A 1,152,924-nucleotide genomic window follows, 5' to 3' on the forward strand; every position below is an offset into this window, starting at 1 on the left:
TCTCCAAGTAATTCCACTTCTGAACTCCACGGTTTGAACAGTTGCAAAAGGGCTAAATAGTAAAATTCCATTTTATCAGCAGTGTCGCAACTCAGCTTCCTGTGATTAATCACATTTTCTTTCATTTGTTTCAACAAACATCCTTCGTAACCAATGACTTCATATTTTCCATCATTGATGTTCTCTGTAGTATTCCGTTTAAAAGTGTAGTTTTGCAGCACTTCATAGAGACACATGTTCTCAACATGATGACTGCTGTTTGGGTAATATGTGTCCAACATATTCATTTTCAAAATATCTGTACTTTCTGGTTCTTTTTCTGCTAAATATTCAATTACCTGAACAGATTTCAGTACCCGATTTCGCATTGCTTCAAGACCTACACTCACCCAAATGATTCTTCTAGTTTTGGAGTATAGACTTGCAGATGATAACCGATCTGAGCATTCATATGCTCCAATTTCTCGATGCGATAACATCTTTAAACTGAAACTGTATAATTTCTTACTTAGAGGCTTCTCGTGAGAAATCTCTTCCCACATTTCTTTCAGTTCAGTCTTTTCTGATTTAGAAATGTAGGACGTTACATATCGAGCAACAGCAATGGAATTGTCCGCAACGTACTGAATATCCATGTTAGCATTCCACATGGATAAAATAACTGGATTGTAGTCATTTATGTATTTTGACTCTTCGCTTCTTCTTAAGTTGCAGGTATTTTTCGGAGACTTTCTTGTGATGGTATGTCGCACAGCTGACATAAAACTGTTTACTCTTCCTTTGGATAATACAGGACGTGGAAATGCAAAACGACATTTGGTATAGAACTTATACTTAGACTTGTACTTTCGTCGACAGTATTTTCCACATCGATGGCTTTGGAATCGTAAGACTTGTTCTTTTAAGTTTTTATCTTCTGTGCTTTTGGGTACAGCACATGTGGCATATTCTTCAATAAAAGACAAAACAGTATCATCTGAATCTGTTCCAAATTTGGGGGTGTCCTTGATCCATAACAACATATGTATATGAGGAGCACCTCTTGCTTGATACTCCTTTCTCCAAAAGAAATCCACAACTTCTCCAAGAGGAGGAATTTTTTACTGCAGATCAAAGACATCATATCTTCCAATCTATGATTGAAATATCTGCATACATTAACTGGATCCAAAGAGCACAATTCTCCAGGTGTCTTGTATTCAATATTTTTTATATTGGAATTTGCCTCTCGAGGAAATTCAAGTAAATCATCCTAAGCGTACTCAGCACAGCTTAGGGTAAGGAACAATGTAGGAGTTCCTAAGTTCCGTAGCATACATTTCAGTTCTCCATGACGACGGTACCAATATTCATTAGTCCCATGCTGACATTAGGCCTGGGCGGCAAATTCCGTTCCACTCGCGGAATTTGCGGAATTTCGGTAATTTCGCGTTCCGCGGAGAACGCGAAATTGCCCAAAATTCTGCTTTCCGCGACTTCGCGAAATTTTTTCTTGTTCGCGTTCTAAAAATGCGTGTTCGCGAGATATTTCTCCCCGAGCACGCAAACAGCAACTGTGAACAGGAAAAAAGCATCGCGAACAAGCAATTCCGCGTGTTCCGCGGAATTTCTGCATGTTCGCGGAGATTTTTTACCGTTTCGCGGAGATTTGCGTAACGCGATTACGCAAATTACGCCCACCCCTAGCTGACATGCCATCAGATTAATCAACTGAGATTCTAAATGATCATCTCTCTGATGCACTTTAACCATAAAATCCTTTGCAGATACATTTTGCAGATGCACTCCAGTTTTTAAAATGTGATTTACTGCATATGAAAGTCCAGACAAGTCACTTTCAGACAGAAGATGAAACATATAAGGGATACATTGTTGAAATCTTGGATCTTCTGCATATAATCTTGTTGTCTGAGATTCAGATACAAGAATCTGCACAGGATGTTCATCATATCGTCCACCTTTTTCTGTTGGAAACAACTGAGTGAAACAACGAGCTTCCAAGCTCTCTTCCCAAACACTCATGGGACTTCCTTTTGCTTTTTTCATTTGGAATAACTCAATCGTATTCCCCATCACTTCTTTGGAATGAAGTAGATGTACACTGTAATGTTCATAGATTTCTTCACATCTGGACATGTCCACTTTTTCAATTTGTCCACTTGACGTTTCAGCATCTTCTGCTAAATCTATTTCTTCTTCTCCTACAAACACATTTCTATAGTACTCATTATTTTTCGTCAGATACAATGTTGCCTTTTGCACTTTTCCAACATCCACTAACTCTTGCCAGATTTTCTTATTCTCAGTAGGAACACCAGTAACTATAATAACTAGTGGTTCATTTTCTACACGGTCTACACCAATAGTTTCAATGTTTTTCTTTAAATCTAATGGTAAATACACAACTCTTCCTTTTAATCCTCTTTGTAAATCTAATGGAGGCAATTTACCTGTTTTAGGCTCCATACGAACATTAGCCTGAAACGGGTGCACACATTGAATGAGAATAGACTCATGGGTATTTAAATCTATCAGCTCTGGAGGAATAGCAACCAACTCTAGATAATTATGAACAGCTCTAGCAGGCATTTTATTCTCATCTAATTTGCAATAACAATATTTGCAAATACGCTGGTCAGAACCCAAATCAAAACAATTCTCTACCAACAAATAAGTTGCAAATTCCTTCCACTTATCATTATTTTCTATTTCACTCTTTAAATACAGATTGACACTCTTAGTCTGATTTTTATAGTGAGTTTGTCGACAACAAATACAAGAAAAATTTGGTCTTTCACCTGAAATCACCTTAAACTTTGTGATTTGCTCTTCAAAATGTTTTGTAATAGTGGGTTCTACATTGTCTTCAACATGTTGTTCTATTAATGTGTCAGTTTCTGCACTCTCTTGTTGAGGACCAAAGTAACAAAATTCAACATCATCACAAACCTTCTTCACATCTGATACTGACCCACGCAAAAGAGCACTGTTCAACTCATTTAACTTTAGTGCTGGACTTTTTGCATAATACAATCTTCTCACTAACTTCCGCATTTGAGTATGATGTACTGCCAACATCCTTAAATGGTGAAAAACACTTTGACAAACTTTCCTAGAAAGACAAGCCAGAGAATGACCTTGCAAACCAGTATTTTTTCTCACACTATGTAAGGGTCTAGTCCTTGCAACACCTTAATCTTTTGTTTACCACTTTTTTTACTATATGGTGGTAAGAAATCGCGTAATTTATCAATAGATTCTTGTCGTACACAACAAATACTACTGCAACCCAAGTGTACACTGGGTCTTTAGGACGTCTCCCTAGAACTTCATCAGCTATCACTTCTTCTGCATTTCTGGGAACCATTTTCTCTTTGTCAATTGGACAACCATTTCTAACCTCATAAGCTCGACCACTGGTGTCAACTGCATGCAACAAATCATTGGTTTGAAAATAACTCTCTTCATTAAAAAAAGGCTCTGAACTTGAACTATGTTTCCATTCCCCTAAGAAAACATCACAAAAATTACTTCTGTTAATTACTCTTTTCCTTTTACTTTTGGCCTTCATTAAATGGATTGGTTTATCTAGTGATCGAATTCTGTTTAATACTAAAATGAATAGTTTCCTTTTTACTTCAAAAGCCTTTTCAAAAACGGTTTCAATATGCTTCTTCTTTTTATAAAATAGTGCTCTCTTTTTATATTTCTTCGTATCTTTCAGCAAATTATGTACTACTCTCTTGTATAATAATTTTTTGCGTATTTCTTTATACTAATTTTGTCTTCTTTTACCATACTTCGTGTCCTTTGACTGTCCATTTGCTTGTTTTCTTTTCCTATTATTTTGAGTATTTTTTCTAGTTGAAGCATTCTCAGTGGTTTCAGCATTCTGTACATTTTGTCTGGTCCTACAAACATTTTTAATAAATTGCTTTGTGATCTTACCAGAAGATTTATTCTTTTTAGCCACATTATGTTGTTTATTCAATACTTGTGGTTGATTTTTCTTCAAGTAACTGTCCTTTTTCTGTTCTTTTCTTTTTCTTACTTTGTCCGCCATGATTACTTTATTTTCATGGTGATAAACAGTATCTGTAAAAATTAATCATAAATATATGTATATTAATATCTTTATAAATTATACTTTTCTATTACTATACAAACACAGTTTATATAAATACTGACTAAGAAATTATAGGCCTGGAGCACAAGTGTGAAGGTGGTTAGACCACTACATGCATAGTGCATAGCAGTTTGAAGCACTCCATGTCCTAAATAACCCTGGGCGCGACACTACGCTTCGCCCACGTAGTGTACGTAGCGCTGCCTGCTTCGCAGTTTTCGAAGTAGGCGAAGCAGGCAGCGCCTACGCACACGCGAGGGCGAAGCGTAGCTGCCTGCCGCCCACCACCCGCCTCCCGCCCGCCCTACTTTTAAAAGATAACATAAATTTATAATAAAGCAAATTAAAAGGCACTTACCTGAAGCGCGGCGTCTCCGGTGCTCCCTCTTCCTGGTTTTCAACTTTTCTGACAAATGCGCATGCGTGGACGCCCGCGCATGCACATTTCTCGCAAGAAATGCGCATGCGCGGGCGTCCGCGCATGCGCATTTGTCAGAAAAGTTGAAAACCAGGAAGAGGGAGCCCCGGAGACGCCGCGCTTCAGGTAAGTGCCTTTTAATTTGCTTTATTATAAATTTATGTTATCTTTTAAAAGGAGGGTGGGCGGGAGGCGGGTGGCGCGTAGTGGGGCTACGCGAAGCGCGTAGTGTGCGTAGATTTGGGCACACTACGTGCTGCTTCACGTAGCCCCACTACGCCCACTACGCCCACCCTTAGTCCTAAAGCCTGGCTCACTGCATGAGTACATGCATACTGAATGTATGATTACAATACTATAAGGAGACACACTAGGTGAATTCATAATTGGTTGAGTTTTACTTTACTGAATGGATTACTACATGGTACAGAAAGAGTCACTAAGGGTTTGCAACAGCAGTCACAGTGTGTTTGCTGGAGTGTATGGATAGTGACTGGGGAATTGGAGGCCTGAAGCACAAGTGTGAAGGTGGTTAGACCACTACATGCATAGTGCATAGCCGTTTGAAGTACTCCATGCCCTAAAGCCTGCCTCACTGCATGAGTACATGCATACTGACTGAATGATTGCAGTACTATAAGGAGACACACTAGGTGAATTCATAATTGTTTGAGTTTTACTTTAGTGAATGTATCACTACATGGTACAGAAAGAGTCACTATGGGTTTGCAACAACAGTCACAGAGTGTTTGCTGGAGTGTATGGATAGTGACTGCGGAATTGTAGGCCTGAAGCACAAGTGTGAGGGTGGTTAGACCACTACATGCATAGTGCATACCAGTTTGAAGCACTTCATGCCCTAAAGCCTGCCTCACTGCATGAGTACATGCTTACTGACTGAATGATTTCAGTACTATAAGGAGAGACACTGGGTGAATTCATAATTGGTTGAGTTTTACTTTAGTGGCTGGATTACTACATGGTGCAGAAAGAGTCACTATGGGATTGCAACAGCAGTCACACTGTGTTTGCTGGAGTTTATGTATAGTGACTGGGTAATTGTAGGCCTGTAGCACACGTGTGACGTTGGTTACACCACTACATGCATAGTGCATACTAGTTTGAAGCACTTCATGCCCTAAAGCCTGGGTCACTGCATGAGTACATGCTTACTGACTGAATGATTACAGTACTATAAGGAGAGACACTGGGTGAATTCATAATTGGTTGAGTTTTACTTTAGTGAATGTATTACTACATGGTACTGGAAGAGTCACTATGGGTTTGCAACAGCAGTCACAGTGTGTTTGCTGGAGTGTATGGATAGCGATTGGGGAATTGTAGGCCTGAAGCACAAGCGTGAGGGTGGTTAGACCTACATGCATAGTGCATACCAGTTTGAAGCACTTCATGCCCTAAAGCCTGCCTCACTGCATGAGTACATGCTTACTGACTGAATGATTACAGTACTATAAGGAGAGACACTGGGTGAATTCATAATTGGTTGAGTTTTACTTTAGTGAATGTATTACTACATGGTACTGGAAGAGTCACTATGGGTTTGCAACAGCAGTCACAGTGTGTTTGCTGGAGTGTATGGATAGTGACTGGGGAATTGGAGGCCTGAAGCACAAGTGTGAAGGTGATTAGACCACTACATGCATAGTGTATTGCAGTTTGAAGCACTCCATGTCCTAAAGCCTGGTGTAACTGCATGAGTACATGCTTACTGACTGAATGATTACAGTACTATAAGGAGAGACACTGGGTGAATTCATAATTGGTTGAGTTTTAATTCAGTGAATGTATTACTACATGGTACAGAAAGAATCACTATGGGATTGCAACAGAAGTCAAATACCAAAATGCTTCCCTCAGAATCATTCCTAAAAACATTCAGATTCACAGTGTGATACGAGACAACAAACCCTATACCTTGGATGATACCAAAACACATTTAGTATACTGGAAGGGATAGTCCATATTAGTATAGGAGCCTGACTCATTTTGCTAATATATAAAGAATGACTGGTTTCTAATCCAACCAAAATGTGAAAACAGAATAGGTTTTTAATCAGTTATATGTCTGCAAATACATGAAATACCAAAATGCTTCTCTCCAAATGATTCCTAAATGCACAGAGACTCACAGTGTGATTCTAGACAAGCAACACTATCCCTTACATTTTACCAAAACACATTTAGTACTCTACAAGACGTACGGTGACTACACACGTTCCTCAAAAGTTTCTACTACACATTAGTATAAAATGCATCTCTCAGAATAATTCCTAACTGCACACAGCCTCACTGTGTGATTCTAGACAAGCAACACTATCCCTTACATTTTACCAAAACACATTTAGTAGTCTACAAGACAGAAGATGACTGCACACATTCCACAAAATTCTCTACTGCACATTAGTATAAAGTGCTTCTCTCAGAATGATTCCAAAATGCACACACTTGCTCACTGTGTGATTCTAGACAAGCAACACTATCCCTTGCATTTTACCAAAACACATTTACTAGTCTACAAGATGTAAGGTGACTGCACACATTGCACAAAATGTTCTACTACACATTAGTACCAAAATGTTTCTCTCAAAATGATTCCCAAATGCACACAGACTGACTGTGTGATTCTAGACAAACAACACTGTCCCTTGCATTTTACCAAAACACATTTCTTAATCTAGAAGGAGTACTGCATTTTAGTGTAGAAACTTGACTCATTTTGCAAATACATAAACAATGACTGGTTTCTAATTCTACAAAACAGCACAGTTATCTGTTTGCAAACACATAAAAACACAAATGCTTATCTCAGAATGGTTTCTAAATGCACACACACTCACAATAAGATTCTAGACAAAAAAAAGTACTCCTTGCACTTTAGCAGGAGAAACACATTAGTCTGATTCAAATAAAAATGGACCACATACATCCCCTCACAATTAAATAACTCACCTTTCAAATTGTTTTGTAGATTAAGAAGTATGTCAGTCACACACCAGATTTTCTTATACAGAATCTCTGCACTGTGCACCTGTCAGCAAAACCAAAGAATGGCAAAGTTTCCCTCTCCTTTTGCACACATATACGTGTAAACATCAAATCACATTGCTTCCCACATTAATTCAAAAGCAAACACACATTTCTATTATTTACACATTTCAACCTTTTCCAAACAACACGAATTTGTATGCTACCCCCAATCTGCCTTCTGCCTGTTACCATAGAAACAGTTCATGGAACACTTACCTGAGCACACATGTCACAAGTTCAGCACATAATGTTACTAATCAAAACAGCAAATGTGCTTGACTTTTCAACATATCAGCTTATCCTATATAATGTTCCTTTCAATCAGTTTTTGTTAACCAATAAGAATCATGCGTTTAAAAAACAGAAACATGCACCCTAGTTTTCAGTGTAGAATGTTGTCAAACAACCAATCACTTCTTTTCTTTTTTCAAAACTGCATCTTATCCACCATTTAAAAAAAATCTTACTTTTCAAACTGTCATTTCATTTACAGAGACCATCTGAGTGCATCCAGACCTCCCTTCAAGATGCTTAGAGTGTGGATTGTGGGACACAGCTATATTTTCTTGAGCCAAAGGTATGCAGAAAACAAAGGCATTCACAAAGACCAAGGTTTGCCAAATGTAGACATTAAATGGATTGGACAGAGAGGGTTAAAGTGGCACCAATTGATGCCATTGGTAAAATCCTTTTTGCATCTCCAACACCCTGACCTCATAATTGTGCACTGTGGTGGCAATGACCTAGGCACTTTGACTGGGGTAGGTCTGGAAATGCTTATCAAGGACACCTTTGCAGAATTGATGTCACTTTTCCCACAAACTGCCTTTGTCTATTCTAACATATGCCAAAGGCAGAAAGGGAACTGGTCCAATCAATTTTGTCCACAGATTGAGAAAGCTAGGAAACATGTGAATAAATCTGTTTCTGCTTTTCTCCGAGGCTATAGAATGGGGTCCATTTACCACAACAATCTGCGTTTCAATATGGCTGGCATCTATAGGAGAGATGGTGTACATTTTACAGATGAGGGAAACAGAGTCTTCCTCATAAACTTTAGACTCTGCATCGGTACTTACTTGTAGGTACCAAAACTCTCTCAATCAACACAACTGCACTTTTTTTTGCTTGGAGTCGTGCACCCCACTCACTGAAAAAACAAAGGTTACAAGGATGTTATAGGTAGGCTCAGATTTTACACCCACAAAACCATAGACATTCAGCAATTATAACTATCTGAGCAAACTATTACTTATGCCCCCGCAATGCACTACTTATGACCTCTCATATTAAATCACTCATGACATGGTCAGTGACATCACTCATGACATCATCCAGTGAGTGTGGGTGTTTCGTAATAGTTTGTTCGGTATAAAGATATCTACTAAGCTACTGCATGAGTTAAATTATTATACTTTCTGTACTACTAATGAGTGATATTATTTTTAACATGTGTTATCTGAGTGGCTGTGAGACAGTCTGCATCAGTGTGTGAGTGGGTGTGTGAGTGGCTGTATGGGTGTGTGATTGGGTGCATGAGTGGCTGTATGGATCTGTCAGTATGTGTGTGAATGGCTGTTTATGTTTTTTACTGGGTGTATGAGTGTCTCTATGAGTCTGTGAATAGCTGTGTGAGTGGTTTTCTGGGTGGACTGGCAGTGTGAGTGCCTGTATGGGTGTGTCTGTGTCTGCATGAGTGTGTGAGTGGGTTTTGTGGGTGTGTGAGTGGGTGTTTGAGTGACATCTCAGTCTCTGATTGGATGTCGGTGTGTGTCTGTATTGTCCGTGAATGGGTGTGAGCCACTGTATGTGTCTGTTACTGAGTGTGTGAGTGGCTGTATGGGTCTATGAGTAGGTGTGTTAGTGGTTTTGTGGGTGTGTGACTAGATGTGTGACTGACTGAGTGGGAGGTTGAGTGGGTGTGTGAGTGGTTCCAAGGGTTTGTAAATGGGTGTGTGAGTGGCTGTATATATGTTGTAGTGGGTGTGTGAGTGTCTTTATGGGTCTGTGAATGGCAGTGTGAGTGGTATTCTGGGTGTGTGAGTGCCTGTATGGGTATATCAGTGTATGGGCAGGTGTGTGAGTGGCTGTATTAGTACATGAGTGGGTCTATGAGTGGTTTTGTGGGTGTGTGAATAGGTGGGTCAGTGGCTGTATGAGTGTATGAGTAGGTGTGTGAGTGGTTTTTGGGTCTCTGGCTGTGTGTGTGTATATGTGTTTTTATGGGCCTGTGAGTGGGTGTGAGTAGCTTTATGGGTCTGTGAGTGGGTGTGTGAGTTTCTGTATGGGTCTGTGAGCAGGTGTGTGAGTGGTTTTGTGGGAGTGTGACTGGATGTGTGACTGGCTGTATGGGTGTTTGAGTGGTTGTATGGGTGTGTGAATGGGTGTGTGTGTGGTTGTATGGGTTTGCAAATTGGCATGTTAATGGTTCTATAGGTGTCTGTGTGGGAGTGTGTAGTTATATGGGTCTGTTATCAGGTGTGTGAGTGGTTGTGTGGGGGTGTGAGTACGTGTGTGAGTGAGGGGTTGTATGGGTGTGTGAGTGGTTCTGTGGATGATGTCATCAGTGATATCATTTGAGATGTCATGAGTGATCTAATTGGTGAGGTCATAAGCAGTGCATTGCAGGGACGTTAGTTACAGTAAGATCAGGTAACTGCTGAATTTCAATGGTTATGTGCATGTAAAATCCGAGCCTAGCTATAATATCCCTGTAACCTTTGTTTTTTGTGTGTGAATTTCTAAGGCCTTTTTATAACGTTTGTTATTTTAGTGAATTTGAAAGTTTTTTTTGTTTAAACTATAACAACCCTGTAATGTTTGTTTTTTTCACTGGATTTCTAGGTGTTTTTATTGTACAACGTGTACTACAATTTCATTTTCATATTTAATTTAGTAAAAGTTTTTTTAATTTGTACAATTTTTACAAATTAACAAAGGTACTTAATGTAAAATATGGAATATTCTTGTAAATGTTACAAAACAAGTTTTATTTAAAAAAACTATATTATTATGGGTCCACGGATCCTCCGCGGTACCGTAAAGAAAGTCGTGACTGCAGGTACCCTAAAGATTATTATTCCTATCACATGATCAGAACGAATTCGGACACCTGGTTTTGCGGATTCATAAAAAATTAAAGAAATAATTTTAAATGTTTACGTCCCTATATTTTTGTTATTAACATTAGTGTGAAGATATTTGTATGTATATATAAATGGCACTCTCTATCTGTTTTTGAACATAGTTCGTTTTTTTGCTAGTTTCGATAATTTAACGTTTGTCTCTGCTGAGATTAATCTACGAGACCATCATCAGGTTGGATGTAGCCAACTTTTGTGGCAAGCATACGAAGATCGCTGAGTGGAACTGCAGCCACTGCTCCCGTCTTTCTTAAACCACGAAATAGTCACCTTAACCAGGTACTTAAAGGCTAATCGTAAGCCTTTGCTTTTTGCACCCTCCCTGAAGGCTTTCGATACATTAGCCCAGCACCTGTCGTATGATCAGTGATACAGACACAGCCAAGCAAGCCTATTCAGTTAACAAGTTGTTCATTCTCGCAATTCAACTACATCTCGCTTTTGTACAATTCCCCGTTTTTAATATCTAGGGTTCTTGGAATTTCTGACAAATCTTGTCCTGATGATGGTCTCATAGATTCATCTCAGCAGAGGCCTAAATGTTGAAGCTTCAACCCATTTTCACTTCAGTTTGTGTTAAATATCAAATCCAGGAGATTTTGTCCCTATGTTTAGGACAATCCCTACTCCGTTGATGTGTGGAAATGGATTCCTCAGTACTATTGACAAGTGAAATGTTAAAGTTTGTAACTTTTTTTCCTGTCATTATTACCTTTGAAGTACCTTTTCCCTCTAACCCCTTTTGCAATTATTATGTTTCAAATACAATATAATTGATTTAAATAATACACCCGGTTGTATTGATTTATTCTTTACTATTGAATGTAAGTTGTCCACTGTGCCTTTCATTCACTGTGGATGTAATTAAGAGACATCTAGCAAGTATTGGCTAAATTTAGATGGAGACACTGTTAAATATATACCTTGTTGGCAACATTAACTCAACATCAGCTGGCATTTTCTGAAAAAAGTGGCATTTTCTGAAAAAAGTGGCATTTTCTGAATTTTGACTTAATATTGACTAAGAGGATTTTAAGTTACAATGCATTTGAGTCCACAATTGACATCCTTACCTGTTCCCAATCAAAACTTAGCACATTATAAATGTACAACAGTAACACAATGTTATCCAATGGGAGAGACAGGCCTAACAGTAGTGAAAAATGAATTTAGGGGTGTTTCTCTACCAGGACATATAAAACCTAAAAACTCACGCCCGACTTTTAAATTACAACAATTCATCCTGTCCTATGGACATTTTAGGGCCTTCACTAGAGATGGCATATGTATTAAAAAAGAAGGTTTAGGCCTGGCAAAAAGTTTATTTTACCGGCAAGATCGCGGCCGTGATATCGGTCGTGCGGGCTTGAGCTCCCGGTGTCTCCCCCCTCCCTGCCTCCTGTGTCCCTCTCACCGCGATCTTGATGCAGCTGTAAGCGGTTGCCAAAAACGCTGTGCTGGTGCAGAAGGCAAGGTGCTGCTGGAGCCGGCATGTTGTGGACTGTTTTTGGCATCCCTCACCTAGCTCTGGCTCGACTATTGGTGCTAACGCGGCGGCAGACTTCTGCGTGTGTGTGCGCAGCCCGGGCTGCGGATCGGATGCTGGCGGGGGGAAAAGGCTTAGCACGAGGGCGAAGGACGGAGAGAGCATGCCCCCAAAAGCTGGGCGCGGAAGAGCGCGTAATCAGCCGGAGATGCCTGAAGGTGCTGAAGGCAAGAAATTGACATCAATGGTGGGAAAAAAGGATGCTTCGCGGCTAGAAGGCGGTAAGAAAGCTGTCCCTGCATTATTTTTAGCTATGAAATCAAAAAAGAATAATACCGCCCCATCAGTTCTCCCCGAACAGGAGCTCGAACCCGAGCACGATCAAGAGGCACAAGGGGGGAATGTTCAGCCTGAGTCTGTGGCTAATAAGGATGGGGTTCCAAGCAACGGTCATCAAAACCGGGTAGAAAAACATGAGAGTGGGACACAGGATGACAAGCGCATCAGAAATAATACAACAACTACCACAATGGAGGATATCCCACAAACCCCTGTACGGATAGTCCAGAAGGAAGTAAATAGAATAAAATCAAAAACTGGCCACGGCAAGGCTGATTTGGCAAAAAATAATGAAGAAGGGGAGCAACAGGAATTAATGAAGGAGTGTGATTCTGGAGATTTGCCTTTTTATTCAATGTCAGACCCCTCTGATACATCTGGGGATGACTCTGTATCAGAAAAGCATAAGGGGCTCGATAGCCCCAAAACTGTGCGCAAGCAGGGGGCAATGGGTCTGTGTGCTGGTTACCTCTCTGCTGGGAGTGCAGACTCTTTTCAATGGGATTATTCTTTCATGGCAGAAATCGAGACAGCCAGTGGGGGGCTTCCCAATTTTGAAACCAGAGAGAAACCTGAAGATATATCCCTGGCTGTCATTTATAAGAGCATTATGGCCCATAGAGAAGAGACACGCGCAGAGAGCCAGCGCACACAAGGGGCCTGTCGCAAGCTCCAGAACACAGTTTGGAGAATTGCTAAATCTTGCTCTGAGTTTGCCAAAAGGTTCAACGAGGCAGAGACCCACATATCGAACTTGGAAGATGAACTTGCGGCCCAAAAAACAACTACAGAGACCCTGCGCTCTGCCAAGGATGACACCCTCTGGAAAATTACTGACCTAGAAAACCGCCTACGGCGAAACAACCTCCGTGTATTAGATATTTCCGAGGTGTCAGAGGGGCAAGACCCTCGGAAATTTATTGTTGAACTTTACAGAGGCATTCCCTGGGTTAACTCAATGCGATTGGAGCAGCGAAATCCAAAGGGCACATAGATTTCCATTTGTCCAACGCAGTAGGCCGGGCCAGAACTCCTCTAGACCAAGGGCTATTTTATTTTCGGTCAATAATTATCTTGCTAGAGAAGCGGTGTATGACCTCGCGCGCTCGGATAGAAAAAAAAATGGGAAGGGGATTGACTTTTTTGTGTGTCCCGATTATTGCCCCCTAACTGTTGAAAGGAGATGGCAGTTACGCCAACTCATTACTCTTTTTCGGGACAAGGGGGCACAAGCCTTCTTGTTGTATCTGGCTAAACTTAAGATAATACACAATGAACATGTCCGGTTCTTTACAACAGAGATAGCCGCTAAGGAGTATTTACAATCCCTCTAAAAGTGGATACAGAGGGGATAGTGAAGAAGTGAAAGTAGTGGAGGGGAAAAAAAAAAGAGGAGCAAAAAAAAATAATAATAAGAAGGGGATAGCATGGAAAAATCTAATGGCTATGTTTTTTTTCCCCCTTGTTGAGATAGTGCCCCATTGAGGGCATATATGGCATATATGGTGGTGGTTGGTGAATGTTTTAAAAAGGCAGTGATTAGCACTTTGGGGGGGGCCAGGGCAGTGGGGGCCGGGGATAAAAAGCTCGATCCATCTCGGAGACCGTGTGTCTCCAAGCCTCATATATGGGGAAGGGTGGGGGGAGGATACAGTTCTGGCTGGAACTGTATGTGGGGGGGGAAGGTTGGTAAACAGGGTTGGAATGGGGAGGGGGTGGCAGGGGGAGGGTGGAAAGCAGTACAAATAATCCATGAAGGTCTGCAAATGAAAACTAGGAAACTTGATGGTTGTAGGCATGCAGCATATGTACACAAAGATGGAGGATAGTGGTATAGTTGGTATATGTTCTCTGAATGTAAGCGGTCTGAATGATCGTAATAAAAGGCAACGGGTTTCTAATGAATTGTGGGCATTACAGACCGACCTGAATTGTATACAGGAAACCCATATACCATGGGCCCAAAAAAAAATGCTGGCGGAATTAGGTTTTACAACTTTAGTATGTACTGAACATTCAACTACTACACGGGGGGTAGCAATTCTTACGAAGAGCTATATACAAGGCACAGGAAGAAAACTGGCAGACAAATATGGACGATGGGCTATAGCTGAATGTTACATCGGAAGCCAGATCCACACAATAGGTTCTATATATGGTTCGAATTTTGATGAGGCACTCATTATTGAAGACCTAAATGTTGAGCTGGCATTATGGCCCACCCCATTAATTATATGTGGGGATCTAAATATACATCTCGAACCTGGCATACTACAAGATGGAAATAAATTATATAAAGGGCGGAAACCAAGGGTATTTAAGGCAATCACTACTGGCGGATCATGGACTGGTGGATGCCTGGGCTAAGCTGAGAACCACCGACCCGGGGTACTCTTTTTACTCACATCCACATAAGAAACTTGTCAGGCTTGATTATTTTTTTGTAACGAGCCAGTTGCTCTCAGGAGCCAAAATACAGGTGTACCCACGGGTGTCTTCAGATCATGGACCCTTAGTGTTGCTTTTGAGAGTGTCTATGATGGGGGCTAAGCCGCGATCTTACTCATTCAATAAGAAACTATTATTGGAAGCAATTATGTGACCCACATGCAGATATGGATTGAGCAATTTTTTTCCATAAATCGCAACCCAGCTGAGGTTGGGAGTGTATGGGATGCTTTTAAGGCGGGGTTTAGGAGAGAGACCCTTAGCTTTGGTTTATACAACCAAAAGCAAGTACGAGCGGAACTGCAGGGATTATATGCGTCACTAATGGTAGCTGAGGAAAAACGTATGCAGGGCATACATATGGGGCAGAATATCTCAGACTTCCAAACGGCAGTAGTTCAGGGCAAAGCAAAAATTAATCTATATTGGAGTAAAGAGATAGCGAGGAAACACTCCATAAACACGAAATTATATTATGAATATGGGGAAGCATCTGGGCGCTGCCTGGCACAAAGGCTTAGAGCTAAAGAAGCAGCCCAGAGGATTTGTTCCATGATGGATCTACAGGGGCACATAGTAGAAACTGATACAGGGATCCTAAAGGTGTTTCAGGACTTTTATGAGGCACTATACACTAGTGAGGGCTATGATTCCTGCGTAGGGGAATCCCTGTTACAGTATTGTCGTGGCCAACTGGACGAGCAAGATGCAGAACTACTAGAAGCGCCCATCACAATGGAGGAATTGGAAAGAGCCGTTAATGGCTTAGCTATGGGCAAAGCAGCTGGGCCCGACAAACTTCCATTGGAAGTCTATAAAACATTTTTTGGATTTTTAAAGACCGATATGCTAGGCACTGTGCAACAGGCCCAAGTTGGAGCTGCCCCCTTATCATGGGATGAAGCCAATATTATAGTTTGAAACAAAAAAGATAAACCGGCTGATCAACCTGGTTCATATCGACCGATTTCGCTTTTAAATGTAGATGGCAAAATCTACGCTAAGATCCTAGCGACCCGGTTGGCGGAAGTAATAACACCTTTAGTATCAGTGAGACAACATGGCTTTATCCCTGGGAGGGGGACAACCAATCATGTTAATAGAGTTGTAACCATGCTAGACATAGCTAATGTAGCGGGGAGTGCATTTAGCCTGATACTATTAGACGCTGAAAGGGAATTTTTATGGGGCGTGTTGCACCGTGTTGGTTTTAAACAGAACTTCATTACCTCCATACAATCATTATATCGCTCTCCATCAGCCAAGGTTTGCATTATGGGTCTCGAATCAAACCCACTATATATCTCGCGGGGAAATAGGCAGGGATGCCCCTGTTCACCGCTGTTGTTTTCACTCTATATAGACCCGTTTTTAAAAATGCTAGAACAAAGTGCAGGGATAGAGTCGATAATATGGAAACAGGAGCATTATCATGTGTTTGCTTATGCAGACGATGTCGCAGTAGTAACACCGAATCCCAGTATGGCAATGCCAGAATTTGAACGATTGGCTCGAGAGTTTGGAGCTGCCTCGGGTTATATACTTAAATTGGCAAAAACACTGATCTTATGCTCTAATATTGTATTCCCAGATCCACGAGTTGTGAGTGAGGTGAAATATTTAGGTGTCAAGTTAAGGGGTTGTTTAAAATTATTGGTTGAGGCTAACTGGGGCAGCATAATAAACAGTGTACGGAGGCAACTGGATCGATGTGAGTGCTTACATCTTTCACTTGTGGGACGCTGTAATGTCTTGAAAATGTTGATATTACCTAAGATCCTATATTTTTTTAGATCAGTACCGAAATCCCCCGCAATCAACTTGCAATATTACAGTCAGTATGTGCTAGATTTCTATGGGCCCAAGGTAAATCTCATAGAGCTATGCGTTATGTGACTCTCCCTCGTGAGAAAGGAGGTTGGTCCTTACCAGATTTTACCTTTTATCATTATGTCTGTATCCTGCAACATATGAATATTTTATTACTTGGTGACAATCCAATTAGTGTTGCGGAAGCCCCATCAATCAATCAAATGCTACTTGGGAGTGAGGCCAAAAATCGATTGTTTATCAACGTAGATCCAAGCTACTACAAGAAAACCAGGTTCAAGGTTGTGAACACAGCTTACAAAGTGTGGAAAGCAGTACGAAGGCAGTATGGGTTAGAGAGGTTATCTCAGTATACCCCCATTACAGCTACGACACTTCTTCCATCGATATTTTGGGATAGGACTGTAGACAGATGGCGAGCTAAAGGGATCTATTATCTAGGGGACTTATATACTAACGGCTGCTTAATGTCTTTTGAAATGTTATCAGACAAATTTCATCTTAGCAGGTCTGAATTTTTTTAATACTTACAGATGCAGGATTTTTAAGGGAAACATCAAGTGAAATTAGGAGTAAACCCTGTAGTAGAAGCTGTAAGGAGGAAGGCACGTAATGGGATACTGTATAATATACTGCTGGACACTAAGGGTAGCGATGTAGAGTCTCACAATACCAAATGGGATGACTGGCTGGGATGTACGGGTATGCGGATAGAAAAATCTATTGAATTAGCTGGGAAATTGTTTATATCTGCGAACCTCCATGCACATCACTGCAAGACTTTGTTTAATCTTTATTACACCCCGACCAAGCTCTCTAAATGGGGTGGAACAAATGATGGGAAATGTTTCCAATGGGGATCAGACGATGCAGATATTGTACATATTTTTTATACATGTAGACACTTAATGACCCTGTTTGTACATATAGAGAAATTTTTTACGGAAATTGTGGGGGGCCCAGTAAGCTTGTCATCCGCTCAGTTATTGTTGGGGGTAACCGAGAGAGAGGATCCAAATCAACTGGCCTATAGGTATAGGTATTTGATTTTTCTTGCAACAGCTGTGGTTCGGCTATGCACTGCTTCAATGTGGCTCCAGAAAGATGTGCCCTCTTTTGAACTTTGGAGGGCTCGATTCCTGTCTATATTTAACACAGAATATAGTCTATTTGAAATTAAAGGCATGGAGATATGGGGCCCAGTGGTGTCCTATATGAACGATTGATGGCACAGCTAGAGGAGATAGATATTCGTGCTTAAATATCTGCACTCGCACTTTAAAGTACCCTGTATTTAGTACCACTATCATTTCCCATGTATTATGAAATTTGTGTACTTTTTTAAAAGATATTTTTATTATATCTGTAACCATCGTCTTTATAAAATATTGTAACTTGTGATAACGTCCATGGATAAATAAAAAAAAAATCAGTCTATTGGATTGATGCAGATCTGCTGCAGTCGTTGACGGGTATTGCTGGTGTGCCGAGATTATCATCTGTGGTGCTCCGGTGTCATGCAGATTCGACACACATTAGTGCGTTGGTGCATTTCGGTGGAATTGACAGTCTTCAGGACAGTGTGGATTGTTCTGTCCCTCACGGGCATTCGGAGTGTGCAGTGTGAAATGGTGATCTCAAAATTAAATTCCTCCTAATGGGCCTCTATTTGACTTTAAAAAGGTCCCAAATATCGTAGAAATGTTAAATAAAACCCAGGAAGGCACATATTTAGACCTGTAATTCAATCAGCCTCTAAAACACATGTTTGTGTTCGTAGAAAAAAATATTTCTCTCTCACTACCCAGGGGATGTAGCTTGGTTGGGTTACATATCAGGGGAATTTGAGCCTCCTTTGTTTAGTTGTTCCTTGTTGGTCCCCAGATTTTCTTAAATTGTCAGGGTCTTGAGTCTTTGTATAAATTAAGTGGCTGTTGTACAAGTTCCTTTCTGGTATCTCGTTGAGATGCGCATATGGGTCTGTGTAAGTGAAGAAACTTTGAGGCTCATTGTGAGGAATTTTGAGGTCTTCATTTGACATTATGTGCTCTGGGTGTTTGTGGGAGGCAGAGCATTCCATGTTGTTCTGAAGAAAGTGGTAATAGACTCTCGGTTCCATCGAGGTGCGTCGACGTTTGGTTTGTGCTGAGTCTGTTTGATACTGGGATATCGTGGATGGGGATCTTGATGCATCGGGAGTCCCCGTTGACGATTGTGGCAGATTGGCATCAATCTAATGGTCTGAATCTTACTGTCTTGTTTTCTTCTCCCTTGGCTTTGTAGAGATCTTTAGTCATTCATAGGTTCTTATATTGCGCGTATTGGAGAGGCTTTTATGAACTAATGTCTAATATTTTGTGATGTGTTTTTAAGGAAAGCTGAATCTATATACAACATGTGTTGACATATACTGTATCAAGATCCCATATGAATGGATATTGTGTTTGACGACACGTCATCAAATCTTTGTGCATCATTTAAAAAAATTTAAAAGAATAAAAAGTTTATTTTACCATGTCCGACTCGCAGTTTAAAATTGGAATGGCAGGCCTGAAGTGTGTTTTTAAAGTGCTACTTTAATCGGTGGCACAATGAGTGCTGCAGGTCCAATAATAGCATTATCGGGCTAGATTTCTCAAAATGGCATGCAATGCAGCGCAGTGTGACAGGGAGAGGACAGGAATGCACCATATGTAGCATTATACGGGGCATTCCTGCTCTTTCCTTGTGCTAGTGCACTAGTAGCTGCCTAGCGCCAACGCAGATACCCTTGCACCATGGTGCAAAGGGGCCTATGTTGCACGCAGCATTGTTTTTTTGCAGTAATGGACACCCTCCTGCACAAAACCAATCCTTTAAGGCTTTTCCTTCTTTCTACATGTGCTGCATTCTGCAGCACATTTAGAATGAGGAACAAAGAAGGAGAAATGAAGTCCACCCGACGGCTGACAGGTCTAACAGAGCTTGTCACTTCGTAAGTACTCATGAAGTAAACTAGGATAGCAGTTGGATGGTAGATGGAGGAGATGTTTGACCAATCTTTCATTTGGGCTAAATGTTTGATGTTTCCAAACCAAGACATATGTATCCTTTATAAGAATGTCAGATGCACCTGTCTGGGTCATTATTAGGACACACTTACTAATACAAGGATCATCACAAAAAAGTAGTAACCCACTGAGCTGTCTATGTTAAATACAAATCCGTCACACAAGAATATATTCTTGCATGTTAGACACTGTGCTACAGGTCTTGTGTTTTGTGATCCCTAGTAACATGAAAATCACTATAAATATGATCATTTTAGCTCCAAATGTTATGATCCACATCCGAAAGTCAGAATTAGTTGAAAGATGCAATATTTGAAAACGGACCTTTTTTGACCTCTCAGAGTGATTTCCAAAGGTTGCGGGTCATCTATCCTTTGGCGTTAAAAATGGGACTTTCTCATTTAAAAATGAATTTACTCAAAATGTTGTTTATATCTCTTCCTGCAGCGAATAAACACGTTTTAAGCCCTAAAAGTCAACAATTGGGCCAATTAAATTCACTTTTAACCATACCCCAAATCTTATGTTTTGTCACCCTAGAAGCATGAAAAACACTATAAACATGCTCATGTTAGCTCCAAACATGATGATCCACATTCAAAAGTCAGAATTAGTGAAAGATGCAATATTTGAAAACGGACCATTTTTGACCTTTTGGAGTGATTTCCTAAGGTCGCGGGTCATGGATCGTTTGACGTGAAAAATTGGACTTTCTTGTTTTAAAATGAATTAACTCAAAATGTTGTTTATATCTCTTCCCGCAGTGAATAAACACGTTTTAAGCACTCAAAGTAAACAACTGAGTCATTTATATTAACTTTATCCCTACCCCAAATCTTGTGTTTTGGATCCTTAGAAGCATGAAAATCACTATAAACATGATCATTTTAGCTCCAAACGTGATGATCCACATTCGAAAGTCAGATTCAGTTGAATGATGCAATATTTGAAAACGGCCCATTTTTGACCTCTCGGAATGATTTCCTAAGGTCATGTGTCATCGATCGTTTGATCTTAAAAACTGCATTTTCTCGTTTGAAAAGGAATTAACTCAAAATTTTGTTTAAATCTCTTCCCGCTGTGAATAAACACGTTTTAAGCCCTGAAAGTCAACAATTGGTTCGTTTAAATTCACTTTTACCCTATCCCAAATCTTGTGTTTTGGCACACTAGACGCATGAAAAACACAATAAACATGCTAACATCAGAATTACTTGAAAGATGCAATACTTGAAAACTGACCATTTTTGACCTCTCGGAGTGATTTCTTAAGTGCGCAGGTCATCGATCGTTTGACGTTAAAAAAGGTACTCTTTTGTTTGAAAATTAATTAACTAAAAATGAAATCCAATCCAATCAAATCCAAAATTTCTTTATTTCGGTCGAGGACCATAAAATAAATTATATAGACGGTTTAAAATCAAGTTAAAAGATATAAAAAAAAAAATAAAAATGAATGCACAGGCGAATAATACGGAATGACAATCGGCATTTGGACCATTCTGTTTTCAAAAAAGGCCTTACGTGTCATCCACATGGAAGTTAAAAAGCGAGAAATAGCGTAACCAATAGGTAGATGATTGTTATAATTCAATAGTCTAAATGTTTCTTCATAACGTAATGTGCCCACAGTTGTACCAGCCATCTTTGTCTATTTTTTTTATATCCAAGGCAAAAAAAGAATACATGGAGTTCGGTCTCCTCTGCCATAGTGCATGCTGGACATCCCAGATCGACGATGGTGGACCATTTATTGGAAAATGCACGTAGCGGGAGAGTACCATGCATTAACTGGACATAAAGCTTCCTAGCAAGAGATGGTTGTATTTTGTGTAGGCATGACTCTAGATTATAAGTGTCCTTTACGTCCATGAATTTGGCAGTGATGGAGCCTATGGCGGGAATTTCAAAGTATTGGGCAAGTGTGCCCCCCTATAGCTACTAACCAGTTTTGTCTGTGAGATTGCAAAGCAGGCAACCTCTGGATTACTTCAGAGACTATCTCTACCTACATTGTGAAGACCTTTTTTAATGTGCATGAACCAGGCTAATTTGCTGATACCTGGGAGACCCAAAATTTCTTGCAACTCTGACCTAAATTCGGCCAGGCCGGGGGTCACCCGTAATAAACGCCCAAATAAAAGGGGTCTGCAGCCGATTGCCTCTATAATGGGTCTTACCTCTAGATCCAGGCGTAGTGGGAAAAGTGGGGAGCTTGCTGGTAGACGAAGCAACTGTCTAAAAAGATGGTTCTCAGTTTTGATCATGTTCTTCGGAAGACAATGCCCCCAGAGTTCCGCCCTATACATGACAGAGCTTCTTAGTTTGGTTTTGTAGATCTTTAAAACGGGTCCCACTGACCGATACCTTCTCAAGTTGGATGCAGTTCATGTGCAGATTTGGACGAGTTGTGTGAACAGGGTTGAAGACCATATATTTTGTCATCTGTAAATTGATCTCCAGCCCCCTGGTTTCATAGAACTTGGCACAGGATTCTCTGGATATCCATTGGTGATTTGGACAGCAAGAGGGTATTGTCAGCAAACATCAGTGCCTGAATTAGTTTGTGTGCTAGCTTGGGAACATCTATATCCTTGAACACGCTCAGTTTGTCAACCAACCCATTGATATAAAGGCAGAGCAAGGTGGGGGCCAGCACACCACTCTGCCTAACCCCTTTATTTATTTGAATGGAAGGAGTCAATTACCCATGTTACCCATATCTGATTTGTGCAAAGTTGCTCTCATACAATCTCCTTAACATGTTCAAGGGGTAATAGGGGAAGCCAAGATCACTTAACACCACCCAAAGTGCCTCTCTGAGCACTAGGTCAAAAGCACTTTTGAGATCCATGAAGACCAAATATAGACTACCCCCTTCCAAATGCACAGTTTTCCAATAAAGGAGTTGGACCCAAATATGTGGTCTATAGTGGGAGTTTTTTCCTTAAAGCCTGCTTGTAAGGGACTCATGATTTTGTGTTCCTCCGACCAGGCCTGCAAGCAGTCCAGTAAGATCCTTGCAAAAATGTTCTGAGTTACATCTAACAGACTGATTGGTCTATAGTTGGCAGGCAGTAAAGGGGACCCTTTTTTAGGTCTCGTCTGACCCAGCGCATGCGCTGGTCTGGCGAGACATTTTGAGAGGGCTCCAAAAAGTGCTACCAGGCCAGCCTAGAGCCACAGTGCATGTGCGCGGGCGCGCGCGCCGCGATTACTTTCACTTTCGCAGCCACACGGCTGCTTTGATGTTTGATCGCGATCACTTTCACGGCCGCTTGTTCTAGTTGCATCCAAGAGAGTGATTTGCCTGTAGTTGCCAGGAATATTACTAGAGCTTTTCCACAAGAGGCATCTTTTCCATGACTTTAGAATAGTCTGTCTCGTAGCAATGCGAGAACAGAGGGGTTAGGATTTTGGCTCATAGAACAGGATTCTTTTTCAGTACAGTTACCAGGATATCATATGGGGCCTTTGCTGCTGAAGATCTTGCTTTATTTATGTAGCAGACGACTTGACAGCAAATTGGAGGAGAGATACTGTTTTGATTGCAAACAACTCAATGGATCAAGATTGACTATGCTAAAACATGTATAGTTTAGAAAGTCTGCCCAAACCTGTGCAGGAATTACTCTTGCTGCGGTTTTAATGTTTGATTCACTGTTTATTACTATAATGCGCCAGAAATTGTGTTTTTAATTTTTTTTGGTGCAGCTCGAAGGAGAACATGCCAGTTTCGGTCAAATTGTCTTTGTGCTGCAGAATTTCTATTGTTTTTTTTTTTAAGGGTCTTTATGTTTTCTATTTCTACAGACTATGATTAAAACTGTTTTAAATTATTGAGTTTGTTTGTTTTGTCTGTCCAGCTCATCCTGTACTGGTTTGTTTTCTTGTACATTTCAATTTCGCCTCATCTTTTGTGTTGCAATTTGTATTTTTGTAACTAAAAAAAAAAGACACATGGATAATTACTGGAACCCTGAAAGAAATCGGCATTAAATGATGCTACCATTTCATTAAAAAGTTTATTACAAGGGTTCCAGTGTAATCTTGTGCTGTTTAATTTGATATCTATTAGACCAGAACCTATTTTCAAAGGCAAACCAAGAGTTTTGAGAAGTAGTTCAAGTGCGATTTATATCATGGTCACTATATATTGTATTTGTAATTGTTTCAGAAACAAGATCATATGACAACTTGTCTGCCATTATATAATACATTGTTGAAGCTCTTGCAGGGCCTTGTACTATGGGCTGGTATATCCGAATGACAGTGGCCTGGTTGGCCAAGTGATCTATCTATCTATCTATCTATCTATCTATCTATCTATCTATCTATCTATCTATCTATCTATCTATCTATCTATCTATCTATCTATCTATCTATCTATCTATCTATCTATCTATCTATCTATCTATCTATCTATCTATCTATCTATCTATCTATCTATCTATCTATCTATCTATCTATCTGTCTGTCTGTCTGTCTGTCTGTCTGTCTGTCTGTCTGTCTGTCTGTCTGTCTATCTATATATATATATATATATATATAAAACCGCAAGAAACAGCATCTGCTGTTGTTAGCCTCCCCCCTCACTCACTTTCGATGGCGGTTCGTGGCGAGGTGGCAATCCTCTAAAATTGCAAAAACGCCGTTATCCTTACGTACTTCGTACCTGGACAAACTTGGCAACCACGAACACTCTTCAGCTTCTCCACAGTTCTTTTATTGGGAGCAATTTACCAAACGACCGACTCAACGCGTTTCGGGATGAAAATCCCTTGCTCACGAGTGAAGTGTCCTGAGCACAGGCAGTATTTTAAACAACAAACATCACGTGGTTTACAGATTCATTGAAAGAGAGAAAATACTAGGTGGTGGTTTACGGTATCACTCTGTTTTTCAACAAAAACTTTAAATTTACCCAATAATACCACAAAAAAATTGTGCTGCTTTGACATACACATAATTCATCGCAATTGGCACATTTACAATGAATAAATGAATTGACAGTCTGCCTAATGGCAAGTTTGATTGATACATGCACCCGAACTGCCTCAGTGGGCGTGATACAAATTTTTACAGTTGGCTGTCACAAAACGCATCGAAAGTCACAAATGTGACAATAATACAAACAATACTGTTTATGTACTAATTCACTTCATGCCCAAGTGGGCCAATATCTGAAAAATTAACCAATGGTGTAAAAAAAATATACAGACTAATGACAGATTTTGAATTCATTAAGAAGTACAGTGGGCCAAAGAGAAAAGAATATACATTAAGCATAATATCCAAAAAACCTTTAGTCTAACGCTACAATGGACATATAATAATACAACAAAATGCCATACTGGCAATTTTTGCTTAATAAAGGATATTCTCTTAGAAAAAATACTTTGATTTTTGCGTTTCTTTCAAATTTTAGCCATACTCCTTTTTATTCTGTAAACAAAAAAGAGAAAATAGAGATTTCAATTACAACATAATTAACCATACCAAAAAATACCAAAAAATACTACCTGACTCAAACCACTAAAACCTAATGATAAACTTTAATTACTTTAAAATATGAATTCGAAGCAGCTGGTCCTATGTGAGACTCAATGAACTCTCTGAAATGCTGGAAAAAGTTGTGCGTATAAAACTACCCTAAGTGTACAGCTAATTCCTCGTCACAATTGTGTCCAGTAGGCACCAGAGTACCATATTGGATAATAAGTTTGGATTCAAGACGTCTTAACTCTTGGACTCTATTTCCTCCTCTTTCATTTGCTTTCACTGAATCCAGAACACAAAAACTTAAAAGATTACTGTTCTGATTGTGGTGACTTACAAAATGGCGTGCCATTGGATATTGTTTGTCGCCATGCTTGATGGCGCGTAGATGTTCTAGGATTCTAATTTTCGCTTTGTGAATTGTACTTCCAATGTACATTTTTTGGCAGGGACAGGACAGAGCATAGACTGCAAAATCAGTGTTACATGTTGTATGTTTAAGAATTTTATAAGGTTTTTCAAGAGGTGACAACACACATTCTTTACAGTTTTTACTGTATTTACAAGCTTTACATTTTCTACATGTGTAGAAACCTTGTATTCCTAAAGTGTTTGCTCGTGTAGATTCAATAGCTTTGCACAGTGTATTTTTTAATGAAGCAGCTTTCCTAAAAGTGATTTGTGGGAAAGTCTCAATGTTGCTCGATATATCTTTATCAGTATGCAAAACTGGCCAGAATTTATTTAGGCTCTTGCGTAATTCATGGGCTTGGTTATTGAAAGTAGTGATGAACCTGATTTTATCCAGTTCATCACTTTTGTTTGCTTTGTCAGCTAATAGTGACTCTCTTGATCTTTTGGCCACCTCAACTTGAGCTTTCGTTATCACTGATTCAGAGTATCCTCTTTCTCTGAATCTTTGAGTCATCACTGTTTCTTCTTTTTTTAAACTTTCAACTGAACTACAATTGCGCTTTGCTCTTAATAGTTCTCCTAGAGGAATACTATTGAGCAATGGTTTTGGGTGACAACTACGGGCATGGAGAAGGCTATTGCCAGCTGTTTTCTTTCGGAAAAGATTGCTTTTTAGACCGTCACTTTCGATGATGAGGGACAGGTCTAAAAATTCAATGGTAGTATTAGACCACTGGCTTGTGAAGTGAAGGTTAAAACTATTAACATTGAGATTCTCAATGAACCGGTTGGCCTCCAATTCAGTACCGTTCCATACGCAAAAAATGTCATCTATGTATCTCCACCATTTGATGACTTTGTTTCTGAATGCCTCATGTTCGTTAACTACTTTTTCCTCCCAGTACCCCAAATAAAGACCTGCAAAGCAAGGAGCAAAACAGGTCCCCATTGAAGTACCGAGAGATTGTTTGTAGATTTTTCCGTCAAAAATAAAGAAGTTTTGTTTAAGACAAAAAGTCATCATTTCGACCAACATTTCAGTATGGTGGAGATATGAGATGGATCTTTCTTTAAGAAAATGTTTACAAGCTGCAATACCCAAATCATGCGGAATGCAGGTGTAAAGGCTTGTTACATCTAATGAAAGAAGGGAGAATTCCTTCCTCCATTCGAGTTTTTCTAGCTCTCTCAAAAAATGACCTGTATCTTTAATGTAAGATGGCAATTTAGTCACAAAAGTTTGTAGGAAGTAATCAACGTATTTAGAAGTATTCTCCATGCAGCTACCGTTAGAAGACACAATAGGTCTTCCTAGGGGTGCTGCTGGATTTTTATGAATTTTGGGGAGTAGGTATAACGCTGGTAATTTGGGATGCTTACACAATAAAAAATCATATTCATTCTGTTCAAGTAAGCCCTCTGTTTTCCATTTAAAAAGGCTTGACTGGAACAGTTTTATTGCGTGTTCATACTCCATCCTATTGCTGCGTTGGTATTTTTCAGAGTCAGACAATTGTAGCATACCTTCTTTAATGTAGTTGTGTCGAGATTGCACAACGACATTTCCTCCCTTATCTGACTTTTTTATGACGATGGTATTGTCATTTTTTAAGCTATTGATTGCTTCTCTTTGCACATTTGTAATGTTATTCCATCCATTCCACTTTCTCTTAGAAAGCTTCATATGTTCTTGTGTAACACCTTTTTCAAATACCTCAATGGCATCATTTTTTATTTGTGGCAAAAAAATGGATTTAGGCTTGAAAGGATTGTTAACATTTAAATTCAGGGCAATGTTATCAATACATGCATCAGAAAATGGATTGTCATCATCTGTTGATACTCCTGCTAATACATTAGCGGTGTGCAATAATTCAAGATCGTTAATACTTACAACGCTGGGTGTTGCTCTTTCAGTTCGCACTTCGGATCTAATTTTTGTTGCATACCATTTCTTGATGCGCAATTTTCTTGTGAAATAGAAAAGATCAATGCGACTTTGCGTGTAATTAAAGTTATTTGACGGACAAAAGGTTAATCCAAGGGAAAGTAGTTCTAACTCGTAGTCATTTAACACACGATCTGATAGGTTGATGACTGTTTTTTTATCCATTATTTCATTTTGCTTTGGCCCCTTGTACGACTTCCCACTGGGCTTTCCGATTCTCTTGGTCTCGATTTGTTTCCTCCTCTTGCGCCTCTGGTTCCTCTTCCACGACCTCGTGTGTTCCCTTGTTTGTTGTTTGTGTGTCTCCCTTTTGCCATTAGGTTGAACTCTGTTAAAATACTGGTTTTTACACCGCTGAATTCCGAGATGTTGGAGACTTCACTACTGGTTGTGGCACTTTCGTCGGTGTTGATTTCAATTTCCGTCGAATCTTCTTGCAGATTGCTCGCTGTCTTTTTGGTGTTATCAGTTGGAGCCATGGTTGTAGGAGTGTTTTTTCTAAGTTGGTCGTATTTTTTTGAGAAAGTTAGGATTTGTCCCTTTTGGTAGTCGACCAGATCTCTTTGGAATTTTCTTTGTTTTTTTATTTTTATATCATCTTCGATTTTCTCCAAGTTTCGTTCCATTCTCTCCATTTCCTTTTTAAATTCTTCCTGTTCACACAGGGCTTTGAGTTGCTCCACCAATGTGTCAATGACGGTACTCAGTCTCTCACAGTCTTTGTTGGCATGTTTAACCAATAACGTCAACATGTTGGTTGAACAATTGTGACTGTTACTGGCCCAATCCGTAACTAATTCGGGATCCGGATCGTTGAATGTGGGGGTTATAAAAATGCGTAAGCCTCTAGGTATTCTGCCTACATCGATATATTTTTGTAGGGTTGTGGCTTCCCACCATTTGTTTTGTTCCGTCTTGAGTGCTTTCCATAACTGATCCCATAATTGTCTTTTGCAGAGGTTGGTGTCGCATTTGCTGAGGGCGATTTTTCCATCACTCCAACTGTGTCCATATTATCAAACATTTTTCCGGCTGCTTCCGCTCGTTTTACATTTCTAGTCGTGGCCATGTTTAGCTCCTTCAAGTGATTTAACGTTAAATCAACGTGACTGTGGGTTGCTTCTAAGTTCACCTGGGAATTCTCCTGAACTTATCATCCATCTGCGCACAGAGTGAAAGGCACTGTTGCTGTTTCCATAAGAGGACTCCTGAGAACCGAACGTACACGTTCCAGAAACTGCTTGTCAGGGGCCGAGAAAAAAGGGGGGTCCCAAAACGCGTTTTCCCCATGCATTTTTCCATAGGACCTTTAGACACAGCTACAGCCCGAACGGCTGAACGGAATTACTTGAAATTTGGCAGAGAGGTAGCCATAAGGTCAAGGAAGTGCCTTTTGCAGGTCTGGTGTAAATCTGTTCAGTATTTCTTGAGAAAATAGCATTTAAAAGCATATATATATGTGGGCGGAGCCTAACCACACATCTCATCCTGAGATCTGATTGGCTGTCAGCACTTCATCCAAGAAGTGTTGGCAGCCATCTTGGGACCAATATACACGATAGCACCTCATTAAAAAGCATTGCAGTTAATAGAAGGTTTTAAGACTTTAGTTACATTATAAATCATTTGTTGATGGTACCATACTCATTTTAGGAATTGTGGTATGTTCTAAGGTGATTTCACCATGTGAAAAAGCCTTCTGCTGGGATATCATGATTGAGAGAAAAATATTTTCTCATGCTTTTACCACAGAGGTTTGCAAGGTGATCTATAAGCTAAACTGAGAGCTTATTTTCTGTAAATTCACATTTTCTTTCTCAGTCATGTGAGAATGAAGTCTGACATTCTCAGTAAAACATGTACATCCAACAAGGGCAGAGACTGTCAGTTGATTCCTTTGTGTTCTACTGCAGCTTCCCAGAGTGTTCCAAAGAACTACTAGAGCGCTAACAGTCCTACTTATGATAAACGTATGGCACACCTGAAGCCATCTTGCTTGGATTAAAGTGGTAACTCTTAAAACATTTAATTTAAAAAGGAACAAAATGAGGGGGTTCATTTTTCCATAAAAAGTATGATTAGTGCTGCAGAAAGAAAAATTAGGGCACATTTTGAGTGACTTCTCAAATCCTCTTCTATTTCATTAAAAAATTCTGACATGCAGACTGAAACATGCACTTTCAATACCAGCAGCAGTTTTCCCTGGTGAGCAGTAGCTTTACTACAGTGATCTAATGAGGAAAAAGAGTGCTAACATTCTGAATTTATGGCAAATGTGTGACACATCTGAATGCCTTCTTGATGGAATCAAAGTAAAAAACTGAAAGCATTTCCTACTGAGGAGACTGCAGTACATGAGGAAATTAGGAAACTTCATAACAAATAAATCTCCCAAGATGGCCACCGGAGACAAAAGAGCCCAAATGTAGCCCAAAATCACCCAGATGTAGCCCAAATATAGCCCAATGACAGAAGTGTGCAAAACACTTATTATTTTGTGTTTTTGCAGTGTTATATAGTGCAGACTTGTCAGGTATTGGAGTGCTTTACATGAGCATTGGTTACATCACACAAGAACAAATTCATTTTGGTTGTAGACATGGGGAGACTAAGTTATTTGACCAGAATCACAGAATGTCGAGCTGAAGCAGAAACTTCAACCTGGTTCCCCAGTTGCAAAGTCTGCAGTTCTGGAAGTAACACCACATCCTCTCCCCTAAGTGCAACATTTAATCAAGTGGTCAACTAGATAAAAAAACATAAAGATAACAAATAATTTAAAAGTGCTTTGTCGCTATTTGAAAACTCAGAAAATATGTCCTTATTTAGTCTTTTAGAGCACTAACCATAATTTTGATGCCAATAAGACCCTCTCATATGTAATTTCTAAAGGAAATGCTCTAGGTATTACAGTTTTGATTACATCAAGATGATGTCAGGCGTTCCACACTTTTGTAATAAATATAGAATGTTAGCAATCTAGTTGTTCATTAGGATACTGTTGAGAGGCAGAGGCCAGGGGCACGGACTCTGAAAATTGAAGGCAGGTAGGAGGGTGCAAAGGCAACAATTTAACCACACTGAGCAGGCAGGAAGGGCCGTGGAAGCACAACAGACTATGGAGGGCAGTTGAAAGGGGGGCAGGGGCAACAAACCAACAATACAGGACTTGCAAGAGAGGCTGTGGCAATGTAATAGACCATTGTGGGCAGAAGGAAGAGGCAATGGTAGTACAACCATACATGCCAACAGACCCGATTCAGCCAGGAAACGTCCAATGTTTTTAAGCTCAAATGGGCTTTATTTGATCTGTCTCCTGTCTACAATCTCCTCTTTTTCAATGTAACTCAAAGGGGAAAATCAATACCCCAGTTTTTTTTCAAAATCTCCCTCTTACCAAGTTCACAATGTTCGCAAGTATGGTACATTGGATCATGGAAGGAAATGGGATAGGGACATGGACTTGGATAACAGAGGACAGGAGGGACATGGAGAGGTGCACCAAACTGACCCTGCAGGGCAGGCATCAGGGTTGCAGCAGCACAATACACCACACAGGGCATGCAGGACGGGAGTGCAGCACAACAATCCATAGAAAGCAAGAGGGAGGGGACAGGACCATGCACATGGACAACAGAGAACAGAGGGGCAAGAGGCAATGGTAGCTAGGTGACCATAATGGACAGACAGGAGAGATAGCTGCAGCATAACAGACCATAAAGGGCAGGAGGGACGGATCAGGGGCATTACAATGGAACAGACAAGCCAGGAGGGAGTAGGGGTCTGCACATGTAACCAAACAGAGGGCTGGGGGCAAGGGGGCAGGGCAGGAGCAGCAAGATAGCCATGGCGGTCAGGCAGGATGGGCACTAGAAGCAAGACACACCATGAAGAGCAACAGTGAGACTGTGATGGCATACACACAGACCATGGAGGGAAGGTGGGAGGGGGTCAGGGGCAGCTAACTGACCACACAGGGAAGGTGGGAGGGGCCATGGCAGCACAGAAGACCATGCATGGCAAGTGGGAGGGTTAGTGGCAGCACAATGGCTATGATGGGCAAGAAGGAGGGTGCAGGGGCATGCACAAAGGACGATGGAGGATAGAAGGGAGGGTCAGGACCTGTGCACAGACAAGAAAGTTCAGGGGAAGGGGCCGCACAACAGACCACACGGGGCAGGCAGGAGGAGCAGTTGCAGCACAACAGACCAGGGAGGGCAGAAGGGTGTGGCAGTACAATGGACCATATAGGACAGGAGGAAGAGGATAGGGGCATGGCATGTGGACAGGCAGGGTGGAGGTGGCAGGGACAGGTTACAGTCATCTGACAATGCTAGGCAGGTGGGAGGGGAGTGGCAGCTCAACAGAACACTCAGAGTAGATAGGAGTGGCAGGTCCATGGGACATGGTGGGCAAAAAGGATGGAGCAGGGGCATGCACAAAGACATCGGAGGGCAGGGGGAAGGAGAATAGGGGCAGCAAGCTAAGCACAGAGTTTAAGCAGGAGGTCAACGATGGGGCATAGAATTGGGCATTGGAGGGCAGGAGGAGTGGACTGGTACATCATACTAAATTGAAGGCAGTGGCAGCACATCAGACCATGCATGGCAGGAGGGAGGAGGCTAGTCCATGGATTCACACAAGAGGATAGGGAGGAGGGGGATGGGGCAGCAAGCTAACTGTTCAGAGAAGGCGGGTATTAGGAACTTTATTGTTTTTAAAACATTGTGTCTGTGCGAACTACTTAAAATATGAACACGTATGCAGCATAATCTCACTTTTATTCAGGAAGAAGAGGACGTTTGTGACTGTGACTCCGGGCTCACTTGGCAGAAACACCCCCTGACCCTCCACCCCCTATCGCAAAATGTAATGTCCGTGAAAAGGGTAGGTGAACACAGTGTTATATAGAACATAGTCCTGAGAGCACGATTGAAAATGAAAACTAGATATAGTGTATGGTATAAACTATGCACCAAAAAGTGTGATATAAGATGAACCGGGCGTGAAATATAATATGCAATACATTGTGCGCAATGACAGATTCATTGGAGAGCGCGAGATAGCACAGGCACTAGCGCGTGCTATGTGATATGCGCCTTGGAGTGTAATATGCACAGGGCAGTGTTGTGCAACCTAACTAGTCTCTAAAGTTGTAATATAAAATATGTGCTGGGGAGTGTAACATTGCATATGCACTGTGACAAAGATATGGATCCCAGATTGTAATATGTATGGCATAGCACTGTGCGTTATAACATAGGCATCGAGGAAGGCACGTTAGATGGGGCAATATAACCCGTGCGAAGACAAGTGTGGCATGACATATTCACGGGGTGGTGTTACAGTGCACATGGGCTAGAGAGTGTCATAGCATATGCACTAGCTAGTGGAATACAACACAGAGGTGTGTGGCACTCGGCAGGCAATGGTGGGTGTAACACAGCATTGGGCTCTTGCAGGAGCGCGCTGTGACTCTCAAGTGATGTTCGTCCCCTTTCCAGAGAGGAAAATAAAAAGTATTACACATCCGGCAGTGGATGTGTGTTTTATTAACCGTGAGGGGGGTTTCTTGCATAGTTTTGGTCGAATTTTTGTTGAATCCCCTTTGAATGGCTTGGTGTGCATGTGTATTAAATGTGCCCTTCAATAGCTACCCATGTTTGTATAAATAAACGACAATGGTGTCTACCGGGATTAGGCACGGTAGGGCATCAGACATGTCAGAGCTTCACTAGTGGTGTAAATACATTCCAAGTGGATTCATTGCATGCATAGTCGCCTTTTAATGAATATCACGCAAATCGTCATGGTGATAGGTACGTACGGTTTGTCCAGCATGTCCTAGGTGTGTCTATAAATATATATTTTTAAAAAATAATAAAAAACAGTGGCCGGCCCTGGGGATTGTGGTCAAAAAAATATAATTAGGAGACAGGCCCTGGGGGATGGGGTCATCAGGGCCAATAAATTAGAAGAAGAAGGGGAACCACACAGCCCCCCTTCTTAAAAAATTAAAATAAATAAAAGACTGGCATCGTGCCGGAGGCCATGCCCCCTCCGTGCAGCACTCTGCAAACGCGCCCCCAACAGGCATCTCCAGTATGCGCCAGGGAGCTGCGCTGCAGACAGGTGTTCTGAGGCCAAGCCCCTTTTTACACCTCTCTGCAACGCAGCTCTGTGGCGCTTACTGGAGGTACCTAGTGGTCTAGTTTGACCCTAGGGACCCTTAGGATTCAAGGGGACTTAATCTCTCAATTTAGAACAGCCACAGGGCGCGTTTACACAGTGGTGAAGGGAGGGGACGGGGCCTGAGGTGACGTGTGCAAACACGCACTATGGCACGTTTTAAATTGGGGATATAATTTCCCTTCAATACTGAGGGCCCCTGGGGGCTAACTAGCCTACCAAGTGCTTCCAGTAAGCGCCACTGACCTGCATTGCAGAGAGGTGGTCCAGGCCGTGCCACTTTTTACACCTCTCTGCAACGCAGCTCTGTGGCACTTACTGGAGGTACCTAGTGGGCTAGCTGGACCCTAGGGACCCTCAGGATTCAAATGAACTTAATCTCCCAACTAAAAACGGACACAGGGCGTGTTTACACAGTGGTGAAGGGAGGGGACGGGGCCTGAGTTAACGTGTGCAAAAACGCCCTGTGGCCGTTTTTAACAGGTAGTTTTAATCCCCATGCCCTATTATATACTAGGGGCTTACAGAGGAGGTCATGCTAATCACAGGGCGACCCCAACGCATAATGTTGCCTAGTGTATGTAGGTGTTTTCACTGTATTCTAAGTGTCTTTTAACATAGCACTGGCTCCAGGACTGGTTAGTCAGACTCAGTTACCACCAGTATCCGTCTGAAAAAGTTGAGGGTACAAGATGATTTTGCAACAAGGCTTCTTTCTGCTCTTCTTTTTGTTCTTTCTGCATGTTATCCTTCTTCCTGCACTTATCTTCGTATTTGAGGACTTCTGTTGCTTCTTTCTGCACTTCTTTTGTTTCTTTCTGTGCATTTTTTCTTCTTTCTTCACATGTCCTATCTCTGTTGGCATAGTTAGAAAATAGCATTTAAAAAACCTATGAAATTCACTGAAAAAACCATAGGTTTCAGGGGTGTTATAGTTAGCTGGACTTTTCACTTGTACAAAACCATTGAAATTCCCCCGTTATAGTTAGTTCAGCTAACTATAACTCGCGCGCCCGCAATGCACTGCTGATGACGTCACATATTACATCACTCATGACATGGTCAGTGACATCACTCATGACATCACTGATGACATCTCAAATGACATCACTGATGACATCACTGATGACATCATCCTTGTGATGGAGTGGCAGACCTCCTCTCACCCTAATATAACCTTTGATACACACATTCAAAAATTGAGACTAAAATTTTCAAAACAATGGACATACCAATACCAGTTACAACAACCTCTTCAGTAATTCTAAGATCCACATACACATCCACTCATTCACCAACAGTCCTATACAGTCACTCATACATGTACTCACTCATCATATGTACTCATACACCTAGACATCCTGTTACACAATGCCGCTCATCCATAGAGTTACTCACACACATAGTCACTCATGCTAATAAAGAATCAAACATACATTTACTTGCATATACAGTTATACACACACCACCACACTTCTACGGAAACTTTAACATACTTAGTCTTTTAAACAATCACTTATAGAAACACATACTTATTCATACAGGAACTCTTTCAGTCTCTCACTCTCACATATACTCACATATATACACCAATAGTCACATATACTAGTTTAAAACATATGTAGTTACTCATAAAGACACTATTGAGACAGTCATTCACTCACTAACACACCCATACACACACTCATCCACCCATACATTCCTGCACACATGCTGTGTTCAACACATACAAACAGTGAGTCACTCATTCATGCACCTATGCACTAAGTAATACCCCCCACCGAACCATGCAGACACTCAGACTGATACTCAAAAAACCAACTAATAACCTATATAGACACCCATGTAGCTACTCACCAACCCATGCAGCCACTTATACACAAAGTGAGAGACTGATACAGATATTTACATATTTAAACATTACTCACTAAGCCATGTATTCACTATGATACACCTAATCAGTCAGTTACACAATCAATTTTTCAAAAACAAATCATCCATTTAGACACTTATATACCCATTTATTCTTCCATCGACCTTGAGATATACATATATAAAACATATTTAATTTTCAGAAAAACGCCCATTCACTGGATGATGTCATCAGTGATGTCATCAGTGATGTCATTTGAAATGTCATCAGTGATGTCATGTCACTGACCATGTCATGAGTGATGTAATATGTAATATGTGACGTCATCAGCAGTGCATTGCGGGCGCGCGAGTTATAGTTAGCTGAACTAACCATAACGGGGGAATTTCAATGGTTTTGTACAAGTGAAAAGTCCAGCTAACTATAACACCCCTGAAACCTATGGTTTTTTCAGTGAATATAGATATATATATATATATATAACCCAAAACACATTTACCGCCCAAAGGTTGCTGCTCTCTTACGCGGTGGATGTCGCAGCCCACGGGGGTGATCCTATGTAACCAATAGTTGCAACAGTTTAAAGAACAAAGTTGTATATATGTACAAACATACAACTCTTGTATCAACATTGGTGTAGTAACAAATAATTCAAAGGCTGGCAGTCGATGCAAACACGATGCGCGTTTAGGCACAAAAGCCTTCATCAGGGGGCACCGTCTCAACTTTCTCTATAACAAAGTGCAGAATACACACAATCAAAGACACGAAAAATTACTCAAAGACTGAAACAATATTCTTGATATTTCAATCCCATAAATATCACTTGTTTCAACCCTTGTTTTTGCAATATTTCCTTGCTTTTTTATTTTTTGCCGTTCAAATAAAGGGGGGTTGCCCCAATACTCCACTCGCAACTGGTCAGTGTAAACAACAAAACAAAAATTGATACAGCAGAATAGATCAATAAGCAATTTAGTATCTGAAGGAAAATTAAATTAATCCCTCATGTGGAAATTATTATCCCCGAAAATGTATCTTATTGAAAAAACATACACACCGGTACGTGATCCATATGTTTGTTTCTATATGGGCAAAAAGGAAACCTGCAATTGGCGCAGATAGCCTTACTTCAATCGGGCCATAGATAAGGCATGGGGAACTAAAGTGTACTTTGTTGAAGTCGGTTTTTCAGATGAATTAATAATAGCATGCGCTTCCTTCCGAAAATCCTTAGTTGAAGGGGCAGAGGGCAACTCCCCAGATGTCTAGTTTTCACCTTGCCAAAGATCGCAAAGTGTTAAATTATACCATACGACGTAGAATCCTCTCCAGCCGAATTGTTTGTGCGCCAAGCTTTTGTTTTGTAGTTTTTTTCGGTTTTGCCTGCACAGCGCTTGCTCGGTGCTTGTGTGACCTAATCCATTAAATATTTCTTAAAAGGGACTTACCTGCCTTTACTTCTTATTGGTCCTTGTGCTTATCACTTTATGTTTCCTCATTTCTATTGGTTGTACGCATTCTATTTCCTGTTCAATGCTTTGTGTTTCTCTTATTGGGTTACCATCAGCAAAGGACTGTGTTCATCCGCTTTGGTGGATTTCTTTTAAGCGTCTCAAGAAACGATCAGGAAAAAAACAAAACAAGAGCTACACCCTTGCTTTAAGGTTCCAGCCCTGCCCGAGTGCTGTGGGCTCACTGAACTGTGCTGGTCTCAGTGGAGAACTGGTGAATCCAGTTCTGGCACCGCACTCACTAGTACTCCCGGGGAAAGGCGTACTCACCAGTCCCCTCCGCCCCTCCCCAGGCCGAAGCAGGCACTCACTCTAGGGCTCCCTTTTGTTACAGAGGCCAGTACTGGAGACACCCCGCTGCGGCCACCCATATCAAAGGTATTGAGCATTCAGGAAGTGTGAACTAAATCCCTTTTTAGGTCTCGCCTACGCAGCGCGCAAGTAATGCTTATAGAGATCCCTTGGCATCGCTCAGCACTTTGGCTAGTGTGCCTTGATGCTCGCTCCCGCAAGGGAAACGCCAGACATGCCCTCAGCGTCTACAGGCGCGTAGGGGCCATATGTTTTTTTATCACTCTGCTGTTAACTTCTGCTTTTCCCAAATGTGGAAATATGGATTTTTCTGGTCAGTTATGTCCCCTATCTTGGACCCCAACGGTTCCATGTGCATGTCACAAGTACATGTATGTTCCCTCCAGTTCCAGTTATGAAGACGCGAACACATGCGCGTCCACCGTCAACATGTCCTTTGACAGATCCGCCATGAATAGGCCGGATATTCCATTCCTAAATATGAAAGGCCATCGGCTTTATATGGTTCACTTATGCCACTTTACAGTCCAGGCAAGTAGGCCCTGATTCTGTCATCAAGACTCCTCTTGCCTTCTGCCTCTGAAAGCTCCAGTCCGAGCCTGCATCTGTGACCATGAACTTTGTCTCATTCTCTGCGCAGCTCACGAAGCCTGACATCAGCCCATTCTCTGCCAAGAACTGTATTTCACCTTCGAATTATCTGCCTCCCCCTCAGCCGATGCATTCCTGCCTAGTAGTTTAAGTAAACATTCTTCCAGTTACCAAGCAAAAAGGCCCAACTTCTCTGTCCTCATGCAAGTAATTCATAGCCCTGTTACCATGGAATATTCCTACCCCCTCGCATTCAGTGTAGACACTTAGACGCTTGTACACGCACGCACAGTCAGTATAGAATAGATTCTGTCCGAGAGTCCTTCTTTTGTGGATAACATAGTTCTTTAAACATAGGATGTTAGATATGATTTGGGATTAGGTTGACTTGACCCTCCAGACTTCTCGTCTCCACATATAGAGCTAAATGTCAAGTCCCCGTCACTCCCTAGTTACACGTCAATTACACGTCATACTGCTGCGCGCGCATTTAGGCCAAGTATTATCTTATAGATCCACCTATGTATGACATCATAACCAATCATGTTCCTTTTTACTCATTATTACACCCATTTTCGGTTACGCAGACCAAACGTCAATTTCCTTATCAATTGTTACGCCTACTGTATTCACTTCATTATAATGTATGTACTATAAAAGTTACTTCTTGTCAATAAAGTATGTACTTCACTTCCTGAACCCCCGTGGTGATGGAACTTGAAGCATCCGATTATAATCGATTATTGGAATAAAGCCCATTCCGAAACTCTAATATCACGGATTCTGCCTCTCATTTTACTGAGCTATTTTATAATGTTTCTGTATCAAATTCAGTCCCGGTAAAGGAATTTTTATTTACCACATGATGGCGCCCGAACAGGGACACTTTCTCATCTCACGCGCCGGCGGTGAGTTGCAGGCCCGGTCTCCTGCCACAGCTGGACGGACAATAACGCGTACCAGCAGGATTTCCTGTATCTCCCTCCGGTCAAGCGGGGGCGACTGAGACTGCGATCAACACCCAGACGAGGCGGTGAGAAGTGCGAAGTATCCCGACCAGAGCCTAGCTGAGAGAGCAAGATCCGAGGTATACAGAGACCCACCAGTTCGAAGTCAAGCCCAGTTTCCGACGAGTCGAGTCAAGTCCAGTCCGGTTCAAGTTCAAGATTTACCGAGGCCTTCCGTTTCCGAAGCTACCCGGTGAGTACCATTACTGGGGAGGCATTTCTGACGTGCACATAGGTTGTGCCGGTCAAGACGGGTTTGGGTACACAAATCCGGTCTGCACTGTTTTAGCAGTGTATCTGTACTGTTTAGCAGTATATCAAGTATTCCGAAGTATCTAGTTATTGTCAAGAATTAAGCATGGTGATTAGTTATGCAGACGATCATCATTGTTGTTTCAGTTAAAGGTTTAATGTTTTAATGTTTAATGTGTTAAACGTCCTGCATATTGTGGTATGAATGGTTGTTCATTAAGTGTGCTTTTTTATTAAGTGTGTTCAAGATTAAGTATCAGATCAGTTGTCAATATGCCGCTCTTTTCGAAATTAAGACAGATCACTACTAGAAAAGGGGTACTTGAAGAAGCCGTCCCTATTCCTCCTAGGGATACTCCAGGGCACTTCATGTATCACAAACATGGCTTAGACGCTATATTATTTCTTGATTTATGGGTAGACTACACCAAGGGATTACCAGAAAGTCAGAGATGGCCCGCAGCGGGAACCTGGGATGCAGAGTGCATCATGAAAGTCGAGGAAGAGTTATGGAAAAGGAAAGTCAGACAGTCACAGAAAGACGCCGTTGAGTTATGGCGTAAAGAATCTCATAGACGTACGGAAAAAGCACGTAGACAGGAAGAGAAGAGTAAAGAAAGTTCAAGCAAAGTTCAAGACAATCTATTAATTAAGGAAGGTATCCGAGTGAAATCAGAACAAGTAGACAGACAAAGAAATGCCCTTATGAATGGTATGTATCCCCTTCTGGCCGAAGGATTACCTAAGGCTACTCCAGAGATACCGAAAGACTTGCCACCCCCATTATTCCCAATCAAGGTACATCCTAAGGGGCATCCTAGAACCGCAGAAGATGTTTTTCTTTCCTCATATTTAGATGACGCAGCTCCCGAGTATGCTAATTCCGTCCCACGTAGACCGCATACCAGGGAGGTCCAACGCCAAGATCCAGCACCCGTATCCCTACAGCAACAAATCGAGTTACAAGTTCCGGCAAGCACATCTGTTTCTGCATCTGTTCCTACAGGTACTTCTATAGCTGAGTCCACACCTATAGTTGCTGTGTCACGTTCGACGAATCCTTTCACACCCGACGCCCCAGACGGGGCCACGGGAGGTGCTACCAATATTTTTTCTACGCCACCTAGAATAAATAAACTTATTTTTCAAGAGTCAGCGCATTCACGTACACCCAAATTCGTAAGTGATCGTACGCTTAAGGAACTTCTTATAGATTGTAGATATGACCCGGTGCTCGGTAAAGAGGACGAAATGATCCTGGCATCATTACGTATCAGACGAGCCGCAGGGTATTTAGCGAAGCTACCAGGAATGACTGCGCATCTAGATAAAATATATCATTTTGTTCAAACAGGGCGAGATCCAGAATGTATTAACAGAGCTATGGAATACCAGAAAGTAGAGATACAGGGGGAACTGTTACGTTTCCTCATAAACTGTGTGATCAGAAATCAAGACCGACCGGGGGTAGATCCGGAAGCAATGAAAATTCTTACAAAATGGAGCCAGAATATATCAGAAGGGAGACACGATAAGCAAAATTGTATAATAGCCATGTGCCGAAAGATCCGTAAAGAAATAGAACGCCTACACGAGGAGAGATTAGAGACAGACGAGTTCGAACAAAGCGAGGAAGAAGGGTCAGGACTGCCCGCAGGACAGTCGGACACCATAGCCTATGTAAGTAGAGGAAGATCTTGTAATAGGGATCAGACTAGATGTCATACTGACTCAATACGTCCAATATGTCCAGATAATGACAGGAATTTCCAAATACCTATAATTAACATAAGGTCTAACGAGCATTCGTTCCAAACCGCCGACAAACTACTCCGAGAACGAAGGGGTTATCATTTTCTCGATTCTATGGATGAACAAGATTTAGCAAGGGCAGCTGTCCATTGGGTGGACAGTCCCGGAAAATATAGTGATGAGACAGTAGTACGCACATTTTTGAATCTCACCCCAGATGAGCAGAGGTTAGCTGGGATTTATATGATTCAACAACTCATTATACTATATCAGAGTCAGCATTCGGACCCTGGTCCCTTACCTGACATATTGACTGAATTGCTTATGAATAAATGGAGAGGTCCAGGTACTAAATTAATTAAAGAAATTCTAGTATCAAGAAAGCAGTATATTCTTTTTGTATGCTCAGAGCCTGTCTCATTGCCTGTCAAGGAAAGAACCACGTATCACCTGGATAGACAGAATCCCTTACGAGAAGTACACCCAATAAAAGGCGAGGACAATCAGTTTAAACGCGTATTTGTATATACGCCCATATCGAAAATAGAATTGTTAGAAATGAAGAAAGTGGTACCCAGTCATGACAAAGACCCAGCGGGTTTTCACCGAGAAATTAAAGACATGTTACTCATGGGAGAGTATACCTACCCCGACATTATGACAATATTAAAGGTGTTGATGCCTGCTGGCATTTATGAGAAACTCAAGGAAAAAGAGTGGGAGGTAGGTGACCAAAAGATAGAATGGTCAGCATTAGAAGCAGAAGAAAGGGCCCGAGGTCCAGGTTCGGGGCTTGGGGACAAAACTAAAGCACTACCAGGTCTACTAGTACAGGTACTGCCACGTTTATTAACTACGAAAAAGGAAGATTGGGGTACAATTTCAGCCTGTAAACAGAAGCAAGATGAAGACACTAGCGATTACTATGCCCGATTCGAGAAATGTTTTGGTATAAATAGTGGCATAAAAGCAAGTAGCGAATCATACCCGCATCTGTTTGTAACAAAATTAGTGGAAAATGCCCTGCCCCCAGTAAAGAATAGAGTATTAAAATTCGAGAGTACCTGGCAAGGTAACACTCCAACACAAATGTTACAAATGTTACAGTACCACCACAATAGAATTAGAGAGGAACAAGAACATGAACACAGACGCATGAAAGACACGAAAATGAAAATGCTAGTTTCCCAGACAGTTCCAGCTGAAGGACATAAAAAGGGTATGACACATTCCGATTCAGCAGGACCTGTAAAAGGGACATGCAATTATTGTAAAAAGCCAGGTCATTACGTACACGATTGTCCAGTGCTAAAACATAATATCGCCATAGGTAAAACACAAGAAAGATCACGGCCACTAAGACAAGATCAGAATGAACAAGGAGCTATGCAGCATGCCCAGGCCATGCCAGCCGCACAACAGCCAATACAGTTTGTGCCAGCTGCACCACCGTTGCCTGTTGCTGCCACACAGACAACAACACGACAAATGTATCAGACCGCACAGTATGAATATCCCGAGTATCAGCGTTACGCATGAACTAGCCTAGAGAGGGAAGTTGACTTACCCCTTATCGAGATTCCTGTGGATCAAGAAGGACCTTATGTACATAGTGAATTATTAGGTCAAGATAGAAAATTTTTACTCGATACAGGGGCAAGTCGAACAACTATAAAACGTAGTGAAGTTCCAGGGGCACCCCTCTCAGGCTCTCAGAATATTTCCCTTGGTTTTTCAGGAAAACCTATTGTTAATGAAGTATCACAGCCTCTTCCACTTACGATAGGACCTCTGACCCGAACTACAGATCTATTGCTTACTAAATCATGTCCAGAAAACTTGTTAGGAATAAAAACGTTGAAAGCCCTAGGAGCCATAATATGTTGTTCTCCGGAAGGAGTAAGGTTGTTTTTACGTGATTTTAAAGGTCACTATGTATCTAGAGACATGGATCCCCGACTGCAGACTTTACCTACACATCTATGGGCACAAGGCCCTACTGATGTTGGTTGCATGAATATTACACCATATCGAGTCACACTAAAGGCAGGAGTGGTGCTACCACGAATGCGACAATACAAGTTACCACCAGATGCTGTAGCGGCTTTACTACAAATCATTGACGAGCTCATTGCCCAAGGAGTAGTTGTAGAAACAGACTCCAATGTATGTAATTCACCGATAATTCCGATTCTTAAACGAACAGATCCTACAGCTCCGCCAGTATATCGATTGGTTATTGATCTGCGCGAGTTAAACAAATGTATTGTGCCACAATTTCCTGTGGTCCCAGATATCTCGTCATTATTGACAGCTATTGATTCCGAAGCCACATTCTTTACTGTAATAGATCTCAAAAATGCCTTTTTCAGCGTCCCAATAGATCCGGAAAGTCAATATTTGTTCGGATTTAGTTTAAATGGGCGTAGCTTTAAATTGTCCCGCGCACCTCAAGGATTTACAGAAAGCCCCAGCATCTATAGCCAAGCACTGAAACGAGAACTTGACAGTATCCACATGCCAGTTAACACCGCCTTGCTTCAATACGTCGATGATCTGCTGATCACCGCCCGAAGCGAACCCGAATGTGAAAAAGCATCACTGACAGTTTTACAATTTCTAGCCGAAAAAGGGCACAAGGTGTCCCCTTCTAAGCTGCAATTCTGTGTCCAGCGAGTTGTTTATCTTGGACACTCGCTGTCCAAGGAGGGAAGGCAGCTTACACCCGACCGCATTCAGTTAATAGCTAACATGTCAATACCCAAGACACAAAAGGAGGTGCGGGCTTTCATAGGCCTCACTTCATATTGTAGGCAGTGGATCCCTCAGTATGCATTTCTAGTAAAACCACTCATTCAGTTAACCACACAGGAGGCAGCCACATCGACTGTTCTCCCTTGGACTCAGGAACACACACAAGCTTTTGAAAGCTTAAAGAAAGCTTTATGTCAAGCACCCGTTTTAGCAACGCCATGTTACAGAAAACAGTTTACACTTTTTGTTACAGAGCGCGAAGGTACTGCCTTGTCAGTACTCACACAAGAACAAGCAGGAGCACGCAAACCATGTGCTTATTTTTCTAGTACATTAGATCCCGTAGCTCAGGCTTTGCCTGCATGCCTGAAATCAGTAGCAGCGACAGCTTTAGCAATCAGACAAAGCGATGCCATAGTGTTAGGACATCCATTGACAGTTCAAGTACCACACGCAGTAGAGGTTCTTGTAAATAGAACGCAAACACAACACTTGACTATAGCGCGACTTACAGGATACGAGCTTACATTGTTTCAGCCACATATAGAAATCAGACGCTGTAACACATTGAATCCTGCCACACTTTTACCAGTAGTCGGAACAGACCCACTAGCCCATGACTGTATTGAAGTTATTACAATAACAACAAAACCCAGACAAGACTTAACCGATGTCCCATTGTCAGATCCAGACCTGACCTTGTATGTAGATGGTTCATGCATGAGAACAAGTACAGGAGAGTTAGTAGCCGCCTACGCAGTCACAACAGATACTGAAGTCATTGAAACTAATCGTATAAACACTTTGTCAGCTCAAGCCGCAGAACTTATCGCTCTGGCACAAGCCTGTATTCAAGCCATGAATAAAAAAGTCAACATATACACTGACTCACGTTATGCATTCGGAGTTGTACATGACTTCGGCGTGCTGTGGCGAGAGAGAGGTTATTTAACTTCCCACGGTGCCCACATTCAGCACGGACCCCTCATTCATGCATTATTAGATGCAATACATCTACCCACTGAAATATCAATTATGAAATGTAAGGCCCATACGAAGGTTACTGATATCATTTCCCAAGGCAATGATCTAGCCGACAGAACAGCTAAACTGACTGCTCAAACTCAAACCCCCGACATGACAAAGACAATAGTCCCAACACCGACACATTGTATGACAGTTAAAGATCCTACTCTTGACGTAATTGACATACAGACACATGCTACACCAGACGAAATAAAGAAATGGACTGAATTAGGAGGGATCCAAACGGACCAAGGATGGATGATGAAGGAAAAGTCTGTATGGTTCCTTCCTGATTCAATGGTCCAAGTTATAATTAACACTATACATAGTCCAGCACATCTAGGAGAAAAAGCTATGCTAGACAGCATTCAACACATTTGGTTCAATAAACATTTACGAGCAGCAGCAAAACAAAAGGTCCGTACCTGTATGATCTGTTGTCAGTTCAACCCAGGAAAAAGCGTTCCCGTAGAACAGGGTGGATTTCATACTCCTAATCATCCTTTTGAAGTCCTCCAGATGGATTATATCCAGATGGAACGATGTCGAGGATTCAAATATGTTCTCGTAGTTGTTTGCGCTCTGTCCCGTTGGACGGAGGCATACCCGGTTTCAGATTACACTGCCCCGACTACTGCCAAACAGTTGGTTCGAGAATTCTTCCCACGATACGGTTTACCACGTGCTGTTTACTCAGATAACGGCCAGCCGTTCTCATCCGAATTAATGAAACACGTTTCACTTCTGTTAGGATATCAGTGGAAATTCCACTGTGTCCGACATCCCGAGGCAGCAGGTCTCGTAGAAAGACATAACCAGATACTGAAAATTAGAATGTCCAAAATATGCAGAGAGAAAGGTGTCGACTGGGTAGTAGCGTTACCAGTTGCACTCTTTTACATGAGAATGGTAGCACACTCTCGAACAGGGCTATCCCCGTATGAGGTGATCTTCGGTAGACCACCGAATATGTGGGGGACGCCTATACCACGCAAAATAACTGATATTGACTGTAATATGCTGACAGATTACTTGGCTTCCTTGATGTCTGCACTACAATCTTCTCGTTCACAGGTAGCTGCAGCCTTTCCCGACAACACTGAGGTGAAACCCCATGACGTTGTTCCGGGTAATCTTGTCTTTGTGAGGAATTTCGACCGAAAGACTCAGCTGGAGCCCAGGTGGAAAGCACCCAAGTTGGTCCTGTTGACCACAAGAACAGCCGTGAAGATCGAGGGCCGCAAGGGCTGGATTCATTCAAGCCACATCAAGAAATTTCATGGACTATCCTCGGATATAGACATTGTGCCCTGCACTCCCTCACAGACTGATACAAAACTCCCTTTTGTTGAACCGAACAAATCTGAAAATTACAAACTAAAGCTTAGGCCCACCAAGTCGAGCAATTTGATTGTTTAAGTCCTCTCCAAGGTGAAGCGGTTGAATTGTCTCTGACATGTATCCCTTGGACCTGAGTAGAGAAAATACCCGAAAAATGTTGAAACGACAGGCGTATTGTAAATCACTGCGTAGCCACTGCATAGTGACATTATTAATTTTGTTTTTATTGAGTCTTTTAATAATTATTACAAGTATGTTGTTGCACATATATTACCCTATTTCTAGACATGTTTATAATGTTGCTGCTGAACATTCTTTTAGTGACTTACCTCCGCATGAATTGTCTTATAGACTTGCGCTGCGCAATAACACTTTCATTAGTATGTTACATCATTCCCATCAGACTAGTAATGCCACCAATTGTTGGGTGTGTGGCCGACTCCCTCCCTATCAGAATTATGAAGGAGTCCTGCCTTTCTTTCCACATCCATTTACACATAATGGCTCCTGTGGAGCATGGTTTAGTTTAATTAATTCCATAGACTCAGACACAGCATTTTACCAAGATCATTGGGTATGGGGAAATCTGAACCTAGCTTTACTCAAGGTCTGTTACCCTGACAAGGAGGGTCGCCCCAAAAGAACAGGAACTGATCTAGAAAATGAAGTATATGGATTAGGAAATTTTACACCTAATCTCATGATTCTAAATGTCGTATCCGAGGTTGAACTAGTCTTACCCACCATGTCAGTATTCCCAGCGAAGGGTGAATTGTGTGTAAGAAAGGTTGGTTCCATACATATGGGCCATAGTAAATGCACTACTATAGTAGAATTCAGTGATCAAGGAAAATCTTCATTTAGAGCTTCCCGCCACTCCTACTTTATATGTGGTCAGACGACATATATGCGTCTACCCCTAGATTGGGATGGTACCTGCTACATTGCATTCCTTTTGCCACCTGTTTTCCTAGCTCCTCCTGATTATTACAGAAATATTCATTTAGTACACAACAGAGAACGGAGAGATCTCCCCATTGTCGATTACACTGAGACGGCATGGGACAAGTATGTAGATTTTAATAAAGGCATCTTTCCCTATATAGGTACTGTTACTAATAGTAAGCTGATACGTAGATTAACTAGAACCCTTGAAGCAGTAGTGAATGAGACTATTTCCGCCTTAGGCAATTTAACGGAAGAGCAGTCTGCTATGCGGATTGTTGTGCTTCAAAATCGTCTTGTCCTTGACGTCATCCTGGCTGATAGGGGCGGAGCCTGTAGGGTCATCGGATCAAGCTGCTGCGTATTCATACCAGAAAATTCGCCATCTGTATATAAAGCCATCACTCGCCTTCATAAGATTGTAAGCCAGATACACCAGAACCCAGGCACTTGGACTTGGTCCAGTTGGTTTTGGAATGCGGTATCAGCCTGGGGATGGAGAGTTTTATCCTTCCTAGGTATTGGCCTTCTCATACTATTCAGTTGCTGTCTATGTCTACAATGTGGACCAGCGATTTGTGGTCTGTGTGCCACATCGTGCATTCCACATCAAGATTTTCATTCAAGATCCCGGAAGAAGAAAGAAGAACAAATGATGCTATATGAACAGATCAATGGATTGATGAAGATTGATATCTCTTGAAGGGCAAGTAGGGGACAAGGAGGGAATGTGGAAATATGGATTTTTCTGGTCAGTTATGTCCCCTATCTTGGACCCCAACGGTTCCATGTGCATGTCACAAGTACATGTATGTTCCCTCCAGTTCCAGTTATGAAGACGCGAACACATGCGCGTCCACCGTCAACATGTCCTTTGACAGATCCGCCATGAATAGGCCGGATATTCCATTCCTAAATATGAAAGGCCATCGGCTTTATATGGTTCACTTATGCCACTTTACAGTCCAGGCAAGTAGGCCCTGATTCTGTCATCAAGACTCCTCTTGCCTTCTGCCTCTGAAAGCTCCAGTCCGAGCCTGCATCTGTGACCATGAACTTTGTCTCATTCTCTGCGCAGCTCACGAAGCCTGACATCAGCCCATTCTCTGCCAAGAACTGTATTTCACCTTCGAATTATCTGCCTCCCCCTCAGCCGATGCATTCCTGCCTAGTAGTTTAAGTAAACATTCTTCCAGTTACCAAGCAAAAAGGCCCAACTTCTCTGTCCTCATGCAAGTAATTCATAGCCCTGTTACCATGGAATATTCCTACCCCCTCGCATTCAGTGTAGACACTTAGACGCTTGTACACGCACGCACAGTCAGTATAGAATAGATTCTGTCCGAGAGTCCTTCTTTTGTGGATAACATAGTTCTTTAAACATAGGATGTTAGATATGATTTGGGATTAGGTTGACTTGACCCCCCAGACTTCTCGTCTCCACATATAGAGCTAAATGTCAAGTCCCCGTCACTCCCTAGTTACACGTCAATTACACGTCATACTGCTGCGCGCGCATTTAGGCCAAGTATTATCTTATAGATCCACCTATGTATGACATCATAACCAATCATGTTCCTTTTTACTCATTATTACACCCATTTTCGGTTACGCAGACCAAACGTCAATTTCCTTATCAATTGTTACGCCTACTGTATTCACTTCATTATAATGTATGTACTATAAAAGTTACTTCTTGTCAATAAAGTATGTACTTCACTTCCTGAACCCCCGTGGTGATGGAACTTGAAGCATCCGATTATAATCGATTATTGGAATAAAGCCCATTCCGAAACTCTAATATCACGGATTCTGCCTCTCATTTTACTGAGCTATTTTATAATGTTTCTGTATCAAATTCAGTCCCGGTAAAGGAATTTTTATTTACCACACAATAAGGACGAATTTACTTGCTTTTGAAATAATTAAACAGCAAGGTATCTCCCTGGGAGCGCGGAATGTAGTTTTTCAATCGCATCCTCACTTTTATAGACTTCGTGACCCTGAACTTAGCATTTCACTCTTTTGATTGCGGTTCCTGTATCTCTTCAAAATGGGAGCGCATCGAACCTGCCTTCTGCGCGCTATGCAGCGCTCCATTAATCATCAAGTGAATCTTTTATTTTTACATCTGGATTGAGTCACTCACAGCCGATGGTGAATGAGTTTTTGGCAGACCAGCATTGTGTCATCAACCCCCTCCCCCAAAGCTTGCCGTGTGTGTCATGGGCTCCCGGCCACACATCTCCATAGCCTGCTGTATGAGTTCTTTTTGTGAGAAATGTCATGACTGCGCAGCCCCAAAACTCGAGCATTTCCTTTTCTTGTCTGGCCCCTGCCCCCAGGATCAGAAGCTTTTCCTGTGCTTGTCTATAAGCCCCGCCCCTCGCCCTCTACACAGGAGCGAGCCGGATGCAACCCTCATTTGCATTCACTCATTGTCTGTTTCCGTTTTCTCTTGCTTCCTCAGTCTCGTCTGGGATTTTTTTCTCAACACTTGTGATTTTGTTTTTTGTTTTTTCCCTTTTTATTTTAGTCTTCATCTCGACTTAGCTGCCTAGTTTTCTCCATTTATCTGCCGACTTCTGAGCTAAGAGGGCAGCACCACGGGTAGACGTGTACTGTGATTGCGTGCTTTCTGGAGGTTGTTACACAGCAAGATTCGTGGGTAAGGTTACCAGATGACGCAATGTCATTAAAGACCTTGTATTTCAGCCTTAAGCACTCCTCCAAACATGGTGCATTCTGGGAGCTGTAGTTTTGGTTCACCTCAATTGTCAAATTGGGTTCCTCTACACGCATGTTCAAGAGAGGTTGAGCTTGCACCTTGGAAGTGGCTGCACACGCCGTCTGTCCAGTGCCAGGCAACAAACGCCCATCAGACTGTTAGCTTGTTATTCATACATTCAGCGTTGTTTAATTGAAGTCTCCCCACTGCTGGTCAGTGTATCTAAAGGTGACCGGCTCCCAGAAGCTTCCTTGTGTTGAATCCCTCCCTTGCGTGGATGGAATGCTCCTGTAACTCGTCAATATCACAACCATGTGCCAGAAACCGCCATCGTGGGACTGTGTAATGTGCTCCTAGTCCCCTCCCATACTGATCATCTGTAATTAACCCTTGGCCAATATAATTGTTGCTCCACCGTGCGGTTCCCGATTGCAGCTACCACAGACATATTGGGTGTTTTGCAGCTTGAGGCAGATCATGGTTTGAACGTAGTGGTTGTGTAATGTAAAATAAGTTAAGTGGTCTATTCCAGCACTTCGGGGTATATCATCAACTAGGCAATAAAAAAATATCGCCGCTTTTGCGTCCGTTTTCGGACAAAAAGCGGCGATAATTTTATCGCCTAAACAGCAAGGTCACGCTATCGCGTGAAACCTTGCATTAGCGCCTGTATTCTGAACGCCCAGCTTTGCATCTCTAATGAGAGATCCCAGATCCGGCCCAGTTCTTTCGCCTAAATTACTTCCGCAAACACAACATCCTGTCCGCAATAAAGTTGGCAATAACCAAATAAGCACACAGCATAACTTAACTTTATGCAGTCTACATCCTGTCACTCTCCTTCACCCACATGCCATTTTTTAGGTCGAGCCTAGCAGAGGCAAAAAATATACTTCTCTGCGCTCTTCCAAGGTATGTGGCAGTATATTATTTAAGGCTCAGTGTGTGTTCCCATGCCAGTGGGGGGTAATGTACTGCATTGCTAAACACTTATAAGGTCCCAAAGGCGAGACCTATTGGCTATGCCAATGCTTGTTCTTTTCTGTCGCTGGTTTTGGTTTCCTCTTGTCAGAATTCGACTTTGCATGCCTCATCGATTTTTTCCAAAGTTTGATACAAAAATAGCCTGCAGCAGCTCTCTTTTGTCCCTGCAGAAAGGAAGCAACCATCATGTTAGTCTCCACGCGCATTTCCTCGTATCCATGCTTCATACCGAAGTACAACAGGCCAGGCGTTAGAAAGAGTGCCCGGGACACACACTCTGACTGACGCCTCTAGTGACCAAGGGTGAAGAGCGCCTTTTGGCAAGCAGTTAAGATCCCCTTGGGCAAATTATCTATTGCCTATTTTAATTCCCCCACTACAGTTTTTGATTAACTTTAGTCACCAATCAGTATTAATTGCAAGCTTTTCTCCCGGCATTTTGTGCCAAAATAAATGTGCCTCGCCTTCTCTCGTCTTGTCTGATAAATCCACAGAGCACTCATTACACAGGGTTCTGAAACCACTTGGTAAGCAGAGTCTAACCATGCCATGAAGTGAGCTCTAAAGGGCAGCGCTCTCTCCGTTCTGTAGAGTAATTCACTGCTTTTAAAGCAATTGCTTCCCACAGCCTGCAAAACCACAGACTTGTGCTCACCACTGACTGATGAAATCAACCATGCCAGTAGAATACAAGGTCATGACCTGCATCTCACATGGGGACACTGCACTCGCGCTCGATTGATAACATGAAAACGTTTGAAATAGCTTTGTGAGCATGAAGTGCAAACAGACAGACGAGAATTGCTTGCAGCATTAATGTTGGCCATACAACAGCGCGACAGTGAAGAATTAGCCACTAGAGGGCGCTAGACACTCACAATAGGTAGCGCACACACATACAGCTGAGCACCGAATCCATTAATATAGGAACAAGATTGAAAACTAACCGTGAATGGGAGCTTCTCCTGTTGGGGCAGGAACAGATATCACCTTGAACACCCAGGAAAACATGCAACCTTCACAACACCACATTAACATATTGTCTCCAAGTGGGGGTGCTGGTATACACTGGCTGGCCTCATATAGAAATACATATATATAAGACCTATGAACATGACAGATATTAAAACGTCATCATGCAGTTTTCCACAACAGGTACACTATTACCGACGGCGTGCGCTTTGATTCAGTAATCGTTTTCAGGATATCTGCTTGGAACAGCGCTCAGCAACCTAGTGGCCTCTACCAGTACAGCGTTGTATAGTAGCAGTTTGCTTTAGGTAACGTGACGTAAACTAAGGGGCTTATTTACAAGCCCCATGCGCCGCCTGTGCGTCACTTTTAACATGGGAAAAAGTGACGCCCCGGCGGCGCAAGGGGCTTGTAAAAAGTTTTCTGCAACACAGCATGCCACCAAGATTATGAGGTTTACTAATTTTTCCATTTCTTATTCCAGTGGACGTAAAAGAGCATTTTCAAAGTGTTGGACTTGGCCCTTCTGGCAAGTTCACCCCCAGAACTTTTTGCATTATCCTAGCCCTTTTCCTGTGTTGTACTAGTGGTTTTAGGCCTCTAGGCGCTTTAACACTGTGTCCCAGTGTAAAGTGCGTGCGCTCTGGGTTACATTGAGTGAGACTGACCTGCCCTCCCATAGGAATGCATGGGGGATCTGAGTGACCATGTAAGTTCCTGATGCGTGGGGAGTGCAGGGCCGAGTTTGGTATGTGCGGACTCGTGTGATGAAATGCTGCGCGATGATGTGTGCGGCGTCAATGTACCTAGTGTGGAAGTGCCACTTCTAGAAGTGGGCATTTCTGTGCGCAATGTGAAATGAGTGCCTTGTCTGGGGATTGGCTGGCTGAGGTCATGTGACGGGCTAGGGAATCCCCAGAGTCAGGATGGGTGTGCCCCGGTGGTGAATGGAGAGAGCTGCATGTGGATGAGTGGGAGGAGTACACCTGGGACCTGAATAGGGCTGGGCTTTCCCCACACAATGCTGGCTCCGCCCCCTGTGGTGCTGCTGCAGATCGGCGCATATAAATTCTCCCTACTTCCACGGACAGAGTAAACCTACAGTCGCACGCACATACACTCATCATACGCTAGGGCCCATCACACTAACATTCATTCTATTACTCTATCCACACTCAATATATGAGAGAAACCCAAACCAATCTGCATCTAAACGAGGTCAATGCGACCATAAAGAAATTGTCCGGAGTCATGACACTGGAATTCAAACAAATGGTTGTTTATCTAAATTAATTCAAATGAAAGTCAATCAATAGCAAGATCATTATTCTCATAGTTACCTATTCTAGCTAAATGGGTCAGGACAGGTCTCTCAGTAAAGTCTCCCGAGTCGCCGTCCTCTCGATCAGCATCGATCCTCACGAACACAGGTTCAGGAAGAAGTGGCCTCAAAATGCTACAGACCCTCTCTAGTCTAGTAATATTTATAACAAAACTAGCGAAATAAAAGTAACAAATAAACTCTGAATGTCCGTTGAGCCGCTGAGCAGAGCGAGCAGGAAAGGATGTCATCTGGCAACATTTAGAAAACCTCCGCTCAGGAAAAATCACAAAAATAAAAACACGGAAGAAGGAAACTCGAGTTTGGAAGCGATACATTCATGAATGCTCTTCCTTGGTACCATAGCAGAGCCACCGCAGGTTTATCATAGTTCAATGTGGCTTTATTCTTCTCCAAGAACAATTGGAAGCATGCCCAGAGCTACTGTCCTCACGGAAACTTTTAAATCAGACAGAGGCTGTGGTCAGGTGACTTTCAACCATGTTCAGCAAGGCCTCTTGTCACATCTCAATTACTCGAGCGTAGGCTGTAAATAGCAGCCATCTTTGTTTAGGCCAAAATGGACCATCTTAATTAAAAGAAACACAAAACAACGTTACCACATCATAATGATTATACAGTGTTAATCCCCACTAATACCCTTATGTGTATGTAATTACCTAGCCATCTGCGACACAAGGAAGCATTATAGCACGTTATTTAAACAGCGTAAACACCAAACAAATAGCACTTTAGCAACACTTATTTAATTTATTTAATTAAATTGCACACCAACTTAGTTCACGTATTATTTAAGCAACATATATGCATCTCCACGTGTAATTTCTCTCATTAGTAATGTTGGTTAATCAAGACTTTTAACAGAACTAATAACTAGTGATTATAAATTAGTAATTTTAATCATAACATATAAACAAAACTGGAGCTTAAAACTCAATAAATTTTTCAACAGAAAACTCTGCTCCAGCAATCCCCCCTTTGGTGATATATTATCACCACAAAAACCAACCCAAAAAAAAAATGTTGTCCCAATTTTAGGAGAAATTGAAAATGTCTTTTATGACACAACATTAAACACCAGACTCTCTCTCATCATCCCTCTTTGACTCCAAATAAACACTCTCCCTCAATTCTTCTAATTCTATTTCTTGTTGGTCTCTCCTTGACCTTTTTTGCTTCTTTTCAGTATTTCCTCTAATTATTCTCTTTTTCCCTCCCCTGTTTTTACAACACAAACACCCCAATCTTAGTATCAATAAAGCAACAATCACTAATGTCAATGGAAATAATATTTTACCAATAATGGTACTTGTGAGAAGTTGGCCTGGTATATGATGTTCACTAGTTATAGTGACCACCTTGTACCATGCCAAGCAACCCTGATGGTGTGGTTGTGAGTCAACCTTTTCGGACCAGCTGCCCTAGTGGTAGCATAGGCTAAGCAGTCTTTGAGGCTAAACTCGTGAAACGTGTTAAGCAGGCTGTTTTACCAAATGTAACCCCCCTTTATACCAATGAAAGGACACCACACAGATATATATTGAAAATATATATGTATTTATTTCTCAAAGTATCCCCTAGACTCTTTATGAGCACAGGAGCACAAATCGTTAAACAAGAATACGTTAGAATACACAGAAGTTGCACTTTATATGGATAGGCCCTGGTGGCCACTCGAACCATATACTAAAATAGTGCTATAAGTACCACGAACAGAAAAGGGAAAAGGCCTAGGGCCTCTAGAATCGCTGGGCCTACAAGGAGCTAACTTTAGTTAGTGACCAGGAGGTCCACGGGTTGCGTGTGCAGAGCAAACAGTCACACGCGGGCTCCCATAGGTTTTCAATGGGTGCGTAAAAGTTACAAAGTTACTGCAAAAAGGATCTTCCGGATGGACTATGAGCTCAAGATTGGAAACACAGACACTAGAGATGATACTCTACACTTGGGCACCGGAGTGCCAGCTTTACCTCACCCACAGGAAGCGTGTGCATAGGTCTCGAAGTGCGTCGGGTTTCTTCTATCTGTTCAATGGAGCCTGAAGACAAAGATGCTGCAGGCGGTCGGTCCAGAAGAGATGCGGTGGATCCAAGAGTGGATCGGAGTTGTAGAAGACCTGTAAGCAGAGGGGACAGTGTTCACAGTCACTAGCCAGTGACCAGCGTGGCACCAGGTGGGTACCAGGCGATGTCGGGTGCAAACAGGAGGAAAGGTGCAGCTTGTCTCTGCAGCCACGTGGTCCCTGAAGGTTGACGACGTCCAGGAGTCGGTTCACAAGCTGTCCCACGCAGGCTCTCGCTGTCAGCGGTGTCGGCGACTTGATCGAAGCAAACAAGCCTTGGCAAAAGCAATTGTTGTGGAAAATGAAAGAAGCTGATGGTTCTGACCAGCAAGGTCAGAGGGACTGCTCCTTTGGAGGGGAGCAAGGGCCAGTCTGGAGCAACCAGACCAGTGGTGTAGTTCTTGAAGTTCGTCGCCAAGATGGCCACTAGCCAATGGGCCAGCAACCGGTTAGGCGCGTCGAGTGGCAAAATGCAGAGGGGCCCCACGCAGATCGTGGAGATGCTGGAGGGCTCACCTTTGGTGCAGATGCTGCTCGGGTTGTCGTGGTCTTTTTAAGATGGCTGGCTCCACGTGTCTCGGTGCCTCCACGGGTTCCTTCTTTTCAGGGGCTGTGGATCGGGCGGTGAGAGGTCTCGAGGTCCAGGTCTTGTCAGTCTCTGGGCTCGGGCTCCGGCGGGAGGCGGCGGCAAGCAGACGTTGATTCGCTGGATGGTGCTTGCGTTAGCAAGGTGGTCACTCCCTGACCACAGGGGAGATTGGCTTCAGTCCTCTGTGCGGCAGAGCGTCGAAGTTCCCGTCTTCTTCTTGTAGTTAAGTTGATTCCAGGAGGTCTAAAGTCTTAGGACACAGCTCCTACCTTTATTCGGATTCTAGGGGCCGGACTACCTGCTAGGTCCCTCCCTAAGGGTGGGACCAGGAAGGGGGGTGGTTACACCCCCAATCCTTTGTCCAGCTCGCCCCAGGCCCGGGACTGGTGTGCCCCAGGACCGGTTTGAACTGGCATATGCACCGAGGCTCCTTGTGAGCCTCAGGCATGTCTGGTTCCTTTCAAGCCCTACCTGACCAATACACAAAATCCTGTCTGGGGTGGTGCACGCACCTCCCCTGGCAGGAAACCCTTTGTCCACACCTCCCAAGCTGGAAGGACTCCCAGCAGCAGGAGGGCAGACGTGTCTGTGGTGGCAGCATCCATTTTGTGGAGCTGAGGCTATGTCTGATTTTACCCGGGTTTCAGGTACTGTACATGTCGTCTCTAGAAGGGTGGAATGCTAACCCCGTCGCCAGAATTGGCGAGGGGTTAGTATTCCAATTCGTATGACACCTTACTCGACATATTTTGATAAAGCCAAACCAAAGATAGCATTTAACCGCGAGGTTCATAATGCACTTAAGAGTATATGGTATGACGATATCTGGAAACAGTAGAAGGAAGTGGTTCCGACCACTGCAGACAGGCTCAGCTCATGCCAGAGCACCATCTCACATGGAACCAAGCACTCTGCCTTCAGGATTGTTAAGGCCTGCCATAGGAGTGACTTATAGGTTAACATGTGTCCCATTTAAGGTTAGGTATAGGTATACTACACCTAAGTAAGAGGTGGTTACACCAACTTACCCCAGCTGAGTGATCAGCCAGTTGTGTCAAATTTGTTAGGCCAGGCCAGGGGTGGCACAACACATGCTTCAGCCCCTGGTAGGCCTTAGATACACCCATGCCCTGGGTACCTAGTGTACACTGGTACAGGGGCTCACAGGGTGATCCACTTCCAATTGGTTATGCACCTAGCGTGCATAGTGTAAATTTAGTAGAGAGAACAGCAGGCTGGGGGTCTGATTGGCAGGCCCACAGCCTCAATATGTCAAAAACCAGTGAAGCAAAAAGCAAAAATTTGGGTGACCATAGGATAGCAGACCCTACTCTCCTACAGTACTACCTATTTTAGCAATAAAACTCTTAACAGCAACTATCTTATTAGCTATTTTAGTCCAGATACTTTCAGCTTCCAGTGGTACTAATTCTTCATGCAAATCAGTAATATTTTTGATATAGACCTTTAGATCTTTGCTTTCATCAGGAATGTAAGTGCAACAATGTTGAACCTTCAGCATTCCACAAACTCCACCCTCCTTGGCCAATAGAATATCAAGGGCAAGTCGATTTTGCATAGACATGGCACGTACGGCAATCATCTCCGTATTTACTAAAAGAAACCCTCCAGCGGTACTTGTCGATAAGCGATCCACCACTGTTGACAGTTTCCGAATTCCATATGCATTTAAAGAAATTCCCACTGCTGGAATTAAAGCTCCAAAAATATCACCCACAATTTCTGACCAAGTTTCTCTCCTAAAATGTGTTAGTAGATTAATGTGTTCTACATCTTCTATCCTATCTATATGGAAAATCTTTGGAAAGACCAGGCCCACATAACACGTGCCATACCAATGGTCAGGCAACTTGTAATAAGCCTTGTTCCCACAAACATAATACACTCCTGGGAAAACTGGATCTTCTCCACCTTTAAAACCCCATCCTGTTGCAATGAAGTATGTATCATGACACTCACTAGTCCCAACAATATACCTATCATATTGGGATTTCTTTCTGGTAATGCATAATTTACCCTTCTGTGGTGCATCTAAAGCCAAAGTTGGACTGGCCCCATTTTTCAATTCCTTTCCCATCTCAATATCCCATATTGTCTCACTCACTTTATATTTCCCTGCCTTTTCATGCATGCTCACTCTCCTTTCCTCTACCATGTCTAGGAAAGCCTTCTCTTCTTCTTTCAAACTACAAGTTAAATTGTTTCTAAAAATGTAATCTAATGTTAATTCTTCTTTCTCAATAAAAATCTCACCAAAAATGTTAGCTTCTTTAGCTGGATTCAGCTTTCTATTCATAGGCAATTGCCCAAAAATGTTATCTTTGTTAGACATCTCATAATCTATTTTCCCTAACAAATAAAAAACACTACTTAACACACTACATGAAATCCCATACGTAGCTGGTAAATGGTGATAAGTAACACCTTCTGAAACGGATGGAGGTAATTGCATACAGACGTAGCAATCCCTAACTTCCATTGTTTTTACGTATTCGTACAACAACTTTGAAAAAACATTGCTAGAAAAGTCATTAATTGACCTATCTTTATGTATGTAAATGTTACTACTTCTAGTTGGAACTACTTTTTGTGAACTCTTCTCTATGTTAGTCACATTCTCAGTATGTATTCCAAAAGTGTCTATCGTGACTCTAAAAGTAACTAGTAAAGCTAATACACCCCATCATAGCATTAATATTCCAGTACAGCAGCAGCACATTCTACACCATCTTTTCAAGAAGGCACATCTACTTTGATTATTTTCTGTGTTAGCCATTTTACTACTTCGGCAGTGTCTTTTGACTTAACCTCTATTACTCCACTACTGAATTTTAGAACTCTAGATTATTTCAAACAGCTAATTTTAGATTTTCTTCTTTTCACTCTTCTCCAAGTGACTCCTTCAGTTCACTCAATTTGGATTTTCATCACTTTTCTCTTCATCTTCAGCAACATCAAATTGTATCAGATCTTCAACAACATCCTGAGCATCCGACTCTTCTCCAATGTCAGTCAAGATAACTTTCAGGATTCCAACAGTTTTCTCCTCAACCACTTCTCGTACGGTCCCCTCTGGATTTCCTTGACTTTCTGCCTCTTCACCTTCAGACAGCGCCACATACGTCCATTCCGGTGACCTATACTTCTGGTTAGGTTTTCTGATTCTCTTGATCTCCTCTGGTTCTTTTGAGATCTTATGTTTTTCACCTTTTGCTTGATTCTGACTGGACACCTCGTTCACCTGTTCAGCTTTCGATGAACTCGAACTTGCACTTGCTCGTGTCAGTCTGTACCTCAGTCTCTTTATTCTGTTAGGCCAAAGATCTCCTCTTACAACCCTCTTTGGTCTCACTTCTTTATTTTTTCTTTCTCCAATCCAAGTTCTCTTTCTCAGAACTCGACCCTCTGATTTCTCATTCTCACTCTCATCTGATTCTGTCTCATTTGCCTCTTGTCCGTGAACAATTTTCTTTTACTCCACAGTCTTTTCCACCACCGATTGAGATTTCCCTAATTCTGTCCCTCCTCGGGTCTCCGACACGCAATCTTCTTGCTGTCTACTTGTCCCTTCACCTAGCTTATCAGGAATGTTCCCTACACCTCCTCGGGGGTCTTCCGCAATCTGTCCCTCTCTATCTTCTTCTGACCCTGCTTCTTCAGGTGTAATCTCAAGTGGATTTTCAACCTCCTCATCTGATTCAGGTGTAGTCTCTGTGGAATTGCTCTTTTCTCTTCTTTCTCCTCTACTGCTTGTTGGAACTTCAGGCACTCTTACAGAATCCGATCTCTCCTCTGAGTCTCCCAATGTTTCCCTTGAAGCTTCTCTTGGAAAGAAAAAAGAATCACCTGACTCTCTTTCTCCTTCACCCCTCTCAGGATTCTTTTTTCTTCTCACTGGTTCAGTTTCTGCATCATCACTGGAATCTGACTCTTCAAAATACTCTTTACCAGTCCCTTCTTTTGGATTTGGAACTCTCAGAGTATGACTTGCATGCACCCAGTTTTTCACAACAGCACACTTTACTGCAGTCGTTGTAGTCAAAATAACTTGTCTTGGCCTTCCCCACCTTGGAACCAAGCAATTTCTTCTTCTGTGTACTTTAATCCTCACCCAGTCACCTGGACTCAGATCATGAGCTTGCTTCTTTTCAAGTGTAGTAGCGTCTTCTCCAACCTGGTGAAACACAGAATGAACTGCGTCAGCCAGGCCTTTACAGTAATCCAAAATCATGTCATCAGTTATTGTCATCAACTTATTGACAGGCACAAATGCATGTCTCATTGCACGTCCCATTAATATTTCGTGTGGACTCAACCCTGTTGTTCTATCTGGAGTAGACCTAATAGTCATTAGCACTAGAGGCAAGACATCAGGCCATTTCATTCCAGTGGCTAAACACATCTTACCAATTCGGTTTTTGATTGTGCCATTCATCTGCTCAACAACTCCAGAAGCCTCTGGTCTGTATGCACAATGTAGCTTCTGCTGTATGCTCAATGCTTCACAAATTAAACCCATGAGCTCATTGTAGAAGTGTCCACCTCTGTCCGACTCAATTGTCACTGGGAACCCGTACCTAGGAATCAACTCTCTTAACAGTAACTTTGCCACTGTTATCCCATCATTTCTCCTAGTCGGATAGGCCTCCACCCATCTTGAGAACAAACAGACTACCACTAGAACATACCTCAATCTGTTCACTTGAGGCATTTCAATGAAATCTATTTGCATTCTGGTAAAAGGACCTCCTTCCCTGCCTATTGTTCCTAGACTCACCACTGTCGTTTTCCCAGTATTGAACTGCTGACAAATCAAACATCTCTGACAGATGCTCTCTGCAATTACCCTGAACTTTGCATTGTACCAGGTTTGTTTAAAAGACCTAATCATAGTGTCCCTCTCCAGATGTCCCTGGCCATGATACATTCTTGCCATTGTCGACAGCATGGAATTAGGCATGACTGGTCTACCGTCTCTATAGATCCAAACATGATCTGCTTCTCTTGGGGCACAACCTGCCTTTATACAATCTTTCATTTCCTCACCTCCTGCTTCATCCTGCAACTGTTTCACTTCATCCCACGTTTCTAGGACATTAGTAAACATCACAGAACAAAAAGACATCTCCCTTTCTCGTGCCCTGTTAATCGAATGATTGTTCTTTGCACAATACTGTGCTATGTCATTGGCAAAACGATTACCAAGAGTAACAAAATCATCTCCTTGTCCATGAGCAGCACACTTCACAACTGCTAATTCTTTAGGCAGCTGTATCGCCTCAAGCAACTTCCCAATCACTTCAGCATTCTTTATTGGAGTCCCACTCGACGTCAAGAAACCTCTCTGTAGCCATAACTGGCCAAAATCATGAACCACTCCAAATCCATACTGACTATCAGTCATCACAGTCACCCTCAGATTCTTCCCAATCTTGCAAGCTTTCGTTAATGCCACCAATTCAGCCACTTGAGCAGATCTTACTCCTTTCAAAGGTGAAGCTTCCATAACTTCTGAAACCTTGCACACTGCATATGCTGCACTCAGCACACCATCATCAGTCCTCAAACATGATCCATCCACAAACAGCACATGATCACTCTCAGGCAGTGGCAAATCTCTTATGTCTGGTCTAGGTTTTGTGCAGTAATCAAGCACATCCAAACAATCATGATCAACATCATCACCCACATTCACATTCTCAGCATCTGGTAGAAGTGTCGCTGGATTCACATTCACACATCTCTCAAGAGTCACATTTGATGCTCCCAGAATGATTTTCTCATATTTAGTCAGCCGACTATGTGACATGTACTGAGTCCTGCTTCTTGTCAAAAGAATTGCCACATCATGAGGTATGAATACCCTTACAGGATATCCCATTATTATACCCTCACTCTGTTCCAAACTTCTGCATGTAGCAGCTACTGCTTTCAGGCAACCTGGCAAACCCACAGCTACGGGGTCAAGTGTAGATGAGAAGTACGCAATCGGCCTTCTCAGTTGTCCATGCTTCTGAATTAACACTGAAAGTGCACAACCATTTCTCTCACTGCAGTGCAACTCAAACTCTTTCTCATAGTCTGGCATTCCCAAAGCAGGGGCTTAACACATTCTGCTCTTCAACTCTTCAAATGCTGCCATTTGTTCTCCATCCAATTCCAATGGGTCTCTCACCTCACTTTTAGTCAATTTAATCAGTGGCTTTGCTATCAGGGAGAAATTACTTATCCACTGACGACAATAACCCACCATCCCCAGAAACATCCTCACTTCTCTCTGGGTCATCGGGGCTCTCATTCCTCTGATAATTTTAATCCTGTCATCGGTCACTTTTCTCAGACCATTTTCAATATTGTGTCCAAGATAATGCACCTCTTTCTTGCAAAATTGAAATTTGGCTGGAGATACCTTTAACCCTCCATCTGCCAGATGATTCAGTAACGCTATGGTATCTACTTCACAAGCTTCACGTGTCTTCGATGCCACAAGTAGGTCATCGATGTACTGTACCAGTACTGAGCTTTCAGGCATGATCAAACTCTCCAATGATTTCTTCAGTAACTGATTGAATATCGAAGGACTCTCTGTATACCCCTGTGGGATACGACACCATGCTAAAATGTGCTGTCCAAACCGAAATGCAAAAATTGGCTGGCTGTCATGATGCAATGGAATTGAAAAGAAAGCATGACACAAATCAATTACCGTGTACCACTCAGCATCATGAGGAATCTGATACAAAATCACTGAAGGATTTGGCACAATGGGACAACATGCCACCACAATTTTGTTAACTTTTCTCAAATCTTGTACAATCCTGAATTTTCCATTAGGTTTCTTTAACCCCATTATCGGTGAATTACACGGGCTACTCAGTAACTCTCTCAAAACACCCTGTTGAATCATCTTGTCGATTATAGGGGTTATTCCCTCAATTATTTCTGGTGTCAATCTGTACTGAGGAATATTAGGATAAACAATCCCCTCTTTCACTGAAATCTTCACTGGATCTACATTATTCATCAATCCCACATCTTCTCCAGTAAAATCCCAAACCGCTGTTTTCACTGTGTGTCTCAACTCTTGAGGCAAATCATCTGGGTTAAACACTGCATATGTACCAACAATCTCACTCTCTCTATTGTCTAGAGTCATCCTGTACAAGACATCCTCATCTGGTGTCTCAAAAGCTATTCCATCTGGAGTACAAAAAATTGTGCAGTTCATCTTACACAATAAGTCCCTACCTAACAAGTTCACTGGACTAGTGTCACAGACTACAAACCTGTGCATGTCTGAAAATTTCCCTATTCTTACCCTTACTGGTTCGGTAAGACGAGTCTTAATCTGTGTATTTGCTACACCAACTACTTGGATTGCTTCGTCCGAGAGAGGAAGATTTCTAATATCTGCTGACCTGACAGTTGATCTCGTCGCTCCTGTGTCTACCAAAAAAGTAACACTTTCCCCATTTATTTTCCCATCTACAAATGGTCCTGCCTGGTCTATTTCTAGAGTTGCACCAAGTATGCACTCTTCCTCCTCTCTTCGGCACCGTCAATAGTCCCCTTCAGACTCACTCCCTTCATTTTTTAACCAGTACTGCTGTACCGGGTTTGAACGTCTCGGTTTGTTTACCTGCTCATCATTGTAGAATCCTGAGTCCTGGTTATACTTTTGGGACCCTCTATTCTGCGGCAAGGGCGGTTTTGGCTCTTGGCTCTGCTGTCTGACAACCTTCTGCTGTTGCTGCTGATGATTACACCCCTCGTTCTGCACCTGTTGATTTAAGGGTTTATTCTCATTACTCACTAATGGTGGATTGGTACACTTGGATCTCCAATGCCCCAATTGTCCACAGTTGTGACAAGGAAACTTTTTCTTTGCTTCCTCTAGATTCCCCTTTCCTTTTCCTGCATATCTGGGTCTATTTCCTGGATTATTTGCCTGTTCCACCAACTGTGCTTCTTGTCTTTCAGCAACCTTCACCTGTGCCCACATTGCTTTCTCTTTCAGCTTTCCCTGTTTTGCTTCAATCTCATCACTGAAGTACTTTGCATGTCTCAAGATTTCATCAATCTTTTTACTCTGCCAATCAACTGTGTGCGCACGTATTCTTTCACTAATTTCAGGTCTCAAGCCATATACAAATCTGTATACAAAATGACTCAAATCCTTGTCACCCAGGTGTTCATCTCCACTGAACTGTTTAAAAGCCAGTATCAGCCTTTCATAAAAAGCATGAACTGATTCTTTCGCTTCCTGATGTGTTCGATCTATCTTAACCCAATCTGTCTCTTTCGGTGGTACTTTATTTTTCAGGAACACAATAACCTGATCATATTTTTTCATGACCTCTGGGTCTGGAGCTCCTGTTTTCGGATCTCTTGGATACTCCTTAGCAGGCCAATCTACAACTATTTACACTCTGCCCACAAGTCTGCTGGAACAATTATATCAAACAGACTATTCAGGTCAATCCACAGCACTTTTGACAATTTCACAAACCTGTCTACCTGCCTATACCACTCGACGGGCTTTTCTCTCAGTCGAGGGAAATCATTCGTAAATGACAAAATATCCTGTCTAGTCCATGGGACATGTACATATCCTCCTCTAGGAATCTCTCTCATAGGATAAGCATCCACTGTTTTCTCCTTTTCTCTCATAGGGAAAGCTGAATAAGTCCTGTCCATTGAATCTTCCCTTTTCTTATACCATCTATCCTTCCATTTTTCCACATCACCCCATTTTCGTAATAAGGAAATCATTTCCTTAATCTGTCCTGTTCTGCCAGCACCATTTAGATTCTCAATGTCCTTATCGGTAAAATCCACCCTGTAAGGCTTCTGCAAAGCTTTCACCTTATCCATGTCAACTCCTTGTTCACTCGCTATTGCCCTTAACCTGTCATGTGTACTTTTAGCCCTCCAGGTGATACTCTTGCACATGAATAACAACTCTCCATCATGATGGTTTTTCAGTATATCTGTAGGAATTGTTCCTGCAATAAGCTCCTCCAATTCTATGCGCAACCTGGCTACATCAATTGCCTGTGAATCTTTATCCTTCTTTTGAAGAACTTTCAACCAATCATTCAAATCCTCAGCTGTTATTTCCGTAGACTTTTTCACTGCACCCACTTGTTCTGCCATCCTCTGTGGTTCCAAAATCGTTCCTCCCAGACAACCAGTATTCAATCCTGAATTAGGCTGTACATCTGATCCCCCACTACATATATCATGTCTCGAATGTCTCAAATTATTTCCTCCCGTTCTCATTCCCGATTCCTCCAAAGAACAAGTACCAACCAAGCCATTTACAACATAAGGAACTGTCAAACCATTTTCACCCATTCTTTGCTTATCAAAAATATGCACAACCGGACCTATGGTTACAGGCACTGTAACAGCTTCTAGATTTTTCGTCAGCTCTAAAATTTTCTCAGTCAGCTCAGATGTGGTTCTGGCTAATTCTCTTGTTTTCTCGTCACTGACTCGATTCTTTCTCTCTCGCTCTCTCTCTCTTTCCCTTTCCATGAAAGAGCTACCACTTTTCAGATCAGGTGTCACAGCCTCAGTTTTCACAATTCGCAAAGTATCTCTTATTGGAGTAGCAACTGGCGTTCTCTCTTCTGGTTCTGGTCTATATGGAGGTGGTCTCTTGTAAATCATGTCATCCAAGACCTCATCCTCATAATCATTAGCCCCATACCTTCTTACTTCTGTATCAGGCACCTTTTCTGCACCTTTCCTCCCTTCCGTTTCCTCAACTGTTCTCATAGGATATAATCCCTCTGACATACTAGCATCTCGCCATCTCCTCATTCGATCATGATGAGTTTCCCGATCATATTTCCTCCAGAACATATACCTATAATTGCCTCCACTCCTCTGCTTTTCTCGCTCATGCACCTCATCTTCCCATTCCACCAACGCCTCAAACTTTGTCGGCCTTGGTCTAGGCTCTAGACACATCACCTTTTCCCGTAAATTTCTCAACACGGCCAAATTAAATGAACCATGTTCCGGGAACGCTAAAACACCATCCTCCTTAGTGTACCTAGCCCAGTTATCTAACCATATACAGGTATGATACCCATATTTCGCAACCATGAAGGATGCAGGAGTTCTTGTCGGAGGTAGCAATTCACCTTCTCTAGTTATTATGTTTTTATCCTTGTCGAACCACATTTTAATTTTACCGAACAAGGATTTCTTCTTCTTTTCCTCCGGTTGGTAATACATTTTAACGTTTACCAATATTCTCTAGTCCCTTCCGCAACTGTACAATCTTCTGTCCAATAACAGCGCGACTCACACCAACGCACCCATCCTGGAGCGTCTACGTCACCCTGTACTCCTTCCAATCCCTGCGCGGCTCACACCAACGCACCAATTCCAGCGCGAGCACTGTTCTGATCCACTACCCAATCACAGCGCGGTCTGTATGACGTCAGTAGTCTCTGCAGTCGCTTCTGCTCTGTCTCCTGTCACTCGTCTACCCCTCCTTTACAAAGCCTTCTCAGTAGACTTCGTTTCAGATTCCACAAAATCTATTAGTTACAACATATAAACATCTCCATTGTCTGCTTCGCTAACCACAGAATAGTAAAGAAATTCTTTCTCACAAGAATCCCGCTTCTCACTAGAACAGCGCTTACCTCTGCTCCACTACGGAATTATTACTTTCGTTGACACAGTAGCACATCCCTCTACTCTGCCCTTCTAACTTGCATCCATTAACTGTTTCCTCTAGGACTGCTCCAAAGAGTCTTACAATCAACTAAATGCTCATACATTCACACACTTTCACACCAGAAAAATGTAGTACACCCACACAGAATCCTGCCTTTCCCGAGAACAGCGAACAGTCTGTCCCACTACAGAATTATAACATACGTTAACCAAGCAGCGCTTACCTCTGCCCAGTCCTTCAGACAAGCTCAGAGAATACCTATTACTTCTCCAGCAGTAAGCTTTAACGGCAAACCTTAAGGATCCCTGGGACTTAAGACCAAAGTTTCACAGATAACCTTCGCTACCATACGCACTCCTTTTATACCGAAATTATGTCCCTAATAGTAACACACGACGATGTCACTGATTCCGAACCCAGACAATGTGACGCGCAACTTCAATTGTCACACATTTTTCCTGCATACATACAGGTAATTCCAACAATCCCGTCTTTCTAGAGAGCAGCACTCACTTCCGTCTGCCCTACTACGTAGCCATCACCAGCTCCCAAGTTCCAGAAGCCATACACACTACATAAAACTCAACACGACGACTTCAACATATAGTATTAGTACATATACCAACATCAATCAATAAATAAATGAATCAAAAGCCTATGTACAAGCAATCTATCAGATCAAGACAATAATCTAAAACCATTATACTGCTACCAGGAAACTGCTGCAGATCGGCGCATATAAATTCTCCCTACTTCCACGGACCTACAGTCGCACGCACATACACTCATCATACGCTAGGGCCCATCACACTAACATTCATTCTATTACTCTATCCACACTGAATATATGAGAGAAACCTAAACCAATCTGCATCTAAACGAGGTCAATGCGACCATAAAGAAATTGTCCTGAGTCATGATTTTAAACATAGGGAAAACATTTGTAACTCAATAAATGACAAAGGAATAACCACCCGGAATTCAAACAAATGGTTGTTTATCTAAATTAATTCAAATGAAAGTCAATCAATAGCAAGATCATTATTCTCATAGTTACCTATTCTAGCTAAATGGGTCAGGACAGGTCTCTCAGTAAAGTCTCCCGAGTCGCCATCCTCTCGATCAGCATCGATCCTCACGAACACAGGTTCAGGAAGAAGTGGCCTCAAAATGCTACAGACCCTCTCTAATCTAGTAATATTTATAACAAAACTAGCGAAATAAAAGTAACAAATAAACTCTGAATGTCCGTTGAGCCGCTGAGCAGAGCGAGCAGGAAAGGATGTCATCTGGCAACATTTAGAAAACCTCCGCTCAGGAAAAATCACAAAAATAAAAACACGGAAGAAGGAAACTCGAGTTTGGAAGCGATACATTCATGAATGCTCTTCCTTGGTACCATAGCAGAGCCACCGCAGGTTTATCATAGTTCAATGTGGCTTTATTCTTCTCCAAGGACAATTGGAAGCATGCCCGGAGCTACTGTCCTCACGGAAACTTTTAAATCAGACAGAGGCTGTGGTCAGGTGACTTTCAACCATGTTCAGCAAGGCCTCTCGTCACATCTCAATTACTCGAGCGCAGGCTGTAAATAGCAGCCATCTTTGTTTAGGCCAAAACGGACCATCTTAATTAAAAGAAACACAAAACAACGTTACCACATCATAATGATTATACAGTGTTAATCCCCACTAATACCCTTATGTGTATGTAATTACCTAGCCATCTGCGACACAAGGAAGCATTATAGCACGTTATTTAAACAGCGTAAACACCAAACAAATAGCACTTTAGCAACACTTATTTAATTTATTTAATTAAATTGCACACCAACTTAGTTCACGTATTATTTAAGCAACATATATGCATCCCCACGTGTAATTTCTCTCATTAGTAATGTCGGTTAATCAAGACTTTTAACAGAACTAATAATTAGTGATTATAAATTAGTAATTTTAATCATAACATATAAACAAAACTGGAGCTTAAAACTCAATACATTTTTCAACAGAAAACTCTGCTCCAGCAGTGCGACTGATGACCCTGGCCTGCCCTGTGAATAGGGAGAGGGGCTGAGCAAAACAAAGTGCTCAAGAACCAGTTGCATCTGGTTCGCCCCTCCCCTGCACCTTGAGACAAAGGTGATCTGTGTATAAAAAGGGGCTGTGACCCCATGTAAAATGTTCTTGTGTTCTGACTTGAATCTGCCAGGGGCGTGCTGCTGCTGGGGCCCAGGGGAAGGCTTGCCTCCCTTGGCCCTGCCCAGCCCCTGGATGCCTGATGGACTTCAGGGACTTTGTTTCTAGCGCCTGGTTCTCTTTTGGATCCTGACAGAGGGGGGCTTGCTGCTGGTGGGGCCCAGAAGGGACCGCCATGGGGGCTACCTCCCTGCTGGAGGGCCCTGTGTGCTGGCCCCTGGGCCCTACCTTGCCCCCCTGATGCCTCCAGGACTTTGTGGGACCTTTTGTTCTGTTTCCTGCATCTATCAAGGACTTTGTGTGGTCCTGAACATAGCGCCTGGAGAGCGCTTTATCCTAATTTCCCCCAGAGAGAGGAGCTGGGGCTGTGCAGTGTCGCGCTGCTGCGAGCGAGAGAGAGGGAATCCCCAGACTAGGGATTCCCCCATGATGCCGGCCTTGCGGGAGCCCACCCCGCTTATTTGGTTGCTTTGGGTGCGCAGGTGCCCACCCTGCGTCTTCGTTTTTAATTAATTAGCGAGCAGGTGCCCACCCTGCATCTCGATGCTAGGAAAACCGAGCGGGAGCCCACCCCGCATCGGCCCCTCGGAAGCGGGTGCCCACTCCGCCTCCTGCCGCTTTGTTAGTTCCATCGCGGGTGCCCACCCCGCTTATTGCCTTGTCTCCATTGCGGGAGCCCACCCCGCTTACTTGTGCCATCGCGGGTGCCCACCCCGCATCTGAGCCGTGATGAAGGCGTCACTGCTGCGGCCCAAGCCGCGCATTGGATTCCCTCCGCGCCGCTGCCCAGCGCGACCTGGAAGGCAGGGACTCCGTGGGCGGGACTTCCGGGTCGAGGGAAACCCCGCGAGAGGAGAGTCCGCGCCGGCAGTAAGGAAGAAGACGGAGAGGACGGGAGCCTACCCCGCCTCCCCGAGTGCCCCTGCAGAGTCCCGGGTCCCAGGAGGGGGCCCGGGTGAAGTAGAAGACGCGGCAGAGGGGAGACGCCGCCTCCCAGGCAGACGGTGAGTGCGGGCGTCCCCCTCCTCTGCTATGTGCAGAGTTTTCTTTATTAAGAGCCGAGAAGGCTCCAACGGTTGGGGCAGTGTTTAGTTTAGAGCGCTAGTGCGCTCCAGCTTCGGGGGCATTTCCTTGGTGTTCTGAGCCCACGAGGCTCCAACGCGGGGCATATTTGTTTAGAGCCCAGTGAGGCTCCAATGAGGCGGGCATTCTTTATTTAGAGTCCAGAGGGGACTCCAACGCCGGCCAATATTGTTATTTCAGAGCCCTGAGTGGCTCCAGCACGTGTACCAGTTTGTTCTCTGAGCCTAGATGGCTCCAACGGTTGGCGCATATTACTTTCAGGAGCCACTGTGCTCCAGGGGACATGGTGAGTGTAGAGCCTAGGTGGCTCCAACATTCTTGGATACTATTTGCCTTCCACAGCTGCGCAGCACTTAGTGCCAGCTGCAGCGTTTAGGCCCTGTGCTTGTCCCCAGCTGCCCAGCAAGTAGTGGGCAGCTGCTACGTTTAGGTTCTGGTGCGACTGGGACCCTAATGTGATTGAGGTGTTATTGCGATTCATGCTAATGTGATTTTGGTGCTAGGAAATGTACTGTTTATAGCATTTTTTGCGCACCCGGTGTCTTATACCTCTAAATGTGGTCATTTCTGCCTAGGAGTTTGTTTTACCTGTTTAGGTTGATGTTAGGGAGATTGTACTTCCCTGTGCGACATACGCCCCTAGTGTTGTTATACTTAGGTGGTTAGGTCTAATGCGTTAGACTGAGGAGGAATTGCATATTGTGTTTATGCCCCTGTGATGTATGCAGGATAGGTTTTTATACCTGATGCTAGTGTGATGACGCTGAGGTCATTATTGCGCCAGTAGTTACTGGTTGTGCTCTACAGTATACTTTGTGTTTCCATTGGTATATGTCTACATTTACTATTGGTGATTTGTGCTAATTCTGACAGTAGGACATGTGGCCCTGTCCCGTGTAAATAGTCCCTTGTAAAATTCTGCCCAGTGCCAGTTGGCACAGTGTAAATTGTGTGAATATTATCTAATGTGTTTTGGTATAATACAAAGGCTATTTTTATATAATACCTTGTGTGGAGTTTCTTTTGTGGTGGGCCTAGGGTGTTGTTGCTGTGTGCGCGCGCAAACGCTTTACACATTGCCTCCGGGATAAGCCTGACTGCTCGTGCCAAGCTACCAAGGGGGTGAGCAGGGGTTATCTTTGGCGTGTAACTTCCTTGCCCTGACTAGAGTGGTGGTTTCTGCCTGGCTTTGGCGCAAGCCCTAGGCAACCAGAAATCGCCATTTCTAACACAAAGTATTATCGCACTGTTTTTAGTTGTTGCCATTACCCAAGTGTGCTCGCCCCCAAACATGGTTACATGATGCAGCAATCAAGTGTTGTGGGCATTCCTGCCTTTACATGGCTGCCTCAGTAAACAGAAAGTGAATCCTCTAGCTTGTGATATTCAGTCCCGTCAATAACTTAATCCTATTGGACAAAGCGAATGTTTTCTCTGCAAAACAGTGCGTATGCTCTTAGTACCGCCAGGGGCACCCCTCTGTCCCCCCTCCCCCTAAATGCATACCCACACACACAGACTGTTGTGTTGGGTAAAATTGCTGCAGGTTTATTACATAATCCAGATATGTAATGGGTGGGTTATCTTACGGGCGATCCAAGGGCAGGCAATCAACTGGGTCGCCTGCCCGCCTGATGAGCCGGGCAGCGCGGGGGCGAACCCCGCCGTTGCTGCCATCCAGGTGATTCTTTCTATGATCACGTGCCGTTGGTAACTTCTACTCACGCCCCCCCCTCGGGGCGGAGCGTCGCATAGCAAACCCCCCGGTTGTTCAGGGCCACAACCGCCCGCAGGACTAGTGGGGCGCCGACACGGCTTCCGAGACCCTCCCCTGAGGCTCCTCGGTTTTGGCTCGGGCACCCCCTATGGTGCCGCGCAGAGGTACCCTTTTATAACGGCCTGCTTCCAGATCACCCTGTAACTCCGCCACAGCCCTGGAGGCGGCTCACCGTCACCGCCAGGGCCCCCCACCAGAACAGCTGCAGCCTCTTCTGTCTAGAGCTTACATGCAAATCTAGATGCAGAGAACCATCCCAACTGGTTATGGATGGCCCCCTCTGTATCCCAAAGCCCTTGACGCTAGCCTGGGTCAGATAGTATCTGATTAAACCAAAGGCCCGTTAACCTGGGAAGTTGTGCCAAGAACTAACAGTGCGTATGCTCAAAGTCTGTCCATCCTCATGTTATATTATTCTGATAATTTCTGAGCACCGAAGCATCTTTCGGAAAATAAGCATCAATCAGTTTTTTTTAATGAAAGCCTACCGTGTTCCCCTTGAGGGGAGGCCTGCTCTATATTACCTGTTCTGTTAATAATAATAATCCACATTTGTAAAGCGCGAACAATCACCCGTAAGGGTCTCTAGGCGCTGGGGGCCGTCGGGAAGATTAAGCAAGCTATTGCCCAGAGTCACATGGTGCTGGGTGTAATGTCGCGAGAGACCGTGGAATGGTCCACGTCTTTCGCAGTGGAAGGGGGTGGTTTTGAAAATCATCACCCCTCTGAATGCAACATGTAAGGTGGGCTCGACGGATGTCGAGACCATGTGTCAATTCTAATAAAAAGCCCAGGGCTCTGGGCGTGGCGTCAGTTCCATGCTGGCCACCACCGTAACTTGTGTGTCGGCTGTGCCCTTAGTCCAAAGCACGCCTAGCAGTGCAACAACACTACATTGGCAACGAGGTGGTGTCAGCACACCGCTGACCTACCTCTCACCAACTGTGCTGTCCCTAGCTGCCTCCACGAGCCCGCCTCTGCCGTGCGGCTCCCGCTGGTGTTCCGGTGTGCCCCGCTGTGCGCTGGTGTCAGCCCCGTGTCCCTGCCTGCGACTGCAGCCTCTGAGGCACCCCTCCACACCGTCGGTGCTCACTGGGAGCATGAAGCTCAGAACAGTGCGTGGGCGTGCACACTCATCTGCCCTGCAGAGTGCCTGCAGCGGCTGGTGCCGCGGCAGTCGCGCGTCGACGCGGAAGCCTTTGCCGCCTCTCTGCTGCCCCCTCAGGCCTTTCAGCGGTACCGCACCATCAGAACTAACAAAATAAAACAAAAACAAACGCCATCGATAGCGTTCTGTGGCCCTGCCCCATGCTCCACGTGCAGCATCTCTGGATGTGTGCCGCTCTGCTGCTTTCCTGAGCCTGCAGTTTGCCTAGCCTTGACCCGGTGAGAGCCGCCAGACACGTCAGGGGACCCTACCTTTTTAGGTACGCCTACCTACACGCTCTGCCTCACAAAGGAGTCTGCTGCTTCTCCTGCACGCTTTCTCTCTGCGCACTGGCCCACGGACTGGCATAGGCCACGGCTGTGCTACCCCTGCGGTGGAGTGGTGAGGAGAATAAAATATCATGAGGCCTATGTGTCCCCGTGTGTTCCCCCACACTCATGTGCACATACATGTCACCTACGTATTTCCCCTCCATGGCCTGTCTATCATGATGCTTATGCTATAACGTGGCCCGCCATAATCCAGTCTCCCATGAGAGAAACAACAAATCTGCTCTGAGGCCTACACGTTTTGCATCATGTTTTCCCGCATTTCCATTTTTTGTGGCCCAGCCAGAGCCGAAAAGAGGCTTCAGGCCTCAGAACGCTCTGAAAGCTGTAGCTGCGTATCCTTGGCCTTGCACACTTGGGCCTCAGCCAAAGGGGCCCTGTCCGAGACAGTATTGAGCACGGTTATCTGCTTACTCCTACCAAAACCACATTCCTGCCTGGAGAAGGAGGGATAAACATGACCCATCTGCAAAGGAGAAAGCCTAGCCTTTCTGTCTCTTTTTGTGTGATTACAAAGCTCACGTCAGTGAAAAGCCCATAGCCCCCGTGCAAGACTTCAGCAGTAAACGAAGAAATAAATGCCACATTGGCCCTTGGTGATGGGCAACCTATGTCACGAATCAGTCCCTGCTCCAGACTTTAGATATCAGATAATACGAGATGTGCTAGTCGCCCTGACACTGAAGACCTCATTTTCAGACTCCAGACTCCCCGGTTGCATAGCAACCCTTTCACACGTCAGTTACACGTCATGCTCGAGTTGAGCACAAGTAAGGCAAAGTTCCAGTAAAGTTCCAGCTGATCACGCAACCCCCTCTAGGCATCCACCCACCTATGACACTTACCCATTATTATTGAGTGGACGCCCACCTTCATGCCTACTTACACACCCACCTGCTCTTATCTCATTCTCTCTTGCTCCGCCTGAAGCGCTCTTGCTTACGTATATTATTACAAACATATATATACTGTACTCTGTGAATAAAGTTTGAGAATACCTTTTTGAGAACCCTGGTCCTGATCCCTTGTGGTGATGGAACTATTCTCCCTATAACTCGAGTTATTTGAATAAAGCCCTTTTTGAACCTGATACCACGGACTCAGCCTCTTGCTCCATGCATAATTATATTGATATCTAGAAATTCTGAAATTCGTAATAATTTATTTACGACATAATGGCGCCCGAACAGGGACGAATCCCCTTCCCCATGCGCCGGAGATGAAGGTCCAGTTTTGCCCCCTTCCACAGCCGTGACGGACTTCGAGTGTACACGACGCGGGTTTTCCCTCCAACTCCCTCAGGCCAACGAAGGAGATGGACTGCGACCAGGCATCCATATGAGGCGGTGAGGATTGCGGATCGTCCCGACCCAGAGCCCACCTGCGAGAGAGCTGTGTCCGAGGTTTCAAGAGATCCACCTAAGATACGCCATTCCCTGCGCAGCGTCAAGTGTCCGAGGCCTTCAAGTTCAAGTTCAAGTTCTGCTTCCCGGTGAGTTTCTCATGGGGGTTGCAATCATGACGGGTTCATTTAATGAACACGGTAAAGACGTGTCTCACTTGTGAGACCGGTATGTTCAAGAGCATGCATTCAAGAATTAATGTTTCAAGATTTAGAGGCCAAGTTTTCAGGTGCACCGATATAGCTGTATGAATGTTATCGTCTTAAGTTAGGTTCAGTTAGGTTTGAATGTGTCAGGTTTGTGTGTAAGTTTGTTGCATTGTGATTTTTGGTTTTTTTTTTGTTCATTGTGATTTTTGGTTTTCGGTTACATTCCAACATGCCGTTATTTTCGAAACTGCGTAAGATAGGTACCAGGAAAGGTGTACTAGAGGAACCAGTTAACATTCCGCCTAGAGACACACCTAGACATTTCATGTACTGTAAGCATGGTTTAGATGCCGTGTTGTTTTTAGAACTTTGGGTGGATTACACAAAGGATTTGGAGACAAAGTATAAATGGCCCATTACGGGAACGTGGGATGCGGAATGCATCATGAAGGTAGAGGAAGAGATACGGACCTGCTCAGAAGGATGCCATTGAGTTATGGCGCAAGGAATCTCATAGAAGAACAGGGAAAGAGTTCCACAAAGCAGAGAGAAGTAGACAGGAGTCCGAAAAAGCCAAAGAAGAAAAATTACAGAAAGAAGGGGAGCGGGTAAAAAGAGAGCAGGCTGAAAGAGAAAGAAATACTGCCGTTGCTGGTATTTATCCCGTCCTTTCAGAGGAACTAGCAAAAGTGGCCCCAGTTAGAGTACCACCGCCAGTACCCCGAAAAATAAAACAAACAGCATCCGACATGTTCATTAACAACTACCTCGAGGAACCCCCACCATCATACGTGGACGGAATTTTCCTTGCACCCCCAACGCAAGAACAGCTCCAGGAGCTCGAGGACGGCGGGGAGGGAGGATCCGGGGCAACATCAGGAGGGGGGCCGACAGTAAAAGTAGCAATCTCCGAATGTATATATGACCCAGATCCAGGAAAGGGCAGAATGCTCGTGTTTTCATTACAGCTTAGACGAGCAGTCGCAGATTTGGAAAAATTACCAGATATGGATAAACATCTAAAGAAAATTTACACATTCATAAGAACAGGGGAAGGTCCTGAGTGTATAGCAGAAGCCGTACAAAATAGAAAAGTAATTATTAAGAACTATATCCTTCGCTTCCTAATTAATTGTCTGATCAGAGAAAAAGACGAAGGTGATGGTGATGTAGACCGTTGTTATACTGGTTGGAGTGATCGCATAGATGCCGGTCAGCATGATAAATCAGGCCAAACAGACAACATGTTGACCAAAATCCGGAAGGCAATAATAGCATCACATGAAGGAAGCCCGAACGAAACAGCTGAGTTATCATCTGATGACGAAGCAGGGGACAAAGACAGAATACATTATGTGGGCCGTGCCCGGCGATTCGAAAGGCCCAAGGGCCTCAATCACCGTAAACAGGGAACTGCCATAAAGGAAAGATATTCCCTAGAAAGTTTGTTCCAGATCACCGAAAAAGCGGTGAATAAATGGTTAGGTAACGATCAGCCCCTCACCCCGACCAAAAATGAATTAGCACGATCAGCCACCCTGTGGATATCCCAATATGATACATATAATAATGATATCGTAGCCCAAACGTTCTTGAGCCTCCCACCAAACGAACAGCGCATAGCTGGTGTTTACATGGTCCAACATTTGATCACGCTATATGAGAGTCAATATTCTGGTCCTGGTCTGTTGTATAAGTTGCTGGACGACATAATACTAGACAGGTGGATGAACATGGGTACTGAACTGATTAATGTCATTCTGGATCAGCGACACAAGTATATAGTATACGTGACTAGATCCCTGCTTCCCGCTCCACCTCAGGTTAAGGAACAGTCGTACGACAAGCTGAACCCCCTACGAGAGGTTCATCCTGTAAAGGATGCAAACAATGACCTGCAACGGGTGTATGTCTACACCCCCTTGTCAAAATTAGAGATACTGGAAATGAAGAAAATGTTACCATCCCATGATAAAGACCCGGGGGGTTTTCACCGAGAACTAAAGGACATTCTTCGCTTAGGAGAATATACATATGCTGACATTCTAAAGTTATTAAAAGTACTATTGCCCGCTGGTATTTACGAGAAATTGAAAGGACAGGACTGGGAGGTGGGAGACAAAAGACTCAGTTGGGATCTACTGGAAAGAGAGGAGGTAGGAAGAGGCCCGGGGGTTGGTCTGGGTCCTCGAGCTAAAGACCTACCTGAACTCCTTGTACAAGTTTTGCCCAGATTACTAATCACCAAGAAGGAAGACTGGGATGCTATTTCGGCCTGTAAACAGAAACCAGACGAAGACACTAGCGATTTTTACTCTAGGTTCGAGAAATGTTTCACTATCAATAGTGGTCTTAAGCTCGGTAGTGATTCATATCCCCATCTTTTCGTGAGCAAACTAGTAGAAAATTCCCTACCAGAAGTGAAGTATAGGGTACTAAAGGTTGAGAGTACTTGGCAAGCAAACAGCCCTTCACAAATGTTACAGATGTTACAATACCACCAGAACAGAATTAGAGAGGAACACGAACAGGATAAGAGACGCATGAGAGACACAAAGATGAAGATGCTGGTGGCCCAATCAACACCGGCAAACACAAACACGAACAAGAATAGCACGAAACAAAATACTGGGACCTGTAATTATTGCAAGAAGCCAGGTCACTTTGTAAATGAATGTGCGGTCCTGAAACACAATATAGCGATAGGTAAAACAAAGCCACGATCTTATCCTCCCAAAGAAAATAACACACATCAGACATCAGATACCTTTCCACCGCCGCCGCCGCCTGTCCATGCACCTGCACCAGCCCACGCCACAGCACAAATGTATGAGCACGCTCAGACTAACTATCCAGAATATCAAGCATATTCGTGAAAAAGCCCAGAGAGGGAATTCGACTTGCCCCTTATTCCAGTTCCTGTGGACCAAGCGGGTCCCTATGTGCATGCACGTTTACTAGGAAAGAATAAAAAGTTTTTGATTGACACCGGGGCAAGTAGAACTACCATCAGTCATTCTGAGGTTCCAGGGGCACCCCTCTCGGGCTCAAAGAGTATATACCTGGGCTTTTCAGGAAGGCCTATTATCAATGAGGTTTCAGAACCAGTCTCTTTAGGAGTCGGTCCACTAATACATACAACAGACTTACTGCTTACTAAATCATGTCCAGAAAACTTACTTGGCATAAAAACATTAAAGGAACTGGGAGCAGTTATCTGTTGCTCGCCAGAAGGAGTGCGACTGTATTTACGTGATTTCAAGGGACATTTTGTTATGAAAGATGTTGACATCAGGCTTCAAAATGTACCTCAGCACCTATGGGCACGAGGCCCGACTGACGTAGGTTTCATGAACATTACACCATACCAGGTCACCCTCAAGAAAGGAGTGGTGCTGCCACGGATTCGACAATATAAAATTCCACCTGAAGCTGAAGTAGGGTTGCTGAAAATTATCGATGAACTCATTGCACAAGGGGTGGTGATAGAGACAGAGTCAAACATATGCAATTCACCTGTTCTTCCTATTCTTAAAAGAACTGATCCCAATGCATCACCTATCTATAGATTAGTTGTGGACCTGCGAGAATTAAACAAATGTGTGGTGCCACAGTACCCTGTGGTCCCGGACATTTCTTCATTATTGACTGCCATTGATGCGAAGGCTACGTTCTTTACAGTTATTGATCTAAAGAACGCCTTTTTCAGTATCCCAATACATCCGGACAGCCAATATCTTTTCGGTTTCAGTTTAAGAGGTCGCAGCTTCAGATTCACAAGAGCACCACAGGGCTTCACGGAAAGTCCTAGCATCTACAGTCAGGCGCTCAAAAGACAACTAGACAGTATTCATATGCCTACCACTACAGCGCTGATACAGTATGTAGATGACATTCTCATTACTGCACGATCGGAAACTGACTGTGAAAATGCATCACTCACTGTTTTACATTTCCTGGCTGACAAGGGGCACAAGGTGTCCCCTTCGAAGTTACAATTCTGTGAACAGCAAGTGGCGTACCTTGGGCACTTGCTATCCAAGGAGGGCAGGCGACTGACACCAGAACGTATTCAATTGATTTCTGGCCTTTCACAGCCCAAGACACAAAAGGAGGTACGTGCATTCATTGGCCTCACTTCATATTGCAGGCAGTGGATTCCCCAGTATGCTCACATAGCCAAGCCCCTAATACAGTTGACGACACAGGAGGTAGCTTCTACTAAAGTCCTCCCTTGGACACAAGAACACACTGTGGCATTTGAAGAATTAAAAAGAGCTTTATGTCAAGCACCAGTTTTAGCAATCCCTGATTACAACAAATCTTTTATGCTTTTTGTGACAGAGCGGGATGGAACAGCACTATCTGTCCTCACACAAGATCATGCAGGAAAACACAAGCCCTGCGCTTATTTCTCTAGTACATTGGACCCAGTAGCACAGGCTTTGCCTGCGTGCCTAAAATCTGTTGCAGCAACCGCCTTAGCCATAAGACAAAGTGACTCGATAGTGCTGGGCCACCCCCTGACAGTACAAGTACCACACGCAATAGAGGTTCTCTTGAACCGAACACAAACACAACACCTGACTGTAGCGAGACTGACAGGTTATGAGCTGACGCTGTTTCAACCACACATAGAGATCAGACGATGCAACATATTGAATCCTGCTACTCTTTTGCCCTCCAGTACAGAAAACGTTTCCCCACATGACTGTGTTGAAGTAATACATACCGTGACTAAACCAAGACAAGACTTGACAGATGTAGCACTCCCAGACCCTGACCTAACACTCTATGTTGACGGCTCATGCATGAGGACGGGGGCGGGAGAATTAGTGGCAGCATATGCAGTGACCACTGCTACTGAAATCATAGAGACTAAAAGAATAGACATACTGTCAGCACAAGCAGCAGAGCTCATCGCTCTGACTCAAGCGTGCATAAGAGCTAAGCACCTGAGAGTAAATATTTACACTGATTCACAAGACGCATATGGGGTAGTGCATGACTTCGGCGTCCTATGGAGGGAAAGAGGTTTCTTGACTTCTCACGGGGCCAAGATACAGCATGGCCCCCTTATTCATGCCCTTCTGGAAGCGATACATTTACCAACAGCCATAGCTATCCTGAAATGCAAAGCACATACTAAAGCCACAGATACCATTTCTCAAGGCAATGATCTGGCAGACCGAACAGCTAAACAGACAGCTCAGACCCCACTAGACATGACGAAATCACAGGTACCATTAAGGTCCAAAGCCATGACAGTTAGGGATCCTTCCAAGGATGTACAAGACTTACAGACACATGCTACTCTAGACGAATTAAAGAAATGGTCGGAACAAGGAGGGGTACTGACTGATCAGGGTTGGATGACTAAGGGCAAAGAAACATGGTTTCTTCCTGATTCAATGGTACAAGTGATCATAAATACCGCACATAGTCCTGCACACTTAGGAGAGAGAGCAATGCTAGACAGCTTACAGAATATATGGTTCAACAAGCACCTGCGTGCAGCAGCAAAACAAAAGGTCAGAACATGTATGATCTGTTGCCAATTCAATCCAGGTAAAGGCATTCCAATGGAACAAGGTGGTTTCCATCCACCTGACCATCCTTTTGAAGTCCTTCAAATGGATTATATCCAAATGGACAGATGCAGAGGATACAAATATGTCCTAGTAGTAGTATGTTCCCTATCAAGAAGGACAGAGGCCTATCCTGTCCCTGATTATACTGCTGTAACTACCGCCAGACAACTGGTGCGAGAGTTTTTCCCACGTTATGGATTACCGCGTGTCGTATATTCCGACAACGGTCAGCCTTTCTCTTCTGAACTCATGAAACAAGTGTCCCTTCTGTTAGGGTATACCTGGAAGTTCCATTGTGTACGACATCCTGAGGCAGCAGGCCTTGTAGAAAGACATAATCAGACCTTAAAGAGAAAACTAGCAAAGATTTGCGCAGACAAAGGTGTGGATTGGATGGTAGCCCTGCCGGTTGCCCTCTTTTACATGCGAATGGTAGCCCATTCTAGAACAGGCTTATCTCCCTATGAAGTGGTCTTTGGTAGACCACCGAATATGTGGGGCACTCCAATGCCTAAAAAGATCACTGATGTTGATAGTAACATGCTGACAGATTACCTGGCTTCCTTGATGTCTGCACTACTCTCTTGTCGTTCGCAGGTTGCTGCCGCCTTCCCTGACAACACCCAGGTCAAGGAACATTCCCTCGCTCCTGGGGACTATGTTCTCATAAGGAACTTTGACAGAACGAGCCCTCTTGAGCCAAGGTGGAAGACGCCTAAACTGATATTATTAACTACGAGGACCGCTGTTAAAGTCGAAGGACGAAAAGGATGGGTTAATCTACATCATTGTAAACGCTACTTTGGGAATAACGATTCGTTTAAAAGAGACATAAAGACTTCAGACTTTAAGCCCCCTTTATTAGAGGAGACTCCCCAGCAGAAGTACAAAACCAAACTTAGATCTAACAAGTCAGAACCCGTTTGATCAATTAAGTCCACTAGGTGGTGAAGCGGTTGAACATGTATTCTGGCTCGTATAAGATCTTGGATACCGCAGATGAGAAAAAGAGCAAGATGAAAACCAAATACTGTAAAATATTACGTGGTAGATGTATAGTGACTCTGATATTTTTATTTCTTCTGTGCATCACGATGATATGTATCAGCTTAATACTACATGCTATTTTTCCTCCTATTGCCTCACTCTTACACTCTACCAATGATACCATAAAGCACACATTTAGTGATCTGCCATCCCATGAGCTATCATATCGACTTGCCTTACGCAACAATACTTTTATTCAGATGCTGCACCATTCGCATCAGACTAGCAATGCTACAGAATGCTGGGTCTGTGGCCGACTTCCCCCGTATCAGAAGGTGAAGGGAGTGTTGCCTCTTTTCCCTTTTCCATTCTCCCATAATGGTTCTTGCGGAGCATGGTTTGCCTTAATGACATCCATCAACGGTGATGCCAAAGAATGTCAAGACAAGGAGTGTAGAGGCGACTGGGTATGGGGTAACTTGAATAAAGTCATGAATAAAGCATGTTTCCCAGATGAAGAAGGTCTTCCCCAAAGGAAAGGTACCGATCTAGAAAATGAAGAGTATCTGCAAGGAAATGCGACCCTTGACTTTATAGTGTTGAATGTCAAGCCCATACACAATTTAGGTCCATCCTCAATCACAGTCCTGCCAGTAAAAGGGAACTTGTGTGTCAGAAAAGAAGGCTCTGTACAGTTGGGGCACAGCGAGTGTAACACTATACTAGTGTTCAAAGACAAAGGAAAGTCTTACTTCAGAGCATCACGACACACCTACTTTATTTGTGGCCAGACAGCCTATGTACAACTGCCCTTAGACTGGGGTGGGACGTGCTATATATCATTTCTCCTACCACCCGTTTTCTTGGCCCCATCGAACTATCATCAAAATCTTCAACTAGCACTTATCAGGCACAGACGAGGGCTCGATGCCTCTGGCATTGACCAGACTGAAACAGCTTGGGAGCAATATACAGATTTCAACAAAGGATTCTTTTTCTTCATAGGTCCCGTCCAGAATAGTAAACTTATCCACAGATTAACAAGGATTCTAGAAACAGTTGCTAATGAGACTGCATCAGCCCTGGGGAACTTGACCCAGGAACAGTCTGCTATGAGAATGGTCGTACTTCAGAATCGTCTTGTTCTTGACGTCATCCTAGCGGATAGGGGCGGGGCCTGTAGGGTCATCGGTTCCAGCTGCTGCGTTTTCATACCTAATAACGCACCGTCTGTATACAAAGCAATAACAAGACTTCACAAGATTGCCCAAAGCATACACCAAGACCCAGGCACGTGGACTTGGTCCAGTTGGCTCTGGGAAATGATATCAGCATGGGGATGGAAAGTGTTGACGGTCTGTGGACTAATACTACTGATGATATTCAGTTGTTGCCTATGTCTGCAGTGTGGCCCGGCCATTTGCGGCCTGTGTGCTACTGCATGTGTCCCACATCCCCATTTACAAAGCATTGAAAATGGAAAAATAATGCTGCAAGAACAGATTGACTGTCTAATGAGAATAGATATGACATAAGGGTCCACTAGGGGACAAGGAGGGAATGAGGAAAATAAAATATCATGAGGCCTATGTGTCCCCGTGTGTTCCCCCACACTCATGTGCACATACATGTCACCTACGTATTTCCCCTCCATGGCCTGTCTATCATGATGCTTATGCTATAACGTGGCCTGCCATAATCCAGTCTCCCATGAGAGAAACGACAAATCTGCTCTGAGGCCTACACGTTTTGCATCATGTTTTCCCGCATTTCCATTTTTTGTGGCCCAGCCAGAGCCGAAAAGAGGCTTCAGGCCTCAGAACGCTCTGAAAGCTGTAGCTGCGTATCCTTGGCCTTGCACACTTGGGCCTCAGCCAAAGGGGCCCTGTCCGAGACAGTATTGAGCACGGTTATCTGCTTACTCCTACCGAAACCACATTCCTGCCTGGAGAAGGAGGGATAAACATGACCCATCTGCAAAGGAGAAATCCTAGCCTTTCTGTCTCTTTTTGTGTGATTACAAAGCTCACGTCAGTGAAAAGCCCATAGCCCCCGTGCAAGACTTCAGCAGTAAACGAAGAAATAAATGCCACATTGGCCCTTGGTGATGGGCAACCTATGTCACGAATCAGTCCCTGCTCCAGACTTTAGATATCAGATAATACGAGATGTGCTGGTCGCCCTGACACTGAAGGCCTCATTTTCAGACTCCAGACTCCCCGGTTGCATAGCAACCCTTTCACACGCCAGTTACACGTCATGCTCGAGTTGAGCACAAGTAAGGCAAAGTTCCAGTAAAGTTCCAGCTGATCACGCAACCCCCTCTAGGCATCCACCCACCTATGACACTTACCCATTATCATCGAGTGGACGCCCACCTTCACGCCTACTTACACACCCACCTGCTCTTATCTCATTCTCTCTTGCTCCGCCTGAAGCGCTCTTGCTTACGTATATTATTACAAACATATATATACTGTACTCAGTGAATAAAGTTTGAGAATACCTTTTTGAGAACCCTGGTCCTGATCCCTTTTGGTGATGGAACTATTCTCCCTATAACTCGAGTTATTTGAATAAAGCCCTTTTTGAACCTGATACCACGGACTCAGCCTCTTGCTTCATGCATAATTATATTGATATCTAGAAATTCTGAAATTCGTAATAATTTATTTACGACAGTGGTCCAGGAAGAATGCAGCGCTCACGCCCATCGCACGCCCCCCTGTCTGACCCTGGTCACCATCGTCTGCTCTATCGACACCAGCCGGCGCCCTTTCACGCCAGCACGTGGTCCCACACCACCGTTGTGGTCTGCAGTTGACGCCCCTGCGCCCTGCCAGGGTGGCTGAGTGAACCTTCTGCATCACGTCGGCCGTCCTTCGCTGCGTCACCATGACCACCGTCCCACCTCTTGAGCCCTTCACCATTACTGGCCCACCGCCCTCCCAGGCTGCGCGATGGAAAGAGTGGGTGGAGCGGTTAGAGACTTTCTTCGAGGCTGCGGAAATACAGAACCCACGGCAACGGTCCATGCTCCTCCACCTTGGCGGTGCGGACAATCACAAAATCGCGAAGACTGTCCACGAAGCTGGGCCCCCGAAGACCTATATCACGATGCGTGACGCCATCACAGCGCACTTTGAGCCGTATGCCAACCCGGACTACGAGCGGTTTCTTCTCCGCCAGGCGAAACAGCTCCTGGATGAATCCGTCGATGTATTCTACGCCCGCCTCAAGGAGTTAGCAAGCACATGTACCCTACCCGATGAAGATGATGAGGTCCGGGCGCAGTTCATCCAGGGTTGCGCGTCGTCAAAACTATGCGAGCGTGTTCTCGAGGAACACAACATGCCAATGAAGGGCATCCTGACCCTGGGGCGCTCTAAAGAACTGTTCAAGTCCAGGGCGGCCCATATGGAGCTCAAGGCCACGGTAGCCATCAAAGAAGAACCTGTCTGCGGTGTTCGTTCCGAAACACGAGGTCCGTGACATAGACCCAGGAAACCCTCGGCCCAAAGCTCCAGACAAAACTCCAAGGTCCGCGTCTGTGGATGGTGTGGAAGCCCACTCCCACATGACGGTGCCTGTCCAGCTCAAGGGAAAACTTGCAGCGCGCGCGGAAAGGTCAACCATTTCTCAAAGGTCTGTCGCTCGAAGCCTCCGTGACAGTCGCAAGGCCCACCACGACAAGTACGGATGCTTGAGCCGCTCACGGATGACTCCTCGAGCGGCGACATGGACGAAGATGATGTCGCGACTGTGCACGTGGTGCACATGCTACACGCTCTCTCCGCCTCCCCGCAAGCAGCGCCGATGTGCACCGTCAACGTACAGGGTCACCCAGTGGGACACTCATCGACACGGGAGCCACGATCAACCTCATGGCCGTTAGTGCCTACAGACTATTACCCAATCCACCGGCTCTCCGCAGCACCAACGTCCAGGTGTACGCCTTCGGGACCCACACCCCACTCCAGATGTGCGGAGTATTCCAAGCTGACCTCTCTCACAACAACATTCATCAGCCATCTAAAATGTTTGTCTCCCGAGAATGGTCAGGCTTCTTGCTCGGCTCCCGCACAGCACAAGAACTGCGCCTCATCCACTTTGCCTTCACAGTGCGAGCGCACGATCTGGACCGCCTAATATCGGAGTTTGCACCTCTCTTCGATGGGATCGGATGCCTCAAAGGCCCAGCAGTCCGCCTGCACATCGACAAGTCGGAAGCCCCAGTTGCCCTCCGGCACCGGAGGATTGCCTTCCACCTCCGCCCAAAGGTCGAGACAGAACTCTGTCTTTTAGAAGCAGCCGGAATTAATGAACGGGTGCGAGGCCCCACCCCGTGGGTGTCCCCCATCGTGGTCGCGAAGAAACCAAAGCATCCTGATGCAGTTCGCATCTGCATCGACATGCAGATCCCGAACCTCGCCATCAAGCGGGAACGCCACCTGACGCCCACAGTCGATGACATCATAGGCAAACTCGCAGGGTCGAAGTGGTTCTCAAAAATGGACCTCCGGTCAGGATACCATCAAGTCCCTCTCCACCCGGACTCTAGCCTGATCACAACCTTCTCCACCCATGCAGGTTCTGGCGCTGCAAACGCCTCAACATTGGAATCTCCAGCGCAGCCGAAGTCTTCCAAAACATCATCAAGACCGTCCTGCAAGGGCTGGAAGGAGTGCTCAATGTGAGCGATGACATCTTGGTACACGCCCCCTCTCTGGGACATCACCTCCTCCGCCTCAACGCAGTGTTCACACGCCTCAGAGACTGCGGATTGACCCTACACAGGGAGAAGTGCGATTTCCTACGCTGAGACATCAGCTTCTTTGGGTATCGCTTCTTAGACAAAGGCATCGGGCCCGAGTCAACCAAAGTGAAGGATGTCCAGGAAGCGCCAGCCCCCACGTCAGTAACGGGAGTCCGCAGCTTCTTGGGCATGGTCACGTATTGCGGCCGGTTCATCAAGAACCTATCAGATCTGACAGGCCCACTACGAGATCTCACAAAAACCACCACCCATTGGACCTGGGGTCCGGAACAAGAGCCAGCGTTCCAGAAGACGAAAGCCGCCCTGTCCGCAGACACCATGCTCGCCTATTTCGACCCGCGCCACGACTCCCAGCTAGTGGTCGATGCCAGCACCACAGGCCTCGGCACCATCCTGGCGCAGCGTCAAGACTGCGGAGGATGGGCGCCAGTTGCCTATGCGAGCCGGACCCTCACACCTACGAAGCAGCGTTATTCGCAAATTGAGCGAGAAGCCATAGCGGTCCTCTGGGGATGCCGCCATTTTCACATATACTTATACGGCCATCCGTTCACGGTCATTACCGACCACAAGCCACTGGTTCCGCTCTTCCAAGGCTCCTCGTCTTGCCCTCCCCCACGAATTGAGAAGTGGATCTTGCAGCTACTGGAGTTCCAGCTGGCGGTAGAATGCAGACCGGGCACCCGGAACCCAGCTGACTTCTTGTCACGGTACGCACGGCCAGCCACCCCTCCGGAGGCTGCAGAAGCTGCCGCCACTGAAGACTACGTGCGAATGGTAATCGAGCGGTCCCAGCCGCTCCCGATATCGCTGCAAGAAGTCGTAGCTGCCACACGTGATGACGACTGCATCCAAATAGCCATACAAGCAGTCTCCTCAGGAGACTGGCGACCTCTACAAAGTCCTTCACCCCTGCGGACGGCGGCAGCCCAAGCAACGTTGAAATCACTACCCCAAGTCAGTCATGAACTGTCGGTGTCAGCCGATGGCTGCCTCCTGCGTGGCCCACGCCTTGTCCTACCAGCAAGCCTCACCAGACAAGCAGCCCTTCTCGCCCATGGTGCACACCTAGGGATCGTCAAATCAAAGAACCGACTTTGCAGTAAAGTCTGGTTCCCAGGCCTGGACCACCAAATAGAATCACTAATACAGCGCTGTCCCGTGTGCCTCGCCACGAGCCTACCGAGCAAACCGGCACCGTTCATCACGGAAGCAGGCCCGAGTGGCCCATGGGAAAAAGTAAGTGCAGACTTCGGCAGCTTACTAGGGGGAAAGCACATGCTTGTGATTGTGGATGATTTTTCCAGGTATCCAGAAGTCGAGTTCGCAGCCTTAACGTCCACCGCAGAAGTCATCCCCAAATTGGAAACGGTAATAGCCACCCATGGACTCTTCAGTTTGGTGAACTCCGCACTGACAATGGGCCACCGTTCACCAGTGTCGAGATAGCCGAGTATCTAGCTTCCCACAAAATAAAGCACCGGAAAGTAACACCGAGGTGGCCCCAAGCCAATGGCAAGGTAGAACGGATAATGCGAACGCTGAACAAAACGATCCAGATTGCGCTAGCTGAAGGACTCAACCTAGAACGGGCGGTGTACCAGTTTCTCCGGGAGTACCGGCTCACCCCCCACTGCACCACCGGCATCTCCCCAAGTCGACTGTGTTTTGGCCGAACTGTTACAGACACCATCCCCCACCATCCTGCATGGGCGTAAACAGCGAATCCCCCGAATCTGTCAGACCACAGGCGAGGGAAGACCAACGAAGCGGCGTCCCGGAAGAGAAATGCCAGAGAGAGCCCCATTGCTGTGGGTGATCAGGTGCTTGTACAAGACCGACACCGAGGCGGGAAATTCCGTACACCCTTCGAGCTACACCCGTGGACTGTCACCGCCATAAAGGGCACCATGATGACGGCCCAGCGAGGACTAGAGACAGTTACCCGCAATGTATCTTTCTTTAAAAAAGTCCCGCCCACGGACGAGGGCGAAGCCTCTGAGCCTTCAGGATGTAACGGAAGGCCCCAAGAGAGACCCGCAACCCCTAGCAGAGGAGCGACTGGACCTGGGCGATCAGACACCGTGGACCTTTCCACCGACCAGCCACCCCGTCAATCCAGGACCAAGGGTCTGGTGACCGAAGCCCAACCTCCATCCGCGATCCAGTTGACCAGCCACCAGACTCGCAGCTGCGAAGCAGTCAGAACAGGTACCACCTCCGTCCCTGTCCTAAGCCGTCCCAAAAGTACAAGGACTATGTGACCAACGGCTAGTCGGCGACTGTGGGTCGGGTCGCAGCCCTGGTGAGCAGCTGTCAAGAGCGTCCAAGTAAGACTGTTCCATCTTATTATGTTTCAACCGATCTTTAGCGGTCTGGACTGAAAGTTTATGTTTATGTTTTCGAGACTGTGTTCATCTCATTTGTGTCTCCTGGTAAAGGAGGAATGTAATGTCGCAAGAGACCGTGGAATGGTCCACGTCTCTCGCAGTGGAAGGGGGTGGTGTTGCAATTCATCACCCCTCTGAATGCAACATGTAAGGTGGGCTCGATGGATGTCGAGACCACGTGTCAATTCTAATAAAAAGCCCAGGGCTCTGGGCGTGGCGTCAGTTCCGTGCTGGCCACCACCATAACTTGTGTGTCGGCTGTGCCCTTAGTCCAAAGCAGGCCTAGCAGTGCAACAACACTACACTGGGTTAATCTTCCGCCAGCGCTGGGGATCGAACCGTGATCCCCAGATTCCGGAGTCAGTCACACTGGCCGCGGCGCCACTTGAGTGTCAGCTCTCGCTGGATTTGGGTCCCAAGAGCAGCATGTTTGAAGTGGGACAGCAGCGTGCTCTGACATGATGCTCAACTTTTAAACAAATCAAACTTATCACAGCATAGTGTCTCACTCCCCCAAAAATCCTACTTGGGCTTCATGGTACACACTCAATCTGGAAGTTCCGGTGTGTAAACTTGCTCTTTCCTGTTTGTGCCTGGGTTTTCAACTCTTGTACAGTGTGTCTTTGTTACCATGCTTGTTTGCCCCTGAGGTTGACAGACTGCTTTTCGTTTGATTTCTTGGCCTGAGCTCAAGGTCCTCTCAATGTGGTGCAGTGGAATTCATAACTTCGCATCACAGTCCCACCCCCTTTATATTCCAGACAGTGGTTGAATCTGGCTTTCAAAACATAATTCGAAAGTACAGGACCTCTTCATATAATCACCAAATGCTGACAATATATTGCTTTTCTAAAAAAACAAGTCATAACACTTTTACTGAGTTTCTTTAACTTATATTGCACAACTGCTCACCAGCTTAAAATGTACTAAAAAAAAATATTATTAATCACATAGGCGAAACCTAATGTAGTTATCAAGGCTTGTTCTATTACTGTGATGGTTCCCCTCCCTTTTTAGGTCGAGCCTGCGCCAGCGTACATGCGCTGCTCTGGCGATCTGTTGTAGTGGAGTATGGAAGAGAAGTGGGATTAAAAAACTGGAGGGTCTCTCAAAGGGGCGTGGCCGATGTAATTAAGGGCGTGGCTTAAAATCACATAAGCTGAAATTCTATGCTCAGCATAGTGTGCCTCTCCACTGGTATTTTGCTACTTCTGTTGTTAAATCCATATATATAATACAGCAAGTAACAATAAACTTACAACAAGCCAGCCCCTTCCTATCGGCTTTGTTAGTTGCATAAGATAAATACGCAACAACCATTCCTTCGTAGTATAGCATATTGAAAATGCTTCAGTTCTGAAATGATGAGACTGTGAAAGAACTATAACGAGTCTCCTTGAAGTTACATCAAAGGCAGTAAAGGGTGGCAATCCTGCAGAGATAAGATTTTTTTTTATGGTGATGGCAAAAAGCGAGAGCCCGATAGGGACACGTTTCGGCACCTGCTTTTAAGAACTGCAGGTGCTGAGCACCGGCAAGACCTGGTCCACTTGAAGCCCTGATTCCACTGTGGTTTTAGATCGCATTGCTGCGTTTTTCCTCTTCGTTTGAGGTCAAAGATGTCCAAGGGCTCAGGAGGGTGGATTCAAGATTACTGACTTCTTCTAGATCCCAGGCTGTGCAATGGTGCTTCCACAGTGAAGTAGATCGTAAAGGTAAACTAGTTTTGGCGCAGTTTTAGATACAGGGGCTTAGATGGGTTCTTTCATATTGGTTTGAGGTCACAGGTTGGGGATTGATGATTCCACAGATATTTTAGATTCTTAGGGCGGATGATTAAACAGTGGTCACTGTGATGGGGTCTACCCTGCGTTGGCAGAGGATTGTTAGCGGGCACCTGGCACAGGTATTGGGGAGAGATGGGTATCGGATGGGGGAGGCATCACGCTGATAAGGCGCACTAAGTGAGCACACAACCACTCTGTTTCTTGGTTCGCGCCATCAGCTATGTGCGTAGACATTGCCCTTTATTTATACTCCCAGGTCCGAGCCCAGCCCAGGGAGTTGAAGGTGCAACATTGTATGGTGGTGGCCGGGTGGCTCACTACATCCCATCTAACCCACGGGAGTTTGAAAGACAAACCAACACAACAGATCAAACAACAAATGAATATGACAACTTCAAAAAACATTCAGGAATGTCATTAGAATAGCTCACAGTTCATGGGATAGTGTTCAACACAGGAAATCTCAGAGTCGAGTGCTCGGCTGGGGGTTGCTCCGCAGCCCGTATATTGGCCCTCCTCTTGGACTGCATGCTTCCTCCGTTCTCCTGTTATCTTCTGCCGGTACATCCCTCGGCGGTTCTTCAGGGTCCTCCTCAAATTCCACTGAAGGTGTTGGCTCTGCCCCTTCTCTGGCCTCCTGAGACTGACGCCCTCTTTGCACCAAACTTCCAGACCCTGGTTCAGCCACATTCCCAGCTGGCGCTCCTGCTTTCTTGAACCATGGGGCATTACGAGCTATCTGGTGGGTGCCTCTTCTCGCGGTAATCATGGAGCCTTTGACTTGAATTACCTCCCACAGTTCGCGCTCGAATGGCGTCCGAAACTTGGATCCAGGATGTTGGTCTTTTACTACCACAAAGTCGCCATCGTGTATTTCCGATGGCCGGGTTCTCCATCTCTAACTGGCCCTGTCATTGTTCCGTTGTCTCTGAGCCTGGGTACGTCCCGGGTCCAACACTGCCGGAGACCACTTGTCAGTAGTAGAGATCCCATCCCTCATGGCACGCTTCATGAGTAGATCACTGGAAGCACATCGGGTGGTACAGTGTGGAGTTTGCCGATAGGCCCGTAGGAACCGATGCAGGCAACCCCCGAGATCCTCGGCAGTGTTGGATGCAGTGCTGGTTCAGATACTCCTTGAAGTCCTGTCCCTGTAACGGCGGTCCATTGTCCGTGTGGATCTCCTCCGGCATCCCGAGGAGTGCAAAGATCTTTTCCAGAACTGGTTTGATGCTGTCAAATGCTGTAGATGCCACTACTTCTACTATGGGAAATTTAGTGTGACTGTCCACCATTACCACGGTATGCCGCCCGTCGGGGAAACGTCCAAAATTCAGACTCACATTGGCCCAGGGTGTATGGCTGAGCCCCTCAGTGATGATAGGAGACACCGGCGGTTCAGCATCCATAATCAAACAGGCATGGCACCCACAAACCTTTTCTTCTTTACATGCAGACTGTATGACAGTGTACATTGTGACTGTTTGGGAGGTGCAGGATTTAGATGCAGGACAGTGCACATTTGGACTACATGATGGGTGTGAGGTTTTACGCGTAAATTTCCATTTCACAGTTTCCAGCTCTGTCAGATGTAGTGGGCCTGTTTCTGCGCATGTGCGGAGCCAGTTGGGCCCTCTGCAGTTTCGGGGTTGCACAATGTCACACATTGTCGTCAATGTGGATGTGCTGTTATTGCTATGTGCGTGTGCTGCAGTGTGCCACAGGGATGACGGACATGATCTAGGGTCATTGTGGGTGTGCAGTGTGCTCTGCTTATTTGTGCATGTATGCCATGTGTCCATCTCCCCCGTCTCCCCAGTCCCTGGTATTTACTCACCCTGTTGATGTTGTGTCAGGTCTTCCCGAGCTGTGTCTGCACTCCCGACTCCTTGTACCATCTCGCACTGTTGACTGTGGCCTCCGTTTCCTCTAGCTCCTCCTGTGGCGCAGGACTCCCACCTTCTGTCGCCGTTGCTGCCTTCCTGTTGGTGGCATCTTTGTGCCTGGTTTAGATTTTCACGTCATGCCAGCGCCTCTTGGCCTCCTCCATTGGCCTCCTCGACACTCCGACTGCATTCAAGGTAGTCTGATTGTGGGTCAGTTGCTGGTTGTGTTCTGTCACCTCCGTGACGCTGGTCTTATTTTCCTGTGGACTGCATCCCGTCTTCCTCTCCCTCTTCTCCTTGGCCTTCCCCGACCCCGACCCCGTTGTTCCTTGCTGGTGGTCTGTGGGGCTTGTGGGGTTGGCGTTGGCCTCTGCGCTCGGTCAGGGTGCATCCATTTGGTGTGTTGTCTTTGTTGCTTTTATAGTGCATTTTCCTGCCAGACATGTGGGATTTGCAGGCCTGCTGCTGGTTCTCACAGCTTTTTGTATTGCGTTTGGCCTCATCGCAGCTTTTTTATGCGTCCGTGTTTCACATTTTTGCAGTGTGGCGTTGATTTTAACACGGTTAATTGAAGCGTTATCTGGTGACTATCGCATGGTACTGCCGTGTTGTGAATATTTGGTTGACACGGCTTAAATTTCCCGCAATAGACTGCAATGTTGTAGGTTGCGTTAAGTAACTTTTTGCGATGGTTATCACATGTTCTTGAGAATGTACCCATGTATTGTTTCATTCCCAGTCCTCTTCTCACATACTCAGGGATCAGTTTGGCTCAGGCTGTCAAAGGCTGACCAATCAAAAGAGGCTGCTACAGGGCTGCTTTCGGTAACTTCAAGACAGTAAGTTATAAAACTACTTTACTGTAAGAGTTGCCTTACATTCAACTTCGGTAAGTTGTTGGATTTAATGTGACCATTAATTTGATACTTTGAATTGAATTGCTAGCTATCTCCAATGCATAGATAGACTCTATTAAATGAAAAAATGCTATTGTTCAGATATGCCTTATTAGTGCGCATATACCAGAGAGTAGTGTGTGCTTTATGTGTGTTCACAATGCGCTATTGCTGTCCCACACATTATCAGCTCTTGGAACACTGATTGCTACTACATAAAGAGCTTCACACCTACTTTCACCATCACAAAGCCCCTGTCCCTCACACTCTCACATCTCCAGCTACTGTTACTTGGCTTCCGTCCTGTGTTGCTATCCCTTCAGTTGCCTTCCTCATTTCTATTCTTTTGCTACATCTGCCTTTAGTGTTCTGTTCTTCTTGTCAAGTTCCAATATAGAATTCTCCAGACCATTTGCTATTCTTCTTGTTTTCCATTGGCTGCTTATGGGTCATTCAGTACTTCTTCGTTATCTGTGATTGGTCCTACAATCAAAACAAGAGTTCAGTTCCTTCTCCTTCAACTCCAGACTCAGTTTGCCTCCTAGTAAGTCCGAGTACCATCTTCTGAATTCTTTTCACTGGAATCCTTCAAAGTCTCCTCAGTGGTGTTGATCTAGCTACCTTAAGTACCAGTGAGCCAACTATTGGTATTTTTGAGAGAATGGTTCAGGGCTGCTACTTACTTGCATCTGTCTGCCTTGACAGCAGCAAAGTACTCTCAGGATCAAATTGGTGTGATCATATTTCTTCAGGCCCTGGATAAGACGTGCTGCAGTGTGCAGGATGCGCATAAGGGGTGCCAGTGTGGAGACCATGGAGGAGGGATTACCACAATCCAGATGTGAGAGTGCGATGGCTTGAATAGGAGTTCTGAAGTCACTTTCTTGAAGAAACTGTTTCACTTTCTTTTAAAAAAAGAGCTGGTAGGAAGCTGACCATTTTGCCAATGAATTCCTTGGGGATGAGATTTGTGTCTGGAAGGAATCCAATTGATTTGCTATTTAGTGAAAGTTGTCAAGGTTCATGTCATTGTGTTAAATTGTACTGTTTCGTGTTTGTTATTTTTGGAAATATTAGGAATTTTGTCTTGGTTAGGTTGAGCTTCAGGTAGGCACTGGACATCCAGGTCTGGATGATTTGCAGTGTTTGAGGCATTGGATGTCTTAAATAGTTAAGGCTTTCAGGTAGTTATGTATCTTCAGCATATTGGTGAATTGTAATGATGTTGTCAATTAGCAGAGCGCCAAGGGGCTCTATGATGGATAACAGGGGGAAGTATGGAAAGCCGTGGGACTCCTCAGGTGATAGGGATCTTTTTGGGACAGAGAGGTGCCCATGTAAATGAACTGGTATCAGTTAGAAAAGACATTGCACATGCATCAAATTTAAGGCTGTAGTGTCGGCAAGAAAAAAGGAATGGTTGACTGTGTCGAAGGCAACAGAGAGAGCCAGCAATAACACTAGACAGCGGTCATTTTTATCTGTACCCAAGAGGAGATAGTTTTCGATGTGTTCTGTAGCGGTCTCCATGCTGCAGCATGAGCTGAAGCCAGACTGGCAGTCATGCAGGAGAAATGATTTGCATTAACAGGATCTTGGTGTTGAACATAGACTGATTTTTCAATGATCTAACCGAAGAGTGGTAGGTGAGTGATGGGCCAGTAGTTAGTGAGGTCAAGTGAGGTCAAGATCTAGTGTTGGGTTCTGTATGAATGGGAGGATCTCTCCCATTATAAGAGCTTCTAGAAAAATGATTTGAATGAGGGAAGCATTGATAATGTTGAGAAGTGATGAAAGGAACAATTCAAAGTGAGATCACAACACATCGGTCACCCAAAACAAAGTATATGTTGCAGAATTTGGGGCAGATGTGAAGTTGACAGCAGGAAGCTGGAAGCGCATAAAAGAAATTAACCTGGATGCACCTGCTGCTCAGGAGAAACACTCTCACAGTGAATTACATTTAATAGGGAACAATGTTGTGCTCATCCCGGAATGCACCCTTTTTAGCAGAAGAAGCAAAACCCTAAATATACCCGTGCAAGCACTGTTTAACACAAGTCATTGACATTTTCCATGGGCAAGACTGGTGATAAAACTGTGAAAACATCAGGAAGGAGGCTCCCTTTCCTGCAACTTCCAGCTTGATCTAAGGGTGGGAAATATAAATTGGAACCACGTTTATTGTTTATAACCTCTCAGACATTTTCTCGAGTGGCATGGATACTCAGGGGCACATTTACCAATATTTCACACAGCGAAGCACAGCAAACCACCTTTCTGCGCTACGTGAAAGCGAACGGGCATGAATACGCCGCATTTAACATGGTACGGCGCATTCCTGTCTTGTCTTGCACATAATGTGCTGCGTTGTGCCAACACAGACATCCTTACACCATGGTGCAAGGGTGCCTGCATTTCTGACAGAGTTGTTTTTGTGCAGGAACGGGGACCTTCCTGCACAAAAACAATCCTCTGAGGCATTTTCCTCTTTCTTTGTGTACTGCAGAATGAGGCACACATAGAAAGACGAAAAACAAGGAGAAATAAAGATATATTTCTCCTCATTAAGCCTCCCCTGAGGAGGCATAACATTTTGACGATTTCCCAAGTCTAATACTAATGACAAATCTGGGAATGCCCTAAAATCCATGTGTGGATGCTTGGGAACATCCACTCTCCACCAATGGAATGGCTCTCTGGGGCAGAGTAAAGCAATGCAGTGATTCATGCTGACTTGCATTACTCTAGATATATCAATCCATCCAGGGCCACGCAAGGTGGCCTTGCATGGCTTGATAAATCTAACTTAGTAGATGTTTCCCTCACACCACCATTTGTGGTGCAAGGGTGATGAAACTAAATGATAAATATGCCCCTCAGTTTATTTTCTTTAGGCATGCCTTGGTGAGACCCTGTAAAGTGAGGCATTGTGTGTTGAATCTGCACCAATTCTGGAATTAGGGGAAAATGAGAAGATTCATGACTGAATTTTAAAGCCAGATGAAAGAAAAGATATTCTACAATGGATCACTCTGCTCTTCACACTGAAAATCATTGTGCTTCATTAGTTTAGTTTTGTCACCCAGACATACTGATATCCCACACTTCCAGTCAATATACATGCAACATTAGACTTTCTGTAGGCTATAACCAGTAGTTACAGTCCCTGGCTGGCGATGGAGAATATTTCTTGGTGTGACTGCAGCTGAGGCCTTTCAAGCTGTGTCAAGGATTACAATGAGTTCCAGTGATCCAGCGGCGTACCAATAACAACAGATACTCCACTACTATATACTCACATGGGCCCATAAAACACACACACACGATTGAGTAAACCGCTGGAGTCAAAGTTTATATGATTTTCACAATATTTTTGGATTAGTTATTTCATACTCCTAACTAACCTTTCACTGATCAAAAAGTTCTTTCCTCTGGTCAATGGACCATTACTTGAAGTAGTTGATGGTGATAATGAACACTAACTCTAACGTATTCATTTAAAGTAAATAACCACAGACTCAGGACATTTTAAAATCTTTATCTAAATTAAATGCATGTGAACCACTTCAAAAATACAGTACAGTCACCATCATTCATAGGAGAGAAAATTCTATTGATTAATCATCAAGCACATACTTTGGACACATGCAATGATCAATACCTAGAAAGGGAGAGGACAGAGAGAAAAGAACATCTACAAATAACGTGAAATTATAATTACCAAGAATGGTGTGAAGACCAACCCCCTGGCCATGGAGCTGGTAAGGGTCTCCCGGGATAGATCAGGTGACAAAGACTTCAAGGACAGGATTCAGGACAGGATAGTTGACCTCTCTAGAATACCGACGGTTGCGCCGCACCCCTCTCTGACACTCTCTTCCTCCTCGAGATTCTTCCGCGATCTTCTTATCTAACCCAATTAAATTAGGATAGGAGGTTCTGCGTTCGGTTTCTTCATCAGCATCTCACAGCATCTCTCCCAGCATCAGCATCTCCCGCTCCAAGCTCACAGCATCTGGACTCTGCACTCAGCAATTCGTCATCTCTTCTTCTCCGCAACTGTGCTAACTAAATAACTAAAGCTATCTTAATTATACCTTTCGTTCTGCATGTCCCACCCACTAATGTTTCAATATCGTAAAAATGTGAACTATGATTGGTCAGGCAAGGGGGGATGATCATCACACCATAATTACATGACATTAATTTCTATTCAACTATTGTTCGCAAACACATCCCCTTAATTTTTATTCATCACTTTCAGTTTCACACATGCATTCACGTTTTATTTGAAAAAATTGTATAACATTTGAAAGAGACTTTTTCTTTGTTGAACTTTTCACCATCCATTCCCAGGGTATGGCACTCAAATTGGCTTCCGTTCAAGTGTTCTTGACCTTGACCTTCATGGCTTCATTCAAATAGACATGCACAGTCTTTCCTTTACTCAGCTTACTTCAGTTATACATGAGAGGCCCAAATGCGCACTAGTGATAAAGTCAGAAAGATAAATATTAATTTCACAAATAAAGTGGTTGCAATGTATACCACCCATCTCTACTCTATTCCCCTTTACTTATTAATACTTTCCCCGCATTAGCATTAGTAAAAATAACTCGTTTTGTTTCAGCTAAGCAGATGCCATGCACACAAGTCTGCAAGACTCCATTTTAGTGTCTCTTGCTCATGCTCAAGAATTTCCCTCTAAGAGATAGCTCGTCATACTGCATAGGTGCAGTTGACGCATGTGCAGTAAAGATTTCCCGTTTAAAGTGGATTTAGTCCTTCATTCATGTTATTCGCATTAGTAAACAAGATAAGTAAGGCGACCCCCTAGAAAAAAGATAACTTGAAGGTCAGGGAACAGGGGGAAAGAAACAACCAAAACTACAAAAGAGTATAATCCCTCTAGACCTATATTTCTTTAAGAATGGCTTCTACAGGCTCATAAGTGGGGCATAAGGAACACTCTTCTTCACACAAAACTGTTCGTTTTTCTTTTTTTCACATTTTATTTAATTTTTTTCATTTTTTGATTGTTCATCTGGTGCATTATTTCATACAAAAACCATATAATATTAAAATTGACCAATTTTACAAAGATATAACAAGCTTCATTATGCAAACAGTGTGCAAAAATTATGCAATATAAACAAAGCAGTTGAAATCAGCAATTAGGAATTCACAGCTAAATGGATAATCCAAACCTACATTCCCCCTCACTCAATCACACCTCTTCTCACGCCACATCCACATCTATTGCACACTATACACTCACACTATGCACCCCAAAACCAGACTGCATGCACAGATGGAAACATTGGGGTAATGAACTCGACCCCCAAATGCTGTGCTGAGAGCACAATCTGAGGCACAATCTGTTCTTGTTCTGAATCACTCTCCACCTGTTCCTGTTCAGGTCTTATTATTGTTATTATATTCGCCTGAGCCTGTTCTTCTTCCTCTATCCGGTCCTGTTCAGTTCTTATTTTAAATTGATCTTCTTTTTCTTCTGCCTGAACGAAATACAGGACTAAGTAACAATGTTATGGACCTTGTACCTCGTGAGACCCAAATAACAGTTCATCCAGATACACCTGTTTACAACAAAGTAACAAGTGATCAACTGGTTCCAGCAATTTCATCAAATACGGATGCAATTCCAACCATTGACAGAACTGTTTCTGGCTATTTCATGAATTTTGATGCGTTTTCTGAGGATCCCAGCGAGCCTGAAACGACGCCAGTACAAAGAATTTTCAAAGAACAAGCAACAGACTTTTTTCATCTACTGGAAAAAAGTTATCTGATTTCACCATGGATTGAAGTATGGATTGTTTTGGGAATATTCTTCTTTCTACTTTGGTTAGCTCTGGTAATAACTCTGGGTATGATGATTAATGGAATATATATTCAAATGAACACAGCAAGTAAAAGAGTGGACTTACTTCTCCAGCCACACAAAGCATCCCATTGTGAAGCAAGAGACTTGTCAGCAGTGAACATCACCGCGATTCCTATACCTGATGGTATAGTTTGGGGCAAAACCGAATATGAAATTCTTGATCCGTCTGAACATTTGAAGATTCCACACTTATTTAAAATTTCGTTCAGTGACTTTGGGCCATATGTAGGAAACACTTTTGCGATCGCAAACTCTGCGAATCGCAAGAGTCTGTGTGTTTGCGATCGCAAAACATACTTTACCTATGTAGGAAAGGTGTCCGCTGCATAAAATAGCGCAGAGAAGGAGACGCCAGGAAAGGTTCTACAGAGCACGCATCACCCACTTCCAACTGACCAATGAGGAGATCCATGTGAACTACAGGCTGCACCCACACAGCATCCTGGATTTAATAGAGGAGCTGACACCCATACTTGAACACCCCACACGCAGGGCACACTCCATTCCCACCCATGTTCAGGTGCTGTGCTCACTGCACCTCCTGGCATCAGGGAGTTCTCAGGGGGTCATTGCCACAGCAGGAGGTGTCTCGCAAAGTGCACTGTCACGCTTCCTCCACGCTTTCCTGGATGCAATGGTACAGAGGCTGCATCACCACATACAATTTCCAAGCACACCACAGGCACTATATCAGACCAAGCAGGAATTCTACCGAATTGCCCAATTCCCCCATGTCATTGGCTGCGTAGATGGGACCCATGTCGCAATCTCACCCCATCACATAATGAGTATGTATTTCGCAACAGAAGGGCTTCACGGAAAGTCCTAGCATCTACAGTCAGGCGCTCAAAAGACAACTAGACAGTATTCATATGCCTACCACTACAGCGCTGATACAGTATGTAGATGACATTCTCATTACTGCACGATCGGAAACTGACTGTGAAAATGCATCACTCACTGTTTTACATTTCCTGGCTGACAAGGGGCACAAGGTGTCCCCTTCGAAGTTACAATTCTGTGAACAGCAAGTGGCGTACCTTGGGCACTTGCTATCCAAGGAGGGCAGGCGACTGACACCAGAACGTATTCAATTGATTTCTGGCCTTTCACAGCCCAAGACACAAAAGGAGGTACGTGCATTCATTGGCCTCACTTCATATTGCAGGCAGTGGATTCCCCAGTATGCTCACATAGCCAAGCCCCTAATACAGTTGACGACACAGGAGGTAGCTTCTACTAAAGTCCTCCCTTGGACACAAGAACACACTGTGGCATTTGAAGAATTAAAAAGAGCTTTATGTCAAGCACCAGTTTTAGCAATCCCTGATTACAACAAATCTTTTATGCTTTTTGTGACAGAGCGGGATGGAACAGCACTATCTGTCCTCACACAAGATCATGCAGGAAAACACAAGCCCTGCGCTTATTTCTCTAGTACATTGGACCCAGTAGCACAGGCTTTGCCTGCGTGCCTAAAATCTGTTGCAGCAACCGCCTTAGCCATAAGACAAAGTGACTCGATAGTGCTGGGCCACCCCCTGACAGTACAAGTACCACACGCAATAGAGGTTCTCTTGAACCGAACACAAACACAACACCTGACTGTAGCGAGACTGACAGGTTATGAGCTGACGCTGTTTCAACCACACATAGAGATCAGACGATGCAACATATTGAATCCTGCTACTCTTTTGCCCTCCAGTACAGAAAACGTTTCCCCACATGACTGTGTTGAAGTAATACATACCGTGACTAAACCAAGACAAGACTTGACAGATGTAGCACTCCCAGACCCTGACCTAACACTCTATGTTGACGGCTCATGCATGAGGACGGGGGCGGGAGAATTAGTGGCAGCATATGCAGTGACCACTGCTACTGAAATCATAGAGACTAAAAGAATAGACATACTGTCAGCACAAGCAGCAGAGCTCATCGCTCTGACTCAAGCGTGCATAAGAGCTAAGCACCTGAGAGTAAATATTTACACTGATTCACAAGACGCATATGGGGTAGTGCATGACTTCGGCGTCCTATGGAGGGAAAGAGGTTTCTTGACTTCTCACGGGGCCAAGATACAGCATGGCCCCCTTATTCATGCCCTTCTGGAAGCGATACATTTACCAACAGCCATAGCTATCCTGAAATGCAAAGCACATACTAAAGCCACAGATACCATTTCTCAAGGCAATGATCTGGCAGACCGAACAGCTAAACAGACAGCTCAGACCCCACTAGACATGACGAAATCACAGGTACCATTAAGGTCCAAAGCCATGACAGTTAGGGATCCTTCCAAGGATGTACAAGACTTACAGACACATGCTACTCTAGACGAATTAAAGAAATGGTCGGAACAAGGAGGGGTACTGACTGATCAGGGTTGGATGACTAAGGGCAAAGAAACATGGTTTCTTCCTGATTCAATGGTACAAGTGATCATAAATACCGCACATAGTCCTGCACACTTAGGAGAGAGAGCAATGCTAGACAGCTTACAGAATATATGGTTCAACAAGCACCTGCGTGCAGCAGCAAAACAAAAGGTCAGAACATGTATGATCTGTTGCCAATTCAATCCAGGTAAAGGCATTCCAATGGAACAAGGTGGTTTCCATCCACCTGACCATCCTTTTGAAGTCCTTCAAATGGATTATATCCAAATGGACAGATGCAGAGGATACAAATATGTCCTAGTAGTAGTATGTTCCCTATCAAGAAGGACAGAGGCCTATCCTGTCCCTGATTATACTGCTGTAACTACCGCCAGACAACTGGTGCGAGAGTTTTTCCCACGTTATGGATTACCGCGTGTCGTATATTCCGACAACGGTCAGCCTTTCTCTTCTGAACTCATGAAACAAGTGTCCCTTCTGTTAGGGTATACCTGGAAGTTCCATTGTGTACGACATCCTGAGGCAGCAGGCCTTGTAGAAAGACATAATCAGACCTTAAAGAGAAAACTAGCAAAGATTTGCGCAGACAAAGGTGTGGATTGGATGGTAGCCCTGCCGGTTGCCCTCTTTTACATGCGAATGGTAGCCCATTCTAGAACAGGCTTATCTCCCTATGAAGTGGTCTTTGGTAGACCACCGAATATGTGGGGCACTCCAATGCCTAAAAAGATCACTGATGTTGATAGTAACATGCTGACAGATTACCTGGCTTCCTTGATGTCTGCACTACTCTCTTGTCGTTCGCAGGTTGCTGCCGCCTTCCCTGACAACACCCAGGTCAAGGAACATTCCCTCGCTCCTGGGGACTATGTTCTCATAAGGAACTTTGACAGAACGAGCCCTCTTGAGCCAAGGTGGAAGACGCCTAAACTGATATTATTAACTACGAGGACCGCTGTTAAAGTCGAAGGACGAAAAGGATGGGTTAATCTACATCATTGTAAACGCTACTTTGGGAATAACGATTCGTTTAAAAGAGACATAAAGACTTCAGACTTTAAGCCCCCTTTATTAGAGGAGACTCCCCAGCAGAAGTACAAAACCAAACTTAGATCTAACAAGTCAGAACCCGTTTGATCAATTAAGTCCACTAGGTGGTGAAGCGGTTGAACATGTATTCTGGCTCGTATAAGATCTTGGATACCGCAGATGAGAAAAAGAGCAAGATGAAAACCAAATACTGTAAAATATTACGTGGTAGATGTATAGTGACTCTGATATTTTTATTTCTTCTGTGCATCACGATGATATGTATCAGCTTAATACTACATGCTATTTTTCCTCCTATTGCCTCACTCTTACACTCTACCAATGATACCATAAAGCACACATTTAGTGATCTGCCATCCCATGAGCTATCATATCGACTTGCCTTACGCAACAATACTTTTATTCAGATGCTGCACCATTCGCATCAGACTAGCAATGCTACAGAATGCTGGGTCTGTGGCCGACTTCCCCCGTATCAGAAGGTGAAGGGAGTGTTGCCTCTTTTCCCTTTTCCATTCTCCCATAATGGTTCTTGCGGAGCATGGTTTGCCTTAATGACATCCATCAACGGTGATGCCAAAGAATGTCAAGACAAGGAGTGTAGAGGCGACTGGGTATGGGGTAACTTGAATAAAGTCATGAATAAAGCATGTTTCCCAGATGAAGAAGGTCTTCCCCAAAGGAAAGGTACCGATCTAGAAAATGAAGAGTATCTGCAAGGAAATGCGACCCTTGACTTTATAGTGTTGAATGTCAAGCCCATACACAATTTAGGTCCATCCTCAATCACAGTCCTGCCAGTAAAAGGGAACTTGTGTGTCAGAAAAGAAGGCTCTGTACAGTTGGGGCACAGCGAGTGTAACACTATACTAGTGTTCAAAGACAAAGGAAAGTCTTACTTCAGAGCATCACGACACACCTACTTTATTTGTGGCCAGACAGCCTATGTACAACTGCCCTTAGACTGGGGTGGGACGTGCTATATATCATTTCTCCTACCACCCGTTTTCTTGGCCCCATCGAACTATCATCAAAATCTTCAACTAGCACTTATCAGGCACAGACGAGGGCTCGATGCCTCTGGCATTGACCAGACTGAAACAGCTTGGGAGCAATATACAGATTTCAACAAAGGATTCTTTTTCTTCATAGGTCCCGTCCAGAATAGTAAACTTATCCACAGATTAACAAGGATTCTAGAAACAGTTGCTAATGAGACTGCATCAGCCCTGGGGAACTTGACCCAGGAACAGTCTGCTATGAGAATGGTCGTACTTCAGAATCGTCTTGTTCTTGACGTCATCCTAGCGGATAGGGGCGGGCCTGTAGGGTCATCGGTTCCAGCTGCTGCGTTTTCATACCTAATAACGCACCGTCTGTATACAAAGCAATAACAAGACTTCACAAGATTGCCCAAAGCATACACCAAGACCCAGGCACGTGGACTTGGTCCAGTTGGCTCTGGGAAATGATATCAGCATGGGGATGGAAAGTGTTGACGGTCTGTGGACTAATACTACTGATGATATTCAGTTGTTGCCTATGTCTGCAGTGTGGCCCGGCCATTTGCGGCCTGTGTGCTACTGCATGTGTCCCACATCCCCATTTACAAAGCATTGAAAATGGAAAAATAATGCTGCAAGAACAGATTGACTGTCTAATGAGAATAGATATGACATAAGGGTCCACTAGGGGACAAGGAGGGAATGAGGAAAATAAAATATCATGAGGCCTATGTGTCCCCGTGTGTTCCCCCACACTCATGTGCACATACATGTCACCTACGTATTTCCCCTCCATGGCCTGTCTATCATGATGCTTATGCTATAACGTGGCCTGCCATAATCCAGTCTCCCATGAGAGAAACGACAAATCTGCTCTGAGGCCTACACGTTTTGCATCATGTTTTCCCGCATTTCCATTTTTTGTGGCCCAGCCAGAGCCGAAAAGAGGCTTCAGGCCTCAGAACGCTCTGAAAGCTGTAGCTGCGTATCCTTGGCCTTGCACACTTGGGCCTCAGCCAAAGGGGCCCTGTCCGAGACAGTATTGAGCACGGTTATCTGCTTACTCCTACCGAAACCACATTCCTGCCTGGAGAAGGAGGGATAAACATGACCCATCTGCAAAGGAGAAATCCTAGCCTTTCTGTCTCTTTTTGTGTGATTACAAAGCTCACGTCAGTGAAAAGCCCATAGCCCCCGTGCAAGACTTCAGCAGTAAACGAAGAAATAAATGCCACATTGGCCCTTGGTGATGGGCAACCTATGTCACGAATCAGTCCCTGCTCCAGACTTTAGATATCAGATAATACGAGATGTGCTGGTCGCCCTGACACTGAAGGCCTCATTTTCAGACTCCAGACTCCCCGGTTGCATAGCAACCCTTTCACACGCCAGTTACATGTCATGCTCGAGTTGAGCACAAGTAAGGCAAAGTTCCAGTAAAGTTCCAGCTGATCACGCAACCCCCTCTAGGCATCCACCCACCTATGACACTTACCCATTATCATCGAGTGGACGCCCACCTTCACGCCTACTTACACACCCACCTGCTCTTATCTCATTCTCTCTTGCTCCGCCTGAAGCGCTCTTGCTTACGTATATTATTACAAACATATATATACTGTACTCAGTGAATAAAGTTTGAGAATACCTTTTTGAGAACCCTGGTCCTGATCCCTTTTGGTGATGGAACTATTCTCCCTATAACTCGAGTTATTTGAATAAAGCCCTTTTTGAACCTGATACCACGGACTCAGCCTCTTGCTTCATGCATAATTATATTGATATCTAGAAATTCTGAAATTCGTAATAATTTATTTACGACAGTGGTCCAGGAAGAATGCAGCGCTCACGCCCATCGCACGCCCCCCTGTCTGACCCTGGTCACCATCGTCTGCTCTATCGACACCAGCCGGCGCCCTTTCACGCCAGCACGTGGTCCCACACCACCGTTGTGGTCTGCAGTTGACGCCCCTGCGCCCTGCCAGGGTGGCTGAGTGAACCTTCTGCATCACGTCGGCCGTCCTTCGCTGCGTCACCATGACCACCGTCCCACCTCTTGAGCCCTTCACCATTACTGGCCCACCGCCCTCCCAGGCTGCGCGATGGAAAGAGTGGGTGGAGCGGTTAGAGACTTTCTTCGAGGCTGCGGAAATACAGAACCCACGGCAACGGTCCATGCTCCTCCACCTTGGCGGTGCGGACAATCACAAAATCGCGAAGACTGTCCACGAAGCTGGGCCCCCGAAGACCTATATCACGATGCGTGACGCCATCACAGCGCACTTTGAGCCGTATGCCAACCCGGACTACGAGCGGTTTCTTCTCCGCCAGGCGAAACAGCTCCTGGATGAATCCGTCGATGTATTCTACGCCCGCCTCAAGGAGTTAGCAAGCACATGTACCCTACCCGATGAAGATGATGAGGTCCGGGCGCAGTTCATCCAGGGTTGCGCGTCGTCAAAACTATGCGAGCGTGTTCTCGAGGAACACAACATGCCAATGAAGGGCATCCTGACCCTGGGGCGCTCTAAAGAACTGTTCAAGTCCAGGGCGGCCCATATGGAGCTCAAGGCCACGGTAGCCATCAAAGAAGAACCTGTCTGCGGTGTTCGTTCCGAAACACGAGGTCCGTGACATAGACCCAGGAAACCCTCGGCCCAAAGCTCCAGACAAAACTCCAAGGTCCGCGTCTGTGGATGGTGTGGAAGCCCACTCCCACATGACGGTGCCTGTCCAGCTCAAGGGAAAACTTGCAGCGCGCGCGGAAAGGTCAACCATTTCTCAAAGGTCTGTCGCTCGAAGCCTCCGTGACAGTCGCAAGGCCCACCACGACAAGTACGGACGCTTGAGCCGCTCACGGATGACTCCTCGAGCGGCGACATGGACGAAGATGATGTCGCGACTGTGCACGTGGTGCACATGCTACACGCTCTCTCCGCCTCCCCGCAAGCAGCGCCGATGTGCACCGTCAACGTACAGGGTCACCCAGTGGGACACTCATCGACACGGGAGCCACGATCAACCTCATGGCCGTTAGTGCCTACAGACTATTACCCAATCCACCGGCTCTCCGCAGCACCAACGTCCAGGTGTACGCCTTCGGGACCCACACCCCACTCCAGATGTGCGGAGTATTCCAAGCTGACCTCTCTCACAACAACATTCATCAGCCATCTAAAATGTTTGTCTCCCGAGAATGGTCAGGCTTCTTGCTCGGCTCCCGCACAGCACAAGAACTGCGCCTCATCCACTTTGCCTTCACAGTGCGAGCGCACGATCTGGACCGCCTAATATCGGAGTTTGCACCTCTCTTCGATGGGATCGGATGCCTCAAAGGCCCAGCAGTCCGCCTGCACATCGACAAGTCGGAAGCCCCAGTTGCCCTCCGGCACCGGAGGATTGCCTTCCACCTCCGCCCAAAGGTCGAGACAGAACTCTGTCTTTTAGAAGCAGCCGGAATTAATGAACGGGTGCGAGGCCCCACCCCGTGGGTGTCCCCCATCGTGGTCGCGAAGAAACCAAAGCATCCTGATGCAGTTCGCATCTGCATCGACATGCAGATCCCGAACCTCGCCATCAAGCGGGAACGCCACCTGACGCCCACAGTCGATGACATCATAGGCAAACTCGCAGGGTCGAAGTGGTTCTCAAAAATGGACCTCCGGTCAGGATACCATCAAGTCCCTCTCCACCCGGACTCTAGCCTGATCACAACCTTCTCCACCCATGCAGGTTCTGGCGCTGCAAACGCCTCAACATTGGAATCTCCAGCGCAGCCGAAGTCTTCCAAAACATCATCAAGACCGTCCTGCAAGGGCTGGAAGGAGTGCTCAATGTGAGCGATGACATCTTGGTACACGCCCCCTCTCTGGGACATCACCTCCTCCGCCTCAACGCAGTGTTCACACGCCTCAGAGACTGCGGATTGACCCTACACAGGGAGAAGTGCGATTTCCTACGCTGAGACATCAGCTTCTTTGGGTATCGCTTCTTAGACAAAGGCATCGGGCCCGAGTCAACCAAAGTGAAGGATGTCCAGGAAGCGCCAGCCCCCACGTCAGTAACGGGAGTCCGCAGCTTCTTGGGCATGGTCACGTATTGCGGCCGGTTCATCAAGAACCTATCAGATCTGACAGGCCCACTACGAGATCTCACAAAAACCACCACCCATTGGACCTGGGGTCCGGAACAAGAGCCAGCGTTCCAGAAGACGAAAGCCGCCCTGTCCGCAGACACCATGCTCGCCTATTTCGACCCGCGCCACGACTCCCAGCTAGTGGTCGATGCCAGCACCACAGGCCTCGGCACCATCCTGGCGCAGCGTCAAGACTGCGGAGGATGGGCGCCAGTTGCCTATGCGAGCCGGACCCTCACACCTACGAAGCAGCGTTATTCGCAAATTGAGCGAGAAGCCATAGCGGTCCTCTGGGGATGCCGCCATTTTCACATATACTTATACGGCCATCCGTTCACGGTCATTACCGACCACAAGCCACTGGTTCCGCTCTTCCAAGGCTCCTCGTCTTGCCCTCCCCCACGAATTGAGAAGTGGATCTTGCAGCTACTGGAGTTCCAGCTGGCGGTAGAATGCAGACCGGGCACCCGGAACCCAGCTGACTTCTTGTCACGGTACGCACGGCCAGCCACCCCTCCGGAGGCTGCAGAAGCTGCCGCCACTGAAGACTACGTGCGAATGGTAATCGAGTGGTCCCAGCCGCTCCCGATATCGCTGCAAGAAGTCGTAGCTGCCACACGTGATGACGACTGCATCCAAATAGCCATACAAGCAGTCTCCTCAGGAGACTGGCGACCTCTACAAAGTCCTTCACCCCTGCGGACGGCGGCAGCCCAAGCAACGTTGAAATCACTACCCCAAGTCAGTCATGAACTGTCGGTGTCAGCCGATGGCTGCCTCCTGCGTGGCCCACGCCTTGTCCTACCAGCAAGCCTCACCAGACAAGCAGCCCTTCTCGCCCATGGTGCACACCTAGGGATCGTCAAATCAAAGAACCGACTTTGCAGTAAAGTCTGGTTCCCAGGCCTGGACCACCAAATAGAATCACTAATACAGCGCTGTCCCGTGTGCCTCGCCACGAGCCTACCGAGCAAACCGGCACCGTTCATCACGGAAGCAGGCCCGAGTGGCCCATGGGAAAAAGTAAGTGCAGACTTCGGCAGCTTACTAGGGGGAAAGCACATGCTTGTGATTGTGGATGATTTTTCCAGGTATCCAGAAGTCGAGTTCGCAGCCTTAACGTCCACCGCAGAAGTCATCCCCAAATTGGAAACGGTAATAGCCACCCATGGACTCTTCAGTTTGGTGAACTCCGCACTGACAATGGGCCACCGTTCACCAGTGTCGAGATAGCCGAGTATCTAGCTTCCCACAAAATAAAGCACCGGAAAGTAACACCGAGGTGGCCCCAAGCCAATGGCAAGGTAGAACGGATAATGCGAACGCTGAACAAAACGATCCAGATTGCGCTAGCTGAAGGACTCAACCTAGAACGGGCGGTGTACCAGTTTCTCCGGGAGTACCGGCTCACCCCCCACTGCACCACCGGCATCTCCCCAAGTCGACTGTGTTTTGGCCGAACTGTTACAGACACCATCCCCCACCATCCTGCATGGGCGTAAACAGCGAATCCCCCGAATCTGTCAGACCACAGGCGAGGGAAGACCAACGAAGCGGCGTCCCGGAAGAGAAATGCCAGAGAGAGCCCCATTGCTGTGGGTGATCAGGTGCTTGTACAAGACCGACACCGAGGCGGGAAATTCCGTACACCCTTCGAGCTACACCCGTGGACTGTCACCGCCATAAAGGGCACCATGATGACGGCCCAGCGAGGACTAGAGACAGTTACCCGCAATGTATCTTTCTTTAAAAAAGTCCCGCCCACGGACGAGGGCGAAGCCTCTGAGCCTTCAGGATGTAACGGAAGGCCCCAAGAGAGACCCGCAACCCCTAGCAGAGGAGCGACTGGACCTGGGCGATCAGACACCGTGGACCTTTCCACCGACCAGCCACCCCGTCAATCCAGGACCAAGGGTCTGGTGACCGAAGCCCAACCTCCATCCGCGATCCAGTTGACCAGCCACCAGACTCGCAGCTGCGAAGCAGTCAGAACAGGTACCACCTCCGTCCCTGTCCTAAGCCGTCCCAAAAGTACAAGGACTATGTGACCAACGGCTAGTCGGCGACTGTGGGTCGGGTCGCAGCCCTGGTGAGCAGCTGTCAAGAGCGTCCAAGTAAGACTGTTCCATCTTATTATGTTTCAACCGATCTTTAGCGGTCTGGACTGAAAGTTTATGTTTATGTTTTCGAGACTGTGTTCATCTCATTTGTGTCTCCTGGTAAAGGAGGAATGTAATGTCGCAAGAGACCGTGGAATGGTCCACGTCTCTCGCAGTGGAAGGGGGTGGTGTTGCAATTCATCACCCCTCTGAATGCAACATGTAAGGTGGGCTCGATGGATGTCGAGACCACGTGTCAATTCTAATAAAAAGCCCAGGGCTCTGGGCGTGGCGTCAGTTCCGTGCTGGCCACCACCATAACTTGTGTGTCGGCTGTGCCCTTAGTCCAAAGCAGGCCTAGCAGTGCAACAACACTACACTGGGTTAATCTTCCGCCAGCGCTGGGGATCGAACCGTGATCCCCAGATTCCGGAGTCAGTCACACTGGCCGCGGCGCCACTTGAGTGTCAGCTCTCACTGGATTTGGGTCCCAAGAGCAGCATGTTTGAAGTGGGACAGCAGCGTGCTCTGACATGATGCTCAACTTTTAAACAAATCAAACTTATCACAGCATAGTGTCTCACTCCCCCAAAAATCCTACTTGGGCTTCATGGTACACACTCAATCTGGAAGTTCCGGTGTGTAAACTTGCTCTTTCCTGTTTGTGCCTGGGTTTTCAACTCTTGTACAGTGTGTCTTTGTTACCATGCTTGTTTGCCCCTGAGGTTGACAGACTGCTTTTCGTTTGATTTCTTGGCCTGAGCTCAAGGTCCTCTCAATGTGGTGCAGTGGAATTCATAACTTCGCATCACAGTCCCACCCCCTTTATATTCCAGACAGTGGTTGAATCTGGCTTTCAAAACATAATTCGAAAGTACAGGACCTCTTCATATAATCACCAAATGCTGACAATATATTGCTTTTCTAAAAAAACAAGTCATAACACTTTTACTGAGTTTCTTTAACTTATATTGCACAACTGCTCACCAGCTTAAAATGTACTAAAAAAAAATATTATTAATCACATAGGCGAAACCTAATGTAGTTATCAAGGCTTGTTCTATTACTGTGATGGTTCCCCTCCCTTTTTAGGTCGAGCCTGCGCCAGCGTACATGCGCTGCTCTGGCGATCTGTTGTAGTGGAGTATGGAAGAGAAGTGGGATTAAAAAACTGGAGGGTCTCTCAAAGGGGCGTGGCCGATGTAATTAAGGGCGTGGCTTAAAATCACATAAGCTGAAATTCTATGCTCAGCATAGTGTGCCTCTCCACTGGTATTTTGCTACTTCTGTTGTTAAATCCATATATATAATACAGCAAGTAACAATAAACTTACAACAAGCCAGCCCCTTCCTATCGGCTTTGTTAGTTGCATAAGATAAATACGCAACAACCATTCCTTCGTAGTATAGCATATTGAAAATGCTTCAGTTCTGAAATGATGAGACTGTGAAAGAACTATAACGAGTCTCCTTGAAGTTACATCAAAGGCAGTAAAGGGTGGCAATCCTGCAGAGATAAGATTTTTTTTTATGGTGATGGCAAAAAGCGAGAGCCCGATAGGGACACGTTTCGGCACCTGCTTTTAAGAACTGCAGGTGCTGAGCACCGGCAAGACCTGGTCCACTTGAAGCCCTGATTCCACTGTGGTTTTAGATCGCATTGCTGCGTTTTTCCTCTTCGTTTGAGGTCAAAGATGTCCAAGGGCTCAGGAGGGTGGATTCAAGATTACTGACTTCTTCTAGATCCCAGGCTGTGCAATGGTGCTTCCACAGTGAAGTAGATCGTAAAGGTAAACTAGTTTTGGCGCAGTTTTAGATACAGGGGCTTAGATGGGTTCTTTCATATTGGTTTGAGGTCACAGGTTGGGGATTGATGATTCCACAGATATTTTAGATTCTTAGGGCGGATGATTAAACAGTGGTCACTGTGATGGGGTCTACCCTGCGTTGGCAGAGGATTGTTAGCGGGCACCTGGCACAGGTATTGGGGAGAGATGGGTATCGGATGGGGGAGGCATCACGCTGATAAGGCGCACTAAGTGAGCACACAACCACTCTGTTTCTTGGTTCGCGCCATCAGCTATGTGCGTAGACATTGCCCTTTATTTATACTCCCAGGTCCGAGCCCAGCCCAGGGAGTTGAAGGTGCAACATTGTATGGTGGTGGCCGGGTGGCTCACTACATCCCATCTAACCCACGGGAGTTTGAAAGACAAACCAACACAACAGATCAAACAACAAATGAATATGACAACTTCAAAAAACATTCAGGAATGTCATTAGAATAGCTCACAGTTCATGGGATAGTGTTCAACACAGGAAATCTCAGAGTCGAGTGCTCGGCTGGGGGTTGCTCCGCAGCCCGTATATCGGCCCTCCTCTTGGACTGCATGCTTCCTCCGTTCTCCTGTTATCTTCTGCCGGTACATCCCTCGGCGGTTCTTCAGGGTCCTCCTCAAATTCCACTGAAGGTGTTGGCTCTGCCCCTTCTCTGGCCTCCTGAGACTGACGCCCTCTTTGCACCAAACTTCCAGACCCTGGTTCAGCCACATTCCCAGCTGGCGCTCCTGCTTTCTTGAACCATGGGGCATTACGAGCTATCTGGTGGGTGCCTCTTCTCGCGGTAATCATGGAGCCTTTGACTTGAATTACCTCCCACAGTTCGCGCTCGAATGGCGTCCGAAACTTGGATCCAGGATGTTGGTCTTTTACTACCACAAAGTCGCCATCGTGTATTTCCGATGGCCGGGTTCTCCATCTCTAACTGGCCCTGTCATTGTTCCGTTGTCTCTGAGCCTGGGTACGTCCCGGGTCCAACACTGCCGGAGACCACTTGTCAGTAGTAGAGATCCCATCCCTCATGGCACGCTTCATGAGTAGATCACTGGAAGCACATCGGGTGGTACAGTGTGGAGTTTGCCGATAGGCCCGTAGGAACCGATGCAGGCAACCCCCGAGATCCTCGGCAGTGTTGGATGCAGTGCTGGTTCAGATACTCCTTGAAGTCCTGTCCCTGTAACGGCGGTCCATTGTCCGTGTGGATCTCCTCCGGCATCCCGAGGAGTGCAAAGATCTTTTCCAGAACTGGTTTGATGCTGTCAAATGCTGTAGATGCCACTACTTCTACTATGGGAAATTTAGTGTGACTGTCCACCATTACCACGGTATGCCGCCCGTCGGGGAAACGTCCAAAATTCAGACTCACATTGGCCCAGGGTGTATGGCTGAGCCCCTCAGTGATGATAGGAGACACCGGCGGTTCAGCATCCATAATCAAACAGGCATGGCACCCACAAACCTTTTCTTCTTTACATGCAGACTGTATGACAGTGTACATTGTGACTGTTTGGGAGGTGCAGGATTTAGATGCAGGACAGTGCACATTTGGACTACATGATGGGTGTGAGGTTTTACGCGTAAATTTCCATTTCACAGTTTCCAGCTCTGTCAGATGTAGTGGGCCTGTTTCTGCGCATGTGCGGAGCCAGTTGGGCCCTCTGCAGTTTCGGGGTTGCACAATGTCACACATTGTCGTCAATGTGGATGTGCTGTTATTGCTATGTGCGTGTGCTGCAGTGTGCCACAGGGATGACGGACATGATCTAGGGTCATTGTGGGTGTGCAGTGTGCTCTGCTTATTTGTGCATGTATGCCATGTGTCCATCTCCCCCGTCTCCCCAGTCCCTGGTATTTACTCACCCTGTTGATGTTGTGTCAGGTCTTCCCGAGCTGTGTCTGCACTCCCGACTCCTTGTACCATCTCGCACTGTTGACTGTGGCCTCCGTTTCCTCTAGCTCCTCCTGTGGCGCAGGACTCCCACCTTCTGTCGCCGTTGCTGCCTTCCTGTTGGTGGCATCTTTGTGCCTGGTTTAGATTTTCACGTCATGCCAGCGCCTCTTGGCCTCCTCCATTGGCCTCCTCGACACTCCGACTGCATTCAAGGTAGTCTGATTGTGGGTCAGTTGCTGGTTGTGTTCTGTCACCTCCGTGACGCTGGTCTTATTTTCCTGTGGACTGCATCCCGTCTTCCTCTCCCTCTTCTCCTTGGCCTTCCCCGACCCCGACCCCGTTGTTCCTTGCTGGTGGTCTGTGGGGCTTGTGGGGTTGGCGTTGGCCTCTGCGCTCGGTCAGGGTGCATCCATTTGGTGTGTTGTCTTTGTTGCTTTTATAGTGCATTTTCCTGCCAGACATGTGGGATTTGCAGGCCTGCTGCTGGTTCTCACAGCTTTTTGTATTGCGTTTGGCCTCATCGCAGCTTTTTTATGCGTCCGTGTTTCACATTTTTGCAGTGTGGCGTTGATTTTAACACGGTTAATTGAAGCGTTATCTGGTGACTATCGCATGGTACTGCCGTGTTGTGAATATTTGGTTGACACGGCTTAAATTTCCCGCAATAGACTGCAATGTTGTAGGTTGCGTTAAGTAACTTTTTGCGATGGTTATCACATGTTCTTGAGAATGTACCCATGTATTGTTTCATTCCCAGTCCTCTTCTCACATACTCAGGGATCAGTTTGGCTCAGGCTGTCAAAGGCTGACCAATCAAAAGAGGCTGCTACAGGGCTGCTTTCGGTAACTTCAAGACAGTAAGTTATAAAACTACTTTACTGTAAGAGTTGCCTTACATTCAACTTCGGTAAGTTGTTGGATTTAATGTGACCATTAATTTGATACTTTGAATTGAATTGCTAGCTATCTCCAATGCATAGATAGACTCTATTAAATGAAAAAATGCTATTGTTCAGATATGCCTTATTAGTGCGCATATACCAGAGAGTAGTGTGTGCTTTATGTGTGTTCACAATGCGCTATTGCTGTCCCACACATTATCAGCTCTTGGAACACTGATTGCTACTACATAAAGAGCTTCACACCTACTTTCACCATCACAAAGCCCCTGTCCCTCACACTCTCACATCTCCAGCTACTGTTACTTGGCTTCCGTCCTGTGTTGCTATCCCTTCAGTTGCCTTCCTCATTTCTATTCTTTTGCTACATCTGCCTTTAGTGTTCTGTTCTTCTTGTCAAGTTCCAATATAGAATTCTCCAGACCATTTGCTATTCTTCTTGTTTTCCATTGGCTGCTTATGGGTCATTCAGTACTTCTTCGTTATCTGTGATTGGTCCTACAATCAAAACAAGAGTTCAGTTCCTTCTCCTTCAACTCCAGACTCAGTTTGCCTCCTAGTAAGTCCGAGTACCATCTTCTGAATTCTTTTCACTGGAATCCTTCAAAGTCTCCTCAGTGGTGTTGATCTAGCTACCTTAAGTACCAGTGAGCCAACTATTGGTATTTTTGAGAGAATGGTTCAGGGCTGCTACTTACTTGCATCTGTCTGCCTTGACAGCAGCAAAGTACTCTCAGGATCAAATTGGTGTGATCATATTTCTTCAGGCGCTGGATAAGACGTGCTGCAGTGTGCAGGATGCGCATAAGGGGTGCCAGTGTGGAGACCATGGAGGAGGGATTACCACAATCCAGATGTGAGAGTGCGATGGCTTGAATAGGAGTTCTGAAGTCACTTTCTTGAAGAAACTGTTTCACTTTCTTTTAAAAAAAGAGCTGGTAGGAAGCTGACCATTTTGCCAATGAATTCCTTGGGGATGAGATTTGTGTCTGGAAGGAATCCAATTGATTTGCTATTTAGTGAAAGATGTCAAGGTTCATGTCATTGTGTTAAATTGTACTGTTTCGTGTTTGTTATTTTTGGAAATATTAGGAATTTTGTCTTGGTTAGGTTGAGCTTCAGGTAGGCACTGGACATCCAGGTCTGGATGATTTGCAGTGTTTGAGGCATTGGATGTCTTAAATAGTTAAGGCTTTCAGGTAGTTATGTATCTTCAGCATATTGGTGAATTGTAATGATGTTGTCAATTAGCAGAGCGCCAAGGGGCTCTATGATGGATAACAGGGGGAAGTATGGAAAGCCGTGGGACTCCTCAGGTGATAGGGATCTTTTTGGGACAGAGAGGTGCCCATGTAAATGAACTGGTATCAGTTAGAAAAGACATTGCACATGCATCAAATTTAAGGCTGTAGTGTCGGCAAGAAAAAAGGAATGGTTGACTGTGTCGAAGGCAACAGAGAGAGCCAGCAATAACACTAGACAGCGGTCATTTTTATCTGTACCCAAGAGGAGATAGTTTTCGATGTGTTCTGTAGCGGTCTCCATGCTGCAGCATGAGCTGAAGCCAGACTGGCAGTCATGCAGGAGAAATGATTTGCATTAACAGGATCTTGGTGTTGAACATAGACTGATTTTTCAATGATCTAACCGAAGAGTGGTAGGTGAGTGATGGGCCAGTAGTTAGTGAGGTCAAGTGAGGTCAAGATCTAGTGTTGGGTTCTGTATGAATGGGAGGATCTCTCCCATTATAAGAGCTTCTAGAAAAATGATTTGAATGAGGGAAGCATTGATAATGTTGAGAAGTGATGAAAGGAACAATTCAAAGTGAGATCACAACACATCGGTCACCCAAAACAAAGTATATGTTGCAGAATTTGGGGCAGATGTGAAGTTGACAGCAGGAAGCTGGAAGCGCATAAAAGAAATTAACCTGGATGCACCTGCTGCTCAGGAGAAACACTCTCACAGTGAATTACATTTAATAGGGAACAATGTTGTGCTCATCCCGGAATGCACCCTTTTTAGCAGAAGAAGCAAAACCTTAAATATACCCGTGCAAGCACTGTTTAACACAAGTCATTGACATTTTCCATGGGCAAGACTGGTGATAAAACTGTGAAAACATCAGGAAGGAGGCTCCCTTTCCTGCAACTTCCAGCTTGATCTAAGGGTGGGAAATATAAATTGGAACCACGTTTATTGTTTATAACCTCTCAGACATTTTCTCGAGTGGCATGGATACTCAGGGGCACATTTACCAATATTTCACACAGCGAAGCACAGCAAACCACCTTTCTGCGCTACGTGAAAGCGAACGGGCATGAATACGCCGCATTTAACATGGTACGGCGCATTCCTGTCTTGTCTTGCACATAATGTGCTGCGTTGTGCCAACACAGACATCCTTACACCATGGTGCAAGGGTGCCTGCATTTCTGACAGAGTTGTTTTTGTGCAGGAACGGGGACCTTCCTGCACAAAAACAATCCTCTGAGGCATTTTCCTCTTTCTTTGTGTACTGCAGAATGAGGCACACATAGAAAGACGAAAAACAAGGAGAAATAAAGATATATTTCTCCTCATTAAGCCTCCCCTGAGGAGGCATAACATTTTGACGATTTCCCAAGTCTAATACTAATGACAAATCTGGGAATGCCCTAAAATCCATGTGTGGATGCTTGGGAACATCCACTCTCCACCAATGGAATGGCTCTCTGGGGCAGAGTAAAGCAATGCAGTGATTCATGCTGACTTGCATTACTCTAGATATATCAATCCATCCAGGGCCACGCAAGGTGGCCTTGCATGGCTTGATAAATCTAACTTAGTAGATGTTTCCCTCACACCACCATTTGTGGTGCAAGGGTGATGAAACTAAATGATAAATATGCCCCTCAGTTTATTTTCTTTAGGCATGCCTTGGTGAGACCCTGTAAAGTGAGGCATTGTGTGTTGAATCTGCACCAATTCTGGAATTAGGGGAAAATGAGAAGATTCATGACTGAATTTTAAAGCCAGATGAAAGAAAAGATATTCTACAATGGATCACTCTGCTCTTCACACTGAAAATCATTGTGCTTCATTAGTTTAGTTTTGTCACCCAGACATACTGATATCCCACACTTCCAGTCAATATACATGCAACATTAGACTTTCTGTAGGCTATAACCAGTAGTTACAGTCCCTGGCTGGCGATGGAGAATATTTCTTGGTGTGACTGCAGCTGAGGCCTTTCAAGCTGTGTCAAGGATTACAATGAGTTCCAGTGATCCAGCGGCGTACCAATAACAACAGATACTCCACTACTATATACTCACATGGGCCCATAAAACACACACACACGATTGAGTAAACCGCTGGAGTCAAAGTTTATATGATTTTCACAATATTTTTGGATTAGTTATTTCATACTCCTAACTAACCTTTCACTGATCAAAAAGTTCTTTCCTCTGGTCAATGGACCATTACTTGAAGTAGTTGATGGTGATAATGAACACTAACTCTAACGTATTCATTTAAAGTAAATAACCACAGACTCAGGACATTTTAAAATCTTTATCTAAATTAAATGCATGTGAACCACTTCAAAAATACAGTACAGTCACCATCATTCATAGGAGAGAAAATTCTATTGATTAATCATCAAGCACATACTTTGGACACATGCAATGATCAATACCTAGAAAGGGAGAGGACAGAGAGAAAAGAACATCTACAAATAACGTGAAATTATAATTACCAAGAATGGTGTGAAGACCAACCCCCTGGCCATGGAGCTGGTAAGGGTCTCCCGGGATAGATCAGGTGACAAAGACTTCAAGGACAGGATTCAGGACAGGATAGTTGACCTCTCTAGAATACCGACGGTTGCGCCGCACCCCTCTCTGACACTCTCTTCCTCCTCGAGATTCTTCCGCGATCTTCTTATCTAACCCAATTAAATTAGGATAGGAGGTTCTGCGTTCGGTTTCTTCATCAGCATCTCACAGCATCTCTCCCAGCATCAGCATCTCCCGCTCCAAGCTCACAGCATCTGGACTCTGCACTCAGCAATTCGTCATCTCTTCTTCTCCGCAACTGTGCTAACTAAATAACTAAAGCTATCTTAATTATACCTTTCGTTCTGCATGTCCCACCCACTAATGTTTCAATATCGTAAAAATGTGAACTATGATTGGTCAGGCAAGGGGGGATGATCATCACACCATAATTACATGACATTAATTTCTATTCAACTATTGTTCGCAAACACATCCCCTTAATTTTTATTCATCACTTTCAGTTTCACACATGCATTCACGTTTTATTTGAAAAAATTGTATAACATTTGAAAGAGACTTTTTCTTTGTTGAACTTTTCACCATCCATTCCCAGGGTATGGCACTCAAATTGGCTTCCGTTCAAGTGTTCTTGACCTTGACCTTCATGGCTTCATTCAAATAGACATGCACAGTCTTTCCTTTACTCAGCTTACTTCAGTTATACATGAGAGGCCCAAATGCGCACTAGTGATAAAGTCAGAAAGATAAATATTAATTTCACAAATAAAGTGGTTGCAATGTATACCACCCATCTCTACTCTATTCCCCTTTACTTATTAATACTTTCCCCGCATTAGCATTAGTAAAAATAACTCGTTTTGTTTCAGCTAAGCAGATGCCATGCACACAAGTCTGCAAGACTCCATTTTAGTGTCTCTTGCTCATGCTCAAGAATTTCCCTCTAAGAGATAGCTCGTCATACTGCATAGGTGCAGTTGACGCATGTGCAGTAAAGATTTCCCGTTTAAAGTGGATTTAGTCCTTCATTCATGTTATTCGCATTAGTAAACAAGATAAGTAAGGCGACCCCCTAGAAAAAAGATAACTTGAAGGTCAGGGAACAGGGGGAAAGAAACAACCAAAACTACAAAAGAGTATAATCCCTCTAGACCTATATTTCTTTAAGAATGGCTTCTACAGGCTCATAAGTGGGGCATAAGGAACACTCTTCTTCACACAAAACTGTTCGTTTTTCTTTTTTTCACATTTTATTTAATTTTTTTCATTTTTTGATTGTTCATCTGGTGCATTATTTCATACAAAAACCATATAATATTAAAATTGACCAATTTTACAAAGATATAACAAGCTTCATTATGCAAACAGTGTGCAAAAATTATGCAATATAAACAAAGCAGTTGAAATCAGCAATTAGGAATTCACAGCTAAATGGATAATCCAAACCTACATTCCCCCTCACTCAATCACACCTCTTCTCACGCCACATCCACATCTATTGCACACTATACACTCACACTATGCACCCCAAAACCAGACTGCATGCACAGATGGAAACATTGGGGTAATGAACTCGACCCCCAAATGCTGTGCTGAGAGCACAATCTGAGGCACAATCTGTTCTTGTTCTGAATCACTCTCCACCTGTTCCTGTTCAGGTCTTATTATTGTTATTATATTCGCCTGAGCCTGTTCTTCTTCCTCTATCCGGTCCTGTTCAGTTCTTATTTTAAATTGATCTTCTTTTTCTTCTGCCTGAACGAAATACAGGACTAAGTAACAATGTTATGGACCTTGTACCTCGTGAGACCCAAATAACAGTTCATCCAGATACACCTGTTTACAACAAAGTAACAAGTGATCAACTGGTTCCAGCAATTTCATCAAATACGGATGCAATTCCAACCATTGACAGAACTGTTTCTGGCTATTTCATGAATTTTGATGCGTTTTCTGAGGATCCCAGCGAGCCTGAAACGACGCCAGTACAAAGAATTTTCAAAGAACAAGCAACAGACTTTTTTCATCTACTGGAAAAAAGTTATCTGATTTCACCATGGATTGAAGTATGGATTGTTTTGGGAATATTCTTCTTTCTACTTTGGTTAGCTCTGGTAATAACTCTGGGTATGATGATTAATGGAATATATATTCAAATGAACACAGCAAGTAAAAGAGTGGACTTACTTCTCCAGCCACACAAAGCATCCCATTGTGAAGCAAGAGACTTGTCAGCAGTGAACATCACCGCGATTCCTATACCTGATGGTATAGTTTGGGGCAAAACCGAATATGAAATTCTTGATCCGTCTGAACATTTGAAGATTCCACACTTATTTAAAATTTCGTTCAGTGACTTTGGGCCATATGTAGGAAACACTTTTGCGATCGCAAACTCTGCGAATCGCAAGAGTCTGTGTGTTTGCGATCGCAAAACATACTTTACCTATGTAGGAAAGGTGTCCGCTGCATAAAATAGCGCAGAGAAGGAGACGCCAGGAAAGGTTCTACAGAGCACGCATCACCCACTTCCAACTGACCAATGAGGAGATCCATGTGAACTACAGGCTGCACCCACACAGCATCCTGGATTTAATAGAGGAGCTGACACCCATACTTGAACACCCCACACGCAGGGCACACTCCATTCCCACCCATGTTCAGGTGCTGTGCTCACTGCACCTCCTGGCATCAGGGAGTTCTCAGGGGGTCATTGCCACAGCAGGAGGTGTCTCGCAAAGTGCACTGTCACGCTTCCTCCACGCTTTCCTGGATGCAATGGTACAGAGGCTGCATCACCACATACAATTTCCAAGCACACCACAGGCACTATATCAGACCAAGCAGGAATTCTACCGAATTGCCCAATTCCCCCATGTCATTGGCTGCGTAGATGGGACCCATGTCGCAATCTCACCCCATCACATAATGAGTATGTATTTCGCAACAGAAAGTCGTATCATTCCCTGAACGTCCAGGTAGTGTGCAATGCCCAACATATAATCACTGATATTGTGACCAAATACCCTGGAAGCACACACGACTCATTTATGTTTCGCCACTGTGCATTACATCGAAGACTCACAAATGGTGATTTTGGAGAGGGCTACCTGCTAGGTAAATGCATGCCAAACACACAAAGAGGCAGTAGAGTGATGCAGTGGCAGGACACTATTGAACCTGAATCTGCCTATGCCTCGCAGGTGACAGTGCGTATGCTGTACGAGACTACATCCTCACACCGTACCTGAATCCAGCAACGGTAGGAGAGAGGAGGTACAACAACGCACACAGAGCCACACACTGTGCCATTGAGAGGACCTTTGGAATCCTAAAGAGCCGTTTTCGATGCCTCCATAAGAGTGGAGGAGCGCTACAGTACAGCCCTGAGATGTGTTGCAAAATTGTGGTTGCCTGTGCAATGCTACACAACATCGCTACCAAAAAAGGAACCCCAGTGGACCTGACAGACTCTGAATCATCAGATGAGGATGGACCAGCACCACATCGTGGTCCGGCAGGAGGTGCTGGTGCGGCTGCCGGACGCATGAGACGAGATGAGATCACACAAAACTACTTCTAAGTGAGTAATGATGACACAATGTGACTGATTGGTTTCATACAGGGAAGTTTATTTCCTTATTTTCAGGAATGAAGGTATCTCACATTGTGACTTTATAGTCCCTGCATGCACATGTTTGTGTCACAGTGCAATAACTACTATCAGCCACTGAGTCATCATGGACTGTGTTGCGTCACACATTGTCATTAGTCCCTTGTGTCCCTTAACCTCCTACGTGCACGGCCTGTTGAGCCTCGCTGTGTCTGCGCAGTGCCCTCCCTGGAGTCATCATCCACTCTGCCCTGGCATGCACTCCGGCGTCTGTCCTGTGGAATTGGGGGAGTGATGCTGCTCCTGCTCGACTGTTCATCAGTGTCCATGGCACCAAGTGTGCCTATGCCACCTGTGGCAGTTGCACGCATCTGGTCCACCGCATATGTAACCTGCACCAGGACACTGCCAACGTCCTGGCAGCAGTGGGCCATCTCACGCTGCATGCTGACACATCTTCTGGCCAGCAGGGATGTGGCGGTTGACTGGCGGTTGACTGCCCTGGTGTATAGGTCCAGCCGTGTGTGTAGGCGATGTCTCTCCCGGCGCCGTGCTGCCCTGTCCCTCGCAATCTCCCTGCACAGTCCCTCCAATGCACCAGTCATGGCCATTACACCTGCGCGCAACTCGGTCATGTTGTGGTTATGTGCAGCCAGTTGCCGTTGGATTGACCGTATCCCCTTTACTTGCAGGCGCTGTTGCTTGAGCATGCTGCCCTCGAGGCCTGAGAACACCGTGTCCTCTTCACCAGGAGCAGTGCTGGTGGACGGCCGTGCCCTGCGTCTCATCCCTCTCCCTACTCTGGAGTGTTCAGGGGACTGTGTTTGGTGCTGTCCTGCACGCTTCCTGTGCACTGGCTGTTGCTCCTCTGCTGTGTCTGGTGCCTGTGCCTCCAACAGTGGTAGTGGTGGTACAATATTGAGGCGCCTGCATGGTGCTGTGTCTGCAGTTATGGCTTCGCCCTGCTCCTTCTGGCCTGCCTCGTCCTCCATCTCAGCTGTTGCCTCGCATTCAGCCTCACTATCCTGTGTTGGTGGTGGTGCTGTGGATTGAATGGCACACATTAGTTCTATGTCCTGTCTGGCATTTGTAATGCATTAGTTTTACACAATAAATTCACATGGGTACTATCTGTCTTTTTCAATATCTGCATGATGGAGTCCTCCCTATTCCACCTGGCTGTGTCTCACTGGCACAGTTATCAGTGCATGTGACTACGTCTCCCATAATGCATTTCTGGGTGTGCTGTGTGACATGTACTGGAGTTGCAGTCAAGTTGCGCTTTGGGGGCTGTGGGTGGGTTGGGGATGTATCAGGGGGTTTTGGCATGCATCTTACCTTGTCTGGTGTCTGTATGTTCGGAGCTGTCCAGGTCAGCCACTCCGTCACACTCTCAGGCTGCAGTGTGCCCTCCACCATCTCCTCCAGGGGCATCGGTTCTGTTGCAGTGGAAGGCCCCCCACCGTTTTTTTTTGCCTCTGCAAGTCTTGTGGCCACCCTCTCCTTTGACCTCTGCCGCATGTCATACTACCTTTTTCGTAGGTCCTCGACACTGTGGTGTGTGACACCAATGGCATTGACTTTCTCTTGGATGTCACTCCATATCTTGTGCTTTCTGGCCTCTGGAACTCGTAGGGAACTTTTCCCAAAAAGGAGATCATGGCTGGTGACCACCTCCTGTGTGAGGACCTCCAGCTCCCTGTCACTGAATTTCTGTTTCCTCTTCCTCGGTGGTTCATCATGCTGCTTCTCAGGCCCTTGGGACTCCATTTGGCTTGTTTCCAAAATCTGAGCTGAACTGTTCTCCTCTCCACACAGGCTCTCACACAGCTACTGGCTCAATCACAGCTGCTGGCAATCAGGTGTAGCATGGGCAGTCACACTTCCTGGGTGTGATGTCATCATTCTGCACCTGAATTGCAGATTCCCGGATTTGTGATTCCTTAATTGCGATTTCGCAATTAAGGAATCGCTATTTGGGTAATCTTCTTTAATCTTTATTTCGACTTTGTAAAGTCATAAAAGAGAAACAAAACATATACAAACAAATATTACACAATAAGCGAACACCCAGAATAAAAAGGGTTACATCATCTGCACAGATATATAACAAGAACTTCTTATAATACAATTATGATTTCAAATCGTCAAAGAAGCTCTTCTAATGTTCCATACAGCTGCTAAATACTTGCTAACAGCAAATACAGTAGGAGGGGATAGGTCAGATTTCAGCACACGATAAGCATCCAAGTGATTCCTAAAACCCCAATTTCTGCAGATGGGAAGGATCCACTTTTTCCTGGGTTTCAAATAAGATGAACAGAAAAACATTAAATGAATATCATTTTCCAGCTCGTTTGTACAAGCTGGACAATTTTTAGGAGTGGGTGGGTGCCAGCTGCTTGTAAGGGCTCTAATAGGTAATGCGTTGTGTCTCCATTGAAGGAATAATTTCCTAAGACCGATGGGGTTTATGTCATCCAAGACTGTCTCCAGCTTGTAATAATCCTTCACTGTTAAGAAGGTGGAAGACATAGGCCCCTGTTTAGTAGATGTTAGGGACATGGTTAGATTGCGCTCATAGTACAAGGCGACCAAGTTTTTACGGGTTATAGTACTACATGCCTCTTGAGGATTTGTCCATAGAGGCAGTAGACCCAGCACCGATAACTCATCCTTTATGTACTTGAGCCAAGGGATTTTGCATAGGGCTGCGTGTTGGTATAACTCCATAAATTCACAACGATAGCTCAGGAGTTCGGGTGTTGTCCAGAGTCGCCTCCAGAAAGTTAGGGGCTTCACACCTAGTTCTTCCTTTATTGATCTTAGACCCATATCAAGCCTAAGTGGTAGAAGTGGAGTGCTCGGTGGGAGAGCGGCCAAGTTCCGAAGGAACTTGTTTTCCGTTACGACAAGATCATGGGCACAATTGTTGCCCCACAATTCACCACCGTATATTACTGCCCCATGTGCCTGCAATTTATAAATTTCTATGGCGAACCAATAGGATGTGTCATGGATTCTTTCCATAAATTCAAAATACCCCCCACCTTTTGGGTTAACTTTATATTTGATTTTATCTGATGGTGGGACCATGACATCTTTTCATTCAGGGTCAATCCCAGATACTCAATCGTATGGACTCTTTCTAAGCTGATACCATGGATAACAGGGTTAGGACGGGATGACCTAGGAGGATTAAAGATCATGAATTTAGTTTTAGCCGTGTTAATCTCAAGCCCCCGATCAGCACAGAAAGAGACGAAACCATCCAAGACACGCTGGACACCCATAGGAGTCTTAGCGAGTAGCAAGGTATCATCAGCAAACATAATAGCTGAGATACCTGTGCCAGCGAGTCGTGGAGCGTCTCGATTTGGTACTTCGTTCAGGTGGGAGATGAGTCCATTTACATAGAGGCAAAACAGGGTTGGTGCCTTACCCCTTATTTGGGTAATCGCAATATTATTCTGCGATTTTTTGGGAATCGCTAAATAATTGCGAAGAAATAGCAACATCGGAATTTGCGATTCCGAAATTGCGATTCGCCAAAAAACCCAATTTGAGAATCGCAAATTCGGTTCTACCTACATATGGCCCTTTATTACCACTAGTACCTTTTCTGATGATTGGGACTTCGAGACTGTTAATAACACAATGTCTAATCTAGAAGTATCTGCAGTATTCATAAATCATGAATATTTAGAGGGTTCATCAGACTATGAACAAATGTATTTTTATAACCACTATGGTCATCATTTCTTGCATAAAACTGCATCACCTAGAAATGTATTTATGTATAACCAATGGGAACATTGTCACACACCTCCAGAGGGTAGCTCAAAAACGATTGCAATGAAATTTCCATATTTTTCAGGGTTCAACCTATCAAATCCAGAATCATTTTATTTGAAGAATATGAACAAGACAGGAACGAAAAATATGTTAACCAATACGAAAAAGATTTATTCTACAGCCTTTATTGCCCAACTGTCGAGACAGGGTTACGACTTTTGGAAAGACAACATTGAGACAAAAACTGTCTGGGGTGCTAAAGATTGGCAAGTACAGGGAATAGAAGCTTTGTTTAGAGCCTGTTTCATCCCTGAGCAAATTATGTTTTTGAACGGCACTGTCCAACAAACATCATGCCTTGGAATAGCCAAGATAAAAGACATGAACACTCCGTGTATACCTGCACCTACAAGTGAAAGCACTACACAGGGGAAGGTCAACGTACATACTATTTTGAATAATAACATATCAGATCCTGAATAGAAAAAATGGTTGCTCTGGCCCTTAGACACAAACAACTGTCAAGATAGATTCCTGAACAAAACACAAGGTTTTACCTTTCATAGGCAAGACCCACGTTATGTCCAAAGACAGCATCCAGGGGTAGTAACAACTTACAGTGTAGGGAAACCTTGCCTGGATTGGCTACAGAAAGCTACACTAGAGGATGTAAAAAAACACTTAACTTTACTTCAAGAAGGCGCAGACCTTAGGGAATTCTTGCTCGGACCAATAAAACCGCGTCAAAAACGTGTCATATATGCCGGTATCTACCCTGCTTATAATGAAGCATGGAAGGTCACCCAAGCAGAGAATGCAGAACAAATACGAGAAATTGATTGTATCAATTTAGAGAAATCTCTCTCTGTAGTAGACAATGGGTTAACGACTCTGTCGTCCAGGATATAATCTTTGGACAGCATTGTATCCTCTGTCATAGACATCATGGAACAAGGCTTGGTCATGTTGCACCATGGTCAGTCGCAGCTACGTTCTATCATGGTATTAGAGTGGATGCTTCAAAACCTGCGTTTTGGCTATGTGCCTTGGCGTTTAATCAATACTACGTCACTGTTTGCAGAATTCAATCTCACTGATAGACAGATCAAACTGGCACAAAGGGGAGCAGACTATACGGTGCTGATCATTGAAAAACTGGAGAAATTACCATTCACAGTGGCAGAAAAACCAGCTACTGAGTGGATCATACATGGTAAGATTACTCTGCCTGTTACGACTTTCCATTTTCAGTATTGCCTAAAAAATATACCAGCAGGCAAATATGAAAGCTTGAGTAAAGAATACATCAAGACATCCTGGGATTACCTTACACACACAGCTGTTGGAGTGGGGGACGTGACGTGTTTCTTAGCGGTGAAAACTGTGAACACGCACTAAGTGGTTCTCTCCTTTGTCAGGGTATTAACTTACACAGGGCCTGTGACGGTTCCACTACAAACTTATCCTGCCACCTGCATGGTTCACCAGCAGCAGTGATTAATCCAATCTTTGGTCAACTTTCAAATGGGAGTTACATTATGATGAATGATCACAGCTGCTGTGGCATGCTGCCAGGTATCCCATATCTAGTTACATCCAGGGTCACTTGCTGTATGCAAGTCTTGCTTCCCCAAATAGACATAGTCAGGGAGTCGCCTATATGGCCTTCACTGAATATCTCTTCTATACGAGTTGATACTCTAAGCAGAATTAAAGCCATTCTTTTGCAAAAAACTGTGCCTTTGACCTCTGCTAAAGAAACCTATGATCTCCAAGTTGCAAGGACTTCTGCAGAGATACATACCCTTTTGTATACAAACTGCCCTGTGCATCTCTCAGAAATGTTAGGTCGTATCTTAAACATGTCTGATACGAGTGGTATTGTACATGTATTTAAGAACTTGTGTGCAGGACTGTTAGCACTTTTTCAAGCAGTCCTCGGAATTTTTCCAAACTTCGTGCAATCTGTGTTTGGCGGACTGCTGCTCCTTTTAGCACTAGTTGCAGGTATACTATTTTTGCTCCTACTGCTACTATATGGCAAGCCAAATCACCAGCGACACCCAGTTCACCATGGAAAGAACTCTATTGGAGGTGAAGTGTCGTGAGCGCATCGTCCAAATTCTGGGTTTACCTCGTCTACGAGCATTAATCACCACTTGGTTTCTGTCATTCAGACCAATCTGGCATAATTGCATCTTACCTGTTCCATGCTGCCTGCTGTGCGGTGAAGAATGCGTGCTGGACATTTGTCTGACACTCCCATCAGTCATGCCTACGGATATCGATACTCTGCCGGACCCAATAACGGGCCATGCTATATGTTGTCCCCAGCGGCAACCAATCCTGATGGCTGTATTAATTGAGATCTCACAGACGCAACATGCTACTGCTGAGGTACCAGAGGAAACACCAGGCGCGCAGGTAACACCCAATCCGGACATTGCTGATGCTTCCCATGCTGAAGGCGATAGTTTGCATCTATGTGCTGTTGATCTTCTACACGAGACATTCCAACTCTCACCCACAACGGTAGACGACTTGTTGTCTACAGGATTAGAAAAATGTGTTTTCTCCATCCCCACTCACTGACTTTTGATTCAAGCACACAGTGTTTCAGAGAGACTCTGAATTTGGCCTTCATTTTTTTTCAAACGTAATACTGACTTTGGAACTTTTTCTATGATTATATATTTTTTTTCTCTTCCCGTCCCAAATTTGTATTTTTCATTTTTATGGCACAGTAATCTGCTTATAGTAGAACTAGTCATAGAGAACAGAATTCTTTGATAACACTTCCAGGGACAGTATGCCACCTTGTCATGAACAAAAATTTGACTTGTGTAACCTGATATGAAATGGTTTCGGCCCTTTTTTTTTCTTCTGTATTTACGAGCCATTTCATCACATGTATATATTTTGGTTCATTCATTTAGCATTCCAATGTGGTCCTATGCTTAGAATGGAACATTGCCTTTAATATGTAAAACATTTCATGCATAGCAATGATTTTGTAATGATTTTGGACATATGTTTTTAGCGTATTTTAGCAAACCCATGCAATACTCTGTTTTAAGATATGACAGAAAGCACTGTGAATATGTCACTATTTTAAATTTGCACTACACACAGCACAAGCTAGACTGCTACAGAATGCGCAAAAAGGTTTAAAGATATAATGGTGCTTCCAAAATATAGATTTTAGTAATACCCAGCCTGACTCAGTGGCTTCCTCTAGGTGGAACACCATCTGGACTTTTTTGATGTGAGCATCACTTTATAAATAATAAGGAAAGAGGAGGAACTAAAGAATATGTTGTGATCTTGTATTCATTCCATCAAGATGACATGTCTGTGGAATGTGGAATGTACTCTGTGAGCTTGTAGCTCAGAGGTTCCAGAGGTGACTGTTGCTCTGGTCTGCAGCAGCTGTGGCTAATAAATACACTACTTGAAGTAATACTATTTGATGTCCTACAATCATTATTACTTCACTACAATTTGGTGACGATTTAGCCATAGCAAGGATCCACGCAAGGAAGAAAAAAAAAAGAAAAGAAAAAGGGAGAAGAGAGGAGATCTCAAAGAAGGAGATTTCTCAGGAAAAGAAGTACAGGCTTGTATATTTTAGATACATTTATCACAAGTAAGCCAAGGAAAATTCATGACCAGATTCATTAATTAAGACTGTTAAGCGCGCTTATCTGTGGAAAAAAACAGCACTCTCTGAAATATATGGCAAGGAAAAATCGTAATTAAAGCTGTCTTAAACGATTTTTAAAAAAAAAGAAGAAAGGAGTGAAGGGCTAACTCTGATCACAGCCATGCTTTCAAGACAAGAGTTATATGCTGTGTAATGCGTAATTAAGCTCATCGTTATTTTAACAAGTTCCCCCTTCGAGTATCTGTTGATGTGCATCGATAGTGATCGTTGTGTGGGAAAGGCTGAGAGACACACTGTTGAGTAAAATAACAGTTTTGCCAAGATCGTTTACTTGGAAATTGACCTAATCTACAGAGCGTGTGAAAACATTTAACAAATTAAGACATGGGTACTTGTGAAGGGCACGCATGCGCAAAAGTCAAGCAGGAAGATTTCTTCAGTACAAATAAATCAAGCTGTCGTTTTATGGCTTTTCAAGCGTGAAGGGAAATCTTTGTTTGTTCAGTTTCACCTAATGCGTGTTAAGCCAAGCGTGAAGATAATTGCCTGTGAAAGCTTTATGCTGTGTTGAAAGCTTTTAGACTGCCTTGACGCGTGAAGTTTAACGCAAGCTACTATTGTTGAATTGAGTGTTCCAGCACTGTGGCCACGAGTACAACAGCGAGTTAGATTGGAATTAAAAGTAAAGGAAAAAATAGAACTGTTTCTTACTGAAGTGACAGCCAGCCAGCACCATGTCGTTTTCTTCAAAATAACACCTCTATGTTGTTTCAAAGGGAAGCATAGGAAATCGAGGAAGGACTAGTTTTGCCATCAACTACTAGAATGTTAACTGATTCTCCTTTGCTGACTAACAGGAAGTACATATATATACACAGTATTTTAAAAAAAAAAGAAGAGAGACAATTCAATTTAAAAAGTATTGTTAATTTATAAAAAAAAATCCCAGCATTATTTACTCTTGGAATAACAAGGGAAAATGTATAGGAATTTTTTTTTTTTTTAAAGTTTAAATTGATTTATTAATCTGAAAAAATGTGGAATATTTGCATGTCCGTGATCTGCACAAGTTATTAGCATTGATTTTTCTGTTCAACATTCTTTTTATTAAGAGTAGTGTTGATGTATTTAGATTAATAATTTGTGGTGATAAGTACATTTTAGAGCATAAATACTATTTAGCATTAGTGTTTTTGCTGTAAAGTTTAAGCGTCATGGCAAATATGCAAAATGTAGGTGCTCCTCCACCATTTTTACAAACACCGGGTGATCCTCCTGTGCCTTGGAGAAATTGGTATAGAGCCTTTACGAAATACTTAGGGGCAATTGGTGGAAATAGATATAGACCAGAGCGGAAAAGATTTTTGCTAGAACATAATCTAGGATTTGAAGGACAATCTATATATGAACACCTTCCACCATATGTCGTTCCTCATGATCAAGAGGACTTAGATGAATTTCAATTAGCGGTAAAAAAATTAGAAAAGCAGTTTGATGTGCAACCGAGTTTAATTGTGAATAGACATACGTTTTTCACAAGAGAGCAATTGCAGGATGAATCGATAGTCACTTATGTTGCGGTTTTACGTGTGTTGGCTGCAGAATGTGAGTTTGAAAATTTTACAGACCAACTTATACGCGATCAAATAGTGGTACGTTGTTGGGACAAAAAAGTGCAGGAAAAACTGCTCACTATGCGCAATCCCAATTTGAGTGAGACAATAGATATTGTAAAAGGAATTGAGGTCTCAAGAAAAGCTCAGAGAGAACTTACACGTAAAGAAGCTAGTGGCTGTCTGTGGTGAATGAAATCTCTGTCCATAAGGCACGTGCGAATGAAAGCGCAGTATCAAAACAAAAGTTTAGTGGGAAAAGTGTAACCAAAAAAAGAGAGTATAAAAATAATTTTTTCTTGCAAAAGAATATTTGTTTTAGATGTGGAAATTCAAGGCATGGAATTAATGGAAAACCCTGCCCAGCAAAAAATGTAAAGTGTAAAATATGTAATAAAATTGGGCATTTCGGGAAAGTTTGTCAGACACCCAAGGATAGAATCAATTATGTACAAGATGGAGAGGCTTGTGACAGTTCAGAAGAAGAACAAAATTGTTCTAGAGGTGTCAGGGACATGATTGTGGTTGTGCAGGATGAAGAGTCCGATTGTGTTGATCCCTATGAAGACATTATGGTAGATGGTAAAAACATCCGACTTCTCATTGATTCCGGTGCCAGAATGACAATGGTAACTGATGAGTTGTATGATGAAATATGGGGTAAACGAAAGTTGTTTCCTCCAGATAGGAATCCAGTTACATACGATGGAAGAAAGATTGAATTGTCAGAATATTTTGAGTGTGAACTTAAATTCAAAGATCGTAGCATAATGGGAAAAGTATATGTGGCAAAGAAAGGATTAAATATTCTTGGTTGGTATCATCAAGGCCTTTTCCGTATGACGCTTAGACCTGGGAGAGATGTTCAAGTCTCTTTAGTAAGCGATGAAGATGAGGGAAAATGTGACAACAGTAATAATTGGACTGGAAAATATCCCACAGTTTTTGGGGACGGGTTAGGTAGAATCAATGGATTCAAACATAGGATTAAGGTCAAGGAGGATGCTACACCCGTGAAACATAAATTAAGAAATGTACCGTTCAGTGTGCGTGAGGATTTAGAGAAAATTCTTAAAAAAATGTGTGATGATGGGGTGATAGAACCTATAGAATCATCGTTATGGTTAAGTCCATTGGTCATCGCACGGAAAAAAAATGGTCAATTGAGAGTGTGTGTCGACTTAAGAAGCCTAAACAAGGTTATTTGGGTTGACTCTCACCCCTTGCCAAGGATTGATGACATTATAAGTACATTCTCAGGTGCTAGGTTTTTTTCTAAAATTGACCTAGCATCTGCGTATCATCAAATTGTGCTGGATGAATCTTCAAGACATTTGACTGCTTTTGTTTCTCCAATGGGTTCATATCAGTTCAAAAGAATGCCTTTTGGTCTTGCATCGGCTGCTGCCGTTTTTCAACGTGTTTTGGAGAATGTGCTGAAGGGTATCGATGGAGTGGTCACTTTTCAAGATGACATCCTTATAGCTGGTGAAAGTCAAGGTGTTCATGACAAACGGATGAGTGCTGTTTTGGAAAGACTAAAAAAATTTGGTGTGGTGGCCAATCGAGGGAAATGTGAGTTCAGTAAGAAAACTATTGAGTATTTGGGACATTTGATTTCAGAAAAAGGAGTAGAACCCAGACCCGGTTTGGTTGATGCCATCACCAAAGCACCTACCCCCAAGTCTAAAGAGAATGTGGCTTCATTTTTAGGGCTTTGTGAGTTCTACTCAAAATTTATTAAGAATTTTTCGGCAAAAACTGTCAGGCTAAGGGAATTGTTGAAAAAGGACAAAAAATTCTCATGGGAAGGAAGTTGTCAAAATGAATTCGATGGGTTGAAAGAAGAGATTGTTTCAGCTGGTGTTCTTGCACCTTTTGACCCGTCACATGAATGTATCATTACTGTTGACGCAAGCAATGATGGTCTGGGTGCTACCATCTCTCAGATGAAAGGGAGAAATGAGGCAACAGTTGGGTTTGCTTCAAGATCTTTAAGGTCTAATGAGAATTTTTTTTCGGTGATTGAAAAAGAGCTGTTGAGTTGCTGCTGGGCTGTTGAAAGGTTTAAGTGTTTTATCTGGGGAAGAAAATGTGTACTTAAGACTGATCACAAGCCTTTAGTTAGCATCCTAAGTGGAAACAATATAAAAGATCACACCCCCAGAATAGCAAGGTTAAGTTCGAAACTTTTGCAGTATAATTTTAGCATTGAATACATCCCAGGTGGTAAGAACATTAGAGCAGATTATCTCTCTCGTTCACCGTTAAGTTTCACAGATTACAATGAAAACTATGAGGAGAATGACGAAGAATGTTTAATTGCTAGTGTAGATATTTGTCATGACACCACATTTAGTGAAAAAGAATGGTTGAATGAATCTTCAAAAGATCTGGAATTGGATAGTGTCAGAGAATATGTCATGAGAGGATGGCCTAAAGAAAAGAATTTGCCGCAAAACTTGCAACCATACTTTAAAATTGCAGATGAGTTGTCCATTGAAGAAAAGGGTATGCTTGTACGGAGAGATAAATTTGTTCCGCCTGTGTCATTGAGGGAAAGGATTATCCTTTATGGTCATGAGGGACATCTGGGACAAACGATAACAAAAAGGAAAATAAGGGATAGCTATTGGTGGCCCGGTATGGATTCTGCCATTGTAGCCATTGTGCGAGGTTGTGTTGTATGTGCCTCTAGTGACAAAAGTCTTAAAACGGAGGCAGTTCCTTTACAGCCTGTGGGATTACCAAATACAGTTTGGTCCAAGCTTGCTATAGATTTCATTGGTCCATTTAACATTCTCCCACGGAAATTAAGGTTTGCTATTGTGGTTGTAGATTATTACAGCAAGTGGTGGGAGGTGGAGTTCGTAGAAGAACCAAATACTGACAGTGTAATCAAGTTTTTGAAGAATTTGTTTTTAAGAGAAGGGTTTCCCAAAGAAATTGTATCGGACAATGGTGTCCAATTTGTGTCAAAAGAAATGGAGTGTTTTCTTGCTTGCAATGCCATCAAACACAGGTGTGTTGCGCTATACCACCCACAGGCAAATGGCCTTGTGGAGAAAATGAATCGCACATTAGTTGAGTGTATTCAATGGGCTATACAAAATAAGTTTGATACATGTAAATCTGTTGAAGAAATGCTGTGGTCACATAGATGTTGTCCAAATGCTGTTTCAGGCTTTACACCATTTGGAATGTTAAGAGGACGACCACCTGCTTCTAGACTATGTCCTGCATGGTTGAGAGAGTGTCAACATAAGAGTGATCACATGTTGAAAATGGACCAGGTCGTGAGGCCAAAGGTTGAAAATTCTCAGAGTAAAATGAAAGGTCATTATGATCTTACACACAGAGTTAAACCTGTAGAAGATAAATTGCAGGTTGGTGACTGGATCCGTATCAAGGATCCCAGTCACGTTCCCAAGGGAATGTCAAAATTCAGGCCTCCTGTCAGGATTGAGGTTGTATCTAGGAATGCAGTGAGGACCAGCAAGAGTGAATGGTGGAATAAGGGAAGAGTGGTGAAGGTACATGATCACTTTGTTCCTAATGATTCTTCCCTTCCATCCAAACCGGTCTTGCACTCCTGTGTTTCTCCTCTATCTTCTCATTCTGATTTTGATGTGTTAGAATCTAGGGGTTCTTTTCATCCTGAACCTGTACGTAGGAGTGAGAGACGAAATATTGTCAAGCCTTTAAGATATCGCAATTGATGTGTATCAACATTAAGTCATTTATTGTATGTTCATGATTTGATGCATTAATGTCATGTTGTTTCATTTGCATTTTGTATTAACATGTCTACTATAGGGTTATTATTTGTTGCATTGAAGCCGTGTCATTTTGTTGTTGTTTATTTAATTTATTCATTGTAAACAAGAGAGATAGTGTTGTGATCTTGCATTCATTCCATCAAGATGACATGTCTGTGGAATGTGGAATGTACTCTGTGAGCTTGTAGCTCAGAGGTTCCAGAGGTGACTGTTGCTCTGGTCTGCAGCAGCTGTGGCTAATAAATACACTACTTGAAGTAATACTATTTGATGTCCTACAATCATTATTACTTCACTACAAAATACAGAGTGTAAATGGTTACATGTGCAGGTGTTGGACATTTATGGATTGATTTTGTTTGAATTCAATTCTTGACCAAGTAGTAATAATTGACGGTTTCACTTCTGATTCCTTAAGTTGTATAATTATTTGTCCCTATGACCACCACTGTTTTGGGGGTTTTCTTGTTTTTCTCCAGGGCTTAACAGCCCAAGTCAGAGGAAACCCTCGAGCAAACATACCCGAGTTTTAACTACTTAAATGGCCACTTTTTTTCCGAACACTACATCGCCGTGCCTTGGTTCCCTCTGCAAAGCTGAGCGTCTGCTTTTATTTCTAAGGCCTGTGTAGTGCAGTTTTTTAAACACTGATAAACATGCCTGTTTTTCTTAGCAGAGCATGCGGCAGTGGGCTTGACATCTTTAAAATGTGTATGATTTACTAGGAAAACGCTAATTGCTTCAAGCCGTCCATCGTTGTTCATACGAAACTGGAGTGGGTGTTGTGTGCAGATTTAGATTCCGTATATAAGTTTCCCGATTTATGCCCTTATATAGGTACACTTCATATTGCCCTTATTTGGACATAGAAATCCGGCCCTTATTTAGACATTGTCCGTACAAACCAAATACAGGCATGGCCACCTACATCCGTCCATCCACATCACAATGAATTCTTGGAAAACCAGACCCTTAAGCCTTTAGGAATTTCCCTCAGCTTGAATATTGATTTCTCCAAGAACTCATTAAGTATGTATGAACATCTATTCCTTACTGGTTTATTCATGGCGTTCCTCTGCCCGACTTTTACGTCAAGACTGGCATTCCTAGACACCTTCAAGGTATAAATATACCAGCACTTGCCCTGGCAAATTGCGGTTCCTGGAGGATTCGATCCAACCCAGACTACGCGGTTCGCCACAGCAAGTTCGGAAGGAGATCGAGTTCCAGCCTGAGGCCCTGACCCGACGCTGCCATCCTTCTCGCAGAGAATCCAGCTCCAATGATCTCTGACTTCCCTTGCGGGGGGTTAGACTATCGAGTCCAGAAAAGAGATTTCAACCTCTCTCATTCTAAGGTATGGCTCTGACTAGAACTTAGAGAAACTTTTGGCACCTCTTGGCTATACTAAAATATAGCTAGCTATTCTTTAGAAATGGCATCTACTTCAAACCTCGTACTGCACTTAGGTTAGGTACACTGGGGTAGAACAATTTAGAATCATCAGGTGAGTATCACATTTTAGCTTATGTTATTTATGTATGTATTGTGATTAATATATGTCATAGCTACAAACCATGCTATTGCAGTATTGTTTTATCTTCCGGCTAACCTCGTACATATTGTACTTTGCAGTCTGTCTGACGATTGTAGCAATTCATAGCTCTTGCATGAGAAATAAGACTGTTCAATAAATCCTTTTATTGAAACGCCCTTCTCTCTATTTCTGTGCAACTCTGCAGAAACGAAGCATGCCCGATTGACTGAGTGAAACTGTTATCTATTGTTTCCACGATTCTGAGACTGTTCCGATTCTAAAAGGAAACAAAGTTGTCATGTTTATGCGGTTGTCAAAGACTAATCCCTTCTTGTATATTCGAGAAGTTTCTAGTGACCTCTGAGTTAGCTGGCACACGCAAGTAATTAAGTTTAATATAGTCGATAGAGACATACTGACCTTAGCCCTATGTCAAATCAATAGTGTATGTTATTCCAATGCCAGAGCCTATCAGGGATATAGGAACTACACTACAATTTAGTTGCTCAACCACTCCAGAAGCCTCTAGACAGTATGCACAGTGCAGGTTTTGTTCAATATTGAATGCTTCACAGATTAATCAAATTATTTTATTATTAAATTGAGGTCCTCTATCTGATTCCAAAGTGACTGGGAAACCGAAACGAGGAACCACTGTCTTAACAGCAATTTAGCAACTGTTAGACTAGTGGGATATGCCTCCACACATCGTGAAAACAAACACCCTATGACAAGGACGTACTTCATTCCGTTCCTTGGAGGTAACTCTATGAGGTCAAGCTGCAGTCTCGTGAATGGTCCTTCTGCCTTTCCAACATTTCCCCAACTGACCACTGTCTTCCTGCCTGGATTTAACTGCTGACAGATCAAGCATCTTTGGCAAAGGCTCTCTGCGACTACCCTGAACTTTGGATTGTACCAAGTCTGTCTGAAAAGTCTAATCATTGCATCCCTACCCACATGTGTGTCCCCATGATACATTCTTGCCATTTGAGAGAGTAAGCAGTTTGGCATGACTGGTCTGCCATTGGTGTATACCAATACATCATCTTCTGTCCTTCTTTCACAACCTGACTTTATCCAGATTTCCTTTTCATTTGCCTCAACTCCATCCTGCAACCGTCTAACCTCATCCCATGTTTCTAGAGTTGAGAAAGACATTCGTTGGCAGCTGATTTCATTTGCTTCAATTTTTCTGTTAAGTGCCATGTTATTTCTTGCACAATATTGAGCAACTTGGTCAGCGTATCTGTTACCTGCCACCACATAGTCCATACTGGTGAGCAGCACACTTGACCACTGCTATTTCTTTTGGCAATTTTTATTTATTTATTTGCAGAGTTTTAAATAGCGCGAACTTGACCCAAATCCAATCAGGTATCAGAGCGCTTTACATAGCACCAGTTACGTTACATTAGGACACACATTCATTCTTTGTTAGGCACGGGGAGATTAAGTGATTTGCCCAGAATCACAGGATGTTCAGCGTCCTTACTGAGACTCGAACCCAGTTCCCCAGGTCCGAGGTCGAGCGCCCTAGCCGTTAGGCCAACTCCTCTCCCCAATTGTAGTGCTTCCAACAATTCTTTTACATTTTTGCCATTTCTTATTGGAGATCCTGAAGAAGTTAGAAATCCCCTCTCCATCAATAGCTGGCCAAAGTCATGCACAACCCCGAAACCATATTGACTATCCGTAAATATGGTTATTCTCTAATTTTCCCAATTTTGCATGCCTTTGTTAGGGCCACCAATTCGGCCACTTGTGCAGACTTGACTGCCGGTAAACAGGATACTTCAATGACCCCTGAAATTTTACAAACAGCATATGCTGCACTAAGTCCTCCTCCTTCTGTTCTCATGCATGACCCATCTACAAATAGTTTATGATCTGGCTCTTTCAAGGGCACATCTTTCATATCGGGACCGGGCTTGGTACACATCTCAGTTACATCTAGACAGTCATGATCCACTTCATCCTCCACTTCTTCACAACATGGGTCTGGCAATAATGTGGCAGGATTCATTATTATACATCTTATTACTGTCACATTTTCCGCTCCCAGAATCACTCTTTCATACTTAGTCATCCGACTAGGGGTAAGGTGCTGTGTTCGAGTTCGTGTTAAAAGAACCTTAACTGAATGTGGGACGTAAACTTTAACTGGATGTCCCATCATAATTGACTCACTTTGCTCCATACTCCTACAAGTAGCAGTTACTGCTTTTAAGCATCCAGGTAAAGCTGAAGCCACAGGATCCAGAGTAGCAGAGAAATATGCTACTGGACGTCAGCCTAATCCATGCCTTTGAGTCAAAACTGAAAGTGCGCAACCTTCTCTCTCAAAACAGAACAATGCAAATTCTTTCCTTTAATCAGGCATGCCTACGGAAAGGGCTCGCACAGGCAATTTCACAATTTCACAAACGCTTACACGCACTCATCATTCCAGACAATCGGATATTATTTTGCTCTTTTCCAGGTCATTTGAATTAATGGTTTTGCCAGCAGAGAAAACCCTATAATCCACTGCCTACAGTACCCAACTACTCCGAGGAACATTCTCATCTTCCTTTGTGTCTGAGGTAATTTCATTTGCTTGATTATTTTTATTCTCTCTGGGGTCAATTTTCTAACTCCTCTTTCTATTTTGTGGCCAAAATATTTAACTTCATGCTGACAAAACTGCAATTTCTCTGAAGACACCTTGTGTCCTCCTTTTGCCAAGTGGTTTAGTAATGCAATTGTGTCAGTGACACAATCTTCTCGTGTTTTGGATGCCACCAGAAGGTCATCAATGTACTGAACCAAAATTGAATTCCTGGGCATGACCAGTGTTTCTAGACACGTTTTCAGGATGTCATTAAAAATTGAAGGACTCTCTGTAGATCCTTGAGGAACTCGGCTCCATGCCAAGACACAGTCTTCGGACTTAAAGGCGAAGAAATATTGGCTGTATGGGTGAAAAGGAATAGAGAAAAAGGATTGGCATACATCAATTATTGTAAACCAGCCTGCATTCCAGGGTATCTGATAAAGGATCCCTGCTGGATTTGGCACTACTGGGCAACAAGGCACTACAAGTTTGTTAATCTTTCTCAAATCCTGTACTATGCTGTATTTTCCGCTAGGCTTTTTAAGTCCCGTTATTGGTGAGTTACAAGGACGGCTCATTATTTTGTTTTAAAATGCCTTGTTTAATCATTCGGTAAATTTCTGCTTTCACTTCTGGACTCATTTGGTATTGTTGTGTGTTTGGATAAACTGCACCTTCTTTCACTATTACTTTCACTGGACCTACATTTGACATCAGCCCTATATCTTTTCCTGTAAAATCCCATACTTCTGGATTTACTGTGGTTCTTAACTCTTCTGGCAATTCACTTTTGGTTATCAATGAAAACATCTCATCTACCTCAGTACCCTGCTTAGCTAGCATCGCTTTGTATACAACGTCTTCATCAGGGGTTTGGAAAGCAACACCATCTGGTGTACAGTAGATTGTGCAGTTAATCTTGCACAATAGATCTCTTCCCAACAGATTTACTGGACTAGAATCGCAAACTACAAACTGATGCATGTCTTTAAAATTTCCAATATGTACTTCCATTGGTTTTGTGATTGGGGTTCTAATCTGTTGATTCAACACTCCTACAACTTGGATAGATTCTTCTGAGCGGGGTAGGTTTGGGATGGCTGCTGTTCTCACAGTAGACCGGGTAGCACCAGGATCCAATAGAGAAGTGATATCAATACCTTCTACTTTTCCATCAATAAATAGACCTCACTGATCTACCGGCAAGGATGCGCCAAGTATGCACTCCTCTTCCTCCCCTCTCAGGCACTGTCATTGAGCATAGTCCGCTTCGTCATTATCATTCTGTAAATAACATTGTGAGACCACAGAGTTTTTCTTACCACTTCCTCCATGAAATACGGCGTCCACACTGTATTTTTGAGTGTTCACAAAGTTTGGCATAGGAGCTGGTGGCACCTGATACTGTGGAGTAACTACCTGCTGCGGCTGATTCATAATCACTTCATTCTGCGTCTGTGGAGTTAAAGTTTGGTTCGGCCCATTATTATTCTGAATATTCTTACACTCGTTCTTCCAATGTCCAAGCTTTCCGCATGCATGATAAGGAAACTTCTTCATTACTTCCTCTCTATTCATTCGTCCTCTTATTCTACCACCATTCACCACTTAATCATTCTGATTCTACTCTTTCACCTGATTATCAGTCTGGTTATTTAATTTATTTTCATGCTGTTCTGCCAATTTCACTTGTGCTCACATCATTTTCTCTTTTAGCTTTCTACGCCTTGCCTCAATATCATCTCCGCAATACTTGGCATACTTCAAAATCTCGTCAATCGTTTTACTCTGCCAGCTCAACATGTGCTGCTGAATCATCTGATTAATCTCCGGTTTCAGACCATACACAAACCGATACACAAAATGTCACATATCCTTATCACCTATGTTCTAAAAACAACTATACTGCTTAAACACTTGCAGTAACCGCTCATAAAACGCATGTACAGATTAATTTGGCTCTTAGTTGTTCTATCTATCTTTACCCAATCTGTTTCTTTAGGAGGGATTTTCCCTTTCAGAAAAGTAATTACTTGGGGATATTTCTTTATCACCTCCTCTGAGGGTGCTCCTGTTTTCGGGTCTCTAGCATACTCCTCACTTGGCCAATCAACTGTGATATTACACTCTGTCCATAAGTCAGCAGGTACCACAATATCAAACAAACCATCCAGATCCTTCAACAGAACTTTTAAAACTTTCACAAATCTTTCAACCTGTTTGTACCATTCAACAAGCATCTCCCTTAACCTAGGGAAATCGTTTGTAAATCACAAAATATCCTGTCTGCTCCATGGAATATGAACATATCCACCACCAGGAACCTCTCCCATGGGACACAATCTCTTTGCCTTTTCTGATTCTTTTAGTAAGAATGCAGATGATGTTTCCTTTGCCTGTGCTCCTGGTCCACCTAGTCCTCCACTTGTCAATGTCTCCCCACTTCTGCAAAATGTTTATTAACTCCTTTATCTGTAGTCTTTTACCAGACACATTCATATTCTCCAAATCCTTATCAGTAAACTCCACTCTATATGGTTTCTGTAATAATTGCGATCTCCCTATATCCACTTCAATCTCTGAAGCAACCTCTGTCAATCTCTCATGAAACAACTTTGCATTTCTGGTTATACTCCTATATATAAACAACGACTCTTCATAATTAAAAAGGTTCAACCTCTCTATTCCCACATTTCCAGCTATCATCTCTTCCAACTCCACTTTCCATCTGTAAATATCTAAGATTTTTGGTGTTGAGCTTCGTTCTTCTATTCCCTGTGCCCATCTTTCCAAATCTTCTGGAGTGACCGCTGTTGAACTTCTAGTTCCTAAAGGTACCATAGACCCTTTTTCCGGGTGTAACTCTTTTCAGTTAAAGGTTCCCTCATTGGAAGGTCCATTAATGTAATGACTGAATCGCACTCACTGGCCTGGTCATCAGATATTATTACCCCCTCTCTGGGATTACTCAAAGGAGTTGTTACAGCTTAAGGTTTTGGGCAACACATTTTATCTCCATATAGTGGGATAACAGGACCTATAGTCACTGGTACTGTCCATGCTTCAGTATTTAAATTCAATTGACTTATTTTCTGTACTACTTCCTCCCTAGTTTTATTTATGGCTTCCCTCTCATTATCTTGAAACACCCTATTAACTGATGTATCATGTAAAATTTGAGGAATTAGGGTGTTCCCATTACCGGTGCACTTGTGGTGACTCCACTGGGTTCTTCTTGATACGGTGGAGGATTTTTTGTTAAAATTTCCTCCAACAATTCATCATTTGATTCACCATATCCTGTCACATTCGTGTGTTTTATTTTCTCCTTACACTTGCTCCCTGACTGTTCCTCAGCCATTAACACTGGGTATAAACCTTCTGATACCATAGCTCTTCTCCATTGCTTCATCTGGCCTTCGCGTGACTCATGCAAATGTCTGGGAAAAAATCCTCTATATCTCTTACCACCTCTGTATTACTCTCATTCAAATGACTCAGTCTCCCATTCTTCCAAAGCCTCATACTGAGTTAACCTAGGTCTTGGTTCTAAATCATTCATTCTCATTCATGAATTCTGACGAATTATCCCATTAAACGTACCATGTTCTGGAAAAGCTAGAACTCCATCACCCTTTGTATATTCCGTCCAATTCTCAAACCATACACCAGTATGATATCCTCTTTCCATCATCATAAAGGAAGCGGTGTTAATGGTGGCGGAATAGGAATTCCCTCTCTAGTCAATACAGGCTTATCCTTCTTAAAGAAATTCTTAATTTTCATTATTAACGACATTTTTCTCTTTTCTCCATACATTCTAGATGAACGATATATGAAAGAATATTCCGCAAATCCTTGAACTCTACTATCTGTGCGACTCACACCAGCAGTCAAATCAGAATCCAACAAACAATTTGTTTTTTAACCAATGCTAACAAAGCTTCAATCTAATAACCAATCAGACTCAGGCTTACACTCATGGTCTGACCAATGCCAGCGTGGCGTTTTGTGACGTCAGTATTGCTCCGTACTACTGACCCCTTCTTTACAATCTGCTTCTGTTTCACGCCCGCTGTTTCAACCAATCCCAGCGCGGCCTTCTGTGATATCAGCACAACTCCGGCGACTGACCCTCCCTTCACAAGGTAATACGGAAAACCTGTTTCTTTACATTTAAAAAAAATAAAATTGTTAGTAACAACATAAAAACATTCGCTACTCTGCCTGTTCCACTAAACAAAGGATATATTTTTGACTTATTCTGGAGTCTCAGCATTGCTCCTCTTCTACTGCGAGTAAAACCCCTGTTTACCCTTCAATCAAGCTTGGGAGAACATGTTACTCCTTCAGTGTTACCCCTACCGGGAAAGAAGGCCAATTTTCACCAGTTCTGCTATCATTCACACTCTACTTTTATACGAAATAGTCCTAGTTTAATACTGCAAGCCCTACGTAGCTTCTCAGTATTATTCCAACAGACGAGTAACCTCACTGCAGTGTGGCTTTTGTCACCACCCGCTATTCCTTTCCCCGGGGATTTTCGAACAACATAAAACAAGACACTAACTCTTTTGCTAAACATGAATCAATAATTAATCTTTATCACCAAACTAGTCAATAATAACAATAACTGCTACCAGAAAACTGATCCATTGGCGTACCAACAACAACAGATACTCCACTACTATATACTCAGCTGGGCCCATAAAACACACACACACGATTGACTAAACCGCTGAAGTCAAAGTTTATATGATTTTCACAATATTTTAAAATTAGTTATTTCTTACTCCTAACTAACCTTTCACTGATCAAAAAGTTCTTTCCTCTGGTCAATGGACCATAAGTTGAACTAGTTGATGGTAATAAAGAATACTAAATCTAACTTATTAATTTAAACTAAATAACCACAAACTTTGGAAATTCTAAAATCTTTATCTAAATTAAACGCATGTGAACCACTTCAAAAATACAGTACAGTCATCATCATTCATAGGAGAGAAAATTCAATTGATTAATCATCAGACACATACTTCGGACACATGCAATGATCAATACGTAGAAAGGGAGAGGATGGAGAGAAAAGAAAATCTGAAAATAACGTGAAATTATAATTACCAAGAATGTTGTGAAGACCAACCCCCTGGCCAAGGAGCTGGTAAGGGTCCCCCGGGATAGATCAGGTGACAAAGACTTCAGGACAGGAACAGGGCAGGATAGTTGACCTCTCTAGAATACAGACGGTTGCGCTGCACCCCTCTCTGACACTCTCTTCCTCCTTGAGATTCTTCCACGATCTTCTTATCTAAACCAAATAAATTAGGATAGGAGGTTCTCATTCGGCTTCTTCATCAGCATCTCAAATCATCTCTCCTAGCATCAGTATCTCCAGCTCCAAGCTCACAGCATCTGGACTCTGCATTCAGCAATTTGTCATCTCTTCTTCTCTGCATCTGTGTTAACTAACTAACTAAAGCTATCTTAATTATACCTTTTGTTCTGCATGTTCCACCCACTTATTTTTCAATATCGTAAAAATACAAACTATGATTGGACAGGCAAGGGGGGATGATCATCACACCACGCGTACATGACATTAAATTCTATTCAACTATTGTTCGCAAACCCATTCCCTTAATTTTTATTCATCACTTTTAGTTTCACATGCGCATTCATGTTTTACTTGAAACAATTGTATAACATTTGAATTAGACTTCTTCTTCGTTGAACATTTCACCATCCGTTCCCAGGGTATGGCACTCAAATTGGCTTCCGTTCAAGTGTTTTGTCATTGACCTTCATGGCTTCCTTCAAATAGACATGCTCAGTCTTTCCTTTACTCAGCTTACATCAGTTATACACGAGAGGCCCAAATGCGCACTGGTGATAAAGTCAGAAAGACAAATATTAATTTCACAAATAAAGTGGTTGCACTGTATACCACCCACCTCTACCTTATTCCCTTTTACTTATTAATACTTTCCCCGCATTAGCATTAGTATAACTAGCTTGTTTTTTTTTAGCTAAGCAGATGCCATGCACGCAAGTTGCCAAAACTCCATTTTAGTGTCTTTTGCTCATGCGCAAGAATTTCCCTTCAGGCTATAGCTTGTCATACTGTGTAGGTGCAGTTGATGCATGCGCAGTAATGATTTCCCGTTTAAAGTGGTTTTAGTCCTTTGTTCATATTATTCACGTTAGTAAACACATAAGCAAGCTTCACTAACCCGCGTATTCATGAGGTGCGCATTAGTTTTACACAAAATGAATGAAAATGAATGAAAATGGATTTATACAGCGCGGTTGCTGTCCTGGGGCGTCCAAGCGCTAGAGGAACCAGATGGGGGGTGTAGTGAGGATAACAGAACTGGGAGGAGGGGGGAGGGGCTGAATTGTTACCGAGATTTGAACAGATGTGTTTTTAGTTGTTTACGGAAGGAGGCGAGGTTGGGGTTAGATCTCAGGTGAAGGGGAAGGGAGTTCCAGATTTTTGAGGCGTTGAAGGTGAACATTCTTCCGCCTGCTCTAGTCCTTTTAATTCTGGGGACCGTTGCCATGAAAGCCTGACTAGAGCGTAGGTCTCTGCCTGGATGATATTGGCTGACTAGGCTACGCATGATTTTGGGGCCCGAGTCCCAGAAGGCCTGGTGGGCAATACACATTGCTTTGAAAGAGACTCTTTTTCGTACTGGTAGCCAATGAAGGCTGGTCAGTGCCTCCCTAACTGAGGTTCTGCGGGGAATTTGCAGTAAGGTACGGGCCGCGCAGTTCTGTACCAGCTGCAGTCTGTTCAATGTGTACTCTGGGGCTCCCAGGTAAAGGGCGTTGTTCGGGTCCAGACGTGACTGTATTATGCCCTGTATGGCTGTTTGTTTTGCCTCCATTGGGAGCAGGGGGAGAACCTTCTTCAAAGTCCAGAGAAGTCCAAAGCAGGTGGCGGAAAGCTTTGTGGCCTGAGTGTTAAGAGAGAGATTCCTGTCCAGCCATACCCCCAGGCTTTTGATGTTATCCTTCGGAACCGGGGGGGGGGCCTAGACAGGTGGGCCATAATGACTTGAAGAGGGTCGGGTCAAAACAATTTTAATAACTTGTTAGTGAGTTAAAAGAGCAGATTGCTTTCGAGCAAGTCTCTTTTCTACGAGTCCTTGCTACATCAATCCCCTCTCTGATGGCATTTTGAGCCATCACAAAATTACCCATCCCTTCTTAGATGCCAACTTTCAGCATTTCTCATTCTCATTTTTCTCTTTCTTATTTTCATCTATGTTCTCTAAACTTTTCAATTTTTTTGATGACCTGCTAACCATAGCTCAAATAAATACAAATATGTATAGAAATACAACTATGTATGCAAATACACATATGACAATTCGGACTATTCCAGGTCACCCAAATCTACATAACTGGAGATTATTTGTTTAATGTATATTGCATTGCTAAAATCACTACTGGTTTGTTGTGTTTAAAAATTGACAGACACTATCCCCATGTGGTTGAATATAAAAATGTGCTGTTGTGAATATTAACTAGAAAATGGAGCAGCGCGGTGCTGAAAGCCATCTTGGTGGGCCGAGCTGCATCATTAGGAAAGTACAGGGATGCATATTATTTACAGCAATACGGCGCATTCCTGTGCTGGCGCACAATTGGCTGCCCAGCGCCAATGCAGGCACCCTTGCACCATGGTGCAAGGGTGCCTGCATGGTGCAAGGGTGCCTGCGCTGAAGGGATGATTGTTTTTGTGCCGGAAGGGACACCTTTCTGCACAAAAACTATAATTGATTGTGTTTTCCTCATTGCATGTGCTGAAGAATGCAGCATACATAGAAAGAGCAAAAAACGAGTGTTGGCCTCTTTAACGCCTCCCCTGGGGAGGCGTTAGAATTTGATACATTCCCAGGTTTACGAAACCTTGTAAATCTGGGAATGCACCAGAATCCAAGGGTGTTGCATGGGAATACCCACAGCAACACCCATGGAGCGTCCCTTTCACACAGAGTAATGCATGAAAGGGGGCCATATTTACAAGGCCATGAAAAGCCATGCAGGGTGGCTTGCATGACCTTGTAAATATGGCACAGCATTGTGCGCCACTTAAGCTTCAAAAAAGGTGCCACTCCGGTGGCGCAGGGGCCTTGTAAATATGCCCCTATGTGTCGTTGCTCAGCCCTGGCAAACACAGACACAAATTAGGCAATGGATTAAGGCACAGAGAGGGTGTCATCTGGCAGGCCGTGATCACTAGACGTATATGCAGTTCGTGCAGCTGCTTGTAGGAATAGGGGGTAGCCAAGGCCCATTATTTGTCCTAGCCCAACCTTATACTTCTATCTACCATGTACAATTTCATTTAGGGCTGCTACCTCCTGCAGTTCCACCTTTGACCTAGTGCTTGCAGCCATGCACTGTGGAACACACTCTATACTGCACACCCACTTATGTTGAGCAAGTTGGAATAGGCCTGGCATGACTGGAAATTCAATAAGAACGGGGCACAATTAATGTTTTTATGTACTGGTTATTGATTTGTAAATGGACTAAAAGTAACTTCAAAAACAGCTAAAAGGAATTAAAAACATAAATTAAATTAGAAGACGTGCTTGTGTTGAATAGAAGGAAATGTATATTTTGAAACATATTTATGTATTCTGGTCTTGTAACTATGGATGCAATTACACATATGTGTGGGACATTGCTATCTCTGCCAAGTTCCAGATCTCAAACAATAGCCTTTGGAACAGCGGAATTTTGGCTCCGCCCTTTGATGTTTGACTAGGCCACATATATGCTTAGCATGGCCTCATGTACTTGTGTGATGTAACATTATTAATGTAACGTAGTGCACTTGAACAGTTACAGAAAAGTGCTGTTACTGTGTAATCTCAACATTTAAATGAGTGTGCTTTTTAATGTTTTCATTTTCAGTAATAGCAAGTTGCAGTTCTCACATATATCTGCATTTGTGTGGTTTGAATAACTCTTGCATTTACTTTATAACTGAAAATGTATTCATTTGACTAATACTCTACATCCATATTGTAACTATGTATGTATCTGTAATCATGCATTTGTTTTTTACTTCCTAATTGGTATTTGATATTAACCAACAGTGGTCAACAACATCTGGGAAAGAGGGGGCGGGAAGGAGGAGGGCATGGAAATGAACAAGCAAAGTACAGTAATATATACCCCACATGGACCCTTCCATGGAGGACCACTACTACTGCAATAGCAACATAGCACCTCCCATAGACAATATGTAAAATGTTTTGACCGCCTGTCAGTTGGGCGCATGGCCACTGGTCTTCCAGCCTCCGTGTCTGAAACAGTCAAGTGTGGATGAGCAGAGTCAAGCATGGCCACGGCAGTAGGTGTTTTCAGGCCCGGGGAAGAGGGAGGGTAGGTTTCATACTCAGGTGGGAGGGTTGTGTCTCTTTGGCGCAGAAAGGTACATAGAGGTTCCCAGATGCCTTTGGTGGTATGAGAATCCAAAAGCTGGACAGTTGCTCCTGATAGAATGTTGCGTCTTGCAAACTTGCCCCTATGGTGGGGACAGGCTGTCTTCCCCAGTTCATGGCAACTCGATGTTTGCTGAGGAGAAGGGGCATGGTGGTGAGGTGGCCATCTCCACAGGGAACATTCCTGACATATCCCAGGAGGTCGAGCATGAGAGTCCATGTTGGAGAGTGGCCAGTTTTGGTATGTATGGAGGAGAACACCCCAACCCAGATGTCCGCCACTTGCAGGCAATCCCATGCAAGGTGTAAGAAGGAGGCCTTTGGTGCAACACAGTAAAGTCAATGCACATCCACTGCCAAGCCCATGCAATAGAGCTGCATTGGGGTATGGTATCACCTGTGAAGAAATTTGAAGTATATGAGCCGCAGTCTGTAGTTGGGGGAGAGGGTCTCCTTCTGGCCACAGCAGTAGGGCCATTGTGCATCTGTAACGGGGGGGGGGGGGGTCAGTGTACCAGGCAGCGTGTGTCACTAGCGTCCAGAAGGGTGCCATGGCTTGCATAATGGAGTAGAGGTGAGTAACTAATTTGCGTGGGAGGGTTGGTGAGTATGCATTCTGAAGCCTGTATATTAGGAGGAGTGACAGGGAAGGTGTTGTGTATCATGCAGCAGGTAGCTCAAAGTTGGTAGTGAAGAAAAATTTCAAGTGCTGTTGGCTGTATGGTGTTAGTGTCCCCAAACTGGGGTATAAAGTGATCCTTTGGGTATTGGTCAGCAAGGGTCATGAGCCGTGCCCTCAACCAGAAACCTTTGTCCTGTAGGGACAGTATGAAGGGGTTGCACCCAATGGGTATGGAGGGTGTGTATGGGCAGCAGTGCCCGGCTAGCTGTCTCATGCCATCCCACACCCAGTGGATGCATTCCACCATGTCTATCTTGATTTGCGGTGGTTTGTATAGTACGTTTAGCACTGTGTATAGAAAGCCATATGTGGTTGAAATTGTGGGGGATTGAGCCAAAAATTAATGTATTGCACCTGAGCGCAAAGTGCATATAGGGCCATATCTGGTTTGCTCAATCCCGCTTGTTCAAGAGGTAGAGCGAGAATTTCCCAGGAAATCCTGGGTTGCCTACCAATCCAGATCAGTGCAACTAGGTTCGATCGCAGCCACTGCAAGAAGCGAGCAGTGAGTAGGAGAGGTATGTTTAAAAACTGGTACAGGAACTAAGGTAGTATAACCATTTTTGCAATGGATATCCATCCCATCATGGACAGTGGCAGACAAGACCATACTGGGACCCTGTCCTCCAGCCATGCCATGGCAGTAATTAGCCTTCTAGAGTTTATCTGGACCTCGGCTTAGCCAGATGCCCAGGTAGAGAACATGTTCAAAGGCCCAATGCAGTGGATAGCTGGAGGGAAAGGGCTGTTAGCAGTAAGGGAGGGGAAAAAATGTGGTCTTGGCCCAGTTGACTCCGAAGCATAGGACCTCACAGATAACCAGGGCTAGCATCTCCTGAGGCTTGAGTATGTAGAGAGTCACATCGTCTGCAGACATGGACAACATCAAGCCTCTGATCATGAAGCCAAGGCCCCGGTGGACATGGTGCTGCTGCAGCCAGGCCGAAAAGGGTTCCATCACAACTGTGAATTAGATTGGAGATAGTGACCACCCTAGGTGTATCCCGTATGAGATCAGGAAAGGTTTAGCCAACATTCTATTGAGTCAGAGATGGGCAGTGGGGGAAGTGTAAATGAGTCGGATCTGGCGGATGAATCGAGGACCAAGACGGAGTCACACCAACAGTGAAAATAAATACGGCCATTCAAGGGAATTAAAGGCCTTTGTGGCATCCAGTAGTACAGCAGCGAGTTGAGTGTCCAAAGTGTGCATGAAGGTGAATATTGTTGGATGGTTGTGCAAGGTGGCCTGGCCCGAAATAAATCCAGATTGATCCAGTCACAATATATAGTAGGCATCGGGGAGGAGGCATTTCGCTAGCAGTTTGATGAACATTTTATCATCTACGTTAATTATAGACAGAGGCCGGTAGGAGTTGCAGTTTGGGAAGCGACACTATGACTGCCTCTTCCAGGGATGGTGGTAACGTCCTGATCTCGAGAGATTCCTCATACTTTTCTAGTAAGTGCGGTGGCTAGTATGGGAGTTAATTCCTTATAAAAGAGGCAGTCAGTCCATCCAGCTCCAGCTCCTTATTGCATGGGAGGTTTTTAATGACTTGCACAGTGAATAGAGTCCAGATACAAGTGAGATTGGTCCAGCCACAGCAGCTGGATAGAGTCTAGGTACGCAACCTGCTCCTCCGCAGCATGTACCAGCATTGCTTCTTATGGCTTGGAATAGATAATCATGTTCAAGAACCCCGTGGGAGTGGACTGGTGTCCTGCCATTCATCTAGAAGCTCTACCATGTAGCAGGAGGCCTGAGGTTTTCAGAGCATGCCAGCTAGTGTCTTGCTGGGTGGTCTCCCTCCCCATATCTTTGTGCCATTGCCTCGCAGTTGAGGTATTTTGGCTAACATGCTGCCTCCTGTTGCTGCCTCCTCGTTAAATTCAGTTATTTTTTGCCTGAATGGTAGCCAAGCGCTTTTCGAGGTGTAATAGTCTAGTTCTAGGGTTTGTAGAACTTGTTCCAACTTCGTAAGTTGCCCACATATCGCTCTAAGGATGCCAGATTGTTTTGTGATACATGTACCCCAAGTAACTAATTTGAAAGCCTCCTATATGGTCAATGGGGGAGTCAATGATCCTTCTTTGTTGTTGAAGTCATCTACAATCACGGTGCAGACCTCATTGTGGGACACCACATCTAAAAGAGATCCAGCTGGGCAGATGCCAAGTAAAGGCTTGGGTGGCCGCGAGTAGCAAAGCAAGCTCCAAGAGGAAGTTGGCATGGTCTAACAGGGCAAATGAAGTTCTTGGAGATAGCAAATGTCTATGTGGTGTCTGTTGAGGTTAGAGTGGTCATTGAGTCCTCTAAAGTTCCAAGTGGGGCACTTGGTAGTGGTCGTGGTGCTTGGTGTGGTGGGGCGTTCGGGAATAAGTGGGAAAGTTCAATGGCAGGCTGCCAGGAAGGGGGTAAGGGCATGATGTGTAGCAGAGAAGAGGATCTGTTGAGAGGGTTAAAGAAATAACAGTGCAACACAAACAATACCCACCCACTTCAAACTCCTAACATAGTTGAGAGCATCTAACCCACCCCTACACCCATCCCAAAAACATAGATATCGTGGGAATCATCTCTGAATGTGTGACAGGCCAGACGAATGACCCAGTCACGATCTGGCTGGGTGCAAATGGGTCCCCCAAAGTGAGGTCTAAGGGCTTAAAGTGCAGTCTGTCTCTGTCGATGACTATGGCAGTCATGAGAGTGTGCGAGTCCCTCAGTTCACAGACTCGCCACCTGGGAGTGTCAGGGCATCTCCCCCAATGTGGGGATAGCCTTGTTGGTGGCGCTCTGATGCCTCCTTGAGTGCATAAGATTAATCATTTTCACTGAGGTGGGCCTCCTTCTGATGCTGTGGGGCACCTAGGATGATGCTTTCCAGACAGTGACTTGTTTGGTAAATTTGAGGGCAACCGTAGCATCTGTAAAATAGTGACATCACATTTCCCCTCATGCGGAAAAAGCAGTATAGCAGGGCAAAGGAGTGCATTCATGGCAGGTAGGAACTCCCGTTGGGCAGCTTGTACTACCAGTTTAAAGTCCGGCTAGAATAAGATTTCGTTACTCTGATATTGAACTGAGCGGCGCTCCTGGGTCAGGCAGAGGATCACCTCCTGTTCCCTGTAGTTGAGGAGTCTGTCGACAATGAGGCGAGCTGGTGAGCCCAAGGGGGGGGGAGCCGCGGACTAAAGGAGCTGTGGGCACACTCCACGATGAAGGCCAGGACAGGGCCTCCCCAAATAACGAGCGGAGCATGGACTTTACATAGTCCTCCATTTTATCATTGGCCATGGACTTCAGGACCTCAGTAATATGAGCTGTTTCGTGAGCGTGCTTCTAAATCTTCATTCTTCATTCTTCGATTTGATATTTGAAATTACTTTATCCATGCGTAGGGGATGCTCACTGGAGGCAGACTGAGCGTATTTGTTGGAATGGATAAATGCGATGTCAATGAGTACCATATTGTATGAAGGCCCGACAACAGCAATACCAATAAAGGCAATATCAATGTATGTTATAACCGGTACCTGCACCGCAATGACCATACCTATAAAAGCTATTTCAATGAATGCCATGAACTATGGCTGTGCAACAAGGACAACACCGCTAGAAACAATGTCAATGTATGCCATATTCCATGTCTGCATGACAATACCAATACCAGTGGAGATTATGCCAATGTTTGAGATACACAGAACAAAGTAAAAACCAGTAAAGACAAAATCAATGTACGCTATGACAATTCTACACAATATTTCGAGGTTGTCAGTAAAAGTGATATCAATGGCTGCTACATTAGTAGTAAGAGTGCTGATGAGCTCAAATCATTGCTGTTGGATTCACCCAAGGTGACCTCCCCAGCAACACCAAGTCAGAAATACGTGGTTAGTCAAGCCCTGCGACCCCAACCCATGGTTATTGAGTAAAAAGTCACAGGTGGGCCCCGCTTAGCCCGGAGGCAAATGCGCTCACTGGGACACCCTGATCGATCCCATAGATAGTCAGCTACACCACAAGCGGGTCCTAGGAAACTGGTCCCAATAAAACCCATTTGGCCAGAGTCCCTAATTTTCCCCAAAATACCACAAAGCTTGATGACACATGGAGATAGAAACACTCAGCCAATCAGGACATGACATGCACAAAACACGTAGTGATCACACATCCCCACACTAGACATCTGGACACACACACTGGCCCTCACTAGCTCTCAACGAGGTCAAGAGCCCTCTGTGCTGTGCCCTTAACATATGACCAATGTTGTTATTTATGACTGAGATGCTTTTTCAAGAATGTAAAGATTTCTTTATTGCATCTCACAAGATGTATAAATTGGCAGCCGAAACTTTGTACACTGAGTGACTTTCTTCAGACGCACTCTGTTGACTCTGTCCCGGATGCTGCGTTTAATTCAACCAACTTGTTCCTGTTTTGCCAAATGCCTCTTGTCTTTTCATTTATTTAAAGTAAATTCAAATTCAAACAACATCTTCTGCGTCCAACACGCAGTCTTCATGCTGGTCCAGGTGGTCCTCATGATTGTCAACCCGCTCCTTCATGCCGTGAAGTCGGCTTGCCATAAGATCTATTTTTACATCTATCATGTACAGGCTATATTAACCCCCACTAGGAGCTTTTTTGGGTCGCTGTCCTTTTGGGAGTCCCCACGGGGGAGGTTGGGAGGATCCCCAGATGGCGCTTCCAGCTCGGTATGCCGGGTGTGTCACTTGCCTTCAAGGATAACTTGAATTGTCATGCATCTTGTTTCCCCCTGATGTTGGACGGTCAAACTGCCAGCGGTGTGAGAAAGAGTCGGCGTGCAGCCACGTGATGCAGTTCTGTGTTGCGCCGCAGAGGCTCTGCGGCTGGACCAGTTGAGCGGAGTAAGCCAAGTGTGTTGATGGCTGCGGATACTGGATAGAGATCCCCCTTGACACTGCCTCAGCCCGGCAGGACCAGGCCCAAGTCCAAGATGTGGCTAGTCTGTGGGGGAGGGAGGAAAGTCTCAGTCCAATTTATTTATTTATTTAAAGTTTTATATAGTGCGAACATGACCACTGAGGGCATCAGAGCACTTCACAGATTGTGCAGTAGGACGAGTACATGCAAACACAAATAATCAACATATCGACAAGTACATAGACTTAGAATGTCCAACATTCTCAAGAGCATAGCATCTAGGACATAAAACAGCTTCGAATGACCCGGGAGTCAAGTGGGGAAGGAAGACTGAGGCAGAGCTCTTTAACTTCTGATTTGAAGAGGGCAGAAGAAGGGATCACCCTGATTTCGGGAGGAAGAGAGTTCCAGATCCTTGGCGCCATACCTAAAAATGTTTGATTATAGGTATTTTTTCTTGGAATTTTGTGGTTTGAGCAAGAGGGTGCTGGCACTTCTAGAGGCTCTTGAACCACATGATTGAGAATTCCAGTTTCTGAGTGAGGTACATCCGGGCATTGAGATGGATAGCTTTGTGTGTCATGCATGCAATTTTTAAATGTATCCGAGCTTCATAAGGGATCCATTTCAGAACTAGCAGGTCCGGAGAGATGTGGTTGAATTTTTTTGTGCCCATTACGAGCCTGGCTGCAGCATTGAAGGTCACCCTAAGGGGAGCCGTTTTCACTCTGGGCAGGCCACACAGGGTAGCACTGCCATAGTCCAGCTTTGCGATCACCAATGCTTGCACTGCAACCTTTAGGTCATGAGCAGGGAGATAGGGTTTGAGCTTCCCAAGGATGCTGAGTTGGAAGTTTGCACCTTTGGTGAGGGAACTGATGTGTTTATGCATGGTCAGACTCTTGTTTAGTATGATACCAAGCGAGGATGCCGAGTCCACGAGGTGAGGTCTGCACTGCAGTTAAGAGCCATAAGCTGATTCAACCATTGTTCAATGTCCAGTGATTGCTTATGGGGTGAGATAAGGAGGAATTCTGTTTTTAGAGCATTTAGTTTCAGGTGGTTATGTGTCAGCCAGCTTTGTGTTTCCAGTAGGACTGAGTTGAGTGACTGAATGTCCTCAGGGGAGGCGATCTTCAGGTTAAATTGAGTGTCGCCCGCTTACATGTGATAGTGAATGCTGGATGATTTCAGCATTTCTGTTAGAGGCTCCATAAACAAGTTAAAGAGCATGGGAGAGAGTGCTGAACCTTGGGGAACCCCCAGCGAAACTGGTGCAGGAGAGGACAGGGATTGGTTCACCTTGAAGCGTTGGAATCTATTCAGGAGGAATGAAGAGAACCAATTAAGCACAGGCCCGGATAACCCCATCCTGTGTTCCAGGAGGTCAATTATGGTATCATGTTTGAGTGTGTCAAATGCTGATGAAAGGTCAAGAAGGATCAGTAGGCATGACTCATTGTGGTCCAGCATTCTTCACGCGCCATCGACAATGTGCGTTAGGGCCGACTCTGTACTATCGCCTGAGCAGAAACCAGATTGGCATTGGTCCAGGAGTTGGAAATGGTCGATATGGTTGCAGAGTTGGGCAAGCACACATTTCTCCAGGAGCTTTGCTAAGGTGGGGATGTTGGAGATTGGGCGGAAGTTATGAAGGTCCGAGGGATCCGCAGTAGGTTTCTTTAAAATCGGAGTGACTTGACCAATTTTTAGGCAATCTGGAATAGCACCTTGCCGCAGTCATGCATTGACTATCATAGTTCACAAAGTTATTAGGGAGGATCTAACTTCCGGGAAAAGGTTTGATGGCAACGGATCATTGTAGTGGTTGGAAAGTTTCAAAGTAGACAATGTTTTGCATATAGTGCATTCATCCAAGGTTTGGAAGAGACACCAGGAGGCATTGTTTTTGGGGAGGTATGGTTGCGCCGGGACCATGAAATCACTACCAGGTGGGCAAAGGGGGGTTGGTGGACTGATCGACAGGTGGTTACAGGCCGATCGTAGTTCAGTTTCAATCTTACTGTTCTTATTTGTGAATAAATTTGCGAATTCTTCACAGTTGGGCAATGTCCCTTGACCCAGTGATGTGGAGTTCAGATGACTATTGGCTTGGGACTTGATGAGTTCGAACAGTTTTTTTTGGACGGTTTTTGGTTGGTCTAACTGAGTTCTGAAAAAGGTGGCCTTTGAGCATCTGATGCGTTTATTATAGGTGCTTCTCAGGGATCTTAGGTGGCAGAGATGCTCAAGGGATGGATTGGACCGCCACAGCCTTTCAGCAAGTCTTAGGTTTCTTCTTTCTGAATTAACCATGATTTGGAGAGTTTAGAGGAGATTCTTTTGAGCTGAAGTGGAGCGACCGAGTCTAGTACATTCAGCATTGTGTGATTATAATGGGCCATAAGGTCGTGGACATCCGACATGTTCGGTGGTGGGGGCAGGATGTTATCACAGAGAGCAGTCAGATCATGCAGGTTGATGTTCCGTAGGCATCTTTTCAACTGTTTTGGGTACCTGGGCTGGGCTTTACTTGTTCTTACCAAATACAGGATACGGAAGGTGAAGCAATAGTGATCTGTCCAATCACACGGGAGGATAGTATCCAGGAGGATGGAGTTAGGCTTACCAATGACGAGATCTAAGGTAGCTCCTTTGATATGCGTGGGGCTGTCACAGATTTGGATTAGGTTGAGGTCAAGAAGGAAGGATTTAAGGCTATTGACCACCCCATTGTTTATAGCATTCCAATGGAGGTTGAAATCTCCCATGTAGATTTGGGAGCCGTGGAAGTCTGCGTTGGCTGAAATAAGGTCCATGATCTGTTCTGTGAAGGGAAGGTTGTTGCGAGGGGGGTGGTAAAATGTGTGCAGTTTGCAGGAGTGATTGTTGCCCCCAATAACTTCAATGCATAGGTATTCGCAGGATGGCAGAAGGTCAGACTGTAGTACCTTCACTGTAAGATTAGTCCGATGTAAACATGCAATGCCTCCACCTTGCCCTGAGGATCTGTCAACCTAATGATATCATAGTTGGGAGGTATTAGGAGGTCCAGGAAGGGGGAAGCTGAGTCATTAAGCTAGGTTTCCGTCAGCATTACAAGGTCAAGATCCTGCACCAGGGTGAGGTCGGCAATGTCCGCAGCGTGTTTTGCTACCACTCTACAATTCAGGAGCACGCATTTGAGACTAATGATGGCGTCTGTTGGAGCAGGAAGCGTGGTGGTGACTCGCGTGAGGTTGTTCTCATTTAAGGTTCTGGTGTTAGGCCTAGGTTCCCTTAAGGGATCCGAGGGGATGAATTCAATCTGTTGCAAGTTTGCTATGGAGGGTGGGTGAACTGGAACATAAGAATGTAGGAGATAGTGAATATCTGTATTGGACAGGGAGGCTCTGCATCTGGAGGGGCGCGCAGGGTCATTGGGGAGCGGAGCGGAGGCCCAACTATGAGGTATGTGGGAGACATGAGACGGAGAACTCTGTGAATCAAGGGGGGGAGGTAGATTTTTCGTGGTGGTGCAGCTTGCACTGAAGTTTGCAGACAAGGCCTTGGTGATATGTAGTAGACTGCGGACCTCTGTCTTAAGTTGTTGTAGGCAGAGTGCTATCTCGCTCAGGCGGTCTTACAGTGAGGTGTGTGGATGGGATTGGGAGGCACGGCCCCAGGTTCCTGGGGCGAGAGAGAGCTAGTGAAGTCGGGGGAAAGTAGGGCAGGTGGAGACTGCATGTGTCCAGCGGGAAGAGATTCTGGACACTGGAGCTGCCCGCTCAGAATGGATAAACTAGGGGAGGAGCTAGTGAGGTCAGGGGAAAGAAGGGCGGAAGGCAACTGGATGAGCCCAGTGGGAAAAGATTCTGGGCAGTGGAGCTGCACATTCAGAATGGGTATGGAGGGGGAGGAGCTTGTGAGGTCGGAGGAAGGTAGGGCAGTAGGTGACTGAATGTGCCCCAAGGGGAGGGATTCTGGGAGGTGGCGCTGCAAGCTCTGGAGGCTAGGATAGGGGAGGAGGGGAATTATGCATAGAGACCAATGGAGACAGATGGGAGCCTCAAGGGAGTGTGAATTGGACTGGAGGAAGGTGACTTGGGGAGAATCGGGGCTGTGTTGTATGCAATGGGGCTAGGGGGGTTAGGGCTAGCTAACCATAAGGGGGAAGCAGGAGGGTTTGTGAGATGATTGTACTGGCGCAGCTCATTCAATGCAGGCATTGCGAGGGAGTTGTTATTAGGAGTTAGGGTAGGAAGAGGGGGGTCCATCGAGGCAGTTGTGGGATCAGCGGGTGATGGTGTCAAGGTAGGGGATAGAGTCTGCGAGTACTGGAGGACCGCGGTCCCGCCCTTCCGCTGTGTGCGGGATTGACACTAGCTACTGTATTAAAAAAAAATTGTCAAATAACATTAGATTGCGGTCGGAGGCTTGTATAGGAATGGTTCCGTTTTTATAGAGGGAGATTGTGGCTTCAGCTCTGAAATCTACGGAGGGCGCCACTATCAATCTAAGACCATGTGGCGTTTTCAGGGAAGTGGGGATCTTGAGCAGGAAATGAATGGCCTTCCGCCATTGAGCATGACGTTTAGTGTAGAAGATGAGGTCATTTATGGTAGCACCCTTTCTGATAGAGAAGTAGAGGTGGATACTGGATAGAGATCCCCCGACAGTGCCTCAGCCTGGCATGACCAGGCCCAAGACCAACATGTGGCTAGTCTGTGGGGGAGGGAGGAACGTCTCAGTCTAAGAGGTCAGTGCAATATCCCAGTATGTCTGCTTTTGTGGGATGAATGTCGGTTCTGCAAGACTTCGCGGGCTACCCACATGTCAAAGGTGTTTGGCCCCAATGAGGCATGTTTCCAGTGGGGGGCCTAACTGCAATGGCACCCGTGGTACAGGTGGCAGGCAGATCACAGGGCTGGCTGCCGCCAAGGTCAGTGTTTTACAGGGGGCCTCTGCCGAGGATTCATAGGGGAAATTCATGGTGCCGCTCACTTACTGCATATTTTGCAGGTACTGCTCTCTGGTCCAGCGCAGTGTCTTAGGGCCTCGGCTCTGGCCCATCATTTATCAAAGTTTTCATCGGGCCCACATGTTCACATGTGCTGAGTGAGGGCAGCAGCCTTGCTTTATATTCCCCTCCAACATTCTCTGGGATGATTTGCCAGGTGGGAGGTCCAGGAGTCGTGAGCCCCAGCGGTGCTACAACTGCCTCCAGCTACAAATCAACGTCCGTGGCAGAGGGCTGCGCTGATGCCCAATGTCAGGGCCACCCTCAGGAGCAGACCCTTGCATCCACCCTTCGTGACTCGATTAGGTGTAGGCAGCGCAAAGACACTGTGCCGCACAACCACGAGGGCCAATCGGTATTCAGGGTCTGGCGCGGGCAGATTTCTTTGCCGCAGCACAGACCTTCCATGTGGCAAGGAGGCCCGTCAAACACATGAGCAGCCTCACAGCAACACCGGGCAAGTCGCCATCTTGTTCCAGGCTAATTGGAGGTCCGTTGAAGCAGGATGCATACCAGATTTTAATATCAGCTGGCAGACTCGTGTAGAGAGCGGATATCTTGCTGCCTGGCTAGGCTCCGCCCCCTGTAATCATGCATTTAAACATGTGTTGAGATGCTTGCCACACTAAATTGACTAAAGGTCTTTATTTTTCGATTACACAATGTTTAATAGTCAACATGAAAGTTTGTTTCAGTTGCAATGTTTTTAGGGCATGTATGTGTGCAAAATGTGCACACATGCATATTTTAGGGGTGCAACAGGGTGTCTTTTTGGCACCCTTACAACCTTGAAATTGCATTCTCAATTTGCGATTCTCAAATTGGTAATCACAAATTGAGAATGTCTTCCCATTCATTCCTATGGGCCTCCTACCCAATAGGAATGAATGGGAAGGTATTCCTTATTTGAGTATCTCAATTTGCGATTCGCAAATAAGGAATATGTAGGATTCGCAACATTTTTTGCAAATCCTACATACATTGCATTTTACGATTCTCTAATTGCGATTCGCTAAAAATCGCAATTTGAGAATCGCAAAGCTTTTTTTTATACATATGGCCCTTAGTTATATATTTGCAACAGTGTGCTCCAAAATGCACTCCCGGCTGCATACCACACCCTTACCACTCTTTTGCTGAATGAAAAGTTATGACCCATTTGCTAGATTTGCTTTTTGGGTGAGGCCTGGATTTTTCAAATCACTATGACTTCAGTGATGTAACATTTATTCCAGCACCCCCACCCTGAAAACTGCTCCAGCACCCCTGGGTAAGACTTGCTGCTCTATTAATTAGGAAATGGGGTGATAATGTTTTAAGAATTTAGGGGCTGAATACGACTTTGCCGCAGTTGTGCCGGCACTCCGCCAGCACGGCTGCGCCAAAGCTGTGCAAAAACTGCCCCTCTGATGACGAGTTTTTATCGTACAGGCAGATGGTCCTTTTGCCGTTCCCATGGTGGTGGCTTGAAAAAGGGCACTGCAATGGGAAAGGCAAAAAGTTTCCAGCATGGCATGGATGGTGATGTATCAAGTTTAATTGGCCGCACACTGCTCGTCACACCAGCAAGTTGCCCCAAGGAACTCTGGTCAATGTAGTGGCAACGGCGAGTACGCCCATGCCACAGTGTGTATGAAAAAGTATGTGTCGCATTAGCCATCCCTGGACACGTGTTTCGAGGTAGTTGCCTCTCGTCAGCAGGGAACAGGTAAGTGTAAAGGGGTGCCGCGTGGACTGCCAAAAATTAAAAACAGGTAGAGTACCTCTCAAGGCGCGCAGGTGCTGGTCCAAGACTCGTCAGTCCGCTGGCTCAGGGGAGCCGTAATATATCAAGTTTAATTGGCCGCACACTGCTCGTCACACCAGCAAGTTGCCCCAAGGAACTCTGGTCAATGTAGTGGCGACGGCGAGTACGCCTATGCCACAGTGTGTATGAAAAAGTATGTGTCGCATTAGCCATCCCTGGACACATGTTTCGAGGTAGTTGCCTCTCGTCAGCAGGGAGCAGGTAAGTGTAAAGGGGTGCCGCGTGGACTGCCAAAAATTAAAAACAGGTAGAGTACCTCTAAGGGCGCGCAGGTGCTGGTCCAAGACTCGTCAGTCCGCTGGCTCAGGGGAGCCGTAATATATCAAGTTTAATTGGCCGCACACTGCTCGTCACACCAGCAAGTTGCCCCAAGGAACTCTGGTCAATGTAGTGGCGACGGCGAGTACGCCTATGCCACAGTGTGTATGAAAAAGTATGTGTCGCATTAGCCATCCCTGGACACGTGTTTCGAGGTAGTTGCCTCTCGTCAGCAGGGAGCAGGTAAGTGTAAAGGGGTGCCGCGTGGACTGCCAAAAATTAAAAACAGGTAGAGTACCTCTCAAGGCGCGCAGGTGCTGGTCCAAGACTCGTCAGTCCGCTGGCTCAGGGGAGCCGTAATATATCAAGTTTAATTGGCCGCACACTGCTCGTCACACCAGCAAGTTGCCCCAATGAACTCTGGTCAATGTAGTGGCGACGGCGAGTACGCCTATGCCACAGTGTGTATGAAAAAGTATGTGTCGCATTAGCCATCCCTGGACACGTGTTTCGAGGTAGTTGCCTCTCGTCAGCAGGGAGCAGGTAAGTGTAAAGGGGTGCCGCGTGGACTGCCAAAAATTAAAAACAGGTAGAGTACCTCTCAAGGCGCGCAGGTGCTGGTCCAACACTCGTCAGTCCGCTGGCTCAGGGGAGCCGTAATATATCAAGTTTAATTGGCCGCACACTGCTCGTCAGACCAGCAAGTTGCCCCACGGAACTCTGGTCAATGTAGTGGCGACGGCGAGTACGCCTATGCCACAGTGTGTATGAAAAAGTATGTGTCGCATTACCCATCCCTGGACACGTGTTTTGAGGTAGTTGCCTCTCGTCAGCAGGGAGCAGGTAAGTGTAAAGGGGTGCCGCGTGGACTGCCAAAAATTAAAAACAGGTAGAGTACCTCTAAAGGCGCGCAGGTGCTGGTCCAAGACTCGTCAGTCCGCTGGCTCAGGGGAGCCGTAATATATCAAGTTTAATTGGCCGCACACTGCTCGTCACACCAGCAAGTTGCCCCAAGGAACTATGGTCAATGTAGTGGCGACGGCGAGTACGCCTATGCCACAGTGTGTATGAAAAAGTATGTGTCGCATTAGCCATCCCTGGACACGTGTTTCGAGGTAGTTGCCTCTCGTCAGCAGGGAGCAGGTAAGTGTAAAGGGGTGCCGCGTGGACTGCCAAAAATTAAAAACAGGTAGAGTACCTCTCAAGGCGCGCAGGTGCTGGTCCAAGACTCGTCAGTCCGCTGGCTCGGGGGAGCCGTAATATATCAAGTTTAATTGGCCGCACACTGCTCGTCACACCAGCAAGTTGCCCCAAGGAACTCTGGTCAATGTAGTGGCGACGGCGAGTACGCCTATGCCACAGTGTGTATGAAAAAGTATGTGTCGCATTAGCCATCCCTGGACACGTGTTTCGAGGTAGTTGCCTCTCGTCAGCAGGGAGCAGGTAAGTGTAAAGGGGTGCCGCGTGGACTGCCAAAAATTAAAAACAGGTAGAGTACCTCTCAAGGCGCGCAGGTGCTGGTCCAAGACTCGTCAGTCCACTAGCTCAGGGGAGCCGTAATATATCAAGTTTAATTGGCCGCCCACTGCTCGTCACACCAGCAAGTTGCCCCAAGGAACTCTGGTCAATGTAGTGGCAACGGCGAGTACGCCTATGCCACAGTGTGTATGAAAAAGTATGTGTCGCATTAGCCATCCCTGGACACGTGTTTCGAGGTAGTTGCCTCTCGTCAGCAGGGAGCAGGTAAGTGTAAAGGGGTGCCGCGTGGACTGCCAAAAATTAAAAACAGGTAGAGTACCTCTCAAGGCGCGCAGGTGCTGGTCCAAGACTCGTCAGTCCGCTGGCTCAGGGGAGCCGTAATATATCAAGTTTAATTGGCCACACACTGCTCGTCACACCAGCAAGTTGCCCCACGGAACTCTGGTCAATGTAGTGGCGACGGCGAGTACGCCTATGCCATAGTGTGTATGAAAAAGTATGTGTCGCATTAGCCATCCCTGGACACGTGTTTCGAGGTAGTTGCCTCTCGTCAGCAGGGAGCAGGTAAGTGTAAAGGGGTGCCGCGTGGACTGCCAAAAATTAAAAACAGGTAGAGTACCTCTAAAGGCGTGCAGGTGCTGGTCCAAGACTCGTCAGTCCGCTGGCTCAGGGGAGCCGTAATATATCAAGTTTAATTGGCCGCACACTGCTCGTCACACCAGCAAGTTGCCCCAAGGAACTCTGGTCAATGTAGTGGCGACGGCGAGTACGCCTATGCCACAGTGTGTATGAAAAAGTATGTGTCGCATTAGCCATCCCTGGACACTTGTTTCGAGGTAGTTGCCTCTCGTCAGCAGGGAGCAGGTAAGTGTAAAGGGGTGCCGCGTGGACTGCCAAAAATTAAAAACAGGTAGAGTACCTCTCAAGGCGCGCAGGTGCTGGTCCAAGACTCGTCAGTCCGCTGGCTCGGGGGAGCCGTAATATATCAAGTTTAATTGGCCGCACACTGCTCGTCACACCAGCAAGTTGCCCCAAGGAACTCTGGTCAATGTAGTGGCGACGGCGAGTACGCCTATGCCACAGTGTGTATGAAAAAGTATGTGTCGCATTAGCCATCCCTGGACACGTGTTTCGAGGTAGTTGCCTCTCGTCAGCAGGGAGCAGGTAAGTGTAAAGGGGTGCCGTGTGGACTGCCAAAAATTAAAAACAGGTAGAGTACCTCTCAAGGCGCGCAGGTGCTGGTCCAAGACTCGTCAGTCCGCTGGCTCAGGGGAGCCGTAATATATCAAGTTTAATTGGCCGCACACTGCTCGTCACACCAGCAAGTTGCCCCAAGGAACTCTGGTCAATGTAGTGGCGACGGCGAGTACGCCTATGCCACAGTGTGTATGAAAAAGTATGTGTCGCTTTAGCCATCCCTGGACACGTGTTTCGAGGTAGTTGCCTCTCGTCAGCAGGGAGCAGGTAAGTGTAAAGGGGTGCCGCGTGGACAGCCAAAAATTAAAAACAGGTAGAGTACCTCTCAAGGCGCGCAGGTGCTGGTCCAAGACTCGTCAGTCCGCTGGCTCAGGGGAGCCGTAATATATCAAGTTTAATTGGCCGCACACTGCTCGTCACACCAGCAAGTTGCCCCAAGGAACTCTGGTCAATGTAGTGGCGACGGCGAGTACGCCTATGCCACAGTGTGTATGAAAAAGTATGTGTCGCATTAGCCATCCCTGGACACGTGTTTCGAGGTAGTTGCCTCTCGTCAGCAGGGAGCAGGTAAGTGTAAAGGGGTGCGGCGTGGACTGCCAAAAATTAAAAACAGGTAGAGTACCTCTCAAGGCGCGCAGGTGCTGGTCCAAGACTCGTCAGTCCGCTGGCTCAGGGGAGCCGTAATATATCAAGTTTAATTGGCCGCACACTGCTCGTCACACCAGCAAGTTGCCCCAAGGAACTCTGGTCAATGTAGTGGCGACGGCGAGTATGCCTATGCCACAGTGTGTATGAAAAAGTATGTGTCGCATTAGCCATCCCAGCACACGTGTTTCGAGGTAGTTGCCTCTCGTCAGCAGGGAGCAGGTAAGTGTAAAGGGGTGCCGCATGGACTACCAAAAATTAAAAACAGGTAGAGTACCTCTCAAGGCGCACAGGTGCTGGTCCAAGACTCGTCAGTCCGCTGGCTCAGGGGAGCCGTAATATATCAAGTTTAATTGGCCGCACACTGCTCGTCACACCAGCAAGTTGCCCCAAGGAACTCTGGTCAATGTAGTGGCGACGGCGAGTACGCCTATGCCACAGTGTGTATGAAAAAGTATGTGTCGCATTAGCCATCCCTGGACACGTGTTTCGAGGTAGTTGCCTCTCGTCAGCAGGGAACAGGTAAGTGTAAAGGGGTGCCGCGTGGACTGCCAAAAATTAAAAATAGGAAGAGTACCTCTCAAGGCGCGCAGGTGCTGGTCCAAGACTCGTCAGTCCACTAGCTCAGGGGAGCCGTAATATATCAAGTTTAATTGGCCACACACTGCTCGTCACACCAGCAAGTTGCCCCAAGGAACTCTGGTCAATGTAGTGGCGACGGCGAGTACGGCTATGCCACAGTGTGTATGAAAAAGTATGTGTCGCATTAGCCATCCCTGGACACGTGTTTCGAGGTAGTTGCCTCTCGTCAGCAGGGAGCAGGTAAGTGTAAAGGGGTGCCGCGTGGACTGCCAAAAATTAAAAACAGGTAGAGTACCTCTCAAGGCGCGCAGGTGCTGGTCCAAGACTCGTCAGTCCGCTGGCTCAGGGGAGCCGTAATATATCAAGTTTAATTGGCCGCACACTGCTCGTCACACCAGCAAGTTGCCCCAAGGAACTCTGGTCAATGTAGTGGCGACGGCGAGTACGCCTATGCCACAGTGTGTATGAAAAAGTATGTGTCGCATTAGCCATCCCTGGACACGTGTTTCGAGGTAGTTGCCTCTCGTCAGCAGGGAGCAGGTAAGTGTAAAGGGGTGCCGCGTGGACTGCCAAAAATTAAAAACAGGTAGAGTACCTCTCAAGGCGCGCAGGTGCTGGTCCAAGACTCGTCAGTCCGCTGGCTCAGGGGAGCCGTAATATATCAAGTTTAATTGGCCGCACACTGCTCGTCACACCAGCAAGTTGCCCCAAGGAACTCTGGTCAATGTAGTGGCGACGGCGAGTACGCCTATGCCACAGTGAGTATGAAAAAGTATGTGTTGCATTAGCCATCCCTGGACACGTGTTTCGAGGTAGTTGCCTCTCGTCAGCAGGGAGCAGGTAAGTGTAAAGGGGTGCCGTGTGGACTGCCAAAAATTAAAAACAGGTAGAGTACCTCTCAAGGCGCGCAGGTGCTGGTCCAAGACTCGTCAGTCCGCTGGCTCAGGGGAGCCGTAATATATCAAGTTTAATTGGCCGCACACTGCTCGTCACACCAGCAAGTTGCCCCAAGGAACTCTGGTCAATGTAGTGGCGACGGCGAGTACGCCTATGCCACAGTGTGTATGAAAAAGTATGTGTCGCATTAGCCATCCCTGGACACGTGTTTCGAGGTAGTTGCCTCTCGTCAGCAGGGAGCAGGTAAGTGTAAAGGGGTGCCGCGTGGACTGCCAAAAATTAAAAACAGATAGAGTACCTCTCTCTACCTGATATATTACGGCTCCCCTGAGCCAGCGGACTGACGAGTCTTGGACCAGCACCTGCGCGCCTTGAGAGGTACTCTACCTGTTTTTAATTTTTGGCAGTCCACGCGGCACCCCTTTACACTTACCTGCTCACTGCTGACGAGAGGCAACTACCTCGAAACACGTGTCCAGGGATGGCTAATGCGACACATACTTTTTCATACACACTGTGGCATAGGCTTACTCGCCGTCGCCACTACATTGACCAGAGTTCCTTGGGGCAACTTGCTGGTGTGACGAGCAGTGTGCGGCCAATTAAACTTGATATATTACGGCTCCCCTGAGCCAGCGGACTGACAAGTCTTGGACCAGCACCTGCGCGCCTTGAGAGGTACTCTACCTGTTTTTAATTTTTGGCAGTCCACGCGGCACCCCTTTACACTTACCTGCTCCCTGCTGACGAGAGGCAACTACCTCGAAACACGTGTCCAGGGATGGCTAATGCGACACATACTTTTTCATACACACTGTGGCATAGGCGTACTCGCCGTCGCCACTACATTGACCAGAGTTCCTCGGGGCAACTTGCTGGTGTGACGAGCAGTGTGCGGCCAATTAAACTTGATATATTACGGCTCCCCTGAGCCAGTGGACTGACGAGTCTTGGACCAGCACCTGCGCGCCTTGAGAGGTACTCTACCTGTTTTTAATTTTTGGCAGTCCACACGGCACCCCTGTACACTTACCTGCTCCCTGCTGACGAGAGGCAACTACCTCGAAACACGTGTCCAGGGATGGCTAATGCAACACATACTTTTTCATACACACTGTGGCATAGGCGTACTCGCCATCGCCACTACATTGACCAGAGTTCCTTGGGGCAACTTGCTGGTGTGACAAGCAGTGTGCGGCCAATTAAACTTGATATATTACGGCTCCCCTGAGCCAGCGGACTGACGAGTCTTGGACCAGCACCTGCGCGCCTTGAGAGGTACTCTACCTGTTTTTAATTTTTGGCAGTTCACGCGGCACCCCTTTACACTTACCTGCTCCCTGCTGACGAGAGGCAACTACCTCGAAACACGTGTCCAGGGATGGCTAATGCGACACATACTTTTTCATACACACTGTGGCATAGGCATACTCGCCGTCGCCACTACATTGACCAGAGTTCCTTGGGGCAACTTGCTGGTGTGACGAGCAGTGTGCGGCCAATTAAACTTGATATATTACGGCTCCCATGAGCCAGCGGACTGACGAGTCTTGGACCAGCACCTGCGCGCCTTGAGAGGTACTCTACCTGTTTTTAATTTTTGGCAGTCCACGCGGCACCCCTTTACACTTACCTGCTCCCTGCTGACGCGAGGCAACTACCTCGAAACATGTGTCCAGGGATGGCTAATGCGACACATACCTTTTCATACACACTGTGGCATAGGCGTACTCGCCGTCGCCACTACATTGACCAGAGTTCCTTGGGGCAACTTGCTGGTGTGACGAGCAGTGTGCGGCCAATTAAACTTGATATATTACGGCTCCCCTGAGCCAGCGGACTGACGAGTCTTGGACCAGCACCTGCGCGCCTTGAGAGGTACTCTACCTGTTTTTAATTTTTGGCAGTCCACGCGGCACCCCTTTACACTTACCTGCTCCCTGCTGACGAGAGGCAACTACCTCGAAACACGTGTCCAGGGATGGCTAATGCGACACATACTTTTTCATACACACTGTGGCATAGGCGTACTCGCCGTCGCCACTACATTGACCAGAGTTCCTTGGGGCAACTTGCTGGTGTGACGAGCAGTGTGCGGCCAATTAAACTTGATATATTACTAGGCCTGGGCGGTAAATGCCGTTCCGTTCGCGGAATTTGCGAAATTTGGGTAATTTCGCGTCCCGCGGAGAAAGCGAAATTGCAAAAAAAATCTACGTTCCGCAACTTCGCGAAATTTTTGCTTGTTCGCGTTCTCAATATGCGTGTTCGCGAGATATTTCACCCCGAGCACGCAAACAGCGATCGCGAACAGGAAAAAAGTATCGCGAACAAGCAATTCCGCGTGTTCGCGGAATTTCTGCATGTTCGCGGAGATTTTTTTACCGTTTCGCGGAGATTTGCGTAACGCGATTACGCAAATTCCGCCCACCCCTATATATTACGGCTCCCCTGAGCCAGCGGACTGACGAGTCTTGGACCAGCACCTGCGCGCCTTGAGAGGTACTCTACCTGTTTTTAATTTTTGGCAATCCACGCGGCACCCCTTTACACTTACCTGCTCCCTGCTGACGAGAGGCAACTACCTCGAAACACGTGTCCAGGGATGGCTAATGCGACACATACTTTTTCATACACACTGTGGCATAGGCGTACTCGCCGTCGCCACTACATTGACCAGAGTTCCTTGGGGCAACTAGCTGGTGTGACGAGCAGTGTGCGGCCAATTAAACTTGATATATTACGGCTCCCCTGAGCCAGTGGACTGACGAGTCTTGGACCAGCACCTGCGCGCCTTGAGAGGTACTCTACCTGTTTTTAATTTTTGGCAGTCCACGCGGCACCCCTTTACACTTACCTGCTCCCTGCTGACGAGAGGCAACTACCTCGAAACACGTGTCCAGGGATGGCTAATGCAACACATACTTTTTCATACACACTGTGGCATAGGCGTACTCGCCATCGCCACTACATTGACCAGAGTTCCTTGGGGCAACTTGCTGGTGTGACAAGCAGTGTGCGGCCAATTAAACTTGATATATTACGGCTCCCCTGAGCCAGTGGACTGACGAGTCTTGGACCAGCACCTGCGCGCCTTGAGAGGTACTCTACCTGTTTTTAATTTTTGGCAGTCCACGCGGCACCCCTTTACACTTACCTGCTCCCTGCTGACGAGAGGCAACGACCTCGAAACACGTGTCCAGGGATGGCTAATGCGACACATACTTTTTCATACACACTGTGACATAGGCGTACTCGCCGTCGCCACTACATTGACCAGAGTTCCTTGGGGCAACTTTCTGGTGTGACGAGCAGTGTGCGGCCAATTAAACTTGATATATTACGGCTCCCCTGAGCCAGCGGACTGACGAGTCTTGGACCAGCACCTGCGCGCCTTGAGAGGTACTCTACCTGTTTTTAATTTTTGGCAGTCCACGCGGCACCCCTTTACACTTACCTGCTCCCTGCTGACGAGAGGCAACTACCTTGAAACACGTGTCCAGGGATGGCTAATGCGACACACTTTTTCATACACACTGTGGCATAGGCGTACTCGCCGTCGCCACTACATTGACCAGAGTTCCTTGGGGCAACTTGCTGGTGTGACGAGCAGTGTGCGGCCAATTAAACTTGATATATTACGGCTCCTCTGAGCCAGCGGACTGACGAGTCTTGGACCAGCACCTGCGCGCCTTGAGAGGTACTCTACCTATTTTTAATTTTTGGCAGTCCACGCGGCACCCCTTTACACTTACCTGCTCCCTGCTGACGAGAGGCAACTACCTCGAAACACGTGTCCAGGGATGGCTAATGCGACACATACTTTTTCATACACACTGTGGCATAGGCGTACTCGCCGTCGCCACTACATTGACCAGAGTTCCTTGGGGCAACTTGCTGGTGTGACGAGCAGTGTGTGGCCAATTAAACTTGATATATTACGGCTCCCCCGAGCCAGCGGACTGACGAGTCTTGTACCAGCACCTGTGCGCCTTGAGAGGTACTCTACCTGTTTTTAATTTTTGGCAGTCCACGCGGCACCCCTTTACACTTACCTGCTCCCTGCTGACGAGAGGCAACTACCTCGAAACTCGTGTCCAGGGATGGCTAATGCGACACATACTTTTTCATACACACTGTGGCATAGGCGTACTCGCCGTCGCCACTACATTGAACAGAGTTCCTTGGGGCAACTTGCTGGTGTGACGAGCAGTGTGCGGCCAATTAAACTTGATATATTACGGCTCCCCTGAGCCAGCGGACTGACGAGTCTTGGACCAGCACCTGCGCGCCTTGAGAGGTACTCTACCTATTTTTAATTTTTGGCAGTCTACGCGGCACCCCTTTACACTTACCTGCTCCCTGCTGACGAGAGGCAACTACCTCGAAACACGTGTCCAGGGATGGCTAATGCAACACATACTTTTTCATACACACTGTGGCATAGGCGTACTCGCCGTCGCCACTACATTGACCAGAGTTCCTTGGGGCAACTTGCTGGTGTGACGAGCAGTGTGTGGCCAATTAAACTTGATATATTACGGCTCCCCTGAGCCAGCGGACTGACGGGTCTTGGACCAGCACCTGCGCGCCTTGAGAGGTACTCTACCTGTTTTTAATTTTTGGCAGTCCACGCGGCACCCCTTTACACTTACCTGCTCCCTGCTGACGAGAGGCAACTACCTCGAAACACGTGTCCAGGGATGGCTAAGGCGACACATACTTTTTCATACACACTGTGGCATAGGCGTACTCGCCGTCGCCACTACATTGACCAGAGTTCCTTGGGGCAACTTGCTGGTGTGACGAGCAGTGTGCGGCCAATTAAACTTGATATATTACGGCTCCCCTGAGCCAGTGGACTGACGAGTCTTGGACCAGCACCTGCGCGCCTTGAGAGGTACTCTACCTGTTTTTAATTTTTGGCAGTCCACGCGGCACCCCTTTACACTTACCTGCTCCCTGCTGACGAGAGGCAACTACCTCGAAACACGTGTCCAGGGATGGCTAATGCAACACATACTTTTTCATACACACTGTGGCATAGGCATACTCGCCATCGCCACTACATTGACCAGAGTTCCTTGGGGCAACTTGCTGGTGTGACAAGCAGTGTGCGGCCAATTAAACTTGATATATTACGGCTCCCCTGAGCCAGCGGACTGACGAGTCTTGGACCAGCACCTGCGCGCCTTGAGAGGTACTCTACCTGTTTTTAATTTTTGGCAGTCCACGCGGCACCCCTTTACACTTACCTACTCCCTGCTGATGAGAGGCAACTACCTCGAAACACGTGTCCAGGGATGGCTAATGCGACACATACTTTTTCATACACACTGTGGCATAGGCGTACTCGCCGTCACCACTACATTGACCAGAGTTCCTTGGGGCAACTTGCTGGTGTGACGAGCATTGTGCGGCCAATTAAACTTGATATATTACGGCTCCCCTGAGCCAGCGGACTGACGAGTCTTGGACCAGCACCTGCGCGCCTTGAGAGGTACTCTACCTGTTTTTAATTTTTGGCAGTCCACGCGGCACCCCTTTACACTTACCTGCTCCCTGCTGACGAGAGGCAACTACCTCGAAACATGTGTCCAGCGATGGCTAATGCGACACATACTTTTTCATACACACTGTGGCATAGGCGTACTCGCCGTCGCCACTACATTGACCAGAGTTCCTTGGGGCAACTTGCTGGTGTGACGAGCAGTGTGCGGCCAATTAAACTTGATATATTACGGCTCCCCTGAGCCAGCGGACTGACGAGTCTTGGACCAGCACCTGCGCGCCTTGAGAGGTACTCTACCTGTTTTTAATTTTTGGCAGTCCACGCGGCACCCCTTTACACTTACCTGCTCCCTGCTGACGAGAGGCAACTACCTCGAAACACGTGTCCAGGGATGGCTAATGCGACACATACTTTTTTATACACACTGTGGCATAGGCGTACTTGCCGTCGCCACTACATTGACCAGAGTTCCTTGGGGCAACTTGCTGGTGTGACGAGCAGTGTGCGGCCAATTAAACTTGATATATTACGGCTCCCCTGAGCCAGCGGACTGACGAGTCTTGGACCAGCACCTGCGCGCCTTGAGAGGTACTCTACCTGTTTTTAATTTTTGGCAGTCCACGCGGCACCCCTTTACACTTACCTGCTCCCTGCTGACGAGAGGCAACTACCTCGAAACACGTGTCCAGGGATGGCTAATGCGACACATACTTTTTCATACACACTGTGGCATAGGCGTACTCGCCGTCGCCACTACATTGACCAGAGTTCCTTGGGGCAACTTGCTGGTGTGACGAGCAGTGTGCGGCCAATTAAACTTGATATATTACGGCTCCCCTGAGCCAGTGGACTGACGAGTCTTGGACCAGCACCTGCGCGCCTTGAGAGGTACTCTACCTGTTTTTAATTTTTGGCAGTCCACGCGGCACCCCTTTACACTTACCTGCTCCCTGCTGACGAGAGGCAACTACCTCGAAACACGTGTCCAGGGATGGCTAATGCAACACATACTTTTTCATACACACTGTGGCATAGGCGTACTCGCCATCGCCACTACATTGACCAGAGTTCCTTGGGGCAACTTGCTGGTGTGACAAGCAGTGTGCGGCCAATTAAACTTGATATATTGCCGTCTCCCCTGAGCCAGCGGACTGACGAGTCTTGGACCAGCACCTGCGCGCCTTGAGAGGTACTCTACCTGTTTTTAATTTTTGGCAGTCCACGCGGCACCCCTTGACACTTACCTGCTCCCTGCTGACGAGAGGCAACTACCTCGAAACACGTGTCCAGGGATGGCTAATGCGACACATACTTTTTCATACACACTGTGGCATAGGCGTACTCGCCGTCGCCACTACATTGACCAGAGTTCCTTGGGGCAACTTGCTGGTGTGACGAGCAGTGTGCGGCCAATTAAACTTGATATATTACGGCTCCCCTGAGCCAGCGGACTGACGAGTCTTGGACGAGCACCTGCGCGCCTTGAGAGGTACTCTACCTGTTTTTAATTTTTGGCAGTCCACGCGGCACCCCTTTACACTTACCTGCTCCCTGCTGACGAGAGGCAACTACCTTGAAACACGTGTCCAGGGATGGCTAATGCGACACATACTTTTTCATACACACTGTGGCATAGGCGTACTCGCCGTCGCCACTACATTGACCAGAGTTCCTTGGGGCAACTTGCTGGTGTGACGAGCAGTGTGTGGCCAATTAAACTTGATATATTACGGCTCCCCTGAGCCAGTGGACTGACGAGTCTTGGACCAGCACCTGCGCGCCTTGAGAGGTACTCTACCTGTTTTTAATTTTTGGCAGTCCACGCGGCACCCCTTTACACTTACCTGCTCCCTGCTGACGAGAGGCAACTACCTCGAAACACGTGTCCAGGGATGGCTAATGCAACACATACTTTTTCATACACACTGTGGCATAGGCGTACTCGCCATCGCCACTACATTGACCAGAGTTCCTTGGGGCAACTTGCTGGTGTGACAAGCAGTGTGCGGCCAATTAAACTTGATATATTACGGCTCACCTGAGCCAGCGGACTGACGAGTCTTGGACCAGCACCTGCGCGCCTTGAGAGGTACTCTACCTGTTTTTAATTTTTGGCAGTCCACGCGGCACCCCTTTACTTTTACCTGCTCCCTGATGATGAGAGGCAACTACCTCGAAACACGTGTCCAGGGATGGCTAATGCGACACATACTTTTTCATACACACTGTGGCATAGGCGTACTCGCCATCGCCACTACATTGACCAGAGTTCCTTGGGGCAACTTGCTGGTGTGACAAGCAGTGTGCGGCCAATTAAACTTGATATATTACGGCTCACCTGAGCCAGCGGACTGACGAGTCTTGGACCAGCACCTGCGCGCCTTGAGAGGTACTCTACCTGTTTTTAATTTTTGGCAGTCCACGCGGCACCCCTTTACACTTACCTGCTCCCTGCTGACGAGAGGCAACTACCTCGAAACACGTGTCCAGGGATGGCTAATGCGACACATACTTTTTCATACACACTGTGGCATAGGCGTACTCGCCGTCGCCACTACATTGACCAGAGTTCCTTGGGGCAACTTGCTGGTGTGACGAGCAGTGTGCGGCCAATTAAACTTGATATATTACGGCTCCCCTGAGCCAGCGGACTGACGAGTCTTGGACCAGCACCTGCGCGCCTTGAGAGGTACTCTACCTGTTTTTAATTTTTGGCAGTCCACGCGGCACCCCTTTACACTTACCTGCTCCCTGCTGACGAGAGGCAACTACCTCGAAACACGTGTCCAGGGATGGCTAATGCGACACATACTTTTTCATACACACTGTGGCATAGGCGTACTCGCCGTCGCCACTACATTGACCAGAGTTCCTTGGGGCAACTTGCTGGTGTGACGAGCAGTGTGCGGCCAATTAAACTTGATATATTACGGCTCCCCTGAGCCAGTGGACTGACGAGTCTTGGACCAGCACCTGCGCGCCTTGAGAGGTACTCTACCTGTTTTTAATTTTTGGCAGTCCACGCGGCACCCCTTTACACTTACCTGCTCCCTGCTGACGAGAGGCAACTACCTCGAAACACGTGTCCAGGGATGGCTAATGCAACACATACTTTTTCATACACACTGTGGCATAGGCGTACTCGCCACCGCCACTACATTGACCAGAGTTCCTTGGGGCAACTTGCTGGTGTGACAAGCAGTGTGCGGCCAATTAAACTTGATATATTGCCGTCTCCCCTGAGCCAGCGGACTGACGAGTCTTGGACCAGCACCTGCGCGCCTTGAGAGGTACTCTACCTGTTTTTAATTTTTGGCAGTCCACGCGGCACCCCTTGACACTTACCTGCTCCCTGCTGACGAGAGGCAACTACCTCGAAACACGTGTCCAGGGATGGCTAATGCGACACATACTTTTTCATACACACTGTGGCATAGGCGTACTCGCCGTCGCCACTACATTGACCAGAGTTCCTTGGGGCAACTTGCTGGTGTGACGAGCAGTGTGCGGCCAATTAAACTTGATATATTACGGCTCCCCTGAGCCAGCGGATTGACGAGTCTTGGACGAGCACCTGCGCGCCTTGAGAGGTACTCTACCTGTTTTTAATTTTTGGCAGTCCACGCGGCACCCCTTTACACTTACCTGCTCCCTGCTGACGAGAGGCAACTACCTTGAAACACGTGTCCAGGGATGGCTAATGCGACACATACTTTTTCATACACACTGTGGCATAGGCGTACTCGCCGTCGCCACTACATTGACCAGAGTTCCTTGGGGCAACTTGCTGGTGTGACGAGCAGTGTGTGGCCAATTAAACTTGATATATTACGGCTCCCCTGAGCCAGTGGACTGACGAGTCTTGGACCAGCACCTGCGCGCCTTGAGAGGTACTCTACCTGTTTTTAATTTTTGGCAGTCCACGCGGCACCCCTTTACACTTACCTGCTCCCTGCTGACGAGAGGCAACTACCTCGAAACACGTGTCCAGGGATGGCTAATGCAACACATACTTTTTCATACACACTGTGGCATAGGCGTACTCGCCATCGCCACTACATTGACCAGAGTTCCTTGGGGCAACTTGCTGGTGTGACAAGCAGTGTGCGGCCAATTAAACTTGATATATTACGGCTCACCTGAGCCAGCGGACTGACGAGTCTTGGACCAGCACCTGCGCGCCTTGAGAGGTACTCTACCTGTTTTTAATTTTTGGCAGTCCACGCGGCACCCCTTTACTTTTACCTGCTCCCTGATGATGAGAGGCAACTACCTCGAAACACGTGTCCAGGGATGGCTAATGCGACACATACTTTTTCATACACACTGTGGCATAGGCGTACTCGCCGTTGCCACTACATTGACCAGAGTTCCTTGGGGCAACTTGCTGGTGTGACGAGCAGTGTGCGGCCAATTAAACTTGATATATTACGGCTCCCCTTGATGAATACAGGCCCCAGCTAGGCCCGCAAGGCACAAGGGTTCGCTCTCCTGTAACGGAATCTATAAGGAAGTTGGCACGGAAACTGCAAAGTACAAAAACAGCATTTATTAACCCTTAAGGGTGGTCCTACAATCCACACAACACTCTTCAGTATTGCATGGAGTAGCACACAGAACATTCGTACACAGTCCCCTTTTATACACAACAGAGGGGCTCATAAGTGGGTGGATACAACGTAAGGCCGAAGAACATTACCTTTTACGGTCATTCTCGATACTGAATCAATACATGGGCGGAGCTAACATACTCTTTGGGCCCGCGAAAACACGTGGTCAAGCAAAGCTAATTATAACAGATGTGGTCAAGTCTGGGCATGCGCCAGATGGACAAGAGGGAGCTATTTATAAACTGTTGCTAGGCAGATTACAAGAGCAACTAACACAGAGGTCGGACTCTCCTCGTGACGAACACATGGCAGCATGTCAATACAAAATGGAGTCCGGACTTCGGTCAACATAACGAAGAAAACATGATCGCAAGGGAAAGCATTAATGTTTTCAGTAAATGCTTAATCACATTCTGCCTTAATTTACAACAGACGACCCTTTCAGCATTTACTGAAGACATCCGGTTTCCAAGAATAATCATCATATATATCAATTATCATCATTCCCTTAACCTCTTTAGCTAGACCCTTCTGGCGAGCAACATCGGCAATAGCTTTCTTATCTGGAATGCAGAATGAAACGCATACGGAACAGCACAATGGTCCACATTGAATACACATACAGAAAAGGAACAGAACTGCTATAATAATGCAGAGACCAGTTAAGACCTTCCATCCCCAGGCAGTAACCAACGCCCAAAACCATCCAGAAAAGGACCAAGTGCCGTTTTCTGTGTGGATTTCAGCTGCTATTTTATGCAGCTTGTTAATGGCGTTATAAACGGATGGCGTATGATCAGGGATGAACACACAGCAGCTACTTCCAATAATTTTACAGGCTCCACCTCGATCAGCTAGCATTACATCTAATACCATACGATTCTGCAATGCAACAATCCTAGTTATTTGTAATTCTTCCGTAAGATTTCCAAGAGCGGCAGCAGTCTGATTTGTCACAGCTTCTACCACTCTTGTCAATCTTCGGATCTTCCTACTGTTCAAAGCAGCTCCAACAAAGAAAAACAGTCCTAAGTTAAAATCAATATACTGTTGCAAGCTGGTATCTGTTTGATCCACATCATCAATTGATAGAGTACGTTTGTACCTGTTTACAGTCACATTATTCAACAATTTCAAATCCTTATGATATGACGCGGGTGCTAGGAATACAGGCGGTAATAGGAATGATACATAGCATACCCCAGACCACCCAGCCGGCAAACGGTAATAACCTTTATTTCCACACACAAAATAGGTATTATGGGACGCTAGGAAGGTACTGTTATTTAACCCGTCGATGTTTAGTACGGTTATGCAATCACTGACACCAACAGGGATAAAACCCACACTCTGGACACACAGGTCCGCTTGAGCTTGTGCTACTTGGATTACGAATTTGTCCTTCCCCACAGTGTCTCTGGTGTTCGTGAAGATATAGGGAATGGATTCATTGTCCGGTCGGTACTCTTCCCATTCCCAAATTGTCCCATTTGCTTGTGGATATCCATTTTTATCTTGATGACATTCTTTATTGAGTCTGAAAAGCAATCGTCCCACTGTCGGTTTCCGAGTGGCAAACAGCAAAGTGTACCATGCTCTACAAGAGCCATTATGAGAGAAAGGAAGTGGTATGAATGGCGTACCTCCTTTCTTCTGATGGGCTGGCATCATCCCACATATCCAACAGTTCGTAGCGTTCGTAGCAACGTGGGTGTGATGCAGCATCTGAATGAAAGTGTTAAAATAGGATTGTCGATGCTTCAACTCTTGATATGGCAATGTATAAAAGTAGTGCTCCGCAGGCACTGGAGTCGTCAACACAAGCGTCTTTCGAGCAGGAGTTGCCTCCTCCACAAACCATGTGGTTATACCAACGATAGCTACTGTTAGCATGAACCTCAACGCACAAAGGATTTTCTTCTTTTCCATGTCAAAAGAAACAATACCCTGATATCTTCCTGAAACTAAAAAGTCTGTCAGAACTCTTCCCCTTGGGCAGCGGTTGATTTCTTCACCAGCGGGCCAAGACGGGTGTCGCTACACTAATGCAGGGCTGATCCCCCCCCCTTGCCTCATCGGCTCTCCGTTTCACTAACCCAAGGGCCGTTCTGACAGTATGTCCCGATACTGGAAACCTCACTTCCTTGGTCGCAGATGATATCGCCTTCCTCCAGAAGTCGCGTGGTCCGGAAAGAGCTCCTCAGTGTCGTTTGGCTCCGCAGCACGGCCTGTCTCTGCTGCTAGGATTTCTCGTTGATCGGTCAGCACGGCAGACTCCACCAATCCGGGCGGTACCTTTCGACAGTGCAAGGAATGGATCCAATTCTTTCGGTTCGAGACTCGCACAGCCGTCCTCGTTGCAAGGAGGACTTGCTCAGGTCCGACCCATCTCGGCTCCAAACTGTTCGTTCTGTCGAAGACCTTCACCATGACATGATCCCCAGGCCGGAGACCATGTCCTTCGCCGGTAGACCGATCAGGGAGCGCCTCTCGGACCTGTTGATGAATAGAAACCAAATTATCCGTTAACTGTGCCAGATAATCGCTCATCATTACACAAGGTACATCATACACAGCCTTAGGCCTTGGTGGACCCCAAATATTCATTGGGCGTCCAAATACAACTTCATATGGCGTAAGGCCAGTTCGAGAGTGTGGCACCGACCTAATTGACAATAACGCCAGTGGCAGGGCGTCTGGCCAAGTCAAAGATGTTGAAGCTTGGATTTTGGCGATCTTAAGCTTCAGTGTACCATTATACTTCTCGACTAGTCCGGCAGACTGGGGGTGGAATACGGCGTGGAACTTCTGGGTGATGCCTAGGCCCTTCAAGACATATTTTATAACATCCGCTACAAAGTGAGGGCCATTATCACTCCACAGAAGTCTACAGACGCCGTATCGAGGGAAAAACTCTTTTAGCAGTAGCTTCGCCGTGGTCATTGCAGTATTGTCTTTCGTAGGGTACGCCTCAACCCATTTACTGAAGGCGCAGACCACTACTAGAACATACTTCAGATTGTTACAGCGCTCAAGCTGGATGTAGTCCATCTGCAGAACCTCAAAGGGTGCAGTGGGCGTCGCAAATCCTCCTGCTGGAGTTCGAGTGCCTTTCCCTGGATTATACTTCAGACAGATCATACAGGTCTGCACCACCCTCTTTGCTGTGCTAGCAATCTCTGGATGCTCCCAGACTTGGGTAAGCAATTTCACAATTGCGGAAGCTCCAACATGTGCTAGCCCATGTGCCATCTGAACCATAGGTTGTACAAAAGCCGTGGGTAACTTCCATCTATCCATCTGTTTATTTCTCCAACAACCCTCATCATCCAACTCTCCCTCGCTAGCCCATTTCTCCCGCTCTTTATCAGAAGCGGTCCTTTGCATTTCTCGCACTTCCTCCTTCGCATCACGCCATCTTTCCACCTGTGACTTTACTACATACATGGCAGTAGCGCCGGGCTGCATCGCAGTCTCCCGTGCTACCCGGTCTGCTAACGCATTCCCTTCTCCAACTTTATCAACTACTTTCCTATGGGCGCTACACTTAACGATAGAAATTTTCTTTGGGTATGTCAATGCAGTTAAAAGATTATGAACTAACTCTCCATGCATTATCTGTACTCCATGTGACGTTAAAAACCCTCTTTCCTTCCAGAGTAGGCCGAAGTCATGCGCTACTCCGAAGGCATAGCGGCTATCTGTATAAACATTCACACATAATCCTGTACTGAGCTCACATGCTCGTGTTAATGCTATCAGTTCTGCTGCTTGAGCTGATTTCTGTGGTATGCGTGCTGTCTCCACTATCGTGTGTAATGTGGTAATTGCATACGCTGCTGAAGTCGTACCATCTGGTAGCTTCAGGCATGATCCGTCTACCCACAATTCTCCATCTACATCTGAAAAGGGCGTATCCTGGAGATCAATACGACCCTTTGTTTGTTCCTCAGTCACAAGAATACAATCATGCGCTTTCTGCGCCTCAGGCTGGGTCTCGGGGTATGGCAACAATGTGGCCGGGTTTAACGTTACGCACCTTTTCAGCGTAATATGAGGAGCCAAAAGCGTCAGCTCATATCCCGTTAGACGGGCACTGGTCAAATGCTGCGTCTTTGTTTGATTAAGCAGGGCATCCACAGCATGGGGAACTAACACCAACAATTTATGGGACAACACAATTCCTTCACTTTGGCGTATTGACACAGCTGTCGCCGCTACCGAGCGAAAACACCCTGGTAATGCTCGGGCGACAGGATCAAGCACAGCCGAAAAGTATGCACAAGGGCGCTGCTTGTCGCCGTGCATCTGTACTAAGACTGACAATGCACATCCATCTTTCTCATGCACATACAGCGAAAAGGGTTTTGTATAATCAGGGGTCCCTAACACTGGTGCTGAACAAAGGGCCTGTCGCAGTTGCTGAAAAGCAGCATCACACTCATCTGACCAAGGGATTGGGATAGGCGTGTCTTTTGTCAAAAGAGCTAGTAATGGCTTAGCTATGTGTGAAAACCCCAATATCCACTGTCTACAAAAAGAAACAAGACCCAAAAATGCACGCACATCCTTCTGCGTGGATGGTCTCGGTGTGTCCAAAATTACTTGGATACGATCTGGTGTGAGTGCACGCCCCTCCTTAGACAAAAGGTGACCTAAATAAGTCACCTTTGGTCTACAGAATTGCAATTTCTTCCTAGACACTTTATGATTGTGGGATGCCAAAAAGGAAAGGAGGGATAACGTGCTCTTTTCACACAACTCCAGGGTGTCAGCCGCCAACAAGATGTCGTCGACATATTGAATGAGGGCGACCCCCTCGAGTAAGGCAAAGGAGTCCAACTGTCGCTTCAAAGCCTGACTGTAAATACTAGGGCTTTCTGTATAACCTTGGGGAATTCTACAAAAGCGATAAGATCTATTGTTTAATGTGAACCCAAAAAGAAATCGGCTATCAGGGTGAATGGGAATAGAAAAGAAGGCATTCTTCAAATCAATCACTGAAAACATGGTCGCCGTAGGCGGGACCAAGGTAAGCAACGTCGTGATATCGGAAACCACCGGGTACTGAGGTATCACGATCTTGTTTACCTCCCTCAAATCAATTATGAACCGATAGACCTTTGCATCCGTGTCCTTTTTCAAAATTGGGAGAATCGGACTGTTACAGATATTATAGGGAACTTCTTCCACTACCCCTACTGCGATCAAATCTTGCACAATCTGTATGAGAGCTTCCTCGCCCTCCTGGGAAATACGATACTGCGGGAGGCGTGGTAACACCGCCCCCTCCTGGACACTAATGTGGACCGGAGGAATCACCATTTGTCCCACATCTGTGTCCGAAGTCGCCCATAAAGCTCGGGGGAGGGTAGCCAACAACGCATCCTCTGATATCGTACACATCCGCCCAGACCTGGGATAGTTGTCATTTAAGATCACCCTCACACCCTCAGGGGAGCAGCGGATTGTAGCCCTAAAGTACTTTAACATATCAAGGCCCATAATATTATCCGGTGTATATGGAGCAAGCAAAAACGGACAGGGCGCAGAAAAAGAATCAACCTTAAACGTAAGGGGCTGTGAAAGAGGGCTTCGGGAGAGTGTACCGTCAAACCCTACCGATGTAACTATTGAGCCGGATGGGGGAGCCCCCGGAACCAAGTACCTAGACAATGCACTACGTGTCGCTCCTGTATCCACTAGGAACTGATCAGTAGAACCTAAAACCTCAGCCGATACATAAGGACCCGTCTGATCGACCGGCACCTCAACTGATTCAGACCCCCATCCAACGCATTCCTATGCATGCTGAGAATCATGATATCCCGATTGATCGATGTCCGATACATGATACTGGTGCTGGCGATCAAAAACATTTGAGCCATCTCGGTGCCGCCCGGCAGTATCGAAACGGACATTATCGTTAGAATTCCCTCTAAAGTTCGAGAAGCCCCCTCTACCTCTCGGGCCACCCGGAGCGTGCCCCTGACGCGAAGCACGCAACGCTGGGCAATCCCTGGCCCAATGGCCCAACTGCTTGCAGTACGCACACTGGTTCCTATTCAAATCAGATCGGCCCGAAGGGGGACCATAAGATCCGCCCCTTCCTCTATTATTATTACCCCGTCGGGGCGGGCCATATACTTGTGCCAACATCACCTTGGTTTTGAGATCTTTCGATTTCTTCTCCTCCTGGCCCTTCGCCTCGTGCTCCTGACGCTCATAATACTGAGCGATAGTCAGAAGGGCCGTCGGTGTCGCGGAGGACCAAGAACTTTCACTCGCTTTTAACCGGGCCGCAACTGCCGGTAGCAGATTAGCCACATATTTGTCCGCGAAAAGGTGGCGGCCCGTGTCGTCAGTAAGCGACTGGCCACTAAAATCATGAAACGTCTCCTCAAAGCGCGTAAAGAAGTCCGCAACTGACTCGTCAACTTTCTGCTTACATGCAGCTAACATATTCCAGTCAATCTTTTTAGGGGGGATAATCGTCTTCAACTTAGCCACAATAGCCGCAGGGAGATCTAAAATATTCTGGGGTGGTTTCTGTGCGGGCTTCCGTTCCCTATCCTCATCCTCAAGGTCAGACCACCGGGCCTTGAAGGCAACCGCATCATCTACCTTTCGGACAGAGCGCCACGTATCCGGCGGTAGGATAAGGCCAAAGAACAGGTCTATATCCGCTAAGGTCATAATGCAAGAATTCAAGGCCCCCTCGACTTCTTCATAGAAGGCCGCTGGATTCTTGCGGGGGTCAGGCAACGCATTCTTTAGTGCCATAACATCGGCCCTATGCCATGGAGTGTAAACCCAATTATATACAAAATATCCCCTTGCATCGGCGGAGTTAATATCCGAGCTAGTCCCTGCTCCCTTAGGAGGAACATACAAAGGCGCCGCCTCTCGCATTGGTTTAGCATGCACTATATCATCCTTATCTGACTGGGAGGTAGATGGGTAGCCCCCTGCTGCAGACGAATCCGACTGCTTCTCCTCCTCCGTTTGTTGGCGTGCTTTCTCTCTAAGGGCCAGCACCTCGTCCCGCAAAGCGAACAGCCGCCGAGCCGCCTCAGGAGCCTTAGGGGGAGAAAAAACACCATTACGTAATGCTCCGGCATCCGAAGACACGTCGTCAGGCTCAAGGACACTAGAATATTTTCGGAAAGCAGCAATTACTTCATCCGCGAAATGAGACAGAAAATACACCCTCTCTCTATCTTGCCACGACCCCCAAGTATGGAACAAGTCCTCCTTAGATATCTTGCCCTTAAGGGCACGGAGGGAAAGTTTCCGAAGCTCAGCCATATGCTCGGCCGATAACATGGACCGTGTGTCTACCTTACCCGGAGCCGGGCCAGAATCTTGCGGCCGCGGAGCGGATGCGCCAACATAAGGGGGCGGAGAGCGATCTAGTAAATAAAAATCATCATCAGGATTATTAAGGACAGGATAAAGTGGCTGACGAACAACATATTGACCCGAAACCTGTAGCCTACGCTCTTTCTCTTGTCTGTCCGTTTGCTCTTTGTCCTCCCGACGCTTCGCTTCCTGCGCTCGCACATGATCATTCTTTTGTTGTTCTTTATCAAACAGCGCTTTCTCATGTTTCTCTCGCTCACGCACTTCCTTCACCCATAATCGCACACACTCAAACATATCCTGACGAGCACGTCGCTTACACATACACTGTTCCACATACTCAATCTTACGTATATCAAACGATCCATACAAAGGCCATCGTAACTCAGGATCCTTCTTCGTGTATTTCCTCCACAACGTGCTGTACATTATGGAAGAAAGACCATGCTTCACGTACATATCCCTATTAGGAGTCCCCTCTGGGGGAGCTGGAGCAGATTCCTCGAGGTTCAACCGGTTTCCAAAACAGCAGCACCACTTACGGAGTGCGCTAAAAGCAGGCATGCTAGGAATAATGCAAAATATGCAATATTTATAAAGAAAATGGCACTTAATCGTTGCGCCGTTCAGAGTTCACACAGCTCCTGGAGAAATTTCTCCACATTACCTGCCTATATGTGTTGCAACGCATATATTTTCACAAAGACAAATTCAAAATATGACTAGTCATCATCAATCAAACTCAAATAGCCATCCCAGGCTTCAAAAACTCGGAGCAAGTACCGTACAACGGTTCTTACCAATCAAGAGTCCAGGTTCCAACTGCCAAGCTCCACAATCGCCCAAACGGCTCTCACGGCAGGACCGACAGAAGAGGTCTCAGTCGATGACCGGCGCCACCCAGACGGTCAGCTCGGAAGGGAAGGAAGAAAAACCTCGGGATGCCAGGGCTAAGACGCCGCTGGCAGTGATCACGTCCCCGGCCAAACTCCTCACCTTCGTCGCGACCAGTCCTTCGAGCATCCGAGTCGCCGATGAGCCCCACGTGACGGGCGCCAATTGATGAATACAGGCCCCAGCTAGGCCCGCAAGGCACAAGGGTTCGCTCTCCTGTAACGGAATCTATAAGGAAGTTGGCACGGAAACTGCAAAGTACAAAAACAGCATTTATTAACCCTTAAGGGTGGTCCTACAATCCACACAACACTCTTCAGTATTGCATGGAGTAGCACACAGAACATTCGTACACAGTCCCCTTTTATACACAACAGAGGGGCTCATAAGTGGGTGGATACAACGTAAGGCCGAAGAACATTACCTTTTACGGTCATTCTCGATACTGAATCAATACATGGGCGGAGCTAACATACTCTTTGGGCCCGCGAAAACACGTGGTCAAGCAAAGCTAATTATAACAGATGTGGTCAAGTCTGGGCATGCGCCAGATGGACAAGAGGGAGCTATTTATAAACTGTTGCTAGGCAGATTACAAGAGCAACTAACACAGAGGTCGGACTCTCCTCGTGACGAACACATGGCAGCATGTCAATACAAAATGGAGTCCGGACTTCGGTCAACATAACGAAGAAAACATGATCGCAAGGGAAAGCATTAATGTTTTCAGTAAATGCTTAATCACATTCTGCCTTAATTTACAACACCCTGAGCCAGCGGACTGACGAGTCTTGGACCAGCACCTGCGCGCCTTGAGAGGTACTCTGCCTGTTTTTAATTTTTGGCAGTCCACACGGCACCCCTTTACACTTACCTGCTCCCTGCTGACGAGAGGCAACTACCTCGAAACATGTGTCCAGGGATGGCTAATGCGACACATACTTTTTCATACACACTGTGGCATAGGCGTACTCGCCGTCGCCACTACATTGACCAGAGTTCCTTGGGGCAACTTGCTGGTGTGACGAGCAGTGTGCGGCCAATTAAACTTGATATATTACGGCTCCCCTGAGCCAGTGGACTGACGAGTCTTGGACCAGCACCTGCGCGCCTTGAGAGGTACTCTACCTGTTTTTAATTTTTGGCAGTCCACACGGCACCCCTGTACACTTACCTGCTCCCTGCTGACGAGAGGCAACTACCTCGAAACACGTGTCCAGGGATGGCTAATGCAACACATACTTTTTCATACACACTGTGGCATAGGCGTACTCGCCATCGCCACTACATTGACCAGAGTTCCTTGGGGCAACTTGCTGGTGTGACAAGCAGTGTGCGGCCAATTAAACTTGATATATTACGGCTCCCCTGAGCCAGCGGACTGACGAGTCTTGGACCAGCACCTGCGCGCCTTGAGAGGTACTCTACCTGTTTTTAATTTTTGGCAGTCCACGCGGCACCCCTTTACACTTACCTGCTCCCTGCTGATGAATACAGGCCCCAGCTAGGCCCGCAGGACACAAGGGTTCGCTCTCCTGTAATGGAATCTACAAGGAAGTTGGCACGGAAACTGCAAAGTACAAAGACAGCATTTATTAACCCTTAAGGGTGGTCCTACAATCCACACAACACTCTTCAGTATTGCATAGAGTAGCACAAAGAACCTTCGTACATGGTCCCCTTTTATACACAGTAGAGGGGCTCATAAGTGGGTGGATACAACATGAGGCCGAAGAACATTACCATTTATGGTCATTTTCGATACTGAATCAATATGTGGGCGGAGCTAACACACTCCTTGAGCCCGCGAAAACATGGTCAAGCAAGGCTAACTGATAACAGATGTGGTCAAGTCTGGGCATGTGCCAGATGGACAAAGGAGCTATTTATAGACTGTTACTAGGCAGATTACAAGAGCAACTAACACAGAGGTTGGACTCTTCTCGTGGGGAACACGTGGAAGCATGACAATACAAAATGGAGTCCAAGCTTCGGCCAACATAACAGAGAAAACACGATCTATAAAAGGGGAATTAATGTCTTTAGTAAATGCTTAATCACATCGTTGTTTCAATTTACAACAGACGACCCTTTCAGCATTTACTGAAGACATCCGGTTTGTTAGGATAATCATCATGTATGTCAATTGTCATCATTTCTTCAACTTCTTTAGCTAAACCTTTTTGGTGGGCAACATCGGCAATAGCTTTCTTATCAGGGATACAGAATGATACACATAATGAGCAGAGCAAGGGACCACATTGAACGCAGATACAGCACGAAAACAGAACCACTACAATAATGCAGAGACCAGTTAGAACCTTCCATCCCCAGGCAGTAATTAACGCCCAAAACCATCCAGAAAAGGACCAAGTGCCGTTTTCTGTATGGATCTCAGCTGCAATTTTATGCAGTTTATTGATGGCATTATAAACTGATGGCGTATGATCAGGGATAAACACACAACAGCTACTTCCAATAATTTTACATGCTCCTCCTCTGTCAGCTAGCATAACGTCTAATACCATACGATTCTGTAATGCAACAATTCTAGTAATTTGCAATTCCTCCGTAAGATTCCCAAGAGCAGCAGCAGTCTGATTTGTCACAGCTTCTACCACTCTTGTTAATCTTCGGATCTTCCTACTGTTCAGGGCAGCTCCAACAAAGAAAAACAGTCCTAAGTTAAAATCAATATACTGCTGCAGACTGGTGTCAGTCTGATCTACATCGTCAATTGATAAAGTACGTTTATACCTATTTACAGTCACATTATTCAATAATTTCAGATCCTTATGATAAGATGCGGGTGCTAGGAATACAGGAGGTAATAGAAATGATACATAGCATACCCCAGACCACCCAGCCGGCAGACGGTAATAACCTTTATTTCCACACACAAAGTACGTATTATGGGAGGCTAAGAAGGTACTATTGTTCAACCCATCAATATTCAGAACAGTAATGCAATCACTAACACCAACAGGGATGAAACCCACACTCTGGACACACAGGTCCGCCTGAGCTTGTGCTACTTGAATCACAAATTTGTCCTTTCCCTCAGTGTCTCTTGTGTTCGTGAAGATGTAGGGAATGGATTCATTGTCTGGTCGGTACTCTTCCCACTCCCAAATTGTCCCATTCGCTTGTGGATACCCATTTTTGTCCTGATGGCATTCTTTATTAAGTCTAAAAAGCAATTGTCCCACTGTCGGTTTCCGAGTGGCAAAAAGCAAAGTATACCATGCTCTACAAGAGCCATTATGAGAGAAAGGAAGTGGTATAAATGGCGTTCCTCCTTTCTTCTGATGAGCTGGCATCATCCCACATATCCAACAGTTCGTAGCATTCGTAGCAACGTGGGTATGATGCAGCATCTGGATGAAAGTGTTATTCAAGTAAGATTGTCGATGCTTCAACTCTTGATACGGTAATGTATAAAAGTAGTGCTCCTCAGGCACCGGAGTTGTCAACACAAGAATCTTCCGAGCGGGAGTTACATCCTCCACGAACCATGTGGTTATCCCAACAATGGCTACTGTCAACATGAACCCTAATGCACAAAGGATTTTCTTTTTCTCCATATCAAAGCAAAAATAAAACCCAATATCTTCCTGAAACTAAAAGTCTGTCAGAACTCTTCCCCTTGGGCAGCGGTTGATTTCTTCACCAGCGGGCCAAGACGGGTGTCGCTACACTAATGCAAGGCTGATCCCCCCCCCTTGCCTCATCGGCTCTCCGTTTCACTAACCCAAGGGCCGTTCTGACAGTATGTCCCGGTACTGGAGAACTCACTTCCTTGGTCGAAGATGATATCGCCTTCCTCCAGGAGTCGTGTGGTCTGGAAAGAGCTCCTCAGTGGCGTTTGGCTCCGCAGCACGGCCTGTCTCTGCAGCCAAGATTTCTCGTTGATCGGTCAGCACGGCAGGTTCCACCAATCCGGGCGGCACCTTCCTACAGTGCAGAGAGTGGATCCAATTCTTTCTGTTGGAGACTCGCACAGCCGTCCTCGTTGCGAGGAGGACCTGCTCAGGGCCCACCCATCTCGGCTCCAAACTGTTCGTTCTGTCGAAGACTTTCACCATGACATGGTCACCAGGCCGGAGACCATGTCCTTCGCCGGTAGACCGATCAGGGAGCGCCTCCCGGACCTGTTGATGAATAGAAACCAAGTTATCCGTTAACTGTGCCAGATAATCACTCATCATCACACAAGGTACATCATGCACAGCCTTAGGTTTTGGCGGACCCCAAATATTCATTGGGCGTCCGAAGACAACCTCATATGGTATAAGGCCAGTTCGAGAGTGCGGTACTGATCTAATTGACAATAACGCCAGTGGCAGAGCGTCTGGCCAAGTCAAAGACGTCGAAGCTTGAATTTTGGCGATCTTAAGCTTCAGTGTACCATTATACTTCTCAACTAGGCCTGCAGACTGAGGGTGAAACACGGCGTGGAACTTCTGAGTGATGCCTAGGCCCTTCAAGACATACTTTATAACATCCGCTACAAAGTGAGGGCCATTATCACTCCACAGAAGTCTACAGACGCCATATCGAGGGAAGAACTCTTTCAGCAGCAGCTTCGCAGTAGTCATTGCAGTATTGTCTTTCGTAGGGTACGCTTCAACCCATTTGCTGAAAGCGCAGACCACTACTAGAACATACTTCAGATTATTACAGCGCTCCAGCTGGATGTAATCCATCTGCAGAACCTCAAAGGGTGCAGTGGGTGTCACAAATCCTCCTGCTGGAGTTCGAGTACCTTTTCCAGGGTTATACCTCAGGCAGATCATACAGGTCTGCACCACCCTCTTTGCTGTGCTAGCAATCTCTGGATGCTCCCAGACTTGGGTAAGCAATTTTACAATTGCGGAAGCTCCAACATGTGCTAGCCCATGTGCCATCTGAACCATAGGTTGTACAAAGGCCGTGGGTAATTTCCATCTATCCATCTGTTTATTTCTCCAGCAACCCTCGTCATCCAGTTCTCCCTCGCTAGCCCATTGTTCCCGCTCTTTGTCAGAAGCGGTCCTTTGCATTTCTCGCACTTCCTCCTTCGCATCATGCCATCTCTCCACCTGTGACTTCACTACATACATGGCAGTAGTACCGGGCTGCATCGCAGTCTCCCGTGCTACTCGATCCGCTAACGCATTCCCTTCTCCAACTTTATCAACCACTTTCCTATGGGCGCTACACTTAACGATGGCAATTTTCTTCGGGTATGTCAGTGCAGTTAAAAGATTGTGAACTAACTCTCCATGCATTATCTGAATTCCATGTGACGTTAAAAACCCTCTCTCCTTCCAGAGTAGGCCGAAGTCATGCGCTACTCCGAAGGCATAGCGGCTATCTGTATAAACATTCACACATAGTCCTGTACTGAGCTCACATGCTCGTGTTAATGCTATCAGTTCCGCTGCTTGAGCTGATTTCTGTGGTATGCGTGCTGTCTCCACTATCGTTTGTAATGTGGTAATTGCATATGCTGCTGAAGTCGTACCATCTGGTAGCTTCAGACAGGATCCATCCACCCACAGTTCTCCATCTACATCTGGAAAGGGCGTATCCTGGAGATCAATACGACCCTTTGTTTGTTCCTCAGTCACGATGTGGTAAATATTCTTTTTTACCTAAACTGAATTTCATACGGAATCTTTAAAATAAAGTAAAATAGCTCAGAATAACAAGAGGCAGAATCCGTGGTATAAGAGGTTTTCTAAATGGGCTTTATTCCATCAAAAATGGCCGACTCGAGTCGCGGCCTTCAGGTTCCGTCACCACGAGGGTTCAGGAAGTGAAGTACAATACTTTATTGACAAGAAGTAACTTTTATAGGTCATACACTTACAATGAAACAAATGCAAAAAAGGCGTAACAATTGATAAGATAAATTAACATAGTGATACGTAATTGAAACTAGGCGTAATAAGGAGCAAAAAGAAACATGATTGGCTCTGGTTATCTTACATAGGTGGATCTATACGATAATACTTAACATAGATGCGCGCGCAGCAGTATGACGTGTGATTGACGTGCAACTAGGGGGTGAAGGGGACTTGACATTTAGCTCTACATGTGGAGACGAGAAGTCTGGGGGGTCAAGTCAACCTAATCCCAAATCATATCTAACATCCTATGTTTAGAGAACTATGTTATCCACAAGGAAGGACTCTCGGACAGAATCTATTCTATACTAACTGTATGTGCGTGTACAAGCGTCTAAGTGCCTATATGAGATGCGAGGGGCAGAAAACTTTCCATGGCAACAGGGCTATGAATCACTTGCAGGAGGACGGAAAGGCTGAGTCCTTTGCTTGTGAGCTAAAGGAAATGTTTACCTAAATCACTAGACAGGAATGCATCGGCTGGAGAGCAAAATAGATAATTCGAAGGTGAAATACAGCTTCTTGGCAGGCAGGCGAAAACTGGCCGAGGCAGGCACCGTTAGCTGCACAGAGAGTAGGACAAAGTTCATGGATACAGATGCGAGCTCAAGCTGAAACTGTCAGAGACAGAGAGCAGGGAAAGGCTTTGAGGACAGAATCGGGCCTACTTGCCTGGACTGTAAAAATGGAGTAACTTAGCCATATAAAGTCGGTGGTCTTTCATATTTAGAAATCGAATATCCAGCCCATTGATGGCGGATCTGACAGAGAGCATATCGACGGTAGACACACATATGTTTGCGTCTTAGAAACTGGAACTGGAGGGGACACACATGCATTTGTAACATGCATATAGAACCGTTGGGGTCCAAGATAGGGGACATAACTGATCAGGAAAATCCACATTTCCACATTCCCTCCTTGTCCCCTACTTGCCCTTCAAGAGATATCAATCTTCATCATTCCATCGATTTGCTCATGGAGCATCATTTCTTCTTCCTTCTTCTTCCGGCATTTTGAACGAGAACTGTGATATGGAATGCATGATGTGGCACACAGACCACAAATCGCTGGTCCACATTGTAGGCATAAACAACAACTGAAGAGCATAAGAAGGCCAATACCTAGGAAGGATAGAACTCTCCATCCCCAGGCTGATATCACACTCCAAAACCACCCGGACCACGTCCAAGTGCCTGGATTTTCGTGTATCTGGCTTACAATCTTATGAAGGCGTGTTATAGCTTTATATACAGATGGCGAATTTTCTGGTATGAATATGCAGCAGCTGGATCCGATGACCCTGCAAGCTCCGCCCCTATCGGCCAGGATGACGTCAAGGACAAGACGATTCTGGAGAACAACAATTCTCATCACTGATTGTTCCTCTGTCAGATTGCCTAGGGCGGCTATAGTCTCGTTTACTACAGCTTCAAGAGTCTTGGTGAGTCTGCGTATCAGCTTACTATTTGATATGGTACCTATATAGGGAAAGATACCTTTATTGAAATCTACATACTTGTCCCATGCCGTCTCAGTATAATCGACAACTGGGAGATCTCTACGCTCTCTTTTGTGTACTAAATGAACATTTCGATAATAATCAGGGGGAGCTAGGAAAACAGGTGGCAAAAGGAATGCTATGTAACAGGTACCATCCCAATCTAGAGGCAGACGCATATATGCCGTCTGACCACATATAAAGTAAGAATGGCGAGAAGCTCTAAATGAAGATTTACCTTGATCACTATATTCTACTGTAGTAACGCATTGGCTATGGCCCATATGTATGGAACCAACTTTTCTCACACATAATTCACCCTTAACTGGAAATACAGACATAGTGGGCAGAATTAGTTCAACTTCGGATTTTACATTCAAAATCATAAGATTAGGCGTAAAATTACCTAATTTATACACTTCATTTTCTAAATCAGTTCCTGTTCTACTGGGGTGACCCTCCTTATTAGGGTGACAGACTTTGAATAAAACTAGATTCAGATTTCCCCATATCCAATGTTGTTGATAAACGGCTGTGTCTGGGTCTATGGAATTTAATAAACTAAACCATGCTCCACAGGAGCCATTGTGTGTGAATGGATGTGGAAAGAAAGGCAGAACTCCTTTGTTATTCTGATAGGGAGGGAGTCGGCCACACACCCAACAATTGGTGGCATTACTAGTCTGATGGGAATGATGTAACATACTAATGAAGGTGTTATTGCGCAGCGCAAGTCTATAAGATAATTCATGTGGCGGTAGGTCACTAAAAGAATGTTCAGCAGTAATATTATAAACATGTCTAGAAATAGGATGATATATGTGCAAAATCACACTCGTAATGATTATTAAAACACTCAATAAAAACAGAATTAATAATGTCCTCACACAGTAGCTACGCAGTGATTTACAATACGCCTGTCGTTTCAACATTTCTCTGGTATTTTCTCTACTTAGGTCCAAGGGATACATGTCAGAGACAAATCAACCGCTTCACCTTGGAGAGGACTTAAACAATCAAATTGCTCGACTGTTTGGGCCTAAGTTTTAATTTATAGTTCTGAGAATCATTCATTTCAACAAAGGGAAGTTTTGAATCAGTCTGTGAGGGAGTGCAGGACACAGTGTGTATATCCGAGGATAGTCCATGAAATTTCTTAACGTGGCTGGAGTGTACCCATCCCTTGCGCCCCTCAACTTTCACGGCTGTTCTTGTGGTCAGCAGGACTAGCTTCGGTTCTTTCCACCTGGGCTCCAATTGGGTTTTCCGATCGAAATTCCTCACAAACACCAGATCCCCCGGAGCAACGTCATGGGGTTTCACCTCAGTGTTGTCAGGAAAAGCTGCAGCTACCTGTGAACGACAAGATTGTAGTGCAGACATCAAGGAAGCCAGGTAATCTGTCAGCATATTACAATTTACATCAGTTATTTTACGTGGTACAGGCGTCCCCCACATATTTGGTGGCCTTCCGAAGATCACCTCATACGGGGATAGCCCTGTTCGAGAGTGTGCTACCATTCTCATGTAAAATAGTGCAACTGGTAAGGCTACTATCCAGTCAACACCTTTCTCCTTACATATTTTAGACAATCTGATTTTCAAAATTTGATTATGTCGTTCCACGAGACCTGCTGCCTCGGGGTGTCGGACACAGTGGAATTTCCACTGATATCCCAACAAAAGTGAGACATGTTTCATTAATTCGGATGAGAAAGGCTGGCCGTTATCTGAATATACAACACGTGGTAGCCCGTACCGTGGGAAGAATTCTCGAACTAACTGTTTGGCAGTAGTCGGGGCCGTGTAATCTGATACGGGGTACGCCTGAGTCCATCGGGAGAGGGCGCAGACAACTACAAGAACATATTTGAATCCTCGACATCGTTCCATCTGGATATAATCCATTTGGAGCACTTCAAAAGGATGATCAGGAGTCTGGAATCCACCCTGTTCTACGGGAACACTTTTTCCCGGGTTGAACTGACAACATATTATACAGGTACGGACCTTTTGTTTAGCTGCTGCTCGTAAATGTTTATTGAACCAAATGTGTTGAATACTATCTAGCATAGCTTTTTCTCCTAAATGCGCCGGGCTGTGAATTGTAGCTATAATGGCTTGGACCATAGAGTCAGGAAGAAACCATACAGATTTCTCCTTCGTCATCCATCCCTGATCTGTCTGGATCCCTCCTAGTTCAGTCCATTTCTTTAATTCTTCTGCAGTAGCATGTGTCTGTATGTCAATTACGTCAAGTGCGGGATCCTTAATTGTCATACATTGTGTTGGTGCCTGAACTATTGGCTTTGTCATGTCTAATGTGCGATTCTGAGCAGTCTGTTTAGCTGTTCTGTCAGCTAAATCATTGCCTTGAGAAATGATATCAGTAACCTTCGTGTGTGCTTTACATTTCATAATCGATATAGCAGTGGGTAGATGTATTGCGTCTAACAAGGCATGAATGAGGGGTCCGTGCTGAATGTGGGCACCATGGGAGGTTAAATAACCTCTCTCTCGCCACAGCACGCCGAAGTCGTGTACAACTCCGAATGCATAACGTGAGTCAGTGTATACATTAACTTTCTTATTTGTGGCTTGAATACAGGCTTGCGTTAGAGCAATAAGTTCTGCTGCTTGGGCTGACAAAGTATCTATACAATTTGTCTCAATAACTTCAGTGTCTGTTGTGACTGCATACGCGGCCACTAAATCTCCTGTACTTGTTCTCATGCACGATCCGTCTACATACAACGTCAGGTCTGGATCTAACAATGGAACGTCTGTCAAGTCTTGTCTAGGTTTCGTCTTTATTTCAATGATTTCAACACAATCATGAGCTAGTGGGTCTGTTCCAATTACAGGTAATAGTGTAGCAGGATTCAATGTATTACACCGTCGGATCTCTATGTGTGGTTGAAACAATGTCAGTTCATAACCGGTAAGTCTTGCTATGGTCAAGTGTTGTGTTTGTGTTCGGTTCACAAGAACCTCTACTGCATGTGGTACTTGTACTGTCAATGGATGTCCTAACACTATGGCATCGCTTTGTCTGATTGCTAAAGCTGTCGCTGCCACTGATTTCAGGCATGCAGGCAAAGCCTGAGCTACGGGATCTAATGTACTGGAAAAATAAGCACATGGCTTGCGTGATCCTGCTTGATCCTGAGTGAGTACTGACAAGGCAGTACCTTCGCGTTCTGTGACAAAGAGTGTAAAATGTTTGCTATAACATGGTGTTGCTAAAACAGGTGCTTGACATAAAGCTTCCTTTAGGCTTTCAAAAGCTTGTGTATGTTCCTGAGTCCAAGGGAGAACAGTCGATGTGGCTGCCTCCTGTGTGGTTAACTGAATGAGTGGTTTTGCTAGAAACGCGTACTGAGGGATCCACTGCCTACAATATGAAGTGAGGCCTATGAAAGCCCGCACCTCCTTTTGTGTCTGGGGTATTGACATGTTAGCAATTAACTGGATGCGATCTGGTGTAAGCTGCCTTCCCTCCTTGGACAGCGAGTGACCAAGATAAATAACTCGCTGGACACAGAATTGCAGCTTAGAAGGAGACACCTTGTGCCCCTTGTCGGCTAGAAAATGTAAAACTGTCAGAGAAGCCTTTTCACATTCAGGTCCGCTTCTCGCGGTGATCAGCAGATCATCGACATATTGAAGCAGTGCAGTATTGACTGGCATGTGGATACTGTCAAGTTCTCGTTTCAGTGCTTGGCTGTAAATGCTGGGGCTTTCTGTGAATCCTTGGGGAGCGCGTGAGAATTTAAAACTGCGCCCATTTAAACTGAATCCGAACAAATATTGGCTTTCCGGATCTATTGGGACGCTGAAAAAGGCATTCTTGAGATCAATTACAGTAAAGAATGTTGCTTCGGAATCAATTGCTGTCAATAATGATGATATATCAGGGACCACAGGAAATTGTGGTACAATGCACTTGTTTAGTTCACGCAAATCAATAACCAATCGGTATACTGGTGGGGCAGTAGGATCAGTTCGTTTAAGAATCGGAATTATCGGTGAATTACATACATTGGAGTCTGTTTCTACAACTACTCCCTGGGCAATTAGCTCATCAATGATTTTCAGCAAAGCCACTACAGCATCATGCGGTAACTTGTATTGTCGCATTCGTGGTAGTACCACTCCTGCTTTCAATGTGACTCGGTATGGTGTAATGTTCATGCAGCCAACATCCGTAGGGCCTTGTGCCCATAGATGTACTGGTAAAGTCTGTAGTCGGGGATCCATGTCCCTAGACACATAGTGACCTTTAAAATCACGTAAAAACAACCTTACTCCTTCCGGAGAACAACATATTATGGCTCCTAGTGCTTTCAGAGTTTTAATTCCTAACAGATTTTCTGGGCATGATTTAGTAAGCAGTAAATCTGTAGTTCGTGTCAAAGGTCCTATCGTAAGTGGTAGAGGCTGTGATACTTCATTAACAATAGGTTTTCCTGAAAAACCAAGGGAAACATTTTGAGAGCCTGAGAGGGGTGCCCCTGGAACTTCACTACGTTTTATAGTTGTTCGACTTGCCCCTGTATCGAGTAAGAATTTTCTATCTTGACCTAATAATTCACTATGTACATAAGGTCCTTCTTGATCTACAGGAATCTCGATAAGCGGTAAGTCAACTTCCCTCTCTAGGCTTGTTCATGCGTAACGCTGATACTCAGGATATTCATACTGTGCAGTCTGATACATTTGTCGTGTTGTGGTTTGTGTGGCAGTAGCAGGCAACGGTGGTGCAGCTGGCACAAACTGTATGGGTTGCTGTGAGGCTGGCATGGACTGTTGCTGAACTGGCATGGACTGTCCATGCTGCATAGCTCCTTGTTCATTCTGATCTGGTCTAACTAATCGTGGTCTCTCTTTTGCAATACCTGTAGCTATATTACGTTTCAGGACTGGACAATCGTGTACATAATGGCCTAGTTGTTTACAGTAATTGCAGGTTCCTTTTACAGGAACTGCAGAATCACCAGAATGTGTCACACCCTTTTTGTGACCATCTGCTGGTACTGTCTGAGAAACTAGCATTTTCATTTTTGTATCCTTCATGCGTCTATGCTCGTGTTCTTGTTCATCCCTAATTCTATTGTGATGATACTGTAACATTTGTAGCATTTGCGACGGAGTGTTACTTTGCCAGGTACTCTCGAATTTCAATATTCTATTCTTCACTGGGGGCAATGCATTTTCCACTAATTTTGTCACAAATAGATGTGGATATGAGTCACTACTTGCTTTTATACCACTATTTATACCAAAACATTTTTCAAATCGAGCATAATAATCGCTTGTGTCTTCATCTTGCTTTTGTTTGCAGGCTGTGATTGCACCCCAATCTTCCTTTTTTGTAGTTAATAAACGTGGCAGTACCTGTACTAGTAAACCTGGTAACAGTTTAACTTTATCCCCGAGCCCTGAACCTGCAGTTCGGGCCCTTTCTTCCTCTGCTAATGCTGTCCAGTCTATCTTTTGGTCTCCCACTTCCCACTCTTTTTCTTTCAGTTTTTCATAAATGCCAGCAGGCAAAAGCACCTTTAATATCGTCATAATATCAGGAAAGGTGTACTCTCCCATTAGTAACATGTCTTTAATTTCTCGGTGGAAACCCGCTGGGTCTTTATCATGACTAGGTACTACTTTCTTCATTTCTAATAATTCCATTTTTGATATGGGTGTGTAAACAAATACACGGTGAAACTCATTGTCTTCGCCTTTTATTGGGTGCACTTCCCGTAAAGGATTTTGTCTATCCATATAGTACGGCGTTCTTTCTCTGTGGGGCAGCGAGAGAGAATCCGGACTTACAAAAAGGACATACTGTTTACGTGACACTAATATCTCTTTAATTAGCTTGTTACTAGAACCTCTCCATCTGTTTGTGAGTAGTTCCGTTAATATATCAGGTAAAGGACCAGGGTCAGCATGTTGGCTCTTATATAATATGAGGAGTTGCTGAATCATATAGATTCCAGCTAAACGTTGTTCATCTGTACTGAGATTAAAAAACGTGTGTGCTACGGTCTCATCACCGTATTTTTCAGGACTGTCAATCCAGTGAACAGCTGATCTGGCTAATTCTTGCTCATCCATGGAATCGAGGAGGTGGTAACCCCTTCGTTCTCGTAGTATTTTATCTGCGGCTTGAAACGAATGTTCAGGAGACTTCAGATTTATTACAGGCGTCGGATACGTTCTGCTATTATTTGGACATACAGAGTGTATGGGATCAGAAAAACATCTAGTATTTTCACAGGATCTTCCTCTGCCTACATAGGCTATGGTCTCTGACTGTCTTGCGGAATTCCCTGATTCGGACACTTCATCTTGCTCAAACTCGTCTGTTCCCAATCTCTCTTCCTGAATACGCTCTATTTCTTTACGGATTTTTCGGCACATGGCTATTATACAATTTTGCTTATCGTGTCTCCCTTCTGATATATTCTGACTCCATCTTGTAAGAATAAGCATTGCATTCGGGTCTACCCCCGGACGGTCTTGATTTCTGATCACACAGTTTATGAGGAAACGTAACAGTTCCCCCTGTATCTCTACTTTCTGGAATTCCATAGCTCTGTTAATACATCCTGGATCTCGTCCTGTTTGAACAAAATGATATATGTTATCTAGATGCGTAATCATCCCTGGTAACCTCGCTAAATACTCTGCGGCTCGCCTGATACGTAATGATGCCAGGACCATTTCATCCTCTTTACCAACCACCGGGTCATATCTACAATTTACAAGGAGTTCTTTAAGCGTACGTTCACTTACGAATTTAGGTGTACGTGAATGCGCTGACTCTTGAAAAACAAGTTTATTTATTCTGGGTGGTGTAAAGGTACTGCTAGCACCTCCCGTGGCCCCATCTGGGGCGTCGGGTGTGAATGGGTTCGTCGAACGTGACACAGCAACTATGGGCGTCGACACCCCTGTAGAATCGACTGCGGAGACAGATGCGGAAACAGATGTGCTTGCCGAAGCTTGCGTCGGGACTTGCTGTTGCATGGGTACAGATACCTGATCCTGACGTTGAACCCCTCCGCCAGACGGTCTATGTGGTGTGGCGTTAGCATACTCGGGAGCTGCATCGTCTAGATATGAGGAAAGAAAAACATCTTCTGCGGTTCTGGGATGCCCTTTTTGATGTACCTTAATTGGAAATAATGGGGGTGGCAAGTCTTTTGGCATCTCTGTAACAGCCTTAGGTAGTCCTTCGGCTAGAAGGGGATACATACCATTCATAAGAGCATTTCTTTGTCTATTTACTTGTTCTGATTTCACTCGGATACCTTCCTCAATTAATAGATTTTCTTGAACTTTATTTGAACTTTCTTTACTCCTCTCTTCTTGTCTACGTGCTTTTTCTGTACGTCTATGAGATTCTTTACGCCATAACTCAACAGCGTCTTTCTGTGACTGTCTGACCTTTCTTTTCCATAACTCTTCCTCCACTTTCATGATGCACTCTGCATCCCAGGTTCCCGCTGCGGGCCACCTTTGACTTTCCGGCAATCCCTTGGTATAATCTACCCATAGATCAAGAAACAATATGGCATCTAAGCCATGCTTATGGTACATAAAATGCCCTGGAGTGTCCCTAGGAGGAATAGGAACTGCTTCTTCAAGCACCCCTTTTTTGGTAGTAATCTGTCTTAACTTCGAGAAAAGCGGCATATTGACAACTGATCTGATACTTACTCTTGAATTCACTTAATACGAAAAACACAATAATGAACAGTGAACAATGAACAATCATTCATACCACAATATGCAAGACATTTAAACACTTTAAATATTGAACATTAAATATTTTAACGATGACCGACAATGATGACAGTCTGCCTAACTAATCACCACGCTGAATTCTTGACAGTAACTGAATACTTCGGAATACTTGATATACTGCTAAACAGTACATATACACTGCTAAACAGTGCAGACCGGATTTGTGTACCCAAATCCGTCTTGACCGGCACAACCTATGTGCGCGTCAACACGCCTCCCCGGCGATGGTACTCACCGAGTAGCTCCTTGAAACGGAAGGCCTCAGAGAATGGACAGGACTCGATGACTGCGGACAGCGGACCCTCTGGACATCGGGATTTCGAGAAACCTGGTGGGCCTCTGTATACCTCGGATCTTGCTCTCTCAGCTAGGCTCTGGTCGGGATACTTCGCACTTCTCACCGCCTCGTCTGGGTTGATCGCAGCCTCAGTCGCCCCCGCTTGACCGGAGGGAGCTTACAGGAAATCCTGCTGGTACGCGTTTATGGTCCGTCCAGTTGTGGCAGGAGACCGGGCCTGCAACGCACCGCCGGCGCGTGAGATGAGAAAGTGTCCCTATTCGGGCGCCATTATGTGGTAAATATTCTTTTTTACCTAAACTGAATTTCATACGGAATCTTTAAAATAAAGTAAAATAGCTCAGAATAACAAGAGGCAGAATCCGTGGTATAAGAGGTTTTCTAAATGGGCTTTATTCCATCAAAAATGGCCGACTCGAGTCGCGGCCTTCAGGTTCCGTCACCACGAGGGTTCAGGAAGTGAAGTACAATACTTTATTGACAAGAAGTAACTTTTATAGGTCATACACTTACAATGAAACAAATGCAAAAAAGGCGTAACAATTGATAAGATAAATTAACATAGTGATACGTAATTGAAACTAGGCGTAATAAGGAGCAAAAAGAAACATGATTGGCTCTGGTTATCTTACATAGGTGGATCTATACGATAATACTTAACATAGATGCGCGCGCAGCAGTATGACGTGTGATTGACGTGCAACTAGGGGGTGAAGGGGACTTGACATTTAGCTCTACATGTGGAGACGAGAAGTCTGGGGGGTCAAGTCAACCTAATCCCAAATCATATCTAACATCCTATGTTTAGAGAACTATGTTATCCACAAGGAAGGACTCTCGGACAGAATCTATTCTATACTAACTGTATGTGCGTGTACAAGCGTCTAAGTGCCTATATGAGATGCGAGGGGCAGAAAACTTTCCATGGCAACAGGGCTATGAATCACTTGCAGGAGGACGGAAAGGCTGAGTCCTTTGCTTGTGAGCTAAAGGAAATGTTTACCTAAATCACTAGACAGGAATGCATCGGCTGGAGAGCAAAATAGATAATTCGAAGGTGAAATACAGCTTCTTGGCAGGCAGGCGAAAACTGGCCGAGGCAGGCACCGTTAGCTGCACAGAGAGTAGGACAAAGTTCATGGATACAGATGCGAGCTCAAGCTGAAACTGTCAGAGACAGAGAGCAGGGAAAGGCTTTGAGGACAGAATCGGGCCTACTTGCCTGGACTGTAAAAATGGAGTAACTTAGCCATATAAAGTCGGTGGTCTTTCATATTTAGAAATCGAATATCCAGCCCATTGATGGCGGATCTGACAGAGAGCATATCGACGGTAGACACACATATGTTTGCGTCTTAGAAACTGGAACTGGAGGGGACACACATGCATTTGTAACATGCATATAGAACCGTTGGGGTCCAAGATAGGGGACATAACTGATCAGGAAAATCCACATTTCCACAACGAGAATACAATCATGCGCTTTCCGCGCCTCAGGCTGGGTTTCGGGGTATGGCAACAATGTTGCCGGGTTTAACGTTACGCACCTTTTCAACGTAATATGAGGAGCCAAAAGCGTCAACTCATATCCCGTTAAACGGGCGCTGGTCAAATGCTGCGTCTTCGTTTGATTGAGCAGGGCATCGACAGCATGGGGGACTAATACCAACAGCTTATGAGATAACACAATTCCCTCGCTTTGGCGTATTGACACAGCTGTCGCCGCAACCGAGCGAAAACACCCTGGTAATGCTCGGGCGACAGGATCAAGTACAGCCGAAAAATATGCACATGGGCGCTGCTTATCGCCGTGCATCTGCACTAAAACTGACAATGCACATCCATCTTTCTCATGCACATACAACGAAAAGGGTTTTGCATAATCCGGGGTCCCTAACACTGGTGCTGAACAAAGGGCCTGTCGTAGTTGCTGAAAGGCAGTATCACACTCATCTGACCAAGGGATTGGGATAGGCGTGTCCTTTGTCAAGAGGGCTAACAATGGCTTAGCTATGTGCGAAAACCCCAATATCCACTGTCTACAAAAAGAAACAAGGCCCAAAAATGCACGCACATCCTTCTGTGTGGACGGTCTCGGTGTATCCAAAATTACTTGGATACGATCCGGTGTGAGTGCACGTCCCTCCTTAGACAAAAGGTGACCCAAATAAGTCACCTTTGGTCTACAGAATTGCAATTTCTTCCTAGATACCTTATGATTGTGGGACGCTAAAAAGGAAAGTAAGGATAACGTACTTTTTTCACACAACTCTTGGGTGTCAGCCGCCAGCAAGATGTCATCAACATATTGAATGAGGGCGACCCCCTCGAGCAGAACAAAGGAATCCAATTGTCGTTTCAAAGCCTGACTGTAAATGCTAGGGCTTTCTGTATAGCCCTGGGGAATCCTACAGAAACGATAAGATCTATTATTCAATGTAAACCCAAAAAGATATCGGCTATCAGGGTGAATGGGAATGGAAAAGAAGGCATTCTTCAAATCAATCACTGAGAACATGGTCGCCGTAGGCGGGACCAAGGTAAGCAACGTCGTGATATCGGAAACCACTGGGTATTGAGGTATCACGATCTTGTTCACTTCTCTCAAATCAATTATAAACCGATAAACTCTGGCATCCGTATCCTTTTTCAGTATGGGAAGAATCGGACTGTTACAAATGTTGTAGGGGACTTCCTCGACTACCCCAACCGTTATCAAATCCTGCACTATCTGTATGAGAGCCTCCTCACCCTCCTGGGAAATACGGTACTGTGGGAGGCGTGGTAACACCGCCCCCTCCTGGACGCTAATGTGGACCGGTGGAATCACCATATGTCCTACATCAGTATCCGAAGTTGCCCACAAAGCCCGAGGGAGGGTAGATAACAGCGCATCTTCTGACATCGCACACATCCGTTCAGACCGGGGGTAATTGTCATTCAATATTACCCGCACACCAGCAGGGGAGCAGCGGATCGTAGCCCTAAAGTGCTTTAACATATCAAGACCCATAATGTTGTCCGGTGTGTACGGGGCAAGCAGAAACGGACAGGGTGCAGAAAAAGAATCAACCTTAAACATGAGGGGCTGTGAAAGAGGGCTTCGGGAGAGTGTACCGTCAAACCCTACCGATGTGACCATTAAGCCGGATGGGGGAGCCCCCGGAACCAATTGCTTAGATAGCGCACTACGTGTCGCTCCTGTATCCACTAGGAACTGATCAGTAGAGCCCAAAACCTCAGCCGATACATAAGGGCCCTTCTGATCGACCGGCACCTCAACTGATTCTAACCCCCATCCAACGCATTCCTATGCATGCTGAGAGTCATGGTACCCCGACCGGTCAATCCCTGACGCTTGATACTGATGCTGGCGATCGAAAACATTTGATCTATCTCGGTGCTGCCCAGCAGAGTCAAAACGAGCCTGTTCGTTAGAGTTCCCTCGAAAGTTCGAGAAACCCCCTCTACCTCGCGGGCCACCGTGGGTATGCCCCTGGCGCGATGCATGCAACACCGGGCAGTCCCTAGCCCAATGACCCGATTGCTTACAATACGCACATTGATTCCTATTCAAATCAGACCGGCCCGAGGGAGGACCATAAGATCCTCCCCTACCTCTATTACTACCCCGTCGGGGCGGGCCATAGACTTGCGCCAACATCACCTTTGTTTTCAAATCTTTCGACTTCTTTTCCTCCTGGCCCTTTGCTTCTTGCTCCTGACGCTCATAATACTGGGCGATAGTCAGGAGGGCTGTCGGTGTAGCGGAGGACCAAGAACTTTCACTCGCTTTTAGACGGGCCGCAACTGCCGGCAGCAGATTAGCTACATATTTATCCGCAAAAAGGTGGCGTCCCGTATCGTCGGTAAGCGACTGTCCACTAAAATCATGAAACGTCTCCTCAAAGCGCGTAAAGAAGTCCGCAACTGACTCGTCAACTTTCTGTTTACATGCAGCCAACATATTCCAGTCAATCTTTTTAGGGGGGATAATTGTCTTCAACTTCGCCACAATAGCAGCAGGGAGATCTAAAATATTCTGGGGCGGTTTCTGCGCAGGCTTCCTCTCCCTATCCTCATCCTCCAGTTCAGACCATCGAGCCTTAAAAGTGGCAACATCATCTACCTTTCGCACAGATCGCCACATGTCTGGTGGTAGAATAAGCCCAAAGAACAAATCTATATCTGCTAAAGTCATAACGCAAGAATTCAAGGCCCCCTCAACTTCTTCATAGAAGGCCGCTGGATTCTTGCGGGGGTCGGGCAGCGCATTCTTCAATGCCATAACATCAGCCCTATGCCATGGAGTGTAAACCCAATTATACACAAAATATCCCTTAGCATCGGCGGAGGTAATGTCCGAGCTAGTCCCCGCTCCTTTAGGAGGAACATACAAAGGCGCCGCCTCTCGCATTGGTTTAACATGCACTATGTCATCCTTATCTGACTGGGAGGTGGATGAGTGGCCCTCTGTTGTGCACGAATCCGACTGCTTCTCCTCCCCTGCTCGCTGGCGCGCTTTCTCTTTAAAGACCAGCACCTCGTCCCGCAAGGCGAACAGCCGCCGAGCCGTATCTGGAGCCTTAGAAAAAGAGAAAACACCATTACGCAATGCTTTAGCATCCGATGACACTTCGTCGGGCTCAAAAACACCAGAACGTTTCCGGAAAGCATCAATCACTTCCTCCGCGAAATGACCCAGAAAATACAATTTATCTCTCTCCTGCCACGGCCCCCAAGTATGGAATAATTCCTCTATGGATATCTTGCCTTTAAGTGCACGGAAGGAAAGTTGCCGAAGCTCAGCCATTTGTTCGGCTGATAACATGGACCGCGTATCTACCTTACCCGGACCCGGGAAAGAATCTTGCGGCCTTGGAGCAGATGCGCCGACATAAGGGGGCGGAGAACGATCTAGTAAATAAAAATCATCATCAAGATTATTAAGGACAGGATAAAGTGGCTGCCGAACAGCGTATTGACCCGAAACTTGTAGCCTACGCTCCTTCTCTTGCCTGTCCGTCTGCTCTCTGTCCTCCCGACGCTTCGCTTCCTGTGCTCGCACATGATCATTCTTCCGTTGTTCCTTATCAAACAGCGCTTTCTCGCGCTTCTCTCGCTCACGCACCTCCTTCACCCACAACCGTACACACTCAAACATATCCTGACGAGCACGCCGCTTACACATACACTGTTCCACATACTCAATCTTACGTATATCAAACGATCCATACAAAGGCCATCGCAACTCAGGATCTTTTTTTGTATATTTCCTCCATACTGTGCTGTACATTATGGAAGAAAGACCATGCTTCACATACATATCCCTATTAGGAGTCCCCTCTGGGGGAGCTGGAGCAGATTCCTCGAGGTTCAACCGGTTCCCAAAACAGCAACACCACTTACGGAGTGCGCTGAAAGCAGGCATGCTCAGAAATAATGCAAAATATGCAATATTATAGAAAAATGGCACTTAATCGTTGCGCCGTTCAAAGTTACACAGCTCCGGAGAAATCTCTCCACATTACCTGCCTATATGTGTTGCAACGCATATATATTCACAAAGACAAATACAAAATATGACTAGTCATCCCAAATCAAACTCAAATAGCCAGATCAGGCTTCAAAAACTCGGAGCAAGTACCGTACACCGGTTCTTACCAATCAAGAGTCCAGATTCCAACTGCCAAGCTCCACAATCGCCCAAACGGCTTTCACGGCCAGACCGACAGAAGAGGTCTCAGTCGAGGACCGGCGCCACCCAGACGGTCAGCTCGGAAGGGAAGGAAGAAAAACCTCGGGATGCCAGGGCTAAGACGCCGCTGGCAGTGATCACGTCCCCGGCCAAATTCCTCACCTTCGTCGCGACCAGTCCTTCGAGCATCCGAGTCGCCGATGAGCCCCACGTGACGGGCGCCAATTGATGAATACAGGCCCCAGCTAGGCCCGCAGGACACAAGGGTTCGCTCTCCTGTAATGGAATCTACAAGGAAGTTGGCACGGAAACTGCAAAGTACAAAGACAGCATTTATTAACCCTTAAGGGTGGTCCTACAATCCACACAACACTCTTCAGTATTGCATAGAGTAGCACAAAGAACCTTCGTACATGGTCCCCTTTTATACACAGTAGAGGGGCTCATAAGTGGGTGGATACAACATGAGGCCGAAGAACATTACCATTTATGGTCATTTTCGATACTGAATCAATATGTGGGCGGAGCTAACACACTCCTTGAGCCCGCGAAAACATGGTCAAGCAAGGCTAACTGATAACAGATGTGGTCAAGTCTGGGCATGTGCCAGATGGACAAAGGAGCTATTTATAGACTGTTACTAGGCAGATTACAAGAGCAACTAACACAGAGGTTGGACTCTTCTCGTGGGGAACACGTGGAAGCATGACAATACAAAATGGAGTCCAAGCTTCGGCCAACATAACAGAGAAAACACGATCTATAAAAGGGGAATTAATGTCTTTAGTAAATGCTTAATCACATCGTTGTTTCAATTTACAACACTGCTGACGAGAGGCAACTACCTCGAAACACGTGTCCAGGGATGGCTAATGCGACACATACTTTTTCATACACACTGTGGCATAGGCATACTCGCCGTCGCCACTACATTGACCAGAGTTCCTTGGGGCAACTTGCTGGTGTGACGAGCAGTGTGCGGCCAATTAAACTTGATATATTACGGCTCCCATGAGCCAGCGGACTGACGAGTCTTGGACCAGCACCTGCGCGCCTTGAGAGGTACTCTACCTGTTTTTAATTTTTGGCAGTCCACGCGGCACCCCTTTACACTTACCTGCTCCCTGCTGACGAGAGGCAACTACCTCGAAACATGTGTCCAGGGATGGCTAATGCGACACATACCTTTTCATACACACTGTGGCATAGGCGTACTCGCCGTCGCCACTACATTGACCAGAGTTCCTTGGGGCAACTTGCTGGTGTGACGAGCAGTGTGCGGCCAATTAAACTTGATATATTACGGCTCCCCTGAGCCAGCGGACTGACGAGTCTTGGACCAGCACCTGCGCGCCTTGAGAGGTACTCTACCTGTTTTTAATTTTTGGCAGTCCACGCGGCACCCCTTTACACTTACCTGCTCCCTGCTGACGAGAGGCAACTACCTCGAAACACGTGTCCAGGGATGGCTAATGCGACACATACTTTTTCATACACACTGTGGCATAGGCGTACTCGCCGTCGCCACTACATTGACCAGAGTTCCTTGGGGCAACTTGCTGGTGTGACGAGCAGTGTGCGGCCAATTAAACTTGATATATTACGGCTCCCCTGAGCCAGCGGACTGACGAGTCTTGGACCAGCACCTGCGCGCCTTGAGAGGTACTCTACCTGTTTTTAATTTTTGGCAATCCACGCGGCACCCCTTTACACTTACCTGCTCCCTGCTGACGAGAGGCAACTACCTCGAAACACGTGTCCAGGGATGGCTAATGCGACACATACTTTTTCATACACACTGTGGCATAGGCGTACTCGCCGTCGCCACTACATTGACCAGAGTTCCTTGGGGCAACTTGCTGGTGTGACGAGCAGTGTGCGGCCAATTAAACTTGATATATTACGGCTCCCCTGAGCCAGTGGACTGACGAGTCTTGGACCAGCACCTGCGCGCCTTGAGAGGTACTCTACCTGTTTTTAATTTTTGGCAGTCCACGCGGCACCCCTTTACACTTACCTGCTCCCTGCTGACGAGAGGCAACTACCTCGAAACACGTGTCCAGGGATGGCTAATGCAACACATACTTTTTCATACACACTGTGGCATAGGCGTACTCGCCATCGCCACTACATTGACCAGAGTTCCTTGGGGCAACTTGCTGGTGTGACAAGCAGTGTGCGGCCAATTAAACTTGATATATTACGGCTCCCCTGAGCCAGCGGACTGACGAGTCTTGGACCAGCACCTGCGCGCCTTGAGAGGTACTCTACCTGTTTTTAATTTTTGGCAGTCCACGCGGCACCCCTTTACACTTACCTGCTCCCTGCTGACGAGAGGCAACTACCTCGAAACACGTGTCCAGGGATGGCTAATGCGACACATACTTTTTCATACACACTGTGACATAGGCGTACTCGCCGTCGCCACTACATTGACCAGAGTTCCTTGGGGCAACTTGCTGGTGTGACGAGCAGTGTGCGGCCAATTAAACTTGATATATTACGGCTCCCCTGAGCCAGCGGACTGACGAGTCTTGGACCAGCACCTGCGCGCCTTGAGAGGTACTCTACCTGTTTTTAATTTTTGGCAGTCCACGCGGCACCCCTTTACACTTACCTGCTCCCTGCTGACGAGAGGCAACTACCTTGAAACACGTGTCCAGGGATGGCTAATGCGACACACTTTTTCATACACACTGTGGCATAGGTGTACTCGCCGTCGCCACTACATTGACCAGAGTTCCTTGGGGCAACTTGCTGGTGTGACGAGCAGTGTGCGGCCAATTAAACTTGATATATTACGGCTCCCCTGAGCCAGCGGACTGACGAGTCTTGGACCAGCACCTGCGCGCCTTGAGAGGTACTCTACCTATTTTTAATTTTTGGCAGTCCACGCGGCACCCCTTTACACTTACCTGCTCCCTGCTGACGAGAGGCAACTACCTCGAAACACGTGTCCAGGGATGGCTAATGCGACACATACTTTTTCATACACACTGTGGCATAGGCGTACTCGCCGTCGCCACTACATTGACCAGAGTTCCTTGGGGCAACTTGCTGGTGTGACGAGCAGTGTGTGGCCAATTAAACTTGATATATTACGGCTCCCCCGAGCCAGCGGACTGACGAGTCTTGTACCAGCACCTGTGCGCCTTGAGAGGTACTCTACCTGTTTTTAATTTTTGGCAGTCCACGCGGCACCCCTTTACACTTACCTGCTCCCTGCTGACGAGAGGCAACTACCTCGAAACACGTGTCCAGGGATGGCTAATGCGACACATACTTTTTCATACACACTGTGGCATAGGCGTACTCGCCGTCGCCACTACATTGAACAGAGTTCCTTGGGGCAACTTGCTGGTGTGACGAGCAGTGTGCGGCCAATTAAACTTGATATATTACGGCTCCCCTGAGCCAGCGGACTGACGAGTCTTGGACCAGCACCTGCGCGCCTTGAGAAGTACTCTACCTGTTTTTAATTTTTGGCAGTCTACGCGGCACCCCTTTACACTTACCTGCTCCCTGCTGACGAGAGGCAACTACCTCGAAACACGTGTCCAGGGATGGCTAATGCAACACATACTTTTTCATTCACACTGTGGCATAGGCGTACTCGCCGTCGCCACTATATTGACCAGAGTTCCTTGGGGCAACTTGCTGGTGTGACGAGCAGTGTGCGGCCAATTAAACTTGATATATTACGGCTCCCCTGAGCCAGCGGACTGACGGGTCTTGGACCAGCACCTGCGCGCCTTGAGAGGTACTCTACCTGTTTTTAATTTTTGGCAGTCCACGCGGCACCCCTTTACACTTACCTGCTCCCTGCTGACGAGAGGCAACTACCTCGAAACACGTGTCCAGGGATGGCTAATGCGACACATACTTTTTCATACACACTGTGGCATAGGCGTACTCGCCGTCGCCACTACATTGACCAGAGTTCCTTGGGGCAACTTGCTGGTGTGACGAGCAGTGTGCGGCCAATTAAACTTGATATATTACGGCTCCCCTGAGCCAGTGGACTGACGAGTCTTGGACCAGCACCTGCGCGCCTTGAGAGGTACTCTACCTGTTTTTAATTTTTGGCAGTCCACGCGGCACCCCTTTACACTTACCTGCTCCCTGCTGACGAGAGGCAACTACCTCGAAACACGTGTCCAGGGATGGCTAATGCAACACATACTTTTTCATACACACTGTGGCATAGGCGTACTCGCCATCGCCACTACATTGACCAGAGTTCCTTGGGGCAACTTGCTGGTGTGACAAGCAGTGTGCGGCCAATTAAACTTGATATATTACGGCTCCCCTGAGCCAGCGGACTGACGAGTCTTGGACCAGCACCTGCGCGCCTTGAGAGGTACTCTACCTGTTTTTAATTTTTGGCAGTCCACGCGGCACCCCTTTACACTTACCTGCTCCCTGCTGATGAGAGGCAACTACCTCGAAACACGTGTCCAGGGATGGCTAATGCGACACATACTTTTTCATACACACTGTGGCATAGGCGTACTCGCCGTCACCACTACATTGACCAGAGTTCCTTGGGGCAACTTGCTGGTGTGACGAGCAGTGTGCGGCCAATTAAACTTGATATATTACGGCTCCCCTGAGCCAGCGGACTGACGAGTCTTGGACCAGCACCTGCGCGCCTTGAGAGGTACTCTACCTGTTTTTAATTTTTGGCAGTCCACGCGGCACCCCTTTACACTTACCTGCTCCCTGCTGACGAGAGGCAACTACCTCGAAACATGTGTCCAGGGATGGCTAATGCGACACATACTTTTTCATACACACTGTGGCATAGGCGTACTCGCCGTCGCCACTACATTGACCAGAGTTCCTTGGGGCAACTTGCTGGTGTGACGAGCAGTGTGCGGCCAATTAAACTTGATATATTACGGCTCCCCTGAGCCAGCGGACTGACGAGTCTTGGACCAGCACCTGCGCGCCTTGAGAGGTACTCTACCTGTTTTTAATTTTTGGCAGTCCACGCGGCACCCCTTTACACTTACCTGCTCCCTGCTGACGAGAGGCAACTACCTCGAAACACGTGTCCAGGGATGGCTAATGCGACACATACTTTTTCATACACACTGTGGCATAGGCGTACTCGCCGTCGCCACTACATTGACCAGAGTTCCTTGGGGCAACTTGCTGGTGTGACGAGCAGTGTGCGGCCAATTAAACTTGATATATTACGGCTCCCCTGAGCCAGCGGACTGACGAGTCTTGGACCAGCACCTGCGCGCCTTGAGAGGTACTCTACCTGTTTTTAATTTTTGGCAGTCCACGCGGCACCCCTTTACACTTACCTGCTCCCTGCTGACGAGAGGCAACAACCTCGAAACACATGTCCAGGGATGGCTAATGCGACACATACTTTTTCATACACACTGTGGCATAGGCGTACTCGCCGTCGCCACTACATTGACCAGAGTTCCTTGGGGCAACTTGCTGGTGTGACGAGCAGTGTGCGGCCAATTAAACTTGATATATTACGGCTCCCCTGAGCCAGTGGACTGACGAGTCTTGGACCAGCACCTGCGCGCCTTGAGAGGTACTCTACCTGTTTTTAATTTTTGGCAGTCCACGCGGCACCCCTTTACACTTACCTGCTCCCTGCTGAGGAGAGGCAACTACCTCGAAACACGTGTCCAGGGATGGCTAATGCAACACATACTTTTTCATACACACTGTGGCATAGGCGTACTCGCCATCGCCACTACATTGACCAGAGTTCCTTGGGGCAACTTGCTGGTGTGACAAGCAGTGTGCGGCCAATTAAACTTGATATATTACGGCTCCCCTGAGCCAGCGGACTGACGAGTCTTGGACCAGCACCTGCGCGCCTTGAGAGGTACTCTACCTGTTTTTAATTTTTGGCAGTCCACGCGGCACCCCTTTACACTTACCTGCTCCCTGCTGACAAGAGGCAACTACCTCGAAACACGTGTCCAGGGATGGCTAATGCGACACATACTTTTTCATACACACTGTGGCATAGGCGTACTCGCCGTCGCCACTACATTGACCAGAGTTCCTTGGGGCAACTTGCTGGTGTGACGAGCAGTGTGCGGCCAATTAAACTTGATATATTACGGCTCCCCTGAGCCAGCGGACTGACGAGTCTTGGACCAGCACCTGCGCGCCTTGAGAGGTACTCTACCTGTTTTTAATTTTTGGCAGTCCACGCGGCACCCCTTTACACTTACCTGCTCCCTGCTGACGAGAGGCAACTACCTTGAAACATGTGTCCAGGGATGGCTAATGCGACACACTTTTTCATACACACTGTGGCATAGGCGTACTCGCCGTCGCCACTACATTGACCAGAGTTCCTTGGGGCAACTTGCTGGTGTGACGAGCAGTGTGCGGCCAATTAAACTTGATATATTACGGCTCCCCTGAGCCAGTGGACTGACGAGTCTTGGACCAGCACCTGCGCGCCTTGAGAGGTACTCTACCTGTTTTTAATTTTTGGCAGTCCACGCGGCACCCCTTTACACTTACCTGCTCCCTGCTGACGAAAGGCAACTACCTCGAAACACGTGTCCAGGGATGGCTAATGCAACACATACTTTTTCATGCACACTGTGGCATAGGCGTACTCACCATCGCCACTACATTGACTAGAGTTCCTTGGGGCAACTTGCTGGTGTGACAAGCAGTGTGCGGCCAATTAAACTTGATATATTACGGCTCCCCTGAGCCAGCGGACTGACGAGTCTTGGACCAGCACCTGCGCGCCTTGAGAGGTACTCTACCTGTTTTTAATTTTTGGCAGTCCACGCGGCACCCCTTTACACTTACCTGCTCCCTGCTGACGAGAGGCAACTACCTCGAAACACGTGTCCAGGGATGGCTAATGCGACACATACTTTTTCATACACACTGTGGCACAGGCGTACTCGCCGTCGCCACTACATTGACCAGAGTTCCTTGGGGCAATTTGCTGGTGTGACGAGCAGTGTGCGGCCAATTAAACTTGATATATTACGGCTCCCCTGAGCCAGCGGACTGACGAGTCTTGGACCAGCACCTGCGCGCCTTGAGAGGTACTCTACCTGTTTTTAATTTTTGGCAGTCCACGGGGCACCCCTTTACACTTACCTGCTCCCTGCTGACGAGAGGCAACTACCTTGAAACACGTGTCCAGGGATGGCTAATGCGACACACTTTTTCATACACACTGTGGCATAGGCGTACTCGCCGTCGCCACTACATTGACCAGAGTTCTTTGGGGCAACTTGCTGGTGTGACGAGCAGTGTGCGGCCAATTAAACTTGATATATTACGGCTCCCCAGAGCCAGCGGACTGACGAGTCTTGGACCAGCACCTGCGCGCCTTGAGAGGTACTCTACCTATTTTTAATTTTTGTCAGTCCACGCGGCACCCCTTTACACTTACCTGCTCCCTGCTGACGAGCGGCAACTACCTCGAAACACGTGTCCAGGGATGGCTAATGCGACACATACTTTTTCATACACACTGTGGCATAGGCGTACTCGCCGTCACCACTACATTGACCAGAGTTCCTTGGGGCAACTTGCTGGTGTGACGAGCAGTGTGTGGCCAATTAAACTTGATATATTACGGCTCCCCTGAGCCAGCGGACTGACGAGTCTTGTACCAGCACCTGTGCGCCTTGAGAGGTACTCTACCTGTTTTTAATTATTGGCAGTCCACGCGGCACCCCTTTACACTTACCTGCTCCCTGCTGACGAGAGGCAACTACCTCGAAACACGTGTCCAGGGATGGCTAATGCGACACATACTTTTTCATACACACTGTGGCATAGGCGTACTCGCCGTCGCCACTACATTGAACAGAGTTCCTTGGGGCAACTTGCTGGTGTGACGAGCAGTGTGCGGCCAATTAAACTTGATAAATTACGGCTCCCCGGAGCCAGCGGACTGACGAGTCTTGGACCAGCACCTGCGCGCCTTGAGAGGTACTCTACCTGTTTTTAATTTTTGGCAGTCTACGCGGCACCCCTTTACACTTACCTGCTCCCTGCTGACGAGAGGCAACTACCTCGAAACACGTGTCCTGTGATGGCTAATGCAACACATACTTTTTCATACACACTGTGGCATAGGCGTACTCGCCGTCGCCACTACATTGACCAGAGTTCCTTGGGGCAACTTGCTGGTGTGACGAGCAGTGTGCGGCCAATTAAACTTGATATATTACGGCTCCCCTGAGCCAGCGGACTGACGGGTCTTGGACCAGCACCTGCGCGCCTTGAGAGGTACTCTACCTGTTTTTAATTTTTGGCAGTCCACGCGGCACCCCTTTACACTTACCTGCTCCCTGCTGACGAGAGGCAACTACCTCGAAACACGTGTCCAGGGATGGCTAATGCGACACATACTTTTTCATACACACTGTGGCATAGGCGTACTCGCCGTCGCCACTACATTGACCAGAGTTCCTTTGGGCAACTTGCTGGTGTGACGAGCAGTGTGCGGCCAATTAAACTTGATATATTACGGCTCCCCTGAGCCAGCGGACTGACGAGTCTTGGACCAGCACCTGCGCGCCTTGAGAGGTACTCTACCTGTTTTAAATTTTTGGCAGTCCACGCGGCACCCCTTTACACTTACCTGCTCCCTGCTGACGAGAGGCAACTACCTTGAAACACGTGTCCAGGGATGGCTAATGCGACACATACTTTTTCATACACACTGTGGCATAGGCGTACTCGCCGTCGCCACTACATTGACCAGAGTTCCTTGGGGCAACTTGCTGGTGTGACGAGCAGTGTGCGGCCAATTAAACTTGATATCTTGCGGCTCCCCTGAGCCAGCGGACTGACGAGTCTTGGACCAGCACCAGCGCGCCTTGAGAGGTACTCTACCTATTTTTAATTTTTGGCAGTCCACGCGGCACCCCTTTAAACTTACCTGCTCCCTGCTGACGAGAGGCAACTACCTCGAAACACGTGTCCAGGGATGGCTAATGCGACAGATACTTTTTCATACACACTGTGGCATAGGCGTACTCGCCGTCGCCACTACATTGACCAGAGTTCCTTGGGGCAACTTGCTGGTGTGACGAGCAGTGTGCGGCCAATTAAACTTGATATATTACGGCTCCCCTGAGCCAGCGGACTGACGAGTCTTGGACCAGCACCTGCGCGCCTTGAGAGGTACTCTACCTGTTTTTAATTTTTGGCAGTCCACGCGGCACCCCTTTACACTTACCTGCTCCCTGCTGACGAGAGGCAACTACCTGGAAACACGTGTCCAGGGATGGCTAATGCGACACATACTTTTTCATACACACTGTGGCATAGGCGTATTCGCCGTCGCCACTACATTGACCAGAGTTCCTTGGGGCAACTTGCTGGTGTGACGAGCAGTGTGCGGCCAATTAAACTTGATATATTACGGCTCCCCTGAGCCAGCGGACTGACGAGTCTTGGACCAGCACCTGCGCGCCTTGAGAGGTACTCTACCTATTTTTAATTTTTGGCAGTCCACGCGGCACCCCTTTACACTTACCTGCTCCCTGCTGACGAGAGGCAACTACCTCGAAACACGTGTCCAGGGATGGCTAATGCGACACATACTTTTTCATACACACTGTGGCATAGGCGTACTCGCCGTCGCCACTACATTGACCAGAGTTCCTTGGGGCAACTTGCTGGTGTGACGAGCAGTGTGCGGCCAATTAAACTTGATATATTACGGCTCCCCTGAGCCAGCGGACTGACGAGTCTTGGACCAGCACCTGCGCGCCTTGAGAGGTACTCTACCTATTTTTAATTTTTGGCAGTCCACGCGGCACCCCTTTACACTTACCTGCTCCCTGCTGACGAGAGGCAACTACCTCGAAACACGTGTCCAGGGATGGCTAATGCGACACATACTTTTTCATACACACTGTGGCATAGGCGTACTCGCCGTCGCCACTACATTGACCAGAGTTCCTTGGGGCAACTTGCTGGTGTGACGAGCAGTGTGTGGCCAATTAAACTTGATATATTACGGCTCCCCTGAGCCAGCGGACTGACGAGTCTTGTACCAGCACCTGTGCGCCTTGAGAGGTACTCTACCTGTTTTTAATTTTTGGCAGTCCACGCGGCACCCCTTTACACTTACCTGCTCCCTGCTGACGAGAGGCAACTACCTCGAAACACGTCTCCAGGGATGGCTAATGCGACTCATACTTTTGCATACACACTGTGGCATAGGCGTACTCGCCGTCGCCACTACATTGAACAGAGTTCCTTGGGGCAACTTGCTGGTGTGACGAGCAGTGTGCGGCCAATTAAACTTGATATATTACGGCTCCCCTGAGCCAGCGGACTGACGAGTCTTGGACCAGCACCTGCGCGCCTTGAGAGGTACTCTACCTGTTTTTAATTTTTGGCAGTCTACGCGGCACCCCTTTACACTTACCTGCTCCCTGCTGACGAGAGGCAACTACCTCGAAACACGTGTCCAGGGATGGCTAATGCGACACATACTTTTTCATACACACTGTGGCATAGGCGTACTCGCCGTCGCCACTACATTGACCAGAGTTCCTTTGGGCAACTTGCTGGTGTGACGAGCAGTGTGCGGCCAATTAAACTTGATATATTGCGGCTCCCCTGAGCCAGCGGACTGACGAGTCTTGGACCAGCACCTGCGCGCCTTGAGAGGTACTCTACCTGTTTTTAATTTTTGGCAGTCCACGCGGCACCCCTTTACACTTACCTGCTCCCTGCTGACGAGAGGCAACTACCTTGAAACACGTGTCCAGGGATGGCTAATGCGACACATACTTTTTCATACACACTGTGGCATAGGCGTACTCGCCGTCGCCACTACATTGACCAGAGTTCCTTGGGGCAACTTGCTGGTGTGACGAGCAGTGTGCGGCCAATTAAACTTGATATATTGCGGCTCCCCTGAGCCAGCGGACTGACGAGTCTTGGACCAGCACCAGCGCGCCTTGAGAGGTACTCTACCTATTTTTAATTTTTGGCAGTCCACGCGGCACCCCTTTACACTTACCTGCTCCCTGCTGACGAGAGGCAACTACCTCGAAACACGTGTCCAGGGATGGCTAATGCGACAGATACTTTTTCATACACACTGTGGCATAGGCGTACTCGCCGTCGCCACTACATTGACCAGAGTTCCTTGGGGCAACTTGCTGGTGTGACGAGCAGTGTGCGGCCAATTAAACTTGATATCTTGCGGCTCCCCTGAGCCAGCGGACTGACGAGTCTTGGACCAGCACCAGCGCGCCTTGAGAGGTACTCTACCTATTTTTAATTTTTGGCAGTCCACGCGGCACCCCTTTAAACTTACCTGCTCCCTGCTGACGAGAGGCAACTACCTCGAAACACGTGTCCAGGGATGGCTAATGCGACAGATACTTTTTCATACACACTGTGGCATAGGCGTACTCGCCGTCGCCACTACATTGACCAGAGTTCCTTGGGGCAACTTGCTGGTGTGACGAGCAGTGTGCGGCCAATTAAACTTGATATATTACGGCTCCCCTGAGCCAGCGGACTGACGAGTCTTGGACCAGCACCTGCGCGCCTTGAGAGGTACTCTACCTATTTTTAATTTTTGGCAGTCCACGCGGCACCCCTTTACACTTACCTGCTCCCTGCTGACGAGAGGCAACTACCTCGAAACACGTGTCCAGGGATGGCTAATGCGACACATACTTTTTCATACACACTGTGGCATAGGCGTACTCGCCGTCGCCACTACATTGACCAGAGTTCCTTGGGGCAACTTGCTGGTGTGACGAGCAGTGTGCGGCCAATTAAACTTGATATATTACGGCTCCCCTGAGCCAGCGGACTGACGAGTCTTGGACCAGCACCTGCGCGCCTTGAGAGGTACTCTACCTATTTTTAATTTTTGGCAGTCCACGCGGCACCCCTTTACACTTACCTGCTCCCTGCTGACGAGAGGCAACTACCTCGAAACACGTGTCCAGGGATGGCTAATGCGACACATACTTTTTCATACACACTGTGGCATAGGCGTACTCGCCGTCGCCACTACATTGACCAGAGTTCCTTGGGGCAACTTGCTGGTGTGACGAGCAGTGTGTGGCCAATTAAACTTGATATATTACGGCTCCCCTGAGCCAGCGGACTGACGAGTCTTGTACCAGCACCTGTGCGCCTTGAGAGGTACTCTACCTGTTTTTAATTTTTGGCAGTCCACGCGGCACCCCTTTACACTTACCTGCTCCCTGCTGACGAGAGGCAACTACCTCGAAACACGTCTCCAGGGATGGCTAATGCGACTCATACTTTTGCATACACACTGTGGCATAGGCGTACTCGCCGTCGCCACTACATTGAACAGAGTTCCTTGGGGCAACTTGCTGGTGTGACGAGCAGTGTGCGGCAAATTAAACTTGATATATTACGGCTCCCCTGAGCCAGCGGACTGACGAGTCTTGGACCAGCACCTGCGCGCCTTGAGAGGTACTCTACCTGTTTTTAATTTTTGGCAGTCTACGCGGCACCCCTTTACACTTACCTGCTCCCTGCTGACGAGAGGCAACTACCTCGAAACACGTGTCCAGGGATGGCTAATGCGACACATACTTTTTCATACACACTGTGGCATAGGCGTATTCGCCGTCGCCACTACATTGACCAGAGTTCCTTTGGGCAACTTGCTGGTGTGACGAGCAGTGTGCGGCCAATTAAACTTGATATATTACGGCTCCCCTGAGCCAGCGGACTGACGAGTCTTGGACCAGCACCTGCGCGCCTTGAGAGGTACTCTACCTGTTTTTAATTTTTGGCAGTCCACGCGCCACCCCTTTACACTTACCTGCTCCCTGCTGACGAGAGGCAACTACCTTGAAACACGTGTCCAGGGATGGCTAATGCGACACATACTTTTTCATACACACTGTGGCATAGGCGTACTCGCCGTCGCCACTACATTGACCAGAGTTCCTTGGGGCAACTTGCTGGTGTGACGAGCAGTGTGCGGCCAATTAAACTTGATATATTGCGGCTCCCCTGAGCCAGCGGACTGACGAGTCTTGGACCAGCACCAGCGCGCCTTGAGAGGTACTCTACCTATTTTTAATTTTTGGCAGTCCACGCGGCACCCCTTTACACTTACCTGCTCCCTGCTGACGAGAGGCAACTACCTCGAAACACGTGTCCAGGGATGGCTAATGCGACAGATACTTTTTCATACACACTGTGGCATAGGCGTACTCGCCGTCGCCACTACATTGACCAGAGTTCCTTGGGGCAACTTGCTGGTGTGACGAGCAGTGTGCGGCCAATTAAACTTGATATATTACGGCTCCCCTGAGCCAGCGGACTGACGAGTCTTGGACCAGCAACTGCGTGCCTTGAGAGGTACTCTACCTGTTTTTAATTTTTGGAAGTCCACGCGGCACCCCTTTACACTTACCTGCTCCCTGCTGATGAGAGGCAACTACCTTGAAACACGTGTCCAGGGATGGCTAATGCGACACATACTTTTTCATACACACTGTGGCATAGGCGTACTCGCTGTCGCCACTACATTGACCAGAGTTCCTTGGGGCAACTTGCTGGTGTGACGAGCAATGTGCGGCCAATTAAACTTGATATATTACGGCTCCCCTGAGCCAGCGGACTGACGAGTCTTGGACCAGCACCTGCGCGCCTTGAGAGGTACTCTACCTGTTTTTAATTTTTGGCAGTCTACGCGGCACCCCTTTACACTTACCTGCTCCCTGCTGACGAGAGGCAACTACCTCGAAACACGTGTCCAGGGATGGCTAATGCGACACATACTTTTTCATACACACTGTGGCATAGGCGTATTCGCCGTCGCCACTACATTGACCAGAGTTCCTTTGGGCAACTTGCTGGTGTGACGAGCAGTGTGCGGCCAATTAAACTTGATATATTACGGCTCCCCTGAGCCAGCGGACTGACGAGTCTTGGAACAGCACCTGCGCGCCTTGAGAGGTACTCTACCTGTTCTTAATTTTTGGCAGTCCACGCGCCACCCCTTTACACTTACCTGCTCCCTGCTGACGAGAGGCAACTACCTTGAAACACGTGTCCAGGGATGGCTAATGCGACACATACTTTTTCATACACACTGTGGCATAGGCGTACTCGCCGTCGCCACTACATTGACCAGAGTTCCTTGGGGCAACTTGCTGGTGTGACGAGCAGTGTGCGGCCAATTAAACTTGATATATTGCGGCTCCCCTGAGCCAGCGGACTGACGAGTCTTGGACCAGCACCAGCGCGCCTTGAGAGGTACTCTACCTATTTTTAATTTTTGGCAGTCCACGCGGCACCCCTTTACACTTACCTGCTCCCTGCTGACGAGAGGCAACTACCTCGAAACACGTGTCCAGGGATGGCTAATGCGACAGATACTTTTTCATACACACTGTGGCATAGGCGTACTCGCCGTCGCCACTACATTGACCAGAGTTCCTTGGGGCAACTTGCTGGTGTGACGAGCAGTGTGCGGCCAATTAAACTTGATATATTACGGCTCCCCTGAGCCAGCGGACTGACGAGTCTTGGACCAGCAACTGCGTGCCTTGAGAGGTACTCTACCTGTTTTTAATTTTTGGAAGTCCACGCGGCACCCCTTTACACTTACCTGCTCCCTGCTGATGAGAGGCAACTACCTTGAAACACGTGTCCAGGGATGGCTAATGCGACACATACTTTTTCATACACACTGTGGCATAGGCGTACTCGCTGTCGCCACTACATTGACCAGAGTTCCTTGGGGCAACTTGCTGGTGTGACGAGCAATGTGCGGCCAATTAAACTTGATATATTACGGCTCCCCTGAGCCAGCGGACTGACGAGTCTTGGACCAGCACCTGCGCGCCTTGAGAGGTACTCTACCTGTTTTTAATTTTTGGCAGTCCACGCGGCACCCCTTTACACTTACCTGCTCCCTGCTGACGAGAGGCAACTACCTCGAAACACGTGTCCAGGGATGGCTAATGCGACACATACTTTTTCATACACACTGTGGCATAGGCGTACTCGCCGTCGCCACTACATTGACCAGAGTTCCTTGGGGCAACTTGCTGGTGTGACGAGCAGTGTGCGGCCAATTAAACTTGATATATTACGGCTCCCCTGAGCCAGCGGATTGACGAGTCTTGGACCAGCACCTGCGCGCCTTGAGAGGTACTCTACCTGTTTTTAATTTTTGGCAGTCCACGCGTCACCCTTTTACACTTACCTGCTCCCTGCTGACGAGAGGCAACTACCTTGAAACACGTGTCCAGGGATGGCTAATGCGACACATACTTTTTCATACACACTGTGGCATAGGCGTACTTGCCGTCGCCACTACATTGACCAGAGTTCCTTGGGGCAACTTGCTGGTGTGACGAGCAGTGTGCGGCCAATTAAACTTGATATATTACGGCTCCCCTGAGCCAGCGGACTGACGAGTCTTGGACCAGCACCTGCGCGCCTTGAGAGGTACTCTACCTGTTTTTAATTTTTGGCAGTCCACGCGGCACCCCTTTACACTTACCTGCTCCCTGCTGACGAGAGGCAACTACCTGGAAACACGTGTCCAGGGATGGCTAATGCGACACATACTTTTTCATACACACTGTGGCATAGGCGTACTCGCCGTCGCCACTAGATTGACCAGAGTTCTTTGGGGCAACTTGCTGGTGTGACGAGCAGTGTGCAGCCAATTAAACTTGATATATTACGGCTCCCCTGAGCCAGCGGACTGACGAGTCTTGGACCAGCACCTGCGCGCCTTGAGAGGTACTCTACCTGTTTTTAATTTTTGGCAGTCCACGCGTCACCCTTTTACACTTACCTGCTCCCTGCTGACGAGAGGCAACTACCTTGAAACACGTGTTCAGGGATGGCTAATGCGACACATACTTTTTCATACACACTGTGGCATAGGCGTACTCGCCGTCGCCACTACATTGACCAGAGTTCCTTGGGGCAACTTGCTGGTGTGACGAGCAGTGTGCGGCCAATTAAACTTGATATATTACGGCTCCCTTGAGCCAGCGGACTGACGAGTCTTGGACCAGCACCTGCGCGCCTTGAGAGGTACTCTACCTATTTTTAATTTTTGGCAGTCCACGCGGCACCCCTTTACACTTACCTGCTCCCTGCTGACGAGAGGCAACTACCTCGAAACACGTGTCCAGGGATGGCTAATGCGACACATACTTTTTCATACACACTGTGGCATAGGCGTACTCGCCGTCGCCACTTCATTGACCAGAGTTCCTTGGGGCAACTTGCTGGTGTGACGAGCAGTGTGCGGCCAATTAAACTTGATATATTACGGCTCCCCTGAGCCAGCGGACTGACGAGTCTTGGACCAGCACCTGCGCGCCTTGAGAGGTACTCTACCTGTTTTTAATTTTTGGCAGTCCACGCGGCACCCCTTTACACTTACCTGCTCCCTGTTGACGAGAGGCAACTACCTCGAAACACGTGTCCAGGGATGGCTAAAGCGACACATACTTTTTCATACACACTGTGGCATAGGCGTACTCGCCGTCGCCACTACATTGACCAGAGTTCCTTGAGGCAACTTGCTGGTGTGACGAGCAGTGTGCGGCCAATTAAACTTGATATATTACGGCTCCCCTGAGCCAGCGGACTGACGAGTCTTGGACCAGCACCTGCGCGCCTTGAGAGGTACTCTACCTATTTTTAATTTTTGGCAGTCCACGCGGCACCCCTTTACACTTACCTGCTCCCTGCTGACGAGAGGCAACTACCTCGAAACACGTGTCCAGGGATGGCTAATGCGACACATACTTTTTCCTACACACTGTGGCATAGGCGTACTCGCTGTCGCCACTACATTGACCAGAGTTCCTTGGGGCAACTTGCTGGTGTGATGAGCAGTGTGCGGCCAATTAAACTTGATATATTACGGCTCCCCTGAGCCAGCGGACTGACGAGTCTTGGACCAGCCCCTGCGCGCCTTGAGAGGTACTCTACCTGTTTTTAATTTTTGGCAGTCCATGCGTCACCCTTTTACACTTACCTGCTCCCTGCTGACGAGAGGCAACTACCTTGAAACACGTGTCCAGGGATGGCTAATGCGACACATACTTTTTCATACACACTGTGGCATAGGCGTACTCGCCGTCGCCACTACATTGACCAGAGTTCCTTGGGGCAACTTGCTGGTGTGACGAGCAGTGTGCGGCCAATTAAACTTGATATATTATGGCTCCCCTGAGCCAGCGGACTGACGAGTCTTGGACCAGCACCTGCGCGCCTTGAGAGGTACTCTACCTGTTTTTAATTTTTGGCAGTCCACGCGGCACCCCTTTACACTTACCTGCTCCCTGCTGACGAGAGGCAACTACCTCGAAACATGTGTCCAGGGATGGCTAATGCGACACATACTTTTTCATACACACTGTGGCATAGGCGTACTTGCCGTCGCCACTACATTGACCAGAATTCCTTGGGGCAACTTGCTGGTGTGACGAGCAGTGTGCGGCCAATTAAACTTGATATGGATGGTGATGTCCATGCCATGCTGGGACTAGGGGGAATATCGACAAAGGGGCACATGTTGTGCCCCCCTGAATGTATTCTTCTGGCAGGGGAGGCATGGGGCCCTGTAGGGCCCCCTTTATTCCTCCACCACCAGCCTTTCCATGGGGGGCTCCCACCATGAAATGGCTGGTGGAACTTGTAATGTCCTGAGTGGGACAGCACCATTACTGGCTCAGCGTATTGCATTGAGCCTCCGCTGCGCCACCACCAGGGAATGGTGGTTCCCTGGCGCAGCCGGTGGTCCTCCACGGCTACAACTACATGTATTCGTAATACGGCGGACCGTGGAATGCCACTGCTGTACCGCCACGAGTGTGGTGAACGGAAGACCACCGCACTCATAATCGTTAATCAGTCCCTTAGATATTATACTCACCCTAGGCAGCTCTCCCAGTGCTGCTTCTCTCTTACATGAATGTGCAGTAATACTCCACCATATGTCACTCGTATGAAAGCAAACTAAGCAGTATTAGTGACCTCAGTGAAATGTGATTGGCGTCTGCCAGACCCCAACTTTCTGCGCACACTAGAATGGTACTCATTTATGAGCAATAATAGAAGCCCTTTCTTAAAATGTAAGATACTGAGAGCATATGAGATGCATGCATCGGCTATCACATTCTTTAATTCACTTGGGCCTTAGGCCGATACCAAGAAAGATGTGTTTGTTATACACTCTGCAGCAAAGCATTTAACAAATTAAACTTACGAGATGCCATATTTAATGACAGACACACTGTTGTAAGATGTTATGCACAGGCCTGCCACACAATTTGATTGATGGACTGTAGGGATTCCAAAATCAAGTGGCTAAGATGTGCCTGAATTTACATAAATTCAAACACACCAAACCAATTTTGAAAGTTCGCCATTGGCTCTCAAGACATTGTTAAACATCCACAAATGCCACTGGAATAATGAGCATCATATTTACAAAAGCTCTGCCTCACTACATTCCCGCTAGAGTCCTCGGGTCGTGATTGTCACCCCTGATGCCAACTCATCCATTTAATAATCAGAAACCAAAGAATCAGCAACACAGGAGCACCCTGGAGAGCCAAATCAGAGCTGAACCCCCTTATTCAAGAAACTATTAAAACACCAAACTTTAAGGAAGGTTTTTGTTTAACTCCTCAGAAGTGAGGACCAAGTCCCCTGACTGGACTCTAGTGTCCAGGTTATTATCCTACTGCACTCTAGATATTTTGGTTCTTTTATTTTCGGCATGAAGTTACCATTATGAAGTTACCATTAGACAGTGTAAGAAATGATGTTACTTGTTGAGGGGAAAGAAACTCTTCTCAGGCAGCAACCTCAACTATTATCAGGGTGAGGCACAAGACAAATCCTAAATTAATTTGTGCTCAACCCTCTTGTAGCTTGTCAAAAAGAAGTCAGGTTTAGCCTAGAGGCAATGTGTAAAATATTTGTGCAAGACTTCAAACAGTAAAAAATTGAAAACACCACACAAAAAGGACCCCACACCAAGTTAAATAAAGTGTTTTTTAATAAATAAAATAAGCCTGAAATTACAAAAATCCAATCAGTAGAACCTGAATATGCACTTTTAGAGATTTTAGTGCAAACAGTGCCAAAAAGCAAAAAGCGCTAACTGTAGCAATCTGGTCACGCCGGGGCAAAGTCACAACTTCGGCCAACCACAATGAAGCACGAGCCAGCTACAGGGACCAGTTAGGCCCATTGAACAACAGTACCTTGAATCTGTGTTGCGTAGTGTTGCAAGGCACCATGTCGAAGATGTGTTGCACAACTGAAGCGATGCTTTGGTTACAAAGAGCCATAAGACTACTTCCTTCTCAAGGATACCGTTGAGGAGGGAGTGTGACGCGAAGTCCAGCATCGAAGATGCGTTGCGCTGTTTGGGCAAGGCGTAGGTTCTAAGGAGCTGCCAGGCTGTGATGCTGTGTTGAGGATGTGTTGAGGATGTGTCGTGCAGTGGCTGTTCTGATGGGGCTGCGAGGGTGATACAGAGTCCTTGCAATGCGAAGACTCACACAGCAGACACAATGCGTCTGTTCTGCTCAGCGTTGCACAGCACAGCAGGGGAGATGCATCGGTTCTGCTGGATCCACAGTTGGTGTGACAGAGCACCTTCCGGACCACTTCAGAGGGTCTAGGACTGTGGTGGCACCACTTGGTATGGTAGGACTCACAAATGGCAGAGTTCAGGTATCGGGTCCAAGGTTGTTGGAGCCTTCTGTCCCTGAGGTTCTAGGAAGCCAGCCAACTAATCCTTGGAGTTACTCTGGCAGTCGTGGTTCGACAGATGCAGGTCCAGTCCTTCTCACACAGGCAGGGAGGCAGCAGATCAGAACAGCAAGGCAGCAGTTCTTCATAGCAGCGGTTTAGCAGAGTGGCAGTCCTTTTGGCAGCACGGCAGTCCTTCTTCCTGGCAACATGTCCACAAGTCCAGAAATGCACTGAAGAATTGGGTTCTGGGGTCAATATTTATACCTGGTGCCCACTTTGAAGTGGAGGAAGCTTCTAGAGCTTTTCACCCCACCCCTAGATGTGAGGCATTTCCTTCCTTGTTGTCCTGGCGACAGCTTGTCTGGGGTCACAGTGACATAGTTACAAGCTATTTGTGTGAGTTCTAAGGCGGAGCCTTTGTGATGGTGAAAGTGAGGTAGGTGACAGCTCTTCCCCCTTATTAACTCATCACGTCAACATGTATCGTCCCTTTGTTTCACTTACAGGGACCAATACACAAGGACCAACTGGCAGCCACACATAATCATGTCACTCAGGAACAGGCTGCTGGCAACATATGGTTAGGACAAGAAAAGGCCAACTTTCTAAAAGTTACATTTTCAGAATTGTGATGAAAAATTTGACTTCACCATTAAAGATGGCTTTTAATAACAATTCTTAAGTCACCAAACTCAACCTGTCTGCTGGTCCCAATTGGAAGCTAAGCCTATTAAATTAATAATGTATTCCCAATGTTATCAGTGCGAGAGGTGGGCCTTGCAGTAGTGAAAAACGAATTTAGGAGTCTTTCACTACTAGGACATGTAAAACTTAAAAGCACATGTCCAATTTTTAAATAAATATATTGCACCCTGTCCTATGGGCTGTCCTGGGTCTACCCTAGAGGTGACATATGTATTAATAAGGTATATTCTGCCAGGGCGAAATGGCAGTTTGAAAACTGCTCACAGAGGCTCCATTGGCAGGCCTGAGACATGTTTGAAAAGAGCTAAAGAGAGGCTCAACCAGCACTGCAGGCCTATAAGTGGCATTTAATTTACAGGCCCTGGGCACACGTAGTTCCACTTTACTAGGGACATACAAATAAATTAAATGTGCCAACTGGGTATAAGTCAGTTCTACCATGTTTTAAGGAGAGAGCACACGCCCTTTAGCACCGGTCAACAGTGGTAAAGTGTGCAGAGTTCTAAAGCCATCAAAAACAAAGTCAGAAAAAACAAGAGGGGTGAAGGCAAAACGATAGAGGAAAACCACACAAAGGATGTAAGGTCTGACAGATAGCAAATAGTGCTTTATAAAACAATGTATTTGAAAGAATCGTGGCTGAGGCTGCACCACAATACTGGACTATGGCCACACTCATATGCAAATGAAGATGGCATAAAATAACACAACATTAAATGTAGTGTACGTGGTGTAAGTAATCCATTGAATAGGTAACTACCCAAACACTGTTCATAATCTTTTAATTCACATATGTGAGTATGTCTGGAGAGTTGGATCAACCCTACATATAAGCCCACCCTTTCATTTTCTATACATTTGAAATATGTTGCTTTTAGGGAGATGCACTATAGAAGCATGTGAGTCTCTCAGCCCAGTATTTCTTAATCCAGAAAAGCATCATTATGCCCTTGTGCTCTTTCCCTTCACTGATCAACACATTCCATCAAATATCACAAATTTGCAGACCATGACCAGATGGCCTGAGGACAATGGTCCACTGAACAGTAAAACTCAGGCACTTTTAATGATATTTAAGATGACTAAGAATAAGAGATATTGACCTCTAATGATTTACTGTGGTGATGGTAATGAATGAATGACTGAATTAATTAGCTATTTATACAGCACACATCTGTCAAAAAGACGACCTGGATCTAAAAGATCTAGAAGGCGGATAGTCCACGGAGAGCTACTAGACAGAATGAAATTGCCAGGTTTTCAGTTGTTTTCAAAGCTTTTTATTTGAGGATACACAGATACCATACAGGAAATCATTCTAAAATTTGGGTTCTAGAAAATAAAAAGACTGGCCACACTCTGGTAACATGCGACAAAAGCTGATTGGATGATCTGAAAGATCTGGAGGGACAGTATGCAGAAGCTCTTACCCTCAAATACCTCAGACCTCTGTTTTGGAGTGCTCAGAAAGGCATCAGTTAATATTTAAACAAAATGCATTTACCCACTGGAAGCCAATGTAAGTTCTTCAGATGTGTAAATGAGTTCCAATTCGCTGGTGCAAGTAGTCAGGAAGGTCAAGATAAGGAGAATTTGCCTAGTCCAATCAGGAGGTGATCATAGAATGAATATTGATCTTCGTAGAGTACTCTGGGACTAATCTGAGGAACTTTTTCAGTTTTTTTTAGAAGAGCAAAATAGGGTCCTGTACCTGCCTTCACATGAGGGAGGAAGGAGAGATCCTTATCAAATTTAATTATGAGATTTCTCATCTCATCTCATTTGCAGGAGTCGGAGGTGGCCCAAATTCAGGTGGCCACCAAACAAGTGACCAAATGGCAGGCGAGCACTTGAAAAAACATATTTGGTTTTGTCTTAAATATGTTTTAAGCAGCTATTCATCCATTAGGCTACTTTTGCAAGGCATAATTTGAATGGGTCTTGTAGCTCATTGTTGACCTCATGGAAGGAAAACAAGAGCTGGGTGTCATCAGCAAATGACACCAACTCTAACCCAAATGGTTGGATGATATTCAATGAAAGAGCGATGTAAACAATAAACATAGATGGAGTCAACTCTTATCCTTGAGGGACATCATGTAAAACAAAATGAGTAGAAGAAGCATATGGTGGCAGGTGAACAGACTGGTGGCAATCAGATAGAAAATATATAAGCCAAAGCAAGTCAAACCACGTATGCCACTCTTAGCCAGCCATTCTATAAGAATGGGATGAGACGTGGTGTCAAAACGACAGAGATCTAACAGTAGCCCTGCCTCTGCTTGACCTTGGTTCACCCTCATCTTGATAAACTGGGTTATTTTAAGTGAAGCCAACTCTCTATTGTAACACGATTGAAAGCCAGATTGAGTAGTGTGTAGTGCGTAGTGTGTAGGAGATTATTGTCGCATTTGCACACTCTGCATATTTGTGGCTCATTGTGAAATTAGCTCATTGAACAATCCAAACTGAAATTTGCTGTGATGTGCTCGGCAATGCCAGCCCTACAAAGAGAAGTTGATTTTGCAAATGTTAGACATCTTTTGACAACCATGTGGCAAAGTATTCACAGAGGCACTCCCTTGTAGAACCTACATCAGGAGTCACTATGGGCAGGTAGCTGAGTCCGTGGTGAGCTGTGTTTGTGACGGTGTCATGAGGTCAGCTTATTACTTTTCCAGTATTAATATTAAACACTAATATTTAAATTCCTCCCTGATTCCATTCCACTGTGCTTGGCAATGATGGTAGTAGCATGCTTTGGTGGAGAATGGACAATTAGATCATAAGATGTCCCAGTGTGAGAGTTCATCTATAAATTTCATGGCAGACCCACAATGACATTGAAAACATATCACTCCACTAATCAGTAGGTATTAATGTAGTTCTTTATTGAGCATTCTATAAAGCAGCCTTTACATATATTGATAGTGGGATTACAGTTCAGGATGATTGTCCCAAAATGATTATAACAAGAAATGAAATTTAGCAGTAGAAATATACGTATATATTAATCTGATTTTGGCAGATTTGAAGCTTTATTTTAATTAACTTCATTTTAGATATCTTCTTTATTAAAGATTTTGAACTGTTTGCAAACCTTTTACAATCCCATGCAACTTTGACTCATAAACTAGTTAGGCAGAAGGTTTGGCGGATGCAAAGTAACTTTTCTTTCCAATGGAAATTGAAATATTGCATGCTACCCTAATAAATGTTAAGAGTTTGCTTTAAAGATCAAATTCCTGATCGCAGTATATTCACAAAAGAAGATTGGTGAACATTTCCACCATCCTTTATTTAGATATTACCTTATTTATCGATGACCCTAATCACGTTTATTCTTTATGCGAAAGAGACGCGCCAGATTGCTTATGCCTTCTTACTTCCTCTACCAATCTAACCATGCTGGAACTACATCACTGAGATGATGATATATTGTCCTTATTGGTGGTCAATAGATTTATTGTTCATTTTTCGGTATGATTTACAGAGTCTACAATGCCCACCAATCTACACTTTCTATTGTGGGCACACTGTCTAACTATGGTCTTTTGTTTGAGTGACTGTCCTCCTGGCGGGGGAATGCCTTGCCTTTTTGTGAATTCCCCACACCTGTCGTTTGACAATAGTGCAGGCTCAAAGTACACTGGGTTGATACTTGATAGCACTTGCATTCGGTTAGCATTAGTGCACTAAAGCTATCTGGTCAAGCAAAAATAGGTAATACTGAATACACTCACTACACAATTAATTACTATGAAACAGTATTTCAATTTAATTTATAACCAACTAAGTAATCAGTGGTCATCTGCTTAAGTAGAAATCATTATCCTGTAAATGAAGTGAAATAGAAACTATAATTGCAAGACAGAACAAAATACGAAGGATTTAATCAGTACTATATACTCCGAAAATAGGAAATTAAATGATGAAAAGATCTGTATTTTCAATTTTTCCCAACTTCTTGTCATAAAAATAGGAGCAAATATGTGCTACATGAGGCGCAGATGGTATGTCATTGCCAATGGTACACGCTGGTCGGCATCCATTTATAGGAGGAGGAAGCAGAAGATGGCAGCAAAGACAGACACTGAGATGGTCCATGCCGCATGCACTGTTGCACCTGAAAAAATAGCAAAGAAAGCAACATTAAAGTTTTTTATTGTAAGGTTAAGAAATGTTTCCAGGCAACATTACGGCTGGTCAATAACTTGCAAACAGAGAGCCTGATGTACAATTAATATTACACATACGCGTTTAGCTTACAAGCACAGGTAACTAACTGACAATCACATAAGTTGGTTTATTTTTTATTTATACCCCTCTCCAACTAGGTGTCAAACAAGAGAGCATGAGGGGGATCAAGAGCAAAAAGACAACAGGAACAAAACAAAATTAGCAGTGCAACCACGGTATTAAGGCTGTATGAAAATATTACAAATATTAATATTTTTCCATAAAGCAACGGGTTCAATAATGCCAGTCCTAATACACAACATGCTTGGTCACCCCATGATTGTTTTTTTGTTCTATGAAGTGTTAGAAGCAGCAGGTGGGCTGACCACACAGGCCCATAGGGGCTCTTCTTATTTTTTAATCAGAGACACCATGGTGCCCTACCAATGCCAAAATTCAGAAGGTGAACCTACCTTTAACAGACAGTCAATTGATCAATTTCAGTAATTCTGAGGAGTCGAACGAGGCCATTATGCTGGCACTCCAATCAGCAAACGTTGACAGTTCAGAGGGCCCTCATATAAGACATTTACAAAATTAAATTCGGATTTGACTCTTATATGTTTTGTGAATTAATGATTTAATCGCAAAGAATCTTAGATTAGTTACCGTTAAAGCAAATTTAATGGAGACATCCAGAAAAGCAGGATGAGGCAAAGTGTAGGAAACATGTGTATGTGTTTCACTCAACAAACGTCACTGTGTTTTCAATCGCTAAAATTCAGTTGATCCGCACCTACTTGAAGGAATTTCACATTTTACAATCGTTAAAGGATTTTACTCACAAGAAGATTTTCATGTGAGTACAGGTATTTTTTTAAGAGGCAGTCAGTGTGGGGGGCATTCCTGGATGCAAAAGTCTGGAATGTTTGGGCACCTCACTTAATTCTCTCTGGGGCTAATTACGATTGTGGCAGTCCAACTGCCGGGCTGCCGTTGTGGCAGTCGAGAGAATGTGGCCAAGCCAGCGGCTTCCCGACTGCCGCATTACTAGTAAACCACTGGGTCAGCTATGTACTGGCGGGAGTCATGAGGTACCGGCATGTAATGGGTCACAGAGTGAACCTGAAGGCAATGACCTGGCACTGCAGAGTTTGAACTGCTGTGCGAGCACTGTTGCCAGTCACCATGCTGTGCATGGCACACAATGTGTGCATGAGAGTGCAGGCAACAACATGTGCCCCCAGCCACAATGCCCAATGGGCAAAAGTACCCAAGGATCCCGTTTGGGGCCCCGTCCATGCCTTTCTGCCAAACTTTTCATGGCGGGGTCTCTGCAATGAAAAGGTTGGCAGAAATGCAACTAGTAATTATCACGGTGGTGCTGGCATCAGCACCGCCTCCAATCCCCCAGCCTTCCCCAGCCCAGCGGGATCAAGGATCCTGGTGGTGGTGGCAGTCTTATGGTGGTCCGACCACTATGCTCGTAATCAGGCGGTCAGACGGCCTTCTCTGCTGTGGTGATCCCGCCACCAACGCCACGGCGGTCCCCTTACTGCCACAATTGGAATCAGTCTCTCTTACATATTACCATCCTGGAAAAAGTTGGCAAGAGGAGTTAACAATGGTTTTCCGTAGAACCCATGTAAACATGTGACAGGTTTCGAGGCACTTCCTTGGATACATTTGTGACATCCAGAAAGTTGAAAATCTACACTCAAGCAGGCTGGAATCATGTGACGCAGATTTTCTCATGTTTCTATGAATCCGGCCACCTATGTTCCCATTATGATTCAAGTCTGTGGTTTACAGCGTGCTTGTGTCGGTCCTAACAAACTAATGGATAGTGAACAGTTAAGGCTGACCTTGGGCTGAACAGTTAGAAAATAGAGCATAAATGAAGATAATTAATTTGTTTTCTCAATATTGAAGATTCTTTATGATTAAAGGACTTTTAAGATTATTTTGTGCAGGTTCTGTAAAAAAGTTATTCATCATCTAAAAATACATTAATCATATCAATCAACAAAAAGTTATATAGTGTCACTGTTAAGCTATTTGTATGAAATTGATCACAAGGTTTGTAGTGCAGATGCATAACTCCTTCAATGTTCGGATCTATGAGAGGTCCACTAGCACTAGCTGGTACTCAACATATTGGGTTGGGACTCATTCATAGTCAGTTTTGATAATATTGCATTTGAAACTTACATGCAGAAATTGCTTGATTTATGAGTGAAAGGTATTCACAAAGCGTGACCTTACACTTGGAAATCATTTCACCTCTGCATAGTATTATCCCACCGTGGTGTGCTTGCGTATAAGAACGTCTCACCCAAAGGGTGAAGTTGGGCTTTCAGGGCATGGTCTCCCTAGTGCCTATGAGAACAACAACAAACCATATATATATATTTGGGTTAATTAATAATATTCATGTTAAGAGCTTTAAAGTATCCCTTAATTAATAGGATTACTCAAATACCTAATGTGATTGAAGTGAAGTACTACCGTTGCACAGACTGGAGTGGGAATAATAAATCTTTCCCCTCTGAAGAGCAACACGATCTCTACTGTTGCACAGACTGGAGTGGAAATAGTACATTTAATCCCGCTGATGTCCAACAATTTCCCTAGTGTAACTTGCTTAATATTGTTTATATATATCTATTAATATTATTTGTTTATTTTTTTGATTGTATATCACTTGTATATATATATCTATCTACATGTCTCTACATAGATATATATATATATATATATATATGCATACTTTGTAAAATTGTCATACCATTTTTCGTAAATCTTTTGTATTTCAATTTGTTTTATATTCTATCTAGTCTGTAATTATTTCATATTTTGCTATTGATTTGGTAATATTTTTATGCTTCATATATATATATGTTAGTAGAGAGAGCATCAAAACAACCACACACACCAGGTAGATCTTGCCATCTTTACAACAATGCTGTATAAACTGTTAATCGTTGAATTTTAAATCAATGGATATATCAAGTTTTATTCAAATTCTTTGTCTATATATATTTGTAAAAATTATATTTGACTATTTATTCATTTTTTATATGCTTTTAACAATACTTGATGATTTAAACTTCAAGGTATGTAAGCTGTTAGAATAGATTCATCTTCAGTGGTACCTATCTAAATGTAAGACAACATAGATAGGTCAATAGATATAATTTTAAAGGTCTAAAATACCATTTTAACTATTTATTGGCATTTTTTTGCACACACTATATTGCACTGGCACTTACGCACTTTACCGGTGCTGTCGGTTCATTTGTATGTCCGTTCCAACTGTTCGTTCATGCATTGAAGATTGTAATATATATTGAATTTCTAAATATTGAATGTCTAACCTAGATTTTAGAATTACCCACATAATAGAAATAATTGCTACTTGATGGTAACATAAACCAAGGTATTTTACCAACATCATCTAATGATTTTCTATGATAACAAATCTGCAGCATTGTTAGTATCCTACCATCTATGCACAGATCTCATTTGCTCATAAAATTACCACATAAAAATATTATCTACATATACGGGGACATCATTACGAGTTCCAATTTTCTTTAGGGGTCCAACCCGTCACTGAAATAAGAATTATTCGAATATATGGTTTTTAAATTATCTTTTATTCACATTGGGTTTGTATGCACGTTGCACTTTTACAGAAATAATATTTATATATTTTATTATTTCTGCTTTTAAATTATGTACCATGAGTCACGTACCAGAATACAAGCAAATATTTGCACAGGTATATCAGATATATATACCCTCATGAGCATAGGCAAATGATTTAAATCATGAACAGATTGACGGTATTTTACAGAGATTTTTCAAATAATGTTTAACTGAAAAGAAAAACAAACAGATGTTTTAATGTATTGTTAACACAGAAACCAAGTCCAATGTTTTGTATTAGATTGTACTTTGGTTAAGCTTTTCTTTATGTTCATTGATAAGGTTGTGCGCCATGCTTGTCACGTGATCATGATTACTGCTGCACTGTCACTTTAAAAGGGGAGTAATCTCTGAATGCCACTGTCATGTGATCAAGGCTCGGGCGAGCCGAAACGCGTTATGGCGACATATGGAATAAAGAAGGAATAATTTTGCACACAATTTTGGGTTTGTGTCCAACCTTTGGGATAGCCGTTGAGCGAAAGACAGTGGAGGAGTATTCGAGATATATATATATATATATATATATATATGAATGCGTTTTTAGTATTACAATTGAAAAACATCAAAAAAAATAATATAACGTAAAATATATATTTTTTATTAAAAGTTTTACATTATATCATTATACAAATATGTATATAGAAACATAACATACACACATATATGTGTGTGTGCATTTTTATTAGTATATATGTATATATATATTATTAAATATTATTTAAACATGTTTAATTTACTTTATATTAATGTTACCTATTACAATATTTAAAATTTACTATTTCAAATTATATATATATATATATTCACTTAAAAAACCATAGGTTTCACACATGTTATAGTTAGCTGGGCATTTCACTCGTGAAAAACCATTGAAATTCCCCCTTTATAGTTAGTGCAGGCAACTATAACTCACGCGACCGCAATCCTCTGCTGATGCTAATACTGTATTTAGACACTTATTTACCCATGTCTTCTTCCATTAATTTTTAGCTATACATATATTACAAATATTTTTTTTTCATAAAGACACATATGTCATCAGTGATGTAACATCTGACGTCATCGGCAGAGGATTGCGGTCGCGTGAGTTATAGTTGCCTGCACTAACTATAACGGGGGAATTTCAATGGTTTTTCACGAGTGAAATGCCCAGCTAACTATAACGTGTGAAACCTATGGTTTTTTAAGTGAATTTGCAAGGTTTTCTAAATGCTAATTCCTAACTATAACGTGTGTGAAACCTATGGTTGTTTCAGTGAATTTGTACGGTTTGTTAAATGCTAAGTTATGTATTTATTTATTTATTGATTTATTTTTTAAGGTTTTTCACCGTGCGCGCACCGCGCGCCCACGTTACGTAGTTCGCGGAATTTTTCCGTTTCTACCGTGCGCGTACGCTACGCGCACTCCGCGATTTTTAGCAAAAAAATTAAATTAAATTTTTGCCCTTGGGAGTCCTTCTGGGACCCCCTGACCAAGGCTAGGGGGTCAGGAACTGTCCACCCTGCCCCCTTTTCACGTTCTCCACCTTTGTTTTTCACCCCCTCAGCCTGCGAGAGACAAAATGGTGGCCGACACTTCTTGGTTTCGACCGATTCGACTGTTTACTAAGATCTAACAACCAATCAGAATCGCGCTCGCGCACGGCAGCGTGCGCGTACGGTAAGGATTACCGTACGCGCACGGTGCGCGCCTATAGATATACATATTGATTTAAATGCTATTTTCTCAGGAAAAACTGAACAGATTTACACCACACCTGCAAAAGGCACATCCCTGACCTGAGGACTACCTCTCTGCCAAATTTCAAGTAATTCTGTTCAGCCGTTCGGGCTGTAGCTTGGACTAAAGGTCCTATGGAAAAATGCATGGGGAAAACGCGTTTTGGGACCCCCCCTTTTTCTTAGCCCCCGCTTGACGAATCCCCCCGAGACTTTCAGGGAAGGAGCGGAGCGGAGCGCCACACCTATTTTGAAAATTTCGCGAGGATTCGTCAATCAGCGCCAAAGTTATTCAAAATAGAATGTTGCGGATTTCCTATGGAAACACGATCCTAACTATAACTATCTACTGGCGACCGCCAGTAGATTATATATATATATATATATATATATATATATATATATATATATATATATATATATTACAAAAAACAATATTTTTTATCTTTTCTAATAATATTAGCGGGAAACAATATTTTATTTTCGATATTTTTGTCCCTACCATTATAATTATAGGGCCATGATATTTTTGTAAACAATATTTTTGTAATACAATTTTGTTGCTTTCCATATTCTGTCAGTGATCCTGCTCTGAGTTATTATCATTTCCTGAGATTAATTCAGGCATGACATCCATCACGTTTGTTTAATACTTTAGAGGATTCCTACCTGCCACCGAGGCAGAGAAGGTTATCCTGGCTTTCTCAAAGGGAGTCCCAACTAGAGGTGCCACTGAACCGAGGTAGTCCATTTCCACTGTGGCTTCCATTACAGCACATTACATTCTACCTCCCCTTGCATTCTGTCTGATGCCTGAGTGTCCTGTCTTGGTGGCTTGAACTCTGTTCTATCAGTGAGGTAGGAATCCTCTGCATTTTCAGCACTTTTTCCAGAGCGACAGATCTACATTTCTACACTTCATGACTTATAGATTGCCATCCAAGTTTAATTTATGAACATGCTGTGCAAATATGGGCTATAGTTTTGCTTGTTTCAACCCCTCTTCTTGATCCCGCACTGTTGATGATTCCTTGGCCTTCCTCAGTGTTAGAGTTTCTGGACATGTGACCTAAACCAGAAGCTATTGACCTGCTCCAATGAGTGCTCACCCACTGCAACATGGTGGCAGTGAAGGATAAAGAATCTAAGACACTCTTAGTAAAATACATCCTGCAATTTTCAACACCTAATACAAAAGAGTGTGACAAGCAGTAGCGGCCCGTGCAGGTAAGCGCGATGAGGCGTTGAGTCGATGACAGTGACAAATGACAGGATACGAAATGTAAAATAAATAAATTAAAAAACCACTTAACTTACATTTGTGGTATCGCCAACTCGGCGATGCGGCGAGCACAAGGTAAGTAGTTTCATTTATTTCTTACAAACTTAACAATGATTGAACATATTAATACTGAGGAATGTTGGTCAGACGTCTCGTGGTAAAGAGTTTGTCATTTTCTGGCATGCCATGGACCAGCCTGTAGCGTATGGTAACAAAGTGGGGCTTTGAATAGGAAAAATGTAGCTATCTTTAATAATGATGGTTGGAAAGAACAAGTTACTTACCTTCGGTAACGCTTTTTCTGGTGGATACAGTATCTGCCTGTGGATTCCTCACCTTGTGAATATCCCCTGTGCCAGCAACATTCGGAAACTTTTGTAGCAGTCCACGCCGATGAGGTCGAAGACGACGTCACAGAGGAACGGCTCCAGTCGCGACTCCGCTGACGTCACCGGCTCCATAAGAAGACCTCGTCAGCGTGATGACGTCAGTTCCGCCCCTTTTTTCCGTGCCTTCGAGGCACACGGACGGACCGACAGCAATATATACACAGTATACACAGTACATGATATGCAAAGCAACACACACAGTGTGAAGAATACATAGAAAGGCAAAAGAATAACACAATGCCTTTGACAGCAACATGTACATTTTGAAACACCATCAATAGAATTGTAGGTATAGAAGGATGGACAACGGGGAGGCGGGTGGGTCAGTGAGGAATCCACAGGCAGATACTGTATCCACCAGAAAAAGCATTACCGAAGGTAAGTAACTTGTTCTTCTGATGGATACATCTGCCAGTGGATTCCTCACCTTGTGAATAGAATCCCACAGCAGTCCCCACTCCCGGAGGAGGGTGTCCACCCTTTTATACAAGAAAGTCCTGAAGGACGGAATGAGCAAAGTGTCCGTCCCTCCTCACCTCGGTGTCCAAGCAATAATGTTTTGCGAAGGTGTGGAGGGAGGCCCAAGTTGCCGCCCTACAAATGTCCTCCACAGGAACCCCCCTAAACAAAGCAGAAGTGGAAGACTTTGCTCTAGTGGAATGAGCTCTCAAACCCTCTGGAGGTTCCTTACCAGCCAGGGAGTAGCATATCTTGATGCACAAGACAATCCATCTGGAAAGCGTGCACGTGTGCACCGCTCGACCTTTCCTGCAGCCAACAAAGCCCACGAAGAGCTGGTCATCAACTCTGAAGTCCTTTGTCCTGTCCAGGTAGAAGCTCACCGCCCTTTTAGGGTCCAAGCGGTGAAGTCTCTCCTCCTCCTTGGAAGGGTGAGGGGGAGGATAGAAGGAAGGAAGGGTAATGGATTGCCCCAGATGGAAAGGAGTTACCACCTTAGGCAAAAATGCAGCCCTGGTCCTGAGTACCATTCTTTCAGCATGAAAGGTCAAAAACGGGGGTTTTGAACTAAGAGCTTGAAGCTCACTTACCCTCCTTGCCGAGGTGATTGCAATGAGGAAAACCGTCTTAAAGGACAACAGCCTCAAGGGACTCTTGTGTAAGGGCTCGAAGGGAGAACCCATAAGATAAGTCAAGACAAGGTTTAAGTCCCATTGAGGCACAATAAAGGGAGTAGGAGGAAACCTGTTTGGGAGGCCCTTGAGAAATTGAAGAACAATAGGTGATTTAAACAAAGACGGCTGGTCCGGCAAGCAAAGGAAAGCCGACAAAGCCGATAAGTATCCTTTTACAGTGGCCACAGCAAAGCCTTGCTGAGCAAGAGAAAGGGCAAACTGTAGAATGTTAGATAGACGAGCCTTCAAAGGATCAATTGATTTCTCTCCACACCAAAGTACAAACTTGGACCACCTATAGGAATATATGGATTTGGTGGAATGACGTCCTGCAGACAAAATTACATCTACCACTTCAGGCGGGAGAGTAAAGAATTCAGGTTGCCCCGTTCAATCTCCAGGCATAAAGGTGTAAGCTCTGGAGGTGGGGGTGTAGAACCTGCCCCTCCGATTGCGAGAGGAGGTCTGCCCTCAGAGGGAGACAGAGCGGAGGGCACGAGGAGAGGTGGAGAAGATCTGAATACCACACCCTTCTTGGCCAATCCGGGGCGACCAATATGACTTGGGCCCGGTCTTGGCGAATCTTCCTCAGAACCCAAGGAATCAAGGGTATGGGAGGAAAAGCGTAAAGGAGTCGTGAGTCCCAACTCAACTGAAACACGTCCCCCAACGCTCCCTGCATCGGATACTGGAGACTGCAGAATGATGGGCAGTGCGCGTTTTCGTGAGTGGCAAACAGAAGTCAGAAGTCCTTGAGTGCTAAACGAATCACCCTCAATTCCAAACGGTTGATGTGAAGCAACCTTTCCTCTGGAGACCAAAGACCCTTGATCTCCAGATCCCCCAGATGAGCAACCCAAGGTGGATGCATCCGTTATCACCGTGGCCACCGATGGAGGTAGATGAAAGAGCTTCCCTTGAGACAGGTTGCGCTCCACCAAGACAGATCCACCGCAGCTTCTCTGGAGATCCTCACAGACTCCCTGAGATCTCCTTTGTGCTGATACCACTACTTGCGGAGGCACCATTGGAGCGCCCTCATGTGCCAGCGTGCATGGTTGACCAACAGGATGCAGGAAGCGAACAGACCGAGCAGGCGAAGAACCTTCAGAACTGGAACGAACGCTCAGTTGTAAAATAAAGGAATCATTTCCTGTATGTCGAGAATCCTTTGAGGAGGAGGGAATGCCCAACAAACAGTAGTGTCCAGTACCGCACCTATGAACAGGTTGTGCTGAGAGGGCACCAGGTGAGATTTGGGCACGTTTATTGAAAAGCCCAATTCGTACAACAGCTGAGTTGTATCCTGAAGATGACGTAGCACCTTCTCTGGCGACTCCGCCTTGATCAGCCAGTCGTCCAAATAAGGGAAAACTGAGATCCCCGACCTTCTGAGATGGGCTGCCACCACTGCCATCACCTTCATGAAGACTCGAGGTGCCGAAGTAAGACCAAACGGGAGGACCGCAAACTGATAATGTTGCGACCCTACCGTAAACCGGAGATACTTCCTGTGCGACTCCAAGATGGGGTTTGAAAATACGCATCCTGCAAGTCGAGCGACACAATCCAGTCCTCCTGATTCAGCGCTTGAAGAACCTGCGCAAGGGTGAGAATCTTGAACTTCTCTTGCTTTGGATAAAGATTCAAGATCCTGAGGTCCAATATCGGACGCAATCTGCCGTCCTTTTTCGGAATCAGGAAATACCGGGAGTAGCATCCCTGACCCCTCTCCTGCTCGGGAACCACCTCTATCGCACCTTTTTGAAACGGCTTCAGGACTTCCTCCTGCAGAAGAAGACGGTGGTCCTCCGAGCAAGCCCCTTGACAAGGAGGGTAATTTGGAGGGAATTCCCGAAAGGGAAGGGCGTACCCATTTTCTACAAGATTCAGAACCCAGAGATCTGTAGTTACAGACTCCCAATCTTGTAGAAAATGGGTAAGCCGGCCCCCCACAGGACCAGCATGATCCGGAATGGCGGATCTAGGGCTGCTTTGCGGTGGTGGGAGGGGCTGAGGAGGAGGAAGAGGAGAAGGAGAGTTGACGGCCACGTGAGCGACCCCTGATCCTACCCCTGTAACCTTTGGACACAGAGCTTTGCTGCTGTTGCTGCTGCTGGGTCGGTCTATAGGATCGAAAGGATGTCCTTCCGAACCCTCTGTACCTTTTAAAAGACCCCCTCGACTGAGATTGCAGGCCCAGAGATTTAGCCGTCGCCTTGCTCTCTTTGAAACGCTCCAGAGCAGCATCTCCCTTTTTACCAAACAGGCCAGGCCCATCAAATGGCAGGTCCAAAAGAGTCGATTGCAAATCCTGTGAAAACTCCGAAGATCTTAACCATGCACTCCTTCTGGTGGCAACAGAAGATCCCATGATCCTCGCCACTGACTCTGCCGTGTCCAGTCCACTTTGGATCACCTGGCGTGCAGCCGCCTGGGCATCAGCCAAGATCTCATTGAATCCAGCCCTATCCTCCTCAGACAGTTTCGGCGCCAGCTTCTTAGCAGAATCCATAAGCGCATGCACATAGAGTCCTAGAACAAGTGGCGTTCGTTGACTTCAAGGCCATCCTGGCTGATGAAAATACCTTTTTTGCTGATTGGTCCAGCCTTTTAGCCTCTCTGTCCCCTGGAACCTGAGGAAAAGCACCCTTGGACTTTCCTGAGCAAGCCGCCTGAATCACCAGGCTCTCAGGCGAAGGATGTGACGTTAAAAACTCAGGGTCCCCTGGGGCTGTCCTATATCTCCTAGCAACCGTCTTAGAGACCGCAGGAGCAGAAAAGGGCTTACGCCACACCTCAAACACAGGGTCAATAATGGCCTCATTAAAAGGAAGCAATGGCTCTGGAGCTGCCGTAGGAGAATGTAAAACCTCAGTTAAAATGTTCGATTTAAACTCCGTAGATGGCAACTGGAGATCAAGCAGTTCTGCAGCCTTCCTGATAACTGCATGATAAGGTGCAACGTCCTTAGAGGGTTCGTCCGACGGTGGAGTAATCTCCCACTCAGGAGACAAATCCAACCCACTAGCTTCCTTAAGCTCCTCAAATACTTTATCTGATTCTACCAATTCTCCTTCCTCTGCTTCCTCCAGAAGGTACCTCCGCTCATCAACAACCATCTGAGCCTCCCTTCTGGACCGAATCCGTACCATCGGCATCGGCGGCGCCGTGTTGGAATCCGACGGCGCAGGCGTCGAGCGTGGATCTGCAGGAGCCGCCGGCGTCGAACGAGGTCGAGCCGGAGCCGGTGAGGATGGAAGCGATGTAGACGTCCTCGGAGCCGGCAGATTCCAAGATGGCGTCACTGGAAAGAACGGCATGAAAGGGGCCTGTGGATATACTTGCGGCACACCTAAATTAAACGCCATTGGACCCATCGGACCCGCAGGTGCACCAGTGGTGTACATGGCTCTAGCGAACACCCCGTACATAGCATTTAAACAATGCGAGGGGTCCTGACCTGGTCCAGGGAAAGCAGGGTACTGGTCAGGCATCACCGGACTCGGGCCAACCGGCGCCGACGGTGGAATCAACGGTGTCACAGGCTCACCCGGGACTTGAAGTTCTTCAACCGGGGCCGGAGATGGAGCCGGAGATGATACCGGCGCCGGAGATGGAACCGGCGTCGGAGTCTGAACCGGAACCGGTGAAGCCGGAGTCAAGGAAGCCACTGGCGATGAAGGACCAGGAGGTGAATCAGGCACAGGAGAAGGAGAAATAGAGTCCTTCCGACGTCGAGTTGGTGATTTCAACTTCGGAGCCGAGCTCTTGTCCGAATGGTGTCGAGACGAGTGTCTTCGCTTCTTCTTTTGCTTCTTGGCTCGAGAAGCATGCCCTGAAGTCGACTTCGACGCCGACCTCGACTTCGATCAAGACCTCGACCTCGTCCTCGACCTCCTTGTCCCTCTCTTCTCCTTCTTCATTCTTGCAATGAAGAGCTTCGCTTCCCGCTCCTTAAGAGCCTTCGTGCTCATCTTGCGGCAGCTGGAACAGCCATCCACGTCGTGGTCTGATGAAAAACACCACACACAGTCCTCATGTGGATCTGTGATCGACATGTGCTTGCCACACTCACGGCAAGGCTTGAATCCAGACTTCCTTGTCGACATTCTCGAGAGAGAACAGAGAAAACCTAGATTATACACAAAGTAACAACGATGTTAACAACAGCGATTCCCGAATCCATTGGCTTCGACAGCACGGAAAAAAGGGAACTGACGTCATCACGCCAACGAGGTCTTCTTATGGAGCCGGTTACGTCACCGGAGTCGAGAGTGGAGCCGTTCCTCTGTGACGTCGTCTTCGACCTCATCGGCGTGGACTGCTACAAAAGTTTCCGAATGTTGCTGCCGCAGGGGATATTCACAAGGTGAGGAATCCACTGGCAGATGTATCCATCCGAATTTTGTGTACTCTAAAGCGCAGGGCCCTGACCCCCCAATGAAGTGCAGTGCCTTAGTATGAAGGCTCCATTCAAAAGCAATAAAAGGTAGCCTGTCACAAGCTACCCTCCTACTCAGTGTTAATAGAGTGGTATATAAAATCTTACTGGTTGCCCATCCAACATCATCCTACTGCTTCTAATAACACTAAAAGAGTCTCAGTATCGATTAGACGGTCCTTTCAATTCAAATTTACATAAAAGTATAGTGAGAGAATGGGAAGGGTGCCTGGGGTATGTGATATGTTTGGAGACTGTTTGATGACGCTATTCATGACTTATAGACCTAGGTCCGGATTACGATTTTAGTTGTTATTTATCTTAGCTGATAAATAACGATAACATGGGATACATTATGCATCAGGTGAGATAAATAACACCTATTCTGAGTTGGTGGGGAATACCATACGGATTTTGGTGTTTAGCTCAACAAAATCCGCATGACACAGTAAATATCGTCTGATTTTTCCAGTTGCATTTTAGCAAGTGTGCCCTTCCGAAATGTAATGAAGTTTGGGGTATTTAGTACGTTTGATCATTTTGAGATGCGTTAAAATAGCTAACAACTCGTAATTCTGACCTGTGCATCAACAGAAGCTTATGTACAAGCTGGAATATACAGAACAACTTGTAATCAGGGCCCTAGAGAAACATTTTGAATATGTGATGTTACAACGCATGCCATTACGTCGCATGCCGTTGCAACGCCAACTTTTACATCGACTTTCAGTCGGGGGACCGCTGGAAGTTGGAATAGATTCATTTTCTATTCCGACTCCAGTGTGTGCAACAGTAGGGAAGGTGTTGGAGTTAAATCCAACATCTTCTACCCACTGCTGCACACCTTTTTCGTTGCAACGCCATGCGATGTAATGGCATGCGTTGTAACGGTTGCGTAGTAAAGGGTGTTTCCCAAATAGTTTCTTTGCAGAGCTGTGTAGTGTCCTGTGATATTTTAGAACAGAACCCTTTTGGCACCTAACAAACCTCACAGAGCTGGGACATAGGCATAATCTTGCTGGTGATGGAGTGAAAGACGTCATAAAAAAATGCCGTGAACTGACGAAGAAACTGCATTTTGTCAGATTAAAGGAATAATAAATCTAAAATTCAATCCATTACCTAATGTTGATTATAAAAGATAAATTTTCAGTCAAGAACGTCAAAAGGTTGGTGAAACCATTTATGGATTTGTGGAGAGACTTGAGACGCTCATCAAACACTGTACGTTCAATAAATGTAGTGATGAAGAAGCTATGCTACTTAGAGTTATTGATGTATGCTTGTCAGATTTATTCAGACAATGAATGCTGAGAGAAAGTTCAGTTTTAGTCTGGAGCAAGTGTTGATGGCTGCCAGAGCTGAGGAGGAAAGACAAGCCACTTACATTGAGGCCGGAGGCGCCCAAAGTGAATCAGTAATGAGCATAAAAAGTAAACCAAAGCAAAAGACTGAAGGACACAAAGTGCTGTCTACAAGTAAACAGAAGTTATGTTTTAGATGTGGACTTTCGTTTTCACATGAAGGTAAATGTCCCGCCATTGGACAGATATTTAAAGGCTGTGAGAAAGAGAACCATTTTGTGACAGTTTGTAAAGCGGAAGAAAAAGCAAGTGCATCACGGCGCAAAGACAAAATTGTTGCCAGAACATTCAAGAGGCAACGTTTGATGCAACCCCACAAGGCCACGCAGCAACATCAATTGAGGCAAATTGACACTAAACTAAGTAGATTGCCATCTAAATCATAGTCAAACAGTTTGTCTGCCTCAGTATCCAGTGAAAGTGAGGAAGATGGTTGCGCCATGTCAATGTTCACCTCAGAGAAAAGAGAGCATGTCGGACTGGCAGCAGGCGAGGAAAAATGTCAGTCAAGGAAAAGGCTACATGCCAAAGCGCCAAAGTCATACAAACATTGTCCGAAAATAACTTTACAAATAAATGTCTTCTCGATACCTTTAATCATCAACAGTGGCACATCAACAAATATAATGCCCGAAAAGAAATATCATGAATCGTCTCCATTACCTCGATCTATGCCATCGATAACCAAAGTGTACACTTGGGCAGCATCAACACCCACAATAAGTCCAGGTTCATTTGAAGAGACATTGAAACACAAGAAAATTAAGGTCCAAGCACCCATTCATGTGCTCCAGGATACAGCAGCAAGTGCCTGTCTCTTCAGTTTCAGTATTGCTGCTGATATGGGACTGATATCTGTGAATCACAACCTGAATTCTCACCACAAAATAGAAGTCAATTTCCTTCATTGTTTCATGGTTTGAGAAAGCTAAAGACTATGTTAAGTTATACATTAATGTTGATATCCGTCCTGTTGCTCAGAGACATAGACAAGTTGCTTTTGGTCTCATTCGAAGGAATTCTTTATAATGTATTATACCATAGCGCCGTCTAATGGTTGTTGGTGATAATGTTTATTTTGTTGTTTTTCATTAACAATTTCCTTCTTCTCAGCTGATAACTATATTCAAACACTGTGGTGATTTCTGGCAATATTATATATTGAGCTGATAAATAACAATTTTTTTTCAGCTGGTAACATTATTCAAACACAGTGGTGATTTCTGGCATTATTTTATATTTTGAGCTGATAACAGAATTCAAACGTAGTGGTTATTCCTGGCTTTAATTTATTTTTTGCTTATTATAATTGATCAATATATATAGGCAGTGCTGTAACATTTTGATGTTATTGTATTATTTATTTATTTCTTTATATGCAATTTTGGTGAAGTGTTGGTCCCAATCTCATTTAAATTCATTTTGATTAGTAGTTCGTTTACAAAATGCAAAATGTGGCAACACCTCCATTTTTTCTCTCCACGCCAGGTGATCCACCAATCAAATGACAAAAATGGAAAAAGGTTTTCGAGAGGTATTCCAAGGTGTGTGGGACAAACCTCAGTGCTGAAAGACGAACGGCTCTTCTCCTTTATTGCCTTGGCTCTGAGGGACAGGAGGTCTTTGATCATCTGCCTTCTGTAGATGATCAAACGTTAAATGAATATGAGATCTGCATTCATGAACTTGATAAGAATTACCTACCTAAGGTGAGTACCATTCTAGAACGGTACCACTTTGGTAGAAGGACACAAATTGAGGGAGAATCAGTTGAAAATTATGTTACCGCACTTAGAAAGCTAGCGTCATCGTGCAAATTTGGTACCCTCCTGGAAGAAAGAATTAGGGACCAATTTATGCTGGGCTGAAACGTTGAAAAAGTCAGAAGTGATCTTTGGCAAAAGGATGAACCCACTCGATGAGGTTTTATCTATTGCCAAACAAATTGAACATTCCCTGAAATGTGTTGATATAATCACAAAACGTGATAACAAGGATAATGCTATTCAAACTTTAAAAACTACCTCTAAAGAAAAAGGCTATAAGAAAAGCTCTGTGACAAGGGGTCAGAAAAAGAATGGGCGGGATGCAAAACTCAAATGCTACAGATGCGGGAGTGAGAATCATCTTGCCAATGATAGAAAGTGTCCTGGGCTTAAGGCAACTTGTGCAATTTGCAAGAAGGTAGGGCATTTCTCTTCTGCTTGTAATATCAAGAAAAGTAAGGGAAAAGTACTCACTGTGGCAAACAAAAGTGACAATGATAGTGACATTGACCCTGATTGTTATTGTGGGCAAGTAGTTTCACAAATCTCTGATAATCAAAAAAGTGGTCCTCTAGATGACATAAAGTTGGAAGGAGAGGTGACTAGAGTTTTGTTCGATTCAGGGGCGAAGATCACCATCATTTCTAGACAATTCTTCATGAGCAAACTTGCTAAAGGAGTAAAGCTTCTCAAGGCTGACATAAGGCCAACTGGTTTTGGAGGTAAGCCCATAAAATTGCTAGGATACTTTACTGGTTTGATAGAATATAAATGTAGGCTTACGATGGGGAAGATATATGTTTCACATAAAGGTGACAGTATCCTCAGTTGGTTTCATCAGAAAGACCTTGGAGTGATGTTAGACCCCAACAGCAATCCCCCTATTTTACTAAGAGAAGACAGTCATGTTAATAATGTATTAGCTCAAGATGGTGAAAGTGATTTCACCACTTTCTTGAAGAGAGAGTTTCCTAACGTCTTCAAGGATGAATTAGGGTGTTTGAGAGGATATGCTCACAACATAAACTTAATTCCTGGAGCAGTTCCCATCGCTTGCAAAGTACGCAGTGTTCCACTGTCTGTGAGAGATGAGATGAAAGTGGAGCTGGAAAAATTAAAAAAGGATGGTATAATTGAGGAAGTTGAGGGCACCAGGTGGTTGGCGCCAGTTGTAGCTGCACTAAAATCTAACAGAAATTTGCATCTGTGTATTGATTTAAGAGAGTTGAACAAACAGGTCATCATTGATAAATATCCTTTGCCAAAAATATCTGATATGTTAATGCTGTGAATATGCGGAAGTTATTGTGTAAGGGTGTCAATTTAATTTGGTCTAATGATTGTGAAAATGAATTTCTTGCAGTGAAGAACGTACTTGAGAAAACTCCAAAGCTAAAAAGTTTTGATCCAAACAGAAATACTGTACTCATAACCAACGCCAGCATGAAAGGTTTGGGTGGTGTCTTCCTACAAAATGACGGTAATTCAGCGAATGTCATTCTGTTTCTTTCGCAAAGTCTCAGAGGTGCAGAATTGCATTACTCTGTAATAGAAAGAGAAGCACTAGCTGTACATTGGGCGATAAAGAAACTCAAGAATTTGCTCTGGGGTGTGAAGTTTGAAGTAAGGACTGCTCATAAACCACTATGTCAGGTTCTAAACAAAAAAGGCATAGATGCCATCTCAGGGAGGATTTCAAAATGGGTTATAGCTCTTCAAGGTTATGACTTTAAAGTAGAGTACTTGCCAGGTGCAAGGAACAGTGTTGCTGACACGTTATCGAGGTTGGTAGTACAAAGTAATGGTAAGGATGAATTGGAAGAAGATCATACTAATGAATGGGTTTGCTCCATTGAAGCTGGTGGAATGAAAGAAAGTAGATGGCGAGAGGAATGTGCCAAAGATAAAGTGTTTGTTGAGTTGATATCTCTACTAAAAAAAGGTTGGGAAAAGAAAGTCAAGGGCGAGTGTGAAAAGTATTGGCTGGTGAAGGATGAGTTGGCTGAAAGTGAAGGTCTTATTTTTAGAGTACTAGGTTAGTTCCACCCACCACATTGCGTGAAGAACTTCTGGTTATGGCACATGAGGGTCACTTTGGGATGTGTAAGACCAAGGTGAGGTTAAGACTTAATTACTGGTGGCCAGGAATGGACACACATGTTGAACGTCTTGTTAGAGATTGTATACCTTGTTGCTTAAGTGAGAAGTGTCAGAAACCAAGAGTTCAGTTCATGGTAATCAGGGAGAAACTGAAAAAACCATGGGAAGAATTATCATTTGATATTTTAGGACCCATTAGTGGAAGTGGTAGTGAATGTTTTGTTTTTGTTTTGGTTGATTTATATTCCAGGTGGCCAGAGGTGAGGATTACAAAATCCATTGACACTTTGCATGTGATTGAATTTCTTAAGGAGATTTTTGGAAGAGAAGGTTTGCCTGGTGTTTTATTGACAGACAATTGTACACAATTGGTCTCTTCTGATATGGAAGAATTCTTGTTAAAGTGTTCCATTAAGAACAAGAAGTGTGCATTTTATCACCCAGAAAGCAATGGAATGGTGGAGCGCTCTAACCATGCGCTAAAAGAGACCATTGATTTGGCCAAACATAATAGCTTGGATTGGAAAAGAGAGGTCATTAGGAAGGTTGAAATTTACAGAGTTACTCCCCATGCTGTAACTGGTCAGACACCCTTTGAACTGCTGAAAGGTAGAATTGCCAATACTTTGGTTGCTGAACAATATTCAGTAAAAAGAACAATAAAAGGTGGGGAGTTCTGATAATGATTGGAAACTCAAAGAGAGTGACAAGATAAAAGCACGTAAAATGTATTATGATCAAAGAAAAACTGTGAAATCCACGAATGTAAAGGTTGGTGATTTAGTTATGATTAGAGCGCCCTTTGGTAGGAAAGGATCAGAATTGTTTCAAAAGCCTCATAGAGTCTGAAAATTATTCACCAATGCTATCAAGACTGAAGATTCCTGTGTTTGGAATCTGAACCGAGTGGTGATAATTAATAACAGTAAATTAAATGTCAACAATGATAAATCTTCTTCTGTTGCTTCCAGTGTCAGGAAAAAAGTGGAAGGTAGAATGGAAAACCATTCAAGGGAAAAAAGGGCCTCCAGGTTACCAGCGAAGTTCGATGATTTTAAGTTTGTAATGAAGTCTATTTGTTATTTATTTTTGTTCTTTCTTTTTGTTTGTTTATGACTAATAATATATCTTCTTTGGTCTGTATATAGGGGGAAGGTTTGTAATATCCTTAAATTGTTAAAATTAATAAGTTTCTTTAATGTTGTTCACATTACAGTCATGTTGCTTATGATTGAAAGTGCACCATGGTGATAGAACCTGGTGTAGTGATGCCTCTTCTGTTAATGGTCAGTTGTACCTGACATCTCCTGCTGGATGGATGGGATCACTTTACTGAAATAAACCCAAATCTTATTTTCATCATTGGAGCCTCCTCATCTTCTATTTAACTTGAATTTTACATTTTTCATTTATAAGAAGCTCTTAAGAAAGAACTTGAATCATTCTTGAGCACAACATTGTTGAATGTTTAACTAGTCAAACACCATGGGTTTCTGCCATAGTGGTAGTGCCCAAAAAGAATACTGAAGGAGCTGTACGCCTGTGTTGATATGCAACAAGCAAACAAGGCAACTAAATGAGAATGACATCGAGGTCCACATTTTGCTGACATGATAACGCAACTAAATGGTGCAAAGGTTTTCTCTCGCCCTGATTTAAATAAAGGTTATTATCAGTTGAAACTCGAAGAAGAATGCAGGTGTATTACAAACTTTTCTACACACATCGGTCTGTTTTGATATAAAAGACTCATTTTTGGTGTGTCATCGGTAGCAGAACATTTTCAAGACATCATTCAATGTCATACAGCTGGTTGTAAATGCATTTAGCTATAGTGATGACATATTGATTTTCAGAGCTTCACAAAAGGAGCATGATAAAGCTCTCAATCAAGTATGTCGCTTACTGATTGATGCAGGCCTAACTTTGAATGTAGACAAGCGTGATTTCCACAAGAACAAATTAAAATTCTTTGGCCATATCTTTTCTTAAGGGGGTATGACACCAATCCTGCCAAAGTTCAGCACAGTCTAATGCTGATCTCCCACAAGATGTTCCTACAATACGTTCATTTCTTGGAATGGCCAGTTACTGTTCAAGATACATACTAGACTTTGCGATCGTAAGTGCTCCCTTACAAGACTTACCGAAGTAAAGGTTTTGATTCGAGTGGTCCCAGAAATGTGTGAGAAGTTTCAAGAAAATCAAACAAGCCATTGAAACTGCTACTGAAATGGCCTTTTTCAATTCAAAGCTTCACACAGAGGTTGTTGTTGATGCTAGCTCCGTTGGGGTAGGTGCTACCCTGGCACAGCACAGCAGACACCCCTATGCTTGAAGGCATATGCCAGTAGAAGTTTTTCCCAAACAAGCACATGCTTACTCTCAACCCGAGAAAGAAAGATTGTCTGTGGTATGGGCTTGTGAACATTTCCATGTATTCCTGTATGGAAGGCCTTTTACGCTAGTAACTGATCATCAAGCTTTATTGGCTATCTTTGGCAATCCAAGACCTAAGATGCCTGCTTGCATTGAACAGTTGGGATTCCGATTACTTTTTCAGAGTGCTTATTCAAGGTCCAGGTACTCCATCCAAGACAGCTGAAGCCTACATTAATTTCATTGTAAAGTCAAAGACGCCACCTGCCATATCATTAGCCCAGATCATCACTGTCATGAGCTATTCTAGTGACATGCTGACGTTGAAAGATTTAATTACCTATCAGTCGTGGAACTGACATGCTCAACCTCTCACCAGTGATGGTGAATACCAAAAGTACAGAAATGTCAAATATGAACTGTCTACAACTCATGAAGGAGTTATATTGCAAGAGTCAAAAATTCTAATTATGGAGAAGTTTAGACAGAAGAGAATTAAAGTGGCTCACAAAGGACATCGTGGTACTGTTGACACCAGGATAGCTCTCTGAGATCAAGTCTGGTTTCCTTATTTAGAAGAGAGGATTGAAAAAGAACTCAAGGCCTGTCATCTAAGTAGCTGCCTCTCTATGAACATTACACAACATACTCTTACCATGTCAGAACTCCATAAGCATGCATGGGAGAGAATTGCCATCAATTATTTCTTTGGTCTACTCGACAACATACGTCATTTGATGGTAATTGTGGATGAGTACTCTTGAATTCTGTTGGACCCGGCCTCATAGAATGGCCCTCCGTGCCCCTGCACCACCGAAACCTGGTGCCTGCAGCCCTAGCACGCGGCCCAGCCGACCTTTCCCACCAGGACACCTGCACCAACCCCGGACATCCCCGTCCATGGCCTCTCTCCTTTCGGCCACCCCGGGCCCGCGTGCCCACTCCCTGCAACAAGATGGCCGCCCGGCTCCAGCGCGACCCGGGCCTCGAGGCGCCACTCCGGCTGGAGGACATCACGCTTCCAGGGGATGAGAGAGGGAGGAGCAGTTTCTATCGCACCTCTGAACTCCCCTGGGACGATGGGTTTCGATCGGCCCTCCAGCCTCCCTGCGGGCTGGCTCCGTGCCTGCTGGGTGTCTGGGACTCCTCCCGACCCGGCCCTGGAAGGATCAAAAGACAATAGCAGGAAACCCCGACAAGCGGCCCCCAGGTGACAAAACCCCTGCCTGCGCAGACTCCGGACATCAAAGCGGGGTCGACCTATAACAAGGGGTGCTCTGAGACTGTCCGGCAGATTCGACGCTGGAACAACGAGAGCCTGCTGACGTGGTCGCGGCTCCTGGAACTGGAACTCACCTGAGCCCTGCTGAGTGACTCGCGGCTCCCTGAAGATCGTAAGACCTCCGAACTTGTACCTGAGCCCTGCTGAGTGACTCGCGGCTCCCTGAAGATCGTAAGACCTCCGAACTTGTACCTGAGCCCTGCTGAGTGACTCGCGGCTCCCTGAAGATCGTAAGACCTCCGAACTTGTACCTGAGCCCTGCTGAGTGACTCGCGGCTCCCCCAGACTCTCACGGTCCCGCCGGACCCCGACTCCGACCACGTATCCCCCAGCTCGAGGATTGTGAGCTGTGCGCCGGATACGTCCCTGCTTTGAACCGTGACCAGAGACAGTCCCGCTACCCCCTACCTTTCCGAGACTCTTGAGCCCGTGCTCACCTTGTACATATTTGCAGTGATACCTATTTGATAAAGCTTGTTCTGAGAATACCCAGTGTGGTCTCTCTGTGTCGTGTGGTGCCAGAAGTACGATCCTAGTTGCGAGATTCCTCCCCCGGGGGAATCTCTCGCCAGTGCCCGGCTACAATACTACACGGGTGGGACTCAGGGAAGTCAGGACCCCTTTCCGGGCTCCTCTGAGGTCGCCGTCTAACATTGGTGGCAAGCGACGGGATTCGGGCCCATCACCTAGAGATCGTACAGAGAACAACGGACGCACGACCAACAAAGATGGCAGAAGGAAGCGCCATGAGCTCCGCAGAAACCAACGCCAACAGAGTGTTCCAGGTGGAGCATCTGGAAGAATACACACACAAAGAGCTAAAACAATTTTGCAAAGAACTTAAAATAGCTACCACTGGCCTCAACACTAAGGAAGACTTGCAGAAAGCACTGAAAACTTGGGTGGAGACCGGGGCATCCCGCCCGGAAGGCACGGGGGAGCGCCCCGACGAAGCCGAACCCCCTCCAAGTGAAAGCAGCGACAATCAGGTGCAAGGCATTGTACCAGACGGGGGCCTATCCCCGGGAGAACTCGCGGACAGAGAGAGAAGCCGCAGTCATGAACTCGAGTTAGCCAAACTCAAAATCGAGGGCGAATTGAAGTTAGCGGAGAAAAAGCTAGCGGTAGAGCAAATGCGCGTACAAGGCGAACTGGAAGAAAAGAAGCTCCAACGGGAGCACGAAGGAAGAAAGCTCCAACTAGAGCACGAACGCAGCTTAAAAGAACTCGAGCTCAAGGCCTGAAATGAGGACGGGAGGCCCTCGGGGAACCGAGAGACGGCCCCCCCAGCGGAACAGAAGGTCCACATCCCCAAGGATGTGGTCAAAGAATATTATAAAAACGATGACATTCAGCAATGGTTTCGGGCCTACGAGGTCGCCATGACCTCCCATCGGATTCCACAGAAGGACTGGGGGGCGGGGTTGTGGGGGCGGTTTCTGAGCGAAGGAAGGGACACCCTGCTCGACCTACCCCTCTCCCTGCAGACCTCCTACAGCCACATGAAAGAGGCTCTCCTCACAAGATACGGCCTCACCCCAGAAATGTACCGCCAATGGTTCCGGGACTGCAGGAAGATCCCGGGCACCACCTGGGTGGAGTATGTAAACTTTTTTAGTCGGGCCTTCGATGGGTGGGTCAAGGGCAGCAAGGTCACCACCCTTGCCGAACTCACTGACCTCATGTTATGGGAACATCTGGCTGCGAACTGCTTCGTAGAGCTACGTCAACATCTGCTGGATAGCAAGCTCACAGATCCCCGGAAGCTGGCTGTGGAGGCCGACCGCTGGACCAACACCCGGGTCTCCCGGGGCATGGTAGGAGAGTACCCCCGAACCAGTCAGGGACCACCCCGCCAGAGAGGGGGAGGGAACCAGGGAGGGCCGAGAGAGTCCCAGCCTAGCCCCCCGAAGACACCACCTCCACCTTTCCCGGCGCCCCCCCCACCAGTAACAGGGCCCCCTGGGAGACGAGGACACCGGGTGACCGTCACATGTTTTCGTTGCCAGAAACCCGGGCACTACGCCAATGACCCAGAGTGCCCCATGGCCACCCAAGTCACCCCTGCGAGACAGATAGCCAACGTAGCCCTGGGGGAGGAGGTTGAGGAAGCCGAGGAGTGGGAACCCGCCGCTATGGCCCTAGTATCCCTGGGAGATAGGGAAATGATCCCTGGTAGCCTCCTACCGTCCAACACACAGAAATATGGGCAGCTCGTCAAGATCAATGGCCACCAGGTAGAGGCCCTGCGGGACACCGGGGCCAGTATCACCGGTGTCCTCAGGCACCTAGTTCCCGAGGAGCAGATCCTCCCCAATGTCTTTTGCCCCGTAATATCTGCAGACAATAGGGAAAGTATGTGTCAGGTAGCCCTGGTGCCATTTGAGTGGGGAGGGGTGATAGGTAAACTCAAGGTGGCCGTAAGAACCTCCCAGCCGGTCGACTGCCTCTTAGGGAACGACCTGGAGAGTTCTCCCTGGAAGCACGTAGAGCGCAAGGCCCACCTAGGAATGATGGGACTCCCCGAGTGGGTGTGTGCCACCACCCGATCTATGACCGCCCGACTCACTCCCCGGAGAGAAGTCGAGAGCACCCGGTCGAAGAAGCCCGCACCGTCCCCGCCGAGGGTCCTCCCGTTCCCCCATCAGAAGGGTCCGTCGCCAGCGACGAACCCGCACCATCCGACCCCGCCCCGGTCCCCGAGTTGGGGGATCTACCCGAGTTGGCCCATTGGCGCCACGAGGGCGGGCCCACCCGGGAAGAATTTTGCCGGGAGCAAGCCACCTGTCCTTCCCTGGTCGGGCTGCGGCGCCAGGCCGAGGGCCAAGCCGCAGGTGACCAGACCGGAACGCACCGAATCTATTGGGAGAATAACATCCTGTATAGTGAGCAGAAATCAGTGGAGCTGGGATCCGGACGGGTACTGGTGGTACCCCTCCGCTTCCGGGATTTCCTCCTGGGCTCAGCCCACGATGTCCCCCTCGCCGGTCACCTGGGTCAGGACAAGACCTACAGCCGTCTCGTGACCCATTTTTATTGGCCTAAGATGAAAGCAGCGGTAGAGGCACACTGCAAGTCCTGCCCCACGTGCCAAGCCAGTGGGAAGAGTGGGGGGAAGCGCAAGGCTCCCCTCCAACCCTTCCCGGTCATCAGTACCCCCTTCGAACGAGTCGGAATCGACATCTTGGGGCCACTGGACCCCCCCACCTCCCAAGGTCACCGTTTCATCTTGGTCCGAGTGGACCACGCCACCCGCTACCCAGAGGCTATTCCCCTGCGCACCATTACGGCCCCCGTGGTGGGCCGGGCCCTGATGGGGATCTTTTCCAGGGTGGGTTTCCCCCGCGAGGTCGTGAGCGATCGCGGCACTAATTTTATATCAAGGTATATGACGTCCCTGTGGCAACAATGTGGGGTGTCCTATAAGTTCACCGTACCATCCCCAAGGGAACGGCCTAGTAGAGAGGTTTAATAGGACTTTGAAAGGGATGATCGCTGGCCTAGAAGAGCCCCTCCGGCGTAAGTGGGACGTCCTGCTCCCCTGCCTCTTGTTCGCTTACCGGGAGGTCCCCCAGAAGTCCTTAGGGTTCAGCCCGTTTGAATTACTCTATGGGCACCCCGTCCGAGGTCCCCTCAGTTTGGTTAAGGAAGGGTGGGAGGCAGCACCCCAGACCACCCCCCGAGATGTGTTCCAATATGTCCTGGCCCTCCGGAACCAGACCAGGAGGTTCCGAGAACTGGCCGAGGCCAACCTGGAGGCGAGTCAAGAAGAAATGAAGCGCTGGTACGACCAGAATGCTACTCTGGTCGAGTTCCAGCCGGGCCAGCAGGTGTGGGTCATGGCCCCCGTGAAGCCGGGCGCTCTCCAGGACCGATGGACTGGGCCCTACAAAGTGGTTGAGAGGAAGAGCCAAGTCACCTACTTGGTGGACGTCCAGTCGCCTCGGGATCCCCTCCGGGTCCTGCACGTGAACCGCCTCAAGCCTCACTTCGTGCGGACAGAACTGAGCCTCCTGCTGGCCACCGATGACGGGGCCGAAGATGAGTCGGATCCCCTCCCGGACCTCCTGTGTGTCAAGGAGCAGGATGGCTCCGTGGAGGGAGTGAACCTCTCCCCAGCCCTCACTGCCCAGCAACAAGCGGACTGCCGCCAGCTCCTCAGACAATTTTCTGACCTCTTCTCCCTGACCCCCCGGGTCACCAACTGGTGTGTTCACGATGTGGACACCGGGGACAGCCCGCCGGTGAGACACCGAGCCTACCGGGTTCCTGACCGGGTCCGGTCCTGTATTCAAGCCGAAGTCTCGAAGATGTTGACCCTGGGGGTGATCGAGCCCTCTGACAGTCCCTGGGCCAGCCCCGTGGTCCTGGTTCCAAAGGCAGCAGCCCCCGGTGTCACCCCCGAGCTCCGGTTCTGCGTGGATTACCGGGGGCTCAATGACGTTACCCGAGCCGATGCCCACCCCATTCCACGAGCCGACGAGCTCATTGACCGACTAGGGGCCGCCCGGTTCCTCAGCACTTTCGACCTCACCTGCGGCTACTGGCAGATTGCGCTCACCGAAGGGGCCAAGGAGAGGTCTGCGTTCTCCACCCCCGATGGGCACTACCGCTTCCGCGTGATGCCCTTCGGGATGAAAAATGCCCCGGCCACTTTCCAGAGACTGGTAAATAGGGTCCTGGCCGGGCTAGAACAGTTCAGCGCGGCCTACCTGGATGACATCGCTGTCTTCAGTTCAGAGTGGAGTGAGCACCTCCAACACCTCCGGAGAGTGCTAACCGCCCTGCGCCAGGCAGGCCTCACCGTAAAAGCCAGCAAGTGCCAGATCGGGCAAGGATCCGTAGTCTACCTGGGGCACCAAGTCGGGAGTGGCCAGGTCGCTCCTCTACAGCCAAAGATCGACGCCATCCTGGCCTGGGACCCACCCATCACCCAAACGGAAGTCCGGGCCTTTCTGGGACTCACGGGCTACTACCGCCGATTCATTCGGGGGTATGGCAGCCTGGTCGGCCCTCTCACTGAACTCACGTCTAAAAAACAGCCAAAGAAGGTGCAATGGACGGCTGCCTGCCAGGAAGCTTTCGATGCTCTAAAAAAGGCCATGTGCACGGCCCCCGTCCTCCAGGCTCCCGACTACACCAAGGAGTTCATAGTCCAGACCGATGCCTCCGAGCATGGCATTGGGGCCGTCCTGTCCCAAGTGAATGATCAAGGCCTAGACCAGCCCGTCGCCTTCCTCAGTCGGCGGCTGCTACCCCGAGAACAGAAGTGGAGCACCATAGAGCGCGAAGCCTTTGCCGTGGTCTGGGCACTCAAAAAACTACGACCCTACCTGTTCGGCACTCATTTCAGGGTCCAAACTGACCATCGGCCCTTGCGATGGCTCATGCAGATGCGAGGAGAAAACCCCAAGCTACTGCGGTGGTCAATCTCCCTCCAGGGAATGGACTTCACCGTAGAACACCGCCCTGGTACGGACCACGCCAACGCTGACGGCCTCTCCCGGTTCTTCCGCCTCAGCGAAGAGAACCCCCCAAGGTGATGGGCAGTTCTCTCCGGCTTTCAGCTGGGGGGGACGCGTGTTGGACCCGGCCTCATAGAATGGCCCTCCGTGCCCCCGCACCACCGAAACCTGGTGCCTGCAGCCCTAGCACGCGGCCCAGCCGACCTTTCCCACCAGGACACCTGCACCAACCCCGGACATCCCCGTCCATGGCCTCTCTCCTTTCGGCCACCCCGGGCCCGCGTGCCCACTCCCTGCAACAAGATGGCCGCCCGGCTCCAGCGCGACCCGGGCCTCGAGGCGCCACTCCGGCTGGAGGACATCACGCTTCCAGGGGATGAGAGAGGGAGGAGCAGTTTCTATCGCACCTCTGAACTCCCCTGGGACGATGGGTTTCGATCGGCCCTCCGGCCTCCCTGCGGGCTGGCTCCGTGCCTGCTGGGTGTCTGGGACTCCTCCCGACCCGGCCCTGGAAGGATCAAAAGACAATAGCAGGAAACCCCGACAAGCGGCCCCCAGGTGACAAAACCCCTGCCTGCGCAGACTCCGGACATCAAAGCGGGGTCGACCTATAACAAGGGGTGCTCTGAGACTGTCCGGCAGATTCGACGCTGGAACAACGAGAGCCTGCTGACGTGGTCGCGGCTCCTGGAACTGGAACTCACCTGAGCCCTGCTGAGTGACTCGCGGCTCCCTGAAGATCGTAAGACCTCCGAACTTGTACCTGAGCCCTGCTGAGTGACTCGCGGCTCCCTGAAGATCGTAAGACCTCCGAACTTGTACCTGAGCCCTGCTGAGTGACTCGCGGCTCCCTGAAGATCGTAAGACCTCCGAACTTGTACCTGAGCCCTGCTGAGTGACTCGCGGCTCCCCCAGACTCTCACGGTCCCGCCGGACCCCGACTCCGACCACGTATCCCCCAGCTCGAGGATTGTGAGCTGTGCGCCGGATACGTCCCTGCTTTGAACCGTGACCAGAGACAGTCCCGCTACCCCCTACCTTTCCGAGACTCTTGAGCCCGTGCTCACCTTGTACATATTTGCAGTGATACCTATTTGATAAAGCTTGTTCTGAGAATACCCAGTGTGGTCTCTCTGTGTCGTGTGGTGCCAGAAGTACGATCCTAGTTGTGAGATTCCTCCCCCGGGGGAATCTCTCGCCAGTGCCCGGCTACAATACTACACGGGTGGGACTCAGGGAAGTCAGGACCCCTTTCCGGGCTCCTCTGAGGTCGCCGTCTAACAAATTCCATTAACAGAGGATCTCTCATTCACAGCTCATGAAACAGTCATTGAGAGACGTGACTGTATTTTTGTAACATGGGGCGTTCCAGCCATTTTTAAGTCTGAAGATGGCCTGCCGTTCAACAGTAGAGAATTCAAGGATTTTCTGGAGCATCTAAAAGTAAAGCATTAGAAGAGTACACCTTTGTGGACGCAGGTCAATGGTCTCATTGAGCGTTATATGAGTAGGCTAAAGAAAGCAGTGCAATGTACAACTCTTGAGAGGCTTAATTTGCTAATTGTGTAGAATTCCACCATACAAGCCTATCGTTCAACACCCCACTCGACAACAGGCGAAAGTCCTGCAACTGTGATGTTGGCAGCAATGACAACCAAGTTACCTCAATAGCCCAACAAAAGAGAAGAAGGTAATAATAAAACTTGAATGGAGGACTTGGTTAATAAAGAAAAGATGAAAGCCTATGCCGACTAGAGGCGACATGCAAACAACATTTGAGACAGGAGATCTAGTGATCGCCATCCAACTGCAAAGGTAAAATCTGATGCTCCATATGATGCTGCACCTTTCCACATGTAATACTAAGCTCTGTGTATGGCGTGGTCATTGGAGGGTACCCAGGCGGTAAGACGCTAAAAGCTGTTCCCATCAATTACTAGATTCAAGGAGGAGACATGGTATTTTACTGCAACAACATGATTTTATCATTGTGCATTCAATCCTCAGTGCATTTTAAATGAGGTGTCCCCCATTCCTTATCCAAAGGCATTTGTGATTTTCTTGACATATGGTGAGTGAAACATGAAGGAGAACGTGATTACACTTTTTTTTCCGAAAGTACATTAGTCACATACTAGGACAGATATGTTCTTATAGTTGGACTTGGCTCTCTCAGCAGGGTCACCCCCAAACATGTTGCCTTCACCCCTCCTTTTTTTCCTGAATTCGTTTTCATTGGCCTTAGGACTATGTGCACTCTACCACTGCTATCGGTGCTAAGGTTCTCATGCTTGCTGTGCATTGGAAACAAGCTAGCCTGGCTGATGAGAGGTGTAACCCCGAAACCGGTCCCAGAATACTTGTTTCTGGTCTAGGGAGGACCCGGCTTGGCAATTTGGCCTGAACTGTTCCCCTGAGGAACAGGGTCAAGACTGATTTGCATATGGCTGGTTTCAAACTGGGTTGGCGTTTTTCGCAAAAGAACAATAGATTTAACGAGATCTCTGGACTGGGGTGAATGTTTGATTAATTCAGCATTCTGTCCATCATTTGGTGATGCAGTACTTCCTAAAACATGGCACAATTGACTTACACCTGATTACCATAATTAATTTACTTATATATCCATAATAAAGTGGTATACCATATACCCTGGGCCTATAAATTAAATGTTACTAGTGGGTCTGCAGCACTTGTTGTGCCACCCACTTAGGTAGCCCTTTAAAACATGTCTCAGACCTGCCATTGTAGCCTGCTAGCAGTTTTAAACTGCGAGTTCAACTTGGAAAAGTAACCTCTTTGCCAAACCTAAAAAAGTTGGACATGTACTTTTACATGTACGTGAACATGCACAGGTAAGAAAAAAACTCTTACATTCTGTACTGTAATGCCGAACTCTCCCATAGGATAACATTAGGTCACTTTACATTATTACATTTAACAAGAGCGAACCTTTGATTGAGAACAGGTAGGAAAGTCATGTTTGGTGTCTAAGACATTGTAAGTTAAAACTCTCTTTAACGGTGAAGTCAGATTTTAAGTCACAATTATGAAAATGCCGCTTTTCGAAAGTTGGCATTTTCATGCCCTAAGTATTTGGTGCCTCCAGCCTGTTCCTGGGACTGGGAGTGAGTGGTAATGGGCCTTTGTATATTCCTCCCAGACAGCCACATATAGAGGGATTAGGTGTACCTGGATGGGCCATATCAGACAAGATGGGGGCGAAGCTGGGCACAGGCACACTTGCAAGTCAATAGGGTGTGCTCAGTCTTCACACTAGTCTTTTGTGCCTGTAGCCAGGCTAGAGTCAGGGCAGAAAGGCAGAATATTCCAAGCAGTTTTGAAAGGGGAACTTCTAGAAATGTCACCTACCTCAAAGAAGGCACTAGGTATGGACCTGCAGAAGGACTCTCAGAGGACGACCTGCTGCTGTGGCCTGTGGCGCACTTCAAGATTCCTTTGCTGTACAAAGAAGGGCTGTAACCATCTTAAACCCATACCTAGACCGTGTCTGAGTGAGTTCTGACCCTCCAAATGGTGCCTCTCCAGTTCTGCACTCTTGGAATTGGTACTAAGGGTGCTCAGATAGCCCAAATTAAAGACTTTGGAATTAGAACATTTTCAGCCAAAATGTGCTCTTAGAATAGAGAGGAGACTGGGACTTACTTGCTCATTGATACGCCCAAGATGCTTCACTGGTTGGCCTGACTTAGCAGCAGCTCCTGCTACAGTTTTCACCGGAGCAGTAAATCCTGTTCAGCGGGTTCCCTCAGAAGGGGTACCCGGCTTCGTGGAGCCCATGTCAGCTACAGCCTGCAGCTTCATTCAGCTGGAGATTTTCGACTTTCAAAAGAGAGACTAAGGGCCTGATTATGAGTGTGGGGGTCTGACGGACCACTGAACCCATGGTGGCGGTGCAGCAACCACGCACCGACGGTTGGACCGCCATTCTACGAGTTTGACGGTTGAACTGACATTGGACCACCGCAACCACTGGGGATCCGTGATCCCTTGGCAGAGGCGCAGCAGTCAGAGGCTCGCAATATGCTGTTAGTGCCCTTGTGGCACCGCCAAGCATATTACGAGCTTCCTGACCACCACATTTTTCATGGCAGTGAGCCCACCATAAAAAAGTGTGGTGCAGAGGAAATGCCCTGTTGCCTCAAGGCCTGGGGATGCATGCAGGGGGACACATTGTGGGCCCCCTATGTGCTTACACCCCATGTTCCTGCACGGCATGGACTTCACAGTCCATGCCATGCAGGAACGGGCTTTGGCGCTCCCTTTGTACTACCGTGTAAGCCTGGGCAAAGCACTACGCTACGCTCGCGTAGTTTGCGAAGTTCACGCTACTTCGTACTACGCAAATTGCACGTAGCACAGTGCGAACACGCGTAGCATAGTGTTGCGTAGTGCTGCGGTCATTTTTTGCTTGCTCGCGGTCCTCAACGTCAAGTTGGCGACCGCGAGCAAGCAAAATGACATCCCGGCGAGACTTTTTCCTTGTTCGCGATCAGCAACATCAAGTTGGCGATCGCGAGCATGGAAAATAAACCTCCCGGCGAGATTCCCAACGCGAGGAGGTCAGGTTTCTCATTGCGAGTGGTCGCGTATGCTCGCGACCGCTCGCGATGAGAAACTACCAGTTTGCGTTGAGAAAGCTGCTGCTCGAGTAAAAATCTACTCGAGCAGCAGAAAACTACAGCTCGCACTGTGCAAGATGCCTTTTTCAATGATTGCACAGTGCCGGTTGCTTGCCCGCACTGTGCAATCATTGAAAACAACATCTGGCACAGTGCGAACAAGGTACTACGCAGTTTGCGAAGTGCTACGCGTAGCTCGCGTAGTGCGAACTGCACTTTGCGTAGCTTCGCGAAGTGCTACTTCGCGAACTACGCCCAGGGTTACTACCGTGCTAAGGCTCACATATGAGCCTTAGCATGGCACTGACATAGGACCACAAAGGACCGCCCGCTAAACGGCGGCGGTCAAGTTTGGTGGTGTGGGAGCGGGTGGTGGCATGGCGGCCTGCTCCCACATTGCCAAACTCGTTATCAGTCCCTAAGTCTGCACAAAGGATTCTTCATGGTGACTTCAGTCTGTGCCTCCCCAACGTCGACGCCTCCTCCTTAGACACCACCAGTAGCCTTGCCCCGCTGAACTTTAACTTCTCAGACATATTCCTACAAAAATCTTTCAAAGTCCGACGGTAAACAGAGATCGTGCCCAATCCACTTCTTGTCTCTGATCTGCACTACATCTTGGTCGGCCATAACATTCAACTTTACCCCAGTCTTGCGTGACTAGATGTCCGTGGTTGGTGCTTTGATATTTTAGGTGCTTGAATTTCACTTTAAACGTTAAACTTTCTGGTTCTTCATAACGCTGGTTGGCATTTTGCTGTCAAATTATTTATTACAATTTACTCTACTTGTCTAGATTGGTGTGGTATTTTTCTTGTGCTCTCCCTTTACTGCTGTTTAGCTGTCTTGCATAAATACTTTACACATTGCCTCTAATTTAAGCCTGAATGCTTTTGTGCCAAGCTACCAGAGGGTTAAGACAGGGGTTAATTTAGTGACTTTAGTAGCTCACCCTGACAGGGATTGTGGCTGTTGCTTGAGCTGGGTGTCACCTCCATCAACCAACAGCCCAATTTCTCACAATGGTTCACTCCTGAAGGTCGACTTGATATTGAAACCTGATTTTTGTTTGATCACACCCCCATGTTGCTGGTTTTAGACTACCCAGTGATGACACCACCCAACTCAAAGGTTGGAAGTTGCAAGAAATAGTGTTAATGAGTATAGCTTTGAGAAGTATAAATAGGATGACTAACACTATTCTGAAGAAAATGTAAAGCATATGGTGTCCTGGAACATGGCCTGGAATGCTGCAAAAGCAGTGTTGTAGAGGAGTTAAACACACATAACACCATCGCTATAAAGGTGGCCCAAAACATGAGACAGGACATGGAACAACAGATATTTGATGGCAAGACTTAAAGGAGATTGTTCATGTATAGCTTATAGAGTCCTGAGCAAGGTTACAGGACAATTAAAGGGTCTATTGATGTGAGGCAGCCTAGAAAAGGCACTATCCCTAAAACCGTATTTTGAACAGGGGAAGAAACCCAATAATCTAATGGCCTTTAGGATTAGGAAGGCTCTAATCATGTCGGACAGATTAGCAATTCCAATAGCATTTTCAATACTGATGACATCATAATAAAAGTTTTGTCAGTGTACTAATATTTTCACTATCAATCCCAAGTCTGTGACTCACTGGAACAGGATTACTAACTGTCTGGTGCCCTCTATCACTGGTTAGATCATGCGTAAAATGAGAATTGGAAACAATAATATATCCAGGAGAGTTGACAAGGTAATAAAAGCACAGCAATGCTTAAGGGCCTGTGTGCCAGCTCAGACAGCTTTCCTGCTTTTTTTTTTTACAAAGAATATAATGAGCTCCTGACTAAATCCATATTTGCGGTCTGCAATTCATTTTTAACCTCAGTTTCAGTTTCATTTACCTATGAACGATTTAACCATAACCGTTTACTGAGGTCAGACAAGGAACCACTTGCATGTGGGTCTTAAAGACCTATGGAATTGCTTAACTGTGATCAGAAAATATTTACAAAATACTGGTTGATTGATTGGAGGGTGGCTGACTACTAGACTCATCCTACAGCCAGGGTTTACTAAATACAGGTGAAGCATGATATTGCCAGACAGCCACTGACCCGGATGTTAATAGAAGTACATGAAAAACTTAGTTTAGTCCTCATTTCTCTTAACACCAAAAAGGTATACGACTGCATGGAATCAAGCTACTTATTGAAAGTTTTAGACAAGACTAACTTTGAATCATGCCTTAAAAGTTACATGAGCTAAGTTAATTTGTTTTTATTTGTAGATTATATCCTTTATTCCTTCATTTAGATCCACCCTGATAGCCTGCTACCTGCTCTGCATTAGAGGGCTTATTGAAGGTGTATGGCTCTCACATTTATTGGTCAAAATCTACAGTTAGAGTTTCAGTCTGCTTTTCTCACAAATTCAAGAACATGGGCTGCTTTGGACCTTTGGTCTGATCAAATACTTAGGAGACTACCTACCTAAGGAACTAAATATATATATGCATACAAAGTCCCCTGTCTTTTGGATGCCCTATTTAGGATTTGTATTCGTGGGGGAGACCCTAAATTCTTTGTCTGGGGCAATACCATGTATTAAAATCCCTTGCCACAACTTCCCTACATAGCACAACAATTTCCTATATGGCACACTCATCCCGTATAGGTCCGAAGAGACATATTTCAAAAATGTCAAACAAAATTAGAAGCCTTCTATGTAAATGACATGGAACCACAGATTGCAAGATTCTCTGTTTATCAGTTGCTAGGTGATATTGGCTTGGGCTTCGTTCATGTATAAAGGTATGTACATGGAGCCCAGTTCTCACTGGTTCTGAACTGGTAATTATTGAAAATGCCAAAGCCTTAAGTCCTACTAGAACAAGAATATTCAAATCCCTTCGGTCATGTTATCTGCTTACCTTTGAAACACTGATGGCAAATGAGTGCCCATCGAAAGATACAACTGTGTTTTTTTAGACCACAGGGGATGGATTTCACTGAAGAGGGAGTCATCGTTTCCATCTTCTATAACTCTCTTACTATGGAACTTGAATTTTAAGGCGGCCATATTGGATAGGCGCTTTTGAGTTTTAAAAAGAGAGTATCCATTAATACTTAGGAATTTATACAATGAGTTCAATGTGAAGTGTTGTGAGTCTTCATTTTATGGACACAAGAAGCCAAGACGTTCATTTGTTGAAGATTTCAAGCCGATCAGGAAAATGCCCATAATGTCTTGATATACTGGTACCTTACTCAAGAATAATGGGAAACACTACATAGAGGCTTGGATGCATGTAGAAGAGGTTGTGACCGGAAAGAGATGCTGAAACACGTTTTGTGGTCTTGCCTTCTAATAAAGGCCTTTTGGCATTACAACCAACATTCAAGCTATAACAGGGAAGATTCTTCCACTACATTCCTTGGTGTTAGTGTTTGTTTATACTGAAGGTGAAGGGGATTACAAACAACTATCTATTCTAGATGCCAAACTACCCACATGCTCCTAGCAGCAAGACTTATAAACATCCAGATTTGGAAATAGAACCACCCTCCCTTGATGCAAGTCTGGTGACAATCTCTGAACTACAATATGGGTTTAGACAAGGAAAGGGTACTGTAGGTCAATGCCTTAATTTACATCTCATTATTGGGAAATACACAGTCGCTAAGCAGGGGGACCTTCATCTAGCTTTTATGGATTTGTCCACTGCTTTCGATCTTGTAAATCGGCAATAATTATGGGCCTTATTAGCCGTTTTGGGGCTTGATCCAGTATTGATTTCTTTTTTGGCTGTTATCCACAAGGATACTACCGCAGTCGTCCGCTATAGTGAAGATGGGAGTCAGACAGATGCTTGGCAGGTAAAGCGCGGGGTAAGACAGGGGTGCATTCTTGCCCCCCTACTTTTCTCGCTTTACATTAATAATCTGGGCGTGGTTTTAACCTCGGTTAGTAAAGATATTCCCAAAGCCGGCTCAAAAATGATCCCTGCTTTACTATATGCGGATGACACTGTTTTGTTGGCAAGAACCGCGAGAGGTTTACAAGCTCTTTTAAATGGATTTTATGATTTTATGGTCTCTTTAGACTTATTAATAAATTTCAAAAAATCACATTCCATGTCAATAGGTACGGGGAGTGCGAAAAGGGTTAAATTTTTCTGTAATGGGCAGGAATTAACAAAAGTGCAGACCTTCCCATATTTAGGGATTGTATTTGATGATAGAAGATCTTGGGTCATGCAACGTGCCCAAAAAAAGAATAACCTTGCTAGAGCAACAGGAGCGCTGTTGGGCTTTGCAAAGCGTTTGGGGTGTAAACCGCTTCCTGCTCTTATGAAAATTTATAGAGCTAAGTGTATTCCCATGGCCCTATATGGTAGTGAGGTTTGGGGTTATAAGGCCTCACCTGACATTCAAACTGTAGAAAATACTTTTTTTCGGAAACTGTTGTCTCTTCCCCCTTCTGCTCCAACTTTTAACATACACGAGGACCTGGGGGTGGGATATCTTACTGACCAAATATCTGTGGCCCCGCTATTAGGCTGGTTTAGAGTTTGGGCGCAGAAGCCACCAAATCTAAACCAACAAATTATTCAAGATTGTTTGTCCCTAGATGAAGCTATGTCTATCCCATGGATTAGCTATATTAAAAACAATCTGAAGTCACTTGTCTGTCTTGAATTGTTTAACAGTCCTTGTGCGCTGAGTAAAGAGAAAATCAAGGCCCTTAAGACCCAATTTTTGACTAGAGCGATGTTGTCGAGGGAAGGAGATGAGTTGGGGAAGCTGACAGTTAGGAGGTTTGTCATGCTAAGTTTAGGTGGTGAGATTCAGCCTTACTTAACCTATATTAACAAACCATTCCATCTGTTTTTGCTGATAAGGTTTAAACATGGCATGCTTCCTTGGCATTTGGCCTACCCCAAAGGCTTTTTCAAAGAGGGAACTTTGGGGCCTTGTCCTTGTGACAACATTTCTGAACAAAATACGTTGCACATGTTATTTTTTTGTAAATTTTACTCTTCTCAGCGTAAAAAATATATTCTTCCGATTGTTAAGAATTGTCAATTTGAGCAAGTGAGGCCTGCGTTGGCCTATCTACAAATGTTGGAGTCCCCTTTGATTTGTTTTGGGGTTGCTAGCTTCATCGTAGGTGCCATAAGATGTAGAAACAGGATTCAGCCCATTTAGTAATTCCCCTCATTTTCCTATGTGTATTGTGTTTAAAAACTGTTGAAGATGGAATTTTGAAGGAGAAATGATTTTATAGATTGTAACATGGTTGAACTAATTGAAAGACATACTTTTATTGTACTTAGTGCCAAATTGTATAGTATTTATTTTTTGTGTTAAAAATTTTTGTAATTGCATTTACCTGTACAATGAATTACTGTTCTGTGCTTTGATGGTTTTAAAATTTTAACCGAATAAAGCATATTTTGACTTTGACTTTGGTGACAAAGATGTGCCACTTATGGGCGATGGAGAAATTAACAGCAATATTCCTAGGAAAAAGTGCTAAAATATGACAAGATTTGGACCCATTCAGGACTTATGTTATTGGTGAATATGGTGGGAGTAGAACTCTGATATTCTACTGTAAATCTGGTCATCACAAAATCACTCCATTTCTCGACCTAAAAGCCAAATTAAACGATTATTTATTTATTTATGGTCCACATAAGGCCGAGATTCAGCATTCTTTTTTTGCTTCATTCGCCTAATGCATTCTGAAAGAAAAATATAATTCCTTGTGATGGATGACTTATTTTGTTTCTTGTTCATCATTATTATCTACACTATACCCCAACACCCTCTAACCAATAAAAAACCTTAGACATAAAGGTGACAACAAAAGGAAGGGAAGAGATAGAGCTATTAGATGATTAGTTACGCATAAGGAGACCAGGGTATCTATGATTACTAGTGTTAAGCATTAGAGCTCTGAAGTTGAGGACTTCAACTGATTACATAGTGTGATGTTTAACTTAATTTAGGGTCATGTAGAGGTGGGCAGCAAAATTGCATTCACTATAAATTGGTGAATATCCCTTTCTACCCACCACTGGCTCCTTACCCTCATTAAGAGTCGGGGAGCTCCTTTATTTTAAATGATGTGACCTTATTGGATTCTTCTGTTTAGAATGACCCTTCAGTGGCGCATCTGTTCCAATGTGGCTATCCTTGCAAAATCAGAAACCCCACACTAATTAAAGTGGACCTTTTTCCCTGCCTGTCACCACCATCTGAATTATATTGACCCTGATGCACATAGAGAAAACTCGTTGTTTCTAAATACAGCAACTCAATGTGGAGGTTTCAACAGGAAATCATGATATAGTGACTCAGAAAGCATTTCAATTTTACCATTACACAAATTTTCACCATGTCTGTTGGAGGACCATTGGTGAAATGTTAACTTTCTAAAAGTTTTCCATGGATCACCGCAGAGCCATTGGACATGGAGCTTCTATCACCCTACTGATTTTATTTTAACTATTTAACATTAACATGAACCAATATACATTAATTTAAGGAATTATTTTAACCTATTGGAACTGACTATCTATTATTGCTACATCACTATATTCTCCAAACAACTGAAAAAGAAAATACAAAATTATGTTTTTCATTATCCATTTCACAAAACCTTCAGACATGTTGATTCCACAGTGTTCTATCTTAAGCCAACATTGCAAGACACCAATTAAACAAGGGAATTAGGATACAGATAAAACTATGTTAAACTGAACATGAAAATCCTCAAAACGTTTACAAAGGTTACCAAATCAATTTAACTTCTAATCATAAAAGGCAAACTTACCATAGGAGACAGAAAGTTGAGCTGCAGGCACTGACACATTGGGTTTTCCATAGTCTAAAAAACAGAAATATAAATTCTATCAACAGCCATGACAGACAACAAAGAAAATTTCTACTCAAGACTTAACTTCTATTCAACATGTCAATTTTCTCAGGAATTGGCATGTGATATGGTGAATTTACTTCTCCCAAAGAAATGTTTGAAATCCATTGTGGATTAAGTAAATTGTCATGCTATGGAGAATAATGCCCTGGACCAGACGGAGAGACTTCAATCCCGGTGCAAGCAGTGCAAGGACTAGGAGCCTGATTTAGATCGTCATCCATTACAAAATACTGGGGTAACCCAAAAGGAATCACAATTACCTGGATACTAGATAATACAGAAAACAATGGTCCTTACGGACAGAAACAATAGAACAATTCAATTCAATCATCCTAAATCACACTTCAAAAAGATGTGTAAGATAACAGAACAAATGAGTCAAAAAATCATCACACAAACATACATTATGATTTATATTAATGCTGTACACCCACTATATTCATACATTGGTCCCTCCAAAAACCATAGCAATGTGCTCAATAGAAAGCGCTTGTGCATAAAGGGTAGACCCCAGAGTTGATTCTCTAGGCTTTGGAAGTGCGGTCAGCCATATTAAGACATATTGCGGACATCAGTCATTACGAGATGTCTAACTATATAATGGCTGCACCAAATCTGGCCATGTTTGGTATCAAACATGTTGGAATTATACCCCAACACTGATTACGGTATTGGAGGTATGATCCCATGTACTGGGGGGCTCCTCAGAGGACCCCCCTCTACCTCCGGTTACAGCCTTTCAGGGTCAGCCAGCAAGTAAGTGCTGCCGCCAACCACAGACACGATTCTGCCCTCCTGCTGCTGAGTTGAGCTCAGGCAGGGAAAGGTAGAACAAAAGGTTTCCGGTTACAGGGAGGTATGACCACCTCCCTGCGACAGGGCTGGGGTGGGGGATTTCCAGCACCACCAGACTGTATTAAAGGGCACAAGTGGCACCCTCCTTGCATACTCTGGTTTGAGCCAGTTCAGCAGCCCTTGGTTCCCGCTCTGGAGCAAAACTGGACAAAGAACAGGGAGGTATCCTCCCCTCTGTCCAGCCCCTTCTCTGAGAGGGATCCCTGAGTTGTTCCAACCCCTTCGTTGGGTATTTAAAGTTTCCCCTATGGGTGGGTCCTCAGATTTGTCGTGGAACAAGACTCCTCTCTGAAACCACGACACTATTTGACCGTCTGGACACTTGGACTTCGCCTGGAACCGATACTACTGCTGCTCATAGTCTTGCTGTTCTTCAAGTCTTCTGCCTCATCTGTTCCCCGCTCAGGTCTCCAGAAGATCTGTGGGGATCAAGGACATCCAAAGAAATCTCCCTTGGAGTGAAGAAGCCACTCCCTGCATCCGCAGGTACTGCGACAAATCTTACTGGTCTGTTGCTCCCGTCTTCCAACAGACTTCTCGAGGCTCAGCAAGACAGGTGGTGGTTCCGTGGCTCTCCAGAGGCCTGATCTGTCTTCTCTGCAATTTGGAGGACAGTATCACTAGTTAAAGTGGATAGAGACGTACGACCTCTGACTTCCAAGAGACATGACTAACAATGCAGTCCCATTGTGCGGGATATGCTAATTATATATAGCTAGGAAGCCATACAGAGGGCATGGGCACACCATCAAGGGGGCCTCTGACTCGGGTCAGCACCTCCCTTGGGGTGTGTTGTTAAGGAGATCGTGATTGCCTTTAATTACATCCTATGTGTAAGTTTAACATTCTCCCTTCTATAGCCATATACGTATACATTGTTTATCTTTGACCTGTGGGGAATACATGCGAATCGCCAACTGTTGAAATATTATTGACACACCTAGTATCTCTACCACAAAGAGCATTCATAATTGTAGGTGGGAATTTGAACTACCAACTTGAGCCATTGGACAGTAATACTAATGATTTTATGCATTAGGAAGATAGAGTATGGTCTATTCCTGAATTAACACTCCCCTCTTTTAGAAAATGGCCCCCCCTGGCCCTACAGCCTAAAGTGTTAGTTTCAAAACAGTACATTAGCATATGTAATGGAAGATCCTCCTCTGATAAAGATGGGAAGCACACTTTTAACCACATTGATAGTACCAGATTTATAGATTATATACTGATAGATGTAGGGCTTTGGCCTTGTCTTATTGGTATGGCAGTCACACCAAGGCACAACAGCGACCAAAATGCCATAATCCTTATCCTGGATCTCCCATTTGGAAGGGGGTCAGTCAGTTGTCCAACTCCCTTGATAGTAGGATCCAATTGTCCTCTAATAGGCATAGAGTAAAATGGAGCACCATGATATACTCACAAGATCTGCTTGGATCAATGTACAAACTAATAGAGGGTATCCTTGGGAAACTGATGAGTCTGGATTTGGTCCTAGCCCAAAGTGAGTCAGTACAGAAGATTGGAGCATTACATAAGTCAATGTTTGAGGGACTCACAAATTATTTTTTCATATGAGCTAAACCTGCGGGAAGCTAGATAAACCCTCCCTCCTGCTTTAACCAATCTTGCCAGAATCAAAGTTTGCCTTAATCATTTCTATTAAGCAGAAGAACAAAGGGATATTTCCGGTTAGGAGGGCGGTTTACAAAAAAGCCAGATCTGAAGCAAAAAAGGAATGTGATTAAGGGAGGTGGGAAGGTCTTTTAGCTGCCGCAAAAGAGGGTAATCACAGGGGGTAAGGAGGGCTTTCGCCCCATTGGCAACAATATTACTGCTGTCGCTTGGATAGAATACTTTATTGACATATATTGTTCGGCGGAAGGAGAATGTGCCTGAATCCCAGCAGAAATTGGTTCCCTCAACCTAGGGTCTGGTGAAGAGTTTGTAAGAGTAGAATACCCAATCATCACGAACCAGGAAGTGTGCTCAGCGATCAAGAAGATACTACCCAACAAGGCATCAGGGATAGACAGGATCCTGGATGACCTGTTTCTTGCTGAAATCAATGTCTGGGGCCCATATTTAAGACATACTTTAACGCCATTATAAATGAGCTAGTCATTCCCTCATCATACTATTCTACACTCAAGGGGTCCCCTCTCTTACCAACCAACTATAGGCCCATCAGCCTTATAGATAGTACACAAAAGCTGCCCAGCAGAATCATCCTAGATAGACTACAGGATTGCATAGAGGCTATTGCCATACTCACTCCATTACAAGCTGGCTTTCGCGACTGCACTTCCACCATTGACCAAGTGTTTAGGCTTCAGCAGTTATACTGGAAAACTGCAGCCCTTGAGGGTGGGCAGTTATATCTATGTGGTGTATGTGTATCTACAAACTGCCTTTGATTTGGACCCCAGGTCCACGCGCTAGCAAGTGTTAGTCAATACGGGGATCCCTAACTATCTCCTAGGCATGTTTATAAGCCTTCATAAGCACTACTTTCTCAAAGTTAGATGCAGTCGTCTGTGAGTAGTGTTTGAGCCATTTCCTGTCAATAGGGGGTTAAAATAAGGCTGTGTTCTTGTCCAACCCTTTTCGCACGCTATGTCAATGGCTTGATAGCCCACCAAAACTCATGTGAGAGTGATGCACCAAGATTAGTAATATGAAGGTCCCAACTCTAATGTTTCAGACAATACGTTCCTCTTGTCCAAATCTCCTATGGTGCTAAAGAACATCCTAGATAAATTGAGTAGTTTCTTCAGACTGAGGGCTTAGAAATCAATCTGGCATAAAAAAAATATATGTTGCCTACCCCCCACACTGAAGGGGACACCTCTTGAGCAGGTGCAACCAATTGAAAACCTTGGGATCACCCTCACTGAGCACTTGGAGTGGACGACACACATCTCAAAGCGTAGACTTAAATTAGAACATCACATAGGGGGATTTTCAAAAGTTTCGAGAGGCACCTACTCCAGACCTATCTCGCTGGCAATTTAGGTTTATGAACACCAAGCCCTCGGTGCTGCTCTCTATGGAGCTGAGTTATGGGGCCACAAGAATGTAATTGCCCTTGTGATCTCATAAAACCGATTCCTGCGGCAGCTGCTAGACTTCCCGGTTAGTACTCCACTGCTTCCCCTCAGGTTGGATATGGGGCTCAGACCAGTCTCAGATGGGTCCGGTCTAAGACCCATCCTATACTGGAGAAGTATATGGGCTATCCCAAAGCTACATTCCTATTGACAAGGGCTGGAGGAAGTATTTAATCTTTCGGGGGTCTAGAGCGCTTCCCTGGCTAAAGTACGCTGGAGAGATTGTGAGGATGATGGGGAACAAAAGATTGTGGGAGGACGCAAGGGGAGACTTCTTCTCTTATTTCTAACATGGCCCTAAAGAGAAACTTCACACAGCTTAAATTGAGTCCTCCTTTAAATAGGACTATTTTGGGCTCCCTGACAGATACCTTCCTCATGAGGAAGGACGATTATAAAGCAGAGCAGTATCTCGACGAGATCCAACCTGCACTGGCAAGGAAGCTATTCATACAATTTAGATTTGGGATCCTGCCACTGCATACAGTCACTGCCAGCTGGACCCTCATGACAAGAACAATAGAGCAAGTGTGCCCGTCCTGTGGAACCTCGCCTGAATCAGGGGTACATGTCCTTTTTTTTGTCTAGCATATAAGGAGGTCAGGGCCAAATGGATAATTCCAGCTTTTTGCAATCTAGGAGCCAGGCAGTATTTGTATGCCTACAGGATTCTGCAAACCGATACAAACCAATACATTGTTTTTGCTGTTTCCAGGTTCGTATGTTTTATATGGCAAATCAGGCACAAACTTAGTTCCACATCACCCAACTCAAGTGACATAGAGCCTGAGGCAGCATATCACTAACTGTTAATTCTCATGTTCATAAGGTAAATTTGCACTTTATGATTGTGGGGTTAACTCAGCACTTTGCCTACCTTTTGCACAGTCTTTTACTTGACGTTTAAAGTCCTCGTTGCAGAAACATCCCTGTCTGATCAGTGGTACATCTTAATATATTTTTGATTACTTTTTTACTGAATGTTTTTATTTATATGTAATTTATATTGTTTTTATTGATTTTAAATGTATTTTTTCTCTTTCCTTTTATAGCTGTATGCCAAAATAAAGATTTGATGATGAAACCTAAATAGACCTTGTGCAAGATTGTGCCATTATTGCTTGAAGAGGACTACCAGCTACTTCAATCAATCAATCAATCAATCAAGGCTTGGTGAAGCGCAGCTACTCACCCGCAAGGGTCTCAAGGCGCTTGGGTGGGCAGCTCTGTTGAGTTCTGGGGTCATCTGAAGACCCAGGTCTTGAGGTCCTTCCTGAACTGGAGCAGTGTAGGTATTTGTCGGAGGTGGAGGGGGAGGTTGTTCCAGGACTTAGCTGCGAGGTAGGAAAAAGACTTTCCTCCCATTCTGGTCTTGTAGATACGTGAGACGGTGGCCAGAGAGAGGTCAGCTGATCGGAGGTGTCTCTTGGGTGCGTGGTAGGAGAGACGGTTGTTCAGGTATGCTGGACCGATGTTGTGGAGTCACTTGAACTAATAATCCACATTTTTGCCTACAGAGAGGAGGAACTGAGGGGCAGATTTACGTTCCCTGGTGCCTCCCTGAAAATCAGCAGGGATGCGCCAGGGAAGATGCGTCACACAAGTTTGCCCGTGCGCCACTGCGGATGCGCCGCATTTACAATGAGGTGCATCGTGGCGCAAGGACAAGCAGATGCATGACGCATCTGCCGGCGTAAGGTTGGCGCAGTCCTGAAGTGGTGTCGCAAGCGCAACGCAACTCCAGCACAGTTCCAACCTGGCCTATCCCTAACATGGTGCGTCACGCCTTACGCCTGCTTGAAGCAGGCGTATGGATTTGACGCACCAGCGTCGAAAAAGTGAATGCGTAACATCTTGTAGATTTCACTGCGTCACTTTTTCAAGGCCTTTTCCGACGTAACGCCCACCCTGCATACATTAAACCTGACGCGGGTTTAATGAGGCGCAGGGCTTTACAACGTGATGCATCTCCCTAGATGCGTCACGTTGTAAATCTGTTGCAGCATGGCGCTAGCTTTGCACCACCGCTGCATCACAAAAGTGACGCAACGGTGGCCCAAAAGTGGCGCACAGGGCTTGTAAATCTGCCCCTAAATATGTCTATAGGATATGTCACAACTTCTAGAGCCTGAAAGTCAAGACACTCTTTAACTTGGGCAATAACCTCAAGCAATTGGCAACCTTGAGACACTTTTGCCCTATGAGGCTCAGACTCATATCGACCTATTCATAAACTGCATTTAGTAGTATATTTAGTAGTACTAAAATAGTAGTATTCCCAGACACAAAATATTATTAATTAATCTATGTGCCGACGTCTCTGTCTTCAATTATCCTATCTTTTCTGAACATAGATCTCTGCCACGACTGTGGAAATCTACGCACACACTCCTACATATTAGCAGTAAAGTGAAGTGGCTTGAAAATGGGGAATACTTACTACTAAATTAGAGGGGTTAAAGGTAGACTAAGGAGGGGTTTAGGGAGGTACATGCATTCTCCCACAGAAGAGTTATTAATTACTAGTTACAAACTCCACTTCTATAGTTATTAAAGCTAAAAAGAACCCAAAGTACTGATAAATGTACTTCAGCTCAGACCTGGAGTAAGTCCAGCACCACTTGCAGCCGACCACAGGTACTACACAACATTCCAACAGAAGATAATGGCCAAAGGGACTTAAAATAAAATTCCATGGGAAATATAAATACATTTGATTTAATGTTACGAAACGTATATATAAATAAACAATAAAAAAGTATTTTACCATAAAATATTTTGGTAACCTCCTTTAAATTTACAAACATAACTTTACTTTATGAATAATATAATTAAATGTATTAAAATTCATTGAAAATCTAACTTTTAATGAATACATAAATATAAATATTTTATTTTAGGTGGGATTTTCTAAAATGCATCTTTAGAAAAATAACTTTATCTTAAATAGATTTCAAGTAATTCAATATTAATTCAATATTAAGTTATTAATGCTGGGGTATTCATTTATGTTGCCCTACATTTAAAAGAAAATGTAAAACTATTTTACAATAATATACAGCATCAAAATATTTTTGCTCTTATTTTTTAAGTTTGATATAGCTGTATATCCCACTGTAGCGGGCTATACCGGCATTAAAGGCCCGCTTACGCGTTCGGCGAGTGCCTTCAACAAGGGAGCAGGCCTTTTATGGCCGGTATAGCCCAGCTACTAAAGGCTTTAAATCTATTAGAACATTCCGCCCCATCAGGGCAGAATGTTCTAATTTGTAAAACAAAGGCCTCAGGCTCTGTGAGGTCTTGTTCATAGCTGTTGCTGTGAATGTGATACAGCTAACAGCCGTGCAGGGCCAATTCTGCTAGCTGTTGAACATTCATAGCAAGAGCTGTGAAAAGGGGCTGAAGTCAGCCCCTGGTTCTCCCCGGCTCGGCAGAACTGCTTTTTGTAGTTCATCCATGCCAGGGAGACCCAGGAGCTGAGCAGCATTCCCCCTACCTCCTTCTGGTGCTCAAGTGTCTCTGAGCTAGAGAGGAGCCTTTGCCTTTTGCTTTACCTTGCCCTCTCCATGTGTTTTAGAGAGGCAGGGAACGAGAACGGCAGAGGCTGCTTATAAGAACTTTGAAAAGTTGAGTGCAGCAGGCCTATAGCAGTTCTTCAATGGAGCTTCAACATTCCAATATATTAATAAACTTTTACACTTTTTTCCAATACTTTTTACCATAGGGCGATCTTTGCTCGGTGGTGGAGATTTCCGCCTGTGTGTGAAAATGTACTAGTAATTACTTTATAGTCGGAAATTAGGCTTCCCTCTCTGAATTCAGGAGATGGAGGTAACATTGAGTAGTAAATTTATTCTCGGAAAGGGTGACTAGGCTAAAGTAGTGCATTTTCTACAAAGTGTGAGAGTAATCTTACAAGAGTAGATTTGCTCACGTGTAAGTTTACCTTTGGGAATAGGTCCTATAGTCATCTGCATCATCCTAATTGACTCCAGGTGAGGCTGTTGGTGTGAGGATGCAGTGCTATGCTCACTGCCTTGTCGACAACATCTTGCAGCTCAGTAGAGGAAATATTAAATTCTGGAAGGGCCAGCTTTACCATCATAAATATAATGACTCTTTCAGGCACCTTCCTTCCCCTCCATGGTCTTAACAACAATGGTCTGCTGAGCTATGGACAATACTATCCTTTCAGTTCACACCAATTACCATCCTCGACTGTAAGTCACTTTCTGAAATCTAGAACAGACTGTCGAAGGGCATGCTCCAAAAAACAGATGCCCCACTTGCCGCTACAGCAGGCAAAGAGGGCCAGCAAGAGAGCTACACCTGGTAATAAAATAGAGCTTACTTTGTGAGCACTAATTAAGAAACCTAAAACAAACAGAAGATAAGCATAAGCGCTTATCTTAATGAAGACTCTCCATGTCCTCCTGACAATATAAAACAGGAAAATCTTTCCCTCAGAATGTGGTATACCAGAAGGGAAGAGGACAGGAGAGGTTGAGGGGTATAACAGGGATCAAAATGGTTGTAGGGCTAAAACCTTTAGTTTTTTGTTCTGTATGGTCATTGTGTAATGTGTAGGGCATTCAATGCTACCTGTCTCTTGGGTGGGATCCATCATCGCATGGTGGAGACTGGGATGACAAAGGAAGGATGTAAAGGGTAATGAGTATAATAGGTATTTAAAATAGGCCAGTGAAACTGTAACAGGACCTTGTAAAAACTACTTTTGATATAACTAAGTCTTGGTCTGAGTTTCAGGTGTACGATTTGATTATACTTATATTGAGTCTCAAACTTGACATTAGAAATAGGTTACCCAATCATTTGAATACAATGCTTCTGTAGTTTGTGGAGAATTCCTGGAATACCTAAATGTCTAGATGGAAATATTTTCAGACCGAGGGCCAAATTCACAAAGATTTGAATGGCCTACTCTTGGAGTACTCCTGACCTACTGCTGAGTTCACATGGTAAGCATAGAGTACTTCTAACTTACTCCTGAAAGTGCCGAGTAAGTCAGGAGAACTACTTGAGTAAGTCAGAGTAAAATGTTTGTTAATTAAGCCCTTCACTTTTATGTCATCCAAGGCAGAGATCAACAACTGCTTTTCTCTAGAGCCTTCATAGGCTGTGATGAAATACAAGTCTCTAGGGAGGAAAGTGAACACACAAACAAGAGTAGTGAGGAGTCCATGTAAATCAACAAGTAACAAATCAACTGAGTGGTAGTAAAAAAACATATATTACCTGAATTATTGATTGGCCCCATCATTATTTTATAATTTCCTGTTGCATTTGCAGGGTTCTGGAGAGTTCTTGACCCGGAACAATACTATTTAAAAAAAAAAGCACATCTTCTGTTATAGACACCATGGCCATTTTTCATTTACCTGGAGTAATTAATGTTATTGTTGTCAATTTGGTACTTACTGGTGTGCAGTTAGTGTCATAGTCGCAGAAGCTCACTTCACAGTGCATGTAAACGTAGCTGTAATAACTATTAAATTTAAACAACTGGACAGAGAACTGTCCTAGTGAATAGCCACCATTCTGAATAACTGTGACAGTATGATCTTGAGGATTTGGACAGCTGTGGAAACAGAATCATAAATGTTTGTGCATTGCTTGAAGATGTAATTTATAAGAAAATATCTGTTTTGGCTCTTAAAGTACAAACTCCTACAGACACAACCCAATAGTTAAAACTTAAAATTGCTGCACTTTTCATAATAGGTTAGTGTTACCCAAATAAATGGTGCCCGATTTATTGACATTTGAAGGATGAAATCTCTGAGTGGCCAGCCATGATTTTTTCCTGTGGCCAGTAAAACAAATATTCCCTTGGGTTGTGGAACGAATAGGGACAGGATACAAGGTTCAACTCACAACTAAGTCTTACCTAACAGGGTGCACAATAATACAGCTCATCAAGGAAAATCCCACGTAATATTTGAATCAATTCCTAAATAGCACTATAGTTATTACAAAATTCTTTTATTATTAAAAAAAACTGGTTACAATGTTAACATTTCAATACACATCCTATATATCACAATTTTATGCAAAATAATTCATAAAAATAATTCATGAAGAATCACAAATTACATATAATACAATCAGTTTACACGATATACCATGACATGAAAAGAGAACCGGGGTTAGACAGTATACTTTGTCTTTCAAAGATACATATCCTATGGGACAGTTTAAAAACCTGGCCTGGATACACTCGTTATTTTCTTATCTGCAGGTCCAAATTTTCCCTTGGATTATGATCAGTGATGCGTCGACGCGTTTCGATGGGTTTGATTATTATTCCATCTTTTTCAAGACAATAGTTAATTTGTTTATCTCTATGTTCCTTATTGTATAGCTTGGTTTACATTCCCTGTATAAAACAAGTATGTATAAAGAATGTTTAAATTACACCAAAATGCTAATTACTATGGCAGACACAATCTACAAAAACCCTATACTTTCTTATGTTTTGCTTTGTTATGCACATCTTTAAAAACCAATTAAACACCATTTAAAAAAAACACGATTCTACAAGATTCTTGCATATAGGCAATAAAACAAATCAAATGTCACCATTTATAAATACACTGTGCCAATATTTATAAAATTTGCAATTCATTAAACATTCATGGGCCTCAGTTCTACAGTCATTGTCGAATGGATCTCATATTGTTACTTCAATCAAACCTAAATCCTTACTAAATCATTATATGGGTCAGACCAAAAACTACACATACAGCCACTTATTCCCTTGCAAGAAGGTCAACTTGTCCCCCAATCTTGCAGCGCTTAGTTCATTACATCTTGAGTCAAAAGTCTTATAGGTACGTTCAGTTCTTCTACTGATTAAATGTGTTTTCTGTTTGACTTTTCTTCAGTTAATGCAGATACTCTGAAAGAATTTAATAGGGCACAAAGTAAGCAGAGTAATTCTAATACTTTGGCTATATTCCTTACTCGAGGATCATGGGGGCTAATTATTGCTATCTCAACTGCTTAGAGTGATCGATGTACTTATACGTTCTAGCTTTCCTTATGGCCAACCCGAGGCGTTACTTTAATTTCCTGCTGAGTGGCTTTATATTTCAGTGCCTGGAAAGAGAAGGGGACTATTACTTTTAACCATTAAGTCGATAGGGTCCCTGCATTCCTGCTCATAACAGCACAGTACATTCAGCCCATGTCATACCTTATTTACTTATTAACTTTCTTGTGCGCTCTCCCGTCTCTGTTAGTTCGCGAGAGTAAAGGGGTTGTTTTTTTGGGGGATTCTACACCTCCTCTCACTTGCTGCAGTAGAGGGTAAATAAAAAGGCCCATTATATTTAATGCTGTGAACAAACTTTCTACAGTATTTTATGCTAGTAGTAGTTCCCTGTTAGCCTACCGCTATCTACTACTAGCATAAAAGACTGTAGAAATGTTGTTTACACTATTACATATAATGGGCCTTTTTATTTGTCCTCTAGTGCAACAAGTGAGAGGAGGTGTAGAATCAAAAAAAAAAACCTCTACTCTCGTGAACGAACGGAGACGGGAGAGCGCACAAGAAAGTGAATATGTAAATAAGGTATGACATGGGCTGAGGGTACTGCGCTGTTATGAGCAGAAATGGAGGGACCCTATTGAGTTGATGGTTAAAAGTAATAGTCCCCTTCTCTTTCCAGGCACTTAAATATAGTAGCCAATCGGCAGGAAATTCAAGTGACGCCTAGGGTTGGCCATAAGAAGAGCTAGAACATATAAGTACATCGATCACACTAAGCAGGTGATATAGCAATAATTAGCCCCCATGATCCTCGAGTAAGGCAAATAGCCAAAGTATTAGAATTACTCTGCTTACTTTGTGCCCTATTAAATTCTTTCAGAGTATCTGCATTAACTGACGAAAAGTCAAACAGAAAACAGATTTAATCAGTAGAAGAACTGAACGCACCTATACTTTTGACTCAAGAGGTAATGAACTAAACGCTGCAAGATTGGGGGACAAGTTGACCTTCTTGCAAGGGAATAAGTGACTGTATGTGTAGTTTTTGGTCTGACCCATATAATGATTTAGTAAGGATTTAGGTTTGATTCGACTATGATGGTATAGAATTGTGATCCATGAACTTTTAATGAATTGCATATTTTATAAATATAGGCACAGTGTATTTATAAATGGTGAAATTTGATTTGTTTTATTGCCTATATGCAAGAATCTCGTAGAATCATTCTGTTTTTTAACAAAATGGTGTTTAATTGGTTTTTAAAGATGTGCCTAACAAAGCAAAACATAAGAAAGTATAAGGGTTTTTTGTAGATTGTGTCTGCCATAGTAATTAGCATTTTGGTGTAATTTAAACATTCTTTATACATACTTGTTTTATACAGGGCATGTAAACCAAGCTATACAATAAGGAACATAGAGATAAACAAATTAACTATTGTCTTGAAAAAGATGCAATAATAATCAAACCCATCGAAACGCATCGACGCATCACTGAACATAATCCAAGGGAAAATTTGGACCTGCAGATAAAAAAATAACGAGTGTACCCAGGCCAGGATTTTAAACTGTCCCATAGGATATGTTTCTTTGAAAGACAAAGTATACTGTCTAATCCCTGTTCTCTTTTCATGTCATTATATATCGTGTAAACTGATTGTATTATATGTAATTTGTGATTCTTCATGAATTGTTTTTATGAATTGTTTTGCATAAAATTGTGATATATAGGATGTGTATTGAAATTTTAACATTGTAACCAGTTTTTTCAATAATAAAAAGATTTTTGTAATAACTTCAGTGCTTTTTAGCAATTGATTTAAATATGAGGTGGGATTTTCCTTGATGAGGTGCATTATTGTGCGCCCTGTGAGGTACGACTTAGTTGTGAGTTGAACCTTGTATCCTGTCCCTGTTCTTTCCACAACCCAAGGGAATATTTGTTTTTACTTGTTAAGCGTACCCTACTCCCTTGGCTGCAACATGGGGTCTCTCTCTCTTTTTTACATGTTATCATGTGGCCTACAGGTTGCATGCAAAAACCAGAAGAATGTGTCTAACTCACAAAGCCCTCATAGAGGTTAGGTTTTGGTTAGAATTTCAATTTTGAGGCTCTAGCAGAACAAAGGCCACGGGTTATAGAAATAGTAGGATTATTGCAGGGATTGAAACACTGAATGAAACATTTTGGGTCAGTGAGCAGTGCATGTGGGGAATGTCCGTCACATGGAAATAACTGTCATTCAGGAAAACATCCTGTGCTGACTTGTTTAAATAGTTCAATGGGTCTGTCCAGACTACTGAGATCTATACACAACCTGTAGGGCAAAGACTTCACTCCATATGGATTAAGTCACCCTATTCACCCATTAAAGGCTATACAATTACTATAACTGACAGATAGGAGACAGCAAGGCTAACCATTAACTTACTTTACTTATGTATTTATCTCTTTGAGGAGTCTTCTAACTCACTAGGTAGACATGTACTGTTACTTTAGTATAGAAAATCTCGAACTGGCTAGCTCAAAGTATAATTTATTGTCTGTCTTAATTGAGGAGATAGGTTCCATAGCCACTGCCTATTGAAACATTTGTTAACTTTCTTGGCTTAGTAAAATAAACGATTTTATTGAGTGGGGCTTGACCTGACACAGATGGGCTGAGATGGATTATGGCGCTCCCGGCAGTGCTCTCTCATCTGGCCCTATTCTGATGACATTTGGAGCTCTTGTTGCTTGGAGGGGTTGGGCGGCATCTGATATCCCTGCCCCTACCCCCTGAGAGACACAGAAGGTGCGATCTTGTATTCTCTGGCACTCACTGCTAACCGGGTTAGCTCTGCACTCAAGGCCGCATACAAGATGGTGGTGACCGGACTTAGTGGCCACTGGGGCGTGGACCAAAGAACCTGATTTAGCCGCAGGTGACCGGCTCGTGTTGCATTGGGGGTGGAGAGAGAAATGGCCCCTGACCCTTGCCCAACTGGGGGCATCCTGCAGGGTAAGAAACAGAGCCCGAGGAGGTAATTCAGAGGAGGAGGTGGGCGGCTCGAGCTGGAGCAATGGAGAGCAGCAGAGATCACCTGGAGAGGCTGACGGGGGTTGTACGTGCTGCTTAACAGCTGGCACCTCCTGGTGCTTTCCTCGGATCCCTGGCCGTAGGGTTGAAGCTTGTGGGATGCCTTGTGGGATCAGTGGATCGAGTGTCTGAGGCCTGAGAGTGCAGCAATGGCCTGCAACCTAAGTGCTGATCTACGTAGGAAGGCCTGTGCAGCTGGGGGGGCCCTTGCTTCCCCACTGATGGCTGTGGAGTGCTGTTGAAGCTGGTGGGTGTGGAAAGACACCGGCCTTGGAGATACAGTGAAGCAGTTTTGCCTGTGCAGCTGGCGAGGACGCAGTACTACCTGCCTGTTGGCAGGGACTGAGGCCTGGTGCTTATTGTGACCTCCCTGAGACTTTCGCTATCCCTGGGCACTGTTGGGCCATCCTCCTACATTATGAGCAGGGTTTCCACCTGCTATATATGAAGTCTGCAAGGGCAACCAAGTACTGGGACCTCATTCACTCGGCTTCTGACACTGCCTGCTACTGTTTTGTACATGGGAGCTCTCACCCCTTCTGTGCTGTATTTGGTGAGAGGTTTGGGGCTCTCTCACCGGCAAAGGCAGTGAGCGGACCCTTTGGAGATCCCTTGAGGGACTCTACTGCACTGTGTTTGTCACTCTGCTCCAGAGGGAAGAGATTCAGTGTGCCCACTGTGCACCATCCCACTGCGACCAGGCGGTGTCAGGCCACTGGAGATCTGAAGAATAAAACTGATGGGGGTACTGGAATGGATCTGGGTCTTGGAGGCCCAAGCAGAAGACTCTGAGGGGCGTGCCCACAGGAATAATATATGAGCAGTGGGACTCACTGAGCGTGTGGGAGGAACAGACATGGTAACATTCCTGGAGGACTGGCTCAGGTGAGTGGTGTCCTTGAAGGGCCTGTTCCCCTTTCTTTACCCTGGATCGGGCACATTGAGTGCCGGAGCCCCCAGCGCACCAGGATGGGGCACCTAGGCCAACGGTTGCACACCTCCTCCATTTTCTGAATTGCGAACACATTTCGGAATGTGCTAGGGGGATTGTTGTGCTAAAAATTGAAAAAGATAAAGTTATGATTTTCCCTGACTTTACCCTGGCAGTTCAGAGACCGAGGGCCTTGTGTACGGAGGCCAAGTGTAAGCTTACTGACTTGGGCATTAGATTTGCCATGCTGTACCCAGCCAGAGTTCAATAAGTCACTGCTCAAGAAATTAAATTTTTCTCGGACCTCCAGGAGGTCTGGAACTGGCTGGAGCTAAAGCCACTGGTAGGCGGTGCACAACGTCCCAGACTTGACCCTGTGCTAAATGCCCACCTACAGTGACTTAGCTTCAGCGTGATCATCACGGCGCAGTAGATCTGGCTGCAAAGCTCACAACTTTAGACTCTGCGAGACTGTCCTCACCTTGGCCTTGTGTTACAGTGGGAGGAAAAGGGGTAGTTTTGGGGGACGACTGTCTTCCTTGTTCAGAGTGGGCAGTTGCCTGAGGGGTGCATGCAATAGGGGTGTAGGTTCTCTGAGGGTATTTGGTTGGATGGTGAGTTGCTCTGCTGGGACTCCCCTCTTTCATTGGGGACTGCGTCTTACTGCTTTTGCCCCATACATTGCTGAGTAGGTGGTTTCTTTTTTTTTTTTTTAAATATCTTTATTAAGATTTTATCCCCCATTACAACCATGAGAGATCAGTGCAGATACATAATATCATAGAGCAAACAAATATCCACAAAATATTATGCTACTTGAGGCAAATAGCAGATCTTAAAAAACAAAAAGCGTGCAAGTAACAGCAAAAAAAAACAGGAAGAGGGAACATAAGGGAAAGAAAACACAAAAGGCACTCCTATGAAACATTAAAGAAAACCTGATACACAATTCTTATCAACCATCATAATCTTCCCAAACAAAATAGATAAAAGTATTTTGATTTCTATTGTATATATAGAAAGTAAACGAGCTAACCATTGTTGAAATGTAGGGGGAAGGGGATCTAACCAGGCAGAGGCAATGTTTATCCTTAACACCGCCATAGCAACAAAAATAAATTGATAAGCCCTCTTATCCTGATTTGAGGAACTTAATCCTAACAAAATAGTTTCATAGGTTAGTATTGTTTTTACCCCAAGTATATGATCTAAAATTTCCATAATTGAATCCAACAATGCCTGCAACCGCGGACAAGAAGCAAACATGTGCACCAGATCCGCTTCCAGTCCCCCACACCGTGGGCATGAAGTCCCTGAGAGCCACCCCATTATGCTATTTTGGCCGGGGTATAATATAAAGAGAAAACAGTTTTAAAATGTTGTACCTCAAGCCCAGCCAAAAATAGGACTGACTGAGCCATCTTTAAAGATTTCACAACTGTTCCGGGGGCAGCCCCCACTCGCTCACCCCACTTACCCTCGTGTTTAATTAAATTGTCTTGTTTCAAATTAATCAATTCTGCATAGATTAACTTAATCGTCCCTTAGCACCCCTTTGCATTATATCAATTATGCAATTACTAGCGAACCCCCATGCCCCACCAATTTTCTTACAGAAAAAACTACGAAGTTGTAAATACTTAAAAAAATGACAACTTTCCAACCCAAAGTCCTTCTGTATATCTTTAAATTGACGAAAACCTTGTTTTTCTATTATATCCCCAGCCTTACGAATACCCTTACTAGCCCAACCAGCCATAGTTTCATCCGAGAATACCCCGGGAAGCATTGGATTTTTAAACAAAACTGTGTAAAAATTGAGCCTTCCTAATCCAATCTTTTTCTTTAGCCCCCCCCCCCAAATCTTAAAAGCAGCTATCAACGTCTTAAATTTTGTGCATTTGTAATAACTGGGGGGCATATCAACAACAACTGGCGATAATTATCTCTAAGCGCACTTAGCGCTAGGATAATTATCGCCGGCTAGCGTGAATTTTTATCGCTGAGATAGCGTGCTATTGGCAACGCTTATCTCAATAGCGATAAAAATCCTCACGCTAACAGGCTAACGTGAGATTATCGCTGGAAACCCAGCGATAATCTCACGTTACCTTGTTCATAGGGATAGACAAACTTAGCCATGATATCCTCCTCCCATAGGATATCATGGCTAAGTCAGAAAAATACCAGACGTAAAAAAGCAGCGTTAACCGTGGTTAGCGCTGCTTTTTTTGTCTCTAACAGGGTTAGCGACATTCTTGATAATAGGAGAAATGTCGCTTAGCGACATTTCTCCTATTATTTTACTCTGGAACGCCCCCTTTGCATCTCATTAGAGATGCAAGGGGAAGCGTAGAGTAAAAGGGTGCTAACATGCAAATTTGCATGTTAGCACCCTGTTGTTGATAGGGCACTAGTTTTATCTCTCCTTTTTTGGCTTTTAAAGCCAAAAAAGCAGAGATAAAGCCCTTGTTGATATGCCCCTAAATTCTGTAAATTTTAAAAAAACAATATTCAGCATTTTGGCCCAATAATAGTCTGTAAACATCCGGGAGATCGTTTTCCCTTTCCATTTCCCCGGAACACGACCCTACCAATATCCTCATAGATTGCAGAGCTGCTGCCCAATAATAGCTACGAAAATCCGGCACCGAAAATCCTCCTTTCTCCCGTAATAAACACATAAACCGAAGAGCCCGCCTAGATTTCCCATGTGCCCAAATAAATCTATTAACTAAACCTTCTAAAATAATAAACCAAGATTTTTGAAATTCTAAGGGAATTGACCTAAACAAATACAATACTTTTGGTAAAAATAACATCTTAATGAGATTACACCGTCCCACAAGAGAGAGATGGAGATTATTTAATCTATCAAAATCCGCCCTCGCTTTACTAATTACTGGCTCCATATTAACGGCAACCAATTTCCCAAGATCTGAGGTGACTCGTATCCCCAAATACTCTGCTGAATCAACAGCACGGGTATCTTCAAAATTAATAAAACGATTCTTAATAACTTGAGTCTTAGTTTTATTTAATGCATATCCTGTAAAAATACCAAACTCACTTGAGATTGACTCAACCCTTTCCAGAGCCAGTTGCGGATCCGTAGTAGTAATAGCCACGTCATCAGCGTATGCAAGAACTTTAGTTTCTATCCCCTGGCACACAACTGGTCGAATTCCACTATTAGCCTCAAATAACCGTAGCAGGGGATCAATATAGATGGCAAACAGCAATGGAGAAAAGGGACAACCCTGCCGGGTCCGCCTCTGTATATAAAATGGGGATGTATAGTTGCCATTAATCTTCAGCCGAGCTGTTGGGGCCAAATATAATACTTGAACAGATTTAATAAATCCTTCTCCCAACCCGAACCACCTCATGGCCTCCCAAAGAAAATCCCAGGAGACCCTATCGAATGCCTTTTCAGCATCTAATAACAACACAGACATAGGGTCCCCTGAGATCTCTGTTACATCAAAAAGGGTGATCATTCGCCTTATATGTTGCGTGGTTCCCCGGCCCACAATAAACCCATGTTGACACGGATGGATAGTTTTTTCCAAAATACCATTTAATCTCATGGCCAAAATTTTTGAGAAGATTTTAACATCACTAAGAGTAGGTGGTTTCTATGCCTTAGTGATTGCTTCTTTTGTGTGTTTTTGTTTAGACAGGGGGGTATTGCCTTGCTATTCTGGGGTGGGAATCTTGGGGTGTTCATTTTTGGGATATCTGCCTCCCCTCTGGATTCTGCTGAAGTGTGACTTGGCATTGTCCTTTCTCCGCACACGGTGGGTCTCTGAGGACTATTGATGGGGGTAGCACTGATAATTACACAAAAATCTCCCGGAATGTGCGTGGCTTGAATAATATGACTAAGCTCTACAAAATCCTGGCATATCTAAAGCCACCTGGGCTCCATATAGCGTTACTACAGAAAACATTTAAATGCGCGGGAGGGAACCGCCTAATGTAAAAGGTGGCTGGGCCATGCCATTTGTACTATGTTCTCGGCCTTTGCTGGAGGGAAACATCTGGGTGGAGCTGGGTGTTTACTTTCTGGTCACTAGTGAGAAGGTGGATGTGGAAGAGGGATACTCTATTGTAACGTGCCTGATTGGCCGGTCGAGATGTCTCCAATGTCAATATCTATGCCTCTAATAGAGACCAGGCAGCTTCTCCATATGCTAGTTCCTATAATGGCCCAGATCCTTATCATCGGTGGCGCCTTAAATTGTGTAGCTGATGTGGACTGCGATAGATCACATCCTGCACTGCAGGACCGCCCTGCTATCCAACTGACCGGGAAGTTGTTCGACTGGCTATGTCACAGGGGACTAGGAGATTGGTTGTGCCATCAATATCCGTGAGAACGGGATTACTCCTAACATCCGCTGTACAGGCACTGCATGTTCATTTGGATACTTTCCTGTGCTCGCCCAATATACCAAATGTGATCTCAGGAGTGGAGTACTTGTCTAGTACCATCTCTGATCAGAACCCTCTTTTTCATCTATGTAATGGGGCAGCATGCTTAATTGCATCCCAAACTGATGCCTGAAGGCCGTCAGTTTGAAGTATCTGATGTTCCGGAAAACTATTCGGGAGGGGATCCAACAGTATTTTGCAGAAAATAAGGTTTCTGCACCTTTGGCGCTCACAGAATGGGAGGCCTTTAAGGTAGGCATCCAAGGCCAGTGTTTATTGGAGTCAGCTGGAGTTTGACGTACCCTACTGACGGAGATTTCTACATATGAGCAATTGCTCTAAGAGTTGGAGCAACTACAACCTGAGCACCTAGACCTCCAGCAGGCCTTACTGGAGGCCAAAGAAAAGGTGGTAGAACAAGTGGCGCGTCTCTGCTGTCTTGATTACAGGTAGTATATGATTTGTGCACACAATGAGAGGGATAAGACTGGTTCTGTATTGGCGTGGCTGGCCAACCCTGCCATGCATGGAGCTCCGAACCTGGAGTTAGGTGAGACTGCGAGGGATAGGCTCTAGGCAGGATGACATTAATCACGTCTTTGTTGTTTCTTATGCTAGGTTATATGCCAGCAATGGCAGAGTTCTGGGACCCTGTATTCAGAGTTTACTGGAGAATCTCCAGTTGCACCAACTCCCACCGGAGGAGGCTGAGGACTTGGGTATGGAGATATCGGTGGAGGAGATTAGAGCAGAGATATGATTGATGGCCCGGGGCAAGATTCAGGGGACGGATGGGATTCCAGTGAAGTTTTATATGGCCTACATTGAAATTCACCCCCCCCCCCGCCTGGCTACCATGTTCCAGTAGGCGTTAGAGACTCGGTTCCTGCCCCCAGTTTGAGAGAGGCCCTCATTGTTCCCCTGCTGGGAAGCCGGCTCTGATGTGATAGCGTATAGACTGTTATCGATGTTAAATGTCGATTTCAAGAACCTCAGTAGCATCCTGGCTCAGCGATTGCTGCCTCATATGCTGGGCCAGATCTACACTGACCATTTGGGGTTCATCCCTGGCTGTAATACGGCTGCCAACATCTGGAGAATTGTTGACTATCTTGAGGGGTGACCCCCTTCTCCCAGAGTGGACAGGCTGTTGGTTCGTTGACATCAAAAAGGCTTTTGATAGCCTGGAATGGGACTATCTTTGAGCTGCCATGCTCCGGCTGGGATTGGGGCATAGTTTAATGTAATGGACTAGCTAGGTTTGTATATCTGCTACAGCACAGGTCTGCAAGGGGACAACTATCTCAGAGCAATATACAGTGGAGAGGGGAATTCTGCAGGGTTGCCCAATGTCCCCTTTCGCGGTGGAGACACTGCCATGCAGGTACCATACTGGTGTGCTCTACACTGGTATTCTGTCTTGTTGGTAACTTAGTATATTTCCCTGTACACCCATGAGATGGATCTCTTTCTTGAGGACTTGCGTACAGACCCTGAGAGAGCAGTGCAAATCCCCACGGGTTTGGGGAGTCCTCCGACCTGCGCATCAACTGGCACAAGCCCAGCTTATTCCCGGCCCGAGCAGATCTGTGCGAACCCAAAAATGTGTGTAGCATGCCCTGGAAACAGGGAGCAGTGCAATACCTGGGGATCTGCGTGCATTGAACTGTCCCTGAATTATTTGAAGATAATGTGGGATCAGCTGTGGCAGCATTTCGGCTAGCACAGGAATCTGGCATTTGCTTCCAATCTCAGTGGCTGGTCGAATAGAGATATCTAAAATGATCGCCTTGCCCTGTCTGCTTTATTTCTCAACTGTACTTCCAGTGCTTGTACCCAGAGGAGTCTTTTGGGAACTGGACACAATCCTGATTGACCTCATTCGGAGCAAGGGACGCCAGCAACTGAAATTGGCAACACTGCAGTGTGAAACTGCACATAGGGGTTGGGTGCCCCTAACTTCGGGTCTTATTAACTGGTGGCCTAACTGTAATAGTGTTTGGGGTAGTTTTGGGGGCTGGTGCACATGGAGGCAGCATGCCTCCCGGATGCACCTGACCAGGCCCTTCTCCAGACTCTGTTCTGTGACTCAAAAGGCAACATCTACTGCGGCAGAACCTAACGATATACCGGCACTGTTGGCTATGGGTGCTCCACCAGACACAGACCTGTGCTCCCTATTTCCTGTAGCTGCCACTTCAAGGACTTCTTCTGCGAGTAGGGGGATTGAGTGTGGGTGCCTGCAAGAGTGGCAGCGGGTGTAGACATAGTAAGGGCGTTTTATGCAGATGGAGAGTTGCACTCCTTCGAGGACATCTTGGACGACTTTGACCTCCCAACGGGACAGTTTCTGCTGCATGGGACTCTCACTGCAGCTGTGCGAGGACTAGAGGGCCGGCCGGCTTCTGAACCCCCAACACAACATAGTTGGCAATTTCTTTGTGATGGCACTGCCACTCGGCAGCTGCTAACAGGCTTTATGAAATACTATGAGCAGACATGGTTTTGCTTCTCACTCTGTATAACACACAAAATAGATAAAGGGGGTCCAAGGGAACTAATTTTAAGACCTGCGAGAAGTTTTTTCCCCAATACGTAATATGCAACACACAAATAAACTCTCGGGTCTGAGCAACTTTAGAACTAAAGCATGAAAGGAGAAATACTAAAAACAAGCTGTGTCTGAAATGACAGTAATCTAATCAGGAAAGAAAGGAATCCCTTTTAGGATGAATGCCCTCACTCACCCGAAGGTGACATGCTTCATCATTTGGGCTTTCTCCTCTGAGTGGGAAAACCTAGTCCCACTGAGGGCTACAACCACCGCACTGAGAAGTAGGAGCTAAGGGATGTTTTATAGAATTTTAGGATACTCAGATCCCAAAGATGAGCACTGATGTGAGATAAGGGCGCAGCGCAAAGAAATACAAAAATGTGTAAAGTGTGATCTAAAACTGGCTAGCGCTATTGAAAAATTATATTTATTGACTCATTAGCCCTGCCAGAAACAGTGCAAAGCAGTTACTATTGAAGACTGCTTGATGACAAAGGTCAACATGTTTCAGCCAATGACCATCTAAAAAGTATGTATGGCTTTCATCAGGACCAAAAAACAAAGCTGCTGCTAGAAAGTGTTACACACGTGCAAATAAAGTTTGATAAAAAGACCAAACCAGTTAATGCTGGCCCACCTCAACCTGGTTACAACTCAGGGAAGGGAGCCCCGCTCTGTAAAGATAAGCAAGTATGAACCAATAAGTACGATTTGCTTGCTCAATGGTGCCAGGAAATGTGAAAAATATCAGTAATGACCAACAGACTAAGAACAAAATGAAAATTACATGTGGTGTAATACAAATGTCACTCTCTTTACATCCAGAAGGTATACATACAATAACCACTCATTGATATTATAAAAGTGGTCAGGAACGAAAAAAGTTAGGTGACTAAGAATTATGAACCCAAGTTCGAGCCAAGAATTCCATCACAAGAAAACCACGCCATGACTAAGCACAGCGACAATTACAAAATACTTGAGCCAAATCATCAGACAAGCACTCACTAATAATCGCATCGATACACTCACCTCTCCGTCGGTACTCCGTTGATGTACAGAAATTGCAACCGGAGGTACCGACTTCTCACTCACCTGCAAGAGACCTGGGAGACTGATTTGGGGTCTCCTTTGTCAGATGGCGACTGGCTCAAAGTGAGGGAAGCTTCACCTAGGGTGTCCCACAATGCCTGTTTCAAGATCAATCGCTATTATATTCTTCATTGGGCATATCTTAGCCCCAAAAGCTAAACACCTACTTCCTACTTACAGTGCATGAGTGTCCTTGGTGCCATGCGGAGGATGGCAGTCAGCCCCACATGCTGTGTAACTGTGTCCACCTGACCTCTTATTGGTCCAAGGTGTTGCACTTAGTGGCTGAGATCATGGAGCGCACATTGGACCTCTCCCCTAGGCTATGTTTGCTGGGGATCTTTGCATGTCTGACTATATATAAAGTAACGTCCAGATTCATTGATCTGGCCTAGGTTCTGGCATAGTGGCAGATAACAATGGGCAGGCTGGGAGGGGCGCATGTTATTGAGAAAGGCACTCCAGGGTAGCAGGCCTACGGATTTTGTACGGGCATTGGAGGCATTGACAGATGCGACGAGGGCCGGAGAGGATGGGGAAGAAGATGGTGAATCAGATTAGTTGCCCTGTGCACTGACCTAAGGGCGATTTCCGGCTGCAGGAGGCCACCAGGTGATGGAGCTTGGTCATGACAGGCCAGGTTGGAGCCCGCAAAGTGTGGTGAAAGAGGGGGTGCTGGCCCACATGGTGCCCCAACTCAATCAGTCAATTGGTCGCCTCAGTTCGCAGAAACTGGTGCTGCCCATGAAACGGAATAGGAGGGACGTAGGTACCACAGGGTTCGGGGAGAGGAAGAGGGTGTTTGTTCTTCATGACCAAAGGGCCTTCCACCAATTGCACGGATGTGTTCTAAAATTACCCACTTATTTGGCTAGAATTGAGTTTGCAACTTGGTTGGAGGGATGCTGGCCTTATTGTGAGGGGTGTACTGCACTACTAGTAATACAATGTGGGGTGGTGTAGGCCCCCCTTGACGTATGATGCGATGTACCTCCTTTTGTATATTGGATGTGGATTGCCATTTCAATAAAGTTTTTTTTTAAATAAAGCCATTTTATTGTCTTAATGAAATAGGAGAGATTGGATTAATAGAATGGGGATCTTGATTTATGTAGGTAACTGTTTCATGTAGTAAGATAACATGGTGGAAATCTGACTCTTTCTTCAGTTGAACACATCGGGGCATATTGACAAAGGGATTTATGACTGAATTTACCTTCTTACTCAAACCAGGAATTCTTGGCTGGCAAAAATCCATTTACAGCAGCAGAAATTTCTGCTACAAGTGCAAAGTGCACCACAGGCCTAAATCCCACTCCACGGATGGGAAGTGGGCATTTCAACACATGGTGTGCCTTAAAAGTTTGAGAACAACCACAAATATGGATGTATGTGAATACGTCCAGTCTCTGATCCTTCATCTTTTCACCCTGGAAAAGGTCGGCTATTTACCACACACAGTTTTCCACTATGGTGAACTCTTCACAGAGGGAATAGGAACCTGCATGGAAAGTCATAAGACCTTTCCAGGAGTATGCCTGAAACCCTGCATCTGCTGTAGCTTCCTAGGCCTACTCCACTTATTGTTTGTGATTAGAATATGTAGCTCTGCCTGTATTTCCCCTACTTTGTTAAATACGTGCCCTCCCATATTTGTTGAGCCAATATTTAATCACTAGCGAGTAGGCAAAATTCAGTTGTTTTGATTTGGACTGGTGTTGGCAGTGCAATTGCAAGCGTGCTGTTTATTTCCACTTGCAGTTTTGAGCTAGATTTACAATAACGTCAAGCAAATGTTGAATGCTTTGCTAAACAAGTTGTACGTACAATGCACATTTGTGGCAAATTTATTGGATGAAGTATTCATTAGAGCTGGAATTACTTATTAAAAAGCAATAATATGCAAACAATAATTTTCACTTAGAATCATATACCGAAATAATCAAGTAAGAGTAGATCAAATTGTGCATGGGTCTTGAATTTAGAATATGGCTGATCTAGCCAACTTTGAGAGTAATTATTTTAGGACTAATAGGGTTTTACTGATGGGATTTGATAGGACTTGTATTTTCTAATAACATTATGTATACCTTTTTTAAATGTATTACAGAAAAGAGTGCCCTAATCGAACATAGTTTAAAACGCTTCTTTATTCGACGCCTTTCAAATCGGACCTTTTTTACTTTGGCTCAACACTTCTCAAATTACAATGCATGATACATTTTGCATCATTGATGACAACACTGTGCAAGGCTAGGGCAAAAAATATAGTTTCTTTACGGCACACCATAGAGTTACTTGCAATAATATAACTGGTGAATTTCAGTGATTTTACTAGTTTAAAACAGTATAATTTAACTAACATTTTGACTTAAGTATAACGTTTCTTTAACAATTGTTTTTTCACTGAATTTCTAAGGTACTTCCAATGCAAAGTAAGATAATATTACCCTATGTAACTGCAACATCCCTTTAACCTTTGTTTTTTTTAGTTAATTTCTAAGGTATTTTTAATGCAAAGTAAGATACTATTACCATAACTAACTATAAAGTCACTTTAACCTATGTCTTTTCGGCAAATTTCGAGTTTGTTTTAACTCAAAGTGATATTTCATTACCATAAGTAATGCCAACCCCATGCCTGCGTCCAGTCCCTGCGTTTTACCCCTCGCAGGCAACCAACCCCACGCTGCGCGACACATGGCCATCAGCAGAATGGGTTTGGGGGTAGGACCTGGCCTGCAGCCCCCCCCCGTAAGTGCCCTACCTCCCGCAATGCACGGCCATCAGGCATCCACAGCGCGCTATTGGTCTCGCACTTGCACTCAGCAGACTTACTGACTTTGTCAAAGAGTCAAAATACCAAAATATGAAATGTGTGCCTATTGACTTTATCAAGGGGTGAGCGTATCAATATATAAAGCAGATCTATCATATTTCTCCTAAAATCACCAAATCAAATGTATATCCTAGTAAACCACACAATGCAATGTGTAATAAAGTTGATAAAAATAAATAAATATTCAAAATTACTCTGAGTCTTTCTTTAAACATAGGTTCTATGATTGCATTTTCTGGGCTGAAAAATGTTAAAAAAGACTCAGAGACATGTTATTTTTAAAATAACATATATCTGAGTCTTCACTATTATATTTTTAGCCCACAAAATGCAATGATAAAAACCCCACAAGAAGGCCTTGCACGCCAGCTGAAGAGCATACAGCTCCAGCTTGATGTTTTTTTTTAACAATATAGTTAGTTCTCTTGCGTTCATGGACAGGAGACTGGCAGTTTATTTATTTTTATTTTGCTGAGGGTGCTGCTGCTCGCCCCACAGCCCGCATAACAAAAACAAAATGCTTGGTGGTCCCCTTACCCCTTCTAAAGACATCTCCAAGCTAAAACAAAATGTAAATAGCTGTTGCAAGGCATTTTGGGTCACTTCTTCAAGGAGCAGGGAACCCACAACTCAACTACTGTTTGGGGCCATGGGAATACCCCCAGAGCCCCTTCTGGCTCCCTTGGTGGGAGCCCACCTTTGTAGAAATGTTGGTAGGTGCCGCGGGTTCCACCCAGGGAACCCACAATCCTGGCATTGTTGGGGGCCGCGAGGGGAGCCCCATGGCCAAAGCGGGCTCCCCTGCCACCACCATACAGGGTGCCGGTGGGTGGAAGCAGCTTTCTTTCCCTTTAATAATTATAATGGCCCAGGGGATAGGGTCCCCGGGGCTGTAGAGTTTCGGTGAGGGGGGCCACACACTCTTCTGCTCCTATGTTAATGCTGTCCCAGGGCATGGGGTTCCCGGTACCAGAATTTGCTCAGGGAGAAGGCCTGCATGCACTCTCCCCTTTAAAAGCAATTCTGCCACCATGGGGGAATTTTTTTTACTTTATCCACAGATTTGCCAATCCACTGCAAATTTGTGGCAACATAAAAAAAAAATGTTTTGGCTGCAGGTGGGGTCCCTCTGGGACCACTCCACCAAGCTTAGGGGGGCAGGGCATCCCTACGCTCCCCCTTATATCTTTTTAAAACCATTTTCCTAGGACTGACTCCCGAGTCCTAAGATGGCTGCCACAACATCACTGTTGATATCGTGGCAGTCAATCATATCATATCCTGAGATGTCAGCACTGTGGATCCTTTGCAGTGTCAAATGCACAAAGCCTTTCAGCATTAGTTGCTCAAAAACTTCTGAACGGATTCACACCAAATCACAAAAAATATACATTCTGGACCAAGATCTTGCTCTCTACAAAATCTTGTGTAATTCTGTTTAGCAGTTTTCGCAGTATCGCAGTTTAATTTTCAGATGGAAATATTACTAGGGAAAGTGTGTTTTAGGACCCCGCCTTTTTCTTGGAGCCCGCTTCATGGATCACACCTAAACTTTTCGGGAAGGAGTTTTCGGGGGATGATATTATTTGGGGAAAGTTTTGTGAAGATTCTTCTAATGGTGCCAAAGTTATACGCAAACCAAATCATGTTTTGCTTATGGAAGCACGATCCTAACTATAACTACCTATCTATCAGAAGGGGGAAGGCTCAGAGAAAATGCAAAACATGCTTAATTTAGTGTACTAATTACAGATTGTATATGTTAAAAACTCCCCCACTGCATTCCTCTCAACTTGTAGTGAAGGTGTAAGTGTCATTAGTGACAGACGCATGCATTAAGCACTTTGCAATCAGTCTACAGTTCTATTATGAATGGGCACACTTACTTCATATAGGTATTGTGTTCTTTGTTGCATTGATGTTAAATGTTGTAGTAATGTTAGACCAAATGTTAGCATATATAGAAATAGACCATCATCTAAGTGGTACAAAATTATATCAGACACTTAACAAATAACATTCAGTCAAATATCAGAACCAATGAATAATAAAATGTATCCTTCAGCTGGTCTGTGTCAAATAAAATTTAGGGTAGTAGAACTCCAAAGATTATGAAATGTAAGCAGAAAATAGGAAAGTAGGGATCTTTTTCTACCTGTTTTTAATAATGAAATATTTAGTCGAATCTTCAGGATTGCTTGATGGTGTTGCGTAACAGTTCTTCAGCAGCAATTTGAACCGTGATGTGTCCCCTCCAGTAATCATCACTCCAATGTACAGCATAGTGTTGGAGGACAGCTGTATTTCGGTGCCTAAATAAGGGGAACTGAATGATGCATCAGTGTAGGCAGCCATCTTTAAGGTAAATTTCCCAGTGCTTCCTATATTGATGTCCAATAAGCTGCAAGCAAACATACAAAATTGAGATTCATGGCAAAAGGTATTTGAAATGCATCATGAATCAAATGCTGATATAGACCAGAGGTATCAATGTAGATTCAGAAGTGCTGGATCCATGTCACATTTTATGGTTAACCACTTACTATGTAACTCACTTCTGTTGAGACTCATTGCATGTAAATGTATTTCATGTGAACATCCTGGAAGTGTGGGGTGAATCTGGCCCTCCTGGACCAACTTTGGTCACCTATGAATGAGGCAGGGTGAGATAAACAATATGCTACATACACTGCACAATTTGTCGAAATACACATAGAAATTACTTTTGACGGCTACAGACCACTTCGACTTCTCCTGCTTTTGGCAGACGTGGCTGTCACATTCTTGCTCTCTCTGCATCTCCGACGAGCTCAAACCCTAATGCCACTCTCTTACTCCAACTACTTTCTGACCCCGCTTTTTGTGCTGTTTACCTGGAGAGTTTCAGTAGAGTTTAATATATGTTCAAGAAACTGAATGGTTTCCTTCATTTTCACAGTCCAGCTACTGCGAGGACAAAAGACAGGTCTATGCGAGGGCTCAAACTTTTTGCTAAGGTTAAATTAATATGTTACTGTTATGTGATCAGTACTACAGATATAAATTTACTAACACATTCAAATAAATTTGATACAGGTTGTAGTGTTTTTATTTTTCTTCAATTTCTTTTTATTGAAAGAAAAATAAAAGAGCTTACATAAAGGGTTCAGTGTTGATGCTCTAGTAAGTGTGACCATTTACCTTCCCCCACATGAATGTAATCTTGAGTAACTGAAAAAGTAAGAAGCTTCTTATCTTATTCTCTTGTATATTATAGTATAGTAGCTTAATGCAGGATTCAATGAAATAGGCCAATTTTCCAAACAAGCAAAAGCTGTAGGAGGGGAAAGTTATTAGGGCATCTAACTTCACTCTGGTTAAAAATGATGAACGGCTGTTCCACAAAAGATCAACCAGTCTGGAAAAACCTATGTAAAAGGGGACTTGCTGCATCAGCTTTACTATATGCTAATGGCTAGAAAATGCCAAACTGGCTGTACTCTGTTTGGAAACCAAAATAAATATCCTAAGAAAGAGATGTGAAAGCGGTGAAGATATCATCAGGTGAATGAGATAATTAAATAACTTAGTTATATGGTGTTTCACTGGAATAGGGCAGTGGTGATTCTAAGGGGCAATGAGCATAATACATTTAATGAAATTAAATGGTGTGACGGGAAGATGCGTACAGTCTTGAGACTGATATCTGTAAATAGGGTGAATAGGATAAGGAACTATGGTAATATCTGATTAGATCAGGAGTATGAATTTAATCATAAAGAGCATTGAAAAATATTAAGGTCGCCTTCAAAGAATGTACTGGGTAAATTGTTTATACTAGTCCAACACAAGCAGACTTCTTGTCAAACCTTGCACATTAGGAAAAATGGAGGAATTTAATAAAGCTTGGACTAGGATGGCCTCTTTAATCAAATTTCAAAAAAATGAAAGCACTTTTTGTTGTTTTTTTTTCAGATTAAATGAAATGTCGACAGACCAGTTGGATTCTTATGTGCCAGAACAGTAGTGGATTAATCACCTAGGCACATTCAATGCACCACAGGAATTGAAACGTATTACTGTTGAAGACCATCAAGATGAGGAATGGTCAAATAATCTTCTTTCCTCTGCAAATATTAAAATAATTGATGGAATAGGGGTTTAGTCTATCTCTAAGACCAGATACTATTATGATTTTGGTCTTAGAACAAGACCCACAGCTATGGGTGGTGATCTTTTAACGAGTGCTTATATTTATATTGAAAAGGGTATGATGGCAGCAACGTAAAGGCTCAAACATCAAATCTACATATAAAAGTGGGAACTGTGATGATCCACACTCCTGTAGGTTAATATCATTCAGCTGCATTGTCCAAAATATTTTCTGAATTAGTCCTTCACCATTTTGAAGACTGGGTGACAAAGATAATTAATCCCTACAAAGCAGGCTGGTTTACGACAAAGAATGAGCACACTACAATACACAATTGCCTTAAAGTACATTTCACAAACGATCATCATTGAAAAAACTTTCTAGGTCTATTATCTTGAGTTTAAGTCTGCTTTTAATACCGTGGACTGTAATACTCTATGGAAAAAGCTAGATGCTTCTAGCATACCTCATTTCCTTATTGTAATAAGTATCACTCTTTGTTGCAACACATGGGCACCGATACGAGTTGGGAAAAACAGTACACATGCAAAAAACAATACCCATGGCTTGTTGCTTTACCCCACCTTTCTTCTCTATTTTGTGCTGTGCTGTGTTATAATCAAAGAACTGGGATTTTCTCCAAAACTTAATGAGCATAAAGAAAATATTTTCCTTTATATGTATGACCTTATTTTTATGGATACTTTGGTCAACTTGTAGCTTTTTAATAATTTTTGTAAGCAAATAATTTGTTTATTAACTCTATAAAACCCAATAATGCTCTCTGACAAAAGTAAACTTAGGTAAGAGTTTGGCGGTTTGACCATCACTGGTCTGCTGTGTCCATGATCCTGCGGCGGTGGCGCAGCAGTCTAAGGCAGCAAGACGCTGGTGCCGCTGCGGCACTGCTGAGCATATTTAGGATTTGCCTCACCGTGACCCTATTCAAGACGGTGAGTCCACCATGTAAAGGGTGGCAGTGAGGCAACTAAAGGGGCCCTGCACCTCTCCAAATGGGGGTGCATGCAGGGGGGCACATGTTGTGCCCGCCTGTATTTCTGCCCCCCAGTTCCTGCATGGGAAGAAATGCATGACATGGAGCATTTTTTACCCTGTAGGAACGTGCTTCAGCGGTCCCACGTTGCTGCCTTTCTAAGGTTCTCCCTTGAGCCTTAGAAAGGCACCGCCGCAGCACACATCGCCTGCCAGGATTAAACTCATAATCCAGTGGGCAGTCTGAATTCGAGTTGGTGGTATTCCTGAGGGGCACTGGTGTGGCGGCCTGCAGCAAGACCGCCAAACTCGCAATCAGGTCCCAGGTATGGAGGTCTTTTAGTACAGCCTACGCTACACCAATTCGATATGGTTATAATGTGGGGATGGTGAGAAACTCCTAGGCTCCAGAGCCACGGGCGAAAGGGTAGTTTCCCAACGAGGGAGTAGCCTTGAGGAAAGTATGACTACAAGTATCCCTCCTTCCCCGATTTGGACTCATTAGGCCTGACTAGGGCTTTCTACATAGAAATTTGAAAAGATAAGAACAGGCCAAATAGGTGCTGTATATACTGTTATATATACATGTAAGTTTGCACTTATAAAGAGATCTGATGACTTTAGCAGTGGTCACAGGGAGTAACCCCCTTAGGTCCTGAAGAAAAGCCTTGGGGTAGGGCTTGAAACTAGTGGACCAGAGAAATGGTGGGTCATATACCCTAGGAGTTTCTCACCATCCCCACATTATAACCATATTGACTAGGGGAGGGAATAAATAATGAATCCTTTTACCACTAGTCAGATATTTTTAACCCTTCTTTTACATAATAAAAAAACCCACTCCAATACCATTATAACCAGCGTAGGTGTAGAGGAATAACATACTATTAGTGCCCCCACATATCCATTGGTCGCATCATGCCCCTTTCCGTAGCAGGTTAGGGATGAATCCTACGATGAAGTATGCCACCATGGGGTAACTCTGGTGGGTGAGGGTTACTTAAAAGGAAAACCTTTTCCTTCCCATGACGATGTTGATATTCATTGCTATTTTCCTAGGAGTGACTCTTTTTGGTTATTTGCAAATAGTTTGGAGGACGAGTCCTCTCCTTTTGCCTCTATCTCCCCCACTTGCTTTTTTGATGTAAGCCTATTTTCTACATCTGGTTTATTCATGTTATCATCAAATGAGCGAATATTTCTTTGTGGTGATGCTGAATATTATGTTCCTTTGTAGAAAATAATCACACTAAGCTTGAAGAATGGAAGTGGTATAATCCAATTTCTTTGCTCTTTTTACTAAGCAAACTGTGGCATGAAGGATTTCTTTCTGGGTGGTAGAACATATTTTGGGAGGACAGTTATCAATTTGCCAGTTTCTCGGTGCAAGAGAACCCACGTTTAATTAAATGTTTTAAATAATTCAAGATTATTTGGAAGGAGGTTGATACATTAACTAAATAATTGTGCATTGTTATAAATACATGTTGGCCTATGATGAAGTCTGGTGATTTGGAAAAGGAAGCCATTATAGGGAGATGCTATGTTCTGAAAGATTACCAAGCAATTTTTAGTGAGGGTGAACACTCTCAGGAGTATTGGAGGAAAATGTTTGTTTTAGTTGGATTTAGTTTTAATGAAAATAGGTTCATCAAATGTATATTGCATACATCGCAATATGCAAATTATATTGCAAATTGATACATAGGAATCCATTTTTCCAGAAGCTTTGAGACCACTGGTTCAATGTACAGGTCAAATAGTTTGGGGATCAGATTGAACTTTATAAAATGTCACACTTTAGAAGCAAGGGGTGAGATCTGAAGCCTTCAATTGTTGCACACTGTCTTCTTGAGGGGGTGAAAGATGAAAACTATTTCAGGAATAGCCCATTCCCATTCTAGTGGTGAATATATGTTTGGGGTGGTATCGTGATCAACTGTGTAGAACACTGCTAGCAGTTCCAATAGCACTAGAAGGCAAATATGATTACACATAATAAAATTAAAATCATCAAGAATCTGAGGGATTGCAGTTTCAATGCTGCCTGTGGGATGGAAATCCAAATGGAAGGAGCTTGGCAAATTTTTATCTGATATGTGGGGGAAAAGAGATGTTACAGTGAGAGATTTTTAGAAACTGGTCCTACATTCTGAAACTGTTTGGGATAAAATTAAACTTTTTAGGAAGCGTGCAGTCCGATCAGATTTAAAAGCAGAAGAGAGTGCACCTTTTCCAAGTGATTAATCAGTAATTTAGGGAATGAGGGTTAAAGCCCTGAGCACACTTTTATATAAAGTCTGCTGCTACAGGGTTGTCGAAATAAGATGAAGTGTTCTATAATTTTTAGAAGGGATTCAAAGTCAACATTTTTGCAGTAAGACTATTGTGCGGTTTTTCCTTTTGGAATGAATGGAAAGCGGAACACTTAAGATTCAATTTTGAGTTATCTTTAAGTTGCTATATTCTTCTCTGGAAATTAAGTTGACAATGTTGTTTGCTATCATGGTTTAACTTGGAAATTTTGATTTTGTTGTGGGGTTGATGCAGTGTTTAATCATTTGGAAGAGAGCATTTGGGTGATTATAACCCTCATTAATTTGGTTTTGGAAGAAGTAAGCTTTGGTGAAAAGAACACGATACTTGTGACTTTACGTCACTAGTTTTAATGGGTGATGGGCCTCAGGAATTTGATTTCTTCTCCTTTTTTTGTCAATTGTTCTTGTTGTCCTCTTGCTGGTGTTGTGTTCCTCTGTATACCAAGGAGGAGAGAGTTTCTTCTTGATTGATTTATGTAATAGCGGGTCAACATTTTTTGTAATGTTTAGAACAGCCTGATTGCAGAAGTATGTGCGGCCTTCCACAGAATGCAGCTTACTTAGATAGTAGTATGGATTTCAGATCTAGTGAAAGGTGACCAATTGAAATATTCTTTAATTGTCTTCTCATAATGTTCTTTATTGAGTTTTATTATTATGATGTCCTACCCTACAAGACTCTTATTTTGTTGATTAATGGTTTGTGAAGTAATGTTTGATGTGGGTGTGGGATTTGAGGAGATTTGTGGAAAACATGAGAGTTACAAGTGTAAGTTAGGCCAATGCAATGTACACCAAATTCCTTAATCCAATAAACCTGCACCTGCCACAACGTGTACATCTATGGGTATAGAGTTCACTTATAAAATCAATGCTTACCTTTTTTCTTTTACCATTTATCAAATATCAATGTATGTAGGATGAGCACAAGTGATATTTTGCCTGCTTTTAGTGGAAGTGAAATGGATGGATCACAATTTGTTAGGGGCAAGTCATGCATTTTCAAAGGGTGTGAAGATAAGGGATTATACAATTTGAACGATCAATCACACTGCCCAGGGGCCTTGCATCATAAGAATTATTATATCACCTTAGCTATTTTCCTATTATTTTTCATTGGGAAAAGTAAAACAACAAAAGCTTCACAAAACATACATTCTGAGTCCACCACTCGTAGGAAGCTGGCTCTGTATATACTATACCAAAGTAAGGTATAGGGTGTACAGAGTCCAGTAGATCCTCAAAGGTATAGCAGAGGCTAAATTAGATAATCACTAACAGCTCTCTTTGTGGTAGTGTGGTCGAGCAGTTAGGCTTATCATGAGGGTGTGTTAAGCATTTATTGTATTCACTCACTCAAAGGCTGATGGCACACACCCAGAGACAGAATCCAGACCAATTAGGTAAGTATAAAAAAGGTATACTTATGTTTTATTTCTAGAACCAAGCTGAACTTGGCACAGATAAGTGAAATATACTTTCAGATGCAATACTTTACAAGGAAATGAAGTTGAGGTTGAATTTGTAATTATTATGGGTTTATATTCAATTCTAAGACAGTTTAAAATACATAGAGATAACTTTTGGACCACTTTTAGATTACTTTTGAATTACATAGACTACTCTGAGTGATATGCCTAGATATCACATCGTGGATCCTACAATACAAAGGTAAGTAGGTCATCTTTTGGTTTAAAGTACAGTTACTTGGTTTTCATACAAAACACAGTTCAATACAGAACTTTTTAGGAACAAAAACTTGTAACATTGGTTCCTAAGGGGAAAAACGTTTTAATGGTTTACAGGTGAGTAAACGACCTGCAAGTATGGCTTTTGGTGGTTAGAACCAAGGTTCCCCAAGGTTCAGGTAGGCACTCAAATTGCAGCACTAGGGCGGCCGGTTGCTGAGTGCAGGGGTACAATGTTAGCCGAATGGGGCCACTTTTGCTGGGGCTGCTCATGGGCAGGCAACTCGATCTTGGGAGCCAAGCTCCTACAGTTAAGGTCAGGGCAAAGGGGGTCCTAGGTTGGCACCAAGTCCGCACCACCTGCAGTGTATGGGCAGCAGGGTGCAGGTTGCTTAGGAGGTGTCGGGAGCCCAATGCAATCCTATAGAGGTTCCCGGTTTTGGATTTGCACTGCAGTCTCGGTCCAGGAAGTCTGCCGGGAGAAACCAATAGCTGGGCAGGTAAGTTAAGGGGCTCAGGGACATAGGTGCACCTCTGGTCCTCTTTTCCAGGGCGCAGGGCGGCCAGATGCAGGGATGTCTTTTGAGGTAGGATTTTACCTTACCGGGCCACTTGTGGTTGAGGGGTCTCTGTGCGCAGGTTGCAGGCGATGTCGGGGAGTCCTGGAGGGGTCAACCCATGGTGGACGTGGACTCTGGAGTGTTGAGGGACCATGCTGGGATTGGTGGGCCCTTGGACTCGGGCTGTAGGCGACGGGTGCAGTGGTGGTTACAGGCATAAAGTTTCTTCGTCCAGAGCAGGCTCCGAGTCTGTCTTTGAAGTTTTCTTCTGAACAAACCTGCTCTTCACAGGAGATCCGGTCTTTGTGGAAGACAGTCAGTCCTCCAATGGACTTTGGAGGTTGCTGGCTGCTGGAAAAGTTGACTTTTGGCGCAGGATCACTGGAAACCGCAGATGGGCCTGTAGGGCTTGAGCCAAATCAGTTCTTCTTTACAGTCTCCTCTGCTGTGCTACTTCTTACGTCCTTCTTCTTTGTAGGTTGCAGGAATCCAAGAAGGCAAGGTTTAGGGTTGCCCCTAAATACTAAACTTAGGGGGCGTTTACAGTGGTGTGCAGGTGAGGACCAATAGATTCCTTCCCTGGGGTGACTATACCCCCTATTATGCCACACTCCAGTGGGAGGGGAGCATAAGCCTCTCTCTAATTGGCTGGGTCCCCTCATCTTCAAGAAGAAGGGGACTGAGATGTGTGATTCACCTCACCGTCCCCCGAGGGGTGGCGTTGGCAAAGGTGGGCACACCTCTACTCCTTTCCCGCCGATTCTCCCACACAAAGTGGTGGTTAGAGCTGGAGGGAACCAGTTGCTGGAGGCAGCAAAAGTCAGGGACAGTTTACAAAGGCGGCAGGCCTTTGAAACTTTCCCTTCATTGACCCAGCCCATCCTGGCGGAGGAGGTACAACACCTCTGCCAAGGATGGGCTTTGTTTCTGGACCCAGAGAGCGGAGGCCCTCTACCAAGGGGTCCAGAAACCTGTTTGGTGGTGTTGGACAGCCATTTAGGAACCCCATCAGGGCTGGTCGTTTTTCAGGGGGCATCGCTAAGATGCCCTCCGAGTGCATTTTACATTAAATCCCACATTGGCATCAGTGTGGGTTTAACGTAATGAAAAGTTTGCTACTAAACGTCCCATGTTTCGGTAAAGCCATTATGGAGCTATGGAGTTCATAATAACCAACTCCCAGACCATATGCTCTTTATGGCTTTACTGCACTTACAGTGTCTAAGAATGGACGTAGACACTGTAATGGTACAGTGCTCATAGACTATACCCTCACCTGTGGTCTAGTGCACCCCTCTAGAGGGGTGCCTTACCTAGGCTATAGGCAGTGGATTGCAGGCATGGCACACAGGGATGTGTGCCATGTCAACTCTTCACTTTTCTCTGCAGCAAAACACGCAGCCTGCAATTGCTGTGTGCGGGTGTCAAAGTGCAGGGTCTCTAAGGGTGGCACAATTGGAGCTACAGCCCTTAGAGGCATTCCTTGGTCACAGTGCCCTTGGTATCCATGGTACCTTTTACAAGTGGCTTACCTGTGGCCAGAGATTTGCCAATTCGAGGTACAAAGGTACAGTTTTGGGGAAAGAACACAGGCCCTGGGAACCTGATTGTCAGGGACCCAGGGCATATCAAGTCAAAGTGCTTCAGAAACCCGGCAAAAAGTGGGGGTGGGTTACTGCAACAGAAATGCACTTTCCTACACCACTACAACTACAGAGAGAGATTTGTACAAACTCTCACCCTCATTGATGTCTGATGGTAACCCACATTTTTCCCTTATGTTTTACTCAAATTTCACCACACCGGCTCAGAGGCCTTATCTACAGTCTGGAAAAATGCTAGCAGATTAACAAAGCCTTTCAACTTTATCATGAACTGTTGACCCAAATGAAGAGCTCAGTGGATAGACATAATTTTTGTGAAGGCAATTAAGAGGTGGTATTGATCAACAGGACAGGCATTTGATGCACTCCTTCCTTTTTTTGTAAAATAGTGATATTGGATCCATATTCTAGTCTTCTTACCCTCACTCTGGACATACCTTGCTATAAGCAAAACGAGATTGTGAATTATGCAGTGAAAATAATTGTAAAACTCTAGAGATATTCCACCAGGGCCAACGGCCTTGCTAGATGGCAGATTCCTGAAAACTTGGCTCACTCAATATAAAAAACAAGTTACTTACCTGTACACTGTGGTTCTCCAGTATTGATATCTTTTATAGATTCCCATGCTTGAATCTTCCCTGTCGTCATGGTGGGAGTCCCACGGTAACAGTAAAATAGTAGTATCAAAGCCAAAAGGACAGGCTCCCTTGAGAATCAACAGTATTTAGTAACCAGTTAACATCATTAAGGAACATCCAAACTCCAGCCAATCACATCGCAGATCCCTGAGTATCCATCCCCTGCAGAGACACCATACCTCAGATTTTGAGCACGAGTGTAGTTAGCCAAATAACAGAGGTATGGAAGGGTGCACCTCTATGAGGAGGATAGAGGACCGCATGTGAATCTGTAAAAGATCTAGAAAAGATATCAATACTGGAGAACCACAGTGTACAGGTAAGTAACTTGCTTTTTCTCCAGTATTGTATCTTTTATAGATTCACATGCTTGAATTAGACTAGTAAGCAGTACATAATCCCAATCAGAGGTGGAGAGGACAGGTGAACCATCCCACCATGCAACAAAATGCCATAACCTGAAGTGAACCAAGTAACTTAACTTCCATAGTTATAAAACACACAAATAAGATTTGGCAGAGATAATAATAATAATACACAAAATAGCAATAAACATAATAATGATAATAAGAATTCTTAATAAACCTCAGAAGGACTACCTTAAGTGAACGTACAACAAAGAGCTGTTTGTCCAACCGCAGCATCAATCTTTCTTAATGTGTCCAGGCAGTAGTGCCTTGTAAAGGTATGGACACTTGTCCATGTCGCTGCCCTGCAAATGTCTGGCAGGGACATGCCGGCAAACAGGGCCGAGGATGTTGCCATCTTCCTTGTGGAATGAGCAGTCACTTTGGAAGCAAGAGGGCGACCCGCCCTTTCGTGACAGAATGTTATAGTAGAAGAAACCCAGCAAGCAATCGAAGCTCTAGACACAGCCTGACCCTTTGTAGGGGCAGAGAAGGCGATGAGCAATTGAGTACATTTGCGGAAAGATTTAGTCCTTTGAAGATAAAACTTAAAACAACGCTTGATGGCCAAGGAATGCAGAACCCTCTCTGCTGGTTATGGTGGAGCAGGAAAGAATGAAGGCAGAACCACAGGTTCACTGAGATGGAACGTGGTAGGTACTTTGGGTATGAACGAGGGGTTAGTGCGCATCACCACTCTATCCTGCTGGAATTGAAGATGAGGTTCTGTAGCTGAGAGGGCTTGAATTTCACGAATACATCTAGCCGACGTGATGGCTAAGAGAAAGCCATTTTGCAAGATAAAAAATGCATGTCGCATCTGTGAATTAGCTTGAATGGTGCTTTCATGAGATGAGATAACATATTGTTCAATTGCCAGAGCACCGGAGCAGACTGAACCGACGGGTAGGCTCTGAAAAGGCCTTTCATGAATTCCTTCCCCAACCTGCAGCACCATAGGGACGGTTGTTTTGAGCGTCCTCTATACCTTGAAATTGCGGCCAAATGGACTTTTATCGAGGAATGAGAGAGAACAGCTTTTGTAGCGACAACAGATATGGCAAAATATTCTCCAGAGATGAAGAGAGTGGATGGCATGAGTGACTTGCAAACCAGGAGCAGAATCTTCTCCATTTGGCTGAGTAACATTTGACCGTGGAGGGAGCACAGGGCTTGTTAAGAATGGAACGGCACTCCTCAAGAATATCCATGTCCTCAAACTCAGTGTGGTGAGGAACCAAGCCGAGAAGTGAAGAGATTACATTTGTGGATTAATCACCTAGCCCTGATCCATAGAAAGTAGACTTTCTGAGGGATGAACACAAACTGGAGAGACTTCTGATAGGCGATACCGCTCTGTGAACTAGTATTGTTTGACCATGCAGGGGCAATGAGAATTGATGCAGCAAGTTTCGCGTTTTATTTGTTTAGGACCTTGGGTATCAGTGGAAACGGAGGGAATGCGTGGGCAAATGTCTCTTCACAGGAAGAAATGGAAGATGTTCTCTTGGTAACCTGGTTGACGGAATCTGCTGGCGTAGAACTGGCACTTTTTGTTGAGAACTGTAGTGAACAGATCCAGGGTTGGCATACCCAACACTGAAAAATTCTTCTGAGTTGAACAGCGTCTAACTCCTATTTGTGACACTGCTTGGAATCTCTGCTGAGAGAATCGGCCCATTCGTTGAGCACCCCTGGAACGTGTTGGACCTGTAATGAGATATTGTGATGAATTACCCAATTCCAAATTTGTTGCGCCAGAGTTGAGAGAGCCAGCGACCTCGTCCCTCCCTGTTTCTGTAAGTAAAACATTGTGGTTGTGCTGTCCATGTGAACAAGGATTGAGGAACCTTTTATCCTTGGAAGGAAGGAACGTAGCCCTAGAAATATTGCCTTCAGCTCCAACAGGTTGATGTGACAAAGAGATTCCTGATCCGACCACTTCCCTTGAACCTGAAGCTCCTGGAGGTGAGCACCCCATCCCTCCACGGAGGCATCCGTTGTCATGACCATCAGAGGCTCTGGAGGAAGGAAGGATAGGCCTTGTGAGAGATTGCTTTTGATTTTCCACCAGGACATCGCTCTGATCATCTGAGGTGTGACTGAAATGACGTCCTCGAAGGAGCCTCGGACTTGAACCCATTGGGCATCGAGCTGTTCCTGGAGAGGCCTCATCCATAACCGACAGTGAGGAATCTGAGGAATGCAAGATGACATCATCCCCAACATCGATTTGTAAATCCTCACAGTAACAAACTTTTTTGAAGAAAGGGACTGAGCCATCTTCGTCTGTATCATGGGATTTACCTCCCGAAGCGGGAGTTCTTCGAGCTGGGCCTCTGAAGTAAGTTGATGCAGGCATCTTCCGAAAGGACTGGGCAGAGTACTGAGGACAGAAACCCTGTTGGTAATAGGGATGAATAAGTGGTTGAGGCTGGGATCGAACTGCAAACTGGCCTCTTCCTCTTCCTCGGAAGGAAGAGAACCTTTTCTGTTGTAAATTGGCTGAGGATTTTGCTGTATCCATATCGGATTTGATAGCCTGAAGTGCCTATTCAACATGCTTTCCGAACAGAATCTCGCCATCAAAAGGATGCCCAGCACCTTCGCCTGGACTTCTGGTCGAAAAGTAGTAGCCTTCATCCGACCTTGTCTGCGCAACACTGCAGCACCCACCATCTGCCTAAAGGTGGTGAAGGCAATGTCCATATCCACAACAATAGCTTCCCATGAAGCTCTCTCACCCTCTGAAAGGATTTCCTTTGCCTCCTTTTTCCTATCTTCCGGCAGGAATTCCAAAAAAGGCGCAATGTCCAAACACATCTGCCTATCGTACTTTCCAAAAATAGCCATTGCCAAAAATAGCCATTGCATTGGAGGCTCTGATGGCTGTAGCAGCCAGCGCGGAGAATCTCTTTCAAATATTGTCCAACTTACGCCCCTTTGTCTGGCGGGGTGGTACATGGAGAAGCAGGTTTTTTTATCCTCTCTGAGCAGCTTGCATTATTATAGAATCAAGCTTCGGATGGCCAATGAGACATGTCGGAGGGTCTTCTGGTGCCCGATGCTTCTTATCCAGCTTTGGAATGACTGCTGGCACAGACGGTGGATTTTCCATGAGCTTGATACCTTCCTGCCACAAGAAGTGGATAATAAAGATTTCCCTAACCGAACGCTGAGTGGAAGCCTTAAAACTTACAAGAAGCATTTCACTTGCTTGATGGGCATAGGAAGGTTTAAGCGTTTTAAAGCTCTTTCATGCAGATCTAGGAAGCTGCCAATGTATGCAGGTGGAGAGTCAGCCGCTGGCAATGTGGGAGAAGGGGGCATATGAGCTACGTAGTCCTTCCACTCGTTATGGACATCAATGTCCACTTGTATCCCTCCCTCTTCCAGTTGATAGTCTCCACTGTCCGATGCCCTAGTAGAGATTTGCAGAGGAGGTTAGGACTTCTGTTTCGGTAGAGACAGTGGGGTTTCCTGAACTGGAGTAATGGCAGGTGCCTCCTGGTGGGAAACTGATTTCTGGGCCATATTGGCTTCAGGAAATTGCTTGTAGTAGTCATCTAGCATGAAACGTAAATCCGGTACTAGTGACGTTGGTACATTGATGGAGGGTTCTTGATGATCATCCTCCTCATATTCATAATATGGGTAGAGCTCCTGAAGGTATCAGGCATTGCGCATTTGAGCGCCTCTCTGAAAATCACCTGTGGTCTAGTGCACCCCTCTAGAGGGGTGCCTTACCTAGGCTATAGGCAGTGGATTGCAGGCATGGCACACAGGGATGTGTGCCATGTCAACTCTTCACTTTTCTCTGCAGCAAAACACGCAGCCTGCAATTGCTGTGTGCGGGTGTCAAAGTGCAGGGTCTCTAAGGGTGGCACAATTGGAGCTACAGCCCTTAGAGGCATTCCTTGGTCACAGTGCCCTTGGTATCCATGGTACCTTTTACAAGTGGCTTACCTGTGGCCAGAGATTTGCCAATTCGAGGTACAAAGGTACAGTTTTGGGGAAAGAACACAGGCCCTGGGAACCTGATTGTCAGGGACCCAGGGCATATCAAGTCAAAGTGCTTCAGAAACCCGGCAAAAAGTGGGGGTGGGTTACTGCAACAGAAATGCACTTTCCTACACCACTACAACTACAGAGAGAGATTTGTACAAACTCTCACCCTCATTGATGTCTGATGGTAACCCACATTTTTCCCTTATGTTTTACTCAAATTTCACCACACCGGCTCAGAGGCCTTATCTACAGTCTGGAAAAATGCTAGCAGATTAACAAAGCCTTTCAACTTTATCATGAACTGTTGACCCAAATGAAGAGCTCAGTGGATAGACATAATTTTTGTGAAGGCAATTAAGAGGTGGTATTGATCAACAGGACAGGCATTTGATGCACTCCTTCCTTTTTTTGTAAAATAGTGATATTGGATCCATATTCTAGTCTTCTTACCCTCACTCTGGACATACCTTGCTATAAGCAAAACGAGATTGTGAATTATGCAGTGAAAATAATTGTAAAACTCTAGAGATATTCCACCAGGGCCAACGGCCTTGCTAGATGGCAGATTCCTGAAAACTTGGCTCACTCAATATAAAAAACAAGTTACTTACCTGTACACTGTGGTTCTCCAGTATTGATATCTTTTATAGATTCCCATGCTTGAATCTTCCCTGTCGTCATGGTGGGAGTCCCACGGTAACAGTAAAATAGTAGTATCAAAGCCAAAAGGACAGGCTCCCTTGAGAATCAACAGTATTTAGTAACCAGTTAACATCATTAAGGAACATCCAAACTCCAGCCAATCACATCGCAGATCCCTGAGTATCCATCCCCTGCAGAGACACCATACCTCAGATTTTGAGCACGAGTGTAGTTAGCCAAATAACAGAGGTATGGAAGGGTGCACCTCTATGAGGAGGATAGAGGACCGCATGTGAATCTGTAAAAGATCTAGAAAAGATATCAATACTGGAGAACCACAGTGTACAGGTAAGTAACTTGCTTTTTCTCCAGTATTGTATCTTTTATAGATTCACATGCTTGAATTAGACTAGTAAGCAGTACATAATCCCAATCAGAGGTGGAGAGGACAGGTGAACCATCCCACCATGCAACAAAATGCCATAACCTGAAGTGAACCAAGTAACTTAACTTCCATAGTTATAAAACACACAAATAAGATTTGGCAGAGATAATAATAATAATACACAAAATAGCAATAAACATAATAATGATAATAAGAATTCTTAATAAACCTCAGAAGGACTACCTTAAGTGAACGTACAACAAAGAGCTGTTTGTCCAACCGCAGCATCAATCTTTCTTAATGTGTCCAGGCAGTAGTGCCTTGTAAAGGTATGGACACTTGTCCATGTCGCTGCCCTGCAAATGTCTGGCAGGGACATGCCGGCAAACAGGGCCGAGGATGTTGCCATCTTCCTTGTGGAATGAGCAGTCACTTTGGAAACAAGAGGGCGACCCGCCCTTTCGTGACAGAATGTTATAGTAGAAGAAACCGAGCAAGCAATCGAAGCTCTAGACACAGCCTGACCCTTTGTAGGGGCAGAGAAGGCGATGAGCAATTGAGTACATTTGCGGAAAGATTTAGTCCTTTGAAGATAAAACTTAAAACAACGCTTGATGGCCAAGGAATGCAGAACCCTCTCTGCTGGTTATGGTGGAGCAGGAAAGAATGAAGGCAGAACCACAGGTTCACTGAGATGGAACGTGGTAGGTACTTTGGGTATGAACGAGGGGTTAGTGCGCATCACCACTCTATCCTGCTGGAATTGAAGATGAGGTTCTGTAGCTGAGAGGGCTTGAATTTCACGAATACATCTAGCCGACGTGATGGCTAAGAGAAAGCCATTTTGCAAGATAAAAAATGCATGTCGCATCTGTGAATTAGCTTGAATGGTGCTTTCATGAGATGAGATAACATATTGTTCAATTGCCAGAGCACCGGAGCAGACTGAACCGACGGGTAGGCTCTGAAAAGGCCTTTCATGAATTCCTTCCCCAACCTGCAGCACCATAGGGACGGTTGTTTTGAGCGTCCTCTATACCTTGAAATTGCGGCCAAATGGACTTTTATCGAGGAATGAGAGAGAACAGCTTTTGTAGCGACAACAGATATGGCAAAATATTCTCCAGAGATGAAGAGAGTGGATGGCATGAGTGACTTGCAAACCAGGAGCAGAATCTTCTCCATTTGGCTGAGTAACATTTGACCGTGGAGGGAGCACAGGGCTTGTTAAGAATGGAACGGCACTCCTCAAGAATATCCATGTCCTCAAACTCAGTGTGGTGAGGAACCAAGCCGAGAAGTGAAGAGATTACATTTGTGGATTAATCACCTAGCCCTGATCCATAGAAAGTAGACTTTCTGAGGGATGAACACAAACTGGAGAGACTTCTGATAGGCGATACCGCTCTGTGAACTAGTATTGTTTGACCATGCAGGGGCAATGAGAATTGATGCAGCAAGTTTCGCGTTTTATTTGTTTAGGACCTTGGGTATCAGTGGAAACGGAGGGAATGCGTGGGCAAATGTCTCTTCACAGGAAGAAATGGAAGATGTTCTCTTGGTAACCTGGTTGACGGAATCTGCTGGCGTAGAACTGGCATTTTTTGTTGAGAACTGTAGTGAACAGATCCAGGGTTGGCATACCCAACACTGAAAAATTCTTCTGAGTTGAACAGCGTCTAACTCCTATTTGTGACACTGCTTGGAATCTCTGCTGAGAGAATCGGCCCATTCGTTGAGCACCCCTGGAACGTGTTGGACCTGTAATGAGATATTGTGATGAATTACCCAATTCCAAATTTGTTGCGCCAGAGTTGAGAGAGCCAGCGACCTCGTCCCTCCCTGTTTCTGTAAGTAAAACATTGTGGTTGTGCTGTCCATGTGAACAAGGATTGAGGAACCTTTTATCCTTGGAAGGAAGGAACGTAGCCCTAGAAATATTGCCTTCAGCTCCAACAGGTTGATGTGACAAAGAGATTCCTGATCCGACCACTTCCCTTGAACCTGAAGCTCCTGGAGGTGAGCACCCCATCCCTCCACGGAGGCATCCGTTGTCATGACCATCAGAGGCTCTGGAGGAAGGAAGGATAGGCCTTGTGAGAGATTGCTTTTGATTTTCCACCAGGACATCGCTCTGATCATCTGAGGTGTGACTGAAATGACGTCCTCGAAGGAGCCTCGGACTTGAACCCATTGGGCATCGAGCTGTTCCTGGAGAGGCCTCATCCATAACCGACAGTGAGGAATCTGAGGAATGCAAGATGACATCATCCCCAACATCGATTTGTAAATCCTCACAGTAACAAACTTTTTTGAAGAAAGGGACTGAGCCATCTTCGTCTGTATCATGGGATTTACCTCCCGAAGCGGGAGTTCTTCGAGCTGGGCCTCTGAAGTAAGTTGATGCAGGCATCTTCCGAAAGGACTGGGCAGAGTACTGAGGACAGAAACCCTGTTGGTAATAGGGATGAATAAGTGGTTGAGGCTGGGATCGAACTGCAAACTGGCCTCTTCCTCTTCCTCGGAAGGAAGAGAACCTTTTCTGTTGTAAATTGGCTGAGGATTTTGCTGTATCCATATCGGATTTGATAGCCTGAAGTGCCTATTCAACATGCTTTCCGAACAGAATCTCGCCATCAAAAGGATGCCCAGCACCTTCGCCTGGACTTCTGGTCGAAAAGTAGTAGCCTTCATCCGATCTTGTCTGCGCAACACTGCAGCACCCACCATCTGCCTAAAGGTGGTGAAGGCAATGTCCATATCCACAACAATAGCTTCCCATGAAGCTCTCTCACCCTCTGAAAGGATTTCCTTTGCCTCCTTTTTCCTATCTTCCGGCAGGAATTCCAAAAAAGGCGCAATGTCCAAACACATCTGCCTATCGTACTTTCCAAAAATAGCCATTGCCAAAAATAGCCATTGCATTGGAGGCTCTGATGGCTGTAGCAGCCAGCGCGGAGAATCTCTTTCAAATATTGTCCAACTTACGCCCCTTTGTCTGGCGGGGTGGTACATGGAGAAGCAGGTTTTTTTATCCTCTCTGAGCAGTTTGCATTATTATAGAATCAAGCTTCGGATGGCCAATGAGACATGTCGGAGGGTCTTCTGGTGCCCGATGCTTCTTATCCAGCTTTGGAATGACTGCTAGCACAGACGGTGGATTTTCCATGAGCTTGATACCTTCCTGCCACAAGAAGTGGATAATAAAGATTTCCCTAACCGAACGCTGAGTGGAAGCCTTAAAACTTACAAGAAGCATTTCACTTGCTTGATGGGCATAGGAAGGTTTAAGCGTTTTAAAGCTCTTTCATGCAGATCTTGGAAGCTGCCAATGTATGCAGGTGGAGAGTCAGCCGCTGGCAATGTGGGAGAAGGGGGCATATGAGCTACGTAGTCCTTCCACTCGTTATGGACATCAATGTCCACTTGTATCCCTCCCTCTTCCAGTTGATAGTCTCCACTGTCCGATGCCCTAGTAGAGATTTGCAGAGGAGGTTAGGACTTCTGTTTCGGTAGAGACAGTGGGGTTTCCTGAACTGGAGTAATGGCAGGTGCCTCCTGGTGGGAAACTGATTTCTGGGCCATATTGGCTTCAGGAAATTGCTTGTAGTAGTCATCTAGCATGAAACGTAAATCCGGTACTAGTGACGTTGGTACATTGATGGAGGGTTCTTGATGATCATCCTCCTCATATTCATAATATGGGTAGAGCTCCTGAAGGTATCAGGCATTGCGCATTTGAGCGCCTCTCTGAAAATGAATAGTCACCCTCAAAGTAAGTCGAAGGATTATCTGGCTCATCCTCTTCATCAGATTCCTGGCACTTCACTCTCAGTTGAGAGGTGCTGTAGGTGGGGCCAAACGGACCTTCATCCTCTGATTCTTGAAAGTCTAGGAGGCGAGAAGGAGGCAGAGGAGTTATTTTTTTAAAATCTCGTCAAAGAGATTTTGAGACTGATATGTCCATTTTCCTCGTCGAAGGGATCATCAATGGGATTGTCATCAGGGACTGTGACGTCGGCATGGACGTATCTGTCGACCGGGCAGAGACACTCATCCACAGCGCAGCATACAATTGGACTGTCAACGGTGAAGATCTCATTGATGACGAACTCTTCACCGAAGCCGCCACCGACTTCACTACTTCCGTCTTTGTTGATGAGAGAGCCATCGTCGTCTTTACCATTGATGTTGTCGAAGTCACTGACGAAACCATCGACAGGGTGGATTTTTTGTGAGGGAGTAAGTGGAGCAGAAGTAGGAGCAGAGCCAGATATTTTTTGGGTCTGAGAAGAGCCAGGTTGCTCTTTTTTACCCCTCTTTTTTACTGAAGACTCCTTGCTCATTGATCTTTGTTTTTTCAGATCTTTCTGACCAGAAGAAGGATCTTCTTCCTTCCTTTTCCTTGAGGAGGAATGAGATCTCTCTTCACTTTCTGAGTCAGAATCCCTCATAGATCTTTTCCTCTGAAGCCAAATAAGAAGCCTTCCATCACAGTCATTCAGGGTTTTTGAAGAGAAAGTCCAGCAGTGTTTACAGTGTTTAGGCTTGTGCTCTAGATAAAGGCAATATAAGCACTCCTTATGAGGATTCTCTGAGAACAGCCTGGGTTTTCCACAAGTCTGGTAGGGCCTTAACAGCCCTTTTTAAACTCTGACATTACGTAGAAAATACAGAAAATAAGCAGAAAACTCACTTTCTAGCAGCACCTCAGTTGAAGAGAAGGTTCAGGAAAGAGAACTGCCAATTGAAAGTTGAAGAGTTCAAAGTAGAAACACTGTGACTGAGCAGAGCTCATGGAGACTCCCTAACACACAACGTGCGGTAAGAAATCTGAGGTATGGTGGCTCTGCAGGGGATGGATACTCAGCGGTCTGCGATGTGATTGGCTGGAGTTTGGATGTTCTTTAATGAGGTTAACCGGTTACTAAATACTGTTGATTCTCAAAGAAGACTGTCCTTTTTGCTTTGTACAACTATTTTACCGTGGGACTCCCACCATGACGACGGCGAAGATTCAAGCATGTGAATCTATAAAAGATACAATACTGGAGAATCTCTTTGCCCAAAGACACAGCTTCAACTTCAATACATTTGAAAGTATCTGAAGTCTATTTCCATTGCTGAGGCATCCTACTTGTTTAATTCATGTCAACCAATTTACAAAACCTTATGCCATTTCAATGTATTTTTTGAGTGGGTGGTCATTACAGTAAGTCAGTGTCTGCTTCCTTCTCCCAAAATGTGTAGCACCACTACCCATCAGGATACTTTCTGTTCCAATACAGGGGCGCTGTAATCAGTACCTGAACCACACCTTGCCTATGGCTCTACTGCATGGCCCCTAATTAACAGGGTGCAAGTACAGAAGCTAAAATAGAATGGGGGATGAGAAGTGAAGCACACTGATGGTTGTGAGCAGGAGACAGAAGCCTACAGAATAAGACATGTTGAGGCTGGTGGCTGATATGTCTTTCTAGAGTGGTCTACCATCTGTGTATGTGAGAATCAGTAGACACAGAAGATGTACCAGACAATACCTACAATTTTGCATGGACTACTCTGCTGCCATCATTCTCTATTTCTGCCCTCTCTGACCTAATGTAGGCTCATGTTTTTTAATTATTCTTCCTTTTCTTTTCTTTTCTTTTCTTTCTTGAACCTGTAATTTGAATTTGTTGGACTTGGCCCCTTCCGCAGGGTCATGCACAAACTCTATGCCTTCACTCCTTGTATTTTTGCTGAATTCAATTTTGTTACCCTTAAGGCTCTGTGCGCTTTACCACTGCTAACCAGTGCTAAAGTGCTTGTTCTCCCTAACATCACAGCTTCCCTGCATCTTGGAACCAGCGCATCTCCTCTGCTGTGAGTCGCATCTTCGATGCAGTTCCCCGCAACGCTCCGCAAACCAAGATTAAGGTACTTTGTTCAGCAGGCCTAACTGGGTCCCTGTAGCCAGCCCGTGCTCCATCACAGTCAGCCTGAACTTGTGACTTTATGCAGGTCGAGGGCGACCAGATGTATACAGTTGGCTCTTTGTGCATTTTTATGCTATTTTCACTGAAATATTTAAGCATGCATATCTCTGGTTCTACTGATTGGGCTTTTTAGTTTTGGTCTTGATTTATTATTATTTTTTAAATTCTATTATTCTACCTGGTCATTGTTCCTTTTTGTGTGGTATTTTCACTTTATTACTGTTTGAAGTGTTGCACAAAGGCTTTGCACATTACGTCTAAATTAAGCCAAACTACTCTGTGCCAATCTATCAGGGGGTTCAGCATAAGTTAATTTAGGGTTTGATTCTGCCTTACCCTGACAAGGGTAGTGGATGCTGCTTGACTAGGACTCACACCCCAGTCAACCAACAACCCAATTTCTTACAGAATTACTAAATACCCAAACATTTGCTTATTTTTCAGCTAAAAACCTGTCAAAAAGTATCTGAGTTCTTTTGTTGTGGTTCTTTACTTCTGCTGCATAGTAGTTTGTTTATGCTCCTTGACACAAGATTCCTATATGTCTCTCTGTCTCTGCTTTTTCTTACAAAACGTGTACAGATTCCTCAACTATGTGCTTTTATGGCATCTGATGTATAGGTTACATGTTAAATTCAAGGAATTCCCCAGTCTTACCTGCATAGGTACCACAAGTTTAGTATCTGTGAATAGTGCTAATTTGAAAGGTCAGTGAAGAGCAAAAGTAAGTGGTAGCAAATGTTCTAATAAAAAAGTAGGACAATGGTATTTGAAAGATCTGGGCCAAACTAAGACTGCGCAAGAGTTAAAACAATCACACAATAAAGATATCCACTTAATACAGGTTACAAAATGTTTGAAATAACTATTGTGGTTAAGATTGAAAACAGGTTGGGTTATCTAATAGAATATAGATAAAAATATTATGTGGACAGAATTTGTGTCAAAAACATCAAGGACCAAACTATTGAGAAGGTAACTGCAAATAGGTAAGTAAAGCTTTACTGTCCTTAACTCCACATATACATATCATAAAGATATATACATATATATATATATTAGGGGTGGGTGGAATTTGCGTAGTCATGCTACGCAAAGTTCCGCAAAATGGTAAAAAATCCCCACGAGCACGCAGAAATTCCGCGAACACGCGGAATTGCTTTTTCGCGATGCTTGTTTCTTGTTCGCGAACACTGTTTGCGTGCTCGGGGGAAAATATCTCGCGAACACGCATTTTGAGAATGCGACCAAGCAAAAAATTCCGCGAAGCCACGTAACGCAGAATTTTGGGCAATTCCACATTCTCCATGGAACGCGAAATTACCCAAATTCCGCAAGCGGATCAGAATTTACCTCCCAGGCCTCCTAATAAATAAATAAATAAATATATATATATATATATATATATATATATATATATATATACATATATGGATAGATAGATATAAATATATATATATTCACTCAAAAAAACACAGGTTTCAGGGACGTTATAGTTAGTTGGATATTTCACTCGTACAAAACCAGAGAAATGTGGCCGTTATAGTTACTAGCGCTAACTATAACTCACACCCCAACAATACACTGCTGATGACATCACATATTACATCACTCATGACATGGTCAGTGACATCGCTGATGACATCACTGATGACATCTCACATGACATCACTGGTGACATCATCCAGTGACTGTGTGTTTCTGTAAGGTTTAAATATGTTTTATATATATATATGTCAAGGTGTATTGAAGAATGAGTGGGTGTATGAGTGTCTGAATGGATGATTTTGTAGGTGCATGACTGACTGTATAAGTGAGTGATTAAACGTGTCTTTCTGAATGCATAGGTTAGTGACTAAACTGTGTGAATGTCTGTATCAGTCTGTCAGTTGGTGTGTAAGCAGCTGCATGGGTTGGTGAGTAGCTACAAGAGTGTATATGGGTTATTTATTGGCTGTCTGAGTATCTTTATGGGTGCCTGAGTGTCTGTGTGGGTGGTTGACTATGTGCAAATATGTGTGAGTGGGTGATTCACTGGGTGCATGGGTTCAAAAGTGCATCTATGAAGGGCTGTATGGGTGGGTGAGTGTGTGTATGGGTGTGTTGGTGAGTGAATGGATGTCTCTGTGGTACGTGTGAGTAACTACATATGTGAAAGGCAGAATATGTGAGTGTTTGACTATAAAAATTACTATATGTGAGAGTGCATGATTGTGAGAGTGGCTGTATGGGTGAGTGTGTGCTTGTGTCAGTAATTGTAAGAGAGTAAGTATGTGTTAGTATCTTATGAATACGTGAGGTGGTGTGTGTATAACTTTATAGGTGAGTAAATGGGAGTGTGATTGATTCTTTGTATGACTGACTATGTGTGTGAGTACCTCTATGGGTGAGTGGCTGTGTGTGAGTGTCTGTATAGGTGTATGAGTGCACATGATAGTGCTGTCTTGATGAGTGGCTGCATGTATAAGTAACTGTATGGGTGAATGAGTGAATGTGTGTGTAGACCTAGGAATCAGTGAGTGGGTATGTAGTAACTGGTATTGGTGTGTCTATGTTTTGAAAATGGTAGTCTGGATTTTAGAGTGCGTGTATCAAAGGCTATATTAGGGTGTGAGGAGGTGTATCAGGTTATCATGTGGATGATGTCATCAGTGATGTCATTTGAGATGCCATCAGTGATGTCACTGACCATGTAATGAGTGATGTAATATGTGACATCATCAGCAGTGTATTGCGGGGGCACGAGTTATAGTTAGCTCAACTAACTATAACGGCCAAATTTCTCTGGTTTTGTACGAGTGAAATGTCCAACTAACTACAACGTCCCTGAAACCTGTGGCTTTTTCATTGAATTTCTTAGGTTATTTAAATGCTAATTTCTAACTATAACGTCCCTGGAACCTATTTTTTTTGTGAATTTCAAAGGTTTTTTAAATGAAAATTTCTAACTGTAACGTCGATGAAACCTACGTTTTTTTCAGTGAATTCTAAAGGATTTTTAATGCTAATTTCTAACTATAACGTCCCTGAAACCTATGTTTTTTTTCAGTAAATTTCAAAGGTTTTTTAAATGACAATTTCTAACTATAACGTCCCTGAAACCTGTGGTTTTTTCAGTGAATTTCTAAGGTTTTTTTAAATGCTAATTTCTAACTATGGTTACATAGGTAGGATGTGCAGAAAGAGGGAGAAAGGTGCAGAAAGAAGCAAGATAGGTGCAGAAAGAACCAACAGAAGTGCAGAAGGAGGCATACTTTGACGGTACCTTACAACAGACTCATACAAAGTAGGCTAATCACTAATCCGTCTTCCAAGATGTCTTAAACCTCACTTTTCTCTCGAAGGTTAAATATTCATCGACTGCTCAAAATGTTAGGCCTACAAATATAAAACAGCAATCCTAAGCATATCACTGTTGTATGTCTGACCAAGTTTGTGTAGGTATGCATGCATGTCTCTGCTTTTACCTAGTGACATGTTACATAAAAATAAACATACAAACACTTGTATAGCTGCGTTTTAAACAGCATGCTCTGTAAATTTGTGTACAAAAAGGTAGAAGCAAGAGAAGTGGAGAAAGAGGCAACAGAAATACAGAAAGAGGCAAGAGGGGTGCAGAAAAAAGCATGAGAGATGCAAAAAAAGCGGGAGAAGTGCACAAAGAACCAACGTATGTGCAGAAGAGGGGTGCGGAAAGAGAAGTGCAGAAAGAGGCAAGAGAGATGTACAAAGAGGGAAGAAGGGTGCAGAAAGAGGGAAGAAGTGTGCAGAAAGAGGCAAGAGGGGTGCAGAAAGAAGCAAGAGAAGTACATAATGAAGCAACAGAGGTGCAGAAAGAGGCAAGAGAGGTGCAGAAAGAGGCAAGAGAGATGCACAAAGAGGGAAGAAGGGTACAGAAAGAGGCAAGAGGGGTAAATAAAGAGGCAACCGAGGAGCAGAAGTAGGCATGAGAACTACAGAAAGAGACAAGAGTATTGCAGAAACAGGTAAAAGAGGTGCAGAAAGAGGGAACAGGGGTGGAGACAGACGCAAGAGAAGTACAGAAAGAGGGAAGAGGGATGTAGAAATGTGCATGAGAGATGCAGAAAGAACCAACAGAGGTGCAGAAAGAGGCAAGAGGGGTGCAGAAAGAGGGGAGAGAAGTGCAGAAAGAAGCAAAAAAGGTGCAGAAAGAAGCAAGAGGGGTACAGAAAGAGGCAAGAGAGGTGCAGAAAGAACCAGAAGATGTGCAGAAAGAGGCAAGAGAGGTGCAGAAAGAGGCACCAGATGGTCAGAAAAAGTGAAGAAGTGTGCAGAAAGAAGCAAGAGAAGTGTAGAAAGAGGCAAGTGAGGTGCAGAAGGAGGCAAGAGAACTGCAGAAAGAGGCAAGAGAGTTGCAGAACCAGGCAAAATGGGAGTAGAAAGAGGGAACAGGTGTGTAGACAGAGGCAAGAGAGGTGCAGAAGGAGGGAAGAGGGGTACAGAAAGAGGCAGGAGGGGTGTAGAAATTTGCAAGAGTGGTACAGAAAGAAGCAAGAGCAGTGCAGAAATAACCAACAGAGGTGCAGAGAGAGGCATGAGGGGTACAGAAAGAATCAGGAGCAGTGCAGAAAGAACCAAAAGATGTGCAGAAAGAGGCAAGAGCTTTGCATAAAAAGGGAAGAAGGATGCAGAAAGAAGCAAGAGACATGCAGGAAGAGGCAGAAAGAGGCAAGAGACATGCAGAAAGAGGCAGGAGAGTTGGAGAAACAGGCAAAAGGCATGCATAAATAGGGAACAGGTGTGCAGACAGAGGCAAGGGAGGTGCAAAAAGAGGGAAGAGGGGTACAGAAAGATGAAGGGGATGCAGAAATTTGCAAGAGAGGTGCAGAAAGAAGCATGAGCAGTGCAGAAAGGACCAACAGAGGTACAGAAAGAGGCATGAAGGGTACAGAAAGAATCAAGAGCATTGCAGAAAGAACCAAAAGATGTGCAGAAAGATGCAAGAGATGTGCAGAAAAGGGAAGAAGGGTGCAGAAAGAAGCAAGAGAAGTGCAGTAAGAAGCAGAAGGAGGCAAGAGAAATGCAGAAACAGGCAGGAGAGTTGGAGAAACAGGCAAAAGGGGTGCAGAAAGGGGGAACAGGTGTGTAGACAGAGGCAAGAGAGGTGCAAAAAGAGGGAAGAGGGGTACAGAAAGATGCAAGGGGGATGCAGAAATTTGCAACAGAGATGCAGAAAGAAGCAAGAGCAGTACAGAAAGAACCAACAGAGGTGCAGAAAGAGGCAATAGGAGTGCAGAAAGAGGCAAGAAAAGTACAGGAATAAGCAAAAGAGGTACAGAAAAAGGCAAGAGAACTGCAGAAAAAGGCAAGAGAGGTGCAGAAAGAGGCAGGAGAGGTGCACAAAGAGGCAAAGGGGTACAGAAAGAAGCAAGAGGGGTGCAGAAAGTAGCAACAGAACTGTAGAAAGAAGCAACAGAGGTGCTGAAAGAGGCAACAGGGGTGCAAAAAGAAGCTAGAGAAGTGCCGAAAGAATAACAGAGGTGCAGAACGAGGCAAGAGAGGTGCAGAAACAGGCAAGAAAGGTGCAGTAAGAGGGAACCGGGGTACAGAAAGAGGTAAGAGGGCTTCAGAGAGAGAGGTGCAGAAAGAAGCAAGAGCAGTGCAGCAAGAATCAATAGAAGTGCAGAAAGAAGCAAGAGAGGAGCAGAAAGAGAAGTGGGATGCAGAAATTTGCAAAAGAGGTGCTGAAAGAAGCAAGAGCAGTGCAGAAAGAACCAACAAAGGTGCTAAAGAGATAAAAGGGGGTTCAGAAAGAGTTAGGAGATGTGCAGAAAGAGACAAGACAGGTACAGAAAGAGGCAGGAGGGGTGCAGAAATAAGAGAAGTACAGAAAGAAGCAACAGGGGAGCTGAAAGAGACGTAAAGGGTACAGAAAGAGGCAAGAGAAGTACAGAAAGAAGCAAAAGAGGTACAGAAAGAGGCAAGAGAGTGTAGAAAGAGGGAAGACAGGTTCAGAAAGAGGCAAGAGGGGTGCAGAAAGAAGCAAGGTAGGTGCAGACACAAGCAAGAGAAGTGCAGAAAGAGGCAAGAGAATTGCTGAAAGAAGCAACAGAGATGTAGAAAGAGGCAAGTAAGGTGCAGAAAGAGGCAAGTGAGGTGCAGAAAGAGCCAAGAGAGGTGTAGAAAATGATAAAATAACTGCAGAAAGAGGCAGCAGAGTTGGAGAAACAGGCAAAAGGGGTGCAGAAAGAGGGAACAGGTGTGTAGACAGAGGGAAGAGAGGTGCAAAAAGAGGGAAGAGGGGTACAGAAAGATACATGGGGGATGCAGAAATTTGCAACAGAGGTGCAGAAAGAAGCAAGAGCAGTACAGAAAGAGCCAACAGAGGAGCAGAAAGAGACAATAGGAGTGCAGAAAGAGTCAAGAAAGGTACAGAAAGAAGCAAAAGAGGTGCAGAATAAGGCAAGAGAACTGCAGAAAAAGGCAAGAGAGGTACAGAAAGAGGCCGGATAGGTGCACAAAAAGGCAAAGAGGTACAGAAAGCAGCAAGAGGGGTGCATAAAGTAGCAAGAGAAGTGCAGAAAGAACAGAGGTACTGAAAGAGGCAAGAGGGGTACAGAAAGAAGCAAGAGAAGTGCAGAAAAAAGCAACAGTGGTACCGAAAGAGGCGCAGAAACAGGCAAGAAAGGTGCAGAAAGAGGGGACAGGGGTGCAAAAAGAGGTAAGAGGAGAGGACTACAGAAATTTGCACGAGAGGTGCAAAAAGAAGCAAGCGCACTGCAGCAAGAAGCAACAGAAGTGCAGCAAGAAGCAAGAGAGATGGAGAAATAGAGAAGAGGGCTGCAGAAAGACATGAGGATGCAGAAATTTGCAAAAGAGGTGCAGAAAGAAGCAAGAGCAGTGCAGAAAGAACCAACAAAGGTGCAAACAAGATGCAAGGGGGTGCAGAAAGAGGTGCATAAAGAGACAAGAGAGGTACAGAAAGAGGCAGGAGAGGTGCAGAAAGAAGCATCACGGGAGCTGAAAAATGCATAAAGGGTGCAGAAAGAGGCAAGAGAAGTACAGAAAGAAGCAAAAGAGGTACAGAAAGAGGCAAGAGAGGTGTAGAAACAGGCAGGAAAGGTGTAGAAAGAGGGAACGGGGTGCAGAAAGAGGAAAGAGAGGTACAGAAAGAGGGAAGACAGGTTCAGAAAGAGGCAAGAGGGGTGCAGAAAGAAGCAAGGTAGGTGCAAACACAAGCAAGAGAAGTGCAGAAAGAGGCAAGATAATTGCTGAAAGAAGCAACAGAGGTGTAGAAAGAAGCAAGAGATGTACAGAAAGAGGCAAGCAAGATGCAGAAAGAGGCAAGAGAGGTGTAGAAAATGGCAAGAGAACTGCAGAAAGACCAAAGAGGGATGCAAAAAGTAGAGAAGGGTGCAGAAAGAAGCTAGAGAGGTGCAGAAAGAAGGAACAGGGGTGCAGACAGAGGAAAAGAATTGCAGAAAGAGGGAACAGGGATGCAGAAAGAGGCAAGAGGGGTGCAGAAACAGGCAAGAGGGGTGCAAAAATTTGCAAGAGAGGTGCAGAAAGAAGCATGAGCAGTGCAGAAAGAACCAAGAGAGGTGCAGAAAGGTGGAATGTGAGTACAGAAGTGACAACAGGAATACAGAAAGAAGCAAGAGAGGTGCAAAAAGAGGCAAAAGAAGTGCAGAAAGAAACAATAGAGGTGCAGAAGGAGGCAAGAGAACTGCAGGAAGAGGCAAGAAAGTTGCAGAAACAGTAAAATGAGGTACAGAAAGAGAGAACAGGGGTGCAGACAGAGGCAAGAAAGGTGCAGAAACTGGGAACAGAGGTGCAGAAATTTGCAAGAGAGGTGCAGAAAGAAGCAAGAGGAGTGCAGAAAGAAGGAATAGAGGAGCACAAAGAGGCAAGAGTGATGCAGAAAGAGGGAAGAGAGGTGTAGAAAGAGGCAACAGACCTACACAAAGAGGGATGAAGGGTGTAGAAAGAGGCAAGATGGTTCAGGATGAGGTAACAGAAGTGCAGTAAGAAGCAACAGAGGTACAGAATGAGGCAAGAGAAGTGCAGAAAGAGGCAAGAGAGGTGCAGAAACAGGCAGGATCATCAGAATAGGTACTCCAGCTAATCGTGCATGCTTAGTTTCTGCAGAGTTACACCGAGAGAATAGACGGGCGTTTCAATAAAAGGATTTATTGAACAGTCTTGTTTCTCGTATAAAAGATATGAACTGTTACAATCACGAGACAGTATGCGAGATATATTATATACAGGGTAAGCAGTAGAAAGAAATAATACTGCGCTAGCATTATCTTTTAGTTATGACACATATATTAATATACATAAATAACATAAGCTAAATATGCGAGTACTCATGAGATGCTTCTATAACTAGTTCTACCCCAGTGTACCTAACCTAAGTGTGGTACAATGTAGTAGGTGCTGTATTCTATAGTATGATATGCTATAGTCTAGTATAGTATGCCAAGAGTCCCTCTAGGTTCTAGTCAGCTCCATACCTGGAGAATGAGAGAGGTGGGAATCTCTTTCCGGGTCTTGAACTCTAACACCACGCGAACGGTGTCAGAACACTGGAAGCTGGATTCTCTGCGAGCAGGGATGAGAGCGTCTCTTGTCAGTGCGTCAGGCCGGGACACGGGCTCCTCTAAAGTCAAGGTCTCCTCCTACTTGCTTGGGCAAGGGAAGGTATATTTATACCTGGTAGATGCCTTGGAATGTTAGCATTGACGTAAAGTCGGGCAGAGGAAGACGTCAGGAAGGAACCCTTAAGGAATAGCGGTTCATGCATAATAAATGAGTTCCTGGAAAAATCAATAATCCTAAACTAGGGGAAACTCCCAAGAGCTTAACGGTCTAGTTTCTAAGAGCTCGTTGTGGTGTTGGGGTGGAGGTATGTAGGTGACCATGCCTGTATTTGGATAGCATGGCTAATGCTTAAATAAGGACTGGGATCTTATGCCTATATAAGGGCAAGGCGAATTGTGCCTCTATAAGGACATGTTTCATGAAAACCTATATACGGACACATAAAGCGGAATACAAGAAAATGAGGGAAGAAGGGTGCAGAAAGAGGTAAGATGGGTACAGAAAGAAGCAAGTGAGCGGCAGAAAAGGGCAAGGGGGTGCAGGCAGAGGCAAGAGAGGTGCAGAAAGTGGAAGAGATTAGCAGAAAGAGGAAACAGAAGTGCAGAAAGAAGCAACAGAGGTGCAGAAAGAGGCAAAAGAAGTGTAGAAAGCAGCAACAGAGGTGCAGAAACAGGCAGGGGAGGTGTAGAAAGAGGGAAAATGGGTACAGAAAGAGGCAAAAGATGTGCAGAATGAGGAAAGAAGGGTGCAGAAAGAGGCAAGAGGGGTACAGAAAGAAGCAAGTGAGGTGCAGAAAACGGCAAGAGAGGTGCATAAAGAGGCAAGAGAGGTGCAGAAAGTAGACGAGATTTGCAGAAAGAGGCAAGAGAAGTGCAGAAAAAGAATGAAAGGTGCAGAAAGAAGCAACAGAAATGCAGAAAGAGGCAAGAGAGGCGCAGGAAAAAGCCAGAATGGTTTGCACACCATTAGTACCAATTTAATACCCACATTTAGCAATAAGTAACATGTGACCATTCTAGGTTTGCAAAGGGCCTTCCACCACGCTGTAACACTTGTAGCTGCATTTTTGGTAACGTTTGAGCCGCTTTAGCTAGAAACAAGATATTGTTTTGTTCAAATCTGCAGATTATGCAGCAGATGATGGATTATGTGGCACGTGCGGAAAATGTATAATTGTGCAAAGATCGTGCAGCCAAACAGTCGCATAATTCCAGTGGCCCTGCTCCTACCTCTGACTAGGTCCAGAAGGGCTCCTCAGTGGTTCCTTTTTTTTGTCTCATTGAGCTTATAGTTTAGCTTCTATGGAAACAAGGAAGACTAAACCTGAGGTTACCACTCCACAACACAGACTATCATACCACACAATTACTCTCCATAACACATAATCCCATTCTACAATATTCCTTCACACTAAATACCACATACTTTCTATCCACATAATTTCACTGTACACCATCCAGGATTCCCCTCGGTGTCTAGTTTTAAAGAATGTACAGGTTTGCTAGGTTTGCCTACGTGCCAACTGCGCTAGGGCCCCAAATCCACAGGTATGCACATTGCTAAAAACAATTCGGAGCCCAGTGGGCTTTCTGCCGCCCTAGGGGGGAATCGGGGAAGGGGGTTTCATCCTGATATGCCCCTAAAGGGGCAGAAAGACTGTGGCTATTTTTTGTGGGGGTGGGGGCATTGGTATGACCATTTTGGGCAGCCCCCACGCATAAAAAAAGCCTGCATACTCGCTGGCGCCTAGTGGGCTTTCTGCCCCCCCAGGGGGCAGATCAGGGGTAGAGGTGGGCGGAATTTGCAAAAGTGACTTTCGCAAATTATCGCGAAAATGTTTAAAATCTCCGCGCGAGAATGTATTATTTTACAGCGCGAGCAAGTAACAAATTATCGCTAAGCTGCGGAATGCGGAAATTTTGACATTTTCGCGCTCTCCGCGGAACGCGAAAATGTCAAATTATCGCAATTTCCGCGAGCGGAGCGGAAATTTTGCCCAGGCCTAATCAGGGGCCACTGCCACCATCTGCCCTCCTGGGGGGGGCAGGAGGACTGGGATTTCTCTGGGGGTGGGGTGGGGTATTGTCATGCCCATTTTGGGGAGCCCCTACCCCTACACAAATAAAACAAAAAAACCAATGGTTTCTAGTGGGCATTTTGCGCCCCCAGGGGGAGCAGATTGGGGGCTACAGCTCCCATCTGCCTCCTGGGGGGCAGAAAGACTGTCATTTTTGTGGGGGGGGGGCATTGGCATGCCCGTTTCGGGCAGCCCACACCCTAAAAACAATAGCGCAAAAAAATCCCTGGTGTTTAGTGGGCTTTCTGCCCCCACCCCTTTCCCGAAGGGGCAGATTAGGGGCCAATGCCCCATCTGCCCCCCGGGGGGTGCAGAAAGACTGTAATAATTGGGGGTGGGGTGGGGGCATGGGCCTGCCCGTTTTGGGCAGCCCCCACCCTAAAAAAAACAGAAAACAAATCCCTGGTGTATAGTGGGCTTTCTGCCCCCCCGAAGGGGCAGATTAGGGGCCAATGCCCCATCTGCCCCCCGGGGGGGGCAGAAAGACTGTGATTATTGGGGGTGGGGTGGGGTCATGGGCCTGCCCGTTTTGGGCAGCTTCCACCCCTATTGTAATTTTTTATAAAATTCCCTGGTGTCTAGTGGGCTTTTTGCCCCCCCGGGGGGCAGATGGGGGCTACTGCCCCCATCTGCCCCCCAGGGGGGGGCAAAAAGACTAAATAATGCCCAAATTGTTTGGGGGGAGCAAAGGCCCTTGCCCAAGGGGCCGCTCCCCCCTCCCTGGCGTCTAGTGGGTGGATCTCTGCTTGGGGATCGCCCTCCTGTGGTGATCCCCAAGGAGGGATCCACTGGGGAGGGGTAGCATTGGAAAGGGGAGATTCTCCCCTTTCAAACGATACCTCTCCCGTCATTCTATGTGCTCAGGGGGCTGAGATAGCCCCCTAAGCACGTAGAAAGTGAAACTGAAATGAGCCTCTTGGTACCTCCAGTATGCGCCAGGGAGCTGCGTTGCAAAGTGGTGTAAAAAGGTGCGTGGCCTCTGAACACCTCTCTGCAACGCAGCTCCCTGGCGCATACTGGAGGTACCTGGTGGTGTAGTTGGCCCTCAGGGACCCTCATTATTGAAGAGGAATTAATTCCCCAACTTACAAATCGCCAGGGAGCGCGTTTGGACAATGGTGACGGAAGGGGGCGAGGCCTTCGGTGACATATCTGCAAACACGCCCTGTGGCGCATTTTTAAGTTGGGGAATTAATTCCTCTTCAATCCTGAGGGTCCCTGGGGGCCAACTAGCCCACCAGGTACCTCCAGTATGCGCCAGAGAGCTGCGTTAAAGAGTGGTGTTCAGAGGCCACGTCCCTTTTTACAACACTCTGCAACGCAGCTCCGTGGCGCTTACTGGAGGTACCTGGTGGACTACATGGCCCCAGGGACCCTTAGGATTGAAGAGGAATTAATTCCCCAACTTAAAACACGCCACAGGGCGTGTTTGCACACATATCACCTCAAGCCCCGCCCCCTCCCTTCACCACTGTGCAAACCCGCCCGTGGCGTGTTCTAAGTTGGGAGATTAAGATTCCCTTGAATCCTCAGGGTCCCTGGGGTGCAACTAGTCCACCAGCTACCTCCATTAAGCGCCACAGAGCTGCGTTGCAGAGAGGTGTAAAAAGGGGCATGGCCTCAGAACACCTCTCTGCAACGCAGCTCCCTGGCGCATACTGGAGGTTCCTGGTGGGATAGTTGGCCCCCAGGGACCCCCAGTATTCAAGGGGAATTACTTCCCCACCTCCAAACGTGCCAGGGGGCGCATTTGCAGAGTGCTGCAGGGAGGGGGCGGGGCCTCTGCGCGATGCCGGTCTTTTTTTTTAAGAAGGGGGGCTGTGTGGCCCCCTTTCTTTTCCTAATTTATTGGCCCTGGGGACCCCATCCCCCAGGGCCTGACCCCTTTTTTCTAAAAAAAATTTGGAAGGGAGCCACGTGACCCCCCTCCAGAGGCCATAATCGGCCCCGGGGACCCCATCCCCGGGTCATGGCCTTTTTTTAAATTTAATTTAATTGGAAGGGGGCCGCGTGGCCGAACCACTAATAGCCCCGGCGACCACATTCCCCAGGGCTGACCCTCTCCGTTGGGGACCGTGGGGGGTCCCCAATCCTCCCACGGTCCCGCCGGCTCCCCGCCTCCTGCGGGAGCCGGCATTGCTTTTCCACACGGGGAGCTGCTAAGATGCAGCTCCCCCTGTGGAAATACAATCTGCTTTGGTATTTGGAAGAGAGATCAGATATTCTGCTTGCTCTTCAAATACCAATGCAGAGTTTGCTAGGGCAGGGCGGGAGAAAACTACAGTGTCCTGGGGGTGGGCATCCTGGAACACTGCAGGAGTCAGCCCTGGGGGGGTGGCGGTCCCCAGGGCCATGACAGGGCTCCAGGAGGGGGGCCGCGTGGCCCCCCTCCCACTTTTTTCACAGCCCCGGGGGGGTGGTGGTCCCCGGAGCTTGGGGGTCCGTAACGGACCCCCTAATTTTAATATTTAGAGCCCCGGGGAGGTGGCGGTCCCCGGGGTGTGTGGGGGGTTTCAAGCCCCCCGCACAGGTTTAAAAAAAAAAGAAGACAAACAAGCCCCGGGGGGTGGCGGTCACCGGGGCTACGGGGGGGCCGTGAGACCCCCCGCAAATATTTTAGATAAGCCCCGGGTATGGCAGTCCTCAGGGCTTGGGGGGCCTTTGAGCCCCCCCTCTTTCATGTTGCTAATAAGCCCCGGAAGTGGTGGTCCCCGGGGCTGGGGGGGCTGTGCGACCCCCGCACATATAATACGAAGATTGCCCCCGAGATTTGGCCCACCCGGGGGCTAATTATTATCGACGCGTGGGAGCCCGCGCTTCGTTTTTTTTTTCTTGCAGCCGAATCCGCGCACCCAGCTCGCATTTTGCAGATTTAGAAAAAAAAAACCACATTTTTTTTGGGCCCTGGGGGTCCTTGTGGGACCCCCCTAAGCAGGCCTAGGGGGTCAGGGTGTTTCTACTCTGCCTCCTTTTCTTGTTTTGCGTCTTTGTTTCACTGCACAAGATGGCTGCCAACACTTCCTGGTTTTCGAGTGTTGACAGCCAATTAGCATAAAGCTCGTGATCGGGAGGGTGCGCGGTTCCATAGATATCGAAACTTTTTTAATTTTGATTCTCTCAGCAACTACTGAACTAATTTACACCATTTAACAAAAAGGGTTCTTTCTGAACCAAGAACTACCTCTTTGCTAAATTTGGGGTAATTTCGTTCAGCAGTTCGGGCTGTAGCCGTGTCTAAAGTTTCCTATGGAAAATTGCATGGGGAAAACACGTTTTGGGACCCCCGTTTTTCTCGGCCCTCTGGAAAATAGGTCCTAACTATAACTACCTACTGGCGACCGCCAGTAGGTAATATATATATATATATATTTCTTTACGCTTGCCCTCCGGATAAGAAGCACTCGAACACGAGTTCCAAGCTCCAGGCTTTATTTCAAGTATGCGCACATTCAAAATGTCAATACAATTACAGCTCCGCCGTGATGAGTGCCTGACGCGTTTCAGAGTGCGTTCCACCCCTTCCTCAGAGGCTCCGGCAGTTCCCTGGATGCAGTGTGACACTCCCCTATATTTAAATGCCAAATTGCACGTCCTGATTGGACTTCTCAGTTACATCCTGACACTGAGAATTATGGGCAATGTAGTGTCACCATTTCTCCACAATTTATCAAAACGGGAAATGTTGCTGGCAAAATTCCAAACCCACAATGGGCCTTGACATGAGGATGTGCGCTCAATCCTCCACTAGTGTTCCACAAACAAGGCCCGATGAATATCAGATCTACGTGGCCCCCTGCTTCACGGGGTGGTGCTACTCGGCAGCTGGGCGGCCGCCTAAACATCATTCTTTACGCTTGCCCTCCAGATAAGGAGCACTCGAACACGAGTTCCAAGCTCCAGGCTTTATTTCAGGTATGCGCACATTCAAAATGTCAATACAATTACAGCTCCGCAGTGATGAGTGCCTGACGCATTTCAGAGTGAGTTCCACCCCTTCCTCAGAGGCTCCGGCAGCTCCCTGGAAGTAGTGTGACACTCCCTTATATTTAAATGCCAAGACTTCCTCCCAGGTAGGAGAGGAGAGACAACGATGCTCCGGGAATAATAGGCTTTATTTGCTGTTTCCCGCACAAGTCAAAGAAACGCTTTTGGCAGACGCGTTTCAGCCTTCAAATGGCTTCATCAGTGCCGGTTTCATATATATATAGGATTGAGGTCAATGCCTGGTGGATATCGCGGTTATCGCACAGGAGGTAATTAGCAACTGTCTTTATTGTATTTCACAAGGTGGGGGGCTTTGTTCTCTGTTGAAAGTTTAGGGTAATTAGATCTTGCCCCTATAGGAAGTTAGTGTAGGCTAAAGTGCAGCAAAACTGTAATTTTCTCTGCTAGGAATACTTGGCCCTCTCCAATTAAGTGTCCACTAATTGGCTTGCAGTTGATTACTCTGTTCTTATCCAGCTTTTTTCAGATACAAAGCCATCCGTCTCAGTCAGTATAGCATAATCTCCCGCCCTGGTTCGAGACACTCCTTAGCGATAGCCGACAGTTCAGGATAACATGGGACAGATCTTCTTTTAGACCATAGTCAGAAGTATCTGTTGAAGCCAGGTTTCTCTTTCTCAGCGATATTCCATTCGTAAGAGAACCATTCATTGCACAAGAGAACAACCTCTATGCCTGGGAGTTTGATAGCCTCCTAAGACAGGGAGATGTTATTTAGACCAGTTGGACCCTGCTGATAGTGCCTACCTAAGCCTGCAGTCTCCTCTCTTGGAATCAGTGTGCAAACTCTTTCTTTGCAATTGGGTAATATATACCTCCTAATGTCAACAATTTTCAAATCTGAACTAAAGCTGCAGTCTCACATCCTTGGGAGATGCTTCAGTTTTACAGGCATGCATGTATTTTGGGTGCTGATTATTGAGTGCTCATTCAATGCCTTGTATGTCACTCAATTTGTAGGCAGCATTAGACATTTCAATGCATGTTTTACAGATAACATTTGACTTCTATCCAGGATGGAACTGTATCTCATATTAATCTCCAGGACAATAGAAGGAAAGCCTCTTAGTAGATAGAGAGACATTTCTAAAACTATCTCTCTTGGGGACTGATTTTGCCCCACATCTGCCCAGGCCCCAGAGTGCAACCCCATGTGATATCTGGCCTTTTCCTTACAGCAAGTACAATCAACATCTACAATGTGTTGCTCTTCAAACATAGCCTCTACTCTTTAGCATTGGTGGCATTGAGTGAGCAAGCACACTGAGGCATGGAAGTGGTGAGCTTGTAGAGGTAAAATGATGAAGAGCCTGATCAGGTTCATGACTCTCTTGTTATCTGGACCAAGTCATTAACAGCTATCATTGCTACCCCCACATATGTGCATTCAGATTTGCTACCTAAAATCATTTTCCACTGAGTTGTTGTAAGAGCTTTCTGTCTTTATACACAAAATGCCAAATTAGATCAAGTTGTTCAGCACCCATTATCTTTGCTACAAGGCTCCTCTTATAAGGGAACAAAAACCTGTTGACATTTCAAATTGTAATCTTGATGAAATATATCATCAACATCTACTAGCCAGGATAACACATATTTTACTTTGCACAAAAACAGACAAAACTGCCTCCTCCCATTTTTCATGTTTCTTGTACTTTTCCTCTTTACCACTCTTCTCTACTCACAATCCTCCAACCACAGTATCCCCACCAGCAGATATGTGCACTTTGTTGATACCGCTGCAGCATAGTTTAACAGCTCATTATGTGAATTTTTCATGGGTCTATTTTAGTGATTAATGGTGTAAAACACATAATTTCAGCAATTTCATTTTATGTTCCCATGATTGTGCTTAGCTCCATTTTAGGTCTGGCATGACATCCCAGCTTTCAATAGAACTTATGTGACCAACAGAAAAAAGAGCTATTAGAAGCACTACTGAGAGGGGGCTTTAGCTCTAGTCCCACTGTGATGTCCTTGAGAACAGCATTTGAATTTGCAGAACATTTATGGTCAATACACTGGGAATGAGTTATGGTGAGAGGTCAGTGATCAAGGCTATAAGCCTGATCTGTTTGGAGGGAATGTATTTTGTTTGACATGTAATTTTGTATATTAATAAATTACGCACTGTATTTCGGATGGGAGCTTGTGTGAAACTTTAGGCTATTAGGGGTATGCTAAATTCAAGTAATTCGTCTTTGCGCAATTATGTAAAATTTCAGGAAAATTACACCAAATTACGAGTAATTTTGAAACAAGGAAATATTCCATTTAGCTCTATATTTTAACCTGACATGAACCACTAATTGACATTAGGGGGTTAGTACCTGTGTTGATTTTGTCAATGGATAGTGCAAGCTTCAGTGGTTTTCTGACAAGGGCCCTGGCGGTAATTTTTCTACAAATTGAGCACTGCAGTTGCACAATATTAAAGCCAGTTGACAGGTATTTTGTTGTGTTGACTCACAGATTACTAAAGTCGACAAGAATTTGGAGTTGATTACCCCCTCTGACAAACCCGTGGGGTTGAAAATGTGCAATGTGCATATAAATGGCAGGTCATTTAAAAGCGATTGACTAGTTTTTATTCTGTACACATTTGCAATGTTATTACCTGCCATTTTATGAGCAATATAGTAGGCTTGTGCCAAGCAAATGATAAAGGCTACAAGCTTGACAGATTCATTGGACAGAGCTATGTAAGATTTTATGGATCGGATTTATTACAAGAAGTTATGAAATTGAAGAATGCTCCTATTGTTAAAGAATCACTCACATTTGTCTTTGGACTGAAGCAGCAGGCTTTTTTGTGTACGGGGACTCTGCAAATCAGGTCTAGTGCGTGTGTGTTGACCCCTGAAACATGTCTAAATTGTCTATACTCCTAATTGGCATATTTAACTTATCTATAAGCCCATAGTATTTGGTACAGCGTTTAACCTGGGCCTGTACGTTCAATATCACTAGTGGACTGCAGCACATATTGTACCACCATTAAAGTGACAATACAAAGCATGATTGCAGGCCAACCACCAGTTGCCTGGCTATGCAGGTTTCAATTGCAAATTCCTCAAGTCAAAATAACCTCTTTTGACAGGCCTAAACCCTCCTTTTAAATATTGATAAGTCACACCAAACTCTGTCTTAATTATTAACAAGTCTATGTGTATGATATTTAAAAGTAGGACCTGTAAATGTTTAGTGTTACACTGTAAAACAATGTGCTTATAGAGACAAAGCCCTAAAAGCTATTTTTACCTGCTACAGGGTTAGCTGTTCCAGAGAAAAAGATAGGGAGTTTAATATTATATTAAAATTAAACAAAGTTATCTCTGCCTAAGAACATGATAAAACGTTCACTCTTGGACTTTTTAAAATATTTAACACAAGTTCAATTCAATGGTAAAGTCGGATTTGTAGTAAATATTTTACAAAAGGTACTTTAAAAAAGTCAATTTTGCCTGCCTAAAACCTCTAGAAGCCAATTTACAAGAGCTTCCAGCTGTCACAGAGGAGCTGAATAGCTGTGTGATGAGGAGTGAACTTGCTCCGAGAGCTAAGACAAAGCCCTTCAGTGTGGGGAGGTGTTCGGTTTCTCTGACAGAGTGACCATCTGGGCAGTGCCCAAGGAATTATGTATCTTCAAAGGGGCCTACTCTGCCAAAGGCAGATGCACCTAACACCTGGACCAGGCCCTTCTCTTGTACATCTAGTCAGCTAGGCACCACCCCCAGTGGGAGAGGATCTGCCTCCAGAAAGGGGTTTGAGTGACAACAGAGGAGGGATTGATAATTTCCCTGGCCAGACCACTAAGGCGGGCACAAGAGCTCTGCGCAAGGAAAGAAAGGTTCTGCCATGTTGGTTTTAGGTGGAGAGGGCACTGTGGGCTTGTATGCAATAGTACACACAGGAAGTGCTGCAAAGGTAGGCAGGGTTACCCCCGGGATCTTTTTTCTCTATTCAACATGGAGGGGTCTGGCACCCCAACCCATATGTGAGTGCCAGGTAAAAAAAGTGGCACCCATGGGCCCCCTCTTCAGAACACTACTGGATCTGTGGCAGACAGAAGAAACATTTCACCTGCAGTTGAGATCGGTGAGGAGAAACCTATGTGTTGAGCTTGCTCCCAACTGTAACCAGGACTTAGAAGTGGACTCCAAGGGTCATTTGACTGACCATCTCTTACCTTACAGTGACACAAAAGCTGCAGGATTCCTTCTTTACTAAAGAGCCCATCTGACCAGTTCCAAATGGACCTGGACTGATCCCTGCTGGTAGCTTCTGTTGGAGTGAGTTCTGGCTCCCATTTCCTGTTCCGGGGGTACTGCTAACCATGCCTAGTGCTGGAGTGGACTCCTCCTGCCTAACCCCAAAACCTGGGACTTAGAAAAAGTTTCAAGACTTTTTACCTGGAGAACCGTCAAAAAACTGGGACCAATCTGCCAAGGAGATTCACCGAAGGTGCAACACCAGTGGGCCTGACTTCAGTGAGGAAAAATACATTGATATAAATGTTAGAAATTGAATGACTGGTTGACTGGCTATGAGCCCATGTCAAGCAGCAACCACAATCCTTGTCAGGGTAAGGCACAAACAGCCCCCAAATTAACCTGTGCTCAACCACCTGGTAGCTTGGCACGGAGCAGTCAGGCAATGCGTAAAGTATTTATGCAAAACCTCAAAGAGTAAAACAGCGAAAACACCACACAAAATATCCCACACCATATTCGAGAAATTGAGGTTATTTTAATAAATAAAAGAAGACCAAAACAACAAAAATCCCATCAGTTGAAGCAGAGTTATGATTTTTTAAAGAATGAACTGCAAAATAGCACCGAAAAGTAAGGCCGGACGGAGCTGGCGTAGTGCTACTATGCGGAGTTCCATAGAGTTGGTAAAAAACTCCCTAATTCAATTATAATAAATAAAGGCACTTACCTGCTGTGGCTGCCTCATCCTAGCTTGGTCTCTCTCTCCTTCCTCGTCCATAAAAACCCTACGTTGTACGTCTTGTGCAAGACGTACAACGTAGGGGTTTCTATGGACGAGGACGGCAAGGACGAGGAAGGAGGTAAGTGCCTTTTTTTCATAATAATTAAATTTGGGAGGGTGGAGGAGTCGGCTACCTCCGGTTCACCATGGAATCGGAGTTTTGCCTGAACTCCGTGTTCTCAACGAAGCGCGGAGTAGGAAAAACTCCGTAAACTCTGCTGGCGGAGTGGAGTTAGCCGCCGGGCTTACCTAAAAGCATAAAGCACCAACAGGGGATATCTGTTTGTGCCAGATTGGGGCAAAGTAATGAGTTCAGGCTGCACTGAATTGAGCGCAGGCCTGCTACAGGGATGCAGTTAGGCCAGCTGAACAAAGTACCTTATATTCTGTTTGCGGAGCACTGCGTGGAGCTGTGTCGAAGATGTGCTACGCTGTCGAAGCTATGTGTCAGTTCTGAGATGCAACTAGGTTGTGGCGTGAGGCCTGTTGCGTTGTTGCAAATAAGGAATGTGTAGGAATCGCTATTATTATAGCGATTCCAACATGCATAGGATTTTACGAGTCCTTAATTGCGAGTCCTTAATATTCGCAATTAAGGACTCGATAAATCCTAGCTTGATGCATGTGCTAGTAAATCTTCTAAGATGTGGCGCTGTTCTGCTCTTTCCATGTGCTGGCACACTTTTGGCTCCTATGTGCCAATTCAGACACCTTTGTGCCATTGTTCAAGGGTGTTCGCATTGTGTAAGGCATCGTTTTTGTAGTGGAAGGTGTCCCTTCCTCCATAACAACTATGTTTTAAACCGTTTTCCACTTTGTATGTGTGCTGTAGAGTGTAGCAAACAAGAGGGAAAAGCAAGGAGAAATGAAAACATTTGTTTTCATTATGCTTGCCTCGAGGAGGCACTGGATTATGGGGTACAATCTTGTCTGCAATTCTTTGCAGCTACGGATTTACGTCAAGACCCAATCGTGGGAATGTCAATGCACCACCAATGGAATACCCCCTTGATGCAAAGTAACGATTGGCAGGCATTACGCAGCTCCGCATTACTTTTGGCTCCAATCGTAATTCCCCTTACATTGTAAATCCTACCACAACACTTTGCATCAGGTTTAGGTTAAAAAAGTAATGCATACTCAATGCAAAGTATTTCTATATTTCTTGGACCTTTATGCTTTACATCTACCACATTTGGAGGTATGCCACAGGGTTTTTAACCCCTTCGATGCTGCGCAGATTCCGCCGCTGTGCTGACGGAATCTTGCGCGGGTGTGCTCATGACGGAATGGTTCCGTCATGAGCACAGCTCAACCGTGGGTCATGACGGAACCATTCCGTCATGAGCACCGAAGGGGTTAATCACACATGTCAGGCATTACCAGTTACTCCTGGCTCCCGAAAGCCACCCATTCATATTGCACTTTTTCTCTGGTGCAATCTTCATGATAAAAAAAAAAGACTTGTCGCATTAAGGTTAGAGAACAACTCATTCAGCATGAAAGAGAGAACTATTTTACCTTGATGCCTGAGAGTATCAGCAGTATTTCCTTTTGGAAAAGGGGTTTTCTGCTTTGTTACTGTTTTTTTGTGTGTCTTGACTTACATGCAACAGACCATGTCAACTCGTCTAACAAGGCTTTATTTACTCCATTGACCAGACAGCCCAACACACACCACAAAACATCAGAGACTTTGTGTCGGGTGAATTTTATGCTCTACAGGGTTTCAGCCAGATACCTATGCAAAATAGCATTTCATTTAGGTTTGTTGCAGTGCAAAGGTACATAATGCCCATGACAATTCATGCATCACCCAGACAAACACTGTATGTAATTTATGTATTTGTAATTGCAATTATATTTATATAACGCTTACTACCCCTGATGAGACATCGAAGTGCTTTTCGGTAAGTAGCATTCTACTCCGGAACCTAAAAAAGGATTTATGGTGAATTAGTATAGGGAAATTTGAATTAATTTGAGTGGTGGACATGTGAGTCTGTTAGCTGGATTGAAAAGGATAATGGAGGAATAGAAGAGGGAATGGCCTACAAAGTTTTTATTTGTAGATCACAGTAGTAGGAGGATGGTTGAGATGAGCAAAGGAGAGAAGGAGGGAAAGAGTCTCTAGAAATGGAATAGGGAGAAAAATGAAGTTTCGGATGAGTCTTAGGAGGGATACATGATGGTAGGGTTTAGAAAGGGTTGTTTGGGAGATCTGGATAGTAAAATGAGGTTTGAGGTGATGCAAGGATGGAAGAGTGTAGAAAGGGTTATTTTGGAGATCATATTAGTAGAATGAGGTTTGAGATGAGTCAGAGAGTGGAGGCAGAGTATATATTGAGATATAGGGTGAGATATAACATTGGAGAGGCTCATTTTGGTTTTACAATTGGAGTAAAGTAATACATGTATAGATGCATAAGTACATGGAAGCCCCTCCAGTGTGTCCTTCCCACTCCTGCTTCCCAGCTGACCGCCCTCCGCCGACCCTTACTTAATGGCAGCTGCTGCGTGGCAAGAAGAGCTCATCCACTGACCTGGTCAGTGTGACTGCTCTCCCCCCACGCAGCTCCACCAGTAAGTGCTGCCCTCTGAGCCCCTAAACTCACCGTCTTGCAGAGTGTTCAAGTCCTTCCTCCACCTGCAGGCTCCTGACTGCGCCTCATACCTGGTGGTCCAATGGGAGAGCACTCTGTTTTTCTGCTGTTCCTCCTCTCTTGGCTTTTTCTGTGCCTTCTTTTCTCTTTTGTCCTCTCTGCTCTCTTCTCTCTCTTGCTCTCTTTTCTCTTTTATTTCTGCTCTCTTTACTCTCCCATGCTCCCTGCCGCTGCTGCCCCTGCGGCCCCTCCCCCCCTCAAGTGTGTCCTTCCTTCTCCTGCCTCCCAGCTGACCACCCCCTACTTGATGAAGACAGATGTGTGGCCGCACTGCTGGCACGCTGAGGGCATGACCACGACCAGCATCAGGAACCCTGGTACTCTGACCCACCTCTGCTACAACTCCAGCACCCTCCACGCTCTTAACCCGGACGCCGCAACAACTGCCAGCTTTCGATGCCGAACAACACCCAAGGCCCGATCTCCTGTTGACACTGCTGCTGCACTTTCACCCACCGCTTGACCCCAGTAGCAGCCCCCAGCCTACCAGTCATTACCGCTCACAAACCACTCACCTGCATCCTCCTCAACACACGTTCCCTACACAAGCACGCCATAGAAATCTGAGACCTCCTCAACATCCACACACCCAAAGTCACCTTCGACACAGAAACCCTGGACGAACGCCAACTCCGTGCCCAACATCGCCACCGCCATTCCCGACAGATAAAAGATCCTGTGGAAACACCGATCCACCCGCCCAAGAGGGGGCGTCACCATTGTCCATGAAAGCACCTTCCGCATGACAAACACCGCCCTGGACGACACTATGACCTTCATGAAGCACCTCCACTTCCAAATCCAGACCAACCCTAAAACGACTCTCAGTGAAACCCCCATCTACAGGCTGCTCAGCCCCCACACTTCTTTCACTGACGCCATCGCTGACCTCATTGCACCGCACGCCCTCGCCTCCGCTGATTACATCCTACTCAGAGACCTAAACTTCCACCTGGACACCGACGATGACCACAACACAACCACCCTCCTAGACAACCTTGCCAACATAGGACTAAAGCAACTGGTCACCGCCCCCAGGCACACAGTGGGACACACACTTGACCCCGTCTTCACAGAAGGAAACAGCATCTCCTATAGCCACTCCACAGAACTCCTCTGGACAGACCACCACTGCCTCCACTTCTCCTTCAGAAAACCCACCGCACACAAACACGCCGACCGATTCAGAAGCTGGAACAAAGTCACCAAAGACCAGCTCACCTCCGCCCTCATCAACACCCCACCACCAACGACACCAGATGCTAATACCGCGGTACGAAAACTCCACTGCTGGATCACAAACTGCGCCAACACTCTTGCCCCCACCTCAAGAAAGCCATAGGACGACACACACAGACATCAAGCTGGTTCACCCCTGCACTCCAAGAATCCAAGCACTCCTGCCGACGACTTGAAAAATCATGGAGGAACACCAGAACCCCAGAAACATGTACCGCCTACAGAGAAGCCACCACAGCACACTACCAACTCATAAAATCCACAAAGAAGAAGTTCCTCCAAGACAGAATTGTCACCAACAACCACAACACCAAAGAACTATTTTCCATCATAAAGGAATTCAGCAAATCCAACAGCAAAACAACAGACGTCCTACCCACCTTTTTTCACATCAAGATTAAGATGATCTACGACAACTTCGACAACCAAGAGCTCTGCACCACTTCATAACCCACCCCCAACTATGCCACCCAATGAACCCCTCTGACCTGGACTCTGGTCACTACAGAAGACACCCTAAAGACCATGAAGAGCATTCACTCTGGAGCACCCTCAGACCCCTGCCCATCCCACATCTTTCAGAGAGCCGCCACGGCCATAACACCCAAACTGCGCCAGATGATCCCTAGAAACCGCCACATTCCCTGATGACTGGAAACATACCGAAGTCAACCCCCTCCTGAGGAAACCCTCTGCAGACCCAACGGACCTCAAGAATTTCAGACCCATCTCCCTGCTTCCAATCGCAGCCAAGGTCATTGAAAAGGCCGTCAACACCCAGCTAGCAAACTTCAAAGCCAACAACGTCCTGGACATCTCCCAATCTGGATTCCGCAGCAACCACAGCACCGAGACAGCCCTACTAACCACCACCTACGACATCTGCTCCCTCCTTGACCAGGCCAAATGGCAGCCCTTATCCACCTGGACCTCTGAGCTGCCTTCGACACCATCTCCCACCGCACACTAGCCACCAGACTCCACGATAACGGTATTTGCCGAAAAGCCCTGGACTGGGTCTGCTCTTTTCTCACAGGCAGAACTCAGCGAGTCAGACTCCCGCCCTACCTTACAGAACCTACAGAGACCAGATGTGGAGTGCCACAGGGATCCTCCCTCAGCCCACCCTCTTCAACATCTACATGGCCCCAATCGTAACCATTGTCAGAAACCACGGGCTGAACATTGTCTCCTTCACCGCCACCCAACTCATCCTCTCCCTCACCAAAGAACCCAACATAACCAGTCACAACTTCCAAGAAGAGATGAAAGCTGTTGCCACCTGTATGAAGAAGAACTGCCTGAAACTCAACTCCAACAACACTGAAGTCCTCATTCTCAGCTTCACCCCCACCGCATGGGATGACCCCTGGTGGCCCCCCGTCCTCAGAACCCCCCCAAGCCTGACAGACCATGCACAGAACCTTGGCATCATACTTGACTCATCGCTCAAGATGAACCACCAGATCCACCAGATCAGCGCTGTATCCTTGGCCTGCTTCGACACACTCCGCATACTCCGAAAAACGATCAGATGGATCCCACCCAAATCGAAAAAAATGGTCACACACCCTATTCAGTAGCAGAATAGACTATGGGCAAGCCCTCTATGCTAGAATCAACAAGAAACTCCTCTGCAAACTCCAGACCATCCAGAATGCCGCAGCCAGACTGATCCTAGACATCCCCGTCACAACCACATCACCCAACATCTCCGTGTTCTCCACCGGCTCCCCATCGAAAGACAAATAACTTTCAAGCTCCTCACCCACGCATACAAGGCCCTCCACAACATCGGACCAGCATACCTAAACAACTGCCTCTCCTTCCACACACCCAAGAGACACCTCCTATCAGCTGACCTCTCTCTGGCCACCATCTCACGCATCTACAAAACCAGAATGGGAGGAAAGTCCTTCTTCAACCTCTCAGCCAAGGCCTGGAATTACCTCATCCTCCACCTCCGGCAAATGCCTACACCACCCCAGTTCAGGAAGGACCCCAAGACCTGGCTCTTTGGATGACCCCAGCACTCAACAGAGCTGCCCCTTACGGGTGAATAGCTGCGCTTCACAATTCCCTTACTGATTGATTGATTGATTGATTGATTGAAGTATAAGGAAGGATAAATTACTTACTTGTAATCCTAGTTCTCTTCCAGGGGTACTCATCAAAGTCATAAGCACTGAATAGTCCCGCTCATGTGCGGGGACCCCGGAACATTAACAAACAATAAATGCATATATATAACAATATATATACTAATATGCATATATCTACAATATATATATATATATATATATATTCACTGAAAAAACCATAGGTTTCACACACGTTATAGTTAGGAATTAGCATTTAAAAAACCTTGCAAATTCACTTAAAAAACCATAGGTTTCACACATGTTATAGTTAGCTGGACATTTCACTTGTGAAAAACCATTGAAATTCCCCCGTTATAGTTAGTGCAGGCAACTATAACTCACGCGACCGCAATCCTCTGCTGATAACGTCAGATATTACATCACTGTATTTAGACACTTATTTACCCATGTCTTCTTTGATTAATTTTTAGCTATACATATATTACAAATGTTTTTTTTTCAGAAAGACACATATGTCATCAGTGATGTAATATCTGATGTCATCAGCAGAGGATTGCGGTCGCGTGGGTTATAGTTGTCTGCACTAACTATAACGGGGGAATTTCAATGGTTTTTCACGAGTGAAAAGTCCAGCTAACTATAACATGTGTGAAACCTATGGTTTTTTAAGTGAATTTGCAAGGTTTTTTAAATGCTAATTCCTAATTATAACGTGTGTGAAACCTATGGTTTTTTCAGTGAATTTGTACGTTTTTTTAAATGCTAAGTTATGTTTATTTTATTTTATTTTTTAAGGTTTTCCACCGTGCGCGTACCGTACGCGCACGGTGCACTTCACGCACCGTGCGTGCGCTGTGGGCGCACGGTGCTCTTCGCGCACCGCACGCCCACGTTACGTAGTTCGCGGAATTTTTCCGTTTCCACCGTACGCGCACACTACGCGTACTCCGCGATTTTTCGCACAAAAATTAAAGGAAATTTTGGCCCTTGGGGGTCCTTCTGGGACCCCCTGACTAAGGCTAGGGGGTCAGGAACTGTCCACCCTGCCCCCTTTTCACGTTCTCCACCTTTGTTTTTCACCCCCTCAGACTGCGAGAGACAAAATGGCGGCCGACACTTCCTGGTTTCAACCGATTCGAATGTTTACTAAGATCTAACAACCAATCAGAATCGCGCTCGCGCACGGCAGCGTGCGTGTACGGTAAGTTTTACCGTACGCGCACAGTGCACGCTTATAGATATATATGTGCTTTTAAATGCTATTTTCTCAGGAAATACTGAACAGATTTACACCAGACCTGCAAAAGGCACATCCCTGACCTGAGGACTACCTCTCTGCCAAATTTCAAGTAATTCTGTACAGCCGTTCGGGCTGTAGCTTGGACTAAAGGTCCTATGGAAAAATGCATGGGGAAAACGCTTTTTGGGACCCCCCCTTTTTCTCAGCCCCCGCTTGACGAATCGCCCCGAGACTTTCAGGGAAGGAGCGGAGCGCCCCACCTATTTTGAAAATTTCGCGAGGATTCGTCAATCGGCGCCAAAGTTATTCCAAATAGAATGTTGCGGATTTCCTATGGAAACACGATCCTAACTATAACTATCTACTTGCGACCGCCAGTAGATAATATATATATATATGACGCATGTAGGACTTCAAGCCCCACAAATCAACAGTGTGACGATACACGCAGTAGACGCCCACTGGGGGCCTGTAAGAATAAAAAGACCCGGAAATGTTAAACATGCGTCCATCGAGTGTCATTTGTGCAGCCTATGAGGAAGGGGTGTCAAACCCTGAAACGCGTCGGCATTTAATGAACTTGTGAAGCGAGAAGGCATGCCGAGCAGAGAACCGGAAGGTAGAGCATAGTCGAGTGCTTCCAGATGCTTAGGGCACTTTGTTTGATTCATATATATATATATGCCAAGGGATGCCATAGATGTATACCACGAGCAAGTAATCTTGGGTTTAAAAAATCTGAATGTAAAGATTAACAAAACAAATCATGAGACTCTCAACACCAAAAAGCGTAAACACAACATCAAATATAATCAACTCATGAAAAAGCTGTCTATTAATCAAGACATTGTGATAAGGAATGCCGACAAGGGCGGAAATTTAGTAATCTGGTCCAAGGAAGATTACAACACCGAAGCGCTCAGTCAACTCTCAGACACCACATGCTATCGCAGAAGCGATCCCTTAAAACTTAAGGCGAACAATGAGAGCTATTACAGCAAATTGATGGCGTGGAGAAGCATGGGGCTCATCAATAAAGATGAATATGGTTTTCTACGAAATAATACTCCTACCACCCCAGAAATTTACTTCATACCTAAACTACACAAAAATCCAAATAATCCTCCAGGGCGCCCTATTATTTCAGCAAAGAATAGCCTAACAGAAAACACGTCTCAATACATTGACTATTTTTTACAAGAATATGTACAGGCACTCCCTTCATACCTTAGAGACACTACGGATTTTTTAACCAAGATCTACAATTTCAAGTGGAAAGAAGGATACCTTCTAATCACAATGGATATCACAGCGCTATACACAAGCATCAATCACTTGGATGGTTTGAAAGCAGTCCAGCATTATCTTGATAAGAGAGCACTCATCCATAAAGCCCACAGCAAGATGCTTATTGACATGATTGACTTTTGTTTACACAACAATTTATTTATATTTATATTTATATTTATATTTATATATTTTTTTTTTTTCAGAACAGTGTCTACCAGCAATTACGAGGAGTGGCGATGGGCGCGAGCTTTTCACCAAGCTACGCCTGCCTCCACATGGGGTGGTGGGAAGAGCATATTCTACACAGAAACTTTTCGGACATTCTCAACAACAATGTAAAATGTTGGTGGCGTTATATTGACGATTTGTTTTTAATATGGGATGGAACTGAGTTGGAAGCAAAATCTTTTGTTGAAAAGCTCAACACAAACAATATTAATTTAAATTTCACATATGACATTAGTGCTTCGAAAGTAACTTTTCTAGATGTTGAAATTTATATACAAAACTGTAATATTGAGACTAAAATCCATCGCAAACCCACGGCGGTAAACTCAGTCCTCCACGCCAATAGCCAACATCCCAAACATTTGGTTCATAGCATTCCCTATGGCGAAATGATTCGGTTAAAGAGAATCTGTAGCACAAAAGAGGAGCTATTAAAAGCACAACATAATAGCCGCCTGAGGTTCCTCGAACGTGGCTACTCTAAAAAATGCATAGATGCAGCCATTACCAAATGTGCAAAGATTGACAGAACAGCTCTTCTCAAAATTAACGGTAATGAACCACCTATCTCCACTCCCAACCTTACACTTGGCTCCAAAAATGATGAATTTCGGATGATTTTGAGATACAGTAGACAAAACGCTGAAATTAATAAAATTGTACAGAGCAGTTGGCCTTTGATCAGAAATGACCCCATTTTAGGTCCCACTGTTCCTGCGAAACTGTCTATTACGAACAGAAGGGCACCAAACATGCGCGACCAATTGGTACAGAACAACCCTACGACCAAATCCAAAGTCAGCTGGCTCAATCAGCGAAAGGGCTTCTTTAAATGCAGCAGTTGTAAAGCCTGCCAATGTGGGGTCAACACTCTAACATACAAAACTGCATTTAGTGATTATGAACACACTATTAACAAAGCCCTCTTCTGTAAAACTGAATGTGTTGTTTACGTCCTCGAGTGCCCCTGTAAGCTGAGGTACGTGGGAAGCACCAAGCTGCAGGGACACAAAAGGATATTACAACACATTCGAGCAATAACTAACAAAGACCCCACATACCCGGTGGCTCGCCATTTTGCTGAACACCATCACTCCAATCCCAAACTTCTCAAATATTTTATAATTGATAGCGTGCCATTAAATAAACGGGGCGGTAACAGAGAAAAGAAACTTAGACAATTGGAGACCCGGTACATTTTAGAACTAGACTCCAAGAGCCCCAATGGCCTGAACGCAAATGAAGACATGTACACCTATCTTTAACATTGATTAACATACATGATAAATACACTGCAGTAACCTCAAACCATTTGACTTAATCTCCTTTGACATATCTCTGTAACATAATTTATCAGTGGTTGACAACAGATACTTCCTGTTGTACCTCAACCTAGTCACTCTTGGTCCTGGCACAGATGATATACCCAATTCAGGACACGAGAACACTAGCGGCCTCACGATCTTAAGAAGTCCCAATAAACTGCAGGATATTCAAAATACTTATCCAGCTTTTAAAATACATTTATTTTTTGGCTACATTTGGGTGTATTTTATTGATCTTTTTTGCAGAAAGGCCTTTCTGCATTAAACAAGATGAACGACACCCACCTTTGCACTTATTTTGCACACTATATTCTTATCCCTTTTTTTCTTATTTTCCACTTATTCGCACAAGCGTTTTTAAACCTAGGGGCTAACTACTGATCTCATTGAATTAAAACACATAAATACCATCTAATATTGACAAATTCACACATATAGAGATAATAGAACACAGATATGGTATTTAAACCGTAATTGTGCTGCGAGAATACAAGGATTTTCAAACATAAGTTGAGATTAACATATACACAGTTTTATCCACTTTTTATCCTTTTTTTAAAATATCTCTAACATTTTAAACAAAACCTATATTTGGTCTTTTAAAATTGTTAGGTGTGATTGATGCTATTTATACATATTTATCTATTTATATATTTATGTACCATATGCATTTACGAATATGTGTTTTCTATTAATGTTATTTACTGCTATTTTTGCACACATGTACGGCTGTATATGTATGATTTCTTTGAGATCACGGTATTTTACCGAGATGTGTTTCAACAAGCCCAGAACGTAAATGGTTAAGTTTGCACTATTATCACTGTCACTTTAACTTTAAACGGAAGCTATAAGAGAAAAAAAGTGGTGAAAACATGTATTTAAATGATCAGGTGACTTCATGGCGTGTCATGTGATCAAGGCTCCACGGAGTCGAAACGCGTCATGGCTGGCTTACCTCGAATGAAATAAACAATCATCACGAGCATCAAACTGTGGTCCGTGCTCCTTTCTGCGAACCTGCGGGCGCTTTGCAAAGCGGTGGCGTAGGAGTGCTCTGGATATTTTAAACCGGTTCTGCCTTCTCCGGTTTCACACGGACCCCCCCTCGCATTGGGCTGACAGCACTCAAAGAAGACGCCGTCCGGCAACGGACAACCAGTTACAATCCGGGAGGATTATCGTCAGTTCAGCCCCCCAGCAACGAAGTACCAGAGGATAACACGAACCTACCAAACCAGGCGCAGCAGGACGACACCAACTCGAGCCGAAGGACCCGAGGAGTGCCGACAGCAGCCGTGAGGTAGGAGTTGTATTCCACAACGAACGAACGCTGGGTAGAGGGGTACGCTACAGACTTGACTTGAATAGTGTAACTACACAGCATTTATCTTTAGTTACACATTTTCACAAGTCTACAATTAAACAATTCATTTCCAATTCGAGGTAATGTCAGCCGACACGCTAAAAGATCGTGAGGCCGCCGCTACAGCTATGTTTGATGATGCCAACACGCCAAATTCAAACTATGTAGCCCAGAATGCACCAGCAACAACAACCAATACAAGTCTCCGCGACAAATATCGGAGCTTAGAGAAACTGATGAAAGGAGAACAAAGCAAGTGGTGGGAGGGCCGCTCCTTACAGCGATATCTGGATGTTGGCAGAATCCCACGAGGGCTTCGTATACTAATCGCCCCAAGTTATGAAACACCTGATCCCCAGATGCTTAAGGAGTGGGCAGAAACTAATCTGGAATCTTCCAAAAAACTAGTGATGCTGCTAGTAAAATACGCCGAGTCAGACCGTCTTAAGCTACAAACACAAATTGACACTTTGAATGGCGAAATTGCGGTCATGGATCAGAAAATTGAATCTGAAAAATTAAGAGAGGAAATGCGTCTACGTTTAAAGAAAGAAGAAGATAAGATCAGAGAACGTAAAACCTACAAATACCACCGCGACAAAGCCGATTACGAATGCGGTCGCATTTTCACTTTCGCAAAAAAATACGAAAATATGAAAATATCTAAATTTAATATGGTTTCACAAATAAGATCCACGAATTACAAGGGAACACAGCAAGTTGCTTCATCAACATCAGACCTAAGTTCCGCAGTAGAGAGTGAAACAGAGGCAGATATTCGTGATAAAAGAGTCCCAGTAGCCATATCTCTTGCGGAGGAGCTCGATTTTTTAGTCGAAGAGAGAAAACAAACACTCCGACCAAAAAAACAGTCGCAGCAAACAACAACAAACAAACAATTAAACGCAGAGAAAGGAGAAGGGCAAAGCAAAGGAAATACGTCCAGGCGGTACCAAACTCGCAAGTGGAATCGGAAATAGATAATGTTCCAGTTCACACGCAGAATATCACTGTGACAAACCTTACATCATTGGCCCTTAATACCGCCGAACTACAATTACTGTCACTGGGGCTCTCATACTGCCCAGAAAGCTCTTTCAATTATGCGGCGACCCGAATTGATGTATATAAAACCATTCGCAAATTAAAACTTAGAAAATATCATCTGCTGAAAGGAACTAACCCAATAACTACTACACCAACATCGCCTTGCCGTAGCGAATTCTCCCAAATCTATGGTTTAACAAATGAGGACATGCCACTACTCAAAGATATGCAATCATTGGCCTTAAGCACTGGCACCCAAGAAGAAGCAACTACTACAAACCCTGTAGAAGCTGAGAAATCAAGAAGCTCATCTAAGTTCAAACCACGCTCAGTTTATGTACCCATCATGCCAAGGGATGCCATAGATGTATACCACGAGCAAGTAATCTTGGGTTTAAAAAATCTGAATGTAAAGATTAACAAAACAAATCATGAGACTCTCAACACCAAAAAGCGTAAACACAACATCAAATATAATCAACTCATGAAAAAGCTGTCTATTAATCAAGACATTGTGATAAGGAATGCCGACAAGGGCGGAAATTTAGTAATCTGGTCCAAGGAAGATTACAACACCGAAGCGCTCAGTCAACTCTCAGACACCACATGCTATCGCAGAAGCGATCCCTTAAAACTTAAGGCGAACAATGAGAGCTATTACAGCAAATTGATGGCGTGGAGAAGCATGGGGCTCATCAATAAAGATGAATATGGTTTTCTACGAAATAATACTCCTACCACCCCAGAAATTTACTTCATACCTAAACTACACAAAAATCCAAATAATCCTCCAGGGCGCCCTATTATTTCAGCAAAGAATAGCCTAACAGAAAACACGTCTCAATACATTGACTATTTTTTACAAGAATATGTACAGGCACTCCCTTCATACCTTAGAGACACTACGGATTTTTTAACCAAGATCTACAATTTCAAGTGGAAAGAAGGATACCTTCTAATCACAATGGATATCACAGCGCTATACACAAGCATCAATCACTTGGATGGTTTGAAAGCAGTCCAGCATTATCTTGATAAGAGAGCACTCATCCATAAAGCCCACAGCAAGATGCTTATTGACATGATTGACTTTTGTTTACACAACAATTTATTTTTATTTCAGAACAGTGTCTACCAGCAATTACGAGGAGTGGCGATGGGCGCGAGCTTTTCATCAAGCTACGCCTGCCTCCACATGGGGTGGTGGGAAGAGCATATTCTACACAGAAACTTTTCGGACATTCTCAACAACAATGTAAAATGTTGGTGGCGTTATATTGACGATTTGTTTTTAATATGGGATGGAACTGAGTTGGAAGCAAAATCTTTTGTTGAAAAGCTCAACACAAACAATATTAATTTAAATTTCACATATGACATTAGTGCTTCGAAAGTAACTTTTCTAGATGTTGAAATTTATATACAAAACTGTAATATTGAGACTAAAATCCATCGCAAACCCACGGCGGTAAACTCAGTCCTCCACGCCAATAGCCAACATCCCAAACATTTGGTTCATAGCATTCCCTATGGCGAAATGATTCGGTTAAAGAGAATCTGTAGCACAAAAGAGGAGCTATTAAAAGCACAACATAATAGCCGCCTGAGGTTCCTCGAACGTGGCTACTCTAAAAAATGCATAGATGCAGCCATTACCAAATGTGCAAAGATTGACAGAACAGCTCTTCTCAAAATTAACGGTAATGAACCACCTATCTCCACTCCCAACCTTACACTTGGCTCCAAAAATGATGAATTTCGGATGATTTTGAGATACAGTAGACAAAACGCTGAAATTAATAAAATTGTACAGAGCAGTTGGCCTTTGATCAGAAATGACCCCATTTTAGGTCCCACTGTTCCTGCGAAACTGTCTATTACGAACAGAAGGGCACCAAACATGCGCGACCAATTGGTACAGAACAACCCTACGACCAAATCCAAAGTCAGCTGGCTCAATCAGCGAAAGGGCTTCTTTAAATGCAGCAGTTGTAAAGCCTGCCAATGTGGGGTCAACACTCTAACATACAAAACTGCATTTAGTGATTATGAACACACTATTAACAAAGCCCTCTTCTGTAAAACTGAATGTGTTGTTTACGTCCTCGAGTGCCCCTGTAAGCTGAGGTACGTGGGAAGCACCAAGCTGCAGGGACACAAAAGGATATTACAACACATTCGAGCAATAACTAACAAAGACCCCACATACCCGGTGGCTCGCCATTTTGCTGAACACCATCACTCCAATCCCAAACTTCTCAAATATTTTATAATTGATAGCGTGCCATTAAATAAACGGGCGGTAACAGAGAAAAGAAACTTAGACAATTGGAGACCCGGTACATTTTAGAACTAGACTCCAAGAGCCCCAATGGCCTGAACGCAAATGAAGACATGTACACCTATCTTTAACATTGATTAACATACATGATAAATACACTGCAGTAACCTCAAACCATTTGACTTAATCTCCTTTGACATATCTCTGTAACATAATTTATCAGTGGTTGACAACAGATACTTCCTGTTGTACCTCAACCTAGTCACTCTTGGTCCTGGCACAGATGATATACCCAATTCAGGACACGAGAACACTAGCGGCCTCACCATCTTAAGAAGTCCCAATAAACTGCAGGATATTCAAAATACTTATCCAGCTTTTAAAATACATTTATTTTTTGGCTACATTTGGGTGTATTTTATTGATCTTTTTGGCAGAAAGGCCTTTCTGCATTAAACAAGATGAACGACACCCACCTTTGCACTTATTTTGCACACTATATTCTTATCCCTTTTTTTCTTATTTTCCACTTATTCGCACAAGCGTTTTTAAACCTAGGGGCTAACTACTGATCTCATTGAATTAAAACACATAAATACCATCTAATATTGACAAATTCACACATATAGAGATAATAGAACACACATATGGTATTTAAACCGTAATTGTGCTGCGAGAATACAAGGATTTTCAAACATAAGTTGAGATTAACATATACACAGTTTTATCCACTTTTTATCCTTTTTTTAAAATATCTCTAACATTTTAAACAAAACCTATATTTGGTCTTTTAAAATTGTTAGGTGTGATTGATGCTATTTATACATATTTATCTATTTATATATTTATGTACTATATGCATTTACGAATATGTGTTTTCTATTAATGTTATTTACTGCTATTTTTGCACACATGTACGGCTGTATATGTATGATTTCTTTGAGATCACGGTATTTTACCGAGATGTGTTTCAACAAGCCCAGAACGTAAATGGTTAAGTTTGCACTATTAGCACTGTCACTTTAACTTTAAACGGAAGCTATAAGAGAAAAAAAGTGGTGAAAACATGTATTTAAATGATCAGGTGACTTCATGGCGTGTCATGTGATCAAGGCTCCACGGAGTCGAAACGCGTCATGGCTGGCTTACCTCGAATGAAATAAACAATCATCACGAGCATCAAACTGTGGTCCGTGCTCCTTTCTGCGAACCTGCGGGCGCTTTCCAAAGCGGTGGCGTAGGAGTGCTCTGGATATATATATATATATATATATATATATATATATATATATTACCTACTGGCGGTCGCCAGTAGGTAGTTATAGTTAGGACCCCTTTTCCATAGGAAATCCGCAACATTCTATTTTGAATAACTTTGGCGCCGGTCGACGAATCCTCGCGAATTTCTCAAAATAGGTGGGGCGCTACGCTCCGCTCCTTCCCTGAAAGTCTCGGGGGGATCCGTCAAGCGGGGGCTGAGATAAAAGGGGGGTCCCAAAACACATTTTTCCCATGCATTTTTCCATAGGACCTTTAGACAGGGCTACAGCCCGAATGGCTGAACAGAATTAGTTGAAATTTGGCAGAGAGGTAGTCCTCAGGTCAAGGAAGTGCCTTTTGTAGGTTTGGTGTAAATCTGTTCAGTAGATTCTGAGAAAATAGCCTTTAAATCAATATATATATCTGAGCCAGCTTACGGTACGCTTACCGTAAGCTTACCGTACGCGTACGGTGGCGTGCGCGAGCGCGATTCTGATTGGGTGTTAGATCTTAGTAAACATTCGAATCGGCCAAAACCAGGAAGCGGCGGCCGCCATTTTCTCTCTCGCACTGAGAGTAAGGTTGTTAAATAAAACCAATACACATGTAAAGGAGCTGTTTTGACAGCTCCCACACACATAGCCATGTTGAGGGAGTCCCCAAAGACCCCCCAAGGCCAAAAATGCAATTTTTATTTTTTCGCTAATTTCGCCGATTACGCTTACCGTACGCGTACGGTAAAAAATTAAAAAAAAAAAAAAAAAACACTATCCACACTCTCCCCATCCCCTGTGCCGGGCTTATTACTGGTATGAAAAACCACAATAGTTTTAACAAAAATAATAAAAGAAAAAATTATCCACACTCTCTCCCCCCCGTGTGCAAATGGTGCCCGAAGGGCACCATTTGTGCATGGCTTATAAGCACCGTAAGCACAGTAAGCACCGCGTGCTTACTGTGCGCGCACGGTGTGCGAAGCGCACCGTGCGCGCACGGAACGAACTGCGTTAAGTGGGCGCGCACGCCACGAATGGCGTAAAGTAACTTAGCATTTAAAAAACCGTACAAATTCACTGAAAAAACCATAGGTTTCACACACGTTATAGTTAGGAATTAGCATTTAAAAAACCTTGCAAATTCACTGAAAAAACCATAGGTTTCACACATGTTATAGTTAGCGGAAATTTTACTGATAAAAAAACCAGTGAAATTCCCTCGTTATAGTTAGTGCAGGCAACTATAACTCACGCGACCGCAATCTTCTGCTGATGACATATGTGTCTTTATGAAAAAAAAATATTTGTAATATATGTATAGCTAAAAATGTATGGAAGAAGACATGGGCAAATAAGTGTCTAAATACAGTATTAGCATCAGCAGAGGATTGCGGTCGCGTGAGTTATAGTTGCCTGCACTAACTATAACGGGGGAATTTCACTGGTTTTTTATCAGTAAAATTTCCGCTAACTATAACATGTGTGAAACCTATGGTTTTTTCAGTGAATATATATATATATATATATATATATATATATATATATATATATATATATGGTGCCCACAATTCGAATCGAGGCTCAACTATGCCAATATTACATTGTATTTTTCATTTGAAAAACCTCATATAAAACTAGGGGTGGGCGGAATTTGCGAAATCCACTTTCGCAAATTATCGTGAAAATTTTAAAATTATCGCAAACACGCGGAAATATCGCGAAGATGCGGACGTTTTTTTCCCGCATGTTCGCGAGATTTTCTGCATGGTTGCGGCTCGCCAACTTACCCATGTGGTTGCTCGCGGGTGCGGCCATCTTGTTTTCAGTTGTCTCGCGGTGCATGATCGCGAGAAGAAAGACGTGATCGCGCGACGCATGACGTCACTGCGGGCGCGAACTGTCGCGAGACAGCGCACATGGCTAAAAACAATACAACATCTCATGGAGAACGCGACCGGATCAAGAAAACTTGTCGGCGGACGCAGGGATTCAGGTAAGACGATCGTGCGTGAGAAATGTATTATTTTACAACGCGAGCAAGAAACAGATTATCGCCAAGCTGCGGAATGCGGAAATTTTGACATTTTCGCGCTCTCCGCGGAACTCGAAAATGTCAAATTGTCCCAATTTCCGCGAACGGAACGAAATTTTCGCCCAGGCCTATATGAAACAACATTTCCATAACATAGAGAAATATACTCTCAACTTGTTTGAACACAGCCTTTATTTTCAGAAACAAAGGCAAGGTGATAGCCTAGAAGGCTGCATATAGAACACTCAGAGAAAAAACTGGTGCAGTGCCTATAAGACCTCCAGGCTCCCATCATGCCCCACAGGTGACAGTTAGGTCTGTTTTTTTTGACGGCGAAATACATTGGGTAAAAACATGAGGAAACAATATTCTGTAATAGGCATGGTATTCGTCCGGGGAGGCGGGAGAGTTGCTTATGACTTTGATGAGTCTACCCCTGAAAGAGAACTAGGATTACGGGTAAGTAACGTATCCTTTTTTTCCAGGGGATACTCATCAATAGTTATAGGCACTGAATAGAGTAGCAAGCCCATCCCTGGACCCTGCAGATGAATACCTGCATATCATATATATTCTGAATTATACGATTATCCAAATAAATTCCTCAAGTATGCTTGCCCAAACTGAGCATCAGTTTGAGTATCAGAATCTAAACAGTAATGACGGGCAAAGGTGTGGACTAACCGCCATGTAGCTGCTTTACATATTTCTTGAATAGGTAAATGTTTAAGCAAAGCCGTAGTAGCAGCTTTACCCCTCGTAGAGTGAGCCCTTGGCTTGCTAGGGAGCTGCTTGTGAGCTAGCTGATAGGCTAATGTGATGCAAGATGCTATCCATCGGGCGATGTACCTTTTAGAAGAGGGAATACCAGTGTGAATTGGACCATAGTTAACAAAGCGGCAGTCAGACTTTCTATATCCTTTGTTCTATCCAGATTAAATTTTAACACCCTTTTCAGATCAAGTGAATGCAACGCCCTCTCAGGAGGCGTGGTAGGTTTTGAAAAAATGAGAGTAGAATGATATACCGATTAATTTGAAAGTCTGAGATCACTTTAAGTAGGAAAATCAGGTGAGTTCTCATAACCACTCGATTAGCATGGAAAACGAGAGAAGACTCTGTAGAACCTAAGTCCTGAATCTCGCATACCCTGCGTGCAGAGGTATTTGCCATTAGCAAGCAGCCTTTCAAGAGAGGTGCTGTAGAGAGGCTTTGTGAATGGGTTCAAAGGGGGGACCCATTAATTTAGAAAGGACCACATTAAGTTCCCAGGAAGGGGAAGGTAACTGAATTGGTTGGTAGGCCTTTTTTAGCCCTTGCAGGAAGTCTTTAACAACTGGCATTTGAAAGAAAGAAGCCTGATTGGGAGACTTTCTATAAGCTGTAATTGCTGCCAGATATACTCTGCTTGAGAAAAACTTTAAGGCTGCTTTAGCTAAGTACAGAAGATATGGCAAAATAACTTGTTCTTGACCCATGATAGAGTTATGACCATTAGCTGTCCAACATAGATAAAATCTCTTCCATTTGAAAGCATTTGACTTTCTCGTCTACTGCCTTCTAGCTTCTTTTAAGATCTGCATACCGTCCTGCGAGAGGCCTAGGTGACCATATTGTAGGAACTCAGGAGCCATGCTGTCAATCTCAGTGACGGGAGGTTGGGGTGAAAAGCCTTCCCTCCTGACTTGGTTAACAGATCCGGATGGCATGGCAACCTCGTCTGTGATGTCTTGGAGCAGTGTAGCAGGTCCATGTACCACCACAAGCGAGGCAAATCTGGTGCAATCATGATCACCTCTGTACTGGATTTGCAGAGCCTGCTGATCACCAGTGGTATAAGAGGGATTGGTGGAAAGGTGGAAAGTATTTTCTCTGACCAGTCGATCAACAGTGAATTTCCTCTGGAGCCTAGTTGAGGGTACCTGGATGCGAAGGCACTGCATTTTGCATTTGTCGCATCTGCGAATAAGTCGATGTATGGAGAGCCCTATCTCCGAAAAATGTCTTGTGCTATTTCGCCTTTAAGCACCCAGTTGTGTGCTTCGACGAAGTTTTGGCTTAGGTCGTCCGCCTGTGCATTGGGGGTGTCTAGAAGGTGAACGGCAGATATGGACATGTTCCTCACCAGTAGCCATTTCCAAATTGCTTGAGCCTCCAGAGATAGAGGTCTGGATCTGGTACCTCCCTGTTTGTTCAGGTAGTTTATTGTTGTGGTGTTGTCCGTCTGAACCAACAGGGAGCGTGCCTCCATGGAGGGGAAGAACGCTTTGAGAGCCAGATGTACAGCTCTAGGTTCTAACATGTTGATGTGGGACATTTTCTCATTTTCCGACCACATCCCCTGGACCTGAAGAGATCTCATGTGAGCACCCCAACCCTGAAGAGACGCATCTGTGATGATATTTTGTTTGGGAATTTTCTGGTGGAAAGGAACTCCTTCCAGAAGATATGAGATTTGGACTGGGTGAGGAAGAGTTATGGTGTGCTCCTAGCAGTTGGAAACTTGAGACCATTGGTCCTCTAGAGCTTGTTGTAAGGGTCTCATCTGCAACCTGGCATTTGGCACAATGAATATGCATGACACCATTGAGTCCAACAGAAAGGACACCTGCTTGGCAGTGGGATGAGGTGTTCTCAGAAGAGTACGACCTTTGTGGAGTATTGATAATAGTCTCTCCTCCGAAGGAAACGCTCTTGCGTTTGCAGCATCTAGCGTAGCGCCCAAGTAGTGAATCCTCTGAGTAGGGTTGAGGATAGATTTTTTTAATTTTACACACAGGCCCAATCGGTTTAAGATTTGGATGCAGTAATTCAGATGTTCCTGCAATAGATAGGGAGAGGCACTCTTGAGTAAACAGTCGTCTAGGTAAGGACAGACAAAGATTGTTTGCTTTCTCAGGAAGGCAGCCTCCATCGCCATGCATTTTGAAAAGGTACGAGGAGCAGACTTGAGTCCAAAAGGAAGGACTTCGAACTGGAAGTGGTCTGAAACGTAGAAACTTCTGATGCTTCTGAGAAATTGGGATGTGAAAATAAGCATCCTGAAGCTCTATGGAGCACATCCAGTCCCCCTGATGAATGTGTGGTATGATTTGGTGTAAGGCCAACATCTTGAATCTCTCTTTGAGAACAAATTTGTTTAAGAGTCTGAGATCTAGTATGGGCCTGAACTCCTTGTTTGGACCTTTCTTTGGAACCAAGAAGTAGCGTGAACAGATCCCCTGTCAATGTTGTTGCCAGGGAACCTTTTCGATGGCATGTTTTTGTAGCAGGATGGAGACCTCTCGCAGCAAATCTAGCCGATTGACTGGGGTTCTCAGAGGAAGTACAGATGGTGGCAGGGACTTAAATCTGATGGAGTACCCATTCTGCACAATATTGAGTACCCAGATGTCCTGCATTATTTTTATCCACTCTTCCAAGTGAAAGCTTATACTTCCTCCCACCGGAGTGGGTAAAAGAATTGGGGGAAGCAAGAACTCATTGCTTAGGCCATTGTTTTGCTGCAGGGGGTATGCCTAGAGCCTCCTCTTCCTCTACCAGGTCATCGCTGGTGGAAATGCGATCTCGCATGTTGTTGCTGCGAGGACCAATGAGTGGTTTGAACCCTCTGCTGGTACTGACAATGATCATAGTGTCGTTTGCGACATCGGAAGTCCTTCCTCTTCTCCAAACCAACAGCCTTCAAGGTGTCCATTTCGTGTTTCATCCCTGACATCTCATCATCCGCCTGAGAGACAAAGAGCCAAAGAGAGATGTACCATTGAAGGAGAGGTTGAGAATCCTGTGTTGGGCCTCTGGTTTCAAGCCAGTGAGTCTCCGCCATGAGGATCTCCTATCGCAGAAGCCATGGGAATAACCATGGACAGCAAGGTCTGACGTATCTGCTGCAGCTGATGACCTGATTCGCTACGAGCCCTCCTTCATACAGAATCTCCTGAAAATATTGCCGATCTTCCTTTGGCAATTTTCCCATAAAACGAGAGAGTCCCACAGCAAACGGTCATATCGACCTAGTAGAGTAGAGGCGCTGGCCACCTTCATGTAAGAGGCAGAGGTGTTGCACATTCTCTTACTAATGGAGTCCATGGCTTTGCTGTCTTTGTCAGGGGGAACAGCAGATGAGGAAGCCCCTGTGTGACCCTTCCTGGCTGCTGACACAATGACAGAGTCTAGTAGTGGATCAGATCTCAGAAAAAGAGGGTCCTGTTCTGGAGCTCTGTACTTCTTCAGTATCCGCGATGGAGCTACTCCCACTGAAGCTGGCATCAGGAAGGTATGGAGAGCCGGTTCTATTAACCCAGGCACCAAAGGAACTAGAGATCTAGTGAAGGACCTATGATGCAGGGTCTCAAATATTACAGATGTCAAGGGGACAGCTGTAGGCATTTCAATGTTGAACTTCGTAGCCCCCTACACATTACCTCATTAAATTTGACAATATCATCCACTGCCCATACTCTAGTTGGTAGAGTGGATGACAGAGTTGGAGAGTAGTTGGCCTTCAATGATGTGCAGTCAGAAGACCATGAAGGAGACCTGTGTCTTCACTCTCAAAGTTAATGGTGCCTAGATTTAGACCTAGAGCGACTAGGAGGAGATCTTGATCTGCATCTGCTCGAGGCTGTGGACTTCTGAGGTGTGGCAGGTCGCACTTGCCTATCAGGAGAATGAGAAGGCGAGTATATTTGAGAGTATTCTGATCTTGGGGTAAATATTGTGCATCCTCCAGTCCTTTATACTCTCCAACCATCTTGTGGAGAGGTTAGTCGGAGGCGTATGGTGCTCTGGAGCCGGAGAACCATCCAGCATCACCTGAATGATTCATAGTTTCGGAGAGGATGAATCACTCTTCGACGTCATGCCTTTAGCAGCCAGATCGTGGATTTCCCATGACGTCGACGGATCCCTCGACGTTGTCACTGGTAAGCGATCTGTTCTCAGTGGTGGAGACCTATGGGTGTAAGTAAGTCTCGACATCTACCTCCTCACCGGTGACCTTCTCGATGTCAATGATGACCTTCTTCTCGACGTCGAAGGTGACTTTCTCACTGGCGATTTTCACGACGTCGATCTCCTCAACGGCGATGCTCACCCAGCCGTCGGCGATAAAGCAGTCGATCTGTCATGAACCATGCTTACCAGCGTGGGTGGTGTTCTCGATGTCGGCGTCAAGGCCCTCGACGGCGACCACACCTGTTGGTCATGTGTCTTTGACATTGACCATCTACCTTCCACCAATCGTAGGCAAGCTAGACTCGGACCGCCTGTGAGAGGGTGTTGACGTCGGCCGGTGAGAAGCCTTAGCCGTACCTGGAGTTGTTCGCTTCGACGGCGATATAGTCTTCGACGCCGATCCCAGCACCGATGATTTCGACACTGAAGAAGAGCACAAGGGTATTTTCGACGTCGACCTTTCCCTCGACGGCGAATTCGACCAATGTCTTTGCTTTTCTCCCTTTTTCTTGTTCTCTGATCTTCATTGAGAGGGCTCTTTAGAGGGATGTCCTTCCCTGCCACTTACAGACTCCTTTCCTCTTGCCTGCATGGCATGCAGCTTGATCTTCTCCCTTTCACAAATGTTTCTTCCCGAAAACTGCTGGCAGTAGTAGCACTTATCTGGTCTGTGTGTAGATAGTAAGCACACAATACAGACCGAGTGTGGATCTGACTTAGCCATTTTCTTACCACAGGAAGGGCACTTATTAAATGAGGCTGGCATTCTGACAGGACAAATAGCTGGGAAGTCAGAAAAAATTATGGAAATAGTACAATAAGTACTAAAAACGTTGAGTGAAGACAGAAAATCTCACTTGAAAAGACCAATTAGTGACAAAAAAATACTGACGAGCTCAATGCTCCATGATCCACACAGAAGGAGCAGGAAAAAAGAACTGACCTAACTGTCACCTGTGGGGCATGATGGGAGCCTGCAGGTCTTAAAGGCCTGGCACCAGTTTCTTATCTGAGAGTTCTATATGCAGCCTTCTAGCCAAATCTGCTTGCTATTACCATGCCTTTTTCTCTGAAAATAAAGGCTGTGTTCAAACAAGTTGAGAGTACATTTCTCTATGTTATGGAAATGTTTTATTTGATGTTTTTCAAATGAAAAATACAATGCAATATTGGCATATTTGGGCCTAGATTTGAATTTTGGGCTGCGTATTTATATACATGTGTGTATATTGTAGATATATGCATATGATATATATATATATTTAGATATATGGTTATATATGCATATATTGTTTATTAATGCTCGGGGTCCCTGCACGTGGGTGGGACTATTCCGTGCTTATGACTATTGATGAGTATCCCCTGGAAGAGAAGGTAATATATCAAGATTTAAGTTGTATTTAATACAGAGACTTTCAACTGTAGCTGTACTTTAAGTTAATTTATTTGTGTGTTTAATTTTTTTTTCTTTTCTTTCAATAATTGAATAGTGAAGCAATTTTAGATAAAAAGTTGTGATAACATTTACATATTGTGATAGATAAATAAACGGAGAGCCATAAGCATCTAATCAAATCACTTATATAAAAACTATGCCGTGAGCTATATACATGTTCAGCATAGAATAATATAACCATAAGTAATATGTACATTTGTTAAGCAGACCTAAATTTACCTATATATTTATAAACATAATTATTATACCCAATTAAACAAATTAATACACATATCTAGATACATACATATAATCAAATTAAATGCTTTGATACATTTATGTTTGATTATGGTACTTATATAAGGTAGAACCAACTCTTGAGCAGTCTTCTGTAGATAAGATAGTTATCTGTGGATTTTATGTTTGGGGGTAAAGAGTTCCATAGTTTGGCTGCTTGAATAGAGGATCTGCCACCTATGTGTTTTCTTGTATGGTGGATTTTGAGGCAAGGTGCCAACCTGGAGCGGAGTTTCCTTTGTTGAATGTATCCGGTGATTTTACTCCTAATGAAGAGCGACCTTGTTCCATGTATTGCTTCGTGGGTGATACAAAGTAGTTTGAATGTTGATATTCTGGCAACCGGTAACCAGGTATGGCCCTCTAGGCAGGGGAAATGTGGGCTTGTGGCTTTACATATAGGGGGAGTCTAGCAGTAGAGTTCTGAATTCGTTGTAGTTTTTTTCATAGTTGATAAAGATGATCCGTGGTACAGGCTATTGGCGTAATCAAGTTTAGACAGTACAAGAGAGATAGTAGCCTGAACCTTGTGTGGAATAGCAGGTGAGGGAAACTGCGTCGCAGATTTTTCATAGTAATGAAGCTTGATCTTGATGATTTGTCCACTTGGGCATTCATTGATAGCCTGGAGTCCATAGTAATTCCAAAGTTTCTTACTTGCTTAGATACTTAAGGAAGTGTTCCCAGATTGTCAGGCCAAGTGGCGAGTGGGTCATAATGTTGCATCTGCCACATGTCAGGATTTCTATTTTGGAAGCATTCAATTTGAGATGACTCAATGTTATCCATTGATCAACGTCTCTGATGCAACTGAAAATGTGAGTTTCCAAGGTCTTTGGGGCATTCTAGTTTAAGGAGTATTTGTGTGTCATCTGCATGGTTATAGCATATGAAGTGAAATCCATTGATCACTGTCAGTAATGACTTCATACAGATGTTGAAAAGCGTGGGAGAGATGATAGAGCCTTGAGGGACCCCTGCTTTTTGGAAGTACGATTTGGATGAGAAAGGGGGAGAATTGATGATATTTGTTCTGTTTTGAAGGTAGGATGTAATCCAGTCGAGAGCATTCTCTTCTATGCCAGCTTCGTAGAGTCTTTGCATTAGAGTGTTATGGTCAACTGTGTAAAAGGCAGCTGAGAGGTCCAAGAGAAGTACTGCAGCAACCCTGTTTCAGTCTACTGTCTTCTTAAGGTCATTCCAGATGGCAATAAGGGCAGATTCTGTGCCTCTTTCTGGACAGAATTTTGTTTGGAAGTCTGAAATTATGGAGTTTTCTATAGTGAATTGTGATATCTGGGCGAATGCTGCTCTTTCTAACAGTTTGTCCAGGAAAGATCCATATGTAATCAGTCTGTAGTTGTCGGGGTCAAATGGGTCCAGGTTTGCTTTCTTTAATAATGGGCATATGTATGCCTTTTTTGAGTTCTTCTGAAAAAATTCCCGTTAGTTAAGGAATTATTGATGATTCTTCCTACTAGTGTGGCAGCCGAGGTAGGAATCCAATAATGTTTTCTTCAGAGTAGTTGTCGGTCTTTTGGATAAGATAAAAACAAAAAGGCTGGGGTACACTTCTATTAGGGAAAATGCTCACACTGTGCTGCCTGAGGACTGCCTTTGATCTCTACTGTAAATGTTACCGGGTCAGGGAAAAACCAGAGAAAGAAATGGAAAATCATGAGAATATCCATGAGAATATTCATGGTTGTGTAGGCTTCCTGAGCCCTCACCAGATCGAACTGTGTAATTCACAAAATGCCACAGCAGGGAGGGTCGCTGATTTTTGCGGAAGCCTGTGTTCTCACAGATTTTATTTTAGGCACTTTCAGTTCTCTTCTAGGCAGTGTGTTGCATGTAAAGTTCCTAGACATGGACAGGAAAATATACCAACGCAAGAAGCCTCCTGTTCCTAACAGTAAAGACGATGAACACCCAAGAGATTAGACTTCAGAATGTTGCTGTTATTATAAGTGTGCAAATATAACGAGAGCACAACCATGATATCTATGGCGTAGATTATATTATTTTAACAGTGAAGAAAAAACAAAAATATACCTATGCTTCATTGAGGTCTGGTCAACTTTGCTGGATTTATGGGGGCACTGGGTGAATTAAAATAAGGCATATATATATATAAAAAGAGCAGAGCACTAAACAGGGAGAATAGCTTTATGTGTACAAAAGCTGAGTTCATTTGACATCTGGAGCAGAGCTAATAGGCAAGACAGAGTCAGACCTGCCAGAAGCTTTCGAGAAGCCTAACAGGAGTCCAAACACCATGCAGTGTTACTTCCTGGTGCATAAGGACCTCATTCAAAAGAAAAATAACATTTTTCGAGAACGTACCAGTATATGTTGCCATGTAGTGGTAGCTGGAGACACCTTTCATATCATAAGAGAATTCTAGGCTTCCTTTTGTGACATAAATAAATATTGCAGTGGGAGAGTGGGGCTTTACAAAGAGTGGACCTGGGGAAAACAGCCCTTATTGCACCCCCACTTGTGATGTTCTTAGACAAATTATGGGCCTGATTCACAAGGCTAAACTTGCACTTTTGTGTGAGTTTAAGATTGTTTGCTATTCACAAAAGGATTTACGAGTAGTTTCTTAACGAGTGCAGAGTCTCAGCAAATAAAAAGATCTATCTTTTTATGTCGGGAGACTCCGAGCTCATAAAGATACTACTCGTGAATCCCTTTGCGACTAGCAAACAATTATGAACTCACACAAAAGTGTAAGTTTACCTTTCTAATTCAGGACCGGCATTATCAATTACTGCAAAAGCACAATGCGGCAAAGAAGGAAAATCAAAAGTATATAGTTTATGTTGTATAATGTCAGCTCCTGGGTGATCTGAGCACTGATTACCCAAAAAATATTTAGCATGACAGTTTTAATTACCTTTTTTTGGCATCTGTGTGTGCTTCTCAAGATGAGTGACATGCAGTAATCAATATGATTTGCAATAGAATATGGGGCAATGTTTTCTCCCCAAGTTCACTTTTTACAAAAGATAAATAATCAAACTTGTATTAACCCCTTCAGCGCGGCGGGGATTTCCGCGCCACGCTGAAGATTCCGTGCGCGGGCGGGGCCATGACGGAACGGTTCCGTCATAAGCACAGCCCAACCGACGTGCATGACGGAACCGTTCCGTCAAGCGCGTCGAAGGGGTTAAGAGACTTCTGCCCCGCTCTTTGGCTGGAGACTCCGCCCTCGTAACTTTACTACACGTAAGTCCCTTAATGAATAAGGCTCACTGACTTTTCTCTGATGCAATCATCATGATCAAAAAAGACTTGTCGCATTATGGTTAGAGAACAACTCATTCAGCATGAAAGAGAGTACTATTTTACCTTGATAGCCGAGAGTACCAGCAGTATTTCCTTTTAGAAAATATGTTTTCTGCTTTGTTACTAGTCTTTTGTGTGTTTTGACATATATGGAGCAGAAGTGTCTTGACTTCTATGGAGCAGACCATGTCAACTCGTCCAGCAAGGCAATATTTACTCCATTGAACAGACAACCCAACCACACACCACAATACCACAACATATCAGAGGTTTTATTCCTTGCGTCAGGCGAATTTATTGCCCTACAGGGTTTCAGCCAGATACTTATGTGAAATAATGTTACACTGAAATTTGTAGCAGTGCAAAGATACATATTTTTCAAGACATCATTTTCATGAAAATTCATGCATCACCCAGACATTGTTTGTAATGTAGGTATTTCCATAAGCCCATATGAAAGTTGAGCATCTATAATATCTCACTGGAAGACAGTAATGCTTTCTTCAGAGTCAATCATTTGCATAAGAAAAAAACAAAAAAGCTGAGTTAAACATCTATTGGGGGTAAAGGCACCCACAATGCTGTGTGAAGACTGACATTGGTTTCTACTTTAAATTGTATCTAGATCAGGCGGAATCCAGAGAACGTAATTGAAAACCATGAGAAGACTGAATTCATGGTTGTGTTGGTCTCCTGAGCCCTCACCCATTCAAACTGTGACGTTCACAAAATTTCACAGCAGGGAGGATAGCTGACTTTTGCTGAAGCCTTTGCTCTCACAGATTTTGATGTATGCACTTTCAATTCTCCTCTAGGCCGTGTGTTGGTGCCCAGTTCCTACACATACACGGAAATACGGACCAACCCAAGAAGCCTACAGTTGTGGACACTATAGACAGTAAAGACAAGTAATATGCAGACTAGGCCAGCCAATCAACCTCAGAATGTGGATATATTATACGTTTGCACATGTTATGACATCACAACCATGGTGTCTATGATAAAGATGATATTATTTTCAAAGTAAAGCGAGCACAAAAATGTATCTATACTTCATCCAGGCAGTAGCAGCCAGTGGAGGGAGTGCTGCGGGGCGGTGGGGCGAGGTGGGGGAGGAGCACGATGGGGGGTAGTAAACTACAGAATAGGCCCCAACGGAGGTAAGTAAATAAATAAATAAATACACGAATTTCATTGGGCGCGCTGCATCGCATTTGGCAATGCAGCGCACCAACAAAGTTAGTTATTTATTTATTTGTTTACTTACCTCCGTTGGGCCCTATTCCGTAGTTTACTACGCCGCACCCTGCTCCTCCCCCGCCCTGCCCCGCCCCGCCCCGTCCCACCACCCTGCAGCACTCCCTCCATGGGCCGCTACTGGTTCTCTCCCAGTTTCTCTGTGGACAACAGATAATTAACCAAACTTGTATTGCTATTCTCCTGACCTCTTGTGCTTTCCCATGACTTTCCGAATCTTCAAACCCAGAGGAGAGCAGAAATTCAGACAAGTGGCAAAGGGTTGCTCAGCACTGGTGATTTATTACACACATATGCAGACACTTAGTAATATTTAATTTTTTTACTGTCTGTGTATTATAGTTTATTATTACATGTGAGAAAGTCATGCACAGGTTAGTCATAGCATTATATTCATAGATTGAGTTCCATACCTGACTAAGGGTTGAAAAGAGACATCCAGGCTGATCAGCATGTCCATGGGGTAAGAGCAGTTGAAATTCACCCTGACTATCTGGTCTCTAATAATGATCCCACTCGCGTCGGATGTTAAGAAAACTGTATTTATGTAGGTGGCATACGTGTCATTTTTCTAAGAGAAAGAGATACCAGTTAGAAATTCCCCACATAGGAATTAATCAGAAATACAAGTGTACCATACCAGAAAATAACAGTTGCTTTTCAGGTAAATCAGGTAGTTCATATTAGGTGTGGTGTGTACCAAGGCAACTCTTTCTGAGATTATTTGGATGCTGAACAGGACAGTCTCAAAGTGTTCAGGAGCCAGATTCACCCTCCCTCCAGGGTCAGATTGGTAAGGTGGGCATTTGGGCAATGGGCCAGTATCTGAATTCCAGCTGTGAGCCACTTTTCTGGGCAGCGTTGTTGCCAATTTGGGCTTTTTCTGTTTTATCCAGATGCTGCCAGCGGCCCAGTGGGGGCCTGAGCGGCCTTTGCGGAGGCAGATAGGCCTCTATTATCTCCCTTTCACCAATGGGGCAGAGGACTCATTTCCAGTCGCTCGCTGGACTGGCCCCTTAATGTATGCAGAATGAGCAGGGGGCCTGAGCAGAAGTGGCCTCACTTATATTCAGGTGTGGTTCACCATTGTGAACTAATCCATGCACAGAGTCATGGAAGCATTTGCATTTTTTTTTATCTCAGCGAAGTTAAGAAATTGTGCCTCTTTTAGAAAACCCCTCCCTCCTTCTTTTCATAATACTTAAAACATTGAAGCAGTGTTTTGCGAAAAGGTGCAACCAGCAAATGTGGTCACTTTTGTTTTAGGGTGCCAGAGCATATTTTTGATCCCAATCTAACTCTGCCTCTCTCTCATTTCTGGCACCCGTGCAGCTACATCCCAGTCCAGTGCAGTCATGAGTGTGACTTATTTATTTGTTTATTATTTTAATTTATAGGGTGCAACAGCTACCCAAAAAGGGTTTCCCTGCGCCAAGCGGACTAGGTGTAGCTAAAGGCAGTAATAGAAGGAGTTACTGGTTAAATAACCAGGTCTTGAGTGATCTGCGGAAGCGTGTGTAAACAGTCTCTTTGCGTAAGGCGAGAGGAAGGGTGTTTCACAGTGATGGACCTAGGTAAGTGAAAGATCTTCCCCCCATCCTGGATAGTTTGAACCTAGGTACTGTGAAATATCTGAAAGTGGTAGATCGTAGATGGCGAGTGGGGGCATAGGGACGGACAAGAGAGTTAAGATACTGTGGTGCCGTTCCCATTTTGATCTTGAACATATAGCTCAGGGTTTTAAACTTAATGCGGGTCTCCACCCTGAGCCAGTGTAGGTTACGGAGATAGCCAGATATCGGGGTGGCTTTGGGAACCCTGCAAAGTAATCTTGCTGCAGTGTTCTGTACTAATTGCAGTCTTCGAGTCACTGCCTTGTTTGAGCCAAGGTAAAGGATGTTTCCATAGTCCAGCCGAGAGGTGATGAGGGCATGGACCACTGTTTTCTGGGTATCATCTGGGAGCATCCAGATGATCTTCCTGAGCCATTTCAAGATGGTAAAGCAGATAGCTGTGACCTTTACTGCCTGATGGTGCATGGTTAGAGAGTCATCGATAGTTATCCCCAAATTACGGACATGACTGGAGGGTTTGGGGAGGGCGCCCATCTCAGCAGGCCAATGTAGTGGGCCGGACAGATCTTTATTTTTGCCTAGGATGAGGACTTCCGTCTTATCACCATTTAATTTCAGGTGATTGCGGTTCATCCATGTAGCAATTTTCCCTAGGCCTGTCTGAAGAAGGGATGTCGAGCCGGGGTCAGTACTGGAGAGGGAAAAGATGATCTGGGAATCGTCTGCATACGTAAAAAGAGTTAGGCCTGCTTGTTCTGCTATGTCTGCTAGAGGCCTGACATATAAGTTGAAAAGAAGAGGACTAAGGATGGAGTCCTGGGGCACACCATAGGGTGATGGGTAAATGTCGGAAGTGTCTGTGACAGAGAAGATCTGGAAAGTGCGGTCGGTTAAAAAAGAAGTAATCCAGTCCAAGGCTGAGCCATAGATGCCCAAAGACTTCAGTGTGTTGATTAGGACTGAATGGGAGAGAGTGTCGAATGCCGCACTAAGGTCTAACAGTATCAGTGCGACTCTGTCCCCAGTGTCGAGATGATGGCACAACTTCTCTGTGACCCTCAACAGTGTGGTTTCCGTGGAGAATCTGGTTCGAAAGCCGAGAGGATTTTGTGAGTTTCGACAAACAGAGAGATGGGAGTGAATGTGTCTCTCAAGAAATTTGGAGAAGGCAGGCAGGAGTGAGATGGGCCTATAATTAGAGAGGACACTAGGATCGGTAGAGGGCTTTTTCAGGAGAGGGGTTACCAATGCGTGCTTCCAATGCCCAGGGGCTGTGGATTCGAGCAGGGAAGAATTTAGATCATTCAGGATGACGGATAGATGAGAGAGGTCCAGTTGTTTTAGTGTGGAGATTGGCAGGGGATCCTTCGGGGAACTGGATGTGACCTTTCCAAGGATGGTTATCAAGGAGTCTAGGTCAAGAGGGGTCAAGAGACTAGCTGTGGAACCGTTAGGGGAGGAACAGTGAGGTGTGGTAAGGGTAAGGTCTGGGGTAAGATGATGGATTGAGACTGTGGGGTTTTACTTTTATGTGAGTTAGCAATTTCAAAATAAATGTTCTCTTTGTTTTGCGTGAAAAATTGGGCAAGATCGTCACATTGACGTTTAGTTAAAGGCCGAGGTTTTGCTAGGGTCTCAGAGCCGGCAAGCTCTTTAACTAAGCCAAAAAGTGTTCTTGAACAGTTTGTGGCATCTGAGATGGTTTTGGAGACAAAGCTAGTCCTAGCGGAGTTACAGTTGTTGTGGTATAATTTTAATGCTTTTTTGTAGACAACTTTGGAATCAGGTGTGTAGTCTCTCCTCCATCTCCGTTCCAAGGCTTTACATTTACATTTCTCAGCCTTTAGAGCTTCGTTAAACCAAGGGGCTGGATTTCGGTGGTTATTTTTTTTTTTTTTTTTGAAGGGAGGCAAGAGTCAAGAGCATCTAAGAGCCAATAGTATATGTTTCCTGAACGTACGTCAACCGTTGAATCGGATGTGGGTGGGTTGGCGCATAAGAGCTTGTTGAGGACACCTATAGTCAGTTGTTTCCAGTCTCTTTTGGGGACCTTGAGGGAAGGGAAAAAAGAGGTAGGGGAGGACAGGGGCGTTAGGCAGAATTTGGATATAAAGTGATCTGACCAGCATATGGGCGTTGCCGGGGCACAGTGGATGTGAGGAAGGCTCGAAAAAATGGGGTCCAGCAGGTGGCCGGCACTATGAGTGGGGCCTGTATTTAGTAGGTTGACATTCATAGCTGCGAGGTCAGAAATGAAGTTACAGCAGGTAGAATTAAGGGGATCATCAAGATGTAGGTTTAGGTCGCCTAGGACTGAGAAATTCTTGGAATTTAAAAGGAAAGGGGTTATGAGGTTGGGAAAGGATGAAGCCCAGTTGGTGGGGGGTCCTGGCGTGCGGTAAACTAAAATACCGGAAAGTGTGAGATTGGGGTTGAGGGATATTTTAAATAGGGCGGCTTCGCAATTGGGAAAGTCTAACGGATCAAATTTGCATTGAAAAAGATTTTTAAAGATGATGGCTATCCCCCCTACTTTTTGTCACTCTGTCCTTTCTGACGATGGCATAATTGGGCGGTAGTGCTGCTGACACATCAGGGCCGGCACTCTCATGGAGCCAGGTCTCTGTGAGGAACAAAGCGTCAGGTTGTTCATCTAGAAGAAGGTCAAGGATCTCCATTTTATGCTTGGGGAGTGATCCCCCCACCCCCGCAACCCCTCCCCAACTATCTTGCACCAATGGCATCTGTTTTTATGGATTTTAGGTAGAAGTCTAGAAACAGCCCTGAGTTGAAACCGCTTTGTATCTCAGAGGACAGTTTGGCTGAATACCCTTGAACTATCATGCAGGATTTAACACTCCTGAAAATAACTGTGGGGTAAAGCACAAGAGACGAATGCAGACGATTGTTACACCACATGCGTTACAATGCATGCTTTTACCATGCATGCCGTTGCAACGAAAATGGCTTGCTGTAGGGGGTAGAAGGTGTTGGATTTAACTCCAACACCTTCCTTACTGTTGCACAGACTGGCGTTGGAATAGTAAATTATACTATTCCAACATCCAGCGCACCCCCGAAAGCAAGTAAGGGTACAAAGTTGCGTTGCAATGGCATGTGGGGTAAAAGCATGCGTTGTAACGTCATGCAACCGATTGTACAGTTACAAACTATTGACAGCTGACCACAGATTGCTAACCTGATGTCATACAATTCAGTGGAAATCTCATCTTTTGTGGCAATGTTTCTGGAATTTTGGAATTAGGACAATGTGCGAAGCGTCAACTAATGGTCTGAGAATAGATACTGAGCTTAAATGTACCCGCATTTTCTAACTTTGCATTTTTGGCTTCTTTTTAATAATGGTTCCTTTTTTATGGTGAATAGCATTGGCAAATGGCAGAAATATTAGTTTTAAATTACTTTTTTGGCTCATGGCTGTGTTCTGCCCAGTGCTTAATTTGAGCTGGTGGAGCCGGTCGTGCCACTGGCAATCATTTTTGGGGACCGGCACTCATTTTTTCCTCATCAGACATTTAGCGAAGATAAGAGAGAGAAAATTAAACACAGGGGAAAGGAGGAGAAAAAAAAGAGAGACAAACGTCTCAATGGGAGAAAAAAGGAACCTGCGCGAGAGAGAGAGAGAGAGAGAGAGAGAGAGAGATAAAGGAGCAGGAATTGTGGCAAGAGGTGGAATCAAGACTATGCAATGGGCGCTCTGACATTTAATAGCACTGGCCGCGGGCTACTGAGCAGATATTTGAGCACCGGCACTAATTCTTTTATAAATTAAGCCTTGAAACTGACATTTTTTTTACATTCTATGATAACAGATGCTGTATGATGATAACATATTGTTATGAAATGTCTGATGTTTTATTGTAAACCAAAAAACAAACAAACGTTGACTGGCCCTTAATTTCAGCTGAAAACTAGTTGCAGTACTGTTAACAAAGGAAGCCTTGCCTTTGGGTTCTACCAGGTGTGCTTGACGTTGATGTTGGATTGGTTTTGTCAATGGTCTTTGTACATCACAACCTACATTCCTTAGTTTACATTTGTGTCACATCAATGTCCATCATAATAAAGACATGATGTGATACAGGGATATTGCGTGCATCCACTGCTGATCAGTGCTAATGTGCATATGATCTTTGTATACATTGTGAATATGATTGGTTATCCATGATTGACATATTTGATTTACTGGTAAGTCCCCAGTAAAGTGCAGAGTGTGTGTCAGGGCCTGTAATAGTAGGCTTGAAGCACTGGTTGTGCCACCCACATGAGTAGCCCTGTAAATGTGTCTCAGTCCTGCCCCTGCAGTGTCTGCGGACATAGTTTTAAACTGTCCTGCTAACCTGGTAAGTGCACTCACTTGCCAGGCCCAAACCTTCCCTTTTCTTACATGTAAGGCACCCCTATGGTAGGCCCAAGGTACTCCAATGGGCAGTGTGCAGTGTATGCGAAAGGTAGGACATGTACTGGTGTTTGTGACATGTCCTGATAGTGCACAACTGTGTATTTCGTTTTTCACAGGCTGTCATTGGAGCTGCACTATAATGTAACTTTCAATTGGGACAAGAGAGAGAAATGGAGTTTAGGCTCTATAAACACAGAATTTAATAGCACACCTTTTAGTAAAGGTGTTTTTAAATTGTGTGTTTGAAAATGTCACTTTGCGAAAGTGGGTCTTTTCTTGCTTTATCATTTTGTTTTTGTATGTAGTGTCTGGTTTTGGAGTAACAGGAGCTGGAGATGTGTATTCACTCTAGACAGTCACAAGGGGGGTGTCCTGCCTTGCCTGGGTGACTCATCCTGGGCTGAATAGACCTGGTCTGCATTTAGAGTGGTGGGAGGAGTTTGCTAGCACCTGAATAGGCTGTGTCTCCTTTGCATAATGCTGTACCCACCCCCTATGGTCATGCTGGACCAGGGAGAAAATTATTGGTTTGGTTTGAGCTCAGAGACTCTGCCACAAAGAGAACAATGACAAAATGGGGTGTAAGTATGAGACCTAAAGCCCCAAGGCTTTGGATTACTTCAAGAAACAAGAGGACCCTGACAAGAATAAGAGCAGAAGAGCTGTGTGAGGAGCGCTGTCTTTTCCGAGTGAGGGGTGGTTTGGCCTGCAGTTGCTGCTACTGTCTGTGGCGGAGGAAAAGGACTGACTCTTTTTGCCCTGCTCTGGTATCCTGCTTGTGGAGAATATCCAAGGGCTGGTGTGTGCTGGCCTCCTGTTTTGGAAGACTCAGGAATATCAAAGTCATCCTCCCATGTGCTATTAATTTACTGGAGGTTCCCGGGGATCATTGGAACTATTTTGTGCTTTTTAACTTACTGGAAGGTTCCGTTGCTTATGGGAACTACCTTGTGCTCACGTTCTCCTTGGGAACTTCCTACTGCAGTTCCCATGTGCTGTGTTTGACTATGAGCTCTGTGTGCTTTCTGAGGGATCTGTGTGTTTTTTTCCCACTGGGGAGGCTTTCTTGCGCCACCTTGATTGCACCGCTGTTGGCCTGAGTTTGGGGCAGTGCCCCCACCTGCTGTGGCACGAGCCCGAGAGATCCCTGCTTGATGGATCACCCCGAAACTTTAAACACTGCAGCTGAACCAGAAAGGGGAAGTTTCGTGAAAATTTCGTGGAAATTCGTCAAGCGGAGCCAAAGTTATTGGAAAAGAAAACGCTTTTAAACTTTGGTCCTAACTATAACTAACTACCTACTGATGACAGGTAATACATATATTTTTGTTCTCTTGTATATCACAATTTCCATGTATTGAAATGTGTGCAAAATTCCCGTACTTTGCGCGATTATGCTAAGTTTTGGAAAAATTATGCAAAAAGCAAACCTGTCATTTAGGGCAATATTTTAGAGTAGAATGCGTCCTTGTGTCAAATTTTGATGCAAGGGTGCATTTCATGCTTAAAAATTGTGTGAAAATACAGGCACCACAAACATAGCATCTCACGTTCTGGTTGTTTTGATTGTTAGAGCGTTCTTGCGCTATAATTCTGCTGTGTACGGTTGCATGAGTATTGGCATGGTGCAATATCAGGAATATTGCGTAATAAGCATAATGCAAAATTTCCAAAATTATGCAAATTATATCATTGTAATTTTAATGTCTCTCAGGCCTATTGTAAATATCATTTTTGATTGATTCTGGTTTTGCTCCTGCAGCAAAGACTATCATGGTATGTAGAATCACCAGTGAACCTAACATATGCTTGCTGCAATTGTTTCAACTGTGGTCGATAAAGTTATGAAGAATTTATTCAAAAATTCAGTGCCAATGCTTCATAAAACAATAATGTAACCTCCACCCCGTCCCACCATCACACTTCTATGGGGCTCTATGTAGAGGTAACATAACTGCACTCAAAATAACAAAAACCACAATGTTTGATAATTTTGGGGGGCGGTATTAGCATTCTATTCCAAGTTTACCCCCGAGTAAATAGGAATAACTTGGGAAACGGTGTTTACACATTAATCTCAGCATGTTTCACGTTTTTCCCTCATTCCAGTCACTTTGTCCCAGATCCATTTACCATGTATCCCTTGATGTAATATGAAAAAAAATGTGAGTACATTACTGCACACCTGATTCAGCCAGTACCCCTTGTTACCACTCAATTCTTGATTACAAGTGGCTAGCAATTCACATTTGGCAGAGTTGCCACAACACATCACAAAAGTTAAACATTTGGATTGCCCTCACATCATAATTTGTTCCACAGGACCCACTCTGAACTGTAGTCACTAAAGACATTAAACCAGTGCCATTGCGGTCCTCAAAGGCTATGCAGCTGTAGTCTCTTAGGTGGATGTTGTGGGTGTCCAGCCCCAAATATTTCAGCTGGCACGTGCTGAAGGAGATTTTCATGTAAGTTGATTCACACTGCAGTTGAGGCTGTAAACTGCTCACATCTAAAAACATGGGAAAATTAATGTATGTATGAGTAATATTTTATAACCTTTCAGAGGAAATGTATGTACACTTCTCTAGAAATACTATGAATGATATAATCAGTGAAATTCACATATACATCTGCACTAAAGACACTGGCGTGCCCATCAGCTTCATCAGATACCTCTTCAATTAAATGACTGAATTTTACAATTCATGCGACTCACTCTCCCCTCACCGAAACAGATAAGCTCAGTCAGGTAACATTTACCTTGTGTTGCAGAAAAGTGTCAAACGTCTGCTTTCACGAGTCTAAGTGAAAACAGCAGCCTACGTAATAGATATACAGGATAAAGTACCCCCCCTGCCATACATTATAAGTATATTAAAAGTCACAAAGGAGTTCTATGACCATATAGTGCAACAAGGCTGAAGGCAGAATCCCTTTAAAAAGTTATGGAACTCCAAGGTGTCTTTCAATATTTTTATCATGTACTGCAAGAAGCACTATATTCCTTATAATAAATGATCACACCCTCACCTTTTCAAACAAACCACTTAAACCCTTACTACTTAGCTGTTTCATATAAAAGAGAAAGCATGTTTGCAGATATGAAGAATACAAATAGAATTCTTGAGGCAAAATAAAACACATCAAAAAGCTGTTGAATATTTGTTGGAAAAAGATATTAGAATCAGTTTAATACACGTCATTGCAGAACAATTCTAACTTTCCTATAATTATTTAAGGAGTGCAAAAATAAACATGTTGTCATAAATATCGCCTTTCTGTGTATCACTGTAATTAAAAAAACAGAGTAGAAGAAAGAAATGCCACAATTTGTTTTCGTTCTTTAAATAGCTGCTTTAATTGTGCTCCATGACCTGACTTTCTTCTCAGGCTGCTGGTTCTGGCAGCAGCCTTGTGATTTCAGAACTCAACTGTAATAAGTTATAACAGTTGAGCGTCAACTTAATTTCTCTATATTCGGCAACTGAGTGCATCACTATCCGCCAATTATAAAGAAATTTGAGGCAGGTTCTTTTATGCAGGGTTTGCAGTAATCCATGTATTACAGTTATTAATCGCCCTCTATTCACCTCTATGTGAAAAAAACAAGAACCTATTTGGCCACAAAGCTCATCACCTGCAGTGGAAAATTAGGTCTCATGATTAGGAACACGTTCTAAGCGGAATTACAGGAATTTAAACCCAAGAGCTAACATATATATATATATATATATATATATATATATATATATATATATATATATATATATATATATATATATATATATATATATATATATATATATATATATATATATATATATATATATATCCACGCTACCAACAATGTCCACGCTCTCGGACAAAGCACAGCACTCCGGGAGGATTCCGTATATTAGTTTATTCGGCAACAAGCAAAAGACAGAAGCGTTTCAGGGTATCCTTCGTCAGTGTCTAATTACGCTAGCCGCGCGAGAACTATTTTAAATTCAAAAGACCAATGACGTCACTTCCTCACCCATACGGCCAATGCAATATTATCTATCGCATGGCGGCCATCTTAACAGGGTGAAGATAACGTACCAGCCTATAGAGTTAAACCCATGAACAAGAACTGATCCTTAAAAACTTGGCTATGGATGATAATATCATTTGTAAACCTTCGGACAAAGGGGGTAACGTAGTGTTACTCACAAGAGAACAATATTGTCGAGAATCTTATCGGCAGTTGAATGATACCAAGTTCTATGAAAAAACCAACAAAGAACTGTACCAAACTAGTATCACACAGTATCATGCCTTGATTACTAAATGGCACAATCTAGGTTTGCTTGACATCAATGAATTCCTCTTTTTACGGAACAATGAACCAGTCACACCTACGTTCTACCAATTACCGAAGATACACAAAGATAAAATTGATCCACCCGGGAGACCGATAGTCTCTTCAAAGGGCAGCTTAGCAGAGAACATGTCCATCTATATAGACAGTTTTCTCCATCCATTTGTCATACAATTGAAGTCATATGTTAAGGACACCAAAGACTTTATTCTCCATTTGATGGACATGCACTGGGAACCTACCTTCAAACTAATTGCTATGGACATTACTAGCCTATAAACCTGTATAGATCATCACCAGGGTATAATGGCAATGCGATACTTCCTGAATAAAAGGCCCCTCAAGTTTGCAGAGCACAGCACTATGCTGCTAGAATTCATTGATTTTTGCCTTCATAACAACATTTTCCTATTTCAGGGGCAGTTGTTCAAACAAATCTCTGGAACAGCTATGGGCACCTGCTTCGCCCCCAGCTATGCGAATCTCTTCGTAGGTTGGTGGGAGGAGCAGGTGGCCCTTAGTGATGAAAGACAAAAATGGGCCGAACACATAGTTGTGTGGTATCGTTACATCGACGATCTTTTTATAATCTGGAGAGGCTCAATTGAACAAGCTGAAAATTTCATCTCTGAACTAAATAATAACAATCTTAATCTTGGGTTCACACATGAAATTAGCACCACAGAAGTTAATTATCTAGATCTAAAGGTGCAGGTGAGGGATGGTAACCTGGGCACAGATTTATATCGGAAACCCACTGACGGTAATTCAATCTTGCATGGCAGTAGCAACCACCCCCCCAAGTTGATAAATAGTATACCCTATGGGGAACTTCTCCGGCTCAAACGAAACTGCTCCAGAGAGACCGATTTTGCATCTGCTGCTTCAAACTGTTTCACAAGATTTCTCAACAGGGGCTATAGCCAGGAAGTCTTGAATGCAGCATTAGTGAGAGTCAGTAAGATCAAAAGGAAGGATCTGCTGATCCGTAATGACACCCAGCTAAACAGTATAAAAAGTATTAATTCTGAAGGTAGCAAACTGCGGATGATAACAACTTTCTCAGACGATGCAAACACTTTGAGGAACATAATGAAAAGGAATTGGCATATATTGCAAACCGATTCCGTAATGGGGAAAGATATCCCGGCAGTGCCACTGATTACCTTCCGCAAATCACGGTCTTTGAGGGATAAACTAGTTCAGAGCTACCTACCACCTGTAAGTCAACCTAAAGGTGTTCTGAAAGAAATGAAAGGTTTTTTCCCATGTGGGAAATGTAAAGCTTGTTGTAACAGTAAAAGAACCTTGAGCTACACAATCGATGGGATAAAAAAACCTAAACCCATAGATAAATTCATTACATGCACTACCACACATGTAGTTTACTGTCTATTGTGTCCCTGTGGACTTAAATATATTGGCAGCACTATTCATAGTGTAAAGATGCGCATCTTGGAACACCAGCGCGCAATTATGAATAAGGATAGTAACTACCCTGTAGCCAGACATTTCGCCCTCAAACATATTAGCAACAGGGAACTGTTACAGTATTTCGGTTTGGACTGTGTATACATTAATCCAAGGGGTGGGGATAGAGTGCAACGCTTGCGGAGACTTGAATCCCGCTACATTATTGATTTGCACACCAAAACAACCTTTGGGTTGAATAGTGGAGAGGAATTAGCTGTGCATCTGGGGAGGTAATTTGGTAGACTTTGTAGACGTAACTGTAATCTCTTCCTTTCTTTGTCGTCTTTTCCTTCAATTATTCATGTAACTCAGGGACTATAGGGGGTAAGAACAACTTTTGTCTCCTACTTATGTTTTCCTTGAGTATGTTTTGACTCTTTCTTACATTTGTGGGGATTTAGCCTCATGGATGTTAGTGGACCACTTCAATATAAAATGCTCAGGCCGATACACGGCTTTAATTGTTTAATGAACCATTGAATGAATTATTTAATACATCAAGGTATAAATTATACATCATGAGGTTTGCTACAATATACATGCCGATCCACGGCTTAATTGTACTAATGTGTGTAGCTCTCTTTGAGACACAATTGTTAAGTGATATTTACAATATGCTTAGTGAATAATAATTGATTTCATTCATGATCAGTAATAATTGTGTCTTGACGCTGTTGATGTAATTCTTAAATGTCGAGAGAAATACTAGAAATTGTGTTTAACTCTATAGGCTGGTACGTTATCTTCACCCTGTTAAGATGGCCGCCATGCGATAGATAATATTGCATTGGCCGTATGGGTGAGGAAGTGACGTCATTGGTCTTTTGAATTTAAAATAGTTCTCGCGCGGCTAGCGTAATTAGACACTGACGAAGGATACCCTGAAACGCGTCTGTCTTTTGCTTGTTGCCGAATAAACTAATATACGGAATCCTCCCGGAGTGCTGTGCTTTGTCCGAGAGCGTGGACATTGTTGGTAGCGTGGATTTTAAACGCGGGCACCACCGCGTTACAGCACCCGCCTACGAGTGCCTTGGCCCCTGGTGCAACTTGGTAGCGATAATATATATATATATATATATATATATATATATATATATATATATATCAAAAAACGCCTCCTGTTACTGGAGCCTCCGACCCTGGCCTCTGTACAATGGGCACGGAGCAGCCCATCAATTAACATCACAACACACAGAGAGAGGCCCAATACTTGCAAAACTCTCGTTTATTCAGCGTCCAGCACGGCATTTCGTGCGCCCCAGCCTACTAAGGAGATGCCAATGTGGTAAAAGGGAATGCGTTTTTGGAAGTGATTCGGGGTGAATGACCTTCACCAACGATCGTGCTTGCTGAACTTTTGTGATTTCATGTCACGGGAGCATTTTACAAGCAATGTGCAAATGAATATGTACTCACCTGTCCTTTGAAGTATTTTCCGTGGATGAGTGGCACCACAATTAAGACATTAATCCTACACTTGATGAATATTAAGGCGGACTTCCAGTTGTGAATGCAATGACATTGGTGGTGCACTCTGGGACCAGTATTTCAGGCCAGGTCACGTGAGTTTAAAAGAACTTAAAAGCACGCAGCAGAGCGCAATGAGCATTTGAAAGTTTGTCCTCCTTCCACCTGTGAGCAAGGCCAATGTGGCTGAAACGTTAGGTACTGGAAGGATACTGCCGTGCTGGACGCTGAATAAACGAGAGTTTTGCAAGTATTGGGCCTCTCTCTGTGTGTTGTGATGTTAATTGATGGGCTGCTCCGTGCCCATTGTACAGAGGCCACCCTGAAGGGTCGGAGGCTCCAGTAACAGGAGGCGTTTTTTGTGTAGGAAGGGCTGTGTAGGAAGTCGATAAAGTTTCCTTTCTTTAGCAATGATTTCTCTCTAATCCAATTCTCTAATCTAATTCTCTAATCTTTTTCTCAATCCTTTTCTCAATCCTTTTCTCAATCTCTCTCTCTCAATCTATTCTGATCAATTTGTCTCCTAACCTTTTCTTAACTTTTTCTTAACTTTTTCTTTGAATATTGTTTTCTCAACATTGGTTTCTATACATGAGTCTCTTTCTTTCATTCTGACATGTCTATGTCATCTCCTTTATTTCCGTCCTTCTCTTCTTCCATTTTAAGAACATGTACCAGATCTGTTAGATGCAGACGTAAATGCAGCTGATTTTAATTCTATTCCTAATTGTGATATTTTGTTTATTTTCTTTCAGGAGGAGAGGAAGGGGCCCCAACACCGGCACTCACTTTGCACGGGCATCCTACCCTCTTTCCCCCTTCTTTTCACTGACGTCATCACTAGTTCTGGAAACATGGGCGTGTGAGAAATCTGGACCACCTCTTGGTTATTAACACGGTTAGCCCCACTTGGGGAACACATACAATGTTTCACGTACTGTCGCATTTTTACAATGTGCCTTGTCATTAGAGTAAGGCTCGAGGGACACTTGTCCGGACATTATATACACAAGGGTGACGACCTCATTTCCCTGTAACATGCTTACATTCTTTCCACTTGGAGATACGGATTTTGACCCTAGCAATATGTCTGCCATGGTCCTGTTTACGAGCACTTGACACGTTGGTTGCGTTCACAGGCACTTGCCAATCTTTCGTTGCCACTTGTCATGTTAGACACCATCTATTCTGCTGTCGCATGTCATGCAAGATACCTTTGACATACTCATGCAGTCATTGTTTATTTATTTTCTGAGACCATGCCTATGTTTATCATTTCAGTATGACCATTCAAACATGTCTGCCGTGGTTACTCAGCATTACCAACAGTGGTCCCTTGTTTGTGTTCACAACCCTGTTTACTTTTTATTTATTCAGTTGTCACTACAGCACAAACATTCACGTGATCAAGCCTTGTTAGAGTCGAAACGCGTTGTGAATAAACACCCGTTTTACCGCTACATCTGTTGGATTCTTTGCTCCTGAGAGCGCACGTCACTTTGAACTGTTTGGGATATTGGATTTCCGGTGTGCTCCGCCGGCGTGTGCGCCAACTTCCTTGGGTCCCAGCAACCAGAAGGAGCTTCTTTTGGTGTTTAATATATATATATATATATATATATATATGTATATATATATATATATAGCCACTGAAAAAACCACAGGTTTCAGCGACGTTATAGTTAGTTCGACATTTCACTCGTACAAAACCAGAGAAATTCGGCTGTTAATGTTAGTTCAGCTAACTATAACTTGTGCCCCCGCAATATACTGCTGATGACGTTACATATTACATCATTCATGACATGGTCAGTGACTGAACTGTGATGATGTGTGCAAGGGGGTGTGGCTAAAAAACTAAATATTCTGTAACTTTTTTTGGTCTTGCACCTTCCGGTAACTACATTCAAAATAACGCACAGCTTAAGTGAAAAATAAATACAAGTTTTGTTAACCAATGGGAAATGCACTATCATACATTATGAAATCTCTATTAGTTAAAGAACTGCACTGGAGAGCCACAAAATTGAATCCTGATTGGTGCAGTGGAGAATAGTGACTTGTTTATGACTAGTGCTACAAGGATCCAGTCAGGGCCGGCTTTAGAGCTTGTGGAGCCCTGTGTGATAATCTTTGTTGGCGCCCCCAAAACAAACATTATTTTTTGTGGTGAGTTGTATGGTTTCTTAACCGTATATTAAATATATACATGATACATTTTAGATTATATAAAATGTATACTCATATTTCATGTACAATAAATAAGGATGATGAGGGGGAACAGATGTTACAACACAGCACTTGGTTCTCCTTTGATTTGAAGCACACAGTGCTTTCATAAGGCACATCAACGAGTCTTCCGGTGAGGCTGAGCACCTTGTACTCTCCTAAGTTGTGTCACTAGTCCTACTTTTATGCCTATTACCCATTGCTCCTCCCCACAGGTACATCACTATAATGCAAATCTGAGTGTTCTAATGCTGTGCTTCACCCAGTCCTCACTAATACACATTGAGCTCTGCTTTCTGTTGTGCAGCTTACTTTGTGCTGATGCACACTCCCCTATGCAACCTGCTGCACAGGTTTGTGTATAAATGTTGATCTATTTTCACTTTTTAATAACTGTATGTTTGGTGATTTGTGTGCATGGTCATCTATTGGACTTGGGAGAAAATGGTCATTGTGGGTGTGTTTTTCTGAGTCGGTGTACCATGCCATATTGCAACAATTTGTGCCTCTATGTGAATGCAATTAAAAAACAAATCCTGATGGTTTGTCAATGCTTGGTATATATAATTGTTTTAACTGAGTGTTAATAAAACACAAATTGAAGTTCCACATACATGATAGAAAGCAGCATGTACAAGACACAGAATAAGAAAGAAATTAACAGGCAAGGTCTGAACACATTTTTTAAATAGAAAGTTGCACATTATCATTTATATTATTTTTAACTGGACAATTTTTGCGTAAGATAAAAAGTTGACCTACTCTGACCTTTCATATGCTGCACAGAGCGGAGTTCGGCTCTCTGTGCCCAGAGATCAATTAAATGAAAAATTCCCCAATGTTCATAAGAAACCTTTTCTTTTTTTTCTGACTCCGACTCCTAAGCAAAGCAAAATAGGTCTCCAACCTTTTCTGTAGTGAGAACTACTTCTGATTAGTGAAAATCCTGATGCGCTACCGAAGGCCAAGCATTTCTCCCAGAGACCCCCCCAACCCCCAGCTTCATTGACTTGCACAGTGCACATGCACTATTAAGTGTACAACACCCAACCCAGGATTCATATGTTCCTGTTGCAAACAACACTGTGTAATGTAGAGTGCCCTAGGCTGGTAGGATGTCTCATTTGCTTAAGGTCCTGCCCAGAGAGCTACAGGAACAGGCTTGAATTCCAGCAGGGCGTACTTTGCCTGTCATCCTTACAAGGCCCAGAATGTGTTTTCTGTCCTGTAACCATTACACCTGACATTCAAGCACCAATTCAAGCACCTGATGCAGTCAGTTTGTTTAGTTGACCAAATTAATTTGCTACTGTTCACATCAGAATAGGCTACAGGCAATATACAAAGCAGGGGCATGCCAACATTTTGTCAGTGAAGTAAAACTATCAAAAGCTCCTGGTGCTCTGGTTTTGAAAAGCTTGTAAGGTGATCTGGGTGAGACTGGGGTGTTTAAGGCTACTCTCAATAGGTGAAAATGTGAAGCTTGGCAGTCAGAGGTCAGCAGCAGATCCCTTGGAGGGCCAGAGAGGAAGCTTGTTGCAGCCTGGCCCTGAATTAGCTCAGGCAAACAGCAGACAGGTGCATGTTGTAAACACCACCACCCGAGCAATGCACACAAAAAACAAGTTATTTACCTGTACACTATGGTTCTCCAGTAATATCTTCCATAGATTCAAATGCTTGTATCTTCCCCATCGTCATGGTGGGAGTCTCACGGTAAAAGAATATCCATAGCAGTAAAAGAAAAAACTGCCTGGAAACCAGAGAGAGCAAATCTTTGTGTAACCACTTATCCTCATTATATGGTCCAAACCACAGCCAATCAGCAACCAGCCCAGAGATACACCATCCCCAGCAGAGCCACCAAACCTCAGATTTCCAACAGCCCAAGAGTGAGCTACGGATGAAACCAGAGATAAAGATGGTCTACCTAAGAAGAAACAGGGAGGTGGGCGGGCCGCATGTGAATCTATGAAAGATAATACTGGAGAACCATAGTGTACAGGTAAGTAACTCGTTTTTTCTCCAGTACTGAATCTTTCATAGATTCACATGCTTGTATCAGAATAGAAAGCAGTCCTTACATATATACCGTTTCTAGGATAGACCCCTGTGTCTCCAGGGCTCTGCATTGAATTTGTTGGGTTTTTTTTAAACGCTATACTGCATATATAGAAAAAATTGCTGAAAGAAAAAAGGATTCATTAAAATACGTACAAAACTGATCTTAACAGTTGTGAAAATATATATATATATATACATAATTCTGTATTAAACAAATTATAAGAGACAGACCAGTACCATAGTGAAACAGGTGCCGCAGAACTGCTTGACCCACTGCTGAATCCGCTTTCCACTGACTGTCCAGACAATAATGTCTGGTAAGTGTGTGCACATTTGTCCAAGTTACCGCTCTGCAAATGTCCGGGAGCGAGACACCAGCCAGCAACGCTGTTGAAGTCGCCATCTTTTGAGTAGAATGAGGGCACACTCTCGTTTGCAAAGGTTTTCCTGCTCTTTCATGGCATAAAACAATGGTAGATGCAATCCATCTAGAAATGGGTCCAGAATAAGCTATCAGAAGTTGATTAGTTTTAAGAAAAGATTTGGTTTTCTCTATGTAAAACTTGAGGCATCTTTAAATATCCAACGTGTGCAGAGATTTTTCTGCTGCAGTTGAAGGATTCTTGAAATATGTAGGCAACACAATTGGCTCATTGAGATGAAAAGTTATAGGAATTTTAGGAATACATTTTGGATTTGTCCTAAGAATTACTTTATCTTGTCTGAATTGCAAGTAGGGCTCCGAAATTGAAAATGCTTGGTTCTCGCTGACCCTCCTGGCCAAGGTGAGGGCAAGAAGCAACGCCACTTTCCAAGAGATAAACTGTAAGTCAGCTTTGTGAATTGGTTCGAATGGCGTCCTCATAAGTTGAGACAAACCCATGTTGAGCTGCCAAGGAGGTGGTGGATGTTTAATTGGTGGAAACTGTCTGAACAAATCTTTTCAAAATTCTTTAATCAGTCTTTGAGACCAAAGTGATGGACAATCCGGTGATCTGCGGTATCTGGAGATAGTCGCCAGGTGAACCTTTATAGAAGCATGTGAAAGTCTGGCCTTGGCTAGATGAAGAAGATATGGAAGTAATTGTTCCCCAGAAGATCTAAAGGGATGCAGATTTCTTGTTACACACCAATTGCAAAATCTCTTCCATTTTGCTGTATAGGTCTTGTTAGTAGAAGTTGCTCTAGCACTTGCTAAAATTTCTCGGCACTCTAGAAGAATATTTAGTGATTGAAATTCACGCTCATAAGGTTCCAAGCTGACAATTTTAGAGAGGTCAATTGCGGGTGAAGAATCTGTCCTTGCTTCATGGAGCTAATCTCCTGAATTATTGGAAACTGCACCCTGGGCTCCACTGACAATTGGAGAAGTTCCGTGTACCAGTACTGTCTCGGCCAAGCCGGGGCTATCAAAATTATGTGGCATGGTTCCGACCTTATTTTTCTCAGAATCCTCGGAATTGGAGGGAATGCATATGCAAACATTCCTGTCCAGCAAAGGTGTAGAGCATTCCCCCTCGATCCTTTTTGCGGAAATCTGCTTGCGTATGTCTGGCTGAAGGGTCTCCTGGAGGGTAAACATTATAATTTTCTTAGTTTGTACATCGCTCCACATCTGGTCCGGCCATCCTTGGGACACATCCGTGACGTCATCCTGGCTTTACTGCTGAGACCTACTATCATCATTTCATGGCTATAATAGATCCGAACATGGAAGCAACGGGGCAAGGGCGCTCTACTCAAGATCCTCATCCCTGCTTGCAGACTGGGTTGTCTCCTTGGACTTATGCAATGCCTGGAGGATGTATGACCCACGGGCAACCTTTGGACAGTCTACAGCAGTATGTCCAAACTTGACTATGCCTTTCTGACAGTCACAGATATCCCAAATGTGTGAGCTGCCCACATTCTTCCCTGGGGCATCTCTGACCATGCTCCAGCCATGCTACATTATGGCCCGCATGCAGAGGGAGGCAAGCCATTATGGCTCCCCCAATGCCTGATGCCTAGCAGATGCACAGTGTACTGAACACTTGACTCAGGCCCTCAAAGCCTACTTTGACCTCAATACTGGTTGAATCTAACCTGGTAGGGTGCTCCTACGGGATAGAGCTAGAGCATTCCTGTGCAGACACACCCACTCTTAACTCCAGTGTATCTTAGACCTGAAAGCAAATACCCTATCCCTTTAACATAGAAATTGATGGCTTAGATATGAAAACACCCTGAGACAGGTGGAAAACCGCAGAACGTCCCTTTGACAGTTGTATTTGAGGAAAGCTAAGCAATGCTGAATGGCCTCCACCACACACATTTATGAATGGAGACACAAGCCTGGGAAACTCCTATACTGGTTGGTGACACATGATGTAACCTCCAGATTAATACCATATCAGAGCAATGCCTCCACACTACTTCTGAAATTGCGACTGCATTTGCCTTCTACTACATTACACTCTATGCCACCGCCCCTTACATGAAGATAACCACCCTCTGATCACTGACCTCCCTCTGGCAACCTTGGTGGATAGGGCAGTCCTTGAACAAGCCCTGACTGTGGAGGAGCTAGCTAAAGATGTAGGCAGCCTGCAATCTGGCAAGACACTGGGCCAGATGGTTTCCTTAGTGTACACTACTGAATATTCTCATCAATAATCTCCCCCTCACCTTCTAAAATTCTACCTAGAAGTTGTGGAAACTGCTACTTCCCTCCTGAATTTGATCTTGCCACTATTACTGTCCTTCTTATACCAGGACGACAGCCCCCCACAGACGCTTGCTCCTCTTACCGCCTGATTTCACTTATCAATGCGGAAATTAAATATTTAGCTAAAAGTCTTGCCAACTGAATCCCACTGATGTCGTCCTCTTTTATCCATCTGGAGCAATGTGGCTTCATACCTCTCCGCTGCACCTTTCACTGTATTCGCAGAGTACTGATCGCTCTGGAGCACCGCAGATGATTTAAAGATCTAGCCTCACTCATGCTCCTGGATTTTGAAAAGGCATTTGACTCCCTTGATTGGGAATTCTTGTTTCAGGTCCCAGATGGAATTTGGGCCCTGCTTTTTAGTTAGATTGTGGAATATTGAACAAACAGAAAATGCAATTGCGTTCTTTTTTCCTGAGGTGAAGCACATTTAAATCTCCTGCCATGCCTTGTAGCCTAGTCATTGCAAGGGCTACTAACTAAGAGTCAGTAAAAGTGAATGGCTGTATTTTTCATCTTGTCGTTTGAGGAGTGTGATATTGTGTTATCAGCCATGAATAAATGAATAAAATTCATAAAGCGTGACAGCTGCTCCAAACGGAGTGTCCCGGCCTTGGGCAATAGTAAGACTCAGAAACTATAAGATAAGGAATATGAGGACTGGCTCAAATTAGGTTTCCCCAAAGAGGCGGGTCTTCGGAAGAGTTTTAAATGAATCCTCTGAAGTTGAGCTCCTAATATGCTCGGGGAGAAGGTTCCAAAGCTTTGGGGCTAACTAAGAAAAGGGGTGCCCCCCTGCTCTTGCTTAGTTAATCTCAGGGATGCATAGCAAATTGTGATTGGCTGAGCAGAGTGCTCTGTGAGGATGATATCTTTTGATTTTATTACAGATGTATGTCGGGGCTTTCATTTGGGTAACCCTAAATGTTATCGTCAAAGCTGTACATTTTATTCTTTGGTTAATGGGCAGCCAATTAAGAATTTTCAAGCCATTTCATATTGATTGCGGTTTAGGAATGTTCAAAAAGAGTCTGGCTGCTGCGTTTTGAAGCCGCTGAAGACTATTTGTCAATGGTGGAGGAGATCCAAGAAGCAGCACATTGGCATAATCGGGTCTTGATGTAATCAACGCATGGATGATGATTTTTCTGGTGCATGCCGGCAGGAATTTGAGTGTCTTTCTTAGAGATTTCAGCAGAGAAAAGAAGAGTACTCTGGTAGCATTGACGTATGGCTTAAAGAATGGTGCACTGCCTAATTTAACCCCCAGAGTGTTGGCAGTAATAGAAGGTGCTAGAGGATGGCCCAGTTTTGTAGGCCAAAGATGAGACAGGTTCAGTACGTGGGATATACCAAATATTAGAATCTCAGATTTTTCTAAGTTTAAACAAAGACAGTTTTTATGCATCTACTCCGCCACTTCTGACAGACAGCCTTGAAAAATTGGCTGAGACTGAGGCATCCACACGTTTGAAGATAACCATCAACTGGGTGTCATCAACATAGGACATCACATTGAAACCCCCATGCTTGAACAATGGCAGCACAGGGAGCCATATAGACAATTGGGCTCACGGCTGAGCCCTGTGGTACTCCACAATTGACCTCTTTGCAACCTGAGGTAAAAATGGGAGATGTACTGCTTGCTTTCGGTTGGAGAGGAAGGAGTTTAATCATTTTCACACAGTGATGACAATTCCTGCATTCGCCAGTGGTTGCAGTAGAATGTCATGTGACACAGTGCTGAAAGCAGCAGACAGGTCACGCAGAATCACAATGGTGTTTGTCAGGGCCGGACTGGCCGTAGCGGGCACCGGGCAATCCCCCGGTGCGCCGCACGGGTGGGGGCCGGTTTTGGGTCCCTGGGGGCCATTTTTGTTACAGGGCCGTTTTTGCAGCACAGCTGTAAAATCGGCCCTGTAACAAAAACGGCTGAAAATCGGCCCTGGCAAAGAGCTCGGCGGCACCCCATATCTCACCCCACCGCCCCCCCAGTGGGGAGGGGGGCCGGCCGAGCACTTTGCCAGGGCCAGTTGTGGTTCCCAGTCCGGCCCTGGTGTTTGTGCCCAGGTGGAGTCAGGTTTTAATAAAATCAGTCACTTCAATGAGTGCTGTTCAAGTAATGAAGCCTACCGGAAGCCGGATTGTGAAGGGTGTAAGACGTCAGTCTCTTCAATGAAACTGGTAATCTGGGAGTCAACCTAGGATTCCAGGTTATTTCCACAAGCATGGAGAAGAGAGATGGGTATAGAGTTGGCTGGACATGTGGGGTCCAGGTTGGTTTGTTTTAAAGAGGAAGAATCAATGCCTCCTTCCAACACACTGGCACTGTATAGAAGTATTGTATTCCCCCTCACCCCTGAATAGGTAAGGGTTAGTTTAGCCTGCCAAAAGACTTCCGGAGCCCTTTAGCACACATGGCATCAAGGTGCATCCATGGATAGTGTATATCAGCGGTAACGCTTGCTGTGGGGTACCCCAGGGGTCTTCCCTTTCACCTCTTTTGTTTAACTTGTACCTATTACCCTTGATTTGGTCTCTGCGCAAAGGAGTGGTAGAAACCTTTAATTATGCCGACGACCTACAGCTGGTGTTTGATATCAATTCTTACACTTCATCAGTGTTCAATTTTCAGTCTACCTTGAGTTTTATCAGTGTATGGATGAATGACAATCAACTGAAATTAAATTCTGATAAAACTGAGCTCTTTCTTACAGGTGGACCAACAGACCAGTGGAACTCTAATTTTTGGCCTCCTATGCTGGGTAGGCACCCACTTCCAGCAAGCTCTGTGATTAGTAACAATCTATCCATGAAGGCTGAGATTGGCTCAGTGGTCTCAGCCTGCTTTTTCCACCTGCGAAGATCAGCAGATTCTTGACCACTGAGGCCCTGACTTTGGTTTTCCTAGCCTTGGTTATCTCGCGTATTGATTACACCAACTCATTATATGTTGGCAATCCTGCCTTTTAATTACACTGTTTGCAGTTGGTGCAAAACCATGCGGCCAGGTTAATCACCAGCTAGCCTACACGACATCATGTTAAACCTTTGATGAAGAGTCTACATTGGCTTCCGGTGGCTAAACACTGTGCCTTTAAGCTGGGATATACCATCTTTAAAGCCCTGGCTGGGAATGGCTCAGCTTTTATTTCCTCAAGGATCCACTGCTATATCCCTTCTCGGGAACTGCGTTCCTCCAATCTTATTCTGTTGACCACTCCCTCATTTAAGCGCAAAAAACACGGGGGCTCAGATTTGTGATCTTGGCCCTGCAATTTTGGAACTCGCTTCCTGCGGAAGTGAGGTCGGCAACTCTTTATGCACAGTAAAGGAAAATGCTCCAGACCCACCTGTTTTCCCAGGCATATCAGTAAGCCAATTTTCTCGTCGATGCAGCATCCCCCTTGTTCTTAGCGCCATGAAACCGCTTGGTGTACGTGCACTCAAAAAACTTTTAACGTAACATAACATAACAAGGATGATTTTGATGTCATCTGGTGGCATGAATGAAGAAGGCTTGCTTGAACTGACAGAGGGGTATTTTACTCTACCTCCTCCTTGAACGATTGTTGAGTGTGTGAGTGCCAGAGGTGGTTTGAAATTCAACTGAACTGAATGTATGTAAAAAATGTTTCATATATAGGCTCAATGAGCCTAGTAGTTGCATTTTTGTAGTTGTCAGAGCAAGTGTTAGCTCATGCACTGATGTTTTCTTCCACTCAAGTCAGGTAAGCTCTGGTGTTTTATTTATTTCTGTCATTCACCCATTGCTGAAGGGTTTTGCTTGAAGTGTTCTGTTCTGTGCTTTATGTATTAGAAACATTTTGGTTAGTTAATCTGCTAGAGCCCCATTCATTTTTCAGCCAATAATTGTAGGCTGTCCTTTACCAAAAGCCGCACATAAGTAGGATGGACTTGGACCTCATCAACCACTGCAAAATAACTATGATCTAGTAGGTTTTTAAGTGCAACATGGGCACATTTTGCCCCCCTGATGGGGACGAGTGGATTTTCTCTTTTTTTTCTTAACAGGTATTGATGGCTATCCTCATTTCTGTTAAACAAAGCTGATCCTTTGTTACGCACATCATTCTGTCCTAGCTAGGACATGAGAACTGGAAATTTCTATTCTACATAGCATCACCCAGAAAGGAGGGTGTGAACAAGGGGCTATTGCATTAATATTGCTATGTCCCTACAACTGTACTGTTGCTTACTTATTTAATAATGTTGTTGTTCTACGGGAACCATTAATGGGATCTAAAAAATGTAGGGGCCCATCCTATGACACAACAGATGGTTTAGTGTTCCTTCCTAATTGAAGATCCTAGCATCCTATCTTGTGCTTGTGGTGTCACAGGTTTTGTGGTGTGAAACCCTAGTCAAGGAGCAACCACAATTCTTGTCATGATGAAACACAAGCAAACCCCAAATTATCCTTTGCTTAACACTCTGGTAGCTTGGCACAAATGCAGCCGGACTTAACTTAGAGGAAACATGTAAAGTATTTATTCAGAACTTCAAACAGCAATAAAGTGACACCACAACACAAGAAAAATCCCACACCAATTTAGTAAAATGTAATACATTATTTTAGACAGAAACAACAAAAATCCAATCAGTAAAACTGAAAATATGCAAAAGTAAAGAATTAAGCAGAACAATGCATAACAGCACAAACTGCCAACTGTGGTTATCTGGTTGCACCGGACCAGGACAAAGTCAGAAGTTCAGGCTGTACACGATGGAGTGCCGGCCAGTGGTAGGGACCCAGATAAGTCCACTGGATAGTACTTTATGCCTAAGGTACACGGACTGCGCAGATTTGCTTTGCGAGGCTTTGCGTTGTCTGGCTTCAGTTCTGAGGGACAGTGAAGGCCACGATGCGAGGTCCTACATTGGGTTGATTTGCATTGTGTCTGTTCCGATTAAGCTGCGCGGCGAGATTTAGTTTCAAGTAGCACCAGTTCTGATGAAGCTGGCATCTGAGTGGCAAGGCTTGGTGAGACTTTGCGTCGCTCTGCGTCAATTCTGTTGACCTTGGCAGGCATGGGGTGAGATTCTGCGGGGCTTCGATTTGCTCGGTATTGGTAACGATGAAGCTTGTAGCTGGGGGGGCTATGCGGGGCTTCACCTCGCTTTGTGCAGGATTAAGCAAAAACCACTGCTGGGCTGGTAAGACAACTCTATCTCCACCTCTAAGGGTCCAGGACTGGAGGGGCACCACTTGCAGGGTTGGGACTCATAGAAGTCAAATTCCAGGTACAGAGTTCAAGAGAATCTGAGCCTTTTCTGCCCCTCAAGCTCTGATCAGGTAGTCAGCCAACTAGCCTTTGGAGTCACTCTGGTGGTCTTGGGTTCAAGGTGCAGGTCCAGTCTTTTTCACTCAGGCAGCAGGGCCACAAAGTAGCAGTTCTTCTTTCAGCAGAGCAGCACAGCAGTCCTTCTGAGTATTCTACAGGTCCAGAGGTGAACTGAAGAGTTGTGTCTGAGGGTCCACTATTTATACCTAGTTCCCACTTTGAAGTAGGAGAAGCTTCCAGAGTCCGTCCTCTACAGAGATTTCTGGACTTTCCTGCCTCTATGCCCTGACCTCAGCTTTCTGTGGCACAAAAACTAGTACAAAACCCTTTGTGAGTGTGCTGAGGCAAAGCCTTTGTGATGTGCAAGTGTGGTAGGTGACAGCTCTACTCCCTTATCAAGTCAGATATTGTCCATCCTGCTATCACCTATTCCCCCTTTGTCTCACTGTCTGGGAGTAATACACAAAGATCAACTGCCAGCTATACTTACTTATGTGACCCAGGACACAGGCTGCAGCACCAAATGATTAAGACTAGAAGATGCCAACTTTTTAAAAGAGGTGTTTTCAGAATTTTGACTTAAAATCCGACGTTACCATTAAAGAGGGGTTTAAAGTACAGTTAATTAGCCAAACAAACTCGAAATTTCTATTTGCTCCCAATTGAAAGTTATCACTTAATAAATGTAATAAGGTAACCCCATGTTATCCTACGGGAAAAGCCAGGTCTTGCAGTAATGAAAAACAAACGTAAGAGTTCTTTTACTACTAGGACATGTAAAAGTTATAGGTACATGTCTAAAGTTTTAAAAACACTGCACCCTGCTCCATGGGCTGTTTAGACCCTCCCACCCCCACCCTGGGGTGAGTTACGTTAATAAGAAAAAGGTATAGGCCTAGCAAAAGGTTTATTTTGCCAGTTCAAAATGACAGTTTAAAACTGCACACACAGGCTGCAATGGCAGGCCTGAAACATGTTTAAAGGGCTACTTAGGTAGGTGGCACAATCAATACTGCAGGTCCACTAGTATTGTTTAATTTACAGGCCCTAGCCATAGGAAGTACCACTTTACTAGCGACTTCCAAATAAAATAAATGTGTCAATTAGGTGTAAGCCAAGCACTTTATCACTGGTTAGCAGTGGTAACATATGCAGAGTCCTAAATCCAGCAAATTAAATGTCAGCCAAAACAGGAGGATTGAAAGCAAAAAAGTTATTAGAAAAACCATGCCAATTATGTCAGTCCCAACACTGCCCAGAGAGGCCACTTGAGGGAACAACAAATAAGACCACGCTGCACGTCTTCAAATACCATTCAATACCCTCCTATGAGCTATTTGGTTAAAATGGATCGACAATTATTATTACAGAAATAGCCTATCTGACACTGAATATAAAACCGTACAGCAAAAAAGTGTAATTGTGATGGATTTAATGATATCTGCTTCATGCAATAATTGCTTGCATACGTACCACTACTGTATAAATCATTCCTGCAATGGCAGCTTTCAACACCATTGATGCTCCTGCATTCTTCTTCTTCAGTACAGTCAGAGCATTCAGGTGAAAGATAATTCGGATCTGTATTAGAAAAAATATATTTTTTTAAATGTTTATGGTAACTTTTTAAAAATCTGTTTAGATCATACTTTCATTGGTAAAACATAATACATAATTTCTAAACAACATTCTTCTGACTTTTGCAGGCCATGTTTGAAAATTGATTGATTATCCTGACCAGGAGCCCCCATCGGCTTTTCGAAACCACAATGATTTCATCTTGTTATGCAAAAGAGCCTAATGGAAATAATTATTTTTGCATGGTTTATGCATATGAATACTTTCACATAGGGGTATGGCTCTCTGCCTTTGATAATAACATTACCTCACTTTGTGCAAAGTGACAAACCCAACATCCAATTATCCTGGTGCCTCATTTACCCATTTATAGTATTATGTTAGTCAGTATTTCTGCACTGTGATCCTAGGATATAGGAAATCACAATTACTGTCAAGAGGATTAAGTCAGCAGGTATTCACTTCAATAACAGAAGGCCTTTAGTTTGAGGACCTTCAGTTAGTGAGCACATTCCAATGCTAAATGTTTAATATCAAGAGGTTGCTCCTTAGTCCTCTGACCATCTGACCTTTACCTTGACGAATTATGATGAAAGTTTAAAAAATCGTCCCCTTTTTGGTTCAGCTGGGTCGATAAAAAGGGGGGGGGGTCTCAAAGCGTATTTTTCCCATTTTATGCCTATAGGGATTATTCATTTTTTTAACATGACTGCAGCCCGAACTGCTGAATGGAATCACACCAAATTTGTCGAAAGCTAAATGTTGGTCCAGAAAGCGTGTTTTTTGTGATTTGGTGTAAATCCGTCCAGTAGTTTCAGAGAAATTAAAGTTTTAAAAATAAAGAGATCTGGGGCCACGAGTCCTTGCAGTAGACTTGCAGATCCTACTAAAATTTTATTGGCTGTCAACACTTCCATGGCGAAGTGTTGGCAGCCATCTTGGGACTCGGCTTGAAGCAGAGTCCCACATAAAAAGTAAACAAAAAAATGAAATGGGTGCAGGGTAGCAATAGCCTGACCCCCCCAGATATAGTGGGACTGTCCCAGAAGGATGCCGCTGGGGCTTAAAACCATTTTTAAATGTATTTTTGGACCTGCATATCCATGGAAAGATTTTTTTTTAAAAGACGCTCAGACTCCTGCGCATCTTTTTCATTAAGACCCTGGGTGGTGGGTGGGCCAAATCCCAGGGGTATGATTTATAAGCATGTGGGGGTTGCGCAAGTGGCACTTCCGACACCACGACGTCTGCCACCTCCCCAGGGTAACCAAGTAAACTGATGTGGTGGAGGTCCTTATGGCCTCCCTCGCAGGCCTGGGGACTGCCACTCCCCTGGAACTTTATCAAAATTGGAAGCGGGAGGCCCTGCAGATCCCTCCGCAGCCCCGGAGGCCGCCATCTACCCGGGGCTTGAAACTTACATTTTGAGGGTGCACATGGACCCCCACGCAGCCCCGGGGCCACCATCTCCCAAGAGCTTTATTCAAAATAAAAGTGGGGGCGCACAGCCCCCCCACAGCCATAGGGACTGCCACCTCCCTGGGGCAATAAATATAGAAATGTGGGCCCCCCACGCAACACAAGGGACTGCCACCTCCTCAGGGTAATAAATATTGCGAAGGTGGGTGGCCCTGCGAGGTCCCCCTGCAGCCCTGGGAACCACCACCTCCCGGGGCTATGAAATATTACAGTGCAGGGGATACGCACCCCCACCCGCAGCCCCAGGGACCACCACCTCCCTGGGGCTTAAAACAGAAATGAGTGCGGGGGCAGTGTGGACCCCCCTGCAGCCCCGGAGACCCCTGCATTCCTGGGGCAATAACATGTACAAATGCGAGGGGCCCGCCCAGCCTCGGGACCGCCACCTCCCTGGGGCTAAAAATAGAAATAGGTGCAGGAGCCGCGTGGGCCACCCCCCCCCCCGAAGCCCCAGGGACCGCCTCCTCTCAGGGGCAATTAGTAATAGAATTGTCCCGCAGCCCCAGGGACCACCATCTCCTTGAGGCACAAAAAATATATATGTAGGGGGTCCATTGTGGACACCCAGTCCCTGGAACCATCGCTTACCCAGGACAAATCAGAACAACAGCGATGTTAATCAATCAATATACTTTATTCGACTAAAAAAGAGCCATAAATATTACATACGTACATCTTTATTTAAAAACAAATAGTCATCAGCAGAAAATACAGATTTGTTAAAAGTGCCTAATATTTGCTACAAATCTTAAAAGCAATAAAAAGATAGTTTAAAATACCATGTATAATCTCTGTAGTTCCAACGGAAAGTAAATATTCCATTGCCAATTCATGAACTCTAATCCCAGCTGCAAGTAGTAATGGACGAAAAAACTGTCTCCTCCGGGGTGTATATAATCTACAAAATAAGATAAAGTGCATAGTGCTTTGACATGAAAAACTGTCACAGGGGCAGACTGGAAGTGATGTGAACCATGAGCCCTGAATCGGGAAAGCAACCAAAAAATGTACAGTTTTAAAAAACAGCCTGGTCAGCAAAAAGTTCGGTCTTTCGTTCAGATCTATTTGCAGATAAATGGCAAGTTGTCTTTGTGGCTGGAAAAAAAGGCTCTGAATGTCTGGTAGAAGTACACTTTGGGCTTACCCGCTCAAGGCTCTGATAAAAAAAAGTGATTTGATTGAGTCAGATGAAACATTTCTCAGGGTATCAGAATTTATATAGTATTCTGGAACCCCCAGCTTGGCAAAGCTCATTTTAATAAACCTTAACCAGTGTATATCTAAGCTGTTATCCAACTTCATACAGTCTGCCAATATTGACTTCCAAAGAACAGCCTTTGGATTGTTCCAAGTTCTTACCAATAATAACAATCACTGATCATGTCATGACTGATGTAATATGTGAGGTCATAAGCAGTGCATTGCGGAGGTGCGAGTTATAGTTAGCTCAGCTAACTATTACTGCTGAATTTCACAGGTTTTGTACGAGTGAAATGTCAGCCTAACTATAACTTCCCTGTAACCTTTGACTTTTTCAGTGAATATAAATATATCAAGGTAGCTATGAATACCGAAATGGGTAGACAAGACTGCTTCAGCCTTCAAGAAACTGGTGATTTTACAATGCAACAATGCCCTTAGTTCCGTGCTGCTTCATAATTTGGTAGAGTTTGCTGGAACATATATATAAAATTCACTTAAAAAACCATAGGTTTCACACATGTTATAGTTAGCTGGGCATTTCACTCGTACAAAACCAATTAAATTCCCCTGTTATAGTTAGTAAAGGGAACTATAACTCACGCCACCGCAATCCAGTGCTGATGACGTCAGATATTACATCACTGTATTTAGACACTTATTTACCCATTTTTCCTTCCTTTAACCTTTAGCTATACATATTTAATAAATATTTATTTTACAGAAAGACACATATGTCATCAGTGATGTAATATCTGACGTCATCAGCACTGGATTGCGGTCGCGTGAGTTATAGTTCCCTTGACTAACTATAACGGGGGAATTTCATTGGTTTTGTACGAGTGAAATGTCCAGCTAACTATAACATGTGTGAAACCTATGGTTTTTTAAGTGAATTTGCAAGGTTTTTTAAATGCTAATTCCTAACTATAACGTGTGTGAAACCTATGTTTTTTTCAGTGAATTTGTCCGGTTTTTTAAATGCTAAGTTATGTATTTATTAATTTATTTACTTTTTAAGGTTTTTCACCATGCACGCACCGCTTGGTGGGCGCGCGGTGCGCTTCGCGCATCGCGCGCCCCTGTTACGCAGTTCGTGCCGTGCACGCACGGTGAGCGCACTCCGCGATTTTTAAAAAAATTTAAAACTTTTTTTGGGCCTTCGGGGTCCTCCTGTGACCCCCTGACCAAGGCTAGGGGGTCAGGAACTGTCAACCCTGCCCCCTTTTCACGTTCGCCACCTTCCTTTTCCACTCTCGCACTGAAAACAAACAAAATGGCGGCCGACACTTCCTGATTTCGACCGATTCGAACGTTGACTGACATGTAACAACCAATCAGAATTACGCTCGTGCACGTTAGCGTGTGCGCACGGTATGCGCCTCTAGATATGTATATACTTTTATCTGCAATTTTCTCAGGAACTAATGAACAGATTGACTCCAGATATGCAAAAGGCACATCCCTGACCTGAGGACTACATATATATATATATCCACACGAAAAGCAAGTTAGTAGGTGCGCTCTCAGTAAGAAACAGGTAAACAGCGAGGTCGGTAATCCACGTGTTTAATTCACACTTGGATTACCGACCTCGCTGTTTACCTGTTTCTTACTGAGAGCGCACCTACTAACTTGCTTTTCGTGTGGATATTATCTTTGCCGGCGTGCTCCGCCGGTGTGTGCGCCACCTCGCAAGGGTCCCAGCAGATCCGGAAGGAGCTTCTCATTTGGTGGATATATATATATATATATATATATATATATATATATATATATATATATATATATATTATCTACTGCCGGTCGCCAGTAGATAGTTATAGTTAGGACCATGTTTCCATAGGAAATCTGAAAATTCTATTTTGAATAACTTTGGCGCCGGTTGACGAATCCTCGCAAACTTTTCAAAACAAATGGGGCGCTCCGTTCAGCTCCAACCCTGAAAGTCTCGGGGTGATTCGTCAAGCGGGGGCCATGAAAAAGGGGGGGTCCCAAAACACGTTTTACCCATGCATTTTTCCATAGGACCTTTAGTCGAAGGTTTAGCCCGAACGGCTGAACAGAATTACGTGAAATTTGGCAGAGAGATAGCCATAAGGTCAAGGAAATGCCTTTTGAAGGTCTCGTGTAAATCTGTTCAGTATTTCCTGAGAAAATAGCATTTAAAACCATATCAATACCTATACGCGCGCACCGTGCGCGAACTGTGCGCGCACCCTGCCGTGCGCGAGCGCAATTCTGATTGGTTGTTAGATGTCAGTAAACATTCGAATCGGTCAAAATCAAGAAGTGTCGGCCGCCATTTTGTCTCTCGCAGTCTGAGGCAGGGAAAAACAAAGGTGGCGAACGTGAACAGGGGGCAGGGTAGGGAGTTCCTGACCCCCTAGCCTTTGTCAGGGGGTCACAGGAGGACCCCGAAGGGCCACAAAAAAGATTAAATTTTTTTTTTTTAAATCGCGGGGTGCGCGTACGCTGGAAAATCGTAAAAAAAAGAGAAAACACATATAAGAACGTGAAAAGAGGGCAGGGTGCAGCGTTTCTGACCCCCTAGCCTTTGTCAGGGGGTCCCTAAAGGGCGTGAAGGGTGACATTTAAAAAAAAAAAAATCGGAAAAATCGCGAGGTGCGCGCACTATGAAAAAAAAATTAAAAAAAAAAAATTACCATTTAAAAAACCTTTGAAATTCACTGAAAAAACCATAGGTTTCACACACGCTATAGTTAGGAATTAGCATTTAAAAAACCTTGCAGATTCACTTAAAAAACCATAGGTTTCACACATGTTATAGTTAGCTGGACATTTCACTCGTAAAAAACCAATGAAATTCCCCCATTATAGTTAGTAAAGGGAACTATAACTCACGCGACCGCAATCCAGTGCTGATGACGTCAGATATTACTGATGACATATGTGTCTTTCTGTAAAATAAATATTTGTTATATATGTATAGCTAAAGGTTAAAGGAAGGAAAAATGGGTAAATAAGTGTCTAAATACAGTGATGTAATATCTGACGTCATCAGCACTGGATTGCGATCGCGTGAGTTATAGTTCCCTTTACTAACTATAACGGGGGAATTTCATTGGTTTTTTACGAGTGAAATGTCCAGCTAACTATAACATGTGTGAAACATATGGTTTTTTAAGTGAATATATATATTTTTATATATGTTTTTCACGACTCTATTATTCAACTTGCTGTGTCGACAGGAATCAAAACGGCACCACAGGGTTGCCATTCTTTTAATTTTATTATTTAATCACCAGTGCATTATACAAGGGACAGTCGACGCGTTTTGGCGCTTGCCTTCCACAGGACCATAGAGTCCTGCCGTCTAGCGTGTCCTCACATATCGGGCAGAAAGATGGGAGCAGAATTTCCATTTTCATAGCCTCATTCCTCTTCGTTTCAATTTCAAGTTACAGTATGATGATAAAGAAACATCTTATACAGTGCAATTGTGTTTGTTAACATTCAGATTTCGAAATTTATAGTAAGGTACTTGTTATATGATTCAGAAGACGAGGCGAGAGGGAACAGGAAAGTGATTTAGAGGTTTATGGATTTAATTTAAAGAGGCAGCATTTTTCCATTTGAAGGAAAGTGCAAGTGCATTAGAAGCTAATCTGTATAAATTATAAGCAATAAATAATAAAGCAGCACCCGATAGACAAAAGTCCTTAAACAGGAGCATGCAAAAAGCGATTGTGAACAGGAAAAAAGCACCGCGAACAAGCAATTCCGCGTGTTCGCGGAATTTCTGCGTGTTCGCGGAGATTTTTTACCGTTTCGCGGAGATTTGCGTAACGCGATTACGCAAATTCCGCCCACCCCTATAATTCATATGTTTGATATGGACGCCAAGGTGTCCTAAACTAAAGTGCTAGTGTGTTAATAACTAGTCAATACAACTTTTAAAATAACAACATAGCCTAATATATTGTAAACCGCATGTGCATAAGCAGCTTCTATGGATTGCTTTTTACAATTTCCTGAGAATTAGTGCAATGAGCAATTGTGTAGAAGAATTTTTGCCTTATACACAGTTAATTTCAATTTACAATTCTTATCCGTTTTTCAAGCAATCTCAAATCATCTCCTAAAGTACATGTGCATCAACAGTACTTTGTAGCATGGCTATTAAGCCTTTTCTTTTTAAATTCACCCAATGTCAAATAAATAACGCCTCTATGTTCTTTTTACTAAACACACCCATTAACTTATACAAATTACAAACACACTCTGTAATATAATATTTATGTCCTTTACATAAAGTCCTGGAAATCAACATAAATTCAGTATTCTAGCTGATGCAGTTAGGAACAGTGCTAAAGGTGTATATGTAAATCTGCATCCAGGTTATGGCCCATAGGTATGTCTGTTCCCATTTGGATTATCAGTCTTGGTGCCATTCATCGTAACAATAACTGTCTGTTTTCACTTCTTTCATTTGTCTTTATATGCTTAATCCCAAAGTACTGCAATTTCTTGATGTCACCATTGATGTTTTTCCCAGAAGTGTTTTGCAATTGGATATGAATAGTCTCTGTTCATCACTGCTCGAAGATGTTGTAAAATTATCAGTCTGACTTTATTCATAGTGCTGCCTACATAATATTATTTGCAGGGACACATCAAAGCATACACTACAAAAGCTGTATTGCAAGTAATGTGTTATTTTATTTTTTTCAATTCTTTCATTATGCAGTCTTTCTGTGTACCTTTGTGCAAATATGCATATTATTCATGGAAGTATATAATGAAATTACATCAATCGTAGCCATCAGATACGAGTCCTTCCAAGGCATATTTTAAATTCCAAGGAGTCCCATCGAAAGGATGGTAGGGCTATCACATATGGTGCTAGAAAGAGATCTATGTACCTTGAGCTAATTTTGAAGATTGAATTCACAGAACTGACTATAGGACGTCCTGATTCCTCACCTCTCGTGTCCCTTTCTCACCTCCGTACTCCAGTGTCAGGGAAAATCCTCTTTTGGCGCAGAAGCGAGCGGGTCATGCTCCCATCTTTAAATCCCCTAAAAACCTCTGAGCATGGGAGCCTCCAACCCTGCAGGGCTGCTTTGTTACAACAGGCACGGAGCAGCCTGTCATGAAAACAACAGAATGTCGAAGGCCATCACGCACACCCAGCCAATCACAATTACAGCTCACCTACCAACTACCAGACTGACTCCCATTAAGTCATTGTCCCCAGTTGTCCTTTCCCACATATACACCCACCCCAGACCTAACCGTCGCCCGGAGTGACAATACACATCTCCCCTAGCCTCACTTGCACCCCAACATCACCATCCCTATCTCCTCTCATCCCGCCTCACCACTCCCCCTCCCCGCACCAATACTCCCACGATCCCGCTCAAACCCCTTATCCAATCTACCTCGCATCCTCAGGGTGCAACATATCTCTCCTACGCTTACTCCTCCCCCAATAACACAAATACCCACACTGTCACAAACACACTCGAAATCACTCCCTCCCCTCATCCCGCCATTCCACCTGTCCCTACTTCCCTCACATCTACTATCACAGTCCCGTACTTAACCCACATTCAGACCCCCGCACTCCAGGCCTTTACACCTCCCTCCATAGACAACCACACAGGAAGATTCCAACACAAAGTACCCGATTACGATTCGCTCTCAAATTACATTCATGGCTCAACTACACCTCCCTCACCCACAGTCCATCCATTAAATATGGAAATTCGCACTCCAGACCTCAGGCAAGATATTACTATCACTACAACAAGTCAAAGCTGACATCCAAGCTCTACACCATCTGATTATTCAACAACCCAAGCTCACGCACCCTGTACTAGAATCCAGAACATACCCACATATCAAAAATTCGAAACACACCCAACAACTACACGTAAGCGCCGAGAATCATGAGCCCTCAAGATGGAGAACAGTGCCCAACGCCTTATCCTGTCCAGTCAGGATGAAAAAAACCCTATCATCTGAAGACTTAATCTCCCTACTCCATTCTTATGAAATACCGTACCTCCCACCTCATTCTGGGCACCCAGATAACTTACTTATACACTCCCTAATCCAAACTATCCCTATCAATACCCACAGAGCTATAAGACACAATTCCAGAGGCACAGTTGAAAACAACCTCACACGCATCCCCTTCACAATCGTACCCAACAAGACACGGATAAAATGTATACTCCTAAATTGTAGATCGTCATCAAGACATGCAACCGATATAGCTGATCTAATACTCGCTAATGAACCTGATTTACTAATCCTGACGGAAACATGGCTAAATTAATCATCTGCGCCCATCCTGGACATACTAGTACCAACAAACTATGACATCACAAGACTAAACAGAATTGAAAGGCCAGGTGGTGGTATTGCTTGCATACATCAGAGCAATCTAACAGTGACCAGCTCCAATGCCCCTGCACTGTCCTCCTATGAATATCTTCGTTTAAACATCTCTAGCAATAAGAATTCAATATGTTCACTATACACATTCTACCACCCTCCAGGGGATAACTTCCCCTTCTTAGAACACCTTATGGATATTCTAGCTACAAACATTGGTCAACAAAATATTCAAATATTCCTGTGTGACTTCATTCTCCATTGGGATGACCAGAACGACCCAGGGGTCAACAGCCTCAAAGATTTCCTCTTAGACCTTAACCTTAACCAAATCTGTAATAGCCCCACACACGATAAAGACTCAACCCTCGAGCTAGTAATCTCCAAAGCAGACTCCACTCAACTTGAATCGATCCTCCCTTGTGACTAGTCTGACCACCACATCATTACATTCCACATTAAGGAATCAGTTAAACTACTTTCTGCACAACCCACGAGAACGGAAATCTGGAAGAGGAATCTAAAAATGCTGGCTCCGACCTACTCTCAACCTCTAATCCTAACATCCTGCTTCCCCTGGAAGGCCTAGCCGATGTACAAGACCTGACTAACCATTACTTCCACTCCATGAACATGATATTAGACAAAATAGCTCCTCTACAATTGAAAAGACTCTCCACAAAAGACTGAAAACCCTGGTATGATGGTAGGCCAAATGAAGACAGACGATCATTAAGATTCATTGAACGACGATGGAGATCTGCACCATCCTCTGACCATCTCAAGTTCTTAAGAACCACGAGAAACTCCTAATTTAGAAAGATCAGACAATCTAAAGCCGACTTCTTGCGTAATCAACTAAACCAAGCCAAGAACCAGCCCAAAAAGCTATTCAAACTAATCAAAGCCCAAACCAAGTGTGTACCCACCCTCCCCCGGCTATCCCAGACACACTACCCAACTGTAATGAATTTGCCTCCTTTTTCACCATGAAGACAGAACCATAAAGACTGACCTGCTCAACGACCGTATATCCTTACTGACACTCAGAGGAACACTTCTCCGTCCCCGACAGGAGCCCCACTCATATACTCGGCAAAATTTGACCTTAAAAACAACGCATCCTGTTCCTCATTTAACACTTGCAGATATTAAAAACACTAACAGCTTTGAATCCCTCCAGCCACTTAACAGACCTTCTTCCCGCAAACTATTTAAAAGACTTAATTCCACTGGTATAACCTCTATGGACCAAGATTATAAATACCTCACTCCTTCAAGGAACCATCCCAGAAATCCTTAAAACAGGTGAGGTATCTCCTATCCTAAAGAAACCAACGGCCAACCCATCGAACTTAAATAACTATCGCCCGATATCGAACATCCCCACTCTGGCCAAACTCTTGGAAAAATGTGTACACTCGCAGCTTAGCAACCACATTGAACAATTCAACCTACTCAACCAATACTAATCAGGCTTCCATGCAGGGCACAGTACGGAATCAGCCATGACCCATATAATAGATGACGCACTTAAAATCCTCAACCAAAACGCAGCCTGTTTACTAATCTTACTTGCCCTTACATTGGCATTTGACACCGTCAAACACGACAACCTGCTAGAGCTCCTGAAATACAGAATGGGATTATCTGTGCTTACTTGGTTCACCTCTTTCCTCCAAAATAGATCTCAGAGATTCAAGGTTCATCAATCCTTATCCAATCCTGTCCCAGTCACTTTAGGAGTACCGCAGGGATCTTCCCTTTCACCCACACGTTTCAGCCTGTTCATAGAACCACTCACCAAACTTTCCAGTCTCTCCAAGGTCCACTTTCAAATGTATGCTGACGACACCCAACTCTACTTAAAGATCCACTCACTTGAGGACATCAAATCTCTCAACTCAACGCTACAAAAAACTCAAACGTAGCTGCCTGAAAACCATTTGAAACTAAACACCCTCAAAACTGAATTACTCTTAATCGCCCCCCCCCCCCCTCCAACGAATCAACCATCATCCTCGACTGGCTGACTCACCTAACAGCATTCAATGGGCAACCTCTCATTGTCGACTCAGCAAAATCGCTGGGATTGACACAGGATAGCAACCCAAACACCAGGAACAAGACCCTTTTCTACGTATAAAAAGCCAAGCACCAGGCTGGCCCTTATACATATACTCTTTGATTCGTCCCTTAACCTCTAAGTGGTAATTACACTCAAGAAAAACCAATCTGGCTACCATTCCAAAATTAGTTTGGCAAGGCAGCGAGGCAGGTCCTTTGATTTTTTGGGGAACGAAGTTATGGAGTGCTTTGCTTCACAAGATGTGTCTGTGCAACTAATTTGCACTGTTTCAGAAGATGCTGTAGAAGTGGCGTTTTGAAACCTAGCTCGGTTCCTTGGTCCTTGATATGCTAGAGCTGGGAAACCCCACCGAGGTAGCCATGCGCTTTAGAAATTATTTGATTGATTGATGCATCATTTGAAAAAAGGCTGGCCTACTGGCTTTTGGCAAGAGCTCCTCGCAACATCGATATAAATAAGACTGGGCTATTAGCTTTATCATGGGGTCACCACATCTATATCTATCTATATTCATTAAAAACCAAAGGTTAGAGGGACATTGTAGTAAGGTTCAGATATTACACTCCCAAAACCAAAGAAATTCAACTTATACTTATCACAAGAAACTATAACTTGTGCCCTAAGGTTACAATAACCATTACCTCCATGTTCCTGTTACTAATTGTATTGCAAATGTTGCAGTTATATTATAAATGATGTATTACAATATGGCATTACTGATGTAATATGTGGAGTAAGTAGCAGTGCGTGGCGAGGGTGCGAGTTATAGTTATAGTTACCTTAGGGTACGATTTATATTTTATTGAGATACATCCCTATAACCTTTGTGTTTTTTAAATGAATTTCTATGTTTTTAAAAGGTTAAGTAATATTTGATTACCTTACGTTGATCCTGACCTCGCTATGCATGGCATTCAGCTGTGTACAGCGGGGGTTGGTCGAAGGGCCTGGCCCACAACCAGGCCCTGTAGCCAAACCCCAGTAGGCACCCAAACTCATGCCATGCACGGCTAAAGGCCATGCATGATGGGAATTGGCAGCAGGGCCTGGCAGGCCAGGCCTTGGATCAACTGCCCATAGGGAACCAATCCCTTGCCATGCACAGCCTGTGGCTGTGCTCGGAGGGGCTGTGCAGTGCCTGTGTAGGTATGCAAGTAAGTCTGTGAGTGCCTGTGTGGATCTGTGAGTGGGTCTGTGAGTGCCTGTGTGTGTCTGTGAGTACCTGTGTGTGTCTGAGGGTGGGTCATGAGTGCATGTGCCAGTTTGTGAGTGGGTGTGTGAGAGCCTGTGATTGACTATGTGAGTCTGCGAGGATCAGTGAGGGGGTCTGTGATTGCCTGTGTGGGTCCGTGGATGGGTATGTGAGTGGCTGGGTATGCAAGGGTGTGTGTGAGTTCCTTGTGGGTCTGTGAGAGGGTCTGTGAGTACCTCAGTGGGTCTGTCTGTAGGTGTGTGAATGGCACTATGGGTCTGCTAATAGGTGTGTGAGTGCCTGTGTGGATCTGTGAGTAGGTGTATGAGTAGCTCTGTGGGTCTGTGAGTGGGTGTGTGAGTGCCTGTGTGGGTCTGTGAGTAGCTCTGTGAGTGCCTGTGAGGGTCTGTGAGTACCTGCCTGTGTGGGTCTCTGAATATCTGTCTGGCTCTGTGAGTGGGCGTGTGAGTGACAGTGTGGGTACGTGAGTGCCTGTGTGGGTGTGTGAGTGGGTGTGTATGTCTAGGAGTGAGTATACAAGTGCTTGTGTGGGTCTGTGAGTGGGTTTTTAAGTGGCACTATGGGTCTGCAAATAGGTGTGTAAGTGCCTGTGTGGGTTTGTGAGAGGGTTTCTGAGTATCTATGCCGGTCTGTAAATAGGTGAGTGAGGGGCTGTGATAGTCTGTGAGTGGGTGTTTGAGTATCTGTGTTGGTCTGTGAGTGCCTTTGTGTGTCTATGAGTGGGTGTGTGAGTAGCACTATGGGCCTGTCAATAGGTGTGGGAGTGCCTGTGTGAGTCTGTGAGTTTCGCTGTGGGTTTGTGAGTGGGTCTGTGAGTGCCTGAGGGGTCTGTTAGTGGCTGTGCATGTCTGTGAATGGGTCTGTGAGTACCTGTGTATGTATTTGAGTGGGTATGTGAGTGCCTGTGTAGGTCTGTAAGTAGGTGTGTGTGTGTATGTGTGTTTTTTTTAATGGTGGCTGGATTCACAGATACGTCTCGACCTCACACACAGGGCTGTGCTGAGAGCAGCAGCGGATCCGTGAATCCCTGCACATGGAAAAAAACTGTTTTAAGGCAATTTATTCATCTTCATGGGTCCCTCTGCAACCCCCAACACACCCTGACCACTTCAATCACTAAGCACTTAAGTTTTGAGGCCCCAGGACTGTGCCACGAGACATAAAATGGCAGACGCAACTTTCCAGTCAGGTTGCAGCCAGCCAATCATGGCATTGCTGTTGGCACTTGGATTCGCAGAGCTCTGTGAAAGATCAACATCCCTAGATATAAAATGTATTTGTTTATGCAATATCTTAACCATGGATTTAAACAAAATTCCAACAAGGGCTGCTTCTGGACCAAGAGTTAGCTTTCTGCCAAATACGGTGTAATTCCGTTCAGTGGTTCAGTCTGTAGTCGTGTTCAAAATCCCTATGGGAAATTGCAGCTGAAGTGAGGTGCACACACACACAGACACACAGTTGTAGATAGATAGATAGATAGATAGATAGATAGATAGATAGATAGATAGATAGATAGATAGATAGATAGATAGATAGATAGATAGATAGATAGATAGATAGATAGATAGACAGACAGACAGACAGACAGACAGACAGACAGACAGACAGACAGACAGACAGACAGACAGACAGACAGACAGACAGACAATTTGCTCTTTCACAGGGTCACCACATCAACATATGTAAGACAGGCCTATTGGCTTTGTCACAGAGTCAGAGAACATCACTAAAAACAATAATCACATATTAGGAGTCACTCTTAAAGCCAATGGCCTCACTAATCATATTTAAATGCATTCAGTATTAACACAATAAAATATTTTTAATTTTAATTCATGTGTTTTAGCCTTTCATTAACCTCTTCAGGCCATCTAATGCAAAACTCCAGAGCCATAAAGCCTAAGACTCCAGGTGAGAGTGCTTGAAATACAATGAAAAACTCTCCTGGCATATTGGGCATAAAACACTCAAGAGCTTGCCCATAGAGCTTGAGCCCAAATACCTGAGGGTGCTTAAACTCACTCTTAATTCATCAATCTGGCAAAAAAATAGGCTTGTCTCCCCTTCAGGTTACTCAGACAGCCCAGATCAGAGGGAGGGTTATGCTTCCCGGACGTTAACCTCTATCACAAAGCGGCCCAACTTAGAGTCATCAGTGAGTGGTCCCAGAGGGAGTCACATTACACTGGCTCCACATGGACATGGCAATAGCAGGAAGAGCAATCTGAGACCTACTGTGGAAACCAAAAAGTGACGGCCCCCGTAATGCATACCTTAGCACCCCAACCGGGACTACCCTAAGAGTGTGGGATGAAGTCCCCCAGAATATGGCCTAGACGACGTTTCCTTCTCCCTTCACCCTGATTCACTATAACTCAGCATTTGCACCAGCAGGGATTTGATGCATTGAGGGAGCGGGGAAGTTTAACGCTACCACACCTCTTTCACAACACAGACATACTCACTTTTGAACACAAATATCAATCTCACAGAAGGGGAACGCCTCCGCTACCGACAACTGCACCATTGGGTATTACAGTCAGACACACGGGAGGCAGCCACGAGGGAGCGTACACGAGGGAGCGTACTCCTCTGGAGAATTTTGTGAAGACGACCAAGGGTACTAAAGGGCATCATAGCCGTTTCATACGATCTTCTCCTCTGTTCAATGCACTCACAACCATCCCGCTATATTGTTTTTTGGGAAGGCACCCTGCGTCACGAAATTTCAGAAGGCGCATGGCGGGCGCGTTGGAAGGACATTCACAGGCCTAACTATTTCTTGTGTCTCCAGGAAGCACATTACAAAATCTTATACGATTGGTATTTATACCCGACAAAACTGAAAAAAGGTTTTCCAAATACATCCAACTTGTGCTGGAGGGGATGTGGCCTCCTTGGCAATCTCTACCACATCTGGTGGGACTGCCCGACAATCTGCCCCTTATGGTCCGAAATCTTGGCACACATAAAAAGATATCTTGGGGTACCGAATACCAGACACACCGACCTTTGCACTATTGGGGATTAGATCTGAATCCCTGAAATACCAAACAAATGCAGATAAAGGGATACTTTGGCTACGTCTGGGGAGGCAAAGATTTTGGTGGCAGGCTACTTATGCCTGACTTTAGCAAGTGGTCACAATGGAGCGGATGAGTGATATTTTTAGCCACGACTTTACAAATTTTGAGTATACATGGGGATCCCTAATAATTACCTTTCAAAAGATCTGCCACTAATAGCCTGCCGTTGGTGTAGACTTGGAGCCTAAGTGCGATGCACGAGGATTTGGGAAGGTGTCGGCTCTCGATGCAGCAACTGCACTGTGCCAATCTCTCCAGCCTGGGTCCCATGATGAATCGGTTCTTGCAGCCGCACAGAAGGGCCTGCGTCAGAATCGGTGTGGTGCAGTGATATCGGACTTTGGACAGCAGTGCACAAGACTCGGCGTCCAGCAGTTTCTCCAGCCACAGGCAGGCGCTGCATCGATTTCTTTATCTGCATGGCGGCGATGCGTGGGAATTCTTCCCGCACTGTGGTTTTGTCTCAGAAGCAGGTGCGGCTGCATCATGCTTCTTTAGTTGCTTCAAGTTTCCTCAGTTCCCAGCAGCAGGAACAGCCTCCAGAGGCCCAACATGGGAACAGGCACCTCTTGGTAGGTGGGGAGCTGGTGGTGACATCTTTGTGTCCCAGAGACCTTGGAGGTCTTCTTCAAGCAGGATCCACAGCACACAGCAAAGTTTTGGCCCTATCCGTGGCAGAAACAGCCACTGCAGGCCCACCCAAGACAGCACACAGCAAAGGGGCTCCTTCAGCTTTCCCAGCTCTTCCCCTGGGCAGAGGTTCCTCTTGAGTCCAGGAGTATTTTAAAGTTCTGGGGTCTGGGCCCCAATATTTATACTGCATTTCTCTTTGTTCTTGTGTGGTAGAGAGGCCCTGGGCTCAGTCAAAACGAGTTATGTCTTCTCTGGCCCAGCTTTCTGGTAGGAGGTGGAGACAGCATTGTCCAAGGCAGACCAGGCGTATTCAGGTGCAGGGGACTCTCCTCCCACTACTCTAATTGCAGCCCAGGTCTATTCAGCCCAGCCCTGACTCATCCAGGAAAGGCAGGACACACTTCAACCCCCCAGTGGCTGTCCAGCAGACAATGCACTACACCAGCCCCATCCCATGTCACTCCAAACCCAGGCAGTCAATTCACAAACCAGCAGAGGCACACAGGATGGCTAAGCAAGAAAGTACCCACTTTCTAAAAGTGGTAATTTCAAACACACAATATAAATATAATCTTTACTAAAAGATGCAGTTTTTATATTATGGGTTCAGGTACACTAAACTCCATCTTTCTATCTTGTCCCAATGGGAAGTTATCCTTATAAGAATATATAAATAAACTCCTATTCTATCCAATGAGCCAGACGACCTTTCCATAGAAAACAACGAAATACACTGTATTTCACTATCAGAACATGTCCCACACACCAGTTCATATCCTACCTTTCACATACACTGCACCCGGCCCACAGGGGTACCTTGGGCCTACCTTAGGGGTGACTCACATGTAATAAAAGGGAACGGTAGGGCCTGACAAGTGGGTGCACATGCCAGGTCAACATGGCAGTAGAGACTGCGCGCAGACAGGGCAGTGGCAGGTCTGAGACCCCTTTGAAAAGCTGGGTGGCACATTCAGTGCTGCAGGTATACTAGCAGCTTTTGACTTACAGGTCCTGGGCACACACAGTGCACTGTACTAGGGACTTCGTAGTAAGTCACACAAGCCAATCATGAAAACACCAATCCATATGCACAATTTACATAGGGAGCACTTGCACTTGCACTTTGGCACTGATCAGCAGTGGCAAAGTGCCAAAAGCTTCTAGAACAGCAAAAACGTAATCAAGCACACAACTAAAATACTGGAGGCAGAGGCAGAAAGACAGAGTAAAGCACACCAAGGATGCCAGGTCTAACACCCACATATACATTATTGTGCATTGATGGTGCCCCTTCCCTCTATGGGACACCACAAGAAAGTATATATATTAACAAAAGGGTATGCAGTTCCTGATAATAACGCAGTGTGTGTTAGAATCACTAGGTCCCAAGGTGATGGTGTGAAAACGGTCTGATTGAACGGAGTAGAAGGTACTCCTTCTGGAAAAGAAGACCCTCACACACCCAACAAGCGGGTGTCTTGCTTCATCACCGGGTCTTTGCTCCTTATCGGGCCGGCAGTGCAATGCCCAAACAGGCACCCCGAGGGGGCCTTCCTGTCGGAGATCTTTATTTCCAAACGCCGGTGAGTGAGGTGTGTGGGGGAAACAGTTAATTAGGATAAATGGTGTAGGTGCAAGTGAAGTGAAAGGTAAGTGTACTAAAACAGGGTAGGTGATCCACTTCAAACAAATTTAATAAAGTATGGTCAACACCCTGATTAAAAAAAATCCGCACATCTCTCACCATTAGGTGTATGAGTGATATGTGCTACAAAAATCAAAGAGGTCAACATGTTTCTTGCCTGGGTTTTAATTAAATGGCAATTCTTCAGGACCAATGTATACGGCTACCTGCACCTTTTTGGTGGTGGCCACAACCTCTAAGAGGTGTCAATGGTGGCCACACATACAGCAAGTCAGACTTGAGCGGCTGGCGGGGTCCTAGGTTTACGGTAACGTTACTACAACGCAACCAACACTAGTAATTAGTGTATTCCTACCCTGGCCACATTGTCTCCACAGCCTAATGGGGTTGTGTGTTCTTGGTTTACACGGCACCACACGTTTTTAGGGTGCTGTATGTGTGGCCACCATTGACACCTCTTAGAGGTTGTGGCCACCACCAAAAAGGTGCAGGTAGCCGTATACATTGGTCCTGAAGAATTGCCATTTAATTAAAACCCAGGCAAGAAACATGTTGACCTCTTTGATTTTTGTAGCACATATCACTCATACACCTAATGGTGAGAGATGTGCGGATTGTTTTTAATCAGGGTGTTGACCATACTTTATTAAATTTGTTTGAAGTGGATCACCTACCCTGTTTTAGTACACTTACCTTTCACTTCACTTGCACCTACACCATTTATCCTAATTAACTGTTTTCCCCACACACCTCACTCACCGGCGTTTGGAAATAAAGATCTCCGACAGGAAGGCCCCCTCGGGGTGCCTGATCGGGCATTGCACTGCCGGCCCGATAAGGAGCAAAGACCCGGTGATGAAGCAAGACACCTGCTTGTTGGGTGTGTGAGGGTCTTCTTTTCCAGAAGGAGTACCTTCTACTCCGTTCAATCAGACCGTTTTCACAACATCACCTTGGGACCTAGTGATTCTAACACACACTGCGTTATTATCAGGAACTGCATACCCTTTTGTTAATATTGAATGTTGGGCATGTATGCTGGACCTACAATAGTATTAAGTTAGTTTATTATTGTAAAAGCCCCTCCTTTCCCCTTTTCTTGTTTGAGACACCACAAGAAAGGCCATTCGGAAATACAACTTATGCAAGGAATTATGTGGCGGTCCAGACCCAAAGATATAAATATTGTATGAGCTGCTTGTCCCACGCTATTCCTCTCTGAGGGCTGGTGCCACACATATTTTTTAATCTTTGTCAGTGCCCCAGTCTCAACCAGGAGACCCATGAGCATTTTAGTGTTTGTTGGAGGTTGCCTGGGAAGCCCTAAGGACCCAGCAGCCCAAACTGCTTCTCTGTGCAGTGCACCTCTCCTAGGCCTCACGCAGGAGCAAGTTATTCTGCAGGAGTAAGCTATCACGCTGCTCTGGACCGCCACATCTCTGTCATTTTTCTGTCGCATGGCACCCATGGGACATCCTTGCACCAGGCCCTGGGGATTAGGGGGGTCCCTGGGCCAATGAACAACTTGTTGGGCCACAAGCAGGTCCTCTCCCCTAAAACAATTAATATGTGCCCAACCCTGGCCCGTGGGGTAAAACAAATCTGGTGGTCCACATTCTTTTCCTCCAGCCCATTGTACTTCTGCAGGACTATGAGGGTCACATAAGGTCCTACTGGAGTATGCGGGACCCATAGCATGTTCTATTTTTTCTTTTGGCGCAGGAGGGCCTATCCTCAAACATATAGAACAGAAACTGGAAAGGCAGGCTGGCTGATATAGCTCCCAAAGTAAGTAGCAAGCACGAACGAGTGGAGCAATACGCGTGCAGGGTTTTCTTTTTTCCCCTTCTTTTCTGGGCAACTGTGTGTAACTGGAATTAGAGGAAGGCATGTGAACAGGGATAATTAGGAAATGCTTCGCTTCGATCATAGAGGGAGTAGCTTATGAATAAAATCTGAACCTTTTTTTTAAATAGTGAAATATAAATAGGAAGATTCAATTAACTTTTAAATATAATAATGCACCTTCATAAATTTTATGAAGAACTAAATATGTACCCGACTGCTTATAGAAATGAGTTTATTGGTCAAATCTGGAGCTCTTCAATTTAAAGATTTATGGAGTGAAAACCACATTCTTTGAATCGTGAAAAGGCATTCACACAGGCTGTGTAAAGCGGTATCATTCAAAATAAGAGACACCTGTACAAAAAGGACCTCAAATAACATAAAGAACCATTTAGTTCTACCCTTTGCCTTTCTGATCCTCTTTTAACCTTTTAAAACATTATTCAAACTAAAAGAAATTTAATATAAAGGGAGATCAGGTAAACCAAATCTGATGTGGATATTATCTATTGTCTATAGATTGATAAAGGGCGCCACTGCTGAAATTGAAAACAACTGCCGGTTGCCCACTAATGCTTGTGAGGAGTGATAATCCACTGATCCAATGATCTAAATAATTGAATTACGTGGAAAAGGATTTTTAAACAAAGGCAAGAATTGGGATTGTTTAAACAGAAGTGGTTGAATGGAGGGTATGTTTACTAAATTTGTGAGAGAGAATATCCCCAACTATATATTGTAAAAAACCTTTTTTAGGTTACACCCCATTAATATGTGAAATTTCCAAATGTGTGCTATGGCATCAGATTGGGTAATTCTGCCGCCTAAATTTTCAGTTCAGTAAAACTTTATTTCAATCACTGTAGATCAAAAAAGTACAACACAAAACAAAGCACTTACAAACACAAGTAGCAACTTAAAAACTAATACAATTATCAATTGTCCATCCATTTCAGTAGCAGCATAAAAAAAGGAGAAAATTTCATTTGAAAAAAGAGCGTCGAAATACACCATAAAGATGTTTTTCTTTTTAAAAAGAGAAAATAAAATACAATAAATAGCTTCTATCGTTGTTAAAATACGTAGGTCTGCAGGAGCTAATCTAATTGACACAATATGGTATAGAGGGACTCTTTAGTAAGTGGTAGCCTATAGACTACCAGGAGAACACTTGACACACCTAATCCACGTTGACAGGAGGAACCTGGCTATACAGCACACCTTAATATGAGATGTATCTGATTGCAGTATTCTGTACGCCTCCTGGTACTTTCTTACTCCCAGGTTTCTGCAAAGTGGAACCAGCCATTTAGCTCGAGACTGTCTATACAAGGGACAAAATAGAAGAACATGCTTCGGTGACTCCAGTTCTCCTTTGCAACAAGTACAATTTTTATCCAACATATCCCCTTCTTTACATCATTTCCTTTAAAAACGTTTAACAGGTAGGCACCCATACCTGAGCTGTAAGTATAGCTTCCTTGCTAATGAAGGGACAATTTCATCTATGGTGCTCTCAAGTAATGGGGTTGGTTTAAAATCGATAAAAACAGCAGAAAGTGATCCTTTACAATTGTGTAAGTTGTCAGTCTCAACACTATCCCAGTAAACAGCTTTGAGGCTAGTTTTGTGGATCAGACACAGGGTTTCCGGTTGGTCCCAATATATATCAAGGCTTAACCTCTGTAACAGATTCTTAAGAGTGCGGAGCCACTGGATCTTTCTTACACATGTTGATGTCATTAAATCACAAAGGCCCACCTTATAAGCCTCAAGTGCTGATGTGGAGCATAGTTGATGCCAAAACATAAGCAAGCACTCTGAGCTCGATTTTGTGGGTAATTGTTTTCTGGCCAAATCGAAATAGAGTGGAGTCAGCGGGGTACTCACTGAAAGCGTTAACAAGGATCTGAAAAATGTGTGTTTGATTACTGGCAAGTTAGTAAGTTTTGAGCAGCCCCATAACTCTGCACCGTATAATATTGCTCCCAGATCCTTGACATTATAAATGTCTAACACGGGCGCCACCCTTCTGGGTATCGTTTTCCTATGAATTTTTACTATATTTGTACCAGGGATAGCTGTGCCCTTTCTACCTGTGGAACCCAACATAAATTCTTTGTAAGTTTCATTCCAAACTAGAAATCAGCTACTGCTTCTAAAGGGACGTTACCCACATGCAAATGCTTCTTTCACTGGGTTGTTAATCTGGAAGAGAAATCATACTTTTAGTTTTGGAGCTGTTAATCTTCAAACCTCGCTCCAGACAGAATGACTGAAAATCCTCCAGCAAATGCTGGAGGCTCTGGGGTGACTTACAGATAAGCAGTGTGTTACCCACAAAGAGGAGTGCTGGGGCCCTCTGCCCTCATATTTTCGGAGCGTCACACCCATTTCTGCTCAAAGATTTTATAACATCATTTATATACAGAGTGAACAGCGTGGGGGCTAATACACACCCTTCTTACCCCTTTATCAATATGAATAGCTTCCGTTAATACCCTGTCCACCCCCCCACCTCACTTGGGTCAAGGTGTCAGCCACCTAAATTAGGGATTCTCATTTTTGAGTAATTGTATGTAATTTCGCATGAATTTTGCATGCTTTTAAATGCAAGTTAACCAATGTTTTCCCTTCTAGGTGCTATCTATTGGAATAAATACTGTGAGGTGTATATATATATATATATATATATATATATATATATATATATATATATATATATATATATATATAATCTACTGGCGGTCGCCAGTAGATAGTTATAGTTAGGACCTAGTTTCCATAGGAAAAGCAATTTTTCTTTTCCCAATAACTTTGGCGCCGGTTGACGAATCTTCGCGAAACTTTCAAAACATGTGGCCCGCTCGGGTCAGCAAATATCCTGAAAGCTTCGGGGTGATTCGCCAAGTGGGGGCTGAGAAAAAAGGAGGGTCCCAAAATATGTATTCTTCATGTTATTTCCCATAGGGAAATTTAGACAGGACTACAGCCCAAACTGCTGAATGGAATTACACCAAATTTGGCAAAAAGGTAGCCCTTGGTTCAGAAAGAGACCTTTTTTTTCAATGGTGTAAATCCGTTTACTAGTTCCTGAGAAATTAAAAAATAGAGGTCAAAAAATCAATTGCCAATAGGAAGCTTTAGACATGGTTACAGCTGAAACTGCTGAACGGAATCACACCAAACTTGGCAAAAACGGTAGTGCTTGGTTCAGAAATGGACCTTTTTTTTAAATGGTGTAAATGCGTTCAGTAGTTTGAGATATTAAAGGAAAAAATCTTAATATATCTGGGCGGGACCTAACTACACAAGCACAAGCTTGGATCTGATTGGTTGCCAACACTTCAATGCAGAAAGTGTTGGAAGCCATCTTGGTGTAATGCTTTTTAGGTTTCACCTAGAGACGCAGCGCATGCGCTGCCCACTACAAAAACACCACTGCACTGCCCTAAACCATAAAACACTACCCCAGCACGACCCCTACAATGCACGAACACCACTGCACTGCCCTAAATCCTAAAACACTACCCCAGCACGACCCCCTACACTGGCCGAACACCACTGCACTGCCTTAAACCCTAAAACACTATCCCCAGGACGTCCCCCTACACTGCCCAAACACCACTGCCCTAAACCCTGAAACACCACCCCCAGCATGACCCCTAAACTGCCCGAACACCACTGCACTGTCCTAAACCCTGAAACACCACCCCCAGCACAACCCCCTACACTGCCCGAACACCACTGCACTGCCCTAAACCCTGAAACACCACCCCCAGGACGACCCCCTACACTGCCCGAACACCACTGCACTGCCCTAAACACTGAAACACTATCCCAGCAAGACCCTCTACACTGCCCGAACACCACTGCACTGCCCTAAACCCTGAAACCTCACCCCCACCAAGACCCCCTACACTGTCCGAACACCACTAGCCTAAACCCCGAAGCACCACCCCCAGCAAGACCCCCCACACTGCCCAAACACCACTGCACTGCCTTAAACCCTGAAACACCACCCCAGCATGACCCCCTACACTGCCCGAACACCACTGCACTGCCATAAACCCTGAAACACCACCCCAGCACAACCCCCTACACTGCCCGAACACCACTGCACTGCCCTAAACCCTGAAACACCACCCCCAGCACGACCCCCTACACTGCCCGAACACCACTGCACTGCCCTAAACACTGAAACACTACCCCCAGCAAGACCCTCTACACTACCCGAACACCAATGCACTGCCCTAAACTCTGAAACCTCAACCCCACAAAGACCCCCTGCACTGTCCGAACACCACTAGCCTAAACCCCGAAACACCACCCCCAGCAAGACCCCCCACACTGCCCAAACACCACTGCACTGCCTTAAACCCTGAAACACCACCCCAGCATGACCCCCTACACTGCCCGAACACCACTGCACTGCCCTAAACCCTGAAACCTCACCCCCACCAAGACCCCCTACACTGTCCGAACACCACTAGCCTAAACCCCGAAGCACCACCCCCAGCAAGACCCCCCACACTGCCCAAACACCACTGCACTGCCTTAAACCCTGAAACACCACCCCAGCATGCCCCCTACACTGCCCGAACACCACTGCACTGCCATAAACCCTGAAACACCACCCCAGCACAACCCCCTACACTGCCCGAACACCACTGCACTGCCCTAAACCCTGAAACACCACCCCCAGCACGACCCCCTACACTGCCCGAACACCACTGCACTGCCCTAAACACTGAAACACTACCCCCAGCAAGACCCTCTACACTACCCGAACACCACTGCACTGCCCTAAACTCTGAAACCTCAACCCCACAAAGACCCCCTACACTGTCCGAACACCACTAGCCTAAACCCCGAAACACCACCCCCAGCAAGACCCCCCACACTGCCCAAACACCACTGCACTGCCTTAACCCTGAAACACCACCCCAGCATGACCCCCTACACTGCCCGAACACCACTGCTCTGCCCAAAACCCTGAAACACCAGCCCCAGCATGACCCCCTACACTGCCCGAACACCACGGTACTGCCCTAAACCCTGAAACACCAGCCCCAGCACAAACCCCTCCACTGCCCGAACACCAGGGCACTGCCCTAAACTCTGATACACCAGCCCCAGCATGAACCCCTACACTGCCCGAACACCACTGCCCTGCCCTAAACCCTAAGACACCAGCCCCAGCACGACCCCCTACACTGCCCGATCAGCACTGCACTGCCCTAAACCCTGATACACCACCCCCAGCAAGCCCCCCCACACTGCCCGAACACCACTGCCCTAAACCCTGAAACACCACCCCCAGCAAGAGCCCCTACACTGCCCGAACACCACTGCACTCCGCTAAATCCTGAAATATCACCCCCTGCATGACCTTCTACACTACCTGAACACCACTCCACTGCCCTAAACTCTGAAACACCACCCCATGCAGGAAACCCTACACTGCCCGAACACCACTGCACTGCCATAAACCCTGAAATACCAGCCCCTGCATGGCCCCCTACACTGCCTGAACACCACTGCACTGCCCTAACCCCTGAAACACCAGCCCCAGCACAACCCCCTACACTGCATGAACACCACTGATCTGCCCTAAACTCTGAAACACCAGCCCCAGCACGACCCCCTACACTGCCCGAACACCACTGCACTGCCTTAAACCCTGAAACCTCACCCCCACCAAGACCCCCTACACTGTCCGAACACCACTAGCCTAAACCCCAAAGCACCACCCCCAGCAAGACCCCCCACACTGCCCAAACACCACTGCACTGCCTTAAACCCTGAAACACCACCCCAGCATGACCCCCTACACTGCCCGAACACCACTGCACTGCCATAAACCCTGAAACACCACCCCAGCACAACCCCCTACACTGCCCGAACACCACTGCACTGCCCTAAACCCTGAAACACCACCCCCAGCACGACCCCCTACACTGCCCGAACACCACTGCACTGCCCTAAACACTGAAACACTACCCCCAGCAAGACCCTCTACACTACCCGAACACCACTGCACTGCCCTAAACTCTGAAACCTCACCCCCACAAAGACCCCCTACACTGTCCGAACACCACTAGCCTAAACCCCGAAACACCACCCCCAGCAAGACCCCCCACACTGCCCAAACACCACTGCACTGCCTTAAACCCTGAAACACCACCCCAGCATGACCCCCTACACTACCCGAACACCACTGCTCTGTCTAAAACCCTGAAACACCAGCCCCAGCATGACCCCCTACACTGCCCGAACACCACGGTACTGCCCTAAACCCTGTAACACCAGCACCAGCACAAACCCCTCCACTGCCCGAACACCAGGGCACTGCCCTAAACTCTGATACACCAGCCCCAGCATGAGCCCCTACACTGACCGAACCCCACTGCCCTGCCCTAAACCCTAAGACACCAGCCCCAGCACGACCCCCTACACTGCCCGATCAGCACTGCACTGCCCTAAACCCTGATACACCACCCCCAGCAAGCCCCCCTACACTGCCCGAACACCACTGCCCTAAACCCTGAAACACCACCCCCAGCAAGACCCCCTACACTGCCCGAACACCACTGCACTCCGCTAAATCCTGAAATACCACCCCCTGCATGACCTTCTACACTACCTGAACACCACTCCACTGCCCTAAACTCTGAAACACCACCCCATGCAGGACACCCTACACTGCCCGAACACCACTGCACTGCCATAAACCCTGAAACACCAGCCCCTGCATGGCCCCCTACACTGCCTGAACACCACTACACTGCCCTAACCCCTGAAACACCAGCCCCAGCACAACCCCCTACACTGCATGAACACCACTGCTCTGCCCTAAACCCTGAAACACCAGCCCCAGCACGACCCCCTACACTGCCCGAACACGACTGCACTGCCTAAACCCTAAAACACCACCGCCAGCACGACCCACTACACTGCCCAAACACCACTGCACTACCCTAAACCCTAAAACACCCCCCCATCACAAGCCCCTACACTGCCCGAACACCACTGCACTGCCCTAAACTCTAAAACACCACCCCCAGCACGACCCCCTACACTACCCAAACACCAATGCACTAGCCTAAACCCTAAAACACTACCCCAGCACAACCCCCTACACTATCCAAACACCACAGCACTACCCTAAACCCTAAAACATGACCCCTACACTAAACAAACACCTCTGCACTACCCTAAATCCTAAATCCATACCCCCAGAATTACCCCCTACTCTACACAAACACCATTGCACTACCCTAAACCCTAAAACACTACCCCTTACACTACACAAACACCACTGCACTACCCTAAACCCTAAAACACTACCCCCAGCAGTACACACTACACTACCCAAACACCACTGCACTACCCTAAACCCTAAAACACTACTCCCAGCATTACCCCTATACTACCCAACCACTGCACTACCCTAAACCCTAAAACACTATCCCCAGCAGTACCCCCTACACTTCCCAAACACCACTGCACTACCCTAAACCCCTACCCCTAGCATGACCCCCTACACTACCCAAACACCACTGCACTACCCTAAACCCTAAAACACTACCCCAGAACAAACCCCTACACTACACAAACACCACTGCACTACCCTAAACCCTAAAACACTCCCCCAGCACGACTCCCTACACTACCCAAACACCACTGCACTACCCTAAACCCAAAATCTACCCACAGCACGACCCCCTACACTACCCAAACACCACTGTACTACCCTAAACCCTAAATCTACCCTCAGCACAACCCCCTACACTATCCAAACACCACTGCTCTACCCTAAACCCTAAAACACTACCCCCAGCACGACCCCCTTCACTACACCTACACCAGTGCACTACCCTAAACCCTAAAACACTACCCCAGCATGACCCCCTACACTACCCAAACACCACTGCACTACCCTAAACCCTCAAACACTACCCCTAGCATGACCCCTACACTACCCAAACACCACTGCACTACCCGGAGCCCTAAAACACTATATCCAGCATGACCCCCTACACTACACAAACACCACTGCAGTGCCCTAAACCCTAAAACACTACCCCTAGCACCACCCCTACACTACACTACACAAACAACACTGCTCTACCCTAAACCCTAAATCTACCCCAAGCACAACCCCCTACACTATACAAACACCACTGCACTACCCTAAACCCTGAAACACCAGCCCCAGCACGACCCCCTACACTGCCCGAACACCGCTGCACTGCCTTAAACCCTCAAACACCAGTCCCTGTATGACCCCCTACACTGCCCGAACACCGTGGCACTACCCTAAACACTGAAACACCAGCCCCTGCACGACCCCCTACACTGCCCGAACACCGCTGCACTGCCCTAAACCCTGAAACACCAGCCCCTGCACGACCCCCTATACTGCCCGAACACCGCTGCTCTGCCCTAAACCCTGAAACACCAGTCCCTGCACAACCCCCTGCACTGCCTGAACACCTCTGCACTGCCCTAAACCCTGAAACACCCCCCTGCACGACCCCCTGCACTGCCCGAACACCGCTGCACTGCCCTAAACCCTGAAACACCACCCCCCAGCACGACCCCCTACACTGCCCGAACACCGCTGCACTGCCCTAAACCCTGAACCACGAGCCCTTGCACGACCCCCTACACTGCACAAACACAGCTGCACAGCCCTAAACCCTGAAACACCAGCCCCTGCACGACCCCTACACTTCCTGAACACCGCAGCACTGGCCTAAAGCCTGAAACACCACCCCCCTGCACAACCCCCTACACTGTCCGAACACCACTGCACTGCCCTAAACCCTGAAACACCAACCCCGCCCGACCCCCTACACTGCCCGAACACCACTGCACAGCCCTAAACCCTGAAACACCACCCCCAGCAGGACCCCCTACACTGCCCGAACACCACTGCACTGCCCTAATCCCTGAAACACCACCCCCAGCACGACCCCCTACACTGCCCGAACACCACTGCACTGCCCTAAACCCTAAAACACCACTGCCAGCACGACCCCTACACTACCCAAACACCAATGCACTACCCTAAACCCTAAAACACTACCCCAGCACAACCCCCTACACTATCCAAATGCCACAGCACTACCCTAAACCCTAAAACATGACCCCCTACATTAAACAAACACCACTGCACTACCCTAAATCCTAAAACCATACCCCCAGAATGACCCCCTACACTACACAAACACCATTGCACTACCCTAAACCCTAAAACACTACCCCCTACACTACACAAACACCACTGCACTACCCTAAACCCTAAAACACTACCCCCAGCAGTACCCACTACACTACCCAAACACCACTGCACTACCCTAAACCCTAAAACACTACTTCCAGCAGTACCCCTATACTACCCAAACACCACTGCACTACCCTAAACCCTAAAACACTATCCCCAGCAGTACCCCCTACACTTCCCAAACACTACTGCACTACCCTAAACCCCTACCCCCAGCACGACCCCCTACACTACCCAAACACCACTGCACTACCCTAAACCCTAAAACACTACCCCCAGAACAACCCCCTACACTACACAAACACCACTGCACTACCCTAAACCCTAAAACACTCCCCCAGCACGACTCCCTACACTACCCAAATACCACTGCACTACCCTAACCCTAAATCTACCCACAGCACTACCCCCTACACTATCCAAACACCACTGCACTACCCTAAACCCTAAATCTACCCTCAGCATGACCCCCTACACTATCCAAACACCACTGCTCTACCCTAAACCCTAAAACACTACCCCCAGCACGACCCCCTACACTACACCTATACCAGTGCACTACCCTAAACCCTAAAACACTACCCCAGCATGACCCCCTACACTACACAAACACCACTGCACTACCCTAAACCCTAAATCTACCCCCAGCACGACCCCCTACACTACACAAACACCACTGCACTACCCTAAATCCTAAAACACTACCCCCAGCACGACCCCCTACACTACCCAAACACCACTGCACTACCCCAAACTCTAGAAAACTAACCACCACCCCATGCCCAATCCCCCTTACATGTCACTCCTCATGGTTCCTCTATCCGCATGGTTCCTGCTTCATGTCGTCTCTGAGGGGCATTGCACGTCATTGTGAGGAAATGGAACAGCCTCTGTTTCCTTACAATGACGTGGATCGTCTACATTTTTTTAGAACTCATGGTCATTTACCATACATACCTTTACAACAAAATTCGTTGTAAAGGAATGCATGGTGAATGACCATGCTTTCTAAAAAAATGCGTAGTAATGACTTTGCAATGTACAACGCATGTGTGGTAATGCATGCGTTGTAATGGCATCACGAAGTAAAAAAGTCATTGTAACGGCTGTTTACTAATCAAAGCTGGCCCCTGTTCTTCAGTGAGTCGTTTATTTGATAAATTAGGATGAAGGAATGTGTTTTTTTTACCAAAAAGTGTATTCCCGGCTGTTGTATTGTGAAAGCGTCCGCGTGGCCTGAGAGAGAGAGAGTGGAAGAGTCTGTCTGGATCTAAAGAGGTTCTGCTGTTGGATGGGGCCGGCGCGACACATCATCAGAAAACACAGCTAATGGAAAGCGTTGTCCCCGAAGTGTGGAGCAGTGCCATGAGAGGTCAACGAGTGTGCGTCCCACCGCAGTATGACAGTACGGTTGACCCATATGCCACCTCCAGTGTATGGAAGGCAGAAGCGACATCCATCGCAGGTCCTCTTGAAGACCGTTGTAGCACTAATTCTACATTTTGGAACTAGGGAATTTTAACCTTTTGTTCCTGCCAGATACAAAGAGAAGATCCTGTGTTATTCAGTGACCTTGTTACCTTTTCTGTGGGTAGTGGTGCTTGTCACTTCGCTGCCCCGCCGGCGCACACGACTGGGCTCCCCACCTCGTGTGCCATCTGCGGAGCCTCTGCCCTCGGATCACTGGTTTCGGTTTCTGGAGTGGTAACATAAACAGTTGCTCCCAAAGGACTAGCCTGAACACTTAGGTAAATATATCCTCTGCACGAGCATTCTGCAGAAATTAATTCCTAGCTCTCCTACGTCGACAACGATGTCATAATAGCACTGCTCCGCTCGCGATACCGTATGACGTCATAGGAGCCATAAGAGGACCTCGCCGTCATCCTGACGTCAGTTCCACCCATTTTTTCCGTGCCACTGAGGTAAACAGGTGGGCCAACACATTTTCACATGTATATATAGTATACTAAATATATATATATATATATATATATATATATATATATATATATATATTGTTCCTCAAAATGCCCTGAAGCTTTTCAAGAGGGCACTCGACAGCGTGCCTCTCCAGTCAGTACACCCTTCAAACTCTCCACCAGCCTCCGGTAAATTGTGTTAAAGCCGACGCGTTTCAAGACCAACTGTCTCTTCTTCCAGGGCTGCTCAACACAATAGTGGTGATTCCTTGCTCATATCCGGTTTAACCAGCATGCCTTTTATTATTAGTATAATGGCCCCCAGGTGGGCCGCGCTCAGTGCGGATTTTATTCAGTTGCATACTGGGACATTGAGTCCCCAATGTGAGCATGAGTCTTACCCTCAGTGGGTTCACTACACAATCGTGATTTGTAAAAGCAATTTTTTCTTTAGTAAGGTCCGGAGAGAGGTTAGGAGAGTATTATCTTCAATCTGGCCCGCTGTGCTGTTTCCGATGTAGAGTAGTTCCACGTCTCAGCCTCTATTCTTTTGCAGATGGTGCTCCTCTTCACGGCCAGGCTGCCGTGTGATTTATTGTTCCTCAAAATGCCCTGAAGCTTTTCAAGAGGGCACTCGACAGCGTATATATATATATATATATATATATATATATATATATATATATATATATATATATATATATATATTACCTACTGGTGGTCGTTAGGTAGTTATCGTTAGGACCTATTTTCCATAGGAAATCGGCAACATTCTATTCCCAATAACTTTGGCGCCGATTGACGAATCTTCGCGAAATTTTCAAAACTTTTGGCCAGCTCCGGTCCGCTCCTATTCTGAAAGTCTCGGGGTGAATCGTGTAGCAGGCACCGAGAACAAAGGGGGCTTAAGCCCGAACTGCTGAACGGAATTACACCAAATTTGGCAAAGAGGTACTCCTCAGCTCAGACTCGTACCTTTTGCTTAAATTGTGTCAATCTGTTCAGTAGTTCCTGAGAAAATCAAAATCACATATATATCTGGGCGGAGCCTAACCACACATCTCATTGTGAGATCTGATTGGCTGTCAGCACTTCATCCAAGAAGTGTTGGCAGCCATCTTGAGACCAATATACATGATAGCACCTCATTAAAAAGCATTGCAGTTAATAGAAGGTTTTAAGACTTTAGTTACATTATAAATCATTTGTTGATGGTATCATACTCATTTTAGGAATTCTTGTGTGTTCTAAGGTGATTTTACCATGTGAAAAAGCCTTCTGCCGGTATATCATGAATCATGTTTGAGAGAAAAATATTTTCCCATGATTTTCCCACAGAGGTTTGGAAGGTGCTAACCTGAGAGCATATTTTCTGTAAATTCACATTATCTTTCTCAGTCATGTGAGAATGAAGTCTGACATTCTCAGTAAAACATGTACATCCAACAAGGGCAGAGACTGTCAGTTGATTATTTGTGTTCTACTGCAGCTTCCAAGAGTGTTCTAAAGAACAACTAGACGCTAACGGTCCTACTTATGACAAACGTATGGCACACCTGAAGCCATCTTGATTAGAATAAAGTGGTAACTCTTAAAACTTTAATTTAAAAAGGAACAAAATGAGGGGGTTCATTTTGCCATAGAAATTATGATTACTGCCAGATCTACCACTCACCTGTGAGTCACGCCATTGCCGACGCACTATCGCCGCCACCGCCAAGAGTCCAGAGGGCACCACACCAAGCACCATCTTCCGCGTCGCCGCCCCGGGACTGCAACTCCCGGCAGCCTCAGCGGCGGCGCGACCAGCTGACGCGGTGCAAGCGCCAGGAGGCGCCATAAATCGCAGAGAGACCGGCGGAGCGGGGGGAAGTTGCCAGATCTACCACTCACCTGTGAGTCACGCCATTGCCGATGCACTATCGCCGCCACCGCCAAGAGTCCAGAGGGCACCACACCAAGCACCATCTTCCGCGTCGCCGCCCCGGGACTGCAACTCCCGGCAGCCTCAGCGGCGGCGCGACCAGCTGACGCGGTGCAAGCGCCAGGAGGCGCCATAAATCGCAGAGAGACCGGCGGAGCGGGGGGAAGCTGCCAGATCTACCACTCACCTGTGAGTCACGCCATTGCCGACGCACTATCGCCGCCACCGCCAAGAGTCCAGAGGGCACCACACCAAGCACCATCTTCCGCGTCGCCGCCCCGGGACTGCAACTCCCGGCAGCCTCAGCGGCGGCGCGACCAGCTGACGCGGTGCAAGCGCCAGGAGGTGCCATAAATCGCAGAGAGACCCGCTTCGCGGGACGCGCACGGGACCGCGCCGGGCTAAGCCCGGGCAAAGGGCGGGCCCTCTGTGGCCCTCAGGGGACGGAAGAGGCCGGGCTGGGCCACCCCCCTTGTCTCTACATACCAAACAGGTAATCACTCTAAGCATGGGTAAACGTACAACGAAAACTACTTGCGCTGTCACTGCCGCCCCTGTTGATTCGTCCACATCAATAGATTCACTGTTGGCTAATGCTCTCACTATGGTCGCAAATGAGATCGCTGACACCGAACGTAGAATGTCTTTTGGATTCCCCACCACTACTACCACTGTGCTATGTTCACAATCTCCTAAGGCTTCATCTAACCTGCACCTCCCCCTCTCCCCCATAGTAACAGTTATTAAAACAAATAGCAATGTGGACACCCTAAGTTTGACCACTGGAAAATCAAGTTTGCAGACTATTGCTGTAACAGACTGTCTAGCGGAGCCAGTACCAGATAAAACGCCACGCTCCAACAAACTTGCAAGGGAGAAACGCAAGAGAGGCCCAGTGAAATGCATAGTAAATAAAAGGAAACAACCAGGCCGATGCAGAAATCAACCAACGCCACAGAGTATGTGGAACAAAGATAAAGCCAAAGATTGTGAAATAGTTATATCAAGTGCCATTGAGGACTCACTACTTTCCTCATCTCCATTGGATGAAGGATCTGAGAGACCTACCACTCTCACACGAAGACTAGAGTCCCCAACTGCGGACAAAAGTATTTGTGGAGTCTCTATGTTATCCAAGGAGAGTAGCGTTAATACAGTCAGTACCCAGACTGAGTCCACCGATCAAAATTCTTTACTTAAATTCAATGGCAACCTGATAGAAACAATTGTCGATACCATTTTTGAACAAGTTGAAATTCAAATAGTCAAACAATTTAATACTGTTTTTAAGAGACTGGACAAAATCGAAAACCTTGTTAAAAAAGAGGAAATTAAAAGGAAAGGAACTATTAGCTTAGACGTTGTTCGAGGTGACAAAATTATGAGTAAATTGGAAACCTTATGTAAGGATTTGAGGGAGGGGGGCCAGAATGTCGCTGCTGATTCCAGCCGCGTAAATACGCAAGGCCCAACTGTTGATAAAACTGCTTTACCTAACAGTATCTCAGCTAACATTTTACCTACATTGTCCACGGGCCTTGATCATGACCCCCCTGGTTTAGAAGGAATAGTAATGACTGGTACCTCAATTCCGGATGCCAAGACCCCGCTAGCCTCCCCAATAGACAGGATAGGTATTACCTTGGATGGCATAAGCACTGGTGGAGGCACATCAGTAAGAAACAGACCTACTAATAATTTAGGGCAGCCCCTCAACTTACCTCCAGAATCTTGCCCATATGTTTTAGTGCTAGCAGGCGTACCTGCTCTAAAAGAAGGCCAAAGTGAGTCATGGGTACAACTACACAATAAATGCATTAATTGGCTGACAAAACATAAAGGGGCAAGATGGAACATATCAAATGAGATTATATTAACTCGTAGGGTAAGTTGGGTGGGGCCACAACAGAAAAACATCAGCGGGGACTGTATAGTGATTAATTTTAGACATCCGAACTTTGTAAAATATTTTATGGACACACATAACACCCATGTCAGTACATTCACCGCAATAAGCCTTCACCCTTTGGGCTATTTTTATAGGCCCCCCTACAGACCAATTCAGACAGTCTCTAACACCATCCCTATAGCTAACAGATTCTCCGCCTTATCGGACTTAGAAAGTTTAGACTGACAACCACCAACACCTCCTATTATATTGGATAAGGTTGTTAGCACAGTGCCCATGGATACGGTTAATCTTACACGTATCCATAAACTTTGTCCAGATAGATTAGTCCTACCACATGTAGCTTGTTCAGATCGTCCCATTACTCCTACTTCTTCCACTATTACCCTATCAACTGACACCCTAAGTGTCATTAGTTGGAATATTGCAGGGCTTCCAGGTAAGATGAAAATCAAAGAATGGGTTACCTGGATAAGTAACTTTGATGTGGTAATGTTACAGGAAACATGGTGTACATCTACCCAACTGCTGGAGGGTTTCTTTTGCCACAATCTTATTGTACCAACTCCTGCTCTGGGACGCCCAAGTGGCGGTCTATCTATCTGGGCAAAATTTCTAAGGACACGAAAATTGAACCTCTAAATGTGGTTAGTAAAAATCTGGTAGCCGTTAAATATGTTGCAAGGTTAAAGATTTGTTTTATAAATTTTTATAATAATGATTTTGTCAACCATCCTAACCCCACCTTTTTAGAACTGTTTAAGTTTATCGACGATGTTGCGGATGGTGAAAAATATGGTCTATTCGATGGCATTTGTGTTGGCGGGGACTTTAATGCTCATATCTATACTACATCTCCGCCCTGTAGACGAGGCTCTGAATTATTGGATCTTTTACACAGTAGAGACCTAGATGATGTTATGGGCCATTTCGGAATCGATGAGGGAAAGGTACCGGCCCCCACGTACATTGGTTGTGGTTCCTCAACCACGATTGACTATATGTTTACCTCTTCCCCCTTTAGTGAAGTGTTAATTAAGTCTAAGGTTGTCAGCAGCCCATACAGTGACCATCTACCATTAGTAATTTATCTTAAATCCATTAAAAAGCCTGTAGGCCCATGTGAGGTTGGAGTTCAAAATATTATTGTATCCACAGACAAACTAAGGATTATCTGGAGAGGGATTAATAACCGAGAGATTTTAACCAATGTAATTAAGAATAATCCCCTGCTGATTTCCAACTGCCTAACATTTGGTGGCCCTGATATTACTAGATCCTTTTGTGATCTATGTGTAGTAATAAAAAGGGCTATTTCCAGACCGGTAATAGAACACAATACAAATACTCATAGATGGTTTGATACCAATTGTTCAAGGGCTAATAGAGAACTTAGGAAAGCTCTGGAAGCTAAACCCCGAGATGTTTCCCTTGTCAGTTCATTACGTTTCAAATATAAACAGGTTTTAAAAACCAGAACTGAAGAGCTCTTAATAAGCCATTGGGATAATCTCACTAAAACAACTGCCCTAAAAGATACCACTGGTTTCTGGAAAGAAGTAAAAAGTCTGAGAGCCTTGGGAAGTAACATCACCCCGATAAATTGTAATATCACAGGAGATTCATGGGTCAGCCATTTCTCAAAGCTCTATGCTACAGCTGGGAATTCAACTGAGGATACTTTCCCAGATGACACCGTAGTCATTACATTAGAGGAGGTGGAGGAAGCCATCGCGAATAGTGCTGGCAACAAGGCCCCCGGCCCGGATGGTCTGTCCATCGACCAGATAAAATCAAATACATGGTTTTGGGCCCCCCTACTTTGCAATCTTTTTAATAACTTAGGCAAGGAATCCATCCCTCCCACATGGTCTTGTAGTACCATTGTTCCTATCTTTAAAAAGGGAAATAGGTTGGACCCGGGGTGTTATCGTCCAATATCTTTGATCGACAACACCCTGAAGGTCCTTGGTAGGGTCTTATTCGACAAAATAAGCACCTGGGCAGACGAAAACTCCATTATCCACCGTTGTCAGCTTGGCTTTCGGAGCAAGCTTGGCACGGTGGAACAATGTTTAAACCTTAACCTCATAATGGCCAAATATACGAGAGCTAAACGATCTCCTCTGTATTTTGGCTTTATGGACCTAAGTTCAGCGTTTGATTTCGTTAATCGCTCCCGCTTGTGGTCCATTCTTTTAAACTATGGCTTAGACGAACCCCTAGTCCACTTCCTGGCCAATCTTCACCGCAACTTGAAAGCTCGAGTTCGTCTAAATAATGATGGTGAGGTTTCAAATGAGATTTTAATCGGCAAGGGGGTGAGACAGGGCTGTGTCCTGGCCCCCCTGCTTTTTATCTTATACATCAATGAATTAACTCATTCCCTATGCAATTTGACAAAGGACGTTCCAATTATCAATAAGAAACCTATCCCGGCACTACTTTACGCGGATGATGCGGTCCTTATGGGCCGCACCCCGAATGCTCTGCGTATTTTAATAACGGGATTTGTTAATTATATGTCCGATCTAGGGTTGTGCACTAATTTCAACAAATCCTTTATAATGACTTGCGGCCCTAAAAATTATAAAATCCCAAAGATTGTGATAGGTCCAAACATCCTAAAAAGCACTTGCACTTTCCCTTACCTGGGTCTGTTATTCTCTAATAGCGGTTCGTGGCAACCACACGTGGCGATGGGGAGAAATAAACTTTCAAAATCGATTAATTTCATCACCTCCCTACGCCAACCACGCCAGGCTGATGTGGTTCTTAGCTTACTACAAATTTACCGAACCCAATGTCTCCCAACTGGCACGTATGGTGCAGAAGTCTGGGGGTTTTCGAACTGTAAAGCAATACAGAGCGAAGAGAACAGATTCTGTCGAAAAATCCTGGGGGGAGTTATTAGTGCACCGACCTTTGTATGTCACAATGAATTAAAATTACAATATGTTGAGGATTTTATTAGAGCGAGACCTGCATTATTTTGGCTAAGGATATGGCAAAACCCGGCAGCTTCTTTGACTCGTGAGATTATCTTAGATTGTTTGAAAAGTGATAATGTAGCTCTAATCCCATGGATTAATGCGGTAGGGAGGAGCCTTATGAGCGTCAACTACGGTCACCTCTTCACATACCCGGATAGGATTGACGGCTCCCATAAAAACCTGGTGAGAAGAGCACTCTATCAGCATTTTCACAATGAAAGGGAAAGAGCAGTTTCTGTGAAACAATCCACAATCGACTATTTATCAATCCAGGAATCTCACATTGAATCCCTGATGTCCCCCCAGCCCTATCTATGTAAAAAACTGGGTAGATGGACCAGATTTTTATTATTTAGATTCAGGGATAGGAGCATTATAACCTCATCTGCTTTCCACTGGGTTATATTAAAAACCCGGAAAAACTACATTGTCCCTGTGACCGCGGTGGAACCCAGAGTATGCCCCATTTCATCTTCGGATGTGGTTTTTATATGAAATTTACAAGACATTATCTAATACCATATTGTAAGAAATATGACTTGTCTAACCACAACCTTGCCTATAGACACTTTTTAATGCTAGGATCTGACGAATTAATTTTTAGAGTTAGTAGCTTTCTTAAAGCCATTGTATGCTCACGCAGGTCGTTGAAAATTGACTAGCTCTGCTTAGACACTCACTTTGCACTTTAAAACATGTCTTGCTGAAATTTAATATATTATATTAGTTTTACTATTATAAATCTATGAGCCAATTTTCTATGTATAACCTTATATACTGTTGTACGATGGCCTCTTTTGCACAGCCCAGCCAGTAGGTTATTTGTGTTTTCATTGCTGTTTTTTATAAATTATATTCTTATATGTAACAACCAACGGCCCAAAATTGTTGTATTTGATGTGTATTTTAAAATGTTTGTCTATGTGCTTTTATGGATGGTTTGTTGAAATCCGAATAAAGTCTATTTGAATTGAATTGAATTGATTAGTGCTGAAGAAAGGAAAATTAGGGCACATTTTGACTCCTCAAATCCACTTCTATTTCATTAAAAATTCTGACATGCAGAATGAAACATGCACTTTGAATACCAGCAGCAGAATTCCCTGGTGAGCAGTAGCTTTACTACAGTGATCTTATGAGCAACTAGAGTGCTAACATTTAGAATTTATGGCAAATGTATGACACAGCTGAATGCCTTCTTGATGGAACCAAAGTAAACAAGCATTGAAAATGCAATAGGTTTCTCCCTCGTTTAAGTTAAAGCAATTCTGTTTGTAATTAGGTGGCTTTTAGCTTTGCTTTTATTAGTGTTTTTCAAACTTTCATGTACATAACATGCATATGTATGCATATATGTATGCATGCATTTATATTTGTATTTATATAGATATGCAGATTATATATCTATGTTTATATATGTATGTATATATATACACATACATATATATAAATGCATATCTATGCATATATATGTGCATATGTGTGCGTGTAGAGAGAGGTAGAGAGGTAGAGGTGTAGAGGTAGAGAGGTAGAGATAGAGAGGTAGAGAGGTAGAGAGGTAGAGAGTAGTAGAGAGAGAGATAGAGATAAGTAGAGAGGTAGAGAGTAGAGGATGAGTAATGGAGAGTAGAGAGTAGAGCGTGAGTAGTAGAGAGCAGTAGAGAGTAGTAGAGAGAGTAGCAGAGAGTGAGTAGTAGAGAGTAGTAGAGTGAGTAGTAGAGAGAGTAGTAGAGAGTGAGTAGTAGAGAGTAGTAGAGTGAGAAGTAGAGAGTGAGCAGTAGAGAGTAGCAGAGTGAGTAGTAGAGAGTGAGTAGTAGAGAGAGAGTAGTAGAGAGTGAGTAGTAGAGTAGAAGAGAGTGGGTAGTAGAGAGTGAGTAGTAGAGGGTAGTAGAGAGTAGTAGAGAGTGAGTAGTAGAGTGAGTAGTAGAGTGAGTAGTAGAGAGTAGTAGAGAGTGAGGTAGTAGAGAGTGAGTAGTAGAGTGAGTAGTAGAGAGTAGTAGAGTGAGTAGTAGAGAGTGAGTAGCAGAGATAGAGTAGTAGAGAGTAAGTAGTAGAGTGAGTAGTAGAGAGTAGTAGAGAGTGAGTAGTAGAGAGTGAGTAGTAGAGTGAGTAGTAGAGTGAGTAGTAGAGACTAGTAGAGAGAGAGTAGTAGGGAGTGAGTAGTAGAGAGAAAGTAGTAGAGTGAGTAGTAGAGAGTAATAGAGAGTAGTAGAGAGAGAGTAGTAGAGAGTGAGTAGTAGAGAGAGAGCAGTAGAGAGTGAGTAGTAGAGAGAGAGTAGTAGGGATTAGTGGAGAGTGAGTACTAGAGAGTGAGTAGTAGATGGTAGTTGAGTAGTGAAGAGTGAGTAGTAGAGATTAGTAGAGAGTGTGTAGTAGAGTGAGTAGTAGGGAGTAGTAGAGAGTGAGAAGTAGAGTGTTTGTAGTAGAGAGTAGTAGAGAGTCTGTAGTAGAGAGGAAGTAGTAGAGTAGTAGAGAATGAGTAGTAGAGAGTGAGTAGCAGAGGGTAGTGGAGTAGTGGAGACTGAGTAGTAGAGAGTGAGTAGTAGAGTGAGTAGTAGGGAGTAGTAGAGAGTGAGTAGCAGAGTGAGTAGTAGAGAGTAGTAGAGAGCGAGTAGTAGAAAGCAAGTAGTAGAGAGTAGTAGAGAGTGAGTAGTAGTAGAGAGTAGTAGAGAGTGAGTAGTAAAGTGAGTACTAGAAAATAGTAGATAGGGAGTAGTAGAGAGAGTAGTAGAGAGTGAGTAGTAGAGAGTAGTAGAGTAGTAGAGAGTGAGTAGTAGAGAGTAGTAGAGACTGAGTAGTGGGGAGTGAGTAGTAAAGAGCGAGTAGTAGAGAATGAGTAGTAGATAGAAAGTAGTAGAGAGTGAGTAGTAGAGAGTAGTAGAGTAAGTAGTAGAGAGTGAGTAGTAGAGAGAGAATAGTAGAGAGTGAGTAGTAGAGTAGTAGAGAGTGAGTGGTAGAGAGCAGTAGAGACTAGTAGAGTGAGTAGTAGAGAGTGAGTAGTAGAGAGAGTAGTAGAGAGTGAGTAGTAGAGAGAGTAGTAGAGAGAGTAGTAGAGTAGTAGAGAGTGAGTAGTGGAGAGTAGTAGAGAGTAGTAGAGAGCGAGTAGTAGAGAGTGAGTAGTGGAGAGTGAGTAGTAGAGAGTAGTAGAGAGTGAGTATAGATAGTGAGTAGTATAGAGTCACAAGTAGAGAGTCAATCGGCGCCAACGTTATTCCAAATAGACTGCCAGTAGGTAATATTTATATATATATATACACATACATTATCTACTGGCGGTCGCCAGTAGATAGTTATAGTTAGGACCGAGTTTCCATAGGAAATCTCAAAATTCTATTTTGAATAGCTTTGGCGCCGGTTGACGAATCCTCGCAAAATTTTCAAAACTAATGGGGCGCTTCACTCAGCTCCTACCCTGAAAGTCTCGGGGTGATTCGTCAAGCGGGGGCCGAGAAAAAAGGGGGGTCCCAAAACGCGTTTTCCCCATGCATTTTCCCATAGGACCTTTAGTCGAATGTACAGCCCGAACGGCTGAACAGAATTACTTGAAATTTGGCAAAGAGGTAGTACTCAGGTCAGGGAAGTGCCTTTTGCATATATGGAGTCAATCTGTTCAGTAGTTCCTGAGAAAATTGCAGTTAAAAGTACATAAATATCTATAGGCGCGCACCGTGCGTGCACCGTGCACGCACGGTGCCGTGCGCCAGCGTAATTCTGAGTGGTTGTTAGATGTCAGTCAACATTCAAATCGGTCGAAATCAGGAAGTGTCGGATGCCATTTTGTCTGTCGCACTGAAAAGGAAAGGTGGAGAACGTAAAAAGGGGCAGGGTAGAGAGTTCCTGACCCCCTAGCCTTTGTCAGGGGGTCACAGAAGGACCCCGAAGGGTGAAAAAAACATTTTTTTTAAAACGCGGGGTGCGCGCATGGTGCGCGCACGATGAAAAACCCTTAAAAAAAAACATATACGAACGTGAAAAGGGGGGAGGGTAGAGAGTTTCTGACCCCCTAGCCTTTGTCAGGGGACAGTGTGTGCAATAGTGTCTTATTGGATGCATTTGTGTTTGGATGGCAGTGTCAGTGTCTGCATTGCTGTATGCCTGGGTGTGTGGGTGCACTGGCATGTCACTGGGTATCTCAGTGTGTGCATCAGTGCATTTGTTATGTCTCTGCACTGTGCACTTTAAAGGTTCATTGAACTGAAATAAAGTTAATATGAGGTGAGGAGGAGGGTGTCTTATAGGATGCATTGGTGTTTGGCTGGGTCTGTCAGTGTCTAGATTGCTGTATGCCTGGGTGTGTCAGTGTCTGCATTGGTTAGTCCCAGAGAGTGTCAGTGTTTACATTGGTAGGTCTCTGGATGTATCAGTGTGCACATCACAGTGTGCCTCAGTGTGTTATTAGATGCATGAGTGTTGGGCTGGGTATGTCAGTGTCTCCACTGCTGTCTGCCTGGGTGTGTCAGTCTCTGCACTGCTAAGTCTCTGACTCTCTCAGTGTGTACATCAGTGTGTTCCTGGGTGTGTTATTGGATGCATTAATCTTTGGCTGGAGGTGTGCGTGTCTGTATTGCTGTATGCCTGGGTATGTCACTTTCTGCATAAGTAACTTCCTGGGTGTTTTATTTCAAGCATTGGGGTTTTACTGGATGTGTCACTGTGTGTCTAGGTGTGTCAGTGGCAGTACTAGTGTGAACCTGTGTGTATGAGTACCTCTATCTGTGTGTCGCTGGGTGTTTTAGTTGCTGTGCTGATTAGTGCCTAGGTGTGTTAGTAACTGCAACAATGTGTCCCTGGGTGAGCATCCTCAAAACGTTAGGTCATGCAACAACACTGGAAGAACTAATTAGTAAACTACTTTGCCTCAATAGATGGTGCCATTGATCTGCATAACAAGAAAAAACAGAATTATTTATTAATTTTACAATAATACAATTATAAAAGTAATTTATAATTTAAACAATGTATAAACACGTAATTCTAAGAAATAACTAGGCATTTCATACTGTAAAGGTATGTGTTAATATAAATAACCATTTCATTTTCCCTTTTTTACTGTTCCCAGCTTCTTTACTCATACACCGTAAACAATGTACTTTTTAACCCCTTGCTTGCGTCGAACGGGCAAGAGCCATCCGACGCTACAGTGCTCATATGCGTCAGACGGCTTCTGACCAACTGCGCACATGGCACTGGAAATCCCTCTGGTGCGGGCGCCAGAGGGATTTCCTTTCCCCCATTAGCCTTGGGAGCTGGGGAAGAGCTTTGAAAGCTCACGAGTCTGTTCGCTTTGTTTCTCTGAAATTATGATCAGTGAGCACGTCGCACTGACGTCATTTCAGAGAAACCGAAACTGAAATGAACCGATCAGCTCATTTCAGTTTCACTTTCTACGTGCCTGTGGGGTGATCCCAGCCCCTCAAGCACGTACAAAGACAGGAGAGGTATGATTGGAAAAGGGAGAATCTTCCCTTTCCAATGGTACCCCTCCCTACTGGATCCCTGCTTTGGGATCGCCCCAGGAGGGCGATCACCAAGCAGGGATCCACCCACTATGCACCATGGAGGGGGAAGTGGCCCCTTGGGCAAGGGCCTTTGCTTCCCCCAAATATTTTGGCCAAAGACAGTCTTTCTGACCCCTGGGGAGCAGATGGGGGCAAGAGCGCCCGACCTGCCCCACGGGGGGGGCAGAAAGCACACTAGACACCAGGGATTTTTTATTATATGCAAATGTAGGGGCTGCCCAAAAATGGCATCCCTATGCTTCCACCCACCCCAAGAAACTGTATAGTCGTTCTGCCCTCCTGGGGGCAGATGGGGCCAATAGCCCCCAATCTGCCCCTTTGGTGCAGAAAGCGAACTAGACACCATGTTTTTTCTATATGCAAATATAAGGATGGGGGCTGCCCAAAATGGGCATGCCTATGCCCCCACTCCCCCCCATAACAAATTCCACAATGTTTCTGCCCTGACAGGAGGCAGATGGGGCGATAGCGCATTATCTGCCCCCAGGGGGCAGAAAGAACCCTAGACACCAGGATATTTTGTATTTTACGTGTATACTGGTGGAGGCTGCCCAAAATGGGCACGCCAATGCCTCCATTCCCCAAAACAATTTACAGTCTTTCTTCCCCCCAAGGAGGCAGATGAGAGCAATAGCCCTGATCTTCCCCCTGGGGAACAGAAAGCCTACTAGGCACCAGGGATTGTCTTTTTATATACATAGGCATGTGGGCTGACAAAAAGGGGCATGCCAATGCCCCCATCCCCCCAGAAAATTGCCTTAGCCTTTCTGCCTCCCCCGGGAGGCAGATGGGGCAATAGCCCCCGATTTACCCTCCCCGGGGGCGCAGAAAGCCAACTAGGGGCCAGGGATATGTTTATGGGTATGTCAGTGATAAGCAAACAAAAGGATATGATGAACGGAGCGCAGAAACTTCAAACACTCATCCCCAGTCACAGATCTTGGTTGAATCCATAATCGTTCTTTAGCTCACTTCGCCAACCCAGTTCAGACCATCTATATGCAAATCCCTCATGGGAACAGTCCAGCCTGAACTGCCAAGCCAGGTCTCCCCTGGACCCGAAACAAGCATCCTCGGACCGGTTTCGGGGTAACACCCCTCATCAGACAGGCTAGCTTGAATCCAGTGCACCAAATTCCACACAGCCCATGTTCTGGGCAGTTATTGTAATTGGGTGCCATTTATAGTAGGGGTGGGCGGAATTTGCGTAATTGCGTTACGCAAATCTCCGCGAAACGGTAAAAAATCTCCGCGAACACGCAGAAATTCCGCGAACACGCGGAATTGCTTGTTCGCGATGCTTTTTTCCTGTTCGCAATTGCTGTTTGCGTGCTCGAGGAGAATTATCTCGCGAACATGCAATTTGAGAACGCGAACAAGCAAAAATTTCGCGAAATCGCGGAAAGCAGACTTTTGAGCAATTTCGCGTTCTCCGCGGAACGCGAAATTACGCAAATTCCGCAAATTCCGCGAGCGGAACGGAATTTGCCGCCCAGGCCTAATTTATAGCACCCAATAAATTAACATTCGTCCACTGTCGGAATATCGGGTGTAATAAATAGGGTACCCTTTTACGGGCCATTACTAATTGTACAGTTTTAAAGAAATAATACAAGTCCCAGAATACAGTGTGCTTTTAGCTACAATTCGGGAATGGATAACGTTGTCACATGGCATACATTATAGTGTGGAACTAAATCCTTTCTACACAAATAGTTAGAATCTCCCGATGGCTCCTTATCACCGGAACACCACTTTACACCATTCCTAATTTTTGCTTTTACCTATCATTGTTGTCACGTGTATTGACTGGTCCAATGGACTCAAACAAAAAGAACTAAGACTACAACTCCCAGAATGCTCTGATATGTGAAATCAAAGTAGAAGAATTGAAAGGCGGTGTTCCTGTAACATGGATCTATCTGGTCACCCTACATCTATCAGCAGTTAAATTATGTGTACATTTGAAACAACGTGAAGCAGCATGCACGCTGTTGGCATTTGAAGTTCTCTGTCACATCATGCCAGCGATGTTCTGAAATTAGTTATTATGGATTGAGAAGCAGTTCAAGCGGTAACACTTCTCTTGTGAATTAATTATACTGATATGAGGGGAGGACCATCCAGCTGAGTCTGCTTGTGCTAAAACCCATGCTGAACTTCGGAGAGTCCTCATGATTGGCTACAGTCTCCTCGCGCACCAGGACTGCCAGAGTGCGCCAAAGGGGTGTTAAGAGCAACACACGCTGTTTTGTTGCCTCTATTGGAGGCGTTCGCTGCTTACTGCCCCGCAGCCTCGGCGTGGCAAACACGGACATCAATCACACACTGTCTGAATCAGCCCACACACAATGTGCAAAGTAGTAACAGCAGCAAACACTCAGAAAAGATGAGCGGAAAACATCTGAGGCTTGTGCCGCATCCAAGACCAAGCCCCCCAACATGTCCCCATTGCTACAAAATCCTATAGCCTGATGGATGCAGGAACGTCATAAAAGCAACAAACACACAAACAAATCACATATAAATAATGCAATACAACCTACACACGTGCCGCTGCAACTGGTGTGCTTTGGGGGAGATCGGCGTTATCATGGCAAAGCAAAAAACATGATTGAAAAAAATTTCAGCAAGCTGGCTGTGATCTGTTCTCAGTGAATCCAGCCACAGCTAGCTGTTGCTGGGGTAGCGCAACCCACATATCAGCACAGAAGATGAGGAATGAGAAACAGGCTCTGGATAAAACATTTTTTCCTTTACCTTGCAGATTCTGGACTCGGATGTCGCTTATCTGTCCAATCAGCTCCTCCCGCTGGAACCAGTCCCATTCGAGCCGGCCATGGGGGCTATCCAGGGTGAAATGATAAATTCTGGAAACAAACACCAATGGTTCAAAGAGAACGTGGAGCCGGAGGGGTCCTGTTCCTGTGCCGGGGGAGGAGGGCGGCAGCTTCCCAGCTCAGGGAGCAGAGTGGGAGGGGGATGGCCAGCGCGCGCAGGAGCAGCCCTCTGCCATCTACCGGGACCAGAGAGGAGGGAGCAAGGAGTTCAACAGTGGAGCAGTGATCAGAGGGCGAGTGTATGGGAAGGACGCTATAACCAGGAACAGGGAGAGGGCACGAGCGTGGAGGGGGGTAGAGTGACCTGCCGTCAAAAGCAGTGGAAAGGACCTGATCAGGACAAAGGGTTTGGCAGCTCCCTGGCAGGGCAGCATGGGTTTGCCTATAGGGATCAAAATGGCTGCAGGAGCCTCAACAAGAGAGGGGGTACGAAGGAGGGAGTGAATAAAAACTGCAAAAAGAGGGCACACTCAAGATAGGGGTTGTGAGAACGTGATGTTTTGCTTCTGTGGGAGGGGAAAGCCAGGGCAGGGTAAAGGGGCCGTTCAAGGTGCACAGGGCATTAGGCAGGGGCAGTGAGAGGCAATCTCTCAAGCATCGTGGGCACCGAGGGCTATTTTGATTCAGAAAAGGAGGCAGTGGCTCTGCTTCCAATGTGGGACTAGGCGGGGGTAGAATCTGCATGTTCCCACACCCTGGAACCCGATGGGGCAAGCTTGAGAAAATGACAGATACAAGGGAGAAAAACAGCCGGGGGAGCTCAAAGTTCAGAGAGGAATAGAATGGGGCACCGGTAGTGGGCTTTAACCAATAAAGGAGGTGTATTCCACTCCAGACCGGAGGGTGCGAGTAGGAGTGAGTAAGCGTAAAGAGAGAAAAGTCCTCTCTATGGTTGAGGACGGGCGGAACGAGTTCCCTCTGCAGGGCACGGGAAGAGAAAGGGGTAGCCTCTTCAGGGGAAGTAAGCACCGAGGGCGGTAGGAAGCACTGTAGTTCACCGTCTCTGTCACAGTCAGGGTGAGGTAAATTCTAATTAGCCCATGTAGTATACACAGGCCAGGAACTGAAGATGCAGTCTGGCGGGCGAGCACCGATTCCTGTGTGGGACTCGAGGCTCCCACGCATATTGTAATGCCACTTGTGACATGCGCACCTGCTGCTAATGCAGCTCTCTGTTTACAAGAATTCCAGTCAGACCGAAGATCACAGACACCCGGCAAAGGTGTCAGTGAAATTAATCAAAGCCCCTGGGAGGTGGAGGTCCACAGGGCTTGGAGGGGCCAACTAGGCCACCCGCACTTAATTAGGCATGCCCCGGGAAGGTGTTGGTCCCCGGGGCAGCATGGGAGGCCAGAGCCCCCCCACGCTTTTTTTTAAAACAAAGCTTTGCGCACCGTGCGCGCACAGTGAGCACGCGGTGCGCTTCGCGCACCGCGCGCCCACTTTACGCAGCTAGTGGCGTGCACGCACAGTGGGCACGCGGTGCGCTACGCGCACCGCGTGCCCACGTTACGCTAGATGGGCCATGTCCGCACGATGCGCTTCGCGCACTGTGCGCACATGGAGGACATATTATGCGCTTCGTGGTGAAAGGTGAGCTTTGACATTTTATTTTTTGTAATGCAAGCATAGCTGATATGCCATGCACAAATGGTGCCCTAACGGGCATCATTTGCACGCGGGGTGGGGAGATTGTGGATAATTTTTTTTTTTTAAATAATTTTTACCGTACGCGTACGGTAAGCGTAATTGGCGATTTTTCGGAAAAAATTAAAAATGAATTTTTGCCCTTGGGGGTTCTTGGGGGACACATTCACAAAGGCTAGGTGGTTAGGACTTGTCTAACCGCTCTCTTTACATGTTTTTTCCCTTTGTTTTTACTCCCCCCCTCAGAGTGCGAGAGAGAAAATGGCGGCCGCCGCTTCCTGGTTTCGAACGATTCGAATGTTTACTAAGATCTAACAGCCAATCAGAATCGCGCTCGCGCACGGCACCGTACGCGTACGGTAAGCGCACGGTAAGTGCACCGTAAGCTGGCTCAGATATATATATTGATTTAAATGCTATTTTCTCAGGAACTACTGAACAGATTTACACCAGACCTACAAAAGGCACTTCCTTGACCTGACGACTACCTCTCTGCCAAATTTCAAGTAACTCTGTTCAGCCGTTCGGGCTGTAGCTGTGTCTAAAGGTCCTATGGAAAAATGCATGGGAAAAACGCGTTTTGGGACCCCCCTTTTTTCTCAGCCCCCGCTTGACGAATCCCCCCGAGACTTTCAGGGAAGGAGCGGAGCGTAGCGCCCCACCTATTTTGAAAATTTCGCGAGGATTCGTCGACCGGCGCAAAAGTTATTCCAAATAGAATGTTGCGGATTTCCTATGGAAACGTGGTCCTAACTATAACTACCTACTGGCGATATATATATATATCACAACCAAACCCGACTTCCATAAAAAAGTACCAGGAAGTGGGTCGTGTACCTCGAGGTCTAAGGATTTTATTAGCACCCAGTTTTGACGACCCGAACCCTCTGATGCTAAAGGAGTGGGGAGAAAGCAATCTTGCGGCATCCATGAACCTTGTATGTATTCTCATTAAATATGCTGAAATAGATCGGCTAGAATTGGTCAAAGAAATTGATAATATCAATGAACAGATCAACAAATTGGAACAAAATGAATATATAAGTAAGACGCGTAAAGAAATAAATGAACGTTTGAAGAAACAAGAAGAAAAAATCAAAAATAGAAAAATATTCAAGTTTGCATGCGACCTAGCCGACTATGAGAATGGCCAAATATATACATTTGCACGCAAATATGTTAACGCAAGAAAAATGAAATTAGACGCGAGAAGCAAACAAAATACTGACCCGATGGAAAGATGCCAATCCAATGATGCAAGGGCTTCAACAACAGCAGCAATGGATTCAGACTCACTGACCAGCGATACCGGTTCGGAAAGTGGAAGTCTTTATAATTCCAATGTTATAACAGAAGCAACTAGACTCAACTTGGGGGAAGAGGTCGATTTTTTAGCCCTAGAACGACGCAACACGCTGAGACCACGAAAACAGCAAACACACGACGAAATGTCAGACGGAGGGAAAGACGCAAAAAAACCAAATCAAAAGTCTACAAAAAAATATTGGCGCAAGTAGATGATATGGAAGACAATACTATCATTAATTTGTCCAATGTAAAATTCACAAAAGCAGAGAAACAAATACTAATGCTTGGTCTTTCATTCTGTCCATCTGAAGATTTTAATTATGCGCAAACGAGAATTGACTTGTTCTGTTTTATTAGGAAATTAAAACTCCAAAAATTCTTTGCCATTAAGAATGGATTGGCAACAAACAAAAATGAACAATTAAAATTGAAAACTACGAGCAATCTACAGACATCAGACATTTCGTCCCTATTAACAATACAGCAACTTTATGATGACAATGACAATCCATCATCTAATGTCTCAACAAAATTTACTGGATATGGGCATCTTACAACAAGGAGCAGGCAGTAGTCCTTTTAAGAATAAATCAACATTCATCCCCATGATGCCCAAGGATGCGATAGACATTTTTCATGAAAGGGTCACAGAAGATATAAAACAACTTTATCAAAAAGTAAAGCGGAAAAAACGAGACAAGAAATACAAAGAAATTGAATATGCAAGATTAATTAAGAAGATCCAAAGTAATCAAGAAATCGTGGTAATGCAATCAGACAAAGGTGGCAACATTGTGATCTGGCCTATTAATGATTACACAAGAGAAGCAATAAGACAACTTTCTGATTCAAGTTGCTATGAAAAATCGACCATACAGCAATATAACAAAGCAAAAGAAAACCTGTCAAAAAAACTACACCAATATAAAAGAGAAGGACTAATATCAATGGACGAGTTCAAGTACTGGGTGGAATATCCTAGAATGCCATCAATATATTTCATCCCCAAGACCCATAAAAATACAAATCCTATTCCAGGACGTCCAATAATCTCTGCCATAAACAGCATGGGAGAACATGTATCCCAGTATGTAGACTTTTTTTTGCAACCGATGGTTAAAGCACTTCCGACATATGTTAAGGACACGGGAGATTTCTTAAATAAACTGAGCACTATCATATGGACCGACGATATGCTATTAATGACCCTGGACATAGAGTCCTTATATACATGTATCGAACATTGTTCAGGAATAGAAGCTATTTGTGAATTTTTGAAGACCAGACCAATAGAATACCACAATCACAACAAAATTCTGATTGACTTGATCCAATGGTGTTTGAACAATAATTTCTTCATGTATGACAATCAAGTGTACAGGCAACTGAGAGGGGTGGCGATGGGAGCTTGCTTCTCCCCCAGCTATGCCTGTTTGATGGTTGGTTGGTGGGAGGAGCGGGCTCTTGGGGCCACCCACTCAGGCCTTCTGGATAAACGTGTCAAACATTTTTTCAGATACATAGACGATGTGTTCATTGTGTGGCAGGGTGATGTGGAGAGTGCAAACATTTTTGTTAATTCCATGAATATTAACGATGCCAATTTGAAATTTACATCCCACATTGACAAAGAAAGTGTAGATTTCTTAGATGTAAAAGTATACATAAAAAATGGGAGTATTGCAACTACATTGCACAGGAAAAAATTGGCAGGGAATTCTACACTCCATGCAAATAGCGCACACCCACACCACCTGATTAAGAGTATCCCCTATGGGGAATTTCTTCGCCTCAAACGAATATGCAGCACCAAGGAAGATCTGGATGTGTGCATAAAAGACTCAGCAATGCGATTCAGGAGTAGAGGCTACAGTGAGAACATTATCACAGAAGCGATAACTAAAATATCTAGCAGGCCTAGAGATTCACTGCTGAATCCTGACACTTCCAAGAATCAGGAAAAAGTATCTGAAAATAGTACACCCAGATTAATCACTACCTTTAATCGACAAGAAAGAAAAATACGATCTATTGTCAAACAGAATTGGCCAATCATGCACACTGATGCAGTATTGGCACCTACATTAACTAAGGATCCCACCATAACTTTTAGGAAGGGTATATCTATGAGAAATCAAATAGTCAGGAGCACTCCAGAGTCCAATTTGAAAAAGAAAAAAACTTGGCTACAAGCTAGACAGGGATTTTTCAAATGCTCTAGCTGCAGGGCGTGCAAATTTGGGCAAAACAAATCCAAATATAGTACTCCCTTCCAGGATGATGAGATAATTATCAAAGGCAACTACAATTGTAAGACTGAGTATGCTGTCTATGTTCTGACATGCACCTGTGGTTTACAATATGTGGGCAGCACTAAGCTGCAGGTGCATGTCAGAATTCTACAACATCTTAGAGCTATTGTCAACAATGACACAGCATACCCAGTTGCCAGACATTTCAAGGCATGCCATGATAACAACTTAAACTGCCTTAGGTACTATGTAATCGCAGCAGTACCACCTTTGCCGAAGGGAGGTAATAGGGAAAAACTCCTGCGCCAACTAGAATCACGTATGATTCTGGAACTTGACTGTAAAGCTCCAAGAGGTCTCAATAATACGGAGGATCTCCATAATTTCTTGTAATTAATCTCTATTTCTACCTCAAATACATTTTTACTTGCAGCTACAATATTTGTGCAGAATACATTTTATGCAGAAGGGATATACACTTATTTAGATGATATTATAAGTGTATTTACATTCTTTTCCCTACACACATTGCAGAACCAACTTCAGGCAGTTATATTAACACATATATTTTTTATCTATACTTTCACTTCTATTTTTTGGATAATTTCATTATTCGAGGAAAAAGAAAAAATCCATAGACATATGCACTTTAAGGTTTAGGCACCAGCACTTTACACAAAATAATTTAGGAACGGCTGTTCCTTTATTTGTTCTTGATCAGTAGCAATCATGCAGATTTTTTGCACATAGCCTTTGCACTTTATCATTCTGTGTACATTTATATTTTCTTGGAGTGAAACAACAATTTTTGTATACATTTAATCTCATGTCATAACATAAAAAAGTTTCATCTTGTAGCATTTGGCCCAACTCAGGATAATTTTTGACTATGTCCAACAGCATTAACGCAGCTATAAAACAGGACATATACGAAATGAGTAATATATATCCCGAAGTTGAATACTTTCCCAATAGGCCATGTCTCTCTTTTCTGTATATAATAATTTTATTGGATTTTAGCACATCTGATTCTATTATACAAAGCAATGCATTTATGCAGATATAATATGTCTCACTAGAATTGTGGGTCTATTTTGTATATAAGTCTTTGTCATATGTTTAGAAAAATATTTATATTTATATATCTATTTATTTATTTATATATTTATAGCATTGTACATGTTTACATGATGAATTTTATTTACATGATATACTCGGATTGTTGTGGAAACAGTAATACCAATAGTACACAGAGTTACGAATGTTTTTTATGTCTATGGTTTTTGAATGGCATCACATGATGCATCACATGATTGGGGAGGTGGCATTTGAAAATACAAAAGTGAAAGGGGACTAAAGTTCTTCCATATGTGATCAAGGGCACGGAGGTGCTCGAAACGCGTCATATAACGGCTTGAAAGAATAAAAACAACCTATTTTGCCACGTATTTTGGAGTCCGGGTCTCTCTTACCGCTGCAAAGGAAGTGCAAGCTTTGGGAGATCAAGTACACTTCTCATATATATATATATATATATATATATATATATATATATATATATATATATATATATATATATATAATCTACTGGCGGTCGCCAGTAGATAGTTATAGTTAGGACCTATTTTCCATAGGAAATCCGCAACATTCTATTCCCAATAATTCTGGTGCCGGTTGACGAATCCTCGTGAAATTTTCCAAACTTTTGGCCAGCTCCGCTCCGCTCCTAGCCTGAAAGTTTTGTGGTGATTCATCAAGCGGGGGGCGAGAAAAAAGGGGGGTCCCAAAACGCATTTTCCCCATGCAATTTCTCATAGGATCTGTTGTCGCAGCTACAGCCCGAACCGCTGAACAGAATGACACCAAATTTGGCAAAGAGGTAGTCCTCAGTTCAGACTCGTGCCTTTTGCATAAATGGTGTGAATCTGTTCAGTAGTTACTGAGAAAATTAGAGTTAAAAGTACATAAATATCTATGGCCAGGGAGGATCCGCGGACCCTACCCGCACCATAAGCGCACCCTCCACGAACCGAGCGCGCACCCTCCCGATCACACGCTGAATGCTAATTGGCTGTCGAGTGTCTGTCTACATTCGAAACCAGGAACTGTTGGCGGCCATTTTCTGCCTCGGTAGATGCTAGGCTGAAGAAGCAAGGGGAATAAGTGTGTAAAACATATAAAGGGGGCAGAGTGGAAATACTCTGACCCTCTACAGGTGCTTACGGGTCCCAGAAGGACCCCCTGGGCCCCCCTTTTTTTTGTTTTTAAACGGCGAAATGCGCGCACGGTGCGCGCATCCTATCGCGTTGGATGCACGGAGTCTCTCGCGGTGGGTTCGCGGATCCAAGGAAAAAAAAAATGAAATTGTTGGGAGATTAAGGTTAAGTGTTTTGTTCTTGAGTGGCTCTACAAAGAGCAGTTGTGTTCATTCAGAGTTCATTCAGAGTTTTTGGTACTTATAAGTAAGTACCTCTACAGAGTCTAAAGTTGTTGAGGAAGATTCTGTTTCCTTCATCAGTAAAGTGTACTCCATCTCTCCTATACATCTCTTGCATATGAAAGCGCAGATTGTTATTGTAAATGGACCCCATTCTGTAGTCTCGGAGAAAAGCAGAAACAGATTTATTCACATGTTTCCTAGGTTTCTCAATCTGTGGACAAAAATGATCGGACCAGTTCCATTTCTGCCTTTGGCATATGTTAGAATACACAAAGTCAGTTTTAGGGAAAAGTGAAATCAGTTCTGCAAGGGTGTTCTTCATAAGTATTTCCAGACCTACCCCAGTCAAAGTGCCTAGGTCATTGCCACCACAGTGAACTATTATGAGGTCAGGGTGTTGGATTTGCATGAAGGATTTCACCAATGGCATCAATGGATGCCACTTTAACCCTCTCTGTCCAATCCATTTAATGTCTACATTTGGCAAACCTAGGTATTTGTGAATGCCTTTGTTTTCTGCATACCTTTGGCTCCAGAAAATATAGCTGTGTCCCACAATCCACACTCTAAGCATCTTGAAAGGAGGCATTGCGGGGGCGCGAGTTATAGTCCAGCTAACTATAACACCCCTGAAACCTATGGTTTTTTCAGTGAATATATATATATATATATATATATATATATATATATATATATATATATATATATATATATATATATATATATATATATATTTATATGTGTGCATATATTTATATGTATAAATATATGTATGTATATATATAGAGAGAGAGATAGATATAGATAGATATGTAGATATATAGATATATACGCTAAAAAACAAAGATTACGTGGATGTTGTATTTAGAATCTGATTTTACACACATAAAACCACAGAAATTCATTAGTTCCACTTATCCCAAGAAACTATAACTCGTGCCCTAAGGTAACTATCACTTGTGCCCCCGCCATGCACAGTTTGAAGAGGTGTTTACCCAACTGGACTGCAGAATACTAACAATTTGCTTGCCGATGCGGTGGCTCCCCATGTGGAAGACTGCACCACATGGGGTACAGTCTTTGGTGGAGTATATAGCAGAACACATGGTACCCCTCCTTTAGCTGTCTGCCAGAAGTGCTTAAACAGATCCAGAATGAATATGGGGCAGCACTTCTGCTGGAGCAGAGTTTTCAGTTTGAAAATTCATTGGTTTTTGAAGCTCTAGCATGTCTATGCGTTTTATTAATTCATTAATAAATTAACAATTAATTATTTGTCTTGTGCAAGTGTGTTTATATTAATCAATCCGTTTGTTTTAACATAAGAGAAAGTTACACGTGGGTGAGCATAAACGTGCTGTTTTAAAATAACATGCGTTTTTTCATGTTTAAACGTTGCTGTGTGCTGTTTATTTTTGAGCACAAAACGCTTTCCGAATTAATGCTTTTTTATGTCGCAAGAGCTAGATAAATACATACACATAAGGGTATTAGTGGGGTTAACACTGTTTAATCACTATGCTGTAGTAACGATTGTTTTTGTCTTTTAATTAAGATGGTCTATTGTGGCCTATGGTGGCCTAAGCCAAGATGGCCGATTTGTGAGCCTGGCTGTGATTTATAATATGAAAACTGTGACGAGGGAGACCCCTGCTGGAAATGGTCCTGAAGTCGACTGACCATGGTCCTTGCTTGAAAAACTTTCCATGAGGGCAGCAGCAGTTTTGGGAGATCTCCAAAAGAAATGGAACGTCCTTGGCAGCCTTGGGAAACAAAGGAGCCTTAGGGAAAGACTGTGAACTATGGCTCGATTGCTGAGGAGAAGTTGAACTAACTAGATACTTTTTTGGTTTCTTGGTTCCTGTTCCGTAGTCTTCATTTTGTGAACTTTTCCTGAGCGGAGATTTTCAAATGTAGCGATGTTACATCCTTTCCTTCTCGCTCTGCTCAGTGATTCAGCGGACATTACTACTTTTTTTTATGTTTCCAATGTATCTTTCCTTTGTTCGAAGCATTATAAAAATTGTTAGCTTAGAGAGGTTTTTTGCCACTTGCCATTTGCCTTTGCCGCGTACCGAATCTGCGTTGCTGAGGATCGATGCTGAAAGGACTTCGTCTTGAGAGACTTTTACCGAGAGACTTGTCCTGACCCGTTCTGACATTTAGCTAGAATAGGTAACTATGAAAAAATGATTTACTCTGATTAATTTATTTGACTAATTTTAGATAAAGCAATATAATTTTAAACATGGTGTTGGATATTCTTTCTTGTCAATTATTGGGTTTACATTTTTGATCATTATTGTATATGTTGTATAGATTATGTTTATTGTTTGAGGACAGTCACAAAAACCAGATCTTATCGACCCCGATATAGATGCAGGGTGTTTAGGTGTTTCTTTCCACAGGTTTATTGCTGGTAGAGTATTTGAGCGTGTGTTAGTAAAATGGGCCCTAGCGTATGATGAATGTATGTGCGTGTAACTGTAAGATTACTCTATCCGTGGTAGTGGGAATATTATAGATACCCTGATCTCTATCACTTCCCCCGCATTTGGGGATGAAACTGATGGGCAACTTTGCCGCAGTATCCGCCAAAATGTTAAGTAACATAAAGGGGGAGACAGCAGTGTTGGCTATATGCCAGCATCTATGGGATTTAACTACAGGACAACAGGTGCGCAAATTACCTAAAATTATTGAAGAAACGTATGCTACGCTGGGTAGAGATAATTTCGGAGTGAGACCTGGTAAACCACAACTAAAGAATAATTCTGAAAAAGATAACTCTAAGCAAGTCCCCGAATAGTCCACAAAGAAGAAGTGGAATAATAAGAAAAACTAAGACAAAACTAAATCGCAGGGTTGGTGACCTCCTCAGGAAGCCACTGAGAAACGCAATAACCTGTGTAACCGTGGCAATATTAGAGCACCTGACAGGTATCAGGCTACTGATACACATTTCCTTTGTTCCTTTCAGGAGTCATCTGATAAACGTTATGAAAATCCAGTGAGGACTACCCCACTACCTCAAAGACAATACCCTATTAAAAACAAGGCCAAAAAGCAAGTTAGGGGGATTCTAGAACAACTTGAATACCAAGGTATAATAGAATGTTGCACTTCTCCTATGAATAATCCTTGAATTCCTGTGTTGAAACCAGACTATTCATATTGTCTAGTTTTAGATTACAGACACTTAAACACAGTTACTCGTACATTTGCCCTACAAAACACACATAGTGCGGCACTAATGAACAACATGGTGCGAAGAAAACACAAAATTGCACTAGATATCTTGATATTTCTGCCAAAATATAGCACCTAGAAGTAGGTATTTGACCACATTTTTCACGCTGGGTCCTAAAAAACGTCTGTCGATTGCCACAAGGGTATACGAATTATCCCGGGCTGTTTTCATCCAGGGTAACAGAACTCCTAGAATTTTTTGACAATCAGGCATTGTTCTATGTTGATGACATATGTTTGAAGGATGATGACCTTTTGGGACACTTGACAAGAGTAGATTGCATAATTCTTAAATCTGCTCACATGGGATACAAATAAAAAAAAATGTAAACTTAAAATTGTCCACCTCAACGTCCTGTTTCTGAAATACTAGTTGTCATGTGAAAACAAAAGCCTAGTGACACGCTTCCTAGAGAAGTGTGTGCTTTTACAGCCTCCAACAATGTTGAAGAGATCACAATCCATATAAGGATACCTCAATTTTGGCAGAATTTATATGACCTGATCCACCCAGATTCTCAAGCACACACTGGACCACTGAAAATACACAAATACTACATTCAGTACAAGCTGACATGTTAGCTTCAAAGCACTTACACACATGTGTAAACACAACGAACCTGGTGATCCGTGTAATTGCAGGGACATCAGGGTACATCTATGTGGCATTCAATGAAGGTGACACTGCACCAACTGCATATACATCACATTTATATACCAATGCTGAATTGTGTTTTAAACCCACTGAAACGATTTTACAGTGGTACGGACTGCTGTAGTGAGGGAGAGAGTACTTACTTAGGGAAAACAAATAATTGTCACAAACCTGTGCCAACCTTAGAGGCAGTCCACAAGAGCAAGAGTTCCAAATGCAAAAGCACTGCACCCATGTTGGATACAATGGGCTAACTCACTCACCGAAACAGATGTATACAACAGATTTGGCTCTACACTGCAAACACAAGCCTTTCTGCAATATAAACAAGAATATTCTTTGCCTAATGGAATTATGCTTCCAGAACAGTATGATTACATCATATATACTGATGGTTTAGTACAATCTGCCGTCGAGACAAAAAACAGCAATTTTTAGTAGCATGACTTATGGTAAAAGGGTGCATGCAGTATGGAGAATTCCATCCTGAGAAAACATGCACACAGTCACCTGGTGGCTACACTGCACAGTTGGCCAAACTCAGGGCTCTAATACTGACACTGGAGAATACAGGTCCCGGATTCCCCACACTCTTAGGGTATGATTCACATTACTGTGTCCAGTCGTATAATGAATATTTACACTACTGGATCCAGAATGGATACAGAGATTCAAAAGGGTGCACAATAAAGCACAAAATTATTTAAGAACAAGTGGCAAAGCTGAAAGATTGCTTGCTATCAACTCATGTAATTCACACTTTGAATCATCAGCATGTTGGCGTACACTTTGCAGGGAATTCATCGACTGATAAAGTCGCAAACGCAACTGTGCAAACTGCATCAATAACTCGTTCTAGCAAAGGGATAGACACAGACATCAGGGTGGCTGTTAGCACGGCAGGCAACAATATCCACTTGTGTAAAGGCTTTCCACGCAAGTAATCCTACAAGTTAAATAAACAAAATATACCATTTGCTCACATTCCTGGAGTGGGGGATAGAGTAATAACAAATTCAGATCGCAGGTTATGATTAATTCTAGCTGCACATGAGGGTCTTGCTTCCGCAAACACAGGAGTGGCCGCTACAGGTTCACTATTGCAGCAATGCTACTGGTGGCCAGGTCTGTACTAACAGACCAAGGGCTTTGTCTTCAAATGTGAATGCTGTCAGCAGATGAAGGGCTCCACTGTGGCGCGTCCACCACAGATACTTCTACTGATTTCAAACAAGTCTCTGACTTGCGTTTACCTGTACCTTTGCAGCCCCTTGTCATCAGATGGGGCTTACAAGTATATTTTGGGCGCAGTGGATTCTTGTTCTCGATTCCTGTGGGTAATGCCACAGCGATCAGCTGACACCCAAACTGTGATAAAGGATCCGTGAGTCTTTATTGGGACATATGCAATTGACAATCTGCATTGCGACCAGAAACCGGCATTTGCATATAAGGCTTACAAAGAGGCCATGGGAAGTTTGAGGATGACTCTGAGTTATAAATGAGCTTGTGGAGAGACAAAAATGGGACTTAAATCAGTCTTTAACAGCTAGGGTATTAGGCTCACGTTGCAGTTGCGTCCATCATCTAAATGGGGTCCAGAGGACACTTAACAATCGGCCTCGCAAATTTGTGGGTGTGAGGAATCCCTATGAAAACCTGTTTGTGATAAATATGTGGGTCCTAGACCTCCACAGTCCTAGCACGGTGGCAGCAGAAACACCATTTGACTTACGAGAGTGCCTGGCTGTTTCACAGGGACTGAACATCTTCCAGAACAAACAAAGCAATGTCCAAGTAAAATGTACCGCCACCAGAGAAGTGAAGATAGTCTCAGAGATGCCTGGCTGGATGCTGAAGGTTGGAGATCTGGTCAGGGAGAAAACTTAGGACAAGAAAGAATTCGGGCCATCCTACAGAGAGCCTGCACCTGTCCTGGCTGTTGAAGGTAGCAGAACCATATTTCTTCCGCCCCTTGCCGGCAGCAAAAACAAAAGTTGTGACTCCTTTGATCTGATCAAACCACACTATGTGACCGATACTCAACTGTGGGCCTTGTGTCTTTCCCTGCCTCCTCTCGCTATCATACAGGAAGTTCAGATGGAAGCTTTGATGACTAATGAATCATCCTCTCCCAAATGAGAGGTTACAGTAACCACAAATGAAGTACCTCTTCTACCAGTTACCCCAACAACTGTACATTCAACTAGTACTGAAACACAGATTTCAATTCAGGATCCTGACACAAATTCAGTTTACATCAACGCACCACAGATCGAGTCACCTCCCAGTTCTACAAAACCTGCAGAGTTGCCAGAAATAGATCGCACTGCCTCTGGCTACTTCATTGACTTAAATTACTTTTCCTCTGATTCTATTCCACCTGCACCACCACCTCTACTGTTTCAGCTAAAACTGTGTGTTTTCTATCTTTGGATGAAAAAGACTTACTTTGTTCCTCCTTGGTTACAACCATGGATTACAATTGCGTTACTTTCCTGGTCCTTCGAACTGATTTTGTGACAGTCTTTTTCTTGCTTCTCAATGGACATTATCTCCATGAAAGCTCTCCTGTACAACTGGTGAATTTGGTTCTCAAACCACACTTGTCATCACACAAAGAACGAAGAGACCTTTCCCAGTGAACATTTCGGCTTTCCAGTTGCTGATGGAATTGATTCGGATATGGTATTGTATGATGTGTATGGCTCCACTGAACTTTTACAAATTCCATATTTGTTTAAAGTACCCTTAAAAGGCATTATCACCCCTTGTACTATCTCTGATGATTGGGATGTAAACGCAGTACATGAAATGCTAGAAGATCTAGGGCATTCCACTGTTTTTTCGTCTAACAAATTGAATGAAGGTACATCTAATTATGATGAAATGTTCTGTTTTCAACATTACGGTCATCCTTTCCTGCATAAATCAAGTACTCCATGCGCTGTTTTTAACTAGACACAATGGGAACATTGCCCTACACCACCACAGGGTAGCTCAAAGATATTTGCACAGAAGTTTGCTTATTTTTCTGGTTATGATACTTTAGGCCCAGTGTCTTCTTATTCTAAGCTTGCACCCTCACCTGCAAAGAAAAATATGTCAACCAACACCAAGCTGATATATTCTGCTTCTTTTCTTTCCCAGTTGTCCACACAAGGATTTTACTTTTGGAGGGACATTATTGATGTAAAATCGATTTGGAGGACATAAGATAGGCAGGTTCATGGGAACAAGGATTTATTTAGAGCAAGCCTAATACCACAACAAATTATTTTCCTGAAAGAAATGGTGCAACAAACGCCTTGTCTTGGCTTAGCTAAGACAAAAGATTTGAACACACCAAGCATTCCCACATTTGCATCTTTTGAAAACTGGCAGCGGTTTCAAAATACAAGAAGGAAACACTTGACATCATGCTAAGCAATGGAATGTACAATACATCAGACACCAATTGGAAGGGATGGTTAGTGTGGCTGTTACATACTAATGGATGTCAAGCATGATTTCTGGATAACACCAAGGGTTTGAAGATCAGCAGGCCTGACAAGCGTTACATGCAGACAGAACACTCGGGCTGGTGACAACATACAATGTTGGGAAGTTGTGCCTTGATTGGCTTAAAACCTCAATGCTGTCTCAGGTGAAACAACACTTTCAGATGACCTGAAACTATGGGACTTCTTCTTAGATCTCCAAAACTCTCATACAAAATGTAATATGTATGTAATATGCAATGAAATATGGAAAGTTTCTCAGACGAAACCAAGGAAAGACTGCGTGAGATTGACAGGGCTAATTTAGAGAAGACCCAGCAATAGTATACAATGGCAATGGCTGTTCTCTAGAATGTACTCCCTGGGTAACATAGTATTGTCAGCAATAGGCATAATACAACATGACAGGCCCGCATAACAAAATGGGCAATCACAACTTAGATTGATATTGATATTTAATTGGCTGCTTCAGACACTGTGTTCTGGACGCATATCCTAGCAATATATTAATGCAACAAGCTTGTTTCACCTTACCAACTGACAAAACAGCAAATACTCATGGCATGCAAAGATGAGAAATACACTAGGTTACACATAGAGAAATTAGAGAGGCTGCTGTTCACTGTTGTCAAAACACCTTCCACGGATTGGATAATCCAGAGGTTCATTACTCTGCCGGTTTAGACATTCTGTTTCCAATACTTCTGAGAACTTCATGAAGTGGGTATGTACAAGACTATTGGGAATTGCCTTTCAAATTTCTATGTTGAAATTAGGAAACTGAAATTTTTTAAAGCAATTCAGGCTGTCATAGTATTTTAAATGGTACCTTAGTGTGAAGGAGGTTTCGCTCCATGGGCCTGTAAGGCTTCTGTTACAAACTTATATTGCTACTTGAAAGTTTACCAGGCGGCCATGATTTGTCCGGCTTTCATATTACTCTCAAATGGGAGTTATTTCATGTTGAACAATCAAGATGACATGCGCATGCTACTTGACCAGGGACACACCACGGCCCTCATCCTACTAGACCTCTCTGCAGCTTTCGACACCGTCTCACATCACACCCTCGCTGCCAGACTCCACGATGCTGGGATATGAGGAACCGCCCTCTCCTGGATCGATCCTTACTCTCCGGCAGAACCCAGAGGATCAGACTCCCTCCGTTCCTCTCTGAACCCACAGAGATCAACTACGGAGTACCCCAAGGAACATTACTCATCCCCACGCTTTGCAACATCTACATGGCCCCCCTCGCCACCATTGTCAGATAGCACAGGTTCAGCATAGTATCATACACCGACGATACCCAGCTCATCCTCTCTCTCACCAAGAACCCCGAAGACACCAGACTCTGCTTCCAGCATGGAATGGAGGACGTTGCCGCCTGGATGAAAAGCAGTTGCCTGAAGCTCAACTCAGAGAAGACCGAGGTCCTCATCTTCGGACCTTCCACCTCCACCTGGGACAACACCTGGTGGCCCTCTGCCCTCGGGAGCCCGCCCATCCCGACTGACCAAGCACTGAACCTCGGCATCCTCCTCGACTCCTCCCTCACCATGACCCACCAGATCAACTCCGTCACCTCCCCCAGCTTCAACTGCCTCCGGATCCTCCACAAGACCTTCAAATGGATTCCCCTGGAATGCAGAAGAACCATTCACCATGCTCTCATAACCAGTAGACTGGACAACGGCAATTCCCTCTATACCGGAATCAACAGAACTCTCCTTCACAAGCTCCAAACCATCCAGAACACCGCAGCCAGACTCATCCTTGGAACCCCACAGCGCGAACACATGACCCAACACCTACAAGACTTCCACTGGCTTCCCATCGAGAAGAGAGTAACCTTCAAACTGCTCACCCACACCCACACCTACAAATCCCTCCACAACATCGGACCCAAATACCTCAACGAGAGAGTCTCCTTCCACATACCCAAGAGGAACCTCCGCTCCGCTGACCTTGCCCTCGCAGAGACCCACCGCATCGGCTGTACCAGAGCAGGAGGAAGCGCTTTCTCCTACATTGCAGTCAAAGCCTGGAAAGAACTCCCCGTCAACATCGGACGCTCCCCCACCATCCACACCTTCAGGAAGAACCTCAAGACCTGGCTTTTTGACAGAACTGGAGCTGCACCCCCCCCCCCCTTCTCCCAGCGCCTTGAGACCCTCAAGGGTGATCAGCGCACTTTATTAATCCCTGATTGATTGATTGATTGGTGCGGGTGAGACCGAGATCGTGTCAGGGTTTCTTCTGTGGTCACTTGCTGTGCGCAAGTATTGTTACCGCCTGACCATACATTTAGAGAGGTGACATTGTGGCTTTCGATTAAGCTTTCAAACTTGCATTTTGATACCCTGAGCAAATTGAAAGCCTTGCTATTTCAGAAAGATATTGCCTTTACATCTGCAATGGAGATGTTTTTATCTTCATATTGCAATGTCTTCTTCTGAGATACAGGCGCTACACTGTACTAATTTCCCGCATCTTTTTGGAGAATTGGTGCATAACAATTTTTAACATGTCTTATACTTCCTGGGTAGCACACTTTTTGAGAATTTAGGCTCTGGATTGGTTAGCACTTTCCAGACTGTTTTGGGATTCATTCCATCATTTATTCACTCCGTGCTTGTAAGCATTTTTGGAGGTCTTCCGTTGATCCTGTTCCTAATTGCCAGGATTGTGATTTTAATTTTCCTGCTCCTCAATGGATGTCCCATTTCAAGATCTAAGGGGACTGGCACTACCACATTTGCTCCTTGCCATGCACGCATGGTACATTGTTTCAGTGCACCCTTTCTTCAGGAATTCAACAGGCATTGGTTCTTGTCATTTCGGCCTCTGTGGCATCACTGCGTGAAGCCTTATTCCACTGTGTAATGTGTGCTGTGCACTTTTAAGTGTACCTTGTACTTGAACATATGTACGCAATAGTTTCATCCTCTGGATATACACGTACTGGTGGGCCAATTAAAGGCCCATTTGTATTGATGTCCTTTGCGCATTCTATTGCTTCTGAACGCTTTCTACGAGCCTTCCTGGTATGCTTCTGCTCCTGGTAAATTGGATCTTGACTCTGGTCCTGCAGACTTTTCACTGGCTGTGGTCACTCCTTCAGCGTCTGCTATGGGGGTTGGATGGGAGAAGGCCAGCTCTATAAACTGGCTCCTAGGTGCACTTCTGGGATCATCTTCCGTGGCTGTTGGGAGCAGAAATGTTTTGTCTACCACTCAGAACACATATCAATTGGCTATTTCATTTCTTGGGAACATTTTTGATACAGTCTATTTCTTAAACATCCTAAATTCCTTTAAAAATGTGGCTTTTATTCACTTTTAGATAATTAAACGATGGCTCACTGTATGCTTTGGTTTTCGAACTGTATGATTGCCTTTTTTAATATATTTAAGATTTTAGCTCATTTTAGATAAACGCATGCTATGGCATTGCAACTGATAGCTTTCTTGTTATGTAGATAGTTTTTTGATCGATTTATGTCTGAGGAGTGGGTGTAACATGGCTAGGTTAGGCCCTAGAGGAAACACTGCCATTTTACCTATACGTGTTTCTAAAGATGCCTTCTTTTTCCACACGGTGATTTTTAACACACATTTGCTCACGTGACAGTCTAAGATTAGTTTCTCTGAAACCATATTGCTTACAATACTACTTCGTAAGTATGGTATCACAACACCTTGAACATTCAGTACAAGGCCTGAACTCACATTGTGCAAATTTTGCTCCTTATTATTTTTCCATAAGGCGACGAAGCTACGACAGAGACAATAAACATTGCCAGCTTGGCTGAAGCCTCAACGCAGAAGCATGGATACTGTTGTTATAAATACACATGTTCTTCTCAGCACTCTGCTGTCACTGTGAGGACATGACTATCATCATAGTCTCAGCCCAGCTGAACCTGTTCACCCTCTGCGAGGTATATCCAACTTGTGACTAAGACGGGGACATACATACCTTGCCTTCAGGTAATGGGGATTTAGATCATCCAGTCAGAGATTCTTGGCAGAACACCCCCTCTAGGCAACTAGGTTAGGGTATGCAAAGTAGGAGTATAGTATATATAGTATTCATGTGCATGCATATATACCCTGCTTTAGCATGATGGTAGAATCATTCATTCTTTTCCATCTCCTTATACTGCTAATCACTTTTGTCTGCTTCTGTCTATCAATCATTGCAGCTCATATATTTATACGAGAATTGCAATGGTTCAATAAATATTGAAAATGCCCCTTTGTGTATTTCTTATATATCTCTCTGAACATGAGCAATTGAGCGAAATGTTTCTAGATCTGTTACCTCGAGCCTTCGGGGTTAAGCGTTGTCATGTTCTAATGTTGCCCTAACCATTTGCTACCAACCTAGTGTTTGGGTTACTTAAGGTGGCACTGTGAGCTAACAGGTCCACAGCCCAACATATCCTGAGGGGTTGCATGGAATCAGTCTAGCGCTATCCCAAAATTTATGTTGTCCAACAAACAAACAGTTCCTTCTGAAAGGTGGAAACTGTATGACACAACCTGGTCATGACCCTTGCAGACATGTGCCTATAATATTTGTTCTTTCATTCTCTCTTGTTTCTGCATTCTCCATATTCCTTCTTGTTTCCTGTCTTTTTCCTTATTATTTTTCCTTCCTCTCTCTTTCCCTTCACTCCCACTCCTTTCCCTCTTTCCCTCCCATCCCCCACACGAGTGGATGCGAGTATGGGCTCCCTACTTGTTTTTTCTTTTCCCTTTGTCCTCGTTTGTCATGTTTTAATTTTCTTTTCGGTCCCCCCGATATCATTGATTCTTTTGTATAGAGTTGTGGATCTATGAGTCCTCTTTGATATTGCCCTTTCTCGCCCTTCAAGGGTCCTTGTTTCGTGGGATCTCAGCTTGCCATGTCGCCAACATTCTGCTAAATTTTGTGCTGTATTCTTTCATGCTGTATTATTATCTCACTTATGGCATCTCATGTTGTCCGTCCCCTCCCCTTTTTACATTGTTTTGTTATGATTTTACAAAAAAGAAATGCGAAATAAAGTGAATGAAAGGCAATCATTGTTATTGTTATAAAAATTGACGTTAATATTTTTTTTTCTATTGGTCAATTATCATGTCCACCAAATTTTAGTTTGTGTGGCTCACTGATGGAGGAATTTTTCATTTTGTTGCACAGGGGTGCATTAGAGAGAGGTTTTTTATTTGGCTTGATGGGACAGTTTTATTTTGTGAGCCAGAGAGCATGCAAAAAAAACATCTGTAGATTAAGATTTATTCTATTTGGTATGTCTTTGTTTATAGGTTTCCATTATCATGTGAGCATAAATGAGTCTTTCAGTTGTTCATGTAGTAAAACTGAAACCTTTACATATGCAGTTGAGTTTATTTTTAGGCTTCCTTGCTACTTTTAGTAGTATTGTAGTACAAGATATCACTAAATTGTTGGCCCTCATAACTCCATAACATCACTTTCAATAGCAAAAAGAATCATTTACATAGTCTAGTGTAAATTGCAATGAAAGTTCATTGTGATTGGTTCAGCCGTTTTGCTCCTAAGTAAAATACACAATTTTATGTAAAATACATTGAATTTGAAGTGTGTTTTTGGGCCTCCCTTTTTTCTTTGCATCCCCTTTATCAAGCAAGAAAGTAATTTATTCTACTTGATTAACTAAAGCCATCTATATATATAAATATATATATATATATATATATATATATATATATATATATATATATATATATATATATATATATATATATATATATATATATATATATATATATATAATCCAAAAAGGTTCAGATGGCTCCGGCATTTTTGGCGCTCAGATGAAGGTGTCGTTATCCTGGCGGTTTGAACCAGACCGCTGTAATCTGCCACAATTTCTTCACAATGAAGGAAAATAGGGTTGCACTCCAGCATTTATAAATCCATAATTAATTTATTCTTAAATCATTTTCAAAGTCCGCAAGTTCCGCAAACACAGACCAACCAACGCGTTTCGTTAACCCAGTTAACTTTTTCACGGCTGTTTGTTACATGCAATGACCTTGAGTTTTAAACGTTTCTTCAAGGAAATGCTTTTACGTCACCCAGCGCGAATTTCGGCCGAAAATAAATAAAAAGAAGCGCTGCGCTCCCGCGCTTCTTTGGTAATTTGCAAATTGGCAGAAATAAAAAAGTGTGGGGTGTCCCAATCCCCCCCACACTGCCCCGGGGACCGCCACCCCCCGGGGCTCAGAGATACTATATGGGGGGGCTCACGGCCCCCCCCAGCCCCGGAGACCACCACCCCCCAGGGCTTATAGAAAATGGGTGGGGGGGCTCACAGCCCCCCCAGCCCCGGGGACTGACACCCCCCGGGGCTTGAAAGTATTTGCGATGGGGGGCTCTCAGGCCCCCCCAGCCACGGGGACCGCCACCCCCGGGTCAACTTGTCCGTGTGGGAGGGGGGCCACGCGGCCCCCCTCCTGGAGCCAATGATGGCCCTGGGGACCGCCACACCCCAGGGCCAGCTCCTGCAGTGTCCCGGGGTGCCCACCCCCGGGACACTGCTGTTTACAATGACAGGGCGGGAGCCTCGCGGCTCACACCCTGTCATTGCAAACTGCTTTGCTTCATTGAAGCGAGAGCAGGGAAACCTGCTCTCGCTTCAATGAAGCAAAGCTGATTATGTGTTATTGATTGATTGTCTGAGTATCTGTTTGGGTGCCTGAGTGTTTGTGTGGGTGGGGTGTGTGTGACTCTGTGCATACATGTGTGAGTGGGTGATTCTATGGGTGCATGGTTTTAAGAGTGCATCTGTGTTGGAGTGTATGGTTGGGTGAGTGTATGTATGGGTGTGTTAGTGATTCAATGTATATCTCAGTGGAATATGTGTGAGTAACTACATATGTGAAAGGCAGTATATACGTGTGTAAGAGTATATAAGTGGGTATATGTGAGAGTGTGTGATTGTTAGAGTGGCTGTATGGATGAGTGTGTGCTTGTATCAGTGTTTGTATAAGAACGTAAGAATGTGGTACTATTTTTATGAGTAAGTGTTCTTGTGTGTGTATAACTGCATAGGTGAGTAAATGGGAGTGTGATTAATTATTTGCATGACTGACTAGGTGTGAGAGTACCTCTATGGATGATTGGTGGTGTGTGAGTGTCTATGTAGGTGTATAAATGCATATGATAGTCCTGTACTGAGTGACTGTAAGTATGAGTGACTGTACAGGTGAGTGAGTGGATGTGTGTGTAGATCTAAGAGTCAATGAGTGGGTATGTAGTTATTGGTGTTGGAGTATCTATGGTTTTGAGAATGGACGTCTGAAATTTTGATTGAGTATATCAAAGGGTGTGAGAAGATGCACTAATTTATCACATGGATGACGTCATCAGTGATGTCATCAGTGATGTCATTTCAGATGTCATCAGTGATGTCATCAGTGATGTCACTAACCATGTCATGAGTGATGTAATATGTGACGTCATCAGCAGTGCATTGCGGGGGCGCAAGTTATAGTTAGCTTAACTAACTATAACGGGGAAATTTCTAGGGTTTTGTACGAGGGAAATGTCCAGCTAACTATAACACCCCTGAAACCTATGGTTTTTTCAGTGAATTTCTAAGGTTTTTTAAATGCCAATTCCTAACTATAGCGCCCCTGAAACCTATGTTTTTTTCAGTGAATATATATATATATATATATATATATATTATATATATATATATATATATATATATATATATATATACATATATATATATATATATATATATATATATATATTCCACACGCACAGCAACTTCCACGGCACAATTAGAAGAGCACTCACAGGTCCTTGGTTGCAAATTACTTAATCGGTGCACATGCCCCCCGCACCGACAGACGCGTTTCGGCAATCTGCCTTTTTCGATGTCTGTTACCCCAAGTGTATGACACATATTTAAAGAGAAAAACGTGATTCGATTGGTTAAAAAAGAAACATCAAAACTAAAGAAGGCCTCGTGCAGTTACTGCCTGATGCAGAATACATAGCGGCCATCTCAGCACTTGTTCAAAAGTAAATTCAGTCAATGCAATTTAATCAGTACGTATTTTTAGAAAAATTCCTAGATGTTACCCTCCTCAGCTCAGTCAATCCTTAAGAAAATAGCGGATTATGGCAGGGTTGAATACCCATCCTGCATAATAGATAATTTACCTTACCACTAAATGATTCAAAAAAGGATATGACATTATGACTTGAATAAAACCCAATTGGGTAAGGGAAACCACTATACGTACTATTAACTGTACAAAGTTGCGCCCTGAATGGACAAACCAAAATCAAATTCATGAATGCAACAAAATCTAAAAAAGCAATTCATTTGGACATAGAGAAGGGGGGAATGGGAACTTATATTAAGTCCTATTGTATCTATGCATAGAGTCAATTTATTTTAAGGGGAAGGATAAGAAAGTAGCCTAAATATACATATGGAAAGTACTGAAAGAGGGAATAATCGCATCTCCGGATAAATCGAGATGTGACCATAATTCCTCATCGATATTAAGGCCTAAGGCAGCCCTCGTTTGAAGGTCAATTATGTGTTTAGATTCTAGGGCCCTCAATTCTCTTGTTCTATTGCCACTTCTTTCATTTCTAGCCACCTGATCAATACAAAAGAATTTCAGCAGTTTCGGATCACTTTTGTGCATTATTTCAAAATGGCGGGCCATCGACTATGTCTGATCTTTTTTAGTGATGGCTCGCATATGTTCCAGAATTAGTTTCTTTGCTGGGTGGATGGTACTGCCCACATATCTTTTTGGACAGGGGCATTCTAATAGATAAACAGTGTATTCTGAGTTGCAGTTCAACAGACTCTTGATCTTTCTAACCTTCTTCGTAGTTGTCCCACTCTCTAAGGTTTCATATTCCAATACATTCTGGCTTTGTTTACATGCCTTACAATTAAGGCATGGAAAGAAACGTTTTAACATATTTGATGGTGGTCTTGATGGCTGGAAATGACTATGTACTAGTTGGTCTCCTATTGATTTGCAACGTCTGTATGTGATCATCGGATATTCTGGAATGACTTTTTTCAGAATTGAATCTGTTCTTAGGATATGCCAGTTTTAAAAAAAAATGTGCACTACTTTAGGAGATTTAACGTTGTAGCATGTATATATATATATATATATATATGTATATATGTTTATATATATATTCACTGAAAAAACCATAGGTTTCAGGCACGTTATAGTTAGGAATTAGCATTTAAAAAACCTTAAACATTCACTGAAAAAACCATAGGTTTCAGGGACGTTATAGTTAACTGGACTTTTCACTCGTACAAAACCATTGAAATTCTCCCGTTATAGTTAGTTCAGCTAACTATAACTCGCGCGCCCACAATGCACTGCTGATGACGTTACATATTACATCACTCATGACATGGTCAGTGACACCACTGATGACATCGCTGATGACATCTCAAATGACGAAGAAAAGTGCAGGAAGAAGGATAACGTGCAGAAAGAACAAACAGAGGAGCAGAAAAAAGCCTTGTTGCAAAATCATCCTGTACCCTCATTTTTTCAGACGGATACTGGTGGTAACTGAGTCTGACTAACCAGTCCTAGAGCGAGTGCTATGTTAAAAGACACTCAGAATACAGTGAAAACACCTACATACACTAGGGAACACTATGCGTTGGGGTCCCCCTGTGATTAGCATGACCTCCTCTGTAAGCCCCTAGTACAGAATAGGGCAGGGGATTAAAACTACCTCTTAAAACGTGCCACAGGGCCAGTTTGCACACGTCACCTCAGGCCCCGTCCCCTCCCTTCACCACTGTGTAAACGTGCCCTGTGGCCGTTCTAAGTTGAGAGATTAAGTCCCCTTGAATCCTAAGGGTCCCTAGGGTCAAACTAGCCCACTAGGTACCTCCAGTAAGCACCACAGTGATGCGTTGCATAGAGGTGTAAAAAGGGGCGTGGCCACAGAACACCTGTCTGCAATGCAGCTCCCTGGCGCATACTGGAGATACCTGTTGGGCTAGTTGGCCCTCAGGGACCCTCAGTATTGAAGGGGAATTAATTCCCCAACTTACAACTGGCCAGGGGGCGCGTTTGCAGAGTGCTGCAAGAAGGGGTCGTGGCCTCCGGCGCGATGCAGGTTTTTTATTTATTTTATTTTTTTAAGAAGGAGGGCTGTGTGGCCCCCCTTCTTTTTCTAATTTATTGGCCCTGGGGACCCCATCCCCCAGGGCCTGCACACAATTTTTTTTTGTTGAAAAAAACTTAATTTAGAAGGGGCCGCGTGGCCCCCCTCCCAAGGCCTTACTCGGCCCCGGGGACCCCAACCCCCGGGTCATGGCCTTTTCTTTTTTTTTAATTCTTTAGCAGGGGGGCTGCATTTCCCCCCTCCTCGGGCCACTTATGGCCCCGGGGACCCCATCCCCCGGGGCCGGCCTTTGTTTTTTATTATTTTTTTTTTAAATACATTTATAGAACCACTTAGGACATGCTGGCCAAACCGTATGTACCTATCACCATGACGATTTGCGTGATATTCATTAAAAGGCGGCTATGCATACAATGAATCCAGGTGGAATCTATTTACCCCGCTAGTGAAACTCTGACGTGTCTGACGCCCTACCGTGCCTAATCTCGGTGCCCCCGCCGGTGGGTACTCTCCAAGTAGACACCCTTGTCGTTTATTTATACAAACATGGGTAGCTATTGACGGGCACATTTAATACACACGCACACCAAGCCATTCAAAGGGGATTCGACAAAAATTCTACCAAACCATACAAGAAACCCCCCTTACGGTTAATAAAACACACATCCACCGCCGGATGTGTAATACTTTTTATTTTACTCTCTGGAAAGGAGACAAACCTCACTTGAGAGTCACAGCGTGCTCCTGGCTGAGCCCAATGCTCTGTTACACCCACCTGTGCCCGCCGAGTGCCACACACCTCTGTGTTGTATTCCACCAGCTAGTGCGTATGCTATGACACTCTCTAGCCCATGTGCACTGCTACACCACCCCGTGAATATGTCATGCCACACTTGCCTTCGCACGGGTTATATTGCCCCATCTAACATGCCTTCCTCGACGTCTATGTTATAACGCACAGCGCTATGCCATACATATTACAATATGGGATCCATCTCTTTGTCACAGTGCATATGCTACGTTACACTCTCCAGCACATATTTTATATTACAACTTTAGAGACTAGTCAGGTTACACAACACTGCCCTGTGCATATTACACTCCAAGGTGCATATCGCATAGCACGTGCTAGTGCCTTTGCTATCTCGCGGCCTTCAATGAATCTGTCATTGCGCAAAATGTATTGCATATTATATTTCACACCCCGGTTCATCTAATATCACACTTTTTGGTGCATAGTTTATTCCACATACTATAGTTTTCATTTTCAATCGTGCTCTCAAGACTATGTTCTATATAACACTGCGTCCACCTACCCTTTTCACGGGCATTACATATTGCGATGGGGGGTGGAGGGTCAGGGGGTGTTTCTGCCAAGTGAGCTCGGAGTCACAGTCACAAACGTCCTCTTCTTCCTGAATAAAAGTGAGATTATGCTGCATACTTGTTCATATTTTAAGTAGTTCGCACAGACACACATTTTAAAATCAATAAAGTTCCTAATACCCACCTTCTCAGAACAGTTAGCTTGCTACCCCATCCATTACAAAAGTGTGGAACGCCTGACGTCATCTTGATGTAATCAAAACTGTAATACCTAGAGCATTTCCTTTAGAAATTACATATATGAGAGGATCTTATTTGCATCAAAATTATGGTTAGTGCTCTAAAAAACTATTTTCTGAGTTTTCAAGTAGCGACAAAGAACTTTTAAATTATTTGTAATCTTTATGTTTTTTTATCCAGTTGACCACTTGATTAAATGTTGCACTTAGGGGAGAGGATGTGGTGTTACTTCCAGAGCTGCAGACTTTGCAATTGGGGAACCAGGTTGGAGTTTCTGCTTCAGCTCAACATTCTCTGATTCTGGTCAAATCACTTAATCTCCCCATGTCTACAACCAAAATGAATTTGATCGTGTTGGATGTAACCAATGCCCATGTAAAGCACTCCAATACCTGACAAGTCTGCACTATATAAAACTGCAAATACACAAAGAAATAAGTGTTCTGCACACTTCTGTCATTGGGCTACATGTCTGCTACATCTGGGTGATATTTGTGCTGCATTTGGGCTCTTTTGTCTCAGGTGGCCATCTTGGGAGATTTATTGGTTATGAAGTTTCCTAATTGCCTCATTTACTGCAGTCTCCTCAGTAGGAAATGCTTTCAGTTTTTTACTTTGATTCCATCAAGATGGTATTCAGATATGTCACACATTTGCCATAAATTCTGAATGTTAGCACTTTAGTTGCTTATTAGATCACTGTAGTAAAGCTACTGCTCACCACGGAAGTCTGCTGCTGGTATTGAAAGTGCATGTTTCAGTCTGCATGTCAGAATTCTTTAATGAAATAGAAGTGGATTTGAGAAGTCACTCAAAATGTGCCCTAATTTTTCTTTCTAAAGCACTATCATACTTTCTATGGCAAACTGAACCCCCTCATTTTGTTCCTTTTTAAATTAAATGTTTTAAGAGTTACCACTTTATTCCAAACAAGATGGCTTCAGGTGTGCAATACGTTTGTCATACGTAGGACTGTTAGCGCTCTAGTTGTTCTTTAGAACACTCTGGGAAGCTGCAGTAGAACACAAAGGAATCAACTGACAGTCTCTGCCCTTGTTGGAACTACATGTTTTACTGAGAATGTCAGACTTCATTCTCACATGACTGAGAAAGATAATGTGAATTTACATAAAATATGCTCTCAGCTAGCTTATAGATCACCTTCCAAACCTCTGTGGGAAAAGCATGAGAAAATAGTTTTCTCTCAAACATGATTCATGATATCACAGCAGGAGGGTTTTTCACATGGTAAAATCACCTTAGAACACACCACAATTCCTAAAATGAGTATGATACCATCAACAAATGATTTAAAATGTAACTAAAGTCTTAAAACCTTCTATTAACTGCAATGCTTTTTAATGAGGTGCTATCATGTATATTGGTCCCAAGATGGCTGCCAACACTTCTTGGATGAAGTACTGACACCCAATCAGATCTCACGATGAGGTCTGGAAATGCTTGTAAAGGACACCTTTGTGCAATTGATGTCACTTTTTCCACAAACTGCCTTTGTATATTCTAATATATGCCAAAGGCAAATGTGGAACTGGTCCAACCAACATTGTCCGCAGATTGACAAAGCAAGAAAGCACGTCAATAAGTCTGTGTCTGCTTTCCTCAGAGACTATGGTATGGGTTCTATATACCACAACAACTTGCGTTACAACATGCAAGACATTTATAGAGGAGACGGTGTACATTTCAATGATGAAGGGAACAGAGTCTTCCTCTTGAACTTTAGACTCTGCATCAGTACTTACTTGTAGGTACCAAAAAACACTCAATAAACACAACGGCTCTTTTTAGAGCCACCTAATATCTAAACACTTAAACGTGATTTTTAATTCTGTGGTTTTTTTAGATTTTTTTTACGCAGCGCGCACCCCACGATTATTTGAAAAAAAATTAATTTTTTTTTCACCCTTCAGGGTCCCTCAGGTACCCCCTGACAAAGGCTAGGGGGTCAGGAACTCTCTACCCTGCCCCCTTTTCACATTCTTATGTTTTTTAAGGGTTGTTTACAGTGCGCGCACTGTGCGCGAACCCGCGATTCTTTTAAAAAAATTAAAATCTTTTTTTTGGCCCTTCGGGGTCCTACTGTGACCCCTTGACAAAGGCTAGGGGGTCAGGAACTCCCTACTCTGCCCCCTGTTCACATTCTCCACCTTTCCTTTTCAGTGCGACAGACAAAATGGCGACCGACACTTCCTGATTTCGACCGATTCGAATGTTTACTGACATCTATCCACCAATCAGAATTACGCTCACGCACGGCACCGTGCGCGCACGGTGCTTGCACTGTGCGTGCACGGTGCGCGCGTATAGATATTTATATGCTTTTAAATGCTATTTTCTCAGGAAAAACTGAACAGATTGACACCAGAAAACACAGACACTGCAAAAGGCACTTCCCTGACCTGAGGACTACCTCTCTGCCAAATTTCAAGTAATTCTGTTCAGCCGTTCAGGCTGTACCTTCGACTAAAGGTCCTATGGGAAAATGCATCGGCCCCTGCTTGACGAATCACCCCGAGACTTTTAGGGTAGGAGCTGAGCGGAGCGCCCCATTAGTTTTGAAAATTTCGCGAGGATTCGTCAACCGACGCCAAAGTTATTCAAAATAGAATTTTGAGATTTCCTATGGAAACACGATCCTAACTATAACTATCTACTGGCGACCGCCAGTAGATAATATATATATATATATATATATATATATATATATATATACATATATATATATACATATATACATATATTACCTACTGGCGGTCGCCAGTAGGTAGTTATAGTTAGGACCACGTTTCCATAGGAAAACCGCAACATTCTATTTTGAATAACTTTGGCGCCGGTCAACGAATCCTCGCGAATTTTTCAAAATAGGTGGGGCGCTACGCTCCGCTCCTACCCTGAAAGTCTCGGGGGGATTCGTCAAGCGGGGGCTGAGATAAAAGGGGGGTCCTAAAACGCGTTTTTCCCATGCATTTTTCCATAGGACCTTTAGACACAGCTACAGCCCGAACGGCTGAACAGAATTACTTGAAATTTGGCAGAGAGGTAGTCCTCAGGTCAAGGAAGTGCCTTTTGTAGGTTTGGTGTAAATCTGTTCAGTAGATTCTGAGAAAATAGCCTTTAAATCAATATATATATCTGAGCCAGCTTACGGTGCGCTTACGGTGCGCTTACCGTACGCGTACGGTGACGTGCGCGAGCGCGATTCTGATTGGCTCTTAGATCTTAGTAAACATTCGAATCGGTCGAAACCAGGAAGCGGCGGCCGCCATTTTCTCTCTCGCTCTCAGAGTTGGGCAGCAAAAATGAAGCCCAAAAATGTCTAAAGGGGCAGTTTCTTCATATCCTAACCACCCATCAATGATATAGGAAAATCGGCGATTACGCTTACCGTACGCGTACGGTAAAAAATCTTTTTTTTAAAAATTATCCACACTCTCCCCATTTGTGCATGGCCTATCACAGTTATGAAATTAATAAGAATACATTTCTCCATGATGCGCATGATATGTCCCCCATGTGCGCACGGTGCGCGAAGCGCATCGTGCGTACATGGCCCATCCCGCGTGACCACCGTGCGTGCACGGCACTAACTGCGTAAAGTGGGCACGCGGTGCGCGAAGCGCACCGTGCGCGCACGCAACGAACTGCGTTAACTGGGCGCGCACGCCACGAATGGCGTAAAGTAACCTACCATTTAAAAAAACATACAAATTCACTGAAAAAACCATAGGTTTCACACACGTTATAGTTAGGAATTAGCATTTAAAAAACCTTGCAAATTCACTGAAAAAACCATAGGTTTCACACATGTTATAGTTAGCTGTACATTTCACTCGTAAAAAACCAATGAAATTCCCCCGTTATAGTTAGTGCAGGCAACTATAACTCACGCGACCGCAATCTTCTGCTGATGACATATGTGTCTTTATGAAAAAAAAATATTTGTAATATATGTATAGCTAAAATTTAATGGAAGAAGACATGGGCAAATAAGTGTCTAAATACAGTATTAGCATCAGCAGAGGATTGCGGTCGCGTGAGTTATAGTTGCCTGCACTAACTATAACGGGGGAATTTCATTGGTTTTTTACGAGTGAAATGTACAGCTAACTATAACATGTGTGAAACCTATGGTTTTTTCAGTGAATACATATATACATATATACATATATATATATATATTCACTTAAAAAAACATAGGTTTCACACATGTTATAGTTAGCTGTACATTTCACTCGTAAAAAACCAATGAAATTCCACGTTATAGTTAGATCAGGTAACTATAACTTGCGCGCCCACAATAAACTGCTGATGACGTCACATATTACATCACTCATGACATGGTCAGTGACATCACTCATGACATCAATGATGACATCTGAAATTACACATTGTGGATTGCAGTCGCGCAAGTTATAGTTACCTGATCTAACTATAACGTGGAATTTCATTGGTTTTTTACGAGTGAAATGTACAGCTAACTATAACATGTGTGAAACCTATGGTTTTTTAAGTGAATTTGCAAGGTTTTGTAAATGATAATTCCTAACTATAACGTGTGTGAAACCTATGGTTTTTTCAGTGAATTTGTACGGTTTTTTAAATGCTAAGTTATGTATTTATTTTTTATTTTTTTTTCTGGTTTTTCACTGTGTGCACACCCTGCGCGCACGGTGCGCTGCACGCACCGTACGCGCGCTGTGGGCGCTCGGTGCGCTTTGCGCACCGAGCGCCCACGTTGCACAGTCCATGCCGTGCGCACCTCACCTTTTTTTACACAGTAACATTTGTTTTTTTCTCCCTTGTGGGTCCTTTAATTTATTTAATAAATGTGATTGTTACTTCTTTATGTTTTTTTTAAAAAAAATTTTCCCGTGCGCATACGGTAAGCTTACCGTACGCGCACTCCGCGATTTTTTTTAAAATTATTAAATGTATTTTTCGTACTTTTGGGTCCTTCTTGGACCCCCTGACAAACACTAGGGGGTCTGCAACTCTCTTCGTTGCCCCCTTTTCACGTTCCCCACCTTTGTTTGTCAGTGCGAGAGACAGGAAATGGCGGCCGACACTTCCTGATTTCGACCGATTCGAATGTAACCACCAATCAGAATTGAGCTCGCGCACGGCACCGTACGCGTACGGTAAGCTTACGGTAAGCGCACGGAGCGCGCTTACAGATATATATATTGATTTAAATGCTATTTTCTCAGGACCTACTGAACAGATTTACACCAGACCTACAAAAGGCACATCCTTGACCTGAGGACTACCTCTCTGACAAATTTCAAGTAATTCTGTTCAGCCGTTCGGGCTGTAGCTCGGACTAAAGGTCCTATGGGAAAATGCATGGGGAAAACGCATTTTGGGACCCCCCCTTTTTTCTCGGTCCCTGCTTGACGAATCCCCCCGAGACTTTTAAAGTAGGAGCGGAGCGGAGCGGAGCGGAGCGCCCCATTAGTTTTGAAAATTTCGCGAGGATTCGTCGACCGGCGCCAAAGTTATTCCAAATAGAATGTTGCGGATTTCCTATGGAAACACGGTCCTAACTATAACTATCTACTGGCGACCGCCAGTAGATAATTATATATATATATATATTCACTAAAAAAACCATAGGTTTCAGGGGTGTTATAGTTAGCTGGACTTTTCACTCGTACAAAACCATTGAAATTCCCCCGTTATAGTTAGTTCAGCTAACTATAACTCGCGCGCCCGCAATGCACTGCTGATGACGTCACATATTACATCACTCATGACATGGTCAGTGACATCACTCATGACATCACTGATGACATCTCAAATGACATCACTGATGACATCACTGATGACATCATCCAGTGAATGTGTGTTTTTCTGAAAATTAAATATGTTTTCTATATGTATATCTCAAGGTCGATGGAAGAATAAATGGGTATATAAGTGTCTAAATGGATGATTTGTTTTTGAAAAATTGATTGTGTAACTGACTGATTAAGTGTATCATAGTGAATACATGGCTTAGTGAGTAATGTTTAAATATGTAAATATCTGTATCAGTCTCTCACTTTGTGTATAAGTGGCTGCATGGGTTGGTGAGTAGCTACATGGGTGTCTATATAGGTTATTAGTTGGTTTTTTGAGTATCAGTCTGAGTGTCTGCATGGTTCGGTGGGGGGTATTACGTAGTGCATAGGTGCATGAATGAGTGACTCACTGTTTGTATGTGTTGAACACAGCATGTGTGCAGGACTGTATGGGTGGATGAGTGTGTGTATGGGTGTGTTAGTGAGTGAATGACTGTCTCAATAGTGTCTTTATGAGTAACTACATATGTTTTAAACTAGTATATGTGACTATTGGTGTATATATGTGAGAGTGAGAGATTGAAAGAGTTCCTGTATGAATAAGTATGTGTTTCTATAAGTGATTGTTTAAAAGACTAAGTATGTGTAAGTTTCCGTAGAAGTAAGTATGGTGGTGTGTGTATAACTGTATATGCAAGTAAATGTATGTTTGATTCTTTATTAGCATGAGTGACTATGTGTGTGAGTAACTCTATGGATGAGTGGCATTGTGTAACAGGATGTATAGGTGTATGAGTACATATGATGAGTGAGTACATGTATGAGTGACTGTATAGGACTGTTGGTGAATGAGTGGATGTGTATGTGGATCTTAGAATTACTGAAGAGGTTGTTGTAACTGGTATTGGTATGTCCATTGTTTTGAAAATTTTAGTCTCTATTTTTGAATGTGTGTATCAAAGGTTATATTAGGGTGAGAGGAGGTCTGCCACTCTATCACAAGGATGATGTCATCAGTGATGTCATCAGTGATGTCATTTGAGATGTCATCAGTGATGTCATGAGTGATTTCACTGACCATGTCATGAGTGATGTAATATGTGACGTCATCAGCAGTGCATTGCGGGCGCGCGAGTTATAGTTAGCTGAACTAACTATAACGGGGGAATTTCAATGGTTTTGTACGAGTGAAAAGTCCAGCTAACTATAACACCCCTGAAACCTATGGTTTTTTTAGTGAATTTCTGAGGTTTTTTAAATGCTAATTCCTAACTATAATGTGCCTGAAACCTATGGTTTTTTCTGTGAATTTCAAAGGTTTTTTAAATGCTAATTTCTAACTATGCCTACAGAGATAGGACATGTGAAGAAAGAAGAAAAAATGCACAGAAAGAAACAAAAGAAGTGCAGAAAGAAGCAACAGAAGTCCTCAAATACGCAGATAAGTGCAGGAAGAAGGATAACGTGCAGAAAGAACAAAAAGAAGAGCAGAAAGAAGCCTTGTTGCAAAATCATCCTGTACCCTCAACTTTTTCAGACGGATACTGGTGGTAACTGAGTCTGACTAACCAGTCCTAGAGCCAGTGCTATGTTAAAAGACACTTAGAATACAGTGAAAACACCTACATACACTAGGGAACATTATGCGTTGGGGTCCCCCTGTGATTAGCATGACCTCCTCTGTAAGCCCCTAGTGTAGAATAGGGCATGGGGATTAAAACTACCTCCTAAAACAGGCCACAGGGCGTTTTTGCACACGTTAACTCAGGCCCCGTCCCCTCCCTTCACCACTGTGTAAACACGCCCTGTGTCCATTTTTAGTTGGCAGATTAAGTTCATTTGAATCCTGAGGGTCCCTAGGGTCCAACTAGCCCACTAGGTACCTCCAGTAAGTTCCACAGAGCTGCGTTGCAGAGAGGTGTAAAAAGTGGCACGGCCTGGACCACCTCTCTGCAATGCAGCTCAGTGGCGCTTACTGGAAGCACTTGGTGGGCTAGTTAGCCCCCAGGGGCCCTCAGTATTGAAGGGAAATTATATCCCCAATTTAAAACGTGCCATAGTGCGTGTTTGCACACGTCACCTCAGGCCCCGTCCCCTCCCTTCACCACTGTGTAAACGCGCCCTGTGGCTGTTCTAAGTTGAGAGATTAAGTCCCCCTGAATCCTAAGGGTCCCTAGGTACCTCCAGTAAGCGCCACAGAGCTGCGTTGCAGAGAGGTGTAAAAAGGGGCTTGGCCTCAGAACACCTGGCTGCAGCGCAGCTCCCTGGCGCATACTGGAGATGCCTGTTGGGGGCGCGTTTGCAGAGTGCTGCACGGAGGGGGCATGGACTCCGGCACGATGCCAGTCTTTTATTTATTTTAGCTTTTTAAGAAGGGGGGCTGTTTGGTTCCCCTTCTTATTCTAATTTATTGGCCCTGATGACCCCATCCCCCAGGGCCAGTCTCCTAGTTATATTTTTTTGACACCAATCCCCAGGGCCAGCCACTGTTTTTTATTATTTTTAAAAAATATATATTTATAGACACACCTAGGACATGCTGGACAAACCGTACGTACCTATCACCATGACGATTTGCGTGATATTCATTAAAAGGCGACTATGCATGCAATGAATCCACGTGGAATGTATTTACACCACTAGTGAAGCTCTGACATGTCTGATGCCCTACCGTGCCTAATCCTGGTAGACACCCTTGTCGTTTATTTATACAAATATGGGTAGCTATTGACGGGCACATTTAATACACATGCACACCAAGCCATTCAAAGGGGATTCGACAAAAATTCGACCAAAACTATGCAAGAAACCCCCCTCACGGTTAATAAAACACACATCCACTGCCGGATGTGTAATACTTTTTATTTTACTCTCTGGAAAGGGGACGAACATCACTTGAGAGTCACAGCGTGCTCCTGACAGAGCCCAATGCTGTGTTACACCCACCATTGCCTGCCGAGTGCCACACACCTCTGTGTTGTATTCCACTAGCTAGTGCATATGCTATGACACTCTCTAGCCCATGTGCACTGTAACACCACCCCGTGAATATGTCATGCCACACTTGTCTTCGCACGGGTTATATTGCCCCATCTAACGTGCCTTTCTCGATGCCTATGTTATAACGCACAGTGCTATGCCATACATATTACAATCTGGGATCCATATCTTTGTCACAGTGCATATGCAACGTTACACTCCCCAGCACATATTTTATATTACAACTTTAGAGACTAGTTAGGTTACACAACACTGCCCTGTGCATATTACACTCCAAGGCGCATATCGCATAGCACGCGCTAGTGCCTGTGCTATCTCGCGCTCTCCAATGAATCTGTCATTGCGCACAATGTATTGCATATTATATTTCACGCCCGGTTCATCTTATATCACACTTTTTGGTGCATAGTTTATACCATACACTATATCTAGTTTTCATTTTCAATCGTGCTCTCAGGACTATGTTCTATATAACACTGTGTTCACCTACCCTTTTCACGGGCATTACATTTTGCGATAGGGGTGGAGGGTCAGGGGGTGTTTCTGCCAAGTGAGCCCGGAGTCACAGTCACAAACGTCCTCTTCTTCCTGAATAAAAGTGAGATTATGCTGCATACTTGTTCATATTTTAAGTAGTTCGCACAGACACAATGTTTTAAAAACAATAAAGTTCCTAATACCCGCCTTCTCTGAACAGTTAGCTTGCTGCCCCATCCCCTTCCTCCCTATCCTCTGTTGTGTGAATCCATGGACTAGCCTCCTCCCTCCTGCCATGCATGGTCTGATGTGCTGCCACTGCCCTCAATTTAGTATGATGTACCAGTCCTCTCCTCCTGCCCTCCATTGCCCAATTCTATGCCCCATCATTGACCTCCTGCTTAAACTCTGTGCTTAGCTTGCTGCCCCTATTCTCCTTCCCCCTGCCCTCCGATGTCTTTGTGCATGCCCCTGCTCCATCCTTTTTGCCCACCATGTCCCATGGACCTGCCACTCCTATCTACTCTGAGTGTTCTGTTGAGCTGCCACTCCCCTCCCACCTGCCTAGCATTGTCAGATGACTGTAACCTGTCCCTGCCACCTCCACCCTGCCTGTCCACATGCCATGCCCCTATCCTCTTCCTCCTGTCCTACATGGTCCATTGTACTGCCACACCCTTCTGCCCTCCCTGGTCTGTTGTGCTGCAACTGCTCCTCCTGCCTGCCCCGTGTGGTCTGTTGTGAGGTCCCTTCCCCTGAACTTTCTTGTCTGTGCACAGGTCCTGACCCTTCCTTCTATCCTCCATCGTCCTTTGTGCATGCCCCTCCACCCTCCTTCTTGCCCATCATAGCCATTGTGCTGCCACTAACCCTCCCACTTGCCATGCATGGTCTTCTGTGCTGCCATGGCCCCTCACACCTTCCCTGTGTGGTCAGTTAGCTGCCCCTGACCCCCTCCCACCTTCCCTCCATGGTCTGTGTGTATGCCATCACAGTCTCACTGTTGCTCTTCATGGTGTGTCTTGCTTCTAGTGCCCATCCTGCCTGACCTCCATGGCTATCTTGCTGCTCCTGCCCTGCCCCCTTGCCCCCAGCCCTACTCCCTCCCTCCTGGCTTGTCTGTTCCATTGTAATGCCCCTGATCCGTCCCTCCTGCCCTTTATGGTCTGTTATACTGCAGCTTTCTCTCCTGTCTGTCCATTATGGTCAGCTAGCTACCATTGCCTCTTGCCCCTCTGTTCTCTGTTGTCCATGTGCATGGTCCTGTCCCCTCTCTCTTGCTTTCTATGGATTGTTGTGCTGCACTCCCGTCCTGCATGCCCTGTGTGGTGTATTGTGCTGCTGCAAACCCTGATGCCTGCCCTGCAGGGTCAGTTTGGTGCACCTCTCCATGTCCCTCCTGTCCTCTGTTATCCAAGTCCATGTCCCTATCCCATTTCCTTCCATGATCCAATGTACCATACTTGCGAACATTTTGAACTTGGTAAGAGGGAGATTTTGAAAAAAAACTGGGGTATTGATTTTCCCCTTTGAGTTACATTGAAAAAGAGGATATTGTAGACAGGAGACAGATCAAATAAAGCCCATTTGAGCTTAAAAACATTGGACGTTTCCTGGCTGAATCGGGTCTGTTGGCATGTATGGTTGTACTACCATTGCCTCTTCCTTCTGCCCACAATGGTCTATTACATTGCCACAGCCTTGAAGGAGGGTAGATTTTGTATCACAGGGGGCCCCTGGCCCGTTCTGTCCACACCTGAAGTATGAGACCCTTGTCCTTGCCCTGCCAGCTGCATTTGTAGGCCGTATTAAATTGACCAGCGGGTCCTGTGTTGCTATATAATTATCCTGAGACATCCTTACCACTCAGCCAGCATAAAACCCCTGTGTAGGCCCTTCTGTTCAATATGTAGGCCTCTTTGTTAAATTGACCATAGCTCTGCAATTTTAGTGTATAGCAGTCTGAAGGCAGGTCTGCGAGGCCTTCTGATCCAAACTAGTAGCCCCCACCCTACCCGAGTGCTCCGTGCTCGGTATCAAAGTTCAACATCCCCCTGAAGCTGTCGACATACAGTAGGCTGCATCCTGGATTGGTACTTGCTTCCTGGGCAGGTTTCCCGCTTTTAAGGAAGTGGCAACCGCAGAGCGTCGAGTTAGGAGAACTGAGGAGATTTTATACATGAATATATTGAATTCCCGTACAATACCCATTATTTTCTGCTTGCTCTATGGAACTTACGATAAGCGATTGGCCTGAGAGACTGACCTTTTCACCCAGTCCATTGTCAGCATTAAGTGGGTAAATGACGAAATGTCTGGTAAAATCTGCAGACGAAGCTTTTGGGTAGCATACGTAGGTAGATGTAGCGTGCAAAGGAGCCCACAAAATGATATAAAAAGGGAGCACCCACAGATATCGACGGACTACCTCGCCGTCTGTATGTAGGTTAACAGGCAGTGCAGGTTTTCCCCAAGAGCTGGGAGCTCTTGTCTTCCTTTGCTTAAAATGTCTTGCTCTGCTTTGCTTGAAGTATCTTATTCTATTTTACCTATATGAAATGTCATGTTATGTTTAACCATTGTTCTCTTTACTTTTGCATTTAAAAGATTTTGTATTGTAATTGCAGGAATGCTTGCTCTAAGAGTAAACATGAGTGTTCCTAGGTAACATTTTCCTTGGTGTAACTTGTTTCTCATGATGCATTTATAGATGTGTTTTCTCTCTCTCTCTGTCAGTACATTAATTGAGATACAGAGAATATTATGACAGCTGTATGATTATCTGGATTCTGTATTTTGTACTTTATGTCTCTATTCTGCGGTTTCTTTGAAGTTGCATCTTCTCATTAAACTGCCATTGTATTCTGCCTCCAATTCCATGTCTCATATGTCTGTTTTCTTCATTTTTGGAGCAAGCGTTCCTAGGCACCCCGGCTCAAATTAAGGTGCCCCTTTTGTCCCTGACTCACTCTCCTGCTCAGTTCTGTGGTGGCTCCCGGGGATCTGGGGACCGCCCCTAGCTTCCTTGACCCGTAATAGATCTTCCCTCCAACAGCCTCTCTTGCAAGTCCTGTATTGTTGGTTTGTTGCCCCTGCCCCCTTTCCACTGCCCTCCATAGTCTGTTGTGCTTCCACGGCCCTTCCTGCCTGCTCAGTGTGGTTAAATTGTTGCCTTTGCACCCTCCTACCTGCCTTCAATTTTCAGAGTCCGTGCCCCTGGCCTCTGCCTCTCAACAGTATCCTAATGAACAACTAGATTGCTAACATTCTATATTTATTACAAAAGTGTGGAACGCCTGACATCATCTTGATGTAATAAAAACTGTAATACCTAGAGCATTTCCTTTAGAAATTACATATATGAGAGGGTCTTATTGGCATCAAAATTATGGTTAGTGCTCTAAAAGACTAAAATAAGGACATATTTTCTGAGTTTTCAAATAGCGACAAAGCACTTTTAAATTATTTGTTATCTTTATGTTTTTTTATCCAGTTGACCACTTGATTAAATGTTGCACTTAGGGGAGAGGATGTGGTGTTACTTCCAGAACTGCAGACTTTGCAACTGGGGAACCAGGTTGAAGTTTCTGCTTCAGCTCGACATTCTGTGATTCTGGTCAAATCACTTAGTCTCCCCATGTCTACAACCAAAATGAATTTGTTCTTGTGTGATGTAACCAATGCTCATGTAAAGCACTCCAATACCTGACAAGTCTGCACTATATAACACTGCAAAAACACAAAATAATAAGTGTTTTGCACACTTCTGTCATTGGGCTATATTTGGGCTACATCTGGGTGATTTTGGGCTACATTTGGGCTCTTTTGTCTCCGGTGGCCATCTTGGGAGATTTATTTGTTATGAAGTTTCCTAATTTCCTCATGTACTGCAGTCTCCTCAGTAGGAAATGCTTTCAGTTTTTTACTTTGATTCCATCATGAAGGTATTCAGATATGTCACACATTTGTCATAAATTCTGAATGTTAGCACTCTAGTTGCTCATTAGATCACTGTAGTAAAACTACTGCACCATGGAAGTCTGCTCCTGGTATTAAAAGTGCATGTTTCAGTCTGCATGTCAGAATTTTTTAATGAAATAGAAGAGGATTTGAGAAGTCACTCAAAATGTGATCATAATTTCTATGGCAAAATGAACCTCCTCATTGTGTTCCTTTTTAAATTAAATGTTTTAAGTGTTACAAGTTTATTCCAATCAAGATGGTTTCAGGTGTGCCTTACTTTTGTCATAATGAAGACAGTAAGCGCTCTAGTTGTTTTTAAGAACATTCTGGGACATTCTGTCATTGGGCTATACTTGGGCTACATCTGGGTGATATTTGGGCTACATTTGGGCTCTTTTGTCTCTGGTGGCCATCTTGGGAGACTTATTTGTTATGAAGTTTCCTAATTTCCTCATTTACTGCAGTCTCCTCAGTAGGAAATACTTTCAGTTTTTTACTTTGATTCCATCAAGAAGGCATTCAGATGTGTCACACATTTGCCATAAATTCAGAATGTTAGCACTCTTTTTGCTCATTAGATCACTGTAGTAAAGCTACTGCTCACCAGGGAAAACTGCTGCTGGTATTGAAAGTGCATGTTTCAGTCTGCATGTCAGAATGTTTTAATGAAATAGAAGAGGATTTGAGAAGTCACTCAAAATGTGCCCTAATTTTTCTTTCTGCAGCACTAATCATACTTTTTATGGAAAAATGAACCCCCTCATTTTGTTCCTTTTTAAATTAAATGTTTTAAGAGTTACCACTTTAATCCAAGCAAGATGGCTTCAGGTGTGCCATACGTTTATCATAAGTAGGACTGTTAGGACTGTTAGCGCTCTAGTAGTTCTTTGGAACACTCTGGGAAGCTGCAGTAGAACACAAAGGAATCAACTGACAGTCTCTGCCCTTGTTGGATGTACATGTTTTACTGAGAATGTCAGACTTCATTCTCACATGACTGAGAAAGATAATGTGAATTTACAGAAAATAAGCTCTCAGTTTAGCCTATAGATCACCTTCCAAACCTCTGTGGTAAAAGCATGAGAAAATATTTTTCTCTCAATCATGATATCCCAGCAGAAGGCTTTTTCACATGGTGAAATCACCTTAGAACATACCACAATTCCTAAAATGAGTATGGTACCATCAACAAATGATTTATAATGTAACTAAAGTCTTAAAACCTTCTATTAACTGCAATGCTTTTTAATGAGGTGCTATCATGTATATTGGTCCCAAGATGGCTGCCAACACTTCTTGGATGAAGTGCTGACAGCCAATCAGATCTCAGGATGAGATGTGTGGTTAGGCTCCGCCCACATATATATATGCTTTTAAATGCTATTTTCTCAGGAAATACTGAACAGATTTACACCAGACCTGCAAAAGGCACTTCCTTGACCTTATGGCTACCTCTCTGCCAAATTTCAAGTAGTTCTGTTCAGCCGTTCGGGCTGTAGCTGTGTCTAAAGGTCCTATGGAAAAATGCATGGGGAAAACGCGTTTTGGGACCCCCCTTTTTTCTCGGCCCCTGCTTGACGAATCCCCCCGAGACTTTCAGGGTAGGAGCGGAGCGTAGCGCCCCACCTATTTTGAAAATTTCGCGAGGATTCGTCGACCGGCGCCAAAGTTATTCCAAATAGAATGTTGCGGATTTCCTATGGAAACAGGGTCCTAACTATAACTACCTACTGGCGACCGCCAGTAGGTAATATATATATATATATATATATATATATATATATATATATATATGCTGTGAGCTGTTCCAATAAAGAATAATTGGATAACTGTTCCCGTGAGTGCTGGTGCCTTTGTACCCGGAGCGTTGACTGAGTGCGGTGCCCGTCGCCGCAGAGAAAGCACCCGACCGCGAGTGAAGGGGCGTGACGGAAAAGTGAGCCGGATATATATATATATATATATATATATATATATATATATAACTTACTGGTGGTCGCCAGTAGGTAGTTATAGTTAGGACCTTGTTTCTATTCAAAATGCGTTTTTTCTTTTACCAATATCTTTGACGCCGGTTTACAAATCTTCACCAAATTTTGAAAACTAATGATTTGCTCTGGTCAGCTTCTGTCTTGGCATTTTCGGGATGAATCCTCTAGCAGGGACCGAGAACAAGGGGGTCCCAAAACGCATTTTCTCCACGTTAATTTTCGTACAAAACTTTAGACAAAGCTACAGTCCGCACTGCTGAACGGAATTACACCAAATTTGGCAAAAAGGTAGGTCTTGATTCAGAAAGTGTTCTTTTTTTAAATGGTGTAAATCGGTTCAGTAGTTCCTGAGAAATAAAAAAATAAAAAAATATTGACAGCTTGTGACCACGGTGGATCCGCAAACCCTCCCGAGCACGACCTTCATTTTGATTGGCTGTCAACACTTCAATCCAAGAAGTGTTGGCAGCCATCATGTGACTCTGTAAAACAGAGCCACAAGAAAAAAGGGAAGAAAATGGATACAAAAAAGAAAATGTGGCAGGGTTGATACAGTGAGTGAGACAGTGTATTCTTACACAACTGATGAGTACTACTGTAAACCTCAGCAACAACCTGCGCCTAGACGCCAACCACGTTTCAGACCCACTCCCCAGAATAGGACCTACAGCTCAGGGGAAGAATGAAGTGATAGCAGCAGCGATGAGAGCATGGGTGGACAACAAACAAGGTGATATCAAAATCCTAACCACCCGATGTTTGTACCACCAATGCATCCATTTGGATTTTGGCCACAACAATTCTACCAACCTGCTTTTGGGACCCAACAAGGACAGCAGCCTTTTTTATTCCGAGGCCAAGGCAGAGGAAGAGGCAGGCAGAAACCCAGAAGACCAACCAGGGTCCAATGGGACGACAAGCCATCAACCAGCGGGGCGGTGACACGGAGTAGGGGCAGAGGCACCTCACTACCAATGAACAAGGAGTGACAAACGAGTAATTACGTACTCAGTGAAAAGGAGGGAGCAGTTCTAGCCAAAGGCCTGGGGTTTGTCCCCACCCCTAACAACGACCCTTTCCTCCTTCACACAGAACTAGCCCAATTCTTCAGGAAGATTAAGCCAAAGGATTTCTTTGGTTAGACTGATGATCCTGACAACAACCGGACAAACACTGGCCTACGGAAAAATCCACATTCTCCCCGCCAACCGAGAACATCTCTTGCAATGTTCTGGCCTTTGAACAGGCAGTCCTCACTGAAATGGAGAAAATTGACTTCAACAAAACAAGGGGTTTCCAGAATGTAACCAGAGAAGAGAGGAAGGCCCTTGAACAACTGAAGAACAACCATGCGTTGGTCGTGAACCGCCCGACAGGGGGGGGATGCTATAGTCCTCATGGACTACACCATGTACAAGGAGGAATGCCTACGCCTCTTGTCAGACGCCACTAGCTACAAGGTACACCAAGAAAACCCAACACCACGGATCATGAACAAGATTAAGGCTATGGTCACTGAAGCAGAGACCCATGACTGGATAACTAAACACGGAGGCTGATTTCCTGGTGAATACAGACCCGAGGACACCCAGATTTTACACACTCCCCAAAATTCACAAAAACAAAACACCACCACCAGGGAGACTGATAGTATCGGGAATAGGATCTGCACTGGAACCCCTCTCTCAGTTTTGCGACCGATTGTACAAAAATCACGGTCCTATCTGAGAGACACCAAGGACGTACTCTGTCACCTTAGAGACATGGAAACAAACACCGACGCAGACATGTTCATAACCATGGACATCGAGGCGCTCTACACTAGCATGCCTCAGAGACGCACTTTGGAGGTAGTTGAACGGATCCTACAAGAACAGGAAAGGGCATACATGACACCCATACACTTTTTCGAGTTCGAGGACACCCTATACCATCAAGTAAAAGGCACGTCCATGGGCAGCACATTTGCGCCGAGCATGGCATGCCTGTATGTCCATCAATTTGAGGAGGATTATATCTTTAACCCCTCTAACCCTTTCATGCCTCAGATAAAGACCTGAAAACGGTACATAGATGCCATTCTTTTGATCTGGGAGGGCACAACAGAGGAAGCAACACGATTTGTGGAGTGGGTCAACAGTAAAGACCTCCATCTCAGGTTCACACATACCATTGACAGAAACCATGCAGTTTTTCTGGACCTGGATATTACTTTATCAGCAGAAGGGCTCTCCACCAAGGTCCATATAAAACCCACAGACAGGAATAGTCTGCTCCTGTATGAGAGTTACCATCCAAAGGCTCTTCAGGAAAACCTACCTGTGGGACAATTCCTTAGAATCCGAAGGAATTGTTCTGAGCTCAATACTTTCCAAGTACAGGCAGAACAACTTGAGAGTAAACTCCTTGAAAGACACTATCCCAAGAAAATGGTCAGACGAGCAAAAAAGAGGGCAAGGAACAATGACAGGGATGCGCTCTTGGAAACAACACCAAAGGAACCGGGAAACCGCTTAGTTTGTGTAACAACATATATGCCCGTGTCTAATAAAATTCAAAACATCATCCGAAACAAATGGTCAATCCTGAACAGTGGAAACCGAAAATGGGAACCCCCCCTCTTCGCATACAAATGCAGCAGAAACCTTAGGGATAACTTGGTTCACTCCAAAACAACTAAAGAAACTGCTGATACACAAATTACCCTACGGAGCCAACATAAACCAACGGGCCACTACCCATGTGGGAATTGTGTATGCTGCCAACTTACTACCATCACGAAAGAAGTCGATATTGGCACAGGGAACCCATGGAAGCTAAAAAAATTCAGTAACTGCAACACGGAGCGTGTGGTCTATCTAATATCCTGCCCATGCAACCTGAAATATGTCAGCATGACCACTAGGAGAGTGAAGGTGCGGGTCAGTGAACACCGCAGTACAATCCGGTGTAGGAAGACAAACACGAGACTCAAAAAACACTGGTCACAGAGACCAGGACCTCAAGTGGGTTGTACTAGAGGTTATGAATAGACAGAGAGCCGACACCCCCACACAGTTACATCTCCAGGAACAACGGTGGTTATACAGACTACGAAGCTAGGAAAAAGTCCTCAATGAGGAAATTCCATAGCTGCAACTTGCAAAATGAACCATACAGCGCTATACCAAAGATAATTATAGAGTCTGCGCACCCCCCCCTATCCTAACAGTCCTGGAGGGGATGAACATGCCTTTAACTACTGACAGCAAATGTTGTCTCAGCTGATTGTTCCATGGGCGAAAGCAGTATAGCCACGTAGGGTTCAAAAAATGAGAAAATATGGCTCAATGGACAGGGTGGAACACACATATACTTGAGATACTTTAGAGCTGTTTTATGCTTGCACTTGATCATGCCATCAAGCAGCACCACCTCTCTTATTATGAATAGAGGTATTAGAGTGCCTTTTCTTTGGACATTGTTCCAATGTGACATTTAATTTATATTGCACGGAAGCATGCATCCCACTGCGCATGTGTAGCGGCATGGTACGGGCACTAACTAGACCTTGACAGTAACCTCATCTTTGCTTTAACAAGTGCAGGCGCATCGTTGAGAAACTATCCACTCGCACACGGGTGGGCATCCCCACCTTCTTTCTGTAGCGGTGAGTGTGGTAGATTACAATGAACAGTGGTACTCGCACGAGCGGGTCATGGCCCCTTGAAATTCTGTATTTAAAACTTTAAACAGAGTTTCGAGGGCACACCACCTCGCAGGCATTTAAACGCGCAGGCGCAGGATTGGGTCTCTTCCATTTTCTACGCCTATAGGCCAATTAACTCAGACTCACTATGACACGGCCACCCTCAGGCGGCCAGGCAAATACGAGTGGGACACAGGAAACACACCTGATGTCTCCACTTAACACTCATTGCTGAACCAATTAACCACTTTACTACGGTATTTATACCCCCGGGTTTCCCATCATTTGCCATCGACAGGAAGACCGAGAGGGCGCCTCAGGCAAAGTGGCTGGAAGCACTGAAGCAAGACAGTTAGAGTGTGGATGGTGTTGAATGAGTGTGTGGGTGTTCTACTTTGCTGGGATCACCTAGTATTTAGATCTCTGCCTTTGTGGAAATCTTTTATTAACATCTTAAAGTTGGGATATAGAACCATTCACCACATGTGGTTTTTTGTTTTGTTTGTACCTTTCATCTCCAGAAAGTCTAAGTAGGTCCTTCCACCTCTGCCCTCCCATGGAGCAAGTAGGTTAGACTATAGGGTAAGGATTGATACCATACCAGTTTTTCTTTTGGTTGCAAGGATACACGTGTACATGTCACATGTCTCATAAAGACCACACCACGCGTGCAATAGGTATGGCGCTGCATGGATGGTACAATGTACTAGTTCTCTACATACTCGCACGTTGGTGTGTATGTTTGTTTCGTTCTTTTGATTCCTTTTCTACAGAGGCACTTGATAATTGTATAGCACAGCCCCCTCGTACACTAGAGGCAGGTTCATACATTCTGACACCAGGTGTCAGAAGGTGAACCTGCAGGTAGTAACCTCCCCTTTGGTCCTGAAGAATGCTACGTACCCTTCGGGGACATAGAAGCAGAAACATGTCGACCTAATATAATACGGTGAAGGGAGACTAACGTCCCATACAACTGATCACTTTTTTTTTTTAATCACCATACTTTTGTTCCCTGAATAAACATAGTATATGGACAAGGGTAATGGTTTTTAATTCACTTTTCACCCCCCCCACGACCATCAGATTTAGAAGTGCATCCCTGTCTCCAAGTGTATGCCCGCCCTCTATCAAACCAAGTTTTTAGAGGGCGAGGACAGCCGATGATGAAGCATGACACCGGGCGGTGTGTGAGGCCAGTCCGTAACTTTTTAGGAGATGCCCCCAATGGTAGTGCATCTCCCCCTAACTCTGTAGATACCTGTAGGAACACACTTTAGGGGCAGCCCTCTTTTGTGGATTCATAGTAGAGTGGAGGCTGGCTTGCCCCTAAGCCCTGTGCCTCTGGTTCACACTCTTGGCGAACGCTATGGTTAGTGTGTGTGGAGCAGGGTAGAAACACCCTGACCTCCTAGGCCTGCTCAGGAAGTTCCACTGGGTGCGAGAATCCATCCGAGAAAATAAAAAAAAACAAAGCGCGGTGCTCCGCCCTTCATTTTAATAGGCCCCCGGGTGGCCCAGGTCCCGGGGCAATGTTGATAATGTATGAGGGGGTGCACGGGCCTCCGTAACCCCTTGGACCACCACCTCCCTGGGGATTTTGAAATATTATGCGGGGCCCACGGCCCCTGCGCAGCCTTAGGGTCTGCCACCTCCCCGGGCTTCTTTCAAAAAACCTACATGGGGGCACCTGCCCCCCACGCTGCCCCAGGGATGGCCACCTTCCCAGGGTATTTATGATAATGGACGTGGGGGCTTCATGGGCCCCCCACTCCCCGGGGACCACCACCTCCCCGGGGCTTAAATTGGGAGTATTAAGTGAGGGGGCTCCTGTCCCTCCCACACTGCCCTGGGGACCACCACCTCCCCGGGGCAATCTTATTTAAGGGTGGGGGTTCATTGCAGACGCCCAGCCCTGGAGACCACCAACTCCCCAGGGCTATTTTCCCTGTGGTAGGGGGGCCACGTGGCCCCCCTTCTGGAGCAATCTATGGCAATGGGGACTGCGTCCCCCAGGGCCGGATCCAGCAATGTCCTGGGGTGCTCACCCCCGGGAAATCACAGTTTGCAATGGCTGGACAGAAGCATTGCTTCCTCCCTGTCACTGCTAACTTCTGCTTTGCTTCGTGGAAGTGAGAGCAGGAAAACTGCTCTCGCTTCCACGAAGCACAGCAGTATTGCTTTTGGACAAGGGGAGCTGCATGTCAGCAAGTTCCATTGTCCAAAAGCAATGCCGGCTCCCGCAGGAGGAGGGGAGCCGGCAGTGACCGCGGGGGCATTAGGGCTCCCCCCGCAGTCCCCAACGTGGGAGCCAGGCCCCCTAGGGTTTTTTAAATGATAATTTCTAACTATAATGTCACTGAAACCTATGGTTTTTTCTGTGAATTTCAAAGGTTTTTTAAATGCTAATTTCTAACTATATCGTCCCTGAAATCTATGTTATTTTTCAGTGAATTTGGAAGGTTTTTTAAATACTAATTTCTAACTATAACATAGCAGTCACGTTTGCGGAGCGGGGGAGAAAGGTGAGCATGGCCTCGGAGCACCTCTTAGAAATGTGAGATTTAATGGAGGCAACAGGAGGGGTAGTTAGCCCCCAACATCAACCTTGGGGACCAACTACCTCTCCTATTTCCACCAGTAAGTCCCACACAGCCGGATTGCTAACTTCTCATACCAGGCCATGTCCCCTTTCTCCACCACTCTGCAAACACACCCCCTGGCGCGTTGTAGGTTGGGGAATTTATTCCCCCTGAATGCTGAGGGTCCCTGGGGGCCAATTAGCCCACCGGGTACCTCCAGTAAGCGCCACAGAGCTGGATTGCAGAGAGGTGGTCCGAGACCACGCCCCTTTTTACTCCACTCTGCAAACAAGGCTCCTAGCACACTGCTGCTCAGAGGCTGAAGTCCACTTGTGTCCTGAGGCTCGAGCCCCCTCACACACATAATTTATTATTTATTTTAGCCCCGGTGAGTTGGCGGGCCCCGGGGCTTGGGGGGCCTGTAATGCTCCCGATCGTATTTTAATGAAGCCCCGGGGTAGGTGGCAGCCCCCAGGGTTTGGGAGACACCCACGAGGCCCCCCACCCTATTATAATAAAGCCCCGTACATAAATTATAAAGCCTTGGAGAGGTGGCAGTCCCTGGGGCTGTGGGGGTACCTGTGGGCCCCTGCTACAGAATTCAGGACTGCCCCGGGACCTGGACCACCCGGGGGCTTTAAAAAACTAAACGCTTCTGTTTGTTTTCTCATTTTCGATGGGGTTCGCACACCCAGCGCAACATGGCCAAAAATGTCTACAAAAAAATGCTTTTTTTGGGCCTGGGACAGGGACCCCCCTGAGCAGGCCTGGGGGTCAGGGTCTTCCTACCCTGCCCCCTTTTTGTGTTTTTTGATGTTTCCGTCACCTTTTTCCCTCTCCCTCGGTATGAAGCACAAAATGTCTACCAACACTTCCTGGTTTGAAGTGTTGGCAATCTCATGCTCGGGAGGGCTCAGCCAATCAGATCTCACAATTCTCAAATACCGATATCTGTAACTCTTTAAATATCTAAAAAACTACAGAACGGAATTACACGATTTTTTAAAAAAAAGCTGACCTGAGTAAACAATTAGTTTAGAACATTTCGTGAAGATTTATCGAATGGTGCCAAAGTTATAGGCAAATCAAAAAACTCTTCTCCTTTTCCTATGGAAACTAGGTTCTAACTAGGTTCTCCTTTTCCTATGGAAGCTAGGTTCTAACTATATATATATTCACTGAAAAAACCATAGGTTTCACACACGTTATAGTTAGGAATTAGCATTTAAAAAACCTTGCAAATTCACTGAAAAAACCATAGGTTTCACACATGTTATAGTTAGCGGAAATTTTACTGATAAAAAACCAGTGAAATTGCCCCGTTATAGTTAGTGCTGGCAACTATAACTCACGCGACCGCAATCCTCTGCTGATGCTAATACTGTATTTAGACACTTATTTGCCCATGTCTTCTTCCATACATTTTTAGCTATACATATATTACAAATATTTTTTTTTCATAAAGACACATATGTCATCAGCAGAAGATTGCGGTCGCGTGAGTTATAGTTGGCAGCACTAACTATAACGGGGCAATTTCACTGGTTTTTTATCAGTAAAATTTCCGCTAACTATAACATGTGTGAAACCTATGGTTTTTTCAGTGAATTTGCAAGGTTTTTTAAATGCTAATTCCTAACTATAACGTGTGTGAAACCTATGGTTTTTTCAGTGAATTTGTACGGTTTTTTAAATGCTAAGTTACTTTACGCCATTCGAGGCGTGCGCGCCCACTTAACGCAGTTCGTTCCGTGCACGGTTTTTATCAACTTTAATAAGCCCTGTACATTTGGTGGCCTTCGGCCACCAAAAGCACAGGGGGTGGGGTCAATGTGGATAGTGTTTTTTTTATTTCGATTTTATAATTTCATGTTGCCAAAATTTAGTTTTTTTTTACCTATTAATAAGCCCTGTACATTTGGTGGCCTACGGCCACCAAAAGCACAGGGGGTGGGGTAAGTGTGGATAGTGTTTTTTTTTTTTTTTTTTTTTACCGTACGCTTACGGTAAGCGTACGGTAAGCGTACTCGGCGAAATTGCCGAAAAAAAAATAAAACCGTTTTTGCTCTTGGGGGATGTTTGGGGACTCCCTCAACATGACTATGTGGGAGGGAGTTGTCAAAACAGCCCCGTAACATGTTTTTGGCCATCTTGTTTGATAAACAACACTCAGTGCGAGAGACAAAATGGCGGCCGCCGCTTCCTGGTTTCGGCCGATTCGAATGTTTACTAAGATCTAAGAGCCAATCAGAATCGCGCTCGCGCACGCCACCGTACGCTTACGGTAAGCGTACGGTAAGCGTACCGTAAGCGGGCTCAGATATATATATTGATTTAAAGGCTATTTTCTCAGAATCTACTGAACAGATTTACACCAAACCTACAAAAGGCACTTCCTTGACCTAGGGACTACCTCTCTGCCAAATTTCTAGTAATTCTGTTCAGCCGTTCGGGCTGTAGCTCGTTCTAAAGGTCCTATGGAAAAATGCATGGGAAAAACGCGTTTTGGGACCCCCCCTTTTATCTCAGTCCCCGCTTGACGGATCCCCCCGAGACTTTCAGAGTAGGAGCGGAGCGTAGCGCCCCACCTATTTTGAGAAATTCGCGAGGATTCGTCGACCGGCGCCAAAGTTATTCAAAATAGAATGTTGAGGTTTTCCTATGGAAACGTGGTCCTAACTATAACTACCTACTGGCGACCGCCAGTAGGTAATATATATATATATATATATATATATATATATATATATATTACCTACTGGCGGTCGCCAGTAGGTAGTTATAGTTAGGACCCCTTTTCCATAGGAAAACCTCAACATTCTATTTTGAATAACTTTGGCGCCGGTCGATGAATCCTCGCGAATTTCTCAAAATAGGTGGGGCGCTACGCTACGCTCCTACCCTGACAGTCTCGGGGGGATTCGTCAAGCGGGGGCTGAGATAAAAGGGGGGTCCCAAAACGCGTTTTTCCCATGCATTTTTCCATAGGACCTTTAGAACGAGCTACAGCCCGAACGGCTGAACAGAATTACTCAAAATTTGGCAGAGAGGTAGTCCCTAGGTCAAGGAAGTGCCTTTTGTAGGTTTGGTGTAAATCTGTTCAGTAGATTCTGAGAAAATAGCGTTTAAATCAATATATATATCTGAGCCCGCTTACGGTACGCTTACCGTACGCTTACCGTAAGCGTACGGTGGCGTGCGCGAGCGCGATTCTGATTGGCTCTTAGATCTTAGTAAACATTCGAATCGGCCGAAACCAGGAAGCGGCGGCCGCCATTTTCTGTGTTTCACTCTGAAAAAAAAAGAGTGAAAACAAGAAAAGGGGGCAAGGAGGAGAGTTACAGACCCCCTAACATTTGTAAGGGGGTCAAAGAAGGACAGAAAAGTACAAAAAAAACATTTATTGATTTTTTAAAAAATCACGGGGTACGCGTACGGTAAGCTTACGGTAAGCGTACGGTTAAAAAAAATAAAAAAGAATAAATGAAATGACGAATTAAGAGTTTAGAAATTAGGGAGCTCTAAAAAGAGCTGTTGTGTTTATGAAGTCATTTTTTTAGTGGTACCTACAAGTAAGTACCGATGCAGAGTCTAAGGTTCAAGAGGAAGACTCTGTTCCCTTCATCATTGAAGTGCACACCATCTCCTCTATAAATGTCTTGCATGTCATAACGCAAGTTGTTGTGGTAAATGGCACCCATACCATAGTCACGGAGGAAAGCAGAAACAGATTTGTTGACGTGCTTTCTTGCTTTGTCAATCTGCGGACAGAAATGATTGGACCAGTTCCATTTTTGCCTTTGGCATATGTTGGAAAACACAAAGGCAGTTTTAGGGAAAAGTGTAAACAGTTGTGCAAAGGTGTCCTTCATAAGCATTTCCAGACCTACCCCAGTCAAAGTGCCTAGGTCATTGCCACCACAGTGCACTATTATGAGGTCAGGGTGTTGGATTTGAATGAAGGATTTCACCAATGGCATCAATTGGTGCCACTTTAACCCTCTCTGACCAATCCATTTAATGTCTACATTTGGCAAAGCAAGGTCTCTCACCATACCTGTTTTCTCTGCAAACTTTTCACTCCAGAAGACATAGCTGTGCCCTACAATCCACACTGTGAACATCTTCAAAGGAGAACTGGATGCACTCAGGAGGTGTCTTTCAGTAGAATGGCAATATGAAAAGAAAGACAGTTTGGAAATGGAGGCATACATATTTTTAACAAAACAAAAAGAACTGATTGGCTGTTTCATACCATTCTAGAAAAAAAACTAGGCTGTATGTGTAAATTAATAGAAGCATGTTTTGTATTGGTACAAAAAAATGTGTAACCAAAGAACAGTACTATGGATTTGCTGTAAGGTTTGAAAAGTCAAGCACTCTTGCTCTGTGGAATTGAAACATTGTGTGGCGAACTTCTGACCTAACTCCACACAGCAGTGTTCCATGAGCTGTTGCTATGGTAGCAGGCAGAAGTCAAGTTGGGGGAAGGGTACTAGGCAGAAGTCAAGTTGGGGGAAGGGTACTTTTGGAAAAGGGTTGGTTTTCAACCAATAGAAATGTGTGATTACATTTGAAAAAAAGGGGGAAGCACTGAGATTTGAAACTTACAAGTATATGTGTGGAAAAAAAGAGGGAAAGTTTGCCATTATCTGGTTCTGCTGAGAGGAGAGAGGTGAACACAACAGAGATCCTGGCTCTGATAATCTGCTGTTTGAGTGTCAAATTTCTTTCACAACTAACTAATTTTAAAGGTGAGTTTACAGTTTGAGAGGGGATGTATGTGGTAACTTAAGAAATGAATAATAGAAATGGGAATTGTTTTTGTTGTAGTTACACATGGTGGTTTCATAATGTGTCAGTCTGTAAAAGTGATTTACACTTGCCCCGAAAAAAAAAAGAGCAGTAAGTGTGCTTTCAAATTGGCAAAGAAATTTCGTTTTGGGACTAATGTGAAAACATGACTCTGTGTGCATAGAGGAATTATAGGCAGAGATTTATTGCGTCTTGCTCTGGTGATTTCACAGTTGCATTAGATTGAAAGGGGGAGCGAATTTTTGGGGGAAGAAGCAGAGTCTTAGCACACACCCATGTGCTTGCCATGTATAGTCATGCACAGTATTTACAAGCGAGTGGGGTTTTCAGGTTTCAGTCTGTAATGCAAATACATTCAGCATCACTAAGGCTGGTTGCCCTTGCTGGATTGTAGGCAGTCACCGAGAATACACATGGTGGTGGTCTGAAAAAACAGCTTGGACATGTGCATTTAAATAAATCAAAAAAAAAGGTTTCATAATGTGTCAGTCTGTAAAAGTGATTTCCAATTGTAAAAAGTGATTTTCACTTGCCCCGAAAAAAAAAAGAGCAGTAAGTGTGCTTTCAAATTGGCAAAGAAATTTCGTTTTGTGACTAATGTGAAAACATGACTCTGTGTGCATAGAGGAATTATAGGCAGAGATTTATTGCGTCTTGCTCTGGTGATTTCACAGTTGCATTAGATGGAAAGGGGGAGCGAATTTTTGGGGGAAGAAGCAGAGTCTTAGCACACACCCATGTGCTTGCCATGTATAGTCATGCACAGTATTTACAAGCGAGTGGGGTTTTCAGGTTTCAGTCTGTAATGCAAATACATTCAGCATCACTAAGGCTGGTTGCCCTTGCTGGAGTGTAGGCAGTCACCGAGAATACACATGGTGGTGGTCTGAAAAAACAGCTTGGACATGTGCATTTAAATAAATTAAAAAAAAAGGTTTCATAATGTGTCAGTCTGTAAAAGTGATTTTCACTTGGCCCGGAAAAAAAAAGAGCAGTAAGTGTGCTTTCAAATTGGCAAAGAAATTTCGTTTTGGGACTAATGTGAAAACATGACTCTGTGTGCAGAGAGGAATTATAGGCAGAGATTTATTGCGTCTTGCTCTGGTGATTTCACAGTTGCATTAGATGGAAAGGGGGAGCGAATTTTTGGGGGAAGAAGCAGAGTCTTAGCACACACCCATGTGCTTGCCATGTATAGTCATGCACAGTATTTACAAGCGAGTGGGGTTTTCAGGTTTCAGTCTGTAATGCAAATACATTCAGCATCACTAAGGCTGGTTGCCCTTGCTGGAGTGTAGGCAGTCACCGAGAATACACATGGTGGTGGTCTGAAAAAACAGCTTGGACATGTGCATTTAAATAAATCAAAAAAAGTGGTTTCATAATGTGTCAGTCTGTAAAAGTGATTTCCAATTGTAAAAAGTGATTTTCACTTGCGCCGAAAAAAAAAAGAGCAGTAAGTGTGCTTTCAAATTGGCAAAGAAATTTCGTTTTGGGACTAATGTGAAAACATGACTCTGTGTGCATAGAGGAATTATAGGCAGAGATTTATTGCGTCTTGCTCTGGTGATTTCACAGTTGCATTAGATGGAAAGGGGGAGCGAATTTTTGGGGGAAGAAGCAGAGTCTTAGCACACACCCATGTGCTTGCCATGTATAGTCATGCACAGTATTTACAAGCGAGTGGGGTTTTCAGGTTTCAGTCTGTAATGCAAATACATTCAGCATCACTAAGGCTGGTTGCATTAGATGGAAAGGGGGAGCGAATTTTTGGGGGAAGAAGCAGAGTCTTAGCACACACCCATGTGCTTGCCATGTATAGTCATGCACAGTATTTACAAGCGAGTGGGGTTTTCAGGTTTCAGTCTGTAATGCAAATACATTCAGCATCACTAAGGCTGGTTGCCCTTGCTGGAGTGTAGGCAGTCACCGAGAATACACATGGTGGTGGTCTGAAAAAACAGCTTGGACATGTGCATTTAAATAAATTTAAAAAAAAGGTTTCATAATGTGTCAGTCTGTAAAAGTGTTTTTCACTTGGCCCGGAAAAAAAAAGAGCAGTAAGTGTGCTTTCAAATTGGCAAAGAAATTTCGTTTTGGGACTAATGTGAAAACATGACTCTGTGTGCAGAGAGGAATTATAGGCAGAGATTTATTGCGTCTTGCTCTGGTGATTTGACAGTTGCATTAGATGGAAAGGGGGAGCGAATTTTTGGGGGAAGAAGCAGAGTCTTAGCACACACCCATGTGCTTGCCATGTATAGTCATGCACAGTATTTACAAGCGAGTGGGGTTTTCAGGTTTCAGTCTGTAATGCAAATACATTCAGCATCACTAAGGCTGGTTGCCCTTGCTGGAGTGTAGGCAGTCACCGAGAATACACATGGTGGTGGTCTGAAAAAACAGCTTGGACATGTGCATTTAAAAAAATAAAAAAAAAAGGTTTCATAATGTGTCAGTCTGTAAAAGTGATTTCCAATTGTAAAAAGTGATTTTCACTTGCGCCGAAAAAAAAAAGAGCAGTAAGTGTGCTTTCAAATTGGCAAAGAAATTTCGTTTTGGGACTAATGTGAAAACATGACTCTGTGTGCATAGAGGAATTATAGGCAGAGATTTATTGCGTCTTGCTCTGGTGATTTCACAGTTGCATTAGATGGAAAGGGGGAGCGAATTTTTGGGGGAAGAAGCAGAGTCTTAGCACACACCCATGTGCTTGCCATGTATAGTCATGCACAGTATTTACAAGCGAGTGGGGTTTTCAGGTTTCAGTCTGTAATGCAAATACATTCAGCATCACTAAGGCTGGTTGCCCTTGCTGGAGTGTAGGCAGTCACCGAGAATACACATGGTGGTGGTCTGAAAAAACAGCTTGGACATGTGCATTTAAATAAATCAAAAAAAGTGGTTTCATAATGTGTCAGTCTGTAAAAGTGATTTCCAATTGTAAAAAGTGATTTTCACTTGCGCCGAAAAAAAAAAGAGCAGTAAGTGTGCTTTCAAATTGGCAAAGAAATTTCGTTTTGGGACTAATGTGAAAACATGACTCTGTGTGCATAGAGGAATTATAGGCAGAGATTTATTGCGTCTTGCTCTGGTGATTTCACAGTTGCATTAGATGGAAAGGGGGAGCGAATTTTTGGGGGAAGAAGCAGAGTCTTAGCACACACCCATGTGCTTGCCATGTATAGTCATGCACAGTATTTACAAGCGAGTGGGGTTTTCAGGTTTCAGTCTGTAATGCAAATACATTCAGCTTCACTAAGGCTGGTTGCCCTTGCTGGAGTGTAGCACTCTGGACATGGGCTTTTTAAAAAATCTGAAAAGTGGTTTCATAATGTGACAGTTTGTAAAAGTGATTTTCACTTGCCCAAAAAAAAGAGCAGTTTGTGTGCATTCAAATTGGCAAAGAAATTTCGTTTTGTGACTATTGTGAAAAGAAATGTAGTAATATATTTAAATACAATAAAGGATTTTTTTTAGTTTTTTTCAGGTATTGCTGAAGAACAGTGAACAAAATTTAAGATGCCTACAAAATCTAGAGTTCAAAAAACGCTAAAAAAAAACCTATATTTGAAGACAACTGGAGGACCAAAGTTAGTAGAAGATGCTCATGTTGGGAAAAAGAAAATATCTTCTGGTAAGCAGAAAAAACAATTTCTTAAAAAAATATTCAAAACAAAGAAAAATGTACAAAATGTCTGTCCTGGAAAGAATGTAACAAAACGAAGAGAACAGCAAAAAATTGAGAATTTAGTTAATGCAAATATACCTTCTGCAACTGAAAAGTTTTACATAAACAGAAAAACAGCGTTTAAAGAGATACGTAGAAAAATGTTTCAGAGAAGAGTTATGTCCAATTTGATAAAGGATGTGAAGAAATATAAGCAAAAGGCTAAATTTTATAAGAGAAAAAAAGAAATTGAAGCCATTGCAGCAAAAGCATTAGAATTAAAAAGGAAACTATTCATTTTAATTTTGAATAGGATGCGTACATTAGATAAAATGGTTAATGTACTGAAATCACAAAGCAAAAGCAAAAGAGTAGTGAACAGAACAAACTTTTGTAAAGTGTTTTTAGGAAAGTGGATGCATAGTTCAAGTAGTGAACCTTTTTTTAATGAAGAGAGCTATTTTCAAAGTAATAGTTTGCTGCATGCAGTTGACACCAGAGGTCGTCCATACGAAGTAAAAAATGGTTGCATAACGGAGAAGGAGATAATGGTTCCAAGAGATGAGGTACAAGTGATGGCAGATGAGGCAATGGGGAGACGTCCTAAAGCCCCAGTGTACACTTGGAATTGTAGTAGTATTTGCACTGTGCGTCAGGAATCTATTGACAGATTTCGAGAGTTTCTAAGAGAATATAGCAAAAAAAGTGTAAAACAGAAGATTAAGGTGCTTCAAAGTCTGGATCCATGCAGAGTGAGAGAGAATACTGGTTTGCAGGGTCATTCTCTGGCTTGTCTATCTAGAAAAGTGTGCAATAGTGTTTTCCATCATTTTAGGATGCTGGCTGTTCATCATACTGAAATGAGAAAGTTTGTGAGACGGTTGTATTTTGCCAAAAGTCCAGCAATAAAGTTAAATGAATTGAATAGGGCTCTGTTCCGAGGAACGGTATCAGATGTAGAGAAGGTTGTTGATGAAATTCAGTTTTGTTACTTTGGTCCTGAACAAAACAGTGCAGAGAAGGACACAGTAAATGAGGAAGAAGTGGAAGAGAATGTAGAACCTTCTGTAAGTAAGACATTTAATGATCACATAACAAAATTTGCAATAGTCTCTAATGAAAGACCAAATGTTACTTGTATTTGTTGCCGCAGAACTCATTATAGAAAACAAACTAGGAATGTTGATCTCTACAGAAAGAGTGAAAATGAAGATAATTATAAGTGGAAGGATTTTGCCACATATATATTTCTTGAAAATTGTTTTGAATTGGGTGAAGATCAGCGTATTTGTAAATACTGTTACAACAAGTTAGAGGAAAATAGAATGCCGACCAGAGCTGTACATAATAATTTAGAATTGGATGCTATTCCTGCTGAACTTTCTGAATTAAATACATATGAGTCTATACTCATTCAATGTGTTCATCCGTTCCAGACCATAGTACGTATGGAGCCCAAAACTGGTAAATTACCTCCTTCAGATTTACTGAGAGGTTTAAAAGGTAGAGTGGTGTATTTGCCCTTGGATTTGAAAAAAAATATGGAAACTATTGATGCGGATACTTTGGAAACTGAACCATTAATTATTCTGGTTAATGGTGTACCTACAAAGAATAAGAAGATTTGGCAGGAGCTGGTAGATGTGCGGAAAGTACAAAGAGCAAATTTGTATTTGAAAAAAAATAACAAATGGTATGAATCAATTTATATAGAAGAAGAAGAAGAAGACGAAGATTTTCAAGAAGACACAGAAACACCAACTGGACAAATTGAAAAAGTGGACAAGACAAAGGAAGAAGAAATTTATGAACATTTTAGCATACATCCTCTTCATTCGAAAGAAGTTATGGGAGACAATATTATCTCTTTCAGATGAAGAAAGCAAAAGGAACTCCCGTGAGTGTATGGGAGGAGAGCTTGGAAGCTCGATGTTTTCCCCAGCTGTTTCCTACGGGAAAAGGAGGACGATACGATGAACGTCCAGAACAGATTCCAGCTTCAGAGTATCGGACTACAAGACTATATGCTGAAGATCCCAGATTTCGACAAAGTATTCCTTATTTGTTCCATCTTTTATTTGAAAGCGACTTGTCTGCACTGTCTTATGCAGTAAATCACATTTTAAAAAGTGGAGTACATTTACAAAATGTGTCTGCTAAGGATTTTATGGAGAAAGTGCAGCACCGAGATGATCATTTGGAAACACAACTGATCAATCTGATGGCTTGTCAGCGTGGGACAAATGAATATTGGTACCGACGCCTTGGTGAACTAAAATGCATGTTACGCAATTTAGGAACACCAACATGGTTCCTTACCCTAAGCTGTGCCGAGTACGCTTGGGATGATTTACTGGATTTTCTACGAGAGGCCAATTCAAACATTAAAAACATCGAATACAAGACAGCAGGAGAACTGTGCTCATTGGATCCGGTTAATGTTTGCAGATATTTCAATCATAGATTTGAGGCTATGATGTCCTTCATCTGCAATAAAAAAAATCCACCCCTTGGAGAAGTAGTTGATTTCTTTTGGAGAAAAGAGTACCAGGCAAGAGGTGCTCCTCATATTCATATGCTGTTGTGGATCAAGGATGCCCCAAAGTTTGGAACAGATGCTGATGAAGCAGTGTTATCTTACATTCAAGAATATGCAACATGTGCTATACCAAAAAGCACAGAAGAGAACAAGTTAAAGGAGCAAGTTTTACGTTTCCAAAGTCATCGGTGTGGAAAATACTGTCGACGGAAATACAAGAGCAAAGAAAAATACTACACTAAATGTCGATTTGGATTTCCTAGACCTGTTCTTTCAAATGGAAGAGTAAACAGTTTTATGTCAGCTGTGAGACATACTATCACAAGAAAATCACCTAAGAATACCTACAACCTTAAAAGAAAAGAAGAATCAAAAAATATAAATGACTACAACCCAGTCATTTTATCCATGTGGAACGCTAACATGGATATACAGTATGTAGCTGACAATTCCATTGCTGTTGCACGATATGTAACGTCTTACATTACGAAATCAGAAAAAACAGAATTGAAGGAAATGTGGGAAGAGATTTCTCACGAGAAGACTGTCAGTAAGAAGCTGTACAGTTTCAGTTTGAAGATGTTATCGCATCGAGAAATTGGATCCTACGAATGTTCAGATAGGTTATCTTCTGCAAGTCTCTACTCGAAGTCAAGAAGAATAATTTGGGCAAGTTTAGGCCTTGCAGCAATGAGAAATCGGGTACTGAAATCTGTTGGAGAAATTGAATATTTGGCCGAGAATGACCCAGAAAGTACAGATATATTGAAAACAAACATGTTGGACACATATTATCCCAAGAGAAGTCATCATCTGGAGAACATGTGTCTCTATGAAGTGTTGCAGAACTACATTTATTCACGGAAAGCCGCAGAAGACATCAACAATGGAAAATATAAAGTCGTTGGTGAAGAAGGATGTTTGGTGAAGCAAACCAAAGGAAGTTTGATAAATCACCGGAAGCTGAGTTGCGACACTACCGACAAGAAAGAATTTTACTACTTGGCTCTTTTACAGTTGTTTAAACCATGGCGTACAGAGGATGAACTACTGGGAGAATTTCAAAGCTATGAGGATTCATTTAATGCTTGCAAAGACAGCATACAATGCAATACATTCACAACTTATCTGCAAATGTTAAATGAAGAAATTGAACAGGAAACTACAATTGCAGCAGAAATAGCTAGAGACAGTTCTCAGGACAGCCAAAGTTCAGGAACACACAGTCAAGATCCCCTAGGACAACCAATCGTTGAAAATGAAGCATCAATAGCCATGAATGAAGTGGAAACGGCTATGAATCAAGCTCAAGAAGAATTTATAGACTTAGAAAATTTGGAAAGACAACTGAATCAAGAGCAGCAACAAATTTATGAAGAGATCAAAAACAAAATTGATCACGGATTTCTACATGTAAAAAAAGAGTGCTCATGCACATCATTTCATCCAATCAGGATGTATGTAAGCGGACAAGCTGGCACTGGAAAAAGTTTCCTAATTAAAGTTATCAGAAGCTACCTAAAGCAAAAAACGGATTCTACTTTGTCTTGTGTGGTTACTGCTCCAACTGGGTTAGCAGCATATAACATAAAAGGAATCACCTTACATCGTTTGCTAATGTTACCAGTGGAGCATGAGAACAAAATACAATTCAACAAGCTAACTGGAGAAGCATCCTTGGAAGTTTCACGAGTATTGAAGAAGATGCAAGTTCTCATTATTGATGAGGTGAGCATGGTATCAAACTTAATGCTTGCCTTTGTGCATTTAAGAATGCAGCAAATTTTGAAGACAGACTATGACGTGTTATTTGGTGGAAAACACGTCATAGTTTTTGGAGATCTTTTGCAACTTACTCCAGTTAAAGGACAACCAGTGTTTAATACTGTGACACATGAAGACACGAAGAAGTCATTGGGAAGCATCGGAAATACAAATATTTGGTCCTTCTTTGAGTACAAGGAACTTACAACTAATATGAGGCAAGCAAACGATGAAGAATATGGAAGTATTCTGAAAGATATCAGAATTGGACTACTCACAGAAGTTGGCAAAAAAGCATTACAGAGTCGGCTGCTACATAATTTATTTCCAAAGGAAGAAATAGTTGCAGAGAAAATATACAAGAATATTGCAGAAAACAAAAGTGTCATCTGCTTAATGCCAACTCTACGTGAATGCTCAATATTTAATGAGGAGCTTTTGAAATTGGAAAAGGAAGAGATCAGGAAATTGGAAGCAGTGGACAAAATTGAGGATGGAAGAATTACTGTCACAGTAACAGGCAAACTGAAAAATAAATTGGACTCACTAGAGAAGAACATCTCCAAAACAGCTGGATTAGAAAAAAATCTATATGTTTGCATGAACTGTAGAGTGTTTTTAAGGAGAAATTTGGATGTTGAGAAAGGTTTAGTTAATGGAGCGATGGGAAGAGTTGTGGGTTTTATTAATTATCAGAAAAAAGAAGGAATTGAATGTTTAAAAATAAAATTTGATCAGATAGATGAAGTTAAAGATATTTGTCGTTGTACAGTTCGTTTTATGCTTGTGAAAGACTTATATGTACGTAGGAAGCAGTTTCCGTTTTCTCTAGCATATGCTGTAACTATTCACAAGTCTCAAGGATTGACTGTAGATTGTGCATTTGTGAACATTGGTTCAACTGTGTTCAAAGAAGGTATGGCATATGTTGCTTTGTCACGAGTCAAAACATTATCAGGTTTATTCATGATAGACTTTGAAGAATCAAAAGTTAGTGCTGATACAAATTGTGTAAAGGAGTATAATAGATTAAGAAGAAGCTATGCTCCTCATTTAGGTCAGTATCCTGTGTTGGAGAAACGTGTAGTTTCTCGTAAAAGGAAAAATGAGAATATCTGTAGTGAAGATGTAGAGAAGAGGAAAAAAAAGAGGAGTGATGTAATTGCAAGCAAAAAGAAAAAGGAAAATGAAGAACAGGTTGTAGGATGTCATTTTGAAAATAGCTCTGGTGTCAACTGCTACGCAAATGTAGTGCTGAATGTTGCATTTTATCTGGAAAGTTTGCAAGAGCAGATAATAGTAAATCAGGGAAAAAGATTCTGTTCAGAGCTGAGTCTCCTTTTTCAAAAGCTGAGTAAAGATAAAACTCAAATAGAAAGTGCTACTGACATTAGAAAACTTTTAGATGTATGTTCAGGACGAACACAGTTTTCTCAAAATGAACAGCAAGATGCACATGAATTTTTGATGTATTTTCTTCAGGTAGTGGAAGAAGAAGGAGTTCCCATTGACATTTTTTTTGGTCTCTCTTATAAATGGGAACATAGTTGTGATAATTGTTATAATATAAGTGGCTCTATTGTTGATAATGAAAGGTTTATTTATTTGACATTGCCAGAGAGTAAAACAGTCACTTTTGCAAAATTAGTTAAAGATGCTAATCATAGCATGAAATGTGGTGAGTGTAATTCTGACATGTTTTCAACATTAATTTTAAAGGAATACGGACAGTATGTAATTTTAATGATGCAACGATGTAGAGCTGATGGTTCAAAATTGGATACTTTAATAAAGAAGTTTACAGGACAGCAATTATCAATTTCAGGAAAAACTTTTGTAACTGTTGCAATAATTTTCCATGATGGACCTACTGTTACTTCTGGACATTACACAGTTTATCTTAAATGTGAAAAAGGCTGGACACTGTGTAATGATTCTCAATTGATTTTCAAACAACGTTTGCCTTTTGATTTAGCAAATTCATATCTAATCTTCCTGAAACCTAAATTTTAGAGAGACTTGGCAAGATCTGGACAAAACAATTTTACCATTTTACTGGATTACCATTGCAATTTTGTAAAAAAAATTTTTTTTAAATTATCATTTGGCCTAATGGAAAGATAACCAATTGTAATGTGGACTTTTTTAATTTTTAATGAAATTTTGAAAAACCAATAATTTTGAGATTATCGGTAACTTCTGCACATTTTATATTTTGGAATGTTATTGGACTGCCATTGGAAATTTTTTCAAAAATGATTAAAAAAATTACTATTTGGCCATGTGGAAAAGTAACCAATTCTATTGTGGACTAAATAAATTAATCAAAAAATTTTCATGAACCAAAATGTTACAGAGAATCTGTGAGATCTGGACAAATTAAACTTTAGAATTTTATTGGATTACCGTTGGTAATTTAATCCAAACAAAAATTTAAAATTACTATTTGGCCTAAAGGAAATGAAATCAGATGTTTTTTGGAGTTATTTGAGATATAATATTGTGATTATACTTCTGAAACAAACATATCAGACGGTATTTTAAAGGAATAAGTATTGGTATTAGATGATATTTTTTTACAATATTATGCATTTCTATAATGTTAAGTTTAAGTAAAAAAAGAATCAGGGCTTTTTTAATACAATCTTTGTGATTGGTATTTTTTTTTGCCCGCTGTAAAATGATGAATGCAATTGCTTTCACAATTTATAGTGAAATGCAATATATTCTGAAAACAGCAAAAATAAGGCAAAAATATTTTTTGGGAAAAAATGTAAATATGTGTACTGTATTATAAAAAGTTTTTAAAATATTAATACTTTTTCCTTTTTTTCCAGATAGATATAGAAAATTTACGAAAACTACAAACATTTTTAAAACTATTTTTAAAAAAAAGAAATGAATAAATATTTTTTCAGTGAGTATGGTAAGTCAATAATAATAATTGTAGTCTCTCAAGGTCAATGTAATGTCATAAATGATTTTTAGTGTTTTAAAAAAAAAAAAAAAAAAAAGTACGCGCACCGTACGCGTACGGTAAAAAAAAATAAAAAAAAGTTTTAAAAAACATATGTAAAAAAAAGATGAAAGATAAGGTTGGCTCTTAAAAGAACCGTTGTGTTCATGCAGGGACAGAGGAAAGAAAGATTGGGAATATTAGACGGTACGACAACTGTGCTGATCTATTTTACTGTTCACCAGGGAAACACTGGTCTCCCTATAAGTAATTAGATCGTGACAAGTGGCGCACCGTACTTCAACCCTCGCAAACCGAGGGTTAATTTCCAGAGGGCCAGCAAAAGGAGATTCTCCCCCCACAGATGAAGGGCTCACCTGACCTGCAGAAGAAGGAGTCAGCCCTGCAGATGATGGTCCAGGCTGAGCTGCTGTGGATGTACTGGCTCGTCTTTCTGAAGAGTTACCTCCAAAAAGATGACCATGTGTCCTTCTGTGTACATCCTGGAGGTGTCTCTTCATGGTGTGATTCCCAAAGGAATACTTCCTGTCAGGATTACCTCTAGAAAGTACACGCTGACACAGCCTGCAAGTAACTAAGGGTGCATTCACCTTTTGCTGGCCTTCAGGAAAAGTAAAATAATCCCAAACATAAGAAGGCTTTTGTTTCCTCGCTCTCTGCCTCAAGACAGTGCTGCTGGTGCTAGCCTCACTCTCAGAAGGGCTCTGCTGTTCTGCCATCGTATCCCAAAGACAAACCAGCTCCTTCTCCCAAGGGATCACAAGCAGAAATGAGGGGAATGGGTGTGGTGTAGGAGAGTTCTAGAACTGAAAGTAGTTTCAACCAATCAAAAGTTGTGTTTCATGATCACATGACCTACCGTACGCTTACGGTACGCTTACGGTACGCTTACGGCAAAAAGTACGCATGCGCGTAAAAAAGACACGCGCTTGCGCGCATGCGCATAACAGTCACTCCCCGACACTTCCGCGTAACGTGCGCGCGTGGCGTAAGCGCGCACGCGTCCCACGCGCAGTACGCGCGGCTACGCAAAGTGCGTAACTATACGCAAGCAGCGTAGAAAGATTACGGACGTTGCGTAAACCGTACGCTTACCGTGAGCTTACGGTACGCGTACTAAAAAAAAAAAAAAAAAAAAAAAAAAAAACTGGAAATAAATTTTACATGTTTATTTTAAAAAATATATAAAAAAAACATATTAAAGAATTTTAAAAATTTAAGCATAGTCTTTATAAAAGGTAAGAAAATTAAATTAAAAATATGTTAGAAAAAATTGAAGAATAAAAAAAAAAATAAGAATTTTAAAAACCTTGCAAATTCACTGAAAAAACCATGGGTTTCAAACACGTTATAGTTAGGAATTAGCATTTAAAAAACCGTACAAATTCACTGAAAAAACCATGGGTTTCACACACGTTATAGTTAGGAATTAGCATTTAAAAAACCTTAGAAATTCAGTGAAAAAACCATAGGTTTCACACATGTTATAGTTAGCTGGACATTTTACTCGTAAAAAACCAATGAAATTGCCCCGTTATAGTTAGTTCAGCTAACTATAACTCGCGCGCCCGCAATGCACTGCTGATGACGTCACATATTACATCACTCATGACATGGTCAGTGACATCACTCATGACATCACTGATGACATCTCAAATGACATCACTGAAAGCCGTGTGGGCTTAGAAAGAGGCCCTTTCACAGCACTAGAGGAATACCGTTTTGTCCAACTGAGCCTCAATTCAACAAAAAAACCGGCTCGGGGAAGAGGCAAAGGAGGAGGCAGAGATCGAGGAAAAGAAGGTGCAGGAGAGGTGGGGAAGGGGAGCGAAAACGAAACGCCACGTGGGAGAGGCTCCAGGCGATCCAAACGGAACAAATGAAAGGTGAGCAAACCAATCTTTCCATTATTAATCTTTCCTCCCACGAGATTACCCCAGAAGAGAGATCAGTATTGGAGCTGGGTCTCTCCTTCTGCCCTACTGCGAATTTTGATTATGCAAAAACACGCATAGATTTGTTTTTCTTTATGCGCAAACTGAAATTACTCAAAATTCACACTGCACGCAATACTAATATTGGTAATCCCAAACATGATGGTACTAATACCCTGGAGTCGGCTGAGGGTACTTTAGCTATCAGTGATATTGCGACTTTGTCTATACTCAGGGAATTTCAGACAGGCACAATGGATTGGTCTACGGACCGAGAACTTTTGATTAACATGGACATGGAGATTAGCAGGAAATCCAGGAATGACTTCAAACCAAAATCTAGGTTTAATCCTATAACCTTACATGATGGGATCGATACTTTTCATGAGGTCATTCTTAAGGATATGCTTGATTTATGGAAGAGACAGCAGGATACTTTTGCACACAATCTGACACCCTCACAGAGAAGTGGACTGGCGTCCCTCGAAAAAGCGACCAATTTTGTCATAAAACCTTCCGACAAAGGAGGAAATGTGGTCCTCTGGGACATTGATAAATATCGTACGGAGGCCAAGCGCCAATTGGAGTTCTCTGGAAGTTATTTACGTTCCAGTTTGGGCAGATACAATAAAACCATATGTGAATACCATGCTATGCTAGAAGGCTGGCAACAAAACGACTTATTGAGCAAAAATGAATATCTTTTTTTGCTCGTACGGAAACCTATGGTTCCAGTTTTTTACCTTTTGCCCAAGGTGCATAAACATCCGACAGATCCTCCTGGAAGACCAATAATTGCAGCGAACCAGAGTCTTTTAGAGAATACCTCCATTTATTTGGACTACTTTCTTAGTCCATATGTTTGTAACCTTCCCTCTTCATGTAGGGATACTATGGACTTTCTCTCTAAAATACAGGAAATTCCTTGGCAGGATACATACATTCTGGCAACAATTGATGTTGTCGCGCTGTATACCTGCATTGAACATGACCTTGGTATTGCAGCTTGTAAATATTTTTTGAGGGACAGACCGTTAACACTGTTTGATCATACCACTGTCTTATTACAAATGTTACATTTTTGTTTGCACAATAACTGTTTTTTATTTGAAGATCAGTGGTACGAACAGTATACAGGAACTGCGATGGGCAGTTGTTTTGCACCGAGTTACGCCTGCCTCATGATGGGGTGGTGGGAGGCGGAACATCTGTGGCATGACGGTAATGCAAAATATCAGGAAAATGTCATTCTGTGGACCCGGTACATAGATGATATCTTCATGATTTGGGACGGTCCACAGGATGACCTTGACTGTTTTATCCAGGGTCTTTCACTGAATGAACTGAATTTGGAATTCACGAGCAAAACCGATCCTCAGACTATTGAATTTTTGGATGTTCAGGTTGAGGTAGGCGGGGGTACCTTACAAACTAAATTGTATAGGAAACCCACTTCAGGCAATAGTATCTTACATTTTGGAAGTCACCACCCAGTGGGTTTAAAACGTAGTATTCCCTATGGTGAATTTTTAAGAGCAAAGAGAAATTGCAGTACCCAAGCACTGTTTGAGAAAGAGGTCACTGATATGCAGACAAGATTTAGGAGTAGAGGCTACACTGCCAAGAATCTGAAAACAGCCATTCGAAAAGTGGATACTAGAGAAAGAAGCAGTTTACTTACTCCTAAACCAAAGGTTAGTGATAAACAAGAAGTAAGATTGATCACCACATATAATTCCGCTTCACGAGATTTACATCAGATAATACGCAAACATTGGCATATTATCAGGAGTGATGTTATTATTGGTAAATTGGTCAGCCCTACTCCCCACATTACTTACCGCAAGTGTCGATCCTTAAGAGACCTCTTGGTTCACAGTCACTTGACTATACCCAGTTCTACACCCAAATCCTGGTTGAGGGAACTCCCAGGGTTTTTCAAATGTGGCAGATGTAAGGCGTGTAGCTGTAGTTCCAATGTCAAGACTTTCTCTCTCCCAAATGGTAAGCAAGGAAAAATACGGAATTTCATCAACTGTAATACTGAGTATGTGGTATATGTCATTAGCTGTATTTGTGGCCTACGCTATGTGGGGAGTACTATCTTCCCTGTTAAGAAACGCATTTTGGAACATCTGCGCGCAGTGAAAAATGGCGACATGTCTTATGCTATTGCGAAACATTGTCATGTAATGCATGGTGACATCAAGGATATCAACACTAAGATTGCATTTTTTGGTATCGACAGGGTTCCTGCTAATACTAGAGGTGGTGACCGGCAACGGCGATTGAGGCGCCTAGAATCAGAATATATTATTAAATTATGCAGCAAGTTCCCTGGTGGGCTCAATCAGGAGGAGGATCTCCACATTCATCTTGGATAATTGGACCAGATTCTATTTTTGTTTATGATTAGCTCGATATTATTCCTTGTGTTTACAATGGAATTGTAGCTTTTCTGGGCAATTTTGTTCAGTATCAAAACACCTGGTCCTTCCCTACCCTGCTCTGTTGTTCTTGATGTCCTTGCCTATGAATGTATACATTACAGTTTCCAATGCATGTACAAGAATATATACGTACACATACTCTTCCTCGACACTATTGTCGCTTATTCTATTGCCATCTCAACCTTCATTCTTACCTCTTTCTTTATCTCTTTCTATCTTTTTCTGTCTTTCTTTCTCCCTTTTTCCTTTGTCTTTAGCTCCTTGCCTTTTTATTCCCCCTTGTATTCCTTCTTTATTCCCTCTATATCCCCTTGTTTCACACATCTGCCCTAGTAACTTTGGGTTATGACTTGCCTATATCCATTTCGGATATATGCATTGATGCCTGGGCCTTTTGCCAGTCCTCTAGAGCGGCTGCTCGAGGTGCATCCTGGTTGGCCTGGGTGTTTTTGATTGATTTTTGTGATTTTTGTTTTCAATATATGATGATGCTAACTTGCTGGTACTTTCTGTCCTTGTACTCTTTTTTGTGTTGAACTAGCAACCCGTAGGGGGCCGGACTAGGTGACTTTGATTTTTCCCCCGTAGTAGACAATTACGAGAAAGGTTATTTATCCTTTACGTTTTTTGGACTGGCATTTGCCCTTATATATGTCAATTTTGGGTGAGACATTTGTTATTCATGCACTTGCATAATACCTTTCAAAAAATTTAGAAAGTTGATAGAAACTGATCCTATGCTGTTGGTCTTCTTAGCCACTTGGCATTTATTATTTATATATATAAATCTTTATTTTTATTATATTTTTTTATTATATTTTATTCATACATATATGTTGACTCTCTGTACTTCAGGTTGATGAATTATGTATATGTATTTGAATTTGCGTGATTCTATGTATGGATTTCACATGTATTTACTGTGGTAGTCTGTTTTCATTGAATCGATTGCAGTTTCATTTTGCAACTCACCCTGTTTTCTATGTCTACTGAATTGTGAGGAAGTGTTTTTAAGCCCTTGACCACTTCCGGGTTACTGAATGACTCTTTGACAAAGACGGGTGTCGTTGAAACGCGTCAGAGTCAATAAAATTTGTTTTTCGCCCATTTGAATCCTGAGTGCGACTCTTTTCTTATGCTTGAGCAGCGTAAGGCTTCTTATATATATATATATATATATATATATATATATATATATATATATATATATATATATATATATATATATATTACCTACTGGCGGTCGCCAGTAGGTAGTTATAGTTAGGACCTATTTTCCATAGGAAATCCGCAACATTCTATTTGGAATAACTTTGGCGCCCGTTAACGAATCTTCGTGAAATTTTTAAACCTTTTGGCCAGCTCCGGTCCACTCCTATCCTGAAAGTCTCAGGATGATTCGTGTAGCGGGGCCTGAGAAAAAAGGGGGTTCCCAAAACGTGTTTTCCCCATGCAATTTCCAATAGGACCTTTAGCAGCGGCTACAGCCCGAACTGCTGAACAGAATTACACCAAATTTGGCAGAAAGGTAGACCTTGGCTCAGAGTCATGCCTTTTGCTTAAATGGTGTAAATCCGTTCAGTAGTTCCTGAGAAAATCAAAATCACATATATATCTGGGCGGAGCCTAACCACACATCTCATCGTGAGATCTGATTGGCTGTCAGTACTTCATCCAAGAAGTGTTGGCAGCCATCTTGGGACCAATATACATGATAGCACCTCATTAAAAAGCATTGCAATTAATAGAAGGTTTTAAGACTTTAGTTACATTATAAATCATTTGTTTATGGTACCATACTCATTTTAGGAATTGTGGTGTGTTCTAAGGTGATTTTAAAATGTGAAAAAACCTTCTGCTGTGATATCATGAATCATGTTTGAGAGAAAACTATTTTCTCATGCTTTTCCTACAGAGGTTTGGAAGGTGATCTATAAGCTAAACTGAGAGCATATTTTCTATAAATTCACATTATCTTCTAAAGAACAACTAGAGCGCTAACAGTCCTACTTATGACAAACGTATTGCACACCTGAAGTCATCTTGATTGGAATAAAGTGGTAACTCTTAAAACATTTAATTTAAAAAGGAACAAAATGAGGGGGTACATTTTGCCATAGAAAGTAGGATTAGTGCTGCAGAAAGAAAAATTAGGGCACATTTTGAGTGACTTCTCAAATCCTCTTCTATTTCATTAAAAAATTCTGACATTCAGACTGAAACATGCACTTTCAATACCAGCAGCAGACTTCCCTGGTGAGCAGTAGCTTTACTACAGTGATCTAATATGCAACTAGAGTGCTAACATTCTGAATTTATGGCAAATGTGTGACACATCTGAATGGCTTCTTGATGGAATCAAAGTAAAAAACTGAAAGTATTTCCTACTGAGGAGACTGTAGTAAATGAGGAAATTAGGAAACTTCATAACAAATAAGTCTCCCAAAATGGCCACCAGAGACAAAAGAGCCCAAATGTAGCACAAATATCACCCAGATGTAGCCCAAGTATAGCCCAATGACAGAATGTCCCAGAGTGTTCTTAAGAACAACTAGAGCGCTTACTGTCTTACTTATGACAAACGTATGGCACACATGAAGCCATCTTGATCGGAATAAACTGGTAACACTTAAAACATTTAATTTAAAAAGGAACACAATGAGGGCGTTCATTTTGCCATAGAAATTATGATTAGTGCTGAAGAAAGAAAAATTAGGGCGCATTTTGAGTGACTTCTCAAATCCTCTTCTATTTCATTAAAAAATTCTGACATGCAGACTGAAACATGTGATCTAATGAGCAACTAGAGTGCTAACATTCAGAATTCATGGCAAATGTGTGACATATCTGAATACCTTCTTGATGGAATCAAAGTAAAAAACTGAAAGCATTTCCTACTGAGGAGACTGCAGTAAATGAGGAAATTAGGAAACCTCCTAACAAATAAATCTCCTAAAATGGCCACCAGAGACAAAAGAGCCCAAATGCAGCACAAATATCACCCAGATGTAGCCCACATGTAGCCCAATGACAGAAGTGTGCAAAACACTTATTTTTGTGTTTTTGCAGTTTTATATAGTGCAGACTTGTCAGGTATTGGAGTGCTTTACATGAGCATTGGTTACATCACACAAGAGCAAATAAATTGTGGTTGTAGACATAGGGAGATTAAGTGATTTGACCAGAATCACAGAATGTGGAGCTGAAGCAGAAACTTCAACCTGGTTCCCCAGTTGCAAAGTCTGCAGCTCTGGAGTAACACCACATCCTCTCCCCTAAGTGCAACATTTAATCAAGTGGTCAACTGGATAAAAAAACATAAAGATAACAAATAATTTAAAAGTGCTTTGTCGCTATTTGAAAACTCAGAAAATATGTCCTTGTTTTAGTTTTTTAGAGCACTGACCATAATTTTGATGCAAATAAGACCCTCTCATATATGTAATTTCTAAAGGAAATGCTCTAGGTATTACAGTTTTGATTATATCAAGATGATGTCAGGCGTTCCACACTTTTGTAATAAATATAGAATGTTAGCAATCTAGTTGTTCATTAGGATACTGTTGAGAGGCAGAGGCCAGGGGCACGGACTCTGAAAATTGAAGGCAGGTAGGAGGGTGCAGAGGCAACAATTTGACCACACTGGGCAGGCAGGAGGGGCAGTGGCAGCACAACAGACTATTGAGGGCAGAAGAAAGGGGGGCAGGGGCAACAAACCAACAATACAGGACTGGCAAGAGAGGCTGTGGCAACGTGATAGACCATTGTGAGCAGAAGGAAGAGGCAGTGGTAGTACAACCATACATGCCAACAGACCCGATTCAGCCAGGAAACGTCCAATGTTTTTAAGTTCAAATGGGCTTTATTTGATCTGTCTCCTGTCTCCAATCTCCTCTTTTTCAACGTAACTCAAAAGGAAAAATCAATACCCCAGTTTTGTTTCAAAATCTCCCTCTTACCAAGTTCAAAATGTTCGCAAGTATGGTACATTGGATCATGGAAAGCAGGAGGAATTGGGGTAGGGACATGGACTCGGATAACAGAGGACAGGAAGGACCTGGAGAGGTGCACCAAACTGACCCTACAGGGCAGGCATCAGGGTTTGCAGCAGCACATTACACCACACAGGGCATGCGGGACGGGAGTGCAGCACAACAATCTATAGAAAGCAATAGGGAGGGGACAGGACCATGCACATGGACAACAGAGAACAGAGGGAAAAGAGGCAATGGTAGCTAGCTGACCATAATGGACAGACAGGCGAGAAAGCTGCAGCATAACAGACCATAAAGAGCAGGAGGGACGGATCAGGGGCATTACAATGGAACAGACAAGCCAGGAGGGAGGGACTAGGGGTCTGCACATGGAAACAGAGGGCTGGAGGCAAGGGGGCAGGAGCAGCAAGATGTCCATGGAGGTCAGGCAGGATGGGCACTAGAAACAAGACACACCATGGAGAGCAACAGTGAGACTATGATGGCATACACACAGACCATGGAGGGAAGGTGGGAGGGGGTCAGGGACAGCTAGCTGACCACTCAGGGAAGGTGGGAGGGGCCGTGGCAGCATAGAAGACCATGCATGGTAAGCGGTAGGGTTAGCAGCAGCACAATGGCTATGATGGGCAAGAAGGAGGGTGCAGGGGCATGCACAAAAGTGGTCTCATGGGTCACCACATTGATACAATGGTCTCATTACAGGTGCAGGCCCTGGCCCTGATGTCCCAGGAGGCTCTTCCGGTGGTGGAGTGGTTGAGGGTGCAGTGACATTTGGCTTCTGTGGTGTTTCTTGTGCCCTGGGCCCGGTTTCAGCTTCTTTACCTGGCCAACTGGATTCGGGCTGGGTGGTCTCCGGGGGCCCAGAATCGGTTGATTCCTCTGCAGATAACAGACCTGGTCTGGGAGGACCTCTCCTGGTGGCTCTGCCAGTGTCATCTTCTGTCCAGGATTTCGCTGTCACCCTCGGCTCCACTGGTGGTGACTTCGGATGCCAGCCTGTTTGGTTGGGGGGCATGGCTGGGGTCGGAACAGGTTCAGGGGTGCTGGTCTCTACAGGGATCTCAGATGTCTTTGAACTGGAGGGAGTTGCAGGTGATTTGGCTAGCTCTGCTTTATTTTCAGGATTCTCTGCGTGCGCAGATGGTGGTGGTTCAGACGGACAATCTGGTGGCAAAGTCCTATGTCAACCAGCAGGGGAGGACCAGTTCCATATCCATGAACTTAGTGGCCAGAGACATCTTCCTGTGGGCTCAGGACTGTGTTCTTGGGCTGTCTGCTCTATACATTCAGGGGTGGATAATGTTTGTGCCAATTTATTGAGCATAGACATTCCCTCATCCAAGGATTTCCCCCTACCTCCCAGGTTGTTCAGCTAGTTGGTGGTTCGTTAGGGCCTCCCAATGGTGGACCAGTTTGTAGTCCAGGGGAATGCCAAGATGGGGTGGTTTTGTTCCCTGGGTCGGTCTCCCCTTGCGTGGGGAGTCGACGGCTTGACCTGTCCTTGGTCTCAGGACCTGCCCATGCTTTCCCTACGTCCGTGCTTTTCTGGTTCGGGTCCCGAAGGAGCGGGCACAGGTGGCGTTGATTGCGCCCAAGTGGTCTTGTGCGAGTTGGTTTCCTCTTCTTACCTTGTTAATTTGCGATCTGTAGTGAGTTCTTCCTGTTGTCCTGTCCCTGTTGATTTTGCAGGCTCTTCCCCTGGGCACCTTAAGGTAGTTGCACTTGACGGCATGGCAGTTGAGCGGAGGGGCTTAGCCGGTTTGAGGGTCCCTGCTCAGTTGGCTGTGGCGTTGCAGGCTTCTCATAGGTCCTCTACGCTTTTCTCTTATACCAGGCATTGGAGAGATTGTTTGGCCTAGTATGCTCGTAAGGAGGTTGATCCTACTGTAGCTGAACTCTTTTTGGTTCTGCAGTTCCTGTAGGGATGCCTCAATTTTTTCATGGTCTTTTAAGCCTTTTTCTTCGGCCTGTTCGTTTCTTTCCCTGTTGGAATTTGCAGTTGGTCTTGGATGTGTTGTCAGGTCCTCCTTTTGAGCCCCTTGAGGGTCTGGAGTTTAAACTCTTAACTTTCAAGGCTTGTTTCTTGGTCGCCATCCCTTCGGCTAGGAGGATGGGTGAGTTGAGGGCCATGTTCTGTAAGTGTCCACTCCGCAAGATCTTTTCAGACCGGGTGGTGTGGTTGCACTGTTTGGATGTGAGGTGGATTTTGTTGTGGTATTTGCATATAGTGGAGTCCTTCCAGAAGGGAAGCATTTTGTTTGTTAATTTTGGTATGGCTAAGAAAAAGGAGAAAGCATCCTCAGCTACTTTGAGTCATTGGATTCAGTCTATGGTCCTTTTGGCTTACAGGTGAAGGTGTTGGATTCTCCTCTGGGGTTATAGGGGCGCTCATCGCGCAGTATGGTGGCTACGATGGCTGAATTGCAGGGTACCTCTGTGGTGGAAATTTGTAGAGCGGCAACTTGGTCTTCCCCTTCCACTTTTGTTTGCCACTCTTCAGATTGCTGGTCTGGAACATTTGGATAATGTCCTGGACCACAGGGTCTTGTCCTCTACGAAGGAATAAGGGGGTTGTACTGTGATTTGGGACCGTTATTAAAATTGTGTTCTTCTTCACTCATTTGTCCGTCTCTGTTTTTGCTTGCTTTTTCCTCACATGTTAAGAAGGAAGGCAAGGGAGGGACGGGAAGTAATGCGTCCATTACTTACTGATAATGGCATTACTCCTAGTCTTACTCCCTCGCCTTCCTTCTAGCTCCCTCCCGCCCTCCCAGTGTGATGCAACTGAGTTCTCTACTCGGCTTGTTTGCGTACAGAAGGTGGTGGGGGCAGGGGCATTTTTTATAGGCTGGGGGTGGGTCTGGGGGCCTCACGTGTTAAGAAGGAAGGCGAGGGAGTAGGACTAGGAGTAATGCCATTATCAGTAAGTATAGGGCATATATATATATATATATATATATATATATATATATATATATATATATATATATATATATATATATATATATATAAACACCCACCTATACACACACAATTCATGGAAAAGAACAAAAAGTAAGGTATTGATATCTCTAGGCTCAGTCATAAGGGTGAACTTACAAGTTTCTGTGGATTTACTATTTTTCCGGTATTCACAAACTACAACTTCAATTTTACTAACAGTATGTTTACAACTGTGGACACTAAAAAGTCTGGGCGGGGAACTCCGCACATAAAAAAATAGAACTGTCAGAATGTACTTTTACATTTTTATTTTTTAACTCACAAACACTCCAGAAGTACATTTGGAAAGCTGCAGCAGGTTCAGTGCTGGCTGTGTAATGTGACGTCTCCTTTGTACTACTATTACACTGTACTGTACACAGCGTAGATTTTAAAATAGGGGAGGTATGCCTGTTGCACAAGTCTTTCTCTACTGGAAATCATTCTTCCCCATGGAGAAAACCCTACCCTGAACTCCCACCAAATTTGGGGATGATGTGTTCCCATTCCATCTTGGAAGGGCAGCTACTCCTGCCCTCGGTTGGCTGAAATTCCTAACCATTTTCAGAGTGGAAAGAGTATGAATGAATGTGCACAAAAGTACATAACAGAACTTTACTGGGAAAAAAACCAGTAAAGAGTCAGATATGTTTCTGCAAACACAAAACCATTCCCCAACCTAAATTCACTAGTTGAGCCATGAAATGCATGGACAGCCCCTCCGCGCCCTGGACAATGGTAACAGCAGATCCCGCGAATGCCATGCTGTTTTCTCACATGTAGTAGTTATTCAGAAAGATATTTAACCTTAGCCAGAACACAAGAAGTTAACTCTGTTTCATGAGATCAAATCAAAATAACTAAGACTTGTGAGCATGAACCCAGTTGTTATTTTTTTGTGAAGTCATTTTATACCTGAACGTGTGGGACATCAATCAGTGTTTCTTCAAGTCATTTATCTCAACCCATATTTCATAGGGTCCCATGAAATATGTTTCATGTTTCACGGAAATTGCATCATAATGACAGCCTCTGCAGAACTTCGCCATTGCTCCTGTTCTTGGAAACAAATGTACTAATAATCCTGCATTACAGCAGTCACACCTTTATCAGTACATTGCAAATGTAAAATGTAACCTATTAGCACTCTGCAGGCCATCTTTGCTGAAGAAAACACTTTATCTCGCAGAAGAGGTGTATTCACTTTGATTTAATCTTATTGCATTCCTCTGGTCTCCTGTGTCTCTTTCTGGTTCGCTCCTTTTGCTTGTAATTGTTATAGATGGCAAACTGGAATACTGCACAGAGCATGGAGAACCGCCGAAAATAATTTGCAATGTATTTACTTTGTTGAGGGAGGGGAGAATTATCATGTCTCGCACGAGGACTGCGAGTCATGACCCTACCTTAAGTCAACATGGGAAATAAATGGCAACACCTGTGTAAATAAATGCTATGTAGAAAATATTTACCTTTATACATAAAAAAATGTTAAGATTGGCCATAGACTACTTGACTCCCACTACACTGATGCCTCTGATAGGTACTAGAAACATTGCACCGTGTTCATAGATCGTATGTTCCCGCACTAGGCATGTTTGCTTTATTGAGTTGACGACGGTATTGAGAGGAAACACTCGAACTATTTCATTAAGTGCTGTTCTGTCTGGAAAGTGCAATCACAAATCACCCGTCAAATAATTTTAACAACAGATTAAAAGCGTTAAATTAGCTGTACTTACCAGTGCAATAGGATAGAGTGCATGTACCGCCTGGTGTACCCTGTAGCTTGTAAACATAGAATCCTGCAGGGCACTGCCTGACCTGTACAGTGGATGACCACATACAGCAGCTGTACGAATCCCACCAATAATACCACCCGTTATACCACGAGGCACAAGCAGTCCTACTAACAATGCCATCTTCAGCTGTCGGGTGTATCCCATTCAGCCACACCGGAGCGGCGGTATTGCATCTATAGGGGTGTACGCAGGTCTCTGGCATCCGAACCCCGCCGCTGCCTGTGAACCGGTACCATCCATTCAAATAATGGTCACAATTATAAGATATGACACCAAAGGACGAGCTTCTCCAGTAATCATTCAGTGCGGTGTGGTTCTCACATGGATCAAGGCAGGTGTAGGAGTCAGGGCTTTCTATGCACTCAGTGCCGTTGGGACAGGGGTTCGGATAGCATGCCCGCTTGCGGCAGTGGTATCCGTCTCCCAGATACCCTTCATTGCACCAACAGTAATAACCGCCATAGTAATTGTAACAGGTTGCGTTCCCATCACATTGGTTCAAGTCAGGGCTAGAACATTCATTGATATCAATACAGCCTCCTTCGGTTGCTCGGAAGCCACTGTAGCAATGACAAACATAGGAGCCAAAGGTGTTTTCACAGTAGCCTGAGGAGCAGTTATTGGTCCACCAGTAGGCGCACTCATCGACGTCACTGCAACTGAAGCCGTCACCAACGAAGCCGTCGTTGCACGTGCATTCCCGAACGCCAGCGAATTCTTCGCAGGTGGCATTGACAGCACAGGAAGAGCAGTCGTCTGTGGCTGCGGGAGAAAGAAGACGGAAATCTTTAATCCATGGCTTTCTGAATGTTCAAAGAAATGTGTGTGGTAGTCATACCAAGAATATTCGGTTATTATTAATATTTATTGATAAACTGCCCAAATCTCACACAAATGTTGATTTAAGTCTGTAGCTTATTCTGAGTGCTCCAGTAAAAGACTGGGGTAATACTACATAGGAAATTACCAATACAGGAAGTTTTTGTTTGTTTCTCACATTTGGTAATACTATTTCATTACTAGTGCCACAATTTGGAAAATGGGACAACATGGTAACGGCCTCATGTTTGCCCCACTGCGAACTGCAAAACACGGAATGTTGCATTTTCTCCACACATCAGGGTTATTTGACAAAATATCGGGGGTGGGGGAGGGGGGCCACCAAGACTGCATGCAATGAACTCGGAACACAGATTTGAGAGCTAATATCTCTTTGCAGGGCAATCTAATTGAGGGTTTTAAGGCCATTTAGAAGCATTTTTGTCATTGCAAATGACTTGAATTGCAAAATCGGATCATTTGCGACAGTAAAAATGCTATTCCTGATGTACAAACACCCAAACTACAAGTCTCCAGAATCACTGTATAGGTGTAGTGCTATTTTGAATGGGGGTTTGGGGGGCAGCCGAGCGTAGGGAGGTCTGCCCCCCCCCCCTCCCCCGGGGCAGATTGGGAGTGGCGGGGCGGGTCAGGTGGCCGACCATTTTGTATAACTTTGGGCTGCATAGGTTGTAGCCCAATAATAGCCCAAGTATAAGGGATAGTCGGTGTCTCCCCCAGCCACCATTTTAGAAGTGGTCACCTGGTGGCTGGGAGAGTTTTGTAGCGAAGAAAAAACTTTTCTACCCACTCCCATCCCAAAGGTCAATTGGATTGCATGGGGGTGTCTCTGGGTGCAATGTTTTTCGGCTAGCTTTGATCGGGACAGGTGTGCAAGGGTTAAGTGAATTGTCGCTTGGAACAGGTGTGTGGGGCAGTTTGAAATGTTGGCCAGGGTTGGCAGAAGTTTTTGGTGAGCGTTGGAAGTTGGGAACATGGACAGGAAGACGATAGGCAGGTAGTTTAAGGTTCAGTTGTAGACGTTTTATTAGTTACAGTTTCAGAAAGGCAGGCATAGGATGTTGGTTTGATAGAAGTGCATTATTTTAACTGCAATACATTGCAATACTGTTAATCTGTTAATGGCAGGGTGGGGGCATGTTTGAGGGGATTGTAGAGGCAGCGTCAGAGGTCAGTTATCGGATGTATAGCGAGGTTTTAGTTTTGTAAGGCAGTTGCCAGGTGTGTTATTGTTATGTGCACCTGTTTCAATAAAGCGGCCTTTTCCACACACTAATTGGTCTCCGTCTGGTCTGCCCTCCTCTCTCCCAAATCGCTATTCCTACTCTTTATACATCGCTATCTTTTCTTGCTGATGCGATTCAACCTGATAGCTATGTTGCCTCTGCTCATAATATTGGGAAATAAAGCATCACAGGGAAATTGAACACCATTTAAATTACTTTTACCCACTCCTGGGATCTGTTTCATTCTTTATACTTTAATAATGACACGTATAAAAATAATTCCAGCGATGAAAGGCTAAAAGAAAAGTGGAAAAGCCCATACACAAACAACTGTGTAGTATAAAAAAGGCCTTTTGTGTAACTAAACCCTCTCCTATTACAGCTCTTTATCAAAAGGCTTCACCTATATGTCAAGGCTTAAGACATTGGGAGTTCGGAGGGAGTTGGGCATGCCTCGTCTCCCCCCAGGCATTTCGGGCAGGTGACGGGGTCCCGGTGACACAATGCCACAATTGGTTGGTGACAAGGGAGGGGGCAAAGTGTAGTTAGATGGGAGTGTTTGGTTTGAGGCACCCTCTTTGACCATCGTCACAGAATATGTCACTTTACTCCGCACAACTTTACAACGCATGCCATTATCCTGCATTTTTTACTTCGCAAAATCTTTTACAACACAGGGCTTTACAGCGCATTCCATTGCAACTCATTATACATTACAACACAATTTAATATTATAACTCCACCGGGGCATTGTAATGGTGAATGCGTTGTAATGGTTTGCGGTGTTATTCTCTGTGTTGTATAAGTTTTTGCGGGGTAAAGGACTGCATTGTAACAGAGTCGTTGTAAAGGATGTTTACCATCGTCACACCTAGGGACAGGTAGGGATAGGCTTTTTTTCTTTTAGTTAGACCAAAGTAGTTGGTTGTTGCCATTGGTTCAAATTTAGATATATTCTGATCATGGCTGGCATCAGTAAAGTAGTCGCTGACTTGAAAGTTTTACAAAAGGAGGGTCTGGATGATTTAGTAAAAGAAGGGCTGCTTGAGCAAGCCCAAAGAGGGTGTTGGCTGAGGGGGTACAGCGGCGGTGATTGCATGTTTACCTCCGTGTACGAAATATGTAAAATGCAAAGAGAAAAAATAAACTTGTGGTGAGGACGTGGAGAGATAAGCAAGAAGCATATATACAGTAACTCCCCAATGTTGAATAAAAGGCAGAGAGCCTACCTCAGGCATGTTCGGCTGTGGATGTGTCTTAGCAAGGTGCAGCATGTTTATCACGTAGGAGTGGTGGATCTTTGAGAGAACAAGTGTGTAGGAGAGTGCAGAGAGCAGCCTCCTCTCAAGTGGTGAGAGTGCAGTAGTGCGATTTACACAGGAGGGGGCAGCTGTCCTGCAATGGCCTTGACAACGAGTTATACATTAAAGGAAAGCCATTGGCAGTGACGAAGAGGGCGGCGTCAAGCAGCAGGGAGCTTCACATAATAATTATTCCTGATGAAGAGGATGACATAGTTTGTGATATTAGATAGGGGGTGTCTGAAGAAATTAATACCTTATTGGGGAAAAGTACAAGGATTAGGTGGAGACCGCTGAATTAAAACTAGGCCTGGGCGGTAAATTCCGTTCCGTTCGCGTAATTTGCAAAATTTAGGTAATTTCGCGTTCCGCGGAGAAAGCGGAATTGCCAAAAATTCTGCTTTCCGCGGCTTCGCGGAATTTTTGCTTGTTCGCGATCTCAAAATGCGTGTTCGCGAGATATTTCTCCCCGAGCACGCAAACAGCGGTCGCGAACAGGACAAAAGCATCGCGAACAAGCAATTCCGCGTGTTCGCGGAATTTCTGCGTGTTCGCGGAGTTTTTTAACCATTTCGCGGAGATTTGCGTAACGCGACTACGCAAATTCCGCCCACCCCTAATTAAAACACATACTGGTTAATGAAAGGCAGTGCAGTCCCATGATAAACAAAGTGCAGAGGGAAAATGTAGATAATAGGGCAGTTATGCCATATGTTTTTTGGTATGTCACAGTTTCATGGCGACAAGGAGAATACAGCAGGGATGTGGGTATGGATAGTATATAGACCCCAGACAGTAGATCAGGGAGAGCTTGGGGCGGCTGGTGGGGCCTCCATTTCCAGTGGAATGGGTGGTAAGGCTGCAGCAATACTGACATAAGAGGTCAATCGGAATTTCCAAGCCCAGGTCACATCAGGAGCGAAGTGTGGGCACCAGGTCGAAAAGAGTGAGAGGTCCTGAGTGACTTTCCTGACTAAGAAGACAAGAAGGATTTTACATTTGAATGATGGTGATGTTTGAGTTGAAGAAATGCTGAGCGTGAGTACAGGTATAAGTGGCGGTTTGGATGTATGGGGGAAGTATGTGAAGGAAAGTTAGATTTTGGAGATGACAAGTCATTGGAGGATAGTGAGATCGTGGATGATGAAGCGGAGGAGATTGTTACAGAAGCACCACAAAATGTGTATGGTCAAGGAGGGATGTGGTGCAGCTAATAAAAGGTAGAGAGTTGGTGTTTTTCAGCTGTAAGAGAAGGTGGTGGACACACAGGACAATTTAAAAAGAGTTTTATTCATCACCGTTTCATTCATCACATCAACTCGAAGGATCTACTGCCATCATGGAAATGCAAAAAACAAGCTGCGAACTGTCGATTATGTGGTTACTTTAACGAAACAATAACTCATTTGTTGTGTGCATGTCCCGCAGTTATGGATTTAAGGAAATCCTTTTTAAAATCTATTTTTAATGAGCTAAACATTTGCACATGTAGACACGCGTGATTAGCTGGATGGAGGGATCCTCAATTATTTTGTCTTGCTAGGGTGTAAAATATTTCACACAAATTAGGAAACTCCTCCGGCCAGAAGACTCAGAAAATAAGAGTGTTAGCTGAAGGAATACCTTTTTTGGAAAGGGTCTTAGGCACTATTTACAATCTGCCAAATTCACATCAGGTTCAGAAGTAGGAACAATATTTTTACCATTTAACATTATCAAATGCACTGAACTTCTTGTTTTTAAGGTTTTAAAAAAAAAGACTTTTGGTATGAGTTCTCATTAAATAAATAAATAAAGATTGATTGATATATGAATTATCATAGGCTGTTCGCACATTACAGGCCCCATCTTTCTAGGCACGTTAGCACTTTACCTATATGGCTTGACTTGTCGTAACAGTTTTTAACTAAACCTGCTGCTCATGTTCCACAAAACAGTGACCGCTCGCAGCTTCTGTTTATGACTCTTCGTCGTGTCATTTGCACTTAGAAAGATATATGCCTTCAGGCACAGTACTTTGCACTTTACCCTCGGTTTAAATATGCATCATTAATTTTTATATACTGTCTGCATTTTACAAACCGTACATTGTTCGTCACTGCCTTACAAATACTTATGTCATGTCATGCTTCTTATTGTGAAATTTGCATTTTACGTAACTGGTAATGATTTTAAGTAATCACAAAATAAACTTTGAATACAGGAAAATTTGTTAGAGATGACAAACTTGGAGGTCCAGCTGCAAGCTGTTACAAGGACATTACAGCAAGAGAGTGAGATATCAAAGGTGCATGAAAAGAGGGAAGGGTTGATAAATCAACAAAAAGTAGTGCGTGGTAGTGTATGTGGGGATTTGTAACAGTCCTGAAAAAGTACACAGTCTATATGTGACATGGTGTATGGTGAATAAGGATACAACTCTCAGTAGAAAAGAGAAAGTGGACGCTAAGACAGAGGACACAGGGGCATATGCATCAACCAAACGAATACCGATTCCTTAATAGCGAAAAATAAGGATTCGCCATTAAGGAATCGGTATATGGCATGCATCAACAGATTCGGTAAAATTTAGCGATTCCTTAAAAATCGCTAAATTTACCGATTTCTACATAGCGGGGCATGCAAACTCCCATTAGCAAATAGCGAGTTCGGTAATACCGATTTAGCTAATAGCGCGTTCGGTAATACCGAGTTAGCTATTACCGAATCGGTATTAGTGAAATCGCAATTTGCCGCGTCGCTCCGGGAACGTGCAGATGACATCACCAACCAGGAAATAATGCTGCCCCACCCACATTGCCTCGACAGAGGAGCAGACAGGAGCTGGGAAGGAAGACTGCCTGTGCAGAGTGAGGCCACACCGACTCTGCAAATCCAAAGCCACACACATCATGGCGCAGGAAGTGCCATCCAGCGCAGAGTCAGCACGCAAGCGAAAGCGAAAATTTTCTGACAGGGAGCTCGAGTACCTTATCGAGGGAGTCTCCAGCAAACACGACCGCCTCTTTGGCAAGCTGTCCCTTAAGGTGCCTGAGCAGGAGAAGCGGCGCATATGGCTGCGCATCCGTGAGAGGGTGAATGCAGTAGGCGTCACGACCCGCAGCATCGACGACCTCAAAAAAAGGTGGTACGACCTGCGGAAGCGTGCCAAAGAGAGGATTGCGGAGAGGCTCCGGGAGGCGAGCAGGACTGGAGGCGGACTATCCACAGCACCAGCCAACACAGCCCTGGAGGACCTTGTGGAGGGGACGATAGAGCGGGAAGCCGTCGTGGGGGTGACCCAGATGGACACGTCCGGCGCAGCCACAAGTGCCCAAGGTAAGATGCATGCCTGTGCCCACACCCAGCATTGCGTAAATCCATTCCCATGCCCCCAGCCCGATCTCAGTGTGTCTGCAGTTCTGGCACAGACAGCTTTACACATGACACCAGTGCATCTTGGGAGTTGTAGTCTAGTCAGCCCAGTGTGCATGTACAGGCGTATATCCAATGACCATACACCACATCAATTGAACATGGATGGAGACTGTTCATTTAGTGGACCACAGAGGGACATTCATGTGTACAACACTATGTAGTTGTAAATATCCCACTAACCATGCACTGTTTCACACACAGATGCATCACCTGGGGATTCGGACGACAGCAGCCAGCTGATCATCTCGGAAACACCCGTCGAGTCAGACCAGGAGACAGCGCAGGACGCGCATGCATCGCCAACACCTGCCACCCCAACAGCACCACCTCCACCAGCGCCACAAGCTACGGCACCTCCACCAGCGCCACAAGCTACGGCACCAGCACCAGCGCCACAAGCTACGGCACCAGCCAAACAGGCTGCAGCTACTACAGCCACAATAGCGCAGAGGCGCAGGTCCAAAGTTGCGCCCTTGCAGGAGATGGAAACACCCACCTCGCAATTGGCACCCAGCCAGCGCACTTACACAACACCTGATGCACCACCTGGAGGTGCTAGACGCGCACGGCGGCACAGGGCTCGTCGCAGTTCCGTCTCCTCAGCCGAACAGGATGTCCCAACAACCTCTGCAATCGAGGAGAGGATGCTGCGTACACAGCGCATGCAGGGGCGACATGTGGCTAACATTAGCTGCAATATCGTGCGCCTTGCTAGGGAGATGCGCGCCATGACTGCAGCAGTCACGGACATGAGCAAGGCGGTCAGGGACTTGACCACAGCGGTTGCAGAGGGCAATGCTCAGCTCAGGGAGGAGGTACATGAACTCACCCGTGCCACGAGGGAGGGCCATGAGTGCCAGAAGAGGAGTCACCGGCAGCAAATGTTGCGTTCCGCCGCCGCTACCAAGGCCATCACACGGCACAGCAACAGCACTGCTGTGTTGGCACGCCGCTCAGTCGCCCTGCAGGTGGACCTTGGGCACTTCTGCGGGGATGTCGCAAAGTCACTAGGACACATCACCACTGCTGTGGAACACCTTCAGAGCAGCACATGCAGTGCTGCTGCATTGGGAGGGGATGACACAAGTGAGGCTGCCTCCAGTGTCAGCAGCGTGTCACAGGCAGAGGCCAGCACCAGGCGCCGCAGTTCGCGTGCCTCCGCGGGGACAGGCCGTGGTGAGGCTTTGGATACACCTGAGCGGAGGCTTGGGGTACGTGGGAAGCGCCACTAGACAGTTGGACATGCATGCAGGACCATGGTGGGGCAACCATGGCCATCCAATCACTGTGTATGCACAGGTGTGACTTTAAGGCACCTTTTATTTACAATAATGCAATTGGAGCATGATTTACAATGCTAGTTTTGTTGCACAATCCTCAGTGCTACTGTGCATTAAACAGTTGCACCCCAAACCAACTTGTAATGTCTCCTATGGCCCTCTGCTGTGTTTGGGATGTGTGCCTGTCGTTGTTGGGCGGGTGGTTGGTCAGCCCAGTGGTCGTCATCCCTGTCCACCTCTATGGGTATCCCCCTTCTGGTGGCAATGTTGTGCAGCATTGCACATACAGCAATTATCCGACAGCATGTTTCTGGTTGGTATAGCATGGCGCCGCCAGTCTTGTGGAGGATACGGAAGCGGCTCTTAAGAATCCCAAAAGTCCTCTCTATCACATTCCTCGTGCTGATGTGTGCAGCGTTGTAGCGATGTTCCTGCGGGGTTGCTGGATTTAGGTATGGGGTGAGTATGTATTCCCGCAGGGCGTAAGCACTGTCACCTAGAAGATAGAAGCATAGACTTAGCATTGGTGATGTACATACATGTGTGGTGTTGGTGTGGGGAGGCGTATTTCTACGTACCTAGCAGGAGTCCCTCTCCAAATTCTCCATTGATTAGTCGCCTGTGCATTCCACTGTTGCGGAAGATGTATGAGTCGTGTGTGCTCCCTGGGAATTGTGCCACTAGGTCCGTTATGATGTTGTTGGCATCGCACACAACCTGCACGTTGATCGAGTGGTATGACTTGCGGTTCCGGAATAGGTACTCATTTGCTGCGGGAGGACATATGGGGATATGCGTGCAGTCGATGCATCCAATCACATGTGGGAATTGTGCCACCTGGTAGAAAGCCTATTTGGTGCGGTCCAACTGCTGTGGGGTTGTGGGGAAGCTGATGTGTGTGTGGAGCATTGTCAGCATGGCATCTAGGAATTTCTTGAAGAAGCGTGACAGTGCGCTTTGCGAAACACCTCCGGCCACCGCAATTACCCCCTGGAAACTCCCTGAGGCCAGTAGGTGCAGGCTGCATAGGACCTGAACGTGCGCAGGGATTGCATTTGTCCGGTGTGTCTGGTGCTGCAGTAATGGTTCCAGGTCTGCAATCAGGCGCATGATCATAGCGCGATTGCGGCGATACTTCTGGTACACCTCGTCCTCATTCTGCCCGAGCAAGGTTATGCGCAGTCTGAAAACTCGCTCCTGGACCCTTCTCCTGCGCTGTCCTGCTGCATTGATCCGCATCCTCCTTGCAAGCACGTAGAGGGGAGCCATTTTGTGGGAGCCAACAGGGTCTCCTGGGCCACATTTAAGGGTTTAGTGATCGCCTCAATCATTTGCACATGTTGAAATTTTTTTTGCATTATCTCTTTTTTTTTTTTGTAACTTTACCTCCAGGTTTTGATTCCCCTTATTTAGCTCTTGCAAAATAGCGATTTTTGGGATTTTCGTTATTAGCGAGTTTTGTTGCATTGGGGTGCGATTCGTTATTTGCTATTGGCACTTTCCGGGAGCTAATAGTGATTTCGGTAATTGCTAATTCGGTATTTAGCGATTCGGTAACTTAGCATTTTTGGTATTACCGATTCGGTATGTTAGCGGATATTTCTTTAGCGATTCGTTATTTCCTCACGTTTTGGGTTGATGCATTGGGATTGGGTATTTGGGACTCGCTACCGGGAGCTAATAAGGAATCGGTATTTTACCGACTGGATTTTGGCTTGATGCATGAGGCTGACAGTCGGTAAGGTTAAGACAAGTGAGAGTGTAAAAAGCAGGAAGTTGTCATATATGGGGATTTCAATGCTTCTAGGGAAACATATGGCACAAACTTCCAAGGAAAAAAAATTGGAAGAGAGAATTTATTGATGTATTTAAGCTGTTACATAGTGAAATTCAAGCTAAAAAAAGGTTAAAAAAAGAAGAATGGGAGCTAGAATGGAGGCCTAGATGCCCACTAAAATAGAGAATTGTACTTCTGCACTTTTAATATATACAAGTGTCTGCTCTGAACGCCATCCAGAGTGATGTCACATTTTCCAAATACATGGCTGTGGTGCGTACGGCGCAAATGGACTATGGTACTTTCACATGCTTCAAGTATGATGAGGAGTTTCTGGCAAGGTTAGCAGTAAATATGGAAAAGGTATGAGCAATGTAGATAAGTTATGGATGCAGTGGAAGCGGCCGGCTAGGCCGTTCCTGTAGCTCATGCGGCCAGTGATCTTCCCATTCCCTATTCGCTCTTTCAAGGGTGTCCCACCCAGTTTGTGGTGAGTTTCTCATCAAGGGGGAAAAATGCTGCGGAATGGAGCATGCTTGTAGAGGAAGTTGCATCAGAGTGCAGTATTAATTTAGACATGATTGCTTCAATTGTGGAGGGAAACATTCAGGCAACCAGTATATGGAGCAGTTGCAATTCAATTGTCAACGGGGGCAGTATAGGGGTAGGAAGCAACAAAATATCAGAGGAAAAGGGGCCTTTGCCATTAACCCGTTCCGTGCTCATGACGGAACCACTCCGTCATGAGCCACGGGCGCCATGTGCTCATGACGGAGTGGTTCCGTCATGCTGCGGCCGTTGGTGGCCGCTCCGCCCACGCGGCGCTAATTCCCCGCCTGTGCGGGCGATTAGCGCAGTGGGCGGAGTTGTGACGGAACCACTCCGTCATGAGCACAGCTCGCCCGTGACTCATGATGGAGTGGTTCCGTCATGAGCACAGCGGCGCCGCACTGCCCCCAAACACCCCCCAGTGCCGCGGCGGAATTCGTGCGGCGGCGAAGGGGTTAAAGCTGGAAACACTGTGTTATTGGCTCAATTTTTACACTAACAAGAAGAAGCTAGGTCTCTGTACTGGGGCCTCAATTAAGTTCTCAAGTTATGCTATCGGGCCTAAATGGTGTAGATTGGCCAATAATTTTAAATCAGCAAATTCTCAGGCAGCAATAAGGGAAATATTACAGAAAAAAAGTGCAGAAAGGTAGAATTGTTGATCCTTTTCTGGACTGGCCGATGGATAATCTTACTATCTCACCACTAGGAGTAGTTCCAAATAAACAACAAGGAGAGGTCAGGCCAATACATCATTTATCTTGGCCTCGAGGCGAGTCCATTCATGACTTTATTGACGGTGAAGATGCCACTGTAAGGTATGCTTCTCTAGATGATGCCACGGCTCTGGTATGTGCATGTGGAAGAGGAGTGGAATTGGCCAAGTAAGAACTAAAGGCTGCTTCCCGGCTGTTGCTGGTTGACCTAGAGGACTTTTTATTGTTAGGTTGACAGTTTACAGTTTAAAGGAAGTATTTATGTTGACAAAATGTTGCCAATGGGTTCTTCAGGTTCTTGTTCATTATTTGGAATGTTCAGCTCTTTTTATGCACTGTTCCTATCAGTTCAGGAATGGTTTCAGTAATGTGGCACACCATTTGGATGATTTTCTCTTACATGATGATTTTCTTTTAATTGCAAAGGCAAATGCTAGGTCTTATGATGGAGCTTGGTGTTCCATTGACTCCAGAGAAGACTGAGGTACCTTTGACTACATTTTAGGTATGAAGATTCTTCAAAAATGAAAGTAATTTTTCCACAGTACAAGATGCAGGCATTGTTACAACTATTAGAGGAAGCGGTTATATCAAAACATTGGAATTAAGGAAAGTACAATGTCTTTTGGGTCATTTGAACTTTGATTGTCTGGTGGTCAGTGCCGGACTGGCTTTCTGTAGGAGACTTGGTCTTTCTTTTTCTGGTGCAGCTTTGCCTCATCATAGAGTATGATTCAGAGCCAGCGGGCATGCATATTTACGGATTTGGATTACTTGTTTGTAAGGCTTCAATAGTGTTATTATATGGTCTTTGCAGGATGAATGGCTGTGCCAGGTACAGTCCTATTCTTATACAGCAGGTGCACATAGTTTTAGATTGTTTTGGGATGGTCGATGGGTGGCAGAACCATGGCCGGTTTTTCTATGTGGGTTGCTGCTTGTAGGCAGGTCTGGATCTTTCATTTATAGGCTGGGTCAGCAGGATTAATTGTTGGTATGGGGATCACATGGTAGATGAGCACATACCAGTGAGGTTGGGACTATTGGCAGGAGAGCCAGGTTGATAGATTGGGAGAAGGTGACAGTGGAGCGTGTGATGATGATATTGGGACATAAATAGAAGGCCAGGTGTGGGTGTGTGAAGGGGAGGAAGTACTAAGGAGGGAGAGGTATTGGAATTTTAGTAGGTGGTTGGTTTGTTGAGGTGATATGATGTCTAGTGAGGTTTAGTTTTGTAAGGCATTTTACCCGGGGTTTATATGGATGTTTTACTTATCCCGGATCACAGATCAATGTTATTAAAGTGGCCTTTTACCTTAAAATTATGGTAGAGTGCATTATTAGAGCACCATCTTGCCCAATTGGATTTCTATGCAATTAAAGAGCCTTATTCTGAGTCCTGTGGTCATCCTGATTCGGGTGCAAACTGGGGTTTGTGCCCGAATTGAGATTAGAACTTGTGCAGTTATACCACAGCCATACCTTGCACACATTTCACGTGTGGGAAAATTACTACACATTCTGTGCTTTGGTTTGGATTATGAAAATATGCATATTACCGTATTAACCCCAATTCCAAGATGCCGAAATCAGAGTGGGTATGGAATTAAAAGACATGATAAATTCCACCCCCATAGGCATCAGTACTTATTGAGTGCAGTATTATAACGACCCATAACTGACAACTGCTTCTACCAGAATTTGAAAGTGTTTATTACGTGCCTACATGTTATTTGATGTTTTACCCCTATCCACTTCATATATTGTCATTAGGGGATGGGGTGCTTGATAATACCTAATGTGATGTTAAGTGGGTAAAAAGCCATGCAAGGGTCATCAGGGAACAAAGACCAGGGGATGGCACATCCGTTTGATTTTGGAGAAATTACGTCAATAGTATTTGTGTTTATGGCTAGAGTATGAAAGTTAACATAAAGCAGATTGATAGCTTTATCAATCAATTAATTTGTGTCTATAAACCACCTACACATTTATTTAGAAAAACATACATTTTACATAAAGTTTAATTATGCGACATAACTATGAATACATACCTGAAATATTTGTCGCTGAAAAAGAAAAAAATAACAATTAGCCATATGGTCTCCAAGATGAATTTAGAAATATGCTTTATTTTTCTCTGGACTGTACCTGTAAAACCTTCAATTCGAATCGCAAATGCACTCCCTGCACCAACATTGAGCACCCAACTTCCGGAGGGAGGATTTAGAACCTTGAAGATAGAGCCCCATTGCTCTGATAAAATAGTGATGATTGCTTCTGTGCCTAAAAAGAAAAGAGATGCATATTTAATTTTATATCCAGAAATAGAATGTGTTTAAATCTAAAGAAACCTTGTGACTGTGTATTCAAGAGTTTTTTCTAAAGGTTGAAAAATTTAACATAACATCAAAAATAGACTGCATTCTCAAATGGACATGATATATTTTAATGTTTCTTTTAGTTTTTAATGGGCACATGTGAGACGTCAAGAATAGATGAGAGATGTTGTTCAGTAGTACATTGTCATTAAAACTTAGTAGCAAATTTCAATCACATGAATGGCTCGGTTGACAACTGACATCTTTTAAATGTTTTTGTCAATGTTTTTATTTCTTTTAAAGTAGCAAACATTATCAAAAGCAAAAAGAAGATAAAAGAAAGGTAGCAGCAGGATACATACATACATGACTGCTCCTCAAACCGGTTGCACATGGCCAAAGTCAGGCACAGTACTCGTACCAGAACAAAGTTTCATTTATCTAAGGTGGAACAATATCGGATAGCGCACAGCAGGAGCAACTGTGAAACCCCTGTGTGCTTTTAGCATACCCCCTGTTAATCCTCCCCCGCCACCCCATTTTGTCTGTGGCAGTATTGCTTCCTCCTGATCGTGCACTACCAAGTAAACGCTGAGTGTGGGCCCATATAGTGCGGGTCTCGCTTTGGCTGGCATCAATGCTCGGTATTCACCAAATCTCTCTTGGTAGTGAGCCAGGTCCTTCAGCCAATCTCCCTCTTGAGGAGCCAGGCATTCCCCTCCCAGTGGCGATGAGTTTGCGGGAGAGACAAGGGCGTATTTGACGAATCCTAGCAACGCCATCACAGGTTCTTTGCGTCCTCAATGCGGTCAAAGACTGTGGTCCAGAATTGAGCCACTCGATTGCAGCCCCAGGCTAGATGTAAAAATTCAGCACACTCCCTCCCTCATCAGACACAGCGATTATCTGTACAAAGTCCCATTTTGTAAAGCCCTGTCGGGGTGTAATACATCCTATGCAGGTACATGGCGTGTATTAATCGCAATTGGTAATTGGGAGAGACTACTGCTGTCTGAGAGCAACAGTACTTCCAGCAGTTGTCAGTTAGTGTGGGTCCCATTGATGGAGCAAGGTTTCACATCTAAAGAAACTTGCTTGTATGCAATCCTCTTGAATAACCTGTGATACTATAACCAATCTGTCTGTGAGTACTAATTTTGCACCACATTTTACATAATCATATCTAGAAGAAGCTTGTCTATGTGCTGTCTTAATAAGTAACCCGAGTGTCCTAAAAATGGCCGCCGAAAACGAGGGAAATCTTCTGTGCATGCGTGGGGTGACGTTCTTCTGTCGCTTGGGGGAAATCTTTGTAGCTGCACAATAGCTTCTAATATGGCCACTTCAGAGTAACATACTAATGCGCATGCCGAGCTGAATCTAACCCATGCAAGTTCTCCTAAGTTATTAATGCGAAAGATTTATTAAAGTAAATGGGGTTAGAGTAGAAGTAAGTGGTATACAGTGAATTCATTTAAGTTTGTATTCTAACGTGTTCTTCTTTGACTTTATTAATAGTTCCCATTTGGGCCTTGGAGGGTGACCGCTTCTCTGTTCCCTTGTGATTTCTACACATGCGCAAAACGACTGCTTGCCCTGGAACAAGTGATGTAAGTTGACTGACTGCCAAACCCTAAGCCGACAAGGACATGAGAACCCAAACTTCAATCAATTAATCAATCAATCAATGAATTTGTAAAGCGCGCTGCTCACCCGCTCACCTGTTAGGGAGCCTGAGCAGGAACAGATAAGGAAAGAACAATATACTCAGACAGAAGAAACACAAAGCACTGTTCCAGAGTCTGAGGAGGGACAGTCAGGAATTAGAGAAACCATTCTGGCAGAAGACGGTAAAGAGGTAAAAAATACCTGAACACGACGAGATAGGCATAGAAGCGCAAGTTCAGGATACAGAAGAAAAACCAGATACCACTAATCCTGAACAGGGTCAGATTGAGGTAGATGAACCCAGACAGGCAGAACAGGCCGAAATAAGCCCTGGACCAGTTCCGATAGTGAGGAAATCTGAAGACGAAGTTGTGCCAAAGTCTAAAGAAAATAAAAGGAGTCTTGAAGAACCTGGCAGTGCAGTGAAGTTTAAGAAGAGTCTAAAAGGTGATAATTGGCCAAGAATTATCAAGAGACTGAGATATCGACTTAAAACAATCAATGAAGAACTGAATCAAGTAAATGAAGTAACTAGTCAATCTGGACCTTCCAAAGTAATACCAAAAAAAAGGAGTCAAAGATTAAAGACATTGAGTAACAAGTTCAAGGGTCCTGAATGGACATATGTCATTCTTGAAGACTTTGAAAATCTCGACTTCAATGAAGAAAGTGATGAAGAGCTGAATGTTGAGGAAATTGAGGAAGAAGTGAGACGACTTGAAAAAGCGAAGACGCTCAAGGTGTTATCCCTTACCAGGTTCTGAATTAAAGAAGATATAATCTTCTTGCCCAAGATGTCTGATAATAATGTTGCTGGAAAACCAAAACAAAGCTGTATAAAGAAGTGCTGTAGGATCTGTATATGTAGTTTAATATTAGTCCTCATAATATGGGTGATATTAGCAATAGCTATTCCCTATTTGATGGTTACTGACAAACAAAATAGTACTAACACACATACAGAAGTTGCAAACATTAAAGGAGATAGAGTAGACTTAGAAACACCAGATGAGCTAGATTTACACCACACTGTAATAAGAACGTAACTGATTTAAATGTATTTGCAAATCTCTTAGTACATTATATTAAAACTATGGAAGTTAGTGATTGCTATGTTTGCATGAAATTGCCAACCCCAGTAGCTGAAGGAGTAATTTATCATCATTTACCATTGACCTATGGTATTTCATGTGGTGTACTAGCTAGTTTATTTTATAGAACTGGAAAGCTGCAGTATTATTATTCAAATGTAGATGTAATGTTTTCAGTAGTTCCCATGCTAAAGAGCATGAACCCTGTCCTTCGTACTAGAGACTTACAATTCATGGGTGAATATTTCCTAACAATGAAGACAATAGATATAGCTGATGCACATAATCGCAACTTAACCTGTAAATTGCACGAAGAAGAAAATATATTTTTGAATCTAGTTGAAAATAGGAGGCAGGATTTCCAAAGAAGAGCCTCTGAACTGAGACCTCAGATACCTAAATGGGCTGAAAGGGAAGACCTTTTAGTAACTGGTAAAACTCATGCTGCTATGTCTCTGGACTTTGAAAAGAAAGGGAAAATTTGTCGCCATAGGCTTAAAACAGAGTATAACAATGTATTTATTGGTTCCAGTGAATGCGTACACAACTTCTTAGTAATTGGGGGTTGGGGGACTAAAAGGAGGAACTGATCCAGTATTTCCTTGAATTTATGATATTTGTGGAAACAAAGCCTATTTTAGGTTGCCTGATCACTGGTATGGGAGTTGCTATTTTGGAATAGTATTCCCTAAAATCCATCATGTTAAAAGATTCACTGGAAGCAGTAAAGACAATAGTGGACTAACAAGATACAAAAGAGCTAGTTTTTCTGAAATAGTAGGTGATATATTTGGTGCATTGATACCTTCAGTGGGGGTTCTGCTAAATTCTCGGAAAATTTGTCAATTATCAACAGTAGTTGATCGGTTATCTACTGAAACTGCTGGAGGATTTCTACTGATCAATACAGAGTTAGTTGCTGTCAGATCTGTGGTTTTGCAAAATCGACTTGCCCTTGATATCTTATTGGCAAAAGAGGGTGGAGTCTGTAAAATGCTGAAAGCGCAACATTGTTGCACGTATATACCTGATAAAAGTGTAGAAATTGGAAGATATATTAAAAATATTACACATTTGGAAGAAGAACTGAAACCACTGGAGGTTGACAGTGTATGGAAGAAAATAACAAATAGTTTTTCCACCATTAGTAGTTGGATTTCTGACATAGGTAAAGGTATTTTAGGTCAAATATTATTGCCAATCATAGACATTACTTTGTTAGTTCTAATGATAATGTGTTGTCGCAAATGTAGTGGGAAAAGAAAAAGCTAGGAAGTGAATTAGAAAGGTAAGAAAAGAAAATTAGAAGAAATACAACTTGAAGAATTGAAAGGAAATATCTACAAAAGAATGAAAGGATCACAATTTAAGAAAGATAAGGGAAGGAATGAAAGATTTGAAGACATTGAAATGGTAGAATGCAAAAGTTGTCATCTGATTTTATAGAATTTATTGATGGCATAAAATGCCATCAGAGAGGGGATTGATGGAGCAAGGTTTCACATCTAAAGCAACTTGCTCGTATGCAATCCTCTCGAATAATAACCTGTAATACTATAACCAATCTGTCCATGAGTAATAGCTTTGCACCACATTTTACATAATCATATCTAGAAGAAGCTTGTCTATGTGCTGTCTTAGGAAGTAACCCGAGTGTCCTAAAAATGGCCGCCGAAAACGCGGTAAATGTTCTGCGAATGCGTCTACCCCATCACGTGGGGTGACATTCTTCTGTCGCTTGGGGGAAATCTTTGTAGCTGCGCAATAGCTTCTAATATGGCCGCTTCAAAGTAACATACTAATGCGCATGCCGAGCTGAAACTAACCCATGCAAGTTCTACTAAGTTATTTATGCGAAAGATTTATTAAATTAAATGGGGTTAGAGTAGAAGTAAGTGGTATACAGTGAATTCCTATCTCAAACCTGTCCTGAATCCTTGACTCTCTGATGTCGGGGTCGTCACACCATTCTAGGTAAATATATCTGTAGGGTAAATGCTCCGTACTTGTTCTCTGTACTTTCTCTCCTCAGGTGCTGTCATTGCAAGAATCTATTAATGCAAACTGAATTATAAGCTAACTGTACGATATTCCTGATGGAGATTTCTGGTCTATTTACGTGTATTTAGGTTTGACTCACAAAATTATTAATTCAGTTAAACTTTTAAAACTCCTCCTGAGTCTGTGGTTCTTTTAAGTTAAAGTTAAATGCATTATTGTCTTTCCTCCCTATTCTAATCTATTACTATTCTTATTCTTATTCTTATTGCACGTTCATTTACTCAGGCGATAGGAATGGTAAGAAGACTGGTGTAAAGGTTTCCTAGGGTAAACAAAATTGATGACCAGTGGATATTTGCAAGCTCATTGTGTGTATGAATGTATATGGCCCAAATGAGTGTTGTGTGTATGAATGTGTAGAGCTGGTAAACTCCGCTGCATCACCAGGTTCCGCCTCCATTGCTTGCTGGCTCTAGGTACTGCCACAAGGGCCTTATCCTCCATGATTCTATACAATCTTGTGATTCATTTGTTGGGGGAGGGAGAAGGAAGCATATTCTGTAGAGCGGTCAGTCCAGCAGGATCCTGGGAGAATGAGGAATGTTTTACAGGTGGCTTGCAGGTGAAAATACAACTGGGTGCCCAGAGGTGCACTAGGCCACATGCCTCGCATGTCAATGAAGATGCCCTCACGATACAGAGCCCCCATGTCAGTTAGGGCCACTTGGGTCAATTGTCTGCAAGTCTGACTCTCCAGGGTAAGGGGAAGCATCGGGGTTCACTCCAGCCACAGTTTGGTGGCGTAGAGGCAGTCCAGACGCACCCGCCAGCGGAGCCAGTTCCAGAACCAGGTAGTGCACCGCATCTACTGTGTTTTTAGGGCATCTCAGTGGAGCTTTTTTCACTGTGTCCAGGGGCACAGGGACATGCTGTCCTCCTCAACCGCAGTGTGTAGCAGGAATGGCCTGGGATGCAACCAGTAGTGTGTATTTTCTGTTTGCATGCAATAATAGTATGGCTCGAAATTGGGGCACTCATAGGCTTTGCTCAAAGGAGAGAGTCAGCACGTCTCACATCATCCTAGGCTGTCTGCCCGCCCACGTCAGTCAGGTTATAAGTGACTGGAAACAGGTGAAGAAGGATCTGGTGATGGGGATTGGAATATTAACGAATAAGTAAAGACGTTTAGGCCGGACAACCATCTTAGTGATGACTGTCTTTCCCGCCATTGAGAGCGAAAGCCCAGTCCATCGGAGATTTGCTCCTCCAGCCACTCGACTGCGGGGCCATAGTTCTTCTGCCACAACCGGCCCAAATCAGTGCTAATCCATGTACCCAGGTCCACTCAAGTGGAAACTCTTGGCCTGATTTGGATTTCGGCAGACGGGTTACTCTGTCACAATGGTGATGAATATCCCATCCGCCAAAACATAGATCCCATAGGACATTATGGAATCTATATTTTGGCGTACAGGATATTCATCACTGTTGTGGAGTAACCCATCCGCCAAAATTGAAATTAGGCCCTCTGTCTTAAAGCAGTCAGTCGCCTCCTTAAGGGGTCAATTTATGTGTTTTCCAGTGAATCTGCCAAACTCTAGGAATTCCCAGGGCACTGGTGGAGATTGACAGCTGGCTCACGGAGAAAGAGAGTCATGTAGTCTGCAAATATGGACACTATTCAGCCTGCGAGCAGTAAAGGCCAGGACCCTCTTGGCGTGGTGCTGTCGTAGATGGGCCGCAAATGGCTCCATCACACTGACAAATAGGATTGGGGAGAACAGCCCCGCTGCGTCGTGCCTTTGTTGATGGCCACCTGGCGAGAAATCGTGCTATTGGCAAGGAATCTAGCCGTAGGAACTGTGTGCAAAAACCAGATCCACAGAAGTAAAGGTCAGCTAATACCCCATCTCTGGAGCTGCACGTAAAAAAATGGCCACTCCAAGGAGTCAAACACCTTTGTGGTGTCCAGGAACACAGCAGCCACCAAGAGCCATGGGTTCAGTTTATGCAGTAGAGCAAAAAATGTGTGTAGTTTATGTGCAGTGGAGCATCCTGGGTTAAAACCCGACTGATCTGGCTGGACAATCTTTGGCATTAGGGGTAGGAGTTTGGAGGCAAGCAATTTGGTGAATATTTTATTGTCAACATTAATCATGGAGAGTGGTCTATACAAATCACAGCAATTTGGTTTCTTGGTTGGCTTTAGAATAGTGACTACCAGTGTTTCTCTCAGGGATGGGGCTAGGAAGCCCTTACTCCATGCTTCTTCATAAATTGATAATAGGTGTGGGGCCAGTAGTTCCGTGTACTCCTTGTAGAACTGGGGGCCTTGTTGCCAGGCAGGCTACGAATGGTGTGTACTCTGTCTTCAACTGTTATAGGTATGTCTAGGTATAGTCTGTATGTATTATCCTGCCACAGTAACTGGATGGTGTCTAAGTATGAGGTGACTCTGTCCACTGGGACGTGTCCCGAGGAAAAATAGAGGGTAGTGTAGTACTTCATGAGTGTCTGCATAATGTCAAGCATGGTCTGTGAGCTCGTCCCCGTCTCAGTCACTAATTCCATGATGTAGGAGCTGCTCCATTTTTTATGTAGCAGGGCTGCCAATGTCTTGCCAGCCCTGTCACATGCGCCATACCATCTGGCTGTGGGTTCCCTTGCAGGAATATGGTCTCCCACTCAGCCTCCTCCTGATGGTATGATAGCATTTTGTGGTAATGCACCAGTAGGCGCTGGTCATTCGTCTCAAACAACTGGATGTCTAGAGCATTGAGCTCGTGCTCCAGAGCAGCCAAAGGTCCCTTAGGATGCCAGACTGTGTGGCTATGCAAGTTCCTCTAATGTAAACCTTGAAAGCTTCCCAGAGCACCCCAGGGGATTCCACTGTGCACAGCAGCTCCAATATCCACATGAAAGACAGGATCACGGAGAGCGGATGGTGGCATCTTCCATGTAGAGGTCCAGCCATCAGCTTTGCCCGAGACAGGTGCAGCATCACATGTATGCGATGGGACAACTTTCACAGTAAGTGCTCAGCAGCGGTCATGTGTGAGCCCACTTCCCTCATGACTAGCCAGCAGTCTATGCACAACCCGGATCAGCGAGCCTCAGTGATGCACATGCTCTCACCTCACTGGGGATGTCTGGCTCGTAGATGTGGATGAGTTCTTGAACATCAAGCATATAATTCAAGTTGACTGCAGCGCAAGGGTGAGGTCTGTGTTCAGATGCCGATTTGTCCATGTGAGTGTCCAGTACCACATTAAAATCGCCGCCTCAGGGAACCGAGTTGTGGCCATGGACGTCAATTTTGTGCCGGATTTCTAAGAAGAGCTTAGGAACGTCTACATTTGGGCTGTACATGCAGGCAATAGTGACGCTTATACTGGGTGAGTATCCCATTAAGGATTAAGTTCACCACTCTCTATTGCATAAGGAGTCCAGGGTCCACAACTGCAGCCCATTTCTGATGAGCACTACAACCCCCATGCATAAACCAAGTGCATCACCACGTGCTCCTCACCTATCCAGCTTGAACGCAATCTGTTCCTCAAAGTCTCATCAAGTGCAGCTCCTGTAAGAGTGCAATGTCCGCTTTTTAATAGCAGAGGTGTGCAAAGATTTGTCTCACCTTTCAAGAGTCATTGAGACCTCGCACATACTATGTCAGTTATGTCTGTCATATTGGTGAGAACATGTAGTGAGCCTGAAGAATATGCCCTGCAGGTGCGGGCTTGTGGCTCCATGCAGGGCCTGACTGGGAACCAAAACCAGCCCTGGCAAAGAGCTCAGCCTGCCCCGGGGTAGGGGTGCGAGCGGGAAGCATTGTGATACTTTTGTTGCTGGGGGCGGATATTGCAGCTATGGTTCAAAACTGGCACTGTAACAAAACCACCCCCCCTGGGGGCTAAAACCAGCCCCCACCCTGGCAGCCTACCAGGAAAACACCCGGTGCCCGCTACAGGCAGTCGGGCCATGTCCCCATGTCAGGTGCAGTGATAGGAACCCCAGAGAAGTGATATGCTGATTGCGGTATACCCCACTGCAGTTGTAGAGAAGAAACTAAATTAGAATGATTAGTATTTCCCACCCGCCTGCCACTTCAACCCCCCAACTCGTTGAAGAACATTTCCCCTTCCAATAATGGCAAAACAACATAGCAACCACATAGGTAAAAGCACGCTGGGCGGTGTAGCAAGTCAGGTGGTCACCCCATCCCAGTCTGTGGAGATGGATGTCCTAGGAAGTATTGGTGGGAGTGGAGGGAGGTAAGAGCAGTAGTAGGGTGGGCGGGCTCTTAAACAGGTTGGAGAGAACTGGCTCGACACCAGGTCATCCAGGAGCTTCCTCGCGACCATGGCAGACCACCATCTCAATCATTATCACTGAGATGGTTGTCAGGGTCCTCCTCAGCGCTGGGGTTGCCTCTCAGGCTATTAGCGGGCATCCTTGTGGCAGAATTTGATCACCAGCTTACGGTCTGTAAAGAATTGGGCTTTACCATCTGTCATAACTCACAGTTTTGCTAGATAGAGCAATGTAAATAGCAGCATTTGTTTCATGGTGAGAATTCTCTGCGGGTAGCTTGGACAGCAAGAGTAAAGTCCCAGTATATGAAGATCTTGTTCCCTTGATGCTGTATCTCTCTTCTTTCCCGGGAGAGTTGCAAGATATGTCTTGGTCATTATAGTGGAGCAGGTGACCCATTATGGGCCAAGCTGGGGCCACGAGAGGGAGCCTGGGCCCCAGAGATCAATGCACGTGCTCCACCAAGAAGAGGGCTGTGAGCCAATCCCGGAACAGGGCTCGCAGCATAGATTCTTCAACTGTCATCATGGACGTGGATTCGAGCAGGCCAAGGATTCAGATATTATTTTGCCATGAGCGAGCCTCCAAGTCCCCATTTTTTCTCCTTGATGACTGCCAGCACCTTTTCCATGTTGAGTAATTGTTCATTATGTGCAGTGACACTTTCTTCCAAGTCAAGCACACTGTTCCAGGTGTCCTAATCTGTCAACATGTGTGTCCAGGCTGTCACCCATACGGTCCAGCCAATTGGGGATGGAGTCCATCTTGGAGTTTATTGCCCTGACGCTATTATGGACTTCAGCCAGCAAGATTTTGAAATCTGAGTCTGCAGCAGCATCTTCAACTACCCCAGTCATCAGGGTCCCAGCCCTCTGATCAAATCCCTCCGACCGGACAATTTGCTTTTTCTCAAAGGTCAGTTTGGGTTGCTGTTTGTCCGATTTGCCCATCTTGGCACTCTCCACCTCTCAAAGGGCACTATGGTCCTCAGTTGGCAGCTGAGTAGACAGTTGTCTCTGTGGCCTTGCCTCATCCCACAGAGAGGTGGAGGGCATGAGCAGGCCCAGGTGTCACCCCAGTGGCATTGAAGGGGGAGGTGCCGACTGAGAACTCTTCTCACAAGAATCCTCCCGCAAGATCCCAGCAATTGTCAGGGGGCCAGGCTTAACCACTCCCAGAGGCACTCTCTGCATTTTAGGCACTGCGTCTCCACTCTAGACCGGTGGCCTGACTCCTCTAGTCCTCCTTTTGCTGGCTCCTTGCCCATCCCAAGCCCCCAGTGGGCAGACAGTGCCAATTGTTATGAAGGAAGGGGGGACAGGTTTAACACGCCCCCACGGCTCACCCACACTCGCTTCCTCACATGGCTCCTTATGAAATGTGGCATGGTTTACCAGCGGTCCTTGTGGTCCCGCCTCACCTCTGTTGTCCTAGGGAGTGCCCGCTGCCTCAGTCACCACAGCCTTGTCCAGCACCAAGTGGGTGGATACGAGGAACTCGCTTTCCTTAACAACGCTCCACTACACTGCTCCTGGCCGGCTTGCCGTGTGACCTCCTCAATCAGTGCACCCGGGTTCCTCTGCCTTGCAATCGCAGCCCAGTCCAGTGCTCAGTAGGTGGGGGGAGGTCACTCTTCCTGGCAGCGCTCCACTCTCAATTGGCTAGTGACGCAGCTGGTCCAAGCACTGCATCCGGGATCTTCCTCACTGTGGCCGCCACCTAACAATCATGGCCGGCCAAGTCTGCCTGAGAGTCCCACAACATAGGATGCACAACTAGAGATAGGTAGTGAGCACATATGAGGGATATCTCATTTTTGCCATGTCAATTGCTGGGCAAGGCAGTTGCAGGCATCTTTGAGCTATACCATTGTTCAATGATTGCCATTAGCAACTTAGGCAAGGTGACAGGCACCTTGTCATGTTAGCAGTCATTCCCACCATACCTGGGTCACCTATAGGACAAACTTCTAGAGGTACAATTCTTTAAGGCTGCATACTAGTCAATGCTTAGATTTGCATATCCACACCTAAGCTAGGGGTTGGAATGTAAGAGTGCACTACTCAGCAAATTTATTTTTCGGTCGAGGACTGAGGGGCAAAGATAGCATGAGCTAATCTTGTTACTTGTATTTGTAATGCTTTATACCATTGCCTTCCTCTAGGCTACACCTGCTGAATGCAAATGACAGGCGCACCATGTGATATTTCCAGATTCCTATGCATCTCATCAAAAATAAACGCACATAGAAATGCAAGCTATTTTTATCCAAATAACCAAATTAACTAAGGAAAATTTAAAAAAAAGATGGAACTAGAGTCCTGAGTCGCTTATCTTTATAATACCCTTAACTGAGATCCACCACATGTTAAACTTTCTCACATTGCCCAAAGAGTGGCGTGTGAACCACCAATCTCAGGTCTTAGCCATCTTAGAAAAACTGAAGAATGTTAAAAGAATTGCAATACAATGGATGTAGTCGCTTGGAAGAACAGGATTCAGTGGTGCTGGTGACATTTTCAGAGTGGGGGTACACCACTGAAGTCATAAATATTATGAAAAATCAAAGCCTCTTACAAAGAACAAGTGCAGCAATGAGCCCATTGAGCAGGAGAGTTGGAAGGATGTGGGATGTTGCCACTGGTGTATTTTGGAGAACACTGTTGCAAATATATTACTAAACTGTGGTAGCACACTGTAATTTAATTCCACATATTTTCCATTGGTGCGGCCTCTAAATTTGCACAGGCATGTCATTTTATTAATAAAACTATATAGCACTCAAACGATCAGTGGAATTTGGGTTTCCGCGATCATTGGAGTATCACCAAGACACGTCTTAATTTGTTTTGATCCTACTAAAATCTTTAATTCCATTACTTTAAAGTTACAAAACGTGCTTCATTTCTGCTTTCCTAGCTGCTGATAATTTCTGAAGTGTTTGCAGAGTTCAAGTACAGGTATTTAGATGTTGTTGTGTGTTACAAAAAGTTGCCATTTTACAGACTCTCCATTCTCAATCCCTGTACTGCAACAAGATTGTCACATTGTGCAGTTTACAAAATTCTCTCATTTTGCAGTCAAAGAAAGTAAACAACAATCTCAGTGTTAACACAATAAGCAGCAGCTTGTCAGAAGACACTGTCTGATATTTGACCTCTGACTTGGAAGGCACAGCAAATGTCACTAAATTGAAACAAATGTGAATATATCTTTATTGCTTATTCACCTTCTGAACTCCACCATCATTATTTTGAGGGTGCTGCAGCACCTCCTTCACCCCTACTTACAGCACCTATGGCAGGACTGGAAGAAAGTCCAACGATGGCCATTATCTTTCAATGAAAAGGAACATTAAGAGCACTGGAGATTCAATACTAATTCTCATGGAAGATTTAGACACCCTCTCAACTTCCAAACTGAAAAGGGGAATTGACACATAGCTTAAAAGAGAAGCCAACAAAAGTGTAATTGGAACACAGGGTCAACCCAATCAGAAGCCAAAACAACTGACGCAGTGCACATGATTGTAGAGGATAACATCCTGAGCTGGAAGAAAAATACTAATATCAACCCGGAGACAAGGAAGAAACATGATAAGGCTTAGAGAAACAAATGTTTAGCAAATGGCTTTCCACCACTCACTTTGCTCCTATGTATTCCATTCCTGGGTTATTTGCCCTCCCACCCCAAATACCCCACACATACCATAGTTCTGTGCCTTCTCTCCACCCTCTCCTCCTTCATTTGCTTCTGGTGCGGCTTTATTTCTCCATGATCTTTCTCCATTATTATTTTGAAAAATACCCAAAACCCTACCACGGCTCAAAATACTTGGTGGGTTATCTAAGGTAATGTGGCATGTCGATCAAACAACTACAGTGTCAGAGCTATTACTTTCTCTGTTACACCCAACATGCCAAAGGAACATTTTTCAGTTATCCCAATGGAGGCTGGTTTAATGAAAGGGAACAATGTTGGCTGGCCTGCCGTGTGATGGTGATATTTGAGATCAGCTGTAAATTTTAACATTTTCAATTCAAGTCCATCATTGTGTGCTCACTAGGCCTTTCCAAACAGAAACCAACCTTATGCAAATTAGCTTTGGTCCTACTTCACTAGAAACAATCTGGACCAAACTGCTGCTCCATTTCCTCTCTTAACAAGAGAATAAGCAACCCAAAACCAGGTCTAAGCGTGTTTGTCATTATTAGTGAGGGGCAGCTTGATTTTCTTGGCACAGTGACCATGTGACCAATGTTCCACAGCAAGGATGAGATCCACGTTTGGGTTTTTACCTTGAGTCTAGAACATCTCACAGAAGCTGCAGAAAGTAAACCACGTTGCCTGTGTTCCTGTTCAGCGGGGACCAGACCTCGAAATTCCGGCTGAAATGTCCTATTTGGGTTAGGAACCAAGTCTGACTTGAACATGGATGGCTGTGTCTGTAATGGCGGATACAAACTAAAAAGCAATTTTCTGGAATATGGCCCAGAATGACTACCCTAGCTGAACTTAATGTAAGCATTCCACATATCAGTTTTTTGTGCTGTCTTGGGGCCACTGATTTACATTCTCTAAAAAGGAAATGTTCTCCCGCGTACAGGCCTTTCGGATGCATGGCCAGAATCCACCCCAACAGTCACTTGGGGCCTGATTACCAGTTTGGCGGATGAGATATTCCTTCACAAATGTGGCAGATATCCCGTCCACTGTATTACAAGTTCCATAGGATATAATGGAATTGTAATATGAAAAACTGGATGTCCGTCACGTTCTGACAGAGTAACCCTGTCCACCAAACTCATAATCAGGTCTTTGGTCTTGCAGACTGGTCTCGCATTGAACCAAGTGGATGTCCATGGCGTTTTAACGTCATGTGGGTTTGAATGTTTTTCACCCATTCTGGGGCAATAACTGTTGCCTTCATTTTCATATTGTATGTTCCATCTCTGATTCCATCAGGCAATATGGTTAACCTTGTTGGGCACAGTTGGCGACATTATTCCCCACTGTTTGTTTATGTTTCACAACATTGCTGGGCCACTTAATTTTGCTTTACTTATCACCAGGGGGACAATATTACATATCTCCATTACTCTAACACAAGTTGACATGATACTCTGATTACTGCATATGTGGCGAGCTGACAGGCTTATCTGTTTGTTAACTTGTATATTTTGTGATATAACAACACATTGCCAGCTATAGGTTGAATTTTTTAACTTTCATGGTGAGTCTTCGTTGTATCGAAAACCTAACAATAATCCAGGTCTTATGTTTGTTGTATGTTTTCTAGCCATAGCCCTGCGCCTCATGCCAGGGAAGCCTCAAGTGGAGGCAATATACACGACCACAGCGGGTAAGAACTCTGTTTTGTGTGGATTTACTAGTGACTTCACATATATTGCTGGCCCCACTCACTGAATTTTGAAGATATACTTGGGAAGCAAGTCTCTCACTGTGTTTTGGGTACACTAGCTATACGTGTATACTTCTTAGGTACACTATGGGCATGTCTATGTAGTTACTGCTAAATGTAGAATGTGCTGATTTGGGATTCTTCTTCTTTTTATCCGTTATAGGTACTTTAACGGTGGATACGGTTTTTCCTTTGGTGATCACCATTTGTACTAGTATCTTTTTCTTTATTTTTCGATAATGCACTTTATAGCAGAGTGACTTTACTAGATCTTGATGAATGCCCCTTAAACCACTTTCAGGGTAACTTCAGGGCAGAAACATGTAGACCTGTTAGAAATAGTTAGAGTTGACCCCCCTCCCTGCTTTACTTTATTATTTTTAATCCTATCCCTGGAAGACATAATAAAAGTTGATAGGTCTGACCAATCAACCGTTTTAGCTTTTCTCACACTCTATTCTTTACACTCTGCTCATCCACATCTCAGACTCTCATTGGGTAGTTTTGAACATCCAAGAGCTCCTCCTATTTTAGGAATTGTAGCCCACACCACAACAAGTTGTTGTGGTGTGAGGAGGAACCCTATGATGAAGCATGCCACCTGAGGGTGGGTGAGGGTTCTTGTCCAAAAGAAAGTTCTCTTTCCCTCTGTCAGTAACATTGATTTGAAGCAGGCTTTCTCACATTATATATAGATTGTGGTTGCTAGACCAAGGTACATTGTTGTGTTTGGTATGTTATAGGGAGTGTTGTCTTTTTTTGTGGAGCAATGGCTGTGGGCCAGTAGTTTTGTGATGACGTTACACACAGGTTTGTTTTGAACATGCCTGAAGTCACAGGCTTAGGTTATGATGACACTGTGGTACAGTCCATTCTCACCACACCTAGTTTGTTTGCGACTCAGGTTATCCAAATACTGACTCAGACTGATGAATCTAACTAATTTGAAGAAACTACAAGTACACACCGCCATGCCTCGGTACTATATGACAGAATACCTACATGACAACTGTGCACCAAAGATTCTTATTGTCACTAATGCACCTAGACTATTCGTAGAGGATACAAATTAGGTATTTTAAAAAAAGACTGATCACTCATTGCCTGGTGTTGCACCAGAGATTGGTTAGTATTAATTATTAATGCCACACAATGCCTGTCTGATGATCTCCTGACTGAGATCCAAGTGCTTGAAATACAGTTGAAGACTTTATTCTCTGCTATGATACATAGGAAAACATTAGATGAGACCAATAAAATAGTTAAGGAGTACAAAGAATTCTTGACAGGATCACTAAATTCAAGAAAGATCTAGCCCGTTTCTCATGCGAAAAGGTATATTCGTACACAAGTGATAAACATCAGACCCAGCCCGACATTATGCCTGGAAATAATGGCAAGGGTAGGAGGAACAGTATATAACCTCCATATCGTCCGATCGTGCCAGGATGTGACTCTCTATTCAAACCATTGGGCAAATATTTGGACGCATTATTGCAATCTTTTGTACAAACTTGGAGTACATATATACAAGATACCACTGAATTCCTTTGCAAACTGTAGGACCTTCCTCAAGATGACAGAAACAATTGGATACTGTGTAAAATTGATTCAACATAATTATATACTTCGATTCCCCACCAGGAGGGATTTGAAGTGATAGAGTAAGCATTATTGAAACAACTAGAATTGAAAGCACATAAATTCTTCCTGTTAGAACTTCTACATTTTTGCATCGATCACAGTTATTTTAAGTGGAATGAGAAGTTTTTTCTACAACTACGAGGGACTTCCATGGGTTTCGCAGGGCCTTCAGCGTACGTCAACACTTTTATGGCAACATTTGAATTTGAGAACATTCTAGAAAACACATCCTGGAGAGAAGGTTTGGTGATGTATTGTCGTTTCATCAACGATATTGTTTTAATTTGGAAGGACACTCTAGAAAATTTGAAGAATAGCATCTAGAATTTAAATCTAATTGACCAAAGAATTCAATTCAGTAGCACCATCAGCAACAGTAAATTGTAATTTCTGGATGTATGGGTTGAACTAACGAACATAGGTTTAAACACTAGTTTATACAAAAAACCTACAGACAGAAACAACACAATATTATTTCAAAGCTTTCATCCAACCAACCTGATTCAAAATGTACCTTTCCCCCAATTGCTGAGAATAAAGAGAATAGGGGTGGGCGGAATTTGCGTAATTGCGTTACGCAAATCTCCGCGAAACGGTAAAAAATCTCCGCGAACATGCAGAAATTCCGCGAACACGCGGAATTGCTTGTTCGCGATGCTTTTTTCCTGTTCACAGTTGCTGTTTGCGTGCTCGGGGAGAAATACCTCGCGAACATGCATTTTGAGAACGCAAACAAGAAAAAAGTTCGCGAAGTCGCGGAAAGCAGACTTTTGGGCAATTTCGCGTTCTCCGCGGAACGTGAAATTACCAAAATTCCGCAAATTCCGCGAGCGGAACGGAATTTACCGCCCAGGCCTAAAAGAGAATAGCTTTGAACACTGAAACATGTAAAATCACCATGAATGAATTCAAAGACAAATATGCACCCAGAGGGTACCCCTCAAAGTTATTTAATGATACAACGTCATTAGAATAGACTGCAAAGATCTATTATGAGAGAAACCATTATAGGCATACACCAGATTCTACAAATCTTAAAGAATTTTTAAACCACCAAACAATCTCCAGAAGAACCTCAAGGAGCAGGTACCAAGAAATGTTATAATTGTTTCCACTGTAACAATGTAGCCTTGGAAGACACGATCACACACCCCAGAACAGGAGAAGTAGTCAAACTTAAACATTCAGCCGATTGCTAAACCAACAATCTTCTATATAGTATCAATTGTCCATGTGGTCTGCTACATATCGGCAAAATGGTAAGGAAAATGAAACTGAGAATAATGGAACATAAAAGTATGACCTGGAACAAAAACGTAAACTCAAATCTGGCTCTAAAGTGGACTGAACATAGGCATACCATAGCTCAGCTACAGTTTCAAGTAGTGGAAACTATAATAAGAAAACCTGGATGTATCAAACCAGGTCCTTTCTCAATGAGATGTATATTGGATAAAACATCTAGATACGATGTGCCCCAAAGGACTGAATGACAAACTAGACATGAGTTACTTTTTATAAATAGATATTACAAGTCAAGCTGAATTACATAATCAGTCTACATAAATATTATTCTAGGTAGTTTCTGAGAATTAACCTGTTCCTATAATTTTAGCCTTGACTATCAAGATCCAGCCATACAGAATCATGCAATTATATTACCAAACATTTTTTGTATAAAAATAGAATCATTTAAATATGTATGGTGCACATGGTGGCGTTGTTACTTTTATCTTAGTAGGCTTGCATCAGGTGTTAGGAGAGGAACACACAGAGTTAGTTATATTTGTCATACAAAGTTTTTAATTTCCTTTGTTTAGAAGAAAATAGTGGCATTCATTATTATCATTTTATTAACATGTTGTGGTCTACTTTATTGTGGTTCACTTTAGATTGATAAATTCATACATACAATTGATGATTAGTGAGCACATTCGAAAATGCTGGCTCCGCTTATCAGTCCTATTTCTGTTGTTAACAAGGAAGACACAGGTTTCCACGAAAGGAGCATATATATTGTTTGCAGGTACGCATTTACAACACAGCGGATTGTGATTGTATCCGAGGATATGCATTAAGAATTTTCGGACGACTAATAGGGGTATGCAGGCTTAGATTATAAAAGTTTTCCTCCTTTATATAATAACATCACACATAGAAAAATGCCACAGCGTACTTTAGGTTACCATTTGGGCACTCAGTGGGCCAGGTGTACGACCCTTTTTTGTGGCCGCAAACGGGAGATCCTCCCATTTGCAGGCGCAAAAAAGGGTAATAGCATGTGCAAATGCTATTTTGTGAGTCACTGACTCGCAAAATAGCATTTGCGACTCTCGCTATTAAGAAGGGGCATCCCTTCCTAATAGTGAGTCAACAGGCTATGTACTAATGTTTTGCGGCTGCAAAACACTTGCAGTTTACCACCTACTTTAAGTAGGTGGTAAACCACTCGTAAAGGGGAAGGGGTCCCCAGGGGACCCCCTTCCCTTTGTGAGTATGTGGGAAAATATTTTTATAGAGCAGGTAGTGGTCCCAGAGACCTCTGCCTGCCCTTAAAAAAATGAAACTGAAAAGTTTAATTTTTCTTTTTAAAATGCATACCGTTTTCCTTTAATGAAAATGGACTGCATTTAAAAAAAACTGCTTTATTAAAAAAGCAGTCACAGACATGGTGGACTGCTGACCCCAGCAGGCCACAATCCCTGTGAATTCTAGCCATTCCTAAAGGGGTCGCAAATTGCACCTGCCTCACTAATAATACTGAGCCATGCAACTTGCGACCCCATTAGGAATCGCAAACAGTGTGTGAGACACTGTTGTGCATTCCAATTAGCGAGTTGCAAATTGCGAGTCGCAAATGCGATGCAATTTACGACTCGCTAATTGGCGTGTCGTATATCTGGCCCTCCGTTTTCTTTATCTCTTCGTCTCTCGCGAGGTCATTAGTAAATACGGTATACTTTCAGGTTGAATCACTTGTTGTGGTTCTTTTTACCTTAGTCGTGTCTGTTTCTTGCTTCCTCACGTCTACTATTGTGATCATATGTCCCATACTATGCTATCATTAAGCATAAGATATTTAAAATCGGGTGACACCAAGCTCAGAATATCCATTATCATCACTTTTATGCAGCATGATTAAAATTTCACTTATGGTTGAAGTATTGATACTACCCAAAGAAAAATGTATACATACAATATGTTAGTTATGAATTCTTCCATCTTGATGCACAATTATTGTTTTTTGTTTAGATAAGTCCCTGAAGAAGGGATCAAGTCCTGAAATGCATTGGGAATGTATTGTTGTTATATGTGATAAAAATATAATATGACATTAATGCTATAAGTTAGCAATAGGTTCTGTCTCTGTATTAGAGTACGAACACTGCATTAATATTCTTTTGAAAATTGTATTGAAGAAGATGCAATCATGAACAATTACATTAAAGTTATGAATCTGATAAATATGTTGATAGTGAATTAAAGTGAATGATAAATTCCTTCAGCTGTGCTGACTGAGTCCAGGACATCAGGAGTTATTGGCTAATTGAGTAAGAGCTGGTGGAAAGACACACAAAACTGGACCTCTGAGTTTGAGGATTGAAGCACCAAGAATGATGACTGGAGCACCAACAGTGAAGACTCGCGAGCCAGTGAAACAAGTTGCTCCCATACACCCAAATCAAGACCATTCAGAACACTCAGACAGTTTTATGGCCCACACAATCCTTGCTGGCCACCACAGTCATGTGGTTACCAGATGCCCCTGTCTTGACCAGCTTTTAACTTCCGTGCTCAAAACCCTCATTTTTTAGGGCAATGCAGAGGAAGGTCACAAGGCATAAGAAAACATAACATACATGTTCATAGGAGCCCTCCAACCTCTCCTCATGAGACGATGAGCATGATAAGAGTAGACCAACAACCAAGCACCAGCAACGAGATGAACTCATAGTGAATTTAAGTTGTTGGATCCTCACCCAAGAAGAAGATCAATTGTCGAATAAGGGTTTAAGGTTTTTTCTCCACCTTCAAGAATGATGATTTCCTGATTCATAAAGACCTTGAAGTTTGTTTTCATTAGAATAGCCTCCACATTTTTCTGTGAATTTGGGACTAAAAGTGGGAACCCAGGGATGAGAACACAGGTTTGAAAAAAAGTTAGCTTTCAATCCACTGGCACATCTCCTACACCCAGAGGTCCTCACCTTGAGAAGGCAGTATTTAGAGACTTCTATATACGGTAATCACATGCCACAGAGCCCTTCTTTAACTTTTCCAAATCTGAATGGGACCTCTCGATCATAATAAACCCAGCAGACTAAGGGGGAACGACAGTGATGTGGACATCACAACTTATAGAGATGAGTATCTAAGACAATTGAGTTATATGTAATTATCGTCCTTTACAACAAAATCCCACAAAGCGCCTTCAGACAGTGATTAAACACCTTGTGGAAGAATCTATGGAGGTAGGGTTCGTCACTCTGAGGGAGGCTGAATTTTTGATCATAGACAATCCCATTACCCCATATTTTTACATTCTACCTACAAGCCACAATGCCCTCTCCCTGGCAGGCTGACTGTGCCTGGCCTGGGATTCCTGTTGAAACCTCTATCAAAATATGTGGACGTGTTCTTGACACCATTAGTTATTGCAATGTCATCTTACCTGCAAGACACTAAAGACACCTTGAACATCTTGGAGGATTTTTCTTTTGACGTCACCACAGGTTTATTTTTATTTCTTTTGATGTGGAATCTCTCTATACTTGTATTCCACAGGATGAGACTTTGGGAACTATAGGATCCCTGTTGCTTAATAGAGTACATGTTGCTTTATAGCCCCCATGACTACATAACACCAGTCCCTTTTATCATGGAGCATGTTAAGTTAGCCATTAAAGCTAATGTTTTCCAGTTTGAGGCTAGTCTTTATCTACTAGTATCCGGAACGTCTATGGGCAGCACTCTTGCCCCAAGCTTGGTGATTCTCTAAATGCAGTTTCAAAACCATCCATATTTACTCAGATGCGAATCCATTCAGTGCCCATCTAAGATTATGGAAACCATATATCAACAATATATTGGTAATATGGAGAGGTGGGGCTGACATTGTCCTTGAGTTTCATACTTGGCTCAACTCTACGAATCCATTTCTAAGATTTAATTATGATTAGAGCAACACTAAGACTATCCTTTCTTGATCTTCTAATATATCTTTTAGATAGGGCACTGGGGACCAAACTTTATAGATAACTGATGGATCGGAACTCATTACTATCATATAAGATTTTCATTCAAAAGCATTAAGAGATAATCTCCCTGTAGGACAGTTCCTACAGATAAGGTGGAATTGAACACAGGTGTACAGATTCAAGGAACATTCTTACAAATAAAGCTCACAACTGGTTTAAAGAAATTACCTCAGTACATTTGTGAGGCAAGGAGCAAAACGAGCAAGGAACAACTGTCATTCTGCCCTGCTTGAAACAGGACCCAAGCCCTCCACGGATAGACTAGTCTGCGTTAGCATGTTTTGCAGTATATCCAATACTATCCAGAAGGTGATACCTAAGAAGTGGCACATTTTGAATATGGGAAAGTTATCTTTAGAACAACCACTGTTTACATTCAAATGGAGCCAGAATCTGAAGGATAAACAGATGCATATTAGACCTCTGTCCACGCAGGCACAGGTATAGGCGACATTAGGGAAATTACTCCCTGTGAAGGCAAATTTTCCATGTGGGGCATGTGCTGTTTGTCACTATTTCACACATGATACACATCTTGAATTGTTATTGTTCGCTCCCTGAGAACTGTGGCAACACACAAACTGCAACAGTGACAAACTCATTTGTATGATTACATGCCCCTGTGGCCTTCCCTATATAGGTATGACAACAAGAAAGATCAGGTTATGCGTTAAAAATCACCACAGTGCTCTAAGATGCAAGCACAAATCCACTAAATTACCTACACAATGTTTGCACTCTGGATGACCTGACTTGCTTGGTTAATGTTAGAAAATCCCAACATACCAATTAATACCAGAGATGTGTCACATGTTCTGCTGGTAAAAAAGAATGTTGGGTTTCAGACTGAAGAGCCACATCTGTGGGTTGAACGATGATATTCCTTGGACAAGCCTACCATAGTTAATAACAAAGATTCTGGCCTTTTGTAGTTCAGGTTTCAATGTGTAAGGCACAAGGAATGACCTCTATACTCCCTCTGGTGCGTATAAACATCTAGAATAACTTCTATTGCTGTTTTCTTTTTCAATTATGCTAACTCCTTATCACTTTGACATATGGATTCTGTGTTCAGACTACTCTGTAAACTATGGTTGAGAGACACATAGATATAGGATTCGTCACCTTGTTTCTAAACAATCAACCGGTGATGGCCCTCTGCACGGAACATAAAATTCACAACTTCCCCAGTCTGGTTTAGATGATTTGACGCATGTGCAAGGTATCCTGGTGTTCTGTTGATGCTGATAAATAGGTGGAATTGCAGGCCTTTACTAGTCCTCACACTTGCAAGAAACAGCCTCACATGTGCTGTATTATTGGTGAGTGATATGTGGCCTCTCCTGTTCCCTGCTTCTCGTGGATTCTCCCGCATATAGGCCCTTCAGAGGCACGTCCAGAATCAGCCATGACAGTCACTTGGTCTGACATACTGGTCCGGCGTTGAACTGAGTGGGCGTCTTTAGTCATGGAGTTGTGAATTGTTTTCACCCGTTCTGGTGCAACACATGTTGCCTTGATTATCTTTCTTTATGTTCTTTCTCTGATTGCCTGAGTCGTTCAGTTAAACTTGTTGGGCACAGTTGGTGACATTATCCCCACTGTTTGTTTATGTTTCGCAACAATGTTGGGCCACTTGATTTTGTGATTCGTCACCAGAGGGGTAATATTACATACCTCCATTACTCTAACACAATTGGGCACGCTACTCTGACTGCTGCATAAGTGGGGAGCTGACAGGTTTATCTGTTAACTTGTATTTCTTATGATATGACAGCACATTAACCCCTTCGCTGTGGCGGAAATTCCGCCGCAGCGCTGGGGGGTGCGGGGGGGCAGCGCGGTGGCGAGGTGCTCATGACAGAGCCACTCCGTCATGAGCCACGGTTGGGCTGTGCTCATGATGGAGTGGTTCCGTCATGACTCCGCCCACGGCGCTAATCGCCCGCACAGGCGGGGAATTAGCGCCGCGTGGGAGGCGCGGCCGCCAACGGCCACAGCATGAGGGAACCACTCCGTCATGAGCACACGGCAACCGTGGCTCATGACGGCGTGGTTCCGTCATGAGCACGGAACGAGTTAATATCTAAAGGTTGATTTTTATGATTTTCGTGGTGAGTTTTGGTTGTGTCAAAAACCTAACAATGTTGTATGTTCTTGAGCAATAACCCTGAGCCTTTTGCCAGGGGAGCCATGAATGGAGGTGATAAAAACGGCCACAGAGGGTAAGAACTAAGGCCCATATTTATGGCCTAGTCACTGCATGACAGGGTAAGGGCAGGAATGCACCGTATTTAAGGCAATACAGCGCATTCCGGGACTCTCCACTGCGCTGGTGCCCTTTTGGCTGCCTGGTGCCAACGCAGGCACCCGAGTACCATGGTGTAAGGGTGCCTGCGGTGCATGCAGGATTGTTTTTGTGCCGGAAGGTGTATCTTCCTGCACAAAAACAATCTAAGGATGCATATTCCTCTTTCTATGTGTGCTGCAGAATACAGCACACATAGAAAGAGGAAGAAACAAGGAGAAATAGGGATATTTTTCTTCGTTACATCTGCCCTGGGATGATGTATGATTTTTGCACATTATCAGGGTTTACAAGTTCATTTAAATCTGGGACTGCGTGAAAAACCATCGGAGCTACGCGGGAACACCCATGCACCGCCCATGGAATGCCCTCCCATGGCAGAGTTACACAACACAACAATTTGCACTGCTTTGCGTTACTCCGGATATTTGGAGTCACTCAGAGCCATTCAAAGTGACTTTGTGTGGCTTGAAAACCCTGTCTTTGTGTCGCTCTTGCACCACTTTGGGTGGTGCAAGAGCGATGTAAAAAACCTCCTAAATAGGCCACTCATTTTTGTGTGGATTTACTAGTGACTTCCCATGTATTGATGGCACAACTCACTGAATTTTGAGGACACACTTGGGAAGCATATCTCTCACTGTGTTTTGGGTGAACTGGTCATATGTTTATATTTTTTAATTACACTGTGGGCATGTCTATATGGTTACTGCTAAATGTACTAATGTTGCATTATTTTTCTTTCTAACCATTTTAGTACTTCAGAGGTGGCCACTGTTTGTACTAGTATCTTTTCTTTATATTTTGATAATGCATCATATAGCAGAGTGACTCTATTAGGTCCTGACAAATGCCTTACACCTCTTTCAGGGTAAATCAGGGCAGAAACATGTTGACCCATTTGTAATTGCAGGCGCAATAAAAGTTAGTAGGTTTGACCATTACACTCCGCTCTCCTTACCCACACCTCAGACTCTCTTAGGGTAGTTTTGCACATCCAAGACCTCTCCTATTTTAGAAGATGCACCATAACAAGGTGTTGTGGTGTGAGGAGGAACTCTATGATGAAGCATGCCACCTCAGGGTGGGTGAGGGTTCTTGCCCTAAAGAAATATTTACTTTCCCTCTGTCGTAACATTGATTTTTAGCAGGCTTTCCTACGTTATATATAGGTTGTGGTTGCTATATCCAGATGCATTGTTGGCGTTTGGAAATGTAATGTTGCACATATCCTTACAGTGTCTGGCCCCCGCATGCTATTTTCACTGAAGCAAGACTGACTGTTTCACAGAGATACACTGTGATATACTACTCCATTAAATAATACTATCTCCGGCTAGGAAACAGCTAGAATTTTTTTTAAAGTACTTTATTAATTATTAGAAGAAAAAAAATAATGGTAAATTCAAATTTGTAATAATTAATAAAGAAAATGGACTTTTAGAAAACTACTTTTTATGTACCTAAAGCCTCTGGATACTAATTTGCATTAACCTCTAGCTACAGCTCTCAGAGTGCTCAGGTCCTGAAGAGGTGTGAAAACCATCTTCAGAGCAGAGAACAAGACCTGAAATCAAGAACAAGGGCCCGGGTTTGTAAAACAAGAGGAAGGGTAAGAAGCTCAAGAAATAGGCCTCCAATTTTCCCATGGCCCAAAAGGATTCTGATCCCCCAAAGAGAAGATATGGGGCCTCAAGGAAAAGAAGAGCCTATCATGAAAAACTTGCCAGAACTCTCTGAGTTGAATGGACTAGGAAGACTCTCCAGAGAGGAATTTTGCCAAGAGAAGAGAGAGTGTTGCTCTTGGGCACCAGCACCACTTCGGCCGCAGGCTGAATTCCAGGAGCAGGGGGATACCAGTGGATACCATAGGATCACTGGGAAGAGGGTGTCTTATGCAGTGAGACTGGGAACACAAATCCAGGAGCAGCTACGAGACTAGTGGTTCCCGGAACTACAGGTCATTCCTTTTAAACTAAGCCCATGATATCCCCTTGCCTGGGAATCTGGGCAGACGAAAACCTGGAACAGGTTGGGCATCACATTTAATGTCCACAGATGTCTGAAAAGGTGACGGATTTCTGTCACTCCTACTGCACCTATCAAGCCAGTGGCAAGATAGGAGGGTACCTAAGGCTCCACTGATCCCACTACCTTTGGTGTGGATGCCTTTTGCGAGTGATTGACATTTTCAGGGTCGTGGACACTAAAACAGCTTCAGGGAACAGGTTCATCCTATTTGTTGTGGACCATGACTCAAGGCAGCCTGAAGCCATAGCTTTGAGGATGGTAACTGCATCTGTGATGGCCAGGGTACTGCTTGGTATCTTTACCAGAGTAAGGGTGCCCAAAGAAGTAATCTCAGACAGAGGGACACACTTTATGTCTGCGCACTTGAAGGCTCAGTGGGATGAGTGTGTGTTAACTTTCATGTTCACCACATTTAATAACCCCTAAACCAATGGCCTTGTACAGAGATTTAACAAGACCCTGAAAGGTTTGATTATGGGGTTGTCTGAGAAAATCCATAGGAATTAGAATGCACTATTTCTATGCCTATTATTTATCAACAAAGATTTACCACAAAAGGGAGTGGGCTCGAGCCCCACTGAGCTTTTGTATGGACACCCTGTCAGAGGTCCCTTAAGGCTTGTCAGAGAATGATGGTAGAAACATCTCAAGGAGCCCAAAACGGTCATTGTGGACTATGTACTGGACATATATTCCTATATGTCTGAGTATATAAAGAGGAATAATAACAAAATTGAGTCTAACCAGAAATGTGTTAATCACTGGCATGACCCAAAAACAACCTCAATGTGGTACCAGTCAGTTCCGAAAGTTTGGGTTTTCCTGAGACTCATAGGACCTTCCTGGACAAGTAGAATGGGCTCTACATGGTACAGAGGAAGGGGGTATCACCTACTAGGTAGATCTTGGTATCCCCAGACTTCCACAGAGGGTGAGCCATGTCAACAATCTGAAGCCCCACTTTCACAGAGCAAGTATGACCATGCTCATGGCCACTGATGGGGGAGGAAGAAGAGTGTGAGCCTCAACTGGACCTCCTAGCCCACAATGCCAAGGATGGTTCAATGGACGTAGTAGGGCTGTCCCCTACACTGACAGAGCAGTAACAGAGACCTCAATTGTTGGGGCAGGTTGCTGTACTGTTCTCACTGACACCTCAACTGACCCAGTGATGTGTTCATGACAATTACTCTGGTGGCAGCTTACTTGTCAAAAACAAAATATACAGTTTGTCAGACAAAGTAAGGGCTAGCATCATGGAATTCATTTCCAAAATCTAGTCCCTGGGAGTGATTGAGGACTCCGGCAGTTCATGAGCCAGCCCAGTGGTGCTAGTGCCCAAGGTCAACCCGGAAAGGGGACCACAGAGCTCAGCTTCTGCATGCAATGTAGAGGACTGAATGCCATCAACAAGAGTGACACACACCCCAGGTCCAGAGATGATCAGCTAATCAACAGGTTATGGGCAGTCTAGTATCTCAGCACATGTGATCTAACTTCTGGGTACTGGCAGATTGCCCGGACTGGAGGAGCAAAGGAGAGATCAGCATTTTCCACTCCTGAGAGCCGCTTCCAATTTAAAGCAATGTCCTTCGGATTGAAGAATGCCCTGCCACCTTTCACAGGATGGTGAACAGGGTCCTGTCGGGGCTGGAGATCTTTAGCTGCAGAATATATAGATGATATTGTCTTTAGCTCCACCTGGCAGGCACATCTGACCCACTTAAGGAAATTGCTTCAGGCCCTGCAACTTGCAGGCCTGACTAACAAGGCCAGCAAACGCATATAGGGCAGGGGTCTGTAGTGAACCTGCACCACCAAGTTGGTGAAGGACGTGTGCAGCCTCTCCAGCCTCAGAACAAGATGTTTATAGCTTGGAAACATGCCAAAACCAAGACTCAGGTCAGAGCATTCCTGGGTGTGGCAGGGTATTATAGAAGGTTTGTCAAAGGGGTTAGTATTGTTGTACTCATAGAAGCATCCAAAGAAGATCATATGCACTAATGAGGGTCAAAAGTCCTTCGACATCTTAAAGGAGGCTTTGTCTGCAGCACTTGTATTCGAAGCACCTGATTTCAGCAAGGAGTTTGTAGCCCAAATAGAGGTTTCAAAATATGGGATGGGACTCATTATAGCTACATGATCAGGGTCAGGATCAACCAGTTGCCTCTGTCAGCAGATGACTACTCCCCTGAGAGCAGCATTGGGGTGTCATAAAGTGGGAAGCCTATGCTATGGTTTCGTAATTGAAGAAGCTAAGACTCTACCTGTTGGTGTACAATCAGCCACAGACCTCAAAGGTATCTCATGCAAATGAGAGGAGAAAACCTCAAATTGTTGAGGTGGTCCATTTCCCTTCAGGGAATGGACTTTACAGTAGAACACAGACCTGGAACTAACCTCACCAATATATCCACCTTTCCAGGTTCTTATGCTTAGATGATTAAAACAGCCAACAGAATGGCTCCTCAGTTTCATCTAGGAGCGGTGTGTAGGAAAGTGCCTCTTTTTGTGTGGTCATCTCCAGTTTTTTGTGGACTGATGCAGCTGTTTCTTTTGTTCCATGCACTGGAACTCTGCTAACCAGGCCCAGTGCATGTGTTCTGATCACTTAAAACATGTTCCAATTAATATTCTCCTAATTGGCATATTTTGCTTATCTATAAGTCCGTAGCATGTGGTACCAAATTTACCCATACCTGTAAGTGAAAAGTCACTAGTGGACTGCAGCACCTATTGTGTCATCTACTACAATGATAATCTAAACATGGCTTCAGACCTACCACTGCAGCCCAACTGTCGCATTGTAAAAACTGAAATTCAACTTAAATAACCCCCTGTGACAGGTAAAAACTTCCTTTTAAATATTAATAGGTCACTCCAATGTAGGCATTTTATCCCAGAAGGCGGGATACATGGCATTTAAAAGAAGGACATGGTTCATGTAGAAGCTTAATGTTACACATGACCTTACATGGACTAGCCCCCAAAAGCTATTTTCACTATAGCATGGCTGGCTGTTCCTTAGAGAAATACTGGGATGAACTACTGCATTTATTAATGCTATCCCTGGTTAGGAAACAGCTAGAAAAATATTTCAAGGACTCTTTTTTAATAATTATAAAAAATCAAATTTTATGGTAAATTAGAATTTTAAACAATTATTAAGAAAATGTACTTTTAGAAATGTACCTTTTCCCTGCATACTTTGCTGACATTTCACAGTGTAACTGACATCTACTCACTCTTAAAGTTGGTGTTTGCCCTGCGGAGATTGCCGCTTCCCCCATACCCCTGCTCATCTTCTCAATGTGATGACGGGCATTGCCTCACCCAAAACTGTATCTCTATTTAATTAAGTGATGCAGTGCACTTTGGACCTATGGAAGAACAGAGAAAAAACTATAACTGGACCTACACCTACTGGTACCTAGGACAAAGATGTGGATTCCAAGGGTCAGTTGACTGACCTCCTATTAAGCTACAGGGACACAGCAAGTGTCAAGAAGCCAGTTTCTGAAGAGCCCAGCTGACCAGTCACAACTGTACCTGCTTTGGATTTTGCTGTTGGCTTTTGTTGAAGTGAATCTTGACACCAAAGTGCTGCACTTGAGGTCTTGGGACCCTGGCTATGTCAAAGTGTATTCCTCCTAACATCCTGACAAACCCGCTACTTAGAAACCTTTTGGCTCCAAAGACCTCCAGAGGAGTCGTACAAACCTGCCAAGTTGATCCTACCAAGGTGCATTGCTACTGGCTGAAGATGTAGGTTTCCCCTGCTCAGATCATTCAACTGTAGAAAACCCATTCTAGTAAGACCTCATGGAGAAGATATCTGGCCTTGTGGAGCTTCTTCTGCTACAGCCTGCAGCCTTACCCTGTTAAGCTCCAAAAATTTAACTAAGTCTGAATGTAGAAAAACTTGACTGGGCAAAGTACCCGGCTGGCATGAGGACTTCCTAGGGCACAAATGTTGAATGTTCCTGTAGCAAAATGAAGATCTGAATCAGGAATGAGTGTTGAGTAAAACCAGGGTTTATTAAAAGAAGATAATAAACAATGCCTCAGCCACAGCTTGTCTTCATCTCCCAAATGTTACAGAGCAAAGGCTATTCACATAGCATCATAGGCCCCCAGACAATCAGAGGGAGGGAACCAAATATAACAGAGAAGGGGAGAGGGGATATGGCACTGGAGAGATAAACATCCCCACGCTGTAAGATACCACACATCCTCCTCTTTTACAATAAGAGCACTTGAAAGGGGAAGAGGGAGAAACAAAGAGCAAAGGTGGAGAAATACGTACAATAAGCAACATACTTACAACCGAAAAAGGAAAAAACATGGATCAATGCTGATTAAAAAAATTGTAGGAGAAATTTCAAATTGTGTTTACTATATAATCCTTGAGAAACTGTCAGTGGCATATTCTCCTCTTGTTAGACCTGATGGGAGCCCTGACCTTCTCAGTATCATGTGCAGAGGGAGTCTTGACAATTTCCTTCTCCTCTGGTACGAGACCCTTTTCTTTGGGATCAAAATATCTAGCTACTTTTCCCACATTCCAAATCCTGCAGTCATGAGTCTTTACCGCATTCCTGAATAGTTTCGCAGTTCTCATGGGTCCTGTGAAGCCTGATCACATTGCTCTGCCTATGGGTGCTCTAACCTTAACCGGGTCTCCCACTTCAAATCGAGTGTCTTTGACTCCATGTATTCTGTCATAGCATATTTTCTTCTCAGCTTGGACTCTCTGTTCCCTTTGTTTATGTTGTTTCACCTCAGTAAAGTCCAACCAACCCTTGTGCCACTTCATCTAGCCCAGCACTAGTCTCGAGTTAGATTTTCTAGCTTTCGTGATCTCTAACGGTGTGACATTAATGGTATGGTGTGAAGTCAAACGATATGCTTGTAGTTGTTTCGTGACTTCCTCCCTCCAACACTACCCACTGGCTCTGGCCAACTGAATTCCCTCCTTCATTGTCTATATTAGACCTAATGTCTGGCCAGTGTTTTAGTACACTGAAATGTTTCTTTACATTTATAAGGATGCTGCTTTGTTTGCTGTCAGCAACAGCAGTGTTCCAGGGTAAGATCCACCAATTATTCAGTGATTTACCCGGGGTATCTTCCTTCCAGGACGACATCTTGGTAGGTGGCAATGATGTTATGCTTGGTTGAGCAAAGCCAAATGGGTGGAAGTCCATTATTCAGAGTTGAGACACACATCAAAAAGCTGATTCTAAAGAAAAGGCTAGAAGAGCTTCTAAATGGGTGAATGTGTGAATAGGCGACTGGGTGAAGATAAAGATGCCTTGTTTTGTGATTAAAAAAATAGTGCACGGGGTGTGGCCAAGGTGGTCCAGATGGCGGATGCTCTTTGCGGAGCTCCTGGCACCGGAGCTCATCAAACTGATTAATCCTGTTGCTGGCTGGTTTTGGGGGCCTGTGGCGGGTGAGAGAGGAGGCCTCCCCCCTGAAGCAGGACTCGGGGGCACCCTCTTCCTTGGCTTGCAATCTGAGGACAGAAACTGTCTCAGGTGCAGTATGACTGCTCCAGCTGCCTGGGGGGTCAGAGCTCCCAGGTAAGCCGGTCAGTGAACCCCCTGCCCCGTCCACCAAGGCAGATGCTCAGGAGGCAAGATACCGCCTGTACCACCCCACAGGCTGGAGCAGCTTGTGACAGAGCACAGGAAGACCCAGGCTACAACCTGGCTGCACATACTGTCTGTGGGGACACCACCCAGGACACGTGGGTCGGGGGAAGCCTCACCTTCCCAATCTGGATCCCTCAGACTATGAGGAGGCTCTTGCTCTAGGGCACACCAGGGACTCCTGGGGCCTGAGGCTGAGTCAACATCCTGAGGTGCACGACTACCACAAAGCCTGTGTGGGGCTCCGGGCCAGGGCACCAAACATGGGGCATTATGGCCACCTGACCCCGGCACAAGTGACCATTGACCGTCATACTACACCCCACTCAGAGGCCGTCAGACTGGCCAAAGGAGGGGAATTTCCTAACAAATGCTGGACTCACTGGACAACCTAATGCTGCTGGAAACATACAAGTGTTGTGGTCAGGGCCAGAAACTAGGCGTGGTGAGGTTAAGGTGGATGCGGCCCTCCTCCATCAAGACCCCCGCAAAGTGACAGACAGGGTGACAGGGCTTGAAGACCACATTTTGGATTTTGAGGACTCCATCCCTACACTGAAGTGGTATGCCTGACTTCAGCTTCACAGACTTTGAACCTCTTTGCGGAAGACAGAGAACCGTGCTTGAAGAGGGAACCTACACTTTATTGGATTACCTGAGGCCTCCAATGAGTCTGAGCCGGAGGCGTTTCTGGAGCGGTGGCTGTCATCCTTGAATTGAATTGAATTGAAGGTAAATTTGTAGAGCGCGAATTGCTGCCCAGGGGCGTCCAAGCGCTGGGAATAACAGAGGTGACCTCATAGAGTGGCTAACGGAGAATTAATGAGGGAGGTTGAATAGGAATGTCTTTAACTGCTTGCGGAATGAAGAAAGGTTGGGGTTGACTCTAAGATGTAGGGGGAGAGTATTCCAGGTCTTGGAGGCATTGTAGGAGAACGTCCTGCCGCCAGACCTAGTCTTTTTTATTCTTGGGGCCGTGGCCATGAAGGTCTGGCTTGAACGGAGGTTTCTGCTGGGTTGGTAGTGAGTAACTAAGTCACGGGTAATCATAGGACCTGTGTCCCAGAAGGCCTGATGGGCAATGCACATGGCCTTGAAGAGAATTCCTTGGCGCACTGGTAACCAGTGAAGGCTGACCAGACCGGCTCTCACTGATTGCCTGCGAGGAAGCTTAAGCAGTGTGCGAGCCGCACAGTTCTGCACTGTCTGGAGTCTGCGCAAGGTGTAATCAGGAGCGCCAAGGTAGAGCACGTTGTTAAAGTCTAGGCGGGACTGTATTAAGCCCTGGATGGCTACCTGCTTAGCTTCCATGGGTAGAAGGGGGAGGATTTTTTTTAACATCCTAAGGAGGCCAAAACAGGTAGCCGAGAGTTTTGTGGCCTGAGTATTGAATGAGAGGGATCTATCCAGCCACACCCCCAGGCTCTTGATGTTGTCCTTAGGTGCTGGAGAGGAGCCTAGACAGGGGGGCCACAAAGAGTTGAAGAAAGTGGGGTCGGAGGGGCCAGGAGCATGAGCTCCGTTTTGTCACCATTTAATTTGAGGGATGAAGAAGACATCCAACTCTTTACTTCCTGTAGGCACTCTCTAAGTCCGCCTGACATTGGCGTGTTGGCCTCCTGCGCCAGTGAGACCACCAGCTGAGTGTCGTCCGCGTAAGAAATAATCTTAACCCCAAACGGACGGACGACCTCAGCCAATGGCCTCGTATAGATGTTGAAAAGGGCAGGCCTTAGAGAGGAGCCTTGAGGGACTCCGCACCTTAGTGGTCTACTAGTGGACACAGACTCACCATCGAATACTCGAAAGGATCTGTCCTCCAGGAAGGATTTGAACCAAAGCCAAGCTTTGTCCTTGATTCCGACACTAGCCAGACGGCACAGCAGGGTGTCGTGGCTGACCGTGTCGAATGCCGCACTGAGGTCGAGGAGGATCACTGCCACTGATCCTCCTTGATCCAGGATTTTTCTGGATTCCTCAGTGACCATAAGGAGGGCGGACTCGGTTCCGTGTTTGGGTCTGAAACCCGTCTGGGTGGGGTCTAACAATTGGTGGTTTTCTAAGAAATTCACCAGTTGGGAATTAATGTATCTTTCCAAGATTTTACTCACCCACGGGAGCAGGGAGATAGGTCCGTAGTTGCTAAAATCTGCGGGATCCAGATTGGGTTTCTTTAACAATGCTCGGACCATGGCCCTTTTCCAGACAGGAGGGACAGTGCCGGAGGTGATGGATATGTTCAGGACATCCCTAATGGTTGGCAGTGTGATCTGGGATGCTGACATTATGATATCTGGCGGGGCTGGATCGTCAGGGGAACCGGATTTTACTTTCCGAGCCACGGATTCTAGGGATGCAAGATCAAGGAGGGGAAAATGGTCCAAAGTAGGTTGAAGCTGAAGAGGGAGGGTTGCCATGATTATATTGGTCAGGGCTGAGGGGGTGGTAACTATGGGAGGGAAGGATGAATAGATTTTGTTAACTTTTTGGTGGAAAAACTCTGCTACGTTATTGCAATGGGTTACAGATTTTGTTTCGTGCAGGCTAGATGGGGATTTGGTGAGTTTTTTCACAATTTTGAAAATTTCTTTTGGTTTTGATTTTGCTAGGATAATTCTGTTCGAGAAATATACAGCTTGGGCAGCTTTGACATCTGCTTTGTAGTTATTAATTGACTCTCGGTAGCGAATTTTATTTCCTGGAGAATAGTCTAAACGCCATCGTCTTTCGATTTTTCTGCATTGGCGTTTCTTTTCCCTGGGAGCCTCTGAGTACCAGGGGGCGGTTTTATGGGAGCGTTTCAGCGTGGATTTACTTTTTGGAAGGGTGTCTTCAAGAGATTGTGTGATCCAGTCTACGTAAGCCTGGTTGGCTAGACAAGGATCCTCATTGTAGAGGGGTTGGTTGCTGGCAAGCTTGATGGACCATTCGTCGACTGGGAGGCGAGACCAGGCTCTGGTGAATCTTGTCGTGGGTCCTGTCGGTGGAGGCTTAAGCGTGGTCCAGGTGAAGGGGACCAGTAAGTGGCCCGTCCATGGGAGAGGGATTGGTAGCCCGGCTACAAGGTCTACACAGTTGCTGAACACAGGGTCCAACAGATGGCCCTTAACATGAGTTGGGGTCTTGACATGTTGGGTTAGTTGCAAAGCAGCTAAGTCATCTACGAGCGTAGTGACTGTGTGTGATCCAATGCAGCATCGAAATGAAGGTTGAGATCACCTAACAGAGTGAAATTAGATGTAGAGCTAACGCGTTCCGCCACAATCGAAGGAAGCTGATTGTGGAACTGCTTAGGGGGGCCTGGGGAGCGGTAAATGAGTGTTCCTGAAAAGCAGTTATTGGGGGAAAGTTCGAGACTGAAGGCTAGGCTCTCACAGTCAGGAATAGTTTCAGGAGTAACTCGGCAATTAAACTGTTCTTTATAAATGATTGCTAAGCCTCCTCCTCTCCCCTCAGGTCGGTCATGTCGAGTGATTTGGAGGCCTGGAGGGAGAGCGGTTACTAGGGCAGGGTCGGAGTCTGTGGTGAGCCATGTTTCCGTCAGGAATACTATGTCCGGCATACGTGCTTCTAATAGTAAGGCAATTTCTGCTCTGTGTTTCGGCAGGGATCTGCAATTTAGCATGAACATACGGTAGTCGTGTGTCAGGTCTGGTGCCGGCTTAGGTTTGAGGGTTGATTTGCATTTTGGACAGGTATGTGGAATGTCTTCAGCATGATAGGGATGCAATAGGCAGGTCGTGGCAGGGGGCCTGAAACTGTGAAGTGTTTCAGCACTGTAATACCTGTGCTCTTGTGACTGAGGTATAGGGGGCATGGCCCTTGGCCTGGACTCGGCGCGGACGAGCGCAGACGAGCTTGCCTTAAGCGTGCCTTTGGCATGCATTCGTCACGCCCGCTGCGCTCGTCCGCTGCGCTTCCGGTAGATGCACATGTTTATGGGCAGAGGGAGGGTACGGGGGCGCGGCCTCACAAGTGGGCGTGTCCCGTGGCTGGGCGTGGGTAATGGCGGCAGAAGTTTGTAAGAGATTCTCCCTCTTCAGCGCTAATTCCGCTGTGTGGGGGTGCCTGCACCAAGTAGATCGGGTGCCAGAAGCTCGGTAAGTGGTCCTTCAGCCCAATGGAGCAGCTATCGTCCTGCTTTGTGATCAATTTAGCATACCAGTCCCTTGTGGTGAAATCCTCACCTGGGACTCCACCAATTCCTATGATCATGAAAATCCGCAATGATAGGGGCAGAGACATGATCCTAAAGGTGCCTAGGGGGAGCAATGCTCAAAAATCCATATTTTCCCAGACTACATGCTCCAAGTGAACCAACAACACAAATCGTTTGAAGCGGTGAAGCAGAAACTGAGAGCAATGAAAGTACCATATTTGCTTCTGTTCCCTTTCCAACTCAGGATAGTGCATGCCTCCTCTTCTTTGATAACCTGGCCTTGGCCTGTGAGTGGGCCATGGAACAAAGGCCGCTGCAATGCCACTCTCTCCCACTTGTGGGGGCCCTAAAAACAGGTGCCTTGGAGGCCGCCACAGTGTCAATGAGGGAGCCGGCATAGACGGAGGAACTCCTTGAGAAGGAGGAAACCCAAAAATGGGTGACCTGGGTCACAGCAGTCAGAAAAAAAGGCCCAGACCTGAACCACAGCCCAGATGGGCTTGCCCCGTGGGAGGCTCAGAACGCAGAAGGGCACCATGGGGCTGATTACCTTGCGCATTCACAGGGGCCATGAGACTCTCAAATGGATGAGGACCTGCAAAATATAATGACATCGCCCGACACAGTCAGCAACACTTACTTAGCCAGCAACGCATTATCCTAACCCTCCATAGGACCTCCGGGAGAGATGGCTCAAATATGACCCAGTTGTAACACTTCTTCCTGTTGGATGTTAATTTAATTGGGGCGATAGATGCTTCTAGGGAGGAAGTATGGGGTGGGGATAGTTGGGGGGATGGTGGGCCCAGTTGGCCCATAGTTACACTTGTTCTGTTACACTGGTAAGATTACAGGATGATGGCTTCCCACTCAAAGGCTCTCTACAGGGCACGTAGAATGCTCATTCAGCCGGTGCACCCAGTGCACCACAATGACAAAACGCAACGCTTGTGACTTCATCCCTTAACCCAACATGGCAAGGTTTACAGTCATGACAGGGAATGCTATTGGCTTATTGATAAAAATAAAGAAGGGGGCGTTCCTGGGCTTTGCACAACAACACATACCAGAGTTCCTGCTGTTCCAGGAGACACACCTGCTGGGAGCGAGGTGTCAATTTCTTTCCCTTTATGGTTACCAAAGAGAGTATAATGCAGGGCATTCCAGGGGATCTTGAGGTGTAGCGATCCTTATACACTCACGTTTCCCCCTGGTGGTGTCCCGGGTATTTTCAGATGAACAATGGTAGATACCTGGTGATTGAGGGGATGCTAACGGGACAGGCTTACCATTTGAGCATCTATGTGCACCCAAAGCCGGCAGGCCCGACACTAGGTAAGATTAAAGAGGAGGTGCTATGCATCCCTAGTGGAAATACAAAACTAGGGTCGACTTCGATGCTATAATGGATACACTGACCAGCTACTCTATGGGAAAAAGGGGGGTGACAAAGGGAATCTGGGCTGGTGCCATGAGCTACTAGCCGAGGACTCTGCGATGCCTAGAGGGTGTGGCACCTGACATCACAAGAATACATGCATACCTCAGTGGCACATGGCACAAGCTCGCAAAAAATATTTTCCTTATGCCAGCAACGGACTTGCATGTTGGACCACTCTCCAGTGGTACTAAGGGTTGGGGGCCATATTCAGGGGCTCACACCCCATATGGTCAATCAACGCATGGCACTTTAGGGACAGAAAGTTCTCACACTTCCTCTCATAAGAACTGAAGCTATTCCTAGAGCACAGTGAGGGATCAGTGGAACCTCCTTGAACACTGTGAGGGGAAGTGAAAGCTTTCATGCACAGTGTGGCCCACTCGGACCTCTGAGCTCGCAATATGTGTAAACACAGCAACACATAGCAGATGTGGAGGCCCGTATAGCCTGACTGGAGGAGGAGACTAAGTTGAACAAAACGGAGAGTCTCCAGGGATTTTTTCGATAGAGCGTAGCTGAGGCAACTATACCTTGATGGAGCCAATCAATGTTGGGTGGCATCTACAAGCAGAATCCATGAATGGCGAGATTAATCCAGAAAACTACTTTACTCAGTGGTAACCCATGAAGAGACTATCCGGGTGATCCCAGGGATTAAATGACCCTCCTGCACCAGAACCACAGAGGCTGAGGCGATTACGAACACCTTAGCAGATTATTATCAGGTCCTGTAAACTGGCTGGGAATGGCCTCCCCAGAATAACCAAACTGCCTTTACAATCTATATCAGGCCTAGAAAGTGCTGAGTTGGAATGCCCATATCACCGGAGGAGGTGGAAGAGGTCCTTGCAGATATGAAAAGAGGGAAGGCCCGGAGCCAGATAGGTTCCCAATGGAATATTATCAAAGGTTCCATTTAAGGCTTCTCCAACCATTGCTGGTCAAGCTCAATGAAGTCATCAACAATGGTCGCTTCCCGAGGGCTTATATGAATCTACAATTGTAGTCCTCCACAAAGAAGAATGTCCTCCGGAGGAATGCTGCTCATATTGGTCCATATCATTGATTAACAGCGAGCTTATGTTCTACGCCAAGATACTTGTCAATCGACTGCTTAGGTACACCAGCCCTGGTCCACCCTGACCAGTGAGGCTTTGTGCCCCAATATAGCACCAGGCACTGTATACAGCGAGTACAAGTGGTGCTGGCATAGCACACTATCAAAGCTGAGCAAAGTGCATTTCTTCTCATTGACTATGAGAAGGCATTTGATTACCTCGACTGGGAATTCCTGTGGGATGTACTACGGTGAATGGGATTTGGATCAAGATTTATAAAATATATGATGGTACTGTATGCCTATTCCACAGCTCATGGCCGTGTAAATTAAATCCTATCCTGAGCATTTCAGATCCAGGGCGGTACCAGTCAGGAATGCCCTGTATCCCCTTTGCTTTTTGTGCTGGCAATGGAGCTCCTAGCAATTTGTGTCCAATGTGACACACAGGTATGGGGTACAGGAGAGGACGGGCCAAAAGACCGTATCGCCCTCTACACAGACGATGTCCTACTTTTCCTGCGTCGGCCTGAGACCACAGGGCCCGGTTCCTTTACATGCTTGACCTTTATGGTCAGGCATCAAGCTTCTTAGTCAATAGGGCCAAGTCGCTGCCGTTCCCAATCAGTTATGAGGTGGATATGTGGGATTTGCATATCCAAGTCCCTACCCGTTGGCTTAGTTTCTAATATCTAGGGATATATTATGTCTCCCGATTACCGTACCTAGCCTGGTCACTGACTCCACTGGTAGCCACCTTGAAGAGGGACCTGGACAGGTGGAACTGATGGAGCAAGGATTCATGAAAACAAAACTTGCTCGTAACAATCCTCGTTAACATTTACTAACTATTACATTTGTGAGTGGAATTAAATTAATGCGCACCAGACACCAATATGGGGGAGAAAAGCTTTGCGCATGCTTGAATTATTGTGAAATAAAAACGCAACGTGACTAAAGTCACTTTGTGTATGGAAATCGCTTTGCGCATGTGTAAATCAATATTGCATAGTAATAGCATGACTAACTCACTTTGAGAGGGAAATGCTCTCACTTATGTGCAAGAAGGACTAATACTTGGTCTTGGGGAACCACATGCCCAGCATATGCTTGCTTGAATTTAAAGAAGGCTGCTATTATTAATGCTTTTTGCTCAAGAAAATAACAATAACATGGAATAGAGTAGAAGTGGGAGGTGAACAGTGAGAATCAAATTTTTAAGAAAATAACAATCGTTCTTGATTCTTTTATCAATAGTATGCGTTTGGGCCTGATACGATGATGAAAATTAGAAAATGGCGTCTGGATGACGAACAAGTCGCGCATGCCTAGTGTATCACGGTTGTGACCTACTGACCAAAGAATTGAACGACGGCCAGATGCCAAGGACAGTCGACGTGGGAAAGTGGTGCTATGTATCCCTCATCTATGAAGACTGTATTAAGAAGATTGCAACAATATGTGTATGGGAAATAAAGACTTTAAATAAGCTAAAAGGGGTGGGTTTGCAAAACAATATGATCATTAATAAAAGTGACATTTTCAGCATGTCATGATGAAACTTCTTGTGCCCCGACCAATCATATGCAGTAGTGCACTGAGATTGCAACTTTAGAGGGTGAGACATGTTGAATTAAGACTATAACTAGAGCAGTTTAAGAAGGAAAAAAAAACATACACATTGATGATGATTAAGAGCGAGAGGAGTTTGATGCAGAATTATTGATGACAAGAGAGGCAGAGAGACGATAGCTGCTAAAGAGGAAGAAGAGAGGGAACAGATTGAAAAGATTCAGACCTGAGTAACAGCCTGATTAGATCAGAAGATTCCAGAAGAATATCGAGGAGGGAGAGAGGGAAGCGTTCCGGTGCGTCGGGGTCTAGAGAGAAGATTAGTAAGTATTTGTCCTGTCCTCATCCTGTCCTATAGTCTTTGTCTCCTGATTCCTATTCAGGGAAACTCCATCAGTCCTTTGGCCAGGGGATTGATTTTCCAGATTTCTATGATTGGGTAATTTTAAACCAGTCTTGAATTTGCGTAATTCTTTGCACATGTAATTAATCTTGAACCTGCTGTCTCTATATATATCCACTCCTTTGCAATTTATTGCCAAATGTGTTTTTGTATTGAAAATTGAATTGTAAATGAAACTTTTTCTCCTATGAAACGAATGAAGGAGTTTGCACTGTGAATTTGTAATTGTGAGCATTCAATTTATGACTGAAAATTCTAGATAAACTCATGCATCTGACTCAGAGTCTGTGGTTATTTCATTGAAGATTTATGAATTAGTTAGTTAAAAGTTAATATCACCATCCACTACCCAACTAATGGTCCATCGACCAGAGGAAAGAGTGTTGATCAGTGAAATGTAAGTTAGTTAAATAATGTTGCTATAGGTCAGTGGTTCCAAAACTTTTGACTCATGAGGACCCCATTGAGTCACCACTGAAAGCCGGGGACCCCCAAGGAATTTGTAGGATTTAAATTTCAAACATTAAAACAGTAATTTGACAAAAATAAACACACCTGTGCACACAAAAAAATACTCGAAATACTAAGGATTTTAGGGGCATATTTACAAGCCCCTATTTACAAGGCAGCGTTAAGCCACTCAACGTGGCTGAACGCTGCCTTGTAAATAAGGTTCCCTTTCACGCAATGCTTAGCGTGAAAGGCGTGGGCAGTGGGTGTTGCAGTGGGCTTTCAACCGCAACTCCAATTGATTTTGACGACGCCCCCTATTTACAAGGGCAGCGTAAATAGGAGGCAGCTCCAAAATTATGACCAGGGAAAACCTGGTCTTAACTTGGCAAAACGAGGAAAAATGCTTTATTTCTCCTCGTTTTTGCTTTTTCCATGTGTGCTGCCTTGTGCAGCACACAAATAATAAGCAAAACGCCTTGGATTGTTTATGTTCAGGAAGGTGACCCTTCCTGCACATGAACAATCTTAAAAAAAAATAACATTTTATAACTTCCATGTGTGCTGCATTAACCAGCACACATTGAAGTGACAAAACGGCATTTCAAGACTGTTTATGTGCAGGAAGGGGGGCTTTCTTGTACATAAACAATCTTCCCCTGCATGCAGACACCCTTGCACTATGGTGCAAGGGTGCCTGCGTTGGTGCTACACTGCTAAGAGTAGAGCCAGCGCAGGGGGAAACGCAGGGTTGCGCCATATTCTTGTAAATATGGTGCAGCCCTGCGTTTTTGAAGTGGTGGAGCGTGTTGTTAAGTCAAGGAGGCTAACAACATTCTCCTCCCCTTCTGTTGTAAATATCCTCCTGAGCATTTTATACTGAAAGAATTTGCAAAAAAACAAAAGATTTTAATGGAAAGGTTGGTGCTGCATCTCGGTGACTAACTTTTGAATGGTTGGTTTTATTTCCCAGTACAAGGCTATTGGCAGGGCCAGACCGGAAACCCAAAGCAGCCCTGGCAAATGTTTTCAGACCAGGCCCCATACTGTGCACACCAAGTGCAGTAATTGCGCCTGACCACTACAAAGAGGGCTTTAGGAGGCTCTCCCCCAAAACAATTTTAGGAAACAATGGTGCAGTCTACAACACATTTATCATTATATATTAATTGTATTAGCTTTCAAAGAATAGTAAATGAAGACCTTACTATGCACCAGGATACGACAATCTTTGTTGGGGCTCTTCAATGATTCCCTTATTATCACCCTCCAACAGTGCCTCTCATCTCTCCATAGCTCCGCTGTCACATGTATTGCATTTGTTTTATAGCATCTCTCATACCATTGTAGGATGTCAGAGCACTTTACATCAGACACATATAGAGGCAATGAATCATACATGTAAATCAGTGTATAGAAAGTGTTACAAAAGGCAAAGGTGACTAAAAGGTATAGGATTCACATGTCATTCATACTGGTAGGCATTTTTAAAGAGTGCTTCGTCTGGAGAAGCACAAACTCGGGATTCAGAACATAGCACAGTGGTTAGCATTGACTTTAACAATAAAAATGTATTTCCGCCCAAATAAACATTTTTAGCAGCATCAGGATAATGAAAGACTGGAAAAAAACATAAGTTACTAACTTGTAACATGCAGTTTGCAAGCAGCTCTTTGATAGTTTATAGGTCACTGTGCTAGATTACGACTGTCACTTATGAACTGTACAGTAACAAAAGAATCTGTGACAAAAGCAGTAACCCACTGTATGCACATGAAATACTGTTTTTTAAAATGCATGGTACACGTTCTTTGCAGTAAGCATATTAACCAACCCATCTGTGCTACATTAGATAAGTCAAAGCTGCCACAGGACAAAACTCTTATCTCTCTCCAGCAGGTACATTAATCACTGACGTTATTTTGACACTTTTATTGTTGCTCGAAAACTACTAATTATACAAGGAACTTTGCAGTGCTTTTAAAGCTGCAGCCTGCGGACCCCCTGGGAATGTGTCACGGACCCCTGGGGGTCACGAACCACAGTTTGGGAAACACTGCTATAGGTTGTTAAAATTACAGATGGCTAATTAATCAGAATTGAGTGAATCATAAAACTTGATCCCCCTCCAGTGGTTTGGCCAGGGAGTGTGGATGAACGATTTCGGTAAAACGCACATGGGCCCGTTGAATGATCGAGTGTAAGGCATACATCCTTGGCCTCTCGCCCCGGATCAGTTTTTCTGGTAGCAGAGTTATGATTATTATTGATTAGTTTAGTGATGATTGATTATTGAGCATTATCTATATGTTTAACACTAAGAGTTAGTGTTGTGTTCTATGTTGTCTGGAAATACAGGTACGGAGATACCTGGGAATCCCGGGAATGGAATTTAGAAAAGTGTGGTAAAGAAATCACACTGCAGAAGGTTACTCATCTGTTGTCATAATACCTAGGAGCTACGGAGGGCTGTAGGTGTTATATTAGGGACTATATTGTATACAAGTAGAGTGTGAATGATAGCAAAGGATCCACCTGAGAAACTCTGGCCTTACCCAGAGGAGGAGTATCCCTAGAGGAGTAAAAGGTCCTCCCAGAGCTTAAGTGAAAGGGTAAACAGTGGTTTTTACTCGTAGTGAAAGGAAGTACTTTCTTTTTGAAGCAGGTGAAGAAACTATCTTTGGTTTAGCAGAGCAGACAGAGAAGCGCTGTTTATACGTTGTTACTAACTAAAGTTTGGTGAAGAAAAAGGTTAAGAAAATGCATTGTCGTATTACCTTGTAAAGGGAGGGTTAGTAGTAGGAGTCATACTGACGTCACAGAGAGCCGCGCTGGTATTGGTTGAAACAGCGGGCGTGTAACAAGAGCAGATTGTAAAGGGAGGGTCAGTAGTAGGAGTAAAACTGACGTCACAAAAAGCCGCGCTGGCATTGGTCAGACCAGTGGGTGTGTGGTAAGCTCTGATTGGACTGTAGACAAGAGCCGCACTAGTATTGGCTGTGAGGGAAGATACGTAGTGAGTCTTGATTGGATTGTTGGTTTGAGTCGCGCTGGTATAGTCACAAGAGTTGAGAAACTGAAGCTGATTAATAAAATTTAAAAAATCTCTAGAAAGTATAAGCGTATAGTAACTATGGAGGGAATTATTATGCCATCTCCAAAAACGCCTGCATCTTTTATGATGATGGAACGAGGATTTCATACATGTGTGAGGTTGGAGAACCTTGGAGTTTGGAGTACTCAAAAGATCAAAAGATGAAAAGATGGAGAAGAACAGTGGAAATGGAAGGCCTACATCCAGTTTTGATGGCTGAAGATCAAGTAGGCAGTAAATGTAAAGAAAAACAAAACACATGGGTGTGACAGAACAGGGTGTGATGAATCTGATGATTATTTATTGGAGGACATTTTAGTTAAAAGACCTCCGCCATACCAAGAGAATCTTAGAGACATCACTCCAAGTGCCCCAATGTTGGGAACTCCATTAATTCCACAGGCTTGATATTATCCAACAATTACCAGAATATTACAAGAAACGGAAAAGGATGCGTTGGACAAAACAAAAGTAGAAATGATTCAGAGAATAAATCAGTTAGGCTTGAATGTGGAAGCATTGACGGTACCAGTAACAATTGGTCCTGGTATTTCATTGTATGGTGACAAACGAGATACCCCAAAACTTCAGACAGAGGCAGTCCAACAGAATAATACTAGAAAAAAGGTAGCAACATTAAATGATCAAGCTAGTGAGATTGATTCAAATGTATCATTGTTAGATCTTCCAAATAATTTTGAGACAGTGACTGAAACCCCGAAGAGAAATACAAATGTAGATACAAGAAGGAAAACAACTATCACTCCAGTTGCAGGAAATTCTAATGGGTTTTCACCAGATGACTTAGTAGAGTGGGCAAAGGGAATAGAAAAGAAAAAATCACAACAACAAAATATAGATGTAAGTAAGTTGAGAGTGGATTTGGAAAAAATGATTATTGGGACTATAAGTACAGATAGACTAGGTTCATATAGAGATGTTGAATTGCTGTTTTTGTGCAAAAGTATAACATGGAGAGCGAAAAATGTACATGAGAAGATAGTTGAAGTGACTGCAGAATTTGGAATTGATGTAGAAAAGTCAAAGATATTGCAAAAGCTATATAGATCAGAATTTACTGAAAAGGATTTGAAAAGTTTAAATGCATGAGGAAGGAGATTACAGATAAAAGAATTAATGAATATCTTAAAGAAATGGTGAGATGTAGATCGATGGAGCGGTAGATGGACAAGGAAAAGGGAGGAAGCAGCTACAAAAGAGATGTCTGCATTTCCGTTAAGAGAAACAGAACAAGTTGAAAGAGTGTGTCTAATGAGAGAAGTTCCCAGTGGTGGATAATTCATGTTCCTTGAAGTAGACAGTATATTTTATCTTTCACAAATTATTTTCCCAGATTATGAGAAAAGCCAGTTGAATGGTACAAGCAGGTAGAAAGGTTTGAAAGTTTCAAAGGTTTTGTTAAAATATGTAGATGGCTTGTTTGACATAGTGGTACCAACTGAATTATGGACAGGATGTAAAATTACAATTGACTGGCCAAATGAAGAATATCCTAGAGATGCAAAAACTGGAGCACCTTCAGAAGATGTGATGAACAAGTATTATCAAATGATGACTTTCTTGTAAGGAAAGATTCCTCCTAAAAAACAGATTGGGTTAAAATAGAACAAATCAAGAACCAAAGGAGTCAGTGTGTGCCTATTATGAGAGGTTGTTGCAGGTATTCAAACAGTATAGTGGATTTCAGAATATTGGTGATAAAGATGTGGGACATTTTGTGTATACATTTGTGTATGGATTAAGATCAGAAATTAGTCAGATGATTCAGCAGCATATGCTTTGTTGGCAGAGCAAGCCCATAGATGATATTGTAAAGTATGCAAAATATTGTAGTGATAATATTTGCAAAACGTAGAAAACTGAAAGAGAAAGTGATGTGGACACAAGTGAAATTGGCAGAGCAGCAGGAAGTGAGTCCTGGTTCTCAAAGTGAAAACCAGACAATTGGTCAAAAATAGGGTAATCAAGCATTGAATGGAAATAAGAGAAGAGGACAAATGAATAGAGAAGAAGAGAGAAAGAAATTTCCATGTCACGCGTGCGAAAAGTTTGGACATTAGAAGAATGAGTGTAGAAATGTTCAGCAGAATAATGGGGTAAATCTAATCTTAAATCCACGGATGCAGAATGAGGTGGCTGTGAACCAGCAGCAACAGCAGCAGGTAGTTACTCCTCAATTACTGGTGCCACAAGCCCCTATGCCAAACCATGTGAATACTCAGGTGCAGAGATAAAGTGCGAACACCGGATTTCAAGGAGAAAGTGGTAAGAATGCACAAACAATTCGACAATATTGGATGCAAAGTAATGAGAGTGATTCAGACACATCCCAAAGACGGTGCCTGAGGGTGGAGGAGGAATACGTGCTTGGCGCATCCTTGGCAGTAGATCAGTCAGGTCCATTTGTTGATGGAAAGGTGGAAGGTGATGACATCACTTTCCTAGTGGATTCTGGTGCTACCCATTCTACTGTGAGAGCAGTAGAAGTTCCAAACCTACCACTCTCGGGAGAAACTATCCATGTTGTAGGAGTTTCCAATAAGCATATAAGAACTCCAGTTACACAACCAATAGAAGTGAATACTGGAAATTTCAAATACATGCATACATTTGTGGTATGTGACTCAAGTCCGGTAAATATTTTAGGAACGGACTTGCTGTGCAAAATGAAATGCACCATTTATTGTACGCCTGATGGTATTGCATTTCAAACGCCTGATGAGGATGTTGCTTTCAAAATGATGTCAGCAAAGCAAGGGACAGAAGTAGATGAGATGGTTTCATTGCTTACTGAAAACAATTTGCCTGAGGAGCTGAAAGAGACAGTGAGATCAGATGTGTGGGATTTTACAGGAAAATAAATTGGTCTAATGGCAAATATAGACCCGATTAAAATCATGGTGAAAGAGGGTGCAATTTATCTGAACACACCCCAATACAAAATAAGTCATGAAGTAAAGGCAGGAGTTGCTCCAGTGATTAAACAACTGATTGAACAAGGCATTCTAAGAGAAATAATGAGCAGTCCATTTAACTCACCAATCATGGTGCTGAAGAAGCCTAGTGGCAAGTACAGAATAGTACAGGATTTGAGGAAAATTAACAAGATGGTAGTACCCTGTTGTCCAATAGTACCAAATCCAGCAGTGATTTTGTATCAGATACCTTGGGATGTACTTTGGTACACAGTGATTGATTTGTGCCAAGCATTCTTTTCGATTCCCTTACACCCAGATAGTCAATATATTTTTGCATTTCGGGTCGGAAACCGTATTTTGGCATGGTGCCGAGTTCCTCAAGGGTATACAGAAGGCCCTTTGATTTTTTATCAGATTTAAAAAAAAATGTTTGGAGACAGTAGTCATGCAAGAAAATTTGGTTTTGGCTCAATACATTAATGACCTATTGGTGGCATCAAAGACATGAGAGGCTTGTGTCACTGACACAATCGCTTTCCTGAACCATCTGGCAGAAGGAGGACACAAGGTGTCGCCAGAAACATTGCAATTCTGTCAACAAGGAGTTCAATATCTGGGACAAAAGATAGGAAGAGGAGTTAGAAAAGTAACCCCAGAAAGAATAAAAGTGATTCGACAAATGAATTTGCCTGAAACAAAGAAAGAAATGCAAATGTTTTTGGGAGTGATTGGATATTGTCGCCAGTGGATTAGTGGATTTTCATTGCTTGCAAAGCCACTGATAAGAATGACCAGAAAAGAAATGAGAGATCCTTATTGAATGGGATGATGAATGTGTGGAAGCATTTGTAAAATTGAGGAAAGGTTTGTGTCAAGCACCAGCATTGGAAATGTCAGACTATTCAAAAGAATTTGCTTTGCTCTGTTGTGAAAGGGAAGGATGTGCACTTTCAGTGTTATCTCAGAGACATGGATTGTCACGACGTCCAGTGGAGTACTTTTTTGCCACTTTGGATCCAGTGGATGCAGCATTGCCTCGCTGCTTAAAGCAGTTGCTGCCACTTGTGCGGGTCCGGAACAGAGTGAATCGGTTGTGATGGGACATCCATTGAAAATGTATGTGCCACATTCAGTCGAGATCCTTTTAACAAGGACTCGTACCCAGCATTTGACCCCTAGTCTACTGACCAAGTATAAAAGAATAATTTTGAGAGCAGAGAACGTAAGTGTGATCAGATGCACTACAGTGAATCTGGCAACCTTGCTGCCTGATCCATATTGTGAAAAAGTAAAAGAGGAAGCTGACTGGTTCGGTGAAGGGTTTGGTTAGGACAGGAAGAAATGGCGCTCAAACAAATTCACACAAGAATGTAAGAATTGAAAAATGATTACGGTGCTGCAAGGTCAGGGGAAACAAACCCCAGCTAAAAAAAACCTGCGAGAGTGTGGGTAGGAACCCCCACTGAAAATTCTGAACAAGTCCTGCGCACACGTTTCTCAGGGTGTGAGTTCTCTGTGTAAAACCATCATTTGGAATTGTTGTTAGTACAAAATATGGAGGTCAACACTAGGAAATGTCTTTCAAATAAAAGTTTATGACACGTTTTTTCAATATATACAGAAAGAAAAAACAGCCGACACGTGTTTCGTCATACGGAAATCATCCCGTGACTCTTCAGGGCTGTAAACGATGTGAACGCGGCTGTGTGTACAATCGCTGGACCGGTGAAAGTATAAATCCGGTCGGTGAGATGGTGCGTGGAGATGCTATGAAAAATTAGAGGGGAGGACAGGTCAGTCACTAACCCCAAGGTACGTAATCCATGAAAGGTAGGAGGACGAGTACGTCTGTCCTATGGGTGGACCGTAGTAAACGGTCGATGGGAGACTGCTCCATCTCGTCTTTCGGTAGTGGAGGAAGCTGATCATGATTGTTTGGATGTGACAGAGTGACAGAATGTTTACAAATCCCAGGCCTGACATCCTTGATGTACCATTAGAAGAATCAGATTATGTAATGTTTGTAGATGGATCGTGCCTGAGGAAAAAGAATGGAGAATTGAGCTATATGTACAATGTCTGCTATCCTGGAAGCCTCCTGTTTAAGAGGGGTCAAGTCTGCAGAAGCAGCTGAATTATTCGCTTTAATAAAAGCTTGTAAAATTGGGAGGAGATTGAGATTGACCATATTTACGGATAGTCAATATGGTTTTGGGGTTGTGCATGAATTTGGTCACTTATGGATGGAAAGGGGATTTCTGACTTCTTCAGGTTCCCCTATTAGAAACAGTAACAATGTCAAAGAACTATTGGAAGCATTTCAGTTGCCAAAAGAAATTGCAGTGGTCAAATGTGCCGCTTATAAGTCAGGAAATGTCTACGTGACACAGGACAACAGATATCCTGACCAAGTTGCACAGTTTTGTACCCGAAACACAATGTCTTTGAATAGAGAGTTTGAAAAAGAAGTTGCCAATTGCTATCTAATGTTCTTTTCTGCTTTTGAAACATGGGATGAGGTCAGACAATGGCAGGATGAGGCAGATAGAACAGAAAAGGAACTCTGGATTCAATCAGGTTGTACAAGAAGAACAGATGACGAAGTATAGGTAGATGGTAGCCAATAATGCCAGACAGTTTATCACAATGGCAAGGGTATATCATGAAGCTACACACATTGGAAGGGATGCCATGATTAGACACTTCAGGCAGACATGGTACAATCCCAAATTCAGGGTAGTCGCAGAGAGTCTTTGTCAAAGATGCTTGACATGCCAACTACAGAATCCAGGTAGAAAAACAGTTGTCAGTTGGGGAATAATTGGAAAGGCACAGGGACCATTCACACGTCTGCAGATTGACTTCATAGAATTGCCATCATGCAATGGCTTGAAGTATGTCCTTGCTATTGTATGTCTATTCTCTCGATTGGTAGAAGCCTATCCCACGAGAAAGAATGACAGTCTTACAGTTGCTAAACTATTGTTGAGAGAATCTATCGTTAGGTTTGGATTTGTGCAGCTTTCAAAGTTGAACGGAAACTACACTGTACCTGTCGACCAGAAGCCTCTGGAGTAGTTGAGCAGCTGAATGGCACTATAAAATCTAGGCTAGGAAAGGTGTGTGCATCCACAACACTAAAATGGCCTGATGCTTTGCCTCTCGTATTAATGAGTCTTAGAAGCATTACAAACAGGATTGAGTCCATATGAGATCCTCATGGGAAGAGCAATGAGACAAGCATTTGTGCCTGGAAACAAACTGATGAATATAACTGATGGTCTAGTGTTGGACTATTGTAAGGGACTAGCTGATCTGGTGCGTTCTGTGTCTCATCAGGTTGGAGAAGACGCAACCACAGCACAGACGAATCAAGCTCATGATTTGTGTCCAGGAGATTGGGGCGTAGTAAAGATACACACAAGGAAGTCGTGTTTGGAACCTAGATGGAAAGTACCCCACCAAGTTAAACTGGTCACAACAACAGCAGTGAAGGGTGCTGGCTTACCAAACTGGATCCATGCCAGTCATACACAAAAAATCCCAAATCCACCTGAACGACGAGAGCAGCAACTGGTAGAGCCCAGAGGAGAACCAGAAGCTGAGAGTTGTGAGGTCGAAGAAATCAGAGAATCAGACTCTAAAGAACACATTGACAATGAACAACCAAGTACCAGTCAAGTAGGGTTGTTACCAGTTACTGAGACTTGTGAAACTGCTGTTGAAACAGAAGAAGAGCAAGACACTGAGACACCAGAACAAATCGAACAAAGAGGAGAAGAAAATAACTTAGAAAATTCAGATCAAACTGAGTCAGAGGGAGAAGAAGAAAATAACTTAGAAAATCCATATCAAACTCAGTCAGAAGAAGACAAAATACTTAAAGATTCAGAACAAATCCACTCAACAGAAAGAAGATCAGAGTCCAGAACAAGTAAAGCTAAAAGAAAGGGAAAATAAAATAACTCTTGAAGTAGACAAAGAAGGTGAAATGGCAGTACAGTACAGATCAAGAGGGTCAGAAAAGGAGATCACTGGCCAAGTGGAGTGAAAAGACTGAGATATTTTCTAAGAAAGAAAACAGGGAAGAGTTAGAGCAAGTAAATGAGGAGTCAAGTCAAACTGAACAGGAGCACTCAAGAAGAAAACCAACACGGAGATCAGAGAGACTGAGAATTCTAAACAGGAAGTATAAAGCTCCTGGATGGACGTACGTTATAATTGAGGTTTTGAGAATCTTGATCTGAATAAAGAACAAGAAAGTGAAGATACTGAGAGAATTGATGAAAGCAATTTGAGACCACCTTAAAGGAAAATACTTTGATAGGGATGAACATTTCCTAAACAAATAAAGAAGAAAATAAAGAGACCAAAAAGAAAAGAAGAAAAAGAGGGAAAAAGGATTTTGAAGTGTGAGATCACACAAACCAACATTTTTTAATGAGAATTCTTTTTTTTTTTATTAGACGAAATAAGTTAAGTATCCATCAGATTTTTTTAGTACTAAACTGGCTGAAATAGAAGTGACAGAACATCCAAAATCTAGTCTAAAATGAAGATGTTTTAAGTATTGTTTGTGTAGTATTTTTATACTAACGTTGATGTGGTTATTGTTGACTTTGGTAATACCTGTCCTAATGGTAAATATTAATAGAAGTAAGACAAATGCTAGTCAACGAGTGAATACTGTCGCTAAAGAAACTATCACTGAAAAGTTCAAATTAATGGATGAGAGCATGTATCATCAGGACAAATCAAATAGTGATTCGTCATTAAATGTGTTTACTAAACTCCTCTATGAGTATGTTGACACTATGGATGTGAGTGATTGTTATGTGTGCATGAAATTACCTTCATCTGTCTCAGAAGGAGTAACATATCATCACCTTCCTTTAACATATGGTGTTTCTTGTAGCGTTGTATCAAGTCTATTCTATGTAACTGGCAAACTGCAGTACTATTACTCAAACATGGATGTGTTTTTTTCTGAAATTTCTATTCGAAGAAACATGAACCCAGTGCTTAGTGGTAAAGATGCACAATTTATGGGTGAATTCTTCCTAACAACAAGCCTGATAGATATAACATATGCTCATAAGAATAACTTAACATGTATTTTACGTGATGAAGATAAAGATTTCTTAAATTTTGTATAGGAAAGAAGGTAATATTTTCAAAAGAAAGCTGTTGAGCAGAAGTCACCTGTACCACCATGGACTAATAAAGAAGGGGACTTTAAGAAAGGCGAGACTCATGCTGCCATGTACCTGGATTAGGCAAAGATGGGGAAATTTTGTAGGCATAGACTAAAAACAGATTATAATCATATTTTCATTGGTTCCAGTGAATGTGAACATACCTTGTTAATTATGGGAGGATGGGGACTAAAAGGTGGAACTTATCCTGTATTTCCAGGGATTTATTATGTGTGCAGTAAAAATGCTTATTATAGATCACCTGCACGATGGTATGGTATGTGTTACTTTGGAATAGTATTTCCAAAAGTGTATCAAATAGACAAGAACAATGGAATCAATGAAATGAGTCAGGGACTAACCCAGAGTGAAAGAGCAAGTTCAGAAACAGTAGGTGATATATTTGGAGCACTAATACCGTTAGTTGGAGTCGCAATGGATTCGCATAAAATACGTAAATTGTCAACAGTAGTTGATCATTTGTCAACAGATACTGCTGGAGGATTTTTGATGATCAATACCGAAATGGTTGCAATTAGATCTATGGTTTTGCAAATTCGACTTGCCCTTGATATATCATTGGCAAAAGAGGGTGGAGTCTGTGGCAAATTGAAAATTCAACATTGCTGTACATACATTCCAATGTTCTAATAAGATTTATGAGGATTTGACCCAACTGGAGGGTGACTGTGTTTGGGAAAGATTAACTAAAAGTATTTACGCTATAGGTAATTGGTTTCCTACTTTTGGAAGTAGTCTATTGGGAAGAGTAATAATTTCAGTAACACTAATAATATTGATGATAATAATGATGGATAGATGTTGCAAAGGTCGAACTAAAAAAAGAATGATTTCAGAAATAAAGAATAAAGGGATGGGAAGAAAGAGAAAAAGAGAGGAGATTGAGCTAGAGGAAATCTATATGGCAAAATGAAAGAACTAAACGTAAAAGATGAAAATAAAGCACTTATGAAAGGGGAAGAAAATACTCAAATTACATGAATAAAGTTGGCACTTGGTAACTATGGGTATTTTTATGATGGCTCAAAAATGCCATCAGAGAGGGGATTGATGGAGCAAGGATTCATGAAACGCAACTTGCTCTGAGCAATCCTCGGTAACATTTACTAACTAATAAATTTGTGAGTGGAATGAAAGTAACACGCACCAGACACCAATATGGGGAGAAAAGCTCTGCGCGTGCTTGAATTAATGTGAAATAAAAACGCAACGTGACTAATCTCACTTTGTGTATGGAAATTGCTTGGCGCATGTGTGAATCAATGTTGCGTATTAATAACAAGACTCACTCACTTTGAGAGGGAAAAACTCTCACGATGCGCAAGGGAAACAAATGCGCAGCATATGCTTGCTTGAAAAAGAAGGCTGCTATTATTAATGCTTTTTGCTCAAGAAAATAACAATAAAATCAAATAGAATAGAAGTGTGAGGATCATATGTTTAAGAAAATAAAAATTGTTTTTGATTCTTTTATCAATAGTGTGCGTTTGGGCCTGATCCGATTATGAAAATAAGAAATTGGCGTCTGGAGGATGAACAAGTTGTGCATGCCTAGTGTATCATGGGTATGACCTAATGACCAAAGAATTGAACGACGGCCAGATGCCAAGGACAGGCAACCTGGGAAAGTGGTGGTATCTCTCATCTATGAAGACTGTATTAGGAAGATTGGAACAATATGTGTATGGGAAATAAAGACTTTAAGTGAGCTAAAAGGGGTGGGTTTGCAAAAAAATATGATCATTAATAAAAGTGAAATTGTCAGCATGGCATGATGAAACTTCCTGTGCCCTGACCAATCATATGCAGTAGTTCACTGATATTGCAACTTTAGAGGGTGGATATGTTGAATTTGGACTATAACTAGAGTAGTTTAAGAAGGAAAAAAACATACACATTGATGACGATTAAGAGTGAGAGGAGTTCGATGCAGAATTATTGATGACAAGAGAGAGGCGGGGAGACGATAGCTGCTAAAGAGGAAGAAGAGAGGGAACAGACTGAGAAGATTCAGACCTGAGTAACAGCCTGATTAGATACAAAATTCCAGAAGAGTATCGCGGAGGGAGAGAGTGTAAGTGAGGGAAGAGTTCTGGTGCATCGGATTCTAGAGAGAAGATTAGTAAGTATTTGTCCTGTCCTATATTCTTTGTCTTCTGATTCCTATTCAGGGGACCTCCATCAGTCCTTTGGCCCGGGGATTGATTTTCCAGATTTCTATGATTGGGTAATTATAAACCTGTCATGAATTTACATAATTCTTTGCAAATGTAATTTATCTTAAACCTGCTGTCTCTATATCCATCCACTCCTTTGCAATTTATTGCTGAATGTGTTTTTGTATTGAAAATTGAATGGTAAATGAAACTTTCTCTCTTATGAAACGAATGAAGGAGTTTGTACTGTGAATTTGTAATTGTGAGCGTTCAATTTATGACTGAAAATTCTAGATAAACTCATGCATCTGACTCAGAGTCTGTGGTTATTTCATTGAAGATGTATGAGTTAGTTAGTAAAAAGTTAATATCACCATCAACTACTCAACTCATGGTCCATTGACCAGAGGAAAGAGTGTTGTGGTACTGTAAATTCTGGACCCGTGCTATAAACATCGTCGTATCATGACGATTTTGGTATCAGCAGACCGAGAATGATTAGAATACTTTGCACAAGCATTTTCGTCATATTCAGGTAACGAAATCACCCGAAAATCAGAGTTTCCGTCCTGAATCCTCGGGTTCCATTTGAACGGCAGCCATTTTGTGATTGCCCTCACATAGGCCAATGTGACTAAAGCCAAAAACGAGTCTTAAGGACACGTACACCTTCGCTGACTCCTCTGTGTCCAGGGCAAGCTGACTCCACTGCCTGAAGCCAAACCTGTTCGGCCAGTTCCTTTCCCAGTGGCCGAATGAGATTAGTATCAAGGCACAACATATCATAAAACCTTTCATCACACACAAACCATGCCTAATCTTACACACACCTGTCCTTTTTCCTCTCTTTATGACTTGCTTTACGAGGAGGAGGTGCCCGTTTTTATTGGGGGTCCGTCGATATCTGATGAAAGTACTAAGCCTCGCCGGGTAATTAATTAAGGGCTGGACAAACTGAAATATGGGCTTGTCATTAGGGGTGGGCGGAATTTGCGAAATTAACTTTCGCAAATTATCGCAAAAATGTTTAAAATTATCGCAAACAAGCGGAAATATCGCGAAGATGCGGAAGTTTTTTTCCGGCATGTTCGCGAGATTTTCTGCATGGTTGCGGGTCGCCAACTTACCCAAGAGGTTGCTTCCGGGCGCGGCCATCTTGTTTTGAGTTGTCTCGCGGTGCATGATCGCGAGAAGAAAGACGTGATCGCGCGACGCATGACGTCACTGCGGGCGCGAACTGTCGCGAGACAGCGCAAATGGCTAAAAACAATACAACATCTCATGGAGAACGCGACCAGATCAAGAAAACTTGTCGGCGAACGCAGGGATTCAGGTAAGGCGATCGCGCGCGCACGAGAATGTATTATTTTACAGCGCGAGCAAGAAACAAATTATCGCCAAGCTGCGGAAACCGGAATTTTTGACATTTTCGCGCTCTCCGCGGAACACGAAAATGTCAAATTATCGCAATTTCCGCGAACGGAACGAAATTTTCGCCCAGGCCTACTTGTCATCATGACTCTGCTTTTTCTTTGTAGTGAAAATATGTGAATGGTCAACTGTAAAATAAGGAATGTTTGCCTAAAGCATAATATTTTGTATAAAAAGAGAAGGCTGGCTATGTAAGGTTAAGCAGTCTCCTGAGAATATACACCGTGTTGTACTTCTAGGATACCTGTTACTGGCTGCAGCCAATTAATACGATCTTTGACTTCACCTAGAAGACTCTGTGTTTCTGTAGTCTGAAACAGGAAGAACTTGAAGTCTTTGGGTGTGTTCCCTGGCACCGCTGGGTTCTGAAAAACCCAGTACTTCAGTTGGCGCCCAACGTTGGGCGATTTCAGCGGTACCGGTCCAAGCCAGAGGTTCGTGAGGAGCTTCGTGTGAAAATTCTGGAGGAAGGCCACCACTTCATCGACCCCTGTATGTCGACGTGGTCCGAAAGTCTTTGCTGCGAGGTTCCCCGCTTCCCGACGGCTACGAAGGACTGCTGCCCTGACTATCGCCCTGTTTTGGACCCTTGATGATTGGTAGAGCGAAACGTTAGACGAGTCTTCTGGTGACGTCATCGATACCTCAGTTAAGTATAAGTGGAGCGTCTCCCAGTCCTTAGTTTGGTTCTTAGTTTGGTATCCCCTTGGGATCTTTGATTTGGAACTTGCAAGTACCAAAGCCCAGGGACTCGTGTATTCACGAGACTATCGTATTCGATAATCCTTTGAAGTTTGAAGCTAGACTAGAGAGCGACGATGCCTGGTCGTAGCAGACTTGGAAATTTGTTTTGTCTTGGTTGTAATAGGGATTCCCGATTGGCGGACTCGTGTCCGGTTCCTCCGATTGGAACTCCAACCTATGAACTATATGTGAAACATGGCATAGGCCCCCTCACATATAATGAAGTATGGATCCGGTACACCAGGAAAGATGGTGTTTTAAAATGGCCCCAATATGGTAGTTTTGACACAGAGATTCTGGATAATTTGGAGGTTAAACTTTTTAAGAAGAAAGCCCGGCCGGCGATGTTTGACTCTTTCCGCCTATGGCGTAAGGAAGCCAAACAGAAGGAAATTAAATTAGCAAAGAGAAATAAGAGAGAAAAGGGTATCACGATAATGCAAGCTGCTATGCAGTTTAAAGATAATGAAGAAGAACAGATAAGTGAGCAGTTGCACAGGCAACGTAACATGGTGATCGATAAATGTTATCCAGTTTTGCCGCTTCTTCAGCAAGATGCAGCAAAAGAAATTGAGAAAGATTCTTTAATGTCACACTTGTTGAGTTCGCCACCACCTTATGCGCAGAGTGCTACAGCACCTCCGCAACCTTTAGTTGTGCAGCCTCCGGTTATTTTGCCTCAGGTTCTTCCACAGCCGCCAGCTCCTCTTCAGTTGGCTCCTACTCCTATGGCGCAGCCCCCTCAAGGGCCGCCGACTTTGCTACCTGCTCCATCTGTACTTCCTACGACTTTGTCTACTACATCGACTGCCTCTTCTGGTGTTCTTCCTGATACTGCATCTGCGTCTGCATCTGCGTCTGCCTTGTCTCCCTCTGTTTTTCCTCCTATTCTCTCGTCAACTTCTCCTTCTATCCGACAGAGAATGACTGATACTGTTGCTAGCCTTATATTTCCTCTCTTCGGGTCATCTGGTGTGTCTCCTGATTCGGAGCGTAAGCAGTCGCGTAGTCAACTGCCTAATTCTCGAGAGAGAGAGAAATGTTTGACCGTATGGTGCGTAAATGGGTTACTTACCCTTCAAGATATGATGTGGAGTCTGTTATGGATGTCTTCCGTCAATGGGAAGCACCGAAACAAAGATACGTTTTTGAGAAAATGTGTACTTTCCTTTGTGAGGAATTAGAGGATAAGGATTTGGAAACGAATCCGCAGGATTTGTGCCGTGTACGGTTTGAGTTTTCAAAGGGCACGATTGTAGGTCCCGATGTTGAGAAAGCAATTGTGACGTTGTTGTCCTTTAGAAATGAGGATCCTTCTCAGTCACTGTTTGAACATGACTCCTCTGTTAGAAAAAATGTGTGACAGTTCCCAATGAGAGAAGTCCCTCCGGTATGGAAGGACGCCGTTGCGGCTGATGCCGCTAATCAAAATGTTGCTATTCCAGCTCATTTTCAGCGTGTTTGGGTACATTTTCCTTGGAAGCGAGCTGAAGTTTTAGCCCTTAAGCAGACCTTGCCTGACCCCCGTAAAAACCCTGCAGGGTATTATAAGGAATTATCACAGACTGCAGACTCATGCATTATGAATTTAGCCGACATAGACATGTTATTTGGGAATGTTGTTCCACAGCCTTTGTGGGGATTGATTCGCCATACAGATCATGCGCAAGAGTTAGGTGACTCATGGGCTAATATTAGTGCTGCAAATGATAGACAAGTTGGTGGTGCCAAGCCTGAGCCTTTGGTAGCAGAACTTCCTGCTAGGATCATTACTTACATGAAGACTTTAATGCCTGCGATGCGTGTGAATTGGGATAAATTGTCTGCGTGTAAGCAGAAGAAAGATGAAACAGTGTTGATTTTTTCACCAGGTTTGAGGAAACGTTTATCGACCACAGTGGTCAAGATATGAGTACAGAAGGTGGTCAACGGTTGTTCGTTGACAAGTTTGTGCACAATTTGCTTCCCGAGCTGTGTAAGAAATTGAAAGATTCAGAGAGTTCTTGGGCCGTTTCCTCTTCAGCACAAATACTGGCTACTGCACAGTATTAGGAAAATAGGGATAACGATGAGATGGATAGAGCAGACAAGAAAACTAAAGAGTTAAAGACGAAGGTTCTTTTACAACAGGCGTATCCACCACGTGGTGGTCAGAGTAACTATCAGCAACCCCAACAGTTTCAGAGAAACTCGCAAAGGTTTGAGTATTCTCAACCACGTGTTCCTGTAGGTCCCAATCAGTGTTCATATTGTAAAGAAGAGGGTCATTTCAAGTATAGTTGTCCTATTTTGTTACAGCGTACGAATGGTGCTTCTAGCACAAGAGGTCGAGGTGTTCAACAAGCTCCTAGAGGTAGAGGACGTGGAAGTCTCCCCCAGAACGCACGTTCCCTTCCGTCTCAAAATTCAATGAATAGTTTTGACCAGCAAAATAACGCGTCTGGTAGGACGGCTCAGTACTATGCTGACGACTACTATGCGGAAGATGAGAATACGGAAGGTAATAGTTGCTAGGACAGCCATAGACAAAGAGAGGGAGTTGTTTCAGTTCCAGTAGATCAGAGTGGACCTTATGTAAAGGTGATTACATCAGGTGTGTCAGAGCCTTTTCTGTTGGATACTGGTGCTACAAAGAGTTCTATTATGCACTCAAAACTCCCTGGCGCACCTTTGTCTGGCAAGATGAATGTTTCAGTAGGTTTTTCTGGCGCCCCGGTTAGGAACCCGATTTCTAGTCCTATGTCCCTTCCTGTTGGACCTTGTGAATTGGAAGCACCCCTTATTCTGACGACAGGTTGTGGTGAAAACTTGTTAGGATTGGATTTGTTGAAAAGATTGTATGCGGCATTATACTGTTCTCCTTCGGGAGTACAACTTACACTGGGTAGGAAAGTGATTTCTCCAATGTATTTGTCGAAGGATAAACTTCCAACAGAATTGTCGTTTCTTCCTGATATTCTTTGGGCTACTGGTCCTAATGATGTGGGTCTTTTGGAAATACCGCCATATGTTGTGACATGTTAAATTGCCACGCATTCCCCAATACAAGATCTCTAGTGAGGGGGAAAAGGCGTTCCTAGCGATCATTTATGATTTGATTGAAAAAGATGTAATTGAAGAAACAAGAGGCAACATTTGTAATAGTCCTGTTCTGCCTGTTTTGAAACGTACTGACCCTTCTCAGCCACCTGTTTACAGGTTCGTGATTGATCTTAGAGAGGTCAATAAAATAGTTGTGCCACAGTTTCCAGTTGTTCCTGATATCACTGCCCTATTGACTATGATTCCAGTTTCCGCCACCTGGTTCTCGGTGATTGACTTAAAGAATGCTTTCTTCAGCATCCCGATTGCCGAGGAGAGCAGGGATATTTTTGGTTTCAGTTTAGGAGGCCGAAGCTTCTGCTTCAAACGCGCTCCTCAAGGCTACTGTGAAAGTCCATCAATATATAGTCAGGCTTTAAAAACACAGCTTGATGCAATTGTTTTACCTGATGGCGCTACCCTTATTCAGTACGTCGATGATTTACTAATCGCTGCAGATACTGAGGAGATTTGTAAAAAAGCCACCTTGTCGTTGTTGCGTCATTTGTCTGATTTACATCACAAAGTGTCTCTTACAAAACTGCAATATTGTCGACAAGAAGTGACCTACTTAGGTCATCTCTTATCGAAGGAAGGAAGGAAACTGACCCCAGAAAGAATTCAGGCAATTGCAAAATTGAGTGTGCTAAAGACACAGAGAGAAGTACGTGCTTTCTTGGGCATTACATCATACTGTAGGCAATGGATACCGAATTTTTCTTTGCTGGCCAAACCTTTGGTAGCATTGACCTGTAAAGATACACCGAATCCCGTTCCGTGGTCTGAAGATTGTCAGAAAAGTTTTTCCGAATTGCGTAATGCATTGTGTTCGGCTCCTGTATTGGGTACCCCCGACTACAGTAAGCCCTTTACACTATATGTCCATGAGAAAGAGGGTTGTGCATTACCAGTGCTGACACAGTCTTTTGGAGGCAGGCAGAGTCCACGCGCGTATTTTTCGTCGACTTTGGATCCGGTAGCTAAAGCATTGCCGAGTTGTTTGAGAGCCACAGCGGCAGCAGCTGTTTCTATTCGACAGTCTGCTGGGCTAGTGATGAATAATATGTTGATTGTGATGGTTCCACATGCAGTGGACACGTTGTTAAACAGGACCAAGACACAGCACTTAACTAGTGCTCGATTGTCAGGTTATGAGTTGACACTGTTAGCGAGTCATGTGCACATAAAGCGGTGCAATACGTTGAATCCAGCCACGTTATTGCCGATTTCAGTAGAGACAGATGATGTTGAACAGCATGATTGTTTTCTCAGGACAGAAGAAGAAACGAAAGGGAGAGTAGATCTTAAAGATACTCCTCTTGTAAAGTGTGATGGTACCTTATGGGTGGATGGTTCATGCTTCAAGCTTCCGAATGGTGATACGACTGCAGCATATGCTGTCACGACTTTGCATACGATTGTTGAAGCTGCACGTATACCACATAACTCAGCTCAAGCAGCAGAGTTAATTGCACTTACGAGAGTGTGTGTGTTATCGAAAGGAATGAAAGTGACCATATATACCGACAGCCAGTATGCGTTTGGTGTGGCTCATAGTTTTGGACGATTGTGGAAAGAACGTGGGTTCCTGACTTCGCATGGAGCTAAGATTCAGCATGGTCAATTGGTGAATGAGCTTCTTGATTCACTGACCTTGCCGCTACAAGTCGCGATTGTGAAATGCAGTGCACACAAGAAGGTTACTGATGATGTTGGTTGTGGCAATGCATTTGCTGACAAAATCGCAAAAGAAACAGCTAAAGATGTGATGAATCGAATGTATGTTGCAGGCCCTGCAAGATGGGTTGGTGATGTTGGAATGTGTGAAGATACGATAGAAAGTGTGAAGTCTCTTCAAGCTGAAGCCTCAGAGAAAGAGTTGAGTGTGTGGAGAGAAAGTACGGGTAAATTGGATGAAAATGGTTGTTGGGTTGACTTGTCAGAACATCAGCGATGGTTGTTACCCGATGGGTATGTGCTTGCAGTGGTGACAATGGCTCATGGAATGGCCCATATCAGCGTGAAAGGGATTTGTAAGTTGTTGGCTCCAGTATGGAAAAATGCTGGAATTCCTAAATGTGCAGAGAATGTGGTCAAGAATTGCATGGTGTGTCTGAAATACAATCCTGGTAGGGGAACCCCAACTCCAGCTGGTCATTTTGCGCCTCCCACATTCGAGGTTTTGCAGCTAGATTTCATCCACATGGAAAGGTGCAACAATTTGAAATACGTACTCGTTGTTGTTTGTGCCTTTTCAAGATGGGTAGAAGCATATCCCTTAAAAGACAACACTGCCTTATCCACAGCTAAAGCCCTTGCCAAAGAATTCTTCCCTAGGTTTGGAATGCCGAGAATGGTCTGGAGTGATAATGGGAGTGAATTTGTGGGTCGAGTGATGAAGAAAGTATGTGATGGGCTAGGAATTCAGCAAAAGTTCCACGCTGCAAATCACCCCCAATCAGCTGGATTAGTAGAGTGCTATAATGGCACATTAAAATTGAAATTGGCCAAGATTCAAGTGAGCTCTGGTCTTAAATGGCCTGACGCTCTGCCTTTAGCACTCCTATCAACAAGAATGACTGTGCATTCGCGAGTGGGACTTAGTCCTTATGAAATTGTGTTCGGCCGCCCAGCCAACATATGGGAGTGCCAAGACCGACAAAATTCAGTGAGATCGAACACCCTGTACTGCTTGATTATTTGTATGAATTGACGGCTAAATTGCGTGTTTTACACCAACAGGTTCATGATACTCTGCCTCAGGTCTCTGAAACTCCAGGACATCTTATCGATCCTGGATCATGGGTGCTGGTCAAAAACTTCCAGCGGACAAGGAATGACCAGCCCCGTTGGACCGGCCCCCATCTCGTCCTTCTCTCAACAAGATCAGCTGTTCGAGTGGAAGGGAAAAAGAACTGGATCCACGGCGTACACTGCAAGAGGGTCCCTTTGCCTCTACCGTATGACCGGTGGGTCCAGGAGGGGATCGCCGACTCTGAGACTGAGACTGTGCCTCGTTTTCTGCCTTTTAGCGATGCACGTGTAAAAGGAACAATTTCTGAGCAAGAAGGTGACAATATTTTGCAAGAAGCTGTGCCACCGTCAATTCGATTGAACACTACAGTGCCTGAACTTTTGTTCCAGGACCAGAAAGTACCTGGAAAAAGCCGTTATAATTTGAGACAGAGAGCTATGGACAAATAAAAAAAAAATCTTTTTCTTCACTATTTTTGAAAGTGCAGCTCTCTCTTCTGAGAAACTTTTTTATTTTTGCTTTTTCGAACCGCCATCCGGGTTCAGTTGCAGGGTCGTGGTTGCCCAAGTCTTTGGAGTGCAGCTGAAGACGTTAGGTCGACAGTTCTGGTTGGTCTAAGGGAGTTGCCCTGGACTGACAGAAGCATTCCTTAGCATAGAACACCCTACCACCACGAGCAGCAATTAGAGAGGATGGAGTTTTTCGAGAATGAGAGACCTGCCAAACAGAGGAACTTTAAAGCCAGAATGTGTATAATGATGACAAAGAAACGATTTTTGATATTATGTATTTTCATGTTGCTTAGTGTAATGACGTTTTTAATAGGATATGTTTTATTCTCTTTTCAAGTGACATTTGCACCCACTACACAAAGAGATCCTCCCCGATTTGGATTGTACCCCATCAGGGTCACCTATGTCTGCAAGGTAATGGCAAGAATCCCAGAGCTCAGTTAGGGAGAAGTATCTGTACTGAAACATATGTTTTTGCGTCTCAGACTTCCCCTTCGTTCTTAGCAGCTAAGGGTACCTATTTCATCTGCCATAATAGAGCCTATACATGGTTGCCCCCTGACTTCTCAGGCACATGTTTTGTTTCTTTTCTGTTGCCTCCCACCTACACGGCCGCGGCAGATTACCATAAGACAAGGATAGTTAGAGGTGTCATCAGTAAAGAAGACACTACAGGACAAGAACTTGGAGATTTCGTAAAGGGTTTTCTGCCGTTTTAGGGGCCTATGGTTAACAGCAGGAACATAAGGCAATTGACAAGGGTGGTTGAATCCACGGTAGTTGAAACAGCCGGTGCCCTTAGTAATTTGACTGCTGAGCTCCAGTCGGATCGCCTTATGACTCTTTAGAACAGGGTCTCATTAGACGTCATACTTGCAGACCGAGGTGGGGTATGTAAAGTGATCCAATCAAGTTGCTGTGTTTTCATTCCAGATAACGCTCCGGCAGTTTACCAGGCCATTTCCAAACTGCACAAGATTTCCGAATCTATTCACGTGGATAGAGGAGATTGGTCATTGATGGGGTGGTTCTGGGAACTGATATCTGCCTGGGGATGGAAGATTCTGATAGTCATTGGGATGATCGTAGCCATTCTTTTCCTGTCCTGCCTGTGTGTACAGTGTGCTCCTGCAATATGTGGCCTCTGTGCTACATCGTGTATAAGGAAACCTGTATCAAGAGACGAGCTAAGTAATAGAATGATGCTACAGCAACATCTCAACGACTTTATGAATATAGACCTGGACTCAGATTAACGTGAGTATAGGTTATTGCCTATGTAAGGGCAAAAGGAGGGTCTGTGGTACTATAAATTCTGGACCCGTGCTATAAACATCGTCGTATCATGACAATTTTGGTATCAGCAGACCGAGAATGATTAGAATACTTTGCACAAGCATTTTCGTCATATTCAGGTAACGAAATCAACCGAAAATCAGAGTTTCCGTCCTGAATCCTCGGGTTCCAGTTGAACGGCAGCCATTTTGTGATTGCCCTCACATAGGCCAATGTGACTAAAGCCAAAAAAGAGTCTTAAGGACACGTACACCTTCGCTGACTCCTCTGTGTCCTGGGCAAGCTGACTCCACTGCCTGAAGCCAAACCTGTTCGGCCAGTTCCTTTCCCAGTGGCCGAATGAGATTAGTATCAAGGCACAACATATCATAAAGCCTTTCATCACACACAAACCATGCCTAATCTTACACACACCTGTCCTTGTTCCTCTCTTTATGACATACTTTACGAGGAGGAGGTGCCCGTTTTTATTGGGGAACCGTCGATATCTGATGAAAGTACTAAGCCTCGCCGGGTAATTAATTAAGGGCTGGACAAACTAAAATATGGGCTTGTCATCATGACTCTGCTTTTTCTTTGTAGTGAAAATATGTGAATGGTCAACTGTAAAATAAGGAATGTTTGCCTAAAGCATAATATTTTGTATAAAAAAAAAAGGCTGGCTTTGTAAGGTTAAGCAGTCTCCTGAGAATATACACCGTGTTGTACTTCTAGGATACCTGTTACTGGCTGCAGCCAATAAATACGATCTTTGACTTCACCTATAAGACTCTGTGTTTCTGTAGTCTGAAACAGGAAGAACTCGAAGTCTTTGGGTGTGTTCCCTGGCACCGCTGGGTTCTGAAAAACCCAGTACTTCAGTGTTGATCAGTGAAAGATTAGTTAGTTAAATATTGTTGCTATAGGTTGTTAAAATTACAGAAGGCTAACTAATCAAAACTGAGTGAATCATGAAACTTCACCCCCTCCAGCGGTTTGGCCAGGGAGTGTGGATGAACGATTTAGGTAAAACGCACATGGGCCCGTTGAATGATCGAGTGTAAGGTATCCATCCTTGGCCTCTCACACTATATCAGAAACACCTGTAGCTTAGTGTTCTAGGGTGGCTGGCCTTCTTCAAGATGATGATTTTACCAAAATTCCAATATTCTCCCAAGCATCCCATACTTAATCCCCCAAAAATAGTTTCCAGATGTTTAAGTTACAATAACATTCTTTCTCTGGGTGGCCAAACCTCCATGTACAGCCTTCGGCAAATGTGCCCAGTCCCCATACAATAGGGGCACGGCTGCAGCAAACATACAGCTGCACTACTGGGCACCACAATTAGTGTTCCTTAATGACTGGATACATGTAGACTGAGTGAACCCGGTGGTCAGGGGGGGAAGTACAGGCTATGGGGTGGGAAGCTATCACAGATATGTCATACAGGGCCCGATCCCCAGATCTCTACCGGAGCTGTCAAGGGTGATACTTATCGTATGGAGAGTACCCTCATGTAAGACAGGATGGGATTGCAAGCTAGCTCTAGAAACCCCCTACTGGACAGGTAGATGGCTGCAACAGGTAACCAACCTGCAGGAATTCCACAATGGGATTTTATCGTAATCTCAAAGTTGGTGGACGTATGGTGGGTGCCGCTCACAGCTTTTAAGATTTCTCCAACTCTGCCATGCTCTTGTGTCTCACAAGAATTTACTGAAAGTGATCTCTGAATAAAGTACTATGGAAATGCAAGTTACTGATGGGTCCTCTAGCGAAAGGGGGAATAGCCTGCATTTTTAGGTAATTGGTAATTGACTCACCAAACCTCTTCATACAGTTGAAAACCAGATGGATGAATTTGAGGAATTTGAGTGCATGGAAGCCCTAATTGCTCCAAGAGAGTTTGCGATTTCTTCCAGGCTTCGACTGATTCAATTGAAAAACCTCCACATTACATACCTGACACAGGTGAGATTGTGGAAAGCCCATCTACACCCATCGACAGCTTTTTCTAGATGTGGGGATGGGGAGGAATTTTTTTCCATATGGTACGGTCCTGTCAGGTGATACTTTGGTACTGGGGGGAGGTGTTCCACACTTTCAGGTGTGCTGGAACACCCCATAGGTGTCTCACCAACAGTGGCGCTCCTGGGACTACTTGAAAAAGTGGGGGGGGGGCCCAGTGCGATAGTGGGACTAGGTTCCCTTATTGATAAATGGGATATAGCCTGCAACTGAGGCAAGCCTGAACCTCCATTGATAATAGCATGGTGTAATGAAAGGGACTGGTGTGCAAAGCTGAAAGAACATGTGTATATATCCAGTGGATGCCCATGCAAAAATAAGAAAATATGGGAAGATGGTAGTTGCACTATGGATTAGAATAATTTATATAATCTCCTGTAGTGTCTAACCTGTAATGAAACTAACACACACTATGTATGCCTTGGTGGTCTGAGTGTAAAAGAAAAAGAGAGACCTAAAAAAAGTGATAGGACAAGACAAGAAGCACTTCGCTGTTAGGAAGAGAACCCCCACTTACCCGAAGGTGACATGCTTCATCATAGAGTTACCTCCTCACACAGGGATCGCAAGGTACCCAGTGTGGGCCACAACTCCCCAAAGAGCAAAAAGGAGGAGCGGAGGTGTTTTGATGTTAAGATGAGCAATGTAGATGTATGAAATGAGGGGCAAGGTGCAAAAATAGTGAAAAGTATAGGTACAACTATCTTGTGGTGGGCAAAAATTTTCCTTTATTCTGGTGCCCCTATTGGATAGACAGGGGCTAATGTAACTACTGTATCTTATGCGGTCAACATGTTTCTGCCAGGAAAGACTCAATGAAGTTCAATGACATCTGTCAGAACCAAAAGATGTATGTCACTCTTCTATTGTGTTTTCATAAAATAATTTTAAATACCAGCTATACATTTAACTTGGTAATTATTTGTGTGGTCCCGTCACAACAGTAGGGTCTACCTATAATGCTGAAAGAAAAATAAACAGAAGTTACTCATGTGACAACTTATCTTTGTACAAGGAAGTATCAGTGTTGTTTTAATTATTGATCACTAACATTAGGAGTGGTGAAGGGATCTGCATAGGTTCTGATGAGAAGCCAGGGGAAGGCTTTGAAACATGTCGACTAAGGAAGTATGGCCCATAGTAGCATAGTACTGCCACTTTGTCCCCATTTTTAATGATATCAGCTAGCAGGAACATAAAATGTTACTTTTCCACATAGCCAGGTATTTTTAAATTATTCTACTTCACTAATTCACATCTTACCCTTCCACTCGCACCCCTACATCACACATAGTATCTACTATTCAGTCCTCCAGCGTGGTCGTAGGTTGTAGCATGCCCCGTCCCGCAGTGGGGCGGGAAGAACTCAATGATGAAGCATGCCACCAAGGTTCCTTTTGGTGGGTGAGGGTTATTTTAACAACGCTGTTTGCTCTCCCAGAGATTAGGAGTGACACACAATCTGGAAGGACACTTTTTTCTAATTTTCCTTGATCCTGATAAGGGTGGATCCTTGTGTTTCTGTCTTGATACCATACACAGTTCCTTGGGAACTTCGAAGGGCACTATATGACGACATTTACAAGGATCACATGAACTGGGCTGGCAAATCCTCACATACTCTGTAGAAAGAGGACTAGTGCAGTACACAGCAACCAGGCAATGTCCCTCAAAGCTCCTTGGCCTTTGGCTTCAGCATAAAACAGTTAGGGTTCCAGTGTCACTAATGGAGGTGTTCTATTGTTCCTGGTGACCTTGTCAGGACAGACAAGCTTTTCCTGGTGCTTAATCCGAGCTGCGAAAAGCTTTTCTTGGCAATATAAGCTTTGGTATTGCAACAGGGGTGAGGGTAGGCTGCACTGTGAATAAGGTCTGAATGTGTGGACCCAAACCTGCAAATCTGGACAGCTAATTGGTTTTGGTTTAAAACCGCCATCTCAACTGCTCCTCACCTTAATTGTGATACATACAAGCTGGCCGTTTCCATAGCAACTCGCCAGCATTCTTCGCCCGGCCCTTCTCGTCACTTACGCTCAGCTGTGTGATGTGTACACAAGCTGGCCGTCTTCACACCAACTCACCAGCATTCTTCGCCGGGCCCGGCCCTGCTCATCAATTACACTCCGCTGATTCCAGATTCATTAGTTTCAGCTGTGGTAGCTGTGCTCCAGCTGCTTCACTTGCCTTTTAACCTTTTACAGCAACGTCTGGAGCAGTTTGGTTGTGGGGGCTCTGCTCCAACCATTTTGCCTGCTCTGTTACAGATGCCTGCACAACAACTTTTGGAGCATTTAGGTTGTGGGAGCACTGCTCCAACCACATTGTGCTTCCTTAAATCAACTACTACTTCTGGTTTTACTCTTCGTATTATTGGCCTTCTACATGTTGTCCTCCGACAATGCTCTACATCCTCCTCTATTTCTTCAAAACCAGGTAAACCTGAAATCCTCTGGAAACAGTGGATTCATATTTTTGAGAATTACCTCATTTGTATTGATGGCTTGGGTTACTCACAAGCAAGAAAAAATGTACAACTATCTTGGCATTGAGGCACAAAAGATTTTTGATAACTTGCCTCCCATTTTACGGCCAGCTGGTGATGGTGCTTGGAACGTTTACCTCGGAGCCAAGGAAATACTTAAAAAACAGTTCTCAGAAGAACCTAATGTCCTTTTAGAAAGGCATAGTTTCTTTAAACGCAAACATGCCAGTGACTAATCAGTTGAATAATACGTAGCTGCCCTTAGCTTAGCTTCTACATTTGACTTTATGAATTCTGTGGATCTTTGAATTAGAGACCAATTTGTGTTTAACTGTTTTTCTAAAAAGATGCAAGAAAGACTTCTTACTTGTCGTAACCCATCACTTTCAGAAGTCATTGATATTGGTAAAAGCATCGAACGCTCTATGATTTCTTCCCAAGTCTTGTCAGGGCAAGAAGGACATTCTCCTGTGTCCTATGTATCTGATAATTTGGATGGTGCCACCATTTCTGCCATTAAAATTAACAAGGAAAGATGCAAACGTTTTTGCTTTAGTTGTGGTTCCAAAACCCAAATTGGCAACCATCCCTCTTGCCCTGCCTTGGGAATGAAATGCACCAAATGTAAGAAGATAGGGCACTATAAGCAGTCCCAGTGCATCTCTGAAAATGTTAGAATCCACAATTTGGATTTGCAAATTCCTTCTACTTCCTCTGATGATACTGCTGTTTCTGACTGCACCAATAGGTTTTCCAATTTTCTCCTCACCATCGATAAACCATTGGGTTCCGTAGAGATAGAACACCCTCTCTGCCAAGCTCTTATTAATGGCAAACCCTTAGAAGTCATGGCTGACTCAGGAGCCCCAGCACTGTACTAGCAGATATTACCTTCAATACACTATGGTCCCATTCCATTACCCTTCAGACTCCTGATATTTCTCCCAAAGCTTTCAGTGAGAAAGACATTGATCTTCTTGGTTTCTTTGTTGGTTCTTTACAAATTTTGGGAAGAATCACCAAAACCAAACTTTACGTGCCCGTTAAAGGTAGAGATCTGGTTGGTTGGAAAGACCTAGCCAAACTAGGTATTATTTTGAAATCCGGCCATAAATTTCCCATTGTTTTAGGAGATTCTCCCCTCCTTTCCATTGACAACACCACCCACGAATATAATGACCTTCTTTCCTCCCTCAAAAACAACTTTTCCTCTATTTTAAGCAACAATATTGGCACCATTAAAGGATTTTAACATATTATTAGGCTTTAGGCCAATGCTACACCAGTCACACACAAAGTCAGATCTGTTCTCATCAATGTCAAACCTGATCTTAAGAAACTCTTAGAGACTTTGACCAAGGATGGCATCATTGCTGCAACTGACTCCTCCGAATGGGTTTCTCCCATTGTTCTTGCTAAAAAGAGGAATGGCGATCTTCGCCTTTGCGTTGACCTGAGGTCTTTGAACCGCAATATAGTTATTGATTGCCACCCTCTTCCTTATATTCAGGAGATGCTTTCTAACATTGGCCTTCAAAATATTTTTCTACCATTGACCTGCATTCTGGGTACCATCAGAAACCCTTGAGTACTGACTTCCAAGAGCACACCACCTTTGTCACTCCGTTTCAGAGCGTACAAGTACTTAATGCTACCTTTTGGTTTGGCTTTTGCAGCCACAGTGTTTCAGAAAGCCATGTACATTCATTTCAGGGACATTCCCCACGTTGAAGCCTTTCAGGATGATATTCTTGCCTTCACCGAGATGAAAGATGTACATTTAGATACTTTACATAAGGTTTTCTCTATTCTCAATGCCAGAGGAGTTACCATTCAACCAGAAAAGTGTAAATTCTTGGTTGAACAGATTGATTACTTAGGACAAACCATTACCCCGGAGGGCATTAAACCAAAGTTTTGTAACGTAGAAGCCATTGCTAAAGCCCCTCCTCCACTGGATAAGGATGCCTTGAGATCTTTTTTAGGTCTCTGTGAGTACTATGTTCGATTCGATCCTGATTACGCCTCCTATGTTCAGCCCTTGAGGTCCCTTCTCAAGAAATGCACACATTTTGTGTGGACTGACGATATTAACATTGCCTTCACACTAATCAAGAAACTGGTTATCAGCGCTCCCGTCATGTCCCCTTTTGTTCCTGTTCATCAGTGCACCATTACTGTTGATGCTAGTTTGGAAGGCCTTGGTGCTGTTTTTGCCATTCACAAATTCAAGACCTATCTCTGGGGGCAATCATTTTATTATTTACACTGATCACAAGCCCCTTGTCTATCTGTTACAGGGTGACGGTTTAGGCAAAGCTTCTGCTCGCCTTGTACGCTTACTCTCCAAACTACAAGAGTATCATTTTGTTATTATGTACATACAAGGTGGGAAGAACTTCAGAGCAGATTGCCTTTCCTGTTTACCTTAACTTCTACTGATGACCTCGATGACGAATTTGAATGTGTTGTGGCAACCAGTGATGCCTCCTTCTCTTCCAATCGTGTTTTCTCTTAAAATGAATAGCTTGATGCTTGCTCCCATGACCCAACACTAAAAAAAGTTTGTGATTTCATTATTAAAGGTTGGCCTCCTATTCGCAATTTATCTCACAATTTGAAATCATTTGCTCAAATTGCTTCTGAGTTATCCCTCGAAAATGACCTGTGCATCAGAAATGGTTATTTTGATCCTCCCTCTTCCCTAAGGCATAAACTCATTTCTATTGCACATGATGGACATTTAGGTGTCACTGCCATGTGTAAGAAACTCAGGGAAAATTATTGGTGGCCCTCCATGAATACACAAGTTTCGTCCTTTGTGGATTTGTGCCCTCTATATATTGTTTCTGACAGGCATTGGAGAACCACGCAAAATTCCCTTCGTCCAGTTTCCTTACCAGATAGTCCCTGGGTGAAAGTGTCTTTGGATTTCACTGGTCCTTTCATTTTTTACCTAGCTCTTCAAACTTTTTATTGGTACTCATTGAATACTACTCTAAATGAATGTACTTTTTTTATGGAATCTGCTTCCGCTCAGTATATCTTGCAATTCCTCAAAAATGTTTTTTCTCTAGAAGGCCCACCAAAAGAGACTACTGGTTTCACTCCATTTGAATTGTTGAGGGTAGGAAATGCAATGCCAAACTCCTGCCATCTGGGCTGGAACGCCATTCAGTTATTCCTGACAATTCCTTCAATCAGGATTCTATTTTACGCAACACTGTATCTTTGGCACAATATAAACAAAAAAATTACAATGACAATCTGAAACATGTTCATGACAAGGATTTTTCTGTTGGTGCTTCTGTTCTTGTCAGGAAACTGTTTGGATTTAAAATAGGGGAAACTTCTTTTACTCCACCTTGTAAAATTGAAAGGTTTGGTCAAAGTGCTTGTTTATTGCAGGACAGGGGGTGTTAGAACAAGGAAAGACTTGTTCTCATTTCTGACTTGCAAGCTGACGTCTACAGGAAAACTGCCGTACCATGTTGTATTGATGATTCTATTCTGTTTGAGCCTCAAAAAAAATCCCACACCTCTGTGACTCATTCTGATGTTTACACTCATGTGAGTGGTTCTGATGTTTCTCATCCCATTGTTGATTCCTCCTCACCTGCACCTTCTGTATTGCCTGTGAGAAGGATTTGTAGATTACCGCAACATTATAATGCTTTTATTATGACTTATTTTGTTTTGTGGGAAGGGAGATGTTGTAATATCCTATTTCTACTCTCTTGCCTTTTTCTCCCCTTTCCCTCATCCTGTCTCTTACCCTTTAATTCTGTTCATTCCTTTCCTGGTGTTCTCCCTTCTAGAATCTGTCCCTTTGAGAGGTTCATTCTATCCTTCCCCTTGGCTCGGAGCGGTTCCCTCTGCTGTGGGCCCTGATACTTTGTACCTCCCTGTATCCTGAAAATAAATAGACCTCTGGATTCAACATTTCACCGTCTTCGGTCTCATTCACTCCACTACAATATGCCTTGTAGGGAGTAAGCAGACCTGTCAGTCTCTGCCAAAAAGGGGTGCTATCCAACCATTAATTGCTGCACTTTACAATAATAAAAACACACTATAACAAAACTTCCATAATCTTTAGGAGACAAGCCTTTGCTAATGTTTAGGAGATCTGGATCTTCCCTTGCAGAAGAAAGACCCTTGAACGTTAAGATCTGACCATCGGGGTAACACCTATTGGGAAGCAGCAGCTGGCTAGCATGACCAAATTGGAGGTATTGAAACTCTTTCTTGGTGAAACAACCTGCACTTTGGAGGCATAAATGAAGAAGGATCCAATTCTGATCTTGAAAGTTATGTGCATGCATTGTTCTGACATCATCTTAAGTCTCCAGATGACTATGAACTTGGTATGGGCAGGATGCATCACTTATATTCATCCTGATAAAAAACTATTTGCCCTCAAATGTCTTAACTCATTGTTTTTGGATCAAAGTGGCAAATGTTTTGGACTCCAGCAGCAGAGGATGAACGTTCACCTTAGCAGCTTCCTGAACAACATGAATGGCCGGCACAGAGATAGTCAAGGAGTCATTGTCCAGCTCACCGTGTTCAGAGAAAAATGGGGAGACTTCAATTGGAAGGGTCATAATTGGAGTGATGATGGTGTCCCTCTTCAATTTCAGTGCTAGCCAAATGTTATACCTTTTCAACACTTGCAGTGGGAAGCCTGTCTTTGCAGGGTGTTCTTGTGTGGCTGAGTGTAGCTTGATCTGAAATGCTGATTTTGGTTCAACAAATTTGAAGGTTTCTTTTGAATTTTTTATGATCTTTATTAGTTTGTTTATTGGCGATACTTTGCTGCATGGGTCTTGGTTGACAAGGGTATGGGGCTGCTGGAACAGCTCAAGTCTCAGCAGCTTTCCCCTCTTCAATTTTCTAATTTCTTTATTTTACAGATGTCTTTCCCGATGATGTTATGGTCTATGGTATCCTTGCAGTCTTTCTTTTGGTTTTTCTTTGTTCCCTTTTCACCATCTGTCAATGGAATGTTGTCATGATAGGATTGTGCCTTTCTTCTATGTTGCAAGGGCAGCAGAGATGTATTTATTGCTCAAAAGAGTGGATGATTTCCCTTCTTCTGGATGTGGTTCAATTGATGAAGTGGTTCTATGTCAGAACTTTTCCCATGTTTGCCACTTTATCAATTAGAGCTGTTATTGATGATAGAGGTGGGGCAGTGGTTTTCTGCACATTTCAACAAGTGTTCATATCCTACAGATGGGGGGCACTTGAATAGGTATCATTGAATACACAAGGGCTTAACTCACCCTTGAAACACTGATCAGTGGTAAACAGGATGGACAAGAAGGACCATGATGTAATGTAATTTTGTTGCAGGAGACTCACCTATTGGTGAACAGTAAGGAAATATAAACAGAAATCCTATTGGTTCCCACAATAATATCAATTCCAATGCCCCACAAGGAATAGAGACACAGCTATTCTGCTAAGCGGAAATCTCACGTTTACACGTCAACATGGTGATCATTAGGTTTAAAATTTGATATCCATAGACATCACATGCAAGAAGTAAAGGAGCAAAAGAGGTAAGTAAAGACTTTTTCAGAAGAGGCTAGCCTGCATCATCCTGCACTGTCAGCCTTCAAACTCTTACAGACACATGTTCAGTGTTTTAATCAGCTGCCTTATTAAGTGGGCAGCGGTATATTCTCAAGCCTGCTAATAGGCATTTAACATCTGTGCCCTACTCTGTGGAGACCTGTGAGCTACTGGTAGCTCATGATTGACCTGTTGGAGACCCCTGAGAAAGAGCTACTCCAACTTCAAAGTATTGAAATGAAGATCTGGAAGAGATGGCTGGGTCTCCCAAAAGGTTCATGTAACAGTGTACTAAGGCTAGCTGGGGTTGTGAAATAATATATTTAAAGGCCTGCAAAGGGCCCTGAATTATTGGTTTCATCTTGCGAAGGCTGTGGAAGAATCATTTAGGTACCGGATTAAACATCACATTCTGGCTCATATGCATGATTTTTGGGCAACGCTTTTTCATAATGTAGTGAAAGAATTGGAGTCAGTACAACTAGCTAACAGTGGCGATAGTTCAGCATGTTGTAGGAAAGAAATGATAAAAACAATTGTTAATAGAAAAATCCATTGAATTGAATTTAAAGAGCTGCTAAATAGGAGTTCAATTAACACACCTGGTGACCATTGATTATAGGGGGCATTTAAAACCATATCTAAAAGATATAAAAGCAAGGCAAATAAGAAGGCGGATGCTGAACTTAAGACTTGGTACAGTACCCGCTTTTTTAAAATGGAGCATCCAAGATTCGTCACTTAAAAGATTTGATAACAATTATTATGAAATGCGATAATGTTAGCTTAAGCTATGCAGAGGGTGACTATCTAGAAACTGTTATAAATAATATGGAATAAGACAGAGGACACTAGGCAAAAGCTTACAGTAGACGATCATGTCAAGTTAGGCACATTGCACTTTACCCTTGATTGAACATGAGAAAGAGGATGTGTAGACAATCTTTATAACATAGGGTTTTATGGTAGCGGAGTTTCTGGAGTTCTAATATAATTTTATTAACTTCTATAGATAAAAAGGCACATGGCACTTTATAATATTTGATTAGAATTTTATTTTAAAGCTAGTAAGCTTATTTGATTAAAAAGAGACAGGAACACAATACATGCTTAGCCAGGGTGGTAAACTTTTGTTGGAATTGCTCCACTTTATTTCTACACCTTTAGCAGACAGACTAATAAACCTGTATGGCTGAGGCATAAGAATAATGGAAATTTCAAAAATATAGACGGTAGATATCTGGGCACATTGCACTTTCCCCTTTTGTGTTGATAATGATCCTAACCCTGCTTTATAGACCCTGTTGTATTTACGAGTTTGTGCAGCTAAAATTTGATAAATGTTGGACGCTATGTGCCATGGTGAGATCCTTGTACCTCTATTTTGCAAATGTAACTTAAGCTGGTCTTCTAGATAAAACTAGCACTCGCTCCAGCCTAAATCGAACAAGGACTTCTTCACATGTTTTACCCATGCAATTCTATGAACCCCTGGTCGATTGATGATGTCACTGAGTACAGCTCTGTGCTGCAATAGCTCATCCGTTGACCAAATGCGAAGCCTATACAGGGCTGGCCTTAAAAGTCCAGACTCTACAATAGGTTTAAGGCTAGATCTATTCTTAAAAGCAATAATGGGGTGCCCTGGCCTAAATTCAGTAGAGACCTGGCAAAGTTGTTCTCATGTACATTGCAGTGGTACCAGAGTTTTGTGTCATAGAGAGCTACATTTATGGCTTGTGCTTTATGGAGTTCTATAGCAGGAGAAAACAGACAGTATGATGCCGTCTTGGAAAACCTAAGTATTGCACAAGCCCTCTGTTTGATCAGAAGGGTGCGCTTAGTAATTTGTCACCCTCAAGAATTGGAATCAGCTAATCTGATTCCCAAATATTAAAATTAATTTATTGTCCAAAGCATATTGTCACCCTCCTTATGTTTCCCCTGTAGTTCTTCCACCAGCTAAAGGGAATACATTTGTTTTTCTGCATGTAAATTTCAAGCCCATTAATCTCATAGAATGATGAATTACTGTCTAAAAGAATTTGTTGGCCCTTGGGAGATTTAAAGTTAAGAAGGGTATAATCGGGGAAGACTATAGAGGAACCTTCTGGCCAACTAAAATAGGGGAATCATTTTCAAAATCTAACAAAAATCTACACAGCCGTTAATGAAAAGCAGTAAGGAGGAGCCAGAATGCATCCCGGTGAACTCCTTTTTTAACATTAATTTTTACCTGTGAGTTCGCCATTTGGGCCCCATCTAACCTGTGCATAATTTTCTTCATTGATGAGTATAATGAATTCCAAACGATCTAGTGGGAATCCAATAGTGGCTAAGACCTCAGAGATCAACAAAGGCAACATTAAGGTTTCCCTAGTTCATATCCAAAGTTCTCTACTTGTTCAAAAGAAAACAAAACTCCTGATCCACTGTTCTTGTCCTTTGCCTGAATCTAGCTTGGAAGTGACTTATCCCTGACCCAATTGGTTAGAATAATGTGGACATTCTCCAAAAGGCTAATTGATGATGGTTGGCCAAGGCACTCTGGCAACCCATTTTAAAAACAGGAATACTCTTTGCACCCTTCCATACGGGGGTGATTGGCGCACTGGCAACAATACCATTTGAAATGACTGATATATAGAACCCAGATTTTGGGTTCTGAATGAAATGTGTCTGCAGGAAACTTGTCCAACCCGGCGCTTTTCCCTGCCTCTGTGAGATTTCTACTTCCTGGTCTCTAGCAACGGAAAGGTAATAGAATGGCCAGTGACATTTGTAAGCATGAGGAAGGAGCACTCTTTTGAATGTTCGGTAAAAGGAGTCAGCAATACTAAAGAATTAAAGGGCTTATTTACAATCCCCTTGCGCCACCAGTGCGTCACGTTGCGTGACGCACCGGCGGCGCAGCCTGCTGCGTGATATTTACAAACATACGTAAAGCCAACCTGCGTGGCTTTACATGTGCTTGTAAATGTCGACCCTTTTCAAGCAGCACTTTGCGTTTTAGGGGCGTTACGTGGGTGTTGCTGTGGGTGCTATCACACAACACCCATGTCCACTGATACATTTCCAGATTTACAAGCAATCGTAAACCAGGAAATGCTTCAGAATGCTACGCCACCCCAGGGGTGGGGTGGCGAGGCGCAACGAGGAGAAATGTTTTCACGTTTTTTCCCTTTTTTAAGCGTGCTGCATTCTACAGCACTCATTGGAAGAGGAAATCACATCAATTGATTGTTTTTGTGTAGGAATCTTCCCCTTTCTGCACAAAAACAATCTTCCTACGACCAGGCATCTGTGCACCATGTTGCAAGGGTGCCTGCGCTGGTGCACAGCAGCAGTTTGTGCGCCAGCGCAGGGAAAAGCACAGAGATGTGACATATTGTTGTAAATATGTTGCATCCCTGTGCTTCGAAACGAACGCAGTGCTGTGCAGTAAAATAACTTGCGGCACTGCGCTGCATTAGTTTCTCGTAAATAGGGCCCTAAGAGATTTAAAGAGGTCAACCCAAGTGCCTGGTAAAATATGCACCTCATATTTCAGAGCTATGTTATGACCTCCATGGGAGACTATATGCCAGAAACTTCTCCCATCGTTCGTTTTAGCCGCTTCTAGCAAATATTCCCAGATTCTCAATTCCCAATCTCATTTAGCGATGTGTGATTTTTTCTAAATTGGGCGCTAGCCTCAGCAATTTTGGCCCTAACACCAAGCTTAATGGCACTTAAGGGTGCCATCTTGACTGCTCTACATGCTGGAGTATAACATTCCTGTAACTTGGGCGCCCTATTGACCAGTTTATAATACTTTTGGTAGAACTCTTTGAGTTCAGAGAACAGACTGTTATGAATCTCAATGGTCTTTTTTCGGTTGGCGCATGTTCTTAATCATCGAGCCCAAATGTTGTAGATCCAGCCCAGGTCGTAGATCCTAGTAGTAACTACAGGAGAACAGGAGATAGCATTCCATTTTATGTTTCTATGTTTGTTACTGGCTGACACAGGTGCTGCACAAGAATAAGGTGTTGACGATGAAGCATTAACCAAATCCCCAATGGACTGGGCTACATGATTTAGAATTGACAGCTATACAAAGAGACCAACATGGTAGTGAATGTTTTACCCAAATGTACATGGATTTCACACCAGAAATTACTATTTTCAGGACAGCATGTTTCTACTAGAGTTATAATTAGGCCTGAGCCGTGAACTCAGCTCCGTTCGCGGAATTTGCAGAGGTTTCTGCACTCTGCGCTCCGCAGAGCTCGCAGAGTGCAGAAAACTGCGGTCTGCATAGTGCAGCGGAGTTTTTTCCTCGATCGCGCTCACCAATGATAAGTTGGTGAGTGCGAGCTGCCGCTCGGGTACAATTTCTACTCAAGCTGCCGGGAGATCAGCGCGAACAGCAGTTCCCACTGCACTCTGCCACTTGCAGAACTTTTTTTGTCACTTCGCGTTGTTCCATGTCACGAAACTCCGCAAACTACGCCTAGGCCTGGTTATAATTACGAGAGTCGATAGTCAAGAATTGCATAACCATGTCCTTACAATGTGAGAGTCCGACTGTACCTCTCTACCTCCCTCTTGCCAATGACTGCGGATCATGAATGACATGCATTGGAAAATTTAGTTTTGAGGTACTCCTTAGTGAAAGCCTTTGCTAATCATATTTTAGTAAATACAGAATGTGAGAAGTCAAGGAAAACAGTTGGGGACACTGTGAAGGCAGTGAATGGGGGCAAGAATATCTGTCACACTACTCAAATGCAATACCAGAAAAAGCAGAATTCGGAGAAACAAATTAGCAGCTTGATTGAAGGCAATAGAGTGCAATGCTCTCAAAAGACATACAGAGCCCCTAGGGCAGCCAAAGCTGAATTGAAAGTAGTATTGATAAAAGAGTCTGCCCAGCATTCTCATAAAACAAAAACAAAATTATTTCAAAATAGGTGATTAAGACTTCTAGCTTTTAAAATACGTAAACAGCGGAGCCGCCATTACATGTATCAGGTTAAAGAATAATTAGGGTGTGCGCTGTGCTACTGATGAAGATATAATGACGGTCTTTTGGGAATATTAGTCCATTCTATAAGTCTTAAAAATGGATGACACAGTTGAACAAGATATGTATTTAGCAGATGTTTATTTTTCCATTTGGAGCTAGAGGAAAAAGAAGCTTTTGGGGAGCTGATAAATCTGGAAGAGGTCAAGAAAAGAATCATGGTCCTTGCCAACAATAAAGCTCCCGGCCCAGGTGGCTTTTCTGTATCTTCTATAAGGCCTTCTGCAATAGCCCAGCAGAACTCCTTTTTAACAATGTTGTCAATCACTCCTAAAATGATGGATTCAGCACTGCTGGCCACTATGTTTAACAATTATATTTTGTGCTTCCTAGCCAACTCTGACAAATCTTTACTGGCTTTACTACACCTGATAAATGATCTTTCTTTGGTCTCTGGATTTAAAGTCAATTATGCTAAATTTGTCTAGTTGGGAATCAGTGTAAATTAATTTGAGTATTCTACTCTATTCTTCAAAAAATTGGTTTTTCATGACTAAAGATTGAATCTAGGTGTTAACTTTCTGAATACTATTGCCAATGTTTACAATTCAGACTTCCCCCACTTTTCTGGCTATTCCCTATAAAGACCTTCACAATTAGAAATGTTGGGCTTTGGCAGGATTGTCTTTGTGAAAATTAATGTCCTCTCTAGAATCCTTTATGTACCCCAGTTCTTCCCATTGAGGATTACCTGAGTCACTTTCAAACATATTCACCAGAAATTTGAATTGTTTTTAATGGCAAGGAAAGCGAACAAGCGTTAACAGATCAACTATTTCCCAGGCAGTGGGTAATTGTGTTTAGGGTTTCCATGTGTTCAGTGGACTACACAGATCAATCATCCATACCGCTTTAAAATGGTGAATTGCAGGAATGATGAACCTGTAGGTCATTGTGGAAAAGGAATATTTTAAATTGCCCTTGAGATATTCATTTTGGCATTCAAATAAATAGTATAAATCTTATTCTTGATCCTTTTACAATGAAAGGGACTCTCTTGGAATACTGGTATTTAGGTACTAGAACTAGGAGCTTAGTTATCTATCCATCAATCAATCAGAACTTGTAGAGTGCGCTAATCACCTGAGGGGTATCCAGGTGGTTGCGTGAACAGCCAGGTCTTGAGTCTACTCCTGAAGGCGGCGAAGGATCTTGATGTTCAGAGGTGGATGGGGAGGTCGTTCCAGGCTTTGGCTGCGAGGTGGAAGTAGGAGCGTCCTCTAGCTCGGGTGCAATGGATGCAGGGAACGTTTGCGAGGGCGGCAGACCGCAGGTGTCTGGTGGGCTGGTGGAAGGTCAGGCGGTTGTTCAGGTATTCTGGTCCCATGTTGTGGAGGGCTTTGAATGCATGCATGAACTGCTTGAAGTGACATCTCTTCTTGATGGGGAGCCAATGCAGGCTACAGAGGTGGGGTGATGTGGGATCATCTGGGCAGGTCCAGAAGTATTCTGGCTGCTGCGTTCTGGATTGTTTGAAGGTGCTTGAGGGGGAGAGTGGTGGGTCCGGCAGAGAGGGCATTCCTGTACTCAAGTCGACTGGTGATGAGGGCTTGAGTGATGGTTCTTGTCGTGTTGGTTTGGATCCATCTGAAGACTTTCCTGAGCATTCTGAGAGTGTTGAAGTAGGTGAAGGCAAATGAGTTGATCTGCCGTTGCATGGAGAGTTCGCTGTTAAGGATGATTCCAAGGTTGAGGGCATGGGTAGTGGGAGTGGGTGCTGGTACGAGGGCGGAGGGCCACCAGGAGTCGTCCCACGATGAGGGGGGTCTTTCGAAGAGGAGAACTTCATTTTCTTTTGGTGTTGTCTGAGGCAGTTGTCTCTCATCCAGTTGGTGTCGTCGATCATGGCATTCTGGAAGTTCACTCTGGTGGTGTCCATGTCTTTGGTGAGGGAGAGTATGAGCTGGAGGTTGTTGGAGTAGGAGATGATGTTGAGACCGTGGCTGCGAGTGATGGGTGCCAGCAGAGTCATGTAGATGTTGATCAGTGTGGGGCTGAGTGAGGAGCCCTGGGGTATGCCACAGAGAATGCTTTTGGGGTTGGAGGTGTATGACTGTCACCACTGAGTTACCTTGCAACATTTATGCTACTGGCTGCAAGTTCCCAGATACCTTTCCAGTGTTTTTTCTGTAAACAGATTTTATTGATCTTTTCTGTCGCATCAGCTTAGTACATTACAGTAATTCAATTTGTTTCACTTGACGTTAGCGTTGTCACACTCTTTTCATTTGCTTCAAAAGTGATCAATCGGAGTGCTCCAGTGATAATACATTTATAACATGCATTAAGCCCCTCCCACCCTTCCCCAGAGTCATCCTATTAGTAGAGCTCTTGTGAGGCACTGGGTTTATGTGTATCATCAGTTCTCTAGTTGTGTGCACAGGGCAGTGTGGAGTCATTTTAGTGAAATACTCGTTAGTATCATGATGGTCAGTAATTATGTATGCATTGTCTGGTAATGACGTGTTGATGTCTGTAGTGTTCTCTTTATGCTGCTTCACTTTCATCTTCTGAGGGCTCTAGTTCTGGGTATTCTAGGTCGTGTACTAGCGTCTCTCAGGCTCTGGCTATCTCTTTGTGCCGTAGCCCTCTCTTAGCCTCTTGCATCAGTATGCGTCCCTCACATCCCACCCTTTTCAGGAGTTCCTTTCGCCAGGTTGTCATCCTAGGACCCCCCTTCATCTCCCAGTTCCTGTTTATTTCCTGTATTGTCAAGATATACGCTAGGTCTTGAAATCTGATAATGACCCTAGTTCTTGCCGAATGGGGGAACCAGACCAGAAGGCAGCGGGCCGGCCAGACACCTTTCCAGTGTTCTTGTGGTGCGTCAAGTTGTGACCTTTAAACACAATGGAGATGCTTTCTACAACGCTTAGTGAAGAACTATCAAAACAGGGGTGGATCCTCCGCTATGGCAGAGGAGCATCTCCCACTGCTGAAATGCAGCACACAGAATAAAAAGAAAGTGACAATAAAACTATTTTATTGTCACTTTATTTTTACCTACAGTCCGCCGTGTCTAAGGCAGGCCATGTTGCAGCGTCACACAGCAGGCGGAGGAGGAGCGGAAGTGCGCATGTCGGATTGTCCGGTCATCTTAGGACGGCCAAAGTGACATGCGCACTTGGATATCTCCAGGGCGGAATCTCTAACCTTTCCTCCAATAAGAGCTACTTATGTTTCATGGAAAACACTCCGAGCTACTAATATTTAGTATAATGAACACATAAAACCAGATTACATTAGTGACCATACTATGCACTCTTACCAGCAGTAAACACGTCTATGCATCAGACAGGGTTGCTAGCAGAAATGTAAAAAAAGGCTTGGCCAATTTGGGATGCCTTGTCATGAGTAATACATAACAGCCATAGCTGCAGTGCTCCTGACACCAAGGTAACTATGTTAGTAATAGGTTTCCCCAGTGCGTAATGAATTATCAATCAATAGCAGATTTATATTTATTCTGGAAATGCAACCATTTTTCCCCTAACAGCAGTTTATGAGTTCTAAAAATGCACACATTTTGTCCCAAATACACTTTTCAATCTTGGTAGACATATATTAATAGATCCAAGCAAAGGTTTCTGATTTACTAGGCTGGACTACACATGGGAGAGCTACTTAAAGGCATCTGGAGAGCTACCAGTAGCTCACGAGCTACTGGTTGGAGAAGCCTGCTCCAAGCTGTTCCTTGGAGACATCCTAGTGCTCAGGGGCACAGGCTTCCAGTCCCTGCTGGAGCGCAAAACTGGCCTGCTGACCCCAATCCCAGCGCTGCTCTCATGCGAGGAGAAATAGCATGAGACAAGCGCTGGGATTGTGTGGGGTCTGGGAGCCTGTGCTCATGGGAATTGTTGTGGCGGCATGGGACTAGAGGAGCAGAGGAGCTGCGCAACGAAGGAGCAGAAGATTGCGTCTCCATCAAGAAAGGTAAGTTTATATTTGTATTATTTGTATTATTATTTTTTATTTTTCATGCCCCCACCTCAGATTGGCAGCAGCCCCCGCTGTATCAAAATACCAAAAGATTTGGGCTCCATTTAAAACTTATATTGCTAGGGACCTTCATGAGCAGTGACAGTAACAATGTCAACCTGATGTAATCAGTGGCGTAGCTAGGGAGGGGGGCGGTGGGGGAGGTTTGCCCCAGGCGGCACTATTTTGGGGGCGGCCGCGCGGCACTGGTGGCCTGTTGCGGCGGCTTTTATAATTTATTTAATTTAATAAACTCACTGACACTACTGTCAGTCACAGTAGTGTCAGTGTCCCCAAATACATTTTAAAGGCCGCCGCAACGGGTCACCCTTGCCGCATGCACGGCCCAGGCAGTTAAAGTTTGAAAGTGCACGCAGGGTGCACCTGTCCTGACCTGCTTGCTTGTATTGTAACTGCTGCGGCAGTCAGTCAGTGCGCCTGCGGTGTTGCCAAAATTGCCGCCGTGACATCCCGCGTTGTTTGTTCGAAAACTTGCTTGACTGTTGGTCCATCCCAGGGCCGTCATTGGTAGCGCTCGCGCTACCAATGACTGCACTGGCCAACATTTTGGCCAGCCCTCACGATGAGAACGTAGCAGTGACGCGTCACGCGCTTCACCACTACGTGCTCTTGTGAGGAGTCAATTCTGGCCTGGGGCAGTGGCAGTGCTGCTGCTGGGCGATTTGCTTTCCTGGCTGCTGCAGTGCAGCAGAAGTGAAAGAAGTTCGAACCAACCCCTGCCTGCCATAGAGTGAGACCCTGAAGCGAGTGAGGTAAGAAAGAGGAGAGCAGCAGGAGCTAGCTGTACGCTTTCAGAGGGGTGGATCATCACCTAGGCTCCGCCACAAATCCACTTTCATAGATATTACGATGAAAACAGTTGCTCATATTAAGCACTGCATTAACTTACCACCAGGCACACGAATAATGCCAGATAATAATGTTTTCTGATCCAGCCCTAGAGCTCCATTCAAGTGACGAGGCCCCAGGGGTTGCATCACAGAACATTTTTGACTGGCCGTATGTCCTTGGGGGAACATAAAGCAATTCTTAATGCAAAGACTTTTTCCACTGTATCACGAAAGCATGATTCTGGAGGTGTTAATGTGTGGCAAGAATATTTCTGTGCATATTTGTTGTGTGACATTTTGCTTCGGTGGTGATGTCTACTGTCGTTCTGGATGGTGTAGCATTGTGCTGTCTCCTCCCTTCAAATGATTACAGCAGGAAACGCGAAATCATCTTTCTAAGATGTCTTACTCATGTATAATATTAGTTCAGTGCAATTTATTAGAAACCCAGCACACTAGGGCTACCATCCTCTGTGTGTGTGTGTGTGGTGTGTGTTTGTGTGTATATGTGTGTGTGTGCTGTCTGTGTGGTGTGTGTGTGTGTCTATGTGTGTTTTTTTCAAGAGCCCCAGGACAGCGCATCCATGTTATCCAGTCATATCTATGAACAGTTCAAGTGACTAGTAATAATTTATTCGTTAATTAAAAGCATAAACATGTAAAAAGCGTGCATCTAATATATTTACAAAATTTAAAAAGCGATGTAAGAACGACATTGCATTTCCAGCTAAAAAAATATCCCAGTTAGAAAAGCCAACGGCGCATTTCAAGATTAAAAAAAGTTACAAATCCCATCCAGAGAACTTGCCCATGCAGATGTATTCCGTTTGAAGAGAGCTTGGGGGGGGGGGGGGGGGGGGGGGGGGAGGATTACCCTTTGGTCTGGGTGCACAATCACATCATGAAATCTCAATGATCTTAATTAAGTCTGTGGGAAGTGGTGCAGTGGAGCAGAAACAGTGCTTCCGTCTCTGGATTTTTTTATGTGATCAGGTGCCTGCTATTGGTGGAAGAATCTGTAAGATGGCACCCTATCTTGCTAATCCTATGAAAGTAGTAAGCGTGTTAACCACCCATTGTCATAAGTGACACCTTCATCCATTCTTGGCTTTTTTTTAGCCAAGACCACTTTGCTTCTGTGGATCCTAGAACAGCAGAAAGCAAAGTGCTGTTTGTCACAAAAGCAGGACTTGATGAAGGTGTCACTGATGTCAAAGGGTCACTTGAAGATGTGAAGTACTGCGTCCCTCCTTTCCCATAATGCTTTGTTGCTCTTAAACTGTACTGCTAGTAGGTAGTATGATCCGTCACCAGTTTTGAAGACTGCATCTCTGCAGTGATTTCAAGAAGAACAATTCAAGGAAAAAAAGGTCTAGGCAGGACTCAGTTTTAACCGAATTGGGCCCCCACCCAGTCTTACTGATAAGCCCAGCCCCCACGAGAAGCCAAAACTCTACTCCTGCCATGGCTTCTTAACTTAGTCCAGCCTGCCTCAACCTGAGATACGTCACACTACAACACAGAAGAACATTGCCAACTGGGCACTGGGGAGGTCTGTGAGGTCCATATTGTTCTGTGAATAATAATGGGGGTTAAGTCATTTTCCCATGTGTTTCTAACTGCTTCCCATGCACACATGAGGATTTTTGCTTTTATTTGCTAGTATCCTTTCCATTTTTTCGGGCTCCTCCTGTGAACCCCTTGGCTTCTGTTTTCTTGCATAATCAGCATTTGCTCTCTGTGGTTTGGAGCAAAGCTGCAACTTATCTAAGAGGAGGCTGAGGTGCCACAACTCATATATCTAACAACTTTAACCTAAAGTCTAGTTTAACCCAGAATGTGGGCCAGATGTGGTTGATTTCATGTAGCTTCAATATTGCCTTTGACACACTGATATGGACCTACGTTCTTTGTGGAGGTCGGGAGTTTGGAAGAATGGGTTTAAATTTGGTTGCATGGTTTTCCCTTGCCTGGTTGCCTAAGGATGTTGATGGCACTTTTGCAAATTTTTTTTGTATTGTATTGTAATTGCATTTATATAGCACTCACTACCCATAACGAGGCATCAAAGTGCTTTTTCAGCGAGTGGCACGCTGCTCCGGAACCCATAAATGATTAGTGGTGAATTAGTATAGTGAAAATTTGAAAGTAATTTGAGTGGTGTATATGTTAGTCAGTTATTTGGATTGAGAAGGATAGTGGAGGGATAGAAGAGCAAAAAAGGTTTGTATTTATATAGCGCTTGCTACACTTGATGGGGTGTTAAAGCGCTTTTTTGGCAAGCAGCACGTTACTTCGGAACCCAGAAAGGAATAGTGGTGAATTAGTATAGTGAAAATATGAAAGTAAGGTGAGTGGTGAATATGTTAATCAGATTATGTGGATTAAGATGGAAAGTGGAGGTATGGATAAGGGAAAAAAGGTTTGCATTTATCTAGAACTTGCTACCTCTGATGGGGGGGGGTTGAAGTGTTTTTCGGCGAGTAGCACACTTCTCTGGAACCCATACAGTGTTAGTGGTGAATTAGTATAGTGAAATATGCAATTCATTTTTAATAATTTGAGTGGTAGATATGTTAGTCAATTATTTGGATTAAGAAGGATACCGAAGGGGTAGAAGAGGTAAAAAGGTTTGCATTTATATAGTACTTCCTACCCCTGTTGAGGTGTTAATGTGCTTTTTCGGCGAGTAGCATGCTACTGCGGAACCCATAAAGGATTAGTGGCGAATTAGTATAGTGAAATAGGAAATTTATTAGAGTAGTGGACATGTTAGTCTGTTATTTGGATTGAAAAAGGATAGTGGAGGGATAGAAGGGAAGGATTTTGATTTTTTTGTTTTATGTTTTGTTGTTGCTATACCCTTCATTACGAGTGGTTATTCCCCCAGTAATGAGGACTAACATCCAGATCTTGCTGCTTACTGCACCTAAATGCCATCTTCCGGTTTTCCCCTGATAGATATCAGTAGGTTTGGCCTGAAAGTATTTATCAAGGAAACATGGTTTTCATTCCAAAACTCATAAGTCCAATAAGTGTGGTTCCAGGAGTTACCGCACATAGCAGAATTTAATGAAAACTCGAGGGAAGGCAAAGACAAACTTACCTTGGGAAATTTTTCAGACAGCATAAAATTGAAATTTCTCAAAACTGTAGCAGCATAAACAGGATTTCAAAAATTCTAACTTCATGTAGGGCTGATATGGGGTATGCACTTCTTTCTTGCTGTCATTGTTCACGCAACTCTCTGATGGATGTCACATGCAGTTTTTTCTGAGTCCCCAGATAGATCAAGCAGTGTGTGTGTTCTCCTTTGTACTGCCGGTCACTGGTGTATTCAACTGTGTAGCCTTGGACCGTGTCATGTATGTGCATGTAACTTGCATGATAGAGGTAACTATTAGCAGCGATTACTATGCGTCTCTCGGACCTCTTTGAAGTGCTTGCCGTCCTTTTTCCCCAGCACCCCTCCCCCAGGGGCGGCAATCTGAGGGCTAGCCCCGGGCGCCACAAGCTCTAGCTACGCCTCCAGATGTAATATGAAGATTAGAAAGGGAAGAGTGCATGGTTCCGACTCCTCTGCTTCAGAAACGTAATGCTATTACATGTGTACTTTTATTGTCTTAAACTAAGGAGCCGCTCAATGATGTGATGACCTAACTCCCTGGAAGTTTAGGGGAACCCCACACTCTAGAATATCTAACCTTTATTACTATTGACACCTTCCTTCTTTACGACAAATAACTGATAAAGCTGATCACCTTCCTCTCAAACATTTTCGTTTTTTGTCAAAAATATTTTTACAGACATTTATTTAGCGCAAACTTGACCCGAATCCAATCAGGTATCTAGCGCTTTACATAGCACCCGTTGCGTTACATGAGGACACACATTCATTTTTTGTTAGGCACAGGGAGATTAAGTGATTTGCCCAGAATCACAGGATGTTCTGCGTCATTGCCGAGAATCGAACCCAGTTCCGAGGTCGCGCGCCCTAGCCGTTAGGCCAACTCCTCTCCCCGAGACTCACTTCATTTATGCATTCCCAAAAATGCCAAAACTTTCAGAAATAACTTCATAACAAGTTATTCTGTGGTGTCTGCCCATAATTTCTTTAACAATCAATTTTGTTGGTGTTTTGTGTGTATGTGTATGTGTGTGTGCACGCGCTTGTGTGTAAGTGTACTCTTAAATATTATCAGCAGAACACTTACCATTCGGCCCATAGAGTCTACAATAATAAATGTCACCATCAAAAGTCAGGAGGAATGCAGCAAAGGTGTCTTCAACTTCAAATTCGGAATAATAGTCTCCGGATGCATTGTAATCTCCGGAAAACAAGCGCATTGAGCTGTCCACTGGCCTTGCAAGGGTGAAGTCCAAGTACCTGACCACCTGAGAAGAAAAAAATGAAATAATTGTAGATAATTATTTCTTTGAACATCTCTGTTATTCTCAGGAAATCACAGTACCAGAATCTAACTTCTATAATTTTCAGAACGGAAATGACATTTCTATAGACGTGCTTTGGCATCGTGTGGCCCCCTGCTCAGGGCAAGGGTAGCCTCGCGGGTGACAAGGAGCGCTCTTCAAATCCACCGTACATTACATTACATCACTGACTGACGCTGCTAAAATAATTGCTTATTCTTTTAATGCACTGTAAACACCATTCGGTTTTAATGTTTTTTTAATCGGTTTTAATTTTTAACATGTAATGAGATATTTTGTAGCAATGGTTTTAAGTAACTCTGCTAAATAAAATAAACTTGAAAACTTGAAACATTACATCACAGTGAGGTGAAAAGGTCCAGGCACATCAAAATATTTTTAATGATGTGGTTGAAATAAGCAATTACTCAGGTGTAATTGCAGTATGACATACTTGAGTGGAGATATATAACGCAAGAGTGTGCTAAGCACAGCATGACTGCTGTATCTTTCCTTTTTCCACAGGCGGTGTATGAGCAAATAATAGTGTTGCCATTCACTCGGGGGTCAGTAATTATTATAACCCCCTGTGGCATAGTGGAGGCAGGTACGAATGCCCTCCGCCTCTACATGGTAAATATATCATACTACCCTAAGTGCAGGAATCTTTGATTATAACCACGATAGGTTGGTGTGTGCCATTTGATGATTAAACAGGAACCTCTATTTCTGTTTTGGTTCTGTTTTTATTCTCTAAACAGCCCTTCTGCAATCCCAAAATTACAATTCCAGTGAGGTGATTGAAACCTTTTGAAACCCTTGCCCTGATGAATTTGCCAGAACAAAGTTAAGTGGCAATGAAACATGTTGGCCTTCTTTGAAACGGGTAACAACATTTTGTGTTTTTACTTTTGAGTGGGCTCACTGTCTTGAATAAAGAGGGTGACTGTGACGTGAGTCTACAACTCAATTTTAAAGATTGCTTTGAACAGTCGTTCTTTGCAATTCACGGGTTTTGTCTTTTCTTCTTTTTCTGCTGGGAACAGGAACACAGCTTTCTCTTGCGACCTGTTCCCTCTTTTCTCTTCACTGGACTCTAATTTCTTTCTCCCATGAGTGGGTACCCGATGATGAGAAAACGTGGGCATACTAGCGAGAACCGGCTGGCAGCCTCCCTGGTGGTGCGTACGTGAGGGGCCCACTCATGCTTCACCTTCTTTTCTGCTTAAATACTTTTGATTTGTTTTTGTGAAGGTGATGGGTAGTGAAGGGCTGTTTGTTGTTTGAAGTTTGATAAATTGAGGGTGGCTGGACCTAAATAATTTCTGGATAAGAATACCAGTAGTAGAAGAAAAATTGTTTTTTCTCTCTAAACAGTTTTTTGGTCCTATGCTAAAAGTTGATACCCCTCTTTGGTGCCTTGCCTTGCTTGATATATTGATTTTGAGTGGAGGGCGGCTTGGCACTTACCCTCTGTAGCTCCTATTTTGTGATGAGACATCAAAATAACCACCAAGTTTGTAGAATGTTCCCAGTAGTAATATTTGTGTCCAAGTTTGGAACATCAGGATATTTTTAAAAGAAAATAATATTCTAAATTTGAACACAAATATTACTAATGGGAGCATAGTTCATCTCTGTTATCAATGCTGACCATCACCTTAGAGGCATTCTATATCCTTAATTGGGCATGGGCAGACACAATATCAGTTTTTGCCTGGCCAAGTACTAATACCATGTACTCCATCAGTATGCAATTTTCAACATACAAACCATTTAATTATCTTACATATCTGAAATATAAATGAATGCACAACCCCATCAAGTGCCTTTGTGTACCAGAGATGAATGAATGAAATATGCATATTTTTGTCTATGCCTGAAAGTTATTATAGAACATTTTTGGATAAGATGGGCTCGGATTTAGCGCCTGTTTTATGCGCCTATAGTGCATAAAGGGAATTCATTTAACCCGACATTGCTCTGAGTTAGTGCTTTGTTTTCAGACAGTAAAGCTCGGAAACAGTGATCAAAGTGTGCCTCTTTCTTGTCCCTGAGCTGTGCTGTCTGAAAATTAGGCACTAACCCAGAGAAATATCTGTTTAAATGAATTCCCTTTAGCAAAGCAGCCGTATATAACAGGCACGTGGCTCTGCAGAAATTATGGTCACACAAAAAAGTCCCAGAGATTCCCAAAAGTGGTAGTTACATGGCCTGCCTGAAGGGAGTTCAAGCCCCCACAAGTCTGAAAGTGCTATGTTCAGCGAACATTCCTGCAGTCCGGCTGTGAGCAGTGACAACTCCACTTTAAGAATAACAAATAGGACCACAGAATCGTGATGGTGAATGGTCAGGTGAAGCTCATGTTTTGTCCTTTCAAAACCCATTAAGATGGGCACGTTATTTTAAACAGGGGAAGCTTCAACAGACAGTTACATTCCCAAAACGCATTAATAAATATAATCTGGAATGATTCCTTTGCCCTGGAAAGATACCCAGTGGTGCATGTGACTGCGCGCGGCAGCAGTACAGGGGAAAATAGAGAGGCCCTCTAGCTTCCTCAATAATGATACATGCAGTGGATACTGTACAGGTACAAAGACCACGTGCGGTACAAGACGCCTTTTTTTTTCACCTCTGGCTGTGCCCGGCCAGAGGGTGTGTGGAGCATGACATCCAGGGTATACGTAAGCCCCTACAGTGGTCAGGTGGCTCAGTACATCCCTTACCCACTTTGCTCTGAATCTTTTACCTGGACATGGTCTACAACAAATTCCTTGAGTCTCTGATTGGGCTTGGGATGTGGCCGTAGGTCATACTGCTGACTATGTGGGATACCCGAGCTAGCTTCCCTACTCCTTTCTCCCAGTGGCTCCACCAGATACACTTCTCCGGTTACGTGGCCCCTGATGGTTCACCACACTGTTGTTAGTCTTGGAGCCTCTCTGTCACAGCAGGGTTCCCTGTTTCAAGGCTTTCCTATTCCTCCATTCTCTCCTGACCAGAGACCTTCATCCTCTTGAAACATGAGATGTTCCAACGTACAGTCTCTTTGCCCTTCCTGGCAGTCACCATTGTGCCTTCTTCCAACTTCACCACTTCCCATACGCCTGACTCAAACAGGGTCCAGAACATTCACCCAGGCCTGTGGTCCTGGAGAAGTACCTAATCACCCGATCCAAGCCAGCATTGGGTGGCTCTACTCGGGATACTGGCTCTCAGATTGTTCTGCACCCTCCTATGTTGGGTACTTTCTGGATAATGCTCTAGTTGTTTCCATTCCGAGTGTACCGGAATTGTGTCATCCCTGTGGCCCTTCAGCATGAGTGTCCATGGGGGGCATTGAGTGGTGCAATGTGGCATGCTTCGGTATTCCAGCAGAAAAAAAATGAAGGCTGATCTCCAGGTCCTCCCCTTCATAGGTGGCACAATGATTGGTTTAGTGTCAAAATGAATCACTCGACCTCAATGTTTGCCTGAGGCCACTGTGATGTGATTCAACAATGCTGTATCACCAGGCAACTAAGCAGATCCTTCAACTTATGTCCTTGAAAAGTGGCCCATTATTTGTTTTGATATCTTCTGGGAGGCCGAATAGAGCTAGTACCTTTTCCAGTGCTGGTGCCACATTCACAAATGCTGTTGAGTTAATGAGCCCCACAATGGGGTATTTGGAATGGCTGTCAATAAGGACCATGGTCGTACTTCCATCAGGAAAACTACCAAAATGCATACAGGCTTTATTCGATGTGTTGTCGCAAGGATCCTCAGAAATGATTGGTGCTGGCACTTCCGGACTACTGGTGACTTGACATGCAGCACACTGCAGTATGAGTTAATCCACTAATGCCTGCAGTCCAGGAAACCGCACCTTCCCTCGTAGATGAGACTTTTTCTTTGCTGTTACTTGATGCCCACCGTGGGCAAGCGCAGCCACTTACCATGCCATGCTCTCTGGAATGACTAATCTGTGGTCCTGCAAGAAGAGACCCACTTGAATAGCACTGAGCTCATGCCAAACCCTCCTAAACTGTATTAGCCGCTTTTTGTCTGGGCCGACCGGTTGGTTAGCATGCTGCAGAAATGCCTGCCAGCTCCCTTGTTGTAGAGTCTCCAGTACTTTCAGGAGCACTGTGTACCCTGTGTTTGCCTCACTTATCTCCAATAGACTTAGTGCAGGAGGGCAGGCATCTTGGCTCACCAGGCAAATGTACGCTTCAGTGTGGCCAGCCTCCTGTACCATTTCACCTTGAACTTAGGTTCAAGGTCAAGGTCAAGGTAGATGCCTCAACAAAAAGTCAGCAGGACGTTTGGCCCCCGGCCTGTACACTACTTCAAATGGTAGTGCTGGAGTTGAATGGCCCACTATTCTATCCGGGGCGGGGAATGGGGTGCTGTTCCCTTGGACAGTGGTACTAGTGGTTGATGATCAGTGATCACACGGAATGATCGTCCTCACAGGTATAAGAGAAAATGTCCACATGGCCATTTTACGGTGGGTGCTTTCCTCTCAAACTGTATGCCAGGGCTGCCCATCTTCCTGGCTCAACTTCTTATGTGAGCACTGACCCCAGTCCCACTGGTCTTGCATCCACCACCAATTCTGTCCTCTTCTTTGGATCAAAGTGTGCCATTGTTGCTTTGCTTAGTAATGACCCCTTAACTTTCTGGAATGGCTCTTCCTCTCATGTCACAACTACCAGCGTGTGTCCACACTTTTCAATTCCCTCATGGGTTCAGCAATGGTCACCAGACCGAGCATGACCACAATAAGTGGTGGCAATCCTTAAGAAGCTGTGCCTCTCCAAGGCATTGCATGGTGCTGGAGCTTGTCTGATGGCGTAACCAAAGAACTCTATGATGGTTTCAAAGAAAGAACATTTCCTGATGGAGCATCATCCAATGATCACACAGGCGCTTCAGAGTGGCTCTCAGACACTGGTGATGTTCTTCAGCAGTGACCGAGTATATCAGTATGTTGTCACTCACATTCATGACGCTATGCAATCCTGACAGTGCTTCCCTTATTGTATTCTGAAATGTCTCCACTGCCGACAATATTCCAAAACTTAGCTGTTTGAATCGTCGCAGATCCAGGTGTGTGAAAAATGTTGTTATATACCTGCTTCCTTCGGCCAACTGAAGTTGGTAATAACCAGCATTGAGGTCCAATTTTCGGAACCATCAGCCCTGTTTAGGTCAGCTATTATATTGTCCATTGTTATATGATATGCCTTTCCCTCTTGATGGCCTTGTTAAGGAGGCACATTTCGATGCATAGGGTGTTTCGGCTTCTCAGTGGTCGCCATTGGTGATACCCAGGGAGTAGGGCCAGAAGCCTTCTTAATGACACCTAACTTCTTCAATTTCTCCAGCTTCCTCAGTGGAGTGGTATGCAGCGATGACGTAGTGCCACAGGCTTGATGGACCTGTCAATATGTAGGTTGATTGGTGGGGCTCGCAGGCATCCTAACCCTTTGAACAGGCCGGGGAATTGGTTCAACACTTCATCAATTTGGAATGCCTGTACATTCCTTGCAAATGATACCAAGCTCAGATCTTCTGCAGTGTGGTACCCCAGTAGTGTGTCTCAATGACGTGGAATGCTGCAGTGATTTCCTGGTCGTTCAACCAAACACCCACCTTCATAGGTCCTTTCAGTGGGAGCAGCGTGTTTCCACTGTATGTCTATATGTTGGTGTTTAACGGGACCGGAGCTGGCCTCGGGCAGAGCAATCAATTTTGCTGGATGTCCATCACATTAACAAAGCTCCTGTGTCAATGAGGGCTTTCACAGCAGTTGCAGCAACTTCCACCACACACGTTGTTTATGGCTTCTTCTGCCATTTGAGGTGTTCAGTGAACAAGATGAGGAATACTTCCTCCTCTTCCTCCGAGGGTGACTCTTCCTGCTGATGTCTGACCGACGGGTGGTACTTGGAAGCTCCTTGGAGCTCTGGGTCATCCCGTGAAAGCTGAGGATGGCCTTAGTCGGGATTGCCTCCGCATGACTCTCCTGCCTCTTGGTCCTCCCCTGTACACTTTATCAAATTTGTGTTATCATTTGTTAGCATTTGTGTTATCGCTATGTCCATTTCTGTTGTCCTTGCGACCGTAAGGTCATGCAACATCACCATGATGAGGATGTCATCCAGACTGATGCTAGGTTGTCTGAGTATCAGACCCCTTAGTGTCTTGTCCTGACATCTTGGAATGATTTGCACCCATATTTCCTTGGGCTGATCATCTGCCATACACGTGCTAGTTAGCCTGTGGAGTTTGGCATAAAAATTATCTATGAATTCACCCTCCTGCTTGCAGGCCTACGGGAGTTTGAAGTGCTTAAAATCTGGATTTAGCAGTGGGTCAAAATGAGCGTTGAGGGGCCTCATCCCTGTGTTTTAATCATTCACTACTCCCGCATTGGGGAGATGCTCATTTAGATTTATAGATTTCTTCCCTCGCATAGTGGAGTAACAAGGAGCGTTTGACAGCCTCATCATTCTCACGGGTGGCTATGAAGTAGTTATTCAGCCTCCCCTCCCACGTTATCCACCTGGGCACAGCTGTGACAGGATCAACAAGCTCGCAGAATGATTAAAGAACTCCTACCAGCATGTGTTGTTGAATGACAGAGAGCAGGGGTGGTCCCTGTGCTTGCACTGCATTAGCGTCATCTGCCATGGCCCTGGTGGGGTAAATATGACCAGATCACCACCCTGGGGCACAGAGACTATGCTTTACAGCCTGCTCACCTGCAAATGCAAAATTCGTCTGCATAAGCATGTGAGCTGCTGGGGGATGAACTAAAGGAAATATCTTCTGAGTGTGGACTTCCCTGCATGCGGAGTAGCAGAAAGTAAGCAGGCAAAATACTGTTACTCAGAATACTTGACATCCTAAAGGCCCACACTTGTTTACTAGGCAGAACAATAATTTGTCAAGAAAGCTAATGGCTGAAGAGGGCTAATCCACTGCCCATTTATAGGCAATCTGCTTTTGAGGGCTGGCCTGATATGTGAACTCTGTCTGGTGAAAAACTAAACTGGGCTTACCTAAAGCCCATCTTCTAAAAGCAGGATTATGTATTATTTTAAAGAAAATATAAGGCTTGTGAGACAGAAAAACAGTCTTTTGGTCGGACCTAAAACACACAGAAATGGATAGATCACAGGCAACAGGAGCATAGGGGGGCCTTGGCTCAAACACATAATACATACAGGACTGGTCAAGAGCAGCACAATCTTTTCAGAAAGACATTCAACAAGTGTGATACGGCAGGAGCAGTGCAAGTGTCCTTTAAAGACATAGAACAGGTGTGCTGCTGCAGGGCCAGTCAGTGCAAGCTTCCATCAAAGGTGTGGAACAGATATGGTACTGCAAGGCCAGACATAGAACAAATGTTGAAATAAAGGACAGTGCAAGCTTGCTTCAAAGACATGGAACACGTGTGACACTGGGTAGCACTATTTAATGCCTCCCTTACATACAACAGACAAGCCGCATTTCAGATTTAGTACTTTTGGTTCAGGGCTAAAAAGAAAAATATGCCAAGAAAATGTAACCAGTTGCTTTTTTTATCTGCTGATGTGTTTTGTTATTGCACATCATCAACGAGAGTCTGACTAGTAATCTTTTCATTGAAGATTGGATAGACTTTTTAATTGTCTTATGTCCCTGACAGGACAGCAGATCAATTTCTGTTTTTTTGCAGAGCTTTTTTTCACTCTCTCCTCTTTCCCAGAGGAGTGATTATTACTTCTACTTGTGCTGCTCTCCAGTTCTGTTAGTTCCTTTGTCTCCGATGCTTAGGACACTGTTGAATGTTCTTTGAGGAGTGTGTCATCATTTGCACTCGGGAAGCAGTTTGTTGATGCCTCTAGGAATGGCTTTACGGAGACATTCTTTTGTAGTTGCTTCTGGGCTACGTTCAGGGTGGATTGTACATCACTATGTATGAGGGCATCCTCCACTGTCCTAAATGCAGAGTCGATGTTCCATAAGTTGGCATTTGCCTTGTCCACATGGTTAGAACTGCTACCCTGATGTTACTTCAGCATCAGTGAGAGATCTACAACTGAGAATCCTTGTTGCCTGTTTAGCTGTCACCTAGTTTTGTTGTAAGAGCACAGTATCATTCCCTGTCCTTGAATAATCACCTTTTGTAGTGTTGAATCTTTGACTTCTATGACTGGAACAGTGCTTGATTTCTTCTACCAGGCTGTTAAATAACTAAGAAAGGGTATTTATCCACTACGGGGCTGGGATGGCATGTTACATTTCCAGCCTCAGTCTTTCTCTATGCTGAAGTAATTACATGGTTCAGATTTTCACGTTTAATGTATACTCCAGATCTGAACATTGCCATGGTGTTTAATAGATCAACCTGCAAATCTAATTTTGATGAATGATAGTTTAGTGCTTCAACTGTTGCCTGTAAAATGTTTGATAAGGCTGTCCAACACCTCTGAGGACTATCAGAGCTATCCTCTTCATCATTTGTTGTCTTCGGGTTGCTTGCTGGGCCCATTCTGAGCTTATCTATCTTTGGTCTTTCAGCAGGCTGATCTTTAAATATTTTTAAGACAATGTAATTTCCAGTTTGTTCTTCAATTTCTATTAACTGCATAAATGCTGGGGGCTCTGACTTTGCTAGAGTGCCTGGTCACCCCTTGGTGAGCAGTTATCCGAAGAGGGTGGGCCCATTGTGTCCTGCTCTGTATTTGGGCGCTTTTGTTGGATGTCGGGATAAGTCTGGCATCACAGAGATTCTTTTGTGTGATAGTCGGCTATAAAAGTTATCACAAGTTTGGGGTAAGCAGTCCTAAGTAAATTTACCAATCTCATTACTAGTTACCAGGTTCCGTGCTTCTTTCATATGCGCTGATAGGGTCCGTACCTGCACAGGCTGTCTTATTATTAAACCTGCCATGTTCTAGTGAATCTGTTGTTGTCCAGGGTGTTGATGATAGGGTTTAGTTTTTCTGGCCACCTTTAAGTGAGGTTTCTAACATTGTTGTTGATGGTGAAGTATGAGCCACTGGCTCACAAATGCCATAGCTGTTTGCATTGCTTAACTCATTTCTGGTCAGTTGTTGCGTTGATCAGTTGTCGCACCATTTAGCATGCTACACTCTCAGCAACAGTTTTAGATGTGTTTATTATGGTGTTATCGGCATTGATGTTATTCACTCTTTTATCATCAGGTGTACTATTGCTGTCCACTATATCCTCCTCTAAGTTGTCTGTTGATATTTTAAAAAAGTCTAGCCTTGTTGAAGGAAGTGAGCAGTTGCTAAGCCTGTGGATTGCTGTATGGTCACTCTTGTGGTCATTTGGTTAGACTTAAGATGGATTCTAATCCCCAGGTTTTTCAGCTCCCTTGCTGTCGTAGGGGCTGCTGGCGTTGATCTCCTTGATCTCCTTATGATGTTTTGAGGGTTATCCGACTTACCGAGTAGAAGTGGAGATGAGGTGCTTTGTGTGGCCCTGTGGTACCTTAAGTTTGCCTCAGGCTTTTTGGCTGGCCTTTTACCTGGCCTTCAGTTATGAGTGCTCTGTTGCTTAGTTTTATCACACACTTTCAAGTCCTATTGCTCCACACTGAGCTTCCAGGCAGCTGGATGAAAGTGTACCACCAAAGGATGTAGGGTGTGGGGTATAGTGGTCTGATAGTCTAGGTAGTCAAGGGGCTGGCCGGTGTTTGCATGAGATAGAATAATACCAGAATAGATCCAGAATAGGCTATTAAATAATGACTGCTGCAAGTCGCACCAGGGCCACATGCATGCATGGCTTTTTGTTAAACAGAAGGCCAACAGGAGACCAGCACACACACCAGAACTCACCCGCCTGCCCCAACACCAGAAACCCTGTGTCAGGCAAACACTCACCCACCAGACCCAACGCTTCCACCACAACCCCACTGACCTGACTCGCTCTGCTCAAGAAACCTGTCCCATAACAATAATGGCCTCCACCTCAAAATGAGGTCGGGACTAACTTAGGATGGGCAGGTGCAGGCAGACAGAGCGCAATGCAGGGAGATGCCAGATGAGGATGTAACGTGGCCGTGGTGGCATGCCAACAACACGATCACCCTAGCTGCATCTGCAAGCCACTGGCGTACTGATAAGCAGGAACTAGAGTTGAGACATCAGCTGGTGGAGAAATTGAGCTGTGAACCAGCATTGTTATTCTGGCCCAACCCCTGTAAGCCCAGCACTACCAGGCCTGCTGGGCTGCCGGATTGCCAGTAATCAATTTGTTGGGCTGCCGGCCGAACTGCAACCTCTGGGCACTGAGTGTCGTGTCCCACTTTTTACAGCCTCTGCTTCTACGCTTTCAATTCCAGGTCAACTCTAGACTCTGAACTCATCCAATAAGATACAAGTGACCAACGTTTACACCTTTGATGTAGCGTGAAAGTTATTTTTCTTGATGTAAAGACGTTAACTGTATATGTGAAGAAAATCAAGTAATATGAATAACAGACATGGTCCCAAATACAGTGTCATCCAATCCATAATAAATTCATTTGGCTCCTCAAGAAGATGGAGATGATGGAACTTGGGGCCAGATAACCGACCCTTTCATTTAGCGCCTTGCAATTTGCGACACTTGCGAGTCGCAAATTGCGAGGCCCTAAATGAAATGTACAACAGTGTGTTTACACTGTTTTGCAATTACCAATGGGGTCGCAAATTGCGAGGCTCATTAATATAAATGAGCCTCTCGCAATTTGCGAGCTAATTGGGAATGCGAGCCCTCCCAAGGATGGTGGCTTGCTGGGCTCAGCAGACCACCATGTCTGGGACCGCTTTTTAATAAAGCAGCTGTTTTTTTATCATGCTGCCCATTTTCCTTAAAGGGAAAGGGGATGCATTAAAAAAAAAAATGAAACCTTTTCATGCAAAAACGGGCGTTCATCTGGCCCTTGATTGCTACCACCAATGACAAGAGAAAAAAAAGGTTACAGTAGTCTTCAACTGGAAATGTAAATCTCGTGGGAAACTTGAAGAGGAGGCAACACAATTGTAGACTCCGCCATGGAAAGGCCATGGAAAGGCATGCGGTTTTTACTTTGGGGACCTGTTGTGGGCACCTGGGGGAGCGGGGGGAGGCACTTGGGAGTATCCATAGTACCCCTCTACATTGGCATACACAAGGTGGCAGGCACCGCGTGGTGCCTGTCAGGTTGTGCATGCCAATGCACCACATGCATTTACTACATTGTGGCGGGTGCTGCTCACAGCACCGCCCCCCACAATGTTGTATATGCGGGATGCGACCGCCATGGTGGCAGTCGCATCCTAATCGGTAGTGCATGACCGCCGCACCACTTGCGGACGGTCCCAGCACCGCTAGGGTGGCAGGCAGACTGTAGTCTGCCCCCCATCCTAATGGACCCCTTAATTCTGACTGGCTGATTATGAATCAGACAGTCAGAATTAAAACTGTCTGGTCATTCCGGCAGGCTCCCGATGGACTCAAGGGGCCCGTTGGCCAGTCGGAGGCTGGCCCATAATTCCAAAGGGTTACCATTACGCCCTTGCAATTACTATCCATGGATTCCGGCAATGGTTCCATGCCGGCCTTTCCGACATAGAAACCCTGTCAGAAAGCATGTTAGGGGGCCCCTAGCAGGGCCCTATTTCCCTTGCAACCTCCTGTTGGTTAATCCCTTCACCTTGTGGCAGGCACCACGAGGTGAAGGGATTAATACCATCTCCTATTTCCCCATTGGAGCATGTACTATGGCCGGTTTACGGCCATAATACATACTCCCATAGGGAAATGTCGGAATGTGACCAAACAGTGTTCAGTCGCATCCTAATCAGGTGGTCAGGACCGCTGACCGGAGGTCATCAGTCCCGTTTCCAGTAAAGTAACTTTTAAGTAAGTGTAATTATTTATGTAATATTTTGAAAATATAAAGATTTTTAGGAGTGGTATATTGGGTTTTGAGAGGTAAAGGGTGAGGAAGTAATTTAAAATAAAAATTGTGCTTTTTATGTTTTTTATATTTAAAAAAAATAATTCAATAATTTTGTACTGAAATGTTGTGCTTTTTAGGTATGATTTAAAAAAATCATTAAAAGAATATTTTTTTAAATGTTTAAATAATTAATACAATTTGAAGAGTTTAGAAATGTTTAGTAGTTGGATTTAGTGTTTGTAGGAGATATTGTTGGGTAGTGTATTCATCTTTTAAAATGTTGTAACATTTTTCAAATAAGATAATAAAATGTATAAATTTAAAACATTGTATATAAATTTAAATAAAAAATGTGGGTCTTAAATTTGTTTTCATTTAAAAAAAATTAGGGTATATTTAGAAAACATATTCTGAATATTTTAGTTTTTTTATAAATTTGTGAAACATATTTTTTGTGTAGTTTTAATATAATTAAAGATTTTTAAAAAGGGTTATACGGTTACAGATGAATTTTGGCAATGTTTATTTTCTTTTTGAATTTGTTGTGGAAATTTTCAATTTGTTTTTTTTAAACAATTTTCTAATATTATCAAGTACAAAATTTCAGTTTTTTATATGTGTATGTTTATTATTCTTTCAAAATATGTGGTTTTATAGGAATTTTGTTTTGTTATTAATATTATGGTCCTCATTGCGATGTTGGCGGACTTGCGTCACCCAACACAGTTGCGGGGAAGGAACCGCCTGACCATAGGTCAGCGTTTCCAACACCCTAATTTGGATGCGACCGCACTAAGGGGTAGACTACGATGTCTTTCGGAAAGGCTCCGAACGGCATTCGATTCTTTCGAATCCAAATTGGAAGCCTTGTTTCCAATTTAATCGGACACTTTTTCTAGCGATGGATAACGAAGGCGGGAAACCGTTCTGATTCTCTGAACGGCCTTCAGAGTAACCGATTCGGTTGAAGCCGAATCGTAGCAGTCTATAGACCGCATTTCCGACCGAGTGATTATGATGTTGTATTCGGACAGCCTTTCTGAATCGGTTGTTCCGACACGGATCAGCTGTCGCAATCTGACTTTGGGGGCCCATAGCAGGCCCCCCTTCACCAGGGGACCTCCGAATCCGGCCCTTTCCATGCATGCACAGTGTGGCAGGCACCATGGGGTACCTGCCACAGGGTACAAGGTTTTCCCCAACCACCCCTTTTTTCAATGGTAACCTGTGTTCTCGTTTGGAACACAGGCTCTCATTGAAGTCAATGGTTCGGATACACTGTAATCAGTCGGTTGGGCTCATCGAACCTGAGTTGTTCGAAAAGCATTCCAGAATCGATTCGGTTGAACTGCTTTCCGGACGACATTGTAATCGGCTCCATAATGCAGATGGAAACATCCATTTTCCAATGGGAGCTTGTGCCGTGGGCTGAAAACACCCGCAGCAAAAGCTCCCATTGAAAAATTTAAGTTTGTAAACATCCCTGCACCGGGTGGCAGGCACCTCACAATGCCTGCCACACGGTGCAGGGATGTTGAGGGCCCAAATCAGACCCTCCAGGATTTCGCGATTTCGCGATTTGCAAAAAAATTGCGAAATCGGCAGTTTTGTAAAAATGCCGCAATTTTTACAAAACTGCCCGCAAAATCGGCAGTTTTGAAAAAATGCTGCGATTTTTACAAAACTGCCCGCGAAATTTGGAAAATGCTTTTGTCTTGTATAGAGCAAACCTGGCTTGGCAGACACAGTGAAGTCAACATTCGTGAGAGCCCAGTGACCGAAGCAAGCGGTTAACAGGGAAAACTACTGTGTTGAGAGCAATACAAAATCATGAACTTTTGTGTATGAAACTACTTTAAGGAGCCACCATATTCTATAACTCTTTTATTGTAAACAGTGGTATCAACCTATTCCATGTCATCAATGTATTCAAACGACTCCTGTGTTCCTTTTGCTCTTCCCAAGTATCGCTCTGGCTGTTAACAATTGACATTTGCAAAGGCTCTTTTCCGGCCAAAGCCAAAACGTTCGACAATATAAATTCCAAAACTACACACTCACGAAAAATAAGGCTCACAAATGTATACTGCAAACATAAACACAACATTATCTATGTACAAATACATCCAACCAGTTAAAAAATCATAAAACCAGCTAAACTTACTCACTCCCTATGTCCCTAGCATCGCACAAACCTATTTTACCCCTGGGCGAGTGTCAGCAATGCACCTTGGGCACAGTTACATGGGCATTCCCTCATTAGCATGAGTCGAGGGCCCACGCAAACGAGGGAATGCCCACTTCCAGTCAGGTAACACAGCCAGGCTATGTTTGCTCAAGTCGACCTATGAGGACTGGACCAGGTAGGCAAGAGGTGACCTCCCTATGCAGTCTGTCTGGCTTATTTGGATCAGTCACTATGATCACTACAATCCTGTACCCTAGGGTGCCTGAGAAAGAGGTGTCCTCCCTCACGGATCCAGGAGTCAGCAGTGCCCCGGCAGGGGTGCATACATGGGCGCTAGAACATCTCAGGGGGAAATACAGCTCCCTCCTATGAGGTTAGGACTGGAGCTGTGCTTCTGTAGAGCTACAGACACTTTAAACATGCCTAATTCAAAGTGGAATACTCTGCTAAAACTTATTCCATTGATTTCAGGCTGAAAATGAATGATTATGAGTAACATAAAGTGCCGCAAAATTGCCGCTAAATTTCCATTTTTGTGCCGCTAAATTTCCATATTTGTGCCGCTAAATTTGCTGATCCATCCTGCAATATCCTGGGGGGTCTGCCAAATGTGGAGGGCCAAGGGGTAAGGGAACCCTGCTAGGGGCCCCAAAGTCAGTTTCCAACAGCCAATCCATGTCGGAAAGGCAAACATGGATTGGCTGTCGGAAACTGACATCTTAATCCTGACGGTAGAAACACCGTCCTTAAGGGATTATGAGGAGTTTCCGACCGGAAAGCGTTGGTCGTCCTTCCGACTGCTGCCTCCAACCGCAAGCCTCCTAATGCGTTGGTCGGACAGCAGCAGCAGATGGCGGTCTGACCACTATCGTAATTAGGCCAAATATGTTTTGTTTTTTTGCAATATGGTTTTAAGTTTTTAGGTTTAAGTTTTTTTATGTTTGAAGTGTGTTTATTATTGTTTCTTATATTTAAAAAAGTCTTACATAGAAATTTGAACTTATATTTTGGTCATTTTAGTTGTGAATATTTTCTAACATTGTTAATACTTATTTGTGATTTGTTATTGTATTTTGTTTATGTTAGTTAAAGAATTAATATATTTAACATTAAAAATATAATGAATATAATAGTTTTTTGTATTTTCTCTTAATTTCATTTTCATTTTAGTAGGAATAGTTAATTTTTAGGATTTGGTGTTTAATGCTTTCCCTGATTTTAGTAATTTTGAAGTAGGAATGGTTTAGTATCCAGCACTTTCCCTGAATTCAGTTATATTGGAGTAGAACTAATTAATTTGAATGGTTTAGTGTCCAGCACTTTTTCTGAATGTAGTGATATTAGAGTAGGAATAGTAGTTTTTAAGGTTTAGTGTCCAGCACTTTCCCTGAATTTAGTGATATTGGAGTACAAAAAGTAATTTATTTAGGATTAGTGTCCAGCACTTACTTTGAATTTAGTGACGTTGGAGTAAGAAAAGTAATATATTCGGGTTTAGTTACCAGCACTTTCCCTGAATGTAGTTATATTGGAGTAGGAATAATTAATTTGTAGGGCTTAGTGTCCAGTGCTTTCCCTGAATTTAGTTATATTGGAGTAGAAATATAAAGGGCCATATGTAGAAAGCAAAATTGCGATTGCAAACGCCGAATTTCGGCGTTTGCGATCGCCATTTTGCTAAGTGGGATGTAGGAAGGCAAATCTGCATGCAAAATAAGGAATCGCAAAATTTGCGATTCCTTATTTTGCAAATGCATTTAAGGAATCCCAAATAGCGATTCCTTAAATGCAATGTAGGAAGCACGCAAGTTGTGCTATTTTGGCTTAAGGAATCGCAAATTACCACCAACTTCAGGTTGATGGTAATTTGCGATTTCTTTCAATAATGCAGTTTTTTGCATTATTCAAAGTGCCATGTGGCACACATACATGCCCTTAGGGCATGTATGTGCGCCACATGTGCACACATGCACATTACAGGGGTGCAAAAGGGTGTCATGTTGACACCCTTGCACCCTTGAAATTGCATTCTCAATTTGCGATTCTCTAATTGAGAATCGCAAATTGAGAATGTCTTCCTATTCATTCCTATGGGCCTTTTAGCCCATAGGAATGAATGGCAAGGTATTCCTTATTTGCGATTCTCAATTAGAGAATCGCAAATAAGGAATAGGTGGGATTCGCAAACAAAATTGCTAATCCTACCTACATAGCGTTTTGCTATTCTCTAATTGCGATTCCCTAAAAATTGCAATTAGAGAATCGCAAAACACAGCCTACCTACATATGGCCCTTAATTTGTAGGAGTTAGTGTCCAGCACTTTCATGAATTTCGTTATATTGGAGTATGAATAATTAATTTGTAGGGTTTAGTGTTCAGCACTTTCCCTGAATTTAGTGATTGTGGAGTAGGAATAATTAATCTGTAGGGTTTAGTGTCTAGTAATTGTTTTGAATGTAGTTTTAATATTTTTGGAATAGTTATTTTTAAAGTGTAGCGGTTAGAACATGTTGTTACTTATGTTTTATTAAAGTATTTTATAAAAGAGAAGTAAATGCAATTTTGATTTAATAGTATATATTTGTATTAAACACAAACTATTTTTTATTGAATATAACATATTGTATACAATTTTAAATATTAGAGATTTGTTTTTAACATCTTAAGTTACAATTATTACAAAATAATTATTTGGTTATTTTTACATTTTATAAGAAATAGAAAAAATAAATAATATGACATAATTTTGTATATGTTTGTATTTATGCAAGATGGTACATATTTAGTAATTTTTTTTTTAAAATGATATATTTGAAAACATATTTTTCATTTTTACATTTTTTGTAAAGTATTTACTTTTTTGTACAGAGAAAAATGCATTTGTTTTACAATTGTTTAATAAACATATATTTTTATACTTTTGTAGGATACCATATATTTTTAAACAAAATAGAAACATTTTTATTAGTAATTTTTGATCATTCAGTAATAAATGTTGTAATTCATATTAAATAATTTTATAGAACTAATATTATTTACAATGTATTTTTCAATGTGAAATAATATGATACAGTAATTTTTGTAATTCTTCTCTATGTATATTAAATAATATTATTTGTGTCACAATATTATTTGATTTTTGGTTGGTTTTAAAATCATGTTGAAACATAAAAACTATTTTTGTAAACTATATTTTGAAGTATTTATACATTGGTATATTTTTGCACACCATATATAAACATTACACAGTTTTTTATGTATTGTAAACATTTTTTAATTGTATTTTACAATATCAGATTTAATATATATTAAATATTAAAATATAAGATATAATAAAATTTAGGAGCCTCAACTCTCAAAGAAACTTCCTCCAGAGCAGGAGTGGGAAACAAAGAAACCCAGGTGAAAATGTTCAAACCAGCCAACTTCCACCCTCTCCACCACTCTTTTTCCATCCATCCCTTGTAGGGTCTCACCCATCCTGTCACTCTTACCTTCAACTCTCTTCCTCTCATCTCGGCCATTCCCTCCCTCTCTCATCCTCTCCGCTTGTGCCCCTGGTGTTCCTGCTGCAATGATGCCCAGACAGCTAACAATCAGTGGCAGCTATGAGCATTCAAAAACCAGCCTCCAATAGGTACAGCATCCTGTGAAAAACCCAATGAGATAAATGGCCAGTCCAGTCCTGACTGACTCATTTTCATGAAAACATAGGCCTCCCAAACTTTATAAAACTAGGAAGCACACAGCTTTGTGTCCGCATCTGATTAGGTGAAATCAAGCAGCAAAACATAGAAGTATATGATTAGTTGTTTTTGTGCCTTCCAATTTACCTCAACTAGCACTGTACTCCATAACGTCTCAAAATAGATTTATGTGACATACGAGGTGGTTTAGAAGGGGAAGGTAATCTCTATTAGAGACAGCAAAACTCTTAGCTGACAAAGGTTCCCCTAGGAAGTTGTTGTTGATACCTACATTCATCTGGTATCTCCTCTGTTGGGTAAGAGAAGCATTAGAAGAGAAGAGCAGCCAGTTAAATGAAAGACTGTGAGGATAGTGAAATCACAGAGTTAGGTGATATAATTGAGATGAAAAGCAGATTGTACTTGAAACGCTTAAAGCTTACAGAAAACAGACATGTGGAATTATAAACAATATATTTGCCAGTGGTTTTGATTTAGCAATGTAATATAGTATCTAATTGAAGAGGCGAAGTAGACCTCTGCAAGCCCAGCAAACGATGAAATTTATGCAGAATTGTGTTCCTTCAAAAATTACAAATTCTCCATGATGTGCTCCAATATCTTCACCCAAGCCAAGAATTTGATTCAAGCTGCTGGCCTACCAAAAGTCAGTACGTGGGTTGGCTCCCAATCATCTTAGGTCTCAATTAATTCTTTAGCAGCTTTCTTGGTCACTCTACTCCAGTATATATGCCACTCTTGTGGTGCCTAAAGTCAAGATGGTTAGAACAAGAGCAGAGCTTCTTTCACACAAGGTGTCAAGATGTTGAAGGATGTTCACACTGCTTTTTGTTCACAAAAGGAACAGGTTATTTGCTAGGACTCCATATATTACAATGTGTCAAAATCTTATTATATACCTTTTACCACCTGAATATCCTGTTGTAATTTAGTGCTATATACATTGAGAGTGGTGATGATAATGAAGATTTGTCTGGCTCTATACATCATCAAATTGCGGATGCACATGTATAAAGAATGCTGAGCTGTAGTCTGAAAAGGAGACTGGAATATATTTATATCACGCATCTTGGGTAAGCAATACAGATATATTAAAAATCATGCTTTGTGACATGTATCACTACACATGGGTGGAAACCTACTTAGAGCATGCAGTTTGTAATGACGATCCCATCACTGCTCAGATCCTGACAACCATAATGGTGAACCTATGAATTCCCCCTCAAATTGCATGTGTTCTTCACTGCAATGAGCAGAGGGAGGACTGTCTCCAACAGGCAAAATATGGTAGTTGCTGTCTCCAGACAACAGGCAAAAGATGGTAGTTTTTGGTTCTATCACTACATTAGCATGTGGCTGGAGTGAGCAAACTACCACCACAGGAGTACGGAACAAGGAATATAAAAGTTAAAGGAGCAGCATTGTACAATTTTATTGGGGAGGCTGCTCACCAGGGCTGTCCCCACAATTCCCAAAGGGCTCTCAAGGGGAGCCCTTCGTCTCTGCTAATCATTTACCACCTCCTTTGAGGCAGCAGTAACTGTATAATGGTGTGAAACCGGAATTGCAGTCGCAAACCATTGTTATGTTACTTTATGGTAAAAAATATTTATGAAGCGCACATACACCATAAGGTCTCATGGCGCTAAATAGCCTGAGGAAACATAACAACAACAGTCAGCTGTAAACCAAAGAGATGGCCTGAGTATATGCTTGTTGGAAAATCCAAGTCTTAAGTGCCTGTCTAAGGTTTACATAGTTAGGGACAATTCGTATGCTAAGAGGAAAGGAGTTTAAGTATGGCGAGCAAGAATAGAGAAGCTGGGACCGCCCAGTTTTAAAAAAATGGGAATTGAAGGAAGATTCTGAGAGGATGAACGTAGTGTTTAACCATTGATACATTGTGTAATGAAACCCAATTTGGACGGAACACCCCTTTTATGTACCTTTCAAATTTCAGTTCAGGACAGTCACAATCTTCGTTTAATGAATTTGGAAAACTTTTCTGAGTTATTTAAAGGGGACTTTATGTCAGAATTAGCCATATTTGAGTCACAAGCCTAATGATTTTGAGAATTGCAGGGTTTGTGATCACTTAGATCCTCATTACAATGGTGGGCAGAAAGTCTCCAACCAGCTGCTTGAGGCTTTCCGCCTGACATCGTAGGTTTCAGTACAACCACCGTATTAGGATGACAGCGGTTGGAATGAAACCTGTTGGGGGGATTCTGACACGGATCCGATGGGCTCAAAGAGCCTGTTGAAGCATCAGGAGCCACCATAATCCCATAATGACGGCAGATCCAGGCTCGGCTCTGCCGTCGGCAATATGATGGCATTTTCAGACAGCCTTTTCATGTCGGCCTTTCCGACATGGAAAGGCTGTCGGAAAATGTCTTTGGGGACACCTAGCAGGGACCCTTTGCCCCCTGGCACTCCGCTATGGGGCCTGCCCCAAAACATCCCTGCAATGTGCGTCACACAGTGCAAGGTGCCTGCCACACTGTGCAGGGATGTTTAAAAACATCCATTTCCCAATGGCAGCTTGTGCTGTGGGCCTTTTCCGCCCGTCGCTCAGGCTGCCATTGGGAAATGGATATTTCTGATCACCCATGGGGGGATCGCATCCAAATCGGAACAGCCGACCTATGGTTGGTTGATTCTAGACAGCTACGGTGTTAGGTGGACGTAAGTCTGCCTGACATCGTAATGAGGCCCTCACTGTTTTCATACATTAGGTCCTTTGTTCTCTGAAAATCTACTGAGCCTAACAGGTGCTATTAGACCCAGGCTTAGGTGGTGCCTTAAAGTTCTTGTATCATTCACACTCATTTCTTAAAATGCTTATCGAACACAAATCTTTGTTTGTCTCGGTTCCTCCATCGTGTGGGCTGGCTATGCTACTCAAGTGAAGATGACACCGCGGCATGACATATTAACAGAACCAGTGCAAGGGCAGTTCAAAGAAATGTACTTAAAAATTACTGTGAAATTGAATGTTGGTTCTGTGCCAAGTGGCAGTGCTCTGTATTGTGCGGAATCCCCCATAGTGCAAGTGACCTGTGGGCAGCCAGGCCTATCCAATACAAAAGTCCCATAAGCAACACGGCAACTGGAATTTACCAAACTACTGCAATGTAGCAAGTCTTTATGCAGAGACCAGCAAGTGGCAGAGATACATAAATGGTACATAAAAATCGTGCTGCTTTCCCACTGACACAGATTCACACTACTATAGAATCAACAAATTAATTCAGAAGGGAATCATATTAAGAGTAAGGGTGATTGGCGTGCATCCTGAATATCAGCCCCAGAATATCGATGGGACACAATATCGAAGACTATGATGCCGATTCCGATCCTGGAAAAATGTTCCCCGTACGAATCGTATCCGGATTTTTTTCCGTACGAATTGTACAAGTACCGTACAAACTGGCAAGTACGATTCGTATGGGAAAAAGTCCATACAAATCGCATTGGGAAAATTCCCCCACACGTCCTCGGGTCGGAAAAAGTGTCCGACACGTCCCCGGACGATTATCCGTACGAATCGGGAAAATGAAGTCCGAGCGCGCAAGTACGATCTGTCCCGTCCGTCCGAATGTACACCCGTATGGAAAAAAGACCGTCCGGAGCGAACTTCAATACCAACCATGGAGACATGTGCCCGCATATGTACGAGACATACCCCCACCCGTGTAGTGTATGTACAAGTCGTACCCCCACCCGTGTACCCCCACCCGTGTATGTACGAGACGCACCCCCACCCGTGTAGTGTATGTACGAGTCGTACCCCCACCCGTGTACCCCCACCTGTGTATGTACGAGACGTACCCCCACCCGTGTATGTACGAGTCGTACCCTCACCCGTGTACCCCACCCGTGTATGTACGAGACGTACCTCCACCCGTGTATGTACAAGATGTACCCCCACCCGTGTATGTACGAGTCGTACCCCCACACGTGTACCCCCACCCATGTATGTACGAGACATACCCCCACCCGTGTATGTACGAGTCGTACCCGCACCCGTGTATGTACAAGATGTACCCCCACCCGTGTATGTACGAGTCGTACCCCTACACGTGTACCCCCACCCGTGTATGTACGAGACATACCCCCACCCTGTATGTACGAGACGTACCCCCACCCGTGTATGTACGTTGCGGACCCCCAGCGCGTATCGCTGGGGGTCTGCACCGTACATACACGGGTGGGGGTACGTCTCGTACATACACGGGTGGGGGTACGACTCATACATACACGGGTGGAGGTACGTCTCGTACATACACGGGTGGGGGTACACGGGTGGGGGTATGTCTCGTACATACAAGGGTGGGGGTACGACTCATACATACACGGGTGGGGGTACGTCTCGTACATACACGGGTGGGGGTACACGGGTGGGGGTACGTCTCGTACATACACGGGTGGGGGTACGTCTCGTACATACATGGGTGGGGGTACGTCTCGTACATACACGGGTGGGGGTATGACTCGTACATACACGGGTGGGGGGACGTCTCGTACATACACGGGTGGGGGTACACAGGTAGGGGTACGTCTCGTACATACACGGGTGGGGGTACACGGGTGGGGGTACTTCTCATACATACACGGGTGGGGGTACATCTCGTACATACACGGGTGGGGGTGCGACTCGTACATACACGGGTGGGGGTACGTCTCATACATACACGGGTGGGGGTACGGCACGTACATCTGGGGGGTCTGGGGGGGGGTTTGGCGCGTACCAGGCCCCCAATTCCGCTCGCATCGTGCCGTACTTCGCTTTTCCAGCACTTTTTGGGTGCCGTAAAAATATTGCCGTCCGGACTGGTGTTGGTACGATTCGTACTTCCTGGTTCGTGAAATGCAGCCTGCATGCGTCCCGACGTCACGTCGGCGCTGTCCCGGATCACATTGGTATGTGTTTTTTACAGTCGGTCGGTGTTTTTTCCGACTCGTACGGGAATGGTGTTTCCGTACAAATCGTACTTGCAAGTTTGTAGGGTTATTTTACCGGGTACGAGTCGGACGGAGAAAACCCTCCGACCGATGGTTCGTACCCGGTTTTTCCAGGATCGGAATCGGCACCAAAATGTTTTAAAAAAAATATCCACAGGGAAGTACATCTAGATTTTCTTTACTTGACTCTACATCTGTGTACCTGCGTGCTACATATATCTTCAAGATGCGTATATGTGGAGTTAGGAATAGTTAACCCCATGGTCATGAGTCACGGTAGTCGTGTGCTCATGACGGCCGGGAGCCGTCCAACCGTTGCCGCTCCGCCCACGTGCGGCAAATTCCCCGCCTGTGCGGGCGAATTAATTAGTGGGCGCAGTTCGGACGGCTCCCAGCCGTCATGAGCCCACACCCACCTTGATTTATGACTGCTGGGAGCCGTCCTGGGTACCTGAGCGCCACGCCCAGCCCTGCCCCCCTCGCACCGCGGCAAAATTTGCCACGCGGCGAAGGGGTTAATCTATACTTCCCTATATGCACTTACCTTTCGATATTTTGTCCCTTGATATTCTGTCCTGGATATTCTTTCATCACAATATGCTGAGGTCGATATTCAGTAGTACAATCAACTGTTTGGGTTACCAGAGGATACCATCAAGCATAGGTATAGACAAGAAATTCAATTATATTAAAGCTCCCTGAAGAAATATCACTGTACAGTAAATCAGCAAGAGGTGATTGTCAAGCAGTCCCAGCATGTCAAAGTCCTCAAGTTCCCCCCAGAGCACATTTACAGAAGATGCTAGGATCTCATACACTGCATTCTGTGCATTTCTAGATAAGTGTTTTATTGGCAATTTTGAACATAACACCACAGCACCTCAGATTCGACAGACCTTGATATGCAGGAAAGGAAGGCTAGCCTCTGTGTCATATCCATTTTGACACACTTTATAGAAGTCCTATATTGCACATGCCTTATTTTTATCATCAACTGGTAGGGCACACATTTACAAGAACAAGAAATATAGGCTCTCCATCAATGTGATGACAATCTGTGATGTTAACTACTACACGTAGCAGCCAGGTTACTAGGTACTACGCATGATTACTGCATTTTCAGGCAAAGTACTCGTGTTCAATAGTTTGAAAGTGAGGTGAACAGATGATGCCAACTTTTAGGTATATATGATGCACGTGAGCACAAGAAGACTTTTAGAGCAGATATTAATTGACGTGTACGTGTAATATGTTCAGAACTCCCTCACTTGCATGACAAGGGTTACAAACTGAGATAAGGGCTGATGATACCATAAAACCATCCTATAACTGGAGCAGAAGAATACAACACTGTGCACAGAAAGACACACAGCATCGTATAATGGTGTGCTGGCATCCTCAAATCAAGATTCAGATGACTAGACCTGTGTGGTGGTATACTGTTGTACAGACCAAACATACGATGTGACATGATCTCTGTGTGTTGCACTTTATATAACTCAGCTGTAGGAAGAGGCAGGTCATGAGTACACAGAGAGATCAGTGAGCCTCCAGATAATGACATTAACACAGACCAAAGCATTGACTGAGACTCACAGGATGGATGGATGAAAATATATGACATCACTCAGAGCTTTTTTACTTGTGAATTTATGCATTAGGTTGAAATGTGATGTAGATTAAAGACAGAGACGCTGAGATGGAAATGTCCACAAGAAAATCCTACAGATAAATTAATCAATGATGAAATTGAGAGGAGTCTCAGACAAACATAGATGCAACTCTCAACATAAGTGCTATAGACCAAGTGAAACATGTCAAAATGAATGACACAACATTAAACTACAAGTCAACTTGTCATAAGACAAATATCACTAGGAAAAATTTGCATTTAAACAAAAGAGATACTAATTTCCAAAATCTGGCCAGGATTCCCTTTCCTAAAGATGGGGAATGATTATTTTCTACCCACTCTACAATATGGAACTCTACCTGTTGTGACAGGTTTGCCCGCACAAGGTGGAGAATAATTTGAATCAAAGCTGTTTTGTGGCAACTGCTCTGACACCTAATGGGAGTGAGTCCTCAAACATTCCCATCCTCAGGGAGGTGCTGCAAAGCCATACCAATGTCTCCTTGTAATCTGCACATTTGGGCTATGACACTAGAGTTGGGTGAGCCATTGAAGGATTGAGCCTGGATCGAGTCAGGGGTCCAACTCTGGCAAGGCTTGAGGTCCTCTGTAACCCTTGAGCCAAAAGCGAGCTGAGCCAGGAAGCTGTGGCCTTTGCCTCCTCTGCTTCCCTCCTATGTGCTATGGCATCTTTCTTCAAGCCCCCTGGGTGCAGCACAGGATGGGCAGGGCACTGCAGGCTATCGCCATTTCTACAATCAGAATATATAAAAGTACATGACATTGTCTAGTCCCTCCTCTGATGCACCCAGGCTATGGGGCTTGGAGAAGGATGTGATATTGCACACGAGGGATGCAGAGGAGGCAGGAAGGAAGGAGGTTGACACATGTATGAAGGAGACACTGGCTGGAGACATTGCCATTAAACGGGATAACAAAGCAGGATGAAGCAAAAGGGAGAGGGAGAAAAGCAGAGAAAAAGATGAGGTAGTGGAGCATAGGGAGTGAGAGAGAAAATCAATAAAGGGAGAGATGAAGGAGGTGAAAGCTTATGAACAAAGAGAGGTAGGAAGTGGAGCCTCAAAGAGACAGAGGAGCATTTACAGTTTGTCCTGGTGCAATGGGCATATTTGTTTGTTCCTGACACGGTTTTGAAATGTTCTGTATGGTTCTATTGTTAGCTGTAATACAACAATGTAATTTTAAATGTATATTAGTGATATGCATTACGAGCACTTTATTACAGATAGAGAGTGATACCTAATCTAAGACTTTATTCACTGCGCGTACTTTAATCTTGCTTCTCTGTTAATACTACTGTAAGCTCATATTGACTGCATGCAACCATAATTTTCTGGCAAGTGATTATTATTTGAAAAAAAACATAAGTATATTTTTATAAATCAAAATACAAACCGGTCTACCATGGGAGAATTGGGTAAGATACATTGATTTTAAACAGACATGGGGGCCCATTTATTATAACTTTACACAGCATGGTGCAGCAAGGGAACTTGCTGTGCTGACTTGTGTGAAAAGGAGAGAGCAGAAATTGTCATGTAGTTCCTAAAAATACATAGGATTTGCGCGTTTAGACAACATAAACTAAGGGATTGGTGTATAGACTGATTCCAGACACCTCCAAAGGATATGTTAGCCTTTAGACCAGCTAGCTCACAGTGCCACCATAAGCCCCCTTCCCTTACCAAGGAGCGAATAGTTTCTGGCAACTATAGAATATGAACACCCTTGATCCTTCAAGGATCATGGAAACAGTACAGCACTTTTCACTCAGTCAAATGTGCCCACTTAGTCTCAGAGAGATACACAGAATAAACAATGGGGACGTTTTCAATAAGCATTTATTGAACCAGTGTCATTCTAGTATTAAACACGTTTGCTGCAACAATCTTTAGTCAGAAACAGATGTATAACATTAAAAGCACCAACAGAGTGAATAAAAGGTAGAATTTTACCATGGTGCTAAAACAGTGAATATATGCAGGCATATAGACATGACAGCAATTAAGCGTACTCCTACGATGCAAGCTCCATCTAAGTGTACCTAAGTGTACCTAGCATGTATGTGGGTGTATGGCCAAGAATCCCCTATGAAAGAGCCAAACCCATTCCCTGATGGGAGAGAATGAAGGACCCTGTCTTGGTCTCGAGTTGGACACCCCACAATGGATGTGATACCGCTGCCTGTTGTGGCTCCTGCAGGCCGGGACTCCAGCGTCTTGTGTCAGTGTGGAAGCTTCTCCTCCGCTTATCTAGTGTTAGTATGGTTCTTTTATACCATAAAGATAGCCTCGGGGTTCCTTACACAATCGATATGTTGTGAGTACAATAATGCAAATGAGCCTGGAACAATACCTGAGATTATGCAAAGTAGTTCTTTCACCCTAGGATGAAGATGACCATGACTTTTACAAAAATTATGTTCATGCTGTAATATACGTCCTATATGCAGGGACTTTTCTAAAAATCCTCATGCATAATAAATGAGGCTAGTTTCAAGGAAAGCGATCGACATTTATCCAGCACATAACTGGGTAAAAGGTCACTGTTAGAAACGTTATGCAGAGCAAGGTAGGACAAATGTAGGCAAAATGTTGTGCAGCTACCTGGGCCTACATTGGGGTACATACTTTTTTTTCCATATTCACAAAGATATGGGGCATTTTTGCATTTTCCTAGCGTTGGCACATTATGTGCTGCTTAGTGCCAACAAATACACCCATGCACCATAGTGTGAGAATGCCAGTGTTACAGGCAGGCTTTTCTTTGTGCAACAGGGCATAACTTCGAGCACAAAAGCAATCCAAAGAGGAATTTACAAGGAGAAATAAAGATACTATCCCTGTTTACGCCTCTGTTAGGTAGGTGCACTATTTTGGTGCAAACTCAGGTTTACTAGTCTTTATAAGTCTGGGTTTATGTCAAAATCCATGAGTGGATGCATGCGAACATCCATGCCCAACCCATGTAACTCAAACCTGTTGCAAAGTGACATAAGGCAGTGCTAAATGCTGTGTTGAGTAACTTTGTATTCACTAAACCACGCAAAGCCACGAAAAGTGGCTTTGCTTGTTTTAATAAATGTAAAAAATAATTTTACATAGGGGCCTCACCACAAAAACCGTGCAACACTGATGAAAATCATAGTAAATCATGGCCCTAGTGTCCGCCATAGATGAGAAATATACTGCTTATTGATAGATCTGGTTCCTTTCTTTACAACAATCAAGGTATGATGCTCAGTGGGCTATTGAAAAGCTCCACATATCAAGGTGGTGCTTGATATGCGAGAATGGAGCTCAGTATGCCAGAGTACTGCTCAATATGCCAGTGGCACCCTTCACTATGGCAGAATGAAACATGGTATATACTGGGGTGCTGCCAAGTATACACCACTCAATAGTAATCAGATTATCATTCACAAAAATATTATCTGACTTGAATATTGTGTCCTAAATGTCATTTACAAAAATATCAGCCCATTGGGTATAGTTTTTTGCTAATTAGTCAAATGATATATTATTCTTGTAAACCACATTTAGGACAAAATATTTTTTTCAGATGATATTTAGTCCACAAACTTTCACACCATACCCACCACTGTGCTGCTTCTTATGTCAGTTTGGTGACACAGTAGCACCAGTGGATGTAGGGGCTTCTCTTCACATACTCCACTGCAAACCTGTCCATCAAGCAGCCTCAATAACTGTTTATGCTTCCCTATAGGGAGAGGGTTCAGGACAATGAACTCCATGGTGCCCCGCTAGAAAATGGGTTGGAATGTGAACAACATATATTCTATCCCTCAATATGCTACTTTAGCTGCCCACTTCTGCTTCATTTCCTAGTGGTTGTGCTGGCAGGAGCAGCAGTTCCCTACCCCTCACCCAGTTGCTACAAAAGTATCTTTTTGAGTTATGGCAGGCATATAGAGGGATCCAAATGGGTAAAATAGGATTACTGATGCAACCCCAAGTTACCCCAACATACCATCTCTGCTGTGTTGGCTACTGATGTATCAAAAAAACATAAAGAAATGGTACAAAGAATTTTCACCATATCCTAGATTCCCTGCCTATTGTCTCAACATCCCTCTTCATACAGGCCAGCTTCAAATGTACCTGACCTTCTTCAGCTACCTCTCTGCCACCAGCAGCATCTATGCCTCCCATTTTTCTAAGTCCATATGTTGCTCATCGGCCATTGAGTCCCTACATGATTTTGAACCCCAAGGCCCAAGCTCATCGGTAGCACTTGGTCTACATGCATCATGCAGCACCACTTCGCTCCTTCCTCTGTCGTTGATTTAGCTTAATGGTTCTTAACATTGCCTCTCTTTCCTCTGAGAATAAATAAAATTTCCTAATTTTGCCTCGTTTTTATTGCTGAATGATTCCTTCTGTGACTGTTACCCCATCTGTCCTCTTTCTAACCTCTTTATGCTCCTATTCTTCTTGATGAGACTATTCTAACCTTTCACCATCTCATAAATGACTGGTCTCTATACATTTTCCATCTCTGTTCAGTCCCTGCCACCGGCACTTGTCCTTCTTGTCATCCTGTGTGCTCCTTGGTTGCTCCTGTTCTGCCACCAGTTCTCCTATTTATCCACAGCATTACTTATTTCCCCCTATCTATTTCTTCATATGTCTTATCAGTTTATAGCTTTAGCTGATTTTCTTCTCTCTAACCCTCTGTGACTTCAGCTGTGTATTCCTCTCTGGTTTATCTCACCCGCTCTCTTTTGCCTAAGACCTTCATTTTTCACAATGTTTACATTTGCTATTGCTACTTCATTTTCTTGGCTAAAAACTTAATTTGCTTTAATTAAACCACTCACTAGATGGATGATCATGATTTCCAAATATCTCTATTTTGGGGGCGTGGCTTGCCAACACCCAAGATGGCTGTGTACATGTAGAGCTCCGGCCGCCGCCGTAGCCTGATTCCCCCATATCTGCCACATACATCCGTTTAGCTGGCCCAAATTCAGGACTGTGACCCCCTGATCGAGATGCTTCTCCCACTGCTTGACTGGACTGAATCGGTGGCCGGGATCCAGAAAGATCCGGATCCTGGCCATCCCGAGAGATCAGACCCGACATTTCGAGCTGCTGCGGAGACGGAGCTTCGGCCGTGACGTCACACGGCTCTCCGCGGTGGGCTGCGAGGTGAAGCGGCATGGGACTTCTGGAGCTGCACCGGCATCATTTCTACTGCCCCCATTGCTGCAGCGCTGTTGAGGCCCCCTGGGATCCCGCCTCATTGGCTAGTGCTCTGGTTGTTTGCTGCCAGGAGCCCCTGGCCGTCGGAGCTTGTGGCGGTGGACCGCGAGGGTTCCCGGTCTTTAGGGCCCCACTGGACTTCGGTCTAAAATATCACTGCGGGCCCGTGTGGAGGTGAGTGTTGGGGGCCTGTTTTGGGTTCCCACCTCCCCCCACGGTATTCTTTCAATTGTGGCCATGGAGTCCAGAGCGGCATTTGGCGCGTCCACCATTTTGCCGTTCCTCTCCCGATTGCAACGGGCCGGACCAGCTGGGTCTCGTTTGTTTGAGATGCCTCTGGGAACGGTGCAGCGGGGGTCGAGATTGACATTGGGGCTCACTGCACAATTGGGGCCTCCCCCCTCCACGACGTGCTCATGGCTGGCTCTTTCAATACTTGCTGACTGTGGCCCCTAATGGGCAAAACGCTGGCCTAAACTCCTTGGATTGCCATTGGGGCGGCTATGCACCTTGACTCATCTTGCCTTTTGTCATCTTGCGGCTTGGAGAGTCCACTGTTGTGTGATCTGTGATCGTTTTGCCCTACTGTTTCCTTTGTCCACTGTCCCCCACATTTGGCTGTGGCCCCACGTGTCTGAACCCACAGCACGATAGAACACTGTTGTGATGGCCACCGCCAAGGGATCCAAGCAGCCTCCTGCAGTGAGGCTGGCTAAGTTTGCACATACCAGGTCAGATGGGGCAGAGGGGCATAAGGGTTCACCTGACTCAAAGCACCACTCAGAAGACGACACCCTGACCCTGGTTGATGTAATGGCAGCTAATCAGGGGTTTGCATGGCGCTGGTGATGAAAATCGATACTGTGACCATGGAGATTACCCTAATTCGTGCTGATTTGAGAAACATGGGGGACAGGGTTAAGACAAATGAAGATTCCATCTCCACCCTTCAACAATCTAATAAAATGTTAGAAACCACAGTCAAGCACCTTCAAGCGCAGACTTCGGATCTAGCGACTAAGCCGGAGGACTACGAAGGAAGAGTGCGCAGGAATACTGTGCAATTTTTGGGGGTGCTTGAAGCTGAGAACCAGCAGTGCAAGACCCAAACGAATAAGACCACATATTAAAGTTAAACATTTGTATCGGATGTAATGTGAATGCGGGTGGGAAAATAAAATATGAATGAAAATTAAGCAGATAGGTTTAATAACAAAGGGCTAAATGAAAATAATATGTGCATGGTGTGATGATCTTCCCCCCTTGCCTGACCAATCAGAGTTAATATTTGTACGATAATGAAACATTATTGGGTGGTACATGAGGAACGAAAAGATATAATTGAGGTAGTTTTTAGTTAGTTAGAGAGACATAAATGCTGAATGCTGCAGACTTCGGGATGCTGTCAGAGTAGCGAGAGATGCTGATGAAGATTCGAATGCAGAGTTTAATATCCTAAATTATTAGGCTTAGAAAGAAGATCGCAGAAGAATCTCGAGGAGGAAGAGAGTGTCAGAGAGGGGTGCAATGTGACCGTTGGTGGTAGAGAGGTCATGAATCCTGTCCTGAAGTCTTTGTCTCCTGAACTATCCCGGGGGGTCCCTTCCAGTCCTTTGGCCAGGGGGTTGGTCTTCACACCAGGAACCTATACATTTTGTGAATTGCAGATGTTTTTTTTCTCTCTATCATCTCCTTTCTGAACATAAGTCATTGCAAGATTGAAGTATGTGTTGATGATTTGATTAATTGAACCTTCTCTCCTATGAGTAATGGTGAATGTACTGTACTTTGAAGTGGTTCACGTGCAAATAATTTAGATAAAGACTTAAAACTTTCTCGAGTCTGTGGTTAATTACTTTAAAGTATAAAGGTTAGAATTAAGTTAATTTTCACCATCAACTAGTTCAACTAATGGTCCATCGACCAGAGGAAAGAACGTTTTGATCAGTGAAAGGTTGGTTAGGAGTAAGGAATAATCAATCTTGAAGTATGAAAAATGTATAAACTTTGACTCCAGCTGTTTACTAAAATTGTGTGTGTGTTTATGGGCCCAGGTGAGTATATGGTATTGGAGTATCTGTTGCTGGTACATCACTGGATCAGTTTTCTGGTAGCAGAGCCATGGTTATTATTGACTAGTTTGGTGATATATATTGATTTTTGATTATTGATTGATGTTTGACAAAAAAGAGTTAGCGTCTTGTTTTATGTCGTCTGGAAAAATTCCAGTGAAGGAATAGCGGGTGGTGATAGAAGCCACACTGCAGTGAGGTTACTTGCCTGTTGGAATAGCACTGAGAAGCTACGCAGGGCTGGCAGTGTTAAATTAGAGACTATTTCGTATAAGAGTTGAGTGTGAGTGATAGTGGAAGGTTCGCTGCTGAAACTTTGATCTTATATCACCTAGTAAGGGTAACACTGAAGGAGTAACAGGTTCTCTCGAGCTTGAATGAAGGGTAAAACAGAGGTTTTTTTACTTGCAGTAAGAGAAGGAGCAATTCTGAGACTCCAGAATAAATCGAAGATCTATATTTTGTTTTAGTGGAACAGGCAGAGTAGCGAATGTATTTATGTTGTTACTAACTAATTTTACTTTAAGGACAATAAAGAAATACGTTTTTGTATTACCTTGTGAAGGGAGGGTCAGTCGCCGGAGTAGTAATGACATCACAGGGAGCCGCGCTGGGATTGGTTGAAGCAGCGGGCGTGAGACAGAAGCAGATTGTAAAGGAGGGGTCAGTAGTAAGAAGTGAAACTGATGTCACAAAAAGGCCGTGCTAGCATTGGTCAGACCACGAGTGTGAGCCTGAGTCTGGTTGGTTGTTAGATAGAAGCCGCACTAGTATTGGTTAGATAATCAGTGAAAGTCTGAGTTTTAATTGAATTTTAATTGGACCTCAGATAAAAGATTTGTTACCATTGGTTAAAAATAAATGTATATGTTCGATTCTGATTTGACTGCCGGTATGAATGTCACTGACAGGAGACTTCAAGAGTTTGTGGAATATTCCTTTAAACATCGAGTGTCCAAAATGTATGGAGGAAAAAGAGAAATGTCATTAATAAAGAAAATTGAGAATTTCTTTAAGAAAGATAAACCTGTGTTGACTAGAGAGGGAATTCTTATTCCACTGCCGAAAACGCCTGCTTCTTTTATGATGATGGAAAGAGGATACCATACTTGTGTGTGGTCGGAGAATTAGATAGAATATACAAAAGGTGATGGAGTTCTAGCTTTCCCAGAAATTGGTACATTTAATGGAAGAATTCTTCAGAACTTGAGATTGAGAATGGATGAGTTGGAACCAAGACCTAGGTTAAATCAGTATGAGGCTTTAGAAGAGTGGGAAACTGAATTGTTCGAGCGAGAGAGAAACAGGAGTGGGAGATACTTGGGCACTTTATCTCAATAATTACATGAGTCACGTGAAGGTCATATGAAGCAATGGAGGAGAGCTATGGTATCAGAAGGTTGAAATCCAGTGTTAATGGCTGAGGATCAGTCAGGGAACAAGTGTAAGGAGAAAACAAAACACATGAATGTGACAGGATAGGGTGAGTCAGATGATGAACTGTTGGAGGATATCTTAACTAAAAACCCTCCACCATATCAATAAGGACCCAGTTTAGTCACCCCGAGTGCACCAGTAATGGGAACACCCTCAATTCCACACATTTTACATGATACATCAGTTAATAGGGTACTTCAAGACAGAGAAAGAGAGGCGTTAAGTAAAAATAGGGAAGAATTAATACAGAAAATAGGCCAATGAAGTTTGAGCCCTGAAGCATTGACTGTACCAGTTACTATAGGTCCTGTTGTTCCATTATATGGAGATAAAATAAATTGCCCAAAACCCCAAGCTGTAGCAACTCCTTTGAATAATCCTAGAAAGGAGGTGGTAATATGTGATGATGAAGCTAGTGAGTGCAATTCAGTCATATCATTAATGGACCTTCCGATAAGAGAATCTGTAAGTGAAACTCCAAAAAGGGTTACACCTAGTAATTCAAAAGAAATAAAATCTGTGGTACCTTCAGGAACTAGACGCTCAGCAACAGTAACCCCAGAAGATTTGGAGAGATGGGAACAGGGAATAGAAAAGCAAAGCACACCCCCAAAGATCTTAGATATTTCCAAATTGAAAGTAGAATTGGAAGAGATGATAGCTGGAAATGCGGGAATAGAAAGATTGAATCAATACAATGATGAAGAAATTTTGTTTGTGTGCATGAGTAGAACTAGAAATGCTAAATTGTTTCATGAGAAATTGACAGAGCTTGCTTCGGAGATGGGAATAGATTTAGGGAGATCATAAGTATTACAAATACCATATCGAGTGGAGTTTACTGATAAGGATTTGGAGAATATGAATGTGTCTGGTAAGAAATTACAGGTTAAGGAGTTAATGAATATTTAGCAAAAATGACGAGACATTGACAAATGGAGAACTAGGTGGACGAGAAAGAAGGAGGAAGCTCAGGTGAAGGAAGCGTCGTCTGAATTTTTGTTGAAAGAATCAGAAAAGGCAGAAAGATTGTGTCCCATGAGAGAGGTACCTGGTGGTGGATATGTTCATGTTCCATGGAGCAGACAGGATATTTTGTCATTTACAAACGATTTTCCTAGATTAATAGAGAAATCAGTTGAATAGTACAATCAAGTTGAGAGATTTGTAAAAGTTTCAAAGGTTTTGTTAAAGGATTTGTATGGTTTGTTTGACATAATGGTACCTACTGATTTGTGGACGGAATGTAAGATTACCATTGATTGGCCAAGCGAGGAGTATCCAAGGGACTCGAAAACAGGAGCACCCTCAGGTGAGGTGATGAAGAAATATCGAAAAAGTTATTACTTTTCAGAAAGGGAAAATCACACCCATAGAAACAGATTGGGTAAAGATACTCAAGAGGCAAATGAGTCTGTACATGCATACTATGAGCGGCTTCTACAGGTGTTTAAGCAGTATAGTGGATTCGTGAATATTGGAGACAAGGATATGGGACATTTCGTGTATCGGTTTGTGTATGGTCTGAAACCGGAGATTAGTCGGATGATTCAGCAGCGCATGTTGTGCTGGCAGGGAAAGCCGATAGATGACATCTTGAAACACGCAAAATATTGTGGAGATGATATTGAGGCAAGGCATAGAAAGTTTAAAGAGAATATGATGTGGGCACAAGTAAAATTGGCAGAACAGCAGGAAATTAAGTTGAATGGTCAAGCTGATAGTCAGATGAAAGAACAGACTCAGAATGATCAGGCGGCGAATGGTGGTAAATTCAGAGGGCGAATGAACAGAGAGGATGCAAAGAAGAAGTTTCCTTGTCATGCGTGCGGAACATTTGGACATTGGAAGGATGAGTGTAAGAGTATTCAGAAGAATAATGGGTCAAATCAAAATTTAAATCTACAGACACATAATGAAGTACTTATGAATCAGCCGCAGCAGGTAGTTAATCCCCAGTGTCAGGTGCCACCAGCTCCTATGCCAAATTTTGTGAACCAACCAAAAGTACAGTGCGGACGCCGGATTTCAAGGAGGAAGGGGTAAGAAAAATTCTGTGGTTTCACACAATATCTTTTACAGAATAATAATGATGAAATTAGTCACTTGCAATGACGGTGCCTGAGGGGGGAGGAAGAGGAGTGCGTACTTGGTGCTACCTTGCCGGTAGATCAGTCAGGTCCATTTGTTGATGGGAAAGTGGAAAGTAATGAGATCACTTTTCTATTGGATACTGGTGCTACCCGTTCTACTGTGAGAACAGCAGACATCCCAAACCTAACCCTCTCGGGATATTCTATCCAAGTTGTAGGCATTTCGAATCAACAAATTAGAACCCCAATCACAGAACCAATGGAAGTACATATTGGAAATTTTAAAGACATGCATAGATTTGTCATTTGTGACTGTAGTCCAGTAAAGCTATTGGGAAGAGATCTGTTGTGCAAAATGAATTGCACCATCGCCTGCATACCGGATGGTGTTGCGTTCCAAACCCCTGATGAAGATATTGTGTATAAAATCATGCTAGCTAAACAAGGCAGAGAAGTAGATGAAATGTATTCTTTGATGACAATAAATGATCTACCAGAAGGATTGAAAACGACAGTGGACCCAAAAGTATGGGGTTTCACAGGAAAAGAAATTGGGTTAATGTCAAACGTAGATTCAGTGAAGGTGACAGTAAAAGAAGGTGCAGTTTATCCCAACTCCGACAATACAAAATGAGTTCAGAGGTAAAAGCAGGAGTTACTTCAGAAATTGACTGAATGATTAGACAAGGCATTTTAAAGGAAATAATGAGTAGTCCTTGTAACTCATCTATAATGGGACTTAGAAAGCCTAGCGGAAAATACAGGATAGTGCAGGATCTGAGAAAGATCAATAAAATTGTAGTGCCGTGTTGTCCTGTAGTGCCTAATCCAGCAGTAATTCTTTTTCAGATACCCTGGAATGCAGGCTGGTTTACAGTAATTGATTTATTGCAAGCCTTTTTCTCTATTCCTTTGCACCCAAATAGCCAGTATCATTTTGCCTTTAAGTCTGAAAACCGTATTTTGGCATGGTGCTGAGTCCCTCAATTTTCAATCAGATTCTGAAAAAGTGTCTTGAAACATTAGTCATGCCCAGAAATTCAGTCCTGGTACAATATATTGATGACCTATTAGTGGCATCAAAATCGGCAGAAGATTGTGTTACTGATTCAATTGCATTACTGAACCATTTGGCTGATGGAGGACACAAAGTGTCACCAGTAAAGTTGCAATTTTGTCGAACAGAAGTTATATATTTGGGCCACAAGATTGAAAGAGGAGTGAGAAAAGTGACCCCAGAAATAATTAGGATTATCAAGCAAATGCAGTTACCACAAACACAAAGGGAGATAAGAATGTTTCTCGGAGTGGTTGGATACTGTCGGCAATGGATTGTTGGGTTTTCCCTGCTGGCAAAGCCATTGATTCAGATGACACGAAAGAGAGTGAAGGATCCAATTGTCTAGAATGATGAATGTGTGTAAGCATTTGTGAGATTGCGAAATTCTCTGTGTGATGCCCCTGCTTTAGATATGCCTGATTATACGAAAGAGTTTGCACTGTTCTGTTGTGAAAGAGAGAGTTTCACACTTACAGTCTTGACACAAAGGCATGGATTAAGCTGACTTTCAGTGACATATTTTTATGCTACTTTGGATCCTGTGGCTTCAGCTTTACCTGGCTGCTTAAAAGCAGTAGTCATTTGTGATGGGACATCCAGTTAGAGTCTATGTCCCACATTCAGTCGAGATCCTATTAACAAGAACTCAAACACAGCACCTTACCCCTAGCCGGATGACTAAGTATGAAAGAGTGAATTTTGGAGCAGAAAATGTTACAGTGATTAGGTGTACAATGGTAAATCCAGCCACACTATTACCAGACCCACATTGTGAAGAAGTGAAAGATGAGGTAGATCATGATTGCTTGGATGTGACTGAAATGTGCACCAAGCCCCACCCTGATATAAAAGAAGAACCTCTGAAAGACCCAGATAATGAATTATTTGTAGATGGCTCATGCCTGAGAATGGAGGGAGGAGGACTCAGTGCAGCGTATGCTGTATGCAAAGTATCTGGTGTTGTTGAAGCATCCTGTTTACCGGATTTCAAGTCTGCACAAGTAGCCAAATTTATGGCCTTAACAAAGGCATGCAAAAGTGGGAAAAATTGGAAAATAACCATATTTACGGACAGTCAATATGGTTTCGGGGTTGTGCATGACTTTGGCTAGTTATGGAGGCAGAGGGAAATCCCCTATCAGAAATGGTAAAAATGTGAAAGAATTGTTGGAAGCAATACAATTGCCAAAGGAAATAGCAGTGGTCAAGTGTGCTGCTTACCAGCCAGGAAATGACTGTGTGACGGCAGGCAACAGATACACTGACCAAATTGCTCAATATTGTGCAAGAAATAACATGGCATTAAATAGAAAAATTTAAACAAGTGCAATCAGCTGCAAACTTATGTTTTTCTCAGCCTTAGAAACATGGGATGAGGTGAGACAGTTGCAAGATGAAGTTGAGGTAAGCGAAAGGGAAAATTGGATAAAACCAGGTTGTGGAAGGAGAACAGAGGATGATGTATGGGTGTACACTGATGGCAGACTAGTCATGCCAGACTGCTTACTCTCTCAAATGGCAAGAATGTATCAAGGAGACACACATGTTGGGAGGGATGCCATGATCAGACTATTCAGACAAAATTGGTACAATCCAAGGTTTAGGGCAGTTGCAGAGAGCCTTTGCCAAAGATGCTTGATTTGTCAGCAGCAAAGTCCAGGCAGGAAAACAGTGGTTAGTTCAGGGAAAATTGGAAAGGCAGAAGGACCATTCACAAGATTACAGCTAGATTTCATAGAGTTGCCTCCAAGCAACGGAATGACGTATGTCCTTGTCATAATGTGCTTTTTTTCACGATGGGTGGAAGCATACCCCACGAGAAGAAATGACAGCCTCACAGTTGCCAAACTACTGTTGAGGGAGTTGATACCTCGTTTTAATTTTCCAGTCACTTTGGAACCAGATAGAGGATCTCATTTTAATAATGAGATAATTAGTCTAATCTGTAAAGCATTCAAAATTGAGCAAAAACTGCACTGTGCATACCGCCCAGAGGCTTCTGGGGTGGTTGAGCAACTAAATGGTACAAACAAATCAAGGCTAAGTAAAGTGTGTGCATCCACATCACTGAAATGGCCAGATTCATTGCCTCTTGTGTTGATGGGACTCCGAAGTATTCCTGATCAGAGAACAGGATTGAGTCCCCATGAAATACTCATGGGAAGGGCAATGAGACAAGCATTTATTCCTGGTCACAAATTAATGACTATAACTGATGATTTGGTGTTGTATTATTGCAAAGAATTGGCTGAACTAGTGCATTCTGTCTCTCACCAGGTTGGAGAAGATGCAGTTGCCAGGCAGCCAGCACAAGAGCATGATTTGAATCCTGGAGACTGGGTGGTAGTGAAGAAACATGCCAGAAAACATGCTTAGCACCCAGGTGGGATGAACCACGTCAAGTCATACTGGTCATTACTACAGCAGTGAAGTGTGCAGGTTTACCCAATTGGATTCATGCCAGTCACACCAAACGGGTTCCAGGCCCCAAGGCCCCACTGAAGGGGAACACCAATTGAATAAAACACTTAAAATTGCTGAAGGTTGTGAAGTCGAAGAATCTAGAGTAATAGATTCTGAACCAATAGACGAGGAACAACTGAGCACAAGTCAGGAGGGCTGGATACCAGTAGTTGACATACCAGAGGTTATTATTCAAACAAGAAGCAGAACAAGATTAGACAGACAGGAAAGTAGTGAGGACCAGATAGGTATAGAAGAACACGCTCAAGAAGAAGTGAATAAGGTTACTCCAGACCCTGACCAGGACCAAATAGGGAAAGAAGAAAATACTCCGGCAAAAAGACATACCAAAAGTCCTGAGCAGGGACACACAGGAGTAGAAGAACACGTTCAGGCAGCAGAAAAGCCAATTGTAGTAAGACCTGAACAGGATCAGTTAGGAGAAGAAGAACAGGTTCAGGCAGAAGAAGATCAATTTGAAATAAGACCTGAACAGAACCAGATAGAGGAAGAAGAACAAGTTTGGGTGAACAAAACAACAAATCTAAGACCTGCACCAGAACAGGTAGAGAGTGACTCTGAAGAAGAGAAAGAACAGATTGTGCCTGAATATAACAAAAATAAAAGAGCTCTAGAGAGAGACAAAGAGGGTGAAAGTGCAGTACAAGTTAAAAGGGTCAGAAAGGTGACAACTGGCCAGGTGGAGTCAAAAGATTAAAATACTATCTGAGAAATACAAATGAAAGACCTGAGCAAGTAAATGAGGTTACTAGTCAAACTCAGTCTAAGCAGTACATTGTGAAAAACACTCAAAGAAGTCCAAGACTGAGAATTTTGAACAATAAATTCAAGGGTCCTGAGTGGACCTACATAACATTGGAAGAATTTGAAAATTTGGATTTGAGTGAAGAGACAGAGGAACAAATAAATGCTGCACAGATTGATGAAGGTAAAGTGAGGCCCCTTGAAGCCCAGAGTTTGAACTTGCAAGTAAAGAAAAAAAGAGGAATCTTCCAAGACTAAATATGGCTAAAAACAGGGTTACTGAACGATCAAAACGTAGTTGCGCTCAAAGATGTTGTAGAGCTGGTATATGTAGCATTCATTAGTAATCACAGTATGGACATTTCTAACAGTAGCGGTGCTTATTTGATGATAGCTAATAGGAAGAATGATACACTTAATAGTGGAAAGATAGCTACAATAAGAGGAAATAGGGTCGAATTAGAAGCAGCAGATGAGATAGATGTACATCACACAGTATCAGATAATGACACATCTTTAAATGTCTTCACAAAGTGGTTATTCCATTACGTAGATACAATGGAGATTAGTGATTGTTATGTATGTCTTAAATTACCAGCTTCAGTATCAGAAGATGTCACATATCACCACTTACCTTTAACATACGGTATTTCATGTAGTATATTAACAAGTTTATTCTATAGAACAGGGAAACTTCAGTATTATTATTCAAACTTAGATGTAGCATTTTCAGAACTTCCTATTCAAAGGAATATTAATCCAGTACTTAGTAGTCAAGATGCACAGTTTATGGGAGAATTTTTTCTAACGATGAAATAAATAGATTTAGCCAAGGCTCACAAGAATAACTTAACATGTACATTACGTGAAGAAGAGAAAGTGTCTTTAAATTTAGTTGAGGAAAGGAGAAGGATTTCCAAAAGAAAACTGTTGAACATAAAACCCATGTACCACCATGGACTGGGAAAGATGGAATTTATGCAACTGGCAAGGCTCATGCTGCAATGTCCATGGACTTTGAAACAAAAGGGAAAACCTGCCTCCATTGGTTAAAGACAGATTATAATAACTTATTTATTAGTTCCAGTGAATGTGAACACACTTCCTAATTTTGGGAGGTTGGGGGACTAAAAGGGGGAACTGATCTGCAATTTCCTGGGGTTTACTACGTATTTGGGAATAATGCTTACTAAAAGCTGCCTGCACGGTAGTACCGAAGTTGCTACTTTGGCATAGTATTTCCGAAAATATACCATGTAAAAAGAATCACTGGAAGCAATGAAAGCACTAATGAACTAACACGAAGAAAGAGAGCTAGTTTTTCAGAAATAGGAGGTGTTATATTTGGTGCATTGATACCTTCAGTGGGAGTCATTCTAAATTCACATAGAATTTGTCAGTTGTCAACAGTAGTTGATCGTCTCTCGACTGATACTTCTGGAGGTTTCTTGATGATTAATACGGAAATGGTTGCGATTAGATCTATGATTTTATAAAATTGACTTGCTCTTGATATTTTATTTGCAAAAGAGGGCGGAGTCTATAGAATGTTGAAAGTCCAACATTGTTGCACTTACATACCTGATAAAAGTAGGGAAATTAGAAGGTATATTAAGAATTTTACAAAACTTCATGAAGATTTGAAACCACTGGAGGTTGACAGTGTATGGGAAAGACTAACAAAAAGTATGTCTTCAATAGTGACTTGGTTTTCTAATTTAGGGAAAAGTATTTTAGGTCAAATCATTCTTCCGTTAGTTGGTATAGCAATAATAGTTTTATCAATAATGATATGGTGTAAATATCGTAGAAACAAAGGAAAGGGAAGATATGAAGTGAATGGAAAAGGAAAGAAAAGGAAGTATGAAGAGATTCAGCTGGAGGAAATGAGGGTAAATCTGTATAAAAAGATGAAAGATGGAATTAAAAACGAAAAGGGAGGAAAGGAAACTGAGATATGCTAAAGTTGGCATCTGATTGGGATGGGTAACTTTGTGATGGCTGAAAATGCCATCAGGGAGGGGATTAATGGAGCAAGGACTTATAGAAAAGAAATTTGCTCAGAAGCAATTCTCTCATTTAACTCCCTAACATGTTATTAATTTCCTATTGTGTAAAATTAATACGCACCACATAAAAACAAGGGTTAGTGAAGCTTGCGTATGTGTTTGGTAACATGAGTAACTCGAGTGGCTTTCTAAAATGGCTGCAAACTGGAAATCTTATTGTGCATGCGTCGACTGCAGCCATGCAGTATGACGAGCTATCGCTTGGAGGGAAATTCTTGCGCATGAGCAGAAAATACTAATATGGAGTCTTGAAGACTCATGTGCTTTGCATCTGCTTGCTTGCAACTAAATTGAGTGAATTTACTAAAGCCAATTCAGGGAAAGTATTAATAAGTAAAGGGAATTAGAGTAGAGATGGGTGGTATACAGTGAAACCCTTTATTCTTGAAAGTAACATCTGTGTTTCGCATGAGTTTCGCGCATGGCAAGTGGAAGTCAGCCTGTAAGGATGATGTGTGGTTCAAGAAGAGTGCAAGGCCACAGCCTGCCTGAAGCCTGAGAACCAGCAGTGCAAGACCTGAATGAATAAGACCACATATTAAAGTTAAACGTTTGTATCAGATGTAATGTAAATGCGGGTGGGAAAATAAAATATGAATAAAAATTAAGGAGATGGGTTTATTAATAAAGGTCTAACTGAAAAGTATGATATGTAAGCATGGTGTGATGATCTCCCCCCCTTGCCAGACCAATCAGAGTCAGTATTATTACAGTAATGAAACTTTAATGGGTGGCACATGAGGAACGAAAAGGTATAATTGAGGTTGTTTTTAGTTAGTTAGAGAGACGTAAATGCTAACTGCCGAATGCTGCAGAGCTCGGGATGCTGTCGGAGTAGCGAGAGATGTGGATGAAGAATCGAATGCAGAGCTCAATATCCTAACTTATTAGGCTTAGAAAGAAGATCGCGGAAGAATCTTGAGGAGGAAGAGAGTGTTAGAGAGGGGTGCGACGTGACCGTTGGTGCTAGAGAGGTCATCTATCCTGTCCTGAATCCTGTCCTGAAATCTTTGTCTCCTGAACAATCTCGGGGGACCCCTACAAGCCCTTTAGCTCTAGGGGTTGGTGTTCACAACATCCTAGGTAACTATAAATTTTGTGAATTTGCCAATGTTTTTCTCTCTCTATCCTCTCCTTTCTGAGCATAAGTCATTGCAAGATTGAAGTATGTGTTGATGATTTGATTAATTGAACCTTCTCTCCAATGAGTATTGATGAATGTGCTGTACTAGGTGAGTGGGCCCCCTGCAACAATTGACCCAATTGTCGCTAACCGAGCGTTGTTTTAAATGGCATTTTAATTGGCTCGTCTACACGACTATACCCCTTACCGAGTCCTTTATTTGCAGGATTGCAGACCTTCTACCCGGGAGCATAATTTACATTTGCTTGCCGAGACTGTTCTGAATGACTCCAGTCAGGAATTGAATTAAATACACCACCGTCTGCAGGACTTTGTTGGTCCCTGAATTCTATCAGGTAGGACCACTGTTGTCACGTGTGCCGTGGTCAGATTAGTTTAGTTGTCTTTGGAATCGGGTTGATCATCCCCCCCTTTCCCCATCCCCTTCAGGCAACCACCAGCCTCAACTTAAAGAGGTCACCCTTAGGAATTAACCTCTACGTGTGGGTGAGTAATTCACCATTAAACTACTTGCTATTTGATTTTTTTCCTACACAAATCTGAACACATTTCTTGATAGTACTCTCTCCTTTTCAGGCTGTCTGCATCACCTTAGCCTTGAGGAAGACCCACTATGACATCTATAAATTAGGCTGTTATTAGGGTCGAAACGTCGGCGTTACACATTGGCTCAGCTACAATAAGTCTCTTGGTTAAGAATAATGAGCAGGCTTGCCCTATACCGGAGACATTGATTTATTTTGTTCTGACCTTTTTTCATTTGTACATCCAGTTTCATTTGTAAACATTTATGCTTGCACCTGTATATATTGCATTGACATCACCACAGTCACGGAGCACTCACTTCGCTGCACTATATGTCACTATCTGTCTTGACAGCCTTATAAAGTTTAAAATAAATATTCTGATTGTTTTCTTCAGAAAAAAGTGAGTTTGATAATCTATGAATTGAATTTGAATTGTTTTTATTTATTCTTGGTTTGTATTCAGTATCTAAGTTGAATTGAACATTTGAAAATATATGCTTTTGTCCTTGTGAAGAAATCGTTCTTTTACCCAACAGAACCGCTGTAGCTTCTCTAATACATACCCAGGTTCTGAGGGACACAGGGTCACCCCATTGTATTTGTACAGTACTTTGGAGTAGTTCACATGCAAATAATTTGGATTAAGACTTAAATCTTTCCAGAGTCTGTGGTTAATTACTTTAAAGTATAAAGGTTAGAATTAAGTTAATTTTCACCATCAACTAGTTCAACTAATGGTCCATCCACCAGAGGAAAGAACTTTTTGATCAATGAAAGGTTGGTTAGGAGTAAGGAATAATTAATCTTGAAGTATGAAAAATGTATAAACTTTGACTCCAGCGGTTTACTCAAATAGTGTGTGTGTTTATGGGCCCAGGTGAGTATATGGTATTGGAGTATCTGTTTCTGGTATGCCGCTGGATCACAACGACTCAGTCAGTCTCACTCTCACACGGCATCACCTGCCTGGCGGCCCGCCCGAGGCCCGACTGTACGACTCAGTCAGAGAGTGACAATTAGATGAAGCAAGTCACTCACGGCCCGGTCTTGAACTTTCATTGATTCTATTCAGTCTGGAGTCTTGACACCCAGCAACCCCGCAGCAGGCACGAGTCCGACTCGATTCCGACTCGGAGGCCATGCCTCATCAATTGGTAACGCTTTCGCACTACTAGATTGTTGCCTCTGGGACCCGGTTGGCGGTTCCAAACACTATGGCACTCATACCACACCAGGCACCATGTCCTCAGCTAGAGCTGGGTGCAGCTGGTGCGTGCGTGTACTCACACACACGTGCTGCTAGCTGCAGCACATATAGTTAGTCATTGCCCAATTCTGGTCAGCCATGCTGCACACACTTCATGCTCATTCTCTGTGCTCCTGGCCCAGGCCTACCGCAGCTACATACAATGTATCAAATCAAGGACTGCGCCAGCCGGCCCAGGGTCACCATATCAACTAGTGAGACAAGTCCCCCACCCCCCAAGGCCCAGCTTACATGCCATCTTGATGACTATGCAGGAAGACCTTGAGTACATTAGGGCAGTCAAGCGCTAGTCATACTGCGGCTGATTTTATGACACCAAAGCACTTGCCAGGGCTGACAAACAGCTAGGGGGCACAAACAAAGTGGCAGGGGTCGCAATGGGTGGCTTAAGGGGTCGCAGTTGTGACCTCTGATGACCCCTAATTGACGTCCATGATGTTACTGTTGTTTGCTCCTTTTCATCTTAGTAGCTAGTTCTTACTATACCATATTCTAGGACTACAAAAATTTCTCTCACCACAGTAGCTCAGAGGAATTTTACTTTCTAGCAACTTTCACATACTTTTTCGGGCAATTTATACAGTCCTCAAGTAATCCCTTCTCTTGTAGGTCCCACTTTCCATGTGTGCCCCTCTGACTGTGTTCCCTTTCCAATCTCAGCAATTCCTGCAGTATACTGATCCTTCCCTGATTTTGCTCATCAACTACTTTCTGCTTTCTAGTCTTCCTATCTTCTGTCTTTACTCTTCTGTCTCCTCTCTACATTTTCTCTTTATTCCTTCTTTACAGATCCCTCTGTGAGAGGTAAACAGCTGATGCAGACAGTGTTTTTTATAGGCGCTTGCATATGCAAATCCTACATTCACAGAGCGGAACAATGTTTCCCCTACATTGGTACTGGACACAAATGTTGTTTGAGCAAAAAGTCAATCACTAAGAGAACAATTATGGGTAAAGGAAAGGCATACAAACTGTGGTGGAAAAGGTACATTATTTGCTTGAGATTTCTCTACCAGTGAAGCCCTCTCTGATCCTAGTTCCATTGTAATATTGTTATGTAATAAAGGTAATTCCACCACAGAATTTTCCATCAATCAAGTGGGAAATCCTCGTAATGAGGACGATTTCATATTTATGCCAGCGTTCCTTTATTCATGCGTATTAGAGATTTGAGAAATTAACCAATATATTTTATAACTTCTAATTGTCACAGCCAGTACCTTCTCATTGACCAACTTTATTGTCTTTAGTATTCGCTGTTTGCTGGCACTCTTCACAAGTAATGTTTTGTCACAATTGTTTTACCATGGCGCATTTGTTGCTATGAAATACCATAATACCACTGTATAAATGTACCACATAACTATGTATAACATTATGGGGGGTCATTACGATGTCGGGCGGATACCATCGCAAAATCTGGACTGACTGACTTCTGGTCAGCGGTCCTGACCGCAGTATTACGATGCGACCGCATATGGTGGAGCCGCAAGCTCCCATTTCGTAAATCGGCCTTAGCACAAGCTCTCATAGGGAAATGCGAGTTTGTGTTCATCCCTGCACCGTGTGGCAGGCACTTCATGGTGTGTAGTGAATGAGCCACTCTTGTGGTCTGACACCCTATGATGACCCTCAACCACCACCATTTTGTATTGACTTAAGTGTGTTATGTTACCTTAGCCTTAATGTAGGATGGGTTTGCATATGCCTGCTTTTCTTCTGCCTTTTAGTGGAATAGTCTTTCCAAGAATAGAAGGTATGTGATGTTGAGGTGCAGTCTTGTGGGTGGTGGTGCACACATGTGCTCAATGTTGTATACTGAGGGATAAAGTGTATAATGTTATGTGGGTTAGGTGAATTATGTCTTTGAGCTATTGGCTTTGACGTGGTCTAATGTCATTCTGCCTTCTGACTTTACCTTGCTTCAAACTTTTCTGTCTGCACAGTGGTGCTTGTAAGTTGTGTGGATGAGAATTATAGGTAGGCTGTCCGGTTTTAGGTTTAAACCTATAATAACTGATAAAACCCCAGAGGAAGGGAAATGGCCACCACCAGTGTAAACATATAAACACTGAAAAAACCCTGCACAACCAAAAACTATATGCCATTCAAAGAAAGGAAAAGGAGAGTGAACAAGTCATTTTTATTTCTTCCTGAAGGGGCCAATAAAATGTAACTTTGTTATATAAGGTAGCAGTAAGAAAGACTCGGCTAACATTATTCTGCTTGAGTTTTGTTGTTTAGGGATGTCACTAAAATATTGTTTCTCCTTTTTTTTCAGCTTTGTGATCTTTGGTGTAAAGAAACAGGGGCTAGAAGCATGTTTTAGGTGTTGTTTAGTTATTTTATAAACTGTAGAGAATCAGGAAATATCAAAATCATATTTGATTTTTTGGCAATGTTTGAGTCTTTCACTGATAGGAAAAATATAGGCTTCATAAGAATCTTTCCCAATATGTACCATCACATTTACCCACAGAGAATGGGTAAAAACCCTTGATACATTAGCCCCCTTTTCTAGTGAGTCAGTATTGATAGAAGGTGAATTGCCAAATACCCCAGGCTTTAAACATTCAATGCAAGGTATAGTGACAAGTATATGTGAAAAGAGTGCTATCACAAAGCATCTGGGATACTGGTGAAAACATGACATCAGAAAATCATGGAATGCAGTGTTACTTGGAATGCTGCTGCAAAAAGCTCCTACCAAGTTCAACAAAGATTGGAGTGATTTTGTTTGTATTTGCAGTGATTCAGCTACGTATATGAAAAAGTTGTGTAATGACCTCTCAAAATCAATAAATGAGCTGAAGTGCTTCCCTGTAAGAGATCCTTGCTAGATGGAATGCTGAAAGCCTCTTTACAATCTTCAGATTTAAGGAAGAATGCTACTGACTTTTTAGTCCATTTTGGTGCACTGTTTTGTTATACACAGAAACTAAAAGTGCAAATATTTCTCATTTTGTGCTTTTTGTGGCATCAACGAGAGTCATTCCAACTGTGTCACTTAGCTGGTGGTTCTCAGTCCTAGAGGCCATGACTGCTATATTATCCACATGGCAACCGTTTACAGAACTTTTGCTGTGTGATGATGCCAAAGGCAAGAAATGTGAGGATCTTTGGTCACATATTGTTAGTGATTTGAAACAAAGTGCACTCTACTGTAATCTTAGATTTTTTGCAGAAAAGCATGACTGCTGTAGTGGACATAATAAAAAATCTAGAGTTTAAAACACCCTTTTCTACCAAGTGTTTAGCATAATTGGTGTAGATGTGAAACATCTCCTTGAGAGTAGGCTGGGTGACACCTTTAGTGACTTTGGCAATGCAAAATAGTCCATGTTAGAGTGCGTCCACTTGGTAAAAAAGAAATGTTGAGGAGCAATTCAGGAACTTTTATTTTACAATGTATGAGAAATGGCCCTTCACTAACCATGGTATTTGAAGTCAATGAAACCTCACTGAGGTACCCTGCACAATTTATAGATCCCTTCTGTAAAGGGAAATTTTCTCTGGAGTTTCAAAAGTTCTGCCTCATTTTTGACCACTTCAATAACTCGGAGGGCATATGCGCCCAGTTTAACGTATATGTTGCAGAACCTGTCACAGAGAATCACAATCTTCAGGTGCACCAGTATTGACATGGAAAGCTATGTCAGTGGCCAGAGTTAGCAAATTGTATACAGGCTATTTTGACGTTGCTCGTCTTAAGTGCCAATGTTTAGAGGGGCTTTTCACAGATAAAAGTTTACATAGGAAGGAAAGAGCGAGCGTGCATGACCAAAGTCTCACTGAAGAGGTAATGTATGGTGTACTACGATAAGTTTGATTTGTAAAAATTTATTTGGACCTCATTTACACTGTACGTACACTGTCTATATACCATGCACTATCAGTGCAGAAAGCAAACAATAATAAAAGCAAAAAGTTCCATAAACACCTGAAAAACACTGTTTCTGTTGTTTTTAATGGCGCGAAAATGTGTAACCACTGATAACCACTGTTTTTTTAAGGTATTGAAATCACTGGAAACTACTGAAAAAACCCCACCAGAATTTATCAAAAATAGAAACTGAAAACATGAAAGCCTAATTATAGGTGCATCTTTGCTTTTCTGATTCCATCTTGCTTTGGGCCTTTGTGTGCATGGCTTAACTAACTTTCTGTGCCTGCACGAAGAAGAGGGCATGTTTTGCTTTCCTCCTGTTTTTCACATTTTTCTGACTAGAGAGAACTGGTTCTTATCAGAGGAATGTACATGGTTTGACTCGTAGCCATAGCAAGGGCCTGATCAACCATTGCTGTGACCTTGGAGCAAGCTGGTACGGGCTCTCATGAGAACTAGGGGCGGAGCTGGCTAGAAGCTTCGCTGTCTTTGAATGTATATTAAAAAGGGGGGTCTACACTGGCCTTGTGGAAGTTCATCCATGGAGCAGACGTGTTGTCACGGAAAAGTGGTGTCACCTCTGAGCTTTCGCCCGGTTCAAGCAATGGACTCCCCTTGAGCAAAGTGGGGTGAAATGATGGAGCATTAGGTGAGGTGTCTCTGCTACTAACTGTCTCTTGATTCTTTACTGATTCTCTCCTTTCCTTCTTATTTCTGATTCTTATATCCATACATATATATATTTCTACATATACATTTGCCTTGGTTGTGTTTCAATCATACTATTGATATGTTAGAGTCTGCTATGTTAGGTGCATTTGGCTTACTGTGTGGTGCTATTTACTAATAAATACATCCCAGATATACCAATTCGTCTTTTCCTTGCAGCAGGAGGTGTGGACTCTTCTTGGCCAAGTATTCGGTTGTAGAAGGAGGGGTGAATTCCCTTCTAGCAGGTAATTGTGTTATAGGAAGTTGGTCTAATCCTGGCAAGTGATGTGCAAAGTCTGTGTATATATTGTTTTCTTGCCTTGCCTTTGGGGGAGTGTTCTAAAGTTTGCCCACCTTAGGAAGTGCTGTGTATATGTTATATTCCCTAATTTTGGAACTGATATTCTCTCCCTGGGAAAGTGACGGTACATTCCTTTGTCCAGGGGAGATCTAAATTTGTCATTACATGGTGCCTGCCACACGGTGTAGGGATGAACAGGGGGGTACCATAGGTGCGCCCTCCGCCCCCAACTGGAGGCCGCAGTGAGAAGGGGGCCCTGCTAGGGGCCCCCAAACCTACTCTCTTACAGGCTTTCCATGTCGGAAAGCCCGGCATGGAAAGCCTGCCAGAGACCGAGCATTGTGATACCAAGGGCTGAAACACCGCCCTTTGGGATTACAGGTCGGCCTCCGAGTGGCTGACGGGCTCCTTGGGCCAGCCTGAATCCAGCCGGAATGACCAGCCGGTCAAAATTCCGACCGCCTGGATCGTAATGCGGCGATCGGAATTTAAACTGCGATGCCGCCCGGAAAGCCTGCTTTCCAGGCCACATTGTAATCGGCCCCTAAATGTTGATGTTTCATTTTTGAGTTCTGAGCTCATTTATGACATCTATTGTCTATTAGGTGCATTGACTGTCCTAAACCAAGCATAAAAACGTTTAAGAGCAGTCTATAGAAACCATTTTTCCGTTGTATGTGTACATTTTTCCGAGTACTAGGGATACAGGACTACCTACCCCTGTTGTTGCATATTGGTCTAAATAACACATGGTTCTTAGCCAAATACCCTTGTTGCCCAAAAGAAGGATTGTCTAAAGAAGATTTGTGTCATACTCTGTTCTTTTGAAATTGCTACCCAGGGGCGTAGCTAGGGGGGGCGGGGGGGGGCGGTCCGCCCCAGGCGGCACTATTTTTGGGGCGTAGCCGCGCTGCACTGGTGGCCCGTTGCGGCGGCCTTTATAATTTATTTGGGGACACTGAAACTACTGTCACAGTAGTGTCAGTCAGTTTCCCCAAATAAATTATAAAGGCCACCGGAAAGGGGCCACCGCTAGCACCGCGCGCGCGGCCCTGTTTGAAGTGCAAGCGCATGCGCACCGCCACCACCTAGCATAGGCCCGTGACGTTGCAGGACACGAGCTTCTGCAAGGTTGACAGCGATCCGGGCGGAGGTGTCCGGTGGTGGCAGGCCGACGGAGCTGCAGGCAGAGAGATAGTAGATACTATACAATACAAATCTGCGAGAGGTAAAGCGATGTACCGCCAGGGGCGTAGCTAGGGGTGGCGGTGGGGGCGGTCTGCCCCAGGCGGCACTATTTTTGGGGCGCAGCCGCACGGCACTGGTGGCCCATTGCGGCGCCCTTTATAATTTATTTGGGGACACTAAAACTACTGTTACAGTAGTGTCAGTCAGTTTCCCCACATAAATCATAAAGGCCGGCGGAACAGGCCACCAGTGCAGCGCGTGCGGCCCTGTTTGAAATGCAAGCGCATGCGCACCGCCACCACCTAGCATAGGCCCATGACATCGCAGGACAGGAGCTTCTGGAAGGTTGACAGCGATCCGGGCGGAGGTGTCCGGTGGTGGCAGGCCGACGGAGCTGCAGGCAGAGAGATAGTACATACAATACAATACAAATCTGCGAGAGGTAAAGCGATGTACCGCCCCGGGCTCGAAGCAGTTAATTGTTCGGGGACGTGGACTACAGGCAGGGCAGAGACCAGAGGAAGGGTCCACGGCACTTTCTGAGAACGCCGGGCGCAAGAAGTAAGCGATATTAGATGAAGGGGAGAGGATGTGGTCCGTCGGCCTAAACTGACGCCTTTGGTGCTGGAAACCAGAGTTCGAGCCTCGAGGTCGCATCCACATCCTGTGATTCTGGGCAAATCACTTAGGGCCTTATGTAGGTAAATTACATTTACCGATTCTTAACTACCGAATTTTACCGATTCGGTATTTATGAATCGGTAAATGTAATGTCATTACCGAATCGGTAAATACCGATTCGGTAATGGGGGGAGGCATCATCATGGGTGGCAGGGTGTCACATTGACACCCTGTTGCACCCCTGATTCGTCCATGTGTGCACATGTGGCGCACATACATGCCCTAGAGGCATGTATGTCTGCCACATTGCACACTTCACAGTGCACAAAAATGCATTTTTCCACCTATTCGTCATTTACCACCAACTTTTAGTTGGTGGTAAATAACGAATCCCCACACCCACCACACACTCCCCCTACATCTCATTTCTGTATTCGGTATTTACGGAATCGGTAAAATTACCGATTCGGTAATTTTACCGATTCGGTAAATTACCGAATACAGAAATTATCCCCCTACATAGGAAAAGCCTAAATACCGGTCGGTAACGGTATATTTACCGAAAATCGGCCGTTACTGACCGGTATTGGGCTACCTACATATGGCCCTTAATCTCCCTGTGCCTGAATGTGTAATGTAAATACGGTGCTTGTGTAAAGCGCTCTAATACCTTCGGGTCGAGTTCGCGCTATATAAATATGCAAAAAAAAAAAATGTCTAAGTACACAAGTTTTGTGATTTCTGCTATAGGCACAGTTGTTCAAATGTGCTTCCGTGTTCTCACTCCACTGAGTGGGGGTGACGGAGGGTGTGTTTGTGATATGTTTATAGCTTCTTTAGTTTCTTGAATTAAACTTGCCATGGGTTTATGGTGAACCTGTGTGTCAGTGTTGAGCTGTGATATCTAGCAACCATATGCATGACGTTACACATTCTGCAGTAAACATGTGGTAGGTGCATAACATCTTGAAATAGTTTTTCACGTGTGCTGCATTGGACAGTCTATGGCCTGATTGGCTACAGACCTCCACTTTTTCACAGCCTAGCTAATGCATGCAGTAGATGACTCGAGGCCTGGTGATTGCGTGCGAGTGAGCAGGTGATTGTGTGCGAGCGGGTGATTGCTTGGAAGTGTGATCACAGAGAGCCATCACTGGGTCAGATCTGTGGAAGTTCTGCATGCTTTCACAGATACACAGCACCAAGTGACAATGGCTGTCTCTTCAAAGCACCAGCCATAGTCTGTGCCTACCTGCTCCACAGGGTTGTATGTGATTTCATAGAAAAACGGTCGAATGCCACATAAACTGACTGTTGGAAACTTTCGGGATGAATTGCATTTACCATTTCATAGAAACCGATGAATAGATTTAGCATTCTTATTGTTTAAGGTGTAAATCAAACCCTTCAGGATGTCATGATTGCAAAAAAAATCACAATATCAACACTTTTGTAAAAATGCCTCACATTTTACAAAAGTGCCTGTGAAATTTTGATAATGCTTAAACTTTTGCTCTCCCCACCACCCGCTCGTGAGGTTGGATCACTGCATTTCTAAAATGTTTTAGTGGCGCAGGCCCTCCGTCTTCTGCAGCAAAGCAACTCTTTCTCTCCTCTTCAGCGCGAATATCCAAAACCATTTTAGATTGGTGTTGGAATCTGACTAACACCGGGTGGTGCCTTACCCCAGCTAATTTAGCAGCAGAAGTAGGCTCCAGCCCCTGAAGGTGAGCCTAATATGTGCTTTCTCTCTAGTAATATAAAACCTGCGGGACTGTGAAACTGAATAGCTCCTCTGCACTTCTTTCTGGACTGATTAGTTATGTTTCAAAATGTGCACACACTGCACTACAATGCGGAAGGAGTGGGTGGAGGAGTGGTAATACGTCAGCAGCCAGCAAGAAGGCCCAGCAAGTTAAGACCTCTAGTTTTACCTGCAGGTCAGAAGTTTGAATCGCATTAAAGTGGATCTTAGCCTTTCATCCTTTCAAGGTTGATAACCAGAGCACTCTGTGAGTAATTATAGAATATGTTATTTAATTTGCAAAAAAATCCAATTTACTGTTATTGTAGTAATGCTTCAGGTGCCAATAACTCTTATTTATTTGAAGTTTTTGAAAAGTGCTCTTACAATTGTCCTTTCTCACATTCTCCATGTATCCAAGGCTGACATTCAGTTCTCCAGTGTGCAGCATTGAAGTAACAATTACCATGCAGCACTGTACCCTGCCTTCTCATCACACCTCATTCCACCCTGGCCCACTCCTTCCTGTCCCACCCTATACTACATCCCACTCTCTGCTACACAACCCTACCCTGTCCCATCAAACCAAACCCCCACCATGCCCATCTCATCCCTTTCCCTCACATCTCATCGCTTCCCTCACATCTCATCCCACCCCATCCTATTTGCATCAAATCCCACCTCACCATCCTCTCAATCCATCCCATCCGAACGCTACAAGATCGAACCCCAACCCCACCTACCCTCTCCTCATCTCATCACATCACCTCGCATCATAGCCCATCCCAAAGACCACCCCATCCCTTTTACTTCCCCATCCCCTATCCCATTGCATTCCATCCCACCATTCCCCCATCTCTTTCCATCCACTTTCATCCCATCCATTACACTTCAGTCCCCATTGCATCTCCCCTCCCCTCCCCTCCCTCCCTTTTCCCATTTCATCCCATCTCCTCACGCCCCATCTCACTCACCTGATTCCAGGGGCGTAGCTAGGGGGGGCACTATTTTTGGGGTGGCGGCCGCGCGGCACTGGTGGCCCGTTGTGGCGGCCTTTATAATTTATTTGGGGACACTGACACTACAGTTACAGTAGTGTCAGTGTCCCCAAATAAATTATAAAGGCCACTGCAATGTGCCACCAGTGCCACGCGCGCGGCCCTGTTTGAAGTACGAGCGCATGCGCACCGCCACCTGCTACTTGCAACTGCTGCCTACAGCGTGCAGCGCACACACGCCACCACCACCTAGCATAGGCCTGTGACGTCGCACGAGCTTCTGCAAGGTTGACTGCACGCTTGGCGGAGGCGTCCGAGTTCATTGTGCGCACCGCCTGGGGTCTGGTCCGGTCGGGACACAAAGTAGTGATTGCGCTTCCTGTGGACGGCGCTCTGCAGCGGAGCTTGGGGTGCCTTGGCTTGGGGTCTCCTGGTGCTTGCGAGGACGGGACATTTAAACCCGGAGCACTCTTTGTGGAATGCAGCGTGAGGGGAGCTTCATTCAAACAGGTAAGCCCCGGTGCAGTTCTTGTCTATTAGGTTCCTCTTGTGAGAGAAATGGGGACAGAGACAGGAAACGTTTATCCTTGCACACGAACGCTTTCTTCGTTACTTTTTAATATAATTATGTGAAATGGTGACAGGCTGTGCCCTTACAGCCCTAGTTGATGCGGACTTGATACATACAACAGTGTATTCCTGGTGTACCTACATAGAAGTTTGATTCAAACTGTTTTAACATCAATATTCAAGCTTAATTTGGAAAATTTGATAAAAAATAATGGAAACACAATTGTAAGCAGCTAAATATAAAAAAAATTGACAAGGACAGTAATTTTGATTTCTTTTTTTTTTAAAGTGGAACCGTCTCTTAAAGCTTCGCTAATTCACACACAGCATAGGGACAGTATGGACAGCTGGTATGCAACGCTTCCAAACGCACAGAGAAGAGGTTTAGCATGTGTAGCAGCAGTTCTGTTATGTTGACCTGCCAGATATGGTTCAGAGTTAGCCAATTACTTGGCCTCAGCACTTTATGCAGACATCAGTCTGCGTTTGTGATTCATCCATCAGAGGTTTTCCAGTAGAGGAACTGAATCACATTAATGTGGGTGGCTGGCTTGGAAGACATCGGTTATCCTCATAGAGCTGTTCTATAAAGGGAGTTGGGGGGAGGAGAGACTCTTGACACTTTCCAGCCTAACCTGTGTTAATGTTGAGTGTGTTTGAGAGTTCTGCATGGTGGTTCACAGTGGAGGTTAGGGCCTTGAATCCTTCCCCCTAGTTAGTGTCAGCTAAGGTAGTGTTGTTTGAAAGTAATGCCATGTGCCCTTCTAAATGACACAGGTGGTTGATGTAAGAGTCATTCTAGTGCAATATATGTGGATTTTATGTTTCTCCTTTGGTATGCATTGTTCCTCATCTAGGTTCAAATTCAAACATTCCACCCTTGGTTCTTATTTGCCTGTATCCTTGTAGTTGGAACTGGCCTGTCTCTTGCTTTCATTGACTCTGTTGTCTTGTTCTAGCCTTCCATTACTACTCTGTCTGATGTTTCCCAGCCTAAAGCCGCTCAATATTGAGGTCTCTCTGTCTCCAAGGCCTATCTATTGCGTTTCCCGGTTCCTTTGTTTTACCTGTCCCACTAAAGTATGAGAGGCTCTCTTTCTCCAAACGCCATCCTGAAAGCATTAGTTCCCGAACCCCTCTTGTTCACTGGTTCCCTGTTCCCTAGTTGCTTAGACACCGTGCAGACAGATTGTCAGAAGGACAATCACCTATCCAGGGACAGCTCAGCTACTATTAAGGCATAGCTTTGCTCCCTGTAACTGGTTTGGGAATGCTCGGTTGTCTGGTGAGAGTAGCTCTGCTGACAAAAACCTTAAAGGATAAATTTACTGTTTGTACTGAGTAAGAAATTAACCAGAAGAGCAAGGGATTGATCAGGTGAATGGTACTAATCAGCTGCCTTTGACGTGTGATGATAGCTGTGGTCACTGTGGCACGTAAGCAGTACTTTTGCTATCTGTGACATATGAGTGATACTTGTTCTATAAGCGCTGAGTGTGGAATAAGTCTTCATCTGAGCAAGTGGTGGCTGTTCTGTTAGCGCCAGTTAGACATGTGGGCTATTGCACCTGTCTCTGGGTAAATGTCAGTCTGTACCCTGCCCTTATGTTGATATGTTCTTGTAATTCTGCTCAGGAAACAGCAGGGATAAACTGACCTCTCTGCTTCCATTCTCACATTGATACATTTACCTGCAAGCACCGGCAAGCCTTTCTACTCTCTCTTCCTAAATAATGCATTCATCTGTAGAGCCTAGAGTTCTAGAGAGAGTTGAATGTTGTGTGAGCTATTTACCTTAAGAGTTTTGGCTTGTGAGAGGAAAGGAACACAAAAGATTGAGATACAAGATACAAGAGAAGAACCTGGTATTCTCTGATCCCAGGGCACCAGGGCCTAGGTTACGAGAGCTCCAGTTGTGATCGCAGGTTGCCAGTGTGATTGCTCCAGTTAGTCAGCAGTTGTCTAGGCGCATCCAGGTCTGTGTCCACTAAGGTTATGAATAGGCTTTCCTGTTTTCAGTTTCTATTTTTGGTAAATTCTGGTGGGGTTTATTCAGTGTTTTTCAAGTGATTTCAATACCTTAAAAAACAGTTATCATCAGTGGTTGCATATTTTTGCGCCACTAAAAACAACGGAAAAAGTGTTTTTCCGGTGTTTATGGAACGTTTTGCTTTTATTATTGCTTGCTTTTTGCACTGCTAGCACATGGTATATAGACAGTGTACGTATATTGTATATGAGGTCTAAATAGATCCCCCATAACTCCGCTCCGTATAGTGCTGAGGGTAAAGCCTTTCCATCATAAATCTCAAGGGCCGTGACAATTGGTCTGCTAAAGGAGAGCCGCTGTTTTCTTAATATAGCGCCCGCCACCCTCTTGTGATTAAGGAACATTTTGGTTAAATGGTCATCCCATTTCATCGTGCATTGTCTGGTGTGTGAAAGAACCCCTTAAACTTATTGTAGTACACCATACAATACTTCTTCAGTGAGTCTTTGGTCATGTGTGCTCGCTCTTTCTTTCCCATGTAAACATCTGTGAAAAGGCCCTCTTAACATTGGCACTTGGGACGGGCAACGCCAAAACAACCAGTACACAATTTGTTACCTCTGGCCACTGACATGGCTTTCCATGCCAATACTGGTGCACTTGAAAATTGCGATTCTCAGGGCAGGTTCCGCAACATTTGCGTTGAGATGGGCACTTATACCCTCAGAGTTATTGAAGTGGTCAAAAATTAAGCAGAACTGTGGAGGAAATTCCCTTTTACTGAAGGGATCTAGAACTTGTACCACAGTGAGGTTTCATTGACTTCAAATGCCATTGGTGGTGAAGGGGCTTTTCTATGCATCAGCAAGCCATTTCTCATACATTGTAAAATAAACGTTCCTGAATTGCTCTTCAGCATTGCTTTGCTTACCAAGTGGCAAGCATCTCTAACATGGAACATGTTGCAGTGCCAAAGTCACTAACAGTGTCACCCAGCCCTCTCTCAAGGAGATGTTTCACATCTACACCATTTATGCTGAACACTTGGCAGACAAGGGTTTTTTCAGACTCTAGTTTTTCATTATGTCCACTACAGCAGTTATGCTTTCCTGTAAAAATCTAAACATGCAGTAGAGTGTACTTTTTTCACATCACTATCAATATGCGACCAAAGATCCTCACATTTCTTGCCTATGGCATCATCACTCATCAAAATTTCTGTAATTGGTTGCCACATGGATAATATAGCATTCATAGCCCCTTGGACTGAGTAGCATCAGCTAAGGGACACAGTTGGGATGACTCTTTCTTTGATGCCACAAAGCACAAAATGATATATTTTTGCGTTTTAGTTTCTGTGCATAAGAAAACATTGCACCAGAATGGACTAAAAAGTCAATAGCATTCTTCATTAACTATGAAGATGGTAAAAATATTTTCAGCATAACATCTAACAAGTGGCAAGGATCTCTTACAGGGAATCACTTCAGCTCAGGTATCAATTTTGACAGGTCATCACAAAACTTTTTCATAGCTGTATCACTGTAAATACAAACAATATCACTCCAATCTTTGTTGAACTTCGAAAGAACCTTTTTTGCAGAGCATTACAAGTGACACTGCGTTCCATGTTTTCCAAAAGTCTGGTGTCATGTTTTCACCACCATCCCAGATGCTTGGTGATAGTGCTTTTATTTACATTTACACTATACCTTGCATTTAATGTTTAAAGCCTGAGGCTTTGCCAATTTACCTACTATCAATACTGATCCACTAGAAACTGTGGGCTGATGTATTAATGGTTTCTACCCATTCTCTGTGTGTAAATGTGATAACATATATTAGTAAAGATTCTTATGAAACCAGCCATTTTTCCTATCAGTGAAAGAATCACACGCAGCTAAAATATCAAATATGATATGATTTTGATATTTCCTGATCCTCTACAGTCTAAAACATGTTTCTAAACCCTGCATCTTTAGACCAAAGACCACAAAACTGAAAAAAGCAAAAGGAAGAAGAAACAATATTTTAGTGGCATCCCTAAACAACAAAACTCAAGCAGAATAATGTTAGCCCAGTCTTTCTTACTGCTAGCTTGTATAACAAAGTTACATTGTATTGGCCCCTTCAGGAAGAACACAATGACTCTTTCGCTCTCCTTTTCCTTACTTTGAATGGTATTTAGTTTGTGGTTGTGCAGGTGTTTTTTCAGTGTTTATATGTTTTCACTGGTGAGGGCTATTTTTCTTTCAGTGGGGTTTATCAGTTATTATAGGTTTAAACCTAAAACCCAACAGCCTAGTTATGAACCTTTTGAAATGCGTAAGGGATCTGATGAAGGGCTTCATTCCCGGATGTCTGTGAGCAGAGCGATACCAGTAGCAGCAAGCTACCACTGTCCAATGATTGAGCCGTGGACATTCTGAAACACACATGCGTAAATGCACACATAACTTACTTCATATCCGGACTTCTTTTAAGTGGTTATTTTTCTCCAGACCTTGGTTCTGCCATGCCTACATTCGGGTCTGGGAGGCAGCTGAAGACGTGTGTTACAGGGACGTGTGTTACACAGCCTCGGTGTTCCATACTAGACACGTTATTATGATTTTACTGTTTTTGCGGACTTTTAACACTGTTGGTTACCATGAAAGTAATGTGAAAACAAAATTGCAGAAAAATTTAATGTTTCTTGTTTCTTATTATTATTCACGGAGTGCCGCAGTGCCGGATCAGTTTGTCCCGGGCCCTGGATAGGGTTGAACATGTTCCCATGGCCCCTACAGCTGTGTTTAAGGATTGTGATGATAATGTGTCTCCACTCCCTGTATTTTAGCTTTGGGCCCCCTGGGCAGGCTGTTCACCATGTGTGTGCTGAGGCTGTTCTGAAGGAGAGATGCACTATTACAAGCTGGCTTTGGGTCCCAGGGAGTTGGTTGCTGCTGCTTAGAAGTAATGACAGGGCGTGATCCCTGGTTGTTGCCATTGGGCCACCAGAGCGGGCTTTGTATCTGGTCTGTGTTTTAGAAGGTTGTGGAGCTGACTGACCCCTTTGTGCTGAGTTTAGTTCTAAGGGCACACAGTGAGTCATTCCCTGTGAATGATTAATTTGCTGTTTTTGACAGATAAAGAATTACAGGCTTCGACACTGTTAAGTTGGCTCTGGGTCCTCAGAGCACATCACATTTGTGCACGTCCCATGATGTTTGGTCATTTATTGTCAGCTGGAAATGAAGGATCCCCGAACAGTGTCATTTATGTGCATGTTTACATTGTGCTGAAGTGATTACCAGGTAATCGTTCACGCAGCTTTCTGATAGATGTCACATGTGGTTTTTCTGAGTCCCCAGATAGATCATGCAGTCTGTGTGTCCTCCTTTGTACTGCCAGTCACTGGTGTATTCAACTGTGTAGTCCTGGACCGTGTCATGCATGTGCATGTAACTTGCATGATCGAGGTAACTATTAGCGGCGATACTACGTGTCTCTCGGACCTCTTTCAAGTGCGTGCTGTCCTTTTTCCCCCAGCACCCCGCCCCCCAGGGGCGGCAATCTGAGGGATAGCCCCGGGTGCCACAAACACTAGCTACGCCACTGTATTTCACAGAAGAACAGGCTTTAATTGTGGGAATAGTTTATGTGTAAGTATGTTTTTTTAGATATGCATTCACCATGACTCATCTGCTGTCAGGTGTGTAATTTTAAGCTTGTAAAAATTGTGTGTAGTAAAAACATATTTATTAAAACATGGAGAGCATATTGGCAAGAACAACACATGATATTATCATGAGTAGTCCAATTATATCATACTGTGTACTACTAGTAGAGAATCAGATAAATATAGATGATACTCAACACCAATAATTAAATTATCAGGTATTTCTCCATTAAGATACCAACAGCATATTGTGCACTACACTCTTGTCATTTTTGTTTACTCATAAGCAATCATTGTGAAATATTCATCAACCTAAATTCAACATTATGGTCCTTGAGAGCAATGTGAGGACCATTGGTGGAACATTTTTGAAGAGTTTGTAAGAACATTTATGCACAGAAATCTTCAGTCAACAAGTAACGGAATTCCAGTGAGAAACATGCAGTCTATATTGCCCAGGAACACTAACACAAATAAATTGGACATCTTCCAGGGGACACATACAATAATCTGTCCTTAATGCCACTGTTATTGATACATTTACCACAGAATTAGTCAAGACACGTCAAGTCAATAAACTTTTATTCGATTTACAAAGAAAATCATACAAGTACTGAGTAAAAGATTTTCTGCGTAAACAAGCATGGTTGAATGAATAGGCGTGGGCGCTTCAGTGAGAAGTGTTGAAACAAAATGAAATAGGAGATTCAGCCAAGCTTCTTGATCCAAAGGTGTAAACAGCACGTGTCACGGTAAGCGCGCAGCGGAGTCTAGCTATCACTGAGATCATAAACAGGCCCCAAGGGAGTATAGAAAGTGAGGAATTAGTCTGTAATATTGTAAACCTGACTTTAGATATGTGAGGTGATCGACTAAGTGTGAACAGTGTCGCTATTAATATATGAGTTACAGAAAATATGTTTTTGTAAAGTTTGAACAATTGAGGAATATGGTTGCGGTGTGTTTGTTCACTGAACTATAAGTATTATTATGGAACTGATAATGATTAATTACATTTTTTTGTATCTTAGAAACCCCTGAAGAAGGGATTATTCCCGAAATGCATTGGGTGATTTTAATAAAAGCGTGACATGTGGAAACAGTTATTCTCCTGCGTTTTTATGATCGGTAAGGAAAAGCGAATGAGTATAATGGATTGAAGAAAATGAAAGAGAAAAAAGGAGGATTATTATTGGACAAAACAGTGGAAGAAAAGTAGAGTTGATTATGGATTTAATTCATTGGATTCATTCTAATAGGCTGTGCAGCTCAACGGGAATCGGAATGTGGTTCCCTCGTGTTCTTACTAATTTGCAGCGCAAGTGGGCAGAGCGCGGAGTGAGCGAGCAAGCCGACAAAGTGGAAATTGTGGAGTACATCGAAAACTGAATAAACAGTTAAAAGTAAAAGAGTACAACGGTGTGCATCTCAACACCATGTATGTGTCACTGAATGAACTTTCTGCCCCAACCGTTGAGATTGCACCCAGGAAGTAACCATGAGTGGAAAAAGGACATTAGACTGTGTTTATAACAGCGTTAACGCAGGAGCACGTTTCCCTGCCATGTAAGATTGTGTCCATAATGAAATTGTTCTCAAGATATGATCGTGACCACTTAGTAGCGAGCATTTGTCAATATAATGCATACGCAAATGTGTAAGAGTTGAAGTAAATTTCGTATTTTTTATCTAATATTTTCAGTGCTTGCATACTTCCTCGTTTAGAATATTAACATCAGGTAGTTCTGTAAGTGGGGATTACAGATTACAGTTTTAGTTACATATGCACAGGGGCATTTTGGGTAAAGGAGTTCAGCACGTCAGTAGTATTAGAGTCTCTTGTAATCCAGTGTGCAGTTTGGTATATGCTTGAGGATATGTGACAATTCAGCTCATGGTAGTCAGTGTGATAAATGTGAGTGTCAGCCATTTTCAGTTAGTTGCAGTCTTCATTATCAAGAGGAAAGGGAACAGCGCGTGGGCGCTTCAGTCAGAGGCGTTGAAACAAAATAAAATAGGAGATTCAGCCAAGCTTCTTGATCCAAAGGTGTAAACAGCACGTGTCACGGTAAGCGTGCAGCGGAGTATAGCTATCACTGAGATCATAAACAGGCCCCAAGGGAGTATAGAAAGTGAGGAATGAGTCTGTATTATTGTAAACCTGACTTTAGATATGTGAGGTGATGGACTAAGTGTGAACAGTGTCGCTATTAATATATGAGTTACAGAAAAAATGTTTTTGTAAAGTTTGAACAATTGAGGAATATGGTTGCGGTGAGTTTGTTCACTGAACTATAAGTATTATTATGGAACTGATAATGATTAATTACATTTTTTTGTATCTTAGAAACCCCTGAAGAAGGGATTATTCCCGAAATGCATTGGGTGATTTTAATAAAAGCGTGACATGTGGAAACAGTTATTCTCCTGCGTTTTTATGATCGGTAAGGAAAAGTGAATGAGTATAATGGATTGAAGAAAATGAAAGAGAAAAAAGGAGGAATATTATTGGACAAAACAGTGGAAGAAAAGTAGAGTTGATTATGGATTTAATTAATTGGATTCATTCTAATAGGCTGTGCAGCTCAACGGGAATCGGAATGTGGTTCCCTCGTGTTCTTACTAATTTGCAGCGCAAGTGGGCAGAGCGCAGAGTGAGCGAGCACGCCGACAAAGTGGAAATTGTGGAGTACATCGAAAACGGAATAAACAGTTAAAAGTAAATGAGTACAACGGTGTGCATCTCAACACCATGTATGTGTCACTGAATGAATAATTAGACACATCAGCACAAATAAATAGTTAAATAGCAGTCACATAAAAAACAATGACATAAAAATTATATAAAGGAAGGAAAACTAATTTTAACAGGGCATTACTAACACAGACAAATAAATATCTAGCGAGTAATGCTTAAAACCCCAGATAAAAAGCGGGAAGCGAAAAAGCACAATTTGGGTGGGTGTAGCTAAAAACTGTAGGAATAGATTGGCGGGTCTAATCTGTTTAAAACTAGGCCTGGGCTAAATTTCCGGTCCGCTCGCGGACATTGCGATAATTTGACATTTTCGCGTTCCTCGGAGAGCGCGAAAATTTCAAAATTTCCGCATTCCGCAGCTTAGCGATAATTTGTTTCTTGCTCGCGCTGTAAAATAATACATTCTCGCGCGCGCGCGATCGCCTTACCTGAATCCCCGCGTTCGCCGACAAGTTTTCCCGATCCGGTCGCGTTCTCCACAAGATGTTGGATTGTTGGTAGCCATTTGCGCTGTCTCGCGACAGTTCGCGCCCGCAGTAATGTCATTGGACGCACGATCACGTCTTTCTTCTCGCGATCATGAACCGCGAGAAGAGTGAAAACAAGATGGCCACGCCCGCAAGCAACCGCATGGGTAAGTTGGCGAGCCGCGACCATGCAGAAAATTCCGCGAACGGGCGGGAAAAAAACTTCTGCATCTTCGCGATATTTCCGCGTGTTTGCGGAGATTTGTAACATTTTCGCGATAATTTGCGTAAGTCACTTTCGCAAATTCCGCCCACCCCTATTTAAATCCACATGCAAATAATTTAGGCCTTAAATATTTATGCTGGAGGGCAGATAATTTTGGGTATAAAAGTACTGTGTGCATGGAAGTACAGATGGAAATATTGTCACAGGTACTTGGAGGCAAGGTGGATTGAGAGAACCAGATCTCCTTTGGAAATGACACTCGATGAAAGATATTCAGTCTCAGAAAGGTTAAGAGACGCCAGTGATGAATAGACATATCCAATAGGAGATATGGCTCCATTCCAGGGACTGATTTAACAATGACATTACCATAAAACAACTGTTTTGTTAAAGCTGAATTCTCCCTTTCTGTTATCACCCTCTGAATGAAGGCCTGCTTAACCCGGATAGAATCCTTTTTAGTAATGCCCATGGGATCATGGAAGAAGTCTAGGCATCTAGTATTCCATGAAAGTTATCTTTCCATACGAGATCCATGGTATATTGTCAGCTTTATCTAGTAGCAGACAGTCCTGCAGGAATTGTCTATTTAAATGTAAATCCTCCTTTGACCAGGCGGAACACCAAAGAAGAAGTGGGCGTGCACGAATGAAATCAGAAATGAAGGCAATTCCCAGTTCCTTGTGGATGAGCCGAGTTCAGAAGGATCCTCAGGTTCGGAGAAGTCTTCTACCCTAGATAAGGCCTGGCCCTGTGCAACAAGACTGTGGGTTTTAGTATTTTATGGGCCTGCAACCATAACATTGTTTTTTTTTTTTAATTAAATTGGTAGAAAGGTCCAAATTATTCATAAAAATAATACAGCTAAAGAAATCTAAAACGCCTTTGCCAACTCCTAGCAGTCCGGGCGATCAACACTGCATAGTTGGCATTTAGGAGAGCTGGGATTGGTCTTCCGCCGACTCTAGGTACATCTTCCGCTATATTAGTTGAAATACACTCCAATCAATTAATATACATAACAAATAAAAAGGGGCAAGGATGCATCCCTAGTGGACACCCCTTTCTAGTGCAAATGGACTGGTGCATTCGCCATTAGAGCCGTATCTGACTACTCCTGTGAGATCAGCATGGAGAGCTCTCATAAAACTCACTAGGGCCTGATCCATTCCCATGGACCCCAGCTCGGCCCAAAGCTTCTCCCATTTGACTTTGTCAAAGGCCGAGCTGAGGTCAATGAAGGCCATATGAATGGCTACCCTCTTCACCTGGGTTTATTTGGAAATCAAAAGGTATAAATTGAGATTCTGTTCAACTGTGCCCTTGCCAGACCTGAACCGATACAGTACATCAGAGAGAATCGCCCTCTCATTTTCCCATGTGGAAAGTCTCTCCAAAATTACCCTCCCAAGGATCTTGACCTCCACATCAATTAGGGAAATTGGCCTATTAAAGACCGGGTTGGCTAAGGCACCCTTTTTAAATATGGGGACTATACCAGAACGCTTTAAGGCCTCAGGCAGGTGATACCCAGAGCCCACATATCCGGCAAAGATTTCAGAAGGTCACCCGGGACTCCATTGGCCCCAGGGGCCTTGAGATGATGGGATTTCTCACCTCCTTCTGCTAGCCTGTGAGCATGTCAGTCAGGGTGATGGAGGTAAGTGGGAGCTCAGATATCTCAGGTCATAGAGAACTGAAAAGTGGCTCTCCCAGGACTGGGCATGAACTGTGGCTGCCTGAACCGACAAAGGGTCATTCTTAAAATAAGGATGGTTCAGAATGCCCCAGAATTTAGTGCTGTCATTCATTTAGCTCTCCATAACTAAATGATTCCAAAGCTTCTTCCTCAACTGTAGTTTCCTATTTTCAAGGGCAACTTTGTAGGTCGCTTCGAAGCTTTTAATCGCGGCCCTGTTCCACTGAGTGCTTTCAAGTGTCAATATTAATGTTCTCTTAGCTCTGATACAGTCCTTGTGCTAGTCAAACTAACTGCATGGTTTCGGGGGACCCCCCCCCACCCTTGCTTGGTCAAGGCATGATTAATGTCCTGCCTTTATTTCTTCCAAGTAAAAGCTGCAATCAGGGGTTGTGGTCGCTGTGAGAGTTCTAGACAGGTATAAAACTCACCAAAGCATAGAAAAAGCCCCTGGACATAAATATGTACTCAATTATGGTACCATCCCCTTGCCCTTGTATTCCAGATGACTGTTCCAGCACATATTTAGAGAAAAGATTCACTAGGTTGAATTGGGCAATCAAGTCGGTATAGCATATCCTCTTGGGCAGTACACTTCACGTGAACCTGAAGATCCAAGGGACCATCTGAATCATCTGAGCGATACAGATGACATTCTTTACAGGGATGAAGATGGAAGTTCCCCAATAGAATTAACACCATGGACTGGGATGACTGCAAAAGAAGAAAAAAATCAAGAAACGTGCCCACTTTGAGAAGGACATGAATTTTCTCCTTCCCATAATTAGGGTTATTGATGTTGGAAGAAAGAATCAAGAGGTGACAACTTAGGGACAAGAAACCCCCGGAGTACAGAATTAGTCACCAAATGCAATTTATCACTTTAAGTGGATGGTAGCGAACAGTAGAGACCCTATGAATCCTGCTTAACATTTTTTATGGGATGCCAGGTATGGCTGTCCCATAAAAGGTAGGGTAACCAGCTTCTGAGAAAAATAGGAGTTGCAGTACCCCGATTTGGACAATTTACTCTATCAGAGTTCAAGTCTGGCATTTGTCATTTGATAGAGCCTCCATATATAGTGAAATAAACACTTATGGTCATTGTTCCATGCCACAAATCATTGCATGAGGGTCTCTGTCGAGGACATGCCAGACATTTTACATGTCAAAAAAGCTGGAACTAAAATAAGACCCAGTTTTGTGGGGCATCTTTGTCCGCAACCAGGAAGAATACAGAAAGCTAATCTTTTGAAGTTATACCTTCTTGGGCATACATTATTTAGAACATGTTTAGAAGAAGTTGGACCACGATCACATAGAAATGGAGGTATGGCCAGTACTGCAATCAAACAACTCTCTGTACTTCCATTTTACACAGAGGTGCATGCGGGGAAAGATTTTCATACTCAAAGCTTTAAAACCCACAAACAGTCCTGACTATGTTAAATTCCACCTCCAAGCATTGCAATGGGTTGACCTTCTTGACAGGTTGTTTACTTCAAAATTGTACATATATTTGTGGGTTTCTCCTTACAGATGCATTGTTTCACTCAGCATGTATTCCTCAAACTCTATTCTCTAGAGTTTTCCCTCTTCACCAAGAACTCTGTGTAAAGGACATAACTCCTCAGTGTTCCAGACTTTAATAAAGAAACAGTCAGAGACTCACACTATGGGCCTCATTACGATGTCAGGCGGACCCCAATTGACCAACCGCCGGTTGTGGTCTGCCTGACATCTGCCCCTGCGAGCCCCTGCGATCCACCCACCGCATTACGATTCGATGAGCCTGTTGGAGCATCGGAAATGCACATAATCCCTTAATGACGGCAGAACCAGTCTCAGCTCCGCTGTCAGGATTGTGATGTCATTTTCCAACAGCCATTCCATGTCGGTCTTACTGACTTGTAATGGTTGTCGGAAAATGACTTTGGGGGCACCTAGCAGGGCCCCCTTCCCACCTGGCCCTCCGCTATGGGGGCCTGGGGGACATCCATGGTGCCCCCCTAAACATGCCTGCACTGTGTGGCAGGTTCGACATCGTGCCAGCCACACGGTGCAGGGATGCTCCAAAACATAAATTTCCCAATAGCAGCTTGTACTGCAGGCCGTTTCCACCCGCCGCACAAGTGCCATTGGCAAAGTGGATGTTTCCGACCGCCCACAGGGTGGTGGCATCCAAATCCTTCAGTCAGAACCGCGGACCCATGGTCTGTTGGTTCCAGACCACAACGATGTCCGCCTAATGTCGTAATGAGCCCCATTGACTTCTGAAGGAAGGATCGATTTTGGAAACAGATTTGTCACAATGGACAACAGAGCTCTACAGTATGTTCTTGGTATCAAAACCCTCTGAAGCCTTTCAGGCTATCACAGATTGAACTCAGATCATATTTGATCTGAATAGCCAAATTTTGTTTCTGTTTCTTGGACGATGTCTATATTTATAAAAGATTGCGCAAAATGTTGAAGTGATCAAAGTTGAGCACAATTTTGCATTTGGTGGGATGTGGCCACCCTTACTTTGTTAATTGGCCAAGCTTATAGCGCTAGTTCACTTTGGGAATAAGTACTCTTCCCAGAGCTCCTTTGGTTTTATGGATGCGAGGGGTCCCTATACAGCCATTGTTTTGGATGACAGACACAATTTGATTTCTATGCTATGTTCTTTTCTTTTCTCTGCAGTACTCAGTGATCGTCCAGCCATTTGGTTGCTACAAGACACGTTTGATTAGTTTCTTCCTTCTTTGAGATTGTTCAACATGCCTGCCATGCTTGCTAACCACAGTGCCTTGTAGATCCCATCACAACTCTGTATGTGTTTGGATGACATCAGTTGTATGCCTTTTTAATCAATGCATGATCCTACATTCGTTTGGGCGCATTACGTTTGCTATAAACAGTGTACAGCATTTTTTCCCCTTCACAATACACCTGAGACTCGTAGAATGGCACCTACCAACAACTCACCACAGACCTCTTTGCATTCCTCCTGCGAGAGTTTTAATGGGGTTTCATTCCCCTCATTTGAATAAAAGCATGGGGTTTCCTCCTTCTTTCATTTAGAAGGAATTCACTAAGAAATCTCTCTATTTTGAACTGCGTTCCTGATTTACCGGGCTAGGTAAGACCATCTATTTATTCCTGTGTCTTCTTATCGCTCAGTTGTTACAATGAGTTGAGACTGACTATCTGTATACCTTACATTATAGGTGACTACCTTATGTTTGTCCTGATGAAGACACCGGACGATTAACCTTAATAGGGGCAGAAACATCAACACTGTATGGGCCTACCCACAGCATTGATTGCCATATACTCAAATTCAAATGCTCACTTCCATTGTTTTTGCATTTTTATGATCAAAAACTCCATGGGTATGGGCCCTATGTACATATTGTGAATACGTATCTCTACTTGTACTACTTTGTTATGTTCTGATAAGACTCGCTGATTTTCACTTTTCACTTTTCCCTGTGCAGTCACTTGGAGCACCTTTAGTAAGATTACAGCCTGATGATCAGTCTCTTGAAATTAACATTTCAAATTACTATACTGAAACATCAGCATCCTTGTTTCCTTGACTGTGTTTAAAGCGTTTGAAGTATTCGTTCACCCTCGATAACCATTGACTTATTTTTCCTAGTCAAAATGTTTTATGAATGATTTCCTGGTAGAAAACATGTTTATGCGCAATTACTTTACCCTTGTTTTAGGGATTACAGAGTGAATATTTTTTTAATATATGTAATGAAGTGACATCATTTACATGCCTGCTTGAGCTATTGTGAACGACTTTGATATGTTTAATAATGCTATTATGGCAGCTACAGGTAGGGCAAGGTTATGTACCCTTCTTCAGTTCTGAAAGTACTTTCTGTGGTAAATTCATTGTGGGATTCACTACCATAAGGAACAAGTCTTTCAAGCTACTGCTCACTGCAATGTGACAATTGGAGACTGTTAAATATTTCTGACAGTTTTAAACATGTTTAATGTGCAATGGTTTCACAACATTTAATTATCTTTAGCATTCTGGGACATTGCGTAATGAAGGCAATTTTCTCCCTTCTTAAATTATCTTTAAAAAACTGTTCTCTTATAGCTTTAGAAGCTGTACTGTATTACATTTTCACTAGGTACAATTTGTTTCTAAATTGTAATAATACCAGTTCAATAGAGGTTAAATCGTGTCCATGTCCTTGACAGTTCGTTTGACCAATAACCGTTAACTCTATGGTAATACCATAATGGTATTAGTAGGATATAAACAGGTTGGTATGAGAAGGTTATCGCAGTCATTAGGTGTGGAATACAAGTGTGTTGGATTTTAATCTCTTACGTTTTTATTGAAACCTGGAAAATTGATGTGCGAATCTCCAGTAGGAAGCATAATTACATTCTGGTATACTCTACTACATGAGGTCCACCAAATTGTGGGGCACTGCATCACCATCATTACTTTTCTGACATTACATCGTTAAATGCAATTTATAGAAATTAGTCATTTAATTAAGAAATAGGCTAAAGCTGATTTAAGGACATAAAAAAAACAATAGGTCTCCTTGGGTATGATGCAATGCCCCACAATGTCCTTGTGGTGATATAGTGCCCCACAGCACAGAGGCATTGAATATAGTGACATGTATCCTTCAATTGTGTGAAGAAAGTGATAAAAGTAATGTGTTAAGCTCAACTTTTCTGCCAGATTAAAAAAATCAATTATCTTTTAATAATGTATATTGAGACCATGTTGAAAATTAGGGTAATACAGTAAGATAATTAATTGCACATGCTGTAGCTATGTGTGCACCAATGACTGCCTTGAAGGTCGGCATGAATTGTTCTACTTAAAAATGAAAACATTGTAGCGCAAAACCACATGCAATTGTCTGAACTAAACAGCCACTCTATGCTTTCTGATATAAATGCGTGCATTATTAATGTTTATATAGCATTGCTACATCCAAGGTAAACATTGAAATATTGTATATTTGAATTTAAAGCTTTCTCAGTAGTTTGAGGAAACCCCTTACATTGTAGATATCTTTTATCAATGTCCAAAACAGTGACCAATAAAAAGTGAGAGTGTTTTCTGAGGTGACTGCATACTTGCAAATAATGTGTACATGCTGTGTTTCTCAGATATTTGTGAATTGCCAGTTAAGGTGTAATACTTGTTTTCAATATATACTTGTGAGTTTGCACTTACTTCAAACCCTCACTCAGGGGATTCATGAGACGGATCTAAATTTTTATTCTTTGCTAAGTTATAGTAAATATTTCATGTAGGTATCTTGGTTCCCTAAGTTAAAACTATGTTTTCTTGATTTAATCTTGTTTATTCATATTGGGAGTTGCACTGCCCTCATCAGCAAGTTATTATAATGGCTTGTAGTCTTGGGGGGGCGTGGCCAAGGAGGCCAAGATTGTGGATGTTAGATAAATGAACTCTATGCCACACTCCCGTCATCCTGAAATCTACTTAGCGATGGATGGCCATCCAGACCCCTAATTCGCCACTCTTGCTGGGAATGCAACTGGGAGCCTGCCCTGCTCAAAAATAGTAACCGCTGGACTCCACAAGATGCTGTGCCACTGCCCACAATGCAGCCTTCTGATGAGCCCGCCATGACCCTCGTGCACAGCACATGAAAGATCTGAGCAGCGTGTCAATCAGGGGTGGTAAGTCACCAGTGCCGTCCAATTGGCCCTGCATGCGCTGTTACACCCTCGGGGTGCCCAGGTGACAAAGAGTTGCAATTCTCACAGAGCTCTTAAGAGGCTCTGCCTGCAGGATACCGCTAGCTGCCTGGGTGGCCGCCTGAGGCCCATGGCCCCCCTGGGATCTCTGGTGTGGACTGGCCTTGAATCAATGCCCCCCGAACTACGGAGACTGTGCCTCCTTCTGGGTTCATGCTGGCCGTGTGATAGCCCCCTTATTTACATAGTGGATCCCCTGCTTCCCTCATGCGGCACTGCCTGCCTTTATTGTGGTTCTGTGTAGTGTGTGGTGCTGTTTCTACATGCCATATGCCACCCGCTGCATTACCTGCACCCATGCTGACTCTGCTGTGTCAGATGAGGAAGGCACGTGTGGCTTAAGCGGCCCGCTGCTGCTCAGTACGGAGTGGGCCTGAGGAGTTGCCTGGAGCTGCCAACATGCACTGCTAGGCCCCGGGGAGTGCTTCGGCTGTGAAGCACTTATTTTGGACATACTACAGGACAGAGGTGATAAAAAATTGTGAATTAATTACCTCAGCGAGCCTCTTTGATAAATTCTATACACCGTGGCTTCACCAGTGAAATATTGGCACATAGTATGCAGCAACTTTGAGAACTTGCTTGAACACAGTCATACTCATGCACCACTGGTCCTTGCACCTTGCGGGGTCCTTCCTCAGTGTCCTTACCTCTGAGACTCCCTATATGAGGCGCTGCATCACCGTACATTTCCTGGTACTGCATTGGTTAGACTTAACCTCAAGTGCCTCAATCTTCAGACTTACATGGTCGCTGCCTGCCTCATTGTGCAATACATTGCTACCCCTACATCTCCTCTGCCTCACTATTAATCGCTTGTGCGAACATTCTACACCATACTAACTGCTGTGTATGATGTACTCCTGGATTGTGCTTCTCTGTGGCGTCTCTCAGTCCAGGTGACATTACTTACGCACCTGTTATGCAACATTGAATCATTTCCTGCACCTTGCCACTGACTCTCCATATTGGGCTGCTCGTGCTATGAGGTGTTGTGGTCTACTCCGATACTCATAAGTAGGCCCACAGTTGCTCCAACCCTCTATCCTTGCCTCCCATCCACTCTGAAGGTTCCTCAATATGGTGCACCCCAGGACGGATGCGGCAGCCATGCACACCCGCCCCTGATACCACTATCCAGTGCCCAGAAGCAGTTCCTGATAAGTTAGATGTTGTACTTGAAGCGATTGAAAGATCCAGCGCTTCCATGGAATCGAAGATTGACGCCAGACCCAAGGCGAATCCTGGTGCGTGACGACCATCGGAAACTTACAGACAGGGTATAAGGTGCGGAACAAACAATAGCAACTCTCCAACCGCTGACCTCAGAATTGCAATCCCATGTCACCACCTTGCAGGAGTCGGTGCACATCCAAGAGGGATGTGCTGAATACACAGAGGGGAGATCCCGACAAAATAACATTAGAGTGGTGGGCCTTCCTGAAGGCGTTGAAGGCAAACATGTGGAGGTGTACATTGATACTTGGATACACAGTCTCACCCCTGTGGAACTGTTGTCACCATTATTCTCCATCGAAATGGCCCACGTAGTTCCTACACAAACACTCCCACCTGGTGCTCCCTCTAACCTGTTGGTGTCATGCCTCATGCACTACCGGAACATAGATGTGGCCTTGAATGAGGCCCGCAAGCAGGGTGACTTGACAGTGGATAATGCCCAGAGAATGGTGTTTCCAGATTATATACTTGCGGTATAGCGGAAGCGCCACACGTTTCTTGAGGTCAAGCACCAACTGTGGGAACATCACATCCAGTATGCACTTCTCAACCCAGCATGCCTGCACATCCAAACAAATGGCAAAAGCTCATTCTTCACTGACCCAGCAGATGCGTGGTGTTGGATGGAGCAAAGTGGAATAACTGAAACTGGCACTTCCTCAGCCGCACACAGACAGCCTCCACCAGCAAGACAGAAACGCAGGAAACATGCACGATGCCTGCACTTGACAGCCTCACAGGTACAAGATTCCCCAAATCTGGAGACGGTCTTTCAGGATCACTGCATGTCACAGTGGACGCCTGTGACCCTGTACCATACTACAGTGCGAAGAAGGGAGGCTCCGGATCATCTGGCGACAATGACTCTCTCACATCTGACATCATCCTCTCGAGCACTGATGGGATGTCCACAATGACTCCTCAAACCTCCAATGATATCCTTTGAAAACAGTGTGCTTGTACGTCCATACTTATTCTCCTTTTGCCTTTCCTCCCCCACCCCGGCTGTATGTACTTTGTGAAATGTTTTGTTCCAACTGTACTGGGAAAGTCGGCTTGCATGATGGTTATTTGATTTCCCTGCCACTCTAAACACCTCTAGACTTGACTGCTGTTATACTGGATGGTCGTCAGGCCCGGGTTTCATCCAAGTCTACTCAACATGGAGAGATGGCAAATGTTCAATATCTAGTCTCTCAGCTTACCACCTCGACCGGCTCCTTCTTAATTGTCCCTATATCTTCATTGGTTTGAGCAGGTACCTGTTGTGCACCTGCTCTCTATGGTATTGACTGTTCATTATTATGTTATTACATTTTGTTTTTCTTGTTAGTACACACTATGCTCATACTTGCTCGGCATCTTTAATCAAATGCAGGAACCCATGCCTGGTGCACCTGCTGCATCTGCACCCCCAAACATCTCAAAATGGCCACCACAAACGTCATCACCTGGAATGTGAGCGGTATCCACACCCCTTCCTGTAGATACATGGTGTACTCCTACCTGCATGCCAGGCACACACACATCACCCACTTGCAGGAGTCACACTTAACAAGTCTAGAGATGTCTTGGCTACAGAAAAGTGTTCTCCACAAACTATTCCACTTATGCCTAAGGGGTCCCTATACGGATTAGCACAGAAGTCACCTTCGCTACCACAAAAACGACTGTAGATCCAGAGGGTCGGTATGTGTTCGGAGGGTTGGAGGGCTGCTTAGATCGTAGTTGACTGCTCCTCGGAGCGACATATGCACGTAATGTAGACCAGGTTCTCTTCCTTCACTCTCTCTCCACCACTTTGGCCCGCTGGAACAATATCCCCCGGGTTTTGGGAAGGGAATTCAATAGTATCCTGGACAATGATTTGGATCACTCTTTCCTGCTGCTCTCTAGCACTGATGCTACCACCAATGCACACACTTAGCACATGGTAAAATCATTGGGGGCTGTAGACGTGTGGCACCACCATAATCCCAATAACAGAGTGTGCTCCCACTACACGCATGCACACAGCCTTCACGTCCATATTGATCGGTTTCTTTGCACCAGTGACATCACTCCACATGTTACATGTATGGACTACTTTGGCTGCACACACTCTGACCACAACTCACTCTGACTAAAACTCTGCTGAGAACATATACTCCTATACCCCTCTAGCAACTCCAAACATCAACACTGGAAGACATCCTGCTTCGCACCTCTATTGCCGACAATATTTAGGAGTATTTTGACGTAAATGCAGACTTGGCCTGCTCTCCCTCATTAGAATGGAATGCTCTGCTGAGAACATATACTCCTATACCCCTCTAGCAACTCCAAACATCAACATTGGAAGACATCCTGCTTCGCACCTCTATTGCTGACAATATTGAGGAGTATTTTGACGTAAATGCAGGCTTGGCCTGCTCTCCCTTATTAGAATGGAATGCTTTTAAGGTAACCATTCGAGGAAACTATATGGGCAAGACATTCAACATGGGTCGTCACCTCACCGCTGACATCTCTCACTTGGAGGGTAGACTTTTAGGCTTGAGGAACTGGCTCAGACTTTCAGCGCTGGTCGGGGACACCTACACCAGTCCCAAAGGGATCATCTTTTCCTATTGTAAAGACTGTGCTACATTAAGTATGTAGAACACACGAAACGTACACATGCTGATGCCGATCGCCCAGGTACACTATTGCCATGGTTGATACGCTAGGGTGCAGACAGGCACACCTTTCTGCATAACCACTCTGCTGGAGGACAATCACTCTGCAAACAGAGGGACATACACTCTGCCTTTATGCACCAATACACAATATGCCTCGGTCTCTACAACACCTTTAGATCCCATGGGCGATTTCCTGACTGCGGAATCATTACTGCCTATTTTTAGGGATGCCCTCCTCATTTCCTTGCCCAAATTGGGTAGGGACATACTTGATCTCAAATCCTACAGACCTCTTGCATTATTAAATATGGACTATAAGATCTTAGTTAAAATCCTAGCGGATTGACGGGCCCACCTGGTACAGCAACTTGACAACTCTTACCAAAATGGTTTTGTGCCAGCCAGGAACACCTCCTTGAACCTTCGGTGCTTTTTTTATATTAGCACATGCCCGATACGCTATCCTCACTCAGGATGCTCAGTGTTAAACCTGCATAAAGCCTTTGACTCCCTTGAGTGATACTTCATGTTTGAAGTACTTCAACGGTATGGCCTGGGACCCTGCTTCCTTCGGTTGGTAAAATTATTATACACCAAGTACAAAGCTAGAGTCAAAATTGGTTGTCATATTTCAGACTCCGTTGCAATACAGCGGGGGACCCAGCACAGCTGCCCAATGTCTCCGCTATTGTTTTCTCTGACACTGAAGCAACTGGCGCATCAACTGCTTATTCAGGGCCAACTCTGGAGCATCCCTTTGGGGGACGGTACAAACTTGATCTCTCTTTATGCAGATGACATGCTGCTCTACTTTAAAGATGTCCACTCTATACCTCCAGCTAAAGCAGACCTCCTGCCCAAATATGCGACTGTATATGGTCTTTGAGTAAGTTGGGCAAAGTTGTTTTTTTTTCCTTTCAATATAAATACTCCAGACCCAGTAAATATGGTGAATGACATCACTCTTACATGGCAACAATCTGCTTTTCATTATTTGGGGATTCAACTTTACCACTCGTCCGAGGATCTTCTGGAGGGAAATTTGGGCCATGCTGTTACCGCACTACGGGGGCAAGTATCATTTTGGCAGACATTACTGTTGTTGGTGGTGGGGAGGGTGACCATGACAAAAATGGTGGTTCTACCTAGACTGTTTTACTATTTCGCTAATCTCTCTCTATTTATACGCCACCTCATCTTCCGCACAACATAGCGCATGGTGGGGGTTTTTATATAGCACAACTCATGGCACAGAGTAGCACTGTTCAAGCTTTGCCTCCCTGCGGATAACTGAGGGCTCAAAGTTCCCAACTTTGAACAATATTATCTGGCCTCCCAACTCCAGTAGGTGTTGTATTGGTTTACAGGTGACACCGCAACACTCTTGCCTCCTTGGGATCTAGAGCGAGTATTTACTTTGTTCTACCCCCTTTCCAGGGTACCACCACCAAACATCCCCCTCCTCCAAAATTCTTGCCACTATTATCGCAGGGCCCTGTTTCTTACTCAATAGATTGAAACTTATGCCCCAGCCAGAGCACTGCTTGAAATGCAGTGTGGATGCATAGCCTCTTCCCACAAAGAATTAATACAATGGCACACAGCAGGCTTACACACCTTAGGCGACCTATATCAAAATGGGTCACTCCTCTCCATAGAGGTCCTACTGCTGGCTCTGAACTCCTGCCTGGCCAATTCCTCCTACACGCTTCCTTTCTTGGGATACTGAACTAATCCAAGGGAGAGATACGTCAGGAACCCCCACAACATCTTGTTGTCCAATATTTATATGTCCTTGCCACAGGGGGACACTAGACCCAGTGGTTAGCTCGCGCCATGCACACACACACAGTAGTGCCACTTGACACACTGAGGCAACATTGGGACACCAATCTTGGTCGTGAATGCACTGACAGTGAATGGCGACGTATTCTGGCCTATACCCCGTTAGTGTCCCGAAACCCCCCTTTCAAATGCATTCAATTTTACATCTTGCACCGCGCTTCCTCACCCCCACAAAATAAATTGTTATTGTAACTGCAATTATGCTGTAAGCCGCTGCTCTTTGATACATGATGTGGAACAGGTATATATGCTGCGGTCCTGCCCATCACTCACGAGCTACTGGAACAAAAATGATTTCACACTTGGCACAATGCACAGGATCTGTTATGACCTACACTTGGGAGATGTGCATCCTGGAGCTTCACCTCCATGTAAAAAAAATGTAGGGCAGCAGCATGGTTTGCGGACCTTGCACTCCTACCAGCAAACAGACCAATCACCCATGAGGGGAAGGAAGCCATTCCCCCGGCACCCTCCACGTGGGTTCTTTCCATGTTGGAGTGGGCTCCGGCAGAGAGCGCGCAACTGCACATGGTGAAGGGACTCCATACATATCGAATTTCAGAAGCATGGCATGCTCTTCTGGAAAAACTCTGCAAGGGAGAGCCAACAGTTCCACACTCCTCTTGACGACTCGTGCGACGCACACTCTCCCCATCTCATTGTGTATTTACTACGACACTTGGGTATTACCCACCACTTGACGCTACCATGTGTGGCCCTATTGCCCCCCTTTGGATTCAAAGCCTCTGTGCCAATTTTAAGCTGTCATAACAAGCGAGTGCAGTTCTTATTTGATGGTTTGTATGCTTATTGTTGACTTATTTATCCTAATTTTTCTTTGAATTGGTTTCATTATGAATACTGATTGCAACTTCACATATCTGATATCTTTACCTTTCAACAGGCCCACCTACACGAACTTTGAATTATCGTTTGGTAACTTAATTGCTGCTATTTGTTGTAGCCCCAACCAGAGGCCTACATGTGGGCAGCTGATCTGTGTTATTAGTCTTGCTGCATATTGTTGTTTTACATGTACCTGCTTCTACTGGTCAGTCACTATCCTACACTCCTTGATGTACTGTGATATAGGTTCTGTGTTAGAATTGTACTTGTATGCACATGAGAAAACTGCCAATTAAAACCCTTAAAAAGCATAATGGCGTTGTAGTCTTTTAGATGCTGTACAATTTCAGCTCCATAGGTCACTTGTAATATTCTTTTCATCGTAGGGAAATACTCATAATCTTTTGAACTAATTTGTCAAATATACAATATCTACTGTAATATTTTTGTCCTTGGATAGAGCGGACTCTTTCTCCTATTTCTTTATATTGTGACCCTTTATTCAGTTTAGTAAATTGGAAATCTTGTTACTTCTTTCTTAGGGGCCTATTATGATCTCTGTCGTAAAGCCTCCGCTCTTAGGTTAGAGGCTTTACGACAGAGATTGTCGGCTTCAATTCTGACTGGCTGATTACAATATTGCTGGTCGGAATTGAAACCGGCCAGTCATTCTGGCTGGCTTCCGATGGGCTCCAGGAGCCTGTCAGCCATTTGGAAACTGTCCTGTAATCCAAATGGCCCTAGCTCACCACAAAGCCATCAAGTAATTGGTGAGTGCAAAGATCTGTGGCTTGCTGAGATCGGTTTTAAGAATCCTTAGGGCAACTTTATACTCTCTAGTGCACAAGTTTAGACACAGTGGAAATATCCACCATCACCTACTGATCACATAAGCCAGGCAGAAGAACAGAACATGTTCAAGGGTCTCCTTAAGGGCACCATAAGTCGGGCACCACCGGTCATCAAACCTAGGGACTTTGGCCCACTTGGCTGTGAAAGAATGAAAGGGTAGTGTCCCATAACGTAGTTGCAAGAACAAACGCCTGGCCAGAGGATGTTCGATCTCATCCAGGAAATCTTCTCTGCTGTAAAAATCTTTGACTATTAGAAATGTGTCAGTCATAGAGCCTCAATTATCCTGGGAAAGGAATATAAGATCTTTATGCTGCCAGTAGACTGTTTTAATGATGTTCATAGATATCTTCCATTTCTTATTGGGAGCACCCCACAAAGTTACAAGCCCAATTTCTCCCAGGGTCGTTTTTATGTACTTGACCCAAGGTAATTTGCGGGAACCCGCAAGACAACGTATTTCTACTAACCCTGCCCGATACTGATGGAGCTCTGGAGTAACCCAGATCCTCCTCCAATACAGGATAGGGCGTACAACTATTTTAGCTGACTGTGCTCTCAACCCGAGATCAAGTCTAGTAGTATTTATAGGAACACCTGCCAGCTGCCGGATGAACCGGTTTTCCACTAAGTCTAGCATGGATGCATCCAAATGGCCCCACAGCTCTGCGTCATTGAATGCTGTCCCCATAGCTTGCAGTTGATATACTTGTAGGGTCGGGTGGGCAGGTCGAAATTGCAAGCTTTGTACCATCTTTGATATACGCCCTGCACCTTGCTCTTATTTTAACCTGTGCTGGGTAACATGTGTTTGCCACCCCAAATGTTCGGTCAATGTGATGCCCAGATACGTGAAAGTATGAACTCTTTCTAAGGGAGTCCCTGCTAGGACTGGATTAGCCCTAGTCAAGTGCCTTGGGTTTAAGATCATGTACTTCATCTTGCCTACATTAATTTCATGACCCCGAACCCTTCAAAGTGCTCAAAGCGTTCCAGGAGCTCTTGCAGACCCGTGGGAGATTTAGACAATAAAAGGGTATAGATGGTGAACATGAGGGCAAGAATCCTCATGTTTGCCAACCTGGGAGCGTTGTCATTCTGCCCAAGGAAGTCTATAGGGCCAATTATGTAAAGAGAAAAAAGTGCCAGGGTGAGTACACAACCCTGCCTTAACCCACTGCTTACAGGGAATGGCTCAGTCAGCTTGCCAGCCTGGCTGCACCTCACCTGCACATAGTTGTTCATGTGCAACTTCACAATAATATCATGTAGGTCACTGGGTACCCCTGGCTATTGTAGCACCTGCCACAGTGTGGGTATTGGGACTAAATTGAATGCGGAATGAAGGTCCACAAAAATATGCCATAAAAGCGGCCAACCCCCAAGGTGACCACCTTCCAGTACACCATCAGGAATGAGAACACCTGATTGATTGTACTTGGCGCCTCCCTAAAGCCCGCCTGAAGAGGCGACATAATGTAATTTCCTTCCATCCACACCTGTCGCCTGTCAAATATGACCCTACAAAACAGCTTATGGGTCTATAGTTGGCTGGTGCATTGCGAGGGCCTTTGTTGTGTATGAGAATGATTTCAGCCCCAGCCCAAGCAAGGGGACCCCTTTCAGGAAAGCTGCATTTTATCTAAACCCCGCACTTTGGTAGGTACAATACCACCTCCCCACCACCCTGGGCCATACACTTCAATACTATCTTCCTCCTCTACTAGGCCCTGAGTTATATGCCCCCAGATCCCCGGACCCATGGACCGTAACTACAGAGGTCAATTCGCCCTTCTCAACATACAAGCTCGAATAATGGGCCAACCAGTCACTGGCTGAAATATTAACTTCTATGGGTCCAGACCCTTTTCTGCTACCAGAGGATATATATTCCAGCATGTGTGATGATCTTTACATTTGGCAGTATGTAAGAGACTCTCCCATCTTCCCCTCTCCCATTCTTTTTTAACATCAGTAAGGGCCTATTTGCTGCGTTATCTTCAACAACTATGTAGATTCATCTGCAACCCTACTTCATTGTACAGAGATGTTGTCCTGTCTCTGGTTCCTTATTCTGCTTTCTACATATTTCTAAGCTGAGATGTATTTTTGTATGAAATATTTTGTATTGGGTTGTATGAATATAGAAACAAGGCACTACATTAACAGATACAAAACACTATAGTTTTCAAAATCGAGCATGATATATTCAAAGCAGAGTGTACCAGTGCTGAATACAACTAGGACTGATGGAAGTTCCTGATATTGCATCTCCATTTGTCCTGTACCGTCTTACTGCTAAAAACAGCAGCAAAGGGTAAAATGTGTTGGGGACCCTCCTCACCAGTGCAGCCATCCCATAGATCAATCATTTCCTTGCAGCCACACAAGTTTCTCATCTGCTTATCATCCATTCTAACCATTGACATGCGTACCTCCATGTCAACACCATTCTCTCAAGTCTCATCTCCACATTTTCAGTTAAAGGTCGGGTCTCTACAGTCAATGTATGACTATGTACCTTTTTGCCAGGAAAAGGGATAGTATCGCCAATTTAGAATGCAGACAACCTGTTTTTGGACTTTTATGTGCACCAAGTATATACTGCTTAAACTTAAAACAAAGCAATTTGTCCACAGTCAAACACAGGCCCAGGTTGCTTGTGTTGTGCATCGGGGAAGATATAACATGGTAGTTCAATTTGGACTGTTCCCACTGGAGCAGGCTCAAAACTGATTTGGATACGGCAGGGTCCTATTGCAGGTGTACAAAACAATGATGGATTGGGATGCAGGCCCAAGTAATTACCAGTGGCTTCGATTCATTCAAGCATTCCATCCATCACTTTTTTGTATACTTTAGTGTGTCACCCTAAGTGGGATGAGTATGCCCAGACCTGGGTTCTGTACACACTGTGTCACTGGAACCAAGCTATACCTGGCTGATGAGCACTAACAAGGACAAAACTGGTTCTTGGTTGCTTGTGTTTCGGTTCAGGCAAGCCAGGGCTGGGAGTTTGAACGGGACTGTTTCCATTGGAGCAGGGTAAAGAATGATTTGCATAAGCCTGGGTCCAAATTGGGGTGCATGGTGTGCAAAATAACAATGGACTGGGGTGCAGCCCTGAGGAATTACCAGGGGCTAAGATTAATTCAAGGATTCTGTCCATCACTTTTTATGTACTTTAGCATGTTTTTCAGGCAGCACACACCAGTTTAATGTACATCCAAAAATGGTCTGACTGGACCATAAACCCAGCCTTTGCTTCCTTAATTATCTGAAGTATTTCCCCACTGTTCAGATTCTTTATTATGCAACATTCTTTTTTTATTAATTTTTTGATTCACCTTATGACACTAGACTCTGTCATCAGCCTGCAAAAATTTGTGGCAGACCCCATGCCTTGGTTCAACTTAAGAATGTCATCTTCTTCATGACTCACTTGGCCAATCAATTACATACTAAGGACATCAGGTCTATTAAATAAGCGACTTCAGGACCCAGTTGTCATGAACATAGAAACAGCAACCAAGAGGGGTGTCACCAGGACATACATCCAGCAATAAGCATTGTTGGTTGGGTTCATTGTCTAGCCGCATCACCACATGCGTGAAGTTAGGAAGCCAAGTGATAACATTTGCAGTCTTGGAGGGAAGTCTACCTGTTTGTAGGTAAGCTTACAACTTTTCAGCTTTTCAGCTTTATTATTGGGCAGCGGACTGACCACAACGAGGAGGTCATCATCAGATCAAATTCAATAAATATTGACCTTGATAAAAAGCACATCACCCCCTTCAAAGGAAACATTACCATTTGAGGAGTGTCACACAAACCCCAAATAAGAGTGTGTGGGAGGGTGTGATCAATTATTCATCTTCCTCCCTGATGCTCGAGATGACTTATTTTAGGAATTATTCACAGGTTAATTGCTTAGTAAATTATTTGTATAAAAACACAAACGCTAATGACACAATAGTTAAGCTCTACACTTGAATCCTCTTATGACCGATTTGCCCTTTTGTGAGATTGCATATGAGTCACAGCTTAAATCCTCTATATTTACTACTATTACAGGTTTCAAGTATATTGTAAGAACTGTAATGTGGAAAATATGGGTTCTGTTTTATGAAGTTCATCCAAGCAGTTTTATTACTGTTGATATGTTGCAGTGTCATTGCTTGGTAGCATCCTCCCTCATTCACAATTTGTTTGTGTAGAGGCGATGGCTAATTTATTATAGAAATGATTTGGACACACTGGTTTGTTTTGTGTGTGCATCTGTGCTTGCTTGCTTACATGTATATGTGCTTTAGAGCAGTTAATAAATGGAATAAAGTGGAGGAAAGGAATGTGCAATGCTGTTCAGGTGCTGTTTACAAGTGCCTGAGCAAATATATTACTGTCTCCATTGAAAAACAGGACAATTTTGCCTGAGGCATTAGAGAAACAAAAAAACAAAAATTCAAAGTTTCATAAGTTTGTTAAATTACAAAATGATGTCATTAGCTTAGAACCATCCAACACAGTCAATAATGGATGCCGCCGCATGGCATGCTGCGGAAGAGCGCAGCCAACGCACTGCTGGTTGCACAATGACCAGCGACAGGACCCCTGGCCCTTCTGCCACCTGGAAGCACACCGCCAAGGAACTCCTGGATTCCAGATGCCATAACAACAGCTGTGTCTCCGCCTCCGCACAATCCACCAAAGGAACCTTTACCTGCCGGCACTGCCTCTTCTCCTGCAATACAACCTACGAAAGAGCCCGCACCATTCCTGCCCACAACCCCAACGAAAACCCTACAAGAGCTCAATTGTATCCTGCTCAATGCCCACTCACTCTGCAAACACGCCACAGACACATGGGACACCATCACCACCCTCTGCATGGACGTTGTCTTCATTGCCAAAATGTGGCTCAACCCCTCTTCAAACCCAAACATCCTACCACCGCTACTCCCTTAGGCTACAAGATGATACACCGAGACCAAGCCAACAAACAAGGCAGAGGTATGGTCTTCATCTTCAAGGAAACCATCAGATGCACCATGACCAACGACGACCCCACGCCTCTCATGGAACACCTCAACTTCCTACTTCAAACTGATGTGAAGACCACGATAAGAGGCACCCTCTCCTACAGACCCCCTGGATCCCGAGCATCATTCTGTGATGCCATCCCCAACCTCATCGCCCCCCTAGCAGTCGACTCTCACCACTATGTCCTACTTGCCGACCTCAATTTCCACAGCAACGACACCAATGACTTCAACTCTATCGCTCTCCTGGAGAACCTGGACAACATCGGCCTCATCCAACTGGTCACCGAAACCATGCCCAAAGCTGAACACGTACTTGACCCCATTTTAACCTCCAGTGACAGAATAAAATTCAGCCACACCACAGACCTCACCTGGACTGACCACACCATCGTACACTTCACCTTCACCAACGCCCAGCACAACATCACCAGGCATCAGATCTCCTCCCATCGCAGCTGGAGCAAGGTCACCAAAACTCAGTGGTCACAAGCCCTCACCACCTCACAACCGAGGCCTCATGAGACCTTGACCAGGTCATCTAGAATTTCACTGCATGGATCACCGACCGCATGGAGACCTTCAAACATGCAGAGAACTCAGGACCACCAAGCTCAACTACCACCAACTGGAGAAATTATGGCATGCCACCAAGAACACCATTGATGGAACAGCTCAGCGACTATCACTGGCACATCAAGGGAGCCAAGAAAGCAACCATCACCACCCGCATTGACTAGGTGGCCAACCACACAAACCAACTCTTCAGAATAGTCCAAGAGTTGTCCAACCCGACAGCCATAGAGAACACCATCCACCCCTCCCAAGGACTCTGCAACACCCTCTCCGACTACTTGCACAGCAAGATGACCAACATCTACAACAATTTCAACCTCCAACCCGCCACCCTCTACACCAGCGACCTCAACCAACCAGCGAACGTCAGCCAAACCATTACCCCCTGGTCCCCGCTCAGCCATCATTTCCTCCATCCACTCAGGGGCACCGACCGACCCCTGACTCCACCACCTCCACAACTTCACAACGAACCTAATCAGCATGCAACTCACCAGCATCCTCAACACCTCCATCTCCACAGCAACCTTCCTAGACAGATGGAAGCACACAGACGTCAGACCCCTCCTAAAGAAAGCCGCTGCCAACTCCGGCAATCTCAAACATTATTGTCCGATCTCTCTGCTTCCCTACCAGGCCAAAGTACTTGTGAAAGCCATCAAACAGCCGCTCAACAAATACCTTGAACAAGACCCCCTACAGGATGGCTCATGTTTAGGATTACGTGCCTACCACAGCACTGAGACTGCACTGATTGCCACCAAAGACGACATCAGAACACTCCTCGACTGTGGAGAAACTGTGGCCCTAAACCTCATCAACCTCTCCATGGCATTTGACACAGTCTACCACTACACCCTCATCAACAGACTTTACAACTTTGACCTACAGCAAGACGTCCTCATGTGGATCGCCTTCTTCCTTACAGGACACACACAGAGCATCTGACTGCCTTCCTTCACCTCCGCACCAAAAGACATCATATGCAGCGTACCACAAGTATCATCCCTCAGCCCCACCTACATGACCCCCCACCCAGACATCGTTAAAACCCATGGGCCCAACATAATCTCCTACACAGATGACACACATTTGATCCTCTCACTAACCAAGGACTCCTGCAACACCAAAACCAACTTCTGCAACGCCATGACAAACTTAGTCAAATAGATGAGAGACAACTGTCTCCAACTCAACTCTGACAAAACTGAAATACTGATCTTCAGGAAGAACACCTCCGCATTGGACCACAGCTGGTGGCCTACAGCACTCACTTACACCCACACCAAATGACCATGCACGCCACCTCAGCATCATCCTCGACAGCCAACTGACCATGAAACGACGAGTCAACATAGTCGCCTCCTCCTGCTTCCACACACTTCACATGCTCCACAGAATCTTCAGATGGATCCCAACTAACACCAGAGAGACCGTCACCCAGGCCCTCGTCACCATCACCATCTGCCTCCAATACGGCAACACCCTCTACTCCATCATCTCCACCCAGCTTCGCAGAAGACTCCAGACCATACAGAACACTGCAGCCAGACTCATGTTGGACCTCCCCTAATGAACCCACATCGCCCCCCACCTGGGAGACCTCCACTGGTTCCCCATCCAGAAAAGATTCCAATTGAAGATCCTCACACACACCTACAAAGCCCTCCATGACCTGGGACCTGCCTACATCAACCATCACCTGGACTTCCACCAACCCGGTAGACACCTGCGCTCCTCTTCACTCACACACACCCTGCGCATCTGCTACATCGGTGGCTGCTCCTTCTCCTACATCGCTGCCAAGACCTCCTCACTGGCAGACTTCAAAAGGAGACTTAAGACCTGGCTCTTCGATGGAGACACAGTGACCAGATACCGCTAGGGGTGACAGTGTTGCGCTTTACAAATGCTGTTTGAATGATTGATTTATGACAATAAAATTATGAATTCGTACAAACCTCATGCTCACATTGTACTTACTTGATAAACTTGAGAGCAGATATCTTTGTTTTTGCTAATTTGTTTAAATGTGTATTTAAAATTACAAAATTACAATGTTCTAGATGTTTTGGTTCTTGTGAGGAAACAATGACAGAAATATGGCCTGGCTACTTTTCATTTAATGTCACGAGGTTTGTTTAAGACAGAAAAACTCGAGCATATATTTTCTATTATGTTCAGATCTATTCAAGGACAAGCCAACGAAACACAGTTGAGGTCAGTTTCTATGAATATGTATTTAAATGTATGGCAGTTCGATACTCAGGTTATTTCTGCTGATAAATATTAGGCACTGCTGTTTTAGTTGTGGTACATGGAATCGCAAAATATATATTTTTTCCATATGTTCTCATTTTTATAGACTCTATACTTGTCACCGTATGGGTGGTGTGAAAACCCCTTTCCTTAAAGTTCCTTTCTTTAGCTTTAAACAGACCTCAAACTATTTGACAACCTACATATGTCTGACATCTTCATTGATCCAAGGAACGAGCCCACAGATCTTATGTAATTAATATATTTGCTCACTGTTCCTTCTGATGAGTTCCTGCTTGAGAGTATAACAAAAGAGCTATCAGCAGATCTAACACTTTACAAAAAATAAAGAGTGCCTATGACTAGCACCTAGAGGAAGGGTCCCGACGAACATGAAGTTCACTATTTTAAGCAGCCTAAGAAAACATACAGTGCTGCTGATATGTATGGATACGCGTCTGGAGTTTATTTCGGCCACCAGGGAAAGAATGCAGTGTGTTGTTTACCGTTCGAAACTTTCTCACATGCACCACTTGTCCTTTGAAACTTTAGGAGGAAACGACCCATTTACAACCTGGACATATATGGGATTTTCTGCTTCAGGAAAGGTTAGTAAATTAAGTTCCTGCAATCTTGTGTACGTAGTACCATTTTTCGGAGTTTATATTTTATCTGAAAAGTCATATGAAAGAATAATATTTTTTATGTTGTTTCCAAAACGCAAGTGATGTGTTAACATGATTGCAGTTGAAACGAGCATAATATGGTAGAGAAGTGTGTTTATTAATGTCATTTAGTGATGACACATTTGTATGTAAACATCATCTTGAATAATATGGATGCTGTTCTGAAGCTGTTCTCTCATTCACTCCTGTATTCACCCTCTCACACCTGGTCCCCCTTCTCTCCTCACAAGTTCTGCACAGCAAAGACAAGCTGATGTAACAGATTTTTTCTAGTGTTCCTGACTGTTGTTTTTTTCAAGGCCCTTCCCCTGTAGTTCCGTTGCTCGGCCTGGTCCTATTTATTAGTGTGAACCATTTCAAGAAATTGAGTTGTTGGTTGGCTGGGGGGTGAACCCTGGTCAAGCAGGAGACACAATCCCTTGCAGGGTGAGCCACAAAAAGTCACTAAATCAACCTGTGCTTTACCCAGGGTAGCTTGGCACAAAGGCAGTCAGCGGCAACTTTGAGGCAATGTATTATGGGGCAGATTTACGTTTCCTGGCGCATCCCTGCAAATCAGCAGGGATGCACCAGGAAAGATGCGTCACGCAAGTTTACCCTTGCGCTACCACAGATGCGCTGCATTTACAATGCAGCGCATCGTGGCGCAAGGATAAACAGATGCGTGACGCATCTGATGGCATAAGGGCGGCGCATTGCTGGAGTCGTGTCGCAAGCACGACGCAACTCCAGCAATGTTTAGGGGCTGCCCATACCTAACATGCTGCGTCATGCCTTACGCCTGCTTCAAGCAGGCGCAAGGTTTTGACGCAGCAGCGTCAGAAAAGTGACTGAGTGAAATCTTGTAGATTTCACTGCGTCACTTTTCCGAGGCTTTTACGATGGAACGCCCACCCTGCATACATTAAACCTGACGCAGGTTTAATGTGGCGCAGGGCTTTACACCATGACGCATCTCCATAGATGCATCACAATGTAAATAGGGCGCAACGTGGCGCAGGGTTTACGCCGCCGCTGCGTCACAAAAGTGACGCAACTGCGGCGTAAAAGTGCCGCAAGTCTAACATAAATCTGACCCGAAGTATTTATGCAACATACACTCAGTAATAAAGTGAAAACGCAATACAAGGAAAATATCAAAAACAATTTAGAAAAATAGAGTACAGTTTAATAAATTACTTTACACCAAAATTCAATCCAATCAATCAATATATTTCTAAAGTTTTTAGTGAAAAGTTGATCCTAAAAGATCAAATTGCCAACTGCTGATGTAGTCGCGTGAGACCGAGTCAAAGTTGAAAAATGTGACCGACCGTGATAAAGCGTGTTTTAGTTACAAGAAGTGGATTGGGCCCAGTCACCACTTACCTTCGGACTTAAAACAATTTCTGTAAAAAAGTTTCTGAAAAGCTCAAGTTCAGCAGGGTAAGGATGCAGGAGTTCTCCAAGGAGGGAGACTCGTCATCGGATAGCCTCAGGTCGAAGCTACGGGGAAGATTTCTAAGTTTGGACTTAGTTTCTGAAATGGAAGTAAAAAATCTCTAGTGGGATGAGGCAGAGGGCGGTAGCTGAACACAGTTCCACGAGGCCGGATACCCCCTTGGCGAAGGACCACTGAAAAGGTTTTGCCACCGCATAGAAGAACTTAGTGGGGGAAGCCGCAAAGTCAATCTGACCGGCGATTCACCTAAGGCAGATAGGCGCGCAGGTTGGGCCCAGTCTCCTCCTGATTATCAGAGTAGTTTTTGGGCAAAAAGTTTCTAAGTCCTCAGTTTTGGAATTCGGCCATTTGAGCAACTTTAGCAGCACAACCAAGGATCCAGGACTGGTGGGACACCACTTCGGGGTCAGGATTTACTCAGGCTGTGTCCTGGTGAGAGTTTGGTGTGAACCTTTTGTGATACTGGTGCTCTGAACAGGATGCCAGCAAACTAGCCCCTGGAGTCACTCTGGTAGTCCTGGCTGCAGGTGAAGCAATATGACTCAAAAGCAGGGCTAGCCTCTAAGGGTTCAAGCAGACAGCAAAGCTGTCCTCACAGCTACAGCAAAGCAGTCTGGTAGAGTGCACAGTAGATTGCAGCAGCAGGCAGTCCTCTGAGAAACCTTCCGCAGTATAGGAGTGAACTAAAGAGTGGGTCTGTAGGTCTTATTCTTATTCTCTGGTGCCCTTGTTCTGGAAGGTTGTAAAAGCTTCTAGAAAGGTTCTTTGAGGTACACGGAATTTCCTGCCTCCCCTGGCCTGCCTCCTAGCTGGCTACAGTGAAAATGGGTAGGTGTTAGGTCCTTGGTGTGAAGGCAGAGAACAACCTATTCCGTTGCAAGTGGGGCTGTGCTCAGCTCTGCGCGCCCATCCTTCCAGGAAATGGCCCATTCTGGCACACCTAATCCCTCTATTGTGTGACTGTCTGGGAGGAATTCACAATGTCCAACTGTCAGCTACTCCCACTCTTGTCACCCAAGACAGGGTGTAGGCACTAAGAACAAAGGGCAAGAAAATGACAACTAAAAGTGTCAATTTCAAGAATGCAAGAATTTTTTTTTTGACTTTACCATTAAAGAGGATGTATCATTACAAGTCCATAGATAACAAACATGATATAGCTACCTGCTCCTAATTGGAAATTGCAGCGTTTTAAATGTAGTAAGTAATCCCTAATATTATCTCATGGGAGGGGTAGGCCTCACAATAGCAAAAAACAAATGTAGAACATTTTCCTTACCAGGACATGTAAAACTTACAAGTACATGTTCAACCTTTGAATTACACAGCACCCTGCTCTAAAGGATACCTAGGGCTTAACTTAGGGGTGCCTTAGATGTAATAAAAGGGGAGTTTAAGGTTTTGAAAGGGGGTTTAAATGGCAAGTCAACATGTCAGTTCAAAACTGCATTCAGGCAGCAATGGATTCTTGGGACATGTTTTAAGGTGCTACGTAAGTGGGTGGCACAATATGTGCCTCAGGGCCACTGGTAGCATTTAATTTATTGGCCCTGGGTACATGGTGTATCACTTTACAAGGGTATCACTCTACAAGGGACATATAAGTAAATTAAATATGCCAATCAATCCTTGTTTAGGGGAGTGAGCACAAGCACTTTGCCATTGGGCAGCAGTGGTAAAGTGCACAGAGCCCTTAGGCCAACAACACCAAATTTCAGCACCAACAATGGACCACCCTGAGGCTAACAGGTCTAACAACCATCATTGGTAAAAATTTCCATATCACTTTGAACATCTCCGTATGATACTAACATGGAAGATGATGGATGCTGTCTTAAAATTGGATAGTGCTTGTGTACTTAATGATAACATGTCTTTTTCTGATTTGCCAAGAGAGCTGTGAATTGTGATCATGCCACAAGGATTCTATTCTTTCTCTATTTTGCTATGCAAGAATTGTAAATAAGAAACCCATGATTCTGGGGCTGGACCAGATTTTTGAAAGATTTCCCTTTTTTGATTTCCCTTTTTTTACAAGGGATGCTCTTTGATTGCTTTATGATTTTGCTGCTCAATTGGTACTTAGATGAATTTCTGATTTTGATTAGTTTGTATAACTTTGCATTTGAGCCTTTGTGAGATTTATTCTATATTGCTTGATTTTGGAAATGTTTGTAATAAAACTTTTCACTGATCTTGGACTCAATTATTGAGTGGTCCCAATTACTTATAATTATTACACTGCTTTTGGGGAGGGTGCCTTTTTGAGCAAGATCAACCCAGGGAAGTACTGCATGAGGTAAAAATGTGGATGATTTGAATTTCGGGGTGCCCTGAATTGTGGGTATGACTCTGCTCCCACATGTATGAGTAATACAATGCGTCATGCTATATTAGAGGTTAAGGGAAAATATAGCCTAGATTTTGATTGTGAAGCATGGTGAGTCATCCATCTTTCAAAAAGGGGAAAATGAATTGTGAAGAAGAATTGGAACAAAAGGTGCAGGGAAAATAGTGGATTTAAAATGTTCTTGTAACATGACTTTAATGCTGAATTCTATTCTTTTCCACAGGTCATTCACCTAAATGTGTCAATTAGGATAACATTTACATAGCAGAGAAAAAAAAAACATATATATTGAGGGTGGCATTTTATTGACTTACTTTCCCCAAATCTGAGAGGTGCACTTGAAACACGTGCCCAAAACTTCTGGCTGCAATGTCTCTGTAAACCAGGAACTGAGGATCATTTACACCATTACACAGCCCGGTAGTCAAAAAGAAAATCTAGACGAGACAAAATGAGTCATAATCAAAATGTTCCCATTTAAATTGTTTTCACTAATCAATACATGTCTAGTTAGAGTACTTAATACAATAAATATCTATGTATAGAAAAAACGAAATTCGGGCCATACCTGGGAATGAGTAGTGTTGATTAATGAATATACATGATCCAATATCTCAAGGTCGTTATAGTCCTTTGCAGAAGCATCTGTGAGAACGAGTATGAAAGAATGAGGTGGAGAAGTCATCAGAGCCAGTTCAAGTCCATGAATGGCCAGTTCCGGACAGTCACCACCGCCAGTTGCATCAAGCATATTGAAGAAGGCGGAGAACTCGCTTACTGAAGTTGTGTTGTATTTGGGACCAACACCTGAATAAAAGGAAAAAAATCAATGGATGACTTATATTGGCTGTGCCACTGCATCTTCTCTAATCTAATGTTAAGACATACTTGTGAAAAGGAACTGTTCAAGACATTGATTAAGTGAACATCCTGCTTCATCATACCAGCCATTACATATAATGTGGATCCTACCTCCAAGACATTCCCATTCTACTAATTCTGAAAATGTTAACTCCAACACAGATTCTACCAATGGGGTTTGCATTCTCAGACTCCTCCAGTGGTTGCTTTTCGTCACTAACTTTACACTGTTTAGGATCTAGACTCACTCTGTTTTAATTGTAAATGTATTTATGTAGCGCTTACTAACGCTAACAAGGCACTGAATCGCTTTTCAGAGAGTCACGCGTTACTACGGAACCCAAAAAGAATTGATGGTGGATTAGTATAGGGAAATATGTGTTTATTTGAGCAGTGGACATGCAAGTCTGTTAGTTTGTTTGAATAGGATAATAGGGGGATAGAAGAGGGAAGAGTCTGGAAAGTGTTATTTGGGAGATCATAGTAGTAAGATGAGGCTTGGAATGAGTAAAAGGAGGGATGGAGGAGGGAAGAGTCTCTAGAAAGGGATTTTTGGAAATCATAGTAGTAAAATGAGGGCTTGGATGAGTCAAAGGAGGGATAGGAAGGTTGCTTGGGAGATCATAGTAGTAAAAGTAGGTTTTGCTGGGCCAAGGAGGGCTAGAGAGGGGAAGAGTCTAGAAAGGTTTATTATGGAGATCATAGAGGTTTTAGATTAGTCAGAGAATGGAGGTAGAGGATATATTGAGAAAGGTATCGGGTAAAACAGAGTAATGCATTGGAGAGTCAAAGGTGTTTTTTTTTTTTTTTTACTTTTTCTACAGTAGGAGTAAAGCCAAAAATATATAGATACATAACTACATAGAAATGGTATACTGTTAATGTCTTGGCCCCAGTGACCAAAGTTGATTTGAGATATGGGAGCCTCCTGGGTGCAAATCTCAGGTCGGAGGTTTTCTCCACTGCTTTGATGATCATAGGCTAAAACCTATGGTCAGGAGAGATATGGGACAGAGGCTCCTGTGCACATACAAGTAGCAGTCAGGAATCCAAAGTGATTCATACTGTTTCTTTCTCAGAAAAAAGGTAAGGTGGTTGTTATGGACTGTAGTGCAGATGTGGAGCTCTCTTTTCAGCCCTTTGAGTAATGCTCATAAGGAGTCAGGTATTCTTGGAGATGCAAAAGTAGCTCTTCTGGTTCATCTTTCTCACCTCCTGTCTAAATGCATTGGAGGAAGCACACAAAGTACTCTAAGAAAGAAGTTTCTTTACTCTTAAATTTTTTTAGAAGCCTTAGCGAAGGCACTGACTGGCAAGAAGAAAAAGATAAAGCTTGTTAACTACTTTAGTACAGTTGATGAGACGTTTCTGTCATAAGCTCTACTTCTGTAGTTTGAAAAGGAAGAGTCTCTTCTTTCAAGCAATGTCTCTCATAAAAGGCCAGACAGCGATCCCTGACCAGTAATCCTCACTAGGGTCCAGGGAGATATGTTTTTGGCCTTGAGGGTTTGGTCACTCATGCAGGTGTTGAACCCTACATGGTAACCAATTCATTTTTGAAGTTTTATTTTCTCAGTTGAGGCCGAATGGGCTGCTTGCATTGGGCGATCAGCTCTCCTAGGGTTAATTGTGGCTCGCCTTGCCCAGGGTTTTTTCCTCACATTTTTTTTAATGAATCTTCTCGAATATGTGGGTATCCACAAAAGTCTACCCAGCTTTCCCACACTTCCCTTGACAGAGACATAGACCCACTTGTGTGGCTAGACCTAGAGCCCATGCTAGGCATGGATGAAAACTGTGGCTTCAGATTTTCCAACACTGGTGGTTAATTTGTGTGCAGACCATGAGATGTTTAAAAAGATGAAACACTTACTGGGGTGTAAATTGTTTCCCTTTGGGTATGTCTCAATTTTAAGCAATGATGAAGAAAAGGGATGTTGAGGAACTTCCAGGATCATTTATTTGTAATGGACATTATTCCTAAAACTACTCTTTCTGGTCATTATCCTGAAGCTACCCAGGAGAACTCGTAGTCTTTGGCTCAATGAACAGATTGCTTATTTTTGTGGAGATTTTTAAAATGCACCCCTTTAAAAGCCACCCACCTTGAGTGTGCAGGGCAAGCATATTATGCACTAGCAGCAGGGATCCTTGTCTCAAAGATGGCCTCTTTCTAATGTATAGGTGCTATGATGAGGAAGAATAGGAATAGGAGTATTGGGTCCGGACAGTCCCCACATTTTAAACAAAGATTTCTCAGTCCATTGCAGAGTTATTATTTCCCTGCAGATGTCTTAGTTCCCTCCAGATTATGAACATTTGGCCAAATTTCAGCAGATTTGTGAAATTTTGAACAGTACTCAAAGGTATTTAGGTAGAAAGAAAGTGGTCTGAAACATCAAAAAGAAAGAAGGAATGAAAAGGTCATTGGGGCAGAGCCAGGGTAGCACCTATTAACTTTGTCTATCAACACTGCAGGATTTGACTGAGGTACTCATTGATTCTAATAGCAACTGAGCTGAGATTTAAAAGGGACTGAATTATTGGCACCTACATAGTGGCTCTTTACAGGAAGCCACCCAGCCCAAATCACACAGTTACCAGAAAAGCATAAATGACCAGTGCTTAATTTGTAAAATAATTAGTGCCAGTGCCCAAAGCGCTGCTCAGAAGTCCAGCTGACATGATTAAATGTCAGTGTGCCAAATAGCAAGTCAGCGTAGTCCTGAATCCACCTCAGGCCTCCTTAAACCCCTGCTAGACGTAGCCTGTGCCTTTATCTCACTCTTGCAGGGTTCTACTTGCTCCCTTGGTGACAGTTTTTCTGTCTTTCTCTTACTCCTTCTTTCCCATTTGTTAGTTGCTCCCTTTCTTGATCTTGGGAAATGTCTGACGAGGAACAATAAGTGTTGGTCCCCAAAAATGAGTGGACAACCACTGGCTTAAATTAAGTACTGTAAATGATTGAAGCAAGCATCTGTAGCCTGTCAGCAGCACATCAAATCACTTAAAGTCTGCTGAGAGAAAGTGTGAGTGGTGGAGATATGTGAGGATGATGGAGGCCTTGACACTAGATCACAGAAAGGGTAATTGAGGAAAGACTTAGGGGCCAATTCTGATCCGGGTCGAAAGGGCACTGAACGCGATCCGGCCGGAAAAACTACGAGCCGTACGCGTGTTTTCCGCCCGACTCGTACAGCTGTACGAGCGAGCAAGAACGATGCGAGCTACATGAAATTCACCGACCGAGTCGTTTCCGGGTCCGAACCGCTCCGTACGTCTCGGTCGTAAGCTAACCCTGGCGTGCAACAGATGCAATTTACTACCGAGTCGGTACGATGCACGCGTCGGACAGCCTGTGCGAGCCGGAGTGTCCGGCTCGCAAAACGTCTAGGTGGTTGCCTTTGGGGGTCTACGTTGGACCCCCTGTCAACCGCAGCCCTACCACTCGGACACAGGGGGAGACCCAAGGGTCCCCCAACACAGGCATGTACGGTGTGGCACCAACGCGTACCCACTGTAGGAGGCGCCCTTGCGCGAGACGTACCCATTCAGTCAATGGGAGCCCATGTACGCGTCGCACGACCGGCTCCCGTTGACTAAGGGTGGGCGACAATTTCCGTTCCGCTCACGGAAATTGAGAAAATTCGACATTTTCGCGTTCCGCGCGGTATGCGAAAATGTCGAAACTTCCGCGATCCGCGAGGGAACGGAAGTTGTCGCCCACCCTTAGTTATCAGAATCATCATACAATTTGTGCCACATCACAGTGTGCAGCCATCTTCAAGGCATAAAGTCTGCCTCGCCCAACGGTGTCCACCATGGGTCACGGAACCCAACACAAATCTCCAAAAATCCAATTGGTCGCACACTGCTCGTCCTACCAGCGTGTTACCCCAAAGCATTGTGGTCCATGAAGTGAGCATTAGCGAGTGCGCCTCTGCCAGAGTCTTAAGCAAAAATCAATGTCGCGTTGGCCATCCCTGGACACGTGTTTCGAGGTTGTTGCCTCTCATCAGCAGGGAATAGGCATGTGTGTAGGGTTGCTGCGTAGGCTGCCAAAAAAAATTTCTCAGGTCCGGTACCACTCGTGGCACGCAGGTGTGTAACCATGAGCTCGTCAGCCCCACCGGCTCAAGGGAGCCTGAATATAAACAAAAATCCAATTGGTCGCACACTGCTCGTCCTACCAGCGTGTTACCCCAAAGCATTGTGGTCCATGAAGTGAGCATAAGCGAGTGCGCCTCTGCCAGAGTCTAGCAGAGTGCGGCCAATCGGATTTTTATGGAACCCAACACCGCTGATTGACATGAGGAGCAGCAGGGTCCATCTTTTCTCTGCCTTGCTGCCTCCTGCCACCTCCAGGGTGCAAGGTGTCCTCTGCCAGTGCGAGATGCAGGATCCTGCCCGACACCCCTAAGCTGTAGTTTTTGCCATCTTTGTGAAATGTATTGTATGTGCAATCACAGAATGTTATTACCGCTGGACCCAGTTTATACAAACTGCACAAGTGCAAAATGGACGAAGCATTCACAGAAATCATCTTGCTGCTCGTGTTGTAAGAAGAACAGTGCACAGATGTTCCAAACTTGTGTAGTATTTATAAATAAAAATGGAGTGAACTGATTTGGCCTCACACTTAGTTTCATGGTTCACATTTTAAAACTAGAAAACAATGCTAACGCTGAGTTTAGGGAGCAGGATGCGCCCCTGTGTAAAGAGCTTTAATGCCTCGGCAGGGGTACTAAGCGCTACATAAATGTACTTACAGTACAATACAAAATTATTTAACTGCTTCTTATTATGTAAATACAGAAAAATATGAACAAATTCAGTTTGGTCCCGACTCCCAACATACTTTTTTTGTATTTGTGCTGCAGTCTGCAGGCTGCATACACAGTTTGATCTCTTCCATTTCAAAGACAGTGCAAAATATAATTTGCCCCAGGCCTAAGCTGTAAATAAATTCTTACTGCCATTGGGAGCTATTCAGAGGCAGCGTGGTGAGCCTGATATCTAAAATTTGTGAAAGTATTTTTACAGGATGGTACCTCTAAAAGGTCTGTTAGGGTCAGGTCAGTGAAGTGCCAGTAACCTGTTGGGCTTATGTCTTACTCCCACTAATAATTTCTGTATGTTTATAATTTCTCGAAGTGCTTTGAGGAGGATAGGACGTGTTAAGGCACTTCAAAATATGTATATCACGCTATTGCACCTCTGATCTGAAAGGGTTGGAGCTCTAGAAAGAGCAATCTTTTCTAGAGGTCCCTGAAGGAACCCACTCAACTTGGCGCCAGGTCCAGTTGACGTCTGTCGTCTATGGCTGCAGTCTCGCGCATCAGTACTGTCAGGTCTGAGCGTGGGCCGCACAGGCTGTGGAGAGACGTTCACTTATGCGTTTCAGGCCTCGCTCGGCGCGGTAATGTTTGCCTCCATCATTCAAGCCAACAAATGATGCGAAAACTCGGGATTTGTTTGTGCTAACGATTCAAGCAGAAAGGACTCTAAGGTAACCTTCCGGGGCCCCCACCGTGCCCTTCTCTCGCCCTATCCGGTGATCACCTGATGGCGGCGGGAGTGTGGGACGTCGCGGTTTTGGTCAGTCCTGGTGGCACCGAACCCTTCCCTAACCTTAAGCGGGCCTTTGAAGATGTTGGCGTTACGTTTCCAGGCCTTTCTGAACATATGCTTTACAAGTACTGCCGAAGTGTAATGTTATAGTTGAGTTTAGTGAACTGATTCTTTGAGCAGTCAGTCCTGTACTGAAAAGCTAGCGCTGCGACACCATTAGGATTATTACAACAATGTGCAGACACATATACATGTTGGGATAGATGTATATTTATTGATCTAACCAGAAACTAGGAACAGTTGAACACTCTGTCAAAAGATAAATGATGGTGATTTTAATTACAAAACGTGACCGTCATGTTGTCTCTTTTGGGTCATGCGTGAATCTATGATTCTCTACAATGCAGCGGAAGGCACGCAGGCTTGGCGCAGGTGCCCTTGATTCTGCAACGGGGGCTGAATTTCTTCCAGCATGAGCTTTAGGAATGTCTGATGCACTGTCCCCGGAAAGGTCATTGAGACGTTGCACAAAAGAGCTGGGATCGTAATAAGAAGCACCATTCTAGCAATTTCCATATCAAGCCCTCTATCAAGTTATCTGTAAAATATCAGCTGTTCGGAACTGAAGCTAAGCAGTTACACACCCTTGGGGAAAAAACAATAAACAAACAGAACGTTAATAACAAGGCGAATATTTTTTTCATTCTGTCAGATACAACAGGAAGTGACATTTTATTTTTTGTTGCAACATTTCCAGATCCATTTTTTAGAAACAGGTGCACACTAAACACACAGTTCGAAAAAGTCTTGATTTTATGAAGAAATTCCTCCAATAATCTTTTAATCTGCACAGTCTCTTTAAATAAAAAAAAAGCCTTTGGAAAAACCTCCACTGGTGGAAATTGGCCTTTCGTAGCTCGTTGAGTAGAGGTATTGCACAAAACGGTGGCATCTTCTTGGATAAATATGCAGGGCAGGATTCATTCTGGCCCGACGATGCTCCAGTCCGGTCCCAAAAATTCAACCTCAACAGGAAGCACTTATACTGAATTTGACCTTCAACTCGGGCACCTGCTTTATTTATATCTGTAAGTTTTACAGATATAAATAAAGCAGCACAAAATCTCCGCGATCACGTGAAATTTCGCGTGATCGCGGAGATTTTTTGCCGTTTTGCGAAAGGCACTTTCACAAATTCCGCCCACCCTTACCATTGACTTCTATGGGAGTCCGACCGAACCGAGTCCGGCAGCATACGGCCGCATCGTACTCGCTCGGTCGGACTGCAGGACTCCGGCTCGGTCGGAAAACACTCTGGATCCGGCTCGGTCGGAGTGCTTTCCGACCCGGACAGGACTCCGGCTCGGTCGGAAAACAATGCGGATCCGGTTCGGTCGGAGTGCTTTCCGACCCGGATCGGAATCGGCACCTTAGAGTGTAAGAACCCACAGGCTTTTTTCACAAATTGCATGTTGTAGTACATAACGTATAATTACTTACTTACTACCTAAATGCAATTCACAAACCTACTGGGGCTATTCAGAGAGGTAACTTACACATTTGAGTTTGTTACTTGTGAAAATTTACTCTTACTCTACTCTTGGCTATTCTCCATTTATGAGTGTAAATTTACTCAAAAGTGTAGACTTACATATCTCTACTCTCTGAAACAGTGCATTAAGCCAAATGTGTCAAGTGTGAGTTACCACAGGCAAAAAGGAGCAGTAGAAAGTCCAGCACCCTACATGGACAACCACTGATACTGCAACACCCTTCAACAGAAAATAATGGAGATAGGTGCTTACAATAGTAGCCCACAGGAAATTATTTTAAATTAAATTAACTTATTTCAGCTTTTAAAAAATATCTATAAAATTAATTTAATGGTAACAAAATAAATATAACTAAAAAAGAAATATTGTATATGATGAACTATTTTAATAATTTAATTAAAGCTTTAAAAACATAATGTTAATTTAACATATTATGTTTAAATTATTCTAATATTTAATTCAAACATACGTTTTACATTAAGATACACGTGTAAAATAATATACAGTATTATTTAAAATGAAAATATGTTTAACATTTGTCAAAGTTTAATACATTTTTTAATTTTCCCTATACTTTACCATTGAGAGAGCACCACCTGGTGGCATATATCGCCTTGGAGTAAAATATAGGGAAAACTAAAAACGTTTATTAAACTTAAAAATGTAAACATATTTCATATTGAATGATAATGTAAATTACATTTTCAGATTTATGAAAGAATGCTACAGCACTATTTACTTAATTTAAATTTAAAATACATCTATTTTGAAAAAATAGATTACATATAAATTATTTTACCATGTTTAAAATCCTACCTAAAGCAAAAAATATATATAGTTGTATTATGTATTATTAATTAATAAAAGTGATTATAGAAATAATTATTAGTAATTTGATTATTATATGTAGACATTCTCCTTTTCCAATGGTTTTTTGATTGTCTGCACTTATGCAATGCTATCACCCTCTAGAGGTCCTCTTCAATGGCCAAGAGGAGAACATTTTCTTCTTTTTTTTTTCTTTTAAAAGGGACATCAGCCTGGTATCTCGGTAACTTCTGCTTCTGGGAACTAGGTTTAGGTTTAGTTCATGGTATTGCTGCATACTAGACATTAGTTTCTGTTGGTAGTTTCTTTTTTTCCATCTGGTCACTCTTGCCTTTTTTTTATTTGTGTTCACTCAGAGACAATGCTCCCATCTGTGTGGACTTTGTGCTCTATGACTGCATCTGGATTACTCTGATACTTTTCGGTTGGAAAGTCCATATTCAAATCTGATCATAATAGTAATCTAAGGGACGTAAGTTAATATTATGATCAACTTTGAACTGTTAGTTAGGACGATTCTTGCTATGCTTTATTGTCTTGAAAGTATGCAGTCCATGCATCAACTACTATAGGGGCATCTTGGAGAGACTTGCAAGAGGTCTTCATGTCCAAACCTTTGTGCTTAACCTTGATATACAATTAATCTATCTACATTGTGGGCTTGCATTTGGGAATCACCTTTCACTGGATTGGATTCCATGTTCATTCAAGACTTTTGAATACATGTTGCGTGTGTATTTGTGCATGTGTTAGTTTTATTGTATTCAAGAGAGTAATAATGCATTGCCTGTGATATGTTGATTGTTGTGGGTAGTATCAAAAATCTGCTACTGTATTTTCTTTTCTTATGAGGCTTACAACAGCAATATCAGTATTTAGTGGCAGCTAATTTTCAATACAGAAAACTCTACTCTTGTGCATAACTGTCCTTAGCTTTCCTCCATCCACTCACTAAGTTGCATATGCCTGGAAAAATCTTGGTACAATAAACCAAATGTTCTCGATGACACAGTTGATAAATATATAGGTAAGCCAGGAATTTGTTTTTTTAAAGGCAAAGGGGATGTTTAGTGCTTACTCAATATGAGAGTGAGTCCGCACAGTAGACTTTGCATCTTTTTTTTTTTATCTCTGCCCTTTTACAATAAAGAGCAGAAACCTAAAACTGCATTTTCTTTTTATCTGTCTTTGTCATAAACAATTTTGAATGCCCCCTGTTACAGTTAGATAGATAGAGTAAAATGTAAATGTTTTATTAATATTATTTAGCACATTCTCATTATTCATATGATTGGATGTACTCACCTGTCATTATTCATCTATAGTTGCACCATGCAACTAACTCCCACTAGTGTCTAGAGGACCACTGGAAAAACCGTACTATGGAAGGTCAGTGTGTCTGCTTCCTCTTGCCTGACATGGGAATTGTTGTTATGGAAAGAGTCAGCTCATGGTGGTAGTCAGCAAGCTTTATAAAGTCAGTGGGGACGTTGCTACCACAATACTGTAATGGTGTGTTCTGCTAGAAACAGGTTCTAGTGCCAGGTGTCCCATGTCCCGAAAGCAGATCCATTGCAGGATACCTGCCATAACAAGTAGTAAAGGAAAATCCAAGCACTAAATCTGAAATCAGTGATGAAAGAGGACACAGGCATTTCCAAACACCTGATAATAACAGCAGGTTGTACAGCACCTCCAACAGATCGTGTCTTCATGGGAACTTAAGAACATCATTATTCTGGCAATAGTCATTTCTTTGGAAGAACTTGGAGCTTGTGATCCAATGCTCCTGCCTGTCCCCGAACTCGTTGAAGAAGCAAGTGCTGGTGTCCTGGAAGAGGAAGCCAGTGAAGAGCCCTACCTGAATGTGTTCTGTTACCATTTCTTAGAGCTGTGAGCACCACAATCCTAAGAGAATTAAAAGACCATTAAGAAGTCTGTCTAAATGAGGTTCCTTGCAAAAACAGCTATTGAGTTTCTAGGGAGTGCTCAAGTTAGATTTCCTAGAGGCCATTTGTTATCAAACATCTTTATGGCACTGGGTTATACAAGGCAAAACAATGCAAAGATGAGAAAATGACTATGTTGTGTACCTGCAACGGCCTGAATTTTTTAATCGGTTTAGGGACCTGTGCAATCTTTATGAAAACACTTGTTTAATATGTTCCATAATGGTTAAGGTGCCATATTTGTTGATACTCATAGTGGAGGCATTGCAAAAACGTTGAGTGGCCTTTTTGGAGGATGGATACAAGCAGACTTGCAATGCCAGCAAAACAGTCACCTATAAAATCTTCAAAGAAAAAGTGTAGTTAGGAAGTGTAGTTAGGAATAAATCATAGAAGAGTGTTTTCAGTTCTTTTGTAGAAGACTGGGAAATATCAGTTTCAGTGGATCTTCCAGATAATCTGCAACCATTACTGCATGGTACTTTGGGGCATTTTTGTAAAATATCACCTTTGATGAATTTCTGTCCAAAATGTGTATTGCAGAGGAAAAAAACTGTTTAAAGTTGTGCAGTCAGACCTGAGAAATAACAAAATTTGGCCAGTCCTACAAACGAAAGAAATTAAACGGATGCATGTCACTTTATTTCTAACCTAAAAGATCACTGGAGGACTGCATTCTTTCATGCACTCAAGGAAGTGACCAAGTTTAGACTATTTCTTCCTCTAAAGATGAACCCTTCGTAGGCTGTTCCTGGCCTTTCTGGTCCTTGGAGACTTGTTAATTAATGCTGTTCATCACCATATGTTGTGTTTTTCAAGGAATTAGCACTTGGTCTTGTGTCAGTTGATCACTTACTCAATTAGGTTCTGGCATCACTGGTGGCAGTGCTGCATGAGTGACAGTACAAGTACAAGTGGTTCCTAACCCTGATGATTAGATGTTTGCGGTTTCCAGTGAATGATTGCAAATTGATGTCTATAATTTCAAACCCCTTTTTTGTATGTTTTCCAATGGTTTCCAGCATCATAGTAGTATAATATCATGATGCAGTTATTTTGTGGAATCCAAGAAGCTATGAAATGAGGCCTATTGAAGAACCAACTCTTCAACAGAGTGAATGAAATCCTCTCAAGCCAATGATACGAACCACCAATACGAATCAGCAAGGATAGGGAGGAAAGGTTCACAGGAAATGAGAGACCTTGGAGGCCTTTGAAGTAACCAAATTGCTAAATCTATTACCCATTTCTACAGTCTCAAGGGTTGGCCAATTATTAGAAGGTTTTGGGCCTACTGCTGAGGATGGACCATCAGGTTGTCTGGTTCTATATCAACAGATATGAAGATAAAAGTTCTATCTCTGGTGAGGCTGAAGCAAAAGATATGTGCTTTGTGGCAAAGAGCAGCTTAAACAGTAGTGAAAATAACAGGAAGGGTAATTGGGCTTGCCAACTGTGACTGCTGCTATTTACTATTCTCAGTACCCTACTACCCTGCAATGCACCAAATTTATTAGCCTGAGGGAACCAATGGATAAATATTTTTTGCTTCAGAAGCAACTGAGCTTCTCTCATCTGTCTGTTTCCATACTCCATATCCACGCGTAGTAGAACAGATGAAACCCTTACCCCAGGTCTTGGAGCATTTCTGTACATTTTTCCCCTTTGCCTGTTCTAGTAAAGGTACTAACAAGGTTTGCCTGGGACAGAGTGGAGGTATCCCCAATGCAACCTTCAGAGACCTTTGTTCCCTCCTCTCAAGTGTCTGGCACAGGGTCCTTCTTGCAGGTTTCCCCTGACCCTTTCTCTCTGTATCAGCTTCTACTTTCAGCTTGTGTTGTAGTAACTTCACATAGGGGGCTGGAGATTAAAAGTTCCGGTAGACATGGTGTTCCAGAGAAGTTACATTGTGTATTCAACAGTCCATAAAACTTTCCTACTAAAACTATGTGTGCGTCATCGGGACATTGTTCCTCATAGTTCCTCATAGTGCATTAGAAATGTCTTCATCCAAGTGATTGTGATCCAATTCATTTTCTTGAATTCCTCAGTGGTGTGTTTTTTCCTGACATTGGCTCTATCTTTACTAAGATATCTGTGGCCTTTAATTAAGTGCCTGTTGCTCCACTTTACATTATTCTGTAGTGTGTAATGCACTGATATTGTGGATGGACCCATACATTTCTGTCTAGGTGTTCACTGTATCCTTTTTATGGTGCTCAGAACCTTGATAAAGAAAGCTGAATTTATTAGCATTCATTTAATACTTACTTTTAGTGTCCAATGAGCACATACTCCAAGCCCAATCACTGCATTTTATTTGTCCTCCAAGAGAATATCATTGCCTTAACTCTGCATGCAGATCAAGTGTTGTAGGCTATAGTGAGACAGTGGAGGCAGTTGAATTTAGGTACTTGTGGCCGTAAATCCCTTCTTCGAATGAAGCAAGTGAGTGAAGTGAAGGTGTAGAACTCCTTGCGAAAGGTTGGGGGGTCTCCCCCTGAGCAAGGGTTGGAAAGTAACAAGACACTATGGCACATTGTACAGCACAATTGTCTCATAAATTGGGTACAAATCCGTAGACTCTGAAGGAACACTTAAAACTTGCTTAGCAAGCCTTACCACCATGAGGAGTGGTGGAAAATACACTCTCAAAGAAACCATTAAAATAATAGTGGCAAAACAGTGGATTTGTTATTTCCCCCAAAAGTTGGATAACAGGCTACATATATTACAATCATGAAAGAAAATTTGGTTTTGTAGACACACGTAGCCTATTAGTTTTCAAAATGCAGAGAGCATCTTGTTCGCTCCATTTTCACATTTAGCCCCTTCCTAGTAGACTCTCAGTCATATGCTATGGCTGGGACTCTAGATGGAACAGACATAATCAACAAATTATAGTTTATACAAAGGTCACCACCACAAGCCCTGGACAGCACAGTGAGACAAACCATACAGGCATACATGGCAGTACTACTGATCAATTACAAAGAGACTGCATGATCAGACAGCAGGCAAATTACACCAATCTTACATGCCCAGGGTTTAGAGAGCACCAGTTATAATACAATAAAAGCAATATCTACATAGATGGTAAAATGTATCCATGCAATCATGATATACCAACCATGGCAGTGATTGAGCAGGATTTTCTTGAAATAAAACCTGCTCGGATTGAACCCCTCTGTGTGATAAATGCTAATCAAGAAAATGCGTGAAACTAATAAAATAAGAAAACTGTGCAAGCGTGTGTTGGGAGTATTAGAGTGGGCTGCAAATGAACATGACTAATGTAGAAAATTGTCAAAAGTCGAGAGTTTATTTTTCACTAAAAGTTAGAAAAACAATGTGCAGCGCGTAAAGAAAAGAAAACAAATGAAAGCATTCAAAGTGCGTTTAATAGTAGAGTTTTATAAAATGATAAATAACACATGTATTTGTTTTCCCTTGAACGTGCTTTTCTGCTCTGCGTAGAAGGCCTCAGAATCTTTTAGCTGTGTGTTCAGTTCTTTGCGTGCCTCTCAGGATTGCCAAGGTTGTGTGGAGGAAAAAATGAATACAACGAAAGCGGAACTTCCTTCCAGAGCAGGCATGAGGACATTTGTAACTCAGTTTGATACTTTTGCCTGAATGAGGAATATGTACGAGTTGGGGAAGGCTGATATGGAAGTTCTACCACAGAAGGCTGAATGACCTGTATAGCTTAAAACAAAGAACTGTTGAAAATGAAGACATGTCAAAAGTGGTGTGATTCAGACACCCCTTGTTTTAGCCAATAAAATGTGTTCTCTATGTGGGGTGGATAGAATAGGGGTTGGACTTTTGTGAGTTTATGGTATAACTTCTATTAGTTAGTACGGGGGGCTATAGCGCATTTTCCACCTTTGCGAGGGGAGAAAGCTGTGACGCTGTTTCCTATATTCTATGGGCTGGCTGTTATTCTGCTGATCCTGACTCTTTGACTTTGTCCATTAACTCTTCTTGACGGGCTTAGCTTACTCTCATGGCAAGAGGGTAGCTTTTCAGATTTCTTGAACCTCAGATGTTTGGTTAGTTTGATATTCTGAATTTGCATAACTTATTTGCAAATGTCTTATTCTTTATTCTTTCATCTCTACGCCTATCCACTCACTCATTGCGCTGACATTTGAGATGTATAACTGCATTTATCTTTGCTAATGATTTTCTCTTGTGCGGTGATCTATGATTTGAGCTGTATTGTACTTGATGAGCAATCACATTATTTAGATAAAGCATTATATCTTACAAATGAGTTTGGCTTTATTAGAGTCTTTATTAGTTATATGGAATGATTATTTCTAGGGTGATATTTTGAGATTCTAATATTATTTTGCCGACCTCTGATTAACTCATAAAGAGTTCATCGCCAAAGCAAAGGATAAACAATGATGAACCAATTGGTAAGTTTGATTTAAACTCACCCAGCGTGAAAGGGACTGTAGGGTATTAAATTTGAGTCCAGATGATAACATTTGTTAGTTCCTGAAACGCTGGATCAGCAGCAAGCAACTTATGGTATCAGAATGCCAAAATCTGCATGCAGTCTCCCAAACTCAGCATGAATCATACGTTAAATACCAGCTTTAAATATAGTGTTAAATTGCAGTGATTCATTTCAAATCATCAATCTGGAGGTTTGTGAAAATGCAGGAATGACAGCAATATTGCCCATAAAGATTGTTGGGTAGGGTTAATCAGCATATCCACCGAAGGCCCACAATAAGTTACTTATAGGATATTATTATGTCAGGGTCATCCACATGTCCATTGGAACGCCCAGAATATTCTGTTATTGTGCCATTATTATGTTACCGTCATGTATCCACATTTACCGACAATATATTATATATAGTCCACTTTTGGCAGTGATAGACACTTTTACTGACACCCAAATGAGTACATAAAGGTGCACATATAGTCACACCGACTTCAATTTGTGCAGTATAATGTAAATCATTTAACAACAACAAATTACAATTATATAACTTGGGCCATTGCACCACTGTTACTATAAAGAACAAAATGATGTGTGGTCTAACTCATTGAAAAGAGTGGACTAATGTTCCATGAGATACTATATACATTAAGAGCAGTGTTATCAATTTGAAAAACACAAGTCTAACTTACCTGGGTCATTAAACTCCACCATAGTGTACGTGCGTATACCACAAGGGAATTTTCTTATTATTCTGCCCAGAAGCCAGCTATTGACCACCTTCAGCTGCTCTAAATCGTCACCCATAGACCCAGTTGTATCAACCAAGTATGTCAGCGAAGATCCCTCTGAAGATACAAAAAATGTTCATATTTATTTATTTAATTTCTTTAAAAAAAGCTTCATAAAATCTGACTTAGAAATTATATTAATATATTCTTATCTAAGAAGTACCATGATCCTTTATAAAGATACATATTTCTTATTCTGTTGAAAATTATAGCAATGTACAAATGGTAATATTTTGCAACTTAATGGACCAATGTATAACAAATGTGAGCATTGAATTGCATTTCAGCTGCAGAAAAGGTCGAATTTAAGATTGGAATACCATAATCTCGATTAACAGAATCAGGAACTGTGAATTATTCTGATCACAAATTACACTTATCACCATAAAAAAAAAACTGCTGGCATACAGGATTTTTAAGCTATAGTACATGTTTAACTAGAGATGGGAACACTCGCTTTGTCACACCTCTTTGGGTTTCTCACATACATTTTGCATGGCCATTCCAAAACTCGAAACACTTATAAATGTGTCCCTACAATATCCACGAGTACATGTGGTTCCAGGATGGCAGGAGAGGAGAATGTGAATAGTTTCTACATTTTGAAATATGTTTTCCAGGTAAAGAATACAATGAAACAGTCTCATTTAAAGCCAAGTTTACAAATTACTGTAGAGCTTGTAGTCTTGTATCTCTTAGGCAGAACCCGCCTCTAGGGTAAGAGCCGCTTTAGAGAAATAAAACACTAAGGCTAGTCGACCATGGCAGACGGGCATGGCTGACATATTAGTACTTTACCTGAAGGCAAACTGCAAAACAAAGGGTCTGTTTGTGGAAAAAAAGATAACTAATGTACACTGTATGTTGGACCTCACCAAGTGGATGAAACATATATGGTCCTTTGCTCTCGGACACACTATCATACTTAGGTTGGTTTCCCCAGAAGGATTGGGCTTGAGGGGGATGGCAAAGGAGGGCCACCTGAAGCAGGGCTGCCATTTGATACCATTCTCACGGATGAGCGCCCTTCTGAAAAATGTTCTTGGCATTAGTGTAGGCCATGCCTTTGCCACCTGGAAAACTGATTACCTAACCCATAACTGAGATGGGGGGACCTAGAGGGGTGCTAATGGTATATCTGTCAATAATTGGCAATGTCTTATTTCCAACCCATTCCAACTGTACACATTACCAACACAATAATTTCTGTGGATTGTCCATTCCGTGGATAATCTAAGCAGTAAGAAGGGAGAAGGTGGAAAAAACTTGGACTCCCACAATTTTAATTTAATTATTTGAGAAATGTTGCTAATTTTGTGAATATCCTTAAAATCAGAAATCTGTACAATCTTATGAGGAAACAATAAATTAAGAAAACAAAGTGAAGAGGAAGGTAGCATCTACAAGAAAATAATTCTGATTTCAGCCCTGGAGTAAATATTAGAGTCCCATATAAAAGAAGAAAACTCAAAAGCCACAAAAACACTGGGTTACAGGTTCCTCTGCAGCACAATGTCAGAAGGGTGATGACATGTTTGACAACCATAATCAGTTTTATAAAATCTTGTCACTGTTGAATAGGCTACACTAACAGTTAAGGAACATGATTTCATATCCTGGCTCCCAAGTAAGTAATAAAAGTTGTGCGACTTAAACTGAGCTATAAACTCACTGAGCAAATCATGGTAATAAATGCAGATGATTGAAGGTCATTATGGCAAAACAAAAACATCTTGAAAATCAAATCTGAAGGGAAGACCTGCATCTGCGATGTCGTCAAAACCCAAAAAGGAGTTAATGAAATGGGCCACAACTAAACAAACCCTACATGAGTGGTTTCAGGTTTGGCAGATGGAAATTAAGGATTCAATGAGGTATATTAGACCATTGGAACGTTGGAAGCTCCATTGAAAACAATGGAGTAGCTCCGGGCTTATAATGGCTGGTATAAGACCGGAGCTCCAACATTCCAATGTTTCTTTGTGGCTGTGAACAAAGGCTTCAGGGAGCCTGAGGGGATTTCAGTCCCCTCGCGCTCCCTGAAGCCTTTGTGTAATTTGTTAGAACATTCTGCCCTCTAGTGGCAGAATGTTCTAATAGCCTTATATCCCTTCGTAGCAGAGCTATACTGGCAATTAAAGTCCCACTGCCTTGTTAAAGTCCCTTGCCTTTGGCTCGGGCCTTAAACTCTGCAGCGGGCCTTTAATAGCCCTTATAGCCCGCTAAGGCGGGCTATAAGGCTATAGTGTAAAGGAATTTAGAAGCCACTAAGGAATAGTTTCAAAGTAGTAGAAGGATTGCTAAGGCTACGAGGAGGAAGAGGTGCATCAATGTCATCCTGTTCTACAATGCAGATGTGTCTTGACCAGGTGGCAAGATACTGAGTTGTGCTATGTAGATGTTGGAATGACAAGGGGAGAAATACATAGCAGAAAAGAGGCCCAGAGTACACATTATTAAGGAAGTTTTATCTGGAGTATTGGATTCAGATGTGAGCTCTACATCACCAAATTCAAATAGTTTTCATTTCTTTTTTATTTCTGTACGTCTCCATGGCCACCTTGAGTTTCATGGCAATTTATCTCTTTCATATTTTTAGTCATGATTCTGTACACGATATACTTTGCAGAAAACATGCAGAGTCCGAAACATTAAATGTACTGATGGAAGAAATTCATTATTGATTCTCTAAGCTTTTTTCCATCACTGAGCATGTTAGAATTAAGACAGAACTACTTTGTGAATAAGGTCTGGATTGTAACTCACTTCAAGAAAGAAGCAAGCCACAATTACTTATAGAAAAGCTTTGTGCATTGCACCATTAGGACCTCATTTATGGGAAAGTGGTTTAGGGCAGCACTGCAAGTCTTCCATAAATAATGCCCTTTCGGACCTCATTTAATAGGAATTGGCGTATGACAGTGCTGCAAGTCTTCTTGCTGCATTATCCTATGCTAATGTGAAAGGACAGAAATGCACCGTATTTATGAAATACAGTGAATTCCTGTCCTTTCTCTTTGCACTGGTGCACAATTTGCTGCCTAGCACCAATGCAGGCACCCGTGCATCATAGTGCTAGGATGTCTGTGTTATGCATGCAGGAATGTTTTTGCGCAGGAAGGGGTACCTACCTGCACAAAAACAAAGAGGGGGGTTCTTCTTCTCTGAGTGCTGCAGAATGTAGCACACATGGAAACAGGAAAAAACGAGGAGAAATAAAAATATTTCTCCTCATTACTCCTGCTCTGGGGAGGCATAAGGTTTTGGTGCTGCCCCAGGTGTACGTGATTAAATAAATCTGGGGCAGCGTCAGAATCCATGGGTGTTGTGTGGGAAAATCCAACACAACGGCCATGGAATGCCTCCCTGGCCTTGCTGGCTTTTCGTGGCATAGAAAGTATTACATTCTGCAGAGAAAAAAAGTTAAATGCAAATAACAGGATTCAAATATTATGCATTTCAAAAAAATAAAAATCGCAGGGAATGCACATGTGAAATGGTTGGGCAAAAAGGAAACGTTAGTGAATCAAGTCCTTCGTAACTTCTAATACGCCTAAATATTATTTATTTCAATTTATGGAAGTCTGCATGGGAGATGATTCTGTTTTGAATTTTGAATCTCTATGAAAATATGAAAGAGTATGTTGAAACAATTTTTCACGTGTTAAAAAAAACAATCAAGTGTAGACCACAAATGTAGGTTGTATTAATTAAACAGTGCTGCTGTGGGATCAGCATCATTGCATACATAAGGACCCTTGCTACTTTGGTGTAATTACAAGACACTTGTACCACCACACTGTGAGGAGTGTTTCACGTCTAGGAAAGATGAAGAAGGGACTGAAGGAGGAGCTAGTTGCGACACACTTTTTTTATGCTAATACAACTGTGATGAAATCAGACCATTTTAATGTGGACTAACAGATGGAAATTGGCTGCTAGTAGCAAGTGGTATCATTATCACCCCTCTCTCCCAATATTCTTCTAAAACAGGAACAATTGGAAAATAAGACAATAATACATGCTGTTTATTGTACAATGTACCTGTTAATGTTGCACATCCACTATACATGGAGGTTGACGAACCTTCTGGATACACAACTGTTCCATTGGGTAAATCTGGTGGGATAAAAACAAAAAAATTAACATTTTTTATCATTCAAAATACAAGGTAGAATTGGGGTTAAATAGTGAACAAGTGCATAATTTCAAGGGTGAGAAGCATGTGATCCCTATTCTGCTTTTTTATCATGATGTAGTGTGTTTTTATAATTCAGTTTGGGAATTTTATTATTTGTTGTGTTGGCTTTATTACTGTTTGAGTACTGAATAAATACTTTCCAGGTTAAGAGTTCCTGCTCTGTGCCATAACTACTAGGGTGTTGAGCTCAATTTGATTTAGTGACTTTGGGGTTCACCCTGACAAGTTAGTGTTATTATGCCTTGAGGGGGGCGACCACCCACCCCAAATACTAATACACCACTTTCTTCCAGGGCGAAAGTCCCAGAGAGAGTTGAGTAATGGTGGCAGGATGCCAGGTAACTTTCTTAAATCATATGTTTGTGTGAAGAGAAGCCATTGCTGTTTGAGATTTTACAGGATGGCAAGACACAAGGAATACTTTATATGTATAAGGAGGAAAGGCCCTAATGAAGATGAGGCAGGACAATAAACTACATGGGGTTTCTTTACAAGCCTCTTGCGCCGCTAGTGCATCACTTTTTTTTACGTATCAGCAGTGCAGTGTGCTGGCCCATATTTACAAGGCCACTCAAAGCCACCCTGTGTGGCTTTTCATGACCTTGTAAATATGGCCCCATTTCACACATTATTTTGAGTGAAAGAGGTGTTGCTGTGGGTGTTCCTACGCAACACCCATGGACTGTGCCGCACTTACAACGTTTCATAAACCGGGGAATGCGTTAGAATCCTAGGCCTCCTCAGGGGAGGTGTGAGAGTGGTGCAACGAGGAGAAAAACTTATTTCTCCGTGCTTTTCCTCTTTCTATGTGTGCTGCATTCTGCTGCACACATAGAAAGAGGAACACGCCGCCAGATTGTTTTTGTGCAGAAAGGTGTCCCTTCCTGCCCAACCACAATCATCCCTGCAATGCAGGCACCTATGGTGCAAGGGTGCCTGCACTGGCGCATGGCTGCTGTTTAAGCATTGGCATAGGGGACAGCACAGGGATGTGCAGTATTGCTGTAAATACAGCGCATCCCTGTGCCTTTAAAATGAAGCAGCTCGGCGTACGAAATTGGCTTGCAGAGCCATGCTGCGTCGTTTCCTCGTAAATGAGGCCCATGTTTGTAATGGCTCCAAGTTGACTCATAATTCCAAACCAAAATCAATAATAAACCTTCCTCAATTTTCAGTGTTGTAAGGAACCTATTTTAGAGCAGATTTGAAATTAATTCATGCATCATTAGGACACATTCTGAAGTGCCACCCACAACAATTCATGTGAATATCAGGAATATGATCCCGTCTTAAATTTGTGAGAAGCGCAAAACGGTAAAAACTTAGCAGGCAGACAACAGAATTGCATGGGTAACGGACCCCCAATTGAATCTCTTACATGTGGGATTCTTACTCATTTTACCTGGATAACCTTGTAACAAAGTCTCGTTATACCTATATCATACTATATTAAATAGATGCAAAGTGAGAAAACATGTCATATTCTATTTTGCAAAGCACTGATTGAGGTCTTTTGAAACATTTTATTATATATTCAAGTTTAGGCATTTGCTATATTACAGCTACATGTCCAGTGCAGTGGATTTCCTTATATAACATTTAAGCATCTTTAGTAACATTGAATGCTTTCAATCAGTTCTAAATATGGGGCTCAATCTTCTGTGAAAATGCATTGATTTTTTATCCAATTCTTTCTTTTAAAAAATATCCAGTTCTTGCAATTATGTGTAATGATGCAAGTGTAATCCACTAAATGCATTTTGGACCATAACAGATCCTTCTTCTTATATTTTAGAAAAACAATGTCAGAAACAGATGTTTCCATTCTGTCTTTTTTCAGACCCACTAAAGCTTAAGGGGTACAATAGTCTAATTGCCGACATATCGTGTATCACCAGATATTTGTAACTAGTTTAGCATAATGTGGGCATTTTATAATGAGGTTCAGATCCTGCAAAGGTGAACAATGGTTAAATAAATATGGAAGGCTACAGGATGAAGAGAGAGAATAAGAAAGGTAGAAGGGATTTCCAGGTAAAGTCATCCATGTAAAATCCATGGATAACGTGGAAGCAGTGTAAGGTTTAGGGCTGAGTTCATCAGGCAATAAAATGGTAACATTCAGTCCAGTTTTCAGAATGACCAAAAACATGCAATTTATTATTTGAATTGATATCAATGAAAAGTATTGAGGATATCTTGACAACTTGACTGGATATTGCTATTGAATTGTTGCTGAATAAGCCCATCTGTGGTACAAATATGTATATATCCTATAAACTGTATTTTAAAAAAGGAAATACTTTACAAACATAAGCGTTTAAGGTTCATTGTATTATAAGCCACTGATAGAAAAACAGGGTGACCAGGTAACACTCAAAGTAAAGAGTATGACTAAGTAAAATAAATGCTGTTCTATGTAGGGAAAGTGTAATAATTTCTGGCTGTCAGAAATACTTCTTACTATATTCAATAAATGATTTTAAAGGACCCTATTTCTAATTCATTCAATTTACTTATTTACTTATTGTATAATTAGATTTCAAAAAATCCATCAACAAACAAATCATTTTGATAAAAGTTCATACAAAGTTATAAGTAGAAAAAATCATCTCAATAAAAAGGAAACATTGTGCAAAATCGCAATCATAATTCAAGCTAATCATTATTAATGCTAAAAAATGTTTTATGTTGTCAGCCAGACAACATATATAACCTTTGAATCAGCAAAAAGTACATTCATAGCTGCAAAGGTTTTGCATATTCCTAGTACATCTATGAGGTTTTATTTACCCATATAATGGCATAAGGGCACAATTCATCTTGCTCTAAGCTTCCGGTAAGCACCACTGGAAAACAATAAGTGTTCTTCTGAATCCTCTTCATCTTCACATAAAGGGCACAGTTTTGATTTACTAACAAAGCTTGACCAAGACAATGTGTAAGTGGCAATTTGAAGAACTCTGTACTTAAATTTCAAATGAATTACTTTCACACTCCTGTTTCCTGAACCCATATTTGTTGGCTTTTATGACTCTGCACAATTTAAAACTGCTAACCAGTGCTAAAGTGATTGTGCTCTCTCCTTTAAAACATGGTAGAATTGGCTTACACCCAATTGGAAAATGTAATTTACTTGTAAGTCCTCAGTAATGGGGCACTAGATTTACACAGGGCCCGTGAATTAAAGGCCTGCAGCACTTAGTGTGCCACACACTTAAGTAGCCCTGCAAACATGTTTGAGGCCAGAGCCCAGAGGTCCTTGGAATTTCCTTCCTCCGTGTTCTGGCCAAAGATTGTCTGGGTTCACAATAGACTAGTATCAAACTGCTTTAGGAGAGTGCTCAGGCAGTCTTTGTGATGTGAAAGTGTGGTAGGTGACAGCTCCCCCCTCATTAGCACAGAGAGACTTATCCAACCAACACCTAGCTTCCCTTTGTCTCACTGTCTGGAAGCAATTCACAAAGACCAACTACCAACTACACCTAGTCATTTGGCCAAGGAAACAGGAAGCAGGCACCAAATGGTTAGTCCAAGAAAAGTCAACATTCTAAAAAGTGTCATTTTCAGCATTGCGACTCAAAATCTGCATTAATGACAGCTTTTAATTACATTCTTCAGACATTAGACTCGACCTGCCCTACCTGCTCTCAATTGAAAGTTATCACTCAATAAAGGTAATAAGGTAGCCCAATGTTATCCTCCTTCCCATTTACAAGTGTCTGATGGCTATTGAAGAGCAATTATCAAAACTAAGGGCTGAGTATTTTGTACTTGGATCCGAATCCCCGACTTGTACAAATGTGTTACCATCGGGTCTGGCTCCCACTAATAGTAAGAACCCTTCGGCTTTGAGAAACCGGGTCAAAATTCGAAATTCACTACCTCTAAATGGCCAGTTAGTAAATAGGGACACAGCTACTAATTGGCTATTTCTAGATGCCCAGTCCATGGGTGGAAGAAGAGTGGGTTGGGAAAAGCATAATTTGCATCTTTAACAGGGGCCAACTTTTATTGCAGCTCTGTTGTAGTAAGTTGTGCTGGTTTGAACCTCATAAGGCATGCTTGCTGGGTGTTGTTTATTTTGCAACACAGGGAGGACCTATTGTTGATGAAAGGATAAATGGAGGAGGATCAGTTGAAGAGACAATGTCTAAAGGTGAGGTATCATTGGGTCTCCTATAAGAAGACAAGCCAATGGAGGCAACACTCAGGGAAAATGCCTGAACCTCAGATAACGTTGGATGGATATCAGATGTAACAGGAGGAGTATCTAAATCGTAGGATGGAAGTGACAATCACCTTTCTGCAAGCTCTATCTTATTTGTGATTACACTTACAGCACACATTAAAAGGCCATCTATTGTTGTTGTTATTAGTGGTTATTCCTCATTACCTCCAATATTTCGCTTACCCTTTTTCCCAACTGAAAAGCCAAAAGGCAACTGATTTTGAAGCTACATTTTAACTATTTTAGTTTAAGCTAAAACTACATGGTTGAACCTGGCCATCTCCTAACGGTAATAGTATTCTCCCCAAAAGCGGTATAGTGAGATCAAACAGTTACAGATTTGCCTCGGTTCCCCAGTGAACAACCCTTGACAAGGAGGCTTCTCCTCGAAACACATATGGGCTGTCTTTGGAATGGCTATTTTTGGAAAATTAATACATACAAAATTTGAATGGATTGAAACTAAAGAACCACACCTTTGGACAAACTACAACACAATTCTCTGTCTTCTGAAATGTGAATGAATGGTTAAGAGAAAGTTCTCCTAAGAGACATCAATTACATGTTCTATACTCCCATGCAAGAAATCACCTGTATGGTCTAAGTCACGCAGATTTAGAAAGATTAATATAAATACAAAATGGATGTGCCATTTCATGCTATTGTCTTACCACAAAAATGTCCCTGCACGTCCAAAATTGACCTGAGGATGCATTGTGTGCTAAGAAATAGCACTAAGTACAGCAACACAAAAATAGCTGTGCGATATTTCCCCCCAATGTACTCCTGGATTTTTTCCACTAGTTTCTTAATGCAAAATGCAACTTTGTGTCCAAATTCGACGTGAGGATGCATTTTGCACAATGAAAATAACATTTAATGCAAAACAACATGGATAGCAGCATGAGCAACCACAGACGGTCGCTAAATTTGTTGTTTCTATGCTTATTTTCTCCAAGTTGCTCCTAAGATTATTGACAATTTCACATCAAAGAGTAATGTGGAAATATTTAAATTATTCTGATTACTCCAGAATATTTAAAATTCCTGCTATTCCTAAACTAAACATAAGGCAAGAAGTCAACAAGTTTCTTGGCTCTGAGTCTGTGTAAAATCAGAAAAAGTCTGTGTAAGACAGCAAGAAATTATAATTCCCCTGATCAGAATACTGTTTTTTTCTGCTTACTATCACCTAGATCAGGAAAACTGTAACAGATATGAGATATTGATAAGTTTTTACTAGATGTGAAAAAAATAAATATCAATTAGACTTACCCCATGGTGCAGAAGTTTCAGGGGGAACTGCAACAGCAAATAAAGACTATATTTAGCATGTACGTACAGCTTTTGATTTTTTCAAAAAGCAAATCATTGTATTTCGTATTCAATAAGGGAAGTTATATTATGCAATCTTTGAAATAAATGACACTAATGATCTGGCTTTACATGACTTTAGTACCCTATAATATCACAAGCGATCGTATATGTAATGCATTTTTGCCTGGGGGCTTGCGTGTCACATTGCAAAGTAAAATATAGCATCTATTTCCTACACATTAAAAAGGCTCACAAGGGCACGCTGTCGTGTGGAAAGGCTCCGAACGGCATTCAATTTATCGATTGAACTGTCCGTCTCGGTTGCAAAAGGCATTGGGAGAATCCGAGTCGGTCGTAGCCGAATTGTAGCGGTCTACAGACTGCGTTTTCAACTGAGCGATTAAGATGTCAGATTCGGATAGCCTTTCTTAATCGTTTGTGCTGACATGGATCGGCAGTTGGAATCTGATTTCAGGGGCCCGTAGCAGGCCTCCCTTCACCTGGGGCCATCCGAATAGAGCCCGTGGGCGTACCCATAGGTCCCTCCTTTCCCTGAATACACAGTGTGGCAGGCACCATTGGGTGCCTGCCACATGGTGCAAGGTTTTCCCCAACCACCCCTTTTTTCAATGGGAGCCTGTGTTCACGTTCGGAACACAGGCTCCCATTGAAGTCAATGGGAGTCCGATCGAATGGTGTTCAGACACATCGTATTTGGTTGGTTGGACTCCCTGAACCGAGGTCATTTGGAAAGCATTCCAGAACCGATTTGGTTGGACTACTTTCTGGAGGACATCGTAATCGGACCCCAAATTCTATTGCTTCACAAAATGTTCTCATAAACTTTGGAACTATCCCCTGAAATGTAATCAAAGTAGATAACCTCACATGATGGAATGGGTGAAATAGATTTGCAAAATTAACGTGGGTGTCATTAAATAATAAAACATGATCACCTCATTTAAATAGATTTAAATAAAGCAAATTGTTCTGAAGTAGGGTGTGCACAAACTTTTCATGGTATACCCAACTTACAAAACACACACTCCACCCCTGAGAAAAAGAATTCTCGGCCAAGTATTACAACCCTTGTTTTGCCAAATGTTAAAATGTTTTTCTGTTACATCACACCGGTGGAAGCTGATAGGGGATGGTGGCGGGGGCGTGGCAGAGGGGGTGGAAAAAATATAAAAAAGACTTACCTGTGTGTCACCACCCACCGCCTCAACTCTGTCTGCACTGTATCCTGCCTCCCGGAAGAACCACAGCTCCCAGACTTCCGTAGCCAATCATGACACTGCCTTAGAGCAGCGTTGTGATTGGTCTGAGTGCCATGGTTCGGCACTCAGAGTAGGACTGGGAGACTGTGCATGCTATCCACCGAGGCTGTACAAAACAGCCGGTGGAGAACATGCACAGTGCGCATGACAGTTTGGTCGGCCCAAGACAGCCAGCCAAACCGCAATGCACACTTATGGTGCAGCCACCACTCCTCCCCCTGCTGGCGTCACGCGAACCCAGCCCACACCGCCCTAACATGGAGCTCAAAGGTAGAATAAAACTAAAATTATAATAACGTTCTGCTATTATCATTTTATTTTTACATTGCTCTGCTCTTAGAGCAGTGGGGCGATGCTCCTCCACCTTAGCGGAGGAGCCACCCCGCAATCACACACCTAGGGTGCCAGACAGTGGTTGTAATGTGAAATGGACAAGTTGAAGAGAATCGGGGGTAGCAGTTTTAGAGAATAAATCGAACAGGCTTTTCAATCACGTACTCAGTTCAAAGGGAGCTGATCACAACCTATTTTTGTCTGGAGCTAATACATGTATTTAGTGGTAAGTAAGTCAGTGCCTGGTGCAAATGCATTTTACTGCCGTAATTTGAAAGTAGATTTGTGGAGCTGGCATTGTGTGACAAGAATAAATATTTGTGCATATATGTTGTGCTGCATTTCGTTGACCTGTTCTTTGTTCTGTTGTATTTTTGTTCTGCATTAATTAATTGTGTGGTTGTTGTGTTGCATTACACTTTCACTGTTATGTTTGCTCCCTGTTATGTTTTGGAAGTCTTGTTATTTTCGTCAATGTTTTGTTCTTATGCTCTGTTCTGTTGTTTACTTTAGAAATATCAACAAATGCAATCATTTGCACCAAACTCCGATGCACAAAAATCACCTGTATGCTCTCCATCTTTAAGATTGGAAAACACGAATATGAAGGCTAAACCAATGTGCCAAGACAAATTGTGGAAATCCAGAAGGTGAATTACGGGATGGTACATGCTTGCAAATTTATTTAACATCGGAAATACTAACGTAGATTATACCACTCATTATACCACTCATATAGAAAAATATTGCTGAAGCATGAGGTACTTAAACACTCTCAGTGCTTGGTTATGAAAATTACTTTTACCATAAGCTCGTCTTCAAGGTTGGTAAATGAGGACATATTGAGTCCCATATACATCATCTACAGTACGGAATTAAAAAACGTGAAGCGAAAAGTTGACAAGTTTCATTAGCTCAGAATCTGTGTGAAATCAGAAAAAGTCTGTGTATGACAGCTAGAAATTATAATAATTTCACTAAACAGAATACTGTTTCTTCTGCTTACTATTGCCTGGATTAGGAAAACTGTACCCGATAATGAGATATTGGCAAGTTTGAACTTAGACTTACCCGATGGTGCTGAAGTTTCAGGGGGAACTGCAAGAGCAAATGAAAACCCTATTTAGCATATACATAGAGATTTTGATTTTTTCAAACTGTAAAGCATTGTATTTCCCATTCACAGAAACAACATGGGAAGTTATATCAGACAATCTTTGAAATAAATGAAACTAATGATCTGACTTTGCATGGCTTTAGTACCCCAAAAATATCTCAAGAAAGGGTATATTTATTAAATGTTTCCCTGGGGACTTGCTGGGCACAATGGCAAAAAAAAATAAATTACTATCTATTTTCTATAATTTGAAAAAGCTCGCAAGTGCAACACAAAATTGCAAAACGCCCTCTCAAACCTTTGTAAATATTCCCTGAAATTTTATCAAAAGAGATAACCTCATATGATGGAATAGGTGAAATGGATTTCCAAAATGAATGTGGCTTTTGTTGAAAATTAAATCATGATAATCTAAATGTAAATATATTGAAATACTATAAATGGTTCTGAAGCAGGGTCTACACACGTTTTTCAGGGTATACCCAACCTGCAAAAGACAAAGTCCACCCCTGAGAGAGAATTTTCTCAGGCTAAGTATTACAGGACTTGCTTTGCCAAATCTTAAAATTTTTCAATAAAATTAAACCGTTAGTTTGGCACACAGTGGTTGTAATGTGAAATGGACACTTTTAGAGAAACTGGGTGGCCATTACAGAGAACACATTTAAAAGGCTTTCAATCATGCAATCAAATCAAAGGAGTCAAATTACAAAACATCTTTGTCTGAAACCAATACTTATATATGGTGGTAAGTAAGTTAGTACCTGATGCCAACACATTTTACTGCCATACTACGAAAGTAGATTTGTGGATGTGGTAATGTGGGACCAGATTATTTGTGCATATATATTGTGCTATTTTGTTGGTGTTTGAATTTTGTTTTGTGTTAAGAAAAAATTGACATCCTTCAGCCTTTCCTTTCACACTCACTCTACCCAGCAAGATTGTGACAACATTCCCTTTACAAAATCCTTAATTTTGCAGTCAGAGAAAGGGAAAACTCTTTAAAAAGAATGTCATATAGTGAAATTCGTCGTCTGTCTTTGAACGTGAAAAAGAATACAAAACATAAAATACTTCTTTGTGGCTCATTCAATTTCTGACCTCCAGCATGATTATTTTTGGGGTGCTGACCTCCAGCATGATTATTTTTGGGGTTCTGTAGCACCCCTCCCCACCTCTACTTCCAGCAACTATGTGAATGTGTAGAACTATTTAGTCATTTACAACTTTTTGTTCATTGACCAAAATCTTTTTCTAATTGTCTTTTTCAGGTATTAAAACAATGCATAGACCTGGGCATGTAATCCCTTAATCCTAGTGCTGACATTGCTAGGATAGCTCATCACACAATCCCTAACAATTATAACATGTTTTATTTATTCCAAAAGAACAGAACAAAGCTAACCAATTCCCCTGAAATTATGTCCATTCAAATTAAGTGTACATTATTTTCAGAAAAGTACAGTTTACATTCTCCAAATATTACATGTGAAACACATTTAAAAAGAAACCTCATTTTGTATGTATAAATCTCCATGTTACCAATTCTACTAAAAAAATGTTAGCAACTGTTTACTATAATAATCATGACATACAACACCTCAAAAACAACCTCGATACATCTCTGAAGAGACCAGCTACTATATCATTTTAAATGAAGACAAACTCATTTTATCATCACAATATGCCAAAGTAGAACTTTAATCAGATCAGCGCAGAGATATTACAATCAACAAAAACAGCAATTGTATCAATCAGTGGCGGCTCGCAGAGGGCGTGCTGCGGTGTGGTGGGGAGGGGCAGGATGGGGGTAGTAAACTAGGACATACGAAATGGTGATCCTGAAGAAAGAAAAGCAAAAGTACAAAAAGATGATGCACAAAATCATGAGAAAATAAAAGGGAATGATGAACTGGATCACAGTCAAAATGAATGATCCCTTCTGAAACGGATCGCAACATCACCAAAATAGAGCCCACAGTGGGGAGCCTCTCAACTCAAATGGAGGATGTTATGGAGAGGCTGTGTATGCCAGAGTACAGAGCAGATGATACGGAGGGCAGAGCACGCAGGAACAATAATCGCGTAGTGGGCCTCCTGGAGTGGAGAAAGGGGCAAATATGATTTATTTTCTAGAGGCATGGATCAAGATCAAAATAGCTCTGAATTGTCTCTCCCACTTCTTTGCAATGGAATGGACACATAGACTACTGGGCCAGCACCCCCTCTAGGTGCCCCGCCACGTTCGGTGGTGGCACATTTGCTCCATTTGCACGACAGGGACTATATCCTCTGAAGGGCTCGATATAAGGGGGGGTTACTAATTGAGAATCACAAAGCGATGGTTATCCCAGATTTTGTGCTGGCAGTTCAAAAACAATGGCCCTCCTTCAAGTATGCCATGCTCTTTGTGGCTAAACTGAGGGTCGACAGAGACATTGGCACCAGATTCTTCATGGATCCACTAGAGGTCTACAACTAGATAGAGGTACAGCTGATTGACAGGAAAATACTATCCATGGCTACACAACCTTGTTGGCGGTGCTAGCCTGGGCCTCTGTCACCCAGATGTTCCTTGAAGGAGCAGGCTCGGAAGGACCAACTGATCACAGGGGTGGCAAAGGCAAACTTCGGGGTGGTTGTCGTAGATGCCCGGCCGTATGAGGGTCGTGAGTCATCAAGTGCCTCATAATCAGAGCTGTGGTCTGATTCTCTCCTACACACTGCTTCTGGTACCCGGTCACCACTGTTCATCCTGCAGACAGCTGATGAACTGGGGTGATAGCAGGCTGAAGACTATGGGTGATGTACTGTTGGTAACTGCATGGGGCTGGTGCGGTGCTCTATAAATCTGTCTTATCCTACAGGGACCAGTTAGCATGCCATGGCTGGGGGGTTTCTTGCCCTCGGAGTCAACCACCACCTGTATTGGTTTCCTGTGTGACTCACGCACTGTTTATCTGGTTTGGTTTGCCATTGTTTGGATATGGGGATTGTTGCCTTACTGTCCTGAGCAGGTGATGGGTTGCTGCTTGAGTCTGAAGAGCTTTCTGCGTGCACTGCAGGGGGTCCTTTATTATGTTATTAATACGTAATGGCTGAAATACAACCTGGACATAAAGTAATATCTTGGAATGTTAGGGGGCTCAAAATGAGTTCAATGTTCAGGCATACCTGAGGAGGTAAGGGGTTCACATTGCCCTCTTGCAGGACATGCATTTAATGCCGCCAGATAGGATAGCACTGTGGAGGGGCTGGCAGGGCCCCTTAACTTGCACCACTTATTCAGCTTTTGCTAGAGGGGTCTTTGTTTGGGTCAGATCGGGGATGCAGTCTCAAATTTTAAGAGGAAGACTTACATGTGGGACTTGACATGTTTCTTTGCAACACAACAGACCATACACAAATAGTGCGTTCAGAGTATTTGTCAGATCATAACCCGATCCTAGTATCCAGCCAGTTGGAGGCTTAAGTGTGAAAACCTGGAAGTCTAGGCATCTCACAATGTCATAGGGGAGGAAATAGAAGTTATTTTGTGTCCACTGAGTCTGGTTTGAGGGAAGGGGAGGCTTTTAAGACAGTAGTTTAGGGACATTGTATCACACACATGAGGGGGCTCAGCAGGCTTTACATGATGAGACGATCACAGGAGCTTATTATTTGGTCGCTAGAACGCCGCAGACACACCGCCCCCCCAGTGCACATCTCTCTGCTCTCCGAGAAGGAGACACTGGCAGCCTTAGTGGAGAAACGTTGTTACTTTGATTACAGGACATACATGGTCACAGTCCCTGCAGAACGGTACAATGCGGGTACGTTATTGGCTTGGTTGGTGAATCCTACTAAGCTGGGGCACAGATTTTGGAGCTGACTAATGAGTTTGTGCCTGTGTCTATGATCCAGATATTATTAACAGGCTGTTCCAAACATATTACACTACCTTATACACTCGCCAGATGCCTGCACCCCCCTGCACCTGCTCTTACACCTTTTGCCATTGCCAATCCTTTTACCGGTTGTGGCGAAAGCGTTGGGCACAAAAATTCCATTAGCGGAGGTGCTGGTTTTGATCAAGGCCATTGCCCGGGGTAAGGTGCCGGATCAGACGGCTCCTGGTGAAGGTTGATGCCACCTATGCTACCCAACTGGCACCAGACCTGGTGGAGGTCTACAGGAGGGTATGTGTTGACCGTGTCCTGCCACCCACTATGAAAGAGACATTAGTATTCTGCCTCCTTAAGGCAGGCAGGCCCCCCAGGGGCTGGCATCGTATTGGCTCTTGTTGATGTTGAACGTTGATCTTAAGATCCTAAACAGGGTTTTAGTCACACCCTATTGCCATTTATGCATCAATTCAGGCATACAGATTAAATGAGCTTTATACTGGAGAGGAACATGGCGTATAATATTAGACTGGTGACGGCGCTGCTGCTTGCTGCATCAGCTATAAATGAGGAGGCAGCGTTAATGCCTTTTGATATTGAAAAGGTCTTTGGTAGTCTGACTGGGAATTCCTGATGCAGTGATGCATAAAATGGGACTTGTGGCAGTTTTATTGCTTCTGGACCCTATGTCAAGAGTTAAAACTGGGAGTGTGATATTGGCAGCCTACATGGTGGTGCGGTGTAAGCAAAAGGATGTCCCTTGTCCCCATTGCTGTTTGCCATTGTGCTGGAGCCCCTGGCCTGCAAGGCCTGGGAAGGAACCATTATGGGGGTATCACACTCCGGGGGCTGTTCATCACATTTCCTTCTATGTGGATGACATACTGTATTTCGTTCATGACCATTGGGTTGATTTTCCTAGGGGCCTCTTGTCTTCTGGGACACTTTGGGAATATATTGGGCTTGCGTGTCAATTGGCAGTAGACTAGCAATTCCCCCCTTGCACCTGAGTCCTGGGGGGCCACCTCCCCATGCAGGTTTTAAGTGGGAGCCCAGCACTTTTTGGTATCTGGGGGTACAGCTTTACATGTTGTAAATTGATCCGCTGGACGGCAACATGTGCAGGGCACTCATGGTGCTCCGTAGTGGGATACAATTCTGGAAAAATCTCCCCATATCATTTGGGGGAGGGCTAGAGCCCAGGCTGTAATAATACTTCACCACCTTCCCCATTATAATCCCCAAAAGTACATCTTGAGAGATGCAATCATTGCTCACTGATCTAATTTGGGGCAAAGGTAGACATTGCGTTGCTCTAGGGAAGCTACAACGACCTGTTCAGTATGGTGGGTTGGCGGCTCCCGACTTTGAGTCATATTATTTATTAGCTCAGTTGCAATGGGTCAATAGATGGATTGCTGACAGAGTAAGTGATGAAACCCTGGAGGAAAGGGGCAACCCTCCATTGCACTGGTTGACACAATTTTTGTACTTAGCTTAGAGTGGAACCTCATAGCCTGAAGTCAGTAGCCAAGTTTTGCTGGGTGCAATATTTGGAGAAGGCGTCACCCCTTGCTCCTCCAGCCTCCTCCTCCGTTGGTTGTTCCAATTCTTTCGGGAGGATGCTACATGTAGGTTGGGTGAGTGGGTGGCCTACGAGAGGGGGAATCTTTGTGAGGCTGGCCTGTTGTGGACCTTCGAGGATTTGTAAGGGGCCTATGACCCTCCTGCGGGTCACTTCATCTTTTCTGAGACAGTTACTGCATTACTAAAAAAGACATGTCGGTGTAGGCAGGCCAAACCTAGTATGACGCAGGGATGCCATGCCCTTTGTACCTTTTCTGGCAAATGCAAGGCAATCACTGGGTTATATATTGCACTGTGGGCAGACACGTACACTTCACTCAACAGTCTCAGGGAGACTGACGTTGGCACCCCTATATCTAACACGGACTAGGTAAAAATAATGGCTGGCATTCCCCAGGTGTCTCATAACGTTCGATTTAAGGTGATCAACTTTTATTGTATCCACAGAGCATATCTTACTCGCAATAAGATAAACAAATATTATCCAGGTGCTGGCTCGGGGTGCCCCAGGTGTGGATTAGTTGGGGCGGATATGTTTCATATGGTGTGGAATATTGGACAGATGTGATGGCACTCCTCAATGAGGTTACTGAACGAAATTTGCCCCTTGCCCCATGGCATGACTTCTGGGGCTGTTCCCTAGACCCGCTAAGCATACAGTAACTACTAAATTTGCTGATCTTTTCTTAATTCTGGTGGAGAGTCAGATCATGCTTAATTGGAATGGCACCAGGAGCCCACAGTTTTCCGAATGTAGAACAGTGTTAGTGCGGTGGGTGGTGTATGAGCGCAATGCTATTAAGAGATGCCAAGCGGGGCTGTGCCCCTTGAAGGTTGCCCGGGCGTTGGACACATTATTTGATGTTTTGCATTCCCGGGTGAACCATTTGGAGGTCACTTCCCCACCTTCCACCGGTGGGGCTGAGCCGCAGTAATATTCGGCTTTGTGATCACCCTCTACTTACACGCACTCCAGCATGTCTGTTTCTACCTGTCCGTGCTATGACAGGCCCTTGAACCTGCCTCCCCTTTCTGTTCCCTCCCTCTCCTCTCCTGGGCAGATGGACGACCACGGTGTTTGTTCTCAGAGCTTTTCAGATACTGGTGTTATCTCTGGACCAAGCTATGGGGTGGGGGGAATGGGGAGCCTTGGATAGTTTTTTTTGCTACTTTGATGATTGAGCATAACCTCTTGGTTGAAGCAGTATTGCTAGAGCACGGACACTACATAGATCTTAATCTCCCCTGCCTGGGTTGCATAATGTCGGGGTATAATACCATTGTGGCTGCTCTACATGGTTCGACATTTCTTGCACCGTGGAGGGAATATCTATTATGCTGAAGTACCAGTGTTACCTAATTCTCTATGAAAATCAATAAAGTGTGTTAAAAAAAATAAGTAACAGGAAAGAGGTCAAATCTCAAGATGAAAAACAGTCACACAGTTAAAGAGAGAATCAAAATCCAGTGCATAAAGGAAGCAAATCAATAGGGACAGGGAGCACCTGGCAGTGCAGATGTCAGACAACGTACAGTTGTCACCAGTTCTTCACTGCATATAAAGAGTGGAATGGGAGACTCATAGCTGCAGGAAACCAGGAAATACCTGCAGTCTGCAATACAGGTCCCAGAAGTAAATCGATTGAGTTGTTTAAAACATATTGCCAAGAGTTAAAATAGGATGGAGCACACTCTGCTCAGAAGTGGCCTTGATAGCTCCAGGTGGGCCGCAGGTCTAGAAGTTGTCCCCATGAATAAAAGAGCCGTTCCCACAGTCATTGTTCTTATGATCTACTTTCTCAATTTGAAACAAAAAGGTGTTACCCATTAAGTAACACTGGAGATGGGAAGTGGTATAGCATATGCTACTGTGCTAGGTAGCTCTTGTCATATTCACATTTACGCTATATGATGTGCACTCTTCTAGTATGTTTTAAACAACGAGACAGCACTGAATTGAGTGCTTTGCATTGACAGTCCTGGCCCTGATAAAGACTTTGAGGCCTATAATGTTGTCTGCCCGATGAAACGGGACCGACCGACCTCTGGTCTGCGGTTCAACCACCTGATTAGGATGCGAACGAGCACTGTTTGGTCTCATTCCGACATTTCCCTATAGGAGCATGTGTTACGCCATAAACCGTCCGTAGAACATGCTCCCATAGGGAAATGGGAGGTGGTGTTAATCCTTGATATGCCTTGAGGTGCCTACCACAGGGTGCAGGGATTAACAGGGGCACACCATAGGGGCCCACTCGTCCACCAACCGGAGGCCGCAAGAGAAAGGGGGACCTGCTAGGGGCCCCCAAACACGCTTTCCGACCGGGGTTTCATGTCAGAAAGGCCGCCATGGAAGCCCTGCCGGAAACAGTGCATTGTAATCCAGACGGTGTAAACCGGCATCCATTTGGATTACGGACTGGTTCCAACTGGCCCACGGGCTCCATGAGCCCGTCGGAAGCCAGCCGGAACGATCGGCCGGTTTCAATTCTGACCGGCTGAATCCAAATCAGCCGGTCAGTATTGAAACCGACGGTGTCGGTTGAAAAGCCTCGGACCTGAGGTCAGAGGCCTTATGACCGACATCGTAATAGGCCCCATTATAACTGACTTAGTCTGATACGTTCTTTCAATAATAGACCGATTGTATCGATTGACGCCAACTGCTCCCTCAGTGGAGACCAAAATATTTGCGTGGAAAGAATGTAATCCTTATATTTACAATTTGCAACATTCTAGGGAGCCATTTGCAAAATGTAAAGTTAAAATATTTACACAACACTGGTAAATGTGTAGCACTTTTTGCAGGTGGAGAAATGTTTTTGATTGTGTACTAATTGAATATAATTACAAGCATTTGTATGTAATTTTCACAAAGGCCTATGCACATGAATTGGAAGGGTATGGATATGTTCAGATAAAAAAAAATATACATATTATTAAAAAGAATGTGAAATGAATTATGACTGATTGGGGGTCTGTTTAACTCTTTTCTTGCATTCTCGGTGTGGCACAAAAAAAGCATTTAAAAAAACTGTTTCTATTTTTTTCCGAGATTTAAGATACACTCTAGTTAAAAAGACACATACAAAAAAAATTTCATATCTCCATAAAAAGCGCATGCAACAAACTGCATTTTAGGCCACAAATTGCAGCCCAGAACCACTCCTAGAAATCACTACACTCCCAGGCTATCGAACAAAAGCTACAGACTTAGCAGTGTTTGCAAATTAACGAAAAGTCTCCCCAGGTCAGGTTTCCTAAACCCTTGGTGAACTAGGGTTCACCTTTTAACAGTTATAAGGTGGACTACTTTGCCTCCTGCAACCCCCAATTTGGTTGTTAATCATGTGGTGGTGTCCCTGCTATCCGAGGGCATCAAAGAGCAAGAAACCCATAATAGCCCCTCCCAAGGCATTATGGGGCGCTCCACTGGGTAACAATGAACTCTTTTTTCTCGGAGCTGCCCGGTTCCACTGGGAACACCCCCATGACCGGTTTCTCTGTGGTGGCTGTGGGGGTAGCACCAGTGTCCCTGCAACCTTGACCAGTACACCAGATTCCTCTCTCCTTGGCGTGGGTGCCGAATGCCTTTTCTTCTTTTTGCTTCCCCGGGGCGAGAGAAGCTTGGTTCCTCACTCCAGCCCGCGGCAGGAGTATCATAGTCCTCCTGATTGTGAAAGGCGCAGGCAAGGTGATTGAGGCCCAGTGCAATCCTCCCCACTCCACCTCCCCAGACATGGGCAGGCCATGCATCACTTGCGGGCCGGGGGATGGAGTCTCCAGACTGCAAAAAGGCAAGTACAGTATTGTCTTCCTTTTCTTCTGGGGATGGGGTCCCAGGAATCTCTGTTCCTTCTGTTTCGGAGCAGAGTAATTAGCTTCATCCAGCATGGTGACCAAAGGCTAGAATCTGACCCTGAGCTGAGGCGGAGAAATATGAAAATTCTGGATGACCTATTAGGTGCACATGTAGGTTCCTGGGACCTACACACTGCTTCTGGTACCCGGTCACCACTGTTCATCCTGCAGACAGCTGATGAACTGGGGTGATAGCAGGCTGAAGACTATGGGTGATGTACTGTTGGTAACTGCATGGGGCTGGTGCGGTGCTCTATAAATCTGTCTTATCCTACAGGGACCAGTTAGCATGCTATGGCTGGGGGGTTTCTTGCCCTCGGAGTCAACCACCACCTGTATTGGTTTCCTGTGTGACTCACGCACTGTTTATCTGGTTTGGTTTGCCATTGTTTGGATATGGGGATTGTTGCCTTACTGTCCTGAGCAGGTGATGGGTTGCTGCTTGAGTCTGAAGAGCTTTCTGCATGCACTGCAGGGGGTCCTTTATTATGTTATTAATACGTAATGGCTGAAATACAACCTGGACATAAAGTAATATCTTGGAATGTTAGGGGGCTCAAAATGAGTTCAATGTTCAGGCATACCTGAGGAGGTAAGGGGTTCACATTGCCCTCTTGCAGGACATGCATTTAATGCCGCCAGATAGGATAGCACTGTGGAGGGGCTGGCAGGGCCCCTTAACTTGCACCACTTATTCAGCTTTTGCTAGAGGGGTCTTTGTTTGGGTCAGATCGGGGATGCAGTCTCAAATTTTAAGAGGAAGACTTACATGTGGGACTGGACATGTTTCTTTGCAACACAACAGACCATACACAAATAGTGCGTTCAGAGTATTTGTCAGATCATAACCCGATCCTAGTATCCAGCCAGTTGGAGGCTTAAGTGTGAAAACCTGGAAGTCTAGGCATCTCACAATGTCATAGGGGAGGAAATAGAAGTTATTTTGTGTCCACTGAGTCTGGTTTGAGGGAAGGGGAGGCTTTTAAGACAGTAGTTTAGGGACATTGTATCACACACATGAGGGGGCTCAGCAGGCTTTACATGATGAGACGATCACAGGAGCTTATTCTTTGGTCGCTAGAACGCCGCAGACACACCGCCCCCCCAGTGCACATCTCTCTGCTCTCCGAGAAGGAGACACTGGCAGCCTTAGTGGAGAAACGTTGTTACTTTGATTACAGGACATACATGGTCACAGTCCCTGCAGAACGGTACAATGCGGGTACGTTATTGACTTGGTTGGTGAATCCTACTAAGCTGGGGCACAGATTTTGGAGCTGACTAATGAGTTTGTGCCTGTGTCTATGATCCAGATATTATTAACAGGCTGTTCCAAACATATTACACTACCTTATACACTCGCCAGATGCCTGCACCCCCCTGCACCTGCTCTTACACCTTTTGCCATTGCCAATCCTTTTACCGGTTGTGGCGAAAGCGTTGGGCACAAAAATTCCATTAGCGGAGGTGCTGGTTTTGATCAAGGCCATTGCCCGGGGTAAGGTGCCGGATCAGACGGCTCCTGGTGAAGGTTGATGCCACCTATGCTACCCAACTGGCACCAGACCTGGTGGAGGTCTACCGGAGGGTATGTGTTGACCGTGTCCTGCCACCCACTATGAAAGAGACATTAGTATTCTGCCTCCTTAAGGCAGGCAGGCCCCCCAGGGGCTGGCATCCTATTGGCTCTTGTTGATGTTGAACGTTGATCTTAAGATCCTAAACAGGGTTTTAGTCACACCCTATTGCCATTTATGCATCAATTCAGGCATACAGATTAAATGAGCTTTATACTGGAGAGGAACATGGCGTATAATATTAGACTGGTGACGGCGCTGCTGCTTGCTGCATCAGCTATAAATGAGGAGGCAGCGTTAATGCCTTTTGATATTGAAAAGGTCTTTGGTAGTCTGACTGGGAATTCCTGATGCAGTGATGCATAAAATGGGACTTGTGGCAGTTTTATTGCTTCTGGACCCTATGTCAAGAGTTAAAACTGGGAGTGTGATATTGGCAGCCTACATGGTGGTGCGGTGTAAGCAAAAGGATGTCCCTTGTCCCCATTGCTGTTTGCCATTGTGCTGGAGCCCCTGGCCTGCAAGGCCTGGGAAGGAACCATTATGGGGGTATCACACTCCGGGGGCTGTTCATCACATTTCCTTCTATGTGGATGACATACTGTATTTCGTTCATGACCATTGGGTTGATTTTCCTAGGGGCCTCTTGTCTTCTGGGACACTTTGGGAATATATTGGGCTTGCGTGTCAATTGGCAGTAGACTAGCAATTCCCCCCTTGCACCTGAGTCCTGGGGGGCCACCTCCCCATGCAGGTTTTAAGTGGGAGCCCAGCACTTTTTGGTATCTGGGGGTACAGCTTTACATGTTGTAAATTGATCCGCTGGACGGCAACATGTGCAGGGCACTCATGGTGCTCCGTAGTGGGATACAATTCTGGAAAAATCTCCCCATATCATTTGGGGTAGGGCTAGAGCCCAGGCTGTAATAATACTTCACCACCTTCCCCATTATAATCCCCAAAAGTACATCTTGAGAGATGCAATCATTGCTCACTGATCTAATTTGGGGCAAAGGTAGACATTGCGTTGCTCTAGGGAAGCTACAACGACCTGTTCAGTATGGTGGGTTGGCGGCTCCCGACTTTGAGTCATATTATTTATTAGCTCAGTTGCAATGGGTCAATAGATGGATTGCTGACAGAGTAAGTGATGAAACCCTGGAGGAAAGGGGCAACCCTCCATTGCACTGGTTGACACAATTTTTGTACTTAGCTTAGAGTGGAACCTCATAGCCTGAAGTCAGTAGCCAAGTTTTGCTGGGTGCAATATTTGGAGAAGGCGTCACCCCTTGCTCCTCCAGCCTCCTCCTCCGTTGGTTGTTCCAATTCTTTCGGGAGGATGCTACATGTAGGTTGGGTGAGTGGGTGGCCTACGAGAGGGGGAATCTTTGTGAGGCTGGCCTGTTGTGGACCTTCGAGGATTTGTAAGGGGCCTATGACCCTCCTGCGGGTCACTTCATCTTTTCTGAGACAGTTACTGCATTACTAAAAAAGACATGTCGGTGTAGGCAGGCCAAACCTAGTATGACGCAGGGATGCCATGCCCTTTGTACTTTTTCTGGCAAATGCAAGGCAATCACTGGGTTATATATTGCACTGTGGGCAGACACGTACACTTCACTCAACAGTCTCAGGGAGACTGACGTTGGCACCCCTATATCTAACACGGACTAGGTAAAAATAATGGCTGGCATTCCCCAGGTGTCTCATAACGTTCGATTTAAGGTGATCAACTTTTATTGTATCCACAGAGCATATCTTACTCGCAATAAGATAAACAAATATTATCCAGGTGCTGGCTCGGGGTGCCCCAGGTGTGGATTAGTTGGGGCGGATATGTTTCATATGGTGTGGAATATTGGACAGATGTGATGGCACTCCTCAATGAGGTTACTGAACGAAATTTGCCCCTTGCCCCATGGCATGACTTCTGGGGCTGTTCCCTAGACCCGCTAAGCATACAGTAACTACTAAATTTGCTGATCTTTTCTTAATTCTGGTGGAGAGTCAGATCATGCTTAATTGGAATGGCACCAGGAGCCCACAGTTTTCCGAATGTAGAACAGTGTTAGTGCGGTGGGTGGTGTATGAGCGCAATGCTATTAAGAGATGCCAAGCGGGGCTGTGCCCCTTGAAGGTTGCCCGGGCGTTGGACACATTATTTGATGTTTTGCATTCCCGGGTGAACCATTTGGAGGTCACTTCCCCACCTTCCACCGGTGGGGCTGAGCCGCAGTAATATTCGGCTTTGTGATCACCCTCTACTTACACGCACTCCAGCATGTCTGTTTCTACCTGTCCGTGCTATGACAGGCCCTTGAACCTGCCTCCCCTTTCTGTTCCCTCCCTCTCCTCTCCTGGGCAGATGGACGACCACGGTGTTTGTTCTCAGAGCTTTTCAGATACTGGTGTTATCTCTGGACCAAGCTATGGGGTGGGGGGAATGGGGAGCCTTGGATAGTTTTTTTTGCTACTTTGATGATTGAGCATAACCTCTTGGTTGAAGCAGTATTGCTAGAGCACGGACACTACATAGATCTTAATCTCCCCTGCCTGGGTTGCATAATGTCGGGGTATAATACCATTGTGGCTGCTCTACATGGTTCGACATTTCTTGCACCGTGGAGGGAATATCTATTATGCTGAAGTACCAGTGTTACCTAATTCTCTATGAAAATCAATAAAGTGTGTTAAAAAAAATAAGTCACAGGAAAGAGGTCAAATCTCAAGATGAAAAACAGTCACACAGTTAAAGAGAGAATCAAAATCCAGTGCATAAAGGAAGCAAATCAATAGGGACAGGGAGCACCAGGCAGTGCAGATGTCAGACAACGTACAGTTGTCACCAGTTCTTCACTGCATATAAAGAGTGGAATGGGAGACTCATAGCTGCAGGAAACCAGGAAATACCTGCAGTCTGCAATACAGGTCCCAGAAGTAAATCGATTGAGTTGTTTAAAACATATTGCCAAGAGTTAAAATAGGATGGAGCACACTCTGCTCAGAAGTGGCCTTGATAGCTCCAGGTGGGCCGCAGGTCTAGAAGTTGTCCCCATGAATAAAAGAGCCGTTCCCACAGTCATTGTTCTTATGATCTACTTTCTCAATTTGAAACAAAAAGGTGTTACCCATTAAGTAACACTGGAGATGGGAAGTGGTATAGCATATGCTACTGTGCTAGGTAGCTCTTGTCATATTCACATTTAAGCTATATGATGTGCACTCTTCTAGTATGTTTTAAACAACGAGACAGCACTGAATTGAGTGCTTTGCATTGACAGTCCTGGCCCTGATAAAGACTTTGAGGCCTATAATGTTGTCTGCCCGATGAAACGGGACCGACCGACCTCTGGTCTGCGGTTCAACCACCTGATTAGGATGCGAACGAGCACTGTTTGGTCTCATTCCGACATTTCCCTATAGGAGCATGTGTTACGCCATAAACCGTCCGTAGAACATGCTCCCATAGGGAAATGGGAGGTGGTGTTAATCCTTGATATGCCTTGAGGTGCCTACCACAGGGTGCAGGGATTAACAGGGGCACACCATAGGGGCCCACTCGTCCACCAACCGGAGGCCGCAAGAGAAAGGGGGACCTGCTAGGGGCCCCCAAACACGCTTTCCGACCGGGGTTTCATGTCAGAAAGGCCGCCATGGAAGCCCTGCCGGAAACAGTGCATTGTAATCCAGACGGTGTAAACCGGCATCCATTTGGATTACGGACTGGTTCCAACTGGCCCACGGGCTCCATGAGCCCGTCGGAAGCCAGCCGGAACGATCGGCCGGTTTCAATTCTGACCGGCTGAATCCAAATCAGCCGGTCAGTATTGAAACCGACGGTGTCGGTTGAAAAGCCTCGGACCTGAGGTCAGAGGCCTTATGACCGACATCGTAATAGGCCCCATTATAACTGACTTAGTCTGATACGTTCTTTCAATAATAGACCGATTGCATCGATTGACGCCAACTGCTCCCTCAGTGGAGACCAAAATATTTGCGTGGAAAGAATGTAATCCTTATATTTACAATTTGCAACATTCTAGGGAGCCATTTGCAAAATGTAAAGTTAAAATATTTACACAACACTGGTAAATGTGTAGCACTTTTTGCAGGTGGAGAAATGTTTTTGATTGTGTACTAATTGAATATAATTACAAGCATTTGTATGTAATTTTCACAAAGGCCTATGCACATGAATTGGAAGGGTATGGATGTGTTCAGATAAAAAAAAATATACATATTATTAAAAAGAATGTGAAATGAATTATGACTGATTGGGGGTCTGTTTAACTCTTTTCTTGCATTCTCGGTGTGGCACAAAAAAAGCATTTAAAAAAAATGTTTCTATTTTTTTCCGAGATTTAAGATACACTCTAGTTAAAAAGACACATACAAAAAAAATGTCATATCTCCATAAAAAGCGCATGCAACAAACTGCATTTTAGGCCACAAATTGCAGCCCAGAACCACTCCTAGAAATCACTACACTCCCAGGCTATCGAACAAAAGCTACAGACTTAGCAGTGTTTGCAAATTAACGAAAAGTCTCCCCAGGTCAGGTTTCCTAAACCCTTGGTGAACTAGGGTTCACCTTTTAACAGTTATAAGGTGGACTACTTTGCCTCCTGCAACCCCCAATTTGGTTGTTAATCATGTGGTGGTGTCCCTGCTATCCGAGGGCATCAAAGAGCAAGAAACCCATAATAGCCCCTCCCAAGGCATTATGGGGCGCTCCACTGGGTAACAATGAACTCTTTTTTCTCGGAGCTGCCCGGTTCCACTGGGAACACCCCCATGACCGGTTTCTCTGTGGTGGCTGTGGGGGTAGCACCAGTGTCCCTGCAACCTTGACCAGTACACCAGATTCCTCTCTCCTTGGCGTGGGTGCCGAATGCCTTTTCCTCTTTTTGCTTCCCCGGGGCGAGAGAAGCTTGGTTCCTCACTCCAGCCCGCGGCAGGAGTATCATAGTCCTCCTGATTGTGAAAGGCGCAGGCAAGGTGATTGAGGCCCAGTGCAATCCTCCCCACTCCACCTCCCCAGACATGGGCAGGCCATGCATCACTTGCGGGCCGGGGGATGGAGTCTCCAGACTGCAAAAAGGCAAGTACAGTATTGTCTTCCTTTTCTTCTGGGGATGGGGTCCCAGGAATCTCTGTTCCTTCTGTTTCGGAGCAGAGTAATTAGCTTCATCCAGCATGGTGACCAAAGGCTAGAATCTGACCCTGAGCTGAGGCGGAGAAATATGAAAATTCTGGATGACCTATTAGGTGCACATGTAGGTTCCTGGGACCTGTGTATTCAAACTTGACACACATGTTTCACCCCAGTTTCATATCTTACTGACTTTGTAGCCCTAACGGAAGTTAAACTGCACTTCAAGGCAGATTCCCTCATATGTATAATATATTGGCACTGCATTTAAACCAGTAATCCCTCCTGACCTTAACTGTGAGTGGCCACTAATATTATAAGGCCTAACCCAGGTCAACGTCCAGCCTTGCACACTCCCTCTGTGCCAGGATACCTGTGTACAGTAGCCGGGCTGCACACAACAGTAGTCTCATACGTGCATCCTGCACACATTTTGCACCTGTATGTACATGTGTGTGCACACATGTTCACGTGCAACCAGCCTAGTGTTAAAAGACAGACACTAGCAGTAAACACGTGCAGTCTGTTTACCACAAGATTACCGTGGGTGAGCCACAAGTAGTGAAACTCACCCACGGTAAAAAGGTCAAAGCAGGGTGATCAAAAAGCAATAATGTTTGTGTGTACTAAATTAGTGGAACTCATTTGCAAAATAGACTCTCCTTAATTTGCTCACCCACAGCTCAATGGGAGACATCACTTTTGATTGCTAATTCAATGTAATTATGTCCTAGACAGAATGGCAATAAGCCACCATCTCCTTGATGCTTCAGCATCTAATGCCAAATGCCTAGGATGACACACTAATGTTAACACTGCATCGAAGGTTACTTGAATAGTTGAATTGTTTCAGATATTTTCCAGGGTTTATCTTAAAACAGATGTAAATATTTAACGATCCAAATCATATGAATCCAGGTTCTGCGTATGTCATATCTTGGGCATTTTGGTGAAATGTCTGGATTTTGTTTATTGAAGTATTTCTTTCCAAATTGTGGGATTGATCTCTGTAAGGGTATCATTTTGCAATTGTTAACAATGTGGCAATATAAGGGAAATGTAGTAACTCTCTGTGCTTGAAGATAGGAAACCCAATACTGAATCCTAAGGGTGATCGTATGATTCTTAAAAAAATTATAAACTATCTCTCTAGTACTTTCTTTATCAAACATTAATAATTCTTCTTTGAGCACTAAGTGCTTGATAAAACGTATGTTGATAACAGTCTTTATAGTAGATAACTTTCTATTGAAAATATTCCCAGAATATAATGTTTCTTTTTCAAATACAAACCCCAATTTTTAATGGTCTAAGTGTTTCCCATCATTTCAATTCCACCATGAATAGATCTGGGAGGTTTATGGTTATGGAAGAATACTTTGGGAATAAGCAGTTATCGAAAAGGTTGCTGGTGTCTCACATTTATATATAGAGAGAATGCGCTTGCGTAGAAATTTGGGATTGCATGACTGGGTTTTTTAGCTGGCGGATACCTAAACTAGTCAATAATAATATGATTTGAGAAGTAAATATCAAAAACCGTGTCTTCGATCAAATTATATTACCTGGGCAAAAGAGTTAGAAAATTGTTTTAAAAATCAGTCACGGCGAGGCGCCCCATTCTCCTTTTGAAACTGAAGTTTGTTTCAGGCTTATTCATGTGTTTGCATTACATAGAAAGCTACCAATCAACTCTTTGATTTTATTTTAAGAATCTCAAATTACACACATGAAAGTGTTGAAAGTTGACATGTAAGTAACAAGACAATATTCATATGAACAGCCACTCTTCCAATTATAGAGATAGGAAAATTGTTCAACCTCTCAGCATTTGCATTTTTTTTATTAAAAGGTTCGAAATGTAATTTATATAAGTCCTCAAAAGAAATCCTCAGATAACAAGACACATGGGTACTTCTTTGGGGATTTATTATATTTTCATGATACAAAGTCTGGAAGCGTATAAGTGGAGGAGTTGAATAGAAGAGTTTTTGTTTTTGCCTCATTACCTTAAAAACCCTGATCTTCGATAAATAAGTTATCAGATGAGAAAAAGCTTCTATAGAATGTTTATTTAGAACTGTATATAACAGTAAATTATCTGTATAAAGTTTAAGTTTTGGAAATTTGTGGTCAATAGTTTTAATCACTGCAGTTTCTAAGGTTTCAATGTATAATGCAAATAAAATTGGTGAAAGCTAAAAACCTGTCTGGCACTACACAAAATATTATGATTATTATTATTTAGGGTGATTTTTCCCATTCAAATAAAGCAAAGTGGTCATTCCTTCCTATAGTCTTATAGTGCCGATAGAGACCAAATTAATTTAATAGGAAACCTCATTTTAATAAGCAAGCAAAAAATACATTTCTATTGTTCCAAATGAATGGTTTTTCTGCATCTAAAAAAATAAAGGCTGCACTACTGTGTGTGGCGGTCAAGTAATTAAGGGCCTTAATCAAAAAATTCTCTCTTAGTTGATATCATGGTATAAATCCAGTTTGATCGTTATGGATTATTTGCAGTATAATAGCTGCCATTCTTTTTGCAATTATTTTAGAGAGTACTTTGTATTGTAATTCAAACAACTTTATTGGTTGATATGAATTTAAAGTGATTGGATTCTTCCTTTTTCTAAACAAAAAAGCAGATTAAATTTCCTTTAAAAATGAAGTGGGAATTTTACCACTCCTGAAAAGGTTTTTCAAATTTTCGACAAATGTTTGGTATCATTCAGAGGAACATACATCTTCTCCTATCACATTACCCTTTGGGTCATTTTTAATGACTGAATGACCTCTTCTTGGGTGATCAGACAATTTTTCCTTGAAGCCAGATCAGGGGATAAAGAAGGGATATGTAATTCATTTAGCCCCTTCAGAGATTTCCTTCTGCTCTGTGCATTTATTTTGAAAATGTCTCCTGAATATGCCCTCTATTTCTTTTAGATCTGTAGTGATAGAGTGTATTGAGATTTTCGTTATACAACTTGAAACAACTCAGGTTTTCCCAATATGCTCTCTCACTTCATAAAATCATTGTCCTACCAATCAAAAGTAATTAACTAGTTCTTTTTCTAATAGGAGATTTTTTTAAATCCACCTTCACACCTATGATAATTTTCTTGATTAATGTGATTATTCATGAGGATTTCTGCATGTTTCAAAGCATTCTATTGAGGCTCCAGCTCCAAATTTGGCTGTTTTTTCAACTGAGCCCGAAAGTCTATCACTTACCCTCTCAAGGTTACTTTGTATGCTTAACAAACAACATCCATCAAAGTTATATACCCATTTTTGGAGGGGAAAAAAGTAAACTTAAGTTTTTCCTATCTTGATAACCTGTTATTAATAAAAGTGATTTATTGAGCTACCATCTTGGATTATTTTTCCCCTCATCGAGAAATTACAAATTAAAAGTGACAATTGGGTGATTGGTAAAACATTTTGACAGAAAATTACATGAAATATCAGTCAAGTTTTTTTAAATTAAAAAAATCAATTTGTTAAATAGTTTGGGATCTCTTTGCAAAAAAGTGTGAACTGCTGCCATGTACTGTTAACGGATCCCCAGAAATGTATTAACCCTAACACTGATTGAATAATTTGGAGAGCTCATGCAACCTGGGGCTTTCTTTGTATTATAGCAGGTTTTTTATGAACTAAACATGACATGATTGCAAAACGTTAATGTCCCTTATACGATATTTAATTTAGAGAAATCTAATTAAATTGCCCTTAATTCATTAACGGGTGTGGGATTGTCTGCCAGGGGTCTTAATAAGGTACAATTGTCACAATTAGATGAATTCATTCTAATAGTTGGGACTACCCATCTCCCAGCTGCATCATGTGACGTTTTCATTATAAAACCAGAGAATTTATTTGAATCTAAGATTGCCACCTTTCAATGTGCAATGCAGGCTGATGAACTAGCTATGATTTTGAATGGAGACTGTGATTGCTTCATGGTTGGTAAGATCATTTTAAAAAATTCTGCCCACTTGCCCCTGTTAATATAGCTTTCCTTTTACATAGGTTATTTATCCTATTTACAGTTACTGGATATGTCATGGATTGATACCCAGGTAAAAGACTAAAGTACTGTCTTCTCTAAGACCTATGTTAAGCTGTGTCTTTAACCTGTTTTTTAATGTGTTCCTCTTGTTTCCCTATATCCACCACCATTCCCATTACCAGAACCCCCCTTCTTCCATCCAACTCTACCAGCATCATCCCTCCTTCTTCACTGGAACTTCCACCCTTTCTATTCATGGTGCACTCTAAAGCACCTATTAATGAAGCTATGGACACATTCTGTCAGCCACCCCGATTTCGCTCTCTCCAAATATATTGTTATGTTATGTTAACTATATTTCTTAAGCTCATATGCCAGGGGCGTCAAGGCGCTTGCTCTATCAGCAGGTTAAGGACTGGGAGCTGGACACTAGGTAAGGCAAAGAGCCATGTTGTCGTGCCTTTCTGAATGCCAGAAGGCTGGGCAAGGCTTGGATAGACAGGGATAATTCATTCCAAAGTTTGGCTGTTCCCCATGCAAAGCTTCGGCCTCCCCAGTTGGACTTATAGACCATGGGAATAACTAAATTATTTGCTCCCGCGGGCAGCAGGTGTCTAGGTGGTTCATAGTCCTTGAAAGTATGCTTCAAGAAAGCAGGGCCACTTCCATTCATGGCCCTGAAAGCAAAGAGCCTTAAATTTGGCTTTAAATTTGGTACGCTCTTTGAGCGGGAGGCAAATTGCCTGTGAGGCTGATTTAAATTTGGGAATTTTCATAAGTGGCCTAGACGCTGCATTTTGCAGCGTTTGCAATTTATGCAAATGTGGTTTTTGTATATTTAGGTAGAGACCAATACAGTATTCATTTTTTTGATGATGCTAGAGCGGTGACTACCATCCTTTTGGTTTCATCAGGAAAATCAGGGAGAATTTTCTTGATGGTTCTTAAGGTGTAAAATGGCGAAGACGCCACTGAGTTCACCTGTTTTTTAAAGGTGAGTTTATTGTCCATTACGACTCCTACATTTTTTGCCTTATTGACTGGGACAGGGAGAGAACCAAGTTCCTCCGGCCACAAGGATGGTGCCCAAAATATGGGCTGATTCCCAAACAGGACAACCTCCGTCTTGGACTTAGACAGTTTGTATACTTCCAACTGCTGGTTTCTAGCATGCAGACTCAAAGTTTTCTCCTATGACAATGTCAGTAGCAGCCACCGACACTGCTATCTGAGTGTCATCCACATAGGATGTAAGGGCAAACCCATATGATTTTATCAATGGTGCAAGAGATGTAACATAAATGTTCAATAGTGTTGGGCTGATGGATGAGCCCAGTGGAGCTCTACAGGGAAGAGAAAATATGTCTAACTCAAAAGGATCTAGCACAAATGCATGTGCCCAATGCACTAGAAATGATTTTAGAAGACCAAGTGCATGTCATTTGATATCTATGTCCTGCAGCCGGTCAGCCAACAGATAGTGGTTGACCATGGCAAAAGCAGCCGATAGGACAAATCAGAGCAGCCATCCTAATTTCCTTGGTGGTTTTTATTAAGGCTGACTTAGTGCTGTGGCTCAATTTAAAACCAAATTGTGAATCATCCAGCGATGCATTGCTGTTTATGAAATGTGCTAGTTGTCTATTCATTTCCTTTTCTATCAATTGTCAATATAACTATATTGTGAACCGATTTCACCATTTCCACATTTCCTCATTCAAAGTTTCACAAATACCACACAAGACAAAACCATCCTATATAATAAATTTTTCCTCAAGTATCATGATCTGTAAAAATTGATGCCAAATGTTTTCTTTTTTCTTTTGCACATCATGTAAACATTTAAATCTTGGGTTCTGACGTAGCGTGCTACTTGCCAAGAGAAGCAATTCAATGCCTCGTCAGAGGTCATAAGCACAATGTAAATACATTTCCTATTTCTAGTCTGAGGCAACATCAGTGAAAGTTACAAATACACCATCTATCAAGGTCTTAAGCCTGGCAGGTTGAATATAGCCTTAGAGCCCAACGAAAGCAGGCTCTAAGGCCATTAAAGGCCCGCTCCAGCATTAGAGGCCCAAGCCAAAGGTGAGGGCCTTTAATGGCCGGTAGAGCCCACTATCAAGGGCTCTAAAGCTATTAGAACATTCCGCCCCTAGAGGTCATGAATGCTCTAATTTGTAAAACAAAGGCCTCCCAGAGCCCAAGGGGGTTAAAATCCCCTTGGGCTCCGTGAGGCCATTGTTTAACATTGGAAAAGGCTTCTACCGACCATTAGAAGCCCGGAGCACTCCATTGTTTTCAATGGAACACTCAACATTTCAATGCTCTAGTAAGCATTGAATATCGTGATTCTTAAAAGTAAACTATTTGTCTGACGCCTTTCCTATAAGTAGATGTTTTGAAAGACATATGTGAGAAGATTAGGAAGTTATTCTATCTTTTTGTTTCATAGCCATTGTCAATATTTTCTCCTTAACCCGAACATCTTCAAAATTTACCAAAACAGTTCTTTTTATATTGATCATTTAGACAAGGTGTAAAAGGAACGCAATGGGCTCTCGGAGTGGTCAGAATTTATTTAAAGCAAAGTCCTCAAGGTAAGTTGACAGGTTTACATATGAGATCTGGAAATTCTTAAAAACCCGGGATTTCCTTACAAAGAATCAATAAAGTGTTTTGTATTGCACTTTTTTAGGAGATTTCTCTAGGCATTGTATATCTCTGATAATATTATCTTCAAGCATGATTTCAATCAATGTATTTTTCCGAAGAAGATGGAACTGATGTCTCACTTTACACCCAGGAGAATATATTGCAAAATAAGCGAAAGCCAGCCTGCATCCTTAATTGACCCATGTAAGTGCTAAACTAGGACAGGAATCCTCCCATAGGAAAGAAGAGATTAATACATCTAATGAATCACATTTCTTTTTAAAAAGCTGTCTACAATATGCAACAGCAGCAGAAAAAATAATGTAACTTTAGAAGCGCTGCCATTTTAATCAATGCTGCTCTACCAATAATCATTAAGGGAAAGTACTTCCATTTTACAAATAAAGGTAAAACTGTTAATAGTTCAACGCATACATATCTTCTATCTTTTTGTTTTAAGTCCTCATTTGCCATTATGTGTTAGGTATCAAAAGTTCCAAGCAGCTGAGCCTGAGTAGGAAGATCTCGGCTTCTTCTGATAAAGAAGGGGTGTTTTTTCTTTTTAGGGGAACCAAAAACACTTGCCGAATCTCACATTGTGCTGCCAGCTCAGAATCCGATGCCTGTTAGCAGGTGCCAGCCTCTCCAGCAATCTGCTAATTTTTATGTTAATCATTGGACCTTCAAATAATACCAAGAACGCCAGTATAAAAAACAGGAGAGAAAGAGAAGAAAGCACAGAGAAAAGAAAAAAAAAGGAAACGCAGATACCCATCAATGTCTTAAATTCCTTGCCCAATTATCCCAAATATCCCATATCCTCATTCTTTTAGAATTTGTTGCGGCTCTCTCTAATGACTTTATTCTTTGTTTTGACATCACCCACTCTATTTCTAATGGGGGGATAGGCGTGATCCACTTTATACAGAGCTCTCTGCGTGCAAGGAGAATTAGCATTAACCCAAAGGCTCTATGAGCTTTTGTTAGTGATCTATCCCCCTTCCTATCTAGCATCACCCCAAAAATAACCAGCTCCAAGCTCACCTGTATTTCTTGTCCCAATATACCAGAGAGAGCTGTACCTACTTTCACCCAGAAACTTTGGATCAAAGGACACAGCCAAAACATGTGAGCCTCGTCTGTGTTGGCCTCCCCGCACTTAGGGCATCTCTTTTCCACCTCCGCCCCTAGCTTCGATAGCTTCTTTGGCGTCCAGTAAGCCTTGTGAACTGTGAAGAAATGATTCTTCCTGAGTGGAGCAGACTTTGCATAGAGCCATAGTAAAGACATAGATACTTGCCATGTCTGTTCGAGGTCTGAATCCGGCAATTCCCGCCTCCAAGTTGACACCGGTATAGCTTGTTCCTCCTCAGGTACCTGGATCAGTATCCAGTACCACTCCGATACTTCCTTTGGGAAAGGAGAACGTGAAGATATCTTGGACTCCCAGAATGAGTTACCTTTCCCTTCTTTACCCAGTGTTTTAGCCCAACTTGTTTACTGATAATACTTACATTTTGAAACTCTCCCTTGCGATAGTTCCTATATGCGGAGCCAGGAGACTACCTCTGTGTCGTCTAGAAGTTGGCCTCACGTGCAAATGCTGCACTGCTTTGGATGGATGGCTAGAGAGTCTTTGACACAGATGGGCGTACCCAGTAAATTCCATATCGGAGCCTTATGACTAAAATATGGTATTTGTAGAGACTTTCTTATCTGGTACCAAACCTTGCATGCACTCAAGAGAATCTTTAGCCTCACTTTAAAAAAATATATGGGTGTCCAAATTTAAATAAGAAAGATCCGCTGGGATCCGAGGGACTGTTGGTAAGGACCTGAAAGAATGTTGGCATCTCGGAGGTATCTTTCAACATTTGGCTAAAAATTTTCAAATGAAAAGCCCGATAATATTGCAAAAGATCCGGGCTGGCTATCCCGCCAAATGCCTTCTTCGCTTTAAGTTCTCTCCAAGCGATTCTTGGCTTTTTATTTCCCCAAATAAAACTATTGAGATCTCCCTGAACCTTCTTTATCCAATCATTCTTAAATTCTAACAGTACAGAATTTAAAAAAAGTACATTTTTGGGAGAATGGACATCTTTATCAGGTTTGATCTACCCAAGAACGACAAAGGAAGTGCGCTCCAGGCCTGTAATTGTTTCCGCACACTTGATGCTATACTATCAAAATTCACCTTTGCAATGTTTTCTAGATTCTTTACAATCTGAATACCTAGATATCTCATGTTTTGTTTAACCAATTTAGTTTGGTAGTGTGATTTTTTCCCGAAAGCCCCCATTACTTCTCAAATTGTTGACCAGGACACAGATAAATGGCCAGTGAATATCATCCTATCATCTGCATACAGGCCGATCTTCTTTTCCCACCCATTACATACAAAATGGGAAATGTTTTTATTTGATCTTAATTTTATGGCTAAAGGCTTAATATACAGGTTGAACAAGAGTGGTGAAAGGGGGCATTCCTGTCTTGTCCCTCTATATATTTGTACTGTTCTTGATAAGTTACCTTTTATTAGCAATCTGACTGTTGGATTTTTATATAAAGTTTTGACGGCTGCCCAAAAAGTTTCTCCCAAATTAAATCTTTGGATCACCTCATACAAAAAAGGCCAGCTCACCCTATCAAAGGCCTTAGCCGCATCTAGGGTCATAACCATCAGGGGACTGTTGTACTCTTTAGCCAGGTCTACCGCACCAATTAACTTGTGAGTCAACTCATGCAACAGCCTCCCTTTTACAAATCCTTTCTGGTCTGAGTGGATCAGGGTTCAAACAATTTTATCTAATCGTTTTGTCAATAATTGCAAATAGATATTGTAATCACTATCAAGTAATGATATGGGGCGATATGATTCACATACCCTCAGGTTTTTATTGGCTTTAAGTAGGATAGTGATGGTGGCGAAATCCCACGATGAGGGGGGAATTTGGTTAGTGACAAAGATGGAATTACAGATTTGCAAGAGAATAGGCGCAAGTTCATCTTCTAATGTAATGCATATCTCATTTGGGAGGGCATCCGGGCCTGCAGCCTTCCCTTTTTTAAGGTATTTAAAGATTTTTATTACCTCTTCCAAACAAAATGGGCTTTTTAACTGAACTTTCTCTTCCTCTTGAAGGTGTGGGAGAGTTATATCTTGGAAGAAAGCCTCCATCTGAGCCTTATCTGATGTTACATCGTCCTAACGTAATTCTTGGTAAAAATTTATGAAAGCACTTTCAATTTCAGAGGCTTCGGTGATTATTTTCCCTGTGTTCTGACATTTTAGGTCTTTAATTACATTTCTGGATTGATTAGCTTTTGTCTTCCATGATAGAACTTTCATACACCCCTCCCCATATTCATAATGGGATAGTCTACTGGCTACCCATTTCCGCCTTATTTTAGCTTCTAGAAAATCAGTTAACTTCAATTTCGCCTTATGAATTTTCTGCTCAATTTGATCTCTGCTGGTCGAGTTTTTAACTTGTGTTAACTCCTCTTGTAAAGATTTTATGGAAACTTCAAGAGAGTTAATTTCCTCTTTAGACTTTTTGTTGTGTGAGAAACCAATGCCAGATAGTATACCTCTGAGAAAGGCTTTGTAGGTTTCCCAGACAATATGTTAGGGAGCGGACCCAAGGTTAAAAGAGAGAAGCTCCTTCGTGGCAGTTTTCAGATTTTCTACAACCCGAGGGTCGAGTAGCAGCGAACGATTGAGAGTCCACCGTCGCGATGCAGTAGGTTTGTCTCTGATCGCGATCCCCAAAAATACAGCTGAGTGTTCAGAAAGGGGTTCAGGGAGATGTGAAACTTTCCTTATCTTTTTGCTAGTACTAAAGTCTACTAGGAAAACATCTATTCTTGTCCGGTGCCCATGTTTTTTATTATGAAAAGTGAAGTTTCCTCCTTCAACCTCCCTTCCTTCCCTCTTCTTCCTCCATATATATACCAGCCCTTGATCGGAAATTAATTGTTTCAAAGCCCTCCTCATATTGGGGGTTGACATTGCTGCCCTTTTAGAGGTAGAATCCAACATTGGGTCCAAATACACATTAATATCTCCTCCCATGATCACAGGGATATGGATATCGACTAACTGCAAAAGAAGTGTGCGGAGAGGTGCAGAATCGTCTAGATTAGGTCCATAATATCCCATGAAAGCCAACCCTTCATCATAAATCTTAGCTTTAACTATCACCCATCTACCTCATGAATCTACAACACAGTCCCCCAATATTGCCCGAATAGATTTTTTAAAGAGAATGGCCACGCCTTTCACTATACTAGACTGGGAGGTATAAATACATTGCTCAATCCAGGGTTGACTTGTTAAAATCTCAGGCCATTCTTCTTTGGCTAGGTGAGATTCTTGAATGATGAAAATATCTATATCTTTAGTTTTCAGATATTCTAAAATGTTGTTCTTTCTTGCCAGGACCCTGAGACTGTTGACATTCCAGGATAAGATCTTTAGCGACTTACATTTATTGGGATTTGCCATCTCCTAAATCATCATCTAACATTAATCTTCCCCTCAGATTAAAATTTATGTTTAACAAAAAGGAAAAATGTTCTAGTCCAAAAATAGCAAAAGAGGACATATTTATTTTTTATTTTTTCCCACATGCTCTCTCACCCAATGTATAAGTTTAATATTTACATTTCCTTGTGAACCCCTCCCCTTACTAAACCCCTCCCTCCCTGGGGAACCCTTCCTATTCACTAGAGACAGAATGGTGGTTTCTGTCTCATATGGGCCCTCCCAATGTGCTATTTAGAGCGATTGAAAACATTAGATTTGCTGTGCTTTAATATAGGCTTTGAATTTACTGACTGCAGCAGGGTCTCGGAAGTTATGCATTTTATTGTTTCTCATTACCCTCAATGAAGCAGGGAATCTTATATTTACAGTGGCACCCATCTCCCTCAGTTCTTGAATAAATTTGCCCAATTCCCACTGCCTATCTTGGGTAGTGCGGGAGATGTCAGATCTTACGCGAAAAGACCAGTCATCTTTTTAAAACCCCTGCTTTTAAGGCGCTAGCAAGGATTTTCTCTTTTAGGGTATAAGATTTAAAGTTTACTAGAATCCTTCTTGGGTTTTTCTTTCCTGGACGTTTGGTATATGGGTCCCTATGTACTCTTTGTATATCCTCCTCCAGGCTGCGCTGCTCGATCTCCATATTATACTCTTTCAGGAGACTGACCACATAGGACTTTATGTCCCGCCTTCAAGGCCCTCAGGAACATTCAGAATTCGGATATTATTTCTCCTGGCATTGTTTTCCAGGGATTCCAGCTTATCTTTAAGATCTCTCTCACTACTTTTGAAACTCTGAATCTCCTCCATGTTAACGTTCACTTTCTTGTTGAGATCCTCTACTATAAATTCGAGCACCCCACTCTCTCCTCTAAATTGTCGATTTTAGCCTCTAAAGCTTCTACTGTGTCCTGAATTTTTTGTTGGTTATTCTCTGAAATCGCGAACTTGTCCCTATCCTCCATTAGCATTTCGACAATATCTTCTCTAGTTCCGAAGTATCGCTCTATTTAGTGATTATATTTAGGTCTCCTCCGTCGACGCATGCCTCTCGGAGATCTTGAGACTAGAGCTGGGGATAGTGCTTTGTTGAGGCGAATTAAGATGTGGTAGGGTGTGCTCGCCTTCCTTTTCTGCCAAGTGATCAAACCTATTTTTTAAGCAAAGGACTCCCCCTCCTACTTCCGTAAAAGATGAGCTCTCCATGACTCTTGGGGAAACACCTCTCACCTCAGATTGTTCAGAAACTGCTCTGGGAGGGCTTATCAAAGTCTCCTGAACTTGTATTTGAGTTTGGAGTTGGGATTGAGCTTGGACTTTAAAATATGAACGGAGTGAAGGGGTTATTTTTATATTATTGAGCTTCTTTCTCGTAAACCTACTTTTTGCTTTCTTAGGAGTTTTTTCCAAAACAAGTTTTTGACCAGGGGAGCATGGACAGGGTGTCAAGATTTCGGAGGATCTTTCAAAGGTGTTTCAGAGTTGACCATTTTTTAAATAGCGGGAATCGCTAAGCAGTCCACTTTATTTGAAAGAATATTTGAAGTAGCTCCCTCTTTCCCCCAAATGTCCCTGTTCCTTAGTGTGTATCGATTTAGACCATAACCAATTCCTTCTTTGTTTTTCTCTCTTTCCTGCTCCGAAAATATCTTGGATTTAAGTTTTGTACCCCCTCTGTATAGGTTTTCTCTACCCTCGAGACCTTCGAGACCCTCTCCCTTCTCTTTACCGGGGTCATTAGGGGGTATTTGATTTCATCTCCCCTTGCCGAAAAATACATCGAAACACTCAAGGTCTGACCTGATACTGGGCTACTGTCTGTAAATCTTCTTATTAGTACATTTACTATGGAAATAACATTTTGTATACTGATTAAAACAGTTCTGCAACTCAGGCAGCAGACTTTCCAGAGAACAATAGTACCTTGGCCTTAAACTTATTGATCTTAGATACCCCCAGGGCATGATACATTAAAAATATCTTGAACACTCTGTATTGACATGACTTATCAGGTTTTAAAAAACCTAAATTATGTCATAGGAGTATAATTTGATTTGTGTCATGTGTGTCATGGGGGACACATAATAGTATGTTCTCTAAGCACAGTCACTAGATGCTCTTTAAAAAGAGCTAATAAAATCAGGGATAGGGAGCAACCCACTTTAGTCCATCCTTTTACATCTAGAAACCTGCTAGTCGTATGTTTATATAATCTAGAAATTACATGCATTATTTGTGTGGGAATCCTGTTTTACAGAGAAGATATCCAGTGCTATGATGAAGAAATTCATATTTAAAGAAATCCGACACCCGCCTATGAACCCATTCTGGTCTCCCTTTAATACCTTACTTACAACTGCATTAAAATGATTCACAATTAATTTGTAAAAAATCTTACAGTCAATGTTTGTAAGAGATATTGGCTGTTATGAATTAGGGGCTTGCAAATCCTTACCAAGCTTGCATTGATGTTAATATGATAGTGAGTTAGAGAGTGAATGGATTCACCAGATTTACTAAATTCTTCACAGAAGGGAGTTGGATGACGTGGACCAAAATTGAGGGAAGAATTAGAATAGACAAGAATGTCATCCTCTGGACTTTTAATGCTCTTCATCTTGTCCTTAAACATTTTTTCCACTAACTGAGTTCTATTTAAAACCTGACAGGCCATGAGTCCTGATGAGATTGTCAACTAGCTCTCTGACATAGGAGTTCTGCACTTTCACCTCAGTGATTCCATGAACCTTTAGTTTGATCTCCTCATCATATTTATGTGTTTCTCTTTTAGCATTTTTAAAGTGGAGACGTTTTTGACTAGTGCTGTCAATTGTTTTTGTGAAGAGGCTTGAAAATCTCCACAGTCACACATGTTCTATTGCAGCGCCTCTTTTTGTATTGAAAAACATAGTTTTTTTTATCTATCTCTAATTAATATTTGAATATGAAAGAAAGATACAATTGTTTCTTGGTATGTTTGAGAAATTTCACTTGTGAAAGAAGAGACTGGAGAAGTTATTCAATGGTATGATTAGGTAAAACCATAGAAATTATTTGTGCTTCTTCACTAAAAGTTGCTTGTACATTTTAGATTAGCAGGGGTGACGTTCCCAGATTCGTTTGTCCACTAATTTATGTGTTTTTAGTTTGCTCTGCATCTCTAACCAATACAACTGTCAGAGAAGTAAATAGATCTTTCATACGTGGCAACTCAGAGACTACTGTGCAACTGAGTTGAGCATCTGAGATGATGGGACCCAGTTACTGTTTCTGTTTAGCTCCAGTCTTTTGAAACATAGGTCAGTATGAAACAGCAGAGTAGGTTTTGTTTGATGTATCTGAGGTTTTATCTATAACTCATTCTACCTGTTCTTCATCTGCACGATTACCTAACACCCCCGTGCCAGATTTGTGAAACCCTGAAAGAGGGCTCTTTAGCAACTGTCATGATTTGATTGATAACAGTTTATGGATTGAACACTTTTGAGTCTGCATTAGTCAAATTCATGGAGTTTATGGTACATTGTGTATGCTGCTGCTGAATTTAATTTAATATTGAATCATTCCTTAGCTCAGATGCCTCTGCGTAAGTACTTTCTAGTGAATTGATAGGTGTTTTAGCTAGTTTAGATATAGCACTTTTTTCTGTAGGTCTATTTTTATCTGGACTATCAATACCAATAACTTGAGCAAAGGAGGGAGGAGACAAGGCAAGGGAAACTTTAGCTATTTCATATTTTGAAGTATTTGACATTTTAAACCTTTTGGATTTTAATGGATAATGTGGACCTTTCCTATGAAGAAAACTACTGATCTTAGTCTTAATCATGAAAGAGAATTTTTATCAGTCAATGGTTCCTTTAGGTACTTTTAGCATTACGTGAGGTTTTCAACAAACCTTTTTTGGGCAAAGTCCCACTGTTCATGAACAGCCAAAATAAATAGAATGTGTCAAACAGCAAATGCTGAGCTAGCCAATGTAGCTTTCACATGGAGTGAAATTAAGTTTGCCCGGGATTTAGTCAGGCATTTAAAGATGAAAACTGATATCAGCAGCCACCTCTACTGATGATCGAAGAACCTACCTGATAACTCCCAAAGCAGCTTCCTAACACCCTGAGTGGCTCATGCTTGTTTTCATTCCAGACCAGAGGATGTAGAGGATTTTATGACTTTAGGCACCAATTATGTGATTGGGAAAAGCAAGCTTCAGTTCCTGCACAATCTCCCCGCTGATTCCAAAGTTCTTTTTAGAAGCGTTCGGCCCTGCCAGCCAGCCAATACGTTTTCCTTCACTACAGCTTTCACAACTGCAGGGCTATAAAGGGTACCAACCGCCCACCTACTTCATCTGGCTCTGGTAACTCACATGCAGCTGACGGTGAGGAAGCAGAGGGCTGTTCAGAGTTTTTTGATTAATTTACAGGGCTTAGCATTGGCAGCGGAGTGGAGGACCCGGGTAGTTTCATCCTCCATGCCATGTTCGGGGTGTGCCCTGGTCTGACATGCATAATGGATGGCTGCATGCATACCGTAGCTCGGTTTCACACTCATTGTGTGGAAGAAATAATACTGACCCGAGTAACATGCCCAGGAGATAGTCCTTGAAAAGTGTATAAAGATGTATTATTGATTGTGGACCACTATTTTGACTCTTTTCTTACATAAGTAATAATCAAGGGGAATGGATCACTTGTACCTGTCACCAGGGTTCGGGTAGTTGTTTCCGATATTTGGTAAAAAACCCTCATTCACGTAAGACAGTTCGTGGGCGGTATATCTTGATTCTCCGCCTTGACATTAGATACGTGACAGCATCATCATAGGGTTTTTCCCATGCTTCCTCCGTCCCGGAGGGAACCACTGGATGTTGCAGTAGTGATCAGGGAAAAAAATAAAAATATATAAAAAAGTGAGAAGTGCTCATGTGATGTGACTAGTTATGTTAAAAAATTCCTCATGCTGCCTGGACTTAATTTTATTCCGTTAGGTGCAAGGGAAAAAGATAAAATACAGCTAGTTGCAGATAGGACGTATGAAGGATCCGCTGCAGTTTTAGTCTGAGTGGTCGGTCGACATGTTTCAGCCCCTAGTTTGCCCTTGTGGGTCGGGGGGCTTTCTTCAGGACCTCAGGTGAAAAAAGGGTGTGAGGGAAATGGGTAATGTCCAAATCCGGATTGGGAGTTCGAGTACTACTCATATGAACTTGGTAAAGGATAATACCTAAGGGGAGGGGGGAGGAAGAAAAAGGATAGACACACGGGTCCTGGATTAGTTCAAGAAGGCTGAGGTCGTAATATGGTAGAGCTAAATTCGCAATACGAAAGCAAGTATAGATGGCAAATCTTTAAATACATATTAGTATACGTCTTGGTTGTAGGAATTTGCAAGTGGAGATTGGAACACGCTGCGGGTGGTGGATTAAAAAGGCGAATTAAAAAGCACAGTAAGTCCATAGAATTATAGTGAATGTGGCACTCAGAAAACGTATTTTAAAAACTTGTGGGTGCCTCTTTAATTATATAAGCATGTGCCTTTCTAGCTTATATTTTCCTTGTTAATTTGTCTATTATGAGATTTATAGGCAGCATGAAATAATCAAAATAAATGGTAGAGAATAGTCAGTTACAGATTATTAAGTAGTCTAGAACTAATATGACTAAATAATGAAAAGTTAGTTAAATGTTTGCTATCAAAATTGTGCATTATTAAACTGTGTGATTTAAGTAGTACGATTATATGTGCAGCATATCATTTATGTGTTCCAGAGGAAGGATTTTGATTGTTCTTTGGTAGCATGACTCACCATCTGGATGCATCAGAGCATATCCATTGTGGAATACACTAATTTTAAAGTTTGTCTGGTCTGGAAAAATGACAAAAACCAAGGGGTGCAGTTCCTCTGGGGGGTGGAAAAGAGGGGGGAAGAGCGGTTAGTCTCTATATAATGCCCTCACACACCTAGCAAGGTGTCATGCTTCATCATAGGGCTGTGCTCCTCGTCGGGCCGGCGCTGCAATGCCCGACGGGCTCCCGCGGAGGGGCTCTTTATCGGAGTTCTTTTTAAGAGACAGCCGTATGGGTGCGTGGGGGTCAGTGCAACAGGTGTAGTGAGTGGTGGTGTAGTGAGTTAAAATAGGTGTGGTATTACCAGGCAATGTGTCAATTTATTTTGATGGTATACCAGCCTAAGTAAAAATATATAAGTGATCCCAAAGGGAGCCCGTCGGGCATTGCAGCGCCGGCCCGACGAGGAGCACAGCCCTATGATGAAGCATGACACCTTGCTAGGTGTGTGAGGGCATTATATAGAGACTAACCGCTCTTCCCCCCTCTTTTCCACCCCCCAGAGGAACTGCACCCCTTGGTTTTTGTCTATACTCCTCGGAGCATGGTGCAGGACCTCATTAAAAAAGCTCTTGGTTCCTCCTCCTTCTAGAAGACTGGAAAAATGACAAACATTTCCAAAACCATTCCTAAAAGAGAAGGCTGGAGATTGGCTGTTTGATATCAGGGACAAGAACATCCAACACATTTCATTGCCACTGAAACTGCTAATATATTGTTAATTTTTCTGTCATAGAGATGAGTAATAGCACCAAGTACTTCTTAAGGAGCAAGAGATAAGGATCCTGATGGAACGCTGCTGTAATAATCTCACAGTATCCTTTTTATTCTCAAATGGAAGCTCAATGTAAAAAATGACTGTTGTCTGCAATTGTTTTGGTCTACAACCCTACACAATATTATAACAGAGGAAAGCATGCAGTTGGACCTTTTAAGACTTTATGGAGCTGGTTAAACTCCATAACTCTCTCTAGCCAATTACAGAATTTATGAAGTTCACTAAATGGCCTTAAAGGAAGATATGAAGCTCGCAACATTATATGAATTGCAAAGTGCTTGGGCCTGGATGGGAACCTATTCAATTCAAAACGTCAAGGCAAAGAGCTTGTAATAATATAGCCATTATGTGCCTATCAGAGGCACTGGCATCCTTTGAGATTACATCACCCTGTACCACTCTGTTGGTATAGCCAGAAACCAAAGGATTTCGTTATCCAAACCATAGGTTGCCACAAACGTTCTCTCTGTGTTGAAACAGTATATTTGAGGTTAAACTTCAGACCTGGTTCTTTTACATGGGACAATTGTAGGAGATTGGATTAATATTTGGGGTGGGTGACTACCCACCTCAAGTAATAATCACAGCCCTTGTCAGGGTAAACCCTCAAAGTCACTAAATTAACCTGTGCGAAACTCCCTGCTGTGGTGCAGAGCAGACAAACTTAACTTAGCGCAATGTGCAAAATATTCATGAGGTACCGAAACAGTAATAAAGTCAAAATAATAAACAATCCCAAAGCAAATTAGACAAATAGAGTACAATGTAACAAACAACATGACATCACAATAACAAAAATTCAATAAGGAGAACCAGAGATATATATTTTTTAATTTTAAGTAGAAATAGCACCAAAGCACAAGACATCAAAGATAGTCAATGCTCACAGTAGACCGGGTCCTAGACGGAATTTGAGGCTGACAGCGATAGAGCACGGGTCGAATACAACAACCTTTTTTGTCTTGGTCAACGATTTTAATCTTCTTACCGAGTCTTGAAAGCCCCAATCAACCACAGCGGTACAGTTCTAATGCCCCCCCGGACCTCAGGTGAACCACTTAGAGTTTTGTAGGGTGACAGGCAGAGTCCAACCATGGGGTCCAGTCCAGGTCCAGTTGTCACTAGGGGTGGGCGACAATTTCCGTTCCGCTCCCGGAAATTGCGACAATTCGACATTTCCGCGTTCCGACCGGAACGCGGAAATGCCGAATTGTCGCAATTTCCGGGAGGGAACGGAAATTGTTGCCTGCCAACCACAACAGGAAGCACTTACAGATATAAATAAAGCAGGGGCCCGAGTGGAAGCTCAAATTCAGTAACGTGGCGACTCCTTACCTGATGTGCAGCCATGACTTTCTCGAGCGCAATCCCCGTGTAGTTCCTGACACCAGGAGGTTCTGTCTCCTCGTCTGCTGCTCTGATCGGTCTCTGGCCCGCGGCATGTGAACTGCATGGAAGCCCCGCCCCACACACCAGCGGTGGGCAACGTCTTCCGCCCTTTCCCCCACTACGATGGACAGCTGACTCGAGGGACCCCAGGGACGTCGGCGCCGTGGCAAGTACGCACACAAACTGTAGCGGGCGGCAGCGGCAGGCCAGAAGCACCAATTTCCGGGATCACGGAAATATCGCGTGATCGCGGAAATTGCGTGCATTCTCGCGAGAATTGGCGGAAGTGCCTTCCGCCAATTCCGCCCACCCCTAGTTGTCACTGGTCAGCTGCGTACTTTTAGGAAAAGAACTCTTGCAGCTAGTCGTCTCCCTGTAGGCATGCAGAAGGTCCATTAATTGACCCTTGGAGTCCTCTTCTTTGTCCTGGTTACAAGAGGGAGCTGATTCAGTCCTTCATGCCTCCTATTTGTCATAAACAGCATATTCAGTCATCTTCCAATCTTCCGCAGATCCAGAAAGTGTTCTGTGGTTGGTGCTTGGAGTGCCACATTTATGTGGAGCACTAGGTAATGAGTAGGAATGACTCTTGAGTATGCCCTACTCAATGAGGTAAAAGTTGCCTTGGACAAACCTTCACACATTTGGTATCTTTAATATTGCAAACGTCTTCAGCCACACTAAACTTGAGCCGTGAAGGCTGTGTGTGTGTGTGGGAAGTGTATTATCATTATTCTAGTATCCTCCCACATCATACACTAAAATCAAGTTTGAGGGAGCCAAAGTACCTACAACAAACTCAGAGGCAGAAGTCTAGTAGGCAAAAAGAAAAATCCATTAGCAACTAGAAGTGGATCCACAAGAAATGTCTCAGCATCCTGTTCTCTCCTCTTTCAAATGTGCCCCAAGTGTTTCATGTCAACCCAGCAGACCTGTCAAGCAGGATTAGACAATCAAGCAGGATTTGACACTGTAGTGTCAAAAGAAATAACACCCATAGACCCCCACCATATATATTCTGTGGAGTTCAGAGGAGAAATCTCTGTCCATTCATGTCAGCCTATTGTTTGCTATTGAGAGACATTTCACACCTATTAACATCTATTAAAAGGATAATTACAGGCTAGGAGAAGCTGTAGAGTCAATGTAAATTAGCCTCTAGGACCTTCAAGTATGGAAAAGATACCTTTCCTAAAGTTAATGTTCCTTAATATTTATTAAAAACCTGAATTCACCAATGTCTTGGATTTTTAATAGTTGTTTGATTAATTTTCTAGTTGGTTACATTCTAAAGATACAGTGTTAGTATTTAATAGGCTTCCCAGCGTTTCTCTTAGACCCCGATTATGATCTTATTCGTAAAGCCTCCGACTTTATGTCGGACACCTTAAGAATGAGATCATCGGTTTCAATTCAATACAGCCGGTCAGAATTGAAACTGGCTGGTCATTCTGGTTGGCTTCCGACAGGCTCCAGGAGCCCTTCTGCCAGAAGGAGAGTGGCCTGTAATCCAAATGAAAGGCCTTTTCGCCTTCTGGATTACGATGCACAGTTTCCAGCAGGGTTTCCATGCTGGCCTTTCCGACATGGAAACCCTGTCAGAAAGCGTGTTTGGGGTTACCTGGCAACGCCCCCTTCTGCTTTCGGTCTCCGGTTGGGGGCCGAGGGGGCATAATCCCTGCACCTTGCTGCAGGCACCTTGTGGTGCCTGCCATGGTGTGCAGGGATAAACACAGACATGATGCGGTCGCTTTGTGATTAGGCGGTCGGAACGCTGACCGAAGGTTGGTCGGTCCTGTTTCCGCGATGGTGTCGGGCAGATGCAAGTCTGCCCAACATCGAAAGAAGCTCCAAAATGACAGCCAAATGTCTGACACTTGAAATAGCTTTTGGGTGCTAGTCACAGTAAGGATATGTTAACTTTAATGTCTACATGTCATACTTTTAAATAGCATCCACCATGCATAAAGCCTCAATAGGGCTGTCTTTTCAATATTTGAAAAGGAGGTTTGAACTGTCAAAAGAGTTTGTTTTGACAGGTCAATTTGCAGCTGTTACACTGTTACAGTCAGGTTACAATGGTAGCGCTGAAACTATTGTTTGGACTGCCACTGTAGAGAATGCCATAAAAGGTGCTGCAGTCCACTAGTGCAATTTAACTTCCAGACCCCAAGGTACTCTTTGTAACACATACTAGGAACTTATAGACAAAAAAAAATCCCAATTAGTAATATGCCAATTCAAATATGTCTAATGGGGGAGCACAGGTACTTTTACCACTGGGCAACAGGGTTAGCATTCTAAAGCCATAAAAAATACAGAGTCTAGCAAAAGGTGACAAATCTTGGGGAACCCCACAAAAGAAATGTGCTAGAAATTGGGTTTCTAGTTGGCAGAGGTATGCACCATGTCCAAGTAGGAACCACAATCCTAGTCACTACACAGCTTAAATTATCCTGTGCCCACCCTCTGGTAGCTTGGCAAGGAGCAGGCAGGCCTAACTTAGAAGGCAATGTGTAAAGTATTTGTACAATAACTCATACAGTAACACGGAAACAACACCACAAATAGACTTCACACCAGTTTAGAAAAAAAGATAATATGTATCTGAGTAACGTAAGACCAAAACAACAAATATACAATAAATAGAAGTTGAGGTGTGAATTTTAAAGATTAAATCCCAAAACAGTGCTTAGAAGTCAATAGCGCTGAAAGGGTACTTGAGGTCACGATAGACCGGGGTAAATCCAAATTTCAGGCCGACCGGGATGAACGGCAAGCTGACTACAGGTCCCATATAGGGCCCACTGAAAAAGTACCTTGGATGGAGCAAGCATCAGCATCAAAGACTCAATGCATTAGGTCTGATTCACACAGTCAATCTGATGCATCAAAATTGAGCCTCGCAGTCAGGTTCTGCGCAGTTGTCAAACCCCTCATGATGGAGGCGCTGAGTCATCATCGAGACACACAGTGGTGTCTTCAGATCGGCGCTGCTTCATTATCGAACCTCATGTTTGGTACATTGGATCGGCGCTGAGTCGGCGTTGAAGGGCACTGCGTCAGTTCCCATTGCTGCAAAGTCGTCCACGACTGGATTGGTACCTCATGGCAGTGCAGGACTCACCGTTGGCAGAGTTCAGCAGCAGAAGCAGAGTTGAGGGAGGTCTTTGATGGTCCTGAGACTTCCAGAACAGGGGGAAAGTCAGCAAGCACTTAGAGCCACTCTAGGTTCAAGGGAAGCAGGTCCAGTCGTTCTCACCCAGGCAGCCAGGAAAAGTCCAGCAAAGCAGTAGTCTAGCAAAGTAGCAGTCCTTTCAGCAGCACAGATGTTCCTTTTTCCTGGCAGAGTAGCCACAGGGCCAGAAGTGTGCTGTGTTATTCAGATCAGGGAACCAGTACTTATACACAAATGTGCCTTTGAAGTAGAGGAGACTTCAAAGAGTGGATTTGAAGTGCACAAATATCTCTTTAAAACCAGTCTTGTCTGCCAGGCTGTTTTTGGGGGGTAATAAGTCCCTTGTGTGGGGTCAGGCCACTACCTATTGAAGTGTAAGTTTTAGCCCCCTCCTCCCTTGCTGCCCAAGTAGGGCCATCAGAATGCAGATGTATGAAGATGGTTACTCAGCCACACCTATCCATCCTGTGTTTGTGGTTGTCTGGGGGAATGCACATAGTGTAGCTGTCACCCAGCCCACATGTGTACTGGAAACAGGCTGTAAGGCACACAGAGGAGTATGAGCAGAGAAATGCCAACTTTCTAAAAGTGGCATTTCTAAAACAGAAATGTTAAATCCAGCTTTACCAGTAGAGATGATTTTTCATTATAATTCCAGAGATATGAAACATGATGCAGCTACTCCTTTCTATCATGAATTACAACTTAAAGATATTTTAAGTAACTACCAATGTTAGCCTATGAGAGGAGTAGGCCTAACATAGTAAAACATTAGCTAGTGTATTTGCTACTACCAGGACATGCAAAACATTGAAGTACATGTCGTACCCTTTACTTACACAGCACCCTGCCCTATTGGCTGCCTAGGGCCTTCCTTAGGGGTGACTTGTGTGTAATGAAAGGAAAGTTGAGGGCTTGGCAAGTAGTGTTAAATGCCAAGTTGAAGTGGCAGTAAATCACATTCACAGGCCCTGCAGTGGCAGGCCTGTGACATGGTTAGAGGGCTACTTAGGTGGGTGGCACACGCAGTGCTGCCGGCCCACTATTAGCATTTAATTTAAAGGCCCTGGGCACATGTAGTGCACTTTACTAGGGACTTGTAAGTAAATTAAATATGCCAATTGGGTAGGAGACACGTTTATGATGTTTTAGGGTGAGAGCACATGCACTTTAGCACTGGTCAGGATTGGTAAAGGCAGCAAAAATGAGGTCTGAAAAAGGGGAGGTGGAAGGCAAAAAGTTTGGGGGGACCCTTCAGAAGAGGGTCATTTTCCAACAAAACTGATTTCCTACAACAAAGTATAACGATAATCTGTTACCATCATTCTTGACCCTTGTACTGGATCAATTACATAGGTCAAAAGCAAGTGAAAGACATTTCTACGAACTCAAAACTGAGATAATATTAAAAGGTCAATCGAAGAATGTGCATATATACAGAATAATGGTATTGCAGCAAAACATTCTTTCAAAAATATTGATTTACACAAATAGTATATATAAAAAATATTGTGATGTCAAAAGTATTGTGGACCCGACAATAGAAGGTAAGAATATAAATGTTAAGACATATCTTGTTTTATTCAAGTATAGTTATATTTGATACCATTTTTTATTATTTTTATGCATTATAAGTTGTCATTTATCTATTTAAAAATTTTAAATTATTTTTGTGTAGTTTTGTTAAAATATGTAAAGGTTAGTTTATTTTATTTACATTTTTTGGGAGGGTTGTTGGGTTTATATGGTAATAGGGTGAAAGTTTTTTGTACTTTTAAATATTCATTTTTTATTGACTAACAATATTTTTTATACGTTTTTATTTATTAATTTGATCATTGATTTTTTTTATAATATCTTTATTGATTATTGATTATTAATTATGTAGTATTTTAACATTCTTTCATTAACATATTACAAACACCGTAAACAATTTTTTACATTGTCAATTGGTTACTTAAATAATTGATTTAGTTAATCATTTAATTGTTTTTAATCATTTGTATGTTAATTGTATTATGTTTTAGGTTTTTGGAATAATAATGTCAACCATGGCCAAGGTGGACTTGCCAAAATGCATTGGGTTGGCTGATGTCTTATTTTATGCCCTTCCTTGAAAAAAACTCCTTTTGCAGACATGTCTTTGGACTGCGTGCTATCTTAATGGCTCTAAAGTGTGGCTTGGATAATAATTTATAGTGATATTATTTAAAAAAAAATCAATTTGTGTGATGGCATTTTCTATTTTAATTTAATTTGTTTTTGTGGTTGTTGGATTTTTATGGTGCTTGGTTATGAAGTGAGTTACATCTAAATATTTTTTATTATTAGTATGTGTACAATTTTGTATGTTAATTTGGTGTTTTTTGTTTTTAATTCTTTATATACATTATTTCATGTTGAAAAGAATAGTTTATTTTTGAAATTCGCTGGAGTAGGAATAGTGAATCTGACCCCCTTCAAAGCTCAACAATTTTCCTATTGGGGCTCAGGATGGAGTGGGAATAGTAAATCAGACCCCTGCAAAGTTCACCAATTTCCCTACTGTTGCCTACTTTGGAGAGGTAGTTGTAAATGTAGTTCCTTCAAAGTCCAAAATATCCCTACTGTTGCCTGTTTTGGAGTGCAAATAATAAAGCTTACATCTGCAAAGTCAAACACTTTTCCCACTTCTGCTTACTTTGGAGGAGGAATCGTGAATGTAGCCCTTTCAACACTTTCCCTTCTTTTGTTCAGGTAGGAATAGGAACAGTAAATCTAACCCCTACTGTTGCTTACATCTGGGTAGCAATAGTATATCTAACCTCTTCAAAGTCCAACATTTTCCCACAGTTGCTGACTCAGAAGTGGAAGTAGTAAATCTAACCCTTACAAAGACCAACACTTTCCCTACTGTTCATCAGGTTGGAGTGGGAGTAGTTAATTTGACCTCTCCAAGTCTATTTTTGATCTGATTTATTTGTTTGAACATATATATTTGTTTGACTTAATTTTAAAAGTTAATTTATTGTACATGTAATAATATATATATTACCTACTGGCAGTCGCCAGTAGGTAGTTATAGTTGGAACCTAGCTTCCTTAGGAAAAGCATATTTTGATTCACTAATGACTTTGGCGTTGTTTGACGAATCTTCAAGAAATTCTCTAAAAAATGTCTATCCAGGTCAGCTCCTATCCTGAAAGTTTGGGGCTGATTCGTCAAGAGCGGGCTGAGAAAAAAGGGGGGTCCCAAAACACGTTTTCTCCATATTAATTGCCATAGGACACTTTGAGACGGGCTACACCCCGAACTGCTGAAGGGAATTACCCCAAATTTGGCAAAAAGGTAGAGCTTGGTTCAGAAAGCAACCTTTTTTTAAATGGTGTAAATTCGTTCAGTAGTTTTTGAGAAATTCAAAAAATAAGAGTTAAAAATCAATTTCCCATAGGAAACTTTGGGCAAGGCTACAGCCGAAACTGCTCAACGGAATTACCCCAAATTTGGCAAAAAGGTAGTGCTTGGTTCAGAAAGCGACCTTTTTTTTAAATGGTGTAAATCCGTTCAGTAGTTGCTGAGAAAGTAAAAAAATAAAAGTTTCTATATCTAGGGCAGCGGTGGAGTCGCGACCCCTCCTGACCACGAGCTTCATTCTAATTGGCTGCCACGACCAGGAGCTTTATTCTAGTTGGTTGTCAACACTCGAAACCAGGAAGTGTTGCCAGCTATCTTGTGACTCGGTAGAAGCGAGTCACCAGAAAACAGAGAAATAAATATATAAAACAAGAGAAGGGGGCAGGGGAGAAACACCTTGACCCCCTAGGCCTGCTCAGGGTGTCCCAGAAGGACCCCCAGGGCCAAAAAAAGCATTTTTTTTTATTTCGGCTCAATATGCGCTGGAGTCACGAATTCTGCAGAAATTGTTTAAAAACACTGAAGCGCGGGTTCTCGCATTTAATTTTGATGAGGCCCCCAGGTGGGCTAGGTCCCGGGGTCATTTCTTAAAAAATAATAGTGGGGGCCCGGTTGGGCCCCCCGAGCCTCCACCTCCCCGGGGCTTTACTCATGTTGGGAGGGGGCACGCTGTACTCCTCCTGGAGCCCGTGATGGCCCTGGGGACCACCACCCCCCCAGGGCCGGCTCCTGCAGTGTCCCGGGGTGCCTACCCCTGGGACACTGCTGTTTGCTATGACAGGGCAGGAGCCGCGCGGCTCCTACCCTGTCATAGCAAACTTGCTTTGGATTTTTAAACCTGCTCTCACTTCCAAAACACAAAGCTGATTGCTTTTCCACACGGGGAGCTGCATGTCAGCAGCTCCCTGTGTGGAAAAGCAATGCCGGCTCCCGCAGGATGCAGGGGGCCGGTGGAACCGTGGGGGCATTGGGGTTCCCCCAACAGTGAGGCCAGGCCCCGGGGGATGGGGTCCTCAGGGTCAGAATTGGCCACAGGCGGGGGGCCGACGTGGCCCTCTTCTCGTTTAAAAAAAAAAAATAATGAACATGTTGGCATGCTTCATGGGATGGGGTCCTCGAGGCGAATGTAAATTAGTGAAGGTGGACATTTTAAAAAAAAATTGAGTTGCGACTCTAGCGTGGCTCTAACCGCGGCCCCTTTGTAAAAGCGATGGTGGGCGCGGCTCTCAGCGCGGCACTCGAGTACTTCTTAAGTCTTACGAACACGAGGGGTATATTCTGAAGGACACATCGCCGAGTTAACGGCACTTTATCGCAACCAAATGGTGAGACATTTGATGCACCATTCACAAGCTAGAAGCAAACAGCCCATATCACCAGTTTATCAGCGATAGCAGCCTCAAAAAGCATTGTCACGGATGACCCCGGCAAATATTGCGCATGAGATGTAGAGTTGGCGTACCCGTGCAAAAATCAGCGAACACATCACTTCGCAAGTTTCTCAACCACCAGCAAGATCGTCGACGAGAGTACAAATAAGGTCTGTTAGTAGCAGGAAGTTTACACCTGCTCTGAGCTGGTGTAAAGTCAGACTACAACCTGCAACATGAAAGGGAGCCCAGCCCAGAGCCACACCTGAATGACAACAGATGCAATGGAGCCAATGATCATGCAGCTCGGATCCCAACACTGCTCCGACACCTCCTGCCAGCAGCCCATTGTCTGCCATCCCCACCTCACCCCCACCCCCACAAACAAATGTGACAGCAACCTTAGTAAATCTGGAACGTAACAAATTGGCTGATGTCGCACAATTATAATTAAGAAGATGCATGTGAGCTTGGACAAATAAGAATCTCAGTCATCTAGTCATCTATGGATTTACATATAAAACATTTTATTTAAACAAAGCAACAAAGTAAAAGTAGGTACAGGCATGGCGTGTCATCCCTTGACAATTTGTGAATCACAGCCTGCAAGACAAAAAGAAAGATAAGATTGTATGTCATGCATCCATCAAAGGAGAGAGAGGGAAAGAGAGAAAGAGTGAGAGAGAGGAAGAGAGAGAGAAAGAAAGAAAGAAAGAGTGAGAGTGTGAGGAAGTCAGAGAAAGAGAAAAAGAGTGAGAGAGAGAGAAAGAGTGAGATACAAGGAAGAGAGAGAAAGAGAGAAACAGTGTGAGAGAGAGGAAGAGAGAGAGAGAATGAGTGAGAGAGAGGAAGAGAGAGAAAGAAAGAATGAGAGAGAGGAAGAGAAAGCAAAAGAGAGAAAAAGAGTCTGAGTGACAGAAAGAAAGAAATGGAGCGTGAGTGTTGACACTGTGGAGAAAATCCTCACAGCTCACCTTTCTGCCACCGGTGTCTCCAACCATGTGCCCGGACATAGTGCAGCTCTCAAATTTAGTCATCTGAAACATAGTATAGAATGTGTAATGGCAGAGTACATACAACTGCACACGCGTAATTCTCTGTTTCGCCCCTGCGCACCCAGGCTACTGCACCCCATTGATTCCCGTCACCCAGAGGTGTCTGTCCGCCCTGTGCACACAGGCTGCTGCACCCCATCGACTCCTGCCACCCAGAGGTGTCTGCCCACCTCTGCGCACCCAGGCTGTTGTAGTCCATCCACACCCACTGCCCAGAGGTGTCTGCCCACTGCTGTGTACCCAGACTGCTGCACCCCATCCACCCCCAGTGCCCGGAGGTGACTGGCCGTTCCTGCACACCCAGACTGCTGCACCCCATCCACTCCCCCTGCCTAGAGGTGTCTGCCCACTCTTGTGCACCCAGGCTGCTGCACCCCATCCACTTCCACTGCTCAGAGGTGTCTGCCCACTCTTGTGAACCCACGCTGCTGCACACTATCCACTCCCACCGTCCAAAGGTGACTGCCCGCTGCTGAGGCAACAAGCCTCTCTGCTCACTTTCTGCCAACGGCATGTGTGTAAGAGAGTCCACCACGTGCCGAAGCAACCTCCTCAGCCGTTGCGTACACGCGGTCAAGCCGAGCTCATAATTCAGAGTGGGTGTTGATTGCCAGGATGGCCACACATTATCTCAGGCTGCACACGCGTTCAGCTCTGGTGGCACTAACTCAGTGGAACTGAAGTCATCGCCTTGTGGTGGGAGTTCCGTGTGGAGCGGTAGTCAATCTGTGAATCACAGCCTGCTAGACAAAAAGCAAGGTAAGATTGTGCGTCATGCGTCCATCAAAGAAGAGAGAGACAGAAAGAGAGAGAGAGAGAAAGAGAGATAGAGAAAGAAAGTGAGAGGAAGACAGAGAGAAAGAGAGAAAGAGTGAGAGAGAGAGGAAGAGAGAGAGAAACAGTGAGAGCGGAAGAGAGAGAGAAAGAGAGAAACAGTGTGAGAAAGAGGAAGAGAGAAACAGAAGAAGAGTGAGAGAGAGAGAGAGAAAGAGAGAGAGAAACAGTGAGAGAGAAACAGTGTGAGAGAGAGGAGGGAGAGAGAGAGAAAGAGTCCGAGGGAGAGAAAGGAAGAGATGGAGAGGGACAGTGAGTGCCCACACTGTGGACAAAACCCTCACAGCTCACCTTTCCGCCACCGGTGTGTCTCCAACCATGTGCCGGGACATAGTAGAGCCCTCAAGCTCATTCATCTGTAACATAGTACAGAATCAGTAATGGCAGAGTTCATACGACTGCGCACGCCTAAATCGCTGTCTCGCCTTTGTGCATCCAGCCTGCTGCACCCCATCCACTTCCACTGCTCAGAGGTTTCTGCCCGCTGCTGCACACCCAGGCTGCTGCACCCCATCCACTCCCACCAGCCAGAGGTGTCTGCCCGCCCCTGTGTACCCAGGCGTCACTGCTCACCTTTCCGCGGATAGGGCACCCTCCACATCATGCAGCACCGGTCCGCAGGCCACCAGGTCTCACATTTGGTGCTGCGTCTTGATTTTACCATGGCAGAGGACATACCAGTGCACCCGCCATCATCGCAGGTTGCACACTCGCTCAACCCTTGTGGTGCCACTAACTCTGTGACCAGTGAGGCCACGCCATGTGGCGGGAGGCCCCCGCTGTTTGATGGCTCAGGCCTACACTGCGCTCCTGCAGGGCACATAAAACATGACCTGTTCGGACCACTGGGACGGGTATCACCGCAGGCTGCACTCCCACTTAGCACTTACAGTGCCCCTACCTCAGTGCACCAAAAGTCACTGTCCCGTGGCGGTGTGCCTGTGCCGGCCGCAGTGCATCCGGTGCACAGGGACTGAAATGGAAACGGCGTGGAGCACGTGCGCCCAGTCCTTTTTATTGGCAGGGTCACATGCCCTGTGACGCCTGTGCTTGATGGGTGTGGTGTGGGTGTAAACCAGCCATCAGGGAGTGGCTGTGGCATACTGACAACTAGACCTGTGAGCAGCAGATCACTACAATGAAAATCTGGGCCATGTAGCGTTGTTGTCCCTCCCTGTATGCGTAAGCAGATTGGGCTGGCCTGGCGTATGCCAGTCCTGTGTGAGGCTGTGAACAATGACTCTGGAGCTTTGGGTGTGGTTCCGTCCTGGGCTGTATGAGGAATCAACTGATGTGGGTGTCCCTGTTGTAGTGCTGCCACCACCCAGGCCGCTAGCGCCAATGTGTCACCCTGTGACCCAAGTCCTAAAACATCGCCAACATGGAAGGTAGGGGGAATCACTGACCCTACATTCATCCATACTTCCACACATGAAAGATTGTGCACATTACATATTTGTGTGGATATGAATGTTTATTGCACATTCAGTGGATTGTTGCAGCTGTAGCAATAAAGTGCCATGCAAAGCCCACATTTCAATTTTTGGCACATGGAGGACAGCCAATTAGAGCCAACCTCGTGCTCGGGGGTTAGGCTCCACCAACATATGTACATATCCAATCACTCCGCCAATTCCGAAGCACTTATAAATTCACTATACAGTCTCCTTGCAGTACTCTAATGATCCAGACTCTACCTATGTACTTATACAATGACCAAGACAAAGTTACATAACCAAAGTTTTCCCCACTACCAGAGGTAACATGGTTGCGAGCGCTGTCCACAGCAGAATGTAATGTGGTAGGGCCCAGGGGCAGCATCATGCATACTTAATGAACACACGGACACAGTTAGATAGATAGTGGAACTGGGTACAGGCATGTGCGCTCGGCCCCTTTTTATTACCAGGGTAACATGTCCAGTGACATCTGTGCTGGATGTGTGTGGGGTGAGTGTAAGCCAGCCCTCAGGGAATGGTTGGTGCTGGCAACAAGTACAACAGTAATCATTGGATCACACACAGAGATTCAATCATAAAGGGTCCATGACTTGATCTGCACTAAGTTAGGGGCACCAGATGTGAAATAATAGACAAAAGATTCTATCGTAAAGGGTCCATGAGTTGTGGTGCACTGAGGTAGGGGCCTCAGAAGCATTCGAGTGTGCACAGCTAGCGATGATGCATGGTCCGTAGAGAGCCGCACTGGTAGCAATGTCTGTTGCCTACTGGACTGCCTCATCTGCAATCGCAACTCGATCTGAATTGTGAGCCCTGCAGTCCGCAATGTAGATGGAAGGCAGTAGTCAGCACTGACATCGAGGAATGCTTTTTGTCACTTCGTCTTGACAAAATCCGAGGACATAGAGTACAATTCTGTCTGCAATTAATAAATCATGTCTCAATGTAAATTGTGTGCTCTGCTGACTGCAGTGTAGGTAACAAAAGATGAAATATGTATGGAATACATTGTCGAAATGTGTAGGTTTCGGGACGTTATAGTTAGTTGCCTACTGGACTCTGAAATGAATGAATCAAGACTGAATTTGAATTGTGAGCCCTGCTGACCACAGTGTAGGCCAGAGGCAGCGGTCAGCAAAGGCCCACAGCCATGTGGCGTTGACTTTAGCTGCACAGATTGGGAGCATTTGGTTTTCTTAACCGATTATAGTCTCTTACACAATTTGCATCAGTACTAATCTTGAATTGTGAGCCCTGCTGACCGCAGTGTAGACCGGAGGCAGTGGTCAGGAAGGATCCACAGCCACGTGGCATTGACTTGAGCTGTATAGAGTTAGTGGTAGGTGTGGCGCTCAGCGTGTGCGCAGCCAACAATTACGCGTGGTGTGGACGGGCTGCACTGGGATGTCTCTTGCCTACTGAACTGCGTCATTTGCAATCATGACTCCATCTTAATTGTGAGCCCTGCTGTCCACAGTGTAGATCAAAGGCAGTAGTCAGCACAGACATCAAGGAATGATTTTTGTGACTTCCTCTTGAGAAAATTCAATGACATAGAGTACAGTTTACTCTGCAATAAATAAATCAAAACTGAATTTGAACTGTGAGCTCTGCCATCCGCAGTGTAGACTGCCATTCAGTGTTCCTTTGGACTTGCAAGATTAATTTGGTCATTGTACTAAAGCTATGATTCATATCAAAAAAGTTCTTGAAGCAAGGAAACTAAAAGGATATTATATAGGTTATAGGGATGTTGTAGTTAGCTGCCTACTGGACTCTGTAATTAATTAATCAAGACTCAATTTTAATTTTGAGCCCTGGTGACTGCAGTGTAGGCCAGAGGCAGCGGTCAGCATGGGCCCATAGCCACGTGGCGTTGAGTTGAGCTGCACAGTTAGTGGCATCAGAAGCATTCAGCGTGTGCAGAACCTGCGATGATGCGTGGTCCGGGCGGGCAGCACTGGTAGCAATGTCTTTTGTCTCATGAATTCTGCCTTAATAAGGGTACGTGGCGATGACTTATGGTCCACTGAGTTAGTGGTACCTGAAGCACTCAGCGTGTGCGCACCCTGCGATGATGCGTGGTCCGGGCGGGCAGCACTGGTAGCAATGTCTTTTGTCTAATGAATTCTGCCTTAATAAGGCCACGTGGTGTTGACTTGTGGTGCACTAAGTTAGTGGTACCTCTGGCACTCAGCGTGTGTGCAGCCTGCGATGATGCGTGGTCCAGGCGGGCCGCACTGGGAGCAATGTGTCTTGCCTACTGGACTGCATCATCTGCAATCGCAACTCCATCTGTATTGTGAGCCCTGCTGTCCACAGTGTAGATCAAAGGCAGTAGTGTGTACAGACATAACTCTGCGGTGCTGTGCCGCTGTGTTCGCAGCGGGCCTGTGTCGAGGAGGCCCCGGGTCATGGCGGCAGCCATGTGGCAGGGTGAGGGCCGCTGCTCTGGCAGACAAGTTGGCATTTGCACAAGTGAACCACACCCAGAGCCACGGCCTATTTACTCACACTTCTATGTTGGAGTGGCATTCGTTGGACCAGCCCACTGCACTTCCTCTTACAGGGGATGATGACACAGGTACATGACCAAGATCTTCCCCACTGCCTGAGGAAATATGGTTGCGTCCACTGTCCACAACACTACAAGCACCAGCAGTATATGCACACATGGAGAGGTTTGTGCTTTGCATAGTGAGGTCTGTCCAGCACATCACCGCTACACTTGGTATTGTGTGCATTATTATTAGTAAGGGTGGGCGGAATTTGCAAAAGTGCCTTTCGCAAAATATCGCGAAACGGCAAAAAATCTCCGCGATCATGCGCAATTTCGCGTGATCGCGGAGATTTTTGTGTGCTGATTAATGCGTTACTGAATTTGACCTTCGGGCACCTGCTTTATTTATATCTGTAAGACTTACAGATATAAATAAAGCAGGTGAACGAGTTGAAGGTCAAATACTATAGGTGCTTCCTGTTGGGGTTTAATTTTTGTGACAGGAGCATCGTGCCAGAATGAATCCTGCCCTGTACTGGAGTACTTTCTACTGGCTAATCCGTAAGTGCTACGCTACGTCGTTGGTTAAATGTATAGTGCTTTTCCTACTCTACAGCTGTGTAAAGGGCTAGAAGAGTTGTCTATAGCGACCATGTGTGTCTGTAACGTTGCCACAGCGCCGACAGGCACCGGGGTCCCTCGAGTGAGCTGTCCATCATAGTGGGGGAAAAGGCGGGATGACGTTGCACACCGCTGGTGTGTGGGCCGGTGCCAAACGGGCGGGGCTTCCATGCAGTTCACATGCCTCTTGTTTATAAAGGGCCAGAGACCGATCAGAGCAGCAGATGAGGAGACAGAACCTCCTGGTTTCAGGAACTAACACGGGGATTGCGCTCGAGAAACTCATGGGTGCACAGAGCTCCATCAAGGATTAAATTGTTGACGGTAGATATGGGGAGAAAGCACACCTGCCTAGCCTCCACTGTGTGTTGATTAATGCGTTACTGAAAGTGACCTTCAACTCGGGCACCTGCTTCATTTATATCTGTAAGACTTACAGATATAAATAAAGCAGGTGCCCGAGTTGAAGGTCAAATACTATAAGTGCTTACTGTTGGGGTTTAATTTTTGTGACAGGAGCATCGTGCCAGAATGACTCCTGCCCTGCATATTTATTCATGAAGATGCCACCATTTTGTGCATGCAATACCTCTACTCAACTGTAAGGGTGGGCGACAATTTCCGTTCCCTCACAGATCGCGGAAGTTTCGACATTTTCGCGTTCCGCGCGGAGCGCGTAAATGTTGAATTTCCGTAATTTCTGCGAGCGGAACGGAAATTGTCACCCACCCTTAATTATTAGTGGGTGACTTGCGTCCTTCACACATGTTTGGTTGCCACATCTCGCAACATTCACCTATTGTGTGGCTGTTGGGCCATGCCATTTTTGGATGGTCCGCTGTCCTGTTGTGCACTCCCTCAGTGGTAGTAGGGGGGTGGTCCAGGGGTGAGGTCCTGAGGGTGGTGACAGTGGATTTTGTGGCCTTCTTGGGTGTTGAAGGTGCATGATCAGTAGCTTTATGACATGTGTTGGTCTTCAGATGTGATTCTGGGCTGAGGTCCCCTTCACACTGTAGGTAGTCGTACTACTTTACACCAGTAAAAGGCAGATGTTACATTCCTACTGCTAACGCAGCTTATCGCCTGTTTTTGGATCGCAACGCGGATTTGGCTGCTCGTTGAAAATATCGGGAAGTGGTGTTTTTGTGTTATTTTTGCACAGGAACGCCTACTCTGCATATTATTAGCGTTAGTTGTTGCTCTTATTTGTGGCGATTTTTTTTGCAGAAGCGATTGCTGGAAAACTGGCGATATCAGCTGTTTTCACCAGGTTGAGAATGGAATGATAATTTAAAATCACTTCAAAAACTAAAGGTTTAATGAACATCATAATTAGAAATTAGCATTTAAAAAACCTTTGAAATTCACTGAAAAAACCATAGGTTTCAGGGATGTTATAGTTAGTTGGACATTTCACTCGTACAATACCAGAGAAATTTGAACGTTATAGTTAGTAGAGCTAACCATAACTCACGCCCCCACAATGCTCTGCTGATGATGTCACATATTGCATCAATCATGACATGGTCAGTGACATCACTGATGACATCAATGATGACATCTCAAATGACATCACTGATGACATCATCCAGTGACTGTGTGTTTCTGTAAAGTTTACATTTGTTTTATATATATGCCAAACTGTATTGAAGAATGAGTGGGTGTATAAGTGTCTGTATGGAGGATTTAGTAGGTACGTGACTGACTGCATACAGTGATTAAATGTGTCTTTCTGAATGCATGGGTTAGTGACTAAACTGTGTGAAAGTCTGTATCAGTCTGTCTGTTGTGTAAGCTGCTGCACGGGTTGGTGAGTAGCTGCATGAGTGTCTATATGGGTTATTGATTGATTGCCTAAGTATTTGTATGGCTGCCTGAGTGTGTGTGTGGGTGGGTGGGAGGTGTATGACTGTGCATAGATGTGTGCGTGGTTGATTCACTGGGTGTATGGGTTCAAGAGTGCATGTGAAAACAGCTGTATGGGTGGGTGAGTGTGTGTATGGGTGTGTTGGTGAGTGAATAGATGTCTCAGTTGGACATGTGCAAGTAAGTACATATGTAAAAGGCAGTATATGTGAGTGATGGTGTATATAAATAACTATTTGTGAGAGTCAGTAATTGTGAAAGTGACTGCATGGATGAGTGTGTATCTGTGATTCTATAAGATAGTAATTATGTGTTAGTATCTGTATGAATAAGTGAGGTGGTGTCTGGATAACTGTATAGGTGAGTAAATGGAAGTATGATTGATTCTTTGCATGACTGACTAGGTGTGTGGGTAACTCTAGATATGTGGCAGTGTGTGAGTGTCTGTATAGGTGTATGACGGCATATGATAGTGTTGTATTGATGAGTGACTGCTTGTATGAGTGTTTGTATGGGTGAATGAGTGGATGTGTGTATAGACCTGGGAATCAGTCACTGCGTATTTAGTAATTGGTATTGATGTGTCTATTTTTTCGAAAATGGTAGTCTGTATTTTAGAGTGGGTGTATCAAAGGTTATTTTCAGGGGTGAGGAGGTGCATCAGATTTTCATGTGGATGATGTCATCAATGATGTCATCAGTGATGTAATTTGAGATGTCATCAATGATGTCATCAGTGATGTCACTGACCATGTCATGAATAATGTAATATGTGACGTCATCAGCAGTGCATTGCGGGGGCGCGAGTTATAGTTAGCTGAACTAACTATAATGCCGGAATTTCAATGGTTTTGTACGAGTGAAATGTCCAACTAACTATAACGTTCCTGAAACCTATGGTTTTTTCAGTGAATTTCTATGGTGTTTTAAATGCTAATTTCTAACTATAACATGCCTGAAACCTATGTTTTTTTCAGTGAATTTCTATGGTTTTTAGATGCAAATTTCTAACTATTACGTGCCTGACACCTATGGTTTTTTCATTGAATTTCAAAGGTTTTTTAAATGAAAATTTGCAAGTCTAATGTACCTCAATCCTATGTATTTTTTATTTTCTATATATATATATACATTTATATATATATATTTTTCAAATTGTGAATAATTTTTAGTTAGGAAAACTATATTCATTCTTTGTTTTTTATATTATAGAGAAGTTGCGCATCCTACACGATGGCTGCGTGCATTCCGGTAGCCATTTTGTAAAGTCGCGCTGGGGTCGGGACTTTGGCATAATTTGTAAAGTATGAAATATCTTTCAATTAATTATAAATAAAAGTTTTCCTTTAAGTGCTTTTATAATTTATTAATAAAAGTATTTTTAAAGAATTATTTTTTAATATCATTTCGATGAAAGTAAAGGTACGAAATGTGCGGTGTAGCCGCTTAATGTGCATGACATCTCCCCGCGCATATTTCCGAGGTTGTGCCATGATCTTCGCTGAGATCACACCAAAGTCGCGACTTCCGCATATTTTTAAAGTTGAAAAAATGACTATAGAAAATTGGAATATGATATTAGACTGAACAGTTTTGATAGTACACTCATTAAAAGTTTATAGAAATTTGTATTTATAGTGTATAATGATATATATGATTTTCGCTGGTGCGCGAAGGGTGCGTGGCGAGTGCGCACACCCTACGCGACTTCATGTTAGCAAAAGAAAAAAGGAATCTGATTGGTTGAAATTAATTTCATTGTAAAAGAGGGAGGCTCCATCCTTCTGATATTTCCCTTACTTTTTGTCCTTGATAGAGAGAAGACCTGTTTCTTGCTTCTCTTTACATTGATATACCTTTTTTATGTGTTTGTTTATTTTAAATACAACTATAGCTTCTAGTTTTGCCGAAGTTGATCCACTTGCAGTAGAGGAGGAAGAACAGATGGTGCAGCAGAAGAAGAAACAAAAGGAAAGCATTCTTTGGTCATTTTTTAGTGTACAAGAGGACCTGTGATGGACGCCGCTTCTGCCTCCTGTACCCTGGAACGGCACGGTACGGTATACTGCGGTGGGACGCACATTCGTTGACCTCTCATGGCACTGCTCCACACTTCGGGGACAGAGCTTTCGATTAGCTGTGTTTTCTGATGCGTGTCAAGCCGGCCCTGTCCAACAACAGAACTCCTTTAGATCCAAACAGACTCTTCCACTCTCTCACTGGAAGTGAAACCAGGCCACGCGGACACTTTCACATTACAACAGCTGGGAATGCACTTTTTGGTAAAAAAAACACATTCCTTCCTACTTATTTATCAAATAAACGACTCACTTAAGAACAGGGGCCAGCTTCGATCGGTAAACAGCAGTTACAATGACTTTTTTACTTCGCAATACCATTACAATGCATGCATTACCACGCATGAGTTGTACATCGCGAAGTCATTACCACGCATTTTTTTAGAACGCACGGTCATTTACCAAGTATGCCTTTACAACGAATTTCGTTGTACAGGTATGTATGGTAAATGACCATGCATTCTAAAAAAATGTAGACGATCCAAGTCGTTGTAAGGAAACAGAGGCTGTTCTGTTTCCTCACAATGGTGTGCACCATCCCTCATAGACGACGTGAAGCAGGAACCATGAGGAGTTACTTTTCTATGGTTTAGGGTAGTGCAGTGGTGTTTGGGTAGTGTAGGGGGTCATGCTGGGGGTAGTGTTTTAGGGTTTTGGGTAGTGCAGTGGTATTTGTGTAGTGGAGGGGGGAGTGCTGGTAGGAGTGTTTTAGGGTTTAGGGTAGTGCAGTGGTCTTTGTGTATTGTAGCGGGTAGTGCTGGGGGAGTGTTTTAGGGATTAGGATAGTGCAGTGGTGTTTGGGTAGTGTAGGGGTAGTGCTGGGGTAGTGTTCTGGGGTCAGGGTAGTGCAGTGATGTTTGGGTAGTATAGAGGGTTGTGCTGGGAGAAGTGTTTTAGGGTTTAGGGTAGTGCAGTGGTTTGTGTAGTGTAGGGGCTCATGCTGGGGGTAGTGTTTTAGGGTTTAGGGTAGTGCAGTGGTGTTTGGGTATGTATGGAAAATGACCATGCGTTCTAAAAAAATGTAGATGATCCACGTCATTGTAAGGAAACAGAGGCTGTTCTGTTTCCTCACAATGGTGTGCACCACCCCTCAGAGACGACGTGAAGCAGTAACCACGAGGAGAGGGGATCCACCAGGAGTGAGTGGTAAGGGGATTGGGCATGGGGTGGGAGTTACTTTTCTATGGTTTAGGGTAGTGCAGTGGTGTTTGGGTAGTGTAGGGGGTCATGCTGGGGGTAGTGTTTTAGGGTTTAGGGTAGTGCAATGATGTTTGTGTAGTGTGGGGGGTAGTGTTTTAGGGTTTAGGGTAGTGCAGTGGTGTTTGTGTAGTGTAGGGGTCATGCTGGGGGTAGTGTTTTAGGGTTTAGGGTAGTGCAGTGGTGTTAGGGTAGTCTAGGGGGTCATGCTGGGGTAGTGTTTTAGGGTGTTTGGGTAGTCTAGGGGGTCATGCTGGAGGTAGTGCTTTAGGGTTAGGGTAGGGCAGTGGTGTGTGGGTAGTGTAGGGAGTCATGCTGGGGTAGTGTTTTAGGGTTTAGGGTAGTGCAGTGGTGTTTGTGTAGTGTAGGGGGTCATGCTGGGGGTAGTGTTTTAGGGTTTAGGGTAGTGCAGTGGTTCTGGGGGAGTGTTTTAAGGTGTAGGATAGTGCAGTGGTGTGTGGGTAGTGTAGGGGGTAGTGCTGGGGTAGTGTTCTGGGGTAAGTGTGGTGCAGTGGTGTTTGGGTAGTATAAGGGGTTGTGCTGGGAGTAGTGCAGTGGTGTTTGGGTAGTGTAGGGGGTCACGCTGGGGGTAGTGTTTTAGGGTTTAGGGTAGTGCAGTGGTGTTTGTGTAGTGTGGGGGTAGTGTTTTAGGGCTTAGGGTACTGCAGTGGTGTTTTTGTAGTGTAGGGGGTTGTGCTGGGGATAGTGTTTCAGGGTTTAGGATAGTGCAGTGGTGTTTGTGTAGTGTAGGAGGTCGTGTTTTAAGGTTTAGGGTAGTGCAGTGGTGTTTGGGTAGTGTATGGGATCGTGCTGGGGGTACTGTTTTAGGGTTTAGGGTAGTGCAGTGGTGTTTGGGTAGTGTAGGGGGTTGTGCTGGGGGTAGTGTTTTAGGGTTTAGAGTTGTGCAGTGGTGTTTGGGTAGCGTAGGGTTTGTGCTGGGGGTAGTGTTTTAGGGTTTAGGGTAGTGCAGTGGTGTTGTATGGTCAGTGTAGAGGGTCATGCTGGGGGTAGTGCTTTAGGGTTTAGGGTAGTGCAGTGGTGTTTGGGTAGTGTAGGGGGTTGTGCAGGGGGTAGTGCTTTAGGGTTTAGGGTAGTGCAGTGGGGTTTGTGTAGTGAAGGGGGTCATGCTGGGGTTAGTGTTTTAGGGTTTAGGTTCGTGCAGTGATGTTTGTGTAGTTTAGGGGTCTTGCTGTGGATAGATTTAGGGTAGTGCAGTGGTGTTTGTGTAATGTAGGGGGTCGTGCTGGGGGTAGAGTTTTAGGGTTTAGGGTAGTGCAGTGTTGTTTGTGTAGTGTAGGGGGTCATGCTGGGGTTAGTGTATTAGGGTTTAGGGTAGTGCAGTGGTGTTTGGGTAGTGTAGGGGGTTGTGCTGGGGTAGTGTTTTAGGGTTTAGGGTAGTGCAGTGGTGTTTGTGTGGTGTGCAGCGCATGCGCTGCATCGCTAGGCGAGACCTAACATGCATTGCACCAAGATGGCTGCCAACACTTCCTGGATTGAGGTGTTGGCAGCCAATTAGAGCCAAGCTTGTGCTCGTGTTGTTAGGTCACGCCCAGATATATAAAGATTTTATTCCTTTAATGTCTCAAAAACTACTGAACGGATTTACACCATTTAAAAAACAGAACGCTTTCTGATCCAAGCACTACTTTTTTGCCAAATTTGGTGTAATTCCGTTCAGCAGTTTGAGCTGTAGCCATGTCTAAAGTTTGCTATGGGAAATTGAATTTCCGACCTCTATTTTTTAAAATTTCTCAGGTACTACTGAACGGATTTACACCGTTTAAAAAAAGGTCTCTTTCTGGACCAAGGGTTACCTTTTAGCAAAATTTGGTGTAATTCAGTTCAGCAGTTCGGGCTGTAGCCGTGTCTAAATTTTCCTGACATTGAGAAAACACGTTTTGGGACCCCCATTTTATTTCGGCCCCCGCTTGGTGAATCACCCCAAATCTTTCAAGACAGGAGCTGACCGGAGCACCGCACAAGTTTGGAAAATTTTGCGATGATTCCTCAAACGACAGCAAAGTTATTGGGAAAACAAAAAATGCTTTTCCTATGGAATATAGGTCCCAACTATAACTATTGGCAACCACCAGTAGGAAATATATATATATATATATATATATATATATATATATATATATATATATATATATATACATATATATATATATATATATATATATATATATATATATATATATATATATATATATATATATATATATATATCCAGTACTCCTTTTCTTAAAAAGGCACAGACTCCTCTTATTTGGTGCAAATATTCATTTATCTTTCGTGCTGTGCCACCATGACACGTTTCAACCCTCCATGGGCCTTGATCACATGACATGCCACATTTTGTCTCCCCATTTTTAAAGTGACAAGTTCATGATTAATTCATGAATCCGGAAAACAGACTACCCATCTGAACTCTATTATTGCACTTCATGTTTTAACAATCTTAATAGCTTATTCATTTTTTGGCAGATTTTTAAATATTTACCATTTTATAAATATCTAAGATTTGTTTAAAAAACAAGAACTATGTGCAAAACAATGCAATTTAACTGTTTAAATACATTTAGTTAGCAAAACACAGAATTTGATTTCTTAATTTTGATCTTAGGTCTGACGCATACAATTCTAAAACCAAATGTACAATTCCCAAAATTACTGTATAAATACATTTTTACAGAAATACAGTCATTCTTTATATAAATATGTCCGATGCTTGAAAGCATACAGTTAAGATCACGACATATTGAACTATGTGCAAATTACGCAATTATTGTATGACTGTATAAATACATTTAATTAATTTGTACATAGATAAGGCATTTTTGAATATCATGTCTCGGTTATTTCTTCACTTGGGTTTTCTCTTGCATCATCCCCAACCAGACCTAATCTGCCTTAGATAATGTTAAAAAAATAATTCTTGATGGCAATATAGCTATGATGTTTGTTATTTGTACAGTGCAAATAATAATACAAAACAGTGCAATTAATGTTTAAATGTGTTCTGCGTTCCTAATACTACCAGATATGAACACACCAATAAAGTGCCATTGTGCATTAAAATGTTTATTGTGACATGAGCCCATGTCACAAACAAGAGAAAAAAGGGGAAATATTTTTATATGGGTAAGAGACTCAGCGTGTTAAAACCTTATAGTATTAGTTCTCTGTTTTTCTATTTCATTATGTAAACGGTACGATTAAGAAAACTGCTGTTAAAGCCAAGTGTGCAAATCTTCTGTAGTATGCAGCCCTTGTGGGCTCTTACTATCTAATTCAAGGATATATCTGGTTTCTAGTCTCCTTAGTGTAGCATCCCTGTTCCCTCCTCGTCTTAGTGGGGGAACGCTGTCTATCACATAGTATTTCAGATGGTCTAAGTTGTTTGCATGGACCTCTCTAAAAGGCCACCGGATACGTAGTATCATTATTGGTTGTGGCTTGTATGTGCTGGAGTATTCTCTTGTGGGCCTGCAGTTTTGTGCTTCCCACATAACGCAGTCCAGCACGTACACAGCGAACTCTGTTTTACATATTAGAAACTTCTCAATTACAGTCGGGCTATCCTTGAATGGTGTTTGATAAGGAGTCTTGCTTTCTCCATATTTGCATGCCTTGCATGACACACATCTCACAAAACCTTTGCGGTTGGACAGCCAGTTTGCATTTCTTCTCACTTCCAGACTGCTGCTTACTAAGCAATCCCCTGTGATTGAAGCCTGTAGTGGGGTTGATGGCATTCTCTTCCCTATAACAGGGTCCTTTTGCACTAAATGACAATTCTTTTTTACTATTTTTCTTAGGCTGTCTCTTTGTTTGTTGTTTGTAAGGATCAGTCTAGGGCTGCTTTCAGTGGTTGCTATGCTTGATGTTTGATTGATTTTGCTAGCTGATGACTTGAACAACAGGTCATCACGTGGTTGGGCTTTCGTTTGGCGGATTGCCTCATCCACCGTTAGCTCTGAGTAGCCTCTGGCCAAAAAGCAAGATTTACACTCCTCCTGTTCTTTTACTAGGTCTAGCTCCCCGCTGCAAATCCGCTGTATCCTCAGCATTTTACCATTCGGTATGCTATTGATTGTGTGTTTGGGGTGAAAGCTGCTGGAATGTAGCATGGTATTGCCAGCTGTGAGTTTGCGGTGCAATCTTGTTTCTACCCTATTGTTAAGCAAATAAACCTCTACATCAAGGAAGCAGATGGATAATAATAATAATAATCCACATTTGTAAAGCGCGAACAATCACCGGTAAGGGTCTCTAGGCGCTGGGGGCCGTCGGGAAGATTAAGCAAGCTATTACCCAGAGTCACAAGGTGCTGGGCTAATCTGCTGCCAGTGCCGGGGATCGAACCGTGATCCCCAGATTCCGGAGTCAGTCGCCCTGGTCGCGGCGCCACACCTCTTCACTAATATCATGCATGAGCTGTAAATTTATGTAATTGGTATTCAGCATATTGATGAAATCCTCTGCACTTTGTTTGTCACCATGCCATATCACAAATAGGTCATCTATTAAACGAACCCATTTTAATGCATTTCTGGCCAATATGTCCGCATATTTTGATTTTACGACCATCTCCTCCCACCATCCCATGTGGAGACAGGCATAGCTAGGTGAAAAACCTGTGCCCATAGCTACGCCTCTCACTTGGTGATAAACCTGTTGCTGAAATAAGAAGTAGTTATTATTCAAGACAAATTTCGTTAGCTCTATCAACATTTTGTTATGGGAGTGGAATTCTATTGGTCTCAAGCCTAAAAATGTACTAATGCTCTTCTTCCGTCGTGGTGATGGATTGATGTATATAAATTGCAAACATCCATTGATAGTAATAAATAATCGCTTTGCCACTGAACACCATTCAGATATATACACAAATATATATTTAAAGTTATGGTAATGTATAATAGTTAAAATGTGATCTATTTACTCCTATATTTTGACAATATTGTGGTGTTTGGATTTTTATAGACAATATTTTTGACTTTAGATACGCAGTATGTAACGTCGATGTTTATGTGCTCGATATTTTTGGAGTAATATTTTTGTAGGTCATCATTGCCATACAACCAGAATAATCATTGTAGAGTAAGCATGATATCAATATAATGAGCCATTGTATCTATGTAATTAAGGTCCCATTTAAGGATAAAAATGTCATCTGAATTTTACTCCATTAAAAGGGAAACTTTCTGAAAAGAAGCACCACTAATCCAATAAGTTCTTTCATCTTACATACATTATCTTACTCCTGCTGACAGAATGGATGGCTTGTCACTACCATTAGTTTATGTGACTTTATTGAGTTCCCCCATAGCCCCAAATATAGATCACATCCAATTCTATATGTTTGGTAGGGTGAGATTTGTGTGTGTGTGTGTGTGCAGATGTGAGTGTGTGTTGCACATGTGGTATGTGAGATGCCTTCTTCTTTCTACATTCCAGCCTCTTTGCTCCCGTAGAGCAGGAATTTTCTGTCTCAAAAAAACAATTTTTTAACCCTTCCTTAGTCTTTTTCCTCCTTTTGCTGTCCCTGCTTTCCTTGGTCTATTGCGGTGTGAACTCCTGATTAGTGTATTTTGTAGATTCTGGCGAGCAACATTTCCAACTTTCTATTTCACTTTTAAATGTGCCAAATTTGTAAGGCATCATCATGGGTGCTGTAGTTTTCCTGAGAAATGTTTACCTTGTATGAGAACACTCCTGCAGTACTGGATGAAAGAGCTGTTCTGTCTCTCCACCACCCCAATTGCAGATCTAAGGACCACTTGCAGATGGTCTGGAGTTAAAAAATGTGCTGACAGGGGGAAGCATGGCCATCTTTCTGGGTATGGTGCAGCACTGCAGATCAACACATTAAGAAGTCAGATAGGGGAAGAGGTGTGTCATCTTAGAAATTAGTCCTTCGATGTCATAGAATCAACTGGCTTTGATTTTGGGCAGCACTTTAAGACATGCTTAATGCTCCATAAGTTTTAATATGGACAGTAGTAGATTTTGTAATCTGTCTAATGCATCTCTATTCTCTCTCTAACTCTGGGCCTTATTTTGAGTTTGGTGTAGTAGAATACTTAACAAAAGTGACACGTTTTGTCTGCCGAATTTAGGAAGCCATTGACATCAATGCACTCTTTTTTTAAATATATCTATATTGATTTTATATGATGGACAAATAAACCACATCAATTCACTCTTAACATGGTGGATGGGACATCTGCCACTTTGTGAAAATCAATTCAATAGCATAAACCAGTGAGGGATGGAGGGAACAAATGCATGAGTAATCCCTTTGTGCAGGGATGTTAAGAAAGCATATTGATCCAGAGGGTTCAGGAGGGTCTTGAACTATATAGGCAGGGAGATTAGTAAACAGATACAACTTTTTACAATGCAGATCCTCCTACACAGTCTCCAGCTCCTTAAGCTTCTGACATCTCCTTTTAATGGAAGGGATACCTATTTGCAGTGTTTTCAGAGTAACCGACTCAGATGAAATCCTTTGGTTATAACAGCTTACAAACTTATTGACCTAGATCATGTTCCCTCCAGGATTCCGCCAGCCTCTCTGCTGACCTTTTCACAGGTACTCCCATCCTTCCAAGCACCCTCTTTGTTGGTGCCCCAGTCAATTCAGCCCCCATTCACTGCTCTTAGAAATCCTCCTGGATCGGAGGACTCCATTCCAGGGATTAGCAATACTAGTCTTCCATCTATAGTGCTTTCGGAACGAGGCCCCAAATAGCACCTGAAAGTTGTTTCCCAGCCTTGAACACCCCCTACTGTGGCTCTGATGTTCCTGTCTCTGACCGTTTTTCCTGATCACATTTATGTCAAGACCAGTATCTTCATCACAGTCTTAGGCTAGCTGGCTGGCAACTTCTCTATGTGTGCACTCTAGACTTCTGGCCAAGAGCCTGGCTCTTTGGAGTCTCTGTATTAAGGACTGTGTCACCAATCTCTGGAGTCTGTGCTCGGGGAGATGCTTAATTCTATTCCCTTTCAATTATCCTTGCTGGATGTTTGATCAGATTACTCTATGAAGAGTGTTATTGTGAATTTGAGGGCCTTTCTGTAGATGTTAAAGAGATGATTTTAAAAAAATTATTATTGTTGTGGGAATGCTTATTATTGATAATCTACATAATGCAGAATTGCACTCTTTAGGGGAGAGACTCTCCACCAGCTATTGAGTAGGACATGCATGTAGTACACATCACTAAAATTAGTAGCTTCTTGAAGCTGCTGTGACAATTGCCGCTGTCTGTTTACACAGCACTGGATCTTGGTTTATTTATCATTTAAATTTGCTACACAAGCAAAAACAGATAATTGAATCCATGAGTATCACTGTGTACTTGAAGTCATTAATAATTATATTTTCTGATGCTAAAATACAGAATCATCTCCTCTCTGTGGGCCACAATGTGACACTGGAAATATGATTCTTACTTGTCAATGGATCCCTGTTTCAATCAGCATATGCCGCAGTTATACAGCTCATATTTGGGTTGTTATTGATCCACAGCTGGCGCGTACTACTGGTCAATTCTCTGCATCGTCAAATCCACACTCCAAAAATGTCCATCAAAGGACTGGCACTATTATCATTGTTTCTCTTTTGCAGTATTTCAGTGGTGATCCTGGGTGAACAAATACATTGTTTAAGGAGTAGTACTTTTTGTCTTTGTGTTAGAACAAGTCTTTCCATTTATAAATTAGTGCAAGCATACGACTTACCTTATGTTTTTGCCTTGGTTGACAGTGTCCTCTTCCATATCTTCTGATGTGTATCTCCCAGCTGAATTGTCTTTTACTCAAGGGTAACTTCTACCAAAGATGAATGCGACCTTGAACAACAGTATGCGGTAGTAGGCCACTTGCTTGCTTCAGAGTGTGACATTTTCTGCTGTGTTGTGTTTCCATAATTACAATGTGATGCATAGTGCACTATGTCTTTGCTTTCTATCTACTGTGAAATTATTGGGAAGTAGTGTGGCTCATCCTTTATTAACTATAGAGCAGGAGTTGCTAGAGCAATGTGTTGATTGCTATGAATGATTTGTTCTTCTAAATGGTATGTCTGATGATTAGCTTGTAGGTGTTCTGGACTATGGTAACAACTATCATGATTGGCTTGACAATTCTTGTTAAGATAGTTACCTGCTTTTTCCATTGTTGTATGTGTTTATTAACCTTATTATCATCTCTAATTTTCATTAACTGCTTCCATATGATGGGTGTTCAAGAGAATTCCTTAGCCACACAGCAATAATATGGACTTTCTGATGGCAGAAGAGTTGATGATTCAAGTTTATTTGATGGTGATAGGCAATGCTACAAGAACACCCCATGCCGCTTTAACAAGTAACCACCGTCAAATGACACCAAGTCAGCTGACATTGGTGCCTGCTACAAAATACGTTTGTAGAACATCTCAGTCCTCTTGACAGCTGAATATGACCATAAGTGTTTAGAGACACTGAAAGTAGCAGGAAACCCTGAGAAACGGATAGAAGGCTGTAAGGACATCGCAAGAGGGAACAAATTCACCTTAATGTGGAATAAAGGGCCAGGGGAAGTCAAAACATGACCCACTCTACCTGATGGGAATACATGATTTACCCAGACCTGGGTTGTGCCTGTAGGACCTGACAGCACAGAGCCAAGGTTTTTTCAAAGGGATCAAACAGGGTTTTTGGGGCAGGGGGACACAGAAAGCAGGAGATCCCAGAGACTTAGGAGCAGATTTATCAAAGCTTTGCTGAAAAGTCACACAAAGAGAAGCAAAGAAGCACAGACTTGAAAGTATATTTACTTTTCAGCACAAATGCTTATTGCACTAAAAAATATCATTTTTTTCAGTGTAAATGTGCTTCTTTTTGCCACATTGTGTCAAGGGTGGCATTACATGGGTTGTACTTGGACGTTCCAGAGTAAACATCCTTGTTTATTGACACAAAGCTCCATCTATAATCATTGTCAGACCAGGCTTTGTGTGGGAAGTTAAAAAAATTGTTTAGGCGCTGGATTCTGTACTGTAGAAAACCTATGCTAGACATCATGTGTACACCATTTCAGCTTGTTCCACCATGGTGCACCATGGTGTTTGTGCTACAGCGCATGAGAAGAAAGGCGCAAAAAGCTATATTTAGTAAATATACTGCTCATTCCTTCTTCTGCCACACAGTGTAGTAACTATGGGTGCTGCGCTGCATTGCACTGTATTTTAGTAAACCTGTCCTCAATATTCCAATTTCCAGTGACTCTTTGATTTCTTTCCCCAAACATCTGGCCATTTGCTGACTTTTCTAACAATGCATTCTTCTGATAGTGACCTAATTCTGCCCCACCTATCACGTTTACGTAAAATCCTCCTGCAATGCTCCTTGCATCTTTAAGGATGTTGGTGTCCCCAACACTGTACCTTCTCTTCTGCTTGGTTCTGGTATAGCTACTGTTCATAGTGCTGGCTGTAGGTGTGGTACATTCGGCTACCTATGGTTGTTTCCCAGTGCAGTTAAGGGCCTCATAGTATTGTTTACTTCAATATTCAGATTCTGGATGGCAGAACCTAATAGTTTCTGCATTTGCTTTTCTGCTTGGTATTTGTCTTTTGGAACACTTGCTTGCTGCTGAGTGTCTTTCCTGCTACTGTTAGCTTTTGCCATGCAGATCTTCAGACCATCTGCTCAATGTGTCTCCTACCTCCTACTTCCCTCACTCTATGTTTAACCTTTAGATTCACAGGCAGCACAACCCGCCTGGGTCAGCCTGTGCTGTTATGTGCAGCTTTCCAAGAACTGAAGCATGCACCCTGAGCTCTAAACAGACTAGAATCATACAACATCAATCTGGTCTCACCAATCCCACTATGGAGGTTACATAGAAAAACAGATGTATCTTGCTTTATTTCATCTTGGATGTTGCCAGGACAGCACTCTGTTGCAGACAGTCAGAAAATGCAGCCATCTCGTTTCAATATCATTCCATGTGCCTATGTACATTTTTTGCAATATATTCCAAATAATGTTGAAATATGTATTAACAGAAAAAAACATGTGAAGTGTATATGCACTAATATCACTGAACAAATTCCATCTAAAGGCACTGTTGGACCAACAAACTCATTGGGGTCTCTAGAAGTGGTTGACCAATTGAACACTTACTGCAAAGCTACAATGGCGGCCATACAGTCTACATTAAAGTTAAGAACCTGCAAATGAAAATGGAATGTAGTTTTCTCTGTTGTCACATCTGAGCAGAGGAAAACAGATTTGGAATCTGGTACTGTTGAAGTATATGTCAGGGTCAGTGATATTAACTGTATAGTTATGGTTAAATTAAGAATTAAGAAGTGTACAATTTATCAGACTCTTGCTGCATTCCTCGGGTTCCTAATTTTATTTTTAAAATAGATCATTCAATAGACAGCAAAGGTATTCGAATAATTTTTTTAAATGGCACGCCTCTTTTCGGTTGATCTCAAAGTGACAGTTCTCATTATATGCTACACAAAAGCAGAATGTCGCGTAGCTTTTATTGCTTTTCCATTGCCTTTATTTGTGTAGATAAATTCAAGCCTTGGATGAAAATAATAATTTGGAGATAACTTTAGATCATTTTGGACTCTTCTGGCATTGCATTTAGAAAACTAGGTTACAGTTATGACCGTTTCCAAAAATTAATTTTCCAAACATTTAAAGTGTCAAAAATATTAAAATAGTGATTCACCCTGGTCCCTATGTTGTTCTCCTGTCATACTGTGGATTCACTAACTTGCTTGACTAATGTAACGCCCTTTCCCCTGAGTGTTGTTGGATTCTTAGTCCCAGTGCTGGCGACCTCATTGTTTTTGATCCTACACTTATAGGACTATGAAGACAATTAACAGCATTGTCTGAATCCGCTGATCATAGTGCCTTTTAATTAGCATCTGAAGCTGAAAACATGATGTTTTTGACAAATAGTGGAACTGCTCCATTAGAGGTTTTTGGGTTAATAGCACATAGCTACAAAATATTGGTGAATATCCGTAGTTAGATTTTTTGGTTACAGCTAATATGCTTTGGAAAACATTCCTGTCATTAAGACAAGGTGTCTCAATTGAGGCGCTCCGTCTTTATCTATGCTTTATAAATCTTCATTTTAAAACTTGCCCAAGTTATTGAGTGTACAAAGCAAACACAAGGAGATGATGGACGGAGCGCTGAAACTTTTCAGACACTTACCTCCAGTCACAGATCTGGGTTGGATCCATCATCATTCTTTAGCTCACTTCTCCACCTCAGTTCAGACACAGCCATATGCAAATCAGTCTTGACCCTGTGCCTCATGGGAACAGTCCAGCCTGAACTGCCAAGCCAGGTCTTCTCTGGACCGGAAACAAACATCCTTGGACCTGTTTCGGGGTAACACCCCTTATCAGCCAGGCTAGCCTGAATCCAGTGGCTGGGGTGAATGTATGACATTGTTCTGCATCCTGTCCATCAATGGTTCTTTTTATTGAGTATTCAGAATTTATGGAGCCACCCATGATTGTCTGGGATTTCTAAAACACTGGATGCACGTGGAATTTATAATGGAAGCTGCTGGAAAATATAATTGTATTAATTTTCTGAAATATTATTTGCTTAAACTTGGTTTAAAGGGGTTGGTTGTTTTCACAATGACCTTATATAACAATTTCACATGTGAATTGATAGAAATTAAGGTTCATAAATGTGAAAGAGAATAATTTAAACCATCGTTTTACAGCTAAATAAATACAGTTTACTGGATGCTTCACTGCATAGCTTCGAAGGATGAAGTTTTTTCTCTGAGATACTTTAGAGCCAGATGATGACGTTTCTATGTGAATTTTAAGATGTATGGTCGTCTAATTGGTGAACATTTTTTGGCTACAGGATGGACCTATTAATAATGTTAAGCAAAACACCTTATGTTTTAGTTGCATTATAGGCATGTCAGATGTATTTGTCATGTACTCCCACATGAAAGAGATCACTTGCTTCTTCCTATATTTGCTGAACACACCATCATAAAAATCTGCCTGCACCAGCTTCATTGTTATGCAATCCGGACTCTGAAAGAAAAGTGTATAGATTGTTGAGATTTAAAAATATTTTTGATAAGACTAAATGTGCTTCTTAAAACAATATTAATATGGAGAACTTTGCTTTATTAGTAAAAAAAAATGTCCTACTGAAATGCTTGCTTTCATACAGCAAAAACGTCAGAAGAGCATTATACCAAATATGGCATGAAAATTGAAGTTAAGTTAGCCCCTTCTTGCTGCCTGTTGTAAATTATTTGAGTCTGCTTGGATATATTTCCATTATAGAAGTGTGTCAGGGGCACTTTGCAGGGGTAATCATTTCTATAGCTGGATCATTAATTTGTGAATTATGAACCAACCGAATTATAGGCTACAAAATGAGACGATAATATTCTGTTCTGATTGGATAAGGGAGGATTGTTTTCCACTGCCCATTTAGATGCCCATTGATAACTAACACATTAGACAATTTGAGCATCTAGGTGCAGATCTGTAGTGTGTCGTGGCAAACATTACACAATTGGAGGGACCCACAAAGATTCACCTTTCCAACACTGCAGAGATGAAATTGAGAGAGTTAAACGGAACTGGGACTGCATCATGCTACTCAATGGAGGGTGCATATTGGATGACAACAGGACTGATCCTGCCCTCAAAACGCCGGGAATCATGCCAGTTGCTATCTTGGATCTACACAGAAACACATTGATTTGCAGAAAGAAAAAAATAGGTCACCCGAAGTACTAACATGGGTATTTATGTCTCGCAGGTACAAGGTGAGTAAGTGTAATATAACCTTGCCCTTTGTCCAAAGTCCAATGAGCTTGGCAATGCCATGCTCAGCAGTTTATTGCTTTGACTATGGTCCAAAGTATGTAATTAAAAACTTTCAATGTTCACTGAAAACTATTTGTTATGGTCACTAAGTCATTTGTTAGAGACATCCACGGAAATTCTTCCAAGATCTTTAGTTAACGTAAGGTTATGGTTAAGAACAAAACCAAAAACACATTCAGTATCACTGGCTTTGATGAGTAATTCACCAGGAGCTCAAACAATGTGCTCCACATTATTTTCTACATTCTAGATAAAAGTATTATACAGAGTCATATGTATATTTAAGCGATGTACTAATACACTCGATTCAATAATTTGAAGATTACCTCCATTTTCTTCTTCAGTGACTTAATGGGAATTTCAGGACACTTCTCCATATGTATGAACAAACGCCCTAGCATTATAAAGGATGTGCAAAGGCCACACAACCTCAGCACACATACAAAAACATCTACATTTCCAAATGAGAACCAATAGGATTGTGCACTAGTATTTGTATCCTAGAAAGTGACTAAACCATTTGCAACCAATGGGAATTCTAGATATGGTTTTGAAGTGCATGACATGCTTTGTGACCCTCATTTAACACACAACAATTGTTCCATATGGATCTAAATGATAGTTGTTTTTAAAATGTTTCCTTACACACACTGAAAAACTCACATGCAGACATTTTGCCTGCAATGATAATCTCAGCTGTCTCGTGGGACTATTTTCCTATGGTGGCACTAGAACTTACAGTGCATGGGCACGGGCTGTGTGCAGTGGCTTCTGTGGGTATGAAGCCTGGGTACTGGACAAGGCCAACAGAAAGCCTTGTGCCTGAATTCCAATATGCACTACCAAGATATTGGAGAGTGAATTCTCACTATGCCCAGGAGCCAAAGTATATGTTTCATAAAACAAACTAAATCAATGAAATACTGTGTTAAAGTAAAGTTATGGTTTACTACTTTGAAGTCAAAATAATATATGTTATTAAAAACAAAGAAATTCCTCTTAAATATATTCAGTTGAAGGGATGTTATGTTTATGATGCAAAATCTAAAGCCACAGATGTTTGTCAGCTATACTAAGTACATTGTTTCATTCATTTGTGATGGAATATGTCCAATTATGTAATGTGTGAGATCATGAGCCATGTGTTGAGGGAATTATGAATGCACTGTTCACCATAACTGGTGAACTAAGGTGGCGTTTAGGTTTTTTCTTTATTCATTCTTTTGCTTCAACTCTTGTTTTGCCTTACACTATGCTTTAATCATTATCATATATGCATTTTAGCATATTCATTGCACCACAATATGGACTCCTTCTCAACCAGAGGCACACTGAGCGCAGGCGTTTGGGCTGCCTCTGCTCTCATTTTAAAGATGGCCATGTAGAGTTTTGCTGTAAAAGCCTTGATCATTTTCAACGTCAGTGTTTTTTTCTTAAAACAATATTACTAAAAACAACATACATTTATGAGTGAGTATAATAATTAATATAGGTCTCCATATTAACCACAACTAAATTTGCACATTCCTTAGAGACCCCTCAATATTCAGAAAACTAGGCTTAATAAACAAAAGAATCAACAAAGGGCCAGATGTACAAAAATGCATTTACTGGCCGCAAACCCTGTTATTTTGTACCCTGCAGGCTTTGCGACCACTAAATGTGTTTTTTAATGTACTAAACCCACTTAGTAACGGATTATTAGGTCGCTAAATGTGCTTAGGCAACCATACTGAATTGGAATTTGAAAAGGGAATGTTTAGGGCGTTCCTTCCAAATACCGAAGTTTTGTGGCATGTATTAATGTTTTCTGATCAAAAACTGGTTGTAAAACATTCATATTTTACGGACTACTGAAAGGTAGTGGTAACCCACATGCAAACAGGGGCCACGTCCCGTTTGCGAATCGGTTACTCAACCTGTCAGTAGTCATAAAGAAATTACTTCCTCTTTGTGAAAGATCAAAGAAAAATCCTTTGAGGAAAAAGAGCTGCATTAAAAAAAATTGCTTTAACTAAAAGCAACCACATACATAGGGGTCTGCTGACCCCAGCAGGACCCCCATCCTGTGATGGCAATAAATCATAGTGGATCGCGATTTGCGGCCTAACCCATTATTATGCATGAGGTAGGTTGGATTCTCACTCACAACGATTTGAATTTTTAAGAACTGATCTCTTAGTACATAGGTTGAATCTTCACTGGTCACAAAAATTCTGATCATTAATTACGACCAGGATTTTTCATACAGTTAAATGTACATGTGCTCTATAGTTTCTACTGCCCTTGCAGATGCAGAGAAAAAAAAACGAAAAACACACTCCTGCCACCACAGACTCAGCTTAACTCCATACACAGCATGTGACCCAAAAACAAAGCATGCATCATTCAGAAAGGCCAATGCAGGCACAGCATTTCACAAATTACTTTTTTCAGTTTCCATGAACCCCAAAATAAAGAGTGGAGCACCTTAAGCTTTGCAGTTCTAGGCCCAGTCCCTTCACAGCATTTCAAGACCGAAGCTTCTAAATTTGCATGTAATACAAGAAAGCACGGTGCACCCAAACATTGGTAGTTTATCCAAGACATTAAGGGGCATATCAACAACAACCGGCGATAATTATCGCTAAGCGCACTTAGCGCTAGGATAATTATCGCCGGCTAGCGTTGATTTTTATCGCTGAGATAGCGTGCTATTAGCAACGCTTATCTCAATAGCGATAAAAATCCTCACGCTAAGTGGCTAACGTGAGATTATCGCTGGAAACCCAGCGATAATCTCACGTTAGATTGTTGATAGGGACAGACAAACTTAGCCATGATATCCTCCTGCCATAGGATATCATGGCTAAGTCAGAAAAATACCAGACGTAAAAAAGCAGCGTTAACCGCGGTTAGCTCTGCCTTTTTTGTCTCTAACAGGGTTAACGATATTCTTGATAATAGGAGAAATGTTACTTAGCGACATTTCTCCTATTATTTTACTCTGGAACGCCCCCTTTGCATCTCATTAGAGATGCAAGGGGAAGCCCTGAGTAAATGGGTGCTAACATGCAAATTTGCATGTTAGCACCCTGTTGTTGATAGGGTGCTAGTTTTATCTCTGCTTTTTTGGCTTTTAAAGCCAAAAAAGCAGAGATAAAGCCCTTGTTGATATGCCCCTAAATATGGCCCAGGAAAGGAGAGAGCCAGAGAAAGGGAGACAGGCAGAGCGAGAGAATCAGCACGAGAAATAAAGCAAAAGGAAGGGGAGGTGGACAAAGTAAAAGAAAGAGAGGGGGAGAAATGGAGAGAGAAACAGAGTGAGGCAATGAGCGAAGGCAGGGAGAAAGACTGAAAGACATGTAGAGAAAGAGAAAGACGGAGATAGAGCTACATGGGATAAAGTGACATGGAACCAGAGTAATAAAGGCAAGGACAGATATCGAAGGACTGAGAGAGAAAGCCAGGGAGAGGGAACTCCATGTCGACCTCTTTCTTTGTCTCTCTTCCCCACTATTTCTCCCCCTCACTCTATCTACATCTGTATCCGTTTAAATAACAATTTTATCCCATCATCACCTGCGGAGACACGAGTGGGTCCTGGGTACCATCTGACTCGCATCTGCGGGGACAGTACCGGGTTCAGAGAACAACCTGATCCCGCATATTCTCGAACAGCCGCCTCAGCCAAACATCAAAAATAAATGGAACTGCACAAAATATGTAAAGACTTACTCTCATGCAAAGAGGTAAACTCTTTACTAAAAAGGGAACCCTTAGTTTTTTCAAATATCGCATTTTTCTCACTTCTTTCAGCATATATTCGGTTACTACGAAGTCCGAGGCCAAAGAAAGCACCTGGTAAAATGGGGGTACTAAACTTTAAAATGATTCTTTACAATTACATCGTCTAGAAGACAACGAGCACCAAAGACAGATATACACAGGTGCACTTTTCTGCCAACAATCAAATCACACATGTATGCTACACACAGCATCAAAAGATAGAGGGCCTACCCTACCGGCACTATTGCGCCACCAGAACGTCACTTTTTTGACGCAATCTGCCACTGGCATATTTATGAGGCCACGTTACGTGGATTTTCATGGCCTTATAAATATGTGCCCCTTTTACGCGGAAATCTGCGTGAAAGGGGCTTTCCATGGGAGTTGCTGGGGGCATTCCCAGCAACATCCTTGGCTGTTTGACACTGCCCCAGATTTACGAGAAATTGTAAGTCTGAGGCAGCGCCAAAAACATAATCCTCCCCTGGGGAGGTTTAAGGGAGGCATAATAAAGAGAAGTATCTTTAGGAAAAAGCCTTTTGCGATTATTTTTGTGCAGTAAGGTTTCCCTTCCTGCACAAAAATAATCATTCTCGCAGCGCAGGCACTGTTGCACCATGGTGAAAAGGGACCTGCATTGGCACTCGGCAGCCCATTGTGCTCTGGCGCAGGGTAAAAGGACAGGAATGCGCCGTACCTACTAGATACGGCGCACTCCTGCCCTTTACTTCTGCCGTAGGGCAGCACAGCAGCCAGGCCTGCAGCGCTGCCCTACAGCAAAAAACCCGTAAATGAGGCCAGCACTTTTGCGCCACCGGAAGGAACATCACTTCTTTTTACGTTCCGGTGGCGCAATGTGCCACTGGCATATTTATAAGGCCACGTAAAGTCATGTTACACGGCTCTTCATGGCCTTATAAATACGTGCCCCTTTCAAGAAGAAAACTGTGTGAAAGAGGCCTTCCATGTGTGCTTCTGGGGGCTTTCCCAGCATTATCCATTGCTTTTTGGCAGTGCCCCCAATTTCTGAGAAATCCTTAGTTTGAGGCAGCACCAAAAACAGAATGAGGAGAAATATCTTGATTTCTTCTTGTTTTTCCTCCTTCGTATGTGCGTGCATTCTGCAGCACACTCAGGAAGAGGAAAAAGCCTCTTGTGATTGCTTTTGTGCAGGAAGGTTTCCCTTCCCGCCCAAAAATAACCATCCCCGCAATGCAGACACCCTTCCACCATGGTGCAAAGTTGCCTGCATTGGCGCACGGCAGCCCATTGTGTGCCTGGCTCAGGTAAAAAGGACAGGAATGAGCTATATCTTAATAGATACAGCGCTGTCCTGACCTTTTCTTTTGTCGTAGGGCAGCGCAGCGCCGCCCTACGGCAAAAAACCTATAAATGAGGCCCAGAGTCCTCACCGCGGCCACCTACTTCACTCCAAACCGCAGCATCCTGGGGAGTACCAAACATCGAATCCTAAGCTACAGTCTTTGGTAAAGAAACCGATGGCACGCCTCAGTCTACAGCCAACGCTTTGCCAAGAATTAAGAACAAAACACAAGACTTTCAGGAAATCATCAACTGCAACACTGGAAAAACCAGCATCTGCAAACAGGAAAGTCCTTCTGTTCCTCCAACAAATGTGTCCTACAGTTCAGAATACAATATCATCAATATACGAAATATTTGCTCCATCTCAGAACAGAATATTAAAATATTAATTACCAACCAACGGAACTTCAAACACAGCACAGTCACAATTACACAGGAGGTTCATGTAACATATGTAAACCACTCAGCTTCCGTGTAAGTGTGGGTAGATATGTATCACTGAATAAAGCAAAAATAACAGTTAAAGTGAAATTTCAATTTGGTGTTGAAATAAGGTAAAAACTAATTTTTTAAAACCCCAAAACTAACTATAACTTGTGTCCCCAGCGTGTAAGGCGCGTGACCTCACATATTACATCGCTCATGACTTGTTAAATGACATCATTCAAAGTTTGGCTAAAGTTCAGGAACTTTGTGACCGCCGCACCGGAAGACTGAATACATATCTACAAGAAACTGCGATAGGAGGTGCATTCGTCTTCTGTCCCCATCATCACAGCACCAGGTTCGTACTGGGGTGGGGGGTGGGGGGAGTGAGCGAGTGTAAGAGCACGGGGATTTGTAATATTTGGAGAGAGAGTGGGTGTGTGTTTGTGTGTGTGTGTAGGTATGTTTTACTGCACGCTTGCAAAGGGGGATATTCTAAACTTTACTTACATGTAGAAGACATAGCCATCACGTCCCCAAAGACGTTGAACAACAGCAAGGAAAAGCACAGCAGGTGTTCATCCATGATGCAAGGGGCTCTGCTCGCTTGGCACACGCAACGGGTGAAATACACAGCGAGCTGTGCCAGCGCCTTTTATCTACACATACGAGGAAGAAAGGAGCCAAAAAGACGTCTGTCAATGTCATGCACATCTCAGTAAAAATCCTGCATATCTGGCTTGCCCATACTATCTGTTAATACCTAACGGGCTTGCCAAGGTACACCTTTTACCGTAAATGTATCACAGTGTGACGCCTTAGGGGCTCAGCTGCTGACGTGGGTCATACCACAGCCCACACATCTTCATACCTCCACCCTCCACACCCTATGCTGCTATGCCACCCTCCTCGACTAGAAGTGATGCTTCTGCTTGGAAACTGTACGAAGCCAGCCCGACCAGATTGGGCGCTCTGATACATTTCCCCCCTTTTCAGCCCTCGAGGGAAGGGTGGAACTTACAGTCTCTGCGGGTAAAAACTCTATTTTAGGCCTGGCTTCTAAAGCTCTTACACAAGGTGGAAGGCCGCTTCATTAAAGGTCACCAAAGTGATCAACTATCAGTATCACGTCGGGCTCTTGAGACCATCACAATGCAACATTACAATGCAATCCATGTGTAAGTAAGCACTGGCACATTTGAGTTGTGCTTTGTTATTTGTGACCCCTTCAGTGACAGATGCTGCAGTTACCAAGGCTAATGCAATAGTGCAGCATCACTGAGCCTAGTAATTTTGCATCAGTGACCACATAGAGGACATGCATCAATGGGCTGAGTAAGAAGTGCCAGTGCACCCACATATTTCATGCATGAATGGGCATAGTAACGGGAATCAGGTCTACCATACAGCACATGCATCTGTAGGCTTAGTAAGGAGAATCAGGGCCTACTCACAAAGCGTACATTAATGCACCGTGTAACGAGTATCAGTAGCCCCACAGAGTGCATGCATCAATGAGCCTAGTAAGGGACTTCATTGACTCTACAGAGAGCATGCATCAATGAGCCTAGTAAAGGACTTCATTGACTCTACAGAGTGCATGCATCAATGAGCCTAGTAAAGGACTTCATTGACTCTACAGAGAGCATGCATCAATGAGCCTAATAAGGGACTTCATTGACTCTACAGAGAGCATGCATCAATGAGTCTAGTAAGGGACTTCATTGACTCTACAGAGTGCATGCATCAATGAGCCTAGTAAGGGACTTCATTGACTCTACAGAGTGCATGCATCAATGAGCCTAGTAAAGGACTTCATTGACTCTACAGAGAGCATGCATCAATGAGCCTAATAAGGGACTTCATTGACTCTACAGAGAGCATGCATCAATGAGTCTAGTAAGGGACTTCATTGACTCTACAGAGTGCATGCATCAATGAGCCTAGTAAGGGACTTCATTGACTCTACAGAGTGCATGCATCAATGAGCCTAGTAAGGGACTTCATTGACTCTACAGAGTGCATGCATCAATGAGCCTAGTAAGGGACTTCATTGACTCTACAGAGTGTATGTATCAATTGGCCTAGTAAGAGATGTCAGTGGCTCCGCATAGTGCATACATCAAAAGGCATAGCAAAGGGTGTCAGTGGCCTCACACAGATCCTGTATCAGTGGGCTTAGTAACGTGGATCCACACAGTGGATATATCATTCGGCTTACTAAGTAGCGCCAGTGGCCCCAGAGAATGAATACTAGATTTTACATAGTAAAGGGCATCAGTGGCCCCACATAAGAGCAGGTTACTAGTGCCATGTGAAACAAGAGATCAAGTGCTGCTTAAGTAAGCCTATATGGCTTTGTGCAGCAAGAGATCACATGAGATTGGAGCATGTCACCATGGCCAGGCGTGAAAGCAAAAGACACACAGATGATGGACGGAATGCAGAGTAAATCAAACATTCTCCCCCAGTCAATAGATCTGGGTTAAATCCAACATTCTTTTGCTCACCATGCCACCCCAGTTCAGATCCAGCCTTATGCAAATCCCTCTTGACCCTGTGCCTCATGGGAACAGTCCAACCCGAACTGCCAGGCCAGGTCCTCCCTGGACTGGAAACAAGCATCCTGGGACTTGTTTTGGGGCATCAACCCTCATCAGTCAGGCTAGCTTGAATCCAGTGACACAGTGAGCCCAGCCAGGCATGGCAGTAAGACTGTATTAAAGATGACACCAGGGCATTTCCCATCAAGAGATGATGACAAAAGTACGGTGTTCCTAGGTGGCAAGTTGACCACCCGGTGAGTACTCAGAGTTGCAGTGCCGGCTCGGCGAGGAGCAGACCCATATGATGAAGCATGACACCTAGCTTGCTGGGTGTGTGAGGGTCCTAGTTCCGAAATGAAGTATTCCCCACCTCCCCACAACTCTGAGTACTCACCGGGTGGTCAACTTGCCACCTAGGAACACCATACCTCTCTAGTCTTCTAGCTTTACCCAGGGCAAGTAAGGGGGCCCTTTATCAAGCCCTTATTGTTCCCTTTGTTGTTGACTAATGATGACAAAAGTAGCAGGTCAACAGGGCCATGAGCATCAAGACACCATCTGCTCCACATCACTATGCTTGGTAGTGGAAAGAGCAAATCATTAATGCCTGTCCACCAGGGCATGTTTTAGTAGGTCAACATTACTATAGCTGGTGAGCAGGAAAAGCCAATAACTACATACTTGTGTAGGAAGAACAGAGTCATGTAAGCAGAAAATAATCTCCAAGGATAAGTTACGGGAGTGTGTACAGCAAGAGTTTATGTAAAGAGGAACTAGTCACTAGAGCCTGTTCAGTATGTAGAATTATATGCTGTTACAGAGGAAATTGCAGGATTGCAAAGACAATTGTTGCATAGAACCTGTAAAGGAGAACTCAGTAAGAAATGTTAGGTACAAGGCAAATATTGATTAACTCATGTTTTTGAACAGTGACTTTAAAAGTGTTTCAAGATTTGTGAAGAAAACCCCGATATGTGGGACCAGTGGCTGAGATAAATAAAGGGTCTGATGAAGGTGAACATCATGTATGGTTGGGGAAATGAATGAGTGAGAATTAATATGGCAGCCTGAATTTACAATCCACATAATTTTAATACTTCGTTTTAGTTTATTTATTGGACTAAAAGAACAGTAAATTGGTGACAGCAGTAGCAACCATGGAGAAATAGCAGTATAAGTCCATCATTTCTGGGTGCAACTCTGACTTCAAGGCTCCCTATTTACAGTGTTGTCCTCAAATTCAATGGGGGTAAGTGTCACCAAGGCTTTTGGTGCAGAAGGAGATCATGCGCAAGATGCAATGGTGTAACGGGTAAGGAAGAGGTCCAATGCACATTTTGGAGAAGGGCCCATGAGATTCCCACATTCTATCAATTTCAGAACTGCCAGCAGCACAGAACACTAAATCAGGTCCCCTAATATAAGTGGGCAGAACCTGAAGGTGCCCTCCATGCACAGCAGTGGCTGTAGGGGACTTCATTATGTTCCTGACAAAACTAGCATGTTACTATGACTCAGAAGAAAACTGTCATATGCAAGAGAAACAGCAGGACTACACCAAGGGACACATTATAGATGTAGCACAATGCCCACTCCATATGTCATCAGTGAGACTTAGGGGCATATCAGTAAGGGCCGGCAATAATTATCGCTCAGCGCTCTTAGCGTGCGGATAATTATCGCCGCCCTACTCTGAATTTTATCACGGAAATAGCGTGCTATTAGCAACGCTTATCTCCAAAGCGATAAAATTCAGAGCACAAGCTGCCAAATGTGCGATTATCGCTGAAAATCAAGCGATAATCACACAACTTTTGGCGATAGCTTGCTGATAGGGCCTCACATACTTAGCCATGATATCCACCTTCCATAGGATATCATGGCTAAGTCCGTTTCAAAGCAGGCGTAAGGAAAGTAGCGATAACAGAGGTTATCGCTACTTTTCTTGTCGCTATGCTGCTTTGCGTGAGGCTTGATAATAGGAGAAATGTCGCTTAGCGACATTTCTCCCGTTATCCTGGGGAGGAACGCCCACTTTGCATCTCATTGAAGATGCAAAGATGGGCGTTAAGGAAAATGGCGACAAGGCAAGGTTTCACGCGATAGGTGATAAAATTATCGCCGCTTTTCGTCCGAAAACGGACGCAAAAACGGCGATAATTATTTATCGCCTGCTTGCTGATATGCCCCTTAGTCCTTAACAATAAAACACTGCTTTGCTATCATGCCATCCGCACACATGTTTGGCCTACAGGCTATTAGTGTCTGAAGGACCTGGAGAACAGTAATCTTGATCCATCTGAGATGCTGCAGAAGTGCATTATAACCATGACGCAAATATATCCTGTGTGATTAACGTTACTAAGGAGAGTGGAGTATTTCACATTTAAAATACTCCACATGAGTAACTTGTGTATAGAAGTGATTGATAAGACGTCTATGTAACATTTACAGATTAATGCCACAGGAGAGGTAAACATAAATGTGTCTGTTGGACAGGCCACACGAAGGGCTGCTCCCTCCCCGCACGACAGGGCCCGAGCTCCGGCCCACCAGGCATAACCCACGAAAAGCACCCGTACCCCGTCTCCCGACGGATCTTCTGCCCTCGGACCTCTACTCATCACGGGGCCCAGCCCCACCGGCTCCCCCGGCCGGTTCAAGCCGCCATCTTGGGCCCTGCACCACGAGGCCGCGGGGCCTCGCCCCGACCCTAACCCCGGGCCTGACCCGCCCCGACATCCCGGCACCACCATCCACCCGGGAGGTGAGCGGACCACTTGGCAGGTCAATGGGAGGACGAAGTGTCAAGAGCTCTTCCCCCGCCAGGTGCCGATCGCCTCCAGCTCCCCCAGGCGCTGGCTCCACCCCCTGCTGGGTGTCTGGACACCTTCATCCCGGGCCCTCCGACCTCCAAGTGCGAGGGTCCGGACATCAAAGAGCGCCTGCCCTATAACTGGGGCAACTCCGGAGCAGGAAGGCAGTTGTATCCTGGAGTCGAGAGACACCTAGAGAACTCAGCCTTGACGGACTACTGGCGCTGCCGTAGCCCGCTCTTGTGAACCATCGTCCTGCCTGCTGGCGCTGCCGCGGCCTTCTACAACATCCATCCTCGTCGGGACCTGCTGGCGCTGCCGCGGCCCGTTGTAACGACCATCCTCACCGGGACCTGCTGGCGCTGCCGCGGACCGTACATCGACCATCTTTCCGGGACCTGCTGGCGCTGCCGCGGCCCGTTGTAACGACCATCCTCACCGGGACCTGCTGGCGCTGCCGCGGACCGTACATCGACCATCTTTCCGGGACCTGCTGGCGCTGCCGCGGCCCGCACCAACTAAGCTCGAGGATTGTGAGCTAATCATCATCTCATCCAAACTACCTGACTGGTAGACAGACTGTCCCGCTACCCCTTACCCTGCTTTGAGAGACTTGAATCGAGGGGACCCCTGAGTCCAGACCTCCTTGTACCATTCAACCGTACCTTAAGAAGTGCTTATAAAGAACACTGAACCTTATCCGTGTGTGGTATCTGTCTGTGGGGGGGAAGTTACTTGTCTGTACGATCGCTGGAGACGGCTCTCCCCGGAGACCTCTCCTCCTGACCCCGGCCGACCCTCCTGGTCCGTCTATCCTTTCTAACATTGGTGGCCAGCGGCGCGATCCGAATCAACGCGTAATCGTTCAGAGAGTAGCTCACCCCACGACAACAACACGATGTCAGCCAAAGATAGCAACTCCACCGAGAAATTCCAAATGGATAAATTAGAAGAATACAACCACCGCGAACTGGGACAATTCTGCATAGAACTTGGCATTGCTACCACCGGCCTGAGTACCAAAGAGGATCTAAAGCACGCCCTAGAGTCGTGGACAGAAACGGGGGTCGCCGGACCCTCCGACCAAAGCAGCATCACACCAGAGGGGAACGCCACGGCTCCCGAGGAGCGGGGAACGGGCCTCTCGCAGGAGGAGATCCGAGAAAGAGAAAGAACCAGATTACACGAGTTGGAAATGGCATGACTCAAGATGGATGGGGAACTCAAGTTAGCTGAACAGAAACTCATCCTCGAGCACATGCGGCTCCGAGATGAACGAGAAGAGAAGCAGAGACAGAGAGAGCTGGAGGAGAAAAAAATAACGCTCGAGCACGAGCGCAAACTGGCGGAAATAGAACTTCGGAAACAGAATAAAGAACTGGGGGTGCCTGAGCGACCACACACCCCGGGGCCAATCGAGAAAAAAGTCCACATCCCCAAGGATGTTGTCCGCGAGTATGTCCGAGAAGACGACATACAACAGTGGTTTAAAGCCTACGAGATCGCCATGACCTCCCACCGGATCGACCGGAGTGATTGGGGAGCCGGACTCTGGGGGAGGTGTATCAACGAGGGGCGCGATGCCCTACTGCAGCTCCCAGATCACCAAATGTCGTCCTACGACCACATGAAGGATGCCCTCCTCACCCGCTACGGCCTCACACCCGAGATGTACCGCCAGAGGTTCAGAGATTGCACCCGGATCCCAGGTACAACTTGGGTAGAATACGTGAACTATTTCAGCCGTGCCTTCGAGGGTTGGATAAAGGGGAGCCAGGTCACCACCTACGAACAACTCTTTAACCTGATGGTATGGGAGCACCTGTCGAACAACTGCTTCGTCGAGCTCAGGCAGCACCTCCTCGACAGTAAGCTGACTGACCCCCGGCAGCTCGCCGCCGAAGCTGACCGATGGGAAAGCACCCGAGTGGGCCGGAGGGGGCCACACGAACAGAACAGAAACAACCAAGGCCAGCACCGTCCTCGGGGAGGAGGAGGGGGCCAGGGGCGAGGGAGAGACGCCTTGCCCGCAACACCCGTGGCCAGCACCCCGGCTCCGGCCGGTCGGGGCAACCCCCCGTGGCGTCCTGGGGTCCGAGCCAACGTCACGTGCCACCGATGCCAGCGAGTCGGCCACTACGCCAATGACCCGAGCTGCCCGCAGAACCAAACACCCAAGCCCCGCCAGGTAGCTGCCGCCGCCCTGGGGGAAGAGCGATCATTGGAGGAACCAGAGGAGTATGAGCCGGCCCAGCAAGAGTGGGAACCGGCCGCCATGGTCCTGGCGTGCTTAGGGGGAAGAGACATGGTCCCGCGGGCTCCCCTACCCGCTAACACCAGGAAATACGGTCAGTGGGTGACCATTAATGGACAGCGAGCCGAGGCCTTGCGTGACACAGGCGCCAGTGTGACGGCCGTCCGCTGTCACCTGGTGAAGCCCGAGCAGATCCTGCAGAACATTCTCTGCCCCGTCCGCTCGGCAGACAACTCTGAAAGTATGTGTCAAATGGCCTGCGTTCCATTCGAATGGGGAGGGGTCTCCGGCCTGTTGAAGGTGACGGTCCGGGACGATGCCCCCGTGGACTGCCTCCTGGGGAATGACCTCGAGAGTTCCCCGTGGGCCACCGTTGAGAGAAGAGAGCACCTGGGGATGCTGGGCCTCCCGGACTGGGCCTGCGTAACCACCCGGTCCATGGCCGCCCATGCCGTCCCTCGATCAGAAGAACCAGAATGGCCAGCACCTCCGCCCCCAGTCGCCCCAGTAGAAGACAACGACGAGGCCAGCCTCCCAGACCCGACGGCCGAAGGGGACACGCAACCCCAGGACCTTCCTGACCTGGCTCAGTGGCGTCAAGAGGGGGGGCCCACCCAAGCACAGTTCCGCCAGGAACAAAAGACCTGTCCCTCCCTCGAGGGACTCCGCCAACAAGCCAGCGCCCAGAACACAGGGGACTCCACCGGAACTCACTGGGTCTACTGGGATAACGACCTGCTATACAGCGAGCAAAGAATCGCCGAGCTGGGGGCCGGTCGAGTACTGGTGGTACCTCTCCGCTTCAGAGACTTTCTGCTCAACATGGCCCACGAAGTCCCCCTGGCTGGACACCTGGGCCAAGATAAAACGTACAGCCGCCTAGTGACCCACTTTTTCTGGCCGAAGATGAGGAACGACGTCCTGAACCACTGCCGATCTTGCCCCACATGCCAAGCCAGCGGGAAGAGTGGTCGGAAGCTGAAAGCCCCTCTGCAACCCTTCCCTGTGGTCACCACCCCATTCGAGAGGGTGGGGATAGACATCGTGGGGCCTCTGGACCCCCGCACGGCACAGGGACACAGGTTCATCTTAGTACTGGTGGACCATGCCACCCGCTACCCCGAGGCGGTGCCCCTACGGACCGTGACAGCTCCGGTGGTTGGCCGGGCCCTAATGGGGATCTTCTCCCGGGTAGGCTTCCCCCGAGAAGTCGTCAGTGACCGAGGCACGAACTTTATATCCAAATACATGAAGTCCCTCTGGCAACAATGCGGGGTCACCTACAGATTCACGACCCCCTATCACCCCCAAGGGAACGGACTAGTGGAGCGTTTTAACCGCACCCTCAAGGGGATGATTGGGGGATTGGAAGAGCCCCTCCGTCGCCAGTGGGATGTACTACTCCCGTGCCTCCTCTTCGCCTACCGCGAAGTTCCCCAGAAGTCCCTCGGTTTTAGCCCTTTCGAACTCCTGTATGGGCACCCTGTGCGAGGGCCCCTCAGCCTAGTAAAAGAAGGTTGGGAGATGGCCCCCCTAAAGACCCCTCCAGACGTCTTCAAATACCTCCTGGCCCTACGCAATCAGACCCGGCGCTTCAGAGAGATGGCCAAGGCGAACCTCGAGGCCAGCCAGGAGGACATGAAGAAGTGGTATGATCACAATGCCTCCTCCGTTGAGTTCGAGCCTGGACAACAAGTATGGGTGATGTCCCCCACCGAACCATGTGCCTTGCAAGATAAGTGGACGGGGCCCTTCAAAGTGGTCGAGCGCAAAAGCCCCGTCACTTACCTCATCGACCTGGGGACCTCCCGGAACCCCCTTCGGGTCCTCCACACCAACCGACTCAAACCACACTTTGTGCGCTCAGAACTCAGCCTCCTGATGGCTACGGACAGTGGGGCAGAGGAAGACTCCGAACCCCTCCCGGATCTTCTGAAGACTCAGGAGAATGACGGCTCCGTGGACGGGGTCCGGCTCTCTGACGCCCTCACTTCGGAGCAACGCCAGGGCTGCCGGAACCTCCTGCTGCAGTTCGCTACCCTGTTCTCCCTCACCCCCGGGGTCACCCCTTGGTGTTTGCACGACGTGGACACCGGGGACAGTCCCCCTGTCCGACACCGGGCCTACCGCGTACCAGATCGGGTACGGGCCTGCATACAGGAGGAGGTGGCCAAGATGCTCACAATCGGGGTCATCGAGCCCTCGGACAGTCCCTGGGCCAGTCCGGTTGTATTGGTCCCCAAAGCCGCTGCCCCCGGCACCGCACCGGAACTGAGGTTCTGCGTCGACTACCGGGGCTTGAACGCTGTCACCCGGACTGACGCTCATCCGATCCCCCGAGCAGACGAGCTGATCGACCGGCTGGGGGCCGCCCGCTACCTCAGTATCTTCGACCTAACAGCGGGCTACTGGCAGATCGGCCTCACACCCAGGGCTCAGGAACGGTCAGCCTTCTCTACCCCCGATGGCCACTACCAATTCAAGGTCATGCCCTTCGGCATGAAGAATGCCCCCGCCACGTTTCAACGCCTCGTGAACCAGGTCTTGGCGGGGCTCGAAGAGTTCAGCGCTGCCTACCTGGACGATATCGCTGTATACAGCCACCACTGGCCCGACCACCTCCGTCACCTCCAAGAGGTCCTACAGGCCCTCCAGCGGGCCGGCCTCACAATTAAGGGCGGCAAGTGCCAAATTGGCCAAGGGTCTGTGACCTACCTTGGGCACCAAGTGGGAAGCGGGCTGGTGGCCCCGCTACAACTTAAGATTGCTGCCATCCAGTCCTGGCAGCCCCCCGTCACCCAGACCGAGGTCCGAGCCTTCTTGGGGCTCACCGGCTACTACCGGCGGTTCGTGAAGGACTACGGCAGCATCGTGGGGCCCCTCACGGGTCTCACGTCCAAGAACCAGCCGAAGCGGATTAACTGGACCCCCGATTGTCAAGCGGCCTTCGAGAAGCTGAAGGCCGCCCTGTGCACCGCCCCTGTGCTCCAGGCCCCCGATTACAGTCGGGAATTCCTGGTACAGACCGACGCCTCCGACCACGGCATCGGAGCCGTCCTTTCTCAGTTAAACCCCGAAGGTCATGACCAGCCGGTGGCCTTCATCAGTCGACGTCTCCTGGCCCGAGAACAGCGCTGGAGCACCATCGAGAGGGAGGCCTTCGCAGTGGTGTGGGCCCTCAAAAAGCTCCGGCCCTATCTCTTCGGTACCCACTTCCGGGTACAAACCGACCATCGACCCCTGCAGTGGCTGATGCAGATGCGGGGGGAGAACCCAAAACTCTTGCGCTGGTCCATTTCCCTGCAGGGAATGGACTTCACTGTGGAGCACCGACCAGGCCAAGACCACGCCAACGCGGATGGCCTGTCCCGCTTTTTCCGCCTCGACGAAGAGAGTCCCCAAGGAGATGGGTGACTCTCCCCGCCTTCAGCTGGGGGGGACGCATGTTGGACAGGCCACACGAAGGGCTGCTCCCTCCCCGCACGACAGGGCCCGAGCTCCGGCCCACCAGGCATAACCCACGAAAAGCACCCGTACCCCGTCTCCCGACGGATCTTCTGCCCTCGGACCTCTACTCATCACGGGGCCCAGCCCCACCGGCTCCCCCGGCCGGTTCAAGCCGCCATCTTGGGCCCTGCACCACGAGGCCGCGGGGCCTCGCCCCGACCCTAACCCCGGGCCTGACCGGCCCCGACATCCCGGCACCACCATCCACCCGGGAGGTGAGCGGACCACTTGGCAGGTCAATGGGAGGACGAAGTGTCAAGAGCTCTTCCCCCGCCAGGTGCCGATCGCCTCCAGCTCCCCCAGGCGCTGGCTCCACCCCCTGCTGGGTCTCTGGACACCTTCATCCCGGGCCCTCCGACCTCCAAGTGCGAGGGTCCGGACATCAAAGAGCGCCTGCCCTATAACTGGGGCAACTCCGGAGCAGGAAGGCAGTTGTATCCTGGAGTCGAGAGACACCTAGAGAACTCAGCCTTGACGGACTACTGGCGCTGCCGTAGCCCGCTCTTGTGAACCATCGTCCTGCCTGCTGGCGCTGCCGCGGCCTTCTACAACATCCATCCTCGTCGGGACCTGCTGGCGCTGCCGCGGCCCGTTGTAACGACCATCCTCACCGGGACCTGCTGGCGCTGCCGCGGACCGTACATCGACCATCTTTCCGGGACCTGCTGGCGCTGCCGCGGCCCGTTGTAACGACCATCCTCACCGGGACCTGCTGGCGCTGCCGCGGACCGTACATCGACCATCTTTCCGGGACCTGCTGGCGCTGCCGCAGCCCGCACCAACTAAGCTCGAGGATTGTGAGCTAATCATCATCTCATCCAAACTACCTGACTGGTAGACAGACTGTCCCGCTACCCCTTACCCTGCTTTGAGAGACTTGAATCGAGGGGACCCCTGAGTCCAGACCTCCTTGTACCATTCAACCGTACCTTAAGAAGTGCTTATAAAGAACACTGAACCTTATCCGTGTGTGGTATCTGTCTGTGGGGGGGAAGTTACTTGTCTGTACGATCGCTGGAGACGGCTCTCCCCGGAGACCTCTCCTCCTGACCCCGGGCCGACCCTCCCGGTCCGTCTATCCTTTCTAACAGTGTCCCATTGTGAGGTTAATAATTTAGAATGTGTTTGTGTAAACTAATGTTTAATGCTCCCACACGTTACCAGAATTTTCTCTATGCAGGTGCATTTAGACATGACATCATAATTCTTTACAATTTATTCATGTATTAAGAAGTTACATTTATTATGTATGTAGAATTGTGCATGTATTCTGTAGCGCTGTGCACTACTAACTTTGATTTGTGTAGGCCTCGAGACTTAACATGCAATTCATTGCAGAATGCATTTTGCTTGCATTTTGTTTCCATTGCAGGTGTGGAAAAAGACTCACATGTTAGAATAGAAGGGTTTTGTTTTCACTAGATAGCAAGGTATGAGAAGATGAAGTTGGTAAGGAGAAGCACGGAAACGAGCAAGGAGGCACGTTCTCATGGAGGAGGAGAAGTATGGCAAAGTACGAAAGTTGCAACTTATCGATGTGGGAAAGGTGGTACAAGTATCCAGTTGTGCCAGAGCCAACGAAATTTACACACAAGCATCACATGGGAGCATCTAACTTGAATGCAATTGATATTGTGTGATGTGACTTAGTGAGAGACTTTGAGACACCTTAGTACTTCACAGGAAGCAGATCTATGCGTCTGCTTGTGTGGCATTATGCTACTTGACCCATAGTTGGAGTGCTTTCTACTGAAGGTTCCAACTGCTGACACCTTTTCAAATATTCTTTGAAAAATGCTTTCAGACTAGGGTTGTCTCTTTTAGGGTAGTGTAGGGAGAGATACCTCGCTCATGCTTACTTTGGTGAACCAATTGATGCAGTTTAATACTCAATTTTGTTTACTGATTATTTGCATCGTCATCATAGAACTAGTTGTCTGTTTTGTATTATACAGGGTAAATCTCTTCCAGGAGATTTGGACTCATTTAATTTGGCCTATATTTCTATACGATAATGCTGAGGTTGGTTTAGATATTGACTTGTTTACAAATTTATAATTAAACTCTACTAAACTCAGATTAAGTTATCACGTGGATTAAAGTGTGACCACACTTTGGTTACTCTGTATTGAGATTTTAACTCTGATGGTTTCCTCCCTCTACCTCTCATGCAGCTAAAATGACCATCGACCTGGAGATAAATGTGGAAGTGGGCCGAGGCTCCATCAGGCGCTTTTAAGTAGGGGTGGGCGGAATTTGCGAAATTAACTTTTGCAAATTATCGTGAAAATGCTGAAAATCTCCGCAAACACGCCGGAAATATCGCGAAGACGCGGAAGTTTTTTTCCCGCCTGTTCGCGGTATTTTTTGCGTGATTGCGGGTCGCCAACTTACCCATGCGGTTGCTCAAGGGCGCGGCCATCTTGTTTCCACTTGTCCCGCCCTCTCGCGATGCTTACTTCCTGTTCCGGGTCGCGCAATGCATGTCCGCGCCCGTTCGCGGTCGATATTTCCTGTTCGCGACTGCTTTTACTTGATCGCGTTGCTTTTTGCTTGCTCGGGGAGAAAATATCGCGCGAACTTGCGCACGTGGTCGCAATGGGCGCGGCCATCTTGTTTTTCACTCTATTGCATGGTTCTGGGGCCTGATTTTCAATCCTCCCAAAATCTTTTCAATCCTTTGTTTATAGCCACTTTTTTTGGATCTTTATTACTTATTATTTCTCTAACTATTTTCCTGCTTCAATATTTTTGGTTTTTGTCTACTTTTTATTTGTTTTTTAGCTACTTTTTCTCTTTCTATTGCCTGCAATTTATTTCCTTTACTCCTTTATTTATTTTACCTTTTCTTTCCCGCCCCGTCCCCAGAACCATGTCCAAGGGTAGGGCTGTTCGCCGGCGCAGCCAGAGCCGCGACCGCCTTCCTTGCGGAAGGCGGCGCCCACAAGGGGTGCAGGCACGGGCCTTATTTGGGGAGGAGGAGTTGGCTGCACTAATTTTCTTTGTGCAGCGCCACCTCCCCTCAACCCTGGCAGCAGATGGCAGGCCTGGGTCCGGGTACGGCCTCCGGGAGCGTCGGCAGCGGTGGGGGAAGGTGCGCCGGGCAGTGTCGCGCATCTCTGGGGTCCGGCGCACCCAGGCACAGCTGACGCACCGGTGGTCCGACATCCTGGACCGTGAGCAGGACCTGCTGGACCTGCTAGGAGTGGAGGTCCCGGGGCTTGGTGAGTGCATATTTAATTACTACAACTTTGTGTCTGTTCTTCTGCTCTGTGTTATATATTGCGAATATTTTTTTTCCTTCCAACCAGCTAGAATGTTGCTGCTTACAATACATTCCAGGTTAATAACTTTTAAAAGTCTTTTGTGATTATGGTGCTCTTCTGCGCTACTACTAATCTTACTTGTTTGCAGCTTTGCGTTTGCGCTTGCTTAGCGTGATTCTTTACGAGTTTATTTTAGAGAAATTAAGTTACGTAATGCTACAGTGACTCTAGTCCACTCCTTACTTTGTCCCGTCACTAATAGATAGGGGAGGATTGATGTTTAGGTACACTACTTTGTATGAGCTTCTGATTTGTTAGTGGTATGCGTGATGCCCCCTCACTCAGTTACGTGACGTGCTGCTAGTACGGCAGTCTTTAGAACCTTTTCTAGTTTGTTTAATGAGTGGTGGTAGGCTTAGCAGTTACTTAGCAGTAGCAGATCAGCATCAATCAAACCAAAATTTGGTGTATACAAAAAATGTAGTCATGTTCATGTGTCCTCCATGATTTGACCATACGCATTGTTGAGGAATACAGTGGAAATGCATACTTAATGTACAATTGGCATGCCTGGAATAGGTGGGCTAGGTTGGGTGGTACGTTGTACTTAGGCTTAGTTGTAACTTAGTTTTCTGGAATCAGAATGGAAGACTGGATTACTGTTGATAAATAGTAACTTAAGTAGTCGAACTGCGAATCCCCCGATATTACATGTTGACCAGATGAGATCGGTCTATGTAGTTATTGCAATTGTTGTTTACATAAGTGTTTTTTGCCCGTTGTTGAAAAATATTGTATTTGTTTGACACCATCCATCAATGTTTGTCTCTTTCTTATATCTTTCCTGTTCATCAGCACCCAGGGGCAGACCGACAGGGACTGGGCAGTCGGCGGGACAGGAACAACACCACCAGGAGGACACCGCTGAGGGCTCCTCTGCTGGCCCCAGTAAGTCTTCTTGTTTTTAATAATATTTCTTATTCCATAACTTTTACTGCCCCATATTTTTCCCGAACTATTGTTTGTTTCCAAATGCTATTTTTTTACCACCAATTATCCTTCGATCTGTACGGTTTCAAAAATCTTATCCCTGCCTCCGCTATGATGACTTTGAGTACTACTACTACTACATACTATCAGTCTGTCTGTACTGTAGTAGCTAGTCTTGCCCAGTTGGCCAGTGCCACTCTTTGTGAAAGGTTGTAATATAAAACTCATATTCACCAGTAGCTCGAGCCATTGAGTCCAATCCGTTGGGTCGTCGTCTTGTACTACTTTTACTCTTATTGATCTTGAGGCTTTGAAACTTCACAGCAACAACAGCCCTACCAGATTTATTACTATTTTGATATGATACCCTATAAGACATACTACTGTTGTAGGGATCTTGCACATACATTTGCACCAGAAAATAGGATGTTGGTGATGGTAGGTTGGACCTTCCTTGCACACCTCAATCAGAAATTCCGCACCCACCACAATTCCACTGCTTGACTATAGTACTGTCTTGTCATAACTATTAGGTCTCGGAACCCTCCCCCCAAGATACCCAACAAGTAGACAACCCAGAACATAACACACCCAACCTCTCAGTCGTGGAAGCAATTCACATGCACACCCTTACTTTAATTTGCTCACTCGTGTAAGTTAGTCCACACCAAATTTCAATTTGAGAAGGTCTGTACACTGTTTTCTTAGCAGCACCAACCGGAAAATCAATAACATTAAAACAATATACATTGTTACACTTATACAGTTGGGAATTAAATCATGATAACTGAACAGTGGTGGAAGGCAGCACCACCATCCCATAGCAATTTAGTTTATATAAATTTATAAAAGAAGATGTGAGTGAAGGGACCCCTCACCTTAGAAGAACCTAGTACTGGTAGTTGTTGCATCATTCAGAAGCTCTGGTTCGTAGAAGGGAATCTTGCGTCTGTAATGCGAAAAAAGAAATGGTGTGCGTTAGTATATTGCAACTTGCAAGCATTTCTCAGCCGTGCCAAAAAGTGTAGCATCTATGGATATGCAATATGGACTAACAGTAACAGTAGTACACTAGTACTTCCTAAAAAAGTGGCTTGTTAATGTTTGTGGACCGCTTGTATGCAGCGCGTAGACTAGACAGTAGCAGTGTGAGGCAGGTCATGTGGGCTCAAAGGTGTCTTAAGAAGCTGCAAGGTAAAGGTAACGTCACATGTGCAAAAATAAAAGCCACAAAGGTAAAATGGTAGCATGGCTAGGGCTAATTAAGCAAAGGCTACAATGAGCATATATAACTATTAGTGTCTACTCTACTACTACCTGATTTGTACTAGTGATGTATGTTAGTATTAACTCATTTTTCAACCTTGCAACTGATCAATAGGGGGGAGGTGTATATGACGCCTAATAAATGTGTAATGTTTTCTAGGCGCACTACCGACCACCAGTGCCGGGGCCAGCGAACAAGGCGCCGCGGAGGGCGAGGATGCGGCAGTTGCTGCCGATACCGACGATGGAGCGGTAGGGGGAGTGGCAGCACCAGTGGCAGGTGGTGGTAAGTTAGATTCATAATCCTTAACTATTGTTGAACTTGACAGCACACTCACTGCAAGGGTGTACTGTATGTATATGTATACTGTACAGTTGTGACTTAGGGCCCCATTAGGATGGTGGGCGTATTGCCCCCGCCGGGCCGGCTGAAATTCACTACAGACACCGCAGGGGCAAACCTCCGCCATCCCTGTAGAAATTATTCAGACCCCCCACATGTCGACCAGGCGGAAAAGGGTTCAATATGCCGGTGGTGTCTCTCTGAACACACCGCCAGCCATATAATCTGCATTTTGGAATACCTTTGCGTGGCGGCATTGCCGTCCGCCACGGAAAGGCATGCAGACATTGCAGAGTATGCTTGGGTGCCCCCATGGAGGGTACCTACCTATGCTATGGTACCCCCCGCCTTTCCAAGCAAAACGTGGCAGGCTCCGTGCGGGGCCCGTCATGTTGTGCTTGGAAAAGCAGCACAACATGTATTTTTAGCATTGCTTTCGGCACCGCCAACCAGAATGTAAAAAAAACAGGATGCGCCAGCCACTGTGCCGGGCACATCATCCTAATTAATTGTCCCCACGGGACCCCCACCCTTTTTAGCGTGAGGATGGCGGGCGGACAAAGTCCGCCCGCCATACGATATCGTAAGTAGTAAGTATGAGTTGTTGTGAACGTTTGAAGTGTGAACTATAAGACTAGAATCCCTTTAATTGGCATAGGAGCGGGAGTATTGAGTAACCAATGGCCTCATCTATCTAATTTCAACTCTGCTTTGAAAGTTTTATGGAGAAGAGCACCTGGTGCACTGTTCAACTAAAAAGTGAAAGACGGGTGGAAGGAAGAAGGACGGGGGCGATTTAAAATGTTATGTACTACTGTGCTTTATAGTGCTACTCTACCATGCCACTATGTGTGTAAATACTTAACTTGTCTTACTGTTTGTCTAAGAGTATATTTTACAATTGTCTTGTTTTTTTCTTTTTGATACACAGCTACTCCTAAACTAAATCAAAGGGAGTTGGCTGCCAAGGCACGGCGGCGGAAGCTGGAGGCAATCCAGCGAGAATACACGGCGGCTGGTGGTCTTAGCCGAGGAGGAGGAGGAGACTGCGGCTGCAATTGTGGAAGCCTCCTCCTGTGGCCCAAGCCCCAGCCACCACCCTCCAGCGGTACGGCGCCACCGTCTGGTGGCTGCCCGCCGCCACCGTGCCATCTCCGGTGCCCCCCCCCCACTGTGGCTGCACCTGCCGCACCCTTAGATGCCGCTTCGCCCGTTTAGAGGGCGAGATGCGCCAGATGCGTGTCCTCCTCGAGTCCCGCCCCACCAGTTAGTCCCTGTCATCCTGTTCTGCCCCTTTTTTAATTCTTGTTCTTAACTCGTTTGGACGTTACAGACTTTTTTCTACTATGGACAGTGGTTGGGGTTAGGGAGGGGGGTGGGTCAGCTTTTGTGGGTTTAGTTTATTTTTGTTAGGGTAAATTAAATATATTTTTCTATGTTACATGCAATGTTGTTAATGTTTTGTAGGTGGGGTAACTGTTTAACATCACACTGTTTCCTTGCTGGTGCATGGCCGCCTGTGTTTGATTTCAATAATTGGCTGACTGTATAAGACACAAACAGATAGATGAGAGACACACCTCACTCATTGACTGGTCCTTCTAGTACTTTCAGTCTGTCCTCTAGTCTATGCATTCTTTGTACTGGTGTGTGAAAACGAAATCATTGACATGTCCATTATTAATTCTGCCTCCCCCAAACTTGTCTCTTACCGGTGCTTGATGTTTATGTTCAACTGTGTCACAGCACTGGCTGGATGGTGAAGATGGTTTCCTTTTTCATACATGCCATGATTGGGGTGGTGGTGGTGGTAGTATAGTAGTAGTAGTAGACACTGGCAGGGCGGCAGCATTTCCAAAAAAAGAAAAGGAGACAGTCAATCGCCTTTGAGAGACTGTTAGAGGAGTAGTTGAAAGAAGTACAGTACAGAACTTACCAAGCAACAATAATATGCTCAAATATTTGACAAAAAAAATGAATGGTGGTTAGGAGGATAGCCTACTTGACAGAGTTACAAACTATAGTTGTGTCGAGTCACTTGACTATGCCTACAGTCTAACAGTTAGTGCTGTATATGAGGAATGACAACAAACAAATCCAATCAATGCCGGCAATTCATGCTGAGGTATATGTTCCTTTGTTAAATAAAATAACCTCTGAAATATCCTACTCATGGGTGGCCAAGCAGAAGAAGATCATCGCTCTGCCTTGAAATTGAAGTAGTGTTGCTTTCACCACATCCGCCCCAGCAAGTGTGTGATTAAGTATTGGTGTACATTTAATTTAGTTACACCTCGACAATAAGTCACACAGCCCGGGGGAAGAGGGTTAGGGTTCGTTGAATGGATGGGAAGGGGGTTTTTGGGAAAGGTTTGACATAGAAAAACAGTATGTATACATAGACAAACAAACGACAATCATTGAAGACTACCATATGTTAAGGGAGAAAAAGGCAATGCATGCATGATGATGAGAGACCCGGATTACATACACTTCTAGTTCTTGTTCTGTTGTTCCGGCCTTAATACTTTAACACATAGCAAATAGAAATTTTAAATATTGGTAGGGAAGAAACGTAAACACAGAGCAAACCTAATGATGATAACAACTCCAAGAACACACTGTTGTAAAGATTGTATACACGATATTAATCAAATTATTTAAAAGAAGATAAAAGTGGATACTGTTACTGTCTTATCCTGGTCAAAAATGTGGACTGGATTTGCATCTCGGCATTCCTCTTGCTCCTCTCGTCCATCAATCTTGGGTGTGTCGCCTCGCCACTGCCCGGCTGGAAAAAAAAAGGTGATGGATTGGTAAGGTAATTAATATGCATTGTAATGTTTTACAAAGTTTAGGGCAAGGCCCGGCCTGTAATTGTAGATGGAAAACCAAAGGGGATATTGAAAAAGAAAGTTAAAACAAATGCACAAGTGATGGTGTAGTGCAACAAGAACACTTTCCGAGGTGGCATGTATGCATCATCTCTACTCTAGTCTGTTTCCAGCATTGACCTTCAACAGTAACAGGAGAGAGCAGGCCCACAGTGTTTAGCATTAGCACATCCTACGTTAACACTTTAGAGTCCTTTTTTTTTCTCTCAAAGAGTTGGACAAACGCAAAGCACATTATCCATTCCAAACATAGCATTTTACAGTTTAAGTTAGTAAAATCAATGCACTGCAGTCATCCCACCGCTACACTCTATTCAACTTCTACACAGACATTTGGGTCTGCTGTGGTTGTTGTTGACGTGTTTACCTTTAGGCTTTTCCGTTTTATGCCACTCCTGAAACATCCTCCTGACTTCATCATCATCTCTGATACTTTTACTGACTGACTGTGAAGATCGGCCTGCAGTATAAGTGACATTTTTATGACACAACAAGAGTAGAAATATAAATATTACTGACTTGAGTCATTCTTTATTGTGTACAGAAAGATAGATTACTACTAGTAGACTTTGACATCACTTTGTGCACAACAAACAAACAACGCAAACACAAAGACCAATAGCTCAGAGTCAGGTGTCCAATGCATGCCATTAATTGTCATGATTCATTACCTGTTCCTTCTCATCTTAAGTTAACGGGCCATCTCTTTCGCCATCATCATGATGGACGGTGCTGTTGTGTCACAGTCATTTGCATTGCGTAGCTTGAGTGAGTCCCCTTCCTGTATTGAATTAAAAGCAAAGTATCACCAAGATGCAGGAGAAGTACAAATTTCTTATTTGCAAGAAGGGGAAAATTGAATTCACCTTGAGTTAAGTTTAGTGTGTTCTGTAAAGTTGATTAGTGGCAGTGCACAATTACATAAATTCATGCGCAACAAACACAACAAAATCTACATCATTCAGTCTGCGACTCTGCGGCCAATGCATGGCATCCATCATTACCTGTTCCTTCTCATCTTAAGTTAACGGGCCGTCTATTTCGCCATCATCATCATGGACGGTGCTGTTGTGTCACAGTCATACGCATTGCGCAGATTGAGTGAGTCCCCTTCCTATATTGAATTAAAAGCAATGTATCACCAAGATGCAGGAGAAGTACAAATTTCTTATTTGCAAGAAGGGGAAAAATAGTGTGTTCTGTAGGAAGTTGATTAGTGGCAGTGCACAATTACATAAATTCATGCACAACAAACACAACAAAATCTAAATCATTCAGTCTGCGACTCTGCGTCCAATGCATGGCATCAATCATTACCTGTTCCATCTTATTTTCAGTTAATGGCCAGTCTCTCTCGGCTCTGAAAGGAGGATAGCTATAGTAGTCATCTGATTCATGGTCCACTTGTTTTGGAAGGACGAGGAAAGTTTGAATTTGTTGTTACCATCATCCAATCATCATTCATGAGGGAAATGAAATTGAGCAGGAGATTCAGTATGATGGAGCGGAGGAGCTGGATTCGGAGGACTGTACTGTCAAATAGCAGACACCTGAAACTTGTATATTAAATTAGAAGAGTAGAAGACGGTGATAATGGATTTGTTGCGATTCACAAGTTTATAACCGGAACGACAGACACATAAACAAAGGGGGAAAAAAGGGAGGAAGACAGTAAGTGCGAGCCTAATTGTCAGGGAAGTATAGCTCATCCTCAAACTCTGGGGGTTCTTCCAGTAGTAGGTAATCATCTGACACAATACTTCCGTCACCTGAACCGCTGTCCTCATCTTTCTCTGTTGATTCATGTATTGTGTAATTCGGTGGTATGAAGTGCTGATTCATTTTGATCATTGTTAACCTCTCCACGTTTTTTGGAGATAGACTGGTCCTTCTCAATGTTACAATGGAACCAGCAGCACTGAAAACATGTTCGGAAGAGACACTTGCGACAGGGCAAGCCAGATAGCTTATCACCAGCCTGCTGAGCTGTGGCCATTCAGACCTTTTCCTATACCAATACTGCAATGGGTTTTGATCAACGTACACCTCTGTTGGGTCGTCCAGATAGGCCTGGACCATCCGCTCAATGTTCAGGGTTGCTGCTGGTAAGCTTTTGTGCTGTTTTTTCTGTGCATCAGCACTGTGCTTACAATAGCCCATCTTTACATACCAATCCTGTAATGATAATGATTGTACTAGGCCTAATGATCCAGTTATTGTTTCTGTAGTCGATAGTGATGGTGAGTGTTGTGATTGTGACTCTGAGCCAACCACACTGCCCTCAGCCGACGAAGTTGCACTTGATTCTGCATGGCCTGCTTCAGTATCAGTACTTGTTGTGGGTTGATGTGGCGGGCTTTTAATTAGCCGACCTTTGTTTTCAAACTTAATGGCTGCTTCAGCTATACAACTTTTGTAGCGGCCAACATCATTGTCGGAAAAAGCAAGGAATGTCTTCACTAGTCCTAATTTTGCACGTGGATCCAGAATTGTGGCACAAATGTAATGTTCTTGTGACAAAATTTTATTTTGTATCCTTACATTTTCAGTTAAGCGCCTGGATAAGCTCTCCACCAAATCATTGGCTTGCCTTCTGTCCTCTACACCTTTGTAGGATTCAGACACATTATTCAGCTCATGCTCTAGCATTTGCAACAATGGGATAGCTTGGCCCATTGTACAGTCCTCCTTGCTGACTTCACGTGTGAAGACCTCAAAAGGAGACAGCATCTCAGTCAGGCATTTAATTAGGGTCCATTGCTCCCTCTCAAGGGTCATGCCTTTAACACTAGCATCCCTGCTTCTGTACCAGACATATTCATGGAGTGACCTGTGCTGTTCGTACAGACGATCAAGCATGTAATACGTTGAGTTCCAACGTGTTGCCACCTCCTGGATGAGTGCCTTGACTGGAATCCTAAATTCACGTTGGATGATCCTCAGCTGCTTCCGAGCTTTAAAAGAATGGCTGAAATGAGTGCATATTCTTCGGCAGATGGCCAGTAAATTGCTGACTATGGGTTCTTTTTTCAGAAAGTCTTGCACTATAATGTTTATGCAGTGTGCCAAACACGGAACGCTGAAATAGGAACCAAGTTCCATGGCCTTAAGTACATTACTGCCATTGTCTGTGGCAACAAAACCAATACCAAGCCCTCTGGGCCGCAGCCATTCCAAAACCTTGGTGCGAAACTCTTCTAAAATGTTTTCAGCCGTATGAGATTTCTCCACGGCGAACATGGCTACAGTTGCATGTTTCCGAGTACCTTCAAAAATCGCAGCTGTGTCAACAACACCTCGTGCAGATAGTTTATCTCTAACCCCCACAAAAGAGATCCAGTGTGCAGTGATGCACATGTAATCTATGGCTTGGCAACTGCTCCACATGTCTGTTGTCAGGTGGATATCGTGCACAGCACTCTGCTGCAAACCTTGACCAACCAATTCCAGCACATCATGATGTAGTGCCGGAACAGCAATTCTTGCGAAATAGGACCGGCTGGGAACTTTCCATTTCGGGCAGATGGCAGACACAAATTCAAGGAAACCCACCCCTTCCACAAATGAAAAAGGAAGAAGGTCCAGCGCTAACATTTTAGCCAGCTTCGCATTGTACAATCGTGCCGTTGGGTGATTGCGTTGGAACTGCCCCTCCAACCTAAACATGCTCTCAATGGTAGGCTGGCTTACTTTCCTTAGTGGTGCTGTTTTCATTAACCCACTAAGGCTCAACGACACAGATTGTCTCATTGAGGTACTCGCCGGTCGCCTTGGTGTCTCACCCAGACTCTGAGTATGGCTCTTACTGTGGTGCCACTCTGATGTTACTGAGGAGGATGTGGGCGTTACCACTGCAGTGACTGCACTACTGGAGACAGGGCTAGAAATGCCTCCCTGTTCTTCACCTGCCACCACAATAATATCGCTCCCTGATTCCTGACCAACTTCAATGGGTTTAGTTTTTCTACTTTCTTTTAACGATAGTGTGGTGTATTTTTAGATGACTTGCTTGTCCTCCGGTACTATAGTTTGTACCAAGCTTACCACGCCGAACACCTTGCCGACAAATTGAGCATATAGCAACGTTCTCCTCCTTGGCGCTAACAGAAAAGAAGTCCCAAACTGGGGAGGAGAACTTTCTGGCACTGCTGGATGTGCCACTTTCAACACCAGATGAACTTGAGGGGGTGCTTGAAAATATGTGACCCTGTCCACCTACACTGTGACTTTTACTACCACTACCTACTGAGATGGTTGAGCTGGATGTAGGTCCCTGCCGGGCCTTGGAAAATATGGCAGCTGGAGGTAGTGGTGGTGTAACCTGTGTTGGTGAGATCCGTGCTACATCCCGCTCAGTAGCAGCCTTTCTGGATAGGGTGAGAATGTCGGTCTCCAATCCCTTTGGGGCGGGAGTAATGTGCGTGATGACTGGCTCGTCTTCATCAACATCATCAACCCCCTCTTCTACATCTACCTCCATAACTCTACGTTTTTCTGGGACCTTCCTTTTCAGAAGCATTGTCTTGTGGCGTATATCACTCTCAGACCGAGCTGGTGGGACCCAAGTGTCATCACGATCATCAGAAGCGGGGCTTGAAGAAGAAGATGATGGACTAAGCCTCCTTTTCCTTGCTGGTGGTCTGGAAGACAATAGATCTTCTGAAACAGTGGTTTGACTTTGCTCCACTTTGTCTGCAGGAAGCTCGATTTCCTGAAATGCCCCTACGTCAGGAGCAACAACTACTATGGTGGGCTGTTGCGGCGGCTGCTGCTGTTCTTGTTGCGGCGGCTGCTGCTGTTCTTGTTGCGGCAGCTGCTGCTGTTCTTGTTGCGGTGGCTGCTGCTGTTCTTGTTGCGGCGGCTTGACTCTGATCTGCTGAGTTTGCGCCTTCATTGAACTTGATTGTGTACTACTTTGCGGTAATGACATTTCTTCAACATCGCTGCTCGTTAGTAGACTGGCTACCTCTGCGACACTAAAGCCCTTGGGCCTAGGTTGGTGGGGTTGGACCGCTGTGCTGCTCCCAGCTTGGTTCCCGGACAACGCTTTGGTGCCAAAAAAAACATTGGCCGGCACACCACCAGTCGTGGTTAATGGCACTTCCTTTTTCTGTTCCTTCTTCTCACCTGCAACTTTCTTGGTACTGGACCTGATACCTTTCTTTGGGGCCATCTTCTTCAGATGTCAGGCAGGATGCAGATGCACAACAAGTTCTGGTCACACGTGGACGTGATGCGCAGCAGGACTTCTGTCTGGCTGGCAGTACAACGGGTAGCCGGGTGATGCTGAAGACACCTCCTACTCTGTCTTTTGTGAACCTAAAAGCAAATAAGACAGGAGAAGAACATCAGTGAAATGTTGCATTTGTTGTTGTGGTTCAGTTACTTAGTACTGTACTAGTGCAAACAAAAGATAGTCTAGCCATTTATGACTTTTTTTTTAACTAGAGCTATGTTATACTACTAGTACTGTGTACAGCCACACACTACACTCTCAGGAATGATAGGAAAGTTAATAATAAACAACAAAGTAAAAATTTAATGGAAGTGGGGTGGACCATTGCATTATTTGAGCATCTCAGCATCCATGGAGCTGCTGCTGGCAAAGGGGGTAGGTGGATGGAAGCAGTCAGCCAAAGAGCCAATAGGAAAACCATGCAGGCCTATGGCAAAAGCAGGACACTAATAACTCACAGTCCGAACACCAAAAAAGGCCACCACCCACATGGACACACACAAATCACAAACAAGCCGGGGGCCTGGGAAACACCAGGAGCTGACAAAAGGCCTATAAAAGCCAGGTAAAGGATGCCTGCTAAAGCACACTGCTCTGCCTTTTTTATGCAACAAAATGTAAATACGAACATTCACAGGCCCCAAAAAGCTCTGCAGGGTGCATGCATTTCACACCAATACACCAGTGACCAGACACATAAAAAAAAGCATGTCTTTAAGACAACCAACATCAGAAAGGCCACCCCCAAAAAAGCACACTTCCCCAACTCAATCCAATGCCATCCATGCCCTAAATGAAGTCTAAATTCAACAGACCACACAGAAAACAGTAGATTAATAATGCTGTGGCTACCTGCTCTGGTCCTAGTGGATGAAAGCAGGCCTGTTGGCGGACAAGGCCAGGCAAGCTTGCAGGCCTAGGCTTCAAAATGGCCACCAGCCACATGGAGAGGCCCAACAACGTCAGAAAGGCCACCCCCAAAAAGCACATTTCCGCAACTCAATCCAATGCCATCCATGCCCTAAATGAAGTCTAAATTCAAAAGACCACACAGAAAACAGTAGATTAATAAAGCTGTGGCTACCTGCTCTGGTCCTAGTGGATGAAAGCAGGCCTGTTGGCGGACAAGACCAGGCAAGCTTGCAGGCCTAGGCTTCAAAATGGCCACCAGCCACTTGGCCAGGCCCAACAACATCAGAAAGGCCACCCCCAAAAAGCACACTTCCCCAACTCAATCCAATGCCCTCCATGCCCTAAATGAAGTCTAAATTCAACAGACCACACAGAAAACAGTAGATTAATAAAGCTGTGGCTACCTGCTCTGGTCCTAGTGGATGAAAGCAGGCCTGTTGGCGGACAAGGCCAGGCAAGCTTGCAGGCCTAGGCTTCAAAATGGCCACCAGCCACATGGCCAGGCCCAACAACATCAGAAAGGCCACCCCCAAAAAGCACACTTCCCCAACTCAATCCAATGCCATCCATGCCCTAAATGAAGTCTAAATTCAACAGACCACACAGAAAACAGTAGATTAATAAAGCTGTGGTTACCTGCTCTGGTCCTAGTGGATGAAAGCAGGCCTGTTGGCGGACAAGGCCAGGCAAGCTTGCAGGCCTAGGCTTCAAAATGGCCACCAGCCACATGGCCAGGCCCAACAACAACCGAAAAGGCCACCCCCAAAAAGCACACTTCCCCAACTCAATCCAATGCCATCCATGCCCTAAATGAAGTCTAAATTCAACAGACCACACAGAAAACAGTAGATTAATAAAGCTGTGGCTACCTGCTCTGGTCCTAGTGGATGAAAGCAGGCCTGTTGGCGGACAAGGCCTAGCAAGCTTGCAGGCCTAGGCTTCAAAATGGCCACCAGCCACATGGCCAGGCCCAACAACATCAGAACGGCCACCCCCAAAAAGCACACTTCCCCAACTCAATCCTATGCCATCCATGCCCTAAATGTGCTTGAAATTGAAATACATTAAAAAAACTACAAAAGGAACAGTTGCTTCATCATGCACACACCCATGAGGCCATGCCCATGGCTAGCTCGGGCCTACTACTACTACCCACAAAATAAAAAAAGGAATGATGATAATAATTATCAAAAATAAATTGTAGTTACAACAACTGCAATGCCCACAATCAAACAGACACAACAACCACTTACTTGTAAAATATCCTATTCAAAAAATCCTCAAATCCAATTGCAATGATGCAGCAGACAAAAAGAGTGATCTTTCCAGCTCCAAATCCAAAGGCAGAATGAGCAGGAGATGGACAAAGCACTGGGAGGAGCCTGCTGGACAGGAACAGGAAGTTGGAAATTCTGTGTCACTTCCTCCCTCTCTCCACCTTTTAAAAAAAGGACTCCTTGTACAAAAAGGACAGCCAAATGTCAATGTAAGGAGTTGTTTTCATCCAAAATCAGCATTTGCAGAAGGTTTCATGCTGCTAGAGCTGATATTCCTCTCCAATTCGAAAATTTTACATGTTCGAAATCGCGAGCTTCACATTACTTCCGCCGGCGTGTCGAAAATGACATGATCGCGTTCTCTTTGTCCCTGTCGCGTTGGATATGACGTGTTCGGGGTCTCTTTCTCCTGTTCGTGTTTGATTAGACGTGCCCGCGTCCTCACCTTCTCGCTCGCGATGTAGAATGACGTGTTCGAGATCTCAATCTTCTCATACTCGCGCGGTGCAAGATCGCGAGAAGAAAGACGTGATCGCACGATAAATGACGTGATCGCGCGACAAATGACGTTAATGCGGCCGCCAACTGTCGCGAGACAGCGCAAAATGGCTACCAACAATCCAACATCTCGTGGAGAACGCGACCGGGTCTGGAAAACTTGTCGGCGAACGCGGGGATTCAGGTAAGGCGATCGCGCGCACGCAAGAATGCATTTTTTTACAGCGCGAGCAAGAAACAAATTATCGGTAAGCTGCGGAATGCGGAAATTTTGACATTTTCGCGCTTTCCGCGGAACGCAAAAATGCCAAAATATCGCAATTTCCGCGAACGGAACGGAATTTTGGCCCAGGCCTACTTTTAAGTATTGTGTAGAATTTAATGCTTGACCACGTTTAGTGTCTGATAAATTTTTCTAGAGTGAGATAACAACACCAGTTTCAAGGACACTTTTAATCTGTGCGTGATACAGACATTGCTCTTCCGCTAGTGCCACGCCCACAGAAAGCATAACACGCCCTGCCTCATTCTTGTATTCGACCTGAGGAGGCCTTAATGGATTATTGGCCAAAAGGCATTGACTATATTTTGTGGGGACTCATACAATGATTGACAAGATAAAGAACTAATTTGAGTTGTAAAGGACTAAGTCTCGCTGATACAATATGGTGCCTTCCATGTGAACTAACTACTGGTTTTAAGTTGGGCAATGTAATCATGTATAACACTTTTGAATTATGGATGCAGGGACTGAAAGATAGTAGTTTGAATGTTGTACTGACCAAACTTCCACAATGAGGATGGCTGACAAAAGTTTATAGAATCAATTAAGTTGAACCCACGATTAATGCATAAGCAAAAGTAAAAAAACAAATAATCATACATTTTCAGCATTTCTGACGAATGAGTTGGATGAATTTTTACCACAGTAGGGCCATGTAATTGTTGCGAAAATAATACATTGTTAAAGAAATATTTGCACTGTTCAATAATGACAATGGCATTATTGAAGGTCAAAATGCATATATGTATTTCTATCCCTTAGCAAGCCCTCCCTTTAATTAGCTGTAAATATTCCCAGGTTCCATAGGAGGAATGAGACTGGTGATTTGGGCACAAAAAAGCCAGCAAAACGTGACAGTAAACAGTTGAAGAGGAGATGGGGCACCAGCAAGGACACCTTTGGCAGGACAGCCTTCAAGAGCTCCCTCAACCTCTACCATCACCTGCTGAGGGCAAGAAGACAGCCATTGCTGCATGCATCAAAACCAGCGCCAACAACACCAAGGAACTTTTCAACATCATTAAGGAATTCTCCAACCCGGCTGCCAGCGAAAACAACATCACACCCTCACAGGAGCTATGGAACAACCTTGCCCACTTCTTCCATTACAAGATCGCAACCATATACAGAAACTTTGAACCCATACACACACCTATGGACTTCCTCGACAGATACGTCACCACCGTAACTGACACCAACCAAACACTAACCACCTGGAACATCGTCTACACTCAGGGCACCACTTTCACCATGAAATCCATCCACTAGGGAGCTCCTACAGACCCATGCCCACACCACATCTTCTACCTCGGAAACCAAAAGATTGGCCAGGAACTCACCACCCTATTCAACACTTCTATCACCACGGCAATATTTCCCGATGCCTAGAAACACGCCAAAGTTATACCACTACTCAAAAAACCCACACCGACCCCGAAAAATCAAATCATGACACACCTTGAGCAGAACCAGCTACTCAACACCTCTCAATCCGATTTCCACAGCTATCACAGCACTAAAACAGCCCTGATGGCAGACACCAACAACATCTAAATCCTCCTCAACCGAGAAGAAAATGATCCTCCTTTACCTCTTGGCAGCCATTAACACCCTATCCCACCATACAGTAACGGAACACCTCCTTGCTTACAGGAAGAACCCAGAGTTTCCACCTCCCACCTCCCACCTTTCACCTCTGAACTCAAGGAGATCATCTGCGGTGTCCCCCAGGGCTCATCCCTCAGCCCCATGCTGTTCAACGCCTATGTGACCCCCTTGGCCGACATCATCAGATCCTATGGTCTCAACATAATTTACTACGCAGATGACACCCAACCCATCCTCTCACTCACAGACAACCCCACCACGACCAGAACCAACTTCCACAGATGCATGACAAACATTGCCGACTGTATGAAGAACAAGTTCCTGCAACTGAACACAGACAATAAGGAAGTACTGATCTTTGGCAACAGTAGCAACACATGGAATGACTCCTGATGGCCATCAGACCTAAGACCCACACCCACTTCCTTCAACCAAGCCAGAAACCTCAGAATCATCGACATCAAGCTCACCATGAAATCACAGATCAATGCCGTCTCCTCTGCCTGCTTCCTCACTCTGCGAATGCTACGTCAGATCTTCAAGTGGCTACCCCTACACATGAGACACACTGTGACACAAGACTTCATCACCAGCTGACTGAATTACGGCAATGCACTCTATGTAGGAATTGCTGCACACCTTCTATAGAGACTTCAGACCATACAGAACGCCGCAGCAAAACACATCCTAAGCCTTCCCCGACAAGCCCACATGAAACCCCATCTCAGGAAACTTCACTGGTTCCCCGTACAGTAGAGATGCCAGTTCAAGCTGCTGACCCATGCATGCCAGTCCCTACACAACCAAGGACCTGCCTACATTAACCACCGGCTGAGCTTCCACCAACCATCAAGAAGACTACCCTCCACCTCCCTTTCACTTGCTTATACTCCCTGCATCTACCGAAGCAGAAGTGGAAGACCCTTCTTCTCCCACATTGCAGCAATGACCTGAAACAACCTCCCCATGCACCTCCAGACCATCACCTCACTTCCAGAGTTCTGAATAGCTGTTAAAACCTGGCTAGTTGAATAAGCCTCTAGGGCCTGCAAGCACCTGGAAACCCTAGTGGGTGATTAGCCGCGCTTTATAAATCCTGATTGATTGATTGATGTTTCTAAAAGTGATTACATCAAACAGGGGCAGTCCTACTCCACAGAACCTGGGGCCAATGAATATATGACAGCTACAATGGTTCAGGGAAATAAATTATGTAAAAAGGAAAGAAAACACTAATAGTACTATGACAGAATCACTCAAAACAACAGTGAAAAGTACAAAAACTAACGTACCCACAATAAACCAAACTGAATGAGCCTGAGAGGAATCTGTCTAGAATAATCCAAAACTCACCAGAGAACATTTGTTCCACTGCCACGTGAGTGACTTGCTGAATTCAATTCACAGGTATGCCAGTGAAGTAGTTGGTAGCCCACCTCTTGTTGGATTTCTTGGCATTCATTTAGGACTGAAGAAATCTCTTTTTCCCTTCTTTAAATGTCCCCTTTGTTGTGAAGTGATTGGCCCCTGGAGTGCTGCAGATTAAAGCATCTGGTGTTTCCCTGAAAATGGTATCAACAAAGGGTTTGTGCTGCTGAAATCACCATCTTCTCAGCTTTCAGGAACAGACAGACTTTTGTCAGAAAACCAAAGGTTTTTACATAGTTTTGGCATTTTACTGGGACATAGCCTATTTTTGCAATTTTTTTATGCTTTCAACCTCCTTCCAGTTAGTGGCATAAATGGGTATGAAAGCATAATGTATCCTGGAAATCTATGCATTTCAGAAAAGTAGACAAAATATGAATTCAGCAAGGGCCCGCCCACACAAGTGAGGTATCATTTTACTCGGGAGACCAAGGGGAGCGCTAAATGGTAGGACATTCATGCCGGCACGGTGATCCCACACAAAAATGTATTGAAAAAGTGATTTTTCAGCTGAATTTGAAGTTTGAAGGGGATTCTGCATAGAAAGACGTTGGGGGATCCATGCAAGCCATACCGCACTGGACTCCCAAGGGTGTCTAGTTCTCAAAAATGTGTGGGTTTGGTAGGTTTCCCTAGATGGCCGCAAGGCCAGGGCCAAAAAACGAGGTGCCCCCCCCCGCAAAACCAGGTCATTTTATGATAGGTCATTTTGAAGTCTCCACAGTGCGATTTCGGCCACTTCCTCTTTCGGCCACTATGTCTACCCACACAAGTGAGATTCCATTTTTATCGGTAGACCTGGGGTAATGCTGGGTGGTAGGACATTTGTGTCAGCTCGGTGGTCCTACAACTTTCCCACGCAAAAAGTTTAGGAAAATTTTATTTTTTTCAGCAAAACTCAAGGTTTGTAGGGGATTTTGTGCAGGTAAACATTGGGGGATCCATGCAAGCCACACCTCATTGGACTCCCCAGGGAGTCTAGTTTTCAGAAATGTGTGGGTTTGGTAGGTTTCCCTAGCTGGCGGCCGAGCCCGGGGCCAAAGACCCAGGTGCCCCCCCTGCAAAACCAGGTCATTTTATGATAGGTAATTTTGAAGTCTCCACAATATGTTTAGGGCCCGTGCCTGTTGCGGGCACTTGGCCCACCCGCACGAGTAAGGTATCATTTTTATCAGGAGACCTGGGGGAGCACTGGGTGGAAGGAAATTTTTGTCAGCCCAGTGGTCCTACAACTTTCCCACACAAAAATGTGAGAAAAATTTGATTTTTCAGCTAAATTTGAGGATTGCAGGGGGATCCTGGGTAGAAAACGTTGGGGGATTCACGCAAGCTATACCACACTGGACTCCCCAGGGCATCTAGTTTTCAGAAATGTGTGGGTTTGGTAGGTTTGCCTAGATGGCTGTGAGCCCAGGGCCAAAAAATCAGGTGACCCCCCCACAAAACCAGGTTGTTCTATGATAGGTAATTTTGAAGTCTCCACAGTAAGATGTGGGCCATTTCCTTGTTGCGGCCACTATGCCTACCCACACAAGTGATGTGCCATTTTTATCGGGAGACCTCGGGGAACGCTGGGTGGTAGGAAATTTGTGTTAGCCCGGTGATCCTACAACTTTCCCGCACAAAAAATGTGAGAAAAATACATTTTTTCAGCAAAATGTAAGGTTTGCAGGGGATTCTGGGTAGGGGAACGTTGGGCGATGCATGCCAGCCATACCTCACTGGACTCCCCAGGGTGTCTAGTTTTCAGAAATGTGTTGGTTTGGTGGGTTTGCCGAGATGGCCACCGAGCCCGTGGCCAAAAACCCAGGTGACCCCCCCATGCAAAACCAGCTTGTTTCAAAATAGGAAATTTGGATGTCTCCACAATACGTTTTGGGCCCTTCCCGGCCGTGGGTACTTGGCCCACCCACACAAGTGAGGCATCATTTTTATCAGGAGACTTGAGGAAATGCTGGGTGGTAGGAAATTTGTTTCTTTCTGAAGCGTGAAAAGTATGGCACAGTAATGCAAGGAAAATGTGAATGTCACATTTTGAGGTTTGCAGGACATTGTGGGTAAGATAACTTGTTGGTATCCACAAGAGAGGCATCACTATCTACTCCCCTGGGTGTTTAGTTTATGAGAATATCTAGAGTTGGTATGTTTTTCTTAGATGGAATGTACACCTTGGCAGAGAAAGACAGAAAAGACTAATATTACTGCAGAACCATCTTTTCCTCAAGCACACATACATACTTGCTAGATTTGGCACGAGGGTGAGTGATGGTTCAGTATATACAATTTTATTAACAAGAGGTTTTCCAAAAATGAAATGCACTGTTAATAATTGAAAGCACACGAAACTGAACCACTGACTCACAGCTTGTGAGCTGTAAAGCCATGACAAGGCACCAACCTCTTTACAGGCCATTCATACATCTTTCATTCGTGTGACACATACAAAAATATTCAAACCGCCAGCTGCGGGCCCATCACATTGTAACACTCACATCAGCAGACAGCGCCATTGAAGGGACCATCACTTTCACATGCCCACATGCCTGACACAGCAACCACACCAGCTGATGGATTGCGTGGACTGGCATTTGGCTATCAGTGTGTGTAGTGACCAGCAGCAAGTCACTAGTACTTGCACTCTGCCAACCAAGCACCAGTCCAGGTACACCGCTAGCCAAGCGCCAGTTTACGCACACTGCCAGCCAAACACCAGTCGATTCACACCACCAGCCAAGCCCCAGTTCAAGCACACCACCAGGCAAGCGCCAGTCCATTCACACCACTAGCAAAGAGCCACTCCAAGAACACACCCAGCCAAGCGTCAGTCCACGAACACCACCAGCCAAGTGCCAGTCCACGTACACCGCCAGCCATGTGCCAGCCTATGCACACCGCCAGCCAAGCGCCAGCCTACACACACCACCATCACATTTAGGGTTTTTGTATACAAAAAAAGAGAACACAAACAAATTGTGAATAGATACAAATCTAATAACACAAAACCTGAAAATTGCACTAATGCCAACCTTGAAACTTTACCAAAAATGTTAAACAATACAGACCAGGCAGTTCACTTTACCACTCACGGGTGCTCCCAAAAATTATTTTGCGTGTGGTACATTCTAAAACAAGCAGCCACACACAGAGTAGGGTTAGAAGGACACTCGGGGCAGTACATACGAGTCTCCTTCTGCATACCACTTTGCCAACAGACTCTACAAGGGATATGTACTAGGAAGTGGCGGGCATGTTGTTAGCCTCCTAGGCTTAACGACACGCTCCGCCACTTCTGAAACGCAAGGCTGCACCATATTTACAGAAATGTGGTGCAGCCTTGCCTTTCCCCCTGCGATGGCACTAAGTTTAACAACTTAGCGCCAATGCAGGCACTCTTGCACCAGAGTGCAAGGGTGTCTGCATGCAGGGGAAGATTGTTTATGTGTAGGAAGTTGTCCCTTCCTGCACATAAACAATCCTAAAATGCAACTCTGTCACTTTCATGTATGCTGCTTCATGCAGCACACATGAAAGTGACAATTTGGAATTTTTTTAAAAGAATTGTTTAACCCCTTCGATGCTGCGCAGATTCCGCCGCTGTGCTGGCGGAATCTTGCGCGGGCGTGGTCATGACGGAATGGTTCCGTCATGAGCACAGCTCAACCGTGGGTCATGACGGAACCATTCCGTCATGAGCACCGAAGGGGTTAAGTTCAGGAAGGGATACCTTCCTGTACATAAACAAACCAAGGACTTTTGCTATTTCCGGGTGTGCTGCACAAGGCAGCACGCATGAGAAAAGCAAAAACGAGGAGAAATAATGCATTTCTCCTTGTTTCGCCAACTTAGGACCCCTGGTCTTAATTTTGGCGCTGCCTCCTATGTAGGCCACCCTTGTACATAGGGAGCAGAGTTAAATACAATGGGTGTTGCCGTGGAACGCCCACCACAACACCCGCTGCACGCCCATTTCACACTAACCATAGCGTAAAATGGTGTCTTATGTACAAGGCAGCGTTAAGCCACTTTAAGTGGCTTAATGCTGCCTTGTACATAAGGCCAGGCCCCTATCGCCACCACAACATCCGTAAATGTGATGTAGTGGTGGCGATAGGGGCTTATACATATGCTTCTACATCTCCTACTGGGAATCTCTTTTGAGGGTGTGGGAGGAATGTGATAAAGAAAGTGGTGATCTTTCAATCTAGCACATCCTCCACCACTCCAACTCTAGGAACACTTGCCTGTTCCACTACAACAAGGCTGACTACTACAGACTCCTGAAACTTAGCAAAAGTCATCTTTGACTCAGGGCAACAATCCTTAAATACAACAAAAGCATTAAAGGTGTCCAAGTGGAAAAGATGGATAGCCAACTTCTTATACCAAATGTAAGACTTACGAAGAGCAGTTTAAGGTTCCAACCTCTGATCAACTCTATTAACACCACACATGTGCCTATTACAGTCTAAAATGCCCACAGGTTTGCACACTTCAGAAACCTGACCCCAAACAGTCACATGTGAAGTGCTTTCATCATGGATGATAGTCAGTATGTAGACATTTCTCCTGTCTGCAAACTTCACAGCTAGAAGTTCCTCGCTACGCAATGCACTGCACTGTCCCAGCACAATCTTTTGAAAAACAAGTTCTTTTGGTAAACCTTTACGGTTGGAGCGGATTGTACCACAAGCCACAGTGTCCACTTTGGCCAGTTCCCTCAAGAACTGCACACCAGTGTAGAAGTTATATACATATAAATGGTGACCTTTGTTAAAACATACTCTAACAAGTTCCCAAACAATTTTCTCAGTCACTCCAAAAGTGGACGGACAACCAAGGGGGTCGATTCTGGAATCCCTACCGGTGTACACCCTGAAATTAGAGACATATCCAGTCCTACTGTCGCACAGCATATACATCTTAATTCCATAACGTGCCCTCTTGCTAGGAATGTATTGCCTAAAAACCAAGTGGCCCTTGAACAAGACCAGAGACTCATCCACAGCTATTTCTTTCCTTGGAGCATAGATTTCAGAAAATCGATCTACAAAGTGATCAATGACGGGCCAAATCTGAAAAAGACAGTCACAATTAGGGTGATCTCATGGCAACACTAAACCATTATCGTCAAAATGCAGCATCCGAAGCAGAAGCAAATACCGATCACGACTCATGACAGCCGGAAATATAGCTGTTGCCGTCAAGGGACTAGTAGACCAACATGAAGAAATCGATGGCTTCCTTAGCAAGCCCATCAAAAAAGTTAAACGTAAGAACTTCTTCATCTCTTTCAGATTTGTGGGAGTCCACCGGGTAGCTCTAGAGTAGGCGAACAAAGCAAACACCAGGAGTTGATGGACGTAGCGCTGAATCTTTTCAGACACTCACCCACAGTCACAGATCTGCATTGAATCCATCATCGTTCTTTAGTTCACTTCACCACCTAAGTTCAGACCCAGCCATATGCAAATCAGTCTTGACCCTGTGCCTCATGGGAACAGTCCAGACCGAACTGCCAAGCCAGGTCTTCCCTGGACCGTAAACAATCATCCTGGGACCGGTTTCAGGGTAACACTCCTCATCAGCCAGGCTAGCTTGAATCGAGTGGCAAAGTGAGCATGGGGCCCACATATGGGCATACCCTGCCAACTTAGGGTAAACAAAGTAAACACAAGTAGATGATGGACGGAGCGCTACAACTTTTCAGACACTTACCCCAAGTAACAGATCTGTGTTGGATCCATCATTGTTCTTTAGCTCACTTTGCCACCCCAGTTCAGACCCAGCCATATACAAATCAGTCTTGACAGTGTGCCTCATGGGAATAGTCCAGACCGAATTGCCAAGCCAGGTCTTCCCTGGACCAGTCCAGACCGAACTGCCAAGCCAGGTCTTCCCTGGACCGTAAACAAGCATCCTGGGACCGGTTTCAGGGTAACACCCCTCATCAGCGAGGCTAGCTTGAATCAAGTGGCAAAGTGAGCAAGAGACCCATGTCTGTGCATACCCTGCTAACTTAGGGCAAACAAAGGAAACACAAGGAGATGATGGACGGAGCGCTGAAACCAGCTCTAGAGTGGGGCCTAAAGCTGGCACTGTTGTCCCTCAAATACTGTTCAGCATACAAATTAGTCTGCTGAACAATGTCTGCCAAAAATATATCATCCATAAACAACTGAAAGAAATATATAGGCAAAAGGTTTTCAGTATCCACTCCACACCCTGGAACACCAGTAAAGTCTGGCAATTTCGGCAGCACCATGCTTGGGGGAACCCAAAGGTCAGCACTACCAATAGGAGGCCTTGTAGCCCCAGGCTGCAACCCAGATGCCTTTTGCTGAACTATGGCACATCAATGTCCTCCTCTAAGACAGGCGCTCCATCTGCAATAAGAGTGGCTTCATCATCCGATAAGTCCTCGTGGACAGAAAACTCGCTTCAGAATCCTCCACTGCCTCCTCTTCCTCAGTTGCAGAGTCAGTCTCTGAACCATGAACCATGGTCAGAGGAAGACTCAAAAAGCATACCAACAACCTGCTGAGCAGTAATCCTGCGGCTAGCCATAATCCTTACAAAGTAAGGAGACTTCACAAACAAGACAACAACAACCAACACTGTGCAAAATAAGTAATATAGAAAGTGTGGCCTTATCACAAAGATCTATATACTCAAAAACAATATGACTCACTTGCCAAAGATAGCTACACTCACCAGCACCTACTCTGCAGAAACACAGCAAAAAACAACGATATTCCCCTAGAAAGAAAAAACAAAACCAATTACTCACAAGACAACAAAATACACATCGAGCACAAGTGTAAAAAGATTTTGACACTTAAAAAACAGAAGCCAAACATACTTTTATTATTACACCATTTGCAAAAAACACATTCATGCAGGGAAATGAAGCTCATTTAGAGTAAATAGTACAAAAACAATTCTCTTACCAAACACATGCAAATGCACAAACTGAAGAATCACCAGTAACAAAACCACAACCTGGGCCAGTCGTCAGGACAAATGCCTTGAACTAGAATAAAAAGTAGAAAGAAAACATTACAATTGCAATTCACAAGAAATAAAACAATCAACATTATAACACACTATGTCACTACCCAAACGGTCAATCTGCCAAATGGGCCTTCAAATAGGACCGAGAAAAATGGGGGGTGATCTTGCCCAAGGGATCGATGGGGTTTTCTACCAGGCCGGTCTGTCCCCCAGGTGGGGCAGAAAACAGGAGACAGAAATGTGACCCCCTTGCGAAATAAATAGATCCCTGGTGCCCAGTAGGGTTTTCTGCCTCTCCCTCCCACATAGGGGCAGAAAGGCCAAGAAAGGGGCAGATCTGCCCCCAGGGAGACAGAAAATGCATAAACATACATTAACCCCGTTGGAAGCGACCCTTGGCCAAGGGGTGCTTCCATCTACAATAAAAAAGAATCCCTGGTGCCTAGTGGGGTTTTCTAAACCCTCCCCCCCCGGGGGGAGAAAGGCCAAACACAAGCCGATCTGCCCCCGGGGGGGGGGGGGCAGAAAAAACATAAACGTAATTTGCCCCCTTATAAGCAACCCTTGACCAAGGGGTCGCTTCCATCTGCAAGTGACTGGTGCCTAATGGGTTTTTCTGCCTCCCCTGAGGGCAGAAAGGCCCCCAAAAAATGGGCTGATTGGCCCCCAGGGGGGCAGAAAAATCTGCACTTAACTTCACCCCCTTGAAAGCAACCCTTGCCTAAGGGTTTGCTTCCAATACACAAAAAAGAAGATCCCTGGTGTCTAGTGGGGTTTTCTGCTCCCCACCCCACTGAGGGCAGAATGGTAAAAAAACAGGCCGAAAAAACATGCGCATTAAATCACCCCCTTGGAAGCATAAGGGGCCGCTTCCACTAAATAGAAAAGAAAATCCCTGGTGCCTAGTGGGGCCATTTCTCCTGCACGATTGCGACTCTGTGAACGATTGTGATGCAGAAATGTCCTGCACAGGGACATCAGGAGAGAGGAAAAACACTTTCCTCTCCCCCGATGCCTCTGTGCGTTCAGGGAACCCCCTCTCCCCCAGGAGCAAGGAAACCTACCTTTGTGGACGCCAGAAAGCAAATGGCTTCCAGGGCGTCCGGGGTTTCCTGATGACGTCAGCGCATGCTGACATCAGGGGATTATCATGGGGGGTCAGGGTGGCAGCGGAAACTCTTCCGCTGGCATCCCCCTTTGTGGGAAGTTGATGGGCTGCCCATGGGGTTAGCGCCAGCGCTTCCCCATAATGGGTGCCTTGACGAAGCGGTTCCGTCATGAGCACACGCCCACAGTGGTTCATGATGGAACCGTTCCATCATGAGCATGGAAGGGGTTACGGATATCTCATTCTGTTTTTGTTTAACTCCTCATGCTGTCTATTTACTCAGCTTTTGCCTAGAATTCTTGAAAGACATCATGGAGAGTCTCTCTCAAGAAGAACAATTTCAGTATTTTTCTGCTTTAAAAATAAATACAGACAGGAAACACATTGTTTTCTGTCTTTATTTATCCGCAAAAATCAGTAAAAACGGAAAACTGAGAGCCTTACTTGTAAATGTGGGCACATTTGAATTGAGTAATCGAATTCAAGATGCTGCATTTGCATTAAGTGACTCAAAGGTACTCACCAAGTTAAGTGGTGGTAATATGGTTGCGACCGAAGTGAAGTACCACAAAAAGTGTTTTGTTCGTTTTTATAACCAGCTTCGGCAAATACAGAACAAAGAAAAAAGCAAAGAGAACAAATTGACAACAATCTATGGCATGGGATTAGGTGAAATTGTAAACTATCTTGAAGAAGGACTTCAAAATTCTGAAGTATCGCCAGTATTCACTTTATCTAACATCAAATTACTCTTAGTTCATCGTATGACAGAATTAGGTTTAGCAAATGCAAAAAATATGTGCACAGGAGAAAATATATTCAGTATCTGTAAACAAAATGCTCCTCAGGATGGTGTCTGCCAGACCAATGCAGCTGCTATTATTCGAAAAGAAATGTTTCAACTTAAAGTAGATAGATTAAGTGGACAGTTTGAGCAAAATTGCCACGAAAAGTCAGTAGGGACTGCTATGCTAAATCTAATAAGAATAATTATGTAAGGATTTAACATTTCGGAAAACAGCACACATATGATAAGAACCGCTTCCAAAGCCTGGGTAATATAAATGGGCCGGATTGACTTAATGAGGAGGCCTTATTAGCGCCTGAGGAAGACCTAATGACCACCTCCTATTTAGTCATAGAGGGACCTAATGGAGAGGCATTATTGGATAGTGATGAAGACCTAATGATCACGTCTGACCTAGTTAGAGAGGGATTTATGTCGCTATGTGATACAACCGACCAACCTACTTGCAGTAATCTGACAGCTGATTCGAGCAATAATTATAATTCCAATCTAGCATCAGTTTTCACTGAACATCTTGGCTTTGTTTTTTGGAATGTGGTAGGTCTGCGGAATGAGGGTCAAAATCAAGAATGGCTAGAGTTTGTAGCTGGCTTTGACTTTATACGCATACAAGAGACCTGGCTCGCGGAGCCCATCCATATGAATGGGTACAAAGCATCCCCAGACCCCAGAATACAGCTCGTTAAATGTACCATCTGGAGCACCAACAAACCTAACCCTGTGCTGCTAATTAATACCCACCTACACCCTAACGCAAGAAACAAAAAAAGCTCTTATCTCTACACTTATTACCACAATTTCAGAAAAAAGACTCACCTTTCCAGCCTGGGACATAGTGCTGACAGGAGACTTTAACTCCAACCTAATTCATACTCCAGACGAGTACGTAAAACTAACAACAGACAACATCCACTGGAACATCCATCAACAGCATTAATTAACAACTGCTCAACCTGACCGCACTGGCCAGTCCCTAGTATAGGATACTATAGGATAGAATACCTAGGAATGAGAGGGATAAATTGCTGATCAATGGATGACACTCCTCCAAAACTCACCGATCATGGAGCACAGTCATGATCCATTTTAGACTTTACAGTAGTAATGCTACCATTAATGCCATTATTATCACAATTTTCAATTGAATATGCCACGAAAAGCAATCATTCCTACCAATACATCCTCTTTAATCTATTTTCTCCAAAGAACAGAGAAACAACAGTAATGGCTGGCAGACTAAACACGATAAATATAAAGCGGCTCAAGTGGACAAATGACACCCTGCAGGGCCTACAAGCACAGTAAAAGAATTGATGTTGGACAGTTGTACTGAGAAATTGAATATAACAATCGCCTGGAAAGAACTCACTACAAAGTAAACATCACTGATGCGGGGAGTTCAAAGCCAAACACCAAGAAATGCCCGCACAACATTCTCATGCATGTTGCACTCCTTGAAGCGAGAACTAAGGAAAGAGTAAAGAAATTTAAAATCAACCAAACCTGATGAAACAGCATAGGAAAAAGTATGTCTCCTGCAGAAAGAGTACATAAAAGGTATGGGACGAAAAAAGAAACAAAAAAGAAACATTCTGGGCCAAACTACTGTCTAGTGGAAGGCAAACCAATTCAAGCACCTTTTGAGAAACAATAAACAATCTGAATAGACCCATACATATTCTGATTCCCAATGTCCAGGAACAAGACTGGGCTGACTTTCTGACCAGCAGGTTCTCGGGCGATTCATCCACGGAATTATCATCCTCTCAGCAATTAGACAGCACAAACAAACAAGAGCAGGGCACGGGAAATGAAATAACTGTCAAACCTAGCATCAAAACAAAAGTAATAGGTTCCTCCTCAGCACATCAAACAAATTCCCCAAAATGTTCGGCTAAAGAAATAATCACTATAATGCGCAAGGGCAGAAAGGAAGGCGCTCCAGGACCTAATGGCATTCCCCAGGTCATCTTCACATATGATCGATTTTCAGGAGTAACCATCTATCCATACTATTTAAAGCAATAGAGCTATTAAATCAAATGCCACCTAGTTGGCAAGGCTCAATCATCACACCAATCTACAATGTTTGAGATAGAATGAACCCAGCAAACTACAGGCTCATCGCGTTATTTGACTTTGAAGCCAAGTATTACACCTCTCTGATCCTAGAAGATCTGGATGGCAGATCCTATACCAACAGCTTGATCCCGGCCAACCAGACAAAGGGATTGGAACAATTGCAAACATACTAGCACTTTCCTTAATAGCAGAACAGAGTAAACGAAACAAGCAAAAATTACATCTTTGCTTTATTGATCTGAAAGCGACCTTTGACAGCATTGATTGAAACAGCCTTTGGAGAAAACTAAGAGACTGGAATGTCCCTGAAAGAATTCTGAAAGAAATTATGCTATTCTACTCAAACACCTGGATAAGAGTAAAGCTGGGGGATGGCTCCAGAATCTCAAGAAAACTAACCACAAGCAAGGGTCTCAAATGGGGGGGTGTACTGGCACCACACCTCTTCAATCTGTTTATGTCTGACCTAACCCCTCGGCTTACTCAGATCAACTCCCCGCTGCCACATTTGGGAAAGCTAACTTTATCAGACCTATCTTATACAGACAATGTGGTATTACTGAGCCTACCAAAAGTTGGTCTCCGGAGGTCTAGAAATTAAATGTATGCATATGTTACAGCCAACAAACTTGAATAAAAACTAAAACCATGCAGATCAGCAAACACCTAAGTCCCCCATTGAATATCTGGTTTAACGGTAAAGCGCTGGAAGAAGTGACCAGCTGCAAGTATTTGGGAGCGTACTTTAATAGAAGACTTACTCATCAACAACAGAAAAACTATATGTCGCAAAAATCGAGCGCACTAGCCATTTCTTTCAGCACATTGGTCAAAAAACTTGTGGGTCCATCTATAAGACACAGCTCTCAGTAATAGCAGCAAAAATGCTCCCCCCAATATCTTACACTAGCAACGTCCTACACAGAAAAGATTCTGCACTGCTGGACAAGTTGCTGGTCAGAAACCACAAGCAGGTTTTTCAATTACCTCAGTCTGCTTTGCCATCGTGGATGCACCTAGAATTTGGCCTAACAAATGAAACAGTAGGGAGAATGTACTCCACGATAAAATGCTGGTATAAAATAAAACACAATTTTGGTCCGCAGCCCAATCAACAAGGCTCTATGGGCTGAAGTTGAAAAAGATCTATATACAATCAATATCTGCTCAAAGCGTTAAAAATCACCAATATAGTTGAGCTATTGAACAAGATTGCGTCCTTCAAAACTTTCAAACACTACATAAACAAAGCTGCAGAACTTAATTATGTATTATTAGATAAAAACAGCATCAGATTTGTATCACCTGCTTGGATGGTGATTAGAAACTACACAACTTTAAAACCAGCTCCTTATTTAAGCCTCACATTCTCAGTACACATAAAGAAACAACTGATGGCACTCTGCTTTGGCGAGTTACCATCAACTGCTGACCAACAGCAAGTGTCACTTTTATTGAAAGAGGGATAAGGACATGCAGAGCACCAATCATTCAAGCTCTAGACCGGTCAGACCCAAAACTAAATTGCAAATTGGTAAAAAATCTAAAACAACATGAACTGGCCATGAGAACAACAGTCCAGATGGAATCTGCTTTTACTCCAAGAGAAGAAAATGACAGTCAAATGCTTGTGCTAAAGCAATAAAAGACAGTGTGATCCCCCATAGCAACGGAAAAAACAAACTACCACAGATCACATGAACACTTAGCAGCTTTATAACCAAAGTCGGCGTGCATCAAGTTCATTCTGCATAAGGAACTTAATATATTATTCATTTTTTTTTCTTTTTAACATGCCCGCAGGACAGTTCACCAGTACAAAGTACTTTATGCTCGTTTTGCTCACAGACTCTGCTTTCAGGGCTGTGTAAAACAGGTTATAACCCTAAGCCGAAATTCTAAGTACTGGGTGCACTTGCCCATTGTTTTGACTTTTAGATGGCATGTTTATCTCGTCTCTACTCAGGAATGCTTTTATTTTTGGATTATAACATAACCATACTTGTGAAGATCAATCTTAGAAGTGTTATTAAGGGCGGCATGAAACAAGAGCAGAGCGAGAAGAGCCGCGGGAATTTAGAGCGGCTTCAACATAATTTTCCATTTCGGAAGTGCTCCTGAGTGGTTCTCTTCCGTTATTATGGATTTTTCTCATTTTCTTCAGTAACATTTTTCCATAATTGTTGCAGCTCTCCTATGGCCGCCATTTTGTATCCTGTATTGCTGAGCTCTCCTTCCTCTTCAGGTACAATACTCATGAAATACCTCACATTACAATTATATATTTAACCTGCTTTTTTCTGCTTTTCTAGTATTTCTCTAGACCAGGAGAGGATTTGCTACTTTAATAGAGCCTCTTATGCAGAAACTTTTTTTAACCTTCTTCATTGACTGTGAGGTGTTTGCTGATAATCTTTCTTGTTTCAACTGAGTTTCTCCATCCCTTGCTATATGGGATTGAGTAGCAATTGCTTATAATTGTTAAGAGATCTACCACTCACGCTCCTGAGTTTGTCTCCTCTCACATTGAATCTGTGTTTCACGAAAATAACAAAATGGGCGATCTGGCTCTTTAAAATCGACGGTTTTGCCAACTTCTTCAGTCAAATAGCAGACTCCAGCCTCTGCCAACAAGCGTCTTAAACAAGACCCTCCCTCTCCACCAAAGTCTGTTTCTCCGATATCCGTGGACTTGGTTCTCGAGGAAATTTGTGCTCTGCGTCCATTTATTGAGGAAACCAATTCCTGCTTACAAGTTCTGGATACTAAATGGTCATCTATGGAATCTCGTATTACCACAGTAGAACAACATGTTGATGACCTACAAAATGTATCCACTAAATTGGTTACCTTAGAGAGGGAGGTCCTCTCACTGAAGAAATCAGTGGAAGATCTTGAAAATAGAAATAGATGCTACAATCTCTTATTATTTGTCCTTCCTGAGGGATTGGAGGATAGTGATCCTGTCCATTTCTTCAGCACCTTTCTCATAAAGCTTCTTGACCTTTCTTCAACTATAAATTTAAACATTCAACGGGCTCATAGGCTGGGTCCTCGTTTGTCTTCTACATCTGCTCCTGTGAAGCCAAGGGGTGCAATTATTTTATTTTTGAAATTCACAGACCTTCCAAGTCTTAAATGCAGCTAAATATAAAAAAACCAGCTTCTTTGTCTAGGTTCTAAGTTATTTATTTCTCAGGATGTTTCCTCAGCAACATCTTAACCCCGGAAAGACTTCCTGGATCTTCGCCCACCTATGTGTGCGCTTGGTGCTTGCTATGGACTATTTCAAGGTTACTTTCCAAAATAGCACTTTGACCTTTGATGACCCAGCAGACTTGAGGAAGTCTATCCAGTTGTACTCCACAACTTCTATGGAAACTTCTGGTCCTTCTTCTTCAGGCGTTTTGCACAGGGCCCCACCCTTTCTTTTCTTTTTACCGGATTTAACACCAAGAAAAACTGTGATACTCAGAAACCCTTGATTCCATCACGTGTTTATCTAGGCCTATATACTCATTTGTGTTTTTGAGCAATTTCCTTTTGTGAAAATCTTTTTTGCTGGGTGGGACCTCTTAGTGCTTTCAATGTGCACTAATATGAACAGTACATTTGTGTGATTCTGTATGAATGTTTGTTTTTGGTTGTGAATGAATGTATGTGTGATTAGTTTTCTTTCTCCTAGCGGGAACCTGTTTTCTTCGTTCTCTGTTGCACTGAATTTTTCCAATGTGTAAAACATGTGTATCTGAAACAACAAAATTAGTGAAATAAAATTTGTACTAAACACAAAGTGAAGTGGTTGTATATATATGTATGCATACATTTTCTATGTTCGTTTCTTTTCAGAGTGTCTCTAGCTTGTATTTAAATTTTTGATACATTGTACTTCTTTTATATAAAGGGTAGAGTTTATTTCTCTTTGTACTGAACTTGTTTCTTCCCCTGAGTCTCTACCTTTATATTTTACCTTTAGGGGGCCCCTTTGTTTATTGGCTTCCTTCTTCTTCATCATCCATACCATGACTTTCTCCTTGCTCAGCAAAGAAATGTTGGATTCACTTTGACTCTCATATTGCTTTTCTTTGCAGGATGTACTTAACGACTGTTTTATAACATGTTTATCCCATTTTTATTTTCTCTCCCTTCATAGGTCTGCTGCTATTCCTCTTGAGAAAGTTTTCTATTTGTTTCCTATTCGTCTTGTATGATTTCCCGATTTGGTGCTTTCTCCCCAGTTGGGTGCATCATCTTCTTCTGTGTGTCGCTACTCCTCGCATATTCCTTCTTCTTTTTCCCCAAAAGATACGTATTACAGTCGTCAGCTCTTATTTCTTTATTTACATTCTTATTTGTATCAATTGATGACATGTACTGTCTTTTCTTACTGCTCAATCTACTTTCCTTTCTGTTCTCCCTTTCTTTTTCTATATCTCCTTTCTCTCTATAGTTCTTTTCCTTTTTTTCATTGTTTCATCTTCTAATGGTTATTATGGTTGATCGTGTTACTCTCTACCTTTTTCTTTCTCTCTTGCTCTGCCTACTTTTCCTACACCTTTTCACTGTTGTTGGTTCTATTGTTCCATATTTATTGACATTTTCTTCCATTCAGAGTTGTTAGTTGGAATGTAAAAGGATTTATTAACCCTATAAAAAGGCAGAGAATTATTTCACATTTAGCCTCCTATAATACTGATTTAGTTTTATTACAGAAAGCTCACCTGACAGAGGCCGGGGCTCTTAAATTCAAACACAACTGGGTTGGTTCTGTTCTTGTTTCTCCTGCTACCACAAAGAAGAATGGTGTCATTATTTTATGCCATAAAAGGTTGAAATGTTCTTTTGTATCATAAGAAATTGACGCAGATGGTAGAGGGATTTTAGTGAAACTTCTTATTAATGATTTCTCTTTAACTGTCTTCAATAATTATGGTCCAACTCAACCAGATTACGCCTTCTGGACTACTATTACAAATAAATGCTTGCAACACAAAGAGGATTTTTTTTATTCTTGGTGGGGATTGCAACCAGATCATGGACCCCTTTATTGATCGTAAGTCCCTGTTACGTGTTATCCCTCAGAAAGCCCACAAACAATTTCATAGTATCATCACACAGGCACATCTCGTAGATGCTTAGAGACTATGCAACCCGGACCAAACAGAATTTTCTTTTTTCTCCCCTCCACATGGCTCCTTAACCCGATTAGATTATATTCTCCTGTCCAAATCTTTGTCTCAAAATCTCATTTCATCTTCGATTGAACCTATTTTGATTTCTGATCATGCTCTGGTCATTGCTGATTTTGATTTGCTTCCTTCGCAACCCAGGTCATCTAGATGGAGATTTAACAACTTCCTTTTATAGGATCTGTTTTTTTCCTCTTCCTTTGCTATTTTTGCGGAAGAATTATTTTCTTTTAATGAAGGTCCAGCTATTTCTCCTTCCTTGATGTGGGACACTTTTAAAGCTGCTGCCCGGGGTTTCATCATTGATTTTGTATATAGGAAAAAGAAACATATCCTTACTCAACACAAAGCCCTACTAGATAATATGAAAAACTTGGAACATCATTTTTATACTTTCTCATCAGATTCCACTCTGCACAAGCATATTTGTGCTAAGCTGGAATTTGATAAGATCTCTACAGATAATGCTTCTTCCGTCCTACTTCGTAGCAGCGCCTGGTACTATGGAGGCATTAATAAAGTTGGAACGCTTTTAGCTAACTACCTTAAGTCCAGAAAAGAGAGGACTCTGATCGATTCTATCCAGTCAGTAGATGGGACCATGACATTCGAGATGAATTTACATCTTTTTACGAAAACTTATATAATCTGGAGTCACCAGCATCAGTCCCTCTTATCGACTCTTATCTTAGCAGTATTTCTCCCTCTCCATTTTCCGAACTTGATTTTGATTCCCTAGATTTGGATATATCAATCTAGGAGATCACTAAATCTTAAGGCTCACTAAATTAAAAACAATCCCCCAGCCCAGATGGTTTTTTGTAGAATTTTCTCTTACTTCCAAAACTCTTTAATCACTTTCAGTATTTTTGCACTACTGGTGCAGCAAGTGGTACTTTCCTAGAAGCCTCTATCTGTCTCATTCATAAAGAAGGTAAGGACCCAAGATTCTGCAAAAGTTATCGTCCTATATCCTTGATAAATGTGGATTATAAGATTTTCACTAAATTGTTAGCACTACGCCTAGATTCACTCTTACTCCATTTACTTGGTCCAGAGTAGTGTGGTTTTGTCAAGGGCAAACTAACTTCTGATAATTCCCAGCTATTTTCAATGTCCTAAACAAAGAGTCTACTCTATCCTATCCCTTAGCTGCGATTTCTATTGACGCGGAAAAGGCTTTCTATAGAGTTGATTGGTCTTTCTTTTTTAAATCACTCTGTTGGCATGGTTTTGCACCTAACTTCCTTTACCGGGTCTAATTACTTTACACTACACCTACTGCCTCTACTATAATCAATGGTCTTGTTTCAAACCGTTTTTCACTTCATCGCTGTGTCTGACAGGGTTGGCCCTTATCTCCTCTTCTTTTTATCTTATCCCTTGAACCCTTTTTGTCTCAGATTTGTCACAACGATTCCATTTCTGTGTTTCTATATGGGGATCAAAACTTGAATCTCTCGGCATATGCAGACGATATCTTACTTTTATATCCAGTCCGGAATCTTCTCGCCCCCCATTATTACAAGAAAAGTCAGACTTCTCGGCGGTATCAGGATTAAAAATTAATTCTGAGAAAACAGAAATCTTTGCCATAACCAAATTTTGTTCTAAACATCATTTTGACCTAATGGGATACCGTTGGAATAATTCTAAAATTAAATACCTAGGCTTATGGTTCACCAAATCAATCTCGGACTCGACCACAATAAATATGAAACAAAATCATTGAGAGTGTTTCAGAAACTACTTTCCTCCTGGAACCACTTTCCTGGTGGGATCACCTGGATTCTATCAAGAGGATGGTCACTCCTATATTGTTATATGTTATGTCAATGCTCCCAGTTCGAATCCCATCTTTTTACTTTAAAAAACTGCACTCCCTTCTTTCTAAATTCCGATGGAATAGTAAAAGAATTTCTTTATCTCATCTCAGAAAATGTAAATCTACTGGAGGTGTGAATTTTCCAAATTTTAGATTGTATCATAAAGCTTTTTGTCTTAAGCAGGCTTCTTACTAGCTTCATACAGGCATCTCCTCTCTTACTCTTTTATGGGTCAATATTGAACGTTGCCTTTTCTCCCCTTTCTCTTTCCCAGAGATCCTGGCTTTTACCGCCAAAACTAGTCTCACATCTCTCCCACTATTTAAACACACTTGCTCATTGTTAAAACCTCATTGTCAACCACAGGTTATCTCTAGGAATACATTTTTACGTTTTGGCACAATCGCCTTCTCATCATCAAAAATAGACCCTTGTTTTGGAGCTCTTGGAGATCTAAGGGTATCATTTGGGTTGGAGACATATTTGATGGCCTCTCTCCTTGTTCTTTTTCCCAGTTCCGAACCACTTTTCAGTGTCCCCATTCATTTTTACACAAATTCTCATTACTGATGGAAACAATTTTGGAAATGTTTTATTCTCTTCCCCCTGAAGACTCCTTGTCTATACAAGACCCGCTTATCAAAATGTTGTCGCTGTCTCAAAAGGCCTCTCTCATTTAAAAAAATGTCAACTCCGCAGATCCGGAATGAATCAAGACTAAGGTGGTACTTACGTGGGAAACAGATTTGGGTTGTGAATGGAGCACTGATTTCTGGAGCAAAATCTGGATCAGATTGTTAAAAATTTCTCGATCTGCATCTGCTACTCAATCTATGTATTTTCTATAACTCAGATGATATTTTACTGCAATTTCCATTGTCAATTTTACACACTCTGATAACAAGACTTGCTGGTCTTGCGACCATCTATTGGCTGATCTATGTCACCTCCTTTTTTCATGCCCTCACGTAGCCTCTTTTTGGTCACAAATTTGGTCTAGGGTTTCGACTATTTTTAATCTTCCTACTCCTTTATCAAATAACTTTCTCTTCACAGGAAGTTTATCAGATTCACTTGGGTTATTGTTTCATGACAAGGGTTGTTTGACCTCATGTTAGCCTTAGCATTTCAACAGATCACATTTATTTGGAAATGATCAAACAAACTCTCAAATCTTGGTGGAACACTTTATGCCATTATCATAGGTTAGATACTGCTTTCGCGTCCTGTCATAATCCACAGAGAAATAGAGATATATTTTGGTCACCACTAACTATTTATTTAAATAAGATTTCTATTGCTCAGTTATCCCGTAATCGTTCTGAAAATGTCCAACCTCCATGATTCTCTTTGTTTATTTCTTTGCCTTTTTTCTTTTTAAAAAGTATTAATTATTGTAATTTTATATGAACATATTAACTGTATTCTCTTTTGTCCTGATGTGTATTTATTGACGTTTAATCCTCAGCTGTAGAGTATATTTTATTTGTACCTTCTTCCCCTCCCCCCTTTTTTCCTTATAAATCCTAAAATTGTAAACGTCTTTCTACTATGTTTTATGGCATATTTTATACCTCATATATTGATTATTCTTAAATATTTTTACAGTTTTGCCCTCTGTTGTATGATGAATTTTATGTCAATAAAGCTTATTAAACATAAAAAATAAGTGTCATTAAGCATCACTTTTATTTTTGTGGCTGTGCTTATTTTACTGTATTTTGAAAACGCTAATATCGCTTAGAACATACTTTAGTGTCCTTCCAAATTTTTTTATTTTGGGCGAGAACTCGATGGCGGGGTCAAAGAATAACCTGGTGAAGCAAGTTGAGAGTCATCTAACCTTCTCAGAACAGCCCTGTTTAGAGGGGAAAAAGCACGAAGTAGGCGGGCTACAAGGAAACTTTGAAAATGACCTGAATAGGCCAACCACTATTCCTTAACAGGGCTCAAATCACCCGGGTAAGGGTAAGGAGGATCTATCAGTGGGCGCGCTTTTAGCTTCACTATCGGATGAAATTAGAACCAGATTTGAGATATCCGAGTCCAATCAGCTAGAGATAAAAAAAGCTTGTGAAGTGATGGAGAAGAAGATCGACGATCTCAGCTGCAGAACAACAACCCTAGAGAAGGAGGTCAAAGACCTTAGAGAATCAGTGCAGGCAAACGTCGTGGAGATCATCAAACTAAAATCTGTTGAAAAGGAGAACATGGACAGAGTGGAAAGGTTGGAAAATTTCCAGAGACGCAATAACTTAAAAATGTTGAAGGTACCTGAAGGTAGAGAAGGGGACGATATTAAATCGTATGTTGTAAAGCTGATCAAGAGCAAACTCCAGCTGGAAGAGTCAGCGGAGGAAATAGCAAGAGACCTACTACGAGTTCATAGGGATCCCTTCAGACTCAATCCAAACAGGGTAAAGCCCAGGAAGATCATACTAAACTTTCTAACCTATACATTAAAAGAGAAAATTCTCTCCAAAGCCCTGGGGGTGAAATCAATGGAGGTGGATGGAGTTAGGTGTGAGATAAGATCAGATGTTTCTTCTACCACCTCCAATAGACAATGGGAGATGGGACAAAGGATAGATAGTTTGAAATGCCTGGGTGCGTCAGTGCAGTTAAGATTCCCTGCCTACCTAAAGGTTATGCTTAATAACAAGATGCATATCTTTCATTCCGTAGACAAGTTAGATGACTTTATTAAAAGCTTCCAATCAGGGAGTTAGGCTGCTTCTATTTATACACTGCGATATTCCGATAGGAGTCACGCTTATGGGTACAAGCTAAGGTGATTTAAGTTTATACATTTGCAAGTTTATAGGCAAACTCTATGTCTCTGAAATAATTATGCAATTTTTCTTTTTCTTTCTTGTTTATTTCCCTCACACTTGTTCGTCCCGGGGGGGATCACCCATAAGGCCATGAGCCATGTAATAGTTGGGGTGGGTTTTCCAGGGGGTGGGGGGTTTGGGGGACGCAAGGGGTGGGGAGCGGTGGAAAAAAAAAAAAAGATCCTCAGACGCCTCTAAAACAAATCAAAAAAATCTGTTCTTTAGAATTGATTATTCTTGCCCTTGTGATTCTTTTTCATTCTTTTTTCTTAAGTTAGATGGGTGATAAAAGAGGAGAATTAGTAAAAATTCTTTCATGGAACATCAATGGACTCAGGGTACGAGGGAGAAGGAATAAGATAGTACAGTATCTTAAAGACTGCCCAGCTCAGATTATTATTCTACAGGAGACACACTTACCTCATGGAGAAGGTTTAGATCTCTTTGGGCGCCAAAGCTGGATCTCTCAAGTAGCTTGTACATCGCACTTGGCAGTGACAAAAGTGGTTGCTATTTTTGCAAAAAGAGGGTCGCAAGTGGTTTTCGATTTCCATATTTCAGACAAAGCCGGAAGATGGCTTCTGGTTAAGGCAAAGGTTTTAGGTTACCCTTTTACTTTAGTGGGATATTATGGCCCCAATCAGGATGATGTCTACCCTTTGGGAGAGTTATTAGCTGAGCTAGTGGATTCTTTGGATCCTATCATTATGGCGGGAGACTTCAACGCAGTTTTAGATCATAAGCTTGATAGGACTTCATTTAGCAGAGCTCGTGTTAATCCAAAAATGTCAACCCATATTAAACAAATAATGTCCCAATTGGGACTTTGAGATATTTGGAGGCAGAGGGCGGGGCAAAGAAAGGGCTATACATTCTATAACCAAAAATACAGACATCAGTCTAGGATAGACTATGTCCTTATTGATAATAATCTGTCTAAATTGATTGATAAGGTTGAACATGTGGGTGCTCATCTGTCCGATCACTCGGCTGTGATTCTACATTCAGAATTACATGAGAAAGCCTCTCAATCCAGGTGGACTCTGGACCGTACTATTTTACAGGACGAAGATATAATAGCAGCACTGTCCAGAGAAACGGAAGAATTTTTTCAATTTAATCAGGGGTCGGCCTCACATGGAATAATTTGGGATGCTTATAAAGCCTTTCTTAGAGGCAGATTAGGTACAATAGCGGCTGGAAGAAGGCGTTGTTATTATGCGGAGCTATCAGCAATAGAGGAACAGCTTCGGTCTCTAGAGAAAGATCTGACTGATCCTAGGACAGATGAAGAAGCTCAGCAGAATTTATCACAAAAAGTGCAGACAGCTAAATGTAAATTAGCGACAATTTTACATGAAAGGGTGAGAAGAAAATGAGAGGCAAGTAAGCTGGCTCACTTTGAATACAGCGAAGGCTGCTGCAAGCTGCTGGCCTGGAAAACTAAAAAAGATCTGGCAAGGAATAGAATCGATCAGATCAAATGTGAGAGAACAGACGCCCTCATTAGTAATAATAAGGGGATTGAACAGGCTTTCCACAAATATTATAGTAAGGTATATCAAGAGGATTCAAAACCTACTCGAGAGGAGGTTGGAGGTTGGTTGGGTCAGAGCTCGAGAGTGATCCTTACAGAGGAAAAGAATAGGATTTTAAATCAGGAAATTAAGGAAGGGGAGATTGAACTGGTATTAAAACAAGGAAAGAAAGGGAAAGCTCCAGGCCCAGATGGCTTACTCCTTGAAGTTTATAAAGTATTGGCAAACACACTAATACCCATTCTTTTGGGTCTTTTCAATGATTTTTTTGTCAATGGGGCAGTTATCTAGTTACAAAACGGTTAGATACCGGAGGGTCAGAGGGAGCAAAGTTTAGAGACCGCACAGGATTGGATCCCCCAACAAAGTACTTATAACACACAAAAATCCTGAGGTCTATAAAGGCAAAGAGGAGTGTATTAAATACCTCATACCTTGCTCCACTGATTACATCGCCAACTTAGGACCCCTGGTCTTAATTTTGGCGCTGCCTCCTATGTAGGCCACCCTTGTACATAGGGAGCAGAGTTAAATACAATGGGTGTTGCCGTGGAACGCCCACCACAACACCCGCTGCTCATACCCGCTGCACGCCCATTTCACACTAACCATAGCGTAAAATGGTGTCTTATGTACAAGGCAGCGTTAAGCCACTTTAAGTGGCTTAATGCTGCCTTGTACATAAGGCCAGGCCCCTATCGCCACCACAACATCCGTAAATGTGATGTAGTGGTGGCGATAGGGGCTTATACATATGCTTCTACATCTCCTACTGGGAATCTCTTTTGAGGGTGTGGGAGGAATGTGATAAAGAAAGTGGTGATCTTTCAATCTAGCACATCCTCCACCACTCCAACTCTAGGAACACTTGCCTGTTCCACTACAACAAGGCTGACTACTACAGACTCCTGAAACTTAGCAAAAGTCATCTTTGACTCAGGGCAACAATCCTTAAATACAACAAAAGCATTAAAGGTGTCCAAGTGGAAAAGATGGATAGCCAACTTCTTATACCAAATGTAAGACTTACGAAGAGCAGTTTAAGGTTCCAACCTCTGATCAACTCTATTAACACCACACATGTGCCTATTACAGTCTAAAATGCCCACAGGTTTGCACACTTCAGAAACCTGACCCCAAACAGTCACATGTGAAGTGCTTTCATCATGGATGATAGTCAGTATGTAGACATTTCTCCTGTCTGCAAACTTCACAGCTAGAAGTTCCTCGCTACGCAATGCACTGCACTGTCCCAGCACAATCTTTTGAAAAACAAGTTCTTTTGGTAAACCTTTACGGTTGGAGCGGATTGTACCACAAGCCACAGTGTCCACTTTGGCCAGTTCCCTCAAGAACTGCACACCAGTGTAGAAGTTATATACATATAAATGGTGACCTTTGTTAAAACATACTCTAACAAGTTCCCAAACAATTTTCTCAGTCACTCCAAAAGTGGACGGACAACCAAGGGGGTCGATTCTGGAATCCCTACCGGTGTACACCCTGAAATTAGAGACATATCCAGTCCTACTGTCGCACAGCATATACATCTTAATTCCATAACGTGCCCTCTTGCTAGGAATGTATTGCCTAAAAACCAAGTGGCCCTTGAACAAGACCAGAGACTCATCCACAGCTATTTCTTTCCTTGGAGCATAGATTTCAGAAAATCGATCTACAAAGTGATCAATGACGGGCCAAATCTGAAAAAGACAGTCACAATTAGGGTGATCTCATGGCAACACTAAACCATTATCGTCAAAATGCAGCATCCGAAGCAGAAGCAAATACCGATCACGACTCATGACAGCCGGAAATATAGCTGTTGCCGTCAAGGGACTAGTAGACCAACATGAAGAAATCGATGGCTTCCTTAGCAAGCCCATCAAAAAAGTTAAACGTAAGAACTTCTTCATCTCTTTCAGATTTGTGGGAGTCCACCGGGTAGCTCTAGAGTAGGCGAACAAAGCAAACACCAGGAGTTGATGGACGTAGCGCTGAATCTTTTCAGACACTCACCCACAGTCACAGATCTGCATTGAATCCATCATCGTTCTTTAGTTCACTTCACCACCTAAGTTCAGACCCAGCCATATGCAAATCAGTCTTGACCCTGTGCCTCATGGGAACAGTCCAGACCGAACTGCCAAGCCAGGTCTTCCCTGGACCGTAAACAATCATCCTGGGACCGGTTTCAGGGTAACACTCCTCATCAGCCAGGCTAGCTTGAATCGAGTGGCAAAGTGAGCATGGGGCCCACATATGGGCATACCCTGCCAACTTAGGGTAAACAAAGTAAACACAAGTAGATGATGGACGGAGCGCTACAACTTTTCAGACACTTACCCCAAGTAACAGATCTGTGTTGGATCCATCATTGTTCTTTAGCTCACTTTGCCACCCCAGTTCAGACCCAGCCATATACAAATCAGTCTTGACAGTGTGCCTCATGGGAATAGTCCAGACCGAATTGCCAAGCCAGGTCTTCCCTGGACCAGTCCAGACCGAACTGCCAAGCCAGGTCTTCCCTGGACCGTAAACAAGCATCCTGGGACCGGTTTCAGGGTAACACCCCTCATCAGCGAGGCTAGCTTGAATCAAGTGGCAAAGTGAGCAAGAGACCCATGTCTGTGCATACCCTGCTAACTTAGGGCAAACAAAGGAAACACAAGGAGATGATGGACGGAGCGCTGAAACCAGCTCTAGAGTGGGGCCTAAAGCTGGCACTGTTGTCCCTCAAATACTGTTCAGCATACAAATTAGTCTGCTGAACAATGTCTGCCAAAAATATATCATCCATAAACAACTGAAAGAAATATATAGGCAAAAGGTTTTCAGTATCCACTCCACACCCTGGAACACCAGTAAAGTCTGGCAATTTCGGCAGCACCATGCTTGGGGGAACCCAAAGGTCAGCACTACCAATAGGAGGCCTTGTAGCCCCAGGCTGCAACCCAGATGCCTTTTGCTGAACTATGGCACATCAATGTCCTCCTCTAAGACAGGCGCTCCATCTGCAATAAGAGTGGCTTCATCATCCGATAAGTCCTCGTGGACAGAAAACTCGCTTCAGAATCCTCCACTGCCTCCTCTTCCTCAGTTGCAGAGTCAGTCTCTGAACCATGAACCATGGTCAGAGGAAGACTCAAAAAGCATACCAACAACCTGCTGAGCAGTAATCCTGCGGCTAGCCATAATCCTTACAAAGTAAGGAGACTTCACAAACAAGACAACAACAACCAACACTGTGCAAAATAAGTAATATAGAAAGTGTGGCCTTATCACAAAGATCTATATACTCAAAAACAATATGACTCACTTGCCAAAGATAGCTACACTCACCAGCACCTACTCTGCAGAAACACAGCAAAAAACAACGATATTCCCCTAGAAAGAAAAAACAAAACCAATTACTCACAAGACAACAAAATACACATCGAGCACAAGTGTAAAAAGATTTTGACACTTAAAAAACAGAAGCCAAACATACTTTTATTATTACACCATTTGCAAAAAACACATTCATGCAGGGAAATGAAGCTCATTTAGAGTAAATAGTACAAAAACAATTCTCTTACCAAACACATGCAAATGCACAAACTGAAGAATCACCAGTAACAAAACCACAACCTGGGCCAGTCGTCAGGACAAATGCCTTGAACTAGAATAAAAAGTAGAAAGAAAACATTACAATTGCAATTCACAAGAAATAAAACAATCAACATTATAACACACTATGTCACTACCCAAACGGTCAATCTGCCAAATGGGCCTTCAAATAGGACCGAGAAAAATGGGGGGTGATCTTGCCCAAGGGATCGATGGGGTTTTCTACCAGGCCGGTCTGTCCCCCAGGTGGGGCAGAAAACAGGAGACAGAAATGTGACCCCCTTGCGAAATAAATAGATCCCTGGTGCCCAGTAGGGTTTTCTGCCTCTCCCTCCCACATAGGGGCAGAAAGGCCAAGAAAGGGGCAGATCTGCCCCCAGGGAGACAGAAAATGCATAAACATACATTAACCCCGTTGGAAGCGACCCTTGGCCAAGGGGTGCTTCCATCTACAATAAAAAAGAATCCCTGGTGCCTAGTGGGGTTTTCTAAACCCTCCCCCCCCGGGGGGAGAAAGGCCAAACACAAGCCGATCTGCCCCCGGGGGGGGGGGGCAGAAAAAACATAAACGTAATTTGCCCCCTTATAAGCAACCCTTGACCAAGGGGTCGCTTCCATCTGCAAGTGACTGGTGCCTAATGGGTTTTTCTGCCTCCCCTGAGGGCAGAAAGGCCCCCAAAAAATGGGCTGATTGGCCCCCAGGGGGGCAGAAAAATCTGCACTTAACTTCACCCCCTTGAAAGCAACCCTTGCCTAAGGGTTTGCTTCCAATACACAAAAAAGAAGATCCCTGGTGTCTAGTGGGGTTTTCTGCTCCCCACCCCACTGAGGGCAGAATGGTAAAAAAACAGGCCGAAAAAACATGCGCATTAAATCACCCCCTTGGAAGCATAAGGGGCCGCTTCCACTAAATAGAAAAGAAAATCCCTGGTGCCTAGTGGGGCCATTTCTCCTGCACGATTGCGACTCTGTGAACGATTGTGATGCAGAAATGTCCTGCACAGGGACATCAGGAGAGAGGAAAAACACTTTCCTCTCCCCCGATGCCTCTGTGCGTTCAGGGAACCCCCTCTCCCCCAGGAGCAAGGAAACCTACCTTTGTGGACGCCAGAAAGCAAATGGCTTCCAGGGCGTCCGGGGTTTCCTGATGACGTCAGCGCATGCTGACATCAGGGGATTATCATGGGGGGTCAGGGTGGCAGCGGAAACTCTTCCGCTGGCATCCCCCTTTGTGGGAAGTTGATGGGCTGCCCATGGGGTTAGCGCCAGCGCTTCCCCATAATGGGTGCCTTGACGAAGCGGTTCCGTCATGAGCACACGCCCACAGTGGTTCATGATGGAACCGTTCCATCATGAGCATGGAAGGGGTTACGGATATCTCATTCTGTTTTTGTTTAACTCCTCATGCTGTCTATTTACTCAGCTTTTGCCTAGAATTCTTGAAAGACATCATGGAGAGTCTCTCTCAAGAAGAACAATTTCAGTATTTTTCTGCTTTAAAAATAAATACAGACAGGAAACACATTGTTTTCTGTCTTTATTTATCCGCAAAAATCAGTAAAAACGGAAAACTGAGAGCCTTACTTGTAAATGTGGGCACATTTGAATTGAGTAATCGAATTCAAGATGCTGCATTTGCATTAAGTGACTCAAAGGTACTCACCAAGTTAAGTGGTGGTAATATGGTTGCGACCGAAGTGAAGTACCACAAAAAGTGTTTTGTTCGTTTTTATAACCAGCTTCGGCAAATACAGAACAAAGAAAAAAGCAAAGAGAACAAATTGACAACAATCTATGGCATGGGATTAGGTGAAATTGTAAACTATCTTGAAGAAGGACTTCAAAATTCTGAAGTATCGCCAGTATTCACTTTATCTAACATCAAATTACTCTTAGTTCATCGTATGACAGAATTAGGTTTAGCAAATGCAAAAAATATGTGCACAGGAGAAAATATATTCAGTATCTGTAAACAAAATGCTCCTCAGGATGGTGTCTGCCAGACCAATGCAGCTGCTATTATTCGAAAAGAAATGTTTCAACTTAAAGTAGATAGATTAAGTGGACAGTTTGAGCAAAATTGCCACGAAAAGTCAGTAGGGACTGCTATGCTAAATCTAATAAGAATAATTATGTAAGGATTTAACATTTCGGAAAACAGCACACATATGATAAGAACCGCTTCCAAAGCCTGGGTAATATAAATGGGCCGGATTGACTTAATGAGGAGGCCTTATTAGCGCCTGAGGAAGACCTAATGACCACCTCCTATTTAGTCATAGAGGGACCTAATGGAGAGGCATTATTGGATAGTGATGAAGACCTAATGATCACGTCTGACCTAGTTAGAGAGGGATTTATGTCGCTATGTGATACAACCGACCAACCTACTTGCAGTAATCTGACAGCTGATTCGAGCAATAATTATAATTCCAATCTAGCATCAGTTTTCACTGAACATCTTGGCTTTGTTTTTTGGAATGTGGTAGGTCTGCGGAATGAGGGTCAAAATCAAGAATGGCTAGAGTTTGTAGCTGGCTTTGACTTTATACGCATACAAGAGACCTGGCTCGCGGAGCCCATCCATATGAATGGGTACAAAGCATCCCCAGACCCCAGAATACAGCTCGTTAAATGTACCATCTGGAGCACCAACAAACCTAACCCTGTGCTGCTAATTAATACCCACCTACACCCTAACGCAAGAAACAAAAAAAGCTCTTATCTCTACACTTATTACCACAATTTCAGAAAAAAGACTCACCTTTCCAGCCTGGGACATAGTGCTGACAGGAGACTTTAACTCCAACCTAATTCATACTCCAGACGAGTACGTAAAACTAACAACAGACAACATCCACTGGAACATCCATCAACAGCATTAATTAACAACTGCTCAACCTGACCGCACTGGCCAGTCCCTAGTATAGGATACTATAGGATAGAATACCTAGGAATGAGAGGGATAAATTGCTGATCAATGGATGACACTCCTCCAAAACTCACCGATCATGGAGCACAGTCATGATCCATTTTAGACTTTACAGTAGTAATGCTACCATTAATGCCATTATTATCACAATTTTCAATTGAATATGCCACGAAAAGCAATCATTCCTACCAATACATCCTCTTTAATCTATTTTCTCCAAAGAACAGAGAAACAACAGTAATGGCTGGCAGACTAAACACGATAAATATAAAGCGGCTCAAGTGGACAAATGACACCCTGCAGGGCCTACAAGCACAGTAAAAGAATTGATGTTGGACAGTTGTACTGAGAAATTGAATATAACAATCGCCTGGAAAGAACTCACTACAAAGTAAACATCACTGATGCGGGGAGTTCAAAGCCAAACACCAAGAAATGCCCGCACAACATTCTCATGCATGTTGCACTCCTTGAAGCGAGAACTAAGGAAAGAGTAAAGAAATTTAAAATCAACCAAACCTGATGAAACAGCATAGGAAAAAGTATGTCTCCTGCAGAAAGAGTACATAAAAGGTATGGGACGAAAAAAGAAACAAAAAAGAAACATTCTGGGCCAAACTACTGTCTAGTGGAAGGCAAACCAATTCAAGCACCTTTTGAGAAACAATAAACAATCTGAATAGACCCATACATATTCTGATTCCCAATGTCCAGGAACAAGACTGGGCTGACTTTCTGACCAGCAGGTTCTCGGGCGATTCATCCACGGAATTATCATCCTCTCAGCAATTAGACAGCACAAACAAACAAGAGCAGGGCACGGGAAATGAAATAACTGTCAAACCTAGCATCAAAACAAAAGTAATAGGTTCCTCCTCAGCACATCAAACAAATTCCCCAAAATGTTCGGCTAAAGAAATAATCACTATAATGCGCAAGGGCAGAAAGGAAGGCGCTCCAGGACCTAATGGCATTCCCCAGGTCATCTTCACATATGATCGATTTTCAGGAGTAACCATCTATCCATACTATTTAAAGCAATAGAGCTATTAAATCAAATGCCACCTAGTTGGCAAGGCTCAATCATCACACCAATCTACAATGTTTGAGATAGAATGAACCCAGCAAACTACAGGCTCATCGCGTTATTTGACTTTGAAGCCAAGTATTACACCTCTCTGATCCTAGAAGATCTGGATGGCAGATCCTATACCAACAGCTTGATCCCGGCCAACCAGACAAAGGGATTGGAACAATTGCAAACATACTAGCACTTTCCTTAATAGCAGAACAGAGTAAACGAAACAAGCAAAAATTACATCTTTGCTTTATTGATCTGAAAGCGACCTTTGACAGCATTGATTGAAACAGCCTTTGGAGAAAACTAAGAGACTGGAATGTCCCTGAAAGAATTCTGAAAGAAATTATGCTATTCTACTCAAACACCTGGATAAGAGTAAAGCTGGGGGATGGCTCCAGAATCTCAAGAAAACTAACCACAAGCAAGGGTCTCAAATGGGGGGGTGTACTGGCACCACACCTCTTCAATCTGTTTATGTCTGACCTAACCCCTCGGCTTACTCAGATCAACTCCCCGCTGCCACATTTGGGAAAGCTAACTTTATCAGACCTATCTTATACAGACAATGTGGTATTACTGAGCCTACCAAAAGTTGGTCTCCGGAGGTCTAGAAATTAAATGTATGCATATGTTACAGCCAACAAACTTGAATAAAAACTAAAACCATGCAGATCAGCAAACACCTAAGTCCCCCATTGAATATCTGGTTTAACGGTAAAGCGCTGGAAGAAGTGACCAGCTGCAAGTATTTGGGAGCGTACTTTAATAGAAGACTTACTCATCAACAACAGAAAAACTATATGTCGCAAAAATCGAGCTCACTAGCCATTTCTTTCAGCACATTGGTCAAAAAACTTGTGGGTCCATCTATAAGACACAGCTCTCAGTAATAGCAGCAAAAATGCTCCCCCCAATATCTTACACTAGCAACGTCCTACACAGAAAAGATTCTGCACTGCTGGACAAGTTGCTGGTCAGAAACCACAAGCAGGTTTTTCAATTACCTCAGTCTGCTTTGCCATCGTGGATGCACCTAGAATTTGGCCTAACAAATGAAACAGTAGGGAGAATGTACTCCACGATAAAATGCTGGTATAAAATAAAACACAATTTTGGTCCGCAGCCCAATCAACAAGGCTCTATGGGCTGAAGTTGAAAAAGATCTATATACAATCAATATCTGCTCAAAGCGTTAAAAATCACCAATATAGTTGAGCTATTGAACAAGATTGCGTCCTTCAAAACTTTCAAACACTACATAAACAAAGCTGCAGAACTTAATTATGTATTATTAGATAAAAACAGCATCAGATTTGTATCACCTGCTTGGATGGTGATTAGAAACTACACAACTTTAAAACCAGCTCCTTATTTAAGCCTCACATTCTCAGTACACATAAAGAAACAACTGATGGCACTCTGCTTTGGCGAGTTACCATCAACTGCTGACCAACAGCAAGTGTCACTTTTATTGAAAGAGGGATAAGGACATGCAGAGCACCAATCATTCAAGCTCTAGACCGGTCAGACCCAAAACTAAATTGCAAATTGGTAAAAAATCTAAAACAACATGAACTGGCCATGAGAACAACAGTCCAGATGGAATCTGCTTTTACTCCAAGAGAAGAAAATGACAGTCAAATGCTTGTGCTAAAGCAATAAAAGACAGTGTGATCCCCCATAGCAACGGAAAAAACAAACTACCACAGATCACATGAACACTTAGCAGCTTTATAACCAAAGTCGGCGTGCATCAAGTTCATTCTGCATAAGGAACTTAATATATTATTCATTTTTTTTTCTTTTTAACATGCCCGCAGGACAGTTCACCAGTACAAAGTACTTTATGCTCGTTTTGCTCACAGACTCTGCTTTCAGGGCTGTGTAAAACAGGTTATAACCCTAAGCCGAAATTCTAAGTACTGGGTGCACTTGCCCATTGTTTTGACTTTTAGATGGCATGTTTATCTCGTCTCTACTCAGGAATGCTTTTATTTTTGGATTATAACATAACCATACTTGTGAAGATCAATCTTAGAAGTGTTATTAAGGGCGGCATGAAACAAGAGCAGAGCGAGAAGAGCCGCGGGAATTTAGAGCGGCTTCAACATAATTTTCCATTTCGGAAGTGCTCCTGAGTGGTTCTCTTCCGTTATTATGGATTTTTCTCATTTTCTTCAGTAACATTTTTCCATAATTGTTGCAGCTCTCCTATGGCCGCCATTTTGTATCCTGTATTGCTGAGCTCTCCTTCCTCTTCAGGTACAATACTCATGAAATACCTCACATTACAATTATATATTTAACCTGCTTTTTTCTGCTTTTCTAGTATTTCTCTAGACCAGGAGAGGATTTGCTACTTTAATAGAGCCTCTTATGCAGAAACTTTTTTTAACCTTCTTCATTGACTGTGAGGTGTTTGCTGATAATCTTTCTTGTTTCAACTGAGTTTCTCCATCCCTTGCTATATGGGATTGAGTAGCAATTGCTTATAATTGTTAAGAGATCTACCACTCACGCTCCTGAGTTTGTCTCCTCTCACATTGAATCTGTGTTTCACGAAAATAACAAAATGGGCGATCTGGCTCTTTAAAATCGACGGTTTTGCCAACTTCTTCAGTCAAATAGCAGACTCCAGCCTCTGCCAACAAGCGTCTTAAACAAGACCCTCCCTCTCCACCAAAGTCTGTTTCTCCGATATCCGTGGACTTGGTTCTCGAGGAAATTTGTGCTCTGCGTCCATTTATTGAGGAAACCAATTCCTGCTTACAAGTTCTGGATACTAAATGGTCATCTATGGAATCTCGTATTACCACAGTAGAACAACATGTTGATGACCTACAAAATGTATCCACTAAATTGGTTACCTTAGAGAGGGAGGTCCTCTCACTGAAGAAATCAGTGGAAGATCTTGAAAATAGAAATAGATGCTACAATCTCTTATTATTTGTCCTTCCTGAGGGATTGGAGGATAGTGATCCTGTCCATTTCTTCAGCACCTTTCTCATAAAGCTTCTTGACCTTTCTTCAACTATAAATTTAAACATTCAACGGGCTCATAGGCTGGGTCCTCGTTTGTCTTCTACATCTGCTCCTGTGAAGCCAAGGGGTGCAATTATTTTATTTTTGAAATTCACAGACCTTCCAAGTCTTAAATGCAGCTAAATATAAAAAAACCAGCTTCTTTGTCTAGGTTCTAAGTTATTTATTTCTCAGGATGTTTCCTCAGCAACATCTTAACCCCGGAAAGACTTCCTGGATCTTCGCCCACCTATGTGTGCGCTTGGTGCTTGCTATGGACTATTTCAAGGTTACTTTCCAAAATAGCACTTTGACCTTTGATGACCCAGCAGACTTGAGGAAGTCTATCCAGTTGTACTCCACAACTTCTATGGAAACTTCTGGTCCTTCTTCTTCAGGCGTTTTGCACAGGGCCCCACCCTTTCTTTTCTTTTTACCGGATTTAACACCAAGAAAAACTGTGATACTCAGAAACCCTTGATTCCATCACGTGTTTATCTAGGCCTATATACTCATTTGTGTTTTTGAGCAATTTCCTTTTGTGAAAATCTTTTTTGCTGGGTGGGACCTCTTAGTGCTTTCAATGTGCACTAATATGAACAGTACATTTGTGTGATTCTGTATGAATGTTTGTTTTTGGTTGTGAATGAATGTATGTGTGATTAGTTTTCTTTCTCCTAGCGGGAACCTGTTTTCTTCGTTCTCTGTTGCACTGAATTTTTCCAATGTGTAAAACATGTGTATCTGAAACAACAAAATTAGTGAAATAAAATTTGTACTAAACACAAAGTGAAGTGGTTGTATATATATGTATGCATACATTTTCTATGTTCGTTTCTTTTCAGAGTGTCTCTAGCTTGTATTTAAATTTTTGATACATTGTACTTCTTTTATATAAAGGGTAGAGTTTATTTCTCTTTGTACTGAACTTGTTTCTTCCCCTGAGTCTCTACCTTTATATTTTACCTTTAGGGGGCCCCTTTGTTTATTGGCTTCCTTCTTCTTCATCATCCATACCATGACTTTCTCCTTGCTCAGCAAAGAAATGTTGGATTCACTTTGACTCTCATATTGCTTTTCTTTGCAGGATGTACTTAACGACTGTTTTATAACATGTTTATCCCATTTTTATTTTCTCTCCCTTCATAGGTCTGCTGCTATTCCTCTTGAGAAAGTTTTCTATTTGTTTCCTATTCGTCTTGTATGATTTCCCGATTTGGTGCTTTCTCCCCAGTTGGGTGCATCATCTTCTTCTGTGTGTCGCTACTCCTCGCATATTCCTTCTTCTTTTTCCCCAAAAGATACGTATTACAGTCGTCAGCTCTTATTTCTTTATTTACATTCTTATTTGTATCAATTGATGACATGTACTGTCTTTTCTTACTGCTCAATCTACTTTCCTTTCTGTTCTCCCTTTCTTTTTCTATATCTCCTTTCTCTCTATAGTTCTTTTCCTTTTTTTCATTGTTTCATCTTCTAATGGTTATTATGGTTGATCGTGTTACTCTCTACCTTTTTCTTTCTCTCTTGCTCTGCCTACTTTTCCTACACCTTTTCACTGTTGTTGGTTCTATTGTTCCATATTTATTGACATTTTCTTCCATTCAGAGTTGTTAGTTGGAATGTAAAAGGATTTATTAACCCTATAAAAAGGCAGAGAATTATTTCACATTTAGCCTCCTATAATACTGATTTAGTTTTATTACAGAAAGCTCACCTGACAGAGGCCGGGGCTCTTAAATTCAAACACAACTGGGTTGGTTCTGTTCTTGTTTCTCCTGCTACCACAAAGAAGAATGGTGTCATTATTTTATGCCATAAAAGGTTGAAATGTTCTTTTGTATCATAAGAAATTGACGCAGATGGTAGAGGGATTTTAGTGAAACTTCTTATTAATGATTTCTCTTTAACTGTCTTCAATAATTATGGTCCAACTCAACCAGATTACGCCTTCTGGACTACTATTACAAATAAATGCTTGCAACACAAAGAGGATTTTTTTTATTCTTGGTGGGGATTGCAACCAGATCATGGACCCCTTTATTGATCGTAAGTCCCTGTTACGTGTTATCCCTCAGAAAGCCCACAAACAATTTCATAGTATCATCACACAGGCACATCTCGTAGATGCTTAGAGACTATGCAACCCGGACCAAACAGAATTTTCTTTTTTCTCCCCTCCACATGGCTCCTTAACCCGATTAGATTATATTCTCCTGTCCAAATCTTTGTCTCAAAATCTCATTTCATCTTCGATTGAACCTATTTTGATTTCTGATCATGCTCTGGTCATTGCTGATTTTGATTTGCTTCCTTCGCAACCCAGGTCATCTAGATGGAGATTTAACAACTTCCTTTTATAGGATCTGTTTTTTTCCTCTTCCTTTGCTATTTTTGCGGAAGAATTATTTTCTTTTAATGAAGGTCCAGCTATTTCTCCTTCCTTGATGTGGGACACTTTTAAAGCTGCTGCCCGGGGTTTCATCATTGATTTTGTATATAGGAAAAAGAAACATATCCTTACTCAACACAAAGCCCTACTAGATAATATGAAAAACTTGGAACATCATTTTTATACTTTCTCATCAGATTCCACTCTGCACAAGCATATTTGTGCTAAGCTGGAATTTGATAAGATCTCTACAGATAATGCTTCTTCCGTCCTACTTCGTAGCAGCGCCTGGTACTATGGAGGCATTAATAAAGTTGGAACGCTTTTAGCTAACTACCTTAAGTCCAGAAAAGAGAGGACTCTGATCGATTCTATCCAGTCAGTAGATGGGACCATGACATTCGAGATGAATTTACATCTTTTTACGAAAACTTATATAATCTGGAGTCACCAGCATCAGTCCCTCTTATCGACTCTTATCTTAGCAGTATTTCTCCCTCTCCATTTTCCGAACTTGATTTTGATTCCCTAGATTTGGATATATCAATCTAGGAGATCACTAAATCTTAAGGCTCACTAAATTAAAAACAATCCCCCAGCCCAGATGGTTTTTTGTAGAATTTTCTCTTACTTCCAAAACTCTTTAATCACTTTCAGTATTTTTGCACTACTGGTGCAGCAAGTGGTACTTTCCTAGAAGCCTCTATCTGTCTCATTCATAAAGAAGGTAAGGACCCAAGATTCTGCAAAAGTTATCGTCCTATATCCTTGATAAATGTGGATTATAAGATTTTCACTAAATTGTTAGCACTACGCCTAGATTCACTCTTACTCCATTTACTTGGTCCAGAGTAGTGTGGTTTTGTCAAGGGCAAACTAACTTCTGATAATTCCCAGCTATTTTCAATGTCCTAAACAAAGAGTCTACTCTATCCTATCCCTTAGCTGCGATTTCTATTGACGCGGAAAAGGCTTTCTATAGAGTTGATTGGTCTTTCTTTTTTAAATCACTCCGTTGGCATGGTTTTGCACCTAACTTCCTTTACCGGGTCTAATTACTTTACACTACACCTACTGCCTCTACTATAATCAATGGTCTTGTTTCAAACCGTTTTTCACTTCATCGCTGTGTCTGACAGGGTTGGCCCTTATCTCCTCTTCTTTTTATCTTATCCCTTGAACCCTTTTTGTCTCAGATTTGTCACAACGATTCCATTTCTGTGTTTCTATATGGGGATCAAAACTTGAATCTCTCGGCATATGCAGACGATATCTTACTTTTATATCCAGTCCGGAATCTTCTCGCCCCCCATTATTACAAGAAAAGTCAGACTTCTCGGCGGTATCAGGATTAAAAATTAATTCTGAGAAAACAGAAATCTTTGCCATAACCAAATTTTGTTCTAAACATCATTTTGACCTAATGGGATACCGTTGGAATAATTCTAAAATTAAATACCTAGGCTTATGGTTCACCAAATCAATCTCGGACTCGACCACAATAAATATGAAACAAAATCATTGAGAGTGTTTCAGAAACTACTTTCCTCCTGGAACCACTTTCCTGGTGGGATCACCTGGATTCTATCAAGAGGATGGTCACTCCTATATTGTTATATGTTATGTCAATGCTCCCAGTTCGAATCCCATCTTTTTACTTTAAAAAACTGCACTCCCTTCTTTCTAAATTCCGATGGAATAGTAAAAGAATTTCTTTATCTCATCTCAGAAAATGTAAATCTACTGGAGGTGTGAATTTTCCAAATTTTAGATTGTATCATAAAGCTTTTTGTCTTAAGCAGGCTTCTTACTAGCTTCATACAGGCATCTCCTCTCTTACTCTTTTATGGGTCAATATTGAACGTTGCCTTTTCTCCCCTTTCTCTTTCCCAGAGATCCTGGCTTTTACCGCCAAAACTAGTCTCACATCTCTCCCACTATTTAAACACACTTGCTCATTGTTAAAACCTCATTGTCAACCACAGGTTATCTCTAGGAATACATTTTTACGTTTTGGCACAATCGCCTTCTCATCATCAAAAATAGACCCTTGTTTTGGAGCTCTTGGAGATCTAAGGGTATCATTTGGGTTGGAGACATATTTGATGGCCTCTCTCCTTGTTCTTTTTCCCAGTTCCGAACCACTTTTCAGTGTCCCCATTCATTTTTACACAAATTCTCATTACTGATGGAAACAATTTTGGAAATGTTTTATTCTCTTCCCCCTGAAGACTCCTTGTCTATACAAGACCCGCTTATCAAAATGTTGTCGCTGTCTCAAAAGGCCTCTCTCATTTAAAAAAATGTCAACTCCGCAGATCCGGAATGAATCAAGACTAAGGTGGTACTTACGTGGGAAACAGATTTGGGTTGTGAATGGAGCACTGATTTCTAGAGCAAAATCTGGATCAGATTGTTAAAAATTTCTCGATCTGCATCTGCTACTCAATCTATGTATTTTCTATAACTCAGATGATATTTTACTGCAATTTCCATTGTCAATTTTACACACTCTGATAACAAGACTTGCTGGTCTTGCGACCATCTATTGGCTGATCTATGTCACCTCCTTTTTTCATGCCCTCACGTAGCCTCTTTTTGGTCACAAATTTGGTCTAGGGTTTCGACTATTTTTAATCTTCCTACTCCTTTATCAAATAACTTTCTCTTCACAGGAAGTTTATCAGATTCACTTGGGTTATTGTTTCATGACAAGGGTTGTTTGACCTCATGTTAGCCTTAGCATTTCAACAGATCACATTTATTTGGAAATGATCAAACAAACTCTCAAATCTTGGTGGAACACTTTATGCCATTATCATAGGTTAGATACTGCTTTCGCGTCCTGTCATAATCCACAGAGAAATAGAGATATATTTTGGTCACCACTAACTATTTATTTAAATAAGATTTCTATTGCTCAGTTATCCCGTAATCGTTCTGAAAATGTCCAACCTCCATGATTCTCTTTGTTTATTTCTTTGCCTTTTTTCTTTTTAAAAAGTATTAATTATTGTAATTTTATATGAACATATTAACTGTATTCTCTTTTGTCCTGATGTGTATTTATTGACGTTTAATCCTCAGCTGTAGAGTATATTTTATTTGTACCTTCTTCCCCTCCCCCCTTTTTTCCTTATAAATCCTAAAATTGTAAACGTCTTTCTACTATGTTTTATGGCATATTTTATACCTCATATATTGATTATTCTTAAATATTTTTACAGTTTTGCCCTCTGTTGTATGATGAATTTTATGTCAATAAAGCTTATTAAACATAAAAAATAAGTGTCATTAAGCATCACTTTTATTTTTGTGGCTGTGCTTATTTTACTGTATTTTGAAAACGCTAATATCGCTTAGAACATACTTTAGTGTCCTTCCAAATTTTTTTATTTTGGGCGAGAACTCGATGGCGGGGTCAAAGAATAACCTGGTGAAGCAAGTTGAGAGTCATCTAACCTTCTCAGAACAGCCCTGTTTAGAGGGGAAAAAGCACGAAGTAGGCGGGCTACAAGGAAACTTTGAAAATGACCTGAATAGGCCAACCACTATTCCTTAACAGGGCTCAAATCACCCGGGTAAGGGTAAGGAGGATCTATCAGTGGGCGCGCTTTTAGCTTCACTATCGGATGAAATTAGAACCAGATTTGAGATATCCGAGTCCAATCAGCTAGAGATAAAAAAAGCTTGTGAAGTGATGGAGAAGAAGATCGATGATCTCAGCTGCAGAACAACAACCCTAGAGAAGGAGGTCAAAGACCTTAGAGAATCAGTGCAGGCAAACGTCGTGGAGATCATCAAACTAAAATCTGTTGAAAAGGAGAACATGGACAGAGTGGAAAGGTTGGAAAATTTCCAGAGACGCAATAACTTAAAAATGTTGAAGGTACCTGAAGGTAGAGAAGGGGACGATATTAAATCGTATGTTGTAAAGCTGATCAAGAGCAAACTCCAGCTGGAAGAGTCAGCGGAGGAAATAGCAAGAGACCTACTACGAGTTCATAGGGATCCCTTCAGACTCAATCCAAACAGGGTAAAGCCCAGGAAGATCATACTAAACTTTCTAACCTATACATTAAAAGAGAAAATTCTCTCCAAAGCCCTGGGGGTGAAATCAATGGAGGTGGATGGAGTTAGGTGTGAGATAAGATCAGATGTTTCTTCTACCACCTCCAATAGACAATGGGAGATGGGACAAAGGATAGATAGTTTGAAATGCCTGGGTGCGTCAGTGCAGTTAAGATTCCCTGCCTACCTAAAGGTTATGCTTAATAACAAGATGCATATCTTTCATTCCGTAGACAAGTTAGATGACTTTATTAAAAGCTTCCAATCAGGGAGTTAGGCTGCTTCTATTTATACACTGCGATATTCCGATAGGAGTCACGCTTATGGGTACAAGCTAAGGTGATTTAAGTTTATACATTTGCAAGTTTATAGGCAAACTCTATGTCTCTGAAATAATTATGCAATTTTTCTTTTTCTTTCTTGTTTATTTCCCTCACACTTGTTCGTCCCGGGGGGGATCACCCATAAGGCCATGAGCCATGTAATAGTTGGGGTGGGTTTTCCAGGGGGTGGGGGGTTTGGGGGACGCAAGGGGTGGGGAGCGGTGGAAAAAAAAAAAAAGATCCTCAGACGCCTCTAAAACAAATCAAAAAAATCTGTTCTTTAGAATTGATTATTCTTGCCCTTGTGATTCTTTTTCATTCTTTTTTCTTAAGTTAGATGGGTGATAAAAGAGGAGAATTAGTAAAAATTCTTTCATGGAACATCAATGGACTCAGGGTACGAGGGAGAAGGAATAAGATAGTACAGTATCTTAAAGACTGCCCAGCTCAGATTATTATTCTACAGGAGACACACTTACCTCATGGAGAAGGTTTAGATCTCTTTGGGCGCCAAAGCTGGATCTCTCAAGTAGCTTGTACATCGCACTTGGCAGTGACAAAAGTGGTTGCTATTTTTGCAAAAAGAGGGTCGCAAGTGGTTTTCGATTTCCATATTTCAGACAAAGCCGGAAGATGGCTTCTGGTTAAGGCAAAGGTTTTAGGTTACCCTTTTACTTTAGTGGGATATTATGGCCCCAATCAGGATGATGTCTACCCTTTGGGAGAGTTATTAGCTGAGCTAGTGGATTCTTTGGATCCTATCATTATGGCGGGAGACTTCAACGCAGTTTTAGATCATAAGCTTGATAGGACTTCATTTAGCAGAGCTCGTGTTAATCCAAAAATGTCAACCCATATTAAACAAATAATGTCCCAATTGGGACTTTGAGATATTTGGAGGCAGAGGGCGGGGCAAAGAAAGGGCTATACATTCTATAACCAAAAATACAGACATCAGTCTAGGATAGACTATGTCCTTATTGATAATAATCTGTCTAAATTGATTGATAAGGTTGAACATGTGGGTGCTCATCTGTCCGATCACTCGGCTGTGATTCTACATTCAGAATTACATGAGAAAGCCTCTCAATCCAGGTGGACTCTGGACCGTACTATTTTACAGGACGAAGATATAATAGCAGCACTGTCCAGAGAAACGGAAGAATTTTTTCAATTTAATCAGGGGTCGGCCTCACATGGAATAATTTGGGATGCTTATAAAGCCTTTCTTAGAGGCAGATTAGGTACAATAGCGGCTGGAAGAAGGCGTTGTTATTATGCGGAGCTATCAGCAATAGAGGAACAGCTTCGGTCTCTAGAGAAAGATCTGACTGATCCTAGGACAGATGAAGAAGCTCAGCAGAATTTATCACAAAAAGTGCAGACAGCTAAATGTAAATTAGCGACAATTTTACATGAAAGGGTGAGAAGAAAATGAGAGGCAAGTAAGCTGGCTCACTTTGAATACAGCGAAGGCTGCTGCAAGCTGCTGGCCTGGAAAACTAAAAAAGATCTGGCAAGGAATAGAATCGATCAGATCAAATGTGAGAGAACAGACGCCCTCATTAGTAATAATAAGGGGATTGAACAGGCTTTCCACAAATATTATAGTAAGGTATATCAAGAGGATTCAAAACCTACTCGAGAGGAGGTTGGAGGTTGGTTGGGTCAGAGCTCGAGAGTGATCCTTACAGAGGAAAAGAATAGGATTTTAAATCAGGAAATTAAGGAAGGGGAGATTGAACTGGTATTAAAACAAGGAAAGAAAGGGAAAGCTCCAGGCCCAGATGGCTTACTCCTTGAAGTTTATAAAGTATTGGCAAACACACTAATACCCATTCTTTTGGGTCTTTTCAATGATTTTTTTGTCAATGGGGCAGTTATCTAGTTACAAAACGGTTAGATACCGGAGGGTCAGAGGGAGAAAGTTTAGAGACCGCACAGGATTGGATCCCCCAACAAAGTACTTATAACACACAAAAATCCTGAGGTCTATAAAGGCAAAGAGAAAGGTGGTATGTAGAGTGAGGGAAAGAAGCCTAATGTACGTGGAGGAAGGGCAAGCACTCCGAAGACGTGGTCATGTAATCACCCTGGGTAACTAACCCCATCACATGGGATTTTCATCCCAAAGAAAATCTCAAACTCTCAAGGGGCAACAAGTCCCTCAGCGAGAGGTGAGAGCTTTATGCTGTAAGTATTATGCACTGGGCAGTGGACTGAATCCACATATGAACGAGATGTGAGTGGGGGTTGCAGTGCTAGTGAAAAAGTAGTGCAAAGAGGAGTGTATTAAATACCTCATACCTTGCTCCACTGATTACATCGGATTAGTGGTGCCTTCACTCTTTTTAATCTAGCATCGGTACGGCGTTGTCTAACAGAGTTCTCCTGGCCGTCCCGTCACTAGTTTTAATACACTCCTCTTTGCACTACTTTTTCACTAGCACTGCAACCCCCACTCACATCTCGTTCATATGTGGATTCAGTCCACTGCCCAGTGCATAATACTTACAGCATAAAGCTCTCACCTCTCGCTGAGGGACTTGTTGCCCCTTGAGAGTTTGAGATTTTCTTTGGGATGAAAATCCCATGTGATGGGGTTAGTTACCCAGGGTGATTACATGACCACGTCTTCGGAGTGCTTGCCCTTCCTCCACGTACATTAGGCTTCTTTCCCTCACTCTACATACCACCTTTCTCTTTGCCTTTATAGACCTCAGGATTTTTGTGTGTTATAAGTAAATGGGGCAGTTATGCCTGCCTCCTGGAATGAGGCAAATATCTCCCTGATTTTGAAGCCCGGCAAATGCCAAATAGCTGCGATTTGCATCGGCCGATATCTTTATTAAATTGCGATTACAAGATCTTCGCCAAGATACTGGCCGATAGGTTGAATGGTTCCATTGTTGAGTTGATTCATCCAGACCAAAAGGGTTTTGTACGAGATAGGTTTTTAAAGGAATTAACTTTTTCCTTGATAGGTTCAATAGACCTGGCATCTACCTATGGCTTACCACTCGCGGTCATAGCTTTAAATGCCACTAAAGCTTTCGACTGAGTCAATTGGGTCTTTTTGCAGTCCGTTGCTGAGTCTGTGAACCTGGGCCGAAATTTCTGCAGAGTCTTGGAAGCCATATATAGGTCTCCCAAAGCAAGAGTATTGGTTAATGGCTCCCTGACGGACCCAGTTTTGATTAGCAGAGGCACGAGGCAGGGGTGTCCCTTATCTCCACTCCTATTTAACTTATATATAGAGCCTTTGGCTAGGAAAATCAGGGAAGACCCCGAGATTACACCTTTCCAATTCTTAGGGTGGACTAGGAAACTGGGTCTATACGCAGACGATATTCTTATTGATACAATTAACCTTCAAAACACCTTAAGTCGTGTCTTGGAATAACCAGCAGATTTTGGGAAAGTGTGGGGGTTACGATATAAATAATAGCAAGACTGAAATCATGTCCTGAAATTTAGAATCAGGGGAAGTTGCTATAAAGGAAGTAATGAGATATCTTGGAGTTATAATCCCACACGATATTTCAAAACTAACGAAAACTAATTTGGAAAAGGCAAAAAAGGAGATTACTGGGCTTTTAAAAATTTGGTCACATCTCCAGTTTACTGTACTAGGCCGAAATAATCTAATAAAAATGATGATTGTCCCCAAGCTGACCTTCTTGTTTGACACTATTCCTCTCCCCTTCGATAATGAGATGCTTAAAAAGCTGCAAGGTCAAATTAGCAGTTTTATATGGGCAAGTAAAGGCCCAAGAATAGCCTGGAAGAAACTAAGAAGGAGGGTAGAGAAAGGGGGCCTAACATTGCCGGACCTGCTTTTTTATTCCTGGGCTTTCTTATTAAAAAATGGGAGAATGCTATTAAATACACCCACACAGTCAGAAATAGGGAGATTGTTGGGAGTTATGTCAAGACAAGAGCCAGGAAGCAGCCAAGGGGTTTATGTTCAAGTATGCAGACCCTAAATACTTCAAGAAGGTTAGGTTGAAGATCCTTAGAGGCCTGGCTGAGACCTGGTATAGGGTCAGAAGAGCTCTTAAGATCCCATACTATAGCTCTAGGGCTCCTATCTGGGACTCACCAGGCTCACCGGGATGGACAAAAGATGCTCTGGCGAGGTCTTTGAGAGATGCAGGCTTAACAAGCTGGAACCATATCATATTGGAATCGCAACTAATAAGCTGGAAAAGGTGCAACCTTTTGTCGAACCAACAAGTATCCAGATTTAAATATATACAAATACAGAGCTGGTTCCAAGATGTAAGCACGGGGATAGGAAATACGAATGAACAGGAGGACAGACTTTTGGACGAGACAATTACTAAAAAAGAAGTGGCGATGATTTATTGGCTGCTGGTTGAGATGGAGGACGGTGTTTTTACATTACCTACGGATCTTTGGGGAGGATGCTGGCAGGAATCTTCGTTGGAGAAAAAGTGGCAAGTATCTATGTCTATGCTTTTTAAAATTGGAAAACCAGCACACCTAAGGAGAAATCACATCTTCTCCATCCACAGAGCTTACTGGTCGCCACAGAGGCTGTCAAAATTTGGGAGAGGAGGTGATGTTGCCTGTCCAAAGTGTGGAAGTCTGAAAGGAGATGACGTGCATATGTTTGTGGACTGTCCTGAGACTCAAAGATTCTGGGCTGACGTGAGTAAGGCTCTCTCTACTATGATCGGCTCTGACATCAAGGTAAGCGTTCTGTCGATTATATCTGGCAGTGAAGCCGCTCTCGATGGAGCCACAGGGAATAAGGCAAGGCTGTTTTTTTTATTCCATGTTACTAGCACGCAGAGAAATATGTAAGAATTGGGTTTCTGCGTCTCCTCCCAGGTTGTTTGATTGGCTATCTTCAGTTAAATATGTGGCCAGTCTAGATATGAAGGCGTTTAAAAAGCATACATTTTGGACCCCTGTTTTTGAGTGGTGTGAACAACAAACAAATGCTGTTATCCCATGATTATGCCTATCTGCCGGTACGGCTGGCCTGGGTGTTTTCTCTCCTTCTTCCTGGCTGCCCAATCGGTGCTTTGGCATATGGGGGTGGCAGAGGAGTGATAACAAAGGAGTTGTGGCTGGAGGATGGCTCTTCTTCTCAAACCAGGGCGGGAACAACTCTGAAGTAGGCGTCTCCTCCCTCCCCTCCTCACAAGGACACCCAGCCGGGTACTGATTATGTGAGAAAAAAACAAAGAGAAGGATATTAAATATAGGGACGGCAGGCAAGATGGGAGAGGTGCTGTAAGGGCTATCTGTACTAATAATAATACATAATAAGGAAACTTTAACCCAAGTGAGAGTGAAGGCTGGCACTCTATGGGTAGCTCAGCACTGTTGCTGTGTTGATGATAAACAGAGACGTGTATGAAGATGCTGATGAGGAACTCTGTTAATAATGGGAAACAATTAGGGCCTGCGCACTTAAAGTGTGGTTCTATAAAGTGAGTACCTCTGGGGACTGATTTTACCTGGAGTTGGTGTTAATCACAAGTGGTGCTGTCGCACTGACCTGGGAATCACGAATGTTCAATATGGTGGTCTGTACCTGAGAATAGCAGGGGGGACAGTGGTACATTTGGTTTTACTGCAAAACGGCATTGCTCGGTGGAGCAATGGCGGGCAAGGCCAAATGTTCTTACCTACATATGGTATGAAGCCCATCTATAGAAGCGAGTATTTTTCAATGAAGACGAATCCTGTAGTTAACAGGAATCAGCCGATTAATGAGGCAACAGGGAGAGTGAATCTACTAGAGTCCCTACGGGTGCGCATCATCATCAGGTTCTTACCTTCAATATTAGCAGTCCTTACAGCGCGTGACGATCCACTATGCGGGCAGCACAACAGCTTCAGTCTGTCTGCTGTTGGCCAAATGACAGTGAGCCTGTGTTGACTCTGCCTTTAAATACACATTCTCCCGCCGAAAACTGGAATGACCGACAGGCATCACAGTTGAGGGCTGCAACACCGTGTCATCTGTTTTTCGGTAGAAGAAGTAGAAAGTAAAGAAAGAACGGAGATTGAAAGGACAAAAAGTAAAGAGAAGGTAAATGCAGGGTAAAGGATAGGATTACACTCTGGCAAAAATTGGCTGCAACACAGAAAAGGGGGCATTTTAAATGATGGATGCTCGTCCTTTGAGAGTTTATGTAAAAAAACGGATGCATAAGCGGTCAAAAAGTGATACTGTCACAATTATATCACCAATATTTTAGGTTCCTGTTTCTCACTGGGGACACTATGCACATTTTTCTTTTTCATTGTATATAGAATTTTTTTTGTAGAATATAAAATATGATTGTATCAAACTATATGTGTATTTGGTTTCTTCACCCTCTGACATCATTTTAACCCTTCCAGTGCGATTATGCACCGTATTATCTATATATGATTCTATTATTCCACAGAAACCACTGTTTCTGACAATAATTTACCCACCCAGGTTCCTTAGTGAGTTGGGTTCCCTTGTCCTTTTTCTCGACTGAATGAAGTTTGAGGCGGGGTATTTTGTTATCCCTGAATCATGATAGGTTTGTACATCTTTCAAATCCTGGTTCAGTGGGGTGTTTTGCAGTTATCACTCCAGGAATCAAAGTGTTCTGTACATTTTAGCCCTGGCCCATGTTGGAAACTGATAACCGTTCAACCCCAAGTCAAACAGAAATATGCGCACTTTTCAGACTTGAGCTGGCTATGCATAAATGTATTCACTTTCGGAGAATGGATTATATAAGGACAAGAGTAGTTTTCATTTCTGAGTGAAGCAGTGAGCCGGATACTTTTCTGATTTCGTTAGACATAGAGCTGTGTACTTTTCGGGCCTCTCTGTCGAGCAAAGAAATATGTACCTTCCAGTCTGTAATTGAGTAGAGAGTTACAACTTGTAGGTCTGACTACAAACAGCCTTACCTGCCTGCTAGATCGCAGATCATAGTAGTACATGTAAAATACAACATACAATAAACAACAGGGCTTATTTATAAGCCCCTTGCGCCGCCGGTAAGTCACTTTTCTCCATATAAAATCTGGCGCACCGGCGGCGCTACGGGCTTGTAAATAAGCACCAATATTGAATATACAGCGCAGATTTCGGGTCAGCCTCCTTAAGCCAGGATCGTGTCCAGGTGAGTCCCTTTCAAATTATGGTTCAACGGTGTATCCATCACTTTTTGGATGAATCCACTGCATTTGCGGATTTTTCGCCTGCCACTTGGATGTGTAGCAGAATAGATAAACAGACAAAAAGGCAGACATTAAGGGCAAGATTTTCAGATCCTTCAAAATATTTTATGGTTTATTTTCTGAAGTGTCAGGGCCGTGTTTATAGGTGCATCTTATCTGATTAATAGAGAAAATAAGTGAAAATAAAGTAGCAGGTTGATAAAAATTTCTTACAGTGTAATGATCTCCTTTCAGTTGGCTTTAAAAATTTAACAAATGTACCCACTGTATTGTTTGAACTGGTAAGCTTCTGTGTGAAAGTGCTGACATTTTCTTTAAATATGCAGGAAGTAGTCATTTATTTTTTTACTTTTGATAAGTCAATTCCAAGAATGTGTGAACAAGAACTAAAAATAGCAATTTCTCCAAGCGACACATTTTTTAATTTAATTAAAGCGAACAATGCATTCTTTCAGCGTTGCTGTGGGTTGCTTTAAGACCTTACTTTGAAATCACTTTAATCGCCTTAGAAACGTTTTCTTGTTAGGTCACAAAACAAGTTCTGTATATTCTGAAACAACATGAACTCCCCTTTGCACCTTTCTGAATCCTGAGCAATCTGATATATCAAACTAAAATGTTTCAGTGAGGTAACACTCATGAGATATTTGGGAAACTTTGAGCTTTTAGCGGGTGGGTGGGAGGGAGTTTAAATAATTGTCCCTTGTTCATCTAATGGCGTCATTTACAACAAAACACAGCATATACCATGTAGTATTGTTAGGATAAAAAGATTATACTGTGAATCCAAAATTGAGCAATAATACATTTTAAATGGTGATATTTTCTCACACTGTGCAATAATAAACATTTACAAAAAGGGGTGTGCATATCTTATCACTGGTGTGAGAAGAAATGCAAAGTATATTAGAAGGAGATATAAAGAACCAACAACAAAGATGATACCAAATTTTACATTTAATATTTTTAGTCGCCGAAATTGTGAGCATCATTGCGAACTTTGTCATCATCAGGACGATAAAAAAATTGTCTTAGTAATGATTTATAAAGTGATTGACCGGTCAGTTTGCCCACTGGAAGGATCCAAGGGGAGTTGAGTCGAAGCGAGTAATTAATCTAAAATATGAGTATTAGAGGCTGAGTCTGCTACCCTGGAAAGGTAGCAAGGGTTACTAATTTATGGTCCATAGTGTATACAATATTGAGAATTTAGAATAGGGTTCCACGGCAACTGCCGGTGATTGCTGGAGGTGGCCGCAATGCAAAAAAGTTTAAACTGCACACATTATTTTACAAGTGAATACCATGTGGAGGATGTATGGCATTACAATGAATGTCATCACCATGCGTCCATTGCAAAGCAACGCTTTTGCCATGCTTTGCCTTTACCATGAAAGTATTTACCATGCATATGTCTTTACCACGCATGCCTCTACAACAAAATAGTAAGTATATACCAGGTAAGTAAAACCACTATTTTATTTTAAAAAATATACGTAAGCTATTATTTGTTCGGCACAATGCACTTTGGTTAAAGGAAATAAAAAATAAAAAGCCTCTATGGAACCTACCAAATTGTGTCGTCTTCTACTTGAGCCTGGAATCGAATGCCGTGAGATGTGGCTTGATTGACTATATATATATATATATATATATATATATATATATATATATATATATATATAATATATATATATATATATATATATATATATATATATAGTTATGACCTTGTTTCTATTCAAAAAACATTTTTCCTTTTGCCAATATCTTTAGCATCGTTTGACGACTCTTCGCAACATTTTCAAAATTAATCGGGCGCTCAGGTCAGCTCCTGTCTTCAAAGTTTCGGGATGATTCATCAAGTGGGGGCCGAGAAAAAAGTAGGTCCCACATGTTTTCTTCATGTTTATTTCCTACAGTTTCCCTCAGCAGGCCGTGGCAGTTCTGGTAACTGGGCACCATTTGAGCGTTGTCTCAGTATGGTGAGGATTGCGGTGTTTATTAATCTTTATATGAGGATCACCCCCGACCCCGCATTATGATTGACATTGGGCTGCTGTTAACAGGGTAGATTTCTGAGTTGCTGACTGAGATGCCTTTGATCTGCTTCCACTTTATGCTGAACATTATTAACTTGAACGTTACTTAACTTTTATTCTTGCCGAGAAATTTGCAGCAGCACGGAAATGTTGACTTTCATTGACTTGTGCAGAAGGCCTAACCTTAATAGTATTTACCAACATTTATGTTCGCTAATGCCATTTCACAGGAAATCGGATAGATGATGTTTCACTATGGCATCATGGGACTGTTAGTCCCGCGATAGGCCTTTAGCGTGCTAAGTGGCGTCAATATGTTTTATGGGCCATACACTCCACTGTGCAAGACTTGATTAGTATGTATTGAGATGTATACATTGTTTCTGCACTACTCGGCATTCATTGCATCTTTTTTTAAAATTTTAAATGCATGAATATTAGAATACTGTGTTTAGTTGTCAGCAGGCCAGCAGATAGTGTCTATCAATTCAGGCATTTTGGGTCGAATACAGGATTTAATTAAATCAAGCACAAGGAACACTTTTTGTATGCTACTTGAGGTGGTTGACGCTATTTGTTATTTAATAGAAGTGAATTCAATGTATTTAACTTGCTTAATTCAAAAATGTTTTATGTTCATGTAATTGCACACTGTGCAAAATCTTTCCGATGTGTATTTAAACATGAAGTATTCGGCTCCATTTCAAGTATGTTTTCCATTTCTATGCACCAGGCACTATATAGTCCATGTTAAATATGGAGTCTATCAGATTGATGAAGGCTGTTGCCACAGCCGAAACGTGTCTCTTTTAGCTGCAGGGTCGTGGGTGACCCATTTCATTAAAAGAAGCTGTATACAACAAGCCTCGTCTGCGTGCCTTTTCCCTTTGGAGTAGGGGTTGTTTTTATATATATATATATATATAGGTATGAACAAGACAGCTTGCCTGTCGAAACGCGCTACCGAATTGATTAAACCTTTCTGGTTTACTTTCCGAGTGTGCGTCCTTCTTGACAGAATTCTGTGTGGAACAATTAAATCACCAGGGACCTGTCCGGCATGACGCACTACCTGTCAACGGGCCATGACTCCAGCAACAGAGGTCGTTCTGTGGAGTTTTATATACATATATATATATATATATATATATATATATATATATATATATATATATATATATATATATATCCTCGCTCAGTCTCCACTTCAACTTCATCCGAAGCACTCTCGGGCGGGTGCGGTTTTGCGGTAGTGGACACCGCTAACAATTAAAGCTCAATTCCCTCGTTTCTGAAGAAATACCGCACTCGAGGGGGGCATTGAAAATCGTTCTTTATTCAACGACCAACAGCAAACAAACGCTTTTCGGTGAAAAGCCTTCTTCGGTGTTCATGACACATCGAAAGAGGCATGTTTTAAAAAGCGTTCACATAGAGCTTCAAAATCAAGAAGGGACAAACATTCATTTTCTAACGTGGGTGCCATTTTGAAGTGGTGCATTTTAGTGCAAATTCCATGTAAATTCATTAGCTGCACATTTCTTTATAACATCTTCGTCTATATGACATAATTTTAAGAAAATGCTAATTGCACAATCACTTTTTGTTGCTATTAAGCCGTGTATCGGCACAATTATATTACGCAACTTTAGATCAGTTATGCATTCAGCCAAATATCGGCACCTACATATTGCACAACTATTAAATCTCGCCGTGGATCGGCATACGTCCCTTAGACCCATAGACCTATTGTGTCTTCCTTGAACAGTCTGACAGAACATTTATCTATGTTTCTCAATCATTTCTTGTTTTCTTTTGTAACACAGCTTCAATCGTATATTGGAACACTGACAGACTCAACCCACTTGGGAACATTTTTCACCATTCGTTTGGGAAGCGGCATACAGCCCACTGGGGTGATACAAGAGACTACATGATCCAGGATGCCACTGGTTGTGGCCACGCCCACTGAGGCGGGATCCTCGTTAATCACAGATGCCTTAAATTGCGTTCTGCCGCTTTCCTGAACTCTGAACATTGCAGCCCATGATTAAGTGCTATCGAGCACGAAACGCGTCGGGAGCAAGATTTTACCTTTGATGTCATCAGGTTTCCCTGTTTGCAGTGCCTTCAATAAAGATTTTGGCAGCTGAATACTCACCGGTCGTGGGCTCTTCCTCAGCAGGCACCTTGTTTGATTGATGTTTAGCGGTTCCGCCTGGACCGCGGAAGAGCCTTGCTGTGTACACAGACCTGCTGGAGCGTCACCTGACCCTCCGGCGAAAGGATACCGGTGGCTGGTTATTGAAGGAGAAGTCCGCCGCAGCATTGGAACACTGACAGACTCAACCCACTTGGGAACATTTTTCACCATTCGTTTGGGAAGCGGCATGCAGCCCACTGGGGTGATACAAGAGACTACATGATCCAGGATGCCACTGGTTGTGGCCACGCCCACTGAGGCGGGATCCTCGTTAATCACAGATGCCTTAAATTGCGTTCTGCCGCTTTCCTGAACTCTGAACATTGCAGCCCATGATTAAGTGCTATCGAGCACGAAACGCGTCGGGAGCAAGATTTTACCTTTGATGTCATCAGGTTTCCCTGTTTGCAGTGCCTTCAATAAAGATTTTGGCAGCTGAATACTCACCGGTCGTGGGCTCTTCCTCAGCAGGCACCTTGTTTGATTGATGTTTAGCGGTTCCGCCTGGACCGCGGAAGAGCCTTGCTGTGTACACAGACCTGCTGGAGCGTCACCTGACCCTCCGGCGAAAGGATACCGGTGGCTGGTTATTGAAGGAGAAGTCCGCCGCAGCATTGGAACACTGACAGACTCAACCCACTTGGGAACATTTTTCACCATTCGTTTGGGAAGCGGCATGCAGCCCACTGGGGTGATACAAGAGACTACATGATCCAGGATGCCACTGGTTGTGGCCACGCCCACTGAGGCGGGATCCTCGTTAATCACAGATGCCTTAAATTGCGTTCTGCCGCTTTCCTGAACTCTGAACATTGCAGCCCATGATTAAGTGCTATCGAGCACGAAACGCGTCGGGAGCAAGATTTTACCTTTGATGTCATCAGGTTTCCCTGTTTGCAGTGCCTTCAATAAAGATTTTGGCAGCTGAATACTCACCGGTCGTGGGCTCTTCCTCAGCAGGCACCTTGTTTGATTGATGTTTAGCGGTTCCGCCTGGACCGCGGAAGAGCCTTGCTGTGTACACAGACCTGCTGGAGCGTCACCTGACCCTCCGGCGAAAGGATACCGGTGGCTGGTTATTGAAGGAGAAGTCCGCCGCAGCATTGGAACACTGACAGACTCAACCCACTTGGGAACATTTTTCACCATTCGTTTGGGAAGCGGCATGCAGCCCACTGGGGTGATACAAGAGACTACATGATCCAGGATGCCACTGGTTGTGGCCACGCCCACTGAGGCGGGATCCTCGTTAATCACAGATGCCTTAAATTGCGTTCTGCCGCTTTCCTGAACTCTGAACATTGCAGCCCATGATTAAGTGCTATCGAGCACGAAACGCGTCGGGAGCAAGATTTTACCTTTGATGTCATCAGGTTTCCCTGTTTGCAGTGCCTTCAATAAAGATTTTGGCAGCTGAATACTCACCGGTCGTGGGCTCTTCCTCAGCAGGCACCTTGTTTGATTGATGTTTAGCGGTTCCGCCTGGACCGCGGAAGAGCCTTGCTGTGTACACAGACCTGCTGGAGCGTCACCTGACCCTCCGGCGAAAGGATACCGGTGGCTGGTTATTGAAGGAGAAGTCCGCCGCAGCATTGGAACACTGACAGACTCAACCCACTTGGGAACATTTTTCACCATTCGTTTGGGAAGCGGCATGCAGCCCACTGGGGTGATACAAGAGACTACATGATCCAGGATGCCACTGGTTGTGGCCACGCCCACTGAGGCGGGATCCTCGTTAATCACAGATGCCTTAAATTGCGTTCTGCCGCTTTCCTGAACTCTGAACATTGCAGCCCATGATTAAGTGCTATCGAGCACGAAACGCGTCGGGAGCAAGATTTTACCTTTGATGTCATCAGGTTTCCCTGTTTGCAGTGCCTTCAATAAAGATTTTGGCAGCTGAATACTCACCGGTCGTGGGCTCTTCCTCAGCAGGCACCTTGTTTGATTGATATATATATATATATATATATATATATATATATATATATATCCTCGCTCAGTTTCCACTGTTCCAACGAAGCACTCTCGGGCGGGTGCGGTTTGCGGTAGTGGAAACCGCTATTAAATTGTCGCTCCAATTTCTCTTACTTTTCAAAGAAATTACCGCACTCAAAGTGCGGTAATTTCTTTGAAAAGTAAGAGAAATTGGAGCGACAATATATATATATATATATATATATATATATATATATATATATATATATATATATATATATATCCTCGCTCAGTCTCCACTTCAACTTCATCCGAAGCACTCTCGGGCGGGTGCGGTTTTGCGGTAGTGGACACCGCTAACAATTAAAGCTCAATTCCCTCGTTTCTGAAGAAATACCGCACTCGAGGGGGGCATTGAAAATCGTTCTTTATTCAACGACCAACAGCAAACAAACGCTTTTCGGTGAAAAGCCTTCTTCGGTGTTCATGACACATCGAAAGAGGCATGTTTTAAAAAGCGTTCACATAGAGCTTCAAAATCAAGAAGGGACAAACATTCATTTTCTAACGTGGGTGCCATTTTGAAGTGGTGCATTTTAGTGCAAATTCCATGTAAATTCATTAGCTGCACATTTCTTTATAACATCTTCGTCTATATGACATAATTTTAAGAAAATGCTAATTGCACAATCACTTTTTGTTGCTATTAAGCCGTGTATCGGCACAATTATATTACGCAACTTTAGATCAGTTATGCATTCAGCCAAATATCGGCACCTACATATTGCACAACTATTAAATCTCGCCGTGGATCGGCATACGTCCCTTAGACCCATAGACCTATTGTGTCTTCCTTGAACAGTCTGACAGAACATTTATCTATGTTTCTCAATCATTTCTTGTTTTCTTTTGTAACACAGCTTCAATCGTATATTAAAGACACTAAGGACTTTTTAAACAAAGTATCTGAGATGAAATAGGATTCAACCTATCTGTTGATGGTATTGGACATCACTAGTTTATACACCTGTATAGATCATGAGCATGGCATAAAGGCTGTACAGTTTTACCTTGAGAAACGTCAACTTCGCTATGTGGAACACAATCAAATGTTGATAGAGTTTTTGGAATTTTGTTTGAAGAACAATATTTTTTTGTTTGAAAACCAACACTTCAGACAAAGATCTGGTACAGCGATGGGCACCTGCTTCGCACCCAGCTATGAGAACTTGTTCGTTGGCTGGTGGGAGGAGGAGGTGCCCAAAACCTATACAGGACAGAGTAGTGGCAGGGTGGTGGAATGGTATCGATATATCGATGACCTGTTCATTGTGTGGCAAGGGACAGTGGATCAGCTCTTAGTTATATCGATGTCCTTAATGATAACCATCTCAATTTACACTTCTCGGGCACAGTAAGTCCGGTGGCAGCGGACTACCTGGACCTGCGGGTGTTCATTGAAGATGGAAATATACAGACTGCACTATATGGTAAATCTACAGCAGGTAACTCCACTTTGTTTGCTACCAGTAACCATCCACCCAAACTAATTCAGAGTATTCTTTACGGCGAACTTCTCAGACTGAAAAGGAACAGCACCAGAGAGAATGATTTTGAGTCGGCTGCCACTGAATGTATAGCTAGACTTGCTGTGAGAGGATACAAACCTCAGATCTTAGAAAAAACCTTGCAGAAGGTAAGAAAGATCTCGAGAGATAGACTTCTGATTGAGAAACCTGAACAGGATGGTAATAACGGTAAGGATAAATTCCGGATTGTTACCCCTTATTCCTCTGAAGCCAATTATTTAAAACGCATGCTGAGGAAAAATTGGCATATCTTGAAAACGGACAGTGTCCTCAGTGAAGATATTCCGGCCTTTCCTTTAGTGACCTTTAAGAAAGCTAGGTCTCTACGGGATATGCTGGTTAAAAGCCATTTAGAGAAAATCCCGGAAAAGAGGAATACCTTTAAAGAAATGAAGGGATTTTTTCCTTGCAGCAGATGCAAAGCCTGCTCTAATAGCAGAAGAGTCCTGTCGTATAATATACCAGACACAGGGAAGACAAGAACAATAACTACATTTTTAACCTTTAGTACACCCTATGCGGTATATTGTTTGGTGTGTCCTTGTGGGCTACGCTATATAGGTAGCACCATACACCAACTGAAAATTAGGATTTTAGAACATCTAAGAGCCATAGATAAAGGAGACGCCGCATATCCTGTGGCACGTCATTTTGCAGAATGTCATCAAAGCAATAGAAACCAACTACAATACTTTGGCTTAGACTATGTTCCTATAAACGTGAGGGGTGGAAACAGAATACGTAGATTACGAAGATTGGAGTCAAGATACATTATAGATCTACTTACTAAATATCCGAGAGGATTGAATAGTGGGGAGGAACTAGCAGTCCACATAGGCTTGTAGATTATATCAGCTTTAATATATATGTAGGTTCGGTGGACACTGACCTGATAATGAATTTTCACTGCTTTTTGTCAATTTTTGAAGTCTTTGAAATTTTGAAATGACTAGATCATGCATGATTTGGAACATGAATTGTGTTGATAACAAGCGTTTTATGAAGGGACGTATGCCGATCCACGGCGAGATTTAATAGTTGTGCAATATGTAGGTGCCGATATTTGGCTGAATGCATAACTGATCTAAAGTTGCGTAATATAATTGTGCCGATACACAGCTTAATAGCAACAAAAAGTGATTGTGCAATTAGCATTTTCTTAAAATTATGTCATATAGACAAAGATGTTATAAAGAAATGTGCAGCTAATGAATTTACATGGAATTTGCACTAAAATGCACCACTTCAAAATGGCACCCACGTTAGAAAATGAATGTTTGTCCCTTCTTGATTTTGAAGCTCTATGTGAACGCTTTTTAAAACATGCCTCTTTCGATGTGTCATGAACACCGAAGAAGGCTTTTCGTCGAAACGCGTTTGTTTGCTGTTGGTCGTTGAATAAAGAACGATTTTCAATGCCCCCCTCGAGTGCGGTATTTCTTCAGAAACGAGGGAATTGAGCTTTAAATATATATATATAAATATATATATATATATATTACCTACTGGCGGTCGCCAGTAGGTAGTTATAGTTAGGACCACGTTTCCATAGGAAATCCGCAACATTCTATTTTGAATAACTTTGGCGCCGGTTGACGAATCCTCGCGAATTTTTCAAAATAGGTGGGGCGCTACGCTCCGCTCCTACCCTGAAAGTCTCGGGGGGATTCGTCAAGCGGGGGCTGAGATAAAAGGGGGGTCCCAAAACGCGTTTTTCCCATGCATTTTTCCATAGGACCTTTAGACACAGCTACAGCCCGAACGGCTGAACAGAATTACTTGAAATTTGGCAGAGAGGTAGTCCTCAGGTCAAGGAAGGGCCTTTTGTAGGTTTGGTGTAAATCTGTTCAGTAGATTCTGAGAAAATAGCCTTTAAATCAATATATATATCTGAGCCAGCGTACGGTGCGCTTACGGTGCGCTTACCGTACGCGTACGGTGGCGTGCGCGAGCGCGATTCTGATTGGTTGTTAGATCTTAGTAAACATTCGAATCGGTCGAAACCAGGAAGCGGCGGCCGCCATTTCGTGTGTTTCACTCAGAAAAAAAAGAGTGATATCTTGAAAAGGGGGCAAGGGAGAGAGTTACAGACCCCCTAACATTTGTAAGGGGGTCAAAGAAGGACAGAAAAGTACAAAGAAAACATTTATTGATTTTAAAAAAAATCGCGGGGTACGCGTACGGTAAGCTCAACGTACGCGTACGGTAGAAAAAAAATAAAATAAAAGAAATGAAATGCAGATTTAAGAGTTTAGATATTAGGGGCTCTAAAAAGAGGCGTTGTGTTTATGAAGTGATTTTTTAGTGGTACCTACAAGTAAGTACCGATGCAGAGTCTAAGGTTCAAGAGGAAGACTCTGTTCCCTTCATCAGTGAAGTGCACACCATCTCCTCTATAAATGTCTTGCATGTCGTAACGCAAGTTGTTGTGGTAAATGGTACCCATACCATAGTCACGGAGGAAAGCAGAAACAGATTTGTTGACGTGCTTTCTTGCTTTGTCAATCTGTGGACAGAAATGATTGGACCAGTTCCATTTTTGCCTTTGGTATATGTTAGAAAACACAAAGGCAGTTTTAGGGAAAAGTGAAAACAGTTGTGCAAAGGTGTCCTTCATAAGCATTTCCAGACCTACCCCAGTCAAAGTGCCTAGGTCATTGCCACCACAGTGCACTATTATGAGGTCAGGGTGTTGGATTTGCATGAAGGATTTCACCAATGGCATCAATTGGTGCCACTTTAACCCTCTCTGACCAATCCATTTAATGTCTACATTTGGCAAAGCAAGGTCTCTCACCATATCTGTTTTCTCTGCATACTTTTCACTCCAGAAGACATAGCTGTGCCCTACAATCCACACTGTGAACATCTTCAAAGGAGAACTGGATGCACTCAGGAGGTGTAATTCAGTAGAATGGTAAAAAGAAATGAAAGACAGTTTGGAAATGGGGGCATACATATTTTTTTTTATAAAAAAAAGAACTGATTGGCTGTTTCATACCATTCTACAATAAAAACTAGGCTGTATGTGTAAATTAATAGAAGCATGTTTTGTATTGGTACAGAAAAATGTGTTACCAAAGAACAGTACTATGGATTTGCTGTTAGGTTTGAAAAGTCAAGCACTCTTGCTCTTTGGAAATGAAACATTGTGTGGTGAACTTCTGACCTAACTCAACAAAGCAGTGTTCCATGAGCTGTTGCTATGGTAGCAGGCAGAAGTCAAGTTGGGGGAAGGGTACTAGGCAGAAGTCAAGTTGGGGGAAGGGTACTTTTGGAAAAGGGTTGGTTTTCAACCAATAGAAATGTGTGATTACATTTGAAAAAAAGGGGGAAGCACTGAGATTTGAAATTAACATGTATATGTGTGGAAAAAGAGAGGGAAAGTTTGCCATTATCTGGTTCTGCTGAGAGGAGAGAGGTGTAAAGAACAGAGATCCTGGCTCTGATAATCTGCTGTTTGAGTGCCACATTTCTTTCACAACTAACTAATTTTAAAGGTGAGTTTAGAGTTTGAGAGGGGATGTATATGGTAAATTAAGAAATGAATAATAGAAATGGAATTCCTTTTGTTGAAGTTGTGTTTATCATTTTCTGTTTTGGGAGAAATTTAAATGTGAGGAACATGTAAAATAATATGGACTATGTTTTTACGATAAATTAAGGTGTACTGGTATAAATAAGGAATACTTTTAGGGTTTGAGGTTGCACTCAGTAATGCAAATACATTCAGCATTACTAAGGCTGGTTGCCCTTGCTGGAGTGTAGTCAGTCACCCAGGTTACACATGTTGCTGGTCTCAGAAAGCTGTTTGGTATTGCTCTGGTGATTTTACATTTGCATTAGATGGAAAGGGGGAGGTATTTTTTTATGCAGAAGCAGACTCTTAGCACACAGCCAGCTGCTTACCCTGTGGAATCATGCACAGTATTCACAACCGAGTGGGGTTTGAGGTTTCAGTCAGTAATGCAAATACATTCAGCATCACTAAGGCTGGTTGCCCTTGCTGGAGTGTAGTCAGTCACCCAGGTTACACATGGTGCTGGTCTGAAAAAGCAGTTTGGACATGTGCTTTTTTAAGAATCTAAAAAGTTGGTTTAAAATGTGTCAGTCTGTAAAAGTGTTTGTAATGTGATAATTGATTTTTAGTGTTTTTAAAAAAATAATAATAATAATTACGCGTACCGTACGCGTACGGTAAAAAAAAAATCAAAAAAAAGTTTTAAAAACATATATAAAAAATAGATGAAAGGTAAGGTTGGCTCTTACAAGAGCCGTTGTGTTCATGCAGGGACAGAGGAAAGAAAGAATGGGAATATTAGTCGGTACGACAAATGTGCTGATCTATTTTATTGTTCACTAGGGAAACACTGGTCTCCCTATGACAAATTAGATCATGACAAGTGGCGCACCGTATTTCAACCCTCAAAAAACGATGGTTTGTTTCCAGAGGAGAAGAAAAAGGAGATGCTCCCACCACAGATGAAGGGCTCACCTGACCTGCAGAAGAAGGACTCGGCCCTGCAGATGATGGACCAGGCTGAGCTGCTGTGGATGTGCTTGGTTGACTTACTGAAGGGTTACCTTCAGTATGTCGAGCATGTGTCCTTCTGTGTACATCTTTAAGGTGTCTCAACATGGTGTGATTCCCGAAGGAATACTTCTTGTTGGGATTCCCTCTTGAAAGTACACGGCCACACAGCTTACAAGTCACTAAGGGTGCATTTACCTTTTTCTTGCCCTCTGGAAAAGTAAAATACTCCCATATGAAAGAGGTCTTTTCTTTCCTCCTTCTCTGCCTCAAGGTAGTGCTGCTAGCCTCACTCTCAGAAGAGCTCTGCTGTTCTGCCATCGTATCACAAAGACAACCCAGCTCCTTCTCCTAAGGGATCACAAGCAGAAATGAGGGGAATGGGTGTGGTGTAGGAGAGTTCTAGAACTGAAAGTAGTTTCAACCAATCAAAAGTTGTGTTTCATGATCACATGACCCACCGTGCGCGTACGTTGCGCTTACGGTGCGCTTACGGTGCGCTTACGGCAAAAGTACGCATGCGCGTAAAAAAGACACGCGCTCGCGCGCATGCGCATAACAGTCACTCCCCAACACTTCCGCTTAACGTGCGCGTGTAGCGTACACGCGTACGCGCCCCACGCGCAGTACGCGTGGCTACGCAAATTGCGTAACTATACGCAAACAGCGTAGATAAATTACGGACATTGCGTAAACCGTACGCTTACCGTAAGCTTACCGTACGCGCACTAAAAAAAAAATATATATATATTTTGAAAGTTATACTAATATATCTTACCTGTTTGGTAAAAAAAAAAAAGAGAAAACTTGAAATATTGCAGATTTTTTAGAAAAAAAACATAGTGTTTTAAGAGAATAAAAAGTTTAAAAAAATCTTGTTTTAAAAAAAAAAAAAACACATTTAATATAAGAATTTATATAAAAAAAAAATCATAAAAAATCAATAAAAAAAAATATGGGAATCACATATGTTATAGCTAAGAATTAGCATTTAAAAAACCATACAAATTCACTGAAAAAACCATGGGTTTCACACACGTTATAGTTAGAAATTAGCATTTAAAAAACCTTGCAAATTCACTGAAAAAACCATAGGTTTCACACATGTTATAGTTAGGAATTAGCATTTAAAAAACCTTGCAAATTCAGTGGAAAAACCATAGGTTTCACACACGTTATAGTTAGGAATTAGCATTTAAAAAACCTTGCAAATTCAGTGAAAAAACCATAGGTTTCACACACGTTATAGTTAGCTGGACATTTCACTCGTAAAAAACCAATGAAATTTCCCCGTTATAGTCAGTTAAGCTAACTATAACTCGCGCGCCCGCAATGCACTGCTGATGACGTCACATATTACATCACTCATGACATGGTCAGTGACATCACTCATGACATCACTGATGACATCTCAAATGACATCACTGATGACATCACTGATGACATCATCCAGTGAATGTGTGTTTTTCTGAAAATTAAATATGTTTTATATATCTCAAGGTCGATGGAAGAATAAATGAGTATATAAGTGTCTAAATGGATGATTTGTTTTTGAAAAATTGATTGCATTACTGACTGATTAAGTGTATCTTATTGAATACATGGCTAAGTGAGTAATGTTTAAATGTGTAAATACCTGTATCAGTCTCTCACTTTGTGTATAAGTGGCTGCATGGGTTGGTGAGCAGCAACATGAGTGTCTATATAGGTTATTAGTTGGTTTTTTGAGTATCAGTATGAGTGTCTGAGTGTCTGTATGGTTCAGTGGGGGGTATTACGTAGTGCATAAGTGCATGAATGAGTGACTCACTGTTTGTATGTGTTGAAGACAGCATATGTGCAGGACTGTATGGGTGGAAGAGTGTGTGTATGGGTGTGTTAGTGAGTGAATGGCTGTCTCAATAGTGTCTCTATGAGTAACTACATATATTTTAAACTAGTATGTGTGACTATTGGTGTATATAAGTGAGTGTATGTGAGAGTGAGAGATTGAAAGAGTTCCTGTATGAATAAGTATGTGTTTCAATAAGTGATTGTTTAAAAGACTAAGTATGTGTAAGTTTCCGTAGAAGTAAGTGTGGTGGTGTGTGTATAACTGTATATGCAAGTAAATGGATGTTTGATTCTTTATTAGCATGAGTAACTATGTGTGTGAGTAACTCTATGGATGAGTGGCATTGTGTTACAGGATGTTTAGGTGTATGAGTACATATGATGTGTGAGTACACGAATGAGTGACGGTACAGGACTGTTGGTGAATAAGTGGATGTTTATGTGGATCTTAGAATTATTGAAGAGGTTGTTGTAATTGGTATTGGTATGTCCATTTTTTTGAAAATTTCAGTCTCTATTTTTGAATGTGTGTATCAAAGGTTATATTAGGGTGAGAGGAGGTCTGCCACTCTATCACATGGATGATGTCATCAGTGATGTCATCAGTGATGTCATTTGAGATGTCATCAGTGATGTCATGAGTGATGTCACTGACCATGTCATGAGTGATGTAATATGTGACGTCATCAGCAGTGCATTGCGGGCGCGCGAGTTATAGTTAGCTTAACTAACTATAACGGGGAAATTTCATTGGTTTTTTACGAGTGAAATGTCCAGCTAACTATAACGTGTGTGAAACCTATGGTTTTTTCACTGAATTTGCAAGGTTTTTTAAATGCTAATTCCTAACTATAACGTGTGTGAAACCTATGGTTTTTTCACTGAATTTGCAAGGTTTTTTAAATGCTAATTCCTAACTATAACATGTGTGAAACCTATGGTTTTTTCAGTGAATATATATATATATATATATATTCACTGAAAAAACCATAGGTTTTAGGGAAAGTTATAGTTAGCTGGACATTTCACTCGTACAATACCAGAGAAATTCCCCCGTTATAGTTAGTTCAGCTAACTATAACTCGCGCCCCCGCAATGCACTGCTGATGATGTCACATAGTACATCACTCATTTCATGGTCAGTGACATCACTGATGACATCTCAAATTACATCACTGATGACATCACTGATGACATCATCCAGTGTCTGTGTGTTTCTGTAAAGTTTAAATATGTTTAATATATATAGGGAAAGGCGTATTGAAGAATGAGTGGGCGTATAAGTGTCTGAATGGATGATTTAGTAGGTGCGTGACTGACTCTATAAGTGAGTGATTAAACGTATCTTACTGAATGCATGGGTCAGTGACTAAACTGTGTGAATGTCTGTATGCGTCTGTCTGTTGGTGTGTAAGAGGCTATGTCCTACTATGAATACTACAGTAAGGTTAGCCCGAATTAAAGAGTTAATTGCATTATTAAGAAAATGGGGTGATGTGGATCGATGGAAAAGTAGATGGTTTAGCAAGAGAGAGGAAACTACAGACAAAGCCTCTCTAGCTTTCCCAATGAGAGAAAAAGAGCCAGTGGTAACAGAATGTCCCATGAGAGAAAATCTTGGAGAAGGTTAGGTACATGTTCCTTGGACTAGTGAGGAAATATGAATTTTATGATCAATTGTGTCCCCTATCTTAGACCCCAACGGCTCCATGTACATGCTACAAGTACATGTATGTTCCCTCCACTTCAAGCTATGAAGACGCAAATACATATGTGTCCAACGTTAACATGTCCTCTTTCAGATCCGCCATGAATGGGTCGAATATTCCGTTCCTAAGTATGCCTTGCCACCGTCTTTATATGGTATACTTTTCACGTTCTTCAGCTCTGGCAAGGTAGGCCCTGAATTCTGCCATCGAGCTTTTCCTGCTTCTGCCTCTGAATGCTCCAGCCTGGACCTGTATCTGTATCCATGACCTTTGTCTTACTTCCTGCGTGGCTAACGGTGCCTGGCCCGGCCTGTTGCCTGCCAAAGACTGTATTCAGCCTTCAAGTTATCTGCTCCGCTCCTCGAGAAATGCATTCCTGTCTAGTAGTTTAGGTAAACATCCATTCCAGCTACAGAGCAAAGGGCCCGGCCTTACTGTCTCCGTGCAAGTAATTCATGGCTTCGGTTGCCATGGTAGGCCCATGCCTCCACGCATCTCATGTAGACACTTAGACGCTTATACACGCACTAGTAGTTAGTATAGGATAGCCTCTGCCTGAGAGACCTTTCCTTCCAGATAATACAGTTCCTTAAACACAAGATATTAGATACGATTTGGGATTAGGTTGTTCTGACATCCCAGACTTCTGTCTCCTCATGTAGAGCTAAATGTCAAGTCCCCTTCACCCTCCAGTTACACGTCAATCACACGTCATGCTACTGTGCGCGCATCTCTGCCAAGTATTTCTGCTGACTTTGCAGGATTCTCTTATGGATCCACCCACTTGTGTCATCATCATAATGACGTTTCAAGTACATGCCCTCATGCACGCCTATTGTAACGCCTTTATTCATTACGTATGTGTATTCTTATCTCTCTTCTCAACTGTTACGCCTTCTGCATATGTCTTTACTGTAATGCATTTACTATATATATGACAACCTGTCAATAAAGTATTGCTTCTATCCCTTCCCGAACCTTAGTGGTGACGGAATACGATTGCCTGGTTCGAACCAATTCCTTTGCAAGGAATAAACCCATTTTAAAACCTCAAATATCACGGATTCTGCCTCTTATTTTTACTGAGTTATTCTTATTGAATTTTACCGCATAAATTAAGTCTAGGTAATTAAATTTACCACATAATTGGCGCCCGAATAGGGACACCTCTCACACCCCACGCGCAGGAGGTGCGTTGCAGACCCGGTCTCCTGCCACAGCCGGACGGACAATTACGCGTACCCGCAGGATTTCCTGTATCTCCCTCAGGCCAATGGGGGTGACTGAGGCTGCGATCAACACCCAGACGAGGCGGTGAGGAGTGCGGAGAATCCCGACCAGAGCCTAGCTGAGAGAGCAAGATCCGAGGTATACAGAGGCCCACCAGATTCCGAAGTTCCGAAGTAACTAAGTCACGAGTCGAGTCCAGTCCAGTTTGGTCTAATCCAGTCCAGACTTCCGAGGCCTTCTGTTCCGTTCCGTGCTTCCCGGTGAGTACCGTTGCTGGGGACGCATCTAGACGTGCACATTGGTTTGTGCCGGTCAAGACGGGTTTGGGTACACAGACCTGGTCTGCACTGTTTCAGCAGTGTATCTGTGCTGTTTAGCAGTACATCTAGTATTATGCAGTTAACTAGTTTTATTCTAATTATTATTGTTCGTTCTAAAATGTTTAATATGTTTTAAATGTCGTGGTATGAGTGATTGTTCGATCTTCATTACTGTGTTTTGTATTAATCGTGTTCAAGTCCGAGTAAGAACAAAGTAGCAAGGTTCAAGATGCCGTTATTCTCAAAATTAAGACAGATAAAAACTAGAAAAGGGATACACGAAGAAGCTGTTCCCATTCCACCTAGGGACACTCCAGGGTACTTTATGTACCATAAGCATGGCCTAGATGCCGTATTATATCTCGAATTGTGGGTAGACTACACCAAGGATTTAGCAGAGAATCAGAGATGGCCCACTACTGGGACATGGGATGCAGATTGCATCATGAGAGTAGAAGAGGCATTATGGAAAAAGAAAGCCAGACAATCACAGAAAGATGCCATTGAACTATGGCGTAAAGAATCGCATAGACGCACAGAGAAAGCGCTCAGAAAAGAAGAGAAAAGTAGGGAGGATTCAGAAAAAGCCCGAGAAAATGTATTAATTGAGGAAGGTATCAGAGTAAAAGCAGAACAAGTAGACAGACAACGAAACACTCTTATGAATGGTATGTATCCTCTTCTGGCCGAGGGTTTACCTAAGGCCACCCTGGAGGTACCGAAAGATCTGCCACCTCCATTGCTTCCGACTAAAGTGCACCCCAAGACTGCAAAGGACATTTTCCTTTCTTCCTATTTAGACGATGTAGCCCCCGAATATGTTAATACTACGCCGCCACGCACACCACCTGCAAATGGCGCTCGACCCCGAGAAAATCTGTCCCCACTTCCGCAGCAACATACTCCTCCGTCCGTTCAAAACCTTCTGCCCGTTCCTCCACTTCTTCCTGCATCTATTCTTCCTACCTTACACCCAACGAATCCTTTTGGACCTAGCACCTCAGGAGGTGCGACAGGAAGTTTTCATACGCCGCCATCAGTGCGTCGATTGACTTATAGGGATCTAGCACACCAACGTACACCTCAAACAGCGAATTATGACATACTTAAAGAGCCTCTTACAGATTGTAGATATGATCCAGTACCAGGTAAAGACGACAGAATGATGCTATCATCAGTACGTCTACGACGAGTTGCAAACTATTTAATGATACTACCAGGAATGATTGAACATCTAGACAAAATATATCACTTTGTCCAAACGGGGCAAGGTCCTGAAAGTATTGGCGAAGCCATGGCATACCAGAAAGTGGACACGCAGAAACTGTTGTTACGCTTCTTTATAAACTGCCTGATAAGACACAGAGATAGGCCAGGCGTAGACGCGGAAGAAATGAGAGCCCTTAACAAATGGGGCCAGAATATAGCAGACGGAAAACATGATAAACAGAATAGTATAGAAAGTATGTACAGAAGGATCAGGAAAAAAGTAGAACAAATATGTGAAAAAGAACAGCCTGAAAGAGAAACAGATGCAGATAAAACCGAGTCCTCAGGGGATGAGGAACAACTAGAAATGACAACAGGACAATTACAATTACCAGCTAGAGAAATGATAGCTTATGTAGGAAAAGGAAGATCCTTCAATAATTCAATACGTCCGACAGGTCCAGAAAGTAAGAGAATTTTTCAAGCAGCTATGTCAAACCCAAAGACCCCTGAACATTTGTTTCAGGCTACTGATAAAATACTTCAAGAACGAATGGGGTACCATGTACTCGATTCTATGGATGAACAAGAATTAGCCAGGTCAGCAGTACAATGGGCTGACAGCTCTGATAAATATAGTGATGACGCGCTAGTACATACGTTTTTGAATCTCTCACCAGACGAACAGCGCTTAGCTGGTATATACATGATACAACATCTCCTTATATTATATAAAGGCCAACACTCCGATCCTGGTCCCCTACCTGATATACTGATAGAGCTACTCATGAATAAATGGAGAGGTCTAGGTACCGATCTAATTAAAGTAATTCTAGAATATCGACACAGATATAGTGCCTTTTTGTGTCCAGAACATGATCCAGCTCCCTCCATGGAAAGAAAAACGTATTACATAGACAGACAGAATCCCTTACGCGAAGTACACCCAGTTAGAAATGATGATAATACTTTTAGACGCGTGTTTGTGTACACGCCTATAACTAAAATAGAACTATTGGAAATGAAAAAATTAGTGCCCAGCCATGACAGAGATCCAGCAGGTTTTCACCGTGAAATAAAAGACATGTTACTCATGGGTGATTATACCTATCCTGACATTATGAAAATATTGAAAGTATTATTGCCTGCCGGTATTTACGAGAAACTCAAAGAAAAAGAGTGGGAGGTGGGAGAACAAAAGATTGATTGGACAGCATTAGAAAACGAAGAAAATGCCCGAACTGCAGGCGTAGGGCTTGGAGACAAAACTAAAGCATTACCAGGATTATTAGTACAAGTATTGCCACGTTTATTAACTACAAAAAAGGAAGACTGGGGAGCAATCTCAGCTTGCAAACAGAAACCCGATGAAGACACTAGTGATTTTTATTCCCGATTTGAAAAATGTTTTGGTATTAATAGCGGCCTGAAAGCAAGTAGCGATTCATATCCACATCTTTTTGTAACGAAACTAGTTGAAAATTCCTTGCCCCAGGTTAAGAACAGAGTATTGAAAGTAGAGAGCTCTTGGCAAGCTAATACCCCGTCACAAATGTTACAAATGTTACAGTACCACCAGAATAGAATTAGAGAAGAACAAGAACACGAACAGAGACGTATGAAAGACACGAAAATGAAAATGCTCGTCGCCCAGTCAGTTCCAGCTGACAGTCATAAAAAGGGTGCGACACAGTCCAGTAATTCAGCGGTTCCCGTTAAAGGGACATGCAACTATTGTAAACAGCCAGGTCATTATATAAACGATTGTGCAGTTCTGAAACATAATATCTCTACGGGTAAAACCAAGGAGAGACCACGTCCGCCTAGACAGGATCAGATCCAACAACAAGTACCTCAGAATGTACAGCCTATGCAAGCTGCACAACAGACCGTAGCGGTACCACAGTCACAGCCTATTGCCGCAACACAGAACACGACACAACAGATGTACCAGTATGCACAAAATGACTATCCAGATTATCAGCGATACACATGAAACAGCCTAGAGAGGGAAGTTGGCTTACCCCTTATTGAGGTTCCCGTAGATCATGAGGGTCCTTATGTACATAGTCAAGTATTAGGGAAAGACAGAAAGTTTTTAATTGATACAGGGGCAAGCAGAACAACTATAAGTCACGACGAGGTTCCAGGGGCACCCCTCTCAGGCTCACAAAATGTTTCCCTTGGATTTTCAGGACAACCTATTGTTAATGAAGTATCGCAACCTCTGCCTCTTGCAGTTGGTCCGTTGACACGGACTACAGATCTATTACTTACAAAATCATGCCCAGAAAACTTGTTAGGTATAAAAACACTGAAAGCTCTAGGAGCTGTAATATGTTGTTCCCCGGAGGGGGTACGACTATTTTTGCGTGACTTTAAAGGTCACTATGTATTTAGAGACATGGATCACCGGTTACAGAATGTCCCTGCACACTTATGGGCACAAGGCCCTACTGATGTAGGTTGTATGCACATTACACCATATCGAGTCACACTCAAAACAGGAGTGGTATTACCACGAATTCGACAATACAAGTTACCCCCAGATGCTGTAGTGGCTTTGCTGCAAATCATTGACGAGCTCATTGCACAAGGAGCGGTTGTGGAAACCGACTCCAATGTGTGTAATTCTCCTATAATTCCGGTTCTTAAACGAACTGATCCAAAAGCACCTCCAGTTTATCGATTAATTATTGATCTGCGCGAATTGAATAAATGCATTGTACCACAATATCCCGTGGTTCCAGATATCTCTTCATTATTGACAGCTATTGATTCAGAAGCAACGTTCTTTACTGTAATTGACCTCAAGAACGCCTTCTTTAGCGTCCCAATCGATCCGGAAAGCCAATATTTGTTCGGATTTAGTTTAGATGGACGAAGCTTCAGATTTGCACGCGCACCTCAAGGATTCACAGAAAGCCCCAGCATCTATAGCCAAGCACTGAAAAGACAACTTGACAGTATCCATATGCCTGTTAACACGGCACTGCTTCAGTATGTCGATGATCTGCTGATCACCGCCCGAAGCGAACCCGAATGTGAAAAAGCATCACTGACGGTTTTACATTTTCTGGCCGACAAGGGGCACAAGGTGTCCCCTTCAAAGCTGCAATTCTGTGTTCAGCAAGTTGTGTACCTTGGGCACTTGCTGTCCAAGGGGGGAAGACAGCTCACACCTGACCGCATCCAGTTAATTGTAAACATGCCACCACCCAAGACACAAAAGGAGGTGCGGGCCTTCATAGGTCTCACTTCGTACTGTAGACAATGGATTCCCCAATATGCATTTTTAGTAAAGCCACTCATTCAGTTGACAACCCAGGAGGCAGCGACTTCGCCTGTCCTCCCTTGGACTCAGGCACATACACAAGCTTTTGAAGACTTAAAGAAAGCCTTATGTCAAGCACCTGTTTTAGCGACGCCATGTTACAGTAAGCCTTTTACACTCTTCGTTACAGAACGTGAAGGTACTGCCTTGTCAGTACTCACTCAGGAACAAGCAGGTTCACACAAGCCGTGTGCTTACTTTTCTAGCACATTAGATCCAGTAGCTCAGGCTCTGCCTACATGCCTGAAATCAGTCGCAGCGACAGCTTTAGCGATCAGACAAAGCGATTCCATAGTATTAGGACATCAATTGACAGTGCAAGTTCCACACTCCGTGGAAGTTCTTTTAAACCGAACTCAGACTCAGCACTTGACTATAGCACGACTGACAGGTTACGAATTAACATTGTTTCAGCCACACATAGAAATCAGACGCTGCAGTACATTAAATCCTGCCACACTTTTGCCATTAAGTGGAACAGACCCACTGGCACATGATTGCATTGAAGTCATTACTATTACGACGAAACCCAGACAAGACTTGACAGATGTTCCATTACCAGATCCAGACCTGACACTTTATGTGGATGGTTCATGCATGAGAACAAGTACAGGAGAATTAGTGGCCGCTTACGCAGTCACGACAGACACCGAAGTTATTGAAACGAATTGTATTGACACATTATCAGCTCAAGCAGCAGAGCTTATCGCTCTGACACAAGCCTGTATTCAAGCCAAAAATAAGAGAGTCAACATATACACAGATTCACGTTATGCATTCGGAGTTGTACACGACTTCGGAGTCCTTTGGCGAGAGAGAGGTTATTTGACTTCTCACGGTGCCAACATTCAACACGGTCCCCTCATTCAAGCTCTGTTAGATGCAATACATCTGCCTACTTCGATATCTATCATGAAGTGCAAGGCTCATACAAAAGTCACCGATATCATTTCCCAGGGTAACGACCTAGCAGACCGAACAGCTAAGCAAACAGCACAGAATAAGACTCATGTAACTGACTTGACAAAGACAGTAGTTCCGACACCGACACACTGCATGACAGTTAGGGATCCCGCCCTTGATGTAATTGACATACAGACACATGCTACGCCAGAGGAAATCAAGAAATGGACTGAACTAGGAGGGATCCAAACAGATCAGGGATGGATGACGAAGGGAAAATCTACATGGTTTCTCCCCGACTCAATGGTTCAAGTTATCATTAACACAATACATAGTCCAGCACATCTAGGAGAAAAAGCTATGTTAGACAGTATTCAAAACATTTGGTTTAATAAACACTTACGAGCTGCAGCCAAACAGAAAGTCCGTACTTGTATGATTTGTTGTCAGTTCAACCCAGGTAAAGGCGTACCTGTAGAGCAAGGTGGATTTCAACCTCCTGATCACCCTTTTGAAGTCCTCCAGATGGATTATATCCAGATGGAACGTTGTCGAGGATTCAAATATGTTCTCGTAGTAGTATGCGCTCTTTCCCGTTGGACAGAAGCATATCCAGTCTCAGATTACACTGCCCCGACCACTGCCAAGCAGCTGGTTCGTGAATTCTTCCCACGGTATGGTTTGCCCCGTATCGTGTACTCAGATAATGGCCAACCGTTCTCATCCGAGCTGATGAAACACATTTCACTCCTGTTAGGCTATCAATGGAAATTCCACTGTGTCCGGCATCCCGAGGCAGCAGGTCTCGTGGAACGTCATAACCAGACTCTGAAAATTCGACTTTCTAAAATCTGTAGAGAGAAAGGCGTCGACTGGATAGTAGCTTTACCAGTTGCACTCTTTTACATGAGAATGGTAGCACATTCTCGCACAGGGCTATCCCCGTACGAGGTGGTCTTCGGTAGGCCACCAAATATGTGGGGGACGCCTATACCTCGTAAAATCACTGATGTTGATTGTAACATGCTGACAGATTACCTTGCTTCCTTGATGTCTGCACTACAATCTTGCCGTTCACAGGTAGCTGCAGCCTTTCCCGACAACACCGAGGTGAAACCCCATGAAGTGGTTCCCGGAGATTTTGTTTTCATAAGAAATTTCGACAGGAGGAGCCCGCTGGAGCCTTGCTGGCAAACGCCGAAATTAGTACTCCTGACCACGAGGACAGCAGTGAAGGTCGAGGGTCGCAAGGGTTGGCTACACTCGAGCCACATCAAGAAATTTCATGGACTGCCTTCTGATTTGAACTCTCAGCCCTGCCCCCCTCCACAGACTGATTCAAAACTCCCCCTGGTCGAGAACACTGCTTCCCAAAACTATAAACTGAAACTAAGGTCTAGCAAGTCAGACAATTTGATTGTTTAAGTCCTCTCCTAGGTGAATCGGTTGAATTAGTCTCTGACATGTATCCTCTAGACCGAAATCGAGAGAGAGATAGACAGAAACAGCTCAAGAAACGTGCATATTGTAAATCACTTCATAGTCACTGTATAGTGACATTGTTGATTATGTTTTTCCTAAATCTTCTGATTATTGCTGCAAGTATACTGTTGCACATATACTATCCTATTTTCAAGCGTGCTCATTCTGCTTACAATGATACTGCCGAACATTCTTTTAGCGAATTACCTTCACATGAGTTGCCCTATAGACTTGCGCTGCGCAACAACACATTCATTAGTATGTTACATCACTCCCATCAGGCCAGCAATGCTACTAATTGTTGGATATGTGGCCGACTCCCTCCCTATCAGAAATACAAGGGAGTTCTGCCCCTCTTTCCGTATCCATTCACACATAATGGTTCCTGTGGCGCATGGTTTAGTTTGATTAATTCTTTAGATTCAAATACTGTAGTTTACCAGAGCAACTGGGTATGGGGAAACCTGAACTTAGTTTTGCTTAAAGCCTGCTACCCTAACAAGGAGGGACTTCCCAAACGGACAGGAACTGACCTAGAAAATGAAGTATATGGATTAGGTAACTTTACACTTAACCTCATGATTCTAAATGTTGAATCTGAAACTGCACTAGTCTTGCCTGCTATGTCCGTATTACCAGTCAAAGGTGAATTATGTGTAAGAAAGAATGGTTCAGTACATCTGGGTCATAGTAAATGTACTACTGTGATCGAATTCAGTGATAAAGGCAAGTCTACAGTTAGAGCTTCCCGTCATTCCTACTTCATTTGTGGTCATACCGCATGTATACGCTTACCTCTAGATTGGGATGGTACCTGTTACATTGCATTCCTTCTGCCACCTGTTTTCCTAGCCCCTCCTGACTACCACAGAAATACCCATCTAGTACACAATAGACCCCAGAGAGATATCCCGATTGTCGACTACACTGAAACAGCATGGGAACAATACACAGACTTCAATAAAGGTCTCTTTCCCTACATAGGTGTTGTCTCTAATAGTAAACTGATACGTAGATTAACCAGAACCCTTGAAGCAGTAGTGAATGAAACTACCTCTGCCCTAGGCAACTTAACAGAGGAGCAGTCTGCAATGCGGATTGTTGTTCTTCAAAATCGTCTTGTCCTTGACGTCATCCTGGCCGATAGGGGCAGAGCCTGTAGAGTCATCGGATCAAGTTGTTGTGTTTTCATTCCAGAGAACGCGCCATCCGTATATAAAGCCATAACTCGTCTTCATAAGATTGCAAGCCAGATACATCAGAATCCAGGCACCTGGACATGGTCCGGTTGGTTCTGGAGCGTGTTGTCAGCCTGGGGATGGAAAGTCCTATCCTTCCTAGGTATTGGCCTTCTCATAGTATTCAGTTGCTGCCTGTGTCTACAATGTGGACCAGCGATTTGCGGCCTGTGTGCCACATCATGTATTCCACGTTCAAGTTCTCGTTCAAAATCCCGGAAGAAGAAAGAAGAGCAAATGATGTTACATGAACAGATTGATGGATTCCTGAGGATCGATATCTCATGAAGGGTCCGTAGGGGACAAGGAGGGAATGAGGAAATATGAATTTTATGATCAATTGTGTCCCCTATCTTAGACCCCAACGGCTCCATGTACATGCTACAAGTACATGTATGTTCCCTCCACTTCAAGCTATGAAGACGCAAATACATATGTGTCCAACGTTAACATGTCCTCTTTCAGATCCGCCATGAATGGGTCGAATATTCCGTTCCTAAGTATGCCTTACCACCGTCTTTATATGGTATACTTTTCACGTTCTTCAGCTCTGGCAAGGTAGGCCCTGAATTCTGCCATCGAGCTTTTCCTGCTTCTGCCTCTGAATGCTCCAGCCTGGACCTGTATCTGTATCCATGACCTTTGTCTTACTTCCTGCGCGGCTAACGGTGCCTGGCCCGGCCTGTTGCCTGCCAAAGACTGTATTCAGCCTTCAAGTTATCTGCTCCGCTCCTCGAGAAATGCATTCCTGTCTAGTAGTTTAGGTAAACATCCATTCCAGCTACAGAGCAAAGGGCCCGGCCTTACTGTCTCCGTGCAAGTAATTCATGGCTTCGGTTGCCATGGTAGGCCCATGCCTCCACGCATCTCATGTAGACACTTAGACGCTTATACACGCACTAGTAGTTAGTATAGGATAGCCTCTGCCTGAGAGACCTTTCCTTCCAGATAATACAGTTCCTTAAACACAAGATATTAGATACGATTTGGGATTAGGTTGTTCTGACATCCCAGACTTCTGTCTCCTCATGTAGAGCTAAATGTCAAGTCCCCTTCACCCTCCAGTTACACGTCAATCACACGTCATGCTACTGTGCGCGCATCTCTGCCAAGTATTTCTGCTGACTTTGCAGGATTCTCTTATGGATCCACCCACTTGTGTCATCATCATAATGACGTTTCAAGTACATGCCCTCATGCACGCCTATTGTAACGCCTTTATTCATTACGTATGTGTATTCTTATCTCTCTTCTCAACTGTTACGCCTTCTGCATATGTCTTTACTGTAATGCATTTACTATATATATGACAACCTGTCAATAAAGTATGGCTTCTATCCCTTCCCGAACCTTAGTGGTGACGGAATACGATTGCCTGGTTCGAACCAATTCCTTTGCAAGGAATAAACCCATTTTAAAACCTCAAATATCACGGATTCTGCCTCTTATTTTTACTGAGTTATTCTTATTGAATTTTACCGCATAAATTAAGTCTAGGTAATTAAATTTACCACACTAGACAGGATATTTTGTCATTTACAAATGATTTTCCAAGGTTGAGAGAAAAACCAGTTGAATGGTACAGACAGGTAGATAGGTTTGTCAAACTTTCAAAGGTGTTAGAGATAGATCTGAATGGTCACTATAGATTGGCCAACACAAGAGTATCCTAGGGATCCTAAGACAGGAGCCCCAGATCCAGAAGTAAAGAAAAAATATGATCAGGTAATTATGTTTCTGAAAAATAAAGTACCTCCGAAAGAGACTGATTGGGTAAAAATTGAGAGAGCTCATCAAGAGGTCAAAGAATCAGTGCATGCATATTACGAGAGGTTACTGTTAGCTTTTAAGCAATACAGTGGAGATGAGAAACTAAGTAAAAAAGATTTGAGTCATTTTGTTTAAAGATTTGTTTATGGTTTAAGGCCTAAAGTTAGCGAAATGATTAAACAACATACAGTAGATTGGCAAAATAAGAAAATTGATGAAGTGTTACGTAAATATTTTAGTGATGAAATTGAAGCCAAACAACGCAAGTTAAAGGAAAAGGTTATGTGGGCAAAGGTTAAAGTAGCGGAACGACAAGAAGCCCAGTTAATTGAAAAAGCCAGTGGAACAGGTCAAGTAAAACAAAAACCTAATATTGGAAAAGAAAAAGGTCAGATTAGCATAGATGAAGCTAAAAAGAAGTGGCCATGTCATAATTGAGGAAAATTAGGACATTGTAAATCCGAGTGTAAATTGCCACCGAAAGCTAATGGTGATAATTCATCATTAAATCCACAGGTGCAAAATGAGGTGAGCTGCCAACCGCCGCGACAGCAGCAGGTTGTTACCCAACAGTGTCAGGTGCCAAAGCCACCTTTTCCACAGATTCTAAATCCACAAAGATACAGTAATGAGACAGGATTCTACAACGAAGAACAGGTAACAAAGGTACAGCGCGCTGGTGCCATTTCATAGTATTTGCTGCAACGCGATGAAAGTGAGTCCGAGGAGAGTTATTGACGGTGTCTAGGAGAGGAAGAGGAGTGCGTACTTGGCGCCACTCTAGAAGTAGACCAGATGGGACCTCTTGAGGATGGAAAGGTGAATGAAGCAAATGTTACTTTCCTAGTGGACAGCTGTACGAGCGAGCAAGTACGATGCGAGCTACATGAAATTCACCAACCGAGTCGTTTCCGGGTCCGAACCACTCCGTACGTCTCGGTCGTAAGCTAACCGTGGCGTGCAATGGATGCGATTCACGACCGACCCAGTACGATGCATGCGTCGGACAGCCTGTGCGAGCCGGATTGTCCGGCTAACAAATTGTCCAGGTGGTTGCCTTTGGGGGTCCGCGTCGGACCCCCTGACACCCGCAGCCCTACGACTCGGACACAGGGGGAGACCCATGGGTCTCCCCAACACAGGCATGTACGGTGCAGATGGCACCGACGCGTACCCACTGTAGGGGGCACACTAGTCCGCGACGTACCCATTCAGTCAATGGGAGCCCATGTACGCGTCGTACGACTGGCTCCCATTGACTTCTATGGGAGTCCCACCGAACCGAGTCCGGCAGCATATGGCCGCATCGTACTCGCTCGGTCGGACTGCAGGACTCCGGCTCTGTCGGAAAACACTCCGGATCCGGCTCGGTCGGAGTGCTTTCCGACCCAGATCGGAATCGGCCCCATATGTTGTAAAAATATGTATATGTTAAAAATATTGTTAATTTTCCAATTCTACATTAAAAATGCATGTTAAAAAATTGTTAATTTTACAAACCTACATGAAAAATGCATGGTAAAAAATATTGTTAATTTGCCAATTCTACATAAAAAATGTACATTAATAAATATTGTCAATTTTCCAACAAAGAAATGTATATTAAAATGATATGATACTTTGTAATAAATTTTGAACAACATCAAAATACCTGTATAATGTTTTTAATATTGTGAGAAAATGTATAACAAATGCAAATAAGAACAAAAAAAAGTTTTTAAAAACCATGGGTGTAGATTCCGAACCTGGAAAAACCGGGTACGAACCGTCGGACGGAGCGTTTTCTCCGTCCGACTCGTACCCGGTAAAAAAACATTACATACATGCAAGTACGATTCGTACGGAAACACCATTTCCGTACGAATCGCAAAATTCACCGACCGATACAAATATAGCCACAATTCCGATCCGAGACACCGCGGACGTGACGTCCGGACGCATTCAGGCAGCGTTTCACGAACCAGGAAGTACGATTCGTACCGACGTCACTCCGCACGGATTATATTTTCCGGCAGCCAAAAACTGCCAGTAAATCAGGACGACGCGCAGAAGGAGCACCTGTATGCGACGGACAGCCATGGACCCCAACCTACATGTCATACCGGCCCTCATAGCAGTCCACCTGGTGTACAGAAACAGACGCCACAGAAGGTCAGAACAACACCCAGGGGCAAGGGGGGGCAGGGGCAGGAAACATAACCCCCACCCAAGGTCAAAATCATACATGCCCTGTACATACCTGACCTCCAGGGCCTGGTCACTTCGGGGTGTGGGGGCGTGTCCACCAAGGCCTGCGTCCCGCCACAACGGAAGTCGATATGAACGCGAACTGGCAACACAACAATTGTGGTACGTACCGTACCCACGCCTTAAGAGCGTGGGTACGGGTCGTACAACGCCCACCCCTACGTCACCCCAACAATGGCGGTACGGCCCGTACCCATGCCTTTGGGACGTGGGTACGGCCCGTACCGCCATTGTTGGGGTGACGTAGGGGTAGGCGTGGTACGACCCGTACCCACGCTCTTAAGGCGTGGGTACGGGCCGTACCCCTACGGCACCCCAACATTGGAGGTACAGGCCGTACCCACATCCCAAAGGCATAGGTACGGGCTGTACCCCTACGTCACCCCAACAATGGCGGTACGGGCCGTACCCACGTCCCAAAGGCATGGGTACGGGCCGTACCCCTACAGCACCCCAACATTGAAGGTACGGGCCGTACCCACGTCCCAAAGGCATAGGTACGGGCCGTAACCCTACGTCACCCCAACAATGGCGGTACGGGCCGTACCCACGTCCCAAAGGCATGGGTACGGGCCGTACCCCTACGGCACCCCAACAATGGGGGTATGGGCCGTACCCACGTCCCAAAGGCATGGGTACGGGCCGTACCCCTACGTCACCCCAACAATGGCGGTACGGGCCGTACCCACGTCCCAAAGGCATGGGTACCGGCCGTACCGCCATTGTTGGGGTGACGTAGGGGTGGGCGTGGTACGACCCGTACCCACGCTCTTAAGGCGCAGGTACAGCACGTACCCATGCCTTTGGGACGTGGGTACGGCCCGTACCCCCATTGTTGGGGTGACGTAGGGGTGCAGCCCATACCCAGCCCTTTAGGACGTGAGTACGGGTCGTACCACGCCAGTGGACACACACATAGGGGTGTGTGGCCATTAGTCCCAGCAGTGCCCAGACATAGGAGGGGTGGGTGCAGAGTCCTCCCAGCAGTGCCAACACATAGGAGGGGTGGGTGCAGAGTCCTCCCAGCAGTGCCCACACACAGGAGGGGTGGGTGCAGAGTCCTCCCAGCAGTGCCCACACATAGGAGGGGTGGGTGCAGAGTCCTCCCAGCAGTGCCCACACATAGGAGGGGTGGGTGCAGAGTCCCCCCAGCAGTGCCCAGACATGGGAGGGGTGGGTGCCCATCACTCCCAGCAGTGCCCAGACATATGAGGGGTGGGTGCCTATCACTCCCAGCAGTGCCCAGACATAGGAGGGGTGGGTGCAGAGTCCCCCCAGCAGTGCCCAGACATATGAGGGGTGGGTGCAGAGTCCCCCCAGCAGTGCCCAGACATAGGAGGGGTGGGTGCAGAGTCCTCCCAGCAGTGCCCAGATATAGGAGGGGTGGGTGCCTATAACTCCCAGCAGTGCCCAGACATAGGAAGGGTGGGTGCAGAGTCCCCCCAGCAGTGCCCACACATAGGAGGGGTGGGTGCAGAGTCCTCCCAGCAGTGCCCACACATAGGAGGGGTGGGTGCAGAGTCCTCCCAGCAGTGCCCAGACACAGGAGGGGTGTGTGCAGAGACCTCCCAGCAGTGCCCAGACATAGGAGGGGTGGGTGCAGAGTCCACCCAGCAGTGCCCAGACATAGGAGGGGTGGGTGCCTATCACTCCCAGCAGTGCCCAGACATAGGAGGGGTGGGTGCAGAGTCCACCCAGCAGTGCCCAGACATAGGAGGGGTGGGTGCCTATCACTCCCAGCAGTGCCCAGACATAGGAGGGGTGAATGCAGAGTCCTCCCAGCAGTGCCCACACATAGGAGGGGTGGGTGCAGAGTCTGCCCAGCAGTGCCCAGACATATGAGGGGTGGGTGCAGAGTCCCCCCAGCAGTGCCCAGACATAGGAGGGGTGGGTGCAGAGTCCCCCCAGCAGTGCCCAGACATGGGAGGGGTGGGTGCCCATCACTCCCAGCAGTGCCCAGACATATGAGGGGTGGGTGCCTATCACTCCCAGCAGTGCCCAGACATAGGAAGGGTGGGTGCAGAGTCCCCCCAGCAGTGCCCACACATAGGAGGGGTGGGTGCAGAGTCCTCCCAGCAGTGCCCACACATAGGAGGGGTGGGTGCAGAGTCCTCCCAGCAGTGCCCAGACACAGGAGGGGTGTGTGCAGAGACCTCCCAGCAGTGCCCAGACATAGGAGGGGTGGGTGCAGAGTCCACCCAGCAGTGCCCAGACATAGGAGGGGTGGGTGCCTATCACTCCCAGCAGTGCCCAGACATAGGAGGGGTGAATGCAGAGTCCTCCCAGCAGTGCCCACACATAGGAGGGGTGGGTGCAGAGTCTGCCCAGCAGTGCCCAGACATATGAGGGGTGGGTGCAGAGTCCCCCCAGCAGTGCCCAGACATAGGAGGGGTGGGTGCAGAGTCCTCCCAGCAGTGCCCAGACATAGGAGGGGTGGGTGCCTATCACTGCCAGCAGTGCCCAGACATAGGAGGGGTGGGTGCAGAGTCCCCCCAGCAGTGCCCAGACTTATGAGGGGTCGGTGCAGAGTCCCCCCAGCAGTGCCCAGACATAGGAGGGGTGGGTGCAGAGTCCCCCAGCAGTGCCCAGACATATGAGGGGTGGGTGCAGAGTCCCCCCAGCAGTGCCCAGACATAGGAGGGGTGGGTGCAGAGTCCCCCCAGCAGTGCCCAGACATATGAGGGGTGGGTGCAGAGTCCCCCCAGCAGTGCCCAGACATAGGAGGCATGGGTGCAGAGTCCTCCCAGCAGTGCCCAGACATATGAGGGGTGGGTGCCTATCACTCCCAGCAGTGCCCAGACATAGGAGGGGTGGGTGCAGAGTTCCCCCAGCAGTGCCCAGACATATGAGGGGTGGGTGCAGAGTCCCCCCAGCAGTGCCCAGACATAGGAGGGGTGGGTGCAGAGTCCTCCCAGCAGTGCCCAGACATAGGAGGGGTGGGTGCCTATCACTCCCAGCAGTGCCCAGACATAGGAGGGGTGGGTGCAGAGTCCCCCCAGCAGTGCCCAGACATAGGAGGGGTGGGTTAGTCCTCCCAGCAGTGCCCACACATAGGAGGGGTGGGTGCAGAGTCCTTCCAGCAGTGCCCACACACAGGAGGGGTGGGTGCAGAGTCCTCCCAGCAGTGCCCAGACATAGGAGGGGTGGGTGCAGAGTCCACCCAGCAGTGCCCAGACATAGGAGGGGTGGGTGCCTATCACTCCCAGCAGTGCCCAGACATATGAGGGGTGGGTGCCTATCACTCCCAGCAGTGCCCAGACATAGGAGGGGTGGGTGCAGAGTCCCCCCAGCTGTGCCCAGACATAGGAGGGGTGGGTGCAGAGTCCTCCCAGCAGTGCCCAGACATAGGAGGGGTGGGTGCCTATCACTTCCAGCAGTGCCCAGGCATAGGAGGTGTGGGTGCAGAGTCCCCCCAGCAGTGCCCAGACATAGGAGGGGTGGGTGCAGAGTCCTCCCAGCAGTGCCCACACACAGGAGGGGTGGGTGCAGAGTCCTCCCAGCAGTGCCCAGAAATAGGAGGGGTGGGTGCAGAGTCTACCCAGCAGTGCCCAGACATAGGAGGGGTGGGTGCCTATCACTCCCAGCAGTGCCCAGACATATGAGGGGTGGGTGCCTATCACTCCCAGCAGTGCCCAGACATAGGAGGGGTGGGTGCAGAGTCCTCCCAGCAGTGCCCAGACATAGGAGGGGTGGGTGCAGAGTCCACCCAGCAGTGCCCAGACATAGGAGGGGTGGGTGTCTATCACTCCCAGCAGTGCCCAGACATAGGAGGGGTGGGTGCAGAGTCCCCCCAGCAGTGGCCAGACATATGAGGGGTGGGTGCAGAGTCCCCCCAGCAGTGCCCAGACATAGGAGGGGTGGGTGCAGAGTCCCCCTAGCAGTGCCCAGACATAGGAGGGGTGGGTGCCTATCACTCCCAGCAGTGCCCAGACATAGGAGGGGTGGGTGCAGAGTCCCCCCAGCAGTGCCCAGACATAGGAGGGGTGGGTGCAGAGTCCTCCCAGCAGTGCCCACACATAGGAGGGGTGGGTGCAGAGTCCTCCCAGCAGTACCCACACACAGGAGGGGTGGGTGCAGAGTCCTCCCAGCAGTGCCCACACACAGGAGGGGTGGGTGCAGAGTCCTCCCAGCAGTGCCCAGACATAGGAGGGGTGGGTGCAGAGTCCACCCAGCAGTGCCCAGACATAGGAGGGGTGGGTGCCTATCACTCCCAGCAGTGCCCAGACATATGATGGGTGGGTGCCTATCACTCCCAGCAGTGCCCAGACGTAGGAGGGGTGGGTGCAGAGTCCTCCCAGCAGTGCCCACACATAGGAGGGGTGGGTGCAGAGTCCCCCCAGCAGTGCCCAGACATAGGAGGCGTGGGTGCAGAGTCCACCCAGCAGTGCCCAGACATAGGAGGGGTGGGTGCCTATCAGTCCCAGCAGTGCCCAGACATATGAGGGGTGGGTGCCTATCACTCCCAGCAGTGCCCAGACATAGGAGGGGTGGGTGCAGAGTCCTCCCAGCAGTGCCGACACATAGAAGGGGTGGGTGGAGAGTCCTCCCAGCAGTGGACAGACACAGGAGGGGTGGGTGCAGAGTCCTGCCAGCAGTTCCCACACATAGGAGTGGTGGATGCCTATCACTCCCAGCAGTGCCCACACATAGGAGGGGTGGGTGCAGAGTCCTCCCAGCAGTGCCCACACATAGGAGGGGTGGGTGCAGAGTCCTCCCAGCAGTGGACAGACACAGGAGGGGTGGGTGCAGAGTCCTCCCAGCAGTGCCCACACATAGGAGGGGTGGGTGCCTATCACTCCCAGCAGTGCCCATGGAAAGAAAAGGGTGGAGTACCCACAGACACAATGGCCACAATTGTCAGTCAGGTGCCCAAAGACCCTGCAGAACACGGAACACATGTGTGCGAGGCTGGGACTACACACATGCATAGTGCGCAAAAAGGGAACATGTCCACATGAAGTCATGTTAATATACTCCATACACAAGTACAGTGACCACCAAGGATGCCACAAATGATGCAGGTGGAGACATTGCTCAGCATGCATGGCCAAAGTTGAAGGGATCCGTCACACACCCAGGAAATGTAGACACAGCTCAGCACAACAATTGGGAAACACCCTGCAGGGAAGATGTCAGGGTCCACAGAGGAAGGAACACACCTTGGGACAATGGCACCATGCAGTAAGAGATTACATGACCAAAGATTATTTGCAAATACCTTGTGATGGCACACAGATACCAGGGTCCACCCCATGAGCAGCACACTGCTACATTTCCCAGAGACCTAACACATTATCAACACCCCAAATCATGGAGCAGCACCACCAACAGCAATACCAGAAAAGCATTTGTGTTCAAAATAAAACAAATATGCTTTATTCAGCAGAAAATAATAATTAATTTGAAATGTACAATATTTACAAGGCCCATAGGGCAGTCCATATATGAATTCCTGGTGGGGGACACATTGGGACGCGTGTCCCCTAGCTTGCCTGCACACTTCAGAGTTCCTTTTCATCCACAGGGGGGGGCATCATGTGGGGGGGAAGGACCAGGCACCGCAGGGACAGGAGGGGCAAGGGTAGGCGTTGTGGGTGCAGGGATGGAGGACTCCACCACCGGGGGTGGGGCAGCACCAAAGGTGGTGGTTAGGATGGCGCTGCACACAGTTGCAAGGTCCCACAGCGTATCCCCTGCACCCGAAGGAACGACAGACCCCAAGGAGGGTGGGGTTGGAGGGATGGGTTGCAGCGCTACTGGGGGAGGGTGTGGACAGGGTGGGGGACTCAACTCCCCTGCCCGGGGACTTCTTCGACCGCTTGCGGGGGTGGTGTCACACTGGGGCTCAGGGACAGATTGGCCATGAAGGAATTTTTGTCGGACTGTTGGGCAGGAGAGCTAAGGGGAGTGGATTTGGAGGAAGTGGGTCATGAGGAATGTGGACTCCCACTGTGGCTGCGTGTCTTCCGTTTGCCCCCCGACCCAGTGGGTGTACCTACTTCCCCCTGTGTGTGCGTGACAGGAGGTGTGTGCTTGGCCTTCCCTGGTGGTGTGCTGCCTGTGTCTGGTGGGGTGCGTGCATGGGGACGTCTGGGTTTGCTTGGGACAGGCATGGGAGTGGGAAGTGTGGATAGTTCAGGGGTAGGGGGGAACGCAGCGCTGCAGGAGACCCACTGCTGCAGTCAGTGTCGAGTCTATGGACCTCAGCAACATGCGTTGGTCAGACATCGCAGCTGACATGCCCTCCATGTACGACACCATCTGTGTCATCAGTCTGGTGTGGCCATGGAGGACATTAAGCTGCGATGTCTGACCAACCTGCAACTGGCGGCGAATGTCCACAGACTCGGCATTCACAGCAGCAGTGGAGACAGGGGCAGGGGGTGCGGTGCCTGGCACGAAGGAGACATGTTGTCACCTAGCACGGACGGAAGGGACCCGAGCAAGTGGGAGGCCAGTGATGGGAATGGAAGGGGGCGGCGAGAGATGGAGTGCTGCTCACACAGGGGGCCTCTATCAGTCCCCTGTTGTTTAACATATATATGGCTCCGCTGATCTCATTAATCTCGTCCTTTGGAATTGAGACTACATCTTACGCTGACCATACTCAACTTATTCTGTCTCTGGAAGATAGATCAACAACAGTGGAAGAAAATTTCAAAGCTTGTCTCTCGGCGATCATTAAATGGATGAACAACAACCATCTCTGTTGTAACACCGACAAAACAGAGATTCTTCCTGTTAGACCCGGCCTCGTAGCATGGCTCTTCCTGTCCTCGCACTACCTAACCTGGTACCTGGGACCCCAAGCACACGGCCCAGCCGATCCTCCCCACCAGAACACACACACGCGACCCGGGCATCCCCGTCCATCGCCTCTCTCCTTTCGGCCACCCCGGGCACGCGTGCCCACTTCATGCACCAAGATGGCCGCCCGGCCCCAGCACAACCCGGGCCTAGAGGCGCCACTCCGGCTGGAGGACATCACGCTTCCAGGGGGAGAGAGGGAGGAGCAGTTTCTATCGCACCTCTGAACTCCCCTGGGACGATGGGTTTCGATCGGCCCTCCGGCCTCCCTGAGGGCTGGCTCCATGCCTGCTGGGTGTCTGGGACTCCTCCCGACCCGGCCCTGAAAGGATAAAAAGACAATGGCAGGAAACCTCGACAAGCGACCCCCAGGTGACAAGACCCCTGCCTGCACAGACTCCGGACATCAAAGAGGGGTCGACCTATAACAAGGGGTGCTCTGGGACTGTCCGGCAGATTCGCCTTGGAACATCTGAGCCCTGCTGAGTGACTCGCGGCTCCCCGAAGATCGTAAAACCTCCGAACTGGTACCTGAGCCTGCTGCGTGACTCGCGGCTCCCTGAAGATCGTAAGACCTCCGAACTTGTGCTTGAGCCCTGCTGAGTGACTCGCGGCTCCCTGAAGATCGTAAGACCTCCGAACTTGTGCTTGAGCCCTGCTGAGTGACTCGCGGCTCCCTGAAGATCGTAAGACCTCCGAACTTGTGCTTGAGCCTGCTGAGTGACTCGCGGCTCCCCCAGACTCTCTTTGGTCCCGCCGGACCCCACGACGACAAGCGTATCCCCCAGCTCGAGGATTGTGAGCTGTGCGCTGGGTACGCTCCTGCATTTGATCCATATCCCCCCAAAGACTGTCCCGCTACCTCTTACCCCCGCCAAGACTCTGTGAGCCCACGCTCTGCTTGTAAATATCTGCCTTGCTGATCATAAAGATCCTACCACTTCGATTTGATAAAGCTTGAATCCTAAGAACCCTCGGTGTGGTGTCTCTTTGTCGTGTGGTGCCGAGTGTACGATCCTAGATACGAGATTCCTCCCCTGCGGAATCTCCCGCCAGTGCCCGGCTACGATACTTTGAGGGTGGGTCTCAGGACAGTCAGGGCCCCCTCCGGGCCCCTCTGAGGTCGCCTTCTAACATTGGTGGCAAGCGACGGGATTCGGGCCCATAACCTAGAGATCGTACCGTGAACGACTGACGCACTACCGACAAAGATGGCAGAAGGAAGCGCCATGAGCCCCGCAGAAACCAACACCAACAGGGTGTTCCAGGTGGAGCAACTGGAAGAATACACGCACAAAGAACTGAAGCAATTCTGCAAAGAACTTAAAATCGCTACCACCGGTCTCAACACCAAAGAAGATTTGCAGAAAGCACTGAAAGCTTGGGTGGATGCCGGGGCCTCCCGCCCAGAAGGCATAAGGGAGCGACACGACGAAGCAGAACCCCCCGAAGGCGAAAGCAGCAGCAATCAGGTGCGAGGCTTCGTGCCAGACGGGGGCCTTTCCCCGGAAGAACTCGCAGACAGAGAGAGAAGTCGCAATCACGAACTCGAGTTGGCCAAACTCAAAATCGAAGGCGAATTGAAATTAGCGGAAAAAAAGCTAGCAGTAGAACAAATGCGCGTACAAGGCGAATTGGAAGAGAAGAAGCTCCAACGGGAGCACGAAGGAAGGAAGCTCCAACTAGAGCACGAACGCAGCTTGAAGGAGATCGAGCTCAAAGCCAGAAACGAGGAAGGGAGGCCCCCGGGGAACCGAGAGGCGGCCTCCCCGGCGGAACAGAAGGTCCACACCCCCAAGGACGTGGTCAAAGAATATTATAAAAATGATGACATTCAACAATGGTTCAGGGCCTACGAGGTCGCCATGACCTCTCATCGGGTCCCGCAGAAAGACTGGGGGGCAGGGCTGTGGGGACGGTTTCTGAGCGAAGGAAGGGACACCCTGCTCGACCTACCCCTCTCCCTGCAGACCTCCTACAGCCACATGAAAGAGGCTCTCCTCACTAGGTACGGCCTCACCCCAGAGAAGTACCGTCAGCGATTCCGGGACTGCAGGAAGATCCCGGGCACCACCTGGGTGGAGTATGTAAACTTTTTCAGTCGGGCCTTCGATGGGTGGATCAAGGGCAGGAAGGTCACCACCCTTGAGGAACTCACCGACCTCATGTTGTGGGAACACCTGGCTGCGAACTGCTTTGTGGAACTACGCCAGCATCTGCTCGACAGCAAACTCACCGATCCCCGGAAGCTGGCTGTGGAAGCGGACCGCTGGACCAACACCCGGGTCCCCCGGAGCATTGTAGGAGAATACCCCCGAGCCAGTCAGGGACCACCCCGCCAGAGAGGGGGAAGGAACCAGGGAGGGCAGAGAGAGTCCCAGTCGAGTCCCCCGAAGGCCCAACCTCCACCTTTCCCGGCGCCCCCCCCACCAGTCTCCGGACCCCCCGGGAGACGGGGGCACCGGGTAACCATCACTTGTTTCCGTTGTCAGAGGCCCGGGCACTACGCCAATGACCCGGAGTGCCCCATGGCCCCCCAGGTCCTCCCTGCTGCAAACCCTGCTAGACAGATAGCCAACGTAGCCCTGGGGGAGGAGGTTGAGGACACCGGGGAGTGGGAACCCGCAGCTATGGCCCCAGTATCCCTGGGAGATAGAGAGATGGTCCCTGGTAGCCTCCTGCCCTCCAACACGAAGAAGTACGGGCAGCTCGTCAAGATCAATGGCTACCAAATAGAAGCCCTGCGAGACACCGGGGCCAGCATCACCGGTGTCCTCAGGCATTTAGTCCCCGAGGAGCAGATCCTACCCAACGTCTTTTGCCCCGTAATTTCCGCAGACAATAGAGAGAGTATGTGTCAGGTAGCCCTGGTGCCGTTTGAGTGGGGAGGGGTGATAGGTAAACTGAGGGTTGCCGTAAGAACCTCCCAGCCGGTCGACTGCCTCTTAGGGAACGACCTGGAGAGTTCTCCCTGGAAGTACGTCGAGCGCAAGGCCCACCTAGGAATGATGGGACTCCCCGAGTGGGTGTGCGCCACCACCCGATCTATGTCCGCCTGACTCACCCCCCTGGGGGAAGTCGAGGACACCCCGACTGAGGGAGTCAGAGTAGTCCCCGCCGAGGGTCCTCCCGTCCCCCCATCGGGAGGGTCAGTCGCCAGCGACAAACCCTCACCGTCCGACACCACCCCGGTCCCCGAGTTAGGCGATCTGGCCGAATTGGCCCCGTGGCGCCACGAGGGCGGGCCCACCCGGGAGGAGTTCTGCCGGGAGCAAGCCACCTGTCCTTCCCTGGTCGGACTGCGGCACCAGGCCGAGGGCCAAGCCGCAGGCAACCAAACCGGAACGCACCGAGTTTATTGGGAGAATAACCTCTTGTACAGTGAGCAGAAGTCGGTGGAGCTAGGATCCGGCCGGGTGCTGGTCGTACCCCTACGCTTCCGAGACTTCCTCCTGGGCTTGGCCCACGACGTCCCCCTAGCCGGCCACCTGGGTCAAGACAAAACCTACGGCCGCCTCGTGACCCACTTTTACTGGCCTAGGATGAAAGCAGCTGTAGAAGCCAACTGCAAGTCCTGTCCCACGTGCCAGGCTAGTGGGAAGAGTGGGGGGAAGCGCAAGGCTCCCCTCCAACCCTTCCCGGTTGTCAGTACCCCATTCGAACGAGTCGGAATCGACATCGTGGGGCCCCTGGATCCCCCCACCTCTCAAGGTCACCGTTTCATCCTGGTCCTAGTGGATCACGCCACCCGATACCCTGAGGTGATCCCCCTACGCACCGTCACGGCTCCCGTGGTGGGCCGAGCCCTGATGGGGATCTTTTACCGGGTGGGGTTTCCCCGCGAGGTCGTGAGCGATCGCGGTACTAATTTTTTCTCAAAATACATGACGTCCCTGTGGCAACAATGTGGAGTGTCCTATAAGTTCACCACCCCGTACCATCCCCAAGGGAACGGCCTAGTAGAAAGGTTTAACCGGACTCTGAAAGGGATGATCAATGGCCTAGAAGAACCCCTCCGGCGTAAGTGGGACGTCCTGCTCCCCTGCCTCCTGTTCGCTTACCGGGAAGTCCCACAGAAGTCCTTGGGGTTCAGCCCGTTTGAATTACTATATGGACACCCCGTCCGAGGTCCCCTCAGCTTGGTTAAGGAAGGGTGGGAGGCAGCACCCCAGACCACCCCACGAGATGTGTTCCAATACGTTCTGGCCCTCCGGAACCAGACCAGGAAGTTCCGAGAGCTGGCCGAGGCCAACCTGGAGGCAAGCCAAGAAGAGATGAAGCGCTGGTACGACCAGAATGCCGCTCTGATCGAGTTCCAGCCGGGCCAGCAGGTATGGGTCATGGCCCCCGTGAAGCCTGGTGCCCTCCAGGACAAGTGGACCGGGCCCTTCAAAGTGATTGAGCGGAAGAGTCCAGTCACGTACTTGGTGGACGTCCAGTCGCCCCGGGATCCCCTGCAGGTCCTACACATGAACCGCCTCAAGCCTCACTTCGTGCGGACAGAACTGAGCCTCCTGCTGGCCACCGATGACGGGGCCGAAGATGAGTCCGATCCCCTCCCGGACCTCCTGTGTGTCAAGGAGAAGGATGGCTCCGTGGAAGGAGTGAACCTCTCCCCATCCCTCACTGACCAGCAACAAGCGGACTGTCACCAGCTCCTAGGACAATGCTCCGACCTCTTCTCCCTGATCCCCCGAGTCACCGACTGGTGTGTCCATGACGTGGACACCGGGGACAGCCCGCCAGTAAGACACCGAGCCTACCGAGTCCCTGACCGGGTCCGGTCCTGCATTCTAGCTGAAGTCTCAAAGATGTTGACCCTGGGGGTGATCGAGCCATCCGATAGTCCCTGGGCCAGCCCCGTGGTCCTAGTTCCGAAGGCAGCGGCCCCCGGTGTCGCCCCCGAGCTCCGATTCTGCTTGGACTACCGGGGGCTCAACGACGTCACCCGGGCCGATGCCCACCCCATCCCCCGGGCCGACGAGCTCATTGACCGACTCGGGGCGGCCCGGTTCCTCAGCACATTCGACCTCACCTGCGGATACTGGCAGATTGCGCTCACAGAGGAAGCCAAGGAGCAGTCCGCCTTCTCCACCCCAGATGGGCATTATCGCTTCCGCGTAATGCCCTTCGGGATGAAAAATGCCCCGGCCACCTTCCAGCGACTGGTGAATAGGGTCCTGGCCGGGATGGAACAGTTCAGTGCGGACTATCTAGACGACATCGCCGTTTTCAGTTCCGGATGGAGTGAGCACCTCCAGCACCTCCGGAGAGTGCTAACCGCCCTGCGCCAGGCAGGCCTCACAGTAAAGGCCAGCAAGTGCCAGATTGGGCAGGGATCCGTAGTCTACCTGGGGCACCAGGTCGGGAGCGGTCAGGTCGCCCCTCTACAGCCAAAGATCGACGCCATCCTAGCCTGGGAACCACCCACCACGCAAACGGAGGTCCGAGCCTTCCTGGGCCTCACTGGCTACTACCGAAGATTCATCCGGGGGTATGGCAGCCTAGTTGGCCCCCTCACCGAACTCACATCCAAAAAACAGCCCAAGAGGGTGCAGTGGACGACTGCCTGCCAGGAAGCGTTCGATGCCCTAAAGAAGGCCATGTGTACGGCCCCCGTCCTCCGGGCTCCCGACTACTCCAAGGAGTTTGTAGTCCAGACCGATGCCTCCGAGCATGGCATTGGAGCCGTCCTGTCCCAGGTGAATGACCAAGGCCTAGACCAGCCCATCGCCTTCCTCAGCCGGCGGCTGTTGCCCAGAGAACAGAGGTGGAGCACCATTGAGCGCGAAGCATTTGCCGTAGTCTGGGCCCTCAAGAAGCTGCGCCCTTACCTGTTTGGCACCCATTTCAAAGTCCAAACCAACCATCGGCCCTTGCGATGGCTCATGCAGATGCGAGGAGAAAACCCCAAGCTACTGCGCTGGTCAATCTCCCTCCAGGGGATGGATTTCACCGTAGAACATCGCCCTGGTACGGACCACGCCAACGCTGACGGCCTCTCCCGGTTCTTCCGCCTCAGCGAAGAGAACCCCCCAAGATGATGGGTAGTTCTCTCTGGCTTTCAGCTGGGGGGGACGCGTGTTAGACCCGGCCTCGTAGCATGGCTCTTCCTGTCCTCGCACTACCTAACCTGGTACCTGGGACCCCAAGCACACGGCCCAGCCGATCCTCCCCACCAGAACACACACACGCGACCCGGGCATCCCCGTCCATGGCCTCTCTCCTTTCGGCCACCCCGGACACGCGTGCCCACTTCATGCACCAAGATGGCCGCCCGGCCCCAGCACAACCCGGGCCTAGAGGCGCCACTCCGGCTGGAGGACATCACGCTTCCAGGGGGAGAGAGGGAGGAGCAGTTTCTATCGCACCTCTGAACTCCCCTGGGACGATGGGTTTCGATCGGCCCTCCGGCCTCCCTGAGGGCTGGCTCCACGCCTGCTGGGTGTCTGGGACTCCTCCCGACCCGGCCCTGAAAAGATCAAAAGACAATGGCAGGAAACCTCGACAAGCGACCCCCAGGTGACAAGACCCCTGCCTGCACAGACTCCGGACATCAAAGAGGGGTCGACCTATAACAAGGGGTGCTCTGGGACTGTCCGGCAGATTCGCCTTGGAACATCTGAGCCCTGCTGAGTGACTCGCGGCTCCCCGAAGATCGTAAAACCTCCGAACTGGTACCTGAGCCTGCTGAGTGACTCGCGGCTCCCTGAAGATCGTAAGACCTCCGAACTTGTGCTTGAGCCCTGCTGAGTGACTCGCGGCTCCCTGAAGATCGTAAGACCTCCGAACTTGTGCTTGAGCCCTGCTGAGTGACTCGCGGCTCCCTGAAGATCGTAAGACCTCCGAACTTGTGCTTGAGCCTGCTGAGTGACTCGCGGCTCCCCCAGACTCTCTTTGGTCCCGCCGGACCCCACGACGACAAGCGTATCCCCCAGCTCGAGGATTGTGAGCTGTGCGCCGGGTACGCTCCTGCATTTGATCCATATCCCCCCAAAGACTGTCCCGCTACCTCCTACCCCCGCCAAGACTCTGTGAGCCCACGCTCTGCTTGTAAATATCTGCCTTGCTGATCATAAAGATCCTACCACTTCGATTTGATAAAGCTTGAATCCTAAGAACCCTCGGTGTGGTGTCTCTTTGTCGTGTGGTGCCGAGTGTACGATCCTAGATACGAGATTCCTCCCCTGCGGAATCTCCCGCCAGTGCCCGGCTACGATACTTTGAGGGTGGGTCTCAGGACAGTCAGGGCCCCCTCCGGGCCCCTCTGAGGTCGCCTTCTAACACTTCCCATTGGTAAATACAATCTGTTTCAACCCAAAGACTGGTGGCCAGATGATATTGCAGCCCCTCCTTCAACAGTTGAGGTTGCTAAAAATCTGGGGGTATTGTTTGATTCCTCCCTCTCCTTTAAGCCCCATGTTTTAAAATTAACAGGGATTTGCTTCAGTCATATCCGTACATTGAAAAAGTTTTTCAATCTCATCCCATCAGCAGCTAGGAAAACGGTGACAGTAGCTCTTATACTGTCTCGGCTGGACTACTGCAATAGCCTCCTCGTTGGGACAAATAAATCCTCCCTGAGACGGCTTCAGGTAGTCCAGCAAGATTGGTCTTGGGACTTTCTCGTAGATCATCTGCTTCTGCTGCATTGAAGACTCTGCACTGGCTTCCGATTCATAAAAGAATCCTGTTTAAACTACTTCTGACGACTTTTAGAGCTTCCCGGGGAGTGGGCCCTGCTTATCTCTCCATCAGATTTAAACCATACACTACAACAAGGACATTACGATCAAGTTCTGCAAACTTTTTGGCTATAGGTAGGTTTAAATTGTCATCAAAAGGAGGGAAATCAGCCATGGTACTGGGAGCAAAAGCATGGAATAATCTGCCTAAGGACTTGAGAGCAATTCAACGTGAAGACCTGTTTAGACGAGCCCTTAAGACCTGGATCTTCGGCCTAACAGATGTCTGCTCTCTGGCTATGATTTAGTCTGGACAGTTACAGTTAGTTTAGTTATCTGCAGGGCCAGGAGACTCCGTTAGGAGTGACAGTTGCACTATACAAACCTTTCTTTCATTTCATTTCATTCATTTCAGCTGTGGTAGCAGCCTCCGCCCCCTCTGGGAGCTCAGCCTCGGACCCGTCAGCGTCATAGTCGGTGGTGGGACTGGACAGGTCCTCCGCCTCACTCCCCTCGGCCTCCGTGCCACTCGCTTGGCCAGACTCGACAGCACTGCTGGCACCGGTGCTCGATCCCTCCTCAAGGTCCGTGCCAGTGTCTCCCTCGGTGTCCCCCGACGATGCTGTGGGCAAGGTGAAGAGACAGGAAATAATCAGTGTTAGACGGCGACCTCAGAGGAGCCCGGGAAGGGAGTCCTGACTACCCTGAGACCCACCCCCAAGTATCGTAGCCGGGCACTGGCGGGGGACTCCTCAGGAGGAGAAGTCTCGTATCGAGGATCGTACTTCGGGCACCACACGACACAGAAACAACACACCGTGCGTTCTCAGGAACCAATCTTTATCAAATAGGTTAGCACTGCAAATATGTACAAGGAGAGCGCGGGCTCAATGAGTCTCGGAAGGGATAGGGGGTAGCGGGACAGTCTTTGGCACAAAAGTTCAAGGTAAGGATGTACCCGGCGCACAGCTCACAATCCTCGAGCTGGGGGGTAGGCTGGTTGTCGTGGGGTCCGGCGGGACCAGTGGAGTCTGTGGAAGCCGCGAGTCACTCAGCGGGCTCAGGTACAAGTTCGGAGGTCTTACGATCTGCAGGGAGCCGCGAGTCACTCAGCAGGGTTCAGGTACAAGTTCGGAGGTCTTACGATCTGCAGGGAGCCGCGAACCACTCAGCAGGGCTCAGGTACAAGTTCGGAGGTCTTACGATCTGCAGGGAGCCGCGAGTCACTCAGCAGGGCTCAGGTACAAGTTCGGAGGTCTTACGATCTTCGGGGAGCCGCGAGTCACTCAGCAGGGCTCAGGTAGTTCTAAGTTCCAGGAGCCGCGACCGCGTCAGCAGGCTCTCGTTGTTCCAGCGTCGAATCTGCCGGACAGTCCCAGAGCACCCCTTGTTATAGGTCGACCCCTCTTTGATGTCCGGAGTCTGTCCAGGCAGGGGTCTTGTCACCTGGGGGTCGCTTGTCGGGGTTTTCCTGCCATTGTCTTGTGATCTTTTCATGGCCGGGTCGGGAGGAGTCCCAGACACCCAGCAGGCGTGGAGCCAGCCTTCAGGGAGGCCGGAGGGCCGATCGAAACCCATCGTCCCAGGGGAGTTCAGAGGTGCGATAGAAACTGCTCCTCCCTCTCTCACCCCTGGAAGCGTGATGTCCTCCAGCCGGAGTGGCGCCTCTAGGCCCGGGTCGCGCTGGGGCCGGGCGGCCATCTTGGTGCATGAAGTGGGCACGCGGGCCCGGGGTGGCCGAAAGGAGAGAGGCCATGGACGAGGATGTCCGGGTCGAGTGCGTGTGTTCTGGTGGAGAGGCTTGGTGAGGCCGGGGGATTGGGGCTGCCGGCACCAGGTTAGGTGGTGTGGGGACCAGTAGAGCCATGTTATGAGGCCGGGTCCAACACGCATCCCCCCCAGCTGAAAGCCGGAGAGAACTGCCCATCATCTTGGGGGGTTCTCTTCGCTGAGGCGGAAGAACCGGGAGAGGCCATCGGCGTTGGCGTGGTCCGTCCCCGGACGGTGTTCCACGGTGAAATCCATCCCCTGAAGGGAGATTGACCACCGCAGTAGCTTGGGGTTTTCTCCCCGCATCTGCATGAGCCATCGCAAGGGCCGATGGTCGGTTTGGACTTTGAAATGTGTGCCGAACAGGTAAGGGCGTAGTTTCTTGAGTGCCCAGACCACGGCAAAGGCTTCGCGCTCAATGGTACTCCATCGCTGTTCTCTGGGCAACAGCCGCCGACTGAGGAAGGCGACGGGCTGGTCCAGGCCTTGGTCATTCATCTGGGACAGGACGGCCCCAATGCCATGCTCGGAGGCATCGGTCTGGACTACAAACTCCTTGGAGTAGTCGGGAGCCTGGAGGACGGGGGCCGTGCACATGGCCTTCTTTAGGGCATCGAACGCCTCCTGGCAGGCAGTTGTCCACTGAACCCATTTTGGCTGTTTGTTGGATGTGAGTTCTGTGAGGGGGCCGACCAGGCTGCCATACCCCTTGATGAATCTGCGGTAGTAGCCAGTGAGGCCCAGAAAGGCTCGGACCTCCGTTTGGGTGGTGGGGGGTTCCCAGGCCACGATGGCGTCGATTTTTGGTTGTAGAGGGGCGACCTGGCCACTCCCGACCTGGTGCCCCAGGTAGACTACTGATCCTTGTCCAATTTGGCACTTGCTGGCTTTTACTGTCAGGCCTGCCTGGCGCAGGGCGGTTAGCACCCTCCGGAGGTGCTCACTCCATCCGGAACTGAAAACGGCGATGTCGTCCAGATAGGCCGCGCTGAACTGTTCTAGCCCGGCCAGGACTCTATTTACCAGTCGCTGGAAGGTGGCCGGGGCATTCTTCATTCCGAAGGGCATTACGCGGAAGCGGTAATGCCCATCTCGGGTGGAGAAGGCTGATCGCTCCTTGGCCCCCTCGGTGAGCGCAATCTGCCAGTATCCGCAGGTGAGGTCGAAGGTGCTAAGGAACCGTGCTGCCCCGAGTCGGTCAATGAGCTCGTCGGCCCGTGGAATGGGGTGGGCATCGCCTCGGGTGATGTCATTGAGCCCCCGGTAGTCCACACAGAACCGGAGCTCGGGGGCGACACCGGGGGCCGCTGACTTCGGGACCAGGACCACGGGGCTGGCCCAGGGACTGTCAGATGGCTCGATCACTCCCATGGTCAACATCTTTGAGATTTCAGCTTGAATGCAGGACCGGACCCGGTCGGGGACCCGGTAGGCTCGGTGTCTCACCGGCGGGCTATCCCCGGTGTCCACGTCATGGACACACCAGTTGGTAACTCGGGGGATCAGGGAGAAGAGGTCGGCAAATTGTCCTATTAGCTGGCGGCAGTCCTCTTGTTGCTGGGCAGTGAGAGCTGGGGAGAGATTCACTCCCTCCACAGAGCCATCCTGCTCCTTGACACACAGGAGGTCCGGGAGGGGATCGGACTCATCTTCGGCCCCGTCATCGGTGGCCAGCAGGAGGCTTAGTTCGGTCCGCACGAAGTGAGGCTTGAGGCGGTTCACGTGAAGGACCCGGAGGGGATCCCGGGGCGACTGGACGTCCACCAAGTATGTGACTGGGCTCTTCCGCTCAATCACCTTGTAGGGCCCGGTCCACCTGTCCTGGAGGGCGCCTGGCTTCACAGGAGCCATGACCCATACTTGTTGGCCCGGCTGGAACTCGACCAGAGTGGCATTCTGGTCGTACCAGCACTTCATCTCTTCTTGGCTTGTCTCTAGGTTGGCCTCGGCCAGCGCTCGGAACTTCCTGGTCTGGTTCCGGAGGGTCAGAACATAGTGGAACACATCTCGTGGGGTGGTCTGGGGTGCCGCCTCCCACCCTTCCTTAACCAAGCTGAGGGGACCTCTGACGGGGTGTCCATAGAGCAACTCAAACGGGCTGAATCCTAGGGACTTCTGGGGGACCTCTCGGTAAGCGAACAAGAGGCAGGGGAGCAGGACGTCCCACTTACGCCGGAGGGGCTCTTCTAGGCCGGTGATCATCCCTTTCAGGGTCCGGTTAAACCTCTCTACTAGGCCGTTCCCTTGGGGATGGTACGGGGTAGTGAATTTGTAGGACACTCCACATTGTTGCCACAGGGACGTCATGTTCCTCGAGATAAAATTAGTGCTGCGATCGCTCACGACCTCGCGGGGGAACCCTACCCGGGAAAAGATCCCCATCAGGGCCCGGCCCACTACGGGGGCCGTGACGGTGCGTAGGGGGATCGCCTCAGGGTATCGGGTGGCGTGATCCACCAGGACCAGGATGAAACGGTGACCTTGGGAGGTAGGGGGGTCCAGGGGCCCCACGATGTCGATCCCGACTCGTTCAAAGGGGGTACTGACGACCGGGAAGGGTTGGAGGGGAGCCTTGCGCTTCCCCCCACTCTTCCCGCTAGCTTGGCACGTGGGACAGGACTTGCAGTGGGCTTCTACGGCTGCTCTCATCTTAGGCCAGTAAAAATGGGTCACGAGACGGCTGTAAGTCTTGTCTTGACCCAGGTGGCCGGCAAGGGGGACGTCGTGGGCTAAGCCCAGGAGGAAGTCTCGGAAGCGGAGGGGTACCACCAGCACCCGTCCGGATCCCAGCTCCACCGACTTCTGCTCACTATACAAAATGCTATTTTCCCAATAAATTCGGTGCGTGCCAGTTTGGTCGCCTGCGGCTTGGCCCTCGGCCTGGCGCCGCAGTCCTACCAGGGAGGGACAGGTGGCTTGCTCCCGGCAAAACTCCTCCCGGGTGGGCCCACCCTCGTGGCGCCATTGGGCCAACTCGGGTAGATCGCCTAACTCAGGGACCGGGGCGGTGTCGGACAGGGAGGGCTCGTCGCTGGCGACGGGCCCCTCCGATGGGGGGATGGGAGGACCCTCGGGGGTTACTGCTCTGACTTCTTCGGTCGGGGCGTCTTCGACTTCCCAGGGAGGTGAGTCGGGCTGACATAGATCGGGTGGTGGCGCACACCCACTCGGGGAGCCCCATCATCTCTAGGTGGGCCTTGCGTTCGACGTGCTTCCAGGGCGAACTCTCCAGGTCGTTCCCTAGGAGGCAGTCGACCGGCTGGGAGGTTCTTACGGCAACCCTCAGTTTACCTACTACTCCACCCCACTCAAACGGCACCAGAGCTACCTGACACATACTCTCTCTATTATCGGCGGAAATGACTGGGCAAAAGACGTTGGGGAGGATCTGCTCCTCGGGGACTAAGTGCCTGAAGACACCGGTGATGCTGGCCCCGGTGTCCCGCAGGGCCTCTGTTTGGTGGCCATTGATCTTAACGAGCTGCCCGTATTTCTTTGTGTTGGAGGGCAGGAGGCTACCAGGGACCATCTCCCTATCTCCCAGGGATACTAGGGCCATGGCTGCGGGTTCCCACTCCCCGGTTTCCTCAACCTCCTCCCCCAGAGCTACGTTGGCTATCTGTCTTGCAGGGGTGTTTTGGGTGGCCATGGGGCACTCTGGGTCATTGGCGTAGTGCCCGGGCTTCTGGCAATGGAAGCAAGTGACGGTTACCCTGTGTCCCCGTCTCCCGGGTGGTCCGGATACTGGTGGGGGGGGCGCTGGGAAAGGTGGAGATTGGGTCTTCGGAGGGCTAGGCTGGGACTCTCTCTGGCCTCCCTGGTTCCCCCCTCCTCTCTGGCGGGGTGGTCCCTGACTGGCTCGGGGGTATTCTCCTACCATGCCCCGGGTGACCCGGGTGTTGGTCCAGTGGTCTGCTTCCACCGCCAGCTTCCTGGGATCGGTGAGTTTGCTGTCGAGCAGATGCTGGCGTAGTTCCACAAAGCAGTTCGCAGCCAGGTGTTCCCACAATAGGAGGTCGGTGAGCTCCTCAAGAGTGGTGACTTTGCTGCCCTTGACCCACCCATCGAAGGCCCGACTAAAAAAGTTTACATATTCTACCCAGGTGGTGCCCGGGATTTTCCTGCAGTCCCGGAATCGCTGACGGTACATCTCGGGGGTGAGACCGTACCTTGTGAGTAGAGCCTCTTTCATGTGGCTGTAGGAGGTCTGCAGAGAGAGGGGTAGGTCGAGCAGGGTGTCTCTTCCTTCGCTCAGAAACCGTCCCCACAACCCTGCCCCCCAGTCCTTCTGCGGGACCCGATGGGAGGTCATGGCGACCTCGTGGGCCCTGAACCATTGCTGAATGTCATCGTTTTTATAATATTCCTTGACCACATCCTTGGGGATGTGGACCTTCTGCTTCGCTGGGGAGGTCGCCTCTCGGTTTCCCGGGGGCCTCCCTTCCTCACTTCTGGCCTTGAGTTCGATTTCCTTCAAGCTGCGTTCGTGCTCCAGTTGGAGCTTCCTTCCTTCGTGTTCTCGTTGGAGCTTCTTCTCTTCTAGCTCGCCTTGCACGCGCATTTGCTCTACTGCTAGCTTTTTCTCTGCTAACTTTAATTCGCCTTCAATTTTGAGTTTCGCTAACTCGAGTTCGTGATTGCGGCTTCTCTCTCTGTCCGCGAGTTCCTCCGGGGATAGGCCCCCGTCTGGTACGACGCTTCGCACCTGATTGTTGCTGCTTTCGCCTTGGGGAGGTTCGGCCTCGTCGGGGCGCTCCCCCGTGTTTTCCGGGCGGGAGGCCCCGGTATCCACCCAGGCTTTCAGTGCTTTCTGCAAATCTTCCTTGGTGTTGAGACCGGTGGTAGCGATTCTAAGTTCTTTGCAGAATTGCTTTAGTTCTTTGTGTGTGTATTCTTCTAGTTGTTCCACCTGGAACACCCTGTTGGCGTTGATTTCTGCGGGGATCATGGTGTTTCCTTCTGCCATCTTTGTTGGTAGTGCGTCCGTCGTTCACAGTACGATCTCTCGGTGATGGGCCCGAATCCCGTCGCTTGCCACCAATGTTAGACGGCGACCTCAGAGGAGCCCGGGAAGGGAGTCCTGACTACCCTGAGACCCACCCCCAAGTATCGTAGCCGGGCACTGGCGGGGGACTCCTCAGGAGGAGAAGTCTTGTATCGAGGATCGTACTTCGGGCACCACACGACACAGAAACAACACACCGTGCGTTCTCAGGAACCAATCTTTATCAAATAGGTTAGCACTGCAAATATGTACAAGGAGAGCGCGGGCTCAATGAGTCTCGGAAGGGATAGGGGGTAGCGGGACAGTCTTTGGCACAAAAGTTCAAGGTAAGGATGTACCCGGCGCACAGCTCACAATCCTCGAGCTGGGGGGTAGGCTGGTTGTCGTGGGGTCCGGCGGGACCAGTGGAGTCTGTGGAAGCCGCGAGTCACTCAGCGGGCTCAGGTACAAGTTCGGAGGTCTTACGATCTGCAGGGAGCCGCGAGTCACTCAGCAGGGCTCAGGTACAAGTTCGGAGGTCTTACGATCTGCAGGGAACCGCGAGTCACTCAGCAGGGCTCAGGTACAAGTTCGGAGGTCTTACGATCTGCAGGGAGCCGCGAGTCACTCAGCAGGGCTCAGGTACAAGTTCGGAGGTCTTACGATCTTCAGGGAGCCGTGAGTCACTCAGCAGGGCTCAGGTACAAGTTCGGAGGTCTTACGATCTTCGGGGAGCCGCGAGTCACTTAGCAGGGCTCAGGTAGTTCTAAGTTCCAGGAGCCGCGACCGCGTCAGCAGGCTCTCGTTGTTCCAGCGTCGAATCTGCCGGACAGTCCCAGAGCACCCCTTATTATAGGTCGACCCCTCTTTGATGTCCGGAGTCTGTCCAGGCAGGGGTCTTGTCACCTGGGGGTCGCTTGTCGGGGTTTTCCTGCCATTGTCTTGTGATCTTTTTGATGGCCGGGTCGGGAGGAGTCCCAGACACCCAGCAGGCGTGGAGCCAGCCTTCAGGGAGGCCGGAGGGCCGATCGAAACCCATCGTCCCAGGGGAGTTCAGAGGTGCGATAGAAACTGCTCCTCCCTCTCTCACCCCTGGAAGCGTGATGTCCTCCAGCCGGAGTGGCGCCTCTAGGCCTGGGTCGCGCTGGGGCCGGGCGGCCATCTTGGTGCATGAAGTGGGCACGCGGGCCCGGGGTGGCCGAAAGGAGTGAGGCCATGGACGAGGATGTCCGGGTCGAGTGCGTGTGTTCTGGTGGAGAGGCTTGGTGAGGCCGGGGGATTAGGGCTGCCGGCACCAGGTTAGGTGGTGTGGGGACCAGTAGAGCCATGTTATGAGGCCGGGTCCAACAATCAGACACCTGTATACATTTGACACATGATTCAAAACTACATAGGTCACAGTGCATAGCATGAAAACCAGCATGAGTAACATCTACAATACTACGCACATATGTAGGCCCTGCAACACACAGTTGGTTGACCCACCATGCCACTGAGAAACAATGGAGAGCATGACACAACTGCAAATAACTTGATATCAAATTAGACAGAGGAGCCAGGCTCTGGGGACACTCGAGCACAGCATCTGGACCACACACCGTTGCCAAAAAAGGGATGAGCAGGAACCATATCTTTTAACTTTTGGCACATGCTGCTTAACAAGTACATTAAATCATGCCCAACATGACTGGGTCACTGCATGTTGAGTGTATGTCCAGACAAACATCACACACAGGCCAGACCTGGCAAGGACACATAAGGTTTGGACATGTTGGCCTTGCCCGCACAAACCCCCCCTACCTGAGACAATGTGATTGAGACAGAGGAAGTACTTACACCTCTTACTCTGGGATAAAAAACATGCCCTTCAATAAATCCAGATTGTACACAAACTACCCCTCGTGCGCCTGTCCACACATATTATTGACGAACAACCATCATCAGATAGTTGTACCAAGACACACAGGCACTGGCCACTGTGAGTATGCACAAGCAAAATTAGGTCACCCTGTACAGTGGACACATGTAGCACACTTAACATAAATACTAATTGGGCCAGGGTACAATGCCACAGAGCCCAACCTCTGGTGCAGACACAGAGAATGTCCACATTGTTGGAAGACACACATGATACCTAGGAAAAGGTGCCCCATGGGACTGTAGTGGCCACACTCCTCCATGGTCCTGGATGGATATGACTGCAACAGAAGCAACCGTCCCTGCACTATGCATATCTCCCACTCATGCACATCATGTCTGAGGGCACAACATTGGACATGCATGCTGTAAGGCAGTACACTGTTAAGACACACTCCTATGTCGGGACTCAGCAGCAGTGCCAACTAACATGGACCCCACAATGACTGAACTGGACAGGGCACAGGCAAGGTCCCAAAACCTGTTACACACCACCCCCATACATGATGCTGCAAGCATTGTGCACTTGGATTAACTGCCAGCCTAGATAACCGTGTGCAAGAGTGACTACACTGAGACCGGGAAACACATGTCAAGGAGGGGAAGGGAGGAAGAACAGCATGGGTTGACTTTGGTGAACAGGATATGCACTGCACATATAAACCCTGGCAGTGTATCCATGCAACTGCGCACTTCCAAAAGCTGGTGACACACAACAAACACACATGTACCTACCCCCTTCCTGCTGCTGCTTCTCCTGTAAGCGCCTATCCAAGTCAGGGAAGACCACCGCCAGCACACGCTTATGGATGTGGGTCAGGCGCCGGCGCCCACGGTTTTTATGGCTCTCTGGTGAGTCCCCCAGAAGGACCCGTGCGATCCTCCTCGTCCAGCACCGGATATCCTGCCAGCATTTCCTCACCTGGGCCAGGCGCCGCTTCCGACCCTCCACCGACCTCACGGCACTGACGGCTTGCTTCCATATCTCCCCCTTGGCATAGACGCCTACCTGTGAGGATGCAAAAGTGAGAATACTTAAATACACCTGCTAAATGTCACAGAGACACACATTAGAACAATTTTGCTGGTTTGAACAGGGCATAGTATACAGCCAACTCATTGCACCTTTGTCATAGGGACATTATCCTCTGGGGAAGGCCAAATGCACTACGTGGCATTGAAAGTACACAGGTGGCATGAGGGGTGCGACACAATCAATGATCCAGGCTCACATTGTGCATCACAAGCCACACCACGATTATGTAAAGTACCTCAAAGCAGTCACATGCCCCAGGCCACTGACGCAACCTTAGCAGAGTACACAGACACACACAGGCACAGGACAATCACCTGCTATTGGCAACTGCGGGTACAAACCTCACTCTGCACATGTGCCACTAGACTGGGGGTGTCACAGGTGTGGGGCTGGCTCAGCACGGCAGACACACAGCAATGCTCCCTGCTCACATCAGATGGGTAGGCTATATGCATCCCTCATGCAGCTGGTGTGCAACACTCCACATATACACTCACCCACATGACAGGGGACTTACACACACACCAATGTCCAGGGGACGAACACATCATTTGGACACTCTCACCACAGGTACACTCAACTCACACACATCTGTGGGTACAGTCACCTGTCACACTGGGGGGACCACAGAATCACATCAGGACTGTAGAAACAACATTCCCAAGAGGATTAGCCAGGCTGAATGTGGCATGCACCATGCAGTGATTGTCACAGTAAACACTATGCAAGTGAGGAGTGCAGACATGCACTACAGCATGCTCTGCATGGGAGACATGAGGCATTCCCCCCCCTGGGACCCACTCTAAAGAACATTGCATGTCTGTCACACCTGGACACAATGCCAGAAGTCACAGTCACTAAAAAGGGGCACAGTCTAAGCTAGTGGAGTCAGCACTCACCTGCTCCCCTGGTCGACCATACAGCATGGGGTACTGTGGGAGGATCACATCCAGCAAGGCCACGTTCTCCTCCAGGGTGAATGGCTGGGCCCTCTCCACAGACCTGGACATGGTGCCAGAGGAATCACGAGCAGCAGCAGTGTTGTGGAATGAAAGGATGTGCAGGCAAGTGCTCTCTCATGGGACCTGGCTGCCTTATATCTGCCTTGCTGGCCTGTTTCATTGACAGGAGTACAGAGTGATTGGTCAGTCTCATTTTCATCCTACGTTTCCTCCAATCCCTTTAAACCTACCCCAGTGTGTGCCTTTGCATGGTTTGAAAATTTAGCATGATGTCAAGTCAACAACCACTTTGCAACAAAGTATATTGTCTCCAACCGACTTTTTCTGGCACCTGATGCACAATTTAAAACTTGAAACTCGGTCTCCATGACAACCAGCATGCATTTAGGCCCTTATACTTGTCCCTCATGTGTCCCCTATGTAATTTCACTATTCACACACAGGTACGGTGCATTCCACAGCCCTAGGGCACCACTACTCCAGTGATACGGTCCGTACACGCGTGTGTAGGGTCCCTATCACTATGGGAGTGCTGCCGTAGGCGTACGCCATAGTAATACGGACCGTACACGCGTGTGTAGGGTCCCTATCACTATGGGAGTGCTGCCGTAGGCGTACGCCATGGTGGTACGGACCGTACACGCGTGTGCAGGGTCCGTATTACTATGGCGTATGCCTACGGCAGCACTCCCATAGTGATAGGGACCCTACACATGCGTGTACGGTCCGTATTACTATGGCGTACGCATACGGCAGCAGTCCCATAGTGATACGGACCCTACACACGCGTGTACGGTCCGTATTTCTATGGCTTACGCCTACGGCAGCACTCCCATAGTGATAGGGACCCTACACAGCCCTCAGAGCGTGTGTACGGTGCGTATCACACCTTATACTGGTGACCTGTGGCACACAGAAAGGAATTGAGCTGTCATACTTGGCCAAGGCTGGACATCAAGGCTTTGTCAGTGCAGTCCTACATGTCTCGGGCATAGGTGTGTCAGCCTGTGATGTGGCACATCTCTCCTCATGTTTGAAACCAATAGATGTGTGATGAGCTGTGTACACATGTCATGTGTGATGGTGCACTATGTGCCACACATCCCCTTCACTCCTTTGACATGTGTGCATGTATTACAGACTTGTTGAGCAATGCGTCAGTGGCATGGCACAGTCACCAACACCCGCAAATGTCCCCTGATGCCAGGTACACGGATAATTACACCTGACATGTGACTACCCGCGTTGCACGTTGTGACTATGTCATGTGTGTGTCATGTGTTCCCATAAGCTTGCTGTAGGTGTTCCGTCAAATGCATCTGCAGTTGCTGCATCCAACATGTGTGTGTGTGTAGATGGGCATGGACACTATTAGGCACACCAGGTCACATGTGGAATCAGACGTAACGTGTGTATGTATGCATCGAACATGGACTTGCGAGAAAAGGACATATCTGCGTAGTCTCAATGTATGTGTGATCAGTCTTGACATGTACCACTTCATGGCAAGCTGTGTGGTGAGTGCTTTTTTTTAAAGGACATGTGACCTGTGCCTCTAGTGTTCCACAACCTGTCTGTATGATAAACATCCTTCATCTGCACATATGTGGATGTCTGTCAAGCCTGTAATGCGTCTGCCTGTTCACTTACACTGGCCCACAACTAGTCTCATGCCATGTAATGTTGAGGTTCAGAATCCACGTTTGTAGCTGCCTCTTTGTAGGAGTGTCACCTGGCTGGCATACGTGTCCAGGATATATTGCACAGACCGGATTCTGTATGTAGCATATGTGTATTGCCTGTTGAACATGTGCTCAGTACATTGACATTGTTGGTGTACTTTACTCACTCTTAGTTGTCCCTTCCAAATTACTGCAGGGCTCCGCCTCTCCCCCGACCAATGCCAGACTTGGCTGACCTGAGGGAACGTGACTGTATAAGCCACTACCGCTTCACCCGACCGTTGATTGAGAACTTGACCGCAAGACTGGCACCACACCTCCAACCACTACACAGGTATCCTACTGCACTGACACCCAAGATGAAGGTGATGGCAGCCCTACATTTCTTTGCCACGGGTACGTTTCAATATACCATAGCTCATGTTGGTGGCATGTCCCAGACCATGTTCAGCCGTGTCCTGCATGATTTTTTAGAGGCCATGTTGGTTCACCTGGATGAGTTCATCCATTTCCCAATTCGTGAGCAGTTGACAGGTGTCAAGGGTGAGTTCTATGCCCTGGGAGGGATGCCCCATGTCATTGGGTCCATTGATGGGACACAAGTGGCTTTGGTACCACCACAGGCACTAGAGGTAGCCTATAGGAACAGTAAACATTACCACTCCATCAATGCCCTTGTGGTGTGTCTTGCCAACATGGTGATTTCCCATGTCTGTGCTCGTTTTCCAGGATCAGCACACGATGCCTACATCATGAGGAGTAGCAGGGTGCCTGAAATGATGCTGCAGCTGCGCAACGAACGAGCATGTCTTGTTGGTGGGTATACTCTGTTAGTCCTGTATTTAGCGTCATCTTTCTGTCTTACTGCTTCTCCTGACCCAATTCTGTCCATGATATTTCCATGTAGGGGACTCTGGCTATCCCAACATGCCATGGCTGATCACGCCACTCCGCAACCCCAGAATGGCTGCCGATCACCGCTACAACAATGCCCATGGGCAGACCAGGCGAGTGATAGAGTGGACTTTTGGACTCCTGAAGAGCCGATTCCGGTGCCTCCACAAGACCGGTGGCGCACTCCCATATGCACCGGTGAAGGTCTGCAAAATCTTCCTCGTGTGCTGCATGCTGCACAACATGGCAGTGGAGAAAGCTGTGCCACTCATCCTGGATCCGGATGAGCAGGAACATCCACCCGTGGAGGATGAAGGGCTTGGTGACGAGGCAAGTGATGTGGAGGAGGAGGAGGAAGAGGACATCCGGAGTCAGCTCATACACAACTTCTTTGCTTAGTGGTGAGTTCCAGTGTCTGAGTGTGCACGCATTGAGCCTTGTGTGGCATGTGTTGCAATGTGTGTGTCCATCTGCATGTATGCCAAGTGAGTCAGAGGTGTGTTTGGATGTGTCACTCGAGTGATGGTGCAATAGAAGAATGTATTTCCTGAGACATCATTTTCACCTAACATGTTGACAACCTTATACGTGTCGAGTACATACCCATGCATGCGGATGTGCTTATTTTGGCTGACTTCTTGTGTGTCTCTCATCCCCAGGTATTTGCGCATGCTGTCTGCTGGTGGCATTGTTGTGCTCCTGCTAGTCCTCATGAACACAGCAACGTGTGCTGATTCAGCATTACATGCATGGACATGTAGAAAATTCTCCTTAGGGTAAGGGATTCAGCACGGCTTTTTGGGTGTGGTATTTGTTTGGAATGTGTGTGCACTGCTCCTGTTCATGTTTGTTTACTTTGCATATAGGTCGAATCACCATGGCCCACATGACATGGAGCTGGATTCACCTGTATTGATAGTCACACTTGGTGACAGTCATCTGTAATGGGATAGTGGATTGTGATGAAGGCATCAATGTGTGTAACACTGACCTCGGAAACATACGGGATGCACCGGGTTGACATAGTGTGGCACATCGCCATTAGAGTCTCAATGGTGAATAGCAGCCTCTCCGTGAACAGCAGGGGGTGTTTAGCTCAAACCCGTCACTTGTGTGCCAGTTCTATGGATTTCCTGCATCTGTGGTGCAAAGGGGGGTGCCAGTGTCGGTCCCACATGTTCATCCACATGACCTGTGCATCTGTTAATATAGATGCATTTGCCTTCCGGCACACATGACTAATAAAGGTGTCCCTCTGCCTCCAAGGTGCCTCATCTCTGTCAATGGTGGTCTCTTGCCACTGTGCATGCAGCATGTCTGGCATAGTTATCAGAGATTGTGCACATGAGTCTATGTGTAGAGTAGCAAGATGCAAGCTGTTTGTCAGGGATTATAATATGTATTGTGCATGATGTCCATGGCTGTGTAGGTATTTTGCCATGTCAGTCTCCACGACGGCCACTGTGCTGCATGTGCATCCATTGTCTGTGTGTGTGCCATGTTGAACCAGACACTCCTTCCTTTACATACACCTTTTGCATAGTTCCTTTCTGACATCCTTGTCTTTGTGTGCAACTTGTGGCATGGTTTTCTGGACATGGCGCATGCTGCTGCAGGCCCTGCAGCAAATGCACACAGAGTTTCTATATTTAGCCTCACACATACGCCTCTCAGACGCACCCCCCTTCCTCCCTCCACCCATTGATTTGGGTGTAATCTGCTTGTGTGTGACACAGTTGCGGAGGCACAGGCTGGACCGTCAGCACATGCTACGTGCACATTGCACGTGCCTGACGTCCTTGCATGTGCCACATCACGCTACACCATGATGTTGAGGCCACCCACCAAGCAATGACCATCCAATACATCTGTTGCATGCACTCAGGCATGCACTAATCGGCCACACAACACCTTTGCATAATGAGTGTGCAACTCCAACTGCCTACACAGCACTGGCACGCCTTCCAGGGCCTGTCACAACAACCAGGTCATGTCCCTCCTACTCCCCACCGGCTCTGTACCCCAACAAGGCCATGGGAGTGGTACTCCAGGCCTCTGCATGTAGTATGGTGTCATTGTGGGACACATGGCACAGGTATCATGTCTCAGTGTGTCAGTCTACAATGTGTCCAGGATCCCCCTCTACACCATGACATGTGCACTGCATCTCATCATCATCTGGTTCCCCATTGACAGCCAGGTGCTCCTCACCCTCCCCAAAGACGCAGTCCTTGCCAGTTCTCATGTAGAATAATGCATGGTATCCATTGGCAGATGGCTGAACATCAGCCACCTGATGCTGGACTTGTACACGACTGAGGTATTCATCTGTGGATTGTCCCCTTACAGGTGGCTCAACTGCTTGTGTCCCACCCACAAGGGCCCTGCACAGGCACACAGTGTCCACGCACACGAGCTGGTGTGCATCATGGATTGCTTGCTCACATGTGCTATGCTGATCACCAGCATCTGTACCTCAGGCTGCAGCACACTCTGCATTATGCACAATATCCACAGTTCGATCCACCTCAAGGCAAGACAGACCATCCCCCAGGTCAACTACAACATCCGTGTCCAATCCTACCCTGCACTCTACGGACAAGTATGTTACAACTCCCATGATACTTGTCCACATCCAGGGTGTATCTGCACAGCTCAGCTTCTACATCCGGCGACCCAGCCACATCACCGTGCAACAGAGATAGCTGCAATGGATCACTGCCAGCTGCAGGATGACCTTCACAGTCCACGCCCACACTCAGGATGCAGCCCACGACCACGACCCCAACACAACCTTGTGGCACTGTCATCCAAGACCTCATTGTGCCTTCTCCATGCATCCAACCTCGGCCTGGCCACCATTCTCCACATCCACCTGACTCCAGCATGCAGGACATAGTTCTGCCACCTGGCTACACATACCTGGGAGTCCCACCCCAGGACACTCCACATGATCCCTGACCTCTGCGCATGACAGTTGCTCTTGGAAATAGGTCTGTCCGCACAGTTGTGCAGGCACCCCCTCAGCTGGTTTTGCCCATCACGGGTGAGTATGGTGCTCCATGTCTGTATTAGATGATACATTGTGACCCATGTGTGTCCTGTGCCAGACTCAGACCCCAGGGTATAGTTGTTTGGAGTTACTGCGACACTCAGGCATGGTTAGACATTACAACACACACATGTTATGGAATAATGCAAAATGACGGCATCATCTCATGATTGTGATGATTTTTATTATTGGTGGGGTACGTGTTTGGGGGTGATGATAAGAGGTGCTCTCTGGGTGTGTAGAATCCAAAGTTCACAGGGGGAGTTGGTATCCTTGCCATTGGAAGTCATCAGAGTCCATGCCACAGTCTTTGTCAACATTGGTCAGACAGTGACCAGCAAGTCCATGTGGCAGAGAATGTCATTTGATGATTTGCTGCTGTTGGGCCAGAGGGCCAGGTGCCAGGCCAGGTGACCTGGGAGATGGTGATGGTCTGCTGACTCTCACGGTCTGTGGGATTCATATGTCTTATTCTGTTTGTTCGTACAATGTAATGTTAGCACAATGTATCTATGATGTTTAATCAATATGAAGTCGCAGTTTGTTATTCATGTGCTGCAACCCACTGAGCTATATTTGTAATGTGCAAGCTTCAGGTGTATAGAATTGTTCCTGTAATGAGGAAGCTTTTATCTTATTCTTGCCTTCTCAGTAAGAGACCTGTTATGCAACATTGCTTTCCTTCAGTTAGGTTTATAATAATGGATGTTTTGTATGTTGCTGCTATAAGAAATAGAGGTTTTAGGAGACAAGGGTACCCCGATATGTGAACCTGGGGTGATAATGAAGAGTTAAGAACAATGGTTCAAGGATGGCCCAAAAGGGTCCAATAGAAAAGGTGACCCAGGCAGGGTCACTTGTTTTTTAAGATAAGTGAAATCAATTCCGTAGGGAGCAGGAGACAAAGTACGTAAAGGGTCATGTAGGTCAAAAGATAGCAGGTATTTATTTAAACAAAGTCAATTTTAGAATGCTCACAAAATAAGAAAAGCGTGATGTGAAATAGTGATAGTAGTTTTAAAAAGACATCGCATTGACAACAATATAGTAGTTGAATTCCATAATTGATCTTTACAAGTTATAAGGAATTCATGTTGTGGGGTGGTCGACGGCGTTTCGAACCCAATTATTGGGGTTCATCTTCAGGACAGTGGTGAGCATGCCGAAATTAAAGAGGGTGAAGGGGGATGGGAACACATTTGTTTAAGACCCTGTGTATATGTAAACAAACACATTACTGCATACATTCTAGTAAATACAACAATAGCTCCCTAGAAGGAAAAAAAAGGAAAATAATTCTTACATTTGGTAGGCATTATAATCATGCATTTGAAACAAATTATCAAGAATTAGAGCTTGGAGTCCATAAAAAATGACAAAAAATTGAGTCAAAAGGCGAGAGGGCAAAATTGCAAAATGAGGTATTTGTTTAAATTAAATTAAGGGATGACAACGTGTGCCTTCATTTTTTATAGTGTGCTTGCTTCGGATTTACTGCCAGTAGTAAACCAAGTTTATTTAATTAGCTGCTTTTTGTGACTGCTCCCAGCACCGGACTTCATCTAATTAGCACCACCTGTTACTCTTTTTGAAATGCCATGTCTTAGCTGGTAAAATCTAGCGCCATACGTTGTCATCCCTTAATTTAATTTAAACAAATACCTACGTTTGCAATTTTGCCCTCTCGCCTTTTGACTCAATGTTTTGTCATTTTTTATGGACTCCAAGCTCTAATTCTTGATAATTTGTTGCAAATGCATGATTATAATGCCTACCAAATGTAAGAATTATTTTCCTTTTTTTTCCTTCTAGGGAGCTATTGTTGTATTTACTAGAATGTATGCAGTAATGTGTTTGTTTACATATACACAGGGTCTTAAACAAATGTGTTCCCATCCCCCTTCCCCCTCTTTAATTTCAGCATGCTCACCACTGTCCTGAAGATGAACCCCAATAATTGGGTTCGAAACGCCGTCGACCACCCCACAACATGAATTCCTTATAACTTGTAAAGATCAATTATGGAATTCAACTACTATATTGTTGTCAATGCGATGTCTTTTTAAAACTACTATCACTATTTCACACCACGCTTTTCTTATTTTGTGAGCATTCTAAAATTGACTTTGTTTAAATAAATACCTGCTATCTTTTGACCTACATGACCCTTTACGTACTTTGTCTCCTGCTCCCTACGGAATTGATTTCACTTATCTTAAAAAACAAGCGACCCTGCCTGGGTCACCTTTTCTATTGGACCCTTTTGGGCCATCCTTGAACCATTGTTCTTAACTCTTCGCTATAAGAAATAGAGGCTTGTTAATGACAGAAAGACCTCTGATGCTGACGTTTGATTCTGCAGCTCCGTGCAGGGCACAGTTCCCCCCTCCCTCTTGGAGTCTGATTTACTGAGAGCAGCTGAAAGTGAACTGTCTTTCCTTTCTATCTGAGGCCCAAGGTCACATCTGCAGAAGGGAGTATTGAGCGAAATCCCTCTGGGCCTGAGACGAAAGGGAGTCACCCCGCCGACCTTCTCTGTAGAAGATAGTGACCTTATGTGTGCAGATGGTATGAGCTCATCCAGGAGCTCTAGGGCTAACTGGTGTTTTTCCACTCACAATGCTTTGTATGCTGAGTCTGTTATGTATATAAGTGTGATTCTGTCAAGGGGCCAGCAGTCTTCCTCGGCGCACCTGATGGGTGAGGATCGATGAGGCTCCTCTATATAGAGTTCGGTTATGGCCAATAAACGCTTGAACCTTCTACGTTGCCAACTGCTTATTATTGACCTGATATTGCGGGCCACTGGTAAGTGTGGCCCTTGGGATTACTATTAGATTACTTCAGGTCTTTTGCATGGACGACCCACCTTTCTCCGGGGACCCTCAGAAGCAGGCCTTGATGATGCTTGTGATGCTCCGTCGGATGAATCCTCCTCCTCCTGATCCCTCCCTGTGGTTGGTGGTGATCTTCGCCTGGTGGCACAGGGAGGGTTGCCCATGTTTTCGGCAATCCGACGGAGTGAACGGCTCAGGTCCGTTTGCACCGCCACGAGCTCAGCCAGTCTGGCCTCCATCCGTCCTTGGTGTCGCTGTTGACTGGCATGTTTCTCGGCCTGCAGGGTCTTCATCTCCTCGAGCGTCCCCTTGATGTCTGTGAGGGTGGACACAACCTGGCTGATGCCCCTGGTGTCACGCCGGTATGTGTCCAGGATGTAGCGGACGTGTGACATTACCGGTTCCTCAGCTGGCTGGTCAGGTTCGCGCCTCCGCCGTCCTCCACTCCCACCACCCCTGCCCACTTGAGCCTGGCCTGCCGTTGTGGGCACATCGGGTCTCCGGGACCCCTGAGGGATGGCATTTGCGGGTTCGCCTGCCTCCTCCTGGGTGCCCGGAGTACGTTGTGCTGCAGGTGCTTGTGCACCAGAGGGGCCAGGTTGGTCGGGGTCATCCATGGAGTGGTGAGAGTCGTCGCTGCCGGTGGGATCATCTTCACGCGGAGCCTGGTCCTGTGATTCTTCCCCCCCAGTGTTGGGGGAGATCGACGACGTTGCCCTGTGTGTGAGAGAGAGAGACAATGTTAATTGTGTTACATGCGACATCCATGTTTCATACATATTCAAGTTGGCACAGTTCCTCTGGGTAGTTGGATATGTCTAGCATTCCTCTCACAGTGCACTTATGCATGGGTATGTCCCTTGGCCACAGCTTTCAACCCTTTACCTATGTGTGACACACTCTTTGTTGATGCATCATTTTTTAACTCAGTCAGCAGTGTAGCGGCCGGGCGTAGCGAGCCATGCAGAACCGCCTTACGTGTTGCACTGTACGTGGGCAAATGGTGTTTTTTCATATGTATTTGAGAATGCAGGTAGGTAACTTATGCATTTGTGACTGGGTTCTAACAAACACAGTGAGTGGGTATACTGGGTGTAAGGTTAGGTTTGTGCCTGCAGCAAGGATCTACTCATGCACAGATTGACACATGGCCCAGTGATTTCAATACGAAAAAGGGGTGGTTCACGCACTGCCAAACCTTGTCTACATGCACACAGTCCACCTGCTGACGAGTGGACATGCCCACACCACCCACGGGTGATTTGGTCTCCCTCTGTCTCCCTTTCTCCCTCCCTCTGTCACCCTCCTCCCTCTGTCTGTCTCCCTCTGTCGCCCTCTGTCGCCCTCTGTCTCCCTCCCTCTCTCTCCCTCTCCCTCCGTCTTTCTGTCACCCTCTGTCACCTCAGCCCAGCTTCCTGGGCACACACAGTTTGCAGGTCTTTCAAAGGCCATTGGCTTGTTCATGTGGCTTTGTTTAGAATCTCCCGGCCCCCATTGTGCAGAGTGTCTGAGTCTGCGCTGCTGCGGCGGTGTGTGCTGACACTCTTTCAATGTGATGCCTGTTCATCAGCTGCTGTTATGTGCAATTTGGGCCCTCCTACCCATGTCATCCTGCGACGCGGCCACCATTTGCAGGCGACACAGTACTGTGTGGGGACACACTGTTTGTATAGCTGTGCCCTAGGCCATATGGGCTGAGGGCATTGGTGTCTGCTTCTGAGTTGCAGAATGTGTTTTTTGAGGCCCACCCTCCCGCCATCAGGGACATCCTGTCTTGTGTTGGTTTTTTGTGTGGCCTGTGACTTGGCATGGCCTTGCTTGGTGCATGGGGCATGTAGCTGCTAGTGGCATGTGCGTGTTTTTGGAGTGTGGTTGTGTCCGGTGATGGCTTTGGGGTTGTTGCGTGCATAATTGGGAGTTGGGTTGTGGATGGCGTTCCCCCCATGTGACGTGAGTTGTTTGTGTACTCACCAGGCTCGGCGACTCCTTCTTCTCCGTGTACTCCCACCGGCGGCAGCATGCGCATCACCTTCTCCTCCCAGGGATGGTAGTGTACCGGTCTGCGGGGCGGCCCACCTCCAGTGATGTTCCCCTGGTTATATTCATCAGTCATTTTGCGGCGGACCGTCCACCGCAGATCGTACCACCTGGCTTGGCATTCATGCCTGGTCCTTCTGGTGGCCCCAACAGCATTCACATTATTGACGATCCTCTGCCACATGGCAGATTTCTCCGCTATGCTGGTCTGTCTGACTAATGTTCCAAAGAGCCGTGGCTCGACTCTGATGACTTCGTCGACAAGGATGTCCAGCTCCTCCCTTGTGAACTTTGGATTCTTGTTTGTGGGCATGGTGTGGAGTGTGGGTGTGAATGGTTGTGGGTGTGGTTGTGAAGGTGTGTGTGTGAATGTGATGAGGGGGTGTTTGTGATGGTGGTTGCGTGAAGGTGTGCAAGTGTAATGTGTCTTGAAGGTTGTAGTATGGTGCAGTGCGTTGTCTCTGGGGTCTGGCAGCAGTGGATCTGTTGCAAAGGCTCATGGTTTGTGTGTGTGGGCCCTTTTTATTGGTCCATTTGTGGGTGTGGCTGTGTTTGAACTTTGGGTGGGTGTGTTATAAGGAGTGGTTGTGGTGTGGGCCTCTGTTTACCAGTTTGGCAGTTGCAGGTCAGTGTATTGGATGTATTTGGCCTTGTTGGACATGTTTAGTGGTGTTGTGCGATTCAAATTGACTCTCCTTGTGTTGTTTTGCAGTGTCCTGGTTCAGTACGAGTGTTTTTGGCGTCTGTTAGGTGCGTATACAGGCCATGTTGTTGTACAGTGCTGACATTTGCTATGGCTTGGTACGACTCGTACATGCGCGATGCTGGGTGAGGGTGCTGGTGTAGGGGCCTGGAGTAGGGTGCTTAAAGACACGGGCAGAGTGGTGGTCCGCACCGTCCATAGGTGGTGGGGGTACGCTCCGTCTATACACGGGGGCTGGGGGTACGCTCCGTCCATACATGGGGCTTGGGGTACGCTCCGTCCATACACGGGGGGCTGGGGGTACGCTCCGTACATACACGGGGGCTGGGTGTACGCTCCGTACATACACTGGTGTAGGTACGCTCCATCCATACACGGGGGGCTGGGGGTACGCTCTGCACATAAACGGGTGTAGGTATGCTCCGTCCATACACGGGGAGCTGGGGGTACGTTCCGTACATACACGGGGGGCTGGGTGTATGCTCCGTACATACACGGGTGTGGGTACGCTCCGTCCATACACGGAGGGCTGGGAGTACGCTCCGTACATACACGGGGGCTGGGTGTATGCTCCGTACATACACGGGTGTAGGTACGCTCCGTCCATACACGGGGGGCTGGGGGTATGCTCCGTACATACACGGGGGGCTGGGTGTACGCTCCGTACATACACGGGTGTAGGTACGCTCCGTCCATACACGGAGGGGCTGGGGGTATGTTCCGTACATACACGGGGGGCTGGGTGTACGCTCCGTACATACACGGGTGTAGGTACACTCTGTCCATACAGGGGGGCTGGGGGTGCGCTCCGTACATACGGGGGGCTGGGGGGGTGTTCGGCACGTATGCGGGCACATGTTTCAACGTCTCCATGGTTGCTATTGATGTTCGCTCCATACGGAGTTTTTTCCATACCGTTGTACATTCGGACGGACGGGTCGGATCGTACTTGCGCACTCGGACTTCAGTTTTCAGATTCGTACGTAAAACTTTTCCGGGGACATGTCGGACACTTTTCCCGACCCGAAGACGTGTCGTGGAATTTACCCAATGCGATTCGTATGGACTTTTTCATATACGAATCGTACTTGCCAGTTTGTACGGGACTTGTACGATTCGTACGGAAAAAAATCCGGATACGATTCGTACGGGGTAACTTTTTAACGGATCGGAATCGGCACCCATGTGTAATCGATAACAATGTTTACATTAATAACTAACATACAAGTCATTTCCTATTTAAACATACATACAAAATGAAATAACTAATAAACAATAAAAAGCTTCTCTGCCTAGCTGCAAATCTAAGAAAACTCAAGCAAAATGCTGGATAATAAACCTATCAAATTATTATTCCAACTCCAAAACCATCAAAACTCAAGGAAAGTGCTGGATAATAAACTTAATTAAATTACTATTCCAACTCCAAAACAAAATATACTCAGGGAAAGTGCTGGATAATAAACCTAATTAAATTACTGTTCTAACTCCAAAACCAACAAAACTAGGGAAAGTGTTAGATAATAAACCTAATTAAATTACTTTTGTAATTCCAAAACAAAATAAGCTCAGAGAAAATGCTGGATAATAAAACATAAACAATTACTATTATAACTTCAAAACAAACTAAACGCAGGAAAGTGCTGGATAATTAACCGAATTAGATTGCTATCCCAACTACAAAACCAATAAAACTAAGGTAAAGTGCTGGATAATAAAGCTAATTAAATTACTATTCCAACTTCAAAACAAAATTAATTCAGGGAAAAAGCTTGATAATAAAAGATAAAAAATTAAAATTAACAACTCCAAAACCAACAAAACTGCTGGATAATAACCCTAATTAAGACGGTTGGTGGCAGGCCCTCCGCCATCGTACTGATGTTTTTCTCCCACCATATTATGATGGCAGGGGGAATCCTTGGTTAGGCGTGGGGGTCGTAAAGACCGACCTCCACGGTTCCAAAAGGCAGCCCTTTTCTGACTGCCTGTCAGAACATAAACATTGGCCAACATTGTGGCGGGGGATTTTGATATCCCTTTCCTCCATTCGCTTTGCGGTGGACAACCCACAGCAAAACAAATGGCGGAAACGGATTTGGGGGCCCATAGCGGGCTCCCCCTCATTCTGAGGTGCAGGAACATGTACCCTGTTGGTACCAATGGTGCCCCCTACATATCCCTGCCCCATGTGGCAGGCACCTGATCACGATGCGACCACCACCACGGCGTTCGCATCACCTATATTTTGCATTGTGGCAGGGATGTGTCTGCACTAGGCCTGGGCCAAAATTCCGTTCCGTTCGCGGAAATTGCGATATTTTGGCATTCTCGCGTTCCGCGGAAAGCGCGAAAATGTCAAAATTTCCGCATTCCGCAGCTTAGCGATAATTTTTTTCTTGCTCGCGCTGTAAAACAATACATTCTCGCGCGCGCGCGATCGCCTTACCTGAATCCCTGCGTTCTCCGACAAGTTTTCTTGACCCGGTCGCGTTCTCCACGAGATGTTGGATTTTGGTAGCCATTTTGCGCTGTCTCGCGAGAGTTCGCGGCCGCATTCAAGTCATTTTTCACGCGATCACGTCATTTGTCGCGCGATCACGTCTTTCTTCTCGCGATCATGCACCGCGCGAGTATGAGAAGATTGAGATCTCGAACATGTCATTCTACATCGCGAGCCAGAGAATGAGGACGCGGGCACATGAAATCGAACGCGAACAGGAGAAAGAGACCGCGAACACGTCATATCCAACGCGACAGGGACAAAGAAGAGAACGCGATCATATCGTTTTCGACACGCCGGCGGAAGTAATGTGAAGCTGGAGAACTCAACAACGTAAAATTTACAATTTGGAGAGGAATATCGGCTCTAGCAGCATGAAACCATCTGCAAATACTGATTTTGGATGAAAAGAACTCCTTACATTCACATTTGGCTTTCCTTTTTTGTGCAAGGAGTCATTTTTTTTTTACAAGGTGGAGAGAGGGAGGAAGTGACACAGATTCTCCAACTTCCTGTTCCTGTCCAGCAGGCTCCTCCCAGTGCTTTGTCCATCTCCTGCTCATTCTGCCTTTGGATTTGGAGCTGGAAAGATCACTCTTTTTGTCTGCTGCATCATTGCAATTGGATTTCAGGATTTTTGGAATAGGATATTTTACAAGTAAGTGGTTGTTGTGTTTGATTGTGGGCATTGCAGTTGTTGTGTAACTACAATTTATTTTTGATAATTAATTATCATCATTCCTTTTTTTTTTTTAAATTTATTTTAATTTTGTGGGTTGTAGTAGTAGGCCCGAGCTAGCCATGGGCATGGCCTCATGGGTGTGTGTGACTGTGTGCATGATGAAGCAACTGTTCCTTTTGTTTTTTGAATATATTTCATTTTCAATCACATTTAGGGCATGGATGGCATTGGATTGAGTTGGGGAAGTGTGTTTTTTGGGGTGGCCTTGCTGATGTTGTTGGGGCTCGCCATGTGGCTGGTGGCCATTTTGAGGCCTAGGCCTGCAAGCTTGCCTGGCCTTGTCTGCCAGCAGGCCTGCTTTCATCCACTGCTACCAGAGCAGGTAGCCACAGCTTTAGTAATCTACTGTTTTCTGTGTGCTCTGTTGAATTTAGACATCATTTAGGGCATGGATGGCATTGGATTGAGTTGGGGAAGTGTGTTTTTTGGGGTGGCCTTGCTGATGTTGTTGGGCCTGGCCATGTGGCTGGTGGCCATTTTGAGGCCTAGGCCTGCAAGCTTGCCTGGCCTTGTCTGCCAGCAGGCCTGCTTTCATCCACTGCTACCAGAGCAGGTAGCCACAGCTTTAGTAATCTACTGTTTTCTGTGTGCTCTGTTGAATTTAGACATCATTTAGGGCATGGATGGCATTGGATTGAGTTGGGGAAGTGTGTTTTTTGGGGTGGCCTTGCTGATGTTGTTGGGCCTGGCCATGTGGCTGGTGGCCATTTTGAGGCCTAGGCCTGCAAGCTTGCCTGGCCTTGTCTGCCAGCAGGCCTGCTTTCATCCACTGCTACCAGAGCAGGTAGCCACAGCTTTAGTAATCTACTGTTTTCTGTGTGCTCTGTTGAATTTAGACATCATTTAGGGCATGGATGGCATTGGATTGAGTTGGGGAAGAGTGTATTTTGGGGTGGCCTTGCTGATGTTGGGGCTCGCCATGTGGCTGGTGGCCATTTTGAGGCCTAGGCCTGCAAGCTTGCCTGGCCTTGTCTGCCAGCAGGCCTGCTTTCATCCACTGCTACCAGAGCAGGTAGCCACAGCTTTAGTAATCTACTGTTTTCTGTGTGCTCTGTTGAATTTAGACATCATTTAGGGCATGGATGGCATTGGATTGAGTTGGGGAAGAGTGTATTTTGGGGTGGCCTTGCTGATGTTGTTGGGGCTCGCCATGTGGCTGGTGGCCATTTTGAGGCCTAGGCCTGCAAGCTTGCCTGGCCTTGTCTGCCAACAGGCCTGCTTTCATCCACTGCTACCAGAGCAGGTAGCCACAGCTTTAGTAATCTACTGTTTTCTGTGTGCTCTGTTGAATTTAGACATCATTTAGGGCATGGATGGCATTGGATTGAGTTGGGGAAGAGTGTATTTTGGGGTGGCCTTGCTGATGTTGTTGGGGCTCGCCATGTGGCTGGTGGCCATTTTGAGGCCTAGGCCTGCAAGCTTGCCTGGCCTTGTCTGCCAGCAGGCCTGCTTTCATCCACTGCTACCAGAGCAGGTAGCCACAGCTTTAGTAATCTACTGTTTTCTGTGTGCTCTGTTGAATTTAGACATCATTTAGGGCATGGATGGCATTGGATTGAGTTGGGGAAGTGTGTTTTTTGGGGTGGCCTTGCTGATGTTGTTGGGCCTGGCCATGTGGCTGGTGGCCATTTTGAGGCCTAGGCCTGCAAGCTTGCCTGGCCTTGTCTGCCAGCAGGCCTGCTTTCATCCACTGCTACCAGAGCAGGTAGCCACAGCTTTAGTAATCTACTGTTTTCTGTGTGCTCTGTTGAATTTAGACATCATTTAGGGCATGGATGGCATTGGATTGAGTTGGGGAAGTGTGTTTTTTGGGGTGGCCTTGCTGATGTTGTTGGGCCTGGCCATGTGGCTGGTGGCCATTTTGAGGCCTAGGCCTGCAAGCTTGCCTGGCCTTGTCTGCCAGCAGGCCTGCTTTCATCCACTGCTACCAGAGCAGGTAGCCACAGCTTTAGTAATCTACTGTTTTCTGTGTGCTCTGTTGAATTTAGACATCATTTAGGGCATGGATGGCATTGGATTGAGTTGGGGAAGAGTGTATTTTGGGGTGGCCTTGCTGATGTTGGGGCTCGCCATGTGGCTGGTGGCCATTTTGAGGCCTAGGCCTGCAAGCTTGCCTGGCCTTGTCTGCCAGCAGGCCTGCTTTCATCCACTGCTACCAGAGCAGGTAGCCACAGCTTTAGTAATCTACTGTTTTCTGTGTGCTCTGTTGAATTTAGACATCATTTAGGGCATGGATGGCATTGGATTGAGTTGGGGAAGAGTGTATTTTGGGGTGGCCTTGCTGATGTTGTTGGGGCTCGCCATGTGGCTGGTGGCCATTTTGAGGCCTAGGCCTGCAAGCTTGCCTGGCCTTGTCTGCCAGCAGGCCTGCTTTCATCCACTGCTACCAGAGCAGGTAGCCACAGCTTTATTGATCAAGTGAATTTTTAGACATCACCTTCCTGAGAGTGTAGTGTGGCTGTACACAGTACTAGTAGTATAACATAGCTCTAGTTAAAAAAAATTCATAAATGGCTAGACTATCTTTTGTTTGCACTAGTACAGTACTAAGTAACTGAACCACAAAAACAAATGCAACATTTCACTGATGTTCTTCTCCTGTCTTCTTTGCTTTTAGGTGCACAAAAGACAGAGTAGGAGGTGTCATCGGCATCACCTGGCTACCCGTTGTACTGCCAGCCAGACAGAAGTCCTGCTGCGCATCACGCCCACGTGTGACCAGAACTTGTTGTGCATCTGCCTCCTGCCAGACATCGGAATAAGATGGCCCCAAAGAAAGGTACCAGGTCCAGTACCAAGAAAGTTGCTGGTGAGAAGAAGGAACAGAAAAAGGAAGTGCCATTAACCACGACTGGTGGTGTGCCGGCCAAGGTTTTTTTTGGCACCAAAGCGTTGTCCGGGAACCAAGCTGGGAGCAGCACAGCGGTCCAGCAACCCCACCAACCTAGGCCCAAGGGCTTTACTGTCGCAGAGGTAGCCAGTCTACTAACGGGCAGCGATGTTGAAGAAATGTCATTACCGCAAAGTAGTACACAATCAAGTTCAACGCAGGCGCAAACTCAGCAGATCAGTGTGCAGCCGCCGCAACAAGAACAGCAGCAGCAGCCGCCGCAACAAGAACAGCAGCAGCAGCCGCCGCAACCAGAACAGCAGCAGCAGCCGCCGCAACCAGAACAGCAGCAGCAGCCGCCGCAACCAGAACAGCAGCAGCAGCCGCCGCAACCAGAACAGCAGCAGCAGCCGCCGCAACCAGAACAGCAGCCGCCGCAACCAGAACAGCAGCCGCCGCAACCAGAACAGCAGCTGCCGCAACCAGAACAGCAGCCGCCGCAACCAGAACAGCAGCAGCAGCCGCCGCAACCAGAACAGCAGCAGCAGCCGCCGCAACCAGAACAGCAGCAGCAGCCGCCGCAACCAGAACAGCAGCAGCCGCCACAACAGCCCACCATAGTAGTTGTTGCTCCTGACGTAGGGGCATTTCAGGAAATCGAGCTTCCTGCAGACAAAGCGGAGCGAAGTCAAACCACTGTTTCAGAACATCTATTGTCTTCCAGACCACCAGCAAGGAAAAGGAGGCTTAGTCCATCATCTTCTTCTTCAAGCCCCGCTTCTGATGATCGTGATGACACTTGGGTCCCACCAGCTCGGTCTGAGAGTGAAGTACGCCACAAGACATTGCTTCTGAAAAGGAAGGTCCCAGAAAAACTTAGAGTTATGGAGGTAGATGTAGAAGAGGGGGGTGATGATGTTGATGAAGACGAGCCAGTCATCACGCACATTACTCCCGCCCCAAAGGGATTGGAGACCGACATTCTAACCCTATCCAGAAAGGCTGCTACTGAGCGGGATGTAGCACGGATCTCACCAACACAGGTTACACCACCACTACCTCCAGCTGCCATATTTTCCAAGGCCCGGCAGGGACCTACATCCAGCTCAACCACCTCAGTAGGAAGTGGTAGTAAAAGTCACAGTGTAGGTGGACAGGGTCACATATTTTCAAGCACCCCCTCAAGTTCATCTGGTGTTGAAAGTGGCACATCCAGCAGTGCCAGAAAGTTCTCCTCCCCAGTTTGGGACTTCTTTTCTGTTAGCGCCAAGGAGGAGAACGTTGCTATATGCGCAATTTGTCGGCAAGGTGTTCGGCGTGGTAAGCTTGGTACAAACTATGGTACCGGAGGACAAGCAAGTCATCTCAGAATACACCACACTATTGTGTGGGAGGATCACCTACTTAAGTTAAAAGAAAGTAGGAAAACTAAACCCTTTGAAGTTGGTCAGGAATCAGGGAGCGATATTATTGTGGTGGCAGGTGAAGAACAGGGAGGCATTTCTAGCCTTGTCTCCAGTAGTGCAGTCACTGCAGTGGTAACGCCCACATCCTCCTCAGTAACATCAGAGTGGCACCGCAGTAAGAGCCATACTCAGAGTGTGGGTGAGACACCAAGGCGACCGGCGAGTACCTCAATGAGACAATCTGTGTCGTTGAGCCTTAGTGGGTTAATGGCACCACTAAGGAAAGTAAGCCAGCCTACCATTGACAGCATGTTTAGGTTGGAGGGGCAGTTACAACGCAACCACCCAACGGCACGATTGTACAATGCGAAGCTGGCTAAAATGTTAGCGCTGGACCTTCTTCCTTTTTCATTTGTGGAAGGGGTGGGTTTCCTTGAATTTGTGTCTACCATCTGCCCGAAATGGAAAGTTCCAAGCCGGTCCTATTTCGCAAGAATTGCTGTTCCGGCACTACATCATGATGTGCTGGAATTGGTTGGACAAGCTTTGCAGAAGAGTGCTGTGCACAATATCCACCTGACAAAAGACATGTGGACCAGTTGCCAAGCCACAGATTACATGTGTATCACTGCACACTGGATCTCTTTTGTGGGGGTTAAAGATCAACTATCTGCACGAGGTGTTGTTGACACAGCTGCGATTTTTGAAGGTACTCGGAAACATGCAACTGTAGCCATGTTCGCCATGGAGAAATCTCATACGGCTTAAAACATTTTAGAAGAGTTTCGCACCAAGGTTTTGGAATGGCTGCAGCCCAGAGGGCTTGGTATTGGTTTTGTTGCCACAGACAATGGCAGTAATGTACTTAAGGCCATGGAACTTGGTTCCTATTTCAGGGTTCCGTGTTTGGCACACTGCATAAACATTATAGTGCAAGACTTTCTGAAAAAAGAACCCATAGTAAGCAATTTACTGTCCATCTGCCGAAGAATATGCACTCATTTCAGCCATTCTTTTAAAGCTCGGAAGCAGCTGAGGATCCTCCAACGTGAGCGTAGGGTGCCAGTCAAGGCACTCATCCAGGAGGTGGCAACACGTTGGAACTCAACGTATTACATGCTTGATCGTCTGTACGAACAGCACAGGTCACTCAATGATTATGTCTGGTACAGAAGCAGTGATGCTAGTGTTAAAGGCATGACCCTTCAGAGGGAGCAATGGACCCTAATTCAATGCCTCACTGAGATGCTGTCTCCTTTTGAGGTCTTCACACGTGAAGTCAGCAAGGAGGACTGTACAATGGGCCAAGCTATCCCATTGTTGCAAATGCTAGAGCATGAGCTGAATAATGTGTCTGAATCCTACAAAGGTGTAGAGGACAGAAGGCAAGCCCATGACTTGGTGGAGAGCTTATCCAGGCGCTTATCAGAAAATGTAAGGATACAAAATAAAATTTTGTCACAAGAACATTACATTTGTGCCACAATTCTGGATCCACGTGCAAAATTAGGACTATTCCGTTCTTTTTCCGACACTGATGTTGCCCGCTACAAAAGTTGTATAGCTGAAGCAGCCATCAAGTTTGAAAACGAAGGGCTGCTAATTAAAAGCCCGCCACATCAACCCACAACAAGTACTGATACTGAAGCAGGCCATGCAGAATCAAGTGCAACTTCGTCGGCTGAGGGCAGTGCGGTTGGCTCACAATCGCAACACTCACCATCACCATCGACTACAAAAACAATAACTGGATCATTCTGCCGAGTACAATCATTATCAGATTGGTATGTAAAGATGGGCCTTAAGCACAGTGCTGATGCACAGAAAAAACAGCACAAAAGCTTACCAGCAGCAACCCTGAACATTGAGCGGATGGTCCAGGCCTATCTGGACGACCCAACAGAGGTGTACGTTGATCAAAACCCAGTGCAGTATTGGCATAGGAAAAGGTCTGAATGGCCACAGCTCAGCAGGCTGGCGATAAGCTATCTGGCTTGCCCTGTCGCAAGTGTCTCTTCCGAACGTGTTTTCAGTGCTGCAGGTTCCATTGTAACCTTGAGAAGGACCAGTCTATCTCCCAAAAACGTGGAGAGGTTAACAATGATCAAAATGAATCAGCACTTCATACCACCGAATTACACAATGCATGAATCAACAGAGGAAGATGAGGACAGCGGCTCAGGTGACGGAAGTATTGTGTCAGATGATTACCTACTACTGGAAGATCCCCCAGAGTTTGAGGACGAGCTATACTTCCCTGACAATTAGGCTCGCACTTACTGTCTTCCTCCCTTTTTTCCCCCTTTGTTTGTGTCTGTTGTTCCGGTTATAAACTTGTGAATTGCAACCAATGCATTATCACCGTCTTCTAATCTTCTAATTTAAGATACAAGTTTCAGGTGTCTGCCATTTGACACTACAGTCCTCAGAATCCAGCTCCTCCGCTCGATCATACTGCATCTCCTGGTCAATTCCATTTCCCTCATGAATGATGATTGGATGATGGTAACAACAAATTCAAACTTTCCTCGTCCTTCCAAAACAAGTGGACCATGAATCTGATGACTTCTATAGCTATCCTCCTTCAGAGCCGAGAGAGACTGGCCATTAACTGAAAATAAGATGCAACAGGTAATGATTGATGCCATGCATTGTCCGCAGAAAAGCAGACTGAGTGATGTAGATTTTGTTGTGTGTGTTGCGCATGAATTTATGTAATTGTGCACTGCCACTAATCAACTTTCTACAGAACACACTAATTTTCCCCTTCTTGCAAACAAGAAATGTGTACTTCTCTCCTGCATCTTGGTGATACATTGCTTTTAATTCAATACAGGAAGGGGACTCACTCAATCTGCGCAATGCAAATGACTGTGACTTAACAGCACCGTCCATCATGATGATGGCGAAAGAGACGGCCTGCAGCGTTAACGAGATGAGATGCAACAGGTAATGATTGATGCCATGCATTGGCCGCAGAATAGCAGACTGAATGATGTAGATTTTGTGGTGTGTTGCGCATGAATTGATGTAATTGTGCACTGCCACTAATCAACTTTCTACAGAACACACTAGTAATTACTAATTTTCCCCTTCTGGCAAACAAGAAATGTGTACTTCTCTCCTGCATCTTGGTGATACATTGCTTTTAATTCAATACAGGAAGGGGACTCACTCAATCTGCGCAATGCAAATGACTGTGACTTAACAGCACCGTCCATCATGATGATGGCGAAAGAGACGGCCTGCAGCGTTAACGAGATGAGATGCAACAGGTAATGATTGATGCCATGCATTGGCCGCAGAATAGCAGACTGAATGATGTAGATTTTGTGGTGTGTTGCGCATGAATTGATGTAATTGTGCACTGCCACTAATCAACTTTCTACAGAACACACTAGTAATTACTAATTTTCCTCTTCTGGCAAACAAGAAATGTGTACTTCTCCTGCATCTTGGTGATACATTGCTTTTAATTCAATACAGGAAGGGGACTCACTCAATCTGCGCAATGCAAATGACTGTGACTTAACAGCACCGTCCGTCATGATGATGGCGAAAGAGACGGCCCGTTAACTTAAGATGAGAAGTAACAGGTAATAAATGATGATAATTAATGGCATGCATTGGACACCTGACTCTGAGCTATTGGTCTTTGTGTTTGCGTTGTTTGTTGTGCACAAAGTGATGTCAAAGTGTACTAGTGTTAATCTATCTTTCTGTACACAATAAAGAATGACTCAAGTCAGTAATATTTATATTTCTACTCTTGTTGTGTTATAAAAATTACACTTGTACTGCAGGCCGATCTTCAGTCAGTAGAAGTATCAGAGCTGATGATGAAGTCAGGAGGATGTTTCATGAGTGGCATAAAACGGAAAAGCCTAAAGGTAAACACGTGAACCACAACCACAGCACACCCAAATGTCTGTGTAGAAGTTGAATAGAGTGTAGCGGTGGGATGACTGCAGTGCATTGATTTTACTAACTTTAACTGTAAAATGCTATGTCTGGAATGGATAATGTGCTTTGCGTTTGTCCAACTCTTTGAGAGAAAAAAAAAAGGACTCTAAAGTGTTAACGTAGGATGTGCTAATGGTAAGCACTGTGGGCCTGATCTCTCCTGTTACTGTTGAAGGTCTATGCTGGAAACAGACTACAGTAGAGATGATGCATATGCATACATGCCACCTCGGAAAGTGTTCTTGTTGCACTACACCATCACTTGTGCATTTGTTTTCACTTTCTTTCTGAATATCCCCTTTGGTTTTCAATCTAAAATTACAGGCCGGGCCTTGTCCAAAACTTTGTAAAACATTACAATGCATATTAATTACCTTACCAATCAATCACCTTTTTATTCCAGCCGGGCAGTGGCGAGTGGTGAGGCGACACACCCAAGATTGATGGACGAGAGGAGCAAGAGGAATGCCGAGATGCAAAAAACCAGTCCACATTTTTGACCAGGATAAGACAGTAACAGTATCCACTTTTCACTTCTTTTAAATAATTTGATTAATATCTTGTATACATTCTTTACAACAGTGTGTTCTTGGAGTTGTTGTTATCAATCATCATTACGTTTGCTCTGTGTTTACGATTCTTCACTACCAATATTTTAAATTTCTATTTGCTATCTGTTAAAGTATTAAGGCCGGAACAGAACAAGAAATAGAAGTGTATGTAATCCGGGTCTCACCATGCATGCATTTCCTTTTTTATACCTTAACATATGGAATGGATATGGTATGGTAGTCTTCAATGATTGTCGTTTGTTTGTCTATGTATGCATACTGTTTTTCTATGTCAAACCTTTCCCAAAATCCCCCTTCCCATCCAATCAACGGACCCTAACCCTCTTCCCCCGGGCTGTGTGACTTATTGTCGAGGTGTAACTAAATTAAATGTACACCAATACTTAATCACACACTTGCTGGGGCGGATGTGGTGAAAGCAACACTACTTCAATTTCAATGCAGAGCGATGAACTTCTTCTGCTTGCCCACCCATGAGTAGGATATTTCACAGGTTATTTTATTTAACAAAGGAACATATACCTCAGCATGAATTGCCGGCATTGATTGGATTTGTTTGTTGTCATTCCTCATATACAGCACTAACTGTTAGACTGTAGGCATAGCCAAGTCGACAAAACTATAGTTTGTAACTCTGTCTAGTAGGCTATCCTCATAATAACCAGCATTCAGTTTTTTTGTCAAATATTTGAGCATATAATTGTTGCTCTGTAAATTCTGTGATGTACTTCATTCAACTACTCCTCTAACAGTCTCTCAAAGGCGATTGACTATCTCCTTTTCTTTTTTTGGAAATGCTGCCACCCTGCCAGTGTATACTACTACTACTATACTACCACCACCACCCCAATCATGGCATGTATGAAAAAGGAAACCATCTTCACCATGCAGCCAGTGCTGTGCCACAGTTGGACATACACATCAAGCACCGGTAAGAGAGAAGTTTGGGGGAGGCAGAATCAATAATGGACATGTTGTCAATGATGTCAGTTTCAAACACCACTCCAAAGAATGCATAGTAGGACCAGTCAATGAGTGAGGTGTGTCGCATCTATCTGTTTGTGTCTTATACAGTCAGCAAATTATTGAAATCAAACACACGCTATGGGCGGCCATGCACCAGCAAAGAAACAGTGTGATGTAAAACAGTTACCCCACCTACAAAACATTAATAACATTGCATGTAACATAGAAAAATATATTTAATTGACCCTAACAAATAAACTAAACCCACAAAAGCTAACCCACCCACCTCCCTAACCCCAACGACTGTCCATAGAAATAGAGAACGCCCAAACGAGTGAAGAACGAACAGGAATTAAAAAAGGGGCAGTGACAGGGACTAACTGGTGGGGCAGGACTGGAGGAGGACACGAATCTGGTCCTCTAAATGGGCGACGCGGCGTCTAAGGCCGCGGCAGTTGCAGCCACAGTGGGGGGGGGCACCGGAGATGGCACGGTGGCGGCGGGCAGCCGCCAGACGGTGGCGCCGTACCGCTGGAGGGCGGTGGCTGGGGCCCGGGGCACTGGAGGAGGCTTGAATTGCTGCTGCAGTCTCCTCCTCCTCCTCGGCTAGGACCACCAGCCGCCGGTATTCATGCTGGATTGCCTCCAGCTTCCGGCGCCGTGCCTTGGCGGCCAACTCCTTCCGGTTGATTTTTGGAGTAGCTGTGTATCAAAAAGAAAAAGCAAGACAATTGTAAAATATAGTCTTAATAAAACAGTAGGACAAGGTAATTATTTACACACATAGTGGCATGGTAGAGTAGCACTATAAAATAAAGCACAGTAGTACATAACATTTTAAATGTCGCCCGTCCTTCTTCCTTCCACCTGTCTTACACTTTTTAGTTGAACAGTGCACCAGGTGCTCTTCTCCATAAAACTTTCAAAGCAGAGTTGAAATCAGATAGATGAGGCCATTGGTTACTCAATACTCTGGCTCCTAGTCCTATACCAATTAAAGGGAATTCTAGTCTTCTAGTTCACTCTTCAAACGTCCCCAAGAACTCATACTTACTTACGACATCGGATAGCGGGCGGACTTTGTCCGCCCGCCATCCGACTGCTAAAAAAGGGTGGGGGTCCCGTGGGGACAATTAATTAGGATGATGCGCCCGGCACAGTGGCGGGCGCACCCTGTTATTTTAAATTTAAATTCTGGTTGGCTTTGCTGAAAGCAATGCTAAAATGTTGTGCTGCTTTTCCAAGCACAACATGACGGGCCTCGCACGGAGCCTGTCACGTTTTGCTTTGAAAGTCGGGGGGGTACCATAGCATCGGTAGGTACCCTCCATGGGGGCCCCCAAGCATACTCTGCAATGTGTGCATGCCTTTCCGTGGCGGACGGTAATGCCGCCACGCAAAGGCATTCCAAAATGCAGATTATATGGCTGCCGGTGTGGTGAGAGAGACACCACCGCCATATTGAACCCTTTTCCGCCTAGACATGTCTGAATATTTTCTACAGGGATGGCGGGAGGTTTGCCCCTGCTGTGACGGCAGTGAATTCCAGCCAGCCCGGCGGGGGCAATACGCCCACCATCCTAATGGGGCCCTAATTCACAACTTTACAGTATACATATACATACAGTACACCTTTGCAGTGAGTGTGCTGTCAAGTTCAACAATAGTTAAAGATTATGAATCTAACTTACCACCGCCTGCCACTGGTGCTGCCACTCCCCCTCCGTTGCTATCTGCAACTGCCGCATCCTCGCCCTCTGCGTCGCCTTCGCTGGCCCCAGCAATGGTGGTCGGTAGTGCGCCTAGAAAACATTACACATTTATTAGGCAACATATACACCTCCCCCCTATTGATCAGTAGCAAGGTTGAAAAATGAGTTAATACTAACATAAATCACTAGTACAAATCAGGTAGTAGTAGAGTAGACACTAAGTTATATGATCATTGTAGCATTTGCTTGATTAGCCCTAGCCATGCACATGTGACGTTACCTTTACCTTGCAGCTTCTTAAGACACCTTTGAGCCCACATGACCTGCCTCACACTGCTACTGTCTAGTCTACGCGCTGCGTACAGGCGGTCAACAAACATTAACAAGCCACTTTTTTAGGAAGAACTGGTGTACTACTGTTACTGTTAGTCCATATTGCTTATCCATAGATGCTACACTTTTTGGCACGGCTGAGAAATGCTTGCAAGTTGCAATATACTAACGCACACCATTTCTTTTTTCGCATTACAGACGCAAGATTCGCTTCTACCAACCAGAGCTTCTGAACGATGCACCAACTACCAGTACTAGGTTCTTCTGAGGTGAGGGGTCCCTTCACTCACATCTTCATTTATAAATGTATATAAACTAAATTGCTATGGGATGGTGGTGCTGCCTTCCACCACTTCAGTTATCATGATTTAATTCCCAACTGTATAAGTGTAACAATGTATATTGTTTTAATGTTATTGATTTGCCGGTTGGTGCTGCTAAGAAAACAGTGTACAGACCTTCTCAAATCGAAATAAAAATTTGAAACTTACATAGACTTTGTGGTATTTGGTGTGGAGTGGACTAACTTACACGATTGAGCAAATTAAAGTAAGGGTGTGCATGTGAATAGCTTCCACGACAGAGGTTGCGTGTGTTAATGTTCTGGGTTGTCTACTTGTTGGTTATCTTGGGGGGAGGGTTCCGAGACCTAATAGGTATGACAAGACAGTACTATAGTCAAGCAGTGGAATTGTGGTGGGTGCGGAATTTCTGATTGAGGTGTGCAAGGAAGGTCCAACCTACCATCACCAACATCCTATTTTCTGGTGCAAATGTATGTGCAAGATCCCTACAACAGTTGTATGTCCTATAGGGTATCATATCAAAATATTAAGAAATCTGGTAGGGCTGTTGCTGTGAATTTTCAAAGCCTAAACATCAACAAGAGTAAAAAGTAGTACAAGACAACAACCCAACGGATTGTATGAGCTACTGGTGAATATGAGTTTTATATTACAACCTTTCACAAAGAGTGGCACTGGCCAACTGGGCAAGACTAGCTACTACAGTACAGACAGACAGACTGATAGTATGTAGTGGTACTCAGTCATCATAGCGGAGGCAGGGATAAGCTTTTTGAAACCGTACAGATCGAAGGATAATTGGTGGTAAAAGAATAGCATTTGGAAACACACTATAGTTCGGGAGAAATGGGGCAGTAAAAGTTATGGAATAAGAAATATTATTAAAAACAAGAAGACTTACTGGGGCCAGCAGAGGAGCCCTCAGCGGTGTCCTCCTCGTGGTGTTCCTGTCCCGCCGACTGCCCAGTCCCTGCCCGTCTGCCCCTGGGTGCTGATGAACAGGAAAGATATAAGAAAGAGACAAACATTGATGGATGGTGTCAACTTAAGCAAATACAATATTTTTCAACAACGGTCAAAAAACACTTATGTAAACAATTGCAATAACTACATTGACCGATCTCATCTGGTCAACATGTAATATCGGGGGATTCGCAGTTCGACTACTTAAGTTACTATTTATCAACAGTAATCCATTCTTCCATTCTGATTCCAGAAAACTAAGTTACAAGTAAACCTAAGAATTAGTACAACGTACCACCCAACCTAGCCCACCTATTCCAGGCATGCCAATTGTACATTAAGTATGCATTTCGACTGTATTCCTCAACAATGTGTATGATCCAATCATGGAGGACACATGAACATGACTACATTTTTTGTATACACCAAATTTTGGTTTGATTGATGCTGATCTGCTACTGCTAAGTAACTGCAAAGCCTACCTCCACTCATTGAACAAACTAGAAAGGTTCTAAAGACTGGCGTACTAGCAGCACGTCACGTAACTGAGTGAGGGGGGCATCACGCATACCACTAACCAATTAGAAGCTCATACAAAGTACCTAAACCTATGTATCAATCCGCCCCTATCTATTAGTGACAGGACAAAGTAAGGAGTGGACGTGAGTCACTGTAGCATTACGTAACTTAATTTCTCTAAAATAAACTCGTAAAGAATCACGCTAAGCAAGCGCAAACGGAAAGCTGCAAACAAGTAAGATTAGTAGTAGCGCAGAAGAGCACCTGTGTCATAATCACAGAAGACTTTTAAACGTTATTAACCTGGAATGTATTGCAAGCAGCAACATTCTAGCTGGTTGGAAGGAAAAAAAGATATTCGCAATATATAACATAGAGCAGAAGAACAGACACAAAGTTGTAATAATTAAATAGGTACTCACCAAGCCCCGGGACCTCCACTCCTAGCAGGTCCAGCAGGTCCTGCTCACGGTCCAGGATGTCAGACCACCGGTGCGTCAGCTGTGCCTGGGTGCGCCGGACCCCAGAGATGCGCGACACTGCCCGGCGCACCTTCCCCCACCGCTGCCGACGCTCCCGGAGGCCGTACCCGGACCCAGGCCTGCCACCTGCTGCCAGGGTTGAGGGGAGGTGGCGCTGCACAAAGAAAATTAGTGCAGCCAACTCCGCCTCCCCAAATAAGGCCCGTGCATGCACCCCTTGTGGGCGCCGCCTTCCGCAAGGAAGGCGGTCGCGGCTCTGGCTGCGCCGGCGAACAGCCCTGCCCTTGGACATGGTTCTGGGGACGGGGCGGGAAAGAAAAGGTAAAATAAATAAAGGAGTAAAGGAAATAAATAGCGGGCAATACAAAGAGAAAAAGTAGCTAAAAAACAAAAAAAAGTACACAAAAACCAAAAATATAGAGGCAGGAAAATAGTTAGAGAAATAATAAGTAATAAAGATCCAAAAAAAGTGGCTATAAACAAAGGATTGAAAAGATTTAGGGAGGATTGAAAATCAGGCCCCAGAACCATGCAATAGAGTGGAAAACAAGATGGCCGTGCCCGTTGCGACCACGTGCGCAAGTTCGCGCGATATTTTCTCCCTGAGCAAGCAAAAAGCAACGCGATCAAGTAAAAGCGATCGCGAACAGGAAATATCGACCGCGAACATGCATTGCGCGACCCGGAACAGGAAGTAAACAACGCCAGAGGGCGGGACAAGTGAAAACAAGATGGCCGCGCCCGTGAGCGACCGCATGGGTAAGTTGGCGACCCGCGAACACGCAAAAAATACCGAGAACAGGCGGCAAAAAAACTTCCGCATCTTCGCGATATTTCTGGCGTGTTTGCGGAGATTTTCTGCATTCTCGCGATAATTTGCGGAGGTTAATTCCGCAAATTCCGCCCACCCCTAGTCTGCACCCTCTATTTTTCATTGTGGCAGGGGCTGCTGACCACATCCCCGCCACAATGCAAAATATAGGTGATGCGACTGCCGTGGTGGCGGTTGCATTGTAATCAGGAATATGGGGAGGCCGCCTCATAGGTGGCCGATCCCAAACCCGTATCAATGGGGGACGGACTTATAAGGCCCTAAATTACTTTTCCAACTCAAAACCAACAAAACTCAGGGATAATAAACCTAATTAAATTACTAATTAAACTCCAAAAAAACAAACTCAAAGAAAGTGCTGGATAATAAAACAAAAATAAATTACTATTACAACTCCAGAAATTTGCTGAAGAATAAAATATAAAAAATAACTACAACAACTTCAAATTTATAATATATAAAATAATATTTTTTCCAAAATGTATCTTTATAGTAAATTTGAAAATTAAAAAATGATTAAGATTTTATTACAAATTATTGTTTTTCAAAATAAATTACAAAAAATATAGAAAAATGTAATGAACTATAAGATAAGCTAAAACAAATATTTCAATTTTTTTTCATATTTACAAAATAATTATTCAAAATTTCAATTTCTAATTTAAATGTAATTAAATACCCACTATAAATACAACATATTACAAATACATATTTCAAATATTTAAAATATATTTTTTCGATAATTTCAAAAAATTTATTTTTTAATTACTCCACAACCTTATCTCCTACAACCCCAATATCCCACTTGTAAAATTTAACAAAAATTGTAAAAATATTTACATTTTTGTACACATTTTTTAAATTACTCCTCACCCTTATCGCCTATAAACCCAACATCCTGCTCTTAAAATTTAACAAAAATTAAAAAGAAAATTACATTTTTGTTCAAACTTGTTTAATTACTCCCCACCCTTATAATCTATAAACCCAATATCCCGCTCCTAAAATTTAACAAAAATGTAAAAAATATTTACAATTTTGTATTTTTTTTAAAATTACTCCCCACCCTCATCCCCTATAAACCCAACATCCCGCTCCTAAAATGTAACAAATATTTAAAAAATATTTAAATTACTATAAAAAAAATTTAAGTTACTCCCCACTCTTATCCCCTATAAACCCAAAATCCTGCTCCCAAAACTTATTTTAAAAAAGTTTTTACCAGATTTTTTTTATCTATTAAACACATAATAACTAATACTAATTTAATAATGATAAAATATTAAGATTTTTTAAAAATCGATACGTTTTACAACTATATTTTTGACATCAACATTTACAAAATCATTATTTTAGCATAACATTAAATTCAATATTTTTGACGACGAGAAAACTTACCTCGATATTTTCAACCATTGATATTCTTGAGTTGATATTACTACAGTTCGATATTTCCATGTCGATATTCTGCCTCTGCACCGTCATAAATTGCACTTACTAAAAACGGAGTCTGTGCCCGGAGTTATCTATTTCTGGATTTTCAGGACTTGCAAACACATGCTTACCTGATGTATACTCGCTATTTTGTTGTAAAGCCATGCATGGTAAAGGCGTATGCGTGTTAAAGACTTGCGTGGTAAAGGCATTGTGTGGTAATGGACTTCGTTTTAAAGGATGTTTTCCCTATATGGACACTCACTAATATGTGCAAGTCTTTCTTGTCATGTTGGAGAATTTGATTCTCTTACTTTTGCACTGTATTTTCAATAATGTGTTATTTTTGATTTTAGATTAACACCCACTTTACTATTCACTAACAATTGAAATGTTGTCTTTTAATCCTGTAAAGCTTTATGTTATTGGTTGAGCGGGTATTTGCCCTGCTCAAGCAACAACCACAATTCTTCTCAGAGTAAACCACAAAAGTCAGTAAACTTAACCTGTGATTAACCCTGTAGTAACTTGGCACAAAAGCATTCAGGCTTAACATTGTTAAGTATTCATGCAGCACACTGTCTGAACTTGACTGAATCCTAGTGCTTCAAAAGCTCGGTTCATGAATGTAGTTATTCACAAGAGTAGTAGATGTAGAAAAGAAAAGAAAGCTGAAAAAGCAGGAAAAAATCGACTGTCTCTTCTTTCAATCCCAGTCCCCTTTCCCTCCTCTAGGTCTAACCATCAACCTGTGGAAATTCTGGTGACAGTGGGTTTGGAGGTGGGGTTTGGGAAATTATCGACATTCTACTCTCATGCTGATCTGTGAGGCTTCTGATGCACACAAACAGTAATAAAATGTAAGCGTATCACAAGAAAAATCTCACACCAATTTAGAAAAATAGAGATTTTAAAATAAAATGACACCAGAGTAAAATAAATACAATCAGCAGAAATAGAGCTATTAATTTTTTTAAGTTTTAAAGCAAAATAGAACCTAAAAAAAAAATCAAATCGCCAATGACAGGTATCTGGTCATGCAAAACTGGCCAAAGTTGAAAGTTAAGGCTGACCACGATGGAGTGTGGTCTCAGCTTACCTTTGGAATTAGAAGAAAGTTTGAGAAAAGGTCTAGGAGAAGGTAGAGTTCAGGATAAGATTTACAGATCATTTGAAATATTTTATGGCACCAGTTTCCATTCTGAAGTGTTAGAGCAGTGTTTTATAGGTGCAGTAGCACGCATCTTATCTGATTTATAGGGTGAGAAAATAAAGTAGCAGGTTGATCAAAAGGACGGGTCAGCCTTCTTAAGCCAGGATCTTGTCTAGGTGAGCCACTTTCAAATAATGGTTCAATAGTGTATCCATCACATTTTGGATGAATCCACTGCATTTGTGGATTTTTCGCCTGCCACATGGATGTATAGCAGAATAGATAGACAGAAAGGCAGACATTAAGGGGCCGATTCCGGTCGCAAAACGTACCGACCGACACAGACCCGGACCGGAGACCGACCGACACGGACCAGCGCCGTACGACCCGTACAGTATGATGCAACGCGTGTGAATTACAACCGACACGTACGGAATACAAGCCGTACGACCGAGCCGTAGGGAAAATAGTGATCCGGACGGAAAACTGATGCGAGTTTCACCGACTGACACGAACCCGGAATGAACCCGACCGACACGTACCCGCGATGTCTGACCCGCGCAGTACGATGCAATATGTGTAAACCCAGACCGACTCGCACAGAGCCCAAGCCGCATGACTGACACGCACAGAAAACCGGGCCCAGAAGTAATAGAGATCTCCGCAACTGACGCGTATGAAACACAGAAGATAGTCAGCATGAACGAGGCGGAGAGGCCCACACGAGCCAACATCAGCATCCGTCTCGGTCAGAAGAACGTCTCCTTCATGCCTAGAAAACCCAAAGGAAAAAAGAAAAAAAAGGACCAAAAAAGCAATGACAAAGCCAATAAATATCCCCAAAAAAATCCTGGGACAAAGACACACCCACAACTCTACCTATATAAAAGACATCAATCACTACCATGATCCTTTGCAAATAGGAGACACAGCCAGCAGCAAACACCATCACACAGCAACCACAGACACACTCATAACTCACCCATCACACAACTCACACACCATCAGCACCTCACCAAAAACACTCACACATGCAGCTAGCTAAACCAACACTAACCCACCCTCACTTGCACCCTCACACACACATCACTCACCACCACCCATCACCATGCCCCCAAAGAAGAATCCAAAGTTCACAGATAGTGAGTTAGAAGTGCTGGTAGACGAGATCATCAGAGTAGAGCCACATTTGTTTGGTACATTGGTCCAAAGGACACCCATGTCACAGAAAACCAAGATGTGGGCAAGGATTGTGGACAAGGTGAACGCACAAGCACCAGCAAGGCGCACAAAGGACGATATCCAGAACAGGTGGTATGACATGCGCAGGAGGGTCAAGAAACTCATTGAGAAAGATCACGCCTTGAGTCAGTGCACCGGCGGTGGCCCTCCTGCCAAACCAGTCTACTTCAGGACCTGGGAGGAGAAGGTGCGGGACATCCTACCACCAGAGAGCATCCATGGTCTAACAGACATACCAGAGCCTGGTGAGTGCACAAACAACATACCCAATATTGGTGCCAATTCCGATCCTGGAAAAATTTTCCCCGTACGAATCGTATCCGGATTTTTTTCCATACGAATCGTACAAGTAGCATACAAACTGCCAAGTACGATTCGTATGGGAAAAAATACATACGAATCGCATTGGGAAAATTTCCCCACACGTCCTCGGGTCGGAAAATGTGTCCGATACATCCCCGGACGATTCAACGTACGAATCGGAAAAATGAAGTCCGACCGCGCAAGTACGATCCGTCCCGTCCGTCCGATTTTACAACCGTATGGAAAAAACACCGCACGGACCGAACTCATATAGCAACCATGGAGACATGTGCCCGCATACGCGCCGAACACCCCCCCCGGCCGCGTCTGTACGCGCCGAACAACCCCCCCAGCCCCCGTATGTACGCGCCGGATGCCCTCCCCGGCCGTGGATGTACGTGCCGAACCCCCACCAGTGTATGTACGGAGCGTACCCCCACCCGTGTATGTATGGAGCGTACCCCCACCCGTGTATGTATGGAGCATACCCCCACCAGTGTATGTATGGAGCTTACCCACACCCATGTATGTACGGAGCGTACCCCCACCCGTGTATGTATGGAGCGTACACCCACCCGTGTATGTACGGTGCGTACCCCCATTGTTGGGGTGCCGTAGGGGTCCGCAACGTACCCATGCCTTCAGTGCGTGGGTACGGGTCGTACCACGCGTACCCCTACGTCACTCCAACAATGGCAGTACGGGCCGTACCCACGTTCTAGGAGCCTGGGTACGGGCCGTCCCGCCATTGTTGGAGTCACATAGGGTCACACGTGGTGCGACCCGTACCCACGCTCTTAAGGCCTGGGTACGGTGCGGACCCCCAATGGGGGGCTGTAGGGGTACGCACCGTACCCATGCCTTCAGGGCGTGGGTACGGGTCGTACCACGCGTACCCCTACATCACCCCAACAATGCTGGTACGGGCCGTACCCAGGCCTTTAGAACGTGGGTACGGGCCGTACCGCCATTGTTGGGGTGACGTAGGGGTGGGCGTGGTACGACCCGTACCCACGCTCTTATAACGTGGGTACGGTACGTACCAGAATTGTTGTGTTGCTGGTTCGCGTCAACATCCACTTCCGTTGTGGCAGACGCAGGCGTTGCTGGACACGCCCCTACCCCCTCGAAGTGAACAGGCCCTGAAGGTCAGGTATGTCCAGGGCATGTATGATTTGTGACTTGGGTGGGGGTTCTGTGTCCTGCCCCTGCCCCCCCCCTTTGCCCCTGGGTGTTGGTCTGACCGGGTCCATGGCTGTCCGTCGCGTACAGGTGCTCCCTGTGCGCGTGGTCCTGATTTCCCAGCAGTTTTTGGCAGCCGGAAAATATTGTCCGTGCGGGGTGACGTCGGTACGGATCGTACTTCGTACGTGAAACGCAGCCTGAATGCGTCCCGACGTCACGTCGGCGCTTTCCCGGATCACATTTGTATGTGTATTTTCGTCGGTCGGTGTTTTGTACGATTCGTAAGGTAATAGTGTTTCCATACGAATCGTACTTGCATATTTGTGATGTGTTATCACCGGGTACGAGTCGGACGGAGAAAATGCTCCGTCCGACGGTTCGTACCCGGTTTCTCCAGGATCGGAATCGGCCCCATTGTGTGGCAAGGGGACAGTGAAACCATGCACCACAAGCAAAGCCACAGTAACCAATAGATAATCATCCCAAGATGTGTATGCTAGTCAGACAAACACAATACCTGCTGTTAGAATCCGGGTTCTCTGGTTGGCACAGGTAGGTACTTGTGACAAACAGGGAACCTTTCCTCTAGTCAGGGTAAGGGGTTACTCTCCTAATATAACCCCTGCTCACCCTCTAGGTAGCTTGGCGCGAGCAGACAAGGCTTATCTCAGAGCGTTATAGGTTAAGCATTTGTGAACACATACAGTAACCAAGTGACAACACTACAAATGGACACCACACATGTTTTTATATTAAAAATAAGGATTCTTTATATAGAGTTACCACAAGACCATTAAACGACAAAAATACACAATACTGTTACTTTAGATGGTAGAAGTTTGCTTAGTTCTCTTAAGTTCTTAAATGCAACACTTTAAGTCAGTGTACCTTAGATGCGACACGCATGCGTTACGCTTCTCCGATGTTGTGAGAAGACTCGTCTCGATGCGTCGGCTTCAGCGGCGTCACCCCTTTACGCGATGCGACGACAGCGGCCTTGGCAGCGGCACTCTTCTCCAATGTTTGCGAGACGCTTCCGCTCGATGCGATGCTGCAGCGGCGTCACCCCTTTACGCGATGCGACGACAGCAGCTCCGATGGCGGCACGCTTCTCTGTGGATGCGAGGCGCTTTTCTTGATGCGGTGCAATGCGACAACTACGATGGCTGCGATGGCGACACGCTTCTTCCTCGATGCGAGACTCTTCTCTTGATGCGGTGCAATGCGTCAGCTACGATGGCTGCGATGGCGACACGCTTCTTCGGCGTTGCGAGACACTTCCGGAATGATGCGAGATGCTTCCGCTTGATGCGATGCTGCAGCGGCGACACCCTTTGCGAGATGCGACGACAACAGCTCCGACGGCGGCACGCTTCTCCTTCTTGAGTCGCACTTCCAGCTCCTTGCGACACGCAGTTCTTCAGAAGGCCCAACAACAGCAGCTGGCACTTCCAAAAGACTCTGGGGAGCTGGGGGGTGAAGTCCACTGGTCCTGGGACTACGTTCAGGGGGCAAGCTCAGCACAAGCCCTTGGAGATCTTTTAAGCACAAGTTGAAATAAAGTCTTTGTAGTCTTTCTCCTCTCCTTCCAGTAGCAAGGCAACCACTGCAGGCCAATCCCCCAGGTCAGGGACAGTACTCCTCCTTACAGCTTTCCCAGTTCCTTCTCCTCAGGCAGAGGTTCTTCTTGTCAAGCAGGATCTAATTTCTTGAGAGCAAGGTCCCAATACTTATACCCCTAATTCCTTTGTTCCTCTGGGGTAGAGGGGCCTTTGCCCAGTCCAAACCAGTTCCTGAGCACTTTGTTGACATGACTCTGCCTTTCTATTCAGGGTGCAGGGCAGAGACATCAGCCGCTCCACAGGAGGTGGAGCCAGCATTGTGGTGGCAGAGCACAGCCCTATTCAGAGTCCAGGTGCACTCCTCCCATCCATCTGGATGTCAATCTCTCTATTCACCACCAGGCTACCTAGCCCTGCCCCTCTGGGTTTCCCCAGCCCTGTCACTCACACAAACCAGACAGGCAGATACACATCATAGCAGAGGCGGGCTGAAATGGTTTGGCAAGCAAATACCAACTTTCTAAAAGTGGTATTTGCAAACACAGAATATTAAAATAAACTTTACTAGAAGATGTATTTTATTATTCTGAGTTCAGGCATACTAAACTCGATTTTCTACCATGTTCCCTGGGTCTGTTAGGATCATAGGATGTAACAATTCTAACAGCCCATTCTGGCCCATGGAGAACAGGTAGCCTTACAATAGTGAAAAACGAAAATGGCTGTAATTCACTATTAGGACATGCCACACACATCAGGGCTTGTCCTACCTTATGCTTACAATGCACCCTGCCCTTGGGCCTACCATAGGGATGACTAATATGAAGTTAAGGGAAGGTTTAGGGACTGGGAAGTGGGTGCACTTGCCAAGTCAGCATGACAGTACCAGACTGCACGCAGGTTCTGCAATGGCAGACCTTAGACACATTTTACTAGGGGTGGGTGGCACAACCAGTGCTGCAAGCCCACCAGCAGCATTTGTATTTACAAGCCCTGGGCACTCCTGGTGCACTTTACTGGGTTCTGACAGTAAACCAAATAAGCCAAACATGAAATCCAACCAACATATACATTTTACAGTAGGGAGGGCATATGCACTTTAGCACTGATCAGCAGTGGTAAAGTGCCCAGAGTCATTGAACAGCCAACAACAGGTCAGAAAAAAAATACCGGAGGAAGGTAAAAATTTCAGGGATGACCCTGCAAAAAGGGCCAAGTCCAACAACTGCCATCTCATAGTGACTTGGAACTGTGTCATGACATGTACCAACCTACAAACAAATAGAGCAAGGCCTTGGCACAAAGCCAAATAAAAAATGTCAGAAAGTTTGCCACCACAAACACATTACCTCACAGTGCAGCTGACTGACAGGAAGAAATAGTGGGGATGCAGGTGAAGTGAGTGTATCCAAAAGCATGATGGGGTTTGAAGTCACAGATAATGCTCCCATCCAAATTGGCCCATCAAGACCTCTCTGAACCATGCCCACATCACAGGGAGTGGAAAATGACTGACAAGATGACTGACACTGGGTCCTGCTGTGGGGAGCACAAGGCCCTGGTAGGGGTTGTGTGCAAATCAGAAGCAGGACACCACTGACTGACATCCTGAAAGACAACTTGCACTCCCTCCAATGGAAGCACGTTTCATGGTGGAATGCCTGGCCAGGTGGGAAGGAGGACTGACAACTCTGACCATACTTATCAGCATGTGGAGACACCACCCCCTCAACACAAACTCCACACAACTCACCGGGTAGAATGCATTGACCCACACCTCAGTGAAATATCAGCAAAAGACACCCCGTACTGGGTGCTACTGTGTGAAGCACAGGAGCTCTCTTTGGACTTGTAGGCAAACAAACACCAGGATTTCACAGTCAGCCATCTTGCCATTGCTGTCCCACTCCCTCACAGGGAAGCAGAGTCAAGAGGAAGGAAGTATGGCCATGCTGGGAAGGGGGGTGTAGCCAAGAGCATGATGGGAGTTGCAGTCACAGACAATCCACACCCACCCACATGGCCCAGCAAGCACACACTTAAACATGCTCGCCCCACAGGGAGTGGGAAGGGACTGTCAAGATGTCTGACACTGGGGTCTGTTGTGGGGAGCACAAGGCCATGCTGGGAACTGGGCAACAACAAACACCAGGACTTCACAGTCAGCCATCTTGTCATTGCTGTCACACCCCCTCACAGGGAAGCAGAGTCAAGAGGAAGGAAGTATGGGCATGCTGGGAAGGGGGGTGTAGCCAAGAGTATGATGGGAGTCGCAGTCACAGACAACCTACACCCAACCACATGGCCCAGAAAGATCAAACTGAACCATACTTGCCTCACAGGGAGTGGAAAGGGACTGACAAGATGTATGACACTGGGCTCTGTTGTGGGGAGCACAAGGCCATGCTGGGAAATGGCCAACAACAATATCAAACTCTGTCTGTGACAAGCTGGGAAAATCAGTGTACAGGCAGGCATCTGTTTGAAAAGTAGAAAATGTCATGTTTGTGAACCAACGATGCATGTAGAAACATGAATCACATTGTGTGTCTCTTCCAAACACAGGTGGTGCTGGGCACCCAGCACCAAATGATGAGGATACCCAGTGCCAGACTCTGGTGGACACTGAGCTCTCTGGTCTGACTCTCTCACTGTCCTCTTCGGATGACGACAACCAACCTGGCCCCTCTGGTGTGAGCCATCATGCAGCACCAGCAGCATCAACATCTGCACCCCCTGTACCCACGCCTCCAGCATCTGGACACCGACAGGGCACCCCCTCCAACATGGACAGACCAAGGACAATCAACACCCAAAGCACAGGGACACAGGACCCCCCGGAAGCTACAGACAACACCACCAGCAACACCACCCAAGGGGTCCCAGTGTCACCTGTGCGTCCTGCCGCTGGTCCTGCCCGTGTGGAGAGGGATGCTCGTAGGGGTGGGAGGCACAGTGGGCGCCTTGCAGAGGGGTCTGGACTGCATGATGACCCCCACCTGGCACGCATCTTAGATGCGTACCAGGATAGCACCAGAGGATTTGGCCAGGTAGTGGGGATCCTCAAGGACACGCAACACGAGCAGGTTGCCCACCATGCCCGCATGGAGGCCAAGTGGGATGAGATCACTGCGGTGCATCGGGACATACTACAATGCCTCCACACCAATCTGTCCACACCCCCCTGTGTGCCCACAACATCTGTTGCAACACCATATGCCAGCGCCACAGGGAGGGAGGAGGACTCTGGCGGAGAGTCCCCTGCACCGCAGAGGCCTGCACCTGAGGATCCCCCCCCCCCCCTGGAAGAAGAGGGGTTGTCCGAAGAAGGACATGTGAGAGGCAGATGTCCCAGCACATCCCACAGGGCCTCTAAACCTGTTCTGGAAAATGTTCTTTGTGCGCAACCCGTTCACCTTGTCCAATCGCACACAACTCGCCCACATGACATGGAGGGTTCATGTTGGGCCTATCTAGCAGATGACTGTGGGCTTTACTCTGGACATTTCATCTACCAGCACTTCCAACTCCAATGTGAACTTTGGATTCCCAAACCACTGTACAGTACCCACCATCCTGTGCACTTCCCTCACACATGTTTGCAAATAAACTCACCAGTACACCATACTTGCCTCTGTTGTGATTCCAACTTGTCATGTTCAGGGAGATGTCAATCTGCTACACAACACAGAGCATGCCAAATACTGCAACAATGTGACCAATGTAAGGTGAGTCATGGGGATGTGACACATGTGAGGGAGACACACCACTATGGCAGCACAAAACATACTCACCATGGCCATGTTACTCATCACACACAATGATGTTGACCTGAAACACATTGGCATGCACAGACACAACACCAAGACCAGCCAGTGGTAACAAGTCCACAGGTGAGGTAAGCAGATGTCACGCAGATGTGGGAAGACAGACAACGCACATAACAAAGCGTAGCACAGGTTCATTACATATCAGCAACACATTTATTCCACACTAGTTGCACGGTAATGCTACGTAACAGTGGGCACACGCTCCCAATGTGTTGAAGAATGGAAGTCCAGGGATATGTGGTGCATCAGTTGATGGGAATTGTCAACTTCCACACTGGTGTTGGCTTCTGGGTGTTGGGGGTCAGAGTTGCCCACACAACAGGCAAAGTACCCTGGGAAGGACAGACAAGATACAGTCAAAAGCACAGAAGAACAGGAGAGAAATGCAATACACATGCACAAAACATGTTACAAGACACCTACACAAATACTAGTTAGCAGTACTACCCTATTGTGGAGTACATACCACCTGAATGGACACATCACAGCACGCATCCAGTCAAGTGGCACACAGACACACTAAGACAGCAACAGAGCTGCCACAACACATTCCAGGCTACCTCCATGCATTCACATAACAACCCTGGGAACTCACATTCAGGTGAAGAAGTTGTTGATGAGCTGGGAGCGGACGTCACCATCAGCGTTGCAATGCGACTACTCCTCATAATGTAGGCATCGTGCACCGAACCAGGTGCACACACATGTGTGATACACATGTCAGCAAGACAGACCACCAGAGCATTGATCGAATGGTAGTGCTTCCTGTTTCGGTATGCCTGCTCATGTGCCTGTGGTGGTATCAGGGCAACATGTGTCCCATCAATAGATCCGATGACGTTCGGCATCCTCCTCGGGAACTTGATATACAGGTCGAGGAATTGCAACATCCCCTCCAAGACATCGCGTAGCACCCGACTAAACATCGTTTGTGACATCCCACCAGCAGTAGCCACAGTGTACTGGAAGGTACCAGTAGCAAAGAAGTGCAGGGCTGTCATCACCTTCACCTCTGGGGTCAGTGCTGTAGGGTATGTCCGGCCAGGTAGCAGTTGTGGCGCCAACTGCTCCGCCAACTCCGCAATCAGTGGCCTGGTGAAGCGGTACCGTCTGATGCAGTCGCGTTCGTGCATGGTTGCAAGGTCTGGGAACGGACGATGGACAGCTGGTGCCCTGCAGTACAGAGATGCACAAAGGAAGATTGTCAGTTCATCCACCCATGTGGCCATGACCACGATCACTATCACATGCTAGTTCATGACATTACACATTGTACTGAGGTGTGTGCTGTTAGACATGGACACATATGTCACCTACAAGACCACCAACTCACATCTCAATTCCACATGTCCACATGAGTCCCATGTAGTGCAATGGCCAATCATCTGGCTGTATCACCCAACCTATGTGCCGCTGCAACGTTCCAAAAACACACCACAGTAACAATTGAGGCCTCATGTCTCCCAGGCATCACAGATCTTTGCCATGCAGAGACCTAGGCTCCCTGTATTGCCACATCAACACAGCAATGGACATGGCGTAGCACGTACACACCACAAGGCAAGCGTAAGTCCCACAGGTAGTGGCCACTGTTGTTTCTGCCAGCCCTACATGTACGTCTCTTGGACACACACCCCATCAAGGTTGATGCATATACCACATGGATGTGGAGACTGTCACCCATTGGTAACATTTGATCAGACACATCTGAGACACAACATGCACACAGACTGTGGGTGCACATCAGTATTGTGGCTACAGGTCTCACTGTGACGTACATGCCATCACCCCCAGGACTCAGGGTGTATGTGACCTGGCCTAAACATATCCAACCTGACACTGTGTCCGTGACTCATGCCCATTACTGTCCAATTGCACATCACAGTGGTAATGTGCACAACGCACAAAGGATCTGCCTCCATGTACACGTGCACAGCCTGGGAGTGGCTGCACAAAGTGCCAGCCAAAAAAAACAGATGTGCCCCCCCCAAACACCCAGGGAATGCAGCCTAACATGCCATGGGACACTGTGTGGCCAATGCTGTAGTGTGGTAGGTGTGCACAGGTGTCCCTGGCCAGTGTATGTGTGTTGTATCCATATAATAGTCACACTAATGAGGTCCGACGCGGGTGACAATGCGTATGCATTGCACGGGTCATGTCCGAGCCGTGCGTACGCTTTGTCATTGAATGCAATGAGGTCCGACGCGGGTGACAAAGCATACGCATTGCACGGGTCATGTTCGAGCCGTGCGCACGCTTTGTCATTGAATGCAATGAGGTCCGACATGGGTGACAATGCGTACGCATTGCATGGATCATGTCTGAGCCGTGCGTACACTTTGTCATTGAATGCATTGAGGTCCGATGCGGGAGACAATGCGTACGCATTGCATGGGTCATGTCCGAGCTGTGTGTACGCTTTGTCATTGAATGCAATGAGGTCCGACGCGGGTGACTATCATGCATACGCGTCGGACAGGCATGGTTCGAGACAGGCATACGCCTTGGCCATTGAATCGTATGGAGACGGGTGCATGTGTATATTCAAAATACACGTTGTACAGTCAGTTGAATGAGCCGGGCGCACCCACTGGCTCAGGACTGTCATGGAGACGGATGCGGATTCAAAACTTGTACCAGTTGTGCACTGGAAATTCAGTTGGATGCCTACAACAATGTTGCAATTTCAAGTGTTCCATGAAGGTGAAGATTTGAACGATGCGGAAGGCGTGTACGAGTCGTACTTTTAAATGGATTGGCCAGATTCATAGAATGCAACAGTGTTGGACCTATAACTTGGGACACATGGCACAGAGTCTGCCTCTGCAGCACAGATATAAGGCTGGCTGGCCCCCAGGGAGCTCACTAGCCTGCACTACATGCTACTGGACCACATCCCTGCTACCACTGCTGCTGTCTGTGCATCCTCTGTTTCCTGCTATGGCACGTACTCTGGAGAGGGCCCCAGTCTTTACTGAGGAGGAGAACCAGGCCCTGCTGGACGGGCTCCTTCCAGAGTACAGAAAGCTCTATGGGAAACCAGGGGAGCAGGTGAGTGTGCAGTCCACTGACTTCCTAATTATGCATGTTGTCTGACTAGCAGTACTAGCAGTGGCAAGCATTCTCACTGACTACTTTCATCCCCCAAAGTGTGTAGGTACACGTAATGAATAGTTTTCCTGCTGCTAAAGTGCATTATTGCAACCTTAAACTATCCAGGCATTGTTAACATGTCAGACATGCAGGTGATTTTTCCTTCCCCATGGTTGCACTATCTGTGTAATTCATTTCCCTTTGTGATGATGACATGTATATCCAAATGTGTGCTGCACAAATCTGGGGCATGTGTGTTAATGTACTTTTCACTTTGTCCTCCTCACAGGTTGATGCCCACCAGAAGCAGGAGATCTGGCTGACCATCGCCCGAGCTGTTCGTTCTGTGGAGGTCTACAAGCGCCGGATCCTCAACTGCCAGAAGAGGTGGCAGGACCTTCGGGGCTGGACCCGGAGGATAGCTAGAGTCCAGCTGAAGCTGTCACCTCCACGCAAGAGGGGTGGACACCGGACCCTGACTCCCCACATGCTCCGTATCCTGGCGGTGGTCTTCCCGGACCTGGATAGGCAGATGAAGGCCAGACAGCAGCAGGAAGGGGGTGAGTCCATGTCTAATCTGTGTACTATGTCTGACATGCAAATAGCAGTCTTTTGTCCTGGTCACACTTCCACATTACGTAAGTTCTTGTAGTCCAAAACTCAGGTCCCTCAATTGTGTGATGCACCCTCCTCATCTGTTACACAGGTGTGGCCCCTCCAGTCTGTTGCTTGTGTCACTAGGGCACTGGGTCCCTGCAGTCAGCTATGCTTCAGATACCGGTCAGCATCAGTTCCCGTGAATGTGTTTTGTGTTTCATGGGTGGGTCAATTGTTTACACAATGCCTGGGATCTGACATTTGATCTGTGTGTGCCCTTGAGATGTGTACCAATTGCTGGTCTGACTCGAAACATGTGGCTGGGGTATTCCAAACAAACCCATGCAGCAGGGGACTCCAATTTATGGGCCTCAGGAGTATGTATCTCAAGTATGTCACACTTGCTTAGCCACCTGACTACTGTCCATGGCCAAAAACTGTTTCACGTAGTCCTGGCCAGTCATGCCCCCTCAAGGGCATTTAGAAACACCCTGTAATCCCACTCCTGTGTATGAAATTGCAGGTTGTGCTTAGTGACATGTGCCCTCAGATGTCTGCCTCTGTGTCATTAGGGTGTGGCTTGTTGTTACGTACAACTGGGGTGTCCATGATTCAGAGGGTCAGCATGACATCTGAGATGTGACTGTGAGAGACAAGACCTGTGTGACATATAGGTGTTTGATCATCTGACAGCGCACAATGGTGTATGCAACTGTGTCCTTCATGCAGCTGGGTTACATGCATGGCAGACTGTGATGTGTTAATGTACAGGGATTTGTGTTTGCTGAGACTCATATGTATGATTTGCATGATGTGGGGTCTTCTGGGTCCTGGATATGATGTTTGCATGGGATGGGCAAGTGTGCCAGTCATCTGCAGAGTTAGCTTTACCCCTGAGCTAGGATTGTGAGTCAGTGCATATTGTTTTTGTCTGGATGCCCTGCCCCTGTGACAGGAGACAGTGTTGACTGACTTTCAGGGCATCCCAGTGCCATGGCATTTAACTTGCTATGAGTGAGCCTGCACTGTGTTCAAGTGTGCACCATGCACCCCATTGTGGCATTGCCCATCAGGACATGAGTACATCATAGTGTGTGTTGCTGGCATGCATCCCAAAAATGAGAAATGAGTCTCTGCCCATCCCTTCATCCGGACACCTGTACTGAGTCAGTAGCAAGAGATGTGCTGTGTGCATAGTGACATACTCCTACATGTTCACTTGCATGTACAACTAATGTGTGGGTGGTGCATGTTGGCACATTGGGGAGTTGGCATCCAACATGCAACGGACATATGTGTGAAAGTCAAGGAGGGATATGTGTGCCATGGTTGATGTTGAGAATGACAATTGTCTTATCCTAAACAGTGTTGGCACTTTGAGCTTTGTTCAGCTGATGTTGCCAGGGCTTGCCCTGTAATGTGATGTACTCACTGTGGTGTGTGCAGTCGGTGCAGGTGACAGATGTTGTTCTCTTACTTTCTATTCCTATCCAGATACATCCACGGCCACAGGAGGGGACTGCTCCACGGACCAGGAGGAGCCACAGAGCCTTACAGGGACAGAAGGAGAGAAGTCGGGTGGACCCAGTGGCATGGAGGGCGAGTGGAGCCACACAGAGGAGTCGTCAGCACCATCACCCCCAGCTGAGGGTCACAGCAGCTCTGAGGATGACTCCCTTGTGGAGGCGGGGGTCAGCAGCCACCAAACCCTAGCTAGTGAGGCTGTCCCCGCCCCGCCACCGCCACCACCACCACCACCCCCCTCCCATCGGCTCCCATCCCAGAGTTCCCTATGGGCTCCCGTGTTCGTGAGCATGTCTCCTTTGTGCCAGGCACCGCACCCCCTGCCCCTGTGTCCCCTGCTGCCCTGAGTGAGGAGTCTGTGGACTTACTTCGACAGATCCATGTAGGGCAGACGTCGATGCTGAAGGTCCTCCATGCACACTCAGGTCTGTTGACACAACTGGTGTCATTCATGGAGGGCATTTTCTCAGGCATGTCTGCCCTACAGAGGACCAATCAGTCCGTGGCCTCCTCCCTGATGGCTTATAAGGTAACAATGGTTCTGTTGGGTGAAAGTATTGCTTTGCACTTACGGTTTAGTCAAGCATTTTTCACAAAGTACATTAATTTGACTTTAAGCAACACACAAGACAGTTCATATGCAACCAAATGAATCTTTATATATGAATTGCGTCATTCATATATGCATACATCAATATTTTCACGAGTGGCCGTCATGCAATGATGTGCTGACAGTAGTGACACAGTGAGAAATCGGTGCTCAGTGACAATGTGCGTGATATGTGCAGTAGTTTAAAAGCGATTTTTTCGTAAGTGGCCAGGATGTGTCGAATAGTAAGACTGCGCTGTGGAAGAGTTCTGTTTTGGCACAGGTTCTATACGAAGGTCCACAAATTAGTCGACGTTTCAACCCTAGTACTGCCCTCTTGATAGGTCAGTGCGGGTCTTCATCAGGACTTGAATTTAAGCGTGACGGCCTGTGAGTAAAAGAAGACTGAGTCAGGTGTGTTGCCACTAGAACGAGGTTGATCTATGTGCTAAGGATGGTAGCTGACTCACCTTAGGAGGTCTAAGTCTATGGAGTAGGTGAAAAATCCGGCGTAAATGACAGGATTGGGTATACTCCAATGGTTTGTCCTATGGACGGGCCTGTGAAGTAATTACACATATCGTGAATATCCATAACATTATGTAAAGTTTTAGAAAGGTTATAAAGAAGAGACTTGCGAAAAAAGGGGGGTTGAATTGCTCACCCTAGTTAATTCACTTTGGGCTCCATCATAGTGTTTGATATTGAAGGTGTCTAGAAGATAATAAATAATAAATAATGGGAAGGTCAGTGTGAGGAGCCATAGCATCTATATTGTATGATGGGTTAGAGTAGTGCAAGGCTCAGGCTCACCTATTTGTTTGGGCGGCGCTGTCTATAATCCAGATCCTTGTACCTCATTAGTGTAGGTAGGGATGGGCTTCTTCAGACGAATTATTACTGAAAAGAAGCAATCATGGGGTAAGGGTTAAATAGCCTTAAAGCAGGAAGAAACGCGGTCTCTTCGCGGTTCCTAGTTACCTTGTTCTGAAGAAACGAAAAGCCGGCCTGTGGGTCCTGGCTCGTCTGAGGTGAATCCGTGGACGCCGAGCACGGGTGGTTGCTAGGCAAGGGTTTACGCTACGTTGTCAGGTTCCCAAGCTGACGAATCGCAACGCGGCTATTTAACCCTTACCCCATGATTGCTTCTTTTCAGTAATAATTCGTCTGAAGAAGCCCATCCCTACCTACACTAATGAGGTACAAGGATCTGGATTATAGACAGCGCCGCCCAAACAAATAGGTGAGCCTGAGCCTTGCACTACTCTAACCCATCATACAATATAGATGCTATGGCTCCTCACACTGACCTTCCCATTATTTATTATTTATTATCTTCTAGACACCTTCAATATCAAACACTATGATGGAGCCCAAAGTGAATTAACTAGGGTGAGCAATTCAACCCCCCTTTTTTCGCAAGTCTCTTCTTTATAACCTTTCTAAAACTTTACATAATGTTATGGATATTCACGATATGTGTAATTACTTCACAGGCCCGTCCATAGGACAAACCATTGGAGTATACCCAATCCTGTCATTTACGCCGGATTTTTCACCTACTCCATAGACTTAGACCTCCTAAGGTGAGTCAGCTACCATCCTTAGCACATAGATCAACCTCGTTCTAGTGGCAACACACCTGACTCAGTCTTCTTTTACTCACAGGCCGTCACGCTTAAATTCAAGTCCTGATGAAGACCCGCACTGACCTATCAAGAGGGCAGTACTAGGGTTGAAACGTCGACTAATTTGTGGACCTTCGTATAGAACCTGTGCCAAAACAGAACTCTTCCACAGCGCAGTCTTACTATTCGACACATCCTGGCCACTTACGAAAAAATCGCTTTTAAACTACTGCACATATCACGCACATTGTCACTGAGCACCGATTTCTCACTGTGTCACTACTGTCAGCACATCATTGCATGACGGCCACTCGTGAAAATATTGATGTATGCATATATGAATGACGCAATTCATATATAAAGATTCATTTGGTTGCATATGAACTGTCTTGTGTGTTGCTTAAAGTCAAATTAATGTACTTTGTGAAAAATGCTTGACTAAACCGTAAGTGCAAAGCAATACTTTCACCCAACAGAACCATTGTTACCTTATAAACTTACCGCCCAGGTTCTGAGGGATACTGGGTCACCCCATTGCTTTTTTGAATATCCTCCCTGATGGCAGCAGTGTCCCTCCTCCAACAGTCCCGCACCCCTCCTACCCCTGCACCACCCACGATTCCTATCACCCTACCTGTCCCAAGCACAGAAACCCCCAAACCAAGGTCTAGACGTGCACACAAGCAAGCACAGGGGACTGATTCCACACTCACAGGGGCTGGTTTGCAGACACACACACAGTCATCCACAACCACTTCGCAGTCCTCCGAGACCTCTCCCTCCCAGCCCCCTTCCCTTGCATCACCTGCAACCCCATTCCCCCAGAAGCTCTTCCTATGTGACCTTGGACTCTTCCCCACCGACCCTGCAGATCCTGATTACAAGGGGAAGAGGAAGTCCCCACACACAGAAAGGAGTGCCCCTCACATCCGGACACCCTCCCCCAGGCGCAGTCAGACAGAGACCCCCACCCGCAAGTCCCCCCGGCGCCAGAAGAGCAAGAGCCCCCCACCACCACGCAGCTCCAAGGCAAAGTCTCCGTCCTCCATCCCCCAGGCCACCACTCCAGAGGTTCCCCCACCACTCCCTGCCCTGGGTTCCCCCACCCACAGATACACCATACCCAAAATGCTAAGGCCATCCCCCCTATCACTTGCTCCTCCACACCTGGTCAGACAGTTAGTGCCACTGATGTGGGGACCATGTCCCCCCCTGCCCTTCCGACCTCACCTGTCCCCCATTCCGCTCCCTTGGATGTAGGCACTGCTTTGGAGTCCACGACCACCCCGTCTGACTTGGGCACTGCAGTGGTGAGCCAATCCACTCCATCTGACCTGCCCACTGGAGTTGTGCCGGCACCCCCACCATCTGACTTGTGCCCCACAGTTGTGACAGCACCCACCACTTCAGTCAGCTCCACTGCAGTTGCAAGTGTCCTGCCTGCATCCACCACCTCTTCACTGCCTCCTTTTGCTGCGCCCTGATCCTGTCCCTGCGGTGCCTGACCTGACCCCATGTATGACCCTCCGAGGGGATGACCCCTGTCCTTAGCAGTGCAGGCAAGCAACGTGTGACAGTTGTCACTCATGTTCACTCCTTGTCATTTGATAATGGACTGGCCATTGGCCTTTTTTTTTGAACGGACGTTTACATTTTCATATGCTGAATAAAGCTTTTTTCTTTATCCTTGTGAACTTGATTTAGCTGTACATTAGGTTGATGATGTTTAGCATGCCCTTGCACCTGTAATGCTTGGTTTCCAATGTTGAATACTGAGGTGTTGATGTGAGGTACTCCATGTGGTCCATGAGATATGTATCATATTCTGGTCGGTATCCATGTCATCCTTTGCAGCTAACTGGGTGTGTCACGATCAACAATTTGTGGACATCTCTGTGAACATTTCATTTGCATGGTCACATCTGTGGCTTGCACCCATGCACATATGATGTGCTTCCCATTTTCCAATTTGTCTATTTCCCTGACTTTGGATGCATCACCACTGGACCTACAGGTGTGGGCATCATTGGTATAGGGGCAACTGGGTCCTCTGTGCAACTTGCTGTACATATGTGTTGAGTATGTGCAAATGACTTAAGAGAGACTCCCGTACCCAGGCTGTTGTGACCAGAGCCTTCATTGTGTGGTGACTGATGGCTAACTGACCAAGTTTTCTGCTGACATGAGTGAGACGTGTTGTGACTATGTTTAGCACAGCTGGGCTTCCACAGGAGTTGGGTCCCCTCAAGTAAGTGTGTTGTTCCGTGACATAGCCTGGGCCCATGGTGTGTGTTGTGTGAGCATGTGTGTCCACATCCCTTTTCATACACAGGCAGTGTTCCCTTGATATGTTCCTGTTGTTTATGCTTGCTGAGTGGTACTGTGTTCATCCCACAACTTTGCCATAGGCTACCAGATGTATGGGTGGATGACACACTACTGTTAATTGGTGTTTCATCATTGGGATTTGTCAGTTCTGAGTGGTGATGATGTTGTCAGACGCAGATAGGACACAGTCAGGGGTCCCCAAGGCACTTATTTGTTCGCAATATCATGTAGTTGTCCCTAGGTGATACCTTTCAGTGATTGAGACATGTGTATGTGTGTGTGACTGCTCCCACTTGTCCGGTTCAGGGATGCAATTTTTGCAGGTGTCAGCATGTGTGCCTTGTGGTTCGTCTTGGCTTCTGCATTGTCCTGGGACTGTGGCAGGTATTCTGAAGGTTACGTGAGCTTTGACATCATGGCCATGTACCGCATACTGTGCAGTATGTCTGTCATTCACCAGGGTTGTAAACTGTCCTTGTGTGATGAGTCTGTGCACCTTAGTTCCTCACAACATTCCTGTGTTTGTCATGGGTGCATGTGCAATGTCACCTGTCCATGTGGGCTTCACAGATGATACATTGTTGCAGTTCATGGTGTGTGGTGTTAAGGGTTGACTGATGTACATTTTTGCATGGATGGGCCCCTAGCTCCCATTTGTCCATGGATGACGGGCCATGCTGAGTGGTTTGTGTCTGTGTAGATGTGATGTACGTTTGTGGCACAGGACACATGTCTGGTTTTCACAGTTTGTACGACATCTACCTTTTTCACCACAGTGGAGGTGTCATGCATGCTTGTGTCACCCCAATGTCTGGTCCCTGGGGGTAGTGCTGTTGTGTGTCAGTCTCTTGCTGTGTTAGTATGTGTTCATTCCAGTTTGTGTCACATGTGTCTGTTGTGCTCCCTCTCATCTCACAATGCCTGATTGCCAACTAAGGGGGTCCCAATGATGGGTTACTTTTGTATGGCACTGTGTCCACATCTGTGTCACTGTGGTTCAGCCCCCCTCATGTGTTGTGTAGTTGCCTGGGGATACTGAGACACACACACACATGTTGTGTCAGATTTGCAGTGTGAGGTTGCCTGTTTGTGTTTGTGCATCTGCACCGGTGCATTGGTATTGATGTTGTGGACCATTGTCTGGATGCTGTTTTTGTGATTTCCCCTGCAATCCCTGTGAGTCATATCACATCATTGTGCACATTCACCCTGGTTGTTAGGTGCCATTACTGGCATGGAATGGGAGTTTGTGACCTGACACCTACAGTCTACACAGGTTGTTTTGATTTGTGTGTCTATTTTCGAAATGTGTGTATGCTTTGTGATGGTCACTTCTGCTTTTGTGTCATTGTACACTGTATGCATTGTCAGCCACCATGTGTGGTACTTGTCTGCACATGGCCGAGAGTATGTTATGTTTTCACAGCACTGTTAGCCTCACCACATCTCTGTGGGTATGGGACACAACCACTAGTTTGCCCCAAAAGTGTTTCATGTGTTGGGACCGGGAATCATACATGCTGTTTGGCATTTGCAGCTTTGACCATGATGACACTTACCTTTTGGTCACTGCGATGAGGGGGGGTTTAGACCCCATCACCACAATGCCCGACATTTGCTGCAGTTTGGAACCCCACACTTAACTTTTGTTCTACACAGTGAGGCGGTATTATTTTTACATTGACACAGTGCTATTGTGATGCTTGCCTTGTGTAGGCCACACTCGTTTTTTGGTCACACATGTGCTGGTAGTTACATTGTATGTTCGAAGTCATAATCACTGTTGTGGGCATTTGTCACAGACTACACACTGTTGTCATGATGTCAGGGGGGATGTATTTTGCTGACATACCTAATGTTGGAGTATGATGGATGTGTGGCGCATCACCCATCCTATGGGTGGGGGTGGCAGGGGTGATGGGCAACAGGTCCCCTATGAGTGGGGGTGGCAGGGGTGATGGGCAACATAAGCCCTATGGGTGGGGGTGGCAGTAGTGATGGGCAATAGGTCCCCTATGGGTGTGGGTGGCAGTAGTGCTGGGCAACATATGCCCTATGAGTGGGGGTGGCAGGGGTGATGGGCAACAGGTCCCCTATGGGTGGGGGTGGCAGGGGTGATGGGAAACAGGTCCCCTATGAGTGGGGGTGGCAGGGGTGATGGGCAACATAAGCCCTATGGGTGGGGGTGGCAGTAGTGATAGGCAACAGGTCCCCTATGGGTGGGGGTGGCAGTAGTGCTGGGCAACAGGTCCCCTATGGGTGGGGGTGGCAGTAGTGCTGGGCAAAAGGTCCCCTATGAGTGGGGTGGCAAGGGTGATGGGCAACAGGTCCCCTATGGGTGGGGATGGCAGGGGTGACGGGCAACAGGTCCCCTATGAGTGAGGGTGGCAGGGGTGATGGGCAACAGGTCCCCTATGAGTGGGGGTGGCATTAGTGCTGGGCAACAGGTCCCCTATGAGTGGGGGCGGCAGGGGTGATGGGCAACATAAGCCCTATGGGTGGGGGTGTCAGGGGTGATGGGCAACATAAGCCCTATGAGTGGGGGTGTCAGGGGTGATGGGCAACATAAGCCCTATGGGTGGGGGTGGCAGTAGTGATGGGCAACAGGTCCCCTATGGGTGGGGGTGGCAGGGGTGATGGGCAACATAAGCCCTATGAGTGGGGGTTGCAGGGGTGATGGGCAATAGGTCCCCTATGAGTGGGGGTGGCAGTAGTGCTGGGCAACAGGTCCCCTATGAGTGGGGGTGGCAGGGGTGATGGGCAACAGTTCCCCTATGGGTGGGGGTGGCAGGGGTGATGGGCAACATAAGCCCTATGAGTGGGGGTGGCAGGGGTGATGGGCAACATAAGCCCTATGGGTGTGGGTGGCAGGGTTGATGGGCAACAGGTCCCCTATGGGTGGGGGTGGCAGGGGTGATGGGCAACATAAGCCCTATGAGTGGGGGTGGCAGGGGTGATGGGCAACATAAGCCCTATGAGTGGGGGTGGCAGTAGTGCTGGGCAACAGGTCCCCTGTGAGTGGGGGTGGCAGGGGTGATAGGCAACATAAGCCCTATGAGTGGGGGTGTCAGGGGTGATGGGAAACATAAGCCCTATGGGTGGGGGTGGCAGTAGTGATGGGCAACAGGTCCCCTATGGGTGGGGGTGGCAGGGGTGATGGGCAACATAAGCCCTATGAGTGGGGGTGGCAGGGGTGATGGGCAGCAGGTCCCCTATGAGTGGGGGTGGCAGTAGTGCTGGGCAACAGGTCCTCTATGAGTGGGGGTGGCAGGGGTGATGGGCAACAGTTCCCCTATGGGTGGGGGTGGCAGGGGTGATGGGCAACATAAGCCCTATGAGTGGGGGTGGCAGGGGTGATGGGCAACATAAGCCCTATGGGTGTGGGTGGCAGGGGTGATGGGCAACAGGTCCCCTATGGGTGGGGGTGGCAGGGGTGATGGGCAACATAAGCCCTATGAATGGGGGTGGCAGGGGTGATGGGCAACATAAGCCCTATGAGTGGGGGTGGCAGTAGTGCTGGGCAACAGATCCCCTGTGAGTGGGGGTGGCAGGGGTGATGGGCAACAGGTCCCCTATGGGTGGGGATGGCAGTAGTGCTGGGCAACATAAGCCCTATGAGTGGGGGTGGCAGTAGTGCTGGGCAACATGTCCCCTATGGGTGAGGGTGGCAGTGGTGATGGGCAACAGGTCCCCTATGGGTGGGGGTGGCAGTAGTGCTGGGCAACATAAGCCCTATGAGTGGGGGTGGCAGTAGTGCTGGGCAACAGGTCCCCTATGAGTGGGGGTGGCAGGGTGATGGGCAACAGGTCCCCTATGTGTGGGGGTGACAGGGGTGATGGGCAACATAAGCCCTATGGGTGGGGGTGGTAGTGGTGCTGGCCATACAACCCCTATGGTGGCCTGTTGTTAGTGGCCAGGGTGTGGATCCCCTGTGTGTGTGTGCCATTTTGTGGGTACGTGTCATTTGTTTGTGTGGTGTCTGACTTACCGTCTGCTCCGTCCGTGTCTGTTCCTGATCCGGTCATAGATGTAGAGTACTGGTATGACCTGCGCAATGGGATTCATGATGTGTTCGTCTCGTACACGCTGCTTGTTTCTCCGTCTCGTACCAGGTGCAAGTTGGTCCGTCTCGTAGCCGTGGATTGAGTTGTGACGCGAATCATAGCTGATATGCTTCTTTTCCGGATGCTGTGATGTGCCGTACGTGGCGACCCATCCGGCACGTAGGATGTTCGCACCGTACTTGTCAGGGCGGAAACTGCTATGGATTAAGGGTGGGCGTAATGTGTGTAAGGGACCTACGTGGAGAGGCACGGAGATGAAACCAATCTCCGCACTCTCCGTATTGTTCCCTTAAGCACATTCCGCCTCCCTCCCATCTCCCGCCCGCCCACCTTAAATACATTAGAATAACTATTGTGAAGAGTAACCTTACCTTATCGGCGGCGTCCCCGGGCTCTGATCCTTCTGCAGCGCGTCTTCTTCGGGGAACTGCGCATGCGCTTTCCTGCCGAGGAATGCGCATGCACGGGCTCCCGCGCATGCGCAGTTCCCAGAAGAAGACGCGCTGCAGAAGGATCAGAGCCCGGGGACGCCGCCGATAAGGTAAGGTTACTCTTAACAATTGTTATTCTAATGTATTTAAGGCGGGCAGGAGGCGGGCGGACAACTTCTGTTATGCCCCCGAGTGTGAGGAGATTTGCCCTGTTTCTCCGCCTATTATCGCGGAAGGCAGAAGGGCAAATCTCCGCACATTCCGTGGGCGGAACAGAGTTGTCCGCCCACCCTTACTACGGATACTGCTTCCGGGCGACTCGGTTTGGCGTTAGGAGTTACGGCTCGGACGGAGAATGGAGCTTGAATCACAGCCTACGTGTCGGTCGGGTTTTTGGCAGTTATGCGCATCGTACTTCATCAACAGTACGGACCGGCTACGGGTACGTGTCGGTCGCAAGGTAAGGCTACGAACAGCTCTCGGAGAGCTGTCCGACCCGGATCGGAATCGACCCCAATGGATTAGATTTTCAGATCGTTCGAAATATTTTAGGGTTTCCTTTCTGAAGTGTTAGAGCAGTGTTTGTAGGTGCATCCTATCTGATTTATAGAGAAAATAAGTGAAAATAAAGTAGCAGGTTGATCAAAATGTCTTACAGTGTAATGACCTCCTTTCAGTTGGTTTTACATATTTTAAAAGTGTACCCACTGTATTATTTCAACTGGTAAGCGTCTGTGTGAAAGTGCTGACATTCTCTTTAAACATGCAGAAAGTAGTCCTGTTTTTTAGAAAAACTTCACATAAGATAATTCCGAAAATGTCATCAAGAACTGAAAATAGCAAATTCTCAGGTTAAAATATTTTTTAGTGAAATTTAAGCGAACAATGCATTCTTTCAGCTTCGTTTTGGGTTGCATTAGTACCTACTTTTTACCCACTTTAATTGCCTTTGAAAAGATTTTTTGTCTGGTCTTAAAACAAGTTCTGTATATTTGGAAACAACATGAGCTCTCCTCTACACCTTTATGAAACCTTAGCAGTCTGATATAGCAAAGGAAAATGTTCAGTGAGGTAACATTAATGAGATATTTAGGAAACTTGGAGATTTTAGCGGGTGGATCAGAGGGGGTTAAAATAATTGTCCCAGGATCAACTAGTGACATAATTTACAACAAAACGTATGCCATGTAGTATTGTTATGATAAAAAGATTACACTGTAAATCCAAAAATGAACAACAAAAAGTTTTAGATGAAGATAATTTCTCACACTGTGCAATCATGAACATTTACAAAAAGAGGTGTGCATATCTTATCATTGGTGTAAGAAGAAATGCAGAGTATATTAGAAGGAGGTAGTAGAAGCCACAACAACAAAGTTTATACTAAATATTTTATTTAATATTCTTAGTCGCCGACATTGTGAACATCATTTCGAACTTTGTCATCATCAGGACGATAAAAAATAGACTAGATATTGATTTAGAAAGTGTCCGTCAAAGATTCTTTATTCAGCTCATAAAAAGCCATAAAAGCACAAGATAAATACACTAGAAGCAGTTATTGAGACAAGAAAATGGTACACCATAAATACACCATTAATACAGTTTACACATGTAATTTTCACTAGAAACATATAAAAATAAAGAATATAAATAAGTATATGACTCATTGTTAAAAATGCAGACTAAAAGAATTCAACACATAAAATTCATCAATAAAAAAAGGGTCATGTACATTTAATCAGGGAGAGTACAAATGTACCTAGATGGGAGGCAACCTTTTCCTAATTCTTAAAGCACTAGAAAAATAGCTAGCAACTCCTAAACAAACCATGGGAGAGGAAAGCATCTGCAGGTATAATGCTGGCCTTGCTTGGACAAATTGGCATGGGCTCAAAAGCGGAAGAATATATTTTTTCTGCAGATGAACATAAAATTCACAAACGAGAGTACAGTGAAAAGTGTCCTGATCAGAACGATTGTCACATGGACATGGCCTCGAATCCCCGGGCTTCAAGAAGCCTATGGGAAAGGCTAGTTGCTAATGGATAAGATGTAGTCTGAATCTGGTTGACAGGAAACGATGATAGACGTTATTGACAAGAGACCGGTATGGGTGCACCTGTGGGCAGGGACTAAGTGTGAAGTAAGCTCTCACGGTAGGCTTAACAGTTTCCACACCTTCCCTGTCCTCCTGTCGCCTGGCCAGAAACAGAGATTTAAGGGTCGATTAGGATGGCAGGCGCAAAACCATCCTGACCGCTGTGGTAGTGGAAATTAACCGTCCACAGGTACAGCGGGAAAACCGACGGTCAGATTAGGATGAACCACCAGAAAATACTGACCGCGGCGGATGGATTCCACGAAAGACTGCTGGAAGCGTGCGGAGCAGGTGTAAATCCGTCTCCAAAAGTCAGATTTGCTGTGGAAAGACCCAAAATCGCCGCACGGTTAGCGGATTGACCGCACGTTAAATTAGGATACCATTGCCGTGACAGCGGAACGATCAGCTGTTTCTGACCGCCGCGATCGCAACTATAGATGAATGGGAGCGCCGACGGAAGGCCTGTTGTGTTCCGTCCGCCACAGTCACTCCAGAAGAGTAATGGCAGTCAACAAAAAAACACACAACAAGACTACCAAGTGTGGGCATTAATCTGGCTCAGCCTCAAAAAACACCTAACACATCCCAATGACACATCCCCATGGCAACTAAAAAATACAAATCCCAGGTCAACCCATACAACACACCTGACAGGAATACTCCATTTTTACCCACCCACATAGCTGAGTATAAACCCAGCTCCTTCCCTGACCAGAATACTTTGCACTTCTCCACTACTGAAGGAACCAACCCCACAGCACAAAGGAGATGCAAATCTGCAGACATCACACCATCACAACACACACACATCACACACATCACCACCACCTTCACTCCTCCTGCACCTTTAACCCAATTGTACATCACACACCATGTCACAGAAGAAAATGCCCAAATTCACTGACAATGGGTTGTCAGTGATGGTACATGAAGCAATCAGAGTAGAACCACATTTGTTTGGAAGCCTGGTCCAACAGACACCACAAGCCACTTAAAATCAAATGTGGGCAAGGATAGTCAACAAGGTCAATGCAGTAGGGACCATCCCGCACTCCCAGAAGGAGATCAGGAAGTGGTGGAGTGATCTCAAGAGCAAGGTGAAAGAGAGGAACAGCAAGAACCACAAGCTGGCTCAGATGACTGGCGGTGGCCCTCCCATTCCACTACGAACATTCACTGAATGGGAGGAGAAGGTGCCTGCCACTCTGCATCCAGAGAGTCTCACATGAATAGCCAGGGGAGTGGAGGCTGGTAAGTACCAACAAATGTCCCCCATTGCACTGCTATGTACTGTCTTGCACAACTTCAAAGGGACACCTCCTGGGCCCAAATGCATTTATGTGCACCACACTCTCCACAACACAGGTCTTACAGATCCAGCATTTACTCCCTTTGATTTACCCCTAAGGTAGCTAGCAATATTTTAATGGGGGCATGTGTACAGGCAGCCAGCACTACAACTCACACCAGGCACCCCAGTCCCAAAGCTGAGCCGGATGTAACACACCCACACACCCACAACCATGTGTTAGCCATTGTACTGCCCCATCAAACTAACAGGTAGGTAGCCATCTTAACAGGGAGGGGGTTTGCTCACATCAAACTTACAGGTAGGTAGGCATCTCAACAGGGCGGGGTATTTGTGGGTGGGAAGCCTGCACTACAATTCCCACCAGGTACCCTTGTCCCAAAGCTCAGCAGGATGGAGCACTCCCCACACCCACAACCATGTGGCAGCCATTGCATTGCCCCATCAAACTAACAGGTAGGTAGCCATCTTAACAGGGAGGGGGGTTTGCTCACATCAGACTTACAGGTAGGTAGCCATCTCAACAGGGAGGTGTGTTTGTGGGTGGGAATCCTGCACTACAACTCCCACAAGGCTCCCTTGTCCCAAAGCTCAGCAGGATGGAGCACTCTCCCTAGCCAGAAGCATGTGACAACCACTGCATTTCCCTCATCAAACTAACAGGTAGGTAGCCATCTTAACAGGGAGGGGGGTTTGTGGGTGGGAAGACTGCACTACAACTCCCACCAGGCACCCTTGTCCCAAAGCTCAGCAGGATGGTACATGCCCACACCCACAATCATGTGGCAGCCATTGCATTCCACTCATCAAACTAACAGGTAGGTAGCCATCTAAACAGGAAGGGGGTTTGTGGGTGGGAAGACTGCACTACAACTCCCACCAGGCTCCCTTGTCACAAAGCTCAGCAGGATGGAGCACTCCCCCAGCAGCAAGAAACACGTGGCAGCCATTGTATTTCCCTCATCAAACTAACCGGTAGGTAGCCATCTTAACAGGGAGGGGTTTGTGGGGGGGAAGCCTGCACTATAACTACCACCAGGCACTCTTGCCCCAAAGATCAGCAGGATGGTACACCCCCCACACCCACAACCATGTGGCAGCAATTGAATTTCACTCATCAAACTAACAGGTGTGTAGCCATCTAAACAAGGAGGGGGGTTTGTGGGTGGGAAGACTGCACTACAACTCCCCCCAGTCCCTCTTGTCAGAAAGCTCAGCAGGATGGAGCACTCCCCCCACCCACAATCATGTGGCCGCCATTGCATTGTCCCATCAAATTAACAGGTAGATAGCCTTCTTAACAGGGAGGGGGGTTTGTGAGTGGGAAGCCTACACTACAACTCCCACCAGGGACCCTTGTCCCAAAGCTCAGCAGGATGGAGCACTCCCACACCCAAAACCGTGTGGCAGCCATTGCATTGCCCCATCAAACTAACAGGTAGGTAGCCATCTTAACAGGGAGGGGGTTTGCTCACATCAAACTTACAGGTAGGGAGCCATCTTAACAGGGAGGGGGGTTGTGGGTGGGAAGACTGCACTACAACTCCCACCAGGCACCCTTGTCCCAAAGCTCAGCAGGATGGTACACCTCCCACACCCAGAACCATGTGGCAACAATTCTCCTCAACTGTATCACTGAACAGGTAGGTAGACCGTGCATGCACCCTGCCATTCCTCTCAAAAAGCATGGAGGCATATGACCACACCAGCCCTCACATGTCATCCAACTTGGCATAGATCCAATAGCCACTTCCAGTGTGCAGACAGGAAAGCGTATGTAACTGTCACAGAAATGTAAGTTTGACTCACCAAATCACATGTTGAAGAAATGCAGGGCACAATTATGCACAGCACTGAATGCTATGTGTAAGTGCCCTGGGGGCAGAGCATCAAGGCCCATATGAACACAAAACATGCATGGTCAGTAGTAAAAAGTAAGTTAAGTACATGATATGACAAAGGTATGCATGAGATTACAATGGCAAGTTCATGCTCAGATGTAACATATTCCTTGCAGAGTAAACAAAAAAGACGCTTCACATAAAGTTGTTGTGCTGCTTGTCTTTAGATGATGACATGATCCTTGTAATCACACAATCTGTACGTGGAACATGATATCGATTGACATGTCACACCATGGACAAGTAATGTAGGTACCTCCACATCATGTCGTGATGCTCAGTACTGTGCAGCCATACAAAGTGATATCAATGTAAACTCTGTGGTGTACAACATGTAACATCCAAACATCTAACACCAAGCTTGTGGGGTGCACTTCAATGACCATTTCACCTCTGTCCAACAGGAGATCAACAATTGACTGCTGCAGATGACAACACCGACCTGCAGAGCCAGTCTCTCCCCCCCCCAGAACATGGACTCTGGGATGCAGACTCCCTAAGTTTATCGGATGCGGAGCCCGAACCTGGCCCATCAGGACTGCCAGGGCGCAGCACGTCCCAGGCCCCCACCGTCCTCCCCACCACCTCAGCAACAACAACCACGCTGACCCTGCTGCAACGACCTGTGCGGCCTCAACCACCACAACCACCACCAGTGCTGCCTGCAACACTCTCCCTGCCTCGGAGGATACCAACACCACCCCACAATCTGAGGAGGGCAGGGAGAGTCTGCGGGTGCATCGAGGCGCAATGCCACAGGTCCGGGACAGCAGGGCAGGTGGGAGGGTGCCTGGGGGACACAATCGACAGGACACTGGGGCGGAAGCCCTGGCCAACATCACCAGAGTCCTTGGGGCATATGAACAAACCCAGGGACACATGGGCCAGGTTCTGGAAGAAGTGCGTGAGCTCCGCCTGCTGCTGAGGTCCATGGACACGCGTATGGGCCAAAACATTGACCTCATGGGCCAGCTTGTGGGTGTTCTGAGGGACAATCATGCAGCCCAAAGGACAGCTCAACCTCCCTCCAGTGGCCCACAGGATGATACTCCCACCACCTCAGCTACAGCCACATGGAGGGGTGAGCTTGAACAGGATGACTCCTCAGACACCGCTGAGCCCGCAGCAGAGGCCCCCCTGGAAAACGCAAAAGGGGCAGTCTGGGAAACACCACGGGAGGATTACGTGGCAAAGCACCAGCCATATGCAAGTCAAAGTGCCAGCCATGATGGCACATCTCATTACTTTGACATTGACTTTGTTGACTATCCTTACTCACAATGCCATGTTAATGGCAGGTGTCTGTTGGACTGTGTCACCACATCAATGTGGTGACTACTCTATTGTCTCGTCTACCATCACTGACAACTCATTGATTCACTTTGCACCACTTTCTTAAACATCACTTGTCTGTCACAAACACTCTTTGTAAATAAACACTCTTTACACACCTATGTTTTTGTGTCAGCTCCATGTTTTTCACAGGATGTTCAATCTTGACTCTGATTCCAATGTGCCAGAAGCTCTGATTGTTTTGAGGCATTGAGAGGCTGAAGGGACCTAGAAAGACACAAGAGAACAACATTTACTTGTCAGGTGATGGCATCACAGCCAGTACACAACACTCGTCATCAAGGTACACCAACCAGCATACATTACAATGAGAAACATAATCAACATAGACATCATGTGGCTGGTCATGACTACACTGTGCCACAAACATCAGCCATCAGCACTGAGCCAACAACAGGCAGCAGTCAAAAAGCTCCCCTAGGCCTTTTCACTACCATCAAAGACAGCAGACAATGGCACTGTTGTACAATGTCACTCACACTCAAGGGAAGTAGCGGTTGATGAGCTGTTGACGCAGGTCGACACCTACCTCCTCTCCACTATCCTCGTCACTGGACATGCGTGGGTTTGCAGGCAGGGGCATCTGCTGCTCATCATCGCCCAGGAGCACGGGGATCTCTTGCGCAAGGCCAAGTTGTGGAGCATGCAGCATGCAACTACGATCTGACACACCTTTTGGGGAGACTAGAGTAGTGCACCTCCACTCTTGTCCAGATACCGGAATCTAGACTTCAGAAGACCAAAAGTACGCTCCACCATACGATGTGTCCTCCCATGGGCATCATTGTAGCGGACTTCACCCGGGGTCCTGGAATACCTCAGTGGGCTTGTGCTTGGGCTCAGCAACCAAGTCTGGTTGGGATATGCAGGGTCACCTAGGTGTGCGATACACAGAGCAATTTTGTAACTGTGGCTGAGGACAGCATGTCCCACATACAGCATGCTACTTAACTCTGCGTACTCACCCACAATCCACGCACGCTCCGGATGCAAATTTGCCATCAGCGGTGGTATGATGCTGTTATGCAGCATGTAGGAGTCATGTGGTGCTCCTGGAAATTTGGCACAGACATGGGAGATTATCATATCCGCTTGGCATACCACTTGCACATGGAATGGAAATGCTTCCTGTTCCTGTATATATGCTAACGTGCCTGTGGTAGAACCAGGCCAACATGTGTGCAGTCAATGGCACCGACATTAGGGATGTGGACATGGTCATAATAATCACCCTTCACAGCTGTCAATTAGTTTCTCCTGGGAAAATGGATGTAGCTGTCCTCGTAGGTCATCATGGCGTACAGGACATCACGTAGCACCATGCTGAACATTCGTTGAGACATCCCACCTGTGCTGGACACCGTGGACTGGAACAAACTAGTTGCAAAAAAGTGCAGGGCCGCCATCACCTTACATGTTGGTGTCAAAGCAGTCAGATAGGTTCTGCGAGGCCTCAGATGGGGCTCCAACTGACCACATATGTCTTGAAGGGTAGGTCGAGCCAAACAGAATTTCCGTATGATGTCCTCATCCTCCATGTCTGCTAGCAATGTGAATGGATGATGCACATTTGATCGCCTCTTAGGTAAGATGAAAGGGGACACATCAATTCAATTCCACTATGAGATGTGTCCAACATCTTACATTTTGACAGACACAGCACCAACAATGACTGGCCTGAAACTACAGCTTACAGCACAAGTCACATGCAGAGACACCTTGATCTGAAGTAGTTGTCCAGGATGTACATAGTGAGTACCCCCAAAACAGATTCTGACTAGGTGAATGCCAAACAGTACATTCCAACATCTTGTGTCACCAGCCCTGAGAGTAGTTGACTCAGCACATGTCTGAAACAGCAACACTGCTGGCTTCTACGCAGCTGCTGTACCTGCCACACCTTTTTGCGTGATTCGGACAGGGCACACATTACCAACACAATGAGCACAGTGTGTGCATAAAGATCAAGTATAAATATTATTATTATTATTATTATTATTGGCACTTGTATAACGCATGGCTACCCGGAAGCATCCCAGCGCTGCAGTCGGTCATCTTTATGGAAAAAGCCAGGTCTTCAATTGTTTTCGGAACTTTAGATGGTTCGTCTCGCTCCATAGATATAGTGGGAGAGCGTTTCAGAGTTTGGAGGCATTGAGTGAAAATAGCCTTCTGCCACTTCTGGCCCTCTTGAACCTAGGAACCACAGCAAGAGTTCAGCAATCTACACAGTGAAATAGGCACATTATGTAGTTAGTCCATCATTACTGTGGGTTGCTTAACCATCTCACACATTGACATGTTTATATATTTAAGAGTCCATCACACACCAGATCTGTGTACATGCACAACAACATCTTAAGTGACATGTGAGGGAGCCCATGCCAATGCATGTAATCCTGTGCACTGACATGGCATGTGTAGTCATCAGTGAATTAAATGTCACACTAGCATTGAATTTAACTATCTGGTGGCATGATTCATAGTAAGTGTCTACTGTTCAATGCTGAGAACTGGCCATTGCTACAGCATGATGTGTCCATAGGTCCCATAAGCGTGCACTGCCACCGCAATCATGGCCATTGGCACCAATTTCAAGATGCCAATTCGCGGTAGAGACCTCCTGGCCCCTGCTGTGTGACACCGCCAATGCTCATGCCCTTTCAGCCAATGGGAACCGCAATCGCGGTAGTTAAATACAGTTTTGAAACTCGCAGTAGGTGTGCTCCGCTACTGCGGGATAGCCACAGGATACAATTGAAAGATTGACGATTGCGGTAGCAACCGCCTGGGCCCTGCGGTGTGACACCGCCAATACCCATGTCCTTTCAGCCAATGGGAACCGCAGTCGCTGTAATTAAATACACTTTTGAAAATCGCGGTAGGCGTGCACTGCCACCGCAGGGCCGGTTATTGTTCACATTTGAAAAAAGCTGACCTGTAACGCCAATAGCAGCAGCTGAGTAGCACTGAAACAACCCCAGGGGGCTATACATGTCTGGGAGGGAGCCACACATGTCTACTGCATCCAGACACTGCTGCCTGACATTCTTCAACACCAACTGCTGCTGTTCCTGTCTCCTGGACCCAGTGATGGCGAGAACTGAGAACATCAGGGCCCGTCCCTTCACCACAGAGGAGCTGGAGGTCCTGGTGGACGAGGTGCTTTCACATTATGAGAGGCTATGTGGTGCTCCTGATGTTATGGATAGTGTTTCAGAGTGAAATTTGGAGAGTGCAAAGAGTGCACACATGAAGTTGATCTGCTGTAGTATGTGCCTGTGAGTGCAGGTTTGCGTGATACACTGCCTAGCATGCTGACTTCATGTCAATGGGGTTTGTAGCCTCATTTCCACAGATCCATGGCTGTATTTCAGGATGGGAGGGACATGCAGTGTTTTTGCAGCCATACAGTAACACTGCTGGTTTGGAAAGAGGAAGTCAGAACAAACATTGCCTGTGATAATGGATGTCAGAGTCCATGAGATTTTCACATGCTCATTTGTGACATTACAAATGTGTTTCGTCCAGAGGGTACTGAAGGATGAGTGTACATTTTTAATATTCCCACCATGGATATGTAAGCATTATGTACAATATTAAAATGCCTGAGGATGACACTCTTGGTGGAAATTCACCTATGACCCATCAGATTGATGTACTTTTGAAACATCCTCCTCCCATTGTTTTCATTATGTGTACTGACTCGCATGTGTAGGCACTGTTTGCCCTCTCATATTGTACATGCATGTGAATGTTCTGATGGCCCACGTTTAACCTCAGTGTGAGTCCCCTTGGCCTGCATAGATACTGCCCAATTTAACAGGGACCTATCAGTAAATGGACAGATTGAGACATATGTGTTGTCTGCCACCCTATTTCTCAATGAGCTATCTTAGGCCTGAGGATTGCACAAGACAGACCTTGTGAGAAGGGTGTGAGAATGTAAGATCATGTCCCTAAATGTGACCTCCATGACACAGTGAGCCATTCACAGGCCAAGGACATTGAGGGGTGTTGGTCACAGTGAGTCTGCCCTGACACATCATTTACAATGTAATGTATGTCTTGCACCCTCACATACTGCATCACAGATGAGGGCCTTCTTCCCATTGCTTTCTGTGCTGGCATTCTACATGTGTATGAGATGGCCAGGTACTGTGTCCATCCTCACACCTGCATGCATTTCTATGCGATTATCTGATGCAAATGTACTATGTGTCATGCTGTATGGCCACTGCTCAACATTTCTGTATAGCTGTGGTAAGTTTGTGATTGCTCCTGTACTGTGACACAGTGGTACATAACACAGTGTCACTGAAACTTCCTCTTCTTGGCTCCCATGCCTGCAGCTTAAACTCCGACAGCGTAAGGCCTTATGGAGGGCCATTGCACGCAAGGTGCGGACTCTGGGTGTCTCCAACCGATGGCACACACATTGTCACAAGAGGTGGGATTACATCTGCAGGCTGAGCAAAAACGTGGCAGAGATGACGCTGGGGCTGCTCCCTCGGACTGGAAGGTTGGCGCGCAGGATCATGACACCACTAATTCCCCGCATCTTGGCAGTGACACAGCCAGAGCTGTATGGACGGTTGAGGGCCCATCAGCAGCAAGTTGGGGGTGAGTATTCTGTGAAGGGTGACTTTGGGTGTGAGTGATTGCATGTAACCCAACCCTGAGCCAGTATGGAGCACTAGCTTGTAAGTGGCCTCTGTGTTGAGTGCAACTGTCATGCATTTTCGCTACATGTACTTTCTCAAGTGTTTAACATAATGGCCCTTGACATTGCAAGATGAGATGTGGCCTTATGACATCTGCTGCATTATGGGTGTCATAGACATCACCGGGCAGTGAACAGCAGTGTGCATCATCTTAGTGTGCTTTCGTCGATGTGTGCAGTGTCTGACTTGGAAATTGTGAGAACTACACATCTGACAAGAAGTTGGCACAGGTAGTTGCGTTCATGGAGAGCATTCATTCCAACGTGGGTGGGCTACACAGAACTGTTCAGTCTTTGTCCTCCACAGTGACGGCAGCCATTCAGCTGTCACATGCTCAGAGTCCAGCTCCAGTCCCTTTAGCAACCACCCTGCCAGTGGCAACATCTGACGAGAGTGACCACACACCACAGCCCTCAGGCTCCAAGTACTCCACACGCAGCACACACCAGCAGCACTCCAAAACAAAAAAAAGGCACACAGGAGCGCAAAGGCAAAAGCCCTTCACATGACACTCAGGGGCATCAGGCCAAGAAGCAGGCCTCAGGCTCACATTCATCGAAATCACCCCCATACAAGGACACTCCTGTCCCCACACCTGCTCCTAAAGACAAACAAACAGTTGCCATGCCTGCTGTGAAGCTGATGCCTGCAAAGAGTCCGCACAAACAGCTCTCTAAGACACATTCACCCACAACCTCAACTCCCACCCACACCCCTGTGAAGCTGGGACAGGAGAGCAATGTGGGGGGTTCACCTGGTCAACAGGGGATGGAGGGGAAAAGGTAAGGCCAGCCCAAGCGTACCACCCACCAGATCCAGCAAATCCCCACAGGGAGAGCCACCTGCACCTGACATACCTTTGGTGGTGAGTGAGACTGTTGTGCCCGCCCCACTTCCCACTCCTACCAAGACAATTCTTGCTATCGAATCCCCAAGAAGTGTAGACTCAGCCCTCCACATTCACCCTCACACACTGTGTCTCACGGCATGTCTCCGCCTCCCCGTGCTACCATGCCACCCAGTCCAAGCAGCCCTCCGGCTCCATCAGCCACTGATGCCTCAACCTCAGCTGGTCCTCTCTTTCCCAGGTCCAGTCCTTCAACAGGCCCCGACAATCAGCCACCTTCCAGGCCAACTGACAGCCAAGTCTGAGGCAAATTCCCCCTCCCAAACCGATCCTTCCCACAGCAGTGCCTGGACCGCCCATTTGTATCACCAAAGCTGTGGTGATTCCCATGGCAGTGTACGGTGTTACCCATTTCCTGTGCAGTTTCTCATGCACACATGTACATACTTTGCACTATGGACTAGCCAATGGCCTTGTTGTTTGTCACTTTGGATGCCCATTACCTGTGCAGTTGCTCATGCACACATGTACATACTTTGAACTATGGACTGGCCAATGGCCTTGCTGTTTGTCACTTTGGATGCCCATTTTCTGTGCAGTTTTTCATGCACACATGTACATACTTTGAACTGGATCCCTGGATGACGCTGAAACGGGTTATGACCGGTTTTGTCAATGGCTGACCAGGGCGCTTGACTCTTTGATTCCTATTACTACAAATAAATTGAGCCCCAGAAGGTCGAATCCCTGGTACGACAGCGCTTTACGTGCTCTGAAGGGGAATTGTAGGCGGGCTGAGAGAGAATGGCGGAGGTCTTATGACACGGCTAAGAAAGCGGTGTATTTGACCTCCGTGAAGATCTATCATCGTGCCATCTGTAGAGCTCGTGCGGCGTTCTATTCTTTGGAATTCCGCAACAGCAAGAACCCATCTAAAACCATATTCAAGGCTCTTAAAGACCTTTTGTCAAAAAGAATTTCTTCTCCGGTTATAGCTTCTATTTCTCATTGTGAGGCTCTGGCATCTTTCTTTTTGGAAAAAGTGCAGGGCATTTATCAGGCCTTTCGCTGCACGGGGTCTCCCCCGGAGCTGCTGGACATTACTCCCGCCTCTCATTTGTTGGATTCTTTTCCTCTGCTCCTCCCTGAGGTTTTTGATAAATTGGCCCAGAAGGTCAAATCTGGATCTCCTTTGGACCCGGTAAGATCTGCCCTTTTTAGGGACCAGTGTTTTGTGGGCCGGTCCACGATTTGCTCTTTGATTAACATCTCGCTGGCTACGGGTATCGTTCCAGCTAAATGGAAGCGTGCAGTAGTCTCTCCTATCCTGAAGAAACCATCTTTGGATCCTCTAAGGTTGGAGAGCTACCGGCCCATCTCTCTGCTTCCTTGGCCGGCAAAATTGGTGGAGGCCCATGTCAACCAGGCTCTCGCCGACCATCTCACCCGTGCTAACATTCTGGATGCTACCCAGAACGGGTTCTGGGCTGGGCATAGCACGGAGACAGCCCTCCTTGCCATGGTTGAACATTTGCGTTCGGTATTGGATGGGGGACAGACGGAGGCGCTAGTATTATTAGATCTGAGCGCCGCCTTCGATACTGTCTCTCATCGCATCCTTCTACATCGCTTGGAGGAGATTGGCATCGGTGGGTTAGCCCTTCAGTGGTTCCGTTCCTTTCTTGCCGACCGGTCTTTCTGCGTTGCTATACCACCGTATCAGTCCAAATTCCATCCCCTGGACCTAGGGGTGCCGCAGGGTTCCTCGCTGAGTCCCACGTTATTCAATCTTTACGTGAGACCGCTGGCTGATGTCGCCAAACAGTGGGGCATGTATATGGTATCATATGCGGACGACACTCAGCTGGCGGTTACTATCAGCGGGGATGCGGGCGTGGATGCCCCTCGGTTCCAGAATGGTCTGAGAGCGGTGGCAAGCTGGTTGAATGCCAACTCTCTCCAGCTCAACGCGAAGAAGACTGAGGTTATGGTGGTAGGGAGGGGTAAGGAACTCTGGGGGGAGAGATGGTGGCCTCCGGAACTTGGGCCGTCTCCAACTCCGGTTGCGGAGTTGAGAAATTTGGGAGTGTGGCTGGATTCCTCTCTGAGCTTCGCTGGGCATACCAAGAAAACTGCAGCCTGCTGTTTTGGGGTCCTTCGGGGTTTAAGACCTATCCTGAAGTTTTTCGACCCCCCTACCAGGCAGCTGGTGGTTCAGGCAACAGTCATATCTCGTCTGGACTAAGCCACCGCGCTCCTGTTAGGGACAAACCAGGCAGAAATCATCCGCCTTCAGCGGGTTCAAAACGCTGCAGCAAGAGCCGTAGTTGGCTTGCCTAGATCTTGCTCGGTCTCAAGTACTCTTCGATCGTTACACTGGTTGCCGGTCAAGTCTAGAATCCATTTTAAAGTCTTATGCCTTGCCTTTAAGATTATGAGGGGATTAGCCCCACAGATCCTTTTGAGTCTTCTAACCTGTTACACTCCGACCCGTTCTCTAAGATCAATGGGCCAAGCGCTGGCTGTAGTTCCGAGGTTTAAGCTCAGTCGAGTTGGCGGTCGAGCGTTTCGGGTAAAAGCAGCGGTGCTTTGGAACTCGCTTCCTCTTGAGATTCGCGTGATGGATGACCTCTTTCTGTTTCGGAAAGCTATGAAAACCCTTTTGTTCTAAATTCTGTTCCCCTTTTTTTCGGCCCCCTTTTTTTATTTTTTCAGTGTTAGTTGTGTTTTACCGGTCATGCGCCAGGACGCCCCTTAGCTGGGGCAGCTGTGCGCAATATAAAAGCTCCTAACATAACATAACATAACTATGGACTGGCCAATGGCCTTGCTGTTTTCTACTTTTGATGCCTATCTGGATAATATGTAATAAAGACAGTTACTCCTGATGTCTGCTTTGCCTATGTCCTTGCTAAATAAAAGGTTTTATGTATGGGTATGGTTTCATGTGACACATGTTCTGTATGCCACTTTAACTATGCCAATTGCTTGTTTTACTTTTTAAGAGTTTGCCAGAGGTGACAGGCACTTTAGTTCTTCTTAACTCTGAGGCTTGAGGGTGCAATGAGGTTATTTTTTGATGATCTACTCTTATCCTAATCACTCTATGGTCAGGTTTGCTAAATTGTAAACATGTCATGTTAGAATGCAATACCACAACAGAGGTGAACTCTATCCACAGGATTATTTGCGGGCTGGGCAGGGTCCATCATATCTTTCTGATCTTTCTTAATGTGTGAACAGCAGTGTTGATGTGTGGTCATCTCGTGTAAGCCTGTCTTCCTAGCCACATGGGTACATTTGAATATGTGAACTTGAGTGGTCATACAATATGAATAGGCTGTCATAGTGTTGATGTGTGTGTGCCCCTGCAATGCCAACTGCACACATGTATGATCCAGGTAATGAGGGCATGTTTGTTTCAATTGTCTTCCATGTGCTTCATGTGATTTTTCTCATGCATTGCTGTCACTTGACCCATTTTTGGCTCCAGTATGGTGTGTGGTATGTGGAATCATGCCATCCCCTATATGTGCTTCTGATGCCTACACATGGTGAGTGAGTCCTCTATGTGTTTGTGTAGTGTACACTCTTCACCTGTCCACTACTGAAGTACACACCACTTCAATCTCATGTCTTCCACCCCATGGCTTGCCAGTGTGTGAGCCTCCCCACCACTTCATAGTGTGACAGGTAGCAAAATCATTGTGCAATCCCAATTGTTTGTGGCACGGCTGAATATCGTAGGATGTCAAGTTCGACTATTAGGGCATTGTTTACTGTCATCACAGTAGGTAGTTGAAACCGGTGAAAATTCCCCTCTCCAACTAACCCCCCACCCTATTCCCCCCACCCCCCAGGCATGTCCTTCAAGTACAGGTTGTAAGAAGCCAATGTAATTGTTATCTCTGAGGGGCAACTAACTTGTATGGGAGGCTGTTGCCCCTGAATTTCCCCTGATGTGTGTGGCGAGCACCACAAAGAAGCATGAGTCCTCATACTATGTGATCCTAGAGCTGTTAGCTGTTTATGTGCTAGTCCAAAGCTGACCCAGGGTCGCCTACAGGTGCATCGTCTCCTTCCGTGTCAGGAGATTTGAGCGCCACTACGAGTGCTTCCCAAGCTCTCGCCCGATCTAGGGCCTTCTCACTCTCAGTTCTCCTTGCTATTTGTAACCTAACCACTCCCTCACATTCCGCCCACTTTAAGAATTCTGACTTCCACTTTGCTATGCTAGGGCCCTGTTTTGCCTTCCAATGGGTTGTGATGTTCCGTTTTGCCAGGAGCAGACCCAGGTTCTATAAATTTGCTAGTAATTTTGTTTTTGGACGTGTGGGGAAACCAGTGCAGGATACAATGAGCCATGGTTAGATCCAGGTCCCTGTCACTGAGCTTTGATAGTGATGCCGTAATCTCCTTCCAGAAACAGTCTAGGAACCGGCAATCCCATAACATATGTTTAAAATCTTCGCTATCTGCATTACATCTCGGGCAGGCCGCTGATTGGTCTGGGAAGTATGCGTGTAGTTTTGCTCGGGTAAGGTATGCTCTGTGTAAAATATGGAAATGCACAAGCAGAAACTTCGCATTTCTTGTGCTCTTCCAAGCTCTCTCCACTAGCTCTCCCCACGCCTTATCCAGGATGTCCCTCCCTATATCATCTTCCCATTTGAGCTTCAGGACAGACAGGGGAAGTAAGGACTCCAGCGTCATGCGCCTATAAAGGCACGTCACTGCTTTAAAAGTGCCTGCCGACATTACTACGTATTGACAGCCCATGGAGGTTGGCGGTTCTGTAAGTCCCCTACCCCAGTGCTTCCTGATAGCCACAGTGAGGGCTGTGTACTGTAGGAAATCACCCCTGGGAAAATCAAAACGGGTTTGCAGGTCACCCTACAATGCGGGACAGCAACATCAGGGTACCAAAATCCTCCCAACACTCATTATCTCCCCTGGTTTCCTTCGCTAAGCCATTGAAACTGTGCTGCCAGATAATAGGTCTCGTAGTCCGGGACCGCCAGGCCGCCCTCTGCCCTTGGAGGCATGAGTGTGCTAAGTGCCACCTTACGTCTGCCCTTGCCCCAAAGGAAGGCCGTGATTATTGATCGGAGCTGCTTGAAGTACACTGCCGGGATCCAGACCAGCAGGGTCCCAAAGTAATGTAAGAGCCACGGGAGGGTTACCATTTTAAGAAGGGCCACCTGACCCGCCACTGACAGTGGCAGAGATCCCCAGAATTCGAAGTTTGCTTTTGCCCCTCTAATGGCCTTTCCAACATTACCCTCAAGAATGTCCTCTTGCTTGTGATAAATCTGGGTAACCAGATAGGGGAGACATCTGTCCTCCCAGGACACCCCCTCTGTTTGTTGCGGGAATACTCTATTCCCGCGTGCCGGGAACAGGCAGGATTTTGACCAGTTTACCCTCAGTCCCGCCACTCTGCTAAGGACGTGGAGTAAGGTCTTCGCCCCCAGGAGTTCCGCACCCGAGTCATCAAGGAACAGTAAAAGGTCATCCGCATATAATGCAATATGATGAACCTGGCCATTGATATTGAGTCCCCGGTACGCCCGTCCCGATCTGGCATGTGCTGCTAAGAGCTCCATCGCCAGTGCAAATATTAATGGGGAGAGGGCACAACCCTGGTGCGTGCCCCTCCCTACCCTGCAGGCGTCAGATATTAACCCCCCAGTTTTGTAAATGTCAAGGTACTTATAGAGTGCACTGTCACCAGACGTCCACCTTGCGGTGTCGCCTTTGCGGTTTCCTGGCGCTGATACTCATACCGCTGTGGAACCCCTCCTGGCTTTCCCTGTGAAGTGTCCACTCCTGGGCACCCCCAGGGTGAAGCCAGGCATCCTTAGCGCTGTTGGGGCCGGTGTGGAGGCTAAGCAAGCTATTGCCCAGAGTTGCAGCGTGGGGCCCATGATTAGAATAGGCACCGAGGCGAGAATAGACAGGTCCGAGGAAATTGAGCCCGAGCCCCGCCGAGGCGGGAATCGAACCCTGGTCCCTGGCCCGAACTCTGCTTCAGGGTCTGCCACTCTAACCATTGAGCCACACTCCTCCAGTTTTGATTCTGGCGGTGGATTCAGTATACAAAAGAGTCATCCAATTCACAAAACCATCCCCCAGTCCCATTTTCCGCATCACATGAAACAGGAATGCCCACTCAGGACTGTCAAAGGCCTTTTCTATGTCCACCGAGAATATCGTGGCAGCATCTACGTAGTAGGTGTCTGCTTCCAGGACGTGCAGAAGCCTTCTGACATTTATCTCTGTGTTTCTAGAGGGGATGAACCCAGATTGATCTACATGTATGAGGGTGGTCATTTGAGGGAGTAAACGGGAGTCCAAGACCTTACTCAGTATTTTATAATCAAGATTGAGCATGGACAAGGGGCGGTACGCAGTTGTATCTCACGCCTACTTTACCGGCTTTAGCAGAGGGATGATGATCGCTTCCCTGGTGGAGACTGGGTGTTTGCCAGTACTCTTGGCATCATGATATAATTGTACGAGTTTGGGAGCCAGGCGGTCAATGTATGCGAGGTAAAATTTTATCGGGAAGCCATCGGTACCTGGCGTTTTATTACGAGCCATACTCTTGATGGCTCCCCGCACCTCTCTTATTTCGATCTCTCAGCCAAGCGAGGTTGCTTGCACGCAACCTGGGAGCCATCCTTGACTCGAAACTCACCATGACCAAACAAGTCAACGCAGTCTCCTCTACCTGCTTCAACACCCTCCGTATGCTCCGCAAGATCTACAGATGGATCCCGACAGACACGAGGAAAACAGTCACCCAGGCTCTAGTCAGCAGCCGACTCGACTACGGAAACGCCCTCTACGCCGGAGTCCCGTCCAAGCTCATCAACAGACTGCAAAGAATACAGAACGCCTCTGCACACCTGATCCTCGACGTCCCACGCCGCGACCACATCACCCCCCACCTGAGGAACCTGCACTGGCTCCCCGTCGACAGAAGAATCTCCTTCAAGCTCCTGATCCACGCACACAAGGCACTCCACAAAACCGGCCCAGCCTATCTCAGCAGTCGACTCTCCTTCTACGTACCCAACAGGAAGATCCGCTCCACTGACCACGCCCTGGCCACGGTCCCGCGCATCCGTAGAACCACCTCTGGAGGCAGGTCCTTCTCCCACCGCGCCTCCAAGACCTGGAACACCCTCCCCCTCAACCTACGACAAACCAAAGACCTGCTGACTTTCAGGAGACGACTCAAACCTGGATTTTTGACCAGTAGCAGCAGCACACCCCCCCCCCCCAGCGCCTTGAAACCCTTACAGGTAAGTAGTGCGCTTTACAAATTAACTGATTGATTGATTGATATTTTCAAATATATTTGTTTCTTTCACAGGTTGGTCTCTATACCTGCGGGTACCGTTCCTGTAGGTGCACTACGTGGTAGGTAGTTTTTCACCTCACCATTAGGTGTAGATAGTTTTTCTTTTTATTTGGTCCTGAGGAATCGCCATAGATCATTCTTGACTACTAGGCGAGAAACATGTCGACCATTTAGGAGTAGAGCTCTTTTTTGACACATAACAGCCAGATAATCGCCTATCCTTTTTATTATTTTAACCAGGCTAGGATCCTTACAGAATAAAACTTATTTAGAAGATTCCCTCCCCTGTTTTATCTTACACATCCCCAATTACATCTACACGTACTAGACCCCTTACACCCATTGCACCTAAACGGCAAGGAACTAAAGATTTCCGATAAAAAGCCCCTTTATGGGTGCCCATCGGGTATTGCAGCGCCAACCCAAAGAGGAGCAGGCCCATATGATGAAGCATGATGCCTAGCTTGCTGGGTGTGTGAAGGCCCTAGTTCCAGGAGGATTTCCCCCTACTCCTTCGAGGACAACCTATCAACGTGACATCACATAAACTTTCTTACTGTGTTCTTTGACCCACTGAAGAACTTCGTACTCACTTCTTGTAGTATATCAGGGCACGTACGTTGGACCTTTTCAAAAACCCACTGTCCCTTATTGTTGATTGAACCCCTATAGTTCCTCATCCGTTGGGGGCAACTGACTTCGATAGAGCTCAGTGTAATATTCTAAGAATAGGCCATTGATCCCTTGCTGGTCGTATCTGGCTACCCCATTCTGGTGCCTGATCTCCAATATGACTGACCCCCGGCTAGCCGAGTTTGCCAACCAGGCCAAAAGGGCCCCGGATTTATCCTTCTCCGAGTGTGCCCTAGTTATGTAATGTTTTTAATCAAAGCATCGCAGCCACTCTACTTGCATGGCAACCGCCTCCCTGGCGTCTAATACCTCCTGGTGCTTGGCTGGATTTTCGGGTCTGTCTTTTTCCAGGGCCCACAGACGCTCATTGTCTCTTTTTATATCTTGGAGGAGAGTTTTCCTAACCCCAACCATCTCAGAAATGCACTTCCCCCTAAGAACCGTTTTCCAGGCGTCCCATTCCACAAGGGGGGATGTGGCCGTTCCTTTGTTGTCTTGGAAATAATTAGTGATAGCTGTACCTATTGTGGTGCAGAAAGCCTGGTCTTCTAGGGCCTCCGGGCGCAGGCGCCAGGTGGGGATTTTTGGGCACGAGCGTGACCATTGTAATTGTACCAGGACCAGGACAGGATTGTGGTCTGATAATGTCCTGGTCAGGCATTCGGTACAACCAACCCCCCCATGGACATCAGATGAACACAGAATGGCGTCCAGTCTAACATGCAGTTCGTGGATGGCCCAGAAGAAGGAGTAATCTCGGGTCATGGGATGCTGCACCCTCCAGGTATCAATTAAGCCCCATTTCTGTTGCCAGTTACGGCGTGAGTCTGCCAATCTGTGTGCAGGTGCATTAGGGAGTGGAGGGTAAGAGCGGTCAAGTGCGACATCAGTGGTACAATTAAAGTCACCTCTAACAGCATCGGCCCATGAGGACAGCCGCCAGCTTCCTCGATAGAGAGAGAAGAAGGCCGGTTGATCTGAGTTGGGTGCATAAATACTACCAAGCGTGAGGTCCCTTCCGTCCAGCCTCCCTGACACCACCACATACCTGCCCTCTGGATCAATCAGTTGTGTTGTGCATTGGAATGGAACACCAGCCAGTAACCATATCAACACTCCTCTCGCAAAGGCGGAGTATGTGGTGTAATAGGCCTAACCCCTCCAGTAGCGTTGCAGCGCCCTCCCTTCTTTGGCTAGCATGTGAGTTACTTTGAGCAATGCGATCTGAATACCTCGGCGTACCAGATAAGAATGTATCTTATGACATTGGACAATAGAGTGCATGCCCCGCACATTCCAGGAGAGACAATTCAAGCCTAATGGGGATCCCATTGTTGTAGCCTATGGTTACAACCCTTAAAAAACCTTATCCCCGTGACACGCCTGGGCCCCCTTAAACAATCCCAACTCCCCCTCCCCAGGGCAGGTATCCAACCAAGTATCCCCATCCAAACCACAGTTAAACAAACCATTGTTCAGTAACAGTGGAAGGAGTGGTCACCCGCCAAGAGCTGTAATAAGTACCCCATAGTGCCACTTCCCTGTAACTGCTCCAACCCACAGTCCCCTTTTCAAGCAGGATGTTCCTCAGAAGGCAGTGCATGGAAGGCGTATGTTCACTGTCTCTGCGTCAGTAGCATATGGACAAGAGGCTCTGTAAATCTTTTGTGGGTAGAGTCATCGCAGGAACGTTACGTGAGATCATCGGCTGTTGAGGCGTAACCTTTGGCATGTCCTCTCCAAGCCTGTCATTATCGTTGCGGTCCGGTGAGGTCTCTGATCTACTAGTATGTCGACCACTCCTGCTTAGTGGGGAGCCAGGGCTTTGTTGGCAGTGCGATATCACCGCCTGAAGTGCCTTGTGACGTTCAAGACTGAGTTCTTTAGGGGAAGGAGTCTTGGTTCCAGACTTATAGTTGCGTGGACTGTTTTGTGGGGTCCCAGGCACTGAAGTATGATGGCCCCCAGAATTATGGGTGTCAAGCTAGTCCCAAGCGTCTTGTGGCGTAGGGAAGAAACGAGTTCCCATCCGATCTGCCACTCGAAGCCAAGCGGGAAATATCATGGCATAGGGCAGGTTCAATTGGCGTAGTTTAGCCTTGACAGCTACGAAGGATGCTCTACTGCGTTGTACCTCCCTCGTGAAATCCGGGAAAATCATGATGGTGCTATTGTCAATGCGCAGGTCCTGCTTTTGGTGGGGGCTCTGCAAAATGTGGTCTCTGTCCCGAAAGTGTAGAAGTCTGTCCACGACAGGACGTGGAGGAGCACCTGGTTTCGGTGGTTTTGCTGGAACTCTGTGCGCCCGTTCCAGGGCGTAGAAGGGGGATAGTCCCGTTGGAGCCACCTCAGTACGGCGCCAGTCTTCTAAGTATCGGACCATGCGTGCCCCTTCCGTTTTTGTCTGGAATCCCGACAGTTCGGATATTGTTTCGGCACAACCTCCCTTCACTATCCTCAGCTCGCAGTTCCAGTGTCTTTACCTTAGCTTCCAGGGTGGCGAAGGAGCGGCGCAGCTCATGGACAGAGTCCGGGAGGCCATTCAATTCTTCTTCGCTGCTGGACACTTTGTCCTTGAGTTTACAATGCTCATCTTTTAGTAGGTTGAGGTCCGTTCTGATAGCATCTATTTTCCCTTCTAGCGCCTCTCTGGAGGCCTGCATGATATCTGCCAAGGTAGGTTTGCGGGAGGACGAGCTTCCATTCGTTTCTGGCAGATCAACTTCCTCCTCAGAGTGGGTTCCTGTGGCATCAATGCTGAGGACAGCGAACCCCCGTTTCGGTTGTGTTCTCCCCATTTCCAGGGCATGTTGCGCTGACTCGACGTTGGCGCGAGTTGGCGAGTTGGCACCAATTCTGTGCCCGCTGAGCTCAATGCATTGGGGCACCACTAGTTCCGCCAGGTCGCGTCTGATGCCTCGCGCTCCTCTGTGTCGCATAAAAGGCACCCCCATTGTTTCTGGTTGGACAGTTTCCCAATTAGTTGTGTATTATTTTCTTCTACTGGTTTGCTGTCTTGTTTGCTCTACAGTGCATATGTTTGAGCAGCACAGTCCTCTAGTCATGTTGTTTGCACCTGGGTTTCCCTGCTTTGTGCATCAGTGGGGGATGGGTAAGCTGTATGTGTGTTTGCTGTTGTACTGCTACCCTTCCTGAGTGTGATGTTCTCTGTGTGCTGTGATGATTTGTGTTGTGGGAGTTCATGGTGTGGCACTCAGATATGTGTGCTACTGGTTTGTTTGGTGTGCACACACTGCTTGATGTGCATGCAGTGCTGTCAGTGTATGTTGCCTTGTACTTGCCTGCTGTGCATTCCCCTGATGTCCAGCTGAGTTTGCAATGTGATCGATTGGTATGTGCATCTGTTGTGTTTTTGTTGTGGATGTATGCAGTGTTTGGCCTCTGTTGGCTCTTCCTACTGACAGATGCTATGTCTGTGTGATGTTCTATTTGCATGACATTGGGTGTGAGTAGGTTTTGCTTTGTGATACATTCAGATGAGTATTGCAAGTGTAGTGTGCATTACTTGTGTGTCTGTCACATGCAGCAAAGTGGATTCTTGTTCCTGAGCTTGTTCTGAGTGCACATTGGTGGTTTGTCTTCCTATTTTTGACCTGTCACTTGTCAGGATTGTGCATGTGCATGCTTGTGGTACACTATGACACCATGTTCACTTGATGAGTGGTGAGGTGTCTCTGTCTGTGTTAGCTGATTGTCCCATTGATCCCAGTTAGTGTTCATGATTGTTTTTGATGATGCAATTCTTGTTTGTGTTGGGGTATGGTGTCTGTGCATTGGCACTGAGTGACAATGTTGTGTACTCCTGTTCTGTCTAGGGTCACATTGCCTTTCCACTGTTTGGCTGCACATGTCTGGGCTTGTTGGACTTCGGTGGATGCTGTTTGTGAGCTTTGTGTTTGGCTATTGTTTTTGTGTCAGGATTGGTTCAGACATCCCTGAGTGTGAGTGTGATGTTTGTGGATGCACCAAAGGGAGTTTGATTGGTTGTCATTGAACTCACAGGACATTATTTGCACCATTATGTGTATTTCTCACAGGTGTTGAGTGTTGCAGGTGTGAGGTCGGTAGAGGAGGAGTATGTGTGACGTTCCTACTTGTGTTTGACAGTCAGGCAGTGTGACAATTAGCCATGTGTGTTGTGCTGATGACATACACATGTCAAGTAAGTTGACACAGATGTGTGGCTGGTCACAGTATGACTTCAGACACTTCCTATCATACTTGTGCCTATGCATGGCTTGCCGTGATGTCTCCCTGAGTTGTTGCAGAGGTCACTTTGGTTTAATTTCACTCACTGTGCCACCCATGTCGGATTTGATGGCCTAATGGTGGTGTGATATGTTCCTTCTCTTGCATGTGATGTACAGATGCAATATGGCTTGCTCCATGGTTTCCCAGCACTGTCCACTTCACTTTTGGCTGGCCCATTTATTGTCCCCCATTGCTGCTGACCTATGGTATGAGTATGTGGCTGGGTGCCAGTGTTGGGGTTCTGTGAGTGACTTGACAGGCAGTGTGAACAGTTCAGTGGATGTTCATATGCAGTGTGAGTCTTCATTTTGTAATCATACTCAGTTTGCTTCACATGAATGGAAGGTTGGTGTGAGGAGGAGGGTTGTCAAGCCCCTGAGCTTCTGTGCAGGGTTTTCCTCTTCACCCCCACCTTCCCAGTCAATCTTCCCTGTCCTTTGATGTGTGAGGTGTGAGGTCTGGCTACACCTGGCAGATTAATTGTGCAGGGGGGCACAGGAGGAGCACACAGCATGTTCCCAAATGGGTGTGGGAAGCGCAGTGTGGGAAGGGTGAAGGTGGAGCACTGTGAATCTTGGCAGACTGCCCATGCCTAGCGCAGGCCCTTGCTTCTACATTGTGCGCAGGTCTTCACGCGTCTTCACCGCTACGGTGACGTGACTGGGACATTGCAGTGATTTAGCGGTTGATAGGTGACCAGGATGCGGAGGGGTGAGTGGCAGTGTATTATTTGCTGGAAGTGGATGAGGTACAGCAGTGGAAAGGCTTGAAGAGCTGGATCCATGGCGGTCAGGACCAGGTGGTGGGGGCCGGGAGTCTGGTTTCGCTCTCCGCAGTAGTGCTTCCGCCGTCTGCGGATGGGTGGATTCTCCACTGCGGTGTGATGGGCTGTTTGCTTCATCATGATTTGTACGCCGGACGGGACATCATTCAGCACGGCGGTGTGTCTCTATTGGCTCCCTCCGCTGCGGTGTTTTGTGCAAATTTCTGGCGGTTCACGTAACTCCGCAGCGGAGGGAAAATGGACTATGTTTGCCCATTGTAATATGGTGGACGTGAGGATCGCACCTGGAATGTGGAAAAGGACATTTTCCGCCACCACCAGCACCGCGGATGTGCCTTCGCCCGCCATCCTAATGAGCCCCTTAGTAATCTTGATGTCAGCAGAACATAGCAATTTGGGGTTTGTGTACAGATCGCGACAGCTCAGACCTCTCATCTGCTCTGCTATGTACCCTATCCAAGGAATAGGCAATGCCCCATCCAGTGCAACGCAGTCCACTTTAACAAGTTGATTAAGAATGGTGATTGGGGGTGACCAAATTCTCACCCATCGTACTAAAGGTGCAACTGCACTATAATCAGAAATGTATCCCATGCCAAGCTCTTCGTGCAGCATGAAAGCGGGGATACAGTCAGGGACAGCAAGGAGCCTATGCAAAAATCAATTTTCTACCACTTGCAAATCTTTCACACCCTTGTATCCCCACACGTCACGGCCATAGGAAGCCATTGAGATACATTTTTCCCTATACACTTTTAAAAAAAATGCAGGGACAGGCTTTGTACCCTGCCTTTTTGCAAAGTCCATGGTAGCCCCCATCGCCCTTGCCAGAACATTCTTTTTGTGTGCTCTCTGCACGACCCACATCCCATTATTATCAAACAGTACACCCAGATAGGGGAAAGTTTGAACTTTAATAACTTTGGCCCCCCTGCAGAAGAACCTTGTGGCCTTCTTAGAGAAAATTGTCATGGCATGTGATTTAGAAAAATTGGTTGCTAGGTCAAGCAAGTTCATAAAATCTATAAAAGCCTCTAAAAGTTTTTGTAGCAAACAGCACCGCTTCATCTGCATACAGAAGTGTGGGTATGAGTTTGGTGCCAGCTCTCAGGATGTCTTTACTGGTGACCGAGAGGATGTCCCCTAACTTATTAATATGAAGTGCAAACAGTACGGGGGCCAGGATACACCCCTGCCTAACCTCTCTCTTGACAGCCCATTAAGCTGACACACAGCCATCCTCATTGTACCTCACCGCTGCCCTGGTGTTCTTATGGGCAGAGTGTAGGAAGGCCACTAGGTCCACCTCAAGACCCAGCTCCAAAAGGATTGAACATAGCTTGGATCTATTAACACGGTCAAAACCCAACATTAGATCCATAAAAGCCTTTTGCAAAGATCCCTTTTTTGCTATTATGTACTTTACCACCAACAAATGTAAGTTAATATACTGGTCTAACGTCCCTTTTCCCTGTCTAAAGCCATACTGCAAGTCTGGGACATTATTATACTTGTCCAGCCAGGTGGTTAACTGATCCAGAACTACTTTTCCCATGATATTTGCAGTTGAGTCCAAAAGGGAAATCGGTTGATAGCATGCTGGAACAACCCTTGAGCCCTTTTTAAAAATACATATATAACAGTGGCCATTGACCAAGAAGAGGGAAGATCACAGGAACAAGACCCATTATACAAATGTGTCAGGATCCTGGTCCAAGTTAAGGAGTCTGCTTTATACAAATCCGCCTGCACCATATCTGGGCCCGGCACTTTCCCTCCAGCTGTAGCTAGGATATCTTTTTGTACCTCTTCAATATTAAAATGCAATGAGACACTGTCTATACCCGAGTCCCACTGTATATCGGGCCCCTTTACCTCATCCCCACTATACAGCCCTTCAAAGTGTAGGACCCATCTTTTGGCAGCTATAGTGCAAACTATTTTAGCGTTTCCTGTATCTGAAAAAAGAGACTATTGACCACTTCCCGGAACTGAGTACTGTCTGACAGCACACATGCCTTATCAAGTGCCCTCCAAGCCTGGGACCCAATAGTATCCTTTTTCTTTTGGATTGCGTATTTATAGGCCCTCCTAGCACATCTAACCAGTGCCTCATCCCTTGGACAGTGCTTGAGGACATGGAATAAAATCCTGTGAGCACTAGTGCAGGTACCATCAAACCACCTAACCTCCTTGCAGCCATTAGGCCTGGTTTTAATCGTAAGGCCATTGGATATACACTTTGTTATTTTATCAAACACATCTAAAATCACTCTATCCTGTGGACTTGCGTCCATGCAAAGCAGAATCTCCTCAGCACACTATAGTCTATCTTGAAAAGTCTCTGGCACTACCTTTGTCCAGTTTAACCTACCAGCTTCAGCTTTGGTACTAAGGTCAGAGTCTGGGATGCTCCTCCCCTCCCCTCTATGGGCTTCTATACAATACACCAGTTTAAGTGTTAGAGGGTCATGGTCATTGTAATTGATCGAAGAGGCCATCAGGTTGTGAACTTCGGGGACTAGGAGAGCAGAGATCGTTATAAAATCGATAGTACTAGAGATACCCCTGCCTGTGAAGGTAGGGACAGGTGCATCCGTGCCCATCTGTTCTAAACAGAACATGTTATTTGCAGCCAGGAATATCTCTATTCAGTTGCCTGATTCCGTATTTCAAAATGGGCCGCTAGAGGTAGGGCTTCCATGCCCTTTCCTGAAATGCAGCCCACGTGTCAAAGATGCATACTAAACTCACCCAAGATTATGGTCTCATAATATGAATCTTGCCTCTACCATATTGTTCAAAGAACCTCTCCAGTGCAGTTAGATGTTCACTTGCAGAGCTTCTGCAATAGGAGTTGTAAAAATGTGCTACTAGTAAAGGGGGGCACTTGGCAAACAACACCTCAATTGCTAGCAGATGGGCTGATTGTATCTCTACGGTTCTGATGGAACAGGTGAAGTTTAGTGAGACCAGTAAAAGAAGACCACCCTTTGGTCTACCTGCTATAGATGGAGCTGCACTTTTAAAATAGGAAGTAAAAACGTCCAAATAAAAATTCTCAGTAGTATCCCACGTTTCCTGTAGTGCAATTATGTGACAACACACTATCAGTCTCTGCCATAAAACATCATTACCTTTAGATCTAAGACCAGCTATGTCCCAGGACCTTAATACCTTCCAACCATGCACATATGGGGGCTATCAACATTTTAAGTAAAAGCTCCAACCTGGGGAGTAACAGGTCTATCAATTGGTCCATATCTGTATTAAAGTGTAATAAAGTCTTGTTCTGTGTTTGGGGCAGAGTCGCACTGTTCCCCCCAGTCTTTATCCTTTTGTTTGGATTTAGAAAGTGATTGACCGGTCAGCTGGTCCACTGGAAGGATCCAAGGGGAGTTGAGTCAACAAGAGTAATTAATCTTAAATGTGAGTAATATAGGCTGAGCCTGCTACCTTGGAGGGTTAGCAAGGGTTACTAATTTAAGGCCCATATTGGTATACAATATTGAGAATTGAGAATGAGATGCCACAGCAGTGGCCTGTGACTGCTGAAGGTGGCTGCAATAAAAATACTGCTCACATTATTTGATGGATGAATACTATGTGAACACCGACTAGTGGGTGCCACTCTCCTTGCCATGTTGGAGAGGGTGTTTCTCTTACTTTTGCACTTAATTTTCAATTATGTATTATTTTTGATTTGAGATTAACACCCACTTTTCCATTCACTAATAGTGGAATGAAGCTTTATTGTACAGTTAATAAAAACCATTACAAAAATTTAAAATACCTTAATTTAAAAGACAAAAGATGGACATTAGACAGCAAATAAACAGGTAATGAGTCATAAAATTTATAAAAATTATTCTCATGCTTACCTTTAGATCTAAGACCAGCTATGTTCCAGGACAAGGTCTTCAGACAAGAAAAGTCTGGGAAAACAGAGGTAGGTTTGAATGGAGAGGTGAAAACATTACTCATCTGTCGTACAGTACTTGGGCCCTGCAGCTCAACCCTGCAGACGGTAGTCAATCAGTACCGTTTAGACCATCCTCTTCTTGTAGGGGATCGAATCTATTGCATAGAAGAAGTACAGACCTACCAGTGTCGGCCTGGACCGTTCTTGCTGGCTTTAGGGTGAACTGTCTGGGGCAAGTGGGGTGGAAAAGATTAGTTGGATAATAAAAGTACTGCAGGAGAACAACCTTAATTGAAGTCTTAGAAGTCTGAATAAAAGTACTCTCAACGAGTGCTTTCTCAGCCCACCCTTCTAGCCATGATAATGTGGGGGGACAAATTATGCCTATTCACTACATTGCTGTCACACCAATGAGTAATCTTATGTATAAGGTCCACTGTGGCTTCCTTTGAGCCGTGGGTGGTAGGGGGAACTCCTAGTAGGACAGCCACTAGGAGCGCTGACTCCAGGGGCAACTCTAAAGAAGCTGAGTGACCTACACCGGGCATTGAGGATGAGTTAGTGATTACCAGGACACGCTGAGTACCCTTTAAGGATGCTGCCCCATCTCGTCATTCTTCTGTATAATGGTGTTCACTTTGTTGTCAGAGGCCTGGGTATTCCCATCTCCTTGAGTCTCCTTCTGAGCACAAGACTTATTTCGATGGGGCGCCTCATTGATCAGGCCCGTATGTGTAGACCCGTCAGCTCTACTGCCCCCCACAGCCACTGGGTTTGTGCCACAGTTTACTGACCCAGGTGGTATCATGGAGAGAGCCTCCAGCTTCGCCTTAATACCTTCCAACCATGCACATATGGGGGCTATCAACATTTTAAGTAAAAGCTCCAACCTTGGGAGTAACAGGTCTATCAATTGGTCCATATCTGTATTAAAGTGTAATAAAGTCTTGTTCTGTGTTTGGGGCAGAGTCGCACTGTTCCCCCCAGTCTTTATCCTTTTGTTTGGATTTAGAAAGTGATTGACCGGTCAGCTGGTCCACTGGAAGGATCCAAGGGGAGTTGAGTCAACAAGAGTAATTAATCTTAAATGTGAGTAATATAGGCTGAGCCTGCTACCTTGGAGGGTTAGCAAGGGTTACTAATTTAAGGCCCATATTGGTATACAATATTGAGATTTGAGAATGAGATGCCACAGCAGTGGCCTGTGACTGCTGAAGGTGGCTGCAATAAAAATACTGCTCACATTATTTGATAGATGAATACTATGTGAACACCGACTAGTAGGTGCCACTCTCCTTGCCATGTTGGAGAAGGTGTTTCTCTTACTTTTGCACTTAATTTTCAATTATGTATTATTTTTGATTTGAGATTAACACCCACTTTTCCATTCACTAATAGTGGAATGAAGCTTTATTGTACAGTTAATAAAAACCATTACAAAAATTTAAAATACCTTAATTTAAAAGACAAAAGATGGACATTAGACAGCAAATAAACAGGTAATGAGTCATAAAATTTATAAAAATTATTCTCATGCTTAAAAATTGCCGTATCTGGTACAGGGAGAACGTTCATGTTTAAAGTGCGAGTTCATGATGGAGATTAGGACTTTACCAAGGTTCCTCTCTTTTTCTCAAAATTAGTTATGAATTGGACTACTCTGCAAATTAGTTGAGGGTCCACAGAACACAGTATTTGTATAATAGCGGACCGGCAGGTACGTACTCCAATTTCATTAAACTTCACCTTTAGTCTGCTCCGACGTTCCAAATTCATGGCGGGACAGATGCAGATCAGATGAATTAAGTCCTGTTTTCTTGCACCACACAGTTTGCACCCTTTCATTTCTTGCATCCGCCATTTTGGTTGATCAAAGTTTGTTGGTAAGTTACCCAGCCTCAATGTGAGATATCTAGATTTGTTATATGCTGAGAAGGCAAGTTGTAGATATGCTGCCGGAACCAGCTTTTTATATGATTGTATTGTCATCCAGGCATGTTCACGATGACTCAGGGATGACTTATCGTTAAGTAACGAATGTCTGCTGGCCGCCTTCTTTGCTGTTTGTTTGAACAGTGATACCGGAAGCCTGGTTTCCCAAAGTGGGGCCAATTCTGTTGTTTCTAAAGAGGTTTTTAAAAATTTGCCATACTGGGAATTAGGACTATTATGAATTGCTTCCCACATGGCTCGATAAATCTCTGTTTCCTGGTTCATCCAGACATCGTACCAAAATTTGACAGTCTCGTATTTTTTTAGCAGAACTCGTGATTGCAGACCAAATTCGAGTCGCACTTGTGCAGGTGATGCATTATTTGGCAAACCAAATACACGCTTGTAGATTTTTGTTTGTATTTTTTCTATAAGCTGTGCACTCATCCCATGATCTAATACGCTCCCGTAAGATATTGTTGGCAGTAACTTTGCTTTCATTACGTTTAGGAGCGGATTGAACATAGGGCCTTTAAGTTTAGTTGCTAAATTGCTGAAAGCGTGTAACAAGGCAATCCCCTTCTTTTCGATAGCATTCAAATGCGTTACGAAGTTTAGGCGCTTGTCTTGTTGTACCCCCAGATACTTATAACTTTCCACCACTTCCAATTTACTCTTATCTATTACGAATACTGGTGGCGCTTTATGGCGGCGAGTTATAACCATGATCTTTGTCTTCTTACTGTTTATTTCTAATAAGTTTGATTTTGTGTATCTGGTCAGTTCTTGCAATAGACGTTGTAAACCAATTTTTGGCTGGCTGAGTAAAACCACATCATCGGCATAGGATAGATGTGTAACACGCAGGTGTCCTAGCCGTGGTGGATGAGCGTTGATCTGATCCAAGTTTGATGTTAAATCAGCCATAAATAAATTGAAGAGATGAGGTGCCAGCACGCAGCCTTGTTTTAGACCATCAAAGGTGCTGATCTTTCGAGTTAGCCGCTGGCCGTTGTCAATCTTTACCTGCATCCAGGTGTTGGTGTGCAGGTCAATGATTGGAATTAACATTGAGTCAGGCAGGCCCTGCTGCTTCAGTTTATACCAAAGTAAGTGCCTGCTAACACGGTCAAAGGCCGCCTTAAAGTCTACGAAACAGACATAAAGTGCTTGATGATTTTGTAAACTTTTTTCCGCGATTAGGCTCAGGGCCATAATGTTTGCCATCGTGCCAATTCCGCCGCGGAACCCTGTCTGGTTTATCGGGATTTTTTTGTTGGTTTCAGACCATTTTGCAAGATCCGCTAATACTAAGGATGCATAGTATTTAGCTTCTGCATCAATGAGAGCTATCAACCGATAATTGGCCGGGTTTTTGCGATCTCCGCCTTTGAAAATTGGATTAATGGTTGCTCCCCTCTAACTTTCTGGGAGCTGACGTGTGTTGTTTATAGATCGGAACAGGTGATTAAATTTACCAGCCCAATATTGTGGGTCCTCCTTGTAAATTGCCTGCGGGATGCCATTCGGTCCTGGCGCGCTGTCTTGCCTACTTCTTCTGATTATTTGTGCTATTTGTAGTTCGTCGCTTGTCCGCAACGATTGGTCTAGACTTTCCTGTTGGATTTTGTACTTGTTTGGCCAGTCATTAGGCATGTTTTTCAAGGCCACTATGCTCGAAGTAGCTGCTGGCAGCTGCAAGGTTGATCTTATTGAGAAGGTCTCGGCTACGTGTTGGACCCATGCGCTTTCGGTTATGCAAGTCATACTTATAACTTGTGCTGATCTGCTCAGAGAGTTGACTTGCAGCCAAAAGGCCCTGGTGTCGGATTTTTTTATGTTATACAAAAGTTTAGTCCAGAACTCATTGGCTTGATGTTTTTTCTCCGTCCAGATTAGCTTCTTGTAGAGTTTCCTTATTCTTCGAACTTCCTGCCAAGAACATTGAATTTGCCTTTTGGCCTTGTGCTCGTCTTGTGGATTTCCGCAAGCGTCTTCTCAAAGTAAATGTGGCTTTTGAAAAGGCAGCACTGTGTGTTGAGTTAACCTTCTTTTTAGTATTGATACTTGTCCTGGGTAACTTGTTTAGGTAATCAGTCCAAGTCTCAGAACACAGATCTTTGTCTAAGACTAAGGATTGGAGTTCCTTCTTGACATCCAGCGCTATTTGTGGTAGGGTGGTACTTGTGCACCTCAATCGCTTCAGGTTGGTTGTAGATACTTCGCCTACCATTGTTTGTACTTGTTGGTACCTTGAAGGAGTCAGTTTTATTTCAATATGCTGCATTGAATGGTCACTATCTAATGAGCTGATTATTTGAATTTTTTTTTATCAGTCTTAGCAAGGGTAGTGAGACTATAGTGTAGTCCAAAATTGAGCTTGTTCCGTGACCTATGTAGGTTGTAGATGGTGGTTTATCTTGCACGTATCATCCATTTAACACCCTTAACCCAATATGCTCAAGGTCCCGCATCAAGTGCCTACCAGCTGTATCCGTCTTCTTTGCGGGTGGGATCTCCTGGGGTTCTACGCCCCACTGCTCATTTGCTATATTAATGTGATCCTCTTCTTCTGGGCAATGCAGAAGATTGGCATTGAAATCGCCTGTCAAGATAATGTCCCATTTTGGTTGTTCAAGGCGAAGGTTAGAGATGATGCGTTTAAAGAGCTCTTTTTTAAATGCATTTTTCGGGTGGGCGTATACATTAATTAAGATGATTGTTCCATTTTTACCATGGGACGTCCCATCCAGTTTGATAATTTGCATATATGCCGATGATATGGGCAATTGAGAGGCCTTGATCTTAAGTGCGGTGGATATGTATACTGACAGTCCGCCCTTGGCTCGCCCGTGGCACTGAGTGCGGGTCGCGATAGCGTAGAAACATAGTCTACCTGGTACATCAATTGGCTCCATTAACCATGTTTCCTGGAGGGCTATGATGTCATACATGCCCCAGGTGTCTGTTTTTCTAGTATCATTTAAAATGGCTTTTGCTCCTGCGATATTCCAGGAGAGGAGTTTGATCGAATTACCCTCTACTTTGTCTGCCTGGCGACAGGTTAAATCGTCATTAATACACTGTATCGGACCCCGGCTATCATTGTTGTCGTTATCTGCTCCCCTGGCACCATGTAGTACAGAATGAGTGAGTTGACTTGCCCGTATGTGATCTTCTCTTTTGCCATGCTTCCTTAGGAGGGGAGATGGATATCCCGGTTTTGCTTCTTCTTTCAGACTAATTCCCTACTCCTCAAATTTGTTGGTTTCAGCAAGAATGCTCTTGACGATTCCCTCGTTGCTCCATGTTGTCAATGTGCCTTCCTTTGCTACGTTGTCTCCGAGAGAGATAAATTCTATTGAGAGTAGATCAGCTGTTGTTATTTGGCTGAGACTTGTGATTGTGGATGTCAAATGAAGAATTTTTCCTCGGTTTAGATAGTCTTGTGTACCTTGTATTTTATAATTTGGAATGAAGAGTAACCTTCCTACTGTTGCGGTTTCTGAAACTGGTGTTAGTTCACGGGTGAGGCGTGTTTTATCGATTGGCCAAGTCCTTCTTGTTTTGTGGCTTCCATGGCCCTTTGTGTCAACACACGGGTGTTTTGTAATTTGCTTATTAGCATCCTTCTGAGGCTGTTCGATTGGTATACTTCCCTGGGGAATTCCATCCTTGCTATCTCGTGTTAGGCCGCCATTTTGTGTATAGCGCCCTTTTTCCCTGGCAACAGACGTGGGACTGGGTCCAAGTTTTACTACATTTGTTAATTCAATGTTTTGTTGTGATTCATTATTCCCTGAAGTTAGTATTACTTGCAATTGATCGTAACAGCCCTTATCAACTTTGGCTGTGATGGTCCTGACGTTTTTGTTATCACTTTTGCCTGATCTGCAATTGGCATTTGGAATAGTGATCTGGATGGGCAATGCCTTCTTGTTATTTTCCGTGCCTTTAATGACCATCCTTTGGCATCCCTGTTTGGTGGCCTCACGCTTATTTTGATCAGGCTCATTAATGTTGAGTTTTTTACTCTGCTGCGATGTGTACGCTTTTTGATTAGGGGTAATCACCTTATGATGCGAATCACTTTGTGGACTCGCTGCAGATTGATTTTGTTCTGCTACATCGCTGTCCACTTGTTCCATGCTCCAATCCGCACTACTTGAGACGGAAAATGAGGTTGGTAGGTCGATTTTAGTACCTGGAGTTTGTGGTTGTGCAATCCCCTCACGGTTCATAGGTATTTTAGATGGTCTTTTGGGCATAGATTTGATTCTCACTTTTTGGGGTGTATGCTTCAGGTCTTTACAATCGTTTTTTGCCCTTGTGGGTGGTGTCTGTGCCCTCAGGTTTGGATCAATTTCAGTTTTTTTTTGTGTTTTTACACAATTAAAAATGGGGTAGCTGATCAACACCTGCTTCTCGGCAGGTAGACACTTTGCGAGCTGTTTTCTGTTTTTTCTTGCTCGTTTCTTTTGTCGCTTCGTTAGACCTTTTTGATTTATCTGATTTTCCATCCCGTCCAGCTCTGGTTGATCTTTCTCAGTTGGTTTATGACAGTTGGAAAGTCCGACAGGGGATTTGGTTCGTGATGTTTTTATTCTCTCTGATGGAACATCATTTAACTTTATTGATTCATCATTATTAATTCTTTGATCCAATGTTTGTTGTACTGACACTTCTGTTTTCTTTTTATTGCTCTTTTTGGGTGTGACTGTATCCTTGGTTAAAGGGTTTATACATTGCACAAAGGAAATTAGGTCACTTCCATTTAGTGTACTGGTGGTACTTTGATTGGCGTGCTTGCATTCCCGCAAAATATCCTTCAGTATGGATGGCAGATCTTTCAATTTTTCCAATATGGGGTTGCAACTACATATTTTGGATGATCCCCACGGACGGATTTGCTCCTGGATCGTATTAAATGTGATGACCATAGTATCTAGTTTTTTATTTATAATGGATATATATTCGGCCATGGAGCTCATTAATTGTATTTGTATGTCTAATTTGTCAGACTGCATGTTTAGGGTTTTAATTGAAGTTTCCAGTATGCTCCCCAGAGCACTGTGTAGTGTGATTATTGATTCCAGATTTTTATTTAATTCTTGCCTTTGTTCTTGCTGGCATTGATTCACTTTATTATGAGTTTTGTCAGATTCCCAAAATGCCTGATCTTTGGGGATCCTAACTGTTTTCGGCTCCTCGTCTTTTTTGTGTGATTTGCCCTGACTTTTTAATGTAAGTAGATCAATCCCCGGTGAAACACTTGAGATTTCAATTACAGATGTTTCCTTGAAGCCCTTTACACTGTGGCTTACGGGTGAGTGTAGGGACCCATCCGGGTCCTCAACGTCTACACAATGATTCAGCCTGCTGTATATCTCAATTATGTTTGTATTCAGAGTTTCCATGATTGATGTGTTATTTACATTTTTAAATGTTACTTCCTGGAACTCCACTTTTGTTGGTAGTGATTTATTGTGGTGTTGTATTTGCTCCAAGTTAAGAACGTTTACTTTATCTTCAGACTGCACCGTGTGTGTTTGTGTAATACCTTTATTATCCGTTTGATATTGGGATTGGAGTTGGAACCCCCCCCCCAAGGTAGTTTGCGGTCCTTTCTCTCTTTGTTGAGGTTTATCGCTACCTGGTTTGGGCGCGGTTCATGCCTTGGGGTTGAGTGACTGTTAGGATATTCATTGTGTGCTTCGTTGTAAGCGCTGGTATTACACTGCCCATCGTTACTGCGAGAGACCTCTTGACTTTCAACCATTAATTGATCCAGATTTATGTCTAATGTTGGTGGAACAAATACTGTGATTGTGCTTTCATTTATGTTCTGTTTTTTACTTGTTTCCATTTTTGGAGAGGTCCCTTCACTTGCGTCATCCATGGTTCTATTTTTTGCTCTTGGTGATTTTTGGCGTTTTACTTGTCCTAAGTCAGTGTCGTGATTTTTATTTTCCGTGTGCACTTGCGCTTGTATTTGTATCGTGTGTTTTATATTTTCCCAAGCCGTTTGTAAACAGTTACTTATTTCCTCTGATCCATTTTTCTTCCCTGGGGTCAAGTTAGAACAAGACTGTGATGCCTTTGTGTCTGTTGTTTTTGTTGGTTTGCTTGGAGACATTGGTTTTTGAAGACCATTCGGTGTTGCTGGAATTGTATCCATTGCGGATACTGGATCTTTTAAAAATGTAAATTTGCCGGTGGAGTTCATTGTACCGAAGATGGAGTAGATCGGGGGTATTAAAGTGGTCACCGTGCTATCCTCAGTGGGGGAAGTAGAGGTTTTAGTCACTAATAGTGGAAATGTTGGCTTTTTAGTTTAAGGAAAGAACCTTTAAAGAATTGTTTTATTGCTTGAGCAGGTGATGGAAACTGGTAGGTCATCCCAAACCTTTTGCCTTCCTCCTTCACGTTCTCTGAATTCGTTTTTTCTGGCTTTAGAACTCTGGGCACTTTACCACTGCTAGCCAGTGCTAATGTGTATGCACTCTCTCCCTAAAACATGGTAACATTGGCTTAACCACAATTGGCCTATTTAATTTACTTAAGTCCTTAGAAATCTGCATTGCATGTGACCAGGGCCTGTAAATTAAATGCTACTAGTGGGCATGTAGAACTGATTGTGCCACACACTTCAGTAGCCCTTAAAACGTATGTGTAGTTTTAAACTAACTGACATGTCGACCTGGCAAGTTAACTCCCTTGCTAGGCCCTATCCTTCCTATATAAGACATATAAGTCACCCCTAAGGTAGGCCCTGGACAACCCTAACGGGTTGCCTGAACGCTTGACTTTGTCCCAGTCCAGCGCAACCAAATAACTCTTTAAGCGCTAGTTGCTTCTAAATGCTGTTTTTGCAATTAATCTTTAACAATTCATATCTCAACTTCTAGACATTGTATAGTTGTCGTTTTGTTCTTGTTTTATTCCTGTGTTACTGTTTGAAGTGTTGCACAAACACCTCTTTAAGGTACACCTGACTGCGCTGTTCCAAGCTACCAGAGGGTGAGCATAGGATAATTTAGGTTGTGTTGTGACCTACCCTGACTAGGATTGAGGTTCCTGCTTGGGCATGATACATACCTCTGCCAACCAGAAATCCAGTTTCTATCAGCGGGTCTTACCCCTATTCAAGCAACAACCACAATACTTGTCAAAGTGAAACCCAAAAGTGACTAACTAACCTGCGATTAACCCTCTGTTAGCTTGGCACAAATGTAGTCAGACTTAACTTTGTTAAGTATTTATACAGCCCACAAACAGTAATAAAGTGAAAACACAACTCAAGTTAAAATTTCATATTGATTTAGAAAAAAAGAGGAAATTATCATAAATAAATCGACACCAGAAGAAATTAAAACCAATCAGTAGAGCCAGAGTTCTCAATTTATAAAAGGTTTAGTGTAAAATGGCGGGCGCATCCTGCATTCCTGACATTGCGGCGGGCGGTGCACTCAGCACCGCCTGCCGCAATGCCAAGAAGGCATGTCGTGCACTTCCATGCACAACTCCGCGGTGCCTGCCATGTTGTGCATGGAACTGCAGGGGGGTACCATAGGTACACCCCATGTGCACTCCCCACCCCCCAGAATCCCTGGGGGCCCGCTACGGGCCCCCAATGGCGAAAACCGCCTGCCTTTCCGTGGCGGCAACGCCACCTGCATACTAATATGGATGGCGGTGTCTACCAGACACCTCCACCATATTAACTGCTTTTCCGCCCGGTAGGCAATCGTGCGGATTGCCTACCAGTGGAAAACCGTCCACCGGGATCCCCCCTGCCATGGTAATGTGGCGGGGGGGAATTCATATGCAGGCGGTGGTTTTCTGCGGATAGATCGCCACCGCCATACGGGCGGTGGCGATCCGCCCGATATCTTAATGAGCCCCAAAGGGTTCAGGATAAGTTCAGGATAAGATTTTCAGATCGTTTGAAATATTTTGTGGCACCAGCTTCCGTTCTGAAGTGATAGAGCAGTGTTTGTAGGTGCAGCACGAATTTAATGAGTTATACAGTGTGCTAATAAACTTGGAGGTTGACCAAAAGGATTTACAGTCCAATGATCTCCTTTCAGCGGGCTTCACCTATTTTAGAAATGTACTCAGTTCAATATGTCAACAGGTGTCTGTGTGAAAGTATCAGAATTCTCTTTACGGTAAGACATATCCAAGAATGCGTCAGCAAGAACTAAAAATAGCAGTTCCTCCATGCTAATTTATTTTTATTTAAATTAAAGTGAATAATGCATTCTTTCAGCTACGCTGTGGGTTGTTGAGGAATTTTTTTAAACCACTTTGATGACTAGTGAAAAGTTTTTTTGTTTGGTCTTAAAACAAGTTCTGTATATTCTGAAACAACATGAGTTTCCCTTTACACCTTTATGAAACCTGAGCAATCTGTCCTATCAAACTAAAATGTTCCAGTGAGGTAACATTTAGGAAACTTTGAAATGTTAGAAAGTGGATGAGAGGAGGTTTAAATAATTGTCCCAGGTTCAACTAATAACTTAATTTACGACAAAATAAAACAAATGCCATGCAGTAATGATTATACTCAGTTGGTTGTCTGAAATTAAAATTATTCTGACTGATATGGGAATGGCTGAGTTGTGGACCAACCCTGAGATGGCCGTTTTCCCCCCGAAAAAGATCTTCAGGGATACTTATTGGCAATGGGTTAAAGTTAAGCGTTTTGCCTCTTTGACTGGTGGTTCCTTGACCATAACATATTTGACCACTAAGGATGATTCCCTTTTTGAAGTGTATTGGGACATAATAACAAAGCTGCAGGACCGAAAACTCTATCATCAGTTCAGACTTGGCACCCTTCCGTTACGTTGCTTTACAAAAAGTTGGATTACACCGGGTAATGATAAATGTCCCCATTGTGAGGATATGATAGAAACTGTTGACCATTTTCTCTTTGTTTGCCCGGAGTATATCCATCCAAGACGGCTGTGGTTGCGCCCTGTATGCCGCAAACTTGGAGTTAGATCAGCGCTGACTGCTAGTAGAATATTGAAGTCTGATACTTCAAGTTTTGTGGTTACTGGTGTGGCTAAATTTATTAGTTGGGCATGGCTTTTACGGAATCGGAGGATTAGTCCCTAATTATTTGATCCCAATACTGTTGAGTCTTTCATGGTACAGGTTTTAAATAGATCAAGTCATTGTAACTTTGCACATTTAATATCCTTTTAATATTGATGTTTTAATTGTGAAATGTATTTATTTGGTTTTTATGTATACCGTGTATATTTTTAACTTGTATATGATGAAATGTTAATATGTCTTTTATGATGAAATATTCGCAATAAAGACTTTTTGACTTGACTTGACTTGATTATACTGTCAATCCAAAAAATGATGATGATAGTTTCTCACACTGTGCAATAATAAACATTTCTAAAAAGGGGCGTGCATATCTTCTCACTGTTGTAAGAAGAAATGCAGAGAATATTAGAAGGAGGTAGTAGAGAACCAACAACAAACGTGATACTAAATATTATATATCATATTCTTAGAGGCATATATATAAGAACTGTCACGTAGTGCAGCGCAGTGCAGCAAGTCACCTTACTGCTATGTGTGACAGATAAAGGGCAGGAATGTGCCGTATTTAAAAGAATATGGTGCATTCCTGCCTTTCCCCCTGTGGTCGTGCTGTTTTGGTCGCCTAGCAAGGCAGGTACCCTTGCACCATGCTGCAAGGTTGCCTGTGTTGAAATCAGGATTGGTTTTGTTCAGGGGGGGAACCTTCGTGCACAAAAAAGGATCCTGAGAGACATATTCCTCTAGCTATATGTGCTGCAGAATGCAGCACACATAGAAAGAGAAAGTAATAAGGAGAAATAAAGATATTTCTCCTTGTTATGCCTCACCTGGGAGGGCATATCTTTTTGATGCATTCCCAGATTTACCAGTTCTGGTAAATCTGGGAACGCGTCAAAAACCACGGAAGTTGAGAACACCCATGCAACGTCCATGGAGCGCCTCCCTAGTGCAGAGTAAGGCAACACAGCGATTTGCGCTGTTTCTTTGCTCAAGATTTATAAAGGCACTCAAGGCCACGCAAAGCCACCTTGCATGGCTTCATAAATCTCATTTTTACATTGCATCGCGTATGTACTTCGTTGTGTGATGCAAGCGCAATGCAACAGAGGTCATAAATGTGGCCCTTAGTTGCCGAAATTGTGAACAGAATTTCAGGCTTTTTCATCATCAGGACAATATAAAATAGTCTTAGTAATGATTTATAAAGTGATTGCCTGGTCAGTTTGCCCACTGGAAGGATCAAACGGGAGTCGAGTTGAAGAGAGTAATTCATCATAAATGTGAGTAATATTGGCTAAGCCTGCTACCCTGAAAGGGTAGTACGTGTTACTAATTTGTGGCCAATATTGTATACAGTATTGAGAATATAGAAAGAATGCCACGGTAATGGCCCGTGATTGCTGGAGTTGTCATCAATGCAATAACGCTTAAACTGCACATATTATTTCATGGGTGTTAGAAATTAATTTTCTGGTTGGCTAGGGAGTGCACCAAAGCCAGGCAGAACCCACTACTCTAGTCAGGGCAAGTAAGTTACACACCATAGATAACCTGTGCTCTCCTTCTGGTAGTTTGGCACAGAGCAGTCAGGCTTATCATAAGAGGCAATGCTCAAAGCATTTGTACAACACACTCACAACAGTGGCACAACAAATACACAGCAAAAAATACTCCACAAAGGATTATATGAAAATATAGGGGCAGATTTACAAGCCCCTTGCGCCACTTTTGCGTCATTTTTCCATGTTAAAAGTGAAGCAAAAGTCGCTCAAGGGGCTTGTACATCTGCCCTATAGCATATATTGTGCGCATACCATAGACCAAAAACAACATGAATCATGAAAACTGTGCCTATTATGAAATTACTGAAATAGTACTTGTTATCCTGTCTATGGAAGAATCAAAGACGACATACATTACACATCAAGGCAAGAAATGCAGCAGTTTAGATTTTAGAAGCAACACATAAATCACCAGGTATCATCATCTGTACATCAACCACTAAATGCCACCACAAACACCTTGTGTAAATCACCTACCACTGCAGGGACCACATAGCTGCAGGGCACCATCATTTCTATTATAGGTTATGCTGTATTTGCGGTACATGATGAACCCCATTTGGGGATAAATGCCACTGTACACTATAGGCCGCAGGAGCACCCGCGTGCCTGCTGCATGAGGTATGATAGCTTTGGCTTGCTTTCAAACAATGCAGCAAATTCATCATGGGAATGGGGGCCCTTGTCGAGGATCCATCGCATCCTTGAAACAAGTTACAATGCCCCCGGGTATGTGCACAAGGGGCGGCACACACTTCAGAACCCAGTGGGAGGGGCAAAGTCCTATCTTAAGGGCATGCGAGAGACCTCCACCTCGCACAAGCCAACTGCCCATGAACGCGTGGTGCAGCCCTAGCAACACAATACCCTTCTGCCACAGCACCACCGAGGCTTCTTGTGGTCAGGGCAGCGATGTCGGCCTCACAGGGCCTGTTGGAGGGCCACAGCCTCCTCTACACTTCTTCTTGTCATGCAAGGGGACTAGCACAGCCGCCTCTCAGGAGCCCCAGCAACTATGACACGTGGAGATTCCCCTTTCTGGTTTGCCTCCTCCAACTTGGAACCCAGAGTAGCCCATGAAGAGATCACAGGATGGCCGCCAACTCCTCTGGGACTGTGTCAAAACAACAATTGTTCACCTCAGCCTGTTCTGTCAAACACTCGGCATGCTCTATGATGCTAAATGATCCCCACACAAGCAGAGGGAACAAGCAATTGACTTGTTGATTGGGCACATCTGCTTTCAGTGGAATCCTTTATTCAGGTGAGCATCAACAGCTTTCCACACACGCTTCTTCAACTTCCCAGAGGGCAATAGAGTGCTCATGATGTGCTGAGTGTAGGAAGTCCCAAACAAACTCTGGCAAGTTTCAAGAAATCCTCCTGAACTTCTGAAAACCCCTCACAAGAACAGGGGGAGGAGAGGCAAGCCCACAAGCCTTTGAAAGCATTAGGGGGGCATAAAAGCAGCAAGGCAGCAGACAGCAGGCCAGCACACTGAAATGGGTTGCAGAGTGGCAGTCCCTCCTGCAGCTCAGCATACTGCAAGCAGCATTCCAGCAAAGCAATTAGTAAAGTGGCAGTTCCTCCTGGCAGCACAGCAGTTCCTTTTGGCAATGTGCAGAATGTAAAGCCAGCAGAGTCTTCTTACAGGTCCCACTCAGTGTCTAAAATTATGGGGTCAGAGCCCCTGTACTGTACTTATACTCCAAATATCTTTGATGTAGAGTTTACTTCAAAAGAAACCTTAGAAGTTTACAACACCCCCTTTCAACCCCAGCCTTGGCTCCAGACATCAGTAGGGGGTAAATCAGCCCTTTGTGTGAGGGCAAGACACAGGCTTTTATATTCTATATAGGTACCCCAATATAGGCTCAGGTAACATCCTAACCCTTCACCTAAATTCTTCCCTTCATTACACACATAACGGCTCTCAGGGACTGACCTTTTACCTAGATACGACACTGCACACAGAACGCTGGATTTTCCCTGGTAAAAGCCTCATACATTATGCATGAGGATTCTTGGAAACTCAGCAGGACTACCATCTTCTGCATAATAATTATGTATAAAGTTAATTCCAGACATCATCCTAAGTCCGACAAGTGGCACAGCAAGGTAGAACCCCCGGGGAGACTTTTGGGTATATAAACATCACATCGTGCTGAGACAAGTAGAGGAGATCAGGACTTTCCTGCCTACACACTGACGCAAGACGCTCAGGTTCCTGCATTCAGATACTCCCTCTTGCAGTGGTCTAACATCCCTTGCGGGGTGTACAGCTCAAGACCAAGACGGGGTCCCACAGTCTCTCACTTAAGGTAATGGGGTTGACTTTATCCGAGAGGAATTCTTGGCTCAACACCTACTTACAAGCTAGGTACACTTAGGTACATCTAGTTAGGATTGCATCGTAGGAGTACGCATTATTGATTTTGTGAAAGACCAACAAAAGATAACAATATCAGCTGTACACACATACAAACGTGCTAGGCAGATATAAGCAGACATTACACCAGCATAAATGAATTGATAGACAAAACAAAGGCAAAAACAGAGTCGCACCCATTCCAGTCCTCGGCCATGCTCTGAGAGTATCAGTCCTCCACCACCTCAACCCATTTGCCCCACATTCTGCTAAATTTCTTCGGGCAACCTCTTGCCTCGTACCGGGTCGGCTCCTGAGCAGCGCAGCAATCCACCCCTCTGAGCCAGCGCATCATGGTGGGGGCGGCCAAATGCAACCAGTTGGCCGCAATGTCTCTTTTGGCCACCATCAGTGCTCTGTTCAGAAAGAGCTTTTCGTCCCTGGATCCATCTATCCCCTCAGTGATACCCAACAAGACATTCATTGGGTAAGTGGAACCTCCCAACCTAGAACCTCAGTGAGTTCCCCAGTTATGGACTCCCAGAAGCACGTAATCTCGGAGCAAAGCCATACCATGTGATAAATGTCAGCTTGTGAGTGGCTGCAGCAGGGACAGGATGCATCAGATCGGAGCCCAGCGCTGTGGAGACGCAGCAGCGTAAGATAGGCAGTGTGGAGGTAATATATTTGAACTAGGCGAAGCCTTGCTGAGGCCGTTGCTGTTTTGGGGGCCATCAATGCGTACCTCCGATCAGCGTCATCCAAAGACCCAAGCCAGCCCTCCCATCTGTCCCTGAGGTGTGATAGTGTATTGGGGGTGTTATTGGTCAGGGATCGATAAATACGGGAAATCCCCCACTTCCCTAGGTTACCGGTCATGGTCTGAGCTTCGGGCGGGCTGTATTCAGGCAGGATGGTGCTGTCTAAAATGTGAGAGTGGAGGGCATGTTGTATCTGTAGGTATCAGTAGAACTGGGAAGTGTGAAGGAAGTAACGAGATTGCAGTTCTTGGAAAGTTCATATGTGACTCCCAACCCGGATATCACCCAGTAGGGAAATGCCAATGAGGTCCCATGCTCGAAAGCCAGAAAGGTTGGCGACCTCTCGAAGCCATTTTCTGCACCACAGTGGGGTATGATGGGTCAGTTTATTCGACCAATGGGTGTGACGTAACGAAGCTCGCCAGGCCAGAAGTACTCCACGAGTGACTTTGGGTAGAAATTGGAAGATGGCGTATAACATCCCTTAAATGATAGACAGGCCCAGGGTGTGCAGCTCCAAGCGGTATGCCGGGTCCGACCAGCTACCGTTAAACCAGTCATGCAAGGTAAGGAGCCGAGTCGCTAGGTAATAAAGGTAGAGATTCGTCATCCCCAAGTCGCCATCAAAGGGCGGGATCCGGCACTGGGTGAGGGCCAGCAGAGGCCTCCGACCCCCCCCCCCCACAGGAACTTGGTGGCCATGCTGTCCAGCTCCCGGAACCATGATCTCGAAAAGGAGAGGTGTGTATTCTGGAGTATGTAAAGGAATGTGGGGAGGACCATCATTTTAAATAGGGCTATTTTGCCCATAGGGTTCAGGGGTAGGGTTTGCCACTTGAGGAGGTCCGCCCGTGCCCTCTTCACTAATGGAGTGACATTAAGTTTCCAAGCGAGGTCGGGAAGGAGGGCCACCCAGATACCCAGGTACTTGATGGACTGTCGTCGAAGAGGTATCAACGACTGCCAGTCAAAGCACTCCCTCGAAAGATGAAGAGGAACCAGAACGGATTTAGCCAAGTTCAATCGAAGACCAGAGGCTTGCTCAAAGAGGCTCAAAGCCCGGAGGCATTGGGGTCCCGACTGAGCCAGATCTGCTAAGAATAGCAGAACGTAGTCAACATAGAGGGCGGCCTTGTCTTCCTCTAAGCCAGGCCATCTCCATCCCGTGAGGAGATGGTCAGACCGTAAAAGACAGGCAAAGGGCTCCATCGCCAATGCGAATAAGAGGGGTGAGAGGGCGCATCCCTGCCTCGTGCCTCTTCTAATGGGGAAGGGTTATGATGGAGCTCCGTTGACTAGTACCTGGGCCCTGCGTTTGAAATAAAGTGCCTTAACTAGGCCACGGAAGGGGGCACCAAAACCCATTTCCACCAACACCGCCTCCAGGTGTCTCCAGTCCACCGAGTCAAATGCTTTCTCGAAATCCACGAGAAGGAGGGATAGGTAGGAGATCAGCTGTTGCCAGTTCGCTAAGGCGAGGTGGAGGCACCTGAGGCAATGCCTAGTTCCCCGGGAATGCATAAATCCACACTGATCGGGGTGGACCAGTCTGGCCAGGTATGGCCGAATACGATTGGCTAGAACCAAGGCAAATATTTTGAGCTCCGAATTAATGAGGGAAATGGGACAATAATCAGGGCAGTGCCTCGAGGGGGGTTAAGACTTAGGGATCACCACAATAGTGGCCACGTCCGTCTCGGGACGGAATGATCCTTGATCCGACGCCTCCAGGTACATTTCTAAAAGGTGGGGAATCAGGGTGTCCAGGTAGGACTCATAGAATTCCTGTGGGAGTTCGCCAGGTCCTGGTGTCTTACCTGCAGCCATACATGATATGACATCGTGACAGGGAGGTCAAGTGCCTCCACCTCAGACTCGCTGTTCGCGGGAGGGAAAACTGTTCGCACCGGAGGAGTTCCGGGAGCGAGAGCGTAGGGGGTTGTGCAGAGTAAAGGGTAGCATAGTAGGCGGCAAAGCACTGGGCCACTGCCACGAGAGCTCATTGGAGCACTCCATCCGGGTCGAGTACCTCAGCAATGATACGGTTAGCCATCGGGTAGGTGGCCAGGCGGTGAAGGAGTTTCCCATTTTTATCTCCCCATCCGTACACCCGCGCCACGGAAGACCTCCATAGGAGTCTGCCAGCCTCCAGGGAGGTCTGTATGATCTCGTCCCTCAGAAACGCCAGCCTCCTGTGCTGGGCCTCCGACCTCTGTTCCAGAGATTGAGCCTCAATTAGAACAGCTTGCGCCTCCAGGTGTGTGAGGTGGGAATCTTACTTCATACGCTTAAGATTGAGCTGGCCCTTGGCAAACCCCAGATGGTGGCCGTTTTGTTCGCCATAAGTTGGCAGGGTATGCTCAGACGTGAGTCCCTTGCACACTTTGCCACTGGATTCAAGCAAGCCTGGCTGAAGACGGCTGAAATGCCAGAAACCGGTCCTAGGAAGCTTGTTTCCGGCCCAGGGAAGGCATGGCTTGGCAGTTCGGGCTGGACTGTTCCCATGAGGCACAGGGTCAGACTGATTTGCATATGGCCATGTCTGAACTGGGGTGGCAGAGTGGGCTAAAGAACGGTGATGGATCAAACCCAGATCTGTTGACTGGGTGTGAGTGTTTGATTGGTTCTGATGCTCCGTCCATCACCACCCCCTTTTGTACAACATCTTGAAGTGCACAACAGTCTAGGGCCGGCAGGAAAACATAATCAATTTGTGCATGCGTGTGATGGGAAGCTGATGTGTGGGTGTAGAGTCGAGCTGTCGGGTGCCAGAGTCTCCAGGCGTCTCCAAGACCCAAAGTGGCAGCCCAGTTCGACAGAAGGGCAGACTGAGCAACCCTGGAGGCGGAGGGTGTTGTAGCAGTGTCAAGGGCTTGATCCATCACAGCGTACAAATCTCCCCGAACAACGATTGTCCCCAGGGGTAGGGCAGTAACTAATGTAGCGAGACGCTGACGTGTGGAAGTCAGGAGCGAAGGGGGGAATATACAGCTAGCAAATTCAGAGGTCGGTCACCAAGGCTCCCCTCCAAGATGACAAAGCTGCCTTGCCGGACATGAGTTGCCTTGCGCACCGCGAGTGGAAGGCCACGGCACACTAGAATAGCCACCCCTCGTGATCCCCAACTAAAGCTTGAGTGCCAGACTCCACCAAAGTGCACCAGGAAAGGACAATAGTTGCCTACCAAATGGGTCTCCTGGATCAAGAGTATATCTACCATGCAACGCTGAGCAGAACGCAGGACCGCTGTGCGCTTGACCTTATCCAGCAAACCATTAACATTCCAGGACATTATGTTAAGCGACAATTTCTCAGCCTGGTTGTCAGACATAGGGATACCGGGAGCAGGGCAGGACTTTCAGCGCGGGTGGCCAGTGTGGGCAGAGTGATGCACGTGCACGAGGTTGTGGGTGCGATGCTACCGGGCTGGGCCTTGCGCGCCTGACATGTAGCTGGGTATCTAAGCCGGTAAAGAAAACAAAGGAAACAACAAAAAAAAAACAGGACAACAGTGATCTGGATGGCAGGGGTCTTTGGTACCCTGTCCCACTCCCTACCCATGGCCGTCGTTCAGTAAGGCAGCAGGTCCAGATGGGACCGTGGCGCCCAGACGGGAGGAGGGAAGACTGGAAGAGGAAGATGCGGGGAGAGAGCCCTGCCACTCCGGGCGATATCCCTTGCGGCAGCTCTAGCCACGAGGCGGGTTCAGACGTGTAGGGTCCCACAGAGGGCCGAGGCCAGCAGTGGAATCAGGGCTCAAGAGAGGAGGAAGGTACAGCTCTCAGGATACACAGGGAGCGGGGCAGCCAGGAGACAGATCGGAGAGCGAGGGGGCCCCTTCACCACCCGTCACCCGATGCGGTGACCGATATTCACCCAAGAGATTCTCTCCGTTGTGCCCACAGCAACCACAAGAAGGAAGCAGACTCCCCACCCAGCGCCGCCGCTCGAATCAGCAGCTGAGGCACCTCTCACACACCACCAGTGCACCAGGTGTGTCCTTGGTCAAGCCAAAAGGGTGAGACATTCGAGGACCCAGAGCGTAGGGGGGAAAAGGGGGGGAACTCCCTGCTGCCCGATTGACGGCCGAACCCCCTTGGTCCCAGGATCAAGTAGGTACCCCAGCTCCTCACCTTTCAGTTCAAGGCCGGGCAATGCAGCAGTCCATCTACAGGTCACCCACTCACGCCCGAAGTGCAATCACCGCCGGGGAGGGAGGGCCTTGTGTTCAATGCAGCCACGATCAGCCTTTGTATGATGGCATGGGGAGGGGGGCACGTAAGGCAGAATTACGCATCCTCACTGTCGCCTTCTGACCGACACCAGAACTCACCACCACACCAGGCCGCCAGTTTTAGGCCCAAATCGCATGTCCGGTGTCCCGTATGGGCTCTCTTCAGGGCAAAGCGTTACAGGAGTCTCAGGGGGAAGCAGCGTTCCTCTCTCCCCGCCGCTGCCAGGTCGGCAGCCGAGTGCGCGTCGCAGTCATCACCTGGGAGGGGGGCCTCGTGTTCAGTGCGGGACCTCTGCAGCGGTGACCCGGCTCCAGTACAATGGTGTGGGGAGGGGGGGCGCGTGCAATGAAATCCCACGCCCCTCCTGTCGCAGCTCGATGGGTATCAGAATCCGCCACCACACCAGGCCACCAGCTATAGGCTCCGGTCACCGGCCCGGTATCCCACTCGGGCCTCCACTAGAGCCGAGTGGCACAGGAGCCTCAGGGGGGGGGCAGCAGCACTCTTCACCCATCGCCGCCGCCCGATGGACGGGCGATCACGCGTCAGCTGTGCGCTGCAGCACCTCCGGCACTCAGGTCCACCCCAGGATGCACAGCGGTTAGGACCTCTCCAGGCGCTCCCAACGCCTCTGGCCCAGGCGGGTACCCTCTGTTGCCAGGGGGGGACAGTGCACCAACGACCCCAGCTGGAGTGGCGTCGACAACTCTCCGAGGACCCTCGTTCTCCGGGTCACATTAGGAAAGGTCCTGAGGTTCAGGGTCTCGGACCGGGCGGAGAGATCACCATGACGGAGCTGCCATCTTGAGCTCGCTGCAAGGCTGGGGACTCAGCAGGGGCCACATGTGGTGCCGGAAGCACCCTCCTCCTCTTTCAGGGAAGGCTCACTACCAGAGTACAGGCAGGGTGGCGGGGAACAAGGTAGGGACTCCCTGATGGCGATGGATACAGGAGTGGATGGCGGAGGAGTCCGGAGTACTTCTAAAGTGCGACCGCCACCTTGACGCTCTTGGCCATGCCCCCAGGAGTACGTATTTTATTGTCATGTAGTTTATATACTTACCTGTATACATGGTTATGGCAAGATGGTAGAAATCTACTATCCTTTTACTTTCTTAGTGCTTCTAATCATTTATATCTGTTACTATCTAGTGGTTGTTTCAGCACACCTATTTTACACTAGAATAACAACTGTTCAATAAATGCTTATTGAAAACGTCAATACCGTTTATTCTGTGTATCACTCTGAAACTAAGTGAGAACGAGTGACTGAGCGAAAAGTAGTGCACTGTTTCCACGGTCCTGTGGGATCAGGGTTGTCATGTTCGATAGTTGCCAATAACTATTCTCTCCTTGGTAAGAGGAGTTTCTAGTGGCACTGTGAGCTAGCTGGTACTATACAGGCCAACATACCCAGTGGGCAGCCGCTGCAGGTAAGAGCAGTGGGGCAGAGGGGCCGGCTGGGGGGATTTCGAGAGACGACCATGAGGGAAAATTAATTATTTATGTAATTTCCCCTTGTGGCCGCGGCTGCCAGTTGGGATGTCTGGAATCAGTCTGGACACCAAGCCTGAAGTGTATGTTGTCTAAATGTGCAGATCCTATATAGGTTTTATAGGAACTACACAACAAGGCTATACAAATGTAAGTGAGCCCCGCCTCCCTCTCTTCTAGCCCAGGAAGACCATTGATATGCAGATGTAACCCTGTCACACCCAACCCTTCCTGTGTAGTGGCTATTTGGAAAGTATGTACAAAGTTTAGCTGTTAGCCAGGCCCAGGTGTGGATTGGAGTCAGACTGCAAAGCACAAAGAGTCATAAGCACAGAGAAATGCCCACTTTCTAAAAGTGGAAATAACTGTTGCGCCATAGCGCCCCAGCCCCAAGATGCACTGCCGGTATTGGCAAAAGCCGGTAATCTCACGTTGTGAATCCAGTGAACAACCAGTAATCCAGAGTAAACCATTGTTATCCAATTTTAACGAAATTTACACAGAGGCAAAGTGAATTCAAACTTTTAATGTAGAAGAAATGCCCATCCAGGTGTTTTTCTGGAACACGTTCAAATACACTTTGGATCTTCGGTAACCATGCGTGAGATTACCAGCTTTTGCAAATACCAGCAGTGCATCTTGATGCTGGGGTGCGACGGCGCACCAGTTATTTTCAGTTTTAAACACGTGCTTCTGGGGTCAAGCACTTTAAAGTGTGCATGCCAAACTGTCGCCTTTGAGCATTTTTCAACCACCAATGGGAGTTAAAAATTGAAAGGAGTGCATTCGATCATTTTTGCGCTATGTTACATATGTTGACCCCTCCGATCGGTTGCACCCAAATTAAACATTGAATGAGTACAATACCATCTTGGAGGCCACCTGGAAACCACAATACACATGGAGTTTTGTCAGTTGATATCTTTTTGTAAATCTTTTTAAATCACAAACTATTTAATCAAGTCAGTCAGTCAAATAGCCTTAATTTCGACAATGTCATAAAAGGGTACATAGACAATATGAGACAACACTTTTCAGAATTCATAATTAACACCAAAAAAGAAAAATTACATCTCATTGCAAAATGTACTTAAAACCATCTGAATCAAAATTCATTAGTTCCATGAAATTCAATTTGCTACAGCTTAACATTGGATATCGACTAATTTACACCGCTTAAACCACATGGCTGAGAGATATTTGCAAATTGCAAATACTGTAGGGCCCGCTGTGTCTGACTTTAGAATTCTATAAGCGTGCTGGTATTGCTTAAAGCCCAAGTTTCTACACAGTGGTACCAGCCAGTATCTCCTGGAATTCATATATGCAGGGCAGAAAAAAAAGACATGGAGTTCATCCTCCACGCCACAGGTACAGCCCGGGCATGACATGTCCGGGGATGCTGTCCACTTGCTAGTGAAGACTTTAAGCGGAAGGGTGCCAAGTCTCCACTGGATGTAGAGTTTCCTGACAAAAATTGGGTATACAATATCCATAAAGTTTTCAAAGCCATAGCAATTTTTAAGGTCAAGGAAAGAAGTGGTTAGTGAACCCAGTATTACGGCACAAAAAGTGGAACTAAATCTATGCTCCTTATAAATCCTAGTAAGGTTTTGTCGCGAGATCTCACTGCACGCTTTTTCTGGGTCTTCCCACATGGCTTCTAGGCCAATTTTCGTCAGTTCCTGCTTGATGAATACCAGCCAATGGATCTTTCTTGCCATATTATAGGCAAGTAACTGTTTTAGTTCCTCCCTATAATTGGATAGTTCGGGCGTTGACCAGAGTCTGTGCCAAAACCTTAAGGGTTTGATCCCAATCCATCTTCGATTGGATTTAATCACAAGTCCAACCTTAGGGGTAGGGTAGGTGTGCTTTGCGGAAGGGACAGCAATTGTCGCATAAATTTGGTTTCAATTTTGTCAATTGTTGTTACCTTCGTGTGACCCCACAACTCCCCGCCATAGAGGACTGCTGCTCTTGCTTGTACTTTGTATATCTCAAGGGCGGGGCTCACTGGCTTCAGTGATGAAGTATTTGACGCCTTGAGTATACCACCCGTCAGTTGTGCAAGTTTTAGTTGGGATTTAGTAATTTGGGGTCCCCATGACATATTTTCTTGTACTAAAACCCCAAGGTAGGTGAAGGTAGTTACCCTTTCCAGGCTCCCTTTGCCCAAGGTCGGGGTCAAACGTGTGGATGCCGCGGGATTAAATATCATGTATTTAGTTTTGTCGGCATTAATCTCTAGTCCTCGCAGACTACAGAAATCCCGAAACCCGTCCAGTATCCGTTGAATCCCCATAGGGGACTTGGAGAGCAGGAGGGTATCATCGGCAAACATGATTGCAGGTACCCTCCTGCACGCCAATAGCGGAGCATCATTGTTTGGCACCTCGTTCAGAAACGGGATTAGGTCATTAACATATAGGCAGAAGAGGGTTGGGGCAATACACAGCCCTGTCTCACCCCCCTTCTGACTGGGAACCTAGGGGACATTCCTCCCACACCTACCCTGGGCAAAGTTCTCGTCATGGAGCCTCGTTAGGATGTTCAGAATTTGCGGTGGGACACCCAAGTCCCGGAGCACGGCCCACAGTTTCCTCCGTGGTACAAGATCAAATGCGGACCGGAGGTCCACAAAGACCATATATAAGCTGCCTCCCTACATCTTGACAGTTTTCCAGTTTAAAAGGAGCAGCCGGAAAATCTGGTCCATGGTTGAAATATTCTTTCTGAACCCCGCCTGGGAGGGACTCAGGAAATCATGGTCCTCCATCCACTCCAGGAGGTGGTTCAGAACAAGTTGGGCAAAGATTTTATGTGGGACGTCGATAAGGCTGATAGGCCTGTAGTTGGCTGGGAGCAGAGGAGAACCCTTCTTAAAAATCGGGACTATCTCCGCTCCCAGCCAAGTACGGGTATCTCCATACCGCCCAGTATGGCGTTAAACAAAACAAGGAAATAGGGACCCCATATCCCAGGTTCCTGCCTAAAAAGGTCGCCGGGGAGTTTGTCGAGCCCCGGGGCCTTTCCTGCTGCGAGTTTGACGATTGCAGTGGTCACCTCACTTAGAGTAAATTCTAGGGCCTCATCCTCGCTGGAGATGGCTGCCAGAGGTAGGACAGTGTCCATACTCTGTTCATCCGTGTAAAGGCCCCTAAAGTGTGCTTCCCACACTGATGGTTCAATATTGGGTTCCACAGCTGATTTCAAGTCCCCTATTCCTATATTAACTAAGGACCAAGATCTTCGTGCATCCCTGGATTCCAGAGCGGCAGTTAGATTGGTCCACCTTTCCGTATCCCACTCCTTTTTAGCATCGACCATAACCCCTTTATAGTATGATCTTAATTCTCTGATTCTCACTCTGTCACTCCCGAGTTTTACCACCAGGAGTAACTCTGCCTTAGCCTTTCTGCACGTTGAATTATACCAGGATGAGGCTGGGGTTCTATATTTCCTCCGCCTAGGTGCAGGAGGATTAATAACCTCAGCTAAACTAGACACCAAGTCCAAATGAATTGCCCCTACTTTCCTATTAAAATCATCGTGAGGGTACTCAGTGATTAGACTTTCAATCTGTAGGAGTCTGGGCAGTACTAAATTGTAGAGTTTGGCTATTCCATCATGGGAATCTATAATTTTGGCCCATTTTACTCTTCGTCTATTGTTAGAGAGCAACAATCCTTCACCCAAGTCATCCGACTCCGGTAATGGGGAGCCCACAAGACCTGGTAGTACCATTTCCAGGCAGAGAGCATTGTGATCACTCTCCGCTCTAGGGATTACCCTAAAGTCGATGACCTTGGACCATAACTTGGTCTCAACCATGATGTAATCTAGGCAAGACTCTTGTCCCCTTTTATTAAAGGTACACTTTTAGGAGTGTCGGACGGGGTGCGCCCATTGCAGGCTCTCAAGGAATTATTCAAGGTCAGGGCCAAGATCTGATTTGCCAGTGGGGACCATATTTTGGGGGACGGTGATTGGCAAGATGGGATTGCCCAATAATCCCATTGCCCAATAATCATCTTCGTCCATGAGCACACCCTCATTCATTCCCGTGAGTGGCTCAAAGTGGCAATTCACGTCACCAGCTACCACAATGTTAGAATCACAGGCCATTTCGGTTAGGAAGTGGGATAGCTCCTCTATAGTAGATGATTCGCATGCCAGCCGTACAGGGCGTGAGTAGACGTTTACAATTGCCAATCTAAAAGCACTTGGCCATTTTAGAACTAAGCATTGGAGATCATTGGAATTTGTAACTACAATCTCTGCCGAACACCCCAAGTTCACGGCTACCCAGATAGCAAGGCCTCCGGATGGTCGGCCTTTGCCGCCCCAGCTTGCTGTTACATAGAAAGTGGCAAACCCCTCTCTAGGATATTCCTCTCTAGCCCACGTTTCTTGAAATATGCAGATGTCAATATGGTCCACTAAACAGCCCCAATCAGTACAATTTATTTTATTAGCTAGGCCCACGAGGTTCCAAGAGAGTATGGTCATCACCTTTGGGGTAGTAGCGACTCCAGCAAACGGAACACAATCCCTATTTACACCACTGATATCAGGTACGTATGAGGAACTTTCTAAGGGTTCCTTCGCTGCGCTTTCCTCGACATCATTAGCCCTTGGCGGTTTGGGGGCCTTTATCCCAGTATGGTGTGCTGTACTTGCTGGTAGTTCCTTCGCTACACTTTCCTGGCCTTTGCTACCCTCTGGCTGGTATGGGCTTTTTATCCCGCTATGGGGTACTGGAATGGAACAGTATGAATTGGCACAAGTCACATTCTCACCACCCTCTAACCCATCTACAATCCTAGGATGGGGACAAGATAGCAGACTATCATCATCCAACTGCAGTCAATCCACACACTCAAGTCCACTGAATCTATTGTGTGTGAGTAGATAGTTCTGGGGGACTGTCTGGACATTATAACCCCTCCCCATCCCCCCCTGCTGTGGTGTTTCACAAATGACCAATCGCTTTCATGGTCTGGGCATTTAACTGGGGGGTAGAAGAATGATAGGGGAAGTGTTTGGATTGTGGACCCATTAAAATTGTGTTCCCAGTTGCAAATATAGTCTACTGTATGTGGGTTCCTAAAATTCACTAGCACACAGTCACCAGTTATTTTCAGTTTTAAACACGTGCTTCTGGGGTCAAGCACTTTCAAGTGTGCATGCCAAACTGTCGCCTTTGAGCATTTTTCAACCACCAATGGGAGTTAAAAATTGAAAGGAGTGCATTCGATCATTTTTGCGCTATGTTACATATGTTGACCCCTCCGATCGGTTGCACCCAAATTAAACATTGAATAAGGAGTACAATACCATCTTGGAGGCCACCTGGAAACCACAATTCACATGGAGTTTTGTCAGTTGATATCTTTCTGTAAATCTTTTTAAATCACAAACTATTTAATCACCTTCATGACATTGGGCCCGATTCACAGAACTAACTTAAGACAAAATCCTAAACTTACTACCATTTTGGTATTCACAGAAGGCACTTACTCATTTCGGTATTCACAGAAGTTAGGAGTCCTAACTTTAGGACTCCTAAATGCCTTCACGTTAAGATTTTTCTCAGTTTAGGAGTCCTGTTCTGTTATTCACAGAAGGCATTTAGGAGTCATAAAGTTAGGAGTCCTAACTTTACTACTCCTAAACTGAGAAAAATCCTGACTTTAAGACTTTCGGAATTCACAGAAGGCATTTAGGAGTCCTAAAGTTAGGACTCCTAACTTCTGTGAATACTGAAATGAGTAAGTGCCTTCTCTGAATACCAAAATGAGTAAGTGCCTTCTGTGAATACCAAAATGGTAGTAAGTTTAGAATTTTGTCTTAAGTTAGTTCTGTGAATCGGGCCCTTCGTTTGCTTTTTCAGGTCGAGGTTCCTAGGACAAATGTTCGTTTTTCACACCGAGTGATGTGTTTATGATCGTGTTTGGTTTTTAGTCAGTTTTATTTTTGTTAAGATTTATATTGGTCACCAATTTGCATTGTGGTTTTTTTGGCAAAGGGGAGTTTGTATTGGGATTATCCGTTATATTTCTACAGGTGCGGGCTTTCGGGGGTTGTGTCTTTAAGAGGAGATCAGTATATTTTATGACTACATTTTGTGCGCTGGGGTTGGTGAACACAGACACGGGGTCTGTTTGAATCTCATGACCAGATTCTTTGGATATATTACACTTGTTGGAGGAGTCTATTTTTCGTGTATAACTCTGTTGGTTACTCGAACGTCAGTCAGGAGCTGCTAGAAGGTGGGCCATGATGCTGTTTCACTCACAATTGGATCATTTTCATTGGTGCAATGTGAGTTTCTTTTTAATTTTCACTCTCTGGTTCACATCACTTATGATTTAGTTTTGCACGGGGGTAATAAGATTTAAGATTTTCTTGCCATCAGCATGGTTTATTCATTTATTTGTTTTGCAATACGTGCTTTAAATTTACCGGTGCCTTTTGGTTATCAAACAGTATTTTTTAAAAGATGTAATGTTGGCGATATATGTTTAAAAGATGCAAGTAAGGTATTCAGATGAACTTCTCCTGTTTTGTCATAGATACCCCTGACAAAGGGCTTTCTGCCCAAAATTCATTGGGTGAATGTTTGCATGGTTACCAAGGATCAAAAGTGTATTTGAAAGGTGTTCCAGAAAAATGCCTGGATGGGCATTTCTTCTACATCAAAAGTTTTAATTCACTTCACCTATGTGTAAATTTCGTTAAAATTGGATAACAATGGGTTACTCTGGATTACTAGTTGTTCACTGTATTCACAACGTGAAATTAACGGCTTTTGCCAATACCGGCAGTGCATCTTGTGGCTGGGGTACGACGGCACGCCAGTTTTTTCCAGTTTTAAACACGTGCTTTTGGGTTCAAGCACTTTCAAGTTTGCACGCCAAACTGTCACATTTGAGCATTTTTCAACCAACTATGGGATTTAAAAATTGAAAGGAGTGCATTCGATCATTTTTGCGCTACGTTACACTTTCTAAAAGTGGCATTTCTGAAAAAGTAATTAAAAATTCCAACTACACTAGTTAGCAGGTTTATTCCAAACATACCAAACATGGCAATGTTACTCCTTTCATATCAGGAATTACCACTTAAACACATATAAAGGATTCCCAATGCTAGTCTATGAAAGGAGTAGGCTCCACAGTAGTGAGAAACAAAATAGGCAGTTTTTCACTACCAGGACATACCACATAATAATAGCACATGTCCTATCTTTTACTTACACAGCACCCTGCCTATAGGGCTTTCTAGGGCTTACCTTAGGGGTGGTCTACATGTAGTAAAAGGAGAGTTAAAGGCTAGGCAAGTAGTTTTAAATGCCTAGTCGAAGTGGCAGTAAACGTTGCATGCAGGTTGTGCAGTGGCAGGCCTGAGACAGGTGCGAAAGGCTACGTCTGTGGGTGGTGCAATCAGCACTACAAGCCCACAGGCAGCATTTATTTTACAGGCCCTGGGTATATGAGATACCACTATACAAGGGAATTACAAGTAAATTAAATTTGCCAAACAGGTGTAAACCAATCATACTATGTTTAAAATAGAAAGCACATGCACGTTAGCACTAGTTACCAGGGGTAAAGTGCCTAAAGCCAAAGAAAGTTCAGAAAAATAGGAGGAAAAAGGCAAGATGTTTGGGATAACCCTGCAAAAAGGCCCGGCCCAAAACATCCCTCTTCCAGCTTAAAGTCAGTGTAGGCTAATCAATACCTTGATGTTCATCCCAGCTTAGGACGATAGAACATGAGCCCTGGCCAGCTACTGCAGGGGCACGTTCCAGTCCAACGCCTCTCTGAACCCAGTTGGATCCCTCCTTCTATACTTTCAGCACCAACAAAGTGAACCCATGCTCCTTATCCATGAGCCCCAACCAGACCCAGGCCCCATGCCATCCAGAGTTCTCTGTCCTCTGTGGTTTCCCAGAGTGTGGGGCGATAGCCCCAGGTGCATTGCATCCTCTTTTCACTAAACTACACACTAGTTCAGGTGTTCTACCCTGCAACTGGTCTTCCAACTCAGGTTCTATACCCTTGAGTTGAGCTGAGGTCTAGGGTGATTTCCTTCCTTACCCCTGCCCCTCCTCCTGGAGTGAGTTCTACACCCTTCATCAAGGAGTAGTCTCCACAGTAGGCAAAACCGCTATCAGTCGCCCCTTAACCCGGGTCAGGGTTGGTACCCTGATCCTGGTTCTTCAACCCAGTGTCTGTACCCTTAGGTGGAACAGGAGTTAGTGGAGAGCACTTCTTTGCCCTCAAACTCCTCCATCTGGGCTTCTGCACCGTACTCTGTGGAGATGTGCTGCCAGACACCAAAACTGGACCGGCGCTTATATCAGTCATCCCCCACCCCAAGCTCTCCTGACATTATAGGGTCCCCTTAATTGATGGTCTCCCGGTGCAGACGAGCCTCCCTTGCTGGGGCCCCCTTGGGGTATTCTCCAGGTTCTGTTGTTGGGCATAGGTCACCCTGGGACTTCACCAACCTTCATTTCTCCTCCTACGCATAGAAGGGACATTGGACTCTTTACCTACCCCACTACACTGGAAACTATCTGAGCTACCATGAACCTCCCCTGCCCCCGGTTGGGGGGAACCTGAGCCACTCCCTTCAAGATCACTCCCAAATGTGTTTCCAGAACTTTTGGTACTCACACAGAGGTCGGCCTCCTTTGCAAGCTCCCTGGGGTCAGACAACTCACTTGAAAAGGTGTTGGCGTAGCAGAGCTTTCTCATACTCCTGCAACTACTTACGTATGTCATCCCCCTCCTTAAAGCTAGGCATAAAGTCTGTGGGTATGTGGGTGGTATTTTCAACATTGGACTCCATACTGCTGCCACCACTGGGCACTACAGTGCTGGAAAGTCCAGAACTCCCAAACTATGCTAATGGGCTTTATATTTCCAGTTCCCTGAGAACGTTCATGAGCCCATGAGGCTTTTCCTTCTCCAAGGCTCCCTCAGCCTCTCTCTCTTAAGCAGCCAGCTGGGCCATCTGCAGCATCAGGTCCCTCTCAGCCTGTCTATCCTCAAGCTCCTTAAGGGACAGGATAAGGGACTTGACTCTGAGCCTGGCACCTGACCAAGTAAGGGACTAGCTATCTACGAGGTCGTCTCTCTCTGCTGGCGTCCCTGCCCAGTCATTTTCTCCCTCTTCCTCAAACTCTTCAGGGCCACTGCCCTTTAGGGGTGCAAACTGGGAACCCTCCCACTTAGAGTCCTCACCAATATCGGGGTCTTACCTAAAACCAACACTCCCTTGGTTCTCTGTTAATGCCTGCCACCCTGCGTGCCTTTTCAGAAATATTCAGAGCTCGCCAGAGGTCCCACTGTGTGGATTTCCCATTAAGCGTCAACCCCCTCTCCCTGCAGAAACCCTTCAACTCCTCAAAGCAGTAAAACACCAGTTCTCTGAGATCAAAGGAAGATTCCATTCTGGCAAGGTACAAAAACACAAGTGCAACAACAAAATTCCCTAGATGCAAGAAATAAAGCAGGAGTAAACAAGTCAAATGACCAATGAGAAAATCAGGATAAAAAACATCCTTATAGTCTAAGTGCAGATCTGTCGTGCTACAATGAGTCACTGTGGTATCATGCAAACGCAAGCCCTATCCCTTTGCTGCCACCAATGTTAAAAATAGGGTTGCCGGTTGGCTAGGGTATTTACCTAAGCCATGCAGAACCCACCACTCTCTTCACGCCAAAGATAACCTGTGCTCACCCTCCGGTAGTTTGGCACAGAGCAGTTAAGCTTATTATCAGAGGCAATTTGTAAACCGTTTGCGCAACACACTCACACCAGTAACACAATAAATATACTTCAAAAGAGACTCCACACAGGATTATATAATAAATATAGCATATATTGTGCACATAACATAACACAAAAACAACATGAATCTTGAAACCTGCATATTATGTCATTATTGAAACAGTACTCATTATCCTGTCCATGCAAGAATCAAAGACGAGATACATTACTCATCAGGACATGAAATACAGCAGTTTAGGTTTTAGAAGCAACACATACATTACCAGGAATCATCATCTGTACATCAACCACTAAATAACACCATAAATACCTTGTGTAAAAGACCTACCAATGCAGAGACCACATAGCTACAGCCATTATTGGTTATGCTCTATTTTCTGTACATGATGAACTCCATTTGGGGATAAATGCCACTGTACACTGTGGCCCGCAAGAGCACCCCTAAGCCTACTACATGAGGTACCGTAGTTTCGGCTTACTTTCAAACAATGTAGCAAATTCCTCATGGGAATTCATTGCCTCTGTTTAAGTTTTACCCTGTCCTGAAAACAAGATACAGTCCCCCCAGGTATGTGTACAAGCGAGAGGCACACACACTGTGGAATCTAGTGGGGGAGGCCTAGCTAACAGGCATGTAAGAGACTTCCAACTTGCAAAAGCTGGCTGCCAGAGGATGTGCAGTGCAGCCCCAGCAACACAATACCCTTCTGCCCCAGCACTACCAAGGCTTCTTTTCATCAGGGCAGCAAAGTCAGCATCATGGGGCCTGTAGGAGGGATAGAGCACCCTCTACACCTCTGGTCGGTTATGCGAGGGGACTGGCATGGCGGCCCTTTGGGACCCCAAGCAATAATGACGAGCAGAGATCCCTCTTCCTGGCTGGGCTTCTCCCACTGGGAATCCTGAACCGCCCACGAAGGAAGCACAGGATGGCCACAAATTCCGCCAAGGCTGTGTGGCTTCCTCTGCCTGCTGGTGGGCTAACAGGTCAAAATAACAATGGTTGACCTCAGTGTGCTCTTTCAAGCTCTCGTCATGCGCTATGATGCTCAAGTTCCCCGGACCCACACATGCTGGGGGAACAAACAATTGACATGGCAGTCGAGCATGGCTGATTTCAGAGGAATCCGGTAATCAGAGAAGAATCAACAGCGTTCCGCATGTGCTTCTCTACTAAAAGAGCACCTCAACTTTCCAAGAGGGCAATACAGTGTAGGAAGTCTTAAACACACCCGAAAATTTAAAGGAATCCTCCTGAACCCCTGAAATCTCCTCACAAGAACAGGGGGAGGAGAGGTAAGCCAACAAGCCCCTGGAGAACATTGGGGGGCACAAAAGCTTCAAGGCAGCAGACAGCACACAGAAACAGGTCATAGAATGGCAGTCCCTCCTGCAGCTCAGTGCAAAGCAAGCAGCAGGCCAACACAGCAAAGCAGTTAGTAAAAGGGCAGTCCCTCATGGTAGCACAGCACAGCATTTCCTTTTGTCAATGTGAAGGATGTAGAGCCAGCAGTGTCTTGTTAAAAGTACCACCCAGTGTCAAAACGTATGGGTCAGAGTCCCTGCACTTATTCTCCAAATGTCTTTGATGTAGAGGTGACTTCAAAAGAAACCTTAGCATTGCACAACACCCCCTTTCAACCAAAGCCCTAGCCACAGACATCAGTAGGGGTTAAATCAGCCCTTTGTGTGAGCACAGGATACAGCCTATACTAATGTAAGTGTGCCCCGCCTGCCTCTCTCCCAGCATGAGGAAGACCATCAGTATGTAGATATATATGATGGCTGCACAGAAAAGTGTAGCTGTCAACCAGGCCCAGATGTGGATTGAGTTAGGCCGCAAAGCATGAAGAGTCATAAGCACAGAAAAATGCAAATTTTCTAAAAGTGGCATTTCTAAAATAGTAGTAAAAAATCCAGCTACACCAGTAAGCAGGATTTCTCACCGCTATTCCATATATACCAAACATGACAATGCTACTCCTTTCATATCAGGAATTACCACTTAAACATGTATAAGGGAATTGCCAATGCTAGTCCATGAGAGTAGTAGGCCTCATAGTAGTGAGAAAAAATAGGTTGTTTGTCACTACCAGGACATGTCACTCTATAAAGGCACATGTCCTGCCTTTCGCTTACACAGCTCTCTGCCCACAGGGCAACCTGGGACATACCTTAGGGGTGACCTATATGTTGTAAAAGGGGAGTTTAAGGCTTGGTAAGTAGTTTTAAATGCCAAGTCAAAGTGGAATTAAACTGCACACAGGACCTGCAGTGACAAGCCTGAGGAAGATTTGAAAAGCTACTTCTGAGGGTGACCACTTTAGTGCTGCAGGCACTCTAGTAGCCTTTAATTTACAGGCCCTGGGTACATGGGATACCAGTGTATATGGGACTTACAAGTCAATTAAATATGCCAAACAAGTGTAAATTAATCATACCATGTTGAAAGGAGAGAGCACATACACTTTATCACTGATTAGCAGGGGTAAAGTGCCCAGAGTCCTAGAGCAAACAAAAAGAGGATCTAAAAAGTAGGAAGAAGAAAGTAAAGGTTTGGGGGAAAATCCTGCAAAATGGCCAGGTCCAACAATGGACAAATACTATGTGGACACCCACTAACAAGTGCCACTCTTCCTTGTCATGTTAGAGAAAGCATTTCTATAACTTTTGCACTTTATTTTCAATAATGTATTTGAGATTAACACCCACTAACAATAGAAATGTTGACTTTTTGATTTAAGTAAAGAACCTGTTAGAAATTGGGTTATTGGTTGAGGGGGTGTTGACCCTACTCAAGCAACAACCACAATCCTTTTTAGAGAATAAAAGGCATTGTCATTTACAATAATGATAGCTTAAACTATTGCAAATGTGAGACCTATTGCTTTGCAATAAAGGGTCTTCTTGACCGCTTGTTAGATTGTAAATATGAGAGGAAGAGACCGGCCTGCGACATCTTCAAAGTAGTGATGAATAGTGCAGTAAAGAAGTTGTGTAAGTGTTGTAAATTACACAGACACAAAGTGTGAAGTGAGAGTTAAATATGATGTGAGCTATAAACACTAACGAAGCTCTCCAACACCCTTTGCTCTGTGAGTGATTACACTGTTGCGGCTCAGGAGAAAGAGCGGGGGTGCTATTTCCTGCCATCTCAGTGATTTGAGTGTGCAGTGTTATATTGCGTGATGTCATTGCTATCTTTAGCCAAATAAAAAACACTCCAGCTGTAGTAGGGCCCTGGCTTCACCTCCTAGTGCAGGACGGGCTGTGCTTTATGGCAAACATGGAGGGAGAGCGGGAGGGAGAGATGGTCTCAGCTGCAGGTCCTGCCTCGTGGTGGTATTAGTGGTGGTGTTGGTGGTGGTATTAGGGGTGGTGGTATTGGTGGTGGTGGCATTGGTAGTGGTATTACTGGTGGTATTGGTGGTGGTGTTGGTGGTGGTATTAGTGGTGGTGGTATTGGTGGAGTGTTGCATAGATAGTGGTATTACTGGTGGTATTGGTGGTAGTATTGATGATGGTGGGATTGGGGGTATTGGTGGTAGTAACAGTGGTGGTAAAATTGGTGGTGGAGGTGGTATTGGTGGTGGGATTAGTGGTGGTAATGGTGGTGGTATTGGTGGTGGTGGTGGTGGTATTGGTGGTAAAGGTATTGGTGGTATTGGTGGTGGTAGTGGTATCGGTATTGGTGCTTGTGATGGTATTAGTGGTGGTGGTATTGGTGATGGTGGTGGTATTGGTGGTGGTGGTATTAGTGGTGGTGGTATTGGTGGTGGTACTGGTGGTATTGGTGGTGGTGGTGGTGTTAGTGGTGATGGTAGTATTGGTGGTGGTTTTGGCAGTGGTATTAGATTATTGGTGGTGGTATTGGTGGTATTGGTGATGGTATTGGTGGTATTAGTGGTGGTGGTATTCGTGTTGATGGTGGTATTGGTGATGGTATTGGTGGAGGGGGTAGTGGTGGTGGTGGTATTGGTGGTGGTGGTGTTAGTGGTGGTGATATTGGTGGTGCTGGTATTGGTGGTGCTGGTGGTGGTATTGGTGGTGGTGGTGTTAGTGGTGGTGATATTGGTGGTGCTGGTATTGGTGGTGCTGGTGGTGGTATTGGTGGTGATATTGGAGGTGGTAGTGTTGTTGGTGGCTGTAGTATTGGTGGTGGTGGTGCTATTGGCGGTGGTGGTAGTGGTGGTGGTTGTGGAGGTGGTATTGGTGGTGGTGATATTGGTGGTGGTGGTGGTATTGGTATTGTTGGTGGTGTGGTATTAGTGGTGGTATTGGTGGTGGTATTGGTGGTGGTGGTATTGGTGGTATTTGTGGTGGTATTGGTGGTGGTGGTATTGGTGGTGGTATTGGTGGTAATGGAATTGGTGGTGGTGGTATTGGAGATGGTGGTGGTGTTGGGGGTTGTGGTATTGGCGGGAAACACGTTTCTGCATGTCAACAGTTTCCACTCAGACAGGCTTAAAAAAAGTATTCCATATGGTAAGGATAAAGATAAACTGTAGTGAGGCGGAAGAGACAGCTCAAGCACAAACAGATCTAATTGTTTGTTTTAATCAGAGAAGCTATTCAGAACAAACACTAGAGTCATTTAGGCATAGACCAAATTATTTAGAAAGGGAGGAAATGATTTTTGGCACCACAAAGAAAAGAAAGAAAGTATATGCTAGCAATACAGGAAGATGTGTAACTGAAAACAGTTTGGAGTTGCAGTAAATCAGAAGGATAATCACTAAACCTTAACCCTTAGTCAAAAATTATGCATTCATTGGTGACAAAGTAGCCAAAAAAATTGCCAATAACATAAAGAAAAGTAAAGTCAATGAGAGACGTGCTAGTCAATACAAGCCCAGAGTCTTCAGATAAAACCCACAGGCTAGCAAAGAGCAGAAAATTTAGGAAATGTACTAAATGGAATGCTTGTCTGTATGGGATAAATAAGATTGAATACAGATCACCCTTTAAGAAAAAAAACATGCAAAATAAAATGTCCTGTCAACTGTTGAACTGATTATGCAGTACATATCCTGATGTGTCCCTGCACCTTAATATACGTGGGAACCACAGTGCACAAACGTATCTTACAGCACATACGCACAACTAAAAATAACAACAAAACATACCCAGTAGCATGTCACTTTAATGCAATACATAAAGGTGATGAGAAGCATCTACAGTACTATGTGATTGATCCCCAAACCGTACGAGGTGGAAATAGATAGAAAAAATTGCAACAGCTTGAATCTATACTAGAACTGGATAGCAAAATTCCAAATGGTTTAACTATGGAGGAAGATTTGTTTATGTTCCACTAGAATTATTCAAGATGAAAAAGAAACACAGGGCTGTTTATATTATTTTTTCTTCATATGATTATTTATCACAATGTAGGTTTTACTTTTTGATTTGATTTTTGTTAAAAGCAGTAAGCCTATTTAGAAGGGCAGTTCCCACTAGGGAATGAAATGTTTATAGATCAAATGAACTACGCTACTCCTGAGCAAATTAGAAAAAGAGAATGTATGTTGTGCACATTAAGAGAGTATAATCTACTTGGATTTTAGTTTTTAATGTACGATGTTATATTGCAATAGCGGGGAATGATGGTGTAAATCAAACATTGTCATCTAATGGCATAATGAATTGATAGTTTTCGTGAATGTCTGATTACTTTATTACCAGGTCATTGAAAAAATTCTGCAATAGGGCAAGAAGTCACTTGACTTGTGACAGGTCATTTTCTTACAGCTTTATTATTTTGTAAAATGCATTAACGTGAAATATATAGAACTAGTATTTCTTCTGCTTCTTTACCAAACGATGTAAAATGTGTGTTAAACATTTATGTCTATGTTTTTTTTCAAATGTCACATGTGTATATATAAACCCCCAAAAAGTTTGTTTCTTTGTTGTGACCAAGGCTGGTGTACGCAGCTGAAATGCGTTAATTCACTGCTCTGAAAATAAATTAGTAAACAAACAGATTGTGAGTGTCAATGCCTGCTTTCTTTGGCAGTGTTTGTGGTTATATATATAAATATAAATTCACTGAAGAAAGCAAAGGTTGCCGAGACGTTATAGTTAGGATCCCATGTTACACACACACACAACCATAGCAATTCGACGGTTATAGTTATGCCTAGGTAAACAAAACACTTATAGTTATACTTATGTTAAGATACTATAACTCATAGCCTAAAGTTACTTTATGGCACCCGTTATAGTATAACTATAAGTGTTTACATAAGTATAACTATAACTGTTGACTCTCTATGGTTGTGTGTGTGAGTAAAATGGGATCCTATCTATAATGCCCCTGTAACCTTTGTTTTTTTCAGTGAATTTATATGTTTTTTTAGCCCGTTTTTTTTCCCTATAGGTTTTGAATCTGTGGACCCATGGCGGTGGTATAGTGGGTATTTGCACTTAGCGTCACGGAGGATCCATGGATATACGAATTAAGCACACAAAAAAATGTGGGCAATTTTTAGCCCTTTAGGGACCCCTTACAGTCCTCTCCGTATGCATAATGGGGTCAGGATATCTGTATTCTGAGTCCTTAGATGATTTTTTATTTTTGTTTTCTGACTGGGGCCCATCCGAGAAAGAAAATGGTGGCAACAACTTTCCCTTCAAGTTGCAGCCTGCCAATCAGGGCTTCCTTGTGTCCCCAGATCTACGGTTATTTTGCGGGAGGATTCATGGAATGAAGAATCCGTGTCCCTAGATATGTATACATTTGTTTCTTTAAGAAATTCTAAACTACTGAACAGATTTACACACATTTGCAGAAAGGTCTCTTTGTACACCAAGATCTACCTTTCTGCTAAATTTGATGTAATTCCGTTCAGCGGTTCAGGCTGTAGTCGTGTCTAAAAACAGAAAATTCCCCATAGAAATGATATGAGGAAAAAGTATTTTGAGGCACTCCTTTTTCTCAGCCCCCACTTGATAAATCACTCCGAAAATTTCGGAACAGCAGCACAACTAAGTTGTACACTGGTTTTGAAAAGTTTGTCAAGATTCGTCAAACGGCGCCTTCAAGGGCATGCCGCCTAGCAGTAATGTGTGCCATTTTTGTGGCTTGCTACCGGAGTCACCACCTCACCTACTCTGAATATGCTCTGTGTTATCTCATGAATGCAGAAGGTTTCTTTGCCTCTTCTGAATTAAACAAGGGACAAGGACAATACAGGATGTTGTCGACTTCCTCCTGAACAATGCCCATCCACAAGTAATAGCTAGCATGATAAAATTTCTAGACAGAGTAGACAAAATATTAAGGAATTCATCCACGTGTCCAACCCCTTTAGAACCCCTATGAACATCACCCCAGCGTGTGCCCAAAGCCATGATAATAGTTGATACGGCACTTCATGATTTAGCACTTTAGAAGATTTTTTTGATCTCTGACCATTTCTTCTTATCATAATGTACAAACAGCAATGAACTAGTACTATTCTTAGTTCTAGAATCCTTAAACCAATGACCTTTGAGCCACAATTATGAATAGCTACACAAGTAAATTACCATCTTTCGTTTACCACCTGTAGAATGTTGTCTACCATGGCATCCCAGAAATGTACAGCCCAGTTTCTGATGTTGGTAAAAAAAATGTAGGGCACTTGCTTGCGAACGTTCTGCATTTTTACCAGTAGCACAATACACTTTATGATTCAGTGCTTTAATATAATGTTTGGCCTTCGACCAATTCTTTACATTTTAGAATATATAAAAATAATTAAAAGCTTTTATGCTCACCTCCAGATGTTTTAAACTTACAACAATTTGCCCCACAAGCATCGTTAATAGACTAGACTATCTCAAGACTTCTCATCCTCCAGCTACGGTTATTGGAAACTGTTATGTGGTTATTCAGTGAGGCCCAGTTGATTTTAACATTTGATGTAAATACACCGCTAAATATCCTGATTGATACCCGACAGATGTTCCCACACAAAAGCATGCTAGGCGCCACTGGCATCTTAACTTTTCATGAACTAACTGTGATATACACGGTGACAATATTTTTATGCATTGATTTTACTCCTTCTCAATATTATCTTATGCTGCTGTCACTTTAATTGAATTTATTGTCTAAATAAAGCATTTAAACCTGCCCTGAATCTGTAGGCAAACCTAAAGTAAATAAAAAAAATGAGATGACACTTTGGAATTTGAATAATAGAGTCACAGAGGAGATTTTATGTTGTCAATATGTTTGGTTTTCAGAGTGCCTACATCTGTTTATGAATCCAATGGACCGTGGATCAAGGATTACCAATGCTTTTCTTGTGTCTCAAAGCCTACTCTTATTTTAAGTCAGTCTAATCAGGTTTGATTTATTGAATCCTTTAGACTTGCCAAACCTCAGTTTTCTTAGTATCTATTCATGAAGCATAGTGTTCTTTCACAAGCAAACAGATGTTTTACCGATGGTTTGTTTAACTAACATGTTCAGTAAGTGACCATTTCACAATGCCTTTTTCACAATGCCTTCTATTACACATACCAACATGACAGTTTGTGAACTCAAGTAAACCGGTTGCACAAGTCTATTTTAAACTGGTTATGGATATAGTCTTTAAAGTGTGTGTTTATGGATATTGATCCGAAGCATAATTATTAATAAAGTGTGAGATTTTCCTGTGTAGTAGTTATCCTTTTTATTTATAGATATTTTGCTCATCAGCATTGCTGATTTCACACAACTTCGCATGTCTCCTGGATCACAAATTTGACTACATGTTATTTAACTTATTTGTATTCTTTTCAAGCCAACAATATTCAAACACTGTTCTGCATCAATGCATAATAAATATTGGCTACTCCAAGAGGTCTGCATTTGTTGTACTAACACATGAAAACACATGCATACACAAGTGTGCATTTATGCATACTGAAATATGCATGTGAAAGCAGGGGAAGGTACAGTAAAAGATATAAAAGCAGTACTGTGTTAAATCCCCCTTGCCCTAATTACAGTCCTGCTTTTACTTCTATGTGAAATGATGATCGGGTGGCAATGGATATAATCTCTAAGAGAAACAAAGATGGGATGTAAGCCTTCGTAGTATTGACACAGAAAGAAACACAGGATGTAATAATGGCTCCCTTGACACGTAGGTAAAAAAATGCCTGCTTAGGAGGCACGAGAAGTCACCTGGAGCTCCAATTAACCATCCAGTAGAAAGGAGGGTTGGGGCAGGAGCAAGAAGAGGCAAGCACAACCAAGATGAACAAAGTCTTGACAGACCATGGAAATCAATCCATTAATCAATCAATCACACTTAAATAGCGAGGCTAATCAAAAGTGAGGGTATCGAGGCACTACAAGAACCCTGCTGCTAGGGAGGGATCAGTTGAACAGCCATGTCATGAGTCCTTTCCCAAATTCCAGCAGAGAGGATGAGGTCTGGAGGTAAAGGGAGAGGTTGTTGCAGGACTTTGCCGTGAGGTAGAGGAAGGAGCGTCCTCCACTGTTGCTTCAGCGGATGCGGGGGGTGTGAGCAAGGGAGAGGGAGGCAGAGCGCAGGTGTCTGGAGGGTTGCTGGAAATTCAGGCTGTGGTTGGTGTATGCAGGTCCTTGGTTGTGGAGCGCAGGTGTTGCAGGGATTCTGCTTATGCACAGAACTATGCGCAGGAACCCAGGACCTCAGAGAATTGTGGTGTACCAAAAACTCCCCTCAGAACCCAGAACCCAGAATCCCTTATCCGACTAGCTTAGTGTCCCATTCGTTAGCCAAGGTTTAGCTCGGCGGTCCCAATGTATAGACAACCCAGAACAAGCGACTTAGAATATTCTCAGGAATGGTGGGAATCAGAAATACCTGTTCGTAACTATTCTCATATCAGTCCACAAATGAATAAACAAAGACACAGTAAAGTTTAAAGAGTTTATTTTATAAACCTCGTGTCCTAAGATGCAGTACTTTGGCTAACATAAGCAGAGAAATGGTTAAGATCAGAACCATCAGCATTGTTACAATACCATAGAAAATGAAAGGAGCAATCATAATAAAATGACAGTGGAAACAGCCACCTTCCTTTCGCTAGTAAACTAATAGGATTATTATTAGACTAATAGAAGGTCTCTAGGCTTGAATGGGGAACCCCATACCGTATAGATCAGCTTAGTGGAATCACATCACAGGATCAGCTAGGCTCTCTCCTGGGAACGCTCTTCTTCCGAATGAATCTAAAACATGCTGCACTACAATATTAAAAGCACTCGTCTTTCAGGTATCTGCAGCTGCGTGCATGTTATGGCTAAATAGTGGGACGATCAACCTGCACCCAACAACATGTACCGTCTAGTGACCCAGACTGTTTCTTTACACAATGTACAAACCAAGGTCGCTGCTCACTGTTAAGGATGTTAACAACAGACAGTTCTCATGTGAAGCAAAGTCGAGTAAGCATTTCTCAATTAATAACATGCAACAACAGTGTCGCGTGCAAAAGCAGCAAAAGAGGCAAGATGGCTTTCTAACATCTAACGCGGTTGTGCTAACTTAGCATTGTACATAGGGAGATAGTAATCTTCACTACACCCCCCCTTGATCGGACCACTAACCACTAGGGGCGCACTTTCAAGAACGCAGAGTTCAAGTTTGATAGAACGGAACCAAGGGCATGAACTGTAAGTCCATATAAGGTAAGCGAAAAGTTTGAAGAAAAAAATAAAAATAAAAACGATGTTTCAGGGAAAAAAAAATGTAAAGGGAGACAAAAATATAACATCGATGGATACTAGGCCTGGGCAAAAATTTCGTTCCGTTCGCGGAAATTGCGATAATTTGACATTTTTGCGTTCCGCGGAGAGCGCGAAAAAGTCAAAAATTCCGGTTTCCGCAGCTTGGCGATAATTTGTTTCTTGCTCGCGCTGTAAAATGATACATTCTCGCGCGCGCGCGATCGCCTTACCTGAATCCCTGCGTTCGCCGACAAGTTTTCTTGATCCGGTCGCGTTCTCCATGAGATGTTGTATTGTTTTTAGCCATTTGCGCTGTCTCGCGACAGTTCGCGCCCGCAGTGACGTCATGCGTCGCGCGATCACGTCTTTCTTCTCGCGATCATGCACCGCGAGAACAACTCAAAACAAGATGGCCGCGCCCGCAAGCAACCACATGGGTAAGTTGGCGACCCGCAACCATGCAGAAAATCTCGCGAACATGCCGGAAAAAAACTTCCGCATCTTTGCGATATTTCTGCTTGTTTGCGATAATTTTAAACATTCTCGCGATAATTTGCGAAGGTTAATTCCGCAAATTCCGCCCACCCCTAATGGATACACCATGAAACGAAGAGGACAAAAAGTCAATCCATCAAGGTATAAGCACAATAAGTTGCAACAGCTTCCAAGAGGAAATCATTGGAATGTTCTGCAAAATTATCTGCCATCCAGTTCAGCAAGGGGAAGGAACACACGTGTTCCTCGACCACTGGAGCCTCTAGCACCATTCGAGGACAACAGGTGGGTTCCTCAAGATAACTTCTGTCTAAGAAGTCAGCAGCAGCCGTTCCGATGTCCCAATTCCCCAGTACTCCATGTGCTGCTCCACAGGCCATAATCCTGACGCCAGAACAGTCCAACTCATGAGCCACTAAGGGGCTCATTAGCCGATCATAATCCGGGGCAGGAGACACCGAGTTCGACAGGCACAAATCCAGAGCCCATTGGAATGGACAATCTAGGCAATGAAATACAGGTTGAACACAAGTAAAGAAAGGAAACCGGAAGGACAATCCATAGGCGATGCTTAAGGTTGCCAGCGGTAAAGTGCCATAGTATTCAAGCATCCGGTTACGAAGATGGATCAGCCGGGGCATGCTGTCTTGTAACGCAAGGTGTGCAGCCATAGCGTAGTACGCAGATCAATAATAGCACCCCAGCTACGAGGGCGAGGGTTTCACGGGATGAAGTCAATGCGACTTCTTTTTGAGACAATAGAGCCCTTATTCTGCTCATCTTGTTGAACTCTGCTTTCAAGATTGGAATGGAAGGCCAGATGGATACATCGAGCCGTCCATGCGGGGGTGGGAAAAGGACCTTATTACAGCAAACCACCCGTTGTGAAACAGTCACTATGTAAGGAATTCCCACTAACATCCCACAGCAAGCTTCATTATTTAATAGCAAATAACTACCGTTAGCAAGCAGCATAAAAGACGGTGTTATAACTGGCACCGGAATCCCTTTCAGGATGCAAGCTAAATTAGGAGCGTGTATATTACAAGCACCATGCAATTGAATGTGCCTACACACTACAGAGTGATCCGGAGTGGAAGTGCACCTTTTAAGTAAACCTCCTTTCCGTCTCTCACGCACCTATATGTGAATGGGAGCGACCAAACTTCGTGCAGGAAGGCAGTACCAAGTTTTTCATATCTGCCTACAGCATAATGTTTCATGCACAAACTGAACTTAAACAGGGGGAATGGTAACGTTATCAACCCGTGGATAAGCCACACAGCGGAGTTTAATTCAGCAACAGAGAAAGGTAAAGGTTCTAACTTTTCAATGTGCAGCGATGAGTAAGTAGCATCCTTCATGGACATGAACTGTTGTTTTGCAGTTAAATTAAAAGGAAGGAACAAAGATGAAGTATTCATGTAATCCCAAGGGACTTTCCCAGCCTTTAACGTTTGCAAAGTCCATGCAAACTGTATAATAGAACGCAATTGATTTTGACCATGATACAATACAGACAAATCATCCTGCACAATGTCTACTACAGACGAAACAATATTATCTAAGGTATAAATTCTGGAAGACAGGGTGTTTATGCTATTATCTATTACAGCCAATACTTTCTCCAAATTGGCTTGGTCAATAGCACGTAATCTGGATGCAGCCTCGATCTGTGATAGCTTCCAAACTTCGTTGTAAATAGCATATACCCATCGTTTGGACCTGCCAGTCGCAGGACCCTTAACAAAATCATTCAAATCTATTTTGTCGCTCAAACGTGATAAATGAAGTTTAACAGATGCTAAGGTGGAATGTTGCAGCCATGACTGGCATAACTTACCTACTGAGTAGGTAGTCACTGTGTGCGAAGATTCAAAACGGGGGTCTACTCTAACTTGTGTATACCCCGGAGTCAAATCCAGAAACCGATGTTGACAGGAATCTGAGCTCGTTTGCCACACCAACAACCCTTCAGGATTTAATGCAGAAACATTGAAGGTTTTGTTGGAAACGAGGGACTGCAACGTAGCAAGGGACAGATCTGTATGATTCTCCCAATAAGGATAAGCACCCAGATCCGGGGTCGAGGGGGAATTTAATTTTTTAGATGTAGCCAATCCAAAACAAGTGGTCTGAAAAATAGATCAATTCAAAAACAACATGTGGTTCGGGATGAGGCAGGCACGATGCAAAGCTTCTGTTCCCTGTACCTGCCACGGTTTAGAACCCCAAACCGATTTAAGATCGATAGTAGCTTTCCATAGGTCATAACCTCCGATTGCCAATTCGTCCATAAAGGACTTGGAATATAACAATTTTGTGTGTGTCAGTCTAACCTTAGAAGCAGATTCAGCTGTAACCTTAAAATAAAAGGAGGCTGGATTAGACACACTAAAATCCGAAAAGTATGCGAATTTGTTCACTAACGTTGTGGAGCTGCCAGGCATAGGGGCTAGACAGTGTTCCCATTGTGTAAAATTAACAAAATTTCTAAAAGTATTTGCTCTGTGTAGGAAATGTGTGCCATAATGTTGGTAGCAGAATTGCTCATCATAATTTACAGTATCTAAATAGAAATCTTCAGCATCAAATGCAGCATAATATTTCAAATCAGAAAACAGTGCTTCTATCGCTTGTACATCCCAATCATCTGATCGGATGTTCTGTTTAACTACATCACCCATAGAAACACGAAAGACATTTGGCACATTAATCACTTCAGTGGGGCCATGAATTTGAAATTGTACAGCATCCCAAGCGATCCCATCACGCACAGGCCAGGCAGTAATGTTCCCAAAAGTCTGGTCCCTTTTCATAATATGTGATGAGGAGTGGGGGGCCAAAGTTCCATCAATTAATCCAATTGTAGATCTTTCATTCAGGTAGTGTCCATTGATAAGTCTAAAAAACACTACCACAAAACCAATGGACATAAACAAAAAAACACATGTGAGCACCAGCCAAATGTAAGTCCAAGGCGGAATTAAAAAATGTCTTTTGAACCAGGCAACAAAAATAGAAACTTTTGATGGGGCATTGGAAGTCATTGAATTAGTGTCAAAGGAATAATGTGACTGGTTAATTACGGTTGATTGTAAAAGAGGCACCGGGACTTCTGCAGGATAAGCATACTCAGCATCTTCAGGCAGACCACCAGCTGTCGGTGACAATAAAGGACCAGTAACTGTATGCATCTCGACGGCAACATCAGGCAAGGTGTTAGAAGCTGGGGCCACAACAGAATTTCGTAGCATTGAAGGGCAAGAAACTGCTGGTGTCATACTAAGAAGTATCGTCCACTCGCTGTAGCTTGACATTGTCAATAGAGATGTACCTGTTATCCTTGCGACCAGGAAGTGGAGGTAAAATGACTGTACGTTTACCCTGTACTCGAAGCACCGGAACTGGTGCACGATAAGAGGGGCCGAACTCCTTCTTGTTCTACACCTTCTCACGGACCAGGTCACCAACTCGAGGTAGCCAGCCGACTACCGGAATCTGAAGTGCAGCATCAGATGTGGAGGGTACGTGTTCCTTCGCTAGAGTGTCTCTGGCTTCTTGAAGATTCTGCAATACAGCACAGTGATCATCTAGGTCAAAGGGTGCGGCTGCCGCCGCCATGTCTAGACCATCAAGGTCAGGGACAAACATTCGTATACCAAAGAGCATCAAGTATGGGGTCCACCCACCCAGAGACCTTCTAGGGAGCTTATTAAGTGCACGTTGCACGTCATAAAAGTGGGCTAGCCAGTTCCGGCCAGTACCTAAAACCCTGGCTGTCAAAGATTGCTTTAAGTCACGGTTCATTCGCTCCACCACACTATTGCCCTCAGGCCGGTATGGAGACGAAAATTTGACTTGGACCCCCAAATTTCTCATGGCTTCTTTGTACGCCTTAGAGGCGAACGCAGGGCCGTGATCCGAATGAAAGGTACCACATGCAAAACTTCCAACAAAGACACGCAAATCCTTGATGACAGTACGGGCATCAGCACTCCTTTGTGGCCACACCCACAGAAAACGTGTGCACGAATCCACTGCAACCGAGATGTACTTGTACGCAGTATCAGAGGTAAAAGGACCGCAATGATCTAAATAAACACAAGCAAGTCGTTTATTAGATATATACAACTGCGTTTGTGGTGGGCGCGCCGCAGATGAAGGCTTTATCTGCTGGCAAATGTCATAATTAAGAACATAGGCGCGCGCTTGTTTGTATAAGCCGAACCACCAGTAACATTGCTGTAATAGAGATACAGTAGCCGCAACGCCGGCATGCGTGGACGCCATGCCCTCGTGGGCCGCTGATATCAAAGATGGTCTGCAGTCCGCGTTGGGAATCAATCTGTCACCAACGTCGTTAATCCTCACTAACGGGACGTTATCAGGACTTAAGCGATAATGGTAACGAGAAGGGAAACCTTTCGGAAAGTTCTTTCCCGTCTCTGTAGCAGCAATAGCTGCCAAGATGTCATCATCGATCTTACTTTGTGATCTTGTAACTGCTGCTACTAAGTATGTCGCCACTGCGGTTTTTGCTGCCTCGTCAGCCAATCTGTTACCGACAGCATGGACGCCAAGACGTTGGTGACCAAGAGTGTGAATTACATTCACGAGAGGCAGACGTTCTTTAAGTTCTGCCACTCGAACCCAAAGCGTTTTATGCTTAACTGTTCTACCTTTGGAATCACGAAAGTCATTTTGAGACCAAAAATGTAGATAGTCATTGTAAGCTTGGACACAATAAAACGAGTCACTCACTATAAGAGTAGTGACTCGAGGATCAGCAAACTCCAGTGCAAGCACCAGAGCACGAAGCTCTGCCAACTGTGCGGTACAATCACCCAATGACTGCGTATGCACGACATCGGATTGGAATTCATCATTCACGAATGTTCCGACCACAATTGCGCAGGCCGCCGAATAGGCGTGCTTTGACCCAGTTGCGGGTTGCGCAGAACCGTCAGTGTAAATGACACAATGGTAATCCTCGAGCGGGCGCAAAGTCAGAGGAGCTGGATGAACGAATTCATACTGCAAGAACTCCTGAGTCTGTAATGCCGCGTCAAAGATATATGTGACGTCAGGCGAAGTCAAGGAAGTTGCCCATTGTATCCACCTTGGATGCAAAGCTTTAGAATTGGGTACACTAGCTTTTGTCACTGCCTCAAGGGCAGGATATGGTGTTACCACCAACATGCGTTTCCCTTGCGATAGCGCTCGTTCTTTCAGGATCGCCATCTGTACTGCTGTCAGTACTTTCTCGACAGCTGAAAATCGCAGCTCAGCTGAAGTGTACAGGTGTGATTTGTAAGCAATGGGACTGTGTCGCCCTCATTGAACGTTAAGTACGTGAAACCCACTGCGCCCGGCACAATTCTAATGACCAGGTTAGTGTGGTTATCACGCGTCTGTAAGTATTTAGAAGCAAGAAGATCAGCTTGCAATGACTGCAATGTAGCTGAATGCTCCGGCAGCCAACAAGATTTGGAAAAAGTAGGTTGTACCAAGGCATAAAGCGGCTTGATACGCTGGGCATAGTCAGGAATGTAGGTGCGACCGAAATTCAGAAAGCCCAGCAAAGATTGTAATTTTTTCAGTGTCGTAGGAGCACGAAGGCATGCGCATTTCTCAAGGAAGTGCGGAGCCAATCCTCGACCTTCATTGTTGAGTTCGTACCCCAAGAACAACACTGTATACTCGGCAATGTGAGATTTCGCAAAGTTGAACTTGTATCCGAAGTCTGCAAACATAGTAATTATGTTATCTACGCGAGTCAGGTGTGGGATCAACTCGTCGTCTGTCAGATAGATATCATCGACATACGAGTACACTTCCAGGTCCACCATCTCCAAGAGAGAGACCACACGAGCGGCAGACACCAGGGCTGTTTTTATAGCCCATTGGTAGCCTTTTGAACTGTTTTTGTTTGCCACCCTAGGTGAACGCCGTCCACTCACTACTGAGAGAGGACAAGTTATGGCTGTAAAAGCCATTGGATATGTCATGTGTGGTTTTAAACCGTTTTCTCACGAGACTATCGACGAGAGCAGAACTGTGGGTATTCTGTACCACGCACGTTCGGCAGTGTGAGTTTAAATGCCGGTAATCCAAAACTAGGCGGTACAACCCGTCAGGCTTCGTCACAGTGAATAAAGGGTTATTCATTGGTGACACACATGTTTCAATTACTCCTTGATATTCCAATTGTTCAAGGATTGACGTGATGTGAGGTCTTGCTTCGCGACGCATGGGATATTGGGGTTGCGGCTGGGGAGTTGACCACAACGGAATCTCATGGCTAGGAGACAATTTATCCCAGCCAACCTGCTTACGATACAACGCAGGTGTGAGCACCTGAGCCCACTTCCCGGCTAACTTCTTAGACTTGTCCTTCGGCACCGTGTGCGCAAAGGATGGGAGGATCATCTCCTCCCCTCTAGGAGCGTCTAAAACGAAAGCCGGGGGCCAATCAGCCTCCGCCAAAAGAATATCATAGGAGGAGGTCAGATTATCCCAAAAAATCCCTTGAATTGTGCGTTGTATGTCACCCTCAATTAAAAGGACTATATTATACAGTCTGTCAGGGGGAGCCACGCGAGTGTCAGCAGTTTCAACAGTCACAAATGTATCAGTTGCTGTCGCCACCAGATATGGACGCAGTGCTCGTCACACTACTGTAACTTCTGCCGCGCTGTCGAGCAGCGTTAGTGCCCATGTCAGGTTCCGAAACTGCGTCCGTACTATCTGAGGCATACCTCGCTGTTAGGGCAGCAACTTTCTTCCTCTGAAACGGGGGTCTTTGACGTGCAGACTCGTCCTGCTTGCCTTTGCCATCAGTCTGACGGGGTTGCTCACGACCTTGGGCACCCCTTCCTTTCCCATGGTCTCCGCCACCGGATTGTGATGCCGATGTTTCCTGTGAAGAAGGAGGAGAGCGTTGTTCAGGAACCTGAAATCTATCAGGTGACTTGATACGAGAACGATTGCGCAGATCATATGTGCACTAGACGACTGGACGGGTGAGGCAGGACGAGAACCCTGTTTCTGTTGCTGCTTCCCCTGTTTTTTTACTTCTCCAACTTTGTTTAGGAAAATTGGGTCTTTCGTCTTTAGTAGACAAACTCATCTTAGTTTGCTGTACTACATCAGGAATGATCACTGTAGGTTTCACACCTAAGGCACTACGTCCCACAGTTCTGTAGGCTTTCGCAATAATTTTAGCGAATTCCCTGGGCTTGTCGACGTCATCCACGAGGTCCAGCATATTAGCTACTTGGAACTGCATGGCATCTCCTTTGAGGTTGCCCATCACCATGGAACATACCACATCGAAGCTGTCGACAACCCTCATTCCCAATTCAATAGCAGCCTCCGCACCGTGATTGTCTTGAACTTTCTTGATGACGGAGGGTAGCACAGACATAGACGGAGTGCCATAGCACTTCGAATAAGTCGCAGCAAAGACCTTACCCCAGTTGTCACAATCGGCCCTATCTGGGACCAGGTCCTTCGGCAAAGTAATGGTGAGAATCCTGTGTTTCTCCACAGGAGTGGTGTGCGGAAAAACCGCTTCCAGTTGGTCAAATTTCTCAGCAAGCCAGTAAGGCAATTCATCCTTACTCTGGGGGCGCTTGCCCACTATCGAATTAACCATAACAGGACTAATAACCACCGCGTGGTGGTCAGTTGTGTGTCCCGCAACAGCAGGTGCCCCCACCTGGACGTTGCGTGACACGTACTGCACTAAAGCCCTATGTACCGTAATCAGGGCTGTTTGTAGCACCCGCAACTCAGCCACCGTCACCTTGAGATAGCGGGGATGAGGCGTAAAACCAGCCAGCACCGGCCATGTAGCCCCTACAATAGACAACGGGCCCATTCTAGTCGGTGCCACCGCATGGGGAAGGGCGCCATTAAACCAAATGGTATGCTGCCAGGCAGAAATAGGAATTTCTTGTGTCCTATATGGGGTATAGACCAGAGGTAGCTGCGTGGGAGTAAAGGAATGAAATGTATCATCGTCTGCATCCACCGCTGGAAAAGTCACCCATGAGTAGAACAACTCATACGGGTACGACGCATCAGCGCTCACCACAAAAATAACAGCCATCCCATCATCTGGCACCCCATACGTCGTCAAATGACGTGCGCAGAGGGGCTCGACTATGTGCGGCAATTTCGACTGCCATAAGGACACACTAAAGAGTAACAACGATATCCACAGTAGCACTAGGGTTCAGTAAAAATAACCTTTTTAATGATCAAGCTTGAAGGAACCTATTAGTCGAAACCTAGGTAGGTTAAACCGTCACTCCCGTCAACCGGAAACCAGAGTGAGGGTGTTGTGGACTAATACAGGCACTACTAAGGCGTTTCAAATCAATAGACCAAACGTTAGGTGCGCCATGTTGCAGGGATTCTGCTTATGCACAGAACCATGCGCAGGAACCCAGGATCTCAGAGAATTGTGGTGTACCAAAAACTCCCCTCAGAACCCAGAACCCCTTATCCGACTAGCTTAGTGTCCCATTTGTTAGCCGAGGTTTAGCTCGGCGGTCCCAATGTATAGACAACCCAGAACAAGCGACTTAGAATATTCTCAGGAATGGTGGGAATCAGAAATACCTATTCGTAATTATTCTCATATCAGTCCACAACAGAATAAACAAAGACACGGTAAAGTTTAAAGAGTTTATTTTATAAACCTCGTGTCCTAAGATGCAGTACTTTGGCTAACATAAGCAGACAAATGGTTAAGATCAGAACCATCAGCATTGTTACAATACCATAGAAAATGAAAGGAGCCATCATAATAAAATGACAGTGGAAACAGCCACCTTCCTTTCGCTAGTAAACTAATAGGATTATTATTAGACTAATAGAAGGTCTCTAGGCTTGAATGGGGAACCCCATACCGTATAGATCAGCTTAGTGGAATCACATCACAGGATCAGGTAGGCTCTCTCCTGGGAACGCTCTTCTTCCGAATGAATCTAAAACATGCTGCACTACAATATTAAAAGCACTCGTCTTTCAGGTATCTGCAGCTGCGTGCATGTTATGGCTAAATAGTGGGACGATCAACCTGCACCCAACAACATGCACCGTCTAGTGACCCAGACTGTTTCTTTACACAATGTACAGACCAAGGTCGCTGCTCACTGTTAAGGATGTTAACAACAGACAGTTCTCATGTGAAGCAAAGTCGAGTAAGCATTTCTCAATTAATAACATGCAACAACAGTGTCGCGTGCAAAAGCAGCAAAAGCGGCAAGATGGCTTTCTAACATCTAACGCGGTTGTGCTAACTTAGCATTGTACATAGGGAGATAGTAATCTTCACTACACAGGGACAGCTTAAGGATTTCAGGGGCCCCCGGCCAAACATATTTTGGGGGCCCCATTCGGAACAGCTTTTAATTTAGGATCCAGTTTCAGCTCTTTCATGCCCTCTGAGTCAAGGTCAGTGATAGTGCGCAGACACACTGGTTCAAATTCTAAATGTGTTTGCATCTAATATTCAGGGATAGTGATGGAAAACTGTATTTAAAACAATCTGTTGAAGAAATATTAAAAGTCATCTGGATAAGATTCTCTGCAGAACAGAGCTGGCTCTATCAGGGGGCCCCCAAAAAGACTGGGGCTCTGGCCAGAGCCCACTTTGCAATCAAAAAGAGGGGGAAGGTAGAGGTTACAGTTAGGTTCACCCTCCTTAGGTTCACCCTCCTTATTCAGTTATGAACACAAAAAAAACAGGATACTGGAATTAGAACCTAACTACGGGAGAAAAAAAAGAGACACATCTGCTGAAGTGGAGTAGAGAAGTCTACTGGTAAGAAAGAACAATTTATTTCTAGCATCCCCTCACTCACCAGGGTTTCCCCATGGTGACATGCTTCATCATAGGGGTCCTCTCAATCCGCTGCGGATTGAGGCGTGCTACGACTTGCGAAATTACGTAGGAGCACTTATGTGAAAAAAAAGTTTAGTGCAGTGATGTGGAGTGGGAAAGGAATAGGTTAAAAATACCTAACTAGTGGGTGAATATTTTATTCTTGCTCCTAGTTGGTATGTTTAAAAACAGGGGTGAATACTGGGGAAAAACAGCTTAACCATAATTAGTTAGGTGTCCCTAGTATTTGTCGACATGTTTCGAGCTTCCCCAAAGCTCTTCCTCAGGACCACACAGGGGCCAGCCCTGTGTGTACCACTCCTAGGTGAATTGTAAATAGCTAAATAGAGAAATATAGTGAAAAAGTGAAATAAAAGTGCCACATCTAATGTGCGAGCACTCCTGGTTAAATACATGCGATTTACACAATGGTACGTAGTATCTGTAGGGAATAAAACAGAACCCTGTTAGAGATCTGCCCGGTGAATCCCAAAACTAAACAACATTATCTGGATGAAATGCGGTCCATCTAGATGCAAGTTTTCTTTCTGTTAAAAAGGCGCTCAAGTTTTTTACACCCTAGTGTAAGCTTCAGGTCATGTTATTGTGTTCTATGTTTCTTTTCTAGCGCCTGCTTGCTTTTGTAAAATCCTAGTGTGAGCCTTATAATTATTGTGTTCTTTGGGTTGTCTTTGCGAACATCCCTTTGTAATAACTATTTTTTTCTTCTAACCATTGAAGATGACTGGTTTCAAGAAAATACAAGCTGTTATATTTTGAAATTATACATTTACCTACTCTACTAGTCACATGCCTTTTTTCAAGCAGGCCGCCTCAAGCTGCCATGTCCAGTGAGTAGGCTCTGTGGTGTCTTTCTACCCTTTTTAGGTCAAGCCTAAGTTAGTGTGCATGCGCTGCTCCGCAAGACTTGTTGTAGTGGAGTACGGAATACAAGCTCCGCCCACTCTCTGCTCATATTTTTCATTGGCTTGTCTCTTTGTCCTTCATAAATGCTGGCTTCTGATTTCTAAATAGGCTTGTTAGTATCTTCTTAGTAGCCTTGTCTTCATCTGTAACCTGGCAAACACAAGGACATGATAGAGCGAGCTCTGAAACTTTTCAGACACTTAGCCCCAGTCATAGATCTGGGTTGAATCCACCATCACTCTTTAGCCCACTTCGCCACCTCAGTTCAGACCCAGCCACATGCCAATCAGTCTTGACCCTGTGCCTCAAGGGAACAGTCCATCCCAAACTGCCAAGCCATGTCTTCCCTGAACTGGAAACAAGCATCCTGGAACTGGTTTCGGGGTAACACCCCTCATCAGCCAGGCTAACTTGAATCCAGTGGCAAAGTGAGCAAGGGACATATGTCTGGCCATACCCTGCCAACTTAGGGCGAACAAAGCAAACCCAAGGAGATGATGGACGGAGCGCTGAAACTTTTCAGACACTCACCCCCAGTCATAGATCTGGGTTGAATCCGTCATCGTTCTTTTACTCAATTCCCCAGATGTAAAGCAGCACGCAAAGGATGCAGCTAATTGGGACCTGCAGTGCTGGACTGGAGTGCATTCCATTTTTGTTCATCTGGTGATGACTGGTATAGGGGCTGGTATAGTACTGAGTGATGAATAAGACCCATAGCGTAGAGGTCTTGTATGAGGGTAAGAGCATTAGGCAGGAAAAGGGAGTTATTAACCAGCCTGCATGAGCTAGAATTGGCTGCATACTGCTGAGTGTTATGGTATTATTGTGGGTTAGAACGGTTAGCTAGAAGTTGACATTACTATATAATGCCCTGGCTAGCGATATATCAGCCCTCTTTATTTTAGCTGTATATTGGAAATAGTATATAGATTGGGCTGTTTAATTTCTGTGAGCTTTAAACTTCAGATTCTCATTGATGCACAGACGTTACTATGGACTAGAAACAGGCAACTAGAAAAGTGGCGAAGTGAGCTAAAGAACGATGATGGATTCAACCCAGATCTGTGACGGGGGGTGAGTGTCTGAAAAGATTCAGCGCTTCGTCCATCATCTCCTTGTGTTTGCTTTATTTGTCCTTAAGTTGGCAGGGTATGCCCAGACGTGGGTCCCTTGCTCACTTTGCCACTGGATTCAAGCTAGCCTGGCTGATGAGGGCTGTTAGCATGAAACCGGTCCCAGGATGCTTGGTTCCGGTCCAGGAAAGACATGGCTTGGCAGTTCGGGCTGGACTGTTCCCATGAGGCAAAGGGTCAAGACTGATTTTCATATAGCTGTGTCTGAACTGGGGTGGCGAAGTGAGCTAAAGAACGATGATGGATTCAACCCAGATATGTGACTGGGGGTGAGTGTCTGAAAAGTATCAGCGCTCCGTCCATCATCTCCTTGTGTTTGGTTTTTCACCCTAAGTTAGCAGGGTATGCCCAGACGTGGGTCCCTTGCTCACTTTGCCACTGGATTCAAGCTAGCCTGGCTGATGAGGGCTGTTAGCCCAAAACCGGTCCCAGGATGCTTGCTTCCGGTCCAGCGAAGACATGGCATGGCAGTTTGGGCTGGACTGTTCCCATGAGGCACATTGTCAAGAATGATTTGCATATACCTCTGTCTGAACTGGGGTGGCAAAGTAAGCTAAAGAACGATGATGGATTCATCCCATATCTGTGACTGGGGGTGAGTGTCTGAAAAGTTTCAGCGCTCCGTCCATCATCTCCTTGTGTTTGCTTCATTTGCCCTAAGTTGGCAGGGTATGCCCAGACGTGGGTCCCTTGCTCGCTTTGCCACTGTATTCAAGCTAGCCTGGCTGATAAGGGCTGTTAGCCCGAAGCCGGTCCTAGGATGCTTGTTTCCGGTCCAGGGAAGACATGTGTTATGTTATGTTAATAAATTTGTTAAGCGTGCGAATACCCGGGGGTGTCTTGGCGCTGAGCAGTGGATTAAGCCAGCATTTGCCAGGACAAAGTGATTATTTCTCAAACAGTCAAGTCGGCTTGGCACTTTGTGCTGGACTGTTACCATGAGGCCCAGGGTCAAGACTGATTTGCATATAGCTGTGTCTCAACTGGGGTGGCGAAGTGAGCTAATGAACAATTGATGTTTCAGCCCAGTTCTGTGACTGGGGGTGAGTGTCTGAAAAGTTTCAGCGCTCCGTCGGTCATCTCCTTCTGTTTGCTTCATCTGCAACCTCCCATGGCAACTGGCCCCTATACTTCGGTTGTTACATGGTGAATTTGAATTTGAATTGAATTGTGTCATGCCCAGACCAGGGGCATTAGGACCCTGGGGCAAAGGGCAGAGGCCAGAGGAGACTGGACACTAATTCCGGTGAGGGGAGGGACGAAGGGGACAAAAGGACATTCCAGGGCAGGACCTCACGGCAAGAGGTCAGGGACCACGCACGAACCAAGCCAACGTGAAATAAAGAATACCTGAAACAATCTGGTGCTTCTCGTGTGTTCTGTGGGATCGGGAACACGACAACTGGCGACGAAGGTGCGTGATCGCGTGCCCAGCAGAGGAAAGAAGAGCGGCGGTCCGTTGCGTCGAAGGACACCGTCATCGAGACCAGGAGCCCACCCTGGCTCGTGTGTGCGGCCACACAAGGAGAGACGGCGCGGGAGCCCACCCCGACCGTCATTGAGCGAAAGAAGACTGTCCTGCACCACCCGGTAAGGAGACTGGGAAAGCCGAGTGAACGCGCGCTGTGAGCGGTTTGAAGCGCGAAATATCGCGAGAAGAGGGGCAGCTATTTGGAGTCAGGGAGAAAGAGGGACAATAAGCGCTAGAAACAGCGGGCGGCCATTCTTAAGTCAGGCAGCGCCCCGATTGGAGAAAAAGTATCGCGAGACCACCGGCGGCCATTTCGAGGTCAGGCAAACAGACCAATAAGAAGACAGAACAGCGCGACGGCCATTTTGAGGTCAGGCAAAGGGAAAAAGTGCCAAATAGAACACAGAAAGGAGAAAACAAGCACTGACAAAGACAAATAAAAGGACCAGAAGTGACAAAACAAGCATTGGCAAAGACAAATAAAGAAACAACGGAAGTAGAAAACAAGCTTTGGCAAAGGCAAATAAAGAGGCAGGAATAAAAGAAAAGGATGGTAGAAAGACAAAGTGCGCAATATCGTAGACCATTACCATTTAACATATCAGAGCCACAAGCAGGAATACGGTGGGAGAAATGGATCAGGCATTTTGAAAGGTACACGGAAGCGACCGATGTGACAGCAGCGAAGCAACTAGGCCTATTCCTAAACCTAGTAGGGGATGAGGTTGAAGACCTACTAGTGACACTGCCAAAAGAAGAGACTACCACCTACGACAAACTAAAGGCGTGCCTGACAAATAAATTTGACCCGCAAAGAAATGTCGATTTTGAGCGATACACCTTCACGATTGCTTTCCAACAACAAGATGAAACGCTGGATGATTTCGCAACGAGACTGCGAAAGCTCGTAACACACTGTGAGTTCGACAAATTCGATAACGAACAAGCAATCAGACTGCGCATCATTGAGGGCTGCCGTGACACGGAATTTCGCGTAAGAATTCTAAAGGAACCAACGTCTTTAGAAAACATCCTATCACTAGCAAGAGCAGAAGCAAGAGCGACAGCACAAGCAAAAGAAATGGAACGAGGAAAGGAACGATCAGTGGACCAAGTGCACCGAATTACAAACAATAACCGCACAAGCGGATGGAAAAAAGACAGAAATGACCAGACAGTGAAGAAACGACCAGAAGGAACGTGCTACAGGTGCGGACTTGAATTTCCACATCGAGGTCCGTGCCCGACGTTTGGTCAGACAGGTCGGAAATGCAATGGGAGAAATCACTATGCCAGTGTGTGTCAAGGAATGCAATTCAGGAACGATAGAGGAAGAACAGAAAGACCACGAGCATCAGCAAGCAGACATGTCCGACACGTTGAAACAGGAATAGGGAGCTCCTCAATAGAATCCGAAGAAGAAGAAGAAAAAGAAGAGGTACCGACGGGACGACTATATCTCATGTCGGATGTCACTACCGAACAAGCTGAGGAGGGTGAAAGCGGAGAAAGCATATGTCTGGTAGACAAAAGCAAGATAAAAAGGACAGAATCGGTGACAATAGGTGTAGGGTCACACAAAGCAAAGTTTGTCCTAGACAGTGGCGCAACATGTAACATCATGTGTGTGTCGGAATACGAAAAAATGAAAATAAAGCCAAACTTGAGGCCGTCCCGAGTTGAAGTATTCACCTAGGGGTCCCGGACACCAGTAACAAACATGGGGAAATTTACAGAAGAACTGACATACAAAGACCAAAAGACGATGGAAGAAATTCATGTGTTAAAGGGCGACATCCCAGCGCCATGCTTATTGAGCAACGTCACGGCTCAGATGATGGGTCTTTTTGAAATGACTTACAATGTATCAGATAAAGGAAGCATCCTGAATGAATACCCCAAACTACTGCAAGGCTTAGGGAAGCTAAAGGTGCGGCAAATAACACTACACATTGATGAAACAGTAAGGCCGATAGCGCAACATCATCGGAGGGTAACAATACACCTGCAGCCGCAGGTAGAAGAGGAATTGGAGGCATTACTAAAGCAAGACATCATAGAACTAGCAGAAGGACCAACGCCATGGGTGTCACCGATCGTGGCCGTACCAAAGAAAGATACGTCAAAAATAAGAATTTGTGTCGACATGAGGATACCAAACAAAGCAATTGAATGCGAGAGACATCCCGGACCGCACCTTGATGGTATGATCAGCTGTCTAACAGGCATGAGGCGGTTCTCTAAACTAGATCTGTGCAAGGGATACCACCAGCTAGAACTAGATCCTCAGTCTCGATACATCACGACGTTTTCCACACACTTAGGCCTGTTCAGATACAAACGTTTGAGCTTTGGTATATCGTCGGCTGCGGAAATATTTCAAGAGACAATACGACAAGTAATAAGGCCGGTAAAAAACAGCCTGAACTACAGCGATGACATCCTGGTGTTTGGTAAGTCAAATGAGGAGCACGACAAAGCACTAAGAGAGGTATGCTCTCACTTAGAGCAGGCGGGTCTGACACTGAATAAAGAGAAATGTGAGCTGGAGCGAGACGAACTAGTATTCTTTGGCCACATCTTCTCCAAGAAAGGAATGCGGCCGGATCGCAACAAGGTAAAAACGCTGGAAAGAGTACAACAACCAAGTGATGTGGCAGAAGTGAGGTCATTTCTTGGCCTGGCCAGCTACTGTGCAAGGTACATTCAAGACTTCGCTACTGTAAGTGCACCGCTGAGGGAATTAACAAAACAAGGCCAAAGTTTCGCATGGACTGAAAAATGCAGCAAAGCGTTTGAGGAGATCAGAAACGCCGTAATGGCAGTAGATCACCTAGCATACTTTGATCCGAGGCTGTGCACTGAACTGACAGTAGACGCTAGCCCAGTGGGGCTAGGGGCAATACTGGCGCAACATCAACCAGGAAAAGACTCCCCAAGACATGTAGTAGCCTATGGGAGCAAAAGCCTATCGGATGTCGAAAAAGGATACTCCAAGCCAGAAAAAGAGAGCTTGGCGGTGGTATGGGCATGTGAACACTACCACATTTTCATCTACGGAAAACCTTTCACAATAATAACAGATCACCAAGCACTGATAACGATATACGGAAATCCAAATGCAAAAATACCACCCAGGATAGAGAGGTGGGGGATATAGCTAATGGACTACAACTTCAAAATAATACACAAACCAGGGAAGGAACACAATCCGGCTGATTATGTGTCAAGGCACCCCCTGCCACAAGCATCTCAAGTAACAACAATGGCGGAGGAATACCTAAACTTTGCACTCAAACACAACACACCGGCAATGATATCAATGGAAGAACTGGAACAGGAGACAAGGAAAGACCTCACTATGCAAGCAATAATGAAAGTGACGAAACAGCAAAGGTGGAGGCACGTTAACAACAACAACAGCTGGGAAGAAGGAGTGATAAAAGAAGAACTGCTTGCATTCAAAAAGATCAGCGAAGAACTCTCAGAAAGCGAAAATGGAATAATGATGAGAGGCACCCGAATTGTAATACCCCGAACTCTGAGGAGAAGGACAGTAGAAATAGCACATGAGTCACATCGAGGGATTGTGGCAACAAAAAAAATGCTACGAGAAAAAGTGTGGTTCCCGGGACTGGACAACATGGTGGAAGACACCGTGATGCACTGCCACAACTGCCAAGTAACAGGGCCCCCATCAAAGCCCGAACCACTGCAAATGTCCAAACTACCAAAGGCAGTGTTGACAGAACTGGCAGCTGACTTCTATGGACCTCTGGAGACAGGAAATTACTTGCTGGTAATAATAGACGAATTCTCCAGATTCCCAATAGTGAGGCAGGTAGCATCAATGTCAGCAAACGCAACACTGCCAGTCCTGGATGACGTGTTCGCAGCATGGGGCTCACCACAGACACTGAAGACGGACAATGGGCCCCCATTTACAGGCGAGGAATTCAAAAGGTTCATGGAATACCTCGGGATCAATCATCGACGAATAACTCCCCTATGGCCACAAGCAAATGGGATGGCAGAACGGTTCATGGGGACAATCAAAAAGGCAATACAAAGAGCAAAGTTGACGCAGATCTCAAAAGGACAAGCTCTGTGCCAGGTCCTAAGGGACTATCGAAAAACCCTCACAGCTCCACAGGAAGGTGCCCCGCAGAACTGGTGTTGGGGCGATCGAGCAGGACGAGGTTGCCACAAGTGAAAGAAGAGGAAAGCATGGAGCCACAAGACATAGCAACGAGAGACACCGAAGCGAAAGAAAAGATGAAGGCATATGCTGATCGGAGAAGACACGCGGCAAGCTCAAAGATAGAAAAAGGAGACACCGTGGTAGTACGGCAGAAACAAGTGCGAAAATCAGACAGTGTTTTCTCAAGGGACCCATTGACAGTGACAGGAGTGAAAGGGCCAATGATAACGGCTTCAGCAGGGCCATACCACATTACTCGCAACAGCTCGCACTTCAGAGAATTTAAATCAAAAGAAGAGGAGCTGCCAATACATGGGCTGAAGGAAGAGACACACGAGGAGACAGCTCCAGCAGATATCAGAACGCAACGACCAAGAAGAGAATGCAAGAAAACAAAAAGACTAATTGAAGAAATGTAAGGAGACAGAAGTCTGTGGAGACTATCTCTCTCTCTCTCTCTCTCTCTCTCACTCTCTCTCTCTCTCTCTCTCTATCTCTCTCTCTCTCTCTCTCTCTAACTACAAAAAAAAAGAAAAAAAAAAATTGGTCTGGGCATGTCATGCCCAGACCAGGGGCATTAGGACCCTGGGGCAAAGGGCAGAGGCCAGAGGAGACTGGACACTAGTTCCGGTTAGGGGAGGGACGAAGGGGACAAAAGGACATTCCAGGGCAGGACCTCACGGCAAGAGGTCAGGGACCACGCACGAACCAAGCCAACGTGAAATAAAGAATGCCTGAAACAATCTGGTGCTTCTCGTGTGTTCTGTGGGATCGGGAACACGACACATGGTACGTGTTCTTAAGTCTGTGGGCACTACTTTCTTTAATGAGTTTTTACATGGGCGTAGAATCACCAATGGCGGCTGCCGCCTGCAGCCTCCTCCAGCCGCTTGTCCTTTTTCGTATCTTATTTCACTGCTTCTTATTTTCCGCCTTCTATTCCTTTACCTCTTCTTTCTTCCCAGTATCTCTGCATCCATGCACCCTGCACTGTTTTCTCAGGCTTTTCTAAGTCCAGCGTCCTTGTAGTCTCATCTATATATCACCCTCAAGTTGACTGCCAGCGCCATCCGTTTTATCTTGTAATTGGATGCAAGGCGTGATGTTTCAAGTAACGAAATGTAAAATCGTTGCACATTGGCTCTCATGCTGGAAACAAATCACCCCGGCTTCAGCTAACATGGTTATCTGACCATGAAAGTTTGTGAAGCAGAGCGACGAGCTCAGTGAAAACTGAATGCCAACAATTACCTCTCAGCCAGCGGGGAGAGGGCTTGGAGCAGCCTTTACCCAAACTACTTCAACCTCAGAGGGGCTGGAAATGCAAGAGTTCACTCAGCACACGAAAAGTAGAGTAAAAGAATGTACAGGAGCAAGAAATAAAATCTAGAGTCTGTGAAAACAGAAAATGAATGTGCAATAGTTAGACAACGAATTAATATAGCCTGCTGGAGGGTCTCGAGGCGTGCACACACATATCTAACTATGCTTGAGGACTGATCCATATTGCCAGTGCCTAGAAATATAAGTGGGTTATTAGTGATGGAGTTTACAACACTGCACCCAAATCTAATATACCTCAGGGCCACAAACCCAACTACATCAGGGCAGCCGGGTTTAACCCGCTGTGCAGTGAGCAGATCTACTAACTTAGAAGATGTGAAAGAAATCAATGAAGCCTTCTGCACTCACCTCTCACACTACATAATCTGTATCTACGGTACAATCAACAAGCATTAACAATGCAATAAGTTCGCAATTGCAAGATTTTGAGCCCTTGGCATTGTAAATGACTATGCCTTTTATTTGTGTTTAAAAAACCTGCAATAATAAAAGGCATTGTCATTTACAATACCAACAGGACAAAGTTTCTAAAATGCGAGACCTATTGCATTGCAAATGCTTGTTTTTCTCTCCTTTCACCATGAACTTACATCAGCTAGTGGCGTTTCGATTTACTTTTCTTCTTCAGAGCTCTGAACCTGTCCCTCTGTGGGATTCTGCGTCATCACCCACTGGGCAGTGGTATCGTACACTACTGATACTAATAGAACCAAGGTGAACAAGGCAATTGTACACGAATGAGCATTCCCAGGGAAGAGAGAGCAAAGACAAAGGGAAAGAAACAAACAACAAAAGAGTGTGTTAGAGGCAGTGCTTGATTATTAAAATATTGAGTGGCGTGCCCAAAGCGCTTCTCAGAAGCCTGCGACCGGAGCTATTAAATGTCATCGAATGCAGTGGCGTAACAAAAAACCCCGCAGCCCCCGCTGTTCTGGGGGGCCCGAGCCCCCAGGAGGGCCCCCTCAGCAAAAGTGATAGGTGATGGGCCGTCCTCCATGTACTTTTAGGGTGACCAACTGGCATGGTTGCAAATTCAGGACGGTGAGTGTAAAAATTCAGGACAAAGGGTCAAAATTCAGGACAAAAATTCAGCAGAGGAGGTCAAAATCCAGGACAAAAATTTGGGACAAAAGGTAAAGGTAAAGAGGTCGCGCAATAGTATATAAGTAGACAACCACTAAAGTACAAGTCAAAATAAGTTTATATTAGGTTGAGACAATTGTGCACTTCACGGTTTTTCAGTATTGGTGCAGCTTTGAGCAACTGTGCAGGTCTTTTTGCGGTATTCCATGTGATAATAATCTATTTATATGAGTACTGCACCTGGTTGTCCAGTCTGATATTTTGTTTACAATTTATGGTCCTGAGCAGGTATGTTTGATGAGAGAAATGGCCAGGAAGATCTGCCCGGATAGACATTGTGAGATGTAAAGCAGCACGCATAGGATGCAGCTAATTGGGACCTGCAGTGCTGGACTAGAGTGCTGTCCTCCGAGTGACCAGCTTAATGTGTTAAGTTATTTAGGCTTTTAAAGCGCACTAATACCCGAGGATTTCCTGGCACTGAGCACTGTCCCAATGGATTCCCTCTGCGACTGAGCTTATTCTGTGAACAACCACGTTTTCAGCTTCTTCCTAAATGACAGGAGATCCGTGGAGTTCCGAAGATGAATTGGAAGCTTGTTCCAGGCATTCGTGGCACCTACAATGAAACTCCCAGTTGGCTTTCTTAGCCCTTGGAACAATCACTCTCTTTGCTTCCATGGAACACAACATTCTCCCAGGAACATACCATTGAAGGTGCTTTCTTAGGTATTCCGGGCCACTGCCCGTAAGGGGCTTAAAAACCATACATATTGCTTTGAATTGGGCACGTTGTTTTATTGGAAGCCAATGCAGATGTCACAGGCCATTTCTGACCGATGTGAACCTAGGTGTGCCAGTTAGCAGTCTTGCCGTCGCATTGTGCACCATCTGGAGTCTGTTAAGATGTTTCTTATTAATGTTCAGGTAGAGACTGTTACAATAATCCAGAAGGGACAGAATGAGGGCTGAAACAGCTGTCCTGAAGCCTTCCTCTGACAGGAAGCATTTTATTTTCCTCAAAGTTCCGAGGATGAAGAAACTTGACGAAACCACCCCACTAACCTGGTTCCGAAATCATAGTGAGTTATCCACGATCACCCCCAGGTTCTTGGCTTTCCACATGGAGGATGGGGGGGTGCCATTACATTAGGCCACCAGTCCGGCGACCAGAGGTTAGGGTTTTTCCCGAGCGTAATCACCTCTGTTTTGCCAGCATTAAGCTTCAGGCAATTGGCAGACATCCAGCCACTTACTGCTTTCATGCAGTCGTGGCATCTTGCGGCTGTTTCGACTTCTTTACCCCACTGAAGGGACAGCACGATTTGTGTATCGTCCACATAAGATGTCAATTGCAGCCCAAAGGATCTTATGAGGGCTGCCAGCGGGCTCACATATATGTTAAACAGCGTTGGACTGAGGGATGAACCGGTGGGACCCCACAGGGAAGGGAAAATTACTCTGACCTGTCCCTCTCCAGATCCACCGTCTGTAATCTGTCAGCCAGGAATGATTTCAATAGGTTCCAGGCCTTGCCCTGGACCCCGGCCTTCGACAAGCGGCCCATCAGCACCTCATGATGGACCGTGCCGAAGGCTGCTGACAGATCCAGCAAGATCAGAATGGCGGAACCTCCTTCATCCACTGCCTCCCGAACCTCCTCCGTTGCCTTAATCAGTGCTAGCTCTGTGCTATGACCTGCTCGAAACCCATACTGTGATGGGTCCAGGGCATTGTTGTTATTAAAAAATGTACTAAGTTGCACAGTGATAGTTTTCTCCATTATTTTAGCAGGTAATGGAAGTCGGGAGATGGGTCTGTAGCTACTTGGATCACTGGGATCTAGATTTGGTTTTTTAATCAGTGGCAACATAGAAGCTATTTTCCATGCTGTTGGATACTGACCTGATCCCAGTATAAGATTCAGCAGAGGCGTCAGGGTGGTAGCAATGACCTCGGGAGAATTTTTGATTACCGCTGCTGGACAAGGGTCGAGCGAGATCCGGATCTGCACCCCATTAGTAGACTAGTAACCTCCTTAACTTCCAAAGTTGTGAAGCTCTCTAAGATGGGTGCATTGTTGATTGCCTCGGGATTTAACCCTGTTGCCAAATCCCTAACCTCGTCCTGCTGATAGCTAAAAGAAAAGAAGATGTCTTCCACCTTCTTTAGAAAGAAAGAGGCTAGTGCACTGCAAAAAGCTGGGCTACTCTGAGTAATAGGTTTAGGGGGGTTCATAAGATTTGTCATGGTTCTGAAAAGTTCCCTAGAAGAGGATTTAGCCTCCGTGATCTGCTCTGTAAAATAATTTTTTTGGGCTTCTTGGAGTAGTTTTTTGTACGTTGCGAGGCTAGCCTTATATGCTTCCTTATCGATGAAGCCATATCCTTTCCTCCAGATCCGCTCCAGCCTCTTACACTCTGTTTTCCGCTCCTGCAACTTGTCGGAGAAACAGGGCGCAGAGGGGAGTCCTCGTCTCGAGGTGTACAATTTGACCGGGGCCAATTTACTGCAGGCGGCCTCAATCCAGTTCCCATAGGCCATTATAGTCTCCTCTATATTACTGGGAAGAGTTGGGGCCGTATCCTTCAGGGCCTTCTCTAGGCTAGAACTATCAATCTTTTTCCAGACCCGGAGAGCTGTCTTCTCCCTGGGCCTTCGTATGGCTGGATTAACTTTGGTCTGTGAGATGAAAAAAATAATATTGGCGTGGTCCGTCCAGGGGAGAGGCAAGACCTCATTCACGGATAGACTGGTGGAGTTTGTAAAAATTCCATCCAGCGTGTGCCCTGCCATATGCGTGGGGCCTTCTACCCGCTGCTCAAGCTCCCCTCCCAACATAATTTGTGTCAGTCTAGAGGTATCAGTATCCGTGGATTCCTCAAGATGGAAGTTGAAGTCCCCCAGGATTGTGAATGAATTAGCACATAACCCCTCTTCCAGCAACGTCCCGATGGAATCAAGGAATCCACCTCTAGGGCCAGGGACCCGGTAAATAAGCAAAGCTTTGAGAGTTTCCTGAGGGGAGAACCGCACACTAACTGACAGTGCTTCACAGGCTGGGTTAGAGGCGCGACGAACGAGGGTGCCAGGCTTTTGTGATAGATGACTGCCAGCCCTCCCACCCTTCTTAGCTGTCTGTCCAACGTATGGCAGAGAAAGTTTGGGGGTGAGGCTTTAACAATGTCTGGACCATTGGCGTTATCGGTCCAGGACTCAGTTATGAATGCCATCATGATGTTATGTTCCTCTATAAATAGAGCGCTTTCCAAACTGTGTCTGACCAGTGATCTAGCGTTAAGAAGTAGGCATTTAAACTCTGGAGCAAATCCCTGCTTGCTCAACCATTTTCCTAAATTGGAGAGATGGTTGCAAGGACGCGCCAGAATATTTGGAAGAGCGCAATGGCAGGTTGTGCAGAATTCCACCAGGGCTCCTGAATTAATGCTAGGCAAAAATCTGGGGCAGTGCGCCTTACCCCCTTCTGGGTCCAATTTCTTAAGAGTGTTATTGATGTACATCAGGTGGTCCGACATCAAAGGTCCAGGGGGCCTGGCCCTGAGCCCCGGCCGAGTGCGGACGGGCGCAGGTGGGCACGCCGCTGTGCGGTCACGTCAGCACGCGTTTTTATGCTACCTGCGTCAGCAACTAGCCCGCTAACCTCCCCAATGGCTGCAAAGAACTGTGATAGATTAAAAAATATTTCAGTGCAAGTTTAAAACGAGGTAATAGTCCTGATGGGTATTAAACACGACCAGGAACAGCACTGTATCAGATCGCTTCAAGCATTCCATATCCGTTCAGCTGGTGATGACTGGTGTAGGGGCTGGTCTAGTACTGAGTGATGGATAAGACCCATAGTGGAGAGGTCTTGTATGAGGGTAAGAGCATTAAGCAGGAAAAGGGAGTTATTAACCAGCCTGCATGAGCTAGAATTGGCTGCATACTGCTGAGTGTTATGGTATTATTGTGGGTCAGAACGGTTAGCTAGAAGTTGACATTGCTATATAATGCCCTGGCTAGCGATATATCCGCCCTCTTTATTTTAGCTGTATATTGGAAATAGTATACTGATTGGGCTGTTTCACTTCTGTGAGCTTTAAACTTCAGATTCTCATTGATGCACAGAAGTGAGCTACAGACTGGAAAACTGTAAACGCTGTTGAGGCATTATTGAAGGGCAGAAGGAGGCACTGTCTTTTACATACAGAACATTTTATATTGAGAGGGAAGCAAAATGCCATCATGCAGTTTTACTGATAAATCTACATGGCACACAAATACTAATGTGTGGAAATGTGGTTTCAGCAACTATGCATCATTTGAACATCACCAAGTAAAGTGTCTTGATCCTTTTAAAACTGTGTTTCCAGCACACTTCTGAATTACAAACAGGTGGTCCATTTGTGGCTTCCTAGCTGCTGATATGTTTTGAAACATTTGCAGTTTATTTGCAGATATTTAAACGTTGTTGTGTGTTACAAACACACTGACAGCTTACAGCCTTTGTTTTCACACCCCCAAGAAAATTTGGGAAAACATGGTGCATTCTACAACACATTTGTCCCTATTGTCAATTGTATTAGCTTCGAAAGCATAGTAAATAATGACTTTACAGTGCACCAGGACACAACAATATTTGATGGGGCTCTTCAATGATTGCCTCACTATCACCAACAGTGACTCTCATCTCTCTATAGCTCCTCTCTCACATGTATTTCATTTGTTTTACAGCCCTTCTGGTACCATTATAAGATGTTGGAGCACTTTAAATCTCACACACATACAGAGACAATAAATCATATGTGTGTACATCAGTGTATAGAACATGTTACATAAGGCAAAGTGCACTACAAGGTGTAGGATGCATGTCCCCATACTAGTAGGCATTTTTTAAGAGTGCTTGGTCTGGAGAAGCACAGACTCAGGATTCAGAGCATAACACAGTGGTTAGGGTTAACTTTAATGATAAGAATGTATTCCTACCCTAACAAACCTTTTTTTAGCAACATCAGGATAATGAAAGACTGGGAAGAAAACATAACTTTGTAACCTATACCATGCAGCTTGAATGCAGCTCTTTGATGGCAGTTTATTGCTCACTGTGCTAGATTACGTATGTAACTTAAGAACTGCACAGCAACAAAAGAAGCAGTAACCCACTGAGATCTGCACATAAAATACTATTCTTTGATATGGATGATAGACATTCTTTGCAGCAGGCATATTAACCCTCTGTGCTACCTTAGATGATTCAAAACTCCCCTCTCGCTCTAGCAGGTACATCAGTCACCAGACACTGGTGAACAACACCTGACTATAAGTTAGGCCACTTTTTAATTGTTGCCTGAAAATTGTGGGATATACAAGGAACTTTGCAGTGCCAGCCCCAAGTAACAAAACCGCCCCCCCCCCCCCACCTTTCCAGCCTCCCAGGGAACCACCTGATGCCCGGTCCTGCCAGTCCGACCTTGCTACCACCCTCCAATGGTGCCCCTCATCTTCACATAGACCCTCTTTTAAGTGCATTTATTTTCTTTGAACATGCTACTCATCCCAAGTATGTAGGGCAGGGTGTCGGAGTACGTTGAATCACACACATATTATATAGAGACAATGACTCATATAAATATGAAAGTCAACGTATAGGAAATGTTACTTAAGATAATGGGGGCTACCTTCCATCTGTGTGCCCATCCATATCCAAACATATTAAACCATTTGCGAACCTATTTATCTTGTATCCTTCCATCCATCCATTCACTGATCTATCCAGCCATTTACCCTTTCAACCATCCAGCCATCCTTTCACTCAGTCATCCATCCGCCCAGTCACTCATCCTTCCACCCATTCACCTTTCTGTCATCCATCCATCCTCTCTTTCTCTCTCCAACGCCCTTTTACTTAGCCATCTATCCTTCCATCCACCCACCCATCCATCTACTCATCCACTCATTAATCCATCCATTTCCCTATCACTCATCCATCCTTTCACTCATCCATCCATTCTTTCTCTCATCCATCCACCCATTCACTACTTCACTCATCAATCCATCCTTATGTCCATCTACCCTCCCTTTCACTCACTCATCCATCCATCCATTCACCCTTTCACTTATCAATTCATCAATCATTTCACTCATCCATCCACCTATTCACTCGCCCATCATCCACCCTTTCAGTCATCCATCCATCCTTTCACTCATCCATCCAACTTTTTACCCATCCATCTACCCTTCTACCCATACATTAATCTATTTACCTTTTCTCTCATCCATCCATCCTTCCACTCACTCATCCATCCATCCATCCTTTCTCTCATTATCCATCTATTCACCCTTTCACTCATCCATTCATCCGTTCACCCTTTAACTAATCCATCCAGCCATTCCACCCATCCCTTCACTTACTCACTCATCCACCTTTTGACATTAATTATGATTTGAGCCTTTGTCTGCAGAGTTGCAGGCAGAAGGGACCCATCAAGAACTCCACCCTCGCTGTAGTTCCTAAAGCAAGGGGTGGGGCATGGAGGGTTCGCTATGCCTCTGCACATAAGCGATCTGAAAAAGTGGAAGTCATGCATGATGCACAGTGCCAGGACCTGAGGTGAGTGTGACATGGTGTTGTTTCCAGGGCTTTAAGTGGGATGAAAAAACTGGAGGGTCTCTCCAAGGAAGGTGTTTGATGTAATAACGGCGTGGCTGAAAACACCTAAGCTAAAATTCTGTGATTAGCATAGTGTGCCTCCCGACTGGTATTTTGCTGTTTCTGTCTTTGCATATAGATTTATAATACAACAAGTAACGTTACACCTAACACAAAACAGAACTATTGGCTTTGTCAATGGTTGTTAGTTGCATAAAATAAAAAAGCAGCACCCATGGTTTCGTTGAATATAATATTGAAAATGCGTCAGTTCTAAAATTATGAGACTGTGAAAGAACTATAATCCCTTCTTTTTAACTTGTTTGACGGCCTTCTTTTCAATAACTGGATTCTCAGGTAGCAGCATCAGCGTTTGTGTACATTTGCTGTAAGAGCCCAGGCTGTCCCATTGTTATTTTGTATGTGACAATCATCAGCCGCACACAGAATGACAATGGGTGCGGCTGCTCTTGTGCTCAGAGGATGAGTGCAAGGCGGCCCCATCAGGGAGGTGAGGCTTCCCACAGGGGGACAGTGCTGCTCCCCGCAACGCCCAAAATTACGAAGAAAGGACGTCCGTCAAAAGGGATCATCATGGACAATGGACGTGAAATCCAGATCACAGACGGTCTGTGAAATTTACAGACGGTTGGTCACCCTATAAACTTTGCTGGGGGTCCCCCTCAAGTTTCGTTATGCCTCTGAACAATGCCAAGGCTGCTTAGCCTTGAACCCAGCCCAGGCATCTTTAATCCACTTCCAGACACTCCCTGCCCCTTCATGATGCTCTTGCAGGGTGCCGCTTTGTCCGTCTTTCTCTTCCTACTCTTTCCCCTGTGTGTGTTTTTTACCCTCACTTGAACTAACTAGCAAAAGATGCTATGAGGAAAAATAAGGGCCAGCCCCCAAAAATGAATGCGGGTGGCAATATACATCGGCTCAAATCAAGCACTGGATAGTCCAGTACGTGTGCAAAAAAGTGAATGCTTGCTGTGATTGGTAGGAGCCCAACAGGGAATGTAAACCAAAACCGCAATTGAGGAACAGCCATTGGCATCCCTACCAACCCCATAAAGTAACTGAAACCAGGCATGCGTGGAAAGAAGCAGCTGGTGATGGCAACATCAAGGAAGGCGTGGGATGGCAGCTGGAGAGAAAGGCGGTGGCGGGACAGCATCAAAATAGGGAGCCATACAAGGGCCAGACTAGGGAACCAAGGGCAGCTGTGGCAATAATCTTCCAACCAGCCCTTCTCCCTTCCTCCCCTTGCTCTATTGGTCACATTCAGTCCGCCCTTTCCTTCTCTCATCTCTCTCTCTTCTCCATCTCTGATCGCTCGTTCTCTCCCCCTCTCTCCCCGCTTTCCTCTCTGCTGTGAAGCCTCCCTGTCCTGCTCCAATTAATGTCTGATATCTGGGGGAAAGTGAAAAAGGCACCAGGAGCGGCCTAAAGGGCTCCTGCCTACTGGTGAAATGCCCGCTGAATAAAAAGACTGTCCGGCCCTGGCCATAACTGTTTAAGTAAGAATGTAATAACTGCAAGAATTACATTAGATACATCACCTAAATCTCCACAAAATGCCTTGGAATGATGGCAGCTAAAGCTAGATGTCTGAAAGGCCACAACCCAAGTTCAGGTCCAGGTAATAGTGTTGTCCTGGGCTGGGAATATAGGATCATTCTTGGCATGACTGGTTCTGTGGCTTTGCAAAGTGTGTTATCTTGCATTAAGGTACAGGGATGGTGTCATCTGGTAGCGTGCTTTGATCAATATTCCCACCTGTAGTGTGTGCAGCTACTTGGAAAGGAAACTAAGGAGCCAGGCAGCCCCATCCCCCAGTATTATGTGACCCACCCAGCTTTGTACTGACATCTATGCTGTAAAGTATCTCTTGGGCCTACTGCTTGCTGTAAATCTGAACTTTGCCCTGTCACTTGCAGCTATGTGCTGTCCACAGCACTCTACAGTGCCCACATACAGCTCTTGCACATGTAGCCAAAATGTTAATGGGCATTGCTCTCTCGGATAGTTAATGTTTTTAGGAACTGTTTTGATTTGCAAATATACTCCCTGCAATAGCAAAAAAATCCACAGCACGCATGGCTAGAAATGTATCGTTCAGTTTGGAAGTGTGTGTGCATTGGAGGGCTCTGATGCAATCACACATATGGTGGGATAGTTATGCTACGCTCCAGGATCTCACTATGATCCACTGTGCCATGAGATGCAGATGGCATCTAAATCTACAGAACATATCAGGCTTTTGTGGAAGTGAGCAGGGCCATCAATAGGGGACTTCTGCCCAAGGCCCTTTTTTCAGGGCCCCGTGGTCGTGCAGCAACATTAATTTATATATATTAACACAAGCCTGCACTGAGTATTAATGAAGAGGCAGCTAACATTGCCAATACAGTAGAAGAACCATGATGCTGGGTTTGCATTATTTTCTCTTCTCTCTTTTAAAAAAAAAATTATTAAAAGGGCTGCATCCTGCGAGGGGCCCCGCTGAAGTTGTTGACCCAGGCCTCCCAAAAACATCTGTGATGCATGGCAAGCAGGCCTCTTGGCCAGTGATGATACTTGATGGCAGTTGCTTCAGGTTTTCAAGGATATAAGAGTTCTATACAATTGTTTGTGGCCCCAATTTTTCATGAATTAACTGGTGCGCTCTTGAATAGTCCCAAAGCTCCTATTTATTTTGGTGCTGATATTGTGAGTATGTTCAACAAGTAAGTCTGGATTTCAGGATTCTGCTCATCGTTTATCTCTTGTGTTCTAATAAGACGAATAGAATTGGTAGTCAATGCACTAGGGATTGGGACTCTTGGTCAAGCGCTTGTATATTATTGGCATAGTAAGCAGCCAATTGGGCGCTACAGTACGCTAACGTGAGTGTGCAGTAATACTCCACTATAGGTCAGGTGTTAAACCCAGATAAGCTCTAGCAGAGCAAAAATAAAATTGAAATGTGATCAATGCCTGTATGATGTCATTCTATTACACATGCTAGTAACCTACCCTGTTATTGAACAATACTAGAAGCCATTGAATGGTTTCAAAGTAGGAGCCGTCATCATCTCTGCTTTGATATTATCAAATGCTTCTTGTTGCTTCTTACCCCAGACAAACTCAGCATTTTTCCTCATCAATTCTCTCAATGGTTCCATCTTTGAAGCAAAATTCATCATGAATTTACTATAATATTCACAGAGACTTGAGAATGACAGTAACTTGTCCTTAGAATCGGGAGCTGGAGCTTTAAGAATGGCATCGATCAGGGATTTTTTTGGAACAACTCCCTCTTTCGTCAGAGTGTGTCCGAGATATTCAACTGAATCTTGAAACAGTTTCCATTTGCTCTTTTTAAGAGTTAGCTCATGTTCCATGAGAATGGAACAAACTTCCTTCAAGTGCTTTGCATGACTTCCTTTTTCAGGCGAGTAGATAAGGGTATCATCCTGGAGACATTTTACAGACGACTGCATGTTTTTGAAAAGATGGCACATGGATCTCTAAAATACGGAAGCCACAGATGCCAATCCAAAAGGCATCCTTTTGAATTGGAAAAGTCCTTGGGGAGTGATAAAGGAAGTCATGTGACGTGACTCTTCGGCTAACTCAATTTGGTGATATGCCCACCTAAGGTCAAAAGTGGCGAAAACAGTGGCACCACCTAACATGCTCACTACTTCATTATTATTTGGCAATGGATGGCAATCAACTAAAATATTAGCATTAAGAGCCCTGAGGTCAATGCACAACCTCAAGGACTTGTCAGGTTTGCGTGCTAACAACCGGACATACGCACTCAGACGATTCCACTTCTTCAATAACTCCCTCATCTAACATTCCTTTCAACACCTCACTACGTTCTTCCCTTACATTAATTGGCACATTTCTGAGTCTCTGTTTGACAGGAAGTGCTCCTTGTTTTAACTTAATAACATGTGTGAATCCTTTAAGCCTTCCAAGATTATCGGAAAACACCTCAGGGAACTCTTTTCCAATGTCACATTATGTTATAGCTTCTTCCACTACCATAACAGGTTCTTTACTACGAGGGTTAAGTAAGATTCCTAACCTCCACTGATCCCTCCAACCTAATACATTGACTCCTTTCTTCGCTACATATACCTTAATGAACGCAGATCTCTCTTTGAAATGGACATCTGAAGCCATGTATCCTAACATCTCAATGGTGGAGTGTTGGAAAACCACTCCCACACTAGAAGGGGTGGTGGTGGTCTTCCTGACACACTGTGGTAGCTTGGCTCGAGTGGTCAGGAATCAGGCTCCGTGCTAAGCATACAACATACCCAAACAATAACCATGCGTGCATCCGTTCCAAAAACGACTCTACACCGTAAAAATTATGAAAATAACTTTCTTTATCTGCTTTTTCTCTTAGTTGCTGATTGGAGAAAATAAATAACAATCACAATATACAAACTTTTTAGAAAGTGCAGGACAAATAAATACTGGCTTAATGATTCAATAAATAGGGGTGATCATAAATACTGAAGGCATAAATAAAAGTGCAATACAGACAGGCAATTAAATATTCTGAGGCAATAAATACTGTAACCAATAAATATTGTGCATCAATAAATACTGTGGACCAATAAATACAGTGGAACAATAAATAGGTTAAATACAATAAATACAGTGCCCCTAATAAATACTTAAAAGCTGACAGTGACACTCATGGATTCAGATCACTTTTGAATTCCTAAGGGCTGATTTGGCCCAGGCACAGCTTGTGGGGATGTGGAAGGCTTGGGGGTGTCTACTCCCTGGCTTGGTCAAGGCTGAGGCCTAAACTGAGGTAGATAAAGGGGGAAAATACCAGAGACCTGGCTCTCTCTCTCCACACAACTTCTCTAGATTAGTCCCAGTTCACCCCTGGCACAGTCAGGTTGGTTCCAGCACCTCCCTAGACCCTTAGAGCAGTCTCTCAGGTCTCCACAGGGCCTTAGGCGCCCTCTACTCCACTTACTGCCCTTTTTCTGATGCTCCGACGCCGCTGGAGTCGTGTCGATGCCGTGAGGCGGTTCCGGTTTCGATGTCGGCGGCCTCGGTACAATGTCAGTTCTTTGACGACGCCGGCAGGCGGATCCGGTCTCGATGTCAGCGGCCTCGGTTCGATCTCGACCTCCGATTCGATGGCGTCGGGCAGTCTTACTCGATGTCGATTTCGGGCGGCTCCGGTCCGATGGCGACCTCGGCTTCGATGACGTCGGCCGGCCTTGCCTCGATGTCGACTTCCGGCGGCTCCGGAGTGCGATCCTCACTCCCGACCTCCGGTGCTCCTCACAGGTTTCCGGCGACTCCGGAGTGCGACCTCCACTCCCGACCTCCGGCACGATTCTTACAGGTTCCGGCGACTCCGGAGTGCGATCCTCACTCCCGACCTCCGTTACACTTTACCTCGGTCCCCGACGACTCCGGAGGGCGAACTTCACTCCTCCGATGACGCCGCTCACTCGACCTCGGGTGACTTCCTCCTCGACCTCTGGTATTCCTCACGACCTCTGACGGCGCCCTCTCTCGACCTCTGGCGGCTCCGGGTACGACGTCTGCTTTTCCAGTCAGCGCCGCTTCTCCACCTCGGGCTCCAGGTCTTAGGCTACTCGACGTCGGACTTCAGGGAAACCAGCTTCCAGGTCAGGATCTTGCTGTTCTCTTGTTTCTAAGGCCTGTTCCTGCTGTCCAGGTCCTCAGGATGGTTTTTCTGACTTCTTCCCACACAGGGCTCTAGGCTGGGCTCCGTCAGTAGGGACTAGTATCAAGGGTGGGTTTATGGACCCCACTCCAGGCACAAGTTTCCACCCCTGCTGCTTCACTCCTTCCTCCTTCACGTTTGTGCTGCTCCCTCTTCACCAGTCAGGTGCCAACTGCCAACTCTCTCTCTTAGCTTCCCAACATTCTAAACCGCCTCCAACTGTCACAGGGTTCTGGAATGTTCTGGAAGGTGCTGGTAGGTTCCAGTGGATGCTGGTGATGTCACAGGTGGCCACCATTTTGTGCTTCAGGCCCTCAGACAGAAGTTTTCAGGGGTAGCTAAAATGGCTCCCTGAATCTGCATCAACATGAAAAATGAAAACAAATGAGGGAAAAAGGGCCAAGTCCTACACAACCCCCTTCCAGCCAAAAGCCAGGGTAGACCGATCAATGCCTTGATGGACTTCCCTGCTTGGGGCGAGAAAAGGTGGACGCAGGCCCGCAACGGCAGGAGCACCCGCAAGTTCTCCTCCGCTCTGGAACCCAATGGTTCCCTAACGAACCTCCCTGGACCAACAAAACCACCCCACTGGGGCTCCCTAGCTAGTTGTGGCCAGGACCGGCCCCTGGGCCGTCCAGATGTCTCTGGCCCGGGTGATCTCGCGGAGTGGGGGGCAGTAGCCCCAGGCCTGTAGTGCCCGTTGACCACTCCGGTCCTCCTCCTTGCAGTCCTAAACTGCCTCTGGACCTTCCTCCTGGGGTTCACACCCTTAGGCTGACCAGCCTTCAGGGGCGAGGCTCTCCTCCCCCTAACTCTCCTTCTGGGGTTCCTCACCCTACCCTGCGAGGCACCCTCAGACCACCACTTCCTCCTCAGTCTAGGGCCTTGACCCCTCAACTGATCCTTCAACCTAGGGTCTAAACCCTTAGGCTGAGTCGGTGCCCGAGGCGAGACCTTCCTCCCTCTGCACCCCCTTCCAGATTTCAGCACCCTCCTAACGGGAAAAGTACCCCTGGAAGTCAATTTCGGGGGGACCCGGTTAACAGAGGCCCCACCCGCCAGGTCAGGCAACCCCTGAGCCTGGCATCCCAGCCCAGGACCTAAACCCTGAAACTGGGCCAACCCCAGAACCTCAGGCGCGCTGGTTACAGTCGCCCTGGGTCCTCCTGACACTAGGGGCTCCCCTGCACTGGAGGGCACATCGGGACAGCCTAGGCTCCCAACCTGGGGCTCCCTTGTGGAACTCTCCAGGCCCTGAGACTTCGGTTGGGGCACCTCGGGACACCTCCCCGTCTCACGCCTTCCTACAGATAGGTCGTGAGGCCCTACAACCCTCTCTCCCTGGGACCTAGCTGGGCTATCTGCCACTTCTCTCACCTCGCTGGGTTGGGAGATCCCTGCACTACCCACTTCAGGTTCCCACCCCAATGCCTCCTCAGACACCCTGGTGATGTCATCCTGGGGTAAATAAACTTCTAGCTCCTGTGGAGCTTCCGGTATGCTGCCACCAGTGTCCTCGCTGGACACACTCATCTGGAGGGCACGCAGCTCCAACTCCTTCATCCGAAGCTCGTGCGCCATCCTTCTCCCCTCCATCTCTTTCTCCAGCCTTGCTAAGTCCCATGTGAGCTGTCTTTTCTCCCTCCGGTCTGTTAACTCCACTTTAGACAAGCCACCGCTAGAGGCACTGCTGCCCTTCCTGGAGAGTGTCCTGGGCCCCGCTGACAGGTTCCCCACCTCAGGTTGGTACAAACCAGCTCCCTCACTGTCGGGCTCTCTATCCCTGTCCTCCTCCTCAGCCTTGCTTTCTCGGCGTGCCTCCCCCCAAGCCCTTAAGCTGGTTTGGAGTGCACCCTTCTTTGCTCCTGGGGGACAGTACACCCCCTCCCGCTGGCAAAACTCCCTGAGTTGGCCCACAGTGTACGTTTCTAGATTTTCTAGTACAAATTCCATCTCGCCCACTCAGGTTAGAGGACAGGTTTTGTGCAGTAACTATGCAGGGGGGTACCTTTAATAATACCTCCTCCCACCACCAGAGTAAATTTGGAAAAAACAAAAACCCCCAATTAGGAAGGCCGCTCTTGAGAAAACTCCCGGTGTAGGCCTATGGACTACCCACAGTTATTGTTGAGTATGCGTAGGCACAGCTCTATCCCACCACTGAACACCAATTTATGTTGGAAAACCACTCCCACACTAGAAGGGGTGGTGGTGGTCTTCCTGACACACTGTGGTAGCTGGGCTCGAGTGGTCAGGAATCAGGCTCCGTGCTAAGCATACAACATACCCAAACAATAACCATGCGTGCATCCGTTCCAAAAACGACTCTACACCGTAAAAATTATGAAAATAACTTTCTTTATCTGCTTTTTCTCTTAGTTGCTGATTGGAGAAAATAAATAACAATCACAATATACAAACTTTTTAGAAAGTGCAGGACAAATAAATACTGGCTTAATGATTCAATAAATAGGGGTGATCATAAATACTGAAGGCATAAATAAAAGTGCAATACAGACAGGCAATTAAATATTCTGAGGCAATAAATACTGTAACCAATAAATATTGTGCATCAATAAATACTGTGGACCAATAAATACAGTGGAACAATAAATAGGTTAAATACAATAAATACAGTGCCCATAATAAATACTTAAAAGCTGACAGTGACACTCATGGATTCAGATCACTTTTGAATTCCTAAGGGCTGATTTGGCCCAGGCACAGCTTGTGGGGATGTGGAAGGCTTGGGGGTGTCTACTCCCTGGCTTGGTCAAGGCTGAGGCCTAAACTGAGGTAGATAAAGGGGGAAAATACCAGAGACCTGGCTCTCTCTCTCCACACAACTTCTCTAGATTAGTCCCAGTTCACCCCTGGCACAGTCAGGTTGGTTCCAGCACCTCCCTAGCCCCTTAGAGCAGTCTCTCAGGTCTCCACAGGGCCTTAGGCGCCCTCTACTCCACTTACTGCCCTTTTTCTGATGCTCCGACGCCGCTGGAGTCGTGTCGATGCCGTGAGGCGGTTCCGGTTTCGATGTCGGCGGCCTCGGTACAATGTCAGTTCTTTGACGACGCCGGCAGGCGGATCCGGTCTCGATGTCAGCGGCCTCGGTTCGATCTCGACCTCCGATTCGATGGCGTCGGGCAGTCTTACTCGATGTCGACTTCGGGCGGCTCCGGTCCGATGGCGACCTCGGCTTCGATGACGTCGGCCGGCCTTGCCTCGATGTCGACTTCCGGCGGCTCCGGAGTGCGATCCTCACTCCCGACCTCCGGTGCTCCTCACAGGTTTCCGGCGACTCCGGAGTGCGACCTCCACTCCCGACCTCCGGCACGATTCTTACAGGTTCCGGCGACTCCGGAGTGCGATCCTCACTCCCGACCTCCGTTACACTTTACCTCGGTCCCCGACGACTCCGGAGGGCGAACTTCACTCCTCCGATGACGCCGCTCACTCGACCTCGGGTGACTTCCTCCTCGACCTCTGGTATTCCTCACGACCTCTGACGGCGCCCTCTCTCGACCTCTGGCGGCTCCGGGTACGACGTCTGCTTTTCCAGTCAGCGCCGCTTCTCCACCTCGGGCTCCAGGTCTTAGGCTACTCGACGTCGGACTTCAGGGAAACCAGCTTCCAGGTCAGGATCTTGCTGTTCTCTTGTTTCTAAGGCCTGTTCCTGCTGTCCAGGTCCTCAGGATGGTTTTTCTGACTTCTTCCCACACAGGGCTCTAGGCTGGGCTCCGTCAGTAGGGACTAGTATCAAGGGTGGGTTTATGGACCCCACTCCAGGCACAAGTTTCCACCCCTGCTGCTTCACTCCTTCCTCCTTCACGTTTGTGCTGCTCCCTCTTCACCAGTCAGGTGCCAACTGCCAACTCTCTCTCTTAGCTTCCCAACATTCTAAACCGCCTCCAACTGTCACAGGGTTCTGGAATGTTCTGGAAGGTGCTGGTAGGTTCCAGTGGATGCTGGTGATGTCACAGGTGGCCACCATTTTGTGCTTCAGGCCCTCAGACAGAAGTTTTCAGGGGTAGCTAAAATGGCTCCCTGAATCTGCATCAACATGAAAAATGAAAACAAATGAGGGAAAAAGGGCCAAGTCCTACATATACCTTAATGAACGCAGATCTCTCTTTGAAATGGACATCTGAAGCCATGTATCCTAACATCTCAATGGTGGAGCCATCAAAACTTTGAGCTATGATATCAGTAGGAGATAAATCCTTCATGGACACAATGTTGGTGAATTTCCTATAAAAATAATCCTCCGTAATGATGGACCAAGGAGACCCAGAGTCTGCCATCAGCTCCAATTCTACATTAAGGAAATTAACAACACACTTAGGTGAACTTAAAGTTTCTCAGAGGGAACATACATCTACCACAGATACTACAATTCATTTATAGGATCACCTTCTATTGACTGAACATCCCTTATACAAGATATTCCACTGGAACTACTCGGAACACTTTTCCCTTTGCTAATCGTCCTTTTGTGGTCGTCCCTGAAAGCCCTGGCAAAATGCCCTACTCTTCCACACTTGACACGCTCCTTACCTATGGCAGGACAACATCTAAACAATGCTACATGATTGGTACTAGCGCACCTAAAACATACAACGGACTTGCCATTTTTGTTAAACTGATAAGAATTCATTAGAGGGATTGTTCACAGCACAAACTTAATCTACGCACTTGTTGCTTCTGTCACCTTTGGCATTTACATCCTCAATGGTCTTCATCCATTTCTCGGATTGTTCAAATACCTTGGCTGTAGCTATAGTGTCATGTAAATTAGGACTCCCTAAAATCCACAACTGTTCTTGTTTTTTTTTACTTTTAACATTTACAATTATCTGATCTCTTATCATTTTGTCACCCATGACACCGAAATTGCAAGAGACTACAAGGGTTCTAAGCGCATTTCAAAAATCATCGAACGATTCGGAATCCCTTTGAGATCTAGTGTAAAACTTGTATCTATTCAATGCTATGCTAGTAGTGGGTTTAAAACGTGTCTCCATACGCAACAAAGCTTCATCAAAAGTACCTAGTTCCCCTGGTTCAACAGGTAGGGTTCTAAAAACAGCTTGCCCCTCGGGCCACAAACTATGAAGCAGTATTTTCGTTTTTTTCGGTCTGTGCCTTGTTGACTATTTGTGCCATGTTACCTGTACATGCCTTGTTGACTATTTGTGTCACATTTTTCTGTCTGTGCCTTGTTGACTGTTTTGTGCCTTTTTTGTCTGTCTGTGCCATTTTCTGTTTGCTGTTTCCACTGTTTTTCCTGGTGCCTTTTTTTCATTCCCCTTCCCACCGCAGCTGCCCCTGCGGTCCCTCCCCCCCTGCGTGTCCCCGCTCCCCCCTCCCAGCTGCGCTTCCTCCACCCAGCCCCTACTTAATGGCTCCTGCTGAGCAACAAGGTGAACAGGACCTCTGACCACCTGGTCAGGAAAACTGCTCTCCCCTCACGCAGCTCCGTCATGGCGTCTCTGCCCCCAGGAGCTCTCTGGTTCAGGGAGGTTTCAAGGCCCTCCTCCACACACAGGCTCCTGCCTGTGCCTCATTCCTGGTGGTCCAGTGGGAGAGCCTTGCTCTTCTGCTGTTCCGCTCTGCCAGCCTTTCTGTATTTGGCAGTTTGTCCCTTGTTGTCTGTCAGTGCCTTGTTGACTATTTGTTCCCCATTTTTCTGTCTGTGCCTTGTTGACTATTTGTGCCCCGTTTTTTCTGTCTGTGCCTTCTTAACTGTTTGGGCTCTGTTGTCTGTCTGTGCCTTTTTGACTATTTGTGCCCCATGTTTTCTGTCTGGGTCTTGTTGTCTGTTTGTGCCCTGTTTTCTGTCTTTGCCTTGTTGACTGTTTTGTGCCTTTTTTGTCTGTCTGTGCCGTTTTCTGTTCACTGTTTCCACTGTTTTTCCCACTGCCTTTTTTTATTTCCCTTTGCCGTGGGTGCTGCCCCTGCGGGCCCTCCCCCGTGTGTCCCTGCTTCTGACTTCCAGCTGCTCTCCCTCCCCAGCCCCTACTTAATGGTGGCCGCTGTGTGACCGTACCACTGGCGCACAAATTGCAAGCCCGTCTGCGTCTGTCCTCGACCACGACCAGCACCAGGGACCCTTCTCCTCGGACCCCCACCACTACGACTCAGCAGACCTCCACTCACTCAACCCTGGATGCAACAACAACTGCCAGCTCTTGACCCCAAGCATAACCCAAGGCCTGTTCTCCTGCAGACACTGCCGCCACACTTTGACCCACCTTCGGACCCCCACAGCTACCTCCACCCCACCGGACTCCAGCGCACACGAACCGCTGAGCTGCATCCTCCTCAACAAATGCTCCCTGCAAAGATACGCAATGGAAATCTGGGACATACTCAACACCCTCTCACCCAACGTCACCTTCCTCACAGAGACCTGGACCAACACCAGCTCCGCACCCAACATCGCAACCGCCATCCCGGACTGGTAGAAGATTCAGAGGAAAGACCGCCTGAACCACCCTGGAGGAGGCCTCGCCATGTTCCAGAAAAGCTCCCTCCAACTCACAACCTTCATCTCGAACGACTCCTTGCCCCCTATGGAATACATCCACATCCAGATCCAGGTCAACCCCAGAACAACTCTACTCTGGATCCCTCGCCTATAGACCTCCTGGAACAAGCATCCCATTCACTAACACCATCAGAGACTACATCGCGCCCCACGCCCATGCCTCCACAAACTACGCACTGCTCTGAGACCTGAATTTCCACCTTGAAAACCTCAGCTACCACTACTCCACTGCCCTGCTAGACAACCTTGCCAACATCGGATTAAAGCAACTCAACCCACAAGGCAAGACAAACCCTCGACCCCATCTTCACCGGAGGAAACAAAATTTGTTTCAGCCACACCAGGCAACTCCTTTGGATGAACCACCACTGCATCCACTTCTCCTTCTTGAAACCCACCTCACACAAGCCAACAGCACGCCCTGTGTGCAGAAACTGGAGCAAGATCACTGAAGAGCACCTCGCCTCCGCCCACAGCCGCACACCTCCCAGGACCTCTTCAACAAACTCGGCTCCTTCTTCCACCACAAGATCAAGACTCTCTATGACAACTTTGACAAACAGAATCAAGGCAATGACCCAACTTCTGCCACCAGCATCTCCACCCAGCCGACTATCCTCGCCTGGACCCCTGTCGCCACAGAATATACCGCAAAGGCCATGAGGAGCATACACTCCAGAGCGCACACTGATCCCCGCCCACTGCAGATCTTCCACAGGGCCGCCTCTGCCATCGCACCAGAACTACGAAAAACTATCAACTGCAGCCTCGAAACAGGCACGTTCTCCGACGAGTGGAAATGTACAGAAGTCAAACCTCTCCTTAAGAAGCTTTTCATAGACCCAACTGGCCTTAAAGAACTTCAGGCCCATCTCCATCCTTCCCTTTGCCGCCAAAGTCACCAAGAAGATCATCAACATCCAGCTAAAGAACTTCATAGAATCCAAGGACATCCTCAACACATCTCAATCCAGCTTCCGCAGCAACCACAGCACCAAGACTGCCCTCCGAGCCACCACGGATGACATCTGCACACTCCTCTACCAAGGCCACACTGCAGCCCTCATTCTATTGGAACTCTCATCAGCCTTCGACACCATCTCCCACCACACACCAGCCACCAGACTCCATGACGCCGGCATACAGGGAACTGCCCTAGACTGGATCTGCTCCTTCCTTGCCGGCTGAACTCAAAGAAAGAATCCGCTCTTCCTCTCCAAACCCACACAAATCAGATGCAGAGTACCCTAAGGATTCTCCCTCAGCCCCACGCTCTTCAACATCTCAATGGCCCCCCTTGCAACCATCGTCAGAGAACACGGACTCAGCATAGTATCCTATGCTGATGACACCCAGCTCATCCTCTCCCTCACCAAGGAAGCTGACATCACCAGGCACAACTTCCAGGAAGGAATGAAGGATGTCACAACCTGGATAAGCAGCAGCTGCCTGAAGCTCAACTCAGAGAAAACGGAAGTCCTCATCCTCGGATCCACCCCCTCCATGTGTTACGACACCTGGCAACCCCCGCCCTAGGCAACCCTCCCACTCCCACAGACCACACCTGCAACCTCGGCATCATACTCGACACCTCCCTCACCCTGAACTCACAGATCAGCGCTATATCCTCCACATGCTTCAACACCCTATCCATACTCCGCAAGACCTTCAAATGGATCTCTCCCGAATCCAGGAAGACCGTCACCCACGCACTCATCACCAGCAGGCTGGACTACGGGAACGCCCTGTACGCCGGAATCAAATAATCTCTACTCCACAAACTCCAGACCATCTAGAACGCTGCAGCCAGACTCGTCCTCTGCATCCCACGACAAGACCACATCACCCAGCACCTACGAGACCTCCACTGGCTCCCCGTTGAAAAAAGAGTGACCTTCAAGCTGCTCACACATGCCTACAAAGCCCTCCACAGCACCAGACCTCAATAGCTCAACAAAATAATCTCCTTCTACACCCGGAGGAGAAACCTCCGCTCCACTAACCTAGCCTTGACGGAAATCTAGTTCAGTTATAAGAATGCACGCGATACGAAAAAGAATTGAGCATTAAATTACATCAAATGATTTTCAAAGGTAAGCATGAGCATGCTATCTCTCCCTACACTGCCTTACGAGGAACAACCCTAAACTAAGAAGCTTTGAGAAGAATGAATAAAAGAAAGGTGTCAGCTGTCAGAGTCTTCAGTAGAATAAACTCTGACCAAGGGTCATGTATCATGAAGCCACGCAAAGTAGAAGTAGTGGTCTGCACCTCATGAAGTCCTAAGATGTCTCTCTGACCCCCACTACGTTACAGCATAAGATACTAGTTGCATTCAAGGTACATCTTGTGTTCATCTCCAGTAACTTTCCACAATCCAGACACACATTGGTTTCTGGCACCACCTTTCTCACATCGATAAGTTGCTACTCCATTCATCCTTGACCATTCTTTCCCTCCTACAATGGAGCTCACCTTCTTGCTCGTTATGCGTTTCTCCTTGCCAAGGTTCATCTTCTCATACCTTGCTATCTACGTCAAACAAAAACACTTATTTTCTAACTGATGAGGCTTTTTCAGGACCTGCAGTGGAAACAAAAATGCAAGCAGACACATTCTACATTGATGGTTAAACACAAATTAAATGTTAGACTTTAAACATGAGCTTGTGCTTAAACTATGCCTGAGGCCTCAAAATCGTATCAACTTAATGGTGCACAGGTTTACAAATATCTGCACATTTCTAAGCATATAGCAAATGCAGTTTCTTAACGCATGAATACATTTAAAATGATTACATCAAAATGTAATTCCAAAATACACCAACATTAATTTAATTTCTTGTTATGTAAGTAATCGTCTAAAGATTAGTTTGCACATACATCTCATACTATTAATTTTAAAATAAAACAAGCTGTAAACTTAGTTTTCTCTCAGAGTATTAACATATAAGTATTGCAGAAAACTCTATTAGTCACATTTCTATGCACAAAAATCATAAGTCCCATTGGTTTTTGCGTGGAGTACTTAAAATATGCAATACCCCATCTTTTCTTAGTAGCAATAATCACACAGAATATATTGGAGTGCTGACTACACATGATTATAATACACTCCTACAGTATCTTAAGATGGAATCAAAATTATGCTGCCCCAATCCCCCCTCTGATGGCCTATCAAGCCATCACATAATCTCTTAATTTTATCTTTTGATTTTATCAGATGAACCAATCTAAACCCATGCGGTGGCAATTGCCTTTTATCTTATTTTCTCCAAACATTTTATTTGATTATAATAATCACTCTTCTTCTTCTCCAACTCTATATCTTCTCTTTTCTGGGATATTCCTTTTTTGCCTTATATCTCATGTACACGTTCAGTGTCAACATCAGGACCACTGCACCAAGAGCAATGATCAACAGAGGCTTCAAGATGGAACCAAATATACTACTTACCAAGTTCACAAACCATTTACCTATAGTACCAAATCAGTTCCCAAATGAAACCCAAACACCTCTGGTTGCCAATCCACTCAATTCCCTGTGTATGTCATTATTATTCTTTATATACTTAAGCAAATCCTTACTTTTATCTGTGATATAAGTATGACATTGTTGAACCTTCAACATCCAGCAGACTCTGCCTTCCTTTGCAAGCACAATATCTAAAGCAAGCTGATTCTGAAAAACCATAGCACTTATAGCAACTATTTCAGTATTTACAAGCATTATAGCTCCAGCAGTACTAGTGGATAGCCTATCAACTACAGTAGAGAACTTTCTAATCTTAATGTCATTCAGTATCACACCTACCTTTGGTATTATAGCGACAACCATATCTCCCACAATCTCTCCAGCATTAGCACCTCATTTAGGCCTATATTTTTCCTCCCAAACCAGATGATCAACATATTCTATATGATAGATCTTTGGAAATATTACTCCTTGACAACATGTGCCATGCCATTTATTAGGAAATTTTAAATAAGCATTCTTCCCACTGACTAAATGAACTCCAGTATTCACAGGATCACCGCCATCTAAAAAAAACGTCCACGATCGTTTGACCTCAAATGTATGGTCATAGTCACTCTTCTCTAGAAAGATAGTATCACATTTATTTTTAATTATTTTGTATGCACAACGTCCCTTGGTGTTGCCAATCTAATGTCAATGCTCTAGTGTTCCCTGATGTCTGATGTGCCTTTCCTTCTTGCGACCGATTTGGAAAGTGTGTTTCTTTAAGTTACATTAGTCTTTACTTCTCTATAACTAACCTCTACTTGATTTTAAATTTCTTCTCAATGTCAGTGAGAATACAGGTTAAATTCTGTCTATGTGCATAAGCAGTATCTAACGTTTTAACTGGTGCAAACTATCTACTAGCAGTTTCAGTAATCTGAGCATATGAATGTTTTTTCAGGTGTTTGAATAGAGGAACTTTTGAAAGAACTGAATCATAATTCGAATAATAGTACTGTAAATTACTCTTTCCATAGAAAATGCTCAACAGTAAACTAAAAGCGATAACATATGTCAGCGGTATATAATGGTAAGTAACACTTTCAACTACTGAAGCAGACACATGCATACAAACATAGCAATCTTTCGTTTTCATAGTATCAACATATTCATAAAGCAACCTCGTGTAAGCGTTTACTATATAATCTCCTCTTGATAAATCTACATGCAAGTTCTGCTCTCTTCATGAGTATAAACCTCCATCTACTTCATGTGATGATTTCTGCTCAGGAGTTTGCTTCTCTCTACAATGCTAGTGCAAACTGAATATGATCCTACAAGCATTATTATTAAGCCCAATACAATAATGTTTATCATTACACCTACTAGGTACCTACATCTACGGTTAGAGTTATTCGGTGCCATACTATTAAGACTTAGACAAAGTGGGTAGGGAAATAACAGCAACATAATCTTCTCTGTCAGTCCCCACCTGTGCAAACAGCAGAATCAGTCTTTATTTGTTTCAATTTTATTCACAAATGTATGTACAAACTTTGTGAGGCTTCCCTAGTCCTACTCCGTGTTCTTCTAGATTTCAACCCTAATTTTATTCTTCTTCCACTTGGACCTTGGTAATCTTCTTTTAAGCAACTCAACAAAGTTCATTCAACATCTCAAATGATAAAGGTACCAAGTTTATTAATGAGCATTTCTACTTACATGATTTTCAGTCCATCAACAAGCACAGGAAATTCCCCTGAACCTGATAGGGAAATTCAGCATCATTCAGTACTAGGTGTCTCAAGGCACTCAGGGGCTCATTTATGAGTCCTTGCGTCACTTTTGCGCCGCCGGTGCGTCACTTTTTGTGACGCATCAGCGGCGCAAAAACTGGACCTTGTTGCACCATATTTACAAAGTGACGCATCTAGGTAGATGCGTCACTTTTTAAACCCCTGCGCTACATTATGCCTGCGTCAGGTATAATGTATGCAGGGTGGGCATTCCCACGTAAGTAAGCATCGTAGAAGTAACGCAGTGAAATCTACGAGATTTCACTGCGCCACTTCTAGGGTGCAAATGCGTCAATATCTTGCGCCTGCCTCACAGCAGGCGTAAGACTGACGCAGGCCCTTTCACATGGGGCTTGCCCCATGTAAAAGGACACATTGTTGGAGTTGCGTCACTTTTGTGACACACTCCAGCAATGCGTCCCTTTTGCGCCTACAGATACGTCAGAAATACTGACGTATCTGTGACTCCTTGCGACATGATGCGTCATACTGTAAATATGACGCATCATTGGAGTCGCAGGGAGGGCGCAGTGAAAAGTGACGCATCACTGTTTTCACACAGTGATGCGTCACTTTTCATAAATGAGGCCCTCAGTCTTTTGGGTAAGGGAGTTCAAAAGTAAGAAGAAAGTTCAGATCAAGCTTCAGATGACTCTCATCTATTATTGCAGATTCTCCAAAATTCACCTTCGCTGTCATCCATAGCAAGATAAGTCCACTCAGGAGAAGAATACCTCAGACAAGGCACCATTGATCTTCTGGACCATCTCAGATTAGGTCCTTCACCTTCGTCTCCACTCAGCTCAGATTCTCCAGTTGTTTCAACTATGTCTGCAAGTGTTCTTCCTGAGGACAACTTCAGTCTTGTTTCTTGGCCAGCTTTCTTCCACTCCCACTCATGGTCCCACAACACTAGTTCCTTCATTGGGGTTGGAATTTGACTCATTCACCACAACAGTATCCCCTTCCTCCAAGCCAGCTTCAACTTATGAGTCTTCTGGACCCCCTCAGATCGCTCTAGTACTGTCTCAGGCTCTGTCTGGGCCCCTACAGCTTGGCTAACCTCTTCCTGTGGCCTTTCAGCCACAGCCGGTGTCTTCTCTGGGAGAGGTGCCATTCCTTCTTGAAGGGAACACAGGACCCTATGAGTGTGGATTGTGTGCACCCAGTTTGGAAGGCCACCACACTTCACAGCAGCCATAGTGACAAGGCTACCTTTTTGTGATTGGTGCTCAAGGACGTTTGCCTGTGCTCCGATTTCCCCTCCGACGAAAGGAAAACCTCCTCTTATCTTAACCCGTCGACGACAAGGCTCTCTCCTCCTCCGTTTTAATATGGATTGATCTTTAGACGACCTACGGGTAGGTGACCTATAGCGTTCTTTTTCGGTTAGTGCCCACTGCAATTTCATCATAGATCCTTGCCGGGTTCAACCCGTAATTGTTGCCTTTGTAATCTTTCAGATACTGTACTGCTCCAGGCCTCCATCTGTTGCTAGAAACCTGCACTCTTTTTGAAGAACTACCTTATTTGTCGTTTGGCGCAAAATCCCTTGACCGTTAGGTATTGGCTGGCTTCCTTATCCTGAGAGCACTTATTAACCTTTTACTCACTGGTTATACTAATCTTTCCATGCCTGAAGGGACACAAGGCTACACCACTAATGGCCAACCTTTTGCGGGTGTTGTCCAGGCCCCGATCAGTCCCCTATTTGGGTTTATCTTATTATTTGCACTCTATGTTTCTGTAAATGCTTTGACCTAGGGAAAAGCTTCTTCAATTCTCATTTATTGATTGCACGTTGACTTATACTATATGCACACTGTGCTCTATATAAAAAAAATAAAAAAACACCTAGATATATGTTCTGTCCTTTTCCTGCACCTTATTCCAATTTTTAGATTTAATTCTCCTATCTCATATTTAACCCCACTGACCTATGGCAAACCTCCTATGACAACTGATTTATCTAACTCAGATTTTATTGATCCTGTTTTGTTTGACCCCTGATAGACTTTGAATTAGAGCCTTATACCGTATCATTTATTCATTGTTAGATTCTCAATAATATTCGAACCTGTACACTCATATATCTGTGCATGTATTTTGTTTTCCCATCCTTGTTCATTTTTTCTTATGTCTACAGGTGTGCCTGTCCCACCATCCCTGCCCTCCTTCGCCCTGATGAAGGTGCAGCCCCTGCTGGGGCTTGTACACCGAAACGCGCGTTGGCATTCTTAAGCCTAACTTTGGCTACTTAAAACGTGCTCATTTGGTGCTTTCTAGCCCTCCGGGCTGTTTAAACTCTATTCATTGAATATGAATTGTGGAACTACCATTTAATTTTGTATATGTTTTTATTTTTGTGTATTAATGTGATGTGTTGCATGATGTCGCTGTCGAATGAGAGCTAGTATGATTGTGTTGTTTTGAAGGAGTTTTGTGGGACTGTTAGCAGTCTTATGTATAGGAATTGCATTGTTTTGATACTCACCTTGGTTGTTGATGTTAACCTACACATTTAAATTTTTAAAAAAAATTCTGGTATCTACACAAACAAAAATGCTGAAATAAAAAAGATAATTAAAAGATTTATACATCTATTTATATCCTTTCTTGTGTTTTTCCTTGTCCTGGTTTGCCTATTGGTTGTGGTTATTAATCATTTGGACCCTGTTTAGGGCCTTGTTTTTTATCAATCTGTGGCAGGCATTCTCTTTTCCTCTTGGTGCTCAAGGACGTTTGAGTCAGGATAAACCAGAATGAATCCAATGGATAGACTATATTAATGAGGCTTTTTCTGCACTTTAGAGTTAAATGATCATTTTTTTAAACAGTGCCAAGATGTTAGGTTTGCAAGTGCATTATAGTTGACTACTGTGGTAATGTTTTTACTGATTTTAACTTTGGAAGTTTGGAACCTTATTTATCATGGACACACAAACCTGTTTATAGATTCTTTCTCACATGTTTTAGATTGAGCACTGTGCACTTTTTGGATTGCTTCACTACCCTTTTGCCTTAGTGATCATGTTTCACCACAGTCTACTGCTCATTTTTTTGTAGCCCTTGGCTGATGTGTGTGGGAGCATGAGGGTCAGGTGTTGGGTGCTGTTGGTATAGGGGTGGTGAGCAGTGAGTGTTGGAGAGTGCATGAGATCTTGCAGGTGGCACAGGAGAACTCTTGAGAACTTCCTTCTAATAGGAGTCTGGAATCTTCTTCCAGCAGGGCCTTCTTCTTCAGGTAGAGTCTTCCTAGTCCTGGAATACTCTGAGAAGGTGGTGATGGAGATGGCAGATTTGTCCTGTGCACTAACCAGTAACTTGCCACTCAGTCCTAACTATCATCTTTCAGTCCTCCCACCTCCTTTTGCAGCACTCTTTGCCTTACTATAAAATTACTCTGTAGCCCCTTTTTTCAGACGCAAAAACCCAGCTACAACCAAGCAATCCTGTCTTTAGCTCCTTAGCTGCTTCCCTGTTTAAATGAGCTCTCCCTTGATAGAGCAGAGATTTCACTTAAACATATTTATGACAAAAGAAAAGATTGTGACAACGTTTACAATGATAATGACAAACGTGTGCTCAGAATTTACACGTTTTTGAAACCTAAAACGAAAGTTTGATTGATCATTGCATCGTAAAAGTATGCAGATGGGAGGATAGTTTTATGTCATATTTTATATTTAACCTTAATAGACGTGATTATTACAGATATTGATGATTTTGAGATACGCAATACAAAACGTTACATGTAGGGGGGAAGGGGGGACGGGGGGGTAGGGAGGAGGGGGGAGGTCATAAGGAAAATACAGCATACTTGGTACTTACAGCACAGCACATTTTGGTTTTTATTGGTTTTGATTATTATATCAAGATAAGATTTACCTATGGGGTTTTTTAATGACATGTAAAATAGCCTCAATTAATATTTGTGGGCTTAACGATGTTAATAAAAGACTACGAGTATCGGCTCTATTGAAAATAATGAACTTGGACTTAGTCTGTCTCCAGGAGACACATATAGAGGGTGGTAGGGGGTTTCTGTTGGAGCAGCTGGGATTTTCTTTTTTTTTTGGCTAATACAAAACAGGGGTCTAAAACTAGGGGGGTTGCGGTGATGGGCAAAACTAGGGATACGGTAGTAAGTAGGAAGAGAGAAGATCAATGGGGCAGATGGGTGATATTGGAATTAATATACAGGGGGGAGAAGTTTACGTTGATTTCAGTCTATGGCTCCACTGAGGATGACCCTGAAATGCTTCAGTTTTTAGACGCGGAATTAGCTTTGTGGCCTGAGCCGATCATTTGTTGCGGTGATTTTAATATCCATTGCCCAGCCGGGGTATTTCCACAAGCAAGGAGGGGATATACTGGCAGGAAAAAAAAAACCTATAGGGCATTAATGGATTTGGCACACCATAACTCGCTGACAGACCTTTGGGCCACCCTTTACCCCCTTAAAGACGGAAGTACATTCTTCTCTGCCCCCCATAAAGTCTTGGTCAGATTAGATTACTTTTGGATATCCAACTCCCTGGTTAGCAAATCTCAAATAGAGAAGCACCCACGTATTGTATCTGATCATAACCCCCTGATTTTAACTGTAAGAATGGGTCAGCGGCGGGCACAGGATACGTTTTGGACGTATGAGAGAGCCTTGTTAAAGGAGGAGGCATACATTAAGCATATGAAAACCTGGATTAGGAATTTTTGGGAAATAAACAGGGGGACTGCAGATTCTGGAATGGAGTGGGATGCATTCAAGGCAGGTATAAGAGGAGAAACGTTGAGTTATTCGTTGTATAAACAGAAGAGGGAGAAAGCGAGATTTAACAAAGTGGTTATAGAGCTAGCTAAAGCGGAGGAAGAGTTACACCTAGCAGTACAGCTTCAACAGCCGGTGGAAGAACAGGTACTAAAGATAGTCATTCTTAAAGCAAGGGTAGTAGAGAGTATTGCCAGCAAGGCTGCAGCCAGATATTTATTAAAGAGAGAGGATGCCTATGAGTTAAGCGAGAGAGTGGGTCATATACTGGCCATTCGCTCCAGACAAAAAGCTTCATCGGCAGAGATTAAGAAGATCATGGATGCTCAGAGTAATATCGTCACAGAGCCTGATGGGGTGAGGGAAGTGTTTAGGCAGTTTTATGCGGGCCTGTATAGCTTAGATAAGGACGTAGAATCAGGGGACATCCTAGACTATCTTAATAATATTAGGCCAACGGTTCTTCCTGAGGAAGACATGGATGTCTTAGATGCACCAATTGAGCTGGAAGAGGTGATGGTAGCACTGGAAAGTCTTCCTTCTGGTAAAGCCGCGTGTCCAGATATGATCCCTGTAGAATTCTACAAAGTATTTCAAGAGGCAATAGGCACTGAATTCTTTTTCACCATGCTCCAGGCACAAAGAGGGGAATCCATCCCTAACTCATGGGGAGGGGCGGATATTGTCGTCATCTTGAAAAAAGGTAAAACTCCATTGGCACCCGCTTCATATAGGCCTATCACTCTAATGAATGCAGATGTTAAGGTCTACTCTAAAATACTTGCGAAGAGATTGGCTGACGTAATCAAGGCTCTGGTTAGCCCTATACAACATGGATTTATACCCAGCAAAGGCACGACACAACACATAAGGCAGGTATTTACACTCTTCGATGCTGCAGAGGTTCCAGGAGACCCTATGGCGGTATTGTTACTGGACGCAGAAAAAGCGTTCGATAGGGTCTCCTGGGAATACTTATGGATAGTATTGAGATGGTATGGATTTGGCGAGAAATATTTCAGAGCCATTAAGACTCTATATAATAAGCCATCAGCTAGGATTAGGGTCAAAAGAGGATACTCAGCCACAGTGCAAATAGAAAGAGGGACTAGACAGGGGTGCCCATCTTCCCCCCTCTTGTTCGCGCTTTATATGGATCCATTTTTGCGCAAATTAGAGGCTAACGCTAACATCCTCCCAATAACAATTAATAATATGGAAATTAAGACACAGGCACACGCGGACGATGTGGCAATTATTACATCTAACCCCACTCTCACCATTAGCGCAATAGAATTAGAAGCACAACACTTTGGTCAGGTGGCGGGCTACAGCCTTAATAAGACAAAAACACAGATTGTCAGGAACTCCCATGTGATATGTAACGATAGTAGGGTAGTTAGTTGGGCAGTATACCTGGGAATTGAAATATCAGCAGATCTAGAGAGAGTGGTCGAGCAGAACATGACTCCCTTAATGGCAAAAGTAAAACTAGATTTAGACAGAATGAATAACCTTCATCTCTCTTTAGTGGGCTGTACAAATGTCATCAAAATGGTAATTCTGCCCAAATTTCTCTATCTATTTAGAGCAATACCATTATATTTTGGGGTAAAATGGTTCCAGGCACTAGAGCTGTTGCTAAATAGATTTATTTGGGCCCATGGAAAGACTAGGAGGGCGTATAGATTCATCACCCTTCCAAGGGAAAGAGGGGTGTGGGGGGCTCCTGACTTCAGGTTATATTACTGGGCCACAGCACTACAATATATGCAGGGTTTGATTGGCGGAGGGGGGGCACATTCTAGAATTACCAGAATGTCTACAGCGGTGTATGCAATAGTTTTGGGGGCGGATGCCGAGAATTGTTTTTTAAACTGTACGGACTTCTCCTACTTTAAAAGAACAAGGTTTAAGACAGTTGTCGCCGCTGTTAATATTTGGACGGCCTTCCTGAAAAAATTTGGACTGGGTAGGTATAATAGGTATACCCGAATGTTTAAGAATAAGTCCTTACCAGGTGAAATATTCGCAGACTCGGTTTTTGCAAATTGGGAGCATAAAGGGATTAGGAGGATAGGGGGAATTATTGGACCGTAAGGGATTGTGCAGTTTGCTGATTTAGTCACTAAATACCAAATAGACAGCAGGAGCTTTTTCAAATATTTACAGGTTAGAAGTTTTTTAAATAGCAAGCGAGGAGGGACCATAGGGTTTAATAATAATGACATTTTGGATAAAATTCAGACGGGGGGAGACTGCACGATCCGCAGTTTTCATGCATGTTTAGTAGTAGGCAAAACAGATGATCTCGTTAAATATGGCGATAAATGGGCTATGAAATTGGGTATTGCGAGCGCCTGTTTCTAGGAATCGCTGGATTTGGGACGTACAGTGCTCTGCTCGGCACCATTACAATCCCAGCATTACAAAACCCTATATTGCCTGTATCATACACCAGCTAGAATAGCACAATGGGGTGGTGCCTCTGGGACTCAATGCCCACGCTGTAATCAACCACAGGCGGATTTAGTCCACATTTTTGCTACCTGGCCCCAACTCTTTACTCTGATCAGGGAGGTGGAGGGATTCATGGGGAAGCACCTAGGAATTCAAATTACACTCACACCAACTGTGATTCTACTGGGGATAATTTTAGATAGTGATGTTATTAATCGAGAGTTTATTTTTGTAGCCATGGCAGTATTTAGACTTGTTATAGCGAGAGCATGGCTGGATAAATCACCTCTCATAAGGAATCAATGGCTGTCAAATCTCTTAAGCCTATAACCTAGAAAAAGGGATTTATGAGCGTAAAGGTAGAAAGGGGAGGCAGATGGGACTGAGAATCTGGGATCCAGTATGGAGATGGAAAGAGCAAATGGAGTAACATTAGTCATGTCTCTTACATTACCCTATTTGAAAGACTTATGAGTTATTATACAAGCTGTTTTCTATTAGCCCACAAAGGATAACCGATAGACAGGGTTTTTTCTTCGTTGGTTATTAATATTTCTTTTTTGTATAGTTATTAACGGATGTACATTATGCTGTGCTGTACTTTAATATATGGCATATGAAGTTTCTAATAAAAAGATTTAAAAAAAAAAAAATACACCATGAAAAAAACAAAAAAACGTTACATGTGAAAAATAAGATATACTAAACCATTCTTTCATTGTTGAAATGTGTGCACTGAAAATGACAAAAGAAAAGTAGGTGCTACAAGACATGTGTTAAAAGTGTATTCAAATTAAACTTCCTCTGACATACTTTATATTTATGTCTTTGCCTTACTATGCAGAGACTCACACACCCCTTCACCCACCCACATAGCCACTCAGGTAACCATACAGGTACTCAGTCAACCAATCAGTAACCCATGTAGACACTCATGCACTCATGTAGCTACCTACAACCCATGCAGCCACTTACACACCAAGTGACCTACTGATACAGACATTCACGCAGATTAGTCAGTCACCCATACAGTCCTTGAGAAACATATAATTACTCTCCTACACAGTCAGTCACGCACTCATTGAATCATCGATACAGACACTTATACACCCATTCATTCTTTAATACACCTTGGCGTACATATATATAACATTTTAAAACTTTTTAAAAACACTCACACTCACTGGATGATGTAATCAGTGATGTCATCAATGATGTCACTGGCCATGTCATGAGTGATATAATATGTAATGTCATCCGCAGTGCATTGTGGGGGCATGAGTTATAGTTAGCTCAGCTGAATTTCTATGGTTTTGTACAAGTGAAATGTCAGCCTAACTATAACGTCTCTGAAACCTGTGTTTTTTTGTGTGAATTTCTAAGGATTTTTTAAAATACTAATTTCTAACTTTCTAACTATAACATCCCTGAACCCTGTTTTTTCAGTGAATTTGTAAGATTTTTTGAACTCCTTCCGTGCTCATGACGGAACCACGCCGTCATGAGCCACGGTTGCCGTGTGCTCATGACGGAGTGGTTCCGTCATGCTGCGGCCGTTGGCGGCCGCGCCGCCCACGCGGCGCTAATTCCCCGCCTGTGCGGGCGATTAGCGCTGTGGGCGGAGTCATGACGGAACCACTCCGTCAGGAGCACAGCCCAACCGTGGCTCATGACGGAGTGGCTCTGTCATGAGCACCGCGCCACCGTGCTGCCCCCCCCCACACCCCCCAGCGCTGCGGCGGAATTTCCGCCACAGCGAAGGGGTTAAATGCTAATTTCTAACTATAACTGCCCTTAAACCTGTGTTCATTCAGTTAATTTCTAAGGTTTTTTAAAATGCTAATTCTAACTATAACGTCCCTGTAAACAGTCAAGAGAAGTGCAGAAAGAGGAAGAGAGGTACAAAAAGAGGTAAGAGAAGTGCAGAAAGAGGAAAAAAGAGGAGCACACAGAAGCAATAAATGTGCAGAAAGCAAGAGAGGTACAGAACGAAGCAAGAGATGTGCAGACATAAGCAAGGGAGCTGCAGAAAGAAGAAGAAAAGTGCCAAAAGAGGAATAAAGGTACATAAAGAGGAAAAAATGTGCAGAAAGAGGCAAGAGAGGTGCAGAAAGAGGCAAAAGAGGTGCAGAAAGAAGCAAGAGAGGTGCCGAAAGAAGAAGAAAGGCACAGAGAGAGGATTAAAGTTACAGAAAGAAGCTAGAGAAGTGCAGAAAGAAGCAAAAAGAGTGCAGAAAGAAGCAAGTGAGGTGCAGAGAGAGGCAAGAAAGGTACAGAAAGAGGCAAAAGAGGAGTAGAAAGAGGCAACTGGGGTGCAGAAAGAGACAAGAGATGGGCAGGAAGAGGCAAGAGAGGTGCAGAAAGAGGCCACTGGGGTGCCAAAAGAGGAAGAACGGTGCAGAAAGAGGAAGAAAGATACAGAAAGAGGAAGAAAGGTGCAGAAAAAGCAAGAGAATTGCAGAAAGAAGCAAAGGTGTTGCAGAAAGAAGAGAGTGAGATGCAGAAAGAAGAGAGTGTGGTGCAGAAAGAGGCAAGTGAGCTGCAGAAAGAGGCAAGAGAGTAGCAGAAAAGAAGCAAGAGAGATGTGGAAAAGAAGCAAGAGAGGTGCAGAAAGAAGCAAGAGAGGTGCAGAAAGAGGAAGATAGGTGCAGAAAGAGGAAGAAAGGTACAGAAGGAGGCGAGAAAGGTGAAGAAAGAGGCAAGAGAAGTGCAGAAAGAAGCAAGAGATGTGCAGGAAGAAGAGAGTGAGGTGCAGAAAGAGGCAGGAGAGGTGGAGAAAGAAGCAAGAAAGACAAAATCCTAAACTTACTACCATTCTGGTATTCACAGAAGGCACTTACTCATTTTGGTATTCACAGAAGGCACTTACTCATTTCGGTATTCACAGAAGTTAGGAGTCCTAACTTTAGGACTTCTAAATGCCTTCTGTGAATACCGAAAGTCTTAAAATTAGGATTTTTCTCAATTTAGTAGTAGTATAGTTAGGACTCCTAACTTTAGGACTCCTAAATGCCTTCTGTGAATACCGAAAGTCTTAAAATTAGGATTTTTATAAATTTAGTAGTAGTAAAGTTAGGACTCCTAACTTTAGGACTCCTAAGTGCCTTCTGTGAATACCGAAAGCCTTAAAATTAGGATTTTTCTCAGTTTAGTAGTAGTAAAGTTGGGAGTCCTAACTTTAGGACTCCTAAACTGAGAAAAATCATAATTTTAAGACTTTCGGTATTCACAGAAGGCATTTAGGAGTCCTAAAGTTAGGACTCCTACCTTCTGTGAATACCGAAGTGAGTAAGTGTCTTCTGTGAATACCGAAATGAGTAAGTGCCTTCTGTGAATACGAAAATGGTAGTAAGTTTAGGATTTTGTCTTAAGTTAGTTCTGTGAATCGGGCCCGATGAGAGGTGCAGAAAGAAGCAAGAGAAGTGACAAAAGAGGCAAGAGAGGTACAAAAAGAAGCAAGAGAGGTGCAGGAAGAAGCAAGAGACATGCAGAAAGAAGCAAGAGAGGTGCAAAAAGAGGCAAGAGTAATGAAGAAAGAGGCAAGAGAGGTGTTGAAAGAGGAAGAAAGGTGCAGAAAGAGGCAAGAAAAGTGCAGAAAGAGGCAGGAGAGGTGCAGAAGAAAGGAGCAAGAGAGGTGAAGACAGAAGCAAGAGAGGTTCAGAAAGAAGAGAGGTGCAGAAAGAGATGTGCCGAAAGAGGCAAGAGAAGTGCAGAACCAGGAAGAAAGATGCAGAAATAAGCAAGAGAAGTGCAGAAAGAGGCACGAGAAGTGCAGAAAGAGGAAGACAGGTGCACAAAGAAGCAAGAGAAATGCAGAAAGAAGCAAGAGAAGCGCAGAAAGAAACAAGAGAGGTTTGCGCACCATTAGTACACATTTAACATCCACATTTAGCAATAAGTAACAGGTAGCAATTCCAGCTTTGCCAAGGGCCTTCCATCCCTCTGTAACATGTGTTGCTGCATTTTTGGTAGCGTTTGAGCCATTTGAGCTGGAAACAAGGTTTTTTTTGTTCAAATCTGCAAATTATGCGGCAGATGATGGACTATGTGGCAAATGCAGAAAATGTATAGTCGCATAATTCCAGAGGCCTGCTCATACCTCTAACTAGGTCCAGAAGTGCTCCTCTGTGGTTGCTTCTTTTTTTGTGTCTCATTGAGTTTATAGTTTAGCTTTTATGGAAACGAGGAAGACTAAACCTCAATCCCCTCACACTACATTTTCCAATTTAGCCCCGGGGCGGTCCCTGGGGCTGTGGGGGGCACGTGGCCCCCACTTTTATTGAGTATAGCCCCGGTGAGGTGGCAGTCTCCAAAGCTGGGGGGGTGCGTTGCGCCCCCGAATTTAGTAAAATGAGCCACAGGATTTGGTGGTCTGCGTGGCCCCCTCATTTATTGATTAAAGCCCAGGGATGGTGGCGGTCCATGGGGATGTGTGGGCGGGCAGGAGCCCCCTACCCCTGTTTAAAAATAAACAATAAAGTCCCAGGGTGGTGGCGGTCCCCGGGGGCTGTGGGGGCCGCAGGCCCCCCCCATTTAATAATTATCGCCCAGGGGAGGTGGCAGTCCCTGGGGCAGTTGGGGTCCCCCGTGCACCCACACATCATAATTAGGCATTACCCCCGGGACCTGGCCCATAGAAACAAAGCACAGGAAAAGGTGCTTCATTTTTTAAAACCTTTCGGTGGGATTCACGCACCCAGCACGATTCCTGTTGAAAATTAAAATAAATAATGCTGTTTGTTGCCCTTGGGGTTCCTGTAGACCCGCTGAGCAGGCCTAGGGGGTCAGGGTGTTCCTACACTGCCCCCTTTTCTTGTTTTTTTACCTTTTTTCTTGTGACTCGGTTGAACCGAGTCACAAGATAGCTGCCAGTACTTCCTGTTTGAAGTGTTGGCAACCAATCAGATTTCAGGCTCGAGATCAGGAGGCTTCGTCGGGAAATATGGACATTTGCAAATATTTAAATTTCTCAAAAACTACTGAACGTATTTACACCAAAAGGAGTGTACTCTCGAACAAGAGCTACCTTTCTGCCAAATTTGGTGTAATTCTGTTCAGCAGTTCGGGCTGTAGCTGCGTCAACTGTTTCCTATAGAAATTAACATGGAGAAAAGCCTTTTGGGAACCCCCCTTTGTTCTCGGCCCCCACTTGACTAATTACCCAGAAAGTTTCAACACAGCAGATGACCTGACTGCCCCATTAGTTTTGAAAATTTCATGAAGATTCATCAAACAATGCCAAACAACGCCAAAGATATTGGCAAATCAAAAAACTCTTTTACTATGGAAACTAGGTCCTATCTACTCATACCTACCTACTAGCCACTTCCAGAAGGTTATATATATATATATATATATGGAGGCCGCTGCGGGGGAGCGCGAGCAAGACCCCTGACCGTCGGTCAGAGATTTGCTCTTCCCCAGCAGCTCCGCCGTGCCGTGCTCTCCCTCTGGTCGCCCTCAAGCAGGGTTAGAGACCGCACCTGGCTGGAGCCCATTGCTGCGTTGCCCCTTTCTTGCCGGTATTTCTTTTTCTCTCCCGGAATCTTCGACCCTACTGTTGTCACTCTTTTAACGCTGTTTTTTTAATGTAGTTCCCCCTAATATTCTAATTCCTTCCCTCCCCCCATGACCACTCGTCCAAATCCCTCCCCAAATGGTACTCTCTTGGAAAGGGTGAGGATATTCGAGAATCTGGGTATTACACTATCAGAGCACTTTGAGTGGGGGTCCCAGATGGCCAAAGCAAGACTCAGGTTAACCCAGACCGTGGGTGGGATCATGAAACTACACAGAACCTCTGCATTTAAGCCAGCTGCCCCTGTTGTGGAAATATACCAAGCCCAAGCAAGGGGGGGCACTCTATACGGGGCGGAACTGTGGGGGCATTGCTCTACCTCTAATCTCATGAAGGTGGATAACAACTTCATGAGGCAGTTACTAGACCTCCCTCGTAGCACCCCCCTAGTTCCCCTCCATATGGACTTGGGCATGAGGCTTATTGATGAAGATGTTGCCCTTGCTTATTACATTCTGGCGCAGGGTATGGGTGACTCCGGAGCTGTCCATCTATAAAGCCGAGCTTAAGGAGATCTTGACTATCTCAACCACCAAGAAAATACAGTGGCTCTGCCACATAAGGAATCTCTCTGTAAGGCTAGGCAGGAAGGACCTCTGGAAAACCCCTGAAACATCATAACCAATGATTTCCAGGTTGGATATAGTACAACACTATAGGCAATTCAACATACTTTCCATACAGGAAAGTACTACTGGCAGTCGGATGACAGCAGAGTTTCTACAAGAAAAAGATGTATATAGAAAAGAATACTTCCTGGATGTGATCTATTCCCCAATGGCCAGGAAATTGTACATACAGTTCAGACTAGGGAACCTCCCATTATTGGCCCACACTAGCAAATGGGCCATAGAGATCATGGGTGATTGTCCTGCGTGCAATTACAGGGTAGAGTCTGAAATTCATGTATTGTTTTTTTGCCCTGCATATCTACTGCCTCGCACACACTGATTAATCCATTTATGTAGAAACCTAGGGTTTGTGCGTTGCTTAGAGGCCTATAAACTTCTAAAATACGATACCCATCCTCCAATCGTATTCGCTGTATCACGTTTTTTAAACATTATGTGGCACATATGGCGGGGTTTCCTAAAGTAATATCTTGGGAAGAACTACGTGATGAAACTGCAAAGGGTCACAACAGGGTTTATCGAATAGGGTACCTTGTCCCTGTTTTTAATATTGTTTTTAATTGTGAAAAAAAAATTTTAGCTTGTCTTTTTACCCAATGGTCATTTTTTAATGGATACTAAGAAAGTTGGAGGATGCTATTTTTTCATTCATGAGACGTGTAGATATATGAGTGTACATATTTTTTATGTCTTTTAATGTTTGTTAAGCTTTTTGTAGTGATGTACTTTTATGGCCCTAGTGGCCGAAATAAAGTTATTGACTGACTGACTAGTTTCTTCCCATTTTATTCTGGTAACTTCGGTAAACTCTGTAATTCTGTTGCTGTCTAATTAATGTAATTCTGTTCAATTAAAGTAAGTCTGTTGCTGCTTTAATTTCCGTCCCGCAGCTTTTGCTGCGCCCTTTATTTTCGGTTGTGTTTCCACCGAAACCTCTCCCCCTAACCACCCCCGCTCCCGCCTCCCAGCTGCAAGTCCCTCTCCCCTCCCCTACTTAATGGCGGCCACTGCGGAGGAGCACGAGCAAGACCCCTGACACTCGGTCAGAAATCTGCTCTTCGCCAGCAGCTCCGCCATGCTGTGCTCTGCCTCTGGTGCCCCCCAAGGCAGGGCCCGAGACCGCACCTCGCTGGTGCCCATTGCTGCCTTGCCCCTTGATTGCTGATATATTTTTTTCTCTCCCTGCATCGGCGCACCTACTGTTGTCACTTTTTTAATGCTGTTTTTTAAACGCTGTTCCCCCTGATATTCTAAATCCTTTCCAATTTTTTCTGGTAACTTCTGTAAACTGTGTAATTCTGTTGCTTTCTAATTAATATAATTATGTTGCTGTTGAATTAATGTAAGTCTGTTGCTGTTTTAATCTCTATTTCCCCGCTTTTGCCACGCCCTCTATTTTCCATCGTGTTCCTGCTGAAACCTCTCCCCCTATCTGCCCCCGCTCCCGCCTCCCAGCTGCAAGTCCCTCCCCCCTCCCCTACTTAATGGCGGCTGCTGCGGGGGAGCAGGAGCAAGACCCCTGACCCTCAGTTAGAGATCTTCTCTTCCCCAGCAGCTCCGCCGTGCCGTGCTCTGCCTCTGGTCCCCCCCAGGCAGGGTTCGAGAGCGCACCTTGCTGGTGCCCATTGCTGCGTTTCCCCTTGTTTACCAGTATTTCTTTTTCTCTCCCTGCATCATCGCCCCCACTGTTGTCACTTTTTTAACGCTGTTTGTTTAATGCTGTTCCCTCTGATATTCTAATTCCTTCCCGTTTTTTTCTGGTAACTTCTGTAAACTCTGTAATTCTGTTGCTGTCTAATTAATGTAATTCTGTTGCTGTTCAATTAATGTAAGTCTGTTGCTGTTTTGATCTCTGTCTCCCAGCTTTTGCCGTGCCCTCTATTTTCCATCGTGTTCCCGCTGAAACCTCTCCCCCTATCCGCCCCCACCTCCCAGTTGCAAGTCCCTCCCCCCTCCCCTACTTAATGGCGGCCGCTGCGCGGTTGAGCAGCGGACGCGTGCAGTGGACGCGCCGCTGGCACGCTGAAGGTGCGCCGAAGGCAATCCTGTCTGCGCCCGTCCGTGACCCGACAGCGAGCAGTGCCAGGAACCCTGGATCTCCAACTATCCATCGCTACGACACCAACACCCACCTCCCACTCAACCCTGGAAGACAAACAGAATGCCAACAGGCCTCACCAAGCACGACCCACGGCCTGTTTTCCTGCCTCCGCTGCTACCGGATCTTCACTACCACCCCGACCCTTAACACCACCAACACCAGCACCGACGACACCCTCAGCTGCATCCTCCTCAACATGCGCTCCATACACAAACACGGCGTGGAAATCTGGAACCTACTCGACTTTCTCTTGCCTGACGTTGCCTTCTTCACAGAGACCTGGACCAACGCCGCCTCCGCCCCCGACGTCAACACTGCCATCACAGATGGCTACAAGATCCAGAGGAAGGACCGCCCCAACCACCCGGGAGGAGACCTCGCCATACCCACAAAAGCACCTCTCCACCTCCAGTGAAACCTTCCCCTCCTCCAAACACCTGCATTTCCAGATCAAGACCAGCCCTAAGACCACACTCCGTTGGACCCTCATCTACAGACCCCCCGGCCCCCACCGCCACCACCGCCATCACCAACTTCGTTGCATCCCATCGCATCAATGAGCTACATACTCATTGGTGACCTCACCTTCCACCTCGACAACCCCAGCGACCCCAACTCCACCATCCTTTGTGACAACCTCGCCAACATCAGACTAAACCAACTCATCAACACACCAACACACAGGGCAGGGCACACCCTTGACCTCAACTTCGCTGCAGGAAACAGCATCCACATCAGCCACACAACACAACCACCTTGGACTGACCACCACTGCGTCCACTTCACCGTCAATAAACCCAAAGCACCTAAACCAGCCCCACGCCCGCCTCGAAGGAACTGGAGCAAGGTCACCGGCGAGCAACTGAACTCCACCCTCTCCCGAGATAACCACACCTGGGCATCCAACACAAACACCGCAGCCAGGGAACTCCACACGTGGATCTCCAACTGCGCAGATGAGCTTGTCCCGCTATGCAACCCCGGCAAACAACGCCCCAGAAAAGCCGCCTGGTTCACCACCGACGTCCAAGAGGCCAGGCGCACCGGCAGATGCCTGGAAAAGAACTGGAGGAATACCAAGACAATCGACAGCTACTCCACATACAAGGACGCCATGATGGACTACCACAACCAAATCAGAACAACCAAAAGGAACTTCATCCACAACAAAATCCTCACCAACTCCAAGAAAATCTTCAACGTCATCCAGGAATTCACCAACCCACACAGCGAAGCCACAAACATCACCCCGTCCCAAGACCTCTGCAACAAGCTCTGAACCTACTTCCACCTCAAGATCAGAACACTGTACGACAACTTCACCGACCACCCACCAGACACCTCCGCCAGCCCCTAGGCTCCCCGAGACACCAGCCAGCCCACCATCTCCGAATGGACACCAATCATGACCATGGACAGAGGAGCGGCCATGAAAGTCATCCACTCGGGGGCCCCCACCAACCCCTACCCCCGCACATCTACCACAGAACCGCAGATGCCATTGCGCCCCAACTGCAACACACCATCAACACCACCTTCAAAACAGGCACCTTCCCAGATGACTGGAAGCGCGCTGAAGTTAGACCCCTGCTCAACAAGCCCACGGCCAACACCACCAACCTCAAAAACTTTTGTCCCATCTTGCTTCTCCCCTTCGCAGCCAAATTGGCAGAGAAGACAGTCAACAAGGAACTGACACAATTCCTCGAAGAGCACGCCGTCCTTGACCCTTCCCAATCCGGATTCCCAGCCAACCACAGCACCGAGACCGCCCTACTCGCCACCACAGACGACACTCGCATCCTCCTGGACCAGGGCTACTCCGCGGCCCTCATCCTCCTCGACCTGTCTGCAGCCTTCATCACCGTCTCTCACCATACACTAATCACCAGACTACATGATGCCGGCATACAAGGAACTGCCCTAAGCTGGATTCGCTCGTTCCTCACCGAAAGAACCCAGAGGATCAGACTACTGCCCTTCCTCTCCGCCCCCACAGACATCCCCTGCGGAGTCCCACAGGGGTCATCTCTGAGCCCGACCCTCTTCAACAGCTACATTGCCCCCCTCGCAGACATCGTCTGACAACAGGGCATCAACATCGTATCCTACGCCGACGACACCCAGTTCATCCTCTTCCTCACCAAAGACCCCACCACCACAAAACTCAACTTCCATAGAGGAATGCAAGAGTGGATGACCAACAGCTGCCTGAAACTCAACGCCGAGAAGACAGAAGTCCTCGTCCTTGGAACCACCCCTTCAGCATGGGACAACACCTAATGGCCCACGGTCCTCGGAAACCCACCTACCCCCTCAAACCACGGCAAGAACCTCGGCATCATACTCAATTCATCACTCACCATGAACTGACAGGTCAACGCTGTCACCTCCAGCTGCTTCAACACCCTCCCCATCCTTCGAAAGACCTTCAAATGGATCCCCTCCGAATCGAGGAAAACTGTCGTCCACGCACTCATCACCATCAAGCTAGACTATGGCAATGCACTCAATGCCGGCTTCAACGAGTTCCTACTCCGCAAACTGCAAACAATACAGAACACCGTGGCCAGACTCGTCCTCGGCATCCCCGGAACAAACACATCAGCCAACACCTGCGGTGACTCCACTGGCTCCCCGTGGAGAAGACTGTCACCCTCAAGATCCTCACTCACGCCAACAAACGCCTGCACAACAACAGACCCAAATACCTCAACCACAAAATAAAATTCCACGTAACCAAAAGAAACCTGCATTCATCCTGCCTCGCACTGGCTGAAAGCCCGCGCATCCTCAGAGACAGATCAGGCTGAAGATCATTCTCCCACATCGCATCCAAGACCTCTAATGAGCTACCGGCAGACATCAGACGCACCCCCTCCCTGAACACCTTCAGGAAGACCCTGAAGACCTGGCTCTTTGGCTGAACGGAGTGGTTGATGGCTGAACGAAGCGGCATACCCCCCTCAGCACCTTGAGACCCTCACGGGTGAGTAGCTCGCTTACAATTCCATGATTGATTGATTGATTGTTTAAAATTCTAGCAACTTGTATCAGGAACGCATTTCAGCCATCTCAAGCAGCCTTTGTCAACCTTGTGAAATGCTGGTTTTCTTTACTTAAATAAGATATGCATGTGTGTTCAATCATTGCCATAGTGGAAATACTTTAGTTCAGCCCTTTACTCTATTCATCTGAGTAATCTCGGACCATTTATTGCATAAATATACACTACAGCCAAGTATAACATTTAGTTTTCAATGCCAAACTTACACTTTAGCAAACACAACAAGAAGAGTGCTGAAAAATTTCAACCACTCAACCCCAGTCAAGAGGTCTGGGTTTAATCCATCATTCTTTTGCTCACAATGTCACCCCAGTTTGGACCCCTCCATAGTGAAATCAGTCTTGACCCTGCTCCTCATGGGAATAGTCTCGCCTGAAATTCCAGGCCAGGTCCTCCTTGGACATTTACCCTCAGTCACAGATTATGGGTTAAATCCATATTTTTTTGCATGCTATGAGATTCCAGTTTAGTCCCAGCCATGTACAAATCAGTCTTGACCCTGCTCCAAGGGTATGCCCTGACATTGGTCCCGTGCTCGCTATGCTACTAGATTCAAGCTAGCCTGGCTGATGAGGGGTAATGCCCCAAAACTGGTCGCAAGATCCCGGTTTCTGGTCCATGGAGGTCCTGGCCTGGCAGTTTGGGCTGGACTGTACACATGGGGAGCAGGGTCAAGACTGATTTGCATATGGCTGGGTCTAAACTGGAATGGTGTGGTGTGCAAAAAAAGATACATTTAGACCAGATCTGTGACTGCAGGTGAATGTTTGATTGGTTCAGCATTTCGTCCATCACATGTTCTTTTTGCATTTGTCGCCCTCTATCTGAAGGGTATGCCCAGACGTGGGCCATGAGCTCGCTACACCACCAGATTCAAGCTAGCCTGGCTGATGAGGGGTGATACCCTGAAACCGGTCCCAGGATGCTTATTTCTGGCCAGGCAGTTCGAGCTGGACCGGTCTGTTGGGGAGAAGGGTCAAGACTGAATTGCAAATGGCTAGGTCTAAACTGGAATGGCGTGGCATGAAAAAAACCAATGGATTGAACCTAGATCTGTGACTGGGGTGAATGTTTGATTTGTTCAGCATTTCACCCTTAATTTGTTCTCTTTGCATTTGTCACCTTAAGAGTGAAGGTCATGCCCAGATATGGGTCTCATGCTCGCTACACCACCAGATTCAAGCTAGTCTGGCTGATGAGGGGTGATACCCAGAAACCGGTCCAGGGATTCTGGTTTCTGCTCCAGTACGACCTGGCCTGGCAGTTCGGGCTGGACTGTTGACATGGGGAGCAGGGTCAAGACTTATTTGCATGTGTCTGGGTCTAAACTGGAATGGCGTGTAGTGCAAAAAAACTATGGATTTAACCCAGTTCTGCGACTTGGGTTGAATGTTTGATTTGTTCAGCATTCCGTCCATCATCTGTTCTTTTTTAAATTACACTTTAGGCACCATCTACAGTTGACTTCTAGGGAAGTAAAAACAGCCAAATAGAGGATTTCAGTGTACCGCACATTTTAGACAGGAACTACAGACATTTTACTACTGTTTATCATTGCTGCACAGAGTTCTAAAGCCAGTAACAATAGGGTAATTTCTACCAAGGATCCCATCCCAGGTGTATGTTTTTAAGATACTCTCTGAACTCTCTGGAATTCCAGAGGCAGAAGGGAAGGTAACATTCAGTAGATTAGCATAGAAGGGGTCCAGGGAATGATGCATGTATTCACAGTTGATGCATTTTGGCACTCCTGAGATTAATATGTTGACGGGACGACTCGTGTCTTCTTAGTAATTGTTTCCCATTTGGAGTAACCACAGTTCTTAACGTCAGTTCGGCATTCTGGTGCTTTGTTTCAGATGGTGCTCATAGACTGCAATTTGGCATTGAGTAGAATACAGTATGGACCAGAATGTTGAGACATCTGCTAACATCAATTTTATCAATGTGTCATGCTTTCCTATGTGACTGCCACAGTTAATTTGATTGCAGTGAGGTCCAATAGAATTGCTTCAGTTGCAATGTCAGTCATGTTCAGCTTTTCTTGAATTGTGATCCCCTCCTTTGTTTGTTAGAGAGTTCCTCTCGGAAAAAAAGTCGTCATTGTGGTTTCTGATGAGATATGAGGTGACAATATAGGGCAGAGAATCAAACCTGGCGATTGAAAGCCCTGAAACTGAAGTGTTTCCCTCCCGGGTGTGGTCCTCACTATGAACACCAATGCGGGCAGACCGGGGTTGACAAGGATGCCTTACTCCTGGGGGAAGTAAGGAAGGGCAGCCAGTCCTCAGATCTAAAATCGCAGTGTTCAAAGAGGGGATTGTAGTAGGGAATATTGAGGGACGAATTCCAAACTGTCGCAAATACTGTGACCAGACTATTGAGATACAAAATATTAAAGAGATCACAGAGGAAGGTATAGATTTGAAATTCTTAACTCCACATCTACGTACCTTGAAGATGTATGCATCACCAAGGTATGTCTATGTGTGAATTAGGTATGGAAAATATATACAAACTTACCTTTCAATAGTTTGTACTTTGATATTCTGATCATGATATTCTGACCCCCTAATATTCAGCTTTTTATATTCCTGACCTGCACCCAAAGAAGGTACCTCTATTTGATGTGATACAAGGTACAGGATTGCAGAGAAGTGAAAAGGAACATTAGGACTCCTGTGGCATATCAAGATAGTACATAAGCACTCCAGCAGTACCGCACTCATACAAGGTCCACCAAACAGCTAGGGTTCACATATCTGTTGTGGCAGTTTCACATACTTTGTGTCCATGGGACCCAGAAGTGAATCAGCAGTAAGTGGATTAGAGACATCAGCTTTTGCATCATTCTTTTGCAACCCACCTCAGCGATAAAGCAGAGACTCTGGTTTTCTCATTGTCCATATTGTCTCAGCTGAATCTACATCACCCTTATCCTACGATGTGCAGGAATGTATGCTGCATGCCACTCCTGGTGTGGTTCCACACTTTAAGTGTCATTAAATATGGTCGGTTGTGAGTGAGTCTTTCTTGGGTCCCACTAGTATGTGATGGTATGGGCCACCGCACTGCAACTCCTTAGTCAGAGGGGTCTTTCTCTGCTCCCCCAGATGCCCAGTTACTTGTCTTCAAGGCTCCATAAAGCACCGCCCACCTTGGTGCATGTGGGTGGAATGGCCTTTACCCATTACAGCTGTACCGGAACCTCGCTGACCAATGTGTTCAACAGTGTACCATACATATGAGATAGCCTCTTTCAGGTCTCCCAAGAAGTTGGCCACTCTGTGCTAAGGCCCACTGCATTCAAGGCCTGATCCAAGCATGCATGGGTATGGACAGGGTGTTCCTAACTCAATTCAAACCAATGCCAGAGGGACACAGCAACACTCACAATCATCCCACACAGTGCTGATCAGGAGCTCCCTTAGATGGCTAGCAGTCCAGTCTCTTAATAATGCCTTTTTTGAAAAGGTGGGAGGGCTTCAGCAGGAACTGGAAGAGCTTTATAAAGTGTGGACAATTAGAGTGCTGCCAAGTCGCACATCCAAAGATTAGGTTTGGATGATCTTGCATTTGATATGTTCATTGGACATGAGAGCAACTCCTTTTCCAGCCTTTAGTTATCAGTGTTTGCAGCAGAAAATCTTCAGCCTATGAGAATACATTTTAGTTGTTAGAGTGGGGGAAAATATGGTAGAGTGTTGAAGTTTATATGGTTGTGAGATTGTTAGGGCACCCTGATCTGGGCCTTGTTCTGTGATGTCAGTTTTTGTCAAGGGCTAGTCTTCTAGGTGACGCTCGGATCAGCTTCTTTGTCTGGAGAAATGGCTGCTTACCTTCAAAGGCAGTACCGGACCCCACAATGGAAACAAGGCATCCAACAAATCTCCAGACAATAACACAGCAAGAAAGGAAAAAAAAGTGGTGGCCAGAAAAATCCTTCAGACTAAGAAAACGACAGGAGCTTAACAGATTACAGAAATTTGAGAATGTAGGAAGATCAACAGAGTCCAGAGAGTGAAGAATAGAATGAAACAAGTGCGATGCAATTGGATTGCACAGTGAAACTCCCTTGAATAGTGAAGAGCAGGATATGAGGTAATATCAAAAGAGGTTTGGCAGTCATGGATTGGAAAAGAACCAATGATCAAAACTGATATTACAAATATAAAGAAATAATTAAAATATCTGAATATCACTATAAATTACTGGATTTGTGCTTTTCTAATTGGGCTGATTCTTTAAAATAAGGTTCCCTCATACGGAGTTTTCCAGGAACCTGTATGTGGGAATTGCAGACTTCCAAGATAGTGCCGACTGCGAACACTACCAAATCCTCAGTCTGGCGCATAGAAAATGGAACCCCAGGGGGATACATGGTGCCACTGCAGCAGAACTAGCAGTGGCATAAAGTCTTGGCATTGCTACAGAAAGATCAGTGGCTGTAAAAGGTAAGGACATTTCCTTACAAGTTCTTTGTATGTGTAAAACAACACAACACACAATGTACTCAGGCACAGTACGCGCACTCTTCCAACATTCCATTAATGTGGATCAAGCTGTAGCTGGGGATGGGCCTTATGGAAGGGTGCACTACCGGTGTTCATGCAGTACGCTTGCTTTCCAAGGCTGCTCACTTGATACATTTTGCTAGCAATAACATTAGCAAAATATATCAATATATATTTAAAAAATCTGTGCCAAGTAGGAATTCCTCCAATAGCATTTGTTTCTGCTAAACACATTTTCAGTAGAGATTTTTATGAAGAAGAGTTTTCTTGCCAAAATTGATTTTTTAGGCAATTATACTCAAACACAACCTACTTTTGTAGGATTTATCTCACAATTCTCTTTTAAAAACATTGAGACCACCCTGAACTTCAAAAAGCCTGCAATACTTTGAAAGAGTATGCACAGAGGTAAACCTTAGCAAATCACCTTCTGTCAGCATTTCTCTTTTCCTCTTATATTGAGGAATGTATGAGATGGGGGCGTGCATGTTTTGTTTGAAGTGTATATGTTCCCCCACTCTATGCAATGGGCATATATAAGACTCACTAATAGAGTTTGAAGTCATTTTACTATTCATAGTGTCCCAATGCCACATCCTCATTTCCAAATATCCTGTTACATGCAGAGAAATGTGCTTTATTCCTAAAGCTCATACATTCAGGGGAACAGTAAGGAAAAGAGGGATGTAGGACTGTGATAAGGAAGCATAAAGATGACTAGTAAGTAATCAAGCATTACATCCACATTCTCCCTTTCTCTTCCTAGTCCTAATGATGTGAGGATGTAGAAAGCAAAGGGATCATGTGGACAAGTGTGGCTCAATGGATAGAGTGGCAGACCCTGATGCAGAGGTCTGGCCTGGGACCAGGGTTCAATTCCCGTTGTGGCGGGTCTTGGGCTCATAATTCCTCGGACCTGATTTCTTGCCTCTGTGCCTATTCTAATCATGGGTCCCACGCTGCAACTCTGGGCAATAGCTTGCTTAATCTCCACAACTGCCCCAACAGCGCTGGGATGCCTGGCTTCACCCTGGGGTTCCCCAGGAGTGGACATTTCACAGGGAAAAGCCAGAAAGGGTTCCCTAGCGGTATGAGTACAGCGCCGGGGTTCGGGTAGCAGTGCGCTATATAAGTACAAACACATTTACATCATGTGCTGATTGTCATGCCTAAGACTACAAAACAACTTGCAAAATCTGTTTTACATTGCTTAAAAACTCTTTATTGAGGCACAGATTACGTTCAGCTAGTAGAAAGATAATACCTTCTGAGAACATTTCTAGGAACAGATAGCCAAACCATAAACACAACAGTGTTTGGTTGACCTATAGATCTCTGACAGGGAAGCCCCTTTGCTTCAGCCTAGGGTGTTGCCATCCCTCTATTTCACCTCCCTAACATCTCTTGGAGAACCTCAAAAACGTCTACCTTATAGGAAGCAGAAATAGCAGCTTTAACCCATCTACTAACTGTGGTAGTAGAATGGCTGTTTTACTTTCCAAAAAACAACGGGTCTTTTTTTTAAATCCTACCTTTGAAATTGTGTCTGAAACTAATTTTCTCACTTTGAGAAGGGATATTAAAAATATATGTACCACAATTTCTTGCTCCAAATGAAACTTTGAACTCCTTTTAAGACAAAAAACCAAGACCATTTCACAATTTGGGAGAATTTGAACCTGGGAATGGTCTATCAAAAAGGCACTCAATTCACTGAGATGACTCACAGAAGTAATGACAAAAATAAAAGCGACCTTAGTATTTGGGAGAAAAAGAGACTGTTAGCCCTATCGCAAAACCCTCTCTCAAAAGGAATATGTTAGTTTGTAAACAGTTGAGGTGCTGATATTAATCTGAAGGTAAGAGCCCTAAACTTATAATGATCTAGATCCAGTGTGAAGCAAAGAAATCTCTGAGATGAACTTTGGATTGGTATATGAAGATCACCATCTCAGAGATCCAGAGTGGTCTGAAACTCTTCAGGGTTCACGAAAGGAATAACATCCCGCAGAGGTTGCATCATGAAATTTATTTTGGACAGAAAACGATTCACCCCTTTAAGGTGAAACACTAAACGGATTCCTCCCCCAGGCTTGAGGACTACACATTGAATACATTCTTGTCCCTCTTTCCTGAGATGGAACCTTGACCATTGCTCCCTTCTCTAAAAGGTCTGCCACCCCCTCTATAAAGCCCATTCTTTTCCATTCTGCTATTGGAAGGGTTGCGATATTCAAATGAGGTTTCAAAGGAAGGGGTTGGAACTCCAGATAGTATGCTCAAAAGACCATATCCAGCACCCACTAGACTGTCACAACTGTCTTTCATTTGGGAGCAAACAAGGAAAGCCATCCTCCAACCTGTGGTCTGAGATATACAGCATAGTCAGGCTTTTGGAACTGGCTAATTAATTGTGGTGCTGGATCAGGATTTGTCATTAAATGTGACCCGAATCCCGGGCCCTCCATTCAAAGGGCTGTCTGAAGAAATATTGTTGTTGAACCTGCCCTTGCTGACGTGGAGGACACAGAAACATAAAGAACCGTGACTTAGATGTCTGATGTCTAAATGACTGCACCAGTCTCTTCTCCTCTGCTGACTTGTCTTCAGTAACTAATCCAATTCTGGAACAAACATTTTGGACCTGAAAAGGGCATGTGATCTATGAGATTACTGTGTTGCGTCCAACTTCCAAGGCCTCAACCAGATGTGAAGTCTACCTGCTGTAACAGCTCTTGAAGATGTAGCTGTGGCACAGAGGCAGTGCAGCATCAGCCAGAAAATATGTCATCAATTCCATAGAGCAGAACAACTCCATCTTCACTCAGTGCACTCCCTCATGCCGAGTCTGAAAATCCTTCAGAAGAGTTTGAGAGGCATAAGCTGCACATATAAAAGAATGGAAGAGGAAACTAGAAGACCTTCACCAGTAGGAATACTTTCCTCCTAAATAGGTTTGCCTTCTGTGCCATTTCCCTCCTGCCGCTGCATCCCTGCGGCCCCGCCCCTGCTGTTCCCATTCACCACCCCGCTCCCGCCTCCCAGCTGCTCCTCCCTCCCACAGCGCTTCAAATGGAGGCCGCGCAATGGGCGCACCGCTGGCGCGCCAAAGGCGCGCCTAAGGCAAGCCCGTCTGTGCCCGTCCGCGCCTGGACCGCGCCCAGCGCCAGAACCCCTGGCCCCGGCCGGAGCCAGGGAACTCGACTGAGATACAACTCCACCGCCCTCAACGCACTCAACACCGGACGAACACCCGCCTGCTACCGAGCTACCCCGAAGCATTCAAAGAGCAACTAGACAATAACACCCAAAACATCAAGGAACTCTTCAACATCGTCAAAGAGCTCTCCAACCCCAGCGCTAGCAACAACGGCATCACTCCATCACAAGAACTCTGCAACTCCCTCGCCACGTTCTTCCACCAATGGCAGATATACACGACAGCTTCGGACCCCAGACTGTTGAAAACTAAAACAGCGATGTGATTAAGCATTCACTAAAGACATGAATTCTCTTTAGTTAAAACATGTTTCTTGTCTTATGTTGACTAATGTCTGGACTCCATTTTGTATTGTCATGTCTCCACGTGCTTTGCACGAGAAGAGTCCTATCTTTTCGCTAGTTGCTCTTGTAATCTGCCCAGTAACAGTCTATAAATAGCTCCTTTGTCCGTCTGGCGCATGCCCAGACTTGACCACATCTGTTATCAGTTAGTCCTTGTTTGACCATGTTTTCGCGGGCTCAGGAAATTGTTAACTCCGCCCACATATTGATCCTGTATCGAAAATGTCCATAAATGGTAATGAATTTTGCTCTATGTTGTATCCACCCACTTATGAGCCCCTCTGTTGTGTATAAAAGGGGACCGTGTACGCAAGTTCTTTGTGCTACTCTATGCAATACTGAAGAGTGTTGTGTAGGTTGTAGGACCACCCTTAAGGGTTAATAAACTCTGTCTTTGTATTTGCAGTTTCCGTGCCAACTTCCTTCTAGCTTTTGTTACAGGAGAGCGAACCCTTGTATTCTGCGGGCCTAGCTGGGGCCTGTATTCAACAATTGGCGCCCGTCACGTGGGGCTCATCGGCGACTCGGATGCTCGAAGGACTGGTCGTGACGAAGGTGAGGAATTTGGCCGGGGATGTGATCACTGCCAGCGGCGTTTTTAGTCCTGGCATCCCGAGGTTTCTTCCTTCCCTTCCGAACTGACCATCTGGGTGGCGCTGGTCCTCGACTGAGACCTCTTCTGTCGGTCTGCCGTGACAGCCGTTTGGGCGAATTTTGGAACTTGGCAGTTGGAATCTGGACACTCTTGATTGGTAAGAACCATTGTACGGTACTTGCTCCAAGTTTTGAAGCCTGGGTTGGCTATTTGAGTTTGATTTGTGATGACCGGTCATATTTTGTATTGATTACTGTGAGAATATATGCGTTGCAACACATATAGGCAGGTAATGTGGAGATATTTCTCCGGAGTTGTTTAAATCTGAACGGCGCAAAGTTTAAGTGCCATTTTTTCGATAATACTGCATATTTTGCATTATTTTTGAGCATGCCTGCTTTTAGCACACTCCGTAAGTGGTGCTGCTGCTTTGGAAACCGGTTAAATCTCGAGGAATCTGCTCCAGCCCCCCCAGAGGGGACTCCTAATAGGGATATGTATGTGAAGCATGGTCTTTCCTCTATAATGTACAGCACAGTGTGGAGGAAATACACCAAAAAGGATCCTGAGTTACGATGGCCTTTGTATGGATCGTTTGATATGCGTAAGATTGAGTATGTGGAACAGTGTATGTGTAAACGGCGTGCTCGGCAAGACATGTTTGAATGTGTTCGGTTATGGGTGAAGGAAGTGCGTGAGCGAGAGAAACGTGAGAAAGCGCTGATTGATAAAGAGCAACGGAAAAATGATCATGTGAGAGCACAGGAAGCGAAGCGTCGGGAGGAAAGAGAACTGGCGGAGAGACAAGAGAAAGAGCGTAGGTTGCAAGTGTCGGGTCAATATGCTGTCCGCCAGCCACTTTATCCTGTCCTTACTAATCTTGAAGATGATTTTCATTTATTAGATCGCTCTCCGCCCCCTTATGCTGGCGCGTCTGCCCCGAGGTCACAGGATTCTGGATCGGTTTCGGATAAGGTAGACACGCGGTCCATGTTATCAACTGAGCGTATGGATGAGCTTCTGAAAATTTCTCTTCGTGCGCTGAAAGGCAAGCTATCTCTTACTGAATTATTGGCACTTTTGGAAAATTGGCAGGATAGAGAGAAGCTGTATTTTGTTGAAACTTTTTCTGATGAAGTGATTACTGCCTTTCGGAAATATTCAGATGTTTTCGAGCCTGATGCTGTAGTATCAGACGCTAAAGCATTACGTAACGGTGTTTTTTCTCCCTCTAAGGTACCCGATGCGGTCCGACGGCTGTTTGCATTGCGGGACGCGGCGTTTGAACTTAAAGAGAGAGCGCGCCTAAAGGCAGGGGAGAAGGAGCAATCGGATTCACACATCGGCGGCAAACAATCATCTATCTACCATTCAGATAAGAGCGAACTAGTGCATGCTAAACCGATGCGAGAGGCGGCACCTTTGTATGTTCCTCCTAAAGGAGCAGGAAATAGTTCAGACATGTCTTCCCCCGATGCTAGGGGATATTTTGTGTATAATTGGGTTTATACTCCCTGGCATAGGACTGATGTTATGACATTAAAGAATGCATTGCCTGACCCCCGCAAGAATCCAGCGGCCTTTTACGAAGAGGTCGAAGGGGCCTTGAATTCTTGTACTATGTCTTTAGCGGATATAGATTTGTTCTTTGGGCTCATTTTACCACCAGATATGTGGCGATCTGTGCGGAAGGTGGATGATCAAGCCGCTTTCAAGGCTAAATGGTCTGAGATTGAGGATGAGGATAGGGAGAGAATACCCGCGCAAAAACCGCCTCAGCTTATTTTAGATCTTCCTGCTGCTATCTTGACTAAGTTGAAAACAATTATCCCCCCTAAAAAGATTGACTGGAACATGTTAGCCTCATGTAAACAGAAGGTTGATGAATCAGTTTCAGACTTCTTTACGCGCTTTGAGGAGACATTTCATGATTTCAGTGGTCAGTCACTCACGGATGATACGGGTCGACATCTTTTTGTTGATAAATATGTGGCGAATTTATTACCGGGAATAGCAGCTCGATTAAAAGCGAGTGAAAGTTCTTGGTCCACCTCGTATCCGGCATCCCTCCTGACTATGGCTCAGTATTATGAGCGTCAGGAACAAGAAGCGAAGGGGAATGAGGAGAAGAAATCGAAAGATTTGAAAACTAGGGTGATGCTAGCACAAGTGTATGGTCCGCCTCGTCGGGGTGTCGAAAGAGGTAGAGGAGGATTTTATGGTCCCCCTTCGGGTCGGTCAGATGTTAATAGAAATCAATGTGCGTATTGTAAACAGTTGGGTCATTGGGCCAGGGATTGTCCGGTATTATATGCATCTCGTCAGGGACGTGGTCAGGGACCACCGAGAGGTAGAGGGGGCTTTTTGAATTTTAGAGGGAACTCTAATGATCGTGCTCGCTTTGAGCCTAACGTGCAGCAACGAGATAGACCTAATGTATTCGATCGGCAAAATCAGTATCAACTGTCTGGGAATGACCGTTCTGGGTACCATGATTCGCAGCATGCATAGGATTGCGTTGGATGGGGGTTGGAATCAGTTGAAGTGCCGGTTGATCAGAGGGGTCCTTATGTTTCAGCAAATGTTCTGGGTTCTACTGATCGGTTCCTAGTTGATACAGGAGCTACTCGCAGCGCGCTGTCCAAACAATTGGTTCCGAGGGCTCCCCCATCTGGCTTAATGGTTACATCGGTAGGATTTGATGGTACACTCTCTCGAAGCCCTCTATCCCGACCCCTTGCATTTCATGTTGACCAATTTTCTGCACCCTGTCCGTTTTTACTTGCCCCGAACACGCCCGACAACATTATGGGTCTTGATATGCTTAAGCACTTCAGAGCCACGATTCGCTGCTCCCCTACTGGAGTACGTGTGATATTAAATGATAATCGCCCTATGGCAGAACGGATGTGTGTGGTTGCGGAGGATACTGTATTAGCTTCTCTCCCTCATACTTTGTGGGCCACTTCGGATACTGATGTGGGACAGATGGTGATTCCGCCTGTCCACATTAGCGTCCAGGAGGGTGCGGCATTCCCACGCCTCCCTCAGTATTGTATTTCCCAGGAGGGGGAGGAGGCACTCATACAGATTGTGCAGGATTTGATTAAGGTGGGAGTGGTGGAGGAAGTTCCCTACAATGTCTGCAACAGTCCTATTTTACCCATTTTGAAGAAGGATACCGATACTAGGGTTTATCGTTTTATCATTGACTTAAGGGAGGTGAATAAGATAGTGATACCTCAGTATCCAGTGGTTTCTGATATCACGACGTTACTCACTCTGGTCCCGCCAACGGCGACCACATTTTCAGTTATTGATTTGAAAAATGCTTTCTTTTCGATTCCTATTCATCCCGATAGCCGATACCTTTTCGGCTTTACTTTGAATAATAGGTCTTATAGATTTTGTAGAGTCCCTCAGGGTTATACAGAGAGCCCTAGTATTTACAGTGAAGCATTGAAAAGACAATTGGATTCCTTTGTTCTGCCTGATGGTGTCGCCCTTATACAATATGTCGATGACATCTTGTTGGCGGCCGACACTCCTGAGCTGTGTGAGAAGTGTACGTTATCCTTGCTTTCCTTTTTGGCATCTCACAATCACAAAGTGTTGAGGAAAAAATTGCAATTCTGTAGACCAAAGGTGACTTATTTGGGTCACCTTTTGTCTAAGGAGGGGCGTGCACTCACACCAGATCGTATTCAAGCAATTTTGGACACGCCAGTGCCTTCCACACAGAAGGATGTGCGTGCATTTTTGGGTCTTGCTTCTTTCTGTAGGCAATGGATATTGGGGTTTTCACACATAGCTAAGCCGTTGTTAGCACTTTTGACAAAAGATACACCAATCCCTCTTCCTTGGTCAAATGAGTGTGAAATTGCTTTTCAGCAATTACGACAAGCCCTTTGTTCAGCACCAGTGTTAGGTACCCCTGATTATACGAAGCCCTTTTCACTGTATGTGCATGAGAAAGATGGATGTGCATTATCAGTTTTAGTGCAGATGCACGGCGACAAGCAGCCCCCTTGTGCATATTTTTCGGCTGTACTTGATCCTGTTGCCCGAGCATTGCCTGGTTGTTTTCGCTCGGTTGCGGCGACAGCTGTGTCAATACGCCAAAGTGAGGGAATTGTGTTATCACACAAGCTGTTGGTATTAGTTCCCCATGCTGTTGATGCCCTGCTTAATCAGACAAAGACGCAGCATTTGACCAGTGCTCGCTTAACGGGATATGAGTTGACGCTTTTGGCTCCTCATATTACGTTAAAGAGGTGTGCAACGTTAAATCCAGCCACATTGTTGCCGTTCCCGGTAACTAAGTCCGAAGCGCGAAAAGCACATGACTGTATTCTTGTGACTGAGGAACAGACAAAGGGTCGTATTGATCTCCAGGATACGCCCTTTACAGATGTAGATGGAGAACTGTGGGTGGACGGATCAAGCCTGAAGCTACCAGATGGTACGACTTCAGCAGCGTATGCAATTACCACATTACAAACAATAGTGGAGACAGCACGCATACCGCAGAAATCAGCTCAAGCAGCGGAACTGATAGCATTAACACGAGCATGTGAGCTCAGTACAGGATTGTGTGTGAATGTTTATACAGATAGCCGCTATGCGTTCGGAGTAGCGCACGATTTCGGCCTACTCTGGAAGGAGAGAGGGTTTCTAACGTCACATGGAGCACAGATAATGTATGGAGAGTTAGTTCACAACCTTTTGACTGCATTAACATATCCAAAGAAGATTGCTATAGTTAAATGTAGTGCCCATAAAAAGGTGGTTGATAAAGTTGGAGAGGGGAATGCTTTAGCAGACCGGGTGGCACGAGAGACTGCGATGCAGCCTGGCACTACTGCAATGTATGTTGTGAAGTCATAGGCAGAAAGATGGCACGATGCTAGGAGAGAAGTGCTGGAGATACAGAGAACCGCTTCCGATAAGGAACGGGAACAGTGGTCTAATGATGGAGAATTGGATGACGAAGGGTGTTGGAGAAGTAAGCAGATGGATAAATGGAAGTTACCCACAGCTTTCGTACAACCTATGGTTCAGATGGCACATGGACTAGCGCATGTCGGAGCTTCCGCAATTGTCAAATTACTCACACGAGATTGGGAGCATCCGGAGATCGCTAGTACAGCAAAGAGGGTAGTGCAGACCTGCATGATTTGCCTGAGGTATAACCCAGGAAAGGGTACACGAACTCCAGCAGGAGGATTTGCAACACCTACTGCACCCTTTGAGGTTTTGCAGATGGATTACATTCAGCATGAGCGCTGTAACAATCTGAAGTATGTTCTAGTAGTGGTTTGTGCCTTCAGCAAATGGGTTGAGGCATACCCTACGAAAGACAATACTGCAATGACTACAGCCAAGATGCTATTGAAGGAGTTCTTCCCTCGATATGGTGTTTGTAGATTGTTGTGGAGTGATAACGGACCTCATTTTATAGCAGACGTTATCAAGTATGTCCTGAAAGGACTAGGAATTACCCAGAAGTTTCATGCAGTGTTTCACCCTCAGTCTGCGGGATTGGTTGAGAAATATAACGGTACTTTGAAGCTTAAGATCGCTAAGATCCAAGCTTCGACTTCTTTGACTTGGCCAGATGCTTTACCGCTGACATTATTGTCAATTAGATCGATACCGCATTCTCGGACCGGTCTCACACCCTACGAGATCGTGTTCGGACGCCCAATGAATATTTGGGGTCCACCGAAACCGAAGTCAGTGTATGATGTACCTTGTGTAATGATGAATGATTATCTGGCACAGTTAACGGATAATTTGGTTTCTATTCATCAACAGGTTCGAGAAGCGCTCCCTGATCGGTCCACAGGTGAAGGACATAACCTCCGGCCTGGGGATCATGTCATGATCAAGGTATTCGAAAGGACGAACAGTCTGGAGCTGAGATGAGTTGGTCCTGAGCAAGTCTTGCTCGCAACGAGGACAGCTGTGCGAGTTTCCAATCGGAAGAACTGGATCCACTCCTTGCACTGTCGTAAAGTGCCACCTGGATTAGTGGAGCCTGCTGTATTGACCGACCATCGAGAAGTCCTGACCGCAGAGAAAGGCCGTGCTGTGGAACCGAACGACACTGAGGAGCTCTTCCCGGACCAAGCGATTCCTGGAGGAGGAAGATATCATCTCAGACCGAGGAAGTGATTTTTTTCTGTATCCAGATACGTTGTCAGAACGGCCCTTAGGTTAGTGAAACGGAGAGCCAATTAGGCAAGGGGGGGGGATCAGCCCTGCATTAGTGTAGCGACACCCGTCTTGGCCCGCTGGTGAAGAAATCAACGGCTGCCTAAGGGGAAGAGTTCTGACAACCTTTTAGTTTCAGGAAGATATTGACTTTTACTATAAAATGGAGAGGAAGAAGATTTTTTGTGCGACCAGTTTTATCATCATTGTAGCCATTGTTGGTATAACCATGTGGTTTGTTGAGGATGTGACTCCTGCCCGTGAGTTGCTTGTTTTGACCACTCCAGTGCCTGAGGAGCACTACTTTTATACCCTTCCGTATCAAGAATTAAAGCATCGTCAGTCTTATTTGAATAATACTTTCATCCAGATGTTGCATCATACCCATGTTGCTACAAATGCTACGAACTGTGGGATATGTGGTATGATGCCAGCTCATCAGAAGAAAGGAAGAACGCCGTTCATACCTCTTTCTTTCTCTCATAATGGCTCTTGTAGAGCATGGTACACTTTGCTTTTTGCCACACGGAAACCTACAGTGGGACGACTACTTTTTAGACTTAATAGGGAATGTCATCAAGATAAAGAAGGCTATCCACAAGCGAATGGGACAATATGGGAGTGGGAAGAATATCGACCAGACAATGAATCGATCCCCTACATCTTCACGAACACCAGAGACACTGCTGGGATTGAACAATTTGTGAGTCAAGTGGCACAAGCTCAAGCGGACCTGTGTGTTCAGAGTGTGGGTCATATTCCTGTTGGTGTTAGTGACTGTATTATTGTTTTGAATATAGATGGATTAAATAATAGTACTTTCTTAGCTTCCCATAATACATACTTCGTATGTGGGAATAAGGGTTATTATCGCTTACCATCTGGTTGGTCCGGAGTATGTTATGTAGCGTTTTTATTACCTCCTGTATTCTTAGCACCTGCATCCTATCATCAAGATTTGAAGTTGTTGAACAATGTAACTGTAAATAGGTATAAACGTACTCTATCTATTGATGATGTTGATCAAACTGATACTAGCCTACAGCAGTATGTTGATTTTAACTTAGGATTGTTTTTCTATGTTGGAGCTGCCCTAAATAGTAGGAAGGTTCGAAGGTTAACAAGAGTTGTAGAGGCTGTGACGAATCAAACCCCTGCTGCTCTTGGGAATCTTACGGAAGAATTACAAATTACTAGAATTGTTGCATTACAGAATCGTATGGTATTAGATGTTATGTTAGCTGACAGAGGTGGAGCATGTAGGATTATCGGAAGTAGTTGTTGTGTATTCATTCCTGACCACACGCCATCAGTCTATAACGCTATTAATAAATTGCATAAAATTGCAGCTGAGATCCATACAGAAAATGGCACTTGGACCTTTTCTGGATGGTTTTGGACATTGATCACTACATGGGGATGGAAAGTTTTAACTGGTCTCTGTATTATTGTAGCAGTTCTGTTTTCCTGTTGCATCTGTGTTCAGTGTGGTCCTTTACTCTGTTCTCTATGTGTGTCATTCTGTATTCCTGATAAGAAAGCTATTGCCAATGTCACCTATCAGAAACATTTAAACAAAGAGGTGGAAGAGATGATGAAAATTGACATATATGATGATTATCCTAATAAGCCGAATGTCTTCAGTAAATGCTGAAAGGGTCGTCTGTTGAAAACTAAAACAGCGATGTGATTAAGCATTCACTAAAGACATGAATTCTCTTTAGTTAAAACATGTTTCTTGTCTTATGTTGACTAATGTCTGGACTCCATTTTGTATTGTCATGTCTCCACGTGCTTTGCACGAGAAGAGTCCTATCTTTTCGCTAGTTGCTCTTGTAATCTGCCCAGTAACAGTCTATAAATAGCTCCTTTGTCCGTCTGGCGCATGCCCAGACTTGACCACATCTGTTATCAGTTAGTCCTTGTTTGACCATGTTTTCGCGGGCTCAGGAAATTGTTAACTCCGCCCACATATTGATCCTGTATCGAAAATGTCCATAAATGGTAATGAATTTTGCTCTATGTTGTATCCACCCACTTATGAGCCCCTCTGTTGTGTATAAAAGGGGACCGTGTACGCAAGTTCTTTGTGCTACTCTATGCAATACTGAAGAGTGTTGTGTAGGTTGTAGGACCACCCTTAAGGGTTAGTAAACTCTGTCTTTGTATTTGCAGTTTCCGTGCAAACTTCCTTCTAGCTTTTGTTACAGGAGAGCGAACCCTTGTATTCTGCGGGCCTAGCTGGGGCCTGTATTCAACAAGACTCCGCCTCCAGTCACCAAACCAACGACCCCCACCACCACCTTCAGCGCCTGTACCCCCATCAGCACTGAGGACACCACCAATGTCATGAACTCCATCCACTCCGGCTCCCCCTCCGACCCATGCCTCCATCATATCTTCAACAAAGCCAACACCATCATCGCACCCCATCTCCAGAACGTCATAAGCATCTCCTTCGCGTCAGCCGCCTTCCCCGAGAGCTGGAAGCACGCAGAAATCAACGCTCTTCTGAAGAAACCCACAGCAGACCCCAAAGACCTCAAGAACTACCGCCCCATCTCTCTTCTTCCCTTCCTGGCTAAAGTCATCGAGAAGACCGTCAATAAACAGCTTGACTGCTTTCCTTGAGGCAAACCACTTGATTGACCCATCCCAGTCCGGATTTCGAGCCAACCACAGCACCGAGACGGCCCTCATCGCAGCCACCGACGACATCAGGATCCTGATGGACTACGGAGAAACAACCGCCCTCATCCTCTTGGACCTCTCGGCAGCCTTTGATACCGTATGCCACCGCACACTAATAACCCGCATCTTCAACACTGGGATCCAAGGAAAGGCCCTGGACTGGATCACCTCGTTCCTCTCCGACAGAACCCAGAGAGTCCGCCTCCCTTCCGCTCAGCGGCCATCGAGATCATCTGCGGCGTACCCCAAGGCTCCTCGCTCAGCCCAACACTCTTCAATATCAACATGAGTCCCCTGGCCGCCATCGCACGCAAACACAACATCAACATCATCTCCTACGCCGACGACACCCAGCTGATACTCTCCCTCACCAAAGACCCAGCCACCGCCAAAACCAACCTCCAGGAAGGAATGAAAGACATCGCAGAATGGATGAAGCTCGGTCGCCTGAAGCTGAACTCAGACAAGACGGAGGTCCTCATCCTCGGACAATCCCCATCCACCTGGGACGACTCCTGGTGGCCCACAGCACTGGGCTCTGCGCAGACACCCTCGGATCACACACGCAACCTGGGATTCATCCTGGACTCCTCCCTCACGATGACCAAGCAAGTCAATGCCGTCTCGTCCTCTTGCTTCAACACCCTGCGCATGCTCTGGAAAATCTTCAGATGGATCTCCACCGAAACCAGAAAGACCGTCACCCAGGCTCTTGTCACCAGCCGACTGGACTACGGAAACGCCCTATACGCAGGAACCACCACCAAACTTCAGAAACGACTACAACGCATACAGAACGCCTCCGCACAACTCATCCTCGACATCCCTCGCCACAGCCACATATCCGCCCACCTGAGAAACCTGCACTGGCTCCCTGTCAGCAAGAGGATCACGTTCAGGCTCCTCACCCACGCACACAAAGCGCTCCACGACATGGACCCCGAATACCTCAACAACCGCCTCTCGTTCTACACTCCCACCCGCCAACTCCGCTCCGCCAGCCTCGCCCTCGCCCCACGGATTCTCATAACCACCACCGGAGGAAGATCGTTCTCCTACCTGGCAGCCAAAACATGTAACTCCCTCCCCTCACACCTACGACTGACCCAGGACCATCTAACCTTCAGGAAACACCTCAAGACCTGGCTCTGCGAGCAGTAGCAGCACCCCCCCTCCCTTCAGCGCCTTGAGACCCTCACGGGTGAGTAGCGCGCTCTATAAATGTTTTGATTGATTGATTGATTGATTGATTGATTGAATAGGTGGCAACACATGCTTAGTGAAGGGCGGTCAGGCGTTAAAGAAGACCTCCAAAAAGAAGACCTCCAAAAACTCTTCTAGGAATCGAACAATGCTAATATTGGTGCCTTACAAGTGCCTGAGTGTGGGTTCCTTTTAATGAAACAGAAGAGCCAATTGACTTGCAAGGTAAAAAAGAGCACATCCTGCTATAGCCGTAATAAAATGCATCTATAACACACATTTACCACAAACATCTAAAGCTCCTCCTTTCCGAGCTGAAACCAGGAATAACCACAGGACATTTCTCAGCATGGAACGGGATATATGGGAAGAGGGGGTATTGGGTTTATATAAATAGTAAAAACACTTTCAAACTCTGTTGGTCAGTCTTGTGTTTGGGACATTACATGAAGCAATCCTGTCTCATACATAGGATTACCTCTCATCACAAGGCTTGGGAAGAGGAAGGGAGTGATACATTTTCTGGAGTTTCTAGAATAGAGCAGTGGAGAGGGGTCTCTAGACCCCCTGCCACCAAGGACTATGTTAATGCGCCAACATGAGACAGGGAACCCGATGGAGTGCAACCCCCTGCAACCCACTGAACAACAGGAGTTTGAGAATGACCAGTCCTAGGAATAATTTGTGGAACTGCAATCCTCATTTATCAGTAAGCACCCTCAAGAACACAAGGAAGCTGGGAATATATTTTCAAGACTTATTAAAATCAAAATCCTATCCTAGTGCACACAATGCGTATTGTAGTTAAAAATAATCATTTTAACAGCAAAGGAATTTGTAACCAGAGAGAAAAACAAAAAATATTGTAACATGATGACAGTATTCTAGGGTTTCCTGCATTCCCCACCCCCCCTTCCCTCAGCTGACTAAACTAAACATAGAACCAACAAAGGGCCTAGTTGAGATTTATTGATGGTTCACACCTGCATACCGTTTTAAATATTGAAAGTATTGCTCAATAAAGAGAATGTAGCTGTTGCTTTTGTATCTGTGCTTCAGAATCTCTGTCCTTAGGGAAGGCAGATAAGCCGATGTGCGAAGAGAATTCGATGTGCTTTTTATGTAACCTTCAGAAAAAAAAGCTGTTTACAACCACC

General features: G+C 44.7%; 2 protein-coding genes across 2 annotated transcripts; both read right to left on the reverse strand.

Moving 5' to 3' along the window:
* Nucleotides 1-228,538: 228,538 nt before the first annotated feature.
* On the reverse strand, nt 228,539-811,918 carry LOC146796476 (uromodulin-like). The gene is made up of 19 exons (XM_085629079.1): nt 811,817-811,918; nt 737,982-738,008; nt 735,256-735,282; nt 729,593-729,667; nt 725,450-725,605; nt 710,105-710,343; nt 709,851-709,973; nt 618,360-618,540; nt 530,310-530,444; nt 530,213-530,227; nt 516,993-517,814; nt 393,755-393,862; nt 374,988-375,196; nt 367,101-367,258; nt 296,537-296,782; nt 277,873-278,032; nt 277,690-277,774; nt 268,361-268,414; nt 228,539-229,794 (listed from the first exon to the last, which is right to left on the reverse strand). The coding sequence occupies exons 1-19, from the start codon at nt 811,890-811,892 to the stop codon at nt 229,721-229,723; spliced, it is 2,970 nt and encodes a 989-aa protein (XP_085485205.1). The 5' UTR covers nt 811,893-811,918; the 3' UTR covers nt 228,539-229,720.
* Nucleotides 811,919-1,035,170: 223,252 nt separating this feature from the next.
* On the reverse strand, nt 1,035,171-1,075,386 carry LOC146796477 (uncharacterized). Its single transcript, XM_085631335.1, has 2 exons — nt 1,074,129-1,075,386; nt 1,035,171-1,035,958 (listed from the first exon to the last, which is right to left on the reverse strand). The coding sequence occupies exons 1-2, from the start codon at nt 1,075,384-1,075,386 to the stop codon at nt 1,035,171-1,035,173; spliced, it is 2,046 nt and encodes a 681-aa protein (XP_085487461.1).
* Nucleotides 1,075,387-1,152,924: the final 77,538 nt, after the last annotated feature.

This window comes from Triturus cristatus, chromosome 10 (genome assembly GCF_964204655.1).
Source record: "Triturus cristatus chromosome 10, aTriCri1.1, whole genome shotgun sequence".
NCBI classification, from domain to species: Eukaryota; Metazoa; Chordata; class Amphibia; order Caudata; family Salamandridae; genus Triturus; species Triturus cristatus.

What these genes read in the sequence shown, in the direction of transcription:
- LOC146796476 (XM_085629079.1), bottom strand. Translation starts at nt 811,892, where the DNA reads ATGGATGAACACCTGCTGTGCTTTTCCTTGCTGTTGTTCAACGTCTTT. An exon ending in TGAAACTTCTGCACCATGGG is followed by an intron (nt 729,668 to 735,255) that starts GTAAGTCTAATT and finishes TTATCCCACCAG; the next exon opens with ATTTACCCAATGGAACAGTT. An exon ending in CACTCTATCCTATTGCACTG is followed by an intron (nt 393,863 to 516,992) that starts GTAAGTACAGCT and finishes TTTCTAATACAG; the next exon opens with ATCCGAATTATCTTTCACCT.
- LOC146796477 (XM_085631335.1), bottom strand. Translation starts at nt 1,075,386, where the DNA reads ATGGCGATCCTGAAAGAACGAGCGCTATCGCAAGGGAAACGCATGTTG. An exon ending in ACAAAGGAGTGCTGATGCCC is followed by an intron (nt 1,035,959 to 1,074,128) that starts GTACTGTCATCA and finishes TTCCACTATTAG; the next exon opens with TGACTAAAACCTCTACTTCC.